This window comes from Camponotus vicinus, unplaced genomic scaffold (assembly GCF_025532165.1).
Source record: "Camponotus vicinus isolate PSW18456_S1 unplaced genomic scaffold, iyCamVici1.0 SCAF_6, whole genome shotgun sequence".
Classification (NCBI taxonomy): Eukaryota; Metazoa; Arthropoda; class Insecta; order Hymenoptera; family Formicidae; genus Camponotus; species Camponotus vicinus.
The window spans coordinates 8,634,067-9,659,691 of NW_028141978.1; the positions used below are offsets into that span (position 1 = coordinate 8,634,067).

General features: G+C 35.3%; 17 protein-coding genes and 7 long non-coding RNA genes across 73 annotated transcripts; 9 read left to right on the forward strand and 15 right to left on the reverse strand.

Moving 5' to 3' along the window:
- Positions 1-1,096: 1,096 nt before the first annotated feature.
- Positions 1,097-29,353, forward strand: Emp (epithelial membrane protein). The gene is made up of 6 exons (XM_083103286.1): positions 1,097-2,168; positions 21,164-21,501; positions 22,634-23,131; positions 23,435-23,633; positions 25,420-25,628; positions 27,463-29,353. The coding sequence occupies exons 1-6, from the start codon at positions 2,111-2,113 to the stop codon at positions 27,703-27,705; spliced, it is 1,545 nt and encodes a 514-aa protein (XP_082959412.1). The 5' UTR covers positions 1,097-2,110; the 3' UTR covers positions 27,706-29,353.
- LOC145973709 (uncharacterized) lies at positions 2,175-3,993 on the forward strand. The gene is made up of 2 exons (XR_014439545.1): positions 2,175-3,044; positions 3,723-3,993. It is a non-coding gene; the product is annotated as an uncharacterized LOC145973709 (long non-coding RNA).
- LOC145973708 (lysosome membrane protein 2) lies at positions 29,176-35,700 on the reverse strand. The gene is made up of 4 exons (XM_083103287.1): positions 33,920-35,700; positions 32,546-32,820; positions 31,824-32,067; positions 29,176-31,566 (listed from the first exon to the last, which is right to left on the reverse strand). The coding sequence occupies exons 1-4, from the start codon at positions 34,601-34,603 to the stop codon at positions 31,243-31,245; spliced, it is 1,527 nt and encodes a 508-aa protein (XP_082959413.1). The 5' UTR covers positions 34,604-35,700; the 3' UTR covers positions 29,176-31,242.
- Positions 35,701-38,384: 2,684 nt separating this feature from the next.
- On the reverse strand, positions 38,385-41,371 carry Bor (ATPase family AAA domain containing bor). Its single transcript, XM_083102085.1, has 4 exons — positions 41,037-41,371; positions 39,990-40,464; positions 38,891-39,918; positions 38,385-38,750 (listed from the first exon to the last, which is right to left on the reverse strand). Exons 1-4 carry the CDS (start codon positions 41,239-41,241, stop codon positions 38,617-38,619), a joined length of 1,842 nt encoding a protein of 613 aa, XP_082958211.1. The 5' UTR covers positions 41,242-41,371; the 3' UTR covers positions 38,385-38,616.
- A 572-nt stretch (positions 41,372-41,943) lies between these two features.
- Positions 41,944-49,165, forward strand: LOC145972937 (uncharacterized). Of its 2 annotated transcripts, XM_083101986.1 has the most exons (6): positions 42,390-42,474; positions 42,531-43,049; positions 43,234-43,814; positions 43,895-44,431; positions 44,614-47,037; positions 47,250-49,164. In XM_083101986.1, exons 2-6 carry the CDS (start codon positions 42,532-42,534, stop codon positions 47,414-47,416), a joined length of 4,227 nt encoding a protein of 1,408 aa, XP_082958112.1. In that variant the 5' UTR covers positions 42,390-42,474; position 42,531; the 3' UTR covers positions 47,417-49,164. The 2 variants fall into 2 exon arrangements, with proteins under 2 accessions (XP_082958111.1, XP_082958112.1); XM_083101985.1 differs by having other exon boundaries at positions 41,944-43,049; positions 47,250-49,165.
- Positions 49,166-50,384: 1,219 nt separating this feature from the next.
- On the forward strand, positions 50,385-62,913 carry Yps (Y-box binding protein ypsilon schachtel). Of its 3 annotated transcripts, XM_083102512.1 has the most exons (8): positions 50,385-50,559; positions 52,507-52,570; positions 55,687-55,720; positions 55,813-56,074; positions 56,175-56,485; positions 57,391-57,639; positions 58,168-58,230; positions 58,561-62,913. In XM_083102512.1, the coding sequence occupies exons 1-8, from the start codon at positions 50,499-50,501 to the stop codon at positions 58,603-58,605; spliced, it is 1,089 nt and encodes a 362-aa protein (XP_082958638.1). In that variant the 5' UTR covers positions 50,385-50,498; the 3' UTR covers positions 58,606-62,913. The 3 variants fall into 3 exon arrangements, with proteins under 3 accessions (XP_082958638.1, XP_082958639.1, XP_082958640.1); XM_083102513.1 differs by lacking the exon at positions 58,168-58,230; XM_083102514.1 differs by lacking the exon at positions 57,391-57,639 and having other exon boundaries at positions 50,389-50,559.
- Positions 62,914-64,171: 1,258 nt separating this feature from the next.
- LOC145973251 (protein-lysine N-methyltransferase SMYD4) lies at positions 64,172-126,287 on the reverse strand. 3 transcript variants are annotated; one of them, XM_083102498.1, is made up of 10 exons: positions 99,721-101,002; positions 98,319-98,653; positions 97,371-97,515; positions 84,582-84,709; positions 71,279-71,486; positions 70,547-70,668; positions 69,527-70,009; positions 69,024-69,225; positions 67,288-67,503; positions 64,172-65,991 (listed from the first exon to the last, which is right to left on the reverse strand). In XM_083102498.1, exons 2-10 carry the CDS (start codon positions 98,581-98,583, stop codon positions 65,673-65,675), a joined length of 2,088 nt encoding a protein of 695 aa, XP_082958624.1. In that variant the 5' UTR covers positions 98,584-98,653; positions 99,721-101,002; the 3' UTR covers positions 64,172-65,672. The 3 variants fall into 3 exon arrangements, with proteins under 3 accessions (XP_082958624.1, XP_082958625.1, XP_082958623.1); XM_083102499.1 differs by lacking the exons at positions 98,319-98,653; positions 99,721-101,002 and adding an exon at positions 125,715-126,287; XM_083102497.1 differs by having other exon boundaries at positions 98,319-101,002.
- Positions 109,247-350,897, forward strand: LOC145973252 (growth factor receptor-bound protein 14). Of its 10 annotated transcripts, XM_083102500.1 has the most exons (14): positions 109,247-109,626; positions 142,591-142,720; positions 154,539-154,789; positions 182,300-182,478; positions 183,000-183,156; positions 185,244-185,374; positions 186,538-186,618; positions 186,706-186,837; positions 245,309-245,338; positions 311,588-311,821; positions 318,139-318,246; positions 342,980-343,248; positions 346,780-346,873; positions 347,317-350,897. In XM_083102500.1, the coding sequence occupies exons 3-14, from the start codon at positions 154,549-154,551 to the stop codon at positions 347,584-347,586; spliced, it is 1,926 nt and encodes a 641-aa protein (XP_082958626.1). In that variant the 5' UTR covers positions 109,247-109,626; positions 142,591-142,720; positions 154,539-154,548; the 3' UTR covers positions 347,587-350,897. The 10 variants fall into 10 exon arrangements, with proteins under 10 accessions (XP_082958626.1, XP_082958628.1, XP_082958627.1 ...); XM_083102502.1 differs by lacking the exon at positions 245,309-245,338; XM_083102501.1 differs by lacking the exon at positions 142,591-142,720.
- LOC145973256 (uncharacterized) lies at positions 127,949-169,583 on the reverse strand. Its single transcript, XR_014439394.1, has 3 exons — positions 168,965-169,583; positions 166,343-166,687; positions 127,949-128,124 (listed from the first exon to the last, which is right to left on the reverse strand). It is a non-coding gene; the product is annotated as an uncharacterized LOC145973256 (long non-coding RNA).
- LOC145973255 (uncharacterized) lies at positions 175,573-176,648 on the reverse strand. The gene is made up of 2 exons (XR_014439393.1): positions 176,177-176,648; positions 175,573-176,079 (listed from the first exon to the last, which is right to left on the reverse strand). It is a non-coding gene; the product is annotated as an uncharacterized LOC145973255 (long non-coding RNA).
- A 4,006-nt stretch (positions 350,898-354,903) lies between the features above and the next one.
- LOC145972835 (uncharacterized) lies at positions 354,904-369,572 on the forward strand. The gene is made up of 5 exons (XM_083101824.1): positions 354,904-355,168; positions 360,922-361,379; positions 363,517-363,582; positions 364,217-364,371; positions 364,679-369,572. The coding sequence occupies exons 2-5, from the start codon at positions 361,070-361,072 to the stop codon at positions 364,967-364,969; spliced, it is 822 nt and encodes a 273-aa protein (XP_082957950.1). The 5' UTR covers positions 354,904-355,168; positions 360,922-361,069; the 3' UTR covers positions 364,970-369,572.
- Positions 369,573-391,155: 21,583 nt separating this feature from the next.
- LOC145972726 (sodium-coupled monocarboxylate transporter 1) lies at positions 391,156-399,274 on the forward strand. Of its 5 annotated transcripts, none has more exons than XM_083101584.1 (14): positions 391,156-391,552; positions 391,951-392,197; positions 392,993-393,152; positions 393,218-393,283; positions 393,577-393,696; positions 394,032-394,186; positions 394,432-394,572; positions 394,639-394,747; positions 395,820-395,929; positions 396,164-396,347; positions 396,443-396,529; positions 396,913-397,094; positions 397,182-397,368; positions 397,436-399,274. In XM_083101584.1, exons 2-14 carry the CDS (start codon positions 392,004-392,006, stop codon positions 397,505-397,507), a joined length of 1,767 nt encoding a protein of 588 aa, XP_082957710.1. In that variant the 5' UTR covers positions 391,156-391,552; positions 391,951-392,003; the 3' UTR covers positions 397,508-399,274. The 5 variants fall into 5 exon arrangements, with proteins under 5 accessions (XP_082957710.1, XP_082957711.1, XP_082957709.1 ...); XM_083101585.1 differs by having other exon boundaries at positions 392,000-392,197; XM_083101583.1 differs by having other exon boundaries at positions 391,157-391,552; positions 391,689-392,197.
- Rcd-1 (Required for cell differentiation 1) lies at positions 394,227-401,057 on the reverse strand. 2 transcript variants are annotated; one of them, XM_083101591.1, is made up of 4 exons: positions 400,369-401,057; positions 399,609-400,003; positions 399,306-399,531; positions 394,227-394,733 (listed from the first exon to the last, which is right to left on the reverse strand). In XM_083101591.1, the coding sequence occupies exons 1-3, from the start codon at positions 400,693-400,695 to the stop codon at positions 399,333-399,335; spliced, it is 921 nt and encodes a 306-aa protein (XP_082957717.1). In that variant the 5' UTR covers positions 400,696-401,057; the 3' UTR covers positions 394,227-394,733; positions 399,306-399,332. The 2 variants fall into 2 exon arrangements, with proteins under 2 accessions (XP_082957717.1, XP_082957719.1); XM_083101593.1 differs by lacking the exon at positions 394,227-394,733 and having other exon boundaries at positions 398,090-399,531.
- Positions 401,058-403,407: 2,350 nt separating this feature from the next.
- On the forward strand, positions 403,408-719,119 carry Dnc (phosphodiesterase dunce). Of its 22 annotated transcripts, none has more exons than XM_083101564.1 (14): positions 403,408-404,240; positions 415,361-415,559; positions 416,362-416,476; positions 657,844-658,032; positions 659,910-659,942; positions 661,078-661,098; positions 679,468-679,569; positions 679,648-679,712; positions 680,745-680,857; positions 709,130-709,223; positions 710,362-710,591; positions 714,282-714,545; positions 714,775-714,874; positions 715,097-719,119. In XM_083101564.1, exons 1-14 carry the CDS (start codon positions 404,166-404,168, stop codon positions 715,909-715,911), a joined length of 2,415 nt encoding a protein of 804 aa, XP_082957690.1. In that variant the 5' UTR covers positions 403,408-404,165; the 3' UTR covers positions 715,912-719,119. The 22 variants fall into 22 exon arrangements, with proteins under 22 accessions (XP_082957690.1, XP_082957691.1, XP_082957701.1 ...); XM_083101575.1 differs by lacking the exons at positions 403,408-404,240; positions 415,361-415,559; positions 416,362-416,476 and adding exons at positions 459,366-459,917; positions 468,823-472,380; positions 480,930-481,154; XM_083101573.1 differs by lacking the exons at positions 403,408-404,240; positions 415,361-415,559; positions 416,362-416,476 and adding exons at positions 575,733-575,747; positions 575,843-575,927; positions 576,452-576,687.
- LOC145972989 (uncharacterized) lies at positions 482,133-488,522 on the reverse strand. Of its 3 annotated transcripts, none has more exons than XM_083102088.1 (5): positions 488,313-488,522; positions 485,655-487,949; positions 485,426-485,497; positions 483,426-485,192; positions 482,133-483,243 (listed from the first exon to the last, which is right to left on the reverse strand). In XM_083102088.1, exons 2-5 carry the CDS (start codon positions 487,713-487,715, stop codon positions 482,239-482,241), a joined length of 4,905 nt encoding a protein of 1,634 aa, XP_082958214.1. In that variant the 5' UTR covers positions 487,716-487,949; positions 488,313-488,522; the 3' UTR covers positions 482,133-482,238. The 3 variants fall into 3 exon arrangements, with proteins under 3 accessions (XP_082958214.1, XP_082958212.1, XP_082958213.1); XM_083102086.1 differs by having other exon boundaries at positions 488,275-488,522; XM_083102087.1 differs by having other exon boundaries at positions 485,655-488,005; positions 488,275-488,522.
- On the reverse strand, positions 515,007-516,833 carry LOC145972729 (uncharacterized). Its single transcript, XM_083101589.1, has 2 exons — positions 516,730-516,833; positions 515,007-516,306 (listed from the first exon to the last, which is right to left on the reverse strand). The coding sequence occupies exons 1-2, from the start codon at positions 516,742-516,744 to the stop codon at positions 515,134-515,136; spliced, it is 1,188 nt and encodes a 395-aa protein (XP_082957715.1). The 5' UTR covers positions 516,745-516,833; the 3' UTR covers positions 515,007-515,133.
- LOC145973101 (uncharacterized) lies at positions 523,231-527,929 on the forward strand. 2 transcript variants are annotated; one of them, XM_083102291.1, is made up of 4 exons: positions 523,231-523,632; positions 524,142-524,168; positions 524,466-524,647; positions 524,914-527,929. In XM_083102291.1, the coding sequence occupies exons 1-4, from the start codon at positions 523,443-523,445 to the stop codon at positions 527,095-527,097; spliced, it is 2,583 nt and encodes an 860-aa protein (XP_082958417.1). In that variant the 5' UTR covers positions 523,231-523,442; the 3' UTR covers positions 527,098-527,929. The 2 variants fall into 2 exon arrangements, with proteins under 2 accessions (XP_082958417.1, XP_082958416.1); XM_083102290.1 differs by having other exon boundaries at positions 524,142-524,647; positions 524,914-527,928.
- On the reverse strand, positions 546,338-550,161 carry LOC145972735 (uncharacterized). Its single transcript, XR_014439270.1, has 3 exons — positions 549,996-550,161; positions 548,930-549,168; positions 546,338-546,768 (listed from the first exon to the last, which is right to left on the reverse strand). It is a non-coding gene; the product is annotated as an uncharacterized LOC145972735 (long non-coding RNA).
- LOC145972734 (uncharacterized) lies at positions 572,783-580,337 on the reverse strand. Of its 5 annotated transcripts, none has more exons than XR_014439266.1 (4): positions 580,239-580,337; positions 579,894-580,079; positions 573,314-573,514; positions 572,783-572,988 (listed from the first exon to the last, which is right to left on the reverse strand). It is a non-coding gene; the product is annotated as an uncharacterized LOC145972734 (long non-coding RNA). The 5 variants fall into 5 exon arrangements; XR_014439269.1 differs by having other exon boundaries at positions 580,204-580,337; XR_014439267.1 differs by having other exon boundaries at positions 580,172-580,337.
- Positions 689,027-690,536, reverse strand: LOC145972732 (uncharacterized). 2 transcript variants are annotated; one of them, XM_083101595.1, is made up of 3 exons: positions 690,379-690,536; positions 690,168-690,317; positions 689,027-689,398 (listed from the first exon to the last, which is right to left on the reverse strand). In XM_083101595.1, the coding sequence occupies exons 1-3, from the start codon at positions 690,524-690,526 to the stop codon at positions 689,361-689,363; spliced, it is 336 nt and encodes a 111-aa protein (XP_082957721.1). In that variant the 5' UTR covers positions 690,527-690,536; the 3' UTR covers positions 689,027-689,360. The 2 variants fall into 2 exon arrangements, with proteins under 2 accessions (XP_082957721.1, XP_082957720.1); XM_083101594.1 differs by having other exon boundaries at positions 689,027-690,317.
- A 258-nt stretch (positions 719,120-719,377) lies between the features above and the next one.
- LOC145972727 (uncharacterized) lies at positions 719,378-957,890 on the reverse strand. 2 transcript variants are annotated; one of them, XM_083101588.1, is made up of 15 exons: positions 957,210-957,890; positions 943,833-944,246; positions 942,581-942,652; positions 929,509-929,659; positions 871,136-871,232; positions 828,704-828,778; positions 785,002-785,140; positions 755,665-755,732; positions 755,020-755,280; positions 753,128-753,358; positions 748,938-749,178; positions 731,809-731,954; positions 728,724-728,996; positions 724,762-724,965; positions 719,378-724,426 (listed from the first exon to the last, which is right to left on the reverse strand). In XM_083101588.1, exons 6-15 carry the CDS (start codon positions 828,768-828,770, stop codon positions 724,317-724,319), a joined length of 1,740 nt encoding a protein of 579 aa, XP_082957714.1. In that variant the 5' UTR covers positions 828,771-828,778; positions 871,136-871,232; positions 929,509-929,659; positions 942,581-942,652; positions 943,833-944,246; positions 957,210-957,890; the 3' UTR covers positions 719,378-724,316. The 2 variants fall into 2 exon arrangements, with proteins under 2 accessions (XP_082957714.1, XP_082957713.1); XM_083101587.1 differs by having other exon boundaries at positions 955,879-957,890.
- LOC145972733 (uncharacterized) lies at positions 738,898-740,777 on the reverse strand. The gene is made up of 3 exons (XR_014439264.1): positions 740,492-740,777; positions 739,559-739,688; positions 738,898-739,295 (listed from the first exon to the last, which is right to left on the reverse strand). It is a non-coding gene; the product is annotated as an uncharacterized LOC145972733 (long non-coding RNA).
- Positions 957,891-958,023: 133 nt separating the features above from the next.
- On the reverse strand, positions 958,024-959,755 carry LOC145972730 (putative rRNA-processing protein EBP2 homolog). Its single transcript, XM_083101590.1, has 4 exons — positions 959,605-959,755; positions 959,237-959,288; positions 959,081-959,167; positions 958,024-958,994 (listed from the first exon to the last, which is right to left on the reverse strand). Exons 1-4 carry the CDS (start codon positions 959,634-959,636, stop codon positions 958,179-958,181), a joined length of 987 nt encoding a protein of 328 aa, XP_082957716.1. The 5' UTR covers positions 959,637-959,755; the 3' UTR covers positions 958,024-958,178.
- Positions 959,756-984,263: 24,508 nt separating this feature from the next.
- Positions 984,264-984,930, reverse strand: LOC145973393 (uncharacterized). Its single transcript, XR_014439425.1, has 3 exons — positions 984,860-984,930; positions 984,557-984,626; positions 984,264-984,323 (listed from the first exon to the last, which is right to left on the reverse strand). It is a non-coding gene; the product is annotated as an uncharacterized LOC145973393 (long non-coding RNA).
- Between the last annotated feature and the right edge of the window lie 40,695 nt (positions 984,931-1,025,625).

Consider the following 1,025,625-nt stretch of genomic DNA (forward strand, 5'->3'; position numbering starts at 1 on the left):
AATAATTTAAGAAAAATGCATCGATATTTCTATTAGAAAAGATTTCTGCACGTTGATTCTACAGAATTCCCAACAAAAAAGCCTACTTATAACACTCTCTCTATAACTGGAATGCTCTAGAATCGCAAAAATTCACATTTCGAACTATCAAAGTCCGTAAAGCACATTCTAGGAAATTATTATACTCCATGGACGTATCTTCATCTCTTCACGAATTGCTGTTATTATTTTTTAAAATTGCCACATTGTGTATGAGAAGGTGGTTCGTCAGATAACGGAGAAATGCAGGAGGAAAAAATTTGCTGTGACAAAATTATACACGAGGAAAGTAGAAGAAAAAAGGAAACAAGAATGATTTATTGCGGAATAGACGACGGAGAGAAGACTATATTATAGATCAAATTTAGAGAGTAGATACAGGCACTTGCGTTACTTGGATAAAAGAGGAGACATCTCGTCTTCAGAAATATTATCTCCATTCGTTTTTCAAGAGGAATCAAGTTTTTAATTTACTTTAGAATATTTTATAAATAATATAATTGATTATTATTAATTCATGCATAAATAATTATACCCACATCGCATATCCTCACAGTTATGCAACAAGCATAATACATTTATAATTCTATAATTTATAATTTTATATTAATTGTGAAGTTTTTGTTTAATTTTTTCATAATTTTTATATTTTTCTTTTATATTTTTCTCATAAATTTTATTCCTCAATTGATGGAAAAGTTTTTTTTTATTGCTCCATTTGTTTAATTTCAAATTATTCCATTTGTGTGTGACATCAATTTTTTTTTCATTTATAGTTTCGTATTTTAATCGGAAAAAAGATACAAATTTTGAAAAAGGAATAAAAGAAAAGAGCTTCATGCATTAAAGTAAAATAAAGACAACATAAGGGCCGAGAATGAGATAAAACGCTCCTGCGTTGCTGCAGCAGGAGGAGAGCACAACGAGGGGAACTGAAGAATGAAGGAGTAGCGGCGGCTTCAAGAGTTAGTAGTAGTAGTAGGCACTGAACAGGCGCGCCGAAGGGGGCAAAGTGGAGCGATAAGTGGGGGCAGAAATAAATCGTTCACCTGAGCGGGTCGCGCCAAGGATCGCGGCGGTCTCTCGGCAGTGTCTCGGCCGATCTTGCACCGATCACACTACGTTCGCATCAGATCGCCAACACACATTCGTACGCACAACACCCACAAACGTGCACTTACATACGTGCGCGCTGCGGTGTTCCGCTCGATTTCGCATCGATTCCTCACTATCTTCTCTTTCTCTCTCTCTCTTTCCCTCTTCTTCAATCCGCTTCTCCTCAGCCACTCTTATCCGGTCTTCTCGTCGATCTCTCTCTTTTTCTTTGCCTCTTCCCTCTCTTTCTTCTCCTCGAGTCTCTTCCTCTCCTCATCAGCATCCCTGTACATCGCTCCCACCTCCTGGATCGCATGCCTCTTCCTTGCCAAAGCACAACATCACATCACTGCCGATCGTTCCCACGATCACTGTCGCGGCCACCAGCGATCGAGGAGGCAGTGTATTTGCCACATATATTCGCGTGCATCACTCGTCACGTGCTGAGACCGGATTCGAGGCAGGTTGACGAGAATCGCGCGATCGTGGCTGATACTGCCGTAAGCATCGATCGGTCGTGGACGTGAAGGATCTACGGGACATGTCTTAGCGAGACGTTTCTTCGGAACGACGACGACGACGAGAAATAAAGAAAAAGAGAAGAGTAAAAGCCCGGACTCAACATCTCCATAATAACGTTCGACCGGCACACTTAGCTTTAACGCTGCGAGAGGTGGACCGACTTTCTCCAGTCAAGTTGTGCCCCAGCAGCTCTTCGAGGTCGCTGCGAGAAAACGCAACGAGGACGTGGACAATATCGCGAAGAATCGACCGCGTTGAATGATATTTCGAACGGATCTTTAAAAAAGTCGGTGTATTATTCTGTGCATGACGCAGCCATCAAGAGTATCTAGGACAAGAGACATCGCAAGAAAGAGGCAGCAAGAAACGGGGACGCGTTTGCATCTCTTTTTTATTTTGACGGTCGGTGTGCTGTGATCTCGGGGTGAACGCTCCTCAGTGAACATCGGTCAGAATGAGGGTGCATCGCGGGATCTGCGCCAAACTTCAAGGCGGCTTTCTCAGACGATGGTGTAAGTACTTGAAAAAATGCTCGATTGTGATTTCAATCGATCATCTTAGAAGAGAGATACTAATTCGAAAAAAATCTTTGCTTTTCAAAAATTTAGCGAAACATATTTAATATAATATAAATATTTAATATAATATAAATATTTTTCTATTAATATATTTATATACTTAATTTTATCAAATGAATCAAATATTATTTCAAATATTATTTCAAAATTTTCGAAATGAAATCTTTTCTAGAATAACTGATTTGATCGAGATTGCTATTTATAAAAAATTCGAACAAATGATATTTATTGCTAAAAATAAAAATATTTATGTAATGATAAATGCGAAAAATATTTATGAATGTATATGTGGAAATAATTAATTGTGAAAATTATTGAATAAAGTACACGAGATTAAAATTTGTATCGAGGAAATAAAATATTTTTAAACTATACTTTTCTCTAATCAAAATTAATTATTCGAAAATTATGTTTTATACAAATAAATTCCATTGACTTTATTGCAATTTTTATAGATTTCGTGTTCAAGCAACACATTCACATTTGTACATTTGTACATACATATCCATAATGCACATTTATCCTTATTATATTAGACTTTTATTATTAAATAAAAATTGCATAGGCGTTAAAATCGACTTGACACGGAAAAAAATGTTATGCGAGTATATGTTCAGCGCATGTGTCGTGCATTCATTTATATTGAGGCATTTAAAAAAAATCAAGTTTGCACATTTCGCGGTTAAATCGTCATAAATGTGATGATTGTCGACGTTGCAAATCAATCGACCAGATGTCCTAACAATGTGCATTCAAATAAGGATAATGAAATCAACGTGAATCGATCAAAATTCTCAAGCAAATTCGGAGGTAATCTTGAAAATCACGTAACCTCAATGATTCATCTAAATTTCTGAGCTTCTTATTGAATTTCTAATGATGTACATTTAACGGTCTCAGAAAAAGAGAAATACCATGTACGACCGATTTATCAAAAATTCCGTAAAAAAGAAAAATTCTATAACTTGTATATACAAGATATAGATTTTTATATAGCAAGAATTCTTCACAACATAATTAATTGGAAATTTCAAATCATTTTTTACATTTCGCGCGATCCATGTGATTCATACTTAATTCGTATATAATCAGGATTTTCAACTCATCGGATAGCTGCAATTAATGTCATCGATCTGTCATTAATTTGTTCCATCGTTTCTTCGTCGATTTTTCAAAGTTGATTTCTATTTATCAAATTGCATAATATTTATGAAGAATTACTTTTTAAATCATCTTTCCTTCTTAAATCATGTCGCATTACATGTATTTAGCACGGTAGTGCTCGCTCGAAGATATGAATCGAGATGTCTAAACCGGCTGAGAGACTACGATTAACTCGATCTTCGCGAGTAATGTCACGGTTGTAGTCGCTGCTCTTAATTTGATTCAATGAATGTGTCATCGCGCGCACGGTCGACCACACTGAATCATTGCGGTTTATTTAGCACGGTATTGTGTAGCTTCATGTTTTCTCTCTCTTTTTCTCAGCTGCAGGCCCTACGACGACAACGATATTGTTGTTGACACCTTTAGGAACCTGTTGTCACCTCGCATATTCACATATTCGTGGGCGTCGGATACTTTCACTCTGCGTTCGGTCTGAACTCCTCAAAAATTCCTCGGGTTCATTGCACCAATGCGTGAAATGATGAATGACTTCGTATTGTTCTGTAAATTGTAGATAGTGCTGTAGAGAATAAGTTACTAATCTCTTTTTAAAAAAATTTTTTTATTCAAATAAAGTTATGTGCGTGTGTAATGTATGACTGTTTATTCCTCCAGTGCATCCAATAATTCTGTCATGTGAAAATAAGAAATTAATTTTTGCATGTCAACAAAAATTATTAAACTTTTATAAAATATTATTAAATTTATTAAATATTATCTTATATAAATTTTATAGAAGATAAAATTTTTTTTCATAAAAGTCTTATTTTTCTCTTTACAAAATGACGGATTATGAAAATTTGTGTTTTACGTCAATTATCACATTTTTAGTAATTCATTTGATAATATTTGTTGTTCAATAAACGTAGGAATCATTCTCATGTATCAACAGCATTAAAGCAAATTCTCATTAATATTATTTCAGCTCTGATTGCTTATTTCAGGAAAAAAAGAGAGGGAGAGAGAGAGAGAGACGTCACGATTGAAAGATTAATTCCGAGGAAAGAACGTTACGTTTGCTTTTATCATTCCTTCAACCACGTAATGATGTAACGGACTATTTCCATGATATTCTTCCGGAATCTCTAATAGAATTTTATCTTAACATAACTTTATAATTCCAAACAGAAAACTCACGCAATAAATGATAACGTTTCTTTAAATACAATTTATCACAGAAAAAAAATTCTTTGATAGAAAAATAACCAGTGTGGGGAATTATATAATCTTGAATACATTTTTTTTAATTTTCAAAACGTACATAAAATCAAAATAGTATCAAAAAATTTAACAGTTTTCTTATTTATAAAAATAAAAATATAAAAATAAGGCAAAATATGGGAAAAATAAGTAAGAAAAATACATAATAAAATCTTCATTCTTTTATATAATTAGAGAAATTATTTCAAAGAGATCTCTCGTATTTTTACTAGTCGATATTTTTCCTTAAAAATAACTTGATGTTATCTTAACTGTCCGACTCGTCACGCAAGTTATAAATCGATCGATACCGATCGTTCTCATCGCTACACCGGTTATTCTCGTCAAAGCAATATATTAATTAAAACAAAGGTCTGCCAGACGAGTTTCCAGTTGGCTGGTATAGTCAAACATCATCGCGTCGTAACTCATGTTTTTCTTCGCACATGTCAGCCAAAGTACGAGGACTATTTCTCGTATTATCAATTCAGAGATTTGATATGTAATAATAAAATATTATGCTCTCAGATGAGAGACGACTGATCGATCGATTGACGTTAAAGTCCTTCAGATTAATTATGATGATAATGAGAAAAGGAATATGCATTATGAATCCGCAGGAATAATTAAGAATTGTTCAAAGTATTGTAAACAGTCGACGTATTTCTCTTTTCCTCTTTGTCTATCGAGAAAGAGAGACGCGTTATTTGCTTGCCAGAGGATGAACTTTGCAACTATTAATGTCCATATCGACCTCGGTCAAACTATCTATCTATCGAGGACGAGTTCCGCGATCGTTAGCGAAGTGCATCGCGTATCTAATATCCTTTGCTGCTTTTCTCGCCGAATGTATACGCATATGTAAGGCATTCAATAGCGTTTTCACCTGACGAAAATGTCGATCATTATCTCAATATGTAGTTGGAATCTACGGACTCTTATGTAAAGAATATTAGAAATTTTATTATTTTCTATACAATATATAATAAGTTGTAAGATTATAAAATTACCTAAGATGCGACATTAGAATTTTTTAATAAAAGAAAGTTTCATTAAAAAATAAAGCCATAATTTGTGTAAAACTTATTTTAATGCATTACTTTTCGCTTTCTTATGCAAAAATAAAAGTTAATGGAATATAACAACATAAGTTAATAAGTTATAGAGAGATTGTCAGTACAAAAAAGGACTGTCCAGCATTATACTATCTAATATTATTTAATATTATTTACCTGTCATACAAGTGACACGCTAGGAGCGAGTAATATCTAAGACAGGCCCGGCGTGTTTTATACATATTATGTGGTGATATTATGTGGCGTAAGAACAGGAAGCACTCTTATATAACAAGAAGTAATCATTGCATGCAAATACATATATACATGCATGCTTTGCTTATGTATCACTACGTTTCGTTATACTTTTATTTGAATAAGAGGATTTGTCATAGTTGTTGATTCTAGTGTATTCTTGGACATGTTACCTTTGACACTCGACAGCAAATAAAAAGTGCAAATTTTGCATACAAAACAGTCTCGTATTTCGAGTAACTCATACATGCTTTACTGAATAATATACTGCAGAAGATTATGATTTTTTTTATTAAACTTTTTTCCTAAATATTGATCCTTGAAAATTATATTAAAAGATTATATTATAAAATTATATCTTTTATGTTTATAGTTTTTATATTTATATTTTATATTTATATTTTATAATATATATTTATATATTTATATTGTATTTATATATTATATATATTTTATATTTATATTTTATATTTATATTTATATTTTTTATATTATATTATAAAATTATATATATCTTTTTCACGCGTGTAGCAACATCAACAATAATAATTCTCACTTAAACGTAAACTTTCGACGTGTTACTCATCTCTCTCTGATTTTTCGCGATGAAACGTTCCTCGGGTAAAAGTAATCAATTTATCGATATTTTGTTGTTCCAAGTTTCGATTTTACAACAGAACCATAAGAATCATAAGGAAAACTTGTCACAAATTATTCACATTTTTATTTCATTAGCGTCTCTTTTATGTTTTGTATTTTTTGTTTATGCGTCTCGACATGTTTTTTTGGAGAAATTCTATTAAAAACTCGATATCGATAGAATTTCAAACATAATTAAATATAGTTATTGCCTTCACAATTTCCGAATAGTTTGTCGCTGATCAAACTGATATCGAGAGGTAAAAATCAAAAGGCACGGGTAAAAGTTTTATTGAAGGCTATGTGCAGATTTTATGCATGCTTTACTTTATTATCGTATTATTGTGACTTGTAAAACATGCTCTCGGTAATGCAATAAGAATGCAAAGTATTGCAATAAATTCATATGGTTAGTAACGCTTATTGTTTTCTATAGTTATAGTTATAAAAATAATAAGTATTTAAATTAGTCCATAAGAAAAACATGAGATAAACATTAATACGTAACTCTCAGCGAACGTTTAAAAATTCTAAGGTCAGGCTTGCTTAGAGCTAAGAAATGATATTCCTTGAAATAATATTCCTTTTTCTCTCTCTTCATTTGTGTTATAACAACTATATATAATCTACGGAAGCAGAGATTATTAAAACCGACAATTAGTGCAATTAGATTCAACTTAATTCTTTATCTTTCTCACTCGTTTGGACTCCAAGAATGTGTGTAGGTAGAATTTTATCTTTTTTAATTTCTAATTGATTTTTGCGCAAAAAATCAAATAAATAGAATAGCATAAAAAGAAAATCGATAATTGATCCTGATAATATACTTTTCTCATTATCAGTCATAAAATTTTTTTCAACTTCAACTATGATTTAGATTGTATTATTATTTTTATATCAAAAGATGCACAATTATTGCATGAAAAAAATTGTCTCATTATTATCCTTATTGCGAAACTTAGAAAACGATAATTTCACGAGACGGATTTCTCTCGATGCTTCCCAATGCTCTCATTTCCCGACAGATATAGTAATCGATAAAACATTAGCTCTTCGGCGCAAAACCTTAACTCTTCGACATTTCGAGTTCAACGAACTCGAATCATTCGCGTTCTCATCGAATCGGAGAAACATGGCGTTCTCATTATGAGGCTTTATTTACGATAGCAATCAGCCGCGCTTCTCTCTTTACTTAGCAATTGCAAAACGCGCGAGCGCGCAAAGCCGGAATACGGAGAGTACGAAGTTTGGATGTGAAATAAACCCGTCCTTTTCCTTATTCGCTCTTCCGTCTCGATGGATGCAGACATGCGACCGTAGATTCGTGAGAGCACGTTGCTTATTTCTCTGCACCTATTCCTCGTCACTTCATCTGACGGAGTCAGTCGGTTTATCTAACTCGTTCATTTAAAACTCTGGGAGAAAGTTAATTTCGTAGTTGTCGTATAGTTGTTCAATTTACATTAATTTGTCAACGATCTTAAAGAACTTTATAGACTTACAAGTTTCGGAAATCTTTTTTATCACTCGTAAACTAAATTGTAAGTAACTTGTCGAAATTTTTGTCGAGCAAGTGTAGAAGATTATTTTTATTTTCGATGAAATATCGCAATCTTCAAATATAAAATTTCATCGAATATTAAATCTCCTGAAGAATATTTGTCTAGATAAACTTTGTTAAGAACGCGCATTCTCCTTTCGAGAACACTATCAAGATGTAGATTATGCGCGTATCGATTGGAGATTGGCTTATTTCGAGTTATTTTTGTGACTTGTCGACTTAAAGACCAATGGCTGACTACATTCTCGACTCGATAGGAATGCAACGTTCGATCGGCGAGGCGGTGGAACGAACCTCGACCGAACGAAAACCTGCCTCTTAGCGACTCGCCACGACACTTCACCGAGATGTACGGGTCCTTAGATCTCCGTCGCGCGAAATTACACGGTGCTAATAAGTAACGGAAATTTATTGTCCGCGAAAATTCACACACTTTATTTTCTCAGTTTTTAATTTGAAATTTAAATTCCGAGATATTTAACGCTGAAATATAAGAAGGATGTAGAATAGCGACTTATTAAGTATTTTCTCGTCGAAGAAAAATTGATCAAATTTTTTTATATATTTATTTATTTATTTTTTATTTATTTATTTATTTATTTATGCGCTCTAAAGATTAAGAACATTGGGAGTGTATAACTGAAACACCCCATGTAATCAAATTAAATAACACATAAACATATGCAATATGTAATTGTATCGTAACATATGTAATATAAATATATCACGTAATATCAAGATCAATGGAAATGCAAGTTAATATTTTTTTATTCAATTATTTATAAAAAGAAAGGAACAAGAAAATACTGATGTTTGATTAACTCTTAAAGAATAAAGATTGTATAATGGACTATTGTTTAGCGAGCTGGTGCTCGATGTAAGTGAGATCTTCACTATTTTCCATCAGCGCGCGAACGAAGTCGAGCTAGCGGAAGAAGCTTTCGGTTGAAAGGTTAATGAGAAGGAACGATGTAACAGTCACGCGAAGATTAGCGGTGACAAATGATGGTCAGCGTTGATTATGCGATGGACGTAGATACTTCAAGCAAGTAGGAATACACTTGCATAATGTCAGTTTCAGAGTCTAAAATCTTATTCCCTTGTTAGAACTTCTACAGTTCTGATCTTCCCTCCAAATCCTGACCGAGTTCGAAAAATGAATCATCTTGCTCAGAAACGTAAGAGATATATATTCACAGAAAATTTTCATATCATTTCCAAAGTATGAAAAATTATGCAAGAGAAGAAAAAAATAAATTCGATTTACTTTCATATTTTATTTTACGACAATGACTTATCCTTTAACAATACGAGAAATATTAAAACGCTCGTGTGTTACAAAGTATAGAAAGCAGTTTCAATTTCGTTGAAAGTATTTTCAATTTCGACACTCTCGTAGCGAAATGAAGAGAAAGACAGAGAATACCTTTGCACTTTTCATACTTTCTCTCGGTGTCGCTGGTCTTACCGTCGGCTTAATGACCGCCTTCGTAATCCGCATTAACTTACGGAGAAATGTGAATCGAGCTCGAATGTACGATGTGTCATAATCGCGAAACGCGTACATTTCTCGATTCGCGCAAACTGTGCCGGAATAATTAATGACGTTTGAATAAAGAGCAATGCTATTCGCGTGATTTTACCATGCGAATTTCTTTGAAATCGAGCAACTTGCGTTCTCAAATGAATGAATGGCTAAAATTCGTGGAAATTACGCAATTACCATCCTTTGTGATATCGTAACAAAAGATTTATCATTACATATTGTCACACATACGTAGTTTAATATAAAAAATATTTACTTGCTTCTAACGACTAAAAAATTATTGCTTGCTTTTAGCCGCAGAATATATTATTTAACATATTTTAATTTATTTCTCTTAATATTGTAAATTAAAAGATTTAAACAAATTTTTTTTAAAGTATTCTTAATTTAAACATTAAACATTATTAAATCACTCTTGTTTATAATTTTTTTTTATTTTTAATTAAGTTCAATTTTTAATTAAGTTGAATTTTTTTAATTTTTAGTTATCTAAGATCATTTAGGGTTGTATTCATATGATCCAATTTATCAGAACGTGATTATTTTTATTTAATTTTTAATACGTTAGAAATGTTTTAAATATTATGTGAAAGGAAAAGACGTTGAATCTAATAATCATAACTTATTATTAAAATTATCGCCGGCCGCATAAAACGATTAGCAGCTTATCTAAAATCTTGAAATGATTAATTGAAATAATTCTAACGACAAGAATAATTTAGCGCGGCGAATATTTTGTTGCATTCTTATATAAAGTTTCTTTCAGTAAAGTTTCTTTCTGTAAAAAATTACCAATATCATTCTTGAATATATTAGTAAATGATTGACTGTTTTTCACAAGATAATAGAAAAATGTTTACCACTGATCGTCAATATCCATTTGACTTCCTGATAAAAAATAAAAATAATCTCGCCTGTCAAATGATGTATGGTTGAGTCCGCAAAAAAAAATTAGAGATAAAAAATTTCGAGAAACTATTATATTTTTGCAAGAAAAAAAAAGATTTATGATCAAAGATTTTTGTCACTTGCGACGAGATTTACGCGGATAGAGGTATCGCGAATTTGTTAGCGATCGGTCTAATGAGGCCCGAGTGCAGATCGATCTAGAATCACTCTCGAAATTAGACTTTCACTCGCTTTTTCGTGCGCGCACCGTTAGTTTTGTGCCACCGGTTAGACCTCGTGCAAATGTAATAACGAGAGAGATGCCTGCGCAAGATCTCTTGTACAGAGAATCGCGCGAGTAAAAGTTAAGAATAGACGCCACAATAAGTAACATCTTTTGCGGCAATTACTGTTAGATGAAAAGATGAGGCTCTTTAGAGAGCCCGCGAGAAATTACGAAAGTAGCGTTGTTGCAACGCTTATCTTTACATACAATTCATCTAGTTTCGTAAGGTACCGTGTGATGGAGAAGAGAAGAGAGGAACAGAAGGCGAAAACCGTTTCCAACACCCCACGTGGCAATTTATACGCCTATCTCAAGCATATCTCAGGACAGTGTTGTTAAGTTAATCATCCTATCCATTCGCTATTTTTCAGCTTATGAATTTGATAAATATTTTAGGTAATATGATGAATATTTTAAAGGGACGTAATATTTGGAGTTAATTTATAATATAATAAAAAATAAAATTTAATATTATATCTCCTTCTTTCACAATTATATTGAATTATAATAAAAAATAAAATTTAATATTATATCTCCTTCTTTCACAATTATATTGAATTATATTTTTTTACGTAGATAGCATAGAATACTAACAATAATCGAAATTGTAAAAGAAAGTTATTTTATGCAAAAATGTATACATTAAGAAAATATAATTTTTGACACATCTCCCTTTCTGTTATAAATATTTTTGCGTTTCTTGTGTTATGTATCAAGTCTACTTTCTTGATTTTTAGTCTTCGACATCCGCTTACACGCGCGAACCGCTCGTTTAAGGCTGCAGTTCTATAATCATCCAGTGCGAATGCAAGTATGTACATATTAGAAAGTTCCTGCGTGCAACGGCGTTGCTTGTAAATTGTATATGCATATAACTATATATACATATACATATATACATATAAAATATACATCTGAGGGAAAGAAGTGTATTAAGCACAGATGTTATCTCGTTTTATTTCGATACACGAAGGTGTAACGGCAATCTCAAAATAACCACGCGTCTTTCTTACCTGTTTAAGTTTCTCCTTTTATCGTTTCTCCTTTTCTACTATCTGACCAACCGTAAATTATTTCTCTTCTTCATTGAAAATCTGCAATAACTTTGCAACAATCGATATTTCGTCACTTCTCTCGAGTCAGTTCCTCGGTGTCTGTGTTTGAGGGGACAACTTCCGGCGCGCCGCCGAGTGGTACCGAGACACGTATGCGGATGCGGGTGCGGGTGTTAAGGAGACGGCAGGTCTCACGACGGATCTTTCGTATTGTCAAAAGTTTCGCGATAATATCGAATACTCGTGAGAATAGATTATCTCGAAGTGAGAACTGGAGCGCCCCGAAAGTCCCGTTCTCCCTATCTATACGAAACGTCTATGTAATTGCAGACGTTTTACGGCGCGTTGTACCCGCTGATTTTCCGGATGGGCGTCGTACTTGTTTCCCCTTTTTCTTTCCATTGTGGAAAAATCTGTACATCGTTAGATCTTGAAAGAAAAGGAGAATTCCTATTCACGTAAATAACACGGCCATTACAATCGTGACGCACAATACGCGTATCGTAAAAAGAGCTGTTTCAAAAAGCACCGTTTTATTATCGATATAAATTATACGGCAAATTGTTAATAAAAAACAAAGTATTCAGTACAAATCACTATAAAGTTGTGCGCTAAAAATTTCAGAATAAAGGAAAATCAATCGCGCGAGAAAAATTACTCGCTATTTTTTTTTAAATAAACATTTACTTACATAAACAAGATACTCTTAAACATTTCATAAAAATTTATTCCATAAAAGAAATTGAATAAAAATTATTTCGTAAATAGTGCAATTCTGATCTATTAATTAATAAATAAATAATAATAAATATTTAGAATCTCGTGATTTTTTTCACGAAACGAAATATATAATCTTAATCGATATTATTCGAAATGCTACTTATAAACGGTTAGCGCATTAGAGTGACTCGCAAGGAATTTCTCGCGGAATTTTCATAGTCAACCTTGGACGCGTTAATATCTAATACGCTTTGCGATACGAATAAATGCACGATCGTGCAAGAGAGAAAAAAACAGGAAAAAACAATAGAAACTTCCGCGGCGCTACGCTCGAACCGTATTTTTTTTTTGCGCATTCGGAAATAGGAAATCCTTTCACCGTTCGCCTTTTTCCTGCTTTTTTGCGCATTGTGGTGCACGTCTTTAGCACGCGCATGAATAATTACGCGTGTGCAATAAAAGACATACGTACGTACATATAATAAATTTCCTTCCTGTCGTCTTCCTGATCGTGTCTCGTCGATGACGCTACAATTATATATCGCGAACCCCGCGTTTGCGTGTGTCGCACTTATTACATTCTTTATCACCATTACCTTTTCGTTCTGACCCGATAACGAGCGCTTCCGCTTTTCCTCTCTATTACTCGCTATTAGCTATCGCACTTCCCGTTTTTTCACGTTGCATCGCAAACACGCTTCGATATAATTACACGCTCGTCCTCGCGGATTTCCTCGTGATCGGCGGAACAAACTGGTTGGACTATTACGTATTGAATAAAGACATTATACCGTCAGTTTTTCTATACAGTATGAATAGACTGTAGTATTTTGGCTGACACAAAAGAATGCTCTGGGAAAATATTTGATAAAAATTTTGAAAAATTCTATACAAGACAGACAATCAATTATCGAAATTCTCATCAATTTATTTCTAAAATGATTTTCTCCAGAAATTTTTGATGTACTCTCTATAAAACGCGATTATATTCAAAGAAGATGAATAGTCTTTCCACACACATATATATATTAATATATATATTAATATAATATTTTACATAAAATAAAATTTTTAATTTAAAGTTTATATATTTCTATTATATAAATATATGTAGACACATAGATACATTTAGAAAAAAAGGCACTAAAGAATTTTAAAAATATATTTATTCCAATAATTATATAGAGTTAAGAAGATAATTCTTAATTATAATAAAAAATACATAAGCAATCATATAACCGATAATTTTATATAAAGAATGTGTAGACAAAATGTCATCGAGTTTTGTTGTGCTTCTTAGCACTTTTTATGTCTCGATGGGGAAATTTTTGCATATAGATAATATCTTATATGTTGACGACGACCTTGTTAACATCAAAATACTTTTTTCTCTTGTGTAATTTAATGAATGCGAATATATTCGACATTAATATATACAAATTGTTTTAACATGCACGATCTGTCTTCGCACGGCCTAATCACGAAGTCTCTAGATAATTTAATTTTCGATAATATTGCATAAGCGCGCGTATAATTATTCCTTCAATTTATGGACAATATCCTTTTAATCGAGTTTGATTTTAATCCTTCAAAAAAATATAATATGAAATTATATGATTTTGATGAAAAATATAATACTAAAATATATGATTTTTAAATTCTAATAAAATTCATGTATATATAAAAATTGTTTTTATAGGTTTTTATAAAGATTTTGAGTCCGTCATATATCTATTCTACTTCTGCGTAATTCAAATATATTCTTTCTTTTAACTTATTACGAAATTAATTAATATTTAATAAAAATAGTTAAATAAAATAACTTAATAATATAAATACTAATTAAATTAAAATTAAAATTAATACTAATAATATACTAATTTAAACTTTTAATAAAAACGTTTTTTACGTATATCCATGCAAGGAAACTCCTAATTGGAAAAACTGCTACTCTTCCGGGATTTTAATACGGAATCTTTTTCCCGCGTTTACAATCACACGAATCATCCTGCATACATTAAATACTTGAAACGTTAATCGCGATTACCGCGTCGCGGTGTCGGTCAAGGGGGCCCAGGGGGGAGAGTCGATTATGCTATATCGACTTTTTGTGGCTAGCGTAACTTTCCTTTCCCGGCGTCGTTACGCGGACAATCTCCGCGTGTAGAGACGAGAAAATAGAAAAATCCTGGCAACAAATCTCACGCGGGCGCGCGCGTAAGGATTACGAGGATCGATAAGGAGCGTAACTTTCTTCCCACGAGAAGAGCTCGACGCCGTCTCTCGATCGCGATTATACACGTGAAGACTCCAATCGCGCGAAACTTTCTTCGCTGACGTTGAACTCAGCATATCGGCCATTATTATCACGTCGCTTCATTAAAGCTTTTACAGCTGATGTATCGTTTATCGCGCGCATACGAACACAAGCGGACGTTATAGCGTGCACATTAATGTAAATATTGTATGTATTTAATACTAACGGCGTTAATGTAGACCAGGTGCACGGATTGACGAGTGCACTATAAAATTGCAGATAGATTTTGCGTGAAAATTTAGAAAGCGACTTGCCGCTGCGCGCATTATCGAAAGCGCGTTGCAAGATTTTTCTTTCGAAAGAACTCGGTCGAAATATCCCTTCGAGATCTTCTCTATCCGTTATGCATGGAAATATTCACGATAATGATAACGGTAACAATAACGCCGATATGAAAATAATGCAATAAATAATCGACTTTCGCAGTTATTTCGATGCGTTATGACCTAATTTTGTCTTATACTAATGCTATTGATATGAAAGTTTTAAGGTGGAATGAAAAGGAAATAAAAATATTCTATAATTGGTTATATCTAATATATTCTTGCTCGCATTATAAAATTATACGTTGAGCAACCGTTATACTATTCGACCAGTAATTACAAATAACCAGCTCTGCCGCTTTTTTCGAAATCTTTCTGCTACTTACATAAATTATGTTACAGTAAAAGTAACGAAAGTATTTCCCATGTTTTATACTTATATTTTGTACTTATGTATTATTACGTTAATAGATTACATATCTACAGAGAAAGAAAGAGCGATAAAATCATATTGATAAAAAGTATTATAACTGTGTATCTTTAGAAATTTTCTCTTTTAATACATAATAGAATTGTAACTTTTAAGCATCGCGCGGAATTTTCATTAAGTTACTAAAATTTTGTGATTTTTAAATCATTTTTCATAAAAATATAAATAGCTCTCCTCGAAGATTATAAAAAGTTTCGTAATTATAATACCTTTTATTGACACCACAGTCATCTTAATTAATCTGCTATAAAAAGTCGATTGACCATGACGGCTGCTGAAAAAAAGGAGCCGTGAGCCACATTATCACATTTTCATCCGTGTATAGTGATCTTAAGGTCAATCGTATGACGTCAATCGAAGTACATTGTGTCTCGCATAATTAATTCGTCGTTACGCGCAGGAATTTTTTATACGAGCTCCGATGAGCCATGAAGAGAATTAATTTTCCGTTCCTAAAATCGCCGATTCTCGCTTAGGATCGGTCGGATTGCTAGGTCGTGATATTTGCTTCAAGAGTTCGTTTCGTTCTCACGTTTCGTTTGCCGAATCATGCTTTTCCATGTATCACGTCTAAATATTCGCTTAAATGATTATATTAATTTACAATTTCCAGATTTATCATTTAATTTATTTGTTTTCTTCTCGAAATATTTTTTGTGAAGAAATCACGTTGCCAACTTAATTATAGCTTGAACAAATATGCTTCCGGAAATATGACCTTCACCATTAAATTATTTCAAAAGGAAACTTGTTTTTTATAAATGATAGCAACAAGAACTCCTTCGAAGATAATTTCGTCTTTTTAAAGACACTTATTAAAACCACATCAATATAACCTTGCAAAAACTGTAGTGATGTGATGTTTCTCGAAAAAATTGATTAACATCAGCATGAATAACATTCCTCATCACAATGCCTACTAGAAATATTTTTTAAATATTCGGACGTGATTCTTTTATCTGATTTATGTTACTCAATCATGTGTAGTGCACGCACATTATTGATTTATGTCTCGTAAGCTTATTCAAGTTATCACAAATATAAGCAAAAAAATCTCTTAATATTTGATATATTAAAATACCCATCTTATTAAAATTACACAATAATATATATGATACAGTTTGTAGGACATTACTATAAATTTCACAAGTATTATCCAAATGTATACATAATATTGCAATTCCATGCCGACGTTGCGAGGCATTCGTTTGGTCTCGTGTGACTCGAATCCGTCATGCGAAGACATCCTTTCTCTTATAAGAACGAAGCTATTACATAGCGACGAGGTCGCTTATTGCGCATGCAATCTATACGTGTGTACGATTGCCGACCATCGACTTCGTTAGGAGGACATCATCATTTCGGTGCTGCCTGTTCATGGTCTTCGAATAAGGACACTCGCCCCTCTATACGCAATGTTTGCAAAAATGTCGAGGCTACTCCGTGTCGAGAAATCCTTTGACGGGAATAATCAAAGAGAATAACATATATTTTAATATATATGTGTGTCGTATTTTAGAAAATGTTAAAATTTCTGACGGTGACGATGTCAATGAGAACGTGCTTGTCAGCTTTAGCGCCAAGAATAGTCTGTAATCGTCTTCTCTCTGTTTGCCAGCGCGAGCCAATCGATAATTATGCGCGTTGCAATATCCGCAATGTCTCGGAGAGGATCGTGCAATTCCTTCTCGATGGGTTAATGATACGCGCGCCTCTTCGTTCATTCGCGCTTCTGACATCACGGATGATTTTAAAATTTTGAAATATTTGCGCTATCAAAATTTTACATTTAACATTTTAAATTTTACGCTATCGCGCTCGCTCGAAAATAAAAATCTCTCGCGTGTGTTAATCTTGATTTTTCGGCGCTGCATCTTGAAGATCGTCCTCCAGATTCGACTCCCGTCCCGATCGTATCTATCGAACACGTTACAAAATAAAACCGTCCGCTTCGAAGGCCGTAGTCTTGGCCAGTATCTTATTCTACGTGACTGAAAATGTAATGACTTTTTGCCGCACGATCGTTCGCACGTGGCACACAAAGTGGTGTCGCAAGATCCCGAGAACCGGGCATCGATTTTTACGCATACACTGGTTTTCGCGCCGACGGGAGTTGTCAGGTCAGGAATGCCGCGCGACTCTGAATTTAGCGCACTTGCGCAAACGCACTTTAGTAATCAAGTTTCTTCGGTAATCGAGAGAGAAATAATATCGAGAGGTCGATTTTTTCGACGTACAACACTAGGATGTGATATCTCTTTCTCGGACTTTCTTTATTAATAACGTTTTCTATTAAATACATATGTAATTCCTTATATAAGTATAATTTCTCGCGCATGTGTCAGATACGCAATATGTGTTGTAAAAGTACCACATGTATATTTAGAATTAAATATTTGTATAATCGCATCTAATCACACGTATTCGGATAAGATTGTGTGTATCGACAAATCGATTGGTCACTTGCACGACCGATACACATTGTTTTACGAAATTATGTACCTTCACAGAAAAAAAATAAATGTCAAATCAAAACTTATATACTTAAACTAACGCGTTCATTGTTTCGTATATACGCAACAATCTATAATCTTCTTAGAAGAATTTAATAATTTTAAATTTCAACAATATTATAGTCTTATTTCAATATTGTAATTGTTATCCCAAGAATATATAATTATTTAATTCCACTTTAAGAAAATTATAATCTTTGATTTAAAAATGTTCTATCGAATTTTCTATCTAACATTGTTTCTTTTCCATTCAAGAAAATTAAATCTTAAATCATAAGAATATATTTTTCTTGATTGAACTGTATAAAATGACTTCATTCAAGTAAACAATTATTCAAGCAATTCTATTTTTCTTTAATTAACGCAATATAATCTCATTTCAAGATTTCCATGTTAAAACTAAATATATTTTCAAAACAAAAATGTCCTTTTCTTCTGTAACTGTATATCGTGCATCACTTATAAAGTTAGGCGGCGCTTCGCGGGAAATAGAGGTCAAGTACTCTCGAAAACGTGGTCGCGGTCGTAACGCTCCTGAATAAGAGAAATTTCCTCGCTCGAGTTTACGCGATAGCGAGCAAACAGCTATGTATTAGCACGAATTGCGGTTTCAGGGGAAAATAAGTGTGATAAGAAGCTTTGCATCTTCATAATTCTTTCTGATTCTCTCCAGAGAATGTACGTAAGATTTCTGCTTTTAATATTATTTTTATTGGTGTCGCTCATCGGCTGATTCATGGATAAACAAAAGAGAATTTATGTTTTTATATATATTTTTTAATGACACTACGTGTACATCGGATGTGATTAAAATTTATAATCGGTATAAACATGAATCGAATAATATACATCAGGTTAAATATTCAAAAGAGAAAAAAATGAATAATCTGGTGTTCCAAGAATTGATTGGTTGTACTTTGCGCAAGCATTAAATTAAATTCCGAAAATACTAATTAATTATATATTCCGCTTACTTCTTAAAATAGTCTGCTTTAGGAAAATAGTCTGCGTTTGCAAAGGAAAAAACAAACACTCGGATGCCTTGCGGGCGCGTGAAATAAATACGCGCGCTCGCGTGGAAAGCCGGAAAAGAAAAGTCTGCGGGATACATGGGAGAGCCAGGGGAAGGAAGCCTGGTGTTTCTTCCGCGAGGCGCGGATGCGACTTCGAGTCGGCTGTTAGAAAGCGAGCCCGCGAAACACGATGGCATCGATGCGCCGGCCAGCTTTCTTCCGCTTGCATGCCGCGGGGGCGGGTGATTTCGTAATTTTACGTCGCGAAGACGAAAAGGAGAACAATCTCGATGAGACACATCAACGGGACCGATTCCTCGGATCTTTACATATTATCGCGAAGAAAGTAAGCTGCACGTGAAAGATCTCTCGCAACTCGCGATTGTCGGCTTGTATAACACGTCGTGATGTATAATCGATGAGGAAGATTACTAGGAGTATATACATTTCACCTGTAATATATATATTATATACCTATCATATTTTGAGACCTTTCGCAGTTGGTGTCGATCCAGTGATACTGGATAAATTTTTTATTACAGAGAGAGAATGTTGTGACCATATATAAAGAGTTTAAAATATTTTGTAAATTTAATAAAAAAGTGAGATAATTATATATATGTAGTTTTTTGTTTAATGACTAATTATAAAAAAGAGAAATATAATAAATTTTTCTTTTTAAAAAATATATATAAAGAAAAATTACTGAATGTATGCGTGTGTGAGATTGATTTAGAAATAATAATCAATTATATATACATATATTAATAGAAGTACAATATATTAATAGAAAAAATTTTATGCTTTTATATAAAATTTGAAGAAATGCTAAAAATACTAAATACTTCAAGAAGGCAAATAAAAGTACAGATTTAAATATAGATTTAAAAGAAATACATGATGTAGCTATATAAAAAGAGATAATATAATAAAAATAATATAAAAAATAATTTATTAATCTGAAAAAAAGAGAGGACACAAACATAGAAAAGATATATTTGTTATTTTGTATATTTATATAAACATTATTTTATAAATATTAATATAATTTTTTATATATTATCGATATGTTATCGATCTCTCTTTTACATATTTAAAATCTTCAATTCTCGATTTAACGATTCTTTTTATCTCTTTTCGGTTTATCACAGTCGTGCAACTTATTTATCACGAATAACTGCAACATTAAGTGCAGTCTGTAAATGTAGTACATGGCATGAATAATAATACACCGTGCATGCGAGAAATGAACCGCCAAAGGATAAAGATTTACAAGAAAAGCGCAAAGTGTGTTGTACAACTGGTTCGACGATTGTTTCGCTCTTACAATTAGACGAGAGACTTATAATGACGGACATAAAATTTATTCAAGATATAGCCATAGCATGTGGAAGATCAAAAAAAAGAGACGACCGTTTCAAGGAGACGTCGCCTAAGGGTTTTCAAAACCGGTTGACCTTGTTCCTTTTGCATTCGGTTTCTAGCTAATCGAATCAATAAGTCGATGACCTATTGATGACCTCGGTCCAAGATCATGATGTAACTGTTCTTGTTAATCGCGAAAGATAATCATTGATCAAATTGATTATTTGCCAATTATTTCAGATTCATTATACATCAGAATAGGAAATTAAAAGCAGGATTTAAAAAAACATTGAAATAAAGAATTGATAGAAATTCCATTGCTTCATCCTTTCGCAAAATATATTTCCATCGTTTCTTTGTTCTTGTTCGCCAATTTTTTATCTTTATCTTATAAATGTATGGACATGTATCTATTTAAAAATCTCGGAAAAATCTTACATTTTTTTATAATCATTGAAATTTTTTCTCTTATACTTATTCTAATAATTTATACTTATTATAATTTATATTTTAATTTCCACGATTAAAAATTTTAAGTATTTTAATCATTCATTATCATGATTGTTGATTCATTTTATCATGTTTTCCTTTTTCAGGGGCGGCCGTTGCGGCCGGAGCTCTGCTGATAATCCTGGCTGCCGTTTTGGCGGTACTATTTCCGAATATCATCGATTTCGTCCTCGATAAAGAGCTCGCGATACAAGAAGGAGGTCGTACGTACAAGTTTTGGAAGGAACCGCCGGTGGTACCGCGGATGCAGATCTACATCTATAATGTAACAAATGCTGACGAGTTTTTGAACAATGGCGAGAAACCGGCGTTACAGGAATTGGGTCCGTACGTTTATCTACAGCACTGGGAAAAAGTCGACATTAAATTCAACGACAATGGAACCGTTAGCTATAAAGTCAAGAAAACGTTTACCTTCGACGAGGTAAACCTTGTCACATGTCATAGTTTATAACGTATTCATTCTAATTAGAATGCACATTTCAGTATTTAATTAATCAACCTTTTACTTTTAAGATTTGTGTGCATGTATGTATGTGTGCGATCGGTATTTTAATCTACAAAAAATTGTGTTGGCATTGATGTTTTAATACATATTTAATGCGCGTATTAAAATGTTAATTTATATATTATTTACATTATAAAAATTATAAATAGCGTGTATATATAATATTTTCACGTAAATATTTTTAAAACACGTTAACTTAAAGTAGAGAGGTAGAAATATAGAAGCTTTAATAATTTTATAACGTCCGCAATTACCATTCAATGCATTTCTCGCTCAGGATGTATTACGCAAGATCATTGATTGTTCTTTTATCGAGAAATATGAGAATATCGATTACTAAAGAAAAGCCAGCAAATCCGCGTTGCGCTGCATGATAATCGATCCATCTTATCGCCTTCGCATCATTTCAATTAGCTATAGATATGTTTTCCTCGTCGCCATCTCAGTTGTACAGCTATTCTTGTTCGCGCATCGAAATCACTGCGGCGACTTTCTACATTCGTCAGAGAAACGTTTCTATAGTATATAGCTAGGTGTATTAATGCATAACTCAGTGACAAAGAAAGAAAACACGGATCATTTTCTTGCTCCGAGAAAACGTAATCGGAATATTTATGAATATGCGGAAGAGCTTTTTATTAGCTTACATAATAGAGTCTACAGGTAGATTTTTTACTGCCTGAGTTTTCCTCTGTGCTTCTTTACAAATACATATATTATAAGTTTTATATATTCTTTTTATCTTTTATATTTCATAATAATTTTGCATTATTTTTTATTTTTTGTTATAATTTATTTATATCTTTAATTGTGTGTGTATTAATTATTAGAGTCTTTATCTTTTTTTCTTCTTCATTGGTTATTCTTCGTTTACTGTTCAAAAAGATCTTTTTATTGTCTATTAATCTTTTTACGAGTCTCCCAGATCCATTTAGCTTAAACTTGGATCCATTAAGCCTTTAGCGATTTAATCAGATTTCTTTTTCTCAGAATAATTTTGAAGCAAATTGATATTAAATTCTTTTTTCTTTTTTCGACAAAATCTTAGGACCTGTCGGCCGGTTCTCAAGATGATCTCGTGGTCGTGCCAAATGTTCCCATGCTGTCGGCTACTACCCAATCGAAACATGCTGCTCGTTTTCTACGACTTGCAATGGCGTCCATCATGGACATTCTCAAGATCAAGCCATTCGTCGAAGTGTCGGTCGAGCAGCTACTCTGGGGTTATGAGGACCCTCTGCTGAAACTGGCCAAGGACGTTGTGCCCAAGGAGCAAAAACTGCCATACGATCAGTTCGGTCTGCTCTATGGCAAGAACTCCACCATGCCGGATCTATACACGATATTCACAGGTGCCAACGATATCACGAAATTCGGAATAATGGACAGATGGAACGGCAAAGATGGTCTCGGCTTCTGGACCACGCCAGAGTGCGACTCCATCATGGGCACCGATGGCAGTATCTTTCCGCCTCATATTACTAAGGAGACTGTGCTCAAGGTCTTCGATAAGGATCTCTGTAGGACGTTGCCGCTCGTTTTTCAGGTTTGTATTTTATTATCAAGCACTTTTAATTATTCGAGCAGAAACGGATGAGGATTGTAATCTAATGAATAATTTTCTCAAGATTTCAAAATCAAAGCAAGAAAATAATATTTTCTGATCTTCTTTCAATATCTCGATTAACATTAATTAAACTTTGTATAAAGAAAAGTAGCTTTATTTTATTTTATATTGTCTGAATTATATATTAAATTTTTTTTAACCATGTTGAATTATCAGTTTAATGTGTGAACATTTACAGGTTCAATGCGATCGTCTTTCAAAAATTTAAAATTTATATTTTAGCGTGAAGTGATAGCTGCCGGAGGAATCCCCGGCTATAGATTTTCTCCTCCGACGAATGTCTTTACCTCGGAAAAGAATTTGCCGTCACAGAAATGTTACTGTCCAGCTGGACCACCATGTGCACCAGAAGGCACATTTAATGTTTCCCAGTGCCAGTACGATTCGCCGGTTCTCCTTACATTCCCACATTTCTATCTTGGTGAGTATTGAGATAAAATGATCTCTTATTATAAATATATACATAAATATATAACAAATATATACAATATATAACATAAGGACAACAGGTACATAAATAATAGAACGTTTTGCATATAAATTGGTTACATAAAAATAAAAAAATTCCAGTTATTTTTAACCAGACTTAATCCCTACTATCGCTCGTTAAAATATTTTTCATTCTCGGAAAAGATATCAAAATGACGCAGAATAGTTAATTAACGCGTGACAAATATCGCATCTTGTTTTTGTCATAATTGTTATTATTACCAAGATTTGACTCTATATGGACTTCCTTAATCACGATACACATATCGTTTCATACTTGACATAACATCATATCAAGAATCTCTGACGCATGTCGCCTAACCGATCGTTACGCGTAATTTATATCGTTCCGCAATCTGGAATAGCCGTTTGAAAAATATATTACCTTACATAACCGTAGCACATACATTATTTCTATGCTAATTATTTTTAATATTTCATGATAAATTTATTTCTCATGTGCAAAACGTGCGTTATATTTTTTGCAACTATTTTCGATGTTTGTGACTATCAATATAATCAATCTTTTAGATACTAATTAACATGCGATTCTCGTTCCTCGCGCTATCTCGTCTTTCTTTCTTTTTTTACGTAGATAGATAATCAAACGATCAGCTGATTTACTAAGATTGTTTAAGCCAGTGTTTCGTAAACGAGATTCATGTGTCTTACTGTTTCCGGATTCGCAAAACTACATAGGAGTCGATTGAATAGTCTGTTACGAGACCTATTTTTCTTCTTTTAGAAACAATCTTTTTCTCTCACGCGTCCGTCACGGAATGCCATGATTCTCCCACGAAATATTATACGAGCTCTCTCTTGCCTGAATATATTGCGCGAATTTTTCACGCTGTCAACTTTTACTTTCAGTGCTCTGAATTTTAGGATAGTAACTCGAGATTTTGTTTCATGTACTTCAAGCATAAAAATGCTCTTACTAACAATAAGTAAAATTTAAATCTCTCTCTCTCTCTCTCTCTCTCTCTCTCTCTCTCTCTCTGTACAATATTTTTTTATACAATATTTAATACGATATTTATATTTTATACAATATTTAATGCTAGTATATATAATTTTAAAATTAAAATAAACAAGAAATTCTAAATTAAGATATTTCAGAAACGATTTTTGAACTTGATGTAACATATTTTTCTTGTTAGTTTGGCTTTTGAAGTTTTTTTAATCAAAACTGAATATAATTATTTTATGCCAACGCTTGTATAAACATTTAATTTACATAAAACCGCCTAATTATAAATGCGAAAAAAATAACATCAAATTTGTAAAATTCAACCTAGGAAGATCGATAGATTCTATTATGTTAATATCATTGCCATTATATGCGTTGAAAGGTATTACGAGTCTTAAGTACAATTCTTAAAATATGATTAGCGTGATTAAGCCACTTATGCCAACTACAACGCATTATATCTTTATAGCAATAAATAAAAGTGCAAAATTTATATCTAAATTGATCCTATTTGGTATAGATAAAATTTACAGCATTACAGCAATTGTCTTAACATTCTCATAATAAATTATATATTTTAATATTATAAATTGAAGAAAGAAAGATTATATATCATATAATGATATAATTACAATTTTAATGTAATTAAAATTTTTTGTATAGTAATTTATTTTATTTATTGATATATCTCTTCAGATTCTCTTGGTTCCATCATATTATTTATCCAGTTAATCTCGTTTTCTTCTAGCCGATCAGACTTTACGAGAGGCTGTGACGGGCATATCGCCACCAGAAGCCGAAAAACATCAGCTTTACATTGATGTGCAACCGATAATGGGCACGGCTATGAAAGCACGAGCGAGGATACAGATAAATCTCGCGGTTAGCCAAGTGCGAGACATCAAACAGGTCGCTTCGTTCCCCGACATCGTTTTTCCCATTATGTGGTTCGAGGATGTAAGTATACAGAGGCTATTACAATAATTATTTCATCTAGCCATTATCTTCAGATGTCCATCATCGTTTTAATATATATTTTATAATAATAGTAATTATATATAATAATAATAATAATAATAATAATAATAATAATAATAATACCGTATAATAAAAAATTATCATCACGCAATAATATATCTATTAACTGATACATATTATATAATAAATTAATAATTATATATCTATGTGTGTGTGTGTGTGTGTGTGTGTGTGTATCTTACAATTGTATGTAGATAATTTCTTGCGTTGCTTGATTAGTTTCTGATCATGTATAATCAGATGATCGATCAGTGATTCATAATGAAGTGCAAAATCCACGTCACATATGTTATATTATTTTTACAAATTCTTATAAATTACTTTTTTTCTAAGATGATTATATATGAATCATTGCGTGTTTTGCCTAAATTATTACGCATTAGCTTGTATAATAATGAATATATCAAACAGGCATAGAGCGCAACGACTATTGCTCATATATCAAATTGTAGATACAAAAAGTATGCAAATTAAGGCAAAAAGTGGAAACAACCTCTTTTTTATGGCTAATAATTATGTTGGAAAAAAAGCACTACTTAAGAAAATGCACGTTCGCGATTCGCGTCATTTCATTAAGCTTGCTAATGTAGCATAAATTTTAGTAATGATGCTAATGAGAACATCAACGTAAATGAAGGTTATTCGTCCTTTATATGTGCTCGCAAATTCATAAATGTAATATTTACAAAATATATTAAACTATTATTATGTTAATTAAATAAATAGAAAAACCGCGGCGCGGAATAAGTATCTCACATTGTGAAAGAAAAATGTGCGAGTAAAATTTCTATCTACCAGAAACTGAAATGACGAAACTAAAAAAAAAATAAAAAATAATTATGCTTAATTATCATAAAAAAACAGAACTTATACATATTAAAGTATTTAGGAATATAATATTATTCTTAATCTTTGAAAAGTTTAAGTTTTCACTTTTTAAAATACGCACCATTTCTTTGTTCATTATATTTTTTGGGGTGCGTATGAGATCCTTAATTTACAATATGTTACTGACAAAGGAATGTCGTTGCTTACGAATTGTCGTCGTCGAGCCGATCGTATGGATAAAATTTTATTTTTGTCTGCCACGACAATGGCGAACGTGCCTACTGTTCGCCATTTGCGCGGATGTAACATCGAAACGACGTGCATTTGAATACCATGCACGTAGAATACCACACACATTTTAGCTCATGATTCATATTAATGGAATTCGTATTCCGACTCTGCTAATAAAGAGTTCAACGGCGTCCCCTCACAATGCAACATTAACGAAGAAATTTCTGACTCGGGTATAATTATTTTAAATTTGAAAAAGATTTCTATATGTGTGAAAATTACTTTGGCAAATTTTCGAAATATTTGCTAAGACAAAAATCGATCTTTTTATACCTGAAACGACAACTCTGAGATATCTTGCCTTAAATAAATGAAGAATTTTTCTATTTATATTTTCACACGCTTACAAATTGTTTCATTAACATATAACTTTGCTAATAAAATGTTGAATTATATAAAGAGATTCAAATATTTCGATGTCTTTTAACGATGAGTTTTAATATAGAAATACAGAGTTGTAGAGGAAAGAATATATATGCAAATTATTTAACGGTGAATAATCAAAATTCCGAATAATTTAGCAAGTTATTCAACAAATAAATTCGAGACTTTGAGAGATGAAATCTTTGAAACGAATATAATCAATTGATTACCCGTCTAACCGGATTTAATATTCTTCTTCTTTATTGCACAGTGCGTCGACGAGCTACCCCCAGAGATGCGCACCTTGCTGAAATTGGTGGTGGATGTGCCGCCGGTGGCCCATGCCGCGGTTTCCGGCGCCCTTGCTGCGATGGGCGCGATTGTTTTGCTAGGGGCCTTTATGTGTTTAGCGCGCGCCGCCAAACGTCAGGAAAAGCTGCATCTTAGCAGTCCGTTGCCACCGAATGCGACCAGCACCAAGACTGGCCAGTTGAATCTAGCCTTCAGCAAGTAATCGCGTGTCAAAATAAATAAATAAATATCATGTGATTGAAGGGAATCGACGAGTGCGCGAGTGCCTTGAATCTTATCCCGCGATGATAAACGAACGCGAGTTCGCGCGAGGACCTGTACGATAAATTTTGCTTATCTTATAAGACGATGGGCATGTGTTTTATCTCTCGGTTAGTTTTGTTATGGGCAAATTTCTTGAGTTTTGCGAGACAGAGAAAAAGAGAGAGAGAGAATGACACGAATTTTGTCGGCCCCTTCACACGCCGATGTGTTATTTGTGTTACATTATGCGCGTGTGCTCTCTTTTTTTCTTTCCCATTTTTCGGGAAAATATTTTGACAAACGGATGAATCGTTTGAGTACAAATAAATTCGAGATTTGTGGAGCAAGTGTTTCACAGTATTACATATATTATTAATGTATTACATGAAACACAATTGAGACAAATTAGTGATATTTTTCTGTGAAAGAATGACTCTCCAAAAATTTATTATTGAGAAAATTTTTTTTGGAAATAAATGACACTTTTGCTAAATTATAAATTTAGTAAAATGAACGAAAAAACAAGGTTTTATTACTCCTGGTTCACACATCTCTAAAGCTTAATTTATCAAAATCTTTTTATTATATATTATTTTTTAAAAAAATCACAATTTCATCAAAGATGATCTACAATGCTTCTCTGTGTAATATTTTTCTATGAAAATGAAAAACCGGAGTTGTCATTCTTCTGAAGAACTTGGTGATTGAAATTTACGATGACACAATATACTGTTTTATAATTGAATTGTTAATATTAATGAGCGGCTTTCCTTGTTCCACAGTCGAAATCATTACAATATTTTACATCTCTGTTTATTCGCGCAAGACAATACGGATAATTATCACTATAAATTACTGACGTAAAATTCGAAGATGAAATTGATATTCCGTCCATAAAAAGCATCCCGAGGCCAAGCTACAATCATGACTTTAATCGGGACTGCACGAGTGTTTTTCCAATGTGAGGTTTGTGTAATCAAGACATATCAGAATGACAGAAATTTTTTCTGTACATAGAACTTGGCCGTTATCGTTTACTAATTGTAATTATCAAGAATATACTATTTCTCGTTATTTTCGTTTGTACATGTATTACTATTATTTTATTATTATTATTATAAATAATATTATATATTCAACGTAGATATATATTATAATTAGATCTAATAAAAATTACTTTTGTACGATAGAAATCAAAAGATGCCAAATGAATTGTGTGCGTACGCGCGAAAAATTAGGTTATTGGTGTCAGTGTAATCATTATATGATTGTATTCTTTTGATATGTATTTTACTAACTCCCAAATCGCGTGCGTATATAAATTCTATAAAAAAATAGAGTATCAAAAGAAATACACATTTTTATTTAAATTTCTGAAAGAAAGAGAGATATGGAGAGGGGAAAGAATTTTTTTTTTTTGATTGGGGACTTCAACCTTTATCTACTTGTATTTTATTCAAACATATGTTCCTTCTCTCTTTCGTTTTGGGAATTTAAGTAAAAATTTCTCGAACTTCTGTTCTTTCTGTAGTAAAGAACGGAATTAAAAATTTATGAGAATGCAACAGGTGAGGAAAATATACAATAGAATTAATTTTATGGTGAAATATCGATTTAGTGTTTACAATCATTTCGTTCCCACCTCACTTAGGCCATATGCTGACATATTGCGACATGCATATGTTACGTGCAATAAATATTATTACGTATGCATTATCGCCCACACACACGACGGCCGACAGTATGTTTTTATAAGTGTAACACATGTGCAGAACACATATACAGAAAGAGATAGTTTTTTTTGCAAAAATGAAATGTTTCCGTATTTTTCATTTTGCTTCTTGGAATATGTTGTTACAAGGATTATCGATATATTACAGTTCAATACGTTCACGGAATTAATTGATAAATCAAGCGAATAATTCGTTTGAATTACTATCGCAGAAAAAAGAAAAACTTCGAAACACGAGTGAAGATTGATTTGCGATACGTAAATCAGAGATGTCTGCAAAAAATAAAGATATCGAATAAAATATTTCTTTTGATTTATAGTAAAATAATAATATATGATATTATAACAATATATGATTTATACACACATACACACACACAACACACACACACGCACACACACATATATATACTTTATTCATATCGACACATTGAGTAAAAAGATTACAGATCAAGCAAAAGCTCGCTTCTTTCTCTTCTTCATTTCTTCATTTCTACATTTTTATTAGAACAACGCGTATAATGTTATATCGATTAAATAATGCGACTGTCGCAAGAACCTAATTTAACAAAAAATTAAACTCTATGTTAAAACACCCTATTTGTATCTCGCTATCAAGATAACGAATTAATTGAATGGCCGTATGTAATACGTACTACTACGTGTCACTACTTAATTTTAAGTACGGTTGTTCATTACATCGGTAATGTAGTACACACCGTCGCACATAACACACTGTTGTGCGGTTGGCAACTATTTGATAATAACACGACAAATGTAATGTCGCGACAGATTGCAGCTGTCTACATAATTACATATAATTTCGATTCACTTAAAACCTTAATCATAACTTAGCCGCGTTGCGAATGTCTTTATTTTCACAGTGCAACGCGGTACGTCAATTTATCATAAAAAATGCTAATCTATCGACAAGGAGCGTAAAGTCCATAAGATTGAACTTTTAACTTTTTGTCCGATCTTACTGGATGGATTACATAATATTTTCGTTGTAATTCTGCAATAAGTCATATAAATAGAAGAGATTTCGTATTACATTATTTATAGAGTTAGCTTAGACATTTATTTTATTTTGCTCTTTTTTTTAATTTTCATTATTTTATTTATTTTTTTACAATATAAGAAGGAAAAAAATGTTCTCTCTCTAACTTTACAAGTAGAGACTAATATTTTTATTTGCCATTTTTTTAAGATGTTTGATATGGATAAAAACGAAAATTATTCTAATTAGATTTGTAAACGCTAACAAATAATTCGGCAATTAAATTGACCAACATGATGCGATATTATTAATTTAACACAGAAGAGTGATATTTTCATGTCACTTATCGATCGTTATTATTATATTGAAATTGTCTCTATAAATAATAATAGCAAAATCTCTCTGTATATATCAAATTGCTTGACATAATTTGCAATGTACATTATTTTAATTGCACAATATTATTAACGTTACTAAATTCTGTACTCAAGATGTTATTATAAATTCCGCTTATAATTTTGCGGAAACTAAACTTTTTGCACATAATATCTTCTCTATTCCAACGAAATATCGACTCAAACACGATATTCCAAAAAACGTTTCTAAAGAAAATTTAAGAGATATCTTGAACTGTTTAAGAAATTAATTTCTTTCAAAAATTAATTTCTTTCATTTGTATTACCTCAGAATTCGTTTTTTTTCTTGGACACTCCCTTCGCATGTACCTATTTTTTCTGTCAATCAAAACGATTCGAGAAGATCGTTTATTCAAACGGATGATTTTTTTGAAGAATCTCTGCCTGTTGGACGTGATATTTCCAAAAATAGGTGACCAGAGCGCTCAAGGAGAGTATCATGATTATGAGACTGCACCATTGTAAAGCCATCTCCACCTTGGCCACTGTGAAATACGCGGTTTGAAAGATGTTCAATATCAATTCCGGAATCTTGTCTACCCCGATTTCTATCCAAATGAGCGGAAGAATCGTGCCGTCCTTCAGATCGTCAAGAAACGATACGCCAATCGCTTTTCGCACTTTCAGATTTATTTGAAATCTCGACCAACCGGCCATGGGAGTCGCAATGCGCTAAACACAAAATTTATTCGATTATTTTAACAAAAACAATGACAAACAAGATTAATGCTGCTTTCCAATCTCTTAACATAAATTATAATTATTAACATATATGATATTATTACGTTATTATAACATGATATTATTAATTCTTATAAAATCAAATTAATTAATCGTAAAATTTTGTTAATACTTTGGTATCTCTGAATATTAACAGTCAAATAGTCATTTACATAATAATACTTAAGAGACAGAGCGCCGAGACATACCGGATGTAAATCTAAGTAGGTCTCGTGATCTTTCTGTCGAGGATTCAAGCCATCTATTTGCTCTAGTAAGGATTTGTCAGCGCCATAAAAATGTGGAAACGATGAAAGCAAAGGTGTGCCATCGTTGCATGCGGAAACATCAAAGAGCCCCGCCGGCGGGCAGACTCTTAAACCGTTTACTTTCGGGCAAAAGCATTTGTTTTGCGTGTCCGAAAGATTGAACGCGTTAGGTATCAATTTATACCTGAGACAAACGAAAATTGTGCATTATGTATAAAGTGATTTCATTTTCAATTAATTTATAATTTATAGTATTTTAGTAAAAGCTATTATTGTTCCTTTTCACACATATAACCAGAATTTACTAATAAATTTATTTCACAAGAAAAATATTTGTTTATAAATATAAAATACGCAGAAAAAAAGATCGTTTAATTATTATATTATATAATATAATAAAATATAATATAATAATTAAACGATCTTTTTTTGCGTATTTTATATTTATAAAGAAATAAAATATTTTATTATATTATAGAAGCAAATAATTTGATTATATAAGTAAACGAAAAAAATGTAAATAGATTATTATTTCAAAATAAACAAATATTATCTATTAATTAAAAATATAAAATATTAATTAAAATGAAATATTCTAAATAATGTTTTATATCCTTTTATACGCATTGTATTATGATATATTAAATACAAATAAACTTTACCGTAGAGAAGGTATGCCATAAGTGGTCACTTGTTCGGCGAAGCGAAGAGGTAGATTCCTGCACATTTCCTGAGTATACACGTAAAGAAGTTTGCTTGTATTTTTTATTAAGTATGGTGGAAACATGCTGCCATCGCTACCCATGATTCTATCGCACTTCTTATCACCCCAAATTTTCCGATTGTCTATCCCGTTCACTCGCTCGATCATGCCGAGATTGTGGAGGTCTTGTGATCCCGTATTCATTGTGATATAATTTTTACTGACGCCGCTTTTCTACAATCAAAAAAATACACAACTGAAAAAAAACTTGGCTATATATGTATATATATTTATGTATATATTTATGTATGTATGTATCATGTATTATGTATATACGTATATTGTTCTGTGAAAAAGAGTAAAGTCGAGATTTAACGTCTCTCTACACAAAGAAAAAAAGGACATTCTTGTTTTAAAAATATATTTAGTTTTAACGAGAAAATCTTGAAATGAGATTATATTGCGTTAATTAAAGAAAAATATAATTGCTTGAATAATTGCTTATTTGAATGAAGCTATTTTATATAGTTCAATCAAGAAAAATATATTCCTATGATTTAAGATTTAATTTTCTTGAATGGAAAAGAAACAATGTTAGATAGAAAATAACATTTTTAAATCAAAGATTATAATTTTCTTAAAGTAGAATTAAATAATTATATATTCTCGAGGTGACAATTACAATATTAGACTATAATATTAAAATTGAAATTTAAAATTATTAAATTCTTCTAAAAAGATTATAAATTGTTGCGTATATACGAAACAATGAACGCGTTAATTTAAGTATATAAGTTTTGATTTGACATTTATTTTTTTTCTGTGCAAGAATGCTAATGCATTTTTATAATGGGGTATTACGATAGAGACACTATTCTATTACAATATCTGTGCTATTTTTATTGTAATATCTATTTTCTGCGAGAACTGGAATATGCGAAGATTTATTTTTTATTTTTTTCATGATACAAATAATTATTATAGAAATTACATAAACATTTTATATCAAATACTTATCATATAAACACTTTTATTTTTTTTTAATATTGCGAATTATTCCAGTTTATGGATAATAGCGCGCAGATTTATTACGTAAAGATCATATTGCAATAAACCAAGTAAATTTTTTATACCGAATACATTCGTATAAAGCTTCTCTTGCTATATATACATCATTCATAAAATATTTTTTCTATAAATTTATTTTTTTTCGTCAAATAAATATATTTCGAGAAAATAAGTAGGGTTTTTTATTAAACACTTTTATGAAAAAAGAACTTTATTATTTATATTGAAAATCTCTCCACACGATTAAACGCAGTTGTATACGTACTGTAACTAGCATGCCGAACTTGTCATATGATATATCTCGTTTGAGCATCAAAAATGGTTTAACCATGTGAAAGAGCTTATTATCGAATCCCCAGAGGAATCCACCGGCTGTCTCATTGATGAAGGTTCGTTCTCGTAGAGTCGATAACATTGTGTTTGTAAGGAAACGAATTGGGAAACTTGAATCCCGGACAAACGCGATGATGAGCATCATCGGCACATTCGGCACCACGACAATGTCGTTTTCGGGACTACCGTCTGTCCACACGTACGATGTCTTCTCCTGGAAGGTCACTGTGCCATTCTCGTGCATCACCACGTTCACGCGATCCTTCGTCTCCCGGTAGACATAAGGACCGAGCTCCTGGACGCGCAGCTTGCTGGCCATGCCTGTCTCAAGCTCCCTCACGTTTGTATAATTGAAGATGCGAATCCGGTATTCGAGCTCGATAGGCGGATGTTGCCACCAGTTGAAACTGCGAGTGCCGTTCTGCAGTTTCATCTGCGAAAGCACGAAGTTGGAGAACGTGTCGGTGTACCAGAATACGTAGAAACTGGCGAAACTCATCAGGAACATGCCACAATAGACCCAAATTAACCAGTTGTGAAGACGATTGCGTCGAGTGCAATGATTGATCGCCTTCTCTTCGATGTCGAGTGCCGTGTCTGCCACCGAGATCGTCATGTCGATTCGTAGATTCGCACGATAATATTCACAATATTAAATTTAAATTTCGCGAATTTGATCAATGATCAAAACAGAGAGAAACATAGGATATGTCTTGAGATATCGCGATCGAAAATAAATATCTTTTCTCTCATCGAAGTTTAAATCAATCTAAAGAAGACGGAAGACGAATAGCTAGACGCATCAGATAAGAACTTTTAAGTCGTGGGAGCAAACAGATAAATCGACGTCAACGGACAACGTCTTCGTCGAACTGACGCTCAAGTCAGCTAACAGCGTACAAAAATCTCCCTACTTTTTTTAAAATCGAACGATAACCTTGTTACAGAGATGACCTTTGATGCTTAACACCTCCGATACATACAGTTCGGTAACAAGTACAGAGGCAATCGCATGCTTTCCATTCTTTCCTCGCTCTTTTTTTAGATATGGGAAGACTACCTGAGAATTTAACATAAGCAGGTAAATTTTCCTAAAAGATCTTTAAAAGATCTTTTAAAGAAATAAAAGCATTTTTCTTTTTTTCTGCTATTTGTATGAATAATTGTTTTAAGTGAGCTATAATTCTTGCTTCAATTGCAAACAATGCAACATTTCGAATGATGTAGAAACAAATAAGAAAACGAATAGAAGAAACAATAAAACAGAGAAAAGAAAACCCATTGTCAAGGTCGTTGTTGACCTAGGTATATTAGCGGATGTTCAATCATCCCCACAAGTACATGTTTCAAAAAGACAGCGTCAAGTATAATAGGATCTATTTTCGCATTAACGAGTACGAACGTAATAAATTATTTAATTTGATTCATTATCGAACGTTAAATGGGAGGTTGTGCCGGATGGGGATCGTACGATACGTTTATCACCAACAGAAACGAGAAAAACATGATTCCAGATATGTCCCCACTTAGGGAAGTCAAGGGAAACGTCAAAGCTATCTAATAGTTACACATAAATACATACATGAGAGTGGAAAACCGACCAAAAATCTATCGCGGTATAACAAGTGGTCCGAATTATTTTCCTAGATACCTATGTGTCTTTTTTTTAAATTAATGTTTCATTTAAAAATGTATTAAAATTTAATTCCAAAAATGTACTAGATATATATAATTGATTATATATATAAGTAAAAAGTAGCTGTATATAATTAAATCATGCCATACACAGCAAAAAATAAAATGTAAATTATAACATTTTTCACATGTCCCAGAAAGTCCACTCTAAATTTTAAGTTAAAATAACTCATTTATCATATGTTACTTATTGACAAACTAAAAATGTTAAATAATTGATACAATATATTTATGACGCACAATATATTTATGACGCACAATATATTTATTTTTGTTATTGTGATTTTAAGTGTAATGTAAAAATAACATACAAATTAATTAAAAGTTACATGAAAAAATAGTTACAATAACTCGTAAGAAATGTTGAGGATATTAACATATAATAGTAATTATTTTAACTTAAATTATTTGTAATAGAAACATTTGATCTCAGTAAATTTGATTATTTCTGTATGTCAAAGTTCAAGATTATTTGAAGATTCATTTTAACTTTTCCTAGAATATTAAACTGACTTTGAGACATGTTGATTGTTTAAAATGATTATGTTAAAAATACTCAAAATAATATTCCACTTCTAAGAGACATGTACAAAGTGTTAAGTTATGAAGTTAACATAAATGTAACACATAAAAACGTTATAAAAATAATAACATATAGGTTGTATGTTAATTTTACATTGAAGTGCTAATCAAAACGTGGTAACACAAGAAAATTTTAACATATGGACGCACAATTTTTTACTGTGTAGTCAAATGAGACAGCGATTTGTAATCGTAATGCTAGTGTAACAAATTCTGATCTAGTTTTACATAAAGATTTTTATGTAAAAATGCTTTATCTCACTCTCACTGGAATCATGCATCGAACACATGAAAGAAATACATAATAGTGTCAAAAAGATATAAAATCCCGTGGAGATATATGTAATGCCAAGATGTCACACAGAAAAGGAGATTTCTCGATGTATGCTATTTACGGTCAATATATTAAATAAAATAATTTTTACAAGATATTGTAATTCTAATGAAGCAAATAATTATAAAAAAATGCTTTTTAATATATATACATATATGCATGTTAATGTTAATGTATTAGAATGTTATTTATTACGTAAAGCATACTACAAATTAAATGACTTTGCATGTTGAAATGTAATTTCTAAGAAATGTATCTTTCCGATGTTTACATTTTAGTCATTATTTTTTCATGGATATAACGCCGCCTTGCATTTGCTCTCTCTTTCGATTATGCAAATTCACAGAAACATTACAAAAAGATAAAATAATCAATAGAAAAAATTAATCGGTTTAAGATCATATAGGGATACCATATGTCTTGGATAAGACAACCAAATATATATTTATACCAAATATATTTATTTGCAAAAATATGTTCTTTGTTTAAAGTATTTGGCTTTTCTCGTAGATTTTAGAAAATTATTTAAATTTACCATAGTTTTCATATGTAATATGTAATTAAAAAATATTAGAAAAAAAGAGAAAGATTTTATGTGATTCTTTAATATTGTATTGATTTATTGAAACAGTTTTAGACCGAATATTATTTTCGACATTTCATCATAATTAACTTTAAAAATGCATGAAAAGTATAAATAAACAATTTATACATATAAATAAAATTTTTCTTAAAAATCCTATCATCTTTCCACAAAGTTCCCCTAATTCAATGCAAATAATAGTAACGTAATTGTGCTAATTGTGTTGCTCGATGTGACATGAAACATGGTTATCCTATCGTAAAGTATTGTTGTATTATGACTAGCGGATGGCCTCTTCACCCGCGCATCATCAAGGCTGCGCCTCGTAGTTTTCTCTTCTGTCGTCCTTAATGGCGCGCTGATACGCAGCGAGCTCTTATCTCGGTGTACATAATTACGCAAGGGTAACCGGCTCTAATATCGTGATCATATCAAAAATGTCTGACAAACACGCGCGCGTATACGAAATTGCGAAAAAAAGTCGTCAATACAAAGTTCGCGATGATGCTGATGATGATTTGATAGTCGAATCGAATGTCGTAATGTTGACGATAAGTTGTAAGCGACGATAATAATCCTCTGGAATTTACGAGATAGCAAAAAAAAACTTCGATTTTTAACGATACAAAATGCGTTAAAATTATTGTTATTACCACTTATTTTCTCGAAATAGAAGAGATTAAATTAATAGATGGATTCTCTTATATATATATATATGATTGCTTCTACAAGGTCAAATCTTTTTGTTTTTTTCTCGATACAGAAATAATTGCGATATCGATTGCATTCTTATAATAATATTTAATCTCGTCGCATCCTCTTCTGAAAAAGCAAAAATAATTGATAAGGAAGTTATATGTTCAGCTATAGAAAGTGTTTCACTGTTGTATATAAAATATCTTTAACGTTTCTTAAAGTCTTAAATAACTGCAGTTCTAAATTACTGCAGTAATCACAATAAAAATTAATGAAGTTTCAAATCATTTTTGGCGAGCTCAACATTGTATCTATCTGTTTGTGTCGATGTTATTGTTATGGCGGCAAAAGCTTCGATATTTGCCACTTTTTTTCAGTAAACACATAAATTAATATAATTGTTTCTTCTTGAAGACGCCTAAAAAAATTATCCGTAATTTACGAGGCTCAATTTCATTACAAATTTCCATGTTATCACAAAAGAAGAATGATGAAAGATGATGAAAATTCTTTATAGAATTATGATTTAATTGTCCTATGTAAATGTACATTTGTAACAAGTGACCAATTTGCAACCAATCGAGAGTCCCATAAATTTTTTTGTGTATTATAATACAAAAATCGCCAGAATAATCTTTTTCCAGGCGGCACCTTTGTACTTTTATCTCTTCCATATTTTATTGATCTTGCTATTATCCTGATCTTTCAAAGACCATCTATTATTGCATCTTACAATTATCTAGGCGGTAGCTATTGTGTTTCCCGGACATGGTTCTATCGCTGGAATTTTTGAAGTTGTCGAACGGACAACTGCATCATCCTCCGTGGCATATATTGATTTCGATTCTTGCTTTTCTTGTTCACTTTGCCATTGTACCTGTATCATAAGCAACACACCATTAATAAATTTCATACATTTCATGACTTTCATAAAATACAAACACATTTATAAAAATGTCATAATAAAATGTTAAACATATTCTAAATGAATTTTAGAATTTTAGTTTTAAAAGGTACCTTCTGTTTGTGTTGCTTAATGGCTTCGAGACACCTATCCATGACCATTTTTTCCGTTAACACACCGTCCTCGGAGGCGTAGGCCGCCGCTTGCCAGGTGACTCCGAGTTTTGCCAACTCTCGGCCAGACATTCCTTCCGTCAGATCAGCCATCTTGCTACACAGCGAACTGTAGTCGAATTGTGCGACTTTTAGTCTCTTATTACCCTCGATCGCCGGCTGCAAGACAAACTTGTCAAAATACAGGCGGACTAGACGTTCGCGTTCCTCGCGACCCGGAAGGCGGAACTCCACCATTTCGTCCAATCGATCGTTTACCGCCCAATCAAACTGCTCGGGCGTATTCGATGCAAGCACCAGCATAAACTTGTTACTTTGTTCACCGGTTCGATACAAAAACGCGTTCAACATCGCCCGGAGATCTTCCGAGATATGTTCGCTCGAGCGCTTTCTTAGGAACGCGTCCGCCTCGTCGATGAACAGCAGTAATCCCTTTCGTGATGTTAACGCCCAATCGAACACCTTGTGAATGGCAGTCACGCCGTCTCTACCCAACGGCGCCAGATCACCCCCCGTAACAATCGCGTAATCCATACCAGAGTGTTCGGCCAGTTTCTTCGCGAACATAGTCTTACCGGTTCCGGGCGGACCATGCATCAATATATTTCTATACATGCCACGATTATACTTAGTGTTTTTCGTGGCTATTGCGATATCGCGCAGTCTTTCCTCGAGTTTTGGCGCGAGAATCACGCCGGATAGCGCATCGGTTTGTTTCCTTTTCAATTTCTTCACCGCTTGAACTGGATGCTGGATGGTGTCGAGGAACGTAAATCTGGATGTCTCGCGCACCAACGACGGCTTCCCTAAGCGAGACTCGATGTAGCGCGACGCCACACTGGTCGAGCCCTTGGCAGTGTATATTCCGAAGGCTACAAGAGACAAACCGCCCGCTGCTGCGAGGATTTTATCCCAATCTTCCAGTAGAGCCTTGGCTCCCGAACCTAATACTGAACCAGCTGTTCTGAAAGATACAATAATTATGAAATTAAATTTATATTTCTATAAATAAAACGCAAGTAAATGGTTGCTTACTTTATAGATTCTAAAACGGTAATCCTCTTTTCCGAGGCTTTCAATCTAATCTGTTCTAGATTAAGATCCTGATTTTCTCTGTCAATCTTTGCTTTGGCTTTTAATTCCGCCTCTAACTTTCTCATCTCGTTCTTATGCCTCAATTCCATTTCATGCTCTATTGTAGCTTTTCTCATGGCTTCTTGTTTGGCTATCGATTCCTCTTGCCTTCTCAGGTTTTCATCATTCATTTTTTGTTGCTGGATTAACTGATCGTCATAACGCTTTCTAGACAGTTGATCTTGATACTGTGCCCTCATTTGATGCTGTTTTGTCTCTTCTTGCATGGTTTTTCTTCTTTCCTCGCCCTCCACTCGCTTCTGCTCCGCTTTAAGTTGCTCAATGCTGGCTTCATATTTTTTCATTTTAGCCTGCAATTCTATTTGTCTTGTGCTTTCCTGCATTTTAGATAGATCCAAAGCTTCTCTTGCATGTTCTATACATAAATTATTTTACCATAAATATTTCATAATATTATAAAGAACATTTTTGGCATATTCAACAATTAATAAATAGTATAAATTTAATTTATATAATGATACAATCAACTCTATATATTATAATTTCTAAAATTAGTATTATTGTAATAGAAAATCATTTCAATTACATATTTTACATATCCTCTTTTATATTTTACATATTTTCTCTCTCAAAATATTAGAGCAAAAAGGATATTAATATTTTTTGCAATATCATCTACGTAATTTGAGAAAAACGTATATGCAGAAATTTCGCAAAGACATAACTACTGAGTAATCAAAAACAATAAAATATTGTCATCGGTTCGTCAGCATCGTTTGCGAACATCCGTCTCGTGAATATTTAAAAAAAATCTTTATTCGCCGGATCAATCGATGCATTCATCGCGAAAAGTTGCATCATCGCGCACGCGAGGTACCCCTCCTCCTCGTGTGCGCGTCCATCCTAACCTCTGGAACCGCTGGCTTACGTAATTGCCCGCGGAAGTGCTTTACGCGAGAGATTGTCAAAAAGAAGGAAACGTCATACTTGATCGTTCGAGATCCTTGGCGGCCGAGGCGGCTCGTTCCAAGGCGGCCGAGTCGAACCTGTATGCTTCCATTTGAGACTTGCCGACCCTCGGCGGAGGATTTCCTCCGCCATCGCCGCCACCGCCCGCGGGTGGCGGTTGCGCGACGAATTGCGTAAAATCCTGCGGTGGCTGCGAATTACGATACCCGAATAACCACGACATTTCTCTCCGAGTTCGACCGGCGTACTCCTAGTTAAGCTCTCGTGCGTCTCTCTCTCTGACACGCGCGACGTTTCGGAGCTTGTCACGTGTGTGCTGCTCCGGTGGCGCCCGCCATTACGACCCGTGATTAATCGAACAACAAGATGATTCAACGCACTCGTCAGCGTACCTTTAAGCCAGGTCTACAATAATTTAAACCCTAAAGAAACTGACCAATTACTTTCGTATCTGGGGGCCTATTACGGTTTTTGAAACGAAGTGAAAATAACAAAAGTGAGGAAATTTACTAGAGTATCTACAATTTCATTTGTCGAAATCTAGTAAATCTGTTCACTTTTGTAATTTTCACCTCGCTTCAAGAACCGTAATAGGCACCCTGGGGGCCTATTACGGTTTTTGAAACGAAGTGAAAATAACAAAAGTGAGGAAATTTACTAGAGTATCTACAATTTCATTTGTCGAAATCTAGTAAATCTGTCCACTTTTGTAATTTTCACCTCGCTTCAAGAACCGTAATAGGCACCCTGATCTAAATTATTCCTGCAATCTCTGGGTGCCTATTACAGATTTACTAGATTTCGACAAATGAAATTGTAGATACTCTAGTAAATTTCCTCACTTTTGTTATTTTCACTTCGTTTCAAAAACCGTAATAGGCCCCCTGGTGTAAAAAAAAAAGAAACAGATTTGACAGTGAGCTTGCGCAAGGCGATAGGTAGGAATTGGTATTTTAAATGTGGAGAAAGGAGAGATTTTTTTCGGACTTCTCTAAATGATTATGCCCTCTCTTCGCGCGTCAGGCTGGAGAGGAACGAGGGGCCCTCGTACTCGGCGTTTCCCGCCAATCGACGGCCGCCAATTTGCATATCGATGTATATCGATGATCTCATCGCTCGCGGGCAAGTTCCGACAATTGCGGTGAATGTGCTCTTTTCAAACATGGGGAGGTTATCTTTTTGAACAACTAACAGTACTATGTGGAACCTCGGTAACCGCGCTGCCGTGGTGTTGACGTTAAGCGTGACGTGCGGGTGCGTGCTGATTTGCAGCGCCTGGGGCGCGATCCTGGCGTTGGCGCTCACTCTGCTGTTGGTGGTGTACGCGTGTTACTCCCTGCTCGCGAACGACAGCCTAGTGTCGCCGTACGCGTATCAGATACTCGGCTACCTGAGCGAGGCGGTCCACGAGCTCGGCGCGGCGTTCCGCGTCGCCTACGGTTACGGTACCGGACAAGTGCGTAAGCTCGGGCACAGTGCGAGCCGTTGTTACCGCGAACATTTTCCGTTCAGGATGCCTAAGCGACGCGCGAGCGCTTATCAGCTGAGCAGCGATCCTTGCGTCGCCGTCAAGCGTAGAGACTCCTCGTCGTCGACCTCTGCCTCGTTCTCAACGTCCAGGTTCAGCTCGATCGGCCAATTGAGCCCGATCCCGCATCACTCGCGCGTTGACGACGTGCTCGCGGTAGACGGTAAGTTCTACGACGCCGGCGACAATGATCGTTTGTCGAGGAAGCGACAGCAATCCGTCTTTGGCAAACACACTTCCACGCCGGTGATCAAACCCGGTGACAGAGAAGGGAACTATAAAAACGGCGACGTCGATCCCGAATCGCGCCAAGTATCTTCTAAGAGGATGTCTCAGACTTATATGTCCAGCTGTGGTGAGAACATCACGCAGTTTAGTCCTGAGGGCTCCCCATGGGGCGTGAGTATCAGTCCTACCATGCGCCCTAGACCAGCGGGTATAAAGACAGTTCAGACTGTTGCCGGACCCTTGTTAGCATCGACAAGATATAATATCGATCCAAAGTAAGTATATCTGGAAATTTAATTTCAATTACATCTTTTCCTATTCGTAACATAAAGAGTATTATCTTTGTTACCTCTCTATAAATAGTTATAATAAAATTGTAACAAATTTTTATATATTTGTGTTAAGGAATATTTTATATTTAGAATTATTACTTATATTTTATCCTTTTTTATGAATAAGGGTCTATACGGATGTGACATCACCAGGTCTTACAACAAGATTAACCAAGTATGCTACAGAGGCAAAGAGTAAATTGATCCATCAATCTCAGTATGGTGCCGGGCAATTTCCAAAAGTTAATCTTTATGCGAGTCCAATTCCTCTGCTGAATGCAAAATCTACAAAGATGAGAATGCCTGTGACAGTAAGGGTAGCAGCGCCAGATGTGACAAAGTACTCCCCACCTGAAAGGCAAAAGATTCTGTCTAATATTTGTCACGCAGAGAACAGGTCACCCACGAGTGTTGTACAAGTTTTAAAAGAGATATCATTAAAACGACATGCATCGACGGAGGATGTCAGTTTTGATGTTGCTAAGAAGCAAAAAACAGACAGTTTTTTCAATGAGGAAAGAGAATTAGTTTTGGAAGAAAACAAGCAGAAACGTAGCAGGGACGAATCGTCCAAATCAGAAGAGGATCTTTCTCCTCAAAGTAAACCTGTCAGACCTGCAAAACGTACAAAAACACGATCTTGTTACGATATCTTGAATTCACTGAGTTCCAGTATGCATGTTGCTACTGGTATTAAAAGAAAAGCAGGCAAGTATTAAATTTTATCTATAATTATGTTAATAATTTTTATATTTGATACATAAATTTTTATTAATATTTTTTCACAGTTGATTTCTCACGTAGTGGGACACCCGATTTCGAAAAGCACTTCAAGTCATTGGAAAATCCACATTCTAATAATTCTCCTATTGTGCTGCAGTCTCAAAATTTAGATAGAGATCATACAGATAAATCCGAGTCAAAAGAAGTATATTCGAGAAATCTCGAAACATTCGATTCTAAAAGAACGCAGGAATTTCCACTGATGAAAGGGATATTGAAGTTGTCTAACAAAGAATCAAGAAGCAATTTAAACAAAGCAACGCCCGTAGTAATTCACAAAACTACAAAAAAAGATGTCATCGAAACTAATGATATCAAATCCGTTCCATCAAAATTCGTCAAATTGACAGAAAAACTATTTATGAGAGCCGAACCTGAACGGAACGAACGATTGAAATCGCTCGTAGAAGAACCAAGTAACATAAAAGTCAAGTTTGCAACAGATAATGTAGAAGAGATAAAGAGGGACGACATACGAAATATGAGGCAAACTAATATGAAGGCGAGACTACAAAGTATGTTTGATGCAATCTCAGGAAAAGGTAAATATAATAAAAAAATGCTTGTCTTGTGTCAGATCATTAATAATTTCTCATGTAAGAGTACCAAATGCTTCTCTTTCTTTAATATTTTGATTTAAAGATTTACGGGAAAGAAATATTATTACACTCTCCTCTTTTTCTCCTCATTATCTTTATAAGAACTTTTTTATTTATGATTTCAGCTGAGAACAAAATCAATCCAGACGTCGTAATACAAGCGGACGATATTAACGCGACATTTACGCCACCAGTCACATGTTCAGTCACTTGCGCGACTCTTAATTCTTTGACAACCACGACCAATATCAATACTACACCGCTTTCCACTGCGGCTATTATTCCAAGTGGTAGTTTTTCTTCATCGAGTCCTGATGCGAAACTTGGTACGAAACCGGCCATAATTTTCAGTTCACCGAATACTACACCAAATACTACACTGAATACTACACCGAATGCTACACCGAAAGCTACACCGAAAGCTACACCGAAAGCTACACCGAATGCTATAGCGAATACTAAAGTGCAATCGAATGTGCCGTCAATAAATAATAATACTCTCAAAACAAAAGAAACAAATGATCAAGCGAAAGTTGTACCAATTACGCCCGTGATTGCAAATACAGAATCTTTACAGAAAATTATATCTTCGACTCCAAGTACAACACCAACTTTCAGTTTCGGCAAACTAGCTACAACGCCGAGTAATTCATTGCCGAACTTTGGTACTAATATATCTAATAGCAGTACCTTTACATTAGCTGCTACTACCACAATAACATCTCCATCAACGTCTATTAATTTCTCAGCAGTCAATAAAACGCCATCGAGCTCGACATTTGCACTTGTGACTTCTAGCGCTACGATCGAGACGAAGAACATTATTTCTACAAGTGCATCCGTTAATTCATCTACTAAAATCAATACTACACAGGCTAATCCTACCTTCACTCTCGCTAGTGGCAAACCCTTTTCGCATCCCGTTGCGATCGCTCAAAGTTCAATATCAAGTTTATCAACTCAATCCACATTGCCAGTTAAAACTTCACCATCAATCAGTGTCGCTGGCTTTAACAATATTACAAGCACTACATCAAATAGTCTTACAACAACATCTGCGATTCCACTTTCATTCACTTTTGGAAACAACAGTACCGTTTCGCAACTTCCAAAGTCGAATAATTTCATGTTCAGTCAATCTAATAGTAATACTCAATCGAAAGTAAACGCTTTTGGAAATTCTTTGAGCCAGACGACATCATTGCCCCAAGTTACGACTAAATCTTTTAATTTCACACCTAATATTTTGGTGACGACCACTGCAAGTAACCCATTTACGAATGTTACAAATACCACATCGTTAACGACATCGACAGCGACCGGATTATCTAATGCACCTGCGTTCTCGCTCAGTACGTCCACCACTACTTCAACATCTACTTCATCTACCAGCAAACCTCTGTTTGTTTTTGGCACTTCCAATACTTCAAACACGACATCAACAACTGCAGTTCTACCAGTTACAACTGCCAGCAATATAACCAATTTCGGTGGGATGAAAAATAATGCCGTTCTCGCGTTTGGTGTGTCTACCGCGACTATCACTCCGCAATTTAACACACCTACAATTACCGTTCCACAATTTGGTGTATCCACCACATCCATTTTCGCCACTACATCGAATACAACGACGAGCACAAATATCTTTGGTTCGACTAGCAACAGCCAATCATTTTTCGGAACTGCATCAACTGTACCAGGAACTACAGGCATATTTAACAATCCGACGACTACGGTGCCTTCAATTTTCGTTACGACAGCCAATACTGCATCTTCATCAAACAGCACGATCAGTTCCAATTTATTTGCTAATGCTAATACCAATTTGACTCCAACGACCACTACATCTTCAATGTTTGGTAGTGGCACGCCAATTTTCGGACAGACAAAGCTTTCGCCGTCCTTCGGAACAACAAGTGGCATGTTTGGCAGCACGACATCATCGTTGTTCAATTCAACCACACAAGTCGTGCCGACCACATCCACATTCAACATCACCGGAAACGTTTCTACCGGTACGATCACCTCTGGCTTTGATAGCATAAACAACACAACACTCGGGTTTGGAACACCAAACGCAGGAACATCGCAGACAACACCAGCTTTCGGCAGTACAACCAGTATGTTCGGTCCGACCGATAAGACCACGTCGATTCCCCTATTCGGAACGAACACTACGCCGGCTAGTGGAACTTTCGGCATCTCTTCGACGACGAGCACTTTCGGCACGCAAAATCCTACGAATCTCACGTTTGGGACTGCAGCAAGTAGCAGTAATATATTCGGTGATAATAAATCTCCCTTCGGCGCAACGCCCGCGACCACTACGGGCTTTGCGGGTACATCTACATCGTCTTCGATTCCCACCTTCGGTACTACTAATGCTAATAATGCGAGCAATAACACAAATACTATGTTCGTCTTTGGAAGCAATCAGAAGGATGGGCAACAAAATACTACATTTTCTTTCGGATCCAATTTTGCTGGAAGCAATAATTCTACGGCTGCATCATCTACTCCGTTCCAATTTGGATCTACTTCCAAATCAGGTAAATTTTTAAATATAAATTATTTTATTATTAATATAACTATGTAATCATATAAAGAAAATTGAGTCATATGTATAAACGAAATTTTAGATGAAAAGAGTAGAAAATTGTACAAGCTCCTGTTCTAAAATATTATTGTTACTCTTGATTATTCGTTTCTTCAATATTCTGATATTCAATTATATTAATTGCAATCACTTTTGTGTTTTCAGCACCAACAGGATTTAACTTTACCACACCACAGCCAGCGACTACTACTCTTAATTTTGGGACATCAGCAGCACCGACCTTCAATCCTTCGACACCTGGTATGTTCAATATCGGGAGTGGATCTACCGCGCCGCGATCTAGGACAATTCGTATGCGAAAACCGAGATGATGGAGAATGTAAACGTCGCTCGTTTGAGTGAATATTTTTGTTTGAAATATATATATATATTTGAAGTGTTTATTCAATTATATTATTTTATATATAATTTCGTGCGGATATGAAACATATAATTAATGCACATACCACATTCGATATTTAATAAATTTGATAAATAAATCATATAATACAAATTATATATTGTGAAGATAATAAGTAATAAGTGTGGTTTGCCACATTTTTTAAAGTATGTTCGGTAACGGGATTGCCAAGTGTCTCTCACCCTGTACATATATAAGTACAATATATACATATATAAGTTCATATATATTGGATGCTTTGTGTCTAATTTAAGCCAATCATCTAAAATTTTTATCTGAAATATCTTTTGATGGAAAAATGAGTAAGGAAAAAATTACATTTTCTTTAATCCTGTATAAAAAAATTCATATTTTTATGATTTCAAATTTTTTTATAAAAGATATAAAACACTAAAATACACACATATACACATATATTTATATAATAAATATATCTATATATGTTTATTATATAAATATATGTGTATATCTATATGTTTATTATATAAATAAAAAAATTATTTCATTTTTATAAAATATTAATTTTTCTACCTAGATATACTCATTTTTCCATATTATTAAATCGATTTGATGGGAATATAATATCATCATATAATTATATAGATGAAATAACCTGTATATATAATAGCATATAACATTTTAGTTCAATCTAAACTTTAGAAAAAATGACATAAACTTTACAAAAATATGCTTTAAACTTATCCAACAACTGCTGCTTACAGAACTTTGATGTTGCATAATATAATGCAACATGTAATTCAAAAATGCAACATACAAGTTTATTTATCTGTACAATTGTAATTAACGAATAATGAAATAATGATGTAGACAATTTTTCAAGTCTTAATGGTTTGAACAATCTAGTAAAATTTATCATTATGTTTTCCTACATTCATATCAATTTACATTTCAAGTTTCATCGACAGATAGTTTCTCCTTTATTATATGTATATAACTCGTAACTAATATATATATATATATGATAATATCTTATTATTTTTATGTACATTAACATTTACGTGTTTATTGTGTTGTTCCTAGGCATATAATATTTTTTATCCTATAGAAAGCTTTATATCATTACAAGCATATCGAGTATTTCTAAAATAATACAAGTTTTGATTTAAATAATAGAGATTTCGCGTTTACTATAAGCGACACACATCTCTTGCCTTCTTAACTTTTTGTTGTATTATTTGGACAAATGAGTGAAATTTGTGTGTAAACAAATGTTCTTCCATTTATATGAGAAAAAAAATCTATATATATATAACAATATTTAATTTAAAATTTATCGAATAAAAAAGATGTGTACGTCTTGTATGTGATGGAAACTTTTTATATAAAAAAATTAGAATAAAATATTAATTGTATTTATTATTTATGACAGATTGTCACCAGTTCAATAATGACTATTAATAATAATGTAATATTTATACATGTTTTTATTTCATGCCAGTGATGTATTTTGTGTGGATTTCTTATTTCATTGTATTATTACTGCATTTTTAGCTACTCAACATGTACATATATTAACGATACGTGTAACGATACATATATTAACGACATGTGTTTTCACACATTAGTTAATGTAAGACAAATAGATTACTGTAACTATATACATATAGTAAAAACATATAATTATATATAATTGTAAATATATATACCTTTTCTCCACTGCTTTTTTTAAATATTCAAATTGTTAAAATAATTGTAAACTTTAGAAAACTCATAATTAAACATCGACATTATTCACTAAAGAAAAAAAAACCTGAACATGATTCAATCAATATACATTAAATATTATTAAAACCATTATTAATTTCGTTCATTAATAATATAATTAAAACCATTATTAATTTCATTCATTAATACAAATTTGAGCTAGTTATATTATTAACAATTATAATATGTATATATATATATATATATATATATATATATTATATATATGAAAAATTATATCTTTATTCGATATATTAGAAAAAGGAGCACGTGTTATTAAAGTTTTCTTTAAATTTTTATCGTGCCAAAAAAATATTAATTGTTATGTTTATCCCGAATTTTTTCTTTACGAACATGTTGCTATTCTTATTTTATATTTTCAATTTAGATGTTTCGTCTTTATATATTTTCTCTATGTTTAAAAATAGTTAAAGCATAAATTTCTATTTTTATTTTTCTTTTCAAATACCGTCCTTATCTGCGCAGCAGGATACTTGTCTATTGTATTCCTTACCTTTTTCCATTTCTTTTTCTATTATACGAGAGATTTGAAAATCGTAAAACTCATATGGAGCATTACAAAAAGCATGGTCTTTTGATTTTTATCGTAATAGAAATACCAAGTACCATGTGTATGCATTTTTTCTTTGCGAGTATATTGATAAATAAAGATTCTTTTGTGCTATACATGTTTTAAATTTAAATATTTCATCCCTTTTATTTTCTGTGTATTTAAAAAGAATAGTTTTTCAAGCTAAATCTTCTTTTCAAATCAACATTTTTCTTCCTCCGGGTCAGGGTGCATTCTTTCTTCTATTGTATAAAAGAATTTGAAAAAGATAAAATTCCTTTTATTTATTCTCTAAGATAAAGAATAACTCAAAGGTCATTTATAGCTTCGAAAATATTCGAAAATTCGTTAAACTGAAAATTGTATACGCTGCATGTGTGAGTGTACATGTATATACGTGGAGAGATCCGGTGATGGGGAGCGATGCGCATGCGCGTCGCTCTTCGGCGATTCTCGCCGCTCGTCGAGACTCCTCGTGAAAGCTCGGCGCGCGCGATTGGTCAACGCGGCGGCCGTCCGGTGGGAGACAGCCAATCAGCGGCCGCGTTACACGCTGGGCATGGTGTGTTTACCCGGGTTGCCTGGAGGCACCAGGCACCACCATTGCGACTTCAGATAGGTATTAACATCATTACCAGACAGAAGGAAACATCTAGGTACGGACGTACTCGCGCGTCTCAATTCCACCTTTAACACCATGGGTGAGACCGAGAAGCAGCCGGAACAACCAAAGGCTGTCCAGCAGAAGATGGTCATCGGTGAGTACGAGTTTGCATTATTATCGCGCCGTTTTCCGCGCCGCGCCGCGCCGATACGCGACGAAAAAATTGCCCGATCGAGGCCGCCGCCGCGCGTTCCTCCGCCCGTAATGGCGTCCACGCTCCTCTCTATACATCCGGAGCCATGTGGCCGGCGCGCGGAAATCGCGCCAAGCTCCTGCGCTCGAGCTCCCCTCGGACGGCGCCGAGACGACGCGGCCCGGACGTCGTCCATTTTTTTCATCAGCTGATGCTCGCCGCGAATCTTCCCTCTTTCGTGGATTCCTCGTGGAGAGACGGGGACCCTTGGTAAGGGGTCATCGATTTTCACCTATAGTCGCGTCCCTTGTTCCGGCGCGTTGCGTCATGTAACCTGAAAAGAAGAGGGAAAAAAAAAGATCCGGGTGCTGGACGACTAGAGTCGACGTGGTCGAGGCTTCTCCGGGAGGCGGGAGATCCATCGGCTTGATATCGATCTTTCACTTTCCGCCGAAGTAACCGCGCCGATCTGAAGTGTCCGGCGCCGCGCGCGCTCCACGTTTTCGTTATGTAAGCGCGTCGTAGCCGCGTGCTTTTTGCAGCAGCGAATTACAATTGCGCCTTCGCACTCGGTGGATTCGTCTCGCGTATTCATTCGCTAGTCGGGTATTCACGTCCGCGTCTCGAAAGGTTTAAATATATACGAGTGCGGCGAGAAATTCTGAAATTCGACGAATATCCCTTTATTCTCGGAAAAAGGAACGGCAAATAAACGTATCTGAAAGTTAAATTTGACCGAGAATGTTCGAAAATTCGTTCAAATCGAATGATCTCATTGTTTATTTGGAAAAAGTCGTATAAATATATTCCACTTCTCCAAAGAGTTTTTTATATAAGAAATATGATATATAAAAGTTTAAAAATATATGTTGCTAAAATATAATTGATATACTCATATTAGAGTTCGTACACATATTTCATTGAAATTTATACTGTTTAGAAGAGATACAAGCCAATTTCAAATCAATATATATCTTAAATGTAATGGTTAATTTCTTAAGCGCTTAATTAATTTCAACGTTTTATAAATTCTATGAGTTTGGCGATGTAATAAAATTGTTCCTATTTTCATAAGAATTCTGAAGAATTTCGCAGATACAATCGCATTGAAACTATGTTGTGACATTAATTTCGACCTTTGTTGGGCTATACTGCTTCAAGGTCGTGTGTAACTGTTATTAAGATAGTCTTATCATATTTTCGCCAAGAAGTCGGATCAGTTATTTATATATATATATATATATATATATATATATATATATATATATATATATATATATTTTAAACGCATGGACAAATTTACTATTCTAAATTTTCAACTTTTAAAAAGTTTTTTTTTAATTTTAAGAAATCTAAAAGTAAATTTATTTAAAGATTAATAAAGAATGTAAATTAATTATAATTCTATTCACAAACCACTATTCCTTTAAGGATTCTTCTTATCACGATTGAGTATTTAATTTTCTACTATTTCCCTAATGCATTCCTAGAAATATCAGTCATCAGTTATAAAAACAGTATTTGTCGTTCGATTTCGAACAATGACGTGTTCAAATAAATACGCGATAAGTTTCCGTTAAGCATTAAGTTATTTCCTTCTTCAAGGTCGCTTTCACAGTTTAATAATAATAAGTACAGATGATATCCTCTGACTCGACGTTTTCTTTTTCGTGTTTTGATTATTTGAAATATGTGTAATTTCTCTTATAATTAAATTCCTTTCTTATTTTTGATTTATATTTATTATATTAATTATTACAGTACACGAGAAAAGCATAATATAATAAATATTGTAAAACTTTAACAAGGAAAAATTATAAATTAAGCGCATTGTACGAAATTTCATTATCAATTTAAATACTTGTCGCATTTGAATTATTTTTTTGAAACATTTTTCTTCTATTTCAGCAAACAAAGTGACCGGGACTGTAAAATGGTTCAACGTCAAGAGTGGCTACGGTTTCATTAATAGGTCAGTAATCGTTATTTTATATTTATTTTACAACCAAGTTTTTCTTCTCCTTTTTGTTTTTACAATTACATGCCATGCCTGTCATTTTATGCAACGCTACATGGGATAGAGAACACATGTCTATTTGCTTGTGTGGGTGTCTCGTGTAAGGATTAGTCATATACTATTTTAATTTAAACGCTCATTTTGCGCTGCTACTCTCAACGTAGCATATCTCTGCTCCATCTTCCATGAAAGTTCTCCTCGAATATACACGTCGCAAATATCTAATTATCTTTTTTGATGTTGCAGTCTCTTATTCACATGTTTATTGAATAAAAAAATTTTCATTACATACGTTAAAGAATTTATTACTCATTTAAGGAGAATTTAAGAAGGATATTAATTGATCGATATCTGCGATTATTCCTGGGGAAAACTTTTACACGTGTTAAATCTATTAGTCGACGAGCACGCTCGTTGCTTCTGTAACAGTATGAGAATCAATAATAATCGTTAATAACTCGAGAAATATTTTTTTTAAATATTTTAATGCAAGAAAAAAGACATTCACTTAACAGATAGACTCATTTAATATATTTATCAAATCATTGAAACATCATTTCTTAAACATATTTGCTTTCTTAATGATCAATACATTTCATTATTATCAATCCCTTCAATAATATCAAACGCATTCTACTTTTCTAATTTTCTTATTCCACTTGGAAATGTATAAACTCATCGGTGTAACATGAATCTATATCTGAATTGATTCTTAATTGATCCGTTTTTATTATTTTATATTACGAATGTGTAAAATTTAGAACGCGAGATACTTTGGAAATTAATTGATAACGATTTCAAGGGACGCGGGGGAAATATAGCGGATCTTTAATATTAGGAAAATCGTCTCTCTCTCTCTCTCTCTCTCCGCTACAGGTTCTTGCAACCTCGACCTGGCACTCTGCCGTACGGAAAATAGACGTATCATTCGGCACGTGCACGGGCCGCAGAGTCGGTTTCTCGCTATTTCGAGGTCCTTCTATTCACCTGGCCGAGGGCCAGAAAATTTTCGCGCATGCTCGCAGACGAGAAACTGTTTTGCCGCGTATTGTGCACGCGGAACTTTTACAAGTGCGGACAATGCGGGGCCTTGCGTGAGGGCGTTTCGCGATAGGAAAGAATTACATCGGGACGAATTCGAATTAAAGAGGAACTCTCGCGTATTTTAGATTCTCTCGGACACACGAGGGGCAGAAAACAGTTTCGCACGATTGTTTTCAGGTATGAACGCTTACCTGCTTGCACTTGAAAACTCTCGAATGCACTTTCACCGACTCTGACGCCAGCGATATCGTAAAATATTAGAAACGACCGTCACGATACAACTATTTACAGATGTAGAACGCTTTCGTCGAACTATCCCAACAATCGTCACGTTTTAGTTGGATTTTCAGTTGCTCCGTCTCCTAAAAAAATATAAAAATGCTGTAGTCGAGTTCTTTATTTTGATATTATTCTTTATAACAAAGAAAAGCATGACGTATTGTGCCAAGAATTTTTCCTTTTTATTAAAAACTCGTGTATCTTATCTACAGTAAGAATTTAATCTATACATATTTGGGTTTCACAACTTTTTATGTTTCATGTATCTCTCTTACTCATTCAAATTTATCTACAAAAATAATTTTTTTATAAAGATATAAATTTATTAAAATAATTATATAAAAAAATTGTATTGATTATATCAAATTAACCGCAATGTATTGCGGTGTAATGTTAATCTTAAAATATAGATAAGAATAGATTTTGTGATGAATGTCTAACAATAGTTGAAACGAACGTGTTTCATGATTCCTTGAAAATTATTCAAAGACGTTTCCGGGAGAAATTTGAAAGATAATGAATGAAATAAATGAAAATAGAATCTCTCTATATTTCCACCGTAACAAGATTCATTGAAAATTAAATAGCCTTTACCAAGACGACACGAATCCATTGTTCATTCGTCGTGTTCACCCCGATTTCGATGGACTCGACTACCACAATGGAAGAGCAACGTTCCATCTCGATACCCATTGGATCGTGCTTATTCGGCATCGATCCATGTTCCGAGACGTACATCAAATTTCAACAGTATAGATAATACTTGATATAGATATTATTAAAAGATTAAGAAAATGCAAACTCAATATTATTTAAAATAATGAAATTATAATTAATTAAATAATTATGATTAATTAAATTAAAATTATGATTAATTAAATTAATATTAATTAAATTAACATTAATCATATAATAAGAAAAATTGATTTGGACATAAGAGTATGTATTGCGCTTGTAATCTACAAAAATACATTGTCCCGTAAAGATAAAAATGTATGACATTGTAATTTTTATTTGAAATATCGATTTCTGTTAATTCGGTGATATAAAAAAAACTCTAAAAATTTTATTTATGATCTTCGCGATTCTTCACACTTGATTCACCTTTTGTTAATCGTGTAACAGAGAGAGGGGAAAAGAGGGAAGGGAAGGGGTTGTCTAGTTTGTAGCAGCTGGTGTGTATTTGTGTATGAGCTTGCGTACTTCTCCCTTGATTGTGTGCGCACTGCGAGGTTCGACGACCTTTCAACTCCATGCTTTGCTACGCAGCTTCATGGATTCCGACTATGTCCGTACGCTCGCGAATTCATGCGTGGGACATACATATTCGCGACTCACGCGGTCTATCATGAATACGCGTGGAACTTTGTTGAGAATGTGATCGAATGTATGTATTGTACTGATACAATTAAATCAAATTTCCATTATATGCCGTGATAGATACATAATAAACAGTAGGACGTAATTATTCCGCTTTTCAACGACTTAATAAAGTCTCTTTTTGCAAGAGATATAAATTGCAAATGCAATTGGGAATTTAAATTTAAAATTGTTTGAAATATAACATTTTCACTATTACAAAATTAATGCTTAGAGATTAGAAAAATAGATTATTTTTTATCTACAATTATTGAAAAAAATTAACTGACTTTTGTATAAATATTTCAGATAATTAATCTTAATTTGCATTAAAAATATAATAAAATATTGATTGTTTTTAACACATTTGCTCATCTTGATTGTTTCAGAAATGACACCAAAGAAGATGTATTCGTCCACCAGGTAAGCTTCTCGCTTTTAATACTAATTATGGCATTTTATTCTCAAGATACCGATCAAGATACAGTATCTTAATATTACGTATGTAATTGCAGTCGGCAATCGTTAAAAATAATCCGAGGAAGGCCGTGCGCAGCGTTGGAGACGGCGAGGTCGTAGAGTTCGATGTCGTCATCGGCGAGAAGGGTCATGAAGCCGCAAACGTCACCGGTCCAGCGGGTGAAGCAGTTAAGGGCTCACCTTATGCGGCGGACAAGCGTCGTGGATACCGCGGTATCCATTGGGTGTACCCAAGACGCGGTAACGGACGACCTCAAAATCGTAGACCGCGCGAAGGCCAAGAAGGTTACGATCAAGGTATACGCGGGTGTCTTCGTCTTTGGACATTTTCTTTTTTTTCTTCTTGTCTTTCAAAAAGTATCGAGAGAATAACTTATCGTTTTGTTTTATAAATTAGGGGAAGGAAAGAGCGGTGATGACGCGAATCTGACCGAAGGCCAGGCACCGCAGCAACAGCGTCGCTATAGGTTGCGACGTCATTATGATGGCTATTATCGTGGAGGACGGCGTTCCGGGCCCGCTCCCACGCAAGGAGAAGGCACCGAGGGAGGTGAGCAAGTGGAAGGAAACGGCGAGGGTAATATCCCGCCGCGCGGTGGCGGTCGTGGACGCGGTGGTCCGTCACGACGTTACTTCCGCCGTAATTTCCGCGGAGGAAGAGGTGGTGGTCCGGTACGACGTCCTCGCAGTCAGGATGGCCAAGTTAGGGTTAGTATCTCTAACTATCACGATACTACGTATATATAGCTTTTCCTGACATCATTATTGCATATATTATTGGTAACGCGAACAAAAGTATTGAGTTACGCGATTGATTCATTTACAAATACAAAATGTACGTCTTAAGACATTCAAAAAAATTTAAAAATAAATAAAAAAAGATACGAGAACGGTTTCTCGGAGAAAATGTTGTATGTTTGAATTATATTCTTTATAGCGATCATTCTTTCTTTATCATCAAAGCATTTCGAGATACTTAAGCTCGGAATTTTAGATGATATATTCCCTATACACCTTTTAACACCTTTAACTGCAATCTATTTAAATAGTTTTGATGTATAATTTCTATTACACTAAACACATTTCACTTAAAGATTCACTGTATCCTCGACTGCTTGCGCCTAAATGATATATTGTCTTTTTATCATTTTTTTCCGACAGCACAGTGCTGCGTATCATTACACGATAATTGATAAACTTAAACGCGCATTTCAATTTTGTATTTTTGGTATAGATAATGAACAAAGTTTCAAATCTGAACTTGGTTGTTTAAATTTGCACGGTATAGTATCCTTATTACCATAAAAGAATTACTATCTATACAAAAATATTGTGTTTGGCTTAAATGCACTCCTTCACTCTTAGAAATTATGTTTATATATTTAGCAAGGATACATAGATTCCGTAATATCCCTCTCCTTGTGTAATAGACGATGCATTTATTCAAGCACGGAGTATGTGTCCTGCGTTGTTTGTTAACGATTTCCGTTTCACTTTGTGCACTTTGTAAAAATAAAGCAGATATATATCTCAGCCGCCGACAAAATTTCTGTGATCGTCAAAATACTCGGATAGCTGTTATAAAAATTAAATGTGTTGTAAAAAAAAATTAGGTGACCGACGACAGCGAGGCTATTGGCGAGAATGTGGATAATTCGCAAAGAAATCCACGACCACGTTACAGACGACGATTAATACGACGACCACGTGCGACTTCGAGCCAACAGACAAACAGATTAGAAAACTTGCCATCTTCGGGGACAAATCGCAAGTCCCCCAATCCCATTTCCTCCTCCGTGACTTCCCTTCGATCACAAGTCATCGATATTCCTCCTGAATCTTATGATAAATCCACTAATAAGGTATTCTTTCCTCTTTCCTACTTAAGATAATATCCACTAGTAAACATATTTTAACCTCTTTATGGATTCTTTGAAAAATAAACTGACGATTTTATGAATTTAACTTACATACATTTGCATATAATTTTATAAAGTACACGTGAAAATACGTCTTCATGAAAAACACTTCGCTTGCTTTAAAATCTACATCATTAACATTATTAATTAATTATTTTCATCTATGTACTACATCTATAAATACACATTTCTGTAGATCTAATCAATCGATTGCTTATATTTATTTTTCTTTTCTATGCATTCTTGACAAGACACTTTAAAAACGAATTATAATCAAAAGTTGTACTATCAAATCTTGATATTTGCCAAATGTTGGAATAATAAATCATAGTAGTCACGAGCTTTTATCTTCATTCGACATTACGAAAGCTTTTAATTATGAGTCTCTGAACACGCGCAATCTATCGACGAATACAGAGCGGTAGTGCTTAGCACACACTGTTTGCACGTGTCTTTTTGTACTCTTTTCAGTCGGAGCAGAAGTCGGATGCACCTAAAGATTCAGATGCACCTGCCGTGGCCCCTGCTCCACAGGTAAACGGCGCTTTATATTCTCTTTTCTCGATCTTGCAGGAGCTCTCGGTTATCGCAGTTCTTACGCACTTACACTTTGAAGCATTAGGTGTGAGCGACAAAGTAGACGTTAAGATTTATTTTCCTTGCGCTATTTCTGGACTTTCTTACTTTTGTTCTCGTTATCTCCCAGAAAGAATTGCATTTTTTTCTTACGCAGCATCATAAAAGACGTACGAAAGCAAAGATATATATTTTTAGCACGCGTTGCATAATTACTGCCATTATAATATATTGTTCTTGCAGCTTTGCTACATTTGTTTAATGTTCCATGTATCTATATATTTACAGGAGAGCCAACCGGTGCAAAACACCACCACTGAAAGTACCGCTTAACCGAGAGAGAATAACGCGCTACTACCGTAAGAGAGGACACTCCTTTTAATATATAACACCAACACCCGTTATACACACCACAACAATATCAACAACAATAAAACAATTGCAAAAAAAAAATCCAAAAAAATAAAAAAGAAAAAAAAATATAAGAAATCAACAAACACTACTCCACACTCTCGCAAATTATGATTAAGATATGTATGAAGAAAAAACGAAGAATGTGCGTTGATTAGGGAATGTGCGGCGAAATCAAATTTCACCTTTTGAGCGAAGTAAAACTTTTGTTTTTTTGTACTTTCGAAATTTTCACGCACAGTGAATAATGTTGAAGAAACGATAGAGATGCGAAGAGGAAATTCTTCGTGACTCTAAACGATTCTTTTAAATGATTTAATCAAGGGTAATTAAACCGCGTAATGATTGCAACGTTGTACGACGGTTAATCGAATAAGAATAAGATAAAAACAAAGAGTAAAGCAATTACGGAGTACGGAGCGAGATGAATTCGAGCGCGGGCAAGAGATATAAATATATACATATACTTTGTTTTTTTTGTTTTTTTGTGTATTTCTTGTTTCGTACATTACTTCTGATTTTTCTCCGGTAAGACGCATTACAAATCGTTTCATGTACGATATTTGAGTTTATTGCTATATTTCCGCGAGTTTTCTTCACTTTTGGCGACTTTTTCATCGAAAGACAAATCGATTGATATTGAACGGAGTACCACTCGAATTTTTGTCCGTCTCGAAATCATTCGTTTATTTTCGGCTTATATATTGAAATTGGTGGACTACCGTATTGCTTTCGCTTTTTTTGGGCGCAATTTTACCTAGCGTTGGTCAACAAGTGTATAGCACACGTACAGTACAACAATTTTGAAGTATGGTTCTCAAAATTATCTCGTATTTACGCCACACGCTTATTGATCGATGCAAAGTAAAATTATGATGATGCGGTTATGTCAATTTTCTTATACTTTATAAGGAATTTATTACACGTAGAAACGATTATTGTAATAGCATTTATCTTGGCCATATTTTTTATAATTGTCAATACTGGCCCCTGGCGGGTCCCGCAGTGTACAATTCATTAACGATTATTGTTGTTTTGACTTTACGCATTATTGATTAATCGCGAATTAGGGCGCGTTTAGGGCGAAAGTTTGTAAGGTTCCGCCTTCTCGAAAATGCATTCATATCCGATAATGCAAATAATAATAGGACTAATAAGAAGAATAATGATAAGATAGAAGTATCTACACCGTGTCGTTGAGAAAAACAATTAATTTAGTCGCCCTTTAATGCGTCCAAACTTGATGTCAGCGATGCTTGCAGCTTGAATGAAAAAAATTCATCTCGTAACATCTCGCAAACTTTCGCGCCATACGATACACTTCGGATACTTTTGTTCTCCTTACTAGTCCGATTATTTGTATTATCGATATGAATTTTCAAGCGGGAATGCTTGACGAACTTTCGCGTCCTAATTCGCGATTAATCAAGTAATGTCTACAGCGTGAGTAAATCGTCCGGTCGTTTCTAAAATTGACATCGGTCGACAATTTGTACCGAGCAAGTCGTTTTTTTATTAAACCGAGCAAGTCGTTTTTTTATTGAACGTTTGCATAGGGCAATCGACTCGATTTGACTTTTCGAAACAAGAGCCGGGCGTATCACACACATCGGCTCGATTGACGATACGAATAACATGGATTGTCTTGAGAGTACGAAGGAGAGAGAGAATAAGAGAGAGAGAAAACATACTTTATATAATTTTGCATGAAAATAATTTTTAAAATTTTAGTTTGTAGTATCGTCGACGGATAATAAAAGAAATATATACGTCTACCTTCTGTTAAAAAAAAAAGAACAAAATTATCTTTATATTTGGTGAAATTTTTTATTGAATTTCTATTGTGTTTCTTGTGAAGTTCTTGTATTTCTATTTCTTTTCCATTTAAAGTCTATATCCAGGCGACACACGAAAGTCTGCGAAATCACGAAGATGCATAAGAAGAGACATCTTTCAAACATCTTCGTGTCGCTTGGGTGTAGCTTATATCATATGATATTATTGTTTCCGTCGTCTGTGCCCGTCGATCAAAAAACGATGAGTATTGCACAAAATATATTCGCGATATAAAAGATGTCGAATATGAATGTATTAGCGTATATAAAATATATACACAGAATATACATATTTTCGCACAAGAAATGTATTAGCGTGCATCTTTTATACACGTCAATGCATTAAGCAAATAGATATATAAAATCCTTATTCGCGAATATATTTTGCCCCCTAGGCGCCAGCAGAATAATTCCGCCCAAGATATTATCCTATACATCACGATGATCGTTTTTAATTGTTTCACTATCCTATCGTATCCCGTCGTTTGTAAAGTAGCTTTGTCAAGCCGCAATCCAAGTGTGTCTTCGTAAAATTGCATAATATCTTTGTTTGTGTAGCAAAAATCGGAAAGACGGAAGAATATTGATATTTGAGAAATATGAAACATCCGATTGGTTTAGGGTAAGCGAAGCGGTTTAAGGGTGTAATAAGATGAAGAGAAGAAATAATGTGTGTGCGTGAGTGTGGTGCCAAGTGGAGAGAGATAAACGCGCGGTTACGTTACGCGGTTTCGTGCGCGTTGTTTACACTTTTACAACTGTTAGAAAAAAAGAAAATAATCGAAGCAAATCGCCCGAGAATGTCGCATCGATGGTCGCCGAAATTCTTTTCATTCGATCCCGTAAGAAAGAACCCAGCGGACGCGAGATATTATCGATCGACGCATACGCGTCCCTCGCGTTTTCCGCTTTTCTATTAAATTGCAATCCGCGTCCGTTGGGACAAAATCCCGGCGACTCTTCGGGCCGCGTTTTGTTTAACGTAATCACCCTCCGTTGTCTAACGTAACCGCGCGTTCCCACGAAAAAAACACGGTAGAAAGAAATAAAACAAAAAAAAAGAATCCACACAAGAGAGACCGGCCTCTCGAGACACCAGAGAGGCGCGAAACAAACAAAAACTTGAAGCAGCGCGCCGAACGGGCGCGCGATTGTAACTGCAAAAAAAGAACAATGCATGTGTTAACAGTGAATATCAGAGTTAAAGCGATAAAAGTCGTAAAGCCAAAATGAAAGAAACAGAATAACGACGAGAAAAATCCAGCAGTTAAACTTATACGCGGTATAAAAAAAAAAAAGAAAAAAAACGGTACCTAAGACAGTAACCGAGAAAATCTCTCGCACAGTTTGTGCTTCGTCGTTCGGATTATCGCTGTCGTCGAAACATTTTTTTCGGCACAGCCGCCAGTCAATCGCGATCGGTCGTGAAACGGTCATGTGCGTTATATTCGTTGCAAAAGTTGAGAGACGGCTTACGATCGGGCGACGCGAAAAGTTGGCGGGGAAAAAATTCGATACGCATCGCGCGCGGTCCATTAGTTTCCGAACGTTCGCGGGGAAAGTAGCGGAATTTTGCACGAGACACACAATCTCCATAAGCCGGTTCTTTGTATGCCGAATACTTTTTCTCGATCGGAGACGAATATCGAAATTATTTAACATACGAAGCGTCGGGTCGTATGCAGATTTCTTTCGCGTCCGAATTTTACGAGCCTCCGTAAATGTTTTTGCGAATTAATGGCCGGTATTACCGCGTTTCGCGATTGTCATTGGCATTTTTCGGTTCTCTCCTCTCGTCGGAAAAAAAACTTAACTTACCACCTATCGAGAAAAGATAGTGAAAAATTTATCCTTGCTCAGGGAGAATTTTCGGGAAAGAAAGGAAGCTGTGACACCTCCCTTTTTTCGCTCGAAATTCCCGTCGTGCATTCGCGTCATGTGTCTATCGAGGAAAATAATCGCAATAAAAAAGAGTATCACGTCGCGACAGTCAATTAGATCCGATTCGGATTTCACGCGAGTAAAGGCGATACTCGAGTTATATATATGGCGATGTGAACGAAAAATAGAGAAGGTAAAAACAGGGGAAAAAGAACCGAAATCCCGATCGAGGAGACGTTCAACTTTCGAGAGACAAAGAAAAAAAAAGAAGAGAAAATCTATCAAAAGACCTCGACGAACACCGGGCACGACGACATCGTCGTCGTCGTCCAAGCGTGTCCCGAGTATAACAGTCGTCCGTCGACTGCCCTTCCTCTACACACAATGAATTTTGTACCGAAACGTGAAGCTCTAAATGCTAATTTCATACACGGAATTTAATTTTTTCACGAGAAACATGTGCATTATAAAAAATAAATCTACCAAAAAAATTGCAAAAGTTAATGAAACCAAATATGCGTTTTATCTCGCTCCCTTGTTTACTCCCATGTTGTCTCCTATTGAATATCGTCTGTGTAAACAAAACAAAAATTTAGAGAGTAATCCAATATATAAATATTAACGAAGAATTCTTAATTTTATTTAATAACGATTACGATTGATTAAGTTGAATGAAATGAAAATATCAACTGATGAAAGAAATACAATTTTAAATTAAATTAATAGTTGAAATATGTGTGTAAATATTTTAATAAAATTTATTCATTTATCCGTATTAATTTATCTCTTTATAAAAATCCGACATTTGCAGAATACTTTACATAGAACGGCATGATCTGTATATTGTAAATTTGCTAAACCGAATATGAATCGAATATTTAATCTTTGTTATTTATTAATATATATTGTAAATATTTATTGTTCCGTTTAGAATAGGAATTTTTGAGGTAATGAATTTGGCGAGTCTCCTCTCGATGAACTCGTACATACATACATTTTGTGTACGCATAATTTCACGCGACGAAGTTGATCGGAGCTGAGAGAGAAGTTATAGGTATAATGCATTCCCGTCATGGAGAATTTCCAATAATACCGGCATTACGGCAGCACTTAATCACCTTTCGCGGGGTATATAAATTAATTTTCCATCCTAGCGTTAATCTCTCGTACAGCAACGATCAGCAATAACCATAGCTGGCACCATAATTGACACAACGGATTCGGCTCTGATATTACAGATTCATTATTATGAATCATAAATTACACAGGTCGCACATCGAACGATATTCGAATATAGTTTAACGTGATACGTTTAAATTTTTATTTCTCTGCAGCGAAATGCATTACCTGGAGAGATACGCTGCTTTTGATATCGAAATCTGCTTTTAAACTTGCATACAGAAACTTTTCACATTGAATTTACAAATTTTCTTTCAGGAAATCTTTATATCGATATTCAGGATACGCCAAAAAATGCTTAATTTTGAAAACCGATGCTGGGTAATTCAAATTTTCTGCTAAATAAAAAGATATGTTCATCTCTTATTAATCGTCGAAAAATTACAAAAATTAAACAAGCTATGTTTCTGTGCGTTGCTATTTTAAAATTCATTTTCATATGTAAATAAAAAATACATATTAATCTAATCAAGTTATCGGTGGATAAACTCTAAAAAAAAAAATAAAACGTTGATATAGAGTTAAAGTTTATAGTTTGCAGAGAGAGGGAATATAAATATCAATAGCATCGAACCATATTTGAAAACAACATACACTCGATATAATATTTTATATTTATATTTTATACGTGACAATATATATACAAAAAAAATTTCAAAATTGAAAATCGCTAGAGCGCATTTAGCGTATTTTCGGTGCACTCTCGGAAATAACGGCTTAACGTGCCGTTATAAGGCAGATAACACAATTGTCGCGCGCATTTCTCTTCTGTGTCAAACGTTGAAAGAGGGTTAACGGGTTGTGTCGGATTTGAAACCCTTTAATCCGAATATATATTATACAATACGTGAGCACGCAACCACTATATAAATCCGGCAGTTTGTATGCATTTTTGCCACATGCGATGGTAAATATACTAGTATATCACGCGAAAGCATCGTCTGTATATCTCAAACGGGAAAAAAACCATTATTTTATTTTTTTCATCTCAAAGAAAAAATCATTATTTATTTTTATAATCTTTCTTTTTTTAGTTTGTTATAATTTCAACAATCTCTTATTTAATTTATTGTATCTTTTTATACATTATACACAATTGTTTAAATGGCGTAACAAGATACCTAAACAGACATTAAGATTGGCAAAATTCCATGCTTTTCATAAACGAGGATGTAGGAGAAAATCGTGTTCGACTTATAAAGAAACTCTCGATCGTATGTTTTCACAGACACAGATACGATACATCGTGCACATATACATACATACACAGTGAAAGCAATCAAGAGAGATCTCGGATGAACCGATTGATTGCCTGCGCTCTGTGTGCAGGCGAAATTAAAAAAGTTGACTTTCAGGTCGACGCCTCAGTAAACGCCTCGGCCTCTAATTTCCCGATATCGATACCTAACTTGCGCACAATGGATTCGCGCTCGCAATATTATTTATCATCATTTATTTCTTGTGTATATCATGATGTTAGTCGACCAAAGATAGGACGATGTATGTACGTGCAAATTATAGGACGCTGCGGGCAACATCTTTTTGTTCTATTTTCCCGCAGAGAGTTTTATTGAGTTACTTAGGACCGATCCATTTTATAAAGGTAATAAGGATAACGTTCCTCTCGTGTTTCTCAAATCTGATCGACAATGGTTGTAATCTGAAAAAACCGATCAAGAATCAAATATTAATATAACTGTTTTGACTAGTTATATTAAAAAAAAAATAAAATATTGCTAAATTTGATTAATTTTGATATTTTCAGTAAAATATCATTATTTTAACTTTTTAAAGCCAATCGACAAAATTAAGATATTATATAAATTATTATAGAAGAAAGCACACGCAAATTACTTTTACTCTCTTTGAGTTTTGTAAATTTTCGTCTGAAAAATTATTTAGAATATTAACCAAGTATATGTTTTAAAATATCAATGTACATCGAGTAAATTGGCCCGACTACAAGGTATCTATGGACTTAAAGGATCACAAACACCCTCGTTTTTTATTCGAAGGACATGTTCGCTGCCGCGGTCATCTGGCACGGATTCATCGAGATTACGGCAGCCAGCTTCCTTTTTCTCTTCCAGGCGTTCAAAGCGCAGGTCTCCAAGTATTCCCGTAGTCAATCAGACAGGAGCTTAAAGCAATTTCGGCCAGGTGGGTGTCCCGATGCGGTGGACAGGCGACTCGGTGGAATCTCTTCAAGGCGTCGCACAGCGTCCCAATCGCCTCATCGACCCTTTCATCCTCCATGCTGGCCAATCCGCGAGTGTAGAGCGTCTCGCACTCTTGCAAGCACGCGAGCTGATCTTCCAAGCAGACTTTCTTTTGACAAGCCGAACATTTTATCGGCTTATCTGGCCGTTGCTGCGGTCGCGAATGTAGTCCGTTGCATCCTGCTGTAGGACACCTGCGAGAAAAAACGTCGAAACAATATTTTCTTGTCTCGAAGATTTTCATTACATCGATAAAAGTTGGATCGTTAGAGAACAGTTAATGTCAGATTTGAAGTATATTCTCGTTTCGTGAAAATTGATTTTGCAAAGTTATTTCTACATCGAAAATACGATAAGAATGGCTTTAAATGTTAATGTAAGTTTTTAATCCCTATTATAATCTCTCGTTGACTCTATCTTTTACATAGAATAGGAAATTCTTTTAATGATTCTTAGACTCTTTGGTTTGATTTTTTTGTGCGGAAAATCGTCAAAAAAGTTATTGCATAACTTTTGAATGTTTATAATATGTCTTTGTATAATTAAATCATTACAAGTTAAAATAAAGTCTACATGAAATTAAAGAATGTAATTTTGTTCAATTGGCAAATGTTTTGATATATAATCAAGGATAAAACGTTAAATCAGAAAGACGCGAAAAAACGTAATGTCTTAAAAATTATTCAATCATTTGCCCAAAAAACTGCTACAATATTAGAGTGAAAACATATGCTTAAAAAAAATTTTTGAGTTAACATGATGAAGAAATAATTACTTATAATTGAACTTTTGTTCGGTGAGACGTCCTCAAAGAGAGCTTCTTGTGGTTTATTTCTCCCAAAGAGAAATGTCGACACACCTATACAGACACGCGTTTGTTGTTGTTGACGTAAAAGACATTAAACGTAACGGGTAATGCTACTATCAGAAAATTACCGCGAAACTGATAAAAGCACCTGGTCGAGTCGTTGGAGTTGGTATAAGAATCTTACGCTGAACGAACACTAAAGTACCTTTGACGACAAGAGCATCCTTATGGCACCGACGTTTCGTCTCTTTGAGGCGCTCACCTCGTCAGGACTTGCGGTTTTTAACGATCTCGACAAACATCTGTTTACTTTCTCTCTCTCGATCGCTTATTCCTGTTGCTATTCCTATGTTTTTATTCGTTATCATAATTTAATGTTTCTTCATTTTTATTCAGGAGATACTTAATTTAACAGATCCTTGAATGGATAACGCAAAGAAATTAATGTTAGTTGTTAATTAAAAACCGCATTGCACACGAATCGTTAAGGATGTCGTTGGTAAATTATTCTGTTTTATTCTCGATCGATATTACTTTGCTAGTCTGTCGTTAAAGATACGCGCACAGTTAGAAACTTGGAATATAGATGGAAGAAAGCACCGATAAGATCTTTCATTTAATTAAATCAAATTATACCTCGTTAATGTGCGAGCTTGATGTCGGAGAATTTAAACGGACTTACCTCAACCTGACGGAATCGTTCGTCAGAGTCTCAAAGCGCGGCCAGTCTTCTTGGCAGGCCCTGCATGTGCATCGGAACCAATACCTTCCTGCTAGTGTCCTTTGACGCTCGGCAAGAGTCCTCTTCGTGAATATCGGTCCGTAGTTTTCGGCAATAACGTCGCCGGGCCGTAAACCGCGAATTGCCCTTATTACGATATGTCGGCCGACGAAGTATCTGCGATCCGACAAAAAGAGGATCCTGATAATTCTCTCTCGTTAATTAAAGCACGTTGATATGGCAATATGAATACTCTGTCGAGTCTTGTCTCAATATATGGTAAACTGCAAATTACAAATTAATTTAAATTATTTTCATATAATTTTTAACAATTTTTAAGTAACAATATTTTATTATGTTTCCTCTCTATCAAGCAAGTTATTTTAAGGCAGCTTATAATTATACATTTTGATTTTTAATATAATAATAATTTAATATAATAATAATTTTTTATAACATATAATTATACATTTTGATTTTTTTTTTGCTTTTCGTTACTTAGGCATTTTTTTCAGTTAAATATTTAGTGATTATAAATTTAGTATGAATTAATTTTTTAGTTAAATATTAGACACACAGTGTTCGGTATTAAAGTCGTTGTCCGAGAGAGGAAAGTTGCTATCTGGTACGCAATTTAATAAATCGAAAAAGAGAGGGGACGACGCAATTACTTCGTCATGAAATAATAATCGTAATCATCACAATAGCTCCGGCGACGTTAATAATGTGAACAATTCCGCCTGCACCGACTAACGCAGACGAGTTTGTGACATTACCGAATAATGAGCGCGCTGGTGTAATTTCGCGTATAATGGCCGCGACCCACGAAGTCATCACAAACGCGCTTTAGTGCTGCCCGAAATACACGCAAATCCACATACTTAATTAGCGTTAATAGATACCTCGGTAGAAATCTCGCGATTATATCTGTACATATAATATTCTCTAGGAGAGGATATTAACATCTTAACTCTAATTACACATGTTATTTAAATTAACTTAATCAAAAACAAATTGGAAATTCTGTTGATAACGAATAATCATTTACAACTACAAAGCTTTGACAAATTTCTAACATATTTTACTTAAATAACCACGCAGATTATTTTACTTAAAATCTTGTCCATTTTCTTGAAGCGCTCTCACAGAGAGATATAAACTCGGGGAGAGAATTAAAAGATTTATTTAGACGAAGAATGAAGGTTTTCTGCTAACAAAGTGCGCGAAGTTGTTGAAGGACTCCGGAAGAAGTTCGTTTAACAGACTATGGGCGGTCGCGGGTCGATTAATAATTCGCGCGATGACACCAGGCGATTGTGTACCGCTTGGTTATACTAATTAGCTCTCGTCTACCGTGGTAGTCTACTCTTTTACGCGACCACGTTATTAATATGTAAATGAAGACGAGTCACGCACGCTTGCCAGAGCACAAAGTTCGACGAAACTGCGTGCATTTCGTGTATTTGCGTGTGTGTATATGAGAAAAGTTGTAATAAAATATTTTATATACGTATAAAGAGAACGTTTCCACAGAGATATTTAATTTCGCAAGGATAATGATCAATTATTCGTAACAATTTCAAAATTAGATTCCCAATTTTTATATTTGAAAGATTAATTCTCCTGAGAATTCGTAAGAGGTATCTTTGTATGCGTGAGAGAATTATTTTAGCTCGCTTTTTCTTCCTTTTACTTACCTCGTCACCGCGGGATAGCAATCATGATTGAAACGAGCGACCGTGGGATAAATCGCCACCCCGAGGTAGACGGGGCGGCTGCCGCGAAATCGATGCCCCGCGCTTAACCGCGTCTCGAAGAACTCGTGGGCGTTGAATTGGAGCAGCTGCAGGTTCCTCAGCAGCAGGGCGGCCACGATGATCTCCTCGGCGCCCGGGACCTCTGCGAACTCGCCAAAGTTTCCGATATTAGTGTAGCTCCCCGTTCTGTGCATTCTTCCCACTCTCTTCTCCTGCTTTTTCCACCCTTCTCGGCTTCTCGGCAAAAACTTTCCGCGACTCTTTCCGCTGAGCGTTGTTAAAATTACGGCTTCATGGCTCGCGAGCGAAGAATTTGCTGAATCGAAAGTTGGTCCTCCGCGCGAGCAAGCACATTTTTTCCTATTATTTCCAAGTTAAATACAGCCGAAAGGGGAGGAGAAAAGGAGAAGTCCGTTGCAAGATTAAATGCCGATGATGAGTACCGTCGTCCGACGTGGGATGTGCGAAGAAGCCGACTCTCTGTAGGCATCTGAGCAGGAAGGCCGCCATCAGCGATCTCTCCAAGAAGTCCTTCTTCGTTCGCTTATTCGCGTGCGTCACCAGATTGTACGCCGTCATGTCGACATTGTCGTTGTCGCTCTCATGGGACTCCTTTGTGTCCTCGCCCTCTTCCTTCTTCTCCTCGATTTTGCCCTCACTTCGTCTAGATTCCTGCAGCTTCCTCCGTCTGAGTCTTCTTTTGGCCGACCGACTGTTTGCTGGCGATTTTGCATCATGCGTATCTGGTATCATCGTCGCCGTCATCGTCGTCGTCGTCATCATTGTCATCGTCATCGTCGTTGTAGACGTCGCGACCTTTTCGCTGCCACTGTTCTTCAACTCTTCGTAGATCTTCAAACACTTCCGCAGGCCCTCCTGCGTCACCATTCGAAAAGCGACCATGCTGAGTACACTCATGCCAGAGCCTGAAGGAGGGAATTCAAGAGTGACTCATAATTACCCTGTAAGAGTCTCGGTTATGACACTCAAGATATGCCAAATGCGCGTATAAAATGGAGCTTTTATTTGCCAAAATGAATGCCTTTCTTTCGAGAAATTAATAAAACTCATTATTTCATATATTAATTATTATATTGTCGATTTGATTTCAATTATTGTATCGAGCAAATTTGATACACGATATCTTTTAATAAAATATCAATAATTTTTAGCTATGTAACATTAAAGATGAAGAAATTTCGACCAATTTTTGATAAACTTTCTTATAAAACATTTATATTATTATTCTTATAGAACATTTTTATTATAAAAATATTGTGATTACTAATCTTAAGAGATATCAAATATTGTAAAAAATTATGGCGTTTAATTAAACTTGAATAAGGAGAAAATTATTTCCAGTTTCAAAGAGAAACATCGTAATGTTCATCAGAAAAAAATATTATGAAATATCTACAATAGTTTATAACGATACTGTATAATGCGTTTGTTTATACTCTTACCTATCAATAATGCAAGTATTTTACACTCGTACTTGTGATACGTCGCCATCGCGATGTCCCTGCATTTTCTCCCGCAGAAAGCGACACAGCTGCAGTTCGGGCATCCGATCGGTGCTTTCAGTCTAAAAATTTCCCGGATATTCGTAGATCGATCGAAGGAAAAATGGGGTTAGCCGTGGGAGTGAATTATGTAAATTGACGAATAAAAACTGAGCGCAAAAACTTTTTCCGCGCGCGAAAGCGACGAGATTCAATCGAGATAAGTTTAAACCTATCGTTTAACAATTTTACGACAATCTACAAACGCAGATCTAACAAACAAATCACTTTATGAATAAATAGTAAATTTAAAGTGTATAAAAATATTTAAAAGAATATTTAAAATAATGTTTTCTGGAAATTAAGAGACTTTTTTCACGTCTTTTATAGTAAGTATTTTTAAATATTTACGTTGTCTCGCAATTTTTCGTATAGCTTGGTTAGCATGCGTAATAACGGAATTTCCGTCCGCATACGTTGTTCGTTGCTCGGGTTAATGAAATCCATTTTCTCTTTCTCGCCGACGAGTTTATCCGTAAAAAGCCGTGGATAACGTGACGGTAGGGCTTACCACGGGCCGGGGGCCGTAGACAAAGCGGAAGCTACACGCGGAGAAGGATTACGGGGGGCGCCGCCGTCCAAGGACCATACCCATTAAATTCGGGAGACCGGAGGCGGCAATTTTCTCCTCACCTCGCGTAACAATGCTGACAATGGGTGCCGTAGAACTCGGGTAGGAGACAGCCCGCCAGCGGTGGCTCGACTATCAGAGTATCGCCCGGATGTATCTCCGTGGCTGCGACGGCGTGTTTACCCGCTACCAGGGTCTCACGGATCTCCAGGGCGCTGGACGACCAGCGGGCCTCGGAATTAACGGCGCCATTTAACGGCGTGCCACCGTCTGCGAAAAGGGAGCGTGCATACAGCGTGTTTTCTTAGGTCGAGTTTCCCACGCCTCAACGGGTTTAATACAATGTCAGGTATCTCTTTCGGACCATCATACGGGACGGAGATTTCTCGACCGTTGTTTGAACTCTATTACAGCATACGAGTTCATGGGGCGTGTGATATTTTAGAGATAGATTTTAACAAATATGAAGCCGTTTGCGAAATGAGGCGGCTGTCGGAGAAAGAGAATTTTGCGCTGAAGCAATAACAAGTATGTGTTTGTACGTAAGTTTGTAATATATTCATAATTAATAATTAATATATTATAATAATTTATATATAATATTTTAATATATATATATATTTATTAATATATTATAATAATTTATATATATATATAATAATTAATATATTAATAATTAATATAATATTTAACTTGGGATACCCAGCAAATATTATTGAAAATGTGCGAAAGAGAGGAAAGAGCTCGATTCTTCCTCTTTGTTCTTTTTTTGCCGCGGTTGTCGATACGAGGAGAATAACTGTCCTCGAGTTTGCGCGCTGTTTCTCTCTTCGAAACTTATCTAGTAATTCCAGCGCGTCTCGTACACGCTACATTGTTCCCTTTATAGGCCACGAACAAACGTATACACGCGTTATTTTGAGGGTACTTGAGAGATAGGCGCGAACGGGAACGCGAACGCGGCAAAGCCGTCCTTTGTCCCGCGTCTCTACGTCGATTTCCTGGCAGATTGCAGCGGCGCGAAAAGTTCCGCCGCGCTTCGTCATTCATGAATGAATGGCGGGAGAGGGGGAAGGTCGCGTACTACGGCCTACTACGCGACGTAGTACGATGCGCCGCTGCCTGACGCGGCAGTTTATCGCGGCGAGACACGTGTGCGATAAGGAGGAAGAATGACAGGGAGAAAGAGAGAGAGATAGAGAGAGGGTGGAGGGAAGAGAATCGCGCGACTGCGCGGCGGCCTTGCCACGGCCTTAGTCCCGTGATCGAAATCGCGACTTCTGCCATAATCGTATCGAAAACTTAAAACTCTTAACGTTCCAAATGAACGTGAAATCGTCTTGTTTGACTTTATTTATTTATCGAAATATCACTGATTTGAAAAAAGACTAGAATTTCAAACTTTATATTTTTCATTATGATAATTTTTTTCTTTAATATCTTTGATTGGACCTTTAATTTCGCTTCAATAAGAAAATTTTTAATATTATACGTGGAGATATATATATAACGTTTGATTTACATTAATATTATATTTACTAAATATATTTTTTAATAAGATTATTAAATTAAGAATAATAATTGAACCATCACTGACAAGTATACATCCTGCTAAGATCGAGGAAATTTCAGTCGTAAATCAATCATGATAAATCGAAATTCCATCATTATTCAATGTATTTTTATATCTTAATAAAGCAATGGCGCCTTCATTTTATTATATGTAATATATAATTCTCTATTTTTAATTTTGTATAATTCCCTACTTTTCTATTATTCTGATTTTATACAGCGCAGAATTTCGCTGTAATTTAAGAATTCCGCAAGAGATTCCAGGGTTAACGAGAATGTATAAACAAGCTACAATTCCACGCGATTCCCAAACGCCATTTCCGGTTATCTCGGTCGCGTTGCTCGCTCGCTCACATGTGTGGCATGTTGCCCACTATGGAGTGTTCTAATGAATGGAAGAAATTGCTGTGGTCCGAAGGGGATGCGCGCACACGACGAACCGACTAATCACGGTCCATTTGGAACGACGATATCGTGCAAAGTTCCAGTTTCGTTGTTTCGTATTTTAATTTCCATTTTTTATCGAAAAAATATAAATAAAATAAAATATAAATAAAATCGTAAACTTTCCAATCAAAATATTCATTCAAAGAAAGCAAATAAAAATCGATTATTTTTAAATGTGTTGATTCATAACATTGTTATTTTACATCGATATATTAATAATAGATCTGCGTAATATAATTTATGTCAATCTTTATTTGACGTTGATTTGAAGAAAATATATAAGCAACGTCTCTTGTATTTCACTCATCGTAAAAATGACGATTCATTTCACTGTATTCACGAGCATATACTTAAAAAACTTCTCATTTTTATTTATCATTTGCTACGTTCGTGAATATTCCGGCTTGTCATTGTCGCGGAATAATCACCGGCAAGTACAAGTCACATTCGCGCAAATTTCATTCGCGCGCGGCTTCGAATTTTCCACGTTTGTATAGTTAACGAAACGTCGCGCCTGTCGTCGGTCAAAAAAAGTGCAGAGGAAATAATGCCCGCGGACATGCACGGAGAGAGTGCGTTAAAATTGCAGGATCCATTTACTAATTTACGATCCGGCGAGTCGATTACTACAAAGAATGCGCGGTACGCGATGAATGGTGAAAATATTCAGAATTTCCACGCGATAACATAAATTTATATTGACTTGTATATGTGCATACTTCTAATAAATCTCTGGCTCCAGATTTCAGAGAGCCTCAATAATTACTCTCACTCTTTTATTATTCTCAAGTCAAAATTGCCTAACTAATCATTCGAAATCATTATTTATTTATTCAAGACCCTCCATAAGCTGTTCAATTAATGTCTTAAAATTTGCCCTGTATTCGAAATAATTTAATAAATAATAAATTTATTTAATAAATAATTCCATCTTTAAAAATATTGTTCCCTTTTTAAATTTTACATTTTATTACATGCTTCTATTGAAAATTTCAAGTTAAAAATCAATCATTTTCGATCAATCATTTGCTTTTTCCCGTAGACAATTATTGGAAAAGTTAACGTTCATTAAGCCAAAGTTACTTCAAATGATGAAAATATTATGGATTGAGAATTAATTGGAAGTAGCAGCGCTGTGATAAACTGTATGGTGATTGAGTCATAATTAATGAATACTTTGTTTTATTAATGTGAGTGATGCTCATTTTCACGATGAGTGACTTGAAAAAGAAGAAACACACTTATTGATGGAAAGTAAATTATTAACGAGTCACTTATGTACGTCCGGAAAAAAAGATACTGCTGTCGAAAATTATTTACGACTCAATTCAATAATTATAAGCTCCATTATTCTCGCAATCGGTCTTGAGAAGTCGAATCTATTCGAGGAAGCGGAGCTGATACTTTGAACGCTCTTCTAATTTGATTGGGCCGTCTCGTGAGTGGTTGCAGTCTGTGGGCGGGTGTTGAAGTAAATGAAGTTTAGCTTTACGAACGGCCGCACCTGCAGCGGCAATCCTTGAATCGCGCGTTTCCGGCTTAAACCGTGAGCCCTCGAGGGGCGCTTTGCGGTGCTAGAATTCCACGTTCGAAAACAAAGAAGCGCTTGTCTCTATTTGAAACGGGCGAAACGGTCCGGGTTGCTTCAGTTGGGGGATGCTCTTAACGATCAATTAGCTGAGCGTAGCCTCGGTTCGCATTCAATCTTTAGACAAGCCCGAAATAATGCCTTACGTTATCAAAACGATTTATGCGTCTCGCGATATAATTTATCTTTTTTAATTATTCGAAATACAAATTATTGTATCTAAATTTTACTAGGAACTAGACGCGTTAAGAAAAAATTCGCTTAAATCCAAATCAATTTGAGAATCTTGATTCGCAAGATTTAATCGGATATATTAAATTTTAATTAGCGAAAGATTCTTTCTGATTGTGAAGCCATTTTTCAAAACTTCATTGAAAGATTCATGTCAATTTCATCAAACAATCCATTAAAATTAAGAACACAAATATATACATATATGTACATCATACGCATGTGAATAAGAAACAAGGGAATTTATTAATTAATACACAATAAAAAATTGTGCGTCCATATGTTAAAATTTTCTTGTGTTACCACGTTTTGATTAGTACTTCAATGTAAAATTAACATACAACCTATATGTTATTATTTTTATAACGTTTTCATGTGTTACATTTATGTCACCTTTATAACTTAACACTTTGTATATGTCTCTTAGAAATGGAATATTATTTTGAGTATTTTTAATATAATCATTTTAAACAATCAACATGTCTCAAAGTCAGTTTAATATTTTAAGAAAAGTTAAAGTGAATCTTCAAATAATCTTGAACTTTGACATACAAAAATAATCAAATTTACTAAAATCAAATGTTTCTATTGCAAATAATTTAAGTTAAAATAATTACTATTATATGTTAATGTCCTCAACATTTCTTACGAGTTATTGAAACTATTTTTTCATGTAATTTTTAATGTTACTTTTACATTACACTTAAAGTCACAATAACAAAAATGTAAAGTATTGTGTCAATTATTTAACATTTTTAGTTTGTCAATAAGTAACATACGACGAATGAGTTATTTTAACTTAAAATTTAGAATGGACTTTCTGGGACATGTGAAAAATGTTATAATTTACATTTTATTTTTTACTACGTATAAGATTAATTACCAAAGTTTATGTATGCAAAGTTATTGTTTCGGGAGGCGAAACTTTTCTTTCTTCGAAAAGACTTTCAATTTATTCTCATCGCTTAGCATTAACGACACGGTGAATTGAAAGAGATTTTCTAAAAAGTTTAGGAACACAAATGAATTCAATCTTTGATGAGTATTAAAAGAACGGTATGAGAGTAATGTATCAGTCACAGAAGACGGTCGGAAGAGGCTTCGCCACGATGCGTCTTTTAATTTAATTCTTAGTTCAGGGAGCAAACAAACTTTCGCCACTGTCGGAGAAATTCCAGGCATCTCATCGCTGCGAATCAAGCTACTATTCAAGAAAGAGAGAGAGCAAGAGAGAAAGAGACAGAGCATTGAAAAGCACCGCGGTTGACAATTCACCACTATTGCTATAAAATAAAGCTGAACACAAAATAGTTGCTTTTTTGCCCATTAGAGCTTTTAAAGCACATGGCGATGATGCATATAAAGGGCATTTATACGAATAAAATATGCAACGGAAAGCGCGTGCAATCAATCCTGGCTAGCGAGCCCATCATCCCCGCTCTACAGCGATGATTGGCGTTACTCGCCATTAATCACACTTATCGGCCCCGGAGATCAAAATTTCATATTTTTTTAATTCCGATCGATTGATCGCTAATTGCCAGCCTTGCGATACGACCGTTCGTGTAAATAAATCTGACCGGGCCGCTTTTCCGATGCTAAATACGTACCATCGCTAAATATTCGCGCGCAGTTATTTTATTACTCTCTGATAAAGCGGCCGAATAAAAATCTAATTAAACTCACTGTGCACCCGAAGTGCTTTTATATCCGGAGGTCGATAATCGTATCTCTCGCATCATGAAACGTTCGTGAAATAACAGCGAACATGTTTCGTGCCTTTAGATACGTGATGCAGTAAATCGTAAATCAGTATCTAGCGATTTGAAACCAAATCGAGATCAGTGTTATTTGACGTAGATATATAGATTTCATGTATCTCTCCCCTTTATATACAACAGTTCGTTTAAAATAACCTTTCCTTCTTTTATATAAATAAAAAAAAATACTTTATCAATATAAATTTAAAAAATTAAAACTACAAGTGTGTAAATTTTGGAGCAATATACTTGAAGAAAATATATTATAAAAAATAAGATTGATTTTTTTCCAAATTATTTGAGATCAAAAGAACTCTTGATTTTGTACGTAAATCTGGTAACATCATATCTGTAATGACAGTGAAGCATTCCTCGAATAAGCGAAAGAGGAGAACAGATGGAGAGACGTCATCCTTGGATCGACGTCCGGTTCAGCGATCGCGTACATCCAAAAAATATCGGCGAGATATAATATCATTTTCGCATATATATCTGTCGGTCGCGCACGCCCACAAATGCATGGAATTGTTGAACGGCCTGTCGTCCCTTCTCTCTCTTTCCTCTCCCTCTTCTCACTCCCGATGGCACGCCTCGTTTACGCGGGAAATTCGATATTTTCCGACATGGTATTTGGCGCTCAAATGATGCGCGTGCCAAGTTATCGACGTCGATTTGTCTCTTTGTACCTAACTGGCCGTCAACTACACCGGGTTGGAGCCTCCGCCGTAATTGGAAAGTGTCTTTTTGTTCTTCTACTCGATTTATCCCCCTCGCCTTGCAAAGTTCGTAATCTATCTACCTATCCTCTCTCTCTCTCTTTCTCCCCCTCTCTCGTTACGCCGATGCTGCACCTGATTTAAACACTATCGACGCATTCCTACGTAGAACGAATCCGGGGAAACCGAAAAGAGTTCCGTTCCGATTTATCGCTCACCCCCATGTGATTGCATTCGCGTTAAAAGCGCCGTTCAAACGAATCAGAGTCGAAGGGAACTATTTCCATCGATATAAAATTCGATGTACTAACGCGAGATAAATCCTTCCCTACGAAAGCTGTCTGAAGAGCGTCTAAAAATTTCATTGCAATTGTTACGATCGTTCCCAACAAATTTCTTTATTTCCCATCGTGATTATTTCATCAATTATATCGAATTTATAGAGATTCATTTAACAAAGAAATGCAATTAAATTTATAACGAAATTATTTTTTTATATATTTTACCTTATTATGTGTTATCCGTATCTGATAAACAAGGCAAAATTACGCAATCTTAAGCAGGAAGGTGAAGAGGCTCGAAGTAGAATTCTCCGCGTCTAGACGAATCTCATTAAGAGAAGACGAAGGACAAAAACTGCAGCGATCTTCGATACGCGTTAAAAGATGCGTATTGTACATAATACATGTCAAACATACACGGTCAAAGTGGTATTGACAATAGCCGACACGTCTTCTTTTGTCAAGAGATGTCAAGTTGGCGGCGAGGAGGCGCGCGAGGTCCGCTCGTCATTGGCGTCGTTTGAGCGGCACGCATTATATGTTTGCATATATATATGCGACGGCCCGTCTTCCAAAGGAATATTGAATTAAGCGTTTCCCGGGAAAATCGACTGTGTGAGTTACCATGGAAACCATAGCTGGCCCCGTGTTTCGCTTCTCAACCCAGCGCGCGGCCGCATTCTCGTGCGGATTCGACATCGCTCGAAATCGGAATCGGATCGCCGATCGACGTTCCGTCAAACATCCCCATATACAGGGATTCGCACATTTTTTTCAGGCCGATGAAATAGCGCATCTCCGCGCTCTTTTTTCCGATGGTATCTGCGATCTAGATCGAGTTCAGGCTGCATCCAGATTGAATTCGATCTGAACCAGTTTAGCTTCAGTCTGAACCAATCTGAGGATCCACAGAAAATACAAGTATATGTTATAATCACCTTTTGTTTTTCTAAAAATAACGCAATGTGAAGCAATGATGTGGAAACGTGACGCAAGAGTCTCTTGCATCACATTACATTTTTTAATTATATTTAAAATTTTATTATTCGTTTTGCATACGAGATTTTTTTCGGCGCGTCTAATGCACGCCAGACGCTAATACCTCGAACAAAACAACAAGAGACGTGGGATCGATAGCCGCCAGAGTGACTTGCCAGATTAAGCTCGTTACTCGGTATCGCGAATTATTCTTGCCGGGCGTTTGCAAACTATCAAGGATCAATACTGCTCGCGCGCATAGTTCAGTCCTAATGCAACTTGCCAGAAGTTTCGGGGGAGAATCAAACGTAAAGCCCGTACACCGATACCACGAAGAACGAGGTAGAGAAGGAGGAGGAGAGGGCGTTAATCCGACCATAGAAACTCGAATCCGCCACTCGATATGGAATAAAGCGCGCGCTTTTGTCTCCCGCTTCTCTCGGCACCGCTCGTATAAACGTCGCACCGTTTTGAGACTCGACGTCAACAATCGGTTACCCTTCCACCGTACGTCATCTGGATGAGTGGCTGGATATTCGACTGTCAAACTGAGTTACCGAACTATGGTCGACAATTTTTAATCGGGAATACAGGGCGGATGAAAGAAGAAAATCCGCGGAGAATTGCAATTTTTCATCGACCTTTTTTACATCCGACCGCGGTATCGAGTTTTCACATTGTTAACCGCACGCGTTATCTGCATCGTCAAACATATCTAACAAATAGACCCTAGAAATACATCCGATACATCTTCGGAGAATATCCAAGATATTTTTGTTCTCTATAAAATCGACGACAATAATAAAAAAGAAATTATGACTGCATTTTCAAGTATCTTTGTCGATATTTTTCATTAAGATACAGTTTCGATCTTTAATTCTTTTTACACGCAATTTTAAAATGTGCAGACAATCATCTACAAAATTTGCAGCTACGATAATAATACTTATCGTTCGAGACGTGCTTCATTTTTCACGCGTATCGCGATATCGACTTTCATTACGAGGCAATCTCGTGAATCAAGCAATCGTGGTGTGGAGAAGCTAGCTGGATCACTTCCGGCGATCGTCTCTTGCCCACCGGAAGTCGGAAAACCATGCGAAAGGAAGAAGTTTCTCACTCCGAAGAGAAGGATGGGCAGAGGAGGGGAGGTTTACCAAGATCGAGGGTAACTGTGTCCGAAAGAAGAGAGGAGAAAGGCTAGAGGGATGCGAGAGGGAGTCGATTTTCCGGAATTCGCGAGTCCAGGCACGCGTAGGTTCGCGCGATGCGGTGCATCGGTAATAAAGTTTCGTGGGTTAACGCGGCGCAGGTACGCTCGATCTACTAAGGCCGATAACTCGATTCCCCATCGATCTCAAAGTAGGAGAGAGGAAAGGCTGGAGAGACACGGTGTCGTTTTCCGCAGAGGGAGCCCAAGCTTCGCCTCGACACGCTTCCGCGGGATTCAATTTGCTATTCTCCCCCGTTCCCGACACCGTCGTTCCCCCTAGTTCCCATCGACGACGGCGACGACGACGATGCAGCTTCTTCAGGAACAAATGAACGAACGAACGAACGATGCGAACGCGGTTAAACGCATCCGCGGTAAGCGCGGCGAGTGTGAATCGATAAGATATCGTGGAGTAGATCTGTCGTAACCGTAAAACGGAGAGCTTTAACCGAGTTGCCCTCCGCTCCAAGGCTTACGCGAATGGAATTACGAGTTGTGCGATCCATGTCGCAACAGGACGAACGCAGCTCTCTTGCTTGTACGCAAAAACATGGAATGAGCTATGAGCTGGAGATTCTATGTGGAAATGAATTATTCGAATCCCCCGCACTTTGACATCGCGTTACACAATTTTTATCGAGCGCTCGAAAAGTACACGGTAAAAAAATTGTGCGTCCATATGTTAAAATTTTCTTGTGTTACCACGTTTTGATTAGTACTTCAATGTAAAATTAACATACAACCTATAAGTTATTATTTTTATAACGTTTTCAGGTGTTACATTTATGTCACCTTCATAACTTAACACTTTGTATATGTCTCTTAGAAATGGAATATTATTTTGAGTATTTTTAATATAATCATTTTAAACAATCAACATGTCTCAAAGTCAGTTTAACATTCTAGGAAAAGTTAAAGTGAATCTTCAAATAATCTTGAACTTTGACATACAAAAATAATCAAATTTACTAAAATCAAATGCTTCTATTACAAATAATTTAAGTTAAAATAATTACTATTATATGTTAATGTCCTCAACATTTCTTACGAGTTATGGAAACTATTTTTTCATGCAATTTTTAATTAACTTGTATGTTATTTTTACATTACACCGAGGGGTAAACCGCTAAGGGCATTGCGGTGTACAGATTTGAGGCATTACTGGGCATTGCTTGGGCATTACTTGGGCATTATTTGGTTTTATTGAAGGATTAATGCGTAATAATGGACATTATTAAAGTATTATTAAGTCTTTTTTTCCAAATAATAATTTTAAATTTATTAAAATTTAAATTATTAAATTTTAAAAACTTAGCAGTAATGCCCAGGAACTGGGCTTTAGTAGGCATTAGTGTACATAATTTTGATCAGCGGTTTACCCCTCGCATTACACTTAAAGTCACGATAACAAAAATAAATATAAAGTATCGTGTCAATTATTTAACATTTTTAATTTGTCAATAAGTAACATACGACGAATGAGTCATTTTAATTTAAAATTTAGAGTGGACTTTCTGGGACGTGAAAAATGCTATAATTAACATTTTATTTTTTACAGTGTAGACTGTTCAATGTTTTCAACATTGCGTAACACTTACTTGTGATAAATGATCGCAATTTTCGCGACTGACATATTTGCAGAATCGATGAATACCCCTCTTTGATCGCGGTTAAATCGCGCGAGCAAGGGGAGGGGGGTTGTAGCGAAAAATGGCGGGACAAAGGGAGGATGCGGCTTGCGGAGTGACGTTAAATCTATCCAGAGAGTGGCTGCCGGAGAAATGCGATGGATGGTGAGAATGCAAGTTTACGCGACGTCACGGAGCGCGGGGGTCTTAAGCCGGGCTTCGCGAATCACATATTTTGCGGGGCGACGGCGGCGGTGGCTGCTTTTGTGCGACGCGGGAATCGCGCTTGCCGCCACGACGGTGAATAGGATTTTCGCCGACAATGCCACGACGACTCTACCACGGGGCGAAACTCGATATCGTTCGTAAAGTCACTGCGCGCGCCGCAGAATTTCTGCAAAGAATACGTGCCTGACTCATCGCACCCCGCTCACCCTCTCTCTCTCTCTCTCTCTCTCTCTCTTCCTGTCGCACTTGCCGCAACCGCGTGTGTTTATGACGCGCGATTGAACGCGACGTAAAGGACGCGCGGTCTGGTGCATGGGCAGGTGTATTCTGCGAATGCACGTAATTAACTCAAGGAGAAACGCGATTCAATATACTCGACTACTCGCGCCTCGAAATATCGAGTATCTGATCACATTGTGCTTCATCGCGCGCATTTCTCTTTCCGTATATGCGTGTATGCGTGTATAATCCTCGTCGTTTGTACACGTTCACATCCCTTCCGAGTGATTTGATTCGCGTTATTCGATGTTATCTACTTTCGTTTATCGATAATATCGTCGGTGCTTCGATAGCGTATCCAACGATTAAGCTAATAGTCGCTGTAATTCTTGTTATATATCAAGGAATCCCGCCCCTCCTACAGCGGGGGTGCTCCTTATTCCACTCGGCGTGTTCGAAAATGACATATCCCGAGAAGCCATCTCTAGTACAGTTCTAAGGGAGTCAATAGACGCGAGACAATACCGAGGAGCGCATAATCCGAGAATGGTTCCTGCATTTTGAAGTCGGATACACGGGACAGAGAAGGACGGTATTGCGCACGCGACATTATTACTCCGCCTTTATTGCAGATCTCTCGACCTCTTCATATCTCTCTCTCTCTCTCTCTCTCTATCTCTACCTCTCTTATACACGAGGCAACGATATTGACGCCAACCTTGCTTCGCTAACCTCTCGTTATCCCCGCAGATTACACTTAAAACCACGTCCATGATAAACATTACACGCCTTGCGTAATACTACTCTCGCAAGTACGACTCTTAATAATGTGTCAGCATATGGTGCAGTGATGTTTTACCATTTTGAGGATAATCAGTAGCTTAAACACCAAGCTCTCTGGACTCATGCAATTTGGACAATTTTCAAATTTCCATAAAACGAAAATTAAAACAATAATAATATTAATACTGCTCGTGTGTTGCAAAGCAATAATAAAAATTAAAAATTCCAGGGCCAATAATACGAGCTAATTACTAAGGTCTAAATAAAATAAATACATATAATAATAAATTCGTTTAATAAAAAACAAAAACGTTTCGACTTTACTTAGTCTTCTTCAGTAAGAAATATAACAAAAAGTCAATCAAGCAGTCAACAACACAACAAGCTCAACAAGCAGTCGTGTTCTTGACTTCGAAATGATGGGAGGCCTGTGGGAATATCTTGAGCTTTATAGAGACATGTTTATGACAAATTATCATGAAAATGATAGACTCGGACACAGCTGTTATGGCCAGTTTCAAATCAGGAGCTTCTCGCTTCCCAACGAAGAAGTTGTGATTGAATAGGAGGCCAATTGTCACTCCGGGTCACTCATTTGTTGTGCTGCCGGAACATGTTCTTTTACAAGGGTTCTTATCGGCTTCTTTTTATTTATTTATAGCGCTCTAACGGTTGTTTCTTTTTATACTTATGATTTCTTTCTCTCTATGCGGCACTTCGTTGATTTTGTTATATTTCTTACTGAAGAAGACTAAGTAAAGTCGAAACGTTTTTGTTTTTTATTAAATGAATTTATTATTATATGTATTTATTTTATTTAGACCTTAGTAATTAGCTCGTATTATTGGCCCTGGAATTTTTAATTTTTATTATTGCTTCAAATTTCCAAATATTTTTTAAAATTAAGATACGCACTACGGTCTTTCTTTTAAATATATTAATTTAAAAAAGAAATTTGCAACAGATTTCTTATAAATAAATATATAGGATGTTTCTTAATAAGTGCGAAAAATTTTAGGAGATGATTCTTTGTTGAAAATTAAGGGGTTTTTTCATATAAACATATACTCCTACATCCCTCCCTGTGGAGTTACACTCCTCCAAAAATGGGGGTAAAAATTAGGTTTTTATTTTTTAGGTTTTTATTATAATTTTGTTTTGTTCTAATTTTCCCAACATTTACTTTAATTTTACTTTTATTTTAAAATTTAACTTGTCGTAATTCGAAACCTATGCTATTTAGCATCGTGCTGTGCACGATAACGTATTTTATTTTTTTTTTCTTGAAAACTACTGATTTTATGAAAAAAATAAAAGAAATAAAAAAGTTTCTAAATAAATCAAACTTTTTAATGCATATTTTTAGATAATCATATTCCGGCCCATTAAAAAGTTCTAATAAAAAATTGAATAGGAGTTGCTAGTTTCATCCCCTTATAACAATACGGGAGGTTGAAAAAAATATTAATAAATAACCTTTTTACTAGTAGAAAATATCCACCTAATTTCATTTCTTTAACTTGTTTCAAATTTGAGAAAAAAATAAAAACCTGATTTTTACTCCCATTTTTGGAGGAGTGTAACTCCACAGAGAGGCATGTAGGAGTATATGTTTATACGAAAAACCTCCCTTAATTTTCGACAAAGAATCATCTCCTAAAATTTTTCGCTCTTATTAAGAAACACCCTGTATATATGCACCTCTCAAAAATGCAACGTACCTTTCTGTTCATTCAAGATTAATCGAGTCACCTTGTCAATGTTATTGACGGGATCGACGAGCACCAAAGACTTCTCGTTGACTTTTAAGAAACGTTCGCATTCTTCCCTCCTTCGTCGAAGCTCCTGTCTGTAATAATAGAAATATAAATAAATACAGAGACCCAATGGTCATTCACTCGTGCCTTTATCTCTCTTGCTCGCGTTGCGCTATTTCGTATTACTCATTAGCCGAATTTAAGCGAGTTTCCCGCACGGCTCTGTATTGTAATTAGCGAAACATTTGCAAGTCATTTACAACGAATGGCGAGAAGGCGTAAGAGCGTTATGAATATTCCATCCACGTATGTCCCGACGTGCGTCGCAGATAGCGCGATATGTACTTCCGGAATAAACACTCGCCAAACCCTCGACGAGAGCTTCAAATTACTATCTTCTCGAGTTTCACGAAGTAGACGCAAATACTACAGAGAGTTTCGCGACTACCAGGAATATCCTTCTTCGGTGTACACGCAATACATATTTGGTGTATGGCAATCTATACGATAGAATGTTTGATGTGACGTAAGCATATACAAAAATCGCGCATACATGTGCATATTCAAAGATCGATACAGAGAGATTTGAAAGATATGTATTTGTACGTATAGTAGCTATTCATAATTGAAAAGCTTCGCGGTACACTATTGCAAATTTTCACCGGGTGATGCTTTACCGGAAAAAAATGCTGCCACGATTTAAAAAAAAATATCGTATATATATTTTTAAAATACGCTTGAATAATGATGAAATCTGAATAAAATATAAGAATTTAAAAATATTTATTATATTCTGCAAAAAAATAGCAAACAAGCGATTTTCACTAAATTTGCATTTTTCGATGCGGACGAAAATTATTGTTAGAGAAAACTCGCGCGTATCCACCGTTTGCAAAACTGCAACTTCCCGCTGCGTATACGTAAATTTCTTGCAAACCGAAGAAAGCAACGATATAAATCGTAGCAATTTCGTAACAAAAACAAAAATGTAAAAAAATAATAATAAAAGAAGAAAAAAAGAATGCAACGTGGCAAAGAGAAAGCCGCTTGGAAATTACAATATTCATTTCGATAAAAGAAAATGGCACGCTTGTACGCTATTCTCCGAGTCCAAGGGTAATTTATTACCCCAGTGTGCAGAAAATTATCCCGCTTTTGCGCCAACGGATACCCTGCTATAGATAACACATCCGACTACAATAAATATATATGTTTATGATAATGAAATAAAATATTTGTCAATATCTGTTCAATTAAGACCTGATACTACCGATAATTAGTGACATCATTATTTCATAATGTGATTTAGTTGGCGAAAGTACGCTGACAACGAAACAAAATCGGGCGAGTAATCAAAGTGGTTGGGTAAACCGGGCGAAACATAATTCTAAATGATAAAATTAACATTTATTATAATATCATTAAAAATCTGCGAATTCTCGTTATGCATAAAATTGGTAGCCCATTTTATTACTGGAAATCCATTATATCGCTCCACTTTCTTTTAAAATTCTAGCAAATTTTCTCTCTTATAAAATCTATATTCTTCGCTAAAAAAAGAATTCTTTTCCAATATTTATCCAGTATTTTAAATATAGAAAACACAGATATGTATGTGCATCGCGTGTAATAAAAAACCGGATAATAAGTAAAGTATTTTTAGCCAATATATATCGCTGCAAAGTTTTTAAGTCTAAAAAAGACGCGATTGAACCGCTTCTGAAAGGGGTTATTTTATTATATTTTGGATTTTTGCTATAAAACTGTTTGGCGCGCACGGGGCGTACGAATGGCGCTGACGAATGGGCATCGATGATATCCGCCCCCGGGCGGATCTGGTATCAAATATTATCCATTATTAAACACTACACACAGAGCAACAGGCCCGTAGCAGCGTGCGTCCGTCAATTTTTCAATATTTTTCTGGCTTCGAACGTCAGAGCGCGCCGTCACTCATCCCACTATTGTAACGACGGTGTATCGGGATAAATTCACGCGTTACCTTTGTGATACACGGCGCGATACGATACGATATCATTCACTCACCCGTGTAGATTCCCCGGTGTCGCGTGACGGATTTTAAGCATATCACTTTTAGTTAATAATTATAGAAAATCTACAACCGGGCCACGCGCATTATCGGATATGTATTTCTGTAATCGAGCTCTTTAAATATTTTCTTAAATTCGACAATCGACTCGAAATTAAATTAAAAGTGAAATGTCACGTATTTGCATCTATTTACAACTCGTAGTACCTGAAAATACTACATATGCAGATCTTCGAGTAATTTTTCCTCCGAACTACTATTTTTCGCGAAAAGCCATTGGAAATGTCGAAGGAGCGCGCTCTGATTTTCCGGCTCGTTGCAACGCGCGGTGACGTAATATCGGCGATATTTGGGGATAAATAACGCCGATATACGCCGATATTTCGGCGGTTTCTATTGTCGGCAAATAAATCGGAGAGAACTTTTTTCACATCGCGCCCGAGAAAGAACGGACGGTGGGTTTCGCGATTTTTGCGGTCGCTGGAAAAATCGCCGACGATTGTCGATCTCACGATGGAGGAGGAACAACGTAGCTCTGTTTTTCCTATAAATTGAATTCGGCGCACGTTAAATATTATCGGTTATTAAAAGCGTCGTTCTTTACACACGTGTGCATGTGGGTGCGCGTGAACGCGCGCGAGCGCACAATCTGTCGATATTTTTCTGCTCCATGAGTACTCACTTTGGGAATCTCTGTCTCTCTCTTTCCCTTTTTGTCTCCCACCTCTCTGCCGTCCTGCTTTGCCTGGGTTAATTCCGGGGTTACTCGGTAGGGAAGGTCGACGGTGTCGGCTTCCAGATCATAGCCATATATGCAATATATAGATCCAGAGCGACATATCGATCGATGTGGACGGGAGCGGAATAATAATTTGCACTGTTATTGCGAACCTATCGGATGAAATCAAACCGGGCCGGCGCGTTCGTCCTCTTGTTCCCTCTTTCCCTGCATCTCTCTGTGTCCTGATAGCGAGCCTGTCTCCCTTTCTCTCTTCGGCTCCTCTTGTTCATTATCGCCACCCTTCGCTCTTTCGGCCCGACTGGCCTCTCCTTTTCTCCTCCGTTCTTTTGAAGATAGAGTAAATGCTTTTATTGATTCCTTCTCTCTCTTTTTTCCCCTTCCTTGTCTTTTTTTGCACTCATCTCGGAACGTACACACGTTAGGCGCACGCTTTGTTCAGCGGGTGAGTGGAGCAGCTACGAATATACGAATGACAAGTGGCAATCGATTGGAACTCATCGCCTTCTCGGCGGCGCCCATCTTGTTGACGCTTCCAAAGACGCTTCGCGTCGATAGAAAAATACTCTCGACGTATATTTGCCTCACCGTAATGGCTTCATCGTTGTAGACGTAATGGCATTCTCGAGACAGCCGCAAGCGAGAGACAATTCCGCATAATCTCGTGTGACGTATTCGATTTCCTTTAATGTCCTGATTAGACTATAAATCACTGTTTTTTTGTTAAAATTTAAATAATAAATTTTCAATTTTTTTTTTCAAAGATTATTTCACTAGAAATTTGCAATATATATCAATTGTCATTTTCATTTATAATATTCCTCGTCGTGTAATTTACATTTCACATGTAAAAGATTGATAAATAATTGATCAATTTCGCAAATAACTTTATACACAATTTTGATATTATTCTTGAAAAAAACCGGAAAGGCAGGGATTACCAAAACTGCGAGCAATGGATTGACGTGAAGGGAGCACGGGTGTACGATATGGTTTACTTGAAAAACTTTTTTACTGATAACATAGCTAGCGGGCATTTTAAATAATCCTTCTGGACGCGGATATTAAATTTCTTACCGTGGTTCGCGGTGAGCGTGGTGGATTCCGTGGCAGTCTGTTTAAACGGTACACTTTGTCCGCAAGAACCAGAATTGCTGCGGTATTATATATATATGTATATATCGTGGTCCCGTGGCTGTTTAAACTCTAATCGTGAGTTTCGTAAGAAACTCTTAAGGCTAATTGACGTGACTTTTTCGACCATGGCATTATTTTACTTTGAAAGACGCGGCGACCACCGGACTCTCGATATCCAGCGAATCGATCGCGTTGAAAATTAATTTCGTTGTGACTTTCGAGAAAAAAAAGAGACAAGTAATAAAGCAGATATTTGTACAGAGAAAAACGATGGAAAATTTTCATCAAAAACGAGCACGAACATCAGGGGTCATTGTGAGAAAGATTATCTAATTAAAGCCGAGACCAACGACTGTGCGATCCGTTTGAACTTTCAATTGATCCTTTACGAATTTCGTCATTAGCAGATTTACGTGACGGATTTTGAGGAGCATAAATGTATTAAAAATGTTGACGGACGTTTTCGTAAAAAGTTTCAAAGTTAATAAAGTGGTGAGCTTTTTTCGTACATGTCGGTCGTCGACTTTGGCACGCGCGATGCATTAGAAACGCTCGCTGCTTGCAAATAATGGTGGAGCTTTGAATTTTAATGCGCCGCGACGATGTCGCAACATCAGGCATCATTCTGAAGAGAACAATATTCTCGCAAGATTAATCGACGACACTAATAGTTACTCTCCCTTATCGTAATATTAAGTAGAAATGAAGTCTTTTTCTCCTTCATATTTCATTTCTTATACATTGTATGTGTCTAGGGTTCAAACGACTCACTAGCTCGAATTAAATTATTCATTTCTACAGTTGTTTTTTTATTTATTTTACTATAACTTTCAATCAATCGATTACTAATCAGAAAAGTTTGAACAAAGTTTGAAGTTATTAAAGTCAACATAAAATGATAATATTTCCATTTATATTCTTAAAAATTGCCTCGTCTGTACAAGGTATGACAAAAATTATGAAATAACCATGAAGCGAGTAATCCTTCATGAAAAAAATATGAGACAAAATTGCAGAATAGAATATTTTCATAAGAAATTGTGTCTCCAAAGAAGACGGCTTCAAGCTGTTGTGTATACGTTCATTTAGATAAGTGAGATACGCCAGTAGAAGGGGCTGGGAAAATGAGCCATCTTTTTGAAGGTACCCGCAATTGTATGGGTAATGAACGCAGGACCGGCATTGTAACGAGGTTAAGAGAGGACATTGCTCATCCACCGCGTACATGTCTGATTCCGAGTCTATTTATCTGATATAGAGAACGTATTCATCTTTCGTGTACGCGAGATAAGATGGGGATCACAGATACATATGTTACAATGAAAGCACAAATTCAATGTTAATGCACCAAGATATTCCTATTCATCTCGGAATTCTCTCTCTTCGAAATAGTTAAAATTTAGCCCGCAAAGAAAGATACATGAAAATATGTCTTGGGCGAAATTGGCTAATCATTAATAATTGTCGAAATTTTTTGTGACAGAAACCGTCTTCTCGGATCATAAATTAAATTTAAAATCGAGAAAATTTGATCAAGCGACACATCTATCTCCTCAATATTTCTCTTGTTTCGACGTTAAATAATATCGCTTGGTATCGATTTTCCGATACATTTGTACAATCGGTACAAATCGCCCTTGGAAAGAACGATTCTCAGAGAAAATTATTTGCGTCGGATCGCTCGATGTCGGTATCAATGTCGAAACGTAGTCCGTAAAAATAATCTAGCCTGGGGCAGGTAGCGTTTGTACGCGCGCGACGTTCTCTTTCCAGCGTTACGCTCGGATAGAAATATGGTCGATCCGGCAGCTATTTTCTCTGCGGTCCGGCTACATCGACGGGGGTGCGGCCAGCCACCTCTCCGGATTTTCTCCCGCTTTTCGCAGTCCCCTGTCCCCTGTCCCCTGGCCCCTCTCGCTACGGGGCGATACGAAGATCTACGAAAAGCGCGCGCCATTAATTACAACGTATCCAATTATTCTTCGTTACGCGGATGATACATCGGCCAACCGATTCCCATTTTATTATATTCGCGTCGAAGCGCGGCGCGCATCCACTATAATTCTTCCGCAATAACAATTAATATAACAATAACTAATGCCGCAACAATGGGCGCGAAAACGAGGTGTAGCGTTCTCGCGTGGTACGCGAAATGTCATCTGCTACAGGAAAAGCCCTATGGAGCTCGAAACGCTCGACGCGGCAGCTGTGGTAGTAAATAAATTTGAAAGAATCTTACTTTTTTTTTTTACGACGTATCTTATGAAATTTTTAGAATTCTCCATCTCTCTTTATTCGCATCTTCTTCCTCAACGTGGTCTTATATAGAGTTACTAAGAGATACCTCTCACGTATTTACATTATTTTCCATGACATTCTGGGATTGAAACCGAACCGGCGCCGCCGCGAACTTGTTAATTGCGGAGGGTTGTCTGATCAACGGACATAATGTCGAGTCATTGAGATGCACAACGGTGCTAGACGGTAGTCTAGCCGCGTCGGCGACGTCGAAACAAGACCACTTCACAGCCGTGACTAAGCAAAGCGGAGAATCAAGGCGGGGTTACGTCGATTACTTCATTAATTAACCTGGCCAAAGGTGCCCTCAATCTCTCTTTCTCTCTCTCCCTCTCCCTCTCTCTTTACCTCTTCCTTTCTCTCTCTCTCTCTCTTTCTTTCTCTTTCATTCTCCTCCTCTCTCTACGCTCGAATTCGCATCGACGGCTAATCCACTCCCGTGAGATTGCGCCGACGCCCATAGAGCTTCCGCTTTTTGCAGGAAACGCGACGCGTCATCTTGCCACGTGGGGATCTTCTTGTCGGGACAGGCTTTGGGAAATGTTTTGTGATACCCGGTAGATAATCGGTTTTTCCCCGCGATCGTTCCTCTGATGCGCTTAATTCAATATATGTATATATATTTTTTAATAAGTGCAAAAAATTTTAGAAAATGATTCTTTGTCGAAAATTAAGGGGGATTTTTCATATAAACATATACTCTTACGTCCCTCCCTGTGGAGTTACATTCCTCCAAAAATAGGAGTAAAAATTAGATTTTTATTTTTTTCTCAAATTTGGAACAAGTTAAAGAAATAAAATTAGGTGGATATTTTCTACTAGTAAAAAAGTTATTTAGTAATATTTTTTTCAATCTGCCCGTATTGTTATAAGGGGATGAAACTAGCAACCCCTATTCAATTTTTTATTAGAACTTTTTAATGGGCCGGAATATGATCACCTAAAAATATGCATTAAAAAGTTTAATTTATTTAGAAACTTTTTTGTTTGTTTTATTTTTTTATAAAATCAGTAGTTTATAAGAAAAAAAATAAAATACGTTATCGTGCGCAGCACGATGCTAAATAGCATAGGTTTCGAATTACGAGAAGTTAAATTTTAAAATAAAAATAAAATTAAAGTAAATGTTGGGAAAATTGGAACAAAAACAAAATTATAATAAAAACCTAAAAAATAAAAAACTAATTTTTACCCCCATTTTTGGAGGAGTGTAACTGTCCACAGGGAAGGATGTAGGAGTATATGTTTATGAAAAACCCCCCCTTAATTTTCAACAAAGAATCATCTCCTAAAATTTTTCGCACTTATTAAGAAACACCCTGTATATATATTTAAGTCTATCCTCAATTTGTCTTAAGTATACATTCAACACACACGCGTTTAAACGACGCTTTCAAATATCTCTTAACTAAACTTTGTCCTTTAAATATCTTTCTAACGTGTCTGTGGATTTTGATTGCGAAACTAATCTCTTAAATTAATAAAAATTGTCATTGTCGGTCGACCTCTCTCTGCGACGCGGATCGTGATTCGCAAGTTTGAGACATTTAACGGATTTAAAGCTTTCGCGGCAGGATTAAAGGTTACCCGAGGTTCAAGGGTCGAACGGTGGAGCCGAGTGCTACCCTCGTAGCATTAATTCAACACGACTATCTTGGATACTGTGACGCCGCGTACGGGCGTTATTTTATTTTGTAAAATCCACGAGCAATAAATCTAATGCGTTTTTACGCTTTAGCTGCCCGCTTAATAAATTGTATCCTCGTAACGACGAGAATCTTTCCGTCATCTCGAGCACGAAAGCGTTCCTCGAGCTTTCCGTCATCTCTTCCTCTATCCACTCTCTCTTTATTTCGATAATTAAATCTCTCTTCTACATTGTCCGCGATCAAAGCCCAAGGCGCCTCTCGCCTATTAAAGGAATAATAAAACACCGGACAACTTTTAATTTATATAATTTACAAAAAGAAGTCAAGAGACTGTTACTTGCTAAGATAGTGGCATCCATATCGATTTAAAAATATCGCGATTTATATATTTTCTCCCTCTTCTTTTGTACCTCTTGTTTACAAATACTCTATTTTAAATATAAGAAACATGCAGTATTTTTTTCAAGACTATTTACACCTCACCATTCCAAGCTTAAAATATCCAAATAAGATTACACGAATGATAAATTTTTCATACTTAACACCACAGACAAAATTTCGCTGATGCGAAACGTTGCTTCAGATTCTCCCGCGTTATATATTTATCCCGATAATCGCATCGTCGTGTCGCCTACTGCTGCTTATCCTCCGAAAACTGCCGTAATCTGGATCAAAGCCCTTGCAGGAACGTGTAGACCGGCTCGAGGAGCAATTCCTCTTGCCAAACTGACGGGCGAACGTACGAGATTTCCTCGCTCGACTCGTTCTCACCTTCTCTCCCTATTCCCCCTGATCATGTTCAACATCTGCCTCTTTTTCTCCGCGCGTGTGAACGAGAAGTGCGGGTCTGGTCAGGTTCCGAAGAAAAACCAGGTTCATTGCGACCGGTGGCTCGTATCCACGATTTATCCAGTCGCGAATTGCCTTCGCGGAGATCGGGGCCGATCTAATTTCGCACGCGACCCCGACGAGGAAGCTCGGGGGCTTTCTATCTCCAGCTGATGGCTCGATCTCGTATCTGGTCAATCTCTATCTTTCTGTTCTAGCTCCGACAATGTGAGCTTCGCCCGGCAAATTTTTCAACCGTTGAATGTGAAAAAAACACGAAAGAAGAATTCATGAGATCTAAGAATATTTTTTTTTTCAAGTATTTATTTTTGCGACAACGATTACATTTTTCTCCAATTCTATTTGTCTGAAAAATGATGCTCCAATAATATCAGTCTGATTTTTTTTCAATTTATTATTTGCTTGATATTTTAATCGTAAATAATTACAATAATATTGTCGACAAAGTTATCGTTTAGCAAAAGATATTGCATCGTTAAATGTTTGTACCTCTTTGGCGAGAGAGAACAAATTATCTTACGCATCGTTTTGCTCGATTTAAATTCAACACGGTGCATTTCGTTCATGAGAAGTTTCCTCTTTCCGTTTTAACTTCAACTTTCCTTCTTACAGCTCTTAACTATGACATTCGGATAAAAACGCGAGACATAAAAATGGCTATAAAATGATATTTGATATGAGTCTGTGGAATCTGCCTTTTTTGCTGCCTCTGTCTTTGTTCTCGCGAAATATTTCTCTCGCAATTACACTCGCATAAAATGCAATGACTATTATTTCGTGATAAAGCAAACGTGTTTCCCCGAGTGTCATTCCTGCAAACATTATTTTGCAATGTGGTCGAGCGATACGCGATGTCCCTTCTCTCCACAAAATATCATTTATTTTGTTTACAGAAGCGATTCGCGTAAAAATCCATGTATTTTGCGATAAAGAAAGGGAAGGAAAGGGCAGAGGGGAAAGGGAGAAACAGAAAAGGGAGAATACATCGTTTTGCAACCAGACATCGCAATCTCTTCGTGATAACCCGATAATTTATGTCATACTAACAGAACGTACATGTTTTCTCTCCATGTCACATTATTTATATAAATTTTTAAGGCGAAAACGATTGAACATAATAGTCAAAATGTTTCGATAATATCTATCGTTAATGTACGTTCGCATTCCGACTTTCTAAATTTACCCACGCGTTTGAGAATTTCGAATATTTCCCGATAATTGTAGTAATTATAATTAGAACGTTTCTCTATATACTGGGTGTTAAAAAAGTCTGGACACGGTCGAATATCTCGATAAGGAAGAGTTTTACTAGAAAGTGTTTCAGACAAAAGTTGTATAGCTTCGAGGGGGACATAACATGGTACCATTGGTTTGACCTTGAAGAGTTATTTGAAGATCACCTTCAATTTCTTAAATGGAACCCTCTATTTTTTATTGCATATTCTTGTAGCTTATCTCGAGGGCTTTCCAAAACAATATAATAAAATATTTTTCCCTCAAGTACTTTTTGAGTTATAAGGCTTGAAATCATTTCTTAATTTTACATAAACCGTAAAATATCTTGTAAAATATTCATTTTTCGATTATCTTACCTTCATACTTTTATGTACAAAATAATGAGAGGAATCAATTGGTGTAAAGAAAACATACAGTTGTTTTTAAAAAAAAATATGGAATTATTAATTGCAAATTACATATTTTTTCTTCAAAACAACTATGTGTTTTCTTTACACCAATTGATTCCTCTCATTATTTTGTACATAAAAGTATTAAGGTAAGGTAATCGAAAAATGAATATTTTACTAGATATTTTACAGTTTATGTAAAATTAAGAAATTATTTCAAGCCTCATAACTCGGAAAGTACTTAATGAAAACTAACTTAATTATAATGTTTTGGAAAGCTCTCGAGATGAGCTATAAGAATATGTAAAAGCATATAGGGTGTCCCATTTAAAAAGTTGGACGTGATCTTCACGTGACCTTCAGGTGACTCTTCAAGGTCAAACTAATGGCACCATGTTATGTCTCCCTCGAAGCCATACAACTTTTGTCTGAAACATTTTCTAGTAAAACTCTTCCTTATCGAGATATTCGACCGTGTCCAGACTTTTTTAACATCCAGTATATACAAACATAATACCTACAAACATAGTACCTACAAACATAATAGCCGTTTGCAATATGGGACAAATACTGAATGGCGTGAGGATCGGTAAAATCCATTCCGCGTAATCCGTCATGTCTGCATTTATCCATCATTAATTCAGTTGCGATTTTAATTGACAGAACAGTTACTCCGCTCGCTCGCTCGCTCGCTCGCTCTCTCGCTCGTGGCTTGCATATTGTTTATATTATCGATTTTGCAGAACATCAGCGACTAGGTGATGAGCGCGGCTTACCCGTGTCTATGTGAATGACGCAATGATAACTATGCTTGTCTGTATCGATAAACTGGGGAATGCATATCGTTAAAGCAAAGCTGAAATTTCGGAAACCCTATTAGATAGCATTGAATTATAATGTAATCGTGCAGAAATAACGAATAAAAAATTCAAAGCTTCTTTTCATGCCTTAAACGCATAAAGAGAATCTCTTTCAGAGATTTTTACAATATATATCTATTATTTTAATATTTTCTTCTTAATCTAATTTCCTCTTCTCTTAAATAATATTTAAGGAAACCTTGCCATCTTTTAATAATAATCGATTGAAATTTAATGAAATTTTATTTCTCAATTAGAAAAAATTATATTTTTCTGTTGTTTAAATTTTTGAAGATTTTTATTAAAAGATCCACAAAGTTTAATATAAAAAGACTTTGAAAATGTTAAAGAGAAATTTTTTTGTATAAAGTTAGCTACGTTATTTAGAAAATATAATAACCTTTCTCCTCTTTAATTCTTTTTTATAGCCAAGTTGTTAGCAGATATTATTAATCTCGCTGATTTTCATCAAATGTAGAGCAAATTACCCTCATTATTATTTGGCCGTAGGGGATTTTATGATATTTTCCTCTGGTGTATAATGGTAATTTAACCCGCGCGCGTGTCACGTATAGGGTGCTGTAAACATTTAGTACGAGACAGCTAATCAACTGATTCGTATCTTTTTTCGATTTGGGAACGAACATGAAGACGAGTTGGAAAGTTGCCCACGTTCACGTTGCTCAAAATATGTATTTCTCAAATTGACCCTGTTTCACTCAAATAAATGACGCAATCACGCAATTCATTAAGTTTCTTCTCCTCTTTACCGAGGGAATTTTTGTGATATAGGTGCAACGTTTCTCGCGTAACAAATGTTAATATCGAATAACTTTCATGTCTACGATGTTATTCGTCCTTGCAAATTCGATTTCGCAGCAAAGTAGCAAGTAGTTTGTTAACACATGATAGAATGTACATATTAATGACACGAGAGTCTTATTAAAATCTTTGTGATCCATCTTGCGCGATTCCCGAAATTGTCAAGTCTCTTTTTATCAGGCACAGTGTATCGAAAGGAGCCTAACTTAAATTGCGATTAAATCGTTGCTAATTTTAAATAACTCGCTTCTCGCGCAAAGTTAATGGACACTTAAAAATTTCAATCTCATTCGTGACGCTTAATCTCCGTCCGGTATCGGTCGAGCAACCGACCTCAAAAGCGCCACATTAAATGTTTATTGTTCATCTACTCAAAGGATCGCTCATGTAGTCGTCCGGCTAGTTTCACGAGGTTAACCCTAGCGGCAGTACCGCAGAGAGGATAGACTAAAACCGGAGTCTAGTTTCGTTCGGAGGCACTCGCCGTCAACGTCCCGGTAAGTGCCCATCCCTTCTGAATATTTTAGCAAGTACGCGCGCGTATCCCTCTCTTTACCCCTTCCCCTAATTTCCTAAAACATTTTTTTTAGAATTGACTGCACAATTGTATATACTTGCTTTAAGCGACATTTTAAGCGATTTCAACGTTCCCTTTATTGTTATATATCGTGTCGGGGTTCGCACCCAAAATTGAGGTTCCATAAATTGAAATGCAAACACTTACATCGAGTTATCCGGCAAGTCGTGTTCGGCGGCCAGTCGTAGATCTTCCAACGCGAAATGATATTCTTTGAGGGTCATAAAGATCTCGGCTCTTCCCAACAGCGCCAAGGGCAATGACATGCCCTGATCGACCGTCTTGTTCTTATCTGAAACAGATGTCGTCGATATCGTGTTATTTCGGAAAATATTGCTATTCGGCCCGGGCTCTATTCATCGATTACTGTCGGGCGAATAATTTATCGACACGAAACCAATGAAGCCATGAAAATGCGCAAGTCTTTCGACCGATTGATGCATGTTGGTAGAACACGGTAAGCAGAACCTGCGTCAACTATTTATTCTAACTGTACATTTGGCGCGGTGCCTATGATCGACTCGCTAAACGCATATTTTAGAAATCCTTGTAATTTAGAGAAATTTTAAGATGTGTTTAATTTTAGAAAAAAGAAAATCAAGCACATAAATACATGTATCGTTACGTCTAATAAATCATTGCTTTAATATATTTAAATGAATTAATAATTAACAACTAAATTAAGCAATTAACAATTAAATCAAGTATAAATAGTATTTATATCATATTATATTGTAATAAATAATAATTACACGATAATTAAACGCATCGCGTTCTAATTAGTGAAATAATGTAATTGTATTATTTTATACAAATACAAAACTACGTATAAATTCACTAATCGTTCGTTAATGAGTCGTCCACATAATTACTTTTAATCCACACAGTAAGACGTCAATTACTGGGAGTATAATAATATATAATTTGTATAAAACTTTTGCAGAAAAAAAAGTAAACAAAATATATGAAACCACGTAAAACAAATAACGTAATGTATAATTTTAATTTAAAAGATAACAAATTCTGATGTTTACACATCAGGATATTGATCATCAAGAGAGAACCATTATTCGGATAATTGGCATTTATAGCGACCTAGTTGAGGAGCACGCAGGACAGCCTGACTGAACAGCAAAAGAGCCTTGTCGTATTGGCCAACGGCAGCGAGCTGGTATCCCTCGAGTCGTCTGCGTTTAGAAATGTCGGCATCCTTGTCCCTGAAAAGGGGCTTCACCTTTGCGAGCGTGTCGACCACAACATCTCGTATTTTCGCATCGGCGAAGATCGCCCTCATCCGGCCCGCGTCGTCATCGATTCGGCCGAATATCCTAGACATCCAGGTATCGCCCGCGATCCGCATCACGGACTCGCTGAAATCGTGGAAGAAGCCCTTCTTGCCGGAGCGCAGGGTCTCCGACGAGCAGAGAGTTCTGTAAAATTCATCGTGTTCCTGCATTCCTGGGCGCGGAAGGACTCTCGCGTGCCACCCCGAGGAAACCCCTTTGTGCTATACCGCCTCCTCCTCTCGTCTCGACTCCGAGCTTCGTTAACGAGGTCCTCTGTATATGCGAGTGAATCGCTTTTAGACGACTGAAATACGGTCCGTCCGTTTTTATATCGCGGATTAGTATACTCTTAGTTGTTACGATTGCACTGCTCGGTGACTTTCCTCTCTCCCCCCCTGTGTATTTCGTTTTATTTAAAGCGCAGTTACTTCCTGTTACTTATTACCTCCTTTAATCCGTCCTCTTGTATTTATACGTCTTGAAGGAAAAATTTATCTTATGTAAAGATTTTTATCTTAATTTACCTCTCGCAATTATTATTACGTCCTTATTCGGTATGTCAGTTTTCTTAATATTCTTAGCTAATTATATTTTGATTAAATCTCGTTGCATATTTTTACTTGTACAAGAGGGAGATTCTCCCGGAATACGCAATTTCTCTCAATTTCCGTATGCGCTACAAGTGTAGCGACGACTAGAAGTCTGCCTCGTTACTTCCAAGGTTGCGTCGTCGCGTTTCCTTCGACCGATCCTTTTGAATATTACAGAAGCTAGTGTTTCGGCATTTTGTATCCGCCGTTCTCGTCAAACACGCGACCTCCTTTCGCGAACTCTCGGGATTAAGAGGAAACGGGTCCGCGACGTGAATTTACTGGGCGCACCGACCAGAATATCAAGGAGCCGCGTGCAAATATTTTGCCGAGGAAAATTTCGTTAAATCCGCGTGGTAATTTTGTACATTTCGTCGACTTCTCTACAGTCTGGCTAGAAGCGCGCAAGTCCGAGAAAGATGTTCCACGGTACTGAATCATAAAAAGCAGCGGTCCGGATCCCTGTTCTCTCGTTTCGAGAATTAAGCGACTCTATTCGCTCGTGAGAAATGGCCACTCGGGAATTCTCTATCAGAGGCGAGACCCGAATTTAAAAAACCTTTCCCGTCAGAGACAAGTCCTTGTTCGCTAGTTAAAATCCCATATAAATATATTATATACACTCTTTTCAACTCTTCCGCTTATATCGTTATTCTTCTCTTTTATTTACGTTCCACTTTATCTCGCGAATACATTTATATTGGCTTCGTGCCTACTTTAAATACCGTCTAATGCATTGGTTACTAATCGTTTAAATAATCACTTCACAATCTGTTTTTGCCTTGTGCAAACTTTTTGCTATTTTCTTCCCGAGTCTGCATCCTGATTTTTTTTTCTTTTAGATTCTTCCCGACGATTCACAGTTTCAAAGCACTATCGGCCGAGAGACACCCAAGTGCATACAAAATGACTGAAACGGATTACCGGTGGCGAACCGGTCTCCCCTCGACGAGTAAAACTTTAAAGATCCTCGACCGCTCTCATTCACCGCGGAAACCGCAGTACCCGGAGATTCTTCACGCCTCTCGCAGCGGCTCGATGCTTTATGAGGGGTTTACTTTATAGACACGAACGAGGTATTAGAACGAAAGACCGGTATTAGACTGAAGGCGTTGCTAGAATGCGGACGAATGGATGCAGCGAATATATATGTGGAAAGAGGGACGAGGACGGAATGCGCTTAAGAAGGGAAGCTTCTCTCTCTCTCTCTCTCTCTTCCTTGCAAGCTAGAGAAATAATTTTAGACGATCTATTCCGGTCGTAAACGAGGCACTCTCTCCTCATTGCAGAGTCCTCTGGCATCGTCTATTCGCAAACGCCGACTAATCGCGAACGCCGCGAAAATTTCTCGCCGATAACGACATTCTCGATCCCACTTGTCCGACTCCTCCTCCCTGTCTACTCCTCCTAGCTCATCCTTTTTTTTCGCCGACGTTTCTCGTGGTCTTACCTCGCCTCTCGAGTCGACGCGGAAATCCTACCCCCGATATCGGGCTACGTCACTGCCGTTCTACCACGCAGAGCCCTATTATAGTCGAGAAAATTTATCGCCGAACGTCCTTGATCCCCCTCTCGCTCCCTTCTCCATCTCCTTTTCCTCCCTATCAACCTCAATACCACCCTCTTTGCTTCCTTCTTGCAAAGGAAAATACCTGCATTCAAGTAACTCGTAAATCGAACTAGCCCGAGTAATAAAGTCATGTTCTCGCGCGAGAGAGATTCCGCCTACGGAGTTTCCGCACCTTGCGACTTTTTGCCACGGTATATCAGATAAAATCTTCTAGTTTCGTATGCGCGAGACCACGTTTTTATGCGGGTTTTCCTCGATCGCCAAGTAGAGAAGCAGATCTGAGAGTTGGTCTCGGCCATAAATCTTAATTTTTCGAATCCCGACTGATGCAATTTTAATTACGCGAATCGCTGTTATTTCATTAGTGTTTATTTTATTTGTAATTTCATATTATTAAAAAAAATTATCAAAAATATAAAAATTCTTCCAATGTTGGTTTTCTTTTAAACAAAATCAATCAGTCAAGATATCAGTTTTCTAATATTTATAATAAACTGATGTAAATGGAATAAACATTTTGTGCAACGAAAAATATTTGCAAAGAAAATCTCGCGTATACATATGTGTCAAGATAAAAAATTGGTCTCGATGAAAAAATTCACAATTAACGGTTCTGATAATTATTCAAATTTTCCTCTACAATTTCTTGCGAAGCAGACGATAGTTTTAAAAGCAAATTTGCAAAGATGGAAACATCCATCTGGCGTGAGAGAATTTGTGCACGACTCCGACGCGTTTTCCATCCTCGAAAATATAAAGTATCGATGCTGCTGCTCTGATGAAATATCGACACTTGACTTCTTGGAGTAAATGGAAGCTTTCGCGCGCGGTAACGTCATATGAAATCCCCCGGAGGATCACCGGCAGGACCGCCGGCAGTTGTATCGATTTAACGTCCGACCACGTATGCCCCGTTAGTCGTCATATGCGTGTCAGGTTCTCCCTCGCCTTATCTATTCGCAATCCCGCTCATATTCTTCTTCGGAACGTATGAATTTTTCAGTATTGTCGTCGCGCGAGATTCACCTCTCCCCCTTTCCCGCCCCCTTCCCTCACGAGAGCCGGAAAAGATTTTGCCGGAACAGGCGCCAAATCTCGGCATTCGCATTAAATTATTATATACAAGATTTTCCACTTCCGTCGCGTTATTCTACGTAACGGCAGATTGTTTGAAAGCAATTTATGTTCCATTATATAAAGAAATGACCTCGTTTTTCGTCCAGTTTCGCTTGCTAGAAACCGCCCATCATGCGGTAAACAAATAACAAAATCGCGTGCAACAAACAGCAATGTCGGTGCATTAAAGATATTGAGTTAAAGATATATTTCTTCGTGTATGACACGGTTTTTTTTTTATTTTTCCTACCGCAGTATTTTCGTTTGCGGCTGCAAACGAAAGTTTTTTTTCCGCCGTCTAGTTGAGTGCAACACTCCAATAGGTACAAATACTGCGGGCAATCCCTCCTTTTTTTTCAAACCCGATTTTCGTGCAAACTACGACCGTTTCTCATGCGTAGCTTTTTTAGAGAACGTTCGCTGACAACATATCTCCGCGATAATCGGGATCGATTTATGAACCAAGGAGGGAAGCGGTTACTGGCGGGACCAAATGTTGGCAGCTTTATCGAATTCTCTCTCGTGCTCCGCACAGGAAAAGCAATGTTGAGTAGATTCATTCATTCGCTCGGTAATTAATAAATTCGTTAGCTTGCGCGCCATGTTTAATACGGCAATGTCGTTATCGCGCGTTAAGCGGGATATTCGCGTGCAATATGCGCACCAAACAAAGCATCGCATAATTCGCAGTTAAATTCCAGGGACGGTCGTTCAATTCGTATAGACGTTAAATAACATTCTTTTTTTTTCTTTTTCGTTGGGCGAGGTAAGCCATTTCGCGTGTTAGGGCAGAAAGACGCGGCTGATTCGCGTAATTCGAGCAAATTGCACAATAATGCCGGCGGAATATTCGCCGAGGGATCTTAATGGTATTTTTATCGACTTTCTTTCCAGCGCGACAGCAACGATCTTCGTGCACGGTTGTCTTAAAAAACGTCGACGAGGGTCTGACGAGAAAAAAGCCCTTTTCCCGTAGACGTATATCGCAAAATACATTTTTTTTTTTATAAACTATACGCTAATTTTTACATTAGTTATTCAAATTAATTTTCCTGCGTGCGTGTCCTCGTCTCTCTTAACCGTAGCTATAAAGGTACGAAATTACCATCGCACCCTGTTCGACGAAATACCTCACTTTGCCTCTGAACGTCCAGCACCGCTGACTACGTGTCATTAAATGCAAATTTCGCGCGGCCAGTAGGGCAACTGGAGACCAAAGTTTAAACCGTATTTAGTGAACCGTTCTTGACGATTAGAGGAGCGGAACGGATGTATTTCCGGGACATATGATTACCGGGATTTATCACGGATTCATTATTTACAAATATTTGCATGTTTCAGTGATTCCTGAAAAATGTAATGTAAAAAATATCTTGTACATGTATCTCGCCAACGTGTGCTCGGCGAGTAAAACCAAATAGCAAAATTGTTTTCGCGAAAAATTTATTCGTCATGGGAATTACACCGATGAACAGTTAATGACATTGTCGATATCCTCGCGCGAGCTGAGTCAATCTTAATTAACGTAGATTTTTGACCCGACTGCTTTCACGTGTTATTGGATCAATTCCCGCTTATGTCAACATTAAATATTAGTCATCTTTTATATGTCACGCAATCTGATCTCGAAACATATGATATCGAATGAAAACGAGTTGCATTGCTCATAAATTAGGCAACAAATCAAGTCAAATGTTTGAAGAAAAAAAAAAACGATTTTAAATCTAATCGTGGATTTCAATCGAGAAAATAGGTAACGTTATTGGAGCAATCAATCGATCAAAAAGCTTCCTTTAACGAAGACATCCTTACTCCTTGCTTTAGCAATACTTTCACCAAAACAAACTTTCATCTTATATCGCAAATAATTATTTCACAATGTCTAGACGCAAGATACGCGACATGTCTCCGAAATTTTACATCATCTTTTCCATTGAATAACATAATGTCATTTTCATGACGTTTAGCGTGCATACATCTGTCATCAGCGCATTTTATCACTCTTTCGCAATTTCTTTTTATCAATATACCACCAGTCATGTAACCGGGCCGATCGAACGATATCGTACTCACGGGGTGTTCACCTCACCCGACCTTCTTAACGTCCGAACGTGACCGGAGAATGCGCGTAAAACTCGTCGTGCGCAAACGGATTCTTTCTTCCTTCGTATCTACCGCGTGCTCGCGCGCGAATTTTTGTTTTCTTTCGATAAGTTGCGGATTCTTTCTCGAGAGTTTCTAATGCGTCAGCGCAGACTCATCAATCTTGCCGCGAACCAGCCGGAGATTCTGCCGAGCTTCTCTTTCGTAACGTTTGATAAGTCAACGCAAAAAATACGATAGAATATGCTAAATGTGCATATAAAATTGCCAGCACACATCAATCTCTCTCTTTACATTCTAATCTTCGTGTCCCATATCTTGAATCATATTTAAGAAATAATTAATACAGTTTATATAATAACTGATATGTCAATTTTATGTTTATACGAGAATCAATAATAATCTTTTATTTCACTTGGAATCGATTCAATTCTTTCGATAAGCACTCGTTTTTTTTCTCTTTTATATGTTGAAATATTTTGAATAACGGTATAAAATTGCTAGCAAACATCAATCTCTCTCTTTACATTCTAATCTTCGTGTCCCATATCTTGAATCATATTCAAGAAATAATTAATACAGTTTATATAATAATTGATATGTTAATTTTATGTTTATATGAGAATCAATAATAATCTTTTATCTCACTTGGAATCGATTTAATTTTTTCGATAAGCACTCGTTTTTTTTCTCTTATACGTTGAAATATTTTGAACAAATCTCTTGAATCGGGCGAATCGAATAAGATGAGATTACCTAAGCAATTATATCGTTTAAATCGCACTCTAATCCACAATGTACAGTGATAGTTTTCGGGATTCCGACGGTCTTGCAACATCCATATGTAATCCGGGTTATCCGTGGGCAGTTCCCGGACCGAAACCGTCGCGTTTCCGCAAACTAGTTTATGCCGAGAACCGTGCAATAAATTATCGTGAACGGCACCACCGGGACCGCTTTTCACGATGTATTATGCGCCGGACACGCTCGCGGAAAGCACTTTACGCAAATGAGAAGAAAACGCGCCTTTCTCCCCGTCCCCGTCAAGACAGGAATCGACTTTTAAAAGACAAACCCCAAAGTCCTCCTCTCTTTTCATTTCTCTCGACGATCGATCTTCTATTTCGTAATGTATTGCGCTTCTCATTTTCATATAAATCCAATCTTCGATGAAAGAAAGAGAGGAACAAAGCAAGTTACTCAAATTATACTCGTGTGCTTCTTATTGTCCGGCTTTGAATTTAATTCTCGGAGTAGAGCAAATATCAGCGTCCATCTATCGATTGTTTGACTCTCCCTCTTTTCGACACATTTCATGAAAATATTGAATATTACGCGAACAATCTTTCATTTCCTCTCGGATACACGGACGTGGAGAGTAAAGTATGGTGGCGGCCGCGGAATGTAATCGCCCATGACGCGATTAGCCGCGAAAATCTTGCCGAATCATCAGGTGGTTCACCGCGCGACCGCGGCAGGACTGCGCAGTTTGCACGCGTGTTTGTCGTCGTAAGTCTAATTGTAAGCCGGTTAATTACGGCGTTTATTTGCACGCGCCCGCTCGTCCTGCCTAGGTCTCGCCAAAGATCGGTAATCGTCTCTATCACGGTCGCACCTCATTAGCGGACCGACCGATAACGATATTGAATGCACGATAAACCGTCATCAATTGTCAGTGTGAATTACGCGATTCTCTCTCTCTCTTTCTCTCTCTTGTTACACGATCGGCAGCGTTAACGAAGTCAATTAAACGCGAGAGGAGCTTCATGACTGCATTTCGCGACACAAAAGTCTTAACGCGGTATCGGTTCTCTCTGCTCGCGCAGATTTAGCGAGATAATTCGATCGATCGATTCTCCCTCCTCTAACGACGGCGTCCGTGCTGCATTTCCCTTCTGGTCCTCCCCTCGTCCTCCCCTTTTGCTTGCAAAGCGCACGTCGGACAATCTCATAAAGATGAAAGCGATTTCTCGATGTTAGCGTTTTAATTTAATCCTCTTACGCGCGGAAAACGGCGAGCAAAAATGTTTTGTGGAATGTCTTCCGATTCTCCCCGTTTCCTTCTCTTTATCAAGAGATTTTATGGATACGAGACGTTCAACGAGTCTCTTCGAATGTTCCCTCGATCCCGTTATGATTGTTACTTGGAAGTTGCGATATGAAATGTTCGTGGATTGCTTGGCGAAAATTCGCCGGGGTAGAATTGCTCGCTCGTTCGCTTGATAAATTTTACATATTTCTCTTCATCGTTTTAATTAATCGCGCATACATATGTATGTCAGAGCTTCGATTAAGATAACGGCGACACGCGTACGAACGTTAGTCTAAATCATCCGAATACTCGACGTAAGGTTAACGAATGTCAATTCTTTTATCTCGTCGAGGGAACCCCCAAGTCCAAATGTTAGCCTTCTTATCAAGAGTCAATAACGTTGAAAATAATATCCCGAGCTAGACGCTTCGCATCAGCCATTTATCTCGAGCCGCAAAAACTACATTCTATCCAATTCTAACAATAGAGAACCAAGTTACGGAAGTTGGTGTGCACTCCCCGAGTTTCTGTCGCGCAGCTAAGAGAAGCTACGTCGTCTCTTTCGGACGCCATAAGGCGACGAATATTGCCATTATCTTTGCGAGCGAAATCGATAATCCGTTCCGCACGCGAAGACACACGAATCGGAGGAGCTTCCATGCGATCTAATTAGTCGACAACGCCGGCGAATGTCGCTCCGTATCTATTACAGCAGCCGTCTATCGCAAATGATATTTGCTTATTACGCGCAAAATATGATAAATGTAACGCAAGGTACACATGTGTAAAGCAAAATTAACGTTCAGACAAAAATGAGAATTAAAAGATGAATTTTTCCTTGGCCAATTTATTACAAGAACTTGCATTATTACACAGTAAAAAATAAAATGTTAATTATAACATTTTTCATGTCCCAGAAAGTCGACTCTAAATTTTAAGTTCAAATAACGCATTCGTCGTATGTCACTTATTGACAAACTAAAAATATTAAATAATTGACACGATACTTTACATTTATTTTTGTTATCGTGACTTTAAGTGTAATGTAAAAATAACATACAAATTAATTAAAAATTACACGAAAAAATAGTTTCAATAACTCGTAAGGAATGTTGAGGACATTAACATATAATAGTAATTATTTTAACTTAAATTATTTGTAATAGAAACATTTGATCTCAGTAAATTTGATTATTTCTGTATGTCAAAGTTCAAGATTATTTGAAGATTCACTTTAACTTTTCCTAGAATATTAAACTGACTTTGAGACATGTTGATTGTTTAAAATGATTATGTTAAAAATACTCAAAATAATATTCCATTTCTAAGAGACATATACAAAGTGTTAAGTTATGAAGGTGACATAAATGTAACACCTGAAAACGTTATAAAAATAATAACTTATAGGTTGTATGTTAATTTTACATTAAAGTACTCAGTAATCAAAACATAAAGTAATCAAAACGTGGTAACACAAGAAAATTTTAACATATGGACGCACAATTTTTTACTGTGTAACTACAGATATTTAATTGTTATTCAAGCAGAAAAACATGGATTTAATCTCAAGTTATTAATATATATATTCCATGTTGTTTTTTATTCACTTTATGATCGTTTAGATGAGTATATGACAAACACACGAACGAATACAACAAATGCAAATGTTTTTCTTCGCGTTGGTACAGTAAATTTACATTCGCCATTCATCATTCATTTGTTCAGATTTATTATAGACTCGACACATCCTGCCACAAAACGCTGAGGGAATGCCCGAACTAATATTATTTGAGCAGGAAATGGAGCCATTACTTTGCTATATAACCGGCGCGATTTTCATAGAAATGTAAATTCGCGTAATTTCGCAAAACGACCGCGGTTCACGATTTCTTTATTCCATGCGCAATCGACTCATGTACTTGAACCGCAACGAGATCCGCTGTTGTTAATATTTCAAGTTTAACCTCGCAATTATCTTAACAGCGTGTTAAGGTAGTCTCTCTTCTTTTCTTTTTGCTCTGTGCCCCTTTTTTTAAGGTTTTTGCATATATCCCCGAGGTAACAGCGGCGATATAAATGTTTCACGATGTCGCCTGCGGAATCTCCCGTTCGCCGCAAAATTTGATTAACGAATCCCTGAATTTTCTCTCGGAGGGACATCAGCGTACCTATCTGAAGTTCCGTATGACAGCTCTCCGACAAATTATTAATGACGCCGTAGGATTACCGCCTGTATTTCACGATTCCCCGTCCCTCCCCCACGTCGGTCGCTTATATTGAGATTCATTCGTTGCATCGCGTCAGGCGATACGTCCATTTTACGCGTTTTATTCCATGGAGACCGCTCGAAGACGAGAGATTCGCGATTCTCGGATAGGAACGGATACACATATACGTGCGCGTCATTTCACGTAAATTATAATTCCATCGACGTTTTGCGCAAAATAAAATTATGAGCCGCGCGCACGATGTATTCTGAGGCGCGCGTTATCGATCGGATGCGTTGCAACTGGCGCTAATTGCAATTGACGATTAATAATTAACGCATACGTCCATAATCCGCCGCGAAATAATGTATCGCTCTCCACGCTTCGACGTGCGCGCAATGGCCGGTGCGACAAAAAATTTACGATGGCACGATATTACGTTCCGACAACGAAACCATCGGCTGGAATAACGCTGCGTCATTTTGAAATGCATAGCATTAGGAACCGATACTCGACGTATAATCTCTCTCTCGAGCGAATCATTTCCAACATAAAGCAGTCTAATTTTCCCTCACGTTTTATACAATTTCAAATTTATCTATTTGTTATTTTTTGCCTATTTCTCTCTGTCTCTCTTATATTTTCATTTTTTTCATTTTAAGACGAATTTCTGTTATTCCAATAATATTCATAGATTCGTAAAATGCGTGACGCAGCATCATTCCCGCTAAGTGCGTTTTAATTGTTTACAGGGAGCATTGCGCAAGATTCTCTTTTTACCGCGATCGCAAACAGTGGTCGATGATTGATTGTTACTTCGTCCCCCCCCCCCCTCCCTATCTCTCTCCTCGTTCGATCGGAGTCACAGTCGGACGGACGCAGGTCTCGGAGCGTGAGAAATCGCAACTAATCGCGGCGACGAGGATTCGCGCGAGCATTCCGCCCGATCTCTTGCGTGGGCGTCGCGACTTTACGCAGCACGCCGGCTCGAGCGGCGGCGGCGGCGGCGGCGACGGCGGCAGCGGCGGCGGTGGCGGCGGTGACGGCGGCGGGGGCGGCGGGGGCGGCGGTGACGGCGGCGGCGGGCGGCCGCGCGACGTCTCGCAGTAGGCGACGCGATCTCGACCCGTCAGGATCGCGCGGCGGACTCGGACGCGACGTGGCGGGGTCATGCCGGTCTCTAGACACACAACAGCGGTCTCGGCGAATTAAAAAGTCGAGGGAAACGAAACTGGCGCGGCGCATTTTTACGGCGGCCCGCGGTCGGAAGTGCGCGACATCCTTGGGAGGATGACACAGTTGCGCCGTGAGAAAAAACGCGCCTCGCTCGACAATAATCAGCGGGACGACCCGAGTGTAGATTGACGCGTATGCGACGAGAGGAAAAGTGGTGAAGTGTGGAAACGATCCGCAGCCGCAGTCGAGAGTTTGCACGAGACGCGCGAATAGGATCCTGGATCGCGATCGGAGGAGAGAAAGGGAGGATCGAGGAAGGACGAGTGAGTGTTGCGAGAAGAAAAACGCAATGTAAATTGGCTGTCGCGATATCGTACGATGCACTTCGTACGGTGACGCAATGCGAGCGCGAAACTGACCGGCGGTATGCATGTATTATGTCAGACGGCGATTACATTAGAATCTTGTAGAAGAGAGAGAGGGAGAAGGAGCGGAAGAGAAGCGAAAAAGCGAGGGGGAAATCGATGCGATTATATTCCGATCCTGCGGGAAACGGGAGCCGAGTAGTTACGGCCGCTGGGAAGCCACCGTGGATTCTCCCGCCCGCGCGTCTGACTCCGCACGACCTTTTCCACTTTCAACTATCTCTCCGGACTGCGCGCGGGCATTCTTCTACGGTGATATGCGAGCTCGCCATATATCTTGGTGGTTTTCAGGTCGTTAGCGATGGGGGCGACGGGGGCGACGGGTCAGGCGGGGGTAAACGCGACAGGGTCTCTCCGAAACTTTGCAGGATACCGTTTTGCTCGAGGACAGAAGCTTCCTCTCGAACCAGAGCTTACCCTGCCGACGACCCCGTTTCTCGCTCGTGTCAACATTACGATAAGTTAAATTTCCGAGAAACTCAAGTTCGCTCAACGGAATTGTAACCGTTTATTAGCTCGTTCGTTCGTTCGTCCTCTCGCTCGATTGTTTGTAAATTACTGCTCGATCAATCCGTAAGAACCTCGGGGAGATTGTCCGTATGAGCTCTCGAGCTCGTTACATTTGCATTCGCGAATGTAGGTTCGCGTTATTCGCGAATCTCTTTTGCAAGTCGAGTCTTATCCGTCTCTCTTTCGCGTTCGATAACTTGCACGGTACCGAAATCGCAAGTCACAGTCGGCCTTTAAAACGTTTGCGATTTAAAAAAGATTGATCGCGGTTTCACGCGCGCGCTTCTCTCGACGATCGTCTCGAAAGCAACACCGAGCCACCGTCGCGCTGTTTGTAAACAGCATCGATCGACAGTTGCCCGATTTAATCGGATCAGCGGCTAATCCGACCGTTGACGCTTGCTAAACGTTACTTCAATTTTTTAGCTCGCGCTTAATGTCCCTCTCTCCTCTTCCCGCAAACCGTCCATCAATCGCGCGATTGCGTTTTTTCTTCTCTATATCCGCAATTTATTTACTCATCAATTTACTCGTGGGCAACTCGAGTTTAATCAAAATTTCAATCAATTGTTTTTTAAGCATCTTTTTAAATATATCGATTATATGCATATAATTATGTTAATTTCTCTTTGAAAAAATAAAACAGGTTTTTTTCTTCTCTCTCTCTTCTATTAGTTTCATTATATTGATATTGAGCAGAATTTTTTGAATAATGTATATTATACTTTGTGCTGGTTAGCCAAGTTATAAAATTATAAAAGAAATCATGAGATTAAACTATCCGATAATTCGCCAAGAGTTGATCCTATCGATCGTTGAAAGTTTCCCGCGGAATCGGCCGAAAATCAGAGAAGCTTTTAACTTTTTACTGGCAGAATGGCAGCGCGAAGTGCTGCTGGCCAATGCGTCAATCCCCACGAGTGTACCAACAATAGTCGGAGAATTTAGTAGACGCGAGGTTTCATCATAACATGTCACCGAGAGAGACTGTGTCCGATATAATGCGATATCAATGTCAAATTTATAGCTTTTGCAACATTATTAGGGTAAAGCGTTTTAATATATAAAATTGATGTTGATATAAAGTACAAAAGAATTGGAAAGCATGGCTCCGTCGCGTTTTCAATTTTATTATACGTAATTTTACGATGACATTATTATTTTTTACTACTGTTACACAATGCATAATATTATTTACCAAAAAAAATGCAAATGGAGATTGCAATTACATTTTATTTTTATATTGCAGTCACATTTCTCATTTCTTTCTGCTGTTTATAATATATTTTTTTAGATTCTTTTTATTTTAAATTAAATTTAAAAACAACATGTTTGCCGCTCACCTTCAAGCGTGCAATTTCATCTTTACCATATAATTACATCTAGTGCTTTATGCATAAAAATTTCATTGATAGGCTAATAAAATTATTATATTTTTTGTCATAAAAAAAGATTGATTAGCCAAAAAGATGACTTCGATTGCGGTTCCGCTTTCAAAAGGTTCATTTTTCCAAACGCGACGAACTGTATTCGTAAACTTGGCCTATCGGTCCAGTGAATTCTCTTTTCCCTCTTCCTTTCCATCGAATGCCAAGAGGGTCTTGCCGGGATTTTACAGACACAAAAGCCGCCCTCGCTGCCCGAATGGTGGAAGCGCTTATTCCGTGGAGGACGGTTTCCGGCGCGGCTATTATACGCGCGATCCTACACGTCGCGAATATTGTCCATCGATCCTCGGCTACTAATTTGCCAAATTACTCACATCTACGAGAAAGACGCGCTCGTTAGCGACTTGGATGTAGGCGCCCGTGCCTACGGAATGTACCGCGTGTCACGGGAGACGACGCGGTTAAATTAGGGGACATAAATCGTCCGAGATTAATTTTCAATGGTGCAAACACCACAGGTAGGATTTTCGCGCTAATTTTTCTCCGTCGATCCGAGGAAAACGATCAAGTTTATTCTACGAAATAAGGAAGACGTATTCTTGTGTTGTTGATTACGCAAAGTGCAATTTCGACTCGAGTTAATCATACATGTCATGCCTGTTTTTTAATATTATTATCTTGTCATATTACTTCATCATTACTTTATTATTTCTTCTAATTATGTCAAACATGTGTAATTTATATACGTAATATTATTACATATTCGAACGAAGATTTATCGTTCAGAAACTTGTTCACGATTATGTATATTTTATTATTAAAAGCTGTGCATACATAAATCTCTATTTTATATCTACACAGAAAAAAAAAATATTCTTGTTTTGAAAATATATTTAGTTTTAACATGGAAATCTTGAAATGAGATTATATTGCGTTAATTAAAGAAAAATATAATTGCTTGAATAATTGCTTACTTGAATGAAGCCATTTTATATAGTTGAATCAAGAAAAATATATTCTTATGATTTAAGATTTAATTTTCTTGAGTGGAAAAGAAACAATGTTAGATAGAAAATAACATTTTTAAATCAAAGATTATAATTTTCTTAAAGTAGAATTAAATAATTATATATTCTTGAGGTGACAATTACAATATTAAATCAAGACTATAATATTGTTGAAATTTAAAATTATTAAATTCTTCTAAGAAAATTATAAATTGTTGCGTATATATGAAACAATGAACGCGTTAGTTTAAGTATATAAGTTTTGATTTGACACTTTTTTTTCTGTGTATCAAATTTATAACATGTCTCTCAAACAAAATTTTAATTTTCCAAATACATGAAACAATCGCTACAATATAATTCGAATCGATAAATCAGCGGGTAACAGACCGTGAATCTCGACGGCGAAATAACGGGGATAATCAAGGATACGACAAAGGATCGCTGGGAAGCGCACGCTAATGCGTTTTCTGGTGTTTCCACCGTGGAACTCTCGGTGAGCTTTGCGTGCATTCGAGTAATTTTGTGTTAATAATCTGTCGGATTCGCCATGCGCCGCGATAATGGCCACTCGTTTCTCATTTTCCCGTCATCGAAGCCTTTCTCCTCTCAAGTTTTCGCCATCCGACGGATTTTGCTCAAGATCTCGCCCCTCCGAATTATATCACCACGTGCCTCGTTTATCTCTCGTGCCTCCCAACATTTCTTTCCGCTGCCAGATTTAATTTTCTTAGCGCAAGACGTACGTACGATGAAAAATAGACGGAGGAACTTTCGAAGCTGTCAAGGAAATATATGAAGCGCAAAGTATGACGCGATATCATTATTAATTTATACGCCTTTATAAAATGCATCGCCAAATCTTAGCCGAAAAAACTTAATCTTCAACTGACACTTTGACAATCTTACCAACCATTATCTCTACCCAGCTTCCTATTTTTAACCCTCTATTGTTTTAACAAAGTAATTTCGTACTGAGTGATCATTACATGCTAAAAGAAACAAAATTAAAAGCATATTAGTTAGAGATAAATTAAAAATAAAAATATTAATTCAAATATGAAACAATATTTTAAAAGTCATTTATCAAAAACTGTGATTTTGATTCGGAAAAGTATAATTGTTTTTCGATCTCGAATTTCTTAAATCGTGAATCTTTACTTCTCCAACATTGTATGATTACCCTTTGATTACTTTAATCCGCTTTAATGCGTCGCGACTCGCATAAAAGCATCATGTGGCATCGCGCGCGCAATTAAAAGTGGACAAACGCGCTTGCGAGAGGAAGATTGCTGGAGCAGCGCTGAAATGTCTGGCGAATTTGTATGGCTCGTGGTCCGTCTATCCAGCTAACAGTTTTGAGTAATCGCTCTCGCTCCCCTTCGTCTGCCGAAACGTCCCTACCTAACCCCGGCGTCGTCGGTCATCACCCTCGCGCGGGTTTCCCGGCGCGCACGACCTACCCCGGGGCATTCTTTACTCTCCCATCAACGCGGCGCCCGTCGCACCGTCGTCGTTGTCGTCGCCGTCGTTGTCCTCCAGGGTCGTCCCCAGCATCGAGGCGCACACGCAGGCACTCCTGGAATCTCGTTTGTACATTTATTTTACCCCCTTCGACATTCCCTCTTCCCACCTCCCGTTCTTTCGCTCTCTTTCTCCATCTCTCTCTTTTTCTTTTTTCTTCCTTCGATCTCCTCTGCCTCTCCCCTCCCCCCGCACTTCCGCCGCTCTTCGATTCGCTGTCGCAGTTGGAGTGGCACGGAACGGCGGGAAATAAATGGCCCCTAATGGATTTCTTAGACGTGCGCTCGCGCGCGGCAGAACTCAGGTGCAGCCAGGAGTGTAGCCCCGGCCCTCCAAAGTACGGCGGAACTCTAAATTACTGGAATCGTTGGCTCTCATCTCATCTCTCCCTCTCCCTCTCTCCTCCCGCGTCTCTCGCCAACGTTTGGCAGATCACAGCTGCGCGATCTTATCGGCGCCGATGAAAACTTTTCTCCTCCTTTTCTGAAGCCGGCGGTGCGTTTGCGACCAACTTCTCGTCCTCGCCAATAATCCGGGCGACATCGCAGTGACCTCGAGCATACGCGCGATCTTTCTCTTGGCTCGCGTTCTCGCATTCGCAGTGAATTTTCAAGCTGTCCTCGCGAATCTCACCGAGTGGCGCGTAGAGCGTAATTTTATTTGCCAGATTTATCCCGGATCTTTTTCAAGTTATCGTTCCAACCGAGAGAAGCAGGTAGGAGTATGAGGCATCTGTTGTTGTATTTTCGGTCCATTAAATTAAATATATGTATGCTGCGGGTTACGTCACGCTTACATCACGCTACGCTCGCGTCTTGAACTTTATATATGTGTGTATTCCGCATAACATTAATATAAATTATATTGATCATTATATATTTTGCATCTTTTACGATTTTACGAGGAAAGACGGAATCTCGCGTCTGCGAGTTTCAAAGTTCAAAAATGTCGGGGCACTCGTGGCCTACCCGTCGTGACAACTTTATTTTCATCAATTTAGAAGAACTGAGAAGCGGCGTAACTTGACTGTCGTAATGGCGCGGAAATAAAAGGTCTGGTTTGCGGAGAGCATGATAAAACTGAAAATCGTCGGGATTTCCCTGAATAATCGCGCACCGAAGCTCGTCTTCTCTTTCACGGGCACGAAAGTTTTCCTTCTTTGTCAATAATCTCGATGGATTTCAAACGACACCCGAGAATCTCTTATTTCCTCGCCATTGAAGCTTTTCTCGGTTTCCCTTTGGTAAGGTACGCGTTTCGCACTCATACACATACGCAAATTCGTTTGTAAATTTTATTTCCTTCTCTTCTAGACCCGGCATTCTCCTTCTCGCAACGGAGTTTCATTTACCCCATTTGAGACGAAACGTTGACAATGAATAATTCCCGACGAAAATGTTGGCGATGCGATGCGAATTCACCAAGGACAGATTACGAATAAAATAATCGTCCGATTTGACTAGCGTACTCGATTGTATTAAAGAAATATAAGATTTATATTACGATACACATAGTATCGACCATTAATTTATAAATGCTCGTTAAATGCCAGATATCCAAGTTTGCGTCATTTAATGTTAAAGAAGAATTTTACACGACGGGGCAATTATTTATTTCCGAGACAAAAAATACCAGCAAATGTTTGAGAGAGCGCGAGAATAGACCGGGAAGTGAGCGCGGCACGAGAGACAGAGAACGATAAGTCCCGATAGATATATATGTCTATGTACAAAGTCTTTTATTCTAATCCACAAATACAGTCTTAATATATTTACAGTCTTTTAATTAGCGAGCACAAAAATGCCAAAAATGTAGATTAAAGAACGTATAATCTTGATACGTAAAATTCAAGCCGAATTTAACGAGATAAATAATTTTTTCAAAACCAATTCGCGTGTAATTATTTGCCTGAATTGTATTCTAAATTATCAGTTAACATAGGAAAAATAAATTTTTATTCGTTCGATGATAATTTGGATTCTCTCTTTCTGGTTTCCGTACTGCACCGTAATCGCGTGTCTTTAGCGTACGATGGTCCATTTAGGTTACGAATCTCGCGCTAAAATACCGTCACGCCGCAAAATCGTTCTAATCCCGTTCCGGGCGATACGTTTAATGATCGTTTTGTGGGTCCTATTCCAGCAGATTGCCCCGACGAGACGCCGGGATCTTCGTTCCGAGCTCCATAATTGAGAGAACGAGCGCTTTAGCGATGCTAATTCTGCGAGATGCTAACAAAACAATTTAGCGCGGCTCATACATAAATCATCCGCCGGCAGATAAAAGTTTTCTGCCAGGGGTCTGTCATAGGCGACGGACGAGCTTGAAAGGACCCGTCGCGTCCTTCGATGTACCTTCGCCGTCATTTTCGCCGGGGAAGAGTTGAAGCTTTTCCAGGCGCGCAGCCCGGTTCCTTCAGCCCCTTGCTGACACTCTAAATCTCGTTTGGAAATCTCGCTTCTTCGATAATCCATTCCCGGGCGCGTTCGTCCCTCCTCTGACCTCCCGCCCCTCCCGCCCCCGCGCTACATCGCAACGCGACGCTCCTCCGGTTGCACTGGGAATAATAAATGCGTCTTAATGACGCGAAGCCGAGACCAGCGAGACGCGACGGTATAAGATATGAATCCTCGATACGCGTAGCGGAAATTGTTAGTTCAAGGTAGAAGAGACTTAAAATTGCCGAGAAGCGTCGAGAAGCGTCGAGAAGCGTCGCGATACGACAAATGAAGCTTTCGCGACATTAAAGATAATCAGAGAGGTGCCGGGACGGTGAGAAAGTACCCTCGTCTTTGTCCGACTAAAGTTTAAAGTCTGTTATTCCATTAAACGGCAGTTTTACTAACTCGTATCGATTGGCGTTTTAAACTTTAAAATGTTTAAGCATCTCGAATAAATATATACAGGGTGTTTCTTAACAAGTGAAAAATTTTAGGAGGTGATTTTTTGTCGAAAATGAAGGGGGCTTTTTCATGTAAATATATACTCCTACATCCCTTCCTGGGGTTACACTTCTCCAAAAATGGGAGTAAAAATTAGGTTTTTATTTTTTAGGTTTTTATTATAATTTTGTTCCAATTTAAGATTTACTCTAATTTTATTTTTATTTTAAAATTTAACTTCTCGTAATTCGAAACCTATGCTATTTAGCATCGTGCTGTGCACGATAACGTATTTTATTTTTTTCTTGAAAACTACTGATTTTATGGAAAAAATAAAAGAAATAAAAGTTTCTAATAAAATCAAACTTTTTAATGCATAGATAGCATTTTTAAATGATCATATTCCGGTCCATTAAAAAATTCTAATAAAAAATTGAATAGGAATTGCTAGTTTCATCCCCTTGTAACAATACGGGCGGCTGAAAAAAATATTAATAAAAAACCTTTTTACTAGTTGAAAATATCTACCTAATTTCATTTCTTTAACTTGTTCCAAATTTGAGAAAAAAATAAAAACTTAATTTTTATTCCCATTCTTAGAGGAGTGTAACTCCACAGGGAAGGATGTAGGAGTATATGTTTATATGAAAAATCCCCCTTAATTTTCGACAAGAATCATCTCCTAAAATTGTTCGCGCTTTTAAGAAACACCCTGTATATTTCATTCTCTGTAACGGATAAAAGATAATTAATGAAACGTTGCGAGTATTTGTTCAATTTATTCAACACAAATACCTCTGTAAGATGAAAGCGTACTTTTTCCACAATGTTCCTGCCGTTAATTAAATCATCTAGGAGGAAAGAAACGCAGATGGCTCGAATAAAAGGTTCGCGCGTGTAAAAAAAAAAAAGAAAATTAAATATCAAAAGCCCCGAATGCGTTAGCGTGACTTTACACGTCACGCGCGTCCGCGCATAAAGATTGAAATTATCACTTGGCTTAAGTATAACCGTCATATTTTATCCGATGATGGGGGAAAATAAAAAAGCACGTATCCCACATCCCCCAACTCCGGAAACATCCGGAACGACGGACGTGTGTTAGCGCGTTCCAAGGGAGAGCCCACCCTCCCAGCATTCTTCGCGCTGCGAAAACTCGACCTTCGCTGGCGCCGTCACGAATGACGAAAGTTTCCGCCGCTACGTGACGAGCGCATTTTCCCTCCCGCCTCCCCCCCCCCCCCCGAACCGCCATCCACCCCCGAACGACGAACGACGTTGGAATAACGCGAAAAAAAGCGGGAAAAACTGTAAACTGAAGTAACTCGCTGGAAGTCGTCCGATCGATCGCATTGTGTCTCTCACCGCATGATCGACCCCCCTCTTTTCCCCTCCCCCTCGGGGGTACACTCGAAAGTTTCTTCGTCGAGGTTTCGCGATAGGGTAGTTTCTGATACGACATCGCCATTTCCTCTCTCTCTCTTTCTCTCTTTCTCTTGTTCTCTCTCGACGCTTGTTCTACCCCCGTTCCGTCTCCCGCCACCCTTGGTTGCGCTAATGTTATTCGGGCTGTGTTCTCGGCATAAAGTGTTATCCTCTCGGGTTCCTCGTTTCACCTCGCTAGTGTGGTTTTATATAATTTTTTATTGGCCGTATGTGTACGCTTCGCCGACCGAAACATGCACCGGAAAATTCGCGCGAGAATATTCGGCGACGTTGCGCTTTAATTTACATTTCTGCGACGAGACACTCCCCACGACGGGGAGGGCGGGAGAGGGGTGGATGTAATATTGCTGGCTCCGAGATTTTCTTTTTTTTTTTCTTCTTTTTCGAAACAGCACCGTCGCGATGTCGGATAGCGAGAGGAATCGCATCGTGAACGCGTAACGGAGGTTAATGAAACAAAAGCTGAAAGTCGTGTCGTGCGACGAATGGAATAACACACGTGCAAAGTCCATCCTTTTCGCCGGAGAAGCTTCGCAGAAAAATTGTCTCCCTCTTTATCAATAATTTCCCTACCGGTGTATTATTCGCGCGTCCCTTTTTTCCCGCGATTCTCCTCTTGACGTCTCCCTCGCGCGCACGTGTCTTCGCGACCGCGAAATGTCATTTGCGATATTTTATTCTCGTAGCGTCCCGACCATCCGGCTCCTTTCTTCGGTCGTCGTTCCTACGCTCTTTGCTTGGTCGAGTGGTGGTGTACAGAGAACGGTGGGGTAGCAGGGTCGATTTTCATCGCGACACGATGATGAATGCCGCAATGTCCGCCTCGGGGCGAGAAACAGCATGGTTTGTAGCCTCGTGGGCGCGCGCACGCATCGTATACGGCGTATCCTACACGTGCAGGATTGCCCAAAAGCTCGGGTTTACGAGATTTCGCCTTCTCGATGCTTTTCACGGGAGAACGCGAGAACGTTGGATTTATTCGCGCTCCATTTCGTGCGATTTTCTTCCCGTAAATCTGCGTTGCCGGTTTGCACCGCGCACGATTTCCTCGGCAGGAATTTGCATGTGTTTCGTCTCGAGAGCACAGGGGTAGTTTGGGGGAAAAAATCCTCGCGCTTACGAGCTTAATGCCTCGGCCCGTTATTCTACGACGAGCGCCGTTATCTCTCCCGTCTGTCGAAGGTGGTGTCAAGGGAGCAAAAGGGGCGATAATTCGAAAAATTTCCGCGCTAATGCCGGCGCCGCTTCTTTTCTTCTCCTTCTCCGCGTGTAGCTCGTAAATCTTCTCATTATTCGTTTCCATCGACGGCGGGCGCTGAGGGATTCGCGCGTCCATCGTTCAAGATTAAAATGAAAAATCACGTGCCGTGCTTCGCGCGCGGATAACGGGTAATGGGATATTTATACGAGCCTACGTTGCGTGTAATATTTTTCCCCGTCGCGGAGTGCGTTTACCTGAGCATCTCCGGGTATCGTCTATTCCCGGTGCATCCTCGGGTTACGAAATAACGAAGGCCAAAAAGAAAAAGCAGCGCGATTCTCGAAACGGGAGCCAATGTATCACATCACCGTAATGTCGTCGGTTAGCGACTGTTGCATCGCGATACGATATTCTCTATCTTTGGATCACGCGCGAAAATTGTCTCAATAACGGCCAGAAACAAGAGCGGCGCAAACAATCGGGGGCGGTTCTCCTCTCTCGGAACGATATTAAAGTTATCGTTCGACGATCTCGAGCATCGTCGAAATTCGCGTTAAGGCGCGGGAATCGCTATTAATTTCACTTTCTAACAGTTTTCCCTCGTTTCAATGAGACTGCTTCTCGCTCGTTTTGCACCGCCTTAACGGAGTACCGAATCCACGGACGATGGATGACAAAGAAGAATGGGAGGAGAGTCTCGACCTTATCCGGGCGCGTTCCAATTTTGGCGGAGTCCCCCGATGCCACGACGAATGCCGACGATTCTTTAAAGCGATGTGCTCCGGCGAGACGCCGGGATTTACGGTAATGCGCGGGAATCGGGAGATCTTAACGCACGCGAGAGGGCAAGGCGGTGGAAACACGTCGTCCTTTATCCTTTACGCGTCGCGCGCAACGGGAAGGCGGTGATAATTTCCCGCGAAATGTCTTAATTCTCTCTTGTCGCGACGCTCGGGTATGATGAAACTGTTCGAACACGGCCATTTTTACATTCTGTATTACATTTCCGTTAAATCAAGGACGCCGTTAAATCCTTTTCTCCGAGAGAATAAGAGATGTAATTTTTATTTCTCATATTCGTCGCAGTATTTTATTTGGAAAAATTAAAATCTTTATGTATATTAAATACAAATACATCGAAATAAATTTACTTATTAAAGACATTTACGTATCTTTGAAAGTATGTAAAAAAAGAAAGATATAAAGGATTATAACTGTGTGTGTGTGTGCATTTCAGTTACTCTAGAGAAGAAAAAATAAAAAAAAGTACGTGTTTTGAGATTTTTAATCGTATCGAAAGCTAGCCATAAAATATTTTCCTTTGAAAACTGTCGCTAAACAATGACGATAATAACGAGAGCATTAGCTTGACCCTATTCGCACGACCCACCGCGTCCCAGAAAAACAAGCCGGCGTACGCAATCCCTCGAAATGCATTTCCTTTTATTCAATATTGAAGCGAGATGTATACATCGAGCCGACGCGTCAGTTCGCGTCGAGATTGACGCGGGCAGGATGGAACGGCGATTTACGGTAAAGCAGCCGCGGCGCGTTTCAATAGACTCCCGAGCCGGGCGAGAGCGAGACTTGATACGAAACAAGGTGTAACGCGCAAGAGAGCCGGCCGGAGATATCCGAAATGGTAATGACATTTAAATGCCATTCATAAACGTCAGCGCGCTACCGCGCGAGAGCGGCAGGAATTTTCATTTCAACCGGCAAAACGAGACGCAGCTGCGGCCGAGTGGATTTCGTTAGCATCGCTAAAACGCCGGAAGTGCCCGATATACTCGCCGCTTCGGCAAATCCGAATCTTCGAACAAGCGAGATCCCTTCGTCCAAGAATATCCGTTGCGAGAAATATGCGATATTAACGTGCGATTTCATTTAATTGCATTAAACGTGCGATAAATATGTTGATTTATTCATTCGTTATTAAGAATATTTCCGACACTATTGAGATGCAGAAAAAAAGGATATTCTTGTTTTGAAAATATATTTAGTTTTAACATGGAAATCTTGAAATGAGATTATATTGCGTTTATTAAAGAAAAATATAATTGCTTGAATAATTGCCTACTTGAATGAAGCCATTTTATATAGTTCAATCAAGAAAAATATATTCTTATGATTTAAGATTTAATTTTCTTGAATGGAAAAGAAACAATGTTAGATGGAAAATAACATTTTTAAATCAAAGATTATAATTTTCTGAAAGTAGAATTAAATAATTATACATTCTTGAGGTGACAATTACAATATTAACTCAAGACTATAATATTGTTGAAATTTAAAATTATTAAATTCTTCCAAGAAGATTATCAATTGTTGCGTATATACGAAACAATGAACGCGTTAGTTTAAGTATACAAGTTTTGATTTGCCACTTATTTTTTTTCTGTGTACCTGTACGAATCTCTTGGTTTCGACGACTCGAAACTTGATATTAATCCTGCGATATTAATCGAAGCAATTCGGAAAAATTGCGCTTTGCTTATAATGATACATCGTGTCTCGCGTCGACAACGCGTAATTATTATTACCCCCGAAACGAGAGCGCGGCTCTGGAGGGCGCTCTCGTTTGTCTCGAATGTATAATGCACCTAACCGGGGATGCATCCGTCGTCCTGGCTGCTGAGGGAGCTGAATGCTTAACGATACTGCGCATTTGAATGCTTAACTGACACGTTCGAGAGGCGCGACGCGAAAAAGCGGACGGTGTCGTAAACGTCGCCCGACAGGACGGACGGCGTACCTCGGCGTGGATGTTCATTACGATTTTATCCCGGCCAGCGCAGACCGCGATTTCCGGTGCCTCTCACGTTGGTCCTATCTCGGGATACTTATCCGCGGCAAGGCTGTTCAGGTATGTACCGAACGCGTCACCGTCAACGAACGAATAATTCAAGTCCCCGCGTCTCGTATCTATGTGTCTGGGCCTCTTTCCCTCCGTTTTATCGTTTTTCTACATTTCGATCGCGAGGAATAAATGTACAGCAGCGATTTATTCATCCGTTCTCGCATTTCTGTTCGCTAAAGTAGCTATTTTCACGATTCAAGATATTCAATTTCTTACGATTTCAATTGAAAACATTTAAATAATTGCACCTATATTATCGTATGTCGAACGTTATCGTTTTGTAGAGAAAATAACTATTACAAATTTGCAGTACATATGGTATTTTTTCGCTTTGCTACTTGCATTTTAGACTTACGTCATTTTTTGACAGAAAACGCGGCTTTTTCTTTTAACGCCGTTCCCAGTGAATTGTCCTTTCCGACTTTTTTTCGTTAGTCCGAGACATTGTCCGGGAATTAAAAATCTCTCGCGCAATACTCGATAGATATTTTTGCGATGCTTCTAGATCTCCCGAATTTCCTGTTTCTGTGATTTCCCCGAGCGATAATTGCGTAAAAAATTAAATTCCTGCTCGAAAAATATTACTTTGTGTATTTTACAATTTTATATCTCGCTTCTTTCTCTTTTCTTTTTTATAAACTCGAAAATTCAATCGATTGTAATATATTTGATATAAAAAATCACATAAATTATTAATATACAAGGTGTTTCTTAATAAGTGCGAATTTTAGGAAATGATTTCTTTGTCGAAAATTAAGGAAGGTTTTTCATATAAACATATACTCCTACATCCCTCCCTATGGAGTTACACTCCTCCAAAAATGGAGGTAAAAATTAGGTTTTTATTTTTTTCTCAAATTTGGAACAAGTTAAAGAAATGAAATTAGGTGGATATTTTCTACTAGTAAAAAGGTTATTTATTAATATTTTTTCAGCATCCCGTATTGTTATAGGGGAATGAAACTAGTAACCTTTATTCAATTTTTTATTAAAACTTTTTAATGGGCCGGAATATGATCATCTAAAAATATGCATTAAAATGTTGATTTATTTAGAAACTTTTTTCTTTCATTTTTTTCATAAAATCAGTAATTTTCAAGAAAAAAAGTAAAATACGTTGCATGCATAGCACGATGCTAAATAGCATAGTTTTCGAATTACGAGAAGTTAAATTTTAAAATAAAATTAAAATTAGAGTAAATGTTGGAAAAATTGGAACAAAAACAAAATTATAATAAAAACCTAACTTTTACTCCCATTTTTGGAGGAGTGTAACTCCATAGGGAGGGATGTAACAGTATATCTTTATATGAAAAACCGCCTTAATTTTCTCCTAAAATTTTTCACACTTATTAAGAAACACCCTGTACATCCTCACGTTCTCAATTACATTCCCTGAAATTATTTCTCGTATATATACACTGCTTCGTAAAAAGTGCCAAAAATGTTAATACTCTGTCGTAGATTTATAGATAATTTCTCTTTTGCTATTATTGTTAACAAAAGGTAAAGAACGAAAGGATCGATCACGATCTTACGTTAACGGCACGACTCGACACCGGATTAGTCGAGGCACCTCATTATGCGGAACATGAGTGCGAATTTCCGGAACACCGCGTATGTCCGCGTAAAGTTTTCAGTCGGATAATCTCGCGCGACTTAATCCTCGATCGGAACAGTACGAAAATACCGAATGCACGAGCGATAGATAGACTTTGGACCGGGCTTAATTCTTCCGCACGGATTATATATACGAGTACCATATATGCGACTATACATATCATACGCGCGTCCTGCATTCTTGTTTCCTTTTTTTCTTTTTTTTCTTTTTTCCCCTCCTCTCTTTTTTTCCGGTGAAAACTAATCCTCATTGCGTATGCCGTTTCCACGATTCAAAGAAACGCTTCCTGTGCACGCGATTTTCTTCCATCGCCTGCGAAAACACGACGCCCCGCTTATGGAACCACTTCCTAACGACCTTTGAATACACCTTGCGCTCTTTCCGCCTCTCAGCATTTTCTCGCATTCCTCCTTCTCGCTCCTCACTCGCGTCTTCGTCCCACCGCGGGAAACTTTCGCCGGTCCTATCTCGCTTTGGCGCGTAAAAACCTTTGAGATGTAGATCGAAGCTTAACCCGCTCGGAATGTAAAGTACACTCTGGCGTAAACATGATTTCGGTATCGCGAAACTGAAAATTCGCGCGGATCCGATATCGTCTCGGGCGAGAGGGGTCAATGGATGCGACGATATAAGGTCGCGAGGGTTGTGTATTTTGCTCTAATTAAAAATGAGAGCTCTGCTCTCGCAATTATACTCGTCGCGTGCGATTACGACGTCGGTCAACGAGTTCGCGAAGTACACTAGAATATACAGCGTCAGGGAAGAGAGAGAGAGAGAGAGAGAGAGGAATTTAGCAGATTGTCGACGACGACGTATCCGCCGAATCGGCTTAATTAGAACCTTATCCAAGGGCCGCGCGCTCAACGACTCCTTAATGCTCAACAATAATGCCAAATGGCATCCGAGTTTCTGGCGAGTCGTAAACGTTAGAGAGTACCCTCGCGCCCTTTCGTGGAATTTACCAAGAGAATGTTGCCGGGGAGCGTTTAATAATTAGAAATTTCGCGGCCGAGAGAATTGAATCTTAAGCGTAGCACCGCAGGATTCAAAAAATATTGATGCTTGAGGGAATATTAATATTCACGACGTTATTATTGATTGGCTCGAATCGATTATACTCGTGTCAACATTCAATAATTCTTTTTTTCAATCTACATTTCTGAGACGTGTGAAAGTACACTCTGTGTATTTTTCTCACAATTCCAAATTTCTTTTCACGATATAAAACGTGAGATATGCACTAATTATTTCTACATTAATTATCATATAAAAAACGCAAAGTAAAAATTGTATAAAAAAAATACATTTCATTCTTGATGCGTATTTTTAAAGTAACTTTTTTATACATGTCATTAATAAAAATTTTTTATTTATTTTTTTTTATTTTTTATTTTTTTTAATTTTGTTAATTTTTTTCTCAAAATGTGTTCCGTTTGACAGGCTATTTTCACTTCGAAGTTTGAACCAGAATCTTGCACAGAAGCGAAGATAGCATCGGACGAAATGTATCTTTAGTACATGCATAAAAAATATAATTATAGACTCACCATTCGTTGTCTTGACAGTTCCTTATCGTCCACGAATCCATTTAGGTTTATCCGGGGCCTCAATTATCGATGGATCCATTGCACTAAAACAACACGCACTTGCACTTTCTTATATTCACTTTTACGCGCGACGTGAGCGCATTTTCGATCGAATATCGATTATCGATGTATATTTGCAACATTTACACACTCGCGTGACCGCAATAATACTTTTATTCGCAGCAATCTATTGCCTCGTATCACATCGTATCACTCGCGACACTTGCAACATTAGATCACGTGTACTCTTCTCGACATCCCCGAATATTCGCGATTGCCGTTCGACGCGTAGATGCGTATCAACGCATATATTTGTAAGATCCACTCAATGATTAGCATTCGATGAACCTGTAGATACGCCCAAAGTCAAAAATCTTCGTCGCGGATGAAGCGAACAGCGTTCACACACCGATGAAATATCGCTCGCAATCATTCGCGAGGGATTTAACTTCAATAAAATATCACACCGCGCACGATACTTCACTAGACACGACCGAAATTCAACTACCGCGATGCTTGCGACCGACGCGACCTCGTGTCTCCCCCCCCCATTAATTTTGAGAAAGCGAGTCCTCGTGTTTTGTTCTAGTAAATACCTCGCGGCTATGCGTACGTATATGTAAACATGACAGGTATTTCGCGTAAATGTTGTTACAAAGTGCTTTGTCCCGAAACTCGACGTCGTGCAAAAAAATGTTTCATTCAGTAGTTTATATAAAATTATGTCGAATTAAGGTATGAAATATTTCATAAACCATTGAATTATCCTATCCTGATAACTTTTAACGTCGAATATTGTGAAGAAACAATTTATATAAAAAAATTAGAATAGTTCTATTAAAAAAAATTAAATTGATCATGGTTTTAATAAATGACCTAAAATAAACCAAATTCAAAAGATTATCAACATTTTTCTCTCTCAAAATCCTATACATTTTATCTGAAACATTTTTTATACAATGTCAAGCTTCGAAAAAAAAATATCTTTTATAGTATCTTCGAGAAACACTATCTACGCATAAGCTTTTTTTATTTGAAAATACGTGTATTGTAGTGTTAGAAGAAAATTATCGTCAGGTATTGTGTGCATAGCCTTGCATTGAGTTAATTCCAGAAACAGATGTAGGTTTTATCTTCTTATTTTAATTGTCCAAAGCATGATAAAGCAGATGATAAGGAGGTTGTTAGATGTTTCTCTTTTGCTAATACGATAGTAATAATTATTTATAGATCGATTAAACACAATAATCACATGACGATTAAATATTGATATAATATATCGATAATAAATATATGCAAAAATAAATACGCTTAGAAAGTGATATTAAAAATATGAAAGTATTGTGTTTTTTTAAATTTTAACGCAAATAAGAGATATAATAGAAGAGAAAGTAAATAAAGCGGGAAGAAACGGAATCACTTACAGCTTCTTTCTGTGTCAAACATTCACTTTACACACATTATAGAGAAAGAGAGGTAAAAGAGAAGACGAAAACGTCCGGTTGAAAAATGACAAAGGGGTGCAATCGTGCGGTCTCCGCCGAGGAAATCTATCATTCCCCCGGGAACGCCAATGTAACTTACTTTAGTTTTTAATGGAACACGTGCTACTATCCAGCCGCATGAATTATGCGAGCTCCTTGAATGTCGATAGAAGAAGTAAAGAGCTCGAATACGCTTTTCTGTAAAAACGATCAGGAGAGGTGGAAAGAGAGATGTATGGCGCGCTTTGAGATTTCTCTCTCAAAATCGGAACGATACAAATAGCATCGGAGAAATACCGTGAAGGGAAGAAGGGATAACCGCGGCAGAGATACGAGAGAATGAAGCGAACGTTGTTTCACCGTTTAGGACTTTCGAGGGAATTTAAATGGTTCCCGCTGGGTCTCGGGGTGCGCTTGAGAATCGTATGTATTATGCAGCCGTATACTCGGATTGATTGAGAGAAAGAGAAAGAGAAGAGGAGGCAGAGAAAAACAGAAACAGACAACAAGTTGCACTTGCATCTGGTGCTGTTGTACCCGGAGGCTTGCGACCAGGACATTTTTTGCTCGCTCTCTCTCTTTGATTATCATAACGTTATCGACACGCTCGCAATTACGTCAATTATCGCGTGAACACGCAATATTTTAGCGCGATGGCGAATAGGTTTCATCGCCGCGACGAGGCGACTGACAAATATTTGAGGGCGGCGGGCAATTATGTGAAAAGGTATTGTAGCGCGTTAACAAGCGTCACGAAGCTTCGAAGATTTAAGATATGTACCTTTCCCGGTACCTTCGTTTCCTGGCAGACGTTTCCCACGAGTCGATGGAGCGAGCAGGCGCTATATATCCCTCAGCGGTGCTCAAATTTCCTCCTGAATCGTGTCCTGTAAAAAAAATCTCGCATTAATTGCGAATTAACTTGTTTTTTCAGCATTAATTTTCCATGTATATATTATCGATGACATAATATACAGTTCCTTTAATTTCTCTTCTCTCCATTTTCTTCTATATTTTACTCTTTATCAAGAAAATATTTTTATATTATAATAATAATACATTTTTATATTATAATAATAAATTTTTATATTAATATTTATATTTTTTCCGCGATTTTTGAAAACTTTTCAGGGTTTTCTCTGTGACTGTATATTAAATAAATGCAGAATATGCAAATTTTGGTAAATAGAAATATTTCTCGCAAGATGCAGATAAGCTCAAGGCTGCGGCGCATTCAGCACCGCTGCTCTGAAAGTTGCATCGTTACCGTAATCCGCGAACATAAGTACATACGTGCATACGCGCGAGCGAAAGATAAGAAATTCAATGTAAATAACGCGCAGAGCGGCGAGAATGACTCGGAAGGGGATGCGCGAGGGGAGCGTGACGTGAGCGAAAATTCTTCTCTCAAGTCAAGTTACGTAACACGCGCGCAGCTGCGTGGAAATAGCTCAGAAGTAAAGAAAGAAGAACGGCATGACGGTTAGCTTAGCGCGATGCGATGGATAAGCCCCTTCGAGCCGGTTTTTCCGCAGTTTTTCCCCGCTGACGCCCCATTTTACGCCGGTCGATATTAATTTGCGGATGCGGAACGCGACGGGGATCTAATAGTCGGTGTCGTCTATCCTTGCTTTAAATGTCATTAGAAACGTCGATGCGTTTCACGCTCTCCTTAAATTTTCATCGATACCTTTCGATAAAAATCGTCGACGGATGAATTATTTGGTCTGTTTAAATGAAACGCGCGCACGTTTCGCGGATTGAGATTGAGAATCCTCGCGACGGCACGTTTTCCGCAAAGACTTGTAATTCTATCGTTCGAACCTAAACGTGCGTAAATAAATCTGTCGATGCTCCCTCCGGCCCTCTCCTCCCTCCCTCCCTCCGCAGATTTATCTGCATCGTTCTCGCGACCGCAACACGCAGCGTAAACAAGATCGATTGAGCGTAGTCTGTAAAGTTTTCCGGATGATTTAATATCCTGGTTAGTGTACACCGGCAAAGTAATTTCAGCGGGCAGTGACAAACGGGGGGAGGAGGGAAACTACACGAACACGCGAGATGGTAATTAACGCGGGCTGCAAAATTTTTGGCTGCGCCAAGTCGAAGGACGATCGCGAACGTATTATTGTATTACGATGGCGCGAGAAATTACTGTCACCCCGGATCAGCTGATACACTGTCACGGGAAATTCGAAGCGCGCCAATTATTAGGCAGCCATCATCCCTGCGCGAATGTCTCGCGAGATCTTCCCGCAATAACGGGCTTACGCATGCCGTTGGGGAAGATGAAATTAACGAGGCTGATCGGCGATGCTTCCTCGAACGACTGATTTAATGTAGTTTCCCAGTTTCCTTTGCTCCTCGCGTAACCGTTCCCAAACTTTCATCGAGCATGCCGAATCTAATAGTCTTCCTCTCTCTTTCTACCGTTAAAACAATTACCATGGATTTCCACGCTATTTGTTTCTATGACTAGAGTGACGCTCTCGCAACATTGCACTTGTATTTTTCCGCGTAATTTTTGATATTTTCCGACGCTTCAAAACACGCGACAGAGCCGTTGCTATTCGCTGCAGAGTGGATTCGATCAATAATTATATGACTTTAACATGAAAGGAGTCGATTATTCCAATTGAGTTTATTTACAAAAATATTTCCATGTCTCGCAAATATTCTTACGAAAAGGAAGAAAAAATATGCCAAAAAATATGCAATAGTCTTACCAAGTTAATTCTATTATCACAGATGGGCGAGTTAATCCGTACATTTCCGATTTTTGATGACGCTGGGGGGGAGGATTGGGTCAACCCAACATGCAGTATCATCGACGTGTTTACGCAATGTTCGTTACACCCGGCAATTTTTCAAAGAATCGAGAACGTTTTCGAAACAAACGACCTAGTGCGCGATGCCAAGAGGAAGTCAAAACTTTGCTCCTCTCCAGCCACCCCTTCTCCCAGGGGTTGCGACCCCGCCATCGCGCGTTTCGGCGACCCATCACGTTACTTCCGTCACGCTCGCGACGACGTGCTCATCTCGCGCTAGTATCGAATTGACGAGCCGAGGAATTAATTGATACCGACAGCCGTGCCCCTCTCCGATTAAATACGCCCGACGTTGCGCACTGGACTCTCGTGTGTAACGTCGTTCGTCTGAATCACACTCGTGTGTCGTCGTTCATTCTCGTACGCGGATTCTCCACGGTATTACACAACGCGCCGTGTCGATAACGCGCCAGAAATCATATTCGCCCGCGCTGTCAACCGGCTGATTTCGATGAAATATGAGATTCCGGGCATCGACGAAGATATTCACCGCTTTGTGGTCTCGGAGTGGGAAAAAAGAACTTCCCTTTAGGAAGATTCGCCACTTTAATTCCAATTTTGTTCGACATGTGGGTGTTAATAATTTATTTTATTTTTTCCATCACATTTTTTTGATCATAAAAAAAATTCTATAGTGTAGTATACAACAATCTCGATTCTTTAATCTTACAGATAGTTTAATAAATTTTTTTCATACACTCGCTGTTTATTTCGTTTTTGCGCTTTATCTCTTTGCATGGCCGATTATATATCGTCCTTTAAAGATGATCATTTTCGTCCTTCAATCAAAATCGAAGGCGCAAAGCGCGATGCAGGTGGATGCTTTGTCAGAATCCTCTATCGCGCCATATACTTTTGTCCTCGTGAGGATTCTTTCGGCCATGATTGCTCGATGTCCCTGGCGCATTAATTGATCCCACCTTGCGCTCGCAATTAATTTGGCTCGTGTCAGGCTGGCGAGCGGTGTGATGTCCACGCGCGTGCGTCACAGCGTGGTGCAACGTTGTTGTCGACGTTCTTGTTGATTACAGGCTGTTGTCGACGATATCCGCCCCCGAGGTTTTGGTGCGGCCGCACATCGAAATGACGGTCGTTGACCGAATGGGAGCTTACGGTTTTCTATACATCGGACGGTCACGAACGCGCGCGCGAATTTCGTCTGAGCGCTTGATTGGGGCTCTCGTCGTCGTTAGGGGTGGGATCAGGTTGATACATATATTCCTAGTTCCCTCGATTCATTTCCGTGTGCCAGTTTGATCTCATTTAAATCGAAAAAAAACCACCTTCTATTTTTATAAAATAACACAAAATTCAATATGAAATAAAAAATGGATTTAAATTGGGTTGAAATAATCAAAACAAGCGGAATAATAATTTTTAAATAAAGACTAAGCTAGAGAAAAAAAATTTATTTTCGCGATTTTATCGCTTGTTTTTAAAGTCCAGGGGAAGTGATTCGTCATTTTATCCGATGTGAGACGATTAATCTAAAGAAATTTTTTTTTTTCTTACAAATAAACTTTCTGAATTTTATATTAAAAATGGTAAAGTAATCAAAGGAATTCGTTATTTGAAATATATCGCGACCTCATTATCCTTGTACGCTGGCAATCATCACAAGTATAATACAGATTAAAGTCAACACGTTGAAGCATCTCTTTCGCTTTCCGATCACGCGCAAAGACTCGGCGAGGATAAGGTCTTTCGACAACAGGGATTGTTTCGATCGCGCGGAATAACGGGCAGCGCAACTTTTTCGCACAACGTCGCCAAGAATCCCGGTAAGCCCCATTGCTCGTTGAAACGGCGAGTCTTGAAAGCGATCGCGGTGAAATGCGAGACGAGCTTCCACGGAGACGTGCCATTAGCGGCCAGAAACGGACAAATCCTTCTTCCGAAAAAAGCGACATTAATACGACTGTATTATGTGTGCGTGCGTGGGTGTACGCGAGCGAGCGAGCGAAAGGGGAAAGCTGAGAAATCGACGAAAAAAGGACATTATTTAATATACGCGTAATGGAAGTCCGCGCTTATCACGGACTGAGAAGCTCTTTGAGGGCTTTTTGCCGGGCTCGTCCTCGGGGTTCTCGTATGACACGTCTCCTCTTCCTTTTCCTGCCATTGCCGTCTGCTCTTTTTCTTTCTCTTGTACGCCGGGTTTATAAAGTGCGGGTTCGTGGAACCATCGAGAGACATGGAACTCGCATCGCGGTCGACCATGTCGAGCCAAAACACTCGGTCGCTCTGCCTTCATATCGGTGCTCGTCGAGTAAACAGCGAGAATTGGACGATAAAAAGTTAATTTTGCGGCTCGAGGACCTTTTCGAATTAATTGCAGCGTACCTTATTCCGCAAAAGAGGGTCCTGAAATATTCCAGAAAACGGAGAGGTTTGCCGCCTGCGGCGAAAGCTGCCGATTTTCGCGTTACTGCAAATCTCTGAGGTTTCGATAAGACGGCGGCATCGCGTATATATCTGCGGGATTGGACAGGCGTAAATCCAAAGCCAGTTTTTCCGACAGTCGCTCTCTTTCCAGTTAAGCCTGCACTTTTCCAACCGCATATTCGACGCCGCGATACTTTATCCGGCTCTGTCGACAGCTTCGACAAAATCGAAAACGACGACGATGGCTTCGTAAGACGCCGCGCGAATTAACGAAGAGACGTCTAATCGATTACTCGACGAACCGAGTGCAGATGGATTTATGTTATCCCGCAGGCACCGAATGGCAGCGAATTGCTATTGCACATCGAAAGATGAACCATTTTGTAATATGCCCTCATGGAATTCGACGTTTAATGTTGTACGTTGCATTCGCTACATTTCTGAATTGTTTATGTGTATTTTAATACAGATATAAATACGCTTTCGGCGCGGAATATTTTACATATTTCTTCAAAGAAAAGATCGAAATTGCACCTTGCGATGACGTTGAACGAGATACTAAATTCTCTTATGCGAATATAATAGACAAACGCAAGTATAAAGCTGCCATTGAAGACGAGTTTCTTATCGGGAGGTCGCTTTCAAGATTGCTGGCTTATTTTTATATACGTTCCTTGGATGCGCTTGCATTATTTACTCGTCCATTTTCCAATTTCGCACAGTTCGGCGCATATTACTTTCGCGCGGAAAAGGAGACGACGGGACTGCGCAATTAAAATTGTCCTTCCCTCGCCGTTCCCTTTTCTTTCATCGCTGTTCCGTTGTCATCCTTGCGTTATCATCCTGCGGCGCGGGTAAAGCAATTTACATGAGTAAACAGATGGTCGCAATTATGCTTCTTTCCTGTCTCAACCACGACCGTCGCTGTTTATCAATCCGATATTGATACCGGATACAATTTCGATAAATCAAAGTTACACCAATGGATATTGAGGAGAAAACTAATTAAGCTTAAAGTTTTCGGGAAAAAGGGGAAGAAAGGGTGCATATTATTTTACGTAAAAGGGTGTAATAAATTATGTACCATCTTGACGGCGGGTTAAGAAAAGTCCCCGATTCTAAACTGTTTTAAGAATCTGCCGGTATAATTAGAATCGCTAATCCTGAGATAAATAACGAGCCAGAAGGAATAGACGGATCATCAATCATCATCGAGATTGATCATTTTTTTCCAGGAGACACTTTCCCGCATTTCTATTTCCCTTACATGATAAAAAGTTGTGCGTCCATATGTTAAAATTTTCTTGTGTCACCACGTTTTGATTAGTACTTTAATGTAAAATTAACATACAACTTATATGTTATTATTTTTATAACGTTTTCATGTATTACATTTATGTCACCTTCATAACTTAACACTTTGTATATGTCTCTTAGAAACGGAATATTATTTTGAGTATTTTTATCATAATCATTTTAAACAATTAACATGTCTCAAAGTCAGTTTAATATTTTAAGAAAAGTTAAAGTGAATCTTCAAATAACCTTGAACTTTGACATACAAAAATAATCAAATTTACTGAGATCAAATGTTTCTATTACAAATAATTTAAGTTAAAATAATTACTATTATATGTTAATGTCCTCAACATTCCTTACGAGTTATTGAAACTATTTTTTCGTGTAATTTTTAATTAATTTGTATGTTATTTTTACATTACACTTAAAGTCACTCAAGATCACAAAAATAAATGTAAAGTATCGTGTCAATTATTTAACATTTTTAATTTGTCAATAAGTAACATGCGACGAATGAGTTATTTTAATTTAAAATTTAGAGTGGACTTTCTGGGACATGTGAAAAATGTTATAATTAACATTTTATTTTTTACTGTGAATCGTGAAATTGCAGCGACTTCGATCGCGATGATTAAAACGACGAAGGTGCTGTACGTCGTGACAACCAGTTATTTCGCGCAAGAGATGGAAGACAACGTTTCTCAATAGCGCGATACAAACGGATGTTGGTTTTGCACAATGGAAGTGTTCAAGGATTCGACTCGGCGCGACAGCTCTGGAAGGGGAGAAAGAGCCACTCTCGGATTCTATCGGGAGTAAATTAAACGGTCCCCTTATTGCGCCTATTTATCCGATATCGCAGGCGCGCCCCCATAAATATTTGGCCTGCGCTCATTGACCGGAGGTGAATGTGTGATCATTTATTTATTGCTACGTCGACCATTATTTCTCGCTTTCCCGAGTAGCCGTCGGCTATTCCGTATTCGGAATTCTAAAACCGCGCGCGAATGGCGTAATATTTTACCATAGATTAATCCGTGCGTCCGGACGTGGTCGATACGCGACGAATAAAAATCCACTTTAATCTATCCGTTTTCTCTCCCTCCTCTTTCTTCTTTCCGCTCCCGCCGCGTCAGATTCCGAATAAGAACCGCAGAAACGCGGACGAGTCTCTGAAAACAAGGCGAACGACCATATCTGTATTCAAGGGACCACGCCGCAAATCCAATACAATGTACGACGCGATTTAATTGATAGGGATTCCCGGAAAGTCGGAAATTTTTCAGGATCCGTGATATCGCGTTAGCGGCCTTATCAACGTTTTTCGCGACACCGACCGTGCAAGTAATCGTAATAAAATCATATCGCGAACTTTTTTCGTTTACGGATGCGACGCGAGTCCAGATTTATTTCTATGCAAAGAGAAAGAGAGAAAGAGAGAGAGAGAGAGAGAGAGAATTTCTCTCGAAACACTTCTCTATTCCTCCTCCTCCTTTTTCCGTTTCGTTCGCGTTGCGCGCTACGCGACATTATTACGAAAATTTCAAACAAATCACGTAGCTCGGCATACCCGTGTCGATACAAATCCCTCTTTCGCCAACTTTATCGCCGTCGCACTCCACCCGGCGAAATTTATTCCACGTCTGGTAAAATCATATTGCCGCGACAACGAAATTAAAGTCTTCTGGATGAACGCTCGCGCTGTACGCTGTCGATCGGCAAATCATTTAAATTTTTCTCCAAGGAGAAAAATAGAGTGTATTTCTACAACGACGGAGTCGCTGCGTAATAGATGCTTGTCGCATAAAATTTATAGACGTATTTTATAGAAAGATGGGCGCCCTATCTTCCTTCTCCACTCATAACTCGCTTCTGCTCTCTTCTGGTAGATTAGACAAATTTTACGGTTCCATTTTTAAAAAGGACAATTAGAAAATATATTTTCCTTTCGACTTACTTTTATTCTCCTGCAAAATAGCAAATTATTTCACATTGGCATATTATTTAATCAGCAATACAAAGTTAATTCTCGAATCGTAAGATGATTGTGAAAAGAATCGTGTCGCTGAGCCTCGAGAGCTAAGAATAAAGCATTACGTGGAATATTCTCTCACTTTGCGGAAAATGCTCTAATTATCGTTCTTGATCCCGCGAGGACCGCAGACCAACCAATAACCTGAAAGAGAGAGAGAGAGAAAGAGAGAGAGAGAGAGAGAGAGAGAGAGAGAACAAGATAATGGCTTTTAATTAATTCCATAATATCTCCCGATTATTCTCGCGTCTCGCGCGATTCGATTATCGATTCGATTGCGCGTTGGACCTCGATCGCCTAGTTGCTTCGAGGGGAATCGTAGTGTATAACGCCATCACGGTTGCGCGATATCGCGGCTCTACCAGTCCGGGGTAGCAGGTAGTTTTGGCGTACAAAATACTTTCGATGTTGAACTCGTTTCGACGGTGGAGTCGCCGACGCGAGATGAATGGGGCTGCAATATCGAGAATGCGTTCGACAATCAAATTCGCATTACGCGAAGCGTGACAGGTAGAGTGGCGAGATGGGGATGACGGGCAGGGGGAAGGGCGCGAGGGGGAGGGAGGAGGGGGAGGGAGGAGGGGAGGGAGGGGATGGGGTCGTACCGTTAATAAAGAACCTTTCGCGGTGGGGATTTCGTGAATTATAACCGGCCGTCACAGTTAACCGACGTGTAAGTGACACGAAACCACAATCAGGCATCTGTTGCGGCTTGCTGCTGCAATTGAGTACACATACCGGAGCGACGATTGATACGGAATATCGGAATATCGGCGGCCGGCGAATTGATTTCGGTATTGTTCGCCTGTTACCGACGTGGAGATATTTCCCGAGTACCCGCGAGTGACGCGAGTCACTACGCGCGATCGATTCTTTCCTTTTAATTTAATAGCACGATTTAAAGGTGAACCAAATTCTCGTTTTTCACTCGCTTTTTTTCTCAACATTTTTTACTTTGAAATTCGACGATCTGAATTTTTCAATTTGAAACGCAAGAATCGTCGTGCGAGCGAGGCAACTTTGACAGATTGCTACATCGATTATATTATCGTCAAACAGTTAACTTTGTTTCCTGTCGCGAAATTAGCTCGCAACTTGCCTAGTGCGACCATCGATCTAATATATGCATCATACGCAGTATATGTATATTTACAAAGTAATATTGGTGATGCCGTTGTTCAGTAAAGTCTGCAAATGTTGCATTCTAGGCGACACGGTATGATACGGTAGAAAAGCAAAGACACTTGTAACGGTTGTCTGTTCATTTTCGATTCCATTTTCAACTGCACACAATGCCCAGAATCACGAGAGTGTTTATCAAAGATGCCGAATGCGATACTTTTGCAAAGATGGAAAAGCGCGAAGAACCATTATCGGCGGTCAAAACTTTACGAAACAGAAAGAGAGGAGAGCATTTTCGATAAAAGAAAGGACAGAGTCAAGTATACAAAGTATACTCGAACAGAGTCTCTCCGTTCGATGCGAAAATATGAAAACACCTCGGAAACTACTTATATGAGTCGCTAATATATGGGTTAGTCGCGCTCGTGTTTTCCAAGCAAGTGTGAACGCTTTGAAAAGTTGCGCGTGAGATGAGGGTAAAGAGATAGGGGTTGGTAGACGGTGAAAGATGGACTCTGCGGGGGCGAGGAATCTGCGCGAAATGCGCGAGTAAATGTAATAATGATGTTTAAAGAGAAGTTTCGACGTTTAGCTCGATACAACAATACATCCCATTGTTGCTCTCGGCTACGAACAACAGTCGAAACTACATCGATGCCGGGGTAGACGAAAGGAACTTTCCACGATTCCAGGAGCGAATAGAATCCGAGCAATTTGTGCGCCCGTATATACGTACTAAACTATATATCGGGCTGACAGGTGTGCCGGGGGCGCTCTTTAACTAAAACCGAAAGCGCCAAAACAAATCTCGCGCGCGAAACCCTTGGCATTAATCCGGTAAAGTACGAGCCATTAGCTTCAAAAGGGGCTTTACAATTTTTGTCGGAGGTATACAGTCTCGTTCCCGACGTTATTTCACCGCACGGCCGACCGTATATTTTTCTTGTTATTGCTGCTCTCGAATTCCATCTCGTATGCGCGCGTTCTCTCCCGTTGAAAAGCATATTCAAATGTATCGCTCTCCTTCCGTCTATTGATTCATTGCGCGTTTAATATGACTCTAATTGAAAGATCAAATCGTTCGTAATGGCTCGTTAAATTAGTTCATTTTGTTTTAAAGCGAGTGTCTTTCGTGTTGTATAAAATTTTCAAAAATTCCTGCCGAGAATTCTTTAAATTATTTACCTTGGATTTGATATTTTAAATGTTAAATTTCTAAAATTCGGGATTCGGATTTATTGTAAAATGGAGCAGCACAAAGTAAAACGCAATTGAATTCCACAGCTGCAATTTAACTACAAAGAGCAAAATTTTGAAGAGAAAGAAACGAATAGAATCTTGAAAGATATTACATCTATTTCGCCAAATTCTGCACGGTGAATAAGTTTCTATGCGAAAATCGCATTTTGGTCACATGCAATCTCACAACTGCCACCATTCTTCGTGTCGTGTAAAACAATTGATCAAATTTGTCGGACAACAAAACTTTTGTCATACTTCAATATTTTGTGGGCAAAAAGTTTTGCGACTTTTGCTAATGGAACCTCTTATAATTCGATTAATGTTAAGCGAAAATATCGTCATGAAGAATTTAAAAAATTCGCATCGAAATCACCCTCTCATTGCTTACACATTTTAACGATGTCTTTCGTTTCTCGACATCAGTAAAAAAAAAAAAAGAAAACGCGTTTCACGAGTTTCGTTATCTTCGTTCTGAGAGAAATGGAAACGTCGAGCTACGCTGCCGGAACTCGCTTGCTGCCGATGCCTTTCAGCGACAATCGATTCACTGAACTGGTAAAAATTTTATATTCACACTTAAATAGCGCCTCAATCTTGGACGTATCTGTATGTATATAATATAGCGCGCGCATTTATTTTATTCGCTTCAGCTTCGAGTTCTTTTTGCTTGCCACGTCGCCCGCGCTGGGTGAAGCCGCGCGGAGACAAAAGTTATCAGACTTGAAGACTTTACCCGAGATACGTTGGATTCGCGTTCCACTAAATAGAGGATTTTCGATGGTATGCAGGCGGAACAATGGCGCATGTAAGAACTGACTAGCAGCCATTCCGAAACGCGACGAGCATCTCGGGAATGCACGCGACAAGTGGTATGAGAAGCGAACGCGCGCCATGTTATATATGTTGTTATGAATAAATTTCACGTATGGAGAAACAACCACCGACAGTCGCACATGGATCGAGAATGGAAATCGTCGTCGATTTTGCCAACTTTGACGGTAGCACGTTTTCGCACGCACAATTTACAGAGCGTCCTGGGATTTAAATTTTGAAATGAGCAAAGACTATTAATAATTATCGGGAAATTACCGAATGTTCTATTGGATTTTTAAAACCTCATTTGCTCTAGGGAATCTTTAAAGAAGCTTAAAATTTAATTGCAGTATTAAATCATGTAGAGTATGTAGTAATCTGCTCTCTCTTTTATTATTTGAAATCTCTGAATCACGAGCTTCTTCTTTACTTTAATTCTAATCGTCTGTTATTTAATTACCGATGCTTATCGTTTTGCGTGCGCTAGTTGGAAAATTCTTTCGTGCCAAGTTGCATAACGTTGGAAGCGGATTCGTCGCTATAGGAGATGAAATAACCGGAACGTGCGCAAGCCGCGTAATGAATTTCAATTACGCCCCGGCGCAATAATTTGCTTATGCGAAGCACCGTAATTTCGTCTATGCCCGAATGCGAGTTCTCCAAAGTCGCGACATTTGTACGCCGTTGCGCGTCGCCGTTTGTTCTACGTGACTCCGCGCGTAAATGCGCGCTCGCGCGACATAAACCGCGCGTGGAAGACGCAACGTCAATCGCCGAGGCGAGTTAACCCCGATTAGCCCGCACGAGTCTCCTCTCAAGTCGAAGCCAATAAAACTCTTCCCTCGACAAATCACTCGTCGAAGTGCCTCAATTACGACGAGAAGCAACTTTTTCTTTCCTCTTCCCTTTTTCTTTCTTTTTTTTTTTCTTTCGCGGGACATCAAACCGTGACGTCAATAAAGCGGAGCGAATGAATCATGCATGAGACGAGGAAATAGATTCCCGGATGTTCCTTCCGTTTCGCGCGCGCGGCAACGCACGCCCGCATTAATATTCCTGTTGCGCGAATTCTCAGAAGACTCGGGCCTTGTACAGGGCCGTAAAGCCATAAAAGGATTGAAATCGGTATAATTTTCAACGTGTTCAATTTTCGATGTAGACGAGGAAAAATATATCTCGGCGCGAGTAGAGGGAAATAAAGAGACTTATAAATCAATAAAGAGAGAAAGAGAGAGAGAGAAACTTGATTAATTCCTCAATTAAACTCGTTGTCGATGAATCGTTCTTTCATCACTATTACTTGATGGAAATTAAACCTCGACTCTTTCACGACGCGTCGTGAATGTCCGAGTGAGCTAATAAAAGCACGCAAGGGCGATGCAAAGATTATCGCGTACGAAGATTAGGGCTCGACAAAAGCGCGAGTTTTCCATCAAACTCGCGAAAAGTGCAAAGCAAGTTACGAGCCGGATATATCGAAAATACATTGCAAAGTATAAAGCCGCGGCTATAGCCCGGGCGGGGGCTTATGAATACTTTATAAGCATCGCTCTCTTATATTCGCCATCGTGTAGCTCTCCGACACCGTGATCCCGGGACAATTTCTGCAGCGAACAGTTACGCCATGCGTAATATCGCGGCGACCTTGCGTCTCGCGTGCGCGACAGGCAGCGAAATGCAAATCGCGAGAGAGACGTCTTCCGACAACGAGGAGAGGAGAAATCGTTCGATCCTCTCGTTCGGTGCCGCGCGACAGCGACGAGGGGGACGAGGTTATTGAGGCTTTAAGCCGCCAGGTACTCCATTAGCGGCGACGCGCCAAGGAGTAGTTTGTCAAAGCGCGATACATTTGCATAATTGCCGCGCGCGCCGAATAATTATGCGCGTATCCATTAGGTAATAAAGTCGAAGCAAAACTTGGCGAGCGACAACGATTTCCACTTGCGTGCGACAGGTGCAAACCAGTCGAGTGCTGCTTCAATCTCTCCCTCTCTCCCTCTCTTCCTCTCTTTTCTCCACCTGTGCGTTACCTGTGCGCGGCCGAGTAATTTATAGTGGCTCGTCGGCATAATTTGCACGTGTACCTGCTAAATACGTCGCTGATACCGAAGCGAGCCGTTAAATTCGTAATCGTATTTATGCGCGGCGCTAAAGTATTTCACGCGTGCATACCATCGTCTCGTCGTGAATGTTGCTAACGTGGGCGTGGATCAAAGACAAGCAATAACTCGCTACGTTCGGGACCGGGTCGTTTGTCAAGACGCGGCTCATTTGCATACTAATCATGTTCTCACGCCACGGGAGCACATCGTGAGAACATCAAGCGAGCAGAGAAGTCGGTGGTAAATTTTTGATTATTAATATCGCGCAGGGCAACAGATTTGATATTTTATATTCACTTGCACATGCGTATATTAATCTTTCTACACGAGAGTCGTGATTTTGATCTGTCGCAGAATTTTCGCAGAAATGAAATACATCATGGTTCATGGTAATGCGTTCCCGAGTTACCCTGCACATTTGTCATTTTTCGCAATATTTCCTTCTTTATCACGCAACAGCTAATTTGGCATATCGATATGTCTATTTTCGAGTTTAACAGTCGCGGTGACTGATTTTTCTCGGTGCTTTCGCGAAGCGCGACAAGCGAGCTCGCTTAATCAGCGTCGACGTGTCGAGATGCAGTTTGTCAAAGTCCGATATATTTGCATAATTCAACGAGCTGCCGGCATACACTTACGAGAGTGCACGTCGGATAACGCGCTCAATTTATGATCATTTTTGCCGCGCCGAGAACGCGTCGATATGGGACGGGAAAGGAAAGGTAACTTTTCGACCTCACCTCGTTTCTTGGCGGAGGAATTCGTTATAAGATGATTGCCGCCGCGCGGCGGAAGTCGAAGATCGACCTCCCTCGGAAGGAGGCGGGGAAGGAGATCGTGTTTCCGCGAAGCGCACGATGCGTTTGCATAATTTACCAGCTGATGGACGCAGCTGGAGTATAAACTTTGCGCAACAATCTCAAAATTAAATTTGCAGCGACTTTTAGCACATTGCGGAGAACGGCACGCCGACGTCTAGGAAAATTTGTTACAAGTTTAAACGGTGCTTAAGAAATACAGTGGAGAGTGCACGCTCTTTGCCGCGATAATGCACGAATATGGACCGGCTTGTATGGGGGCGTTTGGTAATAAATATTTCATGTACCAACGTCTCGAAAGCCCCGATTACATTCCAATATATTTCCAAACAGATTTTTATGTTTAGTATAATCACGTTGCGCGAGAAAAATCCATAATTTCTAATCGTTAGCTAAAATACAGGCAAATAAGATATTTGCAGATGCCCTGATAGATTAAAGATTGTCAATGTTAATCTCGTGATTGATACTTAAACTTTCCGTCGTTACCATTAATCGTAGGTTTGGTTAAGTCTTGTCCGACTTTGCGAGAAATTCCAAGTGGATTAATAGCTTGAGGCGTCTCATAAGGTACGAAACAAGGAGGCGAGGGCGAAGAATTTGCATGCCGAGCGTTTAACTTCTCGGCATCCGCACATTAGATAAACAGTAGCCTATCCGCAACGTACTGGCCTTGGGGCTGTCTTGACGTGTGGCTAATTGCGTTTTCCAGGTGCAGACTCTGGGACTTTGGAAAACCGACCAAGCTTCTCCTCTCGAGAGAAACTATAGCGAGAACGACAAATACTCCGTCCGAGAGGCAATCCCGTGTGCGATGTCGAGCCGTGCTACTTACAATTAGCGTGAGTAATGCGAATTTTCCCAGCAAACGAATCTTTAATCGCGCAGCATTTCAGAAACAAAGTTCGTCTCGATTGTCGGCGACTATTAAAAATTATTATTAAAATAATCGCGAAGAGAAGCATTCTCAGATGAACACGTAGGTGCGTCTCTAACATTAAATTTCATTTGCCAAATTCGAAGATTAATACCGGCTGCACCTGGTGGCGGTGTGTGCGGGACGATCGATTATTTCGGCCCCGTAAATTCCGACCTTAAGCAGAACGCGCGCGCGAGGGAGAGTAACGCAGTTAATTTTACGAATAGATTGCGCCCACGGTATATTCCGTAAATCCCGCACTTACTTCCTCGCATCTGCGTCAGATTACGCGGCGGAATATTAAAGCATCTCGCTTGGTTCCTCCGCTTCGTTAAGTCGACTTGACCGGTAAGCTCTGACGCGGAAATCAGGACGGATAGGGGAAGGGGAAGGGGAGGGGGAAAGGGGCGAGGGCGGCACGTTAACGACGACAAGAAACGACGGCTTGAATCTCGGCTGAGTTGGACGGCGATGGCCCTTTCGCGTTTCGTAAACATCGTAAACTGCGAATCATTGGAAGTGACAGGTAGACGGCCTGACTGTTCACGAAGAACTCCGACGTCGCGACGTTGATAGCCCTTAACTTTGCGCATGCTAATGCGACATTCAGCGTGGCGAAGAAGGGAGGGTGGTAAAGAGAGCCCGGCCGTCCCCTGACAACGCCGCAGTTACTTCCCCATGATTCTCGCGGACGGAACAATGAGTATCCGGAGAAACAATGGTACGGGGAAGCTGGTACAACGGACGAAATCGTACCTTGTTAAGGAAATTTTAAGCGGACGATATCATATCGCTCCACTTTCCTCCCTTCTTTCCTCCAGATTGAAGAATTGCAAACATGAATGACGCGAGAAAGAGAGATATTTTATTTTTCTCAAAAGTTTCACTCGTCATTATTTGTCGCAATTTGTTAATATATGAAATTATATATCTCTTGTGTGTAATGAAGAAGAAAAGTTTTTCAAATGTTAAACACATAAACTTGAACCTCATATAAAATTCTCCTCTCTAAAATTTATCTAGTCTAGTAGAATTAATTAATAAATTGCCAGTTCACAAATAACCATGATTTATTTATAATTACACAGCAAAAAATTGTGCGTCCATATGTTAAAATTTTCTTGTGTTACCACGTTTTGATTAGTACTTTAATGTAAAATTAACATACAACCTGTATGTTATTATTTTTATAACGTTTTCATGCGTTACATTTATGTCAACTTCATAACTTAACCACTTTGTATATGTCTCTTAGAAATGGAATATTATTTTGAGTATTTTTAACATAATAATTTTAAACAATCAACATGTCTCAAAGTCAGTTTAACATTCTAAAAAAGTTAAAGTGAATCTTGAAATAATCTTGAACTTTGACATACAGAAATAATCGAATTTACTAAAATCAAATGTTTCTATTACAAATAATTTAAGTTAAAATAATTACTATTATATGTTAATGTCCTCGACATTTCTTACGAGTTATTGTAACTATTTTTCATGTAATTTTTAATTAATTTGTATGTTATTTTTACATTATACTTAGTCACGATAACAAAAATAAATGTAAAGTATTGTGTCAATTATTTAACATTTTTAGTCAATAAATAACATAAAAGGAGGAATGGAGTTTAACTTAAAATTTAGAATGGATTTTCTGGGACATGTGAAAAATGTTATAATTAACATTTTATTTTTTACTGTGTATGTTTATGACAGTTCATCAAACAAAATGTGATATTTTAAGAAAAAATCCTTAGTACATAACTTTAATCATTATCTTGAAGAAAAAATGTAACTGAACAAAATTTTGCGCAAAAATGGCTAAAATCGCGATCGAGACATCCGACATCGATAACATAATGCATACATCAAGTAAGGCGATCTGCTTGTTGTATAAAATGCACCACGATGTTATACATTATATGTATAATGTTGCGGGTGGAGACGTATCGTCTGGGTTCGTATTGTTTACGGTGAACGGCGGCCGCAGCCAACAAGCAACTGGATGCCATGCACGCATGTATGGAAAAATAATGTTGACCATTTCCATAAAGTTCATCTCGCGCTACGCCACGCTCGCCTGCCAGAGAAGACGATACTGCCTGCCATCGCGGGACGCTATCTGAGTACAAACTCAAACTAGGGAGAAGGGTGAAACATAGAGGAGGAGGACGAGAGTCTGAAATAACAGTCGAGTGTACTCGACGATGTAGCGTACAGAGCGTGGAGAAACGCCTGCGCTATATCGTTTTTCCCATGTACCTGCCAAAAGTTTATCTCGAGTTACGAAGTGGGTAGGACGTCGTCGAAGAAAACTCATTGAGAAAGAGCGGAATCAAATGTCCCTCCCGCCCCAACTTTGCCCTCCCCGCTTTAATCTCGTTCTCTCTTTTATTCTCTCAATCGCTTTAATTTTTCTCATTACGAGCGTGATATCATTTAAACGGATCGGCTTGCGATGATCGCTCGCTTGTCCGATAGTTTTGATTGCGGACTTCAATCGCGGCTAAATAAAGCTTTTAATAAATATAGATAAAAGAAATGGAACAATTATATATTTTATACGAGAAAGCGTATATAATTTATGTACTTTAATTTCTATTTTTTTTATAATAATTTTTTTCCCGTTTAAATTAATTTATGTTGTAGGTTTTTGGGTGAGCATTCGAAAAGAAGCCATTTACAACGCTGGTTTAAACGCACTTGATAACAAAGAGACATTGTTGCAGCTCCTCTCGCCAAACTGAATTCGAACCGCGAACAACCGCTCGCCGGATGTTACGAGCCGAAGCATAATTGGCTAAATAAGCGCATAAGCCCGCGGCTTAACTTGCACTCAAGAACTCGTTTCGCATTTACGCGCTTCGCTCGCCGGGCTTGGCTCGCTCAGAGAGGGATTGGAAATTTCGGAATTTGCGGCGCACGCCCAACGTATACAAGGTGTCCCGTTCCTCCATGAATTAATTTGAAACTGATTTCCTTTCAACGATAATTTGATCGAATTGTGTTGCTTTCTCTGTTTCTCTCTCTCTTGCGAGTTTTGTCTAAATATTAAAATTCTTCCACGATGTAAGGTACTCAATTGAAATTTAATCAAGGAAGTTTGTGTACTTGTTTCGATTTATAAAACTGAACTCGCGTAATCTTCTAAATTTTAAATTTTCCAATTGTAATCAAAGAGTCACGAGGTTTTTTTTAGATACCATCGAGGGCAACCGAGAAATTCGTGCACGGAGGAATTTGCAGGAAGCCCAGGACACCCTATTGATACCGCTCGGTCGAGACTACGGCGTCTCGTGCATTCGCGTACATATATCTGAAATTGGCGAAATTGACGTGCCTGGCACTTGGGGGCAGTGTAAATATTATGCATATCGCGGTACAAGCGAGGGGGGGAAGGACTATCGGTGTGGGCGAGGGGAATGCGCACCGGATGGATATCGACCGCCCTTCCTCGTTTCGACGACACCAGGGACCCGAAGTTCTCTGTCGGCACTTAAGTGCGCTAATAACCGGAGTGCTCTCTCGTTCCATTTGGGAATGCCGCTATTCCGCTCGACAAATAATATCCGCGTGCTCTTCCTTTTTCTCTCTACGTTTCTCTCGTAGTTTTTTTCTCTTTCTTTTCCTTCGGGTCATGCGAGGATATCGCGGGGCAACGATATCGTTGCTATGTGTGAAAGGCTTGTTTCGGAGCAACGTGTCTCGGTCATTTTGGCAGCAGCGTTTTTCAACCTTCGATCGTTGATAATTCCTTGTTATAAAAATTATACGAAACAAATTTATTCTTGAGTGTATTCCGCGAGCGGAAATTAGTTAGCGAGTTTCATATGCGGTAGGATACGACTATGATATTACCTGATTCGAGAATCCACCTGATTTCTCGTCGAAAACCAGAGATCTCATCGGCTCCGAGGAGAGCACGTACTCGAAATGCACAGGTAACGACGCGATTTCTGTGCGGAAATGTCTGGTCCCGTCCTTCGTTTCCGCGGTCGACGATAGATATTGCAATAAACGCCTTTATCCTTAATTACCGCACGGCATAACAGTAAAGACAAGAGTATAACGCGATAAACACGGAGTAAATGGCTCTGCGACTCGAGAATTGAACACACTCAACGAAACGCGTAATCGCGAAAAGGTGTCCAGCTGCTAGTGTCTCTACGTAATTATATTAATATTAGAAGCGCACGTTCCTATATGTACTTCAGTCAGAATTTAACCCTGATCTATTTTTAGTTTCCTCCAGACGAGTAAAGTTGACATGTGCAAAAAATCTTACTATACATGTTAAAAAAAATTAAATTAAATAGTATAGAATTACTTGAAAAGATAAAAGGTAATGTGTAATTAAATGAATTACCTGTGAAATTTTTAAAAATAATACTTGTGCCTCATTATCCATATCGACGTGAGAGAAAGGAAACTCGTGTAACACGAGTATGGAATTGTCTCCGGTAAATCGACTTGGCATTAATTATGAGCGCCTCATAGCTACAGTTTGAGAAAATGAAATTCACCGTTAATAAGTGTCGTATGTGGTAATTAAAGTCACGCCAGTGCGGCGACGTGACGCGAATATATTATGAGCATGCGAGTATAGTCTGGACTTTACCAGTATTATAAACGTATTATATAAAATTGAAGCTCGCAGCTCGTTACATAGATTAATTGAACGAGCATGGTTGTCTTTCATGTCTGACTGTCACGAATATACATATCCTTTTTCGTAGCTGTTCCGGATTACATCATGCGCTCGTAAAAATCAAGGCAAGGAACAAACCGAATCCGGTTTATTCGTGCGGGATAGAAGCGCGCTCAGTCACGAGAGGTTGCGGTATTACCTGCAGAGATTTATTCTTTAACGATTCAATGCTTTATAATTCGACATTTAATTGGAAAAGAAACCAAAAAATGGCCCATTTTGATATTGACTGTGAATCTAGCACCCGTTTTTTCTCTCAAACGCGATTTTAATGCATTTTAATTACTGAAACTTTTTTTATCAATGTTACTGAAAATTCTAAACTCTTTGAAGAGAAACTGCTACTGTAATCAAAACTATCGAATTTTTGCGCACACTCTCTCCATGTTTCTCTCGAGGCTATCTATTTTTTTTCTGCTTCAATATCGAGTCGAGTTGAGTCACGTCCCTGAATTTACAGGCCACAAAAATGTCGAAACGACTGTCGGTCCCGTGCCTTTATTTCCGCCGCAGCACTGAAAACATCTTTGAGCTGTTCGAGATAAATCCGCTTCGAGAATAAATGCCTTCGATTTAGGATGAGCTAGACGCATTATTCTGTCGCCGTTCGAAATATGACATGGTTATGCACAGCGTGCTATTTGGCCGGGTTCCTAAATGTTATCAGCTTGTATACGCATACACGTGGCCGAGTATAGAGATACGTACGTGCTGGTCCGATGCACACGATTAGTACCGGCACAATAAAGCGAGCGAGATAAACGTAAAATAAGAATATTAAAGTTTGAGAAAAATGGGAAAAAGATAAAAAATTGTAAATAATATAATAAAATAACACAATGACATATTAATAAACTGCACAATATATTATGAAATTATTAAACAATACATGTGCGTATGTGCACGTTGTATATACGGGGTGTTTTTTAACAAGTGCGAAAAATTTTAGATGATTCTTTGTCGAAAATTAAGGGGGGTTTTTCATAAAAATATTTATTTTTTAGGTTTTTATTATAATTTTGTTTTTGTTCCAACATTTACTCTAATTTTATTTTTATTTTAAAATTTAACTTCTCGTAATTCGAAATCTATTTAGCATCGTGCTATGCATGGTACCGTATTTTATTTTTTTTCTTGAAAACTATTGATTTTATGAAAAAAATAAAAGAAATAAAAAAGTTTCTAAATAAATCAAACTTTTTAATGCATATTTTTAGATGATCATATTCTGGCCCATTAAAAAATTCGAATAAAAAATTGAATAGGGATTGCTAGTTTCATCCCCTTATAACAATATGGGAGACTGAAAAAAATATTAATAAATAACCTTTTAACTAGTAGAAAATATTCACCTAATTTCATTTCTTTAACTTGTTCTAAATTTGAGAAAAAAATAAAAACCTAATTTTTATCCCCATTTTTGGAGAAATGTAACTTCGCAGGGAGGGATGTAGGAGTATATGTTTATATGAAAAACCCCCCTTAATTTTCGACAAAGAATCATCTCCTAAAATCATCTCCCAATTTTTCACACTTGTTAAGAAACATCCTGTATATTCATTGCTATTCATGTCGTCGCGAAAATTTCAAGATAGAGATTATAAAAAAGGAAAGAAAATGATATGCTAATTTCATCTCACGCTTCGTATCGAGTGGGTGTCGGAGAGCTCGATGTCAGCGGAAGCAACGCGATTACGACCACAACGATAACAATGTTTTCAGGAGGACTGGTACCAGTGTCAAGGTCGGAATTTCCGCACATTGGGCTAGGTTAGACATAAACCTCTTATTAGCTGTATGCTTTCCCATGAAACATACGCGGGAGATTTCTCGCATGTCAGACTCGTCGGCGCCGGTAAATTGTGCCGTATCTTCGCGCCCCCGCCAGCTGGGGAAGTTAATATACGGGCCGCGTGAGGAAACGGGCTCGAGTGATTCACGACGCGATACGGCCCGATGAAATGCGTGATTATTTCAGCTGCCGTGAGGACCGAGACGAATTAATGCCTCGAGAGAAGAAAACGAGCGAATCGAGCCCGAATCTCGGAGAGAATCTCCGTACGAGATCGCGTGTCAGTAGAATGTATAGCGTTCCTCGGGAAGAGGCAGGTGACGGCGACCTTTGACGACGCGGACGCAAAGAAAACGCGGTTGTTATCGAGTGCGGAAGTGGAAGTCTTCGCGAGACGAGCTATCCGATTTCGCGTTTCGGATTGGCAGCTTTGGCGCCGATATTGTGTACCCGGGGAAATTGACTGCGGATCGCAAGGGAGAAAGAAAGAGGGAATGTTTGCCGAGGATGTCACGGGAGACACGCGATCGATCGATCGCATTACATTGCAATTATTCGGTAGATGTGAATCTACATGACTAAAAATCGAATAAGATTCATACCTATGAATATGATCTCGTCACGTGATACGCGACTTATTATAAATTCCTTTGGAATAATTAAAAGTTATTTCCCAAATCGCGCCAAGTCTGTCGGAAACGCAAGCTGCGGAAAGCGAGAAAACCTTACAGAAAAATCAAGAGAGGGTTACATGAATGCGTTAGAAGTGGCAAACATTCGATACATTTCCCGCGCAATCTCGGGGATCCAGTGTTTGCGCGTATGACCATTTGTCACCTTACTCCGAACGGCCTTTTTACGCGTGCGTTTCAGCGGGGATTTCCGCGATAATAGAGGAAGAGAGGAGACACCAACGCACCGCACGAATAAAGGATTCGAGCTCCGGATAAGAGATGACGACTTGAAAAAGAGAGAAAAAAGGGGAAAGGGTGGCGAGGTGAATTTCCCCGAGGCTACAACCTCGCTTGAACGTTACCAGGCAAAATTGGCTTCGTAAAGTCGATCGCCGCGGAATGTTCATACAGGTTGCGAGTTTCCACCGCCGAATTTATAATCCCCGCGTGCGAGAGCTTTCAAACGTGACGGCCCACAGTAGCGGCAATATGTATGCGAAAAAAACAAATTCTTTGTGAGGATTACATTGCGCGATACAGTTACGCAGAGCAGTCTTTCATGATGCGATTTTTGCTCTTATTACTTTCACGAATAATTTTGATTACACAATCGACTGGAAATAAAGAAACTCTATAATCGATATCTACAGATTGCGAATCCAGATTTTAATGGATAAAAAGGTAAACGACCAATACAGTCTATAATTTTACGTCTATGGATATTTGTAATTGCATTGACGTAAAATAATAAAATATTAAAAACTATTTTATTAACATACAAACCATTAAAAACTTTTATTTTTATCCTTTTAGATTTTGATCTCTTTTGCATAACGAGAAAAATATACACATCTTGAAATATATTTTTCAAATGCTTTCACAAGATTTTCGATAGTTCCGTTAGTTTCAAGACATAACACATGTCGCGCGTGTCACATTAGCCTCGAATATGTTATATTTTTAATCTTTGAAGAAAAAACCCGGTGAAGATAAGATTGATGATCGGGACAGATTGTGAGTGCATTTATCATCGTGTAGAAAAATAGGTGACGACAGACCGAGCCCATCAATGGTGGTTTTGCATTAAGAATCGATCATGTGTCAGTGGCCGCGGTCAAAAACATCGATAAAGCGCGCGTGACATTACGTGTTTTCTCTTCATATTTCTTATCATACTTTTTTTTTGTTATTTTTTCATGAAACTAATTAAATTTACCAATTACAATTATAATATGATATCGGTAAGATTGGATTTCGCTAGAAAATATTTTTGTTCCAATTTTCAATAAAAAAGTATGCTTGCATCCATTATCGAGCGTTCAATGGATTGTTGAACACAAACACCCAACTCGAAAGCAAAATATTGTCGTAATTTTACTGCGCGCGTAGCAGCTCGTATAACGAACGAGGTATACGTGAGCGTAATTTACCTTCTCTTTCGCCAGTAAATGTCGATAAACGATGCGAGGTACACATCTCGCTGAACTATCCGTTTTGCGTAACTCTTGGTTTTCGAATCGGCGGTACCGTAAAGTCGAGAGTGCTGCCGTTTTTTTCTTTCCCTTTCTTTGTCTTTCTCTGTCCGAGTCATCTTGAAGAAACTTTCGGTCAGTTTTAACTTTCAGTCCTATTTGTCGAGCACTAAACGAAAACTCGAACAGGTTGTCCAAGAGTTTTTCTATCTTCTCTTCATTTGTTCGAAGCATTTTCTGTATTGTTGTATGATTTTCTTCGAAAATAATTTATATAATAAATAAACATTTCAAAATTCGAAATTGTGTACGTGCGAGAAATTTTTAACAATTTTTTACTTATCTTGTAATAAAAAATATAAATCTTTTTTTAAAAAAATAGCGAATTGAATTTGAAAAGATTAAAAGCTTTTAACATGCTCTGCTCGTATTTTATATCGTCACATTTCTTGCGATTAATTGATCGTAAAACGTGAGTTCGTTTTCGATCTATCGAATCCTTGTCTATGATTTGCTGAAAAATACGAATTATTGCGGGAAATTTTTGCGAGCCCCCGATATCGTGTCGACGCGCACGGATAATGCCATCATTTTTTTGTCGTTGAAATAAAAGGCGGGAAAAGGCCGAAGGTGTACACGTCCCTCAACGTCGTCGGGCGTCAAGCGAGCTCGTGTCAACGTACGTAAACGCCGCAGCATGGAAGAGACATTAGGAGCGAAAATTCAGGGACAGAGAAGAAATTTTTCCCGCGACGCTCTTACGGAAATTAAAGTTTTGACAGGTGGCGTAATAATGGCGAAATAAGCTCTCTTCGCCAATTCAATAATAACCAATTGACATATTGTATTCGTCAAAAATTCACAGATAATGCGTAATGAAAAATATAAGTATAAGATATATATTTGTTATAAAAAAAGTATGGGTACTACAAACGTGTAATCGATTTTATACATCGCGAAATTGATGACACCTGTTTCGAGAAAACAAGCAATGACATCCATATCGATTTCGCGGTATCAACTTTTTTCTCTACGTTTCCTGCGTTTCCACCAACTTATTCGAACTTTGCTCCGGACGAGATATCGGTTTTTGGAGGGGCGGGGGTGGCGCTAGGATAAACCGGAGGTACTATTCTTGTAACTGGCAATCTCGGGGAAACTTCTGGCTAGTATGAAACTCGTTTCTCCGCTTGTATTACGACCACTTGTCCTTTCTGACATCTCGACCCCGTTCGGACCTTGACGGTTCATGCGATTGGACGACAAGTTCGTTAGATATTATCGTAGGCAATAACATTCTTTCTTAATACATGAAAGAACAATATTGTATTTGTCGTATGTATATGTAAAATGAAGTCTCAGTTTTCATAGCTTTAGATGTAAATGATAAATAGTCAAGTCGATCGAACACATAAATCGAAATTGTTGTATCGTTTAAAAAAAATCTACATATTTTTCAAAGGTGCTTGTTCGATCCGATTAATGCACTAATTGTCAGGTGAAATTTCTGAAGCGTGTACTTTTAAATATCGCAACCGTGAAATAAAAAATTGTAAAATCTCGCGTTTGCTCAAAGTTGTTTTGCAGGCGAGATTTTCGTTCATGAATCGTGAAATCGTCTCATTATCACTACCGTACTATTGATATCGTATTTGCTTAATCAAATTTTCTCTCTCTCTCTCTATTGGTTCAAATGATATTGCAACTAAGGATACGTTTCCAACAAGCGCGGCGATAATAGCCGTAAAGTTAGAACCGGTGCGCGGGCGAATATTTATGAGTTCTGGCACAGCTGATCGCGCATACCGACTTCACAGATCCTAAAATACTCAGCCAAAGCGAAACAGTTCTCTTACAAGAGATTACGAAAAATTCAATAAAATTCGATTAATTTTATACGTTGAATAAATTTGTTCACATAATAGCATCATGAAAAATAATCTCATTTTCGCGAGTTAATAATCGACATCAATGCGTCACTATCGAATCTTTATGGTCGGAGCATCGGTGCCAAAGGTCGATCTCTCATCTTCCTAATTAATAATAGGATCAATGCTCTTGAACCAGACGGAGGAGGATAAAGAGAACCCAAAGACCGAGCCACCACGATCGCGTGTGAACGACAGGAGGAGAATAAGGAAGAGAATCGCGGTGGGCACGCGGTGTGCATCGCGCAGGAGCTAACAAATTGCATTCTCGCGTTAAAGGACCGAGAGAGGGACCCTTGCTGGAATTATTGAGCCCGGCACGTCGGATCGATACCTCCTTTCCCGACTCGTCGTCGTGCTCGGATGACGAAAACCCGTGCTGCCCTTTGTCAGGAGCCCGCGGCGGGTCCACTCCTTCGAGAAAGGCGCGCGTCTTCGTCTTGGCAAACGTCCTTGTCCGCGGCGGCAACTGCAGCTGCCGCGATCGCGAGGAGCGCTTCTCGCCGCCTTTGATAAAACAGTGCTCGGAGCCGCCGCCGGCTTCGGAGATGCTTGTACCGTAAATGCATACCGTGAACCGATAACCGGGAGACGTCGATTGATTACGCGCCGATAGTAAAACCGTCATCGTCGTTGTCCGAGTAGGGTCAGGGTGTATCGCGCGATGTCTATCATTGAGCGCGTAATATCAGCGATAAGGATAATTTTTCACGTGACGCGATAACCCGCTTTGTAGGTGCCGCAATCTGGGTTATCGCGCGCTAAATGCGTTACATGATAACACGCCGGGAACGTCCGCGCGAACGTTCGTCATCTCATTTCACAGAATTGCGTTAACTTTGAAGTGCTATCTCTCGTTCACACGCACTTCAACTCATTTAAAATCCAAAAATGCTGAACAACAGTAAATAGTGCAATTTTGTAATAAAGCGATAAATTTTCGATTATTTATTATTACTTTGCGCCTTATCTTGACGTACTGTGACACCTTGCTTAATTTGTTAGCGTTAACGTTATCAACTTACTGCGCGGTTTCCCGACATTTTTGACGCGAAATAAATTAAATACATCGATTACGAAAATGAATTATCGTTGGACGCGGTTATCGTTATTTATTTAATTCGCTTTCGTAATGATTGTTATAACCATTGCTAAACCTGATTGCAGTGCCGTCGGTATGGCAGGAGACTCAGCTGATGTTTTCTTGCTAACGAGCGCCATCGAAGAAGACCCGACGGAGATCCCAGGTGTAGAATGTTCGGAGCGATCAGAAGTTCATCCCTGTCACCTTCGCATCGAGGATAGTCCAAGGAAGCGCAAAAAGGATCAAAATGGGGCGCTATTATCGGATTTCGATGACATTATCGATTACATCGATTGTTGCAGTTTGTCTCAAAACTGGTTATCGAGGATTTGCAGTAAGTTTGATCCGCACTTAATTTTTCTCTTGAGCAAACTCTATACACCTGTGTTCATATAACGATTAATCAATGTGGAGAATGATAACGGTAGCGACGATAATATTAAAAAAAAAGAAGAGTTTTACCGCTATATGACTTTAACTGCGATGCGTTATCAAACGACGTATCTGGCAATGCATTCGCTTCTAAAATCTCGAGCTTAAATGATCATAACTCGAATAAGAGACGGAGGCTTACTCTATCGCTTTCCCAACGCAAAAAATCGATTTCCATGTATCGAATTGCTCCAACTTTTATATTTCGTGTCGCGCTTATCGAAGAACGGTCGCATTCCATTAAGCACGTGATAGCTTAACGAATAATCACTTTTCGATAATTATTACGAAACCAGATGAGACACTTTCAATTATCGTCGATACTCGATACACTCGTGTGATCGAAACACATTGCAGCTTCAACGAGCAAGTCTAATAAGTTTTTTTTTGATGCTATTTTAATGATAAAAAATCCTGTTTTGAGTTTATCTCTGACTTGACATATAAATTTTGCTTATAAGCAACGTGGAAAGCATCATCGAATTCATTCACATTCGCGAAAATGTTCTTCCGAATGTATCTGTAACTAATTAATGTTTACTAATTAATGTTTCTTACATGTCGAACGTTGTTGTGATCAAGGTTTGTTTTATTAATTCACTCTTTCTTGAATATTATGCCATTTATACGTATGTTTGCAGTGTAGCTTTGGATATACATATGAGTATATTGTCCATATGAGGTAAGATGCATTTTCTATGCGACTTCATAGATATCTGTATTTGGATTATATATACTTATGAAATTCTTTTACAACTTTTTTTTTATAAACTTTTTTTTAGGCAATTTTCAAATTATTGAAATATAGGGAATTTAATTTTCTAATCCAACAATGTTCACAAACTGTCATATTTTTTTGCTTTGACATTACGCAATAACGGGCTTTCTCGCGACAAATGTATTAATTCTGCCGCCATTCGCGGAAACGTGATAGGACGATTGTATAGTTCTCGAATGGTAATTTAATCTTTGCTTGAATCAAAATAAAAAACGGTAAGTCAAGCTTACTGACACATGTGCTTATATTTGTAATAGCTGTTATTTAAATTATTAAAGCCGCTAGATTCAAGTTGTGTAATGGATGTGCACGAGCAGATTATATTTGGATTATTTTTTGATTTATGTCCTGCATGATATGATAGCGATAAGAATGCGCCTTATGTATTTCTCTCTTTTATTTAAAAAGCTTTTAAACTATCTCTATATTTTTTGTATATTATTTATATAAAAATAATAATATATAGCTCATATATTATTATTTTTTAGTTTTTACTCAGAGAAAAAAAAGGAATTTTTAAATAGTTTAAGATAAGTGTACTTATCAAATTTTCCATATCTTTAATCCATTTCTCTATAATATTTTTCTTTTATATATTTCTATTTATATATTACAAAAGGAATTGTATTTATATAAAAATATGTTTCGTAATATTTTAAATATTTAATATTAAAATTTTTTTGTATTTTTATATCGCGAGGAGCATGTGGCTTCCGCGAATAATCAATGATTTAGATTCTTGATATTATATTTAAAATTGTAAGTTATATGTAGAACGTTAAAGACGAAAATGTAATAAAGGCACTAGAAGTCAAATTGATAAGATAAGAATTCTAAAACATTAAGAAGCACATTGATGGAACAAATGCATTAAAAAGACATTCAGCATATTTATTATCTAATAAATCCCAAACCACGCATATCAAAATCAAAGTTTATATCAATCCATAAGAAAACGAATTTACTCAGATTGTCGTCTCACTCTTCGATGATATCTTCTTACTTGTACTTGTGCCTTTATCGGAGGTTGTCACTATCATCTTTCACAATCATTATCATAATGACTGCAGCACATTATTAGGCTCGTATCGATAAAAAAATTGTATCGATAAGTTTTAATCACACCGATTTGTCAAGAATTATTTCAACTTAATTCAATGAATGGAATTTGATTCGATAATAATTTCAAATATTTACGTCCATTGAGGTTTGCACGTAGGACACAACTAGACCGTGGAGGAAGCGCGTGAAAGATGCGATGAAAGAGTATTTGCTTATTACATGACGCATCGTTAAACGCCTCGAGCGATTTAGCGAGTGAAGAAGGAATGACAAGAAAAAAAATCGAGCGGATAGTGCGAGGTAAACGTACTTGGATTTGTTTACTGCGAAGTTTGTGCACGGGCGCGACAGGAAAGACGAGGAAGCAGAAGAGAGTGTGAATGACCGTGCCAAAAAAACTGGCGGTTACAGTTAACGCTAGTAAATCCTTAAATGGACTGAATACTGTGATGTGTGTCGTATTATTTGATGTACAAATAAAATTTATCGTGCGACAAGCAGCTCAACTTCAAACTCATGTCGCGATGCAAAGTGACTTTATATTAATATTCCGTCAATAAGCAATAAAACATTCGTATCGATAGATAACTTATGTTTATAAAAATGTATATATGTGAAGTACATCATTATATTTTTTATATAATAGCGCAAAGAAATATATTATATAGAAATGAGTTTTTTTGCTGATAATTTAATTTGTTAATTAAAAATGTAATTGGTACCTTTCCTTTATCAATTTAATCATCGGGAGTTGTTAAGCTCCCAGCGTAGAGCACATACAACTTAATGCGATGGTATCACACATGTAGCTGACGCGCGAATTTTTTGTGCCGACTTTTTTCGTCGTGTGTTAGCATACTTTGCGATGTGGTAATTTACGAATCGGTTCTAATTGGACAGAAACTTGGAAAATTTGGCACGAAAGATTACGGGCTGTGAACCCATCATCGCGATCTGTTGCCAGATACGAATAGACACAAGCTCGCGTTACATATGCGTGTATTATTTATCGAGGAATTATTTCGATAATAAAGGCGAATAAAGGTGAAAGACAGACGAAAAGAAAAAAGATAGTCACGTGCGATTGCTCGAAACATAAATTGCAAGTTAATTATGCACCAATGTAGGATATCCGATATCTCTTACAATTGCTTCTCAATCCTCCCTTCAAATGAGAACGCTCTCTTAATAGGACATTTGCAAATTTTTTCGCGTACACTTTACAATTCTCACTAATTTGAGAATGTGATTAAAATCCATACGGCACTTCTATTTATCATGCACGAGTATATCAATCATTCGTGTGAGATAATCACGAAAATACTTTTATCCGACGTGCAAATAATGGCATGCCATGATTATCTGCGTGTGTTTGTTATTATCTTTGCCGGCGCAGTTATAACTTTCCACGTGCTCATGTTACACTTCAAGGCCGCGAATCTCGTAAGCGGTACACGACGACAAAGGAACGGTGAACGAGAAATCGTGAAGCAACACGGTGTCGAAGGTGCCGCTGTCGTTTTTTGTAGAGACAATTTTGTTCAGGCTAATCGGTACCACCGACTATATCCGTTTTCGCCCTTGTACAAGATGTTGAAAATCCGTTCGCGAATATAACACTGAAAAAATTGTATTCTCAACTTAAGAATATGCCACTTATCTTTAGAATATATACTAAAATAGGCGCCAAGAGAATCTCCTCTTGGCGCCTATTTTAGTATATATTCTAAAGATAAGTGGCATATTCTTAAGTTGAGAATACAATTTTTTCAGTGAATGAATTGATACTAATATACTCGTCTGTCAAAACAAGTGAATAATCACTTAAAACTACTTGCTGGAATTTATTCGAAAATTGTTGAAAATGTTAACTTTAAAATTATAAAAAATAACTAAATAAAATAATAGCGATAATAATAAAATCTTTATTATCGAGAGGAAGAAAAGATGTCGTACAAGCGTTCAAAAAGTATATGCATATGTCGAGTAAGAAAAGATATCATGATAATTCGAAAAAATCACTTTAATTTTCAATGAAAAATATTCTTTTGTTGAATTGCGGCCGTTTTCAAACACTCTGTATAATACTGTCCGAGAAAGCTATAATAATATTGGTACCGAGAGGGTTCCATGCGCAGAGACCAGTCTCCCTCAGAGATCCCGATGAAACTCATCTCATTAGATTTTACGGCCCTTTACTTTCGCGGCAGCCAAGAGTTTTTCTTTCTTTTTTTCATTACTCAACCGTCTCGCGGCATTAATCATAAATTCATCTCCCGCGAGCCCTTCTTTCGTTTCGCCATTTTCTCTAGTTGTATCTTTCTTTTACTTGCCCTCCGACTTCGATTGTTACATCCCTACCGAGGTCATTCGCGAAACGCAAAACTCACGCAAAAATGTGAGAAGCGGACAGATGGACATGGTCATATATTTAGGAATAATTATTTAATTTTTCAGGTCGGCAATAAATAATTAACGATCACAAGAGCAATTTTATCGTATATAAAATTAATATTTTAATAATAATCATTTACTTGTGAAAATTTTAAAATTAATATCAATGTCATAAGTGCGCAATATAACACGAAGATTCGATGAAAGCTTAGAACGATTTATATTTAAAGTATGACGGGGAGAAATGTGCGGAGCGAAAGCACGTGATGAAAAGGGAAAATGGTATTATTAGAAATATCGATATCAGATACCAGGATGATAATAAACATATTCTCACGGCGATAAACATCGCACGATGTCTGCGGTTTGTGGTTATCTCAAACGATACGGGAAGATCATCGATCATCGTTGTTCCTGGCGCGCAACAAGTGAAAACACCGCGCGAGGATCGCAAAGTTTTACAAACTTCTTTCTCATTGCGAAAACTCGTGTCTAGCGAGCATTCGAAACACCTGGCGTCTCTCATTTCTTATCGTACGATCGCTTTTTTTTACGATTGCCACCGCGACGATTATTGAAACGGGGATAAAGTTGATAACGTCGGTACGATAACTTTTATCGCGCGATAATGAAACGTGCTTTCTTACGAGAAGATTAGAAGCGAAACTTTACTTATGAAATATATATATATAAGTATAATGTTAGGTAACACGATTGAAGACCGATATCGCGTATTCGAATTCGTAATCATATGAATCTGAAGATATACGTGACCGCGCGAGTCATCGATATTTCCGTTTTATTGAACCAAACTTCTCCGTAATTTATTCGCGGTTTATATCATGCTCATAGTTGTATCGATTCGCGGTAGCGTCTAATCCGTAATACATATTTCGAGAACAACGCGAGCGTTATCATATTTCTTCGTTATATATAACTTTATAATTGTATTATTTTCCTATCTAAATTTTACTAAGAAAAAACAGTATGAAGTTTAAAAATATTTTTGACTTGTATATTTTTACGGAACTACGCATGGCATGAATTTCGAAATCAATACACACGTGTCGCTCCTTCGCGAATTTTCGCAGTTTCGTTTTGAGATTTATGTAGCTCTGAATCACGAATCTAGTTATTAAATAATCGCTCTTATATTTTTCTTATAATTGTACAAATATGAAGCATACGTGACTTCGACTACAATATAAATTCCAAGATTATCTCAAAGATTATCTTCTCTAGTCTACCTCTTCAAAAAGTATGAAAAGAATATAATGTAGTCCAATTTAAATAATCTCTTTTTTCTAAAAAGCTTCAGGAAATTTAAATTTAATTTTCTTAGTTGCAAAATTCTCGTAAAAAAATGAATTATGAAACGAAATATTGTTATGCACCGAATTGATCGATCATTCTTCTTTCTACGTACTTTACCTTCTCCATTGTTGTTGTACAACAACAAAGATTTATCCTTTTCGGAGAACTGTCAAATTATATTATTGTGTTAAGACGAATTTGTCGACTGACGTAATCGCGAACCAAAATTACGGCGGCGAATGGTTTGCCATGCGCGTGTCGTATTCTAAGATATCTCGATCGTCCATTACGTCAGCCAGACGGTGCTCATTCGTCAGAATGTGTGTCGTAAATGGCTTTCGTCTCCGACGTTATTTCGTCGATACTTGTTCCTTCGAGCAACGGCGGTCGAGTGAACGGTCGTGAATGCGTGCGAGCCCGACTCTCATCTTACGCTTTGTCAGTCAGTCATATTCGGTTGTCTGTCAATGACGGCTCGGTGAGAGAGTCTGATTATCGCGTAATCTTCGATAAAATTAAGACGGAATAATTCGCCCGATTTGGATTTGCAGGATCGGGAAACGATAAAGTGAGTGACCTACGTCAGAAACGAACAATTTTAAGATAGTTTGATTCGAATAATTTATCTCTCCTATAAAAGTGCTCCGGGTGGTCCGCACATTCTTTAATCTTTAAATTTCTTGAATATGGAACAGATTTCTCTTTTTTCATGATATAAACACGGTAATTATTTTTAAATTAATGATATAAACTATTCATTCTGGTGACTTAGATGGAATTTGCTACATATGGATAAAAAGAATCTTAATTTTGTTTTAATTGCAAGTGTATTCTAGCTTAACAAAATTTCGGTTGTTCGTGATTCTCATTTGCGAATATAAAAAAAAGTAAAAATTGTAATAGATTGAATATTAATTTAGATCAAACATTGAACTGTTAAAAAATTGAACGTTTTCTCGCTTAATTTTTAGGACGGTTTTAAATTGCATTTTAATTCAAGCGTTAATTATGAAGTTATCTTTCGCTAAAGAGGAGTTAATTGCAAATTGATCATTAAATCGATGGAGGAAAAGAAGCGCGTGAAACTCTAGAGATATACATTCTACCCAAAACGAAGAATAAAAATTTCAAAGAAGCGGTAGGAGGAAGTAAAAGATTTTACGCGAATAACTCGAGCGAAATTTGTTTGGACAACCTTCGGCTCGTGGAGGTTAGCGAAGTACTGTAAATGAATTCCGCGCCTCGTTTTGTGTTACTAACGCCAGCTGTTATCGCCGCGCTATTGACACAAACGTGATGAAGTATACCGTGTTTCCTCGATTTTTGCGATACGCCCGTTATATCTCGCAGAAACCAATACGGTTACCGATCCGGTATATTTCTTGACGTGGTGCGGACAGATGCACGATCGATCGTCGCGATAGATCCCGCTTTAACGAAATAAACGACCGAATGAAAAAGTCGCGTACATAGATAAAGCGCCGTAGGTTACGAGATTCTACATGAAATACATCTCTATCGGTTGTCCTAAATCTCGTAATTTCAATAATAGATTCTTTGACATCGATTTCTCCTTTACAAAAAATTGGAAAGTCTGATGCAAATTGCTTTTGACACAATTGACGTACAAGTTGGATTACGCAGATATTTTTATCAGAAACGCGATACGCATAATTATAACGCGCGTTTACATTTTCGTAATAATTCTGCATCAACGTCATGTTAAAAAAATACGCTGCTTGGTTTCGTTCATTATCGTCTCGCGTTCGCTCGCGCGATGCCGATGCCGACGCGACAACGACTGGTTTGTGCAACAAATGACGTCGTTCTCCACGCATAGCATCGCGCATCGATTAATTAATTTCCACCACGTGTTTACCTTAATTGCGCGTGGCTAGACGCGATGCCGCACGCGCGCCTGCGGTTTCCTGCTGATTAATGGCACGCCGTTAGCGCGACATTTTTGCATGCTATTCTTTCGCATTCTCCGCGATACTGCATATTTCTCTTAACCTTTGGCTGTTGACCATTTTTACCAGACTCGGATGTTTCGCATTCTGCCCATTAATTTGCGGAAAATATTTTTTATGGAAAATACGGTTTTTTTCATATACGTTTATATGCATTTTGTGATGAGCAAGTAGTGAAATTTTACGTGGAATAATTTTAAAATTATTTTCTTCTTTTTAAATAATACAAAATTATATTAAATCAATTTTATTAGTGTGAAAACATTTCAGAATTATATAAATGAAAAATGAATTACATATGAAAAACAAAATTTTATTAGCGTTATTTTCCGTCTCAACTGCATGCGAATTCGCTTGATTCTCGCAGGACTGCGTATTATTTCGCAATCCTGGCGAGCCCTAAAATTCGATCGGGATAGGGGTGAATAACCCCCGTTTGGAAGCGACTGTCGTGGCTTGAAAAGCGTACCGGACCTTGCCCAACCGATCTCTCATAGAGAGACACCAGACGAGGGAGAATATGCACGAAAGAGAAAGGGATGCAACGAGTATAATTGTCGTTGCGTGTCATTTAAAACGCGAGGGTGAGTTGCATTTCAGTAAAACGTAGAGAACGCATCTCGCGAAGCCCCGTCTGGCCGTTACGTGCTCGTAACTACACTTAATTTAATTACCAAGAGTTTATAAAGGCTCTAGTTAACGCAATATCCTCATAAAGACATTTCACCCGCGTCCGTTTCCGCGGCAATTTACATTCTTTTATTTCGTGTGTGTGTATGTGTGTGTGTGTTTGATATCTATATCTAGATATATATAGTAGTTCTTTTTGTATCTTCATGTATAAACTTGCACATTAAAAATTAGATAAAAATAACAATCACTTAAATGCCAGAGTATTAACAAAATTAAACTTGACACTCAAAATTCAAAGATCTTATCGAATTAAGCATCAAGAGCATATAAAGGCCGTAACAAAATTGTCTTCGAAATTGTCAATTGATGTTCAATTAGCTCAATTAGCAACTAAATAATACAGGAAATTCAACGATATCCTGGGATTTTATTTAAGCGACACGAATATCCTAGACTTGCAGCAACGTTAATTCCAAGATAAACCGATGCAACTCTCGTCCAATATTAATAAACGACGCGTTTCGTGTGTGTGAGCGCGGCTTAACAAATAATTCGGCTAAAGTCGACGTTCGTTGTGTTGTCCAGGCAACGTGCCGACCGGTCGATGCCTCTTCTGTTATCATCCTGTCTCTTTCTCTCTCTCTTTCGCCCATTCCCCTCTCTCTGTCTCCCATTTATCCCTTTCCATCGCCTTTCTTCCTACTGTCTATCTCTTTCTCTCGTCCCCCATTGTCCCCGTTCATCTAGTCCCCGACATCTGCAGGCGTGGCATTGTTAGTTGAGAATCATATTCCTCCGAATCGATATCAAAATGAATTATTATTATTTACTAGCACGATCTCTCTCTATTATATTAAAGAGTAATCATCCTTTGAGTTGTTTAAAAAATAAAAATTGATGTTTAAATAGTACTTTTATGCGCATTTAACAATTTTATATTTTGATAAATGTGAAGATTCTTAAATTGCACAATTTTCATTAATTTGGTAATTACATGAATTAAAACGATATAGCATATTTTATCGAACGTAGTAAATGTCGTTGAACATTTCTTCACAGAATAATTTACGTTATAGCTGAATAATAAGTTTAATTCATACAGACAGTTCTTGTTTTCCGCATTCATTAGCATAGTTAACGTGAAAGCCGTCGACCAACTAATTACTGTTATCATCCATCTTTTTCCATCAAGGTCGCTTGAGTCCGTGAATAGTTACGAATGCGAAAACCGCGCGAGAAAATCTTTAACAGAGAGCTGTAAAATGTCTTCCGTAAATTGCGTAAATTGAATAATAATCCAAAAATTGTAAAACAATAAAAATTAAAATTCTATTGAAAAAATAATTAATCAAAACTTATTAATATGATAATATTATTCACCACTAAAGGCTATTGCCAATAAACTTGATCTCATTGAATAAAATGTAGAAATGTATAATCTGCACAGATAATTTGACAATAAACGAGATGTATTACCATCAATGATGACGATAATAACAGTGACAGACAAGCGATACATTGGAGATCGTGCAGAACATCAATGTTGTCATCACTCTGTCTCCCTCTTCCTTCTCTCTCTCTCTCTCTCTCTCTCTCTCTCTCTCTCTCTCTCCAACTGATTTCTTTCGCGCTTCATCCGAAGTTATCGATCGACGAGAGCAACTGTCCCCTCTGATCGCTTCGTATCGCCTCGTCATTTTGGCATCTCGTTTCATCAGAGCCACTTTAAGCGAATCCTTTGAAAAAACAGGGTGCCGCGCAAGAAAAACAAAATATTTCTTCTTTCGTATTAAGCTCTTACTCTTTTAAAGACTCTTTCAGTTTAGGTATTTTCTGATATTTTCGTCCTATTCTCCTGACTCGTTCTTTCTCGTTCAAACTATTATTACCACTACGCTCGCTCCACGTGGCGCAGGCGTGGGTTTGTTGTCTCTCCGTCGCGCTCGTTTTGCACGCCGCGATCATATGTTCTCTCCTTCTCCCTCTCGCGCGCGTGAGACAGACTTTCCCGCCCAGTCTCTTTGTTCTCTTCGCGTCGCGCCTCCCTCGCCATCAACGACCGTAAGCGGTGCCGACGGCCCCGCACACGCTGCATTTATTGAACCGATTTCGTTCTTCGTCGCAGAGCACGTCCTCTCCCTCGTTTATCCTTGCCACTTGTCATCCTCCTCTCCCCCTCGTACGTTCGTCTTCCTACTACTCTCCCCGCGTCCTTCTAACTCTTTTCTCACGAGTTTTCCTCATTTCGTCTCACGTTCGTCTCTTTCTATCCGCTCCCACTCGTTTTTTATATATTTGGAACATTTCGACGAGCCCGCGTCAGACACGTCGCGACCCGGCCATGTAAATTTAACCCACCGTCTCTGAATACGATTTAACATTGACGTGACGAGAAAGAAGTCGACGTTGTATCAGAATTTTCATTTTCTTTTCATGAATTTTGCGCAAACTTTTAATTACTTTCGCTTCTTTAATATGTACATACATACATGTAGAAATGAAACCTTTTGTGAATGAATTTATCTGTACATGAATGTGTTGCGTGTGAGTTAATCATCCGTTTGATTCGACTTTTTACTCGTCATTCGTCTCAATTAATGCCCGTTTATGCTTCGTTCGTAGCTTCCAACATAATTGGAGGTGCGTATTAACTTGACCTGACCTTAACTCTAGCTTAGACCTTGAACCAAAAGCGAACACGTGGACCTACGAGCCGAGATTTTCGGCTCTTCGCGCGACGCAATTGCGTATTCGCATGCCTCCTTATCACGCGTACCGTGGCAACGACGATGATAGTGGTGGTTGTGCACGATGACCAGGATCGATCATTCGTCCCGGGAACTAGCGTCTACCGTGACGTCATGCTATGTCATCGGTGTCGAGAGGAATGCGGGGGCGGCGGCGGGAGCGAATGGACGGTGAATTCAAAACACCATACGTAGATTCAACCAGGAGCGGATTTAATACAATGCGATATTCGTTTTTACACATGGCATGAAACGTCACATCAAATGTGTTAATAAATCTACAACATGTAAAACGAAATATATACACATATATAAGATCAAATTAAATAATTTGCAGTCTCAAGTATCTTTCTTTGTGTCATGTGTCATTTGAAGAAACAAAATAGTATCCTCTAATTTTGAACAGTTTATGTAAGAAATAGAGTCGGCAATATTATAATAATCGATATGAGAATAGCATCTAGCTAAAGAAATAACAATAAGCCTGGTGTTTTGAGATTCTTTTCGACTTCGCTCCTGGAGCACGCCTGCGCAATGGAATAGTATACGTAACTCACCTGTACAACGAAGACCCTCGTGGTTCATCGTACGGCGACAAAGGCGAGATGGTAGTCTGCGTACACAGCCAAGATCTAGGGCACGCTTCGTTGACAGTAGCGTTCCTTCTTCGCCCTTTTTGTTCACGTCATGTGACACTGTGTTGGCTAACTTGCGAGGACAATTATGCGAAGGTGTGCGTGCGGCAACGCGATATCATCGATGCAAATGTCTCGTGTGTATGCACCCTTCTTCTTTCCTCTTTCTCCACGTCTCCCCTTTGTCCTATCTCGCGGGGCTTCATCTTGCGCGTGCCCCTCGTTTTCAAGGGGGACCTTAAGCATGTTTGTAACCGGAATCGAACCCTAAAACCACAAAGATCCACTTATGAGCTTCGAAACTAATCCTCGATTACGAAAATTAAATTAATCGTAAAGAGAATTGAATTTACTTTTCATTTTATTTTGATTTATCATATCATTTATCTATAATTCTTAATTTTGTTTTAAAAAGATGGTATAAGATTGATGCATTTCTTTGACTATAATGTATAAAATTTATCTTATTTTTAAGATATTGCATATTTCACGAATATATAATATTAGACGAGATAACAAATAAAATGCACAAAAAAATATTGCATTTTATTTTATCATATGATTAATGTGCAGTTCGCGCGAATATTGAAGATTTTGCCGGGAGAAGATTCGTTTTCGTGTATTATAATTTCACGTTCTCGGAATCGCGACGTAGGCAGGTATATCGCCTACACATTTCGCAGGATCGTACAAGACGTGGTTAATTAATCCCGCCTTCTATAGTTTCGCGGAATTATTGTTAGACGATGCAATATGTGTGTGTGAGATTTCGTATATCGCGAGTGAAATGATTTCAAGCGAATCAAGGAATCGTATCAAGAATTAATTAGGATCAAGAGAATTAATTAAACAATAACGTGCTAAGTTGCATACAAGCAAGTTCTATTTGAAACTCTTCATTTTACCTTGAAAAGATGATACAATATCGATGCATTTTTTTATTAATGTATAAAATGTATCTGAACTATTTTTAAAGATATTGTGATATCTCGCGAATATCAGTTAAGACGAGATAACAAATAAAATATATCAAAATAATATTACATTTATCTATCGTTAGATATATATATAATTTTCAATTGAAATTTTGCAAAGTTAAACGAAATTCGTGCGCATTTAAACAGAAGCAACATAACTATATTTATTTTTAATTAATATATACATGCTTTTTCAAGAAAAAGCATGTTTAATATTACACAAATATTCATGCAAATTAATCGTCATAACATATTAATCTGTTTTTCAATTAAATCATTGTATAATTATGCCTTACGGAAAAAAAACATGCATGAAAAAAATGCGAAACATTAAAGTGACACTTCTATTAATAGTATTATCAAATATATTCGCGGTAAATATCCTTTAATATACGATTTTGTTTCTGTGAGGTCAATCCCTGTGGATTTGACGCGATGTAATAAAAAGGTTTCGCGAACCTTAAGCGAGCCGAAGGACTTGCCATCGGAGAAAGAGCGGACCGAGACCAAAGAGGGTAACGACGGATCGAGGACGGTCTTGCGGGGGAGAGAAAGTCGCGGGTCGGAACGAAGGCATAGGCGGCATCCGAGAAAAAGCCTGCCTCGCGAGGGTTGCCGAGGAAATGGAAGCAGTCAGACGCGCGAGGACGATAGACAAGGCCGGATTTAGAGGCTTCGTTCGCCCGGTCCTTCTCTCGGTATAAACAGACCGACTGAAATACGCATATACCTTCTTCCTAGCCTATGTTGTTATTTGACCGCGATGTAAACTTTCGATAATCTTTTTCGCAAAGTATTTTAGGCTTTCGGATAATTGGAATTTTCGTAATAATCTCTATATTCAAAAGCTTCTTTTCCTCTCTCTCTCAAAAATTTATATTATATAAATATAGTTTACTGAATAATATCATTTAATTAATTTTCTTTAAGAATAGAAGTTATTTTAAAATGAAAAAATGAGGAAATAAATATAAAATAATGAATTTTTGGACAATTTGAAAACTTGTCGAAGCTGACGATTAATATTTGGAGTTAACAAAAACATACGTTTATGATTAATATATTCAAAATTACTATAAAACGTAAAATAATTAGCATAAATTCTTGTGTTGTATAGTAAATTATATTTAATAATATGTATGTGTGTATGTACATATATATATATATATATATATATATATATATATATATATAAATTCATATAATTTAAAATTTTTCAAATTATAAATTAACGCGCGCCAATAAGCTGTTAACCTAACCAACAATTACGTCTTCGAGAAGCTTACTATTATCGTGTGACGCAATTTTTAATCCGTAAGGGACACATATGGGTCATTCTATCGATATTTTAACAATAGAATATTAATCCCAAAGGTCTTTAATTATCTCTTAATTAATGAAGAAAATGTTTCAATCGATATTTTCACGCACTTTGAGACAGCTAAAACTGCGACTCACGTGTGACCAGGAACAGAGCAAAAAAAAAGTGTAATCTACAAAGGTTAAGAACCCGTTGCAAATTCACGATTCGAATTTTCATTTCACAAAAATGACGCTCGTTTCTTACTTGTAACTTGCGTCGCAATTCCACCCCTGAAACGAAGGAAAGAGTCCAAAGACAGGCTCGCACGACGGATGCCGATTCGTAAGGGGAGACGGGAGTACGTTGCGTGCGAAGGTGCGCACTTGTGCGACGCGCAGGGTGAGCGAGAGAGACGCAGCGCGTCGTCCGTGTCGGCGGGACACCCGACCGTGTGTAAGTGAGGGAGGCTGTACGCGGCGGGAAACGTCCCTCTCCGTAGTACTACGCGGGAACGCGAGTGGCACGTTGCCATCTTTCTCCTTTCGTCCGACGAGACGACGCCGGACGTTGGTCGTTTGCACACGCGTGACGTACAATAGCGTACTCAATTGTGCTCGAAAGAGAGAGAGAGAGAGAAGGAGAAAACGACGCGGAAGTAGTTATCACCGACAACGCCGCGTGTGACGTACGCGCGCGCTCGGTTTGTTTTGTTTACAAAGTCGCCCGGTGGGGGAGGGGGCGAAGGAAGGCGCGATACGAGGGAAAAAACGACGAAACGAATGTCACGCGATACGCAAACAAAGACAGACTTGCCGGTCGAAGAGGCTGAAGTTGCCGCTTGCCAGTGGTAGCCTTGGCGGATCGGCTCGTCGCGTCGCGGGTCCTCGGCAATTTTCGGCAGTTGTCGTGACAGCGCCGCGCCGCGTTACGCCTCGATACGAACGAGACTCGCGAGGGTTAGTCGACCCGACGCGTCGCCACGCAATACACGCTTTTGATCGCGAGTACGCGCGATCCTCTCGCGTCCCCGAGAATTCGAATCCGCGCGCGGTTCGATCGATGCAGGTGCGTGATATCCGAAGGAGAGACTCGCGCGATGTAGACGGTATCCTACGTCGAAATTGCGTACGCACGCGAAGGTACGCGTGGTGTGTTCGTTCGCTCTTGTGGTGAAAGTACCGCGTGGTGCAGGGTGAGACGTGCGCGACGCCTCGCTCGTGGAATCACGAGTAACGTCGCGTCCCGCTCTCGGAGCTTGGATATGACGTGCCACCTCGTGGAGCTCCCCGTGGGATACAGCGTCGAGCGAGGTTAGATTCGTACGATTCCTGGTAATCCTGGCGAGGGCCAATGGCGCGTCGCGTTCGTGCACGCGGCGAGACGTGAAGTTTGCCGCGTACGCTCTCCGTTTGAATCCGACAAGTGCGAGGAAGGGACGACGGATATCGTAGCTCTCGTGTTTTTAATCGCTCGGCGAGTGCGTCTTGGAGAGTGCGCGACGAGTTTCGATCTATAAAGGCCTCGACGTTAGATGCCGTGAGTCTTTTCTTCTTTTGCCCACTGCGTAGAAACGTGAAATAATACACCTCGCGAAACCAGCACATTTCGTCGTGAATCAATATTACGTAATCTTACGTGTTGACCTTGCCAAGAACGTAGATAAAAGTTTCGCTCGAATTTTTTTCGACTCGTGATATCGTAACGACTGACTATTTTAATGCTCCATTATTGCCTATCGATTGATACGTGGATACGTGGCACTTTGAAACGAATCCATTGATCCATTAACTTTACGCCCGTTTATTTTGGCGCCATCTCTTTTTCTCTTATCGTCTCTCTCATTCCCACTCGTAGAGATAACGTAACGATAATATTAATAATAAACTTTTTTATTGGAAGATGTAGGCATAAAAGAGGAGATATACGCGCACGCGCGATGTCAATTTGAACCGTTAAATACGACCGATAAATAATTGAGGTATCTGCTGTCTGTAACGCGAGAACTTAACTTTTCGTGAGCGGCGATTTCCGGGAACGCGTCGTTAATCACATGTGGCTCTAGACACGCGCTTATACGTGCAAGAATGCGTCCTGATTACCTCCTTTATGCGTGTATCACACTCAGCGTGGGAGTCGATGACTTTGCACTGGCTTTAATTCACTCGTATGCATTTCTATCCGCAAATCCGCATACGTTATTGCAAATTGTACAACGCACCGCTTTCTGTAATTTAATAATAATCGGTTAAAATATAAGAAACGTGATCGATGCCGCGACATCGTATCCAGAAATGCGGTGCAAAAATAAAGTTTAAAATTTATTTATTTTTTAAACGTGACGTATATTTTATTTCTTTTTTATAATATAAAATAATGTTTATAATATGAAATAAATCTTGGATTCATTCAATTTCTGCGTTGAATCTCGATGGTTAGGTCGTAGTTTCGCATAGTTACCGACGTGTTGTGATACGATTTCCTCAAAGATCGAGTTTTGAAGTCGTGGAATCGATAAAAGCCGTTTGCCTAGTCGGTCGAGCGGGACAAACCTTCGTTCCTGGAACGCGAGAATTTATAAGATTCCTGGAGAAGCGGTTGGATAAACTAGATGCCCATATTACAATAATTCGTATTTAATTTTGGTATTTAATCGGTTTTATTTAAGCGCCCGTATTGATTATTTATTATCATTAATTATAATTATGCTTTCTCTACAAAAATTTTATTTCGCGATTTATATACAACTATTATACATAGTAAAAAATAAAATGTTAATTATAACATTTTTCATGACCCAGAAAGTCCACTCTAAATTTTAAGTTAAAATGACTCATTCGTCGTATGCTACTTATTGACAAACTGAAAATGTTCAATAATTGACGCGATACTTTATATTTATCTTTGCTATCGTGACTTTAAGTGTAATGTAAAAATAACATACAAATTAATTAAAAATTACATGAAAAAATAGTTACAATAACTCGTAAGAAATGTTGAGGACATTAACATATAATAGTAATTATTTTAACTTAAATTATTTGTAATAGAAACATTTGATTTTAGTAAATTTGATTAATTTTGTATATCAAAGTTCAAGATTATTTGAAAATTCACTTTAACTTTTCTTAGAACGTTAAACTGACTTTGAGACATGTTGATTGTTTAAAATGATTACGTTAAAAATACTTAAAATAATATTCCACTTCTAAGAGATATATACAAAGTGTTAAGTTATGAAGGTGACATAAATGTAACACTTGAAAACGTTATAAAAATAATAACATATAGGTTGTATGTTAATTTTACATTAAAGTACTAATTAAAACGTGATAACACAAGACAATTTTAACATATGGACGCACAATTTTTTACTGTGTATATACGAATGATTTAATTTGCCTTTAACAACGCGAAGTAACATAAGTAACTTTGATATATGATTTTCAAAATAATGAGACATTTTTGACGAACTCACCGTACACTCTCCTGACATTGTCATTACTATCGTTATGTTCACTTGTAAACTATAGTACATCGCGCGCACTTTTTATCGGATTATATTTTAATCGATAAAACGCACTGTTTGCGACGCAGATATTATTCGGAATTTTCTCTGCCTTGTGTACTTCTTTTATCTGAGAATTGACGTCCGTTTCCGATAGCATTGACTTGCCCGGCGATTACGCTATTCACTATTTCCACGTGCGCGAATATGTTTCTTTATTAATAATTAATAACATTATCTAATCTGTGACCTCTGCGACAGTTGAATCAACAATATTATTTAATCCAATAGAGAGTTTCTTTGAACACAGCGAATGTCGCCTGATTTTCGAAACGTAAATTTTAGATTGTAAATCGATTTGGCTCAAGATTGGACGAAATCGGCCTTTGTTTTCGCCGATAAATCGATCGTTGAACACCGCGAGATGCGTGCAAGTGCACCGATGCCTTTCGAAAAACGATACGGATGACAAAAACTGATAATATCGCGTCGCATTTGGTACGGTAAGAACGTTTCGCGAACTCGCCGTTTAGTGTGTGTGTGTGTGTATCGAACGCGGGGGTGAAATTGTGCGCGAATTGTTGTGCGCGAAACGAGAGTTACGACGAGACGACTATTTATCACGGAGTATCATCGACATCCGGCGCAACATGGATTACCAGCGGCTCCTGTCCAACAATAACAACAACAACAATTATCCCACGCACCACCGTGAGTACCTAATCATTTCTCGCCTCGTCACTCACCACGTGGCGTTATTATTTCTGACTCGAGCACCTTTCAAAGATAACGCGCGTTATCGTATGCTTAAAAAAAGAAAATAAACCGTGTATTTATTATCGTCGTCGAGATTTGGCGTCGAATGATACTGTACTAATTTCGTCCGACTATCGGAGAAAATATTTTGCCATTGGCAAGGCCTTCGAGAGTACAACTTTATCTTTGATCGCCTTATCTTTGATCGCAATTAGCGCGCTTCACTGCGTGTCTCGTACACTTTTTTTGACGTATTTACCGTACTCTTGTCAATGGATGACGCGATGAAGCGTGCAGCAAGTCCTACGTGCAAACTGGAATGCGTAAATACACCATACACTGGCGAACGGTTGGTTTAGCCACGAGCGTTGTCAGCTCACGTGAACGAGAAGTCGATCAACGTCGCGGCAGACGACGCCGCGTGACGTTTCGCGTCACTCATCTCGCACCAAGCGGTGCGTCGTGTCTTTCTCGCGCGATAATTTATTCTCTCCTGCTTGTAAATAGGGTACCCGGATTTTGATGAACTTTTCTTTTCCTTGTTTTCTCGCACGAAATTCTCTTATGCATATGTATGCATATTCGATGCATTTAATTTATGATCTCTCGATTATAGATATGTATATCTTGAAAATATGTATGTCTTAAAAATGATAATTTAGATTAAAAATTAATAAATCGAATTAATGTATAAAACATCGACTTTATATCACAATATTACATTTTGTTCGTCAAATCATTTATGATCTCTCGATTATAGATATCTTATCACTAGGAAATTTGAATAATTTATAAAGAAAACTTTATTTGGAATTGAATTAAATGATAAAATAATTTAGATTAAAATTTTATAAATGGCATTAATGTATAAAACATCGATAATATATACCCTTGATTTTGATCGATTTTATATCACAATATTACATTTTGTTCGACAATATTTTGTTAATATTTTTTTCTCTTTTTCCCTTTTTTACCATTATTTTTTTTAATTTTAAGATTATCAAAATCTGGGTAAATAATCTGGGTAACTTTAACTCGTTCATAGATTTTCGGCACCTTAGATTCGGAATATCGAGGCACCACCGTAAGAATTGCTGGCACAGGTGGACCACGATGTTTCGAAATGTTTTCTTACAGCAAGATTTTTCGCGATATTTTAGGGTCAATGTAGGGTATCGTTAGATATCAATCCCTTTGTTTTATTTCGTCGAAGAAAACATTTTCTTTGATCTTACAAATTTTCACAAAAACGCACGCATATTTGATGATATTTCAATGCATAACACATATTTGTAATTCAAATCTGCCGTATTTTTTAAAATTATCTGCGAGGAGTTGGATTATTTTTCTGAATCTTAACTCATTCGTATCTATTATTTTCATTCATCGACCTACACCCTTTCCTCTTTCTCTCGTTTACACGATTTATATGTAATATATATAATATATAAGTGTAGTATATATTATATAAAAATCTCTTGAATGTTCTTAAATGAGAATAATGATACGAACGGGTCGAAAAATCACGATTTCGCATTTCTCTAGCAAAGGATTTTGTATCGTTTCGCGAAAATCCGTTTATTGTTATTAACGCGACAGTAGCGACTTCGGGAATTGACGGGACATTTGATTGCGACCCCGAGATCCCGTTGGCGTCACACGATCACTCGTTACGCTTTTTGCACATCGCGCGTAATTTTTTATGCCAAATTTTCAGACGGCCCGTGTATCTCGTAGAATCTGGATATCGGTTTTGAAATAGAGGGTCGATCGATCGTTGCGTAAAGAGCTCCTTGTGATATACTCCATAGTGGTCCTTGAGCTGGCTTTCGCAACGATGGGATCTCCAGTTATTCTAACTTTTAATAAGCCTTTTAATAAAGACCAGCATATCTTTGATCGGTTCATCGCGTAGAGCGCGATTTGATTTTCACGGGGAAATTGCAATCGTAATCAATGTTTCGTATAATATATTTCGTATTTTCGAGGGATCGTCACGTGAAAATTTGACGATTATTAAAACTTTCGGCTAGAATCGAACACGCAAACTATCCTTCAATTTTGAAATCATTTTTTGGAATTTTAATTGAAAGAGAGATTTTTAATTATTATTTAAAGATCTTTTAAAAAATATTTAATTAATTTTTGAATGAAAGATTTACATTATATATTTTTTAAATTCTTCGATTAACTCAAGCGAATCTTGCACATAATAAAAATTATAATCTTTAAGATTTTTTGCTAATAATTAAATTAATTATTTTTTAATTATATACACATTACACATGATAATCTGAAAAAAGATATGAATTTTTTGTTTGAAAGTTTGCTTTTATCTTTTGAATGGAACAGTCTTTCGGCTATATTTACGAATATAATTTCTTACGATTTGTGTCAATAATTCTGATAAGAAAAAATTTGTCAAAGGCATTTATTAAATGTATCTCGCTTTTTATTACGTAAGAAGCTGACTTTCTAGTTGGTTAATGCGACCAGAAGTAATACGCGATCGAAGTTTTCACGTAATACGTCCTTGAGGAACGTGAAACTCGTTGTTAAAATTGATGGTTGATTATGTTAAGATTGACGATAAAGGACAGTGATGAACTTGTTGGTGGAAAGTTGTATTTTATCTCATCAAATTGCATCATTTCTAACTCCAAAATAAAAGCTATTCTGACAAATTGTGAGGTTTAGTTCTTCCGACATTGGTTTTATACGATTACACACTTAAATTATTTGAAAGGCTCGAAAACGCAATTTGCGCAGAGCTTTCGAGAGTGTCTGTAGGTCGACTTGTTTCCGGAAGCCGACAATACACGCTTCGTAAAGCGAAGACGATGAAGACCATCGGCGACTTGAACGGACCGCTTTTTTTTTCTTCGAGATAGACAGTGATCTTGGCGCGTAGCCAGTCGTTCTTGTTAGTTGCCAGAAAATTATCGGTCGGCGATTTTTTTTCTTTTTCGGAAGTTATTGTAAAAGCCCGTCGTATCTTTGAGATTAAATTGACTCTGCCTAAATGCCTTATTCGATTATCAGATTACTTCCTATGCGATGCTGATTTAATTTTCGGTCGATTGCTCTTCTCTCGTATTCTTTTCTTCCGGCATTGCTTGAACAATCAAAATAGTCATTATACATTTTATAATATTATTAACATCCGGTGAGAAATACGGAAAATTTTTTTACAACTTGTAATTTTTTTTTACCGTAAAATTCACAAGTCAAGACGTTCGATGCCGACAATTCGGTTCCGTTCTTTTCCCCCTGTCGAGCGGTATCGGTGGAATGATGGGCAACTTAATGAATAACGTCAATCGGTCAAGCGAGCGAAATAACGAGCGATGCAACGTAGGCACATATTTACGAGGCTCGATGGTGGAGAAAGGGCGAGAGCCGGAGATATTATAGTTTGCAATCGGTTAGCAATGATATCAGGTTATAGCTCGTGATTATACCTCTCGAACGAACCATCGCCCTTTATTTATGCAAACCCGCGATGCACGGCTAAGTTATGGCGCTGGATATAATATTCTCTCTACCGCGAAAAAGCGATGGCCCACTCTCGCAAGAAGAATTAAGTTTGTCTCGCATTCAGCTGCTCGTCTCATTGTGGTTATCGTTCTTCTGGAAACTCGGACACATTGAAGTTATCTTCACTTAAAAGACCAGATAGGCTATTGAAGAATTTGAATAGGTCAATTCAAAGTTCTTTTCCGTTTGGTATTAAATCAAAATGTCGCAATCTTAGATTTAATAAATTTGAATAATTACCTATTTTTTTCGTATTATATGTATTATAAAAATTTTGAAGTTTCCTAAGAATTCTTAGGCCATTATGTTTTCTTCAAAATTACATTTTTTTGCATAAATGTAATCAAAAAAATATTCATTTTTATAGTAATAAAGAATTAAATTAATTAAATTAATTTTATGCCAGTGTTTACATCAAACAATTTCTGAGATACATATTAATAATATAAATTTTTAATAAACCATACAAAAAGTATTTTAAAAAACAAATTATTCCGGTATTTTTGTTGCCACCGTCAGATGTTTACGGTTTAGAGTCTTATGGAATTTCTTGTTATTCACGTCACCGGAGAAAGCGGGAATACGCTGAAAATTGTACACTGATCGTGTAGGTGCAGGGAACGGGAATCGGGGCAGCCGCCAAAACACATTCGAGCTCGACCTAGTGAGCTCGGCCTGCCTTGGTTCTTATCGATCTACCTTGCATAGGCTATCTCCACTCTTCCGAAATATTTGCCTCGATAACTGCGAGATAGACATTGCATTTTCAATTGCCGAATTTGATAAGTCTTGATATGTGATTCGAATCTTTCATTTTAAATTTTACGTCAACATGTTTCGATTATTTACAGATATCAGAAGATCTAGATTATTTCTAAAATATTTTCTGGATAAATGGTACATGACATTTATTTTTTATTTATTATATAGTTATGTTTTACAGTTATTATTAATTATAGAATCACTATTACATCAAAATGTAAGAATTGTTTTTTCCTTTTTTTCTTTTTTTTACTTCAAGTGGAATATAGTCATCGTTTCTCGTTGCACAAGAGATATCGATATTTTCCTATTTTCTTATAGTAATATATTTTTTTTGCAATAATATATTCTTGCAGTAGTATATCTCACTGTTGTTTTATTTCCATAAATTTTTTGTAAAGATATGGTCACATTTGCACTTTTGTTTATCATCTTGGTACAACGTCATGGTCAACAACCATTGTCTCTCCAACACATGATTTATCGATTCCTCTTTCGATTATTAAAGTCCCTTTGATCACGGAGTAGATAAAATCCGCGATAAATGAGCGAGATAAGATACGAAAGAGACAAGTTTCTTCCCATTATTGCCTATGTTATTTTTCTCGACCGCGCACGTTCTGGCTTGTGCTTATAGAACAACCCGGTTTCGTCATCTTGACAGGTAGATGCCCGCATACCACGTAACTTACAAGCGAGCATGACTGAGAGAAACGTCATCGCCGAGAAACGGCAAAGCCAAAGGCACGCCAAAGTGTCCAAAGCTTCTTTACGATATCGACTATTACGATGAGATAATATGTTATCACCGTGATTAGGGATCCTTTACTTTGTAAATAAACATTCGGAATTATGACACTCTCAGGACTCTCGAGACGAGAAAACATTTTTTCGCAACTTTCACCAACGAAATTGTTTCAGTTCGATTTGCAAAATAGCGAACAGTTTTCGCTGACAAGCAGATACATCTGAATACATGTCGTAGCAATGTACAAGTTCAAAACAATTTATATGTCGAGTGTTTTCTCTCTCTTTCTTTCTCTTTTTCTCTCTCAAGTTTTAACACGATGCAGCTAGGTTTCAACTAATTGTAAATCACTTTTATTAATTAAACTTTTGTTGGTAAGATATATATTAAATTTAAATTTTTGATTATTTTTTTACAAATAACATTTAATTTATTGAGAAATTTTGTAACGGTAGAAGAGATACGCAAAAGTGCGCCGTTTTTTGCGCTTCCTCGCAAAATTGGATGTGTTTGTAAACAGAGATTACGGTGAATATGTAGTAATAGATAAATTATTACAAAGGAACAATAAAGTAGCAAAGCGGAATAAAAAATAACACATATATACATATTAGTAGATGAATAGGTAGGCCAAGGCTGCGGTCACGGTTGTGAAACTCACGATCTGTTACTATAGGATGAAAATGATATATATAATCTTGGATTTAAGAAGAAAATCTGTATACCATTCTTGGATTCCAAGGCGAAAATATATATTTCTTTCTTCAGATATTTCCATCTTGTTTTTATAAAGAAAAAGAAAAAGAAAAAGAGAGAGCGTATTCTCGCATTTCAGCAATTTTCTATTTTCAAGTAGTTACGTTGGCTTGAACGAAAAGAATTTATAATATTGGTCAAATTAATTCGCATCGATTAAAAAGTATTGCAATTAAAAAATATGTATATCTTGTTATTACAATTACAGTGTTTATTTTTTAATTTAAAGTATAGAAAATAATAAAATTATAAAAATTGATTATTGAAGAATTTAGCAAATATTACCCACTGATTTTATTCGTGTAATCTCCAGAAATGTCGCGCAGAGACAACTGTAATCGGCGATGCTTAACATTACGCGCTTTGCGCACTTGCGTACCGCATATCGGGTGATTGCGGGTTAATTAATTGCCGTAATAAACGGTCAACGTGGTCCGCTAATTCGAGAGTGCCCTCGCACTCGGTCCTGTTACAATTTACTGACTATGTTTCCGACATTCTCGTAATCTACAATAACGCGAAATTCCTTTCGCGATTGATTTCAAAGTATTCAAGAAATGCAGAACTCTATTATTTATTATTTCGGTTAAATTGCGCCTGTTGCAATTCGTCTATTTTAAATTAGAAACTCAATTAAATATATCTTTGAAAGTAAATATTTATAAAGAAATTATAATATTATATATAAAAATATATAAAATATCGTTACATAATAATAAGTGATCGAGAAATAATTTTTTTGGGGTAATTATAATGTAAGAGAGGTCGAAATATTAATAGCAATTGATTAAATTAGATACGGAGTGACATTAAACGATTATTTCATGACAGATTCGAGTTCAATTTACCTTTAACGGAAGTGCTGACTCAATGAAAGTCAATGTATGAGGGCATACACTTAAGTTGCAACGCTAATGAACTCGACCGATTTTCCGCTGACTGTTATCGGCAACAATTTTAAACATTGCAAAAGATAGTCTGCAAAACAATTTACATTTCTTATCGTCTCGTGATAAACATTTTTAGCGAAATTCATGACTCGATTGCAGTTGATCTCTCTTTTATCGAATGTCAATGCAAATTTTTGCTTTAGTGTTAAAAATTTAACGATAAAATTATTTTCATTTGGAATTTCTTAAAAATTTCTTCATATATATATATATATATATCGTTATCTGTCGGCTTTCTCTTTGATTACTTATCATTTATTTGCTATTCTTAAAATATCGCGATTATAGACAAATTTTTAATTTATAAAGGGTTGGAAGGTTAAAGGATTAGGGAAAAAATAGTTGTCACATAAATTGAGGGACCGTAATCTTTGAATTTTGTTCGTATTTACTAATTTTACCGTTGATATAGTTTTCTCTACTCTTTTTTCATCATCGTAGAAATGATTGCTGAATCCATGAGCGAATTCGATGGATATGTATATCAGCGCCGCTGGCATACATATACATGTGGGCTTTCGTTACCGGTGCATCGTCATGACTCCGGATACGGGACAGACGAGCAGTTATTAAAGTGCTATCGAGAGGTAAACCGCTGAGGGCATTGCGGTGTACAGATTTGAGGCATTACTGGGCATTGCTTGGGCATTACTTGGGCATTATTAGGTTTTATTGAAATATTAATGCGTATTATGGACGTTATTAAAGTATTATTAAGTCTTTTTTTCCAAATAGTAATTTTAAATTTATTAAAATTTAAATTATTAAATTTTAAAAATTTAGCAGTAATGCCCAGGAATTGGGCATTAGTAGGCATTAGTGTACATAATTTTGATCAGCGGTTTACCCCTCGAGTGCTATTCACTACTTTAAGGTTCACTACTTTGTGGCGAGGACTTTTGCGTGTTCGATCTAGCCGAAGAAAGAGTCCCCTTCGATTAGGTCGCAAACGTGTATTGTATAAATAAACGAAGAGAGTCTCGTAAATAAATCTGAAAAATTGAGGTATTCCACACAAACATTATAAAGAAAAATTCTGAAAAAAAGATTCAAGAGACAGGAAATTTTTTGATAAGCCGTTTAAATCAATAACCAATAATACATATTTATTAGTCAATACCATTAATTTAAACATGAAATCGGAATAAAGTTTGCACATCATTAAGTATACTTTTTCACATTTAAAAAGAGGCATTTAAATATATAAGTTTTGATATTAAATAAATTTTTCATAAAAAGTTCTATAGAAAACATGATATGTAGTACTTAACTTTTTTTCATATTTGCATTAAAAATATAAAATTTATATTTATATCTGTTTGTTATACATAAAAATACCTGTCTACAACTATTAATCATTGAATCAAAAGAATAATAAACTTCGAAATAAATCAATTTTTTGTAAAATATCTATGTTACGGTATTAAATTATTTTTGTTGAAAGGAGATAATAGAAATTTCTGCTGATATTCATTAAAATATTTAAAATAAATTTTTTGTTTACTGTTTTTTGTCTTTGCCTCGGTTTATAAACAAGTTTATAAACGGTTTATAAACAAGTTCAAATTCTAGATAATAAAAGAATTGATAATAATTATGAAATTTTCTTATAATTCCATTTATTTTGCATAATATAAATAACCGATCAATTTGTACAAATCGCTACGATAGGTCATGGTATGCATGGAACGAAAGATGGGAGATGGGAAATTGAAATAGATCAAGATTCATCCATGCAGCATCGGTATTTGCTGTGTTTCGAGAGATACTCGATCGTTTAACAGTTTATTTTAGAAACTTAACTTGTACAAACACAAACATGATACATAAAAGCACCTCTAATCTTTGTCTTGACTGCTGCATAAGGCGATTTCTCGGATTAGCACACATTTATATTTGTACATAAATATTTTTGCTGATTTCTTTGTTAAGCACTTGCAAAACTTTATGTCACGTTTGATATATTATTATCAGTTTAAAGAAAGGAAAGCCAGCGCGACGACAAATATCGGCAAAAATTGCGCGCAAGCTCTGCGAGGCATAAATATTCAGATTGTAATTTTTCTGCATAAAATGCGACGCACGCATGACGCATAGACAATATATTTTCAAAATGTCATAGCACACATAATTATTTATCTATCTTATCTTCTTGTGCCTCGATATTAAAACATATAGGTATTGCATTCGCTGGAAAAACACCCGAAAGCCGTTACAATTTTGTAGTACAAAGTTACATTTTGTCCGTAATATTTCAACATTCTTTATCGTTTTCCTCTGTGTCTCTTAAAATGAGAGGAGGCCACGTTTACTCACCGATAAGTAGTGGCTCTATTCCGACGTAGATCCCCTATTCCTGCGAAGCCTAAGTTGTAAAATAGATTTTAGTACAGCGGGCTCGCGCGCTCTCTTTACGCCTTTTTATTTTATATATATAAAATATAAAAATATATTTTATATAAATATATAGTAGACTTAGTGATTTCTTCCGATTTTTTAGTTGTATGATTTGTTTCGCCGTTGTTTGCCGGCCGTCATACGTCATATCAATTTTTCTTTAGCTTTTTTTTGGGCTTTTACAGATTGGTTCCCGAAGATGTGCTCCTGCATCGACGGCAATTCTACACTACCAAACAATCGAGCAGTCGGTCGAAATGCAAGTTACGAACGACTCGGTTCCAATCTCACAATCTTCGAACTTAACAGTCCGATGCGAAGAAGTCAAAGAGGAAACCAGGATTTGATCGACAGTGAAAGACAGGTTTGTGTCACAATATCTCGTGCTTAAATATTTGAAAAATATTTGACTAATCTTGAGTTCGGAAGAATCATGAAAATATTAAGTAGTAGCAATTTATATCTTGAATTTAATTCAAATAATAAATATGATTTATATATTAATAAAATTTATAATATATTTAATAAAAAATTAAAAAAAAAATATCTTATGCATACATCATGAAGTAATCAAAATATTTTATTTAATATAGTTTCAATTTTTATTTATAAAATTATAAAGTAATAATAATTTATATAATTTTGATATTGATATAAGTATATAAGATAATAAGTATATAAGATAAATTTCATAATTTATTTCATAATTTATTTATATGTAGTTAAATGTTATAAATTAATAGAAACGCAAGAAAGATATTATTTATATATAATTGATCAAATAGACTTAACTAAATTAAAATTAATATATATACTTTTTATACAAGTTTATTGGAAAGGTGAATTATTTATAGTAATATATGTTTTAAATATTTGTTTAACTAGGAAGAATTGCGATTTTATAACAACGATCACTCGTTTACAACTGTGGTTGTGGAAAAGGATCTGCGGACGATCGATTTATGCGAATTACTCAAAGTCAAGAGAAACGTGATCGGCACTGCATGGTCGATAATTGAAATGTGGCCAAAATTGGGAATTGGTATGTACTCAGTAATTATTATTATAGATATCGACGTGTCATTATTGAGTAATATTTAACAATGAATAAAATAAGAGCTCTTCCTTATAAATATAATTAAAATAAGTAAACTTGGCAAATAAGTGTCAATACGCAACGATGACACATGCGAATAATATATTACTCCGAGTAAAATTCTAATTTATTTAATTCCGATATTAAATAAGTTGTATAATTTTATTCATGCGTGTAATATAATATTTACGCCTGTTATGCCTTGGCTCTTATTTGCTCGGTCTTTTTATTTTAATTGAGTAATATTTATTATTTATCTTTGTGATTTTTAAATTGACTCATAATTCTGTACATTTTCTCAGAAATATGATTAAGAATCAATTAATAAACTCTCGTATATACACAGTTCATTATGAAATAATACCTGCGATTATCTTTTATGTGATTACACAGGGTGTCCGATTCGTGAGGAACCAAATTTGACCAAACGAAAAGTGATGATAGATTGGATCAAACTAAGAAGAAAAGTCCTCTACCATTTTGCAAAATTCGCAATAATTATTAAGTAATAAGCAAAAATGTCCCGGCGCATGAGAAGCGGTAAACCGCTTGTAGCGTGTGATTATTAAGTGATCAAACGAAAAGTGGTGATAGATTGGGTCAAACTGAAAAGAAAAGTTCTCTACCATATTGCAAAATTCGCAATAATTATTAAGTTATAGGCAAAAATGTCTCAGCGCATGAGAAGCGATCTGTCTACCGCTTCTTATACTCTGAGACATTTTTGCCTATAACTTAATAATTATTGCGAATTTTGCAATATGGTAGAGAACTTTTCTTTTCAGTTTGACCCAATCTATCACCACTTTTCGTTTGATCACTTAATAATCACACACTACAAGCGGTTTACCGCTTCTCATGCGTCGGGACATTTTTGCTTATTACTTAATAATTATTGCGAATTTTGCAAAATGGTAGAGGACTTTTCTTCTTAGTTTGACCCAATCTATCATCACTTTTCGTTTGGTCCCTCACGAATCGGACACCCTGTATATGTGATCTGTTATATCTACTGCTTGTATTATTTATTAATTATTATTGAGATTTCTCTATGAACTTATTATATTACTCTTTTTTTAGAGAAGTACAAACATTTTGTATTTTATTTTTTATGCTCTTCGTACAGTTTTATATTTATATACTGCTAGAATGCATCAGTGTTTATATAATTCAAGACATAAACATTACAATTCTGTAACAATGATCATCAAACTAAACTTTATTTCGATATTTGGATTGTTAATGCATTTTTATACACTACACGAAGGTAAATAAATTATACGAACAAGGAAATACGAAGATTTGGCAATGATATTTTACGGTTATCATTGGCGTTCGCGCGATAGTTATTTTTGAACTCGGCAACCTATCAGATCTGATATTTCTTGTATGACGAATAATTTATTTATAGAAATACTGGGATGAAGTAAAAGATGGATTTTTTATTAAAAATACGCATCGTTCCGAAAAGAAATAACGCGATTAGACTAATCGAAAAAACTTTAATCGTCTAAATTCTCTCTATTGACTCGGAACAAGATCGGAAATAACGCGTGCATAGTAGGGAAAGGGGAAGGAGGACCGTAAAGACGGGGCTCTATAATGCAGCCGAGAATCAATAGCGGGCGAACCTCCAGGAGCTTGGTGCAGGTCAGAGACGCGATTCACCGTACGGAATGTTTGTTTAGAATCCTGGGCGAAATGTCACATCATTTTAGTCTAACATGCTTTCCACGGAATCATTTTTCTAAATTTATCGCATTAAACAAACCGATCTGTGTCACATTTATAGATATAAAACTTGCTATAAAGGCTTGATAAAAATATAAAGAAAAGAAAGCTTGATAAGAAAATATTGTAACTATTTATCGTGTGCTAAAAAATTAATTCTATAATAAAAACGATCTTGTTTTAGATCGATAATATTATAAAAAAATTAGATTATTATCAGATTATCTAGGAAAAATCTAGGAAAAAAGTTTACAAGAAAGAATAATCCAAGTAATATATCGAAATGAATGCTTTTGTTACAGAGCGTACATTAGAAGACCATGAAGACATTCTTGCTGTTCATACAGAACTGGAGATGTTTGCCTCGCGTTATGAGAGGAGGTTTTATTTTAATGAAGACTTCCTGAAATACGAACCATTCGTGGATCCTAAGGTAAACAAGAAAAATGATATTACTTTGTTTAAAAAAATTTTTTATAAAATTTATTTTCTTTAAGAAGCACATGTAAAAAATCAAAATGTTTCTTACATTTTCTGCTATTATTTACTGAATCGGATAGTGAATTATACGTGGTAACTTATCGACGATTTATCGGCCAAATTGAGATTCTTCGAAATACCGACAGTGCTAGTAAGAGAGAGGTTTGTCGATTCTACACGTTTTCGCAACTTGCGGAAGTTCGGAGATAATTGAAGAGTCCGACATTACCGACGAAAATTTACCCAAGCTCGGCAGTATCACAGTGTTTGCATGTCGGTATGCATACCTAGTGAAATTTCTGCCCTCGCGTTTACCGACAAGTGGTACGTTTCCTTGACGACAAATTTGGTTAGATTTTGAAGAGGGCGCGAGAGATGCTTTCCGCGGATATCGGAAGTGACGAAAGTGTCGAGAATTCGGTAGTATTGATTGAACGTCCTGGTATTTTACAGGATTAAAATCGCATAGCATTGTTTTAAATTCAACGCATCGAGACTTCATGGGGGATATAAACGGCGATAAAAGTCGAACGAGATCTTGTAGATATTATAGTAGGTATTATTTTGCTGAATCTTAAGAATCTCATAAGAAACTAATTATAATGTATAACTGATGCCGAGATTTAACGGCGTTTCCGAAATAGATTCACTAATTAGTATATACTTGAACTCCGATATCAATTAGTGGTTTGAAAGTCAGTCAGCCATGGGGTCATAAATCTTGTAACTTGGTCTTCGTTTGCCGATGATTGGCCAATTAAAGGATAACGAGCGCAGAAGCTAAAGTTCGGAAACTGAGTATCGTAGTCAACGCCCTTCAGAGAAAGGAATCTCTTGGAATATTTCTTTTTTTATAAAAGAATAGAAATCTCTTGTATTTCATCCATAGAAATTTTTGAAGATTTTTTAAAAATAATTTCTAACTACTTCCAGAATTTGAGATATTTGCGAAATAACGAGATTCCCTTTACTGTTTTTGAAATATTTTATAGAGAAATTCGTTTCCGTATTATTTCTCTGCGAGTTATTTTCCCCATTTTTCAAAATGTTTGGATGTTTTTATTTTCTAATATTTATTGTAAAATATAAAAAAAGCGATATTTTAATCTTTTACAGCAATTCTTTCCTCCCGATATGGTCACTTTTCCCAGCGGAGAGGACAGGAACACATTTATCGATGTTGAGAGTGCGTTAAGGGTGAGTGATTCTTTGTTAATGAAATCGCAACAAATCAAAATAGTGTCGACTAGAATGGGGCAAATACATGTTTTATTTTTATTGCAGAATTATTTGTTACGAGAGGACGGTGAGTGTCCGCAAGTATTCAGCATGGTGTGGATGCGACATGTGAACTCAAACGGTTGGAGAAAGATCTACATGTTGCTTCGAGACCGGAAACTCTACACAACGAAAAAAGTGAGTCTTTTGAAAATTTACATACATATGAAATATATGTATGAAATAATCTTTATGAGGGATTTTAAGTTGAAAGGTACATACATTTTGCGAGTTTTCTCTCTGTTCTTTTTGTGAATCACACATAATTTTGAATAATGACTTTTAAATATTTTGCGGCGAAAAAATTTCTCATTAGCAGCTTAATGTAAATGTCCACATTATCTGCCATTTTGCCAGCTGACGCAAAAGAATATAGAAAGACGTTACATAAAGAAGCACTGTTTCTCGGTGTTAATAAGTGAACATATATTCTATTTACGATGATTAATATGTTAACATGAAGTGACGGCGAGTTTCTCTTCTTTCCTACACTCGATTATCTTTATACGATCATGGTAGAAAATCTCGCGAAGAAGATCGGGTTCTTACTGACTCATCGTCGGTGAAACGTTCTTCAAAGTCCGAGTAAGCGCGATTCCTAGATGATAAACAGTCGTCAGGCTCTACGTGCATTGGCAATCGTTCTCGCAGGTGCTAATACTTTTCTCAAGGACTTTGCGGAGCCATCCGTTATGGATGAGTCACGACGTTGCCGGCAATTTATTTATAAGTCATTAAGCGACATTAACATGTAACAGCTGGGACGCTTTTGTGGCAAAGATATGACACAAAGAATGAACCATGGTTTTTTTATAGAAAAAAAGAAAAAAACTTTATCGATACATATATATAAAAACATTGCGGTACATAAATACGCTACGAAATTTATTCAGTAAATTTCTCTGACAGTTTAATATATTGATGTTTATTTAATTCGGTTCTTTATTCGCGAGATACGGCACGATAATTTTTTTTGAAAGAAATCAGCTGTTGCGGAACAGGCACCTTATTCTCTTTTTGCTTTTCGCGCGAATTATCCCACGATGTGTCTAGAGTTTGATAGTAATATTTGGTATCCCGCTCGATCATTAAGTCAATTCATTTGCATAATCAACACCATGCGATACGCCGGTAACGCCTTCGCGGTTCATTCGCTAACCGATACCCGAAGCGCAAAGCAGTCATTTTCGAGATAACTAGCGGCTAGTTAATGTACGGTGATTTTGAATTCAGCCCGTAGGCGTGGCAGCGTTTGTTTTAAAATTAATTTTATTCGATTATCGATTCCGCGCGTATGACCAGTAGTTACTGGTGTGTCTGCTGTTAAAACTGACGCGTGGAATGATCGCTTCGCGGACACGCTTCCGAATCGCGCGTCATTAATCGCCATGTATTAAAGCCAGAATCGTATCGGCGAACGAGCGATTATTCGAATATCCCGAGGAAAAAAATCCATTGGTCACGTACGCATAAAATATCGAGTGAATTACGACCGCGATCGTTTCACGGCTGGTGATACATCTAGTTAAATAACGATAGCGCGACGAATTATTACAGACACATTCGTATACACAATCCGACCGCGCATGTGAAATATTATCGCTGAATATTCACCCGTTATCTGCGTATATCAATACTTCGGTGATGCTCGCTAATGTTCTATTTACGACGCGCTATGGAATAAAAATACTTAATGTAATTTACGTTGTACTATTTTATATCTAATCAATGTTTATTCTAAAGTGTATTTGACATGTGACTATTTTTTTTTTTTTATATATAATGCGCATATTCTGACTTTTTAACGGATTCGCAAATTGATCATTGCCGGTATCGTTAACAAACTTAATTATTAATGAAGTTTCTTTCGCAGAGTACAAGTGCAGGAATGCGGTTTTTCTTTTGCTGTCCGTGCCACGCCGGAGAACTGGTTTGAAACGCAAATTGATTGGTTTCGCGCTTGGCGTTGAGAGGCGTAAGATTATGATTTAATTATTTCAAGCTCCATCGCTTCCAACGATATCAGCGAGTAATATCTTGTCGGATGAAAGCGTTGTTCCGTAAAAAAGACATGCTCGTCGTCTTTGTTGCCGCTTCGCTCCGACACCTCGATACAAGATACCATAAGTACATAATTAATATGATAGGTGATGTAATATCTTGATAAAGTAAAGGATTAATCCCATGCAATGACAGGACAGCTTACGATAGTCGCTTATCGCGATTCGACTCTCATCACGACCATCACATGTAGCATATATGTATCTTGCAAGTTGGATCTTTTTCGTACTTTATTCTACCTCTTAGTCTCGATATCGTTCTTATATTTCTTTAGAGGCGCGATTTTTTTCCTCGTGAATCGCAGAAGAGTTTATTTCTGAAATTAAGTTTAGTTGAAATTTTATGAGAGACGTTCAGTGAACTCGGCTTGTTCGAATAAGGGTTAATTACTCTTGGAAAGTTTCTCAACTACATCTTTTCTCGACCAAAACGCCGAGGCGAAATACGCTCGCAATTACCGTTACACTCGTCTCTGTCCGTCTTTATTGTGCGCACTCGATCGATTCGGTTAAGTTGCTCTCACGTATATGCGAGAGAGAAGACGTCTTTTTCGCCACCGCCAATTTCTTCGCCAGACGTCATCAGGTTCCTCGATATTATACGTTAAAGACCACACGCGACATTAGCCATTCGCGCACACACGGAATGAATCGCGAGCATTGTATGGATATTGCACGTATGCGCTCTCGTTCAATTGTAATCGCAAATTGCACCGCGCGGAATTCCATTGTTCTTGAAATAATTGTCTCATTCGTTAGTTTCAAACTCGTCTAATACGTGAAGTTTACCGGAAAGGAGCAAGACGCGAAGCAATTTGAACTTCGTTATTGTATAATTTAGACGTATGTTTTCTTATCTAACTTTAAAGACGTACAGGAAAAATGAAATAATCACGCGATCCGAGCAACGCGGGTGACTTCTCGCGTTGGGAAACTAGCGGGATGGGAACCTCTCGGGCGAGGTAATGGAGAAGAACGCGACAATTGTGTGCGAAAGCGAGGGTGGAGAGGTACCGATGCTAAAGGATACGACTTCAACGTGAATAATCCTTACCAACCTTAGCGTTCGCGCTATTTCGGTCCTCTCGGCGAATAATTTATGAACTCTAGCCGCGGCAGCGCCTTATCTCGAGCAACCTGCTCGAGATATCCTCGGACGCGATGTACGTTCGCTTCCTCTTAATTTCTAGCCCGCGCACTCTGTTCCTCAGGGAGGTGTCATCGAGAGACGTTACCGAAGCTTTAACGTTAGACCGCCTTTTATGACGGTCGTTCGCCGCGGCGAACGAGTCTTGTTTATTGTTCTTTGTGGACGTATCAACGAGAGTGCCGCATGTAATATGCACATTCAATATACGTTGATGCACTTTGGAGAGCCAAAATAAACCCGCGTCCTCTTATCATTTTCTTGTCACATGTATGCATCTTTCAAGATATTGATTTATCGCGGCTTCTATTTTACATTACGCTTATCACAGAATGCATCAGTTGCAAAAATACTACAAAATTTCATAGCTCCACTCTCTATTTTATATACTTTATATATTATATAATTTTTAGATAAATTTAAAAAAGATTTAATTTTGCATCTAAGGGAGTTGATATATACTCGCTTGGATACGTTAGAAAATAATTAATATTAGATATAATTAAATAAATATTAAATAATATTAGATATATATAATTAAATAAATATTAAATAATATTACACATATAATTAAATAAATATTAAATAATATTAGATATAATTAAATAAATATTAAATAATATTAGATATAATTAAATAAATATTAAATAATATTAGATATAATTAAATAAATATTAAATAATATTAGATATAATAAAATAATTAAAATTAGATTTCGAAAGAAATTAAATTTGTGAACTCAAATGGCCGCATTAAATAAGATTGCGTCTATAAATTACTTGTATTAAGTAAAAACATTGACGTTTATACGTTCGATTTATTGAAAGTCGCGCCGATGTCCGACGTTTTTATTGCCAGGCAACTCTCAGGATTCGCCATCCCGGCTACGTTTACCCCCTCGCGGAGTCCGACCTCATCCCCGCTAACCCCCTTTTTCATTTCCTCCCTCGCAGTAACGGGCGTGGCCCCGTTATCGCGGAAACGTACCCGCGACGGCAGGATAATTCTCTGTCCGCTACGTACGATCAATTTTATCGGCAAAAAACTTCCGAGCGGGGGCGATCCCGGGGAGAAGAAATATTGTGCGCGTTTTCCGTAGAAATATAAATACTCTTTCGCGCGCTGGCTATCGGCGGGCTTAAACGAGTTTCGTTACTTAACATAATTGCTGTGCAACATCGCCGCGAGAAATGTCTCGCATGTGAATCGACAAACGGAGAAACGGTGAAATTGCCAGTAAAGGAGTGTACTTTACGATCACGATGGTTCGCTCTTTCAATTTGTCCTTACTTTTCTTCTGTAAATTCATCGCAAGTACGGTAATTGCGTTAACGCGTGATGCATGGTGTGCCGTTAAGGCCCGAAAGAAAAATGGCCGATCGTAGAGATCTTTGGAAACAAATATTACGAGCGTCGAGTAACTTTTTCTAATATTACAAAGATTAACGGGAATATTTAACAAAATATTTTATAAGAAGAAAGAGAGCGAGATATTTTGGAAATAATAATTTTGAGGATTATCTTGTGTTCTATTATATTTTTTATCTACGAAAAATGGCAAAACTTGATTTATTTCTCGATAATACGTACGTTTCGCCATTCGTTTCAATTTTTTTTTATTCAAGTCTTGTGCAATGACGCCCGCGGTGAACAATGAGATTATGTAACGCCACGGCTAATGTTCAGGGCGTTTGCTTGCCGTCATCAACCCGTTCAACATCACGGAGTGAGAACCTTGACGCTGTCAATCTCGATTTACACGTAATAACATCCGCGCACGAACGCACGCTGAGAACGAGCCGATAGATAATTTCGATCTGGCCCGATACGATCGCACGAAACGAATTGGATTGAAAATAAACGCAGACGCGCATACATATGTATATAGGGTGTTTCTTAATAAGTTCGAAAAATTTTAGACGATTCTTTGTTGAAAATTAAGGGGGGTTTTTCATATAAACATATACTCCTACATCCTTCCCTGTTACACTCCTCTAAAACTGGAGATAAAAATTAGGTTTTTAGGTTTTTATTATAATTTTGTTTTTGTTCCAATTTTTCCAACATTTACTCTAATTTTATTTTTATTTTAAAATTTAACTTCTCATAATTCGAAACCTATGCTATTTAGCATCGTACTGTGCACAATAACGAATTTTATTTTCTTTCTTGAAAACTACTAATTTTATGAAAAAAATAAAAGAAATAAAAAAGTTTCTAAATAAATCAAACACTTTAATATTTTTAGATGATCATATTCCGGCCCATTAAGGGCAAAAGGTTCTAATAAAAAATTGAATAGGGGTTGCTAGTTTCATCCCCTTATAACAATACGAGAGGCTGAAAAAAAATATTAATAAATAACCTTTTTACTAGTAGAAAACATCCACCTAATTTCATTTCTTTAACTTGTTCCAAATTTGAGAAAAAAATAAAAACCTAATTTTTACCCCCATTTTGGAAAAATGTAATTCCACAGGGAAGGATGTAGGAGTATATGTTTATATGAAAAACCCCCCTTAATTTTCGACAAAGAATCATTTTCTAAAATTTTTCACACTTATTAAGAAACACCCTGTGTATATATATCTGTACGTACGATATTTTCCGACGATATTTCTTAACATTGTAAAAGGAAAGCGAGAGAGAGAGAGAGAGAAACGGTGACTGCTTTTATTGCTGCAACGTTAACGATCGCAATTGTTCTCGACCGTCATTATTTACGCGTTACTTACACCTCGCCAAGAAAGATGATCACCGTTCGCGTTACTGCGTTTACTGTACCCCGTGTGGTCATAAAGAACGCATTTCGCAAGACATAAATTACGGCGTACGATATTAGCCTGTCGCTCGGTACGAAACTACATTGTGTTTTGTTTTTAATGTTAGATGTGTCGTTATCTTCATTATCGCCAATTTTCTTCCATCTTTTTATCCCTTTCTCTCTATTTTCTTTTTTATGAAATTTTATATAAAAAATATATATTTTTCATGTATATAATAGCCTGGAAAAGACACGATATCCCGAATCTCTTGCATGTATCTTTAAATTATAATTTGTATTTCTCGAAATTTTTTTTATTACAATATCTATGTTCTTACGCTTGCACGCTTGGTTGCGCCATTATAGGCGAACGTTCGGCGATGTAAATGTAATTCGGGGTATAACGGTTGAGTAAATTGTTTGTACGTTAGTCAAGGCAAGGGTACATTGTGCGATGGCCGGCCGGGCGAAGCCGAGAGATACTCGGTGTACTTTGTCTCCAGTCACACGCTGTGTAAGATCAGTGTCCTGTCACGAAACCCGGAGACCTCCATTGTTCTGTTTATCGTTCATCCGATTTCTGGGGCCCCGGGGCCATAACTTCGGTCCGCGCACTCGGTCCATTCACAAAGTTTTCCGCAGTTTCCGTCTGTAATCGAAGTTTCGCGTAAGCGACCGAGCGGGAAAGGGAGTAAAGGGTATCTTGTATCTCACGGGGAACGTTAGCGAGTAGATACGGCGCCGTTACGAAAGATAACGATGGCTGATTTACATAGAAGAGCTGGAACTCTGGTCGTTAGCTGTTAGACGCGCTAGCGATCGCTCTGCATTTATTATCGACTCCCAGCGACGACGACGACGACGACGACGTGAACGACGACGTCGCCGTCCGCGTCGCCAGGAGGTTGCCTCGCACGAGAGAAGCTTTTTATCTAGAAGCGCCTCGCTTGCAAGAATCGAAAGACGATTCTCCAGGAGTGGAAAGTCAAGGGTGGAGAAACGTCGACGGCGGCGGCTACGGAAAAAAGGGACTGACGGTTTTCCGCGGCAAACAACCGTGACTGATGATCCGTGGGCGAAGCGCGATACGCTCGCGCGCGCAAAAAGAACGATAATTAGATACGCGCTCCCGTATCGAGAATTGGATCCTTTTCAGAGTCGAGCGAGGGTGTGGCAGACGGAGATTCTTCCTTCCGCTTTCTCCTTTCCAGCTGTATTTTTTTAACGATCCTACATTTTATTGAGATTCGATAAATGATATCCTTTAATCTCTCGAATGATGTAATTGTTGCTAGTGAAACTTTAGTCTTGCAAATTACAATTTCTTTGCGATATACTATTTTCCACATTTTTTAATCCTTACGCGAAAAAATAGATAATCGCCTTCGTATTCGTTGCTGTTGGGCGCCACGCGAGTGATTCTCACTCCGGTTTCACCCTTCCTCGCAATTAACGACGGAACCATCCACCGACCGAAAAAGCTGGTGGAAACCCAGCGAAAGAGCTCTCGTTGTTGAGAGAGGTGGTCCATGCCGTCGGCGACCTGGCCGTGGCTCCTCTTCCGGAAGAGCGAGCCGCTTGATGGATTACGTCGACTAACGGCCATCGTCTGGACGCGTTAGATTAGCTGCAGCAACGAGGGCGGACCTTCCGTTGCCGGTAACCAAGACCGATCGTCTCTCTCTCTCTCTCTCTCTTTCTTTCTCTTTCCCTCTTTTTTTTCTTTTTTTTTCCTTCTTCCTCTGACCGATGAATGGAAATTGAGGCGGATAGCCCCGTGTCAGTAAACTGGTTCTTTCTCGCCGCGCTCAATCATGGGCTCACTTGTTCTCGCGCGGCGGAGTTATCGAGGCACTTAACGAGGCTCGACTCAAATGAGAGAGATGGGGATAGAAGGAGGAAAAGCTCCTCGAAATAACCGCGCCGATGACGCGAGGAAGTATACGAGATGTAGTACCAATAGCCATAAGTTTACGCCGAAATAAGACGAAAGAGTTGAATTATCTATAAGAAATGAAATAGAAATTTTATATCATGTATATAGTATGCTAGAAAGAGAGGAACACATTATATTTAGTATAATCTTTTTTTCGAACGGATTGATAAAATAATATCATAATCGCATCAATGATAAAATAGTATCATAGTCGCATCGATAATAAACATATATAAACGCAAAATATACAGATAGTACATATAGGTGTTTCTTAATACGTGCGAAAAATTTTAGGAGATGATTCTTTGTCGAAAATTATATATATAAGGGGAGTTTTTCATATAAACATATACTCCTACATCCCTCCCTGTGGAGTTACTCCTCCAAAAATTAGGTTTTTATTTTTTAGGTTTTTATCATAATTTTGTTTATGTTCCAATTTTCCCAACATTTACTCTAATTTTATTTTTATTATAAAATTTAACTGCTCGTAATTCGAAACCTATTTAGCATCGTGCTGTGCACGATAACGTATTTTTTTTTCTTGAAAACTACTGATTTTATGAAAATAATAAAACAAATAAAAAAGTTTCTAAATAAATCAAACATTTTAATGCATATTTTTAAATGGTCATATTCCGTCTCGTTAAAAAGTTCTAATAAAAAATTGAATAGGAGTTGCTAGTTTCATTCCCTTATAACAATAGGGAGGCTGAAAGAAATATTAATAACCTTTTTACTAGTAGAAAATATCCACCTAATTTCATTTCTTTAACTTGTTCCAAATTTGAGAAAAAAATAAAAACCTAATTTTTATCCCCATTTTGGAGGAGTATAACTTCACAGGGAGGGAGTATATGTTTATATGAAAAACTCCCCCTTAATTTAACAAAGAATCATCTTCTAAAATTTTTCGCATTCATTAAGAAACACCCTGTATATATTATATTATACAATAGAATATAAATATAGAACATTTTAAAAGAAGAGTTCTGTATAATATATTCCAAGGAATATCTTGTGTTCAATTAAAATTGATTCTTTCTACAAGTAGTCTTTAAAAGTAATATAAAAATAGAAAGAGGTGTGTATCGCGCTCGTGGACAAAAATATCTTTAATCTTAATCTAATTGTTAAATTTTTGACGAGTTACTCTTGTCGATACGATCTCATCCATCTTGCGATACTCTGAGGCAACGAAATATTCCAGTTTAGTAAATCGTTAGGCGCTATGCACCAGATCAGGCGACGACGACGGTGGCGTCTGTGAAAAATGAGCCCCGCGCCCCGAGAGCCAAAGTGTCATCCTCGCCAATGTTTTATCGCACAGTCCGCCATATTATAGAGGATAAATTCCGCTGCTGCCCGCGCACTCGTGTCCGTAGTAAAAAAGCGGGTTAAATTCCTTGTGAAACACGATAAGCTTGCGCATCGGTATATTTTCCGAGCGGACGAAGTGAGAGAGAGGAGGCGGGCGGCTCCCTGGCCTCTGCTGACATAAAGGAGGTCATACAGGATATGTGTAGTATCGCGTATATAGGGATGACCATAAATACGCGAACAAATCTCTTCGAGAAATGCGAAATCGATCTTTTGCTTAATAAAGTTATCGCTAATTTTCGATAGATTTTTTCTCTCTTTTTCTCTGGTAGAAAAAAGTTGCCACGGAATCTGAATGTGTCTGAAAAAATAATCCTTTTCGTTGCGATGAAACGAAATCCAAGATAGATGAAGAATGTAGACTATTATATTTTTTTGCTGTGTTGCACCTTCTTCGCTATTATCATCATCCTTTCCTCCTTTTTACGCAAAGACGAAAAGGTTTAACCACTGGCTTAACAACTGCCACAGGTTAAGCGTGCACTTAAAGTCGTTTCATCTCCCCCTAAACTCGCCTTTAATGGCGCTCTTTTTCTCGTAATGCCTTCCTGGGGCGACCCTTTGTGCACTATTAGTCCCTGAGAAGTCTAGCTTTCCTTCTTCGCGGGTGGGCAGAAAGAATGGCAGAAATAGAATGAGGACGCGTCTTTTTTTTCTTTACTCAATATTGTCCTTATATCTTTCTTTTTTCAATTTTTCACACAGTTCCTTGCGCACGCCAAAGACAATAACGTTTCCAATTCGTAGGTCGTAATAGGAGATTTACGAGTCTAAAGTAAGAATCATTTATAAATTTATAAATAATATCTATTTAAAAAAATTACAAAATTTAATTTTTATAAGCAACCTTATATTTAAAATGAATTACATAAATTAAAAAAATTGCAAAGGTATACAATGTTCTTGCGCAAAACTCGTAAATATTTTTTATGTCATTATCCTATTCAGCCAAGAAAGATTTTCTTCCGCAACGTTATGAAACTTGTTAGTCGCGCATCGATAATGTCTTCTTGCATCGCGCACACGAGTAATAACGGCGTAACACTCGCAGAAACACAATTGCGTTTACTATATACAACACGCGACGAGCACACGTCAGCTGTCAACACCGCTATTCGTAGCCGTGAAGTCAGTACCCGGTACAACGACCCTTTCGTCGTGTCATCGTTGAAAGGATCCCATCTGTGCGCGCGAACGTTTTGAGGTACATTTGTGTCGATGAGATTCGTTGCTGGACCGGTTTCTCTGAATGGCCGAATGGCAAAGAACATACTGCGCGAGGGCTAGTTGACAAATACAGTTAACGTAATCGTTTCTTTCTTCGTTGAACCGCTTTGGCATGGATCAATATTAAATTTGCAAAACAATTATTCCATTTGTGATTTGTGTCATATTTTTTAAAACAGATTATCTCAGTCTTCTCGAGGGCTTACGACACGAATATAAATTAAAAAATTAATCATTGATTGCGCGAATAGATGTTATAGATGTTGATTATATTAATCAAAAAATTTCTAAGATACAATGTTATCATGTATTGTACTTTCTGTACAATGTTTTGTACTTTAAGTACACATAGATACACAGTAAAAAATAAAATGTTAATTATAACATTCTTCACATGTCCCACAATGTCCACTCTAAATTTTTGAAATAACTCATTCGTCGTATGTTACTTATTGATAAACTAAAAATGTTAAATAATTGGCACAACACTTTGCATTTATTTTTGTTGTTGTGACTTTAAGTGTAATGTAAAAATAACATAAATTAATTAAAAATTATATGAAAAAATAGTTACAATAACTCGTAAGAAATGTTGAGAACATTAACATATAATAGTAATTATTTTGACTTAAATTATTTTTGATTTTAGTAAATTTGATTATTTTTGTATGTCAAAGTTCAAGATTATTTAAAGATTTACTTTAACTTTTCTTAGAATGTTAAACTGACTTTGAGACATGTTGATTGTTTAAAATGATTATGTTAAAAATACTCAAAATAATATTCCATTTCTAAGAGACATATACAAACTGTTAAATTATGAAGTTGACATACGTGTAAATGTGACACATGAAAACGTTATAAAAATAACATATAGGTCGTATGTTAATTTTACATTGAAGTACTAATGAAAACGTGGTGACACAAGAAAATTTTAACATATGGACGCATAATTTTTTACTGTGTATACATTTCGTTTAACTTTATTGCAAATATATATATTTTATTCGTATTTTTATGTGAGATTACTCTTGGAGGAAGTAATTTTGATTTTTTCAATTGTCTAATTCCTTAAATTGCCTCTTTCTCCTAAATTCTGTCGCGGCGTTAAGCGGAGTAATCCGCTTATGGAAATTTCTAGCAAAACTTTCGTAATCTCATCGCACCATAGAGACAAATGACTGGTTTTCATCTGGACGATATGAAACTCTCGCGGTGGTATATTCAAGAGACAGAGACGCTCCTTCTTATCTATGAATTTTGTGGCGAGACTGAAAGAAATCTTGAATATACAATTTAATTCATTGTTATAACACATAGAGAATGAATACAACGCTGATTGTTTTATTCTTTTATTGTCTGATTGTTTTTATTGGGAAGCGCTTATTTATTTGCTCTTCCTCTCTCTTTACGTTTCTTTCTTTTTAATTATCTCGGCGGCGCAGCGTTTCGTTGCGAAAGTGACTATTAGTCTGTCGTGTTCGTCCCTCGTCTGGGAAAATATTAGCAATAAACCGTCGCGCTACGTCATCGTCGAAAGATAATTTACGACGTTGTTCGCCAATAATTATCGTTCGTTCCGCGGACACGCGGAATTACGACAAAATTGACGATCAGTCGTGTATATATCCAACTTGCGCACGCTAGTGTTTCGGCTCGTACTCGAATTTGATTCTCGAGGGGATGCGATAACGATTTTTCTTTTTTAGATAAACCTCCCTTTTAACGCTTATTTTTTAAGCCGATATTCGAAAAATTAGAGAATCATTGATTACGACACGATACTAACGATATTATGAGCTCAACTTTCGTTATTCACGAAATCAAGGTTTTCTTGTTTGATTCGTGTCGAAGAAACAGGAGATTTACACGTGGCAATCCTCGAAATTTATTTAATTTCCATTGAACGAGCGTAGATTAATAATCGTCGTTAGGTTAGGTTTTTATACGAAGTCGCTCTCTATTTAGATATTTTTATAGCTCATTTTAATAAATAACGACTTAGTAACAGCGAGATATCTGTGACAGCAGTAGACAAAAATTATCGAGTCGATTACTCTTATACCTCTTCTTTTCCTTTGCTTTTTTTATTTGTCCTTTTTATACGGAGTATATATATTTTTACCGAATTTGCATCTACAGATTAATCAATTTACATTTAATTTTTTTTTTAAATATCAAAAGGTTAGTAATATTTTTTCTCGTACGCAAAAAATAAGGGAAACTTTCTGTTAACAAAGTTTTCATTACAAACAAATCGATTCCGTATTAATCGAAGCATCCATAGTTGAAAGGTGACGCGGCAAGTCCGGATCATCGTGTATATTAGACTAATTAAATTAATTAATCTAATGATAGCGTTGCAACGTTAAATTGCTGCGTCACGTTTAGTTTTCTTTGTTATTGACCGTACGGCTGATGAGAGAGAATAGATTAATAAATAACTACACGGATACGTGACGAACGCGGAGTGCGCTTATCGATCCAGGGATCGATCGAGGTAGAGCGAGGAAGAGGTGAACGGGGAGAGAGACGGGGAGAGGAGAAAGCCAGGTATTGTCGTGGATTGCGCACGCCAATTAGAGCCCAACAATAGGCCTCCATTTTTGGCGAAGCGTCTCTATTGTGAGCGGCAGCTGACAGCGGAATACGCACACGCGCATTCGCGATGCCACGACTATCCGCACGCAGCACGCACAATGAACGATACGTCCGACGCGAGAATAATGCCAGACACGTTGCTACCTCACGTGTCGCTCGCGCGACGCGATCCTGGCAGCTGCCCATCGCCGGTTTTCCCTTGATAAAAAAGGTTAACGATCCGCTTCCACCTCCTTCAACTATTTTGTTGCGCAAATTATTGCGCGCGAAATAACATAATTATAGCGAAAATCGAACGTCCGTTCGAGCGATCGAAACATTTTCGAGCGAGAAGAGATTTTTTTGTATTAAATATGTTTTTTACTTGTATCAAAGATTATTCCCAGATTTTTTTAAATGATATATTTTCGAGAAATCACAATTTTTTGGTCGTTATTAGATATATCATTGTTATATGTATTGTTGGATCTTTAAGTATTATATATTGTTTTCAAATCCATGGCGACCGCAGCTATCGTAGATCAGAATCATTTCTTGACAGGCAGGATCGTTGTTATTTGAATACGTATATATATGTCGAAACCGTATGCGGTATCGATCGTTCCCCATATGCCCTACGGCACGGGGGTGTACTCTGTAGGGAGAGAATAGCATTTGAAAATTGGTCGAAGTTAGAGGTAGGTTATCCGGTTTCGTCGCTCATTTGCAAATTGCAAGAGATATGCGGAATCGGCTTAGCCCCGGCAACAGCGGCAGCATCCGCCCTTCTATTCGTTAGTAGCACGCGTGTTTGCGTACGTGTGTGTATCCCCTTTTCTATATCTATTTGATCCCCTCTCCTACTCTCGGTATTTTCGCTGTTATTCATTCTACGCGTGCAGTTTCTCTTTGAAAAGCCGAATAATCTATCCGGTAATGCACTCGGTGTAATCGGAGCTCTTTTTCCAATTTGCATATCCATTTATTGCTTTTCCATTTATTGCCTTCGCTCTTTCTTTCTCTCCTTCTCTTTTTTCCCTTAGCACCTATCTCCCTTCGGAGCAACCCCTGATGTGCGGTCGATACAGGTCATACGTACCAGCTGGAGAGTTCGAGGGATTGATTTTTCACTTGGAACTTGTTCCTCTCTTTCCTTCTCCCAGCCTTTGGGAAATTGGCAAATTTTCCTCTATTAAAATTAATATCAAATAAAAATCATTATACGAAATGAAGAACTAAGGAATAATGTTGTAAATATTCACAGGAAGACAAACGAATGAATTACTTATTTAAGAAAATTAGTTCAAATTAACTTTAGGGACAGTCTTCCGCACAAGATAATTTGATAAGGCAGCTCGCCTTAATTAGAAGGAATAGATAAGTGCGAGATAAAGGATTTTTTTTCTATTTTTTATCACTCATTTTTTTTTCTTTCTTTAAAGTATCCTCACTCGTTATCAGCTTCTTTCTCTTTTCGATTTAACATCTACGTTTAATAATGCAACTATCGAGCTTTGAAAAGAGGAGCGAAGAAGAAACATTATAGAAGTCGAGATATTTATAATTGACGGGAAAATGCTTGGAGGCTTCGTGATTCGCGGAGCGAATTGTGATTGTTTCGAGGATAGTTCCCGATTCATGAGATTCGTGACAAAGGCTCAAAGCAGGGCGCGGCAGGATGAGGAAGCCGACAGGGAGACATCGGTCAGACGGCTCTTCTGCGTCTGACAGCCTAGAGCTACTTACGCCCGAGAGCTCGTTCGTTCGCTCGCTCGATTAATTATACAGTTAATTAGCCCCAGGCGTTTTCCCCATCTCCGACTCGCTCTCGCGAGCTACGAGCTACGTGTTCTCCATATTCCCAACAAATTACGACGTATCTGCTCGAAATATAATCTTTGATATCTTCGCGTCAAGAGCGCACGTTGCGTAGCACAATAATTGTTGGTTTAACAAGAATTTTGGATTTAAAATAAGCGAATCTCTCTTTAATTGTCTTTAATCAAATACGACAGATATCTCATTAAGACCGGTGCTGTAACTACAATTATATATTATTATAGTGTATCGCTGAAATTTCTTCTCAATTAGGCAAAATTTTTCGTATCGTGTTAGACTGATAATGGCAAGTACATTTCATGACGTTCCTATAAAGTTTCTTGTCCGCGCGCTACCTTGTTCAATTTTTCATTTAAAATTATCTCACCGAGAGCAACGCAAAAAAGCTCTAACCAAAGTCAGAGAAGTGGGTGAGATATGATGTATGCCTCGCGGTGTTTTTCCAAAAAAAGAAACGCTTTCCTCTTTTTCCCACGAGAGTGACTTCGGCGACTGTGATGGAACGAAGCCTCGGTTTCGTCGAGTCGCTCTTCAGTGACTGCCCTCGAGATACTTCGCCGACTGCTTGCTTGTTTTTTCGCGACACTCGGCGCCATTGATTTTCAAACAGTGTCTTCGCGTTTTACCCTGCGACCCGACCGTCAGTGGGACCGCGTCGCCATCAATCTTAGAGTTTTCCACCTTTCCAAGCAGCGTCCACCCCTACCCAGCGAATTCTTAAAATACGAGAATCTTTGCCGTGGCCAGTTATATCCTTTAATGATGCGACATGAATATAATCGGAATTTTTACGATAATTTTTTTTATAATAAATCTATGATCTCGCGTATGATACATCTGCTTGGTTTATTTGCAAGTTAATTAATCGTCAGCTTTTTTGTCGATTAATTACAAATCTATTTCATTAATCTTGTATATACTCGGTGATAACATTATTTATTTTCCAACGTAGAATGAGATCTTGTAACAACGTAACGCGGCGGCGAGACCGATCGATGTTCTTCCTTGTACAATCGCTAAACACACCGGCGTGTAGGATGACAGGCGGTCGAGACTTTAATTTCGTTACCAGCGTCTGCAAATTACGACGGCAATTTTCTTAAAAATGAAAAACTTTTATCGTTCTCGACTAACAAAGTTGTCAGTAACCAGAAATAGAAGCCCATCGAGCGTTTAAGAAAAAATTGCAATTCTAGTGTAAAAAAGATTGTTTCTAAGAGAATACTGTACATAAGCATATTATACAGGGTGTTTCTTAAAAACCCCCCTTAATTTTCGACAAAGAATCGTCTAAAATTTTTCACTTATTAAGAAACACCCTGTATATTATAAAATATATTATAGGTATTTTAAAGAATGAGAAATAAAAATAGGAAATATTTTTAAGTCAAAGACGAGTAAAAGATATATCTAATTTAGAAAAAAATATTTTAAGTTAATGTTTATTATTTTAGAAATAAATTTAAGAAATGACTTTTATATTCTTTATACATATATTCGCAAAAAAAAATCTAAAATTTATATTATTTTTTCACTCTAATATAAATCCGATATATCAGCTGTCAAAAATTTTTTCGTGCTCTTAGCCGAAAAATGTCTGTCGTGTTTCCCGCGAAATCGGCCGAAAGAAAGAAACCTGGCACACTCGTCGTGTAAACAGGAAAGTGACACTTCCCGTTGGAGAAATAGTCGCGCATCCGGTCTCTACGCTTTCCGTCGCCATCGGGGCGAGCGACTCTCTACCGTTGAAAAACGCGAAAGATACGCGGTATCAACTTAACGTCGTCCGATATCGTTGAGGCAAAGTTTATTCTTCTATCGCGATTTGGGCGAGAGGCAGCGAATGAATCCTTCGAAGAATCTGTACGATTTCGTGTATCGAGTACCCTCGACATAGCGATACGCGGCCAAGAGTCCCAACTTCTTGACATCATTCCAAATAACTTCTTCCACAGCCGTGCTTTCTCGTTTCGTGCGACGGTTGTTTTGCTTTTGCCTCTTGCTTGTACATTGCGCTTTTCTACTCATTTATCCGCTCTTCGTTATGAACAAGAAGAGGCGACCGAAGGAACGCCTCTTGCCATCTCCTCGTTCTCCTTTTCCTCATATTTCTAAACTAGCGACGAACAAAATTGTTGAGCGTCGTCTCGATTTGTCCGTGCCAAATGTTTTTGCCGGTGTTCATCCGTAAATAGCGACTGTACCATAAGCGTTGACAAACTCTCGATGATACATGAAAAAAGTTGCTGCTGATACGCGCAAGCTAGCGAGCGGGGTTTTTTCTCTCTGGTTTTTCTTCTCTTCGCTTCTTGGGGAGCAACGTCGATAACGAATGGCACAGGCGGTATGTCGCAAGATTTGACAGAATCGTGGCGAAACGCGCCGGGTTGTACAAAGCGCGTGTCTTTTATTTCCTGACTTTTTGAGAAAACAATGCACATATAAATATCCATCTATAAAAATGTTGGAGGAGATACGATAAACATCGGGAGAACTTTGGTGAAATTGCACTTTGCAAACTGCTATAATTTTTGATAGATTGAGGAGAAATTGTAACATATGTTAGGGCGGTAATTGAGTTTTACGTTGACGATTGATACTGGATATACGATATCGCCTGTCTTCTCCTGGAGAGTCGTAATAACGACTGGATGAAGAGGCGAGGGAACCTGAAGGGAAACACGTACGGTTTTATTGTGGACCCGCCCTTCGGAACAACATTTTTGCGTTAGGGAAGCTTTTTACCCTACTTACGATTTTCCGAATGTCCGATCCGACGTTTAGTGGTCGGCGAAAAACTGCGGAGGTCAGTGAAGCCGTGGTCAAGCAGCAAGTTTTTATTATACGGCGAAATATATCCGCGGGAAACTTTTTACGGCGGATAAAAAGACCCTAAAAAGAACCGCCCGCGTGTCTCCAAGGAGGAGTTACCGCTTGTTCCTTCGGAAACGGTAATCATCGAAGTCGCCACGCTGTCAGTTTTCCTCGATGTTACGAAATTTTTATAAAATATTCGAAAGACGGTCAAGAAAAGTGGCTTATTATCGATTATTAAAATAAACTATTTATCGCGATTTATTCATTCATGATGTATGATTGATGACTCAACGTTGAAAGACGGCGAACACGTTACTTAAGAAAACCATTAACGAAAGATTTTCTTTATTGAATGTATGCATGAAGAGGTGGTTAAAACATAGTGGAACACGCGTACAGAATTTGAAATTTTAGTCCGCCTTGTGTTGGAACGTATTCCCGTGTTTTATGTTAAGCTGACGTTTATGGTAACGCTCGCATAATATATATGGCCGTATGTGCAAACGAGAGAAAGAGAGAGAATACGCGAGTATGAAACTGGCACATCGTCGTAACACGAATTAGCATAGGAGCATATTAATTCATACAGCGCCGATTGAAGAGAGAGAAAGAGAAGCGCCAGGACGGTTTACCCGTTTATTATATACGTTCTCTGAATGTGCTCTCACACATGTGTACACGATGGCGTACTTGCGTGGGTGATCGATTCTATTTAGCATATATCGATGGTCGATTTAAAATTTTAATTATGACACTGAAACGACATGGGATGAGAATGGCGTAAATCGTCGTCCTATCGGGAAGAACTTGTAAATAGGAATTTCGCGATCACATGTGAACAAAATGTTGAAATTACAGAATCTCTAATTTTTCATCTTAATATTTTCCTTTATCATTAATAATATTTACTGTGCATCTAATATATCACAGATGTATCAATTTGTAAAATTATTGCAAAATTGCTTCATCTCATTCAGATTAAGATCGAAATTTATTGCATGTTCGACATTCGCGTCGTCCGTGAAATTTTGACATCCACTGCGGTCTACTCGTTGAACGAGATGTTGAGGTTCAACAAGGGGATAGGTGAGAGAAGCATCGTAAATTATCCCGCGCCTCTCAAAAGATTTCCTTGCCCGATGCGTATTCGTGATATGCGAGTAAAGATAGGCAAAGAGTACATAAATATGTTTCGCCGCTCCCTTCTCGTGAAGACAGAGACATAACAAGTCGTAGGAGTGAAATATAATGAGCAAGGAATAAATGTAAGAATTCAGTGTGATAAATATCGAGATGAGATCAATCTATATTTGAAATTAAAAAGATGTAAATGGAAAAATTGTAACTTTATTTTCTTATTTTAATTTTAACAAAATTTTTTATTTAACCAGAAATTTGATTTAAAAGTCGTATGTTACAGATGTGATAGTGTTCGTTACAGTAGGCTGTAAAATCCGAATCTGAGCCTAAAAAGGAGCTCCGTACGACGCGATTCATAAACTCGGCAACCAACATTTTCTCAGTTTGGTTGTATCACGGCTGCGACCTTCGACACGAGTGATTTTTATTACCGTCTTACTTTTCGAGCGACGGGGGCGCGGCAACGTATGTCTCGTTGGGAAAGAGGCGTCTGCCATTTTTACATCGTAAAAGTGTCGAGGATTATCTATGATCTCGCGAGTACTGGCACATATATACATACACGTGCGTGGGAATGGACCGCGAGAATATATCGAGAGAGAAGGAGAGGAACGTATTTGGGTTAATACTTGACGCGTTATCTGGGATAAGAGAAGTTTAGGCGGGGCCGGGGGAGACGTTTAGAACGGTTGTCATCGCACGAAGATAACGCGCGCATAATCCCGGAATTAATCAGCGCCGGGAATTAATGCGGATTAGAATCGCTGGTCCGCGATTTGCCGATTAGCCGCGCGTAAAATGGCGCGAGAAGAAGAGAGGGTGGGATTACGCGCTGGTCGTATATATTAAGTTGCTGCACAAGTACTGTCTATCGATTCTTCAGTATACAAGTATACCGTAACGATGTTATTATCTACGTGTATAAGAAACCTTTGGTACAAATATTATTTTTACACGACGCAAAAAACTTGCGCAAAGATAGTTTATCAGATATTCCAAAGATATGATTTTGCAGCATGTTTATTTTTTTTTCCTTGAATATTTCCACGAAATACCAGAGGGAAGATTCTGAAGAATTTTTGATGAAATTGCGACATAATTTTTATACAATTTGCACACGGATGACTCTACGAAAACCGTAGAAATTCTTCGGAGCAGTCTCTCGCTCGCGCAGAGATAATAATTTATTTCCTCTTTACGGGCGTATGCATTCGCAACTCTCTAGAGCTAGCTTTCGGTGAGCGTAAATTTAACAACTCGACTTGACGGCATTTTTATTCGAGAACACAATAAATTAACTTCACTTTTACGCCTCGCGCGTCTACCCCTCTCTTCTTCCTCCCCTTTGATAGTCGCGGTATACATGTACACGTGAATACGCGTGGCTAAGTCCGCATCGATTCGCGTTATTCTGTACCGCTCGTTTTCTCTCGTCATCTCTCCTTCTGGCCGCAAGAGAGACCGTAAAGAGTTTTCCATCGACGGCAAGCCATAAAGTTATGCCGACGCCATCATTAAAGAGGAGCGCCACGCGGAGGGAAATAAAAAGTATTTGATTACCCGCCGACCACTCTGACGAGAGACCTCTTCCCGACTACCCCTTGCACCTCATCCCCTTTCTCCTTATCCTCTTTCTTTCTCTTTCTTCCTTCCTTTAGGATGTCCATCTCTCTCTTTCTATCCTTTTGCTTTCCGCACTGTTAGCCGCTCTCTAACTGCGCCATTAAATACCGGGACCTGTGATAAAGGCGAAAAAGAGTAACGAGCAGCTCGTATTTTCTGCTATGCTCCGGCAAAACGAAATATTACTGAAATCTACGAAATCGCGAAACGGCGCGACCTGAAAGTTGCCCGGGATGTTTTACGAGGGAAAGCCGCAGAAATTTCGCCGCACCTTTTGAGATGTCGAACAAGTTCTGATCACGCACCAACCGCTACGAAGTCAAGAGAAGTACCATATTATTGTGCATTCGTCAAAGGACATTTAGTTCTTTGTTTTAATTAAATATCTAGATGTCTTAGATATGAGAGTTTTAATATCCATTATTAAATGAATATTAAACTCTAATCGAATTAAAATTCTTGTAAATCAGTCGAGATCTTTTACATACATATTATTTTCGACGACTATCCCAATTACAACTATACAGTAAAAAAGAACATTAATTATAACATTTTTCACATGTCCTAGAAAGTTCACTCGAAATTTTAAGTTGAAATAATTCATTCGTCGTATGTTACTTATTGACAAACTAAAAATGTTAAATAATTGACACAATACTTTACATTTATTTTTGTTATCGTGACTTTAAGTGTAATGTAAAAATAACATACAAATTAATTAAAAATTACATGAAAAAATAATTACAATAATTCGTAAGAAATGTTGAGACATTAACATATAATATTAATTATTTTAACTTAAATTATTTGTAATAGAAACATTTGATTTTAGTAAATTTAATTATTTTTGTATGTCAAAGTTCAAGATTATTTAAAGATTCACTTTAACTTTTCTTAGAATATTAAACTGACTTTGAAACATGTTGAAAATGATTATGTTAAAAATACTCAAAATAATATTCCATTTCTAAGAGACATGTACAAACTGTCAAGTTATGAAGTTGACATAAATGTAACGCATGAAAACGTTATAAAAATAATAACATATAGGTTGTATGTTAATTTTACATTGAAGTACTAATCAAAACGTGATAACACAAGAAAATTTTAACATATGGACGCAATTTTTTACTGTGTATGTATGTCATTTCTCGAATCACTCGAACCGGTGTGAGAGATACTATTTATCTCCACTCCGCGTCTCTTCCTGTCAAATTGTAATCCGTGTCGACGAACGAATTTCGTATCTATGTACGTATACAACTACTGCACTCGCGCTTATATTCAGTTTGCGAGTGCACGCGAGTTTCGTGATCAGCGTGACAAGGGCGTGCTGCGTGCAAAAGAGTGCAGCCTGTACACCTGTCCGTCTGTCCATCAGTCATTTAGCGAACTGTAGGAAGATTAATGGCTGACCCATGTAAATGACTAGTAGAGGTTCCAGCGGGAAGGAGAAGAGGAGGAGAACCCGTACATACGATCCTCCTCCTCCTCCTCCTTTTCCTTTCTCATGCGTTCTGCTCCGCGCGCGCTTTACCACGTCGCCTACATCTCGTCTACGTTCTCGTTGATGGTGTCTTTTCTCTCTCTAGTCGTATTCTTCGTCTCGCAGACCTCGAACCATCCGTCGTCGTAGAAACGCGTTCGACGCTTCTGGCATCTTTTCGAAAGGAGCACGTTGTGTCTCCTTGATCGATTCAGGCTTCTCTCTTTCTTTTTCTCTTCGTCACGGTTGGGCGTCAGCTGAAGATTAAGATCCTCGCGAGACTCAATATGTCTATATGTATTACATTTTCGATCAATTTCCTAAGGATTTTTTCCTAAGATTGGAAAGTTGTGCCGATAGGTTGTGAAGTAACATACTAATTTCTGAGAAATCTTAAAATAGACGCGATCCATTAATTGTGTCTGCAAATAACGATTTTTATACGCATTCCTCTTATAGCGACATAAATATAAATTATATAAAATCTCGCATATAAAATATTTTCATATTTTTTTTTGACGATCCAACAATATAATTTCATATAATCGCGCGAAATTATCGGTCGATGTCACGGTTACGAAGATAATCTCTCGCGCATTCTTACTCTATCGATGCGCATTATTTCACGAACTGCTCGCACAGCCAATATCGAATACCTGACTGGCATTGGTCAGCTATTCGAACGGTCGCTCGAAGGCGGTGACGCGAGCACACTCGTAAAAGGAAGAAACGAGGACTCATTTAATGATACCGTTCTCTGCAACGCTTCATTTTTCGTCAGGCGTCACGCGAGGCATGAAAATTGACGAATATCATGGCCGTTCGTTCGCTCGTTCGACATATTAACGGCAATCGCCGTTAACATCGTATTCGTTACACGATTATAAACGAGCTGTCCCATTTCGGAGACAGAAATGTCCCATTTTTCACAAAAAAATTATTATTTACAGGTATATCCTGCAACATGTCCACCTTGATTTTTAAACTCTGTATGATTGTATTTATAATGATTTGTATAAATACAATTATTGTCTTGATACGAAATTAATTTTGTTGGCTTGAGCAAGATAATCTTTAATTTCTGTCAAGTCAGTAATACGAGAAATATTAATTTGTTCATTTTTTTTACAATGACAAAGAGTATAAGTGCAATAATGAATAGTATTTCTTCCATTTATGCAATTAAAAAATATGAATTATGTTTATGATATTTATTTGCAAAGTCAGCAACACCGACAATGCAAATGCACATTGTCGATGTAATCCAATGCACAGAAAGATTTCCAGCGCAATTAAGGAATGAAATTCTCATTTCAGGATTTTTTCACGTATGCATACACATATGCATTCGAGTAGCCAAACATTATTCTCGCGATGCGGCGATAATATCCGCTGCATCTTCAGATATTTACGTTGCTCGACCTTTGCTGCAACTTTCGTTGTCGCGAGAGGGGATGCAAAAGATCGCGCGGAATCTGTTTTCGTCGTTTGCGCACGTTACAACGATTGTTTTTCAAAGTTGCTCTCTGCAAAATACAAGCCCGATTTATCGTAACCCTGCTGTCGCTGGCCAATAGTGTAATGTACGTACATACGTTTTATTATCATTCGCATTCCGTCGACAATCCGGTCGTGGGACTCGCGAACGGATTCCTTTGTGAACGATCGTTTTCTCTGTCGACGTCACGAAACGCAGGAATTCCGCTCGAGAAAGATATCTCCTTCTGTCTTTTTCTCTTCGAGGCTACATCTGCTATATTGAATCGAGCTTCCATGTAAATTGTTGCTACCTATATATCTACCATCGTCGATTGTCTTTCTCTCGATCAAATGCCAATCTTTTCGGTAGGAAAACAAATTTTTCCATTCTCTTATTCGCTTCTTGCGTTTTATTATCTTGGGCGAATCGAGATTCTTGTGACCAACATACCTTTGCATATTTCATTAAACGATGTGAAAATCGAAACTCTTCTTATCGTCTCTCTTCTTTAATCATGTATTTCTTTCATGCATTCATGGATAGACCCAAAGCGTTAATAAACAATGTTAAATTATAAATTATTTTTTATTTAATTAATTTGGAGCATGGATTTTTCTTTCTTGAAAAATTGAATAAATCTCTAACTAAGAATTAAAATTAACTTAAAATAAAATTAATAAAATAATATTTTTTGATAGAAAATAATTAATAATTTACGGTCGAAAGGAAATTATTCTTTTTAGATAGAGGAATTGATTTGTTAGTAGCAAACTATTTTTAATTTTCTCTGTAGGCGTTTAAAAATTAATCGTCTTGCATAGATATCGGTTGGTCGATCAAATTTCGCCTTTGGAGCGAGAATCGACGAAGCGAGTTTTTGCTGAATGCGCTTTCATGTGATCAATGAGACGCGAGACTTTTCCCTTCGCACGCCGTCTCTCCCTCTGCCTCTTTTTCTCTCTGTCTCCGCTGCCTCTGTTCGTGATAAAATCGATTTTATAGCAGTGGTTTTAGTGCTCGCTAATATTAGCGATGCGATTATGCAACGGCATCGAGCGCACTCCAGCGCACCGCTGGTACTTGCAGGCTGTTGCCAAGACGGCGCTTGCCGAGCTTGCGTCACAATCGAACCGCGGTAAACTCCAACACACGATGGTTAACGCGCGACTGAGGGCGTAAATCTCTCCTTGTTACTTTCGGAATATGGCAACGGCGATGCAGACGCGGTACATCGCGAATGTGGATAATTATATGCAACTGCATCGCGTCAGCGTCCAAGTGATAAATGAAAAAATCGTGATCTGTATACATGTATGATAATTTAGCTTTCTTTTGTATCTTGATTAAATTGTAATTGTGCAGTCGTCATCAATGTTATATCAGAGCGGGTACAGCGATTATAAGCGATGATTTGCATACAATACTCATTTTTGAGCATAGCGCATTATACAGGGTGTCCCGAAACTAACGCTTGATATTTTAAAGGCAGATTCTCTGGCCAATTTAAAAACGATTTTTCCTCAGCGAAAATGTCGAGGGAGATCATTATTTTTTGCATATTCCCATTTTTTGTCATCATGTATCTTTCTAACTAAGCCTTAAATTAAAATTCTATTAAAGTAAACTCTACCTAAAATTAACTAAAGAATGTGACTTTATTAATATTTTATTCCCATAAGCCTTAGTTTGCGAAAAACTCTTTATTTTCAATCGTTTATAACTCGAAAACTATTAGTGCCGCGACATTTTCGCTGAGGAAAAATCGTTTTTAAATTGGCCAGAGAATCTGCCTTTAAAATATCAAGCGTTAGTTTCGGGACACCCTGTATATCATGTATTAAAGAATAATTTTGCAGCGGTATCGTGTAAGAAAATTTGATGACGCCGAGGAGAGAAGAATCGCAAAGAGGTCACAACCGCGATCGATATCTTATAAATAGCAAGAAAATATTAATCGACACGGTTTATTTGTCATCATCTTCATTCTTATTTCTTTACACAATTCTTTTATTATTAAATGTTCCTCCATAAATATCCCTGCTTTATTTCACCCTCGGCGCTTTTCTCTACACGTCGTGCCTTGAGATAGGTCGCGTCTTACAAGCATTAAGCTTCCTCTAGCTTCGACGTCTCTCACGTTCGCAACGATGGATATACGGGAGAGATATAATGAAACGGAAAAAACGAAGAGAGAACGAGAGGGCACGGACGAGCGGGAGAAAAGGAAAGGGAAGCGGATCGTGCTGATGCATTTTATACCGTCGAGCAGCGAACGTCTAAGCTGATGAACGAGCGGGCAGTACGTGCGCGCACGTACCCTAATGCGAATATAATTATCATTAGAAGGGTAGAGTGGGAGGTCGCTGACCCTGGATAACGCACATTGCGCGATGTACCGTCGACGGTAGCGGCGGCGGTTATGCGCCAGTGCGTTGCTTTATTTTGCGATTTAGATCGCACTAAACGCACTCTCTCGGAAACCAGCCGACCAGGCCTTCGGATTTATTTTCAAGCGATGCACACGAGAAATCTCTCGGCGCCGATGACGTTTGTCTCTCTTATTCCCAAAGAACGACGCGCTCTCTCCTCGTGATTTAGCTCCGTGAATCAATCGCTCGTGACTCACGGAAGCGACCGAGGCCAAGGCGGATCGTTAAATCCGCGAAACTCGTCTCTCAAGGTTTTTCGGCAGTATTTGCGACGCGAATTCTTGGAAAATGATACGGCGCCGTTAGTTTGCTCGCCATTTCTTTTTACCACTTTGTAAATCAAGATACCATCGATACCAATCGATTCTTTTTTTGAGACACGCGTCCTTCTTTCGATTCCTAGATCCGAGCGACTCTGCGAGACAAAATAATTATTGTGGAAAAATGATATCGCGATTATGTGAAATGGAAAAAATTCTCGAGAAAACGTTACAACATAATGATAATGAAGAGATGGAGGTGGAATAGAAATTTGAGATACCGAGGTGCGGTGTTGAATTTTTTCAGAACGTATCAATCCATGTTGTGTACCTTCGTTTTTGCTGAAACATCAACTGCCCGTAAATCTCCTTTGTTTATTAATAGCTGAGCGAATAAAAAATCGCTAAGGTTGACAAGTCCGAGCGCGAGAGTTGAAAAACAAGCAGAATCGAGATGGTCCGGCGAGGTCGGACATACACAAGTTTTACGAGGCGCCTCGAAGACGCGAGGACGAGTACCCGCGCAACAACAAGAACTGTGTGTGCGTGCGCGCAAGGTAGCTAATAAATCGTTTATATTTACCTGCCTACCTCGAGCGGGCTGATAGCGCTTCCTTGGTGGATATCGATCTTGCTCGCGCGAGTAAGTAGGTACACGAGTGAGTAGGAGATTCGCGACTCCTCGCAAACAAATAGACGGGTTTTATCGTCCGCGCGGATTCTTTTCCGCGGAAAAACTGCGGAGATCACCGACGCCGGGCGGTAAAGTAAACCGAACTAACGACGTTACGACGAGCAGAAAGAATTTACGACGCGCAATTTACCACCCGCGAGCGAATCGCGCGCTTTACTTTTACCTATCCACCTATCCTCGTCTCTTCTCGCGCGAGCTCCATCTTGAAAATAAAGCGGGACGAGATAGCGCGACCGATGCGCCCGGAAAAATGAAGGATAAACGATAGAGGCATCACACGTTAAGTGACGATCCTCTTTGCTCGAGGAGTTTATCCTGGGAGAAATATGATCCTCTTTGAAAATAACTACTCTCGAAAATATAAAAAATGATATTGCATTGTATCGATGCACTTTATATTCCATACACACGTCTCTTCTCTCACCATCTCGATTGTAATCTCGTGTTTCCGCTTGGCGTTTAGGAAATACGTACATATCATGCTGATGAATATATTTGACGTATATATGCGCGATGTATAAAAGATACAATCTGCGCAGGTACGTTACGTTGTTTACGTTATCGCGCGGTGGAAAGAGAAATAGAATTAACATAATTAAAATCAACAGGAAGCTCAGCCACCGATTTGGTACATTAATTTTGCCTCGACCGGCGGCGCCGTATAATGTCGTAATAATGCGACTCGAAATAGAATCGTCATTCGTGCATACGCGATCGATTCGAGATAATCCCCCATCTCGTAAAATCGTTTGACTCGCGCGGTTATTATATTCATGCTAGATCGTTTAATGACGAGAGGGAGGTAAAAGGGCGAATATGATATTTACATGATAGCGGAATGTAAAAATTTAAAGCTGAAATATCGAGATACTTCAAATAATTAGTATTCGAAAAAATTCAGGCACTTGACTCGAGATATTTATACGTATGGAATATAAAATATTTTTCGAGTACTTGTCAAATATTTTAAACTTAAATATTTTAAATACAGGGTGTTTCTTAATAAATGGGAAAAATTTTAGGAGATGATTCTTTGTCGAAAATTAAGGGGAGCTTTTCATATAAATATATATTCTTTCATCCCTCCCTGTGGAGTTGCACTTCTCCAAAAATGAGGATAAAAATTAGGTTTTTATTATAATTTCGTTTTTGTTCCAATTTTTCCAACATTTACTGTAATTTTATTTTTATTTTAAAATTTAACTTCTCGTAATTCGAAACCTATGCTATTTAGCATTGTGCTGTGCACGATAACGTACTTTATTTTTTTTCTTGAAAACTACTGATTTTATGAAAAAAATAAAAGAAATAAAAAAGTTTCTAAATAAATCAAACTTTTTAATGCATATTTTTAGGTGATCATGTTCCGACCCGTTAAAAAGTTCTAATAAAAAATTGAATAGGGATTGCTAGTTTCATTCCCTTATAACAATACGGGAGGCTGAAAAAAAATATTAATAAATAATCTTTTTACTAGTAGAAAATATCCACCTAATTTCATTTTTTTAACTTGTTCCAAATTTGAGAAAAAAATAAAAATCTAATTTTTACTCCCATTTTTGGAGGAGCGTAACTCCACAGGGAAGGATATGTTTATATGAAATCCCCTTCCTTAATTTTCGACAAAGAATCATCTTCTAAAATTTTTTGCAACAGAAACACTGTATATTTTGGAAAGTTGAATTTTACATGATTATTCTTCGAGCTAATTAAAATAGCAATATTGTCAACTACTTTTGATTAAATATTTCATTGATGGATTTCTAAGTACGCTTTGAAGAATTTACGTCACTCGTAAATTGTTGTCCGTTTATTACGCGTCTTACATTGGACGTGTAGCAATTAGATGAAAAAATCCGTCGATCCCGGCGATGAATGAAAAGTGAATTACAACGATTACAATTTCCGGCGAAGATTCGCGTTAAAAATGCAAAAACCGCGTTTGCTCGCTCACTTTACTCGGCTTAATTTCAAGTTTTCACGTACCGTCTCTCGTCGTAACTAAATTATTTTTTTCAACGATGCCGTGGATGTACGGCGACCGTCGCCGTCGCTTTTCGCTCTACATTTCTCGTACGCGGCCGTGGGCTTTGTTCTCCGCGAGGGAATCCACTTTAATTACCAGTTTCATCTACCTTTGCGTAAACTTGGAAAGTTCGCCTCCCGCGTACCTATATTCCCTATTCCGCCAACCAGCTCCGCGGTACGTATCAAAGGATTAACAGGAATTAACCCCTTTATGGCGGAACTTTATCCAGTCCTCTGAGGTCCGTATTTTACGACCACCCTCTATTACGACGCCCTCGGCAAAAATATTCACTCCGGCCGTGGAATCGCCGAAACGAAGCCGTTTCTATCGTCCCTGCATTTATCCCGTGAACTGTCTTTTACGAACGCGGTTGACTCATTGCGAAAGCGAAAAAAGGTCAGTAGAAAATTGCGAATAGCGATGCAAAGATTGTTGAAATTCATTCTGCGCAACTTTCCTCAATCAATAATTTGTTACTGTAAACGTGTGTGAAATAAGACTATGCGTGTGTAACTAACCATCTAATTGTCCATTTGTCATGTGCAGCACGATTCCTCGACTCGATACGCAAAGAAAGTCACATCGTCAGAGAATTAATAGCATCAAGAGAAAGTCGATTCGACAGCAACTGATTATCTTATTCATCGTACGCAATTATACCTTCAGTGCGTCGACAAAATCACGATTTTTAAGGATCGTGCTGCAGAATGTCCTCAGGATAAGATACTTTCGTGAGTTCGCGAAACGCACCATGGGATCTGAAGTAGATCGCGATAAATGTAACATGGGTATTTTTTTCGATCTTTATTAGACAAAGCAATCGCATAGAAAAGTTCTATACGCAAGAAATCGTTGGATACGCTCGGTAATATAAGATCGAGAGCGACTTACTCATATTTTAGCATACATAAACTTTAATATCGGTCTTTCATTCAACTCATTATAACTATCGATGCCGAGATTAATAGCCGTGACGTGTATTTTATAACGTAGCTATAAGAAATAATGCAATCAATATTATTATTAAATATATAAAAAGAAAGAAAAATTCTTAATACATATATATACTTTAAAAATAGTTTATATTTTCTTTGCATCTTTGCATTCTTTGGCTATTTTTTAAGGCAATCTTTTTACTTTGTTGGAAATCTTCTGGCTCTGTTCCAGTTTCCTTCGCGTCCAAGTTGATCAGTCGATCACATCTGGCGAGCACAATTACTCTCTCTGCTAGAGAATTCGTTATTTTCTTAATCCTCTCTGAGAATCGTTCTCCCGTAGAGCGTTATGTTTACAATGTGGCTATATTTAGATTTGAATTTCACGCTATGGGAATATCAATTTTCATCGGTGATTACATCATCATTCATCGAATCACTTTTCACAAAGTAAACTCGTATCTTATAAGGAATTGTTTTCTGTCTTAATCAATAATGATAATACGTATTTAAAAATATCGAAATGTTTGTATATGTTAATTATGTTATAGTATCTCTCATCATTTCGTGCAAAAAATACAAAAAATTTGCATATTATGCAAGAATAATTGTGCACTGACTGTAAGTGTCGTGTGTAAAAATTGTTATTTTTACTATGATTATGCGTACGACTCGTAAATCGTATATATCGCATGATTTATATTCGTATTTACTTCGGAAGAGAAAGAAGGGAAAACTCTCTGTCAAGTACTTTTGGAGCCGAGCTTCCGGAATAGAACTCTACCCCATTTCGTTCGACCCTCCGCCCTCGTAGATTGTATATGTCGCCCTCGGAATTGGTTCTCCGGCGTTCGACATCGGTGACCGCTCGCTCGTAAATTGGTACGCGCCGTGCAATAATTAAACGCGCGGTCACGGGGAGCCCGTAATCCTCGTGCGACCTCCGTCCCCTTCATCTCTCATTCTCTCTGCCTCTCTCTCTCTTTCTCTCTCTCTCTCTCAACCATCTCCTAAATCAATTCATCGTACGTTTACAAGGAGACATCGAACGAGACTTCGCGACAGCTTCGTTAAAACGTTGCCTCGAAATTTAATATCAAATGGCGCGGCGCGAGGCCGGATTACTTTTTCTTCGTTAATTTTCTCTTCGCCCTCGAACGCCTTCATTTCGCACAGCTGCAGTCTGCAAAAACATTATTGTAATGCACCGACAGCTCCATTAACAGTTTCGGTGTGAATTTTTCGCTCCGTAGATTGATTTTGTAAAATGATCGAACAGGCTGTTACAGCGCGGATTCATTTTTCTTATCTCTATAACTGTTTTTTACATCTGAATTTCTCTTTCCTTCTCTGTTTAAAATGATCTAATTTTTTTTACAATTATATTTCTACATGATTAGAATAATTAAAAAATTTTTGTGAGAATCTTTAAAATAGATTTGCTTCGAAATTTGAAACGTTGATTATGGGAAATGAAGAAAGAGCAGCGATTTTATGTTTGCATCTTCTTCTAGTATTCATGCAAAATACATGCATCATTCTAGTTAGCGAGATACTATGAAGAGTTTAGCAAGATATGTACAATGAAGAATGATTGATCTGATTTGCAATTAATTTCTCTTTTCTCCCGATCGAAAAAGCGACTTCGATTAAATCACGTCCATCGAGCGACTCGACAGGTGTTTCGTCTTGCACCTCGCCGTGACATCGTTTTCTCTCTTTTCTCGAGGCAAACGTCGTCTTGACGTTCGTTTCGACGTTTACGAGATTCCGATTGCGAGTAGAGAGACAAGCATCAGGAGCGTGGACAGGAGGGTGCTCGAAGGTGCTCGTTCGTGTCTCGTTTTCGAGTCGTCTGAAAATCGCGTTTAGCAACAGGTGCGTTTCGTCTTTTCACGCCTAGTATTTTCCGTTTGTTCGTTTCGCAGCTAAAATAGGAACATAAATCGCCTCGAACGTTATTCAAACACTCCCACTTGATTAAAAATAATTATCTAGTAAAATTTATCTTTAATGCAATGAATTATTTCAAATAAGCAAAGTGTATATTTTAACAAAATATAATTTAATACATAAAAAATTGAAGCAAAATTGATAAAAATAATAAAAATGTCAACACAAAAATTTTAGTATTTTTATATTTAGAATAATGCAAAGTATTTGGAAAAACATATGATATTTAATTTCTAATGCTTTTCTCAATGATGACTAGTAATCAAGTAATTTTAAATCAACGAGTAGAAGCTTATGTATCATTATTAAAATAAAAATGTAAGTATGAGTATACATAACACTACTGTTGCTTGTTTTGATCGTAGTCAAACGCATATAATAGCATGAAATATTTTGCTGCCCAAGGCAGTCGTTGACAATTGCAAAATACTGTCGGTGCTCTCTGTGGATTATTCGGTGGTTGGGCAGACATACACAGATATGCGTATCGTACATGTATGCGCAGACACATATTCTGCAATACAGACGTAAAGTACAAAGTACGCTCTCGTAACTTTGGATGCGGCGGTAATGTTTTTAGAGTCGAGAACTAACTTTATCAAAAGAATCTTTTTCCAGAAATATATATGAATTTTAAAATCGCTCTGAAAATGTCCTATTCGGTACAAGAGCAAATAAAGAAAACGATTGTTTTAATAAATAGAATATTGACGAACATGTGGACAAAGAAATTTGTAAATATAAAATCGTGTAGAAAGCAAACCGAACAAAATACTTGCTCCTGTTGTGAATGAATCGTTTCTCACAAAGTCTGTTTGGTTGAGTCTTAAGACGGAAGAACGATCGGTGATTTTAAGCCGCCCTAGGATATCAACCGAAGCTCTCATTGTCCCAAGTCTTGGAGGCTGAAAAGACGATCCTGAACGATGCCCTCGTGCGCGCCTACGCGTGATTGCGTGGCTTGCGTGGCTTGCGTATATAAAGTGCAATATACAAGCATTATATATTACGCAGGTCAGTCACACCGGAGGGGAATGCTCGACGCTTTCACCGATTTACGATCGGCCTCGGCGATCCGCCTTTTCTTTCCTACACGATCGTCGTGTTCTCGTTTCTATCGCGTCACGTGGCACTTCCGTTCCCCATCGCTAACGAACCCGCTCCGGAAGAGAACCGTCGTCTTCACCGACGCCATCGTACAAGTTCGCGTTTAATCCGCGTTTAATGACGAGCACACGGCAGCTGCCACTTTCCGTTCTCATACTGGCGAAACGCGAGATTTTCGCGAGTATGAAACATGTGTTTTCTATCACTGGACGAATCAGCGGTTCGCCGACCAGCTATTTCGCTAAACAGCGGAATGCGTCGGTAAATATAAATTTTGACACGTGTTCGTGAGATGTTGTTTTATTTTTAAACTCGTCGTAAATTATATCTGAAACTTTCTGATTTACAATATTTTTTAAAGCCAAATATTTTGACTCCTCTCTTTTTGAAATTTATGTATGTTATTTCGAAGCGTTCCGTTTTGAATGCGGAAGCTGGATCCGTTGCACAAAAAATTTGTTGCTTTATCCGGCTGCTGAAAACAAATACAAATATAATATACAAATATATATTGCAGCTGTATCGACTATCGATGCACGCAATCCTAATCTCGTCCGCTTCTAAATCCGACAGAGATTCAAGATTCGCGCGGTGCGCGTTTCCTCGCGAGAGTTAAATGTATTTCGATGCCGTCATGCAACGCGTGCCTGCAAACACGTAATGATTGTATATTTCTCGTGTAGAGGGAAGGAAGAGGAGGGTATACAATGGTGGCATTGTGCTCGGGAGGCTGGCATCCTCTTAACTTTGTTACAACTCGCTGGCTGACGATCGCGAATGCGTGCGCTGTCTTGGCTTTTTGCCACGACCAAGTCCGGTAAGGCACCTTCCTTGACCATTACACGATCCTCCGGGTCGGGATGCCGCGCGTGAAAGTCGACGATGACTCGCACAACGATGAGAAAACGTGCTCCTGTACTCGCTTCTACACTGCAATGAACCAGAGAGTACCACACCTACTTTCCTCTTGCGCTTTTGGATTAGGATGGAGTTTCGCGAGCCTCGACACTTGATTTGTTCCCTCTCATTACTATAGCAATTATTTAATATAATTATAATTACATCTTTTCTCATATGAAATAAGATATTTAATAATATATGTTTTTTTTAGATACTGTGTTTATTATTATTATGTATTAAAAAAGAGAATAATAATTTATAATAATACGAGTGTCTTAGAAGTCAAGTCACATGATTTCTAGGATTTCACCTTGATTAAATAATATCTGACATTATTAGATTTTATTTTAAGCACAACTTTATGTAAAAGCAAATTTTACCACGGAAATAGCGGTTTATTCGAAAATTAAATCGAACAAAGAGACTTTCACGTCTGTTCTTTTACGAGAAAATTTTATGTGTGTCTAACGACCGTACCGCACTATCGATTTCTCAATTGTACGGATTCTTCGTTGTCATCTCTAACAACACATTTTGAGTGATGGACATTGTTTGACCTAGATTCTAGATGATGTTTTCGCATTTTTAACTTTAGAGAGATATTTAAATTTCTGCTGCAATATAGATGTAACAGTCCAGCATTTGTATAATACTTTTAATGTAAAAATTTTTCAATGGCATTAACGCAGAGCTTGATTTTAGGTTGCCATAAATTTAAAGAGCTAAACTTATTAATTTTTTTGAAAAAATTGCAATCAAATGTAATCGCCGAAAACTTTTCTATCTATATATCAGGATATATGTATGTGTACATACATATGTATATATGTTAATTAAACAGTTTAACAAAATTACAAAATTAATTTATATAGAAAATATTTGGGCGATTATAATTGATTGCAATTTTTAATCAGAATTGTAGTTTCTAGCAAATGTGATATTTTCTGCAAAGTAAATCTTGTGTTAATATTCTAAAGAAACGAGGTCAAGGAGAATTTTTGAAAAATATCGAGGGAACGACGTGGGTGTGTTGCCAATAAAAACCTGACATTCTCATATTTACTTCTACCCCGAACCCTGACAGACGGTAACGCGTGTCGAAAAAGTGCATCGAAGTCGAAGTCTGCACTTGAAGTTTATCCAAGTTATAAATAGTCCGGCAACGCGTTTTATTACGTGTAAAAGAGAGAAGAGTCGTTTCGAAGAGTCGCCGGTCGTGCTATAGAATACCTCGCTAAAGCGTGGGCGGATGCTTTTACGTTCGTTTCGCAACGCGGCGTATCCCAGCAAAATGTCACGGGAGTTTGCGTCCAGTAACGAGCTTCGCGGTAATCATGAAAATTTGCGTTACTATAATGCAGACTGTGTGACGTGGGCGAAAGAGAGCCGCGGATATGCCAATTGATTTTCAAGTTATTTTCGTACGAGGAAGAGCTTGCATCTCTAGAAACATAGTAGTCTGATTTTCGACGTTTATCGAGATGGCAGCGTCTCGTAGATCTAGATAAGTCCGTCTACTTTGAACCGGTGCTGGCTGCGCGATTTTAGTCCGTCCCGATTTGACCGACGAATAAATCTCGATTCGCGAGTGCTCTCTTGCAAAAGAGCGACGATAAAAGTATTCTAAGAAGCAATTATACGCGGCGCGGCTCGTTTTATCGCGGACTCTTAATCTCTACGAAACGCATTATTTCTACGCAAGAAGAAAAGTCGGCGGGCCGCTGACTCTACTCGGCGATAATTATTCGGTTCCGTCGGGGCTGGGCAATTATTTCGCGCGGACCCGTGTCCTATACCTCTCTCGCTTTATCCATCTTTTTCCCTCGCTCGCCAACGCGCTAATAGTTCTCGCCGTCCCTTTCGTCTTTTCGTGGATCGATGCCAGAACGATCTATATCCGCGCGTTCCTTCTCCGCGATATTTCGACCGGCGGTTTTTCCCGCGGGACGCGAAAATCTCGGGCGGTACCTCTCCGACTAGGAAGTTTCCGAGTTATCCAACTCCTCCGAGTTACTCTTCTTGTTTGCCCGCTCGTCTTTTCACCCACTCTGCCAGACTATTCGCCGTGCGAGGAGAATTACCGGTTACCGTGCCGTTATTTGGCCAAACGAAAAATAGCTGTCAACCGTAAAAGACTTTCCCATGTCGAGCAACTCTACGGGATTCGCCGTGCTTTTCGGATCGACGAAGAGAGGGATTTTGCAGAGCAATTTTGTGATGTATTCACACACTTACTTTTTTTAATGCATTAAATATATATATCTGATATATAAAATTATTAAAAATATAAAACATATAATTTGAATAATCTAAAATTAATATTGCTAAATTATTAGAATAATGTATTTGTATATAATACACATCATTAAATATGTATATTCTTCTATATAATATTTATTGCATTAAGTAAAAAGTTTTTCGGTTAACGTATATCCATCGGCCAATTATTATGGACTTTGAAACTTTCCCACTTGCAAATTTGTTCTTTCTACTTGCGCATAAATGTTTACTGAGTTTCTGTTATTTAATCGGACGCGAGTACTATACGCCCTTAAATTTCCCGGGTTTTCCCTTGCTTAGAATCATGACTGTACAATGCTCGACGCAGATTTATGATCGCATGTGCTAGTGGGTTCTGCATATTTTACCGAGAGAAAACATGTACGGTAGTTAGTAGTGTGTAGGAGTTTAAATGGAAAAGACTCGTGTTAGCGTGCATGACAATATTTCTACCGACAAAGTAGAAACACATGTTGTTTCTTGCGGAGAATGATTGACATTTCTCATATCATTGCTATCCGAGATTGTACACGGCAAGCATGCCGATGATACGAGATAGAATTTTTTTTTTATAGGACGCGAAACGTTTATTCGGAAAAACTCGTGAAAGAATTATTGCATTATTTTACATGTGTACGGATTTGTGTATTATTAGATTAAATTGTATAGCGAAGAATTTTTATAAAAATGTAGAATACAAGAAAACGCATTTTAAAATTACAAATCAAAATGTCTCTCTGTGAATGAAAATAAATTCAAAAAATTTCTCGTTGGGTAAAAACTAACTTTCTAGATTTTTTTCTCCGGATCATCGCCTCGTACGACAATATCCAAGTTGGAATTGCGTTCGGCGCAGCAACGTGACACGCGGTACTCGCCGCTATAGGAAACTCTCGCGTGTCGCGACGCGAAGCAACAAACGTAACACGAGAGAAAAGTGCGCGAGTGCGCATGCGCGCACCCGCACCACTCTTGCACGCACGCGGCCGTGCACGGCCGTCCGCGAAGCGCGGCGAGTGTGCCACACGTGACACACATTCGCTGGCAAAAGAGCTATTCTGTTAGAAACAGTGCTCACCGGGTCGACGACCCCGGCATCGCCTTCCACCTCCCGCCCTCTCCTTGTCAACTGGCGCACACGTGCATATATCGCGTGTACCGAGCCACGGTCGGGATGCGTGTATGCGTGAAATCAAGAGCCTCGGTTCAAGAGACGTCCGACGTGCTTACATTTAAGCGACGTTCACACAGCGGCGAAAAATGTGCGGCCGTTCGCGATTCTCATCTCGAGTGAGCGCGATCTACATATTAGATAAGCGCAAAAGTTGGACTCGCCGCTAAAACGTAGATGGGATCGCGCGAGCCTTTCCTGTTAACTCGGCGAATTCCAGACTCGGTATTGATTACCGCCACTTTTAGCTAGTGAGAAAACTTTTACTATAAAATCTACACACACACACGTACACGCGGAGGATAGTTTCATCGATCTTTTAAGTTTCAAGCAAATTTTTTCCAGCGGAAAATATAATTTTCTTCGCGACTCATTTTGTATAATTATTTAAAATTGCTCGGGCATAGCAAACCTTGAGTCGCATTGTGGTAAGATAGTTCAACGTGCTTTTAGACATTCTACACGTACTGTTTATTAAGAAAAAATTATGCGCGTGAATGAGTACACGGTCAAGAAACAGTTCCGCTCTAGAAATGATTGTCAATGTAACGTGTCGTGTTACAGGATAGCTAATTAAGTTGATTTGATTTAAGACGAAACGTCGCGCCGATAATTCTCGCTTCATTGGGTTCTGTCGCGACGATATCGAGTGATTTGCTATCGAAGAAAGAAAACGGTCTCTCGTCGATTCCTATCATGAATATATCCATCTCGATATAGATACTCGCAATAACAGACAGATATCGGAGAAACATTTCTCCGGAGATATATTATACGACATATGCGAAGCTCATTCGATTCGATGATATCGCATTTTTTTCGCGTCATCGATGACAGTTTTAGTTGTCGCTGCAAGTTTCGCTTAAGAGATCCCATTCGCGAGAAGGATAAGTATTCTCTAAAGGTGAACCAGTGTATTATCACTGAAAATAGTCACTGATTACAGCAGTTATAAGTACAGCACTGTAAATCAGTAATATTTTATTGAAAGAATTTAATAATATTGACTGTTTCAATCAGTAATATTAAACTACAATTTATCTCTATCTATTTCATATAAAATTAAAAATTTTATTTATGTTTACTAAATATTTTATTCATATTTGTTATATTAAAAATTTTATTTATTTATATTACATATTGAACTTGTTATTTTAAATAGATAACGAACGAATAATCTTCATTAAGTCGCCAGACATTTATTTGTCCGACTTATAAAATCGATTTAATATCTAAAGCCTCTATATTGAGATTGTATCAGAAATTAAATCAAAGTAATATTTCTAATTTTATCTGTCGCTCCTTGCAAACTTTATATAATTCTTATGACTAAAAAAAATTTAAATACGAGAGAGATAACGAACATAGCGATAAACGAACGAATTAGCGATTACTGGTTTTATAGTGAATTTTACTTCAACTGACCATAATCAGTGAGATATAAGATAAAATAACAAAAAATAAGCGGTTCCACTGAAGATTAGTAAAATACTCACTGATTCTCAGTGAAATTTTATTTTACTGTTTAAATTAGCGATATTTTCACTGATTCACTTTCCCGGAGAGAGTAGCGAATTTCGCGAAAACTACCTCGAAGTTGGCGCGAATCTCAATCCCATTTGCACGCGTTACCGGAAGTCGGGGATTCCGTATCTAAGAGCATCCCGTGTCAATGGTACGGGTCACTTTCCCGGAGCAGGCATTCGGTAACGAGAGCAATCTAGATCGGGAAATGCTAATGCGGCGAATAGGAAATTAGTTACGCATGTGGATACGTGCCCGGTGCTCAAATATATTGTCAGCAGTTGTCAAGTTTCTCTCCTCTTTACTCGAGGATGTATGCAAAATCGCACGAATCGAGTCACAAAAATGAATAACTTATTCCTCGGAATTAAACTAAATATCTCGTTAAAATTTTAAAGGAAAAAGATGCTTCCAAATTTTTAATAACTTATTATACATAAATATCTTAAGAAAAATTCTGTAAAATGTAATAAGATGGAAATCCTAAGACACTTATCAACGTAAATAAAATTTCCTCAATTTATCGAAATGAGATCAGGGAGAAACGCAACGTCACGATAGAATATCCATGAAACAAGGATATCGAAACGTAATTATAAAGGGGGAAATTAAAATTAGTCGTGCACATATATCTTGCGAGATATTTATAAACGAAGCGTTAGAGACGAGTAATCGATCGCAAAGGGCGAGGGAGATGAAACGACGGTTTTCTGTCGGCAACATTAATCGAGCCGCGCGCGCGCGCGCGCGCGTTCGATACGCATCGATCGGGCGGCGTATCGACTAAGGCATAACACATGCACGTTTGTATGTACACGCGCGGACAGGGCAATTAATTATTTGCTAATCGTTACGCGCACGCAAATGGCCGATTCGCGCCAACGTTCGTCGTCATCGAGAGCGCATAATTAGCCCCGTCCATGGACGGAACGCATCACCGGGCCCGTAAAGAAGACCTTTCTCGAGCGATAATAGTATCTGTAGTAATAAGGTTAATCCCCGTTATTATATGCCGGCCTTCCGTGTCATTAATGCCGGCATCGTGTATCAATAAATCGCAGCGTGCCCGGGATAACCCGTTTTCAAGGCGGCGAACGGACAACCGTTACCGTTGGTCGAGTCGGCATCATTTATGAAATTGCGAATCTTCCTTTCGCATAGTTTCGTTTAGTTAGTCTAGATTAATTTTATCTTGACGACTTTCGAAAATCAAAATCTTCTATTTAGAATACTGACAAAAATGACTTGTGTCTTATATAATATTTAATGTGAAAAAATTGCGGTTTAATATTGAAAGATTGACCGTGAATTTTCATTTCGCATATTATTTTATTAATGATGATATTTAAATTTCAAATAATATATAATAAAAATTTAAAATAAATTATTTCAAATAATTTTTTGACAAATATATACTTTATAGGGTATTATTATAAATAAAAAATCTTATAAAATTTCTGAGATTTCCGAAGACTATCTGTGAATGCGCTCGGTGACATAATCTCGCAAATGCGACGAATCGTGGGGCTTCTTTCGCGTTCGTGTAACTGTTTTTTCCGCGGGAACTCGCATGATTATCGCGTTACATCGCCCTCGCCAAGCGTTTACGAGTTTGGGTCGCGTGGGAGTCGAAACGTGCGGAACCGCGGCCGAAATTTACGAGCGATAATTTACCACGCTCTTTTATGGAAAAATCGAATACGAGGAGAGAAAGAGAAAGAGAAAAGAACGATCGAACACGGCGATAAGGAACGATACTTGCATCGATGGACAGAATAAAGAGTATGATAAATCGCTTCCGGTACACACGCACAAACGTCCGATAGCGGAAACGCATCCCTCGCTAAGACGATAGAGAGGACGAGGAGCTCTCGGAGGGGATATCGCGCGGCGGAATTAAAGGACGACGGGATGCGAGGTAAGAACGTTTGGGCTGGCCGATCGTGACAGCCGGAAATAATGGTCGCGGGAAAGTGGCTCGTCGACGAGGGCGGATGTTCCCGTCGTGCACACGCCCGAACGAATCCGTCTGGAATTACAGGGTGACGAATTTCCAATGTAACCGTCATGACTTGTACCATGCACGGTGCGTCGCTTTTCTCCGACGTGCAAAGAAATTATTATTATTTTTATTATTATTATATAAATATATTATATATATATATATATATATATATATATATATATATATATATATATAATTATATATTATTATATTTATTATTATTATTATTAGGCATGAAAGTTTACGAGATTTGCCCAAGTTTGTTATTTTTTATATTAAGAAAAATAACCCGTTTGCCAAAATTGATGCGAGTAATTACGGGTACGCGTGATAAACATCGATCGTTGTTACGTTCAATAAAATACGATGGAGAGACAGCCCGAATTATATAATTAAAAATATTAATATGCGTGGACAGCGCGACATTTCTTACGCGCGACCTGGAAGAAACGCGCGGCTCGTGGTCGCCGATCGATTACACACCGGTGCGTCGTATAATTACAGTGACGTTGGCATTACGTAATTTTCCAATTACGGCAAGTAGCTTTCCAGCCGCGGGCGACGCGATTGCCTCCTCGTCGTCGATATTACGAGGAAGAATGCCACGCAGTGGCATCTCTCTCATTCGTCGTCGCCTTTGTCGTCTGCCGTCGACGGCGAACGAGAGGAGAGAGAGAGAGAGGGGTGGGACCAGCGGAGAAGCCAGGAAGTCGCGCGGCATGGTAACAGTATATATATATCCATCGGGTAAATTACACCTGCGTCGACAACGCGCGGCCTGGACGCAACACACACGGGCCGCTTTGACCCCCGGGGGCATCGTAACAACCGCCTCTGCCGGCTCTGCGTCGGCGGTTCCAGAACGGCGGTTTCGGACGACATCCGGACGTACGTGCACCGGAGGTGTGCCCTCCCTCTCCGAAAATGGCCAAAAGCGACACACACCGCGCCGTGACCGGACAGGGTGACGAAGCCAAGAGGGGAGAGGAGAAGCGCGGGGAGAGACGGTCCACCTTCTCCTCCATTGTGTTGTTCCGCGTGCTGTTCCCATTGCATCGCAATTACCGTACGCACGCATCTCTCTCTCTCTCTCTCCCTCCACCATCTCTCTTCTTCTCTGTCTTGCTATAGCGTACGTAATAAACATTTGTCCTTCCTTGTCCCTGCCCACGCTTTCCATCCTCTCGCTCTCTCTTTCTCTCCCTTTGGGGTTCCTGTCCCTTCAGCCGACGTGCTGGGCAAGCACGATATATTTTCGTGATGCATAATATTACCGCGTCCGCCGCTGCATCCATGTCATTGTTCGCGGTCGCGATGCATGACGGTCGTTGTACACGCGTATGTGTGTGTGCATGCGTGCGTGCGTGCGTGTATGAATCGCCGGGTCCGCCTCTGTGCTACTCTCCGAGATCGCCGTTATAGCCAGTTGTCAACCTAGAGTCCGTTATCGTTCCAATCGATTCGAGAAAGATAATTTCTCTCTCAAGTGGGATAAGTGTATTGTCATTGAAAAACAGTCAAGTGAGTCTTTTTCATGGTCTCGATTCTAGAGCATAGCACTGCAAATTATTGAAATCTCATTAAAAGAATCAGTCGTAATGGTTATTTCTATCGTTGACGTGCATCGTTAAAATGCATCTCATATTAATTATAATATTATGACTTTAATTTATAACAATATGTTATATATTATTAAAGCTACATCTAAATTGATTAAGAATCTAATTCATTTTTTTAAATTATTATATAAATATTATTATATAATAATATACATATAATATAATTATATAATAAATTTTGTAAATTTATCACATGTTAATATGTACATAATTTTTGAATATTAGTACATATTTCCCTTTTCCAAAAAAATAGCAATCGAAAATAAATAGAAAAATCACTAATAACCTTGCAAATATATCCATACAATTATTGCTGATTTGTCACTGAAATCTTACTGCTATATTAAAGTAATCGGTGATCTTCCGAGAAATCTTGCGTCACACTTTAATCAATTTATATTGATTCAATTTAAGAGGGTTATTTGATCTTTCTGTGAAAGCTTAATCAATGGAAAAAAACCGTCAAGCTTTATATTTTTCCGTTGATGTCGATCGATGTCCAAGTAATGCGAATGTAATCTTTTTTTATTTTAGAAGCACGCGTGTTCCATCTTCTCGAGGCATCGACAGTACATTGAATTAATATTGCATTCGGCAAAATATAGCGCGGCGTTATCGAGTATGGATCGTCTCGCGAAAATCGCGAGAAAATTCGCGTCGGCGGAGGGAATCAAATTCCGGCGATGCAATCTACGAATATTCTCCTTCATGCACGAAGCCACGTTTCTTTAGCGAATGTGCGACAGATATCGCGGGGACGGCGGCAGCAGCTGTCGATCGATTCCCTCACGATACCGAAGAGCCAGCTCCGGTAACGGATGTATACCGAGTTCGCTCCTGGCATAACCGCGAAAGAGGAAACGCGAGGAAAATAAATAAAAGAGGTTTTATTGTATCGTATAGTAATACTGGCAGAAGGAGAAAAATGGCCGAGCTGAAATAGGAAACGAAATGAAGAAGATCGCGCATTCGCTGTAGCCAAGATCGGAATAGTGCGTTAGCGATTGTTTATAATTTTACACACTCTATCATTGAAATAACGATACGGATATAGAAAATTACAGATTATGCCCAATAAGTCCCACTTCCATAAACTTTATCCGAAGCTAAATTTGATTTAATCGATTTTCTACAAGAACACTATTATAGGATAAGATGAATAATCGATCAAACTTCAATTAGAAGTAATATGGCTCGTAATAAGTAGCGCAGAATGCATTTAGAATTAATTAGATTCCTGGATATTTATCTTCTTCGGCGAATTACAAGCGAAAAGGAGCTTGCGCGTTTTCGCGCTTGATATTTTCGAGGGAGCCGTCTCGGACTTCCTGGAGATATTTTTCGAAAACTTTATCCGCCTCTTCTACTACACCGTGAATTCAGTGGCCAATCAAGAATGATTCCGCAAATACTTCGTTTCCGAAGTTCGGCAAGGGAGTTTCAACTTCGCCGAACGGATCTCACCGCCACGCCTTGGCTCGATGGAAGAATCCGTCTTCGTGAATCCTCGTGTCTCCGTGAAACATTTGATTACGTAAATGCAGACTTCGAGCAATGAATTTCGACGTTGAACGGAAAATGTATGAAGAACTTCTCTTCGTAGACGATTGAATTTCGTCAAGTCTGTTGGATTCCGATTTTTCGGGCCTCTCAAAATTAAAATTGATTCTTACAATTGTTCTCGTCACATGTGTCGACTGATTAATTTTTCTCTCCTTTGATATTCGATTTTTTTTATCCGTGAATAATATCAAGTTTTTCTTTCATCGTTAAGATTTTTCTCAGCTTGCCTTTTACCTTCGAAAACGATTGTATGAGATTTTTACGAATACGGACTCTCAACCGTCTTGCCTTTCGAATAAGAGGCGAGTGGCGAATGAACCAATCGGGCGCAGGACGAAAGAAAAGACGAAAAGCCAGGACGATGTCTGCCTTTCGCTTCTCGATTTGCGGCTTTGATCCTCTTTATGGAACCAACAGCGGCTGCTTTTCTGACGGCAATACCGGCTTCCTGTTTCCTCTTCATGCTCCTTAAATCTCCACGATTCTCTCTGTGGACCCGTCGGGATAAAAGCGAGCACGTAGAAAAGCGTCGAGCGGATTGGATGCTGAAAAATGCAGATCTCGCCAAATTATGACACAGAGTTGTATGCATATATACGTACGCGCTGGGATATCGAATAACGAATGAATTTGATTTGGCATTCGCAAACGTAAAACGGGAACAAAAGTGGCTGTACATACATATTTGTAAAATGTACGACGAAACATTGGCGAACGCGGAAATATAATTCACGAGATGTAGATACAAGCTGAACATTTAAAAAATAAGTTACATTGTATGGTAGTTGAATTGCATGTGAGGTATCATTTTAATGATAAGTCAACGAATTTTAATTAATTTTCTAGTGACCTGATATGTATATTTGACTTATTATTACGAAGAAATCATTAATGATTTCTTAAATAAATGGTATCTATCATACTTAAGGTATAACTGGAAATGTAAAATGAATAGGCTCGTCCAATTGAACCCGTATTTAATGACTATCCGGTTATATAATTGTATAATTATCACTTGACTTTTGCTGACTATTACAATTCCGAGAATCCTCGGACGACACGTCGGGAATTAATAAATTAATTGGAGCGTGTCGCTATACAACTCGGCTCGCTTCACTCAGTCTGTCATTGATCATACAAATATCTTCCGGGAATTATTAATATAAAAATTATTAGCATAAAAATTTTCCGTCAAAAAGTTAAGCGAATTGATACGAGATATCTTTTAATTATAAATTCTTTTATTTAGCTTAATTCGCTAAAATATTTCAATTTTTAATGTTATTTTAATGTTACGTAATTATTAAAATAATCATCCATCCTCTTTAATTTGCACTGTAATATTTCTGATTGAAAGAATGTTTAATATATAGTTTTAGAATTTTATATAATCTTCCAAACTATTTCCATGATTTATTTCGTAATCCTGTCGCTCATTTATAGGAGCAGTTATATTCCTACAAGAAAGGGGGAAGCGGGCGTAATTTCACTCGCGAATTTCTTGCGAAAGAAGCTCGATGTGACAATATCGGTTACCTCATTAAATCCCGACGACCTCTTTCGTCCGCTTTGTCACCGCGAGATTAAGCAGCTGTCTCAGCTCGCTCCGATGAAACTTTTTGACCGATCGCGCATCGCTCTCTCTCCTCTATCTCCATTCCTCCCTGTCGTCGTTAAACTTTCTTCGTCTCCGTTCTCTCCCATCACTGTCGGGCAGGGCTAGGACGAATAGAAGAGGCGAGATAAGAGATGCGGGGAAGGAAGAGGGGAGAGAGAAACGACGTTCTTTGCCGAAGTCCAAAAGCTGGGTCGCGATTTGAGCGGCGGTCGTTAACCTTTTTTCGATCCCCGGGATCACGGTTGCCGCGCTCGACCTCGTTCCCCACGTTCCAAACGATCTCGAGGAGCTTTCCCTCGTTCCTTTGCCACGCTCGCCATCTCTCATCCTCGATCAAACGCCGAGGAAGTCAGTGCGGAATCGCAACTGGACGGCTGATGGTCCAAAGCTCGTTTCGACTTTCCGCTGTGCTTCGATATCACGCTGCAATAAACTCCTTCTCACCGAGTGCTGCGATTTCTCTGGCGCGATTGCATTTATCTTATCGTCGTACTTCCGAATTATTTCTAATTCAACGTAATAATTTTTGGAGGAAATAATGCACGAGTAAAAAGATTAATTATTTTTTTTTACAGAGTATTATTAGATTGAAATCTCATGTATGACGACCACAAGAATATTGTTTTAGCTTTGAAAAGTTTCCCTCGGTCGATTCTACTCGCGACTCAATTTTCCTTGGCGATATCACGACACTGGATCGGATTCTCCCTGTAACACGATAATTAACCAGGAACGAATATTAATCGGGAGTCGGCCGATCGCGCGTAGATATCAGCATCGCTGACTCTGCGAAATTTAAAGGGACGATTCTCATTAGTCGCAGCTGCGTTTCGCGTGCAGCTGGGACGCGCCATCGACTCGGGTGCATCGCTTAGCAGCGTGCATGGAAAAAGCTTTCCCTCCCTTTTCATCCCTCGTTTTCCGTCTCTCTCTTGCCCCAGCGCGCGATTTATCGAACGCGTACGCGCGAGAATAAATAAGCCATGGCACATAAATACACGGTCCGAGACCTGGGCCGCGGCTCTCGTTCGTTGGTTCGTTCGTTCGTTCGTTCGTTCGTTCGTTCGTTCGTTCGTTCGCTCGTGGAAAAAGCGAGAATAGAGAAAGGCGAGTAGGAGAATATCCGAGGCAACGCGCAAGAGGCGAAGACGCGAGAGATTTATCACGTTCGTGCGAAAGCACCCGCCGTCTATTTCATATTAATACAGTGATACTTCTTTCCGCGCGTTGCACTGGATAAAATAGGGGAGTTTCCGCGCTGGTGCAAAGACGACGGGGTTATTTTGCGCGAGAGAATTCGTGCCAAGTTCTCAATCTAAAAACTTTCGCGAATGATTATTAGTATTTTCAGTTTAAGGGCCTCCTAATTCGAAGAATTCTCCGTGGCGTGAATATCAAATCGATTATCCTTCAAGGAAATATTTCTATCCGATTAACGGAAAATAGAATTATTTGCTCCAATAAAAAACAGACTCCCCAAGAGGTTTCATTTTCGTATAATTTCAGATTAGACAAATTAGAGAGAACGAATCTTTCTACTTGCATCGCGATGACGCGCGACAAACTTGCTAAAAATTGAATCCACTATCCCTCGGATTCATCCGATGCATCGCGATGCATACAGAAAATAAAGATTAACAGAAAATAGAATTATTTGCTCCAATAAAAAACAGACTCCTCAAGAGATTTCATTTTTGTATAATTTCAGATTAGACAGAAATTAGAGAGAACGAATCTTTCTACTTGTATCGATGACGCGCGACAAACTTGCTAAAAATTGAATCCACTATTCAAACCCTCGGATCTATTGGATGCATCGCGATACATACAGAAAATAGAATTATTTGCTCCAATAAAAAACAGACTCCTCAACAGGTTTCATTTTCGTATAATTTCAGATTAGACAGAAATTAGAGAGAACGAATCTTTCTAATACTTGCATCTCGATGACGCGCGACAAACTTGCTAAAAATTGAATCCACTAACCCTCGGATCCATCCGGATGCATCGCGATGTATGCGGTGCAATCGAGCCTAAATTGTGACGGAGCTCATCTTTTTTTTCGCGCCATTAAAAGGAGAATAGTCCCGACGGCTTTGGAAGCCTGGACCGTGTCGTATTCGGAGTTGGCAATTAAGATAACGTATCAGCTGGTCGTTTCGATCGGCGTCGTCTCGTCGCCATCGGCATCGCGTACCGTAATCTTAAGCATGGTCATATTCGTTTCGCCGGATACGAGTTTACGGGCGTCGATCGCGATCGCGGATAAGGACGACGAGAGGGCACGAGTAGGCAGCGGAGGGAAGGAAAAAGCGCGCCCGTCAGAATATATTCGCCATATTCCGTGAGTTATGGTTTATTCTTCTTTTGAGCCGGCAGCGGTGGCACACACAGGCGGATATTATACCCCATTATTATTTCTGTATATCGATGATTTATCTGTGTGAACGGAATGCCCGTTAGTGTACGCGGTGGGCCTTACAATTATCGTATCTATGAAAGATACGCGATAATGTCACTAATATATTAATACGAATTTCAATTTATACACGTTTATCTATCCAAGAAAGATAAACTTCTATTCTTGACTTATACTCGAGAATATTCAGAAATTTAATTTTATTATAAATCGATCATTTTTAATCTTATAGTCAATTTATGCTTCTCGATGAGTCTCTTGCGGATTCTGATTTTTTATACGCGATCGTACATCTTTATATCACCCAACGCCAAGTACTTTCGAATCAACTATATGATACAATGTATAATGAAATACGGTATCTTTCGAGACGAGAGACAGACACAGAATGTCGCTTCATCGTCTCGCTCAATGTCAACGTGTCAGGCTCGATAAGATCGATATCGAAACTATCCGCGACGAGGCCTGGGAGACCGACCGATCACCGTGTTATGTAATTCCCGTCTGTTTAATCAAACGTCATTCGATCTTTACGATATTCCAACAATCACTAGCGTCTGCTCAGTCACGCGTGTCAGCTCGTCTTTGTAATCTCCACAATCGCAGATCGATTACATTGATGTAAGTGCTTTTGACAAGGCATCATGCACAACCGTTTTATTCCTCTGTCTTATTTCACAAAGAGAATTTCTAGGAAAGAAAGTCTAGGAAAAAAAATTGGCATTTTACATCCGTATATAATCATTGAAATCAAATTGAAATACCTTTTATAAATCATATGGTTCTTATTATTATATAATACTTGCTTTTTTATATTCGCGACTTTTAACATATTTGTTTATTTGTTTTTGTTTATCATAAAATACAATTTTTAAATTTACTTATTCTCAATACTTTGACAAGTTTAGAATTAATCGATCATCGACTCTTGTCTCTACAAACGACGATGCCTTTGGATTTCGTAAAATTTTCTTTCGCCCTCTTTCTCTGTTTTTTTTCTCGTTATTTCGATTGATGGTCGAGTGCGCTCTAGAGTTGTGCCCTCGCAACAACGTTGGGCAGAAACGAAATCAAGAGAAGAGCCACGCAGCCGCACGTACGGTCCTACCGTGTCATCGAGTTTTGGAAACGAGCCAGCCAGCAGGTGCACGTCTCGTCCTTAGTGTGAAAGAGACGTTGGGGTAGATCGTGCAACGTGTCCTTATCCTCGAGAAAAAGAAATAGTGAGAAAAAGAGAACGAAAAAAAAGGCGAGACAGAGCGGATCTCGAGGAAACGTCGACAAAGTAACGTCGTCAAGCAGACCTCTACAGTGTCGTCGTCGGTCACGCTGGCTTCCTTCGTTAATGAGAGGAGGAACCGTGGCATTTTCGACTGCCAACTCTTTCACGGACTTGATGATGTGTATCTCTGGCCTGAGAAGCAGGAAGTGACACATACACACACACACTAAACCGAGATTTTCCTCTGCTCTTATTAAACTTCGAGCGAGGCTCGACGAGGAGAATAAACAAGCAATCGCGATGATCTCTCGATAGAATCGGGAAAGCGGGCAATCATTCCTTGTGAAATAAACGCATAATTATTATTATTTGTCCGTACAATAATCGCGTGCTGGAGGCCTTGTCTGTTGCTTCTTGATATTTTCGACAATAATTGCATTTCACGAAAAGAATGGAGAAGAGGGAGAGTTTCTCGCGACGATCGCGTACATCTTGCCATCTAAAAGCATGAGCATTCATTTCTGTGAAATTTTCTGATGGTATTTTATTTAAATTGATCGCGTGATTAAAGATTAGATTTGATTCAGATTCCGCGGGCTGTTTTACTTTATATCTACGAGTGTTTTATTTCTTAAAATGCGTTTGCTAGAATAGAGAGACGCGAAAAGCGTGTTTCGAGTAAATAGACACCGATCGCGCGGGATCTGCCACTGTGGCTTGTATCGGTAAACCCGGCTTTGATCTCTCGGAAAGCGATTTCGTCCGATATTACGAAACTCGATGCCTCTCCGAAGTTGCCCGGAGCTTCTCGTATCGAGGATAGACTTTAATGGCGATCCCGTCGATATTGTCTGGGGAACGGGGGTGGCTCTCGGGGAATCGTATCGATCCGTGGCAGCCCGTATGCGTGCGGCGAGCGCCGCATTTTTTTTCTCCTTTTTTTTCAGACGCGACAAAAAACGCTAAAGATAGATGCACGTTGCACGACGCGAGAAAACGGACTTCTTAGAGAAGCTCGCTTTTGAGGAAGCCGCATGCTTTTTTAATTGTTTATCGCAAGATGTTTCTCCCGGCGACATCCGGCGCCGCCCCCGAAGCGTAACCGCCTTGTGTTTTCGCTCGACGAATCTTTGGCGACTAATTGCGTGGTCGTCTATGACCCCGTCGTTTACATTGAACATGTGTGAAACGCACACACATACATCCAAGATTAAATCTGAAGCTTGAAATTGGTGAATGAGATGATTTATCGCAAAGTAAAGTATCGATTGGAAATAATATTTAATGAAATAGCCATAGATGGAGAATATTTATATTATAATATTAATCTTTGTACATTCGCAATGTTTTCGATTTTTTATCGAGTTTTCGATTTTTTATCGAGTCTTCGATTTTTATCGAGTCTTCGATTATTACCGATTCTGATTTATCCAAGTGATTAATCACACGTGGAAGGCAAAAAGTCGCTGAATTTAAAACGCGTTCCGTCGTCAATAACAAAACATTTCCGATGGATAACGAACTTAATCGAATCAGCGCGAAATGCTCATATCAGGGCTAATCCCAAGCTTCGGGCTCGTTAAAGCTCGCGAGAACGAAGGGTTGCTCAATAACAATACGAAACCGGACAGGCGTGTTACCCTCGACGATCGCCGGTGCACGAGCGGAGTTAAACTTCAAAGCTCGCAATTAATCACTGCCAGTGTAATATCTCGCCAAACTTTCACGGCGGCTTTACCGGCGGCTTACAGAGGGCCGGAAGTTTCGGGCTAAGCTCGCCCTGCGTTGCGTCGGGGAGCCTAAATATCCGCGGATTCGTTTGACCGGCGATAAATTTAAGGGGGGAGAGGGGAGAGAGAGATGGGGGATTGAAATTAAGTACCCGTCGCCTGTTTACACCGATTCAAAATCCAGTCGTCTTTAACAAAGCGTATAAGAGATCCTCGATGCAGTTTAGGCGAAACGTATCCCGAGGGATGTACTTTAGACGCTCTCAAGAGCAGGGTTATTGTTCATTACCCTCTTCCTAGATCTCTGGATTTAGGAATTTCCTTGTTCTATGCAGGAAGTATATCTACTTGCTCTACAGATATTATTCTCCTAGATGTAGTTTCCATTAGGATGGATCATATAAATATATTTTCTAAAGGTTGTTTATGAAGTTATCTATTTTTACATATTTTTTTTTATTATAGTTGTAATCTTGATTTTTTATTTATTAAAGTATATTTATTATAGTTTTATATTTATTATAGTTGTAATATTTATTATAGTTGTAATCTTGATTTTTTTACAAAATTTAAAATTATCTAATAGTTCGATAAAGAACTATTTTTTTATCATTGAAAAAATCGCGTGTAGATTCTCGATTAATTTTTCTCGATTTTTTTTTTGTTGCTGTTTTATTATGTTCGATATTATTACTATTAATTATTAAAAGTCGAATCTTTAGCGTAACATTTCTCGATAGCTTATCTTTTAAATTATTTATCGTTGTGTGCGAAAGGTCTCGAACGTTAGTGACGAAATTCGAGCCGAGAAAAGAGGCATGCATTCGATGAATCGTTTGCACACGAACCGAAACGTTTTGATCATTATCGGTGTTTACGTTACGAGCGATTGGCCCAAGTCAATGGGCGTCTTCTATTTCATGTCAAAAGGGTTACGCAAAGATATTGAAAAACGAGGTTCGCTTCTGTGTACCAAATGCGAACCAGACGCACAGCTGCGATTTTCGTGACGGGGGGGACACCATCGTTCTACTACGGACCAGCCGTTGTTCGGGAAATAAAGAGCGTCCGATTTCCACAAGTTTCCACGAGTTTACCTCAGCTGTAAAATTCGACACCGTCATCGTGTGGATTCGCCCCCATTTTTTTTCATCCGACTGTAAAAATTTGCCAATCTGCAACGAAACACAAAAGTATGTGCAAGAGAAAAAAAACCATTGCAATATAAAATTTATCCAATTCTGTCGATTGCACAAGAGAATTGTTTCTTCACTAACAATAAGTTTAAAATATAATTTTTACCTGTTTTGTTATTTCTCGATTATATTTCTTTTTAATTTTTCTTTATTCCTCTTGTGATTTATTGAGATATTTTCGTAAGAAATTATATTTATTTTCGTAAGAAATTATATTTATTTTTTTTTAATGGGAAATGATTAAAGCATCTCCATTATATATATAAATTGAATAAAATTTATCTTAGCGAAACCAGCCGTGAGATTTGCAAAGAATGCAAACATCTTGTTGTGTCATCGATGTAGCAGAAAAATATACGAATATGACAAAGAATGAATATGGAAGAAAGTCGTCAATCGCAATCAGCCGGACTGACTTTCGATGGACGGACCGAGCAAAATCGCGACTATAGTCCACGAAGCCCGTCCAATAAGCTCCGGGGTAGATTGATTGTTTTCCGAACGATATGCGGCAGGCTTCATACACACGTGGGATGTATACAGCGTGTCCTGGTGAAATTTATCACCTCGATTATCTGGTAGAATGGCGCGTCCCCAAGGCGACAAGATAAATGGCGCGTCGGCTTTTCTAAACTGTTTTTCGATACGTTCGTAATGGCGCGTCTCTCCGAAATGTCACGATGACAATTATCCAATTGCATATTTTTGTGCTGTAGCGAAATAATTTTGTTAGAGTAGATTTTGAGAGCCAATTCATGTCTCTGATGGACAGTCGCGTTATAAAGGTAAATTGCGATTTTTATGGAAAACGTCGTTCGTCGATTGCTTTTTTAGACACGTGCGTAATTCTAGAGCCACTCTTCGCGAATAATGTAAAGTCACGTTTGCGCGAACGCGCAAAGTAATCCCAGTTGTGCGAACGTGCCACGTACACACGCAGGAGAAGGTATTTCCCAGGAATTTGTTCTCTATTTATGTCGCACCGATACCGGCTTTTATGCGGATGAAAACGGAGACAGCGGACCGACGGTTTAGGGCGGAAACAGCGAAATAAGAGTCACGTCCTGCGGTTTCGCCGGCTGTACCTCGCATTCGAACAAACAACGGTAGTTTGTAGAAGCGGAGTCTCTAGCTTTACCGTTGCTCGTTGAAAACTCCCTGGAGAATTTCCTTCCGTTTTCGCACACGTTCTCCTCGATGCTTTCCAATGAGCTGCGCGTTCGAACCTCGATATGGAGAATATTAATAAAACTGAGAATTAACAGTTTATGAATATTAAATGGTTTTATATTTTTTGTAATCGAAAATATTTCTATTTATAACGGTTTTTCTTTTTTTAGTTTGAGAAATATTTCATGTAATTTTCATACATATAAAAGAGAAGAAGAGAAGAAAAACATAATATTTTATATAATAACAGAAATATACATGATGTTTCTTAATAAGTGCGAAAAATTTTAGGAGATAATACTTTGTCGAAAATTAAGGTAGGTTTTTCATATAAACATATACTCCTACATCCCTCCCTGTGGAGTTACACGCCTCCAAAAATGGGGGTAAAAATTAGGTTTTTATTTTTTTCTCAAATTTGGAACAAGTTAAAGAAATGAAATTAGGTGGATATTTTCTACTATTAAAAAGATTATTAATATTTCTTTCAGCCTCCCTATTGTTATAAGGGAACGAAACTAGCAACCCTTACTCAATTTTTTTATTAGAATTTTTTAATGGGCCGGAATATGATCACCTCTAAAAATATGCGTTAAAAAGTTTGATTTATTTAGAAACTCTTATTTCTTTTATTTTTTTCATAAAATCAGTAGTTTTCAAGAAAAAAATAAAATACGTTATCGTGCACAGCACGATGCTAAATAGCACAGGTTTCGAATTACGAGAAGTTAAATTTTAAAATAAAAATAAAATTAGAGTAAATGTTGGAAAAATCGGAACAAAAACAAAATTGTAATAAAAACCTAAAGATCTAAAAAATAAAAACCTAATTTTTACTCCCATTTTTAGAGAAGTGTAAGTCCCCTCCACAGGGAGGGATGTAGGAGTATATGTTTATATGAAAAACCTCCCTTAATTTTCGACAAAGAATCATCTAAAATTTTTCGCACTTATTAAGAAGCACCCTGTATATCATTAATTTCTGTCTCTCGTAAGTAGAATGAAAATACAATTTCGATTGATGCGAAAGAAATGCGAAAGTTACAGAATACGATACCACGCCTTCGATGAAGAAAGCTTGTGTCATTTAAAACTTTTTCCATGGACAAATAGAGGTGCAACGGGATTGCAGGCACAATTAATTATCGCCGTAGCGAAAAAGTCGCTCGAGTCTTGGGTAAGGAAGGCGCCTGTTTGCTCGGTTCTTTCACTAATAAATCAATCGAATTCGTGAGGAGGTGGTGCCAGAGTGCATTTGACGATGCACTTATCGTCGAACGCGTGAGATCTCTGCGTGCTCGTTTTTCTCGTCGCAGGCAAACCAATCTAGGCAAAGAGGGGCAAAGAGGATTAAATAGAGGGAAAGCTAACGTATAAAACGCTATCTTTAAAGTAAATCATATTTAATTCTGCGAAATGTGTATCTCGAAAGATGTGTATCGTGCATTTTATCTTTCATTTATGATATTTCTTATCACTCTGTTATAAAAGTACAAATTATTTCAAGGTATACAGCACGAGTTTCCCGTACTCTTTTATTATTAATTCGCCTTTTCGAAAAATTGCAGATAAATTATAATGCGGATGTTTCCGACTACCATGTTTATTACAGATTTATTACAATACGTTTCCGGGGAAAAACTGCACCGTGTTATATTTCTCGTCGCTGGCGTATATAGGCGATTCTACCTTTATTTACTCTAATGGAGTGAACTAGGTTGGAAAAGGAAATTGGGGCGACTTAAACGACGAAAAAGGAGATTCCCGTCCACGAAGCACGGGCTATAACTTTCTAAAGAATTAATGCGCGCCCTCTCCCCCTCCTTATTTATAGTTATCGCCATTTAAAGCATATTTCCTGGCCGCGGGTACGACCGCGCTGAAAATTTAATGCCTTCCGCTCCCGCTTCCCTTCTGCTCGCAGACTCCTGCAAGGATCGCGCGAGCGACACAATGCATCGGGGGAACCGTTAATCGCATCCTTTCGTGCCAAAAGCCAATGCGTTCGCGTGACGCAACGGTTTCTTCCTTCGAAATTTCGCATCGACGTTTTAATCCCCCACTATTAAATTTGGCTAACACGATGGAATTAACGCGTCATTCTTGCCCTTCGCTCAGGTAGCGGACCCGATGAATTTGACGCATCTTCCGTGCATCTTTTTCTCTTCCTTTTTTCGCGTTCGATGCGCCTTCAAATGCGCACGTTATAATTCATCCTTCGTGTATTCCGCGGCCGCTCGCTCTCGTGTCGCGCTGAAATTACGGTGCTGCATAAATTATGGGCGAAATTACAACGTCGCGCAAAATACGGTGGATTCTACATGTAATTACACTGTTTTATCCTAAATGATACCGACTAACTGACATTACGCTTCTAAACGCAAAGTTCTGACGTTGAGTTGCGACAATGTTACCACTTGGGAGCGAGCTATATTAGCGGAATTGCTATCCGTGCCATCCGCCCGTCCCGTCCGCTCGTGCCTTACGTCGTCGGCTTCGACGTGTCTCGCCGTTTAAGAACGGAGACGAGAGTAGAGAGTGCATATACACGTCACGTTCGTCGCCAGGGGAACCTTGCGCCACGCGCAAAAGTACACAGGTTGCCGAGAGGGGGAGAAGACATCAGTGCCATAATCACGCTGGCTCTTTGTTTCGAGCGAGCGCGAGGTCGTTGTTCCAATTCCCGTCTCGTATCGGTGCCGTCGTCGTTGTCGTCGATAGAGATAACAGCGTCGTGATAATTCACGATTTAGCGACGCGCCTCCGGCAAGCTAATAAATTCCTGCAGCTGGGTCGAAAAGATCCACGGTGCCGACATAGGAGATGGAAAAATTATTATTATCCTCTGACGTATTTCCTCTATCGTATTTGAGCGGAGAGGCGAAGATGCCGTATTTTACAGAGGCGATATTTATTTATTTCTCGCGCGAACTTTGTCGCGTGTTTTTACCGCCTCGCCATTTTTTTACGCTTCCCCATATATTCTGCATTTTTATTATTCGGTACGATACCAACGTGTTGTCAAAATAAACATTTTTCATACCATCTATCCGGGGATCCAGATTTATTATCGCCGACAAGCAAAGATACGCGGTACCGATGAAGGTTTTCGTAGAGTTTACGAGATTCGATAATTCGCGAATATGTGTATCGTGTATACGTATTCGTCGTAATGTAATGTCTCTCGTATGTATTTTGTCCTCGAACGTGCACCGATGTTGGAAATTGAAAATGCGCGAGCTCAGGTGCACACCCTCGTAAATAATCTCCGTGCCATCTGTCTTAATAGGTGGTCTGGTTGGCTTTGTTCGGCGAAGGAGGCGCAGGCGGATGCACCGCCGAGATGTGTGTATGTGTTATGTGCGCGCAGCTTGAATAAATAAACAATCCGGCACTCACTGACTGCATTTAATATTCCGCGAGGTGACGTGCATATGCGACGATCTCGCGACCAAATGTCACGATTTCGGACATACGTGTCACATGGAAAATGGAAAATCGCATAAATAAATATAAATGTATCAATTCGAGCCTGGCCGATCCGTGACATTTCGATGTCCGAGTTTTTATACGACCATCGAACTCCACCGGACTCTTTCAAAATGAGATAAATATCGATAAATGACGAATATGTACATACATTAAGATACGAAATTATTATAACATTAATTCTAAATTTGTGTTTTATAAGAATGCGGCGCGTTTTAAAATAGACTGTTTCAAATTAAATTAGCCAACATTTGTAATTATTAAAAGTCGCGATATAAATTTTTTTAATATTTTTTTATTTATCTCTTAATTTTTAATGTAAAACTATTGCATTTTTTAATTGTGTATGTGTGATAAATAATGATTAGCTCAACTTGCTATAATTCGTTAAAATTGCGCCACATTTTTTAAGCCAAGATTTTAAAGGAACAAGAGAGTACCGAGAAATGCTCAGAGAATATAAATGAACGATTCTCATTATTATCTTTCAAGGTAGAAGAAGCTGCTATTTAAAATCAGTCGTTGTTCGTTGGAAAAACGAAAGGGATAATTTTTTCCAAATATCATATATAAAATCTCATCGAGAATATATTTCGAGTCGGAATAATTTTTTATTGTTTTTAAATTTGAAGTTAACGCTTTTAACGATCGTGCAAGAAATTTTTCTCGTTTTTCTGTGTCATTAAAAGCGCACGAGCAAACAACCGTTTCAACGAGGTATAGCTTTTATAGTTTGAGATTCGTTTTATGCGAGAGATTACGACATAACGACGTTACTTCAGTTTGCTAATTTAAGCTAGACAGCTTTCAGTTGATTTTCCACAATGGCGCTTTTTAAACTACTTGTAAAAGATTCACAGCACGTGTATATATAGAACAGATGTATTAACGAATGCTCGCTGAAATTACACGTGAAATGACATTATATATATATAAACTATATTATCTTATTATAATTAAATTATTCAAATAATGAAAAAACATCATTCTTTAACATAATTATACAAAATTTCAAAGAGATTAAAACAAAATTTTTAATTTACTAAATGCAAAATGTACTAATTATGATTAAAAGTAAATTTTTCTACAGTATGTATAAAAGTGGCTATATATTTTTTTGCCATAAATCAGAATGTGAGCGATACCACAAATTTACTTCTCATATATTTGTAGAAATAATAAAACGATTATTAATTTTCCAATTTGGTACGAGGTAAAATGTTCCAATATTTTTTTCCCGAGAATTTCATATACAAATTTATTTTGAAATATCCAAATAATTCAACTACTCGAGTGTTTGCACTCATAGTACATACGTGGTTTAGTGTACTCGAGAGAGAGCGCATATGCGACGAGAGAAAGTACGGGACGAAAGGAGCGAGAAAAACGGGGGGGCACGACGCTTTCCAATAATTTCTGCGCTTTGTTGTAAATTTCCCCCTCTCCTCCCTTGCCTCCCCCCTCCTCCTCTTCCTCCGTTAATTCGTGGTATTTTCTCGCTGTATTTTATGAGCGGCTACCGGCTTTGCCTCGCAAATTGTTTCCAGGAATTCTCCGTACGCTGTTAAATTACTGTACTTTCACCATAATACGTATGGCGGATTTTAGCTCGGCGCGCCGAGCCGCGTCGCACTTGGTCCGAACTTTAGTTTTCTCGTCGGAATTTTACGTTGCGCTCATTTCCCGCGGGAGAACTTTATTTTTTAAATTAATTTCTTCCAACTACGCGCTCAACAATTTTTAATATTTCGTCGTCGCGGCGACCGTATAAGTGAGGAACGATATACTTACCAGAATATCCTCTTTTTTTGTTTCAGACCATCGCGACGCTGCCGAAACGGCCTCTGGTAAGTCTACAAGATTATTTTACATTCGCATTTCTTATTTTTAATAATATACAATGGCTCGATATTGATATAAACGGGAGATCCTAATCAGGTACAACTGAATATAACGGGGTATATATGCGATGTGTCTTTTAATGGTGTATTCTTCGTTAATGAGAATCAGAAACGTGCGGTATAATGACTTCATAAAAAATAGAAATCGAAATTAGTGTGTCGCTATAGGTCACGCGTCTCATTCAAGGTGAAGGAAACGTCAGAATGTAGACGTGTGTTCCCAAAAAACCGGTCGTCTTGAAAAAATTTACAACTTCAAATCGACGTCGACGCGCGTAAAAGGAAACGTTTCGGGCGATATAGCGCCGCAATCGATTGCCGAATTTGCATATACTCGTTTTTAATTTCGCATAAAACTCGTCATCCTTAAGGAAATATCGTAAATAATCGCCGAGTCCTCCCCCCCGCGACGAGAGAATTCGGTATATCGAGCGATGCGCGGAGTATTTTGACACTTTTGATAGTCCATTAACGACTATGTGTCGCGTCTACAAGTATATTTATGGAGTACTCGCGGAATATATGATTATAAATCATGCTCGCGATCACGCGTCATCCTCTGATAGCGTAAAATCACTCGCAACGACCGAGAGAAAGTATTTAAACGTTGAAATTATGAGTTATCGTCGACAAACGAATGTTAACAAAAAAAGCTATATTGCGGCCGTGGCTGATTGAACGGGCATTTAACGAGCGAGTGTGCAGCGTTTTACTATCGATGCGAAAACGGAGCGGACGAGAGAAAGGAAATACGGCTCTCTCGCGCGCGTGCGCATGATCTTCTTTAACTACCCGAAGAGATGAGCACGGGAGAGAGAAAGAGGAGACCGCCATTAGTTGAAAAGTTTCCCCAACAGCCTGTCAACCTGTTTTCGTCGGCGCGCTCCATCTTATTCCGGAAAGCATGTGCGACGATTGTCTTCCGCTGGGTTTTCGTCGGCACGAAACTTTTAAAAGACTCGTCCTATCATTATCAGATTGATGCCAACGAAGATCGTTACGGTCGCTTCTTCGATAAATAAGGAGCGATTATTCCGATGAAACGAAACATGAATACCTATATCGATATTTTTCTTATTGGGATTATTAGTCTTTAAATTTCTTTCGGCAAAATTTTAATAATTTTTTTTAGTTTTCAAATAATTTCAAAAATTTTTTAAATTGACTGTATAATCAAGAATGTATATATATATATCGAACAAAATCATTTATCACAGTTCTCTTGTTCTATTATTATTTTAGGTATTTTAAATAATTAAATAATTATCTCTGTAATTTCGTACATTATTCTCGTATATACGTCTCGATACATGTTAATGATATTTATTTACAATGAAATAGGATGATGAGATGAAGCTTGCCGAGGTAATTTTCTGAATTTCTTAGGAGGGATTAAAATCATATGATTGTTTGTTGATGATACACGTGTTATTTCGAGACACAACGCGGCTTTTATGACGTGAAGGCGCAAGTTAATCCATTCCGCTGTGAGTATCAACCGTGCCATCGGTTGGCAACGTGTCGGTGGCAACAGTATAAAGCCGGTGTTAATATTTGATTTGCCGGTTGCTGGGCGACGATGCGCATGCCCGACGTATCTTCGGCATTCTCTCTCTTTCTCTCTTCACGTTCCTCCCTCTTAAATCTCGCCCACCCTTAGCCATCTCGCTCCTTCCCGCTTCCCTGAGAGATAACTCGTATTTACGTATCTGTCGCCGCTCTCTTAATGGGCAGGATTTATATCGCTGAACTCGCGTCTTGTGTCTCGCGAATAAGAATCGATCGCGCATTTGAGCGATTCGGTGCAGGGTCGACGAGTTCAACGATCTCTCGCACGGTAACTCGCGCGAAAGGGATACTTTATTTCGGGTAATTTTGGCCGTGTCGCTAACGTCTGGCAAACGATCGATAAATTACGATAATTTTGATGCGGTCGCGCGGAGCGACAAATTGTCGGGAGATCGGACTTTGCGATGAACTCTCGCTATTCTCGTTCGTTCTGCCCTTCGCGGTAACGTGGCGGCAATTCCCGAAGGGGGTTGAGCGATCTTTCCATCGAAACTTTTTTCTACATTTATAAAGCGAATATCGATTAACCTTTATGCGAGCGACGTGGCGAATCTAGCAATCGTGTTTTTTTTTTTTTTTTTTAAACGGAGATTTATTAATGCTTCTCCTCTTTTACGGTAGAGAAGAGAGTCTATAGACTGCGATCATGCATAACTTTGTTTTTACCTAGTTGTCTGACATTTTTCCGTGTAAAATGCATTGCGGTACATATGTTGTACCACGTCGATCACTAACATTGTTCATTTTCTCGTATATTAATACTTGACATTCCGTCTGACGTTGCTGAAGAAAAATATACGATCGTTAAGATGCTAAAGTAAGCAGTCTTGATGCGCGGATATGGATCCTTTGTAATTCTCAGCTCCATTTGTATATATTTACTGAAAGAAATTTGAATATTTCATGAGATGTTTTTATGGCACTATTCATCAAGAATATTGAATAATTTGCACATTTAGGCATCGTGGTATAAAACTTTTTAGCACTTTTTCTCTTACTCTTACAGACTTACAATTCCCTATAAAAGATGCTGAAGAGTTTCTCTCTGTCTCCGTTATACTTTGAGGATATTTAAATTGTTTAGATGTGCTATAATATTGAAATGTATCACTTCATTCTATTTCTTACAATCGAGAGTCAAACATTTCTGCCTACCAGCGCAAAAATTATTTCAACGATTATACCGAAACGTGGTTCCTCTGAGAAATGGTGTTCGAAAGCAGATGGTCGTGGAATGATTTCGTAACGCGAAGAGAAGAACCGAGTCCGAAAATAGACGACTTTGCGGGCACGCGCGTCCTCACTTTGTACGAGGAAACGAGAGGCCTGTCAGCTGATTGGAGTAGCGCCAATTTTTGGTGAATGAACCGGCAGTCTCGTGCTTCGGGCTATACGCCCTCTTTGGTAGTTTGCCCTCCTCTGGCTGCGAAAAATAAGACACTTTTTTCATCGACCAACAGCTGCGGAACATACGATCAATTTGGATACATAAGATGTAACATGTCGTGGATTCGTAATAAAACGCGAGCTCGACTCCGCTACCGAAATAGAAGTGTCGTCGGCTTTTCATTTTTCCGCAGCATGAATTGAATAATAATCGCAAAACTGTTGAAAGCCATAATAGCTGTTGCGAAACTATCGGGAAATGATAACATTACTCTTACGACATGATATTTGCGTGTCAGAATTTACAACAATGTTAGTATTCTCTCGATCGATTCAAGCCCTTCAACAGCGAGTTGACTCGTTCTACCGACTTAAAGGATTAACGCGTACGACTACCCCGAAAGGCGTGCCTATTACTACGACAAGCGGCTTTGATATGCTAATAAAGAACCAGTAACGCGATCTCGATGTCAGGATATTGTCGTCCGATAAAGATGTTAGAGACGCGCGAGACCGAAAGAACAATCGCGCGTGTGACACGTGTGTAAAAGCCGACAACAGGCTTATGCTCCGGGCCACGATTCCCCTGAGAAGATAATGAAATTTTGCATGTGCGAGAATCGAAAATCATCTTCTTTGTACCCCGAGGTCGCTTATAACGGAACACCCGGGAGGATCGCTGCCGATAGAATCTCACGGGTCAACTTGACACTGGATGCTGCGTACATGTTGCAACGGACATTGATGCAAATCGCGAGAGTGCGGTCGATATAATAAAAACAGAATTGTATCTCACGTCTGAATAGAATAGAAAGATTAATTCAGGAAATTATAAGACAGATTCAGGTAAGGGAAAGAAATCGAAAAATCGTGCGATGTTGTGGAAATACACAGTGTATGATCCGTCTATTGATCTCGTGTCTACGTTTTGCTTTATTTTAGACATCATGTGCCATAGTCAATCATATCTTCTGTTCATGAAACGAAGGGAAATGCACCGACACGATTTTCTCTATTATCGTGCTTCGAGCTTATGTTCTCTCGCGCGGTCTTTCGTTTATTTATTTGCGAACCCGTTAGATCTAGCTACCGAGAACATTATTACGCGCACGAGCGTCTCTTAGTCGACCGGCTGGCTGGCCGCAATGTTTCTTGGCACGTAGAGCGGGTCAGGGCTGGTAGTAGCGATACCACTGCGATAACCTTGCTCGATAAGCATGGTGGCTTGCATTTCCGTTAAGTCATGCGTCCTACCGCGAATTGAGCTATTTACGAGCTAGGATAAGTGTACGGAGCTGAGAAATCGCGACACGAATTTCATCATTTAGTGCTAATGAAATCATCGTGAAATTTTTTCTTGTACAAGTGAGACATTTTTAATTCTTAATTTATCCTCAATTCTATTGTGATAGGAGATAAAATATTTCCTTTATATAAATCAATTTATAATTTTATCATTTATCGATAAGATTAAGATTCGTTAAGGTAAATTACAAGATAGTGTATTAATTAAATTTGTATAAAAATCATTGTATTTAATCACGAGAAAGTACTATTAATAGAAGAATAGCTGCTACATAATTTTCAGAGAGAGTTTAGATTCCAATTGTTACACTTTTGCTGGGCCATCGCGAGTTTGGGGACACGCGCGCGGCTTCCGATTTGTTCGTAGCAATTTTTGAGCTTCCCCTGAAAATTCGATCATCGAGCGTGCGCGCGAACCCGAGAGAGGTGGAGATGCGGAGATTAGTCCGCATATCGAGGAGGAGATGAAGCGAGGGAGAGCGGTTTCCGACTCCGGGGATAGAATCGGCGGAATCATTTCCTTGAATTTAGAAAACTGTGAAAATCCACTCTCTCTCTGGATTTTGGCGCGCACACACGCGCGTGAGCGAGCGGGTCAGCTTACGACGGGCAAATTGGATTTCGCATGCGCGGAGGGCGAGACAGAAATCGAATTGTACGGGATAAAAGTGTCGGGGGCAACGGAAGCCGTTTCCGGTTTGGAATGCTCCCGCAGGAGCGGGATGCGATCGCGAGAGTCGATTCATCCTACCACTTGCCTCCTTTCGACTCGATCGGGTGACTTGCAGATTGAAACACCAGGCAATACAAATACGACGAGTCATGACTGAATGTTTGTTTTTTTATCTTCGCGTAAAATAACATAATAAAAATAGAATTGAAACATGAACGAGAAAAGGATTGATAAAATTTTAAATTAATTTATTGACATCTTATTCGCGCGCGAAAAAGTTTGAATTGTGAATCTCGAATTAATTAGTTATTTTAACATTATATTGATCGATATACTTTACTTTAACCGCCAATGTGTGCGTGTGGATTTAGATTCATTTTTCGTCCTTTTCATCCGCGCTCTTATGGAATTCATTATGAGAATTATCAATACACACACTTCTCTCTCTTGTTGCGTTCTTTTCGTATTTAACAAAAGAAAACGAAAAAAGACCCGAGTGCTGATAATTAGCAAGGCAAGAGTTCTGAAAATTTTAATCAAGCCGAGTGGTCGTCTCTTCTCGTCGCTCCGTCTTCCTTGTCTTCGTATTTGCCACGTTTGTTCGTCGTCGGCAGCACATATTACTCTTAATTTTGCAGAAGCTTGTTCTCCTCAGGCTTCGTTTCTTCCTCCCCTAAGGACGAAGGATAATATTTGTTCCGAAATTTCCAGGCAAGGACTTGTACTGGGTCGAAGGTAGCACTGGTTATGTATCGCGCGACAAAGAATGTTTGCTCTTCCTGGCAGGCTCAGGTTCCCGTCATTCTCTCTCCATCTCTTTCTCTCTTTCTCTCTCGATCTTTTAAAGTTTAAAGGGCCAGCGAAGAGAGAAAGAACACCAGGAAGGAGGCACTGCACTCCTGTGCAGCCCCTTAAATCTCAGTGAAATTCTCGTAAAATGCCCGGAACGTCCGCTTATACTCGACGAAGAGAATTTTGAGTATTATTTCTTAATTATTATAGTGGAATAGTGAGATTTCTGGAACAATAAATTGCATTTCTTGTCAATATTCTACCCAATTCTTATTTGTTTCTTGAACTATTTGAGCGCAAATCGATTAAATTGTGTAAATTATTTTATTATATATTAATAATTGTTTATAAAACTAAGAATTTATATATACATACAGTATAAAAGAAAGAATTAGAAAACAATAAAATATGTATTAAAAATGAAAAAAGAGGAGGATAATAAGATGAGATTAATAAAACAATAAATTAAAAATGTTCATTTTTACTACATATACTTTATAAAATTTATATATTATTACAATAAAAGATTATAATAACTTATATTCTTCTAATATTTTAAAATTGAATTTGCGAGCTTCTTATATTAGTTAATATCAAATTATCTCATTTTCTTTTCTCGTACGCTCCAAATCACATCACTTTTTTAAAAACTAATAGTTAATTGATGATGGTTTCGTGGCATTTGTTATGCTAAAATAATCTTATTCTAATTGAATTACAATCCAATTTAATTTTGTAGCATGAAATCTATAATTACGAAAGTTGGCGAGTTTTATTCCAAAAAAATCTTTAAAATTTGTTGTTAAATGTTTGTTGTCTAGATTTCTTTTATATTTATTTTTAATAATCGTTAAAATATTTTTAAAATTTGTATGTATGTTTAAGTAATATTAATATTAAATTAAATTTTATACACATATATTGCGCCTGTTACAAATCTCTCTTTTTATATATATACACAGTAAAAAATAAAATGTGAATTATAACATTTTCCACATGTCCCAAAAAGTCCACTCTAAATTTTAAGTTAAAATAAATCATTCGTCGTATGCTACTTATTGACAAACTAAAAATGTTAAATAATTGACACAATACTTTACATTTATTTTTGTTATTGTGACTTTAAGTGTGATGTAAAAATAGTTTCAATAACTCGTAAGAAATGTTGAGGACATTAACATATAATAGTAATTATTTTAACTTAAATTATTTGTAATAGAAACATTTGATTTTAATAAATTTGATTATTTTTGTGAAGTTCAAGATTATTTGAAGATTCACTTTAATTTTTCTTAGAATGTTAAACTGACTTTGAGACATATTGATTGTTTAAATGATTATGTTAAAAATACTCAAAATAATATTCCATTTCCAAGAGACATGTACAAAGTGTAAAGTTATGAAGTTGACATAAATGTAACACATGAAAACGTTATAAAAATAATAACATATAGGTTGTATGTTAGTTTTACATTAAAGTACTAATCAAAACGTGGCGACACAAGAAAATTTTAACATATGGACGCACAATTTTTTACTGTGTATTAAATGTATGTACATTAGGGAGAATATATACCTCCAATACATAATCACATAACAATGTAAGATCGATACTGCGTTCTGACGTAACGACATAAAGTAGCAATTGAGCCAAAACTGAAGTTAACTCGTCTCCTTTTTGGGGGAAGCCGGCTTTAAGCCTCCGGGCGTTTCTGCGCGAGATATTTCTGTATTTACATGGCGTACCCTGCAGGGCACGATTAAAGGGGAAGGAAGCCTTCCGTAGAATTCAACCGCGCGGAATAACGAAGCGGCGCGGGCGTTACAGATCGATCGATCGGCGCGAAGCGACGCGCACGTCCATCCGATCTCTCTCTCTCTCTCTTTCTCCCTTCCTCTCGCCGTCGGCGTTGTCGGGTTGCGAGCGAGCGCCGGGGTTCTCCGAGGACCACACTGTACCAGGAATCGACGGATAATCGATATCGGCTCGATTCCCGACCGTCTCGCCGTATGGAATAACGACGTCTTGTTAATGCCGTCGAACGAGCGTGAAAGAGGCCATTCGTGTCGATTCGCGAGGATAATGCCTTGCAAGGACGCGCGCTCCTCGTCTTTCCCCTTTCTCGCTCTTTGCGTTTTCTCCTCTTCTTTCGGTGTTTTTATCTCGTGTTTGCGTTTTCGCGGTGACGTCACGCGACGATGACGTTTCTCGACCGACATCGATAGCGGAACGTGCGTCAAAGGAAACACCCCCTCTCCCCCTCCGATCGAGATTACGATGATGAGCGACTTCCCCGGGGATTGTTGAATGCGACAACCGAGGATTTTTCGACTCCGCGAGCAACCCCCGAGACGCGTACCTCTCTTTCTCTCCTGCGAACCTCTCTTCTTACGAGCTCCACGAGCCGGGGTTGGTCGGGGGGTTGATACTCGAAAGCAACCATTTATCACTTATACAGCGTGGTATCGTCGACGCAGCGATTCCGGGATAATTTATCGCGTGTTTTTGCAACGACGCGGCGCGGCGTCTCGCCGCTTCCGCGCGCACGAAATGAATTCCTCGCTCTCGCGAACGCCGCCGCCTTTGACGGCATCTTAAGTATCCCGAATTCCCTGCCGCGGATGCCGTCCGAATTCTTCCTCTCGCTCCTTCTCGCGAGACGCCACCGAGACTGAGGTGTTTGCCGCGAAGAAAATTCGCGGCATTATTCCCTTACATTCGACTTTCAATTCGCGCCCCGCTTTCCACGATAGAGAACGAGAAGCTAACGAAGTTTCGCGTCGCGACTCGTTTCCGCTTTTTCCCATATTTTCACAAGGAGCTATCGTCATTGTTGTCGTCTTCATCCCGCATTCCCATCGTTACGGTTATATTTTTACCTTGTTCGTTCTCTCGCATCCCCGAGGCAAATCTACCTATCTACCTACTTACCCGGGATGAGGTTGGACTCGTGTATAATACGCTTTTCCTTTATACGAACAGTCTCGTCCGGTGGATCGCGCTTTCAAAAGAAGTACCACAGGAGAGCGAAAGGTTAGGTTACTCGCTAGAATTCTGACAATGCACTTGGCCGATGCTTGACATTTTCTCCTCGTTCCTTTTCTTTTACGGCTCTTGGGCACGCGGGATTTTTTTTCTAACCGGATCCGAGAGGGCAAACTTGTTGCGAGAGAAATTGCGTTCTCGAGAGATCGAATTATTTTTGCCAAGAGTATCTCTCCGTTGAAATAATAATTACTTCCTTTTTATCATTTGAAGATCCCCAAAAAATCTACATTCTTATAACAACAATAATAATAATAATGAAATTAATAACATAATAAATAAGAAAATAAAATGGAATTATCGCGTATCGAGAATCGATCAATCTTTTGATTCAAGCACGAGATATGCATGAGAAACGCATCTATAAAATATTTCACGTTCCATGCATTTTCTCTTAGCGCGCACACTTTACCGAGATCTTTCTTAAATAAATATCGGTGCTTTTCGGCCCACTGTCGACTTGAAATAGGTCGCGATAGTGTACGTATGTAATAGAGGGACGGGGGGAGGTGTCTGCTTTGCATACCGAATCTCTCTCGCGACGTCCACGTTGTTACGTGAGTAACGACTTTTCGTCTGCTATGGGAACGCGAGATAGTAGCTGCGTTAGGAGCGACGAAGACGGAGACGGAGACGATTTTGGTGGGCGACAGCGACGGCGACGGCGGCGTTGGCGCCGACCGGGTAAGAAGATAACTTCGTTTCCTAGCCGGGAACCGAATCGACCGGAATAATTAATAATTAACGCCAGGGCGTGACCGCCCCTGCCCCCCTTATTCTAGTTCGCGGCGGCGGATGTCGACCTCGTTGCCATCATCTCGCCGCGGAAACTCCCAAAGTATCGCTCGCGTGATATATAGACGCCGAATTTCATCTTCCCGCACAGAAAAAAAGATAAGTGTCAAATCAAAACTTATATACTTAAACTACGCGTTCATTGTTTCGTATGTACGCAACAATTTATAATCTTCTTGGAAGAATTTAATAATTTTAAATTTCAACAATATTATAGTCTTGATTTAATATTATAATTGTCATCTCAAGAATATATAATTGTTTAATTCTACTTTGAGAAAATTATAATCTTTGATTTAAAAGTGTTATTTTCCATCTAACCTTGTTTCTTTTCCATTCAAGAAAATTAAATCTTAAATCATAAGAATATATTTTTCTTGATTCAACTATATAAAATGGCTTCATTCAAGTAAGCAATTATTCAAGCAATTATATTTTTCTTTAATTAACGCAATATAATCTCATTTCAAGATTTCCATGTTAAATATATTTTCAAAACAAGAATGTCCTTTTTTTCTGTGCGATCTTCTCGGACTTTTTAGAGTCTACCTTAGCGCGAAGAACATTTATTATCTTATCAAAGAAATTTTTTCACTATAAAAAGTTTAATTTCCCTATTTTATAAATTCTTTCATAAAATTATCGAAACACTTGAAAGTCGGTAAATTGAACAAACATCGAGGTATAATTTTAGCGGATGAGATTTTAGCGGTTCTGTCTACACGATTTTTAATTAATTTCCATTAAAAGTTTTTATCTTTTGTTTGACTTGGGAAACTTATTACTTTATCGAGTTTACATTTGTCAGATAAATCAAGTAAGTTAATAAATTTTGAATAAAGTTTAGAAAAGTTGATTGGAGAGACTGAGCGTTAAGAGATATGATGAACGTCATCGTTAAGAGATGTACGAGATTAAGAATAGTCAACGTGATACATGTATGAGTAATATAACAACTATCGAAGCACACGTTTTCGCGCAAGTGAGCGGAAATACATGCAGAATATAGCGTATGCTAGTCACAGATTATGTAAGATCGCGAAAACTTGTGCCGCCTCCGCGCCTTTTTTCGAACGCGCTTTTTTCTTCGTTAAAATTCCGTGAAGAACATCAAAGGGCAGCGAGTGAATGACGTCGACCGGGGATATAATGGTCGTGAAAAGCGTGTGTGATCGTGCTCAAAAGAATTCCGCAGCCGGCGAGGTGTGTCAGCCCGAATTTCGGTTACCGTCTCTCTCGTTGCCAGACACGAGTATGAAAAGCTTTATCCTACCGCGGCCGTTCGAAAGATGACCGTCGTCGCGGCTTTTGACGTTCCCGCAGAAATAGATAAGCTCTAAAGGAATGACGAAGGAATCGGCGTGTGCGGATATTAAATCATTTCGCGAATCCCACGTAGCTATCGGGGATGAATGGTGCCTTTTCGAGGACGTAAAGAGCTTTAATAATTTCTATAAAAGTCAATAAGAATCTACTGTAAATGTAATTAAGAAGATGTAATAGATAATGTGCCATATTTTACAATCAATTAATATTGATTAAAGTTTAATTTTCTATAAATGTGTGCAAATTTATCATTAATGCACAATTTTTGCAAGATTTAGCGAGCAATCGAAAGTTTATGTTTCGATCGTTGCTATTCCATGTAGATCCGCCTTTGTATGTGATTTCTCAATGCCACGCGATCGGCATCAAAAGCCAGTCTTGCATAATACTAATTTTTTAAAGGAAGACTCGCGCAAGATTATTACGTCGATAACCGCGGGATCTCAACGAATGTCGTAATAACGCATCTGTAACTTTCCGCTTGGCCTTCTAGCATGGCACGAAATATTCATCGTTATTCTGTCGGAAGGATTGCATAGGCATCGCTTAAAAATGCCAAGCTGAAGACAAGTGTCAAAGAGCGTCGAGCTAAATTTGCAGCGACAAAGTTATCGCAAAAGCTACCGCGTTGTTATACTTTAAAGACTTTACTGTCATGCTCATAAACGATGCCAATTTTATTAATATTACAAATATATATAATAACGCATATGAGTGAAATCGTACATTTCGATTTATATTTTTCGATATTAAATCTATCAATTTGTTTGTGCTGGAATAATTATTACGAATAATTATTATAGATTACATTTGTTAACTCAAATTGATAACGTTGAGTTGCGAATAATGTAAATAACGAAGATGAAGGAATATCGCCCATAAAATGGGGCTTCCTGCGGAGAACATTTCTTCGATAAAGACCATAGTTTCAAGATTTCGCTTTCGGAGGAACGCATTTTCGAGACGACTGTCGTTCGCATCGTCGTAATAGGACGAGTATCGCGCTGCAGAGAGCGAGTAGGCTGTAGATTTCTCTCGAAATGACGGTCGTGTCGCGTTCATCGCCGGGCAGAGGCCATCGGAGACCAATAAATCGCGCGCGGATATCGATCTTTATTACGGTAGAAAATAGAACGTCGAATGGGAGGTATATGCTCGTCGATGGTTTATTCCTCCCCCGTTTATCGCGTTGAATTTGTTCGTGACGCGCGCAAAAATTCGGTTCGCGTCGTGTTTTCAACGACAGGAAACGCGCTGCATTTTTGTTCGCTTCGATTCAAATCACTTTGATTTACTTATCGCACATTATTTCAATTTTATTACATAAGCATATTAATTTATTTTATAAAACTGAAATAATTTATATGGCGTGAGATCTTCCCGCGGTATAATTTATTACATATTGTTCGCAGTAATATATATATTTTTTTTTTCATTTAAGAAATGCTTATATTGTGTTTTTACGTTAGATTGATATAAGTTTTAATTCGCAATAGTACATTCGATTGAACTCGCTATTTAATAACTGAAGTATCATACGATATAAGAGAGTTCGTTTAAAACTAAAATGAATCGAAAGTTTATCATTGCGTCATTTAACTTATACTGAAATGGATCACCGAACAGCTGAGATAACGCAGCGCGGCAAGTTCTCCGCTTGGAAAATGAATCGAAAGTTTATTATTACATCGTATTATTTCAACTGAAGTGATTCAGTGAGCAAGACAGTATAACTAGTTCACCGTTCAGATCCGAAGTAAATCGAGCGCGGATGCAATTTGAAAGGCCGTGCGATGCACGACGACCGGTCGTAAGTGTCAGTCGTTTCGTACGTTACCGGCTCCTAATTTATGCCCTAATTAGATCTCTCCGTCGAAGAAACGTGTCGCTCGTAAAACTGTGCGTGACCGACGTGCAAAAATTCGCGGAAGTCGAATTCATATCGAGCGGAGAGGAAAGATATTCGAGGCGGCAGCAGCAACAGCAATCGTCGTCGTCGTCATTTGATATGGATTGGGACCAATATCATAACCATATCCGCCTCTTTCTATTCCGCGTTTATTAGCGTTTATTTTCGCTCGCATAAGTAGTGTCGTATTGAAACTGATCGACCCGTCAAACGATTTTCTTTCAATCGTCGATATCATATTTCTCTTTGACCTACTCTTCGTTTCTTCGTCAGTTTTCCTATTTTAAAAAAGTCAAAAGAGGCGATATATTTAGTCAATATGTATTAATCTTCTCGCATTAACGTCGTTTGTTACATTTTTTTTTTAGCTATGATTATAATAAATGTATGATTGAATTTATATAAAAATCATTTAATCGATATACATTTTAATATTTTCGTATCATTTTTAAGCGAAGTAATAATTATTTTCTTATTTTTTTTGTGTCTCACGAATTCAATTACGATAAATAACGCTAAATAAAATTTTCTTTGGGAAGATTTCTTTTACGAGGATTTTATCTGCGCGCTAATTTACGAGATTTCCCGTGAACCTTTTACGTCTTTCAGAGTAGCACGGTTTAAAATGTAATTCGCTGCGTAAGAAATCGATTATTTCGCACCTTCAAGCGAGCGAACAGTTCGACACAGGTTAAGAGCATTCATATTGTTTTAGCATTCGCTCGAGTTTACTGGGTTAGGATATCTAGAGTGGAATGCTCGCTACGGATTTCTTGGCCCAGAGCCAAAAAGTGCGGGTTTCCCGGACGCGTAACCACTGCTTTTAGTACCGCGGACTGAAATACCCAAGAGAAGGAAAGAAAGACAGAGAGAGAACGCGAGATTATTTTTCTTTTCCGCCTTTTCCCTTTCCGTTTTACTCCATTTTCTCCCTTTGCTCCCTCCCTGTTACGAATAGCGAGGTCTTTCACCCTAATAAAATAGTAAATCTTGTTGGGACAACACGTGACGTTGATAAGATACCATTCGATTCCAATTTCATGAATGATTCGTGGAAAAGTGTTGCAAGATTAGGTCGAGCCTGCTTTAAATCCTCGTAAAATTCATTACCTTTTAATTTTTTATATTCTTTACGGTGATTAAAGGGTCATACCTTTCATTATCATTTTCGGGAAACATTTATAATTCTTCTGAAATTAATCCGATAATGTCATTTCTTACAAATAAATTTTTGGTTATGGATATAATTAATAAAAAATAATTATTCAGCTCATTACTTGCTTATTTATAACATTTTTTTCTTTAAAAACTTTGTTATTTTTAAAATTCGTAAGTTAATACTTGGTATATTTCATGAAATGTATCGGGTGATGAAAAATTAAACGTTTAGTTTTTTTCCAATATCTATTTTATTTAGAATATACTTTTAATCAAGTTTTAGTCAAAGACACGGGCGCTCCTTTCGGTAGAATGCGCTCACGTAATGAAGCACTCGTCGTTACACAATGACGAGGCGTTGCAACTGTGAAGGTTCTTTCTGCAAGCTCGCTTGGGGCTTCTTCCTGCGACAAAAGTATTTTCTGAAAATCGCCGCGACGCTTTTTACCAAAGAGCTTTGGTGGAACACGAGAAAGCAACGAGAGAGAGAGAGAGAGAGAGAAGATGCAACGCTAGAAGCAACAGACAGAAAAAAAACGAAGAAAGTAATTTACGGATATATATTGTTTTAAGGTGAGGAGCGCAAAATTGCTATTATATTTCATTGACCTATGAAGAAATATCAAGACATCGAATTATCGAATAATAAATCAATCATTTAAAGTATTAATAATTACGTCATAAATTGTAAGTGTAATTTTTTTATTAGATACTGAATAATAAAAAATGCGATATCTGACATATCTTACAAAAACTCGATCAATCTTACGTTCGACAAACCTAACACTATCGGAAATTGCACGTATGTCATTACGCACGAGAACTTGTATTGGAAAATAATTATATATCCGTCGATAATTATATATCTTGTTCTGTATAATCTATATTTCTCCGGAAGTTCGTACACACTTCAGCAGACGTCGAATTGTTACGATTCAGCACATTGATGAATGACGTTGTGAAATGTCGAAGAAACAGCAAACCGATGACATGACAAACGGAAAGAAGACAAAGGTCCGAAGAGCGTGACGAAAAAAACGAGTGTCGAACGAAAGAATTGGATGCAGTGTAAAAAGGAAGAAATTATAAAGAACCCAGCAGTATTTCTAGCAACGGAAAGCCCGCATATCCGTCATTATAGGTCATTATAGTTACCAGTCTCCGATAATCGACACCTTTCTTCGTCAAAACAAGCGAGGCAAGCAGATAAAAATTCGTAGCGTTATATAAACTAAAAATAATCATGCAAGAATAGCGGGATAAAAATAGGACGGAAACTATAGTATATTATAAAATTTTATTTTGTCTTTAACATTCCACGCATGAATATGCAATTTGAATATTCAAAATTGTGAATATTGTAGAGCAAGAAATCGAGGTCAGCTTCGCTTCGTTTTGCGAGTTTTTCTTTCCAATTTTTTTTTTTTTTCATATTCTTTATATGTAAAATGAGAAGGATATTTCATCAGTCGGAATATAATGAGTAACGATAACTCATTAATCTAGAGCCGTGACCTATATTACGTTGCACTTTACACAAACGATAATAAATGTGTGTTTAAATCCAGCAATCATTGGCAATGTCAGAAAAAGGAAAAAAAAGATCGTAGCTGTCGCGATTAATTAGCGACAAGTCTGAGGCTTATAAAACGCGATATCGTCAATGACGTGGACAATAGTAGTGGGCTCGGACAAATATTTTTCGCGCGACGTCTTGCCTCGAAAAAACCGCGCGTCCGTCCGTTCGTTTGCGCGGCAAATTTATTGCCAAAAATAAATCGCGCCTACCAAGTAGTGCCAACTAGTGCCATATGGTACTAGTGAACTGGAAAGAGTTAATAACGAAACGCACGCGGGTGACTACGACGATGAGACGCATTCGTGATACACGTCAAGCTAACGACCATGCCGTTCTACAAAGTTAGCTCGTAAATTCCGCCACGCGGCACGTTTCATATTCCAAGCGATAGGATGCGAACCTTCCCGCGGACGTGCACAGCAATAATACCGAGGAAACTTATTCGATAGTGTCCATGGAAAGAAGTTGCAGAGTCCACTTTCAAGTGAATTATCTTTGGAAAACTGTCTTTCATTGATACATAAAATTTTCGATCAGCAATAAAGCGGCAGCAAGAAGCTGTTTACCCATGCATGACTATGAGAGAATGCGTTCTCTGTTTTTTTAAATTTGTTTTGACATTAGGACATTGAAATTAGGTCTTTTATAACACGATTGATCGCTTAGCGTTATTCCCCGGAGTAGAATTATTTTTACTTTTGTTCGAACGAATGTTTCCGCTGGTGATCCACGCAAAATTGCTCCCGCGTCGTCGCATCGCGTAATTGCACCGAGTCGGCCTTGCACGTGCACGGACACGAGAATTTTCCTCCGGGCGCGCCATTAATCGGAACGAGCGTACGATCCCGGGAATTGATCGGCGTAAAATACATTTTATCAAGTTAATCGCGGTAAGAGGGGTAGGGGTGCCGGGGCGAGAGGGCAAGGGGAGCCGAGGACACCGGGGAGCGAACGCGCGCGGTCGGGTATCGGCGAAAAATACATCGCGGATCACCGCGGACGGCACCTCCGGCGCGATTAACGAGCGCGCGTTACACCGAAAGCCCATTTCGCCGATATTTTCGCAATTATACGACGGACGGGTGACCCGTGTCGGCGGGGTGAAATTTAGCATGCGTTGCAATTATACGCTCGCGCGTAATCGCGCGTAGTCGCGCCCGCAAAGATAAGCGTCGCGACATCGTCATCGTCTCTGAAAAAAATCTTAATCCTCCGGATTCGCGCGACTGCCATGTCTAGCCATTAAGTACCGAACAGTGTATTATGATTAGGCACGAGCACTTTGCAACAAAGTAGATTGAGAGATTGAATTTATCGCGGCAACTTTTATCTCGACGTTATGAATTAATATTATTCGCACTTTTTATTCTTATCGATCTATTTTAGGGTATCATATGAAAGATGTATAGAGCATGTGTGATTGCGCAATGCCGTGCAACGATTACTATTGGCGGTCGCTGATAAACTAATTGTTAAAAAAAAGAAGGGGAAGATAAAAACAAGAGGGAAAAAAAGTGCAACCGCTTACGTGTGTCGTAACATACTAATTCCGGAACGCGACAAGTGCGTTTCGATCTATGTATAGCGATGATGCGGGATATACGCGACCTAATCGCTGGTCTCGTCCCGTCTCTCCGCGCCTACCTCCTTGCCCTCTTTTCGTCCCCATCGTTACGCGATTTCCCGCCGCTCACGTCACCATCTTCCCTCGTTTACGACACGAGACCCTCTCTCCTTCTCTCTCTTCAGTTTCGCGCTCTATTACGCTCGTGTGCACGGATACGTGAGCAGACGCACGCATACGTTACAGCCGTCTCGCGCGTAGATGAACGCGCGCGCGCGCGCGCACGTCACTTGGCCTGACAGACAGTTCGGCGGCATGCCGATATCTCACGATGACGCACGCACGTGCACTTGCGTGCGCGCGCGCGCGCGCGCCTCGGAACAGATAGCGGATCGACTCGCTCGGTCAACACGCAGCGTCCTCTTTATCGAGGAATATAATTAACCCACTGGCCGCAGGAATGTATAATTCGATCGGTCTACTCGTTAATTTTCCCGACTTAACAATTTTCATCGTTAAATTTATTAACTGGCGAGCCTCGAGCGGAAAGCTCGAGTAAAGTTGGCGGAAGAAACGAACGGAGAGATAGAGAAGATGATCTGACATTTAGATTTTTGAAGTGTATTATGCAATTAGAATTATTAAGCTGTAAAAGAATGTATAATTTGATTGAAACTTGTTATTTCTTCTGGCTCGACGGATTTATTTATCGATAAGTGGACTTTGAATGAATTTAAATTCCTATTCAAATCGACGGGAAATGAACAAAGACAAAAAGGTCTATTGTTACATATTTTAATCGAAATTAATATTCATTGTAAGTTACTTTGAAAATGAGTGAGTAGAACCAAAAAAAGCAGCTTTGCGTTTCGCGTTATAGAGGCTCTATAAGTGCTCTTTACCGAGTTTCCGAGTCATCAGTTGAGGCCCATTTTCGCATAACATTAAGTGTCTCGACATTTGCGGTCGCGCCAATGCCGTTATTAGTCTTCATTATATTTCGCGATTTCGCGACATGTGGTAGTCGCGTTACAATTGCGTGAAAATGAGTCTATGAGGCTTAAACGGGCTTTGTCTCTCGCCGATACGGGAGACCGATGCTGAAATAACGACAATTTGAAATACAATTACAGGAAAGCAATTATCCCGCGAGAGAACATGTAACGCAATCTCGTAACATTTCGTACTTTACATAGTAAAAAATAAAATGTTAATTTTAACACTTTGCACATGTCCCAGAAAGTCCACTCTAAATTTTAAGTTAAAATAACTCATTCGTCGTATGTTACTTATTGACAAATTAAAAATGTTAAATTACTGTCACAGTACTTTACATTTACTTTTGTTATTGTGACTTTAGTGTAATGTGATTTAGTGTAATGTAAAAATAATATACAAATTAATTAAAAATTACATGAAAAAATAGTTACAATAACTCGTAAGAAATGTTGAGGACATTAACATATAATAGTAATTATTTTAACTTAAATTATTTGTAATAGAAATATTTGATTTTAGTAAATTTGATTATTTTTGTAAATCAAAGTTCAAGATTATTTGAAAATTCACTTTAACTTTTCTTAGAATGTTAAACTGACTTTGAGACATGTTGATTGTTTAAAATGATTATGTTAAAAATACTCAAAATAATATTCCATTTCCAAGAGACATACAAAGTGTTAAAGTTATAAAGTTGACATAAATGTAACGTATGAAAACGTTATAAAAATAATAACATATAGATTGTATGTTAATTGAAGTACCAATCAAAACGTGGTAATACAAGAAAATTTTAACATATGGACGCACAATTTTTTACTGTGTAATTGAATTGATATTTAGTTTTCTATATTATACACAGGTTACGATTGCATTATTTATATTATTATTACATAAATTAATATTTAAAATTTATTATTATTATATTTTATTATTATTATTATTGTATACGATTAATGGTGCTAAATAAATTACGTACATGTAATTAAACAAAGAGGCACGAGAGTTGGGTGTGGCACGTAAATTCATCGCTGCACGAATATGTTACGATATTTCTTGGAATGCGTCGCGTATCGGAACATTGAAAACGCTACATTAGCGTTCGCGAAAACTCGCCTAACGAGAATGGCGGAAACTCGCATCGGATATGGCGAAGACGAAATCACGTACGACGAGACGAGCCGAGACGGCTCGCGCGCGTATCGAATCCTTTCTCGAGACGACGAAAGTTCTAGCTCGCGGTCGTCAGCCGCAGCCGCGTTCCAGGCAAGTCGGAAATTTCTTTGGCAGGCACGTAAGAAATACCGTCCAACTCTTCTCCCGAGAACATCCAGCGACGAAAACTTTCCCAGCAATGTTTTCCAATTTGACGTAGATAGGTGCAATGCTGTGCTCCATCTTAGGGTGTAAAAAAATGGGCCTTTCTTCGTCCCTCAAAGTATCTTTATTAAATTAATACGATGCGAAAACGAATTGATTCCTGAATTTTTTTCAACTCTTCCATGATCGTTACTGGAGTGGTAGCATCGGCCAACGCGAACTCCCTCCGCTTTGCTCTGAAATTTTCCGGGGAGCTCGAAACTTTGAAAAACGCGCATCCCATGAACGTCACCGGAAGTTGGATGGAGGCCCGGCGCGTAACAAGCGCGAACAAACGCTCTATAATCTGTCGATAAATCGAATCTGCATGCGTTTCATTAACGGGCTGCCTGTTCACGGTCCCCGGCATTCGGCCAATATTCGACGTAGAATATTTCGGGCTGTCCGTCGGTCGCAACCGCAGTTACTACGAAACGCTCATTATTCCCGACAATGAAATCCCATAGAATCGACTCGTCTCGTTACTCGTCCTGGTTAACTGACGCTAATTACGATTCCGGGAACCATTAGCCGCCCCATTGTTCTCTCTCGTGCAATGGATGCGCGATACCGACCGCCGTCAGGCTGTTCGTGTGTTTATAGGTAATCAATTCCATACCGTCTTTCATTAATTCCGATCGTTCCCTTCCGTCTTTTGTTCTTTTTTCTCTCCGAGAATCCGAGAACACGATAAAACCGACATGCATAGTCGTTGCGTATTCTATCGTCGAATTGTCACAAGTGACAAGGGGTCGATGGGCTGAGTTTACCCGATCCTGTATAGATTCGCGCAATTAAATTCGCACCCAACGGTTAAAAATCGTAGGTTAAAAATTGAATCGCGTCATCGAGGGATCGCACCCGACGAAATCGATTCGCATTTTCCGAGCAAGTAAATCTTACATCATCCGCGACCGACTGCCGATACTCTTTAAGATTCGATTGGCGCGAGTCGAATAGGTATCGATCTCGCAGCCGCGAAAAGATGGATATTTACGCGCCGCCGATATTTCCACGGAAATGCAGTCTATTTCGGGGACCGATTCGGAGACGATGAAGATAGAATCCGATCGAGCAGAGAGCGCGGGATCCGTAGCTTGTTGCTAAGGAGAGCAGGAGGAAGCGGTGTCGCCACCCGTTTGATAGCGGAGGACACGACGTCTCTGCAGTCTGGGGTGGCGTGAAAGGGGGAGGTTGATGGCGGGGAGGGAGGGAGGGAGGGTGAACCACCGGCGTTCTCCGAGGCTCGCTCTCAGTTGGTTCAGTGGGACATATCGATCCAGCGAGCGGGGTGAACCTTGTGATGGAAGCAAGGTGGGAGGGAGAGCAAGGGGGAGAGAAAGAGAGAGAGAGAGAATCGACTAACCCAACCATCCAAACCGCCCAGCCGACGAACCATCCAGAGCAAGCATGCGTGGTTTCCCCCTTGCCGCTAGTTCCGCTTCCCCTTCCCTCTCGCTGTCTCTTCACCGCCAACACGCCGTTCACCCCTTGAAGAAGGGGGAAGGGGTAGGGAAGCCGGTCGAGCCTCCCCTTTGTACCAGCGGCTATATCCTGGATAAAGAGCCATCGCGCTCTTCGACGGAAGGAAGACGGAGAATAAGTCTCGCGAACAAAGGCACCGCACTTTTTTGCCCGTTTCAATTAAATCCTCATCGATATACTCGGCGCTAAAGTGTTTCCGTGATTCGCGCGTACAGGAGGAACCGTTGCCGATGAAGATAAATCCTCGTCTCGGGTTCACCATGTATACGATTACCATCCAACATTCTCGTCTCGCGTCGAACGCGATCCGCATGTTAATCCGCGAGTGCATCGCGCTCACGTTGGCACCAGCTTTTCGCAACAACGTCTTTGAATTAATAGTAACGCAGCGTACCGCTCATAAGCGACGAGCGTCGAGCAATTTGTCGCAAATTTGATTGCTCGCCGGTGAAACAACGAAACTTGGAAATTACGGACGTTCGCATTTAGCGCTAAATGCGGAATGTGGAGTATGATAAGGAAACAGGAAATGATATATTGGTCGCTGCGAATTTTATCTCGTTGGCGAAAACGCTCCGAGAAAGAGAAAGAGATGGCGAGCACGCGAGCAGGCTTAGTATCGATTTTGCGAGTCGCTAACGTAAGATATCAAGGTTTCGCGGCGCAGCGTATCTTGATGTAGGGTTTCCCCTTTAGCGAGAAGATCAGCGAGACCTCTACGGTGTCTTGGCGCGATGCCTCTTCCTCGTCTCTGTGATTTATAGCAACCTCCGTGATCACGATTAGTTACAACGATGGTAGTAGTGACGGTGGGATCGGCGGTATATTCGCGTTCGTTCCCATTGCTGTTGAAACATGTACACCGTGTCCCCACACTTTTTCCCGTTTATATTTTTCAAATATTCTTCCGATATCAAATCAGATTTTTCAGTCTTATCTAAAAGTTAAATGTAATAATCTAAAAAAAAGAATTGAAAGATGCTCGTATCTTTATTCAATGCAATGAATTTATATAATTTACTTGATGTAATTTCAAATTTTCAATAAATCTCGATATTTTAAAAAACACATGTATGGTGACAAATTTATGCAAGCAAATAAAATTCAATTTTTCTCAACATGTGATATCTTTACATTTATTTTCAAATATTTATAACTATTATATAGTATTTAAATTCAATTTTTGTTAAAATAAATTCCAATTAAAATTGAGCGACTTAAAATTATATTCACAAAGATATATTCAAATTTTTTCAATCGCTCAACATTTAAAGACTTTGACTCTACATCTTTTTCTAAAAAAAAAACTTGTTCTAAAAAGTGAATAAAAAATTAAAAAATGAGGTCGAAAAGAAGCAATTAAGAACACCCTATAGAAAGTACGAAGGAAAGTTACGCGATTATGTGTTATGCGGCCATATTTATGCACGTGTCTCCGCTAACCACGATTCGCCGTCGCGTGTCGTCGTAATTCTTAATAAAGTTTTACGATCCCCGTAGAGATGTAAATTACTTGTCGCCGCGATTAATAATAGCGTAATATCACCGGAGTCGTAAAGAGTTCCGGGACCTTTGCAAAGCGCTTTGCTATTTGCATTTACGCGCACTTGTCAGGATGATTGATAGAAAAAGAAGAGTCCATAGAGGAACACGTTTTTTATAATATAAACGAATTTAAACGGTTGCTGTGCGAGCAATTTTTAAAAATTATTTAGATGTATAAATAGAATTATGTGAATAAAAATATGTATATAATTTTTTTTAAAAGTTAGCAATGTATATTTAAAAAGAAAATACTCAGAGAACGATACACATACTTTAGAAAAATATTCTTTCATCGACTCTCGCACTTTTATACCTTTATGTTTGTTTCAGTTGCGCGGAAACAATTGACGTCACACTGCTACTATATTAGTCATAAAATTTGCTATTGTTATAATCTGATAGGAAATAAACTGCGAACATGCTCATCATGGAAGATTAGCACGTGTATGTACCATCATAATACAAATTGTGCGCGATTTATTATTCACATGACGTGCAATAGCGTCATTAAAAATATAAAAATCGCATAGTTATTTTTTATCTGCAGGTTTATCGTGTGAACGACAAAGTTTATATTACAAGACAACATATTTTTATTGACATTCTCTCTGTAACATATATCCTTAATAAACGTAATATTATACAATTATTATACAGAGTAAATGAGTGAATTTTTTAATATTGAAATAATAAATATGTGAAAAGAGAAAAATAGAGAAAATTGAAAAAAGAAAACCGGTTCGATACGCGATGCATGTATGAAAATATACATGATCGATACGCTGTAGGGAATGTTTTATAAATTGACAAAGAAAAAAAAAGAACAAACACAAAACAACCCCCCTATATGTGTCTGTAAAAATGGTTTTTTTACCGAAAAATAAGAAATTTTATGAATTCTCGCCATTGAATAATGGACATGTATGGCATCGTGACGCAATTTTATAACAATAAGCACAAAAAGAATCGCATATTATCGCCGATGATGAGCAAATTTCGATCGTAACAAAACGATCTCTCTCTTTCTCTCTCTCTTTTTATTATCGGAAGCTCTATTATCCGAAAGATATCGTGTTGCCTTTTTTTAGTTTAATAATGTCGGATATTTTTTTACAATAATCACAGATTATAGCGCGATTTTAATTAACTCTTTCAGCAAATATCAAAATTTACTTGTTATGTACGAAAAATTCTTCTATAAATACTTGCAAATTAATGCTTTTTTAAAATAAATATGAATTCTTATTTAAAGGGAGAATAGAAATATAATTAAAAAATAACAATTTTGCAATTATTTGTTCAAATTTTCAGGAGGATCTCAAAGACATATATATTTTATAAACGCTGCGAGCGTTTTGCAATCTTAATTCACAATCGTGTTTTTATAATGTAATTGTCTGCGTGCCAAAGCTGCGCGAACCAAAGAATGAGAGACGAAATCGGCATCGTGAATGGCAGACTGAGAACTTGGAAATATCCCGGGCCTCTTTAAATAACGCACTTCCTTTCTCGCGTGTCACTGGGTTACCGTGTTTTTCCCGCAAAACCCACGGAAGAAAAAGTTTTCGTCGTGAATCTCCGTCAGCCACCCTTCCTTTTTTTCTCTCCCTCCTTGTCGCTCTCTCCTCGAGAAACCTCCGTACGTTCTTCGGCCTATAACGGGTTCACCCGTCGTCTGGATCTCTGCGAGATGTGGGAGGAAAAGGAAGCATCGAAAAGCGAGGGAGGGTAAAAAACGAAGCAGAACAAAGTCGTCGAACTTGACAGGAAAAATTATGTCGCATCTAAATGCGTAACACAAGATGGTATTATTTATTCACCGATACGTTTTACAGGGTTGAAGGGAGGGTGACGTTGATGCAGCGAAAGGCGAGGTCCTTTCCTTCATTGCAGATACGCTCGCTGTTTTTTTCCCTTCTCTCCCCTCTGCATCTTCGAACTCAAATGTATCATCTCCCCCTCGCGGTGAATCAATACGGAAAATAAAAGGAAAATTCATATCCGAGCCAGAGCGAGTTTTTCCTTTCGACGTCGTCGTCGTCGTCGTCATCGTCGTCGACGTCATCGTCTTCGTCGCCGTTGCTGTTGAAACGATCCTTTGATAAAGCAGCGATGCATGCAGATGGTCTGTATGGAAGAAGCGGGCTCAATAAAAAGTGTAACAATAGCCTGGGTGCGAGGTAACGTCAGGGGCTGAAAAAAACGGGGTGATTGAGATCGCCGAGGGTAGGGCAGAGAAAGAAAGAAAGAAAAGTGGATGATCTTGCAAGAACGTTGCAACGTCAATTTGACTGATTTAATTTAATTTTGGTTTCTTTTTTAATTTTATTTTATTCAACTAGTTCCCATTTTTAAATCTATTATAATTATAGATAATTTATATTTAATTATAATTATAGATAATTTATATTTCGTGTAACATAACTTAGATTAAAATCTATTTGTGATTTTATTAAATATAAAACAGAATTTTTATTAAAATCTCAGGCGGACGACAATACGCCAGTTGGCTCATTTCTCTCGTAATTATTTCAGCGCACTAAATTCCCAAGTGCTCGGTGTATATAGTCGACTATCCCCCTTTAAACGCGCCATAATGAAGCCTCCTCCAAATTATACATTAGACTACAACGTGGCGTCATTTAATTCTATACTCTTCTCGAGAGAATGAGTCGAAAATGACTCCTCGTCGTCTGTCTCAGACCGCTCGTCATTCTTTTCGGACATGGTGTAATTTTCTTCTCATTCTTCTTCCAAGTAGCGTTCACCGTTGTTTCCAGCAGGCCCCGAGATTCAAGCGAGTCCTCTCTTTTTGCCTTTCCTCGCAAAACTTTCTTCGTTTTTTTTCTCCTCATGGCTGCGCTGCTCGTAAAATTTTTAAAAGCATCCTTCGGCCAGTTTGTCTCCTGCTGAGCCATTCCCCTCTGCCTGCTACCATTGCCCGCCTCTCTTTCTGTCCCATTGCGCGGGACGACGCGATCATCGGCAGAGCCAACACCCGACGTCCGAGGAAAATCACGATAATCCCCCCCAGTCGTTCGTAAAATTTGGTGCGCTCGTAAAACCGAGAGAGACGGTAGTTACGTGCAAGGGGGGAAGGTTATGAGTGGCTCGGTGGAGGGAGGATGATCCCTTCCCGAAACGTTCCCGCGGTAGCCCTGCCCCGATCGTAAAATCCATCCCGAGCCGCAGGGACTTTGCCTTTCGTGGAGACGTACTTGGGGCGTTTCCGAGTATCGATCCCGGACTGCGAGATCACGTTTGCAGGCCCGGCAGCTTTTGCCGAGATAATCGCTGAGCCGAGCTTACTTATCTCGGAGCACTGATACAACCGGGCCATAAAACAGATTGTACCGAAAATTAGTAAAAATTCGTTTTCAGAAAGCCATAATGAAAGGCTCGAGCAAGCCGGCAGGTTTATTTCAGGTTTTTATTGACGTCCCTTGTTGCTTTCATCGCAGAAAATTTATCCAGAGTTAGCTATAAGCATCATCGAAGTTGCAACTGGCTTTAATCCCGCGAGATCGACCGAGAGAACCAAGTTGATCTCGTGCAATCACGAGGTGGATTTCGAAGGATCGTTTCCTTCTCCTCCCCGCAGATCGTAACATTTTTACGTTCCTTTGTGTCGCCACTTTCGGATTTCGTCCTTTCGTCGATTAGATCGCTGGGCATTCTTCTACTTCTTCCGATTTCACGCATTCGTGAAATTTTATGTTTGCAAAATACGCTATTTAAATCTCCGTTGAATAATTTAATACATATACATGTAGATATACAGTTTGCAAATTTGCTTAAAATCGAAGAGCAAAAGCAATGAATTTGCGGTGCGATTGCGTGAAATTATCAAAATTACCATCGAATTATTCATTGCGAAAAAATTGAGGGTTGTCTCTGTTATCCTTCGGGAAGGAATCCTAGGATGTAGCAAATCGACACCATTTAACTGGGTTTCTGTATCTCGATTTTTACGAACGCCAGAAAGACATCTTCGCATCTCTCCGGTCGTGAAAAAGTTGTCTCGTAAAACCAAGAAGGGATCGAGCGACTTTCGTTTTAGATCCTTATATCCGCTATTTTCCACGAAGGAATGATGAAACTTAAACTTTGGCGCTTGCCGAATTTTCATCGCCCGGCCATTCGTTGTTTTCGCAGCAAAGCTCCAAGCTTACGCACTGTTCAAGTCACGTCTTAAGTTATGCGAATAATGTTGTGTCGCATATGATAATCGTATCTTTCCAGATTCAAAGATAGATTAATCGTCGATTGATATTGTAGCCACTTTTATTTCCAATAATATTTTATTTCTTTCTTGATTCGATCTTGAGATATACAAAATGTGCGTAATTGTTTGATTTCGATATCAATTTGTTTTTTTATTTTTTTTGTGAGAAAGTTGATATTCTATCCAGAAGGAAATATAATGTTTTACCGATTTACGGCCACTATAACTCGCCGTCCGCAAATAATTTTACAGATTTGAGATTTTTACAAAGAGAATATAATTTATTTATTAGTTTATTTTTTATGTGAATCACTGCCGAGTGACGAGATAATTCGGTTTTGCACAAGTTAACTCGTGGATATGTATAAACAGTTTTATATTTAACGTATTTTATATATTTCGATATAAAGAAAATTCTCATTATTTAAATGCATTGTTAAAAAAATTACAGAATATTTATGGAAACTGTTTTATAATAATATTAAATTGATATATGTCCGTGCGAGTAGGAGTAATTAAACATTAATTATGAAAATGATATAGTATCGCGTGCATTGTATTTATTTTTTAAATGCATGGAAGATAAATTAATTGATGACGTGAAAAAAAGGCACAATTGATGATGGAAAAACCTCTCTTAAATCTTTTACTTTTTATCTAGATTTTTTGAATATATTTGTTAAATATAATATTAATTATTTTTATCAATTATCGAAGGTATTAAAGGAATACAAAAAAGTAGAAGAAGAGTATTATTTTTTGCATTGAAAAATTAATATTAAATTATTTATCAATTTTTATAAACAAGACCCACACATGTGTACAAATTAACAGGCAAAATTCAAGCTTCATATACGTTTACAGGATTAATGGAAATGCGCGCGAGAAAATGAAACGCTAGCGTTGGGCGGTTCAATCGAGATACGTAATGAAATCCCGACGTCTCTCGTTAGAGAAACGAATAGTCTTTGAAGAATGTTGTCGTCGTCGTCGTCGTCCCGACGACGATATTCGAGCTGACCTCGTTTCGTGACGGCGAAGACGTTAGCGGAGAGACGTCCTCGTTCTCGCTCGCGCCATTTGTCCACCGAACAGCAGCCGGCTATTTTCGGGGTTTTATTCGAGCACCCGATTTCTCATTCGCCCCTTGTTATCCACCCGAAGCAATGAAACACACGCGAGAGCGTTGTCTCGGCCACTCGAGAGAAATCAATTCCGCTCCCACCATTAAATCCGTATCGCTGCGCTCGCAAAAATCTCAGCGCAATCTCGCGCGAAGACGAATCTCTTCGCGATATGGAGATGTAAGAGAGGAAGAGACCAGCAGACAGAGGGAGGGTAAGGGAGGGCTATTTCAGTGTGTACTTTGCATTATTCGTCGAGTTGCTCGTTAAAATGGTGGCGCCGCCACGAAAGAAAATTCACTCTGAAAAAGCAACCTCGTTCTTTTCCTGAGAGAAATGTCCTCGAGAATATTATCTCGATTAAAATAATGGCGTCTGTCTTCTTCATGGATGAACTAATTTTATGTACGATCCCACAATTTGCGTTCCCTTAATAAAATATTAATCCCTTCTGTCCGCGCGTAACTTTAATTTATTTAATATGTTTATAATTCAAGCGATCGTTTCTAAATAAATTTTTTAAAATTAATTTTTATAATTAATTAATTTTTAAATTTTTACCTATATTTCACCATAAGTAATTAAGCTTTAAATTAATTTATTATATACACACATTCGAAATAAATAAATATATATTATATATTTTATTAATTAAAATTTATCTATTATTTTTAGTTTAACCGCAATTGCTGGCACTAATTTTTATTAATAATTAATATGATTTTCTATTATTAATTTTCATTAAAGTAATTATTCTAAATATTAATTATAATGTAATTAAATTATATAAATTTAATTAAATATTAAAAAATTATTTATATTTAAATCAAATAAATAAATTTCTATAAAAAAATTAACTATAATAATTTTCTAAAACTTTAAATTTTTTAATATCTTTATACATTTTTATTAATATCCTTTTTATCTAATTTTCTTTATTATACCTTTTATTATTCTATCTTTATTTTTTATTCTTTTTTTCGCAAAGATATACATTTTATTTTTACACAACGTTTAGATTTAAAAGAATCGCGAATGTAAATAAAATATTTCCGATAATTTTTCGCGCTAAGATGCGTCTTTTGTTTCAAATGAAGGACAAGGATCCTGTACTTTCGGCTTTAAGAAGCTTTCAAACGAACAAAGGATACTATTTGCCGCACAAAATTCGACCACGTGCCACGGTCTCTAGGGGGAATACATCCTTTCTAAAATAGTGGTAGTGTGCTGGTTGGTCGTGATGACGGTGGTGGTTGAATTCTCTCGTACGTTTCCCTTTTCCTTTGTTTAGGAAGTTACGCTATCGCTTCTCACCGTTGTCGTCGGCAACGCCGGGGTCGTTAATCGAGTGTGGATGACGTACCGATCGTATCCTCAAGTGTGACGTTTCCCCAACATGGAATCATATTTTTTCAACCGGTATCTTTCGTGAAAAGGATGACGTGTACCTCAGGTGCTCCAACTCGGATAGTAACTGTAGTAAAAATCGGTAAACGCCTTCGCCAATTTAGGTCAGGCGATTGATAAGAAGAATTAGACGTTAAATAAGCACGGATCGCGATGACTCATCGATGAGTCATTGCATATCGCGAGGAATATCTATCTGGTGATTCAAATGAAATAACTGCGCGAAATCAATTTAATATTCGTCACGACGATCATTATATTTTCATATTTACACTTCCGTTAAATGTCAGAGACATTGATATTTCAAAGTAAAACGTAAATTTTGTTCATACGCATGTAATTGTAGAATGATAAATTTGTCGCTAGCAGCAAATTTTCCTCGTCCTTTCCTCAAAGTCCCAATTAAACGCGCTCTTTCTCTATAATTTTTTTATATCGCGTACGGTTACGTAAGCATTTTTCTCATCAAAGGCACTCAAGAATTTTCATTAACCTCAGCCAGACGGACGAAAAATACTTAAAGTCGCGCGACAACCGAGGAATTTCGTTCGACGAGAAAATCTAGTCGAAACGGAATAACTCGAGAAGAAAGACGTTGGGAAAAGCGTAGGAAAGAGCGTAGGAAAGAGCGGTCACAAAGACGGGGACGAAACATCGTGGCAGGATGCGAGTCCTTTGTGTGGCACTGTGGCGCACGCGGCCTTCCGTCCTCTTTGTCCCAGAAGCACGCTTCTCTGCAATCGATAAAACGCCTTGTTTTAATGCGAATCCCCATCGTCGGTCTTCACCCTACGCCGTGTTCCCACCGCAACCCTCCCTTCCCGTACCATCTCGCTCTTGTGCATCGTGATAGCGAGATATTGGGCGCGGATATTTGGACGGCGGCTATCGCGGGCGCCTTTTGAAAAATCGATGCCTCATCAATCAAGCGATATTTCATCCGCGCGCGCGGCGGGAGATTTTTCCGACTCGGCGTTTCGTACGCTCGATCGATCCCCCGGAAACGACCGGAAACCGGCGACCACCGTGCTAACGACTTTGGTAATCGATACCGCAACGTCGAATTGACAAGAACAGTATAGAATTGCCACATTTGGCGGAAAAGGAGAAAGGAGGATACGCGTTTCATGAAAAATTTGAAAAAATGTTCCTCTTAAAAATGCAGGGAATTTTATGATAAAACCTAAAATGCAATTTTGTAAAAATAGCAGCTTAATAATAGTAAAATAGCACATTTTCTACGCAATTCCCAGTGACATTTTTCGCGATTAGCACTTTGATCGCGTGCTTTCCGCTTTAAAACTTTGTATAAATACGCACTACCTCTCTCTCTGTCTCTCTTTGAAACTCAGTCCCGTTTAGCATCGATCGCTAGGAGCCATCTCGTTCGTCAAAATCTTCCGCGTTCCTGCCAAAATCCCGGCAAATATTTTTGGCTTTTATCCGAATTTCCCCCGAGAACCCTAATGAAGTCGGTATGATTTTCGCGAATTATCCATAATCCATAATCTCGATCGCGCTCGTGCGGGCGCATACGCGAGAATGTCCCCTTCGAGAGGGAGAAAAAGAAGGGAAGAGAGCAGCGAACCTCACGTATACGTAATCGAGAGCGGGAACTTGGTCCGGCTCACTTCGTTCCCGGGCTTGCTTCTTTGTTCCTGGGCGATCGATACACGAGCGCTCGCTCGCGCTCACGCGAGATTCACCGCCGTCTTCTCCTCCTTTGTTCGTGAATGGAGAATTAACGGTGGTCCTTTCCACTATAGTCGTCGCCATTCCGGCTCCACGCGCTATCGCGATGTGTATACGTCGACGGCGATTGGATTTGCAACGCGCATTTGGAACGAACGCCAGTTTTCTCGTCCTGTTCTTGGCCGTCATAGCTTCGCGGTCACGTGGAACAATAACGATAATGGCGTGTCATCGCATACCCGAATTGTAAGGGCCAAAGGAAAGTAATTTAATGCGATGTAATGTATAAAGTAATTTAAAGTTGATGTATCACTTGACCCGGAACTAAAAGCCAACTTTGACTTGTCAAACATCCACGTGAACGCAAAATATTTCATCATTCATTGGAACATGGTCAGAGGAGTTTATTAAGGAAGGAAAGGAAATATGTTGTAGTAATAGAAAAGTTGTTTACAAGATGGAAAGGACCGATATCGTAAAATGTCAATGCACACGAGACTTTATATTTTTTTATATTTAATTTTACAAATACTTGTCAATTTCCTCCCTCTTTTTTAGTTAAACATTAAAATCTCGTATATTTAATCTTTTTATTTTTAAATAATCTCTTTATAATATCGGAATAAAAAATAAAAAGTAAACTAGTCCAACATATCAATTGACATAAGATACCTTTTGTAAATTGTTCTTGCATACAGCCATATTTTTCGATTAGATTAATACGATTAAATACGATCGATTGCGATTAAAATGATATTTTACCAACGCTATTTTACAAATATCGAAGATAGAAAGAAAGATATCTTTATAATCATTTCATTTTTTATTCTCGAACATTTCAATCTATCGAGATATTTCGATATTTCGCAGACTATGATTCGAGCTGTCAAAAGTTTTCGTTCGAGAGGCAGAAATGATAGAAGCAGATTGCATTTTTCTTCGGCGAAAAAGTACATGTAATGTCGCGAATTAGATACGCGCGAAACACGATTTGGGTCATCGCTTTCACCCCAAGATCATTATTTTCCGGTAATGTCCGCTCGAATTCTAGATGAGCTTTACCGGGGATCGCGCGCGGTAAAAGCGCCATTTAAGAGACGCGTAATAAAATGTGCATTAACGTCCCGCGGTCCTGGCACGTAGCCGCGCGGAAGGTTAACGCGTATCCTGCGCCTCCTTTCTCCCTTCTACCTACTTTTCCACCTCTGCCGCGAGACAGTGGCAATTTAGAATTTCATAACGAGAGAAAAAGGATTTAAAAAGCGTTTAATGCGCGTCCGTCGCCTTGCGCGCGGTCGACTTGGCCGCCAAAAAAAAAAGAGGAAAAGGGGAGAAAAAAGGCTGTGCAGTCCGAGACGAGGACAGGGAGAACGACTATTATCGCTTTCGGAGACAATGAGACCGGCTAATGGGAGGAAAAGAAGCGCCGCGTTCCTTGACATCCTTTTAAGATCAAGATATCGGTAACGATTATACCTCTTGCTTTGATCATTTCGATTATAATTAGACGGTATCGAATGTGATGCCGAGCGATTTCTTATAATGTGTTGAATAAATATATATATCGGTTAATCCTTGATTCCCTTATCGATATCGATCATTGCCTGTGGAAAGATATAATGATTGAGTGTGTTGCTCGAACTGATGTTTGATTCATTCGATCGATTAAACATGGTATAGTTATATGTAATATTTGCGATTGGAAAGATGAAATTTTACTTTTTCTTTTCTCGCGAGGAGAGTAAAAATCTTTATCCGAGTACATTGTCGATTATTTGCTGACGAGATAATGTTACGATGAGTGCTTCTTGAGCTCGATTTCGAAATCGAAAACTTTATCGATGGCTTGATTTATCACGATGATATTTTGTTACTTTATCATTGAAGAGATATACATTCCATGTGCAAGAAGGCAGTTTGGATTATTTTATCGAGTCTTTCATAAATGCATGCACGATGAAATTAATTAGATTATTGGATGCAAATGTGACATAATTATATACATTTTACTATAGATTTTATAATGATTTTATAAAGTTTATTTGTATAGATTACAAAGAAAGATGGTTCTATTAGATTTATAGTGAAACATTTTTCTAAATCATATGTAATTCTCAAATGGAGAATGTTTATTTGTGTGTGTGTTTAAAGGAAATTAAAAACAGAAAAAGGAATCTTGAATACAAATTATCATGATGAAAAAATACATTATTATAGTAATTTGAAAAGCTCTCGAGGTAAGCTACAAGAGCTTTTTTGTTGGGAAGAGATTGCCCTGTATAATTGAAATATTCATCGCGAATGTCTTCGGCTTCTGGGGGCTCGGATATCTCGAATCGCCCAAGTTTTGTGTTCGATTTTATTCGAATTACTCGGATGACACGATATCTGGATGCGAGGAGGAAAGAATATGCGCAGCAGCTGTTGCGTCTTTCGCGTTTGAACCAACGACCGAAGAAACTGTGTTGCCCCGCACCCTCTCTCTCAGCTTCCCTTCTTTTTCCCCGGATCCCCAGTCGTCGCTACCTCTCGTCGCTTTCCAAGACGCGTCGTGAATATTCATGAATCGCGCGCGCCTGTCGCCCTAGTCATCCTCCCGGCCGTCATGAGACCATCATGGTGCACGGAAATTCGTAAGGCAACTTCCGGAACGGCCACGGCCACGAAGGGACGAAAATCTCCGTCGAGTTTCGGGTTCGTGGGTAGGTTCGCGGAAACTTTTCGGCGGAGATTGAAACCACCGTGTTCATTTCGACGGCATCGCAGATGGGGAAGGTGCGTCTCGTGACAATCGTGTCGTCGTCGCGAATCATGAATGAAAGCGGAGATTATTTTACGGGGGAAACATTCCCGACGCCAATCACTGCCGTTGATTTCGCGGAGATTTTTTTTCCCCCGTGTGTCATTGAAATTTCGATTTCAATTTTTGCTATTTAGACGCGACGCTTGGAGAGAGGCTCGATGGCATTGCCTACTTTGCGAAATACGAGTTGTACGTGGAGAGTACCGTCTCTCTGTGTGGCGACACTCGCTATTCGCAGTACGAAGAAGGGTACTCGAAGGCGAGTCCAGCTGTTGTTTCGTCAGCGATTGCGTCAGCGTGCTTGGCAGTGCGAGAGCCTCTCACAGAGTGCATTGAATTTCGACGCGCTGCACCAGCGTCCCTTTGCGAGAAACGATGTCGAAATAACTGTTTCGCGATGCAAGAATGCGTACACACGAACAGCTCGTGTCATCTCTATTTATCTACCGCGAGAAAATGAAATATTTATTTGTTATTTTTAATCTGGAATTGTTTCGATTAAAATTTATAATTTAAAATCAATTTTTATCCGTGCGTATTATTTCCTTCTGACAACTAATATCGGAGTTTACTTTTAAATGCAAATTTTTCTACTATTCATTGCGTATTTTTGTACAATTATGGAAGAATAGATATTGCATAATAGCAGTTTTATTTTTTTTTAACAAATTAAATCATAAGATAATCGCGATATCTGTTGTGATACTCGAGATATTCCGTGCTTGCGGCCTGCACTTTATCGGTAAACTATTACGCGCTATGCACACGCGTGCCGTGTTACACGAGAAAGACGAGGGGGGGGGGGGGGGGAGAAGGGACGTGTTCGTGCAAGATGGTGCTTCGCGTTAAACCGAAACATCTCGCCGTTGAATCGATCCTGACAACACCTGCACACAATCTCTAGACACCGAAATTAGTCATCCCGCTTTTATAGGCCGAAAGCGTGTCGGATCCCGAGAAAGCTCGTAATCCTTGCGTCACTCGTAGCGTATCCGATATCAAGCTACCTTGTAAAGCGAGACGCTCGTAAATTTAACGTTAGAACGCTCTGTGACTGAGGCTTACCTCACGTGCAACCTCAGTTTGCAACTGTAAACGCCTGTCATTCTTTCTGAATCCGCCGACTTTAAGAAAATCAATCTTTCTACGCGAGGTATCGAGTCATTTGTATAAGCGTCAACTTTTATTTCAAGTCTCTCCAAGTTTTTAAAAACGCATATATATTTTTCGCATAGCTCATTATTTAATTTATAGCTTACCCAGCTCTTTATTTGCTTCTTTTTTTAATTTCGTTTCCTCGTAATAATTATCTTATACGAAGACGAACGAATTTTTAATACATCAATTTATTTTTATTTTACTATCTTTTGTTTATTTTTATTTTCTCTTGTTACTTCTTTGGCCCACTTTGCTTTTTTAGAATTTTTACAAACAGCGTGAGAAGATGCCTGAAAAATCTTTCGGGCGCAGATTTTTATCGCATTTGGTCGAGTTCACGCAGGAATTTCGTCATTGACCCGAGTCGATGATTCGCTGCGGTTTGGAGCCCTTCCGCATTTACCGGGTTTCACGAAACCCTTCACGATTGGGCCACGAAAAAGAAACCACCACTGTCGAGGCTTTTCGCATGGATCGCGTGCTCGCGTTCCGTTCCCGAAGAGACACAATGTAACGACGCATCGCGCCAACGTAATATTTCTGTACACGTTGCAGGTTAAACGATAAAAGCCGCGGTTTCGTGGAAATATGCTTCGTGGAAGTTTGTTTTGAGTGACGAGGCGATTGCACCTGTCTCGCGTTGCGTTGGATTGCGTAATCGCGAACGTGTGTAATGTCATGTTAATTTTCACGCGTATTGTTCGCAACGGAAGCGTTTAGGTTTCAAAGAAGCAATATGCTGGAAATAAATGTTTTTTTTTCTTTTCGTTTCTTTATCTGCTCCCTTTTGATGTAACGATTATTTAAAGAGGTAATAAATGATGTATCAATTTATAGGAGAGAAATTATATAAACGCAGATTGCTTGATCTACTCAATCAGAAGATTTTATAAACTCTACCTCTCTACTTGAAATACCATTCGATTAATAATATTTATTATATATTATATTATAATATTTATAAATGTTATTTATATATTTTTTTATATATTTTTATTTATATATTTATATATATTATACAGGGTGTTCTAAAAAGGTATGTCAAAAATTTAAGGAGATATTCTTCACACCTGAAGGATGAAAAAATGTTATATGGACATAGGTGCGGAAATGCTTATTTCAGGAGTTATGTTGAAAATACTGTTAGCTATTATTTACACAAGGAAAAATTTAGGATTAATTATTGTAGATGACAATCGTTTAATTAGGCTTATTTACATTTGGTTTTAATGTGACCTTGAGTATGTTACAATAAATGTTGAAAATGAATTGATGATTAGACAAAACATGTACTTTATGCATGATGGAGTTCCTCCTCATTTCAGCCGTATTAGTCGTGATTTTCTGAATCAAACTTACGGTGATCGGTGGATAGGAAGAGGTGGACCTACTTTGTGGCCTCCACGTTCCCCGGATCTCAATCCGATAGACTTTTATTTGTGGGGACATTTAAAGACAATCGTACATGCTACACCAGTGCGTGATATTCAAGATCTTCGTGACCGTCATTGCAGGTTGCGAGACAATCCGCTGTACGCCAGGCATTTTTGAACGTGTCCGTGAATCGATGCGTCGACGTGTCACTGCTTGTATTCAGGAAAATGGTGAACATTTTCAACATTTATTGTAACATACTCCAGGTCACATTAAAACCAAATGTAAATAAGCCTAATTAAACGATTGTCGTCTACAATAATTAATCCTAAATTTTTCCTTGTGTAAGTAATACAGCTAACAGTATTTTCAACATAACTCCTGAAATAAGCATTTCCGCACTTATGTCCATATAACATTTTTTCATCCTTCAGGTGTGAGAAATATCTTCTTAAATTTTTGACATACCTTTTTAAAACACCCTGTATTTATATTATATTTATTATATTACATTAATATTATATTATTGTATATATTATATTATATAATATTTATATATTATATTATATTATATCATATATTAGGTTATATTTTGTATGCGGATCCTTGTGTTAATTTCGGAAATTTCTAAATTGATGAATTTCTTCAGAATAGCTTATGTCAGAAACGATGACTTTTTTAATTTCGAATTTTCTTCTCGCAACCACACGCCACGTGTTCTGTGCTATAACCAGGGCGAGATGTCGTCACTGGGTCGTTCTTTTGAAACTCGTTCTCTTTCGACCTTGGCGCACTCCCCGCGGTGATCTCGTGATCTCGCGCGAAAAGCAAGCATAATCGATGTTAGAGAGAGAAGGAACGTTAGAAAGAGGAGGGAGAGAAGTGGAAAAAAAATGTCGACCCAGTTTGGTGGTGATGTAGAGTTTAAATTCCCTGACACAATGCACAGGCAACGTTGCCCGACCTCTGTCCCCCGTTGAGGGTTCGGACCGGTGGGACCGGCGGTCGATCTCCCACCCCATGGTAAAATTACAATCCTTTCGCTTCCAGAGGGGCGTAGCTGACCGCTCTCTCGGTGAACAATGGAGGGATTTATAGAAAGCTACCCCCCGTGTTCGCTACAGATCCACATGCGCACCAGAAGAGAGACTTGCTGCATCATGGCCGGGGAGTAGATTCCCCATATTCGTAATAATCGCATCCCCTTCTCTTCTGCATTCATCTCATCGCGAGCAACTTGGGTTCTCATGAGCGTCAAATTGTCGAAATTGACCGAGATTCGACTGCTCGATTTATTTCTCGCGATCTTTCGGGGCTGACTCTCGTCGAGCTTGAATGTTTGTCCTGGTCGGAGAGAGGAGATTTCTGAATATAATACAGCGTTTGAAAGGAAAAGTGCCACTTTGGATCTCTCTTTGAGATTTTACTTGACGCAACTTGATTACAACAGCATAAGAGGCAAACTGGGTCGACTCGAATCGTGACCCACCAGGTGATCCTGTTTGAACCTGAGAGATACAATCGCTCTAATGCAGTTTGATTCTTTGCAGACCATATTATTAGGAAAATTTAATAAGTATAATTTTCTGACTAACTAAACTATCGATCTAAATAAAAACCATAATAATGTTAGTATTGGAATATTTAAGATTGTTTATTGTAAATTATTTAAAAATTAAAAGGATATATAGGGTGTCCCATTTTAATGTCCCACCCCAAATAACTTTCTTATTTTTAATTTTAGAAAAAGATTTTTCGATTATCTTACCTTAATACTTTTATGTACAAAATAATGAGAGGAATCAATTGGTGTAAAGAAAACACATAATTGTTTCGAAAGAAAAAATGTAATTTGCAATTAACAATTACATTTTTTTTTTTCGAAACAATTATGTGTTTTCTTTACACCAATTGATTTCTCTCATTATTTTGTACATAAAAGTATTATGGTAAGATAATCGAAAAAATAATATTTTACAAGATATTTTACGGTTTATGTAAAATTAAGAAATGATTTCAAGCCTCATAACTTGGAAAGTACTTAATGAAAACTAACTTAATTATAGTGTTTTGGAAAGCTCTCGAGATGAGCTGCAAGAATATGTAATAAAAAGTAGGCGATTCCATTTAAAAAATTGAAAGTGGCCTTTATGTGACCTTCAAGTAACTATTCAAGGTCAAACTAATGACACCACCTTATGTCCCCCTTGAAACCATACAACTTTTGTCTGAAACATCTTTTTCTAAAATTAAAAATAAGAAAGTTATTTGGGGTGGGACATTAAAATGGGACACCCTGTATATTCAATGTCGAAAGATGAATACAAACATGACTGTAGAAGACTATAAAATAAAGCCGACTCATTGTTAATAGATAATCCTGCCAGAGAGTGAATTTTCGATGTAGTTTTGCAACTCTTATCGAAATAAGAATACGAGACATTGCGCAGTTTAATTAAAGTCATTTATCCGGGTTACTCGACCTGAGTTATCTTGTATTAAAGTCATTTATCCGGGTTACTCGACCTGAGTTATCTTGTAAAATTGACTCGCGTTCGGCGATTTGCGTCTATATCGGTGTCGGCTCTTCGATTATTTGTGAAGCAATTGTCGTGGACGCGTCTATATTTTCGCGTCGCGATTAATTGAATCGGCGCTCTCGCGCGCGCAATCTCGACGAAACTCCCGACTCGATATTAATTTCCAGCGCAGCCTCCGCGTTGTGTTTGTTCGCGCAGTTTCAATTTACGACTAGACAGCGCCGCACGACACCGGAAGAACATTGTCGTCCCTCGATTCCGAAAGTTTCCCGGTTCGCAGACACGAGTCGCCGCGATCTTTATCGCGAAACTTTGTTCTCCTCTTTTATGCTTTGTCTTCTTTCCTCGCGACACACGGCGGGAAGCCTTCTAATTCACATAGAATCATCGTCTCCCGGCGCGGTGGCGCATTTATGAGCCCCGACTTTTTATTTTCGCCTCGCTCCTTCTCCCTTTTCCCTCGCTATCTCCCCACCTATTACTCATTCTTACATAATACGCTCGTATAAGCGATCTTCAAGTTTCATCATCGTAGCGGATAAAATTGTAAGAACGAAGCGGAAGATTACAATGGCTTTTTTTTCCTCAATTAGCCGCTATCTTTTTTTCCTAACGAATGCGTGTCAGGAGTCCGCACGAATCATCGTGACTACGCGACTATTTCATATATACATATTAATCTCGTTCACGGAATACATCCATCTATGTAACGAGCAAATTACCAAGCCGATAAAAAATTAATACATCAATAAGAAAAACATAAAGCTGACGCAAATGAAGCGAGGAATATGTATTTCTAGAGGTGCTCGCACGACGGCGATACATCAATCGCGATCGATCGATCGCTCATCTCGCTTATCGGTCAGCGTGTATCACCGATATCATCGATATGCACCGAAATGCGAATCGGATAAGGAGGAGGCAGCGCAGTTATAGCGATAACATCGCCCGCTAAGATGAGCTCCCGTAATATCGAAGTTTATACGTGATCGTCCGTCTCGCGAGGGCCTGGCCTCGGGATATTCTCTATTGGTAGAACCGACGACTCTTATCGATCGCTGTTCGCGATGTAGCAGGCAAATTGCAACCTGGTCGCGGTATAATTTCGACGAATTCTCAGGCAGCTCACGCGGACCGAGAGCGATAAGGAAGAGGGAATCGCGCGAGATTGTCATCAATGTCGCGAGGCTAATCGATTTACCAAGGACTCGTTATTTCTTTTATTTATTCTTCTCCTTCTTTAAGAACCTCTTGGAATCGTACAGCGAGCGAAGGAAAAAATTTATCGAGATTCCGATTATATTTTCTACCTTTATGACACAAGACAACGACAGTAATTATCCGTTTGCCCAAGTTCTAAGAATTTTGATACACGCTTCGTAATTTTCCACTCGGTCCTCGATATAATAATAACGACGGGAAATGAAGGATCGCTCTTTCTTCCGTCGTCTCGATCGAGCTGTCGCGTGCGTTTGCCATCGCGCGCCGCGATAAAAATAAATTCTGACTAATAAATCCGTCCTACGTGCCGCGCGTTGCATAAATTCCGTCCATCAGCGGTGTGACGAAATCGTGAGAGAGAACGATATATCGGTATACGATCAACGGTGCTGCGGGAAAAGTCCAGCGCGTTTCCTGTTTCGTTTCCACGTCGTCCGGTGCGCATAATTTTCACGCTCGCGTCCTCTCTCCCTCCCCCCCTTCATCGGTTTTTGTTCTTTCTCGTGGCACCGAGTTACGATTAAAAAAAAGAGAACACATACATCATCGAGCGCGATATCCTCGCGAAAGATTTTCATCCACGTCATCGAGCGCCGGTAGCTGCCGCTGCCGTTTCAAACACGACTCGATGCGACTCACGAGGATATTGCATGCGCGAGAAAGCGGCCGCTACAGGCAGGACTTTCGTAGAGCTTCCGGTCGGCTGTGAAGAGTAAGAGGACGCAAGAGTGCACGGTAAACCAAGAGAGAGAGAGAGAGAGAGAGAGAGAAGAAAACTCATAGAACGATGTAGAAGCGAGGATGTCGGGAGTCGGGAGCGGAGAGGGAGGGGGCGGGAGGAGGGGGTGATGGGAGGTGAGGACGCACGGCGCGCAGCCAGCTGATTCGGGAAAGTTCGTGGACGACCGTCATCGAACCGAAGGAATGGAGGATAGGCAGCACCGGCGCACGGCCGATGCAGTCGGCTGCCACCGGGGAGCCAGCTGACTGGCCGGCTCGGGCGTCTCCGTCCCACCTCGGCCGTCGTCGGATCTTTGTCCGTCGCTGTGCACGAGGGTACCGGCGAGCGACCAGCCGCTGTCAGTTGGCGCTGTGACACCGGAGGGAAGTAACGGTGCCGTTCCGAGGAACGATCTAGCACCGCCGAGAGAGAGGAACAGGAGGAAGGAGGCGCGGGGAGGAGGCGGCGAGACGGACAAGGAAAGAAAACGACAGATTGAAAAAGTGGAAAGAGAGAAGAGAGAGAAACAGAGAGAGAGAGAGAGAGAAAGAGAGAGGATTAAAAAGTACAACTGGGAAATTGACGATCGGAGCAAGAAACATCGCCAAGATCGACGTCGATTCGGGAACATGGGCTTTCCTCTCAATCGTTAAACGACACCCTGTCTGTCGCGACGAACAACATCTCACCGCGGTACCGAAGAATTTCGCCGGTGCCGTCTCGACATATTAGGTTAGGTCGAGGGAGGCCCAGGTATCCATCGAGGCGGAGCTCGACGCCCATCGCCACCGCCGGTACCGACAAACGCGACGGACGGGATTGCAAATCGCGGAAGCAACGGGGACGAGGAGGAGAAGCGAAGCACAATCGGTGAGAGTAATGACAACTGTGACATAACGCCGTCGCGAGAAACAAGAGGCGCGTCGCGCTCGCGTTTTCGGGGAACGTTGCGTTGGTATATGCGTGCCGAGATACTCGCTCGTCCGAATCGACGTGACGTCGCGAGAAAGATCGAGGAAGAGGATCCATCAGCGAAGAAACTTGGAGCGGAAAACGGGCGGAAGACGAGCCACACGCACGACACGTTCGCCGATCGAGGAAGCGGTAGATCACGAAGACGACTGCGCCTTCGTTCGGTAAGTCGTCAAGAGTATCAGCGTATTTGCTCGCGCTTTTCTTCTTTCGCGCTGATATTAATTCGGCCAAAATCGTGCGCCGATCCCTTGCCCCTGACACGAGCTCTATCAGAGAAAGAGAGAGAGAGAGAACGATCGATGGCCGGCGAATGCACTTCGCGAAAATGATGTTGCACCTAACCGACGGAATGGCCTTTGCCACCGAGATACCGGTTATCCGAGTTCATTTTTTTTCCCAGCGCGATGATGAGCAATCGTGTAATTATAAAGTCGTAGAATGACACATTAGCGTTTTGCAAAAGTTATAATGCGACGTCCAACAATGGGCGAAAAATTGTAGGAGTAAATCATGAAATATATTTCTATAAAATATATTTTCTATGAAATATATTTATTATAATATAAAGTGTGATTAAAGAGCCGAAATATCGAAATAAAAAAATAGAGTGAAAAGAGACACCTGAAAATATTGTACAATAAAAAGAAATCTTTTGTAATTATAAATGATGGATGAAAGAAAAAAGAAGGAAAACTCCTAATGGCGCGTTGGCAATGAATAACGAATAAAATGCGTTCGCATATTATGAAGAAAAGCGTGAAAAATTTGAAAGCGTGAAAATCGCCGCCGGGCACTTGCGTGGCATTTTACATTTCCAGTCTGCAATTTGCATCGAAATTGCAATCGAAATTGGCTTCGCGAAGTTGGCTTTTATTCGTTCGGCTTATTAAGCAATCATACGACTCGATACTCTTTTTTGCGCGATGTATGCATATAACATTGTATATGTATAATCTGTCATTAACTTACATAGGTAATCGTTTGTCTAATCGTGTCATGTGTAGTGTATAATTATCGATTACTCGTCTAGTGAATTATCGCTCGAGACTTTTTTTTTTCCACCTATCACTTTTGATACGATCTTCGAATGTTTGAATCCAAGTCCGACTGCAATATGGCATTCGAAATGAGAATCAGAGATCGCTTAGACGAGCGAGAATACGGAAACTTCTTGCGGTGTAAGACTCTCTTACGTATCCAACATTTTCTTAAGAGGGGGAAGCTAGAATGACGGAAAATTTCATGCCGCACAGCATCGAGTGATGGATCATCGTGTGGCGTAACGTTCCTCATCCTAAATTTTAATAGTCGTCTCGAACGCGCCGCCTTATTTAACTCATTTAGAGAGAGAATTAGCTCCCATACTCGACTGCACACGATCCCGTCGACAATCGATGACTGTTGCTAGAGCCGCGCACGTAGAATTACGATATATAGGCCAGTGATTCGAAAGTAAAGAGTTCTTCTCGCATCTCGAATATAGCTTCCGATGCATTCTAATGCGATTTGCGTAACCCTCTTAACGCGACGTACGACTTTATAAGTATCGGCTTATCGCGAGTATCTATCTCGCAGAGCGACCGAAGGCGGAAAAAGTCGATTGATAAATTCTACTACGCGTGGTTTCTAGGTAAGGCGAGGTGAAAATTGGATTGCGCAACAACGGAGAATTAACCCGGGACTGAGATTCGCTAACGTAGTATCTTTATTCACCATTTTCCGGCAGTGGCGGTGTAGTTTTGCTCGCACCCTCGGATTAAGGGATTTAAGGGACCGTTCTATTATGTGCACGCGAGGAGGCGCGGTCACGAGGCACATATTTACCACGACCAGTTTCTCCGGGTACCACCACGGAAGTCGAGAGGGGCAGTCGATGAGAGACGCCCGATAGCGATCGAACGGCGATTGCTTGTGTAACGAGCTGGACGCACGTGCGTCCGCATCTTCCTCGTCACGTTTCGCGATCACGCGAGCGCGATCGCTCGTCTTATTACGTGGTATATGCACTTTGTGGGGCATAGAGTGGGCGACATGAGAATATTCGCCCGGCGAAGTTGCGTTCTTTCCATTGACCATCGAGTCTGCTGCATTCGCCTGTTTCTCTGGAAACCTTTTTATAGAGTCGAAGAGAGAATAAGTAATTTTATGATACCGAGCACTCGATACGTGCGAAATATCGCAAAGCTGCAAGAGTTTAGTTGTGTCGTATTCGCTTATGTAAGTTTGTTTTCAGATTCAAAATCAATAAATCTGATCGGTGATGTGTTACATAATTGTCATTAATTGTAGGTTTATTTTTCTCTCATTACGATAAAAATAAATTAAATTGGAAAATAATAAGGTGGAAGATAAAAATTGCTATTAAATTAACGAGCGATATTTCGCTTGATATTTAAAAGAAAAAAATTTCTTGAAATTATTTTGACGATTTTACATTAAAAGAAACGTCTGATGGAGCATGTAGAAAAGAATGAGGAGAGGATCGTCAATTCTCCGTGTCTGTATAGCCGCGTAAAGAGAGAGAAATGAAGAACACTGTGATAATTTAAGCCGCTCGAACCGGCCCTCGATGGAATTGAATTCAAATTAAATCGAATTTATTTGCGGATCACCGTGTCTCTGAACTGCTATTCTCGCTACAATGCGAACCTCTTTCACCATTCTCGTTACCTTCGAAACTTTTCCCATATATAACTGTATACATGTGTATGTTTATTTATTTACTCTATTGTTTCTTGTTGAAAATATTTGTAACAATCTCGCAATAATTTCCATTTGCAAAATACATAAAACCACATGCGACACAATTTGAAATTTTCACAGCTACATCGTTATATTTATCTCGATACTTCGATATATTGCACGTGCGAGGTAGTTTGGAAAATTGCATTGTAATAAAGTCGAATGATGCATGTAAAACGTGTAATTCAATTTAATAATTAATGGAAACGCTCGCAAATGTTCGTTATTAAATTTTTTTTTTCCGCTGATGCAAGATCTGGGCAAATATTGCCGCAGAAGTCCCGGTACTTTCACATGTACGTGTAATAATATTAGATTGCCCACGCGTAATTTTACGCATGTATTTTCACTCGCGGGCAAATACGCGTGGAAACCTGGAAATTGCGCGGTCGTTTCGACAGGGAGAGAGACCCGCACATCGTTGCACGAGTCGCCTTTATTGGCACGTTGACTGTGGAGATTAATTGATAGGCGTTCGGCCAACTGGATTTTTGAAGTTTGATTCGGCGATTTTAATTGGAACGCGCGATATACCGAAGAAATTTCGATGAAAATATATCGTGAATTCTTTTTTCAATGAATATTCTTTTTGATCCATGATATTTCTCGATCAAACGATTGTAAAACATATCATGGGGCCTAATTCTACAGAAATGATGTGTTTAACTAGACTAAAATTTCTATTTATTTCTAGCGAATTCGCTTTTGATTTTACTTTGAATACAGCCTTTGAATACAATTTCATTATAGATGATATTAGTAGGTGCTTTGAAAATTTCGATTGTAATTATCGATATTTGATACGTCCAGAACCACTATAATTAAAGGTTTTTAATATTGCGGCTTTATATATATATATATATATCAATATACAGAGAAAATTATTACCGAAATTCTTGCGGTATTTAATCATCATTAATTTGTATCATTTGATATAAACTTTGTAACCGATATAATAACATTTTTCGTAATTTTTTATTCTAAATTAAATCTTTGTGCATCTTGTTTTTATAAATAAAATATGCTCTTTTTTAAACAAAAATTAATCAATGAATGCGTATTCGAATGTGATGTCATCAACTTTCCATACTCGATATCGCCATTCTCGGGATCGTTTCTCACAATTTATTAACAATCATTGATAGTTTGCTTCTATTTAATGCATCGTTTAGCTCTTGGATGTGATATTGCTGTCGTCATCGGAATATTTGAAGTGGGCGAAATTCCATTCTGCGCGTCACGAGTATCGTAAGTTTCGCTCAAAGTCATCGTGACTTATCAAGGCAACCTTTTTCCACCAGCTAATGCCTACATAAGGAGCTACCGTGTAACGATTGTCGAGAAATGAGTTCAAACGCCCACAAATAAATAAGTTAACACTTTCACAGATGATAAATCTTTATCGAACAGTTGCTAAATTTTATATCGCTAATCGAGTTGTCAGTTAGTTGTGTTGCTTTTATCTCCTATTTGCAAACAAAATAAAAGTTACGAAATGTATGTCTTATTTTTATATATATTGCCATAATTTTAAAATACTATAATAATTATATATTTCAATTAATAATAATATAAGAATTTTTTTCTCTGATGAGAAAACTGAACTGTCCAGAGTTTACATCAACTATCATGCCAATATCTTGATGTAATATTAAAGCTTTTCGCCGTGAGTTTTCGATCTTCGATCGCGCGATCACGATGATTTATCATGCCGCGCTATACAAGAAAAAAAAATGGCGAAGTATTATCAGGACATTGCGCTTGCTTTTTTATACCGCGTTATCGAGGGTCCACTCTTATCGCGCCAAAGGTTTTTCAGATAATGACCCGTTGAACATGCATGACGCGCGCAAGTTGCAATCCAGCAAAATTTTAATTTTCCTTATAATCATGCTTACACTATATATATATACATGTAATAATCGCGAAAATATCTGCATTTTTTTTAAATTTATTGTTGAAGGCAAGATTGAAAATTATCGAAAAGATATACATATCGAGTATTTCGATATTGCCTTCAACAAAAAGTTTTAAAAAATGCAGGTATCTTCATGGAACACAATTTTGGAATCAATCATAATAAAAATGATAATTCGATCGTCATCTCGCAAAATCTCTCAGATGCATCTGTGCTTTTTCGTATTCGATTTACATCAATTTATTTATGATGAGATGAAAGCATTTCTTTTTTTGGATGGACAAAAAGTGAAATTTTTGAAATATTATCATAATGTGTCTGATAAATTTTATAGAATTCAAAGAGGAGAACGACAGAAAACTTTAATATTTAAAACTGATTATTAAAGTTATTATTATTTTTTTAAATTTTAATTATATTTACTTAAAATTATTTATAATGTTTTAAATAACATATGAAATAATTATATATTTTATAATTACATAAAAATATATAAAAAAATGAATATGCAAGGTCAAACATGATAATAAATCAAATTCAAGAATCGTTTGTCTCGACTTGGCACGGAAGTCCTGTCGCAAACGCTTCAGCGCTCTTCGCAGAATCCTGTTTGGGATCATCCTTTTCTCTACACAAAATCGAATATATTGCCCAGCGACTTTATGCATACGTGTGTAATCAACAACGTTGAAAAGAAAAGTCCAAAGTCGAAAGTCGGCCATGGACGTTCGCGTAAGAAGTTTGTTACGTCACGTAATCACGACCCAACAAAAATTGCTGGCGATCGCCTAAAGACGGTAGCATATCAGAAATTTCGCGCCGCGTTATATATCAAATGATATAAAGGTTATCTCCGATATACTTAGATATAGATTACGGATATGATTACGGAAATCAGACATCCATGCATATGAAATGAATGAGAATATAAACTGTGAGAGCAGATCGATATAGTTTCGATAAGGCTCAGATTTCGATGACAGACTAATCAATTCGTATCAGCGATACGATACATTTTTTTTTTTGAGATACTTCGAGGTCATCGGAAATTTAAAAAAATTATCGAAATTATGATGTTCTCGATTGACTGTCGTGCGCCAAGAATAGGTGCGAAAGTTTGAAATGTAGAGCATGAAGACGATAAAATCCCGGTAAGAGCGTGTCTCATTCTCTTTTTCCACCCTCCATCTCCCTGTCATCGTCGGGAAGCCTCTATCGTATCGGGCATGCTCTATTCACGGCTCATAGATTCTTAAAGCTTTCTCGCGCGGCGTCGACTCCAGCCCGGCATTTGCATCACAACGCGAGAATCGTTCGTAATATACGGCGGGCGATGCCATAAGCACGGAAGCATCGATTATTCTTTTGGCCGCTCTCGCCGTTATTCGCCGTCGCGATTGCAGCTTCCCTGCTTCCGCTGCTTTTGCTTTCCCTCTCCGTCCCGTTTCGCCAAAAAGACATACACGCTGTTCGCATTGTGCATTGTGCGTCCCCGCTATGCCTCTCAAAGTCGGCTGACTTGCGTGGCAAAAATCGACGAGATAAGTTTCATCTCGTTCTTTCTCTCTCTCTCTCTCTTTCTCTCTCGCGTCTCGAGACGCAATTTCAGAATCTCTCGGTGTTACCCATGTATTCCGCATATTGTCAGGCTGTCATTTTATTGGAAATTGCGTATAACATTATGCGAGGGATTATGGCAGGGACATCCCCTTTCGTATTAAGTTTTAATAATTCCCTCGACAGTTTGGGGTGTATTTTTCATTAATGAAAACTGTGTCAAGGCGATGGTTTTTGAATTATAAAAGCAGCTTTTCGGGAATTAAGCGCAAAGGGGATAAAAATAGAGATAATTGATATTGTCGATTCTTCTTAATCTATTTTGAAAAATTATAAATTAAATAATTAAAGTATCTATAATTTATTAAAAAATTTTAATACATCCTTATTAAAATTAATAGTCTCCTCCTCGGTCACTTGCTTATTGTATTGCTTTATAGTTGAATGATACACGGGAGGAAATATAAAATATAAACCGCTTATACCGCAGCCACCGAATTTAATTGGCCGTATTGAAATGGCCCGTAAGTCAACTAGACAAAAGAAAAAGTCAGGTAGATCGAGAACCGGTTTAAGCGCCCTAGGGATATTATATTATGTATATACCTGAGTTGTATTTGGGGTCCTGTCTTCCGATGCATATGGGAAAGAGGGAGCCCTTTTCTTTTTCTCGCCTTCTTAAAAACTTTATCTCATCTTTCCCTTTTTCGACGGCGTGCCTTAATTGCAAAACTTTTTCATCGAATTTCTACGATTTCTCGGAAGATTGGTAATCACGAGAGCTCTCTTCCTCTTTGCATCTCTTTTTTTCTCCTCTCTTCCTTTCTATTCCATCTCTAATGTTATTCGCTTCTTGCTCCTTCTGTTATACCGGCGGGCATTTTCGTAGCACGCGAGCAAACGCCGACGTGATTTGCGCTCACGATCATTACACGGTTTCGTTCCGAGGGAGGAGAAAAAAGGCGCGAGACGAGAGGAGACGAGACGACAAAGAAGGAAGAGGCATAGGCCAGAGGCTGTCTATGGGCGAACGCGCATCATGCCGGGACGAAAAGGACGAATTGAAATGCGAGAGAGCGCGGGCGCAGAGGCGGATGATGATCGATCGTCTCTTTCGAGGCCTTGAATTCGATTTTAGCTTCCGGCGACGGGAGAATACGTATGGTACGGTACTTCGTTTCTGCATTTCTCTCTTTTTTTCTTTCGGCTTTTTTTTTTCTTTTTTTTCGTATTCTGTACTTTTCCTCCCTGGAAAAGTCGACGCCAGGTTTTCCGATTACGTGCAACGTCCGATACTCTCGTATCGTGACTTCTGGTGATTTTCCAGACGCACGTTCGATCGCGGTTAAAGGATGTCATCGGGAAGAAAATGCTCGGCGCAGCTTCTCCATCGAGCGAATTATCTCGGCTCTGAACGACACGGCGATTTCTCGATGGGATACACAGTAAAAAATAAAATGTGAATTATAACATTTTCCACATGTCCCAGAAAGTGCACTCTAAATTTTAAGTTAAAATAACTCATTCGTCGTATGTTACTTATTGACCAACTAAAAATGTTAAATAATTGGCACGATACTTTACATTTATTTTTGTTATCGTGACTTTAAGTGTAATGTAAAAGTAACATACAAATTAATTAAAAATTACATGAAAAAATAGTTTCAATAACTCGTAAGAATTGTTGTAGGACATTAATATATGATAGTAATTATTTCAACTTAAATTATTTGTAATAGAAGCATTTGATTTTATTAAATTTGATTATTTTTGTATTTTCGTATAAAGTTCAAGATTATTTAAAGATTCACTTTAAATTTTCCTAGAATGTTAAATTAACTTTGAGACATGTTGATTGTTTAAAATGATTGTTAAAAATACTCAAAATAATATTCCATTTCTAAAAGACATATACAAAGTGTTAAGTTATAAAGTTGACATGAATGTAACACATGAAAACGTTATAAAAATAATAACATATAAGTTGTATGTTAATTTTACATTAAAGTACTAATCAAAACGTGGTAACACGAGAAAATTTTAACATATGGACGCACAATTTTTTACTGTGTAGCATACGTGATATATATATTTTTCTTCTCGATCTTTCAGAGTTTTTTTCGGCTAAAGAAGATTAAACCAACTTAAATTTGAATCGCGTCACTATCATGGGAGCGGCATTAAATTGCGCTTAACAACGTGCTTTCGCAGAGTCTCGACAATATCAAGTATCGAACTTAAAATTCCTCTCGTAGATTCTCGAATATCAAGTCAGTTTTGGATATCAAGTCAGTTTTAGTTGGTTAAAATTCGTCAAGATATTTCCAGAAATTAATCAGCAACGTTACACAGTCCTATCGATATCGCGTGTAAGCGCGAGCAGCGACTATAAATAGCAACGGCACGACCGAAGCTTTTCAGTAAAGCGACTTACAACTTGGAGAAACTTTATTAAACGAATCCGCGCGCGCCGTTAATCACCCATCGGAAATGCGTCTGGCCGATAAATAAATGAAAGCTCTCTCCTAGGCTCGTAGAGAAGGAGAGAGTATACGTCGAATCGCGAGAGTGGCCAAGAAAAAGAAAGAGAGAAGCTTTATATAATCCTCGATCGAACGCATTCTCGTTCCACCCGCTTCTTCCTCTCAGTCCCCTTTCAAAGAGAAGACATTTTAACCAAGTTTTCACCAAAGAAGGACGAGTCTCAGGCGAATCAAGGAAGCGAAGAAGCCGATATACGAGAGAGATTCGCGACAGGCGGCCGATGCCATCGTCTCCCTCGTGATTTGGCATGTCCGGGGAAGCAGGGGGAGGGGGATAAGAGGGGGGAAGGGCACACACAGGGGCCGAGGCTCTATTTCTGGCACGGTCAGCGTGCCAGCAGTGAAGAAGCGCGTATGGACCCGCTATAAACTGCATTCGCGTGACGCGGCGATCGATAGCAATCCCTCTAATGCGTAATCCTTCTCACGATACGCGTTCGCAGAAGAGATTTTCATAATGGAGCGCGTAGGAGAATGGTTAAGAGTTCTACGGGCGGTAGCGTAATATCTAACATTTAAATGAGTCGTGCCGGCTGAATCTATAATTTTCCTCGTTTCAATTAAATGTTACAAGTCGCGGTTTCGAATGGTTATAGTAATTTGTATGACATTTCACGTTGCGCCACAGTTCTGGGAAAATTATTGGATTCCCGACGCAAGGTTCAAAAGCCAAGCTTAACTACGGCAATGCTACTTGTCCAATCGCGACTTCCGATCGCCTTTTAGCAATTGACATTACATTACTATTGTGCCTTTTGTAGAGGAATATCGCGCCTTATATCGTGTGAATTTTTCCGGTCGACCTGCGCAGCCTCTCGGCGGAAATTGCTTTCAATCGACAACCTTCTTGATTCTACCCTCGCGTATCGAGCGTTTATCGCAATGGCATTTCAATAGAGCGAGTATTATATTAAAGTCGCTCGTAAAATTTTTTATTCGCATTATATACTCCGGTTGTTCTTTTCATCTTGCTCCATTTTATTTTAACGTGCTTCTTGAGTTTCGAATTCCCGGCTACTTTTCTCGGATTGTTCGATCGCTTATGCCATAACTTAGTATTTCTTCGAGCAGTATATCACGCGACTCCCCGTTAAACCTTTATTCGCTCTTCGGTCGGCTTTCAATGTTGCCCTTTTACTGGCCGAGCCGCCGTTTCTTTTTTCGGTCGATCGTAAAGTTCTCGAGCCGGTCGGCTTTACTATCACGATTACAGACCGCCGTTGATTTAATTCCGTACGTCCACAGTCGTATGCACTCGACGAACAAACGAAACAGACGGACGAAGACGGCGGGGTGAAATTTTACGAACCAGTCGCGCGACGGAGGTTTTAAGAGCGCGGCCGAAATAGCGTTTTTTAAAGCCAGGCGAGGCCGATGGTACACATCGAGAAACCTTTCGTTCGCGCTTTGTGTCTAAAGCTTTCCATGTTTCTTTTTTGCGTCGAGATATGGGCAGAAAACGCGCTCGTTTCGTTGATGGACGAATTGTTGTTTAAGAGGGTACGAGTTCCAAGTTTGAAACATTTCTGTTCTTTTGTATATTAAATATTATTTGTAAAATATTATTTCATTAAGCAATAAAATATTATATTTCTCGTATTTATTAAAATTAATATTTAGGAATAAAATCGAAATGTTTTTTAGCAAATGCAGTTTAAGAATGTAATTAATGTAATTATTCCAATTACATGTAAACACACGCACATAAGTACACAGAATGATCACCGTTTACAGTTAATTGACGAGAAAAAATAAACTTGAAATTGTTTGAAAAATTCCGTTATGTGGGCATGAAATTGTGCTTATTCTGTATCATTATTTCCGAACCTAATCGAAAGCAATGACGGAGAAACAGGCTTGTCATCGACAAATTGCCGCGAGCAAGAACTCTTACTACTTCATATTACATTATCGACACTTGGAAATCTGCTTGGTTACAGTAATATTGAGAAAGATAGAGAGAGAAGGATAGAAATCTTCGATTTACAATTTGCACCGCAAATAAGATCTTCAATTATACGAGCCAAAATCTTCAGCAGGATCTCAATTTAAGTGTGATTTGGATTATATTGAGCGCGTAAAGAAGAGCATCCCAGATATAACTAACTTTCGGTGATCTTCCTTCGGCACTTTAATACGCGCATTATCATTTAATAACGCACAATTCATGTAAGAGAAGAAATTTACTGACAATTCTCTCGTAGATTTATATCGTTCATTTCCGCGATTTCGCGCGAGGTCGGCGAGTTTCTTCGGTGACACCGTAATCACTTATAAAGGGGCCGTCCTTAATCGCGTCTCGCGAATTTGCGCTTATGATGCACTCGATACGAGCTCCTGTGTGCTTCTGATGCTCTTCGGCTTGACTCGAGTATCTCCGCATCGCCGCCGAGTGCACGCGGCTTGTGGGGGGGTAAAAACGACTGAAAGTGCATGCGCGATGCATTTTCTCCCCCCGTTTCCATCTCGACGTCGGTCCCGTGCGAGTAGAAGGACATCGGGCACGTCGACCGCAATTATCGAGGCGATTCGTCCCGAACACGCGGGGTCGGACGGCTTTTTTCCGCCGAAGGATGGCTACGTACATCGTACACCTTCGTGGATTTTCGTCGGGAAAGTAGCGCGAAGATGAAATTGAGGCCCCCTTCCCCCATCCAGGGGAGTTTTATGTTTCGTGTGTTTCGGGTCGACATAGAAGCCACCGACGGTCTTTGTCCCAGATCTGAGGTTTTCCAAAGAATTAATTAAGAAAGGGCTAAATATTACGAAAAGAAATGGAAATATTTAATTGAGAAAAGCTATTGTATGTTTGAGAAGATCCAAGAGATTTAAATGTTTTCTAATATCGAAAATTCCCTCTATTAATTTTTATTATAATTTTATTATAAAATAATAATTATAAAATATTTTTATTATATAAAAGAAGTCTTATTTTTCTGTCGCTAATGGTAGTTTTTAAGAGATGAAATAATGTTGACAGGAAAAATTAGTATGCAGGATTAACTTTGCTTGAATGTTGCATAAAGCAATTGTCAACAACCCAGAAGGTTACCATGCGATTCAGGGGCAACTGCTTTACGTAAAGCGTGAATTAACTCGTTATCCGCGAATTGGTCAGGCCTATTAAGCGCAATGGCAAGCAAAACGATCGATTACTCGCTATTTTCAGCGGTGCCCGTGTACTTTATTGGGCATCTGTTCTTTTTTTTCGCAATTTATACCGATCCGCGACGCATTGTGCATTGTTATTCAGTTTTGCCGTTTAATCGAGTCCGCTTTCCGTCGATTCTTGCCAGCCAACGCATTACGGAACGCAACCCGCTTACACGGCATGTTTTGTATCGTACAAATAGCGTCGCGTCTCGATTCTCTACGTCGAGGCACCTTATTACGCTCACGTCACAAGTTCGTTATCGTCGGTTATGCACTGCACATGTATACGCGCCCTCCTTGCCAAGCACGAGCCGTGACAAAAACAGAGTGTGCGAAAAAGTTACAGATGCCTTAGATTTCTATGGAATTTGTAGAGTTAATTTTTCGCCGGCAATATTTAAAATTAGAATTTGAATACAAGAATTTTTATATTCAATCAATTTTGTCTAAATGACGCTACCTAAATAAATATAATTAATAGGAATAAAATGTTCGAATACCTCGATGATGACGTAACAATGTCCCATTATTACACAGTAAAAAATAAAATGTTAATTTTAACATTTTTCCCATATCCCAGAAAGTCTAAATTTTAAATTAAAATAACTCATTCATCGTATGTTACTTATTGACAAACTAAAAATGCTAAATAATTGACACAATACTTTACATTTATTTTTGTTATCGTGACACAATACTTTACATTTATTTTTGTTATCGTGACTTTAAGTGTAATGTAAAAGTAACATAATAAATTAATTAAAAATTACATGAAAAAATAGTTACAATAACTCGTAAGAAATATTGAGGACATTAACATATAATAGTAATTATTTCAACTTAAATTATTTGTAATAGAAACATTTGATTTTAGTAAATTTGATTTGAAGATTCACTTTAACTTTTCTTAGAATGTTAAACTGACTTTGTGACATGTTGATTGTTTAAAATGATTACGTTAAAAATACTCAAAATAATATTTTATTTCTAAGAGATGTGTACAAAGTGTTAAGTTATAAAGTTGACATAAATGTAACGCATGAAAACGTTATAAAAATAATAACATATAAGTTGTATGTTAATTTTACATTAAAGTGCTAATCAAAATGTGGTAACACAAGAAAATTTTAACATATGGACGCACAATTTTTTACTGTGCATGATCATTAATTCACATGCATCTCGTGTCGCGTTTCTCTATATTGCCATGACGGATCTATAAATTCGTAACACATACATTTTTCTCTTTCTCTCTCTGTCGGTTTATAGCGCATAAAAGTATCGTGTTTCTCAGGCGATTCGCGATAACGGTATCCCGACAGCGAGAACGTCATCGTCACGGTTAGTAGCCGCAGATATCGGTACCGACCTATCCCGCGAGAATAGCCCAAAGACCGTATATGACGACGATGGCAATGTCGCGAGCCATTTCTCTCTCTCTTCCCCTCTTCCGCTCTTTGTTTTTCTCGCGATTGCCGGGTCAGCTGACTGTCATAAACTTCTCTATTCCATTCCTCGTTCGCTCTCTATCGCGAGCCTCTCGTATCTTATCCACCGCCTTCTCCTTTTCCTTGCCATCTTCCTTTCTCGCCGACTTTGCGACTCGTTCTTTCCCCCTTTTTGCCGCAGGGTGTGATATACAAAGTCGCGTGTGACAGAAACGAGGTCGTAGCTCCTTAAGTTACGGGAGGAACAACCCGGTTTGCCTTACGTAGGTACGTGCACCACGTACTATACGAGACCCGCTTTTCCGCGAAGGTAGGACGTCATCCACCTCTATCGCGCCAGCATCGTTGCAAGAGCGCGCGATCGCGTAGCTTCTGCCCATCTCTCGCGGTCGCTGAATCGTTCAGCCATTTTTTACGGTCGGCAGTGGAAACCTCGCGAGAGCGAGGCTCGTTCGCACTCGCGTCACGATAGGTCGGCTGAATTATACTCGGTCGGGCGATAAATTTTCCGGAAATTTATCGCCGCGTACACACCGGTATTCTTCCCGCATGGTTCCTCTCCTTTCTGTGAACGAGTTCTCTCGCATCTTCCGGGCAATTCGCTTTTAACGCACGGGCTTTTTCCTTCGTCTCGGAGTTTCCCAAACGGAGGGTCGATATCCCAGAAAAGTCTTGGGCTATACCTTATATAGTCGTGCGAGATTTATAGGTTCTGTGAAAAGAAATGAGAAAAAAGCACTTTAAAATATATTCTTTTAATAGCGTTAATTAATATATTTCCAATTTAATATATTAATATGTGATAATGTATGTTGAACAATCATAGATTAACATTTATTTAAAATGACTTAAAAAAATATGATTAATCTTCATACATTTTTTTTCACGTATGTATAAGTTATTTTATCACTTTATTACATATCTTTTAATTTTAGAGACATTTAAACTTTTATATCATATACAAAAGTATTATAAAATTAAATACATTTATTTTATGTTACACCGCACAATTTATAATAAATTTATTTATATAAATTGAATATGCATGCTCGCAAGCATATTGTACCTTCGTGGTTATTCGCCTTATACGTGTTTAATTATTTAATTACTGTTTTTTTTTTTCCAAACGAATATTACTCATTTATACATTTGATTACACACTGTTTTCTATTAATACGTAGAGTGTGTTGGATATCAAAGAGTTTATTTCTCCCATTAATATAATAAATAAATACAATAAAATATTTGATATATATAAAACATACCATATATTCGCTTATGGGGATTGTAGAAACAGTCGGAGAGGTCTAATTCCGTGATTGGATAAAGCGATAGAGATGATCGTAATTCTTTTTAATGTTCTGAAGGGATGCAGGGATATAGCATTAGAGGTTTGTCTTTTTTCTCATTTTTCAGTGATCATCAGACTTGTTTCGCCGGGTCTTTAGTTGAACATGGTAGCAACGTTCCTTCGGGTGCTTTATTATTCGTTCCTTTTTCCCTGAATCTTTTCGTTTCGCTTTGTCTCTTTCTCTCTTTCTCTCTTTCTCTCTTTCTATTCCTTCCCTTTTTTTCCAAGCTCCGATTAATCACTGTGGTTTCCATCATCGATTCTACGAAGCGAGTAATCACCAATGACTGCCACTCTCTTTCGCGTAACATAATCTGCATCGTTATCGAGCGCCTTCAATCAATCGGATCGATTGCTTTCAAACTGGTAACAAAGTTACATTTATCTCTCGAATTCGTTTAACTGGTTATTTTGTTCGAACCTCTTTTTTAAGCTGGCAGAACCAAATTAGCAAAATCAAATCGAATCTATTACATTATTTAGTGCCTATTTTGTACTAATTTGTATCATTAATAATAATTTTGTACAATTTGAACTTTTGTTTGAACATTTTTCCGAACGTTATTTAAAAAAAAAAAAAAACGTAGAGGCCAACTTCACATATAACAAAATTGAGATTTTGCAAAAATTTTTTCGTAACAGGCTTAATCTATAGATTTTTGTTTGTACATTTACAGACAAATTGAATATCCGTTGCCAGAAGTTTTGTTCGAAATCCTTTTCATTCCTATATGCATTTCGAAAATGAGGAAACTTTAATAAATTCTTCAGATCGTAACAATATTTCAATCTAATTATTTTACCTTGCTTTATATTTTAATCTATATTCTTGAAATTTTATATATATATATATATATATATATATATATATATATATATATGTAATAAATAAATTTGTTGAGGATTGTTGCAAAATGACAGCAAGGAAGGAAGTTATAAATTGGAGTATCTCCAAACGAGATAAATGCAAGTTAGAATACGGTCTTCATTTGTTGATGTGATTAAGGACTAGGACGTTTATTAACGTACTTCAGGAAACTCTGTCGCGATTCACCTCGCCGTTGCTGAAAGTCGCTTGAAGCCGCGCCAAAGTGTATTAACTCGCATAAATCCAAACTTAGCTCTTGGATGATCAATGCATTTCTCGTGAGACAAACAACGATCCATCGTTATGCCAATGCACTGTCGTTGCAGTGCGCACAACGCAACTTGGGATTTCCTGTCAAATCGCACGACTCGACAGGATCGGATATTATGTAAAATCAGTAACATTCTTTGAGCCCGTTTTGTCAAATTTTCTCGAGACAGATAATGTATGAATAATATATATATTACTAAAATACTTTTTATTTATAAATAAAAAATATTTTTGTCCATTTTATACAGATAATGTATGAATAATATATATATTATTAAAATACTTTTTATTTATAGATAAAAAGTATTTTTGTCCATTTATACAGATAATGTATGAATGATAAAATATATATATTATTAAAATATTTTTTATTTATAAATAAAAAATATTTTTGTCCATTTTTATAAAAACATTTTAGAAGTAATTCGAGTTTAAAATGCAAACTATAGAAATTGATATTTATATTTGCTGGCGATAATTAGTAAGAAGGATAATTAGGTTCCAAAAATTAAATCGAGATTAAAGTTGTAGCGATTTCAAATAATGTCGACTGTTACCGTTTTATTCTTACTTTGAGAATCACTGTCGTTTGCTGTCTAATCTGACCGACTTGCTCGCGAGCCGCGTAGACCGAGTTTCACTCCTGTCGTTCGGGGATTCTCAAGCGCGAGAAGGCGAGGAATCGTTTTAGCTACCGGTTTTCACAATCAAGACTCATGACTCGTGTCCGTCCCACTCGTTCCCTTAATCCAAACTTTCTCTCTTTCCCTCCATCTCGACAGAATACACTAATCAATTCGCAAATGCAATTCATCGCGTGTTATCAGATTTAACTTTTTCGCTCTTTTCTTTGCCTCCTTATCTTTTTTTTTCTCTTTCATTTTACTTTTGAAGAATCGTGACATTCTCGTTATCGTCGGATAATGTAGTAAAAACGAACAGAGATAAGAAGCGGATGAAATGTATTATTTTGTTTTATCTCTTTTTTTTTAATTCTCTTTAACACCAATTTATACTTAATGTGATAAACGAATAGCACAAATAAAATGACTCGAAGTGAAGATATTGTCCGTGTAATAAAGCTGTTTCGCGTTTAATGAACTCTGATAAGTCATTTATCTTTCTGCTTTCTTTCTGCTTTCTTTTTAGAACTCTTCAGAACATTTTTTAAACATTCAAAGATAAATTTTTTTGAAAACTTTAAGTTTTAAGACTAATGTCAAAAATACAACATTAATTATTGACTTATTAAGTGATAATTAATTTCATTTAAGATCAAATCAATTATTGTTATTAATTTGATTATTGACGAAGCTCTCTCGAAGAATATTAACAATTCAGTAACATCTCCATGTTATATGGCTGTCTTCTTTTCTCTTTTTTGTATTTTTTACGCAGCTTCTTAATTTGCTACGAAATTATAAACGTCAGTATGATTAAAAGAGATACGGTAGAATTTGTGAATTACATCACGTTTTATCGTCTCCTCTCGCACGAGACGTAAAAGAGGAAAGAAAAAAAAAGAATCATTCGGTGACGACCTCAATTTCGCGCACGTCGCCGTTTATAATCGCTATAACGCTCCTGGGCATGGCGTGGGGCAGACTCTAACCGTTGTCAGAGTCTGCGTGATTTAAAATTTTTACTATTTTTTCTTAGCCCGAAGATATTCAGGAATTAAATGCAATAACAATTCAATTATTACAGCAAAATATTATTTCAGGTAAAAAAATATTAGTCAAACAAAGAAAACGAAAGCATTTCTACGTTTACTCTCTTTATCAATGTGGAATTATGCACTCAAAGAAATGTAATAAACTATGTCATAATCTATCATTATTTTTGGCAAGTTTTTAAATTAATCTGATCAAAGAAAATTTATTCTATATTTGTAAAATGTTTTATATATTTTCAATTCAATTTTAAATAAAATAATTCTATAAGAAAAAAATTTGGACATTTGAAATTAAGGATTCTAGAAAAAGTTTTTCATCGTATCATACATCAAACGTGTGTACTTTATCATTATATATCTTTGACAAGTTTTTATACTGATAAAAGAAAAAAACCAATATATAAATAACGATTATAATACGATTAATATACAGGGTGTATCAGAGCGACCGTAACAGCAGTTTTTTGAGGAACCTAAGCATTTTAAAGAAAAATGTTTCATACAAAAGTTGTAGGGCTTAAAATAACCTATTTAATGATCATATCAGTTTGACTTTGAATAGCACCGTCAAGGTCACATAAAAAATACTTTGAATTTTTTAAATGGAAACCCCCATTTTTTATTGCATATTCTTGTAGCTTACCTCGAGAGCTTTCCAAAACACTATAATTAAGTTAGTTTTCATTAAGTACTTTCCGAGTTATGAGGCTTGAAATCATTTCTTAATTTTACATAAACCGTAAAATATCTTGTAAAATATTCATTTTTCGATTATCTTACCTTAATACTTTTATGTACAAAATAATGAGAGGAATCAATTGGTGTAAAGAAAACACATAGTTGTTTTTGAGAAAAAATATGTAATTTGCAATTAACAATTACATATTTTTTCTTAAAAACAACTGTATGTTTTCTTTACACCAATTGATTCCTCTCATAATTTTGTACATAAAAGTATTAAGGTAAGATAATAAAAAAATGAATATTTTACAAGATATTTTACGGTTTATGTAAAATTAAGAAATGATTTCAAGCCTCATAACTCGGAAAGTACTTAATGAAAACTAACTTAATTATAGTGTTTTGGAAAGCTCTCGAGGTAAGCTACAAGAATATGCAATAAAAAATGGGGGTTTCCGTTTAAAAAATTCAAAGTATTTTTTATGTGACCTTGACGGTGCTATTCAAAGTCAAACTGATATGATCATTAAATAGGTTATTTTAAGCCCTACAACTTTTGTATGAAACATTTTTCTCTAAAATGTTTAGGTTCCTCAAAAAATTGCTGTTACGGTCGCTCTGATACACCCTGTATATTTAAAAAAATGTGTCCTATATATTTTTAAAACTATTTTATATCTTCTTTTCAATTGAATTTCAAACAAAATAACTCTGTAAGAAAAATCGGTACATTTGAAAAAATAATAACTAGATGTCTCAAGACCTTAAAAAGTAACAAAATTAATTTTAAAATCTTTCGTCCATGCTCCTGACTCATAAATCAAGAGTGATCGCAGTGCGAAATTTGTACGCGACGCCATAACGTGTGCGCGTACAACAAATATTTAATTATCTGCACTAGCGAAGCGGCAGAATTTTAATTCGGCCAAGGCAAGAGAGTTCTTGTGTGAAAAAAAAGGAGGAGCCGAAAAAAAGAGAATCGCTCTCCGCGCCGCGTCCATCTCGGGCATTAAAATTCAAGAGCGAGCATCGTTGTAGATGCGCGAGCGTGGACGGTGCAAATTCTATTAGAACGAATCCAATAAAGAGGCGCGACCACCTGCATTCACACGTCAACGCAAGGTTTCCTTCTCTACGGATTATCGAAAGATCGAAGAGGTGAAGTCCGGTTGCGTCAGATTTTTTGGCAAGCGTTATCTCATCGCCGATAATTTTATTTCACGCGTGAAGGAGTAAAAATAAAATCATTCTTGAAAAAGAATAAAATTTAAAATTGTAAAATTATTATTAAGTTTCCTAATTTGTGAAAGATTTTAAGAAACATCAGAAATTTTTTTTTCTTTATTATTAATCTTCTGGAGAGAATATTATATGATATTCGATATAATTAGCGTTCGAGCGCGTCGTGATCTTAACGATCGATAGGAGAGCTCAAGACAAAGATAGACAAGGATTCTACGCGGAAGTCATTTCGTACAGGTCGAGAGAAGTCTATAACGTCTTCCCTGTTCTTTTTTCTTCCTTTCTTTCATGGGTCACTCCTCCTTTTTCTCGATAGCAGTAGTCGGCCGTTGTCTCTCCGGCTCGCCTTTCACGGATGCTTACCGTTATACGCTCTCGCATTATTATCGTAATCATAGCGCAGTCCGACGCCCCAAGGAGCGTGGCCTATATTTTCTCTCAATGTATAATCAATGATGCTTATTATTTCCCTTTTCTTCCCTCCTTCCTACCGTTGCGAATTATCTCTCTTTCTGCCTTTCAATTTTTTTAAATCCTTCTCGCAGCTCATATTATTTAAAATTTATACAAATGATTTAATATTTAATATTTATTTAAAATGATGGAATGAAATAATTTATTTAATAAAGATATATATATTATTTAATGATAACACACAGAGAGAGATTTTAGCAATATTATCTTTTATTTTTTTTTCCAGATTTAGAGTCCCGCGGTTAATAAAATATAAAAATTATTATTTATTATTTATTATTAATATAAAAATTAATAAAATATTAAAATATGAATTTTTGAATTTATGCTTTCTCGAATCTTATAGATTTATAAAAAAATATAATTTATATTATAAATTTAAGTAAAATGGGCATAATAAACAAACCGAAGAAACTCGAGAGAAAGCCTTTTCGTGCGACTTTCAATGCGTTTGTTGCACGCGAGTCTCTTGCATCCCTCTACCTTCTGCTTCTTTTTAGTCTTTCCGCATTTGTCTCTCCTCATTGGCTTGCAGCACGGCGTGTCTCTCCGCCGCCTTCGAAGGAAGAAAAACCTGACCTATCGTACGCTAGCCTCCTCTCTCTCTCCTGCGATCTCTAACACCAGTCTAACGCCGCCCTGGAGTCAATCCTTTCACTGCCACGCGAGCGGCAACTTAACGATGTCATTTCGGGCCAACGACCGCCGGTGCGGTTCGGGCTTTGGTCAAACGTGACGCGTTCGAGCGAATATAATAGAGAATGCGCTTACAATTGCGAAAATTTTAAAAATGTTCATCGAAAGCACACACTTTGCTTAGAACAAAATTCGAAGTCGACGATCGATCGCGAAATATTCCCAAACGAAGAAGAAGAATCAACGATAATGGGGGAAAAGGCAAAAATGCAGGATTAAATTTATTAGCGCGAATCATCAGCTGTCTTCTTATTTATATATAAAATATGTAATATATATGTATGTATAGTTTTCTTTCTATCCTCTTTAATCGTGTGCGGGAGTATGCTTCTGGAATTATAAACCGGTTTTGTTTCCGAAGCCGTATATCTGTAGACGGAAATGCTAATAATTCAGCTGGCAATCTCTTCCGAAAAAAATGCGCGACGAGCACAGAAACAGGATTCGCGAAGTTATCACGAATCTCGCGCTTGAATATTTTCTCCGTACTTATCATTATACATACCGCCTGTTGTGCATCTTTTTTTTTCGTCGTGATGAGGTAGCATCTTCATCAAGGAGAGGAACCTGACCTAGATCATTTCAGACTCTCTCTTTTTTCTCCCTGCTCCCGTTTTGAATTCTTCGTATAATTTGTCGCATATTCATTTTTTTCTCGTTTCTTTTTGTACATAGTTTTTCATCAATTTCAACAAGCGATATTGAATTTCGTAAAAAAATATTTTAACAAATTTTACAAAAGATCGAATAATACTTGTATTTAGTAAAGGAAAATTTTTTTATGAATGTAATCAAGAGAAACTGTGATAGAGAGGGATTGAAAGATATGTAAATTTTAATAATTTTATAATAGTGCTAATAAATAATAAATAAAAAACTGCTAAAATGATGAACAATTTTCAACTATTCCACTCTATTTCTTTTCACATTCGAGTAGTGAAACATTGGAACAAGTTTCGAGAAATTAATGCAGCATTCAAATCGACTTGAAACGTGGAGATCGTAATGCCAATTTCACAATCGAATACATCTAGTTGTAACTCTGAATGATGCAACTCGCTGCGCTCAAAGTTACGATAACTCCGTAATAAATACCCGTTCGCGAAAGAATAATTCATGTTATAAACAGCGTAATGACAGTTATACCGTTATAAATAATTTTATGATTAAGAAAAACAAATTATTACATTAACCATACAAATGATTAGGCGCGGTAAGAAATAATTTTAATTTTACTTACAATGTTTTCTTTTCCGTTACAAAACACTTTTTATTACAATAGCGTGACCGAAACGGGACTTAAAACGGGCTCTAGGCTTCTTTTCACTTTAGAGATCCCCCCAATCCTCTTTCGTCTGACACGAATTCGCTTGTATTTTGACGTGTACTTTTATCTGCTGCACATGTAGAGACAATCTTTGCATGATACCGCTCGTGATCACTCACGGGCGGCGACGGGCACATCTGACATGCATACGACGACAGTTACACGTGTCAGAATTACCGGTCCTCTTTGCCAAAAGCTGCGGCGCGAAGAGATGAGCTGCGTGGGCATAAATCTCGCACGAGCAATTTACTCGGAAGAATATAACGAGACGCTCGGGAGACACCGCCGGGTTTCCCGTATTCTTTCTCTCCCCTTTTCTCTTCCATCTTGTTTTATTTTTATATCCTAATATTCATTACACGCGTAATTGAGATAACGCGTGATGTAAATGTTGTTTCCTCAAAATATCATTTAATCACGTTCTTCCTCCTTCCCTTTTATCTTTCTTCACATTCGCTTTCGTTGGTAATTCTATGGTTAGCCGGATAATAGTTACGTAACCGTAAACGCAGTCCCGCGCTCTCTTCCGCGCGGTGCAAACCAGCTAATCGTCAAATATTTGCTGAGCCGTATTACAACGTTTCTCGCCGCTATCTCGCACTGCGCCTCTTACACACGCTCATCCCGCCTCTTGTCTTATCCGTCTGTTTGTGTACGCGTGACGAATGCTTGCGTAGCAGCATCGGCATCGTCATCGCACGAACAAGCACCTAACCACGGCCAACAGAATTTTCTCGAGGCGTCCCTGACCATTCTTCTTCTCGCCGGTACAAGCTTTGAGAGAAACGTGCGAAATATGTCGGATAGAAAATTTTTTTTAATGACTAGAAATAAAAAATTAAATAAATAATATGCGTATGTAATTATGTTATTATTATAATGATTTATTTTAATTATGATGTATCTTAAAATTAAAATGTGAGTACGCGATTCAACATTGGAATAGTTGCTCTAACTCTGGAATGAAGATGGATCGTCGATATCATTTTGTTTTATTCAGTAGCAATATTATTTCCCATAAAAGTTTGAAATGTACATTTGCGATATACAAATTGACAGCAACGGATAATTTTATTAATTAAGCGAGACAATTTATCGATCCTGATCTGATAATTTCAACGGTATTTAGTTGATATTTCTCTTAGTTCCTTGTAAGAAATAAACTAACCTTTATTCCATAACATATGCATGGAGTATTCAGATAAAAACATTCAGTACTTTTGCATATACCTACACGTAATATGTCGTTATTAATAGAAGATATATAACGCGATAGAAAACGACGTTTATGCTTCGGTTTTTGAAAATCGACAAGTCGTCGGTTCACGGTTGGCCGCTTATCGTACAGGTGCCGATAAGCGGATAAAGGTCAGAGAGTAAAATGACGTGGACGGTACCTCTCGCGATCGGAGACTGTCGAGTTAAATATAAAAGCGCTGTGACACCGGCTGTGCATGAAATTGTTTAGACGCCGACGTGTACACGCATCTCTCGTTATGCACTGTTTTTCTATCGGCGTTGCTAATTTTATTTAATGACCAAAGTTCCGTGCAACATACAGCTCAAAGTAACGCACGATATATATATAGGAGAGACACGATATTGTATCGAAAAGAATTATTATTAATAAATTACTGTTAAAAAAAGAAATGACAGATATTTATAAAAGATGGCTATTATTTTTGATCTTGATAATTTCTTTTTACACATCGAATATTAGATTATCCCAGAGATTTAAACGACAATATTAGCCTGCGAATATTCTCTTTATAAAATACCGCGAGAGAGCGAAACATTTTTCGCGCGATGCGTTTCGTTTAAAAATATTAAACGCACTCAATACGCCTATGAATATTTACCGCCGGAAATCACTCGACAAACGCGACCTTCCCAGTCTTCTCCGTTACAGGCAAATAATGGCGACTCTACGATAAGAGCTGTAAAATCGTGGCGTTTTCTGCGAAGCGCGCGGTGCCGTAAAAATCATCCCGGCGTATAATAAATTGCTTTCGCGATTCCCGGCGACGTGGCGTAAGAATGTTTCCTGCTGAATTTGGCGAGAGGGAGACTCGACAGGCAGGACGAGTCCGCTGGAAAATATCTCGCGACTGTTTTTCGCGCACGGCAACTCGTATATACGCTTATACTACTTTGCTCGAAATGTTCCCATGAGAATATCAACGTGGTCGTCGGTCGATCCTTAACCGTGAGCATATGTGAACTCGCCGACCATATCGGCCAATTATCACACCAATGCGATGGTCGTTATAATCATCGAGAACATAACCGGCGATTGTTGCCATTGGCCATTCGGTACCCGATGACCGCGTTGATACGTCGAATAACTGTTACTCTCCTGGACCAGCAAACTTTCGGGAATATTAAATTAATCGCCGGCATCTCGAACAAGCCTTCTCGTAGGGACACGTAATAATCTTTCGTAAAGACAGAGCTGTTTACAACCGATTGTCTCTAGGAAGTTTCGGAGATAAATCATAATCGATCGTTTTTTTGTTGCAGGACAGCGAACATCTGATCGCGCTCGCGCGCCTGTCAGACTATAACGTCTACAGAATACCGAACGCCAAGCGAGTTTTCGGCGCACCCTTCGAGTGGGGCGTCTGCCTGAGGCCGAACAGTAACGCCGAGACCGAGACCGAGGACACGGAGGCTGGAGAGCCCGGGATCAAGGTCATTGCTTTCGAAAACGAAAAATCACGCGCTTGCTGGCTCACAGCCATGAGACTCGCTAAGGTAAGCGACATTATTTCTCATTCTCGTCTCGTCGAATCGGCGTTTTTTACTCGAAAATAATACAGTGCATAACACGATTCGAGTGGAGCATTCGTATGTTAAATCTCACTTTGTATCAAGTACATCTTTTTCAATCTGTTTGAATCACAATCATTTCCACCTCGGTATACTCGTGTAAAAACTTGAGAATTAAAAGTCAATGATTGAAAAGAAGGGATGACCCAGGATGATCACACACACAAATACGTATGGCTTTAATCGATAATTATTTTAATTTGAAAGCAAGCTAATATTAATTGTAAAAATGAATATTTAACTTCGCGGCGAGGATAATCGCGCTTACAAATATCATTACGATCCTCGCTTCTCAGCCAATTCTGCGCCCGACCGACTCGACTCTTCCACTACAATGTGATCATCCCTCCGCGGACGAGGTATTATTAGCTCCACGATGGAGAGCCAGGTATAATGAGCCTTATTTTCTTTCCTTTCCTCCTCCTTTCTCCGTCCGCCGACTCGAACGTCGAAACTTCTTCGTGAAGCTTAAAGAAGTTGCGTGACGTTCGTGTTTAGCCGAGAGAGAGATTGAGAAGAAGAGAAGAGAAACACTTTACTCTGTCGACGTGCGTACATACTATATGCCACACAGGCTCGGCACGTTTCGCGTGGCGAAATTTTTTTTCTTGGTCTCTTTTTAGAGTAGCCATGCCACTGACACCGTACACTTTTCTTTCTTCGTTATTTTTTTCCACGAGGATCGAGCTCGTGAGACACGGGGGCTCTCGTTTCCCATCGTCGTCGATAATATCGGTTTATTCTCGAGCGCAGACAGCCTTTGTCTTCTCTCTCTTTCTCTCTCTTCTTCTCTATTCTCTTCTCTTTCAGTCGAGCCAAGTGCTCGCCAATGGAAGAGAGTGACTCGTGGGTTAGTAACGGTTTTCGGTGGTAACGCACGATCGGAGTTCCGCCAATGAGAGAGAAAGAAAGAGAGACTCGAGACTCTAGACGGCTGCCTATTCTACGTTACGCTACTCTTTAGAGGTCTATTCTTCTTCAAGTGCCTGCTTAGACCATCTCTCAAACCCGGCTGGTCTTCAGGAAGTGCGACGCGATATTATCATCGCTCTATCGTTCATTATTGCATATCGTTAAGGATAAAAAAGGCTACATATCTTTTGATAATTATAATTATAATCTCATGATAATTATTTATATTGTATATTTATATTGAGAATTTAACTTTTAAATTTAATGGGTTTTTTTAACACACGCAATCTCAATAATTTTATTAAATTTACAAACGCTGTATCTCCCTGACAAGGATTTCTTTCATCATAATTATAACTTGCTTCCATTCCGGATAACACTTGTCGGGTTGGGATAGCAATCTAATCTGCCGCGGGACGTAATTTGTGAGCCCCTTGCACCGAAGGATCATAAGCCAGTTTCCCTTGATGCATCCTCGAGGGTCTCCCAAGCCATACGTCTATACTACCGTAGCCGCTGGCGGATAGGCAGACTTGCCTAGTGTTTATCTGCCTCGTTGGCTGTCTGAATCTTCTAGTCGACCTATCCTGCTTCGGATTTACTATGCGTGCGCTATTTTTTTCTCTCTCTGACAGTCCGCCGTCGTCTGTCTTTTATCCAAAGGGAAAAGGACGAGATGACGTTGTTTTGGTTGGTAACTGTGGCGCTCTAGGTAGTACTTACGCGTGTCTCAGCGCGAGAGGCCTTTGTAACTCTTTCATCCGAGAAAAAGCTAGGAGTGTGATGAGATGCGGCGAACGAGAAACATTCTGAAAGACAGAAGGGAGAGAGGACAAGAGGAGAGAGAGCAAATGAACGGGTGTAGGCCCTCGGAGAAACCTGCAGGACTCGCTTTGATCGAGAAGACATTGACACTCGTGCCTATCCCCTTTGTATTCCCTTTGTTTCTCTACCGTCGACTATCTTTCCCCTTCGTTCCTTTTTCTTCGTCGCATTTCAATCTTCCCGGACTTCGATTCATTTTACTGAAAATCTAATGAGGTCTAAATATAGCGTACGTAAAATCGTCTTTGTTGATTCGCGAGGATCGTACTTCTCGACGAAAGATGTATTTTTCGTACAAAGATTGAAAAATATTAATAAAATTTAGGTACTATTTGTAATTTGTAAAAATTCATTACACATGATAAATATCAAAATAGAAATGAAAATTAATATGTCTATTAATATGTGAAAGTAACGGAATGATCTCGTATGATCAGTTTGATTAATTCAGGATCAGATTTCTTGCGAGATGAGGATATTGATCGCGAAAACAGTAGATACCGTTTGTTGTCAAGCATTAATAAAATATTGTTACTTGACATCATAACTCTAGCTTTTTGTCCGTCATGCATAAAGCGATAATGAGAAAGCGAATAGATCGCAAAGCGATAAACGCTTCGGATAAAATTAAACCATAAATATCGGATCGCTTTCTATTCGATCGTAATTCTATCCTTCTGAAGAGTTTCTTCCTAGGAGAAACAGAAATCTGAGAATTATAATTATCTTTCGCACACGTACAACATGCACAGAGAAAAATGTATACTGTATTCAAGTAAATATTATTTATTTTAAGTATATCATAAGTTTGTATATCCGCAAATATATTATAAGTTCACCACAAGCATTAAATTTAATTGAATATATTCTGAATTTTAGTAAGTGCAGTATTTTAGTCAAGAATATTAAATTAAAACAAAAATTTGGTTTGCTTACTACATGAGTTGGCGTAAAGTAAGTTTGATTTTTCTTTGATACAACTTTACAATATTCTTGAAGAGAAAATAATTTCTTCTTTTGAGTACATGATAATGAGATTTTCTAACACTTGTGATGAGTATATTTTAAGACTATTATCAAGAATATATTCTTTATTGAAGAAAACTATTACTTAAAAAAAGAAAAGTAAACTGAGTAATCGCTTTTCTTGGCAGTAGAATGATATTTTTCTCTGTGCACATGTACACAAGAAAGAATATATTGCATTAACTTGCACTGTTTTTAAATTACAAAGGAAATATGTTAACTTTTTAGCTATAATCATTTCTCCACGTCACAGAGATGTAATCATACGATATCCAAGGATTCGATGCGGCATTATCCTTCGTTTACTTAGAGACTCGGCATACTTCGTTATCGTTCTTCGTTTTCCTATCGCTGATTAGTGTTAGCATACATTCGCGCTTTACCGCTTTCCATGTTGGCAGATTTCCCCGTCTACGTTTGTGAATAATTGAATTATGTAATTATCTCTCCAAATGCGCGCTCTTGCCGGCTCCAGGGTCGTCTACAATTAGTCGCCGCCGCCTTTCATCTTTGCATTCATCTCGATCGCGCTGCTTAAAATGTTCTCGTCAAAATGTGGAAACGACGAATTCGGACTTTGTTTAATTTATCTTGCTTTTCGAGCGAGACGTACACGACGAAATTGACAGTACAAATATACACTGAGAAAAAAATTTTGTAAAAACATTGAAAATTTTGTTGAATTAACTAAATCCGGCGGTCACGGGCTGCCAACAGCATATACAGGCCGAATAATAAGATTACATAATTGTTTGAAATAATGAAAAGTAGTTAATTGAACTAAATATTATTTTAGATCAACTGAAATAGATATAGTGAGAACTAGAAATCTGTTTGGGCGAAGTAAATGAGTTGTTCTTCTGTGTATATGTTTCAATGTTTTGAGCGAATATATAATCCTTATGACAATATATCCATTAAAAACAGAATAATTTTTCGTCAAGTTAGCTAACTACTAAATTTTTATTTTAATGTCATTTCTCAAAAACTTGATCGATTTAATGTTCTCTGTATATAGATACATATATGATGGAATTAAAAAAAAATTAATCGTTTGCTTAATTACATGGAGCTCTGGAGCTTCTTGCAAAAGCTATAGGAGATGCGGCTATAATATCGCTCTTTAATCGATAAGCTGTGATTTGTGAGACCTGTCGCGGCCTTATATTACTGTCTTAGATGAATGTCACTTTCGGGTTAGGCGTTTTCCTTTTCGCCATCTAGAGGCGAGGCGTGAAGCTCGTGGAAGTATATGAATATTATCGTATTTAATTCAATTAATTTTGGTCTTGAAATGATACAACAATGTCGAGAAAATTCAATACAATAATTGATTCAATTAACTAAATGTATAAATTGTATTTAATTGTTTTATGATTTCTCTCAAATCATTATTTCGTTACATCAAGTTCAGACTATTAGTTGTAGTAATATATCTTGTATCTAACTGAAGATTTAGTTCATCGTAACATGCGAACAAGATTAATAAAATGGAATATTTGATTGTTTCAAACCATCAAAATTGTTTTTCCAAATTTTTTAGTTTAACAATATGTGCAGTTACTCAGATTTTGATTCAGTTCATTCAACATATCTTTTTAGTTCCAGTAACACATAATGGTGTTCATGCAACTATACCCATTCAACTAATTGATTCAAGTGTCTCAATCACTTATTTTGTTAATTAAAACACATTTTTTGTTATTTAGACAATTTTAGCATTGAATTAACAAGATAGAAGTCAACTAAAGTTATTTATTTAATTCAACAATTCCTTTTTCTCAGTGTATGAATATACAAATACCATATTTTTAAATTAAGATTATTTACTGATACATGTCAAATTTTTATTTTAATATTAAAATTTTAATATCGCGAGAGAGAAATGAGTATTTCTTTGTAAATTCTTGTCTTGTATTAAAAGATTTTTGGAATTATAAATTGGCAGAATCATTATAAAAAATGCAAAATAATCGAGAATTTGAAAAGTATGCATTACATAAACGTAATAAAACGCAGATATCTCGAAACAGCGAATCTATTTTTGCTGTTGCCAAGCGAGCCTTCGGCGATTGCAAAGCTCACCGGCATAATTTTCGTACCGCGATGCAAGCTGCACAGCCCGCATTGGTATATTAGCAATCTATATGTATGTATGGGTGCCATGCACGTCACGGGTGAGACTTGCGTGCACGAGTAGGTGTGCGCGTGTGCGTGTGCGTGAGCAGTCATTCGAGTGTAGATGCGCCCGGCTGTCTTGTGGGTCGATACGATGGCTATACCACTGCTGCTGGGTCCATGGTTATGCACACGTTTACGTGGCACCGTCTGCTTCTCTCGTCTTGTCTCGTCTCGTCTCGTCTCATGTTGTCTCTCATATTCACATCTTTTTTGTCGTATGTGAGTCACAATCTACACGAAATACATGTTATCTTTCCAAAAATGCTTTATTTTTTCTGGTAAAGTTCTAGAAGTAGATTTTTCGCTTAAAACTTTGACTTTTCATTGAAAATTTGATTAGTGATACTTTTTTGATATCAAAAGTTGGACCTAAGAAATGATATTTTTTTCTGTATTTTTATTATACAGAGGCTGTTTTTCTGTTTTATTACATTTAGAATAAATATAATTTTTGTGAATGGATGGCACTTTTTTTCTGAATTGAACAAAGAAGTAAACTCCGCTCACATAACAGCTTTACTGCAAGTGATTATGCCTCGACATATATGTCGCAATATTATAAATTTAGAAGAATTCGCATTATCCTTGACTCAATTACGAAACTTTATCGCTATTTCCCAAGTAGATACTTCTCAATGAAAAAGATTGTTCGTATCGATTGAATATTTTTTCTGCATTAACAAATTGCTTGTGAAGAATGAGATTACAGTTCGCTCGAGCTGAAAATATCTAATCTTGTTGTTCAAAAAGTGTAAAGAGCATCAAGTGCATACATATAAACAATCATCAAGATATTATTCTTATTTAAATATTATTTGAATCATAATTACATTTCGTTCATAGAAAGAAACTATAAGTAATGAAAATTATTACATATTAATAATATATAATAATTTTTAACGAAAATTGTGTGTGTGATATATTGATAAGGAATTAAATAAACAGAAAATATTGAGAAATTAAAGGGATACTTTTGAATTTTCTGCCCGCGCAGAAACATTGAATTTATCTAGGCAAGGCGATGTATCGATCGGAGGTCAGCCTCGTACAGCCGGGCAAGTCGACAGACCGACCGGCCGGCCGGCGACAAAATAACGCGAGTAGAATTATGCAAATCGCGAATGCAGTATCTTTTTTTTTTTTGCTGTTGGCTTTATCGGCCTCAAATGTTCCGCGATGTGCCCGAGGCGTAGAATCAGTTATGCGCGCGCGTGCGTGCGTTTGTCCGTCGCGTGCGTGCATCTCGTCAATTGTAGCGCCCGTGTTAACGGTGTCCGCTCTGCTTTGCGTTGTTCCAGTACGGCAAACAGCTCCGAGAGAATTACCGAGCCTTCAAGAACAAGCAGTGCGAGCAGAACGGCAGTGGCAGCCCCAAAGAACAATACAGCAGCTACAATGTGTCCAATGTAAGTGCTATATGTATGATTTCGAGCGCTAAGAAATATAAAGACTTAAAAGCGAATTGAGAAGAGCTGGAAAAAAATCGAGAAGATTAGAAAATTCAAAAGAATTTATTTAGTTAAATAGAGGGTCTACTTCCTAGAAAAACATAATGAACTTAGAATTCTGAGTGATTTTTTTATAACTGGAAATACCAGGGATTTTTCATGGAATTTAGAAAAAAAAAATTCTCTCTTTAATAATTTTATTTTCATATTGTAATCAGTCGGCAAACCAACTGAATTATGCATGTGTATTTAAAATGTATAAATATTTATCTTTGTGTTCATATATGTTTTGACACATTATAGAATATGCAGTTCATATTTATACAATTCTCAGTCATAAAAAATTAAAAATGTTACCATGAAAAATCTTTATTTTAAAAAATAAACGCTATTCAGTCTTTTAAGTGAATTTTCAAACCTAGCACTTGAAACTTAAATGGCTCTTTATTTTTCCTTTATATAAGTGAAAAATGCACACAATAAAAGACTTATTTTAAAAAGTTGCATCTTTAAGAAATCTCTAAAAGAATTCTCTTTATCTGGAATTTTGAAACCCTGGAAGATCAAGGAATATTTTTATAAAATTCAAGTAGACACCTTGTTAAATTTTTTCTGAATTAAGTCTTCATATCATTCTTAGCACTTTAATTAAATATAAATCTAAATTCAGTATAGGTATTTCAACACTGATTTAACATTGCAAATTTGACGTAATAATTGCGGACTAAATTCGAAAAGAGAGAACAGAACGCATAAGAAAAGGTTTACATATAATTCGTTACAATGTAAGCATATGAGTAAAATAATGAAGCCGAGTGTCTCGCGGCGAGAATTATTTCTGCGCGCGATGTATTTTTGATGGGCCACTCTCTAGCCTTGGATATGCTCGAAAGGTAAATTTCGCTTTAGACGTGGTAAATGGAATGGAAGAGGCGATTACGTTGAAATTACCTCGAGTGACAGTAATTTGCCGGGTCACGCCACGTTCGATCATTGCCTTCAGTCATCCCTTTTCCTGCACGAGCCATCGTCTCTCGTCGAACTTTCATAGCGTCTACGGGATCTTGATTAACTCGTGCAATCCCGAGCTTTTCAACGCTTTTTCTCGATTAACACCTCCTTGCCTTTCATTGCTTCCTCTCTTATTCAACTCTTAATTGTTTTCATTATTACTTTAATGCATTCGTTATATTATTTATTAATTATACATATATATGCAAATTTGCTCGCGAAGAGATAATTTTGACAAAGAATTTTATATATATTTAATTATATATGTATATAATTTTTTATCGAAAAATTATTTCCTTTTACAAGCGAAATAAATAGATTCGTTTATGAATTTATATTAATATTTCAATAAATAACGCAGACAAATTACATTATTGTTCTCCATGGTCGTGCGCATTTATCGATTCTCTAATTGAGGTATGAAATATAAGGAAATTTATTGCTAATGAATAAACGACCAGTAACGTGAAAACACCGGCCGACGTAACGTTGGATGACGATGTTGTTAGCGTTACATAATTTTAGCAAATAGCTCATTAGTTATTGATCTTTAATGCGAAATTCCGCGCGAAATATGCGAGAATTGTTGAGCCACTCCCAGTCGAGATTCTATTCGCTTGTGTGCGTTCGTTACTTCGAGTGTACAAGTGCATAATTCTCTGTTGCTAGCTCTCTCATGTGTTTTATTTATACAATGGTTAAACTATGGCAACGCAAATTATATTGCCGCGATTAATACATATCATATATCGTCCATTTTATTGCTACCGCGATAATAAATTCGCCGATTCGCAATCGATTCTCTCGTACGCGATTACTCGCTAAAGAGAAAAAAACAAGTTAATTTTTTAGGTTTTTAGCTAGTTGAATATTTATAGTCGATTATTTGACTTGTTTGTGTTTTATTTGTGTTTTATTTGACTTGTTAGTTGTTTTAGTGTAATTAATATTTATATAAAATCTGCCATGTGAGAGAAATAATTATTAGAAACTCCAGAAAGCACTTCCAGGAAGCAAAACTATTTAGAGTTAATAGAATTTAATAATTGAATTTGTATTTATCTTAGCTACTGTAAATCGAAATGATTTTGAAGAATTTTCAGATTCATTATTGCCACTAAATTTTGCGAGACAGCTTAAACAATCAAATAAATTATATCAATGTGTCGCATGTATGTTAAAATTATCATGGGTATTAATGAAACGTAATGTACTGATAATAATAAAATAAATATGAGAAAATCAATTAAAATAAAAAGAGAGACTTTATGCACGGAATGAGGGGAGGATTTCTCTTTATATATAATTGCTTTTATGAATAATTTTTATGTCTCTCTTCGACGTTCGATGAAAATTAATAACTTAGCAGTGCATCCATTATCGGACACATTATCGTTAATTATCGAATATCTGTTATTTTGATATATTTTAATATATAAAATAAGTATCTCAAACAAGTGGATACTTTGCACAGAAAATATTCGCTAATGGGAAGATTGTGACGCGTTGTCCAGTCGAACGGAATTTAAAAGCAGAAAATGTTAAAGGAACACTGACTATCTTTCTTACGAGAGACGCGATCTGGGAAGCAAATTTTCTCGGAAAAGTACCGTCATAACTTACGCAAAGAATGCCAAGAAGGATCTATCCCCATCGAATCTCACTGACCTCATTGTCGTGCCATCCCCGACTTCGTTGAGATATAGGCTTTTCTCTCTCTCTCTTTCTCTTTCCTTCTCTTTACGATATTCTTCGCGTCTTCCTACGCGCTAAGACGTCGGCGCGTCTCATCCGGTAGGAAATTTCATCCTCGTATCGCACAGCTGATTCCAAGGTCGTGCCAGCCAGTCAGAGGGACGACAACCCTTCGTCGGTGTGTACTCTCGAAGCTAGACACGTACCAATCTACCACCCCCCGTTTACTCTTTCATCGACTGACTTATTTCCTTTTTTATCTCTTTTTTTTTCTCATCGCCGGAGAGATGAAGGTATAGCTTGTTCTTATTATAATTTCCATAGCCGGCTTTCTCGAAGAAATATTTTTCAAGGCGTTAACGCCTCATCGTTAAACCGCGGGAATTGCATCATTCAAAATTGCATGAATAATAAAAGTGATTCGAGATAAACTCTATCAATTATTAAAATATGCTTTCTCTTAAACTCCACGACAAGGAAAAAAAATGAAATGTTATATTAAAAGCAAAGTTGTGAAATTTTCCGTAAATGAAATTTTTTTAAAATTTTAGAGAGATCTGAAAAGCTGCAATTTTACAATGTCTAGCATTAAATATTTATTTTTGACATTTTTATTTTTCTTATAACAAACTGAGATACAAACTATTTTTGAGTTACATTTTTGAGTACATAATGCGCTTATATCATTTTGTAAGAATATTAATAATTTTTTATAGGCGAATTTTTTCTTATTTCTACATCCAACTTATCTCTGCAACTTATCAAAGTATTTTAATCTTGTAATAAATATATAGAACGTACTTTTTGTCCACATTTCTCTTTTTTTGTAAAGCACGTGACAGTTATAATAATAAAATATTCGCAATCTCTCCAAGGAAGGAAGGAAATATCGATTAGGCGAAGCGGGCGTGAGACATATATTGTCGAGCCATTTCGAAGAACTGGTTTTGAAGGAGCGATCTTAACAAGCTTCCGGCAATAAATTACAGTTCGTGCTGGTTATGAATTATCTACTCGAAGTAGCACGGAGGAGCATGACAATTAAAGCCTAGAATGGAAAATAACCGGTATTACGCGCTTAATGCGCGAAAGTGCAAGAAAAAAGATAATTGGTTTGTAAAATAACGTAATTGATAGGGGCATGGTTTGACATGGTTTAACGACAGTCTCTAGTAATAACAAGAAATTATATTGTTTATAAAGATATTTAGATGATATTGAGATAATTGTAAAGAAAATTTGATTTCTCTAACAGTGACACTTTTAGTTTAAATTGTTTAACAATATTTGAGAATCTTCTCACAACTATAAAGGTCTTCGATATTTCGATGGAGATACTGAAAATAAGGAGTGGAGATTGTGGGAAGACCCAAGAATAATCATCATAGGAAAAACAGACGATGAAGAGTGCACGTGGTGAAAAGCGAAGATGAAACTTCGAAGTCTCATGCATTGTACATTTTCGCGAAGGGGTAACATGAAAGAAAGCGCGAACGTGTCTTGCACTTCGTTTCGATTGGAAACTTCGATCATGGATATCGTTCGTTCGTGTCCCGCTTTTATCTTTATTCGAAGGGAAACAAAAGTGTGCCTCGCATCGTGTCGAATCGACAGGGCAAACTTCGCATTTTCCGTCTCCCGCACTGTTTCTATTTTTCACGTTCTACGTAATTGCACATTCAAATGGATAAATTGAAACTCGAGAGTAAAGTTTCGTGCCAGTGTAGTTGCATGCGGATTCAATCTCCTGAATTTTAAGAGATCTATACCGGTGATGGAAAGATAAAATAGAAAAATACTTGAAGCGCATGATATAAAAATATTGACAAAAATTCGTATGAGAAAAAATATAGATATTATAGACGTAAAAATAATATAAATTTGTAAAATAAATATTTCTATATAAATATTTCTATATATTTCTATATAAATATTTCTCAATAAAATTTATTTCCAAAAACGCGTAATTAAAATTAATATTTTATATTGGTTTGCAATATTTTTTTATCGCAAACTTTAATTTGGAAATTACGTTGATTGATACGACAGTATCGATTATTTGGTGTTATCGGCCAATCTATTCGCCATCATTATGTCATCTCGTCCAGCCAACTACTTAACGAGTGTCCATGGCGTTTAACCGATCGTTCGCGGTTGACGTGAAAGCGTAGTCGCGCTCTGCTTTTAGTCAGACATTATATTTCCCTTAATGGCGCGACAGCCGGCTTGGATACCGGAAATGTTGAGAGTATCCAACAACGACGTTCTTTTCCATTTTTCCATCGCGGCAAGGCTCGGCATTGTTACTCGGCCGTCGATCCCCTCGCCGTTCATTTAAATTCAAGTAAGTTTTACCTTCTTGGAATTTCAATGCGAGCGTTAATTATTGGGCTTTAATGCGGGAATTGAACAAATTGTAACAAATATAAAGCTTCCCTCGAAGCTATCGTTGATTGCTAAAATCGTCGTAAACAGTACGTCGTTAAAATTAAGCTGCGCGGATTCCGCGCTACCTCCATTATTAATGAATAATGATATGCGTGCGCATACGCATATTACGTAAGAGAAATTCCTCCCTTAAAATTTCAGAGTCTCGGTATCTTATGATGTTGCAGAAATTGTTACAATTGACTCCAGCCGACCGTAACATTTTCAATCATCCGACGTCTCTACCGAACTGTCGATCTTTTTCTCGATCATCAGTCATGTGATCGTCTTCTTTTTCTCCGCTTTTATCATTTCCATCCGTTGCCAGGCCGGGCATCAGACTTGAATAGGGAGGATTCCGTTCGTCGGGGGAGGGATGGCGGGGAGGGCCGGGGCCGGAAAGGCCGGGAGTGCAGTACCTCGGTTACAGTCAGGGGTTTAAAAGTCGGGCAAAAAGCCCCGGCCGGCTGTTGCTACGCGCGAACTATCGACCAACCCGGCTTCTACCTATATATCCGCGAGAGAGCTCTCTTGGGGTATGGAGGAAGAGCTATAGATGGTATACGAGCGCGCGCGCGCGAGTACTTCTCGTGTACCGGGAGGGCTGGGGAATAACGGTATGCGTGCGTGTGTACACACGTGTGTGTGTATATATATATATATATATATATATATATATATATATATATATATATATATATATATATATATACACACGTGTGTATATATATATATATATATATATATATATATATATATATATATATATATATATATATATATATGTATGCACGCCGGAGGGAAAGAGGGATTCGGAGAAAGACGAATGGAGAAAGAGGAAAAAAGGCACATCACCCAAATGCGCGAGGCTGACGCGAGGCTTTCTTGCGCTCGCTTCCTTGGTGCTCTCATATTTTAGCCGCCATCGCGCCAACGCCGTATCGTTTCGTAGCGCGATTGCTTTATTCCGCGCTCTTATTCTTCCACTTTCATTATATTCTTTATTTTGGGAAGCTCTCTCGAAATATCCAACGCACGCCATCTTAACTTCGTCGCTCCGCTCTTTCCCACAGAAGACAGAGAGGAGCGATGCGACAGAGAGAGTTTGCATACGGCGAATCGCGAAGCCGAGAAGGGACATTTGCGCGCTGCAAAATTGGATCGTAAAGGTAGACATAAACTCCTGGGTAGATATTCCCCGACGTCGTTCTCTCTCGCCTGCCTATCGCGCTGCGCCGCTTCTCGCCCCGAAATATGCGCCCGCCGAAAATAGTCACGACACACCGGTTATGAAACTTTCACGTACTCTCCTCCCTCTTCGCCTCGCCGCCTCTCGAGTCCTTTTATTACACGCGACTACGGCGTACGATGTTCCGTTAAAAGCATCGCTGTGTGCGCCGTTAAAAATTTATTTCCAATCGCATGGATTTTCCGAAGCGTACGCCGGAAGATCCAACTTTCACGTGCATCAGCAAGTCTGATATTAAGAGAAATCAATGTAATTTTCAGACCTTTCCGTTTTCACAGCAAATCAGACTCTAAAAAGTAGAATGAAAACTGAAGAATGGAGAGAAAAGTAAAATACGTTAACTACATTTTACAAGATTGATTCGATTTATTTAAGAGGTCATCGCAAATTTGAATCATCGGTATCCATTTTGAACATTTATCTCCAACAGAAAGACTAATCGCGACAACCTAGAAACTCGGGAGACGCGTATCTATTAGTTGGAACCAGAAGACGAAGACTAATGAACGATCGAGCTGGCCCATTTCCTCCAAACTCGTCAGGAAATAAGACGACAGGATAAGGCAGGCAAGGACAACAACGGGTGCGAACGGGAGAGAATTTCCGGCGCGACGTTTTCCTTATCAGCCCCTCCCGCGTCCTTCCCTCCGGCCCTTCAAGCTGTCGCATGGAAATTTTTAATTTAACTTTACGACTCCACCGAGACACTCTGTCCCCTCTTCTCTTCTCTTTGTCCTCCCGTACTTCTTCATCTCAGTCTTGCATCATCGGATGCATCGCCGTAAGTGAAAAGGACGGGAACATTTGAAGAGTCGCATCACCGGAATGAAATGATTGCATAGTCGGCGAACAGTGACGTAATCAGAATATGTAAGATTTTATTAAAAGCTATTATCTTTATTAATTAAATTAAGAAAAATAGTAAGATTTTTGTTGCGAGTTTCAAAATATTATAATACAATTTCTTTTACTATTAAATAATATTAAAACAAATTAATAAGAAGAGAGAGAAGGCTTTTGATCATTTCAAAAATCATTTATAATTTTCGCCAATAATAATAAAACTATAAAATCTAAAAAATTAATGAAAAATTTATATTAAAATTATATATTAATTTGCTAATTTTGTCGTAAAGTTAAAAGTAGAAATGTAAAAGAAAACTCTTTAAGGAGGAAAATTTCGTAAATAAACTTGCGATAAGATCGGTAGCTGCGATTTTCCCGAGGATGAAGTTTTCTCGCATATAGATCTTTGACTTGCTTGCAAGGGAGAGAGCGCACCAGCTAAATCGCCGGTGGGTATAAAGCCGGACGTTTCCGCGTTGCTTCCGTCGCACCATCTCCGCCATTGTTATCGCCGGCCGTCGCCTGCGATAACCGTCGTTCTCAGACGAAACGGATATACGCGGCGACCAAGTTACCCCATAATCGAGTGCACTTCCGGTTAAACAATTCCGCTCGCGACGACGGTAATGAAACTGCATCTCATCTACCGCGATTGCGATTAACTACGTCTTTTGTCTAGGTAACAACTTCGACAGCAATTCATCGTTTATATTCTAAGAGAGTTTCTACGATTGTGTATATTATAATATTTTTCAAAGCTCGTGTTTATGATTAATTCAAATTTAAATAAATATAATAATATATAATTTAATATAAAATATAATAATATTTAATATAAAATAATATAAAATTTAAATAAATATAATAACATAGCTTATTACAAGCCTCTAAAAATTGCGTCGTTGTTGAATCTGAAATTTTGTCCTTTAAAATTTTACATAAATGTTAGCATATGATTTAATAATAATATTCTCTCTGCGAGTGATATGATTGCGTTTCTATATCCGGTCAACGAGTATAAATTTAGAGATGTATCAGAGTATACTTATGACGAATTTGGGCTCCTTTATTGATATCTTTCTCGTTAAAGTATCCAAAAGCGAAACACGAGTTCTCCCTTTCCTACCCCGATCTCTTTTCTTTCGTACCTCAGTTGCCTCGCTGTCTTTATGACCCTTCTCAATGGTAATACGTGGTCGCTTAAAGCTCGCGCAAGTGCTACGGTCGGTGCTTTTCGAAAAGTGCGCGACCAGCACTAAAAAAGTTCGCCGGCAGCTTTATTCGTGGCTCAAGCGAGCGGCGAGAGAGAAAGAGACGGGGTATAAATTAAAGCGCTGGTCGCCCGCGGCCGAAGAGAGGAACACGACCGAGGGAAAAATATTCCTCTTCCGTTCGCTCGTCTAACATTTATGTCGCGACAAACTCTGAAAATACCGCTGATCGAACTGGCTTCTTTCGCGTTAAAATTTGTTTAACTCTTGAAGAAAGACGGGAGAAACGTTATAATGTCTTCAAAACAATATCTTGCTTTGAGATCAAACAACATTTAACTGGCTAAGAATTTTAAAGATTCCGGAAAATACCTATGCGAGAGATTCTTCTTTTATTTTTTTTATCTTCCTAAAGTTAAGAGCTACATTTTCCGATTCTTTCATTCTCCGTAAAAGTCACTCTCCAATTTTTCCCTTCCAGAAATAATAATTGCTTTTGCCGAATATTTCTCGAAAATTGTCAATAATACGAAAATACGTTTCGGGAAAGAGTATCTCGAGTATCGTGTTGTTATGAAACGCTCCCTTGCGCGATTTTCTCGGCGGGGTGCTTCGTTCCATCGTTTTTCGATACTTTGCGAACGATTACTCTCGCGAACGATACAAGTTTACGCGAAACACGACTATCGGTACCGCCGTCGATTCCGCTTTCCCATTTTCCGAGAGGCGGTGGCTCGCAATTTCTCGACTAAATGGGACGTGCTTCGTCTTACCGCGGGACAATTAACGAACGCTCGACGACAGGGATTGCCGAAAATGCCGTTCGCGTTGCAGAAATTGTACCTCGCATCTCGATGTTACTTTTCGGGGTAACTTAAATTGCATTCGAAACTCATCTCTATTTCCCCCTCACTCGGTACCGAAAGAAGTTGCTCGAGGCAATCGTGCCGCAGAAGCTCGCGAGTTTAAAGTTTCTCTTAAGATCGTGTCATAAGTATTGCACGAGATGTACATCGTTTATATATATATATATATATATGTATATATACACACAATTTTTATCCTCATTTTTGGAGGAGTGTAACTCCACAAGGAGGGATGTAGGAGTATATGTTTATATAAAAAAAAACCCCCTTAATTTTCGACAAAGAATTATCTCCTAAAATTTTTCGTAATTATTAAGAAACACCCAATATATATATATATATATATATATATATATATATATATATAGCAAATTATCATATTTAAGAAATCATATGTGTGTGCTAATACAAAACAGATTAAACTTTTAATATTCTATTTTTAATATTCTTTTTAAAATTAAATAATACTGTCACGTATTTTTATATATTATTTTTTTTGTACGAAAATCATATACGACATTAATTTGGAGAGAGAAAAAAATAATCAGACATATATATTACTCCTTATTCCTTTTTTTCTTTTATTTCTCTATTGATTTTCGCCTCTAAATCTTCTCGAGTCACGTAATGAGATATTTCACTCTTACGTATTTCGCGAATATCAAACAGCGTAGCGAATGGTGGTAATCTCGCTTGCAGCTGTTCTCATCCAAATAAATTCCGCGTGCTACTCTTGTCGGTAAACCCCGGGCAACGGCGGCGCACGCAATTGGCATTATATATTTTCGCCGACCAGATGCAACCGGGAGATGCATCTTATCCCCACTGGAGAGCATCCTGCCAAGGCTAGTGGGTCCTCCTTTTCCACCACCGCCGCTGCCTCCCTTCCTCCTGTCCTGACCGCTTCCGCCTTGTCTCTCATCTGCGGATGGTCGATTCTATGCGCGTGCGCCCATGTAACCTTGACATTGAACGATTTCTCCCTGCTGCATCGCTCCCCTCTGCAACCGCCAACCCTAGTAGCCTTTCCTCTTTCTCTTTCTCTCTCTCTCTCTTCCTCTTCGCTAACTCTGTGGCGGACATCCGCGTCATCCGCCTGGCGAATCCGAACAAAAAAAAGGCAGATAAAATGAAATAACAGTGAATCGCGTCCGTCGGCCTCGACACCCGCTCCTGTCAGACTTTCCCGCTGATGCGCCACTGACACATCCGATATCCGGAGAAACGCGGTTCTCCTCGCTGTCTCTTCAAGGTCTCTGCTAAAAAAGGTACCAGGGAGCTCGCTGATACGTCCGGTTCACGCGATTTCCAGTATGACAAATCAGGTAAGCTCCTCTCTCTGTCTCTTTTCTTCTCAGTCCTCGATTTTCCTCCAGATTCTTCAATGGTTCGATAATCTCGAGCGATATCAATTCTCTGCTACCATATGAATCTCTTCGATGATACCGCATTCTGCCTCGAATTTCTCGCTGCAGCCGGGAAACTCGATCTAATGGAAATTTACATGTGGCACGCATCAACCGCATGCAAAGTTTTGCATGTCATCGCGGATCGAATGTGAAGACAAGATGATGTAGTGCGTGCGAGCGTATGCGTGTATCGCGAGCATGCGCGTGAGTGGGTGGGTCTGATTATGGGCCCCGGGGACTCCGCTGCACTTCCTGCGCAACCTATAATTACGATTATCTAATCGCCGCTGCATTATGTAACGCGGCATAACGTCTGGCTTGACAGACGCGACCGACTCTAGAGGCCGATTTTTCTCTCCTCCTTTTCTCTGTCTCTTTTTTTCTCCTTTCTTTTACAGACGATTTATGCGATTCCAGCGAGTGAAATTACAAATATATAGAAATTTGACAGGATCTTGAAATTAAGACAAAACTTTTTTATTTCCTTTAATACCGATAAACTACATGGCCTGATTTTATACAATGCGCCAGACGCTCGTTATAAAGCATTGGATCATGAGCGATAAATTCTGTTCTTCGCCCAGTTTGTGACGATCTATATTGATCTCTATCTATTACTCAAATGTCTAAATAAATTGATTTATTATCTCTCTGCAGTAAACCGGTTACGCAAGTCGAACTGGTCGTTTACAAGAACAGAAATCTCTTTCGTAGTAACCTAGTGACACGAAGGAAATAATAGTCTGCAGTGTTTTGCTTTCTTGTTCGTTTAACACATTCTTTTAATTTTTTAAGATTATTATTATTCCTGATTAAAGTAAAATTCACGCGATATTCACGAAATTTTTGATTATTTATTAAATCTAAAAATCTTTTAATTGATTATTCGAGTCGTCGAAATTCGGAAAGATATTATTATTTGCTTTCCTCGTAGATTACCCGAGAGAGATTGAATTCTTCTAAAACGAATAGCCCTCGCAATCGCATAGAGAAAAGAAGAAAAAGGCGATGACGGGTATAACCGCGAATCGGGACAGAGTCATAACTCGTTCCTCTTCGTATCGTCCCTCTTTCTGTATTTTACGACGACGACCACGACATCGAGTTCGCACATTCCCTCCGTCTTTCTCTTTCTTACCGATAAGTCAAGACAGGAACTTTAAAGACCTTAATCATATAGATCGCCTAGCGCCAGTCATAAATATCGCCGATGCAAGCTCAGGTTGGCGCGCGTCCAACTTCGTTTAACCCCCGCTTAACTATCTCGGACGCGGTCCGCTGTTCCGTTCCGCATTTAGCAAATTTCACGTCTTTTTCTTGCCCCCCTTCGCCCGCGCTCCTCGCTCTCTTCCGCTTGTCGTAATTCCGCAGCTGCCAGAGTCTCTGGAGTCGCGCGCGACCATCAGCGGTTATTACATAATCTACGCGGTCGTCTGTGCCGTGTATTTTCGCGGCATTCCTGATCCCGAAGCGTACCGAGAATATTGTCGCCCATGCCAAACGCGATACGTATCAGCATTAATTCACTTACTCGTCGGCAAATGTAAGTCACGGGGGAAACAAAGTTTTCTTAATTCGAGAGGACAAGATTTCGCAAAGAAACGCGCAAAATTCTGATAAACTGTATTTTATCATGATTTTATTAACAGATATATAAAATTTATTATTGTTTATTATTGTTATTTATACATGTATAATATCTTGTATAATGCGACTTTTTTCAAGTAAAAAGATTATGAAGAAATTATCGGCAGATTTATAAAATATAACTATAAAATATAAAATAAATATTTCATTATTTAGTTCATATAATATTCCTGGCAAACTTCAAATTTTAAAATATAAAACTAAAAATAAAAAAATGTTTATAAATATAAAAGACAGACCTTTAAACAAATTGTAATTATAAATTATAGCGTTTTAGCGTAAAGATATATGAATAATTTCTATCTTACTTTTATTAAAATTAACGATTGATTATGAAACTAGATTTGCGGATATACAGAATTCTATTGAAATCCATCTCTGTGACGGTGCTTCTCTCTATTGACATTAAAAATGCTACTGGTTAAACACATATTTCACGACTGCTAAAAGTGATCGTACATTAGATTTCTCCGCTCTTGACGTCACCGATTCTCCGTTGTACTCGCAGAGAGAATGGTAATTACCAGCGTATTACATAACGCGTACGAACAGGGAGGAGAAGGAGAGAGAAAGAGAGCAAACGAGGGGAATAGAAGTTTCGATCGAATCTCACGGCCATCGTCGTCGTCGAGGAGAAAGGAACGGACGACAAGGCGAACCGACAAACGACCGAAATAGTTGATACGCGTAATTTGCATGATTGCACGGAGAATCGGCGGTGGCACTCGGGAGTTTATGCATTTGCGGGCGTTCTAAAACCGTCAGACACGATCACCGGGGCGATGGCGAGACGATGCACCGTCGTGAGAGCTCGGTATTTATGAGGACGACGGCTGACATTCTTAGGTTTTACGATCGGTGTAAACGGTTAACAAGAGCGGCGGCTGGCTACCTGTATAATACCGCGATACACACTACTGTGTGGATGCGCCGATATTTGGCCAGGTGCGCGTTCTAGGTGATTTTATAGACCACGGTAATAATTTCGAAGCGATGACGAATCTTACCCTCGAGATAAAATCGCTCCTTCCGTCTGGTCCTCTAGTTCTAGCCTCGGGTCTGTCGTTCTTTCTCGGGCCTCGGTTGCCTTCCAAGCCTCTGCTTCCTTCTCTTCTCCTTCTACTTGGCAGAATAATCGCCGGAAGCGAATACCTAGAGATTACGCGACGTGTTCTTCAAAAGCTATTTAAAAGTACAGCCAAAGCGAGAGCATAGATTTCTCTAGCCTGTTAAGGAGTTATGAGCGCCAATTACGCGAGAGAACATAATTCGCTTGGAAAGAACGAGACACGCACTTTAAATCGAGAACTTTCTAACGCAAGTATTTTACATTGCGTGCTCGAACCGAGAGCAGGCAGCATCGTTAATATTTCTTGCAGTGAAAATTAAACATGCAAAATTACAGAGCTTTAACAAGTCGAGATTTAATCTACTGGATTTATATAAATTGCTTTTGTTTAATAATTTCGATCTTGTCGTTTTCCTTTTGATGAATGTTTGCAAGTTAATGATTGCAGTGTTTAATGTTATCTTTTAATCGAGATTTCTTCAATTTGAATTGATCAAAACTTGTGCATCGTGCATCACGATGCATTGCTTATGATTCGGTATTATAATAAAAAAGATGCATAGTTAAACGATACGTGCACCGGATTGACGGGTATCAAAACGAGTCGGATGACGCAAGCTTTTGAGACTTCTTGTTCAAGGTAACCACGTGCACGTTGAGGACGGGCCAGTCATGGCCAAGGACAGCCGTCAAAAGAAACCCTTTTTTTCAGTAAGTTCGCCGCAGGCGACTGACACGTGTAAATCTGCCGGGAATAATGGCGGACCGATGATAGATACGTTGAATGATTGTAGTTTTCCTGTTTCTGGACACGCGAGAAAATAAAATATTTAGTTATCCGCGAATTTTTCAAGAATTTCGTTTTTATTTTTATTATAATTTTCTATTCTTTAAATTTTTAATTAAGTAAATAATTAAGTATTTTATTTTCTCCTTTATTATTCTTTCTTTTTTATTACTATCTTTTAGTAATAAATAGAAGTATCTTATATTTAGTATAAAAGTATTTTCTTAAAAAATAATATCTAATTAAATTATTTAAAAAGAAACGAAAGATCGCTCGCGCGCGAAAGTCATTTTTCGTAGTTATATAATTAGAAGGAATTAACCTATTTTTTTTTCATGCTTCTAGCGTCAGATAACACATTAATGACGCGAGCGTGTAGCGAGGCTACAGCGGGACCGCTAATTCCGATCTTGATTAATTTACCGCCGAGCGAAGTCGGAGTTACTTCAAGTATGACTTTGCATAAGTTGCGCGCGACCGGAGATTAATCTTGGCGCAAATGTCATTAGGCCGCTGCACTTTCAAGATTTGGCCCTGCAAATTTCCTCGAAAAGAGAACTCACCTTTGATTATCATTTTCCGCGTCATCGAGACTGTATTTTCTCAATTGTAACAATTAGATGTTAAATATAAAAATTTCATTTCCGAAAGAAGGGTATTTTTCTTTTCTTGTTAAAAATAATAGATATATGTGTGCATGTGCCTCTAGACATGTACGACAAAAAAGAAACAGTATTGCAATTAAAAATACTCTCGAAATATGTCAAAAAAAATTAAATATTCTAGGAATTCTTTCAGGTAAAAGAAGCGACGATAAGCGTCTCGTGAAAATTTCCCGATACGTTATAAGAGAACGGGAATTCGTGACACTTGGCCCCGGGCAGTTAATTTAATGTTGAAATAACGAAGACCGTTTGAGCAAGTTAAAAGGTGCATTGATGTCAATAATCGGTTGACTGCCTCGCGGCGTTTATCTCTCGCTATCTGTCTCTCTTTTTCTTTTTCTCTCTCCAACTCTTCCGCTCAGAATTAACGTGTCTATTTTTATTCACGCTGGAACGTGCTTCTGGCAAAATTGTTTAACACTTCTGGAATACTGGGAACACTGCACACGTGACTGATCGGCTAATTTTATCTTATGCGCGTTGGCATTTTGCCATCTTGGACTCATATATATTTGCCCGTTGGATACATAAACCATATCGAGCGCAATTTCTCATATGAATTTCGATTGAATCATACATTGCCTTACATATTTAAATAAAAAAGATTTATAAGTAAAAGTTAAGCAACACATTCGAAATTTGATAAATAGGCGCATTTTTTCTCATTAATTGCGCAATTAAATAATATAAAAATAATATAAAAATGTAGACATTATTTTATATTAGAAAGCAAAGAATATTTATTATGTAAAATTATAATATTTGTTAGAGAATATATAATTATTTTGCAATTTGATACGTTACATGATGATATAATTATGATAAAATTATAGTATAAACATGAAATTACTTTAAATAATTTTTTTAGATGAATAATGATAAATTGAATCAAGATTCACAGCAAAATGGCTTAATAGATTGTCTTAAACATTCTCTTGTACCAATGTCTCATTGATCGGCCGCGTATAAGCTCTACGCCGAGAAAGCCAAGAAGCTTTCGTGCTCCTCCAAAGCACATTCGGTCTTTCCCAATCTCCTTAACAAGCCATTTCCCGCGAGTAACTCGCGATCGATAGCTGCGAGTGCCTTTGCGCACTTCCGCTTTTGCCTATCGGCGCAATTTTCGGTGCCTCCAAGAAAGACGATGATGCGTCGCGACGTGCATTGTCGTGCATTCCCCGAGAGAGCGAATCATCTGGTGTTATCATGCGATTCAGACCGAGCTCTAAGAGAAGCCGAAGTGGGGCTTACGGCACAACAAGCCATTGTGTGCACGATTCGTCTTCTCTCGTTGCCTCCACGTCCTTCAGATTTCCGTATCCCACTCTAGCTACCATCGAAAATGGCTGTGTTGAAAGATGCCATAGTACACTTTGAGAGAGACACGCTTGAGGATCATACATTTCTAAAGTAATTTCCTAATCACGATATCCACAATATTGTTTCAAATCGATATATTTTATTTTATTTTATTTACCGATAAGTGATCGAACAAAGAATGTTTCGACGGAGTGAAATAATTCTTATTGCTGGCGGCTTTATAAATCGTAAAATCGATGGCGAGCAATGTAGTTTGAAATTGCGAGAATTAAATTAGTTTGGCACGGCATTAGCGTGTAATTGCGACGCGGATAGGGGCCTCTCGGGTTTTTCTCGGGTTTCGAACACGCTTTGAGCACGCCGTTTATTATTTAAATTGCACGGGCGCGACTGAGCCGATTTATCACTCTTCTCGCTCGCTCTCTCTCTCCCTCTCTTTCGCTCTCACGTATGCGACACGGCTGAACATAATCGCCGTACACGTACAACCATGCGGGAGGATGCGAGAAATCGAACGCATCTGAATGCCGGTGCACGTCCACGCGACGCATTATACGTTCGCGCGACGTCGGTGACGGAGTGCAAAGGGTGCACATAAGTTATCGGTCTACATCTGAAATACCCCCATAACGACCGACGCTTGCTTTAAACGCAGTCTGCACGATACCTTCTTTCTCTTTTTCTAACAAGTAGTACGCTTGTTTCAAACTTGTTACAGGAAACTTGTTGCAGCGCTGTAAAGTTGTAATATTATTTAACTCGACTAGGGATGCTAGTTAACGACACGATGAGAAGGGCAAGTTAGCTTATTAGCATTTTAAGGTACATAATGTTCTTTTTTTTATTATCTATTTACGCATCAGCATGAGAATTAGTGAGAGAAGATCATTGTGCAAATTATGTTTTATGATGAAAAAAGGCTGATTATTATAATTAATGAATCGGATATCCGTGAATTTTGGAGTTATAATAAAAACCTAAAAATCTAATTTTTACTCCCATTTTTGGTGGAGTGTAACTCCACAGGGGGAGTTTATATGAAAAATCTCCCTTAATTTTCGATAAAGAATCATCTCCTAAAATTTTTCGCACTTATTAAGAAACACCCTGTATATATAATTTTTATAAATATGATTCTCAATTATAATCCTAAATGACATATATATATTTTTTAGAAATTACATCAATTATCAAAAAAATCTGCCCGTTCTTTTTCACGTATCCTCGGAATGATGTCAGGCTGCTTTCGCCTTAAGCTCTTTGTTCACATTTGCCATAAAGAGAAGTACTCCACGCGAAAGAAACGCGCTTCCCGCTCGCGCTCGAGCACGGGACGACAGTTTTTGCATAATTTTACGTCAATCATCGGTCCGGCTGGAGAGCTGGATGGTTGCGCAACGCGACGATAGGGATCTCTTGAAAAGCCGGGGAACCGCACGGCTCGGCCGTCCGCGTAATTTGTCTTTGTTCGACGATGTGACCGGGCTAATGTCGTTGGACGGCCGTTCTTCCATTATTTCAGGACGAACTTCGCCTTCCTTTTCTCTCTCCTTCTCTCTCTCTCTCTCTCTGCGTCGGACGTGTTCCCAAGCGAATCGCCGGGCACAATTAACGTCTATCTAAACTACCGGTCGACTGCTATCTGAGACCGAGCGTATCCGATGCAATTTAGGAGACGTCCTCTTCTCCTACTGTGTGTCTCTTCCGCAATGAACGCTTCGCGAAAGCTGCACTGACGACGACGACGACGAAGACGTGCACCGACGACGGCATTGTGACAGTATAAATTCGCCTTTGTCCGATAACCTCGGACAATTAATACCGAGTTGCTCTACGTGCGTCATTGTGCAGTCGTACGACTGCGGCTCTCGTTGCTGCCGGCGAGACTGTTGTGTAACATCCCTGCGCGGGGATGTCGTAAGCTAGCTATGACCGATGTCATCGTTACCTAGCTTTGAGTCTCTCGTCTCTCCTCGAACCGGATCAATTATTCCAAGTAATCTCGTACTCGTGACATTTTTTGTACTGTCATTTCGTCGTATTTTTTTCTTTCATCGCGAATAGTTTCGGACGATGTCCTCCAGTTTTGACGAAACCTGGTGTAGCTTACGTAATAAAATACTGTCGACATTTTTCGTTCGTGTTAATGTTCGAGTTTAAAGATAAAAACGCCCCTGATGGACAAAAACTTTCTTAATTTGCGAGCATCCTTTTAAAGTACTTTTTTATTACGAAACTTTCCTATGAAAAATACTTTTCCCTAATAGTTTCCAATACATCGCCTATAACTTTCAAGGATAGTGCTGACCCTTTACACGACGATATCGGCTACACGAATGAAAAAACTCATTAAGATTTCTTTTTCGCTCCAAATTCCGCCGAGTTCCCTAAAAATAAAATCTCATGAAGAGAAAAAATATAATTAAGATGATGAGATTTATAAATATTATATTGACTGTAATAATTAAAATCTCCAATGCATATCTGTCAGCATCTTCTTTTTTTTTTCCACTATTGGGAGACTCCGGGGATTTTGAACCGTGATTCGTATCGGGGCACGCGGACGAGCAGGGGTGCAGGGTAAAGACATAAAGGAGGGTAAGGTAGGGAAGGGGCATCGTGATATGGGGGTGAGGAGAACAAAGAGTGGCATGCGCAATAGCGTCGATCGGTGCGAAGCGAGGCAGGCCCCATGTTCGTTCGTTTCTTGGCTATTCGACCCTGCATAGGGACAGTTGATGAGCGCTTAGCAACAGGCTTGTCAGGGGTTGTCAACCCCATCTCACGAATTTCCTCGCTATCGCTGCTGTTTGCCATTAAACACAAACAAATTTTGCAAATTCGGCCGATAAATTAGTAGAAGTTTATCGTGATTCTTCAAGGGAATTCTTTTCGTAGAAACTTATTTCTCTTGCGCACAAGGAATAAATATATTATTCATAAAATGTCAAGAAAACTGCGAGTGCTTTTGCACTTTCAAATTTTTTGAAAAATCTAAAGAAATATTTTATTCTTCCTTTCCCTCTGCCTCCCTCCCTCCCTCGCCTCCTTTCTCTCTTTCTCCCTCTATAAAACTAATTTATTTGAATTATATAAAATTAATCTTTAAGATGTATACATAGAAAAGAGATATCGTGTATTGTTTCATGATAGAATTCTTCTAAATCTCGTTAAATTTTAAAGCAAATAGTTGCGTTTTTCGATATTCCCATCGCGAAACAATATTTTATTGTTTTTTAAAAATCATCATTATACATATATTTTCTTTCGACACAGATATCTCTATTTACAAATTGAAAACAAACTGTCGGAAACATCACAAATGGGAAATTTCCAATCGTGTAAAATATCAAGTTAAAAACCATTATAATGCAAACATAGAAGAATACTGTCGGATTAAGTTTCTATAAATAAACGTGGAAGCGTTGTGTTGTGGCTTCTCTTTATTTCTACAAAATATTAGCTGTCTGGCGGCGCTCGATGAGACGAGGGGGGGAGGGTGACGTAGCGATAAAAACCTCTCCCGCGGTATACTACCGGAAATAGCATATCCAACCTCGATAAAGCCCTTCCCGACGTGTCTCGCGGTGCCGGTGTTTTCTGAGTAAATATGTTTAATGGAAATCGACGCGAAAGTTTCTCGCGCGTACGTTCCGTTTCGAAGGCATCTTTTTTATCTCTTTGCTTGTGCAACCAATGTATCCACGTGGCTGATAACGATAGGGTCTGGTCACCTGGAATCGATACCGCGTGAGTCGGATCGATAATAGTGGCTGCCAGTCGGGTCTCCAGGTGCAACTTCTCCCACTTCCTCCCCCTTTTCTTTACCTCGACCGTGCTTGACCCCGCGTTACTCTTCAGAGGAACTCCCGACATTCACGGAAGCATTTTTGTCCGATAATATTGTCACGCATATAAACGAAATTATTTTATATGTATCAAAATATTTGCTGAAATGCTCCGATATCACAAATCTAATTTTAATCGATTCGATTTTTTTTTTCATTCTTGTATATCATTCATCAATCTTATTTCTTCGTAATCGCTTATCGGTTCTCGAGAGCGATTTCTCGCATTATGCTATCGCTCGGTCACGAGGCGAGATAGTAACCTAGTAACATCGGAAGGAATGACTATTGATCGGTTGATGCGTTTTTAACCGGGCTGTTTTTTATAAGCGATCAAAATTGCAAGTTGAAAAAATGCAACTTTGGTATCGCATAGAGACTGGGAACTTTATAAATAAAGTATCTAAACGCGATGATGATGAAAAAAAAGAATCGATCAAACATTTGTTTAAAATATTCAATATAAAAAAACAAAGTACAGATTCTCACAGTATCTTTTTTTACTGCATAGTAAAATTAAAAGTTTATGTCAAAATTATTTGCAATACTTGAGGGAGATTTTTATATCCTTTTATTTTTATATCCTTTTATTTTTATAAAATTACTTAGTGCATATGCTGTTTATACTTGGGCGTAATTTGTACAAAATTTATTTCATTCGCGAATTCAATGACTTATCATGCGCCTAGTGTTTGACAGACACTACGCGATAACTAGCAACCAGCCAGCTTTGGGTAAAACGATACCGGCAGACAAGGGAGGGATGCTTTTATCGGTCGTAAAACAACGTTAGGCATCCACGATAACGAGGGAGTCGCGAAATGCCGCGGGAACGGAACTTTCGAAGGAGAGAGCGAAGGGAAATCTAATCGCTGGTGGCACACACAAACGGTATTCAGAAGAACTCGCGTACACATATACGCGCGTATCATATTGTTGCGATACCACCTCGCAATTTCATAATATCATCGTTATATCAGCGACAATTTAAAATGTCGTAAAGTGAAATAATGCGCGAAGCGATGGAGTGATAGGCGGATGTGAATATTTACGCACCGAACGCTGGCGATTTCGCGAGATAGTGAAACGTTGTCTCGAAGGGAAAACGGTAGTCGAGAATCTTGGAATGGAGCGAATCAAATAAATGAAATCTAATAAGCTGAGGTATTTAATAATCACCTCATCCTAGCTGCCTTACCGTTTTTGGCACAGATTACAAAATTATATATTGCGTTGTTTTTATTATTGTTTGATATTATAATAAGTGTAAATTCTTGTTTTTTTCTTTTTCATGACAACTCTGCAAAGGAACGCCACTTTAGCTTTGTTGCTAATAATATTAGATGTGATGGGATATATTTAAAACGTAAAATTTTATCTCAACTTCAAACGAATTTCAATAGAATTTAGATTTAATTAGAGATATTTGTCGTCGAAATATTCAGTCATACGAAGAGATTTTAACGTATATTAACGGCGATTTTTATGACTCTTTGACGTAAAATTACGATGTGGATTTTCTATAAGTGAATGTAACAAAATTTCTTTATGAGAAGAAACGCGGCGCAAGATGATGGTAGTAATGCAACCTGGACGTGTCATTTTCGACGGCTAGCGCTTTCGCGAAGCGGGATGGAAGTTGATCGAACGACGAGAGGGTTGATGAAGGAAAAGGAGATGGAGAACGTTATCCGCAGCACAGAGTCGTAAACTTCGAAGGAGCTTGTAATAACGATAAAATACGATGAGGAAGCCTGGCCGAGCGGGAAAGCTCTCTCTCTCTCTCTCTCTCTCTCTCTCTCTCTCTCTCTCTCTCTCTCTCTCTCTCTCTCTCTCTCTCTCTCTCTCTCTCTCTCTCTCTCTCTCTCTCTCTCTCTCTCTCTCTCTCTCTCTCTCTCTCTCTCACTCTCTCACTCTCTCACTCTCTTCCTCTTTCTCTCGCGCGCTTTCTTCACTGTATATGTTCAAACCGACGAAGTTAGTCCGGAAGTTGTAAACTCGCTCGAAACCCAGGAAGCCCGCAGCGTGTTAACTTCGCTCATCGGACATCCCTTAAAATATTATATACACATGGCCGGACTTAGATTGGTCTCGGCTACGCTCGTCAAGTCTCTGAACCGTCACCCTGTTACTCGATGCATCGTTTAAAAATTAATTTACCTGCAGAAACTCTACCGATAGACGTTGTTAATAATTTCTCATTATACCTATAATATCTTTATCTTCTCTTTACCACTCTTTAAACTTAATAATGCAAGCGAGTCATATTTCATCAGAAATCGTTCTAGAATGAAATCCATTCTGAGAAGAAGTGATGTAGACAAATATAAAAAAAGAAATATAGACAATTTCAAAAATTTCTACATACTTTCAGAAAGTTAGTTAAATACAATTACCGTTAAATTATAAAAAATAAACATAATAATGCAGAAATATTTCTCAAAATAAAATGCTATTTTACTAGAGAATAGTTTCTAAATCGTGATATCGAGTCGTGACAGGCCTTAGCGGCGATGTCAAGGCCACGCCAGGAAAGCCCATCACGAGAATCTTCCTCTGTTTCCCTCTCCAGAGAGCAAGAGGGAAGTAAGCCGAAACTGGAAAGAGCCTAGTTGAACATCGATCGCGGCTACGTTACGGGTGTATAGCGCCACACCGGCTTTTCTGGTTTCCGGCAGGGTTCTCGAAAGCACCCTCGAATTCTCGCTCCACGATAATTCGCTGATGAGAAACTCCGAGCCCTTTCTCTCTCCCTCTTTATCTTCCCCTCTCTCTCTTTCCCTCTCTTTCCCGTAATTCCCTCTCCGGACGTACTTACGCCGCGAGCGTCTATTTATTTTAACAACCGACTAATCCACTACGTGCGCTCTGGTTTTTTGCTCGTTATCAGGAATCTAAAGAGCGAAAGAGGCTTACTCGTATGACGGTTCAAATTATTCTTCGGAATATAGCTCAAACACTGGTCTTTCGGTATCTTTGCGTTTTGATTATATTTCGAATTTATTTGAAATATATAGGTGTGTATTTATCACTCTAATCAATATGTATCCAAGTATTTTGCAGATATTTGAACCACAATTTCTAATACTTAAACTGTGAGTTTGATGAGTATGATTTTAGGATACATTTTCATGAAATTGTGGATTTAGCATATACACAATACGTCAGAATTATACTAAATTAAGGCGCTCTAAATTATAAAGTTATCTCTCCAGCTATCATCTCGCATGATATCGAGGTTCATTTCATTGTCCTTTATCGTCGATTGCCGAATCGTGATTTGCGGAAAGAAAAGTCCGCGGATAGAATTATTGCCGGAACGCAGGCGGCTGAGTTATCGTCCGCGATTTTTACCAGCTGTATCGCATCCGAGCCATAATTTCACGAGAGATTTGTGGGGCGTAGTTTGTTCGCCGTGGGTCACTGAAAAAGAGAGGGAAGCAGGAAGAGAATTCGCCTCTTTCCCTCTCTTTTTCTCACACGTTTCTGCAAAACGAGTTATTTACTGGACTGAAAACTACTCGCGTTTCTAATCCCAAATAAAAGTGTTCGATGGCGGCCCGGAAACGGCTCTCTCTTCATCGCACCCGTTCGTAAAGGACAGGCTTCCACTTTTACCAGAGATGAACGTCGAAACGCTCAAACTCACATTTATACTTGAGTTATAGATAGATGTATTTATCATAGAATCATTGAGCGCATTGAAATTTAGATGCGTCGCATTTTTGACCGAAACATTATATATCCGCATATTCAATAAGCTTTTCCGAAAGAACTATATAGTTCTTTTTCTAAGTCAAAAATTTTCTACGATACAGGGTGCTTCTTAATAAATGCGAAACATTTTAGGAGATGATTCTTTGTCGAAAATTAAGGGGGGTTTTTCATATAAGCATATACTCCTACATCCCTCCCTGTGGAGTTACACGCCTCCAAAAATTATTATAGGTTTTTACTTTTTAGGTTTTTAGGTTTTTATTAATTTTAGGTTTTTATTAATTTTGGTTTTGTTCCAATTTTTCCAACATTTACTCTAATTTTTAACTTCGAAACCTATGCTATTTAGCATTATGCTGTGCACGATAACCTATTTTATTTTTTTTCTTGAAAACTACTGATTTTATGCAAAAAATAAAAGAAATAAAAAAGTTTCTAAATAAATCAAACTTTTTAATGCATATTTTTAGATGATCATATTCCAGCCCATTAAAAAGTCCTGATAAAAAATTGAATAGGGGTTGCTAGTTTCATCCCCTTATAACAATACGGGAGGCTGAAAGAAATATTAATAAATAACCTTTTTACTAGTAAAAAATATCCACCTAATTTCATTTCTTTAATTTGTTCCAAATTTTAGAAAAAAATAAAAACCTAATTTTTACCCCCATTCTTGGAGGAGTGTAATTCCACAGGGAGGGATGTAGGAGTATATGTTTATATGAAAAACCCCCCTTAGTTTTCGACAAAGAATCATCTCCTAAAATTGTTCACACTTATTAAGAAACACCCTGTATATGGACCATTTCATCTCTCTCTCAATTAATTTTAAATAAATTTTGTATTTAAGCGGAAGCTTAGTTCAACCTTAATTTCCGAGAACGAGACGAGTATATATGAAATACGCTTGATTTTTCCTTGCAGGAGTCGATACGATCTCGCGTGGCGATGGACTTTACTGGTAGTGTGGGCAGGATAGTTGAGGATCCCAAGGAAGCAAAGGACATAGCTGAGAACGAGGGCATGATTTGGCGACGGAGATGGCGACCATTCTCGCGTACACCACCAGGTTGCGCTATGATGAGGCTGCATGGTCTCGACGGTGGCATACATGTTCTTCAGCCTTGGTTCCACGGCGGTCTCAAGAGGGATGTCGCGGCGGCTATTATAAGGGATCACGGTAGCGTCGACGGGTAAGTTTTAATTGATTTTTGCTAGAAAAAATATTAACTAAATGGTCAAAGTGAGTGAAAAGTTTTTACATTTATCTTTACTTTATTCTTGAAGAATTTTATTTAATCGTTTAAGGTATATTTAATGTAGAAAATTTAAATAAATTTTTTTTACATTTACTTGTTGAAGAATTAATTTGTATTACGTATCAAAATTTAGAAAAATGAGCAAAATATGAAAAGAAGATGATGTTTTTTATCAACTTTCGTATAAGAGCGATTCTATTTTAAATTTCTAAAAATAACGGCGAATCTCTATAGTGAAACATTAAACTTGTCTTATTTTAATTTACGTCAGACTATAAATTTTTCAAGCACAATTATGTCAGAGCTGTTTTTTCGGAGTCAGATCGTTTCTTCTCGACAAGTTGTTCGATCACGCCTGCGAGATGATTGATAGAGTATCATCGCGGGTTACAACTGCGGTATCGTAAAGATGCCCCTTTTCCTCTCCCCAAAATCCCGATCTCATCGATGCTAGCGATGATAACCGTCATCATCCGGAGAGAGGGTCCGCTTCGAACCGGTTGAGAGTTATGACCTCGAAGATGCCGGCGCGAACGACACGCCTGACCGGCGCTTACGTAACTCTCATCGTGATTATTACGAGCGATCGTAAATCACGATGAATTCCTATCGAGCATCTTGTTTCTTTCGCCCACCTTTACTTCTCGTCTTTCTCTTTCTTTTGTTAATATCTTATGATTTGCTAATCTGCTTGTGGTCGCTCACGCATTGAATTTCAATGGCAACGCTTGAGGTTGCCCAACTAATTTTATGTTTGCATAAGCGTGACGTTTCGCATTTAACAATAATAATAATATATGCGTATTTTTTTCATCGTCGAGAAAATAAATGATAGACAAGATTCGATTCATGTATAAAAATGTGGGACAAACAAAGACAAACAAAAAATGAAACTCATCATCGTGTAAACGCACACAAACCGCTATTTATAATGTTGTCTCTTTTATTATACATATATATAAATAATTATAGAATCATATTTCATTCTTTAAATAGATTTATTCGAGCATAATTTTTTTCTTCCTTTCGCCTCCTCTCATTTCCTCCCTTTTTTTTGCCTCCCGTTGCCTTTAACTATACCGCCTTGTCCGAATCCGTCACCGCGACCACATTGACCTTCGCATTTAACCCGTATTGACCCGGTATTCCCATCAAGCCTTACACGTGTTGACACGCCTTTGAAACGTTAGAAATTATTAATATCCTAAATTAGATTTCATTATTATATTCGCATAGTCACTCTTGAGATGGTACATTGCTCTCCAGGGTGCGTTACATATATTAGCGGAGCAAAATTGCACAGCGTAATTAAATGCTAAGATTAATTCTAGAGAGACTTAGTGTTTAAATAAAATAAAAAATACGGTTAATAAAATATATGAAAAATATTTGTGGACGAAAATTGTGAAAAAAAGAAATTCTGAAAATTGTACAATTTAAGTAAATAACTTGTATCAACGCGTCTCAACGATTTCATCTAATGAGTCTTGCATTCCGTGTAGCAATCGAGTTGACGTTGATCATCATCTATCGATGACCTTCTCTACCGACCCGAATAATCAGCGGCATTTTGCTGATATTACGGTTTTTCGCTTGTCCCATCCGCTTATCTCTTCCTCTATGTGTGTGTACGGATATGTGTGTATTCCTCGATCTCATCTTTTATTCGCCGTACCAGCGTCGGCAATCGCGGATAAATGGTTAATTAACGACTCTCTCCATCTATCTCGTCGCGCTTAGCTCCGGGTAATTGAGTGCTCGGAGATCACGTAGTTGTCTCCGGGTTTTACGTTCGTTCAGGGGCCCTTGCATAAATTTGCATAATCTCGATCGTACCCTCCTCGCCGCCTTCTCGTCGTATTCTCTTCCTCGTTCTTTCTCTCTTTCTCCCGACAATGTGAAGATAAAGGTGAAAAGAAGAGAAGAAAAGGGAAGAAATGGAGAAAGAAAGAAGGAGAGAGAAAGAGGGAGGAAGAGAGTCCCGTCCCGTACCTTCTTTTATCTGGCATTTGCGAGTTTTTCTCGTGTCGTGCTCATAAACATCGTTGTCGTTAGATGTGAAAAACATTCTAATCGATTCCACTCCAAACATTGTTTACTAATAGCCTTTTGTCCCTCTATTGCCAGATAGTTCGAATAGTTCGAGAGATAGAGGAGACCATCCATATCCTACCGATGGACGAGCTCCTTTGTATCGTACGGAACCGTAACATCGTTATCCTAACTCGGGATAGTCCTTGGACATTACCGTTCCGTACCTGAAATTACCGTCGTGTCGGTGTGTTATCTGCTTGCTTGGCGGACGCAGAATATTCACTCGCATGAATATTCTATTGGGCGAGCATCATGGTTGATGGAAGGCGATGCCGGACATTAGTAAACATTACCGCCGCTGTATATGAATAATAAAGGCGAGATAATTAAAAACTAGGTTACGCGGCATAGATAAGAAAGCTTCAAGCGTATTTTCGATTTCCTGTGATAAAAGGTTACGAGTTTTCAAGATATTATGGATCAATCATGAAAATAAAAATCTTTTTTCTCGATTTACAAAATGGCGAATCGCTTCATGCATAGCGATGAATTTTTTTACGAACACAGTTACAAGTGTTCTACAATATATCTCATTGATTGTAATACCATCTATTTATCTTAATTGAAAGGGAGCAATGAATGTTTGATAAAATTTTATCGAAAGGGTGCTATTCTTGGCGATGGCAGCGAGATTTCTCAGCGTAAAAGTAGAAGGGAAAGAAGAAGGAAACGGCTTCCTCTACTCGCCAGAGTTTTACGATCGCGTGGCCACGTTGCGAGCGTTTTACGATGCGACTCTCTCCTTCTCTCTTTCTCGCTGCAGCACCCAACCTGCTTCGTGACCGACCGGTCGGTCCTGTCTTCGTCGTTACATCCCCTGACCTCCATCCCTTCCCTCCCCTTCGTCCTCTCGTCTCTGCTGTTTCTTTTTAACCGTTTCGCTCGTCCCGCTGCCTTTTACGACTATACTAATTTATACCGCGATATACCCTGGACAAGCCGTTTGTGTATGTCCTTCCTGATATCAAACATCTAACACCCGGTGCAGGCCTGCATGTTACAAAAACCAGCGTATCTCTCCTGCATCTCCCAACTAGGCCTGTATTCGAATGTCTTTGGTTTCAGCAGTTTTTAACCCTTTCTCTTACGGCTTCTGTATATATACGTAGTACTCAAATTTCTTAAAGATTGCCATTGAATATTATTGTGCACGATAGTATGTTTGATAATGCATTCTTCATGAATAAATGTCTTATACTATGTCGTATAATAATATCAATCATTTATTTCGATTGCTATTCAAATTGTTATCACGATGTGGGAGATAAGTTTGATGTGAAATAAATCGAATCGAATTAATTAATTTGATAGAATCTACATTAATATTCGCCATGAATTCTCAAAACATTATGTTTTACATTGTGTTTGCAGTGTGTTTCTGGTCAGGGAGAGCAAGAGCAATCCGGGAGCCTTCGTTCTGACCTACAAGTACAACGACAAGGTCTTTCACGCGCAAATTCAGCCCGTAAGTATCTGCGCCTAATCGATAATTAACGACGAGAATTGATCTTTTTGTAGTCCAAAATTTCGCGGTGATTAAATGCAGAAAAGTTTTTTCGATCTTTAAAGTCGAAGCTGCTGCAATTATATCATGTGCAAATTAATTGCAAAAATTAAAAAAATTCACCTGATTTTTTTGCTATGCAGATTAACTTTCTTGAATAAATCCATATTAAACTGTATTTATTAAACTATATCCTATTTTTATATCCTACTTTCAATATCATCGGTGTTATTTAATGCGATAAATAGTATTTTATAATAGTTTGATATAGTTTTTCATCTCTAGCTTTCTAATCTTGTTACAAATTATTATTCGAAATATGCTTTTTAAAGATAATCCTGTGATATTTTTTAAACATTTCAACGTTGTTAAAGTCTTCACGTTGATCAAATTTTCTCTTTCAGATTTTTGACGAACGTCGCAACTGTTGGTTATATACTCTCGACAAGGGGGCGACCAAGTTCTATGACTTGCTACAGCTGGTCGAGTTTTATCAACTGAACGCGGGCTCGCTACCTACTCGATTGACCCACTATGTGCAGAATGGGGTGAAACCGCCGCTGCACAAGCCGGAGGACGGCGGTGCCTCGCCATCGCCGCCTGAGGGCAGCAGCCAGCGAGTCAACAGCACCGACAAGGTCGCCGAGCCGTGCAGCAAACCGAGCAGCATTTGAGTATAGGACAGCCAGCGACCCGTCAGTGTTGTTGACGGCGATCGTCTGTCGACCGTTTGCGTCACCACCAGTGGACCCCTTGTTCCCGTCACCGACAACATCGTGATGGTGCATCGTAACAGCAGTAACAACAACAACAAGCACCTGGGGAACGATAACAATGGTAATGGTGACGACAATGGAAATCGCGGCGATGTCCACTCGACACGGTCGGGTTGCTGGAGTCTATGTCTATGCAGTTACAACAAATGGGATTTATAGCGCGATCGGTAGCAGGGCGATATTCGAGCACGCTTGAAAAAGAAGAAGGTTGTCTTATCGCGAAGACGGAATGAGAGAAGAAAAAGAGGAAAGAAGGGGGAGATTGTGCGGCTTGAGAATCATCCTCGGATCGCGATTTGTTTTAATAAGCAAGCAACGCAGCGTGTGTGCGACGTCACTGGGTCGGCTGACCCGTGTAACAAGAATGACCAATTTTTGACGGCGAAATAATAATAAAGAAGATATGATCGCCGTGAGAAAAAACACAGGATCGCTGTGGTACAAGAAGTTTTATTTTTATTTTTATTTTTCACGTTCATTTTGTTGTTCTGCTCACGCGGATAATGTCCAGAGTAGCGCGGCGCTGATATCCGCCGACAGCGATCCTCACACGGAAACGAAAACCTCTTTGATGGTTTTAATCGTACATTACTATGTTAGTCGTCGTGTAATAAAGGATCCATCTTGTCGTCTAGACTTTCCCAAAGACTCAACTACTTTCATTTCTCTTTCATTTTCAGCGATAAATGTGTCTAGACGATCAAAGAAGCATATATTTGTTTTTCTCATTTTTATTCTTTTTTTTCTTTTCATTTTCTACATGTCCACGTTTGCACAAACATGGCGCGCATGACTAGATTACTAATCGTGCGCGAAGATATCGTCATTCGCAAAGTTATTCCGTAAGAAGAAGAGAAAAACGCGATTGTTCACGCGTATGTATGCATAATGATGCATCATGTGCATCATTTGGATGCGAGAGAAAGAAAGTGGATAGATAAGCTGTCGCGAATTACGATATAGTTATATCGTAATGAGAATTAGCAATATATAAGAGGAATATAAAGTTTGATCTTTCCACGTATGCATGTCATGAGCGCGCGTGTATGTATGTATGTACGTGTGTGTGTGTGTATGCGTGCGTGCATGCGAGAGAGAGAAAGATGCGACTGAAGTTACATGTGATTTTCTCCTCTTCTATTCTTTTTTTTCGTTTTTTTTTATACGCATTGTGCGTATCGACCGTCTCTTTTGTTTATTCATTTCCCCAAAGAGAATGCGCGACAAAGTCAACCGCGACTGTCTACCACACGACTTTGTCGCCTGACGACGACGACGACGACGACGATGACGACGACGACGACGACAAAAGAGAAGACTCAACCAAAATAAGGGAGAGGAGAGAGGTATGAAGCGTCCGCGTATTCCGTTCATTAGCTGTAAGGCTCTGTCAGACAAGATTGTTTGGAAACAATAGTGTTGAGATTCATGGTTATTCCCGAATCCAAGGTGTTCAAAATTAAACGAGACAAGAAGAAAGACATATGTTTTTTCGTAGAGGTGTCTTGTGTCTTGTTTGCAAAATTTTTCTTACAATTCGCGAAAAACCAAAACGCGACGCGAATTCTCCCTGCAATATAAAGTAGGAGAGAAGTAGCACATATAACATTAATGAATCTAAGAAGTATAATACGATTAGTATAAGGATCCTCAATGTTGAGGGCCGAGGAACACGCTCGCGGATTCTTGTGGTACTGTGACGCGCACCAGAAGATATGGAAGCGTGTTCCTTGGCAGATATATGATCTCATATTTTACAGATGTTTCAGTTGCGTGAGGCATTTGTTGGTTAATACGAATTCGGAGAGGTTCAATTAATTATTATAAAACTGTGCTAAGAATGCGTAACATTTTGAAATAAGAGAACGAAAGAGAATGAGTGAGATAGAGTGAAAAAAAACACGATATGTGTGTGTATGAGGAGGAGAATGAGAAAGAAGTTGTGAAGATGAGATTGGTCACGCGATAAAACACAAGAGAGAGGTATATTTAAATACAAAAAAATACATACATAATATGTATATGCATGTTCTAAATTATGCAGTTTAATTTTGTATTCGGGATATATATTACCTATCGATCGCGGAAAAAAAATCGATGGTGTGAAGTTCGTGTAGCGTCACCGGATGCGAACGTTGTCGTGCATTCTAGAGATTTATAATACAAAAGTTTTTAACATAATGTTTTTCAAATAATAATTATGTGAAAGTCTTATAAGATATAAAAGCGAATCGATAGAAACTGTGGAGTGTGCAGGGTATGGACGCGATAGACATTATTTACGCAATGTATTACAATTCGTCGAAAGAACAGTACCAAGCCCTTGCCCCTTATATTCGTATCTACTTTTTAATAATATATTTTTTCATCGATTCTATATTTATTTAATGTCGAATGTAGCGCCTATACGCGTCATCTCTTGAAGTGGTACTTTTTGAGTAAATCGAAGAAGTGCAGATCTTATACAGATATGTAACACAGAACAATTGACACACATTCATACACACACACACACACACACATTAAAAATATTGACATAAATTGCATTAAATTTTAGAATAGTAGCGCTTTATAGAACTAAATATTAGGATAACCAATTCTTCGTGAATGGGTATGAAAAAAAACAATCTTCTGTAGAACGGTGGTCTGCAAACCGGTGTTCATCCCCGACCCGTTCGCGTGAAGTCCACCATCCCTCTCGAAATTCAAGTTAAAGTCGAATTAACGAAATTACCTCTTGGAATACGCTTATCGCGCGAAAAGAAATTGTCCTTTCGGCCTTTCGTGTAAATATGTCTATTTAGGCCAAAATCCCATGTTTCCCTATCCCGATCATCCCGTCTACCCGTGGACCGTCGACAATTTGAAAATCAACTTTGATAGCGGTTAATCAATCTTGATTCTTCAAGTCGACACCGCGCGGAAACTTCCCTCTCTTTCTCCTTAAAATACGAGAACCGAACGGAAAACGAGACAAATGCCGAGTTTCTCGTGACCACCAGCGTAAAAGAAGCTATAAATATTATTATGATGATTAATTCATAATTAACTATATAAATTATAATAAAATATATTTTGTATTAATGTAGTCACGAATACGGCAAACGCAGTGGTCTGTGAAGACTGAACCTAAATAAGAGAACGCAAATTAGTTCTGTGCGAATTTCATCGACGTCTGTTAAGAACAATAAACTGATCAGGTAACGGAACGTTTACTATTGTGTTTTTATTTCTATCCCCGGACAGTATATTTTGTTTCATTTACATTACATTTTATTTTCGTAATACATTATATTTTAATAATTTATTTCATTATTAAATGTTATTGGCGGGTATTATTCGTAAGTTAATAATTTATTTTATCCGTCTATTCCCTCGAGAGATTATTTTGCCTTTCTTCTTTGTGAAAGCTATGGCCACAACTTGAAGTACGTTGTCACAAGGAACTAAACTCGTCCACACTCGTGCTTGCGTATGCGATCGAATTACCCGCAGACGTTGATGAAACTCACATTATATCACTCTGACAAGCGAATATTCCGATGCAGAGTTCGATCCTGTGTTGGCTCAAACTCAATCAATCGCACGAGTTCGATTGTATACATCAAAGCAGTACACAGATTAAATTTTAGATCGCTGACCGAGCGAAATAAAGATCTGAACGAACATATATTTAATGGAAACCTAAAGTCGAGAAAGGAAAAAAACTGTAAACGTACAAGTTCCGGCCAGGCTTTTTGCTGTTGCACTCTCGTGCAATTTACAACATGCAAAGGCAGCTTAATCGTAGAACATACATGTGTAATACGATAATTATGTATATCACCGTCGGATTACTTATCTGTCGACAGTGTATTTCGATGGGAGAAAAAGCGAGAGATGTGTGTGAATGGATTTTACTTTTTTTGAGCTCACTCGATATTATTATATTTATTATTTAATTTACAGTAGATTCAAAAGACACAATTTTTTAGACACATATATTTCTTTATTATAAAGCAAGTCTCAAGATTACTCGATAAAATTTTAAATGCAACGAATTCAAGTTCTTGATGTTGTAAATTTGCTGTCGATATTTCTAAGTTAAAATGTTGTGTTGCAAATAATTTTAAATAAGAAACCTTTCACGAATTCTTATTTAATTTCGTGAACAAAAGTGGGTACCCGGGTATAGAAAGTAAAAACTACTCACTAGTCCATATTGACGACACACTAGTAGAATCGTCTCGTGATGAGAAAATAATACGAAATAATAGGAATCTAACGCGAAGATTTTTCGCAATCACGTCCAAAATATATATAATGAAACTACTATCATACGCTCTTCGTTCGCTGATCACAAATAACAATCGTAATAATAATAATAATAATAATAATAATCAATCGCGATCTTGCGTTCGCCCGATTCACGACGGACGTGCACCGCAAACGAATGCGCGTAGAGTGAAAGAGAGTGTACATATAAAATGATTGCTATAGTTGTGTGAAAAATTCGCGAAAATATCCTTACTACACCCTTGTAAGGGATGATTCAAATATAGTCACTTGTGACGAGTCGTCGGGTATGATAAATTGAATATGATATGTAGTTATCTATCATCGCTAGCATTTTTATTTTTAATTTTTAGATATTCTAATTAAATATTCGTTTTAAAGAATAATTGGATACTAAAAAATAATATGTAACAATTACATAGATATTTAAAGAACAAAAGTAAAAATTTATTTAGATATTACGTGCAAAATCTACAATTTATTATTTTACTAACTTGTTTCGCTCTATCTAATTCATTTTATCCAACGACTCGTGCTGAGATAATCAAAGGGACTGATGTTCCGACAATGGACAATCGCCGGGGCATTCTCAATGGTTGCAGGAACCATAGACAGGTATGACAACCTGAGGTACCTGTGGTCAGCGAGTGATGTGTTCACGGACTGGAAATAGGCCAGCTATAATGTTGTATATTTCCACGGGAACGTTTCAGCCGAGAAAAATTCACTCGAGATGGAGGCAGATCGAACAAAAAGAAGTGTGTCATTGCGTGTGCATGATTGTGTGCGTAAATATGGCGCGCCGGATGCGCCCGATGCAGTTTATCAAGTTTAACAAATAGAATGTGTATCAATCGATATTAACGGACGCACATTAAAATATCTATATGTTTCGACCACACTTTGAAACAGTACGAAGAAGGAAAAAAGAAATCCGCGTTGTGTTCTCAGTTACAAACATGAGAAAGACAAGAGCGAAAACAGCAGAGAATACTTTATACAGGGTGTTCACGACAATTATTTGTTAGAGAAGCCACGAACGATCAAAAACAACAAACGCACAAATTACCGGACCTAGCTCAAATTATCGTAGAGGTGTTCATCTTTGTCAGAGAAACGGGACCGGACACGATTAGAGATTTTTCAAAGAAAGAATCCGCTCGCGAGGATGGCGGAGAAGTAGCAAGTCGTTTCCGTTCATTACGAGTCATCACCGTCCTCATTCTCTTCCCCCCTCGATCATTCATCGATTCTCTGAATCCCCGTCGTCCGTATCGCGAATATACGTCCCTGGTTGAAAAAGATTTTTGGAAGTGCTCTTGGTACCCATGGTCTTACCGAGATTTTCTGACCATTCGGTTACGTTCGCACGCCATGGTTTTAATAGTGATATATACAAATGATTGGGAGGGCTAAAACGCGCTGGGTATATCTTCAATGATTATAGGGACCAACACATTAGTGCGATGAAATCGGCGGGTACCTATGGTCAGTGAGTAATATACTCAACCAGGGGTGTCGTGTGAGGTTTTAGAATCTTTTTTTTTACAATTAGAATTTTTTAAATAGCTCTCACTCACGCATATCTCGTGCAACGCGAATACCGAAACTCTAACGAAGAAGAGTCGAAGACGATCGAAGCGAAGCCGCGAGGTTTCTCGCCTTTCTAGTTGTCGAAACGCGCTATCGTTTCGAGAACGATTCGCCACGACTCGCAATATCCGTTCCGTATATAAGCAGAAGCGACAGCACCAAATAGTTCGACATATCGACCTCCCGCCCGACAAATCGTCCCTCCTACGCAATCAACCTTCTTATGCGCAATAATAACTCGTTTCCTCCGAAACAACAATATTAATCCGCAATAATAATGTTAGCACCCGTAGCGCCGCGAATACGCGAGAGTCATTGTTATATCTTTGTATGAACATTTAATACGCAATAAATATGTATGTCGTCATCCCACTACATCTGCGGTGCACCTTTACTATCCCGATGTCTACGATACTATTTTATTTATCTCATTTTGCAAGAAATTTCATCGATGGCAAATATTACATTTATCTTACATATACAGAGTGTTTCTTAATAAGTGTGAAAAATTTTAGGAGATGATTCTTTGCCGAAAATTAAGGGAGGTTTTTCATATAAACATTAAAAAGTTCTAATAAAAAATTGAATAGCGATTGCTAGTTTCATCCCCTTATAACAATACTGGAGACTAAGAAAAATATTAATAAATAACCTTTTTACTAGTAGAAAATATTCACCTAATTTTATTTCTTTAACTTGTTTCAAATGAGAAAAAAATAAAAACCTAATTTTTACTCCACAGGGAAGGTGTAGGAGTATACGTTTATGTAAAATCCTCCTTAATTTTCGGCAAAGAATCATCTCCTAAAATTTTTCGTACTTATTAAGAAATATCCTGTATTAATAATAACACAATTAAACGTTTTAAAATTATTTTCATAACATAGATAATTATATGATTTTTCAATCTCATGTCAAAATCCTGTTCTCAAATAATGATGTTATGAATTTGTGATTAATCCATCTATTTTTTTACATTAAAGAAATATACTTGTATTCCTCCAAGAAAGAGAAAGGGATTGTAAAGGAATGAATATAAAGATCGCGCCTTTGTCCTATCGGTTTCCCTATAAGGATGCGTTTGTTTTGTAATTCGGGGGTCACGTGCTTGTGTACACGTCAACACGTGCCTGCCATCCACGGTATCGGCCACGGTATCCCGACGTCAATGCGAATGCGCGCGCAAGCTGGCAACAGGTAAATGGCAGGTAAGAAAAAAAGAAGCAATGGAACGCAGGGGGAAAGATGCGGAGGACTAGGTGAGCGGGAGCGTGAGGGGAAGAGAGGCACAGGTGCGCCGACTGGAGGGGACGAAATGGCTCCGACTTCTCCGAGAGAAAGGTGGGAGTTACAGGGAACCTGAGGCCTGGACTCGCCGCCACCGAGACTCGCTTCGGTTTGACGTTCGTGCGATCGACAGTCAAGCGCGGAAAGCCGTCGATAGTGCGCGATTATTTTTCACCGCATTTGCATGTGCGCGTTTGTATTTTCCGCGATGCAGGAACTCGACGACGTTACAGTGCATCGCGCGTGATTGTGCGTGGGTGCGTGCGTTGGATGCGCGCGTGCGCGCGCGCGCGATGCGGATTGCATTATTATACGGATGACCTCGGTAAGCGTGCGGATCTCTCGTCATCGATTTCTCTCGATTATAAAATTATGCAAAAAAAAGTTACACGTAAATTGTCTTTTGTCATCTTCTTGAAAATTAATGCAGAAAGTTTGCAATTTTAAAATTAAATCAGAGAAAAACCAAAGAATCCAGGATGTATCTAAGATACGATAGAGATGTCTGAAAAATATTCCGATGATTTAGGATTTCTTAAATAAGAAGAAATTTCTTAAATTAGAATTTCTTTTCTGATTTTGGTAACTTTTCGATATATATATAAGCGAGTGCTTTTAATTTCGCGCTTATATGATCGCGTATATTGTTATTATTGAGAAAAAATATCGTTGTCAGTCGATTGTCGTCGAGTTTATCATTGTCATTAGATGCGCGAGAATCCGATTACCAAGCTAGAAGCAATAATAAAGTGCGTATATTCAAAGAGCGTAGAATATATTTCGTAATGTGCAGTTGGAAGACGGTGTAAGGAGAATCCGCGGAGACTTTAACGATCACAGTTGCAGATAAGACGAATGAACTTGTGTGTCGTGATAATTTCACGATTTATCGCGACATCGATCCGTTGTTTCTCTACGCGAATATTGATCTTTGCTGCTTGGAAACGCCGGTACCATACGTTAGGATTTTCACGATGTTTGGGACAAAAGTTGCTAAATTTCGAGTCAAGTTTTCCTTGCAAAATTGTTGTTTAATATCAGATAAAATAAATAGTCTCTATTATTGTTAAAATGAATTGAAATATAATTATTAAATGTATAAATATAAATCTAAATGTAATATAAATACAAAAGTAGTGAAATCTTAACTTTTATCTTATTTTAAGATAAAATTCTAAATTTTATAGAACTTCAAGATTTCGGTTCGATAGTATTTTAAATATTTCAGTATTTAGTTAGCAAATGTGTAATATAAATTACGAAAGATCATAATATTCAATCAAAAAAAACTTTCTCTTAAGAAATAATCGATTTGAAACGCTCGAAGAATCCGGCGATTTCTCTTTTTCTTTTCTAGTATTTTCTTATAGTTCAAGCGTTTATATCGCTTATCGCCCCATATAACGTTCCAATAATGTACGTGTATTTCCGGTATTAGACTATGCTTTCCGAAAACTCGTTAAATATGCATTATACGAGCTCGCTTACTCGCGCAAGGACATCACAATCACAATCAATGAGTATCGTGACGTCCTACCGTTGCAATCTGCATGAAGAAATCGTCTGAAAATATCTGAACCGACAATTAGACAGTTTCATAATGAGCGGCTAATTAGTAGGTAATTATACGGGACAGCAATGTCTGACAATGAGTAACGTTTGTTCTACTTCACCGCGTGTTGATTACCTGAGAAATAGGAAACGGGGAACCGCGAGCGTGATTTCTTCGAGACTGTGAATGCTTCCGCAGTGATTTACGATGTTTCGTCATAAGGAAGATGACCGCGCATGTGAGAAGATGGTGACGCGTCTTTTCGCGCGCGACAATATTCATTCTGACGTAAATAACGTGACTGTAAAGCTGCATGTTGCGTAGCGTTATCAATCAGCGAGAGATGTTACAAGAAACGAGATACCGAGTACGTGGCGATATGAGTCAGTTTCTTTTTAATTAGAACAACCGAGTCACGTGGCTGAATTATAGTAGTATTTGCAATTTCTTAACTTACAAGAAATTTGATTGACGATCTTCTTATCTCGTTTATGTTTTCGAATCACAAAGTCCACAAGTCACAAAAGATCGTAAAACTCGAGAAGTCCAGAAGATTGTCGAATTAATCTCTAAGATCGAAATTACGGACGATTAATCTAGGGTCAATTTTAAGATATTTCTTATTAACTAGTTGACATTAAATCTGGTTCAAATTCGGAGGGAAAGTCCAAGATATCGAAAATAAAATTTACGCATAAGTTGATGCTTATGCTGCATTCGGTTCCTCGATTATGCAATCATTTTACATATCGTGTAATATTATATTAATATCCGAAACACGACTTTTTGATTCATGATTCATTTCATCGATCATGGCTATAGCTCGAGCGTACGAGTATCGACGACGCGTTCGACCCGTAATGTTTCGCCATGCGTAAAAGCCTTCTTCGTGAACCAGTCGGACAACATTCCTTCGTTCAGACTGCCTCTGGCGCGTTCAATGCCTACCTCTGACTTCTATTCGGACTTTCCTCGGCGAACGTCGCCGAATCCACTCGCCGAGAGCAGTTAGCGATGCTTTCCGTTATTGCGGGATGAAAAACAGACTCGAGTCTTTACAGCTACTAATGAAAAGTAGACTTGCGAGTTTACATAGAATACGATAATTAACTGTTGAATTAATATTGAATGACGATATTACGTAGGAAGTAAAACTTGTTCTCAATTGTTTGATACAAATATTGTCATTGACATTTTTTCGAAGTGCAAGCATGAATTTATAACATTAATAGCAATTAATGATACCTGATACTTATAACTGATGAAATTTTTAGTGAAAAATAGATTTATTTTATATATAAATATTATAAAAGTTTTTAATACATATTAATATTTTATGTGTGAAATTTTAAATTGTGCGACATCAACAACTTTTCCCCTTAAAATTAGTCATGTAAAACTATTATATGAAAATAGATATATGGAAGGAATAAGGCAATAAGAGCCAGCGCAGGTTTTTTTGCACGTATATTATGTAACGATTGATAGGTTTACAAATCATGCACCATTTCTTCGAATATGAAATATCTATTATATGAAAAACTATTAAATTAAAAATTTTGTCGGTATTCTTTAAGCCTTGGACATAACATTTTTTTTTAGCAGAAAACAATTTTTCATAACTTTACTTTCGGAGAAATATGTAATAATCTATATAAAATAGTATAAGAGAAACGAAATATAAGATTTTCAATTTTCTTTTATAATAAAAAGCTGAGGGAACTTTTTTATAATAAATATGTACCGGTTTTTAAACTCTGCTCGTAGTTTTTAAATAATTCGTATAAGACCATCGTTTTATTTCACTCGACAAACATTCGAGACTATGCTATTCTCATTCAAATTCCATTTGTTACACAATACAACATTAGGCAACACCCTAAACTATTGTCTGACACATTGTATGCATTTGGTACCAGATGTACCACGGTGCTCACTGGTGCACATTGCAACTTGCGTTACGACATATATTCGCGTGTGATCACGAGTGAGGTTTATGGAAAATATATAGTATCCGGTAACTAAATGGCGTGGATGTGCCCTAAAAGCACGCGATATGTCATAATATAACGTAAGGAAAGGCACGTACATCTTTCGAGCTCTCGGTAAAAAAACCAAAATAACTTGATCGCTGCATATTACTTAAATATTAAACATTACCATGTTATCAATCATAACATATTGTTCAAGGTAGCAGTCATTTTACAATTGTATGAGTTGCAAACAACTGAACAATTAATTTCACAAAAAGTTAAATACAATTTAAATTCAGATTTAAAATGTTTGATTAAGAACTAAATTTCGATTAATTTCCTTAAATTTCTAAAGAAATAGGTTACATCCTCTATTATTACATCGAATCTTAATTGCAGAATTCTGCTTAAAAGAATTGAAAATACTAGTACAAAACGCTAAAAAAGTACGTGTTTACAAAAACACGACATAACAAAATATTTTGATTAGTCAAAATATATAGTTCAGCCTTTACGACTTCGATCGAAAGTCGCTGTCGCGGATAATTTTCCTTCGCTTCACTAAGGTATGTACGTAGAAAATGGCACGAAGTAAACGTTTACCTCGCTGTTTGATACGAAGAATGAGTCACTAACGCGATACGACGCGGCCCTGAGAATATTAGTCTCTCATTATTCGCGTTATATTTTATTTCGAAAAGACAATCGTACTGCTTCTTTATACGCATAAAGGTATACGCACTTTTATATTATTCTGTTTTATTATTTTTCAATTTAATCATTTTCTTAAATTTATATGTATAAGCACTTCTTTATACGCCGCAATTTTTTTATATTTCTATCATCGTAATCATAGTTTTAAATATACGTTATTAAGATATATGTTGCGTCGCGTAGAGCGCGAATATATTACGTAATCGGAAAAATATGTGACTCTCTGAAGAAAACAACGTAGCAGACCGCGAATAATTTACAAAACATAGTCCGCGACGTGATAATAAAATGAGGTTGTCGGTAGGAGCCGCGAAAATATCTTGCGCGACATCGGAGGCCACTTCGATACATCCGGGCCCGTGTATGTGCGTTAACACAGGTGTTCGAACGTAGAGATGATACGTAACGCACTTTGTAGACATCTCTGAAATGGCAGACGTTATCGAGTGTAATCAACGGAATGAGAAATACATTTAGCCTTTAAAAAGAGATGAGAGAAGAGAGTCTCTTCGAATCTTCGATTTGAATCGTACTGTGATCTAAATAAGAATCTATAATATATATCCATATTACACATATATCGATTTGAAATTTTCAGATTTTTTATCGGAAGAAATTAGATTAAAAGGAATTAGACCGTTATTTTTTAAATGTAAAGATAAGATTTTTCTTTTAACAGTTGCGCAAAATAAAATTTATAAATTATGGCATGTATTATATGCACGTATATTATATACAAGTATTTTTTTTAAATATACAGCTTAAATTGATAAATGATCATATTAAAACCGTTTGTAAAATATAATTATAAACTTGTAATTAACGTACAATTCTATCAGAAATAAAATACATACTTATTATATGTATTAAAAGAAACAAAAAAGTAAATTGGTCTGTATGGTAAACAATCTGAAACAATAATAGAAAAGGCTAAAAATCAAAGACGTTATAACGATATTTAAAAGTTTTAATGGTACATAAATTACAAATGGACATAAATTACATGAATTACTCAAAAATAAAAAATCTTTTAATTATGTCCGTTACTATTTCATTAAAACCTTTAAATATCATTATAATATCTAACGTCTTTGGTCTTTAGCCTTTTCTATTATTGTTTCGGCTTATTATATATTTACTGTAATTTGTAACTATTTGATCCTAATAATTTATAAGAAATTAGAGATTAAAAATATGACTTCTTATGCTTGAGAATCATTTTCATTTTAATGGCAGTTGAAAAATACTTGAGAACTTTTCAAGTTATTAAATCATATATATTACTCGAGGTTATATGATTTAAGTATCCGGACTCTACTTGTTGACTCGATTGTTATCAACATGTTTTTCTCTGATTCTTATATCGTCTTCTCGTCAACGTATTTTGAAAATCTATTATACTGAATACTTATTATATTATATTGAATATATATTGAATATATATGACTTATTATATTGAAAATATATTATTCAACCGTCAGTATTTACTTATTTGCTAAGTAATAAGTATGCTTAATAAATATGCATTTTCTTTCGAAATACTATGTATACCAAGTTATATTTTCACAAAATTATTTAGTAGAAATACGGTCGAATCGATTTTTCTTAATATTTACAAGTTAAGTCATCATATGTAAAAACATATCATAAAAAAGTATCATAATACAAAAACGAGAAATTTTGTTAATTTATCTTGTTATACTACCAGTCCTTCATTTATATAATACTATACATGTGTAAATTTATTTTTTGTTTCTTTGTTTTTTCTTTATAAATTTCGGCTCTAATATAATAAATATAATATAATACATAATAAATATATAATAATAATATTTTTAGCACTACGAGTATGAAGCCTGCTCAAGGCATACCGTTCGAGTGCCGTTAAGAATCGCCGCAAGAATCGATTGCGGGACGAATTACGATCGTGTCCTAAATCTGTGATTCGAGAGAAGGAGAAAGGCAAAAAAGAAGAATTATAAAACGGATGCGAGAGCAGAGCGCCAAGCCGGTTGATCATTTCAACGAAGTCCATCGCGCATCGAACCGGGATTATCTTAACCGAATGTTTCCGGATGTGATTGTAAACAGCATGAGATTCCTGGTGATAGCTGCTATTGTGTTGGCCGATGTCTCGCTTGCCGATCCTGATTTTCAGGGTGTCAAATGTGGCGAGAAACATTGCAATGCGTCGGAATATTGCAGCGATTTCGACATGCACTGTAGACCCTGTGCGGTCGTGTGCGACAAGAACAGCCACAATTACCAACTAGAAGAATGCATAAAAGCTTGTCAAGGTGAGTAATAGATGCAGCATCGATATACGACCGGATATTTTGAACGGATTAAAAAAGACTATCATCACTCATTTTAACATTCAAATTCATCGCAAAGAGGGTTTCCTAGCTAATCAAATATTATTCAAATCATTAAAAATATTCAAACTTTAAGATCATATCGGACTCTAATATTTGACAATATTTTGACTTATATCTCGTGAACTTGAATTTATAAGTCGGTCAACTTTTTTCTTTCTATTCAAAACCAGTTACATATCGCATCGTTCCGGTTTTTCGTTTTCATACAAATCAACATGCGTACGGGAAACCGGATAGCAATACGCGGTGCCATCGTTCACCTCTGTCGAGCCAACCTGGGTCCGTTGACTTTGCACCTGACTATCCCTACCGACTTCCCACACGCGAACGCGGTCGATGAGTCACCTAGCTTCTTTTCTTCCTCCCTTCCATCTTTTCCCGTCGTCCTTTTTCTTTCAGCCTCTTTCATTCCCTTCTCTATATCATTCTTTTTTCCCTTCTACTCCTGCTTGGGATTCAGCGTCGGTTCCGCGGTGAGGAAGGGGAGATGTATTTCATGCTCCGACAGGTAGGAGAAACCGCGGCTTCGCTCCTCGTCGGGGAACGCGCGTAGAATGAAATTCTTTGCCTCTACATCAAAGGATGCTCCTTTGCGTGACGGGATTTGATGTCGTAGCGAAATAGTCCGTGTGGAGTTTCATTGGCCCCATGGACGCCCGACAGATTCTCCATTGAGAACCCTCGTTACGGTGTCCGGTTACGTTATGTCGGTAAACTCGCGTCGGACTTATGTACAAATTCTCGCACCGAACGTTTTAGTAAAAATGTTCTATGAAATAGGAGCTATTAGGTCGACAGGGATCAATTCTTTTGTATCTAAATAAGTAATCGAGATAATTATAACACAAGATTGTTTCGGATGTACATTCGTTTTATAGCTGTTATTTAGAAATATTGCCCTATTCTAATAATTATTTTTAATTAAAAATATTAAAATATATTATTATATGATACTTGAGCAAAATATATAGTATGTAATAAAATTTCTTGGACTTTATCAGGATAAAGTGGCTTAATTTCGTAATTATAAACTACGTATTTCAATTCGAAAGCGTTCTTGCGAATTTTATCCATTGCGACTGTAAATCGATCCGCGCGAGCTCACCGTCCCAGGTATAACATTTGCGTCCTTCTTCAGTTTGGAATGGGGTCATCTCTCGTTTACATTTGCGATAAGGGAGTGCGATTACGCGCACCCACGTGCTACAAGTAAGTCAACCGTAGGTCGGAATTGTTTGCATCGCAAGTTGCTATCGTAACCGACCTCTCCTGTCTTACGCAGGCGCACGTGAACCTGCTCCTTTTGACAGGTAGATCGTTGACTCGAATAAGAAAAAATGGAGAGTGTCGAGGAGAAGCGTATGAAAGTGTGCAAGATGAATAAATCGATCGCATGTAAGTCGAATCAATTTTATGGGAGAAATGCAGTTTTCTTTAAAATAGATTTGTTAGAAAAGAAATGGGAAGAGAAATGGGAATGGAAAAAATACGAATACTTATTCTGATATATTAAAATGATGAATTTAAAATAAATAAAATAAAAGATATATATTTTTACAAAAAATATATAATAAGATTAATCTTTAAAAATTTGCATTAAAGATTATACATTTTTTCATTAAAATATTCTGTTCTCATACTTTTTCATCTTACAAAATATTGATAAATTGTGTATTGATGGATTAGTATGTTTTGATATTATAATAAAATTATTAAAGAGATGTTGCATTAGTAATAATTAAGGATTGTAACTCAGATTCCTAAAAATATAATTGATTCGACTTTCATACGAACAATAATTACGAATTTCCCTTTCACGCAGTTGGCGTACAATAGAATAACAGTCACGGTTGGAGAAATCTTCGAGTTTTATAACGTTACTAATGTGATTATTTTCCGTAACGCTTTCTAAGTAAATGTCTGATGAATTAGTATTAATGAAACGTACATTTAATGTAAGTGTAAAAACTCTTGTGCACATTGGCAAGGTTTGCTTAAGAAATATGATGTAAATGAGCGAAATAATTAATTAATTATTGATTGCTTTTGATTACAGTTTATCTTGATGATCAGCGCTATATGGAACGTATGGATTTAAATAGACGGTACGATGATCTCAGAGGTGAGTGGGCTCAGGTGTGAATAGAATATGCGCATAATTTAGTCTCGAAATACCGCTTGAGAGAAGTCGGACGAGTCGGAGATTTCAACGACGCAAATCTCGCACAAGCATCATACACTCGTAATTCTCGCGCGGCTGCCACAAGATGATTATGAGAGAAATCTAACATTATTTATTGTTGCTGGTTTTATAATTATTTGTATGCAAGCATAAATTTATAGCTTCTTATAGCAGAGTATACATATTTTTTCTTAGTAATTTCTTATAAAACTATCTAAAAGTTTTAATATGTACTTTAAAGTGCGATTTCATATCGACTTCTCTCACGTAATTTGTGATTAGAAAAAAATGATAGCGCACGTATAAGCGTTTTATAATTCTGTTCGTATGATAGAAATTCTCTATGAATTATATTATTTTAAATTATCTACTTTATAAGAATGTTTCTAATAATTTAATATGTTACACAGAATTTTTTGATTCCCGAGATAAGTTGAATATACTATACTATATAATCATTCAATCGATCCCTTTACATTATATATACATATATATATATATATATATATATATATATATATATATATATATCCCTTAGTATGTTAGTTCTCTAAAACCTATTTTTCTGTTATAGAAAAGGTGGAAAGATTCCAGAATTGGTTCGTGATCACAACGACGTTGACCTGCTTCTCACTATTGGGAATGTTGTACCTGCTAGGGAGAACTTTAATACGGTGGGAAAGGATCCAAAATACCTTGCGAACCGTATTCAGAAAGAAGCTCGCGAAGGTAAGATGTGATCTATAAAAATGAATTTTTTCAAAAAATTCATAGTTTTGCTACGACAATCTCGTTTGTATTAAACGTTTAGATATAATGAACTCTTCTGAAGAAGAAGATAGAAATAAATTAAAATTTAGCTAAATAATTAAAAAAATTGAATTAAAATATATAAATTCTCTACCAGAAAAAATAAAAATTGTTCTCATATCTTTTTATTTCTACTTTCTAAAGCCAATGAATGTTTATCTTAACGAATTTATTAAAGTGTTTTTGCGCGAGGCGAATTGCAAGTACTTTGATTTAAATTTCGCAGGTAGCCAATAAGAATAAAGACGACATCGAGGCAGCTGTGAATAAACAAAATGGTCTCAAATTGACTATACCAAGCATAAGTGCCACAGTTGAATCAGAACCCAAGATTACCGAGAATAGTAGTAGTAATAGTAATGGGAATAGCACTACACCGAATACCACGAGTACTCCTCTATCACGGCGATGTGCCAGCGAGGACACCACTCTCGATTATGCGTATGATAATCCGGCAATGACACCAAGTCCAGAAACCGCGCAGCTTAGAACAAAAGTTCACGAGAGCTCATTTTAAGATTACAGATTTAGCATTTAACAGAACATGAAAAGATACGCGTAAGATTTTTCTCGATTTTATATCGAAACAGATTTTAAAAGGAAATGAAAATATTTGTACGTGTAAAAAAACACAATTTAAAGTTCCGCTGCGAAATAAGTTGGAACAAGCTTTGTGATAATAATTGTTTTTATTGAAAAAGGAAAAAAATATTCGAATATTCAGAATATTAAAAAAAAATTGTTTTATCGGAACCTTGAATGATTCTGGCTCAAGTGAGCAGGAAAATGGAAATAGGATGTGGCGAAGTATATATGAATGAAATATGACGTGGCTAGTATTTCTCCTATTTGGTATTTCGTAATTGTACATTGAAGTATTTTATAAGATTTTTCACGTTTTTATGAGCGAGAATTTTTTGAGATATTGTAAACGCATAATAGAGTAAAGAACGATCAAATGACAGAGATCGTTCATCGTCACTTGATCTTTCTTAAATGCTCGCGCGACTCTTTCTATGTACTTTAAGGATTTGCTAAGAGCGATATTCACAGTTGATTGATATTCTATGAATAACCACAGCCTCGCATAGAATAATTATTCATAATTATTTTCTTCCTAATAATCTCTGAATCATTAAATATCGAGTCATGAAGCGAATGGGTTCATATTAATGATCAATCTTAATCAAAACTTAGAAATATATAACGTATGTGATTGTTTTCTACTATTTTTCCAAATTACATTTCTAAGTTACATTTAAAATAAGAAGAAAAGCAACATTTGCATTATAACAACGCATTATGTTTATAGGTCGAGATTGTGAGTATCGCTCTAATTACTTGTATAATTATAACATAGTACCGTAAGTTTGGAGTGACTCGTGAATGCGTATCACGCCTCCGCGAACCGTGCGGCTGTGTGACTTAATTAACATTTAACACGATTAACGCGACATGCTCGCGAGACTTGCACAGATGCGCGGAGTGCAATCTCGTCGACTCTTGGTTTTAAGCTACTGTCATTATGGTGAAGCAGCTTCAACGAAATTGCAATACCAACACCTCCGCGCGCTATAAAAAAGATTATAAGTGCCTTAAAATTATTTTCTCCTTTATTTAAAGTTATTCTTTTATTGAGTTTCTTTCGACATCTTTTATAACTATCTTCTTGTTAGTAAAGACATTGTGCATCAATGCAAATTCAAAATTTTCTAAGTGAATATATTTACGAAAATAGCTTTTCGACATTTTTTTGATACTTATCGTCTTTTTTATATCGAATTTTCTTATCCTAATAGTTTATAGTTACCTTAAATAATAGTTATTCTAATAATATATAGCGAGAAGCACTAGCGAACATTTAAAATATTTTTACAATTGCTCTTTCACAATGCATATTACACAGTCGTTAAAATGATATCAATAGCACGAATTAAAAATCGACGCTCAAATTTTTGTTTACAAATTATGCATAGAGTGCATTCATATATTATTTAATGATAAGTACTTAGTAAATATCTTAAGAGAGAATCGCATCCTTATCAGCCATTCCGTCCATGAAAGGCCTTTCGAGCAAATGTGTGCATGCAAGGCGCACTTTGCATAGGTCAGTGACGTTGCACGCGAGGACGCGAAGGGAGATCGATAATAATTTTATCGCGAACCAACGAGAGCCAACGCTTAAGACACATTCTAATGTTTCTAAAGCCCGATAACATAGTTCAAATAATTTTAATGAAATGCATGTAAGTGTACTATTTTACTTAATTTGCTATAATTTTGAAAAAATTTTAAAAATATTTACGTGGTTTGTTAACTTAAAAAATATTCAAAATTTTAATGTTACTATTGGAAATAGAATTTTGCATGAAATATAAAAAATTTGCTCAAAATAAATGCGCTCAAACATCGCTTGCTCCCTGTGGAATTTTTTACGTTTATCCATTGGGAGAAAGTGCTCAGTTGTAATGAATAAACGAAAAAAATGCTCAAAATAAAAAAAGTTTTTATGATTAATAATTCTTGAAATAAATTTCAATTTTAATTAAAAATTTGTACAATATTAGATAAAAATTAATTTACATGAAAGATGGCAAATTAAGTATATAATAACATTTTTTATGTATATTTTTTTAGGAAATAATCAAATAATATTCTTGTAAATTGAAAATCAATTCTAATTCGAATTTCAAATAGATTGTATTCATTGATTTTATAACTTAAAAAAATTTAAACGAAATTTTTAAAAATGGTTTCAATAATCGAATTAATCGAAAAATTTATGTTTATATATTTATAAAAATTAAATCAAAATTGGCATAAGAGCCACAGCGCAGTAGTTGGGGCGCATGGGAAGAAACAACACTTTCTTCTTATTGATTGTTGTTTATTTTAAATCTAAAAGCTACAAAAATAACGAATGTTTTTAGATCGTTTTTGATCCTTCCTCAGCGCGATTAATAATATAAAAACAAACTATTACATTGTAAAAAAGGAGAAAAGTTTACTTCCTCCTCGATGCGCAGGTGACGCGAAACTGTAACGCGCGGAGATCTAACAAGCCTGCAGATTCCACGCTTTTTCTTTTTCCATCCGTATATATTTGTTTATATGAAAAAAACATAAAATACTTCGCCTATGTCTCGCAGACACCACTGACCTTAGATTTAATCATCTATACATTAGTTCATCATTCTTAGCTATTAGCGAATTAGCAATAATTTCATACACTAGGCGCAATTCTCACTTCACTATTTGATTCACTTTTCGAAGGTGTATCAACGTCTTCCAGAAACGAAGATATTAACTTTGCCCAGAGGCAGCTCCTAGTCTTAAGTTTTCGAATTGTAAATATAGCGGATAGTCTTTTAAGTTTCTGTTTTCTCCGCGTTGATAGATTTAATTAAAAAGATACAAAGAAATTTCTCGTTTTCCTGTTGTAAGTGTAATCAAGATCAAAAATTAAAAAGGATAAAAATTAAAAATGACGATAGTTTAAAATCTTATAAATAAGCTTCTCTCAAACTTTTCTTCCAATGTACTTCAATTTTTATTTAGTTTTAATTATTTTATTAATTATATTAGTAAACGCGAGAAATGTGGTCTTTTTATTTTGTTTTATAATAATAACGGAAAGATTCAATATTATGTACATACATATCAATATGATAATAGCCGATTTTTTATGATCAACACATATTGCTTTTAATATTCTAAATCTTTCAAATCATTTTAGAAAATATTGAAAACATATTTGTTATTATTATTTTAGTATATTGAAACATTATCTTTGTTACAGGAACAATGAAATTTTTTACTTTATTTTTAGCGGAATATGTGCAGATGTATTTGAATTATTTTGAATGTAGTGTTAAAACAATAGCATGTTCTGAGATAAATGTAATAAAAAAATATTAACGGCGTGCCTTTTGACGAATGTTTTGAGCGTTGAAATATATTTATAATATAGAAAATATTGTAATTATGCGCGATAATATTGTACTTATTAATGTAAATAATATAATTCAGAAATAACGACCTACATACATGCGTAAAATATTAATCTTCAATGATTCAAATTAATTGTATTAGAAATTTTTAATTTAGATTAATGCATGTGTGCCAAAATTTTATTTAAAATACTTTATTTAATACATACATACATATATATGCGGGCATGTTTATTTAATTTATGTTGAAAATTATTGTCAATTTTTTGAACAATTAATATTTTATTCTCATGGAAATAATAACTATCTAATTTAAAATATTACATGAAATATATTAGAATTACATATATGTATATTTTACGTATGTATAAAGGTGCCGTTTTTTCGAAAAATATTGTTAGCATTGATATATCCACTACGTCGCATCACAAGACATAATTAAGAAGTTGTGGCTTGACTTTAGTCATGAAACTAAGCCGATTATAATTATTAAGATTTGTCAATACGATTTTATAAAGTTTGTAAACGTTCTAATATTTGTAAAATATTTTACTATATCATGCGTACGAAGAATTTTACTTATTATAAATATCAGTGGTTCAGAAAAATCGATACATATTACATTGTACATTTTTTAGAAATGTGTTAATGTCGAGACATATTTATACCTTCCGAATGTTGGATATTTTACTGTTATATCGCTTTCAAAAGAGTGAGTGTGTGCGTTTTTAATTACATGTTTCTGATGCCGCAATTTTCATGTTAATTATAAACGTTTGGCGTTATTAATTGATCTTAATTACTCAGAGAAATACGGTAAAATATTTTTACGAAACAGCACACTTCTTGTAAATAAAGAGATATCAATATAATAATGAAAATGGAATAAGAGATTCATTTTATCTTCGAATGTTACATTGAAAGATTACAGTATTTCTCTAATGTTTAATTCTAGTAAATCTTCTGATCAGATTAATCTATCGAAAAAGATGATGTTACGATTATTTTCTTTGATATTTATGTATTAAAATAGTTCTAAGTATTATATTATATATTATTAATATACTTAACAATAAATTGATCTTTGATACTCGTCAAAGTATTTTTTTTTAAGTAACTAAAGATTTAATTGCTGATGTATCTATAGAATTAATAAAATACGAAATTGAGTTTTTTCTGAAGGATCTACGTATAAAGCATTAAGGTCGAAAAATAGGTTTCGCAAAATATTTCTCAAATATTCTTTTCCTTTTTTTATGTATTTTCGAAAATGTTTCATTTTGATATAATAAATATTTTTTATATTATTTTATTTTGCAATTTTTATAACAATATTTTGATGCTTAATGCTTTATATATTGATTTATAAAATATAACAATTATACAAAATGTGTTATTCTTATTAGCGAGTTTTATACAGCTGCAAGCTATCTTTTCATTCCTAATTACTATGCATTTCTATTCAGTGTATTCTCCATTCATATCCTCTTCTTCGAGATCACAAATTGTTGAAACGAATCGTCATCGCATTTTCTCGTCCTAAAATCATAGATATCTGTCACACTTCTTCCTTCTTGTGATATCTCGGAATATCTTCTGTGGCTATTTGTCCTCAGACATTCTTAAAAGATCTTGAAATCACTGAAGTCACCTTTCTTCTATTTCCTCAATTACTGTTTCTTTTGCTTCTATTTTATTTAAAAAATGTCAATATATAATTTTATAAATTTTATTAATATATAATTTTTATTATAATTTTTAACAGTATAACTTGAGGCATGATTTTATTTTAAAGATATTTTTACCGAGAGAGAGAGAGAGAGAGAGAGAGAGAGAGAGAGAGAGAGAGAGAGAGAGAGTGAATATATAATATATAAAATATAAATGTAATTATAATATTAATAATACAATTAAATTCAAAATATAATGCATATAATGCATATAATGCATAATAATACATAATATATAAAAAACGATACATAAAGAATGATACATAATGTGATACACAATAAATGATACATAATATATAAAATCATTACATATTTATATAGAGCGCATACATAAAATATTTTATTATATTAAATTACACAAAATTGTCCGAAATATGTGCAACGTAAAATTTATTAGAAATTTGTCATCTTTAATCATCGAACGTAATTGATATTTACCAAAAGAATCATTAATAAATTTAGCGATTATGTTTCTTTCAATGAAGAAAGAGTAAATTTGGAATTTCGATGCATTTTGAAATTCCTAAAGAAAATAGCCGTCATATAATATATTTAATAAGTTTTGTAATTCGATTTCAAATAATGGTGACTGTCATTAAATCACTGCCAAAAACATCGTTTCCAGAAACCATCAAGAAAATCTGGGTTTAATTCGAACTCTGTAACGGGAACTTCCAATTTTTAATGAGACACCGAACTAACCGTTGCGGATAAATTTCACAAAAACCGACAAGAAATAACTCCACAATAAGGATCGTTTCGATTTTCCGCCAGTACAAACCACGCATTTGCCCACCTGACATGAGGGACAGCGACGAAACTTCTTCGCCGAGTGATCACAAACGAATGGAAAAAACGCAATTGTTAATATACTTTATTATAAAATCATTCAATTTAACGTGATGTGAAATACATCTAATCAAAAAAGATAATCGAAAAAAATTGTTTTGTTTTATAGATTTTCCGCGCGTGATCGATATTATTTGATTCTTTGTATTTATATTATATATATGTATTTATATTATATATAATTATTTATATATGTAACATATTTATATATAATTTTGTATAAAATGTGTGTGAAAATATCCTTGAAAATGAAATATTTTCTTTTTCTAATATCTCTAGTAGTCTTAATAGCCCTAACAGCCCTAATAGTCCTAACAGATCTAATCGCCCTACCTGTTGGTTTACGTAGACAGTAGAAATTTGCGATAAAGTGAGATTTGGGAAGTCCTAATGAGAATCCGCGATAAAGAGGAATTCTAGTACCTAATCACGAATTCGCGATAGTCGAGGTTTAGGGTGTCCTAACTGCGCGACACGTTTTCTGGTCAATATTGATCATGTATTTTTCAAACTAATTAGACCTTTATTTCTGATATATTCATTCTATTCGTTCTGATATATTCGCCTATATTCATTCTGATTCGATTTTTATGAGTCAGGCATTAAGCAAGGAGAATAATTCCTTATTATTAATTAATTATTATCCGGCAATTTCGACTAATTTGTTTACGATCAAACGATGTTGCGATTTTTTAGATACGCCCAATTATCGTCATGTAGTCGTCAAATAACAAAATATAAATATCATGCATATATAGAATATAATTAGCATGCATTTTTTAACTCTCGGTCAGCAGGTCATTAAAAATATATATAAAACTGTGTTATATAAACCTCACATATATAATGTACATCTCATATACATATATAATGAAAACAAATATTTTATATATGTATGTTTTGCAATAAAAATATTACATATCTTTATTTCAAAAATATTTTTCCTTTAATTTTTGTAAACAATCATTTCTCTTTTAACAAAAATTTGAAAAATATAAAAATTTAATATAAAATTTTATTTTGAGATATAAATACATTTAAAAGAAATTGTTTATGATATAAAATTGATCAAAATTCATACACGCGATTTTCCCGCTGCCCGAGAATTAGAAACAACGGATTTATCTACATACATTTACAAATCCATTGCTTCAAAATAAAAGTTCATCACTCACCGGCACTGATGCGCAACAGCGGAGTTATCGAAGCTACGTTGTCTGTAACATACAAATATAAAATTCATTTATAATAATGTTCACAAAATACAATCAATATTTCAAAAAATTTTTATCGTTCGGAATTTTATATCCGATGTGTAAAATAATAAGCAGAGATAAACACGTGTGGAAAAATTTTATAAATTTTTGAAACTGTTTTTTTAAATAGAAAGTATTATATGACTTTTATAAAAATCTTTTTCTCTAATTTTCTCTTTAATTCATTTAAATAATAAGACCGAATTATTATGCGTACAATTTATACCAATTGATATATAAATAATAAATATTCACCATCAGGTTGCTCCGCCGATGCAAGATGCCTCTCCCAGGCCTCCTCCTCCTCTCATGTTGTTGACGCGCGATACTTTTAACGGCACTCCCGCACTCACGAGCGATATTTTTATATCGCTATTTCCGCTATTTTACGCGCGATACTAAACGACACTCCCGCACTAATTCGGTACGATTAAAAATTTGGTCGCGCGATGTATATATTTAACATATATATACTTTGTACGACACTCCCGGTTTCGGTACGAGCGAAAATCCCATTTCATTTCATGAGAATCAACTTCGAGCCAACAGGTCGGGAATGCAACGATACAACGAGCAAAGACTAGGCCCGAACCGGAAAGAAGACGAAACGATTGACGGAAATAGAGGAAAATGAAGTTCACCAACTCTTTTTCGCGCATAATTATCCTATCTCGTATCGAACCTGGACCCGCTAAGCACGATTTCAGGTGCTTCGCCCGGAACACGAAGTTTCCTGCGATTGCAGGATATGGCTACACCAGGCTGGTAGACGGCAAAAGAAGAGGATACCCACATTTTTTAAACGCTAACATTCAGCAATTTAGAAAACGGGGAGGCAACCCCTTTTACCGAGCGAAAATCGTGCCTAGGGGAATCCACTCGACTCCTCGACAGGGTTAACACACGCAGTGCGTGTGGCTGTAGACGAGCAAAGAGAAGGGACCCATTGACGACCATTCCGAGCAATCGATCGAGTTCTAACGAATTCGGGCCGAATCACTTGACGAAGCACGAAGCACGAGTGCACGTTGCATAGCAACGTGTGCAAACTCGAAATCCTAGTTAGTTGGCATCGAAAGTAGAGACTCGTGACAATAATGAAATTGGGATTTTTATACGAAAAGTCCAACGCGGAAGCGCGAAAACGCGACGACGCGAGAATACTACAACGCGAAAACGCGGTAACGAAACGCCGCCGTCCGCGACACGTTGACGGCACCGACAACGCGAAAGGGTACTTAGCTTCCCCTTCAGGCTCCTTAAGATTTATCCTAAATAGAAAAATTTAAGATAAATCTCAAGGCACCATCCAAGTACTAAGCCCTCCCACCCCGACAAGGTGTACCCAATGGGAGGGTTATATTATATATAATTATATATATAATATATTTTTTGGAATTCATTTTGTAATATACTATATAAATTTAAATTCGCAAATATAAACGATAAATAAAAATATAAAGGATAAGAGAAAATATATTACATAAAGCAATGTTCAAAATAATTGATTTTAAAACTAATTATTGCGCGCAATTAATTTTTATATTTTTACTTTTAAATAGATATATTTTAATATTATAAATTGCGTAATTACAAAATAATTTATATTTCTTAGATATAAACTTTTAGTAATACGATAAATTAAAAAATTTCTATTTTTTTATATGTGAAATATTTAAATAAATATATTAATATGAAATATTTCATAAAACATAAGAAGTATCTGAAAATATTAATAAAAAATTTTATAAATGTTTTAATCATTTTAAAATAAAATGGAATATTTTTTACAAGTACATGTATTATATATGTTACAATTTAAAATCAATATTGAATCACTATCAAAGAAATAAAACGAAACGTGAAATATGTATATTTTGAATATATACTAATGATAAATAATTTATATATTGTTGCGTCCGTGGAACGATATATATCGAACGCGCGCGACACAATCGACATACGCTGACGCTCGTGCACTCGTAACTAATAACGCGATTTAAGGTGCACAAGAATTTTAATAAACCGCGAGTAACATACAAGAATTCAGAATAATCGTAAAACGGATCACAAATAGACGCGTGTCCGCACAGCTTGACAGCTGGGCTCAGACTTTCTGACAGTCGTTGTTTCTAACAACATCTTGACAACACGCGCGGAAACGATCTTCTTCGAAAGAATTCAACGGGTGACGAATACATTCAGCGGGATGGGACGCGGGGACGCAACAATATAATAAATAATGAATGTGATAAATAATTTATATCAATGACTTACATCATATCTTATTGGTCCATCCATTTCCAAAACCTTCTTCTTTCTTTTGCTTTCTTCGCTTTTTCCTCGTGGCACTTCAATCCTCGTTGCACTCATTTGAATTCCTCGTTGCACTTACACTCATTCACGAAAAGTTCCTCGTTGCACTTGCAATTGTGTTCAGAGAAAGAATTTGATAATATATGATACGTCTCACATCACTACTTCACTGCTCAAGAGCCACTGAGCGAATGATCGTAAGTCAGGAACATTACCGCGGTACTGTTTATATCGCCAAGGTTGACTATGTGAAGAAACAATTTGATAATATGTGAAATACCTCTCACGTCACTACTCAAGGTTACTATGCGAATGATAATAAAGTCGTGTAACATGTTAACAATAGCGCGATACTGTTTATCAAGGTCGAACACGGTGTTATTGATAATTCTCTCGTTGCCGAAATATTTTCTGTAATATAAAATATTTGCGTGAGGAATATTAAATTATAGAAGTATTTTAATTTATTGATTAAGATTAATTGATTATTTATTAAACTATTCATCACTCATGAAGTCTTTCGTTATGCTAATTATTTGCATCTATAATTCGATTGTTTTACTTCGTAGTACACGAACACATGTTTGGATTCTCTCACAATCCAAATTATATTGAGATTGTCAAATAGAATGATAAAGTAACACGGATGGAATATATTTGTGACTCTAAGTATTAAAATAATCATTATTGTCCGTAAAGATTGCAAACAGTTGCAGTATACTGCGAGTCATTTTCCTCTTTCTCTCTTTCTCTTTCTTAAAAAAAGAAAATTATTTAGATGTCTTATTTATATAATAATCATAACATATATGTAGATATTATACAAAAAAAATATTAACTTGACTAAATATGCTTATTTCGTTATTGTTTTCAGTCTGACAGTCAAATCGCAAAGTCGAGGTTAATATAAAGATTCGTGATACATCAATCGTATAGTAAATTAATCAATAATTTAAAATACTTCTCTAAATTAATTTAATATTTCGCACGTATATGTATGCTATATATAAAATATTTTTGCAACAAATTAATAATAATACCGCGTCCGATCTTTGCAACATATAACGTATTAATATTTACATGTTTTAGTTATATTATCATTCGCGAAATGAATTCGAACAAAATAGTGATGCGAAAAGCTTCATCAAATTCCTTTTTTAAATGCGATTGATTTGAGAAGTATATTAAGAAATAATTTGATATGATTATTACTTAATTTTATATATGTTAAATAATACGCAAAATTGTGTCGCGACGATAGATCTTAAAATGCATATTTAGCGATGTGCACAATTTAATCAAAAATCAAAAAGTGATAGAAATCTAAGATAATAAATAATCATTTCGTTGCGAGCTTTACGGACAATAATTATTTTTTCAATGATACTTAAAATAAAACGCGCTTAAAATAAAATATTTCACGTGTGTTCCTTTGATAATCAAAATATATTTGGATTATGAAAGAACGCGCGATAAAACAATTGAATTATATACGTAAATAATTAGCATAAAGACTCCGTGATGAATACTTAATAAATAATCAATTTAATCAATAAATTAAAACACTTCTATAATTTAATATTCCGCGTTAGTGCGTATTTTATAATATATAAAATATTTTGGCAATGACTTACCAATAACATTATGTTCGATTTTGGCGACGTAAACAATAGGATGCTATTGTTTGTATGTTATGGTTTTGCTATCATTTATTCGTTGACACTCGAGCAGTAAAGTAGTGATGCAAAATGCTTCGTATGTTAATTAATTGTTTAATAAATAATCGATTAATTAATCTATAAATTAAAATACTTCTGTTATTTAATATTTAGCGTTAATGTATATTTTATAATGTATAAAATATTTCGGCAACGAATTATCAATAACACGGTGTTCGACTTTGGCAATATAAAATATAAACAGTAGCGCGCTACACTGCGGCTTTGTCATCATTCGCACGGTGACTCTCGAGTAATAAAGTAGTGATGAGAAACGCTTCGTATATTGTAATTTTTGTACTAAACACGATTACGATTAGTATCGAAACATAATTTGCTTTAAATATTAATAAAAATTAATTAATTAAAAATTAATTAACGACATAAAACTGTATCGCAACGATAAATCTTTATCGAATCGTAATCATTCATTACTGCGAATAAAAATTGAAACAGGGGATACATGAAAGGGGACGAGAGAATTAAATATATTATGATCTTTTGATCATCGAAGCTTATTATATGCTTATAATATTCCTTTAACAATATTAGAATTAAATATATTTCGACCAATGCTTTAAATTTTCTCAATCCTGGTTAATTAAACAATATACAATTTAATCGAGAATCGATTAAATTCCTAGGAATATTCCTATCACATTAAATAGATTCTCAATTAAATTGTATATTGTTTAATTATCATTTTCTCGTCCTAAAATCATAGATATCTGTCACACTTCTTCCTTCTTGTGATATCTCGGAATATCTTCTGTGGCTATTTGTCCTCAGACATTCTTAAAAGATCTTGAAATCACTGAAGTCACCTTTCTTCTATTTCCTCAATTACTGTTTCTTTTGCTTCTATTTTATTCAAAAAATATCAATATATAATTTTATAAATTTTATTAATATATAATTTTTATTATAATTTTTAACAGTATAACTTGAGGCATGATTTTATTTTAAAGATATTTTTACCGAGAGAGAGAGAGAGAGAGAGAGAGAGAGAGAGAGAGAGAGAGAGAGAGAATATATAATATATAAAATATAAATGTAATTATAATATTAATAATACAATTAAATTCAAAATATAATGCATATAATGCATATAATGCATAATAATACATAATATATAAAAAACGATACATAAAGAATGATACATAATGTGATACACAATAAATGATACATAATATATAAAATCATTACATATTTATATAGAGCGCATACATAAAATATTTTATTATATTAAATTACACAAAATTGTCCGAAATATGTGCAACGTAAAATTTATTAGAAATTTTTCATCTTTAATCATCGAACGTAATTGATATTTACCAAAAGAATCATTAATAAATTTAGCGATTATCAAGAAAGACTTTCAATGAAGAAAGAGTAAATTTGGAATTTCGATGCATTTTGTGAGAAATTCCTAAAGAAAATAGCCGTCATATAATATATTTAATAAGTTTTGTAATTCGATTTCAAATAATGGTGATTGTCATTAAATCACTGCCAAAAACATCGTTTCCAGAAACCATCAAGAAAATCTGGGTTTAATTCGAACTCTGTAACGGGAACTTCCAATTTTTAATGAGACACCGAACTAACCGTTGCGGATAAATTTCACAAAAACCGACAAGAAATAACTCCACAATAAGGATCGTTTCGATTTTCCGCCAGTACAAACCACGCATTTGCCCACCTGACATGAGGGACAGCGACAAAACTTCTTCGCCGAGTGATCACAAACGAATGGAAAAAACGCAATTGTTAATATACTTTATTATAAAATCATTCAATTTAACGTGATGTGAAATACATCTAATCAAAAAAGATAATCGAAAAAAATTGTTTTGTTTTATAGATTTTCCGCGCGTGATCAATATTATTTGATTCTTTGTATTTATATTATATATATGTATTTATATTATATATAATTATTTATATATGTAACATATTTATATATAATTTTGTATAAAATGTGTGTGAAAATATCCTTGAAAATGAAATATTTTCTTTTTCTAATATCTCTAGTAGTCTTAATAGCCCTAACAGCCCTAATAGTCCTAACAGATCTAATCGCCCTATCTGTTGGTTTACGTAGACAGTAGAAATTTGCGATAAAGTGAGATTTGGGAAGTCCTAATGAGAATCCGCGATAAAGAGGAATTCTAGTACCTAATCACGAATTCGCGATAGTCGAGGTTTAGGGTGTCCTAACTGCGCGACACGTTTTCTGGTCAATATTGATCATGTATTTTTCAAACTAATTAGACCTTTATTTCTGATATATTCATTCTATTCGTTCTGATATATTCGCCTATATTCATTCTGATTCGATTTTTATGAGTCAGGCATTAAGCAAGGAGAATAATTCCTTATTATTAATTAATTATTATCCGGCAATTTCGACTAATTTGTTTACGATCAAACGATGTTGCGATTTTTTAGATACGCCCAATTATCGTCATGTAGTCGTCAAATAACAAAATATAAATATCATGCATATATAGAATATAATTAGCATGCATTTTTTAACTCTCGGTCAGCAGGTCATTAAAAATATATATAAAACTGTGTTATATAAACCTCACATATATAATGTACATCTCATATACATATATAATGAAAACAAATATTTTATATATGTATGTTTTGCAATAAAAATATTACATATCTTTATTTCAAAAATATTTTTCCTTTAATTTTTGTAAACAATCATTTCTCTTTTAACAAAAATTTGAAAAATATAAAAATTTAATATAAAATTTTATTTTGAGATATAAATACATTTAAAAGAAATTGTTTATGATATAAAATTGATCAAAATTCATACACGCGATTTTCCCGCTGCCCGAGAATTAGAAACAACGGATTTATCTACATACATTTACAAATCCATTGCTTCAAAATAAAAGTTCATCACTCACCGGCACTGATGCGCAACAGCGGAGTTATCGAAGCTACGTTGTCTGTAACATACAAATATAAAATTCATTTATAATAATGTTCACAAAATACAATCAATATTTCAAAAAATTTTTATCGTTCGGAATTTTATATCCGATGTGTAAAATAATAAGCAGAGATAAACACGTGTGGAAAAATTTTATAAATTTTTGAAACTGTTTTTTAAATAGAAAGTATTATATGACTTTTATAAAAATCTTTTTCTCTAATTTTCTCTTTACTTCATTTAAATAATAAGACCGAATTATTATGCGTACAATTTATACCAATTGATATATAAATAATAAATATTCACCATCAGGTTGCTCCGCCGATGCAAGATGCCTCTCCCAGGCCTCCTCCTCCTCTCATGTTGTTGACGCGCGATACTTTTAACGGCACTCCCGCACTCACGAGCGATATTTTTATATCGCTATTTCCGCTATTTTACGCGCGATACTAAACGACACTCCCGCACTAATTCGGTACGATTAAAAATTTGGTCGCGCGATGTATATATTTAACATATATATACTTTGTACGACACTCCCGGTTTCGGTACGAGCGAAAATCCCATTTCATTTCATGAGAATCAACTTCGAGCCAACAGGTCGGGAATGCAACGATACAACGAGCAAAGACTAGGCCCGAACCGGAAAGAAGACGAAACGATTGACGGAAATAGAGGAAAATGAAGTTCACCAACTCTTTTTCGCGCATAATTATCCTATCTCGTATCGAACCTGGACCCGCTAAGCACGATTTCAGGTGCTTCGCCCGGAACACGAAGTTTCCTGCGATTGCAGGATATGGCTACACCAGGCTGGTAGACGGCAAAAGAAGAGGATACCCACATTTTTTAAACGCTAACATTCAGCAATTTAGAAAACGGGGAGGCAACCCCTTTTACCGAGCGAAAATCGTGCCTAGGGGAATCCACTCGACTCCTCGACAGGGTTAACACACGCAGTGCGTGTGGCTGTAGACGAGCAAAGAGAAGGGACCCATTGACGACCATTCCGAGCAATCGATCGAGTTCTAACTAATTCGGGCCGAATCACTTGACGAAGCACGAAGCACGAGTGTACGTTGCATAGCAACATATGCAAACTCGAAATCCTAGTTAGTTGGCATCGGAAGTAAAGACTCGTGACAATAATGAAATTGGGATTTTTATACGAAAAGTCCAACGCGGAAGCGCGAAAACGCGACGACGCGAGAATACTACAACGCGAAAACGCGGTAACGAAACGCCACCGTCCGCGACACGTTGACGGCACCGACAACGCGAAAGGGTACTTAGCTTCCCCTTCAGGCTCCTTAAGATTTATCCTAAATAGAAAAATTTAAGATAAACCTCAAGGCACCATCCAAGTACTAAGCCCTCCCACCCCGACAAGGTGTACCCAATGGGAGGGTTATATTATATATAATTTTATATATAATATATTTTTTGGAATTCATTTTGTAATATACTATATAAATTTAAATTCGCAAATATAAATTCGATAAATAAAAATATAAAGGATAAGAGAAAATATATTACATAAAGCAATGTTCAAAATAATTGATTTTAAAACTAATTATTGCGCGCAATTAATTTTTATATTTTTACTTTTAAATAGATATATTTTAATATTATAAATTGCGTAATTACAAAATAATTTATATTTCTTAGATATAGACTTTTAGTAATACGATAAATTAAAAAATTTCTATTTTTTTATATGTGAAATATTTAAATAAATATATTAATATGAAATATTTCATAAAACATAAGAAGTATCTGAAAATATTAATAAAAAATTTTATAAATGTTTTAATCATTTTAAAATAAAATGGAATATTTTTTACAAGTTCATGTATTATATATGTTACAATTTAAAATCAATATTGAATCACTATCAAAGAAATAAAACGAAACGTGAAATATGTATATTTTGAATATATACTAATGATAAATAATTTATATATTGTTGCGTCCGTGGAACGATATATATCGAACGCGCGCGACACAATCGACATACGCTGACGCTCGTGCACTCGTAACTAATAACGCGATTTAAGGTGCACAAGAATTTTAATAAACCGCGAGTAACATACAAGAATTCAGAATAATCGTAAAACGGATCACAAATAGACGCGCGTCCGCACAGCTTGACAGCTGGGCTCAGACTTTCTGACAGTCGTTGTTTCTAACAACATCTTGACAACACGCGCGGAAACGATCTTCTTCGAAAGAATTCAACGGGTGACGAATACATTCAGCGGGACGGGACGCGGGGACGCAACAATATAATAAATAATGAATGTGATAAATAATTTATATCAATGACTTACATCATATCTTATTGGTCCATCCATTTCCAAAACCTTCTTCTTTCTTTTGCTTTCTTCGCTTTTTCCTCGTGGCACTTCAATCCTCGTTGCACTCATTTGAATTCCTCGTTGCACTTACACTCATTCACGAAAAGTTCCTCGTTGCACTTGCAATTGTGTTCAGAGAAAGAATTTGATAATATATGATACGTCTCACATCACTACTTCACTGCTCAAGAGCCACTGAGCGAATGATCGTAAGTCAGGAACATTACCGCGGTACTGTTTATATCGCCAAGGTTGACTATGTGAAGAAACAATTTGATAATATGTGAAATACCTCTCACGTCACTACTCAAGGTTACTATGCGAATGATAATAAAGTCGTGTAACATGTTAACAATAGCGCGATACTGTTTATCAAGGTCGAACACGGTGTTATTGATAATTCTCTCGTTGCCGAAATATTTTCTGTAATATAAAATATTTGCGTGAGGAATATTAAATTATAGAAGTATTTTAATTTATTGATTAAGATTAATTGATTATTTATTAAACTATTCATCACTCATGAAGTCTTTCGTTATGCTAATTATTTGCATCTATAATTCGATTGTTTTACTTCGTAGTACACGAACACATGTTTGGATTCTCTCACAATCCAAATTATATTGAGATTGTCAAATAGAATGATAAAGTAACACGGATGGAATATATTTGTGACTCTAAGTATTAAAATAATCATTATTGTCCGTAAAGATTGCAAACAGTTGCAGTATACTGCGAGTCATTTTCCTCTTTCTCTCTTTCTCTTTCTTAAAAAAAGAAAATTATTTAGATGTCTTATTTATATAATAATCATAACATATATGTAGATATTATACAAAAAAAATATTAACTTGACTAAATATGCTTATTTCGTTATTGTTTTCAGTCTGACAGTCAAATCGCAAAGTCGAGGTTAATATAAAGATTCGTGATACATCAATCGTATAGTAAATTAATCAATAATTTAAAATACTTCTCTAAATTAATTTAATATTTCGCACGTATATGTATGCTATATATAAAATATTTTTGCAACAAATTAATAATAATACCGCGTCCGATCTTTGCAACATATAACGTATTAATATTTACATGTTTTAGTTATATTATCATTCGCGAAATGAATTCGAACAAAATAGTGATGCGAAAAGCTTCATCAAATTCCTTTTTTAAATGCGATTGATTTGAGAAGTATATTAAGAAATAATTTGATATGATTATTACTTAATTTTATATATGTTAAATAATACGCAAAATTGTGTCGCGACGATAGATCTTAAAATGCATATTTAGCGATGTGCACAATTTAATCAAAAATCAAAAAGTGATAGAAATCTAAGATAATAAATAATCATTTCGTTGCGAGCTTTACGGACAATAATTATTTTTTCAATGATACTTAAAATAAAACGCGCTTAAAATAAAATATTTCACGTGTGTTCCTTTGATAATCAAAATATATTTGGATTATGAAAGAACGCGCGATAAAACAATTGAATTATATACGTAAATAATTAGCATAAAGACTCCGTGATGAATACTTAATAAATAATCAATTTAATCAATAAATTAAAACACTTCTATAATTTAATATTCCGCGTTAGTGCGTATTTTATAATATATAAAATATTTTGGCAACGACTTACCAATAACATTATGTTCGATTTTGGCGACGTAAACAATAGGATGCTATTGTTTGTATGTTATGGTTTTGCTATCATTTATTCGTTGACACTCGAGCAGTAAAGTAGTGATGCAAAATGCTTCGTATGTTAATTAATTGTTTAATAAATAATCGATTAATTAATCTATAAATTAAAATACTTCTGTTATTTAATATTTAGCGTTAATGTATATTTTATAATGTATAAAATATTTCGGCAACGAATTATCAATAACACGGTGTTCGACTTTGGCAATATAAAATATAAACAGTAGCGCGCTACACTGCGGCTTTGTCATCATTCGCACGGTGACTCTCGAGTAATAAAGTAGTGATGAGAAACGCTTCGTATATTGTAATTTTTGTACTAAACACGATTACGATTAGCATCGAAACATAATTTGCTTTAAATATTAATAAAAATTAATTAATTAAAAATTAATTAACGACATAAAACTGTATCGCAACGATAAATCTTTATCGAATCGTAATCATTCATTACTGCGAATAAAAATTGAAACAGGGGATACATGAAATGGGACGAGAGAATTAAATATATTATGATCTTTTGATCATCGAAGCTTATTATATGCTTATAATATTTCTTTAACAATATTAGAATTAAATATATTTCGACCAATGCTTTAAATTTTCTCAATCCTGGTTAATTAAACAATATACAATTTAATCGAGAATCGATTTAATGTGATAGGAATATTCCTAGGAATTTAATCGATTCTCGATTAAATTGTATATTGTTTAATTAACCAGGATTGAGAAAATTTAAAGCATTGGTCGAAATATATTTAATTCTAATATTGTTAAAGGAATATTATAAGCATATAATAAGCTTCGATGATCAAAAGATCATAATATATTTAATTCTCTCGTCCCCTTTCATGTATCCCCTGTTTCAATTTTTATTCGCAGTAATGAATGATTACGATTCGATAAAGATTTATCGTTGCGATACAGTTTTATGTCGTTAATTAATTTTTAATTAATTAATTTTTATTAATATTTAAAGCAAATTATGTTTCGATACTAATCGTAATCGTGTTTAGTACAAAAATTACAATTTACGAAGCGTTTCTCATCACTACTTTATTACTCGAGAGTCACCGTGCGAATGATGACAAAGCCGCAGTGTAGCGCGCTACTGTTTATATTTTATATTGCCAAAGTCGAACACCGTGTTATTGATAATTCGTTGCCGAAATATTTTATACATTATAAAATATACATTAACGCTAAATATTAAATAACAGAAGTATTTTAATTTATAGATTAATTAATCGATTATTTATTAAACAATTAATTAACATACGAAGCATTTTGCATCACTACTTTACTGCTCGAGTGTCAACGAATAAATGATAGCAAAACCATAACATACAAACAATAGCATCCTATTGTTTACGTCGCCAAAATCGAACATAATGTTATTGGTAAGTCGTTGCCAAAATATTTTATATATTATAAAATACGCACTAACGCGGAATATTAAATTATAGAAGTGTTTTAATTTATTGATTAAATTGATTATTTATTAAGTATTCATCACGGAGTCTTTATGCTAATTATTTACGTATATAATTCAATTGTTTTATCGCGCGTTCTTTCATAATCCAAATATATTTTGATTATCAAAGGAACACACGTGAAATATTTTATTTTAAGCGCGTTTTATTTTAAGTATCATTGAAAAAATAATTATTGTCCGTAAAGCTCGCAACGAAATGATTATTTATTATCTTAGATTTCTATCACTTTTTGATTTTTGATTAAATTGTGCACATCGCTAAATATGCATTTTAAGATCTATCGTCGCGACACAATTTTGCGTATTATTTAACATATATAAAATTAAGTAATAATCATATCAAATTATTTCTTAATATACTTCTCAAATCAATCGCATTTAAAAAAGGAATTTGATGAAGCTTTTCGCATCACTATTTTGTTCGAATTCATTTCGCGAATGATAATATAACTAAAACATGTAAATATTAATACGTTATATGTTGCAAAGATCGGACGCGGTATTATTATTAATTTGTTGCAAAAATATTTTATATATAGCATACATATACGTGCGAAATATTAAATTAATTTAGAGAAGTATTTTAAATTATTGATTAATTTACTATACGATTGATGTATCACGAATCTTTATATTAACCTCGACTTTGCGATTTGACTGTCAGACTGAAAACAATAACGAAATAAGCATATTTAGTCAAGTTAATATTTTTTTTGTATAATATCTACATATATGTTATGATTATTATATAAATAAGACATCTAAATAATTTTCTTTTTTTAAGAAAGAGAAAGAGAGAAAGAGGAAAATGACTCGCAGTATACTGCAACTGTTTGCAATCTTTACGGACAATAATGATTATTTTAATACTTAGAGTCACAAATATATTCCATCCGTGTTACTTTATCATTCTATTTGACAATCTCAATATAATTTGGATTGTGAGAGAATCCAAACATGTGTTCGTGTACTACGAAGTAAAACAATCGAATTATAGATGCAAATAATTAGCATAACGAAAGACTTCATGAGTGATGAATAGTTTAATAAATAATCAATTAATCTTAATCAATAAATTAAAATACTTCTATAATTTAATATTCCTCACGCAAATATTTTATATTACAGAAAATATTTCGGCAACGAGAGAATTATCAATAACACCGTGTTCGACCTTGATAAACAGTATCGCGCTATTGTTAACATGTTACACGACTTTATTATCATTCGCATAGTAACCTTGAGTAGTGACGTGAGAGGTATTTCACATATTATCAAATTGTTTCTTCACATAGTCAACCTTGGCGATATAAACAGTACCGCGGTAATGTTCCTGACTTACGATCATTCGCTCAGTGGCTCTTGAGCAGTGAAGTAGTGATGTGAGACGTATCATATATTATCAAATTCTTTCTCTGAACACAATTGCAAGTGCAACGAGGAACTTTTCGTGAATGAGTGTAAGTGCAACGAGGAATTCAAATGTGTGCAACGAGGATTGAAGTGCCACGAGGAAAAAGCGAAGAAAGCAAAAGAAAGAAGAAGGTTTTGGAAATGGATGGACCAATAAGATATGATGTAAGTCATTGATATAAATTATTTATCACATTCATTATTTATTATATTGTTGCGTCCCCGCGTCCCGTCCCGCTGAATGTATTCGTCACCCGTTGAATTCTTTCGAAGAAGATCGTTTCCGCGCGTGTTGTCAAGATGTTGTTAGAAACAACGACTGTCAGAAAGTCTGAGCCCAGCTGTCAAGCTGTGCGGACGCGCGTCTATTTGTGATCCGTTTTACGATTATTCTGAATTCTTGTATGTTACTCGCGGTTTATTAAAATTCTTGTGCACCTTAAATCGCGTTATTAGTTACGAGTGCACGAGCGTCAGCGTATGTCGATTGTGTCGCGCGCGTTCGATATATATCGTTCCACGGACGCAACAATATATAAATTATTTATCATTAGTATATATTCAAAATATACATATTTCACGTTTCGTTTTATTTCTTTGATAGTGATTCAATATTGATTTTAAATTGTAACATATATAATACATGTACTTGTAAAAAATATTCCATTTTATTTTAAAATGATTAAAACATTTATAAAATTTTTTATTAATATTTTCAGATACTTCTTATGTTTTATGAAATATTTCATATTAATATATTTATTTAAATATTTCACATATAAAAAAATAGAAATTTTTTAATTTATCGTATTACTAAAAGTTTATATCTAAGAAATATAAATTATTTTGTAATTACGCAATTTATAATATTAAAATATATCTATTTAAAAGTAAAAATATAAAAATTAATTGCGCGCAATAATTAGTTTTAAAATCAATTATTTTGAACATTGCTTTATGTAATATATTTTCTCTTATCCTTTATATTTTTATTTATCGTTTATATTTGCGAATTTAAATTTATATAGTATATTACAAAATGAATTCCAAAAAATATATTATATATATAATTATATATAATATAACCCTCCCATTGGGTACACCTTGTCGGGGTGGGAGGGCTTAGTACTTGGATGGTGCCTTGAGATTTATCTTAAATTTTTCTATTTAGGATAAATCTTAAGGAGCCTGAAGGGGAAGCTAAGTACCCTTTCGCGTTGTCGGTGCCGTCAACGTGTCGCGGACGGCGGCGTTTCGTTACCGCGTTTTCGCGTTGTAGTATTCTCGCGTCGTCGCGTTTTCGCGCTTCCGCGTTGGACTTTTCGTATAAAAATCCCAATTTCATTATTGTCACGAGTCTCTACTTTCGATGCCAACTAACTAGGATTTCGAGTTTGCACACGTTGCTATGCAACGTACACTCGTGCTTCGTGCTTCGTCAAGTGATTCGGCCCGAATTAGTTAGAACTCGATCGATTGCTCGGAATGGTCGTCAATGGGTCCCTTCTCTTTGCTCGTCTACAGCCACACGCACTGCGTGTGTTAACCCTGTCGAGGAGTCGAGTGGATTCCCCTAGGCACGATTTTCGCTCGGTAAAAGGGGTTGCCTCCCCGTTTTCTAAATTGCTGAATGTTAGCGTTTAAAAAATGTGGGTATCCTCTTCTTTTGCCGTCTACCAGCCTGGTGTAGCCATATCCTGCAATCGCAGGAAACTTCGTGTTCCGGGCGAACCTGAAATCGTGCTTAGCGGGTCCAGGTTCGATACGAGATAGGATAATTATGCGCGAAAAAGAGTTGGTGAACTTCATTTTCCTCTATTTCCGTCAATCGTTTCGTCTTCTTTCCGGTTCGGGCCTAGTCTTTGCTCGTTGTATCGTTGCATTCCCGACCTGTTGGCTCGAAGTTGATTCTCATGAAATGAAATGGGATTTTCGCTCGTACCGAAACCGGGAGTGTCGTACAAAGTATATATATATTAAATATATACATCGCGCGACCAAATTTTTAATCGTACCGAATTAGTGCGGGAGTGTCGTTTAGTATCGCGCGTAAAATAGCGGAAATAGCGATATAAAAATATCGCTCGTGAGTGCGGGAGTGCCGTTAAAAGTATCGCGCGTCAACAACATGAGAGGAGGAGGAGGCCTGGGAGAGGCATCTTGCATCGGCGGAGCAACCTGATGGTGAATATTTATTATTTATATATCAATTGGTATAAATTGTACGCATAATAATTCGGTCTTATTATTTAAATGAATTAAAGAGAAAATTAGAGAAAAAGATTTTTATAAAAGTCATATAATACTTTCTATTTAAAAAACAGTTTCAAAAATTTATAAAATTTTTCCACACGTGTTTATCTCTGCTTATTATTTTACACATCGGATATAAAATTCCGAACGATAAAAATTTTTTGAAATATTGATTGTATTTTGTGAACATTATTATAAATGAATTTTATATTTGTATGTTACAGACAACGTAGCTTCGATAACTCCGCTGTTGCGCATCAGTGCCGGTGAGTGAGAAAAACTTTTATTTAACTTTAAGGTAACGAATTCGTAGAGATTGTAGATGTAGATGTAGATTGTAGATTGTAGATTGTAGATTGTAGATTGTAGATTGTAGTAAATCCGTTACCTTAAAATGGATGAGCTAGGATAGATTAAATTAAATAACTTTTAATAAATTCTTTCGAAATGCTTTGCATCTATTACGAAAATATATTGAAGTATTAATTAAAGAAGGAGAATCAAGAAAAGAAAAATTTTTGTAAAGATTTTGTCTAATTTATTAAATAAAGAGCACACATTAATAATTTTATCAATTTTATCAATTTTTGATGCTACTTTATTTTTATAACGCGCACTTATTTTATTCTAATTTCTTATAGCTCATCCATCGTAGAATTTGTTTGTAGATATTGTTTTTAAACTTTACTTTAACTTAATATAAAGTCAAATGCTTAATTAATTAAATAATTTGTAATATGATAAAAGTTATACACACACATGAATTTTATATTTTATTAGAAAATATAATATACAGAAATTTGTAGTAATTTGGCTTTATTTGAGTTAAAATAAAATTATATTCAAATATTTAACGAACGATCGTAAAATCGAGCAATCGTTACGATGAGCGTGAAATATTTACGCTCATTTGCCGGTAATTAATCGGCAAAAGAAGGAGTGTTTATCTCCTTTTTCGATCTCTGATTAGAGATGGAGCGAGAAAGTGGCCAGGATCAACGAAAAGTAAGTTCAACTGGCCTGAAGAAAAGCTTTACGTACAATAGTACGTAACGTCGGACATTTATTCACGCGGTTAGGGCACGTAATTAAAATATACGTGATTAGAGATAGGCTTTCCTCGAATAATTTCACTTAATCGATAAATAGGATTGTTAGGGCTATTAGGTGATCATTAAGATTTTTTAATTTTCCTTTGAAGAAGCAGAGAATTGTTAGGGCTATTATGTGATTAATTTAGGTGATTAATATATTATGTATCTTTTGAAAAAAATCAGGAAATGTAGGTTTAAATAATATTAGGGAAAACAGATTAATAAATATTTGAATAATTATATTATTAATATTAAGAATTTTTAAGGGGTCAATATTTTTTGAGCGTTTTTTTTATAGGTATTTTATTTATACAGGGTGTTCTAAAAAGGTATGTCAAAAATTTAAGGAGATATTCCTCACACCTGAAAGATGAAAAAATATTATATGGACATAGGTGCGGAAATGCTTATTTCAGGAGTTATGTTGAAAATACTGTTAGCTGTATTACTTACACAAGGAAAAATTTAGGATTAATTATTGTAGACGACAATCGTTTAATTAGGCTTATTTACATTTGGTTTTAATGTGACCTTGAGTATTACAATAAATGTTGAAAATGTTCACCATTTTCCTGAATACAAGCAGTGACACGTCGACGCATCGATTCACGGACACGTTCAAAAATGCCACCAGTGCGTGATATTCAAGATCTTCGTGATCGTATCACTGCAGGTTGCGAGACAATCCGCTGTATGCCAGGCATTTTTGAATATAAATATATATTTGATTTTATGATCTATCTCATTATTAAATAAATAATTATTAATCGTAAAGTTATATATCTTGGATTACTTTATTCCACTTTTTGCAGGGTCAGATTTTACAATATAATTTTTAATTCTATACAGATACATATACACACATCGATAAAGGTGTGAATTGGGCCACGTGAATATATCAAGAGATAAATCAAAAGATGCATCGAGGAATACATATTGCTACTAGCGCACTTTTGCCGCCATTGTCAATTTTGCATTCCTCGATATCGCTAACAGTGCGGAAGAAGCAACAATTTTTTTCTATTTCTTTAAAATATTTCAATTTATATTGAGATATAAAATCAATCATATTAGCTGCTATTTATTTTTTTAATTACATGCAGAATCAATTGCAATTAAAATTGCAAGTAAAAATTTAAATTTTAGACAATCTATAATTTGCGACAAAAATCAATATAAAATTTAATTTTATGTATCAAATAATTATGAGTATATAAACAGATTATAGTATAATAGATAATCTTTATGTACACAATATTATAATTTAAAGATAAAAAGGAGAGAAGATAGCAGGATGAATTCTCTTTCTATTCGCTCTTACACAGTGATATTCACAGTCTCTTAGGATTAAATATTATAAAATTTATAATAATTTATTTAAATATGACTTCTTTCAATATATAACAATCATAATTTTATATTAAATCATATTACTTGATTTATATAGCAGAATTAAAATTTGACATATCCATATGAAACATTCAATTATTCTAATTATTCATATTCTTTTACTAGAAAAAGATAGACTTCCAGCTTTGTCTTCCCTCTTTTTTTGCACTTTTGTTTCTTAGGCTATATATTTCGTGCTCGCATAAAGAATCATTACGGTGGCAGTGCCCGAAGGCGATATAGAGCAACAGCGGCGGAGAATCCGCAATTATTCAATCGTGGCTCGTGGAGCCGCGCTTAACATATTGCTCTTTCACCGTCGTGCAGACGTTTCATAGAACGCACAGAAGAAACGGTGCGCAATCGTAATCTCTGTATAATCTGAAAATCTCGATTTCGCGCAAGATCAAACGAATCGAAACAACGCGCATTTTTAATCTTACAAAAGTTTCGTGATTTTAATTATTTTCGTTGATCGTGATTTATCATTACTACTGTGTCTCTTAAAAAGATTTGGCAAGCACGTCTGTGACACGTAATCCTTTACAAAGTATCCATAAAATTTATAAGAAGTGTGTTATGTGTTTGTGTCGTTCGTGAATTTTTGCAAGTATTTATAAAGAAAATTATAATAAAGCATAATTTGTAATACTTTATTTCTCAATATGCTATTTAAATTTAATTATTGCATAGATTTAATTTGTGCATAAATTGATTTTGCGCAAATTTTCATCGTGATTTTGAAGAAATCTTTAGAATATTGAAGCTGTTCCAAAATGCAGATTTAACTGTCACATTTCTGCGAGATGTGAAAGAATTCATATGTGACAAAAGATATGCGACCTATTAATTCTCTGTATCAGTTTCTGAATTTTTTCTATAAGTGTTTTTAATATTGAATTATAATAAAAATCGAAATATAATAAAAAATATAAAATTATAATAAAAATATTAAGTGTCGAAAATATTAAAATGTTCGTGATGATATTAAAATATAAAATTGAGCAGATGTGAATACGCCTGATTGGGATATTTTTATGTTTAAATAAATTTGAAGAGCAATGGATACGACAGAAAATCGCCAGTCATTCGACTTGGTTGATTCAATTGTGTTCATCAGTATGTTGGGCATTTCTGCCCTCATAGGCATTTATCAGTATTATGCGTCTAGGAAGAAGGCAGACGCTGTAGGAGAGTACCTTGTAGGCGGCCAGAAGATGTCTATATTTCCGATAAGCATGTCATTGATAGCAAGGTAAAAATTTAATCCAAACTTATTTCAACCATGTCAAGTGTTTTAGTTTAACTCTTAAAAATAATAGTTCAGAGATCTATATAATGTATATATTTTTATATACCTTGAAATATATGTGAAAATAGTTTTATTTATTTCTAGTTTTACAATAAAAAATATAGAATATTAATAAAGGAACTGTCCTATATATAAACTGTGAACCGGAAATGTATAGGACACATTAGGTGACATTTGTCTCAATTGGCTGTCAAGGCTCTCTAGTTAAAGTTGTAATTATTAATAGTCATAGGTTCACGTGTCGAGGTATTCAAATAAGAAAATTCGTTTGAAGAGCACCCCCTTAATCATACGCTTTATTGACGGCAACTGCTATTTGTAAATTTTTATTTCGGACTCGAAGTATATACATTGCATTACGCAATAATAAAACTGCAAAATTGCATTTTTAAAGAATTATTATAATATGTGTATGATTCCTGTTTTATGATAAAGTATATCGTATAAATTTATTTGGAGCAAATTGTTATTTTAATTTAAATTAATATGTTTATATTATATATAATATTAAAATGTTGTATAATATTAAATTGAATTTTTAAATAAAACTCAGTATAATATTAGTTTTATCATTAAGCATTTAACTTATCGTTTTACAAATCATAATAATCCATCAACAACATAAAAGTTAGTAAAAAATTTCAATAACTCATTCATTTATCACAGATTGATTGAGAAATTAATATGGCTTAAATTTGCACCATTCAAGCTAATTTAAGAAGGATCTTAAAATTGCAGTTACATATCGGGTATAGCGATGTTGGGATTGGCGGCAGAAATGTATGTTTACGGTACGCAATTATGGTGTGTTGTGATTGCGGATACTTTTGTGTCTATTACGATGGCAGTTGTATATCTGCCGGTTTTCTATGGACTTCGAATTACATCATCTTACGAGGTAACATATCATTGAGTCTATATAACAACAATCATGAACATTGCTAATTCTCTACATTTTTACAGTACCTAGAATTGAGGTTCAATCGAGTGGTTAGGCTTATGGGATCTGTTATTTTCGTTATCAAAATGGTGAGTTAAATTTATTAAATAAATAAGTGAAAGAAATTTGAATATTCTTAATTCCAAAAAGTTCATAATTTTTGCAAACTTTAAAACTCATTTTTCCAAACACATAAAAAAATCCTTGTTCCAAAAATCCAAATTCGTTTGCTAAAACTGCCAAATTTCTTCTAGACATTATATATGTCTTTAATATGTAACAAATCTTTATTATACTAAAAAGAATTTATCAAAGTGTTAAGTTTGATATGCATCAATTCTATGTACAATTCAACATTTTTCGAATAATTTTACGCTTGCAGCTGCTTTACATACCTCTGGTGATATACGTACCGGCGCTAGCTTTCAATCAGGCAACCGGGATGAACCTTTATACGATTGCGTTGCTTGTCTGCATCGTATGCATTTTCTACACGACACTAGTAAGGACATCGCTTATAAATTCAAGTATCGATATCTTTTATTTGAAGAGATATTTTAAACTTTTGAACTTGTATTACTGTACATACATGTAATAGTGAAATTTTAATCTGAAATTTTTGTACCATGTGAGAAAGATATAAAAAATAAAAATCAACTACATTTAATAAAAATTATCTATCTATCTATTATCTAAAGATGCAGAATAAAGAGAAAATTTAGTCTACAACATTTCAAAAGAAATGGTAGTATTGCATATTCAACGTGATATCGTGATAAAAAAATTAACATTTATAAATTAATTATGAAAAAATATATAATTTTTTTTTAATTTTAGGGTGGCTTGAAAGCGGTCGTTTGGACGGATACCATTCAAACGGCGGTGATGTTCGGTGCTTCCATTACTGTAGCTGTACTTGGCACAGCGAGAGTTGGCGGTGTGGCGGAGGTGTGGAAAAGGAATGATGATACTGGAAGAATCGAATTCTTCAAGTGCGAACAAATTCTTCTTTTCTTTTTCCCCATATTTTTTTATTATTATATTATGTATGCGATTAACTGTCATTAATTTTTCTCTATATTTTTGTTATATGTACAATTAACTATCATTAATTTTTTCAAAATTACTTAATATCATATTACACAATCATAATGTTACCATTTCGTTCAATTCCTATATACATCAATTAACTATCAAGCAATAAATGTCGCCAATTCTCTTACTACTTTTTAACCAGTATGGATCCGGATCCTACAGTAAGGCACACTTTCTGGACCGTCGTAGTCGGCAATTATTTAAATTGGTTGGCCACGTGTTCGGTGAACCAGGCAATGGTGCAGAGATGTCTTGCAATGCCAAATTTGAAGAAATCCAACGTGTGAGTCCCACAAATACTTCATGATGCATGGCGACGCGCGTCTCGCTAATTTCCCTTTATATCTAGGGCAATTATGATAATGGCCGTAGGCATAATCAGCATTGTCTCGTTATGTTGCTATACGGGAATCGTCATTTATGCGGCCTTCTATGATTGTGATCCTATCACGACAAAGGTAAAAAAAAAAGATTTCAACACATAGTAATTCATAAAATAAAATATTTCGAGTAAGAATTCGTAAAATCATAATTTTGAAGAAAAATTAATACGAGAATTTGTGTCGATAATTTAAACTTACTCAACAAAGATCAAAATGAATTAAAAATATATATAATATATATAAAATAATAAAAAAATTAATAAATCTACGTGTAATTGGTCCAAATGATAAAGGATCATCAATGCAATAAGGAAGGCTTGTTTAGGATCAAGAAAATCACAGGTGGTATTGCATGTTTTACAAATCCACAATTTTAAAGAACAATTTCTGAAAGCATACAAATATTTCGGTCCCATTCGAACCCTCTTTTATATGTTCTATTAAATCAACATTGCCACTGAAGAGGGTCCGAAAGGGATCGAAATATTTGTATGTTTTCAGAAATTGTTCTTTAAAATTATAGATTTGTAAAACACGCAATATCATCTGCGATTTTCTTGGTCCTAAACAAGCCTTCCTTATTGCATTGATTAAACTTCCTAGTTATACGAACTTTCTTCCACTGCTAATTTGTTAAAAAAAATCAAAAACAAAAAATCTTTAATCTACATATATTATTTTTAATCTAATTGATATCATAATCATCATCAATTAATGACATTTGATATCATAATCATCATAATGGTCGGATGAACGTGTGTTTCAATTTATTCTTTTATAGTTGCAATATTATTTATATGAGTTGCCTTTTAATCTATAAAAATTTTCTATTCTAATCACTTTTATCACTAATCTCCGCTTTTTATTATGTGAAATGTATTGTCTTAGAATTATGATTACTTGAAGAATGTTGGAACCTTTGTCAAATTCTATCTCATAATGATTGGAATTGTGAAGTGATTTATTAGACAATCGCTTACGATTGCATCAATTATTGACTGACTACATTATTATACATCATTTTTTTTTATTCTATGAATAAATTGTGATTGGTATTTCACTAAAATTGTTTAATGAATACGTTTAAACTTTTTGCTAAAAAAAATCCAAAAATGTATAAATATTACACAAAAATTACTCGTTTTAGCAAATACGAAAACCCGATCAGTTGTTACCATACTTTGTGATGGAATTGTCACACACAATACCAGGTTTACCAGGACTATTTGTGTCCGGTGTATTCAGCGCAGCATTGAGGTACTATTAAATATTACAAGATATATTTTCTTTGAATTTTGCGATTTTTTTTTGGTCAATTTTGAGACATTTGCAATATTTACTTCATCAAAGTGGAAATAATCAGATCTGGGATTAGTAAAAGCTATAATAGCATAGACTCCAAAGAGATTATGTTTTTTGCTTATATTCCATATTATCCAATTATTTTTCTTTTTTTGCAATTATGTAATACACTCGCTCGTTGAATTGTAGTACAATGTCGACCGGATTGAATTCTATGTCAGGTGTGATCTATGAAGATATGATTAAACCATGTTTCCGTAAACCAATCTCCAATGTCGGTGCAAGTCGTATAATGAAAGCTATAGTTGTGATAATAGGAGCCATTTGCGTAGGCCTCGTCTTCATGGTAGAGAAATTAAGTGGTCTAATTCAAGTAAGAGATGCGAATATTCTACTCGGAAAATATTAGATCACTTTAGGATCCATAAATTAATTCTCAATTAATTCGGAGAGTACTGACTTTTTCAGGCTGGCAAGAGTTTATCTGGAATAACCGCTGGACCTTTACTCGGAATGTTTACATTAGGCATGTTCTTTCCGATGGCCAATTCAATGGTAAGAAAATAAAAATTTGCAGAGAAATCGCAAGCATTTGTATGTTTATTTTATCGACAGAATTTAAATTTAGTTTTATAATATTGCTTATATATACACACACATATATGTATATGTGTATATATATATATACACACAATACCCAAATTATTCCCTAACAATTCACTTTAAAAATTCGATTATTTTATATAAAAATTTTAGACTTAAAGTCTTATAGTATCAATCAAGATATTCAATTAAAAGATTAAAATATTCAAAATTCCTAAATAATTAATTTTCGTGACAGATTTAGAGTCAAGTGACTTGTCAAACTATTAAAATTAAACCAATACTAAGAAATTCTGTATTTGCCTGAATGATTTTCTATTTTTTTATCCGAATAGGGAGCATTCGTCGGTACACTAATTAGTCTGAACTTGGTTGCTTGGATTTCATTTGGTTCACAAGCGGCGATTTCCAGCGGATCAATCTATTTCCCAGTGAAACCAGTATCGGTGGAGGGATGTTCCGATTTACTGAAGAGTACTGTCGGAAATTTAACGACGATCATCGAGACTGCTGTCAGGTACATTTATCAAATTGTTCTTCCTGTAAGAATCGCGCAAAGATTCTTTTCGTATCTCGCGTAACTAAACTATTTTTATCTTTTCAGAGAACAACCTTTCTTCTTGTATAGAATGTCATATCTCTGGTATACGTGGGTAGGTTTTTTAACTACAATCTTGATAGGCTTACTAGTCTCGTGGTTCACGGGACCGTCTAAGTACAGTCGCTCAGACAAAAAATTATTTACACCTGTTATACACGGCTTTCTACGCTCGAAGGATCCTCAGAAAGCGGTATGTATATTCCGTGATCCTTAATTAGGTTAAATCTTACCGCGCTAATATGTTTTTTTCCTTATAGAATGAGACTGAACTTACGAAAATGAAGAATGACGTAAGCGATACGACAACACAAACATTTTCGAAATATTAGTGCTCATTCTTTTTCCACACAACTGCAATTTAACTGAATAAAATATATTTATGTTCATATAAATCAAATTTATATTTATATGAATCCAGCTTAACATTTTATCAAAATTAAATCAAATTAAACCATGACTCGCGCAATTATTTGGCGATATATATATAAATTATGATATATTATGTAATGATTTAGTAGTTTAATTCTCACACAAAGTGTACCCTGTTATTGATCAATCACAACGATACGAGATTGATTAACTAACTTTCTCGAATATATCTCATTATACACACACGCGTAAATTAATCTTATAGAGGAGCTTATATAAGACTTAATAATTTAATATACTAAATATATCTTAGTTTAATAGCCCATTACATAATCGATTTTAATCATTCTAGTTCAAATTTCATAAATTTAAAGGTTTTTAAAATCTATAAAACTTGAGATTTAAACTATTAAGTCTTATCTGTATAAATCACTTATACAAAAAATATGTATATATAAATTTAGGCAGTAAAATAAATTTGCTTACATGATTTTGTATGTAATGCGTTACGTATTATCTATTTAATTAGGTCCATAATAATATACAAAATAAATGAAAAATGTTAATTCAAATATTAACTACAATATTTGCATGTCTATTCTCTCTTGTACATATATATATCTCTTAAAGATAAATGAAAAATGTTAATTCAAATATTAACTACAATATTTGCATGTCTATTCTCTCTTGTATATATGTATCTCTTAAAGAATGATTTTTATGTAATCAAATAATTTTCAAACAATGAATAATGCTTAAATTTTATTATAAAATGCTTCTATTGTTAAATATATCAGAATATATGTGGCAGTTAAACGTAAATATAATAATCACACATTTTGTTATTTCTATATATAATTCTTATACATTAAAACAAAGCTGTCCACGTTTTGCACATTTCGGCCGATTTCCGTAAGTCAACGCCTATCGCTTACATCTTGAGATTCTTAACAACGAGTCGTCTAACAACTGTAAATAAGACGCGCGTCTACCTCAGGTATGACGTATCTGTAATCGGCGATGCCGTTCCGCATCTTCCGATTGCCAAATGTCAATATTTTAAAATTGTAACTTCTTTAAAAATCTTTTTATATCGGGAAATTGAATTGGTTATTGAATAAATTCTTTAAGTAAATTTTAAGGAGGTCGCGTTTTTAAAACATTGACATTTGGCAATCAGGAGATATGAAATGCATCGCGTTAAAGATGCGCCGTACCTGAGACAGAATGCTGCGTGTCTTGTTTGTCTTGTTTATAATTGTCAAGCAATTCGTTGCTAAGATCTCAAGACGTAAGTGGGAGGCAATAGACATTGATTTACGGAAATCGTCCGAAATGTGGACAGCTCTGCATTAAAATACAGCGTAGAATATCTATAACATATCTTAGCACATGTGTTTGTCATTAAATTTCTTATATCATATGTAATATCTTATTTTTGCGCAAAACATTTTTGATTTGTATAAACTTGTTGTCAACACTATCAGTTAATGGTCCTAAACTTCAAGAAAAAAAATGGACATTTGTTGAATTCAAATTATGTTAAAATTGTAACTGCGCTAGATCTTGCCGCACAAATATCTATACAATATTTACAATTATCATGTATTTGAGTTCCAAAGTGACGATATGCTTATTACTAATTCTCACAGCACGATTTATGAAATATGTAGATGGCATAGCCATTAATTATCATGAAAAAATATAGAACAATTCACAGAAAGATACGTTCGATGTTTGTTCTTATATGCAACATACCTTATAAAAATCAGAAATTTGAAAAGTTCAGGAAGTGAGAGGCGACATGCCAATTGTCCGAGGATCTTGTCCCGGCTGGGTCGGCGGACCCGGTTGTGGGCCAGTTTCTAAATTTTTAAGAAGTAGACTCAACCAATGCTTTGTTGATTGATCCTCTTGCAAGCACGTTGCAAATGTATTGTCTCTTAACTGATCCGGTAAGCATTGTCTTAAGGCCAACAATGCTCTACATGCAAAATCATATTTTAATTTCTTAAATTTTGTAACTTTAATATTTCACATGTACTTTGTTTTAATACTCACCTTGCATTATCAGAAAGCCTTAGATAACACCTTACAACATGTTTAAGTAATCTTGCGGAAGGATCTTTTGCTAGAGATAGAACCATTTTTCCCAAAATCATAGCAACATGACTGAATCTATCATATGTTTGACAGATATAAGACAAGCCGCTGTCATCCAATAAAATTTTCTGCAGTATAAATGTTGCTACGGTTTTACTCAATTCAGAACCACTTTCCATAATTCGCAAACACAGTGGGATGATTTCCGTCGTGAGCAGAAAAGTAATCACCTCCTGCTCATCTGTTTTGACAAGTGCGCCAATCACTCCGAGACTTGTCAGTCTCAAGTATTCAAATGGCCGCGTTTTGCTTACAGTATGCAGAAAGGGATATAGAAATAAAGGAACATGAGCCTAAAATCAAATATAAATATATAATGTTCAGTTTGCAATTATATAGTTTCAATAAATAAAACTTTTGACGATTAAATAGGTAGCCGGTCAAGTATTATATTTCAAATATTATATAGTGTCTATCTTTATATCAATTTGAAATCTTATGCGTAAGTTAATTTTTGCATTAATAGAGAAGGATTTTGAAATGTTTAACCTTAAGAAAGAATCGGTTAACAAAATCAATTTAAATGTAACATGGTTTTAATAGAAATTATGTTAAATTTTACACCTATGGGCCAAGGTCATATTTATTTACTATGTTTTATATATATTATTTTTATCTTTTGATGTAGCGACCTTCAAAAAGTGCAATGTAATCTTACCTGAAGAAAAGCAGATCTTGTTTCCGGATGACTGGCCACGCATTGCAAAAGGGCCAAGGCATTGCATACTCGATTGCTTTGATAAGCAGTTAGAGTTGCAGGATTGATTGCGGGATAAATGTTGATAATCTCTTGCAACAAAGAAGCTGTAGTGCCAAATGAATGCCATAGCATCGGTGCCAGATCGGGTACCGTTTCGCGTTTCTTACTCAATTCCAACAGAGCATTTTCCCGGGTATCCGGATTTGACAGCTCGATTATCCATGTATAGACCTTCTCGCGATCGACGGACGATTGTAGAGCAGCTGGGCTTTGTTGAGAGCTCATTGATGATACTTTTTGGTATTATTCGATACGATGGTGTTATATCACGATTCGCAATTAAGCAAAACCCGTCTTCCTCGTCCGTAAATAGCGTTCTCGTTCTGTACAGTGACAAATCCAACAACCAAATCCAACAATCTAACCTAAATTCTCTTCGGACGAACTCGGCAATTTATGTATATCTGTACGTAATACTTTTAACTTTAGTTCGATATCGTGCGTGATTGCTTTTCTGTCACTGATGATTGATCAATCTTATTACCGCACATGTATCTATCACATCTACCTGATAAAATTGGAAATAAGTTTCACTGCGATAAGAACGATCGTTACTTTACGCTTTATACCTCTCTAACCTTTATGACACCGGTTAACTTAACATCAATACGCATGAGTAATGCGCATGCTCCACACAGCGTGCTGTTGCGTCTGCGATCTAGCACATCATCGTATCATCGTTGGTATCATTGTTAATTACAATTGACTTAATTTTTATACTAATCATTAAACAAAAGAATTTATAATTATCAATTAATAAGTTAGAATCCGATTATTATATATAGAGAATATTTTAGGAGTAGTAAATATTTTGGAAGATTAGAGTACACGGTCATTCTTGATAAAAGTTTATAAACATTTTCAATTGTCAATAGATGGAAATAATTGACAAATATAATTAATAATATGTATTATTATCATGAGAATTGTGCAAAGTGCATTTGAGACTGGCGATGGGACTTTCGAACAATTAGTACATCAATTGTAAATTATTTACAAGTTATTTATTTGATACAAAAGTATCAAATAAATAATTATAAATATAAATAAAAATCATTATTTCTTATAATGGTTTTTTACATCAGTTTCAAACAACAATATATTAATTTATACAAAATCTACATTTATATAAAATATTTACTATTCTTCTTGAAATAACTTGTATAAAAATTTATGTATATATATATATATATATATATATATATATATATATATATATATATAACTTATATGTATAATATATATAATTATATATATAAGTATTAAAAAAACATTTTAATAATATTTCAAATTATACTATTCATTTGATTGCACAATTAAAATTAGTGTTTTTCCTCTGATAGAAAGAGAAAATTACATTTTTCTAAAAAAAAGATATTAAATTTGTTACATATATTTGTTAGAACACATATACGTACAAATCTCTAAAATTACAATCTCTAAAATTAGTATTATATCAATTAAATAATTTGATTTTAATTCATGTCAAAAAGAAAAAAATATATTCAAATAATTATAAATATATAATATAAGAAAAGTGCATTGTTCTAAATTTGTAACAGTTGCTATAAAATATTTAATATATACTAATAAATTTTATAAGTAAACATATAAGTACAGTTTAAATATTATTAACTGTTCTTGTAAAATTATTAAACTACAAGCTCGTTTAATAAAAATATTGTCATAAATTACCATCTCATTTCGAAATTCATACTTTTCGAGATTATTTGAAGAAAGGCTAGAGTTTATTTTTGAAACATTTCTATATCTCCAAGTATTAAATAGTATCCAAAGTTCTTTAGCATAAAAATAAATATCAATATTAAAATATTTATTGTTAGATAAATTTTAGACAAAACTCTCTAGACATTTCACATAAATTAAATAAAAAACATACATGTACATATGTATATTTTAAACTTTTTTAAACTTAAGCGTGAAATTATGTATACATAATAATACATAATAATAATTATAAATACGTACTTATACGTACATATATAAAACACTTTATTTTAAGATTTATATATGGAAGACTTTACATGTACTTACGTACAATCAGATGGAATATTTTAATTTTTTTTTCTAGGTTGACAAATTTAATTTTTACGATTGCACGTTGGCACTTGTGCAACGTTATCACGAGTCAACCGTGTCTCCGGCGCGTCTAGATGGCACGGGTGCAATTCCATCTACGTTTCAGTATCGTTCGGTCTCTCGTCGGAGTGTGTTCTTACGGTATATCTGTGCGGATCAACATCTCGAGCACCGCGTCCCGCGCAAATCGCGCTTCGACAGATTCCGTGTATAAAGCACTACAAGCACCGACGAAGCGCGAATCGTCACCGATGCATCGTCGATCTCGTGCTGGCTCCCGCTTGTTATCTCCATCGATTATCGGAGGACGAAATCCTGCGCACACAAGCAATTCATATTTATATAATGTCACGAGCCGAATGTGATTAGCGTTAGTATATTCCAAAAATTCTGAATACTTATTATGACATTTCGTTGATCTTTCGCGACTCTCGGCATAATTTTCTCTCTATATATAACGTTTTACAATTACGGCATTACTTCTCCTGGCTCCCTCGATACTAGAACTCTTTCGCTTTAATTTGGAGCAACTTGATTATTTCGTGATTAAGCGAGATTAAAATATACCTGTGTAATTCAAACTCAATTTTTCGATCCCGTAGCTGTCGATCGTGGGGTTTCTATCGTCGCTAAATAATGTAAGACTTATCTGCGGCAACTTGAATTCACGGTAGCCATGGCTACCGTGGCCAGTTATAACGTTTAATAATTAACCTATCGGAGTTGGCGCCAACTTCAGAGTGACGCGCATCGTGCGCGGCAGTCGTTCTCGGAGGCGCTGATCAACAAGTAGTTCGTACGCGCTCGCAAACGAGATGTCGTTTGCGCGATTTCCTCGCGTCGGGGTGAAAACTACATGATTGCTACAACGATTACCTACAGTGCATTCGGCTTTTTATCTCTTCTCTCATTTTCGACGAATATTTATCCAGTCGTGTCGAAGCGATTCGTCACCGAAGTTGCTTGTCGTGCGAGCGAAATATTCCGTGGTTTCACGCAAATTTCGATATTTTTCGGCGTTAAAAAAAGAGAATAGATGCGAAGATGTATTAGCGAAGTTATCGCGAGTTTAACGATTAAAATTCTGTGTGAAAGCGAGCGCAATTTTTCGAAGCGCGAAGTGAAGAGCAAGTTTCGAGCAAGTGACGCTTATCGCAGTTTGGCCACACGTGTGACGCACAGCAATCTTCGTTACGTTCCACGGTGAATTAGCATAAATGATCGTTAAACGTTCCGGGAAAATTGCCGAGCGATGGCACGCGCAATTGAGTGATCACGTAATCGAATAGAGACATTCCAAGGACGCGGAATCGCGTGTTATCGTCGCGCTGGCTGTTACCGATATCGTCCAAGCATGCCACATCCAAGAATCCATCGCAGTGAATGCCGGGAATTGAAGGGAGTCGCGAGTGAAGTGCAGTAATTTTCGAAGATGTGATCGTTCGCCGGGTTCTTTCGGTGGTGCCACTAATCGACCGATCGAGGCGTCGTTCGTCCAGGGTGCACGCGAGATCGCCATAACCGGCATAATCTCGGCAAAGGACGTGAACGAAAGTGCCATCGGCAGTAGACTCTATAAAGTGGCGGTGACGTCAATGCACATTTGCGCACGAATCTTCGCGTGGGCATGGGATCTTCTTGTCGGTAGCGCAGCATATCCGATGCAACAGGTAAATTTCTATTAGCTTCTGCTAATCCCGCTCTAATGCAGCGCATAGTGAAGCGAATGCAATAACGCCTACAGAGATGTAATATTTAGAGTCGCGAAATTGCCGAAATGTAATTATATCGGTCGACTTTGTTCATTTTGCAGCCTCCAGAATCTCTGAAGCGTTATGCTTGTTTGGCTCATGTGATATAAAATAATATAACATACATTTGTAATATATTAAAGAAATTAGAGTAAAGTAGAACTACTTTATATATTGTATAAAATTTTTTGCACTTTCCGATATTATATAAACTTTCTCAGATTTTTCATAATATTCATAAATTATTTTACTTATTACAAGAAAAGAATTATATTGTATATGATTATATTATTGTGTACTATATTATAAATTTTATTTCTTTTTTTATGTGTCACATAAATTATGATATTTAGCTGCTAGAAAGGCATGTTATATTTTTATAATTTTCAGTTTAAAAATACATCAGATATCAATATTATTGTTTACTTTTGCATTGGCTTAAATTAATAGATTTATTCCATTTATTTCGAGTTAAATTTGAAATAAGTATTTAAATATATCAGCAACTTCGTGGTAGATACGACAGTGTGCGAAATAGACAGGTGTAAATGGGAGGGTTCTGTTAATCAAATATTCAATTTCCGTTTAATTATTTTTCGGATTATTTTGTTGAGTTAGTTGACGATGTTCGAAAAGATAGCCATACATCAGAAGCAAATTGTTGCTAGGTTATTCCTTTTTTTTTATTTAAGTTATGACCATTTTTATAACATTTTGTATCCGTATGTATATATACGCTTGACATATTAAAATGCAAGCATCTGTAAAAATATAGTAGATACAATTTGTATTTTTATTTTCTAGAGATGAGTGCGAGTCGTGAGACATGTTATTATTTGTTTATCTTTTGTCTTCCAGTTTATTGAAATTGTATCTTTACTAGTACCTAAAGTGTGTGCTTACGAATAATCATTAATACTCATAAATAATATTGCTATAATGTTTTTCTAATTTTATTAAATAATTTATTTATAGAATTCAGGAAAATATTAAATTTATAATAAATAATTTTATAATATAAAATATTTATTATTTTAATTGCAAGAAATATGTGTAATAAATAATATATTAATATGTATGACAAAATAATAATACAATTATTAGAGATGGGAAGATTGATGAATTCCTATTTATACAATTATTTTTTAAATTTAACAAAAAATATATATAGATCGTTGTTATTAATATTCTTTGTTACGATGCGATTGTACTTTTGAAAGTTTACTTTGTTGTTCTTTCCACTTTTCACTTTATTCTTCTTCTTGTTTTTTACCCGTAAGCAAACGTTGAGATAAGTTTAACGCGAGAATAAATTGAAAATTGTATCGAGGGGGCGTATTCTTTAATATAACGAATTTTAATATATCTGGCGGAAAGCTTAAGAGAAAGATTTCTATTTTGAGAAACGCTTTACATGTTGCGAGTAAAGATCTGATATGTTTTATTATTAAAATTACACCGTAAATTTTTTTTGCTTGATCCCTACATTACGCAATTATTACTATGTATTTTTTTTAAATCACAATCTATTCTCATGCGCGTTTCTAGTATAGATTACAAAAAAGGTTAAGAGCATTAGATTATGCATTGAAGATTGAAAATTTTAAAAATTAGAATTTAACTAATCCGAATAAAAAAGAAATCAAATTTTTTTTATCGTGATTGATCATATTTCACAATCTTCAATCTTCAATCTCAATCTGTAATACATAATCGGATATGAATGTATCAGGAATTCTTTACAATCCTTTACGTAACTTTTTTATTCGTTTTATGTTCCTATTACGTTTAATATTCTTTATTCTTTCTCTCATTGTGTCTGATCCCTAAATTTTAAATCGATAATATAATATGTATATATAAGATTAATAATGTAATATATCAAATAATGTAATATATTAAAATACGTACAGTATAAGTTCTTTTTTAAATATTATAAAAAATTAGATTTCTAAAATTCAAGTTTAAAAAATTCAGTTTGATTATTTATGTTCAATATCTGATATATTATCATAAAATATTTATTTGGATTTTTTCTCATATTAGTAAACTAAACTGGATAATTTATTTTCAATTTTTTAATTTGGTATTTATTACAAATAATTCGATTTTTTTACATATCAAAGTTAACAATTTGATCAAATTTTACTTATCCAAAATATTGTCGTATTATACTCTTTAATACGTGTGTTATAGATACAGATAGAGGTGTCTCTCCTGTTTGAGAAGGTCTCACGTGAATGCCTTACGCCAGCTTGTGCGTAGTATCACGCGTACTTATTTGCATACGGTGGTCCCCATTAGTTAACAATCTAATTATGATTCTCCGCGCTTTGCCCCGCTCCGCCATTGTTTGACCGTTTTCCGGAAAGTTACCAACGTGTATAGGTGCCCTCGAGGCTAACGTAGTTGGCAATTTTGGCTTCGTTTATGTATCATTAATGAGGCGAACCTTATACACAAGCGCGAAAATACATTATTCTTATGTATATTAAATTAATGATATTAATTAAATACAATATTAATTAAAAAATTATATTTAAAAAAATTTACGAATTATATTTCTATTGAGCATTTAATTAATTATATAAATATACACAAGTATAATTTATATTTGGTTTTTTTAAAACAATTTTTGGGTTTTTTTAACAGAAATTGTAGTTGAATAGACTTTGAAATGCGTGGTTTATTATTATTTATTGCTCGTTGAATATAAATTATCTTTTGATGAAACGATGTTATAATGAAATTATTATATGTAATGAATTGAAAAATACGCGCGTACACACACACACACACACACACACACACACACACACACACACGCAATATGATTCAAATGTAAAATTAAAAATGCAAATATAATGATATCGTAATATTTCCCTAAAATTGCATTATTATTTATTACGCTTTTTCTGAGATTATTAAGATTGTCCTTTTTATTTAATTATATTCGGTGTATTATTATACAAATACAACATATAGATTATAATTTACTGTTAGATTGTACGAAAATCTGTTCGTTTCATAGGTGATTTCATAATGACAGAGCTGTATTGAATGTACGTCAATGCAGTTTCAATTCATAAACGCGGATAAATGCGCGAGAAACAGAATCGGGGATTATACAACTCTTTCGAATGTATTCCGAACGATTAGATTATAATGCTTCAATTGCGCGACAGGTCCGTGGTTCTCGTAAAGTATATTCGCAATTTAATATTCACGTTAATTTTCACATTAATTTGACGATTTAGCCATCCATCATGTACGAGCGATATTAATTTATGTTCATGTTTACTTTCTGTTATGCTAATATACAAGATATGAAAATATTTATGGCTCTAAGCACTATAGAATGAAACAATAATAGCTGCTACTGATTGAAAACTTTATATATATATATATATTGTAGCATAATATTATATTATTATTCATGATATAATTTATTAATTTTCTCTATTACTTAATTAATTAATCTTAATGACATTAATTATAATATTATCGAGTCAAATAAGTATGGTATCATTGATTTTTTTTAGTCATAAAATTAATTGAATTATAAATCTTTTTAATAATTATTGATTTAAAAATCACAATTCTTGTATAATTCTTTAATAATTATTGATCTAAAGATCTCAATTGCACCATATTTAATTCTACTTTCATATCACATCAATTTTAAATCTCTACATTCATTTTTATGTTTGCGTCATATATCTGTTAATTTTTCTTAAAGTTATCTAATTAGTATGTTTATAATTTATTTCAATAAATTTATTCGAATATATGATTTGAAATTGATTTGAAACATAAAGAAAATTCAATAGTATATTTAGAATATATTTAGAATATTTAAAAAAGAATAACTTAGAATATTCAAAAGATGATATGAAAGCAAGACTATTTTCAATTATTTTAAAGTTGGAAAAATAATTTTTTCTTTGACGAAGATAAGTAATAAATAATATTACATTCTTGTATAGTCTAACTCAAATATGTGACGTAGACTACGTCATAAATTCGATTGCGTCACACACAACTCGTTAATGCCGCAAATAAATTATAATTAGTATGAAACAGGATTACATTGCATCAGCAGAGATAATTCCCTATTGTAATAAATAGAAATCTTGTAAGTTTCAACGTCACGAAAATTAATTTTCTCTCAAGTGTTAAGTAATACTGAATTTTTATTCTGCTACGAGAGATAAAGCTTTACTTGATGACTCGCTCTTTATCTATCGCTACTTTTACAGTTTATATTACATATTGCACATTTCATATTTTTATTTAATCGCTCAAGAAAAATTCACTGTAAGACTCAACAAAGTTTCTCTTATCCGTGTAACAAAATAAAATTGCATACATTCACGGTGTTGAGATATTTACCGTCATGCAGATGCAACAATAACTTTTCCGTTGTTTTATTATAATTCATGCAATTGTCATATCACTTTTGTGACAATATTTGTACATTTTAAATTTCAGTGCGATTAAAGATTTATGGATTATCGCATTTTTTCAATGAAATAATGGCGTAGATTATTAATTTAGTTGTCGTATCTTTTATAATTGTTACCATAATTTTCGATATGTCACAAATTATTTTCAAGCTCTTGGAATACTTTGACGCAAGCCATCGTTATTTTCGCGTCTTGTTGTCTCATTAATTTACACTGGCTCGATTCATGTTGACATGATAAATTCACGGTGAAAGGGGGATTAAGCATTGTTCCTTAATTAATTGTCAGTAACGTCGAAAAGCTGAGCAGTTTTTTTGCGAATTTGCTGTTTCTTAAAGCAGAGAGGTTGTTTCACATATTCCTCCTTTACTTTTAATTCTTTTAATAGATTGTTATTACTCTCTAGCTAGCATATACATAATCCAAATATCTTGTACCGCAACGTCGCGCACATCTATAGACAATACCATTGATGAGCTATTACATCACTTACCGATCTATCTTGAAGAATGCATTTGCGTGATGAATGGCAAAGGAAGCTCGTTTCGACGCGATTCCGCCGAGTTCCGATAAATGTGAAAAGTTTGCGTGTAAAAGAGCATGTTGAAGAGTGACGCACCTTATTTTGTTAAACGTATGTGAAATGCCACGATCTTGAATATATCATTGAATATCGAATTAAATATTAAACAAATTATTGATTACGCTATTTTTAATTTTTAGAATTCTGCATTTTTGCGTTACCGTATATTTAATTTACCGAATAGTAGATGCGCCATCCTTTCGCGCCATTATTACTTTTTTTTTATTTACGTTACTGTTTCTCACGTCGCTTGAAGGATGGACGGTTCTTTATGAGATATCGAGTTTCCAACAGCGGAAGGCCAAAGGTCACTCTTGGTTGCAGCGAATCGGAAGATTTTCCGCGCAATGATCATTCGCATATATAGGTGACATGATGTATTTAATTAAAAAGTTTAGGATGCCGATGATACGCGATGTAGCCACAGGTATATTCCTGGAACGAGAATTTATCTCCCGATAGAGAGTGCGTACACAGACCATGTGTTTCTGAAGGGGGACTTACTTGTGTGAGATGCATGTTTATTTCATCCTTGGGAGACCGTTACTGGTGAAATAAGGAAGAAAGAATTGAAAGCTCGAAGGGGAGCTTTCTCCGTAATTTGATCCTTTCTTTCGGAAATGTATTTGTATTAAGACGTGTTCCCAAAGCAAAGTAGACAAACTTAGATTTCAGAAACCTCGATGGTTCACGTATTTCCGTATAATACATAAAGTATTTCGTAAGGAATTATTTAAAAGAAATCATGCATGGCTAAGGACTGGCTAATGACCTTTGAGAAATATGTATCTTTTATAAATGAGTATATGTCAATTATAAATATGATAAAATTTAAATTAGAAATATGTAACAATGATTCAACTAATTTTTCTAAAAATTTGAGAAAAATAATCAAGATGTAAGAAAAAAATAAATTTACATTTATCTATCAATTATTCAAGAATTTGCTTTTTTGAAAATTTTAAAATTAATTTCGATGTGGGAATAAAAAATTATACCTAAATTAATTTTTTTAATTTCTCAAAATAATTGATTAGATTAATACATATAATATTAATTTTTGAAAATATATTTGTTTATCTCTCTCTATTTATAAAAAAGAATTCTCAAATATGTATCATCAAATATAAATGCGAGAAGTAAGAAAAAGATTGACAGAAAGGCAGAGTAAGGTAAAATTATATACATTAAATTATATACGATGTTTTTATTTGAAAACTCGTGAAGAGGGAGAGGGAGAGAAAGAGAAAGAGAGGGAGAGAAAAGTTCTCGCTCGTCAATAAATTGTTTGAATATAATGTGTCGTCACGTATTGATATCGAATTCTATGTCAGGCGCAACAGTTCGATTTATCCTTACTGGACTTACATAAAAATTATATTGTTACGTATCTTAAGCTGAAATTAAATAGCTACGTTTGATGCTAAATATGAGAATATATTAAAAATGTTTTTATATTCCTTGTTTAATTTACATATGATTTTTCAATTTTCTCTATTTACGACCAGCACGTGTCTTTTACATACTTACAATATGTTTTTGTGTTAATCTATTTGCAACACCATGGAAAACAACGCATCTTTTCATAAGAGCGAAAGAGAAAAAGAAAGAGAGAGATTCGGAAAAAAACGCACCCGCGGGAAGTAGAGAGAAAATTTTATAATGAAAGGTCGACCTTTCATTGCTCAACCGGGAAATAACGGGTGATTACATATGCATAGGCTATGTTACTAGTTTATCGATTTTTAAACAAGTCCGAGCACGTGACCACTGAATATACCAAGTGACGTTTCATGAACACCTGTAGATTTCATTGTTTTGCTAATTATGCTGTCAACCGAGCGTCATCTAAGCAATTGTTTTTATTAAGCAAATGATAATCTGCTATTTTTTTTTGCTTATACAGCGATTCTTGTCAGAGCAAGTATAATTACACATGCTATTATGCTTCTTTCACATCTATCTGTTACATTTGACAAACTATTATAGTAGTAATAACAATAAAAATAGAAATTTTAACTATTTTAACTTTTTACTATGCAATTATAATTGGCCTTTTTTCAGTGAATGTAAATTTAACGTCAGTCTTTTTGTATATACAAGTTTGAAATGGATAAATTAATGGGATAATATTTTACATATGTGATAAATAATTTTGATGGTTAAATAAATTATGCATCATCCTGTAGCTTTGCTCGGAAAAAGTTTACCTCTTTTCCTTCGTTAATTTGTTTTCGTCGAGAACGAATTTGTTGGAAAATTTCTCTTTAAGAAATGTTAACTAGGAATACAACCTTTTGCTAAATTAAGAACTCAGCCGTTTAATTTTCATATAATAAGCGATGAATCTCGTTTCCGTCAGATTAAGTAAAGTATTAATCCTCAATGAGAGATTTGTCGTGGGTCGTTTTACAATGTAGCTAAAACTGATTTCTAATTACGTCATTTTGCAATGTAGTTAAGACGAATCTCTAATTATGGACATTTTTTTGAATATTTAAATATCATTGTAATCTAGTTTTCAGAGAAAACTCGAATGTGTGAGAGAATATAAATATAATACAGTATGTAATTCATAAATAAAATTTACTATCTGACAATTTTAAATATTGTATACACATGTGTCACACATCATAATTGTTACTTCGCAATTGTTGTTTGATTTATGAAGTGCGATTTATTTTTATATATATACCATTTTCGTGTTACACATCGTGTCACACACATTTTTAACATGATTTTGAATTTTCTCTTATTAATTTTCTGTTTTGAAATTTTTTGTCTGATGTCAAGTCGCAATATTATTTTTGTCGATCACAGGAAACGATGGCGATCAAAGATAATCCGTTTGAACAGTAGACTGAATAAATAGCAAATGGCAGTAATCTGTTATTTGGATTTACCTCAAGAAGCGACCGTGGACCTTAGATGAAAGAAAGCACAACTGAGAGAGAAACCTTTCGATCGATACGTAATTACGATTTGTGGTCTGTGGGGCAATAGAGCAATTTTACATCATGAATAAATATTTGCGACGATAAATAAACGTATAACATCTGTAGGTCGTGCGTTTATTTGGCTCAAAAAGGTGCGAATTAAATACGAGAAGGAAAAAATGACTTTCAAATGATATCCAAAGGCATTTCGTGGTTGGACAGTAATATATTGACCCGGAAAGCAGTATATATATAATTTTTAATAACTTTATAATTTTAATTTTTCATAACTTTTTAATATTGTAAAAATTGAAAATAATATTAGAAAATTTTTGTAGAGACATCTTGGAAGAAGAGGTCTTAATGATTTAATTTTACCTCGAAAGAAACTTTGATCATCACATTAGCGTTGGACAATTTAATAATATTATTTTTTTTTAAATCACCAGCAATAAGTAATATAAATGGACACTTATAAAGTTTATAAAATTTATAGAAAAAGTAGCTTATAAAAATCTTATAGAATTACAAATATTTAATACTTAGAGGTTTATAGAATCTTTTATAGAAAAAATAATCTCATAAAAAATCTTGTAGAATTAAAAATTAATTAATTTTGCAAAAATTTTGATAAAAAACTTTTGGTTTCATCAATATATATTTTAAAGCGTTAATATGTGGTATCGAATACAAGATTATTTGTCAATCTGCGTGCGATTATATAGATATAGTTGACATTTAAAAGAACTGCCTTTGTCGAAAAAAAGATTGCGTTCTAGGATCATTAATGGCAGAGTTATTGGTGCTTCTCTCTTTCTCTTTCAATCGATATCCAAGTCCTTGTACAGAGACCTATTTTCATTGAACGAGAAATTCAAAGTCTGCAACAAGTTCATATAGCCAGTGACGATATTAATGCCAATATACAAAAGTTGCCCTAACATAGAAATTGCATTATCGTAATAATCCAAATAGAGATTTTTATATCATTATATGTTAACATTTTTCCGTTTTTCAAGTAAACATAATTTTTTTTATCTCTCTAATGTTTTGAAATTTATATTGTTAAAATCATTTAAAAAAAATCATTGGTACATTTTAAATAATCTATACAAATATGTTTTTAGAAGCAGTTTGTAAAATTTAAACCTCTCGTTTAATATTTAAGCTTTGCTTTTCCATATTAAAAGGATTAATAAGATCATTAAATAGACTGAATATTGAATGAAGTTTTATTATAACGAAAATGTCGATATTCGTTGCAATGGAATTTCATTGTATGTTCAATAAGAGCTTTATGTAAGTTTTAATGCTATTTGCAAAACGAATTTTTTGCTGAACGAGTGTAAGTTAAGCTTATATAGAATTTTGCGTCACTTTGAAAAAACTGAGAGAAACATATGGTTAACGATGATACATTTTGTATCTTTATATTCCATGTATTATATTCCCTGTATTATAGTTACATCTAATGCAAATGCGATATTCCCTCCTTGTTAGACAAAAAGCGATAACGAAGTCTTTTTTCCACGACTACGGAGCTGTTCATCAATTAAACAATTTATTCGAAATCCGTTGACGGAATCCGGTATGCAATAATCATCTTCCCAATTATTCCTTCGTGCAGTTTGTGTTACATTTTCATATAACGATTCTATACACGTATGTAATCAGGATTGGCCGGAAAAATCTAGTGAGTGAAAAAAAACCATAATAAATCCCGGTTTTTACTATCCCGGATTTTATCCAATGCAATAAATTGATAAAAATGATAAAAATAACTATATAATACTAAAATATATTTATATAATTTTAGGCAAACAATTATTTTTTCTTTAATTAACAGATCATATCATTATATGTTTTAATTAATAAATCATTAATCGTGGTTATTAATTAATGATTTAAAAAATAAAATCAATATAATAATAGTCTTTTTTAATTCAAATTAATATGCAAAATTTTTAAAATAAAAATTTCAGATACAAATATTATTAAATTTTATATTAATTTTTACAAATAAGAAAAGTTTTTATTTTTAGTTGTATTTTGACTGAATATTTATTTTTTATTATAATAACACACATATTGTTTTGTATCGTATTATTGCTATGCAGTTTAATTTTTAGTTTTAATTACGTGAGAGAATATAATTTTTTGCGACACTTTATATGTTTTAGATTTTGTTAAATATCCTTCATACTTTGATATTTCTAGTTATATCCGATTTATTAAAAAAAAATTGTAAAGACTGTTTTAGAAATAAAAGATTGCACGATTAATTATTAACTTGATAAGTACTCAATTAATTTTATTAATGTGCATTCTGTTAGCTTTCTAAACCAATAATTCAAATATTTCACATTATTATGAGAGAGATTTTACATCGGCCATAGTAAAACAATTTACAAATATACAAAAATTTCGGAAAAGTATGCGTATTTAATTTAAAACTTTGTACTTATTCTTCTTCTGAAAGAAAATATATAGATTGCATTATATAAAGTATGATGAATAGGGATATTTATACATCGATCAATGATGGATATAGGCCACTTAGCAAAGTTGTAATATTTGTAACTCGATTAAACATTTTTCGAGCTTATTACATCTTTGTGTCGAGTAATTATATTTTATAGCATCGTAGACACACCCGATGCGATATCTGCTCGTGACGTCAATTATACATAATTTACTTTGTAATATTATAATAGGGAATGTAATAGTAGTTATGTAATTTGATATATATCCACATATGTGTGACCCATGAAATTTCGAATCAATTTTAATTAGTTATAATGAAATTTATGATTTTAATGAAGTAATGTAATCATGAAATAAGAGTTAATTTTTTTTGATATCTTTAACATATGACATTGATGATTTTATCGCTGATACAATTTAAATGATTTAAATTATTAAGATATGTTTAATCTTGAATATTAAAAATTTTGTAAAGTGACAAAACACTAATTTTGAAATTTACTCGAAAGAAAAATATGCCACATTATTTTTCCATATGAATACATAACTATTTTTCATATTTGTTGACAGTCCGTGGGAATAGAAGTGCGGGTGACCAATGAGATCCCCGTTGTCTTGACAGAAACAAATGTCGTACAAGATGCAGCACCACCTTGGACTACTACATCGGTTCCGAGTCGAACCACCCCGCCAACTCCCACAAATCCACACCCACACTATTTATCGCCTCACGTCCTTCACGGGCGGAATTCCCTTTGTTCCGCCAATGGTAAGATTTTTCAGTTATCATTTTGCATACAACGCGTGGAATAAAAGCTGTATTTTTACAATGCATGGAATAAAAGCTGTATTTTTTCATTGATTTTTATTTCTTGTAATCAAAAATGGTGAGAAAAACATAATAATGAGATAAAAAATATATATATTAACTACTGTATATTTATTGAGAAATATATCATAAGTACATTTTTGCGAAAATTTATGATAAAAATTGATAAAATCTTTTATATTATATATCTTATATGTATATATTATTCGGATTTGTGTGTGTGTGAATGTGCTAGGGCTTTTTACCCTTTTTATATATATAAAAATTAAATTAATAAATAAAAAGAACGAGTTTTTTTTTTTTAATTAAATTATAATTATATTTGAAAATAATGCACAATGAAGTACAATAAGATACAAAAATTATTTATAATAGCATTAATTTAATATTTGAAAAAGATTAGAGTTAAAAACATATTTTACGTTTATTTTTACATTTAATAATACAATGCGTTTAATTATGTTCATGTGGTATGGCGTTTTAACAATCAAATGTATTTTTCACAAGAACCGAACGCATTGTGTATTGTGGACACGTGACGAGATAGAAATTTATCATCATCACCATTCAATCCCATGCAGCGGTAATCCCTTTAAATCGATGTTTCCTCTGCAAACACCTGGCTTCCAGGCGCGGTACAATGTTGCCCCCCTGGGGAGGAAACAGATTACGCGTGCAGTACAGAAACGCTAGACGCATAACCTCGTTTCGGAGATTTCTCTATAGCGTTCGATTATTTCAGATTACACGCGAAGAAGACGACCCATGACATTGCGCATCGGCCCTCGCCTGAGTCTTCCGAGCAGAAGCACATCCGCGCCAACCACAACCACTGACGCGGAATGGCGTGCACTTAGGTGAGTCTAATAGAATCTCTCTGCTGCTTCCTGCAATTTCTGTTTCCCTAACATGTTTTGGTTGCGATAAACCCTGTCGCATCGAATCGAGTGCGTGGTAAATAATAGTAGAGCCACATTGCATATTTCGGATATGATGAATATTTATTGCAAATTAAACATCGGTTGCATAATAAGTTATAATTATAATTACGACAGAATTTTTTGCACGAAATATGCAACTCTTTATTGTTTCGTATTTGAAGTACAATATTGCTAAAAGTTGCTACGCTGTAAGTTGTTACGATGGTTCACGATTTATGATATGGCATTAGACGCGTTGTTTTTCTGGCTTTCTTCTATGTACATCGGGAGAATAATTAATTCTTCTTGCAAATTACAAATTCATGCGTGGGTGAACTAGAAAATAGATTTATATGTATGTTATTTTCATGATAATTTGATTGTGTATGTCGCCGTTAACATAAATTTGCATGCTCATGAAGGCGATCTTTGTCATGCATACGGATGCGAATGGACGCTGATCCATTGAAAATCCGACTAATACGGAGTAACTATGATTAAATTACTATGATTAACAAGTCAGCGGATACACAGGAAAATTAATGTTTTAAATCACGTGTCACCTGAATAAGATACGTATTAAATGCTGTTTGCATTACTCTTATCATATCTCGTTTCTCATATCTTGCTATCATATCGTGCCAATAGTGCATTTTATTTTAGCGTGCTGGTAAAATTCTATAAATAATATATCTGGTAAAATTTTTAAAACCTAAAAACTTTCATGGACTGACATTTTTATGACATGTGAAATAATCTAAGAATTTTTTGATAATTTTTGGACTGAATTCTACTATTTGAATTTATTAATTATACTATATTATCATTGGTTTGTCATTATTTTCCAATTTCTTTTTTATATTATATTCTTTTTTATATTATTTCATATGCTGTATTTAGCTTTTGTGCTATTCTTAGTTTCTGAATTTTTTTAGACACCAGAAATAATCAAAGCTTTAAATAAATATTTCTTCGTAGAATTTTCCGTTATTGTTACTCCTGTTATTTTGTTGGTCGGTAATTCAGAATGATTTTTCCAAGTATATAAAACTCGACGTACTCTCGAGTGTTTTTAGGATTTGACTGATGGTTTTATCTCGCGTTGCAACAAAGTTACCGACTGTAAGATTCACATAGCTTTCCATCGATTCGCAAAAAATCAATATTTCCTTGTACCACAAGAGTTGTTCTTGCATTAGTTTTCGTTTGTCGATATTCATATTATTCTTGTGGTCTTTTTGATTGGATAATTAATTTGCATGTTTACATTTCGCATATTCACAAATACATATATGTATTAAATAAAAAAGATTAATCTAAACTTCAATCATAGTAGCAATAATAAAGCATTGCTATAAAAAATGATCTTTCATTTTATTAAAATAATGAAAGTAACCATCTATCGGTTATTTGAAAATCTTAAAGAAACAATGGGAAAAATGTAAAAAAATGGGAAAAATAAAGCAGCATTAATTAAAATGTTTCGATTTTGATTATACTTTCAAACACCTGTCGCGAATAATATAATGTTATATGAACGCAGAGTTCAAATTTTACAATAAAAAAATAATACATTAATTTTTTTCTAATAGAACAAGTATTTGACCATATTCTTTTATACTTAGTAATATATCACACTTTTTTCTGATATTGCAATACAACTACATTAAGATAACATAAGTAAATAGGTCTTTTTCTGTCTCTCTCTCTCTTTCTCTCTCTCTTTCTCTCTCTCTTTCTCTCTCATTTAATCTTCTTTTTATTATTTATATATTTATGTATTTATTTCTTTAAATAAGAAGCAAATGATAATACAAAACATATTACATTTTAACTGAAATATTTTTTAATGATGAATTTAATAGTATTGATAAAATTATTAAAAGTAATATAATATAAATTAGTAATAATATTGGTTTTTAAATTCTTTAGTATATTGTATTATAAATCTTGACCGATTATAGTCTTAATTATATTTTCTTCTCGATAGATATATTTGCTTTATAAATGCTATTGTGTGAATTAAATAATTTTTTGAATAATGGAATGTCAAATAGATTAAGAAAAAGTTTTAATTCTTTTTTTAATTTTTTCTACTATAATTAGAAATTAATTTATATAAGATACTTATTTTGAAAAAAATTATTTTAGCTTAACATAAATATAAAAAAATCCGCGAGGCTATAACGATCGTATCGTCGAAAATATTAGGATTTTATATTTAAAAATATTTGACTCTTGGTATGTTCGAGTAGCTCCTGTTATCAGATGATTATTATTTTGAATGTAACATCGTCGAAGTTTTCCGATGATATAAACAGATAATTCTTTGAGATTCTTCGATAGAACTTTTTTGATAGTTTCTTTGATTTTCAAACATCTTTTTAAATCATAAAAATGTATGCATATTTTTCTTTACTAAAAATAAATATTTATTAAACGTGACGAATCATCGCAGTGAAGTTAACCTGGTAATCTCCAGGTACACCTGCCAAGCAGGTCACCCTCAGAGCACGGGGTTAAATGTTACAGTACCAAGATGTCGCCATAATCGAGGAGTCGATGACACATCGCTGCCACTCCTCGTGGTAGCCCGTAGGCAGTCTTACGCGTTTGTTGTGATCGCGACGGCCTTGCAGACGGTCACGCGCGTTTCGCTCCGCGAATCCGGCTTCGGAAGTTGGACTTTTGACATCGGGAAATCCGACGCACGCGCTCGCCGACGATGCGTTGTGTTGCGCGTGTTTCTCCAACGGGAGACAGGTAGTCGCGCATAAACGTTGCCACGGTGCGTTGACAGAACGTGCGCTCAAACGTCAAAGTTACGCGGAGTCTCCCCGGTGCTCGGAAATCCCGCGGAATTCGATCGCCGGTGCGTCACACCCGGCACCCGCTGAAAGTGCACGTTCGCGCTTCCCGGTCGCACGGATATTGGCGCCGGGCATGCCATTGTTAATTCGAGTGGTGTGATGTGAAACAAGCGAGACGTGAGCGCAACGTGTCGCAATAGTTTGCTTTCGCGATGGGAAGAGGATAGTAAATATACGAGCGTTTTGACGTTTCATGGATTCGATTTTTGCTGGATGTTGATCCGCCACCGGTGCCGAAAAGTGATTGATGCAATTTCCTCGGACCACACGGAGTTGTAGCTCGCGAGAGATCAGTTTGTTTTGGAGTATCTCGAGTGGAATTGTTGCCTTTTCGCGTTTTCTCGGTATCAACCTTCGTTAATTAGAATTTTATAAGAAAATTAAAACTAAGAATTTTATTAGAAAATAAAATAAGAGAACCGCTTCTCTCAAACAAGTTTTATATTATTATTTTCCTGACTCATTAATCGATGTAAAAAAGTCACGTGTAGACATTGTAGCGCGTTTTAATTATATTCCGATAACTTTTTCCTGCATTGATAAACTTTCCAATTTTTCAACTTTCTCTCATTACAAACGATGTATTAAAATCCATATTCCTGTTTTTTTGTTTAAAACTTCTATTTTTTTCAGTTTTATCTCTATAACATGAAGAATCTATTTAATTCTGAAAAATTTTGACGATAATTAGGAACGGTTCGATTATTTTCTGTCGATTTTTCTGTCGAGAAGCTATTGTTCTTTTTTTTTTAGAATATTGAATAAATTTTGAAGTTTAACGAGAGAGAAAAATTTTATCGAAAATCTTGGGAAAATCGATGTTCGTGGACCTGCATGATGCTTGACATGAATACGATCGTCTTGAGGGAGACTTCTACGATTTATGCGGGAAATTCAGATATAAACGTCAAAGATTCTCTTACACATAGTTTCCTCTTCCGGAAGTTATTAAATTATGTTTCTATCACTGGCAGTTAGCTGGAAATAATTTACTAAGCGTATAAAAGCTATATAATATTTTTGTTTAATATATGGTTTACATAGTTTATATTGCAAGAGAAGGTGGAAAAAGTTATCGCGCTCGACAGTCGAATAAAATAAATTTAAGTGCGACGCGCTAAAAAATGTCTGATTGCCCATTTTTCGAAAATATTGAAGAGTGATCGTATAATAAAATGCTGCGCTGTAAAAGACAGTAAAAGACTTGTAGAAACGGCGCAGCAAGTATGTTACTTTCATCGTAAACTAAACCGATCGTAAATGTATCACGATACGATCTTGCCGTACAAAAAGGATATGATTTCCGGACATTGAAGTGCGAAAGGTCGATTACTTCTTTCACAGAGATACGAAGTGCATAGAGAGCGAATCGGGCGTGGAATAAAACGGAAGAAATCCGATTTGTGTAATTGCGCATTTCCCAGAAGTGGATTCCCGCGCAAATGCGGACTGGAAGTGCACTATGTGTATCGTAAGTAAGATAGACAAAGCGTCTAGTTAGGTTCTGGCGCGATTTGCTACCTGATGCAACGATTGAACTTTTTCGAGCGTGAATTGCTTTGAGAGATAGTGACGCGGCGCGAATTATTTCCACTTTCAAAATTCAGATAGCAATTTTATGCACGTTTTGCATATAGCTCTTGTTTAATTTTTCTTTTTACTAAATTTCTTAATCCGCCTTTTTGTGTTTTAAGATAGAGAACCCTGTTATTTTTTGCATGGTAGGCACAGGTTTAACTGTCTCGAGACATGAAAGGGTACAAATTAATACGGTGTTTGAGAGAAATCTCTATCTCTATTATTTCTGACATTTTATTAATGGGGGTCATATTTCGCGTCGACGGTCGTTTTTGTTTTTTTCATGTTAAGAACAAGCAACAAAATTGGTCTTGACATATTTCAAGAGCCCAAAAATATTATAAAGTTTTTCCCTATTTTTAAATTTTTATTTTTTTTTAAATATTATTTTCCGGATGTCGGTGTGCTTTCTATATTTCATTAACGGAATATATTTACCTTCTCTCGGCTTTTTCTTTCTTTCTAATAATGAGAAATTTCGATTTTGTTATCACAAATTAACATATAAATAAGATAAAGTTCTGCAATAATTAAAAAGTTGAATTTTAAAAGATAGTCATGTTAGAGTATGTCGCGTTGTGGAGCCTGTTTATGCATTAGATTGCATTGAATAATTTCTTGTAATGATATCGAAGGAAATTGAACTAGAAAAGGAATTTTGACATACTTTTTATAAAATCCTTTTTACATAAAGAAGTCGATCGCGACGCAAGCAATCCAAGTTAAGTAATTTACTACACTGCTACTAATACCGGATACAAATATTAGAGAAAGTTACCGTATAGTAAGCTTTTTAAAATCAGGTTGTTCTGCTTTTGAACGCTTAAAGCGAAAAAGCTCGTTCGGAATAAGAAACGATTGAATGACAGTATAGAAACACTTGAAAAAAGAAAGTATTGAAAATATTTCTCATGTAGTTCCATTTCAGAATATAGCAATGAGTTTGGCAGTCTTTGTGATAATCAATAATTTTCTGTGCAAATATTTCTGAAAAAAAAAGGAAAAAGAAAAGTCATCTATTTCATCATAATGTATCTAGAATTTTACGAGCATGCATTATTATGTTACATTTTTCACAGAATTGCTTGTGCTTTTCTAACATGTTTAACAATAATGTTGTTTTTATTGTTTCGCGAATTTTTCTCACATTGCGGTGATATTCGGAGTTATGTATTTGCGTTTCTTGTCCCGCCGGAGCCCGGGAACAAACGGCAAAAAGTTTCTTTAAGAAGTAGTCAAAGTTTTTCTTTTCTTTCTGCTTTGCCTACGCGAAGAAACTCATAATTCTTTTGTTTCCGTTTATTTTTTTTTTGCCGACAGGATAATGGAACAAGGACTCTGTTTTATGGCGGCGTGCAGTTTCGTCGCGGCATGATAACTAGCGAGCTGAAACGCAATGAATTACAGTCGCGATAGCATTGCGGCGCAATGCCATTTCAAAACCTCGTGTTTTATGCTTTTATTAATCGTTGCTTTGTATGCGGTGATTACGATATATACATTACAGCAAATTGGCGTAATTGTCGAATGCATGGTCGCGAAAGTTTGAATGTCGATTTTGTTTCGCTGACGAATTAAAATTTAATTCTCCGAAATACCGAATGAGGTTTAATCTTTAGTTAAATTTATACTGTTTATAACTAATTAAACTTATAATTGGTTCGTTATTTTAAATGTGATAAAAATTATTTGATTTTTATTTTTTATACTACAGAAATTACACGTCACATGTATATACATATAGGAATATGAAGACAATATTTTCAAATTCTTTCATATATAGATAAGAATTCTTATTTTATAAAAATAAAGATTTTACACTATTATCAAATTGCAGATTCGATTTAGAAAATCGATTGTGATTTGAACGCTTATTCATTTTATACTCTAACATCCATTCATTTTTTGTAAAAAAGATGATATTTCTTGAGTACTCTTATTGTTGTTCGTCAAAGATGTATTACATCGGCAAAAACAGCTGACCATTTCCGCGCAAGAAAATGATGTACAATTTTCTTTTTGATCGTTTTCCAAATCCATTAAAGATTCATTTATAAATTCCAAACACACTGGAATTCGATTATAGAAGCGTCTTAATTTGCGTAATATGCGTTTTCTCAAGAAAAAGAATTTTTCGCAATGAATAAAACCATGGTTATTTGAACTTAAGCAAGCGTCAGATTCGAAAGTTGTTGTTTAAAATTTTAGTTATTTATTCACGGAAAATAGAGATGAAATATTTGTTGAAACATGATTTCCTAATTGTATATGTGACTCCATCACATTTCACAACAAATAGCTGTGGATTGTAATATATTTATGCTATACATTTCTAGCAGATTAAATTTATAATAATGCCGATGAATTTTGCGACAGCGTTGCGAGAGATTTAATATAGTGAAGTACGGAAAAATATTCCTGCAATAAAAAATACGACAGTTAAATTTACTCAAACTCAATTTATTGTACCGAAGCTATATTGGGATATCTATAAATCAAAACGAATGGCTATGAAAGATCGATACGGACAAATTTCGTAATGAGAGTTTTATCTAGATATTTATATGTCGAAATTTGTTGTAATACACGTATATCATAAAATTGTAAAAGGGAACAATTTTCACAGGAGATATACATATTTGTGATTTTTGACATATTATAAAGAATAAATGTTATTTAATAATAGATACAAATTTTTTTATTAATAATTTCTGTAGATAGAATATACTTTTATCGTGTGCGACGTATAATTACACGTTTCTTCGAAACACATGTGTTTCGTTTTTGATCTTCTCCTTTCGACAAAGGAAGTATTGAGTTTTCGCGTCCTTTTAGCTTCGGTATGTGCCGATAAAACGGACACATTCACCCGTCACGAGATAAACGCAGCATGTATTATTTCGCGGCAGTAAAGATAGCTTGCCGTTTTTCTAGTAATTTTTTTTTGCAGGGGGGAAATTACGCTCCGTCTCGTTTGCGGATTTACCCATAAAAAATATCGTTAGCGATGTATCACGTGATGGCAAGTTGTTCGCTAGTTTTCGCGGTGCTAATTAGGTTTTTTTTTAAGGTATAGTATTTCTTTTTATCTTTTTTTAAAACTATAATACTTCTATAAGATTTATGTCCCCGCCTCCCGATACATACTGTTTCGATACGTGTATTTTGTCCTCGAATCTTCGAAACTATGGATTACGATGGAATGACGTAAATCAATTCTTTTATTGTGTTTCTTTGAACGTTAGAAAAATGCAGAAATATAAAAACAAATAACAAAGATTTTGATTGTACTAGTCTTTAAAAACAAATAAACAGGTTTTATTTTTTAACATTTACATTTCTTTTTACATTTACATTTAACATTAACATTTCTTACATTTAACATTTACATTTACATTTAATATTAACATTTTTTTCGACATAGTTGAAATAGCTCTTGATAATATAATGCATATTTTTTATTTTTTTATTGTATTATTTTTTCTATATATTTTTCTAGTAAAATTTCTACGTACACATACATATGTACAATTTTTTTCTACATCACCAAATAAAATCCGTACTTATTAACTGATTCTCATGTACTACTTTATTTTTGAAAGCAAAAAGTAAATTAGCTAATTAAATATTGATGATCCGCGATAAACAACTTGATTTTTATTTTATTAAATTGCTTTATCGCATGTTTATATTGTTTAATTTAGTCGGGAGGGTCAAGATCTAACTTGAGAATCCATTATGTTCTAATGAGATTGCTCTATTGTCCGATATTGCTCAGAGTAATTTATTACTTAAGTATATGCTTTAGGAGCACTTCCCAAAATATATATTCAAGAATGAAATAGTGCAAACAAGCGTGACAAATGAAAAAAGTTTAGAATCGAAACAAGACGTAAAAAAATTGCGCAATGAATTACGTATCTGACAAACATTGCGTGACAGTTGTTATGTAGCATTATTGTAGTTTAACAAGGCGTGGAAATACATATGTGACATTGTTCAAGGATTTTTGCACAATATTGACATGTGCACTATTGAAATTTCGGAATATCTTAGTTTTATGTTTCCTGTCAGTTCGATATGTATAATTTATTTTAATACGGATGCGTATGAATTTAACCGCCAATCGTATTTTAAAATAGATCAATTTATTTCGATAAATATGCCTTGTAGATAAAGAATCAAACGTAGCAAGATTTATTCTTGGGCAATATCAAAATAAGTTAATAAGTATATAAGATTATGATTAGGCATGTATTTCATTAAAAGAGAGCCTTCAATTTTGATATGAAATTCTATAAAGTTGATAAAAGTAGCGAAACAATAGTTTTTATTGGTAATATTACATGGAAGTCCTCAGTTGTATTTTCCATATGAATATTTTACACGATGTAGGAGGGAAAACACACCTACGATTTGACATATTGATTAATTTTCAGCATGCAATAATAGTACTTTATTAAAAACAAAAAATTGATATCCATAAAAATAATGATAGGAATAGCATGTTCATTTTTTTTTGTATGAAGTATATTTTGTAATATTACTATTTGAATTTCGAGTAATTTTCTTGGATTATAAAATGTTTGAAGAATCGTTATTTTACTGGAATAGTGTATTAGCAGTATATTGATCATATTAATCGAGTCAGAGCATTTCTATGAGATTGGAAAGGATAAATTGGAAAGGAAGTTTTTCATTAATATAAAGAGTTTTCATCATCGGATAGTTGAGTGAAACAATTTGATTTCTTTCTCTGTGCAACGGTTGTGCGCGTTAATTGCTTTCTGTTCTGCGTGAATCTACATTATTTTACTTTTTTAGCCACGTTGCATGCACACGATTGCGATTGAATATAGTTTCGTGTATTCCATTTAAATTCTGTTTCTTTTATATAAAGTCTTTGCACATTCTCTCTTATAGAAACAGTGTCTCCTCTGTATTTTAAATTCCTAAGCTCTATGTTATAAACTCTATGAATTTTGCAAAGATCGAATCTTTACAATGCGCAAACGTACTGTAAAGAGAAAAGATAGATCCCCGATTTCGTCATTTCAAAACAAAGCTTTGACGAAAATCTTGTTATTCGTGAAACGTTTAATTTAATTTTACAATTCTGTTATCTTTAAAATTTCAATTTTAAAGTTTATGACACAAAAATTATAAAATCGCAAATATTTACGTTACAAAAATTTACACATTAAAATAAAATAAAATAAAAATATTTGGAAAAATTGTTCAAAAGAATTTTTTAATTTCTTTCATTTCTTCATTCATTCATACAGTTATGTTTTCTACTGTTCTGCAGAAATTTGTATTACCAGTTTTGTAGTTACATATTCCCATTTGATAATCACGATTTTATGCGGATGAGAAACATTCAAGTCGCACAACCTATTATTGCGCATACTATCTTAATATAATTTTCTTTACATTCAGAGTAATTAAAGCCCGTTTAATTCACGTGCAGGAATTCTAACACGTAGCTCTTCTCTTGAGAAATTCAATCTGTTTTTAGACAATCACATACCTAACGCAGCATGTATATATATGATGCTGCGCCACTTAATGCAGTCAATTTGGAACTATATGATGCTTAATATTCGCCTTAACTCTTGCTCGAAACATCTCTACATGTTACGTCAATCAACTAATTTGCGTGTACATATTGTAAGTGTTTATGTTACGCGATATCTTTAGACCTTTAATTGTTTATTTTCAAGTGCTGAAAATAGACATAACGTAGCGTTTGTGTATGATAAAGGGTAACTGTAATTCCAGCTTACGACAATGACGCTTTTGTTCGCTATTTCATTCCAACATGATTACAAAAACAATTATCACAATTGGCATTCGAAGCAGTAGCAGCAGCAGTGCAATTTATACGATTCATCCTGCCTTAAAACAATAACATTGTATATTTGTCTGTCGATACAATGTTAGGTAATTTAGCGCCACGGCGTGTTATATCACCGTTTATTTTGTTTACAAGAATATGTAATAATAGGTATATCTGTCGCAGCGCGATAGATATATTTATACAGATCTTGAGTAAAAAAATTTTTATTTTATACACAAAACTTTTTTGTGCGTTGTGGTTAAACGAAGTTTTGTAGTCGCTTCTACACATGCCTAGAATCTAATATATGTACGTTCAACGATGCTGCTGCATCTTGCTTAGATACTCGGTATATTAGGTGAGGCTTTTAAGCTTCGTACATACCTATATGCTGCTTGCCGAGAGACGGAATCTAACTTGTGAGGGTTGTTTAGAATCCATAATATGAACAGTAATGTATCATAGTAAGCAAAACTAGTAAATTGATTATGGAAATATTGATCTTAAAAAACAATCACTTTTTTGATAGTAATGTTAAAATTAAAACATACTATTTCATTTTTATATCTTTTTTATTATTATAAATATATTCTCATATATATCTTAGATTTTCTCGCTTTCCTTTACAATTAAAATATCTCGAGTTATTTTTGGATACATTTAAACATTAAATATATTTAAATATTTAATTATATATTTTTTCAAAATCTAATAATGAAAAAACGCGACGATATCTTTTCATATAAATAAAAATTTAATAATATTGTGGGAAAATCTACATAGTAGCAAAGCATATATCATTCTTTTTTTATTAAATGTTATTTTATTTTCTAATTAATTATTTAGAATAACATTATATGTGCTTTAATAAAAATATAATAATTTTATATTTATAAAAATGCTAATATTGTAATGTCGTGATTTCAAATTTTCCGAATACGCAATTCGCACGTCTATTATGCTCTTTAGCGTGGGAATCTACAATGAATAATGACAGTTGGCAGTATGGTTAATTGCTGAGTACTATGTCTGAACTATCATGTATCGTGAGATATGCAAGTTTCGGTGAAATTCGTATTACATCGAATAGCGATAAAGTATATTTATTTTACGAATTATATCGCGCTCGAATAATTAAATAACTGATAATAGGAATCATTATAGATACATGTATATTTAATACTGTACATTATTCTATTTATGTCAGTAATTGAAAATTGAAGTGTAATTTATTTAATTGAGATGAAATACTAATCACAATTATTTGTATCGCTTGTCAACAAAAATTGATATTTCATAAATAGCACAACAATTGTAAACGATAAAATTACATTTTAAATAGTTAATTAGTTGCATAAATATTTAATATCAGACTGTAGTATGTGTAATCAATGTCGATGCCATTATTGTTGATCAGTGTATGCCATATATTATTTAGTAATTTATAAAGACACGAATTTTCTTCTTATGACCTTTTTACTCTTTACGGATAAATGGACAGGCGTGACACGATGGACCACTAGTCTTTTTGTAGGAAATTGGAAATGATATCATTTCAGTTCAGTTGTTTGATTTCCCGAGGGGAATGTCACTTTTTCACAGATGAACATCAGTTTCATAGTGATGATATCGAAATGTGTGATTGAAAAGTTCAGGTTTTTTTTGTTTCCGAAGCACTAAAGCATCTTTTGAAAATGAGCAAGTCAGATTTGTGTGCATAATTAGAAATAGAAAAATAAAAATATATGACAGGAAATATAATATATATATATATATATATATATATATATATATATATATATATATATATCAAGATTAAACAATTCTATATGTTTTATTATTTGATATATTTTTAATTTCTCTAGCATAATTTTTAAATTATTTTTTTAAGAAAATATTAATTATAATATTCTTGTGAGTAAAATTTAAAAGTTTTTTCGTTTTTAAATACATGAGATTTAATATTATATAAAAGCAAGTAGTTTTAACTTTGATCGTGAACACTGACATATTAATTTTAACGAATGTTTTCATGAGACTTCAAATAAATGCATTTATCATACGGTCACATAATTAATCTGATATTATATAAGTCTATAAGCGAATTATAACAGGAAAGCACGTTTAACCAAGGTGTGGTGTTAATTATGTGTGAGCTTTAGGTGTTAGTAGTTGCAGACTTCTATTGAAATGCAAATTCGATGACACGAGACGGAAAATGTCACGAAATTTGCGGTGTAATGAAACACGTGAAACATTATCTTTTATTGATTTACGTAGCGAATTTTTTCTGAGGAAAGTACATTGAATAACGCATTACTTCGTTCCAAAATTGATTCGGTTATGGTCCCAAGAGAAAAGTCGCGTCATCAGCGACTCAGCACTGTTACGATTCAGCACATATATCCATGTTATGTGCGAAAGGTCTAAACGACTTGTAGCAAGCGAAGCCTGACAATGGTTAGACCTAGTCTACTTGAATAAATTTAATTATGGTTTTTCGCTGATAAATAACAGATATCGATATAAAAATTGTAAGAAAAGAAAGTAGAAGGGAAAAATATTATTAAAAAAATGAAATAGAATAGAAAAAGGATTTCTAATTAAAAACAAATTATTAAAATTAGCTTTATAAGATGCATATATATATGATAAGATTATGAAAGAGAAAAAGAGAAAAAATAAGACTCTGCACAGACAAAAATTTACACTTCATAAGAGAAATTTCACAAGAAATAAATTCAAACCTATTGTTTTATTATTCAAAAAGTTACTATTTATATTATTACATTTATATTATTGCAAATGAATTTGAATAATCTGATTTTGTGTGTACGTTTAAAACTCATCCTACTATTTTTTAAATAGTCACAGCTAATCACACGACTTACTACGTACAATATCTCGTCTCAGATTTGCATAAACTTTCTGTGTATGTACATTTTATAATATTATACAATTTTCTGACGAAATACTGTAGTCACGAATAGCAATTGTTATTAAGCGTTTCATTCACGCGTACCGTGTACGAACTTTATTGTAACTCTGTTGAATATGTTCGACCTTAACGCACCAGCTACAATACAGGCTGCTCTCAAGTTGAGCTCAGCATACAGGTTCAAACGATGCGGCATTCGCTTTTGTTGTGACTCATTGGTATGCATCTTGTCGCAGGCTTGTAAAGAGCTCGTATGTAAAGGACTCGGTGACATTGTTTTAGAATAAGTAACTATAGTTCAATCAGTCCTATAATTAACACTTTTTTTAGAGTCGTAATTTTTTTCGAACAGTAAGTATTGTCGTAAATTAATTATCGACTGTGAAAAAACATTGGATCCGTTAAGTAAACTATTAAAGCGATATGTAGTACAAATGGCTTAAATCATTCATATCATAATAGTGTTCGACAACTGATTTTGAATTACAATTCTGTTTTCTATCAATCTGCCGTGTTCGCAATATTCATTTATATGTATATATGTAAATTATCGCAATTGTACCGTCGGGTATACCGTAGGCAAAACTTTGATGGACTCTTGCAAGCTCCAACGAGCATTTTTGCCATACGGAAAGTTAGATTATGGATGAATTTCTATTTTGGAGGTACTGGAGATCGATTCTTTGTGACGAGCACCGTTCAAATAAATCATAAAGTTTCTCAATAGATATCAATAGAAATCAATCGTATTAAAAATATATATTGCTTTTAATTAATAATATGTAATTATAAAAATGCATATATTTGTTATTCGTTATCTCTATTAATTTTTAGATTTTTTGACACGCTACGAATTTTCAAAATTATGTTTAGTACTTACCTATGTCGTACGAATTATTTGTTATTAAACAAGAAATTTACAAGAATATAGATAAACAAGAATATTAATCTAGAATCATTTACGACGAAAAGTTTATAACAATGTATCCAATAATTTGAGCCCTTAGTTATTGTACATGACAAGGCAGCATATATGTTATAAGAGCTCGAGAAAATTGTTCTATATTTTATTTTATTCAAATCATTTATTCAAAATATATTTAAATTGTTGCAATCGATTTCCGCGATTGGCAATTAAAATGATCTCCAATTTAAATATCTCGTAATTGTCTGTGCGTCAGTTGTTGAAACATCATAGCCGATATAATTGTGTCGCTATATTGTTTGATTAATTAGAAAAAAGCCCATAGACTTCTTTTTTCTCGATCGCTTCATTCTCTTTGTACGCAAGATATTTGTACAAGACAAATGTTTCCGCTTTGTAGAGCATGCTAGTTATTATAAGGAATAAGTTGTTACAAGTCGATTTAATGAAAAGTTACAACAAGATACTTTATCTTCATTTTCTGACTATATATTTTCTCCCATAAGATAATATTTTCTAGTTTCGTCCGTCATAGGCAAAGTTTTTAATGTTCGCGAAATACTTTATGAAAAATATTTTCGTCTCATCGTTTGTTACGGAGATCTTTAATATTCTTATTATTTTGACAGCTTTTTTTAAGGGGCTAATAATTTCGAGAAATACGCCATCTCGATCATCTTGATTTTTCAGTGTCCGCAGGATATCCGTTATCTGATCGTACCGCGCGACCTAACTATTGCCGGCTCTGAAATGAACCGTCGACCGATTAGACGATGATTGGACTTAGCTCATTGCATCGACCTAGAGAATTATATTGGATCTGATCGAGGAGAATTAGGTCGAAGATTGACTTGGAAGATCGCGTAGGCATAGGTGACATTCTGACTAAGGTGAACTAAAAATCGATACATGATAGAAAATTTTATTTTTCGTTTTCGCTGTTCACGAGTTTCTCTATTTTTAAAGGCGAAATTCGACTACCTTTTTATTTTTCTTCGTCTATTTTGTATTCTTTACATGTATGAAGAAGGAGGAAAATTTCTTTTATAAAGTTTCTTTTTCACGCAAAGTTTACACAATGTTGTGTTAATCATAAAATCATCTGTAATTATAATCACTTTTGTAGTAGATTGAAAATGAAATCCATTAAAATCTATTAAACATCAAGTTTTTTTTTAGTGAACCTTTTCTCTTTGTAATTATTTTAGAATTGTTTGATATTTTTTAAAATAATTTTTTTTTCTTCTTTAGTTGCATTTACACTATATCGAACAATACTCTTGTGTGCAAACTAGTATTGATTTGAGTTAGTCGCGACGCGATCTTGTGAAATAACAAAGGCACAAAGTGATCATTATCACGCAAGATGTGTTCTATACATTTGTTATTGCTTTTATTATTATTTGTTGTTGCTTTTATTTAATAGAATTATATTACAAATAGATTACAATTTTATTTAAATGGATAGATATTATTATACATTTTATTGTGTGCATGTGCTCATTCATTAAAAAAAAATATACTTATTTCCAATTAAAATATTAAAATAAATATATATTAAAATGTGTTTGCACTTAAGTTTAAATATTTTATTGTTTTTTTATGTCCATTTGTGTTTTTACTTCAAAAGAAACTTTATGTTCCATATATGATACATCGATGACGTTGTAAGCAATAAAAATTTAAAAAATTGAATGCAATTCTCAAATCAATGATTTTATATAGGAGATATGTCGCGAACATAAATTTATATAATAACACACATTACACGAATCATTCTTCTACCTCTTATACAGAAGTGTATCCTCGTATTTCCTATTTCTTTTAGTTGTATTCATGCATGTTGTATTTTGAAAATAAATATATGAACGTCTGAAAAGGAGAATGAGAAGAAGACTATTGTCTTTTCGCACGTCACTCTTCCAATAAACTCGCTTGGACTTTCACGATATTGACAGTAGCAACCCTCAAATTAGGGCTAAAAGAAAGCAAATCGATATACGAAACAATTTGGAATTTGTTAGTTTTGTCGTAACATGCATAGCGATTAAAGAAAATAGGTTATACAATTAATTCATAAATTAATTCTCGCATTCTCAGATTTGTGATTTAATAACACTACATATGAGAAGAATAAGTCTAAAGCATAAAATTAAATTAAAGCATAAAATTACATTGCGTGGAGAAATATTAAATTTTAAAATATTAAGTTATTGATCATTTTTAATATCATAATACATATAATAATGTAATAATAGCTTTGAATAATAAATTTAGCTGAAAAGAGGTTTTTTTTTTACATTTTTACTTGAGAGTATAGCGATTTCACAGGAATCTGTTTTTTCTTATTACTTTGTATTTCATCCTATAAAATTATAGAAATACGATGCCGTCTTTGATTCGCAAACCGTATATTTTATTTCTCTCTCTACAAGATATATAATAAAGATGATATAACATCGTGGACAGTTTTAATGAAGTTGCGAAATCTTTAATATTTCTCTCTCTCTCTCTCTCTCTCTATTTCGTCAGACACTTCTCTTTTATATCGTTATTTTTACTTTGTTATATAATGAAATGCAGTGAGGCCATGTTCTAAATTATGCAAAGTTTTCTTTTCAAATTCATTGGATGTAAAATTAGAATTTGTTAAAATGTCTCTTTTTCTTTCACTGCTACTTGTTGCTATCGGAATATTTGAATTAGTCAGATTTATTTTGTAAGATAATTATATATTATAATTATATACTTATAATATTTTTTCTTGAAAATGTATTCTATAACATTTAATTGATAATTATTGTTTATATTATTGTTGTTTATATTATTGTGTAATATTTTAGTTAATTGGGAGTCTTTTTTAATTTGAACATTTAATTAAATTTACACTATATCAAAATCTTAATTGAAGCTTATCTGATACGCCACAATCGTTGATGTTCTCTGTGTCATTTTGCCATCAACAACTTTTCCCTTGCAATAAATTATTACCTTAATTAAAGTTTAGGAGGCATTTTTGCACGCGCGGATGTGTTCGAATGAATCTCGTTGGTTAAGGAAAAGGGAGCGCGGGAATCAGACGAGTACTAATGACCTCCATTTCTGCGTGTATAATATGCGCGAACAAGATTACTTTCGAGAAAAAAAAATTTCTAAGGATTCTCCCAATTATTTTAAACAGATGAAGAGTGCCTATGGAAATTATTTCGATCGATCGTACGTTTTATCGTGCTTTCATTACCTTTCAAGATCTGTTGATGTTAATCTCCTTGTAAGAGGTTCTCTTTTCTTATAAAATTGGTGCCTATGTTAGTTAGAATTCGCAAGCGTGTTTTATCGTGCTTTTTTATATTTTTCGCGATATTCTTTTCTGTTGATATTAATCTTCTTATAAAGTTTACATAATCGATGCCTACATTAGTTAAAATTTGTAGAATGTTGAAAGAAATTATCGAACTAATTTATGTTTACACTATCATGCACATTTACTATTTATTTATATTTATTGATGCATATATTAAAAATAGACAGAGTAGATATTACACTGAGAAAAAAAATTGTTAAATCTTGATTAAACTGTTCAACTAAATAATTTTTTAAATTGAAATATTTAAATTTTAATTGAAAAATTTAAGTTAAATAGATATCATGTTAGATTTAATATGTATTATTTAATTTAAATACTTAAATATTTCAATTAAAAAAATTAAATTAAAAAATATTTCCATTATAATTCAATTGAACGGTTTAGTCAAGTTAACAACATTTTTTTCTCAGTGTAGATTTTTTATATCTTAATCGTATGCGATGTGTATTTTTTAAGAATTATATTTGAATATAAAAATTAAGAAAAAACATACAAATATAAAGTGTAAATTTTTTAATCATATATTTAATCATTAATTTAATTTTCATATATTTTAATATATAATCTAAAAATCGTAGCATTACATTTAGCTAATATAATAATTTTTATTCGCTAAAAGGTAATGATGTTTTTTGCCACGTGTGCTACGAATAAATTTCTCATGTTTGTTGAATTAAATACGTTGAATGATGAATTCCCTGTGGGCGACAATATCAAATATAACGCCATCAAACGACGGCAAACTGATTTATACCTACAAAGGTTATACGGACGCAATGTTTCTAATAATCAGGATATTCACACAAGAGCTGCACAGTTGAAATTCTCTCGCTGCTTTGCGATTATATTTGCCATATCCAGTGCTTTGTTTGCTTGATTTAGTCTCACCTGCTGATTGTCAGACGAAAGAGTTACAGCATCCTATTGTAGGGCGAAAGCTTTGTTTGCCAATATATAGTTAACGATGATTAACTGGATCGTGGTTCATACCGAATCGGAATTATGTCTTCTTTTTAATATATAATGAACCGCGAACCGTTTGTAATAAAAGTTGGCCGCGACATAATCTTCTACCTACGGGTCTTCTCATAAAACCAGCTAGCTTTATGAGCTAGAAGATATTTTCTCCCACAGCAGCGCCTTTTACGACCACCCCGAGATCTTTTTTGCGCCACCCTTGCGGTATAGTTTGCGTAAGATCGCGCACGATCTTGAAAAAACCTACCGCGAAAATGTCCCATAAGGAGAAACTGTTCCCTAGATTACCTTTACTTCATCCTTATCGCATTTCATCGTATGTCTAAATATCAAAATCGCGTTTCATATCTAAATATCATACTGCTGAATTACTGTATCAATTTAAAAGGAATTAATTAAATGAGAGAGAAACATTTGGATAGCGTCATGATCGAAAATGTTTAAATAATAATTATATATATATATTCTATTTTATTCTACACGTGAGAGTTTCCATTTCAAAAAAAAATTCCACTAGCTTTTTAATCATATGTAAAATAATACTTTGAGAGATTTGATCTCAAAGTGCAATTCATTATATCTTTATATTCGGCTTTTGCAAAAATGAATGCAACGATATATCGGAAATTAATTTTGCGCGAGAAATAAAGTTTTTTTATATCATTTGAATTTCTCAGAATTTTTTAACTCGCTAAGTGAATGAATGTGAATTATCCTCTCGTATTTTATGAATTTTTAAAAATGTGAATAATATTGAGAATTGGATAGTCATATTTTCTGCTTAAATGTGTTGTCAAGCAAAGATATGAAAATAATATCGCCTGTAGAATCTATTTATCATGAATGTCGAGGAAAGCGCAAGATCAAGTTGCGAGAGTTGTCTGTATTGATAGCTTTTACCGAACTCGTGATATAACGATGCTGAAACGAGAAGAAGAACGGCTCTGTAGAAGATCGTACTCTCTATAGTCTCATCTTGTCTAGCGCCATTACTGCGCGAGGCAAGTGTACTGAGTTTTTTTAGTCTCCGACCGTGCCACATACCTAAAGCGTAAAATGCTCCCTACAAAAAGCTTCGCGATGTTAGAAACTATATTAGTCTACGTGCACTGTGCGTTACTTCACGCTTTCCCGTTGCGAAGCATCGCGTTACCATGTTATTTCGCGTGGGAATACATTTAATATAAATTATATTTCTCCGTAAAAAAGTCTTTTTTTTTAAAGGAATATATTGCAAGTGGAAACGCGAAAGAGTATAATAATAAGAGTATAATAAATATATTATAAAAATATTTATATTTATAAAATTACTTTATATAGGAGATATTTAACATATGTGTGTTAATTAGAAAATTTAATTATGATGTTTCAAAACTTATTAAATTTTATCATTGAAATTTAAAAGAAAATTATTTAAAATTTATGAAAATACAGGTTCCACAGTGCGACAATCGTTGTAATACATTTTTTATATCACGCCAAGTTTTATTTCGTTGGAAATGTTTGCGTGACATTCACGAGAGTTCCGATTGTACAATTCTAGAAATTACGGGCATCCAGGACAAGATCATCGCTGCAGAAACGCACGATACCAATTATGCTAACTACATGCAAATATTAAGTGATGCTACCGTTGATCGTTAGGAACGATAGAAAGGAGATATACGACATTCACATAAATGACATTATCCAGTGATGTGGAAAGAAAAGGAAAAAGAGAGAGATAGAGCGGTCTATGATTAATAATATCATAATATTGTTTTCAAGTGATACCTACTGATAATTTATCGTTTATGAGATATTGATATTTCCTACGCTTTAAAATAACTTTAACGATTGAAATTAATTCGACATAGAGACACAATTTTCTCCAATATCAGTGTTTTGAATTTGAATTGACTAACAGAGCAAAAATTTCTTGACAAGTGTCATATGGATATTTAATATAGGAAAATATCGATCTGACTCTTTTTTATTTCATAATCGTACGTTCAAAACAAACTTCTATCATTACCTCTGTATTTGTGCCGAAAAACTTCAAACATAAAAAATAGATTGGAACAATTTGATTGTGATATCGAACAAGTTTTATTGTGAATGTGATACTACAAAAAATGACGAACTGGTTACTTACTTTATATGTTGATCGAATAGCGAAAGATTATTTATGATATAACTATTGAGCGATTATTGACCGATTTTGCGTAATGTACAGCAATGAGAGTCTGTCGAAATTTGTTCAAGAAAATAATGGTGTTGTGCATGCGTGAAATTAACTGTCAAACAAAGGAGAAATTTTTGTCGGGCAGTGCAGTTGCAAAAAGGGTTCGTTAACGTCCGCGCGTCATCAGAGAAGAGTGGCTGGTATATTTCGCTTTGTTGTATCGCGAGCTTGTTCCACGAGCAAGTTTATTTCCGATACTGAGCTCGATCAGCGATCGAGCGAACGCGGAAAATTCCATGCCATGATGATGAAGTGTGATGAGAGAAAGCGCGAAATGTTCTCGCGACGCGCTTGCAGCGAAAGCGGGCCGCATCCTGGGATAGCGGGATACGGTAACGTGCCTGTTGGTCATCTCTGGGGGAAACGAAATCAAGGACGCACCTCGGCGCCGATTGTCGGCCACGCGAGACCGCCCGCTATAATCTTAAGGACGAGAAGAAGCTGGCCTGTCGCACCCACACATTGCCGAAGGTAAGCGATCGATTTCGCTTCATCTCGATTTTCTCCATTTTACACGGGTTGTTCCGATTAGTCGATATATTTGCGTATCTTTGGATCGATAGTCAAAATTTGTTCGAAAATTTAATCATCTTTGTTTTTTTTTACATTTAATTATAGATTAATTTGAATGGTTAAATTTAAATTCCGTAAAGTATACACCAAGTTTTCTTATCACGAGTAAAGTTTGTGAATATAAATGTATAGTTACTTGCATTGAGCAACATTACTCTTAAAGATTACAATGCAAAGTAGTTTCTTATTTCCAGAATATTTAAGATTTATCAGAAATTGATATAAATATCAATTATTTTCAGTTAATATGCGATGCGGATTTTTTCCAGATATGATACTAAATGTAATAGAAGAAAATTTTCAGTTTCTTTAGAGAAAAAAGGAAGTGGGAGGGAATACTTTGTACGAGACTGATTTTATTAGCTCTTTATGTGTACATTTATATATAAATTGCTTTATTAATATATGACGAATTATTGTTTTAACCTGAAATTGCGCGATCTAATCTAAGAATATATACACTAAAAATAAATTTCTATAAATAATATAATGAATATAATAAATTTAAATTTGATGTTTAATGGAATAAAATCAAAAATCAAATAATTTTAATGTTATAAATATATAATTCTTAAAAGTTTTTAAAACAATTATTACACACTTAAATTTTAATCATTTATTTTGCTTTATAATAAAATTATATTTATATTTATTACTTTGTAATAAAATTCTATTTTTCACGCTTGATGTGCAGAATAATACTTGTTGCAATACATCTATAGCAAGTTAGCACAACAGATAGATTCCATACACAATATCTCAATTGCCATTTTTGCAACATTAAATACAGAACGGAATTTTTTGTTTATCTGGCTACGATAAGTAATATAAACAAAAATGTATATGTGTGTATGTGCGCGGATATATGCGCGTTGATGTTATTTCCGTTGTTACGGATCATATTGATATCACGCTTCGTTACAAGTAGAAGTCCTCTTTATTCTCGCATGCTATTCTCTTCCGCTTCGTCCGATATTCGAGTGGAGCGACATATTGGGATTAATTATCTGTCAGCGAATCGAGAAATTGTTAAATGTATTTTACGACCTGAGCAGAAACCATACCCCTTTCTATCCTCAGATTATGGGGATTTGTTCATCCTGATGCGGGTATGACGTGAATAAGACGACTCTTCTCAGTCATCGGATCCTCTCATCTCATTGTTGTATTCACGTCTTTATACTTTCTCCGATTTTGTTGTGTTGCCGTTTTGACTTGACTTGACTTTTTTTGTTTGAATTCAGTCGAGCGCGAGCAAAAAGAGTTTAATGACGTTATTGCAATCTTTAAAGTGAAATTGCGTCCTTTCTGGAAGTCTTGTTTCCGTTATATACAAATAATAGGAAGACAGGTTGATAATTGCTTTTGTAATGATTTCCTGTTGTTGAGTGAAATGAAAAAAAGAGATAACGTAAATTAATCGAAAAAATGTTTCTTTTTTAATTTAATACAATTTTTGTTGTTGTTTGACACGATCTCGTATAATGTTACCAAGCTAGGTTACATATAACGCTATGAATGCCATACACACATTAGTAGAAGTTAATACTGACCATAAGGCTGCTTGTTTGCACAAGCTTCTGCTTATACTACTTATATTACGTCAAAGTGCTATGCGGCGTAGTTGCATTTTGCTTGAATTAAATTGTGTCATCAAGGGATTAAGTGTCATTACTTGAATATGCAAATTCAAATATATGGTGATGTTTCTTTTCTGTTGCAAATTTAATTATTTTTAACATATTTTTAGTATATATATGTATATATTTATAGTATTCTGTTATTTATTAATATTTTCGATGATTTTATGACTATATCATATATTTTTGTTGATATTTTTTGTAGAAATGAACACTTTTGGCGTATAATTACTTAAAATGCTAATTTTGATGCGTTTTGCAATTTTTCTTTACAATTTCTTGCTTCATCGCGTTGGCGCCTCTTGTCGATACCCTGTATCGTCTTCTTTTACAATTATCAACTGCTTATGAATTATTAATGGTGATATGACTTAGTGCTTTTGTAAAGAATAAATCGCACCGACTTTATCTCCCTGAACGTAATATTTTCACAATAGCAAGGAACAATTATTTATTCAATGAAAAAGCAAGGGAAAAATGTTGTGTCAAAATATATCGTATCAAAATACATGATGATAACATTTAATAAAACAGATAGATGTTACGTATCTCTTTCTCGTTTCTACTTTAGCACGAGGTTAGAATAGAATAGTATTTTGCGAGCAAATATAACTACATAATGCAGAATGCTTTTTCCTTGAGTGACTGCTAAATAAATAATAATCTCTACGCATTTACATAGCCAAGAATATTATACGATGTCAAACAAGGAGCCTCAGTTTTTTTCTAAATTAAAGCAACAAAGATTAGTAATAACGTAGTAATCTGTTAAGAAATCAATTAACAGCAAAATTTAATATTTAAAATTGTTTGTTCCTCGTGTGTGTATCTTTTATATATATGTTCATTTATTATATTTAGCTACAAGCATTGTGCGAACTAACGTAGCAAACTTGTTTACATCATTAAAAGCAGCTTAAGCACAGGAATTACCAAGAATCTTTCTTTTAGAATTTTATTGAAGAGGATATAATTCACTTGTAAACTATCGTTTTTTAAAGCAGAGCTAACGATATATTATCATTAGTACAAGCTTAAATATTTTATGTCACATTTTTGGAATGGATTAACAATGTAATCTCATGTTTCATATCATTAGATTTTCGAGTGTAAAATAAATGCTAAAATTCCATTTTTATATTTCAAAAATAATACAAAATATTTCAGATTATTTAAATTATAATCTCAGTATTCAAATTGAGTTTGCAAACATATTCTTTTTATTAGATTTTTATGCAGTATTATATTATCGATTTCTTTGCAAACAAGATGTGATTAAAATAAGATTTTTGTTTCTTTTTTTCCTAACTCTCTCTGTTATGACAGGAAAATTAGTCGTGAAATAAACTTTTGTTAGGTTTTTTATATGTGCACATCTCATCAACCCTATTTTTTGCGAGAAATACAAGAATACCTTAGATTTCTCTTTTTCCCTCTATGTTCTCTCTTTCTTTCTCTTATACTCTTTTTTTTATAAAATATTATAACAAATATTTTTTTATAAAATTAATTTATTAATTTATAAAAGATTATTTTATAAAAAGTGTTTCATTTAATGAAAATAGTTTTTCTTGCGATTTGTTTATTCATTGACTCAATATTACAATTTTGATAATTAATTCTTAAGTTAAATTTCTATTAGAATAAAATTTATTTGAAATTATAGATATGTGTGACAAAAAAAGTAAGATTTTATTAGCTGTTATATCATTAAAGTGTGTTGCAAAAAATCTTCATTTTTCAGCAACATAAAGACGCAAAAGTTTTGCTAGTTTGTAGAAACAAACATCATCCTTTTGAAACTGCAGTCTAGAGGAAATACGATATTTTCCTCGAATACATCTTGCATCATGCAGAGAAAGCGTTTTTTTTTCTGAAACATTTCTACATCAAAGCGAATAGACATTTCTCCAAAAGAACTGTGAAAACATCAATGATGAACACATTATACTTATTTGCAAGAATATAGGGGAATGGTACAAGCAGCAAATAATTCACGTTAAATTGAAATTTTATTTTTTTATAAAAATATAAAAGAGTGACCGTGTAAAAAGCTTGTTGTACACATTTTCTATTTGTCATATTTATAAAATATCTCGCATATCTAAAGGTATATTTTAATTATCGTGGTACAAAGTTACTATTGCTGTCGTTTCAATCATAATTATTTGAATGTATTAAAATTAGATGGATAGTAACAATATATATACAGAATAAATTAGAATTTTTATGAGAAACATCACCTTTTTGAGGACATCTTTTTGAGATCTCTTATGAGAATAATCATTATAATGTTAAAATTTTTTGTCTTAATTTTTGTTGAAATGTTATATGTATTTCAGAATTTCTGACCATCTTCTATAGATAATAGATATGCATTTTGTCTTTCTTTCTCGATTTTCATAATTAATCTGAATATTGATGCAATACACATATATACACACACATTTTAAATTTCACAAATTTTAACTGTGCTTAAGAAAATATAGGATAAGATATTAAAGGATGAAAATTTAATTGAGACGAAATTTATTCAAGATTAATATTTAATTAGAGAATTTCGTGTTTATTATACTTGTAGGATGATTAATAGATTTTCAATGCAATTCAAGAAAGAGAAAAAGAAAGAGAAACAGAGATAGAAAGACGACACACTCAGATTTTAATATTCCTGTGTTGTGAACTACTTTCTGTGAATGTCGTGCATCGATCGAACATGTCTTTCTGCACACGCACATGTATATGTGGAAAGAGTTAGCGTATAGATTTATTAAATATTTAATCTTGTCATTGCAATATTTCAATTGCATCTCAGAAATTTTCTATATGGTATTGTAATTCAATCGTTCAACTTTCAAGTGAAAAATTTATGCATACTTTATTTCGATAATTAATTTTTCATGTATATTGTGTTAAATATGATCTATTTATGTTAAGGCAATATACGACTATAATTTTAAACTTAAGCAAACTTTTGCAAATGTTTCTTTACTTAAATTTAACGTTTAGAAATAAGATATTATTATTATTCTTTTTCCTTACACGCGTTTTTATTGCTCCGATTATCTTTGTGAATTTTAGCTAACAAAATTAGATTATTCCTCTCATTTTTAAGAAACAAGTTCCGACTGTAACATACTTTCTGCATATTCTCGTGTCGAATTGAAGAATAATCGTAAAGAACAGAAAATCGTTGCGAGAAATGGAGATCTTGAGAAATCGTATACATTTGTGTTGAACTAAAATACGTAAATCTCTCCGTTCTTTGTATCTGTATTTGACAGTGAGAGGATAGTACAGAAACTCGCCTTCCTTCACTGGAAAGATAATTCCTTTTGTATGTTCGGTATTAATTATCGGAAAGTTTAAATTGTATTAAAGATATCCTTGACACTAATTATTATATTCTTGTGTTCGCTTTTTAATAAAACATAATTTTTAACAATTTTTCAAGAATTTCATTTAATTCGTTAAAATCATTCATGATTTTGTTATCATAAATTATTTTATACTTAAATTTATATAATTAATTTTATTTTTATATTTTTTCAATATTTTTGTTTCTATTGTGTTTCTTACGAAAAGATTGTATTACTAATTTTTAGCTCTTTTAAAAGTTTCCTTCTTAAAGATTGCGTATGCATAATATGCTCACGATACTCTTCGTCGGCATAACTATTTGTTCCAACTTGTGTTAATGTTCGCTAGCTACAAGATGAAATTGGTTCTCTACTGTATCTCTATCCCTTCACTGTGGTATTTACCATTATGGGGAAACAAGCACCGGATTTAGAGCATACAGCGATTAAGTGGTGTATGTAGCTGCGTGCATACTACGTATTCTGTATTCAATAAATGGAGATTCCTTAGAGTTTGTATTACGACTGTATATAATACGCATATATACAGGGTGTTCCATTTTAACTTTGCCATCGAAATATCTCGTAAAGTCTAAAAGATACGAAAAAATGTTTCAAACAAAAGTTGTAGGATTTCGAGGGGGACATCTGATGGTGACTTTGACTTTGACCTTGAGAGGTTGAATTTAGTGGTCATTTGAAGTTCAACTTAATTTTTTTAAATGGAACCCCTTATTTTTTATTACATATTCTTGTAGCTCACCTCGAGAGCTTTCCAAAACACTATAATTAAGTTAGTTTTCATTAAGTACTTTCCGAGTTATGAGGTTTGAAATCATTTCTTAATTTTACATAAACCGTAAAATATCTTGTAAAATATTCATTTTTCGATTATCTTACCTTAATACTTTTATATACAAAATAATGAGAGGAATCAATTGATGTAAAGAAAACACATAGTTGTTTCGAAGAAAAAATATGTAATTGTTAATTGCAAATTACATATTTTTTCTTCGAAACAACTATGTGTTTTCTTTACATCAATTGATTCCTCTCATTATTTTGTATATTAAAGTATTAAGATAAAATAATCGAAAAATGAATATTTTACAAGATATTTTACGGTTTATGTAAAATTAAGAAATGAATTCAAGCCTCATAACTTGGAAAGTACTTAATGAAAACTAACTTAATTATAGTGTTTTGGAAAGCTCTCCAGGTGAGCTACAAGAATATGTAATAAAAAATAGGGGGTTCTATTTAAAAAAATTAAGTTGACCTTCAAATGACCACTAAATTCAACCTCTAGGTCAAAGTCAAAGTCACCATCAGATGTCCCCCTCGAAATCCTAAACTTTTGTTTGAAACATTTTTTCGTATCTTTTAGACTTTACAAGATATTTCGATGGCAAAGTTAAAATGGAACACCCTGTATAATGAAAAATACGTTATTATATACATATTATAAACTCACATCGTAAGCAAAAAGTACAAACATCGATCTTTTTATCTCGGTTTATCTATATTATGATCTGATTAAAAGTTTAATGAAATTATAATTATAATAGGCGAAATCTTTACTGTGGACAGAATAAGAAAAATGATACCTAGCTATTAGTAATATTGTTTCTTTTTTGAGAAAAATTAAAATCAAATTAAGATCCATCTTTTTCACGATAAGGAAAAATTTACATATATATAAAAAAGTTATATACTTATAAAAAAATTATATATATCTTATAAAAAAAGACTTAAAAAATTAGAAAATATTTATAAATTTATTGTAAACTCCGATATAATGAAAATCTGTAGAATGTGATTTATTTTATTATTTTTCTTACTTCTTATATATTTGAATATTTGACAATTCGATAAAATACACAATCCGATGATAGATGGATGAAAAATAAACGGCGTTACACAGTAAGACGGTGAAGTTACGTCGATTTGATCAAATATATATATATGCACCAACCCCGTTTATAACATTTTTATCACCTTTGATATCTCTATACTTTGCGACGTTTCGCGTCGCGCGCGATTATCGGGCGACGTTTCGGGAAATGAGACGACGAAGCTAGAGACGGATAGTACTTTATCATATACGCGATAGTGCAGATCGAGAATTTGCAATCTGCAATGTACAGCACGATCGTTTTTAGTTCACATCTCGACGGAAGCACGAAACCACTTTAGCGTATATTAACCCCTGTATCCGCGCGTGACAGCGGAAGTTATGTCCATTTGTCACATGTCATATAACCGATATCCTCCGCGCCGATATTTTCGCCTTTACGTGAAAGTGTTTTTTTTTCACATGCGCGGAAACCCCGAGAATACAAGTGCCAGTTGTTGAAGTCGATATATCTCGAGCTGTTCATTCAGTCTGCACTTCATAGCTGAATGATTATAGAATCAGCGAAGTTTATTCACGGGTATTGTATTCACCGAAAACTTGGATTTTGCTGAAATGATGAAGAATATCATTTATCGATCGGTCTATTAATTTGCGAAACTCTTCAACGTTCTCAAACGTTACCTTTGACATGTTATTTAAGTTCGTACTTGGAAATTTGATTAAATATTGACTCATGAAATATCAGATAGATTCGATAGAGACGTGCGACATATGAATGAATATTTTTTATAACGATATAATTCTACATCGCAAAAGTGTGAATTTAAAATTATGAATGACAAGCTTCTATTGCTTTAATCAAGAACAAACTCTGTAAAGTTGTAGAATAAAGCTGATTCTCTTCTGAATATAATTACTTGGAAAGAATGGTTAGTTTAAGAATCGTTTACATAAATGTTAAGAATCTCTATGTTATTTACATACAGTTTTGTTGTCTTTGTGTTAAACATTCTAACGTTGAAAATAACGTTGAAAATATTTCAGTTTGTTTTTTAATAAGTTTATATATATTTTTTTTCTTTTGTACTTATCAAGTATTAAATTATTAATTATTTAAGGAATATTTTTCTTTTGTTTAATTAATTGAACAAAACAGTAATTTACATATAAGATAATTAAATATATGAATTACGCTTTAACAAGTATCGACCTCGTTTTGCAAATATCTATAGGCATCAAGAAATCGTCAGAGATAGTAAAATTTTTAATTCTTAACATGTATTTCTGTATGTTAATCTATAATATACAGAATATGCGAGTTATAACGTAGAACAGCCTACATGAATTTAGAATGACATTGTGTTTACAATTCTAATCCCCGGAAACCTAGATAAACCGTACTTAGACAATAATTAGTAACGGTGATGCATAGAAATCCTGTTTTCCTGAATCCGTTGAATTAAACTTGGACTTTCAATGTGTATCTGCTTAATTTAGTTACGTTGAATGTGGTAAAGGGATCTATTTCAAACGATAGTTTTTAACTTTATATATTATTTTATGTAGTTTATGAAACGTAATTGCAGCTCTTCCTAATTGCATATGGCTTTCAACGCGTCATTTCTCGTACAATGCACAAAAACCACATAGTATTAAACATGGTTAAAACTCTAATTACTTCTTCGTCGAGTAACATTGGATGTTGTTTAAACCTTTTAGTTTAAAGTACATTCATGACGATAAAATGATTATATACAATTTATTCTATTATTGTGATTAGACAGAGTTAAAATATCCAATGTAGAAGCAAATGACAAGAAGTGTTATTATATAAACTATATATCTGCTGCACATTGTTTGCATAAGTTTGACGTAATATGTCGTGAGCATCGAGTGGCCGCTGATTAAACTGTACAGAATGACCATCGATTACACGTTCGGCTAGCAACCGTGCATAACACGGGGGAAATCAGGTAAATTGGACAAATTTAACTATTCAAGTCTATCGCGCCGCAAGTTGATGCTACCGTAAAAATGTGACATGTGTGCGTCAGTTTAAGTAAGGTCTCATTCGGTTTCATTTATTAAATCGACACGTCAAACTCAACTTTTGCCACACAGAAAGCGTTTTATCGATGCATGAAATCCAATTCCGCACGAATTTCGTTAATAAGAGCATATATTAGACCCAGGATAGGATAGGTATCCGCTTTTGATTAGGTCACGCGATAGAATTTAGGGTATTGCGTATATATTACAGTATAATACGAATATAATCTTGGCGAAGAATATGGAGCGCATTTAGTGAATTATGACAAACAAAACTAGAGTCTATATAACTAGAGTCTATATAATAATGATCGATAAGAGAATATTTTTACTTGAAAAGATGTTGAGATTATGGAGAATTATCGAGAATTATCGAGAATTGTATATTGTATATTATGGAGGAAAATCGTGAAATTGTTTATGAATCATTTATGATTATAATCATAAGAATCGCTGACATAATGAGCGCAAAGCTTTCGCGTAACTTATTATTGTGCCGAGTGGTCAATGTGTCTGCAATGCAGTTATGGAGTTACGGGTTGGTATCGACCTGTTATACGGCAGTCATCAACCTGCCGGCAGGTAAGTGTGTACACACAGGTATGTCGTGAACGGCGAAGGAAGAATTGATCGTGCTACGTCGCCGCGCCGCAACCGTCGGTATTTCCTTCGGAATTTCTATCGCGGAATTTTAACGGGCTTTAAAACACACAAGCGTCTCTTTTTATTAATGCATATTCGAATTCATAATCAGTCATAAATAGTCGACTTACGCGATCGAAACTCCAATATTTTATAATGTTATTACGAGTATAACACACATATTTACATTTTAAATCGAGCTTATAAAGGGGTTATAAAATCCATGTATTCATTATAATATATTAATTTTGCATTAATTTCAGGGTAATAATATTGTATATTTATAACAATAGAAATTCGTGTAATTTTGATATGAATTTGTAATCAACGGTAAATAGTAATCGTGCGGTTAACTTCGATATTTCATAATTTTATACATAATTTTTAAATTGCTCGCAAATTCATAAACATGATGGTAACACTCTCGCATCTGCATATTTATTATAATATATTAATTTCGATAATTTGTATACATTAATTTAATTTTAATTTAATTTAATTTAATTTTAAAGTAATAACATCATAGCATAGAAGAAATATATAACATAATAAATATCTTATATATATAATAAATATCTATTTGTTGATTTTTCAGGATGTACTTCGATGCTCATATGTCATTATTGACAGAGTCACTCAGAAATAATCAAATGAAAACTTTAGTAATAATCGATGACATTCCACTTTTATGACAAATATATCTTCATTTTACAACTTTTATTTTTATTGATCGATTGTTCTGAATAGTTTCTTAATGCCCTCATTTTTAACTTAAATATATATGGTATATACATATATATGTGTGTGTGTATAGAAAATCAGTTAAAGTTAAAGCATCTTATATATACATATAAACAATGTCGAAGATTTGTAAATATACATTTTACTATCTATGGCATGTGAAACATTTTACGAAGAAGAGTAAAACAATTGTGCCTCATGCTACATGATTTATGTTTTGCATCACGTACAATCACATTTTGAAATATATTTTCTTATATAGCATGACAAAACATTCATAAATGTCACCGCAAATGCGAGACGCTTGTGGAACATTAAACCTTAAGTGAAGTAGTAAAATTTTATTGACATAAATAGCTGGTCGTGCCCTAACATAAACCATATAAATTTCAAAAAATGGTAAAGTGGCGTCACTTGTACAGGAATAAATAAAAGGTAACGAGCGATTTATACAGACAAACGTTTTTATCCACTTGAGTAAACACAGTGTGATTTAATGCTAACTTCCGCACGTGCATTTGTCTCATATAATTATAATAATTAAAATTCAAAGATAGTTGAGACGAAAATCGCATATTTAGAGAATAAATAATTTATGAATTTCGACGAGAATTGTGTGTAAGCAGAGCATTATATGCATTATATATGTTATTTGACATCGCGTTTGCGTCAATTCTATGAACTGCAGCAAACTACAAGCACATTTTTATTTAATTATGGCACAACCATACAACAATACATATTCCCATTTATTAATCCGAACAAAGAGATATATATTTTTATTTTTCTGATTGAAAGAAAAAAGTAATTAAAAAATTCATCAAAGAATTGATGTACTATTTAGTTTGAGGCATTTTATATATAATTTCTGATATTTAATAATTATTATAATTTTTAATATTATTAATATTGTAGTGAGAAATGTTTTTTCTTTTTGATCGCATTGTGTTAAAGTTCGTATATTTTTTCAATGTACTTTTATAGCTATAAAACCTCAAAATTTTATTCTATTTACATTAAATATATCAGTGGTGCGCTCTGATTTCGATTCTCAAGAACGCGAAAGGGTAGTTTAGTCAAGGGATTTTGTAGAATTCTTCCTTATCCCTGCGTCGGTACGAAGTTTTTATGCGGAGCTTGGTTTTGTATGGCGATCGATAAGTCCCATAGCGTTTAAATATCTCGTTTTATCCAACGAAAAGCCGACTGTCGGAAAGATTGATAACAATATGAATTTTTGCGCTATAAAACGCTAATAATATAATTATAAATTTACCCATATAATTATTAATTTACGAAATTACTGATATAAAAAATATAACTCTTTATCATATATATCTCTAATAATTTTATTTTTGTTTCAGGTAAGTTTCAGTCATGATGTATCATTCGATGTATAGTGGTTTCGGCAATATAAGGTGAGTTTGCTGTATATGATATGCATGTCCTCAATTTTAGCTTGTTATATGTCAAATATAGCCTTGATGTTTCTATTTTATAAATTAAAACGCAGGAAGTAAAATTATTATCTATAAACTTTCATGTTTTGTTATATTTATATTACATATTTAAACTGAGAGGCGGTGGCAAGCGAGTAAAATACTTTTTGATACTTGGTGGAAACAATTTTAAATATATTTAAACTTTTTTTCGCTTCTTTGATAAAATTCATACCTCATCTAAATTTTTTTATGAAATTATCTTTTAATAATTAATAATTAATAAATTGAAAATTAATAAATCTTAGTTTTTTTCGCGTTTATTTTATTATATATTAAAAGATGTTATTAGGAGAAGAAGAGAAAAAAGAAATATATATTGGTCTTCTTTTGAATTTTTCTTCCCTCAAAAAATGTCGAAATAAGATAGAAAAGCATATTACCAAAATCTTTTCTTATTTCCAATAATAAAAGTTTTTTTGTCGAAAATTTTACATCTTAAATGAGATCATGAATCTTACAGTAGTTATTTATAATATTGCAATATAACATTTTTGGCTTGGATTGCTGAGTATTTAAATTACTTATGCTTCTCACATATTTGTAAAAATCTTAAATTTACACGATAGAGATATATCGAGATATATTAATTAATCTTTAAACGGATATTTTGAAATTTCTTGAACTTAATTTGACTATAAGAAGTTATAAGACGACAGTGCAAGATGAGTTTCTCTTCGCCTTCGGCTTGTTTAACGAACTTTGTTAATTGCTTCGTTTGTTTCACGTTGTACTATTTCTACGTAAACATATATAGAACACTGCAAATGATATAATCGTATCTAGTTTCTTAAGATAAGTTTGCTGGCGTTTTGTGGATATGAATAAATTCGATTACTTGAACGAATGTTTTAAAATTTCTTTTTTGAGTAAATAATCGTTGATCCGTTAGCATTAGACCAGATCTTCGTCTCATTACATGAGATCGAAAAGGATAGAGATCGCATCCTAGACGAAAAGTCGGTTATTGATCGGCTGCCTGTTGCTTTTAGCCCTGTCGCAGCTGTGGTTATATACTCTTGTTCTTCTCCTTTTCCTCTTTTATCTTTCGACTTTACCCTCTATTCAGCTGGCTAATGGATATCCTGTCCGCATCCGCATTTAGACATCTTCTGTGTGTCTGACTTTGTCCTATATTTTATTTCTTTCTGTTTTTCTTACTTCATCTTCTCTTTCGTCTCTGTCTGTCTGTCTATCTGTCTGTCTGTCTGTCTGTCTCTCTCTCTCTCTCTCTCTCTCTCTCTCTCTTTCTTTCTTTCTTTCTTTTAATAAGGAAATACGTTCCGTTTCGCCCGTGCAGACTGAATAAACATGAAAATAGCATTGTTATTATATACTTCTTTGCACAATGACAATTCAGAACTATTTCGCTCATCATATTGTTTGATATTTATTATGTTTTCTAAGAGCAAAAATAATCAAAGATAAACGATCGATTTCTCAATAAAGCATAAAATACCACAAATAAAGCATCAAATTGTTAAGAAAAAAGGGGAGGAATCAAAATTTTTAAGAAAATCAAAAGAAATTTAAGAGAATCAAAATTTTTAAATTTTGTTAAGAAAAAAGAATCAAAATTTTTATAGAAACATGATCGTGAAATATTTTATTGTCAACTGCTGATTTTGTTTGATAGTTATTTTTATATTTCGCGAGATTGTTTTTGAATGTTATCGACTTCATACTTTGACTAGATATCTCGTGGAATGAAGTTAAATGAACATTAGGATAATAGACAGTGTTACTTTCCGCGGTTACGCGGAAGTAAATCTCGAGGCGAGTTTATCGACACTTTTATAATGGAGCACCGAGCAGTTCCGCGCGGAATCAATTCCGCGGCTATTTTCCTTCGGGATAAGCGAATCGGAAGTGCTATCTATCTAGTTGACGGACAGGCACGATAGACGACGACAATCTTTGCTTTATATATCGATTTAACTGATCGCATAGTTTAGAATAATTAGCTATCATGGATTTTTAATGAGTTTTTAGTATAAACGCGATTAAGTCATGTTGTTCATCTACTGATTAAATCGAGCAGTTATCGAAAAATTACCAGAGAAAGCAAGCCTTCGATGAAAATCGTGCGCTACTCGAACGAGCAGCTTGAAGTAAAGGGTCTACAAAATAAATGAATAACATTTAAGGGAGAATATTCGGGGTAAGAGAGAAAAAATGAATCCCCAGGGTGGACATAGGGTTACTATCTCTTCTTCATAAATCGTTTATCATTTATAATCTTTTAGCTCCTTTTTCGCTTCTTTTACGACAATTTCTCTCTTAATTTGAACGCATGCGATATCTCGCGACTTCGCATATATGTTTTATGAGATCACGGATTACATACACGTCTACGATGGCGGTCCATTAAAAATCTTATTATCGCATCGAAACCTATTTTCGTTAAAATTGGATCGTGCCTATCGATAGCCTCGTATCGTCCGCGAGTTCGCAGTTACAGCACTCGAAATGTAATTTCGGGATGCAATTGCCGGTCCTATAGTAGTGATGCGCGTGAATCCGCGTGGGGGGATAATAACGGCGGTGGAGGAAAGCGAAACGCGCAAGCGTTCCTTTCTATATCGACCACCGGCTGTCTTTTTGCACGAAATCTGTCTTTTCGCGACTACGAATCCATTGACAGGGGCACAATTACAGAATTTTTATACATAGTAATACATATGGCTGATGCATATATATTTATAATTTTGTATATTTTTTTTCTACATATTTAGAAAGTGATGATGCATAGCGTGGGAATTGCGTCTTAGTAGAAATGGATGACGAAGTCACAGGTGTGCAAGGGCGTTTCCATAAATATTAGTTAAAAGACTTTAACTATTTATTTACTTTTTGCGCTGTCAACTTGAAAAAATGGAGACTTAGTTGCAGCTTTGTTAACTTTAATTATTGTTTATAGCTATGATTCTATAGTCATATTTGACTCGTACATTATTTTTACTGAGAGATATAAAATAATATCACGTTTTTTTCTCTTTTATTACGTCTATCTTGCAATGTATCGGATAAGGATATTATTATTGATAGTCAACATTATTTTTACTCGAAAGATTCCATTTATCGAAAATATAAAAGGATGATACATTTTTTTAATGCACATTTATAAATCACAAGAAAAATTGTAAAAAATCTAATCTTTAAAATGGATTTCGCAATGAATATCAGGCGAAAATTGACGAATTTCATATCGGATTTTATTTTATTTTTTCTAATTTTATTCCGAATCGTTATTCTCGTTCATTGACAATATCAATTCTATCTTTTTTCCCTTTCCCTCTCTTTTCTATCTTTTTCGCACGTCGAATAAAAGAATGAAAGAAAGTTACTGCTTTTTGCATTTTCCGATCATAAAAGCGAGGTAATCGTTAAAGCGATTTTAATGTCTTCGTGGTTTTCACGACCATGCCTGCAGCTCTATGCAAAATTTCCAGAATAAATTAGAAATTGATGCAAATCCTGCAGTTCGGTTTGCTTTAAAAAAATATGCCTTCCTATAGAAATAAAGCATCTTTTAGACAGAAATTTACAAAAATTATTTTTATCAATTATTCTACAAATTTTTATAATTTTAGTTAAAAAAAACACGCACAAACAATAGTTTTAGCGATATACAATCACGATTCTAGTTTGTTATATTTTAATCGCATTATTTTATTAATTTCAATGAAATGTTTTATTCATGCGCATGCAAAGAAATCAAATTATAGTTCGTTCCTAATTCCCGACCTTTCGATTAAATGCAATTTCGAGATTCTTCACCAATTAACGTTTTCGAATTTTCTGCTGGAAAACAGCCAGAGGTTTCTATTCCGTCTACACTTATATAGAAATTACATTTATATAGGAGTCATCCTCAAGTTGCTACATTACCTCACTTACAATTAGAACAGTGATATTCGCGTTTAAGAGATTCGATGCGTTCTGGTGAATATCCGCCTTGATTGGCAAGCGTCATTCTATGAATTTCTCATAGCACATTTCTTCCATATTTCGAAGATAAAAAATATTTTTAAAGTTTCTTATTGATTAAACTTTACATTTTTAAAATATCTGTGGAATTAAATAAATTTGGCTTATGACAAATCCTCTTACGTTAATGTTTTTGAGCAATAATTGAGTTATTTAACTACGTTGATACAATTGTTTCTAAAAAACAAGTTTATTTATCGATTGTGATAAAATAAATATAATAAGGATATATATTTTCCAGATATGCAAATCAATATGTATAAAGCGATATAAAATATTGCTACATACTGAATGCTAGAAAAATGAGTGCGAATAATGTAGAATGCGAAGCCACGAAAGGAGTATCGATTTCTCTCTTGTCGGACTGCGAAGTAAATTTGGTAACAATAGATGGTCGTGATACTTTCGAAGCGAAACGTGATGTTGCGTGCTTATTACGACGTCATATTTATACCAGAAGGGAATATTTCGCAGATCAGGTTCCAGTAGGGAATAAATTTTCGCGGAAAGGAAAAGAGTTTTCAGCCATCGGGGATATAAATGTCTTGCGCGTGAGGCATCTTGGATCATCTCAACAAACTTACCTACCGTATGCATTATGTATAAACATTCCGTTGTTGCGCGTGTACATCAACTTAATACGTGCAACGTGGGTTTATATCGCGCTAGAATATGCTTCACATGAAGAACAGTCTATTAGATTTCATCAATTCCATATATATGAATTACTAGCAATTTAACATTCGTTGATATTAATAAATCGTTGTTATACCTCGTTGATAATGTGTGAATATTACTAATTATGCTTCGTGATTATTTTATGCAATTCGTAAATTTGCAGAGCGAATAGTTTCATTAAGAATATTTCGTAATAATTAATCTCGACATTACTTTAGGAATATTAATAATTGCTTATTAAATTTTAACATTTTTGAAGCAAAAATTATTTTGTGCATTATTTGCATTCTCGTTCATTGTATTTGATCAGCCCTTAGAGCTTACCGCTCCCCTTGCAGAGTCCTTCTTACAACGCGTCGAGAACGTAGTCTATTTTAGTCTTTATTTACTCTTTATTATCGGACATGTTGCGTGTCAATATATCGATAAATCGCTGTCGGCGAAATTGCCAAGTAATTTCTATTTCTAGAGTTAAAACATATACGTGGAATTATCGGCGAGGTTTGCCCTTTCAAGAATATATGGTATATGAACAATGTGTGTACTTCATTGAGATAGATGAGGATATCTATATTTGATCAATATCTGGTGTAAGTTTCTTAATCTAATTAGTAAAATCTCGATTCTTTAATATTTAATAATACTGGACATAATTCTGGAATCTTTACGGATTAATATGGAGCAGACGTGATGCACATACATATGTCACTTTTTTATTTAATATCTTTCTTTCAACGAAATCCAGAATCACGAGTTTTTGATAAATGTTATAACTTTATTCGAAAAAGGAAAATAGATATTTTTTTTCAAAAATTTTTAAAAAAATTTTAGAGGCATTATATTTTTGATAAAAAGCTTGTGAAATCGCGTTTTTGAAAATTAAATGTAATAATATCGTGTAGATGATATTAAAAAATTTGTTAGTCTATACATTTACGCACATTCCCATATTAGGGATATAAGTAAATAAGTAATGTGCTATAAACGTAGTTTCTCGGAAAGATCATAAAAAGGTAATATTGTAAAAAATGTAATACTTTTACTAGACTTTCAACGTCATAAAAAACACATGTCTAGGACTTGGCTTTTTATCGGTGGTCTTATTCCTATGAGGCAAACGACCACGCGGGAGTATCGTCCGGAATTGCACGATAGCTTTCGTTTTATTTCTCGCTTTTCCAGCATGAAGTCAATTTAATGAAAAAGCTAAAAGTGTGTCTGTCGATGAGAAATCAGAAATGAAATATAAAAGGGTTCTCTAGAAACCTTCCTTCTCTTTTCTGCGAACCGGAAATAATCGATCCATTTCGATTTTGAGACGCACATACCGATGTCCACATGATGGGGGACAAAGTTTATTAACAAAGTTTATCCAATATTTTCCTCCGTCATTTGCCTATTAAAACTCTATCGTGGGATTTGTATCCAATTATTCGGCTATGATCGATACGCCAACACAATTAAAATATAATGGATTATATTATTATATAGATAGAATTTCATGCAGAAACGCATGCACGCGCACGCGTGTGCATATATAAGCCAGGTACATATTACTCTTCACGTATAAAAAGAATCGCGATATATTTGCAAATATATCAAATATATCACAAAATATATTGGATATATTCATTATTCTTTTTCATAATCATGGAGATAATTGTTTGGAAGACATTTGCAATGGCAGTCATATTGCGTGTAGTAGTGCGAATTACTGGTGTTGTTTACGCAGTTACGTACGTAACGATCGTTTCTGTTCAAGTGACATCGACGTGGCTTCAACAGCTGACCGCGTACGCTAATTATCTACTCGTCCGGTACTCATCTATCGACGAATCACTACGAAACGAGAGGATTGTGAGATGCAGCTCGTAGGACTGCGCGCGATGTATTGAAATGCCGATTTGCGATCAATAAATTACCGCGCGGCTCATTTACAAGCTTTCAAAGCGTTCTCTCCCCGCGTCGAGGACGCACTTTGATGTATCGCGCTCGCTTTTGTAGTGGAGAAGTTCAATCCGCACTCATTGCCCTTCCGGAAGTTTGTTTATTTCACTATTCGCGATTTGCTTGGAAATTCAAATATTATTATCGTGACGATTAACTGGGAACGATAGTGGAAATATAACGCTGAAGCAGCGTCATCTCTGTAACCTTTGCGTAGTCTATAATATAAAGGATGTAATTATTGAACGATAAAACGGAATGCAATATCGAGGATCACTCGATCTACTGTAACAATGAGATCAAATGATTGTGATATATTCAGTGATGAACTTTTTCATCTTGGATGAGGTTTGAAACGATGAAAAGTGGCAAAGTTCATATATTCATATACAGGGTCTTCAAAAAGTCTCGGAACGCTAAAATATCTCGAAAACGATCAATTATAATGAAAAATATGTAAGAAATAAAGTTGTAGGACTAAATAAAATGTACCTAATGATGATAAGAATTTGATCTTGGATGAAGTACTCAAGGTCATATGAAGGTCAAGTTGATTTTTTTAAATGGAACTCCCATTTTTTATTTGAGTACTTTTGAGTTGAGTACTTTTCGAGTTATGAGGCTTGAAATAATTTCTTAATTTTACATAAACCATAAAATATCTAATAAAATATTCATTTTTCGATTATCTTATCTTAATACTTTTATGTACAAAATAATGAGAAGAATCAATTGGTGTAAAGAAAAAACATAGTTGTTTTCTTTACACCAATTGATTACTCTCATTATTTTGTACATAAAAGTATTAAGGTAAGATAATCGAAAAATGAATATTTTACAAGATATTTTACGGTTTATGTAAAATTAAGAAACGATTTCAAGCCTCATAACTCGGAAAGTACTTAATGAAAACTAATTTAATTATAGTGTTTTGGAAAGCTCTCGAGATAAGCTATAAGAATATGCAATAAAAAATGGTGAGTTCCATTTAAAAAATCAACTTGACCTTCATATGACCTTGAGTACTTCATCCAAGGTCAAATTCTTATCATCATTAGGTACATTTTATTTAGTCCTACAACTTTGTTCCTTATATATTTTTCATTATAGTTGATCGTTTTCGAGATATTTTAGTGTTCCGGGACTTTTTGAAGACCCTGTATAATAGCATTTGTGCTTTCTTTGATATTTAAATATATTATTTGGTAATATAACATATTTAACCAATTTTGATAATAAAAAAATAAATCAAGAGAAAGAGAGAGAGAGAGTGAAAAAAAAAGAATAATTGTATAATAATATTATATGTACTCTCATTATGATTTTAATACTTAATACTAATTATGGTTTATTGAAGAGAGATAAGGATATATATTAACGCGACGACTAATTTTTGTCCAGTAATATGTTCAAAGAAAATTTAAGAGAAAGCGATAAAATCATGATGGCCGTTATTCTTTACGGACATCAACGTTGTGATTTATGGCGCACGGTATTGCTACGGAATCGATCCTGAATGAAAGAGAACGCTTTATGAAAAATATCTTGACGTAATATATGGTAATCGATATGCGCGAGTCTCAATCCTCTTTAGCAAAAATTTGTAGCGATGTAATTTACAGTCTATATACGCATGATAGAAGAAATAATTGTATTTGTTACGATATCGAAAGATTAATTAAGACGCATTAATTAAGGATTATTTAATTATCGAGCAAACAACATGCAGTAAATTCAGTAAAATTCATATCAAATAATACGCAAGCTCTTCATTTTTATTTCGAGGCATTTTAAGTCAAGTTATGATATGTTTCTGATACTGTAATTACTAGTTAAGGTAGAAAGTTATATGGAAATTCGGAGTTTAAATTCGAATTCTAAAACAGAGAGACACATAAACTACACAAGTAAGTAGTTTCGTTAAGTTATCTTTTCAAAAGAAATTTCGCGTACAAAAATAGAAATGTAAGACAAACACAACGTTTCATCCTCTAGGAAACCGATTTGCGAGTTGGTGAATATCAGTCATCGGAGTAATTAAACTTTGCTGCTTTGTGCTCAACGTTTATCATGGACGAGTGTAATTGGTCCGTCAAAGGCTTGGCAAAGAAATTAACTCTGGCAGGATATGTATATATACATTAGTCAAGAAACATATTTTTCGACTGTTTAATTAAAAAGACAGCACAGCAAAAAATGGATTATGCATAAATGCAACTAAAAAATATAATTATAACGGAATGAGATAAGGTTTGTTAAAGTTTGCAGCGAAAGTGTCGTAGAATTTCATCTTTGCACATCATCAACGTATCATATGTACTTTTATAATGATGTGCAACAAAAAGATGACGCGTTATTATAATTTTATTGTCCTATTGTTAATAGTTGTAACATGTAATGATGGCTGTGTACATTGAATCTGATTATTTAAAGCATGAATATCTGACTAATCACGTTCACGTGATTAAAGACAAAGATAAATTGCGCGTAATCATACTTTACCGGCACTTTCCGTGGAAATCCTTCTTACCCTCCATCTTATCACATGATAGGGCAACTGTTATCGATTTATGGTGACACTAGGTATACCAGAGGTGGAAATATCAGTGGCAATGCCACTCGACAATCGTATCCTGATCTATCAGATTGGAATTCGAAAAAAGTATCGCGCGTCACGAGACACTCGCGATGCAAACAGAAGCGTGAGAGAAGGAGCCAGATAGATAAATAAATCGATAGACAGATAGATACGTGGACAGACATATAAATAGATAGATACATAGGTAGAATGTGTATATATAGGGAGAGAGGCAGAAGAGGCGCGCATGTATCCGCGTGAACCATACCGTGCCGTCGATGGTGCGATACGTGGCGGGGGTGTGTGTGTGGGTGACCTAATTTTTGCAAAACAGCCGGGGCTGCGGATCCGCCGCCGGTCCGCGGAATACTAGTAGCGGCGCTGGTGGTAGTCGTGGTGGTAGTCGGTAGCATAGATGTCCGCTTCCCCTCCACGTTATTCATCGCTCAGGCACACGGAAAATCCGTCGCTTTTCCGGATGCTACGGCACTGTGCCGCGGCGTCGCCGCCGGAGAGAGAGAGAACCCTTTCGTCAGTTGCGTCTCGGCCGCCGTCAACGTCAATACGACGAAGGCGCACGAGAGTACATCGCCTCGGCTCCGGTTAACGAGACATTCATCGACGGGAGGAACGCGAGGAACCTGGCCACTCGCATCTCGCGTTACGTCTCTCTCCCCAATTGTATCTCGCCAGTATTTTCTAACTAATTTCCGACATACGCTCCATCTATCTTTTTCTTTTTTTCTCTCTTTGCCCTCCTTTTTCTATATCTTTTTTAATACGTTTCGATACATTCGCGTCCCAACATCAGTCCACCGGTGCATCGCAAGCGGTACGGCGTTTATGTGCATCGTGAGTGGCCGATAGAGTGGATGATGACACATAGTGGAGGACGCATCATTCGGGTGTGATCGGTAAAGAGCTAGAATTGCGTGCTCAATGCAGTGTGCAGCCGGCAAGGGTATGGCCGGTGATTCGTATATTTTTTTCGGTATGATCCTCATGGGAGTGCCCGCGAGTGCTGTCTCCGAGTGCGACGGCGGCGACGGTGGCGGCGAACATGCCGGATGTGAATAATAGAAGAGAGAATGTTCGACGTTATTAGGTGTAGTATCGACGTTATACTCGCTTACATTATGCCAATCGGGAGGAAGACGGATGCATAGCTTGAGGTTCGCGACATTTGTTTATCCATTGCCACTTGTGCAAATTCACGTGCTATTGTTGTAACAACAACTACTCGTATGTACTCGTATTATTGCGAATTTTCGAGCAGCGTCAAGCGGGCAATTAGATTTTCCGCTTTGTAATAGTTAATTGAGAAAATTTTTTATTCGTTTCTTTTTATTCAACGAACACGAGGAAGAATTTAATTACTTAAATCTATATTGCTCGTTTGCTTTTGAGGGAAGAACAAAAGGAATGTGCGGCAACGCGTGTGGGAGGATCTCTTTTTTTAGATTACTGTTGTGTGCAAACGTTATAAGCTTGATGAATAACTTTTTGGTTCATCTAATGAAAGAACGTTGATTTTTTGTTTGTGTAAAATTACTCTATCTCTTTGTAATCTATGTGCGTTATCATAGACATTTAGTTAAAATTACATAAAAGTAATTAAAAGCATTTTCCCGCGTCTGTGATAAGTGGTACGCGCTGGTGTGATATTTGACTTTTTGCTCAAGTGGAATCGATTCAAGCAAACGAACTTTATTGATCATTTATTGGCTATTTGATTTCAAAAAGAAGCAGAGAATAAGAGAAATCTTATTTGTTTTTTAAATTCTTGTTATAATGCGATGATAAACTGTTTTATCCTTAATCTGTTTCAACGAAAGATTGAACATTTTTCTTTTCTTGATTGAAAATGTGCAGAAATACACATTTCGCGATTATCGCGACGTCTGTCAATTATAAATCAATATTTTTTCCCATCAATATTACGAAATAATGCTAATTAATATATTTTTAAATCTTTTTACATTTTATTTTTTTTTTTTAATTTGTACGGTGCTGAAGGAAAACTTTAAAACGCAAAAGAAGTTGATTGCATTCCAAAATCGATTTTGTTCTTTTCTTACTTTGTGCACGACATAAGAGTTCGTTTAGAGAAAAAGCGGGACACTCTTGGAAATCTATTCAAAGATTTATTTGGAGAATCGATTACTTTAATGGACGTTGTAGAAACCTTGTTAGTGGAACTGAACCCTTCAGCGAATTTTTTAATTTAGTAAAAAAAATCGCTTGCAACAATTCTTACGATACACTCGACGGAAAAAATGCTTAGTCTTCGTTCTTGAAAGTCGGATAAATGGGTGGTCGTATCCCTTTTCACCACAATTTTTCATACGCGTTTCGAGTTTTTCATTTCGGGGCAAAATTAACGGGACGCACGCTGCTGCATTACCATAACTTTGAAGCAATAAACAAATTTATTTTGCAAACAACATACTGTTTTCTCTTGAAACACGGTAGACATGCGGAAATATTATCGCTTGCTTCTGCAGCACATATTTTGCATAAAACTATTGATAAATCTTTAAGTATTGTGCGTCCTTTTTTAATACCAGAAAGACATGCTTGCGCATTTGTATTGATATTTAAAATAATTAAAAAAACTAGGAACTTGAAAGAAAATATTAGAAATATTTTTAATGAACTGTTTGCATTAAATTATTAAAGCATGATATATTATTATAACGAAACTGCTGTTCTGACTACAAAATTATAAAGATGTGATTGATATATTGCCACGAGCCTTGCAATTATAAAAATTATGATACAAACTCGATTTTCTCTCGTATCGATTTTCTCATCTAACAGTTCGTCCTCATTCTGATGGACAAGTTTTCCTATGTATCGTCACTTAGGAACTTTTTACGAAAGTGCCGGAAACATTTTCAAGTTATTCGTGGAACCATTATTTTCCCATCCTCACAGGGACACATTCTCGCAATATGATAATGTCGCGAGTAGGTGAATTATTTTCGAAAGTGCACAAAATTCTTTTATATTCTATTATAATCTAAAATCTTTAACTGATTGTAACAATAGAGCATTAAATATACGAGTATATTTGATTTATATGGTTTTATTCAGTATTTAAGTGTTCAAAAATGTTTATAGTTGTATTAAATATTAATTGTCCCATTATAATGAATAATTTAAACGGATTACGTATGCGGATAAGAATTGCTGATTGCGCATTAAAAATTTTTATAGCTATATAACTATGTTTTTTCCTGCGCGTTTTTTTCCTCATATCTTTCACTTTCTTTGTCTCTCTCTTCTTCTCTCTCTATCAAATTTATTCAAGTTCATTCATCTATTCTATTATCTTTAGAGTGTTCTTTGTCGCCTGTCTGCGAAACAAGAACGCCACTTTTTCATGCATCCATGTATGCATCATGTTCTTCGCGGTGAGATTTACGACTCGATTGTCTGCGAAATTGAATATTCTTTTCACTTCAGTAGCACATGCATAATAGATGTTTCGTTATAAATATATATTATAGATATATATTATAGATATATATTATCCAACGCGAGAAACGTATACGAGTGCATTTTAAAATGCGGTCGATTGGAATTATGGAACTTTTGTATCTAAAATCGAGATATATTATATATTATTAATAAGCTAATATTATTAATAAGATATTAAACAGTATTATTAACGTGCACGGGGATTAATACATTATAGATTAAAGTGCACAAATAAAATTACACACAGTCTGTGGCGATCTATAACGATAGCAGAATTCTATCAATTTTTAATTTCACGAAGGACGGCTATTGTTACTTGTACTTTTATATCACGACACGTATATAGAATGCGCGATATCGACAGGTTGCAAATGAAACAGTTGCAAGTGAAACAAATGTACGTTCGATCACGTCCGTCAAGTCTGTTCCGCGGATGCGGCAAGATGATAGAGCCGGACCAGTTATAAAACTACAGCGTGCGTGCGTTCGTTATTGCGCAAGTTTTGCCGTGATCCAGGATCTCGAGAAGTTATACATTTATTCATGTTTCATTTTTCCCTCTGAAACCCTGCGAACAGAGTTTCAATCCGTCTGCTTTCCAGTGGAAATATTTCTTGTATAATTTCCTCTTGTTGTTTCGTGATTCGAAATTGTTAAATTTTTCAACACACGAAAAAAGATATAGATTCTTTCCGCGATATCGACCGGATGTGCGTGCGACATGATATGTATCTACCGTTTCAAGTGATATGAATCATTTGTATATCAAAATATCGCGTATATTTTTTGGAATCTTTTATGATTGAGAAAAGTCTTCAAAAATTCTAACAATATTATAAAAGTTATATATTGTAATTGAATCCCTTTAATTATCATAAATTATTACTGATAAAGTTATTGTTATTAAACATCTGCATATGAGTATTCAGAACGAATGATCTTTTACTATAGTTACAACAATGGCACTCAACATCATAGTTTCGGCTATTAACTTGATGAAAGAAAATTATTAAGCTAGGGTAAGTTACTCAGAGATATTTGAATGCATTGATATTGTTCTCTGCCAGTAATCAGGCGACTATATGTATATATGTATATTGCCACATATTGAGATATTTATTGTTTTAAGAGAGTTTATTATTAAATAATTGTAATTAATCAGCTCACTATAAAAAAATATAAATGGAAATTCGAGTAAAGGCATTAAGAGCTTAGTAATAGAACAAATCATCATGAACAAATTATATATTAATCATCGATAACTACATCAGTTAATCTAGAAATTAATAAAGCTATAATGGTAAATACATGACACGTATATATAAAATAATAAATTAATTAAAAATAAAAATATGAAAATAAAAAATGATGATATCAAGTGCGGACGTTTCGGCTTGTTTTCAAGCCATCTTCAGCGCAATAATATTGTTAAATTTAAATTAAATTAAAGGCGAACGATTCGCAATGAGGTTATATGGAGCAGGTACTTAAAGATTAGTGAAATTTCCTCAATCTGTGTGAAACAATCAAAGGTGTTGTAGCCATTAGGTGGTACATTACTAGTTGATGATGTAGGACGACTACAAATATAACGTATCGATGTTAGATCCACCGATGTTTATTATTAAACTGCTTGCTAATTGTTCGATTGATTAAATTTGTAGCGCATAAACTTTTTAACCGGTACATGTTTGGAATGATATTTAGCGGCTATCTTAAAGCAAAGTCTTATTGCCAATCCAAGCTTGATATAACTTCGATTTGGTCGTAATAAAATTTTCAAAACCCGGCGTGGCTCATCATTTTTCAAACTTGCCAAGCGGAAACGCGTCACCAAGAAATTCGATAATAGCTACAAATATATCGGAGATATAACTTATATAAGAGAAGAAAAACGCTATTCGTTGTCGACAGATAAATGTCAATTTAAAGCCTGAGGACAAGACAAGCACAAGGAGGATGGTCTTGTTCGTGCAGATGTCGATGCGATAAATGCATCCTCAGTAAAAACAAGCGTCACGCAAGTCACATAGTTTCGTTTACTGTTGCCGCGATTATTCTTAGAAGGAATAGCTTAATAAGAAGTTAAATTCAATTTAGACTTTCGAGTAGTTTATTTGGTCAATTTGATAGTTATATAATAGCATACATATGTGTATAAAATGCGCGATGATAATAGTTTCTCATTTAATTAAAATTTTTTTTAATAAACATTCTATTCTGTTTTAATTGCATAGGTGCATAATACAATCTTTTTGTTTTAAATACTTTCAATTTTTTCGTTGTATGTATTAGAAGTGATTACGCTTGTGAAAGCTGGATGATTAAATTTAAATGTTCGAATAGTATTAAATGAAAGAAACGTTCGAATAATATTAAATGAAAGAAAAATGTAAATATTTATTTGAAAAAACTAATCCGATTAAATTTGAAAGGTCGACTTCGAAAATATTTGCAATATCGACACTTTTGTTACCGCACAATCCGCGCGCATACTATTAATAATCCGTATATTGATTTACCTGAATCTATTCATAAGCGTTGATAACCTATCCTGCCACGCATATAGTTCGCCTCAATATTACGTGTTATCTGCGATCGTTTACCCATTATTGAAAAATTCTCTTCACTCGATCCTCTAAATAGATTCGCATAATCAACCGCTTTGAGTTATTTTAAAATCCTATTATCTTACGCGCGTTCAATGATATATTTTATTTTATATTTCTTTGCAAAAATTTTAATTATTATTTAGATTACTTTAATTTTCTTTCACATGAATTGTTTTCTTTCGACTTTTTTATTGAACATTATAATGTTTTAATTTTTTAATTTTATTATTTATTTAATCATTTATTTAATTTCAGTTTTTAAATTTTTGTATAGTATTCTTGGTTAAATTATAAAGTATGCTATATATAATAGCTATATATAATAGTTTCTAAAATTATACAAAGAGTAAGAAAATAAATGAAATACAGAGTTAAAAAAAATAGTTTTAATTTTTAGGATTTTTAATACAATATGTGATGTTGCGTTGCTTAAAGTGTCAGCAAAGCGATTATACATATCTAAGATGCCATTGCTAGCGATTCCTGATTTCTGTAGATGAACTTGGCATAATGATGGTAAACATTTCGTACATGCGCATTAACGCGATAATTGGCAATAATAGATGCATTCGTAATACATGGACGCTGTGGAAACGAGAAAGCAACATGTAAAAGAAAATATTTTGTTCATTGTTTTAGTATCTCCATTAATATCATAAATATTACTTTATAGCATTGTCTGATGAAATAGCAACATTTTTTGAATTTCGTTTGAAAAGTTTAATGAATCTATTTAATATTATTATTATATATATAGTTCTTGTTTAACAAAATTATTTCGATTTTTATGCATATAAAAATTAAAAATAAATCGCGATATCTAAATTCATGTGCTTATTTGTTATACCTTTTTTTTGTTGTGCGTTTTCACGACAAGTAGATGTAATGGTTCATCAACGTTTTAACGTTTCAAAACGTGATTTGTAATGAATTGAAAAAAAATATGGAAAATAAAACCAAATATAATATATTTAATTCGGGTTTAAAATACCATCGTGCGTTTTGTAACTTCTATTGTACGAGATATAATGATTTATGTTCAATTATTTCTCGCCAAATAAACGTTAATGCAAATATATATCATGGCTTACTCGTATTCTCTCCTGAACTATTGTTATCGAATTCTGTTATTGTATTATATTTCATACGCAAAACACAAGAATACATTTCAATCTGTATAATTTCCGCTCGTATATCTCACATACATTTAAGTTTTTCAAAATTCCTGATTTGATCGTAATTTATATATGTAATTTATATATTTTTGAATTTATTGGACAAACATTTTCTCGCATAAATTTAAAACATTTATTATATGATTAAAAATTATGTTTTTCCAAATATTTGTTGCAACGATTATTTATATTGACGTATGAATGAATATAATTATCAGAGTTATATATTTTATGACACACAACGAATTTACAACGTTATCTCGGCAATCTTAATTTAAATCGACTGCGAATTTCAACTTTATCTACTTTCTAGGCAATTTTATGATTTAATGGTTTAGTAAAAATTCTAGTAAGATTGCGAATAAATTACAATTCTCGACTAAGAGAAGCGATGTTTACATCGTATTTGATTACGCTAGTCATCTAAAAATATTTTAAACGCTTACTTTTTTTCTTGCTCAGAAATACTGGAAAGATAGGAAATTATGCACGGAATTTGCGTTTTCATATTTTGTGAACATGCCGAAAACTTTTTTCATAAAAAATAATATTGGTAGGAATAAAACAGAGACGGGGAAAGCAGAATGAAAAATGATATTTTATTCTAATTATCATTCATAATTATTTTTAATGATTCAAAATAATAATGCCTATTTTATTTATATTAGACAATATATTAATAAATTTAGTACAGTTGAATTAAGTATGAAAAGCGGCATAATCTTTATAATTCATTTCAATTAAGTAGAATGCAAGGAATATATTTCAGGTTCAGATGTGTATTAAATTAAATTAATTTAATGAAGCGCAAAGCCAATTAACAATTTCATTTTCTGTTATTCGACGAAATTGCGATTGTTTTGCAACTTTTGCTCATAGCATTGATTATTTTGTAATTTAGACGGGATGTTTATAATTTCGTTCGCATCAACCATTTCTATATTTCTACTTCGAATGCAATTGCGTGGTAACGATATATTCTCGCGAGAGAAATGTAATTTACAATCTTCGAAGACGCTTTCTCTAATATTCCACGATTGAAGTTTCATAATCATTGGCTGTCAACATTTCTGTCATTATCAGTTTTCTTTTTAATTCTCTTGTTTATTTGTTATTTTTTTATATTAGATTTGTAGTAGATATTTTTGTTCAGTTGCATAGTAAATATTTATTACATATGTATAAAAATTTAATTATATATAATTTATATATAATTAAATATTATATATAAATTATATATAATTTATATATAATTTAATAGTAGTCAATGTCTAATCAAAATTTTATCATATATACGTGGTAGTTTTAGTACTATAAATATATTTTTACATAATTGAGAGAGATAATTGAGATATGGAATAATTAATTTGTTATTAAGCACCTACGTGTATTTACATTTATACATATGTCTATGACATCAATATGTGATTGTATTTGAGTCACTGCTTAAGCGTGGAATTATATTGCAATTGCGGCTGGGGGCTACAGTTTGTAGGATATTTTGTATTATAATTAGTAAGCCTTAAATTACTAATGTCCTTCATTCGCTGTGTTCGCTATATATATATATATATATATATATATATATATATATATATATATATATATGCAGCATATTCCATTTAGATCTCCTGTTCGATCTAATCCTTCTACAGTCATTTTACAAATTCCATTACGTTAAAGTACTTTGTGTACAGGATTTATAGCTGAGAGAAAATGTGCAACGAGACATTAAAACGCATTGCTTGTAGCGATCGATCTCATTGACTTAACATACACGTTTAAGACAAAATTCAATAGTAAATAACAGGACAATACGCACTTTTTTTATGCTTTTTATCGGAATTTTCAAGACTCATTAATTCAATAATTGGTGAAGGATATATATGTATGTTATAATAAATAAAGGCAGTATCAAAATAGTATCAAATTTTATTGTGCACACAACGAGAGTACTAAAATGAAAAACATACAAATATATAACCGACGTTTTTATCGTCCCGCCGAAATAATCTCATGAATATCTTCACTGTGTCCGCAACCACTATTATGGAGCATAAATATCATGTGACCGGCGATTAAAAATAACATCGACATAAATACGCGCATGTTGTTTATCGATTCATCGGCGAAATCGAACGCATTTCTCGTCAGATGTGGAAAACCATAGATTCGCCGCTATTGGAGAAACGCGAGTAGGTCTTGTGTTGCGTGCTCGTTTTGCATAGCCTTCTTAAGGGAGTCACAGCCTTAACCTTTGCATTTAATTTACGACCTAGCGTTTCTACTAAAGAAAACCCTTGATAAAGTATCATTATTGAGATTAAGTGCACGCGCGCGATGCAACCTCTTAATTATAATGATCTTCTGATTGCGCGCGGAAAATCCAAATGGTAAGCGGCCTATCTTAAGATGGAATAACGCAATGAAGAAATGCGAAATAATATTTGCAATAATTACAATATTGTATCGCATACGTTGAATTTTTTCATTTAAATGCTGCATACATGTAATATAATGGACGAAAAAAACAAAATTAATATCTCAACGTAAATATTTTCAATATGTGGCATTATATTATATGTCGATTTTATTAAAAAAACATGTGAAATGTATATAGAGGTTTTACATATTTGTTTTTGCATATCTCTCTCGCGTGCATCTCTCTTCCCGGTTATACATATATAAAATAAATACTTTCCACGAGCATCTCATGGATTTTATACGAAATTTTTTACAGACCATTGGCCCAATGTGTAGTAATACTACGAAACTTATGCGTGAACGCATACTTCTCAACGATCGACAATCAATTTCGTGTTCTATCCCGTATCATCGCATCAAGAGCCTCATATTCTTCGTTACTGGAAATTATTTAATATAGTAAATGAATTCAGATGAGCTCCATCTCCCTACACAGGAAAGAGATATTTTTTAGAATTCGTAAAGTGAAAACGAAACGTATTTTGGTGTAACTCCAAGAGTGAATGCGTGTAATCGAGTAACGTTATCCGGATGAGTGCAAATTAAACTCTCATTCGTGTCAGCTGATCGTGGTGCGTGATTGAGCGCAAAAGTCGACAATAACAGGATTTCATCCTCTCGTCAACTTTTTCGCACTGGTTCGGGTTATCGCACAAATATCGTGTAAAAATGAAAAATCTCTGCGTAAAAGTGCATTTGATCCGACAGTTACGTGACGTAGAAAATTACGCGTGCTCTTTGATTATGGATCGAAACTTTTAAAATCTTTTGCGATGCGTCGCGTATTTTTAGCCACCTGATGTGGGTAGGAACGATTTAACGAGAGTAATTAGAGTGATTAGAACTTGTCGATGTATCGTTAAAGTGTAATATGGTAATGAAAAAGTCGGAATAAATACGTGACATTTTAAACAAGCTGCTCCAATTTATAATTTAATGTTTATTATATTATAAATTCATTTAAAAAATCCCTGTCAACTTCGATTCTGATTCGCTACATCAAAATTATTTTGCATGATAACATCTGTTCGATACAATATAAACAAACTATACAATATAAACAAACTATAACCACGCTAATTAAAATACAAATAAGCAAGATGCGATCGTAGTTAGCATAATTTTATACATCACTATTACACAAGAAGGAAAATACAATCATAATACAATAGATTCAACTAGTAATAATACATAGATTCTAAAATTCATGAAAAGAAAAATCATTTTAATGATGATTGAGTCTATATATGAAAATAGTCAGTATTTAAATTATATCATAAAAAGTGTGCGGGAGGATGTGCAAACGTTTAGTTGCTAGCTTAGTTGCGGTTTTTCGTCTTAGAGTTTACCAAACCGCGTTGAATATCCGACGAATACGAGATAAATTAAGAGCGACGAGCGGACTTTGTAGACGACAAAATTTCGCATGCTCAGTTTACACTTCATTATACTTGAAGTTACTTTGGACCTAGCATAGTCGAGTGGAAATGTGCACAAATGTCGTGAAAACGAAGAAATAAGGAAATGAGAACTTTAATTCGTGCGCGAGAACAGAATTGTTAGTTTTGAATTTCTTATATAGGGCGAATAAATACAAGAAGAATTTACATTAAAATTATTCTAGAAATATTTGAGATAATCAATGAAGGTATTAACAATACAAAATCACAATTATTCTAAGTCTAACTTATTAATAAAAAGAACTTTGTAAGACACGATAACATTAATTTGACGCCAGATTGAATACATCATATAAGTGTAAATCAAGAATGTCAAGAGAGGATGATATGGAGAGGAAACTATGACATGTGAGACAAGGATTTGAGAGCAGACATTTTCCATTAATCATTTTCTGGGATAAAGGACAAAGTTGCTTGTGGTTAGCGCAATCTCGGACATTTAAAATTTTTTTATTTAAGGACTGAAGTGAAGAAAAGTTGCAGATACATTTAATCATGTGAGCAAAAGAATAGGATAGCGAAGAGTAACACGGAAGATAACGTGAACAACATCAAAGAAAATATTAAGACAAAGAAGATAAGATGCTAATAATTGTTTCATGAATTTATATTGCTGCTATGAGATGATGTTGTACAACAATGAATTCTGCGGAAAGTTCAATGAAAATTTTGCGAAAGGATCAACATCGAGAGTAAAGATAAAACTTATGAACCGAGATATTTGTTGAAAAACGAAAGATTTAAAGATTTCTCAATATTTAGAAACAAGGGAAGTTTAAAGATTCCTCAATATTTAAAAACATGATTTGTGAATAATATATGTGAATTATGCTGATATAAGAAATAATAAATTAAATCTTTTAGAAAAGAAGTGCAGCAATTCTTCCGAAAGCAATAATGGACAATTTTTGAGATTTCGGAAATTTCTTCGAAAAACGGAATGTGTGACAGGAAATTTATCATGGTACCTGAAAGGTAAATTTATGTATCAAGACGACCTAAGTATGATGCCAAGCGTAATTTGAATATGAATTTGTTTAATGTGTACCATGTAAAATATATCACGATGAAAATCTTATTGGCTGCTTAATATTCAGTTGATCCATCGTGTAAATTTGATTGTGTCAGCATACAGACAATTTCTTCATAATCGCCGAATTAAAACGTTCTATTATATGAGATAAAAAAAGCTGAAACAAGAAACAAATTAACATTGCGTAAATTTTTAATGCTGTTCTATCGTGGAATTATGGAATATCTGATAATGAAAGAGAGAAATATATTCTTCCTTCCTTATATTACTTTTAATAGATAAAGTTAAGAAAGAAATATATTTGTGAAACTTCGGATATCATGTACGTTGTGCAAATATTAGAGTTTTATGAAACATATCCTAATCATTGTAAGCGAGAGTAACCAAATGCATAATGTACAACTAAATCCGTTTAAAATAAAAAAAAAACGAAAGTCTGGCAAGGACAATCTTTTATCTAAATTTATATCAACGATAAGATGCTTACAGAGTTTGCGAGAGCAAATTGAAAATATGAAAATTCGCACATGCTGTATCATGAAAAAATTATGAAGAAAGAAAGAAGAAAATGCAATTTACGAAATGCTATGCTGACAAGTGTAAATGTAAGACAAACGAGGGGAGATTGACTGTTGAAAAATTATATCCGAATCTTTGTTTGCCGCTCATTGTTTACACGTTACAAGCTTCCGGAGCACTTTAGGCAGCAGAAGTGTACTAGAAGTCATTACTCGAGCGACGAATATTCACTCGCTCGAATCTGGGAGCTGCCAAACTCCCAGCGAGTACGTCGATCAGCATCGCGAACACTGCCTCTGCTAAGACAACTTGCCTGCAGCTGGCCCCCCTAAATGTTTTGACATTGAGTGCGTTAGGGTGCCGAGGTGGGGGGCGCGTGGTCTTGCTGCCTGCCGTGCGCCGGCGGCGGCGGGGGTGGGGGTGGTGTCGCTGTCTCGGGGACCACCCCCGAAGTGAAGAAGAGTTCTTTCGCTTTGCTGAAACAGCATCAGCAGTATCAACCCCACCAGCAACAAAAAGGCCAACAGCACGATCATCAGACGCAACAAAAAAATACGCAGCAGGAGCAACAGCCGAAGCGTATCTGCGTGGCTCAGATTAAAAAGCGGGCGCCGCTGAGCGATCTCGACGAGGATTTGGATGATGACGATGACGATCTTGACGACGAGGAGAAGGAGTGCGAGTTAAGGATATATGAGGAGGAAGATTACGGAAGGGAAAGTGGCACTCAGCATCGGCTTAGCCCGCGGCTGCAAGACATCGAGGAGGAGGATGATGAGGAGGGTCGTCACGTCCGAGAAAGGTCAGTTGCTAATCCAGTTTCGCGGGTTTTTCGATCTAGTTTACGTTTGGTATTGAGTTTATTATCATCTCGTCTCAATCACTTTTTTAAGAAGTTTACATTGTATACCATATTCAGCGAAAAAGATTATTATATCATATTAAAATCGCAGCGCATGATTTAATCGATTTACGTGAATTCAATAGACATGTTGAACGAAGATTAGAATTCAATAGTGAATTCAAACGTGATTAGAAATGGTTTCCGGTTTAGAAAAGTCATGTTTAATTTTACTCATTTATTTTCTCCGCTGAACGCATTCAATTATTATCTAATTGACGCACAATGATTACTTTATAGATGATTTTTAACGATGTTTTATGTCGTTAATTGTTGCTCAAATGTTATCTCATTAATGCAAACATATCGTGTGATGTAAACAAAGCTTTAAGTAGCTAATTGCTGATTTAATTAAATATTCTGCTATGAGATATCGATAGAATGCGTTAAATTTCGCGATTAATTAATGACGCTTTGCTCTATGATTGCAATTAACTGTTCGCGGTTCGTATAATTATTATTCGCATAGTTTTCATTATTATAATTATGTTACGTATTAATATTGTTAAGTGTTTCACACTCTCAATGTAACATATTCATCTTGTAATTTTCCGCGATTAAATTTGTTTGCGCATTTAAGCATGGATAATTCTAGGGGAAAACTTTTGCGGTATCTATTTACAATGAACTACAAATTGTTCGCATACAAACAAGATCTCTTTATTTAAGCGTCACTTTTTTACATTACTCAAGCACTAGATATTTCTATGGATAGACTAAGACATCTGTTGTTGCGAAAATTTACTAGTTGGAGAACAAACTTTGTCGCCTGGGTCATGCAAACACGTTATAGTTTCACTCTGCCACAAACTGACACATTTCTCAATATTATGCGCTATATTTTAGCATTGCACATATGCAATCAAACTTGCGCCCATTTCACATATCGACGTCGAGGACGAATCACGTTTACTCGTCCGACTTTATGCTCTGTTCACTCAATTTAACGATACGTTATTGTTACAAAAGTTAGTTTCAATCTCTGAAAATGTTTGTGAAAGGAAAGAAAAACTTATTAACGCGTTACGAAAGCAATTATGTGCGCCAATAAATCAATATAATTACGACGAGATAAATCTTATTAACGCGTTACGAAAGCAATTATGTGCGCCAATAAATAAATACAATTACGACGGGATAAATCTATTTTCGTGGCAGCATGAATGTAATACAATATAATTGTATTTGAAAAAAATATCTTTTCACATATTAGGTAATTCAGAACGCCAATGATAATTTATTTGTATGCATTAGCTTACTTCACATATTGTTTACATTTATTTTTATTTTTTTCATTAAACAAAATCTGCGGAAATTCTTTATCAAATATCTAATTAAAGATTTCCGATCTAATCTTCTATTGCTAATACTGAAATGTTCTGTAATATGAGTATCCATGTATCGATTGATGCACTTGGTTCAATTGATTTAGCATGGTTAGCGCGGCTATTGTACTTGCAGAGAATGGCACGCGAAGATCTCCGATAGTCGGCGAAAGATCATCTCGAGGATGGGAAAATTTAATCTGTACCGATCGGCTATTCATACTCTATATCCGATTAAATGTTACAACTAGTTCGCATTGATTGCTTTGCGTTCTTAACGTAATTGCCCGTAGACAGACACCGAGACTTGAACGGGCGACCGCTCGTTGACCTTTTATATTCAACTTTCGGACTATTTCCTCTCATCGCTTGTCGCGTTCCCATCTCTCGCAGAGACGTCCTCGAGCTTTCCTTTCTAAAAGCTCTTTGACAATGAACATATTTTTAGCTCTCTCAGTCATGCGCGTGTATATGCATGTAAATATGGTTTGAAAATGAAAATCGAAGAAAGCGGATGAGAAGCTGTTTTTGAATTCTTTATGAAAAAAATTGTGAGAATAGAAAGGACGATGGTAGACTTTTAAATTAGATTATACTTTATATTGAAATACTTTACCGGTGTGAAAAAATTTATGAAAAATATTGCGAAAAATTATAAGTTTTTCAATCTTCTTGGATAAATTCTCTTGATACATTTTACGAATAAAAATACAAAAAAATATTGTATTTGGAGAAAATTCTCAAAGATAATTTATTTAAAAATTAGGAGAAAAAGATTTGAAACACGAGAGGAAAACAATTTTTGCATTTCGTGACATTCTCTTATTTAGCGTATGAAATAATCTACATTGAAGATTAGTAATTGACACAGAAATTAATGTATCATATTAATGCAAGATTTAATGTAATGGAAATGAAGGGAAAAGCGAGTGGGTATTTTGAGATAATGAGACTTCATTGATTTGCTCTCGTTGGATATTGTGAGCTATTGACTTTTGTACGAGTGCGTTGCATGAATCAAAATGTGATACACAAGTATTCCACATATATTCATCTGGAATTTATGTGAATTAATATCGGATATGTTAACAATATGATAGAGACATCTGACGCGCAGTGAAGAAAGAGAAAAATATATAGTCATTTTTTTGCTTTATGTTACGAAAGTTCATGATTATATTATATTATACATGTATCATATTTATAACAAATATTTATAACAATATTTTATTTAAAATCTTTCATAGCAGATTATTAGTTTGAAGCGATTTATTAATATATTCTTCTTACTAGATGTTTCTTTGACAAGAAATATGAAAGAGCACTAAATCAGAAATATATGTCTTTTATTTATTATTTACTATGTGGCGATATCATTAATTAAGTATTAAATATATAAAAATTAGTCAAAATTTCTTTATATATTGTGTGACCGATATTTTTTAAGAGAAATTTAAGTTTACTCTTTAAATAAATAGAAAAAATAATAGTGATTTCATAAAATAACGAAAGAATATCGGAAGAGCATGTTTGCGTGAAAGGCGGTCAATAACTTCATATCGGGGTGATATATGCGCGTCATGACTATCCAATCAGCCGCAGGAAACATCGAGACCGTGCCCGAAATTTCCTCGAGTGGACGCTACCAACTAAATGGAATTACGAGGATGGCAGGCAATGCAGGCTAAGAGGAACATGTATCGAGAGTGCGAAGCTTCAAAGCTTGCCATTAGACGTTAGCACTTGCGGGATACCTCCGATAATATGCGTAAAATGCATGATACATGATTACGTGAAAGAATCATTAGTTAAGTGTCTATTCGATAACGTGAGATATGAGACGTGAAAAGTATCGCGTTAATTTTACCTGATCTTACGATTGTTTGCTTAATGTCAGATTTTATTCGGACAAAATTATTATTGCGCTAATTATTGTATATTTAGATGGGTGTCACATTTTCTAAACCAATTTTAAATAAACATTATATTTTTCTTGCATAAAAATTTTTATTTTTTGTTTTTAAATTTTTATTTTCATCGTTTGAATTATTCTTGTGTGAAAAATTTATTATTTTTCGAGTCTAAAGATTATATCGTAGATTTATATCGTAGATATTAATGTATTTTTTAAATAGAAGCTAAAGACTATTCATTCTATGCTTTTGAAAGAACTGATATGTATGTCTATCTATTCGTTCAGAAAACGATCGACCTGATATTGCTTGTCTAGCATTGATTGCGGTTTTCCTCTGCACAGTTCATAACGATCTAACACTAATGATGAGTATCCATCGGTTTTACGTTAATGGCGATTGCTATTAAGCATCTAAGTGCACACGCGAATTATCAGGCAATTAGCTAATTTAAATGTAAAATGATTGATAAGCACATAGTTATGTATTCTATGACATTGATATGTGTTTAGTTAGTTTAAGAGATATTTTCATTATCAATAGTTTATGTAGATTATTAATAATTTTCGACATTTTGCATATATGTTATTTATGAAAATTTATAGACTATAATATTCTCTTACTACGATATTATTACGAAGATGAAAATGATTAGAGTATGAGTGTAAATTTGAAGCTGCAAGCAAGTTTCCTCAGATTACTTAAGACAACATGATTGAATCAATAATTAACTTGTCTCGAGAAAGCTAAAGCGACTGATGTAATTAACACAGAGAATACTTATAAAACGTTTGCCTTACAATGTAAGATCTTATATATACTCAAGATAATCCAGTATAGAATAAGGCAGAAATAACAGATATTGTACTTCCTCTTTAAAATTAAATTAAATTGGATGTTTTAAATTCGATTATCAGAGATTTTTTAAATATAAAGATAAAATTATGTTTTTTCAAACTATTGTTTTCAATTTGATTTTACAATATCACTGAATTTATATTTAATTTTATTCGTACCATTTTATAATACTGGAGAAAATGAATAGTTAAAATAATAATAAATAAATATTTTAATTTCATCAATTAAAAATTTAAAAAGATTTGATTAAAATAATATATTTGATATTGCAATGACAAAGTGTGTAAGTATGCATGTAAGTATTTAAATAAATAATATTTCAAATCAATATTATATCACCAAAATACTTAAATACTATTTTAAATTAAATATTATTTTAAATTAAACTAAGTAAACTGAAAATATTTATTATAGAAACTAATTAAAATATTTTATAATATTCATAATGTTTATATATATATATATATATATATATATGTTCTCTTCAGTACGCACAAACAAAAAATTTTATTTTTAAAATAAAATGTAAATAATAATAAATTATATGTAATTAATGTAAATTTACAATAAATAAAAATAAATAATAATTATTCAAATAATTATACATATATCAATTACGAATGGCTACAAATTTACATAATTAATTTATTTGCTTTTAATAAAACATTTTTCAAGCATATCATTTATTGTACTTATTAATCATATAATTATGTAAAATATAATAAGTGAATGATTTTTATATTGTAATGTTTTTTTAACGAATATAACGAATATATATTTTTACTTTACTCACATACATACATACATACATACATATATATATATATATATATATATATATATATACTAATTTCATATGTTTAAGAACAAAAAATAATAAATAAACAATTAAAATTAAAGATAGAAAGAAATCATTTTACTCATTAATGATATTAATTAAAACATAAAATAAATATTTTAATTTGAATGAATGTAGTTGCAAATGTTAAATATTATTTGTGTATTACATAAATAATACATACAGTATTTATTGTAAATAATATTTATTGTGCAACTACATTTTTTTGTTGAATATTCCTATTAAATTTATTTGAAATTTTCGTTAACATCGTTAACTATCGTTTTTAAAGAGAGCTCAATGATTATTTTAAAGTCAAAAGTTATCCTGCCTCTCTTCTTCTTTGTCATTACAAAATTAATACGGTACATTTTTAAATATCGATCGTTACAATTGGTTTAGTCATTTTAGCGAATATATGAATATCCAGAAAAGAAAACTCGTTGAGATACATATTCTATTGCCCTGATTACTTTTCTTTTCCTTTTTTTGTGAAATTGCACACGTAAGATCCCAATATTAATTTATTGAAGTATTTTATTGATTTTTATAAAATCAAATAATGGATAAGTTATTTTAAACACAATCTCGTTCGCCTGAGTTTTTATATTTCATACGCCGTATTCACAATGTTGTCTATTTTCGACCTAATAATGTGGAGCGAGATTCGTTGCCAGAGAGCGAGATTTGAATTATAATGCCATAATGGTTGTATCCTGTTCGCCGCGAAATGGACCATCTAAGCTAATTCCGAGGCGAATCTCGTATAATTAGAACATGCGAGAAGCAGATCTCTGTAAAGAAGCGGATCAGCCGGAGGAGATACATCTCCATCGCGTTTAGTGCAGTAGCACGTGTGATTCGAGGTCGAATTGAGGCCGAATTTTAGTCATCGGTGCAACTATATCGGTAGATACGGCAGGTGGAGAACGAGTACAAAGTGACTATTTCCTTCGACGTTATTCGAGATTTCAGTTTCGCGTATTAGCCGCCTATATAGGTATGTACGAGCTCTTTGTATGCCGGCACATATGTGCATATGCAAAGATCCGCTATGTAACGCAGCGTGGTGCAGTCGACGAGAGATTTCGGTATTATATCAGGATGACTAGATTTCAAATTTCTCTCTCTCTCCCTTTCTCGCCCCTTCCCTTTCCTCCTCTCTCTCTCTCTCTCTCTGTCTCTCTCGATTGGCTCACATGTTACGTTACAGTCAATCGGAAATAAATCAGAAATTCGTGCGCGTGCCTCGACACATATCGATCGTTCGATACGCTGACTTATTCTATGACACAAGGCAACCTGTTGATGTTTCGCGCGTTAAAATTGCGATCGACCACAATAGGAAGTAGAAAATAAAATCGATTTAATAGCGATGACAAAAATATATGCACCTGTTATGTTCTCGAATTACGTTGACGTGCTCGTGGACGCATATATGCCTATTACTTTGACAAATATGTCGAATTCGCATGTCTAAACAGTATGCTCAACGGTGGAAAGTACTACGCGCGCGTTCAGGGAACATCATTCGGGATTGACGCAATGGGGGTGTGTAATAGAGCTGACTAGCTGCCTCGTCGACAATAACTCAGGATTTGCCGACGTAGGACATAAGCCTTTACGCGTGAACGCATACGTGAACGAGAACGGCGGGAGTAACGTATGAATGCTAATGTTCGGAAAGCTTTGCAACGGATTGATTTAATGCCGTGCAGATTAATTCCCGCTGATATGATTATTCACAAGTAAGCGTAAATAGAATGACACTTATAATTAATTGATGATTTGCTCGAGTTATTACTCGCATTGACGCAGTCATTGTTGATTAGCACGATGCGTTTATATTTTTGCGACATGTAACGACGTGTCCTTTAATATTGAATTATTTGTTATAATAAAAGTTCAGAATTTTATGCGTCAAATTTCTTATTAAATAATTATTCTCAATTACGCGTTATTATTATGCTTCTATAAATTATACGGGATTTTTTCTCACCCGCAATCTTCAGCGATTTTCATCGCGTTATAAATGCAAAATTATCGAATTGAAACTTTGCCAACTAATAACTCATTATAAATGTTTCCGCTATGTAATGTCTAATTTATGATAGACCTTGAATCGTGAGAGATAATTAGCATCTATCTCGTAGTCAACGACGTCGCTGGGCGATACGCCAGTATTTACAAGTCACACTGGTTCTATCACTAGCTCATTTGTTTCACATCTATTTCCGTTTTACGATAATAATACTACGATATTTTTATCATTTTGAATCACTTAATCGAAATATTTTCTTTTCTTCTAATATGTTATTTTGATTAAATTATCTATAGTAGGTGCAGAGCACAATTGATTATATTCATGTTCTCTTTTTTTTTCGAAAATTTACTACAACTTGTTGTCCGATGGGGTTCTATGAGATCTCGGGGCTAAATCGTTTTCTTTGCTCTTCTTTCAGCCATCATATTATAAATAACGACAAGCGCAAATAAAAAAAAGATACCAAAAAAGCAAAGAAAGATTCCCGCAGCAATCCTGCAATCTCTCGGGAAGTCTTCGGTTTAGCAGTGTAAGCTATTCTTGTCGTGTCTCATTTCCTAAGTACATATATACATTTGATCACCGGAACTAAGATAGGGATCTTGTATAACGATTGAGCAAATATTACGTCATATATTTTGTATATATTACATGCATATGTTACATGTAACCTGCTTGACAATTATATGATTAAAATAACCGCCGAGAGCAGATTAAAAGCGTTGGCGTTCTGAGACCTATATTCTGTATTCTATTATTTTGTGAGATAAATGAGATAGATAATGATTAAATTGTAATCAGCGGTTTATAATATGAGATATTGATCCAGGCACCTATACAGTTTAATACGATGAAGTTAATTAATTGTCGTAATCAATTTAAAAAAATCATCTAAAAACGAAGTGCCCGAAATCTTTGCCATTAATACATTAAATTCGTAATATGGGCATGACAGATGTAAGCGACGAGATTAAAACGTGAGTTGTGATTATTTATGGCTGAGATAATTTCATAAAATTGTTAAAAATTCTTTACTAAATATTATAAATATTATAAATTATGTACACACATTTATACAGAACGTCACACAATTCTATCAGATGTTATTTTTTGATAACTTTACAGACAATATCTTTTTTATATAAATATTGAATATTTCTCGTGAATCTTTCAGCATGAAAGAAGGCAAAAGAAAGTATAGAATGAAAAAAATAAAATATATATAAGCGCGAGATTTTTCTAACGCAGCAACAGATTGTCATGTTATAGTTCGAAAATCAAAGTGCATTCGTAAAAAAAAAAAAAAATAATAATCTTATTCGCAATTTAGCGGTTTAGACGTCACATACTCAAATAAAGTAATTTTAGATAGATTTTTAAAACTAGACCGCGTATAGATACATGGTCTGTTGCACCGCCCGCGTCGGTAAATACGTTGGTATGCCAGCGTATGTTTTCAACGCCATTTTCAGAACTTATCAACCTAAAAAGTCGCCCACACAGAGCGGCAACAGGAGTGGCTGGCGTTCCCGCAGGAGCGTCACGACGGCGGGCGCCCCCGGCGGGCACCAGCACCACGTGATCGCTACTGCCGCTGCGACGGCACAAGCTAGGATGCAGGCCGAGCAGGGTAGCATCGGCGAACTACGTGGTTATCACAACCTGCGTTCCCGCAGGCACACCTTGGCCAACGTACGGTGAGTGCTACAATTTTTAATTCAATTTTTATTCCGATGAAACACCGACCAAGTCTCACAGATAGCGAATATATACCTGAAGGATGTCAAAGGATATCTGAGAGGTGTATTATTTTCAGGTATTTTTAAAACATCTTTTTAAATCTCTGCGTCGTTTGGTCTGTTAATAAAAATCGTCCGAAAAAATATGTACTACAGAAATTTCGCTTCTATGTATGTACGAGTATAACTGTACTTGATTTGTTTATTAAGCGCATGATTGAATTACACGGAAAAGTTTTAATTACATCTCATATACAGATTAAACAATTATTTTGCAAACTAAATGCATTCTTTGAAATTAATTAATACATTACGTACGATATATGTGTACATATTTGAAAAATATGTATATTTGATTTTATTGTGCGTATGTTGCTATACAGCAATGCAACAAAAAAATTATAAGCATTGAAAAAGCATTTGTTCATACAATGGAATTACGGATATAGCACTGTAAAAATTATATAATCGAGAATATATCTCTTCTTTATCTCTTCTCTTGTTTTATTCACGTTATTTCAATCAGAAATCTAATATGAGAGAAGTTATTATTAACAAACTCTGATTAAATTCTACGAAACATTTTTTCACTTTTTTCTGATGATTCCGCTGTTAATCACTTTTTCAATTTTTTTCATCGCTGTTAACATTATAATATTATAATATTATAATATTATATATTTTATATATATATATATATATATATATATATATATATATATATTATATATATAATATTGTAATATTATAATATTAACAATAAGTAGAGCACATTATAGCTATTAAATAGCAATAATAATATTTAATATTATAGTATATTGCTCATTCCATAATTTGTGATAAATTTTTTTCTACAATTCATCGATTTAGTATTGTATCGTTAATTGGATAAAATTAGCAATAAATGTATAAAGATATTTACTCTCTCACCCTTTTTTATCGCATGAATCATATACTTTATTATGTGATTTATGTTGAATATAAAAATATATAATAGAATAATATATATTATATAATAGAATAATAAAAATCATGAGATTTTTTAATCCGGGCAATAACAGTTCCCTTTTCTAGTCGGCTTTCCGCTAGGTTTTCCTAACTTGTAGCAAATGCAACTTGGAGATAGTGGTTCTACATCAAATTTTTCTGGATCCTCTAAAATTGCTTGCAAATCATCTTTTCTTTTTTGTTCCGTTGTTAAGTTAGTCTTACGCTTCGGCATTTTAGCCAAGCAAGCTTGATCTTTTTTTTCGATTTCTCTTTTTCGAGGAGCTGCGCGACACGATTTATCGGTTGACGACGCGCAATCACAACTTCCCTGATCGCGAAAAATCTTTTCGATATACTTTTCGTTCGACATCCTGCCTTGAATTTTCGCTTTACAATCGAGGCACAATCTATCGTATAATATTGGGCGATCGATTTTAGGTGGAATACGCTTGAACGCAGCTACTGCCGGAGGCGTTGCAGTTTTCGCATCAATCTGCGGTCGAACCTTCAATCTAGGTCTCGTCGACGGCGGCGTCGAGATTTTACCGCACTGGCAACAGTTGCAGGCCATCTTTCCTATTTCGTCGGACCTCCCGCCATAATTAATCGTTCTAATCTCGCGTTCTGCGTCCGGTCGCGCTAATCCGGCAGCGATCTTTATAGATCGTAAAAGTTCATCTGTGGTCACTCTCGCGCGTTCTCTTTCATCCCTTACAACTCGGTCGTGGCTAACGTGGCTCGTTTTATCCGTCTGTGATCCGGCGCTGGCGGTCGTGACGGTCGATTGGTCCTTTAAGCGTTTGTGCCAGAGCATTTTTCGGCCGGTTATTTCAGGATCGCCGGCGATTTCGGTGCTCGGTGCTTTTAACTCGGCTGGTTTTAAATATTTACTAATAACACGTATCGGGGGCGTATGGGACGGTTCAGCGGTCGAAACTGTTTGCGTGGTTATTTCTACGACTTCGGTTTGTACGATGTTGGTTTTCATGACCTCAGTTTGAGCGACGTTGGTTTGCATAATCTCGACCGGTTTCGCGGTCTCGGCTGGTGGTGATTGCTGCAAGTGAAGGAGAAATATTCAAAATGTTGGTCAGCCGTTATTAAAACACAAGATGTCTCAGAACAAGATAGAAAGCTAACGAATGTATCGGAAACGATATTATTGTCGTATCTCGCGCGCGGACAGAGAGATCAATTTATGGAATTTATCGATAGAATATTATATAAATTTTTACTAACCAAACAACATTCTGCACATGGCAATTTCATCGCGGGTGCAATCTGCAATAGTTCTTTTTCTTTAATTTTCGCTATAATCAGATATGGCTGCGTCAATAATTGGGGACCGATTGGTATTATTGGCACCTCTATTTCGGCCGGTTTTACTTCAACAGTGGGAATTTTTAATTCTGCTTCGACGAATTCTGGCTTTTTTTCTTCTACTGGTTCTTTTTCCTTTTCATCTTCTACCACTAGTTTTGTGAGTAATGCAATTTTCGCCGATATTTCCTCTTTCTCTACTAATGCTATTTCTTCTTTTTCTCTTTCTTCGGATAATTCGATAGGCGGTGTAACTTGTTCCGGCATTTCTCTAATTTCCTCGTCTTTTTTTATTTTAATTTCTGCTTCGGGCACAGGTTGTTCTGTCGTTTTGAGCTCCTCTATCTCTTCTATTTCTTTCTGTATTATTCGTTCTGTTACTGGTGGTATTTCAATCTTTTTTTCTGTTATTATTTCCGCATCTTTTTCTTCTTTTATTTCTTTTACCATATTCATAATCGTTGGTTCTTCTTCGATTTCAATTTCTTTCTGTATTATATCTGTTACTGATGGTTCTTCGATCTCGATTTTATCTTCCGTTATTGCGTTTAAAATCAATAATTCTTCTTTTGCATTTACACTTGGTAGAAATTCTTCAACAGTAATTTTTTCTCTTACTATGTCTGAAATCGGTTGTTCAACATCCATGATTGGAAGTGCGCTAGGTTCGACTTTTTCTATTTCGATTAAATCCGCGGTTGGTAAAACTATCTCTGGCATAATTTTTGTTATTTCTTCCACATCTACTATCGGTAATATTTCCTCTACATCTTGCTCTATTTCATCTGTCATTTTTACAACAGGCGAAACTTCTGGAATTTTTTCTTCTATAAATCTCGCATTTTGCGTTTCTTCTAAGTCTGCCATTTTTATTTCGTCAACTTGCGGAATTTCCTTTTCTACCACGTCTTCTACACGTATACTTTCATCAATTTCTTTTGATACTGGTAACTTTTTATCTTCTCTTACTTTTTCTATTACTGCTTCCTCTTTGTCTATTATTGCTTCTTTTATTGGTACGACGTCTTGTATTTTCTTTTCATCTATTTCATCTATTTTTACATGCTCGGATATGATTTCTTCTTCTTCTTTTTCTATTTTCTGAATAATCAATGTCTCTTCTTTATCCGTAGAATTTATTATTTTATCATCTATTACCGTTTCAATTGCTAATTCCTTATCTGTCAAATCTTTGAATACTGCATTTTCTTTAACTTGAGATATTTCAGCCTCTTTTGCATCGTGTACGATTTCCTCGACTTGTGTCTCTTCTCCAATTTCTATTTTTTCGATCTCTATTTCATATGGCATAGGTTCAGTTCTCGGGACCGTGACGCTTTTCAAATCTTCCTTGACGGGAATTGTAGGAGATTGAAAAGAATTTTCTATTGAAACTGCCGTAGGAGGTTCCATGCCAACTGATATTTCTTCTTTCGTAGGAGTAGGCAGTAATTCAGCTATTGGTTCCATTGGAGCTTTTACTTCTGATATTTCTTCGGGACGAGGGGATGGTATTGACGATATTGATTCATTTTTTGTTGGTTCCATCTTTTTCGGTATTATTAATTCGTCTTGTAATTTAGTTTCAATTATTACTTCTTTTTTTATTTCATTTTTCTCAATCACTTTCTCTTGCATATCTTCTTTGATTATTACATATTCCTCTTCGATTTTTTTAGGTTTTATCTGGTGGAATACATATAATTAAATTTATAATGAAAATTGTTTATAGCTTAAAGACTGTAATTAATATATTGTTTAAAATTTTTATAATTTTTGATTGTTAATATACTAAAATTTTTATTGTGTTTTTATATATTTACGTTTTTATATGTCATTTTTATATCACAGACATATTTATTTACATTATTATTATTATTTATGAATTATGAATTACACACATTACCCTGATCTCTTACCCCGACATACGCGCCGACCTGTTCGACTAAAATGTCAGCATCTTTCTTTACTATATGGCAATCAGGGTGTTTCTAAATGTGGAAAACAGGAATATCATTAATCTTAACATTAAGATAAAGAAATTTTTTAAACTAATAAGATTAATATTAGCTAAATATTAATGCACAATTTCTGTATATTTATATAATTGCAATATTTTTTATTTCAATTATAATACAAATTATATACCGCTGCTGACGTGCGAATTGTATCGATCATATCGATCCACGATAGAATCGTATCCCGTTGTACGACAATGTCCTGGTCGGTTTCAATCTTTGTGACTCCCGATACTTTGACGTCATTCGGCATTATTACCGGTCTATCATCCGCAACTTCTTCTTGAACCACCTGACGCGTTATGATTTCTCTAAAGGGCACGTCCTCTGCAATCTGTTCTTTTACTTTAATGACAGGTGTCGGCTCGATTTCGACGTCAAAAATTTCATCCGCTTTTTTTTCTTTCTTCTCGATATCATCGACGACATCTTTCGCTTCTTTTACTAATTCTTCTCGAAATTGCCTCTCACGTTCCTCCTCATCCGCGATTAATTTTTCATCAGGTTTCTTCGAAGGATCTATACCCAATGCAATCAATTCCTCGTCTGTCATACCAGTAGGCGAGAATACCACATCGTTGCACACGAAATCAGGTGCGCATGGCTCACCATCTTTATACAATTCCTCTAATGAACCTAACTTGGTTAAATATTCCTGAATTTTTTTGACTTTCTGTTGCTCGTAAATGAAATCTTCCGGTCGAACTATGCTCTCCGCGTCCTCTATTTGTACAAGATCGACCGGACGATCGACAGCGAGATCAGCCAAGTCGGGTTTAACCGAGACATATTTATCATCTCCAACAAGAGCAACTTCCGCGTCGGCATCGACTGAGATGACTCTCGCCAACGTCTCCTCTTCTGCAACTTCGACTTTTGCCAATTCTTTCTCATCCACAACTTCGACTCTCGCTAGCACTTCACCGTCCTCTACTGTGGCTACATCGTCTACTCTGCCGATAGGCCGGTGCACGATTTTAGCTCTTACCGTGACTGCTTTATCCGTCACCTCCGCGAAATCATCATCGCGACCTATTGTAGCTTCGATTTTCTCGATACTCAGAAACTTCTCGAGTTCCGTTCTACACGCGATCATTCTCACTCGGCACTTTTCCAGCGCGTCTTCCAGCTCGCACACGCGATCCGCTAGCTGCTGATTTGCCGCGGTCTTCATATCTAATTGCTCTTGCAACGCTTTTGTCGTGCTGATCGTGTCACCTTCCATCTTCGACCAGAGCTCGTCGGCCTGCTGAAGCGTCCTCATGTAAGCTTCTTCGCGACGTTCCAGCTCGGCGATGCCTCGTTTTATAATCACTTCTTCTTCCGCCAAATGCTGCAGCTTCTCCAAGCACTGGATATCTCCGGATTCGATAGATGTCACACTGGAGATTTTGCTGAGCGATTTCTTCTTACATTGTATGTCGCCGCACTCGCCGTATTGACACGATTCGTCCGTTTCCATCGTCTTCTTCTCCATCGCTTGTCGCAGTGCTTGAGCTTCTTCGTTCAAACGTTCCATCGCGTCTTTTTGTTCTTCCTGAATCCTCCTAGCTTCTTCGAGTTTACTTTTTCTTTTCTCTAATGTCGCAAGTTTTTCCAACCAAAGAGCTCGCGCCTCCTCCGTCTTTTTTAACGCCAATTTTCTTTCAGCCTCAATCTCTCGCACTCTGCAATCATAATGGCAGCTTGGCGTGCTACGACAAGAGACTTCTCTCGCGTCTTTAAATTGCTTCTCCAAAATGCGTCCCATACTACAGGCTGGTGCACCTTGCGACATTTTCAAGATATTCCACACCATTACCGCCGGCATTGAACATTCTAGCATGTCCAAGCGTTTTCGCAGATCTCCTTCTATTTTTTCCAATTCCTCTCTACGTTGCTCCCGTTTGTCGATTATGTCGCAGAAAGGACGTTGATGTACACGTTTGCCGGTCATTGCCACGTTGTCCATTTTTCCCGGATTTTTAATCTCGCGTTTTGATTCTTCGCAGTCGTCCCGAGGCAAATGCATCTTATCGAGCTGATCGACTGAGGTTATTTCTGTAATAGTGTCTTCTTTATGTTCCCAAACTGATTTATCTTCTCTCTTGAGGTCATTGACTCCTTTAGAATAGGATTCTGATGCAGTCGTTTTTAATATTCCATTATTCTCTTTCACTATTTCTTTTCGAGAAGAATTCATTTCTTTCATTGTAAATTTTTCTTCTTCCAGTTTGATCGAAGAATTCTTTGATTCAACGAGAAGACGTTTTCTGTTATTGTTGCATTTTTTTTAATACAGTAATATGCTCCAGCAAATTTTTTTAAATATATCTTCTTTCTCTATATAATCTCTATATATCTCTATATGTCTCTCTCTGTTTCTTTTGAATTATCCAAGACTTAATGATATCCTCGAAATATTTGAGTATACTGCGAATTTAATCTGCCCATCAAAATGTAAATTAATTCGTTTGTCATTACATCTTCCAAAAAAATAACCTACCAACGTAATAAAACATATGATTGTAGGTGCAACATTTTATATATTTGCAATTATAAAATATACATCTGTTTGTATAATTTCGTTGCCATATCATTTTTACAAATTTTATTATACGATTACCAATTTTACGCGAAGTGGTTGCGAAATAATTTTTTTATATTCACGATTATTTTCATGTTTGAAAAGTCATCATTTTAAATATCATGTTTTAAAAATATATTCATTAAACGTGTTAAAGGATTTAATGCGATTTCTAACGCGTTACCTGGCCAATTATTTGCTATTGCGTCGTCGTACACATACATTATCTTTGTTAAATTATGTCCTACGACTTGATAAATGAGATACGCCTAGCACTCGTTCGTCGCGCGAATCACGCATCACATTTTCGAAAATGCACCATCAATTTTGGATAGGTTCCAACGCGGCCAGGTTCTGTCGGCGAATTGCCACAAATCGCTTATGAGATTTGTCACATGGTATGCGATTCCAGCTTTCGATATCCCTCTATAAGTCTCAATCATCAATACGAACATATCTGCATATCTATTAATCTTGAGTACTGACATGAAAAATTAATTAAGATCGCATTACTTTCAATGTCTTCATTAAGATGAGAATTACTTTTCGTATTTATTACGAGTACTTAGCGAAATATTTTTGCAATACTCTTATACATTTCGGATTTATAAATTTATTTAAAGTATCGTAAAATATAAAATCATCGTAGAAATACTTATACTATAATATTTTATACTTATTTTAATATACTTCATATATAAGTAATATCTTGTCAAAATAAACCATCATTATTAAATCACATCGAAAGGATTTGGTAGAAAAATGCTGTAATTTTCATAAAAAAATTTATAACTTTTGGATTAACTTGCTGGAGAACATGATGAAAAATATAATGTATCTTTCGTTATCTCTCAATTTGAGAAGTATGATAGTTTTCGTATTTAATGGAACTTTTCAAGATAGTTTGCCTGGGTAAACTTGCCAAGATGAAACGCGCTTGAAATGATTTATGAGTAAATCGAGGATTATTAAAGTTTTATAATGTCCCAATCTCTAATTCTTATTTTATCCAATGATAGATTACCGGGATAAAATTTTTTTATATCACTCTCTTTAAATCAAGATTTTTTATTAATTTGTAGAACTTTCTGAATTTCTCTTAAAAACTGTATTAAATAACTTAATCCAATTTCATAATCTGACGAATTTTTTTATAATTTAAAAGTGTTCTTTCGAGTGTATATTTTGAATTTCAATTTTTTTACTAACTATTATTAAACGTTTAATCGAAATAAAATGTACAATGCAATTAGAAATATATTATAGGCAAAATATATATATATATATATATATATATATGTGTGTGTGTGTGTGTGTGTGTGTGTGTGTGTGTGTGTGTGTGTGTGTGTGTGTGTGTATGTGTATATATTATAGGCAGAATAAAAATGTGGGCGTACAAATTATTTTATTTTCTACTAAGAATGATACTGTATAATACATTAATTCCTCACTTGCAACAAAGTGTAATAAGGAAAAATAATTGTCATAGCATTAACTAATTTAAAATTTTTGTTAACCGAGATGATTAACGTCGTCAATCTTATCATATAATTTTAATACTTTTACACAGAGGGAGAGCTATTAATGTAATAGTTTTATCAACCTATTTGACATGACGATGCAAAAATTTTAAATGTTCGATAACATATCAAAAGATCCAAAGCAACATAGCGACCTTTACCTAACGTTGAAAATTACTTATCTGTGTTGAATAATACGAAGTTTGCGCGATATATCAACCTTTTTAGCCTAAAGTACATATCGATTTTTACCCTGTTACGAGAATGGCGCAGAATAGCGTTCAAGGATAACCCTGAATAAATCCGGAAAAGATTACTATATATCTCAGGTTTTATCAGGCAAAAATCCAGCGGAATAACGGGTTGACTTCACCTACTCTCGATTTTCTCTGACGCACTCTCTATGTCTTTCTCTTTCTCTGTCCTCTCTTTCTCTGACCTCTCTCTTTCTCTGACCTCCCCTGCGCCCTTCACAAAATCAATAGCGTCGGTGTACCGAGTTTATCTTACGCTAGAGGAAAAGCAAAATTTGACACGATCGAAATTGCAGATCGGAGAATACGAAGTTCTTTTATTTACTTGTGAAAACCTCCTATTGAATTTTTGACTCAATAAAACTCTTTCTAAGATCCAATATAATTTCGTTCGATTAACAGAAAGTTTCAATTGATTCCGAACTTTGGGGGGGGGGACTGTGCTTTTTCAATCTAAAGAAAGATTTTCGCGATTAATCGCCGCCTGGCACGCTCACTGCCCGAGGAACTTCATAAACTGCGTTAAGCAATTCGCGGAAACTTCACTGAACTGCGTGAATATTCCGAGAATATACCTGCGAATTATGCTTGCCTAGCCGCACGAAGTACCAATGACTTCAATAATTTCAGTAAATCGAGTTTTAGACACAGATTCATAATCCTAAGTTTTCCTGACTTTACATAATGCATTTTGAGACATTTATATATTTGCCCTCTTCTTTAATAATGCTAGGTATAAAATATTCTATTAATAAATGATTCATATATTAAATACATATATTAAAAATGTAATTATAAATGAATGTATAATCGGTAATATAATTCAAATATTTTTATAGGATTTTGGCTATCTCGTTTTATGATATTTTCTATTGTGCACACTGCTTTTGTATACATTTAGTTTTTTTTCAATAAAAATTTCATAACTGAATGCATCACCATTAAATTCTTAATCGATTTTATATCCATTCAAGTTTGATAACCTTTCTGATTTCCCCAGAGAATCACGTACCAAAAACGTGTATTGCCGTTCTATAAAACTAGGAAAAGAGAAGAATCTTGTGAAGAGTTTAAAGTATACAAAGAACATATATATAAAAAATTCTGTATATAAATTTCCGCGTTAAAAGTTTATTCTTATTATATAAAATTCACACAATACTAATAATTAAGTAGTCATTTACGTGTCAAAAATAACTATAACAAGTGTTTAGAGCACTTAAATAAAAATTTAGAAAAATACTAACTTCTGTCAAAATTGATCTTAAATATTATATATTTTATTTCAAATTCACACAAAGAGCTGCAAGATACTTGATATGTGAAAAATGGCTCTTGTTGCATAATAAATATCATCTTTGAATCTGTAGAATTTGCAGCTAAAGAAAAAACATATCTTATGTGTTGATTCTATGAAACATATCTTATATGTTTCATAGAATATATAAAATATATAGCGATGAATGTAGGAAATCGAGGCATTTCAATTCGCGAGAGCTAGAAATTTTTTTGCTCTTTTGAATGTAGTTGAGTCTTTTTCCCGAAAGTACTAGACTTTCTCTCGTCTTGTTTCCGGCAGTGGATGAGAGATATAGAAAGGTAGGATCCGATTATTCAAATAATTCTGTCTTAGACAGAATACTGTCGGCTGCGGCGAGAGAACCGACCTCTTTATCTTCAACTTCTTAACGAGTTTTCCGCTCCTTGAAATCGGCGTACAATTTTTTTAATGATCAAACTATCGCGATATTCTTTCAGATACTTTTTCACGTTTCCATTCTCATAAACTTGTCTCACATTCAATCAGTTTAATGAGTGTTAAAAGTTGTTTTTTTTTACTTTGTACGTTTTATTTGTTTCTATTTGTAGTTGAGAGAATTTTAATATAATAATATGGCTTTTTAGACATCGCAAAGTATTTAGTAAAAAATGCATCTTTTCTTAGCGAAAATTGGAGCAATAATCATTACTTGACTCATATTTAAACATATTAACATGAAACAATTTATTAATTTTAAATTTAATAATCGTTGCAAAGTGATTATCGTAAAATTAATTAAAAATCAAGATCTTTTTTGTCTTAAAGTGTAATTTTTCAAAAACTTTTCTATTTATTATTCAATATAATAATCAATTACATTCTCAATTTAGGAAAAATATCTTTGTTGACTGATTCGTGCATTTTATTGATAGCTAGTATGAAATAAAATCATTGCAATGTAAAAATGTACTAGCATGAAAATCGTTCAATTGCTTTGTATAAGCGTTTCTCGATACCTTCTGAAAAATTTCTCGATGCAGATATGGAGTTCTACAATCATTTATTTAGATAATCCTTATATAACTATTCATTGGTGAAACGATAATAACGATCACTCGTTAAACTCGAATAACCGTCACTCGTTTTCCATCGGAACAGAAGTAAGTCAACACATCGTTGAAAATTTGATTTGCCGTTTTTACATTGGCATCTTGATTGGAGAATTCTTCAGATTTTATGTGACCAATTAAATTTAAGAAACGATTGGATTGAATTTTTAAAAAGTGATCATTTAAAAATTTCTTTTTCCCTCTTTTCGATAAAACTTATATATATTTATATATTTATACATTATATATTTATACATTTATATATATATATATATATATATATATATATATATATATTTATTATTACAATTTCTGTTTGATAAATTTTAATAAATTTTTTTATAAAATATATTTGTGACAATAAGCGTATACGAATTAAAAATTCGGAGGTGCATTTAGAGATGTGCTCTTTTATTTGTCTCCCACTTATGAATTAAGTAACTTTTGCTGCTTCGTCTTCAGAAAATCGATGAAATCTTCTGTCATGTCCGAAATCCCAAATGGGGCTCTCTATAAAATGAAAAAAATAGGATATCTTTCTCTAATAATTTGAGGGAAAGTTTCAATATCTCTTGACGTGAAAAGTGAAGTAACTATAGATTTCGAATAATAGATTAAAATATTATGTGTCTAATGTTTAAGATTTTAATTATTTGATACAATTTATTAAATAATTTTAATCGTATAGAATTGTATATTATTTGAGCAAAGAATTAAAAAAATACATTTGTCGATAAATGTGGAATATAAGTACGAGTTATAATGTCACATCATGCTCTTTATCGACTAACTATAATTGTTTAACAATTCACGATGACGTAACGTCGCAATTTAACTCGGACGTTCGTTTGGTCTACTCGACATTGCGCCATAATGTGGATCTAGAAAATTCTGCATACTCATTCTTATATATTAGAACAGTACTATTTTTCATGTCATTATATTCCATATGCTGCCATGATGTTAGCTCGCAGTAAACTTGCACATTTGTAATTCTGATGTGTAATATGAGGCAAAGTCGAGATCTTAAAATGAATTTCATTCGTTAAACCGTTTGAACATCTCAATTTATGGTGGCTTCTAAAATTACGTTAGAGAAATAAAAAATATAAAAATTATAAATGAATGAATATAGAAAACATTAAAAAAAATAATGAGCTGTAACTAGTAAATAATATATTTACAGAAAGAATATTTAGTTTTCTTAATTTTTCAAGATTTTTCTTATATTGATTTGTTATAAAAACTTGCAAACATGAAAACTTGATATCTTTCGCCTAGAAACTAGTATTATAAAAACAAATTTTCATCTATGACTAAAATGGTAAGCGGAATCTAATGCTTATAAGTTATCTTTCCATGATGCAAATATGACATATAATATTTGGCAACGTCCGGCGAACAAGCACATGTGCGCACATAATTAATTCGTCAGATTGAAATACTTAATATCAGTTCTTTCGCTAAGAAAAGATTGACTCCAGTCCAAGTATAAATTCGTCGGAGCAACCATTATTACATTTTGGTTTCTAGAACGCTGTATAAATATGGATGTATATATATTCTACATAAATTTCCCATTTCTCCTCATTCTATGAAGATTAAACTGACAGTAGATGCATAGAACATGGCTTGCGAGGATTCATGCCAATATAAATACGATAGGTATCGAGAATATTGGTTTGTAGTTTTTCTGAATTCTTGCAATTTGGTTCACAATTGCATGCTCTTAACGAAGCGTACCTAATATCGGCAAATTTTGTCGGACCGATAATCGAGAGACACGACGAGTATCTGTGTTCCTAGCGATTCCGGAATCATATCTCGCGTGTGCAGCAGCTCGGCCGCGTATAATGACGCAGAAGTGCATCGACGCGATTCCGTTCCCTTAAAGTATGTAGGTTAGACGTGACGTCATGACCCGCCTTGTGACGTGCACCCCTCGAATGAAATATGCAGCGATGCACTCGAGCATTCCTCGTAGCCTCGCGGTCATTGGCACTCAACACAATGAATCGCACGAGGCCAAAGCGATGTCAGCAGGCGGCGACAGCGGCAGCGAGAAACTACGAGCTTTAAAGCTCGTATTCGTCTACTCTCCTCTTTTTTTTTATGTCGCATGTATTCTAGCTCTCCTTGTTGCGCACATACAAGTTTGTCCCCTGATATAAAGGCACTTTTTCATGCTTGCTTGCCACCGGCCGGCAAATTGTGTTTCAAACTATGGAAGATCTTTTTTCCATGGTTCCATTTTCTATAACCCATGCATCGTAAGATCAAACGCAATTTCTTCTCAGGATAAGTTTATCGACGTGATATAGCAAAATCCCGATCGAAGGAAATGTAGTAATCATAATGAGAGGTAATATGTTTCTTTGAATGAAAGAGAAAATTTGTCGACAGTCAATTTTGAAATTATCTTAAATTAAATTTATATATATAACACATACACAATATGTTTGAATATTAATGTTTAAAATATTAATTCAATTTTTATAACAAACGATTTATATATTATTAATATATCAATATCTATTAGCGATCTTTTATTCTTTTGACGAGACAGAATTGTCAGTTGCTTTATATCAGATGTAAAGCATCATCTGCGTGCTAAGTTCTACACACCTTCCATTTATATTATCGATTGCTATATAGTCACGTAATAAAAACAGCGCGCGTCGAAGAGACGATGCTCAATTCTTTATGAAATTTCGCGACGTGACGACCTGCAGTATTGACGAATATTCTCTTTCTATTTTTGCTTCATATTGAAATACTACGTGGAATGTTGAAATTGTTGTTTGTCTATCACGTATATCGATGTACATTTAATAAAAACAATTTTAATAGCTTTAACGCGCGAAAGGTTTTACGTTATTATCGTAATATCTTGATCGATAATCGGTTATTTTTTTAAGCACTTTTCGCGACGTGACAAAATTAATTTAGAAATAGGATTTTTTGACCAATAACGATTTATTGGTCTCAATCTCCGCGATAACGTTCAGTCGATATTGTACCTGGCCTTTGCGTTCGATCGCGTTTCGCTAGTCGCTCTAGCGTAAAATACGCGATTGTGCGCCGTTCGTGCGAATGAACGTGTTAGAAGGCGCTTCCGCCTCCAGGGCTTTTTACTTTCGTATAAGAGTTCACAATTTTTCCGACGATGCTCTCTTTTTGCTAGTAAAGCATCTAACTTTGCTAGATTGTTTAAGTTGAACGTTTTATTGCAAATCATATAATATATGTGCTAATTAATTTACTTTACATTTGTTAAAGGATATATTAAGATAAAATTGAGATACATATTTTCTGTTATTTAATTTAAAATACTTGTTTAATGCAAAATTTTTATTTAATGTCATATTTTTTTTAAATGAGAATTGCGATAATATAACATACGTAATATTCATAATAAAGAAAATTAATGTAACATGTAATTCGTAAAGACCGATTTACTTCTCCCACATAATGCATCTGTCTAATAAACTCTACATCGTACATTTCAAAACGTAGATAACTGCATGATCCCTAGTGACATATCTGAAATACTCGAGACGAAGTTGTTGGGAAATTCCTGCGGGTACACTTCGTTATTATCATGTGGTTATGTAATATTCATAGTCCTGGTAATCATTACTCGCGTTGTTCGATAGTTCCGCACAATTATCGTAACACGCGTTGTACAGTGTCAAATGTTGCGACATTTACATACGCGTTATTACATTCGATAAAGTAGATGACGCCGATTGCCAAGCTCTCTTCTTGTCATCCTTGATAAATCGAATCGAAAATATCGCGACCAATAGTGTTACTCTCAGCATAAAAAATCGTTCGATGTAGACAGAGATCACAATGAATTTTTAAATTAAATGCGAATAAAAGAAATTGTCACGAATCATATTTTTGGTTCACTTTTAAATCTAGTTCATTAATTCGTAAACACTTAAAGAAGAAAATTTTTATAATTATGAAAGTTAGCATCTTTTTTTATATTTCTATATCGTTTACAGATGTGAAATGTCTGAAGAGATGCAATCACAAATTGGAAAGATGATTATGATAGACTTCCTTAACCTGATATAACGTTTAATTGACTCTTTATGTGCCAACTTAAACGTTCAAAATACAAGCGTCGTTGATCGTGTTTAGAGGCTAAATGATTTTCGATCCTGTCTTTGTACGAGACAGGGATCCGCATGAACAATATCAGAACTAACGTCGTCTGTTTAACTGGTCTATTGTGCTTCAACTCGAGCTGAGAATTCATCGAATAACGTGCTTCGTTGCTCTTGTTTAGAGACTAAATGACTTTTGACTGTGCCTTAACGCAAAACAGAGATTTGTGCAAGTAATATTGAAGCTTTGACAGAGACGCGATAATGAATTTAGAAAATGTATAGAAAAATCAGAAAATTGAATTCAAACTATTAAGATTTATTCAAATTGAATTTAAATTAAAATAGCATATATATGCATATCTAGGGATGTATTTATAATTGTTTCTCGCGCGATAAAAATTTATCATTTATACATATGTGTATATATGTATGCATATTTATATATATGTATATTTATATAAAAAAGAATTTTTATTTTTTAATTTTCCATAAATATCGTTATTTTCTAGCGTGTTCACCTTTGGTGAATTGATTGACATGATGTATTATTGCTCATAAACTAATATGGGGATCATAGTAATATCAAAAGATATACACATATATATTTTCTCATATGTCGAATATATCATAAAATTCTCAAAAAAAAAAAAAACAGTGAGAGAAACGATTTTTTTTCTTATGTATATTTTTTATTTATATGTGAAAAACAATTCATATATATTTAAAAAAAATAGAGAATTTGAAAATACAGTTGCTTTTTAAAAAGACGTAAAGGAATCGAGCGTAAATAATACTGTGCAATCTATTTATACGATTGTGATATGATTGTATATCTAGTAATGCAAGATGTACGAATCGCCATCAAATAAAACTCGTGATATTAGCGATATAATAACATTTTATTGGTATTGCCACCGGCAGAATCATTTTCCCACAGGACATTTAAAGTGCGTAGCTTTTACGATTTTGCAATCAGCTCTTCAGTACATATCAAACTTTAAAAATTTAAAATATCGAGTTCAATTGACTGAGCAATTTTATGTATATTTAAAATAAAGTGACATTGATAAAGTTTTTAAATTAAAATAGAGAATTTTAATATAGAGAAAATAAAGTTTTCATTTATTATATTTAACGGCTGTATAATTAAATTGTAGTCTCGATAGATAATTAAATTATCGTCTCAGTTCTATATTCATTAAAAATATTTTTAATGAATAGAAACGTCCTATTTTCGAGTTGTTTTGTATATTTTAAGCGCATTTCACATACAATCAATGAGAGAAAATAGACAATTTAATATCCTAGAAATTTAATCTACCCGTTAATATATGTTTATCTTAGGCATATCTAGCTGTATGGCATGCAAAACCAACAATAATACATGCCAAGCAGTCATTGTCATAGTTTATATTTACCTTTTCGTATCAACCATAAGAATGATATCGTTTTATTTATGTTTTGTATTTAGCACTAATATTCTGTAATTATCTATTTACACAAGTCTTTTGATATATATCTTTATGTTTTCAGAAATAATACTTTCTTTATATGTCCGTTATGACTCAACAAGTCAAGTAAATGTTTTTGAGAAACGTTAATAAAACTTTAAGTTATATATTGCAAAGTTAATATATTTTATTTTGTAAGCATAATTTCGTATATTAATGAATCATATTATATCAGTGTTTTATAAACGTAATATTTTAAGAGTATAATTATTAATTTTTCTTACTAATCCTTTAAGAAGCTTAGCATTTTCTCTACTTTACCCAAAAAGGTTTATCTAAACTCTTCAAATATTCAGGCTTAAAAGATTTTATATTGTGTGCAAAAAAATTAATTCTATCTATGTGTTAAACATTTCCTAAAATTATACGAGAAGAAATCGGTACCGTGGTCGATTCGAGAGTTACCACGCTGGTTAAGCGAATCACAGAAAATTGAATCAACTGGCGCGAAATCACGCTGATCGAATGTAATGTTCGATGTGACCCGATTGCAGGATATATCCTTGTAGGATGATAACCTAACCTGTGCTCGAGAGGGTGCACGCTTGCATCGCAGCTAATGTTTATTACCTGACGTCACCTACCACCGGAGAAGGTCTCCTCGCTGGAGGGTGGGAACAGGCAGGTTGTGTTCGCAGGTTCGTTCGTTCGTTTGTCGGTCGGTCCGTCCTTTCGTTAGTTCGTTCATTCGAGGCAACGACGATAGGGGAAGTTGGTCGCCATGGCTACCATGGAGGGGTTTCGACGAAGGAGTTTGGGGGATCGATGCCGCCAGTAGCGTAGCATCAGGTGGCTTGAGGTCGCTCGATCAACCCCTTCCGGCGGAGGCGTCCAACAAGTGGGGCTCTTCGGTAGGGTGGTTGGTTCTGTTGCCGACCAGCTAGATGTATCGTGTGGCATGTATAGGTCGGGAATTCTTCTTAGACCGGCGTGACCTCGGTTACGTACATTCGGCGTATACTTTCGCGGATGATCGGGTGTTTCGGTGACATTTGTCAAAAAATGCGAATTTATATTTATACTGTATGTCTTTTTAAAATGAATGCCATATTTATATTTTAATTCGTTTATTTTATCAATCGGGATTTTTTTATGATTTAGCATCTGCTTTAGGCAAAAATTAAAAGCCTTCGAAATGTTAATAGCAGCTTCGATCAGTTTGAATTCTGTGACTGCACAGATATGTAAAATATAATTTTTACTTAATTCTAAAATAGTAGAGTTATTTCAATATTATAAGAAATATTTTATATATAATATAAATATTTTATATATAATTAATGGGAAGACAAAAAATATAATCATGTGATAATGGTTGGAAAAGCTTAATTAAATCATGAATCTTTTTCGCGGAATTACGGGCCTTGCTTTCGAATTTAATTTACCGCTTGATACTTTCTCGCATTGTGAGTAATTGTTTTTTTCCCTGCGGGAGAAACACCTCAGTAGATTATAGCAATAAGCCAATAATCCCACATAATTGCGTTGTTAAAAAAGTATACTATATATTATATAATTATATCATTATGTAATACATTTAAATCATTATTCGAGGAGAGCGAAAATGGAATAAAATACTTTTTATAAATTAATATATTATAATTATATATTATTAAATTATACATTAATTAAATTAATTAAATTAATTAAATTATACATTATCATATGATATCATTTTATTATGCTTTTTTTAAAGTGTGTTATCGATATATTTTTCTTTTTTTTCTAGATCCAAGAAAAATCATAATAGCATATCTGTAATATTTCGTCTACAAATTTTGACAAGTGGTACTAAATTCGTTAATAATTTAATGTCGAATTTTGCTTTTAATTCTTCCGTGAAATAAATGCCTAAGAGGCATTATTGATATTCGCAAAATGCATTTCAGGTATCACGCATTCCATTTCCTGAACTCTGCATGCATACTAAATCAGGAAGCATGTAATGACTATTCTAATTACCATTTACGGCAAAGAATTATATCAGTATCTTCTGGAATACTAATATCTTAATTATTTCAAAATATAACAGAGAGAGAGAGAGAGAGAGAGAGAGAAATTTGTACTTTTGTCTTTAAAAATTTTTTTTTTTTCACAAAAAAATTACTTCGATAAAATTAATTTATTAAGAGTAATCATCATAATTATGAATTTTACTAATTAAAAAATAAGAATTTTTATTTGTGGCATCATTAAAAAAATTTTTTTTTGTAATCTAATTTGTTATTTTTATACAGATTTTATCGCATCTCTTGTTAAATTAAATTTTGCAACAGCGTATGAATGATAAGTTTAACCAAATTCTACTCGGACAACTGTGAGAATCACAATTAAATCCGAATGATCTTTCCGCCGTCATTGCGTTGATTAAAATCTCTATTTCTCTCTCTGTCTCTTGCATACTATCTTGTCGTATGCGAAATCCGCAATACTCATTTTGCATATTTGAAGTACGCCATGCAGTTTCCATTACAATTCCCCTTGTGTTCTGTCTCTCGTATTCCCGCCCTCAGGATAGCCTTGTTTTCCGCGATAAAAAGAATGAGACTAGGAGAAATAGAAAGAGTCTCATTCGCTTTGTGGGATACCGAACGTACTACTGTTATAGACTAGTAGAGCGAAGAGAGCAGTTTCTTAAAGTACAATTCTGAAAAGTAGACGGGGAAAAAGGATCGATACTTGAGAAATAAGAGCGAACAAGTGCGAAAGAATATAGTTCGCGTCGAACGTTTCTGTTTTCTTTAAATGCATCTTTAATACCGCAATACCATTTCGCATCTTTTACTAGACTTATTACATTCGCTTCTGATTATTAAAGAAAAGTTATTCTGCTATTTTTGATAACAAGTTTGCTAAACCTTGCAAGACAGTACATTAGGTTGTCATAATTTTTAGAAAGCTATGATATTTAGGTGAATAAATAATTAATTATAAACTCAATAAATATATTCTATAAAAGAGCTTTTTTATTATCTTTCAAAAAATTAGATTTCATGAACGCGAAAATATATAGAATCAAAATTTCGAATAAAATAAAATTATGAGATTTTCAATATAATAATTATTAAAATAATCAAAGTAAAATTTTTACAAAAAGGTTAACAATTATCATCTGTTATAAACTGATTTTAGAAATTTTATATAAAATAAAACATGTTTAAACAAAAGATTTATATGCCGATTACATTGCACTTTTCCGGATGAAAGCAGAAAATATGAGCTTTCGCAAGTGGCCACGTTTGCAGCGTTCTCGTAGATAGGAAGACTGGAATGAAAGAATTCCAAAAGCTTTTCAGGATAAGAAAAAAATAAGCGTGGTGATATCGGGTTTTGTGAAGCGACTGTAGTTTTCAATCGTGGAAATTAAATAACAGTGTTGGGGCCGTTATTTCAGCGTGCAATTTGGATTTTAAGAGATCATTTATTCAATGATATCGCTTAGCAGATAATTTTGTTAAAATTAAATTACTAAATATATTACAGTATATACACATTACTTTAGAAATTAAATACAAATATATAAACTATGTGAGAATTCAATTAAAAATGATGACGAAGAGTATATATGCTTTTTAATGTAGCTATTATATAATATACGAGACAATTTTAATTTTCTCATATTATTTTAAAATACTGTTCATTAAAGCAAAAGAATATTTAACGCTATGCATCTGTATTTTTATTTCTGTTTGAAACATTGTTTCGCGATTGTACATGCAACATCTTGGAGGGACTTTTTTTTTATTATTGTACTTGACATTTTATCATTGTACTTGGCAATTGACTCTAATAGACCTTTCGCGTTGATGGAATTGTAGATTGTGCGATCGAAATTTTATTGGCCGGCGAATGCCATCGAATGGCAGATTATCGATACTGACGATATAATTATCAACGCATATGTACCTCTCACTATTAATAAGAATTATCGCAATAAATGTCAATTGCATTCTCGTAAATTGCGATATAATATGAGAATCTTCCCTCATATTATTTCGCAATCGCAGAGAAGAACGAATATCAGCAAAGCTAAGCGAAATTAAAATGTATGATTTCTCGTTTGAAAGTAGCAATTAACATATAAAAAAAATATCGATAGTATTATCATAAGCTTGTAGTAAAAAATTATGTCTTGTATAAAACATAAATTCGCATGCGGCACAGATGGGCAAAAGAAGAAACCTTGTGAGTTTCGCATTCCAAAATTCGCAATGCAACACGTGCAATTTATGTGAGAAGTTGTTAGGTAACTTTCCATTCGAAGATGCGTATCTTTGAAACATTTTTCATGAAATATACTCGAAAATGCGATTGTGAATGAATCTTCTGTCGGAAATAAGAGTCGATATGAAGTCATTCGCTTCAAAATCATTCGAAAAAACATGTGATTTATGAACGTCAAACGAACATATCAGACGACTCATGTCAGAGGATAATTTTGTATTGCATTATTTTAAAAAATGCATAATTACGTTTTAGGACGCGAAAAATCCTATTATTTATATCGTTTTATTATTATATTTTTGCATTTTAATTTTTTATACAAGGAAGAATTTTTTATACTATTTTTATAGGAAGATATAATAAAAATGTAACTCGAAAAGAGCGAAATAGTTCGTATAATATACTGCTTAAAATTAAAATTACCGTAAAAACACTGGATGTCCAATGACATGCAAATATAGGATTTTTACGTGAAATTGCACCGGCTTATAGAACGCACTGTTTTCTGAGCAATGATTTTTTATCTTTTTTGGACTCGCAAAATTATGAAAAAAATTGTGAGAATTTATAATATATCTTACAGTGTCGCTTTTATTAGTCATATGATCGTACATCAAAGAAAATACGAGAATCTTTACTCATCAAAATGTAGTATTAAACGGTTAATCCTTTGCTTTGATATTTTTTCATTACTCACAAGCTTTAAATTATTTGCTTTTTAATCGCGACTTTCTCACGAAATTGTACAAATTTATAAAATATTTTGCATGCTATTTTTTTACTCGTTATATTGCGCTTATATAACATTGGTAATAATTTTCATATTTTATTACCTGAAGAAACAGTGCCCAGGTTTTTACATTGTAAATATGCAAGAATAACTTAGACGCTTTCAGAGACTTTTCAAGACTATTGACTCGATGCGATACTGTAAAGCTCGAACAAAGGAACAACGTTAGAAGTTTTCAATATATAAACTTGAATTGTAGATCGCGAACAATCGCGCCAACTTTTGCGTCATGCACACACGTCCATATCCGCTGATACATCATTGTTGAAATCGTTTTAAGTGAATGGCTGCATGCGTTGTTGACTCGAATCGGATAGCGCGGGTGTCGATAGACAGTGTATTCATGATGCGACAGTTACTTTAATTAAATTGCGTCATGTATGACACGATTACGAAGGTAACATGAGGGATTTATGTCAGCAGGCCCTGTTTGTTTTCATTTTTCATTACATGTATCAAGATATTGATGTATCCTCCCCTCCCTCTCCCTCTCTCTATTATATTAAAATATTCTTGTCATAGAATGTCAATTTTAAACTACATAATATTCGGAATTACTTTTGAAATATTGAAGTTAATTTTCAATATTCTAATAAATAATTAACTTTTTCTGAAGAAACAAAAAATATAAATAGTTTTTTAAGCTATTATTTTTTATGATCCTCGTTGCTCTTTTCTTTAATAAAAATTTATTTCTTGCAAATATGTAATGCGCAAGTTTTCTCTTGAATTTCGAGATAGGAAATAGTGTACCATCGTGATATATTTTTGGAACGTCTAGAACTTCATAATTACATTTGATCGATGCAATATATCATTATGTTGCTTGCTTAATGGGTTCTTTGCCTTTCTCGTATGCGTTTGCTAGCGACATATTATCTACCTGCATCGAGAAGCCTGCATTTACGGGAGCAGAAGCGTTTGTAGCAAGTAACGGCGGTAAACTCGATCGTAGAAAATAATAATCTTGTCGACGACACGCATGTTTGTGTGTATCATGCATGTATACAACGACGAACACTTAAACAGGACGCCGCTCGTAGACTCATCGATATTGATGAAGTTACGTGCAGTCTCCCACGCGATAGTATGGCTGCCTATCGTTCAAGGAAAATAGTCTTTCAGAGTTCATCAGCCGTAGGTGATAGAAACCGACCATACCGGACGCACCGAGATAACTAATTTAAGTCCATGAAAAATTTACATACATCACGTATAACGCCTAACACTACTGATGCGATATATGGTGATATATGTGATAGCTCTTTAATACAATATGAAAATTTTATATGAGTTGTTAAAAAGAATAGAAGAATCATATTTAGCTCCTTGCTTTTATGCGAGGGATTATCTTCTTGTCTAGTTTTTAGAAAAATACAAATAATAAAAAATAAAACTATGTTTTTCTGGCTGTTAACGTGAGTTAAGTTTGAGAAAAATGTTTGAAATCTTATATTTTGAAGTTAAGTGATTTTAAATGAAATATCCCTTCCTCTCTATCTCCCCGTGTTTTCTATAAAATATTGAACTTTCGTTTTTCTTCATCATGTCATGGTACCTAACTAGCTTCATAGTTTCATACCAATATATGCATACTGTTACAAGCAAGGATGGAAGCACACCACCCCCTTGTCTTGATGAACGCATATATAATACCCATCGCTGTTCTGTGATACGTCATGCGATAAATTCATATCAACCTCGCACGTTAGCTAGACATTTAAGTAATCCTATATTGATGGTAGCCTATAGTTATATTCGATTGTTGTTATCTGGCATTCAATTCATTTCGTGTAATATATCGGATTTATCATTGCTAACTACGATATGCTAAAGAGATAATTGGCTTTACATTAATGTAATAATTTTGTAAATAAAAACGAAAATGTGGCTTTAATCTGTCTGGCTCTAATTTTTAAATTAGTTTTATTTATTTTTACAAAAATTCTACTTTATTTTTTGAAACTACATCTCCGTAATATTCTACTTATCTGTATGTGTGTATGTGTCAATTATTTGTAATTATTTGTAATTATCTGTAATTCTCTGTCAATTATTTATGAATTATCTATAATAATATAAGAAAATCGATATTTTTATATTTTCTTGAATAACCATATTTTTCATGAATAATCTCACATTTCCTTTCTTGATGAAATAAAAATCTTCACGATAATGATGTACATATGAGAAGTTCTCGTTCTTCTCATATTCTTTAATTATTTTATCGAACGACACGATATCTCTCGCGAAGTACAAATTGTCCGCAAAAAAGAGATCTTTTCCGACAGGGATCTTTACCGGAGAAGAAAATTCATCGCTTGTAAAATTGCGAGAATCGCTTGTAAAATTACAACCGGATAGGAGCTTGGCGAAGCATAGTTGGATAATTATGGAAGCTACCGTTCGTAAGTAAAGTGAAATTATTATTCGTGGCACACCGTTTCTGTGGTCGCGTTACAATCAATAGTAGTATTGTCCCGCAGATCCTGTAATAATGTCGGACACATTGACACAGTGGGTCCTAGCTAATGCTTTTGTAGCCGTGGAAATCCCGCAACTTAAGTGTCGTTCGAAGAATGGCTTTACTAGCGGCTCGTTTGCACTTTACGCGATGAAACAAAGGAACATGGTCGCGATAAACTCAACCACGATTTTATAGGATAGATTCTACGGCGTTGAGTTTCGCGCATAACGCACATTACGAGAATGAGAATGAAATATATTTGCATAATGGGAGATGAAAAGAGTCTTGAGATTGCGATTAACATAATAATAACATAGGTTTTTCGTATACATCGAGAATTTAAAAAGTGATATGGTCTCTTGATATCTTTTTAGAGCACAGATTTAAGAATGTAGTTCTTTGAAAATAATATTATTTTTTACGCATTCTTCGATTTTTTATCTTTTTTAAAAATATCGACATTCAATTAATTCGTGGTCGGTTCAACAGGTCGAAAGATTTATTATTGCCCGCGGGTGAAGACTTGGCGGATGATGGTTGTTTGTTCAGGTTGATAGGTTGATCGTGACCGATCAGGACTACCTAGGTTCTTGAAATTTACCATCCGAGATGAGTGGGGTGTGGTCACGAGATCATAATGGTGGATTACGCGGTTTATGCGATCGCGTAAAATTTTTAGTGTATACAAAGTGTGTTATAATGAAAAAAATAAGCCAATGCATGAAGTTTACTTGCGCTATTTATAGATCGTAAAGATTAGTATGTTGTTCGCATAAATTTTAAGATCGTTTAAGTCAAGCACTATACATCTCTTGACGAGATTGTCTATTAGATAATTTTCGCAACAGTTTCGAACTATTAACTTGTCGAATTTAGTTATATATTCTTCCGTGGAAATTATTCATTTGATCTATCTTTATCTATTAACGCAAGAGATTATAAAATAAAAAATAATTTAACTTATGATGCGCAATAGTTGGCGGAGTTCTTGTATACAAGTTATGATCTAGAAGATATAAATATATCGAAATTGAAATGATGTAAAATACGAGGCATATTCATAAAGTAAGAGCCGTTTGGTCATTAAAAAAAATAAACTCGTGAGAAAAGGTTTTTATTGACAGTTTTAGTTTACTACATATCTACTTCACTTTTCCACATAATCGCCATTCAGTTCTAAGCACTTTTCGTAACGCTGCACCAGTTTCTTTAACCCCTCTGCATAGAAGTTCGCCGGCTGGAAATTGAACCAGTTGACAACGAGATGCGTCCAACTTGCGGAAATTCATCAGCCAGAGCACTAATCGTCAATCGCCGATCACTTCGCGGTTTTCGGTTCACTTGTTCAACGATTTCGTCGGTCTGAATACTGGGCCTGCCACTACGTTCTTCATCATGCACATTTGTGCGGCCATTTTTAAAGTCTCAACACCACTTTCTAACCTTTCCTTCACTCATTACTGTAGGTCCATATAGTAGGTACACAAGGCACAACTCCCGATGAATTTCAGCAGGTGAAGATCCTTTTGCACACAAAAATCGAATCACAGTGCGCACTTCACAACTGGCGGGAGAAACGATTGTCGTGGACATTGCTATTTGCATTCACCGACAGGCAAACGCCTACTGACACAAAAAAACAACTGCAGTAGCTTCGTAAATAGCCGATAGATGGCCCCGCATGCGTGAAACTGTGTTCAGACCCGCTAACATTTAAATATAAGCCGACGGCCCTTACTTTATGAATATGCCTCGTAATTGACGTCTTAAAAAATAATTGGGAAAAATTTTCTTTAAATAAATGTTTAAAGAATATAATAAAATCTAATTTTTTATGAATAATTTACACTACAATTGTAGTGTATTTGAAGTACACACACACACACACACACACACACACACACACACACACACATATATATATATATATATATAAATATATACATATATATGTATGTATATATATGTTGGAATATTTATACAGGATGATTCTGAACAAACGTTTGTCTTTAAAATATCAAATTCTTGAATGAATTCTAAAACGATTTTTCCTCTTGCAAAATTTTGCCCGGAGCTTAGTTTTTAAACTATAAAGGAAAATAGTTAACTACTTACGGAACGAGTACAAGAGGTAGGCAGGGACGGCGCAATATAGGCGATTACGTGGGGCACTCGCCGCGATCAGCTGATTGCTATACGCGATGACTATAACAATCAGTGTGTGTGTGCGTACACATTCAGCTGATCGCGGCGAGTGCCCCACGTAATCGCATATATCGCGCCGTCCCTGCCTACCTTTTGTACTCGTTCCGTAAGTAGTTAACTATTTTCCTTTATAGTTTAAAAACTAAGCTCCGGGCAAAATTTTGCAAGAGGAAAAATCGTCTTAGAATTCATTCAAGAATTTGATATTTTAAAGACAAACGTTTGTTCAGAATCACCCTGTATAATAAATATATATAAAATATTGTATATAGATATATTTTATTAAATATCTTATTAATTTAAATCTTATTAAACATCTTTTTTGTTAATTCTATTCTGCTACTTCAACACTCGCTAAAACACGATTTAATTGTAATCACGCGGTACTTTGCATAACATCGATATTCGATATTATTAATCATGATGCGTACTTTATTATATTACGACGAAAGAATAATATGAGAATTATCATTTGATCAATATTCGGAAAAATTACGGCAATTTAATTATACATGACAGCCAGCCATCTTTTTTAAACGCTGATATTGCGCGATATTATGTGAGTTGAGCTGAAATAATTAATTAAGGTGCGATAAACTATTAAAAGGCATATAATTGAAATTCCATATTACAAGCATAGTTATAATGTGGTTTTCATTATAAATGCTGCAAAATACATGTACTATTAATATGCAATCAATTTATTATGTTTTTTCGTTGCTTGAATCAAATAGCTATTGTCACAATATTCTTACATAGTTTATTGTCGGAAGTTAATTAATTATGCGAACTGATAATCGTTAATGGTCATAATAAGAGAGAATGAGCATATAAAAGTTGATTTGTCTTTTATCACTTTTTTAAAATTATTGAAAGTTGTTTTTATAAAAAAGTTTACAGTTTTAAAATCTTTGTACAAACTACTTTGTACTTTTCTGAAATTGTTCTTTTTCAAATTTTGATATTGTACTCTCGTTAAGTTTGAAAATCCAAGCACGTATTATTTTCTCCTTAAATCATTGAATAGGAGCAAATTTCTCGCGAAATTGTGGAAATCTTTTACCATGTAGTCTCAAAACGTCGACGAATCGACAGACAGCTAGCTAATTTGAAAGCTTTGTCGATAAGTATGTACTGAGTCCACATGGAAAGTTATTTTACAAAGTTACGCTCCGGAATTTTCGGTGAGCGAAGTCGGTCGAAAGGAATTTCGAGAATTCTTATTGCGTCGAAGATCGCAATAGTATCAAGAAAACGCATAACTCGAGCGCTTCAATTTTAAATAACGTAAAATTGATGTGTATTACGTCTATCTTACTGGTTTAAAAATGTTTTTGTGACTTACCGTTACTCATTTTTGCAATGTTGGTACTTAGCTATGTATGAGAGATCAAAGAATTTAAATAATCAATTTAGTATTTAAAAAGATAGTTCAATAGCCATATATCGTATATGTCATATCTATCGAGGACATATTAGACAAGCAAGACGGTTAATATTGTACAATGGACAATTTCTGATCAATAGGTCAAATTGACACGTATCTATAATCAATGTGATACGTCTACTAGTCGAAAATGAGCCAGCCATAGTTTGATTTTCATGATAACTATTGAATTAAACAGAATATTGTCAATCATCGCGGTGCAATTAATTAATCATTCTAAATGATACATATGTTTTCTATTGTCTTGATAGCAGCTATGTGAAGTATCTTATATAAGGATTGAAAGAAATATCACAAGATGTGCGAAATGATTTTTATTTCTGCATATATATAAGGACGATGTAATAGTAATCGATATATCTAATCTAGAGCTATTCGAGAATGCTATCAATGAGGATTTTAGGAGAATATATATATATATATATATATATATATATAAATATGTATATTTCTCTCTTAACTACTATATATAAATCTTAACATTATGTTTTCTTGATGCTACTGTTACATTTAAAAAGCATAATGTTAAATATACATTATATTCATATAATATTAAAAATATGCAGTAAATAAGCACAGTAATCACACAAATATTAAAGTATAATAAACGACGTTTATCAAACAAAAAAGCATTAACTTGAAATATATATCGTAAAATCAGTTTATACAGACAGTATTGCGAGACAAAATATTGCGAGAAATTACAATCTCCAGACAGGTACAGAACATTTATTGTGTATTTTCAATAAAAACATAAACTTTTCGACGAAGATGGGCGAACAGAATAATCAAAAGTTATATAATTTTCTATATATATAAGTATTATTCTCTTCTAGAATATTATAATTAAAATTATCAAGTATAACATGAAAATGAAAATTAATTTCTGTATAAAATTATTACTATATGAAAATTAGGCATGTGGAGGGAGGGTTATATGAAAAGACACGTGTATGTTGACGTGACTAAAATCATGCATCTTTGATTGTTCCAAACTAAATAACAATTTACATAGACTTCAGATCATAGCACAATAAATATATTTATAAAATCTTGATGAAACGATTCGTTTTTGGCAGTAGTTGTTTTAAAACAGAATTTGAAATAATTTAGCATAAGTTAAAAAAAAATATATATACATAATATAACGATATATTTGCATTATCATTTTTAGGATAATTTTGCAAAAGGAAGAAAGTTTGCAACAAAGTGCTATATATATATTCGATCCTATATTAATGCAAATGCAAACAATATATGTAATATAAATATTTTATGATAGAGTATTTTCATTTTCCACTTTAAATTTCTTTCTCTCAAAAAAGATGGTGTATAAATATATTTTTTCATCTAGTGTATGCACTCACTAGCGGTTGGGTTGTATTTTTTTCGATAGCTTTGCTATAGATGAAAAAAATTGTGCGTTTTTATACGCAACTTTGTGCGAAAACCGATCGTTTACTCAAATAGATCAAATTTATCTTGCCAGAACGAATAAAGCAATATACGCAAACAAGATATAAATTGTACTACAAAGTAAACTAGACTGACAATCTGTCAATATATTGCATTTGTTTTCCATATTTTTATTAGACAGATTTGCTAATATTTATAACACTATATATATAATTTATCTATGACATAACTTTTTTAACAGAAATTAATATTTCAGAAAGGAAAGACAACTCTAATTTATCTTTTTGTAATGATCTTGCTGGATGATGAGTCCGTCTTGAGAAAGAGATTAAGTTAGAGGTTGTTTAAAATATTATATATTGCCTGATAAAAAAGTAGTCTCAACTTTCAGAGTAATATTAACAGTTTAAATGACATATATAAGTTTTAAAATCACTGCATTTATTTACGTTATCTCCTCTCTCTTCTTTCATATAATATCTTAAGAGTTATTTATTATCTATATCATTTTGGGATACATTCAGGACGCTGTTGACAGTTATGCTTTCCATTTTTTTGCATTTTTCGTCTCTTTCGGTAAATCTTCTTGTTTTTCTTTCATTCTTTTGTAGCAATTTTGTCTATGAACATATGGTTCCTTTAGTTTTATGCATGATCGCATTCTTGCAATATCGTATGGCTGCATCGTGAAGCTTCTTATTGGGTGAAACCTCTAGGAGATTCGGGCGTTCTCTCTCTCTTCGCGCATGCACTGTTTTGAAATGTATATATTATCATATATATATATATATATATATATATATATATATATATATATATATAAAACATGTTTTACTTTGCTTGCGAGCATATGAAACATAATTTTGCAAAGCTTTATGTATTTTTCATTATTTTATTTTATATAGAATCATAAAATTGATATTAAATTTAAATTTAAATTAAAAGAATTAACTACATTTTAAACTCGTTATTTTAATGTTGATAAAATAAAATATAATAATTTTTATAAAAATACATTTTTCTCTATTGTAGATTATTTTCTAAAGAGAAAATTTTTTAAAATGGATTGTTTTTATCAAATCTAAACATGAACCATATTGACAAGAAATTAAAGTATTATAATAAGTATTATATATAATAAGTATTTAGTTGTAAGTTTTATATTTTAATGCTTGAAGAAATTTAAACTGTAATTAATCAAAATATAACTTAGATAAATATAAATATAATTTTTATTTTAAATTCTTTATTTTTCATACGAAGTAATTATTAATTAAATAAACTTTATTTTGATTAAATTAATAATTGAAATAAACGAAATAATTTAAATTTCTTTGAATACATATCTTTGTGTATTCATTCTTATATTATATTGTTCAAAATCAATTTTTGTATCTACTGCCAATCTATCGACAGTATAACATCTGTGTAGTATAGCTGATAATATAACATTTAGAATATCCGGATTATAGAAGATTTTATATTATAAAAGTTTTGTATAATGAAGCGATACATATACAAAACAATATTGAAGTAATGAGTTTAACATAGTTAATTCTTTTTCTATATTTAAATTAAACATCAATTTTACGATCAATTATTTATTTTTATATTTTTTTAAAATTATATATTTTTATAATATTTTTTATAATAAATTTAATTTATTATATTGCTGTAAATTTATAGAATTATATAAAAAAATATAATAAATTAAATTTATATATAAATTAACTTTATTTTTAAAAACGTATGTATATTTGCAAATCTTTAGAATTGTGAAATAAAAATTTGACTTCGAGGTTGATATATTCTGAAAGCAATTATATGTTATATGTAAATTTGATAAAGTAAAATGAATACTTATGAAAGAGAAATTCATACATACATGTTGCTTTGTAAAATTAATACGTATAATTTTACACATTTTCGAAACTTTCTTTTTAAAAAGAAAAGCGAATTACTACACCTACTACCATGAAACTAACAATTTGCACATGCGCAAAAAGAGAGAAAGAATGCTTGTATATTTCTTATTTCTGTCACAGTCTCATTACTTGCCCAGGAACGTGTTCAGCAAGGGCATTCTCCGTCTATTCATATATGTCTATGATATAGAATCACTACAGCTGATAAGAGACTGCAACTGTCGGTATTACGCGACACACACACGGGTAACTTTGGCAGGCATCTATCGTACCGACATAATGCTATTGATAAGGAGAGCAGAAGCGTTCCTTATCAACCACAGAGCGATGAATCTGTATAATTTTTAATCATAATATTTAAAATAAAAATATTGACTTATGTTATGATAAATAGCATTTAATAAATGTTCAAAATAACTTTAAATTCTCATCTAAAACAAGAAGAAAATATTAATCAATATCTTATTTTTTGGTATGAAGACCTCTTGAAGAAGAGGTTGTTGTTTGAAATATTAACTGATAAAGAAACAGTTTTAACTTCCAAAATGATACTGATAACTTTATGACATATACATATACGCCGATCATATAATATAATTTAAGTTTTAAAATTATCGCACTTTACTTATTTGTGTGATCTTCTCCCTTTTCTCTTATAACTCTAGGAACTTCTTAAGAATTATTTATTATCTATATCATTTTGATAATATTCATTAGGATGTTATTGTCAGTGTTCTTTTTGCGTCTCTTTCTCTGTGAGTCTTTCTTTTTCTTTCTTTCTGTCGTGACAATTTTTATAAATACATGATTTCTTTAGTTTTATGCATGATGGCATTTTTGCAACATCGTATGCGACAGTGAAGTTTCTTAACTGAATCGCTTAGAAGATTCATCTTGTCTGCTTTTTATTTGGACTGCTTGGAGATCGAATACACAATTTTTATTTTGTCATGTATATATGCGCTACTCTTCTTAATATTATTTCTATGTATGGTATTTTGTTATTATTAACAATACTGAGGATAATTCGAAAGGAAATCGAAATGTTTAATTAAAGTTTCTTTATGAAGATTTTGATTTATTCGTGCTCTGCTTTAGACTTTCATTAACTCGCTTTTCTTATTGTATTAGATAAATATCATTTGAGATACGTATAATAATAAATTTCATGTAAGATTCTCTTGACCAACTCTTTATATCATTAATAGAAACGAATAATTATTACTGATAGAGCAAACATTTACTGTCTCTTGTGAATAATAAAAATGATTAAAAAATTATTCTATTAATATTTTTGTTTTATATCAAAATATGGGAACAAGATGAGAATAATTTTTTAATATTATCAATTGACGAGAAAGAGTTTTAGCGAGATTTTTGAAACCTTCTATTAATTATTTGTAGATAATATTACCGATATAATTCAAAATATTACCTAGTTCAGATATTATCATAAATATTTTCTTTTTGCATCAAACTATTATCTATGTTGAATAAATTTATTAGGTGTACACTCTTTACATGTATAGTTACTACAGTTGATAAGAAACTGTAACTGTCGGTACACTGTGCGATAGACACACTGGTAAACTTTGTTAGACATCTATCGTACCGACATAATGTTGTTGATAAGAAGCTTTCTTATCACCGATAAAGCGAAGAATCTACATAAATTTTAGTCGTAATGTTTAACATAAAAATATCGATTCACAATATAATGAATGACATTTAATAAATGTTGAAAATAATTTTAAACTCTATCTGAAATAAGGAAAAATCAATATTTTAATCATTATTTTATTATACAAATCTAAGTTTTAACACTTATCATCACTCTTTACATCATCTCGTCTCTCTTTTTTTATAACTGTAATATCTTTTAAGAATTATTATTTATTATCTGTATCATTTTGAAAATATGTATCAGGATATAATTCTTGATAGTTATGCTCCTCATCTCTTTGCATGAGTCTCTGTCAATCATCAATTTTATTGTATCTATTGTATAAACTTGCAAAAAACAGTTTCACTTTGACTTTGTAGCGAGAATATAGATGATAGCGAGAATATAAGCGATAAGATTTAGCTTATATTTTTTATTTTAATATATTAGTCAATTAAATCCGCAATTTAGGAGATTTTTAATGAACAAATATTGCCTTTTTTCCTTTATTAAATTTTACAAACAAACAATAGATATAAATGATTTATTTAAGAAAGATGAACATTATTTCGCAGAAAATAATGAAATTACATTGTTGAATCTATTGGAATTTTAACACCGATACATTGCACGGATTTTTATCGCGTATTTTGCACTGCTATATGATTGTGCCCCTGAGATTATTCAATATTGCATTTTTTTTTTTTTAATGGGTAGGAAATTTTCCAGATATTCTTTTTTTAATCTCTTTATTTTGTTCATAAAAGTTATAAAGGCATGTCTAAATTATAAGACTAGAAAAATACCGATAGTAATTCTTTTTCTTTTTAAAAATATAAGATATATTAGAGGAATGTCACAAAATGCAAGAAATAATTATAAATAATTATTATTTAACAAAAAATGTAAAACAGAGAATATTAGGCGTCTAAAAGTATGTCGTAGCATAATTATATAACAACTAATCAATTATACAATCAAATAATGATTCTACGAAGATATATAGGGTAGAAAAATATAAATTTATTTAACATATATGACACAATCGGTATTCTGCACGTTCAATTCATAACTGCACTCGAGAGACGCCTTAAAAATACATCAAGTTTAATCAGGTTGTTGACTTAAATTTACCAATTTTTTACAATGCTTGATTTGATTGGTATTGCGGATGCGAAATCGTGAGACGGTGCCAACACAGAGCCGGATCCGAAGGTGGATCCGAAATCGTTGCTAAGGACACTGCCGGAGACAACGCCGCTCTCTAAACCGGAGTTAAGAGCCGCACTCGAGATGGATCCCAAGTGGCTGGATCCCAGATCGGCATATTCTTGCCCGGATGAGAATCCGGATGAGAGCCCGGATGAGAACCCGGATGAGAGCCCGGATGAGAAGACGCCAGCGATCGATGACGGCACGACGCCGACAGTGGACGGCGCGACGCTGAAAGTCGACGGTACGACGCTAACAGATGGCACGGACACCGGCACGTGTTTCGTGACAGAGACAGGAACGGGTACCGGCTGTGCCACTGGGACTGGCACTGGTTGCGGCACACGGACCTCGACGGGATGCGGCACCGGGACTGGGTAGGGTCGGTCAACTTTTACGGGCACGTGACGGGTGACTTCGACGGGTACTGGTTGTGGTACTGCGACTGGATACGGACGATCGACTTTGACGGGCACGGGCTGCGGAACGGGTACGTGCTTGGTAACTTCGACTGGGATCGGTTGTGGCACCGGAACCGGCACTTGGACCTCACGATGAAGGGTGACGCCGGTGATGCGCTGAGTCTTGGTATGTGCGACACTCGGTAGCACGCTCAGACCATTAAAGGAACCACTGCCGACGGCGACGCCGGAATCGCCGAGAGATCCGTATCCGAATCCAGATCCATATCCTAATCCAGAGCTGTATCCTAATCCAGAGCTGTATCCTAATCCAGAGCTGTATCCTAATCCAGATCCATATCCTAGTCCAGATCCAGATCCATATCCTAATCCAGAGCTGTATCCTGATCCAGATCCATATCCATATCCTAATCCAGAGCTGTATCCTGATCCAGATCCATATCCTAGTCCAGATGCGTAGGCGGAGGCCAGACTGTTACCTACGGCGACTCCCGACAGTCCCGACCCGAGTACACTTGAGCCGAGTCCAGCTGAATATCCAGAAAGACCTAAGCCGTAACTCGGAATGCCATAACTCGAAATACCGTGATCACCTGACAGACTTCGCTTGTCTTGTTTCTTCGGATTTTCCTTGGGGGCTGCCAACACGGCAGTCGCCAACAGTATTATCTATATATTTTTGGAACAAAATAAATTCTAAATATAGTTCTGAAAGTATCATTTTAAAGTAGTTTTTGTGATGAGATGTTATTAAAAATAAAATCAAACATTAAATAGCAATAACTAGCTTTTAATTAAAGTTGATAGACTTTACATTGTCATTAATTTTTAAATGTATGTATGTATATAATAAAACATAATCATAAGCAATTCTATTTCTATAATTCTTGGTACAATTATAACAATGATACAATAACTGCAATTCTTTTTTATTTATAAGAATAAAGAAAATTAAATTTTTTAAACAATTCCAACGACGCGTTCGAATGATGATAATGAAAATATCGAAAAAGAGATATAACCAATTAATGATAATTGTTTTTATGTATTGGCGTATACATATATACATGGAATACCCTTGTCGATACTTACCGCAAAGCTCTTCATTGTACCTGATGATAGTTTCGAGTCGAGTGTGCCTTTAATGCAGTGGGTCGGTGTTTTTATAGGAAATGTCCGCTTCGCGATGTATGCGATTACTTTCACTGAAACGAGGGACACACCCTGCTCCGCGAACCGCGCACCTCCAAATTATTTTTCTGTAGCCAGTTTCGCTTGGTCCATCCGATTCTCCGATCTGACGTAACGGCAAGAGCTACGGCAAACTTGCTCCCGAAACGAGTCCAATTCCGCATTATTACGCGACTGTAACACGTGTAATCGTTTATATCAGTCAGTATAACGATGCCCGTTTATCTGTCATTGTTTTTATAAAGGGCCAGCTTTTACCTGATACGACAGAAAACGAGAAATGGGCGAGAGCACAATCGATGAATACATCGAAGCGAACGATGAATCTGCAACAAAAGATCTAATAAAATTTGCAATGTATTTAAGAGTATTAAAGATAATTTAATATTCATTTTAAATTTGTCATTGTTAAAAAAAATTTTCTTTATTATTTTTCTTTATTAATGTTTTACTTCTTTCTTACTTGCGTATATATAAAATCTTCTTTACGCAATTATATAATGTTTTTATATAATATGTTAATTATGTAATGTTTATTTATTTTGCAATTAAATAATGTATTGAAGTTTAGATGCTGAGTTCTCTAAATATATATTTTTATACTCTGCTACTCTACGACATCTAATTTACATACCTTTGGTTTTAATCGTTTTCTGGACGCATTGAAAAAGTGGTATTTATATATCGTGCCGGTACACGATACATTCAAGATGTTAGTCGTTTTAATAGTGATCATTTGTGAGATCCGGTGGCATATAAATTAGTCGATTCTTGTACATAACAAGGATTCGGGAAGTCGTTATTTATTAACATTATTTTTAAAATATTTATTAATACTATATCTCGCAAGTATTTATTCGTCGATGAGACAATCGATGCAACGATGTAAAATATATGGCAGAAAATATTACTACCAAAATCGAGTTAACTTGTGATGACAAACTGTAAACTTTTTTTCACGTTCATAACGAAAAACGATGTGGCGACTATAAACAAAAATTTGCAAAATATCTAATTGTCAATTAATGGAAACCGACACAGTATCTATTTTATAAATTCGTCGCGAAACATAATTAGTGTTTTTAAAAGTAGTCACAGTAGCATATTTCCTTATTTTACAATCCAATGTAAACCGTTTCATAGCACAACATAAATCTTCATGGCGTGAAATAATTCGGAATGGAGAGTTTCATAACTCTAGATTTTCATTTTTAGAATTTTCTTGAGGAAGATGTACTTCATTTTGAATGCATTGTGCCGATTTTTCGTAGAGTGCTTTATATTTATGACGCGCGTCTTCAGGAAAATACGCTTTATTTAAATTGCACGACGGACGCGCCGCAGATTTATATCGTGATCATCAAACATTTTTTACTACGTTGAAAAACATGAATAAAAATATTTGGCATTTTTTTGTAATGATACATGGAATTCTGTAAAAGGAAACAATTAAAACATTCGAGAATCGTCCAACGAGGATAGTTTTTTTGATGCTGCCCGTCAAGTTTAACTGATTTAACAAAAATACTAATTTAGAAATCGGTTTCCAATATCATAAAATGACTATTATAAAATACTGGTTTACGAGGGTAAACCAGTTGGAGATAGATTTATTCTAGCTCTAACTAAGAACGATATGCTAATTAATGATTTTGAATGAAAAAGAATGATTACTATAGATATTTGAAATGTTAAAATAGATTTTTTTTTTATTGTAACTTAATATACTGTAAATATTAATTCTTTTCATTTTTCTTTATTAAACACATGTACATCAGTAACCATACATCATAAGTGTTTAATAATAGATTTGCACATTATAAGATCGATATTCTTGCAAATAATAATCATGAAATATTATTTTGCAATTTTTACATATCCTTCTTTTTTACTTAGACCTATAAAATTTCCTACATGGCCTACCTTAAATTTTGCAAACCACAAGATGGGAAATGAGGGAAAGAGGCAACATGTTATGGAAAAATATGAGAACGATAAAAGAAGCATTTCTTTACTTCCCTCTCTTTCTCTCTCTCTCTCTCTTCCTGCTATTTCCATGCTGTCTCTATTCCCTTCTGATTTCTATGGGAATGCCGGCGAAATTTATGATATCGATCGATTGTCGATGGCTCAATCGATTTCTCTGGAAATTTTTTAACAGTGGTCACTGTCCTCTTATGTTACTTCAGTTGCTTACATTACTTTAAATAAGTTCGCTATCTAACTATGTATCTGAGGTAATTTGGTTAGAAGACTTTTTTATATATAATGATTTATTCTAGCGAACTTAATATTCTTTTCATTAAGTAAAAATTATATTGTTTTGACAACGCAAGTCTTGACTAGCTATATTGAATTCAACCATTTTTTTTCTCTTGATCATAAATGGTCATTCAATTATTAGAAGTAATATCGATGAAAGAAATTGAATTTAGTCATAAAGTGATATTTATGATTAAATTATTTTAATAAATATAATTTATATACAAGGAAAACGAAAGAGCCATTAATTTATATATATGTACTAGTCATTATTAGCCGAAAAATCAAGTATCAAGAGAAAATAGTTTATTTGAATTATATTTAGGATGTACTATTTTTTTATAAGTTGGTCTTATTTCTATTGTATATATTCGACATTTTCATAATTAAAATATCAATATTTTGAAATAATGCCTTTGATCTTTGCGCAAAACAATATTCAAAATACAAATTTAAAATACCAATTGCAACATTATATTTAATAAATTAATATAAATACATGCAAATGCATGTAATTTTTAACGCAACGATTTTGTATTTTCCTTGCTGCATTCATGTATGTATTTAAAATATTTGTAGTAAAAATAATATCGAACAATATTTCGTATAAAAACATTTTCACAATTCGTTTTTAATCAAAAATAAAAATTTACATATATATCGTTTATTAATTTTATGCTGCTTATGGATGAATTGATCGATGTGCGCGAAATATAATAGATGTAATGTTGATCGACATCGTGTAAAGCCAAAAGGGTTGAATCGGCCGTGCTAACCAATCGGACGGAATCGTAGATACATTAATAGTAGACGCATAATGTGATAATCGAAGTTCATGAATATGAAAATTTCTCGTCACTGGGCATATTGATTAATAATTACGATAGAACAAGTTTCAGCATTACGATTGCGCAATAGTATACTCGATTCACGCGGCCTCGAATCAGGAACGCTCAATGAATAATCTGTCCGCGATCGATCGAGAAATGGACGCATCTAAATATCCCAGGAAACCCATAACCGTAACTTTCTGTCATATATTTTCAATCGCAACCACCTGGAATTGAGCAAAAAAGATCAGTTTCGAAAATACGATATCTCATAAATTCTCAGAGCATCACGCGAATATACCACGTAACATATACCACGAATAAAGTATAAATGATTTAGAATTTAGAGCAATATTGTCTTCTTATATATATATATATATATATATATATATATATATATATATATATATATATATATATATATATCAGTAACTCTTTTCGTTTTAGTTTGTCTTGAAAATTATGATTAAAAAATATTATCGCAATTTTTATCAAATTTTATATCATAATATCATACAAGTTTTACATGTAAAAATAATTAATACTATTCAGTAATATACATATACACACATACACACACATGAATTTTCGCACGAGTTTATTTTTCACGTTGCACAACTGCATAAATTGTACGTTTATCACGCGCGATCGCCATAAAATTTGTCGACTATCGCATTTTACGATGAAGAAAAATTCCTTCAAGGAAAGGAGAATCGACGAATGCGTCCCTGAGGAAAACCGGAAGCGAAAAGAAGTGTCGTTTCTTACAGAAAAGATTCACGATTCTACCGGTTGTCATTGCACAGCTCCGACCTTTCGATTCCGTTTGCGAATACTCAAAAAATAAAAAGGCTCGAAGATAGGCGTTACCTAACGAATGCAACAACTGAGCCGGTTTGTTTCTCATGCGTTCATCTTTTTATTGCTTCTCTTTTTTAACGAAATGCTGAGTCATTTCGAAATTATGAATATAAGCACTTTTTATGGCAAAAATTATATTTAGAGTTTATAAGAATTACATGAAATATAAAATGAAATTAATATAAAACATATAAAGTCATATAAAGCATACAATGAGTTTATTTTATCATATAAGGCATATTAATTATCGAAAAAACAAATTAAAAATTGCATTACAATTAATTATTTTTTATATTTCTTAATATAAATAGAACATATAAAGTATCATGCGCAAATATTATACATACTTTTAATTTCTTTTTGCAATTTTGTTCTATAAATAATATCACATTTTATATTTTATTATGTTATATCTGGAATTGAAGAAAAATATTGAATATTTTTCTATATACATTTTGTTACATATAAATTCTTTAGAAAACGAGCTGTGCACCGGCAAATTCCGCGCTCTGGTAAAGCTAATGTGACATACAGCAAATGTATCATGTCATGTGAGAAGATCGTAAGATTAAATGCGATGCGAAATGCGCAATGTCTTTTCGATGCGAGAGATATTTTCAAGTTGTAGAAATATCTGTTAAAAATGTGGCTGCGATATAATAAATATACGACGCAAATAGTCGAAATCTTCGGAGACTTGGTACCACAGATTCACATTTTCATCAGGGAGAAATAAAATATTTACAATCTAGTAGAATGTCGTAACTTATACATACATTAAAGGATCACTGTATCTTCTATAACACAAATGTAGAAAGGCGGATATAACAATTGTGAAATATGCAAAAGTTGCAGGACTCGTTTTCGCGGATCCATTTAAAAATATTTCTCTCGAGTAATTGTGAAAGATGTTTCGAGAAATGTATATTAAAAATAATTTTTTAAATATCTGAAATATTTGCTACATAAGCCACGGGGAGTGGGAAAAATTTTGATTTAAACATAAATTATGTAAAAAACTTGGCATTTACATACATTTTATTTGTTAATTACTTGAACGCCGCTGAATTGCCAATCAAGAGATTCTTGATTATTATGTAAATTATAGTTTGCTAGATGTTTAGGATTAGCATACGATTAAGAAATACGATTTCATCGGATCCTGCTACATAAGTAACGATCCAAATGTATACCTTTCATGAAAATTCTTTACGAGGAATTGCTTATATGACGATCGAAATTGGCTCGTGTCGACATGCAAATTTTTTACACTTTCGCCGAATCTCCATGTACTCGATCTGTGGTCACACTCCCAAAACTCGCTCGCCTGCTTATATTTCATGAATGTAATCAGTACAGTTACTTAACGTATTCTCTTTCTCTCTTACCTCAATTTGAAAACGATTCTCGTGGATTTAATGTACTTCTTTCGCCGGTTTTTTTTCTCTTCTCTTACATCATATCGAAAATTTTCATTCTTTCCTTTTGCACTAATTTTTTTTCTTTTTTCTCTTACGTTGTATTGCTAAAAATTTATCGATTTATCGACCAAATTTTTTTCTCAATAATCAATTTGTTTATTGTGTATTATTATTAATTATTTCTTTTTATCCAGTTTGCCTTAATAAGCATGTATCTACGATATAGTAATTATTATTATTTTTGAGAAAATTTCAAAATCAAAACTTCATATATCATGACATATCTTGTAATCGGAATAGATAATATTAATTTATTTGCAATAAAAGGATAAATATTCTTCCACAATCGTATATGTTTTTTTGTTTTCTATCTGTGTAGAATTATTTTTGTTATATCTGGCAGATCAAACCTTTATTTTAATTATAAATTTATTGCAACAATTTTCAAATTCTATTATTGAGGATACTTGTTGTACTCGTATTTTATCACGGCAACCGCGGTACAGAATACAAACACTCATATTGTTTTAGTTTGATTATTATTTCGAACATTAGTTTAGGTATTATGAGTGAGAGTCGTAATAGAGAATTTATTATTTAAAATCTATTGGATTTTGTATTATTATAGATATATGTGAAAGCTTACATCACATGCATATCGAAATCGCATCTGCGATTCACGCGAAAAAAATATAATACCAGACGGGGACGCTTGTCTCTTTTCAAGCAGAAGCTACTTTCGTATTCATGGTGTAAAAATACAATATAAGAGTTATTGCAAGCAACAACAAATAAGGAAAATGTCACAGATGCAAACGCGCGGTAGATTGAAATCTAAAATATTTACCCGATATATGTGCAAATCATAAAATACATTATAAAAATTTTATAAATAATTCCATAGAAATAAAATTAAAATATGCAGAGATATGAAAATATAATTTCTTTGAGAAAGAGGGCGAGAGAGGAGAGAAAGAGGCAAAGAAATATATGAGAACAGTAATTGTCATTTCGTCGAATATATCGTTGTCATTTCGTTTGTCACTGGAGTTTGTCGTAGGCCAACGTCTGTTCGCTCAGCTCCGGTAACTTCGGCCGGATACATATTTCGGTTTCGCGAAATTATGCGCCGCTTGTGATTACCAAAGTGTGTACGTGTTTTCTGTAAGTGACGATTACACGAAACGGCGGGTTTCAGCGGGATGCGCGCGGAACTGCTTTTAACTAACCTATTATTACAATGTCGCGTGACACGAAGACCAGTTACATAGATTGTCAGGAACGTGTTAAAACTTCTTTCGTTCCGTCCACGTCGCTCTTTCTTGTTCATTATGCGAAACAAGACGAATCGAACGAGTCGAATGACCAGCAAAAATCGGTTCGACCTGTGACAAGGTCGATTGCGACCACTTATGCATCTGACACGGATGGTTGGTTCGAAAGAAATATTAATTGTAGAATTGTTAGCCTTTGGATTATATACACGCGAGAATTATATGCACGTGTTAACGTGAATCAGTAGTTGAAAGATTCAATATAATAATGAGTATCTTCTTTAATACTTCAGAATGTTTTAAATAATTTGAAAGTTAATTTTAAAGAAAATTACATTTAAATTAATTATTTCAAGTTCTTAATAAGTAGGTTGAATTACTGTTATATATTAAATTTTAATTAAAATTAAAAAAAGGGATAAAAACTGCTCTCACTATATTGTTATTATATCAATCATTTTTTCTCTTTTTTTAAATATATTCTATAAATGTATCTTTCTACCTGATCTTTCTACTTTGTCAAATTTTTATATAATCTTCGATAATGATTTTAATCTTTCTAATATTTTTTAAAAATATTTTACACTCTAATATCTTACTTATTATTTGTAGCTTTTTTAATTATTATTTGTATCTCCTTTAATATCCAAATTGTTCCATTTTAGAAGGAGATTATGAAACGTCTAGCGAAGGTATGATTCCCTTGAAACAAAGCGATACTGAAATTCGCAAAACTCAAACGAAAGAATCGCTCTGCGTTTATTTCGAGAACAAAAGCCCTTCCTTAAACAAACTCGTTGCATTTAATAAAAATGCACCTTTGATAAAGGAAGAAATTATTCCTGATTCGTCTCACAAATTAATAGAAAATAGTTTAATCCGGAAAATAATAACCATGAAAAATAATGTATCTGAGAATTTGACGAAGTCCAAGTCCTTGCCAATTCTGAAGAGTGAAATGTCAAATAATATTTTCACAAATTTCAAAGCAATTGATGTCTCATTAATATCCGAGTCATCGTTCGCGCGTGAAAAGAAAATGTCCATGATCGTTAAGAGGATGGCATCGCTCATTTCTGCAACGGTCTTAACGAGTGACACAACAACCAATTATCATGCTCAACAATACGAGGCGAGAAAAGTCGAGTCGAGAACGATGCCTATACCTTGCGTACGTTTATGGGCACTTAATATCAACGAATCAAGTAGTTTAAATTTTATAATGAAATTTTAGAAGAAAACAAATAGTAATATAAAAATTTTATTAATTATTTATTAAAATTTGTATATTTTTATTGTTTAAAAATATTTTAAAATTTACATATATAGTGATTTTAACTTTATTAAGATAAATAAGATATAAAGAATTGTATATAAAAAGGAGAGGGATAAATTGATCGTTCTTCCCACGATCACGATAGGCTTCATTCTCCATAGGATATGACACCTACGGCAATGATTAATGACGAGAAGTCAGGAGAACTCGCAGCGGAAGTGGCATTTCACAAAACGAAAAATAACCATCGCAGAATGGATTGGGATCCTTATCGTGATGCGAATCCGACATTTGTCAATGATGAAAGTGTTGCCAATTTAACGAATGACGGCGACCTCGTTGATGTTGCTAGAAATTCACGCTCTTCCATCAAGTCGGTCTACTTTCCGCCGAATCCATCTGATCCACCTGCTTTACCAAACGACATTGCCAAATTGAAGAAGCATCAACGAATATCCACTGACGTGGAAGCTTTGCTGAAAATAGACTGCGAATTGAGTCCACTTCGGTACCAATATAGCGAGATCATCGGGAAGACTCGGGCGTTGGGTCTGAGTGGTATGGGCTTCGACCTTGGCATTTCTTGTCGTCTAGATCAGCCGGACATATTTGACCGATTCGTGCTGTCACCGAATGAATCCAATTATCTTTTAAATCGCGATCAGATGTTCTTGCAACGTGCTACGACGAGCCGTAGCTTTGAAAATCGACCCGGTTTCGTCGATAATACTTCACCGTCTCCGACTTTCTCCGTGGTCGGTAAACCCGCTCCGACAGGCTCTCATACAAGCTGCTTGGACGACAGTTCGAACAGTCGGCAGAAGGCATTGAATTTTGCCATTCGCGACCTCTCTCGCACAGTCGAGAGCTTGAACGGTCTTCGATCTTGTAATCGGGTTGGAAAGAGCGCATCTTACCTTCCAACAACCAATAGTCATGCATCTCAGCAAGAGAATGTTCTAAATAAACGCTCTTGTGACGGATGCATTTCTAATAATAATTCTCAACCCTATCGCAACCCTAATTCTGTAATAAAAGGGACTTCTGCGTGGGATGGTTGGTCTGCTCATGAAAGAATCAATACGAGTCCTTCGAATATTCTTTGTAGAACAGAATATAATTCGCATCGATACCTTAATCAAACCATTGCAAATTCGCGGGCATCTAGCAATAATTTCATCGAAATCCGAAAACAGGAATCTTCGGTATCCATCTTGATTGACGATTGGTCCATCAAAAATGAAGAAACAACGAACAAATTGAATAAAGATTTTGAGACTCTTCCCGATCAAAATTTAATGGTTCAAACGGAATTCGCCATTCGCAATAGCAATCATTGCAAAAATACCTTATCCGAAACCGAACGCGTTGTCAAAAATGATCGGGGTTCTTCTCCATTTGAATTGAAATCGATCGATCATTATATAGATCGCGATCGACAAATGTCGCGCGCAGTTTCTGCTTCAACTTACGCTCTTCAGATCGGCGAAAATTTGAATACGAAATTTTGCACCACCGTCGAAAAACGTTACACCAGTAGGGCCGTTAGTCCTATTCGAGGTATTCTATCGACGACGGCATTTCCGAATAATATGCTACTTGCCAAAAGCGTGTCTAGCACTTTCATGCAACAAGTGCATGTCGATTCCACGACGGAAGTAGTAAAGGTCGAGCTTCCTTCGGAGATACGCTCTGTCGAAATCAATAGGAAAGATGATGCTGCAGGTGCAACAAGCAAGCGTGATTTTTGCGTTCAGAAGGTTGATTCTCAACGAGAAAATTCAGAAAATGTATCGAGATTTTCCGAATTCAAGAAAGATCAGGTAGATTTAACGACGGGACATAAAAAAGCGCAGCATCTTTGCCTGTCAAAAGAAAAGATCACGATCGTTCCTATTGTTCTCACTGATTGCATCCCGGAACAATCGAGATTCGTTGACATAGATTTTGCAGTCCCGAGACACGTTAATAAAAAGGTACCACAATTGAACTGTCAGCTCATTCCGTTTGAGGCAAGGAGATCTCGAAGGATGCCATCGTCATCGAGAGACGAAATATTTCAAAGCAATGCTGCGGATTCCGTTTGTTTAACCGATAAATTAAGAGCGACGAACGAAAAATACCGGAGAATGCACAGGACATCCGTTTCGCGCGCTAATCATAGTAGCTTGTATATTCGGGAGGATTACGTTCCTTCAAACATCGTAAGAAGTTCAAAGCGATCAACTCGAGTTACGACTTCAAATGCGAGAGCTGGCGAGAAAATGCGCGAATATTGCAAGCCAGTTGCGAAAGTGATACCCGGTATGAGGAGCTCGCCGGAAGATTTTCTTTGCGAGACGTGATTCTCTGCACGGCGCACAAGTGAGCTTAAATGTGCGTTTCGAGCACGCGAAGCACTTTAGCGAAGAAGCGATAAGCTCATCTCCAGAATTTCTCGAAGCCATTCAACCGAAGTAAGTTTCTCGCGCGAGAACGTTTTAAGAGAAACGACGGAAAGTTTAAATTTGACTCGCTAACGATAAACCGCTCGTAGGATAGGATCGCGACGTATGCGATCGCCGTATATAAAAGCTTATGCGAATCATCAATATCGGTGTCGTAATATCGAAGAGGAAACGTGGAATAGAAAATTTTCCCAAGGGCACGTTTATTCCACTGAATTTTGTTTCGTTATAAAACAAGATTGAAATTCACCGAAAATAGCGAAAAAGCAAAAAAAAAAAAAAGAAAAACCGCACGGTTCTATCGAAAAACGCAGATTGCACAGGATGATGGAATTACAGAAAAACTATTGTTGCTAAACAAATATACATATGATACGTGTTCACTAAACGTTGGAGAGAGAATTGGAGTTGAATAATCTTCTAAGTATTTTAAGGATATGAGAGAGCCGATCAAAAAGAGTACTGATATAAGAATGAGATGAAATTCGGGAGGATTTTCCGTTTACGGCCTAGATGCTTTCCATGCATATTAGGCAATCTTTTTATCCTTTACGTTTATTTTTTATGTTTAGTTTTATTAGGCAATCTTTTTATCTTTTATGTACTTTATTCCAAGTATATTGTGACACATTGTATATATCGCTGTTACAAATTCAAGCAGCAAACGAGTAGCAAATACAAATGTGTAACGAAATAAATTTATATATTTTAATGTAACATATAAATATTTTTTATTATTATTACACAATTCCAGAAAAATTTTATTGCAAATATTTGGTAAATTTTTTTGACGAAATATAGAATTAGCATACAGTCGTATAAATGATGTTTTTCACCGTTAAAGTTTTTTTGAAAACATTTTTTTATTTGACTTATATATTCTCGGTTATTCAAGAGTGCAAGTCACGAAGAAACTGCGATATTGCTGTACTAATCGTACGTAAATATACTTCATTCTCATGTCTTTTATGCATGATTTGGCGCTAAAACGGATCTGGTTATCTTTGCGGTGTCATTGACGCGCTAAGTTATGATAAGTGGTGACAGAACATCAAGAATTGTCGCGACGTGCAATATGTGTCTTGGCAAACTGGTTTTTTATGCGAGAGATTCTCTTCAATCGAACTTATTTTACTGAATGTTAAATTGTTATTGCTAGTAAATATACCGACACGATTCGTATGTCGTTCGTGATACAAGTTCATTATAACTGCAGATTATTACGAATAAGATGGCACATAATTAATGATTACGTGGAACTTCACGAGTAATCTCGTCAGTCTTTGCCATTAGTTTTACTGATGCAATATGCTTTTACCTCGCTGCTTCGCACGATCGGGTTCCCTAATTAATAGAAAGTTGCCTGCATAAAATCCATCTCTCGATATATTTAAGGAGCGAAAATATTTGCGAGAAAAGCAGCGGATAATTAACAAAAATATAATCTGCAAAGTTGCGACCTCGCAAATTGGCAAACTCTGGGATACTCTTTTCTACTTTTCACTCTTTTTACCGGCTCTGGTTTTCTCTTGCATATCTTTTTTTTTTGTTACCAGACCTTGCGTCCATTGTCTGTCTCGCTCAACATGAAGCCAGATGTCGATGTTGTATCTTCTTTCGACACCGAAAGAATTTCTTTTCACATTACTTGTGCATTTTTCACCAACGAACGATACATAACTGCTATTTTCCTCACGTTTCGGACGATAAAGCCACCCGAGAGTCACGAGTTTTTATCAAGCTCCATAACGGAGGTTATCAATAATCATATATTTTTTATTCATTTTTATATACATTTTTATCAATCATTTGTATCAGTGTCATTTGATATCACAATGTAAAAAAATTTTTAAGTTCTACGTATATTATATCCTCGTTTTCATCATCACTCCATAATACGTGGACAATTTATAATATGTGGTCAGATAATATTGTTATCGTATTATTACTTTGGCATTGTTTTTTATCTCGCAAATATTAAATTTTCCCGATTTATTAATATTATTGGCCGTTACATTTCTATCATTGTGTCGTTATGTTATTTTTTACGGTCGCTTTTACTGCGATATATAATGAGTTGACATAATGCGCACCGCAAGAGTGATTTCTATATCCGCAACATAAAATTTATAATATCTGTGCTACCGCATCACTTAAAATCACAGAACGGGCGCTATTTTGACGGATCACTGAATTTAGATGCTATGATATCTATGCTGGCACACTCGATGCTTGCATGTTTTTACGATAATTTACGATAATAAACGCGTCGTTGGCGATCTTCCAAACAATTTGCCTTTTCCGAGCGTGGTTATATGAGATGCCAAGAGGTCACTGTTGACTTCTTACCATCTGTTACTCTACATGAACCCAACTGTGCGAATCTGATGAATCTTATAGTTGATAGTAATCTATAAAATTCAATTAAATTCAATCGCACTTGAATTAATTTTTTCTTTCTAAAATCTGTGATTAAAGAGAAGAATTTTCTATTTACATGTGAGCAATATGATGATAATGAATATTTTTTTTATTTTTAAATTCTAAAAATTCATTTGTGTAATTTTTGAAATTAAATTTCTCTGAAGAAAATCATGTTTGTTTTATTTTTATTTTGTTTACAAGAATCTAATATTGATGAGTTGTCATATCTTGCATAAATGCTTTTATCTTATACATAGAAGCTTTTAACTTTTTCAGATTGGATTATTCATGCTTATACAATATACTGTCGAGTATCCAACACCATTTTCATGTCAAGAGATTTATACTTTTTACAAATGAAAATGTCGTCTTGTCAGAGAAATATGAAATTCCATTTAACGCTCATTTTTTTCATGGCCTGATAAAGTTTACGATTTAAACACATTTTGATATCATTGCAATTTGTGATATTACTAGATAAATGTAAAATCTTTTAAAGTTTGAATTTTTCTTAAAGGTAACTTAAAACGCTTTCTTTTTAACAATTGGAAATATTAAAAAATATTTTACATTTATTATAGATACATATGTTATCAATATCAACATAAATTGTAATTTTCTATAAATTATAGAGTTAAAAGGAATTAATAATAACAAGAAAAAGTTGATATTTTATGTTAAATCTGTCGAACTTAGGTTAAGAAGGAAATAAAATTATCATTATAAGATTTTTTTCTTCCCTAATAGATCAATAATTTATGTTATTCCTATCAAGTTTAGAAGTTTAACAGAACCAAAGTGTTTAGAGATTATGCAGAAAGCAAGGCTGTTTTCTCACCAAATGTAAACTACAAAAGTTTCTCTTGTGAATTTTCCCGCAAAATTTTTCAAAGTAATTCAATTATAAAAATTATAAAAATCTTATTATTTCTCTTTTATTCATTTTTTGGATATTTATAAGGATATTGAATAATTAAAACTTTCTTACATAATGCGCAAGAAATTTAGCATAGAATTTAGTATTCATTTTAATCTCGTTAAGATAAATTTATTTATGAGTTAATTAATCTATCTTCGTAATATAAGAATAATAGATTTCAAAATTCTGTTATTGTTGATGTTATAATCAATTATCATGGGCCAATGTATCTTGTTATAAAAATATAATGATTTTATGCCTAACAAGTTCTTTATCTTATTGTTAGTTAAGTGATTCTTTTTAGGATTTTGAAAATTAATTTAAATTAATTTTAAAAAAATCTTCTATACTTTTATAAATGTGATGTTACAATTTTATTATTATTTTATGAAGAGAGATTATAAAATAATAATAAAATTGTAACATCACATTTATAAAAGTATAGAAGATTTTTTTAAAATTAATTTAAATTAATTTTCAAAATCCTAAAAAGAATCATTTAACTAACAATAAGATAAAGAACTTGTTAGGCATAAAATCATTATAATATTTTTATAACAAGATACATTGGCCCATGATAATTGATTATAACATCAACAATAACAGAATTTTGAAATCTATTATTCTTATATTACGAAGATAGATTAATTAACTCATAAATAAATTTATCTTAACGAGATTAAAATGAATACTAAATTCTATGCTAAATTTATATATATATATATATATATATATATATATATATATATAAAATATTCAATCAAACTTTTCCCAAAATCTCTCGAAGTTTCTAATTTTGTTTACTTTTATGACTTGAATAATTTCAAGAAAAATATATGAAATGTTGTTGAAAGCACTTTTCGTTCTATTTTGCGATTGTCAGCAAACACGTATTTACTTTGCGTTACATTTCCAACATTTCTTGACAGCCTTAAAGTACGACATATCGATATCATGATATTTTCAGGTTTTGAACAAGAAACTATAGACATATTATTGTCATGATATATTATTGACATATATTGTGAATGATGTGAGTGACGATTCAATAAGAATAATGCAATGCCTTTTGATTATGTATATCGTATATCATTAAATCATTCTGGAACTAATATCGAGACTATTGCATTCATACACGATGGATTAAAAGTATTATTTCTTTGGCAGCAACGAAATTTGGCTGATGTAAATTTTTATTTCTAATAATATCTTTCACAGGATTAAATACTTTCTTGAAATAGGCGCGAGTGTGATGCGTATATGCAACGCTTTTCAAATTCACCGTCAGTTTATAATGTTTGTTTGCTTTATCGTATAATATTTATAGAATTTCAAAACGACAAAATTTTAAGCGCGTTGCTAAGAAAAGCAGAATATTCTTGTCTTGTGCGTCAATTTTAGTGACGGAACCGTATATATGATGATCTTAAAATACTTCTTCGCGACCGAAGTTATATAATTCATGCTTGGTTTCGCAAAATGCTGTTCATAATCCCGCTGATGAATATTAGCTGTTCCTCGCGTCCCGAGCTTCAAAGTTTCCATTTTAATTTGCCATTGATTAGATATGCAGGATAAAGTTTCGTTCGCGTTCCTGCATTGACTAATAAACGCGCAGCGTTTTAGGATGAACCTTCATTTGAATTCGATGAAAACCGTTTAATTACACAGACAAATCCGATGTCAAGATAAATTCTCAACTCATTGTCAGTTGAAATGAGTAAGGTAACTATATTCTTCTATGGCCGAGATTCACAAAAGCGGGTTACATCGTATTTTCTATTTTAAATGCATTAAATACGTCCGAGAAAGAGATCTATTTTTAAATCAAATATATATATGTATATATTTAATGTAGTAAAGACTTCATTAAAATAGAGATCAAAGGCTTTTTCCTATTTTCCGCCGTAATATTGTTAAAAAAAGATTGAGTTATTTTATTGGAATCTATTTTGATATAAGATACAGAGCATCGCGCATATCCACCTCTGATATATTTTACGGTATTCTCGTAATCTCCGTAAAAATAGCGTTATACACGACTGGAGTGCCGGAGAGTAACGAGTACGCGCTCTGATGATAGATTGGAGCAATTAATTCCATTCGATGCTGCTATAATTTACACAACTTGTAAAATATTTGAAGTCATTATATATGCAATATTTACGAGACTCGCAATTTCGCTGAATTTCTTAAAAAGAAAACATAGAAATTATTCGTTGGTAAAACTACATGTATCATTCATATATGTAAACGTTGGACGGACCACTTTCCTTGGTCCTGTCTAATTATTAGGCATGACCTCGAAAGAATAATACTCGGCAATTAACCCAATTAACATTAGTTTGGGCTTTTAGTTGGCCGTCTTTATTTAAAAGTCTGATCAACTTTTCTCACAGTTCTTCTTCCTTGCAAGGCCGCCGTCGTCTTCGTTGCGAATTCCAAGCTGTCGTCGATCTCGTTAAAATAACGTCTCTTAAAGTGCTTTGTGCGAAAGAAGTTTGAATAATAGAGAAATCAGATCACTAAAATCCCGAATTGTGTAATGAAATTATACTATCGCACGAAAAATGTTTATTTCAATAAATATTAAAATTAAATCTTTTAAATAAATTGAATCGTGACTTATCGATCAGGCCAGATATTTCAAAAATGCGATACGTAATTATTATATCTTTTGGAAGAATTGCGTCGTGGAACGTAGCGAACCATCAGTGAACTCGAAGAGAAAGAAACATACGCGTCTTTTGCCGCTATACGATTGATTATTTGTACAATGCAAATATTAGCTCGATCGAATGATGTTTTACTTGATAACGCGGAATTCCTCGTGATAAATCATTATCGTACTTTATTCGACCGTTGCAAGCGTTCGCGAGTTGATCGCATGTGCGATCATAATCACTAACGCATAGCGCAGACAGATTAATATGTTCGCGACATTTAATCCTATACGACGCATGAATCCTCTACTGAATCAGCAGTATCGATTTCTCATTTGCTTGTCGATGTATATCGGGTATTTATGCGTTTCTAAGGCGCGTATAATGTCGTGCGAGCGAATGCGTTCGTCGAAACGTGAACAATGATTGAGAACCGATCCGTAAATTAACGCGTCAGATCTTCGATTTACGTTGAATAATTGTTTCAAGTACATTTTAACATTTCAATATCACGATATAACAGTAATAATTAATTATAATTAAATTCTTAAATGTTAAATTTCGTCGGAGTTAACATTTTAATACAAATTATCATTCGTATATAGAATCTATGTGAAATTAGAATTTATATTTCAGTGACTTGTTTATCTTCATAAACATTTCACAGTAATCTAGATTAATTTCATTAAAATTATTTTCATTAAAAAGTTAGTAAAAATATTTTCAGATATATGTTTTATATCTTGAACATATGCATATATTTTTTACATTGATGTAAAAAGGAGTATTCTTTGTAAAATATATTTTACACTACAAATATACCTTCTTTTATGGATAAAATTAATTTATAATGAACGATACAGTAATAAAACTTTATTTATATTTTTCGGACATTAATACATTCTTATCAGTATCGTGTATTAATATGTCATTAATGAATATTTAAATAACATGTTTTATGTCTGATTTTACTAGAATTTTCTTTCGCATTCTCGAATAAATAATACTTTAATAATTGCTTTTTATATTTTCTATCTATTTTATTATTATTTGATATTGATTATTTTAATAATATTTATGAATTTATATGTAGTTTCAAGTAATGTAAAAACGTTCAAATCTGCAAATAAAAAATTAAATTTGCACTTAGAAATTTCACAAATCAGAAGCACCGATAAATGTCGAGCTTCCGAGAAATGTCGCTGTCCATTAAAGAAAGTTGAATTACGTTAGTAGATTAAACTTGCCTGGGAATTCTTCTTTTAAAAGAGCGTTTATGGTATATTACTTTAATATAGTTAGAAACGAAGTCACGTATTAGCTTGATTATGGAGAGAGCGGTCATTTTAGAAGAGATTTCTCAAACATTGAAATTCCATTACTCTGTTTCCCCTGAGAGAAACCGCAGATAATTTCAAGTAATGTCGAATTTGAGTTAAAACAGATAAACCCTCAGGATGAGGGTTGACCTCGAGATATTTCGTTCGGGTATTTCGAGAAACGCGAAAAAACGAGGGAAATTTTCCTGTATTTCTGTAAAATTTATCAAGTAGAGGTTATTATTAACGAAGAGTTAATATTAAATTTTTTCCGCGCACATTTTCGATGTCGAATAGACGCTTTGATTAATGCAATGTATATTATTATATTTGAATTATAGTTTAATATATATATTATTATATTTGAATTATAAGTTCAATATATATAAATATGCAAAAAAAAAACAATAAATCATAACGTTATTCAATTATAACATAACGTTATAATCATAACGTTTTTCAATTATTTCATGCCAAAAAACTAAAACACACATTGTGTGCTCGCATACTATATAAGGCTAAACGCACCTTAACACTTGCCAGATGTTAACCATGTAACCACGCTCGGTGCGTATGCATGCACGCGTGACATCATATGACAAATTATTCCGTCTCCGCATCGGTGTCGTAACTCGGCTCCGGGATTATTGCCGTACAGACACTATATGCGTTGTAACTGCTTCGCGAGGCAAAACCGCAGATAATAAAATAGTATTAGATCAGAATGTATAATTAATATTTTTTCGAGAGAATGAATGAAAGAAAAATTAATCATATTTTAATACACACGCAAACAAACATTTATAAGTGGCGGCAAACCGCGAATATTAAAAAAAGCATCTTAAACGTTTGTAATTGCACATCAATTTAATGACAAAAAGTATTGCGTGCTTAATTATTTGTGTGTGATAATTGATGGCATGTATGGAAAACGAGATTGTATGATTGCTTGAATTTTTATGCGGCAAATTGTCGATTAAAAAACATAAATGTATCATGAACTTATGATAATTATATATCGATCTTGAACGTCTACCTGATTGTTACGATGATTCGATTTTATTTTTTATTTTATTATTTTATATATATTTTTTTTCTGCAATTCTCAATCTCCGAGATATTACGTAAATGGATAATGTAACAAAATAATCTGTACATTGTATGCGTACGTCAGTAACATTGGAACTCATGGAATGCAAGATATATATCTTAACGATATGTATTTAAAATTTATTTTCGTGTCTATCCATCATATCACTATTTAATGTGTAAATTTATTCGTGGTTCATTTTGTATAACGTGACGCAAACGAGATAAATACTTAGATACGTTTTTCTCTTTGTGTGTAGGAGAATACGATATATATTTAGTAGAATTATGTACGGCCACGTGAGAAACATAATTTGTATTCTTACGCAATGCAACTCGTGGCGTTAATTAGCATGTCGTGTAACGTGCGCCTATTCGTTGTAACGAACAACGTTACGTGGCACAAAAGTATTTTATCCCATATCGAGATACAATATCGCACAATTTGACAGATCTAAGATTTGCGATGAATTTAAATGTACGTGCATTTGTATGCACTTCAATTGAATTTCTATGTATCTCGAAATCGATACTCGATATTTCCGTTATTTTAATAATAGAAAAAAAACGAGTTTTCACTGTGAGCACACTTGAAATTCTTCAAACGGATCCCTCGCGTGAGTACGATTTTCCGCTAGATTGGGCAGGAAAAGAAATTTTTTCCATTTCTTTGAACCTTCTCAGAGGCTTTATGCGCATCGCGACTTCCACAATTTTATACGACAAAATGTAAATCCTCTCATTTCGAGAAAAACCGACAATTAAACTTTTCTCAGTACTGATTTTTATTTTATAATCTAAAAATTTTTATAATCTAAAAATTACCTTATCATTATTTTGCAAATATTGATAAAATCTTATTTAAAAGTGTTTTTAATCTGTGTATAATAATTCAAAATATAGTTTATGTGTATATATTTATGATGTAACTTTATATAATCAACTTTTATAATAAATTACTAAATTTTTCATACATGATGTACACAGAAAAAAAATAAGTGTCAAATCAAAATTTATATACTTAAACTAACGCGTTCATTGTTTCGTATATACGTAACAATTTATAATCTTCTTAGAAGAATTTAATAATTTTAAATTTCAACAATATTATAGTCTTATTTCAATATTGTAATTATCACCTTAAGAATATATAATTATTTAATTCTATTTTAAGAAAATTATAATCTTTGATTTAAAAATGTTATTTTCTATCTAACATTATTTCTTTTCCATTCAAGAAAATTAAATCTTAAATCATAAGAATATATTTTTCTTGATTGAACTATATAAAATTGTTTCATTTAAGTAAGCAATTATATTTTTCTTTAATTAACGCAATATAGTCTCATTTCAAGATGTTAAAACTAAATATATTTTCAAAACAAGAATATCCTTTTTTTCTGTGTATGATCCGAGTATCTTTATAAATCTTTTATCTTGTGACTATCTGTGTGTACATGTGTATATATAATGCATGCATTTATCTATGTAAATAAATTTTTTTTGGTGTCATGATTAGTAATCTTGTCACATTCATTTAGCGATGAACGCGCAGTACGGTAGTCTGAAAATATTCATCGATACAGGTGCGCAATATATATGAACGTAGTTTGAACGTGTAAATATGAAAAATACCGATAAGTCACACTTGTGCTGCTTGATACGCGAGAGGCAGCGAGTTCTTATCAGCGAAAACTTATGAAAAAAAAGAACAGATCGAAGAATATCGTTGTGATACTGTAAATTCAAAGATATATCACTGTCTAATACTAATATGCGACAGGGATAGAACCCAAAGGAATCATATATTTTATAAGATTTAAGGATTTAGAGAACGTGGGCGATTTGATAAGCTTAGTACACACAAAAGACTAAGTCTTATTTCTTGCTTCTGTTAAATCAGTGGGAAGATACAATGGAACAAAAATACATATTGCGAGAATATGCTTCTAAAAGATTAGAAACAGACATCCTCATTGTACACATCTGCATCACACACATTTCCTTTCTCATATCACTACTACTATTACTAATATTCCTGTAATATTATTCCTGTAATGTATGATTGGCTGTAAATTTAAATTACTCTAATTTTTTTACTTAGCATCTTTTAATCCTATTTAGTACAGTTTGAAAATTAATATGGTATGGTAATTACAATCTCTTTTATAATACTTTTCTTTTACTTCTGTTATAAAATATTATGTCACTTGTTTAATTACGAGAAAGAAACTTTTTTTTTAATAATTAGATAACAGTTTAAATAAAAACAGGTTAATTTGTAAGATTAATTTTCGTGATCGTGAAAGTAGTTTTAACATGTCTATGTTAAAATTTTCTTTTGCCGCTATTCAAATATTTTGCTTTATATTAGCTTTCTATTACGGGAAGAGAATTATTTAGCTTTTAAACGCAGTTGATATTTCTATTTCACGCCGACACATTTCTAACGTTTTCTTTAGATTTATGAAAAGATGAAGTATCACGAACCAAGCTTACCACTAGGGATACTCGTAACTTAAGGATTAAGGATCTATTTGTCCGACATGATTACGCAATATCAAAGAAAACTCTCTCAGCCCCAGTTCCGCCCTAACATTTTCTGAAAATTTCTAAGCTCCTCCACCACTTCATGATTTATGTATGATCGTTTTGTGAAAACAGCTTCCGAATAAATGTACGCGTGTAAAATATACAATTTTATTCGGCAAAAAATATTATTCATATTTATATTTATAGTGTTACTGTACGATAATAATACACTAATTAAGAGGTAATGAAATCTCTTCATTTTTCTTTCCCGAATCGAATTCCAATCCCTGATCTTTCGGGAAAAGAGGGTCCATTGCTTCGCAATAAATTATCGGAGGTATCGTCGCTATCGTTGCACCGGCCTCGAAAACTGGCTTATCAGTGGACAGTGGATCGTAAAAGTCCATACCGTAAAGTGACGTCGGTTCCCGATCGCGAACACCTCCGTTATCATATTTTGCGATCCGGTTCAGAGCCGCTTTTGAAACTTTAACGAGCACGTCGCGTGCGAGGATAACGAACTATATTATGTATTAGATCACTCGTGTGAGACTGAATTTTTCTTTCTTCTTCCCTTCTTGTTTCACCCTGAGGAACGAGTCGCGCAATTATTGGAAAATTGACGGGGTTGATGATGTGCCTTAAACTTTGTACGTGCATCCATTACATCGAAATTGAATTTCAAAAATGCTTGACTTTGTCGAAACTCGTTCTTGTTATGTTACAACTAAGCATCTCGCGTCAAACGAGACGACTTATTATGAATATAAACTCAGGAGTGGCTGGGAAAACCGTTGTGAGCCAAATTTATCGAAAGTGTCGATTTAATCAAAATTTAAAAATATAGTACATCTACTTTACAACGATATATCTTGATGTAAACTATTATTTCAATTATTACCTAGAAGATTTCAAACTGCATTCAGAATTGTAAAAACAGCCATTAGATTAAAGATTGAAAATATACATTTTCAATGCTAGAATAACAGACTGCGTGGGAGGTAATATATTTTCGTAAAAGGATACTAGAATGTATCTCATATACCATCTTCATTGACAGAAATGTTACATACGATGTTACACTTTGCGGAGAATACGATCGATGCATTCATCCGTATCAATGGACTAACGAAATCACGCGAAATAGACGCGAAGCGAGTTGTGCCATCGGACTTAAATCTACTTGGATCGAAAAGTTTCATCTCAGTTCGCCGGAAGCAAGTTTAGTATTCCGCGAGTCTTATCCGGATAAATTGCTGCATCCGGGAAAATATACAAAACGATACATCGTGATAATCCATAATCGCAGTGTCTCATTCGTTTGTATATTCTTTCCATGGTCCATAATACATATTACTTTCTTATACATATACGTATAACATCTATTCATCTCGATATAATCTGAAAAAAGAGAATTTTCCCCTTTCAAGAGGAAATATGACTCGATATGGCTCTACTAGTGTGACAATTAATCGAAAGTCTTTCGACGAGAATTCAGGAATGCGTGGCGTCATGAAGTTTCGTTACCGCAACCGGGTTGAAAAGTCGAGAGTGATTTGGCTCGGGCTCGTCTGGTCTCGACGAGAGATTTTCACGGCGGAAGTTGGCGAGCGCGACGCGGTGTTTTGCCCTCCGGCCGCCGGGTGGTGGTTCCCGATATTACGGTTCGGAAGCCTTTATCCTTGCCCTCGCCCGAGAACAAATTTGAACCCGGACACGAGCGAGAGAACGCTCCTCTCCGTCAGCGCTCGTACGTTTTCGCCGCCGCGGGTCGACCGGTCGCCCCCATCGTCGCTCGTGCGCCGACGTAGCTCGGGGTCGACAGGCAGCGCGAGGGTAGTTTCGCGCCCGTCTACCCCCGGCCTGCTCGTCCCGTGTTTTACCACCCCGGCTCGGTCGTCGTCGACGTTCGTCGGTGGCGGCCGAAGTCGCGCGAGTTTAGCACGCGACTCTTCCTACAAGTACGCGCTCCGACCACGTACGGGCTTCATTCATCGTGACACAGCGCGCACCGCCGCGCGCGGTGCGTTACGTGCGTGCCTGCGTGCCTGCGTGCGAGCGAACGGACGAGCGTGCAAGCGAAGTGCGTGCGTCGCAAATCGGCGGCCCGCGCGCGATTCCCACCTCTATCTGTCTGTCTGTCTGTCCGTCTTTATCTCCGTTCCCTCTATCTGCCTCTCCGCCTCTGGTATTCTCTCTCTTTCCTTCTCGTTTCTACGTTAGTCGGAAAGCAAAGTCAGTCGCGTTTCGTGCCGGCTGGTGTGCGCGTCGCTTGGCGCACCCGGGAAGCTACCAACACGGACGCAAAGAGTGTCGTGACGCGTTCGTTTAGACGTGCTCGGGTCAAAAGTTGTTTCCCGACGCGAGTGCATCGGCCGGGACGACCATCAGCTGCGACGCTCGTCGCGCGATGCGTCGCGATCCCGATCGCGTCGCGACGCATCGATATCACGATCGGTGCGACGATACGGCCGAGTGCGGGAGGTTTCGCGCCTTGCCGAAATTTCGGGCCGTCGAGACGGGCGACCTTCGCGGCTCCGCCACCTTCGCTGTCCTCCGGCGTTCGCGCACCGTAGTGATAAGCGGACGGCTGTGTAACTCGCGAAACGAGGATTCCTCGAGAGCCGTTATCGAGGACGTCGACTGTTCCCGGCTCGCTCTGCGGCTCCTCGACTCCGATTTCGTCGAGAGGCAGGCGCGTCGCTCGCGAGTGCTGTTTACGCGCGCGTGTTCTCGTCGCGGCGTTTCACGCGCCTATAAATTCCGAAGAGTGAGAGCGCGCTGCAAAACGACCCGGTAAAACCGCCGTTTTACGACCTCGAGAAAATTGCTTCGGTGCGTCGCCTCGTATGCGTTTGCGATCGTCAAACGCGTTAGGCCAAGTAGTCCTTCTCGCTCCGAAACGTTCTCCAGGAGAACGAAATTCTTTGTAGGGTAAGTACCGCACAGGAATGCGATCGAGCCATCCCGTACATGTTCGCCAGGAGTGATTTCATGCCCCTTTCGAATGCATCAACGATGATGACGATTAAACGTTTGAATGTCTACGAGTGTTTCAAGCGTTTCGAGTGTTTATCAAATGTATTGTTCTGAGGAGTTTCTCCTCTCCAAATGAAAATTATTAGATTGAAAGCTAACGAGATAATTCATTAATTTCCTTGTAGAAATAATTGGTGGTTCTCAAGGTATTTTCTTAAGAAAACTAATAATATGATAATTATTCAAGTAAATAGATATATGTAAAGCAAACTTTTCGATCGTTTATCGATTAATCTCGATTGAGTATCTAGTTGGAATTTTTTTTCTTTCGTAAAATATAAAATCAATTTTACATTAAACGAGTCAAGTTGCGAATTTTAATTTTAATAATTTTTTTTAGTGAGACATGCAGAAAAGATGCATTTTGCGTTAAATTTGCACGGTTTTATTTAAGCTATCGCAGAGTAAGAAATGCTTGACATTGAAATATTTTCTCCTCATAAATACGATTTTTTTTATAAATATCTTCTTTGGAAATCAAATTGATCAATTGATCATTAATTGTAACGTTCTTTTTCTCGGTAACATGACACAGACGACAGAATATTCTTCTGGGAATATACATAAAATTTCTTTATTTTATATTTATACTGTCGCCAGACTGCTCATCGATCAATGTCGTTTTACGAAACGCGGTTTTCGACAGACTTGGGTAATCAAGTTCGCTTTTCCAATCGCGTCTACGAATAAGAAGGCATACAAACGTGGTAAAAAAAACGGAGCAAATCCCCTACACTCTCTAAATCAAATAAGATACGTTTTATTACTTTTCTTTGCATCTTTTTTATGTGATTCTTGAAAAAGTCCCGTCTGAAAAAGTGAAAAGTAAAAAGCTCTTTGGATCGCTCACGATCGAGAAGCTGTAACATTCCGTTTCAAAGTGGTCAAAAGTTTGAAATAGACTTCGCGTCAAAGATCAAAGTATTCGTGGCTGAAAGCCACCTACGTACGGCAGGACATTGTGCAGAGCAATAGAATCGCGATGTTGTGCAGTACATCATTGTATGATCAAAGTGACTCATAACTTCATGGACGTGAAGATGCTTCGTCTATAAATAGGCGTTTCGATTGATATAGGAACGAATTAATCGTCGCAATTATTTCTGCGTAATTTTCTCGAGCAAATGACTCGTCGAAGAGAGATGCGCTTAGGTTTCTCGTCGCTGCGCTTGCCAAATGCAATCGGTAGCAATTAGGAGAAAATTTAACGGGGCTGTCGAGTAACTTTTCGTTTGTTCGCGGTGACAAGTGAATTCTGCGAAGGAAGAGGAAATTTTATAGAGCCAAATTGTTCGCAGATAAACGCGATTTGTCGCGTGAGGTAGTACACGATTGTTCGCGGACGTGGCTATTTCTCTTCGTTGAGTAATATTTGTTTCCGCTTTCCACGTACAACAATCTATCGATAAAATGTCAGCGAGGAGGACGACAATCGTTTCGCGTTACCGCGCTTTTCGGTTAAAAGAAGAAGTCTCTTCTATCTCGCGCAATAGAATGAAACAAATATTTACGTCGTTCCACGTGCAGGCAAATCTCTTCATGCATAGAAGCTGTAAAATTTCATTTTACGATAGAAAATTGTATAGTGCTATCATTGCATCCTGTTGTCTTTAACATTCAAACTATTTTACAAGTTTAAATGTAATATTAAGATATTATCTTTATTAAGATATTGTTGGAAAAATGTGATTCAATGTTTATACATTAAAAATCAATTTATTGTCATATTAAGCATATTTCATTAGCATTTATATAGTTCTCTTATCTCTTTTTATTTCTCTCTCTCTCTCTCTCTTCTAGAATATTTATATAAGATATACTTCTTTTATTTCAACATAAAACGTAGTAAAGATATTCCGTACTCTCATAATTAATTTTAAAGAGGTATTATTATGGTTGCACTGAATTTATCGTGCGCACATGCAAGGCTTTGAATATTTATACAACAAATTTTATGCAGATATTATATCATTATAATTGTTAACTGTTTGATATGTTTTTTATTTTCGTATCGAATTTTATTTTATTGTTTTTCTTATTTTTGTTGCTTTCTGTCTTCAAAAATCGATTTTAGAAAAGATATCTGCGAAATAAGATACAATTATTAAAAATATTTAATAAATTGATTCACTTTATTTTTGCACGTTTTAAATTATTCTTTATACATTCTCGATACATCATTTATCTTTTGAAACATTTTTCTCTTTTATAAACATTAAGTGTATTGAAATATTATGTCAAGCGAGGACTCGCAAAAAACTTTATTCAACTTTAATTTATTTGCCAATCTCACACACATTATTGGAGATTTTTTTATTGCTACGGAACAATAAATTTGCAAAAGTTGTAGCGATTATTTAGTTTCTTAACGGGGGAGAAGAAACACAAAATATTATCAATCATAATTATAACATGAAGCAGATTGCCACTTGCGATATCATTAGTTCTTCTCGCTGTCACAATAAAGAATAAACGAACAAGTATAGAGACAAGATTGACGAGACGAAAAAACTCTATGTTGACCAACGTCAATTATATAATTTCGTAAGAACCTTCATCTTGTACTTTATTAAAGAAAGCTAGTCGAGAGAAGCTACTTATTATAAATCTCGTGTATATTTCATTTTCGGAATAATCTATTTAGCTGGTATACAGTGTGACTTTTCGAGTTTTCCTGTCGTGTTTCTTTATTTTATAATTCAAGAAATTAAAACTGTGTGAATCAGTTTATTTCGAAACTTGCAAGAGTAGTTACTGTTTTATAATTCTGTTTTATAACTTTATAATTCGAGATTTGTGTGTAATTTTTAACATAACACAATTTTAAAGCTGAAAATAGATCATAATGACAGTATATCTAAAGAGTTTGTGTTTCACATATACATATGGTTAATAAACCTCCATTTGCAAATTATATGAAACGAACGTTTCATAAAACATGCTTTTTATCATAGAGCGTGACGATAATCTAATTTGCTATTAATTCACGCGTATATTAAATATGATTATACGCAGAGAGAGATGGAAATGGTCGAATATTCACAATTCTTCATGAGTGAACAATCTGGAAACTTATAATCGGATCACTGCTCGCTTTTGACGTACAAAACATCGTTATGCACAGTGCGATCATGTACATTTGATAAAAGATTAGATTTTATATACAATATATATATATACAGGGTGTCCCTGAGCATGTGTTCACGTACTTGTGAGGAGGTAGAGCGCAGTAAATTAAATAAAGAAATGGTGATATTTTCAACTTTTGATTCCGACCGGAAATACGCCATCCGGATCGGAAGTTGAATTTTTTTAGAGGAATATGGTACTTTTTATTACAGATTCGAATTGTACGTGAAAAAATAAGAAACTTTTGTATCAAACGTTTTTTCTGAAAGTGCCTCTGTCAATCTTAAAATTGACCTTGAAAGTAACTATGATGAACTTTCAATAATTAATATTTCTATTATTATTACAAAAATCGTTACATGGAATAGGATTTCTTTATTTAATTTACTGCGCTCTACCTCCTCACAAGTGCGTGAGCACATGCTCAGGGACACCCTGTATATATGTTGTATTGGAAATATATATATATATATTCCGAATTATGTATTTTATATTATAGAAATATATTTTAAGATAATAAAAATATATGCATCATATCAGTTATGAAACTTTAATAAATTAAAATTGTCTAATTGAAAACTAATGATTTCACACATCAGTCAAGTACATAGAATATAATAGTGTGATTTACATGAAAATAATTTGAAACTTTCTGTTTGTATATTTTACGTGTATTCTCTTGCAAAATTGTTTAATTTGAAATACTTATTGTAACTTGAAATATCGTTTTTGATTGATTTTAAATATAATGAGTATTTGGCTCCTATTATATAGTTACATATCAGTAACGATTGGTAACAATAATACGCGCCGATAATGACTTTATAGTAATTATATAGATATGAAATTCAGCATTTGTGGTCCAATTTTGAAACTCGATAATGAAGTTATGGCCGTAATGCAGGTTTGGTGAGTTTGTTTTGTACAAGATTGTGATATCACACGTCTTTCGACAGAAACTGGATAACTCTTACGCGTACTTTGAATCTCCAGGCCAAAGACTGATACGTGTATCTTACATCAAGGTATCACGTAACCATATTGCTGCTAAGTTATTTGCTGAATAAATTATATACTAAATTATATACTAATCGAATGTCTCTTTACAGATAATATTGATTAAAATATGTTATTATATGGAAATATATAATATATTTTAAAAAAAAGAAAAATTCTCTCTCTCTCCTTATATATATATATATATATATATATATATATATATATATATATATATATATATAGATTTTCATATATTAATGATTATTATTAAAATATTTTTTAGATTTTTTCCTTTTTTTTAATATTGATGGTGATATTTTTTAAAATTATTTAAACTTTTGTTGTATCAGTCTTTTCAGGAGCAATACATTTCCATCCAAAAATAACAAAAATTTCTGCAGTTTTATTTTCAAAAAATTTATAAATTTTTCGCTGTAGAATACTTTGTTACATAAGTAAAATACAATATTAACTATCGTGGATAGTAAAAATTAGTACAATCTTTTTCTACGAGGAAGGCAATTAATTTTCTCGAAAGAATTTCCTCTTCTTGCGAGGAATTTCGCTTTTTCTATCAACCGAAGAAACCATTATGATGCGGAAAGGTGACAAGGATTTTTCTCATGAAGCGCAATCGATAAAGCTTGTACGTGATTCAACTCCATTCCCGAATTGCATGAAAACTCGATGAGAGAGGAAAGCGTTTTCATCTTGTGATAAAATCATTGTTTAAATCCTAGTTGTTGAGAAAAATCGAAATAAATATTTATTTTTTGATAACATAAGAAAATATATGTTAATTTAAAATTATTAAATACAAGAAACGAAAATTTTTTTAGATTAGTATAGCATCAATTTCTTAATATATCTGTTTTTTATCATTCTTAATATAAGCTTCAAATCTGTCGCTGCTTGTTTTGGATTGTTATTACTTTGACGAAAGAAAAGATGTGTCGGATAAATTGGAAGAAGCCTTCAAGCTTTGCGATATCATATAACTGTCTAATCGATAGCTAAGTGCTTGTTGTGACATTCGATTCACCGATACAGTACACAAAATGACACATGATTCATTTGCCAATATTGAAATTTACAAGCATCGACTGCGCGAATTCTCAATAATAACAGCATGTTATGTAAATAATATTTCACACAATTTGAGAAAGAAGAGAAAAAGAGCGAAAGACAGAGAAAGGGAACAAGCGACATCATTATGCGTTTCCATAATTTTTCCATTCTAGCGATGCATCTCTGTGCATCTCGTCGATAAAGTGCACGAAGCGATCGTTGATACATTTTCAATAAATTTTATGAGATTTTAATATGACGAAACAATATTTTAATAGAAATTGTGACATTCTTTCTTTCAATTAAACTATATCTTTTATCGATCGATTGTGTGTTCATTCTTTTTAATGCATTTTTATTTTAGTTCCGTTTACATCACTGCTTCCATCTGAAACAGAATATTTACTTATAAAAAATCCAAGTAATTTTTCACCATTTATCGCGTATTGCTTCTCTCATTTATTTTAAATCAAGATTCATTGAACGTTTGGTGCGTTCCATTCCATTTTATTAGTAACATTATTACAAAATTTTATATGTGCTTATATATATTACTAGCATCTGACATTAACAAATTTGAGAAACCCGATATACATAGTCAATATCATATGTCCATTTAATTCTGAGTTTTATACGATTGACATTTCAATACAGAGATTTATTTTCAATTTATTTTCAGTTTATTTTTATTAGAAACAACTTTGTTTATGATTGATATAACTATTTATTTACAAATAACTAAATCACACATCCGTTTGTTAACATGTTATGTCAAATCTATATCAATCTAATGTCAAAACATTAATTTTTTAAAGAAGCTAAATATAATAAAAACATTATGAATTACGGCATGTATAATTTATTATACAATTTATACTTCTCGTTTACCTTGATAAAAATTACCCTCTATTCCATATTCAGCTTTTTGCATGACATATAAAATCTGTATAACTATTTCAAATTATTGCAAAACATGAGAAGAATGTGAAATAGTGCGCGTGAAATTACATGCTTCCTAAGAATATCATCTATAGATACCTCCACGATGTTTGCATAAATAATTTGGTTTTAATCACAGTGAAGTAATCATTGTCTTGATAATTGGAATATAAGTATTATTCAAGGATTGACTATAATTATTCAGGTCGCAAAAAATTAAGATAATATGCTGCGTTTCTTGTCGTAACAAGATACTGATTGGTCGTAACAAAGTCTACATAAAAGTAGCATTTTTACGCAAACGCGATATTTCTTTTATGAATTATACAAATTGTGTAAAAAGTCACGCTCATTATGATCAGCTACAAATTTGAAAATTCTTCAAAATTGAATCGCGCGTCGATTTATTAACTAATAATTTTATAACACGATTCGAATACGAAAGAAAATATATTCATTATAAATATGTATGGTTACTTTCAAACAGGCAGACAATGCTTGTATTTCCTGACAAACTGTTATTCCCTAGCTGAATGCAATCAATCATGCTAATTTTCGCGAAAATCGACGACGTATTCGAGCGTGTTTAATCTCGAACCCATCCGCACATCAAATTTTGGACATATACGGCATCAAAATTCCAAATTGATATGCGGTGTAGTTGTCGTGATTACTGGAAAGCGAATCTCTTGTTTCTCGATCAGCACAACAGCATTTCGTTCAAACAAATGTTACCCATTCGGACAACAAATAAACGTAATCGAGTAAATAGCGTAGCGAGCTTTGTACACTTTTCCGTATGCGACCGATTCCCTCAGAAAATTATCGTTTCTACGAGATAATGCTGACCGAATTACGGAAGACGCATTGATGCGTGTTACGTGCGCGCTTACATATTGCACTTTCTCTGTCGCTTGTAGCGATACGCGTTATTACTTTCTGTTCTCGGGATATATTACTACGTGGTACTTTTATGCATCTCGATGTTTAATCCGCGCAAAAAAAAAAAAGAATAGAATAAAGAGACTTGATCGATAGTTACATAGGACAAAAATGTAAAAGCGCGGTTAGCACGTTGTTGGCACGCGGCGTACACATAATCGCCTTGTCGTGCGGAAAAATTGGAACGGGGCGTCATGTGGCTATAAAACCCTCTTTTTTTCCTACGAGACACCCCTTTTTTGCGCGTAGTTTGCAACGCGTTACTCAACGAGAAGTTCGATATTGCTAAGATGGATCTTTTATGTTACGCTTATATGATGTGATGGCGCGTCTTGTAAATTATTTTGCTGCTTCGTTGTTGCAGGAAAATTGTTATCCATCTACAGCGTACCTTACTTCGCTCGCTTAATTCCTATAGTCGCTGTACTGGGAATATACGTATATATATATATATATATATATATATATATGAAAATATATTTGCATATCGCGTCCCGTATATATGGATTTTGTGTTTAGACGTATATATTAGGTATATTAAATTTGCTCAGATAAAATAAAAACAAAAAAATTCAAAGATTCACTGGAATACATGAGGAAAATTACTTATTGTCACTGAAACTTGTTCCTCCCATTTTTCATTAATTACTCCACGAATAATTCATTACCTCTCTCGTGCTTTCGTAATCGTTCGCTTCGTGGTTTATTTCATAATCTGTTTATCCGCTGCAAGAGTTTGGCGTGCAGGTTGTCCTTCTTACCTTCGGCTCCGCTTTATAGTCGTTTCTCATCGTATACTCGTAGAACGAGTTCACAGACAGATTAAAGATACTCTCTCGCGTTGCTCCGTTTTTTAGCCAGCATCTGAGATAATCCGTTCAGAACTCGTTTCGTATTCAGCACAAACCTACGCGGAACCATCGACCGAATCCTTTTTATTATGCATTATGTGTCATATCGTCAATCGCGTCGCGGTTGATAGCCTTTCACGAAACTTACCTCCCTCGGGAGGGAGGGGAACAAGATGTCTACATCTGTTTCAATCAAAGTTTCGAAATTTCGGGAAACGCGGATTCGTCGAGATAGAACGACTTGTTAAGCCGCGACAATTAATTCACTGGATTTGATATGGACAGTCTATTTGTTTTGTCAGTCGGTCTCTGTGATATATTACGATGAGATCGGTATTGGCTATCGATCCTATGCAAGAAAACGATATTATATATGTATAAAGGAAACGAGCTTGTTACACGGAAGTATAGTTCAATGATAGATGGGCGAATACAACTCGGGTTACAGTGTTACGTTACATCGATCGTTACAACGATGGATAGAAGCTCGCATCAAATTACTTTCAAAGGGTTCGGATGATAACCGGATTAGAAACAAGCATTTATAAAGAAACTATAGTGTCTTCTTGAAAAAATATGAACAATTTGCTGCGATTGAATATTTTACAGAAACAAGATTCTTTTTACACCGCACTGTGTAAAATTATTTTTTTGATAGAAATCGCAAACAACTCAATGTAAGGCTTGTGTCTCATTTCTATCAAAAAGATTTAAAAAATAATTTTACACAGTACAGCGTAAAAACGTTGAGATATTCCAAGATTTATGTCACAACTTCCGCATATGATATTTACAATGTTCATAATTGTGACACGAAATTAATTAAGTTTGATATCATATGCGTGTATCGCGCGTTTGCATTTCTGGTTCCACATCTACTTACGCTGTCGTTAAGTTAGTGACAGGATAATCGGAAATTGTACGGTTTCAACCAAGTAATTAGAACACTCGCTGAGTTGGAGCCGTACGAGCTCTGGGACTGGCAATCGTAATGCGACATTAATCCCTATCTCGATGGCTTAATTAGCAGCACAATGTAATTGCCAATCGATGTAATGACGTGTAGAGCAATAATAACGAATATCGATGTAAATGGTTAGGAAAAAAATGAAGTGAAAGTATTGATCGCCCGCTTGTTCAACATGCATCGACGCTGTTCTGCTATGTACTGTGATAATTTTATCATGGATTAATTCCGTGTCTCGCAATTTTATTTCTTTGTTATTACGTGCAAAAATGGAAATTTGTATTGCCATGTTTCAATACAATAGTGCATGTATTGGCTATTCTTATCAAGTATTATTTGATTCAGCACTGAATTCAAGTTCCAATGTTATCTATAATAAAATTGAATCGATTATCTTTTAGTGATGGTCCTCTCTTTTTTTCTCTCTTTCTTTCCCTCTTTCTTTCCCTCTCTTGTTATCTTTGAAGGATCTTAGTATGATACTCTAAAATCCTTGAGTGCGGCATACAGAACTTTAAGAGTTCTGGATTCTGAAGTTTCTGAAGAAAGGCTTTTTTCCGTAAATTGGTCAATGCAAAAGATACACCTTAGATAAATATCTATGCCATTCATTAAATACCGAAGAGCCATCGATCTCGTTTATGTATATCGATGTTTATTTCTACGTCAGATCGGCTAATCGAGATTCCGCGAATTCCTACCCCATATGGAATGTGAGAAATGCGTTTGCGGTGAGCTTTGCCTCGATCACGATGCTTATGTGATTATCGTATTGTATTCGGCTTGTAATGGAGCTGTCAGTTATTGGTGTAAAAATGTTATTTGTAGACATTTTTATCGGATTGCTTCTTTATTATCGCATTAATAAAGTACACTCGATGAATAGAAGAGTTATATCATAATGAATAATATTTATTTTATAAGTGATAATTATTCCCTCTTGGTTTCGCGACATGAGCAATTATCTATCTTTTTCTCGATTCGCTCTTATTTGTAATTAATAAAGGATTTTATAACACGCGCGCGGCATTTTAAGAGAGTAAAATATATATGAGGCTGTTATCGATCTTTTTCGTTAATAGACGTCGGCATTTTTCTTCGCTTATAAGGCCAACATTTCAAGGAAAAGGTGTCGAGGAATGAATAGATACACTTTCACTTCGATGTCAGGAATATAGTCTTTTAAAAGGTAAACTCACCTGATTAAAATCGTTGTTGACATAGATTTATATCAAAGAGACTGACCTTCCTGCTAAAGAAAGGTCTTACTTTGTAGTAGTCCACATGATTTAGTAAAGAATTTGAGTCAAAAATATTGAGTCAATCAGGCAAGAAGCTAGCAATTATATAATTAATAACGTAAATGTGTATCATGTATATATTTGTAATAAAATAATAAAAATAAAAATTAATTTCTTTTTAATTAAATTTATTTCTTAAAGTTGATGATATTTATTTTGGATTATAATTCGTCGAAAGATTAATTGATGAAAAACTATGGAAGAAAAATATTAGGCATGTATTTCATTAATTAAATCCATACGACATAGATTCAGCTGTCAGATTGAATTATAACGGAATACTCGTCGGACTCCCGTCTTATTCATCGTGATGAGTGCTTCGGCGCCGAATGTATTTCTGTTTGATGACCGTCGTGAAATATACGTCTGCATGTGCGTGCGTGCGTGCCATTGTCGTGTCGAAAACAAACCGAGAAGTTTTATGCCGTAAAAGCGAAGGTCAAGCGCGATTCGCATACGCGAGTCGATTTCGCAATTGCTATTTGGTTTTCTCGTTCCTTGATTTATTTTTTGATCGCATCATTCGATAACATACTAAACACACGTATTCGCACGCGATTTTATACCATCTCTCCTGCGATATTAACTTATTCGTTGATTAATCTCGAATATTGATTTGCCGAATAGTGAATAATTCTGCGAATCTCTCGAACAGCATTTCTAAAGTGGTGGTCTAAACGCGATCGTTGTAGACTAGCTTTTAGCGTGATGCAGAGTTCATTGCGCTCCATTTGCACATGGTTCCCTCGCTCATGATTCCCATCCCTCCCTCGTCTCATCGCCGGTCGTGTGTAAACTGTGGTTATTTCTACCAGCGACGTAGAATACGTACATTGCATTTGGAATATTCTGCATTCTTCCCGACGCATGTTCTTTTCACGCGAGTCAAGGACATATTCATCTTTCGTTCCTCTGGCACGTGACTCGTTTTCACGTGTCAGAATATTTTTACCATATAATAAGAATATGACAGATGCGTAAACAGTTTATTGAGAAATCATGTTAGTCTCAGTTAGGGATGATAACTTCCGTTGAGCTGTAATTGGTTGTGATTGGTCACTTGCGGTGACGAATATATTACAGACGTTTCCTGCTGGGGCAAATGTGCATTTACAAACTGCGCACTCAGTGAGACAATGTTGAATAGGTAAGAGGTGCGCATTTTACAATTTAAATGACAATATTATCGGCTTACTTTGTTTGCACGAGAAAAAAGTGTCGTTCCATGATGTCAATGAAACACAATGCCATTTTATATTATGTTGGTGCGCAATAATTTGATTACACGAAGAATGTATCAGAGAGAGAAAAAGAGAGACAATTCTCTAATTTTATTAAAGATACATATGTCTTGTGAAATTTGAGTTAATTTACTAAAAATATATATATTATATTTTTCGAGAAAAATTAATGTTACTTGAATTAAGATAAAATGATCTTTTAATTAATAATAATAATTATTATTATAAAATACGCTATCGTATGTGTATCATGACATAACGTAATGTATGCAGTGATATTAGACAGAATCAAATGACGATTGCAAATTCCTGGATTAAATGATTTTAAGTATTATACGATCTCTCATAATTTTTGTAGGCAGTCGCTTAATTAAGATATCATTGATATTATAGTGCGCCTATCCTTTGTATGTACAGCGTTCTGATGACGCGCCGCTGTTTGACTTAGGTTAGCGACATCGTGTCCCTCGTTCACCTGTTTAATTACCGTTTGTTGGCCCGCAAACGTAGAGGCGCATCACGAGCGGTAAAGTAATCCCCGTGAATCGCGTCGCATGGCATTAAATCCGCGCGTTTTTACCGTATCTCCTTCAACGCAGTCTCGTCCAGAGGCTAATTTTATTGTTTTTTAAAATAATACGTCGCGCAATGCGATTAAAAAGGAGCTTGGCGTGTACCACAGCGATTTAACGACACATTGAGCCCGTTATATTTCAACCTTCATCGAAATAATTCCGCTTTAATGCCGCTATTATACTCGACTTACATGCCAGCGCTATTTCCGCCAGGTTACACACCGGCCTCCGTACAAGCCCGCGTAATAAACACTCGAGGCAGTTTTTCTTCCAGTCTTCGTTACCTCCGACATTACGAAGTTCCCCCGCACTTTACCATCGCATTTTCCTCACAATATCGTAGTTCATCGTTGAAAATGTGCGATATTACGGACCTGTTACCCGCGTCTGATGGATCGTCATTTCCTCGAAATCTTAGGCCAGTAATCGTCAAGGTAAATGTGTTCGGGCAGAGGGTCCTGATATTAGCTCCTGATAGAAGCTCTGCGATAATTTCAAAGTTTTTTCATCGGCGCGAGTTTAGCGAAGAATTGTTATTAATAGCAAGAAATTTTTTAGCTTTCAATTTTTAGTATCGTCAAAATTTAATCTTAAATTAGAGTTTGGTAAAGTTAAAAATTCTTTTCGGCATTTAATGCGATGTAAATTTTCCCTACAGAATATTAGGATCGTGATGTAATTGCATAATGGGCGAATAAAAATTCTGTCGGGATTGTTATCAGCCTTAAGCTTCTTCGTTAAATTCTGGTAGCTCGCCGTGTAACGTTTGATGAACATCGAGATTTACTGCGATCAAACATGCGAAATCTTTCTCCGTGTACGTTACAATTGTTACGAGCCTCCCCTCTGGACCTGACACTACATTTTTCTAGTTAACGAACCGCCAATTTCGCACCGAATATACTGATTCGTCCCTTGAGATTCTTGCCTCGGTAGATATCGATCCGCTTATAATTCTCCAGCCGTTTCACTTCAGGATACTTTATCGTTTGTTGAGGGAAATGCAAGCGGAACTAAAATAAAGGCTAAATAAAAAAAGCAACGGATAATAATGCAATCTTAATAAAAGTATTTTAAGAAGAATTTAATGAATTATTACAATATGATTAAATTTCATTGTTCTCGATAACGCTTTGAAAAAGAGAAACAAAGTTCCATGCTGTTCGAATCAAGATAAATCGCGATGAATTATAGCTATACAATTCGAATAATATTGTTCATGCAAAATGCGATAGAAATCGTTGCAACGTATCGAGATATCGCACAATGCGCGATGTGAATTTCTACACTTTTTTTTTGTTATACAACGCAACATAAAGTTTCGGCAGCGCGCTTCCTTTCGTCATTTGAATTTCAAATGCTCCGTCGATTTCGTGATGTGACAAGGGGTATGTTGGAGTAACGACGTTTCCGGAAACTTCCTCACAACGGCATTTCTCTTCGTCTCGTATCTCCGTCGTTGATTACGTTGACTTTTCCAAATTAGATGCCGAGCTTAACATTTCTCCACCCTACTGTGTATCACATTTTTTCGAGATCGTATTTTTAGATTATATCATAAAATAAAAATTGGGATTTGTTCCTTATTTATGAAAATATAGATGTCATTGTGTGTGATTCAAGCGCGAATCTCTATTATGTAACACGTTACGTAAATGTTATATTGTAAAACACATTAATGTAATTTCCCTCTTCGCACGGTAGGGCGAAGCCGCACAATAATCGTTACAAATTCCGTTGCGCAATTTATGCCGAACTGAATCTATAGCCGAGTCGAGTTCTGAAATTGTTCTCTTTGAACATAATGAGTGACCCCCGCGGGCGCTTTGTCACGTTGACGCGCGAGAGTGTCACTCATCTGCGCCGCATGGCGCATTGCTTACCACAACGCGTTTCACCATGGCTCGATGTAGGCAACGAGTTTTCGAGCTTTCAAAAGCAAAACCGTTTATAGCGGCCGTGATAAAAGGCGCTTCACAGTTGCAGCATTGTGATTTCATTCAGTGCCTCGTCGCAATTATTGAAACTACTCGATAAAAGCAACACGCTCGGCATCTTGATGCGTTCACGCGGACAAAATGCGACAGAACAACGGAAAAATTCCTGATGAAGCTTTTTTCATCTACGCTCGTGTAATTTTTAAATGGATACTTTTTTTACCCGAAAATGACAAACCGCGTTTGATCGGAACGCGATATTGATTGGATCGAATTATTAACATGAAGAGAAGGTGACATATATATTTATAACCCTTAGCTATAACCCATTCTTGAATGTTCAACGAAGTTCTCTGCTATACATTCCGTGCATACAATTGATTTATGTAAACGCTTGAAGGTTGACTGTGATGTCTTATTAGCGACAGGAAGAATTAATGCAGGAAAGTTTGATTCAATGAGAATTGAATATCGATAAAGGACGTACTCGTTAAATCTTTGACGTCGTCTGATGATTCATTAGACGATCGCTTCATCAATCACTTAACTATCTCCGTTATTATCTTTGATTCTTTAAGAGAGATTCTTTATAACTTTGCGACGTAGATAAACTGTGATAAAATTCTTTCAATTGCACTTTGACGTGCATCCAATACGATATGTAACCGATGACGTTTTTGTATTCGCCGGAGGATAGAGAGGATTGTCGCGGTCGTGTGCGTGAAGATTCTGAAAATGTTATGTTAACAAAGGCGGACGTGTAAAATGCTCAAGTGTGCGTGAAATCGCGTCGTCGAGAATCCGTTCGAGCCGTCGAAGCGCGAAGATCGGTGATGTCCGGTCGACGTGTGATACGCCAAGACGTCCATCGCGACGACGGACTTACGTTCTGGTGACGCGAAGCTTCGATCGAAGCTGAGTGTCGAGAATGAGCAGTCTCCAAGTACCGGAGCTTCGGCTTCCAGCGGATGATGGCGATGGTGGTCCAGGTGGCGGTGCAGTGAGGGGCACGGTTCCCTTATTGCTGGTTCCGCCGAGTAACGTGCCTAGGAGACGGCATTCTTGGATTTGTGGGTAAGTACATGACTCGGATAATGAGTTTGTCGAGGAAAGTGCGTGTGTACATGAATAGTGTATGGGAAATTATTAATTAACCACTTAATATGCGTTCCACGCGAACTTAGATTTCGCGTTTATTTGCACACGCTCGTCTCTCTCATGTGCGTATACGAATTTATATTACACGCCTTGAAATGTTCTACATGCGCTTATAACTCTTCAGATGAATTCGTGAATTTTATGGAAATGTAATTTCGCGATTTTATTCGATAAGATGTAGCGTAGATACGGCTATTATGCAAATATAACATTTCATGTATCATAATCAAATATGTATAGAGCGTAACTATTTGAATCTATTTGAATAACGCATGTCGTTACAATATTCTCAATTGAAAAATGTAAAATATCGATTGATATTTTATAATAATTGTTATTCTATCTATATTATGTATGTGTTAAATATTTATACAAATTTTTTTTAAACTGTTGATTGATAGAAAAGGAGAAAAGATAAGACAGAAATTTAACATCTTTAAATCTTTTTTATCTATAAGTTTCAATATTAATTTATGTGAAAAACGGCGAAAGTTAAAAAAGATGTTTGTAAGATGCTTTTACAGAATACGTTTGCCATCTTTTACTTCTCGTGCTTTTCTCGTTATATGAATAATTTATTTATCGTATATCTTAATAACACTTTTAAAAACTTTTAAAATATAAGATTTTGAGGGAAAAAAATTACTAAAATTTTTTATGATTTTAATTCTTGAACAAGGAGCACATAAAGTATATAAAATATGCGTTTTAAATTTCACGACGAATATATTTATACAAAGTGATCAAGTTTCGACTATCTCGATATAACTAGTAGGTTCGAGTTTCTCCAAGGGCTTTAATCTACGATAATTATACGTATCATAGATTGCGTTCCAATTTTAGGAAGTTTCTATGAGAATTGATTGCTTCGAATAGAGAATTAAAATTGAATGAATTGAAATTGAGAGAAATAGAAAGATAACTTGTTTCATGTGATTATTGCTATTCTTTTCATTCTTGTTTATATTAACATTATAGTCTCTATATCAAGTAGTTTTATAAACTTTTAAATTTTTATATAATAAGAATTGAATAAAAAATTGTCATGTCTAATTTTTATTCTGTTTAAAAACAATGTAGTAAAATTTTATATATTTGCAATTAATTATCTAGTATTATAAATTCATGTTATCATAAATGAAGATTTATATAAAATATATTACGCGAGTAAAGATATTAATGTACATCATTGTTCACTAATTAATTTTGTTGCTATTATACGTCCATTTAATTTTTTTGCATTCTATACGCAAGGGTATTTCTAATAAAGTATTATTCGTTCTGTATTTTGTTTTTATAAAACATGCAAGTTGGACGGTTGAAAGAGAAAATCAATCATACATTATCAAAATATAAATTATGCACTGTTTACGCGATTTTAAATTTGATATTTTATCACTGAAAAGCAGAGAGAAAATGAAAATAGTTGATTGACGATTTTTTACAGTCGGTTATATTCATATTAAACGGTATAATATTGAATGGAGATGTTTTTTTTTCATTGACCCGATTAAGATTTCTTACGTGGAGGTACTCTCTTTCACATTTTATTTTTACTTTCTCGTCGCCAAAGCGGTAAGCTTAGGGCACTGCTTTATAAGACGATTAAACGCGCCATAGATAGAGTATCACAAACCGCTTGCTGAAAATAAAAAGAAAGTACGACCGTGTTTTTCTTTCGGATAGCCATCCGAGAAACATTCGTGTAGATTGCGATGGTTTCGTTAAATTAATTCGCTTGTGTCCACTGCCGTTATTATTTTCTGCCTCCAAGTCATCCTGTCATCAATGTTTTTTTTTTGGATTAATTAATTAACGCTTAAGTGTTTAGAATTTTTCTGAAAATTCTTATATGTACAGAAATTCTTTTATACTATTTAAAAGAGGTGTTCTACGTAGTTTATGATTTTTATTACTGTTTCGTCGCAAGAACGTATAATTATCCGCAGTTAAAGGAGGCAGAAGATGATATAGAATCATAAATACGCGAATGGCATGTGCAAATGACTCCGCAAAAGGTGAGCCGCGTCATCGTACACATTTGTATAAAGCATTCGTAGAGCGATAACAATTGACTATTAATACCCTAATTGCGTGTTATTAAATTCTTGCGCGATTGCCGTGCAACAGCAGATTGCTCCATGATTTACATTTAGCTAATTGACTACTTATAATTTTTGTTTCTTACATCTGGATAAAACAAATAATATTTTATAATACTTTTATATGCATTTTAATGCAGATAATCGAAATATGATCGTGATAAGACCTTTGAAACACTTTGCTTTTACATTAAGATTATTAATAATTTCATAATTAAATTTCACATGATTTTTCTCTTCTTTTCTACAACGAACATGCGCCGGTTTTATCAAGACAGTGGCTTGTCTTGTAAGGAATTGTATCATTCCGTTTTTCTCACCAGGATCTATATCTTCTTTTGCGCAAAGAAAGAAAAACACTCTTACCGGAGGTGAATGTCTTTAAATTGCATTTCCCGACAACACCTGCGCGAACCTGCGCAAACCGAAAGACCGGAGAATCCGGTTATTACAGATCACAGCGATGCAGCTTGTACCTTCATTCTTTTTTGTTCATGTGTTTTTATGTCGTTTTTATTGTCTGTAGCGGGAGATAATAAGTGATGTATCTCATCTCTATATATTTTATATCTATACCGCCCGCGCATTTGAAAGCTTTCATCCTAAAATGGCGGAGATAAAGATTGGGTAACTGATTTTCTCAAAAAGAGATTTTTTCCAATTATTTTATACAATATATTCCCGAAAGTATCTTTTGAAATAATGCAGAAGATGCTTCCGAAGAACATTACTCTCTCTCTCTTTTTTTTCTTATTTATTCTACATCTTCTTCTCATACTTTTCGTGATGAATCAATAACATTTTAAAATCAGGATATACGCTATATTTTCTTTAAATTATATTATTTAATTGTTGTGATTAAAGTAATATGTTTATGAGGATTATTTTTGAATTTTTTATTTTATATTATCGATTTTCTATTATGACAGTAATACACCAAAAGATACGATAGATATTAGGTTTGTTGTGCTCATGATTATGTATATTTGTGGTAAACAGACGCTTGGCTTGGCCAATGGCCAAGAATATCCTATTGGTACGATTTATAGCCACTTAAAGATAGTGAAATGACCATTAACACTCTGTATTAACGCTTGTTAAAATGCATGAAAATAAATAGGTGTTGTGTATATCTTTAAATTACGTTACATTTACGTTTACATTATGTCATACGTTTTCCATACAAGTTCTAAAAAATAATTGAATATTTTAACGAAATATTCTTAATCCTGATAGAGAGTTTGATAAACTTCATCGAATTACCCTAATTTTCCAGTTAAAACAACGATGTAACTTTGTAAGAGTGTGCGTTTTGGAACTGCTAAGTTATCGCTTACTAGCGAATGTGCAGTCCCATGCAGCAGCAGCAGTAGCAGGCAACGGTTCGTATCGATCCCTCAGGACCAGAGCTCTACCCTAGCCTTGCATTCCCTTTGTCATCTACAAGGTGGACAAAATTTGGTTGTGTGCGCCAGATGTTTTTTTATGAAACGAATAAATATACAGTGATTTAAAACGTCACGTACATGAAACATTAGTGTTTGCTAATTTCATAATAGAGAATTTATTTTCTTTTCTGATTTTTTTCAGACCACGTCTCTTTGTGATAAAATAAAATATTCAAGTAAGATAATATTCTTGCAAAATTACACATTCACCTAAAAGAAAATAATACATATTTAACTTTTCAATTTGAATTTCAATGTGCATTATAAAATTACTAACGCAGATTTCTCGGCAAAATTATCGTTTCATTATTTGTCAGATATGATTGAAAGGTAATTCAGAATGTGAAATTAAAAAAACAACTTTACCGATCAGACAAAATACATCGTTCGGGATAATGAAAATGTATCCAAATAAGTGGTTTCTGTTCGTTTGCCTTGAATTGATAAAATATTTTCATTATCTGACGAGATTGATTCTCACTGAAACTCTCTCCTCTCGATTTCGCTGATAGCTTTTACGTAAGTTTCTACATTATAGCATAACTTGCGCGTATACATTGTTTACAAATTATGCATTATTTAACCTTCGGTTATAGTTTCATGCAACTATATATTATTAATACCTACATCTGTATATACATTACATTAAGTAAACTAGTAATTATTATAATAATATTAACGTGGTTTGTAGCTTATATGAATAAAATTTGAATAGAAATAGTTTTCATTCTCTCTGTTACACACATCTGTCAAGGTCTCATATTCATTTTCTTTCTTTCTGGTATTCTCTATTTTTTACAATTTATATATTTTTTTAAAATGTACCTATATTCTCGTTATATCTTATTTTATTCTAACATTGAATAATATTTGAGTTTGCTTTTAACGATTGATAAGGCGAATAATACTCTTGGTGCGCGCAATTAATCTCCTTCTGAGAACGGAGAATAACACAATTCGCAAACTTCTCCATCGTAAAATGTATGCAACGTTGGGGTATTTCTGCGCGTAACAGCAGAGAAACGAATATAAACGAAATGTCCACGATAAATTGATGGTAGCATTACAGCTTGAGAAATCGAATGCGAGATATATCACGAAATACACAATATTATAACTCTCGCGAGAGATGTAACGAAATTAACACTATTTCCGCTGCATTCTGTAAAATTATTGTATTTCTTTAAAATTTGCGTGACATAAAAGATGATAATGATAAAAACATATTTTGTACAGCTTTTCTAATATATGTGAAAGATGTTTTCGTGAAATAAGACAGATAGAAAATATTTTTTTACAGATAGAATAAACTTTTTTATAGAAAATAATTACAATTATAAAATAATGACAATGTGCGTTAAACTATTCATAATAATTTTAAAGTTGTTTGTCTTAAGATGTAAAATATTTTAACGAATAGTATTCTTTTAAATATAAAAAAATTTAATTTGATTTGTTTGTATAAGATATATATCTATAGATATTTCTATCAAATTCTCGAAGAGACGAAACAGCAAACGGAATAAAGAAGAAAATAAAATGGAAACTCGTAGACTATAAATAAGAACTTAATAATACAACAGATGTATTTGACCTGTGAAATATGACGATCCGAGAGTATGCTGAAACCATACTTGTATACAACATATTCATAGTTCTATTAATACGTTTACGTTTCTGATGACGTGAATCAAGAGATATATAGAATATACATTAATTCTCTCTTATATTTTCTTTTAGTAAATTATATTCTTATATTTTCTTTTAGAAAATTAAAATAATTATAAAAAAATATTAATATTAAATTATAAAAAAGTATTAAAAACAATTAAATACAAAATTAATTCAAAATATCAAGACAAATCAAAATTAAAATTTAAATAAATTTTTTAATTGTGCTGAGAATATTTTTTTATAGAGAAATAGTTTTCAGTGTTTAAAATTTTTCTTTGTTTAAAATTTAGAACGATAAATCCGTCAAATTAAATTTGTGAAATTTGACATTTTTTTTACATGAAACATATCGCTCATTGACGCATCATATATACGTTTTGCAAGTCTATTATAGTCATTATATCACACATAATTATTACTGCTACGTATGCAATCGATAGATTTTATAGGCGCAATTGATGCTGTAATACTTTTTCACATATATCGAAGGTAATTGTAATGTTGAGTATAGTAAAAACATGACTGAAAAACTATTTCTTTGAGAAAAGTGATTTATTTTCACCAACGTCAACGGAACTGTTCTTGCGCGTGTTGACGTTAAAAATATAAGTCATTGCGACAGAGAAGGTTTCCGCATTTTCTATAAAAGAGAAACTTAGATTGCCCCTAATCTTTAGCCTTTCATCTCGTCGGTATAAAAAGCTGTTTCCATCGCGGAGACAACTTAACAAGAAGAAGCATTTTATATACACACACACACACACACACACACACACACACACACACACACACACACACACACACACAAGTCAATATAAATATATAAAGATCAATAAAAAATTTGTACAATTATTATGTCAATATTTTACATGAATTATATCGTATATTCAAATAAATAAAATTTAGTGTGTGTATATATATATATATATATATATATATATATATATATATATATATATATATATATATATATATATATATATATGTATGTATTATTATTTAAATATTCTCTCCACAAAATTAATTTTTTATTTTATATTTGCAATAATGTTTGTATGCAATATCGAGGTCAATTAAAAATATTAATCTTTATAATAACATTTTGTTACGATTAAACCCCATTAAAATGCTTTACTTTATCACCAATATGTCGTTTAATTGTTTTTTGTATGCAATAAGTTTTGTTTCAAAAGCACGTATTTAATTTGAGAATTGTGAAATATATGTCAGAGGCGCGGATAAAAATATTGGTTTAAATTATTACACTAGTCTTACTAAAAGAAGTAACATGAACATTGGAATTCACTTAAAATGTAAAATTATGTTATTAAATAAAATTAAAAAAAAAATATTATTTTTATTCAGCAGTACCTTTTTAATATATTTTTAAAGTATATCATAGCATACTAAAAATCAATTTAATAATAAATTATTAAAGAATACAATAAAGATATCTTCTTTGAGCTAACAGTTATAATCCTTTTACAAAACAGATGATAAAAACTACATTGCGATTAGATGGAAGAAGAAATATTATTCTAAATGATCTTTGTTACAATTTTATCAAATCAATATCAATAGGAAATTAATGACAAATGCAATTTATACATCATTTTATCTTTTGTCATTCAAATTATATACAGTCAATTAATTACGATAATGCGTAGTCACCTATAAGTGGCTTAATTCAATGATCCCTCGTATCGTTTGCATGCATCCAAGTTAATGATGATTGCGTCTCAGTTGCCAGCAACCGAGCTGCTGACTTAATACACGTGTAATATCTACATATGTTGTCGCTTTGCGATCGAAGAATCGCGTGCCGCGTCGTAATGTCAGCTCGCGACAAAAGTGCTACCTGATGTTAATCATTGATGATTCGCATTCGTCACGCTACGTTTTTACAACGAATTACGACGCAGGCTGAGAGATTCGCCGATTCTGTTTTGCGATATTGACAAATAATACACTATTTGCATTGAAAATGAAAAATAATTAATCAGACAAGAAAAATATTTTCTTAGCCGGCACAATTGCTTTGCGAATACATCGTAAACTAGCATAATTCGAGTGGTTGACGGGATAAAAGTGTAATTTTCTAAACGGATATAGATCGTACCGCATCTTTGATTTTTTTATTACGAGTCTAATTACCTTCTTCTAAGAAATGGATCACATGAAGATGTCATAAAAAACATGTGATCACATATGATTATACCTTGATTTGTTGTACCTTGTATAAATTAATGCTCGTGTTATTATCTGCAGCATAATGAAATATAATTTGAAAAATATAATTTTATGTTATAACTATAATAGATACTTCAAACTCGATAAAATTATTTAAGAAGAATCGAAAAAACTTTATCTCGAATTTTCTTTGTTTATAATACACTTTGAAGTTTGCATATATACACATGTATGTACAAACTAGTGTACACGCATATCCGTGGATTGCGTTCTGTAAATTATACTGTAATATCGTACACATGACACAGCTACGCTGACGCTGGCAGGTGTAATGTTTGCGGAATTAAATTACCATTTGTCTACTCGTTGAGTCTAATTATGCTTGGTAGAAAAAGCGTACATACAGCGAATAACGTTGGATTGACGCAGCCAATTTTCTTGTTGTTTCCCGATTATATTTTCGCCGATGAGTTAGTTTGTTTTTCTTCAAGTGGAATCACTTATGCAAAGAAAATAGTTTTAATTAAATGCACCTTGTGCACTTTATTTTATCCAAATATTGAAAATTAAATAGATTTTCTTAATAGAAATATAAAGTTAAGAAGCTTGCTCCTAATTAAAGTTTGTTTGAAATGTACAAAGTCGGATTAGTAAGTTCTGATAAATAGAATACATACATTTTTTATACAGAATGTTATAATTTTATACTTTGGAACAATTTTATAATTTTTAAAGTTTTAATTTTTATATTTCTATACTATTTTCTTACTGTAATATTTTATCGACTTAAATATCTCGGCAAATGCGAGATATCGCTTTAAATTCCTTAGAGAAATCTTTTTATGTTTCTGTTTCATGTATTATTAAGAGCGTTTAAAAAAGACGTTTTAATTTTGAAGCGAAATGAAATACTCGCAGAAGTCGTGATAGATTAACGCTATTTTCGAATGCGAATTTCATGTTAGACGTAAAGTTGAAACTTGACTTCTAAATTTATATTTGATGTGTGTAACGATGTTTTCCAGTATCATTTAATTAAAGTCGTCGTAAATTCAAATAATTTTATATTATTTTTTCTGAATTTTTTAATGCATTTATTTTTATTTTGAGAATATTAAAAATTATTAGAGAATTTAATATAACAACAATAACAAATAACAAATGTATACTTCTATATTTAAATATATATTTTAAGATCGAAATTCTTTTCTTCTGCAGGAATTCATTCCCACAATGTTTTTAAAATTCATTTTCTACAGTATGTATTTACGCGCATTAGAATTTTGTTTATACCAATAGCGTATGTTATGATACATGTTCATTGAAATATGTATATGTTCACATTTATTCATGTAGGCGTGAAATACATTTACATTTACGAGTCATGTGATTTATACTACCTTTATTTCTTTTTTCGCGTCAACATGACATATACTTATAATGGAGCTTACACTGTCAGTTGAGCAATCCTTGTGGTTTTCAATGAGACTAAAAGACTCGTTATACATGTCACCAAAGCCGCACAGAATATGTTGCAAACGCATATTCACCTTTACCCTTTCTCGTTAGCATGCGTTCTGTGTTTGTTCCTTTACGATTTTCCCGTAATTACTGTGATACGGTTCACCGAGAGCCGAGACATTTATTTGAACTTTATCTAGTGCTTTTTGCATTCGAATTTTTTTTCGTTCTCAGAAAGTTCTTATGATATCATTACTTTAACATAAAAGTTAGTGTAAGAGTTACTTTCCCATCTTTAAACTAATTAAATCTAGATCGGATTTAAATACAAGGAGGCTAATATTTAAAAAATTCACAATATATGTTAATATCGAAATATATACATATTTGTGTCTTTTTTGAAATGCAAAAGGAATGTTTCATAAATACTACATATATGTAATAATTTATTTATTAATTTTTTAATATCAGAATGCATAGACTAAATGTGAAAAAAATTTAAATTTTTTTATTCTTATCGCGTTATATATAATACATATCAAACTGTTTTTCATAATTAAAAATTAATTTAGATATTAGATTATTTTAATTGTATGCGTAAATTTTAATGCCATTACTTTATAAATATAAGTGTATCTATATATTTGTATGTATATTATAAATATATATGTAGATATATATACATATTTTACCGCAATCCATTTTTTTTCTATTACGTTGAATTAGGCGAACATGTTTGGCGGTTTCGATTTTGTGGTTTCCTGCACTCATATATCAACTTTTTTAACAAAATGCTTCACTTACTCTACGGTAATTAATAATTATACCTTGTTACTCGAGCCGTTTTATGGTTATTGAATAAATTAGTAGAAGTGGATTTTAACGATTGAATCAATTAATTAAATGACATCCTTTTATCGCGCGATTGAACAAAGATATTTTTTATCACAATACAAAATCTGCTATTGGCGCATATGTACTCATTTTTTCTTTTTTTTGCAGAAAATTTATTCCCATTACGAAAAAGAATGCAACTAATTTTACGATAATCTTATGATAATATTTTTTCATTATTATTTTTATAAAATAATAAATTTAATAACAGGTGGCAATATCTTATAAAATTCTCTTCGAAGGAAATTGCAAAGGAATAAAGATAAAGGCTCTTTAAACTTGACAGAATTCGGCCAAATGTGAGAATGGTGTGTGCACTTGGGATTCAATTTAGTGAAATAAAACTTTCTATCACATTGGTAAGAATCGTTTTTGCAATTTAGCACTTTTAAGCTAAATTGATCTTGCGAGAATATAAATTATTCTTATATCTTTCACATATTTTGTTCATATCTTACATTCAATGCTCCATTGTGTGAACTTTTTAAATAATTTCCACAACATTTAATCTTATTAAAAAAATTCAATTTTTTAAATTTTTTAAATTTCAATTTTTTTCCATTTTATGCTACAAATTGCCTTTATACGTCATTATTTATATTCTGGCTTTTATGTAGTAATTTACAATTAATTATATCTTAATATGCGGCTAGTAAAACACTATTTTATCCGTTACATTTGCTACAAGCTAATAACGTCAACATAATATAATGCGGTTCATGCATTAAAATTTAGCTGTTGGTCTTTACATTTACATAGCACCGATTATCGTAAATTTCATGATCTCGTATTACCACCGGCGTACAATGATTTGTGGTGAAACGTTTATTTGTACAATTCAATAATTAACGTCGCGCGTAATTAACGTTGTCCACCATTACACGAAACATGTTATATCCGTGAATTTTTTCATTTCATGGTTTGTAATTTTTGGTACAACTAGCTCATACAGCAACGATATATCATGCGTGGAATTGTAGTATCGTACGAGAATATCCCAGGAATTTCAGCTTTAATTTCAACGATAAATTCATTTGTTTATTTCAGAACGCTGTTCGAAATACAAGTTCAATGCACAATTGTTCCTTTCAACAGCGATGTTGTATGTGTCCGATTTCGATCTATGGACACAAGAAGAGCATGTATCTGAAGAAATTTATCTATAAACTTTCGCTAGTATGCTTGAAGTAGCAGAAGCTTTACACTAAAAACGGAGTGGTTCTGGCGGTTCGCAACATACTAATACAAGCTTGTTCATCGTGGTACATCCAAATCCAACTCGAGATAGTAACTTCTTCATCACTTTGCCTTCGCTAAATCCCATTTTATCCATCTTGATCTTAAAGATAGATCAGAATTTTACTTCAACTTTATTATAAGTTTAAAACTTCCTTTATTTCTCTCGTGAAACATATTGCAGCGAATTTCTAATATCGCGAATATAGGGCAATTTTCATTCTGTATCTCCGCCTGTCTTCTCTATGTTCACTGTTTTGTTAGAGTCAATCTATCATGTGTCATTGCAATTAAGACATGACAAGGAGAAATGATGCATTAACTAGAAAGCAATGGTTATCACGAGACATCCGAGTTCGAGTTAGGTCTAGGCCGAGGGCAGATCGCGCGCACGATGGTTATGTTCGTGAACGCATACATCGATGGTGAACATAAGTTTCCCTATGAGACCAAACGAGAACTTGACCTATAAAAGCTTGCGGCCCGAGCTTTCACGGCGGTAGTAATGTACTTGCTGCACGCGATCTTGCGCTTCGGAACGAGGCCGAATATATCCGCGAGACTATCCAATGTGTATTCGCTCGGAAATTGTTCCCAAGCTATAAATACGGGAGAATTTGTTGGGAGGGAGAGTCAAACTAATCAAGGTTAGTACCTCGAACTTGGAATCCTTTATCGATGACAAGTGGCTTGCTTCGTTTCTTAAAGATGAAGCTTTAATCGTATCACGATATTAATTTTCTTAGAGGAAGACTTATAGATCAAGAAATATGCATACAAGTAATTCGCAATAAGTTATTTGCACATGTCGAACGATAAACTTTGAAAGTGCAGTCTTATTTAAAATAATTTACTGCTATGCGTCATAGTCGGAGAAACTGCGTCTTTATCCTCTATGACGGTAGGGTTTAATAATAATTTTGGCAAGCGTCGAAAATCTGGAAATTAATATTGTTGTTCAATTTTATTCAATATTGTTCATACGAAAATTAAATTAGTATAAAGAAGATTATAATGAATAATATATAATGATATTAAAATTTTCGATAAAATAATGAATAATTTATATCAACGAGATATTGCATAATATTAATAATCAAAGTAGAGAGAGAGAGAGAGAGAGAGAAAGAGAGGAAGAGAGAACATAAAAAAATATACTTTACAGTATAAAATAAAATATTCAAAATAATAAATTTATTCAAGAAGAGAACGAGAAGAATAAAAACATTTAAACTGTTGTATAAATAGTTGATATAAATAATGCTTATCATATTATAATTTTCCAGTTCATAATTATATGTAAATTTATATCTTGTTGAGACCATTCAGGAATTTGTATATAAAAAGTGTTCCACAGCGGGAGAATGCAAATTCATGTAAAGTTTAATGTGAAATACAAGGTATTCAATGCGTCTATTTATTGTACAAAAGGACTGTGAAATGTCAAGGATTAAGATATGCCCATATCTGCCGATATCGGTCGCTTTCACGAATATCTCGTCGTTGCATTTCGAAGTAGTAATCCGACAGACGGATTGAACTTCAAGGGCAATATCGACCGTTAGGTATATTTCTCGTATTATAATTTTTTCTATTTCTATTCAACGAGAAAAAATTGAGAATAATAGTGAGTTTACAAGCGTATATTTTAAAAATTCTTGACAAAATTATATCACAAACAAAAATTACATTTTAAAATACAATAACATGTTATATATATATTTTTTTTTTATTATTATTATTTAAGATCGTTTATCTTTGATGTAAATTTTTCAAAGTCGCGTTAATAATACTCGAAAAATTAATCGCGCTTTGACTATCAGGCTTAATAAAATTATAGAATCGAGATTCGATTATTTACGAAGCAATTAATCAAACTGCAGTTACAGGACACTTGTGAGAGTCCGGAAAAAAACAGTTTTTAAGTCGAATGCGTTTCTGATCACGGAATCATAGAGCATGGTGCGAAGCACGTGGCAATGGCGCTTCGACGGACAACGGTATCGACCGACCCCGAAACGTACCTTGGCCCCACCTCGCCGCAAACCCCATCGCATAACTAGCCCTACCCCCTCCTGCTGACTTACCCGCGACATCGGCATCCCTGCATCCCTGCCCGCTCTTCCCCAAAATCCACGGTCCTTGGAAATAAGCATGACGTAGATTGGCGACATGCCTAATAGTTCTTGATGCTGGACGGTTGTTATTTTCTCAGCACTTTATTGCGTAATTTTCTCGGTTTACGCTTTATTTTTTTTTCGTTTAATAGGGTCGTTTCCGCGGATATCGATAAAATACACGTAACCCAGAACCATATCGATTACGACTAAACTAGTAATTAGAAACATTGATACGGTCATGGACGCGTCATGTTATATTCGTTCCTTTGACGCCATTCAACAACGAGAGCACTGAAAGGGTTAACGTTGTGGTGTCTACATGTCGATACAAACCTATACCTTTGATGATTGTATATGAGGTGTGCAATTAACGTGTGCACTATTATGATATTAACGGTATTTGTGGAGTAGATTGGTTCGCTGATAATGGCGTGAAAGCTTTTAATGTATGTTAGCAATTGTGATATTAGACTTGATCTTATACATAATACAGTTTAATTACCTGTTATCGACAGTTTGATCGCCAATTAGATTTATATGATTACGTATATCATAAAGATATCTAATTCTAATCAAAGTTACGCATTTGTGCAATTATAAAATGTCAATAACGCGTAAGATTTTTATATAATTATTTAAGGAAACAAATAAGAAGAAGTGTGCAATATATAGTAAATTAATAGAATTTATACAGTACAATATACTGTAAATAAATAGAATTTTACCGATTATAGATGGACGGCTAAATTAATATTACTCTTAGAAGATAATATTACTTTTCCTCTAGAAAATATATATTACTTAAGCTAAAGGTCAAATTTGGACTTCCCCACTTTCCGGTGGGTGTTTAATTCAGCCGTTAAGACTTGGGATATTTCTCACAATATTGAAAATGGAAAAAAATTTCCAGACATGAAGGAAATCTTAAAGAAAAAATCTGCGGAAATCTCCTTTGCGGGACTAAAAATTTACCGATTTATTTTTAGAGAGAAATTTTAATATGTTTAATATTAAAATTTCTCTCTAAAAATAAATCGGTTCTAATATTTACGTCTCTTATTTCACGTCGTTATTGGCTAAACCGATAAAAAGAGATTATCGATGCAATTTTGATAAATTTTACTCACTATCGGTTATCGTATAATTTCCGCGAAAAATAGTTCCTTTATACATCATATTAAACTTTTAACAAAGATGAACACAACTTTGATCGTCACCGACGTTACGAAGTAAAGTAAATTATGTTAGGACATTGCAAGCAAAACGAAAACACTTCGGTAGACTATTCGCCTAGGGCATACGAGTATTTGATCGAGTTATAGCAAGAGAATTCGAGATTCCGGATATTAGGCAATTATCCAGGTTTTGATTGGTAACATCCTTTCTTTAAAAAACGGGAATCAGGAGTGCACTTGCACGATTATTGCTTCATTAGATACCTTCGTTAACGTATCAATCGTTTTATTAGATAAAAATATTACTGAAAAGATATATAATAACCTTAACTTTTATTATTGCTTGTTTCATATATTTTTGAATTTTTTCCATACATTTTTTACGTTAGTATTCTAATATTTCGTTTCACAATATTCAAATACAGCATTAAGATCGTTGAAGCTTATTTGATTGGAGAAAAGCAAGAAATACAAATTACTAATAGATATACAAATATAACATCAATGCTTAGATATTTATAGAAATTTACCACAACAGCATGCACGTGAGAGAACCCGGGAAGAAGCTCGTAATATTCTGTAAGCGTTGTCCACGATGAACCGCTACGCTAGTATTTGCGCCATTCCTAACTAGAGCATTTACGCTAGACTTAACGCCAAGTATATTACAAATGTCGAAGTAGTTCGCGACGATGCGTATCTTGCGCAATTGTGGCATGCATTTCTCCATTCCCTCTGGCAGGTAGTCGATCTTGCAGCGATTCCTCACGTCAAGTCCTCGCGATCATTTATATTTATAGAATTGTACATGACACCGATGACGATGATTGCAAATTTTCGCGAACGAATCATCATGTCTTGTTAAGCTTTTCGATGTCAAATTAATTCGCGTTCTCGAGCGAAACGGTAGCTGTCGTTATGCTATTCTGACTCCAGCTTGGCCATGATTATTTCAAGGTGCGAATGCACACATTTTACTGCTCGTAGGCACAATTTGCATAATGGGTCGCGACGCGAAGTGGCTTTTCGTGTAACACATATATAACCATTCGCGCAAGTGGTGACTCGAGTCGTCAGAAATTCCTCTGCGAGATTCATCACGGGAAGATTGCGCAGGCGGGAAAATTCTTGCGTAAAAGATCTCTAATAAGGAAAGCGCACCTCGGGATGCGCCGCCCGTCGAGATGAAATGCATCTCGTCGACTCCTTAATAAGAATAATTGACGACAAAGATCAAGAGCGGAGACGCGAGCTATTTTCTTCGCGGACGACTGTGATATTAAATTAAACGCTAGTGGAAAAATCGTATACAAGACATCCTGGGAACATCGCTGTCTCTTTTATTAGCAGATTTTTCTTAATTAATTCAGAGTTGATTGGAATTTTTCTTTTAATGTCTTTCTTTCATACAGATTTCTTATAAAGCGGATTTTTATATTACAAGTAACAATTTTCTACAATTTGTTGAAATTTTGCAGAAACGCGCGTGAACGTTTTACAAAGAAAATTTTACAAGTTTGATATGATGTATCTTATATAACGCAATTTGATAAAAAATCTCAATGTTTGGAAAATCATAAAATATATGAGCCATATATCACATTACCGATAAAATATATTTACTACTGCAGTTTATATGTTACGATCGAATATATAAGCTGATATTTGACTTTCTTTCCGGGCAATATCAAAGTATCGTGTCTGTCAAAGTATTTGCCATTACTGTCATACAACGGAAGACAAAGTCGAGCAATTTATACCGAATACCGTTGTATTTGTCCGTCCTTTTAGCAATAAGACGCGGACAAGCAACTTAGAAGCGGAATGGTAAAGTTGCGAAAGAATTCTCTATATCGCGAATAGCGGTTGACCTGTCTTGTATCCTTCTCTTTCCGCGCTGCTTTCATTTACATTTTAATGCTCGTGCGCTATCGCCAGCGTGACCGCGCAACATCTTATTTTTCTTTTTCACACGAGCTACTTATACCACCATTAAATCTACCTGGACGCCACGCCACATCGTGCTTGCTTACTTGCATCGCGTGTGCAAAAAATATTATTTTGCGCGAGAATTACTTTTATTAATATATTTAGGAATAATTAGCAAGTATTAAAAAATATAAATTATAATAAAATTCACGAAACACGAATATTTGATAGTGAGTTTTATGTGTGTTAATTATTCGTCGTAATATTTTTTATTAAAAGATCCAAGATTCCAAATATTATCCATTGATAAAACATATTTTGAAAATTTTTGCACAAACGTAAATATATTTAATTGAATCTAAAACTATGCAAGGTTTACTACAGATGATAATATGTTTACTACCTCTCTGCAAATTCGTCGAACATTCACGGATGGTAGCATCGCACCTACTGCACCTTTACCGATAGCTGATGCAACGAAATGTACGTTTAAATTGTTGTTAACATTGTAGCAATATATATTTTATAATTGAAATTATTGTTGAAATATAAAACACAAAATTCATCATTATTACATTCAATATTTTACTTTAAGAAGAGGAATTATAAAGAAAAGTCACAAACTGAAAAAAAAAGATTAACGTGTTTTTTTTTTTATATCAATATTATGTGTTTCTGATCATCTCTTTTAATAAATTTATTGCTTTTCTTTTTTTCTTGGTATACAAATCAATTTAAAAAACAGAAAGTAATCTTTTAGATTGCTTAATGAAGCGAAAAAAGATTGACTCACCTTATTATCCTTTTTACATAGTTGTTTCCACTGTGGTTGTTTCCCTTTGCGTGTCAGGGCAAGATGTTGTGGCAAAGGGTTGATATATTGATTAATTATTTTTACTTTCATTTTTATAAACTTTATCACCTTTTGTATCCGCGCATCATATGGCTCTTGTATGTAATCTCCGCACATGTTTTTGAACAATTAAGCACAGATCTTATAAATAATGTGGAAAACATGTTTATGAAAAATTCTAGGACAGAGAACTTATTATAAATTATGGAAAAAATAATTTGCACATATTTTATAAATTCGATTAGCAATAATTTTGTAAAATAATCGTGTTTTATGGCACATTATGCTTCAGTATTATTATTATTATTTCGGAACAGGGCCAATATTTCACTAATATATCAACTCGAAATAAGACATTATGTTGCGGATATATTTATTGGTCGTCTCGCATGATAAAAAAATAGCATTTTATTACGAAATAACAATATTTTCTTGCGACGAAGTTGTGGCCTGGATACCGTCGAAACTCATTCGAAAACTTTGTTTTAGCTATCGAAGTTTTAGTCATTAATCAATTGATACGTTAGTCCAACTTTATGTCACCGAGAAATGTCGCCGAGATTTTATTCGAATGAAAAATTTAAAACTGTAAATTACTTTCTAAAATTTCAGAAATTACTTAACATATTTTTATAATTTTTTTTCGACATTAATGAACAATATTATTCTAGCAAACTGCCCTAGCATTTATATGATAAAATCCTATTTACAGTAATGAAAACGAATATCTTCGGCATAAAATTGCGACACAGCAGATAGAAATATAACATTACAATCTTTTCTAAAATTTTAAACAGATTTCTTATAAATTCTTTATGAGTAGGGAAAAATTACATATTATTGTTTATTTATGTACTGTTTTCTTCACGATATATTGATATATTTTACTTAATAATCTTCTATTAATTACACACAAGTTTCCCCTAGTTTTTCTGATGCTAAGCTAACTATGCTAAAGATAAGATTTATTCTTATTAAATAAGGGTTGAATAATAATAATAATCATAAATATGTGTTTCTATCTATGTGAGAGACTAATGTGTTAGTAAAAAAAATGTTGCAATTATCTTAAATGTCACATCAGTTCATGATGTATGTATTGTTTTGCATCATGTTCTGTCAAATTCGTGTATAAATGTGAAAAAAATATAGGGGCGTAACATTTTGCGTTTCCATGTTAAAATTGGCGTGCATGATATTTGGATTCCCGAAATACGGGCATTATAATTGGTCAGTCGACACCCACGATTTATATGAAAGCACCGTCGTCGCCGAGAATTTTCGATTATAATAAATAACCTAATGACCTTGCGTCTCGTCGACTTTCTCTCTTTCTACAGGTCGATCTAAAAAAAATATAATTATTTGATGCTCGATTTTTTGGCATTCTGAATTACAAGATCTCTTACTTGCAAGGTGGGCTATTTATAAGAGGTCGGTTTGACATAGGGTAGTTTGACTCGTAACTCATTTTCTAATTGAGCCACGACATAAACTGATATATAGCTAATCATTAGTTAACACTTGTCACAACTTTGGCAGATATTAACACGCCGGAAACGGTGTTACAACTGTAACATATAGCGTGCTTCGTAGTAAATTGAAATTTTGTCCTATAGCATAATTTAAAAAATATCTATAATTTAGCGACTCAACTTATGATTTAATATTTATGGATATGTGCCAGCTCTTGATAAATATAGAAAATGAGCAATTTAAGCATAAATTATTAATATATTTTTAGCATAGATGAAAAATTAAAAATGAGCGAAATCTGTGTGATATCAAATTGATCATTATTGAAAGAAAGTTTTTGCGTTCGATTCACTTATCTACATATATCTCACTTATTGTATCATCTTGCATGTATTTGATTAAAAAATACGTGATTAAAATTACTGCGATTTAGATAATGCTTTTTGTACTCTTGCCAAGCACAGTCTTTATTAGACGATTTTTGCGGTTAATTTGCATAATAATAATGTTGTACGAGATAAGTTACACATGTTAACAATATCTTTTTTTTATTTTAATCACCTACTAAAAGTCAGAATAATTAATAGCGGGAAAACAATATACAGGAAAAGAAAGAATGCGCGATGAAATTAGAGTAATGCGGAAGGTCACATTTATATCAGACACGAGATGATATAAAAAATAAGCATAAAAAAGATATTACGATATATTTACGTGTGTCGTGACTTGAAAATCGTACAAACTACGTATACGTGAGAAAAGCGCGCGACGGCGTTCAAAATAATTCGAGTCGCTCTATAAATACAATACGACATTCAGTCGTATGTGGTGCGTCGCGATGTTCAGATGCTTCCCCACGTCTATTCGTTCAACAATCATCGATTTAATCACAAATTTTGTTAGTTATTAATTGATACGATCGGTGATTCGTCTGTAAGGATATATTAAACGCCAGGAAAATTCAGTGTTTGTATCTGAAATTTGATTGTTTAGCGCAAATAACGCATACGCCAGGCCATTTTGCCGTTCGAAGACAGCATAATAAATTACGTGCATCAAAGTGACATGTTGTGAAAAAGTGCGTATTCATGCATGTATTTCCGAAACATTTCGGACACACTTGTAGCATTTCGAAATTCATGTAGTATCGCGAATAACAATCGATGATCGCGATTTATTCTTGCGTAAGAAACATTTATAGGCATCTCTGCCAATTAATCGTATCACAACGTAACAAGCAAAATTATTCGGCGATGCACATACGCAATTACATAACATATAAATAAATAAATTGATCGAGTCACTTTGCGATATGCGCCTGATTAGCGAAAAGAATGATCAACTCTAATAAAAATCATAACAAGTTATAATTTAATGCGATAATTTTATAAAATTTTTCATCTCATATGATATTATATGATCTTAATTATAAAATATATGCGCATACTGATTTTTAATAAATAATTAATAAATTAATAAATTCATGAAAAATATATATTTTTTTATAAATTGCGTGTGCAACGTCCCAGAAATCTTGTACTTTTTCTCGTTTACGAAATCTACAGTGAAAATCTGGAATGAATAGCTGTGTTACAATTTTAGATGAGGCGAGACGTGTCGCGTGTCGTTTTTAACGCGGTTTCGCGCGCGATTCTGCCGCGATTCTGACGGTCACGCGGTTGTTCTCGTCGGCAAAGTGCGTGCGTTTTAAGAGTGGGCGTGAAAAATCCGAATAATTATTCGTTTTACATGATGGAGAGGCTTAGCATGGCGGAAATGTTACGTCGAAAGGATAGGAGGCGTCGTAGGGGATGGACGGTGGTCGGACACGAATTACGGTAAGTGTGACAAATCATCAATCATGAGTTAGTCAGTCTATCCAGGGTAAGATATTTTTCGTCGGTTAGAATGAACAGATGAAACTGTCACAGTGAACCGCGTGTGCGGCAGGAAGGAAATGTTGTCGGAGCCAAAATGTTCTGAAGATAGGATGAAAATAAAATTGCAATATAAAATTGCATCATATTCGAGATGGTTTCATAAAATGACTCGAATTTTTTTTTTAAATGCATCGATGATTTTTGCATTCGAAACATGCAAGAGAAATATACAGGACCCAAGATTCGCAGTAATTCGAACGATTCAAACAATTGATTAAACTACGAGATTCTTTCACTTATCTAGAGCTGTTTTTTGATGAATGAAAAGAATAACACTTAATCAAATTTTTATGAAGCAAACATCGATTTCAGAATTACAATAATCTTTATATGCAAAATTTAATATTGCGATATCATTGATATTTTATAATTATAATTTTAATTATGAGATTTTTAAAATTTTCTTTAACTAGAGTTTAATAAAATTGTTTTGTCTTACAGATCATTTTTTGTATATTGTTTTAAATTATCTTTATTATGACTTTTTTATCAAATGACTTATGAAATGATTTTATCAAATAATAAGGTGCATTGTGTGTGAAAGTTTGGGATATACTTAAAGTTGGTAACTGCGGTAACTTATCGGTAACATGTATATCAGCTGATAAAACGACCATGGTACCGCCATCTTTCGCGATACTGCCTGGATTTCATATAACTGATCTTCTGTGCTATATTTAGTGAGCAGATCGATGCTGGGTTACCGTTTCACATTTTCCAATTTTACTTGAGAAAGTCGGTAAACTAGATTCCACATTGTAAATATTCTATATTATTAAATTCACAATCGTTTCTAACAATAATTTTAGCATAGTAAATAACTCAAATTATTGTACATGTATGTATGTGTGTATATCTTGATTTAAGAAAAACTATATAATGAAATTTTATTAGTAAAACATAATTTTTTTTCAAATTATTGTTTCTTTATTTCAGTAACTTTTTTACTTTCAATTTTTGCATGTAACAATTAGATTGTAATACTCAGAATATCAGTAATAGTTTTTAGATATATGTGCTTTTGATCAATTTGAAAAAGGAAGGGGTATCTTTTGATACATACATGCAATTTTAAAATTTCAATAAATAATGACATTACATTTGTAATGTATCCAATAAATAATTTATATGGAAAAAATTTGCATAATGCATGTTTTGAAATAGAAAATATTACTGAATAATGTAATTAATCATTTTATGAATATTTGTATAGAAAATGAGACAACAAAACATGATCCTTGTTGAAATTCATCGCAAAGTAATTACAGAAACGATAAGTGCGCAATAATAATCACGGCTATAGTTATATTGTGACAATTGTGACATTTCAATTTATATTTTGCACAATTTAGATTTAAATCATTTTGTAACCAATTACGACTTAATGATTATTGTGTATGTCGACTAAATATTTCGAATCTCTCACATCATTTATTAAGCCTCTCTATGCGCACATTTTGATAATGATACATTTTTCGCAGTATACATCGCAAACACAGTGCAATATATACGCATATTACTTCCTTGTATAATATCCTATGAATAAATTTTTCATACCAAGGAAAATTATTTTTTATATTCATCGAATTTTATTTATTCCAAACATTCGATACAGGGCGGAAACAATAATATCTATTTCAACATTCACTTCTCCAAAACATTCATTTTAAAACAAACATTTCAAGAAAACATTCGGAAATTAAATAAAATTATACATACACACACACACACACACACACACACACATATATGTATATATATATCGATAAAAATAATTTTCTTCTATATAAAAAATTTATTCATGATGGGATTTTATTAACGGAAATAATGCGTGCGTATTGTGTTTGAGCTGTATACTGTGAAGAATTTATATTATGTATATATATAAAATAAATTAATAAAATATAAAATTTATAAAATAAATTTTATATTTTACATTATATACGTACAAAAAAATATATTTTTTTTGTTTATATAATTTTAATTAAATATTCGCAAACATGTATATATATATATCTATATATATCTATAGAATTTATGGTACGTCGTAATACATGATCACGTATCATCCCTCTTATACATACAAGAGATCATCACGATTGAACTGGTTTTTTTTATCTCGCAACGTTTCCCAAGGGGGAGCTTTATTCGTGATTGTTGCGAATCTCATATATAATCCAAATCAAATAAGTGATTTGGGTGGGATAAAGTAGTTTAAAAAATAATATTAATATTATTACTAAGACGCAGAAGTTTGTGAAATTTCAATTTATTGTGAATAGTGAGTCATCCTTTCCGAATAGTTCGAATAAATAAGTATTACAAGGTTGTGCCGATTATAAAGTAAATTTTATTTCAGTTGGCAATTTTTAATTTTTTAATCGACAAGTTATAAAATATATTTATTAATAAAAATATATTTTATTAATTGATGATTTTCTTATTAATTGAGACTTATTCACATATCTATAATATAGTTTATTTATATATATATATATATTTACGCAGTGATAAAAAATAGATAAGTGGATTATTCTACTTATTAAATTTCCGAGTAAGATTAATTTATTTAAAGAATTAAGATGGAACAAAGAAACTTTATAGCGGTCACATAGTGATTATCTATAACGTATTCTGCAACGTAATGTGCGAGAATTTTATCGGCTCACGTTATTCCAACATGGTATTCAGATTTTATAATGCACGTGCTTCATTTCGAGAATTTATCGTTCGCAGCGCACGCATAAATATCACACATGGAAACGACGCATCGTAAAGCATGAATGTCGCACTCGACGTATGCCACAATAAGTGAACGATGCATATGGAAGGAATAATATGATGCGAATTAAATATCGTACATAATTTAATATCGAATATTTGCCGCCTCGTCTCGCAATTCTACGAGTTGCAATATCTAATTTATTTTTATTTCGAGAAGAGGATTATAAGAAAAAAATCATAATTTTTTTGCTTCATCCTCCATACGAGAATTTTGCGAGTCCTTCAAATTTCATGCTTGGGGTTATATTTCGATTTCGTATCTCATCGCGTTTGATTTGACGAAAATACAATATAATAATGGAATATTCTATAATACTTACAAATTGTTACATATCCATCCCACGTTTGTTATTTCATTCATGCTGATGTAAAGTTCAACGAGGAAAGTTTTCACTCGCGCACATACATGTTTTTCTTACTGTTGTACGTGTACTCTGCGAAAGGACACAAGGACGACTTCTGGAATGCGATGACAGGTGGTGGGGGGAACGCCGCGCGAGCTCGCTCTAGCCAAACATAACAAATGTCACATTTGTCAGATCAGTTCGGATCAGTCTATCGAGTGCGTGTTTCTGAAATACATATTGCTCTCTCTCACTCGTGACAGAAAACTATTATTTACGCGCGTACATGCAACCGAAATATTAATTGTATCGATTATTCACCGATGCTAATTCATCCCTCGATCGATTCTAATCTTGATACCGCGATCACTCTGAACATATCGCCGCGTGACGTCATCGAGAAGGAATTTGGTAAAGAAGCAGTTGCAGACGAGTTCGCGTTCCCGGCGAATAATGTTCGAGCCGCTCTTTTTCTCGTATTATCGAGTGTAATTTAATATTAACGTTGATGTCGAAAATACACGCGAGAAACGAGAGGAAGATATGTATCTCGTAAACAATAATACAATCGGGAGATTCGTATCTCATAAGTAATAATGATCGATTTTGATCGGTGTGAAATTGAATCGGCGTAGTTAGGTTAGATTCGCGTCGAGCTTTCTCGTCTTGACCTTGTGACGCGTGATTTTCAAACGTCTTTACGTGTTCGCAGTTATCGAAAAACAAAATATTAATTATAACAATTATTCATCGATGCTAATTCATCCCTCGATTGATTCTGATACCGCGATCACTCTGAACATATCGCCGCGTGACGTCATCAAGAAGGAATTTGGTGAAAAAGCAGTTGGCTTGCAGACGAGTTCGCGTTTCCGGCGAATAATGTTCGAGCCGCTCTTTTTCTCCTGTTATCGAGTGTAATTTAATATTAACGTTGATGTCGAAAATACACGCGAGAAACGAGAGGAAGATATGTATCTCGTAAACAATAATACAATCAAGAGATACGTATCTCATAAGTAATAATGATCGATATTTGATCGGTGTGTGAAATTGAATCGGCGTAGTTAGGTTAGATTCGCGTCGAGCTTTCTCGTCTCGACCTTGTGACGCGTGACTTTCACACGTATTTACGTGTTCGCAGTTATCGAAAGACAATCGTCGTGTCCGATTACGAGCGCATTTACACGTTTGTCGATTGTTGAATCGTTTATACGTGAATTTCGGGAGTGTCGAGTGTGATAAAATATCGTCCTTATGTAAGTGTCGCGAGTGATAGTGAATAATGTAACAGCAAATGAGAACGCTTCGCATGAAATCAGAGCATCGGGCGATTATTATTGTCTTTAACGCGAGTGTAAATTTTGAAAACACAAATTAGTAATCGATGTTCGATCGAAAGTATTATAGGTGTTTGAATAAATAAATATGTATCGGGAGTGTCGGAAAAATATTATGATCATCGAATTTTAAACACCGATTGTACTGAGTGATAGTAAAATGATACCCATTGACTATTTACTTGTGCAATCATCGGTAATTTCAAAGCTTCGGACAAAAAGATGAACGGATCAGATGAGGAAAAGGAAACAACAATTGGTGAGTCTACAATTATAACTATAATTAATTAGATCTCATATTTACATGTGGCGAATTAAATAACAATTGTATTATAATTCTGTAAAAAAAGTTATATGAATTTCGTGATTTGTGAATATACACAATGAAAATTGCTTTAAATAAGATCTCTAAAGTGTGATATATATTTTTATATATATTTTTTCCATAATTTTTTTTACATTATAGTTATATTTATATAATAATAAATAATATGAGAATAAAACATATATGAATTAAATTTTACATTATAAAAATATGCAAAGGATTAATTTTATTCACTTGTATTAAATACTAATATAAATGTGGTCGATCTGAGACAGTAGTAACGTAATAAACATTATTTATAACCGCCACTTGTAACCTTTGCATACAAATAATTTGTTTATATATGCAATAAATAAGACAACTATCATTCTGATATTTTCACATGTTACTTTGCCTAAAAATGTATAAAAGCATTAACGAAGATATTGTGGAATATTTCATAATATATGTAATATAATATAATGAAAGAGAGACATATATATGATTTGTACATAAAACAGAATTTTTATAGCTTTGAAGAAAAAAATATTTCGCAGTCGCACATGGCATTTCGTTTCATTTATCTCCAAGCTATGTATCAGGTGTTTTATTTATACGATATTATATATTATGGCATATAGAAATCAATTATTTCTGTGCGTCATCGGTATCATTATTTATATTCGCAACGTCACGATGTCGCGTACGCTCGAACTACGTAATTTCTCGCAACTCGTATAAATTGATAATGTTCTGACTCGATGATTATATATAATAATTGGCACGGGAAATCTTTTCGTGCTAATACTTATATACGAAGTATCGTGCCAGTTGAAATGATTCTATCTAAAAGATAGCAACATCTCACATCCATGCGAGTGCCAAACTTTATGATCAGGTGCTGTGAAAATATTTATCGAATTTTTGGCGCTTCAATCTTTCTTTCTTAAGGGATTATCGTGCGTTGATCCGAGATATCGGAAGGATTACGTCGTTTACCTTGCTTGATTAAATTTGTTTTTAATCCTATGCGATTCACAGAAATGAGATTTTTATGTCAAGTCACCGAGAAAGCAATTAACTTTTTAAACACGAATTCGCTTTTTTTTATTTAATATCGTTGAAGTTTGTAACTTGAGTAATATGTTTATACTCGAAGTATTAACATAAATATAGACATGTAAATGTTTTATTTAAAAAAATTTCGTAGACATTATTTTAGCGAAAATAACGCTCACGAAATTTTTTGAAATAATTCTTGTATGTCTAGATCTATCTCTAGATCTATCTCAGCGATATCCTTATTCTATTTTTAAAATAATATCTATTCTAATACTACATTGAGATGCATGCCATGAAACAGAGAGAATTCCTTCTGTCGATGTAATATCGTGTCTTTTAGATTCCTCTTCTGCACGTTCTGCTTACATTCAAAGCTAAGTTTGAATTTACTACTCGTCAATCGAAACGGTTAAATAGACAATGACTCGTACTATCTTAAGCTTTTTATTCTCGTAAGAGTAAGTCCTTTTGAACGATCATTTGAAGGACAATACACAAAGAAACCGTGATTATCGTTAAACGTATCAATAACATTTTCTAACAATGGCTTAAAAAAACCGTGATTATCGTTAAACGTATCAATAACATTTTCTAACAATGGCTTAAATTTTTTTTTACAAGTGATCAAAAATGATATCAAATGCAATTCTATATTCAAATCATATTCAAATTTTTCGGTTAATAATATTTCTACAAATCTCTTCTCAGAAATAGGATAAAATTTCATACATATGTATGTATCTCTCTCCCAGCAGGAATATAGGTTTTATTTCGTAAATCCAATTTTTACACAGATAGGATACTGCGAAATTGATACGCTTGATATGCAGAAAATTTTGCGTATGTTTCATGTATAATCGACGTTATTAATTATTAAAAATACCAACATTAATATCAGCATTAATTAATTAGAAATATCGGCGCATTAATTCTCTAATTAATTCATCTCCGCTCCATAAAATAGATCATCATGTACATATTGTATTTTTTCTTGGCATTTTCGCGTTAATAAATATTAACGAAATTATATTATTTCGTCAACGAAGCAGAAATTTGTCTTGTTCGGAAATATTAATTCTCGGCAAGTTTCGCCGAGAATGTTGTTGTAATGCAAGTACTAGATAAATTATGAAACATATTCACTGGTCCGTATTAAAGCAACTTTGTACATCACGCGACTATCATATTAGATACGAGTTAAGAATATTAATTCGCATTGCAAAATATACACATATTAATCAGGGTACTTTTGACGTTCCTCTTACCCTGGCTACTCTAATCTCCGTATCGCGAAACTCATTTTCGCTCAAGGTCCGGTAGATTAATGCGAACTCGACGAGATACTTTACGGCTACTGCGAAATATGTCGGATAAGCGGACTTGCTCTATCTCAATGAAGCTCTAAAACGCGCCGAGCGAAGAAAGAAAGTCGATCCCTCGGGAACTACATCTTGCGTTCTAACTCGTTTTTATGCTCGACGAAGGGCTGCTCTTCCTATATCTCACCCGAGTAATGCATCCGCGTTGATTCTCGGTCCAGGATACCTACCTAGCTATCTGAATAAATCAATTTCACCATAGCATAAATTTTGCTTAAGCGCAGCAACTTTTATAATACCGATTATGCTTCTCTAAATACGTATCTTCTAAGTCTCTATTTGATAACGTAATGCATATTGATATGAGAGGATCTAATGTCTTTTTCCTCTTTTTTTTTCTTCATGTAATTAGCCGAACAGTGGTAGCTTATTTCTATCGTCGTGATTCGTCTCTATGAAACAGCTTAATATTTCAATTTTATTATATAAATTTTATTCAAGTATATTATATAAATTTTATTCAAGTATATTATATAAATTTTATTCAAGTATATTAAAAACCGAAAACTCAGAAATGCTTTATTAGAAATAGGTGCTTTCAAAGACTTTCCGATTTTTATTATTCTTTGAAGTACATGATGTAAAATTAGCTTTATTGATTAACTTATAACGTATTAGATACAAATATAAATATAGATAAATATTTATTACATAATTATGTATAAATTATCATATTAAAATTCTTAAGAATCAATATTTTGATATAAAAGGATGACGCTAATTTAAATTTGGACCATACATTTTTTCGGACAGCATTTTTTAAGTTTCTCTTTTTCTTTCACAATCATACTATCTCATTTTGATCAGACATCGTTAGGATTGAAATTCCGCCGTCGGCCTTTCCCTTTCTTTCTCTCTTCCTGTCACGCATGATTGACGACGATGTCAGGTGCTGCGGCCAAGCCGCAGGGAACAAGGTATTGAAACGTGATACCGCGCGACAGAGACGAACAGCTGTGAGGCAAGTGACAGCTCCGGAGGAATGGCAAGTCGCAGTTTGCACGTACACAGATACGCGCTCGTAGGGAGCATGCCCGCGAACACGGCACCACGACGACGACGAGGACGACGACGACGACGACAACGACGCTCCTCGCTCCTCCGCCAGTTCTGGGTTCGCAGGGAGGCAGCTCGTCGGCGCTCTCTCAGTCCGACAACGCACGCGACCTCGCGCGGTTCGGACAACCCCGTGCACTTAGTGCTCGCGTCGTCGCTTCTGCTCACCGCTACATTGCATCTCTCGATTTTCCTTCTCTTTGCCCCTTTCCCTTCGTCGAGGTGACACACAAAGACAATCCCAGCGTTCGCGTCTTAACTATTGACTACTATAACTAACGATGTCTGGTGAAAATTCCCTCGGATGCAGTTATCAAGTTGCTAACTAACTAGGTCTGAATTAGCAATTGTCTCTCTGCGGATTGTGATTTGTCCGACAAAACAAGGAGAGATCCTCTAGTTACTCTAGGATTAGAGCCAACTAGCGTCGCTGCGCAGTGTCTCCTGTGTTTTCAGTGTGTTTCCGCAGCGTGTAGGCGGTGCAAATGCAAAGGTTATCGCGAAGTGAGATACGTTCCTCGAGTATTCACGGTGAGCATTCGCTAGAGAGTCTCTTGACACTGATTATGATTACCCGCATCGTTTGCGTGGATCTGCTTTGAATCGATTTCTAATTATTTGAACTCGGTTTGGAATTCACTTATAATTATGAAGTCTGCGCGGGCTTCTCTCGCTTTTTAATTGTTCTATGAGAGTTTTCGTAATATTGTAAACTTTCGTAATTAGTGGTGCATGTGTGAACAAGCACAAAATTGCATTAGTTATAAAAGCACCTAATGAAGCTTCCCGTTTTTGCTTCAAAGTTTCGTAAGTCTTCATCGTGGTCGTTCCGTGAAAATTTTTGAAATAAGGTCGGAATACAATGCTGCTCTCTTGAGAGAGAGAGAAGAGATTGCGAAAGTAATCCTCAATATCGTTTGTTCGTCAAGTTGCACTTATATGTAAGCCGCAAAATTCTACTTAATTATTTTTCAAGTGGCATCTTGCAATTGACTTACGATGAAATATAATTGATTGGAACGATTCAATGATGGAATCATGCAAACGATACGAGTACGACTTATAAAAACATTAATTTTTTTAGAATTTAAGCTCAACTTTTTTTTATATTGGTGTTATCAAATTGTTAATAAAGTAATTTAAAATTTTTTTCAAACTTATAAAGATTATTATCTCAACTTTAATTAGATAGAAATAGATATACTTATGTTTTCGTGCTAGGAAAATAAGAATTAGGATATAGATAATATAAGATTAGTGATTATACATGCGATAATATTATTTATGTCGATGTTATCGCGAGTTTTTCTATTTTGGAGTACTTGGAGTCATATCGAGAAACATATTAATTTCAATAGAAGTACAATTTACGGAACAATTTACTATTCTCCCTCTTTTTTTTTATCTCTCTTAAAATTTTCTCGACACGAATTAAATTAATAATTTTAAACCATCTTGTAGAATTTACGTAACAGTTATAACATCAATTTCAAAACAACAAAGTTTTCTTAACGATTAAGGTATTTTCGCGCACAGTAAGAATCTTGTTACGTTATAAGATAACGAGTAATTTTATCGCCGGCAATAAAAATCTTAAATCTGTTGTTTCTCTTGCGATTATGTAAGTTGTCAATTAATACGAGCGAATAATATTCGCGTGATAAAACTGGCACGAATGGATTCGTCTATTATCAGCATTATCAGGGATCTCGCACATTCGTAATAATCTTCTTCTCGCAACTTCATAACTATAGAATACGAATATGGATCTCGGGACGATTTACTATCTCACTTTTCCGACGTTATCTCTCAGCAGGGAAAGCATTCAGTGTAACTTTATAAACGTATTGAAGAAGCGCGCGACAAACTGACGTCATTAATTAGTTCACACGCGAACGTGATAATCCTTTCATGCTATCATAGCATAAAACGGGTGATAATCGTGAGATTTCTTTACCTCTACATTGCTCCTCTATATTTCACGTAAATTGATTGAATTTCGATTTCGTCGTGTCAGCGAATCATTTTGCAAGTTCATCGATTCTTCTTGTAGCATAAAGAAAAACGAGATATAATTTGTTGCCTTCGCGTGACATTTGAACATAAATAGCGGTCTTTAATTATTCAAAGAGGTGTGTTTATCTAACAGATAAAACGTCGGGTGTTGCGACTCTCGCGGCATATCGCGAGCGATCTTTTTTCTCGTCAGTTGTTCACCTCCGGGCGACGATGACATAGTAGTAGAACAGGCAGAAAGAAACATAGTAGTAGAACAGGCAGAAAGAATAGTCGGACTTTCTGTTTACTTTTATCCCATTACAAAGCTGACACCGAGAAGAACTTGCCGAGACATAAAGAAAATGTAATTCAGTTCATAGCGGTAAACGTGCACGATAATAAGCTGATGTAATTTTTTTTCGGAAAAGCTTTTATTTCAAGGGTAACTCCGAGGAAAAAATGAAAAAAGTGTTACTCGTACCAACTGTATAAATAAAATGTTGACAAGCTGATGTAAGAAAATTGACTTTTTTTTTATCGATACTCATTACGCGGATCTTGATAGAACCCGTTGATATTTTACTTTTCTACGAAATACTTTTTTATTTACTCTTTTAGACGGAATATCTCTTGAAATCGATAAAAAAAATACTGGATGTAAAAGTGTTTCAGAATTTAAGATCGATAAATCATGCTAAATTATACTGAAGCATAAAATCGCGTTCGACGATTTTAATCAGATTCAATTATAATTAATTTTCATGCGCGATTTAACGCGATAATATTAGTATTTTGCAACTTTGCTTTGGTTATGTAACGTTTCTTTCCTACATTTTAGATTATTCTCTCTGCAACGATGCAATTCCGATATATTTACACAGCCACATTTGTACGGCATTACAATTGAAATTTAATAGAACGAAAATAGCCCCGTGGTGAAGAATCGCGCTCATAATTGATATAAACAGAAAAGATCATATTTTGTCCATGAGCCATGTACAATATATTTACAAGTTTGAATTGAATTGTAGCTTGGGTCAAAAAAAGAATTTTATTTAATTATTTTGAATGTGCGAAAAACATGTTAATTATATTACGTACAATATTTTACAAAGTATATTCAAAGCATTAGTTTTATTTATGAATTGCATGAAATATTAAAATACTTTTGTGCGAGCTATCATATGTTATACGCTAATTATTTTCGTTTTATTACACATATCATAAATGTATTATTTCCTTTAATGAGTATCTAAAATTGTACCGATACGACAAAATTAATGTCAATTCGACATGCAATATTGTACTCTAATAAGATAGTCATTGATCTAAAATGATCGGTTGTTTGAACTGGGCACACTGGTTATTAAATTTTGCCATCAAAATTTCATTAATCGTTTTATTTTCATCATACTCTTCACCTGCTTACTGCTCAATGTCCACGTGTCATGCGAGAGTCACCGGCCCGGCGACAATGAACCAGCCTAAACTTTTACGTTCTCGTATTATGGCAAATTTAATTTTATTCGAAAAACCTGGCCGTGTGCGCAACTAACCGAATCTGTGCCAGAACTAACTTTGTTTTTCGCCGCTATAGTCGACATTGACACTAGAAACGGCCGATCATATGACAATGATTCATACGCGTCAACAGACGCGGCGTCGTTCTTTTTAAAATTGCACGGGAAAGGACACCGTCACATACACTGAGAAACGTCGCACCTGTAGGAAAAAAAATATTGTACTAGCTTCATCTATCGCTTTGACGAGTTTTACACACGTTGAAGCTCAAATTGCGAATATATATTTCGACACATGTAACGATATTTCGACATGTGCGTTCTTTCTTTTTATTTCGTTCGAAAGTTTAACGGTCAATTTGACGTTTTGCCGGTTGATTGGCTTTACGTTTTTTCGCGATATTGATAGTCAGTCGCGAACGATGCGAAGTTTTGGGAAAATATCTCGTTTGATCGAATTTTCAAAGGTCTTTTTAGAGGTAACAATTTTTGATGACATGACATTGCACCATTATAATCCTTATCGTGTTTTAATCGAATTAAACATTTTAAAGAGAAAGAGAGGAAACACTTTTTACTTCAAAATTTATATTTATTAAAATATATTGAAACGTATGTAAACATAAGGTGAAATTAAATTATATTATAGAATTATATTATATAGAAAATTATAATAGGAATATAATTTATTAATTATTATTAATTATTATAAATTATATTATAATAGAAATTTATTTTCAACTTTATTGGAATAAAGTTCTTTTTAAAATGAACGATTTAATTAACACGCGCAATTTTTATTGTGAACTATTTAATCAATGCAATTAATCGTGTTTTATATAGAGATTTATTTTTACATACATTTCCATTGAATGAAATATTACATTTAATGAAATATTTGCTATTCTTTTCGCGAAAAGTTCTGTAGGATCTAATTTCTTTGGCTAGAGAAACATGGAAAGGATTATAACGAAAGGGTTATATTCAACGCATATGACGATGTTGCGGATGACCAGCGGCAGTTTAGAGATGCAGAAATATAGTGTGACATGGAGTGTAGATTTTGTATCTGCGATACAATCGTAAAGCGAAAAAAAGTTGTACAAGTTGATAGTGAAAAAAGAATAAAGAATTTCTCTGTGTTACTAACGATTTCAGCTTGTTAATTTTAACAATTTATATGTAATAATTGTGCTGGTTATTTCCTTTGTAACAATCAATGGAAAATATTATAATATATAACATTGGATATAATAATTGCATTGAACAATTTTTTTACGGTAACAAATATATCGAATCAAGTATGTATGATGCTCTTAAATATTGTAAATTTTATTATTTAAAGCAAATATTTTTTATTTTTAGAATTTAATTTTTATGTAATCAAAGCATTAGAGTTTTGATAACGAATTTTACGTGTATTTTTACGTGCATTTTTACGTGCTTTATAAAGTTTTTATAAAATATAATGTTCTACGTCAACGTGTTCAAAGTCATATTCTTTTAAAGAAAACACGTTTAATAAAATTTTTTTCTTTTCAGACATACTTTTCTTTTAACTTCTAAAGGATTGATAATGTTATTTCCATCATTTCTTTCATTTCCATAAGATAAATTTTAATTTCTTCAGGGATTAGACATGCTTTAATATATTCTAAAGCGTCATCTCAACTCAGAGTTCAACTAGTCCCACAGCACATTACTAGACTGACTAAGATAGAGGCTCTCAAATTTCTCTAACTTTAGCTGCACGACGTCAGTAAGAAAGGCAAGCAAACAGGAAGTAAATTTCTTAACTCTTTCATTAATTTTATGAAAAATAACGTGAGACCCTCTGTATTGGCTTTGTAAAATGAAGTCTTGTAACAAAGATAAAATTGCAATTATTTTGCATGTTCTCGTATAGTACACAATATTGTGCAAAATTTAAATTACAAAATTGATTAAAATTTAATTAATTTTTTAAATTATGGTGATAAAAGGCTTAAATTAAATTTGTTTTATATTTTTGTAAAAATTGAAATAGATTTTGCAAAATGTTTTTATTTTGTTCGAAAAATAATTCAAAATTTAAATCGCAAATCATTCTAACATATTGCAACTATGGCTATTAGAATACTTTTAGTAGCAGATTATATACACGCAATGTTGAATTATTAGTATGTTCGCCTCATAGTGTTTGGAAAATTACTCGTTAATACCTTAATTCGCGATCTCTCTATAAATTGAAGAGATGTATCGAAATATCGAATGAATTGATTAGCCTGATAATTTTTTGTTTGTATCGACGTTAATCTTATTTATTTATAATATATTTTTCATGTATAATTACTTCTGATTTTTAACGCTTTTTCTTATTGCTTTTAAATTTAATCTTCTGCAATTAATTTTTCCCTTTTAATATACGAGACTTCTAATCTATCTTTTCATTTCTCTCGGTTTCTTTTACCTGTTTTATGGTAGTAGAAAATTTTTCTCTCTTCTGAATACTTTTACTATATTCGATCCGACATCTAATTATAAGTGTTAGGATATAGGTGCATGGTTTTATAAGAAAACTTGCCGAACCGTACCTGGAAAATTGCATTTCTATAAATATGTTGTTGTATTAATATGTATATATATACTTGCGCGTCATTGCTTTAGTTCAGCTGGGATTTACTTGCAACTTTCGGCCACCTCTGTGAAGTTGGCCCCTCATTCTTCAAATTTGAAAAAAATTATTAGAGTTTTGGGTGCCCCCCGTAGAGTTCTAGAGTTCCCAATCCATTTTAGAAAGAGTTCCGTCATTTAAAGTAAAAAAAACACCATTTTAAAAATGGGGGGGGGGGGGCTAACTTCACGACGCCCCCCCATTTTATAAAAAATGCAAATTTCTTTAGAGTTCTGGGTAGATTTCTAATAGTTCTATAGTTCTAGATAAGTTTAAAAAATAGTTCTGCTCAAAATACTATAAAAATTATATTTAAAGTTCTCGACTTAGAAGACGAAAATGGGCGAGAACATTTTCAGTTTTGATTTTAGCGCTTCGAACCTTAATAATAATCTTTAGAACTCGTGAGGGGCTACCCAGAACTCTGAATAAAACGTCGGATTTCCGAAAAAAATTTTTCGATCCGAGGGACAGAAATTTTCGACTCGAGAAACGAAAATCGGCGAGAACTTTTTCAGTTTTGGTTTTAGCGCTTCGAGCTTTAATAATAATCTTTAGAACTCGTGAGGGGCTATTCAGAACTCTGAATAGAACGTCGGATTTCTAAAAAAATTGATTTTTGACTCGACATGAAAAATTTTTTTCATCATATTTGAACATATTAAAGGTAAAGAGATTTTTTTATGAAAGAAATATACGGAATAATTTTTATTTACACATTTTTATTTGTCGAATAGATTATTAAATACAAAGTGCTGTATTTTTACACACATGTGCAATTTATTTATGTACGAGAAGCGGGAGCTCTGTAAGGAAGATCTTTATCCCTATACGTTAACGTTAAAAGGTCAGTGGATAATTGTTACTTTTGAATTTATATTCCAGATGAGGAGCGTTGATGTATGATAATTCTTGTTCCATAAAAAATGAGGATCGTTTATCCTATTGCTTAATCATAATCTATTATATCAAAATGTGCTTTTCAAGCTTTCGAAAATACATTTATCATTTCTCTTCCCTGATTCTCGTATTTATCATATTTATATCATCAATTATTATTAACCGCATATGTTATGGACGCGCAAAAAACTTGTACTTGATATATTTGATGATTAATTTCACACGATATACATATATATATTTATACATTTACTTTTCATGTATTCATATATTATATATATTTAGACATGATAAAATATATTAAGCATGATGAGAGAAACATATTTTGACATGCTACATGCATATAAAAATGACAGAAAATAATAGAAAAAAATATAAAATGCTAATTGGAATAAAATCAAATGAATTTATCTCATAGCATAATTTTATCAGTTAAATATTATAACGATGTTCTCTAATCAAAGACTTCATTTATTGTTAATCATGAATATTTGCCATGAACCGCGTTTGTTATTAGCATAATATATTTTAATTTTGCGGAAATTGTGTGAACAGTAGTGAGTGTGTCAGAAAATAGCAAACAAATACACTGCATAATCAGGTAAAATTCTTTTTTTCGGTGTTCTTTAATACTTTCCATTGCGGTAATGAAAATAAGTTGTGAAATATTTCACGTACAGAGATATGACAAAATGCAATTTATTTGCCAGCGAACGTCGAAGTAATGCAAATGTATTGACAACATATACGAAATAATTAATAATCATTTTTGCGCAATTAATAAAAGGATACGTTAAAAATACATTAAAATGATTTTTTCTTTTGTTATTTAACTGATGTATTAGATATTGTGCAAAATATTTTAATATTCATTTAATATTCATTATTATAAGTTTGTCTCTATTGCGTTTATTTTATGTAGATAGACTCGTTTCATAAGAGAAAGCATCTGGCTCTCTCGATATCACTTCTCGATGGAATTCATGTGACGTCGCGACGGGAATGCCAGTCGGTCTCTTCCAATTGTTGGTTACATTTCATAGCTGCACATTTCCACAACTTTCAAAACAATTTTAACAATTGAAATTTCGGTTAATCACAATATGCTGCGGAAGCAATTCGCCAACTTTCAACAATTTCCCATAATGTGATTATAATATAATTAATTTTGTTCCGCGTTAAATATTTATTTATTCGAATAAGTCGCCAAACGTGTCAGAAAATTTGCTTATATTATGGCATCGATAATAATATTGCTTGTAGCGTTTATATCATTATACAACATCGAAGAAAAATGGGGACATTTAATTTTTTTTATATAATTCTTAATATATAATTTTTATTCTATTTGCGAATAGTTCTCGATTCGAATTTTACGATAATGACTTTTCAGCAATAGTGCCGTAACGATACCTGTGTTTGAAGATGTAATTAATCCTACTAGTGGATGAACTCAATGCATGGCACTCTAATGGCTAGAGTCAATTCCGCTTCGACAAACTCTGTTGCTGTTTGATGATCACATACGTGCTTTAAGCTTGCTCGTTAAGCGATGATAGTTGCTGTTTATTGTGAAGAGCAATGATGAAATTTACACATTGAAAATATAAATATTGAAATAAAAGTACCGAAGAATAGAGTGCTTTTTTATTTACCTTGCTGTTTTTACTTAAAAAGATTGACTAAATAATTAGCATTATGTTAATGAATTTTCTATGAAAGTATATGCGAAGTTTTATGAAAATGTTATAAAATGGATGTTAATGGATTAAAATTAAATATTTTATATAGAATATCTTTTTAATATTTCAAGCTTATTTTTCCTCACCAGTAAAAAATCATTTATTTCAGTTTTTTTTTTAATTTTCATATTAAATATTTTGCAAATTAAGCATTGAATCATTAGCCTGTGGACTCTATTATAATTATTTAAAATATATCAAACATATATTTTATAGATATTTTTTAAATATATATTTTTTATTAAATATTTGAGTAAGAGTTTGCTGAGATATTTTAAAGATGAAATGGTTATATGTGACGCAAAGTTATGTCAAACTATAGTGTCCTTAATAATTGCCTGTACTTTTTTGTTATGCTATATTATCTAGTGTCTGTCACAATTCTTATTATCTTATCTTCTCGCTGATGTACATTTATTATACTTATGAATAGTGTGCCAGACAATAAAATTACCACGTGCGATCTCTGTGTTTCTTATTCTACATCTAATGACATTCGCATATGAAATAATTTTTCATATGTTTGCGTCGCTTCGATTTTCGTCGATAAACAAATTGCATTTTCTTATATATCTCTGTGTCATAAGAGATTATCTCATAATTTATTCACTTTTCTCCTGTGCACATTTGAAAAGAATTATTTCAATTCCGATTGTTTTTGATTTCCTTTTGCCCGATTTCCTGCCAGATTAAAATATATTATGCTAATGAGAGAAATGTATTTACTGGCAAATATTTTCACGATCAATGACAGAATTTGATTAGGAAGTTTGTTACATATTGCATAACTGATATATTTCCGCTTCAGACTTATGTGAGGCTTTCTGCTGACGAAGCAAGATCGGGATCAGTGGAAGATTTATGCTAATAAAAGGATAAAAGCGGCGTATAAATTTTCCAACACTAAGCAAAATGTATACATGTATACAAGTTCTTATTCGATGTCAGTATAAAATCCTATGATGGTTACATGACGCGATATTTGCATACAAGCTGACGCGACTCGTTTAACCGATCTCTCATAGTCCTCTCAATCGATCGGTTGAAACACACACTTACGTTTTTATATACAAAATGTCTTTCTATCTACAAAGTCCCTTTAGTTTTCAAAATATTTCTTGACAAATTTTAATTTGAAGATATTTTTGTGAGGTATTACAATTTATTAAAATTATTTCACTATTTTTTTTAATATTTTATATTTAAAAAAAATAGTGAAATAATTTTAATAAATATTTAATATTTTTTAATATTAATTTAAAAATAATTTTAATAAATATTTAATATTTTTTAATATTTTTATAATATTTAATATTTTTTCTTAATGCAAATTGTATAAGAGAATTACGTAAAATGCAGGTGTTTTTTTAGTATAATGAAACAATAAGCAGACATTTTAAAGTACGATATATCGCACTAGTTATTAAGTAATTATCATTGTAACAATCAGTAAGCATTCCACGAGAGATATGACAAGTTGTGCTAATTACTAATCATTGTTATATTACAATAATCTATGATGCAATTAGATGTGTTTCTACGTCGCACTACCTACAATTCCGAGTGACTATAACCCTCTACATATGTATGAAACTTTTGCGCAAAACGTCAGTTGATTGGTTGCTCTTTATGTTTACGTCAATTCATTCAGTGATCCGATCTTTGAATTACATATAACGTTTGTAATCGGATATCGTGTAAGTGTAATGCTTTTAGTAGCCCATTATATTTCGATAACAGCTCCAATTTTAAATTGTGGAGTATAACCGCGCTAATTGTCTTATAAAAGCGCGGAAATACATAGGAAATGCGAAACGGTGTAAATTCTTTCAAAGTTACCAGAAATAAGTTAGATGTAGTCATATTTTTCTCGAAGATTTAAAAGATATATAAAAATAATTTATACATATTTCAGACATTATCAGGCGTCCATTGTTATCAGTTTCATTGTGACTCTCTGTTGTATCTTTTATTTGATGATATTTTTTCTTAAATTTTGATATGTGAAGTATCTCTTTTATCTTAGTAGTATCTCAACGTAAAACATTTTTATAAAATACTTTTAAATTTTTCATTTTCATACTTTAATCATTTTAATTATCGAAGACTGATTACTTAATTATTATTAGGTAATCAGTCATTACATTAGCAATTTATATCTTTTTCTCTCCATTCACATTCCTCAATAGAATTTTTCTCGTTGGCGCAGTCCTGCAAGTCAAGGAGATAATTTGATGCGAACACAATGATCAAAGAGGTACGAATAACGGAAGGAAGAAAAAAATAGAAAATGTCAACACAAAGACGATTACAAAACATGTGCTGATTGTTTTATAAAATATAACTCGTGTTTTAAAAATAAAGTATCATTATTTTATTATTCATATTCAAATAATATGTAATTTAATACAATTTTAATGAGAAATCCATTTGGAGATAAAATCATGCAACTAAAAATTACTGTCGAGAACAAATCCATTTATGATATTAAACATGAAAGTAGTGCGTTTTAAAAACTTAGAACAAAGGTAGTATTCGGCGATGAACATTTTTGAGTTTTTATGGATATTAAGATTTTACTGCAGTAAAATGTGATATGCATTATAAATGTATGCGTATAAGTACACAAAATATAATCTGTTGTTAACTTGTCGCTATGAATTTTCGCTCTAACACGAATTGGACAAAATATAGGTTACACATTTACGTAATGAAATACTGACTATACTTTGCGGTACAATTGCAGGATTAATTAATGGGTCGACTGAGAGACAATGTTATGTTAATGACAATGAACGCAAAACTTAACGAGAATTTTGCTTTATTATTAACGTATCTTGGTGATGCCATTAATGAATTCGTATTTTTTTAACTTCTTCATATTTTAGTCTGGAAATATCATCTTCATTAACAGCGATTTCTATTGGATGGCAATATGAATGCTCATTATTCATATAAAGTTAGTCATAATAAAAAGAATTATTATTAATTTTTAAACAATATAATTGTTTTTTATTTAATTAAATATTATAAAAAAGATCGCGTTTATATTTAAATTTTTTTTTAAATACAATAAATTCAAATTATATAAAATTGGAGACTTGACATACAAATATTTAACTGTCGAAAGCATATATTATATTAAATATATATATTTTTTCGATATATAATAAATTATTTGTGAAAAAAAGAAGAAATATATGCATTTACATCTCTTTCTCTTTCGAATATATTTAAGATTCGTAGTTTTGTGTCTACCAATACATATTATATATAAATTTACATAGTGATTAACGATGATCGGTAATGATAATCATATCGTATGATTGATTTTACGTCGGAAACTCGTAGATTAATTATCATTCGCTCGGTTGACCGTAGTAAATGGTTATACAGGGATGACGATACCTTTGGATTTTCTATTAGATGTGCCGAGAGGGTCAACGATACTCACCTTCCGACATGACACACACAAGCCGCTCCAGTTATCCGAGTCTTTATTTTATATCTAACACAAAGGATAGATGTTAAGTGAAAGAGTTTTATATAATACCTTTGACAGTTCATCTTTTTTTCCGCAAAGAAATTGTTCTTTTGTTACATTCTTTTCACTATGCTTACAAGGCTTCATAATATGTATATATATGTATGCATAATATTGTAATAAATCCAGCTCGGAGTTTTGCTTAGAAATAACACTGTATGATGAGTAAAGTTTACGCATATCTTTCTAAAACAAGTCTCTTACGTCTTTGAAATAATTTATGCTGTTACTCGATTTCGTTTCTGCTTGCGTTTCTCATAACAAGGAATAATTCTTTAGCAAATGTTGTCGTTATAGCACATTTTCTTTACATACGATTTATGCGACGCGGTATGAATTTCAAATTCCAACCTAGAAATGGCATCGTTAGAAAGTCTAACTTTCGGTCGAGCGTTCTTTCTCATTCTGTATTTTTACCCTTTTTTTTCTTTTTACGCTGTATATCAAACTTTCATCTCTTCGCGCTATCTTATTTGAGATGATGTACAATATTGGCTGCGCGCCAAGATTTGCGATATTATCAGAAAACGAGCAGCTTCTGGAGAATCTCTCGAGCACGTTAAGAAACGGTTGATCCACTTTAAGTGTGCGCTTATTTATAACTGAAAGAACATCAAAAAGAAATGCACAGAATGCACAGGATATTTCTTAAGCATGTTACATGTCGTTGCGAATGATACTTGGGGGTTGAAAGCTAAAACTCCTTCGTGAATATGACATTAGCGACAATTGCGGGCGTTCAATTTCGCGGCGTTTCGTTCCCCACTCGAGATTCATTCGCCACTTGAATCGAGTGTCTATAAAACTTATCGGGCATATATATTTCCCGTGACTCTTTTATATGCAGAAGATTGCAAGTCTCTCGGTCATTAACGAGGATCGACAATCATTTTTATGCATCATGGTACTTAAGCGCATGATTTAAGACAAATATAAGTCAAATTTCCTTGGCCTATTTTCTTCAGGAATTTAAAGCACGGTTTAATATCCGGAGACTCTCACGATTAATAATGGTCGAAAACAAAATACGGAATTTCGTCGAAAATGCAAGTCTTTTGAAAATTACATAACGTATCATCGACGTAAGAAAGAGAAATGTGCTTGACGTGCACAGAAATGGCGCATCTTCTTCTTCTTCTTCCGATGGCGCTACAGCCCAAAGAAATGGTGCATCCTGCATTAAATTCGAAAATGCAAAAGATTTTTAATCTCTAAAAATTAATCTTTATTAATATATTTAATAATATTAAAGTATATAAATTATATTTTATAAATATGATTATGTGATTAAATTTCCTGAAAAAACTGAAAATATTTTCTTCTCTCCGGTATTCTCATTATAAATGTAAATTATTCGGCGATGTTGAAATTTTAAGATGGGCTCAAGTGCGTCGGCGGAATATTAATTCCAATCAATACGTAAAAAATCACATCTGCCGCTATCAATTTACTTCTTATATTTCACATTTTTTATTTTAATTAATATATTTTAAATATTAGGTTATTAACGTAAAAATCAAATGAAGAAAATATCTGCCGAGAAAATTTAAATAGGTAAAGGAGAGAAATTTAAATCATTAATATCATTTAATAACATTTTATTACAAGATATTAAACAAAAGTCTGAATATTAAACAAAAGAGATTATCTCATTAAAAAATCTACATCACGTTGAAAATCTCTTTTATTTTTGTACGATAGTTATACATTTCCGGAACAAAGTTATCCCTAGGGCTTCTGTTTTATGTTATGGATGAACGGAACTACAATCCCAACACTCGGGGGATTTCCGCTTCTCTTTTTCACTTCCTGATAACCAGTCACTATTGTGCTCACGTAAAGTAACGCTATGTGTGTAGTGTTGAGCCTGAATTCGATTTCATTTTACTTTTCGGGAAAATTTTATTTTTGTTTTTTTGAGTGACTATCATATGACATGCATTTAAAAAGCTTCTTAGGAATATATAAAACAAACTTAGAAAGATAATATAAATTTTATAAATAAAATTCTTATGTATATATTTGTGTGTGTATAATAATAATAATTCTTAGCAAATAGTAACAACAAAATAGATCGTATCTCTAGAGATAATTTGTACAAATATAGGCTATAACTTTGTAGGTTATAGATATCAATAATTTCGTCATAATGAAAGCTATTAGCTCATAATTGACAATGTGACGAAAATTGCAGTTTGTGTTTTTTTATTTTATCTGGATTGTTAAATCTCGAGACTTCGCGTAGTATGTGCTAAGAAAACTTTCACTATAGCTGCTGATACGTGCGTGATTCCTCTTGCGTTTCACGTATAAGTCCCTGTGTAACTTGCTGCGTTCACGTTTTGTACAAAAATTCTCTCGAAAGAACACACTTGGCGTAATGAAACAAGTTGAACATCTCTAACGTATCAGTAAAATGTAAGACGACGCTTAGACGAAACTTCGATAATTGTTTCTCCTTTGCCTCTCACGAATATATAATCCTCTTATGAATATATAATCCAGACGCAAAATTAAAAGGTGCTCTCTGATTTAATTCCTCCATTTAAAATTAATTATGATTTACTGCTTCGAAGTAACTTGGACATTGCAGAATTTTTTATGTAATTTTTATTGTTCTATAGGTTTTTCTTATAGATTAATTAAATTGTAGTCTACTAATTTTCTTCTAACGTTCGCATTTTATGATCTTGCACAATTCATGACACAGTATCGTATAAAGTTCTGAACTATCCCTATAGCTTTCATTACCGTTGTAATCAAGTTGGAGATGCTTTATGCTCTGCTAAAAGTGTACCGACAGAACGCAATTTTTCGTATCATTCTTTTTATTCCATTGAGATACCTTGGCTTTGTATATAAAGAAGAGGAGTTCATGCAATTTTGCGAATCGGCATCTCGATTATTTTATTCATATCACGATATTATTGACTTTAAAATTTAATATTCTTTCCGAAAATTAGCCGGGAGTTATATATGTACAAAATGTATCAATTGCTAATATTTGTGATATTAAAGAAAAGATGAGATATAAAATATTTTAAAGCTTTTTCTTTTGAATATTTTGTATATCTCATTTTTGCTTTCTTTTTTTCGGGAATGTTATGATAAATTTTATAACATTATAAATTGAATTATTCTGAGTAATTTTATATAAACAATATTTTAAGGAGATTTATATGCGAGTTAAAATATCGAAAAACTTGTATAAATATATTTTATATGTTTTTTGAAACATAAGATATATACGAAATCCAGATTTATAGAAGAATCAGAATTTAAAAACGTGAAATGTAATACGAAAGTATTACTATAGTAGTACTTTGAAAGTAAAAGATAATATAAAATCACCTATTGATTGCAATAATTTGCCGCGATGCTAGGAGAGATTTTAAGTGCAGTAGGCTGTGTCAGACGGCTAAAAATAGCACACTCGTCGATTCAAACGGGAAAATATTTATTAGAAAGATATTCGTCATTTCGTCGCCAATCTATTTCTGGCAATGCAAACTTCACATATTTTATTTTGAGCAGAACTGCTAAGAAACCAATTATGAATCAGCCTTATTATTGACGAAACCATAGACGCATGCTAGCATTATTGGGCGATATAGGTAATGCATCAAAAGTTTGATTAAAATTTTATTTTGCACGTCATATGAGATAAACAAATTTATTCCGGTCTTCTCTGAATATGAAAGTATTTTATTAAGTATTTACGTGCCATTTCCATAATTGACGTCGTGCTTCTCGAGTGCTGACGTTAGCCATTCATCCGTGCGATTTTATTTACCTATACAGTATAATAACAGAACGTAAAAATGTGATCTTCGCTCTATTAAATACATGCAAAAATAATTACAAAATATTTTTGTATGCAAAAAATAATACAGTTGCGCGGAAATGGATGTATATTATTTAAAAAAATACAAGTTTTTCGATATCAAAGTGCGATTTGAAGCATCGATTGAAACAAGTTAAATAAGCGATTATAACGTCATCGCTTTATTTAGCAGATTGTATAACACAAATTTGTTATAAATTTGCTATGTCGAGTTGGAGTAAATGAAATAAAATTGCTATTTGTCAACAGTGAAAACTAAAGTTGAAAAACTGACTAATTTTCTCTTCATCGTGTGCAAATTACTTTCCAGATCAATTTAATGAATAATTGCAGTTCTCTTTAAAGCAGTAGTGGAATATTGGACAACTCTTGTTGAACAAGTAAAAAGAAAACAAATGCTTTTATAATTATATTTAAGAACTACACTATAAAAGCTCTATTACATTAACAAAGTTCAAGTTAATGATATCAAACCTAATAAAGTTTAGGCACGTATGAAAAATTTGCTCAAGAAGAAAAATTTACTCTTTTTGGAAAAAAAGCAAGATTATATGTTAACGAACATTATCATGATATCTCGAATTTAGTAAATACTAAAATAGTACTTGTAGTGCACATTATAATGCAAAATTTAAAATTTTATTTAATTAATCTTTAGAAATCTGAAAAAATATGTAATGAGACTAATAGTAATATTATATATTTTTTGATATTCAGATTTCTAAAGATTAACTAAATAAAATTTTATGGAAAAAGTTATATAAAAAGTGTTATGAAAAAAGTGATATAAATATTACGAGAACTGTACCATTAACTCTCTACACTTGATATCATTTCTATTTAGATTATTCTAAGAGAACGAGCCAGAATTTATTTTTTATCTTTACCTTAGAAATATTTTATATATTATAAATAAATAAATAATAAATAATAATGAAAAAATTATTAAATAAATTATTAAAATAAATTATTAAAAGGAATCGATATAAGCATTTTTAAATTTTATTGTTTTCGTGAAACCCCTTATCGATATACAGAATGGAAAATATTTGTAAGTTAAAAACGTGATAGAATATTATTCGCCGCTGCTTGCGTTGCACCGACCGCTTAATTATATGGAACCTGTTAACGATACCGTGATTTAATCTGTAATTTTAGATCGAAACCATGAGATTGATGTGCGCGTGGCGTTGCTACAAGCTTACTGCATAACACGAGTGTGATGTGTTTAATTAATGAAACCATTCTGATGACATATTGCGAAAGCAGCCGTATAAGCTTTTATGCAATCGTTTCCGATTTTCCCGTATTGCATAACATTCCGGAGCTTTTTTCTCAAAGACTTTCCAACGTGCGAAATATGAGATGCAAACGTTCCGGATAATGCATATATATAATTATAGTTTTGTTGTATCGTCTTTATGCAATAGGATGATTTAGAATGGATTGAGTAATATTATGGAGAATTTTATGGAAAATTAGAATTATGTATGAATAAATGCACAAGATGTGGAAATTGTAGCTGATTTTCGCATTGTTAGTTTCTCCGGGATATTATAAACAAACATAAACATTTCTATATTTCATATCAATATTTCTGTCAACGATATACACGCACATATGCGCCATTACATTATTTATATATATAATAGACTAAACAATATATCTCAAAAGTAAAAAGTTGTCTGATTTTATTGGAATTTTTATTGATTCTATATTTAATTTTAGTAGTTGCTTTTTTATATCTGTGTATTGCAAGAATATTACGAGGACGAGTCAAAAATTATCCGTAATTTATTTCTGCAATTTATTACAACAGAGAATAACTTATAAACTTATTATTTTTTCTACATTAGTTCCCTTACTTTTTAATGCATTTGGTCCACAATGCAGTGTTTCACTTTGTTTATGACCTCAGAAAAAAGTTTTTAATCGCTGTCAGCTACGCACGTCTTGTCTACTACGTGTCTTTCATATGTCAGTCTATAGGAAATTGATTAATCTGAAGGAGCGAGGCCAGGATTATACGATGGTCTGAGACCTCAAACTTCAGATTTTTGAAGTGTTTCAATTACATGAGCAACAACGGATCATCGATTTCCCATAAATGAATATGTTAAAGACGCAGGGTGTGCATAATTGACAGTACAACCAAAAAAATTTTTTAAAGGCATAAACAAACTTGTAAAATGCTGAACCAAATGCTAAATTGTTAAAAATACAGAAGCTATGTGGGGAAATGATACATTTGTAAGTTCTCCATTGTAGTTGTAATAAATGCAGAAATAAAGATAATTTTTGATTTGCGCTCTCGTACAATACGCGAATATAAATTGCTGGTTTATTACAATTGTCGATTTATTTCTCTTCTGATTTTACTCTTTTATTTTTAAATTTTCTAACTTTGGTTTATTTTATATTTATAATGTATCGACGTATATATTTTCTTGAATTTTTTCAAATATATGGAATAAGTGTTAAAATTAAACTGTATGAGAAACATAGCTATTTCCACTATTATGAAAATTTTAATAAAAAGATAACTATCCACTCATTTGTAATTAGACAAATATTCTATCATATTTCATATATCATATTTCAGCGAAACCACGCAAATTTGCATTAATGTAATCAAGTTTTCAACCGCTTCGCGATAGTTTCGTTATTAAATTGTTACTTATCATACAGAGAAGTTAAATTAACCCACAGATTCTGAAATTCTATTTTAATAAATACTACACAATACTACGCAAAAGATTTTTAATCAATCGAGATCTTTCAAGAAGACACTTTCGATTGCAAGTTGTTTTCATTGATATTTACCACAAAAAAAATACGTTCAAAGGCAAAAAAAAATATTCGTTATTTTTACGCGATGGAGTAGATATGTTGTATTTTTTTAAATCAATTATACAATTTATTAAAAAAAGATAGAAAAACCACTTTATTTGCGTGAACCTGGTTTTTTTTACTATTACCATCGAAAAAATATTTGCGAAAACGATCCAGGCTCGTCGATTCTATTTAAATGGACATTCGCGAGATGAAGCACTTCATGTTTTGCCGCCAGATCGAAATTGCAAAATCGCGTGGTACCGTGATGAATCTGGCCGAATCCAGTCCGTTCGACCTAGAACTCGCCTAATCTAGGTGAAACCAGCTGGCGCATTGTTGAAATCGATGAGGTCGTTATATCGTCCGACAAACGGTTTCGAACGGAAGTGGCGTGTTTGCCCATCGCGAAATCACATCGATAACGTGTAGCCTTGCCGTGTACATAATACGTGTTTCATGTGTGACGAAACATCGCAAGTGATTTCGCGCCAGTAGCATCAACTATACGTCATTAGCTTTCAACAAATTACCGGGTCGGCCATTCATTTAAGCCGTCTTAGAGAACAAGGTTATCGGTTATCTGTAGAAATTCGTATGATCTCCCCTCGATACGAACACTTTCGGGATGAACCACAATCGCAGCTGATTGTGGCACGTGCCTCGCTTGTAGAAACAAGATAGCTTATACAGCTTATATGATGATTTAGATGCATCTCATGATTACTAGACGCTTCTAGCATTTTTAATAATGTATTGTACTTTACAAAATATTTTCCCGACAACCTTAATAATAAATGTATTTATAGTTATTTATGTGATTCGAAAGTTGCTCGAGACCCGGAAATATTAATAAATTGCATGTAATATACTTTACATTATTAATTGTGACATTTATTTAGTCATCACGTTTGACACTTTGATTATTAATGCTTATTTTCCAGTACAAACACGATCAGTTAAAATTTCTACCGAGTTATGCGCTTAATCATGGCTATTAATACTCTTAACGAGCACGCAATCAATTATCGCATACGACATCGAATGCATTGATAAATAACGTAAATCGCAATATATTTTGGTATTACAATAATTGCGCGATTTCGCCAGATTTACGATTTTATCGCTGTAATAGTAGACGCATACTTGAGCGGACATCACACAAATTTTCACTACCAACGATTTCATGAAAGCTTACTGTGCAACGTGAGTGCGCGATCGATGAGTAAAATGCTGGTAAAGCCTCGCGTGCAATCGGCCACGTAATCTGCAGTGTAGATATGCTCGAATGGTTCCAACGTGGGCGCCCTTGATAGTTTAGAATAAAGGATCAGTCCGGAAAAATAGCGCTTTCATGATACGGTGTCCAATTACGGAAACTATTTTTCCATTAGAGCTACGGTGGCATCGTGCTAATCTCGTTTACAAGATTAAACACCCGTGTCATGTGTCAGGATCAGTGAGGGGAAGAACACTGAAATCTCATAAAACGCGAGAAACACAAAAGTCCGATATCGAAAGTCCGATATTAAAATGAAAATACAGGGTTAAACGTGCTCAAAGATGAACTTTCGGTTTATTTAGCATGCGTTACATAATGCGTCATTCTTAAAATAAATACGGGCGCAATGAATGAATTGACTTAAGACTATGTGTCATAGAGCAAAATTTTACCTCGAAAGTTCAAAGACAAACTATCAAATATTGAATGTTTAATGTGTTAGATGCGAGTTAAATTAACGAAGGTTGTCTGTGCGAGCCGTACTTTGATATAGATAACTAGGAGTTTCGCAAATATTTGGCAAAATTTCTTGGCAGCTATTTACAAAAGAATCGGCCGATTTGTTAAAAGCAGTGGCTTCAGTGTCCTTTCGACATAAATTAATGATACATAAGTAAACAGTTTTCAACGTAAATCTATGTTTTGGTAAACAAATTGTAACTTTATATGTAATAATAAAAATTTAAGGTATTATTGCGATTTAAAGATCGTTAGAATAGAAATGAGATCTATAAAATAGCGTGCGAAAAACTAAACTAAAAACTAAATTTAAAACTTTCCGTAGAAACTTTTGTAATTAAAAACACAATAATAGAATGCTATATACAAAATAGATGTAAAGGAATTCACAGATATACAGTAAACATATAATATAATACTACAATAAAAACATATGATATTCTTACAGTTATTAATATTCGTATAATTATTATAGTACTCGTAATACTTTATTCACAGTTTTAATTATTTTAATTTTACAAGATTTCATTTTAGATTTTATTTTAGATTGGCATTGTTTTTAATCCGCAATTGGTAGTTTGTTTGAAGTCGAGCCATCGGATCAACTTCCGGTTGTACCGCGGCGTAATAGAGTTGACAAAACTTGTTTCGAAGATTCGAAATTGCTCGTTACACTACTACTATTACTATGTCCAATTACAGCGGCGAACACCCAACACTCACTCGATCGAAATTGCAGTCAAGATCTTTACATTCGACGCGTTTACCAGCCTAATTGTTCGATTTGCGCAGCGTTGATTCAATCCGTTCAATATTACTCATTATCCGATGCGATCTGGACAATTAACTCGATAAATGTGCGGAATAAATTCATTTACGTTAAATTACGCTATGCAGTTTGCCCGATTACAACATTACATTCACCAGAAATAATTTATACGCGCGTTCGTATGTATTAATTAATGTGATTTACGTGCCACGCGGTTCTTAATATCTTGAATTAGCACGCTCGTAGGCGAATAATACCTCGGAATGCGCGCGTTATTCACCTGAAAATTGTGAAAATTTTTTGTCTGCAAGATGCTTAGCATTGAAACAAATCCAGAAATTCTCATGGTGTTGAAAACAAATAGCCTATTATGTGATAACATCGTATAAAGAGAATAATGTCTGAGACGCTTCTTCTTAATAAATCATTTCCCGGTGATTGTTGCGAATTCTAAGCGCAACAATAATCGCCACTTTAAGCGTTCGATCGTTTCTCATTTATATCACACGACTGCTAAAGCCAGATGCTACGTTCGACTTAAAGGGGGATGCAATCGAATAATTCTACCGCTCTGCACCCATTGTACTCATTGTCTTTGTCGCTATTGTCGCGAGCTCGTATCGAATTCTTACTTGCACGACCATGGACGCCAGTTGCACGAGCTACTTCAAAGCGAAGCTCCGCGTACCCGGGGAACTATACCTTCCTGTACGGATGCTTTAATCCATGAATTTCGCGATGTGGACGTAGTAACTCTTGCGGAAACTATAAATGTTGCGGTTAATACAGAGAAATAGCATTCGGAAAGTTATGTCGGTAGCACGCGATTTTATTGTAAACTGGCCATGCGGAATTACAATCGTTTCGCTAATCGAATTTATGAGAAAATCGATATTCGTGTCGACATATACGAGTAATCTTTCGCGATAAAAGAGAGAATCTCACTCGGAAATAAAAATATTCGCAATTTAATGGCTTGCGCTTCAAATTTGTTGATGATGCAAGTCTTCCGTTTTTCATCTGCTATTTTTATTCACGAGAGTATTTCATGGAAATATTTGCCATCGGAAGAATAATTTCAGCTTAAATCGCGAATGACGTTAAATTATTCGTAAATCGTGCAAACTTTGTCGGGAATATAATCTTTTGACCGTAAATAGTTCGCAATTTTTTCATAGACTGTAGGATAAAACTTCCAAAATACGGTGATTTTTTCGCGTAATTTTAGCTCACTTTGTGACACGAAAAATAACCGAATTTTGGCGTACCTAGGTTCGATTCAATCAATTTGTTCGTAATAGAAAAAAATTGCACAGTCGCTACGAGATATTCAGATATCGGTAACTAGTTTATATTCGTTGAAAATTTTTTTAAACGCAACTATTGACAGTCAAATTTTCCTTTTATACGCTTGAATTTTAATCTCACTTTTTATATTCTGCTTGCATATGGATATTTGTTAATTTGTTATTATTTAAAATATCGATTCTTAGTCATTTCTACGAGATAGAAATAAAATTTAGGAATCAAATATAATAGATTCTGTGACAAAATATTTGATTATTTATTGATTGTATATGATTGCCATTAAGATTTTTTAATGGAATTAATTGAAATGAAGAGGTGCAATGCAAAATCACGTCGAAAGTGGCTCCAAGTACTCCAAATAAACTGAGTTGTCTCAGAAATATTGAAGAATATCATTGATTTTCAGCTTATTGGCTTTTAAGCAAGAGCGTGTAGATGGAACACGTGATGCAGCTGAGAAAAAAGAAATGTCGAGAACGATACGTTTCGATCTGACGATAGAAAGATCTGCTGGAAGATCTACTGAGAATTGGTTGAAAATTTGATCCAAGTACGTCGTCTAGACGGACGAGTTTAATCCCGCTGGATTAACCACCCGCGAATAATTTTCCGACACTCTTCTTCAGACAACGTCACGGAGGCTGTTTTATTCTTCTCGTAATTCGGTCATATCAGGCTTTCGTTTGTCTCTCTTGAGGAATTTAGCGAATAATCGAAGATGGAGGAAGACGATACCGAGGATGTGCGCGAGACTATCAGTCAGCTGATGAGCCGACTCACCACGAAAGTTAGTACATCTTCTACGAAATTTACATCCAAGACTAACCGGCAGATTCTACGAGCGCAAGAATCGGCCGAAGATTCCGACACGATGGAATACGCGTCTGAAAATGAAGTTGAGAATTTGCCGAAGGACGAAGACACGTCGATTAAGATGCGCGGCAGGATTGAGAAGAGTCATCACTCCCTGGACGTTCCGGACGAAGCCGACTTTATGATGCGTAAAAAGATGACGACATCATCGTCTCTTCGCGTAAGCGATTCAAAATGTATCGACTCGCGGCTGGGCTTTTTCATGTCAAATCGCAGTCCGCAGTCCAGCTCCAGTCAGGAGGAATATGAACCCGAAATCAAGAGTATCTCGAGATTGCAGATGCAACAACAACGCCAGCAACAGCAGCAGCAGCAGCAGCATCTATTGACAGCCGGTGGTGTCGGTAGCCAAGTGACCGCCAGATCGATGGAAAGTCTGCGATTGTCGAAAAACTTTCTCAGCGCCGACGATCGCTTCAGCGAGGATTCCAAATCAATGGAATCGCTCTCCGCGTCCTCGGAAATGCACATGGGTTCATCGTCAAAGGGCCACTATAGAAGCTTCCTGACGTCGTCCACCAAGGACGTGCGCAAAATCGTAACAGTCGAGTCGAAGAGCAGCGAGAACCTGCATCGGGAGGAGAGCCTAAATGCCGAGGTCAGACGTGGTCTTTTCGCCAATACCGGCTTTGAAAGGAAGATACCGCAGCACCTGAGTCTGCCACCGCCGTCTAGCATATTCTCTTTGACCAGTCCGGGAGGCAGCGATCGCAAGATCACGATCCTGAGCCCACATTCGCCCATGCAAACGTCAGAGTTTCAATTCTCTGCGCAAACGCTCAAGAGTAGACGCAAGAAGGCCATCGTTTTGCCGAGGTTGGTGTTGCCCCGAAGCGAATCCGAGGTCTTTTTAGAGTGAGTAGCTGAATGATCGAATTTTCTCTTCTGTTTTGCCATTGTGGTCGGTGTTTTCGAGGTAGGATCGCTCGAGGCGATCATTCTTGTTTTATTATTTGCTGAGTTAACCTTTCCGAGTTTCGTTAATGTGTAAAAATGAAGTAGAATGAGGGAAAATCGATAGGAATTTATCGCGTAAAATCTTCGACCGAGCGATGAATAAATCAATCGATATGGATACGCGAGGTACTAAACAAGACCGAAGCTAATATGCATTGTAATTATTATAGCCACTCGATATCGAGATACGCGTGAGAATATTTAATATTTATCATATATACATTGTGTTAATCCACCGGGACGTGAATTATATTATGGCGCGAATGATTATTTCATTATGATTATGAATTAAATTGATGGAATAATCCATATCGCTCATATGCAAAAGGAAATCTATGTAGCATATAATATTGTAATGATATATTGTTACTGTTGACCCCCCAGCAATTATATATGAAAAATTTTAATAATTTGCAGATATAAATCGAGATTTATTATTTATTTCAGGATAATTTCCAAAAAATGATCATTTAATACGAGATATTTACAATATTTCAGATTTTTTTCTTTAAGAGACAAAAATTTTTGCAAGTTTCTTGTATTTTACTAAAGTCGTGGTGACATTGATATTACTTTTAACTTTATTTGTCAAGGAATAACATCGTTGCATCATAATATTTTTATTTAAAACTCTATTCATATAATATTAAAAAGACAAGTCATAACATTATTTTTTATTGTTATGAATTATAATTTTAATTTTAACGATATATTTGTTTTTGAGGAAGTGCTAGAAAGAACATTACATTGTTAAATATTGGTCTTGTTATTCGAAAAAAGATAGAACTGTTTGCCGCAGGAAAACATTAAAAAAAGTATGTAAAAATATTATAAAATCTTGTAATCTTTATCAGAGGCCTAAAAGTTAGTTATTTTGTGAAAATGATGCAAAATATCATGTATGCTTTATTCTTGAAAATGATCATCTCGAATTTTCTTGAAAGCACTGCTAATGGTCTTAACTTTGATTTTGTGTTCAGCGCATAAAACTTGACGCACGATTATCCAATCTCCGTGTGGTTCATTTAACATGTTATATTTTGCTTCCCTCATAGCAATCTCTTGCTTTCTAGAAATAGTCGATAATTAGAAGCATGTTGTGTAAAATAATTATGTAACGGGCATATAGTTACGTGTCTCTCTTAATTTACGAACATTAAACAGGAAATAATCTTTTTCGCCATACGTTTGTAGCGATTGCCTCTCTGATCGCAATCTCTGACAAATTATAATAATTATGTCATATTTTAAGTGCGAACATACATTTGTCGATCATACGCGAGAGTTTACCGTACGCCTTTCAACTAGGACGTTCGAAAATAGATTGCGCGTCTAGATGCTTTCAAGAGTTGAAAATGTCTGCCAATGAATGTGGCATGGAACACGAACGAGAGAGATGTGGAAATCTTTCTCATGCTGCTTTTTCCTGGAGAAATGACGTCGAACAGGATTGGAAACCATTTAGACTCCAATCAGAATAAAGTTACATTCGTTCGATTGACGCGAACGTACCATCCTGATGGTGCAAAGTAGCGAATTTTTTTTTCTTGATTCTTTAAAGGCATATTTGTAACGAGGTAACTCGCGTCTTCAAAAAAATTCAACCTCCCGTCAAAAGAAAAAAAAGGAATATACATCTCACATAAAAAAGATTTAGAGCAACTTGATTTTTTTGAATTGAATGTAAAACGATCTTCAATCAGGATTGACGTACGCTCGAAAAGCATATATTTATGATGTATGCGCGAATTATTCATGAGTGAAAATATGACTTGGTAAATATATTCTTGACGGCTTCTGCGCGTGTTTGATTTTTTTTATGACAGAATTATAAATCTTCTTTGATATTGTACACATACTAAAACGGCTGAAAAAATTTGTGAAAAATGATTTCGCATAATTTTCTATATTTCAATATTACTTATCAGCTCTTATATATCAGAAAAATAACTATTTATATTCTTCTCAATCTATATCACGTGAAAAAAATGGCAAAGTTTAGTAATTAATCTGTGGATTCTCGAGCGGAAGCTCGACGAGATAAATTCGGCGATTGATTAAAAGTTTTTTTATGGCTTCGTACGAAATCTTTATTAAAGTTAAATCTTATTAAAAGTCGTTCAAGAGCCGTTTGCAAGATACGATTTTATTTTGCATTAAACCATCAAAATAATTAATCAGTAATTTATTTGATTAAATATTCCATATAATTTCTAATAGTTGATATAATTTTCTTTTGTCGCGTTGCACTAAATCATTTTTACACGTGCTAACATTACACGAAGAGGATTTTTCTTTATAATAAAACTATTCATGTTATTCATTTTTGTTAATGAAAAATTGATTTTAATCTCATCAAAGCTTTTGTTGCCTCAAAGAAAATATTATACAAACAGAAAATACAAATAAATATGCTGTACGGGGATTTTATTTGTAATATCAATCTATTTATAATATTAATTATATAATAATTATTTGTAATATTAATTAGGATTACAATATAATAATTATAAAATGTAAAATAATTACAAAAACAGACATGTTCTCTTGATAAGAATTGATATGTTGCGACTGGAAATACCAGAGTACACAAAGTTGAAACGTGCTTAAGCATCGCGGGTTAAAGCTTCGATCGTTCATATAGTCCTCATGTTGCGCAAAAGCCTTTCATTTTATATATATGATCATAGCTATAGTGAAGTAATGCATCTCTGTTTTCTCTTCTCTTACCTGCATTAAAAATCTTCTGACGTTATTCGTAAAGGGCGCCATCGAGTCTGAACTCGTTAAATAAAGCCTTTTTAGGATACGTTTTGCTGCACACTCGAGAAGTTAAATACAAAATATAACGAAGTAACAGTGGTTTGGTTATAAGATTTGGTTAGAGTAATTACGGTTCTATATACAGGGTGTCGCAGACCACCCGTATCAGCCGAATATCTCAAAAACTGAGCGCGGCAGTCAAAAATATTTCAGACAAAAGTTGTATGGTTTCGAGGGGGCCATAAGAGGGTATCATTGGTTTGACCTTGAAGAGTTATTTGAAGGTCACGTGAAGATCACCTCCAACTTTTTAAATGGAACCGCCTACTTTTTATTACATATTCTTGTAGCTTATCTCGAGAGCTTTCCAAAACACTATAATTAAGTTAGTTTTCATTAAGTACCTTCCGAGTTATGAGGTTTGAAATAATTTCTTAATTTTACATAAACCATAAAATATCTAGAAAAATATTCATTCTTCGATTATCTTACCTTAATACTTTTATGTACAAAATAATGAGAGGAATCAATTGGTGTAAAGAAAACACACAATTGTTTTTAAGAAAAAATATGTAATTGTTAATTGCAAATTACATATTTTTTCTTCGAAACAATTATGTGTTTTCTTTACACCAATTGATTCCTCTCATTATTTTGTACATAAAAGTATTAAGGTAAGATAATCGAAAAATGAATATTTTACAAGATATTTTACGGTATGTAAAATGAAGAAATGATTTCAAGCCTCATAACTCGGAAGGTACTTGAGGGAAAAATATTTTATTATTTATATAGTGCATTCTCATTAATTCAATATTATTTAGTCGATTGTCCATTATTGCTTTCTGTCTTGTAGGTAATAATAATTCATTTAATCTTTTTGTTTGATAGGAAATAGTAATTCCTGTAGTCACCAAATAATATTGATTTCTACATTGTTGTTTTCTTTAGAAAAAACTAAAGAAAAAACATAGAAAAATCTAAAATGTCATTTAGTGATACCAGTGGCGTTGAAAATATTTATTTATGACACATTGTTTTAGATAACTTTGATGCCTAGCTTGGTATTGTTATTTTTCAGCATTACTACGGTTATATTTTTATTCATACGAAAAACTCGTTGACTACGACATTGACACATACGTGGTGTTACCGTGATATATTGCCAGCACAATCATCATTTTCTTTTAAAATTATTATTAATCTATGCTGAATTGAGAGCATATTTAAAATTATATAATTAAAATTTTTGGCAAACTGTAACGTGAGAAAAAGATTAATAAAAAATAAGATCAGAAGCAAAAACAAAAAAAAATTGAATTAATATTAAAAGTGATATTTATTTTAACTAAATTAAAAATTGTCATTATTTCTTGTATATAATATATTTGTAAATGAAGATTTTTGAAATTGTCGAAATATTGTAATATTGATAGCATCAGAGCGTAACATTAATTAAAAAGATGGTATGATGTAGTTACGTGAACTCGTTGAATGTAGCTAGTTAGTTATTTATGTTGCTACAAGTGACGGATGAGAGAGCATTAATTTCCCATCAATTACTTACATGCCCTTTGAGACACACCATGTTGCAACATAGCTTTGCAGGAATCACTAAATTGAACACAAATGAATGAATGTAGAATCAACAATGCATTAAGAGCACGTTGCTCGTGAAACATGAATATGGGAGATTTCATGATTGAATTTTGATATTTCTGTAACTAAAATAGCAGCATATTTTTGCGAGATAAACTCACAAATGAGAACAAAATTACTTACTTATTCTATTTTAGTGATTTTGAATTTACTCTTGCGTATGCACGCAACGTTACACGCTAATTAATCGATCAATATTACAGTGCGTTGTTTGTCGAGTAGTTGATTGCAACTCCAGATACAAGTTTGCCTACAGTTATTCTGTCTCTCGTTAAACTACATTATTCAGTACGATAAATTGTTACATAATTTGTAATCCGTGCAAATATCTTATGTGAAATCTTATGAAATGTTAGTTTTAAACTAAAATTTTAAATTTTAAATTTTGAATTGACCGAAATTCAATTTTTTATAATCGTGGAAATCATGGTATGGACAATTAATGGTATTACTTCTCGACAAAAATGGTTTAGACATATTGATACAAAAACTTGATATGCCTATTCTAAATTTGTTATTCATCTAGAGTCGAAATATTGTATTTAATAATAAATTTTGCATTAATAGAGATTTCTTATTTATCACGGAAGAAACGAGAAGATGTTGCTTATAATTTCTCTCATTATCTTTTGTATTTTAAATTATTCTATCTAATTTTAATAAGATATTGAAACTTTAATATGTTATCGCGTTTTATTATTGTTTATACGCGTGACGTTATATTTTGCAATCGTTCTATTGCTGAAGTTAATTTAAAAACAACAATGCGTTACGTTTGCTTCTGGTGGAAATAAGCAATTTCAAACTTTATTTCAAACTTTTTTGCGTTCGAAGCACATAACATTAAAATACAACGTGACGAGACTTAAAATGACATCGTTTCAAATTTTATTGTCTATTCAATTTAAATATAATATTATGTTGAATATAAAATATTTTATTATATTATTCTTTTATTATATCAAAGTAGATTGCTGAAATAACTTGGATTTAAAGACGTAAAGACCACTGTAATAGAAAGTTTTCGAGTTATAGTATATTTACATGTAATATATATGAATAATGGAATTTCTCGATGTGACAACGTTAATGTTGAAGGCATTAAATTCTTAAATGGTTATTTTGCGTGCACTTTACAAACCTTATCGTGAGAATCACGCTAATAGAAATTTAAATGCATTAAGCTTCTCTGATATTTAATATTTTACACGCGATCGATCATTTCGACCCTTACTTACACATAGCCTCTTCTTTTGCGTTGTTTCCTCGACGATTCTTCCGTAAAATCGATTGTAATACGACCAGCAAGGAGGTCGTACAGTGACCTTGATTCTTCTAACAATAAGACTTAGCCCTAGTCACTGAGTTCTGTATATTGACCTAAACCTAAAGTACTCGTACTGTGTACTCAAAGTACGTTCGCGCTTGTAGAATGACAATCGTTGATGGGTCACGCATGATGAGTTTCACTTATGATCGCTTTCTCCAAGTAGAAAATTGTTCCAAGGTTACGTGCAAGTTCCGTTTCTTGATCGCAATAATTTATCATAAATATCTATTTTTAGCTTCTATATTATATATCGAATGGTAAAATTATTTTCTTTCGTAATTTTTAATAAAACAAACTCTATTAACTTTTACAAAAATAGTCTTCGCTTAAAAAATAAGATATGATGAGAAATTTTATATAATATATTGTGCGATTTTTAATGCACGCTTTAAATTCTATCTATTGCAAGTCACGACGGATACCTCCCCTTTAAAGTTTCCTGTTACATTTTTTTTTTAATTTTCCTTTATTCTTGCAGACACGCAAATGACGTCTTTCATTTGATATTGTCTGCCACTGGAATATATGTTGTGGAAATCAAACATTGATATTTGTGATTTAAACGAGAGAAAGAGAGGGAGAGGGAGAGGAAGAGGGAGAACGCATGTTTCTGGATCGATACATGGGTTATAGTACTGACATTATACACCAGTCGATGTGCCAGTTCTTCCAGGTGAAATTACACATTTCGTTGCGTTTACAATGAGCCATTATCGTTCGTGCGACGCCACGGGAATCGCGGATCAGTATATTGTTCCGTCTGATTCGTGGTCTCTTGCGCTAATACCGCGTATATTTGTCCATGATATGAACTTTGGCAAATACGCCAAGAGTGCAGGCGCACGAGCAGAAATTCGAACTATTGTATACATAAATGGTATATTGATTTATTGAAAAAATACATTGGTATAAAATTTATATTAAAATGATAACAAAGCGCCGCGCGCGCGCGCGCGATTTAAATATTGAAACTGGGACTTTCGTTTGCCAAACGCGCGGATTTTCTTTGCATTTGTGTTATTATTCGCAAACTTGACAATGTATACGAACTTGTTATTGGCGATGACGTACAACACGGTAACGGTTACGCAATAGCGTTGTATTAATTAACGTGATTGCGTTGTAAGTCCAGATTACAAACAGTAGTACAATATAATGTTAACGCAAACAAGCATGCTTAACCAATTTAATTTTGCCTGTAATTCTTTGCTGCGAATTGCCTGTGTAATAAAATAAACACAATCTTAATTATGTTCTCTCGCTATTAATGCAATTTATATTAACATTTTTTTTCATGCAAAAATATTAATTGCCACACGGCTTTAGACCGATTGCAATGAATAGATTAATAGTTTCAAGAGAAATGATGTAATTTTGAGACGCGTCAAATTGCACCCTATGGGGTGCTGCACTGCCGTGTATAATAATTATAACTGTGTAATTAAATTAAGGCAAACTCTATCATGCTAATTATACTTTTTTTCCTCTTTCATTTTTTCTTTTTCTTTGCTTGATTTACGAGAGGAATCTTGTTTATCTGATATATAGTTTTACCACGTAAGAGCAGAAAGTCCACTCAAAGCTCGAGATAACTCTCTTGAGATTAATCGATTTTTTCGAGAGTAGTTTAGTCCTGGTGGAATTTAGAGAGTTGGATCTTTACTTCCAGCTATCATAAGAATTTCCTAGATCTTTCGACTTTTACTCATAATACTTTTACATGTTTTTTTGTACTCTTACGATTTTTTTCAAGTTGTTTTCCAACGTTAGGACAGAAGCTATTCTTGTCTTGCGAAATTAAGTCAGTAATTCCGTCTATATTTAAAGTTAGATATACATACCTAAATATTTCGATCGTGCAGTTGCCAATGTGAGTCAAGGAGGTATGCGAACTTCAACGTTGACATTTTATACATGATTGTGTCAAACCGTCAGTTACAAACGGATTTGTCGTCAGAGGCTCGGGAAGATTGCGACACTCAGCTGCCAAATTGTCACGTTTATATATAAGTGGATTTCTACCAAGCATGCTTGTTTAAAATACGCGATTTTGTTTGCATGATTTTTTGTTGCGAAACGCGAGGATTTCACTTTAGTGTTTTTACGTGAAATATTTTTCCGCGAATTATTTCCGCGAGGAGATCAAAATAAGACTGCTTTTTATTTTTACATAGAAAGATTGCATGTATTTGTTAATTTTAAATTTCATGCATATGTTTGATCTGGGCGAGGTCAATGTTTTTCTTGTTTTATATAAGTTATCCCGAGTTTCCCGCAATGCGGGAAAATGAGATCTGTGTTTTCTCGGATCGCAATTTTCCCGGCAGCGCTACGACGGAAAATCTGCAAACCTGATGAGCTTTCCGCGAAAATTTTATCATAGTAGCTTTTCACCACTGAAGCTAACCGTCGTCTGCTTTACCGACTATAAAATCGATCCATAGGGTGTCTACAAAGTTTAGCAGCTGAACAGTTCGTGGCAGCACAATGCGTTGCTCGTAGAATCAATATTGAGATGGGTCAAATTTTGTTTTCATTTACAATTTATCCGGTATGACATGGCTATCTTTTCTTTTCGGGAGCGCGAAAAAAAATATATAAAAATTTAATAATACATGACAAAAATTTAATAATACATGACAAACATATATATACACACTATTTTATTTTCTAAGAATTTTTTAATTTTTTAAATAAAACAATATATTTTTCAATTTAATTAATTTATAAATTCATTAGAATTAAAAATTCATTTTATTATTAAAAATTTTGTCTATTTAATTTCTTTTATACACATATATATTGATATTATTGATATTATTCATTACAATTCACTTGAAATTCTAATCAAAATCATTGAATACAGATTGCTATCAAATTTATCCGCACGCAATTATTATTGCGTCTATATAATGCAACGATTGAACAATATAAATTAAAGCGATAGGCCAAATAGTAGTCTCTTGTTAAACTCTTATGCAAGGATGTCACGAAGGATGGATGAGAAAGTAAAAAGCTCTCGAGGTTTAAAAGCGTCATTGGGGAGTACTTGCATTCTTAGAATGTGGAGGGAACGAATTGAAACATGGTCCGGTAATGCAGATTCAGCGGGCGAAAAATAGTGTCATCGTGGAATGCACTCAAATGCACCTAATAATGCAGAATGTGATGCATTCTCTAGATCTCAAGTTATTGATATGCATTGCGAATAAAAAAATTTGTTGCAGTGTGGCTTAAAATCTTTGATCGGATACAAAGATATTTCTCATTCAATCATAATCGTAATTATTGCTTGAGAATATTAACACGTCGAAAATGATTTTATATATCTAGACGGATTTATCATAATAAATTTTTGATAATCTCTCTGCTAATACGTGCAACGAAAATTTGCGCAGCGAAATTTGATTTTTTCGATATTTTGATGCCCTATATTGCAAATAATCCATGCTGGTATGATATATGAAATTAGAATTGTAACATTTAATCTTGATGAAAATGTTGTTCGTGATATATGCATTAGCTTTATATAAAAGATGGATAGAATTTCGCTTTATGGATAATACGGGTTTAATACGTTTGCATTAATAACAATCATGCGATAACATCATTGTGTTATACTCTGGTTCTATTTCTCTGAAAACTCTCTCATGGAAAATATTCGTCTGTATTTATCGAAGTGTTCGTCAAATACATTTATTGATTTCTCATTGTAAGCGCCACTTGAATCGATTGATCGTCGATATCAGATTGCAGACTCCCTGTCTTTGAAATTAGTTTTCCATCGATTTTTCATTCGAGATATATTTCCCCACCTTTTATGCTCTCTCTTTCTTTTTTAGCTCATTCTTTAATAGTTTTGCGAATCCACATCTCGTTGCTATGCGGCAGCCACATATATTGTATTTATAAAATTCATTTTTTTTCTAGTGATTCGTAAAAAAAAGATATCTTTATTATTGAACAAAGTAATGTTAATTGTTACAGTTAATCTTAAAGTTTTCTTGGCTTCATCGATAAAATGTTTGAAAAAAATATTACAAGTTTAAACGACTTTGAAATAATATATTTATCTCGCAAATTTTTACGTTATTTAAAAAATTCACTTTTATTCATTTTTAAATATGTATATATTATAAAAAAGCACGAAATATTTTTTACAAAGGTTGTCGAGCTACATGACATATATTAGTTGTCAATTATATTTACAGTTGACTTATTTTTCTGCTATCGTACCACAACCTTATTATTATTTTGACAAGTGTAACGAAGCATTCGATATATGATCTCTCCCTCGTTTTTCATTGCTCTCCGAGGAAATGCGTCCTTTTAAATTTTCTGCTACTGTGGGTACACAGCCACCGGTACGGCGCCCTCGATGCCATTGATTTTGCGTCGTGGGTGTGTCGTAAAAGCATGTTACGTTAAAGAAACAACCGAATTTGAAATATTGCACTCACTCACGATTTATGCCGTAATCGCATCGTTGATGAAATTTATTAATTAAAATTATGCGATTTATGACTTTAAATAATTCACCAATAAAAAGAATTAAATATTTAATTGTTTTCAAAATTTTAAGCGCAGACGTTTCTCGGGCTTTAATATTCCTGATATATGATTAAATTAATAATTTGATGAAAAGATGCATTGAAATAACTTTCAAGAGGATGTTCTCCTTCGAAGCCTTATATGTGACGTAAAAATAGAAGGAGTCGCAATATGTATATTTACCCCTTCCGAGAGGATATTACGTTATTTAAATTGAAGTCGCGTGCGTATGATCAATATCACGAAACACTGTAGACGTAGGTCATGGGTGAACACTTGCTTTCATAGCACATTTGTTACCACGCTTCTATATGCATACATCACGGTCACGGATTCACGTATTTCTGTACAAATAAATTTATTTCCGTTGATTCGTGTCCCCATCTTTCTCTTTGTCGCGCCGCGTCATATGTTTTATTAACTTATCCACTTCTTTTATTTAGTATTCTAACGTCATCATAACTCGAAGCATTTCTCCCCCTTTTTTATTACATAAATCACCTACATGTTTTGACTGTCCATTACTTTCACGTGTAATATTAAGCATTTCATTTCTTTTGGAACGTAATTTCAGGTATCATAAAAGGTACCGAAATTTATCGGCATCGATAAATCTGTTTTTTGAACTAAACATGTATTTAAACATGTATTTTGCACGTCATATATTCTGACATTTCCGATATTAATAATAATCGTCGCTCGTCGCAATCGATGGGCTCGTCGAGAAGTAACGAAGTTCGAGATTTACGGCTGTTAACCGCGTGCGCAAATTACACGTCTCTGTAACGTAAATATTGCGATAAACTTGTACTCGGAATGCTTTCATTTGCATGGTCGTCGTTCATTCGTGCGTCCCGCGACAAATGTATCCTGTTGCAGAGTTTACTCAGACCCACGTTTGCTCGAACGACACGTTCCCTCGTCGCATTCCATTGATTTCGAGAAATGTGGGTGTGTCACTCCAAGCACGTGGTTCCTCTTCCGCGTTTTAGAGCGTGTGTTTTCGCGATTAGCGGCTGTCGTTTTAAAGACAACTGTCGTCTCATGTTTGCTGGCTTGACTACTGATCGATTTTCTCGATTACAAATTTACACCGATTAATTGTGTAATCATTTATTTAGATAATCGAGTCAATCTACCGATAATTCTCTCTTGAATCGCGTTGATCCTTAGTTCAGTTTAGAGATCAAAAATTTGCATTGTCGACTAACGTTTATTTAGAACCTCAATTAATATTTCCGTGATACATGAATTTTATTTTTTAAAATTTAAAATTTCTTGTCATTTGCAAACACTGATCCAAAGTTGAAAGGTAAACAACTGCTTTTATGTTGAAATATTGTATTTGCATAGAAAATTGCATATTTCTATTGTGTTCAGTAATAATTAAATTAACAGTTGTTATAAAAATCTTGTCTTGGATCTATTAGTCTGTAGCCATTGTGTTTATTTTATTTGTCAGCAAGAGAAGGATAAATAATAAGAAAGTCGGCCGTATCCGATAATAATAATAGAATAAAAAGTAGATCGTTAGAGAGAAAATTGAAAAGAGAAGATAAAGTCTGCCTTTCCTCTTGCATTCATCTGGGTCGCGTTTTCATATTTTGTCGTTGAAAGTTTGCCGTCATCGTTATAGTTTAAAATTTTCAATTGTATTCCCCGGCGTATTCATGGGTTTTTTCTATTTATTTGTGAATCGATTGGATTTATTTATTTGCATATTTTTTTATATAAATTGTAATTTTTTTTTCATTCTATTTTATATTCTTTTTTTATATTCTCTTGCACCTCAATTATTTATACAATTATTATTATTTATTCTTCTCTCAATTTTATACGAAATTTGTGTAGAAAAAAAATCATCTTTTTATCCATTATTCCTAATTACTCATGTCTGATTACTTCCAAACATATCTACCGCTCGTTTACTTTTTCGGGGACCAGCGCGATGCGCGTAGAACGCGTCGAGCCTTTTAATTAATTCCGTAATCAGTTACCACTCGCGCAGCGTATTCTCTCTTTCTAATTACCACCCCCTTCGCTCTCCAGGGCGGGACGGCCGTGAGCGTCGGCGTTTTCGGCGCGGAAGTCGACCAAGGAGGCGCTCGCGTCGATAGAACCACGAGAGAACGGCGTCACTCCTCTTCGTCGCTCTTTCGTTCTCCATCTTCCTTCGTAGTACTCTCTACCACTTCCTCCTCTGCCACTCTGTCATTCTCTCTCTCTCTCTCCGTCTCTTCCCTCCTTTTCTCCCGTTGCATTCCACCCATCTATGGGTTTACGCTCACGTTCCTGCAGCCACGTTGGAGCGGTTTGCTGGTCCGTACGAAATTTCTCGTCGCGTCATCCTCGTAGCCGACCTCGACTGTCGCCTCTGATCCCGCTGTGATCATTCGGTAGATCTTCCGTCTCTGCGCGCGCCCTCCGGCATTCCGCGCGCGGATCTGTCCATCGCACAAAGGGCCAGAAGGTTGTCGCGCTCGCCCCGGGTGAGAACGCGTCGTTCGTTTCGCCGATCGATCATCGATGGATCCTCGTCCCATGTGCGACGTGAAAAAGAAGCAACGAGTGCATCGTGCGTATGCGGACGACCATGTGCACCCGATTGATCCGCATGCCGGATATTTCTTACGTCGTTGTGAAGCGTGTCAGAGATGAGCGGGATGAGGTCGCGTAGTGACGTTTCGCGTACGACATATCCACGCGGACGGTGATCGTTGACGAATCTTCCAAGATGACTGCCAATGCGAATTCTAGTGCACCTCGGTGAAAAATCAGCTGCTGCTTGGAACTGACATGTGTCTTTAACTGGGAATGTTAAATTTGTTATCGATCGATTGTGATTTCCGAAAACGTTGAATCTTGTGCTTGGATAACACGTTGATTATATATCGATACCTGCATGTGTGTGGTTTTAAATAACGTCAAAAGAGACATTTGCAGTTAAATGACGTTTGATAATTGAAAGAAAAATGCTTCGGTGAGGAATTATTCGTCGTAAGCAGGGAACGTGTGAATTATTAGAATGTAATTAAAATATCTTGAAAGTGAAATAACTAACAACGGTGGTAAATAATTGAAGATCGATTGCAATTTCTCATGCTTTATGATGAAAAATTATCAAGTTATATAATTATAGTTGTGAAATAATAACGATATACTTCCCGAATAAATTACGCAGTGATATAAGTCAAGCATTAACGGACGTGTAATTGTAAATGCTGCATGTATATATGGATTTCTAAATCCGTTAATTTGAATGATACGGAATGATATGGAATTAAAGATACCATACATCCATTGTGAAATTTTTCAATTCTCTTTGAGAAAAGAGAAAAAAGAAAACGTTGATACATCATAAACAAGACTGACATTCGTTCAACGAGATTGGAACAATCCGAATATTAATTTTCTGATGAAAAGATAGAGCAAAAAGGAATAAATAATTATTTTAAATTGTTTATCCGATTTAATGCAGAAAAAAAGAGCTTTATCTATATTTAAACATTGATCTCACAATTTTAACTCCTTTCAATAGCTATTTATATATACCGGAAGTTTTGACGATTCGACAGATAATCGTTTCCTGTTCTTGGGGTGAAATAATATTTTTTTTATTCTCACAAGAAGTAACACTTTTATAGCGCGCTTAAGACTCGTCGAGGGATATACAATAAAACTGCTTAGTTATAGGCGGGATGTCGAGTGCCCGAGATTCTTCCCCGAGAAAATTTTAATATCGTCGAGTTTAATAAAAAGCGCCCCGCAAATGGTCTTTCCATTTAAGCCTGCCTGGATTGTGGCTTGTTATTCGTCACGCAATTTCGACCATTTCATTTTAAAAACGACTTTACATTTAAGATAATGGTCACACAATGGACGTGTAATTGACATAATCTTGTAATTACTTAACAAACGATAATGAGAGGATCTGACAGTATCGAGAGCTGCGTCATTCGAACATCATCGACGTCCATCGAAAAGTAATCGATATGAGCGAGCGAATACTACAGGGATTTCTCGGAGGAATGATAGAATTCACGAAATTGAAAGCTAACGTAGTGCTGCATCTTCGTTGCAGAGTTTCAATCGGATATTCAAGAAATATTAAACTTTCCATGCTGAATTCCGAAAATCTTGCCATGTGTGTTCTTTGAAAGGAGATCAATGCGCGTTTCTCGGCTGCTTCTGGATCTCAGAGAAATGCGACCTGAAGTGGAAAATCGTGCACGGAAATTTCTCGGCTTCCAAATCGGTTCATGCGTCAAATCGAAGATATTTATTCCGAAATAAAAATACAATGCGTGAAAATGTTTATGACTCATGATACAATGAAGACGTATGAAAATATGCGAATTTCTTTTTCTAGCGTAAAAAAATTGTGCGACATGTTTTTTAATTGAGTTGTTAATATGAAGCGAAATAAATGACCTCGTGTGAGCTTTAAGCTGTAATAAACGTAATAATGTTGCCGGTAAAATGGAAAATAAAATAGTAGGACGTTTGCGATTCGAGTTGAAACGGACGAAACTCTTTACATGATTCGTAGGAAAATGTAAAGCTACGATTGAAGGTGACGACGATGGGCCAAGATTGGTGCACGCGTAGACGTAAACGTTTGAGCAATTGTTGCTGCCCATGCGGACCACGTGTTCATCCCTCAAATAGGTCAGTGAGTTACTAGACGTCAAATATTAATAGTAACAAGCGTACTTCACGGATATTCGTGATTAGAGTAGTTGTTCAGATATTTTTAGCGAATTAAACGTGAACTTTAATGTACTTTAAATAAGCGTATTTTCAAGAGAATTTATGCCACATGCATCTCGCTTTAGGGGATACAAGGGAGAGATTACAATATTTACTATTTAATTTTAAAAGCGTATAAATTGTCTAGGTTGCGTGATAGTTGGTAGTTCTGGATTTCTAACAAAGCTATAAGTTTACCGTTCGATAAAATCAACGAAGCAAGATACACGAAAGTGATAATTTCGAAAAACTCCCTCGAGAAATGCGGTCTCGGTAATTTTATGACAAAATCAGTGTTAAGGTTTCTTAAAGCTTTTAGCGATACTCTACAATCGATTATTCGAAAGTGTATTATAATTATAATATATTTATTTTATTCGCATAAAAGTTATTTGTTTGAAATTTTTCTAACAGAAATTGCAGCGTAAGTTTGTGGTTCAATAAATCATCATTAGAAGACGAATAAAATAAGAGGCCGTTTGTAGCGAAAAGGAGAGAAAAAGGTTTTAAAATATCGAGGTTATCCCGATAAATCGAATGACGTAAGTGCTCGGTCGTTGAGCGACGAAAATTCATAAATATCTGAGATGATGGCAGTCAAAGTGGCAGAAAGTATATCTTGCAAAAATTGCCAAAAATATTTTTTATTCAGTTTTATACAAAAATATTCATGGCTACATAAATATGTGAAATGATATTCGTATCAACTTCGCCTTCATCGTCATGTTAGCTATGATAGCAAGTTATATTTTGATCGTAAACTGTCCTAATCTGATTATTTGAGAATCATTAATCATTAATCATTTATTAAAGTAAAGACATTATTAGTATGCAATTTTTAACGATCTATTAATACATTGCAGCAGGAAAAAAAACGTGTTAAAGGTCAATATCATTTGCCGACGCTGCAATCAGGAAGTGTAATATTAAAGTGTCTAGCAGTCAGGGAAATCTGGAAAACCGGGAATTGTCAGGGGATTTTATAATTCTGAAAATATCAGGGAAAAATCAGAGATTTAAATAATTTATCTGAATTTTTTCACATTTTCTTCTTATTAATTTGACACATTTTTTAAAAACAACACTTCATCCTGACCTCGGTGTGATAATTTTCTGTTTTTGTTGAAAATCAATTTATTTATGAGCGTGTTCGGTAATTTATATTCTCACTTTACCAGCAAATAAAATGAATACTTTTTTGATATTGAATAATATTTTGAATTTTAAATTTTATTTGTTTCTCGATAAAAATAATTCAAAGACTTTTGATTCAACTCATTTAATTGACTTATAATATAGCGATATATACGCAAATTATGTATTTTGAAAAAAGTAATGCTGAAAAATCAGTTAGGGAAAAATAATTCTTGATTCTGGAAAATTTGGAAAAATTAGGGAATTTTTTTTGTCTGAGTCTGCTAAACATTCTGAATATTTCGAGGAATTTATAACAGCGTGATGTTTCTATGCGTAATATTTTATATGCACGAAAGTGCAAATCGATAATTTTCGCTCTTTGTTCCATATCGGGAGAAATGCAATCAAGAATTAACTTAATCACAATAATCTGCTTCGCATGTATACACTATTCAAATATGCTCGCACAAAATGCGCAAAAATTCACGAGACAGTTTTAGCCGAGAATTATTCCATTAACATTAATTACATTCTCATAAAAGTGGAAACTATTTGCTCAACCATTATACATTTCTCTTCCTCTATTTCTTCATCTTTCACAGAAATTGAAGAAATTCTTTCGTAATTTCTGAAGCTAATATCTTTACACACTGCCTTACCGTACTATTAACTATTAAAGCGACAAAAATCTTTATCAATTTATTGATCTTCATTAATTTATTTCGAATATCGGATGCGGAGAAAATTGGAACGATATATTTTTATAATATTATTGCGCGCAGTCTTATATTCTCGATGATTGTACAGTGCACTTCATGGGACGCGCAAGATACACTTTTTTCATGTTTTCCTCAGTCATTAAAAATTTCTCTTAATTCAAGTACGCTCCTCTTAATCCTCGCGTTCATCCATCGTCGCACTTTGTTGCTCGCTTTGCGTAGCCATGCAGCGCATGCAATTTCCATTTCCGCGTCGTCGGCGCTGTTACGTACTGTAGATGGCATTGAAAGAAAGTCAATTCGATTCTCTAAAGGTCTCGGTAGCGCGACCCGGGCTCGGACGAAATGTTAACGCCAACATTAAACGCTGCTGCACGTAACGCGTGACCGTTGAGCACGGCCAGCGCGAGAATTTCGCAAACACGCGAGACCGCGTTGGCGCACGTCAGACCCAAACACGTTACGTTTTGTCCTCCATCCGGCATTTTGCAGAAAAACGAAAGAGAAAGAGGGTGGGATTCAGAAAGAGAGAGAGATCAAACGAGAAATTAGGTCGACTTGATTGCGCGATAATTGAGAGTCCGATTAAGTAGCGAGGTAAACGAACAATCGGCCGGTTAGATGATGCGCCGTTGAGCTTTTCGTGACCGTGAAAGGAAATTTAATTCAATGCTTATACAATGATAGCAACGAAATTTATGTTTCAACATAAATAGCACAGAGGAATAATAATATCGCGGGAAACAATATCTTCTCCGCCCAAAGAGTCTAAAGGAGACATTTATTTCCGTCAGTTTTCATTATTCGGTTAATTATTTGTAATATTATATTGTAATAAAGTTTAAAAATAAAAAAAAAATAATAAAAGAACAAACAAGATAGAATATACTTTTGATAAAGATATAATTTCATTGAAATAAACTCACAAAACGTGTTACATTGTATCTCTTAACTATCTCTTTCGAAAAAGAGCCGAGTAAAATTGTAGTAAAGTTAGTAACAGATAGATTTTTAAGACTGACAGGAGAACGAGCAATCGTGTAATGAATTTTCACGTTGGAATTTTTCGTAGAGGTATCATCGTTTGAATTCGATCATTGCATAATACGCTTGTGCGTGTCTGTAACACGGTTGCGAATGACATTTTGCCCATGACAAGTCCATGACAAACCCAACGGCATCGTTATATAAATTCGACAACGACAACTATATCGCGCGGAACCGCATGCGAAAGTTGGCTTCTTGATGGGGCACTCATTAAAAGATCGTTTAGGCAAATATCCAATTACAACTGGTTCATATTGTTTACCGGGAGATTGTATTCGCGCGTCGATACGAGTTGAGAGCAGTCTCAGAGAGGAAGTCTCGTCCCGATTTTGCAATATAATTGAAAGTCAGATTATGCAAGCGAGCGAACGTACAATCGGATGGCTTAGACGTTGTTTCCGAAGTCCTCGCGCGCCTTGAATACGATTTAATTGTTATGCGACGTGATAACATGTTTTGCTAACTTGTAATTTGTGTGTAAGACAACATGAATACAAAATAACTTTTCTAAAGAGAGCGAGAGTTATAGAATTAAAAAATCAATTATAATTAAAAATTATAATTAAAAAATCAATTGTGATTAATTATAATCAATTATAATTAAGTGAATGTTGATGAGATAATATTATGTGCAATTATGAGGGAAAGAGATTGTTAAAATAAGGCTGCGTCAATTTTCATTAATGCGTAAATTTGAAATATAAAATGAAAATATCGCGATTCAGAAATCATCTCAAATTATTAGCGCCATGTAGAAAATTTATAAGAGTCGTTCCCATTAGATTCGATTTAGACGTAGTCACAGAGATCTTCACCATTCCATGAAGGCGATTTCTGAAGCCGAAGATATTTATTGTCCAATGTCTCCCGCCTGTTCATAGCATTTCGTTATTTTAACTTTTCACATTTATTGATCGTTATTAAAATCCTGACATAAGCAGAAAAATCAGAACTTCTCTCATTTTTTAATTTTATAGAAAGTGTCTCAGAGATGGTTTCATGAACTAAGCTGGTCGATTTTTTGCAACGTGAGTTTAGGATTCGTTTTCAGGAGATATTGAGTTGATAAGCGTTTGATATCCAAAAAGTTTTTTAACGAAATGAAGATTGAATATATACATATTCAATTACACGTACACCTATACACATATAGATGACAACGTTTAAATTTTCAAAAAATCAATAGTGCCAGACGAACGAAGGAACACTGTAGCATCAATCCTTGCAGCTTTCATAGTTTTCATTACCGTTTAAATTTTATATAACGATAAAAAGCGAGTTATCATCTCCCTCTGTAGAATAAATCGCGCGGAATTGACGGTACGATCATTACTACGATTCTAGTCCGATCGATAACGATTCAAATTGAATTTCTCGATCGCTCATCGGTACCGCGGACCGCTGAAACGATCGGGCGAAATATCGGGCGGGTAATCAGGAATTTAATTAATAGCACCGTGGTGCGATGCGGCGGCTATTAGTGATATTTCCTTCTTCGGAAAGCAGCCCCATCTTCCTCCTACCCCTTCTATCCTGCCTTTCCCACGAGTGTCGCTGATCGATGTCGTGGCGGTGGAGGCTGGCTGGCTGGGCCGGTGACGTAATCGGCAACCTCCGCCCCCAAGCCTTGACGTCACTGATGCCCTCAAATGCGCGTGGTCAGGTGCGTATCAGCGAGAATCTCCGTCTTTCTCCGTCTCCCCCTGTCCCCTGTGATCCCTTCTACTTCAGAAGCACTTCAGTCGATGGCCCCGCCGCAAACGCCGTCATCAACATGCATCCGTTTAGAAAAATGGAACGACGTTCTGTAAATCCTTACTAAAATGGATTAAATTCCAAATTGAAGGAAAGATAGATGAGATAATGAAGAAAAAATCGTGAATAATAAATAAATTCCTTATATTCTTATTTCTATAACTACAATAATTGAATTTATAACAATATATTTTAAATTATTTTTGTATTATCATTCTCATAATAATTATATCTTTTTATATTAATTTTTTTAGAACATATATATATATATATATATATATATATATATATATATACATATATAATTTCCGGAATTATAATATTAAAAATTTAGAAATTAAAATATATTCATAAATATAAATCTGAAGCTGCTTCTCTTTTTAATTATAAGGGACTGAAAAAGATATGCAAGTAAAGAACAATATAACAATTTTTATTATTCATATAATTTAAAGTAAATTTTAAATGTTAAAACTCTGAAAAAGGTAACTTTTAATTAAATTTTTGTTAAAATTTAATCGATTAAATCATGTGTGAATGAAATTTAGTTCTCCGGGATCGTATATATGAACGAAACGCAAGCAAAATTTACATTTAGAGTTTACATTATTTCCATTTATTTGCAGAATTATGTACAGACACAACAGTTTACTTTGCAGGTTGCTATATTGATTAGGCACTCTCGCGCTCAGTTTTCCTAACGAATTGCATTAATTATGCGAAGAGTTGTGCCAATGTTTTTGCGCGAGTTATTTGTAGAATTTTAATTTGCTTTAGTCGAGAGCTTTAATTTACATTAAGTTGAATTTAAATACATGTTTAATTGTTACTACGAAGAAAAAAATGTCTGATTTCGTTGTGACATAATCAGATGATGTATACATTTGTCGATTTTTAAAGCAGTTTCTCGTAAACGAAAATTATACGAAAACCGTATTTTATTCGAAAAATGCAAGTTTGAAGAAGAAACCTTTTGCAGAAAATTCGTATCAAATGTACTATTATTTTTACGATATTTTATATAAAAAGTATTTCGTTCTTGAACGCCCGTGTATGCTTATTGGGGCAATTTGTAGAGAACGCAGTAAGGGTTGCCGTACTTGATGATTTGGCGATTGGCGATTAAATCCAGACTGCTGTTTTACTTTGCGAACTAGTTTCCCACCTCTCCGAGTACATATCCGAAGAATTCCCGGGACAACCTCATCCCCGTAGCATTATATTCAGTCGAAGTTGGCGCTGGTCCATTGTTTAGTTGAAGGGCGGTTTCCCCGCACAAGGACTCTCATCGATTTCCTTTTTCTCCTTCGTTCGCTCGTGTCACGCTCTCGTCGAGATTAAGAATTTCCTTTCTACAATCGCGTCGTAAGCAAACATAATAAGGACAATTTAAGATTTCCTCTATAATTGACTTACATTTGTACAGATGGGAATTCCGCGAGAACTATAATCGTGTACGGATTTTTTATTTTTGCACTCAGTCAAGATATAAATATTAATGATCAGCATTTATTCGATATTAATATAATTACATTATTGTAGAAAAATTTAGTGCCTCTCTAAAATGCTTGCGGGATTTTTTTATTTGATAACTTGCTGCTATTGTGAAATTTAATTATACTAATATATGATATAATTATTAATATATGATATATATTAATTGTACTGTACAACAGATTCTTTTATAATGTATAATAGTTTTTGAACAATAAGTTTACCCAATAAGGGAGATTTTTCAAGTGACACAAGACTATCATTCAGCTGCCGCCAAACGGCTCATAACGGAACAGGAATATCCAGTTAGGCAGTAGAAATGGATCGATCAGCATCCGACTTGTAGCTACCTTCTTTATCGATGGTCACTAGTCCTGCTTGTATCGTTCTATCGTAAAGTTTGAAACGCTTCGTGTATCCAGAGAGCTCGATTCATTTTATACTCTAGCTCTGTCCATAACTTACCCAATTCTAGTTAATTCTAATAACTGTTTCGTGTCGCAAATGCGCTTTGCTCCAATGACCCTAATATTGATTGTGAAAATGCTGATCAATCTTAATAGACAGATATGTTATTATTTCACTGTCATTTGTAAAACTAAAAAATTGTAAAAATTGTAAAACTAAAAAAATACTAAAGATAGTAAAACTAAAAAATCTGTATAGAATAAATCTGGTATACTTTCATCTCCATAATAAAGTTAATTATAAATAACATGATAGCTAAACTCAAATAAAATATGTATATTTGAGCAAACTTTACGGTGTTATTTCGCATAATGTATTCTAGTTTGAATAGCAATGTGAATCTAAAATATACATACATATATTGTCGATTTCATAATCGATATACGATTTAATATTTTGTATGCACAAATACATCGTACAAATACATTGATTTTCCATGTATGTGGAATTTCATACATTGTTCCCAAATTCCCGATATTTTCTGATAACCTCGAGAATTCTCGAACGGATTACAAAGCCGCTGCCTTTATTACGCATGACGTCAAGCATGTTAAAACCATGTTCTATGTAATATTTGAATAAGGCATTCAGAGAGATCGGAAGACACGAATTCAAAAGCTTCAAAGATTGAGACTTGTGAACATATCCCAAGTAATGTGTAATCCGACTTAATGCCAGCTCTATATCTCTTTTGCCATTTTTTGAATATGATATAACACATTAAACAAAAACGACGTAGTGGAAATTAAAGGTTTATTTCAAATCTGTTAAAAAAAACAGATTTTTTTTTCTTAATTTAAATTATAACAGTAAAAATATATATATGGATGTTATCATTCTTTTGTGCTAACAATAAGTATAATTAATTATTAAAAAAGCGTATATAATGATTAATATCAATATAATTACGTATTATGGAAAAATTTGATGCGTCTCTAAAATGCTTTACGCTAGATAATAAAGGGAGAGATCTAGTTAGTGCTACTTAAACGCTTTTTCTTTGTACATTACATGAAGCATATTTTCACGCGTATATCACGATTTAAAGGGCCATTGACCCGCTTTAAATGAGTTCAGATACTCCACTTTAAGTTGACCTATCTACATCGAAATGATAATTCGATAATAATCCATGACATAAAGTTTATTTAATGAGGGTAACGAATGCGAAATTTTATTATTGGATGACATGGCTGTTTTGTTCATGCGGTGCCGATCTGTGGCTGATAAAATGACATGTGTACAAGCTTATGACGATGAAAAAATTATATAAGAATAATGACATGGAGTAGCATACCTATTTTTTCTAAAAAATTTAATATTTTATCTTGTATAATTTTTTTATATTTCTTAGTTTTATGATGTTTGTTTAGTTCTAAAAGTGAAAATGTTTTAGAGCAATTTTTCTGTGTATGTATGCGTGTGTGTATGATTTATAAAAATTGTAAATAATCTTAATATACATATTGAAATCACATTAAACTTAGATAAGTGAAATTATATATTATATCAAAACAGAATAGAGTATATCTTAATAAAAATTTTGCTTTTTTTCTGTTATAGGTAAGTCCAGATGATGCTATTATTAAGCTGTTCAATTGCGTAACAAGGTCGACGTAGCAAGAGTTTACGTAAGTTACGTGTATTGCGCGAAAAATACACACTCAGTGATATTCGTGCAATCACGTTGTTTTCATTTTATACATATTGCATATATATATATATATATATATATATATATATATATATGTATATGTATAAGATGGATATTATTATTATATACTTTGAGATATAAATATTATAAAATTTTACTTTAATATTTTGTTAAAATAATACTCTACAAAAATCTAAAGATTTTTACACGTTTAGATCTTTACACGATTCATCAGAAATTTATAAAACTCGCACATATCAGATACATGTATATGCATTTGTTTGAAAAATTATAAAAGTAAATAAATTGGTATAAATCCAGAATAGTAACATTTGTAGTCCCTCTCATTAGGAAAATATATTGATACATACTAGATGCTAATATCCTGTTATGTAAATAACAGCAATATTTATGTGTGTATATACATATGTGTGAATACTTTGTAGTTCTGCATAATACACACACATACACATATACACATGCACATATTTGTTATATACGAATTTTACAGATTTCCGACAAATCGTTTAAAAATCTATAAATCCAGATTTTTTTAGAGTATTATTTGAACAAAATATTAAAATGAAAATTTACAATATTCGTATCTAAAAGTCAATGCCATGAATAAATTCCAAGGCTCAAAAATATCTTATTGTCTATATAGTTAATAGATGCATACAAACACAGTTGATGCATAGTCAATAGACTTACTTTTACATTTAAGTTTAATTTTACTTAAAAATTGTAATTACAAGCGAACCGATAACATCTCTTTTATATATATCGTATTCGTTTTTCTGTGTAAAATTATAATCCTCGGAAATTATTATGTGATCTTTGTTATATAGATGTGTGTATAATTTTTTTTTATATTTTGTTATATAAAAAAAATATAAAAATATAAAATACTAACATACACACATAAATACATACATACATATATATATATATATAAAGGATAACACTTGAATCAAGAGCAGTACTATTATTGATTTTACACTGTATTAGGTTTTAAAAGTTCTTACGTTTTCAAAATTTTTAAAACGAAGCTTGTCGAAAAAGAACTTTAAATCTTCTAATGAATAATTTCATTTTTTTAATTTCTTTATTTTCAAACTTCTACTAAAACTTTTAGAAAAATACGCAAGTATAATACTTTTTACATAATTTAATATGAATGCAGAAAAGTGATCGTTTTTATATCTCAAAAATTAGTAAATGCAGAGTTATTTGTCGATAGAACATTTATAAAAGAAGTACAATGTGTTGAAATACAAGGTTAAAATTCGACCAGTCCCAATATCGTGCGATGCCCCCGCGTCGCGTCCTTTTGAAGGCAATAAAAGTCTGCGCGTTGGCGGTGCACGAATGTTTGCCGAACTATCGTCGGGTTCGATCAAATCTGATTTGTACACACATATACAAAGCGGGTTTTAACCGTACACATGCGCACGCACACGTAATACGTAGCAACACGAGATATCGTGCATACGGTTTACGAAAAAGGGAACGAGCACAGAAATCGACTCATACGCGAGAGGGACATGCGACATAAAACGCATTATACGCAGATATTTACGTGCGGAGACGCGAAGATCCCTCGCTGTTTGTTCTGTCACCCTCGGAGATATTCTAATCGGATTAGAGACTTCTACGCTGCCATTCTTTTTCCATGGATATTGCCAGAAAATTTAGCGGATCTTCCAAGTGGATTGACAAGCCGTTACGTAAAATTGAACATTTTATCCGCGACTGTTTGCTAATTTGAATGTTTACTCGCGCGTCTATTTGTCGATTTGTTGAACAAACAAAGGCAGAGATTTATTCGATTGTGCGAACCGCGTGATGCGAATATTGTGTTGCTTTAAATCGAGAGACTTTCTAGAAATTGTTTATCGCGTTATTTCTTTTACGTGTTTTCACATATATTTGTTTTTTCGCTATTTTGTCGGCTTATGTACGATGATAAGAAGAATTTGAGTTGTATTAAACTGATGTCCAGTCGACACAGAGCAAACATGAGAAAAGTTATCCGAAAAGGTATCCAAAAAGTTACGCGAAAAGATGCTTTAAAAGCATGTCACTCACGATATCTCTACTCACAATCAAATATATTTGGCGCGTAACCACAAAAGTCTGATGATAAATATTGTGGATGTTGCATTTTTTGAATTGTCATTAATTCCATCGCGTCGTTGTTTTCAAGTTTTTTTTTAACATCTCGAACCGTGTTTAACATATTGCGTGATTTGCATACGTGACGTTTCTACACATCGTGATTGTGAAACTATTTCTCCATATTTGGTTAGATTATATTTAAATATATGGAAAACACACGCATTCTTTAACGAATCGATTTTAAATAAATGCTAAAGTAATGAAATAATAATTATTCTTTTTAGTTTGATGTAACAAACTCGAAGCTATTTTGTCAAGTAATCTTTTATTATATATTCGTAAATAGAATTAAATTAATTTTCACTGGAATTTTATTTGGAAGCTTTATAGCTGAATTTTTTAATCAAAATTTAAATATTTATGTTGAAGACATATAGTGAAAAAATATAAACTTAAATTTCTTCTCAAAGGAAGAAATATAGAATTAAATTATAGAAAAAAATAAAAAAAATATAGAATTAAATTTCTTCTCCCGAATAGGTGAAAAAGTGATATCGATGATATTCATTCCATTATATATGTATATAATTTCATTTTTATTAGCCTCTGTGATCGTAGTAGAAGTAACGTAGTAGAAATAACTTGACGATGATATATGTGTATGGCGTAATTTCATTTATCACGGTAATTCATAATCTCATCTTTCCTCATGGCTGGACCTTCAAGTGAAAGTGATCGATAACAAGTCAGCCGTTGTCTGACCTCAAGGACGATCATAAATTACAGATGCGGACACCGCACGCCGATTAACATAACTTTCCGCTCTGTAAACACTCTCGGAAGAGATAAACATAAACATTATAATAATCGATCCTTCTCCTTGCTGATTCCCGCCGATAAAAACTTGGCGTTCGACAGTTTCGTTCGAGCGGGTTTCTTCTTTACCGCGTATTGATTTTCGGGTCAAATCGTGATTGTGTAATTTCCAAATCGAAGGAATCGTTCGGGATTCTTCTCGGAAGAGTGAAATGGTAATTTCGGAGACGGTTCCATTTCAGTGAAGTCTCTTTAGTGCAATTTTCGTGGAGATTTTGGCGAATATGATGTTGATCTGACAGATGTAGATTCTGTGCGATAGCGTGGGATTGTCTCGTGAAAGATTTAATTAATCCTTAGGAAAGAATTAATTAATCCTTAGGAAAGAATTAATTAATCTTATGACTTAAAAAGGATGAAAGTTTTAAACACAATGTTCCGCGATTGAACGGAAAAAAAAATATTATTCGATCTATGTAGCATAGATTTTTTTTCTTCCATACAACGGTTCGTTTTGAATCAGTTATTGTTGGAAAAGGTGCCGGCGCATGTCTGGTTGATGACCTGTCTAGATAAAAAAGTTTCGTCACCCGACAAAGCGGAATTATGTATTTGAATTACGGTGGTCGGTATCGGTATTGTGATCGCCTCGATTCCGACAGCTTTGTTGTCACAAAGTTCAGTTTTCGAGTGTGTTTTGACATTGAAGAGACAATGTAGTCGCCGGCGAATAATGTAGTTAGAAATAAACATTCAACGAGTGCCTCGATTAATATCATTCGTTATTATTAATTGAAAAATGCCATCGCATTTTTCTTATCGAGTAAACATTTCTTCGACAAAATTATTTAACGTTCCTCATTAATCAATTTAGAAGCAAACAAGGAATCTTGAAGTGTTTGCATTTCACCTTCGCTGCCAGTGTAATCAAAGTCATTAGCGCCATTAGTTTCAGAACCTTCTATCGAGCCTTACCAATGTTGACTTGCTATCGGAGCTCGGTTATGTTAGGAAACTGTAGCTATATTGTTATTCCAAAGTCGTTAGTTGAAATGTAAACTACCGGTCGACGACGAAACGAGAGCATCGCTCGCGTCTTCGTTTACGTTTTATCGCTGTCATCCTCGTATGACACGTGGTCGCGCGATGATAACGGCGATGACGACGGTGACAAGAGTAGGGATACGAAGCGTCAATTCATCCGTCGATTTTTCTCGCGCACAAATCCGCTGGTTGCTCGATAACGACGACGACGACGACGACGCGGGAACGTCGCAGCCGCAGCCGCAGCCGCGGAAATGCGCGCGCGTCCGCGTCGCGTGACCACGAAATCGCGGCCGTCAACTTTAGTTGGCGTCGACTCACGTGGACGTGCGAACGCGGTGCGAGCGCGACTTTATTCTCCTTTCTCTCTCCCCTGTCTCGTCGTCCAACTCATGCGCCAGGCACGTCCGTATCGCGCGGCGATTGTGTTGCTAATTAATCGCGGTTACGCGGTTACGTAGTCTAATTATGTCCGCTGTGTCGTTTCTGCCGATCGAGCGACGCTCGTTTAATCTCGTCGAGATTCAGGTATCCTCGTCAAGGACGAAAGCCGGTTCTCATGGTGCGTCGCAAATCTTTAGTTTCTGTTTTCCGTTGATATTATCGCACGGTACACGATTATCGATTGCTCCTGGAGCTACGTGCGAGCTGCCGCGAAATGCTTTTACCCATTTTGCTCGGCTATTAATTCAGGTTTATCGGTGTGCGTGCCGTGAAAAATTTAACGCGGATTCATTTATTGGCGCATCGGTATCAACATTTGTGTCTATGCTCTTAAATATGAGATAAACATAAGATTGTTTTATCGAATTGTGTAGTGGAAAATTATTATAATATGCAAAAAATAAAGACAAAGACGTTCAAGAACAAATTTGATGAAATAATAATTTGATGAAATAATAATTTTACTTAGGCACAAAATTTGATAAAGAAAGAAACATTAAAAACGTAGAAAAATTCTGTAAATTGTTATTTTACCTGTTGACAGTTGTAAGAGTGCAAGGCAATAGTGAAATATTTAAATTACTTTCAAATAAGTATCTATGACAAACGCGATATATTTTCGTCAAATTACAAAGCGATAAAAAGCGAGTACGTTTCACGTCTATCTATGACGGGTATAATATTTCCATCGCGAGATCGACTTCGTTTCCTGCGCCACATTGTGCATGTGCATGCAGCCGCGTAAATAATTTAAGCATAGCTATAGCAGTAACGAGGTTTCTAGTCTTGTACTTTCCTCTTTGTCGTTACAATTCAAATACTACGCTTTGCGTTACCTTATTAATTCACCTCGATCTTATCTAAATGATAATTAGACTTTCAATATTCGATTTTGCGTATTAGAAATTCGATTTTGAATTTTAGAGAAATTTCGAATTAATTTTACAACGAAAGCTTTCTATACAACATTGTATACAAGTATTAATTAATTAAAAAATTAATTAAAAAATATATAAATATAAGTAAATAATTATATAAAAAAATTAAATTAAATAATCAAATAATTAAATTGAGCCATATGTTGCTTTAATTAAAATGTATTAGAATTATTTAAAAAATAAAATAAAATTTTTACTTCTTAAAATCCATTAATGACAGGTCATAAAACATTAACTTGCGTATATTCATGCAAACAATCATCATAATGATGGAAATATTTTTTTAATTACTTTATACGTGTTGCTTCCTTATTACTTATGACGTTCGCATTAATTCGGAACATTTCGAACGCATGCCAGGAAATCCGGCATTCCTCTCGGATATACATACGTTTTATCAACTGATTATTAAGTTCATTGAAGATTCAGTATTGTTATCGCGGTGCTTATTTCATTGATTGAACGGTGACGTGGATAAATCAACAGAATATATCCCCGTGTGATATAAGACTGATTTGTAATCTCGGAAAGAGAAGGAAAAAAAGAGGAATGCGCGAGTGTTTTTCTTCTTGTAGATTTTATTTCCCCATATTTAATCCATTTCAAGTTTATTTTAACGATAGGGTTGTTCATCATGTGTTGTATATTGATCTGTTTGAGAAATCAGTTGCAGAAACGCGTTTGTAAAATTTCATGCGAGTTCTTATTTGTCTCATTTCTTTTTTCGGAAATACGAAAATCGTGAGAACGTTTTAAAAACATTTTATACATATGAAAATATTTACATATGATTAATACATGTGTGCCGTGCATCACGATCATTTGTGCAACGTAAGAAAAATTTTTTTTTTCATAGATGCAATTTTTTCATTGCATAATCATTCTAAACGATTGTTGATCGACCGAAATATTTGTTGAGTCGTGCTAAAAAATCTAATTTTCTTAATGGATTCTATCGACTTTCGACCGCAGATATTTTCTAATCATTTGCTTTAGTTTGACTTCTTTTGTACGAATTTTAATGTAATTGTGAATATTCTTGTACTATGAAACAAAGAATTGTGGTTTCATCACCATTCTCTTGCTCATAATAGTAAGACACTTTTCTCCAATCTTCTAAACTTAATTTCATCGGTATTGTTTCATTCTATTTTCTCTGTTTTTAAAGAATATTTTCACTTTTACATAAATGTTGTATTAATTTTATAAACATATAGAATATCGGATAAGTCGTATTGTTAAAAATTTTTCTTGTGGAAATGTCTTTTACAATCTTATTTTCTAAATAAAATATTCATTAAACATCGAATATTGATGTTAATTTTGTCAGAGAAACAAGCGTTGCTTTTATAATATGCTTAGTTTCGCTCGAGCATTATACACTCGAGCAATGACGTCATCGGTCTACGTCACAAGTCATGGTCGGTCGCAGTTAAACAAAGAATCGAGCTACCAGCCGAGGTTAATTACTTCACTTTCAATCGACTTTGTGTTTAACAAAATGAAGTCATCATTATTACATTATTATTAAATCATATAATTTAATTTTTTTATAATTTCATTATAATAATTTACAATCTTCGCAAATTTGCATATAAATAATGGCACGCTTATGTTTATTAATGACATTTTGATTAGATGAGAGCAGGTAATGACGAATGATGGTAATGATAATCAATATCGAGTAGAGCAATGAATATACTGTTAAAACTATCGGTATAAATTAATTGTCGTGTTGGCAAAAGATATTTAATGGAATTATTGTCTCGCAACGCGCATCTTATGTTTACTTATCAATCGAAGAAATTTTATATGTCGTTAGAAATGTAGATTATAATTAGAAAAAACATGTAATGTCGTCCTGTATCTCGTAGGCGATAAAACAATCTATTAATGATCCATTAAACTCGAACACACTCGTTGAGCATTATAAATTTAAATGCTAAGAATCGGTACGTGCGACAAGAGATTCGTTCATGGCGTCAGAGAAATATACGTGCAGCATATTTACGCCATTTATACCGCGTCCAGGCATTTAATTATTAATTTATAATGGAAATTATTTATTTTGGGCAAGTTTTAGGTTATATATTGCACACCCTGTATAAAGCAAAGCAATTTTTGGAATAACATAATTTTAAAAAGCATTATTATTGTATACCGAATTATATTCCGAATTAGTTTCATAAATTTCGAATTTATAAAATATAAAATATATAAAATTTATAAAATATAAAATATGTAATATATATAAAATATATATAAAATATATATAAAATATATAATATATAAAATATAAAATATATAAAATCTCTAATTAAGATTCTATTAATAAACTATGATAAAAGTGTAGTTTAATAAACTATAAATTTGTTAGATTGACACAGTTTCAAGGTTGAGAGGACATTTAATTTTCCCTTTTGTCGATGATGCCGCGCTTTTATTCGTAGATGTTTCGTTAGCACAATAATAGCAGAAAAGAAATGTCATAAGAGAAATGTCATGACGACATTTCTATTGTGTCCACCAATATAACAGGACACGCATTATATAGATTGTTCTGTAGTCGTTTCGTTTGAAGGAATACCTTGTATCAGAAAAATTATTTTTTTAATTGCGCGATTCTTTTTTCCCCTCAATCTTTTATCTCGTATCTATCGTAAATATTTATCCCATTTTGCCACAAACGTTATACACGCAATTTACCTTGATCACGCGAAGCTTTGACGATTACTTGCGCGATATCTTTGTAATTCTTCAAAGACGAACGTTCCCTTTTGTTAACTTGTTCGTGGATACGCATTTCCGTCTAGCTCGTCACGTAGCTCTGTGGACAACTTTCAAACAATAAATATTGTTCTTGGATAATATGTTATTGGCTGGCTCTCATAATAAGTAGCACGCGGATCAATTTAAATGACGTTGGATTATTGCGTTGTCAGCTTTGTTCAACATCCATATGACAGTTTCTCGCGGAGTGTAAAGCTTGTCACATAACGTGGCCTATTTCTTGTTGCGTGTTACATGAGATTGTGAGATTTTCTTCTTTATCAAATATTAATATTTCGAGGAAAACATCGTATTTATAAATTTATAAGGAAAGATTAATGTAATACTCCGACAACATTTTATCCTTCAAATTATTCAAGAAGTTATTAGCACGTCGAGTATTTTCTAGAGATTATGATTTATGGAATAAAAAGAATTATAATTCTTTTCCTAAATGTACGCTTTTTTATGCGTACAAACCGCATATGCAGTTTTCAGTTTCTGTTTATAAATTATGCTTATTTTAAATGCACGAGCTTGGCACAAATACTGCTTGAAATAAATTTAGTTAACATAAAGAAAACAAACGTTAATTTTCAAAGACCGAGGAACAAGATTGCGAAATGCAATAGAAGATTCTGATGAGCTTGTTTTCATTACATTTATTATTATTTAATGCCTTTATGTCTTTTTAGAGATTTGAGCGGCTAATTAAAACTGATTTTAATACTTGATTCACGTTGACTATCTCTGTTTTAATTAAATTAATTCTAATTATATCTATCTATTAATCAGTATCAAGATAGCTTTTCTCTTTATATTTTTTTTATCGGTGCATGTATAATATATATTATGTTTGATATGAAATAGAGACAGATTTTTTAAAGTTGTAATATTAAAATCATTTTAAATTTATGCGATAATTTGCGATTCAGGCGAAATTACATTCCGTAAATAAGAGTGAGGTAAAATAAGGTAGAATGCAAGTGAAAGAAAAATTGCTAGATTCTAGAATTTCGAAATATCGAAAAATTTCTCTCAGAGAAGAACTCGAATCCCAAAGGAAATCTACAAGTTTATCCAAAATAGATCGAATACACGTAATGCATTCGGAAAACTTTACCATGCATCCATGCATTTCATGGACGAAAAGTTTTAATGAAATATAGATTGCAAAAAAATAACTTGTGATTCTGTTATCTATTATGATATAGTCCAATGAGATCATTATTTTTGGTGGCGCTTCGCGCCACAAGATGAGATTCATGCGCAAGAGGCTGAAGAAATGGAACGTGTCTCTCTTAAATTCGCCGTGGGGTGTTATTCTTCCGAGTTCGTATCGATGTCGCGAGAAGTGAACCTACGAGAATAGTTTCGAGAGACGCTGAATTATCACAATTATCGTAATTATTACGCCTCGATGAAAGACTGTCGACAGTCGAGAGCGAGAGAAACGTGCGAAGATGATCACAGTGTCGTCGTTTATTTGGATGATAACGAGATCGCGAGATCGATCGGAAATCGGGTCCGAAGGCAGATGTGATTCCCTGTACAGTCGGGACGATCGGGAACGTGCGGATTCCAGGCGAAACTCCAGGGAAACGGCGACGATCGGTCTGACCATCGTTGACCGTAGACGGCACCGTCCACGACGGCACTCACGTCGTTATTATGTCGATCGAAACAAGAGGTGAGTGGCATGCGACGTCGCGAATCGATCGGATCTGGATATGGTAAGAATCGTATCGTGCAGAGAGTGACTAATTGAAGGGACTCGAGGGACTTCATTTACGGATAATCGGAAAATAAAAATGCGAAACGCTGATACTACGTGACTTAAAAATATATATTGCTATATTTTACGTATAAAAAATTGCTATTAATCCGGAGAGACGTATAATGGAAAAAGTGCGCACACGCTCTTCTTTTCAGCATCGCTCTTAAGTGTTACGAAGCGAGCTCATTGAGATAAGCCATACTCGCTTTTAATACCGCTTTAAGATTATATCCACTGAGGTTTATTAAACTCGATCCCTTTTTACCCTGATGCTAATGTAATCGATGTACTCTCGTGGCTGCGGAAGAGCTTATCGACTACACTATGAAAATCAATTACCACCCACTGTCCAATAAAGTTGGACGGGGTCGCGAAATAATGCATTAATATTAGCGCTCATTGTGTGATTAAATTGAGCGTTATGAGTTATCATACGTGAATTTTTTATCATGGCGCTTCGTTTTCTTTTTCTCTCCAATCATATTCAGTCATATTACTTGTAATTCTCATCTGAAAATACAGTCTATCGATAAATATTTTATACAATTTACATATGTGTACGCTATAAATATATATACGATCAAATGCGATATATAATTTTATTACAATAGAACTGACTTTGCGTATTATAGTATAAAGTTGGATTTAAAAGGAAAAAAATGTACATACTAAAAACGTAGTTCTGTAGATGCGTTTTTTTTATTGCACAGGTTTGTGTGAAACGGAGAGTCATTACATTTGCATACTCTCGATCGCACTCGTAATATTTTCCGGATTATCCCGAGAGCATCTGTTCGGTGCAAAAAACCGGATTTTCAACGTCAAGCTCTGTATCTACATACAGTGATCATTTGCATAATATTGCATTTACGCCATCATAAACGGCGCGCTGCAAGTACATCGATTGTCTTTTTTATAACATTCTCGTACTCGGATATCGTATCTGCGAGCGTGCGAGGAGTTCTTGACACAAATCTGGCGACCCTGAAGGGTACGTAGGTGATAAACACCCTTAACAACCGCACAACACGCTACCTTTTTCGGGATCGATACTGCGCTTTTAAATAGGGTTCAATCTTTCGAAATGGAGAATTTGATTTCGTTTTGTTCCCGGATGTGTACAAATCGCAGAGATGGCCATTTAAATATATCCTACAGAGAATTTTTATTTTTTTTTTTTTAGTCAAAGAGTAAAATCCTTTTTTTCTCTCGCGATGATTCAAACGACACGTGTAGGTTGATTTTATTGTTCAGTTTCATTGCCGTGACGTGGTGCACTTTCACACGCATAAAATGCATGCGGAAAAACGGCGTCAACGATCAACGCGTGTAATGGCTTAATACGAGTTGATGTTCGTTAACGAACTACACGCGATTTCGCGAGACTCTGGCAAATGGCGCTTGGTTTAATCGCGCATTTAGTGGAAAACCCCGTCTGGACGATTCAGATGAGAGCAAACCAGCCTCGCATGTCGAATAAGGATACATCAGACCATTTTTTTACGAGCACTATCAAGGAAAACCGATACACATATCCGTGGCAAATCGATCTCATCCTCTCATCCTTCCGGCTTTTCTTGCAGCTTCCTGAAGTTTTATCGGTGTTCTCGCTAAATCCCAATTGCTCCTTAAATTGATCAAATGCCCGCTATTTGTTCCTCTGTCGGCCGCGAAGTAACGGAAAAAGCTTCATTCTTCTCATCCGGATGTAGTTTGTCGATACGGTTTATAGGCGGATGTATATCTTCATTTACATATCTCTTATTATTCCTTTGGTGTGCCGCATCTTGACAAGTTTGTTTGTCGAGAAATCTTTGAAGCTTCAAGAAGCCAGAATCTTTAATTTGCGCGAAAAATAGCAAAAGATTATAAGAACAGAAAAGATTATAGAACAAAAGAATGCATAACTAAATGAGAAGGTAAATGTATCTAAATGTAAAAAGTACTATTTTTGCAGTTTCTTTGAAGCATAGGCGCTTTTCGAATAGTTCAATATTATCTTGAAAAACTTGAATTAAAATTGATGCGGACGAGAACTTTGGATAAAACCGTTTTCCATTTTCTCATGTTTTGATTTCATACGCCGACGAAGACCTCTCCCTGATCTTATCGCGGTAAAACTGGAAAAGGAAAGCGGATTTCTTCGACAAATCTGTCTTTTTCTTCTCCACAATGCATAATTTTCTATGCAAACGATTTATTTCTACTTGGGTCATTTGGCAAAAATTCACGCATCACTCACACACACACACACATTCGTTGATAAGATTTGCATTGAAAAACTGCATTAAACTTACATTAAAACTATACAGAGATAAACTCACATTTATATTGTAGTGGAAAATATAACCGGATTCTGTGATAATATTTTTAAAAATAAAAAACAGAAAGTTTTTAAATTTTTGTTAGATTTGATTTTTCTAAACTTTTATAAAAAATAAAAAATATGAAATATAATTATAGCTTAAATTTAAGAAAAATATTTGTATATCTCTTATATCAGAGAAGATTTAAATATATAAAATTATATTAAAAATCAATACCCATATAAAAATATAGTTATGTTACCTAATTCATTTAACTTACTGAAAGTTGCGTAACGCAACGCAACATTTTAACTATTCCGTTTGTATTTTTCGTTATGAATATTTCTGCTCATTAATGTTTAAATGGACATATATACAAGTAAATACATTTTTTTTGTAAGTATAAATTATATAATTTCACAAATTTTCACAATTTATTCAGTTCATTTATTTTGACATTCTTACGAAATTACTTGTTACTAATTGCATAAAAATATTGTATTTGATATGTAATACGTATAATTTCGTCACGTGAGAGAGTTACATTTTATACTTTTTATTTAAAATTAAAGTAATATGAAATATGCGCGAAATTAATATCTATTTATTCTCTTTTTTAACGATTGTCAGAAAAATAAAACAGAATTATATCGCGCGCATGAATATAGCTCAAATTCAATTTTAAATTCTTATCGTCATCTTTTTTTTCAAAGACTTAGTTATGAAAAATCTAGGTGCATTTTTGTTTGTCCGTCTTTCATCATCCATCACTCACCGATACGTCTTCCTGAAAGCGGTTTTTTCCCCTAACCGTATATCACCTCGAAACCGGTGCATGCCAATTCGAGATTTCCATGTAAACGAGATGACCGTCGTCGTCGACTAGTTCGTATTCGTACGTAAACAGAATTCGACGATCGATACTGCATTCATCGAATTAATGTATAATCGTGAGATTGCGTCTTATTTCCGCGTGATAATTTACGTAAAAATGACTTTAATCAGTGCAGTATTAGCAAATATTAGCAATATTATTCCAACAATTAATCGGAGAAAAGTATTTATGATATTGCATATGAATTTTTGAACATTTACAGTGAAAATAAATTATTTTATTTTGGAAAAAGGTAGGAAAGAAAGAAAAAAAATGAAACGGCAAAATATACTTGAAAAAGTTAAATTGATGATTAAAAAGCGCTTTTGCACATTTACAGCATGAGTTTTCGTTGAAAATTTGCAACGGTATAAATTTGTATTTATGCTACATGTTTTTGTACACATGTGTCTGTATCTCACATGTCAAATATCTGAATAGTTTGAATAAGCTTTGCAAATAGAAAAATAGATTCAATTTGCACCGTGACAATTAAGTTCTTTCACATTTTGGATATGTGTGCAATACATTAATAAATTTTTACAAAATGCAACGCATATATCGAGTAATCTTTTATACAAATCAACACGAAACGCATCGGTCGCGTTTTATATGGAATATGAAATTTGCAGTAAAATTGTTCGATTATAGTAGCGCCGTTAAATTTAACAGCCAGTAGCTGTTTTTTTTCTTTTATTTTTTTTTTCTTTTGCATCTCCCTTGCACGTTTTTATCGCCACAATATTTCGTTACGACCGATAAAAGTCGCGTACGCCTTCATAAATACCTGGTAAACTAGGACTATAAAAGTTCATATTAAATTAAACAGCGTGGCGTTAATAAAACTGCGAAGTCGCGGCGGGGTTTACACACTAGTGAGATAATATATACGCCAAGTTTATAAGATAAGTGTAAAAGTTACAGCGGCGCAGGTGCAATTTATAACGCCGTAACGTGTCTCGCTTGCATACGCATCGATCGTTATTTCGGTAGTTGTGCGTATCCGTTAAAAATTGAGGACAGGCATCGATTTCTTTTTCCACGACTTCCAAAAATATAATAACCCCGCATTAAACGGTCGATTACCAGATGCATTCGATGTTAATTATCTAATGGTGCGAGACACCTAATGACTTCTCTTACATATTCAGCACATTTTATCTAATTGCTATGATATACGCAAGACTTAATGACTCTCGTGGACATATTTAACTGAATATTTTAACTGACTGGTTACAATCTAATTAGAAAATGTGGATCGTTTATTTATATATCAAAGAAATATTCGATTTAACGAACAATTTAACGATTCGACGATGCAAAGTATTAATTTGTTTCTATTGCGAATTACTAAAATATGAAAAACAATTGGATGTATAAAACGATTGCAATATTTATTGCATATTATTGTGATTTATTTTTTTTTTTTACTATTTGTGCAATTAAACATTCTTATACATGTGAGTTCGATAAATCGCTACTTCAGTTTCTCTTGTACTTTTGGAGCGTATGAGCTTTTGATTTTCTGTATAATGATATTGTTATCGACTTGTTATTATGTCGCATCGCTTATATTACAAGTACGAGTTTTACTTTTTGTCATTACATTATGCAGTACATTTTACGGCTAATTACGGCTAAGAAACAACCCCATATTATGCAAAATCAATCGAGGCATCGATTTTTCTTGTGATTCTTGTGTCACTCGGTTTTCTATCCTTCATTCTTTCAATCGGAATGATTCTTCAATTTGCATCAAATATAAATCGAGATTGTCAATTTCGATTTATTAAATTTTCACGACGCTTCTCGCTTATTTGTGATATTTTATCAAATAACGATGCTGTTATATAGTATCGCAATATCATTATAATAAAAATGGTTCGACAATTGATAATTATATTATATTGAAAAAATATTGTACTTATAAGATTTAACGTACAAAATATTATTTTGTATGATAAATTTTTAGCGTCATAGCTCCATCTGATCAGACGATTCAGTCCAGAAGCGCATTAAATATAATCGAGAGTTTAGTGTATTATTCTTTTGTCCAGTCTTTGATAATCCTCTTATTCTTCTGACAACGGTCGACATCAACCGCTTTATTCATTCGAAATAATGCGGTCACAAATGAAATTGTATATTGTTCCGTTTGTCATGTTCTCTCTATTGTATTTGTCATTATGAAGCATAGAGATGAAGAATCTGTCGTCATATTCCGCACTTATTAAAGTTTGACTTTTTATATTCATTCCACAATAATTATTTTGCACTTTTCTTGTACAAAGAAATTTACGGTGAACATGTTTCACATTGTTAAGAGAGAAAGAGAAAGAAAGAGGGTGAGAAAGTTAATAAAATAAGTGTGAAACCATTTATGTTTGGCTTCTGTCATTTTTTATCCTTTGATTTATGTAATATTTGCAATACTCTTTATTGTATCATTTGTAAAATTACGATTATATAATTCATGCAAAGCCATTTCTCAGCTTTGCACAACAACTAATTCTGCTTCTACGTGTTTTTATAAAATTTGCAGCAATAAAACACTAGATATATAACATTGATGTGAGATGCATTGATTCCATTTCTAACATCAAGGCTGATTCTCTTTAATTCTTTTTATATTTTGTCTCTTGTGATGTATCGATTGATAATTGATTATTCAATTAAGGTCATTTAAATGTCTATGACAAGACCTTATGCGCACTCTCTCTCTCTCTCCCTCTCTCTCTCTTTACATTTAGTAAAAATTATATTCAATGAAATTTTAATTGGAAGATTATTTGCGAAAATATTTAAAATTGAATTAAAAAGAAAATTGTGAGAGAACGCAATTTTTTGGCGAGTCTACGTCCGATTAAATTTTCGCTAAGAAAATATTTACTTCAACTTGTTTGAAAAATTTGTAAGCAAGAGAGAGAAAAAATAGTTTGTATAGATACGGATTAGAAAGATAGCTTCTATCCTCGTTGAATAATCAAGACGGAAGAATATATATACGCATACGCAACCGTCCAATTTTGTCCATCGAAAATGATGGCAGATTTTGTAGCATGATGCGCGCAGCTATACTGGATATATAAGCAACAGACACCGGCATGGCAAGAGTCAGTTTGCGTCCGGCACGCGACCGACGAGGTCGGCGCCGTCTTCGTGAAGTAAGATTAACTCGAGGTATATCGACGTTTTTTGGTGGCCTTGAGACATGGGATCGCCGTATCAGGATGATGCAAAACGTCATTTCCGTGCGAACGGCGCCCATTTAATTCGCGATTAAAGCTGACCGGGATGTAGAGCGTTCTCGATTCGCTCGTATAAACTTGGACGTTTGCTAGCACGTGACGTGAGCAGTGCTCCAATATTGACATATTAAGGTTTAAACGCTTAACAACTTAATGACAAGCTATCGTGAATGTGTGACGTTTCTCGTACGAGATCTCGAATCATATCGTAAGTGCAGAGTGATGAATCTAATCTGTAATACATCTCGATTGAGTGCGAAAGATTCGAGCAAAATTTCGTTAGGTATCGCCTGCGTATGAGTGCGTGTACATCAAAGTTGCATTATTGAAAAAAGTATTTTAAGCACAAATTTTGTTACGAAAAAAAGTATATATGTACAGTATAAAAAATATGTAATGTATCTTCCGAAAGTAGTAATCATGAGAGAAGTAAAGGGAACACATTTAATTTTGTAATCGAAGGCAAACGCAAAATTCGATTCTTTTAAAAGTCAAAAGTAATTTGGGAAAACATATTGAGAGAATAATGAAAAATATTTGTCGATGATAGAACGTGAAAAAATAACAATTGTGAAAGAAAGAAGGCTTTTTTTTATTGTCGAAAACAATCCGAGAGGTTTCTATCCTGTCGACTTGTCAGTTTTTTATATCTATTCAAAAAGATTCATTATAAATTTATTGTAATTTATATTTATATCTCGAACACATATCAACGATTCTAATTATTTTATAACTATTCTTATTATTATTATAACTATTGCGTTTTGGAGATTAATAATTTTTTATACGACTAAAAATATATATTACGTGTGTGGGGAAAGGGAAATAAAATTGATGGAATTTATATTCAAAACAATAATGATAAATGATGAGCAATGATTGTGACCGGTTATCATGGTATTCATTTTGATAAATCGATTTTATATCGTAATAATCAATTTCATTGATTGATATCCGTCTTTAATTGATATCCATGCTAAACTTGACTGCCATTGAATTTGGAACTTTATTGAATTTGGCTACGTAGTACGAGACCTGTAATAAACTTATCTATAGGATTCGTATAATTGAGCTCGATAAATAAGTTATAGCAGTCTCCCGATGCGAAGCGAAAATATTGTACAGAATTATAAGGGGTAGCTTAACTTGTATTATGAACGGAATAAAAGAGAACGCTGACTTCTGTACATCTATCGGCTCACTTTTTTATTAGTTTCGAAAAGAAAAACTTTTTTAATTCCATCTTTTTTGATTTATAAAAATCCTTATTTATATAAATTTTCTCCCTCGATTATTACATTTTGGAAAACAAATTATAATGATAATACCTTGAAATTATTATAAAAATGGCAGATCAAACATTACATTAATAAGAATGAAACGCGAACGAGTCAGCACGATAATTTCGAAAATTTTCGTTTTATATGCATACGAGATGTATATATATACTCAAGATTCATTCGTGCACTCTTTTAACGCTTGTAATTTTAATGTACTTCGAATCTTTCATTTACATCATTTATGTATCATCTCAAAGAGCGATTAATTTCTCGCGACCTTTCTTCTAGCATCATTACATATTTAATCCAGATAGAGCATATCTTCTTATTCTTGCACGATGCATAAAATATTTTCCTGGATGTGCTATTTACATACTTTTTTGTTCATTTTCAATCCTTGTTTATTTTTTATTAGATGTACACCAATTTCATATTGTACCGAGCGCGCGCGAACTTTCATGTTGCGATAATTGACGTGTCACATTAATGGCTGAAGCCTTTGTTCGCGGAAAACAATGTATTTAACAGCTTTGTCCTTACATAATAATTTTAGATATAATTTCGAAATGTGTAGAGAAAGAAAGTGAAAGAGGAGAAAGAGAGAGAAAAATATTTTTTACTATATAAAATATTTTCAGTATAATATCCGGTATATCGTATTATATTTTTATCTTTTAAGAGGATACGATGAAAAGACGATGAGAGCCATTATTGAAAAAATGTTCGACATCATTCGCATCTCAAGTTAATTCATTTTTCTTCTCCTTCCTTTTTTTCTTTTTTAAGCAAGCACTTTACGTCTTTCGAGAGGCAATTAAAGTGAATCAGAATATCTAATTAATAAATTCCTGTTAATCATATCAGAGATAAAAGATCGAGATAAAAAATATAAGCTGACTGAAGATAACTGAATCTTATGTTATCCAATTACGTTTATTTCCGAGTAACATGATGAGAAAGTATATCATAATATTAAACAAAAGAAAAATGATCGGAAGATATAAATTTACATAAATCGTTTTACACAATAAATGTCATAATTATGTTTCCATCTTCTAGAAAGCCTATTTATAATCTTGTATTAATGTAGCCTTTGTTAGACTATTAAGAGAAATCGACCTCGTCAGCGAGGACTCGGTTATAAGTTACTCGAAGCGAATTAATCGTTCGGCGAGATGCGAGAGAGAATCCAAGCCGTAACAAACTGTCGCCTACTTCAAAAGATAACGTCGCGTATTCTCGTTACGCGAACTTTACAGATTCCATTAAGACTTGAACGCGTGTCTTGCTCGATGTTCGTGTCGCTTCATGAATGATGCATTCCCATCTTGACATTGCATCCGTTTCCCGCTCTGTTTACCCGGAGATATCGCAGCAATATCGGTGACCATTTGCTCCCGACTTCTCGGAGCTCTTGGCAAGGAGCATGGGAGTCAATTTTTCGAGTGACCGCTAGTATTTCCGAGTCTTCGCTATCTCTGAAAACCGCTGTAGACATTTCAAATTGGCTAGAAAATGTAAAACGCGCTCTCGGAAACTTCGCGACTCAAACGATGCATGTATAATAGTCAGATGTTGATATCTGATTAATTCAGGAATCGCAGATTAATTTGCGCGATCTTTGCTGTGAAGAATACGTCAGATTAAAGTTGAATTATTTATAATACTATATTTGTTTATATATATTTATAATACTATCGCATAATTTATAAATTTGCACATTCGGCTTGATTTTTTATCATAGTAAGATTTCTAATTGATAAATTGATAAATTGAAAGCCTGACTCGGATGAAACCGGTTCCTAGGAGAACGCTTATACGTATTTAATGAATAATAGTCAGCATTTTTACGAAACTCTAATGGATTCGAAGCACTAAATTTTGTCGAATTATACAAGATACTGGAATTCTTTTGGAATTATTTTACGAAAATATTCGACACGAAGATAATACTACTTAATAATAAAACTGCGATATATGCTACATTTCTTTTTAAGTGACGTGGGCCGTAATATGAATTTATTTTCTATTATTTTCGTACTCGATGTAATAGTCTTCTACAAACAACGTCATAAAGATTGAATCTTCTGACAAAGAACGCGTTTCCCGTGGTCTTTTTCGTACCAAAGAATCATGTTTTTTTATGATAATACAAACATTACATTACAGATGTATGTTTGAAAGAATTTCTAGAAAATATTTATGTACAAATCAATTATAAAAAGAAATTGTAACGGCGATCATTTACAAAAATTTTAATGTAGGGATACAATTACTTTCAGCATGCAATCGTAAATATCAAGTTGATTAATCGATCGATCAATAATGTCGTTTATATCCAACGCTATCCAACTGCTACAGCAGTAGTCAGTTAGAATGATGAACAATCTAATAACAGTGGAGCCTGGAAAAATCGATCGTGTTATGCAACTTCGATGTAAACGCACTTCACGCAAATCATCGAAGAAAAATAACGGTCAGCGGAAATCTCTATATTCCGGTTCAGATGTTACTGTGACGAGAGAGAACGGAAACTTATAAATATACCGGTGGAAGCTGGATGGGAGAAGGCAACGGATGTTTCTCAAAATGGACGAGTACGCCCTCGTTATACCTCAAGAAATCGCACCCAGGCTGGCGCGAAGGGACTCGGGAACCATGAGAGTAACTCTTCCATTGACCTCGTTAAGGAGACACAGCGGATGCGTCTCCACGCTTTCACGAACGAAGCCGCACCCGAAATTGGTGTACGTCGCAGTTCCGTAAGTTTTCCGCAATCCTTATCGTAACAGCTGATTCGCGGCTCCGAATAAAGAATACTGAGACTCGAAATTTGCACAAACAAATGAATTAATCGAAATACTTGTATCGGTATATCATGTCGAAGATGTTTTACACATCAAAGCGTTTTGTCTGATGTGAAAGGAAAGATGCATTAGGAAATGAGCGCACGATAATTGACAGCGGCTGATAATCCAGCAATCACGGTTATACGCGAATGCCATAAAAGCAGACATTACCTCAATGCAATTACCTTAATGCATTCATGCGAGAGGACGAACACTGCCATTTACTAGATATCATAAAACGGTCTTCAATGTGTGTATGCATATATGTGTGTATACATATATTTGTTATTAAGAACTATTTATATGCAAACTCAAGTGGCTAAATGACTGGCCTCCTTCTTATTCTGATGGAAAGTTTATTCTATCAATGTGACTATACTATGTTTTTTTATTGCACGCATCTTTTTACGAAATGCAGGCAATTTTCGAAGAATCTTAATTTATATCTTTAGATATTATTTATCGGCCAATGGAAAATATGCGGCACTATTAAACCGCAATGGGAAATTTATCGTTTATTGCTACTTTTCAATCGTGAAATGTGACAGGAAATGAACTCACATTCCATAATCGATAACCAGACTGGTCAACTATCACGGGCAATGCGGATGATCCGGAGAAGAAGCGTGCACGCGTCTATATGTGCACAATTACTGGAATGCGCTTATATGAACGATGCACACGTGCATGTAACACTCGATTCGCGCGATGTGAATTAACCGGATACAGTATCAATTAGGAATTTTGGTAGAAACAATCAGTAGTATTGTCACAGCCATTCAATTGCACGTCGAGATGTACGATTAATCATTAGTCGATATACGCGATCAATTAATGCGCGACATTTATCGAGGAGTAACGAGACGTAATCGATAGACCGGTAAAACGATAGTCGCTCCGACTGTCAATCATTCTGAACAGTTCCATTCAACTGTGTAATTCCTTTGGCATCCTTTGGAGTCTTATTGTTAGCTTTAATTCCCAGGTATCTGTAAATGTATTGGATCGGACGATTTAATTAATTTTAATCATACTTGATCAGTTGTGATGGATAATTAATTGAATTTATAATTATACAGTCTGTATTTTGATCAGTCAATTATAATGAAAAAATTAAAATATATTTACCGAGATTTAATAAACACGCACTTGGTTTTATACGTTTGGAAATTAATGATAGCTCGCTGAACCGGCGGATTGGTTTATGTGTATGACATCTATCAAATGCGTGCGAATTCGCCAATCGATGGACGCGGTTGCACACAATGCTTGCTTGCAAACATGGTTTTTCGTGTCGCCGATAAATGACGATAGGTTTTGCGTGGAAAATAAATAATTTTTTCAGCGACATTTTTTTTGAGAAACCCAAACTGGCAAAAATTGATTGTGCAATAATGTCAGTACCATTTTTGCAAATTAAACCAATAAATTGTTTAGGTTTTTTTTAAAAGCTCTTATCTGGTATTGCATTACGTGTGATCGTTAAAATTTGCTGACAATATAACATTGCATATTTCAAGCTCGCTGTAACGATAAATGTATATAAAAAAAAAAAACACTGTGAAGCACTATGTGTCGGAGATTTTTCCGAGTAAATAGGCGCGGCCTAGGAATCACGGAAGCAACTATTAATGACATTTATATTTCAGCTGCAACAAATATTAGCTGTCTAGGCTTGGTCCTATCATGTGCAAACAAAACGCGCCTCGTCCCACCGTCGCGTGTCTCAGGTTGGAGAAATATCTTCATCCATTTCCTTAAATCGTATGCAAGCAGTTGTTTTGTGATTCTTTTTATCAATTGCATTCATAATCAGCTGATGCGAGCTACAACCGTGACCGCTATTATCAACAATGTCGGGCTATTAGTCACTGAATGGCAAGGTTACGAGATTAATCATGGTTTACATAATACGATGTAATATTGTTATCGTGGAAAACGTCGTAGATATATGTATAGATATAAAGTAAGCGAAAAAAAAAAAAATTAATTAAGTGACGGAGGCATTATTGCAAGCGGACTACCGTGACCATGGTAACTGCTCGCTTCCGACTTCATAGATTTCTGGAAAATATATGCAATTTTTTTACATTTTTTTTAATGTGAAAAATGCAACAGCGCACATCAAAGTATATCAAAGCCATTTTATTTTCGGTTAAGCTGCGTTTGTTCCAAGAATTTAAACGAGTCACTTCTTCTTAGAAACATTTAATCATATTAATTTTGTTCATAAATATAACAAAGACACTTTGTTATATTTCTTCATATCGTTTGTACTTTCTTACATGTATAAAAAATTTGTTTCAAATTATCAAAAATCGTATTTTATAATTTATACAGAAATGTTAAATTTTGTCAAAAATGTGATCAAAATGAGTTTACGCGCATATGAAATGAATAAAAATTATAATGACTAAAGTAAAAAAAATTTTGAAGTAATAAAATTTTCGTTCCAGTTATGTGGATTCTTCAGAGCCTTAATTAGATATATTTATGACGTAACGTGAGCTAAAAGGGATATGACCCAACGTCTCTTGGCATCGTAAGAAGATGCTCGTACATCGTTAGTATAACGAGGAAAATTTTACCACGGATTTTGCTCTTTATCTAATTAAAATTAGCCATGCCAATAAAATTTTCTTCTATCTACAACGTGTTGATCATATACGATGGTTTGCATTATGCGATATTTTGCATAATAAATTTCTCTTCGATTTGAATTTTAAATCTCAAATACAAAAGTAATTAAAAGGATATTTTTATATTCTTAATAAGTTATTTTAAAAGTTATTTTTATATATTAACGAAATTAATTTATTTTAAAATTAATATGTGAAAGTAATTGCATATGAGAAAAGTGTGATTCTATTATTTGAGGTGTAATATTAGTTTTCTCGAGTTGGTTAATGATTAAAGTTTGAGATACATGGAGTAATTCCACGGAACAAAGGCACAATGTATACGTACGCGAAATTGTTTTCAGGTCGTTGAAAAATAGTACATTCACGCTGTTTTATTGCGAAATGGGCCGCGTGCACGTGTATCTCAAATATTTATTTTTGTAAAAGCGTTATTCCACTTACGTTTCTCAACTTCCAATGCGTCTATTTTGGTTCGTCCGCGTCTGTATAGTTGAAGACTTGGAGTAGTTGCTTTCATCGAGAATTCTATCGAAAGTTAGACGTGACGAAGTTAATCTCATTATGTTTGCGATGAGAAATACATGTGTAAGTCTCAATGATACATTTGATCAAAAGATTCAAAAAAATCGAGAGGCTAGAATATTAATTGAAAGAATAAAAAGCCTCACACGATCATCGTGTTTTACAAGTGTACAAGTACATCTTCTCGCAGATATCGTAGAAGGAAATCGCATTTCAGAAAAAAGCTAATCAATTTTATTTCTTACTTTATATAGTGCCAAGCACATGATACATTTATAGGCTATAGGAATTTATCAAGTTGTCCGGATTCGCCATCAATATATTACAATACGCGCTCCATTCATCATACTCGAAATATCGGGGCTGTATTATATTATGATCGTATTCTTCGACCTGTGCGAAATAATGAAGCAAAGACTATATTTTGTGTTTCCACGCGGTGATCCAGCACGTGTATGATATATATGATATGTATACAATTTATAAATCCGTTTTATCACATCAAAGCAAAGGCGAACGAAGTCATTAAAATCCATGGAAAATCGTGGATCTTTTTGATATTAATTTTGTCAGTTGCTAGAATTGTTGGCGCGCGAAATTTCTGACATGAAAAAAGAAGATTGATACAAAAATCGCGCACTGAGAAAAATCGTTTGATTGTACCAATAAGACATATCTGAAGGCATTTTGGTTAAACCAAACAGAATTTTTAGTTATCACGATAACTCGATTTTTTATAACTGGAACGTTTAATAAAATTTACTACAAGGATTTGGTTAGTATTTTCTAGTTGGATCTATAAAACTTCTTGTTATATTAACTAAACATGGACACAATGATGCCATTTTTTTATAAAGTTAGTATTATTACCCAGAAAATTTGATAAATTTAACAGGAAGAAATTAATCGTACTCATCTGGTAATTCCTAAAGGAATTCTGATTCGTCCATTTTCTAACAGACATACTGTAATTGAATCTACCAGATTTCTAATTAATGCAACGAGATTTTTTCTCAGTGCATAGTTTTTTATCCCCCTTGAAGAAAGATAATTCTTCGCGCGTAGAGATTGAAAAATATCTTGCGCGAGTTTTTCGAGATGAAAAATTCGTAGCTCGCCTTTCTAATAAGAATTTATATTTCTCATTACAGTTTCGATGTGGAAAATGGCGCCTCGACATTGGACGGCGGTGCCGGCGGGGGCGGCGGCGCTTCACCAAGCGCGGGGCTCATTCTCCAGACACTGCCCCAGAGAAGGGAGAGCTTCCTTTATCGAAGCGATAGCGATTTCGAGATGTCACCGAAATCGATGTCTCGAAACAGCTCCATCGCCAGCGAGAGGTGAGCAGCCTTATTTTTCAATTGATATCTATCTCTCCCTTCGCGCGGGATATGGCGTTATAAGTCGATTATCGTTAAATCGATCGGGTTTATGTGAGTAACGCAAAGATAGGGCGTATCGAAGGTTGTTTCGACGTTTCGCTGAGGCGAAAAATTCATAATATCCCTTTTAACCGCCTTCATAGAGGAAGATTTATATAGTATTTATTTAGTATTACACTGAATATCGAATTTGGGAAAGTGAGAGAGTTAAAAGTCGGACATGATTTATGATGACACGTGCCTCTTATTTATTTATTATGCATGTGATCCTAATGACATTCATAATGTTGCACTTGACTATGCGTTTATAAATAAACGCATTAATCAAGTAGTTTTTATGATTTATATTTTTTCTTTTATCTTCCATCTTTTAGCGGAAAATTTTATTCATGAGCTGTTGAATACTTAATCATACTTTGCTATGAATCGTAATAAATAATAAATGATACTTACATAAGAATTATTTTACTAAACGCATTGTTCAACAATTTAAACTTTGTGAATAATATCAAAAATTTTTTTTATTTCAAAATTTACTTTAAAACCTCTTTTGTTAAAAATACAAAATCATGAACGTCGAAACAGCGTTTATACGATTGTGAATACATGGCAAGTTAACATAATTTCGTGTACAAAGAACCTTTTTGCCTTATTTATTCATTTAAATCGCAATTTGAACTGTTGATCTACAAGGACACCAATTGTTCGCTTAAATTTCAAAATTATACTGTAATATACACATATGTTTTTTATATAAAATTTATATGCATGCACACATTTCGGCACGTTTCTGTAATTTTACATTTTCGCGCCTGAAAATTTTGGTTATTGATAAAAAGTGTATGAATCATGTGATACAACATAAAATCCTCTTATCTTGCTCCGATATTTCTTACATCTGAACTAATATAGCAAGAGAGGCAAGCTGGTGATTGTTTGGTGCCAATCTGTAGTATCATTGGAGGTTGTGAGGACATTTTTGCGGCAACGAAGAGAACGCGTCGATAATGTAGGTGCCTTTGAAGTTTCCGCTATGAGGCGGAAACTTTGGAGGGATTGATCGATGAAACTGGTGGATAACATAGGAGATTCTTGTCGGTGGCGCCAGAATTATTTATCGCGGCAAGATACTATGTTATCTATGTAGGTGGATGTTAGACTAAGAGTTTAGACTAAAGGTGTTAGATAATTAACGTGTACATTAATGTATATTAATTATTAGGACAGGTGTTACGTGTTTCGCAAACTTGACGTTACTATTTTGCAACTGATGAAAATACGGGATCTCTTCGTTGCCTGCGATTGGAATTTGTGCGTCTAACGATTTTACCACCATTTAGTCCCACAACTACTTGTACGTAAACAGTCCATGATTCATCTTCGTGCTTCTATGTACCTTGATAAATTTCATAGCCTTTTGATAACGATGATGTTTACCAGTGGTTTGGTTTTTCCCCTCATATCATTATTCCACTTGCATACTATCATCCACGGCGAGATGATACTTCTATGCATCAAGAGATGTTTTGATTCTGTGATAATAATATAATTTTAATTATTATTATTATTATTATCAAAGCAATTATTCGTTTCATCAATGTGTGCGAGAGAAATGTTACATTAACGTTACATTATTCATACACATGATGTACAATGTAAAATTGTAACATAATGAACATTTGTAAAATTTTAATTTGATATCGTACAATAATATCGCATATTGACGCAATCTGCAGAGTTTAGAAGCATCATCTATCATTTAACGATAAATGTTTTATCGTCGCTAGTGGATGTTGGGATGTGACGATATGATGTATGTGATCCTTGGGTTGCAGGTTCAAAGATACAGAGCTTCCTGTCGAGCGAGCGTATGTACTCGATCCTATTATCTAACTCATCTCGTTTTATTTTACACTCGAACTCTACACTAACAAAGTCGTTCACTATCCTCGTACATAACAATCATCGCTATAATACGATGACTAAATAATACTTGATTAACATCCATTTGGATAATCAGTCCTCTCCTCGATCAATTCTCACGTATGTTACACTTTATTCGTGTAGAGTTCTTATCATTATATTATGAGATTTTACGTTTAACACTCTTACGAATGTCGTCTATCTGTCGCTAAATTTAATTAATGCCGATCTCTCGTGTGGTCATTTAAAAGCATGAGTTTACGCCACTAATTTTACTGCCACTAAAATCGCATTCAAATTGTCTGTAAAGAGAAAGTAGAGAGTTAAACTGTGAATTTTAAAAATGTAATTAGTCTTGATTAATTATTTCCAATTTGAGATTGATTGCTCTATTGTAAATTAGAGAAAATGGCAGAATTATGGCAATATAATTCACGCTTACGACTATCGAGACATAATCGCTCTTTATTTTTTTTTTGTATTATCCGTGTGCATATTTCCCCGATCATTTTTCTATCATCAAATAACTGAATGGGATTGAGCAAATTCCATCACAAAGTCACATCGATTACACATACACTACAGCGAATATACACAGCTTTAGAGATAAGATCATGTAAATCTTGCGCTTGTATTCAACAGCAACATTGCTTATACTCTATAATATAGCTACATTGCTGATATTTAGAGCTGACATTTAGATTTAGATGGCTAAAAAATAGGCAAAAATCTACTTGATTGCGTTTTTAAATCGTAAAGACATGCTTATAAAGAAGATTGTGTACCGCGTAAAATAATATTTGCTGCTAATATCGCCGATCATTTTTATTTTGAAAATGGAAATTTTGAATACGTCACGAAATTATACTTAAACGATACGCTTGTCCGTCTTCTTTGCCTGACAAATCTTTTATTTCATACGCAATAAAACGCGCTTTTTACGCGTGATGATATACAATATAACATTTGCGAGCGTGATTATGGTAATCTCTCGTAATTTGCGAGTTAAACATAAGTATTACTAACCGCATGCTGAACATAGTTGAACGTTTTCGAATAAATATGAATTCTTATTTTCAGGATATTTACCGATCAGTACAGGTAAGTTTGCATCATCATGTAATTTAAGTGTTTTCGTTCGCGATATCGTTACAAACTGTATGATTGGAAAAATGCGTGTATTATCGATTAACGTTAAATTTACCGTATCAGAAAATAGTTCAAATAGCTTCAATCCTCTATTTTACAAGAGACAGTTTTAATTCTAAATAAGAATTATATTTGTGCCTGTCTCAGCGGAAAGATACGATTTGAGAGGATGAAAATCGCGGAAGCTTCTTGCACGGTAATCGTAATAATAAGTTGCGAACACGTCGATCTAATGGAAAAATCGAAACATTTTTTTCTATAGTCATTCGATAACAGAAAATTATTTTCCGACGTAAGGTATAAATTAACAGCTTATCCATATTTTTTTGCGATTATTATGTATATCAGTTATTATTCTCCGTATTATGATGACAGAAAATTTCATATGTAGATCTCGTTTTACGATGGAATGAGTGCAACATGAGTGCATATTAGTGAGACTGCAGCCTGTGCAAATATTTTTATCTAAAGTGGCGTTAACGCACGGATTGATAGCGTAGAACGCAATTCACTTGCATCTGCCGTGATGCATAAACGCCTCCCGTCTTCCAGAAACACTTGTACATATTTTATATTATATTAAAAAAAAATTTTATATGATAATCTAAAATATTTTCCGTGCCTTAATAAAATGTACATGTATATAATTAAATTATTAAATTATTTGATAGAATTGTATATAATTAAATTACTAAATTATTAAATTATTTGATATCATAGTATATATATATATATATATATATATATATATATATATATATATATTAGTATATATATTTGAAATTATATTTTAATGAATCGACATAAATAAGATTAAAGCACATTCTGACCTATTATTTTTCATTTTTCTACGGATTGATTGTTATATAAGCAGAATCGATAACCTGATAATAACTTTGCACAATTAAAAATAATGAAAGGTAAATTAAGAATTTAATTATTTAAGTCTTTATTTGTTGCAAATGGAAGATTTTGCTGAACACGGCCCACGGAAATTGTGTCTGACAGGCTTGAAATTAGATTTTCCGATGAGCGTGGCGATTATTTCTGGCGTCACGACTCGATCACCGTTAACGACACTTGGTGGGCATGCTTGTACACGCGAACGTATGTAACAACTTTAACTACCAACTCCGTTTACGATCGTGTAGGTAACACCTGGCGTTATTCTCGTTCCACGAAAATACGATGGAACATTGTGCTTGCAAGGACTATGTCTCGCATAGCTTAAACTTGTCGCTTCTCGTATATAACAACGTATAGACTTTCTTCCCCTGCGGAAATTCCGTCATTCACGTGACGCACAACACATTCGGGATAATCTGATGAATCAGTATAGCAAAATTCTCACTTAATTATTAGACATAAATCGTTTGGAAGATTGCCAGCAACGCAAGAACGATCTATCAAACGTCACGTGCTTCAAATTCTATCTGGAGGACGTCCAATTCAAACTTCTCACGATTGAATGAAAATAGCTGAATGGCTCATCTATAAGCGATGGAATTAACTCTCGAGCTACGTGAGCGATCTCACGATAATCATCTAGCAGAAATCTATAATATATTCGAATAAATTTTGTTTTATTGTTTAAGGGATAAAGTAATAATACGCAAACTGCTTGCGACAAAATTTCTATATTTGTGGAAAAAATGTACAATTGGCTACATTGTGTTGCAAACGCGCATTCAGGACGATCTATGACCTAGCGGACAATATAAACTAGGCGGACTGAATGCGCTTAATTATGGCATTCGTTAGCCTTCTGCACTGTTTTACGCGACGCGAATTCAATAGAATTGTTTACTTGTGCCACGAACAATTACAGACTGTGCGCAATAATTCGTTGCCTTTTTATTCGAATTTTATCCGATCTTAAAATGTATTATTATTGCATATTAAGATGTCGAAGATCTTTAGATAAACATAGGAATCTGATCAAAAATATTATTTATTTTCTCATCAACGTGTTTTTATATTGACACAATTTTATTAACGCTATTTATTCAATTACGGAAATTGAGAGTGATCGTTCTACGAGCAGACGGCTGTTTTCGAGGGTCTTTAATTACATAATTCGATGGTTGATGGCGTCGCGCGAAGAAAAAAACACCTTTACATGTAAAGAAGGGTATGTGTGATATATCTAAATTTTATTTAGAAAATTAAAACATTGATCAGCGTATAATATTAAAAAACGAGATAGTATAATCATATTTTTTAATCTATGCGTAGATGGATATATTTTCGCAATCTTTAGGTAATATTCGCTGTGATGAGAAAGAGAAAAATAGAATATATAATTTTTGAAAAGTGCAAAGAGTATCTTTTAGCATATATATAAATTGTTTGCGCATTTATCTCTCAAAACAACTATTATAATTTTTAATGTATTATTCATAAAAGTATGCAAATTAATTTATTCGCTATAACTAGAAAAAACTAAGAAATAATAATCTTTGTAAAAATGCTACTCTAAAAAAACACTTCACTTAGATATAAAGAAAAAAAAAAAAATATATATATATATATATATATATATATATATAGCATCTCTTTAATGATAGTTTAAAGTTAATAAAGTTGATAACTCGTACTTATATGCACGATGTTGCTCGATAAGTTTGTTTTTTTTATCGAGAAGATTTAGAAAGATTAAATGTACTTAGATGAATCTTGACAATTTAAAGATCACTAATAACATCTCTTAGTATCGGAGAGCGACAAACATATCCATAAATTTTTTAGCGAAAGAGAAAAAACAGCTTTGCAGTGACTTGCACGATGTTCGACATACATATCCGACATACATGCGTCCGATTTCTTGTAAGCGACGTATTGCGTAACAAGAAAAAGACATATTTTTTCCTAATAAAAAGTAGAGCATTTTGTTATTTAAATTTTTGTCATTAAATTTGAAATTTCGAACATTCGAAACGATGTAGCGTGAAATATTATCGTAAAGTATCAAAGCAAAGCAAAGACGCTTACAACTGTCAGAAACTAACATCATTAGCATTCTAAATCTCTTATAATAGCATCTGTTCGTGTAGTATATAAATATTAAAAATAACTTTATATATATAACGTTGTTTTTAATATTTTTAAAATTAATCATCTTCAAAATCTCTTTTACATCTATTGATCATCTTTATTTCATTTAAAATGCAACTAATTTAACTATGAAATTCAACTAATTTAACTACGTAACATTAAACTTAATGAAAGGCATTGCTCGAGCAAAATATTTGCCATATGTTCTCGCATAGATGCCTTTAATATAATTTTCGCATATCATAAATTAAAATTCATTGGACATCCAACAAATATTTCGCTCAATATGTAGATTGAGCAGTAATAATTAAAATGTCGTTTATTCATTGTGATAATAACAACTGCAAAATTCACCATAAACAGGAGGGATAGAAGGATACATTGGAATAACGCATACATTTAAGTATCACTAATCAAAAGAGATCGTAGCCACACATGTTTCCATTGCTTTGAGATATTTCATAACTTTGAAATTCCCCCCTTACTCTCTTTCTATCTCTGTTTCATTTCGAATTAATAATCGCAGAAATTTTTAACCGATAAAATAAATGCTGAAAAAATCTATAGCTGTCTGGGATATTCTGCATAAAACATGTACAGTTTCTCGAGGCTATCATTCCCTTTTTTTAAACTTGGCTCCTCGGTACAACTGCAACTTTGTAATAACGGATACACGTACGTCGCGTGGCGCGTAAGCATATCCAAGTCTATCTTTATTCATTCGTTCTGTCACTTGAAAGGCTCCATTCTCGTAGCCGGTCGGAAAGCGGAAGGGGAACGGGGCGACGGGGATGCCCCAGGTTGCGCAATATCGACACGCGCATGCTTCCCGCTCAAATTGTCGCCGCCGGGAAATCCTCCCACCTCACCATCCCCTGATCCGAGGGGGAAATCTCTGCGAAACCAGAACACCCCGGCCAGTTCGACATCGCGGCAAACACGAGGTGTTCGACGATAATAGGAGGATTGACTCTCGCACGCACGACGCGTTTCTTCGCGAAAATTTTTCGCGGCTTTTCTTCTTTTCTTCTATTTTTTCCGTATCCGAATTTTGCACGCGTTTCGCGAAAAAACGTTCTCCGATCGTACGTAAGAAGGTAAAGATCAAAATTCTTGAGACGGATGGAGAAAGGAAAAGTTTCCGGATGTGTTTTGTGCGAGACTCGAACAGCTGATAAACAGACTTTTCTCGCGAGATTGTAAGAGAGATCTTAACGTGGCGGGAGATTTGGATAATTTTAGAACCTTAGGTAAAGATTTTAAAAGCATTGGCAATGTGCGTAGAAATTCTTGCTTCTTTTCTCTGAGAAGAACAAACGCGAAGATACATAATTGTACTAAATTTGAGTAGAATTAAAGCAGTAAATTTAGAATTTTTATAATAATAAATGTAAACAAAATTCAATAGTTGTCAACAAATTTTGATGAAAAATGCTTTGCTTTTTCTCTCAACTGTTTTTGCAAAAAAATTTTACAAAATAAAGAAATTAATTACATTAATATAATTGTAAATAAAAGATTTAATACATTATGCATTGGACAAAATATTATCATAATTACATGTAAAAATATGCAAATGCAATATTAATGTATAATGTTGTATAATAATTTTTATGCATAATTTTTATGTATAATTCGCGAGGAAAGGACAAACATCAACAGGCACAGATAAATTTAATCAGTGAAAAGTGGAAATATATCTTATGGAGTGTGTATCGTCGGGTTTTAGCGTTGTTAAACATTGCATAGGGACACACATGTTCGTATTTAACCACGCTGTTGCGCGACAGCACCGCGTGCGCGATATCGACTTTTCGTTACACGAATAATTGGGCGCGCTCAGTGAAAAAAGTACCCTGAATCCGGTTGAAGATGATTCGCACACGATCGACTAGTCGTGATATCGAAAGTTTTAATTTGCCCTTTGAAGGTGGATAGTCCGCTTAACGAGATAGTCAGTTGCACATGCGAAACTGCACGGCAAGTTGCCGGGTAAATCGAGAGTTCCTCGCTGAAAACGGTAATATTGTTTGTGCGTGACGCACAGCGAGGAGAAATTCTCTGTGTCCGCGCACGAAAAACAGTTTTCCACTAGCCATATGATCGCGTATCCTAAAATATGTGAGCCTCTATGAAAGCATTCTTTTGTATTTTTTTTGTATTTTTTTAATTTTCATTAATTTGACGCTTGTTTAGATGTATTTTATCACTCTTTAATTATCGCGAATGACTACACGTGCGGACAAGATTCTGTTATTTTGATGACGTTTGTATCATCAATTATCGATACAACGCGATTATAAGAGATCTTAAGATGAGAAAACATCGCACAGAAAACTGCGTCGCGTGAATCCATTTTCGAAAATCTTGATTAATAGCCTTAGGCTGACTGTCTGTGACGCATATTATCAAAAATTGATAATGCTCCGATAATTATAAAACATGTTCTGTTAAAACGGAGAAAAAAATAACATCGAATGTAACGAGACATCTCGAGATTAAATAATAATTTTCTGATAATATTTGTCACTACGTAAGTAAAGCGAGTTAACGCACGAATAATCTGATAAAGGGAGAAAACCAAAGCTACCATGACACGGTGATAGTATCTATGTCTCGATTGATTTATCGTTCTGAAAGAACGAGAAAGAAAGGAAAAAGAATCTCTTAGATCTCATTAGACAAAGGTTGCAAAATGCTATTATATAACGATGACGTTTCTCGGGTAATATTTCGCTGGAATCTCGATGGATCGCGTAATAAAGCTCTCGCGTAATAAAGCTATTGTGTTAATCCGATGCGACATCTCGTATGGTATTGCGTCAGCGATGCATAATGTGACACTCTTGAAATACTCACAGATATGAAGCAATCACAAAATTATTACATTTTTTACCGACACCGCAATTGCGAGTAACGTAATATGACCAATCATGGAAAAATGAGTTATGCGTTATCGGTAGTATGTGACAGTAATTGTAGTCATCTTGAATGTTTTCCTCAGAAAGACCTATCTTTACGAGTAATTAAAGTTTCAAGAAACTTGAAAATATCGTGCATCGTTGTTACATTATTATCTGTAATGTGTTTATAAGTTTTCTATAAATATTGCAAGAGGTATGTCGCCGCGTCTCTCACGTCGTACTCAATTTAAAAGATATAAATACCTACTTTTCATCCGCGGATAAGATATCGAATGTCTCTTTATTGCAAGATGCGTTTATTTGACTGGAAAAATGTGATCACGCATGTTGAAATTTTTCCATATACTATTATTGGGATATCGGAAACGCAGTTGTCGATCCGAAGAGGTGTCAAATATTTCTTTTGACCTCGACGAGAAAAGTTTATATTTATGGATCTATTTGACAGTAACACAAGGACTTACATCAAGAGAAATTTTTGAATATAGATTGAATATTATTTAAAGATATTACAAATCGCGTAAAGTTTTTTTAATAGAGTCTCCTATTAAAGAAAAGATTAGATTTATAAATTTATTTATATAAAAAAAGATAATTTCTTATAAATTTTATTTTCTATACGACTATAAGTATATCTTAAGAATTTTTTTGTGAGGTTTTCGAATTGATTTGAAATCGATTCTTACTTTATTTGTAAGAAAACATGAAAAATCTTTGATATTTTTATATATTTATCAGATTACTCTATATTTTATCAGATTATTCTATATCTATTCAGATTACTTAATACATTATCCAATTTTATTTGTAGACTATCAATACATGTAGTTAAATTAAAAAGTATTTTTTTGCAAAGTTATACTAGAAGAAAAAACACGTGACATTGACCTTATATATGCACGAATCAAACTTTAAATGCAGTGAAGTCTAACGGACATAAAGCGTTCGATAGTTTCTTTTATATTTGCCAAGGACAAATATATATAGGTTTAATAATACAATATAAAGCAAATATAATAATAAACTAATAAGAGACGCAAAAAAATTGTCTTCATAAAAATTTAATTTACACATGGAATTTGTTCAAAATTTATATATATATATATATATATATATATATATATATATATATATATATATATATATGTAATATTAAACATTTTTTTCAAGACAATTTTTTTGCATTTTATTTTTTGCGCATAGTTCTTATTGCTTGTTACTGTATTTATTTTATATTTTACATTCTCTATAATGTTTTCTCCTTCATTTATGCGTTTAATGTTGATAATGAAATACCAGGTGAAGCGTGTGAAATAACATTCTCCGTTACGCATGTTTAACATTCTTTCGCCGATTCGTTTTTGCATTATTTTCATTCGATTACTATGCGAATGAAAGATGAACATTGCGGTCTTTTTAAATAAACCACATTGCATCGCAACGGAAATGTTTACAGCATATTCATTGTTATTCAGTGACATATTAAACGTCGCATGAAATGACATTCTTGAGCGCTCGTTTTCCTTGAGTAGTAAGTAGTCTCTGCCCGCGGCTAATATGCTAATTCATCAAGAAGAAGTCGTCGGCGTATAATTATGCGTATTCAGCAACTTATGGCTCGACCAACTTTCCCGCTTATCAATCGACTCGAGAAAACGCGAGAGGATCGAGACGTATAATCACGCCAAAAATATTGACTAATTCTCTTAAAATTCTCAGTTTGATGATAAGCACAAAAATCGTAAAAATAAAAAGAAATTTTTTTAGATATATTTTTAAAAATATTAGATTTTAATTAAAATTATTAAAATTATTAAAATTATTAAAATTATTAATATTATTTATTATTAAATATTAAATTTTAATTATTTATTATTAAATACTAGATTTTAATTAAAGATTTTATTTAAATTTTATATCAATTCTCTTTCTTTTTCTTGCATCGCGTAAGAAATGATATTTCACCCGATATATCTGTCGCTAATCCGATTTCATTTGTGAGATTCTATTTGCTTGCATATTACCGCGCTCTTAATCGGACGGTTATATCGTACAATTTGTAACCTGGTCAAGATGTTATGTACCAATTTACCACTGCCAGCATAATTTCCGAGATAAACTGTTGAGTCAAACGGTAGTAACGGGAGGATCTAGTCTAATTTGGATAAGTTGGCACTTGTGGTCCGGTTTATTGCCGCACAGCTGATAACGTGGTTGATAAAACGGTCCGTCCATTGTTCTTGACGCAATACCATTCGATAGTAGTCTACGCTCAAGCAACAATACATTATCTCTTATCGTAAGGCTTTATTACTTAAAACGAAATGCGATCGAAAAAGGAATTTCATATTCATTCACGATAAGAATATATTGTAAATTATACAAAAGTATTTTACAGATCGTGAAATATACTTGGAGTCTATTTTTGCATAATTAAACAAGTAATATTTAAATAAGAAATATCATAATCTTGCTTTTCAATGTCTGTATATTCGCGCTGGCGCACATATAACTTTCGTTGCACGTCAATTATTATCGCTATTACGAGATCAACGGTATAGTATTACTTAATATAACAACCTTGAGTGGTAATCTGTGCTCTAATCAGGGACTTACGTCGTATCACCAGTTATCTATGTGACGAGGTATAATAAAATAATACGTACATCAGTAACGTGTGTTTTAACTTGGGCAAATCGCTCGAATAATATTAGTGTTTGATTAAATTAAAATTTTAAGTGAAATTAAATTTCATTTGCACGCTAATAGCGTGTTTTTGCGTAAGGTATACAATCTCTGAATGATTTTGATAATGGATCATATATTACGCAAGATTCTGCATTGTTAATCTCGCATAGCAAATCTCGCGTCAAATTCGGTTACAGCAAACTTCAAAATAATAAAATAATAAAAATAATAAAATAATAAAATATTGTTGGATTCTTTGTTGCGTGATGGACATGTCGATTTTAATTAGCAGAATTTTCGCTCGTTCGAGTCTCGCATCTCGAGATCAAAACGATCGGATAGATCTCACTTCACTGACCACGACGCTTCCCTCGATACAGTGCATCATCATAATCCGAGACGTACTCGTGACCTTCCGAGTAGTGTGATGATCATCGCGGCGCATCTTTCAACGCCTCTCCCTCCGCCTGCTCGATGGGTCCCTTTTCTCCGGTCGGGTGAAATGGCCCGAAGATATTGAACAAAGAAGACGTGACGCGGCCTTGCCCTTTCGAGGCAACCTCCATCGATCGCGTCGACATCCATCCGTATAAATATGCGTCCCTTCCTTGGCCGGTTACGTCGCGTAGAGGCATGAATCATGACCGCACGTCTATGCGCCACGAGGAGACGTAGGATCCTATGGGCGCACGAATCATAACGCAACGTGGTGTAATTGAAACGGGATCGCTGGAATGGCGTTAGGCCGATTGACCGGAATGCGGAGCAGTGCGAGCAACGTGTAACACCATGTCCGACTCCAGCGGCGGCTTGATAGAATTCATCGGGTCGGCCGGCGGCCTGAAAAGGTGCGGGGGCGGCATGAGCTCGCCCGCTTTGAGTGCCGGCGGCATCGGCGCGACAGGCGGACTGCCCAGGACCATGTCGACTTCCGCGCTGCGAGTTCGACCGCCCAGGAGGGCGCTCTTCTGGGAGCAATGCTTCGACAAGAGAGACTTGTAAGTTCTCCTTGCGCTCGGTGCTTTTCTCGGTGACAGCGATGAATGAAAAGAGAGGAGTCTGTCCCGATGTCGCGATAATTTTCTATGAAAAAATGTCTCAACTATGTACGTATGTATGGATATTTCTATAATTTTGTGTTTAAACCTGTTTTATAGTCAATTTTGCAACACGAGATATATTTCTAAATGGCCCCCTGGAGCAAAATTCTCTTCAAAATTGTGTACACGTATTTTTTTTTTAATTATGAATATGTTACGTTGTATGTATTGTTGTCTATACAAACAATGGAGATATCTTTGTCATTAATTTTACATGAGCATAGAGGATTTTGCAGTAGATTTCAGAAAAATTAACGAGCATTGCATAATATAATCCATCTCTTTTAGCATTGCATTTTACATATAATGAAACGTCCATAAAGATATCAAACGAATGTATTGGAAACGTAATTTCGAAATGCAATAGCGAAAATTTGAGAAATTGCATTCGAAGCGAGATGACGTAAAGCTCAAACATGCGAGATGGATCCATTGCGCGATTTCTCTGGCTACAGTTTGTACATCAGAATTTGATAAAATTGAAACTCCATCACGATGCAATATACAAAATAATATATTTTATTGAAATGATTTAATGTACCGCAACATCAATCGTATGAGACCGTATCGGATGATAAATAAGAATAAAACGATACATCACATATAATCATGAATTAAAGCTAGTTATTTAATGCAGAAAAGCTTTTTTCATACATTTTATTGTAATACATATTATTACTATCTGTATCAAAAAATGATTATTGTTGTTGACATAGTTAATTTTTAGAAAAGAAACTTATGCTAAAATATTTATTTTTAACGCTTATATATTTTTGTTGATATTAAGCTTTTCAATTATTGCGCAACAGAACATAAAAGAGCTCTGGCAAATGTTCAAGGAAATATAACTCGCCGAAATTTGCTCGATTTTGTTAGCAGTATATCAATTTAGTAGACTTACGCGCGCTATTCGGCAAGTACAAGCTAAATCTGATTAACGAACATTGCAATGAGGGTAGACGCGCATTTTGGAGAACGGCCAACGGTTATATATTGGTCGTCGTTTGGAATTCTGCGACCATACGTGAGGCTTGATTCACCTAGACATGTGAAACACGTCGCTTTGCTGGCTAGTATCCCAACCACGGGATTGGGATAACGACTGGTCGATCGTTATTCTCGTATAAGTTGATACGTCGGGCATTATTTAAGGAGCATACGCGATCTAAATTCTATTTTGAGGCAGTATGATATTTAACGGGACTTTTAAGCTAGATTACACAAGACACGACGATTATGTGATAATTATGCTGAATCAATGCGTGAATAAATGAGAACATGCATCGGAAGGGGGTCAAGGAAAAGATTTACGTCATTGTGGGAAAACGTATATACGGTGTATTAGAATTATAATTTTATATATCATACAGACACAAGAATTGATCATTTCGAAAACTTAATATTTGTACGCAAATTATATATATAACGCTATTTCTCATCGTTAGAAGGACATTTTCAGAAATGACATTAATTAGAGGAGTGATTTTCTGTAGCAAAAAATATTCGTGAGTTGACTTTGTCAACATCAGCTGTAATTAAAAATAAAACATTTTAATTTTGCACAGGGATTAATTAATAAATTTTAGACAAAATTTGTATTTGGTTGAGATTCTTTGTAGCTTATCGGTAGTGACCCCGAATTAATTATATAGCTGAACTTTAGAGTTTTAACATTTAAATGCATGTAAAACAAAAATAAAATTCTAATTAATATTTAGATTACAAAGGATGCGATATTACGGACAATTCACTATCGTGTGTTCATCAAATATTATTCAGCGTGACATTTTGCATTTTTACTTGGATTTATCCAAACTCTTGAATATGTTATCTGACCTAATATTGAATATGTTAGTGACCTATGCTAAAACACTTACAATTTAAAATTATTTGTTATACCATTAAAGAGATTATGCGAGAGATTATGCGATAAAAATTTAGTATTTTTGAAACTTCTAGTGAAATAAGTTATAAGAGATCATAAAAGTTATAAATTAAAATGAAATATATATTCTGATTTAATTTGCGATTTAGCTCAAAAATATTTACTTTAAAAATTAAATGTGAATATCTCAAGATGCATGTAATTGCGTGCGAGCATTCTTTACAAGTTTTCAGAAATTTATACGTGTAACGCTACTTGTTATTTAGAATTATTAGAATGATGAAAGTTTCATGAACTTCGCTAACAAAGCATTCATTAAGTAATTTTCACCGGATATTGAGTATTTGTGGCATATAACATACATGGTATTATTTGAACTTGCTAAACTAAGAGAAATTTGCATCGTTAATTTTTTTCATCGAGAAGAGATATTCTAAATTTAATAAGATAATATTTTTGCGAGTATTATGTTTACGCAATCTTTTAGCGGAAGTTGTTTCGTAAATTATTTCACATTGCAAATGATGCGAATTGAAATTTCTGCGGTTTGGGAACATCAGCGTTTACTGCGCGCTGGTAATCAATTGTTATTCAACGAATATTGCATTCATATTCCGCTTACTTGTCAGTTTGTCAACGCAATTCGACGTTATCTGGCCTCAAATCGACGTGGCTCTATCGATGTATGCTCTCTTCAATCTTGCCTGCCTTCCAAAATTCACTTTTATACCGGCTTACGTAATCATAATATTTGGCTATCGGTTCCCCTTTATTGCATTATCAGCGAGTTATTGATCCGCCATCAATTATATTATACAGATGGATTCTCATAGATCGACTGTCGTGTACAAAATAATTTCATTATTATTGCGTCATATGTATCCGTTTCGAGGTAACGAGTCGCGGGCCGTTCAATTAATTAATCCATATTATTAAATTATCAAACATATGTATCGTCGCGTATTGTCATGTAACACAAATTGAATATTCCGTAAAATAGAATAGATGTACTATATTCTACATGTGAGAATGTTATATACACATATAAGGATTTTGCATTGCCACTGATTATTCACGTCTGCGTAACAGATTTTTCTCTCTTAGATTAGATTTATTTTTTTTTTACTTTCTCTAAGATTACATAATCATTTCTGCAAACGTTCCGCATTCTTAAGTCTATATAATTGAAGTATGAGCGGATACGCGATATTCTGTTTGAATAAGCTGCAAATGTGCATATTTTTCTCGTGCTTGGCAACAATTGAATCTCGGTCGTATTGATCGTGGGGAGAAAAATAACCATCACGATAACCATTCTGATGTATATATATAAAAGAATCTATTCAATGGTTCACCGCGGTTGTATGAAAAAATAATCTTTTCTCGTTGAAGGGAAAAATGCTTTTCGTTGTACGCGTTATTAGTGTTCAACGTTACTACGTTAATCGAGCGTTTCTGCAATCTCGACTGTATTATACAGGAAGTCGCTAATAGATTGAAGCGGTAGAAAAGACTACTATGGAAGGTGTATTTTACTGACACTATAATTTAGTAACTATACAAAGTGACAAGTAATTAATATATTATTAATTAGAAATTTGATTGATTTCTCTCGATAATACAGATAATGGATGGCTAATTAATAATGTTACGTAATAATATTGCTATTAATGTGTTATATGTGCAAGAATTATTGCGCAACTAATGTTGATCAAGTAACAATAAGAATATTGAAGTCTTAAAATGAAAACTTCCAATTAATTATTTATTAATTTATTCATTGATTATTTATAATAAAATGTTATGATTCGTTATAGAATAACTTAATAGCGTTGGAAAGAAGCAAGTTATTTAACAAATTGTATAATTACATGTATCAGAAAAATAATAGAATGATTTTACTTCTAATCTTTCCATTATCTTAGGAAAGGTAATACTCATGATAAAATCCAACAAAAATCTTGAGAAATATAAAAATATCAAATTCCCTATGAAAATTGATATCAAAATAATCGAATAATCGACAAAAATTCTATCAATGATTTAAAAAAAATATTTCAAAATTCTTGTATTTTCTTTTTTCTATCTACAAATTGAAAATATGAGTCATATCATCGGAAACGAGATAAAAGAGAGAAAACAATTGAAAAGAGGATATAGAAATATAGAAAATTCTTGCTACAGATGAAAGGCTCGTAGGATATAAATCCCTTCGCATTAAATTTGTAGATTTTTCTACTTGTTCTGAGGAAGAAGAAGAGAGAAAAAAGGAGCAACATTATTGTGTTCAATAGTCGAACAATGTTACTACACTTCAATCAAGCTTCATTGCCTATCGCAGGCGTTTATAGGACGGAAGGAGACAAAGACGGGGAAAGAGACAAATACTAACGTCGCCGCGCTGTATCATTGTTGCCATTCATGCGGCGCCAAGTTGTTTTCTTGGGTGCGCACGAGAATTTTGCTGCTTCATTTGTCACATTTAACGCCTTGCTTGTGTGCTAGCGTATATATATACCGATATTAAACTCCGAATTTCTAGTCCTCTCGCAGTCGGACACAATTATATGGTCATCCGTTGCAATTGATCGCCGCTCATGAGACGAAAAACTGTTTGGGAACTCGAAGAACGTCGATCTCATACATTTTTGCGTTCGTTAGTTATTTCAATGGCTTCACTCGCGACGCGTATCGGATACTCGAAGTTATTTAGTCTTCCTTGTTTAAGGAAAATTACGAGATGAGCGCTTTGAAGATACATCGGAGTGATCCTTTGCCAGCAGCACTTTGTTAAGAGTTTATTCGGATGTTGCCTTATATATAAAAGCGTTCTTATATATTTATATCTTAATGGACATTAGTGACATATGGTAAACATGTGAAATTTAATTTTATTCTTAAATCGATCTCTATAATATTACCGTTCAAATGTACGTTGCATAATCATACGCTTTTCTCGATACGGATGATCGTGAAGAAAAACGGGATAAGATATATATATTTTAAAAAACCCATTTCATTTATTTTGCGTGATTTGTTTTCCTTTTTAGATCGAGTAAAATGAGTGTGTTATGAGTTTCCCTTTTTAACCACCTACGTTATTCCTAGACCTTTTGCAATACAGATATTGCAGCAACAGTAAAACGTATTTCTAAAATATGTCACGTTTCTGCCACTCTTACCGCCAACGGATCAACTCGTTTTATGTCCTCTCATTGTGTGAGAGAGCATGAGTGTTTTTTATTTCTTTTAACGTTTTTGCACATTCTGGAAAAACTAAAAAAATATAGTTAACTATCAAATGTGAAAATTTTCCATGTCTATGAAAAGGAGATTTATATCACATAATATCGGTATTTATTTTCACTTTTAAGAATGCAATTGAAATAATAAAAATTTTGATGAAGCGGAAATGGATCTTATTTATATTTTTGGATTTATAGTAAATCTCAATTTATCTGAATTGCGAAAATTAAAATAATATATAAAAAATCATAACACTTGTTTGTGTGTAATATTTATGGACAGTTAGATTTTGATTTTTTTATCTTTATGATATATGATTGATGTGAAAATATTTTTTTCTTAAATGACGAATAATAGTGCGAATTTAGTAGAGAAATTTGCTATCGGCATTTCTCGTAGCTTATGACCTTTCTGCAATATTTGTAGGAAAGCTCCCATTCTATCATGCACGTACATATATTACGTACATATATTAATGTATATATCTGCCTGCGTAGCTCTATGCGAAAGACAGGCGAGTCTAATTAAAATATATTAAATATTTAAATTGTGTTTTTTCACGTATGAGTCGTATCAATTTCTTTACTTGTTATTAGTATTAAAATATGTATGTATATGTATATTATTAGTATTAAAATTATATCTTTCCGTACTAAAACATGCTAATTTGCCAAATAATATCAAAATTATTACTTATGTAATAATGTTAAAAGGAGATTATAGAATATTATTTATTAAAAATATTTTTTAAAATATATTTATTTATTTTTATAAATTACAAAAGATTTTTTAAAAACGATATCTCTGTTTGTAGGAATAAATTATTTTTCACAAATTTTTACATTACATGAAAATAATTAATCTGCATGCGTACGCACATGCATCCATACATTGTACTTGAATTAATTAATTTTATCTCATCATTGTGTGTGTCAATGTAAATTCCTTTTAACATTACCACTCAGCTCATTTGCCTGTCATCGTGTATCTCATACGAGATGTTAGCAATTAATTAGGATTATCTGCTTATACGTGTACCTTAGAATCGTGCACATCCCAATTTAAGCAGCATAGTAATATCATTAGTATTACAGAGTGAAGATGTACGTCACTAGTTGTTGTTTATATTAAGCTTTTGCGTGTTGTGATTCTCTTGGCTGTCATTTGTGATGTCCAATTTTAGATCGAGACCTTTGTACGCACTTTATGATGTGATATTCAAAACGCTTTGAGGTATTATACCCAAGAATATCTGAAAAGATCGATTATAATTGTACTCATGATAATATTGTTTTTTTAATGTATTATATGTATATATTACATTATATTATGTATGCACATACACATATATCTCTTAACAAAATATTAATATAGAGTACACGTAATATTGCAATATCAATCTTTATATGATTATTCAATTATAACAAATTGAGTATATTAAATATAGAATTATATTAAATATAGAAGTAGGATGAGTTTATTTTATATATAATTATATCTGACAATACATTTTGAATGATATCAAGTTAATTACATACACACTCTTGATGAACTATAAGAATGTAAAATATAAGTGTGTGAAATATAAGAGTATAATATTAATAAAATTTCACATAAGTGATATTGGAATTTTAATCTTTATATTATTTTATTATATTAAATAAATTATGTAAATTATTTAGACATTATTATACAATTATATCGACTTGCAGTACAATTTTAAGCTACTTCTATCGTAATATTCAACATTTTGCATTTATTCATATTGCTTTTATATATCGCCGAACAAGCAAGGTTGATTGATAATTATTTAATAGCGGTGTTTATTCTTGAAGATTCTCGTTGCAGCAAGAGTCATTCGTAGTAATTTAGCTAGGAGATGGAATGAATAATTGCCAAAATTATTTAACCGCTGTGATATTCTTCGCGAAGAAGAAACGTAACTTTCTTTCGCGGAATAAGAAGAAAGCAGGAGATGAATAATGATTGCACGTTGATTATGTCGTATGCGAATTTGCGTATGCAAGAACTTGTCAGTAACATATTCTTCGTATTATTTCAGTAGGATACATACAAGGAGAATTGTAGAAATGAAATCTGAATCACGAATTATGAATCTCTCTCTCTGAACAAAAATGAAGTAGTTGTGGATATTTATATATTGTTATTGAAATATTTGAAGAATTATTCATCTCCGAAGATTTTATGCAGGCTTTCATGAAAAATCTGTCTGATGCAAAATCCTCTGTAATCTCGCTTATTATACACGTGCGTTTACCCAAGCACTCACGTAATATTATTGTCAGTTTATTCATGTATAAAATAAGTAATACATGTATGGTAGCACACGTGTATACTTTGCATTCCTACATTATATTTTGAGTATACTAAATTGTAACATCATGCTAATATGTACGCGCGTTTTAATTGTTGTAAATGTGTATAATTTGTTATGGTAATGCTGTAAGAAATGCAATATATAAAATAACGGATGCTAGATATGCGAGGGGGATCGAAAACAGAAAATCTCTTAAGTTCAGGGACAAATAAAAAATGATTAAAGTAAAATGGTTCGTATACCAGAAGTTCATATTGGATGGTCATAGGAATAAAAAAGGATAAAATTCTGTGTGCAATTAAATAGACGGTACACACAATAAACTCACGTTATGTAGGATAAAATTAAATTCTCACTATATGGCAGAAATTAAAGCGATAATATAATAAATGGAATCTATTTCACACATAATTGCAAAGCAATAATAAATGAAATGAAAAAAAATGTCGCAATTTCTTTAGGGAACGTGTAGAAATTAAACGCAAAATCTTCCTTCAATCGAATATTTGTTTTATATACTATAAAAATTATTTAAGATATTCAGAGCGCAAACAAGGAGCTATCCGTGCAAGAAGCTATCCAATATCTTTGAATAAATAAATATTTCTGTATATCTGCGTATGATTTACTCTTTTATTTTTCAAATATCCAAGAATATAGTTTATTTCTAAATGTTGTATGCTCCTGATACAATTCTATGTAAAACAGTATATTACTTCTTTCACTATAAAAAGGATAAAGATTTGTTGAATTAGTGATTTTTTCTCACGAAATCGTGTACTTTGTACGCTTTGATTTTTTTTCTTCAGATTCAATTCTTGAATATTTATGATAAAACGTGCAAAAATGTGCAAGTGTGTTTATGTATATATCTAATGTATACATGCGTGTATGAGAGAAAAAGACAGAATGGGAATTACGTTTGTAACGTTATCGAGCTATCACGTCTGCATGCAATTTACACGCGAAGCGACGTAGACACTCCGGAAAAAGATTCATAGCAAAGCTGTCGAACTTTGCCCTATCAATATACGGGGATCAACAAGATGTCGATGATGAATTATGTCTTCTCTCTTTCAATTACAGCCATGGCGAGGATCTCATCGTTACACCCTTCGCACAGATTCTTGCTTCTCTGCGCTCGGTCAGGAACAATTTCTTGTCGCTCACGAATGTGCCGACAAATAAGTAAGTAGATTACCGTGTGCGTTTGATTTTACGCGATCGGCTCGATTTTTTCATTAATTTTTCATCCGTCTTTTGCAGATCGCGAAGGAGTAGTGGGCAACAGGGCAGTAGTACGCCACAGCCACGGATTTTGGCGCCAGGAGGTAAGATAACAATAAAAAATTTACTATGTTATAATTATTTTGGCTTGAAATAGATCTCCTAATTTTCATAGAGACTTTGTTTTAATTTTTTGGCGAATTTTTATCATCTTTATTTGATTTAATACACATATTGTTATCACATTTTTTCCATCATGATTATTTTTTTTTTCGATTTATTGATAATTCGTGGAAGATCAATTTCAAATCAAAAAGCAAATTTTCGTGACTTCTCTAAGCGAGATTTAATGGTTAACGACGATGAGTAATTGCTTTAAGAAATATATTTATTTATTTTATCGATTATTTATTTCTACCGATTTTTTAAAATTAAAGCGCAGTGTACTTTCATATATTAAATATTGCTTAACTTTTATATTTGATTTCTCTCAGAGATTTTTATTACATATAAATGAACTTTATGTGAACTATATTTCTTCAATTTTTTCAAAAGCACTTTTATCCTCTTATTAATATTGTATCAAATCACGTCATCCTCTTTTAATTCTTAAGCTGCTTAAATTTCTGGCGAGAATTTTCTTGTTTTTTAAAATTATATTAATAATTATGGCTATGTATATGACTTTCGTATGTAGTGTATTTAGATTCTGTGTATTTAGTTTCGATTATTTAAAATATCTTAGAGTTTTTCATCGATTTCATCGTTTAATTAAATTTCTGTTAAAAATTGCTTTCGTTATTCCAATTGCTAAATGTATATTTCTAGTTAGTTTTTTTGTGAACCTTGCGTTTTTTTTTATTTCTGAAATATCAATATTTATTTTTCATATTGTCATATTCCGCATATAAAGCGCGAAAAAATATTTCTCATATTTTGTTCATTTTCAAAGAATTTTATAAAATTTTGGAAATATGAAAATATAAATGATCAAAGATTTCAGGATTTTATTAAGCTCGATTAAACTCAGATTACAACCGTATCGGCGAATAACATTTTTCAATGTTTGACTTATTGCTTGCTAGTACACAAGCACTTTTTTTATAGTATTAAATTTGCTTTTCTGGATTTTGCAGAGGAGCCCTTTATGAAACTGGCTGTTGAAACGATAGAGGAGTTAGACTGGTGCTTAGACCAGTTGGAAACCATTCAAACGCATCGATCGGTGTCCGACATGGCATCTCTGAAGGTACGACTTAATATACTTATATTTCCTCTTCTCTATACTTTTTCGCGACATATTCTCCCACCGCTTGATTTCTCGTACATTTTGCAAATCTCAGAGATTCTGCGTTATATGTACATATATAAAATCTCGGGAGGAATCCGTTAGGAATGTATTATTGAAATGATTTTAAGCGCGCGCGCGCAAAAAGATCATGAAAATGTGAGTCCAATTTCTAAAGGTCACTACATTTTTGGAATAAATTGTATTCTTTATATCTTTAAATAAATTCAACGACATAGTACTGTAACATGAATATAAGTAAAAATTATTTTTATAGAACGCGCTAGACATTGAAAAAACTTCGTTATTTTGTTTTGCTCTTTATTAAAATAACGGTAATTAAAAAATATATCTAACGTTATTTTTTGGAATAATTAATGTAAAATATCATACATACTTAGGTTTTCTTTCTTTTTGTATACTTGAGTTATCACACAGTGTAAGTGTAAAATGTTTATATTTATAAGTGAATTTTGCATTATAATCATTAGCGATTTATTTAATAATCTCTCCCCTGATGTTACGAAATTAAATAGAATAATTTTTTTTTTGTTTACACATAAATCAATGCTGAATTTGTGCGCAATATTGATAATGTAAAATTGCTCGATTATACAAACAGTTGCATGTATACGGAAATTATGCAATCGTTTAGAAAAATCGCGAAGCCAAGAAAGATTATTCATTCCCTTGGGAAATCCCGAAGTCCCAATATTAAACCAGGATTAATTCGTTGTTTCGCGATATCGAAGAATTACGATCCGCTTATGCGTTAAACGCGACTGTATTTATTTGTCGGTGGATAACAGACACTTATCATACTCGGACAGAGACAATCGTTTCTCGATGACACTCTCGACATCCTAGCCATGCAATTTCCGCGACGGTCGTTAATCATTTGTATTCCGGTCGCGAGAATTTCCAATTTCCATGGCTGCATCGGCGAAATCAGCGCGAGAACAAAGTCGCCCGAGTGCGCGATCAATTTATTTCCTCTTTAAAATACAAGAAGAATTGTAATTTTACATTTGCGATGCCCAATCAGGATGGTAGATAGCAGAACGGGTTGCGAGAAAAATTAAAAATTTAGTAAAAAGAATTGGCAAAAATGGGAATTGTTTCTCTCGGTTTTTTAATTTCTTTTTTAAAGGTCGATATTTTATCGAGAAACCTTACAGACTGCGAAAACTTTCCGACGCGAAACAAAATTTCACAAAGGCTTGGCGCGAAGACTTTTCTCATTTATCTCGCATAAACTGGAAGTCAACTTCCGCGTGAATATGAATATTCTTTCGCGTGAATATGAATATGCGCTTATGGAGTATTTGCGAGATTTGACGTGCTTCAATTGAGTTCAATTCTTTTTCTTACGTCATATGCGAGGATTCAATAAACGCAAGGAATCTTGCTCTTAATTATTTTCTGTGCACGAGCACTCTTCTGAACTTTTTAAAAAAATGTTTTTTTAGATTGCTTGTTGAATAACCTGTCCGCCAAGATGCAACGCGTATATGGTAATTAAACTTCTTTGAAGATAGATAAAAATGTCGGTTATTAAAATTTAAAGCGAATGCAGCGTCGTAATTTTCCGAAAGTAAATCTGCTCTCGGTTTACTCTCTGAGGGCCCATGTAAAAACGTTGTTCGCCTTTTGCACTTTCCGGTGGCGCAGTTTTACTTTCTTTCGCCAGTGTTGAATCGATATTTTTTTCTGTCCCTTTTTGATTGACCTGGAAGCGCCACGTGTAAACCCGTGTAGGTGTTCAATTAACCCAAATTTCTTTTGAAATGTTTGTTTCTACATTCAAAGAAAATAAAATAATAAAAAAATGAGGACTTTTAAAAAAAATTAAAATGTAAAGATCAAAAATCAAAATATGTTTGTGCAAAAAGCAAAACATATTTGTATATTACAATATATCTACCGTTAATTTCCAAAATAATTGCATTCTCTTTATTAAAAGACTTCCTTATTTCTTCTTGCCATGTATAATAACAATTTTGCGTAACGAGCGTAATAGTAACATAAGCGTAAAAATCTTATTTCTCCATAAAGTCACCATTCTCGACATGAAAATTAAATTAAAAATTTTGCATCTTTCGCGCGAGTCGCCTAATTGTCATTGTAAGATTAAATGAATTGTTCTCTTTGTAGTTTATCGCTATTTGCGCGACAAAGTGTTAAAATACAGCTGAAATATCGGGATTTATAAGCTCTTTGTAGCTCGTTACGAACTACATATATGGCTTGATCGTAAACGTAAAGAATCAAAAACTAAACCGCATATTAATCTTGCATAAATATCTTATTTTGTTATTAGAAAGAAAAGACGAAAATACAAAACAAATCTATAATTTATTATCTTTAGAGAATTTATGTGAAATAATGATGCAATTCCTTGCGATTCTTTTTAATGTAGTTATACACAAAACTCGTTTTTTGTGTCTTATAAGTTCTATTATTTGTCTCTATTATTTATAATAGACATTTTTTATTCTTTACTATTATTTTTTCGTTAAAATAATTCATTAGAATACCGCCCATATAATAGCATATTTAATTTACTGGCACGCATAATTCACACACACACAGGTTCTTTTTTCACACGCATAAAACGCACCTCCTAGCTATGCTTTTTTGGTCGTATATTAGCGACCTTTCTCTTCCTGTACTGCGGCCCAAATATCTCATGCTTATTTTCACCTTATGAATTATTCGCCTTATTTGCATAAACATAAGCGCTGCGGCGAATGAGCGAAATGCGTATCATTTTCAGTTATTACATGATTTCGATTCTTGCGTTCGTAGTCTAAAGTAACATGCATGATTACATGATATCACGTCAACTTTATAGTTACTTTCTTTTCGCTGAAAGAAGCGTCATTTTTTTGTCTTGAGTATACGTCTTGAGTGACGTAAGAATATTAATGCTCCTTATTTGTCAAAGTGACGTTCACGTGAATGTGTGCTGAAAGCAAAATGACACATACGTCAGTATAATAAAAAGAAAAATCTAGACGCGTGCTGATAAATTAACACAATCACTATTAGAAAGAGAAAGAGATACAGAAAGAGAGAGAGAGAGGGAGAGAGAGAGAGAGCGCTTGTAATTCCTTATAAATAATTCAATATTTAAAATTACAATTTTTTAAAAAGTATATATATACAATATATGAGAGAATTCATTTAAAAAAATTGAAAAATAAATTCTTTTCTTCATGTTAATTGTCAGTATGTTAGTTTAACGAAGAAAAGCAATTTTTAATATACATTCAGACGCTTTTAGCAGAAGCATTAAGCATTTTATCAACAAGTAATAACAAAAACTAACGATTTTTGGAAATTGTTTTAATCATGTTTGGTATGTGTGCTTTATTTTGCGAGATATAAATTGACCTGAAATCAATCAGTTATCACTTCCAAATTTTATTTTATTTAGGAATTGACTCATACACATACACACACACACATACAGAGTCCTGTTTCATTTAATGAAATCTATAGTAAAACTTTATAATCTTTTGTTATTCTATTTGTATTTGATCGCGGAAATCTGCAATGTTACATTTAATAAATCAAGCGACTTTGAAAAATAAGTATTTTGATTATTTTTATACAGAATATTGCAAAGTATATGAAGTTAAAAGATAAATCTTTAATTCTTGAAAATAATAAAATAACTGACGTATATAACATATATATATCGTCTACATGACTCATGTTAATGTTATCAGTTAAGAATTTTTGGAAACAAACAATAAATCTGAACACGGAAAGTTAACTCGTAACTCATTTTAAAATCTTGTCGTTTTAATTTGACGTTAAGCTTAACGAGAGTCAGTGTAGTTTACTGTCGCAAAAAATGTCGCGTTGCCTATAATTTTTTTATAGTCTTCGCACACATATGGAGATTTATTTGTGACTAAAAACGTATTGGAATTGGAATCGCTCTTTAATCGAAGCAAAGTAAATTTTAGCAGAAGTCTGATATTAAACTGTCGTAAAAGTGAAATTATATAATTAGAAAGGATGTATTCAATAGAGAAAATTATCTCATACAGAGTTACTTAATTATTATCATCAAAAGAGGAAATATATAATCAAGATTTCATATAATACATATTCATTAATATTAAAAATTTGTCTAAAGAATTATAATTATATCATTTTTTATTTATCACTTTTTATACTTATACAAACTTTTATATTATATAAATTCCTGAAAAACAATTTGTGATCATTTATAGTTTATCTATCAAATTAGTTTAATAGATCTCTGGTTTTTTATGTTACTCTTTTATAAACTATATAATTAATTTTTTAATTACGGTTAGTAATTTTCATTTTTATAGCTTTTATTTTTGTTTTATAATATCTTAAGAGAATTACACGTAAACAATTTTTTCTTTATCATTCTTTATTTTAGATATTTAATTTTTTAATTTTGATTACAAATTAACTAGTCTTCAAATTGATACATTCGTTTTTTGAACTTACGATGTCACTTTTCGTCTCCTTCACTTGTTTCATTAAATTCGTTAAGTTGTATTTCGACCCACAAATGCACTACCTTGACCCGACTACGTGATGTGGGATATGTTCGCGCTTTTTTCCAATCTCCAAAAGCAGAGCTCCACTTGCGAATTTTTCTAATAGATCTCTCTATGATGAACAAATGAATCTATTACTCTCGCGGGACCTTTCGTATTTATCAAGAATTCGTTCAAATGCATTTGTTTCGTGGACGAGAGCGGACGCGATAAATTCAAGGGTTTCAGATTTATATCGGGGAAAACGTGGCGTGCGTGACCGAACCGTCGAGGCTGCTCGTTGATTACATATAGAGGCCGATTTCTCGCCGAGATCGGCGGGAATTGTGAAGCATTCGTGTGTAAATCCATCGATTCCGTGAGACTGCCACTGACAAGATCACTTCAGCCGGAATTCATTCTATTGTGCGTGAACAGCGGAATCTTCCCGTCACAAACGTTGTAATTGTATTTTAAAAATTAAACAATATTGTCTTTCCTAATATCACGACATAGGGAAAAATACGATTAAAAAAATCATGTTTATTAAGTTAATTAATTAAGAATTTTATCATCTTATATTTCTTTAATATCACATTATTTTATTTAAGAAAATTTATAATATTTAAAAATTTTATAAAATTTATAATATTTTTAATTGCCTCTTATATTTGTCAAAATCGTTAAAATCAAAGTTGCTCGATTACTTACCAAAAGCACTTATGCACCGCGCACTGAAATACATTCTCTTGAACAGATTTATACCGATTTATTTATACGTCTGGAGTGGACTATGTTTACGGTTTGTTTTCATATACTTGGCACACATGCAGCTTCAAGATCAGCAAGTAAGCGTCCATCGACCAACCAGAAAATAGCGATTTCGTGGGTATTTCATGTATGCGTATTTTACTATCCTTTCCTTTCCTCAAATTTAGTGATTTCATGAAATTCTGCAATTTGCATACGATTTACCGCATACGATCGTATATTTGTAATAACGTATCTTTTTTGGAAATGGCGCTCGTAAAGTTACGTTTGATGGCAATTGCCTTGGAGGGTTGACATAAAAATATTTTACATCATATTAATTCAACATGTAGGTATCTGAATACTTTGAAACTGCCGGTAGTTTTTAAGAGAAAAAATGACGTTATTATATACAAATCTTTGTGGACTTTTCATGTAATCCTAATCAAATTAATCAAACGTGAAGCAAAGCTTAATTCGTTTCATGAGAAAAGAATAATCGACGACACTGAGAATTGATCCGAAGGATGCCCTTGCTTCTAAAAAAATCAATATTTTGAATTAATTAACCTACATCGACGAGGACTCGTGACCTCACTATTAGGCTCACTGTGAATAAACCGATCAGTATATGTGGTTATAATAGTGACAGCAAATATGTGCTAATAATGATATCAATATTTAATATGGATATGATTGAACACCTGTTTCAATGAACATGTATGTTTATAAAACATTGGAATTGCGATAATTTGTATACTTAAATATTATAATTATATACTTAAATATTAAATATTATAAATACAATATTTTTATTACAATAATTTTTTATTCAATATTTTTTTCAATAATATTTTTTTCTTTTTCTTTCTTTTAATTTTATTATAATGTTGTGATAGAATTTTTAAAAAATTTTTTATTTTTACTATTTTACCAATTTTCATATTAATTTATTTGATCCATCGTTTATTTATAAATTGTTTAATACATTGATAAGATAACAATTCTCTTATTTTATATTATTCAGTCTTATTGTACTTTTATCATTTTATATATTTTTTATTAGTTTACAATGAGAATTTTTGCTGAAAATAATCTTTAAAGTATTATTAGCTTTCCATTATTAAAAAATTGCTGTGTTACAAACATTGCAAGAATGTCTTTTAACATAAACGAGAAGCTAAAAATTTTCCATCGGGCCAAGCCTAGTATTAACCTTCTTTATTTTCGAAATGCTCACGGCAAACATTTACTCGCGTTTTCGCACTCAATCTCGCCCGTGAAACTTTTCTTCATAAAGGCTCTCCTGCCTTTGAAACCAATTAGCGTTCTTCATGGTCCGTTGCGTAAAAAGTCTCGTTCGTTTTATTTGTCGTTCAATGCTTGAACGCGCAATACGAGGAGTCTGTCCTTAGAAAGGAGCAACTAGCATTTAGCGACCTAAGGATAGAATTTAGAGATGAGCATAAAATACGCGTACAATTATCAATAAAACGCTTTATCGTTCATTGACTTTGCCCGATACTTGAATCCTTGGAACAATTTAATTATGGTGACTATGGAATTTTAAGGGGAAATACCAAGGATTATATGCATAAAAAATCAATGTGCTTCGCGTAAAAAGATATTACTACAGAATAACGAGGTACTAAAAAATAGCGAGGGAGATAAATTACAGAAGAGGAGGATATTACTAGAACGAAAGACTACAAATAGCGCTAATCTGATTGTCCAAATGATAATTTCGCGATTTATAGAGATCGTGAACAACATTGTTAACAACATGGATCATTTCGAGAGAAGAAATAATCGTTATCACGCCTGGCCGTTTAACCTCTTCTACGCAGGTTCAAGGGATCTCGTGCTCCCGTATCGTCGAGCCAACTCGTGTATCATGTGTGCCACGCGTGATTGTTAAACGTAAATAAATTGACGATTTTATCGCAATATTTTTGCGAAACGATGTTGCGCGAATTTGTCTTGAGATCTTAACGAAATCCGCTTGCATTATCATCATATTTTTAGACCGGATCAAAAGATATTTTAATTGAATCTATCAGTCTTCCTCACGTTTTTCGTTCATGTGACCACGATTGTTGTCATTTTAATATTCTAATGGAGAATGGTTTTTTAATCTGAACGAGTTTTCGAAAGTTAGATATTTAACGCAATTTTAATGGGAATATTTTTCACAAGCGAATGTATTCTCGAAAATACGCGAAATTGAAATGTTATCGCTGCAATGTATTTCGGTTTGACCATTGCTTTTGTTCAGTTGTCTCTGTCAGCAGATATATAGTTCTCATTTCTATGTATATATTTTCATACTATCGCGTTTACGATTCGCACATGTATTTTTCCCAGGGAATAACCGCGTATCATAGCATATGTGTATACGTATCATGTGTATGTGCATGTATATACATACGCATTTTCGCTAGAATTGTCAATTTGCCAAATGCCACTTCAGGATAAGATCGTAGAGATAGTTACAAACTACGTATGCTGATGAATAAGTATAAATACTGCGGTATTTAGATTATGAGAAAATTTCATTATTTGTTCGTTATTTTCTTGCAATTGCATAAAATAGAATTAGAAATACACTGACATTAAAAATTATACACAATTTATGATATACATATAAATATTCTCGACGATTATTAATTGTAAATAATGAATAATAAATAATGATATAAAATATATGCTAGATAATCAGATAAATAAATAATTATTTTGCTTTTAATCAAACATTTTTATTGAAAATATATAATAACTATGACATATAACATATACATTGCATTAAAATATTGAACAAAAATGGAGACAACAAATAAATGGAGATAACAAATAAAGTTTCTTTAATTTAATACATAAAAAATACATGTTTTATTATAGAAAATACTAGTAATTTTAAAGTAAAATAAATGATATTCAAGTGCCATCACCATTTTAAATAGTAAGCTAAATTCGACTTCCACTGACACTTTTGATGAATAATACATTTACATGACTCGACCAAATTTACATTGTTCTATTTTGCGCCGAATTCAATTGCTCAATTCGTCGACAAAAGAAGAAATTTTCACTTGTCTTACCACAAAGATCTATTTCGTGTCCGATCATAGAGATTTTAGTGTCTGAATGCAAGGGCTTGCGTGCTGTCTGACCAAGTAGTTCTATCACTACTGCCGAGCTTCCGTATAATCATAATTGCATATATCTAACAGCAAATAATTTGTCGCCGTTAAAAATATTTTTTTAAAATTATACATTTAATATTTCAAAGAAATACATTTTTTAATATTATAGCTTACGCATCGTTTATATTTATCATATCTTTTATCGTTACAATTAACTGATATCGCGGACTGTGTTAATATAACTTAAAATATAATATTGTACGGGGAGAAATATAAGTGAATGTTTAATTATTTCGACGTTATATTTATCGATGTTATATTTAATTTGTGCATATTCTGATGGTTAATTAAATAAGTTTGAATAATCTTTGAGCTTGAATTTTCATGGGAATAATATGCTTGATCCTAAAAATGACAAATTCCTTCTCATGATTGTTTCCAACAAAATATTGAGTTGTACCAGCCCATTAAGTACAAGTTCAAAAAGATAATCGAAATAATTTATAAATGGATTTCTTAAGCTAGGCACAACAAGAAAAACTATCTTAGTGAGCCGAGTAATATGCATTACAAGATTTCCTAGCCTCTTTGAACGTATCATACATTCTGTTATAATGCGAATATCATGTTTGACATCTTTGTCTGGAATTTTGCCATTATTAGTGCCGGCACTAGTATCATTTTTGCCATTGTCATTGCCAGTATTGACACTTGTATTATTTTTGTCATTATCATCGCCAGTGTTAATACTAGTATTATTTTTGCCATTATCATCACCAGTGTTAGTACTAGTATTATTTATGCCATTGTCATTGTCAGTATTGACACTAGTATTATTTTTATTATTACCATCATTAGTGTTAACACTACTATCATTTTTATTATCACCATCAATGCTAATAGTGGTATTATTTTCGCTATCATCATCGCTAGTGTCGATACCAGAACTAACGTCGTTTTCAGTACTGTCGTTGCTATTACTTTCGCTCGATTTTGAAGCTGCGAATGAAAATTTTCAATCAGCATTGCACAAAACAGTAATTATTTATCGAAAACTTACCAGCCTGAACATTGATCAAAGCAATTGCACTCAGTAGCAAGATCAGTATATATGAATTCATGATGTATCTTTGTTTCTCGCTATTACGAACGTAAACACTGCAACAACGTACTGCACTAATGGACTCCACAGCGCGTATTCGGTGCATTTATAACAATGTCGATAATTATAATGCAAAACCATTACTTGCCTCTATCGCTTGACTATGTTACGTGTAATGCTTATATGTTTTACGCGTTTCATGTAAAAATATTCGAAATACGATTTCACTATTCTTTACTATTCTACAAACAAATTTCGAGTTCTATAAAGCAATTTTAGAAATTGGCAACAAAAAATGAATAAATAATAATTATGAAAACTGAAAATTTATTTCTGTTTGATCAAAGTTTGGAATTATTTATTTTATTGGTGTTCTGATTTTGAATATTTTTTATTTGTGTTTATTTTCATAAACGCGATGCATTCAGATTATCTAATTAGAAATTGATTAATCTTGAAAATTGCAAGAGATCGTAATTCTTCCAGATAGCACATTTATTTCTCTTCCAAAAATCTCTTTTTTGATATATAAAATATATTTTAAATATTATGCTAATAAATTATTTTGATCGAGAACTCGTTTAATAGTTTCTCCTTAACTCAACTTTTCGAAAATTCTCTCTTCGAAAATTGTGAACAGCAGAAAAGTCAGAAATTCAGTTTCTAGCAACTTTTCTACGCTATTTTAAATTTAAAAGTTTGGATCAATTTAGACTTTTTATCAACGTCGCTATAGTTTTCCGTCTTTCCGACAAGTTAATTATTGAAAAAAATAAAATAGTTTTTCATATTATTTTGTACGAAATTTATTTGACAAAATATGTGAAATTACAGGAAAAAGAGATACGTTATAATTAAAAAAACAGAAATTTAAATACAAGTTGAATATTGAATAATTCATCAGATACATATTCATTAATTTTTCGCTTGCGCAAAGATATTTTATCTCGGTTTCAGAATCTTGTTTTCACGAACTCTGGCGAAAGACGTCATTTCCGGTGATTAAAAGTTTTACAGGAAGTTCCATGACTTTTTGATAATCCTTGAAAATAAGCTGGACAATAGCGAATCAAATACGAGGTCAATTTCTTCGCTGACCAACTCAGAAAAGGGGAAATGGAGAGAAAAACATCTCTGGAGTATATTCGGAAATCCATAATGTTGGCGTCCCGCCAGGAGACGTGGCGCCTGGCGTCGTGGCGCTCCTTATATGAATTTATTTTCTCAGTAGAGCTTGTGTTTATTTTTAACATGAGATCTCTCCTTAATAACTGCACCTTAAAATAATAAAGGCCTGTTAAAATACAGTTTGCTTTAATTTGAAAAAATTAAATATAGTGAAGAGATTAACTTAAGAGATTTTCCACGAAAAGCTTTTTCATTTTATATAATTTATTCCTTGTTTTGTCATATTTCTATAATCGTTCTCGTTAAAGAGATATTTATCAAACAATTTTGCATAGATTGAATTTGTAATTTCGAAAAAGTATATATGATTTCATAAACATTCCATATATTTGCATACAAATGGACGCAATTCGGGCAAGCATTTCGAGCGTAAAAATCGACATTTAAGAGATTCAATTGACTTTGATTGTATTTGATTACATGCAATACGACAAAAGAAGCTTGAAAAAGTATTTGCATATATATGTATATTGCATACACGTTTTTATGCAAGCATTGGATCAGCGGCTTTTATTATTAAATGCGATCATTGCGGCTTTTCACGTTATTAATCCCGTCGTCACCTGTCACCAATGCGTCCCATTTGTGTGTTTAGTGTATTATGCCTTTTATCCAAGTATGTTGTATATGCAGCGTTAGCGCGTGTGTTAATCACGTCGATAAACGATCCTGACGTGACGTTAAAAAAAAAATACCATCACCGTATGCAAAACGAAATATGTTCAATGATAAACTTTGACAATAATACCTTAACGTATCATAAGAAGCTTCGTTACTAATATTGGTATTTATAAGCAAGCCTCTCGTATTTTTTGATTGTGGATGATTAATTATGTAATACCTAATTATATAACGAGTGACGCGCGCCCTGCATATCGAACAGAAATATATCTTTGTGCATTTTTTATGAAATCTTTATCTGTTTTATTTACGTATAGATATAAGTAAGAGAAGGGGAGGGAATAAAGTTGTCATGTAAGGAGCCTCATCTCCGATTACGTTTTAAAGGCAGACTTTAAACTTTTGAATATTGTGCGCAGATTATGATATCATCGTGTAATAAATGATATGATGGATATTAAGATGTTGGGTGATCTATAACTCTATGATTTTTATACGCGACATCGTTGAAATCATTTTACATTAATAAAAAGCATTTATAAATATTTTTCTTATTATAAATTTGCAAATTTCCCGGAATATTTCCATAAGTCATAAATTTAGTATGGGTTCCTTTGTATAATTTATTATTAATTTCTAGCACACGCACATGATTACACAATCGGCATTTAAACAACTATGATATATGATCTGTGCTTTTTCTTCATTGTACATCTATAATTTTTATCGAAAAATACATCATATTACAGTTGTATGTTTTCTCGCGAATGACTCTACTGGATAATGCGTTTGATAAAACGGAATAAATAATTCATTGATGAGTTGACAAAGTATCGTATTTATTAATATTATATTAATTAATGCGAATAAACGATTATGAATATTGCTATCGGTGATAATCGCGGAAACGCGACAAGAATGGCGATATAATTTCCATTTATGAAACCAAGAAACTGTAAAAAGTTTTTAAGTAATCTTATCTGCAATTCCTGAACAAATTGAACAAAAGATACAATGTTTACATTTACAAATTTCTTCTTTCCTTTCTTCGCCTGAAAAAATTGCTGTCAGGATTGTTAATGCAAAATATTCAAGACTTGATTTATAATCTGTGATGTACGTACGGTGCAATTTGTTTAAACATCGATCGAGGCGTTTACGTTATCATGTGTGTATCTAGATTTCGCTTTTTGTTTTGTTTGAGTCAGATATTTCTTTTGGCACAAAAGTAAGAATATATTACGTTGTTTTGAAGAATCATTAAAGAACAAGTAGTTCTCGATCGAAAAGGAATGTCTAACAGGTGCGGAGAAGAATTCGTAGAAAGCCTATATCGCCTTTACTTCTTCGAAACAAGAAATTATTTTTATTATCGTGTAAAAGGCTGGATGTTACTCGTTTCATTGATGATTTTAAAATTGATGTTGACTATTTGCTATGCGATTAGAAATCCGGAAAATCATAAAAAGTAATTAAACGTCCGTAATAAATTAAGCTAAATCTCGTTAAGTCTTTAGAAAGAAAAAGTTGTACTTTATATGCCACTGTAAATGTTTTTCTTCGGTTTAATTTTTATTATATATTAGAGAAAGAGAGAAAAATCTCTGTAAAAAGACATTTGTGTCCGCTTTATTTTTCTACTAATTTTTCATAGATTTTACGTATACGAATTTTTATTAATATTTCAAAATGCAAGAGCATGTCAAAATTAGTTTCAATATAACAGAGTTATCAACTTTCAGAAATTATTATCATACAAGACTTTTACAGACTAAAGATAACGAGAGTAGTAAATACGTGATAAATGACGTAAATGTTGCTTGAAGTACTCTGGACGAGAACTTTTATTCGCAGATATGTACGTGGTATGTTCATCTTTAGGACAAATCACTATAATTATCACTGATTTATCGCTATTTGCTTTTTCTGTGTGTATGTATGAATTAAAGTATACATGTAAAGACGAAGATGTATGCAGTTCAATGTTGCAAGCAATAGTGATACATTCTCATCTAAAGCCTAACTATCATATTTAATATACATATATATATAATACGATTTGCGTGATACAATTATTGATCATATTTGAATATTGTTAAAAATCGATATTATAAATTCATATTCTAATTTATGTATAGATATATAGCATTTGTCTTTTTTATTTATAGTTACATAATATGAAATTTTTTAAATTTCTCGTAATATATTTTACCATTTCATAAGTAACTGTATGAAATATTTGAAGAATTTTTATAGAAATATCTCCTGCATTTTAATTACTATTTTATTTTATTTAATAATTATAAAGAAACTTTCTTATATGATAATTTTATTAATTCTTCTTCTCAAATAGTTTTTTCTTTTTTTCCTCTTTTTCTTACATATTTAAAAAAATTAGGTATATAAAAGCAGAAAGCATTTTGCGGGAGATACACTTTCTGAGATCTTTTATTAGATAATATTAATGGAAAGGACGATATATGATCATGCTCGCTTTTGCCTTTGAAAACTAACTTTGGAGATTGACTGTCTCCGTCGTAAGATTCATGACTTTGATGTCGTGGATGAATTATTATCTGTAAATTTAGTGACGTTAAGTGATATCGGAGAGAAAGATGCAAGTACATAAGCTGCATATGCAATGTTAAAAGCAAATGTGTTCTTTTTTACGTAATCAAAATTTCTCGGATAGCTGGTTTCAAGGATGTTCATTATTTTTTCATTTACGCTTTCATATAACGTGTATCATATAACTATAATATTATAAAATATTACTTATTCAAAAGCTACAAATATCAATTATATGTAATGTAAATGCATATAAATGTGAATTATACGACTTAAATGATGTAAAAAATCAGAAAAAATGTAAGAGAAAATTGCGAGTGATTTATTCTTGGCTTTATATAGGTAAGACCAATCAATGGCTTCTAGTTATGCTCCATTGATTAATTTTATCATTTATGCCGGTAATAAAGGAGGGTCTTTTGAGAGATGTTCCTGTAACATGGATACAGTAGATAGTTATTAATCGTTCCTCGTAAACAGATCTAGCGATGTATGGGTACACATATGGACGAAGATAATATGGCGAGCAGTACGTAAATAGGAAAATCGATGGAGCTGTTCTTACCAAATAACAAATTCCATCTCCATTCAAGCGAATTGCTTCTTTCTTTCTGTCTCTATATTTTTCTCTCAATATAATTTGAAATCTTTATTTATTTAATGTTTTTAAAAATTTAATATCTTTCCTCTTGTGGATTTGTAATAATATATCTATATCGTCTATATTTTATAATAATATCGTCTATATTTTGCTACTATCTTATTGTTATCATAAACTTAGCAATATTGTTGTTAAATTTATGATAGCAAAAAAAGATGGTAGCAAAATAAAGAATGTTAAATAAACAACATTGAATTATATAAAAATAATATTATATATTTTTATTAAAAAAACCAATTAACTTTTCCGTGCATACGTTTTTCTTTTTTTAGCGTTATATGTGCACACGTGTCGCCATTATAAGTTGATGGGATTATAGACCGCTTGGTTTTATTACACGTATCAACAGATATATATATATATATATATCTTTGTTGTTGAATTTCAGAGATTGATCTGTTTTATCGTACTGATTTTTGTCTCGTTGTGTTGTAACGTAAACCTAGAACACATTCAGTTCAACGAATGGAATTTGTATCAGGATTGCGTGACAATGCGTAAATCGTTATAGATATAAATGAGAAATCACTGAATCTTTTTTCGATAAAATATCTCTATAAAGCGTATTCATATAAAATAAAAATTTGTTTTCCGGAATTTTAATCAACTTTCGAATCGTCTGTCGACCGATTACATTATTCGCTGACAGATACGTGTAATATATTTTTTTTAATATTGAATTTTATAAACTGATATAAGTCTTATTTATAGAATTACTTGTTTATTTTATTTGCCGCTTATATTTTAGTAAATAGGAAAAAATTTTGCAAAGTAGGAGAATTTAAAAATTCAGATGTATTATTAATTATTTTCCTTGCAAGAGAGAGTGTCTCTGTATATATGTTTTCTATATAAAACTGGAAATACCGGTTTTATGGGATATTTTCTATTATGCGATACATTCTATTTTGCTTTAACTGTTTATCGAACTCTGCAATTTGTTCGCTATAAATGATCATTTAAATATCATTGCGTACCGGAACAAAATGTCAGTGATTTGATGAATTGTAGAAAGGATTGCGGAAAATAATGAAATATACAATTAATTGCCTTGAACATATATCGCTATTATTTTGATGACACGAGTTATTTTCAGTCGCCCTTTATTCGCGTACAATATACTCTACAATTTAACTGCGTTCCAATTCGGACTATAATGGCACGTGAAAGATACACGTGGAGAGGGTATCTGGTTAATGTAGATGTAATGTTGCTCTTGCGCACGTGGAGAATATTTTGATACCGCCAGCTATAGCAACTAAATTAAATTTCGGAATTAAATTAATTAATATACAGATGATAATATAATGTTATTATTCGTATACTAATACACAATTAATAATTATTAATTATTGATCGGAAAATATATTCAAAGCGTAGAATTTTTCAACGATTAAATCAATAAAATGCTTTGATAGAAATAAAGATTATTGGAAAAATAAATAAAAACTGCATATTCTTTTATTAAAATAATCAAGTATTAATCGAATTGTAAATAACAATAATATCTTATATTCAGCAAGTAATAAATATGACAATTCTCAAAACACGTCAATCAGTTTCTAACAATTTTTAAATATAACATGATTATTATCGATTTATTTTTGCAGTACTAAGAATTCAATTTTGACAGAAATTGCGCGACATTCTTATCTCATTTATGTATTCTCGTGAATAGTACATTTTATTCAACTATACATTATCTTCGAATCGCTTTCATCTCAAGGACCACCATCATCGTCGTCATCCGCATATTATTGTATATGTGCACTATAATTTCTATATGTGCAAATGAGATAGCTCTTATCTCTCGACATGGTTGTTGCACCGAGACTGCGTGTCAGTCTCGCGATGGTTTACGATTAATTTATAACGGTATTATTACTCTGAATCCGCTGCGAGAAGAAATCATCTACTGGAACCGCATACAAAATCACACAGCTATGACGTTCTCGAAATAGTCGAGATCTGTTTTGAACTTAGATTTTCATGAAGCTACGATATATATCTCATGCAAGAAGATATTTTTATTCTAAAAGTCTACCTCATGATTAAACGTTGATATATTACATCCTCAGATACCTTATCTTTAATGTTTAAGTGTATCTAAATTTTATGTGTGGATTTCTCTTTTACTGTAGATGTTTGAAATTACCTGGTATTTACGTTACAGTATAACTTGTAAGTTATTAAGTAAGTTCTATTTTTATGTTGCTCTATTATATTTTTTTAACAAAATAATTTTATTTAGACGAGAATGTACAGATTCTTATTTATGAAAAGCTAAATATAATTATTCAAGCATTATAATTGTTTATGAATGATAAATAAAAGACATTTAAATATATGGAACGTCTTTTTTCCTATGAGATACTGATGAAAGTTTAAAATTAATATACTAAAAAATGTAATAGAGAGATATAGAATCTCGTAAAAAAAAAAATCTTCGTTATCAAACCATAAAATTTTTATAACATGTATAAAAAATAATAAAAATTATTAAACTAATTTTAAAATTTATTGAAAGATACAAGATTCATATGGTGAAATTATATTTGTGTTTATAGTATCACGTCCCTAAAAATGAACAATATTATCGAACACCCGCAACTTTCTTTCCCGACGACATCGCCAATCAAATCACTGAGGAGCGAGATTGCGTGATCGGATGTATTAGACACATCGCAATCTGATTGTATTTATGAACCTCGTGATGCTTGTTTAGTGATTGTACATAATAAGTAACCGATGTCCGCATGTAACACGTGTCTAGTTCGTGAGCAGCTGCTAGCAGAACAGTAATAGAGATATATTGACATGCTATCATTTTATTTTTTCATTCATCAGATTTAAACAGCGTTATTAAGCAGACGAGTGTCCAATAATTTCTCAATGAAATATAACACAAGAACAATATATAAAACACAAATTAATTGATACTTTCAAATGATTCTATTCATTCGTGATATATTAGTTATCGAGAGCATCGGAGGGAATATTTTGTTACATCTTTGGACGAGAATAAAATTGCATGGTCAATTACACAGGCATGCATGTTTGAAATCTTCCCATCTGATCATAAAAAACGATAGTCTATAATAGGAGGAATTTTACCAGCTGGAATGTCGTAACGTTTCGCGACAATAAAAAGATTACATTATGCGTGTTCATTGCGATTATCTCGCGAACAATGTAACTGTAATTGTGATATTCAGATTCTACATACATGAATGCCTATCAATTATTAATGTCTATTTCGAGGATTTTTAAATATCGACAATTCGAAACAAACCACTGGAAAATGAGATGGTTTTTGTCAGTAGTTGCGTAATATTTGCGAAAAAAGACCTCCTTGAAAGGAGGACATTGAGATTGTAATCATTATATCCTCGACAATTTTTGCACATATCCAACATATGCCACAACATGAGCAGACGTATTGAAGAAATATTGAGATACATTTTGAAATAAATTACATTTTCTTTTCGTGCTATATATAATATTTGTTTTTAACATGTATTGCCATCGGATGATCGTTAATGTAATTTGTAACTGGTATCTATCTTAAAAGGAAATTAGAGAAGTTAAAAATGATGTATGACGTAGAAGCCTATGTCAAGATAATAAGACATATTTCAAAACAAATTGAAGTGTAGCTATATAAATCATCAATCACGCTTGCGTTATCCTGTATCTTTTGCGTTGATATCATTTATTATGTAATTTGCATGTGCACATCAATAGGTAAGCGGAAATCAGATATTAAGGAGGAAAAATGTTGCTTTAGATACAGAAAATTCGTTTTATTTCAAACGCTTTGCCAGCGCCTGTCGAAGGATTATCGATCAGTGATACATTTCAAGGAGAAACTAGAAATTGAGGAAGATATTTTATTACGATGGGGTAAAGAGATTGGCTGATGGTCAATCTTCTTTATAATTTCCGTTTGACGGGGATTGATACTTTTAGGAGAGTTAATCGTTGACAGAAGAGACGTATTTCTTCTAGGCTATCCCTCCTTCTTTAGACAGATTCTCTAGAAGAATATATTATCTCCTTGAAAGTATACCGAAGATAGATTGATTGTACATGCTTGAACTGCCTTGAATTTTTTCTAAATTTATATTAGGTTTTTTAAAGCTATTTCAAGATTATATAACTAAATATTTCATGTAACTGTATTATTACATTTACATATATTAATAACTGAAGAAAATTCTCTGACAAATGAATGTACAATCTTGATTGATATTTTTAGGAGAGTTAGTCGTTGACAGAAGAGACGTATTTCTTCTAGGCTATTCCTCCTTCTTTAGACAGATTCTCTAGAAGAATATATTATCTCCTTGAAAGTATACCGAAGATAAATTGATTGTACATGCTTGAACTTCCTTGAATTTTTTCTAAATTTATATTAAGTTTTTTTAAGCTATTTCAAGATTATATAACTAAATATTTCATTTAACTGTATTATTACATTTACATATGTTAATAACTGAAGAAAACTCTCTGGCAAATGAATATACGATCTTGTAACGGATCGGAAAATTGAAATGTCTGCATTTTATTACGATGTGTCAGAACGAAATGTTCGCAGAGGAATATCTACTCTAACGGAAGATGGATGAATTTTATCGAATTTACTGTTTCGAGATGCTATCTCATGTATGTTTCAAGGGAGAATATTGTTATTAATAATATACATATATTGAAAGCACTCAGGAATATTTAATGATAATTTAGCGAACTGTTTTTAAACCCATCAGTAAATATCAACGTTACATTAATTTAATCTAGGTTTACGTAAGTCATAAACTTGATCACTATTTTTCGCGTATATGTTATAGTACTGCAAATATAGGTACGTTATCAGAGGGGTTATAATTGTCACTTTATTTATTAATTTTTACATTCTTCGTTTATAGATAATGTAATAAACACGATATATATATATATATATATATATATATATATATATATATATATATTGGAATAATACATAAAATTGACATTACATTCGTAATAGTTGAAGTAGTATTTTAACGGCGGACGCGTTAAAAACACCGGCAATAATGGCACCACCGATAACCGGATAGAACGTTAAAAATAAGTGAAATAGTTCATTACCGTGACCTTCTTTCACCCATCAGAAGGAGGAACTGGGCTATTTCTGACGACAGCGGTGCCCACATGCATCGGCTGCAACGATCGATAATCAGTCGCTTCTCACGCGGGACATTCATGTTTTTCGTCACCGAGGCGTTAGGTGCATCGATCGTGTTTCTTCAAGCTAGGACACGTTGTTTGCGCGTTAATGCGTGAATGCGTGCCGTGCACGAGCGTCTTCGCACGCGGGCGAGCGCATAATGCGGGATGTACATTATTGTCTTGCTTGCAAAATTGTCACTTTCGCTTCTCGCCAAGCGAGAGAATGTGATTGTGTGCGAAGCTCTATTTTTAATACTTGAGAGTTCGTTGTAACATATATAAAGAGAGATTACCTCAGTCTTTACGGGATGACGAAGACAACGCTCGTTTTCGTGAAAGTAAATTAGTCAGTTCCTTTTTTTTAAATTTTCTTCGTATTTACGAAGCTTCATATTTACCTGGATTCTTCCACGATTGTGCACAAGGCAAATAGCTATATATATTCTTTTTCGTGAAAATTTAAGAGATGCACTTTTGTGATAAATATTTCTGTTACACATTTTTCTCGATGCATCATGACGTGGAGATAAAAATGAAATGAAAACGAAGTACAGTGAAGCACTTTAGTTATATGTTATTTCGGTATAAACCCATCAATACTAATGGACATTTGTGGTTGATTTTTTCTGAAAATTATAAATTCCTTTTTTTCTGTGAATTCCTTTTTTATATTTAATGAGAAATATATATATATATATATATATATATATATATATATATATATATATATTTAAAAGGATAAAAAGATAAGTTCAGTTTTTTTACGATATATAAAATTGGATGTTTTGGATTTCATTTTTCATTACAGAGAATTTTGCGCTTTAAATAAACATGACTTTGATACAAGTTTTGATCATAAACTGTATTTATAATTATATTTGCAATTCTGGACTAAAAAATCTGGAATTACAAATTGTTTGCGTTTTATCTAGAATCCACACCCACGCGATATTTGACGTCTGTGATATTCGCTTCCGGTCTATCTCAAACTCTTTTACGAATATTTCAAATAAACTCTATCTACGCCATCTCCGAGAAACGTGCGTTCTTGATAAAAGCAAAAGCATAATATAGATTTCTGCTTTACATATCGTTACTCCGGAAGAAGTAAATGGCTTTTATAACATCTTTTATAACGTCTTTTTCAGGTATAATATATAATATATATTATAGTGCCAGTAAAAGTATTGTATCACCTCCAGAAAATATAGAAAATGTAAATAAATGATTAAGTTTTATTTTTTCTCTCAGGCTATTTTACTTATATTCGTAAAATTATTAAAACATAAAATAATAGTATTAAAATGTAATTTTGGTAATATTTATATATTTGTTTTCATTAAAGTAACGTTCTCTGTTTCTATAAATGATGCAATACTTTTGACCAGCATTGTACAGATGTACAGAGATTTATATACTATAAATAGATTCTATAGATAAGTATTATAGATTTATATTTTATCAATTATATTATAGATATAATTGATAATATGATAGAGCAATAGCAAAACGTAAACATAAATCGTATCATTACATTTTATTGATTACCTAAGAGAATATTCTATTACAAGGAAAATGACATGTTCTTTTTCTTGCACAATAAGCTAATTAAATATTCGTCATCAAATGATTTATCTCAATCTCAAAACAAAGAATGACATGAGATCTTTTATGCCGTTAAACATTGGTCACGTCATAACGTAATATTTGCTTAATTATACATACTACAATGAATATGACAGTGATGCATGTACACTAGGAGTCTCATCGCTAATCGGTTAAACTAATGTATGTACAAGAAATTTCGACTTATGTTAGCATCAAGGCTAGATTCTATCGTATCAAAATAAAGTCAGTAAAGAACGCCTATTAAAGTAGGATAGCACGAGGAGGACGGCGGTTCTAAACGATCCATCGAATGGCGCGTGCGGTGTGTCACGTATTCTCGTACAGTTTAATCACTGATGCAATTATCGATGCAACTCTTGCGCAGCAAAATTTTAATTTCTTTTTTAATTTTTTCTTTTTAAATTTCGTAAACGTCATTTTTTTATCTTTTATTTTACTGTTAATTTCTATTTGTTTAAATCATAAACACTTCTCTACAAAATGAAAACAAAAAATCTCGTGGAAAAAAATAAAATATATCAGTTGCATTTGAAATAAAGAAGTAAAAAAAGTTTTTTGCTTTGAAGAAATCTTTCTTTTCTACAGAGATGTAATAGTTTTCAGAATACATTCCTAGAATTCTAGATGATATATTAAATGGCAGGAAAAAGTTCCGATATGTAATTTTCTTCGAAAGATTCATTTTGAAATATAGGTGACAGGTTCGAGGTAAATGGCTGGCAGCATTCACGCTGAATTCGTCTTAGGTCCAAATTTATTTGTATACTCATTGTTGGCGTATTCTAAGAAGTGGGACGAGCTTAAGCAGCACTCGAAATAATGAACGAAAAAATTTGCATATATTTCTAATACATTAGTAAAATAATTTCTTATATTTTATCGTCAATGCGAATGAAATAATTAATAAAACGATCAATACAGATTTTCACTTCGCGAGTCTGGCACGTGTGTCATATATACGTGTCAACTGGCACGTGTCCATTGATGGATCCCTTTGAAATTGATTCCTATACCAGACTGTTCTGTACTATTCCGCATTTCCACTGCATCCCGTCTGTAGCAGGATTGAGAGATTATTGCAGTAAGCTATGAATTAGATAGATACCTATTGCTTCTATGAAATTAACTTTTCCTCGCAATTTCTGCTTCTATGAAATTTCCTGCTGATGAAACGATCTTGGAACATCCATACGCATCAAATCCATAAGATTCTTTGTATTATGGATGTATTGACATTTGTCTTGTAATACACACAGTCTCAGTGTGAGGAATATTTTTTACTTTCAATTTCTTTTTACTTTAAAAATTGTCAAATTTAAATTTAAACTAAAAATTAAACAACGTTTCATTGAAATAATAATATCGATCTTTGAAAGCATACATGGCAGATTAAAATTATGCAGACAAATTATATATCTTTTTTTTAAAATCTTTAGTTTCGAGCCTTAATTAGATTGGATCCATTGAGTCTATTATTATTAAAATTTTGAAATTCTTAGAGACGTTTGAATCAACATTAGTTTACATTACCAAATAATTCTGATTAAATACATTTTCTTATTTTACATCCTAGAAATAAGAATACGACCTAGAAAGAAACAGCTGACTAGGTTTAATTGATTTAGGCTGTGCATTAGAGATGTTTTAAAGGCTCTTAGAATTTACATATTCGCTTCAGTATGGGATAAATGCAGGACTAATGCAACTGTCATATGGCCCTGCACATGTATCCATTGTAACTCGCTTGTTCCCCGTTTCACGCACTTGCTCCCCACTGTGCAACCGCTTTCTTTGCGGCACTGCAAAGTGGAGCGAAGAGAGACACCGACATGTGTGAAATGTGAGCGGGAAGGAGAGCCAAAATAAGCAGTAGAGACGGGACTGACACGCGGGGCGCCGAGATAAAAAGCCTGGCATTCCGATTCAGACGCGTAGACAACATTTAGCAGGCGAGCGGCTCGCAGCCTCCGCCACTTGCCAAGTATTTACGAGTGAGCTGTGGATGTGTCGGTGAATCAGAAAGTGCTCGCGCAGAGTCCGTGACTCTTCTCCGCGTCATCGCGAATCGACGTCAGGACTGGAACTGGAGCAGTTCTTGCCGATACATCACGATTCACGTTGTTCTTCGATCGAGAAACTACCGGGTAGTCTGGAATCGGAACAAATTCGATCCACGAGACCCGTTTCTGTTAATCGATCCTCGTGAAAGTCAGCTCTCTCGCGTCGTGGCCTGATAGACGTTTGTCCTGTCATAGTTGTCGCACGCGAACGTGGCGGTCAGTGACTCTTCCTCGAGTTTTTCACGGGAAAATTGTCAAGTGTGAAACCGTGTACTAGCAGCTGGAGCTGAATAAATCGCATAATGATGCCGCAGACGACGAACGGTGAAATAAAAACAAATAACATGAACAAGTCCGCTAGGTACTTCAATTATCTGATGACTCTGGCGGATCTCACGGCAATAGCTAGCATCATGGCGGTGCAGGTAATTTCGAGATTGTTTGATAATCGACATGACGTATGCGAGCAGGCATTGATTTCTTCCGGGACATTTAGCGTGTGGTATTCCCGACATGTATTTCGATTAATTTTAAAAACTATAGCGGTAAAATTAATGTTCAACTTGTAATATATAATCATTAAGAGAATGAAAAGAGATATTAAATATTATATTAATAATTATTATATTCAAATTAATCTGACACAAGCTCATCAGTTTCCAATGGGCCGTAATCACTTTTAACGGAGTTGATTACGTTGCATTTAATTAATGAAATTAGTTATATAATCGAGGAAGTTACTAAAAAAACGCAATATGCCAGTGTGTAACTATGATATCCGATTTTATCAACGGGTCTCGGTAGATTTCACTGTAATGACCATCTGTCACGGTGATTCGGGCAAATAAAAGCTACAATATATATTTCGAAAGACGATCGATCGCGTGGGAACATTCGTTTATTACTGCTGTTATTGTCGTAATAAACGCATGTCACAACGGAGCATAACGAATGGCTGGTGAAATTATTTGGCGATGCATTTTCATGGTGTGACCTGAATTCTAAATTATCGCAAAATCATTCAACGATGAAGAATAACAGAGGTATCGCGAGATGACAGGTATACTCATTGTCCAATAATAGATCATGTTATCGGTAGCCTCACGTGTTCTTCTGTCTAACTGTCAGACGTATCAATACTTTGAATCTTATCGAGAGCTTTCTGTGAAAGCTCTCGAGGTATTAGTATTATCTCGGATGAGGATGGTGATTAATCTTGATTAGCAATTGAAATAATGAACGAATGGTTCAACTCGGAGATGAATTACGAAGAAAGCATAAAGAACAGATTATCGAGCAGAGATCACTGCTTAATCGTGTCGCTTTCCAAGAATTGTCTTTTAACTTTGTCTAGTCTTTGTAAGATTTTGATACACGTTATACATTATAAATATGGCTTTGTGCCACATAAATTTTTAGTGATGCTAAAAGATTCTTTTTACAGACTTAAATCGAAATTGTGAAACGTTCACCTAAAAGAATATGACGAAAACTAAGAGATATAGATGGTTGTGATTATTCACGAACGAACAAACGGGAGATTGTACTATCGCCAGCGAGAGATATATGGCAGATAAAGTTATATCGTAGGGTCAAGCAATCGTCGGGCTTAATTAATGATTCATACGCGTCTTCGTAATAATGAAACTGCACTTGCGGTTTTATTCACGTCATAAAGAACGCGCATAGTATTGAGATTCATGTTTTCGCGATTTAATATTCCGTCCGTTCATGGTTCTTTATACTTGCAAATATCCGAATTTAAAAAAGTACTTCTTATGCGAACTCAATTAAATTAAATTTGATGGAATATATTCGTGCCAGACACAATGATGCGGCACACCGGATGCTTGTTTTACTTTCATAATAATAGCAAATATTTCATTTTAAAGATTATATCAAAGCATAGAGTAGAAGATGAATAAATGTATAACTTTAGTATAAAAATTTTTTGAAGTACAAAAATTAAATAAGCATGATAAAAAACAAATGAAAATGAAAAAAAGGAAAATACATCGCAAAAGTAATCAAAGATATATAAGAAAGAAAGAAACATTTTCTGTTGAATAGGATGTTAGTTTAACTACTGACTAATGTAATCTAGAATTGATAAAAAATGACAGTAGCGCGTAAAGTTTAACGAGACTTTAGACAAAGAGAATGAATCATGCGAAACAATACGATTATCACGACTGATTAATAAAAACGATGTACGTTCAAGAGTACTATGGAATGTCGATGCAATCTTGACCTTTTGCGACCTTTCAATCAAAGTTCATTGATAATTATAAGGAAAGGTGATTCTCGCAAATAAAACGTTGACGTTATCACAATAGTTCGAATAACCCTTTATCATGCGGGATTTATACATAGATTACGTTAGAATATCTACATCTCTCTCGACACTTTCTTGTAATTTCAAAAAAATCTTGTCTTTAATATAATTAAACGATTTTTATTATCTTATCTATAAAACAAACTAATCACACGTAATTATCAATTTTATTGTCGTTGTTGCATTTATCTGATTACGTCAATGCGATTTAATTACGTTTTGATTGCGTTAATTTTTAATGATGTAATCACTTTCAATAATATTCAGGATAAAACGAGATTAATCTCATTTTTTACGTTTACTTAATAAACAAGATTTATTAAAAGTAAACTTGTCAAATCTAGAATTTCGATAGAAATAAAATTTCGATATCTATTTCCAGGTACACGGGTAGCTCAAATTCTCAACAATGCTTACAATTAGACAAATTGTGACATAATTCCTACACAATACTTCGCATTTAAAGCGGAATACTATTGCAGAAGCATTTCGTTATGATATAATATACTAGGAATTATCGCAAGAAGATTTATATTCCGCAAATAATGCCATGAATTTACGACCGCTTTGTTCGTTCGCGAAATCTCAGCGTGACTACTTGATACGAGATCGCGCGAATCAAACGTTAGTTTCGCGTCGTGTTTGATGCATGCCACGTCGTTAAACTGGATTTCGATTTTCGCTGAATTCGTCGCACCTAAGAAAATCTTATTGTGCACTAGAATGGAAAATGAATGTAAGCGCGCGTCAATTTATTGCTCGCGAGCGCACATTTTACTTTCGGTTTTTTCCATCGATCTACTTGAGACCTTACAAAATCCTCTTTATCTTTATGGTACCATGCAGAGAAAGCATATTATGTTTTGAACAAATGACATACGCATTATGATAAACATTATGCCAATATTTTATGAAAGCAAACAATTTCGCACCTTTGAATAGTCGCTTCTTTCAAAGTTTCGCAAGATAACATATCATTCGTTGAGAACGAATGGAAAAACACATCGATATGTAAAGCGTTTCAAAAATTAGAGGTATTTAGGAAGATAAAAAGATACTAAATGATATACACATGCGTGTAAAAATTGTTGGTAAAAGGACGTTTGAATTAATCTGACACGCCTTTTTTATGTTCTTGTCTCTTACAAGGCTGCTGCAGTTGACGTTTTCCCTATCTTTGTTATTTGAAGATTTTTCCCGAACAGAATTGTAGGAATTATCGTACTTCGACAAGTATAGATAATCATAACTACGTAAGGCGATAGTAATAATTGCCGTATAAAGTATATGTGTATAAAAAATACGACGATGCGCAAATGCTATATTTTATCGCTCGTTAATTCTCGTTTGATAGATATATACGTAATAAACAGGCTATACAAACGATAATTGAACTAATTAGTCCGATAATGCGAGGCATTTATCTATTTTTATCAAAATAAGGTCGAATGTTAACAACAAAATAAAATAGAATGCGCGGAATCGGGCAGTTATCGAATGTAGTAAAAAGGAGTCAAAAAATTGTTCAAGACGCGTAACAGTTTTTAATTTTGTAGAATTGACAATTTTGTTATTTTTTTTTTTATTAGATCGTGGTCAAATAACGAGACTTAGAGATAAAACGAAGCGCGAGCTAAAATGTATCGGATCCCGGAGGATTAATTAACGTGTTATATCACTCAATAATTTCGCTGTACGGGTCATTACTCCGGCTCACAAATATATATATGTGTGTGTGTATATATTTGCATGAATACATATATTTGCATTTATCGCAAAGATGATATATGTACGCGATGATAGCGGCTCTGATAAGAGTGGAAAGCGCAAATTCCAACGGAAACGGCATTATTTGGCGAGAGTTTGCGTTTGTGTTCCCTGTGCATGCGCGGGCGGAGAGACGATACGCACAAATATCGTAAATATTCGCGACGAGATAAGGGTAGAAAATTACGGGAATGAGAGGACATTTTTGCCGGTCGTCCCAGATTATCGAAATCCGGACTTTATCATATCGGTTTTCCCTCGTTTTTTTCCTCTCCTTTTTCGTAAATCTCGCGCTAGCTTTTCAATTCATCGTTATCCGTTTCTTAAATCGTTATCCGTGATAATTGTAAATATCCTCGGGATATCCACGATTTTCTTCCTTTCGCGAATATATACCTGAGTCGGTTTAATAAAGAGACAGATTTTATCTCAGGTAATCTAATTAAATTCCTTTCATAAAGTTGTAGAAAATTGTTGAATATTCTTTCGATGATGTAGAATATTCAAGTCCAGGATGCGATCGAATTTATTTATGGATACAAATGATGATGAATGTACGTTATCACAGTAATTTATTGACTCATATATCAGCAACCTATATCCTTGATTACTCTTTCTCTAAAATTGATCTGACTCTTTTAATGATCTACTTCCATTTTTTTCTTATTACAGTTCAAGAGAATGCTGAACAAAGAGCTATCGCATTTCTCGGAGTCATCCAAATCTGGCAATCAAATTTCGGAGTACATCTGCAGCACCTTCCTTGGTAAGTAAAAAATGTGATCCTTTAAACTTTGATGCGCACAAAAGGTTATTGTAATAATATATAAACCTATATAAATTATAAATTTATGTAGGTTGGGAGGAAAAGGATAAAGATTGACGTTTTTCAAGAAAAAGCTATATACGTTTCCGCGAAATGCCAGAAAAAGCAAATGCCGAGAAATTCGCGACACTGCTGTGTCTAACGAGGTCATCGCCAGAAGCGAGTTTTACGGATGCAATAAAACGAGCGCTCTTACGCATTAAAAGCCCTTGAAAGACCGTAACCGGTACCACCATGACCATTCATTGTGGTTAGCTCGCTTTGTCCGATGAACAAATTGTCAGTTATGGTCACGCAAGGTTTATCAGCGAAAAAGCATAGATCGATCCCTTTGTACTCGAGACAATGTTCTGCAGAAGATACGCTATATGACAAAAGATTTCTTGAAACGACGCGATATTTTATTGAATATTGTCCCTTCTTAGTCTTTAACGGAGTAATCCTTGTCTACTCCTCTTAGCTTCGTTTACGACGCGCTGATTTCATTACGTTGCTTCCTTAACGAGTTTCGTTACGTAGCTTCCTAACGAGTTCCGTTCGATCGTCGGCTAAAGCGAAAGTTTTCTGATATCGTAACAGAAAGAAATCGGAAGGAGACTGGCTTTCGCAATGAATCGAATACGTTTGATGATGCAACTGCATAATCTTATAACTTAATGATAAATTTTCTTAATCATGTTAATATTGTTACGTTACACGACACGAATTATCAGTCATCTGTTGTTTGACTCGAACTTATCGGTCAATCTGGCCGCAGACTACAAGCTGATAAATAAACGCATCGAATAATCTACAATCAAAGATATAATGCAAGTGGTTGTCATTTTGTATACATAAATTAAATCTCAACATTCTCCTTAATAAATGACATTCATATATCGATTATTTAATCTGTTAGTTTTTACATAAATTTAAAAAAAAATGCATTACGGTTTTTTTTATAAAATATTACACGATATAACTTGACATTATATTTTTTATCGTGATATAATTGGAAGTTCTGCTAAGGTTAGCGCCGATCACAGAGTTGACCGATCAACTTATCCAATCACGCTTCCGCTTTCTGTCCTTTCTCTAGACAAGCAGCAGGAGCTGGACTTACCATCTCTGCGAATCGAGGATGCGGTCGCCGCTACGGGCAGCGTGGATGTACGGGCGGCGAAGAAAAAGGATCGCGTACAAAGGGGCCCCGCCGCCATGTCACACATCAGCGGCGTGAAGCGGCCATTGACACATACCAACAGCTTCACCGGGGAGCGCGTGCCGGTTCACGGGGTGGAAACACCGCACGAGGAGGACCTCGGCAAGGTGATCCTTTGACCTTTAATACCTTTATCGCCACCGTGTATCGCGAATGGTGTTTTCGACTCTTTCACGTATGTGCCAGGCAGCGTCACGCAGCTGGGTATCGCAAATCGCGGGGATTCCGTAAACGTAAACGTGGCAAAAAGGTAAAGAACAAAATTAATTGCTGCAAAAATACACATCGTACAAGGGTATAATAATTAAAGTCGAAATTTTAGAATCGTTAAAAGAACATCTTAGTCACTGGGGAAAAAATGAAAAGATTTTGTAATTCAAGTTGCTCATAAAAATTTTATTGATTGTTATTATGTAAAAGAAAATATACAAATCTCGAAAAATGGAAATAAAATGTCTTTCGTATTGATTAAATAATCAATATATTATTTTCTATTTATATTAATAACGCGATTCATTTCATGATTGCATTTAGAATAAATATTATAAAGAGAGAATATTTACAGTCATATTTGAATCTTGATATTCATGAAAGATAATCTACGCCTATGCATCTTTAGTTGTATCCGAGATTTGATGAATTGCGCCCACGAGCGATATATTATATTATCTTATAATCTTGGAAAACACTAATTATCGTCAGGTACTAACATGGCTTTTGATAGAATATTCCGGAATGATATCCACCTACGTGCTGATTATAGGAGTTCGATGGAATAGAGATTTATTTAATGCAGGATTATACTAATGATAACCTAACGAGGAAACACACGTGTAATCTGTTATATATTATTGATTATGATCGTAAAACTCTTTGAAAAGAGAAGGATTGTTAATGGAAGGTTTATAATGATATATAATGTTATATATAATGTTATATATATGTATGTATGCATGTACCTATATAATGCATAACTTTAATACAAGTGCTTGATAATTTGTTTCATAATTGGAAAAGCTTGATTTAGTTATGAATAAAAAATAAATTTTACTAAACGAATTTTTAATAATTACGTACACAATATAATTGAATCTCAATAATCAATTATCGCGTAAATCCCGATTAAAATCGTACAATGTATATTGTTAACAATTGCTTTGTTTTCCGATTTTATAATCAAAATGCAATACCAAAATCGATGTAGAATAGATTACACGTGCCGCTCTTTCTTATTAACAATGAAGATATTATGATACGTGTTACGCAATTTACGAAAAACTAATTTATTTTAATTTATATGTACATAATTTAAACGCTCTTAATTGATATAGAAATATAATCTTGCACGCATACGAAAAACATATTGGTAATAATATAAAAAAATTTAATTTTACATGGAATAAAATCCTCTTGCAACATATCGTATTCTATTTTTCAAATCAGACTACATCTAAGATCATTCTTAGATTTTCTTTTAACAATCTGCTAAATATAGACTAAAGATTCCTTCGTGCAAACGTTTCGATTTGATAAATTTATCCCAGTGAACAACCTCGTTCACTATTTTTATCGTCGGTGATCCCGTTCCTTTTCGTTTATTTTTTTGTTTTTTTTTTTTTTATTTTAGATCGACGTATAATATTAGCATAAATTCCATCACGAAACCGAAAATTCTACAGTGTTTTTGGCTTTTATTTGTATCTTATAAACCTCAATATCTATATTATTCGGTTCTGAAAAATTCCAACCATATCCTTCATACAATACATGCTCCATCGCCAAATATGTACAGTACATCCAATTTTTTGAAAGCATTAGCGTGCACGGAATAACGATATAACGACACGCCGAGAAAAGTAGGCAAGAGAGAGACAGGGAGGGAGAAAGGGATTAGATCGGATCAACAGCGGCGAGATCTTGCGGATTAGAGAGATCGGTAATTAAAGCAGTTCGCGCACAAAGTTTGCGCAATGTCATTAACTGTGTCGAGTCTATATTAACTGTGCAACGTGTTGGCCGAACTTTCATCATGCTTCTTCTTCAGAGGATACACCTTTGTACGTATAATAATATCATGCGACTATCGCGTTATTTTAATTTCATGCATCGTTGTGCATGGACACGATGAGATTCATGCGCTGAATACATCCGAGTTTATTCATTATATAAAGAAAGTTCCATCAGAGAGCGAAACGTCATTTCCTCCGAACCATTAGGGACCGCCAGGGACATCAAATCGGGAAAGAATAGGAGTTGTTTTTAATGTCATGACGCATCGCACCAGTCACGGAGTCGCTTAGCAGTAAAGTTTAATGGATTTTGAGGAGTTAAAGTCGAAAATAACCGGAATTTTCTTTTTATATTATTTGTTGATATTTCCTATTCCATTTTTTTAAGTGAAATAATATAGTAAAGAATTTGGATATAATTATCGATTTGCACATCAGAATTGATAATTCGCTGAAGATATTTTTGCTTTTACTGAAACAAAATCGTCTCGAGGATATCATATCGTGCATATTGATGTCTTTTTTGTGCTTCTTTTTTATTTGATTCTGCGATTTATGGTTTCGCTGGGGAGTACGTGTCGATCGGCATGGAAGACTTTTTACAAAGTAAAATGTTTACTCTGTGGCATACGAGATTACAAAGTGGTTGGTGGTTGTACATATTTTAATCGGACAGAAACATTAGGGACGAGGTCGCGTCGTTTCGATAACCTGAATAATCGCCTCGGGCGATTAGCGACGCATCTTTTGTGAAGGCAGAAACGAAGGAAAAACTGATTTTCGACTCTTCTACAAACGACGAGAGCGATATCAACGTCCATGGCATTCATGATAAACTAAACGAGATTTGATAAATGTTTTAAAGAATCGCTTTTGATTTCGATTAAATATCGCATCGAATAAACATCGAAAATTTAATTCCTTCCGCTCTAAAAATTATCCTTTGTCTTTTCACTGTATTTTTTTTTAGAGATTTTATTTTTGTATGGAAGAGCAATAAAGATCTTTCCATTATGATAATGAAGGTAAATTTTTTTAATGAAAAAGGAGAAGGAGAATGGCAACTAGATGTAGTTCAGTATCATTTCTATTCTGCATATTAATCGGATCTCTCGTAGAAAGACTGTTGGCGTTTCGCTTACTAAAGTAGAATACGACGCAGACGTGTCCTTAAATGGCTACGTGATCCTGCAGACTTTCCTAGACACGGACTCATTTTTTTATGCCTACGCAATGATTCAACCGTCTCAGAATGCTCTTTTAATGCGTCATGAATACTTTATTTGATGTTTCAGTTGCTTCCCACCTATGTTGGTCCAAAAACGAAATTATTATTACTCGCAAAACGACGATACAAGCTAATTGTAGTGTTGTTACTTACTCAATTAAAATTATATTTTATAAACAGTTTTAGTATATTGAAAATTGTGCATCTCTCCTTCTTGAAATTATTCACCTAACGTACTTGTTTCATTTTTATCGAATTTATTATCTCTATAAACATAAACAATCCGAGACTTTCTGTGTAATGTTGTCCGTTAATAATCAACTCTATGTGTGACCTCTTGGTGATAATTCCGGACCTCCTATTATCTTTAGCCGAAACACATCGACTTCTTTCACTTAATGAGTGAATTGTTTGCGTTTATAAATCAACGTCTATTCGTTGCGATATAATATCTTGTGATATCACTTGGAAATAAAACATTTAATTAGTATATCTTATACAATACCGATATGTGTATTATCGTATATCACATATTAATGTTGTCACATAATTATTTACAGTTGCTCTCGGACATCGATAAATGGGGCATCGACATCTTCAGGATAGGCGAGCTTAGTAGTAATCGACCCCTCACTTGTGTGGCGTACACGGCCTTCCAAAGTCGAGATCTGCTCAAATCGCTGGCAATACCGCCCAAAACCTTCGTTACCTTCATGATGACCCTGGAAGATCATTATGTGAAGGATAATCCTTTCCACAATAGCCTCCACGCAGCTGATGTGACCCAGTCTACTCACACTCTGCTCAACACGCCTGCCCTAGAGGTTAGTATAAAAATAATATATATTTTATTTTATACATTATGCCGTTCGTCTAACAAGAATTCGAAATAACTTGTTGTCACTTACATAATAAATTAGCTATAAATATATTTTCTAATAATGAGTGCGATATATTTATTCTTCATAAAAGAAGAATCAAGAGTGAGATATCAAGAGTGTGGTAATTCTATGATAATACATTATAAGTAATATGTTGTTTATTATATTACAGTCCGTGTTCACACCGTTGGAGATTACTGCTGCATTATTTGCGGCTTCTATCCATGATGTAGACCATCCAGGACTCACGAATCAGTTCCTCATTAATTCAAGTAAATATCGACATATTAAAATTTTTAATAGTTTTCGTTATTTATTTATTTATTTGCGATAGATAATATATTTATATTTTAAATAATATATTTCATATTTTTTTATCATATAAAAGAAAAAAGAAAGTGTATAATCTCTTTGTTTTTATTGTATATCTATTTCTATTCTCTTTGTTTTTACAGTAATGAAGAGAGAATTAATGATCTATCTTTTTTTTTCAGGCTCTGAGCTCGCGCTGATGTATAACGACGAGTCAGTGTTGGAGAATCATCATTTGGCAGTCGCGTTCAAGCTTTTGCAAAACGAGGGTTGTGACATATTCGTGAACATGACGAAAAAACAGCGGCAGACGTTGCGAAAGATGGTTATCGATATGGTTCTCTCGACGGATATGTCCAAACATATGTCGTTGTTGGCTGATCTAAAAACCATGGTGGAGACGAAGAAAGTCGCTGGTTCTGGCGTATTATTGCTCGACAATTATACCGATCGCATTCAGGTGCTGGAGAATCTGGTGCACTGCGCCGATCTCTCTAATCCAACAAAACCATTGCCACTTTACCGACGATGGGTGAGTTTGCTAATGGAGGAGTTCTTCCTGCAAGGTGACCGCGAACGGGAACAGAACATGGACATAAGTCCAATGTGCGATCGGCACAGCGCTACAATCGAGAAGTCGCAGGTCGGTTTCATCGATTATATCGTGCATCCATTATGGGAGACCTGGGCAGATCTGGTACATCCGGATGCGCAGGAGATTTTGGATACTCTTGAAGAAAACCGCGATTGGTATCAATCGATGATACCTCCCTCGCCGCCGTCCGACGAGTCGCAACAACCAGCAACGAATGAAAGTCAGCAACAGCAGGATAGGATACATTTCCAAGTGACGTTGGAAGAAGGCGACGAAACCGGCGAGGCGGTAGAGGGTGGTGATACCGGCGGCAGTGATGACGGTGGTGGTGAATCGACGACATTTACTGGCGAGGACGCGGGCGGTGAGACGGGGGAAAACGTCACAGAGGCTGGGATGTGACGGAGGCTCGCCGGAATTTGCAGAAAGTTCCATGAGAAGGTGCATCAGAGCTGGTGGCGCGTGCGTCAGTGACATTTGCACGTAGCCGCGCCTAGCCGCCGATCCCTTTGTATCGACCTATGCCGCGTTGGCCGGACCACGAGAGGAGGCGGTTGAGATGACGGGAGCCATCTCGATCGAGCAACAAGAGATAACGTCCCGACGACGACGGAATTATGACGGAGGTGCGAAAATGCGTCAGGATCGCTATGTTTCGGCTGGACCGAAACGAGCGACGCGAAAGGAGCACGTTTTGCCGTCGTCGTCGTCGTCGTTCTAATTTCGTCTCCGCATCTCATTCGAATTCTATCAAGCGGGAGGGGCGAATCTCTTCACAAAGTACCTGCGCAAATAAAAGCGGCAGCTGCATGTTTGCGATATATATCGAGTGGGTGGCAAGATGTTTTTGTTTTCTTATACACACGCACACACACCGAAGATGATGATGATTGTGGGACGGTGATCGTCCATCGTATATCAATCCATCATCTTTTTCTTTGACATATGAAGATGTGCCGCCGTCGAAGGCTGGAAGAAGCCTCTCTTCCAAAACTATGCAGGATCCTCAACAACATATCAACAATATATACAATGGATTCTAGCCGAAGCATATTAGCGAACAAATTGATGTCACTGTCTTCTTCTTGAACGTTTCAAACGTCGCACAGAAATTATCGTGAGTCAATTGAGATTTATTTGCATATGACAGAAATTCTAAATGCGCTCATCAATTTGTTTCTTGTGTTACGATATGACATCATGTTGTAAATTCAACAATCTATTATGATTCAATTTTGCGAATAATCGAAATGTCCCACAATAATCGATGTTCAAAATTACATACGCGATATCGAATGGATCAAGGATACGTTATCCGATACATACGATACATCAGAAAGAAATAAATGAAATGGAGAGAACAATTAAGCGGATACTCAATATCATTAGGCGTTCATCTTTTTGGTTCTTCGACGGTCATTCAAATAGACACCTACTTATCGGTAGAGAGAAGGATACCTGTCTTTTTAATCGTAAGATTTTGTCATGTTCGCTTTGTAGATGTAGAGAAATTCGTAATTGAATTGTTCGTAATCGAAAACGAGAATTCAGAAGTAGCCGCGTGTCTATAAAGGAAATGCTAGAGCAAACACGTAGAGTATTACTCACCATTTACATGATTTACGAGAAAAAAGCGATATTAATTCGCTGTTTTTTTCCAACTCGCGTAATCAATGGGAGAGCACCGAGCAGCAGAACGAAAGGAAGGAAGGCATCGAGATAAGGGGACAATTAATTTTAATACACAACTATGTCGAGAGCTGGCCTTTTAAGTTTGTATTAAAATTAATTACCGAGACGCTTTCTTTTCTTGAGTTATGTATACAATATATACACAAATAAAAATATACATAAAGAAACATACATACATATACAGACACATGACACAAACGCAATACGTACAACTACAACTGCGCGCGAGGATATATATCGATAGATGTTTTTAACCAAAGAGTAATATATAAGTGATTGTTAAGTTGATTGCCGAGCGTGCCGTTCACCAATACGTCTTCTGGCGACAAATATTCCAGCGACGGTGAACGAATCGTTCTGGAATTTCGCGTGGAACGTGAAAATGAAATCATCTTCTCGCTACGGATGTCCGTGAATCGCTCAAATTTGCAAATTCATTCGGTATTCAAAATGCGATTGCCCCAAGCGAATTTGGAATTATCGAGCCGATTAAATCGCCGTTCAAAGGCTCGATCGTCCACAATGCCAATCTCGTCGTGCTTCTTAATGTACAAAATTGTCGACATCCCACGAAGATTATTCTCTTCCTCTTTTTGACTAATATTTAATTTCGTCGTATTGGTGAAATGATGACAATTGCGCGCCTCGATAATATCAGGGAAATGAATGTGAAACACGTCTTTTTAATGACCGAGTGTAAACCGAAGATCAGCCTAAACCAAAATTAATATTATAACTATTTAAATCGTAAAGCTTGCCATCGACTGCGTGGAGTAAGAAATTTGGTGTCTGATTAGGCGTGTATAAGCGGTGATAGCTCGGGCTCATATAATCATACATTTCTTAATCACGTTAAGGGAATTACCTTATAATCGCATAATAAAAAAGAAAAAAGAAAAAAATACTACGGAGAAAGCAAAATCTCTATGTGTGTTGTAGACAGTGATCTAGTGAGTGTTTGGTGCTGGCCACCAAGTTTAGCTTGTAAGAAAACTCCGAGGTTCACAAGAGTCCGCGACTACAATTGTTAAGTCAAGAAGGAGAGTTAACTTAACGAAGTTTTTAGGGCGTAAGCAACGAGGTTATAATAATAATAATAATATAATAATAATAATTACTGATAATGATCATAATATTAACAGTAATAATAATGATTAAAGCGCGATAAGAAAGATACTGATTTACTAGTTAACGATAACACTCACTACGCAAACGAATCGAGATTACGTTCGCTTCACGAGGCAACGTTGTTTGAACGAGGAGAAGGCGGAGAAGGGACGATGAAGTGTTATCGATGATGTACCTCTGCACTGACGCCGAACTGGAAACTCGGCGAAAGTATTCGATTAAACGGTGATCTTTTTAATTTAGTGCGAGTGCGCCTTTGATTGTATTTTGGCGTAGACGAGCGAAAACGCACTCGTTCTTTTTTCCGTAATGTTTTCTTGTCGCTCGTCTCGATGGATCTCGCGAGTATGCGCGCAGGTACAAATATAAAGAAACACGCCACACAAAATATGACTTGTTATATAAATCTCATTGAATTAATTCGATTTATTAATAAAACATCGTTATTTGAGCAGCAGCAGTTGAAACTGGTGTCTTCTGTACATAGCGATCTTGATTGTTTGTCAGAGATTCAAAAAATAAGGAAAAAGAACGTGAAAATAAATTATTATTCACAAGCACGTGAGAAGTGACGATCCAATGTTTTTGTGAATATAAAAAATCGCATTGTGATTCAATGAGATGTGTGTAACAATATCTAGTAATAATAGAATTATATAACGGTGATGAGATGACGAGGAGAGAAAAATAAAAATACCTTGTTTGATTGCTGGACAGTTAAATGAATGTATTAATATCGTGTAATCGTCGTACGAGATATATGTGTAATAAAACATATTTATTGTCGGAATTCTTACTCTTTCTTTCTTCGTGCCATTTCAGCAACTTGAACAAATATATAAATAATTATAAAAATATTTGATATGCATATGTAAAACATTTCAACATTGATCATAAGATTTTTTTATGGAATAATTTATAACTTATTTTAAATATTAAAAAAAATATATAAAAATATCTAGGTCTTTGATTCTAATTGCAATTAATTCTCAAATTACGAAAAAAGAATAGGAGACGATGGAGTAGAGAATAAAACCACGGATTCGTCTTAATTTATTTGTAAATATATTATTAAGTATAACATCTATAATATAATAATAATAATAATATAATAATGAAAAACCATTTACATTAATAGGTATCATTGTAATATTTTAATCCAATAGTAAAACACTCAGTTATTTATAGATTCTCGATAGCTTTCAAGCGTGTGGAAATTTTTAGAGTAGTAGTACCATCAGATCGCGCGTGTCACGGTGCAAAACATTTTCGTCGACTCTCTGTATAGTTTCTCTCTCTTCCCCTTCATTACAGTTACATACAATAGTAATTTCAATAAAATCGATGCCGTCTCCCTTTAACTTCTCATTTTATTATCCGCTCATACGCACGTACGTACATAAGCCGACATATTTCTTAGTGAAAAGTGTATCAGGTGACTTTACACCGTGAAAGATTATTCTTAATCTATCATCGTTATTGCGGGTATATTGAGATGCCTTAAATTGTGTACAGTAACGCTGCCTCCGATTGAAATTCGAAGGGCGCTAAATCACCGAGCCGTACGCTATCGATAAGGATAACACGTCGCGAATCGTAACGGAAAGAGGAAGCCTCGAGATACATCCGGATTCGTTCACGCAGATAAAAATGTCTAAGTCGACCGGATTTCTTCTGCATCCGATTCGAGAATGGAAGGCCGCAAGGAGGAATTCTTCGTCATCCTCGATCCCGCAAATCAATTCGCATGCTTAAATATCAATTAGCGGCGCCCCGTTCTTTTCTTTCTTATACGAAAAATAATTAAAATTACCAAACAACTCTCGCTAAGACTAGAGACGGTAATAATCGTTGTGTCGTATTTTCTACAGGTAGTAACGTGTGCGCATGTTCGGTTACATTGCATAAGGAGAACAGGAATGAGTCTTCCTGCGCGGTTTTCATTATAAATATCCGGATTTGATAAATTTGTTCAATCGCTTAAACGTCGTTTAATTCTTCTTCATGCACCGGTAAATAGGAATAATATCGACAATTTTTTGACAATTTTCTTAAATATACATTGCATGTACTGCTTGTCGTTTTTTAAGAAAATCTCTTTTAAAAATCTTTGCCACGCACACAAATTCGAGACAAGCAACGAAATGAAGAAAAGGCGACAGCTTTCTCTCGCGACACATCTTACACATTTGATTCGAACGTTTTGAAAAAAGAACTATTTCGCGATGCGAAATCGAATATCGTTATTACAGGATGACAGAGGCAACTTAATAGCAAACACGAGTGCAACTACACGAACTATACAAGGTAATCACAAGAACAGAGTCTGTTCTTGTCGACGTCTCGGATCCAACTTTACAACAATAAAAACGTAGTATATATATATTTTTTTCACAATATAATTTATCTTTAAATATTTCTGTATATTTGCATATATAACTATGTAACCTTCGATATAAATACCCTGAAATCTACACTCTCGCGATCTATCATAAAATTGAATTCACCTCCAGCTTGTTCTCTTTCTTCCTCTTCTTTTTACACTGAGTATCTCGTCGTATCGACACGAGATTCGACACTCGATCGTATTTGTCACTATTCGAATCCTTTAAGTCTATTATGTACAAGTAATTTCCCGCAGCTTTCAATCCTAAGACGCAACCTGAATGATGGTCCGCAAGATGGTTCGTATATTTCGTGTTTTGCTGATACTGCACAATACTAGTAGCTAGTTTGTAGAACCAAGATGATACTAGCTTGATATACATTATAGAACACTAACTGACAGGGCGCGAAATGTAATGTACGTATCTCGAGGATCACGGTTGCGTCTGAGGAAAGACAATAGCTGTATCTTTACGGCAGTTAGAACAGCCGGCACTCTGAAATCTATCGATAACGTTCTGGAGAAACTTCGCACGCAATTTGCAATCCCTGACTACAGAGAATGCAATCTCGTCAATATTAAAGACATAATATACATTATACAATCCTTTACTGTAAAAAAAATTAAAAAAATTAATTTCTGTCGCATACATGGCATATTCTCAGTAAAGGATTAAGCACAGTGGGAAGCAATCGAATGTTGATTGAATACTGTCTTTTGATCGTCAACTATATCCATTATCTCTTTCATTGTTTTCCTATAGCTTGTTCATTTTATCTAATAGTGTACAATTTATAGCCAACATTGAATTGTCGCGTATTATATATATTTATAGTATTTATATTTATATATTTAATTTGCATACATATCTAGCTGTCCCCACATGTATATGTATAATTGATTAATACGCGGTCAAATACCGTTCCCGCTCTCCGTCTTGCGATCAGAAAGCCCGTAAGTAAAATATTTTGAATAAAAAATATGTATATTTTGTCGACACATTGGTTTTGTTGGAGAATCGTATCAAACGATCGCACCGTCTTATAAAAACCTCTCTGTCTTCTTTTTATACAGTAACTCTCAATGTTTTAGTATATATTTAACTAAATATTTTGTGTTTTGTAACCAATATATAATTAACTCAATTAATTAATTTTTCAAAAGACGTCTATATAATGTTAAAATAGTTTACCCTCAGTAAATATCAATTCTAAGAAATCACAGAAAATTTAGAATCTATTTTGCTAATTTCAGATTCTTTTCGAATATATCACTATCTTAAAAATCACATGAAATTATAAATCTAAATTTTTGAAAAGAAAACTTAAACATTATTTATTACATGCAACTTAATCTACTGTCTCTTTTCTCTTGATAACGATATGTTGTATTGCAATGATTTTCTGCTGCACATTTTTGTTGCATTATTTAATAACTAAATCGAATAATATATTTATTTTAAATTGCACTTTTTTATGTTATATAACTTCGGTATTTCATTTAGTATCTTATTAAAAAACAAATTATTTTTTTGCAAAAATTCTGATTGAGTTAAATTATTCAAATATTAAGCAAACATTTGTTAAAGTCGCTTTTTACATTCGTTATTGAACTTCATTAATCACGCATACACATGAAAATTATCGTTTGCAAATTTGATATTTTTACATCAAAGAAAATGAGATTGGTAGCAATAATATTTTATATTTATTTCAGATTGTGTTATCATTTGAAATGCTTCTGTTGGTACGTTTTCGTTTTGTTTTCGTTACGATTATTCGCAATAGGATTCGCGCGGTCGAGATTTCTCGATTTCTTTCACTTTATAGAAACTTTCGATGGCGTACAGCCGGTTTCAACCTCACATTTATCGCACGAGGATTAAAGTTCAATAGCGGATCAATGTAACGTTTTTACAGAGAGCTTACAGACTAAACGCTCCTCTGATAACTATCTCTCCCGCGAGATGTACAAAAGAAAATGAGAGATTCTTTATAGGAGCAAGGAGTCCGTTTCTTCGTCCATTATTCTGCCTTATCGTACTAACAGTGATAGTAGTAATAATTACAGTAATAATCGTTCGTACAGCTTTTTCCTTTTTTTTTCTCCTTTTTACAGCCTCTGCTTCACGGCAAAGAGAGATTCGTGCCACGAAGCTTTTAATGGAAATGCGTATATAATTACAAGTTGGACGTGGCAGTTTTTTATTCTTCCCTAAATAAGTACATGTTTCGCGCTTAAAAGCGTCGAATGTGTCCTGCGAATGTGGCAGCGGCTGTGGAGCTACTTCTAAATAAGTGGTTATAGATCTATCACGTCCTTTCTCTCGCGCTCTCTCGCTTTTACTTCCTCTCAATCTATGAGCAACACTCGTATCGTATAATATTGGCCCCAGCACCCTTATTTTCTTTTATTATTATATCATTTCACGCGACGACTAATACAAACGCAAGAAGATTGCGTTATATCGAATAAAATTAGATAGTAAATAGTTTACATGAAAATAATTTCTTTTTGAGAAAAGATTATATTATATTATAGATATATCTAAAAAATACCGAATAGAGAAGAATTTTTACAATATTCAGCTGTTATAAAACAAGATTAGACGGTGACATCTCGTAATGAGATATCATTCTTGAAAGATGAAAGCATAAATCTCGGGCCCGAGTGCATTGTTCATTATTTCCGGTCTCGCGGCCTCGAAGGCAGCATTTTTCGCGAAACTCAATATTTGCATCATTAAGTCGTCGTTTCTCGCATCTTCAAAGGCAAACGTATTCCATTATATAGTAACACAAATCCACTGCCGATTCTATCTATGAAAACAGCCACCACGCAACACGCTCTCGCTTCGTGTTCTTGCTATGAGAAATGTAACAAGGTTCTCTGTTACACGAACGTAATAAACGAAGAGAACGAATTCGGCATATTTAACGTAACTGTAACAATCACGGTATTCGAGCGTGATAATGACAAGAACTAATTTCCGTAATTGCAGTTATTAACAGGATTGGAATGAGAGGGAGGAATATATTTTGTAGCTGCTGCATAAAATCACATTCTCTAGCAATAAATTCCTATTTAATTACAATTTATGAATAGGTATCGTTATATCACAATAATGCAAACTTTATTAAATGATTATGTTACCCTTTCATAATATTCTTATTTTCATAATAAGATAACAAAGTTTCTCTCATAATGATGCTTTCTGCAATAATATTATCATCATTTCGATCGATCTCTCGTAGCGTAGGAACGTGCACAGGGAGATCGTATTTCGTGGATGCATCGATTTTTATGTACATTCGTAAAGCCTCGCTTCCGGACTCGGCTCTGCCACATTCGCGGGCCTGGCACATGCATTTATATATTATGTATATATACCTTACCCGTTTCCGACTTGTCTCTTTTATTTTTCTTAATCACTTCACTCACCTCACGCATCCCGCGCTCACTTATATCCTAAGATTGATTATTAGTTTTACCTCTGTCTCCCAGAACGTTATATGTATAATCACCACAAACGCAAGATCGCAATAAAAGTCTCTTTCAACTATATTGCCACGGATGTGTGGCGCGTTTCGGCTCAGTGGCATCACCTCGCGATATATCTGGCGAGGAGCGCGCCGAAGAGGACAATGTAAAGAAGAGACGCCGGCACCCGAAGCGCCCACGTAGTCGCCGACGAAATGTCACCGCATTGAGCTGAAATATATAATTAATATTTTTTAAAAATTATATTTTATATTTATAAAAATTATATAGAAACAAGCAAGACCTAGGAAGAGATGTAGAAGCGCGAGCTGAGGGAAAAATTTATTTTGTCAAATTTAGAACAAAAAGTTTCTCACGAAATCAAGTTTTTTAAATTAGCCAGACTTTTCTCAATGAATGTCGACAAAGTTGGCAACTTATATATGATATCATTTAAAATAAAAAAAATTATAATTAAAAAGAGTTAGAGTTAGCGAAGAATTTCGCAAACAGTGAAATTTTCGCGCGTGGAGACGCGTGTTGCATTCAGAATGAACAATGCTCACCGTACGACGTGAGGTTCACCTGCCACGAGACTGGATGGCGATGAGAGGCCCTCGGACAGGAAGCGAGATGGCCCGTCACCGAGAGTTCACGACTTCCTGTCGTCGCGGCGGACGCGCTATAAACGAGGCAGTAACGTCCGACATCGGTGCTGGCCACCAAGTAAGCGGTATCGTTTTCGATCCAAGTTCCGTGGCATAAGTACTCTGGAAACGAAACGACATCGGCTGTGAACGGAGCGAAAAAAACGATCGCAATTTATTTTCTGCACGATAGACGCCCAGCTAAGAAGACCATCGCCGCAAAGTCGTATTAAACTCCTCGATATTTTTGAAGTGGTACGAGGTAGAGTAAGATTACGAGTAATAACTTTGCGCTATGATATAAAAGTTTTTTTTTTTTTAAGACGATTTAAAGAAGGCTGACGACAATAACATACTAAACTAGAGATGTGAATCTGACGGAGCACCTGGAAAAAGTCATGTCGTTGATGAGATTTGCTTTCATTCTTTGCCATTGTTAAGTTTATATTCCTCGATTCTGAGAAAGATGCATATTTATAATATCATGCAAAAAGAAAGAAAATACATAATTGTTGTATCGAGAAATTTAATAAATTACATTAAAAGACTGTAATAAATTAATTAATAATAAATATAAGTATCCTGTGTTATATTAAATCAAATAGCCTCTCGTCTGGCTTTCTTGACGTTAATATTGTACTTTGAAATTGTGAAAATGAATTGTCAAATTTCATCAAATGCTGAATTTATCGCTCGTAACGTTTTTATAACAGTTTCGTTTCCTGGTGGACGAGATAACTATAATCCCGCTCAACCATTCAATTAACGTGTCCGATAAAAAGCGGGAGAAATGTGATTCGATCGTTTCAAAAGCTACTTTTATGTCATCATTTCTACGGCACTTGCTCCTGCGCCTTTCGTAACAATGCGCGCGAGAACGAAAGAGGAATAAACGAGAATCATAAATCCTGCCGACACATCGATATCAGGCGTGACGTTTCGAGCGACGATACCCGATCGTACTTGCAAGATAGTAAGATGAGAATTTACTGCGGTCGCTCGACAGCCCGTGACTTCGCGTAAAGAGGAAACGCGAGACCGCGCATCGTGTTCAACGATGGGTGATGGCACCTATCAACGATAAAAAAAAAAAAATAAAAAAACGTGGTAAGCGACGTTGACGTATCAGAATAAATATAGAATTTTCTACCTGTTGTTTTGCAAAGATACGATAACTCTAAAAGAATTCGATTGCGTCCACCGATTGAACATCAACCCCTATCTATTCGAGGGAATAGAACGAGCTCGCGATAGAAATTAAAATAAAGCCTTAAATGATGTGGCTTTAAATTCGTCAAAGCTCTCATTAGTCAAAAAATTTAAATAATTTGAGTATGTATCTTTTCTCATCATCTTTTACAAACAATCTTGATTTTACGAATACGTATTAAGGCCATTTAAGGCGCGATTAATGATCGCACTCGCGAGATTCAAGTCGAAGTGAGCAAACCGAGGCTATTTATACGAAGTCTTAATGGTTGTTTTGTCTTCTTATCGTCGTTGTCGTCATTCTCATCGTTGATATCCGTGTCTCGAAATACAATCCCGTGTCGACAGTTGCGAGACACAGGACTCGAGTGTCTAAATCCTCGGTTGTGTCAACATGTTCCGGTACAACTCGCGCCGCTAAAATAATTTCCGGCTGACAAAATGCTCCTCACCGCGCCGGTTCTGTAATGTATCAACGTATTTCTCGCGGATTACAGAGATACACCATCGGCTTCGCACATGTTACGCGTTCGTATCGTTTATATTCGCAGGGGGAGGACTGAATATAAACAGCGTTCTATATCTTTCCAGAAATCCAGTTAATCCGGAAATCATTCGGCATTATTTTGAAACTTGGTTATTACTATTGTAGTTCTGTTATCGAGATAAACATACGGTTTACAGTGACGTTTATATATACAAGGAGATATTAAAATATAATACAATCCGGTACAGTAGAATATCTTGATTGATTGTTTATAAATATGTAAATGGATATCCCATCAGAATTAATGGATCTCTATAATACGTACAATAATGCTTGCAACGTACAATTTATTATTAATTAAGTTATTTTCAATATACAGGGTGTTTCTTAATAAGTGCGAAAAATTTTAGGACATGATTCTTTGTTGAAAATTAAGGGGGATTTTTCATATAAACATACTCCTACATCCCTCCCTGTGTGTACACTCCTCCAGAAATGGGGGTAAAAGTTAGATTTTTATTTTTTTCTCAAATTTGGAGCAAGTTAAAGAAATGAAATTAGGTGGATATATTTTCTACTAGTAAAAAGGTTATTTATTAATATTTTTTTCAGCCTCCCGTATTGTTATAAGGGGATGAAACTAGCAACTCCTATTTAATTTTTTATTAGAACTTTTTAATGGGCCGGAATATGATCATCTAAAAATATACATTAAAAAGTTTGATTTATTTAGAAACTTTTTTATTTCTTTTATTTTTTTTATAAAATCAGTAGTTTTCAAGAAAAAAAATAAAATACGTTATCGTGCACAGCATGATAAATAGCATAGATTTCGAATTACGAGAAGTTAAATTTTAAAATAAAAATAAAATTAGAATAAATGTTGGAAAAATTGGAACAAAAACAAAATTATAATAAAAACCTAATTTTTACTCCCATTTTTGGAGAAGTGTAACTCCACAAGGAGGGATGTAGGAGTATATGTTTATATGAAAAACCCCCCTTAATTTTCGACAAAGAATCATCTCCTGAAATTTTTCGCACTTATTAAGAAACATCCCGTATATTAAATGTAGCAAGAGAGAGAAAAAGGGAAGTGAGAATCTCATAAAAATCGTCAATCCAGATGACAGCGAATCGCACGGCGGCGTAATTCAGATAGCATGTCAATTTTTATGTATAGAGTCAAACGAAGCGCACAAAGTTAGCGCGGACGTAAGTAAGCGCTCTATACTCTCCGGCAACCGTGACACTCGCTGCCTTTCCGCAAACTAACTATCACCACTTGTGATAACTTTGCGCGAACTAGGATGGTACGGGACATGAGAAGGAAGTGCGGGTAATCCGATAAGATGTTCCGGGCGGACGTGCTCCAGTCCGTGTTGTGTCGAGTCTCCTATCTCTCTCCTTTTCTCTCTCTGTCTTTAGCTCTTTCTCTTGAACATCTCGAGCGCTGAAGATTCTGCTGAACCACGGAGCTTCTGCAAATACGCTATCGAAGACAACGGACGGCGTCCATCAAGTCTTTCGAACCGTCACATTGTTAAGACAGCGTCCCCGGAAGCTCGTTTACCGCAAGCTTTTTGATAAAAATCTATTATAGTGATTGGTGCACGGAGGATAAGAAAAAGTTAACTCGGAAGGTTCAAAGATGACGATGACGACGACGAGAAATATGTCTGTTAACTGTCCTGACCTATGTCACATGTCGAGAATCCGTCGAAGTTTCCAAATGCTTCAGCAACTCGTCGTCCTTAACGGATGAAATCCTCTCCATTACTTATCAGACATCTCTCTGATTAACTTCCCTCGGTCGCTTAAGTGAAAGGATCAAAAAATCTTCGAAGCGTAATATAAAATAAAAAATTTTCCCGAACGAAATAAATTTAATATAGCTATTGCAATATTTAAATTCATAAGAATTTTAAATAGCAAATCTAAGATAGGAGAGAATGTTTCTCAACTACTGTTCAAGTAATAGAGTTACTCTACTCCAGTTTAGAATAGAGAATTAAAAGATTTCTTCCCAAATGTCCTTTGTGAAATACGTACATAATGAAATATAATATATGTAAATAATAAGATTTATTCTTCATTTAATTGCACACGCAACGCATAATGATGCAACTAGAAAAAATATAAATACAACGCGAAAAATATGACAGATGGTAAGAATAATTCTTACCGGATAATGCTTCGTCGCTGCAGGACGTAGCAAACTCCATGCGATCGGGTGTCCTGCAACCGATGTCCAATCTGCGAACACTGCCGTGATGACATTGGCTTGGGAATGGCGTGGATGGCACTCTCACATCGTGCACCTCCGCAGCGTTGGCAACGTTCTGCTCACCATCGGCGGCTAATAAGTTCTCGATGTTGTCGGCATGCGGTGGCCGAAACAACGACACGATCTCGTAACGACCGAGATTGGGGCATTGCCGAGTTGACGGATCGGTTGCTAAAAAAATGGGTAAAGATTATTATTTATTTCGCACATGTGTGTATCTTTTATCAATCGAATTGCGAAATTAACGAGAAATTGATTTCCAAGTATTTGATAAAAAAAAAAATGCGTTCGTATATCGTTAATTATCTTTAAATTTCCTCCTACATATGAAGAACAATTATTATTATAATTTGTATACTATCCATCGGTGGTAAACGACAAAAGCTCGTGCTTACATTGCAGTGTAACTTTTAGCCGAGCAATTTGATATGCGATCGACACGCAGTCGATGTATTTCGCACGCTAAGGTAAATGCATTTTACTTTGTTCCTGTAGGAAATTAGCGCAACACGATCCGCGTCGAGGTGAGAGCCCGCTGTTCATTGTGTCCAACGTCAGAACGGCAAGTTCTCTCACGACGGGGGAGATCCATTCAAGAAGTTCGACGTGAAAGAATCTTGCTTTTATATTTGCCTCTTTATCGCGGTTTTATACTCGCTACTTCAGCTAGGTCGGGACTAAAAGCCTCGAGGACGAACTACCTGCTTACTTTATACCAGTGTTTCCCAACCAACGACAAGTTTTCAAGTTGAATAGCAAGACAGGCCAACTCTAAATCGTTTACTAGCTTAATATTATTTAAATTTATTCAAGTAATTAATCTAATCTTAGATTTAATATAATAGTAATCTACAATATTACAAGAGAAATCCATTTGGACTTTGAACTTTTAATTTTGATCAAAGTATCTATCACTAAAATGAAGAAGATGAGTTGAAATTAAGATGCGTGAAATCCTGCGCATATGCAATAAAGAAATACACATTTTATTTTTTATTTAATTCTAAATGTGCACTGAAAGGTTGGGAAACGCTGTTTTACACGATGCAGTTCTCAGCCGAGTGATTTCTGGTGATAACGCAATAGCACCCACGTGTATCCGCACCGAGAGAGTGCCACGACACACAAAAGGGAAAGACGAGTGCGAATGGCGGCGCGATAAATTCCGCACCGGCGGAACGACATCGTCCTTCGTCAACGTTACCGGAATCGACTAGGGAGAAACTGAAAGACGAGCCGACGACAGGAGAGAGACTTTACGACGGATCCGCCATATGATCCTTTATGGTCTCGTAAAGTCGCGCCTACCGAATTGATTGTTAAACTCTGTCATTTACAAACTTCTCCCATGAGTTCGTCGGTCTTTTTTCATAAATATTTCCCCATCGAGCGATATAGATATTTTTGGACAGATCTATTCAAACGATAATGTCGAGACATCAATCATATTTAACTTAGAAAATTTCGTAAAACAAACTTCGAGATAAAAATAGATAATGAAATCTCTCTCACTCTCGCATCGTTTAATCTTAAATAGACTTTGCTTTGAAAGAATCTTGAAAGTTGAGGATTAGTTATACAAAGGGGTATTTAAAGTTGAACGTAGGAAGGTTACTGGAACTTTCATCAAACTTTCGCGAAGGAAAAATCGACTTCAAATTGATCAAGGAATCTGCGGATGGAACAAAGCGCGGAGAATCCGCGACTTTATGTACTGTAAACGCTAGAAAGTGCATCAAAATTTGGAAAGACTTTATGAGATCAAAATCAACAACGAGCGTGTGCATTTCAGGAAACTATGCGACAGAGCGCGTTTATAATTTGACAACTTCGAATTCATGATCAATGTCTTAGTTTACGGAGGTAAACAAAACGTTTCTATTTTCTATTAGACCACAAATCATGTTTTATTCGAAATTTCGAGTCCCAGAGTTTCCCTTTCCCCCAAAAGTTATGATATCATGTCTTGTGAGCAATGCAATATATTTTATTAACAGTGCAATTTACTAAATGTTTAAAAAAAAGTTGAACATGATACGTCAATATAAAATGGATATTATATGCAATTATTTAACGGCAAAAAATGTTTGTAAATGCATCATTAAGCGGTGTATCGGATACCTGCTCCGCTTGATGCGTGAATCTCTTTTCGACTCGCTTATCTTCTGTCAGAGTAATTCGATAAGATCGAGACAAAGCAGGGGACGCGAGCAATGAATCGGAACAAAAACGGAGGGCTCAAGTTGGCACCAAAAGCCAGCGGGAGGCCGGCGCAAATCCGGAAATCACCTTCGAGCAAACCGTTTATTTCTGATTCCGGTTTCCGGATCGTGATCGAATTTCCAACGTCCAATCTACTTAATCTTGGCAAAAAAGAAACGCGAATATTACTTTATGATTATGATAATGAAACTCCCGCGCGAGTCATAAAGAAATTTTACATTCTCGGAGAACATGCATTGCGAAATATGTATTATTTCGCGTGCTTCCGGAATGAAGGCGATATCGGATGAATGGTAAATTAAGAAGCCACGAATATTAATCGAACGGTAATGCAGTTAACTTGCTCTCTAATAGAGAGAGAGATAGATAGATAGAGAAAGAGAGAGAATCGCTCTTTGACAACTTCCAAAAGAAACTGCAACTTCATTTATGAGCCGCTTCTATCGGAATATCGGCAAATTAATTTACTCGATTAATTACGGTTATAATGCCGACAAAGCAAAAATGCTGGGACGTATTAACGGTGGGACGGTCCACGTTTAACTGCGTTAATTAAAAGCCGTAGTAACAAATATATATATATAACATGATCTGTCAACGCTGAACACTGTTAAGCGTAATCACATTTGCGTATATTTACATTCGCTCGACTCTCGGAAAGTTGCCACCCCGCATTAAAGCCCAATTAGTTACTTCACTATTGCGACGTGATATTGCGACGACAATGCGTAATTCGATTAGAAGGTCAGAATTTACTTACTGATGAACGTCGTGTACGGCATCGTGTGCGAATTGAACGTACTCGCATTGCATATGTCGTCGGACTGTTGGCGCCATTCCGACAGTTGCATCTCTATTACGTGTTCGTCTCTCCTGTGGAACATGACGCACACGTATCCGTTTTTGCTGAAAAGGAACAGGCAAAAGCGTTAGATACTCGAAATGAATCGAGAACGACATTGCGGAACTTAAATTTACAAAGTTGGAAAGTTGTTCAAACTTAGATCTACTACTACCAAGTAAATTTCCTAATGTTGGGACTATTTTAAGCAAACTTGCGAGGATCGTTGTAGAAGAAAGAGATAGTTTGCGAGGAAGGAAAATATCTTGTTGTGAATAACGCCGTTTATAGTCTGTCCCTTTCGACTATAAAATCACCCCGCGAGGAAAAAAATTTGGATACGAAAGGATTAAGCGCACGAGATACGTCGGTCCACTAAATCGTTAAGAGTGATCTTGAATAGGGAGAGCGACGAACCCTTTCTGTCCAGGATGGCGGCGGCAAGAGAGAGAGAGAAAATTAAATCTTCTCTCCTAGGATAGGGCGAGGGCGAGATACGGGATTAAGATTTTATTTTATCAAGACGTTTCTTAACGGCCGAACATTAAGTTTAACGCAATTCTTTTACGATGACCGTCCATTTTTACGGCGGAATCTGAAAACTTGGTTACTCTCTCTACGGGCGTATATACTCATATATACCACGTGTGTGTCATATACACGTAGTATAGACACGTCACATATAAGTTCATATCTGTATACACTTTGACGATATATGTTTACATTGTAGCCCCGTGGAGCATTGCCGTCGTAAGCCGTTGCGCGAACCGGAAACGACAGTCTCGACATATATTTGTCTTACGAGTTTCCCGTCCGTGTGAAGAGGGATATAAAGTTTATATTACTTCTCGATAGCTCGCCTCTCGTGAAACTAGTTTCCACGATCGCGGTCGGGGATTCCGCGATTCAGCATGGGTCAATTTTTTACAAGATTCAATTTAATTGCGCTGCTTCTGGCATTGAATAGGCGAAAATAAAAGAAAAGCGATGGTGGGTTTCACAATGGAAGATATAAGTTTGCGCAAAGGACAGAATGTTCTCGCTTAATTATAAGAGAAATATTATAATTCTATTAGGAATTTACTGATATAAGGATCGATCTATGTACGTTTAGCACGCTACTTATATTGCGATATTTATGATATAAAAATTCAAGTGAATTTATGTAAGTTGTAACTCACACGAAGGCTTTTGATGATTGAGAGTTATGATTTTTACGAACCATATTCCTCGGCTAATGCGTGTCATAAATACACGACGTATAACCATATAAATTTTAACCACGAAGTTTTATTTGCGAGACGTCCTACGGTCGCGTTAACGATTTTTATGCTCATTAAAATCGTTCTAAATACATCTGCGCGAATAGAGCGAAATGTATAAATCTACACTGAAAAAATTGCATTCTCAAACCCAAGAATATGCCACTTATCTTTAGAATATATACTAAAAAAAGGGAGATCCTCTTGGCGCTATTTCTAAAGATAAGTGGCACATTCTTAAGTTGAGAATACAATTTTTTCAGTGTATTCCTGGAAATTTATAAAGTTCAACACTTTTCACGATAGAGGCATCATTTAGTAGCAATTTGCAGGTACAACAAGAACCAGGTCAGAGAGTGATAAAAGTTTCAATTCGTTATTTCAGAGCCGATATGGAAAGATGGGCAAAATTGTACAAGGGTCGAGGGTCGAAAAATACAATCTTGCTTAAATATTTAACCGTGCATTTAGATTGTCGCGCTGTGTTATTTTTTTCAGCAGAAAGTACGAGTTCGCGACGCCAAAATTTCATTATTCGTCGCAGACCATGATTTGCAGGGCGAGCTCTTTTTTTTCGGGAAAATATCTCGTAACCGAGCTGTGTGCACATTCGGGCGTATAAAAGCATTGTAATAAAACGTGACGAACGTCAAGGGAGGTTTCGTGGAAACCGACACTCGTCTGCGATATGATTGATCGATGTCAGTTTTCTGGGCGAATCACGATACGCTATGATCCGCCAACCGTGAGATCACTCTCGCCGATATATCTGTATTGTGTCTGTAAAAAACATAAATACTACAGAAGATGCAGTATTAAATAATCTATAGTGTGATCTTAGAATGAAAAGCAATACGAGTAAAAGAAATTGATAATAGAGAGATTACAGTAAAAGAAACAAAATAAAAAGAAAGAAGTAAACAAAGAAATTTACCAAAAATAATAAAATAAAAAATAAGTGAAGAAAAAAGTAAAAAAATATATTATATATTAATATATAATAATAATGAAATATCGTTAATATTTAGGCCATTTATTATTTATCGCATTTACAATTTTATCATTACTCTCTCATAAATTGTGAAACGAAATGTAAAATAATGATTGATAATCGCGCGTACCGTAAATAGAATGAAATTTTGAATTATTCGGGTAATGTAAGATTAAACGGATATTATATATATATACAGTTTTCGAAGAGCGATGAGATAATATTTATGCGGGCGTCGTTCGTTATGAATAAAAAATATATAATAGCAAAAGTTTTGAAAGTGTCTTCGGGGATATTTCCCTGGAAAGCGCCTAATCATATGATAACGTGCGATATACATTATGGCCTTGTTATTTAGTGTAGTCTTGAAAGAAAACTTGACAGCAATTAAAAAATGCACATCGTACATTATCATTAAGACAAAATAAATCAATTTTGTAAAAGCTTCAATTGACAAATTTTTAAGTCCAAGGATCCTGCATGTTTTATACTTGTGTTAATTATAAAATCGTACGATAACTTTGATGAGGTACGTTAAAGTACAAAATGTTTGTGTATGTGTATGTGCATCGATAATCGTAATATTCTTCAAGCTTGGTATCAAGCTTGGTTTAACAAAAATTTTGTTTAATATACATGGTGCACAAGACATCCGCGTTTCCCTGAAATTCTCGGCGAAGGAGCAAAATCGATACGATAATGTATCGGAGGCGGCGGCGCGATAACGTAAAGAGCGCGGCACAACTTAATTAATTAAGTTGTGCGGCAGCCGTTTACATTCGGTTTCTGGCGTGCATCCGGGAACGCCCGACCGCCGTTATCGTTCCCCAGCGTGCAGTGGTGTCTTCTTACGAGAGCGTGTGCATCCCCCGTCTCTCTCTTACACCCGCACTTGCATCTCTCTCTTTCCCTTGGCATGCAACGACCAAATTCCCCATTTTCCTTCCGAAACATTCTTTCACACTTCATCGTAACGTTGGTATCTTAATTAAAACTGCACCAATTTGTTGATATACATGCAAATCATCTAGGGAAATTAATATTATATATTCCAATTAGTATTTCAATTAACATTATATCGCTAATTGTATATAAATTGACCATGATTGCATTTTCAAGTACATTATTATTATTATTATTATTGTTACTGAAACATTATTATTACTTGAATGTAATCTACTTTTTTCGAAACTACGTGAACTCTATTCTTTTATAACACATAATTACACTTCCGCGCTGTCGATTAAAAATACGTAGCCGCTGAAACGAAATATCCCCTTGACATATGACCTATTGCAACATCGATGACGATATATTGCGGGCAAGTGACGTTGATTTAAACCTTTTCCGTGCTCGACGTGTCAATGGCCGCAGCATGATGGCCATTACCACCGTCTTCTTTTGCTGCAGTATCCCAAATCGGGCGGGACATTTTTCATGGTCGACTTTTCAATCTAATTTATATTTGCTCGTTAGGCCATTCATACACTCGGACGACGCGTTCATCCGACCAATTCTGCTCGCCTTTCCCAGCGAAAAGAAGCTTTCGCTTCTCACGACTCAAAAGAGACGATTCCGTGAATCTCCTGGATTTAGGTCGTCCTCGTCAGCGGCGTTTCATGGATCGAGAACGATATCTTAGAGTCCCGATTCCGCGAGTGGAGATATACCTTCGACCGCCACGTAGGAACTATGAACAGCAAGCGAAAGTACCGACCGTTACGATTCTTCTCCTCTTTTCTTTCTCATCTCTTTCTTTTTCCTTTTCTTCCATATTTTTTTTTTTCGATTTTATTCGGTCCGCTGAGTATCATTGTGATGAAAGTGCACCGCAACGTTCTCTCAAATATGCGGAGAGCGATATCGCGTGTCTGCCGTGAAACTCACGGTGTCGAAAATTCAAGGAAATGTAGCTGCCATCGCAAATGCGAACGTTATTCTTTTACGAAGCTAATCATCTCTCTGCGTTGAAAGGGAAGACGAAGAAAAGGAGAGATCCTGGGTTTTGGCGAAATTAAACTAGCTGTAGAAACATTTTTCCTCATTTCTCTTTATGTCTTAACACGAGATTCGTACGTATAATAAAATGAGCTTATAAATAGCTCACTTAATAAAAAAATATAACGCCAACCAAATGTGAATAAGAAGACGACTAAAATATGTATTCCAACGTGGTGTGTATTTCAACAGTTATTTCAATAAACGACCACTCGAATAATACGGTTTTACTGTTCGCGTTGAGGACAATAAAATGCAAATGGCAGCACTGTATTCCGGCGAAGAAGTATCTGCTTGATGTCATTTACAGATGAAAATGTTACGTGTAACCAAGTGTAGCGAGTATTGATGAAATTTCATTCGACAAAACAGTCATATATCTATTTATTAAAAAATGTACGAACAGATGAGAACGAAATGAAGGCATTATATCTCTCTGTATAAAATATTTCATAATTCCTGTGTGACTTTTGATTCAACATCATTATAGTAACTCTCGTCGCATGTTACATATATTTCAATCGAAATATTTCTTCGCGTTAATTAAATAAGAATAATGATAACTATATATGTAAAAGAATTTTTTTACTATTTTAACCCTTTCGTACCTCCGGGACATATATGTCCCACCTACGAAAAAATTCATAACTTTTAAACAAATCCTATCGACTTCTATCTTGGCTTGTTTTAAAGAAGAAGGTTCAAGCTATATGTAAAAAAATCGCGCACTTTGAAATGTAATGTTTACAGTACAATATAATTATCTAAACTTTGCAAAAAATCAAACTTTTAGAGAATGAAGATTAACCGCATATTAATTGAAAAATCATAAAATTTATGCGCTAATTATAAACTTAAAGTTTCATTTAAATGTGATTACAACTTTATTAAAATAAATATTATAATAATTTATATGTGTAATCAAAGTAAGACGACGCGTGCGACGGACATCCAAGTCTCGCGGCAGATGCGCGGCTTGCAAAAAAAATGTATAACAACGCTATGAGTCGAACGTGTGTCTGTATATTCAGGAAAAAACATAATATATATTTAAAAATAAATCAAAATAAAATCAATACTCATATTTTAAATATATTGATATTTAAGTTTTTCATTGTCGCCATCTTGAATCTGCCATTTTGAATTTATATTTTGATGGTAAATTTGGAATCAGCATCCCCAAAAACCTGTAAAATTGTCTTCATATGAAACATCTATTTTGGGAAAGCCAGAGGTACGAAAGGGTTAATTTAATTATTGTATGTAATTATAGATTGTGCTATAATTATAAGAGTAGATTTTGAATTATTCTGTACACCTATACTAAAATTACAAGTTGTTTTGCAATTCAATCAGTTATATATTCCATGATAGGATATATCGCAAATTTATATGCCGCTGGTGTTTGCAATGAACGATCTGGTTAGCTGTAAATTAAGATTGGCGCTTGTGCTGGATTTGGCTATTTGCAGATAGACGTGACCTACTTGCCGATAGCGCCAGACACAGACTAATTTTAATGCTATGGAAATAATTCCCGATTTACAGCAAGCGCGAGATATGGGACAGAGAGATATGAGCTTTTAGCCGATCTCCGCGAAAATGATTTTATTTATTCTAGATCCCTTTATCCCGTCTACCAGCATGATCTAACATTCAACAGACATGATTTTCAACGAAATAATTCTTATAGTAGCATGTTACTGGCTCGCGCATGTTCCCTCAGTTTGTTTGTGGTCGCTATTCCTTTGAACGTCCTCGTTTGCTATCCTACCTACTCTTCCCGCGCTGGCGCCAAGATTTATTTTACTACTTACAATTAGTTTTAACCGCTACTTCGTATACTCACAGGGATGTAGTGCGACGTGTGCGCGGGTCAGCGCGAAGAATATCCTGCAGTTTATCATGATTTAACAACTCAACTGCATTTTAGACCACATGCTAGGAGAACTGTCTTAAAAATATACAATTGTAAATGTTTATTAAGAATAAGCATCAAAAATCAAAAGATGTAAAAGAGAAATATAATATATAAAAGAGAAAAACACCACCCTAAAAATATCTTAATTTTTTGAAATATTCTGAAATATTCTTTAGACTTATTTTTTCTAAGCTTTTTTTGAACTTTATAGACAACATTAAAACTTACGCATCGAGCAAAAAATAATTAATAATTATTGATGCGTACATAAAGTATCTAAAAACTATTGGATATTAGGTATCCAAGAACTTTCGAGCAGATGTTGGATCGTGAACTAAGAAAAATATCGCTTTTAAAATCCAAAAGGACAATAGTTTTTGAATTATAGCCGATTGAAAATTAGAAGTAAACTTTGAGAGTGTAAATAGAGAATAAAACCTAGTTTTCAGCGCAAATTTCAAGAGAACTTTATTTTAACGGCGGTTCGATCTAAAACTTGATTATTGAGATATATAAGGTTTCTGACTGCGAATTGTTTGATTAATTTGAAATTGATTTTTCTTTAACGAAGTTATCGAGAGATCGATAATTATATGGAACTGGAAATTATTAATGAATCAATTTAACTCTGAGCAGCAAATAAATAATAAAATAATATTTTTAAATTAATTAGATGCACAAGCGCATTTTAATTTAAAGCAATTTCAAAAAGATCTATTTTAAAAAGCTTTAGAAAATATATTATATTTAGTTTCTCACAATTTTGTTAATATTTATTGTAATTTTTGTTAATGATAAAATATATTAGAGTATATTTTTGTTTTTGTATTCTGTGACTTTTTATAAATTTTTATAATATATTTTAATATTTTAAACACTTTTTAAAAGATCGAATTGAAATCAATCTTGTTAGAAAGCTGCCGAAATTTGCGGTTAAGTATGTCTTTCAGCTTAGTAGATGTGCTACGGCTACGGCTCGATTGTCGATTTGGCAGCGTGTATACACGATAATTTTCCACCGTCTTGTGCGCCGATTCGAGTACGAAGGCTCTGCACTTCCGGTTGGTAGGACCCCGGTCAACGAGCAATTTTCCGGCCGATTGGTTGGTGAAACGTCGAACTTGCTCCAAGTCGATCTCTACCGACAGCAAGAGACACGCTTGTTTACTTCATGCCGGGAGTGGAGACTCTCTACACGCACCCTTCTTCCCTTTACGTCGGAAGAATCTCGTCACTTGAATATTATCAATTAACACGAATGATATTACATTAGAAGTGACATCAAAGAGAGATCTCTTGATTTTCCTGTCATGTGCATTTGTATTAAAAATTTTTGAATTATATTATATTTTTAATATTTTTTAAGTAATATAATTTAAAGATGTTAACTTTTCATATAAAATTTAACAAATCTTTTCAAATATTAAATTACGTATTAAAATGCAAATACGCATGAAGGAATTCAACATTCTCCTAGCAATCGATTTTGTTATTTACTTGTGGTTAAAGGTAGCCACGATTCTTGTATAGGTATTTCCTTTGGCGTCACATATTAGACATCGTTTACCAATTAGTACGTCTGGTAAATTTCCTTGATCGTACAGAGGCATGCGGTATCTTGTGTTACCTGCTTAATTAGATGCAATTATACACGATACATGAAACGAATGTCCGCGCGCATATTACACAAGGTACATGATGAAGTTTGATTATTATTTGTCGCATTCGTATAAATTCTAATCAACATATATCACAGTTATATCAGCGAGAATGTCGAGTAAATTACGGTCTGACCGTACTGCATAACTCAAAGTTAACGTACGAAAGTTAAAACCGCATTCAACCATGCATAGTATTCTAATAAATACAGAACGTTCCTCGTTCCTTTTCCTCCGGAAATGATCGGAATGATTTTCCGCGGTTCGCCGAAACATTCGAAATACGCATACTGCCATGTTCGGGGCGAGTAGTAAATGAAATATTCTGACGATGTAGTAGTTTATAAATAGCCGAGTATTTCAATCACAAATCGCATTTTCCGTCGAAAATCGTAGAGAGCGCCAACAATTTGTCCAAAGTAGATACAGCGTACATTATTAACGTCTCAATTACTTTCAAACTATATATGACGGAAAAATTAAATTGTTACTTCGAGAAAAATCGACCGGCGAAAGGGAATCCGTGAGATTTCAATAGAAATATATACGACAATTTTGAAATATCCGATACTTGTATACACGCGCTAGCAAATACATACACGAGGTGATCAATGGAGCGACTCGCTGGAAATGAACAAGGACCCGCCGCTGTATCGGACATACGCGAACAAAAAAATGACATAGAGAAAGGAAAAAAAAATGAGAGAGAGAGAGAGAGGGAAAAAACAAAGCGAAACTGGGATGAGAGACCGCGCGGAGTTATATGCGCTACCTGCTTATGTGCGGATCATGTTTACCCGGGTTCACATATGCACTTGCATAAGCACGATAAGGGGGGAAGGGAGATGGTGTGTATCCACCCCATGTGACTCTGTCCACTATTTACGAACGCTAGTAATTCATAACTCGTTTTTTCGTTAAGCCTGTCTTGCTCGTCCTGTTTCCTCCCCCGCTTTTCTCCCTCTTTTTTTTTCCAATCGCGAACAGTATATGCACGGGCCTCGCAAAAACGAGCTTTGATCGGGTGCACCGAGCCGGACCGATCATCAACCAGCGGCGAAGTGTCGAACCGAACTGCGGCGGCATCACGCCGGATATACACGGTCTCTATGTAGGTGTATCTGTACTCTCTAAAAGCTCGTTATTAGATCGCGCGCGCACGTGATCTTTTCTTTTCTCGTAGAATGTTCGCTTGATAAGCGAAGAGCCCTTAACGGCTCCCCTTTAGCGGCGGGTAATAGACATAGACGGTAGAAAGAGTGAGAGAGAGAAAGAGAGCCTTTTATACCACCGACAGTAACGTAATGGCCGACCGCGCCGCGGAAATCGCGATTGCGAGATGAAAAGCTCTTTTTTCCTCTTCTGTTTTAAGTCGCAACTTTGTTAAGCGCATATTCGAAAATGGATTTTATATGAATATTAATATATCGGCGAATATGTGAGCGTCCGTAAATGAATCTCGAGAATGGTAACATGATAATATTTATAACAACTTTAAATTGGTTTTAATTAATTAAACGAAATATTTCCAAATATATAAAATTTGCCATTGACTTTATCTTAATTATTATTGGAGCGTTTAATTGGAGCATTTTACGTGACCGAAGGATTTCGATGTATGTACATATAAAATCTTTAGATCGAATTTTTCCCGAGGAGAAGTGCATTTCGACGTTAAAGAATACTTTTTCCAAGTTACTGACTCTTATATTTTTTGAGATACCAGCTTACGTACTTCACAAAGTTCAATATTATACACTTCGCACCATAAAATTCTTTCTACTTGTGTGTTTTTGACGTCTAATCGACTCGCATCTTTCTTATAATATATATGTATTTTTTTATCGTTTTCGTACAAATATCCGCGGATCAGAAGCGCATCTTTGAGCAAAGTCGATTATGTTCTCGATTATTTATTAAGAAAAAAATAGACAACTCCAACACAATGCATAAAATATCGACAATAAAATAAACGAGCATAAAAGTTACATATGAGGTAAAAAATGATCATATTGTTTCTGGATATTTTTCGCGTTTTAGATCTCGCGATCAATTTCCGTTCGCTAAAAATATTTTCCAGCATAATCAAAAGATTACGAGCTCTAAATTCGCAAACATTGCAGATGATTCTTGATGTCGTGTCGATCAACTTTTTTTAAATCGCGTGTGACGAATCGTCGGAGAATAAAGCCGACAACATCGTAAGAATAAAGATCGCAGAAACTCGTTCCGAAGAAGCTACCAATTTCAAAGAAGGTGCGTAAACATAAAAGCAGATGCGAGAATGCGCGGTAGTCGGATAGGAAAGAAAGTAATAGAAAAAGACCGAATTCGAAACGCGTAAAACGCGCTAAAGCATCAAAAAACGATGTGCTCGCGTTGGATTACGGACAATCTCAATAGTGAATTGCGTCTACGCTGCAATCTATGTCACGTTTATCGAAGTCATTAATTCGAGAGTCTCGTCAACACCAGGATGTAACATTCGTTTGACTAAAATTTGGTTTATTCATCATGTCGGAATAATCGATCAGGCAGAGGTCAAAATCGCGCATGTTCCGACAGCGACAAATGATTAATAGGCCGAAGGGTATTTTACTCTTCGGAATCTGAATTAAAAATGCTGATCTTTCGAAAAATACAGATAAAAACGTTAATCAATTAACAAAGATGAAATTAGAAAAGAAGAAGTCTATTTCATACCTATTTCATAACATTGAAATTTTAACTTACACTAAGAAAAAAAGTTGTTAACTTGACCAAACCGTTTAACTAAATTATTATTTTTTTAATTGAAATACTTAAATATTTAAGTTAAATAGATGTCATGTTAGATTTAATATGTATTATTTAATTTAAATAGTTAAATATTTCAATTAAAAAAATAATAATTTAGTTAAATGGTTTAGTCAAGTTAACAACTTTTTTTTTCAGTGTACCAATAGAGGCGAATTACGACTAAAATCTGGTATTAATTATCTAAAAAAGTTTTTATAGATACTTATACAGAAAATTAAAAAAATTCAAACTTGGAAACAAAGAAACATGTATCATAGACTATATATTGTGTCGATTTTAGAATAAACTGTAATAAAAATATGTAAAGCCTTCCGCAAGGAACTGGCGCGAAGTTTACAGCGGAAAGAATGTATCTACCTCTCCAGAATGCATTCTCCAAATATATAGATACGGAATTGAATTATACGGTAAGAAGCCCGGTGTATATAAAGGACGCGTCTCCCTTCCCGAGCGATGATGTATCGCCAGAAATAAGACGGTAAATTTGACGTGCCCGGCGTCTCGGGCGTGCTTTATAGATGCCGACGTGCCAACGGACGGAACCGCCGAGGAAAGTCACGATAATGTACGTAACAATGTCGAAAGTCGAAGCGGGGGATCGTAGAAATAGAATCCCCGGGTCGTTCCACGTCGTGAAATCCACCACTGCCGCCATCGCCGTCGCCGGGCGCGGCCAAAAGCGAGTGCGAGGAAGTTTTATGCAGTACACGAAGAGGTATCCGGCTCGATATACAACCACGATAAGCAGGTTTTTCCGATAAGAACATCCCGCTCTCCTGTTGCACTGACGCGAAAGTAGCGATCGAGACTTAGCTTTCTTGAAATAGCTTCTGGGGAAGTTGAGCGCGTTACCAGATATAGAAGATCAACATCGTCCTTTTGGACGCGACGTATAAAAAGTGCCACGATTAAGAGATTTTGAATCTTTCGTATCTTTGATATCGTGATCTAATTTCGCATGCATTAAATCATACGATAAATTTAGAAACATACATTTGATGCTGATAATAAACGCAGTGAAGCTATATATATATTTTTAAATTATATATATTGTATATTTTCAAGTCTATTTTCCGTTCAACATGGCCGAGTGTCATCCGAATATTTATATAAGGATACTCTTTCGGAAAATTAATAGCACGCTATTTCGCGGATTAATAATAACAATCATAAATATGATACGAGCGCGACGGTGACCCGATTAGATATCGATCGCGACGAGAATAATTGAAGCCCCGAATATTTTTACGGCACTAATAATAATGAATAATAAGAAAGAGAAAATTAATACTCAATCCTTTGTTAAATATCTATGGAATGGGGAAGAGGGGAATGGAACGTAATTTTATATAAATTATGAGATTAAGTGGAGATTTAGTTTAAATTATCTGACGGCGCGCGACTCGATTGGGCAATAAATATCGCGAGCTCCGTTCGAGACAGGTCGGAACAGAAACGACAGACGAGCCTCCGTAAGACGTAGCTTTCGAACACAGAGTGGAATAGCGGAGAGAAAAAAAAAGATATGAATTTACAATGATTTATCAGAGTTGGTATCGCGTCCCCTATCGTTATATACACGAGACTTTCGTGATAGGAAGCCATTTTTCACGACGTCCACGAAGAATACTTATGGCTGACATTTTAATCGATCTGTAAACCGCGGATGAGATCTGGTTATAAATCGACAAGAAAATAATTACAAGAAGGATTAAAAGAGGAAGATTAAGAACAGACGTGACAATTTCATTATTATGACAACGCTAAACATTTCATAATCGCAAATAATCTACTTTGGAAATTAATAAAAGATCAACATGTTTTCCAGAATCCACTGTCATTAATTTTTCTCGTAATTAAGTATTTTTGAATTTAACAGATACACATGTATAATTGTATATATGTGAAATATAAAATCATTATCGGAATGCGCGTCATATTCGAGCTCGTCAAGCTCGTTATTTCTCAAAAAGGGAAAATATGCGAACGTAATAAAAAAAATACTGATAATTCAAATCTCTTTTCAATTTAAACTCCCAAATTCTATTCTATTTCCCGTAATTCCGGTCATATGTATTCAAAATATTTGTTTTTTTTTTTTCAACTATACACAATTCTATACTCTTTTACAGAATAGTGATTCGTTGTAGAAACGACTCGTTATTTCGCGTGTCCCGGATGCATCGTTGCGATCAATGCAAACGCTCTGCTCGAGATGCACATAAATCGTTACCGGTACATGTAAACATACAGACAGATATAACTTGCCCGTGCGCACAAGTGAAAGTATATCTGCACATACGATATAGTTTCTCGCTGAATCGGAACTACTTGAAATCGTCCGAACAAATGCTTTGTAAAATCCACACGTGGACGTTTTAACACGACTTTATTCTGTCAAAAGGATAGATAAAAACAAAAAAAAATGAAAGTAAATAGTATTTGGCTGTGCGTTTGATTCTCTATTTATATAATATTTTACTTGTATATCTTATATAATCAATATATAATTCAGTACAAAAATTTAATTTAATTTTATAATTAAAAGAAATGTCAAACGGCTCAAGATATCGAAACGAAATATCAATCATGAGAATCAATAGCTGTTTCATAATTTCAAGATTGTAACAGACATTTTGATTTCGCAACGTCTTAATTTCCGTGATTCTCTTTCACTTTCGCTGCGATTTCGCCCGTTCGAGTCGGTTCCAAGGAAAGATTCGTGCCCGCTCCCTTCCCGGTTATCTATGCAATTCCAGGGTGGTCGCGATAAGTGCTCTCAGATTTACAGTTTAATGCACGATCGTCTTGCCCCGCGCTCGCGTTTACTCCTCCACTCGCCTCTAATTACTTCGGGTCGAGGCTTTGGCCTTAATTGAAATACCGAGTCCTTGCTAACGTTCGCCGTTCGGCCGAGAGCTGTCGTGGTGTTAGACGTCGGTGTGAAGTATCGGCGCAAAATATTCAATCTTGTAGCAGTCAGCGCGATTATCGCTCTCAAGAGTTTCATTCTTCAAACTGACGTTCTTGCAAATCGCGACCACCAAAATAAGAAAAGCAAAATCTCCGAGCACTTTGGTAAAATTCTCTTACACCGTTTCGCTGACTATACTTTTGACATTCAGGATATTATGTTAATTGTAAGTTTTGTATATCCATGTTAAGATAATAAAATGTTAGTTTTTCAAATTAGGTACATCATTATAACGATATTTTTCTTATGCAATTATTAAAAATTATAATTTTATTATTTTGTGTCAGAAATGGGAATCATCAACGACATATATTGTCACATCATAAATATCAATCTTCGATGACGAGCCGCCTTTTCTTACGTTCCTCTTTCCGCAATCGTCACGAAAATATGAATTCGCGAAATCTGTGCTTGTCTGATATAAAAGAATACCCCTCCCTTCTTCGACCCGTCCCCCGTCTTCGCTGCAGCCTCCCTCTTCATCTTCTCGTCGCGCATAGCAGGGAAATGCGGGACCCGGACAGAGTTTCTCATAAAGTCGCGAGCTGGCGCGTAATCGCGGGTATATTAAAGCGCGTAGGGAAGAGCAGCATGGGGAAGATTTCGCGAAATAAGGAGAATTCTGTCGGTGAACACTTACATACCGTATAAGTACGGTAGAAGCAGGCGTCAAACGAAAATTCGCGAGCAACTCGAAAATGACATTCTGTCCAAATTTTGCAAAATTTCATAGCAGTGTTAAAGGTAATCTCTATAAAATTAATCTCGATAATTTATTAATAGTAATTCATTTATTTTGTCCTGTAATAATTTGGAACCGTTCGTTATTTATCATCCCATGAAAAATGTATACATCCTCGTTAGTTTCGCCCATCAAATAATGAAAAATTTATATGCTCATATTCATCACATTTTTATTACCATAATATTATACCCGAGCGGCGTAATGTCTGCGGCACTTTTGCACTTACGTGAATATATGCGATATAAGCTCGGCTGATTGTTCCGTGCAAGGCACAGAAATAGCGATCGATGGATGGGAAGATTGTAGGTTATTTCCCTGGCATAATGTCAGCAGTCGTGTCATGCGCTTATTTCTTTGTCCGACATCATTTAGACATTTAGATAATGACATAGGTGGTTGCATCAGTGCGATATCGCGACGTTCGTAGAAACGATTAACTGTAATCATTGTTCATCACTCGACATCGATTTCAAGAATTTCTGTCGTTGGCGAAAAGAAATAAAAAATATTGATGAGGTTGGCATCGCCGATTCATTATATCGTCACTTCAATTTTTGCAAACTGAATCGCGGACGAGAAAAATGCGTAAGAGGTTTCTTCGCGCATGTCGAGAAATGTCGGAATCAACGTTTGTCTTCTTCAACGCTTCCGCGAATAACGGAAGCGTACGGTTATAGTCGATGAAAGATGACAATGAAGCTATGAAAGTCTCTGTATTCTTGTGGAAACTTGACGATCGTAACAAAACCAAGCCCGAGTTGTTCGCGCTAACTGACATTATGAAACAACATTTAATTCGAAAAACGATGGAAGATGAGTGTTTAGATGGTGTCGAGAAGGATGTATAAATCTAGAAGAGAGAATTTTACATTTTTTTTCTTCATGCGCTTTAAAATCTCGCGGCTTCGTAGAATAGTAAACGCTTAACATCAGTGTCCTCCGTCCTTCGCAATAATTATTCGCCGCGTATCAGGCTGAAAGAATTTTAAAGGGGATAATAAAAACCTCTTGGAACGAAGAACGTCGACCGCGAGAAATAAGATGTAAGTCAGCCGGGAGAAATGGCACGTCGCTTTTTATTGTTGGCATTTGTCGGTATGCGACGTAAAAAAAGAAAATCTTCTCGAGATGATAAAAGAAATGTAAGATTTTTAAGAATGCTTACCAAGAAGACGACAATCGCGTGTGATAAATTTCGTATGCAATTTTGTTTAACAAGATATTTGAAATAACGATATCTCATAATATTTCCAATTTCAACACACGTTAAATAACTCGGAAGTTGGTCTTCAACTCTTAATCTCATAAGTATAATACTTGTTTAGCATAAACATTGCTTTGATGCTGTTATTTATACATGAGAAACAAAAATTACAAGATATTAAAATGTGAATCGAAATGACCCTATTTGCCAGCCATCCAAGTAGTAAAGCTCTGCGCCCGATCAGACGCAGTTTAATGTCAGAGAAAAGTAATTCTTTCTTCCCTCGCTTCTCTTTTCCACTCCGCGTCATCTTAATATCGTCATATCCAAGTAAAGGAATTCTTCGAGCAGCTGTCGCGTCCGTACCGCGACATTATTCTCGGAACCTTCCCAAGTGAGGATATTAATCGCTGAGAAGTTATGCTCGACCGAATTTCTTCAGGATAGATAAATGAAGAGGGCACAGTACGTCTCTCCTTCTGCTGGATATAGTTATTTCATCGAATTTACCCTTCGAGTCTATATTTTATTTTATTTATCTTTGCTATAATTTAGATATTTATTGCATCCAAGTAACAATTTCAAACTGAACATTGAATGCAATAAGTATTCCAGATAGGCCCAGAAACTCGTCGTCGTTTAAACCTGTCTTTAATTCTGCATAGCCAAGTTTATAAAACCTCTCTCTCTGTCGTAATCAAGAAAATTCCTTTTTTCGTCCCCGTAGAATCTCACAATGGAAACGAAGTAAGAAATTTATCTTCGCTCGGCAAACAACGGATGTTTGGACACGCTTCACAGCTTTACGGAATGGACGGGCAAAGAGAAAGAGAGAGAGAAAAAAAGCAAATCGGCCTTGGCGCGTTTTCTGGGCCGATTCTTCTGTGTTCGCCACGACGAGTAGTAAACACTTTAACGCTGTTCTCGCGGACATGTCCGGCAAACACACGTTCCAATAAGCACTTTTATCCCAGCTTTTAACGATGAATCGTATTCTCGACGGCAGTGGGGCGCGAATAATCCGGGCCTCTCGTACATGTATACGAACGATTAAAAGCGATACGTCACGTCGCGCGAACTCGCCCGCACGAATGCTTTAATGAGAGTACCTATGGACCTATATTGACATTCCAATATATACCGAGGAGAGGTAGAATGCCGGATAGACCAAAGTAGAGATTCTCCATGTTCATGGACATTTATTTACATGTACACAATTTTGCTCAGGATTATTATATTGCTGTTCTGATAATTATGCTCGTTATTACAAACTGCAAAATTATCCTTGATAGCAAATGTGTTTCTCTTTTTCGCTTTTCGAATAATATAAAGGTTTCAATAATATATTTTTTTTTAAGTTCGCAGAAAAAGAAAAAGGGGAGGATAAAATTCATCTAGGATATTTTTCGCAATTTTTATTTCTGGGAATATATTGGTTTATTATCTCGGTATCTTATTTTCTCCTGTATTCATAGATATAATAGGGATAGACTTACCAATCTCGCGTCGCCTTCGCGATGAATTGCTTTTGGTTCTCCTTATCGATTGGCATGGAATAATGATGACGATGATCATCAATGGGAACAACTGAATGGCAAACAAGGCGGGTCTCGTTTCGGTCGAGGATCGTGAGGTTGTAAGGCGACGCCAAGAGACGGGACGCCATTCGATCCAAAGCCACCCACGATTTACCGGCCACCACCCAGGACGGATACGTGCAACGCTGCGGTGGCTTTTCTGTAACGTGAAAAGATGGCCGTGGTGAGAGTGGATCTGCGTTTGTCGTCGAAGAGGTTTTTTCTCTGCGACACAAATTTCGCGTTTGTGATATTTTCCCCGGGTTAAAACATCGAGCCAAAATTATTTCTGACTATTCAAGATATTATCGTAGAGATATCTCCTTGAATATCCATCTTCATTTTATAGCTATGCAAATGAAAATTTGAAAGCGCAAAAACAATTACGGTAGGACGGAGGAGAATTGGACGAATGATGTAATTTAAGCAGAATTCTAGGAATTTTTCTCTTTCATTGGTGCTCGCAATTATTGAAAATATTTTGGCATTTTCAAAGCGCTGAAACACGACAAAACAAAATTGCAAAGTTGATTATCGCCGCAACGCCAACAGTTTAATTCCTGCAATTTTCATCTCCACGTTGCAAATTCGGACGACTGTTAAATTCGAATGTAATTACGTGTCAAGAAATAGCCACGGCTTTATTCTTAGAGCGCTGTGTAACTCCTAACGCAGTTATTTCAAACTCGAAATGCATAATATAACTGCGCGCTCGTTCCCGACTCTTTAAGTTCACGGGGCCCTCGAGCAGATAATCCAGCATAAGTAAACTTTGACCTGTCTTCCTTCTACGTTGTAAACTTCGTTTCTCGGCGTGCTGGCTGTTTCCTGTGCATTATCAGGTTCTAGCACGTTCCGTCAAAGAATTCCAGAGGAAATAAAAATCGAACGGCATTCGACGATTTTCATCTCTCTCACAAATTCTGCGCTAATTGCAATACGCTTTCAATGGCATTATATTCGTAACTAGCGTAATAATTACATGCGAATAACATACATCATACATAAATGTGATATTAATGTGTATATTAACCAACTCATTAGCTTCATTAACACACGCGTACGTACACACATAGACGTACAAGTTATGCATTAAAACGCATAATGCACTGCATTGTTGCGATAATAATCCGACACTGTTCTCGACATTATTGATTGAAATATTAAAATTACATTGTTCATACGTAAAGTAAAAAATCGTAAAAATTATTACAGAAGACGTTGGCCGAAAAGCTTGGTCGGATTGAAGCAAATAATTTGTTATAAACGCGTTGGCTCTGTCGCCAGTGAACAGTTATCCCGATGTCAATGGTCGGTTGCTCACGGCTATCAATCACCGTGCACCGTGAATTAATGGACCGTTAAAAATGCACGAGCGACAAAGTATGCTGCGTGCACGCCGCATACGCCGCATCCAGCCTGCGTGCAACTAAAAGCTAATCGATAATTCAATCGAGTGTGCGTGCGCTGTTACACTATAGTTGGCCAAAATTGCTACTTATCGTGTACTTCGTCGTCGATGATAAGAGAATGGCATAACGATGGCGATAAAGAAACGGCCGAGACTTTAATTGTTTCATTATGCGACCCGTTTCTCACAATATAACTATTTTAAGCGTAATTTTTTGTGATATATATGTAAAGAAATTGATTTGTATTCGATTAAAATTTCTTTCCTGTCAGAGAAAGAAATTTGTATTTATAATCATTTACATTTGTACAATTATTCGCCATTAATAGCAGAATAATTTTTATTTTTGCACTCTTGCTTCTTGTAAACTGATACTTTTTGCATTTTTGCATGAAACGCAAAGCGAACGAAATTATTTTAATAAAATGCTCGATTATACTGTGGATTTTTGTTTGAACGAATTATCAACAATATGCCCTTACGCCAAGTTTCAAATTGTATAAAGAAAAATCTATTTTAATACTTTACTACAATTTTGCAACATGTGAGCACGTAGCATGCAACAAAATGCGTATTAAAATGAGTCACGCTTGCGGCGAAATAGAAGAGGAAATGTATGCTTTGTTCAAAGTAAATTACTCCCATCCCCTTATATTTTTCCTTAGTCAGACCGTACGTAATGCTGTTACGTTACCTCGAAAAGATTGTAATTCTGCAGTATGTCGGCAGCGCTTATTTGAAAACTGCAACCTCAATCTCTAGCGGAAATAGCGAAAATAATATCTCGTAGAGAAAACGTTGCTACAGCAACGATCAAAATAATTGCCATTGCAAATTGTTATGTAAAAAAGGAAGAAAATACTTTGCGCGATTTTTTCATATTGATTTGATTTAATATAATAGTTTATATCAAACCCGAATGTTTTATATAATAAAAGAAAATTTTTCAATTGTTTTATTATATAAAAAATTTATTCGAAACATGAAAAACATAAAAATAAGGATATCTCTAAAAACAACATTCTAATAAAAAAATTTCCCTGATAAAAAAATAATATAAATTTAATAATACTGTGGCAGAAATATATAAGAACGTTACAAAAAATTTAGTATTTATTTTTCAATTATATATATGTATATATTTACTATTTTGCAGTTATGTATATGCATTTACTGTGCAATAATATTCTCGGTTTTTCGCATAATGGTATTTCTTTTGCTATTATGCAAATTTATTCCGGCCTTCTGCTTCTTATGTTCTATACAATATTTCTCGAGATAGTCTCTTAATGCATGGCAGATTTTTAAAGCAACATAGTATAAACTGTAACATGAGTATAAATTGTAATTTAAAACTAATAGTCTTTTATAATTTCTTTTCTTAGCGAAACAGGTTAAAACGCATTTTGATGAATTATCATTGGATATCTTGTTCAAAGTTGCGATCATATTATGTTTATGCAATTTTTTAAAAACTGATCATACAAGTGTAAAAAACAATGCAAGAAAGAATAAAGGCACGTGAATATTTATATATCGGCTAGATAGAATTTATTGCGCGTTGGCTGGAACGCGAGTAACGTTCTCTTCATCCATGGGCGGGCACTTTGGTGCGGGAAGCTCGGCGTAGTTTGAGATCCCGGGGTTAATCTGCCTCCTGGAAAGTTTAAATGGAAACGAGGAATCGGAGTAGGGGGTTAACGAAACATCCGCGATGCCGTGCCAAGGGCGTCGCTGAAAAATTTTTAAGCTACTTAACGCTCGAGTTGAATTTGCTCGAGTAGCACAGTCGCGATATTTCGAAATAAGCTTTGTAATTTCTCAATAACAGATTCATCGACATACGATCAAATGTATGTGATAAATGAGAATAAGACAATGAGATAATCATGGAATTCCAGATTTATTTCAATTTACGCTTGAATTTCCATTTCGAGGGAAAAGCAACGCGCGTGGACTTAGAAAATCCTCGGTTTAACGAACGTTATTCGATTACGGCGAGAGGTCCTTTCTCAAAATGGATGTGATTCGGTCATATCGATCCTTTCGATGCGTACGCTACTCGTCGTTTGATCCCGGCGATCAAACCAGCGTGCTCGTCTGTTGCCCTCAATTTGGTTAACCATGAATCCTGCTACAAGATCATCCCAATCTGGCAAGGCTATGTGTAGCTATGTGATGCCGTGGAATACCCCAAGTACCTGGCGTTGACCACCAGCCAGGGGGTTATGATAGTATGCCGGACAAGAATCCGATCTGGTGTCCGCAGGCACTCTCATAGTTTACGTGCTCTCGTTCTCAGGGAGCCGACCTCTCGACATGTACGGCAGCTTCGAGTTATACGCGCCGATCCGCCACCTATCGCTATCGATTAATCGCCCTCTTCCCGCAGAATTTCGATCGTTAATTCAATTTTTTTGTATCGCGCTGGCCGCCAAAACACGGTCGGCTCGTGCAACGTGCAGAGCGACCCCGATATTTTAGCGAGAGAATGGGAAATTGAAAATTTTTTCAATTCTTCCAGCTTAGAATTCTCTGAAGAGAAAATCGCTTTATGCGAATATACATTATACAATAAACGGTTATACATGTTATTAATGTTAAAATAATGCATGATTTTATAACAAATCGCAAAATAAACATTTCTTTAAAAACTTTGACAACTTTTTAAAGAAACTGTAAGAAAGAGAAGACTCACTTTGCGTCATTTTGAATGTCCTGGCAGCCTCGGTGACGCTGATCAATCCATTGCAAGCGGCGTCCGAGCTCTGCGCGAGATTCCACGTGTTGTTGGATGGATTTGTGTAAATAAAGCATCTGTAGCTCTCCTCGTCGCTTGTTTTGCGATCATTACGATCGCTGTTCAAACGCGCGACCATGTAATTTGTGCTGCCCTCCCTCCAATGAGCCAGGCACTCTAATTCTACATCTAGAAAAACAAACCGTCACAACTGCAAATTGGCATGTATCCAATAATAACAATTGTTTTTATTCCATCAAAATACACGCGCCTGTTGAGATGCGCGAGACACATGTGGCATACGTTTACAGCTTGGGAAAGCGTAAATTGGAATACGTTAAAGCATCAGCTGACTGTTATACGCGGTTAGCGAGAGTGTATCGTCGAAGCGAATGAAATTTCGAGGCCGTGATTCTCTCTATACGAGCTTATTAGTAACCGAATCATAAATAGAGGTTTACTACTATTTTGTCCCCGGACAAAGCTATCTGCAGAAGTTATAAACGACGGTAAACGATATATGAATGTTGATGAAAACGCATTATACCGGGTCGGCGCCGTGTATTCATTTATTCGCAGCTGCGTATCGAGATGGACGATCAGAGCACGGGCCGATGATAATTGCGCAAAATCGTTTGGACAAGCCCAGCAACAAATGATAATTGACAAGGCCATTAATCATTCATTCCGCAGCCGCGAGCTTTATTGACCGTTACAGGCCTTGCGCGTCGTGTTAATTAATGTCAAGCCGGATGTTAACGTCACCGCGGAAGCGCCGCGACGTCATAATTCCTTTTTACGTACCGAAACGCGCTGCACTCGGTGTTTTAACGACAATGATGAGCCGACGCTTATGGTGGGACACTTATATCGCGGGTGATTCCGATCGTACGTTGATTTACGTTCACCGGAATTAGCCTCCGATATTTTTCGCTCGCGACAATCAGGGCTGCCTCTTTCCGCGAGGATTTTTATTGCGTTATTTCCTTCGATAAATTCACTTTAACGCAATAGAAAGTCGATGTAAAAAATTTAAACTAATTTAAATATTCAAATCCCTCGCGGAAACGCGAAAATGAGAGCAAATTTGACGACAATAAAGTTACGAATTGAAACTTTACATCCACGGTATACACACTCCGCAATTTGCATCCATATATCGAGATACTCGCGGCGAGCGCTTTATAATCGTAGATTGCAACGAATTAATTATGGGCCAATAACAAAATGTCACTAGGCAGTGATTGGACTGCCATGTTGCATAATTCATAATTGTTTGGGTATTCATTTGACAAATTGTGAGCGTATGTAAACAGGTGTAAGCACAATTGCCGCGTAAATGGATATTACACAATGCATGTTGGTATAACAATATCATTTTACACATAGTGTTTATTGTACGATGCCTATCTATTGTGTGATATTTATTGTATGTTGTATTATATTTAAAAAATCTAGTAAAGAAAAGAAAAATGCCCTCTAAAAAGAATTGTACGAATTAATTAATAACGATTAATTTTCATAACAGATTACTCGCATTATGCTGAAAATAATACAAAACAGAGATTAATCCGCGAATTTGAAATTTCCACATATTTATAACTTTTTTTTAAATTGTATTTTCCAAACTGTTATTGTTAATTATACTTTTTAGAATATTCAAATAATGTATATACTTTTATATTTAAGCATAAATTTGCATATTTTTATTAAAAAAGATGGTAAGAAGAGCGTTTTTTTAGAGCCTCCAAATGATCCGTGTTGATTCTATCGCTGATATCTAGCTCGTTCGTGTAAAATGAATTTGTCACATGTCAGCACGGTAGTAATGACACGAGGAGAATACTGACCCACGCTTTCGGACGAATGAACGTTGGCGCACGCTTGATAGCGCAGAAGCAGACGCGAGTCCTGCGTGCACGCTTCCGCCCGTGACCGCGGCCAGTTGCACTCGCCCTCACCCTGGCTGTACGTGAACTCCAAGGGACCCTTAATGGGACAGGGCAGCGGCGCTGCATTGGAGCGAAACAGAGAGATCAGAGTGGCGTCGCTGGTCAACGTGCTGCATTGGGTCAGCAGACTCGGTTCCGATGAACCGGTCGTGCAATAGGCTAGTAAAAACAGCGAAAACGTTACGACATTATTCCTTGTGAATATGATGATGAGGATATACGATAAGACATATTTATTAAAGTTATGATATAAGAGAGTAAAACTATCAAGATGAGATGAATGAAAAATGATGGTGAAAAAAAAGGACAAAAATATAAAGAATGAGGTAAAAATCTTTAGCCTGTTCCATAAAAATTTAATTTTCCTTAAGAACAATTTTAGTAAAGAAAAGATGATAAAATAATGTAAGATGATATTTTACAAAACGTGTAAAGAATTATAACGAGATTGAATAAATTTTTACGAGATTCTAAAGATTGAAAAGCTAAATATCTTTTAAAAATATGAGCAGACATAGATTTCAAAATGTGACTATATCTTACTTTCTTTGTATTGCAGCACATTGACATGTTGCGCATGCATCACAATACACCGGTAACATCTATACTTCCTGAAACAAAAAAGCGGAAAAAACATTTGTGAATGTTATATGTTACTCTCAACGCGTACATAGTTTTTCTTGTTTAAAAATTTGTAGGTTACTATATGCGTGCATAATTTTTTTATTTTATTTTTGTGCAAACCTTTTAACGTTCATCCAAAACGTTTCGTTCTCAATATATCATAAACTTTACCTATTCATATGTTAAAGAAAGTAATAATGAAATCTGCGATATATCACTACATATTCTTTTATATTAAATAAATTTGTCAACAGCGTTTTCTAAAAGAAGTTTTGCTTTCTAATGTGACAACATATAAAATATATGAAAAGCATTTTTTTTTCAAATAATATTTTCTACATACATATAAATATACCAAAAGAAAATCATCATCGTAATAAAGCTTAACAGAGAAATCGTCGATCTGATATAAGATAACCCCTATATAATATTTTATGATTCTGTTTAACTTAAAAAGAATCCATTTTATAAAATTCTAAAAAAAAGCATATTTTATTTAACGTAACAACTTTGAACGATTTGTTTCAAACATAGATTGCAAAAACACAAGGATCGTTCGTTCGCTGTAGCTTCTCACCGCGAACTTCATTCACGTTGATTTCCACTCTGGAAAAAGATACAAACCATCTCGCGAGTCGCGGGTCGTCTATTTGAATATCGCATAAATTTACAAACCAAATACCAAAGTAATTTCTGTCGCGCGACGACGACACCCGCGAATTTCGCCATCGCAACGAACGCGACGATTTCGATTATCGTCCTTTTCCAAATGTACCGCTAAAGTGGATTAATATCGTTACAATCCGGAGTTTTCGCGGTGTACATAGCAGCAGATGCAACCGACGGTGGAGCAGTGATAGTAGCCGGAAACTATATCGGACTGACAGCCAGGAACAAAGGTAAACTTCGACTTAAGCCACCGAGTGGGAAGGAAAGGGATGAAAGGGGTGAAAGAGGGGTGAGGCGGGAAATAACGGAGAAGCTGCGAGAGAAGGTAAGTTGCAGACCTGAGCTAAGTAAGCAAGGTGCCAACTAGTAAGGACACAAGACAAGCTCCGAAAGTTTTAAGTAGCTACGCGATACTACTCGTTGGACTCCTCTATCTCTTTCTCCCCCTTCCTTCCCTTCTCTCCCCCTCTCTTTCTTTTACTTATCCTACTGACGTCACCATTGCACTATGTTTGTCTTTTCGCTCATCTACAGATGCACGAAACGCATTTTCCAGCATCTCGTCTCGCCTAGAGCGTCATCAATCTTCGGTGAGGCTCTAGTTTGTTTCGCAACAGTGATTCATCAATAGATCGATCTCGAACTAAATCTGCGGGTAACTTAATAGGTTTTAAGTTGTCGACGCAATCTCCATCAGCGTAATGCTTAATCGCGCAAACTCGCGACGATCGTGATCTACAATCCGAAAGTTGCGAAAATTGTTTGCACGTCGACGTGAGTTCGCGTTTTCCAAAATGACTTGGACCGAACATTGATTCTTTTGCAATCGCAATTCACGGTATGATTCACGACAGATACACGACAAAAGTTTGGAAACGCAGCCGATTCGCAATTAAATGCAAACCATTTTTGTTTGATCGTTTCTGTCAATAAAGAGATCCTTCCTGTTTGAATCGTTGCCTTAAATTCTCGTGGGAAAGAGAATTTCTTATAACGACTTTCGAAAATTTTTCTTGCGCGATGATTGACCTTTCCATGTTCCTCGTAATTATAAATTTCTTTTCCGTCTTATCCGCTTTGAAATTGCGTATAATATAAATCATCGTTACTTTCTCTCCAAATAAACTCAAATGTTCAAACGCGTTGTTTCATCTGGACGTGAGTTTCTCTCTTTGACGAGTTATTTTCGCAACAGCAATCTCTTATTTTTGTCGTTGATATACGTAGCCATAGATTTATTCGATTTTCAAGCGTTCGTAGGTGCTCGCATTTAAAATAGTATTTTAAATTTCATTTCCTCTTTCTCTCAAAATTTTAATTTAGTGTCATATGAAGTTATATAAATATTAAAAATTTGTAATAAATAACAGACTTCTTTAAATATATTTACAAATCATGTATTAATGACGAAATTTGCGTATTCTATGTTTGCCATAAATCGTCTTGATTTCTCCTCTTGACCAATCATGCGTTCGCATTTTGCCAGATGCGTATTTACTTAACCGAATGGTTTTACGTTAAGTCAAGTATTCGCATTTTAACGAGAGAACCGCTGTTAAAGTCACCCTTCGTCGACCCTCAACAATTCTGATGCTTCATCGCTCTCGATGAACTTTGCACTAATAACGCGAGACGAGGTGGTGATCGTTTCTCGTTCGTCCGTCATTTCTCGCCTTTACGCCTCTGCAGAAGTCTTCGAAGATATGTCTGTATAAATCTATCACGCTATTTTCATTACACGAGAGTTATTAATAATCACGAGTTATTAATGCGAGAATCACTTCTGTGAAATATAAACAGCGAAATCCAAATGTGTTATCGATCAAATGTAATATAATCGTACATATCACATGATTCGCAAATAAGAGAATTTTGGTCAAAGCTTAATAATTCGTTTCCCCCCCTCCTCACCATTATCCTGCGTTGCATATTGCAACGAAATATATTCTGTGTGATATACATATTAATTTTTAAACGTAGATTTTTTTTTTACATTTTAACGTTTCTACATTTCTCCGTAATCCGCTTGTCGAATCGCGTTTCGTTTGTATTTTAATCCGATCGTTACACCTTGCATCTGGTGACGAACATTTCATTCAGAATGCAAATTCGTAATCTTCTGTTTTCACACGTTGACATGTTGTATAAATACCTATACTGTATAATCCATGTTCTATTTGGTTTCGCTTACAGCGGATTATTGCGAACCGCTAATATTACAGGATAGCTATGATTTTTTTTTATATCTTGTTATTTTATGAAGATGAAAACTCGACGTAAAGTTGCGGAAACGCGTAGAATTTTTCGAATACACTTTTTTTCGAGTGAAAACGAAAAAGAGATATCGGATAAGAGAGTGACAAATGTGATTTGAAGCAAAAAAACGAAGGAGGAGAAACGGAGTATCCTATAATGCATCATAATTACGCAAAAAAGGACGCGATAGAGATATCGCGAGGCGTTTCATCAAAGGAACGGTATCGAGATCCAAATTGCCGATCACAGGCCAATGATACTGTTTGCATTGTCTAATAGCTGGATAGCGTGCGAAGGACGCGAGTTACCCCACAGTTTTACCCTTTCGTGCCCTCTCTGTCTGCCACGGACGGCGTCTGACACCGTCTCGCTCGTCTAAACCCGTTTCCCAGGACATGGTTTATTGATTTCTCTAGTGCGTAAATACATGGCACATACGGCACTCCGCTAACGACGCCCATGAGAGAGCGTCGCGACGCCGGTGGACCGCGCGGTCGAAAGTGACGTTTTCATAAATTATCGTTCGGTCGCGACACCCCTTGCCCCCTCCCATCCCGTCGAGTGTACGGCCAACTTTTTGACCACGCTGTGTGTGTTACGATCATTATACGCAAATTGTCCGCAGAAGCGGAAAACCAAACCGCAAACGAACCCTGGGAACGTGAGAATTTGTTTGCGAATGGACTAAAATCAATGCACGATTTTGAAAATTAGGTGTCCAACGTCGCGAAATTAAATTCACCTTTAAATTCGCTTCAATTCGCGTCGATCTTTTTCATCTGTAATTACGAGTTATGTAAATGTTAATCGATTATAAATCAAATATAAATTATTTTCCGTACTTTTGTACTTCTTTTTATTGGCGATGCGATCTCTTTTGGCTCGCAAATACACGACTCGTGAAACTAGAAATGGATTCACGATTTTATGAAATTATATATGTGTTCAATAGTATTTTAAAATGAGATAAAGTTAGTAACACGAGGACAATAGGAATATGAAGTGGAACATTAGACTTGTATTCATAGTACATAAACACGAAGAAAATTCTACTAAAACACTATACACAGCGGCGAAAATGAACCGTACGCGAGAAACAAAAGCAATCTGTTCATACATTATCGCCTCGCAGTATCTGCAATGAGATCTTTTAAATGGGTTACACCAGCGTTAACTGGGTACCGTGTAATTTTCACGCAATACATTACCTAGCGATTATATAATATCTCTCATCCTTGCGCTAGTAATTTTCATCGTCGCATCGACAATACGCTTCAACGATGACTACGGTTCGATGAACGTGATTAAATCTGCTTATTGTAAACATAATTTGATCGCATTTACTTACGTTATGTAATATAATTAAACTACACATCCCTTTCTCCCTGCAAATTCAATATTCGGGGCATAATTCGTTAAATTACGCGATTATGCTTGTTTTTTCAAAATGTTCAATTTGTCGGAGACTAATATTTTCTGTAGCATCTAAAAAATACACAAGAAAGCCCCGACGCTCGCAATTTAACATTGACAGGTATTAGTGTATTGAGGTTAAAGCGCGATTTCGCGCTTCAACAAATCTTTCGCGAATAGTCGTATTTCTGTCAGATCCAACAAGCACGTTCACACGCGAAAACAACATTGTTTTGAACAATCACGCGCGCGGATGTACGCAAATTTATTGTGGGAGGCGGATTACGAACATCGACGAGGTGACCTGGTTTACTATACATCGCTTTACTATGCACCACTTAAATGCCTATACGTGCATACACAAAACACGCATACACATTCTGTTCGGAGTGAGCCAAAGCCTACGAGCTTAAACTTAGGTACCAACCAATCACAACCGCCGAACTGACATAAAGCCAAGGCTTTGAGCCTAAATTAAATTTTAAGCGAGAACGCAGCATCGGGCTACCTATCCCGATAATGGCGCAAATAAATACATGCGGAAATAAATGTACATTTTTCGAGTAACGCAAGACATGTACGCTTTCATAAATTAAATGATCATATTATATAATAACGAGAAAATTGATCTCGAAACCTATTAATAATAAAAGCACGATATGATCCCATCTCTTATATTTCATTTATTATATCATAAAATACATAATTTTTGCCTATTAAATATATGTAACATTACATATCGATAATAAAATTGCGTTTATTGTAAAGACAATCGGCCAAATTTTATGGGGCAGCATTAAGCCTTGACTTTTCTCCTCGCGATTGAAGCGCAAACTTGCGCGAAGAAATAATGAAGTAACAAAATCGCGAATCTACGACTTGCACGGTTACGACTTTGTCGCGCCGTTTCCTGCCGAGAAAAGCGGAAACTTTTTCACGAGAGCTTACGACATTACAACGAAAAAGTTTTAGCATCTACGAGGAGTTCTGAGACAGAATGTGGATCACGTCGATCAAAGGCGCGCAATGAAGGATACTCTCGACACGGATGTATGGTGGAGAACCACCTTCGGAAATTGGCGCACTTATTTCCGGAAACGCAGTATTTATTCCGGTATTTTACTATAATGTCCGCGATCGTTTCGAAAGTTCATGCGATATGTAGGATGAGAATACATGAATTTCAAAATTTTACCGCTGTTTAAACAGAGTAACCCGACTGATAAATTTCGAGAATTGTAATACTGATTCAACATAGCGCAACCTAGCTGATAAAACATTACTTTGTAGCCTGCAGCATTAGAGAAATGTTTAAATATGCATGGCGCTAATTCGGTTAAAATTAAGCATCCTACGCGAACGTAATGAAAATCGTGAGCGACTGTATCTCGCGCGCATTGTGTAATTCTTTGCAAAATTTTTATTCAATAGAAGGGACGTGGCTGATCCGGTAATCATAATGATGCGGAAATTTTTGTTTAGGAAAGGGTTGTAGAGCGTGTGGCTTTTGTGTAAGCGCACCTGAGTTTGAAATCACGCGCATGTTGTTGAGTTCTCTCGAGAGAGCTCTCTTAACGCGACAAAACAAAATTCGCGTTTTCAGTCCCATATATTATCTGGCGTGTTTGCTAAAACGTGAATTTTTATTCCTGCACGGACAGGATTAAAAAAGGAGCTTCCCGCTTTCTTGTTTCCGCCGTAAATTATGTAATTGTATACCTCGACGTTTCCGCGTCTGCGAGTCGCAATTTTTTGATGCAGGAAGGAACTATAACTTTTTAAAACAGGTAGAAACGATTACGTGAGCAATACATTCTTGCACGACTATGATATGACCGCCATTTATTAAAATGCTGCCAGACAAATCCGGCATTCATATAACTCTCGCAGACTCTCGCGTTTTTCGCTAAAACATAAATTTTCCGCATAGTATACTCGTTTTTTCATCGAACAAATGAAAGCTCGCCGAACGTAAAGAACGACTGATCTGTCGGCCACTGGTCGACATTCTCATCTCTTGTATAGGTGATACGAAAATTTTTGAAAGACTCAATCCGAGCTTGATAGTCGTTAACAGATACACACACGTGCTCCTACTCGTGTTAAATGTCAATATAAATTTATAGCGTCTGATCTTCGTAGAGAATAACTTTTACAGACTTATAGATTAATAAGATTCAAATTTTCCTACCATCACTTTTTGCCAATTTGAAAAAAAGTAGAAGGGAATTTATTATTAAACATAATGCAATATTTGAGATTTTACCAAAATAATTCTTATAATAGTTAAAGTTTATAAGTTTAATTTATTTTGTTCGGATTATTATTATAATATCGTCTATCCGTAATATAAATAATTTAAATAACTATGAATATTGCTAATTAATAAAATTAGATAATTATTAAACCGCTTCACGTGGTACAAGCCATTCGAGCCGCGCGACACTTTTAATTCTCTCAACAGAAAGATGCGAAATCTGAAAATATCGACAGTACACAGTAAAAAATTGTGCGTCCATATATTAGAATTTTCTTGTGTTACCACGTTTTGATTAGTACTTTAATATAAAATTAACATACAACCTATGTTATTATTTTTATAACGTTTTTATGTGTTACATTTATGTCACCTTTATAACTTAACACTTTGTATATGTTTCTTAGAAATGGAATATTATTTTGAATATTTTTAACATAATTATTTTAAACAATCAACATGTCTCAAAGTCAGTCTAACATTCTAAGAAAAGTTAAAGTGAATCTTCAAATAATCTTAAACTTTAACATACAAAAATAATCAAATTTACTAAAATCAAATGTTTCTATTACAAATAATTTAAGTTAAAATAATTACTATTATATGTTAATGTCCTCAACATTTCTTACGAGTTATTGTAACTATTTTTTCACGTAATTTTTAATTAATTTGTATGTTATTTTTACATTACACTTAAAATCACAATAACAAAAATAAATGTAAAGTATTGTGTCAATCGTTTAACATTTTTAGTTTGTCAATACATACAACGAATGAGTTATTTTAACTTAAAATTTAGAGTGGACTTTCTGGGACATGTGAAAAATGTTATAATTAACATTTTATTTTTTACTGTGTACGTAGCCTAGGTCGGTTATCATTGACCAAATACCCGGCGACCTCGTTCGGCAAGATCTCACTAAATCATGAGGCATCGAACTCGGAATCGAATGTCGCTACGCGCGTTTGCGGCGGCCGCGTTTCCGGTGTGTATACGCGCGATTCCACACTACAGTTCGCGGATAAAATGGAGCGGCCAGAAAAAAAATACAGAGAGGAAGAGAAAAACAGAGAAACAATGAGAGAGAGAGAGGAAGACAGCGAGAGGGGTTTAGTATCACGGTTGTGTCGTGCGGGGACAATTTGGAAACCCGATATCTCAGCCGCGGACGCGCGGTTGTAACGTCGAAAACCTATTACGTTACAAAGCCGCGTCGTATGCGAAACCGAAATAATTCGGGCGCGAGTCAATGCTACGGCCGGTTGACTGTATTTTCGCGCACCGCGTTCGCCGACTACCGATTTCGAGTACCACCGATCGATTGATGAAATTCCTATTGATATTCCACAGACGAAGAGCTTGCAACGGATGTATTGTAACGGTCCTCGCGAGAAACTTCATTGTCTATCGTGGCGTTTTGTAACGTCCATCGATCGGTTCTTCCTTGCCACATTCACATTTGTATTTGCCTTTCTTTTAGATTTGCTAAAAATATGAAGGTCATTCAAGACAGAAATATCGACCCATAAACGTCGAGACCGAATTATTTAATTGAGAATAATGGTTATCATAAATAGAGACTTTTTATTATTACTGTTTCTGCGCTGTCGTTCATCATTCCATTTTATATAGAAAGATTTATATGATAAAATCATATATTCTTTATATGAATGCTATTCTTATACTTTATATGAATGCTATTCTTATACTTTTTCACAATCTAACATGAATTGTTAGAAAGAATAAAAATAACATTTAAAACACGTCAAGTATCCAAAATACATCCTCTTTTCTCGCTTCCTATTTTTGTTTAATTTGATGGCAAGCGGAAAATATCACCTGGGGTTGAGAGTTAATTAGAAAATGATTCGTTGAAACTCAGCAGAGAGAAATAAGCGAATGGCATAATGTCGAGTAACACGGTTAGTTTCTTTAAGGAAAGAATAGTTTTCTCATTTTAATAGAAACTGTTAAAAATATCAATCAATCGTGTAATTTTGAAAAAATAGTATTCTCTTAATTTATTATTTCTCTTACTTCATCGTGAGGAAATATTTGTATCAGTTAACGTTTTTTAAAATTTACGATTTGAATAAATATTTATTGTTTCACGCATTCGACCGTGGGCTCTTCAGCATACTTTACAGAGAGCACAAAAGCGCGAGCACACGGCATGCGTTCGAGATGGAAGGGGACTAGGAAAGAGAAAGAGACCGGAAATCCGAGGATGTTACACCAGCCGCAAGCATCGGCGTAACGTCGAAAACCTATCATGTTACAAAGGCAGGGCGTACATGGAATCGAAATAATTCACATAGTTTTGTTTTGGCGAGTACGCAAATATGCAATACGGCCCCGATCCGACGTTCCCATACGACCGCGAAAGGGGAGAGATATGGGGAGCGATACGGGGTGATAGAGAGAGAAATTTGTTATCCTAAAGCAAGCTTCGTGAAAACAAAAACGAATCCAATTTTAAAATACGCGAGACATAGAGAAGTACGAATTATTGCGCGGTGCACTTATAGCAAGATTTTCTTGAAACGCAAAATGCTTGTAAAATAAACGGCTTAAATGTAACACACATATGTAAATGTAACGGCGAAAGATTCGTAGGAAAACAACTCGATGATGAGAAGAAAAAAAAAGATTTGCAACGATAAACGGCTGCATTTTCAGCACTCGCGCGGAAAAATACGTTTTGCGCGGTAAAATCGCCCTCGCTCGTGGTGCGAACATTACATAAATAATCCGGCGTATCGCATTTACGTACCTATGCAAATCCGAAAACGCGGATTCTTCTTTGGCGAGTTGTTACCAGTCGTTATAAAGTTTGCAGCTAGAAAAAGGAACCTATTAACGAGGTCGAGCTGCACGCGCTCCCGATGGGATCATAATTAAAAAGCTTCCGCTTCCCAACCGGCCCGCCACTCCGTTCGAGGACTAATTTCGCCACGAGTTTTATTATATCCCTCTTTCTCTCTTTCTCTTTCCATCCTGGTGCAACTCATTATGGACCTTATGCCTACACGCGTACAAATTGCTAAAAAGTTCCGCTCGGAAGAAGCGCGAGATGGAGTAACGATGTCGGGCATTAGCGAATGGAAACGCTATTTTTTTGCGACTCGCCAATTGCGTTGTCGCTGTGTTTTTTCTGTGTCTGGCTGCGGCAGATATTTAACTACCATACAAAATTTTCTATGGAGTCTCAAACACCGATATGTAATATGTGAACGTCATATTGCTGCAGCGTGCAAATAGCTGCGAGAGATATTCCGATATTAATCGGGGCGTGTGTTTTAAAAAGAGTCTTTTTTTATTATTCGCGCACATGTCAACCCTTTGCAATAAAACCTGTAACTAATGAGCCTTTCGTCTAATCTTACTCATTACGCAGTTTACCTCGCGTTTTATTGGAAATCTGTCTTTTGACATTCGCAAAGTGTACTTTCCAATTATCACACAAGTATTTTGCATTGAGTGAGCATTTATCGTTATTACACAGTAAAAAATTGTGCGTCCATATGTTAAAATTTTCTTGCGTTACCACGTTTTGATTAGTACTTCAATTAAAATTAACATACAATCTATATGTTATTATTTTTATAACGTTTTCATGTGTTACATTTATGTACACTTCATAACTTAACACTTTGTATGTCTCTTAGAAATGGAATATTATTTTCAGTATTTTTAACATAATCATTTTAAATAATCAACTTGTCTCAAAGTCAGTTTAACATTCTAAGAAAAGTTAAAGTGAATCTTCAAATAATCTGGAACTTTGACATACAAAAATAATCAAATATTACAAATAATTTAAGTTAAAATAATTACTATTATATGTTAATGTCCTCAACATTTCTTACAAGTTATTGTAACTATATTTCATGTAATTTTTAATTAATTTGTATGTTATTTTAACATTACACTTAAAGTCACAATAACAAAAATAAATGTTAAGTATTGTGTCAATTATTTAACATTTCTAGTTTGTCAATAAGTAATATACGACGAATGAGTTATTTTAACTTAAAATTTAGAGTGGACTTTCTGGGACATGTGAAAAATGTTATAATTAGCATTTTACTTTCTTACTGTGTAGAAAGTGTTATTTAGATTATAATAGATGAGAAGTCCCTCGAAAAGCGTGAACAATTACGTGATGTATGTCAATTAATGCATTATTTACTCCAATTCGACCAACGGGGAAGATGCACATGCAATAGGGAACTCAAGTGCCTCGCGGCATCCTGAGAGACATCCCTAAGGAGCTTTACTCTCGTACTGTATTACCGCAAGATTCAAGACGCGTTCTATGAACCGGGCCGGTGTAAACGTCGTGAGAGACGGTTATCCTATGAGAGGGATAGAATACAGCTTCCTCCGGGGATGATGTCTTCAGATACGACTGGAGATGCGGGTGGAAATTCAAGATTATCATCACACACGAACTGCATTGCGACTCCTCGTGGAAAATATCGTGCAGAAAGGGGTCCTCGAAGCTGAGAAATATTCTGCCCGAAATAACCACGACAGACTCCTTTCAAACTTACTTCTCCTACAAACGTATGGTATATGATCTATTATATTTGATCTAATAATTGACGATAAATCAGATTTAATTATTAGGCGATATATTTTTTTAATCATGAAAGTCTTCGTGTTTTCAAAGCGACTCGTACGTTATAATGAAACATACACGCTTGCAGCTACAACGGCCGGCAATTCAAGGATGTCTCATGGTGTATTTCTCGTAAGAGGCTTTATCGACGTTGTTCAAAATGATGTCGATCGACATCGACGTAAATACTATGATAGAGATATAAAGGTGTATGAGATGGGCTCGTCCGTATAAAGGAGAAAGTTCCCGTGTTTCTCGATATAAATCCTGCACATCCGACCGATCTTTACGATTTTATGAGCTTATATCTTCGCTGCGAATATTTCGCGCGAGTCTTGTATTTTTATCTTATATTTTCACAAACAACAAAGTACGAAATTTATAAAATTAATAAAACTGACCGAGTATGAAACGTAAACTAGAATAATGAGAAGAATAAAAGACCCTACGATCTTGAATGTTGGGTTCACATACGCTGTGCTAGACTTATCGTAATTCGTTTGCCATGTGCAACAAGCAAACGAAAACGTCGAACCGGAAATACCCGCAAGATCTATTCAGGATCGTAGAGAGAGGATCGTAAGGTTTCCACGCTTTTCTCTTCTTCGCACGCGGTGCAAGACCCGTCGGTTATTTGCCGCGAGAAAAAGAAAGAACACGGCAAAGCGAGGCGAAACGAGACGAGACGAGACGAGCGGCGAGGGAAGCGAAGAAACGTTCGAGACTAATGGAGAAGATTCGAAAGCAGGAAAATAAGCAGCCAGGATGCTCGCGGCAAGATGCTTTTGCATTGAAATGTCCGAAGCTCGGCGTTCACGTTTTCCTCGTATTTCTGCTTTTTCTTGCGAGAGGAAGCTCGACAAAATGGACACTGAGAGATACGAAGCGGCGTCTACAAAAGGGACGAAAACACCTTTCAACGGCGAAATATTTCGCGCAAGCTGTCGTCCGTTCCTCGCGGATAATTATTGCGAATCGACGCGAATTATTTATCGACATTAACCGGCGCAGAATCGATAAATCGTCTTGATTTGCGATCGCGTCGGAGAACGCCTGCTGTCGTATAATCGCCATGCTATTTCGATAGCGGCGTAAGCTACCTCGCGTTGCATTATGCAGGAAAAACATTAAACAGCAAAAAGGAAACGTCCGTAGCGCGGGATAAACCGCGGCGAGAAAATCGGATATTCTCTCTCCTGTCTCGTTTGCCGCGATGCGATGCGTATCGTGGGATTGACGTCTGAGGGATGCGAAAGCTTTGATAAAGGCCGGGAATATCTCTCGACGCTAAATATTCAAGACGCGTGAACGTCGCACAATCGCGCGGCGCGGAATTAATTTCGAAGCTTCTAAATTTGACGTTTTCCCGCCCCGTCGAAGAATCCTCCGTCGACGGACGAAAAGGGAAACCTTGTAGCGTCTGATAAGCCGTAGATGGAAAATTGTGCGGTCCCCATCCGAGCCTCCGAGAGACCGCCGCCATCCCGCTGTGTTTTTCGCCGCAAAAAATCCACCGGTGGTCTGACGTTAACGGATGTAAGAGCTCCGGTGGACGGCGAAATTGTTGGCCGTTTTGTAGAATTAGCTTCATGGCTTTTACTTCCCGTCGGGATATCTCTCGTGCTGTTTTGTTTCCGACGCGATATTGTATCGCTGCGAAAACAACGATCGTCTATTTTCAGATCGCAAATACACGCGAATTCGCGCGCTCGATAAAAAGACGAACGTTTTCCTTCTTAAATTAGTAAAAAAAGAGTACATTAATGTAAATTAAACTCGTAATTACTTCCCGCCGCGGGAGCCTCGAGATTTCGCATAGCGCAGTTTAATTAACGATGTTAGGTATGCGAAGGTAACGCAAATGAAAGCGGGTTATATTGATTATGAAATACCGTTCTTTGTGGAGTGAGCGAAAGAAACAGTACCGCCCACGCACATATTATAGTTATCGCGCGCCGGTCAATATCGAAACCGCGCGGGACTCGGCGTTACGTACCTTTTATGCCAATACGAGCACGCGGTATAAAAAAAAGGGGAAAAAAAGGGAAGCGTAAATGACAGCGCGAGAAGAGAGATAGCGGTGGTCGAGAGAGCGAGCGATTTTCCCCCGCGCTCGCCCGCGGGCTGTTGATTTAGCCAGTCTGTTTTCCCTTCTCCCTTGGTCGTGCACCGATTCCCTCCTTCCTCTCCCAGGATTCTTTCCCGTCTATCCTCTTTCTTCTCGCAAATCGATCTCGCCTCGGGTGATCTGTTTCAGGTAATACACACGCGTTTTAGCCCCCCCCCCCCCGCCCCCGCCCCCTCGCCGTGTCGTCGCCCGAGGCGCCCACGTGCACAGGGTGAGGGGTGAATTTGTTATGCATTTCATTGCATCGAACGGTTGCCGGCCCGTCCACCCCGCGGCAAATATCCTTTTCCACTCAATTATTTCATTAACCGTGTCTTCGCCTCAAAGCGATAGCTCCCCGACGCTCTTCTCTCTGCGTTCGACAGCTCTTTCGTTAAAGATAGGGGGGAGGGGTAGGGGGAGGTTATTATCGTCGATGAGGAGAGACGATTTTTCGCTTTCGCGTTTAATCGACGACGAATCCGTTTCAAAGACAGATCGTCTTTTGACTGGGCGAGCAGTCCGGTCCGGGTTAGGGCTGCTTTATCAATGCAAGTTTCATGTGGTACGTTCTATTGTGAAATTTAAAAAATGAGAGTGCACGCGCGGTAGACGAAGGGTGCGCTTAATTTGCTTAATGAGCCACGTGAAGAGCAATTTAATACAAGTTTAAAATGAGAGAGCAATAGCTGCGAAATTTTTTCCTCGGAATAATGGAACGTGAGTATCTCAAGCATGTGCAGCATTCGCAATACCGACACGGTATACGCCAACACACATGTTCTCTTTTTAGTTTTTTTTCCCAACGAGAACGGAGTATAGGAAATTTGAGAAGAAATGTTTTTAATGGACTACGAATTTTATATTTTACGAAAAAATGAAAATATCGTGAAAAACGATATGCCACGTCTTTTAGCTTTTTCAGCGATTTTCCAGCTTTTCGCGTGATCATCTTCCAAAGTGGAATAATCTCTCCGACGCGCAAAAAGAATGAATGATGCGTGTAATTCGAAGGTTTATCTCTGCCGACAATCTTAAATTCAGGATTATAGAATTCAGGATTATAGAATTCGCATGAAATTCAGAATACGAATATGTAATATATTTTACAATCAAGTTCCCCACCAAGCAATCTTTATATTAATTGCATAATTTCGGTAAACTCTTCTTGTTCAGTTTTCTCCAGAGATTCAATATTTATTCGCGTTAATTGAATACATCATCGATGTTTACCCAATGAGTGCATTTTTTACATACATATACATATGATGATGTATACATAGTAAAAAATTGTGCGTCCATATGTTAAAATTTTCTCGTGTTACCACGTTTTGATTAGTATTAATGTAAAATTAACATACAACCTATAGGCTATTATTTTTATAACGTTTTCATGTGTTACATTTATGTCAACTTCATAACTTAACACTTTGTACATGTCTCTTAGAAATGGAATATTATTTTGAGTATTTTTAACATAATCATTTTAAACAATCGACATGTCTCAAAGTCAGTTTAACATTCTAAGAAAAGTTAAATTTAATCTTCAAATAATCTTAAACTTTAACATACAAAAATAATCAAATTTATTAAAATCAAATGTTTCTATTACAAATAATTTAAGTTAAAATAATTACTATTATACAGGGTGACCCATTTTAACTTAGGCAGCCAAATAACTCGAAAAATAAGCAAGATAGAGAAAAATGTTTTAGACAAAAGTTGTATGGTTTCGAGGGGGCCATAAGATGGTATCATTGGTTTGACCTTGAAGAGTCATTGGAAGGTCACGTGAAGGTCACTTCAATTTTTTTAAATGGAACATCCTATATATTTTTGTACATTCTTGTAGCTCATCTCGAGAGCTTTCCAAAACACTATAATTAAGTACATTTTCGTTAAGTACTTTTTGAGTTATGAGGCTTGAAATAATTTCTTAATTTTACATAAACCGTAAAATATCTTGTAAAATATTCATTTTTCGATTACCTTACCTTAATAGTTTTATGTACAAAATAATGAGAGGAATCAATTGGTGTAAAGAAAACACATAGTTGTTTCGAAGAAAAAATATGTAATTTGCAATTAACAATTCCATATTTTTTCTTAAAAACAACTTTAATGTGTTTTCTTTACACCAATTGATTCCTCTCATTATTTTGTACATAAAAGTATTAAGGTAAGATAATCGAAAAATGAATATTTTACAAGATATTTTACGGTTTATGTAAAATTAAGAAATTATTTCAAGCATCATAACTCAAAAAGTACTTAACGGAAAGGTACTTAATTATAGTGTTTTGGAAAGCTCTCGAAATAAGCTACAAGAATGTACAAAAATATATAGGGTATTCCATTTAAAAAAATTGAAGTGACCTTCACGTGACCTTCAAATGACTCTTCAAGGTCAAACCAATGATACCATCTTATGGCCCCCTCGAAACCATACAACTTTTGTCTAAAACATTTTTCTCTATCTTGCTTATTTTTCGAGTTATTTGGCTGCCTAAGTTAAAATGGGTCACCCTGTATATTAATGCCCTCAACATTTCTTACGAGTTATTGTAATTATTTTTTCATGTAATTTTTAATTAATTTGTATGTTATTTTTACATTACACTTAAAGTCACAGTAACAAACATAAATGTAAAGTATTGTGTCAATTATTTTTAGTTTGTCAATAAGTAGCATACGACGAATGAGTTATTTTAACTTAAAATTTAAAGTGGACTTTCTGAGACATGTGAAAAATGTTATAACATTTTTTAAATTTTTTACTGTGTGTAATTTGAAGGCTTATCTGTGCCGACAATCTTAAATTCAGAATTATAGAATTTGTATGAAATTCAAAACACGAATATGTAACCGTAAGTTTTAAAATTAAGTTCCGAAGCAATCTTTATATCAATTGCATAATTTCGGTAAATTCATCTTGTTCACTTTTCTCCAGAGATTCAATATTTATTCGCGTTAATTGAATACACCATCGATGTTTATCCAATGAGCGCATTTTTTACATACATATACATATGATGTATATGTATGTATACAAGCTAGTAATTGCATTCTGATTACAACTAGGCAAAAGTATATTGAACGCTCTCGTATCGATAATATGCCATTGCTTATAATTGCCGCATTATTTAACGCTTTCGTTCGGCCGTTTAATGCAATTTCAGAAGCGTATGCGCGGTCACGATCGGTTCAGCCGTCTGTCGGGTTCCGATCAACGCACACGCACGTGCGGACGACGTTGTTGCGAGATGGTGTGTGCGGCCCCGGGGTCCAGGCGCTGCAGGCGGCCTCCGGGTCGAGGCGCATTGTTGGTTTTCCCCGCTCGTGTTTGCACTGTCCGGTAGTATTGTTGCGCGATGCACACTCTCGCCACCCTCCCTCCCCCCCTCGGTCGATGTCTCGTCCCCGTGGGAGCGACACACAAGGCGGGGGTATCTCATATTAGCCGCTTAATTGTCTCTATTTGTCGAAGCTCACCGCTCGACGATTCATGCCGTTCGGGGATGAGAGAGAGACAGAGAGAGGAAGAGAGAAAGAGGGTACTACTGCAGTTACTCAAAGAGATCATTCTAAAGCGTTCAGGCGTCAGAAGAGAGCGAGACGATCTAATTGCTGCGATTCTTGAAGACGTACTATCATCGGTTGATATCATGTGTATTGATTAATTTCTTCGATTAAATCAATTATTTAAAAAAACGAAATTAATTCGATATTTGTATTTTCTTTAGGAAACCTAAAAATATTTGACTATAAATGATTATAACTATGAAAAGCATTTCGATACTATTTTAGGAAAGATAAAAATAATAGATAAAATCTATTTTCCGTATATAAAGTCCATTTCCGACATTTTTAAATAAAGTTTGTTCTTTTCAAATTCAAATAAAGAGATATTCAGCAATAAATTAGGCAACTTTACACAACAGGTTAAGTGATATTTAACCTCGTATTAAAAACAATCAAGAATAACTATTGTCACGGTTCGCATGTGAAATTTTAACATGTATTGAAAAAATGTCAGTCGATAGGATGGTTTTACATTCCGTTGCAAAGGCATTATCGCGAATGTAAAAAGGTACGTCCTTTTCATGTCGCGGTATTGTCTTTGTCGTATTGAACGAGAGTTTCGAGACAGTTATTTTTTCAGCTGTTGAATTGTATTTTATAAATATTTTAGTCTCCGCTCATTTATTTGTGGTATTTATTTTACATTCGGTGCAACGCGATACAATCGTTTATTTAAAAAAAAATAAAGAGACTCGATAATTAAAACTAAATAAAGATATAGTCCACTTTGAAAGAAAAAGAAATGGACAATTTAGAATGTTCTCGATGCACGTGAATTGTGTGAAGTTAAAGTATTTTTATATATTTTCAAATTTTTTGACGTAATAGATAAATTCTCCAATCAACTTTTACGACATTATTTTATATTATCGGAATTACAATACTTATTGCGACGAGAAGGATAAAATAAGTTCGTCAGACTCATCTCTTTAGATGAGGGTATAACTTCGTTATAATGTTTCTTGTTTTTGCTTTTATGACCGAGACTACGACGCTGTCGCGAAATCTTCTTTAATCTCGTGGATATTTGCAGCGTCGAAGACTGCGGATAATTTGATTAATTCTTACCGTCGACAATAGATCTGATTAAAATGCAGCTTTGAGGTAACGCGACGAGATGGGCTCGTACACACTCGACGTCACCTTTATATTCAATCGGGTCAGAGTGGCTTCGGCATTAAATCCTCGACGAACGCCCGTCGCCAATCTACGTTTTAATCGCCTCGTTTGCCTCGATGACACAAAGGAACAGATAGAATGGGAAATACCAGGCATCGAGAAACCGCGACAGCTGAGCGTATATTACCTTGTATAAAAGTGTCTTCTTCAAGCCTTTGGTCTCCAAGCGTCATAACGCATCGAGACAAGGTCATTGAGTTTGTACACAAAACACGTTCTAACGGGGTAAATTAAATAATACAGTTAAGAGAGAAGTCATGACTTTGTGAAATCGTGTAAAGGCCTTCTTCCGCGAGGAGTCGCATTATGCAAAATTCGCAATTTTTGATCTATATGACATTTGAGCTTATCGCGTTAATACACATTTCTTAAGAATTGCATAAGATTGAAAGAAATTATTTAAATCCGATTAATTGTATTTTCATAACATCGTGTAATTTCAAAAGTTTTATTTCGAGGCCCTTATTCGATTGCGTTAAATAAGTTGTGACATCGGGCTCGCCTACCTCGGATAACGTATGCGTATGCATTTCTGTGTGTCGCTCCACTTTCAAGTCGAGCGCGGAGAAAACTTTCAACTAAAACTGACATAAAAAAAAAAAGAAATATATTTAATCACGGAGATTCATTCGTTCTTTATGCATGAAACGTAATCCGATATTGGATCAGAACACTTTATAGTGCAAATTTGTCTAAAACTGGGCATTCCGCCAACGCACGCTATACGCTTGAAATTTTAATCGCACGAATATAAATTTCGGGAGACTCAAATATATAGCGAGAGGAAAATAAAATTCACGGAGAGGTTTATGAAATATTATATATAAATTAATATTGAATGATTATATGAAAAGAAGCAATTCTTTTAAGGAAGATTTCACTGAACTTTAATTCAAGTTGTTAAAATTAAGATAGAAATAATATCCATCAGGCGATAAAGCAAAGGGTTAAAATCATTCAACTTTTCGAAACGAGAGATGTCTGTCTGTCTATTAATATCGAATCTATTATTAATTTTGAGGATTCTCTATTAAATCATGCTATCTGTAATTTAATTATGGTATCGCGTGTAAAATATATTGCAAAGATGTGTCATGCTATTCGGGCCATTTTAATGGCTTTAGATTAATTACGAGATGAAAGCAGGGAGTAGCGTACAATTATACACAGCGCTGTTTTGGCCGCAGACTGCGAAAAAGCTGCACGTGCGTCAACAATGGTGTTACTTACACCACACAGAGACCTAATTCGCGATAATTCGTTGGTGTACGTACCCGCTGAGAGCGACCGAATTACATTCTAATTATGCAGAGTACCGCGCGACGCATACCTGACGAAAGTTCCATCAAAGAAACAGCGAATGACATTTCAGCAATAAAACCTGATTAGATTCTAAACTGCGTTACATGGATTACGCAGACTACGCAGACTATGCGCGTACACTTACGCCATTGCATACATATTCCGCCCTTGAATATGAAATCAGGGGTGCGGTCTATATATAGACGTTCGGCTCTCCTTCATTCATTAATTTGCATCTTGCGTTACACCGCGCTACATATACAGTACGACGATCTATTAATGATTACCGGCTCATGAAAATGCAATCCTCGTAGGAATAACGCGGGGGCGTCCGGAAAGTTATATAGCAGCGAGTCGCATTCATTATTAACACACACTTGACTACTCTCTATTAATTCGACAACGAGATATAGCCTCGCGCGCTAATATCGTAATTCCAATCGGAAATTTATGTAACAATCTTAAATCTTGCGCGCGGAAAAAAAGTCCATCGGAGGAAATTAACATGGATGCGCGGCGCGGAAAGTCTTTCCCGACGATATCGTCCCTGCCGCTGGTTAAAACTTTTAATGATTTCTCGAAGATTTGTCAGCGTATCTCGCGGAGGAGCTCGCGGAGATGGATCGCTCGGGCGAAAAATAATTAGCGTTATAACTCAGAGGGAAAATCGAGAGAGCGAGAGCTCTGGCGCGGCCGTACGAGCGAACGGGAGGGCACGCCCGGTTTGTATCGGCGCTACATGTGATGGATTACAGCGATCAATGAAAGGTTGATCAGTCGGCTGATTGATTAGATAAGTTTCGGCGGTAACCGAACGAACCAGCGCCGCGCGAGTTTCCGACACTTCGGCCTGCCTTCCGTCTATTTTTCCCCGTAAGTTTTCTCTCTCTCTCGCTCCCTCGGCGCGGTGCGGCTCTTTTATTTATTCATGTCGCCCACAACACGCGCTACCAGGGTGGCGGCCATTTTCGCTGGTCAAAAACGAGCAACGGAAGTCAGGAGCCATGAGGGAGAAGAAATTAAGGTCGCGACCAGAAGCTGAAATTTTTAACAGCGCCAATTCCTTCCTACCGTCTCTTTGTCGCCCGTCCAAATGGAATTTGAAAATTGCGAGGGACTTTGTCGTCGTATTTGAAAGAGAGAGAAAGATAGAAATAGGAAAGGATCATCATTGTTGCTTGTCCATCCGGTTCTAGCGAGTTCTTATAAATATTATTCATTGTCGGTTTCTCGAATCGCGAATAACATCGTATTATACTTCGTTAAATTTTAAATTGTTGTTTTTCGCGAGGGAAAAACGAGCCAAGCGAAACGAATCCAAGAGAAGGAGATTAAAGTCATCTTTTGCACTTAAAACTGGTAGAAGAATGCATTTGTAGCTGCTAGATTTTTAATTTCTAACTTTATATTGTTATTATTGTCAAAATGTAAATAAGAAGTAAACAAATATATCGCACGCATCATACATTTGTATATTAATACATGAAATAATAAAATGCCGACAAAATCGATGTCCTCGTGGACATCGAATGCTCGCTAAAAATTGTACATCTTTGCAATTCTGATTATTGCATTGGAAGCTCGCTGAAATGCATATGGCAGCGATTTACAGATCGTTGCTTTCAAATGTTACTTGCTTTCCGAGCATTCCCGGAATTTTGCAAAATATCTCGTGCGTTACCTCGAGTCCGAGTATCAGTGGCGCGATATTCGATGCTGCAGAGGATTTCCTAGACGAAACCTGGGAAAATCCTCTACTCTACTCGCATCGTCCCATCGAGTTTAAGGTCATTGAATCTGAACAATTTTCACTTCGCTACCGGTCACTCAAGTCGGATGAAAATTTACAAGGAGAATGAAAGAAGGAGGGGTTTTGGGCTTTTGGAGAGGGACCGAAAACCGACATCGTAAACGGTGCTTCCACGAGTCGAAAATGAAGAAAAAAATACCTTGCAGAAAGCAAAAGCGGACAAGAAATTAAGATCGCAAACCTGACTGAAACTTTCAACGCCAGCTGTCCATGTTTCTCCTCTTATGTTCTGCTCACGAAAACGCGGCATCCCAAAAGTCCCACGGTGGTGAATTCCACCTTTTATTCATGCGAAATATCCTATGGCATATTTTGCGATTTATGAAATACATACTGAGCAATTTGTAAAAATTCTTTCGTATTCTTCACATCTCGGCCGAAGGTGGGGTCAGAGAAGCGTATTGAACAAACTCGGAATAAAGCAATTGAAACCACAACACGGGGTGGGACGTGTTAAAATTCTCGAGGTATTTCTAGAAAATCTGGAACTCGATGCAAAACTACAAATTCCGCATCACGACGGGCTTGCACTTTCGTAATAAACATTCTTATCTCGCTGCGCCGTCCTTTTCTCGGGAGAGAGGAGCGAGTCGATTCGGGGGAGACGGGGTAATGCATCGGCGCGATCCCGTAGCAAAATCCTCTCGCGCGCCCTCGGGTCCCGTAAATCCTGAACGCAATTAGTAAAGTGACGCGCCAACGTCGCCCATCCGAGTAAACTCGAAACTTGGTCCGTTTACCTGCATCCGTCTTGAAAGTTTCAAAATGCACAGCCAAACACGCCGAATGGTGGCTGGCGGTTTCGAGGACGACGAGAACCTCGCACTTCCGTCGCGAGCGTCACAAAGGAGGGAACGAGAATGGAACGATGAGAAACAAGAAGAGAGAGAGGAGAAGCTATTTATTGCGGGTGTCGCGGCGCAAGAAACCATCGAGTTATAGACAATCGCGAGGAAGATGGGATAAGAACCGTCCCGCGTAGAAACAGAGAGCGATAGTCGGACGGAGAAAATGGAGAACTATAGTCGAGGACAGGAAGACTCCATTCGACGTCTCTATCCACTCTGTTTTCCCTTCTTCTTTCCATGTATTTTCTTTACTTCTTTTTTCGTTATCTACGCTCTCTCTCTCTCTCTCTCTCTCCCTCTATCGCGCTGTCTCAGCGCGACCTGAGAGGTAATTCCTTTTCGTTCTACATTCTACATTTCGTTCTATAGTAAATGGAATATCGGACGCTCGTTTGTCTGAGACCTCGTCGATGCTCCGTCTTCAGCTTCCGTTTCATTCGCTTAACTTACCGCTCCACAACAAATACATCTCCCTCGCCGATCGGATTTTCCACCGATGTTTGTTATTTATTCTTCGATGCCCGGAATTGGGATCCAAAAATGTTCGCATAAGCTCGATTTACGCTAATCCCCTTCTTTCGATCTATTCGCGTTCGATTTTCTTCCATGTCGCGCATCCGGGAAAACATAATTCGGACGGAATATGCATAGCGACGCGGAGACATAAACTACCCTTTCCAATTTGAATCCAATCAGCGAATACTCCGTCGAGACGGTCGTGTCGGAAAGGCCGCGTGACGTGGCGGAAACGCCGCTATATGTCGCGGCGCGATATTATTCATATGCCGGCGACGCGTTTGGCTCGTCACTCCGGACGCAGAGGCAATATAACTTTTTTTCCCGACTCCTCCTCTCCAGCTCGGAGTTCGAACACCCGTGTTTGTCTGTCCCCCTTTTTTGCCAGCCACGCGCGACCGGATATGACGCCGGTTGGCACGTGGAATCGCGCGGATACTTTCTCTTCCACGTTTCCCCTCCAACGATAGTGCGAAAGCGTATAACCACGGCTTCCGGTATGTCCTGGCTGCGGACATACGTTAATTCGTTGAAGCATGGCTTTTTCGAATGTTCAAACAGGGTTTTTGTTACCCCTTTTTTCGATATTCGTTTGTGGAAAACAAGTGATAAGAGATAATCTGGTACGACTTACGAGTAATTGATTATTGTTACGAATACCTACACGGTAAAAAATTGTGCGTCCATGTGTTAAAATTTTCTTGTGTTACCACGTTTTGATTAGTACATCAATGTAAAATTAACATACAAACTATATGTTATTATTTTTATAACGTTTTCATGTGTTACATTTATGTCAACTTTATAATTTAACACTTTGTATATGTCTCTTAGAAATGAAATATTATTTTGAGTATTTTTAACATAATCATTTTAAACAATCAACATGTCTCAAAGTCAGTTTAACATTCTAAGAAAAGTTAAAGTGAATCTTCAAATGATCTTGAACTTTGACATACAAAAATAATCAAATTTACTAAAATCAAATGTTTCTATTACAAATAATTTAAGTTAAAATAATTACTATTATATGTTAATGTCCTCAACATTTCTTATGAGTTATTGTAATTATTTTTTCATGTAATTTTTAATTAATTTGTATGTTATTTTTACATTACACTTAAAGTTACAATAACAAAAATAAATGTAAAGTATTGTGTCAATTATTTAACATTTTTAGTTTGTCAATAATTAACATACGATGAATGAGTTATTTTAACTTATAATTTAGAGTAGACTTCTGGGAAAAATGTTATAATTAACATTTTATTTTTTACTGTGTATATGCTTCGTTAATTGTTGTCGTTACGCCAATTAGAATAGGATTCGCGTATGTGCGATACTCATGGTCTAATCATTGCGAGATCGTCAAGTCTGTAAGGAGAGAGCTGTATCCTCCCTAACTAGATGATCCGTTTTACCTATTCTGATAGACGGCAATGCCACGATACCGAAGCGTGGTTAAGTGTAACGTAATATCGCTACCTTATCATCACAACGTCTCGTTAACGATTCTGTGAGGTAATTGATACAATATATCGTACTGTGAGAAGATCAAACTCTCCGGAGAATCTCAATCACAGTGAATTTAATAGGTACCAATTAGCTTCGATTCGAATTCGCATTGTGGAATCGTTAACGTAATAATAAATGATTCTTTGCCTAATTTATGCTTTTATCGTCGTGTCTCGTGCAATTTTTAATTTATCTTTTACCACATGAGTATAGTGGTTGGTTTAGACAGATTCTGGTTATATTAAAGACCGTGTATGATGATGAATTAATAAACTTTCGTTAATAAATTTCGGGCTTCAATTCACACGGACGCACAATTCAATTATCTTGTACTCGTCCACGTCATTTATATGTAACCTCTGTAACCTACATCTTCCACGCCATTTCACCATTTTCCAATTATCCTACAATAATGAGACCTAATACTCCATTATTACAACGTGTCGGTTACTTTATCGCTTAAGAAGGATTAATGATGACGGTCGACTACCAATTTTATTATCGCGAACTAACGTGAATGTACCCATTTCGCATCCAGTGTTGTGGGAAAATTAATTATGTAATTGCCAGATTTTCCTCACAGTACTTATAATATCAATTAATATAACTACAATAATCTTGCTGGAGCATAAGGCTTCCTTGATAGGTTGAGAGAAACATTTGAAATTATATATACGATAGTTATAAAAACTGAATTATAATAATTTTATTTATTTTTTTCTGAATACTTGCCCAACTACCATCCACATTTTGTAAATATCGCCAAATATAATTCGATATATTGCGTAATAAGCTAACATTTTAATTTATTTTTATAATATTCTAATTTATTTTTCTGATAATTTCCGAATTTTTCTTTTGTTTTCTTTGAAAATTTACTTTTTATAATTTAATTCTGTATAGCTCTTTTTTTTATTTTTCATCCCATGTTTATATTTATTGACGCAACAACGATACTGCTGTCACAAGATGAGCTTAATTGTATGCAATATAAAAACAAATTGCAGATCCTCTCTACGCTTTTTAAATCGACAAACAGTTATCGCGCGGCGCAAACTGCAATCGCCTGTCATTATTTTGGATTATCGGTTACCGTTAATTGACGGTCGAGCGCAATGTATCGTGCAGTCTGTTCCCGATCGAAACTATTATCGGGTCGACGAATATCACGACGATACCTGTCACGGTGAGAAATAACACGATCGGTCGAATCGAACAAAAGTATTAACGGGAAAACCGTGGGATAGTGTATCACGCTTCATAAATATCGCTGCCCGTAAATCAATTAATTGACATGCCGTATATATCGAACTCGTGTTGTAAAATGTTTGCTCACCGATTGTTCATTATGAAGTAACGATTGATGGAATATATAATGCGCGCAGTAAACGTATCTTTGCGATTGCATTTTAATAAATAAATGTATAATGTTCTTTTTTGCATTTAAATGTTCGTTCTCGCGGAAATTTTCTCGTAATTACTTTCAGCTAGGTACTCGAAATTCGCTAGATTAGTTATCTTAAGATAAGCAAGTTACTGCTAGTTTGATAACATCCATGTTACCAACAACAAACAAACTATGACGCTTACACCTATACCTATTATCCATTAATGTAGAACGTTATGCATAATTAGATGTATATTAAGCCAACAATTTAGCTGTAGCGTTCGCGCAAATTGACGCATCGTAATCTGCATTGAACAATTGTGTATTTTTGTCGTTTAAAAATTCACTTTTCCTTGCTAGTCATGTTTCTTTTCCGTAGTTTTTTTAACAATGTATTACACTAGGTGATAATTTTATAACCATACATATATTTAAAGAGAAATTTTCTCTCGCGCATAAAAATTTGATAACATTTCGCGAATGATTTATTCAAATTTTTCACAATTATTTTCATTCTCCATTTCCGTGCTTCTTGTCGTATCTTCTTGTCACAAATTCTATCTGTCTCTTTTTCCGTTATTCGTCCTTCTCCAGCCAAAGCCGCAGTAGTGGCAGGAGGAGCTTGCTGATTGGGAAGCTAATCACGCGCTACTCTCCATTACATTAATTAAAACTTAGCTCTCAACTCTACTCGGCTTCTACGTCACCCACCGCTCCATCTGCGTTGTCCTTTTCTTCCTCTCATCCTATTTCTATTCCCGCGATCATTTTGTCTCCGCTCGTTCGTCTATCTATCCACGTATGCCACCGCTTGTATATAACGCTTGCTAAGAAAATCATGGCTGCTTCCAGCAAAGAGCGGATGTGAATAAACAATGAGCTTGTCACTGGCATCATTTAATAAATAGTGCATCGCTAAAATCAATACGATCGTTGGAAATGTCTGTCTTCTCTTTCACGCTGTCGTTATTTAAACAAAGTTCCGAACGTTTCTCGATTAATTCTGTTTCCACGAAATCGCGATAATTAATTGCGATTAAGTAGAATCTATTTAATAAAAATTGTTTTTGTTGCACAAGTGAAAAGATCTTAATTATAGCAATGTGTATGATTAATCCATCTTCCAAGAAACTTGGCATTTTATTTAATTAAAAAAATAAATAAAAACAAATTTTATATTCGACAAAGAAAGATTTATGAAGTTAGATATTGTATGAATGGAAAGAGTAAAAATGTTGCTATTAAGACTTATTTAGTTTATGTTTCCTATCTATTACTCGCGAGAGTTTTGCTTTCAGAAGTTGCTCCCAAGGGGTTGCACTTTCAAATGGATACCGTTTGAGAATTACTCTCAATTCAACGTCTACCTTATGTCCCCATGTCCCATAGTGATTTACTGTTGAGACTTGTTCTCAAATTGCGAAACTCCAAAGCTTAAAGTATAAAATACAAATTTTTAACTAAATATATTCACCTGAAAATGTAAATATTGATTCTCTACAATTCTACATATATATTGCATTACACATAATATTGCATTATATTAATAAATAATCTGCTAATATATTGACGACTATCAGTATAATCTTTTTTATAATATTTATATAATCGATACATATTCAATAACAAGAATCGCGAATATATATCGCCCGAATTAATCCGCGAACTAAAACGTTTGTTATAGAAAAAATTTGTATGATGTAAAACCGCTTTGTCCATCCGGCGAAATCCCTACTCGACCCAATTCAAGGGTCGCATATCCGTGAGTTTTGTAGAAATAAAAGGCAAAACGCGGATTGCGAATAAATAACATTGCACTATTGATAAGAATATTTATATCGAATTTTGAATTGTATCATACGCGCGTGATATCAACGAGAAGAGATAAATTGTTCTCGCGATTCTATCAACGTCCTATCGTCTATTTTTCTTCGCTCATACATTCATCTTCCCAGGAGAGCTAATAACGATCGCGAAAAACAGCTTCTCTGTCCGCTAATGTTACGATTATAGCCGTACGTTCAATCAAGTCGAACGATCGACACAAGTGCTCGCGTAACTATACGATATCCGATATACAGGATAGCCTGCGATAGAATATCCATAAATCGAAACTACGCCGGATTAGTTGGAAAATTACCTTAATTATCGACTGAAAGTTTAACTCTGAGCTATGAACATTCTATCGCAGGACACTTCGTATATATACTATATATATGTATATATCGCGCATATTATCCGATCGAAGTGGACCACACTTTAACTTTACCTTCGATGAGAAAGATATACAGGAAGGGATTGGGAGGCGATAAACGGCAGCAAAATTGGAAAAAGTGCCGATCAAACAAAATTAATTGGGTTCTCCGCGTCGAACTGCAACAAAGCAACTCTCGCTCCGAGCGAGAACGAACCGATTCCGAGTGCTTCTCAGTCGCGAACGATTCACCCCGGAACTTTACTCTCATTCGATGGGCCGCGATATCGTTTCTGTAATTCTAACGCGGGATAAAAGATCGTGTTTGACTAGAAACTACGGCGAAAGTATACAGACAGATGGTACGGTCTATCTCGAAATATAACATGTAGATCTGTACATATATATACATGTACATGCGACGTGCGAATTTTGCAGAAAATGTGCAAATAGAAATATAGAGAAAATTCTGGTTACGGAAAAGCACACGATCGGGACAATGAAAAATGTTTTCTTTTCCATAACGTGACCGGAGAACTCGTTTCAATTATTTTCCAACACTGTTGATTCGCGTCGGAGAAATATGACGATATGAGATATAATCTCGTTATATACAACTGAAAGGTTTTTCCGAAAATGTCGAAAAACATTTGAATAATTCATTCCGTTAATTTTATATCGGCTACAAGAAAAAATTCATATTTCTCTTCTCTTTTAATTAAATTTTACTTTTTTAATGTTAATAAGGGACCTGATAATTATATTTCGTGCGATTCGATTTCTCAGATCATTAACCTCCAGTTGAATATTTCATAAAGTAACATATAAAATGTAATACTATACAATGTGATATAAAATGTCATTTTATGTCTTACGAACGACTTTTCGCGAAATAAGCCGTATAAAGTCTCTGAGAGGAACTCTGGAAGTAACTACCGCACGCGATAGTTAGCGCGCTATAGCGATCGTAATTATAAGTTACACGTGGCTTTTATAACGAACTGAAAAGCAGTGCTTTTTCGCGCGGTAGACCATGGGATGGAAAACCGAAGCCGGTTCGCCCCGGGGCTCGTTCGCGACCGGTTTCTATTTAACATTTAGTCATACGTGTTCGTGTACATTCGTCGACTACGCATTTGTCGTAAATCCCATCACTACACACGTGCGGCAAATGCGGCAGTGGACGGGTAAAAGTAACATATATCGATATACGAGAGCACGCGTGCGCTGCCGGATCGTTCGTTCTCTTCGATCTCAAAGCCACCCCTGCTCCGGTTTCACGGATGGAATTTCAGGAGAAACGTTTTATACGGTGAGTGCTCTCTCTCTCTCTCTCCCTCTCTATCTATCTACCTATCTATCTCTATCTCTATCTATCTCTCGGCTGGCACGTCGCCTCGAGCGCTTTGTCGGAGGGCAGTTAATTAATAAAAGCTGGAAAGAAGGGAGCGACCGGAGCACCGGGCGTTGATTCGTAAGGTGGAGGAGAAAGGGGAGCGAGTTACGATGGGAGGTAAAAGGATAGAATACTATACTATCGTTTCATATCGTTCGATCGGTCAAACTCCACTTGCAATTCAAACGAGGGATACTCACACGTCGTGAACGAGAAACTTGTCGCCACTTTTCTCTATGCAGAAGCCCTTGCTGGTGATTTCGGAGCCGTTGACGGTCACCAGATCCGTGTTCCCAGACTGGAACCACCGGCCGTACCATTCCTCCGGGAACGTGCAGCCTGAAATGGGAGGAACAGTTAGAAAGAAGGGGTTGAACCGCTGCCTGCGGGCGATATACTCGCTCGGTCGACAAGTTTTGAGATTTTAATTTGAGGATCTGAAACTGTCCGCGCCGGAAACGCAAAACAATTCGTACAATCGTGAGCTGCGATATTTTTCAGCCGGCGGGCTTGTACGCGTCAGGGTTACCGTTCTTCAACAACCCAGCTAAGAGAGGAACGTAATGAAACAATTGTAACTGGTGTTTCTTTCCGTTTCTCCCATTTTCTTGGAAACGAACCGCGCAAAATGTCGAGACCCGCAGGATTATTTTCTTCGCGAAACGTGACGATTGCGCAAACTGAAAAGTCCGTGTTTCTCTTCAAGTCGAAAAAAGAAAATACTAGTGTTACATCGATGGAAAGATAGCCGTACAACCTGTTCTCTATTTCACGGTGATCCGAACCGTAAATTGATTGCAACTGGCTGTATTTATCTGTAGATTATATACAATTATAAAATATGAGCTTCGTATCGAACGTAATGGGAAATCTTTCGCTGCAAATCCCAAAATACAATGTCTGAGAAAAGTAGAGCATAGAAAAATATAATTATAAAATAACATTTTCTTCAAATATTTTCTGTGCCTTACGATTCGATAGCAGGAGGAAAACGCCATTTTTCCAGACTTTTGAATAATCAAAATAGAGATTTATTAGTAAACGATTATTGGGGTGTTGCTTCGTCACTGCGAAAGAATCTTTCTCCTTCGGATGGACGTCTTTACCGCCTGATTCTTCATGGGCCGCGAGCGTAAATCCGAGATTCCGCGAATATTTCGGATTCCCCTTGGCAACGGAGTTCGCCGCGGGCTCAAACGAAGTTGTAAAAATGGAGAATCTCCTTAGAGAAATCGGATTATCGTGAAAACATGAGCGAGCGAGAGAGAACTGATTCTCTTTCCTCGTCGCACGATCGTTCATCCTTCTTGGACTTCCCACCCTCCCCCCTCTCTTTCTCTCTTTTTCTCTCTCCTTCTTTCTCCACGTCTGCATCTGTAGCAACGAGGATTACAACGAGGAGCGACGTCGCGATTAAGCATTGTTTGCCGGAAGCATTTTGCATTTAATAAGTCCAAGTGTTTCGGAATCCCAGATGAGCGGGGAATCGACGGAGGGTAGACGAAAACGGTGCGAGGCGGGGCAACAGGAAAGTCGACGGGGAATCTTGCGAATTCGCTATAAGAAGATACCGACTTCCTCCCGCGACTGTGTCTCGAAGTTGCGAAAACGGAGTCGATGGAAACGACAGCAGATGGGATTTATTAATATTCGAGAGAGAAGGAGAAATTGACGTTTTGTATTAATGCGTCCATGTGGACGGGAGCATCTCCCGCGCTCCTCCCGTTATCGGATACCAGATTGGTTCTGGACATGTTCGGCCATTACCGCGGCTCTTAATTTCCAACCCGCTCCCATAGATTACGTTCGGAGAACTGCAACGCGTATCGAGTATCCCCATAGGTGTCTAATAGCAGGTATATCGCATGACTGCGTTGTTTCCAATCGCGATTGCGTCTTCAGTTACATTAATATAATGTCTACGAGCTCTATTCTGCGCTTTCAAAGAATTTTCCTCTCTTTGTTAATGATAATTAGATCTAAGATTACATGTTATGCATCTATTATTATTTTTCAAGAAAGATTTAATTAATAAATCGGCTTGAAAATATTTAAAACTGTTTTTTATAAAATGATAAAATAATCTATTTGCTATTACACACTAAGCACTGCTCTTTTTAAATGATAAGAAGCTTTTTTAATCGTCAAACTTTTCTACGCGGTACAGTCCAAGAGCAAGAGCACATGCTTACTTACTCGAGTTCAAATTTTTTTCCTATTTTCGACCTCAATTTTCAATGTAACATTTATTTAGCGATATTATAGAGACGCGTGGGAGGTATCGCCGACCTTTACCGAGGACTGAGAGAAGGAATGAAGAAAAAAACCGAGGAAAGAAAGTTAGAGAAAAGGCGCGAGGATAAAGAGAGAAGGAGAAAGTAAGCAGCCACGGCATAATTAACGGAAATTGGAGTTAGGTCAGAAAGCAAAGTTATCGGGGAGAGTTTCGTCGGGAGAACGCACGGCAACCATTTCGCGCAGGCGGACTAGCTTTTTCCGGGGCAGCCGCTGATATAATTACTAATTAATTACCGTTGCTGCCGCGCGTTTCGGCGAGCGCGCTTAAAAGGACACTGCACGAAACGGAAGTAACTATAATCTACCTCCCAGGTGGCTCTGAACGAAGTGATATTTTACGCATCAAGCCGACGCTTGTCCATTATAACAGCTTGTCGATGCTGTCCCTGAGCTGCGACTATTTTAATAGTCAACGTCACGCTTGCGGCCTTATTGTTAGTCGATTCTTTATAACACCACAAAGTTTGCGCAAGCGTGCCGTACGATTATTTTCAATCTCAAGGATGACAGACTTTTTTGTTTCCTTGTGTCTTGCAACCTTGAGAGTTCGCAATTTAACGTGACGCATCGACACGCGTTGAAAAGCGATCTAATAGAAAGCAGACTATAAAATCTGCTTCGAGAAAGTCATTTTCGTATAAGGACATTCGTATCAATTTCAATTTTATTTCCTCGTCTTCCTTATTTGCTTCCGTTATTCCTGTTATAAAACGCCCTTCGTGCAAATTCTTGCTTTTCTGTAATTCATTCAAGTCGAGAAATAACGAATACAACTTGTATATCTCGGTATCTTAGGAGCCCGCAGGGAATATTATATTGTCCGGCTCGCGGGACATTCTTTATGTCGATGCTTTCTCTCTCTTTTTTCGCAACGGGGGCACATTTAATGTCTTTACGTATGGTACGATTTTGTCATAAAGATCGCACTGCGGGAGAACGATTCTAGGAAATAAGAGTGGATTAAAGCTTGACCCACCATCGCTCGAGAACTCGTATTTTCTGTAAACTGCGCAAACTTCTTCACAAAAGAAGAATCGGCTCATTCAAAAAGAAGAAGCTTGCGCACTTGCGTGAGATGGAGGGATCAAAAGCGAAAACGAACATGAAAACAACCTACGAATCACCGGAAGATCCGAAATCGGTCTGCTCAGAGTCAAATTATTGTTCTTATTATCTCCGTTCGTCGTGATAAGATCCATGAGAAATTATTCTATCGGAGGGGATCTGTTTTGTTGTTTAATTCAATGTTGGAAATTGAAAGACAAATGGAAGCTCGAATCAAACTCAATAATGATTATTTTCGGAGGGTCGATGCGTATACAAAATTATATGGAAACATATTGGATAGAATCGTATTCTGCCTGTAAGATTTTCATCTTGTATGCTAACATTTGCTTGTCGCTATTTTATTTTATAATTGAAGTTTAACCTTTAAAAGACAAAACTGTATCTTTGTGCTGTGGTAATTTCTTTTGCCATTTAATGGCTGGGACTATATCTGTTTAAATGATCAAGAATTGTATAGAATTATATATTAAAAATAAAGCTAAAACTTTAGGAATTTATAAAATACGTCAATTTCATAAAATTCACATTTGTATGTTATTTTTCGTAAATATAATATTTTATAATTTCCATATGAATGTTTACTCCATAAATATATTCGAAATAATAAATTATTACTAATTTATATTATACATTACAATAAATCACTATTTTTAACAATATTACTCAACTATAATAAAACACTTCGATAAAATTTTTGTTACATTAATCAGCATTGATAAAGTACAAACAATAGATTTAAATATTAGTATATTAAAATTAATTTGTATTTAAATTAATTAAAATTAATATTATATCAGCATATAATTAATTCGTAATTATATCTTTTGCAATTTTTAATTTAATCCTTTTATTTCAATTGGTTTACTTTATGATAAAACATTACTGGAAAAATTTTACAGTAAATATTAACAGTAAAATAATATTTTTTAAAAAAGAAAGACATTCATACAAATGGACTTAGAGATATCAAAAGTTCCTTAAAACTTGATAAAAACTTGGAAACTCACGTAGCCGTCCGTCGATCAATTGATCATCAGGAGGAGTTAAAAAATAGATTACCGAAGAAGCACGAGAAGAAAAAGAAAGTAGAAGACTACATACAGAGATTAGCAATTTATACTTAGCCGACGTTCGCGAATTATTGAAAAAAATCACTCGAGTGTAAGATAGTTCGAGCTAAACTTTTCACAACACAGCCCAAGACATAACAACAACAATTCAATACGTCATATATAGCACCCTACAAGATATTTTTTCACCATCTCAAAAATATGATAAAATAAAATAGAGATAGAGTAAAAAAATGAATACAAGTAAGGATATATAAAGTTTATAACAATTGTGAAAAAAAATTGCAAAAAAACGCAAGGTAAAACGAGTAATTTATTATGCTTCTGGAAAAAACGTAGGCATTCACACATCGATTATTTTCGAGTTAGAGAGCCGTGACTTTCTTCCTCCAAACGATTAATTCAATTTTTCTGTATACATTTGCGCATACCTACACGTCCTCGAGCATCTATCGTTGAGAATGATCGGGTTTCGGATGAAATAACTTGATTAAAATAATCTATCACCCGCTAGTGACAGGGATGATTGGCTATCTCAGTTAAATATGATGGAGGGGCCATCTCTGTACTCGTGCACATAAGCGTCCCATATATTTCTCTTTCTCCCTCTCTCTCTTTCTTTCTGTCACTCTCTCTTTCATTCCGTCGTATTCGCTCGCTCGCACAGTTAGCCTGATATTTTCTCCTGGCTAGCTCTCCACCTCTGTATCGACAGAGGCAAATTGATTGGTAATATGTGGGCACTGCCCATCTACCAACCTCCGTGACATTTACCAACGGAAATGCCTCGTTTTTTCCGATATCCGAGCTTGAAAGAGTCGCTGAGAGGGCTTTTACCGTAGGAAATGAATATTACAGGAATGGATATCGTGCATCGGCACCTGGCCGACGATATTACAACGTTCGCGAACATATACGTACAGTTATGGCGGCTGAAAACACAAAAAAGAGCATGTACGCCTAGAGCAGTAGTAGTAGCGCGATGTAGTCAGACATATGCAAAGAATCTGCAGAGATACGGATATTTAAAAGTTTTTCATAAAATATCAGCAAATATACACACAAAACACACATACACATATATATTATTTATATTAATATTTTCATTCCAAATTAATATATCCCAAATTAGTGGTCATAGAAAAGAAGATACCAAATTTACATTTATAACGTCCAAATGTGTCGATTCTCAGACAGCTAATAACAAAGGTTTGAGGCACAATAAAAAGCAATTTTCTTGATCGATATAATAGATAATCTTATGAGCGGTGCATACAGACTGCGATATTGCACATATCCTGCGTCAGCGAGTGATTGCGTGCACATCGTGCGTGCAAATGCCGCGGGATACGTCCTGAGAAACACGTCAAATATGAGTGACAACGTCCTGCACAGATATATAGGAATTAGGGGAGCGTATTGGAAACCGATCGACATATATACGGACCGAAGACGAATGTGCCAATCATCTCAAAGGGATTGTACGTGACAGCAATCTTTGGATTATTCGAAGACATCTTCTGGTAGCAAGTCTTATTGTCTCCTTCTTTCTCGTTCTTTTATCTTTTTTTTCCTTTTTTTCGTATTAACGATCTGTAATTGTGTTATGATCAAGAAATGCTTGATTTCTATAAATAAATCTTTGATTTAAATTTTTATCACGATAAATTCAAACATCTTTTAAATTGATAAATATTTTTTAAGTTAGTAAGAAGAAGATTTTTAACGTCATGTAACATTGATATAGTGTTACATTGTTGATTTCTCGTGAGAAAGAAAAGTTGACAGCACATCGATATCTTTTTTCGGGATGTATCTCCTACTGAAGATTTCTCCTCTCAAATCATATACGTGTCAACAAGATATCTCTTTTCACGGCAAGAGAAGCGCAGCAAAAAGGGCGAAAAATGTTTCATCTCTATTAAAAATTTTCTCTACCGAGCTCTACAAAGTAGATATTTAATTAAATACAAGAAAGACTGAAATCCCCACGCGAGCGCGAACGCGTTTATACGGTTATGTGAGTATGTGTATGAATACGAGTGCTCGGGCGCGCTTACATGTGATCAATATATATACGGGTCAGTGATTATCCGAGCCTTTGTTGCACGTTTTCTATTGTTATTATACGTTTAAAGTAGTTTCCGGAACAAAAAATATTTGCATGCCGCGAGACGTGAAATGGGAGCGCCTAACGTTATTAACGGCGCGGATAAAAGAAGGATGCCCAGGATTTTAATATAAAAGCGGACGAGAGTTCCGCCGTAAAGATGTTTTTATAACGCGTGTTTACGTAATGCGCCTTCAACATGAAGCAGCGAATAAAATTGCATTCATTCAATTCCTAAATTCGGTTGCGGAGCATCCGGTGTATGTAATCGCCATCATCAACATACAAAAGCGCGCGCTCTGGAAACCTGGATACCATATGAGAATTACTCGCTCCATTGTCTTGCAAATTATTTTCCAACGGCGAAACTGTACATGGAACATTAGAGAACGGTCGTATTTTATAAATCCACATTAATTAAATTTCGCGTGTGCCGCTTTTCAGCGAAACTTTCGTACGTTTTGCGTCGCGCGGAATAAAATTTCATATTCATCTGTGTGCGTATGTGTCATGTTTCCGATAAATATTCATTTTGTGATTAATTCGAACGGCATTTACAGCGCTCGTTCGATTTTATCGGTGCAGCTAATATGTAAAAATTGCTTCGATCCAAGTTGGTTACATTTGACAGTTTCGTTGGAAAAAAATTTTGTTTTGTGTATATTATATCGTACGTAATACATACGCCCAGAGAAAAAAAAACATCATAATCCAGTAAGTAACGCGAATCCAACACAAGAAAGACGATTCCCTTCGTCACGTCGTTCGGCCAATACTTAAGACCTGGCGTTTCAATTTCGCGATATCGTCGAATCGTTGATGGGTAGTATTGTGAGCGTAGCCGACGCGTCACATTTCCCAGGAAAAACCATTTTCCGCTCGGTGAGACTTTCGTCCTACCGCCGCCGCATGCGGCGTATTATAAATTGAGATAGAGAATCCTATATACACACGAATAACCGATGCCGGGGCGAACTGTTGCTGGGGCGGATTCGGCGCACCCGAAAACGATTGTGCAAGTTTCCATGCTTCCTTACTTTTTCCTCTTCTCTTCTTTTTTTGCCCCCTTTTCCTTTCATCCTGTTTCCCGATCTCTCGCTTCAATGGTTGCAGCCACCGATTTCACTCGTCTCGTCGGAAATTAAATATACAAGTACCCCTCGCGCGCAACACCAGTTATTTATCTACAATCGTGTATCTATCATTGGATAACCACTCCCACCTACTTGTTGAGGGAAAGTTAAGATGGAAACAATTCCGGTCTTTTACGAGCTTACACTTGAAATACGATGCGACATCGAGGAAAGAATATATATATATATGATAATAAGATAATTTAAGAAATAAATAAGAAATGCGCGATATGACTAAGTTAATTACACGCTATGCCACGTTGTATAGATAACAAAAAAGGTAGTAATGTAAAATTTTATTGAAAAAATTAATTTAAATACATTACAAAAGAGAAATAAATTAAAATAAAATTGAATGCCTTAAATGTGCTCTTCTTAAATCATTAAAATCAATTTTTTCTTAATAGATATTTTTTATCAAATATCTTTTTATAGAAAAAAGTAGTTATAACAAACACAATGAGAAAATGTAAGACAACAAATATATCAACGTGTAATTTATCGATTGCCAACGTTTTTATGACGAACACATTATATGTTTTCGTATAATTATATGCGCTTTTAATATCAGCCCCGAGAAATTTATTATGGCCAGAGCCAATCAGATATTATGGCTCTATCGTTGAGAAATGAGAATGGCAAATTATTTTCATGCGCTTCCGGCGCGTACGTCGCGCGCTAACGATGTCACGCACATGCGTGCACATGTATATGTGTGATTGTATCATTAGCGATGCCACGAGACGATTTCCCTGCCCGTCATCAGAGTGACATTTGTCGCCGCGCGATTCAAGTATATTATTTTTTCTTTTCTTTCTACCTGATTTCGGCATCGGGGATGCCTAATTCCATCGCACTAGTTCCCTTCCCCTTCTCCGTCCTTCGGCGTCCTTCGTCAAAAAAGATACTGGGAATTGCGAAGGCGAGGGAAAGGGCATTTTCAATATCTACTATATTTCCGCCACTGCCGTTTCCACCCTCTAGATATCTACCAAGGGAGGTAACATTGTACGTCCCCTGTCACTACATTTTAATATTTCAGGATTCAATGATATCGCTCTACTCGCCCAGCTGTGCTCAACTTAACCGATAAAACATCCCGTCGACGCCATTTTATCGGTCATAAAGGGCACCGCAAACAGGTCCCACGGGCAATTATAGAGCGCTTACATCTCTACGCAAATTGGGATATTAATAATTGTAAAGTTAATTTATTTTGAAGATAACACGTTAATCCTGTTTTCTGGGAGGGAAAGAGAAGGAAGTGGAGAATCGATTTTCCCGTCGTTAATTATGAAGTTAACATTTACATGTCCTTTTTCGTGCGTGTTTCGAAACGCTTTTCCGACTGTCATTGCCGATATGCGTTTGAAATCGATCATCGTAAACAGGAATGATGCATTTTCCCACGATGTAACGAGATGACAGTCGGTATCGATCAGTGTTAAATTATCCGCGTCAATTTGGAAAATTCTATGTAACTCGTTGCGATATGATTCCCTTGGTGGAGGTATCAAAAGAGGTATCGTCGCGCACAATGCGGTCGATGAGGCGTGTGGTTCGCGTTATAAAATCAGTTTAATGATTTCTCTTTGTTTACAGCTGTCGTACTTTACACGCGAACACCAACGAGCCGTGTATTCAATTGATTTCGATACGCCACTTGATACAATACGATAACAGATCGGAAAATGCCAAAACATTCGAGCGTCAATAGAACGTACTCTAAAATACAACTCAAAAAAATACATTATCGATTTTATATACGGATTACGATGAAATAGCGCAAACAAAAGAGACAGGTAATCAAGCATTTTTTTCATTCGATGATTCGCGTTCACTGCTATTAATAACTTCCAATTATTTATTAGAAGAAATTATTATTTATTTGTGTTGCTGTATATTATACTCTGTATTCCTCGCATCCAAACTTGATTTGGCATCATACTTTGGTACTTAGATAAGTAACAAATCGTCTGTAACCGATACCACGCTAGTAATGCTACCTTTCTCCGAGTGTATAGTTGTTTGGGCATACGATTTATCGTTTCAAACAGTCCCCCGCTATTCCTCATATCGTTCATAGGACTTATCGATTCGCTCGGAGTCTCTCTCTTTCTTTCTCTCTCTCTCTCTCTCTCTCTCTCTCTCTCTCTTCCGAAGCGTCAAGTTTGAGTTTCACTGACGGTATTCGTTATGAAGTTCGAGTAACAGCGGTGCAGTCAAGCTCCAAGGGGAGGCAAGGTATGGAAGAGATTCGCCCATCCCACCGATCTCGGCATCCACCCTTGAGTTTATAATACGCCTTCCTTCCCATAACTGTATATTTCATGAAATCGCCGACTAACGCGGGAAGAGAATCTTCCGGCACGGATTCCAAATATCTCCTCGAATTGTGCGTCGAAACGCGAATTATACGCATCCGCGGGAGAGATACTTGAACGAGATTTCGCGAGCGCGCGTCGCCGCGGGGGTTGCAACTTACGGCCACAAAAGCGCGAACGCGTTTATTACTATTTTGCTCTACGTATAATATTAAGCGATTAACGTGATGTTAGAAATCCCGCGTTATAAATCTCGCAATAGCGCATAGTAGTTGGATCGATCAAGTTGGATTGATAATTTTCAATATTTTTTTTCCTTTTGATACCTGCTTTGATAGCCAAACTCATATTAATTAAGAATCGTTTTAGTTTTTTTGTTTCAAATAAACAGAACAGCCGGAATCATGTTCGCCATGGACTAACTTTTTTTTTCACGGTCTTCTTTAATATTATATACTAAGCTTATTTATAATAATTTTCTAATAAAAAAATTTTTTAAAGATACTTTAAATATGTAGGAAAAAACCTTATTCTAAAAAACCTTATACCTTTTTTTAAAAAAAATCGTAAAAATAGCATAAAAATTCGACTTCCAGACTAGAATACCCCCTTAATTCATCATAAATTTCACGGAGTTTTATTTCCTCTCCAAACAAGATTACTATCGAGGAGACAAATTAATCGAATTAGGCTACATTGCGTAATTAATAGATGTTGCGACGTAATATTGCGATTCCAAGAAGTTTCTTTTCTTCGTTTTATGGAGCGACGAAGGTTGGAATAATACGCGCGAGATCATCCGCTAGCGTTTCATTAAGCCGAGTGTTAGCATCACGACGGGAGCACGGTCGTTGTTATAAATAACAGTAAGGGTCCACGTAGAAACGGCAAACATCGTAAAATCTTCCGCAAACAACAGGGGGTGGACTGGATGCCGCCTACGCGACAGGCAACGACACGAGAGTCGTTTTCTCTTCTTCTCTCTCGAGATGCGAGCGAGTGTTTGATAGAGAAACCGAATGGAATATCTCTTCGTGAAGGGAATACAATCGACCAAAGACGTATAGTGAGAAAAGCCGCGATCGACCCGTCGTGAAATGCGAATTGAGAAGCGTGCCTAGTCGCGCCTCGCCGGGATATTCCGATTTATACGAAAGTAGAAAGAGAGAGAGAGAAGAATAGAGAGAAGAAATCCCTTCGGCGTGGTGCCGAGAGGGTGGTCCGTCAAATAGGCCGGGGGAGACGAAAATATGTTGCAGCTGCACAACACGTAGCTCGTAATCTTGCCACGAGTCGCCGCAGGAGACGTTTGACCTTTTGGTCAAAAGCGAGTTATCGCGGTGGGATTACGACGAGGATTTCTGATTCGAAGCGAAATGAGAGACGTATTCTCGTCGAGTATGATTACCGCCGAGAGGATCCGCGACGAGAAGGAGAGGGATGCGATTGTGAAGAAAGATTTATTTATACGGAGCAATTTTCGAACAATATCGCGCGTAAAAACGGCAGCTCGTGCACAACGTGTGTAACGTGATTACAGTTTGATGGTGCCAGATGCTGTCCAATCTTTCGTGGCGAATTTAATCTTTCGGCTATAGACGGACGGATGAGCGGACGTCGCGTCTCCTCGCGTATAATAAATTATTAATACAATCATAATTCATCGTCCGGTGCGTTAACAGGCGCGAAATGAGGAAAAAGGAATTCACGGATCGTTCCGCTGGCTAATAAATCGCCGTTAGCGAGGAAGCGCGTTATAATTCTCGCGTAATTGAAATATGTTTCTCCGGGCGTCCGCAATTCGTACTCATTGCGCGGCGCTAAAAGAAAAAAATAAGTGCACCCGACGATGCATCTTAGTAGAATGCTTTTTCTACGATGAATATCATTATCCGTAATATCCTGCGAAATTTTTTAAAATAACGAGAGCGAGTTGCGGAATTTTATGAAGAGTTAGAGGTAAGCGAAAAAAATGAAGTACATCGAGTTAATTAATTAATTTAATTTTGTACCCCCTTTCAATTCGCTTTAGAAATCATTAATGTCGCGCGTGCCGTTAATAAAGCGATCTTTGTTCGCCGTGAAGTAAAACGACACGCTTTCTTTGCATCTGAAATCCAAATCGTTCGATAATTTCGCGAGCGTACCTGACTTATCGGTTTCCAGCCGCACGAATCACCGTAAACACTTAGGATGGCTGCTCCGGCACGTGTATGTATGTACGTGCCCATGTTGTGTATATAAATTACGGATAGGATCGATAGCCTTTACGATCCAGACGCAATAGCGCATATACGATAAAGAGGCTTTAGGCGCGCGCACCGGTTAAATTCACGTAAGCGCACTAACTCGATGAAACGTGTAAATCGTAAAAGATACGGCCGACGCCTATAGTCGGGCATTTCAAGGGCTCGCCAAGGTATTAACCGTTGGGATGATCTCTGCGAACAATTTATTGCGTTTACCCTCCGTGGAACCTTTCCGGTGTCGGGTTTACGGCCGTAGCGAGTCGATAGAAACGCAATATCCGTTTTATAAAGTTGGTAGAAAGATAAGCGCGCGCAGAGAGAAAGTCGAGAAAGCGACCCTCCTCGCCAGGTCGTTAAAGCGCGATAGTTTTCATGGTTCTCCAATTCATCTTACGCGCCATTTATCATAACTACGCGCGGAAACAAGCGGCCATAAAAAATACGGAGTTCGGCCGAAAGTTGCGCGAAAACTTTGCGAAGGGCGTTACGTATTACACTCATTATTATATTGCACTTGTTTCTCGCCGTAAACACGCGCGCATAAAACTAGTACATCCGTAAATTTTTCCGCGGCTCGTGGAAAATCGCGCTTAATAATTTTAATATCGCGCTCGGTTCATTTCTCGCGTCCGTCATCGAGATCGAGAGCGAGCTCTGTGCGACGATCGCGGAGAATTAAAAATAAAAAAAAAGGAAAGATGAAAAAAACGCAACAGTCGCGCGCGCGACTCGCCCAAGGCGGTTCGTTTGATCTCCCGCTGAATTTACTGAGAAATTAATTGTGCCGCGTAGCCCGGGCGAATTGGAGGGTGCATTTCTCTCACATACACACGTATATACATGCACACACACACACACACACACATATATATATATATTTTCCGTTATTTCGCGTAACGCGACGAAGCCGTATTCGCGTGCCGCAGTCACGCGCGGAATTATACGGCGGTAATACTTTGCCCTCGCTGAAGGAGTAGACTCTAAACAGCGCTTCCATTCTCCGTGTCATGTCTCTCTCTTTGTCCGTATCTCTCTCCGTCTCTCCTCTCTCTCGCTGGTCCCCCTTGCAGAGTATACCCCGCTATTGTTAGAGTTAAAGCTTGAGTGACAATATCTGGATGGCGGCATCGGGTGGCCCGAGGTAACTGGAGCATCCGCTTTGAGTACGCCCAAGATCGTAAATTCAATTCTCGTTCCCGTTGTCCCACCGGCGTAAAACCGCCCTCTCATCCCTCGCGCTCTCCGACGACATGCGCATAGCGATACTTCCTGCCGCAACTTCCGGGAGATGCGCCTGTACGCATGCCTCCTCTTCGGTAGACGCAAAGTGAATATTATAAATGTCGCTCGCGTGCCATAACGCTTGCGAGTCGGCGACGGTGAACTTGGCTTAACTCAGTTAACGAACGAGGTCCTGGACGAGTTAGGGAGAAAGGAGGAGCGGTGGATGCGAGAGGGACAGGCGCGGAAGGCAAACGTCGTGGAAACGCGCGACGTTTTCAGTTTCCCAAGAAAATTGAGGGAGAAGCAGGCATCCCGAGCTATTTACACGAATATGACATTGTGAAATTTTCCCCGATAATATACAATATTAATCTTATGAATCAATCTGAAAATCGATATGTCGCAGTTTTTTTATAAATCTTAAAAAACCGGATAGAATAAATAAATTTCCAATAAAATGTCAGTAATTTATCATGTACCATTGATTGGGAATAATTATATCACATAAAACACTTGGCATTGTATCATTTATACATTTTCGTTATAAATTTATACATTCTTTTAAATTACAAGATAGCGATTATTTGATAATAATGATAAGAATACGATACAAGTCGGACGTGACAGTTGTGTCATTCGTATAGATATGTGAATATGTTAATAAACGATGCGCCATTGGAGCTCCAATAATTTTAACAAACACGTAGAATCATACAACGCATATGCGATTTGTCGCTTTGTAAATTCGCAAAAATTCAAATGTTTTGATCGAAAAATAAAAATAGTACTCGACACGGGCGCGTGTCGATGGAATAATTTGACGCACCGTTTCATCCAATTTGCCCGGTGAAAGAAACAATTGTCCTCTGTAAAATGTCATTTTTATTTTCCTTCTTTTTTCATTGTAACTGTAATTAGCCATTTTCATTTGTGGATATTTCAAAGGCAGAACGACGCTGCCGCGTATATTTTAAAGTTATTTAAAATCATAGTGTGCGCGCTCGCGCGATTGTAGTTATTGCATAAAAGAATTTTATAATATGCGGTGTGTGTTTTTGAAATTCACATTTATATGTGCAGAGGGAAAAACAGTTTTTTATATTCAATAATATTCTATAATACCTTGACTTTATTATAGCAAACGACGGGGCTGTAAAATACACACGGGGCGTATCAAGACGTAACTGGAGGCAATATCGAAACAGTATATAGCTACTAATAGATTAACGAGGTCGTTAAACCCACTTTAATCCCGCGAATATAGCAGCCGTGGTCTATAGACGTGCACTCCACATTGGGACGACGCGTTGGTTATGTCAAGAAATCCGCATGCCGTAATTGTGTGTAATCGCGTTTTAAGTTGCGTTTACGGTGACCATAAAATCTGCGGAGAGGGAATTAAGATGAAATCCGGTATCACTCGGAAATCGACATTTGAAACACTTGCAGTAAACAAGAGGCTCGATAGGTTTTTGATGTACATGCAACCGAATAAATACGATACTTTATTAAATATAACGGAATAATATTCATATAAATTGAGGCAAAATTGTTCTACAATCATGTTACAATTTGCATTTTTCTCGTGCTTTAATTATTTCACATTGTGTTTTAATACATGATAAATGAGTCGCTGTAAAGTTTAAATGTATGCGATCGTTTGATTACAATAAAAATGAACGGCACGAGAAATACAAATAAATTGTTGCACAAGATATTCACTCGAGCGCGAATTGTTAAAATATTATATGTTATATAAAATGACGCACGCGAGAAAGTTTCGAATACAGACGAACGTTAAAGTGTCATTGCACGATTACATGCCAGAAATCATTATTGAAAATAATTATTCTTCAATATAATCGACATTTATCCGCATTCCATGCAAATAGCTACAAAAATAAAGCGTAAAACTGATATGTACTTCATATATATATTATACGATACAAGCTAATATTGCATTATTTCGTTTGTATCAATGTATGTTTCGACTTATCAATACCTTCTTCGTCGTATTAGATACTCGATTGAACCGCAAGCATAAGCGCTACGGAGATTCGCGCGGATTTTCTAGGGCTAACTAGGGATTAACCGCGAGTTTACCCTATTTATCCCATAAACCCGATTAAGGCGATTGCGAAGAGAGTTCGTTAACCGTGCCCGAACGATTTGCGTGACTCCGGATTCGATGCGGCGTGTGTTGACCGTTATTGCCGACCGACTGATCGATCCTCGAACAGGAAGCCCTTCCGTAAAAAAGGATTCCGTCGTAATCCGTCGTCGTGAATTAATCGCGTTCCATTACGTGACTAATAGGCCGCTGGATTCGCCTCGCAAGGAGTTCCCCCGAACGAAACGGGATAAACGCACGAGCTTTCGTCGGATACGATGATATCGCCCATGAAGCGCGCGTGAAACGCGCACAATCCAGATTTATTTCGGTCGATCGCGCTTCGCATGATGAATAGAGTATCGGATGATATTTTTCACTGTCCGAACATACTCCATCTCGCTCTACGTGTTTCGATCGGCTCGAAGGATGGAGAGAGAGAAAAAAAGGGACTCCTTGACAGACTGTGATATTTTCGTTGGTATGGGAATTTGACGGTGCGGTATTTCTTTCGTTCGCGTTCATATATATTCGGTTGAATCCGGCCGTGACGTACAGAGCACTCGGAGAGTGCGAACGATATTTTATACGGACGGATTCCTCGATAAATATACACTCAAAACTGCCTCAGCTGGCGGTAAGGAATACGTGAGACTCGTATCTAATTATTTTGATTATTTTCTTTTCGATATAATAAAACTTGCCGTCTTTGTCCATTATTAGACTACGATAATCGCAATTATTCGAAGAGATAAAATGGCCGCCTTATTCGATGGATACCGTCTAATGATTCAGCTCGCAAGACTCGCGAACGTTGAAATACAGCCTTATTCCGTTCAATTCTGTAAAACGGCTATATCTATATATACATGGTGGCGTGTGACAAACGATCCTCTACATCTAGCAATATATCCCCGTCCGACTTAAGCGTGGCGGTCGCGTTCACGTGGTCGAAAAGGGCAGAGGTGGTTGCGCCGTGGCGGTCATTAAATTTTTATTCCGGTTTTATGCGATTTGCGTGCCAGCAACGGCGGAGAGTCGCGGAAGGGAGGAAGAGAGAGGGGGGGAGAAGAGACTTAATGATGATGTATAGGGGCCGAGCGACGGAGCGACGTGAAAACGGTCGCGGGGGGGTACCGTTATATTTTCACCTACGAAAGAAGAGTTTAAATACAAGGAAAGAGAAAGAGAAAGAGAGAGGGAGAGAGAAAAGAAGCTGCTGTAAGTTGAAAGAATACTACAGGTATGATTCTCCAGGTGCGATATTTTATTCTCTGCTCGCGCGGTATTTGATTGTAGAATGAAATGCACATTCCCTCTGGACTCTTCCTGAAATGCTGAAGAATGATTCATATGCGATCAAGCCATTTGCGCAATAAGAAAATTGCTCCATAAATATACAAAACTCTTTGCACATTCTTGAGAACGTATCATCAAATTTCTTTTTTATATGATCTCATGATAACTCAACACTGTATGTATTTTTCAAGAAAATATTTCTTCCAGAAGGATAAAATTTTTTTTTTAGTTCATCTATATACAGGGTGTCAGGACAATCTCTTCTAAAAAAAAGCTCTTGTAGCTACAAGATAATTTTTACATAAAATATATCTAGTCAAATATTCATTTTTCGGTTATCTTACCTTAATACTTTTATGTACAAAATAATGAGAGGAATCAATTGGTGTAAAGAAAACACATAATTGTTTCGAAAAAAAAAAAAAATATGTAATTGTTAATTGCAAATGTAAAATTAAGAGATTATTTCAAGCCTCATAACTCGAAAAGTACTCAATGAAAAAATACTTTATTATAGTGTTTTGAAAAGCTCTCGAGGTAAGCTACAAGAGCTGTTTTGGGGGGGAAGAGATTGCCCTGACACCCTGTATATCCCATAATGGAAATTGTATCTTAAAAAAGTCTTAAAGACTTGTTATAATGTTAAGATTTGTTGGGTATTTGGCGCGATAATGATTTCAAGCTGTTTGACAAACTTGGACCGCCACGTCGGGTTAGACAAGCGGCGGGAGGAAAATCCGATTTTCTTGAAAGTATTCCGTTGCGAGTAACCGCATTATACTGGCTGAATCTCACGGTGAATATATCCTATCCGGGTCAGATGTAAATGCAGCTATTTATGAAACCTGACATCTCCATTCCACGAGCGCTTCCGCGTGCGCACGTAGGATTTCCACAGATGCCCAGCCGTTGACATTTCAGAAGGACGCGAGAGCCTCCCCGCGTAATATTTTTCCTTCGCAATCACGAACAAACGCGATATGTGCATTTAATATCGCTGGTTTTCCCGCGCGTTTGTAAAACACTTTATGAAGTGACTGCTCATAGAATCGCGGTTAAATCCTGTCACTGCAAAAATATTCCAATCCGTTAAGAAGCTCTTCCTTCATTTCAGATGCAATCCAAGCATAGAGGAAATTCCAGCAGTGCATAACATTCAATTAAACTTCTTTTTTCTTCTTCTTTTTGTCAGTAAATATAATCCGCGTATCGTAAAACCAATTTCGCGCTGTAAATGTCGAGCAAAACTTTTTAGAGACGTCATGAAAGCGGCCCAAGTTTATGGTTAGCGAAGTAAATTGCATTTGCGACAGTCATTAAGGCCATTAAAGCGATTATTACTGAAAATAAATGTATCCGATCGATTTTTGATTGCACCCAGCGCTCTGATGGATCCATATTACGCGCACGTGTTCATAATCACCGAATTACCGGGGGTAAAACGACTCATGGTTATCCGTCTCTTTCTCGCGTGCACGCGGAAAAAAGTACGACGATAAAATATTTAATAATCACCGAAATGCGTGCGAACTCCATTTTTCGATTCCAACACACGTCGGGAACCCCTTATCGAAAAACTATACATTGTTCCGAACCGTCCCGAGTGTACTTATGATTAATGTTGAATGAGAGGCCGGGCAATTCTTAATGATTATTCGGCAGCGTCGAGTTATCGAGAGGAGAGTAACATGTCTAGGGACGAGAGCAAATTATTATTATCTCGAGACACACGATGGTACTCTTGTTCTCGGGACTGGATAAAAATTCAATTCGATATATTATCGCACAAATTGGACGCGCGCGTAATTCGCAGAAACAAATTGCAAGACCGTGTTTATAAATACGATAGCGTGTTGCGGCTTTCCGCGCCGAGTGCATTATATGTATACGCGGCTATCTAATAATTAAGTAAGAAACAGCTCCATTTGTGCCGCCATTGAATAAAAAAACACGAGGCTTCGAAGAGGAAGACGGCGGAGACTCACGCGATCGCGGACATAGTCGCTCGCGAACGTTTGAGACTGCATCGATTGCATCGATATGATACATATGCTTTTAATTTTAATAATGGCCGCAAATTAATTGGATATCGTCGGCGCGGTGGCGTGCCAATGACAGGTCGAACAGTGGCGCCGGAAGCTCGTACGCAATTTCTACATACGCGTGTACGCGACGAGCGTATGCACGCAATTCTCTCTCTCTCTTTCTCTTTCCCATTATATCTACCTATCTGGCTTTGTGTGTCCGTTTCTCCTCTATCTCTCTCCATGTATTCGTTGTCATAACCATTACCCGTTATTCAAAATTCGTTATAATTGCTACAATAATCCATAAAGTCGTGCTTTCCAAACTATCGTCGGATTAACTTTTCAATGGGCTGGTTAAGAGGCAGTAAAATTAATGACTATGCATTATGTTCCTTTTATCGTACGTTCTAAATATTGCTTCAGGCGTACTGTAACTGTCAACAGTAATTTTCCGTGATATTGCACATAATTTAATACATTTAACGTTATCAATTTACTCATATTATTTAGTTCAATTTGATATACCGCCAATACACATATACGGAATCGGGGTCGAAATATGTTGCATTAGTTTGCAATGTAATTATAATATGAAATTATTTTGTACACAGCATTATATACACAGGTATACAGTGCGCACAGTGATATAATATTAATATAATATTAATGCGTCTAATGATCCTAAAAATTAATGCCACTCTGATGCAAAGTTCAAAATTAATAGCATTGATTATTATAGTAATCCTTAATAAAGCTTACTCTCGACGTGATGTATCGCAAGAAAATATATAGTTGTTGTCATGATGCATAGTCGCATCTGGAAACATTTGAATGTCATACATGCGCTTTGTATACACGCTCTATCAATATGTGTATCAATATTGTCTGTATACGACGGAAAGGGAGGGTTTCCGACCTTATATTTTATTGCGCACCTCAGGAAATTATACTCATTTCTACCAATTCTATCCCGTATACATTGGATTCAAATGATTGCCAGAGAAAATAGAAATGTCATTGTAACCAAAATTGAAAGACCTATAAATTTTAAATAATCCCATCAGCCTCTCCTAAATAAATAATATATCGAGGCATAAATGTTTTATCAAGTGTATTTTGTACGTTTATTAATTAAATGACTCTGTTTTAGTATAATGTAATAAATATATAATTATAACCGTATATTTTTACATATTGTATTACTCTAAGTGGCTTATGTGTTGCTTTCGAGATGCAAATTGTGCAATGACTGTGCAAGAAGAAAACAATTTTTTCTCTAAACGTTTCTTGCGTGTAACCACTCACGGGTTAACTTACAACTAGGACAGGTTAGTGAGCTTCGTAAACAAGAAACGCAAGAAATGTACGGTAAATCACAGCATCGCATCGCTCGAAGCTTGCAAATGGCGCACGGTTCGCGCTATAATACGTTGCACCGGCGGTAAAAGACCCAAGCGCTCTTCTGCCCCCTTTCTCGTCTTTTCCGCTGAGAACTTGCGAACAATAGATAGCGAAGCTGCTTCGTCGGAGGACGGAAAATAGTCGACTCCGTCGGCCGTTTTCGGATGCCACCCACGAAGAGGCGAAACAATACGTCAAAAGTTCCGCATTAATTGTCCTTAAGTTGCCAGCGATAAATTCATTATGTCCCAGGTAATGGTGTTATCGTGTTTTCGCCCCGTGACTTTGGTAATACCGGCTCTCTCTCTCTCTCTCTCTTTCTCTTTCTCCCGTTACTTTCGACCGTTTTATCCAGCCGCGAGTCAGTCTTCTTCCATCCAGCAGTCTTCTTCTATCGTCTTTTCGCCTTTTCGTCGTCCTCTTTCTCTCTTCCTTTCTTCCTTCGATGCAATTTTTCCTCTCCGTCTTGCACGGGCACGTATTTGCTATTGACGTCGTTGCAACCAAGGCCGCCGAGTATCTCCGGGCTCTTTGAATGCACGTTTCAAGAGGGAAATTAAATTCATTCTATTTATTCATTCGCGCGGTTGTCAGTTCAGCTTCTCTTTCCCTTCATGCCCTCTCTCACTTTTCGCTCTCGTCGACATCTTCTTTCTGTCTCTCTCTTTCTCTTTTTCTTTTTCTTTCTCTCTCTCTCTTTTATTCGAGTTTGCGTAATGAAAACTTGCGGAGAAGGACATTGTTGGAGCAAGATGCAAAACGTAGAAGAACAGAAGTTCGAGAGATGATAGGCATGATGCAGTGGATCTATTTCGCCGTTTTTAAAAAGAATTATATTTCGAGTTCCGTAACCCCGTCTTGATACGTAATAGAGATCTTTTATACTGTTAGCGAAAATGACACGTCCGAAATAGACGTGTCATTTTCGCTAAAATAGACTTTTACAATTGCAAACGTTCCGCAAATGCCACTCAATTATATGCCGCTATGATTCTTAATTAACTTTTTGATATTTTATTATAAAATATGGCGCATCTCTGGTTACTAATTTTGTTTCAGAAACTTATACAAGTTTCTTTTTGTTTGTAAGATTAACGGAGCGTATGTTATTTTAGCCTGAACCATCGAAGGCATCGAGCATGCGTATCTACACGTGTTTCCGACACGGAATGCTTGACATTTGACGACAAAGTGTACACGGATCAAGGATAAGGGAGACAGGAGGATAGATCGATGAATAGAGACGAAGAGATGTGCTATATATGAAGCATGAAGGTATAAACGAAGGCATAAGGCATGAAACGACGTCAAGTGGTACGAGATCGAAAGTGGTCGGACATGAATCAGATATGGTCTGACTTGTCGTCGACAACAATGTTGCTAGCCGGAAATAAAGCGCATCGTATATACGCGATTCAAATCGGTAGGACGAGATGGATCGGGACATTTAAATATTGAATAGTAGGAGAGAGAGATCTTTGTATTCGAACCACAAATAGATATCTTAAAATTTTTCTTTTTAAGAACAAGAAAGACTTTGGCAAACACGATTGCGATGCGGAAAGACTCGGCCCCTTTTACAGACAGTATGAAGAAATAACACGACTTACGACATTGGTTAACGAGATGAAGAGCAAGAGCGGAGAAGGGAGGAGGAATATAAAGAGGGTCGGAAAACGGAGCAAACTAACGGGCAAAGCCAAGATTTCTGCCAAGATCGAGATGGCCCATGAATAATTTTCGCTCAGGGGAAAATAATTTAGGAGTCTGGAGCTCGAGGCTTCGTGACTCCTCCTCGAGCATATCCGGTTTTGTCCTTGCGATTCCGAAATAACGGCGTTTCAAGGATCGCGAGCGGTCGTGGAAGAAGAGTGGCCGGGAAAAAGAAAAGGGCAGTGGACAGCTCCAATTATACGAAGTAAAAGGCTGGCTTGATGCATGATATTCCGAAGATTTCATCAAGAATGGAATGTCAAAATGTTGACACTTAATTATTTTTTATATAAAAATTAGGCCAAAAAGCGAATAAATAATATGTTGAAAAAGGAAAGGAACATTTCATAGAGTTTATAATTCTTTCCTTTTCTCTTTTTTGTAAACGTCCTTCAAAATGTCTCTTCAAAGAAGATTTTTAATGAATAAAAGAGTTCGACTCTTCTCTTTCTTTAAATGAATATTGAATTCAATTTTGCGCTTATAAATATATAATTCTATAAGTTTTCGAAATTATCAAAATTACAAAATGTTAAAGACGAATACCTTATTTAAATCTGCGAGATGAAATAAAAAAATAAAAAATATTATATTTTTAATATTACATGTCTTAAATCTAGAAATAAAATTTTATTACAGAATAAAAAATTTAAATAGATTAAAATAAAATTGATATCTCTATTAAAGTAAAATAAACTTGATATTCCACCATAAAGAGGATTCTATTTTATATTTAAGAAATCCCTGTCCTTAAATCTATGACATATTTATGTACTTCGCAATCTGTTCTTCGACAGAAATTTTTCTGCAAACTCAACTACTGTCACCGATGTCACTTCCAATGATTACTGTTTTACTCGTCTTTTTGCCTTGTACTAAGCAAATACACTTATGTGTAACATGCCGTGCCTGTCTCGATGTCCGCTTGAACGTTTACATGACACGAAACGTAGGATTACGAATGGAACCGACAGCTATTTCCTTTAAGCACGAATTCTCGAATTCTTCAGCTCCCGGAATACGTCGAGACCGTTAATTGAATCGACCAATTTTGCGATCTTACAATGATATAAGCGCAGAAATCGAGTTATTCAGAAAACAACAAAAATCCCGATCTTATACAAACTTGAAAACAAAGCAATATAAATTATAAATCGAAAAATATATTACGCACATTATATACTGTACAAATCGACTTGGTCCGTTTCCGGATGTTTATAGATTTACGCATTTAAAATAAGTTTTATCATTAACTGCTTCTAAATAATGCATTTTGAAATTTTGGACTTACATGTTATTTTCAAACTGATGGATTTAATCGAATCCGCATCTCTTTGTCTCGTACATTATAATATTCTCGGATGAAACCATTTATATGTGAACAATAAGTTTAGTTAAACTGCGTTAAATTGTTTAGTTAAATTCAATTACATCATCGAAGCTTCTATTATCAGTGATGCGCGTCATTGTAATGTACCGCGGACTGTTAATCAATAATATTACACGCAGACTCTCGCTAAAGCAAAACAACGAGCGCTGTAATCCATAGCTCTTGCGAAAAAAAAAGAACGATAACAATCCAACAGCTAATGTCCTATCCACGAAGCGTCCATTATCGTATGACGCCTCTCTTCCTCTCCCCGCTCTTTCTCTCTTTCCCTCCCCCTATCCCCCTTCATTCATAAAAGAATCAATTTTTTCCCAGCGAAAACTCCGTTTTTTTCAGTTACAGCCCGCTTTGCAAAAGATAAAAATAAAAAAAAAAAACCGTGGGACATGCTCATGCGATTTAACAATTTTAGCGCAGTTGTCGTCTCGCTTCGGTTTTTCGCAAAATGCAAATTGCGAGAGCGCCCGGGGAGAATTTTACAAGCGAATAAAAGCGGAGACTGTATTTTGCAAACGCGCGTATGGGAATATGAAATTTCAGAGGGGGGGGGGGGGGATGAACGGTAAACGCGGGGCAATACAATTCCGTAATTCATGCATTAAAGATACAAAGAATTTTACCGTTTGCCAGCATTAAAAAAGGAAGACAGAGAAGAGCGGGCGGGGGGAGGGGGAAGGGGAGGGGAGGGGGAGGAAGGAGAGGGTGAAGGCGAAATAAAACGAAAACTCGCTCAAACGCGCGCATACGCAACTCCCTCTCACCACTCGCAATATGTACGTGATTTTAAAAAGTTTCCGGATTGTGAAGCGCCGCATCGTACTGATACCTTCGAGGATGCAAATCGTGCTCGAAAGCCCTCGTGATTTTTACGAGCGAATAAAAAGAAAAAGCCGACGGATAGGTAAACCGGGGAGTTGCGTCGGAGGTGGGGGGGGGAGGAAGGCAGAGGGGGAGGTGGCGGGCCGCGCCGTCACACCAACTCCTGGTATCACGGAACAAAGAGCGGCGCACGTTGCACCGCCTCGTTATTGTTTCACGCTGCAAAATATCGCATTCTATTTACGTGCGCTTGACGGCCGCATCCAAAATTCACGAGGGTTCGGATTATATGCGTGTAGCCATGCACCGTGTCCCGTCATCCGTCTTATGTCGCCGACAAAAGGGAATACACACGCGATTGTATAAGTTGAAGCGAGATTATGTCGCGGCAGTTGCGACAAATATGCCGTGCCCTTTTAATGCGAGCGTATTATAAGTTTGTAGTCGCGGGTGGAATATTTTGTCCGATGTTATTGAATCCCTGTGGAACGTGAATTCTAGCCGCAATTAATTCTTGTGTGTGTCTGCGAAAAATATTTCCTTCCTCTATCGATGCATCTGGATCGCGAAGTGTCGCGAGCGAAGTTTTACAAGAACTAAAAACTGTCGACGGAAATTTCTCTCTCCGGATGGCACTTTCATGCATTACTGAACTCAAACGCTAAGTTTGTCTCTGTTCTCCGTCGAGATAGACGCCGATAGTGACGGAGCAAATGTACGGGTTAAACGAAGTAAGAACGAACAAAATACAACGTCGATTCGGCAAATCGTGAAAATAGCATTGAGGCACGCTACGCGAATACAAAAGTTCCCGGAGGAAACCAGCTATTTATCAAGAGAAAGTGGCGCAGCCAATTTGAAAACAGCAAGAAAATGTGTCGCGGAGAGTCGGCACAACTTTTCAAGAAGTTCGTGGTATAACGGCCGGATTCGCCCCATAATTTAAGTAGTAACTTTCAATTTTTTGGTAAACCATTAATATTTTTAGCTATCATCTTGTTAAGATATATCTCTCGAAACATTCGAGTTTCGCGAAGCGATCATATTTACCATATTTACATGAAAATTCTTGCATCACGGAACAATTTAATTTACCTTAGTTTAATTTATCTTAGCGATTAAAAATCTGTGAAAGAAATAATAGAAAATATTTAGTGAAAATCACATCATAAATTAATCATAAATTAATATTATAAAGACGCCGAAAGCAGCAAGGTACTTAAACAAGTTGCATATTAAATAGGAAACGGTAAGAAATAAATTATGAATAAACCAAAGGGCATTAATGTAGAGATAAGCGGAGCAGCGTCTGACGACAGACTGGTTTTTACTACTCGCGGTCTCCTGGCAACGCGACGCAACGCGACGACGTTTCATGTCACCCCGAGAAATATGAGAACTTGAAATCTGCTCTATCGTTTGCTCATGTTAACGAGACCCTTAATTATGTTTACAATGTACCGTGTATAAACTGCTCCTTAATTTAGAAGGTCAGACGCGAACAGCGACGTGATGGTGCCATCATACCGTCGCGCATAATGAAATTTATCTACCGCTATTCTAATACGATGAAGAGGTCTATGTGCGCGATAAAAGCTTGTAACAGAATTTAATCCATTAACGATAATTGTTGAAATATTGCGATTCAATATGTTGATGTTAAAAGAATAAATATTTGCAAAGAAAAAAAAATACAAGAAATATAATATTAACTTTGTGAAAAAGATTCTACATTACATTTTAGCAGTAAGAAATATATATGAGTGCAACGTAACTGTTATACAGTTTGAAAATTAAAATTAAATTAAAATAGTTATACAGTTTTACAGTTTTACTATTATACAGTTTTAAAATTAAATTAAAATAGCTGTTATTTATTTTGCAAATTAAATTTTTTGTGATTGTAAAGAAACCGTGTTTCCTCCGACAAACATCGTGTTGCAATTTGTAACCAGCGCCGAAACGGATTTTTGCCGATGAGTTAAAGTTCGACATAAGTAAGGGATTCGTCGTTGCTCCAAAGATGCTAATTAGAATCGCAAAGCACTCAGATCCATCGCAAAGCCATTCTTCTCGATGGAGAGAAGATCGTTCACTGTCTATTAAGTACTTTTCGTGTGTCGTAATTCGATTAAGTACACTTAACGAACTTGTCTTCGCTACTAGATTAGAGTTTAATTCGAGTAAGTAGACGAGCTCTAAAATAAAAGAGAAGATTAATCACCTTGCTGTAGAAGCGGCGAAAACACATCCGTCGAAATGCGAAAGAAATCACTGTATGTTTGCACCTAGGTAGTAATGAAGTTGCATAGCGCGAGATTTAATAAACCAGAAGAATGAAAATCGCTCGAGGCTACCGATTATTATAGATGGTAGGAACGTCCTTTTAATACTTATGCTTCAATTGTATGCAAAATAGGTCGCTCAAGGCTCTTTTGATTATTGTGGAGAGTAAAACGTTTTACGTATTTACGCTATGTAAGCGCTATAAAGAAGCGATCAAGCAGTAAGCAATTTCATTCTCGCGTACCGAAGCAAAGCCTTGGATCATCTTTTAAAGCACCGAGTTTAAAGGAACAAGTACGATATTTTAACGACGCAAAAAACTCCGTAGGTGGTGGTTGGCTATTAATTATTCATAAAGTTATCGTCGGCGACCGGTTAAACGCGATGCCAAAAAGGCCAAGGTGAAAAGTTCCTCGTTAACGAATAAGAAAATGCGCGTGTGAATGCGCGAGAGAAACCGCGAGACTATAACGAGAGATATTCTATCTCATATTCTTTATGAGAAATATCATATTTACAGAGGAATACCTTAGCAATCCGTGGAAACTAACTCCATCCTTGTACAGAGAAAAACAGACCCTTTTTTGCAATTACACCGGATATTTGAGAATATCTAACATTGTAATATCTAACAATAGCAAGACAAAAATTTGCATAACAATGGCAGCAAAATATTCTCTTTCTTTTTCTCCAGATTTTAAGACTATCTTGACGAAATGAAAATTGAACTTATTATTATGTGTTATTGGAATTTCCGAATATTTAAACATTTTGATAACTAAATTTCCAACTTTAGAATGCTGCTGGTGTAAAGCTATTTGCTCCTCTCTGCAGTTTGATCTGCCGAGAGAAACTCTTTTTAGAAACTAAATAATTCTGTAATTAAATGTCGGTTTCAATGTTGATAAAGGAAAAATCATTTAAAAATTCAGAGAATATCGCTGTGCTATCATACCGTACAGATTTCCTGGAACATCCTGTATTCCGAGCACGTATCATTTAAAAGAAGCCGAAAGGATCGCGTGCGCGGCATCTGGCTCTTTCCTCCGGCTTCTCTGCTTTGCCGGAGAATTTTTTGCAAGTCAAAATCGCGTCTAATTATTCAGGCGGTCAGTACCTCGGCTACTTCTCGTTGCGTTTGATGTAAAATAATCTGCGTGCCGTGTTGGAGCTGAGATGCGCGGATTCAACGCGACAGAGATTACTCGTTATCTTTTTTAATATAAGCCTATTTCTAATATCAAAGAAACACAGCTAATGAAAATGCAACCCAAATAAATAATTAATTAATACAATTATATAGTTATTATTCTGTCATATTCCAAGTCCAGAAAATAAATCTTATAAAACTTTATTTGAATTCCTTATATATTCAAAGCTAATAAATCGTATAAAATCTATAAAATTCATTTTCAGAAAAAATGGCCATTTATCAATTAGCTTTGTCGATAATGTAAATAAATCACGATAAGGTATATTTATCGCGTTATTATGCGATAAAGTAAATGATAAGGGACTGAATCAACGATCGTTGGGGCGTGCAGAAAAGGAGAGAAATAGAGAAAGAAAAAGAGAGAAAAGGAGGAGAAGAAGAAGAAAAAGCAAAAGGAGAAGAAGAAAAGAAGAAGAAGAAGGAGGAGGACGAGGAAGCGGACGGGATGAGCTCCAGAGCAAGCGAGTCGAGGATCTGCCCCACACGAAATCCGGCGGTTTGCGCGCAAATTGGATGTTATCTCTCGGCAGCTGGGGACAGAGCACACTCAGGCGCGCGCGCACCTCCCTGTACATACACCCACACACACCATCCCTCAACTCGCACACGTACATTGACTACTTATAAACGTGAGATGAGAACTTTACCGATCCTGGCATCGAGGCGAAGTCCAGGGGCGAGCTTTAAGCTTCCGAGCACCCTCTCTCTCTCTCTCTCTTTCTCTCTCTCTTCTCTAGCTCTCTTCGCATCCGTCTGCCTCTTTCCAACATTTATCCTGTTTCCCTTTCCCTCGCGTATCTTCCGGCCGTTCTCCGCCGTTGTACCAGGACGGTTGGAATCCTAGCCACGAGAAAGCTCGATTTGCCGCAGCTGTTCCAGCGGATCGTTAAAATCGACCGTAAGCTGCACAATCCGGATCGACGAGCCGCGAATTCGAGCGTCGGTAATAAAACGCCGATAATTTTGCCAATTCGAATCATTTCGCGGAGACGCATTGTTCCGCGGACGAGCGGGAGCTCGCTTTTTCGGTCGATGTACTTTTACACATCGGTGATCGATACCATAGGATCTCGTCATTCTCACAAGATTCGACTCGCATTCAGGAAATCAAGCAAATTCACGGACGGGGAAAGATTGCGGCTCGCAAGTGCAATTTTCAGCAATGCGTTCCGCATTCTTTTTAATAAATTACGCGCGGAAATTTATCGGCGGTGCGGCGCAACTTGATCGATGAACGTAGCGATGTAGCGTTCTTCTTTGATGAGCGGCGAAAGACGGCGAAAGGGAAGACGGTGCGCCGCATGCGGATATTGCTGATGTACGTAGTATTTTGCGTTTGGCGGAGCTAAATGAAATAATATCTCAAGAACACTCCGTTCCCGAAAGATGAATAGGGCGCGCGACTGATGGAGATGAAGGAAAAGCTTCGGCTCGACTGACGTCGAGGTGCAGCCCGATGAATGGGATACGCCGTGGAGTGACGTCCATCGAGATCAAAAGACGAGTGGATGATCCTGGACGCGGACTGTTGAGCGGAGACAGAGAAGTCGTGGAGATTATCCGCGGAACGACGGTGATGACAACAAAGAGCATTCCGCGTTCCATTGTGTTGACGTCTGCGCCGGTGCATTTGCGTCAATATAAAGCGTTGATTACGGCATCCCTTATCGCATAATGGACGGGATTGTGTAAATATTCGACAAAAATTTGTATTTTTAATTTAACACAAATGCACATTGAGGGATAATACAATTTTCTATTGTCGTTTCTCTTTGTTCGCGTTTAATAATCCGGCTCAACGGTTCAGGAAATGAATAAACATCGCGCTTAAATAAAATAAAGATAAAATCTATTATTTTTAGAAATAATATATATGCATATTTGTTTATTGAAATAATAAAATCCAAATAGGTGCTTTCAACATTTCTCGTATCTATTCGAGAATATTTTATTTTACAGCGTACATTTATCGCGTCTATTTTAATGTGTCAATTTATGAAATTTTGTAAACTGACAACTTTGAATACAAGCGGTTTGTCAAGATTTCGCATTTGGAATCAAACGAAGAATTATTCACTCGTATAAAGAAGCGAATATTCAATCTTGAACATCAATCCCATGACCGAGCTTTAAGGAATTGCGGGCGGCATGAGAAGATATCGAAACTCGTCGAAAACGGCTAAAGAGGCTTTCCTCCTGCATTGTATTGGGATGCAACACATACCGCTTTCATCGATTCGTATATCCTCGAGGAGAATTATATATCGAGATGTTTATCCGCTTATAAAGACCGCTATCGGAATATTTATTAGTTCACGAGAGGAGTGACGCCCTTTTTCGTTCCATTTCAACCGTATCGCGCCACTATTCGGTATTTATTGTCCTGACGTGGAAATTGCGTTTCGTATGTTCGTACCTGCCGTTTCTGCGAAAAACATATCCGATAAATATCTGAAGTGAAATGAAAGAGGAATTATCTTTGATTGTGAAGAATAATTTGTGTGCATTTTCCAAATTATTCGATTAATTCTTTATTATTACAAGTGTGAATACTTGTAAAATATTATACAAGAAATAAAGACAAAAAATATGCGAACAATGTTGCAATTATCTTCGTATTTCATGCAAAAGAAGCACCATCTTTTCAAAAAGCAGTCATTCAAACGTACGCGTAAAGATGTTTATAATTGTGCAACAAGTGATATATTTTAACGCATAAAAATTGAGAAACGATCATTCGCCGCTTTCGCGTAAAAGACTGTTCATCTAGAAGAATATTTCCGGCAAGAAACGAAAGGGCACTAAAGGAGGGATAGATAGGGAATGATTGAGTGTGCAGTATACAGAATTCTATTTCCATCGTGGGTGGCCGCCTAGAGCTTGTAGGAGCTTATGCGACCTCGTTTACCGTATACATACCGGCATTGTTATGAGCAAATCGTTTATACATATTTTCTACCGGCGATGCAAACGAGTTCGCGGTAAACTGATACCTAGTCTGGAACCCAAAGCTCTCTGAGACCAGCACAGGCCGTCATGTATCGACCTATCCATGTCTTCCGCCCGCGCAAAACGCCAGCAGTGTCTTCGTCGAACAAAAGCGACCTCGCAATCTGTTTTCCCTTCACCAACAACACAAGAAGATTCACGGTTTGCCTGTGTGAATGCAATTCCGCTACCAGGAGCCCTTACGAGAGAATGGGACGTCCTTTACGTTTCGCGATTTTTCTCATTAACTCAGGTCTAGATCTCTGAAACGCGAAGTTAAAACGAAATCCCGTAATTGAATTGGGTCGCGAACCGATGTTAAGATTTCAGATCTGGACGGACGAATATTTATAAAGTACTGAATTAGAATTATTTATGCTTGCGCGACACAAAAAATAAAGCGTCTAATTAAAGCGCTGCACTTACACGCGCAGCAGGTAGAATACACGCCATAGGATATGTTACATCTTGTACGTCAAACACAAAGGGCTATGTCGGATGCGGCACGATTAAAATTCACTGGCCGCGCGGTAAAAACGAGATTGGAATGAACAATGTGCGCCGGGATTTACACATTGCCATGACGCGTAATTACTCACCCCGCGAGTGTTCTTTGGTTTTTTTCTCTCTCCCTCTTTTTCTCTCGCTCCTTTCTATCCTTTCTATACTCGATTATCAGTGAAAGAATCAACGAAGAGACTTGGAGACACAGCCATCGGTACCTTGATTTTATTACCTCCTCCTTTCGAAAGCCAGCATCCATCTCTCCTTCATCCTGTTTTCTCCGTAGCATCATCTCTCGAGTTCCTCAATCGCCAACTAACTCGTCGAGTCCGTAAAACAATAATGAGCAATCACATAATAGATCGCCCGTGGGGATCTTCTTGGTCGTTGCCTCTATTCAAAGCTCGCCGAATGGCGTTCGATTCGCCCTCCCGTGATTTCCCTTAGTTGGCCTCAGCCAGTGTGAGCTTTCTGGCGCCGGCATTCCCGTTAAAGCTTATCGATGGGGAGGCGTGGGTGGACGTTTGCCGATTAAATTGTTACGCAAGTAAGTCGACACTTTGGTGACTTCGTACTTATCGATCGGCGGCTGATGAGTATCGCGATGCGCGTAACTAAGGGCAACGAAAGTGCCGATTCTTGTCCGAGTGTTAAAATATTGTATTTTAAATTAAAATATTTTCCTTTCTCCCTTAAAATTGATACTTTCCAAAATAGATGTCTACATGTTTCTTTATTTTGTATTTTCAAACTGTATTTATAAATATTTATATTTATAGTTATACCTATTTATATTTATAATTATTTTACATTTATATTTGACAGTAAGATTTATATTTATATTTACATCTCTGTAAATCAATTTACATCTCTGTGGATCAATTTACCTCTGTAATCAATTTACATCTCTGTGGATATTAAAAAGTTATAGGCTTTCATTGATCGAATTTCCTTCTTCTTCAAAATTACGAATATCTTCAGTAATTTTATTCGTGTTTTTACAATTACATTAATCCCGAAAAAATAATAGTAGTATTTTTCATTTGTGTTAGACGATGTGTTTTGTGACAAACGGCTTTCCAGTCAGCCGATATTTCGCATTGTGAAACTTGGCACCATGTATCCAGTTAGTGATTTTACATTTATGTTGTATGCGTGCAACGCACCTTCACACATGCACGCACGCAACGCATATTTATATATTTACGTCGCGGATAGAAATACATGGTAGCTTGTGACCTACTCTCGGGAAATGCGCACACACACACACGTACAGTACGTATGCAATGCGTACGACTGCCATTGCGAGGATGCGATTAAAACTCTTACGCGTTACAACGCCGTATGGAAATCAGCATGTGCAGAATATTATAGCCGAGTACGGCACCGAAAGTTCGTGCTCCGTATCTGCGCGGAATTTAGCGAGGATGTTTACGAGGGTACCGGGAACACAAATGTACGTACGTGTTTAATGCAAGCCTCGCGCTTCGGTCCACTTTAAAGCGAATAAGTATGGACTTAATAATGTTTTGCTAAATGCAACTACCGGCGCCGCCACCGCGTATGTAGAAGCGGAGATAATATAGCAACAAAAGTTCGTAGTTTATGTATACAATTTAATAGAGATGCTGCGACGAATGTAACGTACGCGTATTTGTGACATTTAACTGCAATGTATTGGGGAAGGAATAAGAAACTGATAATAGAGTATCTTCTATATAAATATAGGTTTAAAAAATATATATTAAAATGGAAAAAATATAGAGAAGCGAGAGATTCTGCGTTGTATAATATATTCTTTATCTCTTCTCGTTAAATAATATATTTTTTAAAATAACAATTTTAATAGACAGTCATATTTTTTAAAATAACATACAAGTATAATATACATTAATATTTACATATAACCCATATTTATTATAGATATCCATTTTTGAAATTAACTGGAATGTCTCTTTTAAAATAATATTTTCAGTTAGAGGAAACTCGCTCTAGTTAGATTCCGTCTTTTTTCATACACTTGATACATACCATTTGTCTAGAGCAAGCTGCTTTCGATCCTACAAAGCTACATAGAGTAGATTTAGCGAGACAAATCTCCAGGCTATGTACACTTGCGAATCTCAGTCTCTCTGTAGCCATGTCCGTACTGGATTCCCGTTGCTATCATTACACTACATATTTTATGGAACAAAAGAAAATACTAGCAAAAGTAAATTATTAAAAAACAGAGAGAGACGGAGAGAAGGAATTTCGCTCCGAGTTCTCGCGCGAACAATAAATTGAAGAGGAAAGATTCTGTAAAGAATTTACTCCCCCCTTTTAATATCGCAAATAACAAGTGAAAAAAAAACGAAGAAAAAAATCAAAAGTCTCATAAATTTTTGCAGTACTTTGTAATTCTCCATCAGAATGTCGCGAGAAGGAAATTCTCCTCGTACGATTCGTTCTCGGGTGATTCCGTTGAAATTGATACAGGCGTTAAAACGGCGCCGCGAGAGTCCATCAAACTCCGTCGGGACGTAAACTCGCGATAAAACGTCGAATAAAACGCGACGATAAAAAAATTGGGACAATCCCCGGGTAGGTAACGCGCGCGCGTGCGTGCGTGCTCGAAAAAAAAATGACGAGAGAAGATCGACTGGTGATAGAGAGGAGGATTTCGATCATCCAAGAGATCACCGAATTTTCTATCTTTCATGACCGCCGATACGAGCGACGTATCGGCCCGATATTTGGTACTCTATGATCGGGATCACCTTGTTTACGCAAAAACGATCCCTCGACACAATGTATCCCCCGAGAATCATTTCGCGGCACGTGGCGACGGAGATGAATCTATCGCGGCGAACGAGCTTTTAAAGAAAAGCGTCCCGCCTCTTCTCTCTATTTTTTCCTCGGAAATAGCTGATGGCGCGGTAGATTGAAAGGTAAAGGGGTGTCGAAACGACAGGTCGCATTGGCATTGTGTCACGATGTTTGAGAGGATAAGCCATTGAGGGAGAGGGAGTTTTATGCGCGTAAGAAGTATGATAAAGTTCCTCTCCATTCACTTGTCATCTTCGTTCGTCGTGGCCGTGACACGACATCGAGTGTCACGACGCGAATCGCTTCGAAGACATCAGAGATGTCTTAATATTGCGACATTGAAAGATAAATCATGACATTGAAAATTAAGAGATTTCTCTTCTATCGGGATGACTTCTTATTGGAGCAGCTACAGAGAACAGCGTTTGTGGTTTCACACTTGCAAACGCGTAAACGTTAAACTCCGCGTTACGTTCGTCTAAAATGACAAAGATCGTTTCGTCGCTTCGTCAATAGGACGGTAATGGTATCGAGGAGCGTTAGATGCGTTGCAGAGATGCGCTTCCTGCGATGTACCGGCGAAACTGGTTCGCGAAAGCGCTTTATATACCCCAGTTATATGTACGCGTAGCATATATAGAGGGTTGCGTACCGACTCTCCGCACTTACCGTGTTGTGTCACTGCAAATTGCAAACGAACCATTCCCGCTTGAACAATATGGAACCATCAGTTTTAATTGAGATAGGGTTTGCGACTCTCCAACCACATCGTTGCGGACTATTTCGAGTGCGACATACGATTTCGATATAACCGTATAATTCTTACGTGCAAATATATAAGAAAAATAACGCATTGTCAAAAGTGTTATACAATTTAAGATGGATTATAAGTCTTCTTTCGACGCACAACGTATTTCGAGATGACTCACGCGCGCACATCTCTCGGTTCTCAGCCGCGAGCTTCGTAAGCTCGGAAGTAACGTAGACGTGCCGGGTTTTCAATCTCACAAAGATTAATTTGCACAAATATCATTTCGTTTCCGCTCGTCGGTTTACGCGTTGCATTGTTTACATATGTTCTCGCGGGCGGAGGCCAACTTCTCCGGCAAACTCGTTTTTGCGAAAATAGCCCGCCGGCGAATTCTCTTGGCGATGCTGTTCTAGCCGTTCTCTCCTCCTCTTTCGCGTAAGATACGTTTCACTTTAGAAATATGACGTGGGGCGATGAACACGAAAGGTACTTTCTCGTGGAAAAATTTTCACGCGTACACATTCCACAGCAGAACTATGGAACTTACACGACGAAATTTGTTTAAATTTGTTTCAAATTAGCTCATAATGTTATTTTCAAGACTCGTAACGTTATTTTCGAGAGAAAACCCGAGTACAGTTTCACTGCAAGTAGGCATTATGCAAAGCGACGCTCCAACTTGGCATTGTGCATCATGATGCGCGACGACCGCGGCAAGAGGGGAAAGAAATGGTCGTCCAAATATACGGGGACGATGGAGGAACGGCAACGATTAGGTAATTAGGACGAAAAAGCTCGTTCGGTAGGCAGCTCGCGTGCTAGAAAAGGTTCAAGGTGTACCCAGGGGTGATCGTTTCTCCCAGGGATGGGATTCAGGGAACGGAGCGGGGGTAGGTGTGGGAGAGAATCTTCGCTTCGAATTGCCAAGTGCACACATCGCTAACTAGGTTACGTAACACAATTAGCGCTTCCGCTAATTTCTCAGCGCCGACTAGGCATAGAGATGGTAGTTCGCTATTAATGGGCAAATATAAGGCGCCGACTATTCGGAACACGTTGCCGCCAATCCTCCCTTCCCCTGTCTCTCCCTCTCTTTCATTCTATTTGCTTCTTTCTCTCATCGCGTTTACCGTGCTATCTCTCGTCTTCTGCCGACGAGAGAAGCTCTGCCGAGAAAACCCTCGCTGTGTATGTCGGTCCAGACGAACAAAAACAGGTTTGATCGCGTACACAAACACGGGGCCGGTCGGCTGGTCCCGTATTTAATCTCTTCTACGGCTCTTACATGGCGTCTGCACCCCCTAGATGCATTCGTAATTATACTAGAGAAAACGCGCGTTGAATATTCAATCCGCCGCGATATTAATATCGCGCAAATATCTTTTGCACGATATTCGATACTTTAATTATCGCGCGAGCTTTTGTCTGAAAAAAGACAAAAAGACAAAAGGGGAAGAATGAGGGTATTTTTTCGACGTTTCTCTTTATGTTAAAATTAGAGAGAGTTTTTTAGCTCGCGCAGATCGTAAAAATCACGTGTATATCACAAATTATATGTGCCTCATTGTTATCGTTAAAGCAATTATTTTCAAATTGGTCAAAGAATTCGTACGCGAAAAGAGAGCCGCGGAAAAATCTGTAGGTGTATACATAACAGGTGTACATCTCGTGTATACATAAAATGAAATTAAGTGAAGTACAAGTGACGTGAAGATACACTTACTAACCCGCTGCACGAAGTCACGGCACAACCTAGTAACTGCATAGGAGCGCACTAAAACGAAATTAACGCTCGCCAGAGGCCAGTCAAGGGAATGGTGTTACTCAGGAAAATGAATAGCCGAGGAACACAAAGAAAAGGATTTTAAAGAATCACGAAGTGAACAAGCGAGAAAAGGCGAGGAAATTTGCGGAACAAGTACGAAAATGTTAAAGGCACGCGAGGAGAGCGAGTGAGAGGGAAACGGAAAGAGGGTGAGAATGTGTGTGTGTGTGTGTGTGTGTGAGAAAGAGAGAGAGAGAGAGAAGGGCAGAGAGCGAGAGGAAAGCGGATAAAAGATCGCGGATTTGTGTAGAAATGAGAGGAAAACGTAGACGAGCGAGAACGCGACGAGGGGTAGGAGAATGAAAGGGGGGAGGTAGCTATTCGTGCTCCGTTGAGCGTTCGGCATCGAGCGAGGATGCATCGATGCGCTCGTGCGCGTGCGCACGCGCGCGGATGCATCCAGGATATTAAAAACATACACATCCGATGGTAAATCCGGCGTAAAATATAAATCGGTAATGCCGCCGAAAAACTCGGTCGGGGCTGAGCCTCCGGTTTTCCCATCCACTATCCCTCTCCCTCCCTGTCTCCCCCGCGCGTTGTTCGCGTCTCCCTCCCCCTCGTCCCTCTCGTTGCGCGCACCCTCTCGTCCTTCTCCCCGCACGTTATTCCGCTCCGGCGGAATCGCGTCGCTCTTTTCCATTTTTTTTTCCATCCCCCGATAACAGCGCGCAGCTTGAACGCGCGCTCTGTTCTCCGACATGCCGCCTCCTCCACGTTGTGCAGGTGAGATTTCGCAGGATGCTCGATAGAGCGTGCGAGATAACACGAGTGCCTCGAGTGTTTTACGCTATCGAAAGGTGGAGAGGTTAATGAGAACGTGAGGGTGCGAGAACCGATGAGCGAGTACCGAACGAGAGAGACAAAAGTTGAACGTCGAAATAAATAACAAATTGCACATTAGCGTTACAAATACCATTCGATTTAGCGAGTAAATGTACAAACAAATCATTATTATTATGAATAATAATATGTGAAATTTATCATTATACCAGTTACATGCTGATAGCTAGTAATTGAAGTATCGATATGGACGAGCCTTTGGATAAAGCGATGTAAGCGAGAAATTCCACGGTGTCAATTTTGCCAGGGAACAATCCCGCCGCTTTAATCACCGATCCGCCGCCTTAAATGTATTTCCCGGCGACGCACGTCCAAATTTAATACCCGACAAAACGTTTTCGGCTTTATTAGAGACAAAGAGCATAGAACGTGAAAAAGAAGGGAGGAAGGGGTGTAGGCAGGGGGAGACTACGAGGGGTCGCGTCGTCGGGCTGGCTTTTAATCGTCGTCGCGACGCTCCTTTTTTGCGCCCTCCTCGCGGGTGGGCGCGCGCAAGCGCGTGTGCATCAGTGTCGGAATCCACTTTAACGGACCTGGCTAATTACCGAGCGGGTAGCTCCGCTTATTTGCCTTGACTCTGATTAACCTTCCACGTGGTATTCCCCTCTACGTTACGGAAACGAGAGAGGCGACCGTGGGACGACCATATATAATCGCTTTACGTACGTTCTCGCGTGATACGGCGATACATGAAAATTTAAAGCTCTCGCCCCGTCATAGCTTCGCCCGATCGGATTCACGATACAACCAAACGATGCACTTACATTTTACGATTACAGCTTTTCGATCTCCCTGAACACACCCAGCCGAGAAAATCGGTATGCAACATTGTCATATGTCCAATGTCGTTTGTAAGTAACTACTCGAAAAGAGAAAGCGAGAGATATTCTCGTCTATTACATCTCTTGTGGCACATTGAGACGTTTTTATTTGATGAATTAATCAAATGTTCCAAAAATCAATATAAATCGTTATGAATTGTTTTTGATATATCGAGAAACTGTATAATTAATACAATAAATATCAAATTTAGCATCAACAGAACCGTATTGAAGCCGGGAATTATGATGCAATGTCGGCACGTACGATTGGGGCGCATTAACACGCCCTTAAATGATACGCGCGCTTATCCGTTCGGCGCGTTACAACACAAGGCAAATATCCGCGGGCGATTATGGCACTAAATCAGGTGTCTTGCGGAACGGCATAGAGAGGATGGAACAATCTAAAGCGGTAGGATCGTGAAAATCTACCGCGTCGGATGCGCCTTATCTCGGCCGAGAAACGTGCGTATCTGCTGGGCGGTCAGATAAGGATGATCCACCGCACCCACGCCAAGGTAGCGCGAGTAGTCGGCGGCAGAAAATTATGTGTGCTTCCGTAAAAGCGTCCTCGTGCTCTCGTCCACAAACACTATCCAGCTCCTAAGCAGAGGGAAACTTATCGCGAGATTGGGAGGGAGAAGTAAAGTGAAAGGTAGAAAGGACGAAAGATAGTTGGATCAGCGTTGTTCATTCCCTACTGATCTTCGATTCCATATACAGGGTGAGTTTTTTATCTTGAGACATCGAAATATCTCGTAAAGTCTAAAAGATACGATAAAATGTTTCAGACAAAAGTTGTATGGTTTCAACTATGTAATTGTTAATTGCAAATTACATATTTTTTCTTAAAAATAACTATGTGTTTTCTTTACACCAGTTGATTCCTCTCATTATTTTGTACCTAAAATATTTAGGTAAGATAATCGAAAAATGAATATTTTATAAAATATTTTACGGTTTATGTAAAATTAAGAAATGATTTCAAGCCTCATACCTCGGAAAGTACTTACCGAAAACTAACTTAATTATAGTGTTTTGGAAAGTTCTCGAGATGAGCTACAAGAATATGTAAAAGCATATAGGGTGTCCCATAAAAAGTTGGAGGTGACCTTCAGGTGACTCTTTAAGGTCAAACTAATAGCACCATCTTATGTCCCCCTTGAAACCATACAACTTTTGTCTGAAACATTTTATCGTATCTTTTAGACTTTACGAGATATTTCGATGTCTCAAGATAAAAAACTCACCCTGTATGCGGTGTATATGAGAAAAAAAACTTTATTTCGTTTCCTAGTTATCGTCAGATTCTTAGATAATCCCTACAAAAGCACGCGACGGTGTACATGTATAAAGGATGCGTATTCGTCAGTGTCAATGGCTGGGTAACATTTATCGCGCGTTTATCGCGTCGTCGATAAATTACCAAGAGCAGCCAGATATAAACGTTACGGTCCATTAACCGGAAACTCCGAGTAATGCCCGTCTCCGCGTAACGTTAATTTCAACGCGCGCGTGCTGTACGCGGAAATGGAAATGCAGTTTTATTACAAAGGTACAAAACCACTCGCGCCAGGGACAAGAAACGAATTCAGCGCTTCGCTTCGGGCACTCGCCCCTTTCTCACGACCGGCCGGTAAACGCGCATTTTTCTCGTCGTAAAATTAACTCTCTTTTTCGCTCTCCCTCTCTCTTCCCCTCCTTCCCTCCCATACCCCTGTCTCGATGAGAAAGGTTATTCATATCAGGGGGCGCGTACCCTTTTCTGCTGCAGATTACTTCAAAGCAAATATTCATCGCGCGTTCAAAGGAATTACAAGAATATAACTAAATCCGTCGAATTTTTGCGTCGTAGTTTAAAGCAAGATTGCTGTGATATGAGCGGAATAACGGGCGTGCATTGTACTAGAATCAAACAAAAAAACTTAATGCGTTATTGTTGCGCGCGTGAATCTCTCGCAATTCTGCGTAGCAATCAAAATTATAGTATTGGTTTTCTCCTGCGCGTGAAGATTGAAAATTTCATTTCGTGTGCCACTGAAATGTATCTACAAAAATTGCCAATTACTGCAAAATTATTTTTTTATCGCATTATTTTACAAATTATTTTATACGCATAGTTTTTTATATTTGACTCAATTTTTATTGCAAGCCGAAATTAAAGTTGTACTAATGAAGAACATTTCTTTGTACCTACGCTAAAAATAACTTTTTACTGAACGCTTTGGTATTCATTTGGAGAATTACGAGAACCCTCTCATGTTTTCAAAACCACAATGTCCTCGAAATGACGGTAAAATTTGACGCAAATCAAAATAACAGCGGCCAAATTGTCGGAAATGACACCTGTGGCCAAATGATTTTATTCGCTAAGAGAGTGCAAAACGTATTTACGTCCAGTCTACATCGGCTTAATGTCGCATTGATATTCAAAATAATAGCGGCTCGCATAAACACGATAGTTCTCGTACACGTAATGCGCTATCCATGTAAGCGTTTAGATTTACCGTTTCCACTGGCCAGTAACTAGCGAACATGGCTTTGCGTCGAGATATTATATCTCTACTGAGCAGACCAATCTGCCATATTGTATTTCACTGTCATTTGCTAAATATATGCAAAGTCCAACAACGGTCATAAATCTAGTATCGAATAATCACCCATTTGTGCAATCATCCATTTACATTCCTAAAGCTTAATTCATCTTCGATATTTTTAATCATTCAAACTCAGAAGCTATTATATACCTCGATATTTTCGTTAAGATTAATTTCAGATTTATCCCGGAAATTCATAAATGTAAGTCATCTTGAGTATTTTGAGTGAATTTAACGTCGACAGTAATTAAATTATTTTCCACATACATTTAACGTTCGACTGAAAAAGAGAAAAACGTGCTCCTTTAACAACTTAATTGGTCGTTTGCATCAAATGCAAAGTCTTGTAGTCCCCTCGTAATCTCAATGGTCTTTACGCCATTGTCCCATAACACCCATGCCATTAACAAGTTTCGAGCTTCTTAGTTGCCGTCCACGACCCTCTGAAGCGTCGTGGTCCCGCGCCACTTCAATCCACAAAGACGGTCCGCGGCTGTCTCGAAGCCGCCAATTAAGTTAGTTACCACATTCAAGAACTCGAAAGAAGTGATTTACCGTAACAAAGAACAAATAATTTATTATTAATAATTTATTAGCCTTCTGCTTCTACACGATATTCACAAAACCGAGAATATCTCAAATAAATTGGAAAATCGAGAGATAGAACGAATCTATGATTGATCGAACGACTCTCTTGTATGGTTTGAAGTTATTACCCGTTGTTATATGGAAAAAAACACAATATGGTAGCAAGAAAACAGAATCCTAAGATACCATTGATATCGTTTTATCAAATAATATACGACTGACAGAAATTCAATTCAATGAAACATCTCAAGTTGTCAGAATTTATAAATATTCAGCTGAAAGCTTATGGATTTAACATCGACATATACGCATAAGTGAAATGCACGAAGTAAATTAGTACACGTCACTAGCCTTCCATCTTTTCAATACCTTTGAGATGATATTTCGTTTGCTGCATAACCACCGTAACTCGTTGCTTCGCGAGTCTTTATACCATTGTTTCGCGCCGCTGACCATTGGCGAGTTTCGGACTTCCTCTGTCGTTGAAAGGAAAGTCAAAGACGGTCCCCGTGCGAGAAAGCCGCCAATTAAGTCAAAAGGGGGGAAAGTTCGCCTTAGCGAATTTCGAGCGCGCGCACCGCTGCGGTTCGTTTGCCGCCGTCAGAGTGCGACCGAGAAAATACACTTTGACCTGGATTGGCGTCAGGTAGACGCGTACTCGATGTCTCTTGTGTACTCGAAATCGAAGTTCGTGTCCGCGGTCGTCGGTCCGCCGTACTCGAGAGAGATTGTGTCCGTTCCTTCGTACGTGGGCGGAGGGAGATTTGCCTCGATAGGGCCAAACAAGTTGAACACTGCTGGACAACTTTCAAATAGGATAGTGAGCTTACCGCAGCACGAATGCGGTCGCACGCGCCGTTTCAAAGAGATTGAAGCGTGATCGCGCTTATACGATAAAGAATTATGTATTAATTATTATTACATGATGAAATAAAAGAATTACTAGTGTAACGTTGATTGATTAACCCTGATTATTTCTAGAATTATTTTATACAATTCTTAATATATATACATATATATATTTGCTTGGTGTGTTTTCAATATTTCAAATTAAAAAATTAATTATAAATATTTTATAATTACATAATTATGTTAATGAAATAAATGATATAAAAAATTATATTATATATAAAGTTATTCTGTATTATATATGATATTATTAATTATTAATTTTATATTAATTGGAAGAGAAAAAGTCAAATTTTTAATTGCATTGTTTACGTTGGAGAAACGAAGAAATATTTTACTAGCTTCAAATGAAAAACTGTCTTTGATATCCCTTTGAATCGATTGTTATATTATAAGAGATCATATTTCGTATCTTCGTTGTCATTATAAGGCGATCTGTTACCGACTCGCAGGAGCTTAGTGGCGAAATAAGCTCCATTGGTACAAACGTTGAGCTTCTTAGCTCTCAACTCGAGTAAGGGTGAAAGAGGACTAATTTGTCTATCCGCCCGCGCAGTTGGGGGAGAACTGGAAGGAAAGAGCCGCGGTTATGGGTCACGCTTGGGTGTGCAATACATCCGGAAAACCGCCCGCCCACATACCACGGGAAACACGAACAATGCTCCAGTACGTTGTTTCCACGATCATCATAATCCACCCTTCAGCGTTGTTTTCGCACGGGTTCACGCCAGATTCCGAGCGACCGAGGTGGATTAAGGATTTTCCGCCTGCCTCCCGACTACCGCTCGTCGTTGGTGACGGAAAAAAAAGAAATGACCCAATTCGTGGGTTTTTCTGGTTTTACAGGCCTGGCTTTTGCAGCTCGTTGCACAGCAGGGAGGACAGTAACGATGGCATAGTCGTGCAACGAATAGTCTTGGTAGTATGGCTCGGTGTAAAATTCGCGTAAAATAATTTGCAAAAATTTTTACACGGTACGCTGCGCTTCATTTTCTCATATAGTACGTACGTGTTTTTTATTTTATATTAATAAACACATTACTTTTTCTAATTTCAAAATGTTATTACAACAAATATACACAAAAAGTATTCAGATAAATAAGACTCGATAAGATAAGACTCATTTAAATTTATAATTTTTTTAAATAATTTGATAAATTTTAAATTATATACACAACTATACATATATACTATTATTAATAGTTAGATTGAGTTTGTCAATTTTTTTATTATAAATATCTAGCGCATTCATAAAATAAAATATCTTTTAATTTTATAAACAATTCCATTTTTGCACTCCAATCGCAAATTATAGAGCATCTAATTAGATCCATATTATAATATTTAAAATATTAAAATAAACAAATATATTAAGAATAGCAAAATTTTGAAAATATTTAGAAAACGTTTAAATTAAGAAAAATATTTAAATTAGTATCAAAGAATATATTTTAATGTCTCTTATAGAATGACTATATATGTATAATCTCAAAAATAGTTGCTGGCAAAAATAATTTTTAATAAAATAACTTACCGCGCGATGCGCCGAGGATGCACGACTGCGGCAGCAAAAAGCAGGTCAGCACCAATGGCCAATTCATCTTCGAATCTGTAACAAAAAAAAATATCAAAGTTATTAAACAATGTAATATTGTACATGCCATTTAAGGACATTATTTGTTGCAAACAGCCGAAAGACTCAATCGATCGACCTAAAATATAATCTCGAAATATATATCTGACTATGTGTCTGTGGTGGGAAGTCTATTCGCGAGTAAATCATTATTTTTTCCGTCTTAATAAAGCACGGTGAATGTCTCCGAATACTGCTAAAATAGCCTGTGTAAACAAGTGCCAGGGCAATATCGATTTTTTTTTCGTGCTACTTCGACTTATCCTTCCTCCCTTACAAGAAACCGTGAGAAAACATACATCAAATTAATGCGTGCTATACTCGTTTCCAAACAACGGCTCAACGCAATTAGAGGAGGGAACAGCCCTTCTCTATAATATTGATACGAAAGAACGTTCCCTTAATCCTTCTTTCGGTCAGTTATAATACGGTACCGATGGATGTGCCCGCGGCTACGTCACGAAGGGAGATGGATCGTTCTTGGCACGATAGAAATTCAAGGATCGATACGCTGGCGGGTAATTCATGTATCGGACCCGAGAATAAGTAGCCTATTGACCTCTCGGGCACGTTCTGAAATTAGACTGGCGATCAAACATATCAGACATTCTCGTGTTAAAACATTGTCTCTAATGCATCTCGACTTCAATTACCCTGTGCTTGATTGACAAAGTAATCTCGATATAAATATATATAATATTACGTGACAATCCGATCTTTTTCGTAATTTTCGATCTTTATAACTTGTATGATCTTTGTACTCGTGTAAAAACGAATCGCGTAAATATTCAAAATCCGTTGGCGCCAATAAAAATACACCGAGTGGCTAAGAGAGGAAAGACCCTTTATTCGCGAGTGAGCATCGACATTCTCCAGCGGGGTGGAGAGAAATTTGACGCAATCTTATGAGACGAAGCCTGCATTCCGCGCAAATTTTCGGAAGCCACATATTACGCGGACGAGAAATTTCGTCCTTGTGCTCGAAGCGACCCTCTTATTCCTGCTTCCAACTATTCCAAAAGAGCGAGCTAATATCCGATCATCGGATTTTTATTTTTCTCTATCGATCTGGCGGAGCGACATTAGCTGTTTCACGGATTCTTGACCTTTCGAGCAGAATCAACCGGTCGAATTCGCGGTATTCAGGCACTGTCTATACGAATAAAAAGGAAGATACACGACGGCTGAAAACGAGGAAGACGTAAAACAATGGGAGCAAGATAAAGGGCGCGAAAGAACAAGTTGCTACCCCCGCTTGGCGCGTCCATGATAAGACGTATAGATATAATGCAACGTAAAAGGGGATACGAGTATGTGTATATGTGTTTCGCGCGCACGATGAAATATGCATGTAAACGTGCGAAAACGTATATACATCTTGTCACGAGATAAAGGTACGAGATATAAGCCACGACGCTCTCCGTGTAAACGCGTCTGACGTAAATTACCACCGTCACGTTAAATAAATTTGCGTTTTCACCGAGTATTTTCATCTTCTTGATATAGATGCGCTTACTCGTAATTCTTTTGCGTCAATCCGGACAAACGGGCTTACCGTCTTGCAATAACCGTCACAATTGATACAGGCGACATGCTGCAATAATTTTCCCTGAATACGAATATCATAGCAGTCAGTGCATTGAGCGCAGACAACAATCGTGTACTTGAGCGCTAGCAAATTGAATCCGATTCGCTGAATATCTCAGATATACCGATCGCATTCAATTGATACTGAACTATTGTTTCAATCTGCTGAACATGTCCAGTGTAAACATGAAATGAGATTTGGCCATCTGTATTTGGGTATATTATGGATGTAAGTTAACAATCTTAATGTGAATGATAAATATTAAAAACATATAAAAGATCTTCCATAAGAACGCTTCGTTTTGTGACTGAATCGTTTCTTGTTTTAATATACATAGATAAAAGATGACACGTATTATACATAATGGAAACAGATATATAACATACATAACAGAAACACAAGTTTTATAGGAATCTTGAAAATTTATAAAATAAACAAAAATGCATGTAATTACATATATTAAAGCCGATACGAAATGTGCTATAAAATATTTACAATGTGCATTTCATAGTATTTAAAAACAAATAACGTTGTAAACAAATAATGTTTACATTTAATTTTATCAATGTATGTATTTTCGAGATCTCAAAAATAAATTGGCTTTCATTACTAAACAAATTTTTCGATAATGGTATGCGAATGAAAATGCTCATTGCACAAAGTTATATATCATACCATTAATATGTTTTTATACGTGTAACCTCTGATACTGGCATGCTAATATGAAAAGTTTATTTTTCTACATTAAAAATTTATTATTATAGGAAATATTCATAATTATGTTAGGTCTTTTTCTCAAAATGCCATTAATTTATTTTAAATTTATTTTAAATTCTCCTTTTTTTCTATTTGCTCGGTTTAGAAAGCGAGTAGCTAGTTTCGTCGAATAGCTATTTGTAATATCAGATTAATTATAATATTAATTCAACGATGATATTTCCTATGATCAGTTACTATATTTTCGTTTTACCTTAAACATAGGTGGGAGTACGTTTTCTCATTTATATTTATCCGTACAGTGGATAAATAAAATTGCGACGTGAAGCTTCTCAAATGAAATCCTAGCAGAGACGTAATCGGTATCAACATCGAGAAACACGTAAATATAAAGTCCCGTCACGGCATCTATCTTTCTCCTTCCTCTCTTTCTCTCGTCGGAGATCGACGGTCTATTCTTTTCTCGCCAGCACTCCGGCCTCTCACGAACACAGAAGACAACTAATATCCTCGCGGGCGCGCGCCGGAGCTTCTATTTTTCTTTATTAGCCCGTCACTGAGCAACAATGCCGTGCTCAGCGCGCGCCACCCCGGTGTCACTTGGTCTGGCTTTTCGCAAACTCGCGCAAGCCAGGCCTACGAACCGAGACGCGGATGCGAGCGAGCCACATCTGCGAATTCCCGCAGAATATCACTGTCGCCCGCGCGAACAAAGGGACACGGGAAATAACGGTAGGGTCGGTACGAGGAATGGCTCGTACAGGGTGGATACGATGAAGAAGAAGCAAAAAGGAGCAGAGAGGAGGAAAGAGAAGAAGAGAAGGAGCAGCGAGGAAGAGAGGGTGGAGGAGAAAGAGGGAGAAGAGAGGGTGCATCGCCTCGAGCTTCTCTTCGAGTCGGTCTCTTACGTTTTCCCCCCGGTGTCCTTACTTCTTGCAGCCGCATCGTTGCTCTCAGCGACCCTCCTCGATCCTCGCTTCTCTCGGAGCTATCCTGCAGCTCCTCTAAATAGCCATGTGACGCTACGGGCCACCATATTACATTCCATGTACACAACGATACCGAACGACAGCACGCGTATCAGTGTGATGATACACATATATGCGCATGCGAATGTTGAGAAGCGCTGAGAAACCCAAGGACGCGAATCCCTGATCCTGATGGCGAGGAGGGAGGATGCGCAAGGAAACGACCCTATCGTTGTGGGTCGTTTTACGCGTTTGCGTGCGCGTACTTAGGTCCTCCCGCAACTTTTTCAGGCTCCAACTTTAAACCTTCTTTCCGCCGCTGCTTCCGTCACTACGAGCGGATCGTTGAGTTTTACGCGATGCATTCCGTGCGCGATCATGATCGCCAGTCACATTGGTTGTTCTCTATCCTCGCGACCCGCACATGTGAAAAAATTGCAGAATGTCGCCTGTGACGCAAAGCCGATAGAAGTTTGAGAGAAAAGTCGGAAATTTACGACAGAAATGATATCATATTTTAAGTATCTTTTTTCTTTCACAGTCAATCATTATTTCGCTTAAATAATAGCACGATCATAATTTTGCTATAATAACAGTGGAGCTGTGTATTAACGTTAGGGGATTTAAAAGAGGGAAGCATCTGATAATAAATTCAAGGGATGTTCGATTATTGATGCCCTACATTCAATTTATTCGAGACTATTACGCAAACTATGTCATTATTTATTCATTGTTCAATATTAACTTACTTGCTATGAAATTACTAATTGCATTAATAATATATTCTTTCATTACACGTTGAAAGAACAATTGCGCGCATAATATTTGAATACGTTAGTTGAGTTTGCCTTGATTAATAATCCAATATCTAATCATACGAAATATCACAGAGAGAGACTAGCTTCTTAAAAGAGATTTAAATTTCAAAATAATATTTCTAGGCGCTCAAAAATAAGTTGCTGCATAAATTTGACATTTACATTTTATTTGACATTTATATTTTATATTACTTATAGAAAGATAAAAAATTTTAAAATGTTACTGCGTAAAATTAATCGTAGGAAACTAATACAATTTAAAGTTATTTCCACATCCCAACTATTTCCAGATTTTGTTGAATAAATTTGCGTAATTAGTTTTTCATTGGATATAAATGTGGAACAATGTCTATATGTAATTACTGCAATTAAACATATTCGTTCCCGAGAAATTATTTGAAATCACAGTTAATATAAAGAGAATATTTTGTATGAGATGACATAATATAATTTTATATAAAAGCTTATTTAGATGGAACAATTGTTAATGCGATATTGTTGCGATATCCGATATCGTTTCGAGGTATCATCTTTCACACGGACGTTACTGTCACTTACAATATGATATTGTAAAAGCAATTTAATGTAACCAATTGCTGTCGTTGTGTTTCAATTTTGTAAAATGATTATAAAAAAGGGAGTTCTAGAAATATCAAATTTTATTGTCACATTGTTTATTGGACATACAAACGAAAAGAGTCGGTACGATTCAGCGATTTAGATTGCATGTCATATATTTGAATCATGAATAAATTTAATTTTTTTCGACTTTTCTATAAAAAAAATAAGCACTTTGTAACTTAAATCCATGTCCGCATTGCTACATTTTATTTAAAGTAGAATTTCATAAAAATGTATATGATGTTTACTTTATGTACAGAATAAAACACAAATGAAAATATCACGAAAAACTATATTCTAAAACTTATATTAAAACTTATAGACTCGAACTAATTAATTCCCCTTTTGAAAGACTCTATTCCCCTTTTTTTGCTTCCGTTCTTATTGTTACACTCAATTTCAAAACGCTCATTAACGCTCGTTCTGTTCGTATCCAATCTACGTTAAGATGAACCGGTTAATATCCGACGCATTATCTCGAGATTCCACAATCCGCCGGACAATATTAAGCGTTCGATTACATCGTTACACTCGCCGCCCCCGCAATTGTAAACAAATAATTCGATCATGCTGATATGTACATATGCGAGCACTTGTGCTCCAGGCCCCTTCTAGCGCACAATACTCATCATATCCATCGTGACTCGTAATCGAATAAAGTGCAACTGTTTACGGGCAATTCTCGTACAACGTTTAACCGATAATTCGAGCTAATACCGCATTAACAAATAATACGATGCGAGAGAGAGAGCGAGAGAGAGAGAGAGAGGGGGGAGGGGGAGAGAGAGAGAGAGAGAGAGAGAGAGAGAGAGAGAGAGAGAGAGAGAGAGAGAGAGAGAGAGAGAGAGAGAGAGAGAGAGAGGAAAAGAGGATGAGACAGAGGGAGAAAGATACAAGTGAACCATGGATGAGGGAGTGAGTTTAATTTGCAGATAATTATCTTGCTAGCTGCTGAGCTTTATTCGAAGCGAATCCTCACTACACGTCCCATCGATGAAAAATTATATCGAAATATCGCCAAGTGTACGCATACGCGCTTTATTTATAAAGAAATTATATAAGGAATCTATTTCATTTTTTTTTAAATATAAAATTTGACGCGAAACTCTGGACAAAATTCTCATTTTGTTCGCGCAAAATTTTCACGAAATTCTCGCTGCTCTGAAATACGAAGCTGATTATGTATTGAAATTATACGCCCGTCGAAATTAATAACTTTCTACTCAGCGTTTATGCGATCGGTGATTCGATGCTTCGTGCAGAGCCGGATTTCATTAACGATCGAAAAACAGCGCGATGTATGGCTCATTTCGAGCGTGCATTAATTTTAACGATGCTGTACCGTAATGATTTGACGTCACGATTTGGACCGTATCGTTTTATTGTAGGTACTACGCATCCGCGGAAATTTGTATCGTGTGGCGAAATATTGCGTGAGAAATTTCGCGATGCATATGTTGTAAATAGCAAATTAAAGTTTGCAACTAATATAATTGTACTAATATAAAATCTATTAAAAAAATAGTACGTACTAGATACAATAATATATTATAATTTTTGTGTGTATGCGTTTAATTTCATTATTATTTTGTGATATTGTCCTATTTTGTTTGGATACCTTGCAAGTTTATTAAAAAAAATTAATTTTAATATATATTTCTAATTTATGCAAATTTTTCTTAATTATTCTTTTTTTTTTGCTTCCTCTCCTTTTAAATGTATTGGTACTTGATGTTACTTGAAATTCTTTTCATCCTGAAATATCACCATTGACACAAGCACATAATACCTTATCGCACGCTCATCCAACGAATACACAGATGGAAGTGATTCGGAAGCAAGTGTGCGTTACGCTACTATCGATATCATACTCCGACGTACATGCAGAATGTACAGATTGAAATCCGCCCATCGATCGAGACAGCGAATTCCATGATACGAGTCCGATGGCACGTACGAAAAGACAGGGACGGCGCCGCGAACAGAAATACCAGAGTGCCATGGGAATCCTGCATTTTTCTCGTTCGATATAGAGTATAGCGACAGAAAAGAGAGAGAGAGAGAATGAGAAGGAGAGACCGGATATTCAATTAATCTTCACCGGAAATCGATTTTAAGCGACACGCGGTACGCGCGCCCGCTCTTATATTCCTCGAAGTATATTTCTCTCTCGTGTAATACCAGGGGAGAGGAAGAGGATCGTGTAGACCAGTAGATGGAACGATGCTTCGGAAACTGTAACGTTCAATTAATTCCGCGGACACCAACGGAGATAAAACACTACGGAAATCGAGAACATGCGTATCTTCGTCCAATGTTTTTGCTTCACGTGGTTCAATGTGCTGGCGAGAAAAACATACACGTCGGGTGGAGATGTAAAATATTGAATGTATATACCGTAATGTCCGGTAATACCCGTTCCCACATGTGTGTGAACTTTTATCGAGGGGATACCACAAAAAAGAGAAAATAAGAGATACACTTCATATGAAAAAAGTTTGAGAAAAGTTACATATACCCTTCCCTTCTCTTCCTGCAACTTCAAATTTGCGACGAGATTTGGCGTCATAAGATCGGCACGATGATGACGTTAGACGAGCGAGGGATAAGAAAAGATGAGACGAGAAAGACGGGGCCAAGAAAAATGTTTCTGCCGCGCGGACGATTCGACGAAGATATATTTTTTTTCATTCTTTATTATCAGTTTGGAATATCGCGATCCTTGCTACTTCGATCGATCGATGTCGCTTCTTCGTTTTCCGTAAAAAAATATTAGCGCTTATTATTCGTGCTTTTCATCATATACGCATGTATTCATGCGTTACAATATAAAAATAGCCACAATAGAGGTGATCAGGGTAATTTCGTCGAGAGGCAATACAATATGAAACAGGTTGCACGTGAACGAACACGTTGATTGATAATCTATAACGCTTATTGTTCCCCGTACAACGGATACTAAATATCGGCTTTATAGAACGAACGTCGAACGAACTATGCCCGCTAGCTTTAATGAGATAACTTTGAGAAATAAAAGCGTGTGGTTTAATTCCGCGGGTATCGAAGATTGATTAGCGAATAACGATCGCGTGCTACAATAGCCTTTTTTGTCTCTGTTAAAGTCGAAAAACTGCAATTACTTTTATTTTTAATTCTTAATTATAATCAACTATAATTTTGTTATTATTAAGAATGATTTCATTAAATATACATGATTATTTTTGCGAAAAACTCAAGTTCTGATTTATGGAAAACATTTAAAGATTAAAGAATGCCTTTGTTAAAGAAACCACGAAAAAGTTTGCATATAATATGCGTTAATATGTACGATTTAAAGCTATTAATTAACGATTGTGCACTCATAATGATTTATTCCAATTCGTAACGAAACAAAAGTTTTCGTTAATATAAATAATTGCGTTTATACAATATAATATTGTGACAAATAATAATAATAAATAATAGTAATAACAAATAAAAGTATAGGAGTGTATAATTAAGTCCTACCATTCACTTCTCGACGTTTCCTACCGGCATCTCGTCGGGCAGCCGTCGTGGAAAGCGACTGAAGAGATTACGATAATATCTGAATCTTACGTCTCTTATTCTTCCAGCTTGCTTTAATCTCCACGGTTTAAACTCCACGGCTTTCGGTTAAAACACTCGATTTCAGAGCCTTAAATCCATGTAATCCGTAAGAGAACATTACTCGTCGATTAATTGCATTAAATGCTTAATATGATGTACTTCTCTCTCCAAAGTCCGTTAAATACTTTGGTACTTAGATGAATTGATGATCCGATAAGACTTTAAATAGCCACGCATATGCATCGCATTTGGACTGAATAGAATATCAGATTACATTAAGCTTCGTTCATTATCGATTAATTAATAACGGCGGCTTGATGTAATTATAATTTTCTTTTGTGTCGTGTGGTAAATTCGGTATTTGGTATTGTAATTCTTTCTCGCGGCTACTTTTAATATATATATAAGAATATATATAAAATATGTGACGTGTGTATGTGTGATATATTATATCAGAATAAAAAGAAAATAATGTCTGAATAAATAACTAATGAGAAAAAGATAATTGGAATAAAATTACAGAGAATATATTACAAACTCTACATGAGCTCGTAAAAAAGGAAAGTTTACACAGAAATTGTTTATATCATAATTTCTGTTAATAATAAGATAAATTCAGTATTTCACAGATTAATAGAGATTCCATATATTATAATAATTTTAACAAAAATGATCGCAAATGAAATTAATGCATTGTTTCAACCACATCCTCAAATTTAATCATCAAAACACTGAATTCTCTCGACTGCTATTATATCGTCACGCATATTATGACAAAAATCATTATGTGTTCAATTTGATACGAGTATATCGAGAAACTCCATAATAGATAAATTTTATTTGCTTGATTGATGCACACAATTCCAATCGCCAAAAAAAAAATATTAAATATTTCTCATAAATGCAATAACATAAAACGAATTGTTTATTATATTTAGAAAATTGAAATAAAATTATTTTGGATAACCAATAAAAACAAAAAAATAATGATAAAAAATACGTTATTTTATACAAATTGCTTGACTTTCTCTCTTCAGTATATTAAATAATTCCCATTTTTTACAAATTAGGGTAAGTTATACATACCTATACAATATACATATTTCTCTTTTAAATTTTTATAATTTTAATATTACATAATCTCAATTTCTCAATTAGATAATTAAAGACCGATAATTAGAAATAAAAATAAAAAAATTGTATAATTTATAAGATACAAATTATGTAGATTTTTTAATGATTAATTTAATTAACCCATTATCGGAAATCAATTATAATTTGAATATACATATATATATATATATATATATAATTTCAATCTACATATTTTCTATTTAATTACTCAGAACGCGATTTTAATTCATGAACTCTCGTTTAGTCGCGCATGAACGCGGAATGTCGCGGGTTATTTTTACGTGCTCCAAGTTTTCTACGTGGCCCGATTTGGAACTTTCGCGCGTTTTTTGTGCCTTTACTCGACATTGTGCTCGTGCGTGCGACATGCATTCGTGTAGCATGCTATGCACACGAAAAAAAAACAAATCAGAGCGATGTTAATACATGCCGAGAATTTACGAATTTTCCGTCGTGCAGAGAGCGTTTTCTCTTTCTCCACGTTTCATGGATAAAAATCGGTAACTCGAAAGATTGCCAGAAATGTTGTATGTAGAAGCGCGAGTGCTACACTACTGATACTCGCGTACATAGCTCGAGATAATGGCCTCGGCAATGATTTATTACTAACGTGGCCATTGTGTAATGCTGCGAATTACCGTTAACTCGTATAACCATCTGTCTCCATATAGCTCTTATATAGCGAGTGTATATTTAACAATAAAAATAAATCGTGAACATTAAGGTAAACTAATTTATTATAACTTGATTTTTACGTCCTTTGAGAATTAATGTAATAGCGTTAAATGATAAAAATAAATTAATGAAATGATCGATATGAAAAATCGAATGTTTAAACTACCTGCGACAAGAAAAGTAAACTGTTGATGAGCAGCTTTCTTGTATCTTGTCATTTCCTTCTCATTCTCTTGCACGCACGTATGCACCATTGTGCACTATAGATTCTACAGTTAACGGGTCAACAATACCGTGTTCTGACAAGCGCGACACACGGATGCAAAGATAAGGTTGACCGGCGGAGTGATTTATTATTGCCGTCGTTCTATTGCAATAAATCGATTCGCCATTGACGAATAATCGTAAGCACTTTGCCGGCGACGAACAAAGGGACAAGAGGCACCGCTGGAAAATCGTAATTGACTACCGGGGAACCTCATCGCCAGTCGGCATCGATATCAATTATCGCAAGGAAATTATCGCGCCGCGGATAATAGTTAATTTGCCGAAAGTGCGTATCGATCCGTTCGATTTATATTCGCGATACATGAGCGCACAATGAAGTAACGGATTGGAGAAACTTCCTTTATGCCTCGCGCTGCACGCGAAATTGGAGTATTATAGAGCCCAGTCTAGTGCATAATTATTCCTGCGCGGCACGTCATGATGCAGCAATTGAATAGCAATCGAATTGCGCAGGATTACATGACCTGCGTATTAAACGCATCGACAAAATAGAGAGCCGACGGCCGAAACTTTGCCAGCGTGACATTTATTCGGTTATAAAATACAGCCGCCTATATATAAGGCTTTTACGTAGCTCCATTTAGTTTAACATTCAAAGTAACAATATAAATATGTCACTGACATAATTCTTATTCCTATAAGACTTTATCCCATACATTTATTTATTCGCGAAACAAACACGTTTTTATTTGCCGTGAAATTGGAAAATTTGTATAACCAAACAGAGAAAAGTAAGTTTTGAATTACGAGTAAAGAGCATCGCGCGTGAGAAAGGAGTCAGCAATGCGCTTATATACAGGTATAATGTGGCGTGCTGTTAATCAAAGAATTAATCAATCGTATCACGAATTGATCAATGTCGAACGCGGTATATCCTCGTTGCAGACAGAAGGGCTCGTCTGATCGATGCGAACTAATTTGCCGTGTCTCCCGACGTGACAGACCCGAGAGTCTATCTCCAGTCTATCTCCAAGTAATACCGGGATTAAGGATGAACAACTTCGGAAACGGAGCGCAGAGGAAACTTCCTTCCGTCTCGCCTTTACATTTGTCACGTCGCGCGAATTCAAGAAAATATATGTGGTTGACGTGAGAAATGAGAAAATTGGCTGATTGCCGCGCGTATCCGACCTTTATAATTCAGTGCCGCAATCAAAAGCACACGATGTCGGATATATAGCGTAAATGGCGCCACGAGAGTCATCGTCTTGCTCGTAAAAGTCAAATGAAAGCATTAGCCTCGCGAATATGTATATAGTTGTATCACGTATACGTATTAGATACTTGTTCGATACTGTATAAGTTAATAATGTGTTTCGCAACTTGCTAGTTGCCATTTTTCTCAGTAAAAAAGTAAAGGAGAAAAGAAAAAGAGACAGAGCGCAGGAGTGGAATACCGATTCGTACAGCACAAGTATGCAATGGCAAACTTTTGACAGGAACAACGGATCGATAGCGCTTCTTGGCAAGCGGATGTAGAGCCTGAGTGCGAAAGACAGTATTGGTTGTCTACAGCGACACGAGCAAATGCACACGGACGGAGAGATGCACCAGCAGAATCATCGCGGTAACTGATCGCATCTGTCAAATTACCGGTCTTCCGCGTCGTAGCCATAGCAAGCATTCGTTATCGTCCTGTGTTATCATCCCGCGTATTATGGGACATCCTAGCGCGCGCGCGCGGGCAAGGATAATTGATCAAGGTATTTATTGGCAGCGAGACGCGCTCCGTGCGAGAGGGAGGATAGGTAGGTAGGTAATTCGGTCGTGTGTCGAGAGAGCACTCTCCATTCACGCGTGCACGACACACTTCGAGGGTGGACATTTACCGGACAGCGTAGGGAGAGTGAAAGTGGTGTGCATTGCGCACGATGCGTGGACAGTGCGACGTACGTTTATATGCATGTATATGCTCTCTCTCTCCCTCTCTATTCGCGTGTGCACCATCGGACACAGACACACACACACATATATACGTCCGTCTATTCGTAGATGTATTTGCATTCCAGGTATTCGGATGGACAGACGCGCTTGTCTATTCGAGCGAGCGCGATAAACGTACGCGTGTACGGGCAAGGCTCGGCGAGGAGACAAACGGTGAGAATCGCCGTGGACACACAAAGCACTCTCACGCACACAAAGCGAGAAGAGAAGCGACGGCGGCAACTAGCCAGCCGACAGAGCGGGATTGTGGGACAGCTCGTGTTCATAACGCGACCCCGTATCGGTTGATCCAATTTGACTCCCTCTGACACGGTATACACCGTGGGTACCTCTATCCGCGATAACGCCTAACCCTTAATGCCCAACCTAACCCCTTGGACGAGCGATTCAACCCGGTCCACCGCGACAAGAAATTCTGCCTGTGTATGTAGGTCGATCTCACTGATGGCGTTCACAAATCAGATTATGCATTGCAATTTTAATATCATGAATCCAATATGATCTATATAAGGCAAGCTAATAAGTTACCGATCGAATTAACTATTTACATACGTTGAAATACGTCACTGAATCTATATAGAAATTATTTTACCGTAATAATAATTTTTTATCGAAGGGAATAATAATCATGAAGATTAAAATAAGATTTGAGATAATATTACATCTTTTATGAGTCAACTAATTTTAGAAATCTTCTCTCTCTCTATATATATATTTTATACACCATATTGCTATATAAAATAATGGAATACCTCATGCTTGCCCGAAACAGAAAGATATATACGCGCAAATAGTTTTATCGGAGCGAGAGAGACACTGATTTGCGGCACACGTGTTCGCGTTCCTCGACGAATTAACGCAACCTGTTTCGGGGCACGAAAGATTATTTTGCAAACGTTCGCGTGCAGCACAATGCCGCTTCTTTCTCAAAATGATACAAGCCCGAGAACGATCCGCGCGAGCAACGGACCGGCACAGAGGGAAGCTTTTGAGGGTGTACAAATGATATCAATATGTATCCATTAAGCTTCCTCTCCCCCCCTTCTCGTCTGCCTTCCTCCCGCCGCTCAACCATCTCCCGGTCGAAGTAATGTTTTGGGGTTGCGGTTGCCAAGCGACCGGGTTACGCTTCGTCGGAACGACGGGACGGAAGTGATCGCGATCGACCAGACAACACTTATGGCGTTCTTGTATCCATTGCCCCCGTTTCTAAAGCCTTCCTTCCGAATATCTCCTCCCACCCTCTCTTACCGCTTCTTTCTTCATTAGACCATGGTAGCTAACTCGAGCGTTCGCCACCGGTTAAAGATCATCCTTGATGAGAGATACCTCGATTCTTGACCTTTCTCGTAATCCCTATTTCTCCTGCCGAATCAGACCATCGATCTTCATCCGCGAAATCCGCCGACATTCTCCGATCGTCGATTTGTCTCAACTTAATTTTGTCACACGCGCGCATCAGATCGACGACGTCGCTCCTCCGTCTGTCGCCGATAAAGTTTCATTCGAAGGGCAAGATTGATCGCCCTTCGAGGAGTGCGTCGCGCTTCGATTCTTGCGACGTCTTCCGCTTCGCAATCAAGAAAGCGAGAAATGATACGATCGACTTTTCATATTAAATATTCTTCTCACCCTATTACAGAACAAAAGAATGCATTATTGTTCGAGCAACAATACCATTGTTTATATTTGAAATTTTGTTCTCTTTGCAGAGGCTTGCGCGGGCTTCAATAGATGCTTTGCGCACTCTTGGCATTCGCCAAACCACTTTATCATCTCTTTGTTTGAGAGTTTCCGTTCCGGGTGCATTTAGCTGCAAAACAAAATGAACCGCGCACCGAGTTTAAACATTTGTTTCGTACAGCCTGTCAGTAGTGTATTTCGGATATTTTCATTTTATATGCTTTCAAACGAGGAACGCTGTTATTCTCGTTATTCCGCGTAGTATTTTTTAACATTTATAGCTTCAAGGCACCATAGGCGGCCGCAATGTTCGCGGTTATGAATTGATAAAATGTCATTTTCACAGACATTGTTTATTACTGTTAGCATCGAAGAAATTTGAAACGGTTTTTGTGCATACATGAAAATATATGAGATCTGTTATGTTTGTTTGGCTTATCGTACAAAGTCCAGGCTTTTTCAGGGTTATAAAGTTTAATTATGTAGAAATATTTTAAAACGAAAAGAGCGCATGTGACGTAACATTTCATCCAACATGATAACATAAAAGTTAGATTTCATTGTGAAAAGAGCTTCGCGTTTGCAAATTAATGACCGTAACTGCTGGCTGTAAATAGCCAACGGTTAATGAAGACGCACGTGGGTGGGGAAGCACGCTTTGTTCGCGCATAAATTTGCTAATGCAAACGCAATTATCTCGTATTCGATCGCGCGCTCTATGCTTCAATTACGCTAATCCGAAGCGCATTCGCGTGCTGGTGCAAAAAGAGAGAGAAAGCGTAAACTTCGAATTTGCAATCAGCAATGGCACGTCTTCTCCGGGTGGGAAGATTAAGGTGCTTTCTTCGCTCGTAACACTTATCATTTTAAGCGTAAGATCTCGAAAAAAAAGGATAGACGGTAATTGCTGCCAAACCAAGGGGGAGAGAGACAACGAGAGAGGGGAAGGGAAGGAGGGAACTGAAGAAGAGATCCGCTGCGTGGTTATGCAAAAGCAGGCCGCGAGAGTTCACGAGCACGGGACGCAGCCCCCCCCTAAGCTTTTAGCGAAATTGCTTCTACTAACTGATTACATAACGTAATAAAGGTTATTTTTACGTGGACCCGTTCCACGATCTGGAAAGCTCGTCGGCGGCGATGTGTCACTGGCGAAGCGCAAGCAGAAATTCCTCGATAAGAAACATCGAATCTGCTAAATCTCGATGCAAGCGCTTCTTCTTGTTTTCCGCTAAGCAGAGGGATCTTCTTTGCGTCAAAATATTTCCAAGAAAAATCTCGAGAATTTAATTCGCGAAACAAAACGTATAAAATGTCAAAAAGATATATTAAAAAATAAAGATTCGACGCCTTAGATCAATCATACGCATCAATCATATGCAAATATTTTTCCTGACAGATCGATATACCTAAAAAAAAATAACGCGAGTCAATATATAGCGACAGCCGATGGCGGTATTATTAATTTAACAAGAGGGCCACACCGTGTAATCCAAACCGTGAAGCGTACGTTGGGGCACGCCGTTTGCGTGGTCATTAGGCACACAACGAGTGCGGATCGATCGAGCCGCTCAGCCGTGTACACCGGCCGCAATTACTCGACCGTTATATTAGGTAGACTGTCCTGATAGATTACTCGACAAACCGCGTAGCGCCTGTGCCTTTCAAGATTTAATAGTGATTTATGAGCGCCATGCCGCGTCGCGCCACGCCATTCCGCGCAGTTCCGACCTCTTTCTCGGCATTCGCTTTTCGTATCCTCATTATTCCCTCCTCGGACGAATGCTAGTGAAACTATTAACGCGCTAACGGACTAATTCGCCGATTAGTTTCAACCCGGGATCGACCAAAATGCAGCGCGCGACAAAAAGAGAGGGTAACGACCGAGCGATCCAGATCGATTCGCTTCGAAAGTATAGACATTAATCAAGCCGGCGATTCTCAAGCCGCTATTAGGAACTGAACATCTTTTCGCCGTCCAAGCGCTATCGCCGCATAAATCTTCACTTGCTCTTCGTAAAAAAAGGGAGGAGGGGAGAAATTTGCGCGGCAAAATATGAAAGTGCGGGAAAGTTATCTCTCGCGATGATGCGGCTCTTGTGAGAACAAATAACGACGTAATGATATTCCAAAGTTTACTGCGCTGTGGCAATCATGTTAGGAACCTAATCCAATAATAGTCGGGAGCCGTGAGACAAGAAATTACAAAGCCCCCATGTCAGGAAGATTTGTGTCTAAATCTCGGCGAACGTTGGCAAAACAACGCGTAATTCCGTCTACCCTTTAGATGACGACGCTGCCGGCGTCTTTCACAGTAAGTGTAGGGAGATGTGAGCCACTATGACGTAGAAGAAGAACACGGGAGAATAAAAGTATATACGAAGTGACGCGAGTGAATCACAACGTCGCGTTACATCCCGCCGTAAAAATCTATTCGTTCGTTGGAAAAATTGTCACGCGCAATTCACCGGAAGTGAATAGCAAAGTGCTGAATCGCACTAAAATGATGAGCTCTCTCCGCGACACTCTCGCTGCACCCATATTTACGATAATTGTTTGTCTTTGCCATTGTTACGAACAGTTAGATTTCCATTTTTCGAAAATGTAAAATTAATTTTTATTAATTTATCAATACGAGAATACACAGTAAAAAATAAAATGTTAATTATAACATTTTATTATAACATTTTTCACATGTCCCAGAAAGTCCACTCTAAATTTTAAATTAAAATAACTGATTTGTCGTGTTATTTATTGACAAACTAAAAATGTTAAATAATTGACACAATACTTTACATTTATTTTTGTTATTGTGACTTTAAGTGTAATGTAAAATAACATACAAATTAATTAAAAATTACGTAAAAAAAATAATTACAATAACTCGTAAGAAATGTTGAGGACATTAATATATAATAATAATTATTTTAACTTAAATTATTTGTAATAGAAACATTTGATTTTAGTAAATTTGATTATTTTTATATGTCAAAGTTTAAGATTATTTGAAGATTCACTTTAACTTTTCTTAGAATGTTAAACTGACTTTGAGACATGTTAATTGTTTAAAATTATGTTAAAAATACTCAAAATAATATTCCATTTCTAAGAGACATGTACAAAGTGTTAAGTTATGAACTTGACATAAATGTAACACATGAAAACGTTTAATCAAAACGCGTGGTAAACACAAGAAAATTTTAACATATGGACGCACAATTTTTTACTGTGTATAAATATATAAATAAATGTATTTTTGCGCAACAAAATTCAATATATTCTTGCAAAAAATATGATATAATCTCCTCATCCACACTCCTGCAACCCAAAAGAACTGACTTCTCACCGCGGTAAATGAAGAGCGACTTCAATTACTTTAACAGAGAGTCAATCCGGCAGCACATCGGTGTGCGTCGTCCCTCGCTGTATTCGCCGTACTTTAACCAAGAGCGAAGATATGTCGCGGGGCATCCTCGGTGTCCTGGCGAACTACAGTACCCGGGGCTAAAGCACGTCGGGTCGAGACCCGTCTGTGTGCATCGAGAGTGTCGCACCGTTCGCCTCGTGCGCACCTCGTCCGTCTCATGAATATTTAAACTGGATATTAAAGGCGCAAAATCACCGCACGAACGAGCCCTCGCCACGGGATCCCGACGAACGAGTCGGGGACGCCACGAATTTCGAGGCAGGAATGATCGATCCACAATATTCTTGAATCACGACGTCGCACGCGGTTCGCTGTGAAAAATTCTCGCGAGTTTCAGCGACCTCGGAGGAACCTTAGCACGAAAGGAATAAGAAATTCGGTCAAAAAAAAGTATGTTCTTCCTCGTAATCGTTCACTTCCCGTCAACTTTGTAAATGGCGTTAACTTTGTTCCAAACTCCCGGATTACCGTAATAATCGCGTAGAATCGAAAATTCGAAGTGATCTATATTCATACTTAGTTAACGTTACTCTCTCATAAAATTCCAAAATCTCCTCCTCGAGGTAGAAAATCACCTTACATTACGCGCAAAGATGATATAAGACGGCTCGGTATCCCAGGATCGATGGACGATACTCGAGCAAATAAATTCTGTATCGGAAAATCAATAATGGAAGCATATTCTCTCCGATTTCACGGCGTCGCGACATCATGTAGATCCCGTAATATCCTGGACCCCGATATTAGAGCGAGACGAATTTCAGCGTAGCACGACCTCGGTCACGGCCGCCCGATCCTGCGGTAAAATATCTGACGGCGCGTGCAACGGGATATCCTTTGTAAGTCGACGGGCCGTGCGGCGACAACACGAGGAAACATTGTTAATCGAACGTCGCTGACGCCGCCCGAATGAATAATGCAGCAGAGAGAGGCGGCGGTGGCAGCAGCAACGTCTCGCGCAATCCGAGGCTGACGGAAGCGGGATACGTCCGTCTATATCGCGTCCGTCCCTACTTCGCGCGGGCTTTCAGATTGGCCATTTGTCCGCAAACAGTACGGAATCCCTAATTGCCGCAGCAACGTCGGACATGCGGTCGAATGCCGAAGCAATGCGAGCAATTTTTCATTCCGCCTCGTTTCTCGACGGCTAGTATTTTAACCGAACGTCGCGTACGTTGCACGCTGGCAGATTATTTTCAAATATACACGATTTACATGTGGCCAAAGATAATTAATAATTTGATGATTTCTTTCAACCAATTCTAGCTAATAAAGCTGTAAATTATCTTTTCAATTCTACGGTTGCCTTTAGCTTTCTTTCACACATGCTTGTTTGTAGTAATTATGCCAATTCGAATAATAACAGCAATTACATATGGATCGTAGTCGACGTTTACATCGTTGTTGATGCTCCAATCTCGCCCTCAATTTTCTGACCACGATTCTCGCCTGGACATCGGTGGTACCCCTTTTTCATCTAAATGCAAACGGAACGTTCATATAGAGAAAGAGAATAAGAGAGAGATAGAGGAGAAGAGAGAGAATACATTCGAGGAAAATAACTTATTAAACAAGCTACGCGGAATTAATTGCGTCACCGTTGTACCGGCGTTTAGAGCCGCGTTTCTTTCAACGGCTTACTTTACATAATTGGCTCTTTCCATACAATTGGATTCCTTCGGTCGCGATTGCCTCAAACCCGACGAGCGCGCTATGTCGTCGGCAAGACGTCACCAGCCATTGCGAATTCCGAATCTAATTCCAGGACACGAGGCTCGTACGTTATAGCCTGGCCCAATCTAACCGCCGTTGTCGTTTGCGCTCACTGTCAATGGCAAACAAACAAGTTTGCACGACCTAATGTCTAATACGCGCCACAGAATTTCTCCGATGGACTTGAACGGAAATCTTCGTTTCACGCACTTCCATCGTCTTTGTTGGGTACTTTCGAAATTGCACGATATTGTCGTTGGCAGCCATCGCCTTAGAAACGCGTGAAAATGCAATTGCCTTGCGCGTGACCGAAATGTTTACATTCTGATTAACACTCTGAATACGACAAGCATAAAAATCGATTTTTCGTCTTTATTAGTCGCGTCGATTTTATCCGCGAATTCGTTTAATTTAACATCTGTGAGAAAATTATATAAAATTAATGACAAATAGTATTTTTTCGCTTATATTCTGATATTCTGAAAATTTATACAAAGTAAAAGAGAAGATCGCTCGGCGTATTATAAGCGTCTAAAATCGCTCGGTAATTATACGGTAGATGAAGTCTTCGTCCCTTCAGAATTCGCCGTGCACTTAATAGACGACAGAAACACTGGATTCATCCATCATACTTAATCTGCTGCCGAAGAAAGGATGCAGCTCGTAAAAACGCCGCGGCGTTCTAGGATCTGTCGCGTATAACGTTAACGATGCGTGCAGATCGCGTAAGTGAAAAAGGACGATCACCAGCCAGCCGTGGAAGAAACAAGACGTGTTCGTGGAAACTGCGAGGCGAAGCGCCGGAAAGAAAGCCCGTAAAAAAAACTTCCCTGAATCATCGCACAGCCACAGTTTCGCAACAACTCTCGTTACGACGTCACCCCTGCGCTAAAGTGGAAGCCGTCTGCGCGAAGTAGCAGACGTCGCCGTCGTTGTTATTACAGTGCGAAAGTAAAAATAATGCCGGTTGTTTGCGGCGCTGCCTCGCTTCCGCGCGGACGTACGCTTCAAAGTTTCTTGCAAGTCGTGCGCAAAAATACACATGTCCGAGATGTTTTGCAAAACGCTTCGATCGTGCACTTTTGCCGTACAATCTCAACTGGATACTTTAGGGTATTACGCGAACAGAAACTTTAGCATCACGAAAGCTCACTTGAGCTATTGCGCCTTATTCATGGACGTTACATTATGCATATCAAATTATTCTGAATTTATTTCGAATTTTTTAATTTCACCAATTATATTAAAATTTACTTCATTATATTAAAATTAATTTATATTAAAATGTATTTAAATATATATATGTATATTATATAACATATATATATATAATCATTATTTTTTAATTCGAGATATAAGTACATTTTCTCAAATATTGTGCTTTGCAATGTAAACTTTATTGATTTTGACAATTCATGCGAAACATCAAATTTAGAATGAATGTAACAAGGCATGATCACCGCAAGATATCGATACGATGTGACATGACACGATTCGGGATGGTTGCAAATTGAAGAAAGTAATATCAGAGCGCGGCGCCCGCCTTTAATACCCCTCAGTCAGCTATCCCTAGGAACCCTCGCGGGCCGGTTAATCCGGAGTCAGCTGCCCGAAAGGAATGGAACCCATTTCGGTAGGCCGAGGCTGATATCCGCCACCTGGCAATATTTCAACGATCCACTCGTCCAAGAGAACAGATTTGCTCTTTGTCGACGTCTACACCACCGCTATCCAGCAATTAAGAGTGATAAAATTGATGAAGCGTTTGTTTAACAATCTTTCGATAATAATTTTATTCATAACAAAATGTGTGGAAAATGTTTAACAAATTTTCTTAATTTAAAAAGTGAGGAACATATTAAAAAACTAGAATTATAATTTCTAAAAAAATGTTAATTTTTTTATTGATTAATAAAAAATTCAGAATCTGTATTTTAAATATAATTTTCAGTGTAGAAAAAGAAAAAAGAAAATAAATTCTCCATATTCACATAAGTCACGTAAATATGTCGCGAATTATACATATACAAAAAAGATTGCTATTTACCAGATATTCGATTAATTTCGACTAAAATTCTCGGATAATTTCAGAGTCGTTTGTTTCCTGCGGATAAACCGGCCATGCGCGTTTCCGGCAAAGATTTTTAGCAAACCACTTGAAACTCCGAGAGACGAGGCGGAGAGTGAGATCTTCGTTAAGGATTTCGTGCTTCGGCAGTGCGCGTTTCCGGTGCCGACGCCGGGGAAATGCAGATTAACAAGGAGGAAAACAAGAGAAAGATATTAAGCCGGGTACTTTTCGTTGTTTCCCGCGCGCGCTGCCGTGTCTTATTTTCCCGGGTCGTGTCTATCCCGACAAAAGGTCGCCCGGATAATTACGTAGCGGTAGCTACGGTAGTAACGGTTCACCCGCTGTCTCTCTTGCAACGGCGTCAGGAAGTCAACGGGTATTCATTAGCAAGAAGAACAACAAGTCGCGACGAAGTCGCGTCTTCCGTGTGCCACGTTTCCTGGATTATACGTCTCCATCGCTCGCATAACTTTCCTGGGCACTAACGCAACAAAACATCTTGTGACGGAAAAGAGAACGGTTTATCCGCGCATCTTACGCCGCAGAAATCGTAGAAGAAAGACGAATGAGAGAGAGATAGAAAAAAAAAGGAGATAGAAAAAGGGTTCAGAGGCGAAGCTAAAGAGAAAACTTTTAATTGTGCGCTCTTTTGAGATTACAAGGACTTTGGAGTATTAACCCAGCACGATACTCGATACATCCTCTTTTGAGGAGGCGACATTTCGAAATTTCTCGATCTCCCGTAGTGTTTCCGAGATGATTAGAGATTCTTTGGGTGCTTACCAAATTTTAAGCGGCACTTGAGTAAACTCAGTTGTTACATTATGAGAGAGAGAGAGAGAGAGAGAGAGAGAGAGAGAAAGAGAGAGAGAGAAGAGAGGTTTTAATAAAGAATAATAACTTTCTCGTGCGATATATAATTTATGGCAGGAAATTCAAAATGTGAAAAGCGTTTTCCTTTTAGAATATATCCAACTTAATAGACGCTCTCGCGAAAATACGTCAGTTATTCTTAATCTGACCTTTCGAGAAGATCTAATTAGGAACTCGCCGTCGTTATCGCGCCATGCACTAACGAACGAATAAATGAACGAACGAACGAACGAACGAACGAATGAACGAACGAACGGCCGTTATATTAATTAGCAAATAGAACAACAAAATCTCAGAGCCGGTCATATCTCGTAAGATTATGTTCTTTAAATTATACATCTTTCTCGCTCGCGGAACTTTACGTTCTCTTTCGCCGGTGTATTCTGTGACAACTATCTCTCACGAAAACGGGAAAGACGGGAAGCGAGAAACGGAGATAACTGGAACAGGAACAAGAGAGAAACTTTTAATTGGTTTTAAAAAACGAGCTGGGGAGCTGACATTTAAAACAATCTATGAGCTTGAGTTAGCATCGTTATATCCATTTCGCGAAAATGAAATGATAAATTCATTTTGAATTCACCAAACTCGCAATGTGCATATCTCTCTTCCGCTTAGAATCTTCTAATTACCTAAAGAACTGACATTCGCCTTGGAATTCTGTGATATTTTTTTATACGATAAAAGACAGTTTTTACTTTAAAAATTAGAATTTTGTTATATAATATATAACACGAGTATAAATCTACATCAGCACAATCGTTTTCTTTCATTGTGTTAATTAAACAATGAGAGAAGATAATATTAGAAAGAAATTTCAAATTCAGCCAATTTTAATAACTTTATGCGAGAAAAAGAGAGAGAGAGAGACATGGCACAATTCAAACGATTTACAAAAGAAACTCGCGTATCATAGAAAGATTCTCGCTTGGCTGCATCAGCCTATCCAGCGGAGCGAATAAAAAGCATTTCGTATCTTAAGCTCAGTAAGAAAAATATTCAGAATTCCGTAACTTCAGAAGAAAGACAGCGCTGCACCGTTTTTCTTCGCTTTCTATTATTCAAGATCCGTTTCGATCTTTTGTCGCTTTTACAAATTTGCCACGTGCCTGATCGCGCTGGAAGTCTTTGGAATCTCGTGTCCCTTTGCCTTCTTTTTCTTTTTCTTTTACCGATATATACTTGAGTTTTGCAAAGATTATAAAAAGCAAGATAGACGATGTGTAATATGTATATATATCGCGTTTTTAAATTCAAATAATATAAAACAGATTTAAAATAATAGTTTTAAATAATAGTTTACATTCAAAATAGATTTAAATAATAGTGTTTACACATAAAATGTTTACATTTAAATATAATATAAAATATAGATTCAAATATTTCTTTTTATATTAACACTGTTTCCAAAAAAATAAATACAGTAGAAATTGATTCAATTTACGAGATATGATTATAACGTGCAGAAATTATAGTCGATTTAAGTTACATTTCCTGTGAAACATAAAAATAGAATAAAAAATGCAGCAAGCTAAATTTCTACATATTTATAACACATATAAATTGAATATTTTTGAATATCTTCTCGATCTCATGTACTAGATATTTTTCCCGATGGTATATAAATAATATAATACAATTTATTTCATATACATATAATATAAGAAAGACAATAATAAGTGACATATCAGCTTTAACAAGGATATCCGGTTGACAGTCGAAAAATAGATCAAGAATTGCAACACTCCGGCGCACCGGTGGACCGGATATTATTCATCATTAATTATGTCACGTAATTCCTTAAGATTTAGCTTTGCGCCACTCATCCTTTTTCTGCCTTTTCCGCAATGGAATCTCCGTTATGCTTGGTCACGTCCGCAAAATGCGGTATCCTGATTCCGTCTTCTCTCCGCCTCTGTCGCTTTTTTCACATTCGTTCTCTTGTGCGAAGCTTGACTCTCTCTTTCCTTCCATGTATATTTCTCTTATTCTCTCTCTCCCTCATGCATGAGAGTCATTCTCTTAGCTACTGCGAGCTCTCGATTCGAGATGCGCCTCGACAGACGCGTACGTTGAACGGTGTTTGAACCCCTCACCGCTCCACCCTTCGCCTCATAGCCCCTTTCGGCGAGTACATTATGCAATGAGGATACTCGAGGAGCGAAGGGTACTTTCTGTAAGACGCGCTGGGGTGTCTGAGGTCGCCCGGACTCGGAAACATTTCTTGCTCGCCCGAGTAATGGTCTGTTTAAAATTGGATTACCGTAAGTGCCGCGCAATCCTTGATGACTAAATACGCAACGGGAGGGAAAATGCAGCGAGCGAGAATCGATAGACGTATTATATTAAGTAGGAGGGATATCCATTTCAAATCGATATAGCAAAAAAATCCTCATTTCCGGAATATTAATATAGATTTATATGTATACATATATTATAATTATATAGTTGAATTTATCTCCTTTCTCTCGATAAAATTTTCTATAAAATCTTTTGAAATTTTGTTGTTACATGCGAGTGCAGTTGTATCAAATTATAATTATTCAGTCGTTTATTCAGTTATTATTATACCTCGTTATCAGACATACAAATGTATATATTATATAATACGCAAATGATATATACAACCCAATAGAATGGATTATATACAGTTGATATTAATGCAATGACTATATCGGGAATGGCATCTATCATTATGAGCTGATATTGAATTCTACTATAGATTTCTCGCAATTGCACAATCCTTATATAATCGCAAACTCGACCCGGCGGGCGATCTATCCCGGCGATCGCTGAGAATACATGTATATACCCATTCGACGCTATCAAGCAATGAGAAACTCATCTAAGCTCCGGCTAAGCACGGTAGAACGTCTATATCTCGCAGAACTCGTCCGTCTCGAATTAACCTCTCTCAATTAAGACAATGGTCCCCAGTTCTACGGACATCTTCTCCTCATCGAAGCGAGAATGGAGGACCTACAGGCTGAGTTCCAGTGGTTCTCACAGACAGTGGTTTTTGGGAACAATACCGTATCGTTCAAAAATGAGCGATCGAATAGTTATTGAGAGACTTTTCAATATCTCAAAAAAGACCTCGCTTAAATCATATAATACTTGGAATGTACAGCACTGATAATCTATTCATTCAATCGGTATTGAAAATAATCATTCACGAGCCTTATTAAATTCATTATAAAAAGTTCAATAATTTATTTAGCATCAAGAATTTAAACTATATACGTTGTACGCAAAAATTAATAATAAAGTTATAAAGTAGATAGTATGGATATTTTTAAATTGTGAGAATTTATGAAAATTAATACATATCGAATATTATATAAATTTATTATATATTATACATTATATAAATATAATTAAATATTATATTGAAAAAGATAATTAATTGTCGCGTTTTTATATGCAATTTGTTACCCTTGAACGATACTATACAACGCATGGCACACGAACAGAGCAACGTGTCACGGGCGTAGATACTTGGGAAATGCGGTGTAGGAGCACTCCGTTCGAGAGGAAAGATAGATAGAGAGAGATGGAGAAAGCACCGGAAGGAGGAACGTCGATATGGCTCTCTTCCTTTTCAACGATCGCGACTCGAAGAAGCACTCTCGCTTTCAGCCACTAGACGGAGACTCATCGATTAATCGGCTAGTAGCTTCCATTGTACTTGGACGGGACTTAAACTAAACCTGTATTGACTTCGAGTCGAGCAGAGATTCGACCTGATGACTACACTTTCGCTATTACGTTAATGACATGTCAACCATGTAGTTTGCGTAAATTTTGAGTTCCTTTCAATCACTCTCTATTACGATGATTAAATTTACCTTTCAGTACAATACATCTTCTTTTTATAACGTTATTTTAGTTTGTTCGCTGCAATAACGGAATAAATAATAATACACTCGTCAAAAAGCAACAATTCTGAAAAATATGAAAAAATGCCTATGTATGTATATCTCGCGCTCAGAATTTTAATTATCTAGACATCAATCAATTTGATCTATAGTACAGCTCGTAGTACCTCGTTGAAAATTGATACAATTTCCCTCGCACAAGTTAAGTTATTTCACGTTAACGTTACGAAAATACTAAAAGCACATATCGTCAGAAGACCGATGCTTACTGCGTTCCGAGTAAATACGTTTTCTGATGTTGATGCACGAACAATGCGCAAATATCGGCAAGTTTGTATAGAAACGCCGTGCGGTAACAATGCAGAATATTTGTAACTCCGCATAGTAACGGGCGATGGTTTGCAACGAAATATTTGCAAGTTTGCACAGTAATGCTGCAGCGCGTTGCGCAGGCTGTACGTATAAGTGTGGTTTCCGTCGTAAAATGAGCAACGGGCCCACGGATAGCGCACCATTGTATCAAACGTTGGTGCGTGCGTGCGTGCGTGCGTGCGTGTACGCAATTTCCGCGGCACTGAATTTCTCTTTAATTCGCGGGAGTCGAACTATCGACCGCGCCTTTGTACCGTTACCACCCCCTTTCGCAAAACTGCCCTCACTTTTTTAATGGGCCACCGTCGCGGTGGTTATTTCGTTGTTTCCTTGGAATTGTTGAACGCGAGAAAGTTTGGCGCTGCGTCATTTGGACGTACGAGAATAATAATCGACGTCCACGTGGAACAAACTTTCGCGATAATTGGCCATTTTCGTTTCCCATCGGCGCGAATGAAAACTCGAGCGCGTTCGCAAATTAGATGGTGTCCCCGGGGTAAAATCGATTTAATTTGCTTTAACCGAACGATAATTATCAATAAATTAATAATTAATAATGCGTAGTCTGCACGCTTGCAAACAGTCGACTCTAATTTATCGGGCACCGTTAGCTTTCTTCCGGTTTTCGCGTATATATATGGTATGCTGTTTGCAACTGCTGCCAAATTCCCATTAATCCGTGACCCAAACTCTGCTAAATCCTTTGTATCCCGGCTTGGAAAAGCCACTGCGGCGTCCCATCAGCCGCGTTTTAACTCTCATTCTATGACCGGTATCTCGAGAACATCTCTCGCGTCGTTTAAATTCGCAGCAATTTCCGACGGAACGTCAACGCGAACGACGGGGAGCGATTTTAAGTAAGAACAGAATTATACGAGGGCTCGATACGAGCGGCTCGAATTGCTTTGCAAATTGGAATTTCGATTATGCGGTACACCAACACGTTTCGCGCGGGCTGTCATCGTTTATCAAGCACGAGAAAAACTCACTCGGACGTTTATTTCGCGAATAGAGATCAAATTGCTCGATGAATTTACAATTAATGAGCGAATCGTCGCAAAATTATGTTTTTTAACTCATGTAACGTGGCTTCATTATTTTATTGCATTCGAATCTCTCTCTCTCTCTCGCAATTACAAAAGTGAAAAGAAAGAAGAATATGTGCCGTTGCAGAGATAAAATATTGATCAAATTCGCTCGCGCGAATAAAATCGCAACAGGGCGCTAATAAGAGTAAAAGGCAGACAGCGTTAATTCCTGAAAATCATGTATCACGATTGCATAAATCATACAGATTTCGTCGCGAAAGCAACAAATTCGATTGACAACTCGTTCATTGTATAAGCCAGATAAACTTTGCGCATTAGTTACACTACACTCTTGCACACGGATAATTCCTTACAAATCACTACATAGTAGATTCGCGAGTCACGTCGCGTGTAGAGAGCGAGAATTTTCAATTTCGACTTTCTGTAATCCATTGTGTTCTATGCGGCGGCGAATTTGATTTCGCCCATTGTTTCCACGGTGTATGGGATAAAATCTCGTTCCAATTCGCGGTCGCCGCGCGGAACAAATATGAAAATAATCGGCACCCTACAATATTTCAACGGCGTAAGCTCGAGAATCGGACGCTGATAGCATTACTTATTGTTCTAAAAAATTAGAATTAATACAAGTCGATACACGGTTATAATTAATACAAGCCAACAATCATTTTTATAGAAAGTATCAACTTTACGTTGTTGCATTTAAATAAAATTTTAATTTTTCTTAAGATTGGCACATTATTTGTTTCAGCTTTATTTAATTTCACGCTGCTCGCTTGTAAATTTAACAACTAATAAGCACAATATTGGCAAAATAATTATTGCTAAATAGTAGAATTTTCTTTAACGTTTATAGAATATTGCAAGACCGCATAATAATTGCCAAAGAAGTACATTAGAAATCGATAAAATACCAGAATCATTTTTTTTTCTTATTAACAACATCGCAGCATTTTTCTACAAAGTCTACAAAGTCTAGCTTTAAACTCTCGTTACGCCAATGCAACGGAACGAGCGTTGAAACCAACCACGCAGAACTGAAATTTTGCAACGTTGGGAAATAATCCGATCGGTAAGCGAAAATCGAACGGACGGCCGACACGTCGAGCGCGTATTTCACATGCTACGGCACTGTAAGTAGCTCCGACATCAAGTTTGCACGTTCGATGCATATTGCGAGATATTTATCTGCCTTTAAACACTTTCAATTTCCACGATAAATGTACATGCGTATGTATATAAAATACTTTGACCAATCGGACAAAAATGTAAATAAATAGTATATAAGTACTGATTTCATATTTTCGAGATTATATTTCGAGACTCCTCGAATTTGTTTTTAATATTTTTTCTAAATATTCACCGATATTTTTGCAAATAAAAGGAACGGTTTCGTCAATCTTCATTTGTTGAACATTTAAAGTCAAAAGCTTATATCTTGATGTCTCAACATAATATAAATTTTTTTACAAAATGGCAAAGCATGGTCATAAGTGTTAAGCGATTTATGCAGGTCACTTTTTCAATTGCATACGGTAAAGTTTTCATCGAGTCGCGATCATCACTTATCTAGAACAATAAAAACTTTTTACGATAGAAACCATGTGGCCTAGATTGTTTGTATCCAAACGTGGACGGGGGATAATCCGACGTTACTGTATATGTTTGAAAGAATCATAGAAACACACGTACGATCGCTCCCCAGGAAGCAGTTGCGGTTAAAGGATGACCCTCGCAGGAGGCGATCTTTTAAACGCGGGCAGCGATTGCGGGGGACATTGCATGAGATATAACGACAAGATAATCAGATAACGTGGTTAACTATCTTCGTGAAATTATTTACAATGTTGCAGAGGGAAACCGCGACGAAAGTAGAAAGTTACAGTTTTCCAATTTATAGACGCGATATCGATCGCTTGGTTGGCTTATTCAAACGTGTTTGCCTTCTCTTTACGTGCGATTTATGTCGATGTGCGCCGAGTTTTATTTTTTTCCTTTCCCTGTATACCGATCGCTTCAACCAAAATTTATATGACACCCGAAAGCGGATAAAATGTGAACGGTCGCAAACAAATAACAGTTTGTATAATGCTTTATATGTAACAAAATATCGATCTCTCTTTGTAAAGCGACTGTTATCTACATATTTATATCGTCATTTTTATATATCTTTATAATCTATCGTTGTAAGATTAATGAAGCAATCATAAAAAAATCATAGAATTATGATCCATTGTAGACAAATAAATTAGAATTAATTAAACTAAACTATGATAGTTTTTTTTAATTACAAACGCATTCACATGCTCACATGCGCATTCATGCTCTGTTTTTATTATATCACATACATAAAGAAGACGACGTTACCAAGCCATTTATCGATATGGACTATCGGTCCCCAGGAGCCGGCAGTGGCTGAAAGATGACTCTCGTAGGAGACGATCCTTTAAAGGCGAAAGATGGTGGGGAGCGAGGGAGATAGAAAGAACTAAATGAGAAAGAGAGAAAGAAAGAGTAGCATGCCGACAAAAAGATCAGGCCTGAAGGCGTTTGGCAAACGAGAGCGGCAGAATCGTGCCTGGTTCCGCGATTCTTAGACGGCGAAATTGATGGGAAGGACAGAAGTTTAGTGGGCGCCTATATATCTCACCAAGGAGGATATGGCGACCGACGAGAGAAAGAAGAAATGAAAAGAAGAAGAAAAAGAGGAGGTGAGCAAAAGAGAAAAAGGGGAGGGAGATGCCATCCAAAGTCTCGAGGCTTGTAACTTCGGTAACCGAGTACCAGCTTGCGGAAAAAAGGAAAAGGATCGTGGTCCGATGTTCGGTCATCGAGAAAATCTCTCTATCTCTCCGCCTTCCTGCTCGCAGTAATCGCGAGCCATTCCACGATGCTCGGATGTGCGGACATGTATGTAAAAAAAAGCAGCCGGAAGCGCATCCGGCTACATTGTTCTACAAACAGAAAAGAAAAAAAAGATTGCCGGCAAAACGGTCGTGCTTGCGAGTGTGGGATATCATCCTTAGGAACTATCGGTTCTTTGATGAAACCGATCTGAGCCGGGGCAATCGACCGGACCGTTATCGATACATTCAATCCGAGCAAGTTTGAAGGAATTTAATAATTTCCGCAATAATTAATAAAAGCGATTGAATAGAAACTATAAAAATACAAAATACACATTAAATTAATATATTTTTATTAATATCAACTTTACCAGCACGGAATTAATTTCAAGCATTAAATACAATTAATTTCAAGCATTTAATAATAGATATATTACACACACGTACATAATTAATTTCTTTAAATGATAAAAATGATAAAAAGATATATGGACGAATAAAAATTATTTAAAAAATATAATATTTTATTTTGTATTTTAATTATTGGAAATAGTAGCATATTAATGATAACTAACTGTTCAGACAAATTAATTATTAATCAAGACTGAGATAAAACGGAAAAAACTATTTTCTTTATAGCCAAAACTCTTACTCGACATGAACTATCGCACTTTGACATAGGAGGCTTTTATCTCCTTCAAAATAACGTAACATTTACGTCCCTTCATGCGCTTTTTCTCTCCTCTGGTCTACAAATGTCGTCAAGATAAACCGGACGCTGGAGACCTTCGATGAACGTTTCTCCACTTCGAAGAACTACATGTCAGGATATATACCGACTTTAGTCAGCTAGTAGTAGCAGAAACAGACAGACAAGCCGCGAGGACGACGGATTTACGAGCACCGAGAATAAGAAAAGACCCGATGTAGTTTATGCGCACGTCGGATGTGAATGTCTATATACTACGTTCATTTAATACACGCAAAGGGAAAGTCACCTGCGCGTTCCGGAAAACAAGAGGTATTAAATTAAATATACATCCACGAGTCATCGAGAAATAGTTATTTTATCAAGAGGTATTAAAATTATTCTCAATGGGAGTAAATAAGCGAAAAATTTTTGGTAATTTAGATAAGTGAAGCAAATTTTCGTTCATGGAACCAATTTAATCGAATGTCATCACCATTCGTAGTTTCGGTAAATTAAAGCACTGATGAAGTATTCATCGTTTGTTTTCGTAATCGCAATTCCTTGCGGACCGGCCGATGAATTACGTGTATTATCATCCGGCAACGCACGTTACCTCTTGCGCGATGACGGCGCGATACCGACGACAAGTCCTAATGTCGCTCGTGCATCAATTAAGTTATCGCTCTCTCGGGGAGGTAAGTAATATTGGCGTGACCGAAGCTGCTGGCTGGCGGAGGTTCAGCGACGACGCCATCACCCCTCGTTCCCTCGACACATCGACGCCACTATCGCTATTAAGACGCGGGTACTCTGGCACCTCAACATCCACCACCATCACCACTACACCCGGCTGTCGTCGTCGTCGTCGCCACCTTGCTTCCGTCAGGCATCCAGCAAGTCTCTCTCTCCCTCCGCCTCTCGCCTTGTTGAGAGACGAGGACCCACTCTCTCGATCGATCTTTATTCTCCGCCGTTCTACAAGTCGACACGCTGTGCTCGCACAACCCTCCAGACGAGTCGCGGGTTCGCCTGTACTCAGTCCGTACCATCGAATTTTTTATCCGATGCTTTTAGCATATTTCACGCGGTTTGTCGAATATCCGCGAAGCGAGAGTATTCGTCGAAACGAAGGGAACGTCGGTGTTAAAGTGACTCCGACATGTGTGGAAAGCGTGATTTTTTAAAATTCGATGCACTTGGCATAGTGCGCTTAATCGCGGTAAAGTGTGATGTGAAATATTTATATTATTATAATCAAGTTATAAGAAATGTAAATATACGTTTCTATTTTCTATGCGAATTGACAGTATTTTATTCCATCGCAGTTTAGATAAAAATTAAACACTTTAGTGTAAACCAGAGATATGAAGGTAAAGTTTGCACGTCGAAACGCCGATAAATGAATCGATTTGAACGGCCATTAAATGAAGACACGTTCTACGCGAAGTGGAAATTTCATCGCCACCGTATAAATGTAACCAACCGTAGTGCCGCGTTTTATACAACAATACTAATCTTGCACCCTCTCCTCGCCAATCCCCCTTTTCCCGGTGCAGACACGAAAATCCTTTAAAATCACGCCGAATGCTATGTACATCGATAATGCTCGCAAATGGGCGCGCAGCTGAGTGAAACATTAGCGTTGCAATTAATATTTCGCTACGTGCAAGCACGACGGCCGCAAATGCCATTAATTCGCGCAGGGGCTTAGCGGACCGCAAATTTGGAGATATATACTAGTATACAATTAAGTATTTAAATTGGCCCTCGAAAGTAAATGGCGTCCAATTTGTCTTTTTCATCCGATAATTTCTCTGCTATTGGATTTTATTGCAAAAATAAATCGCGAAAAATAAATAAAAAATGGATGATAAAATGCACTTTTATACATATATATACATATATATATACTCGAGGCAGACTGTTTTCTGGATATCATTTTTCTTATATACCATAATTAAGATAAATTTCCTACGGATATTTTTTCATCCACTCGGATTTCGCCGATTAACCCTTCTCCCGCTAAAGAATCGACTTCGTCGGGGATTTAATTTTCATCGTTCTAGACGCAATAATGCGAAAGCTTCGAGTTAAAGAACGGAGCGAAACAAAGCGTTCGATAAAAAAATTCCCTGCTTCACCGTACAATAATTTCGTCAACCATTCGCGACGCGACAGTCCCCGCTCGCGGATGCACCGCATGATGGTATGTACATATTTTCATTCCGTGCATGCCGGACACTGCATTATGCGGGCGTCAACGTGTACTCGTTACGCCTCGTCGCAACAGCCAGGCGTCTCCGCGTCGCGACGCGGCACCAGCAGCAGCACTGGGTCGTGATATAAGTGTCGGTTCACTCTATTTCACTCTCATGAGCTGATTTCCGTTTGTGCACTTTGATATTTTCGCAAATTACACGCGGAAGAATATCGCATCCTGTTGTAAGCGATGGAAAGAAGATGGCACTTTCAAATTTAAAGTCAATATCAAATTACAAAATTTTTGGAAAATTTTGTAGATTGATATTGACTTTAACAGAAAGAGGGGCGGGGGAAGGAGGAGAGAGAGAGAGAGAGAATGAGTAATCTTGTGTATATCGATACAGTAGTACACAATGACAAACTCGGATTAATTACTAGCAGCTATAGCATGTGCATTATATGTACGATTATAGTCAGTTCGGAGTGTGAATAGGGACGTCCCGCTATATAGATCACTTGCGACGCGTCCGGCATGATAATTGAATGGCATAACTCGACGCTGTGGCACGTTAATTAATTCTATAACGTTAGTATGAAAAATAAGTAACATTTCGCGTTAAAATATTATTTACTGCATAACTTGTGATTATGTTAATGCTGTGCAATTATTTAAAAAATTTTCTCCTGGAAATACATTGCGTGTCGAAGCTCGCAACGCCATTCCTTATAAATCTTCTTGTCCAAACAGAGAATAATGAAATTTCTTGCAATTTTGTATATATTTCAATAATGTTACATTTTTTTAAAAAAACTTCGCGTCCAGATTACAATGGAAGACGCGGAATCGTATCATTTTCACCCCACCCCTGTAGTTTACTGTGAGAAGAAAGAATAAAACGTCAACTCGTCATAGTCCAACTCGGACTTTAAACCGAATACGAGGAAGGTGAGAGAAAGTTGCATGCAGTTGCACCGACAGTGGTTCGTGAATCTGCAACGTGAAGTTAATGCGAGTACCGAGTCGCCGGGGTTGGATGGGCAGTTCAAAGAGAGCGAGAGGGAGAGAGATACCCGGATGGAGGGCGAGAGGAGAGATACAGGGTGCGGATTGAGGCCGCGGCGGTTGTGCCAGCAGAGGGAGGAGTGAATGAACACAGTTTGTTCGGCGACGAACGTTGCGGCTGTCGTCTGTCGCAGCCACACCATCCCGTACACGAGTTAGAGGAGAAAGGCTCTCGGGGAGGTGCAGAGAGATAGGCGAGGCAGGGTTGCGAGGCAAGCCCGGGCGCCGGAACAATGTTTAATTGGCAATCGTGCCACAAATAATTATCCGTATGCGCGGATACGCACGGTACACGTGCATACGTTGCCATTGGCTTAAGTTGGCGGGACGAATTGTGGAAACCAGTGGCACACGGTGACGATAAAAATCGGTGTAGCGCGGCAAACGACAATTGACGTATCGCGAACGCGATAAAAGCATGTAAAAGAGAAAATAGGAATACGCGACATTTTATACTCTCAGATTTGAATGTCCGTTTTTTAATATCATGTTATTACCGTCCGTTATATTAAAATCTCGTTTTTTCGAATATGAATTAATTTTATGTCTCTACAAAAGTCATAAATTAGATAGTTCATCAACGTGAACAAATATATAATCCACCATATATCTTGTCTTCTCTACCGCCATCTAAATTCCTTCGGAACGAGATAGGGGATAAATATTATCCCTTCAGCGCGAGTCGAAGTTCGGCCGTTGGAAAAATGGCCGTTGTGAATTATTTGACGGTAAAAATAGCAACCCCTCCTGCGATGAAAGAGTGCCGTCGAGTAAATAAGACGGACGACAAGATAAACGGCGGTACAATGATCCCACGATTTTTATTCCACGAAAGAAGAAGTATAAAGTTACTTTCTTCCCAATCTCTTTGTATTATTTACTTAGCTCCGTGAATCCTATTATCAATATCCAAGTAACGCGAGACAGAGTAGAATAGCTCGAAAACAAGAATCGCAGATTTCCTTAGAATTGACGCGAGCGGTTTTCGGGGGAGAATAATTCTTTCGATTGCAAACGATCATCCTTCGTGTAACCGCAAAAGCGGTATATAATTTATCGCTTTGAAACGCGGGTGCTATACTCGTTGCACGAGTGGCGTAGGACGACTGCCATAAATTTATCCAGCGGCCGCGCTCCGCTTCTAGCGACTTGCCGGCCTCGGGAATAAAAATTGTCCGATCCTTCTTACGTTATTACTCGAATTGTTCCGTCAGCTTTAACGACCGGGGAGGACGTCGCGAGAAGAGATTTAAAAAAAATCCCCGCGAGAAAGAGAGAGGAGTGAAATTCATCCGGGCGTGGCACCGGAAAGGGGAAACCGCGCGCGGTAGATCATCGTTAAGACAATTTCACTGTAACGAATATCAAGACCGATTTACATCATCGCCGAGCGACGTGGACAACGCTTGGCGATGGATGAGAGCACGTCGTTTCGTCCTGAAGAGGATCGTTGAAGAGAATGTCGAGGGCGGAGATTGGTGCTAGTGGAGCTAGGTTGTCGCGCGGTTGGCACGAAAATGAAGTAAAGAAGCGACGCCAAGAGAAACGGGACAAGAGATGGAAAAATAGATGGAGAGGAGAGAGGAAAGCCGAATGGATGGCACAAAAGCTGGGCGAGAACGAAAGGAAAAGGGCGGAACGGTGAAAAGAGATAATCTCTGTTCATCTTGTAATTCCCCGGTAATGCCATTATACCATCAGACTCGGCCAGTATTCGCCACATTACCGGCTTACATCTTTGTTTTCGTTCGGTCAACGGCGCAGTGTCTGGCCGAAGGAACGAGGAAACGTACCGGAGCTCCGGTATGCTGTTATGGGAGACGCTAGCCGGTCGTAATTGAATCGACCGTTCTTAAAGGGCGATAAATCTACTCAAGAAACTGCGTCGTTGGCGCGGCGTGTCCCACGTCGCTATCCATCGATTCCGACCGTTTCTCGTGGTCTCTTTTCGTCGTTTCGCCTCGCGAGTACGTGACGGTCGATACGCGCGAATCCTCGCGAGACTGGTCGGTAGCAAAAAGATGAAAAAAATGTCGCCATAACAGAAATATGCATGGTGTACTTTATAACATAGCGGGAAAATATAATCAAAAGTAAACTTTCTAAAGGCATTGATTTGATTGAAATGCCATTATCGTCGCGATTAATTTACGTTTTAATTATTCAAATAATAAAATCGAGATCGCTGTCACCGATATCGCAATCATTCCGTATCAAATATAACGAATACATTATCATAATTATTGACAGTGGAATTCTCTCAATACAAACATTGTCCTTTCCCGAAACATCCATTCGGGTAATATAATTAGCCAGTAGAGGCTTACGTTTGTTTTCACATGCACGCATCGTCGGTCACGCTAAATACGCGTCGGCGAAACGCAAACGGGTGATATCAGGATGATATTAATTTTATACGATCGGAGGGATATCTTTGACGATAATTGACAAAATTATGACGAGTTGAACGATACAACTTGATTCAATAATCAATGAATAATTTGAAAGTTATTTTGCACGATTGGTGTTAAAGGCGTATCATGGTAAGCGAATCATTACGGTCGATTCCGTACGATCGCACGAAAAAGACGGGATTTGCGGCTTTCACGGAAAACCATTCATCCCGCGAAAATGGCCTTACGAATTTGAATGCGAATCCGATGCTCGGTCACGAGGATCGCCGGCATTATTCTCCGATAATGGGAAGTAGCTCCAGTCGTTGAAGAAAGTTTGCGTGCGGACAAGTTTTTTTTCTCGATATATAAGCCCCTAATAGGTTGCCCAGTAAACCTTAAGATCGAACGAAAATCGTATTCTCAAATAAATGTATGCAATATTATAATTATCGATGTTGAAGGACAGCTTCAGACATATGGATTTTATTAATTTTTATACAATTATCATAGCATTACTCTATTTATACTATTATTATTACTACATGTTGCGTGAAAAATGTAATTTAATACATGATTCATTAGGCATGCGCGATAATTCAAACGTTTATTTAGATGAATCTTCTTGCTTTGCGATATCACGTATATGTGGCGTGCATCATGTGTGCACACATGTGAGAAACGTAACAACGTGGTATTTAGAGAAGCATCTAATTATGCGACGTGATAACTGCCAACGAAAACCGCGAATAATGGAGCGCTAATTAGTCGTTGTGCGTGTAAATGAATAAATCTAGTAGCTGCTATTTGTGTGAAAAAGAAATAAAATTCTCGCCAAAGAAGATGTCTTTTTACATGCTTCAACAAATTACAAATTTGGCGTGTCAAAGTTATACATATGACGCATATAAAAATACAATTTATCTACGATGGCAGAATTCCATTTTTTTTTCAAGATATCAAAGATAAAATTTCCAAACAAATGAAATTGTCGAGATTTCTACATGTCACTTTGTCAACAATTTCAAAACTTATATGATAGTTCAAGACTGCAATCATGCCAACAAATCATGTCGAGAATAATTTCCTTGCTACGAAGAAAAAAAATCTTAACATTCTAGCGTCATTTTCTACTTATTCGTTATATCCATTGGAATTGAGATCCACGGAAATTCGAAACTTTACAATACCTGGCATAATTTCTTCCGAATCAAAGTGTGTCGTGTCCGATGGCAACAACCATTAGGAGTTAACATGTTGCAACGTAACGGTTGATGTAGCTTATGACGCTGACGAGAACTGCAACCCGCACGGCCAAATTTGGCGCACTCAGGTTCACCATGCGGTTCGAAGCTACCCACTCTCATTACGTGTCGCCGCAGAATGGGCTAATCTGCAGTGTCGCGCGATGAATCGTCAAATCTGCCGCCTGGCACATCGCGCGAAATGACCAGAAATGACCACAGTGATTCAAACGTATAATAAGGAAATGATTTTAAGGATACCATCTCTCTTTTTATCCCTTATAAAATCGACAATCACAAAAGATTTTGGAAAACGGAACTGAGAATTACCGGAAAAGAGAACACTAAATAAAGAAAGAGAGAAAGAAAGAGGCAGGACCGCAAGTACTCTCGACGCGAGATTTTCTCTGATTTCGGAAAGTTGGGTAACGGTAAACCGATCGTAATGATGCCGATAAAACGCTATCGATGACGACGACGCAGAAGCGCCCGCGAAGATTCGAATCTATCGAAGATGTTATTTACTCTTCGAAAGCTCTGCCTCTATCTAGTATCCACTCATCGATTCAACGCCGCCCCTTCCACACTTTATTCAATCTTCTATCAACGATTCTGATAATTGTGATTATTAATAAAAAACCGCGTTAAATTTTTTACATTCATACACTGTTTCCGCTTTCTTTCCACTTTTCACGTGCTTGTCGTACTCTCTTCGTTCTGTTTCTACTAGCTGTCGACCGGTCTGCAGGAACAATGGACAGGTAGCAGAGCGCGCGAATGAACGGACAAGTGTCCCGGGAATTACCTATTGTTTTTCCCAGCTCCCCGAAAACGCGCAGGGGCCATCGGGAGCATTAATGCCTCTCGTAATAGAGGGAGGCACGTAATACGAGCCGGGAACGCGTCGGCAGATGCTCGCGCGTAATCCTATGTAGCCTGGCGCACGTTTTGAGGGCATCGTCTACACCAGAGGTGGTAAGCGAAATTCGACACTGCTGTAGTTACGATGCGCGGATGCAAAATACGCAAAATATACTTCTGTAGTTAAGAAACAGATGGATACAGGTCCAAGAGAAAGATGATAGCTTAATCTCTCAGTACAAGTCTATGAAAGTCTAAAATCGCGTAACGCACATTTTCAAAACAAATTTAGGATAAATATGATTAACTTGTACATAAATTTTGATATTTACTTAAAAAAGTTTCATCTTTAAAGAATATGACTTGTGTATATAAAATTAGAGTAATTTTTGAGAAAGCATTTCTCATCGTTAATGCATGTGCGCGAATAAATTAACAATAAATTGATAATTATCGTCTCCTTTAGATTTGTTTCCAGTTCAGAATGTACGCGTCATTAGCCGCCAGGGCTCCCATTGCTTCTTTAAAATGCAAACCAGATGACATAACTAATTACTCTTGCACCCTCGCGGCTACAGAAGGCTGGGATAAAGAGAAGAAGCAGAGAATATAGAAACAAGTCGCAAAATATGAGGATAAAAAACAAAAGATAACAAGAAGGAACGGAAGGAAATGTTTGACCTACCGAGGTCGGTGTTTATGCATACTGTCCAAAGTATACAATGCATGCTGCTATCTCTCTCTCTCTCTCTCACGAAATATGTGAATATTTTATCAAAGCTCTCCCCTCTATTGCAAAGTGTAGCACGGAAAGTAAACATATAAAGGATCTTTCGAAATATTTAATACATCATGTCGCATTTAAAAATTTAATTCGCGCGCGATGTAATATTTTACTGTTATTTGAGAAAAATGCAATCTCAATAAGCAGTGCTATGTCGAGATCGTAACCTTCTAACAAGTTTCAAACTGTCAATAGATATTAATCCCGTAAGAGAGCTTCTCGGTGAAGAAAAGTCACGTTCGGTGATCATTTTATGTGGTATAGCACATAGTATGTTTTTATTTGAACTAGGTCATTGCAAGAGGCTACCCGCTCTCCAGGAAGCACTCGTAGAACGGAGGCACTTAAACATCTCGACGATGCCGAGGAGTTTATTGCGTCTTTGACACCGAAGTGCAGTCAAAACCCATCGTCGTCGTCGTCGTCGTCGTCGTTCTACAACGGCAGCTGCTGCAGTAATGCCGCTTCCGCGTACCTTTCCGCATCGCGACGAAGGAGAATTCGACGGACCGAACTCGTCGTTAACCGCTGCGCGAGCTTTCGTGATCTGGTAATTCAAAAAATGCGAGAGCTCGTAATCGAGCACCTGTTCGTTTTGTCCGCATTATCTGTAATATCGTTCGTACTCGTTTGCAGTTATTGATCGCAGCGTTCTCGAAAGCAAGAGAAAGAGAAAGAGAGACAGAGAACGAGAGAGAGAGAGAGAGGGAGAGAGCTTCGAAATAAATAATAATTACGCAAAAATGGTGGAAAATACAAAGTGGAGAAATTTTGAAATACATGCATGTTATGATTTATTACAGCTGTATATCAAAACTATTATAATTAATTCCGTGAAATTAAAATAATCATGAAATTATGATTATTTAGATTGCGAATGCAGATGACGCGATTAGCGTCTTGTTATTTGCCAATCTTATGAGACCGTGTATGCAGAGTTCTTGCGTTTCGATTATGTCAGCGTAGAATTCGTGTTATTATACTTGGATTAAGTAGAAGAACTTCCGCTTTAGAATTTCAAGTAAAATGCTCGAAAGTTAGAGCACCGCGACGGAGTGGCTATTAAGACTGCTTCAAAAGCGCAAACGCCTTACGCTTGAGTTGCAAGCACGTGTGTAACGCTTCATACATGCTCCATCTTTCTTTCTCTCTCTCTCTCTCTCTCTCTCTGTCTCTTTCTGTACGTCCCTGTGAGGCGACAAATGCGTTTGTAAACTGGGTCGCCAAGACGATTATCCCCTCAGATGTAACTACCATTAAGGTACGGATGGATACGGGCATTATTATCACGCTCGAGAGATTCCGCGGAGTCGTAGCCAAATCGAGAATAGGATACTTTCGATTGCTTACGACCATCTATTCCCCAAACTTATTTCTACAAGACTTCCTACATTGTTGACTCGTGCTATTCGCAGTACATACGCGCGATAAATCCGTACCGGTATAAGTTGCCGTTCCACAAACTCTACACATTCTACAATTTCCGTAGTGCGATTTCACGAATGTCGAGCATTTTACGAAATAAATTTACGGAACAACAACGCGAAAGCAACACCACGATGAAAAGCAAGGAAACACTAGCTGAATATATTCGCGATACATCGACCTATCTATGATTAATATCTTTTATCTCGATTGATTCTTTCTATCTTTTTATCTTTTCTTTCTACGTCATTAATGCATATTGATAATGTAATAAAAATTCACTTTAATTATTATATCAATTAATCAAGATGAAAGTTATTATATCAATTAATCAAGATAAAATTGAAAAATATGAAGAACAATCCATTCTGAAGAATCCGATTTGCCACGTATTTCGATGAAAAAAATCAGCCGCATCTCGATATTCGGAGAAAGTGAAGCCGAGAGAGTTTATAGCTGATTGCCGCGAAATTTATAGAGGATAAGAAACGAAGATGCTTGGAAAATCCTTCGGAAACATTACCAAATCGGCGCACGTGAGCGCGAGTAAGTCGCGCCAACAAAGAAGGTGGAAATAAAGAAAGGGAAGAGTGTTATATAAAGGTGGAAGGTGGAAAACAGAGGGAACGTGTGAGATGAGGAATCGAGCGAGAGCGAAAAAATATCCTATGAATTCGTGAGTGACTTCGAATATCACGTTCGGTCCCGCCTGGCGAAGATTTTCTACGACTTTCTAGTCCGCGATATATCCGGAGTCCGCTTGCAAGTTTAAACCACACCTTGTGTCGTACGTGTTGCAAATGTATTCCACGCATAACGCGCAAAGATTTTCCTTCACGCCGCTGCACTACGCTGAAATTTTTTAGAGAGAATTTTTTAAACTCTTTTAGAACAAAATCTTAATTTCGGAATGTCGCGATGACTTTATTCGTTAAACATGCGCAAGCTTAAAAAAGCTTGTCGGTATGAATTAATTGACTTGAAGAGAAAAATGCTGCAACTCATATTTTTTAAATCTCTCTTCATCTATCGTGTGAGCGTGAGTTTGTAAATTTTTCGTAAATTCTGTTAGTTCCTTAATTTAAATCTATCAACTCGGTATATATATAACTTAAATATTTTATTAAACCAATAAGTATTATCTTTGTAACTGATTCTAAATTACAAATTCGACGGGGAATTGGTGCCATTAAATGTAATTCAAAATGTGCCAGCGTAATTAGTGGGCTGCGATGAAAACGCATAGATCGTACCGATTAAATATCTATGTTTCAATTTATGTTCGATTTTCATGCATAGCTATCGGAAAACGTAATTACGCTTATGACATTTAATGCAGAGTTATGTAATTACACGTCGAGCTTTGTACCCGTAATATATCATGCGAATATCTAGTCAAACATGCATAATCGTCACTTACGTCTTTATCCAACGGTTATTTGATCATCCTATTTATCTCAACTTCGTATTCTGGCGATGATGCTTTCTCTCAGCCTCTCAATCTTCTTCCTCGATTCCTGCAACAAAATAAAAATTGATTAGAAGAGTGAACAATGTCGCATTAAATTTCACGCGAAATAAAATTAATGGAAACATATTATTCTTCTCTAAAAGGATTAAATATTCACGCATCAAAATGAAATATCAAATACACATATATGTGCCTACGCATATCAAAACCACAAATTGGATGCATAACCGCGAACGAGTAATCATTATACCTTCATCGTTTCAAAGTCCAAACATCCGATGATCATTATTCGGTTAATATACCGGAGAAATTTGAATCACGCTCGCGATCCTGTTATCCTGATAATTTCACGCGCGTATAGAGAACAATAGTAAAATAAAACTCGTGGCTTTCAACTTTAAATTCTGACAAATTGAAGCGAAACGCATTTTCGAGAAAAGAACGAGCCGAGCGTTATTCACGAGTCCGTCGAATATCGACAATCTCGTTCGCGCAAACTTTACAGGAATACTCGCAAGATTCTTACGCGACGTCGCGACGGCGTGTACTCTGCTGAAATTAAAATCGATACTTGTACAGAAAGAGGGATAGAAAGAGAGAAAGAGCGAGAAAAATAAAGATAACGTCTGGATTCGACTCCTCTCGTTCGCGTTTATAAAGCCGTGTAAAATTGTCGAAGAAGGGAACGTTTGGATAAATAATCATTCTGCAGAGTGCGAGTCTTTTGCGTGGGGGGAGAAACGCCCGATAAGGTGGGCGAATAACGAAGTGGAAGAAGCGAGTCGTAAAGCAGCGGGAATAAATAGTCGAGCGTCAAGTCGGCGACCGAAGTTTGCGAATGCGCAAATCCTGAGGGAAGTCTTAAACGAGAATTCCGCGTGATCGTCTCCTCTTCCTCCTCTGATTCCGCGCATTCTTCGTATAATTATTTTATCGTTACAAAACGACATCGCGCTGAAAGTCTGCAATTTCGTTGATAAATCGATCGCTTCTCATTGCGTTTATTCCATTAATCTATAGATACGCAAATAAAGAAATGACCTATTCGACATATTTCTATAGTTAATGAATTTAACAATAGATCAACAAAAATAAAAAAAATTTTAATAATATTATCGCAACTCGATAAAAAAGAAATAAAAAATTGAAGATTTCGAAAGCGCATAAAATTGCGCTTTCGAAAGATGTACGATTTTATGCTATGCGATAATATCGAGATATTATTCCTGAAAGAAAGAAATGGTGCTCGCACGTAAACGTTCGGCAAAGTTTACTCATTGATGTTCCCTTATTTGTCCTAAAACGAAGAAAGTTGAGCGGAATTCTGAATGGAGGAAGGTGCGAAACCGCCTCGAGAATAAGTGGTGAAATGCTCGGTCAAAATTTACGAGCAATACTTTTTCACCGCAAATTCTCGGGATATTCGTGAATACCACTGCATCCCCGAAATCGCAGTTTTGTACACTTAATATAGTTCTGTCCCCTCTTATATCTGACACAATGTGCTCGTATTTTAGGAAAACAAACTGTAGAAATAACGGTAGCTTTTAATTGTTAGTTAAAGTAAAAAACTATGAAAAAAAATTATGTAAAAAATTAAAAATTATGTAAAAAAATGTGAAACATTCAAGCACTCCTGCTGGATATAGTGAATTAAATTAATCTAGAACTTGTTTTTCTAAATGTCAATATACGAAATTTGTGTTTCCCTGAGAAAAATTCCGACGCGCTGTGACGAATTTTTACGAGATTGTCTTCCATTGACTTCGTAATTTTTATGTTTACGCACTGAGGGAGGAGCATTTTTCTGGAGCGAACTACTTCGTTCCGATGGGACGGCGTATTCCTTTTATGAGAGAATCCCTTGCAGCGGCGTCCGTCGCAGACGCGATATTCATACGAATAACATTCAGTTTCCCGGCTGTCGCGGAATTTATGAGGAAGACGAACCGCGGATCGGCGAAAAGGAATTGAGAGACCGGCGATAGGAATAAATAGTAGAATATATTTGACGCGACAATTTCAGTTTACGACTAATACATCCTGAAGAAAATCTTGAACGTCAATATAAATATATATATATATATATATATATATATATATATATATATATATCCATGCATCACGTCCGATTCTGTGCTTGCTCTCTCGAAAATGCTTTTTTGTGCAAATAATTTTGAAAATGCTCTAATTTAAAAAAGATTCAAGCAACGCTTGTCTCATACAAACAACATTTTATTTAATTGGTTTATTCACAAATTGACAATTGTTTTCTATTCTACTTTTATTAAAGAAAGTATCCAAATCATTAAAAGTTTAAAAAAAATTATATTAGAAAAAAATTATATAATTGGAAAATAATTTTTCAAATTGTAATAATTTTATTAGATAATATTATTAGACCAAAAATATAATAACATTTTTCATTACACAGAACTATAGATATTGTACTAGATCGATGAAACTGGCACTGTTAACCACAGAAAATCGACACGTGAATTTGCGTCGCAAAAACTTTTATCCTACAGATTTCGTAATTTCATCCTTGTTGTGCCACGAGCAGAAACGACGCGTCTGAACCAATAATAATTAAAGAACAAAACTCACACCGGTTGCGGTACGTATAGATACAAAAAATATTTGCGTTAAATTCAACGAACGAGAAAAATAACACGAGAAAAATAACGAAAACGCAGCACGCTGACGATATGTTTGCATTCGATTCTTTACGAGCTCGTACACGAGCTTCGAAATAATATTGTATGTAAAAAAAAAAACGGATTCAAAATCGATAAATTCGTATCCGATATCGATATAAAAAAATATCGCCCTTTTCAGATGTTCCCGAAATCCGATATTACTATGTGATAGGATAGTTTTTATGACACAGCATATATTTCTTTAAGTTACATTCATATCTAGAAATTCTATTTCTCCTGAATACTCTGCCAAGTAATAAAATAGTAATAAAATAGGCATAACTTGTGTGCATGTGTGTATACACATATGCGATTAAAAAAAAGTGCCATATATAAAGTACATGCACCCTGTCATAAAGTAACTTCGGTTTACGATACATCACCCTCGAAATCGACGATCCATAAAAGATGTAACGCAACGTGCTTAAACATTTTTTTTATGTCAAGGCTCGATTTAAAAAACGAACCATCACTTGAGTTATATTACGTTGCTTTTTTAATCAAGTCGCATTCTTAATTAGCAAGCATCCACATTTATCGAAAATAACGGGGAGATTTCGTTAATGAAAATGCTTAAAATAATGGCAAATGCGAAGACACTGAAAATGGGCGGAGGTTACTCGATACGTCGTTCCAAGTCAAGGGTATCCGTAGAAAGTTAACAGTCTGACAAAACGGATGGCATATTGAATTCATCGATACAAGAGTATATGTTTCACGCGCGCAAAAAACAGCAGACTCCCGTCGAGAGCACTATGGGAAAACGATCGCGTAACATACAAAAAAAAACAAGTACCCCCGAGAGATCAAACATTTCGATTAACGAAGTGCTTGAAACATCAGATGCACAAGCAGTTATCCACGCTTGATGGATTCAGGTAGAAATTCGACCAGCACTTGGAACGATTTGCACGTCGAAATAAAAATGTATATCGCACTGATTTTAATTGTAAGAGCTCCTCTTTATCTTCCACGTGCGATTGAATTTAAATGATGCGCAATAACGTGTAATATTTAATTAAAGAGAAAAAGATGAAAAGAGAGAGAGAGAAAAAGGAAGAGAAATGTACACGTTGAAAAGCGTACTTTAACCTTTCGAATGTTAACCTAGGTACCACCATTTTCCATGGGACAAATGTCAGACTGCTTTGCTAGGTATTGCAGTGACATTTTAATTATAAATTATATATTTTAAATATATTTATAAATTTTATATATATATATGTGTGTGTAGTAATAGATTTCTCAATATATATCATGTATATAAATCTATAACATATATATATAAAATATTATTCACTAATAAAATATATTAGAAATCTATAAAAAAAAAGACATTATTATCAGCAAATTTAGCATTTTAATAACAATTAAATTATACGAAGAATGCACGGTCTTTTTTATAAATAAATTAAAGGAGAGCAGATATTATATTGCATTTGGATTTATTTCATTAAAATATCCGTAAAAAAAGAAATATGATAAAATAGCTTTCATTTTAAAACAGAATCAAAGATAAAAACTTGAAAATATTATTTAGATTGTGATTTTTCTATTCAACAATTTGTACAATAAATGTAGGTAGAAAAATGTGGTAGAAGACCAGTCACAGAAGTAATTAATTTTTCCGTTTTGAGGTACATACTCTTGTAGAGAAGAACGTTTCTCCATTCGCGCGGCTAACTTTTATTTTCCTTCTCGTTTCATCTCGATTCTTATGGGTCGTTTTCTATTTTACGCGGAAGTGACAGCGAAAAAGAAATAAAATACCGAATGTAACCTAAGTATTATATACCGTGGAAAGAGAAGAGAAATTCGCTGGATGACGGTAACGCGAGCTTCGTCTAGAAAATAGAGACTTAAGACGAAGTCCGGGAGTTATAATTGCCAACGCGACACTTTCTGTCGAGGAGCAAGAGAAAGAAAAAAAAGGAAGAAAATGAAATGAAACATTTTGTCCGCGCATAAACGGTCCATTGACACGCATAATGTGTGAATAGAGATGACGGATTTATTATCTACATAGATTGTAGATAATAAGTAAAAATATGTGAGACAAAGAAAGCCAAAGAACTCAATACAGTGCGAATAAATTAGTCAGCTCTTTTTTAATTTTCGACCGACACTTTCTTTGTCTTTCGTCGGATGCGCAAGCAAGATAAAAAGAATGAAAAAATACTTTTTTGCTTTCGTTTACATATAATTGTAATTGCGTTCTTCCGGATTAGCTTGATGACTAGCTATAGCCTTTGTAATAACTGATATGAGCGGTTTTACGAGTTTCCATTCATACCGTGGCCCAAAGGGTGAAATTAGTCGGAAGCTGTTAAGTTGTAAACGACGTTTCTAAACACCGATCTAAATCGTGTCAATTGCACACTGAGGAGAAATATACGAAATAATTGATACCTGCTGCAAATAAAATTTTCTATATTGCATGCGAACGCATTTACGACGCCCTCACGTTTTTTATGATCACTGACGTGACGGTATGACTGTGGGAACTTTGCGGATTAGATAAAATGCGAGACGTAATGTATTTTAAATTGATAAATGTACCTTCCGATCTGATCTTTATTTACAGATCATCATGGAACTTTTAATGTGTGCAAGAATTATTGTAACATAATTTTTATTTTTTTTTGTTACAAAAATATTAATTTTTACCAGGACACATATTTATATATTTAGTTTCTTTTTCATGCAAGAAGAATTTACACCATTAATTTTTTACATCATAATTCTTTCGTTACATCTGAAAAATTTTGATACGCAAAATAACGCCCGGCATCCTATCCCTGCAGACATATTCGGTTCTCGATCTGCCATGTTACATACCGTGTCCGTCCAATTGCCTGCTCTTGTAGCGAACGATATTAAAAAAAAGAGAGAGAAAGAGAAAAACAAAACGCGATCGACGTTTTACCGACACCTGTCAGACAGGAAATAACTCTTGTCATTGTTTTGGTAGTCAGCACTAGTGCCGATTCTAAAATTGTTATGTCATAGATACAGTATCGACTGTGCAACTCGGCCGTCGTACTTCGTATGGTTACGTGATGACCAATTTATACGTCATATTCTATGTCGTACGAGAAGCCATATATATCATCCAAGATCAAATCCAGCAGATATCACGTTAGCGACGTGATATCAAAATCGTTTGTAATCTCGAACAAGCGCCTTTATTCCATGTAAAACTGTAAAAGTATAACAATCGTATAAAATAACCCTTTCCAGCCACATTCTCAATTATATTTTTGTTTTATATCTATTTATTTATTTTATTACATTCATTTTATATTTTATTTTATATACAACAAATAAAGAGAAATAATAAAATTTGACTAGTCCTCTTTAAAAAACATTAAGTAATTACATTAGAAACGAATACGAATTGTTAAGTATAAATGAGTATCGCTAATATTCTACTTTAGCAATTATGTATTTTTTGCGATAGTAAGATAAAAAGATACACAGATTACTCGAGATATTATACGTTAACAATCGAAAGGCAAACAATCCATGTGAATTCGGAACAATTGCGGAAAATGTCGCAAGAAATGTATAGCACCATGGAGATTGCACCGTATTACTGATAGCATATCTCGAATAAGTGCACATGCACCGTGTACAGCGCACCTGGGGCACATTTTGCACCTTAGATTATACTCAAAAGTAAATGTAAGCTCTACACACATAGAACTATATTTTATGAAACATGTATAAGAGAAAATAGGTCGCCGCTCTTATCTCAAAATACATTATAGGTATAATCTTTTTAGACATGACAAATGACAATAATGGACGACTCGCGAAACGGTAAGTGAGAAAAAACTTACGGGAAGCAACGACGTGTTGGAATTTTTCCCGTAACGATACGAGCCCCCTCCGTAGAAATTCTTGTACGACAATTCAATCAAATTAATTGCAATCAATTAATCGTGATTTCCAATAGAAATCGACGAGCTAGCGACCGACTGTCGTCCAACTGATCGATATTTACAAGCGTAAACATCAGTTGCACCCGCCGGCAACTTCGAGAATTAATTAAAGTGTTAATTAAGAGGAGAAGCACTTAATGATACTTAGACGATAGCGGCCAATTGTGATGTACATGTTTAACGCGAAACGATGAGCAAAGCTAGTGATCGTGATTCTTTGATGCCTGATATTGCTGTTTACGATTACGGCTTTTCGCCAAACCCGTATCGTGTGTATCAAATTGTGATACATCGCGTCGCGTTGGTGAGGATGACGCTCCCGTCACAAGAGAAAAGTATTCACTTCGCGAAAGCACTCGCCCGGATTTATGACCGCTGAAAGGGAACTACCGTCGATCCGGTTTCTCTCTATACGAGTATTATATTTCACGGTCAAATGTCATTACTTGTGCTCGCCATACCGGCGGCTCGGACGTATTGGAAATGTCAGAGCCATAACATTTCCCGTTAGAAAAAAACCATGGGGGAAACCCCACCCTCTCTCTCTCTTCGCTCTTTCTCGAGTTCGTATCTCGAAAAAATCATACAGATCCTCATTATATGAGCTCGGAGCAGTCTCGCATTATTATATTTCTCCTGACTATACTTTCAAGTTAAATTATTTTAAAGTCACTGTGACATTCATCAAGTTGCATTCCATTCATAAAAAAAATTATCAAACTTGAAATTATGAAACAGTCTTTGACAGTTTAAATAGACGCGTTTAAATAGATACGCGGAAAATCTTATATTTCTTATTTAATATATTGATGCTTAATTTATTTTAATAAAAATGGCGAGTTTCCTATATTTGCTGCGAAATAACCAACCAGTCCCAGATTCACCTAAAAAATGAAAGCAGCACTCGGTGTATTCTGTGCAATGTAATAATAGCATGTGCAAGAAGAGGAAGAGAGAGCTTGGGGATTTTTGTGCTATTTCTAAAACCTGGGAGCGTTGCGCATGGCGTTGCACTCAAAATGCAGCGATGATTGTTTATGTTGGCGATTTAATTAAGCTCAGTGTTAATTCAATGTACGTGTTCGGAACAACTAACGAATCACGGTTCCATCTGCGTGCCGGATTAGTAGGCACCCCGTGCAGCCTACCCTCGCGACTAAGAAACGTGTATCGTGTGCATGAATATGGTAGTAATTAACCGCGATTGTAGAGCGACAACGCTCTCAAAACACGCAGCGCATGCGAGTCGCTTTATCGACGTGAATACTTATGCATAGCGCGTTTAGTTCATGGCGCATGAACGCATCCCTCTCTCAAATTACTCAAACAAACGAGATATTTATTCGAACAAAGGAAAATTCAAATACGCGCAAATGAGAGAAACATGAGCACCGGCAATAAGTTACAAAAAGTTGGTTTGGTATCAATTATTTTTAATAAATTAAATCCAAGAGAGATGTGCAAGTAATAGAGAGAAAATACAAAGTCTTATTATTTCATTTTTTTACGTCGACACATTTTAACAAATTTCTTATTTCTCAAAAAAAATTATTACCTCTAAATTATATTTAATATTGAATTTTCAGAAATACACAGGAGCATGAATTAAATTTTCATCACGACAAATGTTATTTCAATTTTTGAAAAGGACCAACGTTCTGTATACGAAATACGACAGCGAGTAAACATCTTGTATAACAAACGTCAATCCAAAAGCATAATCATTCGGGCACAACTGGAACGTACTATGTGTATTTCGAATTTGCGTTACTCCTACGTATAAGCCGGGCGCGAGGCGTTACCGTTAACACGATAGATGGAGTAACTACATCTAATAACAGTTATCCCTCGTTATTCCTCGCTTATATAGTCCAAGAGTACACTGACAAAGTAAACTACCGTCAGGTGTCGAAGTACGTCCTCGTTAGCGGGTTTACAGCTAGGTCACCATTGTGTAACTACGTAGTCGGCGTTGCATGCAGGCTCACTTGGCGAATGTCGCGGCTATGCTTCGTACTACAACGAGACGATATTATCTTGGTATAACGACCACGATAACGAGAGTCCCTCGACTTTTCTGTCCGATCCGCGCTGCGTGCCTACCGTTAAATACAGTAAATCCAGGCTCGGACGTTCCGTGACGATCATCGCGATTCTTTCAAACTGTTGATAATCTTCGCGTATGCTTTAACAACGCCGTAAACTCGCGTCGTGAGCTTAATACTCAAATTATTTCGTTCAGAAATTACTTCACGGTAACACGTTAGCTTCTAGGTTCTTGTTCGGCGAACGTTTCATCAGATCTTTTCGCAAATTAAACAAGATTTATCTTTCAGTTTGCACAATCGTTTTCGTAGCAATGGATAAAAATTGGACATAATTTTGGTCAGCTGATACAATCGTATTGTTTGCAAAAGATGATGATATCTTTGACGTCTCGAGCCGTCAGGTGTCAGAAATCCGAACGTTTTCTCAAGATCGTAGCACCTTTGTGCCGCTATACTATCTTCTAGAACCGTCCGCCAGAGAAGCGGACTTTAGCTCATGGCGACGCAAATTCCGCGCGTCAAATTCCAAGGTAAATAGCGCGGAGGAACGTAAGACGGAAAGCGGATGAAAGGAGATGATGTCGCTCGACGAGAGCGAGACAAATGGCAAATCGATGCCTCCATTTGCTTCTCCATCCTTCCGAGCGATGAAGACGATTTACGTGTAGCGTTACGCTTCATCGTTGTTGTTACCAGCGAGAGGGAGAGAGAGATGGATAGATAGATAGATACATAGATAGATAGAGAAAGAGAAAAAGACGGAGAGGAAGAGGGAGGGAGGAAAAGAGAGAGAGAGAGAGAGAGAGAGAGGACGTTTATTGTTAGCGAAAATCTCCCGACATGGTTCGGTGGAACGTATACTATCCTCTTGATGTAGCACTGCTCCGAGTAAAGGAGGACCGTTTCCGGAGCAGCCTCAAGGAAAATTCTACAGCGGTATCGGAGGCAACAGCCGCCTGCTATGTCGATCCCATTGTGGCAACTTGATTGGTTTGCTGCTTGATACGATACACCCTACAAGAGCTTCGTGTCATAACCGGCGAGAGACGAGATCTCTCGCGGTGAGGCGGCGACGGCGGCGTTTGCCACGCTACCTGAACCAAGAACCGCGTCCTGACGCTACGTCTCAGCCGTTGCTGTCGCCGAACGTCTTGTCATTCATCGGCGCGATCCGATTACGAAATTCGGGTCCCTGTCTCTTCCATTTTACGACATTTAAGTATTACTTATGTGCGCCGCGCGCCCGATTTAGCATAAGCGCATTTCAAACGAGCGCAGGTCACGCGGCGATGAGACAGAAATGACACATCTGGGTCGCGCCTAGTTACTTAAATTGTTTAAATACAATTGTTTAGATGCGCGAAACGCATTTAGAACTTCGCAAGAAGAACTAGCACGGTTGATTCGACATAGGGTCTTCGCGAGTTTTCCCTACGCGGTCACTCATCGAGTGGGATATATCCGCGAGACGCGCTCGTGATTTATATATTTAATGCGATCCACCGGCAGCAGCTAAATCCGATTTCTAAAGTCTGGATTCGTTAGTCAGTAATATCACGTTCCCGCGCTCGATCGAACGGTCGTATCATAATCGACGGGGCGGCACACCGTGACTACGAACATGAGGGAAGAGGGTGGAGGAAACGAGTTTTCCCGGAAATCTCGCGAATTCGATCCATAAATAAGCCCGTGGAGGCCTATCTCCGCAATCTAACGAACTTGTAACCCTAAAATACTCCAGGAATAGCTCCTCGTCACGAAGTCTCCCGTGGCACCGCGGGAGTCGAAGCCCCTTGACGCTCCTCTCCCGCGGCTCTGCGGTTTTATATACACGATATAATGCGCGTGATATAATCGATATCAGACATTCCGTCGAAAGAGAGAGAGAGAGAAAGAGAGAAGAGAGAAAGAGAGAGAGGGAGAGAGAAAGATGAGATGCCGTCAGGGCGTTGTCACTATCTTGCGCGGAATCTTGATAGGTTAAATTCGAGATGAGCACCGGAGGAGATAGCGAGAATCACTGATCGTATGTGAAACGGAAGGTCGATATTTCCCTTCTGCTTATGTTTCCCAGAAAACACATTCCAGGTTATAAAGAGAAGATTCTTCGTGATGATTATTTCATTACCATTCGAATTAAAATAAAATTTTATAAATATTAGTTATTAAATATTCAATGAATAATTAAACGGTAAACAGATACGGTTGCGATATGTAATGAAAATTTATGATAATTTATTTTTAACGTATTGAGACATTTTTCAATAATATTTATTATATTTATTATATTTATTATCTTATCGCGTTTTCATTGATACAACAGTTGAGCTTGTATATAGGCGAGGATTATGATAAGTAAAATTACATATCTACAATAATCGCTTTTTGTTCTTTTCTGTGTCTTCCGTTCTCGCGTTTTCTTTTTTCAATTACACCTTAAAGATTGATTATTCGTGAGAGAATGATTTACGAAAATTGAAAGAAAAATATCCAAGTTTCATAACACGCTATGAAAAGGCGAAAAATATTATGCAATACCGTCACCCGGAAAAGGAAAGTCATCTTAAATTTTGACAGGCAAACAAAATGCAAAGCGGCTGCACTCTAGACAAATAATATGCATAAATTTGCATTTTGTATAAAAGTTTGCAAATCTTGAACGCAATCCTGGTGAAAAATAAAATCACCGAAATATGTACAGCTTCGCAAAGTGCATGCGCAGCACATCAATCTACATTGAAGCTCAGCATATCGTTCCACTCAAGAAAGAACGCCTTCACTCAAAACATACAAAGTGTGGATAAAAAAAAATCTCCAAATTAATAAAGCACAAAAAGCAAATTTTATATTCCTTCGAAACACGTTCTTTGCATTTTTCGAAAATCCAAGTTTCGACAATAATAAAGCAAAATTTTAATGCGTTATTCCACTATTATTTTGTGTGCACGATTTCATACTTGATACCGCATTTTTTTTATAAGTCGTGGTGCAAAATATCGTTACATATTTGTCACCATAAACACATTTCTAAAGTGCTTTACTCGTCGTTGTAAGGAGCGAGCCGCACGACAGTAGTTGACTGTGCATCTTCACCGGCACAAGTATACCGGGTTACCTGCGTTTCTGCCTGTGTGCACTGTATGCATCCGCGCACACACAATGCCTCGCCAGTATGCCGGCATTAGACTTTCACGTATTCACACGGGACGTCGGGTACCGCAGGAAGTACACAAGCCCATAATACCGGCTTGCAGTACATGCAATATGTACTATTGCGATGTATCGCTACGTTATGCGAATAAGTGTGCACGCTCGTCGACACACCTGCGTTTACATATCGTAGATGGCATCTCGCCGTTACTTCTACTCGATAATACTCACATATACGCAGGACCGATTTGTAAGATGTGATTTACTTCTTGCGCCTTCCGGCAATTGCAATACACTAGCGATATAAGGGATTCGACAGTTTAACAGTTAAAGCGATGATATTTAACAACTGGCACCTCTTGATACAGAAAAGCTATGTATTTCGGAAAAATGGTATGCAAAAAATTTATGCAAAACAAAACGATCTTACACGATTAATGTGAAAAAATGCGAAGAATTTTTATCTTCCTTTTTACACGTGACAATTATCAGATGGATGATTTATCGATGTCAGATTGATCAGTCAGAGCTTTATCAAAGGCCGGCATTCACGTCACAATGTTTGTCGAAAGAAAAAGGCCGCGTATATCATCTAAGAGAGTGGAAAAGAAGAGGGAAAACTTAGTCGACAGGTAACAATGGCTTTTTGTTAGCCTACCACGCGCCTCGGCGATACAAGAACACGAGAGCCCTAGATTTCCCGCGGCTTCTTCATTCCTCTCGAAGAGCCGACCAGAACCGATATATCAATGCGTCGTACATGTAACTTGGTCTCTCACCACTGTATATTTGGGTCAACCCTTTCAATAGGAGAACCGACATAATCATATGCGGCCTTCATTGTCTCTTGCCTCTCTTGCTTTTCATTCGTCTCTCTCTTCATTCGATTTTCCTCCTAATAATGAATGCCTCAACAATACTGTGATGCGACATCTAATAATGATATCATGCTCAAGAGATTTTACAGAAAATGTCAAATATTGACATTTAATTGATGATGAATAATTTAGATCGCCAATACATTGAATATATATATTTATTATTATATATAATTATTATATTGTATATACCATATAAATTTTTTCATAAATATAAAACTATCGATATCACTTTCGAATCTTTGAAGGTTTGAAAATCATCTGTTTCAGAATTGCAAGCTGGATTTGTCAGAAAGCTGTCACGACGTGCACCAGCTTAGAGGCGACGTTTTCTTGTCACGTGAAGAAGTTTCCCCGTGACGGATAGCTGCGGCTTCTTTGTCATTCCGAACGGTGAAAAGGCCGCGTCGGCTCTAACTCCTTCCGCCAGGCCGTGTCATTTCTTTTCAGACAGGAGATTTCGGCGGGCGATAAAAGAGCGAAACTCGCGACTGGGTTTTTAAGAAAAGAGCCTGCCGGGCGCGGGCGTTCGATATCGTCGGGTTTAATATAAAGGGCGACAGGCGTCGGAGCTACTTTGTATATCCAGGTCGTTCTACTTTTCCGCCGGGCAGTTCTCCGTAATATCAAAGATGTTAATAATGTCAAACTTTTCTCTGCGTTCTCCCACGGCGAACATTTTATCGAGTATAACGTCGATATCGTTCTGGACTATTCGCTTGTTCGCGTCGATAAATAAAGCACGTTTACGCGGTACTAAATAAAATACGGCCCGATCGAGAATTATTTCCGTGGAATTCGAAATCGCATCTATGTTTCCTACTATGTGTTGCCTGTAACAATTTCATTAAACGACGTACTTTGGATCAACTCGTAAATTTTATTTTCAAGCTATCAATATCTTAAAAGGATTTGTAGCTTTTTAACTTTGCATTACTTTCCATTTAAAATATGCATTATAACTTGTAGATTCATTATACGACAATGAAAAATAAAGTTAATATTTAATGTAAAGAGAAAAGCTCCCCCAACAAGTAATTAATTAATTGCTATCAACACATGTATTTTATGTATAGATGTATTTTTGGTGCCTCGCGAGGCCATGAATCAACAAGCGAATGTTGCTTCTTTACACGAACCGGCATGGAAATCGATTATTATAGCTACTTCGTTTCCAACAACTGTCGACAATTTCATTCTGACGGTTACTCAACCGATACCCTTCGTGTCTCTGCCCGCCTGATCCAACCATTTCTCTCGATTATCACGTTTCCGCGTTTGGAATCTGCATATGGGTCATATGAACTGGTCTCGTGGATCCAAAGCTCGATTTATATTCGAAATCACGAATATTCCGACGTATTTTCTAACGCGCAGCGAGAAATTTTGCTCCAATTACAACCGCGCTCGTTTACAAGTATTCAGTCCGTAACTGTTTTGTAACGTGTACTTTCGAACCCGAATACGCGATATATATACTCGGTTTTCATAAATGAGTTGCGCCCGATTATACAGAACTACGCACTTTGCTTCCCCGATTTATACGTGTTACACGAATGTTTGACAAATGTGCTGCGATGCTTGTGTGCGTCAGCGACCGGAAGCCAAAGACGCGCGAACGCACACCCGCACGCGTCGCCGGATTTACAACGAGGGTACATATGTGTCGCGTGATGTAGCCGCGTGTACGCTACCGCACATCTCTTCTACCCCCTGCTACACGACGCATCCGGATTACACCGGGCGCGTATACGCATGAGAGTGTGCGAGATAGCGTAACGTACTTGTGTAAGTATGAGACGAACGTTTCCACGTAGCGGGATTTATTTCATGGCGGACAATTAGCGGGATATTTATGTGGCTCGCACGACACGCCACCGTCCGCGCACGAACCTAATGCAATAGAACACACATGTACACTATGAACGGTAACGTGTCGTCAGTGAATCACGATCGCTGCGATGAATATGGCATTACTATCGCGTAGTAGCGTGTGACATAATCAAGAGCCCTCTGGTAGTGGTTTATCAACGGTATACATGTTAATCGATCATACTTTAGATCCCTGATATGCACATTTTTATCCGTCATCTCCATTTATACATCTTATTTCTCTTATACCTTGCTCCTTGAACATCGCGAAGTTAGCGATCAGGAAGAACGATTCCCCTCTTTCGGCTATTTAAATAGCGGAAATTGCATTAACCGGTAAAGCGGCGAAATAAGGCGGAAGAATACGGCTTTGTCTCGGTTTCATTCAGACCAGACACACCGACTGCCCGTCCTCTCGCCGTTCGTCAACAACGTCGCGCCAATTTGTCAGCGCCCTTCCAAACGGCCCGCACCCTCGTTCAACGGCAGCTTCTCTCCCTCCCCAGGGATGTAATGAACCGCATTTTCACGGTGGCGGTGACACGTCGTCGTCCCGAAGACGAGAAGCCACGAAGAAATGGTCAGGGCTTTGTCAACCTCGGCGGCCATAGTGACGGCAGCTCTCCAGGCAAGTAGAATTCTCGTCGTCTAGTCAGCCAAGAATTCGTACACGTCTTGCGAGAGGCGATGCATAATAGTCCGTTTAATTGCCAGCGCGAGAACACTTGTTAAATCGATTCAGTAGTAAATTAAAAGAGCGGAATGCCGACTAGTCGATGATATTTCTAATCTGGACAGAATATCGCGAATAATAACGAGAAACATAGCGCGCGGAGCGCGATATATCATTCTTTCAATTGTCTTACGCTTGCATATCTCGAGTCTACGTCGATAAAATTCTCAACGGATCGAACAAGTCTTACGGACGATCTATAATTTCAGATTCTCGATAAACGAGAACTACCAGTAGAACGGGTGGAGATGGGAATTTGAGGAAGCTACCTATCTACATCATCGATTTCGTCGAGGCATTGTTTTCGGAAGTTACACTCGTTAGACCGGACAATGAAGATTTGTTCGCGGGCAGACGTGGCGTGCGAATAGCGGTGGTGTCTCGTCATGCGAGCATTTCTGAAACTTTGAAGCTTCATTGTGCTCGACGGGAGGATTCAAGGGGGGCTAAACCATCAATCCTCAGCGATATCGCGTTATGTATGTGCTTGTATGCGAATCGCAAAAAACACTCCGTTTCTCTGATTAAAAAATTCTTTAAAATAATACGAAGAAAAGGAGAGAGTTAATAGCGCGTGTTTTCTAAGCAATACGCATCGCTAATATCCATTTACGGGAATAACGTTCGTGCGTATTGTCGGTCTCGGCGCATAATTACTAATCTGCGAGAGAGCCGAAATATATTTCAACGCGTAAGAGCAGTTGCCGTGTATTATTTCACACGCGGCCCAAACAAACAAGCGCGCAGAACAACAAGAGTAATATTTGTACATGGCACAGGTGCAACACTAGCCGCATTGTGTAACAAACGATTTCAGCGGAGACGCGCTGCCGTGATTTGACTTATTGAACTTATTCATTAAGCGGATTTATCGAAATCCAATCGACGTCCTGTTTACGATGCTCTCACGGTACGGAAATCGATTCGTTTAGTTAAATTACCCTATTGGCGATAACGTCGTTGATGACGGAGTGGCCTGCATAAGATAAATGAACGTCACGATCGTGAAACTCGATAAGATAAATGTAACAATCTCCCCCTCTCACCCCCACGCAAAATATCAACTATGATAGTATTTTACATCGAATTTGTTAAATATCGAATCAAAAACAAAAAGATACAGATAGTGACTTTGTGTTTAAGTTAATGTACGTTTTTGAATAAAAGATCTTGCGCGATTAGATAATTATATGTATATGTCACGAAATTTTATTAATAAAAATTGAGCAGAAATCGAGATATAAACGAAATAATATATATAAAACAAATCTAGAATTTAAAAATAGATGAATATTTTTTTCTTCAATATTGAATAGTTTGAGCTAATATAAAATTATATACAACATTGGAAATAGTTTGTCGCGCTTATTCCTAGTGATATTAACATATCCCAATAGCATCATTATTGCAACGATTCAGCAAAAGATCATTTTAAATTCTCACGTTTTGCATTATTGTATAATAAAGAGCGCGCGTTTCAATTCATAAATTTATTCTAGAGATCGATGTTTTGTTATTATTACTTTCATATTTCGTTATTATTTTCATTTTCTTGCCTCTTGTACAAATAAATTTTATTTTCGTTCCATATATAAATATAATAAGCTAAACGATATTATATAGTTTTTCAAATATGATTCTATATATCATTCAAAAACAACCAAAAATACTCGGTAGGATTATTCCTTTAATTCGAGGCAGTAATTTCAGGACTTAATAGAGCTCTTCCGCTCATCCGGCATGTTACTTTGGACTTCGCGACACCTTGCTGAATCGCAAGATAACGTTGGATATGTTGATGAAACCTGACAAGCCATCCGCGTGGCGGTTCCCGTTGAAGTGCCGAATCCTAAGTTACTCAAACCCCTAACAAAGGACGACGACAAGGACGATGACGACGACGACAGGATCCACTGTACCCGAGATTGAATCTGCACAGACCGGTTAAGAGGAGTAACCTCGGGGGTAGAGCGACCAACGGCAGGAGAATCAATGGAGGAGAGAGGGGAAGGTTGCACAGCCTGAAAACGTGGAAGCTGCAGAACGGTCGAGGAAAGGAGGTCAACGACGTCCTTAAGGATTTCGACGAACTCGAACGAACGGGTCTTGGACTCGGGAATGCCATCGTCGCCCGACGTTATCCCGTGAAGTATGAACGTAAAAGAAGAGGATGAGAGAAAAAGGAGGACAAGAGAGCGAAAGACGGAGGAGACATTGAGATGGAAGGCGAAGGTAGCTGCCGGTAAGAGGGGCGGGAAAAGCATCCTTCGACGGACCACGAGTACCTAGGTTCCCGCGGGATCTGACGCTGACCGAAAGCCAGAAATAGAAGAGAAAAGGCGAAGCGAGACTAAAGCGATACGACGAGAGTAGCCGAGCGTGGAGGAGGGAATGGCAAGCGGGAATCGAAACGAGGGAGCAGACGTTGCAGGGAAAAATGCAAAATTCCTCTCCTTTCTGTCGACAATACCGATCGACATCTTTTTTCTCTCTTCGGACGATCGTCGTAATAAAAAATTATATATCGGACGATCCTTTTTAGATGCGCAAAAAATCTTGAACGGAAAAATTAATTTTATTACTTATATAATTACTACAAAAATATTAATTATGTAATTATTTATATAATTTTTAATATCAAATGATGAAAGCATTAGTAGATAAGCATAGTAATATATTCTCAATAATTAGAGAAATTAATAATATAATATAATTTATATAAAATCTATATTAATAAAAATCTAAAACAGATGATATTGTCGCAACAATACTGTTAATACTTGAAGAATAATTGAAAGACATTGTTTGCGCATAAAAAAATGAAATTAAGAGAATATGAGAAACAACAACGAATCAAGAGCGAAAATTAAAAGAGGTGGAGATAGTAAAGCGCGGATATCCTTCAACGCATCGCGAGTACCTGAATTCCCACAGGGTCTGGCGCTGACCGGAAGCAAAAAATAAGAGAAAAGAAGACACGAGACTAAAGCGATACGACTCGGGAGTAGCCGAGCATGGGGGAGAATAGAGAATAGGAATCGAGACGAGAGCAGCAGTTTCCTACGAAAAACACGAAATTCTCCTCATTTCCTCAGGTCGCCGTCGACAATTCCGATCGACGTTTCCTCTCTTTTTACGACAATCGTCACGGCGCTTACTGTGAAAAATTACGTTAGAGGATCGTTTCTTATGGTGAGTGGCTGTAAGAATCGTTTGGGTACCAAGAAAGAGAGAGAGGTCAAAAGCGAAATACGCGAAATAAAAATAGCAGCAGGTTAAAGATAAAGCTTCGAATTCGACGAGAAAATAAGACGGAAATATATTTTTTTCAAGGTAAGACGAGACGAAAGAAGCATGAAATAAAAAATGGAAAAAAAAGAACGAGCAAAAAAGAATAGAAAATTGTAACCAGAAAGAAACTTGAAAACTTCTTTATTAAATTAAATTATGCCAACTTCTTTGTGCTTTCGTCTCTTTACGTAAATATTTATACTACAGTTACAAATAGATAACGAAGTCACAGAGACGTATGAAACGCGAATAGTAAAAAGACTACAAGTAAGGGTTAAAAGGTGAAGAGGGTAAAACGAGAATGTTTCTCAACGCGACACGGGTACCAGGGATACTCCCGCGGGATCCGGGACTGACCGGAAACGAAAAATAGAAAGGAAAAGACGAACCGGGGCGAGGCTAAAGCATGTATATCGAGCGGCGAAGTGCGGGAGAGAAGAAGAATGAAGTAGCGATCAATATGAAGATCGCCGTTTCCGCGGACAAACAAACTCGGTCTATCCCTTTGCATCGCGCAATCTCTATGCAGAATTCCCATTCTACTCGCTCCGCCAAACTTTATGACAAAGAGTAAATATTTAAATTTCCTTGCATACGTGCGCGAAACATATTGAACGAGAGGGCGCGAGAGCAAAGAGGAAGAGAAGGAAATTCGATGAACATTGTCGAAGGTAGTGGCAAAAGCAGAGGAGAAGGGGAAGAATATTTTCGATAGGCAACGAGGCGGGACTTTACACTGAACGAGCCGGGAAAAAGAGGAATCGGACGCAGCAGTAGTAAAAAGTAGAATCGTAATAAGTATAGAAGGTTGGAATCAAGAACGAATGAAACGACAGCTTTTGTGATTCTTCTATTCTTTTTCAAAAGAATTTGTATTACCTTTGAATCGACACAGTTTATGTATCGTAGCAAAATCTTGCTACAGAAGAATAAACGTGCAGTTATGTCGAACGTGTCAAGGCAAGAAGGACGAAAGGAAATAAAGACGCGGTAGACGTCAGACGGAAGATAAAAGAAAGTAGAAGACAACGCCGAGCGGAACATCCTTGCACGGACCACGAGCACTTCCGGGTCTCAGTGCTGACCGAAAGCCAGAAATAGAAGACGGAAGAAGAGACTAAGACGACACGACTAGAGTAGCAGATCGTGTAAGGGAATAGAAAACGAGACGGAGCTGAACATAATTTTGATGGTCAGTTTCATCGTGGCGGAAACTCATCTCGGTTCCGTCTTTTAATTCTTCCAGAAACAATGTAGAAAGCTGCTCTAGTCACAAATCTTTTCAAAGCAAAAAACTTTATAAAATATATCACACATATCTTAAGAATATAGAAATATTACGATCTTGTAATTTTAATGAAAAATAAAAGAATACGCGCGGAGATTCAGATGTCGACGCGAAATATACAGCCGCGACGTATAATTATAAATCCTCGGTGAGAACAAGCCGCGGTTTACGTAGCATTTTACATGTACAAAATCGCACGCATAACCGAGAAGTGGTAAAATGGAAGAGGGGAGGGGCGAGGTGGGGTTACCGGCAGCGCCGGTACAATGCGCGCAAGTTCGCGAAAGGAGAGGAAGTCTAGTGAAAAGGCGGAATAATTTACCGGTATGAACTGAATTCCGTCGTACAAGTTGGCAACTCCGCCTCGACATTTACGAAGGCTGCCAGCGTTAAAAGCGATATTCCGTAAGTATAGCCCAACTTTCGCCTTTGATACTCTTGGACCGTGCCCGCTCCACGCGCTCGCGCACCCACGCCGCCGCGCCGGGGCTACTAACAGCTCCAACTTTTCCGGAGGAACGAAGTTCAAGATGAAACCACTCGTCGAACACGCCCGAGTAATCCAAATAATCGACGTCCCGACGTGCATGCACTTCGCTCGTTCCTCCCCGGAATATCGATTAGCCTCGGTGCCCTGATAACTCGATTCGACTCATCGTATAACTTCTTTAAACATGGCCAACACACACGAATTGCCCAAACAGTCCACCTCGCGATCTTTGTGTGAATAGGATATTTGCCAATGAATACTATCGTTAATGTATAGAATCGGAATAGTATTATGAAACCAAACTGCGAAACCATCATAATGATATTATCTCGATGTTATCCACTATTACGATGTAGGTTAACAATTTTTTTCATAATATTTTCGATATTAATCAGAATGTTTAATTTTTCACAGAGTATCTTTTTCGCGCACGATTATTTTATTATTTTAAAATATTAATACAATCTCTGTTAATTTCTTTATCAATTTATATAAAATTCGATATTGAGCGGAAATAAATGTGTTTTAATAAATATTATTATATAGAAAAAAAATCTATGTAATAACAGAAATTTATATACTTGTTCGTTAATATAACTACCATATAATAAATTTAGGAATGTACACATCACAAAAGGGGAGGAACTTCCACTCGCTAATCGGAAGAACAGCTTACGATCGAAATCGACCCTGACTAGAACCGACGAAGCCTGACGAGCCCCGGGAGTCACATTAACACTCTTAACACGGGCTCTCTCTATCGGCTAATGGAGGTTCTCGGTTTCAAGCGCGGCGAGCTACGGGTACAGTGCTTAACCCGTGCGCCTATCTGCAATTAGCATGAGGGAAAGTTGGATATGCGGGGGTGTGCACGTGACCGCCGAGTGTTTGCCAAAAGCATGATCCACTTCCGGTTCGATTCGAGCGGCAGCTAAGTGTACGTTAGCATGGTTAATTTAGTATACCTTGACGAAATGATCGAGGAATTAGTGTTATCGCGTGATTCTGAAGATCGAGTTTAATGATAGCTGAACGAGCCGAAATCTTACTACACAGAGAAAAATATTTCTTTGGATTTAACAAATATTGCTGAAGTCAAATAAATTTAATTATTGGAATAGTCCAACCAAATTAATATTCGATTTAACAAATACGATTGTTTGACTTTCAAATAACGTATATGTTTATTTTAAATAAAATTTTATCTTGAAGAATTTTACTTTTTCTTTGACTTTAACCTTTAACAATTATATTAACCCACACAGCATCATGCCGTCTAAAAGTTTTTTTCCGTCTAATTTCAAATAATCTGTTTAATATTCTAAATCCCAACAAAGAATCCAGATTATTAAATAAATTATTTTAAATTCAGTTTGAAATTAAACTGATAAACAGTGATACGTCAGAAAGAGGATGCTCAACATGCACATGATCAGAGAACCTGCGTGTGAGTAGCATCCTCTTTCTCGCACTAGTGCTAAGAGGAAAAAAATATACTTTAGATCTTACTGTTTAATACTAGTCCTTTATATACATTTCATGATAAATATTGAATACGAGAAAAGTTAAGACTGGGCCGCGTAATGATAAGCGAAGAAACATGTGCTACATACTATTGGCTATTCCAAATAATAAGTTAATTGAAACAAACAACACTCTTATTTGAATCAGTATTGTTTCAAATAATTGTCATTTTTCTGTTAAACAATATAAATTAATGCAACGAAACAATCAAATTTTTATTCAAACAAATAATATTTGTATAAAATAATTTTTTCTTTAGCGAGACAAATATAAGTCAAACAAATAGATATACTAAATGTAAAGAAATACTTTTCTCTGTGTAGGCTCAAAAGATAAGATTTTGTTGTTTATTGAAAAGTGTCTTTCTCGATTCTTAAATCTTTGATCCGTCAAAAAAACGCAATCCCGCGCAGTCAGTTGAAAATATTATAAGCAATTAAGTTGACGCTTATAGAGGCATAGAGTAAGACCTCTTCGGTGCAAAGCACGGATAATCCGGCGAATAAAATTTTAATAAAATCTCAGTGAGTTTATCTGCATTTCCTACGGCGGCGGCGACATTCGTGACATAATTAAATATTACATGCGTTCCTGTTAGTACTTCTCCGCCGGTCCTCAGAGCGAAGATTAATATTTCACGACGACGGAGCGGCGCACACATCGGACACATCCTGAGAAAAACATTTCGCGAGAGAAGAGAGACTCGGTCTAAGCGGTTCCAACTGACATAGTCGAATTAAATATCTATCTATGAAAAAGATTTTATACATGTCTCATTGTAATACAGAATATGTGTGCAATAAAGGTGATATTTTAGATTTATGATACAAGATTTTAAATGTATCGTAGATTATGATAATACGAGTGCGATAAAAACACACTTTTATCCTCTATTAACGTCGACGTTATCTAAACAATCGTCCACATAACACACGGATAATGCTTGACATATTTTCTTCTCCCGTGGCATTGCAACATTGATAACGGCAATCAATGTTTGCGACTCGACAATGTCATATTTTCACGAGACATCTCCGGGAGTTGTCGCGTCCAATGTGATCGTAGAAAAATCGTCCACGATGTTTGTAGGTAGGTACGAGCGCGCCCGATTTCCTAGGATTTCTTCTCGCGCGAGTGGACGATCCCGTCGGGAACTAGCGGGTGTCCCATTGTCCGCGTCCATGGGAGCATAGTGTGGCGTTTATATCCGTTGCGCCGTGCGCGAGACAAAGTGCGAGAACCGGCAGGAGGTCATAGATCTCCCGATCCTCCGTTGTTCGAGATTCGCTCTCTTACGTGGCCGTTTCTTAACCATAAATCTCTCACTTTCGGATTGCTTCCACGAGTATTGTCGCACTGTGCAGCTATTCGCGAATCTGCCGCGTGATATCGTGTCGAAAGTACGGCAAAGTCCAACTCATTTCCCATCAAAGCAAATCGCTATAGTACGACACAAACAACATTTGACATGTTAACTTATAGGAAAGAATCTATGTAAAGTGTGACGCGTGTCGAAAGTACAAATTTCTCAAATCAATTTTATAAAACTCGTTATTGTCATTTTCTTCGTGATTAAATTCGTGCATATAATCTAATTAAAAAATCGCACTGTATAATATAATTGATAAATATTTTTAAAATGATCAATTTATTATTATAATATAAGGCATATATTCTCTCTCTTGTAAATTTTCAGCTAAAATCTATTGCCGTCATGAAATGGCCATGAATTTGATTCTGCTATTATAATCTGACTTGATGCAGAGATGATTTATCTCGCAGATTCTTGAGAAATGGAAAGCCAGATCTCTTCAAGAATGTGGGTCAAATAAAATTGTGGTTGAAATACGCTCCGCTATCTGGCACGCGATAATAAATTCAGATTTGACAAAACATTTTCCGCTGCTAAGAGTGCGCGGTCTTAAATCTGGATTCATCCCGGATAATGATTAACGTCATTCATTTCGTAATGTCGGCTGATGGCTTGTGACCTCTCTCATTATACGGTAACCGATCGATCGAACCAACTGCTTCTCCCGTCGCAAGTAAATCGTAGAATTATTCACAACGTGTGACATTCTGAAATGTCTGATGCAAATTTTATTCAGCATTCGTAAATTCAAAGTATATCATTAACTTTCTCCTTATATAAACCGTCCTCTCCCAGAAAAAATGGCCACACTTCATGTAAAATATTGCCGTACCTAATGACAGGATAACGTAATACCAAAAAGTTTTTCTATAAAGAAGATGGACATCTGTGCTAAGAGACATAATGAGAAATGAACAAATCTCAACGCATCTTAACTTGCAATGATATTTTTTTGTACAAATTGTGACACAATAAGCATCCACTGCCTGTTATACTTTGGCGATGCGCACGAAATATGACGGAAAAAATACGACAAAAGATAAAAAAAGCATTTGGCTTGTATTATCTAAATTAAATTCGTGATTTTATTAACTAATTTGTCACAAAAAGTTAGAGAAGTCTAATATTACGTGACTGTGAAACATAATTGTGAAAGAAGAAGACAACTATTTATTATCACACGCACATGTATTAAATATTGATCAGCGTTATTAAATCGATCGGACAAGGCTTACATCTATGTTTACAGGAATTTTTGAAGAACCGCTCCCTCCGCAACGCCTAAATGTGTTGAATTCCTGTCGGCAGCTCCCGCAGGAACGATAACGGATGCGGATAGTTGGCACCATGCCAGACGACACCCCGGTTCTTTCGCACTAACTTACGAGCGCACACCAACGCATTCACCTACACCGGCGCGTCTAACATGTATATGCGAATACGTGTATGTCTAGTTCTCTTTCCCTGTACCCGCCGAGCGCGAGTAATAATCCTAACTCGCGGGTTAGGGTGGCTTAATTAGAACGGGGGTTAGTGGATATAGTCACATCTCTATTATCGGATACCGTTAGATATCTTGCCTCACTTTTCGCCCTCTCGTGCTTACCAAGAATATTCCGACCCGAAACGAACAAACGATATTAATGGTGATATTCATCCATTGAGATCATTTAACTTTAGTAAGACAAATTTTTCGAATGAAATTTAAGCGAATTATCTATGTAAAGACAACTATTATTAAACAGTCAATAGTAGACGAATATATATCGATAAAAAAACACATGTTAGTTATAATACATAAGAAGAAAAAGTATTATATCAGAATATTTTTCATTCATTAAATTAGTCATTATTTCAATTGTAAATTATAATGACAAATTTGTGTGAAAGCATTTATGCCGATCATCATGTCGCAAAAAGATCATTAAATTAATATATCCTATAAATAAACTTAATAAATTTTTCAGCGTTTTCTTATAATCCCTCTCCCGATTGAAAAACTCTTGGGAAACGCACGAGCATAAGCATTCAATTCGATAAATTGACTTTTCCGATTTTGCCATGGTATTCCGAGTTATCAAACGTCGATCACGTACTATCACGATATCGCTACTCGATGGCGGCCGATCTGTCAGTTTGACGAGATGACCGCGAAGGCCGAAAAAAAAGAGAAACCTTTTATGTGTAACACGCGACACACCGAGAGGTTGAGAGCGAGGGGAGACAGACAATGCAAAGCGCGTCCCTTCTCGAATGGGGGTTAAGCGGGCCACAATGCGACCGTAGTTGGCGTAACTTAACTCTCGAATTTCACTCAGCTTTTTTTTTGCCTCCTCAATTTATTCCCATTGATACGCTCGAATCGCGCAACAGACGCGAGGGGTCTCCCTGACGTTTTATTAACAAGACAATGCGCGTATCTTTGTCCACCCCCAGGATATTGAATCACTGCGTGGAATATATTTTCTGTCGATCTCACGTGACGTCGTCAGATGCTGCATAGAATCTTGTATCGAATAAAATAAATGGATAGGAACGCGTGACCGTAGCATCATAATCGTGACAGTGTGAAGCAAGAGATAACAAATTTGACAATGCCTGAAATGTGAGAATATAGTCTATAAAAATTTATAATCTACGAGAATGCAATCTATGTCATATCACATTCTAACAGTCAAAAAGAAATGATATAAAAAAGATACGAGACACTTTGTAATCGATATCTCTCGGTTCTCGTTATTGTTATTGCAGAATTCGATATCCATTCCGGACGAATATTTGTACGCGTCTACTGTCCACAAGAATAACGGCTTCCGGAATCCGTTTTATGCCATTTTATGAGTTCCTTGGTCGTAATATTCCGCAAGCTGTCAATTTGTCATTCGAAAATGATAAAATCTATTCCATGGAGAACAGAAACACGCCAAGATATCGCCATCCCTCGTTTGTTAACCATGTTATTGGTACATAATAATAACCGCGTAATTATGTTACGCATAGAGTTTGCATCTCGACATATCCGGTTACATAAATTTAAATTCATTCCGACACACCGCACGTTTGCGGTGAAATAATACGTCCGCCATATGTAGAATTATCGATAATATATTAATAATATGCTCGCGAGATAAATGAGCGCCGTAATAATTAAACAAAATAATCGTTTCTACTGCGAAAACAAACGTGCATTATGTCTTTATTGCGTTATTACTGTCATGCTGCATGTTGTTAAAAGCTTACAAAATTGTGTCGGCAATTACCGTCGGAAAAGCTGGATATTTTAATTAATTGGGTCACTAACAAAAAGCGTTTGGGCGAATATTGCTTTCGCACTAATTCCGTCACGTAACCTGATTGAAACACGCATTATCTCAAAGCATAGAAGGGGAAATAATCTATGCTAGAAAACTGACAATAAGCTACTATAACCTGAAAAATATTTTAACTAATAATATTACAAAAAATTACATAAAAAGACTGAGATAAAAGGTAGATAGATTACACGAGCTACGATTAAAGAACAAAATATTTTGCGCCAAGCATATGTGCATAAAATAATTTATACGTTCGTTATACTTATCGATTATATCGAGTGCTTCGTCATTTCGTTTCATATAAATTTCAATTAGCAAATCGCGGATTTATAAGTTCATGCATGGAAACGCAACACGAAAAACGAGGGAAGGAAAATGGAAACATCTAGATAGACAGAGATGGGGAAAAATGAGCCGGGATATTGCTCCGGAAGCAGATACTAAATACTTTAATGAGCAACGAGCAACGCGGACGGCCTCTATATAATTCCTTTGTGATGGTCATCCCAACAGAGAGGGATGGATTCTGACGGAAATAGAGGAAGCGCGCGAGAGGAAGGGAAGAAAGGGAGAAAAAGAGCCGGGACATTCGCGCTCCTGTCGCGTAGAAAGGGTGGTCTGGACTGAAAGGGGAGGCGACGAGACAACGGAAAAAAGACTACGAGAAAGGAAGAGGAGACGACGGAAAGCGGTGATCTAGCCATAGTATCGCGTATGACCGACAAAGACACAATAGAGAGATACACCATCTCGACACCCATTACGGCACTCTCTTCTCTCTCTCTCTCCCTCCCTCCCTCTCTCTCTCTCCTTCTCTCTCTGTCTCTCCCTCTGCTTTAGTGCTGATAATAATGCACTCTATGCAGCAGAGCGCCGACGGAAACGCCGTCGGGGTTAGACCGGCTGATTTGCGCTACTGTGTTACTGCCGTGCGTTCCGTCGTCGCATACATCGATTCCAGGTATATACGCTGTTGGCCTTGCGTTGTATAACGGTAACGAGCACGGCGTTCTCATAATGAGTGGCACGATCGAGCTTGTGTTTGGTACGACTCGCCTAATGAAGTAAGATTGCGCGCGTTATCGGGAAAACTGCCGGCGCACAAACACGATTTGCAATTAATTATCGTTAATAAGTAAACGGTAACGGGAGAGAACGAAGATACGATAAAGAAAATACAATGCATCAAAATACATTTTCTCGATGCAAAATGCAACGTTGAAAAAAAGAAATCGTTTATTCGTAAATACATCATTGTCTGCATTTTTCTCAAAAAATACAGATTCAGATTTAGATTCGGAAAGAAGAGATAATCCGTTAATGCGGCTGTATTTATTCACCCTGTGCTCGCAAAATAAATTTCTTCCTTCTTCGAATATAATTCCATTCTACAAAGAAACAATTAGAGTATTTGTCTTGTATATCGAGAATAATGCATGTTGTAGCGTTGCTGTTAGTGTTGCAGGTTTCTATCGATTGATTTGTGCTGTCGCTGCTATTGCACGGCATCGCATTGATACAAATACCATATGTACATATATACGATAATGCCATTATGCAATGTACAAATCGGATGATATTTTGTATATCATATATACCATGAGAAATATATTCATAATAAACCGATTAGCAATCTTTCCCATTAATGTTTGAATAATAGATCGATATATTACGTCAGAATCTGCAAATTATGTATCTCGAATTCGTTTCTAGCGAATTTTGTATTTTCGTTCTAGTTGCATCACAATATAAGTTGTATATTAAACAATGTAAATATAAAATTTAAACAAATTATTAATTTTATAGTATAATTTTATATTAGTTTTATATTAAATTAATTTTAATTATTAAATTAATTTTATAGTATATGTTCCATATTATTATTATATTTACATAATTATATTTTAATTTAAAAGTATCATTTAAATGATAATAGAAATGAGATATTTATTATAAAATATTCAATTTAACTTTTTTAATTTTAATGAACGAAATTTTGTGTTCGTCTTAAAAGTTTCTAATAGATTACTGTGTTATCGTTTTTAGTAAAGGAAAATTTATGGCGCTCACGGAGTTGCAAAGTAAATTTTTCGAAGAAGATAGGTCAAGCCACGGAATCATAAGGTATTTACAACTTTTCGCGTTGAAAAATATATCTCACGAAGATAAAATTATTCCACGTAATTTAGTATTGAGAATTGTTATTCGCAATAATACAGTAAATTCCAATTTCGTTCGCGATCTCTCAGCAGAATCGTTCGCCGGGATTACCGAATTATTCCGCAATTGTAGTTTCCGCCGCAATTCGAATTAATTAATTATACTTATCATCCACTCTCTCGAGGAAGATATCTAATCTAGCGCGCACAAAAGAGAACGAAGTGCTTCTGGTAAAATTGTTTTAAGACATTATTTCCGAAGGGGCGAATGAACCGAAGGCTTCGGAAGCTGCGAACGTTTCGAGGACGACAGGCCCGAACCAATCGCGTTTCCACGCAAAGAAAAGGTACGATTCTCGAGAAAATAAAGAGGATAAGGTAGGAGAGGAAGGTGGGTCATGGCGAGAGAGTGGCTATCTACGCCATTAAGTCCGCGCCACAAAACTGCGTCGCCATGGAACGGAACCTCTGCTGCCATCGGGGGTCTCTTTGTGTTATTCGGGGTAAAGACCCCCACGTTCGTTCTTAAATGCTCTCTTCCGTTCTTTTTTTTCCGTCCTTTCCCACCGCCCTCGCTCGCTGGCGGTCTTTTAAAAGCAGGGGCGAAGAAAACGCGACGATTCGCTCGTTCCGCGTGACGATGTCACGCGCTTTTCTTCCCGCGCGCGTACGCGTGACGGGCCCTTGGTGCGTGCGGAAAGACGGAGATTTTCTATTACCGATAAACACGATATCGCGATAACGTCCCGCCGCGCTGTCGCGCGCAATACGTTATAATGGATTCCGAAACTTTTCTCTCTCGCGCGTCGCAAAATTTCCATTTGCAGTCAGTCCGCGTGAACCCGGAGTTTCCCGTGTACAAAGATTGTATTACGCTCGCGAAACGAGCCACTTTAACTTTTCCTTTATTTTTTTTTTACTATTTTATTTTATTTCATTCTTTTTTTGGTTTCGAGTTTTGCTCCATCTTTCGCTGACGAAAAAACGCGAAACAAAATTCTGTTTGGTCGCCTCTCGCGTATCCGACAAACATTCCGCATACCCCAGGTGTAATTCGCGACGGAACTGGCGGAGGGGAAAAAAAGGAGAAATAACTGGCATTGCCGCGGCACACTGTCAGCAAAGCGTCGCCATGTGAAACACGGCTGACCTGTACTTTCGGAATCTCGTGCGCGGCATGCAACGACGGAAGCCGTTGAACACGACGGACATGAAACCACACCACTTTCGACCCTGCCGTTCCCGCCATGCGGCCACCATCGTACGGTTTTGTGCGTGTATGTGTGCGTGCTTCCTGTACAAGCCGAGGAATGCACGCCCTTCTCGCCCCTCCCCTCCCCCGCCATGGCCGGAGGGTAGACCGACTAGCCCTCCCTCCGGGCTACTGCTCTTTACCGCGAAGGGTTGATGAATTTCGTCCGGACAGCGTCGGATTTGCGCGAGCGGAAAGCGGAGCTTCCTCGCAACAAGGCCGGGAAAAAGAGAAGGTAGATAGGTAATTGGAGCACGTTGGAGGAGGAGAAAGTCGAGTCACTGTATACGCAGAACGATATCCGTAATATTCTGCGGAGAGAAGAGATAACAGGCAGCTACGTGAGGTTGGAAGAAATATTTTCTCCTCCTTGCGAACCGCAAAGTAAAGCTTTCTATCTCGCAGTACTAATACAACACAGTGGCTACTTCTGATGAGGTACTTGATTCGCTCACATTGTAGAATTATTGATCATTTTCTCTCTCTGTATATATATAATTCGATTTCTTTATTATTTCGTGATGTTTGAGTCAGATTACAGATTTAAAAGTGTAAATATATACGCGAGAGAGAGAGCGCAAGAGTGAGAATAAATAATGAGGAAATCTATAAAGTTTGATGTGTTTCTTTCTCAAGTGTTCTATCTCGCTGACATTTATCGAATAATACATTGATCTCGCTGCCCACACCGGAGTCGTGATAGTTTCGGCAAGTCAGTCCCAGAAGAATTACCTGGTCACACCTGAGGAGTCCCGACGTCAGCCCTTGGCAACGTTTCACAATGACGACAGCATTTCAACGTAGCCGTCGAAGCAAAGTTGGGCGGAGCACCGAAAGTGTGAAACTTCCATGAAACTTTGACGTAGCTCCCGACATCGAATAAAACTCGTATACATACTACATGCAACGCTTATCGACACATCCGTTATACCAACGTGATCCGACAAAATTCAACATGATCGAACGCAAATCGGAAACCACGCGAACTATCTACGTGCATATTATCTAATTACAACAGAGAAAGAGAGAGAGAGAGAGAGAGACAGGGAGGGAGAGACAAAGACAAATATATAAAATTTATTTTAACTCAATGTGAGAACTTCATCTTATATTTTCTAATTTATTCTTAATTTATTATTTTTGAAAAGTTATTTTTTATCATGTTAAATTTTCTCTTTCTAGGACATAAACAATTTATGACGTATATAATTACCTTGCGAATCTAAGAATAACAAGTCTAATAAGTAGAAAAGTAGTAAAAGTCTTCGATGGGTCAGACGGGTGCGATTTTCCACAGACGTAAAACGAACGCGACACGATGAAAAGTTGGGTACCCCGAGAATTTAAACAAACATATTACAGCACTAAATCTCCCTTGAATCGCCGGTTCTTCGATCGGCAAACGACCCACTTCTCCGATCCCTTGGTCCTCGCGATAAATTACACTTCTCGTCTTACGGCCACCGGGACCGGACAATTGTCCGGCGCAACACGCGCCATCATAATAAATCAAGCTTGCCCAACTAGTGCCGGCGCGCTGGCAGAATTGCGCGGATTTTTGCACCTCCCCCGCCGCGCGCGGAAAAGTGGCCGGCGAGAGTGTCGGTTATGTAACCTTTCCCGAACAACTTTTTCATCCGTGGACGCGTACCATGCCGTCGACTCAATTTTCCAGGGAAATCGCTCCCCGCGACAGGCGCTTTCCCCTTTCTGCTTTTTGCGAGAAGCCCTTTCTATTTCGCTATTGAACGCAAACGCGAATATTAGCGCGCTCCCGTGCACCGCGACTGTTCCGCAACTTTCGCACAACCAGCAGAACGATATTATTGTTCAAAATAATTCCAACTTTGGATATTCGGCAAATAAGCGTGGTAATATCTCTCTACGAAAGCTTATTAATTTTGTGGAATGTTTCACGGATTGAATCATCCGCTTTGGAAACGCGGAGGTCGAGACATACATCTATGTAATCTTCCGATTTCCAAATTAATTTAGACTTTACAGAGAAATATTGCATTTAAAGCAAATATTAATAATGAATCTTCGGAAATTATACAAACGTCGGTAAAAACCGAGAGAATAATAACATTGTTTGCTCTTATCTGTTTTTGCCACCGACAGAAATTAAACGCATTTACGTAGGAACAGAGATCGCATGTGAAATATTGCTGCGACCGAAAGGATTAATTACCTGAAGCTGAATCCGCGTGTGTTGCACGCGCACACTATTATTATAATAAAGTTAATGAAGCTTCTCGCGTGCAAATCGCTTCGCATTAGGAGCGTTCTTAATAAAGCGCCCGTTACTATCGTAGAGAATCTTGGTGAGTCCACTTTGTAGCGGCGTTATACAAACTTTTTCCTCCCCCTCTTCTATCCCCGACAAGACTGGCCGCTTTTGCTACAAACGTTTTACGTCCTCGCGTAAATCGTATGATGTATGTAAATTCCATCTGCCGATTTCCACGGACTTTTCCCTCCAACTTCTCCCTTCTTCTTTTTTTTCCCTCACTATCCTCTCTTTCTCTCTCTCTCTCTCTCTCTCTCTCTCTCTCTCTCTCTGTCGTTTTTATGTACTCGCTCATGCACGTGAATTCCCCGTGCCCCGCCACCCTTGTTTCGCCGGTTTTCCCTCTTCCTTCCATCCGACCTCGCCGAATGGCCGACAGCAACAGAAATGAAATTGTTTGCAAACTAATCTGTCCTCGTGCCAGCTGAGAACGAAGTGCACGTACATACATGTAGATATCACATATACGTGCATATGTATGCGCGCGTGTATAAACGTGTCGTGTGGACTCTCTCTCGCGTGTGTACACGGCCATGGCAGCAATATGCGGCCTGGTGGGACTGCCAACGGCAGAATCAGGATACCGAGATCATAGCCGCGGCAGTAGCGAACCGACCGTCCGTAGTAGATGGAGGCGCACAATTAAAATTTACTGTCCCATAACCACGTCTATCTATTTTATTTGTCGCCGAGCCAGTCGCGGGAATCTAGAAGCTCGAAACTGAAACGTATTTTCCACGATTTCGCGTATCGATTACGCAACGAGACAAGGAAGTCGGTGCCAGTTTAGTCGACACGTGAAATAAAATGCGAGAGCTATGCGCTATCCAATTCCGAATAATGAGACAAGTTTGATAGTTTTACGCAGCGCGCTTTTTCCACAGATGCGAATAAACGAGTCTCGATAGAAATTTATGCGCTCTGAATTGCAAAAGCGATCGAGTACGGGGTGTGTGTTTCGTATTATCGAGCACTCGCGCTATACGTAATTCGAATACTTTGTAAAATTTCAATTAATTCCTTTATAGATCGTAAAAAAGCACGCGCGTACTATTGTTTTTGCGCGATCGGAGCTCTTTCCCATCCTTCGCGAGCGAGCGCTTTACACGAAAGGTGGGTTACAAACGGTGTTCGTCAACAATAAATAACGATCAATAGTTGGCGCAACGCGTCGCGCAAAGTACGGAAATAGTCGAATACTTGTCGCTGACAGGGGGTTTCATTAAAGTCCGTGACGCGTTTCAGGCATAATTGCACGCCACAAAGCGAAACGCTGCCCCTTTGTGGCGGCCGCCGCAATGATACATTTTGCAACGGTATCTATCAACCGATTTCCACTTGCTGGAACGAATCTTTGCCCGCTTTAATTAAGCGAACCGTTTGCTGGAAATGGCGAATGTGCGCATTCCTGTCTAATGTCGCGTGCACAATCACCGCGTGTCTCTCGGCTGCAGATCGTGACTCGCTTCGTATCGTCGACGTGCAATCCCCGGCTTTAAAAGCCTATCTCTCTTTTTAATTTACTTGAAAATTATTAAATCCTTCTCCACGTCCCCGTACATTGTCGATAGCTTTCACCCGGTCCTCGATTACTTATCGCCCTATGTTTTACATCGTGTCGATGTAGATAAAATCCTTGTTTCGAATAAACGCGCAGCCCGATATCGCGAGTAGTATCGTGCATCAAGAATCGCGCGGCGTGGCCGACCCTTTAAAAGCGCTATCGATCGACGATGACTGGCGGCCGATTATTCTGTATTCGTGGCGTGTGGGCGATGCGGCTCCGCTGATTAACTACCCGGAGTGGTTTCGTTCGCATCGTCGCATTTTATTTCGATTGCCGTGTTGTTGTTGTTGTTGTTCCTGCGCAACATCGCACACGCGGTGGCGACGACGGCGTGTCGTCGATGCACGCGGTTGCACAGCATCGGGGAACGATCTCACACGTAGCACGATGCATTATTCAGACGACGGATCCGCCTCGTGGCATCCTTGAATTACCGTTTACAAACGCGATTTGTTCCTCGTGGCGACTTCCACGCGACCGGCTTAACTGCTGGTTAAACGAACGCTTTGGCCGAGGCGGAATCCGCGTCGTTTTGCCCGACTCGCGATAGCGCCGACAAAGTTCACGGAGTTTTAGGCGCGGGCAAGAACCGGATTTATCACGCGAAACGCGCGCTTGAAACGAACGAATTAACTATCCCTCCCCGCTCTCGGTGATTTAGCAGCGTGAGCTTCATGTACGCGCGTATCTGCGAGATTTAATGCCGTATGTCCGGCTCTCGTGCGAGCGACGACCTGAAAACTTAACGAAACATCGATATTTTTGCCGATTTATTTGTTAATACTTGTTTCGATCGATTCCATCTCGGCAGAAATTCGATCGAAGAGAAGTTTCTTTCGGAATTTTTCAATATTCAAATTTACACATTCGCGCAACATTTTGAAACACATTTTTGTAACTCGTACATATATTATTTTTTAGTATTGTAATATAAATTTGTCAGAAATCACAGGTTCAATTTTGCTTCGCAAGACTCCGAATGTAAGAGCTGCGATTCCTTCGAGACAGGACTAATGCAAGATGTGGCATGCAGCCAGAATGATGAGAAACAAAAATTTCTTTTCCCGGATTTAAATAAAGACCGACGATTCTTAAAAGTCTTTTATTTCAGTTCTCAGACGACGAGCTGAAAATATTCGCGTTTCTATCGTGAATTACATTTGCGACTGTCGAGAACGTTAATTGCCGTTGTTCTTAAAATAACGCTCGATTACACAAAGATCCTCTGCGGTAATTTTCTAAATGCGAATTATCAAATGAAAAAGGAAAGGAGAAAGTGAGAAATGTGTGTGATATACAGAAATAGGATGAAAACAAGTATAGTAATTGCATAATACTTATCACATTTAATTCTTGTTTTCACGGATTATGATTTCAATTATGATATTCAGAGAGCCATTTATATTCCAAACTATCGCCGAAATATTTCGTATAATCAACATTCTGAAGAAAAGTTTTCGAAATTATTTAAAAATTTATTTGAAAATTATTTAAGAAGTTATTTACTTTCCGCAAGATAAGATTTTCTTGTCAGACTCATTTTGAGGTACATACCTTTATTCTCTTGCAACTTGAACTTTATCACATTTCGCAATTTCTATATACATTACTGGCATGCACGTGAATTTTCATCGAGAGCAGTCGACGTACTAAGCAGTATACTGAGCTTTCTACGACGCCGAGCAACGGCTCCAATATGGTGCTTTCAATTTTCTCTATTTAGTTCTAATGAAGAGCAGCCCTACCTCCGACTATGGTAAGGCGCGGCGAGGAGGAAACCCTTGACGCGGGCAAACGGTTACTCGCGCGTTTCCGCTCTTCCGGTAATATTTCAGCAGAAAAGGCAATTTTCAACGGTCTTCCCGGTGCGGTACGTAAATACAGATTTATCGACTCGCTTAACGAATCATTAACTAGGCACTCAATTACGTGTACATAGCTCAAGCATGTGAATGAAAGGAATGTACAATGAAGTATTTCTAATTCACATAATAGTGCTTCAAATTCTAATAAATTTTATTTTCTCTCTAAAAAAGGAAATCTCCAGTGATAGAAAATTAAAAGAAAAATAACAGAAATGATAAAGAACTTACATATAAAAAAGGCTAGTAATTTTTATTCAAAGATGAATAAGATGTAATGTAAATTTAAAAAATGTGCGTGAAAAAATGAGAAAATAGTTTTTTGGTAATAAAATTAATTAGAAATAAATTTAGAGACGCGTTGGGCAACAAAGATCATTGAGAATGCCGTACCTAGTGTCTGATATGGCACTTTCAATTTTCTCCATTTGGCTCATAATGAAGAACCGCCTCGCGAACTACAGGAGAAGGGTAACACAAAGAAAACCCTTGACACGGGTAACCAGTTTCTCTACCCCTTGTCCTAAGACTGTCGTCATCCCCCAACGAGAACGCAGTTTCCACCGCACTACTTCGCGCGACAGAACTTATCTAATATACCTGCTACTCCCCCGCGCGTCACCAACAAACCCTGCCAACCTCCCCCGGCAGACGGCTCGTGCACCCTTTACGCCACGTACTCGAACCCTCGGGAAGTTCGTTCTTCCGGGAGAGAGACGGAGACGCGGATAGAGGCGCCGCTACGAATATAAAGTAACGCAGCTCCTAGTGAATATTATATGCGAGCCGAGGGCAAAGACAAAGTCGTTGCACGAAACTCTTTTTCACAGTATTGAAGGAACGCAGCAATTCATTCAAAGTCAAACGAAACAGGAAAATAGATGAATCAAATAAATGTCGCTATTGTAGTCAATGCGATAAGTGTGGTCTTTGGCGCAAAGTTGGAAGATAAATTAAAATATTTTCTTTTTCAATGCAATATTTACAGTACCATGATATTTATTTCATCTCAAGAATTAAAACATGAGAACTGACCATAAAGCTTCTTAATATCGCGATTAAACTTTTAGAATTATAAACGCATTAAAACTTATTTGTCTATTAGAATAGCGAAAGTTTATTAGAAAGTTTATTTTAATAGAATTTTAATGTTTGATTTGATTATCAAGATATTTAATTTTAAACTTTCAAAAGTTGGGACTTAAATGACCTCAAATTAAAATAGTCACTAAAACGAAACTAATCGATTTCAAAGTTGTCAAAAGGGCAAGTTAATTTTCTCTTTTTATGAACATTCTAAGTTAGAATCCGGTGCATAAAGCAAAAGGAATTCGGCTAATATAAATTAACTTAAATATTATTGTACGTTTTATAAAAAGTATGGGATTTAATAAAATATTTTCATGTATTTTGCATTATTATGGAATAGTTACGAAATTGCATAAAACAGTAACAGTTACATATAATATACAGTCTCAGCATCACTTTCAAAATCTCATGGCAAAATCTGATAGCTCTGCCCGAAATGCAGCCATTATGAATCAAGGCAATTTGGCAAAAGAAATCTACGCGCGCGTTCCGATCGAAAGTAGGCAGAAGCCGGAAGTGGCTCGTTGCGGCAGGAAGTCAGGGGATGTGGAGATAAAAGAGATTTTTCACTGTGGAGAAGAAGCTACCTTGAGGATCTGTCGGACGTGACAGTAAGTTTATTGGGGTGGATACAGATTGAAGAGATCCGACATCCCGATGCGACGCGGAAGAAAATTATCTACTTCGTCTCTGCGAACCGGCAGGATCGCACGAACGAGCTAAACTATCCTATACCATTCTCCTCGCCGAAGATGTTCCTTTAGATGTGTCTCGGATTATTCGGCGCACCTGTTTCCTTTAAGCTCTTAATCCTTTATTCCTTACGCATTTCTTTTCTAAACAACTCTTTCGAGTGAAACTCTGTGGATAAACATTCAGAAATAAAACTTTTCTCCTTTTAATTCACCTGAGATACACATATTTTATATAGAATTTTATTATATCAAACGTACGTAGACATAAGGCAGAAATCTATCTACACATGTGAAATATTCATATGCAGAATTTTTCACATATTATATTGATCATTATCCCTTTGACAAAAAATCAAAATGTCCAAGCTACATCAAATTTCCTTCGTCGAATAATACGAAAATGATTTAATTTTCTCTGTTCATGCATTGTTTTTCCAAATCTAATATATCCATGTTATGTATAATATATTGAATATAATATATTAAATAAAAGATTATGTAAGGGGAAAGAAAAAAAATAAGGAATGATGAAAAATTTCTTAAGAGATCGTTTATAAGCCTTATTAAACCTCAAATTATGTCATGTATCATTGAAACTTGCCAAATCATCAAACAACTTCTAATACGTGCGCGTGAAAGAAAAAAAAAATGTACGCAAAATTGAACTTTTATAACCTGAATATCATCCTCTGTATTCAACAGTTGAAATTTCCTTTCAGTATTGTCGAAATTAACTGAAATAGAAAACATACTAAATACTAGAACGGAGAAGATTTAATAACAACGTTTCGACTTTATTCGTTTTGTTAACGTTATTCAAACTTTCGCTTTTTCAATATTTATTGCCAAATCCTTCTCTCGATGATTCGCAATAAACTATCGACACTCCTCGCGTGATATAGAACAGTCAAACAAGTGCTCTGTTTGCCACTAATTAGAAGTAACAGTAACGACTAATGGTTCGCGCTCTGATAATTTGAATCAATTAATCATAACTTTAATCAATAATTTGTAATATTCAGTTGCGTCGTTATTTGAACGGAATAACGATGTCACTGCATAGATACGTGGCTTAAATTCAATCCGAACCGATACCGATTCTGTCCGAGTCGCTAATGTGCTATTGATTCAGCATATCAATAACGCAATTCGTAAAACGTAATAATAATTAGCTTTGCGACTCTCCTTATTATCGGATAGCACTGTCTTGTGATAAATAATTATTTAATACTGAATATTGAATTAACCTTATAACAATTAACGTCTATTATAAAATTAAACATTATCAAAATTATATTGTATACATCTGTCAGAATTTCGAGATTTCTGTTTCCTATAAAATCTTATATCTCGCGATCGGCGAAACGGAAAGCAAACGTACGGAAATCAGGCAGACGTTTGTCATTAGTGGTGCGGAAACCGGATTTAAAGCAGTCGGAACTCGGTCTGATGGCTTAAAAGAAGGCAACCGGCTGCCGGAGAAAAGGAGCGAAAGGGGGCGTAAAGAAGATTGGGGCCGAAGCAAGTTTTCGAGGGAGAGGAGAGGCAAAAGGGTAGCGAAGAGTGAGATTTAATAAAAGATTACTATGTGCCCGAGCGATGTACCTGGTGTTCGATTTTGAAGGCTTTAGATCGAGAATAAGGTCGCGCGAAAGTAATTTCACTTTTCGTCTCGAAACTTTTCAATTAATTGATTTATATTTCATCCGAAAGATATACAGGAGACATTTAATACTTGATTATAACCGCGATCTCGCAATTAACATCTCGCAGAGCGCGTCAATATATTTATTCGACATAGATTTCGAAAGTATTCTCGCGTCCAGTGCTAAAGAATACTCCTTACGATCTCCTTTCCGGTTTATTAAAGGCCTTAACTCCCTTCGCGGATGTAATCTGAACTTCATTATTTAAAATTCAACCGGTGCAGCGATTGCATTCTCGCGCGGGACGACCGCATGAAAGATTCAGACCGGGGTCGTGCCGAGAGAAATTGACCGACATAAATTATTTCAGTATTCTCTTGGCGCGGCGAGCGCGGAAACTCGGTCGAATGATGCTTACAATTTTAAACGCGCAGCACGCGCGGTCTCTGCATAATATAAGTAATTCTTGCGGCAAAGAGCATCATCCGTCGTAACGAAGGAGCCGTTTAATGTGACTTTGCCGAGAGAAGATCCAAGAATCTCTCGCGAGAAGCACGGATATTTTTTACGAAAAAAATTGAAAGGACAAACCATAATTAATGCTCGATTAAGAAATATTGTTAGATAATTTTTATGCTTTCTTTGCAAACATTTTTTGCAAAAATTAGTAATCTTCCAAACATAGGTTAACTTGAACATAGATTTTCCTTTTTATTTTTATAAAATTAATGCTGTATCTTGCACGCATATAATTGGAAATATCTTAATTAGTGAAATTTTAACGTCGACATATTTTTGCTTGACATTCAGACATATGTTCTGTTTATCTCCGGAATCTTGGAAACCGCCAGCCAGAAATATCATTTATGCTACATGTATAAAGCTCGAAAGAACAACGAAGAGAAATATAACTATTCTCCGTTTCCTTTCAAAATCTCTCTCTCTCTCTCTCTCTCTCTCTCTCTCTCTTTCTGTCTTGCACCTATCATCCAGTTCACAAAACTTTCCTCGTAAAATCACTACGAAGATTTCATTAAGCGAACGCTTACTCGTCATCTGTTCCGAGATAATGGACCTTCCTAGTGTCTGGATGAGAAAAAAGAAAAAGTATAGAAATAGAGAGAGCTCTATAAAAATAGAACGAATGGGCAAGCGAGAAAGAGCACATGAAGCATAAAGAGGATAACAAAAATCCCGAAAGCTGTCGACAAAATGAGTTTATCCCAACGTTAGGATAGCGACAAAGATCATAGAAGACCATGTAAGAAACGCAAGCTTCTATATCGATGTTGGCAACCTTTTCCTTCCTTTTCACGGAATAAAAATTTATCTCAATATATATATATATATATATATATATATATATATATATACATATATATATATACACACATATATGTCAATATATGTATATATGACGATATATTTAACAAGAATATATAAAAACTAGTTATTGCATTTTTGACAAACCGTTTGCTTGTATGAATATTATATTGTGTAATTCGCGCAAATTTTTCCATAATACTTCGAGCATAAAAAAAAAAATTTCTTATCTCTATTTATTTCAATTACTCAAATAGTTTAATTCGATACCCGAATATTTACAATCCTGATTTCAATGTAAATCTCGACGGCCATGCTTAATCGTCACGAACGATATTGCGTTCCGCGTGTTCAACCATGACCAAATCTCGCGTCACGCTCCAAGTTTTTTGTTCGGTCTGGCAGACGAAACATTTGTCACAAAGCAATGCGAAACACTCAATATATTCAAGGTAATGGCCACCTCAATTTTCGGCAGCGTTCTGTAAAGATTTGACCGTCTGCGGTGATTAGCTGACACATTAGGAATGTATCGACCAACAAGATTAATCACGGCGAAGCTTGCAGCGAGGTGCGATACTAATTAAATAAACCCAGTCCAAATTTTATTCGGGTTACGATTCATTTGACTTTGTTACTTCCACATCAGTGTGCATCCCGTTGGAGCTTTCTTTTTATCAAATATTTATGTCGGGGTCGATCGTGATTTTCACTACTATGATGCCAATTTATCACCGTTGAGAGAGATAACAAATTGCTTGAAGAATTACACGCGCAAAATCATTCTTGCCAACGCTACATGATTGTCACGACCGTCAAGACTGTAATAGATTGTATTAATTACAGTAATATTATTTCACGGATATCGTTAAAGATTTAACATTAAATGGCGGCAGAGCAAACGATACGGCACGATATCGTTTTAAATTGATAATCCTAACGTGTTGAATCAATTACATTCATTTTACAGATTACATCTATTTTATTTTATTTGTAATATATTACGCTATATAAAGTTTTTATTGTTTCTCCTTTCTTCTTACTGATCCGATCTAAATCTTAACTCAGCTTCGTGCAAATGATCGACAAGTTCACATGTACATGGCACAAACTGATTGAAACTGATTAAAGTGCCATTTCCGTATGCCAATGACATTACAAGTCGGAAATCCAGAGACTTACGTCGGTCTTCGTGCGACACGCGAGCCGTGGCACGTGATACATTTTAACGAGCCTATACAGAGCACCGCGTGATTCCAGTGCAATGTACGAGTGCTCCTATTATTCATTCGTACCACATGCCGAATATTCACTATGCCGAAGCGAATGTCGTATTGTGTAATGACAATGCAACCGTCGTGGCAATATAGCAGGAGACATGGCTTGTCATTTAAATATAATATATTCTATTTCGTCAAATATTATATATCGAATTCTAATTGAATATTAAAATGTCAACAATCTTAATTATATAGATATAAAACCGTCAATCTAAATTTATCATATTCATAAGAAAAGTTTATAAATAGTATAAGAAAATTCGTTTCTCTTTCTCTGTCTTGAAACAGTCTCTGTAGGACTGCCTAATCCAATTATTCACCTCCTATATATGTAATATCAAAGATAGGACCTGTGAATACGCACGCATACACGCATCCATATATGACAATTCGCATTTACGTGTACATATACACTTGGCGGTGCATATATTTGAGCGGAGATAACGCACGTGAATATATACATTGAAATACATACCAACGTGCTGCCTGAATTCTAATGGTGACATCGAGTTTGTGCAGACTGCACGCCGATGTGTACACGTCCCGCTGCCGTATAGGTGCACGGTCGTGTGCTCGTGGAGAACATCAAGAAGCGTGTCTGCTTGCAGACTAATCGAGTCTAATGAGCCCGCACTCTGCGAGCGGAGATTAAACCCACCGGTTACAGGGCGGTTAAATGACAGCGTAGTAAATCGCGCGGTAACTTTAGCGAAAAAAAAAGAAGCTAAGAAAAGATGAGACGATGTGAGACGTATATATCATCTAATAATTTCCCATCCACAACGTCGAGTGACGGAAGGTGCACGCAGATCGTTGTACGTCAGCTCCCTGTACATTAGATTGGGATTTTGTACACCGGAGTTAATAGTCCCAAAAAGCCACGGGGAAAATTTGCGCTAAAAAATCTGATCCGCACGCGCGCGCTCGCGGATTGAAACTCAATTAACCCAATTTGCATGGGCCGACATTCATTATCGGTCCCGGTGCGCACGATGCAATGCCGGTTCACACACGGAGCGTTTCGGACAAAACGTGAACCGCGATTAGCGTCACGCATTAAAAACGCACGAACAACAGGCAAAATCTGATTAATCGCTGGGATGGATATTGCGAGTACATTAACGTGGCGATAATAATAATCTCGCTGGATCGCAAATCGACCAGATGGTCGATCAATTTCGCGAGGATTATAAATCGACGTGCTTTAAATAAACTTAAATCAGCGTAACTGTGCGGTAGCGTTTGACGAGAGGAGATATACTTTGGAGCATATTATGCCGCCGCAAACGCGAGGGTTAAATGCAGCGGGCGTACTTAAATAATGCATAGCAACGTTTTACAACAAGCATCCGTCATCAGATATGCAAATCGTTCGCGCAACAAGCGATAAATTTGCATCGTTTTTGCATACATTAACCGCACAATTACTAGCACGGTAGTATCTTTCTAGCGGATACGGCCGCTAGTATCCGCGCATAATCCTAATAACTTGCGAAACGCTTTGAAATAGGAGATACCGCTCGAGTGTTTAAAGTGGACCGCCGTTCGTAGGAATTGGTGTAACGCCAAGGGAACGTATTTCATCTTACACGTCGCCAACTAAGTGCTCCTCGTCGCGAGCACGCTCTTGTCGAAAGCTGGATGAAGCACACACGTGCCCTTTTCAAAGGTTGCGCTTTTATGCAACTTGATGGCGCAGTCTTGGCTCAAGGCAGCTCCAAGAAGATTGAAAATACGAAATCTAGACCGTGGAGGGTTTAACCTAGTTCGTGTGTCTCGCAGTTTTTCATCACTTACAGCTACTCGGTTGCTACCGAAAACCGCCACTAGCTCCTCAAATCTACATTTTTCAACAACATTATTGATGTCACAAGAGCGCGAGAGCTTTTCGCAAATTTTTCCTATCACTCCGCACAAATTCGATACAAATTTAGATTTGTATTATGTCAAACAATCAGATTCGCATATCAGTTCGCGGAGTGGTTTAATAAGCTTGCGACAGTAACGATGCACTAATAAAATAAGCAATCAAAGTTGGGTCAACCATTAGTACACAACTACCCTCGAAATTCCGTATAATTCGATAGAGAAAATGCGGGGAATTCATAGGGTAATAAAACACAATTATCCGAATCGTTGTGTCGGAAATACAAATTGCGGAGATATGCAAGGCTCGGTGTGGAAATGGGTAGGAGGAAAGGATTAGCCTAGTTCATAATATCGTTAGAAAGTTCTCGCCATTGAGATACGAATACAAAGCAGCGTGTCTCGCGTAAGCCTTACATTCGCACACATGTATGTGCGTGTACCAATGCCACCACATTGCACAGTATTGGGTCAGTTCAGTGGGCGTACTCGAGAATTGAGCGAACATACGGGACCGTTCTCCTCGCAAAGTGGATTACGCCGATTACAGGACAAATTTAATTAAGAACTGCCACATAAATAACCTTCACCTTCCGCATTGTCAAGTGTGCGAGTTACGCGAGTAATCCTACGCTACTCGAATTCTTCGCGTCCCTTCGCACCGAAAAAAAGAAGCAGCGATCATATGGATAGGAAAAAATACACAAAATCGCTAATTATAATTTACTTTTTGTATATTATATCGGTGTACGCATACTCGTTTATCCGAGTGTTTGCATGCGGAAAACAAAAAATAAGTAAAATGAAAAATAAATTACAAATATGATAATTAAAATAAATAAAAAAAAATCGAGATTTTCAAATTGAAAAATATTAATAATATCGATCAAAAGCCTCTCTACACAAAAAATATTATGTAAAATATTTACTTAATTCGCACATATTTTACACGTTTCTTTGCATAAATGGTATGATAAATTTACAAAAATTGAAAATATTAAATTTTTATACGATTGAATAAAAACTAATCTTATTGTTAGCTATACTGAGCTCTCAGACTTTGCAGCTCGCGCTCAATGCTTGAATAGAGAAAAAGATCTGTGATTAATTATTAAAAATTCTCGCAACAGAGATATGTACTCGGATATTCCCAAAAACATTGACGTTATTTTTGCGGAAAGAAAAATTCCATGCATTTCTTGAGTGAATACGATAAACGTTGCAGTGAAAAACGTTCGTAAAAAAACAACGCGTGAGATAAATTATAAAAAGACTAATTCAAGACATATTTCATCGATCTTTACATCTGAATGTGTCGTAAAATTATTTAGCACGTTTGAAGTTAGAGGCGAAGAATCAAAGCAAAATGTTCCGTCACCAATTCCAAAAAACTACGTTCAAAAATGTGCTATTGAAATTCGATCGAGCTCCATGTATCGCGACGCGCAGAATTGTCCGCGATAATGGACCGACGATCGCTCTCTCTCACAAGGACGGTATGTTAGAGGTATCGAAAGGGAGGAGAAAAAAACGCTGAGGGGGTGGGGCGGGGAAGGGAAGGGTGCTCGCTCGTATGTGCCATTTTGATTGAATTTTTTTTCGATGTACGACGAAATTCATTCGACCAACGCTGGGCGTCGGGGCGAGTTGCGCGCTCGCGCTTTGTATCCGCGTCGACTTTTTCAAACCCGCTCCGCGCATCGCGCCGCTATTGCGGCGGTGCGTGAATCGCATAACGGTCTCGATACAACGAGCGATAGCTTGGTGCAGCGACAGTCGGGCGGCAGTATCTGCGGAATGCAATTCACCGAAGACAATGCACCGCGTTAAAATGGCTCGTATAGATAACCTCGATGCCCTCGTGGAGCATACCGTACATACATAATACACATACACGGGCGAGGAGAATCGATATCCGCACTAGGCTACTCTTCTTTTACAGGCCGACGGCGGGAAGGAATAGAGGGAATGCAACGACTGGCAATAAGGGCGGCGAAGACAGGAACCCTGCCCGGGAGGCTAAGTCGGAAAGTGGATGCAAGACGTCAAGATCCTTTCACCTTTTGCGACCCTATATTAGCCCGATACCGGAGCGGTCTTTCTTTTTCTTCGCGTGCATAACGTATATTTCGTCCTTTGAGTCCAGAACGGAAGCAAAGTGCTCCGAGGATTGTAAATGGAAAGAATATGTCATCCTTTTCGCGCGCAGTTTGCATCTCTCTTACGTCTGACCGTCATACAAATACTGTACTTCTCTCATTATGCGACAAAAGAGTTACTGCATGTGTTCAAAAGAATTTGTAAACGGGATCTCTTGGCACAATCTATGATTATAACAAACTGAATATTACTATTACAGCTTTAATTGACAATTAGCAAGCGAGAAACAATAAGAAACCCGCAAGTTAACGCGACATCACTCTACCTCCTTTTAATTCCTTGTAATAAGATTATTCACGCAATGTAACATTACTTATTAAGTCGGGTATTAGCTTAACCCGGAACGTTGTTTCCCTTATCATCCGTTTAGCCGAACAGTGAGTATATCTCTCTTAAACACGCACATACATATTCGCGATATAAACGGGAAATGTTACGTAAGATAAGGTAGAACGCTTCGCGAAAAAAGACGACGGAATTTAAATGCGCGTTTGTGTGTGTACATACATATACACGAAGGACATACAACCATTTATCCTTCTCTTTCTCCCTAGCTCCCTTTCTCTCATTCTATCTCTCTGCCGATGCATCGTATGCATATATGCAAAAATATATATTCGCCTACAGAGGCTGCGCGTAGATAGTTTGTACGCGGACGAGAATTTAGAATGGAATAAGTGACGACGACGGCGGTATCGCGGTGGAAGAAAAGGAGAAAGAGAGCTTAAACGCTCAAGTACGCGCAGAGATACATGTACATATGTAAAGATTATATGGGCGACACGTGTATATGTGTACAGTTACGCGATACCATATTTCTCCAGGTGTACTAAGGTATACTAAGTACACGCAACGACCAGATCTGCGTGTGCGTGCTGTGTTAGGCCGCGTGCGTGATCGTGCTTGCGCGTGCACAGACGCTTTACATAATATCTTTGCTATTGTAAAATGCAAAGTACCGGCGCGCGAGGGAGTCCCGCTGAGCCAGCTTTTCCTTGCGTCGCGCTCGCACACTCCACTGCGCAATCCCGGGTATGTGTACGTGTATATGTGCGCGTGGGTGTGTGAGAGCGAAAGGAGAGAAGCTACGGGTGCGGCGAAAGCTCGTGGCGAGGTTGGGGAGAGACGCCTCGAAAGCAAGTTTTTGTCTTCTCATGTAAATCGCGACGTAGCTGGGGCGATTGAAGGCTTAAGCACATATTTTTATATTCCCTTCCTGAAACGACCTTCCTGCGCGCCGCATTCTTTCTATTCTTTTAAGTATTTGCGCTCCAAAAAGAGCCATCGTGATATAACATCGCGCGAGAGAGCTCGGTGGATGCACGATAAAATTATTAGCGAGGTAAGTATTATTATAATAAAGCTTGTAAAGTCGGATCAAAGGGAAATTTCAAACCGACGTCCAAAAGCATCGTATCATTGTTACATTATTTGAATGGAAAATTATACTCCTTCCAAAAATTTGGAATATATATCGTAATTGAAAGCAGAGTCTAACACACACAATAATAAAATTTCATTCTTAAAATGACTTGTGTACAGCTTTATCATTAAAAGCTATGACATGATTTCTATATCTCTAGACGAGTACAATTGTTAGGGGAAGTGCGAATTTATGATACTCGTTACTCTTCGAGATATATCGCAATCAGAGTATCTACTTGAAACGTTCGTTGGATTGCAGAGAATCCTCTTGTGATACCCGCTTGAAATTCTCAACGAGTAACCTGCAATCTCCTCAATCATTAGATACCTTCGATCGACAGCGTTCGATTGCACAACTGAAAAGAACCTACCACCGAGCAACGATAGCGACAAGTTCATCTATCAAATTTTCGCTTGGTGAAACACGGTAGCAATTCCATTAAAGAACCCCGTCATTAACAAAAACACCGTATGGAATATAACAATCCGTGTTCCTCCAACGATTATTGACGTAAAAATAGAAAACAAAAATCTAGCTGTTTCCCGTTGTATCGAAACGCGAAATAAAAGCATCATAATCGGCTCTATAAAAGAGATATCCCGGCAGTCCTCTAAAAGCGCTCGATTTTTACAGTACCACGATGCGCAATGCCGGGAATGCATTTCGATATGGAGATATGATCTTCGTGCACGACAGACGTGTGAAAGATTAATGGCGGAGCGGCGTACGCAGTTTTTGGTCGAGCCGACCCCTCTCGTTGATGGGATAAAAAAAATTCAACAATTCGCGGCAACGCGAGGTGTCACTTCTAAAATATAATATGCATCGAGATAATTTAATCGATTATATTATTTAATAGGATTTTCGACAATCGCATGAACGTACGTGATTTTATGCATTCGTTGTTTTGCGTTTTCACGACGCGAAAAAAAGCGGTTCGCAAAAAAGCAATCTCGCTCTTTTGTTCACGTGCAATTAATCAATATTGGTGGTAATCTATCCGACGGTCGATACAAGATTGCGCATCGAAAAAAATCGCGCATCCTCTCGCGAGAATTTTGCACGCTCTGAATAACCGCAATGGTTATTTTTCTCTTCGAAGAAACTTTGAAACTTATTTATTTTTATATTAAAATTCATTATTTAATATAACGGCAAGAACATTAAATTTGAAGAAAAATTGAAGATCAATTGAAAAAATGTATATCATATAAATGAACTACCAATGTACTTCGTAATTCCTCAAGTATAACATTAGAAATAACAACAATACAATACAAAGTGCTTCTTAATAAGTGCGAAAAATTTTCTTTTCGGGGAGATTTTCTTTGTCGAAAATTAAGGGGGGTTTTTCACATAAACATTAAAAAGTTCTAATAAAAAATTGAATAGGGGTTGCTAGTTTCATCTCCTTGTAACAATACGGGAGGCTGAAAAAAATATTAATAAATAACCTTTTTACTAGTAGAAAATATCCACCTAATTTCATTTCTTTAACTTGTTCCAAATTTGAGAAAAAAATAAAAGCCTAACTTTTACCCCCATTTTTGGAGGAGTGTAACTCCACAGGAAGGGATGTAGAAGTATATATTTATATGAAAAACCCTTCTTAATTTTCGACAAAGAATCATCTTCCAAAATTTTTCGCACTTATTAAGAAATACCCTGTATATAACTTTCGACAATACATAACTTTCGAAATGTTGCATATTAATCATCGTCTCGCATCTATCTCGCGGCGGAAATACGATTTCTCAGCGAGAACACTCGAACAATACGTCAGCGGACGTATGCGAGAAGAAGTGCCGGTGATACCGTGATTACTCTCGAGCAACTCGAACTACCGCCTCGTAACCGCATTCCGACACTTCGTCGCCATTGCCACTGCAATTAAGGTAAGCGTTACACTGGAGCGAGGTGTCACTTTGTGTATCCAAGCGCGCGTCTCTCGTACTGTGTTCTCGCGCCATTTCACGCGGCTTTACGCGGTTCTCCCACGCATGGGAGAAAGATTAAAATGGAAACAAGCACGCATTATACACATGCATTCTGTTTTATAAGCAGATCCTATGCGCTATATATGAAAGAAATACGCGGGATGTGTAACGCATTTATCGTATACATAGAGATGGAGGAAAATAAAATCGTCGCCGCGAATGTATAATTTATGCATTAAATACGATAAATTTGTATTACAATTCTCTCTCCCGTAAACGCGACTAAATCCTATTTCATATCCTATATAGCTCCATAGCATTTGAAGATTAGTTGAATTTTCGTTTTCACATCTCCGAGTGGTGGATTTATCAATGCCGCGGATTTACGTAAATACGAACAATCAATAGCTCGAGAAAAATGAATAAGTTTTGCTTGTCAAATGAAATAATTTGTATATAATATCAACATTTTTTATAACTAAAGAAAAAATTAATAACGTGTGTTATACTTGTGATATGAATATTTTTAAAATATTTTTGACATTCTAATGTAGATATGAAAACTAATCAAATAAAATGTACATGTATAGGAAATGTAATGTACAATGATATATATAAACGTGAATTATATATATAAACATGTTGCATATAATCAAAATGTTTACATTCTTCAAGAAAAAAATCAGAATCTATGGGGAAATCCGCCATTGAATATCTGCGAGGGAATATTCCTCCGAGTAGCTCGTATCTCACATTTCGGCCAACGAGCACGTTTTCGGTTAGCGATATTCCGTGGCTCCGTGTATCCACGCCAGTCTAAGTAAGCCTTCCGGGTCCCAAAGGAAACGTTTACGACCAAGTTAGCTGCTAATCCTAGCCATAGTTATAGTCATTAAGCCACGCTTAAACCGACGTTATTGCTTGCATTAGTTTCCGACCGGGCTTTCGCGTAACGCTCAATTTCGGGTTGGCGATATCGTATTTTATTTCACCATTCGTTGCACGAAAAGAGGATAGGGAAAAGAGATACAAAAGAGCCAGCAATTCTTCTCATTCTTAGGACACGTTCGAAACAAGGCCCGAATCGGTTCAGTTAATTGAAATTAATCGCGCAAATAATAGCATCGCGCTGATATACGAAAGCTACAGAACAATCTTCTCAAATTTCGTTACTTTGCGCTTTATTCGTTTCTCTTGGACGCTACCTAAGAAATGCGTATGTATCGGAATGGAATCTAGTTAAAGGCTGCAATCCTTCCGTGCGATAATCAAAGGAAGACGCGTCCTTTGTGCGTTTGTCGACACAAAAGCAATCAATAATCACGAGCTAAATTGCATTTTGCGAAGCGTCACCGTTTCTCTGTCGCGATACGAAACTACTCGCAGTTTCGTTTACTAACATTGGCTGATTTGCTTGATATTTCAATAACCAATCGCAAGCGATGGTCGTGAAAAGTCAGATTGGTGATCAAAGTTCTTCAAGTTAGTTTCGAGCAATAACGTAACTCGTTTGATTCCCCTCTCTCTCTCTCTCTCTCTCATTTCTCCGCTTTCTCATACACGAGAGAGCGTAATTCATTTTGAATTTACAGATTATGATGTTGACTGGGTAACGCGGATTTATAGCATTTGATAAATGCCTATATGGTTAGAGCGTAGGAAGCGGAGTAATCAGTTCGATTTCAACAATGCATTTCGGTGCATCGCATGAAACATGCACAGAAAATCAGAGTCTGTGTAAATTTCATGTATGTGGTACAACGCGAGATTTTCGACTGGGATTCACTCGGTATCTTCTTGCGGCGGTACCGATCGAGGGATCGATATTTCGAGAGGTGCGGATGGTGCATTTAGAAGCGCACTGCATCATTCGTTATTCCCCGATCAAATATCCGCGCCGCAACTTCGTGAGCTGATATGTACATAATCCGATCCACTCATCGGTGGCGATAGCCGAACCGCCGACAGAAAAAAATCCACTTATAGCTCGACCATCGGTCCGCCGTTTCAAAATTAACTCTAATCTAGGATCAGACCGCTTATAAAGTGCGGCAGAGATTTATGAAAAAAAATGAGATCGACCGAGACGGTGATGGTGGGCGGATGTACTCTAATTGCACCCGACGACGGACAGGCTTTCTCACCGGATAATTGTATATTATTCCACGTCGCGGATTTTGTTCGGCGCGGTTGGAATTTGTTATGCCGCTAAACGTAGGCTAAAGAATGTATTAAGGAGGATCCTAGGGATTATGTTTATATGGTTTCCAGGGTCCTCCCCATAAGTGCAGTGCGAAAAACCGGGGGAGATTTTAATGGGTAAAAAATCCACACTACTGAAGAACCTACGAACTTTTTCAATCTCTTTAGAAGATTTTTCCCTTCTTCGAAAAAAAAGATTAAAGATTATACATGGAGCAAGTAGTATTCTCAGGAGTTTGGACGGCCAGTCCGTGATATAACCGGGTTATATCATGGTATATGCGGGGAAGGATCCTAGAAATTATGCTTACACGGGGTTTCTAAGATTCTTCTCTTATCATACTGGATTTAAAAAAATACTACAAAATGTGCACTCGGTGACAGTGAGGTAATTTTACAATAAAAAAAAGTTTATATATATATATATGAGATCAATTAATATTTAAGAAAAAGTAAAGCCGTGAGTCTTTACGGCAATTTTCACTGTTTATTGATTATTAGACGTTACAGTTTAAAAAAATTCTCTTTTTTTTAATTCAAATATAAAATCTTAATCTTAATTTATCTTAATTTTCTTTGACACTTATTTATTTTGAAAATTCTCTTATTCTTCTTATAAATGTTTACCTATTTATGAATATTAATAAATACTGAGAAAATACTTGAAATACTTTTTTATATTTTCTACAATTTAAAAATTCATTTGCTATTTCCATATTTACAGAGCTATCAAATAAAGCTGTTGCGTAAAACTGCAGCAAGCAAAAGGAATATCCTTGTTCAACAATTTAACTACTTTTACAGAGGAAGAGAGAGAGAGATCGCATATTCGCTTCGATATATATAAAATTCGTTGCATGATATTGTCACTGAAATAATACGCACAAACGCGCAGCACAAACTGGCAGTTTTCGTTCCGGCGTTTGCGGCTTTTGTTACTTTGTTACAAACCAGTACCAATTCATATTTTCACCGATATATTCGCCATTTATCTGATAAACACGTGTAGGTAAATCGAATTTTACAAACGTGCTTTTGAGGTCAGAAATAACGGATATGGAAGCAAGGAACCATAGGGTAAGCAGGGTATTATCCATGAACGTAATGTCGATCGGATGATATAAATCTCGATTACGAGCCGCGGAATATCGAGATATTGAGAAAGAAAAAGAGAATGCCGTGTATCTGACAAAATAGTGCGGCAACGTAGTGAAACCATATATTCAACAAAATAGTGCAGCAATGTAGTGTGCATAAATTATGACATAAACCGTGAATACCTAATATCATTCTCGTTTTACCTGACCCCGACAAGTATACCATTATCGTAATCGAGATGGCGCGATAAAACGCAAATTGGCCCCGATCATAATCTTTTCACTATATCAGATTGATTGCAAGATATTCTTGTATAATTTTTCACACAAGTTGTGTTTGCGACTTATATATTTCAAAAACATTCGCGTCGAAAAAAATTAATTTTTTTGTATATATATATATATAACTGCAATATATATAACTAAAATATCATGGATAAACTACGAGACTCAAAGTGACAACAGCGCAACTAATCTGCGTGGTCATGTAACAGCATTTCCGATTGTTGTTGAGAGTTAGTTGAATAATGTTAAGGTAATGTTTAGGACGAGCAAAAGCTCGTCCGTTCAAAGCAGTCTCGTGCTAATATCAAACTATCGTTAACCGTTATCCGGTAAAGCCATCAATTTCTCGTATATAGTTATCATGGCCAATCTTCGTGAGTCGAAACTTGACAAGAAAAAGGATAACGAAAAAACAACGGTTCTATAAATCTTTAAAGTCAAATTCGGGAAAAGCAAAAATTTATTTGTCAAAATTGTTAGAAAGTATCATATTCATAACAAAAATCATGATTTTATTACACAGGAATAAAGGAAAAGGTATTCTCTTAGAACATTACGAGTACCTAGACACGATAAATGAATAACGTCTGCCTCATTATATCCATTATTTCTTGCTGGTGCCTCCCCTTTGAAGAAAACCTTATGTTTCATATATCCTTTCCCTTTTTATGATGGCGGAGCATTATGCGACAGTGTAATATGAAACTAGCTATCACATCTCCTTACTTGTATATACTTCATATATAGCTGTCTATGTTGCGCTGAAACCTCTATCTGACAAATTTTCATGCAAATTACATATTCATCTAACAGTTGCAAAATATATTATTAAAAAACATAAATTATTTTTGCAACAATTCTATTTTGTAAAAATAATTTCGAGATTTATTCAATATAATAATAACAAAATTCTTGTTAATAATTGTCCAAAAATTGGAAAAATCAGTGAATTCTCTGTTAATTATATTAACTTTACAAATTTAATATTTAAAATAAAAAATTATCTGTGAATTATCTGCTAATTATATTAAATTTACAAATTTAATATTTAAAATAAAAAGTGATAATTAATATCGGAATTATTCATTAAAAGCTATACTTTTATATAATATATGTGTATGATTAATTTTGTCTAATAATATTCGATACAACGAACAGTCGGATATGAAAGCGCAAATAAAATGACACAGAATTTACTGCAAATGCACGAACAGTTTTGCACATATCGCGAATCTCGTGCACGATTTCCAGTTTCGCCGGAACGTCACTATGTAAAACCAAAGCGAGCTCGGTAGACCGGCAGACATTCGACCGCCTCTGCTTTCTCCCTATCGGGGATGGGGATAGGTTTCGCGAAAGGATACGATACAGAAAAGGCGGGAGGGTTAACGGAGATGAAGGAGTCGAAAGAAGGAAGGAAAGGCGGTAAAGGAAGGAAGAGAAGGAGCAAAAGGGGCATGGAAAGCGGAGGAACCAGAGGCATCATCTGATCCTCGGTTCCCTAGACGCATCCCTCGCCACCCCTTTTCTCTTACCTCCTCTGCACACTCTTCCTTGCACTACTCCACTAGACGACTCAAGGCACTCTTCGCACTCTCTCCCTCTTTTCCTCTCCACCTCTCTCATACCTTCGACCTTGTTTCTCGCACTCCGTCGCTCTCTACTTCGTGTTTCGACTTTATATATATCGCTAAATGGGGTTATTTTGCTTCTACGTGTGATAAGCGTGCGCGTAATAGCAAAACTATTGTTAACCTTTTGCCCAAACTAATATATACTAACTAATATTTTGTTATTTGATGTATAATATTTTATTTGGAAAAAATGCATAGTTTATTAAGAGCTGTAATTATTTGAAAAAAAATGCGGCGAGATCTATAAACATTTTTAAAATTATCCTCGAAAACCTTTCCGACCATATGCGACTCAGCGATTCAACACATTTCATTAAGAACGTTAATGATGATTACTATCGTCGTTGCAGACTAGCCAACGGCTGCAATTGCGCAAGATGTCACAGAAAAAGAGAGATAGATAGAGAGAAGGAGAGATAGAGAGAGAGAGAGAGAGAGAGAGAGAGAGGGAAGAGGGATCGAGTAAATTTAGGTGTAATTAAATACGCGCGTCAGCCTTGATATTATTAAAGTTACAATGCAGAAGTGTATTTAATTAACTTCCGATATTGGCGTCGATGCGATCGCATACGCATCTACTGAACGCGCGGATCAATTTACGTCGAATTTATTGTACGCCATGTTGTTGCCTGCCGTATTCATAATTCAACGATACATCGGGTTAATATTAAATATCGAATTAGTACGTTCAATCAATCGCGAGCGCAAAACGCTTTGTCGGAAATTTATAGAAATTATTATACTATTTTTGAGTTTTAATAAAGGCCGCAACGAACGGAATTTTATTCGTTCTCATTCGCTAACATGGTCAATTTATTTGATATTTATTTACACATCATCGCACTAAATATCATACATAAGTGCTGTGTATAACCGTCATATCTCGCCAGCCAATTTATTGAACAATGAATCCACTTATTTAACAATGATGTATCCTGTTAAAACTCATATGTACTTTCGCACGGATTCTGCGATGGTATAATTAGAAATTCTTAACATAACAAAATAATAATAATTTAATTGAAATAAAGCTAATTTTACATGTAGTAAACTTTAATTTCTCGCCATTATTACTACTTTGCATTCAGAGTAAATTTTAAAGTAATTAACTTGATATATAGTTATATTATTTATAATTTATTATAACTTTTATTATTTCTTCATATTATTTCTAGTTTATGTTTGAATTTGAAAATGTACATAATAATTATTGAAATATAACTATATAAACGTAGTATAATTTTTTTACGTATTTTATAAAAAATTTATATAAAAACGAGAAAGAAGAATAATATTTTCTATATGTAATTTAAACAATTTTTTAATAAAAATTTTCGAAATTAAAAGTTTAAACAAAAAATTGCTGTAGAGTGTTGATTTAAATATAAAAAAAAATAATAAAAAATAATAAATTGTAGTTAAATTTAATATTTTGTTATACCAATTAAGAGATAACTATTATTACATGCATTTTAGTATCCTTTTGAACAAATAAAACATCCAAACAACGCACGCATTGATTTCCCGATCTTTTTACGCACGATATAGAGAACAAAATTGGAGCCCATTTGTCGCGCCCTGTTATTACGAAATCACGTGCCACTAGACCATAATACAAGCAACTACAGTTACTGCTTCCACGAATTTGTAAACACGTACACTTTTAATCGATGTCTGGCCAATAAAAACACGAAAAAGAATGAATGAAAAAAGTTCTCTCAATCGGCACTGTTCACGCACAGTCTGTCTTTACATATTTAAACAACCACGATTTGTTAAACCTTATCCATTGCACTCGAAAAAGAAATCATGCCTTCAAATTCGCATGATTATATATTTCCTTATTATTACATGTGTATCCTCCTCTTTGACACAATAATTAAAAAGAAGTAAAAGAAAACTTGATATTTCTCATATATGTTGTGATTGATAAAAATTTTGAATATATTTTTCGCGAAATAATTCTATTATTTTTGTAATCATACAGCGCATTTGGAATTTTTAAGGCTGCTCGCGTTTCATATATCATCCAGAAGATTTCCCAATGACTAGAGATGAAGTTACTATTCCGCATTCGCGTTGGAAATTCAGCTAATTCGATGTGCGAATTCACACTGCGGAATCGGCTGTAACGCACGGAATAGTAATATTGGGACGGTCTTAACCCCCGTACAAGTAAGATCTAATGAAGCAATTCAACTGCAACCGCAGCCCACTTCAAAGTTTTGAGAAACACCGTATTGTACTGCCAGTATATTACAAACTGCAAACGGCGGTCATACCGATGCCGCAGTCCGATTATATTTCGCGACCTATTATACTCCTAGCGATCGAACATGTGGGCAATATGGAGTGCCAACATCGCCAAAAACATGAACCTCTTGTATTCGAATATAGCAATCCATATAATGACATAACACGATTATCTTTGAAAATTTCCTGGATATTGCTAATCGTAACATTAATGTATTACGCCTTTTGTAAGAAAAATTCAACGTTTCCTGGTAATATTAATATAAGATTAAAATAAAAAAAATATTACTAGCCTGGTAAAAATTTAAAAAATATATTGTATTTTTTTGTAGAAAAACTATTAAAAATTAAAATGTAATTTATAAAGCATCACTGAAAATATGAATGCTTTAAATTCGAATGTGCAAAAGAGCAAAACCAGATTTTTACAAAAAAGTTTTTCAATATTGTTATACATATGCGAAAAATAGCAAATATTAATATACGATATTTTTTATTTCAAAAATTCAATTTTCCTCCAGCTTTATTGAGAATAAGATTAAAACATGCAAGAATTAGTTTAGAGGAAAAATATATCTATAACAAAAATAACAAATTTTATATAAACACCGAAAAAAAAAAATATATATATACGAAATTTTTATTTTCAAAAATTATTATTCATATAATAACCACGGATGCTAAACTTTTACGTGAGAAATGTTTCGTCATATTTTTATTTATACAAGAAAATAGCATAACACAATGTGCTATTTAAAAACATTTAACGTTCTCTCAATTTTCATAGATTATATTAAAGAAAAATATATTATTCTAGAAAATATAAATTTAATTTTATTGTCAAAAACATGAATCTCTCGTTTTCATATGTAATAATTGATATGACATGATACAATTATCACGTTTTTGTATAAAATTGTTTGATATTGTCATTCATTCATATATATATATATATATATATATATATATATTAAATACATACATATATATATGTATATATATGTATGTATTTAAAGTGTCATAAAAATATGAAAATTATACTTCAAACACATACAAAAAATATTATAATAAATAACTGATAAATAACTATTAATAAATTAATAACTACTAATAAATAACTATTAACTTATATAAATAGTCTTTTTATCGATCGATTTAAACTTTCAATATTTACTTGGATGTTATATAGTATGAAGTTTGTTCTTCGACTTTCTAAGTTTAGTGCTAAACTTTTTTTCATTAGATTTTCCGTTGCAAATCTACTTTTACATTTATTCAAGAATGTAACTATTGTTTTCGCTACAAAAAAGACGGATAAAGATCAATAAAAAGTTTATATTTTCACTGCATATTTAACATTGAGTTTGATTATCGGGAATTCTAACTTTTACTTTTGAATAATATTAAGAATTAAATGATAAATCTGCTTAATCAGCTGTGTGTTTATACCATGACAAATATCGAAATACATTTTAACGTTTCGAAGAAACATTGCTGACATGCACATTCTGCTAAGGAGATTCGACTATTGCCGATACAAAATTGTCATCGTTGTCAGCAGTGTGTAAATTCGAAATTTGTCAGTGGTGGTGCTCTTTCCGCGTTGCGACCGCAACGTATTGAGTAACAATTACCGGCCGCAAAAGCGGCACGGTCCGCGTTACCGTGATAGCGCGACAGAATGACTACTACTCACCCCATCCGCTCCGTTACATGCTCCAGCTCCACTCGCCTCGCCGATTAGTCACGAATTCTGCTCGCTCGGGGGATGAAGGGCCGAAGGGCCGTTGTGCGCCGGATCGGATCGGTCGTGGTGTGTGCGCCTATCGTCCGCGCGTTGGAAGGTCCTATCACAAAAATCCGTTTTCACTCACCACACCTGGGACGCGCGAAACCACGAACAATGCGACTTTATATAGACAAATGGGCGCAATTTTCGAGCGCACGCGGCGCGCTGTCGCTCTCGTGCTGTCGTCGACTTGCTATGCGAAAAGGGGAGAGGAGCGACTTGAATTTTTTTTACTCGGCCGCGTAAGAAACGCTTGGCTCGCCGGTGACGCCGGGAACCGCGCGAGAGCCGGAAAAGCGACGACGACGTACGAATCGCGGCTCGCCGATGCCGACTGCCGACGACGTTCCTCGACGGCGACGGCGGCCACGGCTGTTCAGCGCGACCAACCCTTCGACGCGCGCATGCGTGTCACCCTTAGATGCGCCGCCACCCTCCGTCGTCCATCCCTCTTGCCGCGCTTCTTCGCCCCCTCGCCCGCCAATCACGACTGCTTTTACAATGCCTCGAAAAAGGTAGTGTCCGCAACAAAGGGCAGAGTGCCTTTTCCGGCGGTGTTTTTTCCCAGAAAAGGATGCGCTCTTGCCGGTACGTGTCAAAGACGGGAAATTTAAATGATAATGAAAGAGTGACACGACGAAGCGCGTGTCTGCGCGTCGCAAATCGCTGCTGCTTTTCCGACTATCGAGTCTCGCGTTTCTTCTATATATTATAATGCGGGGGTGGAGAAAATTCTTTCGAGTCTTCTGCTAAAAGTATTAACGCGCGTCGCGTTTTATTATTGACACATGCGTCAAGACGGGATACTCTCATTGATTCAAATTTATGTGGTTGGAAATCTTTTTATAGAAACGGCATAATCGAACATGTATATATATAAATGCGAAAGATAAGTCGAATGAAAAAATTAAATGCTGAAAGTCTTTCTCTATGTCGTCGTTTTTCCCTATACGTCAACATTTTTAAGAGAAACAATATACCCTTTTCCCAATACGTGCGCGTTCTCACGTTCCGCACGTCCGCCTCGTACCAGCAATGACATTCATCATTGACACATGTCACTTTGGTTCATGACGGACTTAAGTGGTCTCCAAGACTATGCCATTTCGATAAGAAGTATCCTAAATTTGGCAGCGTATCTGTCACAAATCAATCAATAATGTTTAAATTTACATTACTTCCACATTACATTACATATTTGTTTTAAAAAAAAAGGGAAATTAGATTCACGATACAATTCATTAATTATGTAGATGCGATAGGTCTACATACATTGGCATAGTATTATCGGCAATTCTCTAGGTTGACAATAGTAGCGAATAGACCCGTAGATAATTAATGACATAGCTGGCATTAATCAATCATGTAAATGCTATTAATGCCCGACAATCGTCTATAACGCTGATCCGTAAAAATTAAATACCCTGTTAATTCAGCTTTAATGTATTCGCGCATGTTAATTCATACAATTATTTCGCATTAGATAAACACGCAAGATATCCAACACGCACTTCCTCCGCGTTAGTTAAATAACATTAGTTTCATCGTACTGTTTAATGAAACGCGATCGTATGTCGCGCTTGTTATGCATGCAGCGAGATATCAGGGAAACGTACGTCGACACGCATCGATGACCCAAATCGCGATTTATTAGAATACGAAGTATAAAGGTTACGGGAAGAAAAATGTGAAGGGTGCGACGGAGGATCGTGTCTGGCCATAAGCAGCGATCTGAGATAGTGTGTGGGCGGACCGCAGCATAAGATATATTCGCCTCGTATACGCGGCGCATACACCGGGTGTATCTCGTCTTCGGCTGTATGAAACCGTCGCGCGTGTACGTACATTTTGGTACGTACATATACATACGTACGGCGAGCTATGACAGGAGATATAGTGAAATGTAGTGCGCACTGTGCTGCACGAGAATGCAGGCGCAGCATCCGACGGTGTAGCGAGCGTTGTCGGAATTATTCGCATTCGAGATAACTCGACTTAACGACATCCACGGGCGATACTTCAACGCGGTACGAAACACGGAAAATTGCGCCGATAATGTCCGCTTGTATTATTACAACGTCGGATTTTATCGCGGATAATTAACCGCCCAAAAAATCGCGATCAGACTCGCGACGATGTTTTAAGTAGCGAGATTTTAAATAGTAAGTAGATAAATACGTCTCTCGAGAAAGAAGAATCAATGATATTGTAATAGATAGAGATGTAGAAATTATTATATATGTGGTCAAAGTATTTTTTTTTTTTAATCTTCTAAAATATCAGACTCGCACATATTCATTCTTCTAAAATATCAAACTCGCACATATTCATTAATAATGGATTAGCTAATTGTTTAATTAAAGTATAATTCGTTTCCTCCAAAGGATTATATACGCCGGGCGGAAAATATCGGTCGGATTATATCACGTGATAACAGAAAGAGGTATAACAGCGTCGCACTCGATATTAGTTATGCTAATTGGACCTACGTGCCGGGGAAGTGCAAGAGAGACTCGATTGCGTACATACATTTGTAAGCCGTCGTTTAATTCTCCATATAGATCCCACTGTCGCGATACATCGCGTCCCATACCCACCCGGTATAAATTCAACCGCGCGTCCGGCGAAATGAGCTTTTTGTTGTTTCCTTTTCCTTTCTTCTTCTCTTTTTATCTTTTCTTTTCTTTTTTTTATTTCATCTTTCATTTCTGCGGGATGGTAACGGCACGGATCAATACGATGACGGGCTGTTTCCGCTTAAGCGGATTTTCACGGCGTTATTTTCGCCATACTCGCGAGCTGGTTAACTCGCGCTCGCGCAGCTGGTTCTCGTTCACAGTTTGCGGGGGAGAGTAGAATGCATGTGCTCAAAGCGCGCAGAAACAAGCCTGCAGACAGTCGGATCTCGTCTCCGCCACCCTCTCTCCTTCTCTCCTTCCTTTTTCCGTCTCCTTCTCTCTAAATCCACCCACCTCCAGTTTGCTCTTTTTCTCTCCGTACCACTTCTTTGTCCTTCTTTGGTACACGAGCCGCCGGTGATGGCGAGATCGGAACTCGTCGCACACGCCCACGCAATGTATGTACACGTACACGCCTACATCACATAGGAAATGGGAAAACGAAATGAACCGTGAATAATTATGTATTACTTTTAATGCCTCACGGTTTACAGGAACGTGCTCACCGATGCCGGGGAAATATTAACGTCAAAGGTACTTCCTTCATTTTCTCCGGACGTATATACCGCCGCTATACGTAAACCGCATCGCCGTCTCGGAGCCAGGGATCAAACGATGCACGGGAGATTCAACGTATAACGACTCCTTTTTTTCTCCCGTTCCATGAAGCGCTTCCTGCGCTTCCGCGCACGTACGCCGCGATATAACGTGGAATATCGAGATAAGAATTCATCCGATCATTATAATTTAGCATAAATTTATGTGCCGACTAAGATCGTGTGCTCGTCTTGATCATCCGATATATATAAACGCGGAAATTTATTCTAGAGTAATTTAAGCTACGATCGATAAGGATATCGCTTTAATTAATAATTTAACGATCCGCGAGAAATTCCTTAATTTAGTTTTTATTATGGTTTTTGAGTTGATTTTGTCGTCGATTTACTGCTATTTCAGTTAGAAAATCTGCGATTGTTTATTGCTGCACATGATTTAAAAATGCATTATTTGATATCTTAATCATTTATAAAATCATCACCAATTGCTGTGCTTTCACATTTTTAACGCTCATACTTTTTTTTCGGTCACATTCGAGATATCTACGCAAAATCATTTGAAACAATACACATCTATTAAAGGTATTCAGAATAGGAAAATGTAATGTATGTAAATAGTGCTGTAAAAGATGTGAAAGATCAGAACTTGTGGTACCGCCTGCAGGCGAATTTTATAATCACTAACCGAGCTGGATCGGAGCAAGTTTCCGCTGCCCTTCGTCGCCCTTTCGCACCGTTGAATCTAATTACAGGAACGTCAGTTTCGCGAACTTTGCTAGGTTTTACATCTTTATACATCATACTTCGTTATTACGATAGTTTCGCGTCAGCATCGAGATCCTCTGCGGATTAACTTAAATTTATTTCTTCAAACATTAATGTATCTTTAACAATAAACATTACGGATTATTAATCAACCAAAAAGAAATTGCTGTGTAAATTTTTATACTATAAAGTATGAGGGGTAAGAAAATTAAAAAAAGAAACAAGAGAAAGGCAAAATTACATTGTTGTGTCTGGATAGTTCAAAACTCGATAATTCAACGCGCCATCAGTTTAATTTAATTTTATAAAAAGATTATTAATAATTTTTTCCAAAATCAAATAAACTTTTTGTTTGTTATTAATTTTCATTCTTGAATAATCTAAAAATGCAATCATTGATACGAAGTATATTATACTATACTCAAGTGATATTACTTGTCACTTTATAGCCTATTTTTTCCTGTCACACTCCATATAATCCGAATTTTCAATAGTAGAGCTAATCCTCTTATTTAATCTAAAACCTTATTGAACCTTAAAAAATTGCAGTATACGACTTCATAAAAAAAAATCTCCTTAAAAAGATAAAAATTATAAGACATAAATATGCTCATTACTATTAAATGCACAACATTCTCGAAATTATCATCTAAAATTAATGGCTCAATCATTTGCAGTTCGCACTTTACTCTGAAAAAAAAAATGTGTTAAACTAAAGCGCACGTATTCAAGCCGCGTGGAAAGCAATTGATTTATCTACTTTTCTGTCGGCATTTCCCAAGTCGAAGTTGGCACGGAGAGAACCTTAAGCATCGCTTGTTCGCTCCGCTGTTCGACAAACTATCACCAAAGAAGTTTTAAAGCTGACCGAAAGCAGCGCCATTGGTAGATAGATGACTCTCGACTTTTCTTCGTGCAAAGTATATAATGTTTTGCATGAAAGAAGATCTCGCAATCGTTTAGAGTTTAGAGCATCGATCAATTATTTAATCGATTCGTAAAATAATGAGTATCGTATTGCAAGAAAATAACAAATAAATAATAAGTAACGTATATAATTTTACGATGTCATAACAAACAAATAATAAAAGGTTGAAAAAGAGAATTTACAGCAAATATATAATTTATTGTGAGGATATTTTCTTTAATGACTAGATTGCATCGATGGAATTACCATCATGCATATCCTTGCAGAGATTCAATAATGATCTTAGCAAGCCCGTTCTTACGAAGAAAGAGAGCGGGTATTTCTTCAGCCAGAAAAATCCAATGTCGACGAGTGGCTTCACGAATAAAAGACTTAACGATGAGCTATTTACGATGTTGCGGATCAATTCGCGAAGTCAAATCGACGGACAAGACGACAATGATGACTACTAGCGGAGGTCGATTTCAACATACTCTGCTGTAGTATGACTCGTGCGCGACAAAGCCCGCCTCCGCTGCGGGCAAATCGTCCGTGAAATAGAGAAATTTGCGAGGATCCTGCAGAAAATCCGCATTCGTTTCCGGAATACCTTATGACTGTGACCCGTTAACATCCGAGTAGCGTAAGTGGATGGCTAGATAAGTACGTTTGTGTCCGAAATATACATATGTACGAAACATCTCGTCAAAGATGAGCTCGCAATTCATCTTACAAGAAATATACACGAAAGTTTTATCATTCGCTGGATTTTGCGAGAAACAAACCGTGTTTTGAGCGGGCTTGCTAAGAGATCTTCTCAAGCTCTGTGTACCAATCAAGAGGATAGAATCGAATGAATTAATTGCTATTTTTGTGTGAATAAATATTATAACGATACTATAACTTACGATATTATAATTTTCTAATAATCCAAGTTAATTGATAAAAAATGTATCTCTCTTGTAATAATCGTGTATGTGTACGTCATTGATGGAATCTTTCAAAAGCGATAGAAAACTAAAAATGGAAGAATTTGCTGATAAAAACGACCTATTTTTAAAAAAAGGAATTATATTAATTAATGGTATTTGAAAATTAAATAACATATAATATGCACCGTAGAATGATTGAAATCACTAGATAAATAGTTCATACAATGTATTTCCTATAGCAAAACTAATAGTTACCATTAATTGACAGTAAAACAAATTGTTTCTCATTTGCCAGCGCATGTATATATATATATATATATTACATTCATAAAATATGTAAAATAAACACGGCGACAGTGTTGCTGCGCTTGCGTGTGTGAGGATGGTGGGGACCTTTTGGATCGATTCTTCAACTTTATCTGTAAGTGGCGGTCCATATGCAGAGAGTTCTTCAATTATAGAAACTAATCAAACAATGCTGAACAATATTGATCACTGAATGCGATTGCATTAATGATAGAATATTACTTTCTTTGTAAGCTATTCCCACACGAACAAGTCACACGAGTATATATTTTCCGATATTTTTTCATATAATTAAGTATGGATTTATAACTAAATATAGTAAATCATATATTAAGATATCTTTCAATAATGACGAGTAAAACTTTTCAATGTGATAGCTGTGTTACTGTGCCTTATCAGTCACAGACTTTCGAAGCAGACGTAGTTCATTTGCAGACGTTAGACGCGCAAAGTTCACGGCAACTTTTCTTAACAAGCTCTATCGTGATTCTTTGTTTCGAGAGACACGTTTCTAAAGATCCATTTGCGACAAAAATTATTATTTAACGATAATAATGTTTCGCAAAAGTTTTTCTTACACGGATTGTTATTAATAACATTAAAGATAAAGCCACTAAATGTATATTTTATATTATTTCTAATCAAGCTCGTGCAACGAATAGGAGGAGATGCGACGACCGATTTGCTGGTACAAATCCGCTTTAGTATAACGTAGATAGGTTGAGACCCCATTAGATCTCAAGTTGATCCTGCAATCTCCTAAGGCGATACCAGACTACGAGTGCGGCGTCTGTAATAGACGCTCATGTAAAAGACGGTCCCATATTCTCGACTTTGCGTAAAGTCGGTGTCACGTGCAAAATTGTAAAAGCCTTTTAGCAAAGTGCTTCTGTTGATAATGTCTTCAGTCAACTACGCGCTTGACTACGTGATGCGAGACGTGACAGGAGCGATTAGACAATTTATGAGAATACGTAATAATCTCGCGAATATCCATCGAGCAATTTAGATGTTGTAACTGATCATCTACGTCATCATTGTAAAATTAAGTATTTGATCATTCTCCGCGCCACAAAATTAAATAAATATTGTGTGATTAAAAATAAAAATATAAATTTAATATATTTTGCAATATATTTGGCTTTAAAATAATATTTTAAATTATTTAGGCGATAAAATATTGCAATGATACCAAAATAATAGAGTGTATATTTCAAGCACATCTCAGAATAAAACTCATTGTAAGCAAAGCATCTCAAAATAGCATAATATGATATTCTCTTGTTTTGCAAAATATATAAAATTATCCTGCATGCATGCATTATGTATTCTCATAAATTGTCTAATCGCTCCTGTCACGTCTCATATCTCGTAGCCAAGCGCATAGTTGACTGAAGACGTTACCAACATAAGCACTTTACTAAAAGGCTTTATATATATAAGAAATAATTTCTCCATTTATCTTTGCGCGGACACTAGTCGCGTATTATCCGGTTTACCCGTTTCGAATCTAGCATGTTTAAAGTCCGTTTTTCTTGGTCTAAGGGCGACTGTGCCATTGTCCGCCGCGAACAACAGCAACAAGAAAGTAATAACCGCATGGCGAAATGACAAATTTGCTGCAAATATTGCAGGGTATACACGTCATAAATTCGCATTATGGCTATAATGCAACCACATATAACGGTTTTCAGCGCGTTTATTTTGTTTTACATTATAGTAAAAAGTAGTTATGATTAATATATTATACGACTAATGTTTATCTAAGCGTAGAATGGCAAGAAATTATTGTGACGGATTTAACCGATAGCCAAAGAAACATCAATTGCGTGGAGAATCGATATAATAATTAAGAAAATAATCAACTAACTTTAATTTCAATGTCGCGAAATTCTTGTTACTTATTACTGGACTTTCTTGGCACAAAGATATTGAAATTTTTGTATCATAGCGCAGAAATTAATTCCGACAAAATTACCTCGCTTCTATGCATATGCTCACAAATAAATTCGTCGATATCTGGAATCTCTTTTTCCCTGACTAGAAATAATCTCGATTTCACAGGATTAAAGAAATAAGATCGATGTGTAATTAACGCTTAACACACAATACGTTTGTTTGCAGAGATTACCTTTATATTCTCGTATCGCTTACTGTATTCCTCGCCAATTGTACGAGCCACATGGAAGTATGCGACGACAGAACGCAGATTGTAGATCGAATTTCGCGCAGTGGCAGTATTCCATCTCTCGCGTCGCACAGCCGCATCGATATCCTTGTGTAATGGAACCATTCTGAACCAATCGCAAGGAAATTGCCTCTCGAAAATACACCGGGCAAAAGTGTAGTCCTACGTAGTCGCGTTGGTTGAACGTTAACGAACTTAAAGGTATACGTAGCTGGCATCGAAATGGCCTTCTCGTGCGTTTTATCGCATGCCGTGGATGCGACAAAGTCAAAAGGACTCGTCGATACAACGGTGTATATCGCGTTTCCTTTTTTATCCCAGGCATTTTATTTCACTTTACATGTGTACCTACTATGTATAAAAACGCAGCCATGAACACACACGTTGCTTTTGTCAAATATATATTCATAACTATGTATACATACGCGTGTGCTTTTCCTTTAAAAAAAAAAAAAAAAAAAAATGCACGCGAGTCATATCTTCGCACATGACTTTTAGACAGCGCTTTTACTGCAACGCATTGTGCATTATTTCGCCGAACGAACGTCGCGAGTAATATTTTTCGCGCACACAAAATTGTCAATCTATTATTTTAGAATTTATTTAATATAGATTTACAATTTATCAGTCGCAAGTTGTTGTTCACCATCGGTAACCTTCTGGTCCGAAGCGATGCTCGTCCCAAAAGTTTGACGGGGCAAGCTAAGGACGTATCTAGGGATATGTTTCTAACGTCTACACCCTCGTGCTCAAACTTACATTATTGTGTTCAGACGCGGAACGTTTCGCAACAGTTCTCGAGTGACGGAGATATGTAGGTACACAACGATGAGAAGGCGCATATATTCGTAATAAGTACATATATACGCAAACGCATGCAAGCTACGCATTACGCTACAGGGCCACAGAAGCATGTGATAAACGCGACAAGATAATGCGCGCCGTTGATGAGCGGAAAGGATGATGGAATCGCGTCCGCGACGCTTAATATAAATATCATAATCGACTTCGAACAATCAATCATACTTTATAGGTCCCATCGAAAAGTTCTTTTTTTCAGAATTTCACGGATAGAAAGGAATTTCGAATAACTAGCCTCTTATTTATCTCCCTTTATATCGGAATATCCCCCTCGCGAATTCCTCAATCCACGCTGTTGACATATGTGATACAGTTCCCGTAAGTGTCTTTTAAAGTACTCTTTCTGTGTTGTGTCACAGCTGTCTGAATATCTTGAATATATGTACGATATTTTTCTCTTGAAATATATTTCAAGTTTAATGTAAATATAACCGATGCAAAGTGCATTTTATTGTAAGGCATTTTCTACATCAGATACGTTGAAAAAAAAAAGAGTTTTTAATATTAAAATGGCTACTTAATCTCCTTGAACGTTAATATTCATTCAGAAAATTTTTATTTAGATACAGAAGAATACGTAAAGATTTAGATATAAGCGAAATAATAAAAATAGATTTATGTCTTAGACAAATCTATTTAGACGCTGATATAAATGGACGATTCGTTTCTGATATAAATGGACGATTCGCAAGGTTTAAATTCACGATCCGACTGTGACATTTCGCTAAATTCTGTAGCCATCCTAATTCCTCAGACAACTCGGTTGTCACCGAGCCTTTAATGATGTTGTCAGACGGCACGTTCTCTTATTGTTGCCGTTAATGCAGGATAATGCAGGATGTCGTAGGAATTACGAAACCCTCGTCAACGGGGATGAGCGTTTCACCGATTCCACATTTGATCGGTAATTAACTAAGCGATCATGGCTAATGACGAAATCAATTGTGTTCATAGCGTTATATACAAAAAATCACGCACATGGAAAAATCTCGAGAAATAAAATATCTATCTGTTTTTATTCACACAATTTATGTCCAATATTATATATATATAATTACTTATTTCATAAAATTGTATATTAAAATAACTTAATTTATATATTCTTATTCTTTAAAAAAAGTTCATTAAACGTATACGCATGGATTCAATGGATTGTGTTTAAAAACGTATTCGGCTATCAATCATATTAAGTAGTTAAAATATCGTCTAAGCCAAGCGAATAAATGCACGAGGTAAAATGTTACGTCCGATATAGTATCCTGACCTTTTGTTATCGGAAATCGGATAAATCCATTAAATATTTCAAGAAAGTCTTTCAATGGCCCGTTATCCTCAAGAAACTATCGATTAAAACATAATAATGCAGACTAGAAAAAATCGATAATAGATGCTAAAAATGTCGCGTCTAATTTTAGATAGCAAATGTCATATGATCCCGATTAGAGCAAAATTTAATGCATAAAATTATTACAAGTTACATCGTTGCTAAAAATATTATCATATGATAATGATAAAAATTTTATTTTCTCTAACGCCTCGTTTTGTATCTAAATTTTTAATATAAAAGATATTATCTGTTTCCGCGTATATCGATACTTAACTACAAACGGTATGGAACGATAACACGACTCGACGCTCATTAGACGGTGGATGCTCGTTAGCGACACCGTAATCGCCAGCGTTAGACGACTGATCAATTAGCCAAGCAGATAATTTGCCGCCGACGAGACGCCTGTCGAGAGCAGGCGGGCCGATACGACGCGAATGCATTCTCATATAGACCGCTTCCGGACGCATTTATGTAAACGTGAGGATATAAGCGCATCCGTTTTCCTCCGTGTGGAAACGGATGGCCGGTATTGGTTCTCGTTTCAATATTCAGCTTCTTGAATAAAACAACAGCGACTGACCAACCGGCCGCGACCCCCGAGCCACCGTGTATATTCCAAAGATCTTGCCCCGCCGCATCAGCATTCGTCCGTGTCCACGAAAAAGATAGCCCACTTGCATATCCATGCCTTGATAAACACATCACAGCGAGATCTCGTAGAAATAGTATGCGCGATATGCAAGCGATCGATACATTGCTAATCCGAGTTGGTACCGTCTGTACCGCGCGCTCGCATTAAAATAGAAAATTATTTAAATCGAGACAAATAAAAATGGAGCTAAAAAGTAAAAATCAGAGGGAATATAATTTGATTTGAAAAATTGCGATAATTCGATAGTTTATCTTCTAAATCTGAAGTTGTTTGTGAAAATGCATGTATGTATCTCGTACGTACATCGATGCATTATATGCATCTTTGCATCTCAGCTGTACATGTACGTGTGCGGCCACGTGTGCGCGATAGTGCCACCGACCAAAGCCTCGACTCATATAGGAGTGTTTAGACTTTAGGATGCACATGGGAACGTGCGAATCCGGATGACGCGGTAACCCGTATTAAGGTCACGTGCAGATTTGCCGAGGTGAGACCCTATCTTATGCGTCCCACGTACACTCATCTCCGAATCAGAAACCCGTCATAAACGATGCAAGGCCCATATCCTACTCGAGACCGACCTCGCGCGTAATGTCGAAATTTCAGTCCCGTGAAACCCTGGCACGGTATACGCGGCGCGGGAAATCAGGCTGCTCGCTGTTTCCGACTGACTGGCAGAAGGCAGTTCAGTAATAATTGAAACGACAACCGACGCCGTTCGTTTATGTATACTTTAAGGATACCAAGATTAATCGGATGCGTGTAGAACCCGTGAGAAACAGTGCGGTTGCCTTTAAATTGAGGTAGTAAATCTTAAAAGACATCTTACGCGAGAGTAAACTGATCATATTTATCAATTCAATAAAAAAAGCATTATTCTGATTTAATTATTTTTTAAATTATCCAAATATAAACCACATGCTTTTTTTATTTTTAGACTATTAATAGTGATACTTTGTGTAATGATTATGCATCAATGTACAATGTTATAAAAATCATGCGCAATTGTGTTAAAAATCAATGACAAAGGCTTTTTAGATTGAACGAGCGGCCGCAAACTTCGGTGGTCGTTTGACGAATATCGAGATATGTTTGTCTCATTCGCTCGTTTGTGAATGCAAAACGAGTAGAACAGGGTGCGTGATCGATCGACGTAGACAGTATATCAAACGTGCATCCATCTATTCAGCTTGACTACTATAACACAGAGTCTCGAAGAGGGACAAGAATATCCTATTTCCGGGGTATTTTATCGACGGCTGTTCTCTATGCTTTGCGAATCACTGCAGATCGTGTTTTGAACCGTATCATTCGTTTGTCGAATATATTCCCGGTGAACATGCACGTATGTACACATACACATACGCATATATACATGCAACATTCCTTCCAAATTTGCATTTTCATCGTGCATATGCGTAGCATTTGGCAAAGAGACGAATCCCGTTGTTTTTCTCGCACACGTGAATATCGTTTGTGGACTTAGCGATATTTCTGGTTGAATCTACCACGCCGCGATACACTGTTCCGCATCGAGGTACATATCGTGTAAGAATAACACGCGATCGGACGCGAATATGAGAAAACGTTCACGTTCGTTGTATCCATTATTTGAAAAAAATCTGATATATACGCGATATCTCTTTCTCCAAACATTATATTCGTTGTGTTTGTGAAATTTATATATTTCCATACGAATATATGTATATGTATATTATTATATTAATCTCTTAAATAGTATCCTGTTAAATGTCATTGTTTTTCTACTTTATTTTTTTCAAAATTATTTGTATTATTTACCTAAACAAGCGATGACAAGTTGTTCCAGAACGGTTGCAATTTCTCTTGTCCATCGATGCCACGATTTTCGATCTGAAAAAAAAAATAAAATTCATTGTAAATGTTGGAAGATATAACAATATTTTATCAGATACAAAATTATCCTAATCGAGCAATATTATATTCGTGTAAATATGTACGATGTAAATATGAGACCATATATATATATATATATATATATATATATATATATATAAACGTTTAAAAGGCGAATTTTGCAAGCGCACAAACCGAAAACTCATATTTATATTCATATTTGTTCGTAAGCCTGTATTTCGCTGCCCGTAATTGTTACTATACATAATCTTCAGAAGCATATTAAGGTTGAGAGAATAAATGATGTGAGATTTCCAAAAAAAAGTGACAAGTTTTCTGCACAACCAATGTGAATTACTCAATTATAAATTTTTCATATTACTTTGCCATATATACTTTTATGAAGCTGTACATCAATATTAATCTCTTGTTATGACATTCTAACTCATTACATCAAAATCGTTTTTTGCACAATTATTTTATTTTATACATTCGCTCTTAAAAAATTCTCAATTTAAAATTCTCAATTTCAAATTTTCAATTTAAAATGATCAATTAACATTTATCATTGACAACTGTCCATTGACTTTTTTTATTGACATTTATCTAATATATATATAAAATAAATACAAATTATTATATTAATATATTTATTTAAAAAAATTAATAATATATTTAACGTGAAATTTAAGATTTTATTAAAAATTAAATTTGTTTATTTAGAAAAAATAAGTAAATAGGAACTGCCATTGGTTACACCGCCATCGCTGCGCTGTCCCTCTCCTTGCCGTGTGCTGACAAAATGTCTGACACGTTGGACCATAGTTCGAGCGGTTGAGCTCATTCGTCCGATTTTAATATTTAATTTTTCTATTATTATTGTGAAAATCGTAAAGCGAAAACTTTTTTGTTCAATTTACTGCCCACAAGCGCTTGTATATAGTGCTCTGGGACACCTTGTATAATGTAAGCCAAATTATTAATCAAGTAGATATTTAATGAAATATACAATATCTAAAAACCTATTTTCTTTTCTTAATTATAAACTTCACAAGATATATATAATATTTTTGTCTAATTCTCAATTAACTTAACTATTTAACTCATGTAAATAAATGAGGTAAATGCGTGATTAATATGATAAAAAAATGATATATAAATAATAAATTTTACTCACGTCATGATTGTTTCTTTATCGTCCGACACTTTCCTCTTCCTCCTTGTCCTCTCAGGTTATGCTCCTTTTGCATTATCGTTGCACTCATTGACGAAAATACGACCGCGCGAACCGTCCACGACACTCCCGGGCGCGCGATACTTCGCACGGCATTCCCGGACACGCGATATACATACTTTGTACGCTTTCGAAATTGAAATTAATTAAAATAGACGCGCGACACTTTGCACGGCACTTCCGAACTATATATGATTTATTTGTAATATATGACTTTATGCAGATTTCGCGAATACTCCGTTCCGCAAATATTCCGTTTCACACTTGGACGACCGCAATCGATGAATCGAGATGGCAATGATTGGCCAGCAACGTCTCAATGAGATATTTCATTCCTTCAACATCCGAGGTATAACACTGTGGACAACAATTATAAATTAAAAAGAATATTGATAAAATATTATAAATTTTGCTCAGAAACATTTGCAAAATATCTAAACAATTACAATGAGCGATATAAAAAATCATAATAGCTTACTAATATGCTAAAAAATGTTTATATTATATTATTGTCTATCAATAAGATATATTTGAGAAGTGTCTATTAAAATAATAATTAATTTTTAATTTATATTGACATTTCAGGCACTTATCTCGAATATAATATATAATTATTAGAAATTATTTTTAAAAATATTCAAATAATTTATACACTTGTAGAAATGCACATGTTTTAATGCAACTGGAGATACGCATCGAGCTTTTTACTTCAACTTTCCAACATTGTTAAAATTCTGACAATTTCGGCAAAGAAAAGAATTAACGAAAAACAGCTAACCAAAGTCAAGTGCAAAAAAAATATATATATATATTCACGCGTTGAGGGAGAGAGGATAGTGACAAATCGCATTAACATGCGGTGATGCGTCATATACGCGGAAAAAGATAATCTGCAAGTCGTCGAACGGCGTTCTCATAAGCGAAAATCAGTATTACACGCGATGGGGATGAAAATGTGAGCATTAGAGCCACCAACGTGCCACAATTTTGTAGGGTGGAATACCCCACAACACCCACTCCGGTCAATAGTTTTAACGCGCGAAAAATGTTAGGCCGCTTAAAACCGGCAGTGTACACGCAGGCTGTGCCACGCCACGGTTCATCCGCGACAATAATCCTCGCGCGCGTGCATACGCATGCACACGTACTACGACCATGAATATTTACATCGAATTCGGGTAGGTCCGCCGCGCGCACAGGATACACAATCCCGGCGCTATTTATTATCCCCTAAAATTATAACGTTCAACATCATCGACGCGAGCGCCGAGTACCCGTGTAATCGAATCCCTCGTGTGTATATAAATATATAATCCTAACACGGAAGGTGAACGCACGCGCGTGAGGACACACGTTCGCTCGTTCACGCCAACACGCATGTATTCGCGATTCGTGCGTTCACCCGATATTTCCGTATCGACGGCAATTTACTGACGTACACGTGTCTGAAATTCGGTGATTGCACGTCGAACTGAATTTTCATTCCCCCAAGCCCAAGGTTTAACCGCCGGCCATCCGCTCGTCCGATCCGGCTTGATCTGGTCCGGCAGAGGCGCGCGATCCGGCTCTCTCTCCCCTGATATGCAATAATGAAGTGGGTATGTAATTATGCAATGTAATACCCCGAGATTGTGCCTAATTCGCGCTCGCGGCTCGTATTATACGGCATCAACGACAAAATAATTTCGACAAATCCGGACACGGTCCGATGATCTGCAAACTTTCGACGAGAAAATTGGGAAAGAAAGGGCTGTCCAACGCATAAATTGTTTCCACGCATATAAATTTTCTTTTTTTAATATTTGCATTTGATTCTCTAGCAAGAAACGGGCACAATCTCGAGGTATTATATCGTAATACAAGGATGTATCTAGCTATTTTCTAACGAGCGCGACATGAAAGGAAAACGAACGGCTTTACATTTGACGACGACTTTAAAGTTGCAAGATACATATGAAACCACTTTGATGGATAAAAGGGGGGACCTCTTGGGACCACTGTCCGTGCGTCAGATATCGGGCCGAGGGTCATCCCAGGCGACTTTACTTTCCATCCGGATATGAGAAACTATGTTAGAAATACCGAACATCTTCGGACATTCTTCATCGTGTGGAAAATCAAGCTTTTTCTCCTCCTTCTCCTCGAATCGTGCTTTCAAGCATTTCAATGAGATCATTTTGGAGTTTTAGATTTGGCTGTCGCTTGGACTTTACATCATGCTCAAATCATATCTTTTGTAAGATGTTTTAATCGAACTGCCATTAAATTAATGTAACCATTAATTTAAGAAGAATAAAATTTAGCATCTATTTTATTTTATATAAAACTAAGATTGTTCATATTAATTTTATTTATTTTAAAAGTAAAATTATTTTTAAATCGTTTACGCGATTTTGAAGTTTTTCAAACATCTTATGAAAAGCCGAGTATTAGTTGAGCATTCTCTGAGTATTTGCTGAATATTCTCTGTTTTTTAGGCACACAAATAATATTAAATATCAATTTGAGAGCTATTACTAATCGCAAAATTGCTATCGATCGAACACAATTCATGCGGTAAGCATGTAAACGATATCTTTAAAGGGTGAGAATAATGATACTGCAATGAAAGCACATGCAAGGAGAAATCCAGAGAGTTAATCAGAAAGTACCACTACATCAAACGACATAGTCGAGTAGAGAAAGAAATACGAAGAAGAGGAAAAGGAGAATCTGATGTAAGATGCATAAGACCTACAGTCGAGTTACGTGTTACGTATAAGGATCTTAATATACACATACGCACGTCTTAAAGACGAAAGTTAGTTATCTGGGATTGCTCGAACTTTTGGCACGGAGATTGTTTACAAACGCGATATTCAACGACGTATGTATGATCCGTGAAATGCTTATATCAGAATAATCCGTAAAGTACATGTTTTTTTATAGCAAAATTAATAAAAGAGCATACGGGAAGTATTCAAGTTACTTATACGATTATGAATCTAAATATTATGATAATATATTTGAGTTATATGTTCGTCGCGAATGTTCAGAAATTTTTATCTATCAAAAAAAAAACAATAACATATTAAACTATTTCAAGATACTTTATTTTTATATTGGATAGATATATTAAATACACAGAAAAAAAATAAGTGTCAAATCAAAACTTATACGGCAAAACTAACGTGTTCATTGTTTCGTATATACGCAACAATTTCTAATCTTCTTAGAAGAATTTAATAATTTTAAATTTCAACAATATTATAGTCTTATTTTAATATTGTAATTGTCACCTCAAGAATATATAATTATTTAATTCTATTTTAAGAAAATTATAATCTTTGATTTAAAAATGTTATTTTCTATCTAACATTGTTTCTTTTCTATTCAAGAAAATTAAATCTTAAATCATAAGAATATATTTTTCTTGATTGATCTATATAAAACGGCTTCATTCAAGTAAACAATTATTCAAGCAATTATATTTTTCTTTAATTAACGCAATATAATCTCATTTCAAGATTTCCATGTTAAAACTAAATATATTTTCAAAACAAGAATGTCCTTTTTTTCTGTGTATGTAACATGAAACATTTATTATTTCCTCTTTAATTTCTAATAAACATATGAAAATCCGTTAAGTGTTAGTTTTATTCAGCGGAAAATTTGTGTGTCCAGTTTTCTGGATACAAATTTTCCGCTGAATAAAACTAACACTTAACGAATAAGCCACATTTTTATTTCCGCGTTGCTAAGTTATGTCGTGTATCGCGCAGTAAGTATAAAATACAGATTTTTCATCTAACGCCAGTATTTGTAGAAGTAAAGAATTCAATGGTACACAAGCTATTATATAGAAGCAGTTAAAAAATTTTCTCTTAACTATTCGTTGCGCCTCACGCGATGTGATGTAACACGCGTCAAAGGACTGTATATTTATATTTGCTAAGTGAAAGAGAGAAAATATATGGTCAATGTTGCAAAAGTTGGAAAAAATAAAAAAAATTAGTGTGCTCTCCAGCAACTTTAAATAATTCCATTAACTTAATAATCGATCCATGTTTTGCTGTAATTCTGAAATGTGTGAAAATACACATACCTCTTGTACCAATTTTATTTATAAACAGTAAAAGTTTTAAAAGTTTGAAATTTTTCATGCAAATCCTTATTTTATACAGAATTATAAACTAGGCTATGTTTTTATCTTTTAAAATATAAAAGATATGATTTGCGCTATTATTTTCTCACAACACAATAGTTTACTCATAACAGTTGCATATTTAAATGTAAATCCAACTGAGCAATTTACAAATTGCATATGAAAGATTTTCAATATTATTGTTTAATAAGTGAAAAAATATTGATCATATTCGAACGTCTCTTTGGTCAAAAATCGCCTAGCCACGTAGCCAGCAGTTTTAATTTCACTTTGCCGAGATAGAGGCGGATAGTATCGAAAAAAGAAATGAGCATTCGCCCGTTTACCAACCCGCATATAGGTACCGCCGACGATGGGTATACAGGGATCTATTATTCATGCATGAATTTGAAACGCACGTTACACCAAATTGGTACCCTAAAGGGCTAACGTAGCATACTGAATATTACAGGCGGTTTTTAACATGGAAATCAATTCCGCGTATCAGATTCATACATAATAGATGTAAAGGAGGTTGTTTTACGGAAAAAATCTATTCTATTGGGGAGTTTATGTTGAAAACCTATGCGATAGAGTCTGAAAAGATCAACAGGGATGGTAGCTATCAGATGCAATACATTACTTGTCATTACATTATAAAGGTGGAATAAGTATTATTTTATTATCTTTTAATACCGCTTTATTATAATTTCAGTACGTAATAAACATCTACAACCTCATAATTCTATATATACATATATACACACACATATATAACTTTTAGTTAAACCGTAAAAATATACAAGCGAATTTTGCGATTTATAAATTAATTAATTAAATAAGTTATGAATTGTTTATCTTGTTGTATATATAATCTCCTGAATATCCTCATTTATTTCTTCTCTTCTCTTGTTCGCTTTTTCTTTCATGGCATTTGCGAAAATACGGTTAATTATGATCGCTCCTATATTAATGAAATGATATAAAATATGATGATCGCGTAATACTTTGTGTATGATGCTCCAAAGTTAATCGCACGCGATGTGCATTTTATTATATTGCAACGGAAAAGCAATTTTACTATTTCGCTTAATAGTATAAATGTGTGGAAAGAGAGAAAATATAAATTACAAATAAATAAAAAAATCTGCAAATTGCAATATTCAAAAATATAATTAGATTATGTCGACAAAATTCGATCGAATAAATTTCGTGTCTTGACAAATTACAATGTACAAACGCTGAATTTTTATTTACAATAAGTGATTGACAAGCATTAAAAAATGTAATTAAATACGACTGTATTTTTTAATTAAACACGTGCAAAGTTGTAAATTGATTTGAAATCGATTTGTATCCGCAATTTCATTAGTAACTAAAAAATGCGAAAATGACATTGATTCGAATTAATATATAATAGCTAGTTAAAACACAACAGACCAGCAAAAAATATATAATCGAAATTTAATATTGCAAGTATAATGAATTTTCAAGCATAAATTCCATCAAATATATGTTAATAAATAATTAATATATTGTGTCTTTTTTGTTAGTTGAATCAAATAATTGCGATATTTTACGTGCGATATTTTTCGCCAGATAATCAATTAACAATATTTATTAAAACAATTTATAACTTATTTAATTTATTACTTGTTCTGAAAAATTGTTTATTTATTTCCATAGTATTTATATTTTCCGGTAGTAATACACATATTATATTATTAATATAATGTATATGTAAAATATTTTAGATCTTATTTTTTAAATATGTAATGAGGTCTTTTATAAAATATCTGAAAAATTATTTGATAAATAATAATATAATAATAAAACATTTAATTGAATAATTAATTTTTAAAACATTAATTTAGATATTATTTTATATATAAATTGTAAATATATAATTTATATGTACCCTATTGCTCTATTCCGCATTATATCGGTGAATCAAATTAATTTTTTCTAATTATAAGAAACAATTTGGATAAATTATGAGAAAATTGTTATAACATAAAAATATTTAAAAAAGCTGAAAGGCTTCAAATCCTTTTTTGATATCAATTTTTTTTGCATTAAATTTTCTTTGCTTTTAATTAACTCGATTGCTTTTGTATTAAAATATTTATACATAATATAAATATTAAAATAGAATATAATCTGTATTTTATCGGATATCATTTATAATTTCTAAATATAATTAAATATTACTTTTTATAATTAATAATATAACAATTTATTACACAGCATATAATTATTTACAGAGAACTCTTATTTGATGCAATTTCCTTTTTAATACCATAATTTTAAAAATAAGACAAGTTTAAATCATCAACAATAAAGCAATATTGTTTTATATGAAAACGTTTTTCTATGCACTTGCTTTTCATTCATCCTTTTTGGAAAAGTTTCTTGTGCTATATCTCGAGGAACATAAATAAATAAATGTAATCTCGATTATATCCTTCCGTTTCCATATTCCGGCCACTTCCCGACAAACGAGCTCTCGCGAGTGTATGTACATACTACTTAAACACAAAGCGCACAAAAGGGATGGCTAGTTGTTCTCTTAAAACATAATACATTGATTTCATCCATCCTCCTAATCTATCCTAATAGATATAATTATTTAAATATGTTTGTCTAGTTCCTCTGTATATATACATCTATTTCTCTCCCAACATCTACCTTCAGTTGTAAATCTATCATTTACAGCTTCATAGAGAAGCTACAAAAGTTCATAAAAAAAAGATAAAAAAGATAAAGCGAAACTTTTCGTGCTACGTTTGCACAATAATTAGATTTCGAGGATTTAAACGATTTTGACACGGGTGGTACGGGAAAAAGTTTCAATCTGCCGCTTTCCGCAATTAAGCGTAGACATCCGCTGTCAGATACACTCACGTCGCTCGCGGTAGTCCAAAACTCCGAATTCGTAAATCAACATGCACGATATTCGCGAAGAGTCGAATCGTTGAGCGAACGAAAAACGACTCGAGATTCTAATCTAAAAGGATATCGATCGCGTGTAAAAGAAGTTATAATAAAGTGACCAACCTTATAATATAGAGACAAGATATATTCTTGTAACAATCACAGTCGCGTATTCACGATACGATATTTATGACACGAGATCACAACAGAAACTGAGAACTTATTATTGTTATACGCGGTTGAATATTGAAAATCTTGTATTTACATCTACATGTAAACATTACAATGTACGCGAGAAAGCAAAAAAAAGAAAAAGTGGGGGAAAGCAAAATAGTGTGTGTGTGTGTATTCACACGTAAACAATTGAACCAAAACAAAATAGCTAGAAGCATTGACAAGGTCTTTACAAAGTATTTACAATTCGACTATAATTCGAGTATAATTAAAATGTCAATTTCGTAATTGTATACTTTTGTAACTCTAACAGCGACAACCATTAAAACGACATAGATTGGATGAAGTAATAATACATAATGGAGTAAAATTAGATGGAGTAATAATATACCCTATAATTCTTCATACGCTATTTTTGTTAAAAATAGCGAAATTAGGTAAATATTTAATGGAATTAAATTTATACATATCAAAAAAGCTTTTTAAAACTATTTAAGTATTGAAAACGAGAAAATATGCAAAAATATATCACAGATAATATAAAAAAAATATCTAAAATTTCATTGCGCATTAGATGATATATATATATATATATATATATATATATATATATATATATAAATATATATATGTATGTATGTATGTATGTATGTATGTATGTATGTATATATATATATATATATAAATGTAAATTTAAAAGATATTAAGTCAATATTTATAAAATATAATAAGCGGAAATCTGAGTTAATATTAAGAAATGGAATAATTTCATTTTTCATTTCCAGTTCTTTACGTACATGATAGAGCTAGAAACGAAATGTCGAAATTCGCGTGCTTGATGGCAACTCTCTTTCGAACACAACGAAGAAGTAAAAAGAGGGAAGAAAAAGAAAAAGAAATAAAAGAAAAAGAAAAGAATGAGCGAAAGCAGGGCGATCTATTGTTAGTTGCCGCGGGCGAAACGAGGCGGATCATCTTTCGGGCCAGTTAAAGTTTTTATCGTGGCCGACACGCCGACCATACGTCACAAGCCCGACGGGTTTCCCTCGGCGGACCCCCGAATTCGCATTGCGGCTATTTATAAAGAAAAATTATGTCCTCGAGATCGCGTAATGAGCTCTCGCTGTAAATACATGCAACCGTCTGTCTGTTGGTGACGATTCGCGCGGTTAATAACGGGGCTCTCTCGTTTCCACTCCCTTTTCCGCTTTTGCCCTTTATCCCGGATACGTTTCACGTATTTACTCATCCGGGGTAACAAACGAGCTGGTCCAGCTTTCCTGGAGAAGGAGAGCGCAAACGATTAATATCGACTTCATTATTAGCAGGCTCGTCCTAACAAAGAGTTATTTTCCCGTCACTACGACGCGCAGTTCGAAGAGGGATAACTCACTTTCTCTCCTTTCTCCCTCGGACTTCTTCCCCATGCTTTGCGCGATCTCCTTTTTACCGTTCATTTCCTTCACGGGGATATCTTGTATTGATATTTGCCCTCTTTTATTGCGCATCTCTTTGATAGCGTTGTACGACGTGATTATTCTCGCAAAAGTAAAGCGCCGGTATTAAGAAGCTCGTTAGTTCTATATGAAAGTTATGAGTCTCGGCGAATAATTATCTGGACAATTTTATCGTGAGAATTAGAAATTAGGACTCATGAAGCAATTGTTCCGGAATTAATATATTTAGTTAATTAACTCGTTCAGTCATTTTTCTTCCTAATATAATTAATTAAAAGCAAAAGTTTTTATTGTATATAGATTATTGTAATAATTTATCTCTCCAATCATTATACATGATATAATTGATATAAACATTTCTATTAAATGTAAAACTATGCTTTTCCTTTGTAAGTATTAATTGATTCTAAATTATAATTTTGTTGACGAGATATTAAATACACAGAACTTCATAAAAAATAAAAATCAATCATGACGTAAAGGATAGAATTTTGTTTGCGCCCGCTGCATTGCGTAGGTCGTTAATAATATTTTCCAACGCGGCCATTAATTAAAAATGCAAATAATTGCGGCTTAATTTAATTACGTATGTAAACGTGTGCGTGGATTAAAATTACGATTCCGACTGAGCTGATTGAAACTTTTTTACGTCAAGCGTATAAATATTTTGTGCAAAATTGCAGTTCGTTTGCTTTAAACAAAAACAGATACAGGAATCTATTATATATCTTATAGCATTCAACACACGATAACGATGTATAATACAATTAAAGGAGCCTTAAGCCAGACACAAATTTCGATGTTTTATATTGCTAAATATTAATCAAGGATAAGAAATGCAGGAAAAGTCACATTGCGTAATATTCGCAGATCTTTGTAGACTCACAAAAAATTATTGCGTGCTCGCGAATGAATGATCCGAAGGAAATAAAGCCGGCAACCAAGAATTTGGTACATCGGTATATCTTATTAGTATGCCGGTGACACGCGGGTCCAATTTGGTTACTGGCGTCTGCGAATCGCCGAATATCATCTACTCCATTGAAATTCCGATATAGATATGAGACGCACGATATCGCATTTGTCTCTCTGACTGTGTTACCTAACATTTTGGCGCTTGGGAAACGTTGTTCTCTCTTGAGAACGTGACTATACGTGACAATGAATGCGCGACGATTCTTTATTTTATCTAATGCTTAACATTGTTTAAGTGCGTATCAATAGATAAATAATAGATAAATAATAAAAACAATAGATAAATAATAAGTAAATCATGTCGCGAAGAAGCGAATACGTGTGTTGTATGTGCAATAATATATAAAATTTTATACTGAAAAATTAATTTTTTTAATAGTTGCAATTTTTTATTTGTAATTTTTTATAAGATCTTGAGAATTAAAAGTAACACCATGATGCAATTTACGCGTAACTTGAGAGAGAGAAGTTCTGTACATATTTATATAACGAAAGCTATCGACCCCCTCTTTTGTGCGATAGATTCAATAAAACACGGGGTAGATTCGATCCTTGCCGCATGACATTTCCGTCGAATGTTACTTCTCGGAATACATGAAGGTGCATATGAAAGCATGTCTAGAGATGAATGTCAACGCGATTTATACTTCTGAGGAAAAGTTCCTCTTGCCGTACACCACGACTACACACAATAGCTATTCTTAAACATTGCGTGTATACGAGTACATCTATAAGCGCACAGCAAAAGCCATATTGAAAATGTGCATCGAGATTTGCCGAGACAAAAAATCGAACGGATAAAAAGATGCGTAGCCTTAAAGATATAATCGCGTTCTAGTCTCATGAGAATAAAACTAATCGAACACGCTAATCGCCATTGTGACGGCTATCAGTCGATATAGTATGTTTTCGCGTGCCGACAGGGCGAATCATGGCGAACGCCCGTAATTCTCTCCCATCTGCGGCGGAACGGGTCAGACGGGAGCAGGGCGTAGCAGCAAGGGGGTAGCGGGTGGAAAGGGGACGCCTTTCCCTGCTCCTATCTATCCCCCTCTCTCCCCCAGACTCTCACTACTTCCCTTCCGTTGCCTCTTTCGTAGGGTACAGTGGAAGCACCCAGGGGCAATTGAAACTCACGGCCATTTACTGCATTTCAATAATGGTTTCCCGTCTCTCTCTCTCTCTCTCTCCCTCTCTCTCTGCCCCCCTTTCCGCGCCTCTTACTGCATCGCCGCGTATCCTGCCTCTCTCCTCCTCCCCCTGTAACCCGGCCGTTTCCTCCTCTTTCCACGTACGTGCAACACGAGAGAGCTCGGGCTCTGCACAGTCGATTTACTACGAGCTTTATGGTACACACCGTGTGCGAGAGCACGCAGAAGTACCCTACGGCTAACTATCCCGCATCTACCACAGGGGGCAACTGTATTATTCCCCGTAAACTATTCCGGGCCACGCGCGCCCACGCATGTACGTACATGCGTAATGCGGCGAGCGATTTTTACGCTTCCCCGGGAAGCTCGTTGACGCGCATCGGAAAGCACATATTTTTGTCGAGCGCGAGAGAGGTGGAATCGTCCGCGCGAAAAACATTCGTAGAAAATTGGGAAAACCGAGAAATACCATTGTAATTTAATAATCGAATTCAATTTTTGATCGGCAAAGAGATGAATCAAAATTGATTGTAATTTTTCGTCGAGGAGAACGTTTTACAAAATGCCTGCCTCGTTATAAAAGAATCGACAATTAACGACGGCGATAACCCGCAAAGTGAATATCGATTAAACGAGAGCATCACGTTCTGTAATACGCGGGATCATTTCAGAAGCGGCATTCGGAGGCGAATAATTGAGATGGATATTGACTCGTCGACGCGTCACATTTCCGTGAGCTCATTGCCGTCTGGTGTCGAGATATGTATGTCGCGCGCGCGCGCGCGCACACACATGACGGCCGTACCTACGATACGATACGATACGTACGGTTCGGGTAAATTTGAAATCGGCTAAATCGCCCGCAGACACTGGACGAAACAAATTTCGCCCATTAGCAACCGACGGAGGATACGTGTCGCGCCGCAGTTGTTGTCAATACAAATATCTGCGCTCGCGAGATGCGACCATATTAATTCCCGCGTCTGGATTCCCGCCATAAATATGCGCATATGTGCGCGCGCGCGTGTGTAAGCGGGGAGGGAAAAAAAGCTCGAATTTATTCCGCATATAGAATATCGCGACAAGTTGGAATATATACCGATATTTCGACGCTACAAATATGGCAATTCATATCGCGAAATTTATATCGTCTACGGGTAGATTTATCCGCATACCTTAAAATACAGGAATATGCGCCGATGACGTCATTCGATGATTTCCAAGGCTCATTTTGGCGGCGATCTCGAAGACTATGATTCGCGTCCAGATTAATTCCCGCGTCGATCCTTTTCACTCGTCTCTCCTCCGCGATTTTCGAGCGTTGCATTTTTATATATGTTCAGGCACGCACTCGGAAAGAAACGCGTTTTAATAATAATTCGAGCATATGTCGCGCACACGAAACGTAGACGCGGCAAGTAGTCAGAATAAGAAAGCAAGCGTACCAACCGCTAACGCGCATGCGCGCCACCCCCGACACGTACGAACGTAATTGCCTAGATTCGGACCGCGCGCAAAAAAAAAAAGGTAAAAATACATCGAGAGCCGGTGTTACGAAAACAGCTGTTACCTGGGAAGCGGATTCCCAGGGTGAGCTCCCGTGTGCTCGCATCAACCGAAACGAAAGGCAATGCGGCAGAGAGAGATGCACGCTACTGGGATTTAAATATAATAACCCGCGGCAAATTCGTGCGATAAATAATGTTTTCAGGAAAACGATTTCATGTAAATACACTCTTCTTTTTTTTAGAGCTTGCGAATCTAGTAAATTTAATAGAGCGAAAATTCTTAAATTCGGTAAATTTAAATCATCGTAAATTTTTTAGATCGCTCGCACGCGTTTTTGATAGAATAATTAATAGCTTGTGACAATAATATTTTTCGTTATTTTTATATATGTACATATTTGAAAAATTGAAACGTATATATACACCGTGTATACATTCTTAATATATGCGTATAATGCGATATATGTATTTATATAGAGTGCATACCTGCAGGGAGGAGAGAGACGGAGAACCTTATGTACGCAACTCGCAACGGCGGTATTTCCGTTCGCCAAATAACAAGTTGTATACATTCGGAGCCCAATCACGCGTATTATCCAGTATTCTATGGACTGCCTCGTACTTCGACAATCCAAAACATCGACAAACTCACGTTCATACCGGGTGAATCAGATAAGATGGATGTATCCAAATTCAACTACTGTTATCCCAGATAGATAGCTCTTTCGATAATTTATGCGTTTCAGATTGACGCAACAATAGTTAAAATACAAAGCAATACAAATATGCATTTGATAAAATTAATCGCGAGGTCATATTTCATTTGTATTTTAAAGAAATCGGAAAATCTATAAATTATATTTAAATTAAAAAAAAGAGTACATAATTTTCAAGTAATTCTTTACTTTTAAATCTCAAGAATGTCTCCTTATATAATTAAATATTTTAAATAATTCGTATAGTAAACTAAAAATTTATGTAATCTTCCTCTGGCTCACCTTGTATATACGTTTACTACACGTGCACGTACGATGTGCCTCTCGAATTTTCAATCCGCGTTTGCCAAGGCACGTCCGAACGATAGACCCAGCTTGCGAGAAGAACGACGACAGGTTCACCAAATCGTTATCGATGTCGGGATATATCTGTCGATGGATCAACCGCCGAGGAATGAGAGGGATATCGCAGGAGCAGCTCGTTCGTGTATGTATATATGTATCGGTGTGCACGATTCAGGGAGGATGTAATAGACGATGTAATCGGCATCCTACGCGTGTAGCACCGTGTGTACATACAACGGATTGTCTAATGCGAAACATGTGTTAGGTGATCGAATTCTGTAGCGTGAATTTCGCGTCAAGCCGCTCTTTTCCGCGCCATTGTATAAGCTGATATAGGAAAGGAGGGAAAAATAGATTTTCTTGTGCAATTTTTTAAGTCGCGTAATCTATAATATATGTACGTAATCTATAATATAATTTCTTATCTCGCTGAAATTTTAATTCTAATTTTAAAACTGTTGATATAGGATAGATTCATGTGTAATGCAAATATAAATGCATTATCAATTTGTTATTACAAAATAAAAATATTTAATATTACTTATTAATTATCAGGCTATTGTAAAGTCAAAATTAAAGCAGATGTTGCAAGTTTGTGCAATGAACTTATGAATCTGAATTTTAGCGAGAAATATGAAACAAAATTTCCGCACAGTTTACATTTAAAAATGAAAAAAACGTGCGCCATAATCTTTCTAAGTTTAATTGGAAATTTGGATAATTTCTGGATAAGATAGATTAGGTACACATGTACATTATCATATAATTTATATTAATTACTCGAGTGTAATTGTATACAAACAATTTATTAATAAAAAAATCCATTCGCACTATTTTAGTCGCTCAAGTATATACAATTATATGAAATGAGAATCAAGCTTACTACAATTACACTCAAGTTCCTTCTTACATTTTTCTTTTTGCTTTTATTTGTATTCTACGATTTTTACCTAATCTTGGTTTTCCTTTACCACCTTTGCCACCTTTTCCCTGCTTTCCTTGTTTCCCAGGCTTGTGCGGCCGCCTGTATTCGGAAATATCAGCCGAACTGCTGCTCGTGTTCCATTTACTACGACGCTTCTTACCTCCATAACCATATTTATCAGCCTTCAATTTTGCTTTCATTTGTGCCTTTGGATTTATTTTACGATTTAGCTGTTTTTTCTCTGGTTTTTTCTTATCGTCCAAGAAATCAAGATCCTGCCTTATACCCTTACGATACTTTTTAACCTCTTCTAACATTTTCCTCTTCTCTGCATGTTTTTTCAAAGTAGCCTCGACTTGCATTTGCTTGGCCACTTTCTTTTGTTGCCTCAATTGTCTCACTTTTTCCGATCTTTGTGCTATCACCTGTTTCTTCATCAAATTTTCTCGCACTTTTTGCATATGCTCATCAGACTTAGCCATCTCAGCAAAATAATCATCTGGCCTAGATGTTGGTATGCCTAATTTTTTTAATCTAGCAATACCATCCATAACAGCTCCCTGAGCCTGTCGATGAAACATGGTTTCTCTCTGAAAGTCATTTAAAACAGGATCTTGGGATGGTTCATATTGAGGTAACTTCTTGTTTCCCTGCAGCTGCTTAGCCCGTTTCACTTCTTGCTCTTGCATTTCAAGAGCCAACTCTGGTGCCAGTGGTGCTGGAGCATTTACCATATCTAGCCTTTCAATCCATGGCAAGTTCAGCTTTATTTCGCTTAACTTTTGCTTCATGAGACTCTAAAATTTGATTATAGAAAATATTAGATTAGATTAGAAAATCTAAATATTATAATATTTTTAGGCAACTAAAAATAACTACTTACAACACAATTTTTAAATTGCTTATTATTTGTTTCGACCGGAACATTGAGACCTGGCTTCAACAATCCTTTCGCGAAGGCTTCCTGCAACTGAACACATGAATAAAGATTAGAGGTTAGAATAATATTTTGAATACAAATAAAAGCTGAAATATTTACCTCTTCATCAGACGAACTATATTCCGATTCGGATGTTTCTGAAGAATTTTTTCTGTTTAAAAAAAAGTCAATCATGTCAAAAAAAGATTATAGCAATCTTGTTATATATCTCTCAAACTTGCGAAAAACTTTACGTAAAAATATCAACTTTTAACTATATTTTTAATCAAAAACGCCATTGTTGATTTCGGAATCTATCTTATCTTATAAATCTTTCGCGAAATGAAAAAGTATAGCAGCGTGTCTGACACATCCATTCTCTTTGCTCCACGTGTTATTAACGCGTAATACTATTTTCGCGAACTTTACAATAAGTATAATGAAGAGACATGCGAAAAATAAAGAATTAAGTACAAATAAATAATTACAGCTTTCGAATTGACGATAACGAGGTATCCATGATTTATTCCGCTTATCTTGTCGACTGTTATCCTTGTTTTCTTCTTCTTCGACTTGGAGGTTAGTGACAACGGCACGATGGCTTAATAACGTGAGCCCACTAGCGGCCGCTGATTGATCGGCATAGTAAGCATGGAAACCAGCCAGCCAATCGCGACGCTCCAGCAGAGAGAAGACTGAGAGATGTCATGGCCTGTTTTTAGGTCTCTGAAAGCGATACTCCCTCTATGGACATTGAAAACGTGGACATGAACTACAAAGCCAATGTCCATGAATGTTCTCAGAGGGTAATATATAATGTGCACAATTTCTGGTTTTGTTCCGTGCTATGTGCACGAAATGCCGGTAGCACCAGAGTATAACAATCATTATTTTGAAAATAATATATAAATATGATAAATAATCATTTTTATAAAAATAATTTTTATAAATTATTTACCTATATGTGTATGTATGTGTGCCCATACGTTGTCCAAATGATTTTAAATATAAGAATAGACTATGGTTCATATTCTGAATCCTCTTTTATTGATAAAAGTGCCTTTAAAAGTGGCTTATAAGCCTTCTGATTGGCTGTAAGCCACTTTTAGAGGCACTTTTATCGATAAAAGAGAATTCAGAATATGGACCTATATGAATATCGGCGTATGTTACCGCCGGCATAGCTCTCAGGTTCATGAGAGTACTGAAACCTCCTCACCTGGCAAATGCCTTTGTTAAGGCGGAGATACAAGGGAGGAAAAATTGAGGAGGAACAATTTTTTTATTTATTTTTATTTTTTTTATAAGAGTTTTTAAACACAGAATATAATACATATAAAAAATATATATTACATAATTATAATATATACAACGTAAATTATAATTAATTTGCAATTACATAGAAAACACATTACAAAATATTAAATTATGTAATATAAAAGTAATTACATTACAAATATATATATTACAAAATTTAATGCAGAATATATAAAATACAATGCATTAGAAATATGTATTACAAAATATAATACAAATTTAATATAAACTATAATTTTAAACTTAATACAAAATAAAATTTATTACACGAAAGTGTCCAAAGTATACGTATAATATAAAATTTATTAAAAATTTTTACATAGACCAGACAAGACTGATTAGTGATGATTAATTACGCGATATTTATTATTAATAATCGACATAGAATAATAGAATTTAATTAGTTTTATATAAATAACGTATCAACGTAAATAATCATGATCAAAAGAGTCATTAATAAAATTATTGATCATTTCTTCGATTGTAAAACAAAGTATTTGCATTATTGACGCATTTCGTGCAGACCATGAAAAGAAAGATTTAAAACGTGTAAAGATAGAACAAGTTTTGATGTAAATCAAAGATTAAATTACAAAATAAATTGCGATTTAAAATTCGCGAGAAAACGCGACGAATAAATAAATCGACAATATCGAATATCCGCGATATCTATAATTTTTATAATATAATAATCGAATCAATAGACACGCGTGCGATATAATTATTATCACACAAATGTTGACAGACGAAGATATTTTAACAAACATTTGTGATCCGTATTGTTTATGAACATAAACATAACATGAACATAAACATAAATTCACTGTCCGATTTATTTGCGATTAATATATACGCGACTTTATACGAATTTCACGATTGAGAATAAAATACATATCCTATTTCTCGCACGATTAGCTGAATAAGAAGAAATGAGCTCTATAAGTTTTAAAATATAATTAAAAATCGCGTTGTGGCCACGTTTAATAGAAAATAACGGAACGAATGATTTTCATTAATATAGTTATCGATCATCTTTTAAATTATAGAAGAAAATATTTACACTACCAGCATTTTGCACGAACTATTAAAAACAATATTCAAAGACGTGGAAAGATAAACAAAGCTTCAATGTATAAGTCAACGATTATAATAAATTATACACTACCAGCATTTTGCACGAACTATTAAAAACAATATTCAAAGACGTGGAAAGATAAACAAAGCTTCAATGTATAAGTCAACGATTATAATAAATTATAAGATAAATCGTGATTTAAAATTCACGAGAAAATGCGACGAATAAATAAGTCGATAATATGCGGAATATTTGATCGCGATACGTGTAATTTTTATAATATAATAATCGAAGCTCTAAATAGACGAGCGCGATATAATTATTATCACGTAAATATAGAAAATCGAAAATATTTCGACAATCATTTAAGGTCTGTAATGTTTGCGAATATGCAATTCACCGACCGATTTACTTGCGAATTTTTATAAAATAAATCGCGATTTAAAATTCGCGATAAAACGCGACGAATAAATAAATCGATAATATTCAAAATATTCAATTGCAGATACGCGAGTGACATACCGGTAATATCCGATAAAAAGAGGAGCGATCTTAAAAATGGAGAACGATTAACAATCTTGTTTCTACATCAGATTTCGCAAGATCAATCTGCGAAGAAAAGTTAAGTGATCCATTGAACGTCGGGAACTTCACTGTAGGAGGGAACGAATCCTGGATCTTCCAGACTATTCCCGATAGCAATGATTTCAGTATTAAATCAAAGACAATTGTCCCTCATTATCTTCAATTCACGAAATTGATATTCACGTCAGAAAACATGTTCTTACATTATTAAGAAATATATTTCTTTATTGAAAAATAAATGGATATAACGATTTTTTTTTATAGAAATGTGATTACGAACGATTATATTTATAAATAATAAAATCCATGCACCATTGAAGTTTGTGTTAAATGTGCGAACACAATAATTTTGGGGTACCGTTTGCGCGCGCGAGACGAATCGAACCCGATAACAGCAAGATTTAAAAAACTTCAATTCGAATAGTGTGCAAAATAAAATAAATCAAATAATTTTAAATATATAATTAATTCTAGATTAATTTTCTAAAATTTTCTTATTCTTATAATGTTTAAATTAATAATTTTTTTCTTTTAATCAATATCTTGCTGATATAAGGGTACCCATTCGATTCGTCTCAAAATTTTTAAGTATTCGCACATTTTATGTAACATTCATGTATAATTTCGCGTATATATAATATATAATATTAATAAAAATTATAAAAATATTTTGGATACGTTAATTTGTGCATGTATTTTATTATACATATATATAAAATGGTATATATCTAAAAACTAATATTCTAAAATGGCGATGGATGTCCAATACCTGCAAATAGTTTCTTAAAAGAAACTAAAAACTAATATTAATATCCCCAGTACCTAGAAATAATTAATAATTAATAATAAAATATATTCGTTCGTAATCATTTTTATCAAACAATTAATAAAAACTATTACAATATGAAATTACTTGAAAAATAAAAATTTATACACAACGCTATATCCATATTTAATCTACTATTAAATCTTTCTGGCATTAGACAATAATAATACCAATCCTAATAATGACAGAACATTTTTAACGAGAAGAAAAAAATAGATGCATTTTCTCTCACATCTAAATATATATTATTTAAATTAATTCGACTTTAAAGAAGCGTATGGCGTTCGTCGTTGAATGACTACCGAAATCATTGCTGTCGGAAATTGCCAGGAAAACCTGGGATTAGTTCCATTCCTATAATAAAAATCCCCAATTTTCAACAGGGCACCGAACTAGACGTCCCGAATGGATCTTACAAGAACCGATGAGAAATAATTCTCATGATGAAAATCGTTTCGACTCCTCGGCGGTACAAGTCACGCAACTTTCATTAACGTTTATTTAACGGAAAGAACAATAATTGAATTTCTTTATTAATACGACAATCTTGTCTAAGAACGCAAAAAGAACGCGGGAAAAACACGGTGATTTCGCAATCGTAATTTACTAATTTATTTATGAATATTTTCCGATACGAAATTCGTAAATACAAATATAACTGAAAATACAAATTATTAAATTCGTAATAATTAACTCGCGATTCTACAATATCGAAGGTGATCGTTAAATTTTGTGAAGCTAATATTTAATCGTTGACTTATCACATCGAATCTTCACTCTCTTATTCGACAATTCTTTATATTTTATTAGCAATATTTAGGAATGTTATCTGACGAGAGAGACAGCGATTAAATTCTTCTGTTAAAATGATAATTTTGTATAAGGACGGAAAGAACAATAATTGAATTTTTTTATTAATACGACAATCTTGTCTAAGAACGCAAAAAGAACGCGGAAAAAACACGGTATTTTCGCAATCATAATTTAATAATTTATTTTAAGAATATTCAGTTCTGCGCGATATGGAATTAATAAATAAATAAAGCTAACGGAAAGCATATCATTAAATTTATAATAATTGACTCGCGATTCTGTAACGAACGTCTGTCAAATTTTTTAATGCTTATATTTAATCATTAATTTAACATCGAATTTTTACATTTTATATAAAAATTTTCCGAATTTATTAATGACTCTTTGACATGAAAATACAAACAGTTACTCTTTTATGAATATTCCAAAAATATATACTTCAGAAACAAATACTTTAATTTAATGAATTACTATTATGTCAATCACTATTATGTAATCATTATACGTATACTTTCAATAATTTTTCGTGTAATTTACATAAGAATTTACAATCGTAAATACAATTTCATATAATATAATTATAGTCATAATTGTATTGTATTTTACAATTAAAATATTAATGTTAGATTATAATTAAAATACAATTATAACTATTTATAATTTACAATTTACAATTTACAAATTTATGATGCTATCAATATCAAATAATAATATTCCATTTATTCAAATATTTAATAACATCGATATAATAATTTGATATTGATAGCATTAACATTTGGATTTAATATTATATTTGATTTAATACACATATATTTTTAGGTTTTAAAATAAAATATAACATGTTAAGATTTCTTAAACGTTAATAATTATGCAATTTCTTTAATATTTCTGAAGATAATTTTGACAATTTAAATTTCACTTTTAAAACATTTTTATTTTTAAATCATGTTATATTTATTTTTACAACGTTTTTAAAAATAAATTCAACTTAATGAAAATAATTTTAATTTACCCCTAGAATTATTGGAATATTAAAAGAAAGAATGAATCTTACTTACTAGCCCTAACAACCCTACTATTAAAGGATTCTAATAATTTTAATAGCTCTAACAATCCTAATATTACAGAATTCTAATGATCTTAAGAGCCCTAACAACCCTAATATTAATAGAAGAATTCTAATGATTTTATTTAATAGCCATAACAACCCTGCTTCCTGATTAACTAAAATTATTCGAGATTTGAGGAACCTATCTCTAATCATCACCTCACCTAATCATGTATATATTTTAGTCACGTGCCCTAACCGCGTGCCCTAACCGCGTATCCTAATCGTATTCTTCAGGCCAGTTGAACCTACTTTTCGTTGATCCTGGCCACTTTGTTTCTCGATCTCTAATCAGAGATCGAAGAAGGAGATAATTACTCCTTCTTTTGCCGGATAATTACCGGCAAAAGAGCGTGAAATATTTACGCTCATTTAGTAACGACCGTTCGTTTTCACGATCGTTCTAACTTTATTTTAACTGAAATAAAGCCAAATTATTACAAATTTTTACAAATTTCTGTAAATTATATTTTATAATAAAATATAAAATTAATGTGTGTATTTATCATATTACAAATTATATAATTAATTAATCATTTGGCTTTATATTAAGTTAAAATAAAGTTTAAAAACAATATCTACAAACAAATTCTACGATGAATGAGCTATGAGCAATTAGAAGATAAGTGCGTATTATAAGAATAAATTAGCATTAAAAATTGATAAAATTGATAATTGTTAATGCGTGTCCTTTATTTAATAAATTAGACAAAATCTTTACAAAAAAATCTTTTCTTGATCTCTTTTTTAAAAATTAATATTTCAATATATTTTCGCGATAGATGCAAAGCATATGTTCGAAAAACCTTATTAAAATTATTTTATTTAATTTAATTAATTTAATTTAATTATTTAATATAATTAATTTAATTTAATTATTTAATTTAATTTAATTAATTTAATTTATCATAGCTCATCCATTTTAAGGCAACGGATTTATCTACAATCTACAATCTACATCTACATCTACATCTGCAATCTCTACGAATCCGTTACCTTAAAGTTAAATAAAAGTTTTTTTCACTCACCGGCACTGATGCGCAACAGCGGAGTTGTTGTTATCGAAGCTAGTTGTCTGTAACATACAAATATAAAATTCATTTATAATAATGTTCACAAAATGCAATTAATATTTAAAAAAATTTTTATCGTGCGGAATTTTATATTCGATGTGTAAAATAATAAGCAGATAAACACGTATGGAAAAATTTTATAAATTTTTGAAACTGTTTTTTAAATAGAAAATTTTATATGACTTTTATAAAAATCTTTCTCTTTAATTCATTTAAATAATAAGATCGAATAATTGTTCGTATATAACAAGTTAACGATTTATAACAATTAATATATAAATAATAGATATTCACCATCAGGTTGCTCCGCCGATGTAAGATGCCTCTCCCAGGCCTCCTCCTCCTCTCATGTTGTTGGCGCGCGATACTTTTAACGACACTCCCGCACTCACGAGCGATATTTTTATATCGCTATTTCCGCTATTTTACGCGCGATACTTAACGATGTCCGCACTATTTCGATGCGATTAAAAATTGTATATTTGATCGCGCGATGTATATACTTAATATGTATATACTTTCAACGGCACACCCGGTTTCGGTACGAGCGAAAATCCCATTTCACTTTTGAGAATCAGCTTCGAGTCAACAGGTCGGGAATGCAACGATACAACGAGCAAGGACTAAGCCTAAACCGGAAAGAAGACGAAACAATTGACGAAAATAGAGGAAAATGAAGTTCACCAGCTCTTTTTCGCGCATAATTATCCTATCTCATATCGAACCTGGACCCGCTAAGCACGATTTCAGGTGACCCGCACGGATGCTATATCACTAGCGCAGTACACAAGGCTAGTAGACGGTAAAAGAAGAGGATACCCACATTTTTTAAATGCTAACATTCAGCAATTTAGAAAATGGGGAGGCAACCCCTTTTACCGAGCGAAAATCGTGCCTAGGGGAATCCACTCGACTCCTCGACAGGGTTAACACACGCTGGGCGTGTGGCTGTAGACGAGCAAAGAGAAGGGACCCATTAACGACCATTCCGAACAATCGATCGAGTCCTAGACAATTCGGGCCGAATCACTTGACGAAGTAGAGCGTGACCATCACTAAGCCGATCGAGCGCGAAGCTCGAACCCGCGCGCCCATGTACATTTTGTACTGGACATACGTTCTGCGCGGCCGGCATCACCAAGTGCCGCGATGCACAAGGCGCGAGTGTACGTTGCATAGCAACGTGTGCAAACTCGGTGAAACATCCCAGTTAATTGGCATCTGAAGTAGAGACTCGTGACAATAAATGAAATTGGGATTTTATATGAAAAAGTCCAAAAGTTTCGCGAAAACGCGACGACGCGAGAATACTACAACGCGAAAACGCGGTAACGAAGCGCTTGCCGTCCGCGGCACGTTGACGGCACCGACGACGCGAAAGGGTACTTGGCTTCCTCTTCAGGCTCCGTAAGATTTATCATAAATAGAAAAATTTAAGATAAACCTCAAGGCACCATCCAAGTACTAAGCCCTCCCACCGCGACAAGGTGTACCCCATGGGAGGGTTATATTATATATAATTTTATATATAATATAATATATAATTTATTTTGTAACATACTATATAAATTTTAATTCGCAAATATAAACGATAAATAAAAATATAAAAGATAAGAGAAAATCTATTATATAAAGCAATGTTCAAAATAATTGATTTTAAAACTAATTATTGCGCGCAATTAATTTTTACATTTTTACTTTTAAATAGATATATTTTAATGTTATAAATTGCATATTACAAAATAATTTATATTTCTTAGATATAAACTTTTAAAAATATGATAAATAAAAAAATTTCTATTTTTTTCTATTTTTTCTATATTACAATTTAAAATCACTATTGAATCACAATTAAAGAAATAAAACCAAACGAGAAATATATAAATTTTCAATATATTGTTACATCCGCGGCGGCGACTTCGAGATATCGAAGCGCGTTCAACACAATCGGACACTCGCGTACCGCGTAAAATAACAAGACACTCTTAACGGAAATTAAGAATTTTAATTAGAAACACAGAATACACAAACAACAAATAATAACAGGGGAAATCTCGCGTTAACGACCCGTAATGTAAAACGCGTCCGGAAGAATAGCTTGACAGCTATCCTTCGACTCAGCTGACCGTCGTTGTTATACAACAATATATACTATTGATAAATAATTTATACATTGTTGCGTCCGCGAAACGATATATATCGAACGCGTGTGACACAATCGATCGACACACGCTTCAGAAAAATTCAGAATAATCGTAAAACGGATCAGAGATAGACGCGCGTCCGCACAGTTTGACAGCTGGGCTCAGACTCTCTGACAGTCGTTGTTTATAACATCTTGACAACGCGCGCGGAAACAATCTTGTTCCGTCGACGTACTTCCCGCCGAAAGAATTCAACGGGTGACGAATACATCCAAGGGGATGGGACGCGGGGACGCAACAATATAATAAATAATTAATGTAATAAATAATTAAAATATTAATGACTTACATCATATCTTATTGATCCATCCATTTCCAAGATCTCCTTTTTTCTTTTGCTTTCTTCGCTTTTTCCTCGTGGCACTTCAATCCTCGTTACACTCGATTGAACTCCTCGTTGCACTTACACTCACTCACGAAAAGTTTCTCGTTGCACTTGCAATTGTCGTTAGAGAAAGAATTTGATAATATATGGAACGTCTCACATCACTACCTCACTGCTCGAGAGCCACTGAGCGAATGATCGTAAGTCAGAAACATTACCGCGGTACTGTTTATATCGCCAAGGTTGACTATGGAAAGGAAGAATTTGATAATATATGAAACGTCACTACTTTATTGTTCAAGGATACTGTGCGAATGATCGTATCATAAACATTATCCCGATACTGTTTATATCGCCAAGGCCGACTTATACTATGTTATTGTTATAATTCGCCGTTGAAATATTCTATGAGTGATTGCCGATTAAGAAAATTTAAAATTGATCGAAATATATTTAATTTTAATAAGTATCGTTAGAGAAATTATTATAATAAGCATTAATAATCGAAAGATTATAACAAAATTAATTCTTTTATCCCCTTTTATGTATCCTTTGTTTCAATTGTTATTCGCAGTAATTAATGATTACGATTCGATAAGGATTTATCGCTGCGATACAATTTTATGTCGTTTTTCATAAGTTAATTAATTTTTAATTATTAATAATTATATCAAATTGTTTCGATATTAATCGTAATCGTATTTAGAAAGAAATTCGATAATATGCGAAGCGTTTCGTACCACTTTATTGCTCGAGTATCACCGTGCGAATGATAACAAAGCCGTAGCATATTAATAATAGCGTGCTATTGTTTATATTGTCAAAAGTCGAACACCGTGTTATTGATAATTCGTTGCCGAAATATTTTACGTACTATAATATATACATGAAAATATTAAATTGTAGAAGTTTTTCAATTTATAGATTAATTAAACGATTATTTATTAAACAATTAATTAACATACAAAGCATTTCGCATCATTACTTTACTGCTCGAATGTCACCGAGCAAATGATAACAAAACCATAACATACAAACAATAGCACGCTATTGTTTACGTTGTAAAAGTCGACCATTATGTTATTGATAATTCGTCGAAATATTTTATATACTATAAAATATACACGAGCGGAATATTAAATTATTAGATTTTAATTTATTGATTAAATTTGATTATTTATTAAACAATTCATCACGGAGCTAATTATTTGAATTTATTCGATTGTTTTTGAATAATGTATTAATTAATTCAATTTTGTTTTTTCGCGCAGGGAGAAATACACTTTATAGCGCATCAATCGGATCTGATGGGGTAGTGTTGGGCAACTAAAAAACCTCTCAGACGACTCATCTTTGAACACTAATATCCGGTCTCTGGGAACTATTCGCACAATCACCTAGGACTCATACTGGGATTTATTTAATCGAAGGTAATCTTAAAATTTAATATAACTGTAATTTTGAAGCCTTAAAACATTTTTACATCTATACACACACACACACATACACACACACACACACACACACACACACACACACATGACAACGAGACCGTAATATGTAAACAATAACGCGTTACTGTTTATATCAACAAAGCTGAACATATTATTGGTAATTCGTTGCCGAAATATTCTATGCATTATATATTATACATGCGAAATATTAATGAAGAATTTTAATATTTATAGATTATTTAATTGATTATTTATAAAACAATTAAATCATTATTTTGAAAATAATATATAAACGTGATAAATAATTTTTATAAATTACTTACCTATACGTACTTACCTGTATGTGTGTCCCCATACGTTGGAAATTGTTACACAACTATTTTAATAACTGTACGGAATCTTAAGACGCGATCTAAGATCATCATTAAAATGAATTTAAATATAAGAATATGAATATCAGCGTATGTTACCGCCGGCATAGCTCTCAGGTTCATAAGAGTACTGAAACCTCCTCACCCAGCAAATGTCTTCGTTAAGGTGGGGAGATACATTGAGGAGGAAAATTTTTATTTTATTTTTATTTTCTTTTAATACAGAGTTTCCAAACAGAGAATATAATACATATATAAAATATATATTACATAATTATAATGTATACATCGTAAATTATAATAATAATTTGCAATTTACATAAAAAACACATTACAAAATATTAAATTATGTAGTATAAAAATAATTACATTACAAATATATATATTACAAAATATATTACAAAATATATTACAAAATTTAATACAGAATATATAATATACAATGTATATTACAAAATATAATACAAATTTAATATAAAATATTTGAAATTTAATACAAAATAAAATTTATTATACAGAATTACACGAAAGTGTCCAAAGTATACGTATAATATAAAATTTACTAAAAATTTTTATATAGACCAGACAAGACTGATTAGTGATGATTAATTACGCGATATTTATTATTAATAATCGACATACAATAATAGAATTTAATAGAATTTAATTAGATTTATATAAATAACGTATAAACGTAAATAATCATGATCAAAAAAGTCATTAATAAAATTATTGATCGTTTCTTCGATTGTAGGAGAAAGTATTTGCATTATTGGTGCATTTTGCGCGGACTATTAAAGACAATATTCAAAGACGTGGAAAGATAGACAAAGATTCGATGTAAGTCAACGATTAAATTATAAAATATTAAATTATAAAATAAATCGCGATTTAAAATTCCCGACGAATAATTAAATCGATAATATCTGGAATATCCGATTGCGATATGTATATCTTTTATAATATAATAATCGAAGCGCCCTCAATAGACATTATTATCGCGCGCGATATAATTAATATCATATAAATGCGAAAATATTTCGACAGACAATTTGATGTGTATAATGTTTACGAATATAGTACTCACTGTCCGATTCATTTGCGAATCCTTTATAAGATAAATCGCGACTTGAATTCACGAGAAAACGCGACGAATAAATAAATCGATAATATTTCAAATATTTAATTGCATATAATTTTTATAATATAATAATCGAAGTTATCAAATACGCGGGTGATATACCGGTAATATGCGATAAAAAGAGGAGCGATCTTAAAAATGGAAAACGATTAGCATCTTGTTTCTCATCAGATTTCGCAAGATCAATCTGCGAAAAAAAGTTAAGTGATCCATTGAACGTCGGGAACTTCACTGTAGGAGGGAACGAATCTCGGATCTTCCGGACTATTTCCAATAGCAATGATTTCAGTAATAAATCAACGACAATTCCCTCGTCATTATCTTCGATTCACGAAATTGATATTCACGTCAGAAAACATGTTCTTCCATTATTAAGAAATATATTTCTTTATTAAAAATTAAATGGATATAGCAATTTTTATAGAAATGTGATTACGAACGATTATATTTATAAATAATAAAATCCATGCACCATTGAAGTTTGTGTTAAATGTGCGAACACAATAATTTTGGGGTACCGTTTGCGCGCGCGAGACGAATCGAACCCGATAACAGCAAGATTTAAAAAACTTCAATTCGAATAGTGTGCAAAATAAAATAAATAAAATAATTTTAAATATATAATTAATTCTAGATTAATTTTCTAAAATTTTCTTATTCTTATAATGTTTAAATTAATAATTTTTTTCTTTTAATCAATATCTTGCTGATATAAGGGTACCCATTCGATTCGTCTCAAAATTTTTAAGTATTCGCACATTTTATGTAACATTCATGTATAATTTCGCGTATATATAATATATAATATTAATAAAAATTATAAAAATATTTTGGATACGTTAATTTGTGCATGTATTTTATTATACATATATATAAAATGGTATATATCTAAAAACTAATATTCTAAAATGGCGATGGATGTCCAATACCTGCAAATAGTTTCTTAAAAGAAACTAAAAACTAATATTAATATCCCCAGTACCTAGAAATAATTAATAATTAATAATAAAATATATTCGTTCGTAATCATTTTTATCAAACAATTAATAAAAACTATTACAATATGAAATTACTTGAAAAATAAAAATTTATACACAATGCTATATCCATATTTAATCTACTATTAAATCTTTCTGGCATTAGACAATAATAATACCAATCCTAATAATGACAGAACATTTTTAACGAGAAGAAAAAAATAGATGCATTTTCTCTCACATCTAAATATATATTATTTAAATTAATTCGACTTTAAAGAAGCGTATGGCGTTCGTCGTTGAATGACTACCGAAATCATTGCTGTCGGAAATTGCCAGGAAAACCTGGGATTAGTTCCAATCTTACAATAAAAATTCCCAATTTTCAACGGGGCACCTAACTAGACGTCGCGAATGGATCTTACAAAAACCGATAAGAAATAATTCTCCATGATGAAAATCGTTTCGACTCCTCGGTGGTACGAATCACGCAACTTTCATTAACGTTTACCTAACGAAAAGAACAACGATTACTCTTTTATTAAAACGATAATCTCGTCTAAGAACGCGAAGAGAACGAGGGAAAAGCACGGTGTTTTCGCAACCGTAATTTATTAATTTATTTATAAATATTTTCCGATACGAAATTCGTAAATACACAAATATAACCGAAGAAACAAATTATTAAATTCATAATAATTAACTCGCGATTTTATAATATCGAAGGTGATCGTTAAATTCTGTGAAGCTAATATTTAATCGTTGACTTATAACATCGAATCTTCACTTATTCGATATTTCTTTATATATAATTAGCAATATTTAGGAATATTATCTAACGAGAGGGAAAATTCTTTTGTTAAAACAATAATTTTGTATAAGAACTCGAAAACAACGCGAAAAGAACGCGGAAATGCACGGTATTTTCGTAATCATAATTTATTCATTTATTTTACGAAGACGAGTATTCAGTTCCGCGCAATATGGAATTCATAAATAGATAAATCTAACGAAAAGTATATCATTAAATTTATAATAATTGACTCGCGATTCTATAACGAAGACGTTCGTCATATTTTATAAAGCTTACATTTAATCATTAATTTAGCATCGAATTTTTACATTTCATATAAAAATTTCCCGAATTTATTAATGATTCTTTGATATGAATATATAAATAGTTATTCTTTTATGAATATTTCAAAAATATGTACTATAGAAACAAATATGTTAATTTAACAAATTACTATTATATAACCATTATACGTATACTTTCGACCATTTTTCCTGTAATTTACATAAGAATGCATTGATATAATTGACAATCTTAAATACAATTTTATATAATATAATTATAGTTATAATTGTATTTTATACACAATTATCTCAATAAAATAAAAATATCAATATTAAATATCAATATCAAAAATATCAATAATTAAAAATATCAATATTAAATTATAATTAATATACAATTATAACTATTTACAATTTATAAAACACAATTTACTACTTACAAATTACAACTTACAAAATAGAATTTATGATGTTATCAATATCAAATAAATGGATTCGTTTTATTATCAAATGTTTAATAACATAAATAATTTGATATTGACAGCATTAACATTTGGACTTAATATTATATATCACATATATGTGTAAATTATATATTTAATTTTTAATTTTTTAAATAAAATATAACATGTTAAAATATATTTTGAACATTTACAATTATGCAATTTGTTTTATCTTTTTGAAAATAACTGATAATTTAAATTTCATTTTTAAAATATTTTTAAAAATAAATTACATTTAATTTTTTAAAAACAATTTTAATTTATTACAAAGAATTACACGAAAGTATTTAAAATATACGTATACTATAAAATTTATTAAAAAGTTCTACAAACAAGACTGATTAGCGATGATGAATTACGCGATATTTATTATTATTAATCGACATAATAGAATTTTATTCAAAACGCGAAAAGATAGATCAAGCTTCGATGTAAGTCAAAATACATTAAAATACAAGATCAATAACGATTTAAAATTCGTGAGAAAACGGATAAATACGATAACGAATAAATAAATCGATAATATTAGGAATATTCGATTACGATATGCATAATTTTTGTAATAATAATGAATAATTTATATAATTGATAATCGAAACCGCCAACAGACAGCGCGCGACATAATTATTATCAAACAAATGCGAAAATATTTCGAGACATTTGAGATCTATAATATTTGCGGATATAGAATTTATTGTCTGATATATTTGCGAATATTTAGAAGATATATCGCGATTTACAATTTCCGAGAAGACGCGACAAATAAATAAATCGACAATATTCGGAATATTTGATTGCGGTATGTATAATTTTTATAATATAATCGGAGCCCTAATAAACACGCGCGATATAATTACTATCACACACAAGTGCGAAGACATTTCAACAGACATTTAAGGTCTGTAATATTTGCGAATTTATTTGCGATTAATATAAATGTCTATTTTATATAAATGTCGCGATTGAAAAAATACATGTTGAAAATAAATATTGCATCTCGCGCATAATTAGTTAAATGAAATAAAATGAATCTTAAGACTTTACATATTTTAAATGTAATTAACATATAATTAAAAAATCGCGTTGTTCGCCACGTTTAATAGGGAATAACGGAACGAATGATTTTATCAAAGTCCCTCTCTAATAATTTAACTATCTAACTATATCTCTAACTGTCGATGTATTAGTAGAGTTTAATAAGATTTAAATAATGATTTAAACAATCGCGATTAATCATTAATAAAATTATCGTCTTTTTAAATAGTAAAGAAAAATATTTGCACTATTAGCGCAGACTATAAAAGACAATATTCAAACACGTGGAAAGATAGACAAAGCTTCGACGTACAAGTCAACGATTAAATTAAGATAATATTAAGTTATAAGATAAATCGCGATTTAAAATTCTCGAGAAAACGCGACGACTAAATAAATCGATAGTATTCGGAATATCCGATTGCGATATGTATATCTTTTATAATATAATAATCAAAGCGCCCTCAATAGACATTATTATCGCGCGCGATATAATTATTATCACATAAATGCGAAGATATTTCGACAGACAATTTGATGTCTGTAATGTTTACGAATATAGTACTCACTGTCCGAGTCATTTGCGAATCTTTATAAGATAAATCATGATTTGAAATCACGAGAAAACGCGACGAATAAATAAGTCGATAATATGCGGAATATTTGTTCACGATACATATAATTTTTATATTTGATCGCGCGATGTATATACTTAATATGTATATACTTTGGACAGCATTCCCGGTTTCGGTACGAGCGAAAATCCCATTTCACTTACTAAAATCAGCTTCGAGCCAACCGGTCGGGAATGCAACGATACAACGAGCAAGGACTAGGCCCAAACTGGAAAGAAGACGAAACGATTGACGGAAATAGAGGAAAATGAAGTTCACCAGCTCTTTTTCGCGCATAATTATCCTATCTCGTATCGAACCTGGACCCGCTAAGCACGATTTCAGGTGACCCGCACGGATGCTATATCACTAGCGCAGTACACAAGGCTAGTAGACGGTAAAAGAAGAGGATACCCACATTTTTTAAATGCTAACATTCAGCAATTTAGAAAATGGGGAGGCAACCCCTTTTACCGAGCGAAAATCGTGCCTAGGGGAATCCACTCGACTCCTCGACAGGGTTAACACACGCTGGGCGTGTGGCTGTAGACGAGCAAAGAGAAGGGACCCATTAACGACCATTCCGAACAATCGATCGAGTCCTAGACAATTCGGGCCGAATCACTTGACGAAGTAGAGCGTGACCATCACTAAGCCGATCGAGCGCGAAGCTCGAACCCGCGCGCCCATGTACATTTTGTACTGGACATACGTTCTGCGCGGCCGGCATCACCAAGTGCCGCGATGCACAAGGCGCGAGTGTACGTTGCATAGCAACGTGTGCAAACTCGGTGAAACATCCCAGTTAATTGGCATCGGAAGTAGAGACTCGTGACAATAAATGAAATTGGGATTTTATATGAAAGTCCAAAAGTCCAAAAGTCCAAAAGTTTCGCGAAAACGCGATGACGCGAGAAAGCTAAACGCGAAAACGCGGTAACGAGACGCCGCCGTCCGCGACACGTTGACGGCACCGACGACGCAATGCGTTCAACGCATTAAATGCACGTGCCACATAAGAGCCATTGTGGGATCTTACAATAAAAATTCCCAATTTTCAACAGGGCACCGAACTAGACGTCGCGAATGGATCTCACAAGAACCGATGAGAAAAAATTCTCCATGATGAAAATCGTTTCGACTCCTCGGCGGTACGAGCCACGCAACTTTCATTAACGTTTATTTAATGAAAGGAACAACGACAATCTCGTCTAAGAATGCGAAAAGAACGCGGGAAAAACACCGTGTTTTCGCAACCGTAATTTATTAATTTATTTATGAATATTTTCCGATACGAAATTCGTAAATATAAATATAACTGAAGAAACAAATTATTAAATTCATAATAATTAATTCGCGATTCTTTAATAGCGAAGGTTATCGCGATAAATTTTGTGAAGCTAATATTTAATCGTTGACTTATCACATCGAATCTTCACTCTCTTATTCGATATTTCTTTATATTTAAATAGCAATATTTAGGAATATTATCTGACGAGAGGGACAGGGATAAAATTCTTTTGTTAAAACGATAATCTTGTATAATTACGCGAAAAGAACGCGGAAAGAGCACGGAATTTCGCAATCATAATTTATTAATTTATTTTACGAATACGAGTATTCAGTTCCGCGTGACATGAAATTCATAAATAGATAAATCTAACGAAAAGCATATCATTAAATTTATAATAATTGAATCGCGATTCTATAACGAAGGCGTTCGTCAAATTTTGTAAAGCTTATATTCGATCATTAATTTAGTATCGAATTTTTACATTAATATTATATAATCGTTATACGTATACTTTCAATTATTTTTCGTGTAATTTACATAAGAATGTATTCACGTAATTTAAAATCGTAAATACAATTTTATGTAATATCATTATAGTTATAATTGTATTTTATACAAAACTATGTCAATAATTAAAAATATCAATATTGGATTATAATTAATATACAATTATAACTAGTTACAATTTACAAAATACAATTTATGATGTTATCAATATCAAATATATGTACTCGATTTATTCAAATGTTTAATAACATAAATAATTTGATATTAATAGCATCAATATTTGGACTTAATATTATAGCTATATATTAATTTACACATATATATGATATATTTTTAATTTTTAAAATATATCTTGAACATTTATAATTATACAATTTGTTGAATCTTCTTGAAAATAATTTTGATAATTTAAATTTCATTTTTAAAACTTTTTAAAAACTAAATTCAATTTAATTTTTTAAAAATAATTTTAATTTATTACAAAGAATTACACGAAAGTATCCAAAATATATGAATAATATAAAATTTATTAAAAATTTCTACATAGTCCAAACAAGACTGATTAGCAATGATGAATTACGCGATATTTATTATTAATAATTGACATACAATAATAAAATTTAAGAATAGAAATTAGTTTTATATAAATAACGTTTAAACGTAAATAATCGTGATCAAAAGAGTCATTAATAAAATTATTGATCGTTTTTTTGATTGTAGAGAAAAGTATTTGCATTACTGGCGCATTTTATGTAGGTTATCAATATTCAAAACGCGAAAAGATAGAGCAAGCGTCGATTATAAATCAGTGATTTAAATACAAGATAAATGACGATTTAAAATTTGCGAGAAAAAATAACGAATAAATAAATCGATAATATTAGGAATATTCGATTACGATACGCATAATTTTTGTATAATATGAAAATTGAAACCGTCGATAGACAGCGCGCGACGAAATTATTATCAAACAAATACGAAGATATTTCGAGATCTATAATATTTGCTAATATAGAATTTATTGTCTGATTTATTTGCGAATTTTTAGAAGATAAATCACGATTTACAATTCGCGAGAAGACGCGACAAATAAATAAATCGACAATATTCGGAATATTCGATTGCGATATGTATAATTTTTATAATATAATCGGTGCCGCTATAGACACGCGCGATATAATTACTATCACACACAAGTGCGAAGATATTTCGACAGACATTTAAGGTCTGTAATATTCGCGAATTTATTTGCGATTTATTTGCGATTAATACGCTATTTTATATAAATGTCGCGATTGAAAAAATACATATTGAAAATACATGTTGCATCTCGCGCATGATTAGTTAAATGAAATAAAATGAATCTTAAGACTTTACAATTTTGAATATAATTAACATATAATTAAAAAATCGCGTTGTTCGTCACGCTTAATAGAGAATAACGGAACGAATGATTTTATCAAAGTCCCTCTCTAATAATTTAACTATCTAACTATATCTCTAATTGTCGATGTATTAGTAGAGTTTAATAAGATTTATATAATGATTTAAATAGTCGCGATTAATCATTAATAAAATTATCGTCTATTTAAATAGTAGAAAAAAAATATTTGCACTACTAGCGCAGACTATAAAAGACAATATTCAAACACGTGGAAAGATAGACAAAGTTTCGATGTAAGTCAGCGATTAAGTTAGATAAATCGTGATTTAAAATTCGTGAGAAAACGCGACGAATAAATAAATTGATAATACACGGAATATTCGATACGTATAATTTTTATAATATAATAATCGCGAAGTCCTCAATAGATACGCGCGCAATATAATTATGCTGTCACATATAAGTGCGAAGATATATATCGACAGACATTCGAGGTCTGTAATATTTGCGAATATAAAATTCACTATCCGATTTATTTGCGATTAACACGCAATTTTATATGAACGCCGTCAAATAAGATACATATCCTATCTCGCGTATGATTAGTTAAATAAGATAAAATGGAAAATTTTTATAATATGATAATCGAAATCATCAAGACGCGTGCGCGATATATTATTATCACTCAAATTATCACACAATTTGTAAATAATCGCGATTAAAACATTCATTAAGAAAATTATCGATCGTCTTTTAAATAGTAGCAAAAAATATTCGCACTACTAGCGCCTTTTGCGCGGACTATTAAAAACAATATTCAAAGACGTGGAAGGATAAACAAAGGTTCAATGTATAAGTCAACGATTAAATTATAAGATAAATCACGATTTAAAATTCCCGAGAAAACGCGACAAATAAATAAATCGGTAATATTCGGAATATCCGATTGCGCGATATCTATATTAATTTTTATAATATAATAACCGAAGCGCTTCTCGATAGACATTATTATCGCGCGCGATATAATTATTATCATAAATGCGAAGATATTTCGACAGACAATTTGATGTCTATAATGTTTGCCAATATAGTTCTCACTATCCGAGTCATTTGCGAATCTTTATAAGATAAATCGCGATTTGAATTTACGAGAAAACGCGACGAATAAAATAAATCGATAATATTCGGAATATCCGATTGCGACATGTATTAATTTTTATAATATGATAATCGAAGCGCCCTCAATAGACACGAATAAATAAATCTATAATATTCAAAATATACGATTGCGCATAATTCTTATAATATAATTCGACGTCATTTGATACGCGGATGACATACCGGTAATATATTCCAATAAAAGAGGAGCGATCTTAAAAATGGAGAACGATTAACATCTTGTTTCTCATCAGATTTCGCAAGATCAATCTGCGAAGAAAAGTTAAGTGATCCATTGAACGTCGGGAACTTCACTGTAGGAGGGAACGAATCCCGGATCTTCCGGACTATTCCCAATAGCAATGATTTCAGTAATAAATCAACGACAATTCCCTCGTCATTATCTTCTATTCACGAAATTGATATGCACGTCAGAAAACATGTTCTTTCATTATTAAGAAATATATTTCTTTATTGAAAATTAAATGGATATAACGATTTTTTTTATAGAAATGTGATTACGAACGATTATATTTATAAATAATAAAATCCATGCACCATTGAAGTTTGTGTTAAATGTGCGAACACAATAATTTTGGGGTACCGTTTGCGCGCGCGAGACGAATCGAACCCGATAACAGCAAGATTTAAAAAACTTCAATTCGAATAGTGTGCAAAATAAAATAAATCAAATAATTTTAAATATATAATTAATTCTAGATTAATTTTCTAAAATTTTCTTATTCTTATAATGTTTAAATTAATAATTTTTTTCTTTTAATCAATATCTTGCTGATATAAGGGTACCCATTCGATTCGTCTCAAAATTTTTAAGTATTCGCACATTTTATGTAACATTCATGTATAATTTCGCGTACATATAATATATAATATTAATAAAAATTATAAAAATATTTTGGATACGTTAATTTGTGCATGTATTTTATTATACATATATATAAAATGGTATATATCTAAAAACTAATATTCTAAAATGGCGATGGATGTCCAATACCTGCAAATAGTTTCTTAAAAGAAACTAAAAACTAATATTAATATCCCCAGTACCTAGAAATAATTAATAATTAATAATAAAATATATTCGTTCGTAATCATTTTTATCAAACAATTAATAAAAACTATTACAATATGAAATTACTTGAAAAATAAAAATTTATACACAACGCTATATCCAAATTTAATCTACTATTAAATCTTTCTGGCATTAGACAATAATAATACCAATCCTAATAATGACAGAACATTTTTAACGAGAAGAAAAAAATAGATGCATTTTCTCTCACATCTAAATATATATTATTTAAATTAATTCGACTTTAAAGAAGCGTATGGCGTTCGTCGTTGAATGACTATCGAAATCATTGCTGTCGGAAATTGCCAGGAAAACCTGGGATTAGTTCCAATCTTACAATAAAAATTCCCAATTTTCAATGAGGCACCGAACTAGACGTCGCGAATGGATCTTACAAAAACCGATAAGAAATAATTCTCCATGATGAAAATCGTTTCGACTCTTCGGCGGTACGAGTCACGCAACTTTCATTAACGTTTACCTAACGAAAAAAACAACGATAAGACTCTTATATTACAACGACAATCTCGTCTAAGAACGCGAAAAGAACGAGGGAAAAACACGGTGTTTTCGCAACCGTCATTTATTAATTTATTTATAAATATTTTCCGATACGAAATTCGTAAATACACAAATATAACCGAAGAAACAAATTATTAAATTCATAATAATTAACTCGCGATTCTATAATATCGAAGGTGATCGTTTAATTTTATGAAGCTAATATTTAATCGTTGACTTAACATCGAATCTTCACACTCTTATTCCATATTTCTTTTATTTAATTAGCGCAATATTCAGGAATATTAATTCACGAAAGGGACAGCGATAAGATCCTTTATTAAAATGGCAATTTCGTCTAAGAACGCGAAAAGAACGAAGGAAAAACACGGTGTTTTCGCAACCGTAATTTATTAATTTATTAATGAATATTTTCCGGCACGAAATTCGTAAGTGTACCAATATAATAACTGAAAAAATAAATTATTAAATTCATAATAATTAACGCGCGATTCTATAATATTGAAGGCGATCGTTAAATTTTGTGATGCTAATACTTAATCGCTAACTTAACATCGACTCTTTATACTCTTATTCGATATTTTTTTATTTTTAATTAGCAATATTTAAGAATATTATTTGAGAGGGACGGCAATAAGATCCTTTATTAAAACGGCAATCTCGTCTAAAAACGCGAAAAGAACGCGGAAAGAGCACGGTATTTTCGCTATCATAATTCGCTATCATTTATTTAATGAATATTCAGTTCCGCGCGATATGGAATTCATAAATAGATAGATCTAACGAAAAGTGTATCATTAAATTTATAATTGAGCCGCGATTCTATAACGAAGACGTTCGTCAAATTTTGTGAAGCTTGTATTTAATCATTAATTTAACATCGTATTTTTACATTTTTACATTTTTTATATTTAATACCGACACGAAAATTAGCAATATTTGTAAAGTTTCTAATCAAATATTTATGAAATTTAAAATATATAAAATTATACATATATATCTAAAATTTATATATAAAAATTTTCCGAATTTATTAATGACTCTTTGATATGGAAATACAAACAGTTACTCTTTTATGATTATTTCAATAAATATATAGAATTAAATATGTTAATTTAATAAATTATTATTATATAATTATTATACGTATACTTTGGATAATTTTTCGTGTAATTTGCATAAGAATGTATTCATGATATTTTTTAAACACTAATAATTATGTACAATTTTCTTAATATTCCTGAAAAAAATAATTTAAATAATTTAGATTTTATTTTTAAAGCATTTTTAAAAATAAATTCAATTTCATTTTTTAAACTGAAATAAAGCCAAATTACAAATTTCTATATATTGTATTAGAGTGCTAACACGGCCATATTTCATATGGTAAAATATAAAACAAGAGCAACCGTTTATAATTGGGCAGAATTTATTCCGGGTATCACAGAATTTAACATAACACTGTCACTCTCGAAAGATGCAATTGTAATTTATATAATTATTGCTTGTATATTTATTTTAATACTATATTTTAATATTTTATAACTGCTTATATTTATTTTTATCTCGTTGCAGTTTATATTTATTTTAATAAATGCCGGCGAAATGAAATAATATGTATATATTAATCTAATCTGTATATGTATCCTGCCCAATTGTAAATGGTTATCCTGACATTAGTTGTTAGCAGCCTAGTATAATATATAAAATTCTGATAATATAAAAACCTCTGTCTAGATTACCAATAAAGATTGATTGATATTATAATAATATATATAAATAATAAATTTTTATAGTAATACACAATTTATAATAAAATATAAAATTAATATGTGTATAACATTAATCATATTACATTTATCATATTACAAGTTATTTCATTAATGATTTATTTGGCTTTATATTAAGCTTAAAAACAATATCTACAACAAATTCTATAATGGATGAGCTATAAGATATTAGAAATAAGATAAGTGAATAAGATAAATGCGCGTTATAAAAATAAATTAGCATCAGATGTAATTGATAAAATGTTTAGTGTTCTTTTCAATAAATTAGGTAAAATTTATACAAAAATAATCTTTTCTCGATCTTCTTTCTTTATAGTTAAAATACTGCAATATATTTTCGTGATGCATTACATTTCGAACGAATCTATTAAAAATTATTTAATTTAAACTATCCTAGCTCATCCATTTTAAGGCAACAGATTTATCTACAATCTACATCTGCAATCTCTATGGATCCGTTACATTAAAATTAAATAAAAGTTTTTGTCACTCACCGGGCCATTGATGTGCAATAACGGAGTTGTCGTTATCGAAGTTACAGGGTTGTTATTGAAGTTACGGAGTTGTCTTTATCGAAACTATGTTGTCGTTATTGAAACTACGTCTGTAACATGCAAATATAAAATTCATTTATAACACAGCTCAAAATACAATCAATATTTCAAAAAATTATTATTGTGCGGAATTTCATATCCGGTGTGTAAAATAATAAGCAGATATAAACACGTATGGAAAGAATTTATAAAGTTTGAAATTATTTTTTAAATAGAAATTTTTAATATGATTTTTATAAAAATCTTTCTCTTTAATTTTTTCTTTAATTCCTTTAAATTATAAGAACGAATTATTGTGCGATTTATAACAATCGATATACAAATAATAAATATTCATCATCAAGTTGCTTCGCCGATGCAAGATGCCTCTCCCAGGCCTCCTCCTCCTCTCACAATAGTTCATTGATCTGTAACATACAAAGAAGATTCCAATTGTAGTTACGGTCAAAAAATTAACATTTCAAAAAATTATTATTATATGTATTTAATTTTATATCCAACGCATATAACAATAAGCAGATAAACAATTTTATAAATTTTGAAAAAGATTCTACTATTATTGTGCGATTTATAACAATCGATATACAAATATTTTATTGTGCGATTTATAACAATCGATATACAAATAATAAATATTCACCATCAAGTTGCTTCGCCGATGCAAGATGCCTCTCCCAGGCCTCCTCCTCCTCTCACAATAGTTCATTGATCTGTAACATACAAAGAAGATTCCAATTGTAGTTACGGTCAAAAAATTAACATTTCAAAAAATTATTATTATATGTATTTAATTTTATATCCAACGCATATAACAATAAGCAGATAAACAATTTTATAAATTTTGAAAAAGATTCTACTATTATTTTGCGATTTATAACAATCGATATACAAATATTTTATTGTGCGATTTATAACAATCGATATACAAATAATAAATATTCACCATCAAGTTGCTTCGCCGATGCAAGATGCCTCTCCCAAGCCTCCTCCTCCTCTTACAATAGTTCATTGATCTGTAACATACAAAGAAGATTCCAATTGTAGTTACGGTCAAAAAATTAACATTTCAAAAAATTATTATTATATGTATTTAATTTTATATCCAACGCATATAAGAAATAAGCAGATAAACAATTTTATAAATTTTGAAAAAGATTCTACTATTAACTAATAATTTAATATTTCTATTAAGAAGTTTATAATTATAATTCTATTAATAAATTATAATTCTTTTTAATAAGTTTAATGATTTAATAATACTATTAAAAGGTATTCAAAAGTAAAAACTTTTAGATTACAGTTTTCATGTAAAAATTTCTCGCTTTTTTCTCTTGTTTAAGTCATGTAAATAAAAAGTTAAATTACGCGATTAATTACTTAATTTAAATCTCGCGTAGAAATTAATAAATAATTATATATAAGTAATATAATTTATTTACCATAGAGTTGCTTTACCGGTGCCTGATGTCTCTCCCAGACCTCCTCCTTCTCTGATGTTGTTAACGCGCGATACTTTCAACGACACTCCCGCACTCACGAGCGATATTTTTATATCGCTATTTCCGCTATTTTACGCGCGATACTTAACGATGTCCGCACTATTTCGATGCGATTAAAAATTGTATATTTGATCGCGCGTGTATATACTTAATATGTATATACTTTTAACGGCACCCGGTTTCGGTACGAGCGAAAATCCCATTTCACTTTTGAGAATCAGCTTCGAGCCAACCGGTCGGGAATGCAACGATACAACGAGCAAGGACTAGGCCCAAACCGGAAAGAAGACGAAACGATTGACGGAAATAGAGGAAAATGAAGTTCACCAGCTCTTTTTCGCGCATAATTATCCTATCTCATATCGAACCTGGACCCGCTAAGCACGATTTCAGGTGACCCGCACGGATGCTATATCACTAGCGCAGTACACAAGGCTAGTAGACGGTAAAAGAAGAGGATACCCACATTTTTTAAATGCTAACATTCAGCAATTTAGAAAATGGGGAGGCAACCCCTTTTACCGAGCGAAAATCGTGCCTAGGGGAATCCACTCGACTCCTCGACAGGGTTAACACACGCTGGGCGTGTGGCTGTAGACGAGCAAAGAGAAGGGACCCATTAACGACCATTCCGAACAATCGATCGAGTCCTAGACAATTCGGGCCGAATCACTTGACGAAGTAGAGCGTGACCATCACTAAGCCGATCGAGCGCGAAGCTCGAACCCGCGCGCCCATGTACATTTTGTACTGGACATACGTTCTGCGCGGCCGGCATCACCAAGTGCCGCGATGCACAAGGCGCGAGTGTACGTTGCATAGCAACGTGTGCAAACTCGGTGAAACATCCCAGTTAATTGGCATCTGAAGTAGAGACTCGTGACAATAAATGAAATTAGGATTTTATATGAAAAAGTCCAAAAGTTTCGCGAAAACGCGACGACGCGAGAATACTACAACGCGAAAACGCGGTAACGAAGCGCTTGCCGTCCGCGGCACGTTGACGGCACCGACGACGCGAAAGGGTACTTGGCTTCCTCTTCAGGCTCCGTAAGATTTATCATAAATAGAAAAATTTAAGATAAACCTCAAGGCACCATCCAAGTACTAAGCCCTCCCACCGCGACAAGGTGTACCCCATGGGAGGGTTATATTATATATAATTTTATATATAATATAATATATAATTTATTTTGTAACATACTATATAAATTTTAATTCGCAAATATAAACGATAAATAAAAATATAAAAGATAAGAGAAAATCTATTATATAAAGCAATGTTCAAAATAATTGATTTTAAAACTAATTATTGCGCGCAATTAATTTTTACATTTTTACTTTTAAATAGATATATTTTAATGTTATAAATTGCATATTACAAAATAATTTATATTTCTTAGATATAAACTTTTAAAAATATGATAAATAAAAAAATTTCTATTTTTTTCTATTTTTTCTATATTACAATTTAAAATCACTATTGAATCACAATTAAAGAAATAAAACCAAACGAGAAATATATAAATTTTCAATATATTGTTACATCCGCGGCGGCGACTTCGAGATATCGAAGCGCGTTCAACACAATCGGACACTCGCGTACCGCGTAAAATAACAAGACACTCTTAACGGAAATTAAGAATTTTAATTAGAAACACAGAATACACAAACAACAAATAATAACAGGGGAAATCTCGCGTTAACGACCCGTAATGTAAAACGCGTCCGGAAGAATAGCTTGACAGCTATCCTTCGACTCAGCTGACCGTCGTTGTTATACAACAATATATACTATTGATAAATAATTTATACATTGTTGCGTCCGCGAAACGATATATATCGAACGCGTGTGACACAATCGATCGACACACGCTTCAGAAAAATTCAGAATAATCGTAAAACGGATCAGAGATAGACGCGCGTCCGCACAGTTTGACAGCTGGGCTCAGACTCTCTGACAGTCGTTGTTTATAACATCTTGACAACGCGCGCGGAAACAATCTTGTTCCGTCGACGTACTTCCCGCCGAAAGAATTCAACGGGTGACGAATACATCCAAGGGGATGGGACGCGGGGACGCAACAATATAATAAATAATTAATGTAATAAATAATTAAAATATTAATGACTTACATCATATCTTATTGATCCATCCATTTCCAAGATCTCCTTTTTTCTTTTGCTTTCTTCGCTTTTTCCTCGTGGCACTTCAATCCTCGTTACACTCGATTGAACTCCTCGTTGCACTTACACTCACTCACGAAAAGTTTCTCGTTGCACTTGCAATTGTCGTTAGAGAAAGAATTTGATAATATATGGAACGTCTCACATCACTACCTCACTGCTCGAGAGCCACTGAGCGAATGATCGTAAGTCAGAAACATTACCGCGGTACTGTTTATATCGCCAAGGTTGACTATGGAAAGGAAGAATTTGATAATATATGAAACGTCACTACTTTATTGTTCAAGGATACTGTGCGAATGATCGTATCATAAACATTATCCCGATACTGTTTATATCGCCAAGGCCGACTTATACTATGTTATTGTTATAATTCGCCGTTGAAATATTCTATGAGTGATTGCCGATTAAGAAAATTTAAAATTGATCGAAATATATTTAATTTTAATAAGTATCGTTAGAGAAATTATTATAATAAGCATTAATAATCGAAAGATTATAACAAAATTAATTCTTTTATCCCCTTTTATGTATCCTTTGTTTCAATTGTTATTCGCAGTAATTAATGATTACGATTCGATAAGGATTTATCGCTGCGATACAATTTTATGTCGTTTTTCATAAGTTAATTAATTTTTAATTATTAATAATTATATCAAATTGTTTCGATATTAATCGTAATCGTATTTAGAAAGAAATTCGATAATATGCGAAGCGTTTCGTACCACTTTATTGCTCGAGTATCACCGTGCGAATGATAACAAAGCCGTAGCATATTAATAATAGCGTGCTATTGTTTATATTGTCAAAAGTCGAACACCGTGTTATTGATAATTCGTTGCCGAAATATTTTACGTACTATAATATATACATGAAAATATTAAATTGTAGAAGTTTTTCAATTTATAGATTAATTAAACGATTATTTATTAAACAATTAATTAACATACAAAGCATTTCGCATCATTACTTTACTGCTCGAATGTCACCGAGCAAATGATAACAAAACCATAACATACAAACAATAGCACGCTATTGTTTACGTTGTAAAAGTCGACCATTATGTTATTGATAATTCGTCGAAATATTTTATATACTATAAAATATACACGAGCGGAATATTAAATTATTAGATTTTAATTTATTGATTAAATTTGATTATTTATTAAACAATTCATCACGGAGCTAATTATTTGAATTTATTCGATTGTTTTTGAATAATGTATTAATTAATTCAATTTTGTTTTTTCGCGCAGGGAGAAATACACTTTATAGCGCATCAATCGGATCTGATGGGGTAGTGTTGGGCAACTAAAAAACCTCTCAGACGACTCATCTTTGAACACTAATATCCGGTCTCTGGGAACTATTCGCACAATCACCTAGGACTCATACTGGGATTTATTTAATCGAAGGTAATCTTAAAATTTAATATAACTGTAATTTTGAAGCCTTAAAACATTTTTACATCTATACACACACACACACATACACACACACACACACACACACACACACACACATGACAACGAGACCGTAATATGTAAACAATAACGCGTTACTGTTTATATCAACAAAGCTGAACATATTATTGGTAATTCGTTGCCGAAATATTCTATGCATTATATATTATACATGCGAAATATTAATGAAGAATTTTAATATTTATAGATTATTTAATTGATTATTTATAAAACAATTAAATCATTATTTTGAAAATAATATATAAACGTGATAAATAATTTTTATAAATTACTTACCTATACGTACTTACCTGTATGTGTGTCCCCATACGTTGGAAATTGTTACACAACTATTTTAATAACTGTACGGAATCTTAAGACGCGATCTAAGATCATCATTAAAATGAATTTAAATATAAGAATATGAATATCAGCGTATGTTACCGCCGGCATAGCTCTCAGGTTCATAAGAGTACTGAAACCTCCTCACCCAGCAAATGTCTTCGTTAAGGTGGGGAGATACATTGAGGAGGAAAATTTTTATTTTATTTTTATTTTCTTTTAATACAGAGTTTCCAAACAGAGAATATAATACATATATAAAATATATATTACATAATTATAATGTATACATCGTAAATTATAATAATAATTTGCAATTTACATAAAAAACACATTACAAAATATTAAATTATGTAGTATAAAAATAATTACATTACAAATATATATATTACAAAATATATTACAAAATATATTACAAAATTTAATACAGAATATATAATATACAATGTATATTACAAAATATAATACAAATTTAATATAAAATATTTGAAATTTAATACAAAATAAAATTTATTATACAGAATTACACGAAAGTGTCCAAAGTATACGTATAATATAAAATTTACTAAAAATTTTTATATAGACCAGACAAGACTGATTAGTGATGATTAATTACGCGATATTTATTATTAATAATCGACATACAATAATAGAATTTAATAGAATTTAATTAGATTTATATAAATAACGTATAAACGTAAATAATCATGATCAAAAAAGTCATTAATAAAATTATTGATCGTTTCTTCGATTGTAGGAGAAAGTATTTGCATTATTGGTGCATTTTGCGCGGACTATTAAAGACAATATTCAAAGACGTGGAAAGATAGACAAAGATTCGATGTAAGTCAACGATTAAATTATAAAATATTAAATTATAAAATAAATCGCGATTTAAAATTCCCGACGAATAATTAAATCGATAATATCTGGAATATCCGATTGCGATATGTATATCTTTTATAATATAATAATCGAAGCGCCCTCAATAGACATTATTATCGCGCGCGATATAATTAATATCATATAAATGCGAAAATATTTCGACAGACAATTTGATGTGTATAATGTTTACGAATATAGTACTCACTGTACGATTCATTTGCGAATCCTTTATAAGATAAATCGCGACTTGAATTCACGAGAAAACGCGACGAATAAATAAATCGATAATATTTCAAATATTTAATTGCATATAATTTTTATAATATAATAATCGAAGTTATCAAATACGCGGGTGATATACCGGTAATATGCGATAAAAAGAGGAGCGATCTTAAAAATGGAAAACGATTAGCATCTTGTTTCTCATCAGATTTCGCAAGATCAATCTGCGAAAAAAAGTTAAGTGATCCATTGAACGTCGGGAACTTCACTGTAGGAGGGAACGAATCTCGGATCTTCCGGACTATTCCCAATAGCAATGATTTCAGTAATAAATCAACGACAATTCCCTCGTCATTATCTTCGATTCACGAAATTGATATTCACGTCAGAAAACATGTTCTTCCATTATTAAGAAATATATTTCTTTATTAAAAATTAAATGGATATAGCAATTTTTATAGAAATGTGATTACGAACGATTATATTTATAAATAATAAAATCCATGCACCATTGAAGTTTGTGTTAAATGTGCGAACACAATAATTTTGGGGTACCGTTTGCGCGCGCGAGACGAATCGAACCCGATAACAGCAAGATTTAAAAAACTTCAATTCGAATAGTGTGCAAAATAAAATAAATAAAATAATTTTAAATATATAATTAATTCTAGATTAATTTTCTAAAATTTTCTTATTCTTATAATGTTTAAATTAATAATTTTTTTCTTTTAATCAATATCTTGCTGATATAAGGGTACCCATTCGATTCGTCTCAAAATTTTTAAGTATTCGCACATTTTATGTAACATTCATGTATAATTTCGCGTATATATAATATATAATATTAATAAAAATTATAAAAATATTTTGGATACGTTAATTTGTGCATGTATTTTATTATACATATATATAAAATGGTATATATCTAAAAACTAATATTCTAAAATGGCGATGGATGTCCAATACCTGCAAATAGTTTCTTAAAAGAAACTAAAAACTAATATTAATATCCCCAGTACTTAGAAATAATTAATAATTAATAATAAAATATATTCGTTCGTAATCATTTTTATCAAACAATTAATAAAAACTATTACAATATGAAATTACTTGAAAAATAAAAATTTATACACAATGCTATATCCATATTTAATCTACTATTAAATCTTTCTGGCATTAGACAATAATAATACCAATCCTAATAATGACAGAACATTTTTAACGAGAAGAAAAAAATAGATGCATTTTCTCTCACATCTAAATATATATTATTTAAATTAATTCGACTTTAAAGAAGCGTATGGCGTTCGTCGTTGAATGACTACCGAAATCATTGCTGTCGGAAATTGCCAGGAAAACCTGGGATTAGTTCCAATCTTACAATAAAAATTCCCAATTTTCAACGGGGCACCTAACTAGACGTCGCGAATGGATCTTACAAAAACCGATAAGAAATAATTCTCCATGATGAAAATCGTTTCGACTCCTCGGTGGTACGAATCACGCAACTTTCATTAACGTTTACCTAACGAAAAGAACAACGATTACTCTTTTATTAAAACGATAATCTCGTCTAAGAACGCGAAGAGAACGAGGGAAAAGCACGGTGTTTTCGCAACCGTAATTTATTAATTTATTTATAAATATTTTCCGATACGAAATTCGTAAATACACAAATATAACCGAAGAAACAAATTATTAAATTCATAATAATTAACTCGCGATTTTATAATATCGAAGGTGATCGTTAAATTCTGTGAAGCTAATATTTAATCGTTGACTTATAACATCGAATCTTCACTTATTCGATATTTCTTTATATATAATTAGCAATATTTAGGAATATTATCTAACGAGAGGGAAAATTCTTTTGTTAAAACAATAATTTTGTATAAGAACTCGAAAACAACGCGAAAAGAACGCGGAAATGCACGGTATTTTCGTAATCATAATTTATTCATTTATTTTACGAAGACGAGTATTCAGTTCCGCGCAATATGGAATTCATAAATAGATAAATCTAACGAAAAGTATATCATTAAATTTATAATAATTGACTCGCGATTCTATAACGAAGACGTTCGTCATATTTTATAAAGCTTACATTTAATCATTAATTTAGCATCGAATTTTTACATTTCATATAAAAATTTCCCGAATTTATTAATGATTCTTTGATATGAATATATAAATAGTTATTCTTTTATGAATATTTCAAAAATATGTACTATAGAAACAAATATGTTAATTTAACAAATTACTATTATATAACCATTATACGTATACTTTCGACCATTTTTCCTGTAATTTACATAAGAATGCATTGATATAATTGACAATCTTAAATACAATTTTATATAATATAATTATAGTTATAATTGTATTTTATACACAATTATCTCAATAAAATAAAAATATCAATATTAAATATCAATATCAAAAATATCAATAATTAAAAATATCAATATTAAATTATAATTAATATACAATTATAACTATTTACAATTTATAAAACACAATTTACTACTTACAAATTACAACTTACAAAATAGAATTTATGATGTTATCAATATCAAATAAATGGATTCGTTTTATTATCAAATGTTTAATAACATAAATAATTTGATATTGACAGCATTAACATTTGGACTTAATATTATATATCACATATATGTGTAAATTATATATTTAATTTTTAATTTTTTAAATAAAATATAACATGTTAAAATATATTTTGAACATTTACAATTATGCAATTTGTTTTATCTTTTTGAAAATAACTGATAATTTAAATTTCATTTTTAAAATATTTTTAAAAATAAATTACATTTAATTTTTTAAAAACAATTTTAATTTATTACAAAGAATTACACGAAAGTATTTAAAATATACGTATACTATAAAATTTATTAAAAAGTTCTACAAACAAGACTGATTAGCGATGATGAATTACGCGATATTTATTATTATTAATCGACATAATAGAATTTTATTCAAAACGCGAAAAGATAGATCAAGCTTCGATGTAAGTCAAAATACATTAAAATACAAGATCAATAACGATTTAAAATTCGTGAGAAAACGGATAAATACGATAACGAATAAATAAATCGATAATATTAGGAATATTCGATTACGATATGCATAATTTTTGTAATAATAATGAATAATTTATATAATTGATAATCGAAACCGCCAACAGACAGCGCGCGACATAATTATTATCAAACAAATGCGAAAATATTTCGAGACATTTGAGATCTATAATATTTGCGGATATAGAATTTATTGTCTGATATATTTGCGAATATTTAGAAGATATATCGCGATTTACAATTTCCGAGAAGACGCGACAAATAAATAAATCGACAATATTCGGAATATTTGATTGCGGTATGTATAATTTTTATAATATAATCGGAGCCCTAATAAACACGCGCGATATAATTACTATCACACACAAGTGCGAAGACATTTCAACAGACATTTAAGGTCTGTAATATTTGCGAATTTATTTGCGATTAATATAAATGTCTATTTTATATAAATGTCGCGATTGAAAAAATACATGTTGAAAATAAATATTGCATCTCGCGCATAATTAGTTAAATGAAATAAAATGAATCTTAAGACTTTACATATTTTAAATGTAATTAACATATAATTAAAAAATCGCGTTGTTCGCCACGTTTAATAGGGAATAACGGAACGAATGATTTTATCAAAGTCCCTCTCTAATAATTTAACTATCTAACTATATCTCTAACTGTCGATGTATTAGTAGAGTTTAATAAGATTTAAATAATGATTTAAACAATCGCGATTAATCATTAATAAAATTATCGTCTTTTTAAATAGTAAAGAAAAATATTTGCACTATTAGCGCAGACTATAAAAGACAATATTCAAACACGTGGAAAGATAGACAAAGCTTCGACGTACAAGTCAACGATTAAATTAAGATAATATTAAGTTATAAGATAAATCGCGATTTAAAATTCTCGAGAAAACGCGACGACTAAATAAATCGATAGTATTCGGAATATCCGATTGCGATAGATGTAATTGATAATTAGATGTATATCTTTTATAATATAATAATCAAAGCGCCCTCAATAGACATTATTATCGCGCGCGATATAATTATTATCACATAAATGCGAAGATATTTCGACAGACAATTTGATGTCTGTAATGTTTACGAATATAGTACTCACTGTCCGAGTCATTTGCGAATCTTTATAAGATAAATCATGATTTGAAATCACGAGAAAACGCGACGAATAAATAAGTCGATAATATGCGGAATATTTGTTCACGATACATATAATTTTTATATTTGATCGCGCGATGTATATACTTAATATGTATATACTTTGGACAGCATTCCCGGTTTCGGTACGAGCGAAAATCCCATTTCACTTACTAAAATCAGCTTCGAGCCAACCGGTCGGGAATGCAACGATACAACGAGCAAGGACTAGGCCCAAACTGGAAAGAAGACGAAACGATTGACGGAAATAGAGGAAAATGAAGTTCACCAGCTCTTTTTCGCGCATAATTATCCTATCTCGTATCGAACCTGGACCCGCTAAGCACGATTTCAGGTGACCCGCACGGATGCTATATCACTAGCGCAGTACACAAGGCTAGTAGACGGTAAAAGAAGAGGATACCCACATTTTTTAAATGCTAACATTCAGCAATTTAGAAAATGGGGAGGCAACCCCTTTTACCGAGCGAAAATCGTGCCTAGGGGAATCCACTCGACTCCTCGACAGGGTTAACACACGCTGGGCGTGTGGCTGTAGACGAGCAAAGAGAAGGGACCCATTAACGACCATTCCGAACAATCGATCGAGTCCTAGACAATTCGGGCCGAATCACTTGACGAAGTAGAGCGTGACCATCACTAAGCCGATCGAGCGCGAAGCTCGAACCCGCGCGCCCATGTACATTTTGTACTGGACATACGTTCTGCGCGGCCGGCATCACCAAGTGCCGCGATGCACAAGGCGCGAGTGTACGTTGCATAGCAACGTGTGCAAACTCGGTGAAACATCCCAGTTAATTGGCATCGGAAGTAGAGACTCGTGACAATAAATGAAATTGGGATTTTATATGAAAGTCCAAAAGTCCAAAAGTCCAAAAGTTTCGCGAAAACGCGATGACGCGAGAAAGCTAAACGCGAAAACGCGGTAACGAGACGCCGCCGTCCGCGACACGTTGACGGCACCGACGACGCAATGCGTTCAACGCATTAAATGCACGTGCCACATAAGAGCCATTGTGGGATCTTACAATAAAAATTCCCAATTTTCAACAGGGCACCGAACTAGACGTCGCGAATGGATCTCACAAGAACCGATGAGAAAAAATTCTCCATGATGAAAATCGTTTCGACTCCTCGGCGGTACGAGCCACGCAACTTTCATTAACGTTTATTTAATGAAAGGAACAACGACAATCTCGTCTAAGAATGCGAAAAGAACGCGGGAAAAACACCGTGTTTTCGCAACCGTAATTTATTAATTTATTTATGAATATTTTCCGATACGAAATTCGTAAATATAAATATAACTGAAGAAACAAATTATTAAATTCATAATAATTAATTCGCGATTCTTTAATAGCGAAGGTTATCGCGATAAATTTTGTGAAGCTAATATTTAATCGTTGACTTATCACATCGAATCTTCACTCTCTTATTCGATATTTCTTTATATTTAAATAGCAATATTTAGGAATATTATCTGACGAGAGGGACAGGGATAAAATTCTTTTGTTAAAACGATAATCTTGTATAATTACGCGAAAAGAACGCGGAAAGAGCACGGAATTTCGCAATCATAATTTATTAATTTATTTTACGAATACGAGTATTCAGTTCCGCGTGACATGAAATTCATAAATAGATAAATCTAACGAAAAGCATATCATTAAATTTATAATAATTGAATCGCGATTCTATAACGAAGGCGTTCGTCAAATTTTGTAAAGCTTATATTCGATCATTAATTTAGTATCGAATTTTTACATTAATATTATATAATCGTTATACGTATACTTTCAATTATTTTTCGTGTAATTTACATAAGAATGTATTCACGTAATTTAAAATCGTAAATACAATTTTATGTAATATCATTATAGTTATAATTGTATTTTATACAAAACTATGTCAATAATTAAAAATATCAATATTGGATTATAATTAATATACAATTATAACTAGTTACAATTTACAAAATACAATTTATGATGTTATCAATATCAAATATATGTACTCGATTTATTCAAATGTTTAATAACATAAATAATTTGATATTAATAGCATCAATATTTGGACTTAATATTATAGCTATATATTAATTTACACATATATATGATATATTTTTAATTTTTAAAATATATCTTGAACATTTATAATTATACAATTTGTTGAATCTTCTTGAAAATAATTTTGATAATTTAAATTTCATTTTTAAAACTTTTTAAAAACTAAATTCAATTTAATTTTTTAAAAATAATTTTAATTTATTACAAAGAATTACACGAAAGTATCCAAAATATATGAATAATATAAAATTTATTAAAAATTTCTACATAGTCCAAACAAGACTGATTAGCAATGATGAATTACGCGATATTTATTATTAATAATTGACATACAATAATAAAATTTAAGAATAGAAATTAGTTTTATATAAATAACGTTTAAACGTAAATAATCGTGATCAAAAGAGTCATTAATAAAATTATTGATCGTTTTTTTGATTGTAGAGAAAAGTATTTGCATTACTGGCGCATTTTATGTAGGTTATCAATATTCAAAACGCGAAAAGATAGAGCAAGCGTCGATTATAAATCAGTGATTTAAATACAAGATAAATGACGATTTAAAATTTGCGAGAAAAAATAACGAATAAATAAATCGATAATATTAGGAATATTCGATTACGATACGCATAATTTTTGTATAATATGAAAATTGAAACCGTCGATAGACAGCGCGCGACGAAATTATTATCAAACAAATACGAAGATATTTCGAGATCTATAATATTTGCTAATATAGAATTTATTGTCTGATTTATTTGCGAATTTTTAGAAGATAAATCACGATTTACAATTCGCGAGAAGACGCGACAAATAAATAAATCGACAATATTCGGAATATTCGATTGCGATATGTATAATTTTTATAATATAATCGGTGCCGCTATAGACACGCGCGATATAATTACTATCACACACAAGTGCGAAGATATTTCGACAGACATTTAAGGTCTGTAATATTCGCGAATTTATTTGCGATTTATTTGCGATTAATACGCTATTTTATATAAATGTCGCGATTGAAAAAATACATATTGAAAATACATGTTGCATCTCGCGCATGATTAGTTAAATGAAATAAAATGAATCTTAAGACTTTACAATTTTGAATATAATTAACATATAATTAAAAAATCGCGTTGTTCGTCACGCTTAATAGAGAATAACGGAACGAATGATTTTATCAAAGTCCCTCTCTAATAATTTAACTATCTAACTATATCTCTAATTGTCGATGTATTAGTAGAGTTTAATAAGATTTATATAATGATTTAAATAGTCGCGATTAATCATTAATAAAATTATCGTCTATTTAAATAGTAGAAAAAAAATATTTGCACTACTAGCGCAGACTATAAAAGACAATATTCAAACACGTGGAAAGATAGACAAAGTTTCGATGTAAGTCAGCGATTAAGTTAGATAAATCGTGATTTAAAATTCGTGAGAAAACGCGACGAATAAATAAATTGATAATACACGGAATATTCGATACGTATAATTTTTATAATATAATAATCGCGAAGTCCTCAATAGATACGCGCGCAATATAATTATGCTGTCACATATAAGTGCGAAGATATATATCGACAGACATTCGAGGTCTGTAATATTTGCGAATATAAAATTCACTATCCGATTTATTTGCGATTAACACGCAATTTTATATGAACGCCGTCAAATAAGATACATATCCTATCTCGCGTATGATTAGTTAAATAAGATAAAATGGAAAATTTTTATAATATGATAATCGAAATCATCAAGACGCGTGCGCGATATATTATTATCACTCAAATTATCACACAATTTGTAAATAATCGCGATTAAAACATTCATTAAGAAAATTATCGATCGTCTTTTAAATAGTAGCAAAAAATATTCGCACTACTAGCGCCTTTTGCGCGGACTATTAAAAACAATATTCAAAGACGTGGAAAGATAAACAAAGGTTCAATGTATAAGTCAACGATTAAATTATAAGATAAATCACGATTTAAAATTCCCGAGAAAACGCGACAAATAAATAAATCGATAATATTCGGAATATCCGATTGCGCGATATCTATATTAATTTTTATAATATAATAACCGAAGCGCTTCTCTATAGACATTATTATCGCGCGCGATATAATTATTATCATAAATGCGAAGATATTTCGACAGACAATTTGATGTCTATAATGTTTGCCAATATAGTTCTCACTATCCGAGTCATTTGCGAATCTTTATAAGATAAATCGCGATTTGAATTTACGAGAAAACGCGACGAATAAAATAAATCGATAATATTCGGAATATCCGATTGCGACATGTATTAATTTTTATAATATGATAATCGAAGCGCCCTTAATAGACACGAATAAATAAATCTATAATATTCAAAATATACGATTGCGCATAATTCTTATAATATAATTCGACGTCATTTGATACGCGGATGACATACCGGTAATATATTCCAATAAAAGAGGAGCGATCTTAAAAATGGAGAACGATTAACATCTTGTTTCTCATCAGATTTCGCAAGATCAATCTGCGAAGAAAAGTTAAGTGATCCATTGAACGTCGGGAACTTCACTGTAGGAGGGAACGAATCCCGGATCTTCCGGACTATTCCCAATAGCAATGATTTCAGTAATAAATCAACGACAATTCCCTCGTCATTATCTTCTATTCACGAAATTGATATGCACGTCAGAAAACATGTTCTTTCATTATTAAGAAATATATTTCTTTATTGAAAATTAAATGGATATAACGATTTTTTTTATAGAAATGTGATTACGAACGATTATATTTATAAATAATAAAATCCATGCACCATTGAAGTTTGTGTTAAATGTGCGAACACAATAATTTTGGGGTACCGTTTGCGCGCGCGAGACGAATCGAACCCGATAACAGCAAGATTTAAAAAATTTCAATTCGAATAGTGTGCAAAATAAAATAAATCAAATAATTTTAAATATATAATTAATTCTAGATTAATTTTCTAAATTCTTATTCTTATAATGTTTAAATTAATAATTTTTTTCTTTTAATCAATATCTTGCTGATATAAGGGTACCCATTCGATTCGTCTCAAAATTTTTAAGTATTCGCACATTTTATGTAACATTCATGTATAATTTCGCGTACATATAATATATAATATTAATAAAAATTATAAAAATATTTTGGATACGTTAATTTGTGCATGTATTTTATTATACATATATATAAAATGGTATATATCTAAAAAGTAATATTATAAAATGGCGATGGATGTCCAATATCTGCAAATAGTTTCTTAAAAGAAACTAAAAACTAATATTAATATCCCCAGTACCTAGAAATAATTAATAATTAATAATAAAATATATTCGTTCGTAATCGTTTTTATCAAACAATTAATAAAAACTATTACAATATGAAATTACTTAAAAAATAAAAATTTATACACAACGCTATATCCATATTTAATCTACTATTAAATCTTTCTGGCATTAGACAATAATAATACCAATCCTAATAATGACAGAACATTTTTAACGAGAAGAAAAAAATAGATGCATTTTCTCTCACATCTAAATATATATTATTTAAATAAATTCGATTTTAAAGAAGCGTATGGCGTTCGTCGTTGAATGACTACCGAAATCATTGCTGTCGGAAATTGCCAGGAAAACCTGGGATTAGTTCCAATCTTACAATAAAAATTCCCAATTTTCAACGAGGCACCGAACTAGACGTCGCGAATGGATCTTACAAAAACCGATAAGAAATAATTCTCCATGATGAAAATCGTTTCGACTCCTCGGCGGTACGAGTCACGCAACTTTCATTAACGTTTACCTAACGAAAAAAACAACGATAAGACTCTTATATTACAACGACAATCTCGTCTAAGAACGCGAAAAGAACGAGGGAAAAACACGGTGTTTTCGCAACCGTCATTTATTAATTTATTTATAAATATTTTCCGATACGAAATTCGTAAATACACAAATATAACCGAAGAAACAAATTATTAAATTCATAATAATTAACTCGCGATTCTATAATATCGAAGGTGATCGTTTAATTTTATGAAGCTAATATTTAATCGTTGACTTAACATCGAATCTTCACACTCTTATTCCATATTTCTTTTATTTAATTAGCGCAATATTCAGGAATATTAATTCACGAAAGGGACAGCGATAAGATCCTTTATTAAAATGGCAATTTCGTCTAAGAACGCGAAAAGAACGAAGGAAAAACACGGTGTTTTCGCAACCGTAATTTATTAATTTATTAATGAATATTTTCCGGCACGAAATTCGTAAGTGTACCAATATAATAACTGAAAAAATAAATTATTAAATTCATAATAATTAACGCGCGATTCTATAATATTGAAGGCGATCGTTAAATTTTGTGATGCTAATACTTAATCGCTAACTTAACATCGACTCTTTATACTCTTATTCGATATTTTTTTATTTTTAATTAGCAATATTTAAGAATATTATTTGAGAGGGACGGCAATAAGATCCTTTATTAAAACGGCAATCTCGTCTAAAAACGCGAAAAGAACGCGGAAAGAGCACGGTATTTTCGCTATCATAATTCGCTATCATTTATTTAATGAATATTCAGTTCCGCGCGATATGGAATTCATAAATAGATAGATCTAACGAAAAGTGTATCATTAAATTTATAATTGAGCCGCGATTCTATAACGAAGACGTTCGTCAAATTTTGTGAAGCTTGTATTTAATCATTAATTTAACATCGTATTTTTACATTTTTACATTTTTTATATTTAATACCGACACGAAAATTAGCAATATTTGTAAAGTTTCTAATCAAATATTTATGAAATTTAAAATATATAAAATTATACATATATATCTAAAATTTATATATAAAAATTTTCCGAATTTATTAATGACTCTTTGATATGGAAATACAAACAGTTACTCTTTTATGATTATTTCAATAAATATATAGAATTAAATATGTTAATTTAATAAATTATTATTATATAATTATTATACGTATACTTTGGATAATTTTTCGTGTAATTTGCATAAGAATGTATTCATGATATTTTTTAAACACTAATAATTATGTACAATTTTCTTAATATTCCTGAAAAAAATAATTTAAATAATTTAGATTTTATTTTTAAAGCATTTTTAAAAATAAATTCAATTTCATTTTTTAAACTGAAATAAAGCCAAATTACAAATTTCTATATATTGTATTAGAGTGCTAACACGGCCATATTTCATATGGTAAAATATAAAACAAGAGCAACCGTTTATAATTGGGCAGAATTTATTCCGGGTATCACAGAATTTAACATAACACTGTCACTCTCGAAAGATGCAATTGTAATTTATATAATTATTGCTTGTATATTTATTTTAATACTATATTTTAATATTTTATAACTGCTTATATTTATTTTTATCTCGTTGCAGTTTATATTTATTTTAATAAATGCCGGCGAAATGAAATAATATGTATATATTAATCTAATCTGTATATGTATCCTGACCAATTGTAAATGGTTATCCTGACATTAGTTGTTAGCAGCCTAGTATAATATATAAAATTCTGATAATATAAAAACCTCTGTCTAGATTACCAATAAAGATTGATTGATATTATAATAATATATATAAATAATAAATTTTTATAGTAATACACAATTTATAATAAAATATAAAATTAATATGTGTATAACATTAATCATATTACATTTATCATATTACAAGTTATTTCATTAATGATTTATTTGGCTTTATATTAAGCTTAAAAACAATATCTACAACAAATTCTATAATGGATGAGCTATAAGATATTAGAAATAAGATAAGTGAATAAGATAAATGCGCGTTATAAAAATAAATTAGCATCAGATGTAATTGATAAAATGTTTAGTGTTCTTTTCAATAAATTAGGTAAAATTTATACAAAAATAATCTTTTCTCGATCTTCTTTCTTTATAGTTAAAATACTGCAATATATTTTCGTGATGCATTACATTTCGAACGAATCTATTAAAAATTATTTAATTTAAACTATCCTAGCTCATCCATTTTAAGGCAACAGATTTATCTACAATCTACATCTGCAATCTCTATGGATCCGTTACATTAAAATTAAATAAAAGTTTTTGTCACTCACCGGGCCATTGATGTGCAATAACGGAGTTGTCGTTATCGAAGTTACAGGGTTGTTATTGAAGTTACGGAGTTGTCTTTATCGAAACTATGTTGTCGTTATTGAAACTACGTCTGTAACATGCAAATATAAAATTTATTTATAACACAGCTCAAAATACAATCAATATTTCAAAAAATTATTATTGTGCTGAATTTCATATCCGGTGTGTAAAATAATAAGCAGATATAAACACGTATGGAAAGAATTTATAAAGTTTGAAATTATTTTTTAAATAGAAATTTTTAATATGATTTTTATAAAAATCTTTCTCTTTAATTTTTTCTTTAATTCCTTTAAATTATAAGAACGAATTATTGTGCGATTTATAACAATCGATATACAAATAATAAATATTCACCATCAAGTTGCTTCGCCGATGCAAGATGCCTCTCCCAGGCCTCCTCCTCCTCTCACAATAGTTCATTGATCTGTAACATACAAAGAAGATTCCAATTGTAGTTACGGTCAAAAAATTAACATTTCAAAAAATTATTATTATATGTATTTAATTTTATATCCAACGCATATAACAATAAGCAGATAAACAATTTTATAAATTTTGAAAAAGATTCTACTATTATTGTGCGATTTATAACAATCGATATACAAATATTTTATTGTGCGATTTATAACAATCGATATACAAATAATAAATATTCACCATCAAGTTGCTTCGCCGATGCAAGATGCCTCTCCCAAGCCTCCTCCTCCTCTTACAATAGTTCATTGATCTGTAACATACAAAGAAGATTCCAATTGTAGTTACGGTCAAAAAATTAACATTTCAAAAAATTATTATTATATGTATTTAATTTTATATCCAACGCATATAAGAAATAAGCAGATAAACAATTTTATAAATTTTGAAAAAGATTCTACTATTAACTAATAATTTAATATTTCTATTAAGAAGTTTATAATTATAATTCTATTAATAAATTATAATTCTTTTTAATAAGTTTAATGATTTAATAATACTATTAAAAGCTATTCAAAAGTAAAAACTTTTAGATTACAGTTTTCATGTAAAAATTTCTCGCTTTTTTCTCTTGTTTAAGTCATGTAAATAAAAAGTTAAATTACGCGATTAATTACTTAATTTAAATCTCGCGTAGAAATTAATAAATAATTATATATAAGTAATATAATTTATTTACCATAGAGTTGCTTTACCGGTGCCTGATGTCTCTCCCAGACCTCCTCCTTCTCTGATGTTGTTAACGCGCGATACTTTCAACGACACTCCCGCACTCACGAGCGATATTTTTATATCGCTATTTCCGCTATTTTACGCGCGATACTTAACGATGTCCGCACTATTTCGATGCGATTAAAAATTGTATATTTGATCGCGCGTGTATATACTTAATATGTATATACTTTTAACGGCACCCGGTTTCGGTACGAGCGAAAATCCCATTTCACTTTTGAGAATCAGCTTCGAGCCAACCGGTCGGGAATGCAACGATACAACGAGCAAGGACTAGGCCCAAACCGGAAAGAAGACAAAACGATTGACGGAAATAGAGGAAAATGAAGTTCACCAGCTCTTTTTCGCGCATAATTATCCTATCTCATATCGAACCTGGACCCGCTAAGCACGATTTCAGGTGACCCGCACGGATGCTATATCACTAGCGCAGTACACAAGGCTAGTAGACGGTAAAAGAAGAGGATACCCACATTTTTTAAATGCTAACATTCAGCAATTTAGAAAATGGGGAGGCAACCCCTTTTACCGAGCGAAAATCGTGCCTAGGGGAATCCACTCGACTCCTCGACAGGGTTAACACACGCTGGGCGTGTGGCTGTAGACGAGCAAAGAGAAGGGACCCATTAACGACCATTCCGAACAATCGATCGAGTCCTAGACAATTCGGGCCGAATCACTTGACGAAGTAGAGCGTGACCATCACTAAGCCGATCGAGCGCGAAGCTCGAACCCGCGCGCCCATGTACATTTTGTACTGGACATACGTTCTGCGCGGCCGGCATCACCAAGTGCCGCGATGCACAAGGCGCGAGTGTACGTTGCATAGCAACGTGTGCAAACTCGGTGAAACATCCCAGTTAATTGGCATCTGAAGTAGAGACTCGTGACAATAAATGAAATTGGGATTTTATATGAAAAAGTCCAAAAGTTTCGCGAAAACGCGACGACGCGAGAATACTACAACGCGAAAACGCGGTAACGAAGCGCTTGCCGTCCGCGGCACGTTGATGGCACCGACGACGCGAAAGGGTACTTGGCTTCCTCTTCAGGCTCCGTAAGATTTATCATAAATAGAAAAATTTAAGATAAACCTCAAGGCACCATCCAAGTACTAAGCCCTCCCACCGCGACAAGGTGTACCCCATGGGAGGGTTATATTATATATAATTTTATATATAATATAATATATAATTTATTTTGTAACATACTATATAAATTTTAATTCGCAAATATAAACGATAAATAAAAATATAAAAGATAAGAGAAAATCTATTATATAAAGCAATGTTCAAAATAATTGATTTTAAAACTAATTATTGCGCGCAATTAATTTTTACATTTTTACTTTTAAATAGATATATTTTAATGTTATAAATTGCATATTACAAAATAATTTATATTTCTTAGATATAAACTTTTAAAAATATGATAAATAAAAAAATTTCTATTTTTTTCTATTTTTTCTATATTACAATTTAAAATCACTATTGAATCACAATTAAAGAAATAAAACCAAACGAGAAATATATAAATTTTCAATATATTGTTACATCCGCGGCGGCGACTTCGAGATATCGAAGCGCGTTCAACACAATCGGACACTCGCGTACCGCGTAAAATAACAAGACACTCTTAACGGAAATTAAGAATTTTAATTAGAAACACAGAATACACAAACAACAAATAATAACAGGGGAAATCTCGCGTTAACGACCCGTAATGTAAAACGCGTCCGGAAGAATAGCTTGACAGCTATCCTTCGACTCAGCTGACCGTCGTTGTTATACAACAATATATACTATTGATAAATAATTTATACATTGTTGCGTCCGCGAAACGATATATATCGAACGCGTGTGACACAATCGATCGACACACGCTTCAGAAAAATTCAGAATAATCGTAAAACGGATCAGAGATAGACGCGCGTCCGCACAGTTTGACAGCTGGGCTCAGACTCTCTGACAGTCGTTGTTTATAACATCTTGACAACGCGCGCGGAAACAATCTTGTTCCGTCGACGTACTTCCCGCCGAAAGAATTCAACGGGTGACGAATACATCCAAGGGGATGGGACGCGGGGACGCAACAATATAATAAATAATTAATGTAATAAATAATTAAAATATTAATGACTTACATCATATCTTATTGATCCATCCATTTCCAAGATCTCCTTTTTTCTTTTGCTTTCTTCGCTTTTTCCTCGTGGCACTTCAATCCTCGTTACACTCGATTGAACTCCTCGTTGCACTTACACTCACTCACGAAAAGTTTCTCGTTGCACTTGCAATTGTCGTTAGAGAAAGAATTTGATAATATATGGAACGTCTCACATCACTACCTCACTGCTCGAGAGCCACTGAGCGAATGATCGTAAGTCAGAAACATTACCGCGGTACTGTTTATATCGCCAAGGTTGACTATGGAAAGGAAGAATTTGATAATATATGAAACGTCACTACTTTATTGTTCAAGGATACTGTGCGAATGATCGTATCATAAACATTATCCCGATACTGTTTATATCGCCAAGGCCGACTTATACTATGTTATTGTTATAATTCGCCGTTGAAATATTCTATGAGTGATTGCCGATTAAGAAAATTTAAAATTGATCGAAATATATTTAATTTTAATAAGTATCGTTAGAGAAATTATTATAATAAGCATTAATAATCGAAAGATTATAACAAAATTAATTCTTTTATCCCCTTTTATGTATCCTTTGTTTCAATTGTTATTCGCAGTAATTAATGATTACGATTCGATAAGGATTTATCGCTGCGATACAATTTTATGTCGTTTTTCATAAGTTAATTAATTTTTAATTATTAATAATTATATCAAATTGTTTCGATATTAATCGTAATCGTATTTAGAAAGAAATTCGATAATATGCGAAGCGTTTCGTACCACTTTATTGCTCGAGTATCACCGTGCGAATGATAACAAAGCCGTAGCATATTAATAATAGCGTGCTATTGTTTATATTGTCAAAAGTCGAACACCGTGTTATTGATAATTCGTTGCCGAAATATTTTACGTACTATAATATATACATGAAAATATTAAATTGTAGAAGTTTTTCAATTTATAGATTAATTAAACGATTATTTATTAAACAATTAATTAACATACAAAGCATTTCGCATCATTACTTTACTGCTCGAATGTCACCGAGCAAATGATAACAAAACCATAACATACAAACAATAGCACGCTATTGTTTACGTTGTAAAAGTCGACCATTATGTTATTGATAATTCGTCGAAATATTTTATATACTATAAAATATACACGAGCGGAATATTAAATTATTAGATTTTAATTTATTGATTAAATTTGATTATTTATTAAACAATTCATCACGGAGCTAATTATTTGAATTTATTCGATTGTTTTTGAATAATGTATTAATTAATTCAATTTTGTTTTTTCGCGCAGGGAGAAATACACTTTATAGCGCATCGATCGGATCTGATGGGGTAGTGTTGGGCAACTAAAAAACCTCTCAGACGACTCATCTTTGAACACTAATATCCGGTCTCTGGGAACTATTCGCACAATCACCTAGGACTCATACTGGGATTTATTTAATCAAAGGTAATCTTAAAATTTAATATAACTGTAATTTTGAAGCCTTAAAACATTTTTACATCTATACACACACACACACATACACACACACACACACACACACACATGACAACGAGACCGTAATATGTAAACAATAACGCGTTACTGTTTATATCAACAAAGCTGAACATATTATTGGTAATTCGTTGCCGAAATATTCTATGCATTATATATTATACACGCGAAATATTAATGAAGAATTTTAATATTTATAGATTATTTAATTGATTATTTATAAAACAATTAAATCATTATTTTGAAAATAATATATAAACGTGATAAATAATTTTTATAAATTACTTACCTATACGTACTTACCTGTATGTGTGTGCCCATACGTTGGAAATTGTTACACAACTATTTTAATAACTGTACGGAATCTTAAGACGCGATCTAAGATCATCATTAAAATGAATTTAAATATAAGAATATGAATATCAGCGTATGTTACCGCCGGCATAGCTCTCAGGTTCATAAGAGTACTGAAACCTCCTCACCCAGCAAATGTCTTCGTTAAGGTGGGGAGATACATTGAGGAGGAAAATTTTTATTTTATTTTTATTTTCTTTTAATACAGAGTTTCCAAACAGAGAATATAATACATATATAAAATATATATTACATAATTATAATGTATACAACGTAAATTATAATAATAATTTGCAATTTACATAAAAAACACATTACAAAATATTAAATTATGTAGTATAAAAATAATTACATTACAAATATATATATTACAAAATATATTACAAAATATATTACAAAATTTAATACAGAATATATAATATACAATGTATATTACAAAATATAATACAAATTTAATATAAAATATTTGAAATTTAATACAAAATAAAATTTATTATACAGAATTACACGAAAGTGTCCAAAGTATACGTATAATATAAAATTTACTAAAAATTTTTATATAGACCAGACAAGACTGATTAGTGATGATTAATTACGCGATATTTATTATTAATAATCGACATACAATAATAGAATTTAATAGAATTTAATTAGATTTATATAAATAACGTATAAACGTAAATAATCATGATCAAAAAAGTCATTAATAAAATTATTGATCGTTTCTTCGATTGTAGGAGAAAGTATTTGCATTATTGGTGCATTTTGCGCGGACTATTAAAGACAATATTCAAAGACGTGGAAAGATAGACAAAGATTCGATGTAAGTCAACGATTAAATTATAAAATATTAAATTATAAAATAAATCGCGATTTAAAATTCCCGACGAATAATTAAATCGATAATATCTGGAATATCCGATTGCGATATGTATATCTTTTATAATATAATAATCGAAGCGCCCTCAATAGACATTATTATCGCGCGCGATATAATTAATATCATATAAATGCGAAAATATTTTGACAGACAATTTGATGTGTATAATGTTTACGAATATAGTACTCACTGTCCGATTCATTTGCGAATCCTTTATAAGATAAATCGCGACTTGAATTCACGAGAAAACGCGACGAATAAATAAATCGATAATATTTCAAATATTTAATTGCATATAATTTTTATAATATAATAATCGAAGTTATCAAATACGCGGGTGATATACCGGTAATATGCGATAAAAAGAGGAGCGATCTTAAAAATGGAAAACGATTAGCATCTTGTTTCTCATCAGATTTCGCAAGATCAATCTGCGAAAAAAAGTTAAGTGATCCATTGAACGTCGGGAACTTCACTGTAGGAGGGAACGAATCTCGGATCTTCCGGACTATTCCCAATAGCAATGATTTCAGTAATAAATCAACGACAATTCCCTCGTCATTATCTTCGATTCACGAAATTGATATTCACGTCAGAAAACATGTTCTTCCATTATTAAGAAATATATTTCTTTATTAAAAATTAAATGGATATAGCAATTTTTATAGAAATGTGATTACGAACGATTATATTTATAAATAATAAAATCCATGCACCATTGAAGTTTGTGTTAAATGTGCGAACACAATAATTTTGGGGTACCGTTTGCGCGCGCGAGACGAATCGAACCCGATAACAGCAAGATTTAAAAAACTTCAATTCGAATAGTGTGCAAAATAAAATAAATCAAATAATTTTAAATATATAATTAATTCTAGATTAATTTTCTAAAATTTTCTTATTCTTATAATGTTTAAATTAATAATTTTTTTCTTTTAATCAATATCTTGCTGATATAAGGGTACCCATTCGATTCGTCTCAAAATTTTTAAGTATTCGCACATTTTATGTAACATTCATGTATAATTTCGCGTATATATAATATATAATATTAATAAAAATTATAAAAATATTTTGGATACGTTAATTTGTGCATGTATTTTATTATACATATATATAAAATGGTATATATCTAAAAACTAATATTCTAAAATGGCGATGGATGTCCAATACCTGCAAATAGTTTCTTAAAAGAAACTAAAAACTAATATTAATATCCCCAGTACCTAGAAATAATTAATAATTAATAATAAAATATATTCGTTCGTAATCATTTTTATCAAACAATTAATAAAAACTATTACAATATGAAATTACTTGAAAAATAAAAATTTATACACAACGCTATATCCATATTTAATCTACTATTAAATCTTTCTGGCATTAGACAATAATAATACCAATCCTAATAATGACAGAACATTTTTAACGAGAAGAAAAAAATAGATGCATTTTCTCTCACATCTAAATATATATTATTTAAATTAATTCGACTTTAAAGAAGCGTATGGCGTTCGTCGTTGAATGACTACCGAAATCATTGCTGTCGGAAATTGCCAGGAAAACCTGGGATTAGTTCCATTCCTATAATAAAAATCCCCAATTTTCAACAGGGCACCGAACTAGACGTCCCGAATGGATCTTACAAGAACCGATGAGAAATAATTCTCATGATGAAAATCGTTTCGACTCCTCGGCGGTACAAGTCACGCAACTTTCATTAACGTTTATTTAACGGAAAGAACAATAATTGAATTTCTTTATTAATACGACAATCTTGTCTAAGAACGCAAAAAGAACGCGGGAAAAACACGGTGATTTCGCAATCGTAATTTACTAATTTATTTATGAATATTTTCCGATACGAAATTCGTAAATACAAATATAACTGAAAATACAAATTATTAAATTCGTAATAATTAACTCGCGATTCTACAATATCGAAGGTGATCGTTAAATTTTGTGAAGCTAATATTTAATCGTTGACTTATCACATCGAATCTTCACTCTCTTATTCGACAATTCTTTATATTTTATTAGCAATATTTAGGAATGTTATCTGACGAGAGAGACAGCGATTAAATTCTTCTGTTAAAATGATAATTTTGTATAAGGACGGAAAGAACAATAATTGAATTTTTTTATTAATACGACAATCTTGTCTAAGAACGCAAAAAGAACGCGGAAAAAACACGGTATTTTCGCAATCATAATTTAATAATTTATTTTAAGAATATTCAGTTCTGCGCGATATGGAATTAATAAATAAATAAAGCTAACGGAAAGCATATCATTAAATTTATAATAATTGACTCGCGATTCTGTAACGAACGTCTGTCAAATTTTTTAATGCTTATATTTAATCATTAATTTAACATCGAATTTTTACATTTTATATAAAAATTTTCCGAATTTATTAATGACTCTTTGACATGAAAATACAAACAGTTACTCTTTTATGAATATTCCAAAAATATATACTTCAGAAACAAATACTTTAATTTAATGAATTACTATTATGTCAATCACTATTATGTAATCATTATACGTATACTTTCAATAATTTTTCGTGTAATTTACATAAGAATTTACAATCGTAAATACAATTTCATATAATATAATTATAGTCATAATTGTATTGTATTTTACAATTAAAATATTAATGTTAGATTATAATTAAAATACAATTATAACTATTTATAATTTACAATTTACAATTTACAAATTTATGATGCTATCAATATCAAATAATAATATTCCATTTATTCAAATATTTAATAACATCGATATAATAATTTGATATTGATAGCATTAACATTTGGATTTAATATTATATTTGATTTAATACACATATATTTTTAGGTTTTAAAATAAAATATAACATGTTAAGATTTCTTAAACGTTAATAATTATGCAATTTCTTTAATATTTCTGAAGATAATTTTGACAATTTAAATTTCACTTTTAAAACATTTTTATTTTTAAATCATGTTATATTTATTTTTACAACGTTTTTAAAAATAAATTCAACTTAATGAAAATAATTTTAATTTACCCCTAGAATTATTGGAATATTAAAAGAAAGAATGAATCTTACTTACTAGCCCTAACAACCCTACTATTAAAGGATTCTAATAATTTTAATAGCTCTAACAATCCTAATATTACAGAATTCTAATGATCTTAAGAGCCCTAACAACCCTAATATTAATAGAAGAATTCTAATGATTTTATTTAATAGCCATAACAACCCTGCTTCCTGATTAACTAAAATTATTCGAGATTTGAGGAACCTATCTCTAATCATCACCTCACCTAATCATGTATATATTTTAGTCACGTGCCCTAACCGCGTGCCCTAACCGCGTATCCTAATCGTATTCTTCAGGCCAGTTGAACCTACTTTTCGTTGATCCTGGCCACTTTGTTTCTCGATCTCTAATCAGAGATCGAAGAAGGAGATAATTACTCCTTCTTTTGCCGGATAATTACCGGCAAAAGAGCGTGAAATATTTACGCTCATTTAGTAACGACCGTTCGTTTTCACGATCGTTCTAACTTTATTTTAACTGAAATAAAGCCAAATTATTACAAATTTTTACAAATTTCTGTAAATTATATTTTATAATAAAATATAAAATTAATGTGTGTATTTATCATATTACAAATTATATAATTAATTAATCATTTGGCTTTATATTAAGTTAAAATAAAGTTTAAAAACAATATCTACAAACAAATTCTACGATGAATGAGCTATGAGCAATTAGAAGATAAGTGCGTATTATAAGAATAAATTAGCATTAAAAATTGATAAAATTGATAATTGTTAATGCGTGTCCTTTATTTAATAAATTAGACAAAATCTTTACAAAAAAATCTTTTCTTGATCTCTTTTTTAAAAATTAATATTTCAATATATTTTCGCGATAGATGCAAAGCATATGTTCGAAAAACCTTATTAAAATTATTTTATTTAATTTAATTAATTTAATTTAATTATTTAATATAATTAATTTAATTTAATTATTTAATTTAATTTAATTAATTTAATTTATCATAGCTCATCCATTTTAAGGCAACGGATTTATCTACAATCTACAATCTACATCTACATCTACATCTGCAATCTCTACGAATCCATTACCTTAAAGTTAAATAAAAGTTTTTTTCACTCACCGGCACTGATGCGCAACAGCGGAGTTGTTGTTATCGAAGCTAGTTGTCTGTAACATACAAATATAAAATTCATTTATAATAATGTTCACAAAATGCAATTAATATTTAAAAAAATTTTTATCGTGCGGAATTTTATATTCGATGTGTAAAATAATAAGCAGATAAACACGTATGGAAAAATTTTATAAATTTTTGAAACTGTTTTTTAAATAGAAAATTTTATATGACTTTTATAAAAATCTTTCTCTTTAATTCATTTAAATAATAAGATCGAATAATTGTTCGTATATAACAAGTTAACGATTTATAACAATTAATATATAAATAATAGATATTCACCATCAGGTTGCTCCGCCGATGTAAGATGCCTCTCCCAGGCCTCCTCCTCCTCTCATGTTGTTGGCGCGCGATACTTTTAACGACACTCCCGCACTCACGAGCGATATTTTTATATCGCTATTTCCGCTATTTTACGCGCGATACTTAACGATGTCCGCACTATTTCGATGCGATTAAAAATTGTATATTTGATCGCGCGATGTATATACTTAATATGTATATACTTTCAACGGCACACCCGGTTTCGGTACGAGCGAAAATCCCATTTCACTTTTGAGAATCAGCTTCGAGTCAACAGGTCGGGAATGCAACGATACAACGAGCAAGGACTAAGCCTAAACCGGAAAGAAGACGAAACAATTGACGAAAATAGAGGAAAATGAAGTTCACCAGCTCTTTTTCGCGCATAATTATCCTATCTCATATCGAACCTGGACCCGCTAAGCACGATTTCAGGTGCTCCGCCCGGACATATTATGCCTCCCGCGGTTGCTATATGCTACACCAGGCTGGTAGACGGCAAAAGAAGAGGATACCCACATTTTTTAAATGCTAACATTCAGCAATTTAGAAAATGGGGAGGCAACCCCTTTTACCTCAATTTCGAGACGGGGCTAGTCGAGCGTCCGTCGCGATTTTTCTGAGAATTTTGCATTCTTTGGGTACTGCCGATACGGTAAATTTTATAGAGCGGTGCGGATTACCGCACCTGGCGCCCATATATTTGATTTTAGAGAGAAACGTTTTTTTTTGTTATGTAAGGAGATCGCGCCGAAGGTGTGCCGTGGGCCAAAAACACCGGCCACGTAAAATCATTAGCCCTTAAAGAATTAACGGTCACAAATCGAGCTTTTAGCACGAGTGAAAATCGTGCCTAGGGGAATCCAGTCGACTCCTCGACAGGATTAACACACGCAGTGCGTGTGGCTGTAGACGAGCAAAGAGAAGGGACCCATTGACGACTATTCCGAGCAATCGATTGAGTTCTAATCAATTCGGGCCGAATCACTTGACGAAGCACGAAGCGCGAGTGTACGTTGCATAGCAACGTGTGCAAACTCGAAACATCCCAGTTAGTTGGCATTGGAAGTAGAGACTCGTGACAATAAATGAAATTGGGATTTTATATGAAAAAGTCCAAAAGTTCCGCGAAAACGCGACGACGCGAGAATGCGACTACAACGCGAAAACGCGGTAACGAAGCGCTTGCCGTCCGCGGCACGTTGACGGCACCTACGACGCGAAAGGGTACTTTGCTTCTCATTCAGGCACCTTAAAATTTATCATAAATAGAAAAATTTAAGTTAAACCTCAAGGCACCATCCAAGTACTAAGCCCTCCCACCGCGACAAGGTGTATGGTTACCCCATGGGAGGGTTATATTATATATAATTTTATATATAATATAATACATAATTTGAAATTTATTTTGTAATATAGTACATAAATTTAAATTCGCAAATATAAACGATAAATAAAAATATAAAAGATAAAAGAAAATCTATTATATAAAGCAATGTTCAAAATAATTGATTTCAAAACTAATTATTGCGCGCAATTAATTTTTACTATTAAATAGATATATTTTAATATTATAAATCGCGTAAATGCAAAATAATTTATATTTCTTATAGATATAAATTTTTAAAAATATGATAAATAAAAAAATTTCTATATTTTTATATATGAAATATTTAAATAAATATATTAATATGAAATGTTTTATAAAATATAAGAAGTATCTGAAAATATTAATTAATGAAAAATTTTATAAATGTTTTAATTATTTTAAAATAAAATGGAATATTTTTTATAAGTATATGTATTTTATATGTTACAATTTAAAATCACTATTGAATCACTATCAAAAAAATAAAACGAAACGTGAAATATGTATGTTTTGAATATATACTAATGATAAATAATTTATATATTGTTGCGTCCGCGGAACGATATATGTCGAACGCGCGCGGAATCGACACAATCGGCGTACGCTGACGCTCGTGCATTCGTAACTAATAACGCGATTTAAGGTGCACAAGAATTTTAATAAACCGCGAGTAACATACAAGAATTCAGAATAATCGTAAAACGGATCACAAATAGACGCGCGTCCGCACAGATTGACAGCTGGGCTTAGACTCTCTGACAGTCGTTGTTTATAACAATATTTTGACAACGCGCGCGGAAACGATCTTTTTTCGTCGACGTACTTCCTGCCGAAAGAATTCAACGGGTTTCGAATACATCCAGGAGGACGGAACGCGGGAACGCGGGGATGCAACAATATAATAAATAATGAATGTGATGATTAATTTAAATTAATGACTTACATCTTATTAATCCATCCGTTTCCAAAACCTCCTTTTTTCTTTTGCTTCTCTTTCTTCGATTTTTCCTCGTGGCACTTCAATCCTCGTTGCACTCATTTGAATTCCTCAGTGCACTTACACTCATTCACGAAAAGTTCCTCGTTGCACTTGCAATTGTGTTTAGAGAAAGAATTTGATAATATATGAAACGTCTCACATCACTACTTTACTGTTCAAGAGCCACTGTGCGAATGAGCGTATGTCCGAAACATTACCGCGGTACTGTTTATATCGTCAAAGTCAAAGTCGACTATGTAATGTAAAGGAAGAATTTGATAATATATAAAATCTCACATCCCTACTTTACTGCTCAAGGTCACTGTGCGAATGATTGTAAGTCAAAAACATTACATATCGCCAAGGTCGACTTTATATTATGTTATTGTTAAAATTTATTGTTGAAATATTTTATGAGTGATAATATATAATATTCTCATTTATAAAATATCTGAACAATTATATTATTATGAAATATTTTAACATATTAATATATTAATATATCTCATATATTTAACACATTAATGTATCGTAAGATTAAAAGATTAAAGTAATGATGTGTCGTAATATATAACTATTGTTTAATTAACAAGGATTGCCGATTAAGAAAATTTAAAGCATTGGTCGAAATTTATTTAATTCTAATAAGTATTGTTAGGAAAATTATTATAATAAGCATCACAATAATCCAAAGATAATAACAAAATTAATTCTTTTATTCCCTATGATATTATAACAAAAGGTTCCGTGATACATCAATCGTTTAATAACTAATTTAAAATAAAATATATCTCTATAATTTAAAATTCCGCGTGTATATGTAGTACGTAAAATATTTCGGCAGAGAATTATCAATAATATCATGTTTGGCCTTGACGACGTATAGCAAGCGCGCTATACATGTCACGGCTTTGTCATCATTCGCACGGTGACACTCGAATAATAAAGTAGTAGTGTGCGAAACGCTTCGTATATTATCAAATTCTTTTTCCAACCCGATCGTGACTAATATTGCAACATAATTCGTTATATTTATTATAATTAACAAGTATCTTTTAATTAAATTCTTCTAAAAAGCAAGTCTAAATTAATTATTAATTAAACAATAGTTATATCACGATTTTTTATTACTTTAATTTTTGATCTTACGAGATTTGTATACTATATATATGTAGATATATGTGTATATATGTAGATATACTATATATACATACATCAACAGTACTAGTGCTACTAGCTCTACTTATTACTGCTATATTATTAATTTTAATCTCGTATAAATGTTGCTCTTATGATATAATAAAGTGCGAATTTCATATGATTATTCCGCGATCGAGAATAGCATGCAAAATGTCTCACGTATTAGACTATGGTACTTAATCGTATTCTACTAATTGTAATTAATCGTATTTATACGCGGATGAGTGTCACCAGAAAACAGTGAAGAATATACAAGGGAGAAAAAAAATCTGGAAAACCATTGGACAACGTACGGAACACACACATATGCGATAAGTAATTTTATTATTTATCATATTTATATATTATTTTCACACATAATAAACATTGTTTGTTCTTTTTTCATTGTCTGGATAGTGATTCATTCTAAATTATCATGCAATATAACGTATATATATATAAGACGTATATATATATATATATATATAACGTATATGTATATATATATATATATATATATATAATATATAAGACACATATAATATATATATATAACATACATTCCACATTTTAATGTTCAAATATTTAAAATTATAAAATAAAATAAAATACTTTTATACGAGATACATGAAAACTATGGATATATTAACATTTAATAGAGAGATACATTATAATATATTAATATTTAATTATAATAATATTAACATTTAATAAATACGTTATAAAATATTTTTTATAATATATTTATTTAGACATTTTATATATAAGAATTAGATTTTTTATTCATTACACTTTTTAAAAGTTATACTCAAGAACAATTTTTTCGATAATTGTGCAATTGATGATATTAAATATCTGTTCAACGGACAAATAAAAATATAAATAGGGCGTAATAATTAGTTTCTCAAAATTATTTATTTTGGACTGCTTTATTTTGGACTGCTATAAAAGGGATCTGTAAAAGTACTGTTTGTTTGCATGCTTAATTTGTGCTTGACGTTTATATTTATAACAAATAATCAAAGAAAGTTCTCGAAATTGTAATTAATATTACTGCGAGTCATTTTCCTCTTTCTCTCTTTCTCTTTTTTAAAAAAAGAAAATTATTTAGATGTCTTATTTATATAATAATCATATATGTAATAAACATATATGTAATAAACATATATGTAGATATTATACAAAAAAAATATTAACTTGACTAAATATGCTTATTTCGTTATTGTTTTCGGTCTGACAGTCAAATCGCAAAGTCGAGATTAATATAAAGATTCGTGATACATCAATTATATAGTAAATTAATCAATAATTTAAAATACTTCTCTAAATTAATTTAATATTTCGGGCGTATATGTATGCTATATATAATAATTCAATGACGAACGAAACATACGCTCCGTGTAATTTATTCATTTAATCAAGAATCGTAATGATAGGGGGGCTTTAAAATAATAAATTATTGTTTCGTTGAGATCTTTACGCACAATAATTATTTCTTTAATGATATTTAGAATTAAATATATTTCGCCATAATGCGCTTTGTCGCTTTTTTTCTTTAAGATTTAAATATAATTTAAATTAAAGACGCGCAATAAAACAATCGAATTGTAGATCCAAATAATTAACATTACGAAAGGCTCCTAATTTAAACATTAATCGTTTAATAAGTAAAATCGTTAATTAATCTTATAAATTAAAATAATTTATTTCGCAAATACAACATACATATCATAGTATATAAAATATTTTGGCAACGAATTATCATTAACACGGTATTCGACTTTGGCAGTATAAAACGAGCTATTGTTTCTGTAGTACAAACCCTTGCTATCATTCGTATGGCGACACTTGAACAACGAAATAATAATTCGAAACATTTCGTATAACTATTAGATTCTTTTTCTAAACGTGATCGCAACTAATATCTAAACATAATTAACAATGATTCCTAATTAATAATTAATTAATTTTTGTTAAACGACGTGAAATTGTACGACGATAAATCTTTATGAAAGAGCAATCATTCATTATTACAAGTAACGATTGAAACAAGAAGAATAGAAACAACTTTTATTATGGTTCTTCGATTATCGATTCTTATGAATAATAATTATTTATTTAATACTTACAATCAAACAACTAAACTTTACATTTTAATAAATGTGAACATAAATTAATTATTAATTAAATGACTGCTATCTCACAACTTTATTCGTTACTTTAATCTTTTGATTCTTATGATTTCGTATATTATACAGCGTATAATACGCGTATTAGTAGCATACAGTAATACGCATTACTGTAGCAAGTAGCGAATGATTTTGGTCTCATGTAAAGCTCATGTTGCTCTCTTATATAATAAAGTGCGTATATAAATTTCGTATGATTATTTCGCGATCGAGAGTCTCGTACAAAGTGCGCCACGTATTCGATTAATTATAATTAAATCGTGTATTCGTGAGTGAGTGAATGCCAAAAGGAAATAACGAAAGATACGTAAGAGAGGAAAAGGAAATCTGGAAAAGCATTAGATGTAACATACGGAGTAAAACGAAGTAATACGAAGTAAAACAATCGAATTATATATGCAAATAATTAGCATAACGAAAGGCTTCGTGATAAATTGTTTAATAAATAATCAATTTTAATCAATAAATTAAAATACTTGTATAATTTAATATTTCATGTCAATGTATATTTTATAATAAATAAAATATTTCGGCAACGAATTATCGATAACACGATGTTCGACTTTGGCAATGTAAAATATAAACAGTAGCGCGCTATGTTACGGTTTTGTTATCATTCGCACGGTGACCCTCGAGTAATAAAGTAGTGGTGAGAAACGCTTAGTATATGGTAATTATTTTACTAAACACGATTACGATTAGTACCGAAATATAATTTGCTATAAATATTAACAAAAATTAATTAATTAAAAATTAATTAACAACATGAAACTGTATCTCAACGATAAATCTTTATCGAATCGCAATCCTTCATTACCGCGATTGAAAATTAAAACAGGGAATACATAAAACGGGATAAGAAAATTAATTATGTTATGATCTTTCGATCATCGATCCTTATTATAATAATATTTGTTTAATATTAGAATTAAATATATTTTGACCAATGCTTTCAATTTTCTCAATCCTTGTTAATTAAACAATATACAATTTAATCGAGAATCGAATGAATGATGGGAATCCAAAATATTAAATCATCACTACGATCGTTGCGATCTTTACGGACAATAATTATTTTAATACTTAGAGTCACAAATATATTTCATCCATGTTACTTTATCGTCCTTGATAATCTAAATATAATTTGAATTATGAGAGAACACGAAGTAAAACAATCGAATTATAGATGCAAATAATTAGTATAATGAAAGGTTTCGTTGAAGGATGAGTTGTTTAATAAATAATCAATTTTAATAATTTATTATAAAATATACATTGACATGAAATATTAAATTGTTGTTTATCAAGCGCCAAAAAAATAGCTTAAACTTGCAGAGTGATACAGAGGGCTTGCATCATACATTTGCGACGATAATCGATAATTTATCGAAAATATGAGGCGTTCGTTCACGCGTCGGTATGTTTGTTATCGTTGAGTCAACTGCGCATATCCTTGGTTGAGTCCATGTTTACGTCCTGACAACCGAGGACATATTTATACAGTTCGTCATTGAATCTTGAACCAACATGAGGCGCACAGCGGTATACTATATTATTAATTGTAAAAAGCGCAGAATCTGGTGAGCCACGCTTCTAACTATTAATTTAAGCAAAAAAGCTTATTCACGTGTAATATCTTTCGGTATTTATTTTATTATTTTTACTCGATTTGTTAGATCTGCTGTGACGTCGCATAGCATAACTATAGTATATTTAATTGACTATTGGAAGCAGAGCGCTTACTAGACCTCCGCGGGACGCAATTTAGCGTCACCTACGCGTCGAGAACAAATTCGTTTAATGTAACGCGTCACTATCTGTAACATATATTGTTAACATCGCGCTGAAGAAGGATCAAAAGATGATCCGAAACGTACGTTTTTTGTTATTATAATGTGTTTTTTAATAAACTAATACTGAAAAAAGAAAGAAGTGTTGTTGCTTCTCTGCGCTCCAACTACCGCGCGTTGGCTCTTATGCCATTTTCTTTTTAATTGTTTAATCAATAAATTAAAAAATACTTGTATAATTTAATATTCCACGTTAATGCATATTTTATAAAATATTTCGGCAACGAATTATCGATAACACGGTGTTTGACTTTGGCAATATAAAATATAAACAGTAGCGCGCTATACGTTACCGCTTTGTCATTATTCGCACGGTGAGTCTCGAGTAATAAAGTAGTGGTGAGAAACGCTTCGTATATATTAATTATTTTACTAAACACGATTACGATTAGTATCGAAATATAATTTACTATAAATATTAACAAAAATTAGTTAATTAAAAATTAATTAACGACATGTAACTGTATCACAACGATAAATCTTTATCGAATCGTAATCATTCATTACTGGGAATAAAAATTGAAACACGGGATACGTAAAAAAGGATAAGAGAATTAATTATGTTATGATATTGATCATTGATGTTTATTATAATATTTCTTTAACAATATTAGAATTAACTATATTTCGACCAATGCTTTAAATTTTCTCAATCTTTGTTAATTAAACAATATACAATTTAATCGAGAATCGAATAAATGATGATCCAAAATATTAAATCATCACTTCGATCGTGGCGATCTTTACGGACAATAATTATTATTTTAATACTTAGAATCACAGATATATTTTATCCGTGTTACTTTATCATTCTACTTGACAATCTAAATATAATTTGGGGGGGGGGATTGTGAGAGAACACGAAATAAAACAATCAAATTATAGATGCAAATAATTAGCATAACAAAAGGCTCTGTGAATTGTTTAATAAATAATCAATTTTAATCAATAAATTAAAATACTTTTATAATTTAATATTCCACGTTAATGTATATTTTATAATGTATAAAATATTTCGGCAACGAAGTATCGATAACACGGCGTTCGACTTTGGCAATATAAAATATAAACAGTAGCGCTCTATACGTTACCGCTTTGTCATCATTCGCACGGTGACTCTGGAGTAATAAAGTAGTGGTGAGAAACGCTTCGTATATTGTAATTTTTTTACTAAACATGATTATGATTAGTATCGAAACATAATTTGCTATAAATATAAATAAAAATTAATTGATTAAAAATTAATTAACTATATGAAATTATATTGCAACGATAAATCTTTATCGAATCGCAATAATTCATTACTGCGAATAAAAATTAAAACAGGGAATATGTAAAAGAGCATAGATTTAATTATGTTATGATCTTTCGATCATTGGACTTATTATAATATTTCTTTAACAATATTAGAATTAAATATATTTCTACCAATGCTTTAATATTCTCCTTGTTAATTAAATCCTTGTTAATTAAACAATAGCTATGTATCACGACGTGTAATTATTTTTATCTTAACGTGTAATCTTTTAATCTTACGATACATTAATACATTAGATACATTAGATATATGAGATACATTAATATGTTAAAATATTTCAACAATGAATTAACAACAACATAGTATCCGACATAAACAGTACCGCGCTAATGATTTTGTTTTACGGTCTTGTTACGCAAATTTAAATTTATATACTATATTGCAAAATAAATTCCATATTATATATATTATAATTATATATAAAATTATATATAATATATAACCCTCCCATGGGGTACACCTTGTCGCGGTGGGAGGGCTTAGTACTTGGATGGTGCCTTGAGATTTATCTTAAATTTTTCTATTTATGATAAATCTTATGGTGCCTGAAAGGGAAGCTAAGTACCCTTTCGCGTCGTCGGTGCCGTCAACGTGCCGCAGACGGCTGCGCTTTGTAATCGCGTTTTCGCGTTTTCGCGTTTTCAAAATCCCAATTTCGTTTTTGTCAACGAGTCTCTCCTTCCGATGCCAACTAACTGGGATGTTTCATCGAGTCGTTGCTTTGCGACGTACTCGCGCCTTGTGCATCGTGGCACTTGGTGATGCCGGCCGCGCAGAACGTATGTCCAGTACGAAATGTGCATGGGCGCGCGGGTTCGAGCTTCGCGCTCGATCGGCTTAGTGATGGACACGCTCTGCTTCGTCAATTGATTTGGCCCGAATCGGTTAAAACTCGATCGATTGTTCGGAATGGTCGTTAATGGGTCCCTTCTCTTTGCTCGTCTACAGCCATACGCCCAGCGTGTGTTAACCCTGTCGAGACTCCGTCGACTGGATTCCCTTAGGCACGATTTTCGCTCGGTAAAAGGGGTTGCCTCCCCATTTTCTAAATTGCTGAATGTTAGCATTTAAAAAATGTGGGTATCCTCTTCTTTTACCGTCTACCAGCCTTGTGTACTGCGCTAGTGATATAGCATCCGTGCGGGTCACCTGAAATCGTGCTTAGCGGGTCCAGGTTCGATACGAGATAGGATAATTATGCGCGAAAAAGAGCTGGTGAACTTCATTTTCCTCTATTTCGTCAATCGTTTCGTCTTCTTTCCGGTTCGGGCCTAATCTTTGCTCGTTGTATCGTTGCATTCCCGATCTGTTGGCTCGAAGTTGATTCTTGTGAAATGAAATGGGATTTTCGCTCGTACCGAAACCGGGAGTGTCGTACAAAGTATATATATATATTAAATATATACATCGCGCGACCAAATTTTTAATCGTACCGAATTAGTGCGGGAGTGCCGTTTAGTATCGCGCGTAAAATAGCGGAAATAGCGATATAAAAATATTGCTCGTGAGTGCGGGAGTGCCGTTAAAAGTATCGCGCGTCAACAATATGAGAGGAGGAGGAGGCTTGGGAGAGGCATCTTACATCGGCGGAGTAACCTGATGGTGAGTATCTATTATTTATATATCAATTGTTATAAATCGTTATAAACGAACAATAATTCGATCTTATTATTTAAATGAATTAAAAAGAAAATTAGAGAGAAAGATTTTTATAAAAGTCATATAAAACTTTCTATTTAAAAAATAGTTTCAAAAATTTATAAAAGTTTTGCACACATGTTTATCTCTGCTTATTATTTTACACATCGGATATAAAATTCCGCACGATAAAAATTTTTTGAAATATTATTTTTAGCATTGTTATAAATTTTATATTTTTATATTTGTATGTTACAGACAACGTAGCTTCGATAACTCCGCTGTTGCGCATCAGTGTCGGTGAGTGAGAAAAACTTTTATTTAATTTTAAGGTAACGGATTCGTAGAGATTGTAGATGTAGATGTAGATGTAGATGTAGATGTATATTGTAGATTGTAGATAAATCCGTTGCCTTAAAATGGATGAGCTAGGATAGATTAAGTTAAATAAATTTTAATAAATTCTTTTTCGAAATGCTTTGCATCTATTGCGAAAATATATTGAAGTATTAATTAAAAAAAGAAGATCAAGAAAAGATTTTTTTCTAAAGATTTTGTCTAATTTATTAAATAAAGAGCACGCATTAATAATTGTATTAATTTTATCAATTTCTGATGCTACTTTATTTTTATAACGCGCGCTTAACTTATTCTAATTTCTTAGCTCATCCATTGTAGAATTTGTTTGTAGATATTAGTGTTGATATTAGTTATAAACTTTACTTTAACTTAATATAAAGCCAAATGATTAATTCATTAAATAACTTGTAACATGATAATAAATGACTTACCATATGGCCGTGTTAGCAATTTAATATAATATATAGAAATTTGTAGTTTGGCTTTATTTAGTTAAAATAAAGTTATATTCAAATATTTAACGAACGATCGTAAAATCGAACGATCGTTACGATGAGCGTGAAATATTTACGCTCATTTGCCGGTAATTAACCGGCAAAAGAAGGAGTTTTTATCTCCTTTTTGAATCTCTGATTAGAGATCGAGCGAGAAAGTGGTCAGGATCAACGAAAGGTAGGGTCAACTGGCCTGAAGAAAAGCTCGCACGCGGTTAGGGTACGCGGTTAGGGAATGTAATTAGGGCATTGATTAAAATATATATGATTAGAGATTAGGCTCCTCAAATCTCGAATAATTTTAATCAGAAAGTAGGGTTGTTAGGACTCATAGGGTTGTTAAGATCATAAGGTTGTTAGAACTCATAGGGTTGTTAAGATCATTATTTCTTTCAATTCTTTTAATATTCCAATAATCCTAGGGATAAATTAAAATTATTTGTAAAAATTAAATTAAATTTATTTTTAAAAATGTAAAAATAAATATAACATGTTAAAAATAAAAATAAAAATGTTTTAAAAATGAAATTTAAATTTTCAAAATTTTCAGGAATA

What these genes read in the sequence shown, in the direction of transcription:
- Emp (XM_083103286.1), top strand. Translation starts at nt 2,111, where the DNA reads ATGAGGGTGCATCGCGGGATCTGCGCCAAACTTCAAGGCGGCTTTCTC. An exon ending in AAACGTTTACCTTCGACGAG is followed by an intron (nt 21,502 to 22,633) that starts GTAAACCTTGTC and finishes ACAAAATCTTAG; the next exon opens with GACCTGTCGGCCGGTTCTCA. An exon ending in CCATTATGTGGTTCGAGGAT is followed by an intron (nt 25,629 to 27,462) that starts GTAAGTATACAG and finishes TTTATTGCACAG; the next exon opens with TGCGTCGACGAGCTACCCCC.
- LOC145973708 (XM_083103287.1), bottom strand. Translation starts at nt 34,603, where the DNA reads ATGACGATCTCGGTGGCAGACACGGCACTCGACATCGAAGAGAAGGCG. An exon ending in TATGGCATACCTTCTCTACG is followed by an intron (nt 32,068 to 32,545) that starts GTAAAGTTTATT and finishes CGTTTGTCTCAG; the next exon opens with GTATAAATTGATACCTAACG. An exon ending in CCTACTTAGATTTACATCCG is followed by an intron (nt 31,567 to 31,823) that starts GTATGTCTCGGC and finishes TTTTGTGTTTAG; the next exon opens with CGCATTGCGACTCCCATGGC.
- Bor (XM_083102085.1), bottom strand. Translation starts at nt 41,241, where the DNA reads ATGTCGTGGTTATTCGGGTATCGTAATTCGCAGCCACCGCAGGATTTT. An exon ending in CAAGGATCTCGAACGATCAA is followed by an intron (nt 40,465 to 41,036) that starts GTATGACGTTTC and finishes ATTTATGTATAG; the next exon opens with AACATGCAAGAGAAGCTTTG. An exon ending in ACCGTTTTAGAATCTATAAA is followed by an intron (nt 39,919 to 39,989) that starts GTAAGCAACCAT and finishes TGTATCTTTCAG; the next exon opens with AACAGCTGGTTCAGTATTAG.
- LOC145972937 (XM_083101985.1), top strand. Translation starts at nt 42,217, where the DNA reads ATGTGGAACCTCGGTAACCGCGCTGCCGTGGTGTTGACGTTAAGCGTG. An exon ending in TGATGCAATCTCAGGAAAAG is followed by an intron (nt 44,432 to 44,613) that starts GTAAATATAATA and finishes TTATGATTTCAG; the next exon opens with CTGAGAACAAAATCAATCCA. An exon ending in TGGATCTACTTCCAAATCAG is followed by an intron (nt 47,038 to 47,249) that starts GTAAATTTTTAA and finishes TTGTGTTTTCAG; the next exon opens with CACCAACAGGATTTAACTTT.
- Yps (XM_083102512.1), top strand. Translation starts at nt 50,499, where the DNA reads ATGGGTGAGACCGAGAAGCAGCCGGAACAACCAAAGGCTGTCCAGCAG. An exon ending in GGCTACGGTTTCATTAATAG is followed by an intron (nt 52,571 to 55,686) that starts GTCAGTAATCGT and finishes TGATTGTTTCAG; the next exon opens with AAATGACACCAAAGAAGATG. An exon ending in ATGATAAATCCACTAATAAG is followed by an intron (nt 57,640 to 58,167) that starts GTATTCTTTCCT and finishes TACTCTTTTCAG; the next exon opens with TCGGAGCAGAAGTCGGATGC.
- LOC145973251 (XM_083102497.1), bottom strand. Translation starts at nt 98,679, where the DNA reads ATGCAGGAACACGATGAATTTTACAGAACTCTCTGCTCGTCGGAGACC. An exon ending in AATACTTGCATTATTGATAG is followed by an intron (nt 70,010 to 70,546) that starts GTAAGAGTATAA and finishes TCCCTCCTTCAG; the next exon opens with GCTCTGGCATGAGTGTACTC. An exon ending in ACATCCCACGTCGGACGACG is followed by an intron (nt 69,226 to 69,526) that starts GTACTCATCATC and finishes GCGAGTTCGCAG; the next exon opens with AGGTCCCGGGCGCCGAGGAG.
- LOC145973252 (XM_083102500.1), top strand. Translation starts at nt 154,549, where the DNA reads ATGGCAGGAGACTCAGCTGATGTTTTCTTGCTAACGAGCGCCATCGAA. An exon ending in TGATCGACAGTGAAAGACAG is followed by an intron (nt 182,479 to 182,999) that starts GTTTGTGTCACA and finishes TTGTTTAACTAG; the next exon opens with GAAGAATTGCGATTTTATAA. An exon ending in GCAGCTACAATGTGTCCAAT is followed by an intron (nt 318,247 to 342,979) that starts GTAAGTGCTATA and finishes TTTTCCTTGCAG; the next exon opens with GAGTCGATACGATCTCGCGT.
- LOC145972835 (XM_083101824.1), top strand. Translation starts at nt 361,070, where the DNA reads ATGCGAGAGCAGAGCGCCAAGCCGGTTGATCATTTCAACGAAGTCCAT. An exon ending in ATGCATAAAAGCTTGTCAAG is followed by an intron (nt 361,380 to 363,516) that starts GTGAGTAATAGA and finishes TTTTGATTACAG; the next exon opens with TTTATCTTGATGATCAGCGC. An exon ending in TCAGAAAGAAGCTCGCGAAG is followed by an intron (nt 364,372 to 364,678) that starts GTAAGATGTGAT and finishes TAAATTTCGCAG; the next exon opens with GTAGCCAATAAGAATAAAGA.
- LOC145972726 (XM_083101584.1), top strand. Translation starts at nt 392,004, where the DNA reads ATGGATACGACAGAAAATCGCCAGTCATTCGACTTGGTTGATTCAATT. An exon ending in AGCATGTCATTGATAGCAAG is followed by an intron (nt 392,198 to 392,992) that starts GTAAAAATTTAA and finishes TTAAAATTGCAG; the next exon opens with TTACATATCGGGTATAGCGA. An exon ending in GTATTCAGCGCAGCATTGAG is followed by an intron (nt 395,930 to 396,163) that starts GTACTATTAAAT and finishes GTTGAATTGTAG; the next exon opens with TACAATGTCGACCGGATTGA.
- Rcd-1 (XM_083101591.1), bottom strand. Translation starts at nt 400,695, where the DNA reads ATGAGCTCTCAACAAAGCCCAGCTGCTCTACAATCGTCCGTCGATCGC. An exon ending in CAAGATCTGCTTTTCTTCAG is followed by an intron (nt 400,004 to 400,368) that starts GTAAGATTACAT and finishes ATTTGATTTTAG; the next exon opens with GCTCATGTTCCTTTATTTCT. An exon ending in AGGCTTTCTGATAATGCAAG is followed by an intron (nt 399,532 to 399,608) that starts GTGAGTATTAAA and finishes TTTTGCATGTAG; the next exon opens with AGCATTGTTGGCCTTAAGAC.
- LOC145972989 (XM_083102088.1), bottom strand. Translation starts at nt 487,715, where the DNA reads ATGAAAGAAATGAATTCTTCTCGAAAAGAAATAGTGAAAGAGAATAAT. An exon ending in CAATTCGCACGTCAGCAGCG is followed by an intron (nt 485,498 to 485,654) that starts GTATATAATTTG and finishes TTCCACATTTAG; the next exon opens with AAACACCCTGATTGCCATAT. An exon ending in CATGTGCAGAATGTTGTTTG is followed by an intron (nt 483,244 to 483,425) that starts GTTAGTAAAAAT and finishes CTTCACTTGCAG; the next exon opens with CAATCACCACCAGCCGAGAC.
- LOC145973101 (XM_083102290.1), top strand. Translation starts at nt 523,443, where the DNA reads ATGTCGCGTGACACGAAGACCAGTTACATAGATTGTCAGGAACGTGTT. An exon ending in TTATGCATCTGACACGGATG is followed by an intron (nt 523,633 to 524,141) that starts GTTGGTTCGAAA and finishes GTTCCATTTTAG; the next exon opens with AAGGAGATTATGAAACGTCT. An exon ending in GAACGATGCCTATACCTTGC is followed by an intron (nt 524,648 to 524,913) that starts GTACGTTTATGG and finishes CATTCTCCATAG; the next exon opens with GATATGACACCTACGGCAAT.
- Dnc (XM_083101558.1), top strand. Translation starts at nt 608,628, where the DNA reads ATGGAGGAAGACGATACCGAGGATGTGCGCGAGACTATCAGTCAGCTG. An exon ending in GAATCCGAGGTCTTTTTAGA is followed by an intron (nt 609,638 to 657,843) that starts GTGAGTAGCTGA and finishes TTCTCATTACAG; the next exon opens with TTTCGATGTGGAAAATGGCG. An exon ending in ATATTTACCGATCAGTACAG is followed by an intron (nt 661,099 to 679,467) that starts GTAAGTTTGCAT and finishes TTTCAATTACAG; the next exon opens with CCATGGCGAGGATCTCATCG.
- LOC145972732 (XM_083101594.1), bottom strand. Translation starts at nt 690,526, where the DNA reads ATGCACCGAATACGCGCTGTGGAGTCCATTAGTGCAGTACGTTGTTGC. An exon ending in TTTGATCAATGTTCAGGCTG is followed by an intron (nt 690,318 to 690,378) that starts GTAAGTTTTCGA and finishes TTTCATTCGCAG; the next exon opens with CTTCAAAATCGAGCGAAAGT.
- LOC145972727 (XM_083101588.1), bottom strand. Translation starts at nt 828,770, where the DNA reads ATGAATTGGCCATTGGTGCTGACCTGCTTTTTGCTGCCGCAGTCGTGC. An exon ending in CATCCTCGGCGCATCGCGCG is followed by an intron (nt 785,141 to 828,703) that starts GTAAGTTATTTT and finishes CTCCCATTTCAG; the next exon opens with GCTGCACGTTCCCGGAGGAA. An exon ending in CAGCGACGAAGCATTATCCG is followed by an intron (nt 724,966 to 728,723) that starts GTAAGAATTATT and finishes TTTCGTTTCCAG; the next exon opens with AGTACTTATGCCACGGAACT.
- LOC145972730 (XM_083101590.1), bottom strand. Translation starts at nt 959,636, where the DNA reads ATGGATACCTCGTTATCGTCAATTCGAAAGCT. An exon ending in ATAGTTCGTCTGATGAAGAG is followed by an intron (nt 959,168 to 959,236) that starts GTAAATATTTCA and finishes TCATGTGTTCAG; the next exon opens with TTGCAGGAAGCCTTCGCGAA. An exon ending in AGCAATTTAAAAATTGTGTT is followed by an intron (nt 958,995 to 959,080) that starts GTAAGTAGTTAT and finishes ATCAAATTTTAG; the next exon opens with AGTCTCATGAAGCAAAAGTT.